Raw genomic sequence first — 1,132,779 nt, 5'->3', positions numbered from 1 at the left:
TCGACAGAGAAGGCGTGGTACATACAGAGTTCATACCAAAGGGTGCCACAATTAATGCATCTTCTTATTGTGAAACACTAAAATGATTGCGCCAATCACTTAAAAATCGACGACCAGGTAATCTATCAAATGGCATAGTGCTCCTGCATGACAATGCAAGACCACATGCAGCAAAACAAATGTGTGACCTTCTGAAAAATGTTAAGTTGGGAAGTGTGGAATCACCCTCCTTATAGCCCAGACCTTTCACCTCCTGACTTCCATGTGTTTGGTCCCATGAAACAAGAACTTTCAAAGCGACAGTATCATTCGAATGCTGAAGTGAAAGGTGCAGCCCAACAATGGTTATCAGACATTGGACGGGATTTCTTTGCAGAAGGCATTGAAAAACTTGTACCACACCTCGACAGATGCTTAAATAACGGAGGTAATTACGTTGAAAAGTAGATTTTGAATGGAACTTTATGATATAGATAAAGTTATTGTAAAATTTTGCTCCTGTTTTGTTTTCTTAGGCAGTGCAACTAACTTTTTGACTGACCTCGTATATACATATTACTTACACAAAATAATGAAATCAATATCAAAGTCAAAATGTATAAAAAAAAATTAAGGATTACATATACATATTACATACACAAAATAACGAAAACTCAAACAAAAATTTCAAATAATATTTATATTATTTTCACTAATTTTAATTTTTCCTAAAAAAATGAGATTTTAAAAAACATAAAATATCTACTGAATGGTGGCTAAGTCTTATTTTGGACACAGTATTGCCTGAAATTGTTTGTTCACTAGTTACTGAGCTTGCTATTATAGTTTTCAGGTCATCACATAACAAATCCAAGTTTGTCCTTTTATTCATTGCCTCATATAATGAAAATTCAGCTTTAATTGTCGTTGGATTTTTAAGTTTTTCTTCAGGGTCTTCAAAAAAACTTATGAATTGATTTTTTCATAGCTTCAAAAAAAAAACATTACTCTGATATATTCTAGACAATATCTCTCCAGATAACTTAATAATTTCGGTTTTTGAAGCTAAAGAAAGTACACTAGATTTCTTTGCTGAACTAGAAATGTTTTGTGGATTTTGCAAATACAGCAAAAGAGTTGCTAATTCTACTTTGTGTTCTTTCTTGAATTCGTTCTTCTAAAGTATATAATAGTTTCAAACAAAAATTAAAATATACCTTCACTTGTTAGTAAATTGACATCTCGTTGCAGTAAGCCTTCAGCTGCGAGACGAATCGGTCCAAAGACTTTATGAAGTTCTAAAAGTTTAGGATATTGAACTTAATTCTACTTAAAAGAATAAGCAATATAATTCAATTCTTAAATAACACTTTTTTTTTTTTTTTTACTGCCAGAAATCTTCCAATCATGTCATCCATACTATTCCACCTTGTTTAACTGTGTGGTGTCTAACTAACTAACTGAATTAAATCTAATTCCTTTCCTTTTTCTTTTTTTGATTTGGTGTTTCTTAATGGAGATTTTCTAAAGAACTTACAAGTTTTTAATTTGTGAAACTGATTGTTTGTAATTGTCAAACAAAATAGGAATAGAATGATCTCGGTTACAAATATAATAAAGAGAATCATTATATTCGTATTCATCTTCATCTTCCGATTCATCACTTGAAACATTTACACTGAAGTGACAAAAGTCATGGGATACCTCCTAATATTTTGTTGGTTCTCCTTTTGCCCAGCGGAGTGCAGCAACTCGACGTGGCATGGACTGAACAAGTCGTTGGAAGTCCCCTGCAGGAATATTGAGCCATGCTGCCTCTATAGATGTCTATAATTGTGAAAGTGTTGACGGTGCAGGGTTTTGGGCACGAACTAACCTCTCGATGATGTCCCATAAATGTTCGATGGGATTCATGTCGGGCGATCTAGGTGGCCAGATCATTTGCTGGAATTGTCCAGAATGTTCTAACCAATCGCGAACAATTGTGGCCCGGTGACATGACGCATTGTCATCCATAAAAATCCCATTGTTGTTTGAGTACGTGAAATCCATGAATGGCTGTAAGTGATCTCCAAGTAGCTGAAGGTATCCATTTCCAGTCAATGATTGGTTCAGTTGCACCAGAGGACTGAGTCCATGGCATGTAAAAACAACCCAGACCATTATGGAACCACCACCAGCTTGAACAGTGCCTTGTTGACAACTTGGGTCCATGGCTTCGTGGGGTCTGCGCCACACTCAAACCGTACCATCAGCTCTTACCACCTGAAATTGAGACTCATCTGACCAACCCATGGTTTTCCATTCGTTTAGGGACCAACCGATATGCTCACGAGCCCGTGAGAGTCACTGCATGCGATGTTGTGCTGTCAGTAAAAGCACTTGAGTCGGTCTTTTGCTGGCATAGCCCAAGAAAGACAAATTTTGCTGCACTGTCCTATTGGACACGTCCCTCGTACGTCCCACATTGATTTCTGCAGTTATCTGATGCAGTGTTGCTTGTCTGTGAACATTGACAACTCTACGCAGATGTTGCTGTTCTCGGTCGTTAAGTACAGGTGGTCGGCCACTGCGCTGTCCATGGTGGGATGTTTTGCCTGAAATTAGATACTCTCGGCACACTCTTGACACTGTGGATCTTGGAATGCTGAATTCCCTAACGATATCCAAAATGGAATGACCGATGCTTCTAGCTCCAACTACCATTCCACGTTCAAAGTCTGTTAATTCTCGTCATGCGGCCATAATCACGTCAAAGCCTCTTCACATGAATAACTTGAACACAAATGAAAGCCCTGCCAAAGCAGTTCACATTTTTACATTTTCTATGAGATACTATTGCCATCTGTATATTTGCATATTGCTATCCCATGACTTTTGTCACTTCAGTGTATTTCGGCTTCAGCTTCAGCATTTCTCTATGTTTATATAACACATCAATAACTGCTAAGTGGATAGTGTGTGCATAGCATAGTTGATTAATTATAGATGATAATTTGCCAATTTTTTTCATAACAGCAGAACCATCATTTATTGCTATCAGTTTCTAGATTCAAGTTGAAATTTTGTAGCCTTTCAGATACCAATTCTGATGTTCTCTGAGCATCACAAGGACCAGCTATTGGCACTAATCTCAAATTGAAATCTTCTGCCACGTGGTGTATATTAATGTTTAAATGTCTATGATTTCTTTTGCTAGTCTTCTCATCTAAAGTTATAAAGAATTTTTTCTTATTATTTTTTATTCAATCTAATTCAATAATAGTCTCACGTTTAGCATTGTCATAAAACAAATGAATGAGATCCATTACTCTAGAGTTGTTTCTTGGTAATGAATATCCTTATTGTTGAAGAGACTTTTTTATGAATGAATTGTTTGTAATGCTGTTAATAGGAAATCCATCCATAGCTGCAAGTTTTGATATGATTTCTCCTAAACTACTCCTTTTCACTTTCATAAACTTTAAAATATTTGTTTGCTTTTTGAAGTAGAGGAATATTCTGGCGTTTCTTCTTCGCCGATCGTTTCTGATTTCTTCGCAATAATTATTTTATGAACTGCTTTTACTATTTAAAAACGTAAGGCAATAAAAAAATTAAAGACCATTTAAATTAACAAACAAAGATTATTAAACATGACTGATAAGAAATGAATTAAAATTTCGAAAGTTTTGCAAAAGCAAAAAAAATTTGTTACCAAGCATTGACATATTATATACTGGTGTAATGTAAGGTTCACAAACTCCCTCAGTTCCAATCAACCAGTGTTGCCAATATCAGAATGTAAAAATGCCCATCGATAAAATTGACTGATGAGTACTTATAGGTGCTAATCAAAATTGATTTTTGACTTGTAGATTTATTTTCAGGGTCAGGTTTTTGTTTTACATTTTAAGATTTTAATCACAAATATTGGCTTATGTTAATAATAATTGGTGGACTTCAAACTCAACTGAAAGGATTAAATGAAGGGGAGTATCTGCCCTCATTAAAAACATTTGCTTTTAGGGAGAGGCATTGCTATTTTATGATAAATTTCAAGGGATATCTAGCACTTTCTGTTGAACAAATAAAAAAAGTTCAAAATTTTAAATATTTGAATAATGCTGTTTTATCAGTGGATTAAAATTAATATATAATAATACATATAATTTATCATTATAATCATCTTGATTTGAAAATCTGTCAGTCAGAAAAGGCTGAAAAAAAATTAAATGTTGCTTTTTAGCCCAGAGGGCTTTAGTCTCAAGACAGCATTTTGCATCCTTTCACTTTCTCATTAATTCTGTTTTCAAACTGTTGCCACAAAATATTATCGCCATGTATTATAATTAAGAAAACTAAATAATGAATGATCTGTATAAGTGGATGAATATTTCTCGCATTGTGAAAAAACAATGGTACCTAGAGCCATCAAATTTTGAATAGTGTAGTCCTTCAACCGAATATGGGCGATTGGAAGCCCGAATTTTGAATTTGTTTTATCTATTTCAAATTTTCTAAAACCTTTACGAATTTTTGATTAACAAACCTAACAACTTCAAAATGAGCAATGGTAACACTGTAATGGGAGGGAGACTATTTCTATCTCCAGCACACGAGACTGTGTATCAGAAATTTTAAAGCTATGCTGCTTTGCTGTTTTTAAATATTTTGTGATATTGTTGTTGAATTGAATTTTATGTGATTTGAGTGATATTTAATAAATGAAGGCAACTCACAAAACATTAAAAAAAGTCCTTTTGGGCATAATATAAAATCTGGAAGATTTCAGATATGAAAGGTTCAGAATCCTTTTTTTCTTTTAGTACAAAGGGGCTTTGTCCATGAGAGACTATTGTTTTCGTTTTGCGATTTTGCGTCGAATCTCTCTGAATGTACGTTTCACTTTTCAAACTGTTGCTACCAACTATCACCCTGTACTGCATTTGAAGAAATTAAGTAATGAAAGAATCTGCATAAATGTATGTATGTTTCTCGCATTATGAAAAACAACGGTACCTAGAGCCATCAAATTTTGAATTACGTAATCCTACTGCGAATATGGGCATTTGGAAGCCCACATTTCAAATTTGGAATTTGTTTTATTAGTCCAAAGGGGCTTTGTCCCTGAGGGACTATTGTTTCCGTTTTGCGATTTTATGTTGAATCACTATAAATGTCCGTTTCACTTTTCAAACTGTTGCCACCAAATGATAGGGTCATGCATTATATTTGAAGAAATTAAAGAATGGAAAATCTCCATAAATGTATGTATATTTCTCGTATTGTGATAAAACAACGGTACATAGAACCATCGAATGTTCAATGACGTAATCCTCCTACGAATATGAGCATGTGGAAGTCCAAATTTGAAATTTGTTTTATTATCGATTTCATATTTTGTAACACTTTAACGAATATTTGATTAATAAACTCAACAATTTAAAAGCGAGCAATGGAAAAGTCATCGGGGGAGAAAAACCTTTTTATCTCCAGCGCGCGGAACTGTGTATCGGAAATTCTAAAGATATGCTCACTTTAAAATTACTTTGCAACATTGCTATTGAACTGAATTTTATGGTTTAAGGGTGAAGAACATCATATTTAATAAATAAAGGTAACACACAAAACATTAAAAAAACGCCCTTTCGGACGTAATTTAAAATCTGAAACCTTTCAGATTTTTTAATCTATTTTTTATCGATTTCATATTTTGTAAAACTTTAACTAAGTTTTAATTAAGAAACCCAAGGATTTCAAAGTGAGCAATGGCAACGTTGCACAGAAAAAATATTTCTATCTCCAGTTGGTAAGAATGTGTATCGGAAATTCTAAAGATACGCTCAATTTTAAAATTATTTTGTGATATTGCTCTTGAACTAAATTTTATGGTTTAAGTGCAAAGAACATGATATTTAATAAATAAAGGTTACAAAACTTTAAAAAAACGCCCCTTTGAACATAATTTTTTCATTTTTTTGTTGAAGAATGACCTTGGAGCTGTTCGATTTTATGTAGGGGTCAGTGGCGTAAATAAGGGTATGCAAGGAATGCCGTCGCATTGGGGCCCGAAGGCTTAGGGGCCCTTTAAATGTCCTGCTGAACTACATTTACGTGTTTAAACTTTAAGACGGATTCCATTACATACACAGTCAAAAGTCGTTAATCCGGACTCGTCGGGACTTTGGCAATTCCGGATTATAGATCATCAGTTTAAATCTGGTAAGATGGCATGCAGAAATTATAAAATTAAAAATATGAAACCGTAATTTATGAAATAAAGAACAATTATGATCTAAAGGGTATCAAAATTTACAAAATGAAAAAGCTTAATATTTATTTGTTTACTTTATTAAACATTTCTTTCAATGTAAGTTGTTTATGTTGCTTCGTTTCATGTGATAATACTTTCTCTTTGATTCTATTAAACAGACATAATTTCTTGTTCAATTACAAAGTTCCGCTGTTCAAGTCCTATAATTGCTGAGTCGAGAATACCGACTAATCTGTCAATCGAAATTTTTTCGTTTTCAATAACCTCTGCGTCACCTTCTTCACTATCGGAAGCGAATTATAATGACGAGGAACTTGATTTAAATCTTATCAAAGACGGAGTACATCGAGATGAAATACTACATATAGTAAGGAATTATAAGCCAAATAAAATAAAAACATCTGCCCTGAAGATAAGGATAGTGCTGGCAGATCAACTTCCAATTCACTGCGCGCCGCGTCGTTTCCCTCCCTCCGCAGAGCAGCGTGAAATTGATAAATATATTTCGGAATGATTAGATAATCAAAGGATATGCCTTTATCAATTTTTTGCAGCAATTCCACTTTCTGTTTAATGGACTTCAAAACATACTTTCGCTTTGTAGATCCTTTACATATTAGTAAATATATATTGGAAATTCTATTTTACATAATCGAAAGTTCAAGCTTACTTTTATAAAATTGCTCTAACAGTCTACAAAAAAATAATAAGCAGGATCCAATTCGAAGATTAAGGAACAACGCAATCTGCAATATTAACTTAATTAGATAATTTTAGCTTAGCTTATACCGTCTGTTATACATTAAACGAGCATGCGTAAACGTATTATGCGCATGCGCACACGCAAATTCGCAGCCGTAAAGGTTTTACTCGCACGTGTAAATGCCTATGCGCAAAAAGTTTGTAGCTTTGAGGTCCGGATTATGTGTGTCCGAATTAACGACTTTTGACTGTATATAGAAGATTTAATTCATTTTCCCTTGATGAGTTCGGAATTAGAATTTCTATAAAAGAAGATCTTGTATTTTTTTCAATTTTGCTTTTCATTTTTATTTTTAGAATTTGTACTACTATAAATTCCTATTTTAATTTAGATATGTTTTGATTTTGTGTTAAACCCCTTTTACACGATTGTTAATATTAATATAGTCTAGAAATAGCCTTGATTTGACTCGAATTTACTTTTAACTTTACAATCTTTAAGTGTATGTATCAGGGTCAATGTTCCTTCTAACCTTCTTTGGGAACATGCAAGGACCTGACTCGGAACAGAGAGCTTACTAAAGCTATGTTCACTAATTGTGGGAAGTAGACAGGATACACAAGAAGGGTATACAAAACCCTTTATTTTCTCTATTTACAATAACATCCGTACTTCGGAATACACGGACCCGCTACTTGGGGTCTAACGTAAAATATAAAAATAGAACTAAACTCTAATTTAACTTTAAAATAATAAACGTGGAAGATTGGCCTTATAATAACAGGAAGCGTATGTAGTACAGAGAACTGTGAACACTACAATACGTTTAAAATTTATCAAGAGGATTAAAACCTCTGGCCTGGAAGGCAACAAGCAACTGCGTAACTTCTAAGGTAAGCGGCCTGCTTCGACTCACTGCTTCCTCTCTCTCGCTTGGCAAAAAGCCACAACTTAAATACTTGGCGTTCGCCAGACAAACTTTGCATAAAAACATTAACGCTTATAATTCTGGCCGGAAGTAGAAAATAAGAAGTGATAGTAAAGATTTAAAATAAAATAAACGTTAGTAAAACTTAAGATCCTTACATACTTCCCGCCAGAGTTAATTAGTTTGAAACTGAGGTCTAAAACGACCTTGTTGAAAACTTTTAGCTCTAGAATCTAACGCGAGGCCAATCTTTTACAAATATTTTTCGCTAGAAACTAGAAATTTAAAAGAAAGAAATTTGTTTTTACAATAGCAGCTCCCAGGATACACAATTTTTTTCATCTGTACTGCATCTAAACAGGAGCTTTTATTCAATTCTGGTTCCTTCCAGAGATCTGGAAGGAAAACTAGTTTAATGAAATGTTACACAATGAAATGGCAAGTAACATGTATAATTATACTTCTCTTAACATTCTTATTTCATTCATGACTATTTTAATTATCTCTCCCCGTGCTCTCTGACATGTGTTGTAACAGAACACCAAACACGAATGTGTTTCTGTCTACGTGTTCCACACTTCCTCCTACAATCAAAACACTAACGTGTTAAAATTCAACATGCCAAGACCTCGTAACACACCCTAATTCCAACTCTAAACCCTGAGGTACTATTCTGAAGGTGGCTAACTCTGAAGTGTAGCGTCAGAGAGCCTAACTACATCATTCAACCTTTAACACATATTCGCCATGCTTTAGTCTTTTTACAGTCACACGAATAAAAAAAAAAAATTTAACATTCACTTTTACCATATCACGGTATTTCTTAACATTTAAAATAACAGTTCACATGTATATAAGAACATATCAACATGCCGTTAATTTTACACATTTGAAAACATACATTAGTAGTACATTGTTAACTTCTATTCTTTTCAAAGCAAGTGCCAATTCTTTCTACATTGAAATAATACATTTCAAAAAGTCTTTCAGACTAAAACTTCTTTCTTGCTAGAATGTTTTAAATAAAATTTATACAATAACTTTTTACAATATTTAAGTCTTTACACAACGCTATTATACGTCAACTTTAGTTTTACGCGCGAGTAATTGAAAAACATAATACCAAAATCGGTAACAACTCATTTCTCGCCCTTTTGGCGATAAAGATAGACCTCGCATGAGGTAAAACTTCTTGAAATCTGCCACTTGCAGTAAGAATGAAAGATTAACTTAAGTTTGCAAAGTAACATAAAATTTTACTTATCTTTGTGATATTCGGACATCCTTTTCTGGGCCCAGTCCTTAAAGGTATTGCAGATAGTTGTTTGATTTATCCTCCTTCTTGTACGGGCTCGCCCTTCAGTGCCTTCCTCTGGAAGCTTCCTTTTTTCACCAGTTCGGTCACCTTTGAATACCTTCTTCTTCTCCTCTGCTTGTGGTCTTGGCCGTTTGATGGCAGCTGGTCTTGGCGGAACCGGGAAACTTCTGTCGTGTTCCTGCTTGGACCTCGTTGCTGGCCGTTCAAATTTTCCTTGTAACTTTTCCTCCGCCGCTGATGGCCCTTCCGCAGTTCGGCGACATTTGCTGCGGAGAGTCCTGTCGGATGAGTAGATCTTCCGTTTTAGAGCCGGGTTATAGTTGCCGTCATTTCTCCTGGTTCTCTTCACATCCGTCGTCCTTCTCCCTTCTTCATTCTGGGGGTGTTCGTGAACTCTCTTTTCTGGACGGTGGAACGGCTTCTTTTTCTTGCTACCTTCAATTTTTCCGCGGGGAAATTTTCTTTTCACATGCTCGTGCCTCTTAATGGCTTGCCCTTGTACTTGTCGTTGTTCCACCTCTGGAGCTTGTGCCTGCTGTGTCTGCCGTGCCAGATCCTGCAAAAGATCTGAAAATATTTGCATTTTATTACGATCGAAGTAGGGTTTGATTTGATCAATGTTTGCGGAGCAGGTTTCACCATTTCTGGCTTTTAACACTACTACAGCGTGAGTTATTTTTTCTATAACATATGGTCCTTCAAATCGTGGAAAAAATTTGGCAGTCTTATCTTCTGGTGCTGAAGAAAGTGAATGCTTAATTTTTAAAACTTCATCCCCTACTTTATAAGTTACTCCCCGTCGTTTCAAATCATAATAGAGCTTCTGTTTCCTTTGTGCTACTTCCGTATTCTTTTTTGCTTCTTTTATTAGTTTTTCTATATCACCCATTTTAAATTCTGGGGCTCTTTGTTGCACATAAAATAATTTATCTAACGGCGTTATAATCTTTCTGCCTAAAAATAACTCAGCAGGAGTTCTGCCCGTTGTATCATGTTTTGCGGTCCTAAGGGCGAAAGCAAATTCATTGACATAGTTATCCCAGCTTTTATGAAAATTTTTAACATAACTACGGATAATTTTCACTATATTTCTATTGACCCGTTCCGCTATATTTGATTGCGGCCGATACAGGACCATTTTTAAATGACGTATGCCCAGTTTTTGGCATATGTCTTCAAATATATTACTTACAAATTGAGGACCATTATCCGATATAACTTTTAGGGGCGCCCCGTATTTGAAAATATATTTATTTAAAATAGAATCAGTAACTAATTTCGCGGAGGCTCGTTTTAAGGGAACAATTTCGGTCCATTTACTGAAATGATCAACCATAACAAGGAGATAGCGACTTTTATTTAACTGACTTTTTGGGAAAGGGCCCAATAAATCGATGCCAATTATTTCATTTGGAAATTCGGATTTAATACTATTTAGAAACCCGGCCGGGCGGAAATTAATATAATTAACTGCTTGACATGTTGGGCAGGACTGGACATACGCCCTTGTTAACTTTTGCAGTTCAGGAAAGTAGACTGCCTCGCGTACGCGTTGGATAGTTCTTCGAATACCAGCATGAGAAGCTAAAGGGCTGTCATGGAGCTCCTGCAGGATATTTAATCTAAGACTAGCTGGGATAACAGGTCGAAATTCGTTGTTGGAATTCGTAGTTTTTGTATAAAATAATAGACCATCTATTAGTTCGTAATGGGCCACCCTCTTTCTTATCGCCACAATATCTTGGTGGCTAAAATTTTCAGGATCCTTTAAATACTCATAAATGCTTCCAAACTCAGGATCCTTACCCAGTTCGGTTATTACAGTTTCTCGGGAATTTATTGTACATGCTGTGAGCATTGCCACCTTTACGGTATTACCTTGTTCATCTATTTTAATTCTTGATAGGGCATCTGCTACGATATTTTCCTTTCCGGGGGTATGCTTGATTACCAGATTATATTCTTGCAGCTTGAGTGCCCATCTTATTAACCTTGGGGATAAATTTTTCCCTGAGTACAATCTAGTTACCGCCGCATGATCAGAGTACACTGTTATTGGCGCCTTTCCAAAATAGACTCCGAACTTTTGCACTGCTAACAGAACTGCAAGTGCCTCTCTCTCGATCGCGGAATAGTTTCTTTGTGTTTGATTTAAAGTTCGGCTAAAAAATGCCACGGGCTGCTGATTTTGCGAAAGTACCGCTCCTACCGCATAATCCGAAGCATCCGCTGAAATTTCTAAATTCTCATCCTTTTCAGAAAATTTCAAAACAGGGGCTTGCGTTAATGCTTGTTTTAATTTTTCGAAAGCACTATTGGCTTCGGCCGTCCACGAGAATCTTGCCTTTTTCCTTTTTAATTTTAACAATGGCTCAGCGATAGCTGCAAAATTTTTTATAAAGGACCTATAATATGAACAAAGTCCAAGAAAAGAAGAGAGCTTCTTTGCCGTGTTTGCAGTCGGATACTTTTGTACAGCGATTATTTTTTATTCATCTGTCTCGATTCCTTTTTGAGATATTTTGTAACCTAAATATTTTAATTCAGGGGCTGCAAATTTGCACTTTTCGACATTAACTTTTAGACCGGCCTCATTTAATAAAGAAAACACCTGTCTTAAATCCTGTACATGTTGGTCGAGATTATCACTAGTAATAATGATATCGTCTAAATAGATAAATGTGGACTTTCCAAGAACAGGTCTTAACACAATGTCCATGCATCGCTGAAATGTTGCCGGTGCCCCTGAAAGGCCAAACGGCATCGCAAAAATGCATAAGTGCCAGACTTGGTTATAAAAGCAGTCTTAGGCACGTCCTCAGGCCTAACCCCTATTTGAAAATAACCAGTCGTTAAGTCTAAAGTCGTCATAAATTTGGTTGATTTTATGTTCCTTAGAATTTCTTCAATGATCGGTAACGGATATACCGGATATTTAGTTACGGAGTTTAATTTACGGTAATCAATAGCGAATCTCCACCTTTTCGGATGTGTCAAAGGATAGTCATTATTTTTCTTACATAAAACCACCGGGCTAGCATAACTACTTGAGATGGGCGTTATGATCTTTTTACGCAGCATATCGGTAATATGCCATTCTATAATTTTTTCCTTATTCTTATCATACCGGTATGGTTTTTGGCGAACTGGCATTGCATCTCCGGTGTCAATACTATGGTTAGTAACCTGAGTAAATCCTGGCATATCACTAAATAACGAAGCAAATTCACTTACCACTTTTCGGATTCTTCCTTGCTCGTCATTAGGGAGGTGGTCAAGGTTTACCATCGGCGGTTCAGCCTTTTCTGCACGAACTGGTTTCATTGTCAGCTTAAGGGACGCTTCATTAAAATCCAGTGTTGCTTGTGCGTCTGAAAGAAAATCTATTCCTAAGATTATATGTGCTTGCAGATTCTTTACTATAAAAAACATCACCTTTACTTGTTCGTCCTTGATACGGATATACAACGGTACTTTACCTATGCACTTACATTTTTCTCCTTGCGCCGCTAACACTGTCGTATTATCCGCATTATATATGCGGTATTTGCGAAAATACTTCCTAAAAAAATCTTCTGCCACACAGGAACACTACGCGCCTGTATCCAGGAGTGCGGTGGCTGGGATATTATTCACCAACACTTCAATCTTCGGAAGAGTCAAATTTTTCACCATTACTGTATTTAACTTGAAGGAAGAGGGGTTTTCGTGACCTTCGGATTTCCGCACCCTCCCGTCAACAGAAATCCGTTTTAGTTTAAATCCTTTTTTATTTCCATGCTTTCCTTCTTTTTCCACTGGCCTTGAGACTTTTTTCCTGGGTTGCTATTGAACTGTTGACGTTCGCCGGCTGTTTTTGAATGCTCGGGTTTCCTTGCCCACTGATTCGCTTTACCTCCGTAGCCGTGTGCTTGAGTTTGCTGTAGTCTTGGCGTACCAAATTGGTTTCGCTGTTGATATTGGCGTCTTCTTTCAACGTCCGCCGTTCTTCTACTTTCAAACTGGATTGCTAGCTCAAATAACTTTTCCAGTGCAGTCGGATTTCTCAATTCAATAAAGTCTTGCACTTGGGGCAGTAACCTCGGCAAAATCACTTGAATTATTTCAGGATCCGGACGGTTTCCATACAAGAGTTTGAAGACGTGAATTTTTCTTAAAATAAAACTTGAGAGGTTTTCGATTCTTTGTTGATATATACTAAAAAGTTCCGTTTCTAATTTCGCACGATCCCTTACAACAGGGAAGGCTTTTAGTAGGGCAGTCTTGAAATTCTTGTAAGTATAGGTGGGACTTCCTGCTTGACCCAAGAGACTTCTGCCTATACATTTGAACCAGTTAAGCGCTTGGTCCCTCAAAGCGCTGGTAGCTAAGGTAACTTTTTGAAACTCGTGCACGGGGTAGAGCATGAAGTGGTCATCCAATTTTTCCAAAAAACTGGTTACCGGTGAGTTTCCATTAAATGTTGCTTCTGGTTTCATCGAAGCGCGCATGGTCTGGACGATGTAACCAAATCCTTCCAGGGCGGCAGCTGGCATTTCTGGATTCTGAGCCGTTTCTGCAGGCAGCACAGGTTCTTCTTGAAACTCGGCCATGGTTATTCTTCTTCGTTGGGCGCCACTATCAGGGTCAATGTTCCTTCTAACCTTCTTCGGGAACATGCAAGGACCTGACTCGGAACAGAGAGCTTACTAAAGCTATGTTCACTAATTGTGGGAAGTAGACAGGATACACAAGAAGGGTATACAAAACCCTTTATTTTTCTCTATTTACAATAACTTCCGTACTTCGGAATACACGGACCCGCTACTTGGGGTCTAACGTAAAATATAAAAATAGAACTAAACTCTAATTTAACTTTAAAATAATAAACGTGGAAGATTGGCCTTATAATAACAGGAAGCGTATGTAGTACAGAGAACTGTGAACGCTACAATACGTTTAAAATTTATCAAGAGGATTAAAACCTCTGGCTTGAAAGGCAACAAGCAACTGCGTAACTTCTAAGGTAAGCGGCCTGCTTCGACTCACTGCTTCCTCTCTCTCGCTTGGCAAAAAGCCACAACTTAAATACTTGGCGTTCGCCAGACAAACTTTGCATAAAAACCTTAACGCTTATAATTCTGGCCGGAAGTAGAAAATAAGAAGTGATAGTAAAGATTTAAAATAAAATAAACGTTAGTAAAACTTAAGATCCTTACATATGTAGATAATAGAATTCGTTTTCTTTTAAGTTCTTAAGGGCCCCCCCTACCTATATGGTGCAGTGATGCAATTCTTTGTATGACGCAGATAGGAGGCCCTTGGAAGCACCTGAAACAACTAAATTCAAGTGTTTGCAAAAGTTAATTCCAGCATTCGACTATGAAATAATAACTTCATAACCTACCCCAGTTTAGGGATAGCAGTGAGCGGAAAAAATAGTAAGTTCCTTCGTATTCCTAGTCTCAAACCTGGAAATTATTAAAGGCGACCCCCCTAAAGGAAAGGTTTCTCCTTTTGCAATCCCAAATCAAAAAGCGGTGGAAGTGGAAATTAATTGTAACTATTTATTATAAAGTGCATATTTTATATATTAATTTGTTTCTGTATATTTTGTATTATGATCGAATAATCACTGGACATATTTTCTAAGTATAAATCAAAAAAGTAACTAGGCAGGATACTTTGGAATGAACTTTGCAAGTTAAGAGAATTCGTGGTATATTATTTGCAGTTCGTAATTTTCATATGTCATTCCGTAGCGTTTAATTTTGTTCATATATTGAATCTCTTACTAGCTTTTCCATTAAACACAAGTCCAAAAATCAGTCCTAATATTCAATTTGAAATTGAATTTATTAATGTGAATGATTCTTGGAATTTAATATAACATGTATTTTGTCGGTTCGCTATAAACGGCGTATCACTTTTCAAATTGTTGCCACCAAATAATTTCACCCTGTATTATTTTTAAAGAAATTAAACAAGGAAGAATCTGCATGTTTGAATGTATAGTTCTCACAATGTAAAAAACGATGGTACTTGCAACCTGTGCAGTCGCAGCAAGAGACAAGGTAGGGGACAGAAACATTTTGGATTTAGAAGCACAATTGAGATTACAAAATGGCAAAGTTAAAGGCGGATTGATTTTTTTTCCTCTGTTTTTTACACTAATAAGCTGGAAGGGAGAATCATTCGTAAGTATTAATTGCTATCTCCAGAATACATGCTAAGTTGAGCAGTTGTGGCCTGAAAGGACTTTTGTCGAAATCATGGAGGTAGGAAGTAAGATGGAGTAGCCCTAAACAAGTTTCTCCCGTACCCTGCTCTGAAGCACCGGCGATACCTACGTGGTGACCAAAACATTGGGTCATTTACCATTGAGTTCAATGGGATTTGACGCGTTCGGATGGAAATATTTTGTAATTACGTCGTAAATATACATATAAATGTATATATTTTCTTTTTCTACAACACTTCATAGTCCTAAGTATATGAAAACAACATTTCATTCTGAAGGGAATTAAATGCTATACTTTTCACAGGACAGTTTTCTCAGAATGGTTTTATTTGAATGAAATATTTTCACAAGTTTTCGTTAATTACATTAGAAAAAAAATTAAGGTAATTCGATTTTATTCGGTTAAGGTACAAAAATTAAGATAAAAGTTTATTGTATTAGTAATATTAAAATTATGCATTATTTCTTTTCTATTTATAGAGCTTCTTCCTCTATCTTCTTCTTTCTTAAATATGACATGATTTTTTGGCTTCTGAGGCATCTTTTAAATCGAAAAATATAAGTAAATTTATAATTAATGCTCTATTCGGTTCATTTTAAATTAGAGAATTATTAGGAATTAGCGAAATACTTTAAATAGTACTTGACTTTCTCTGAACATTTCTTCTGAAAGGGAATAAAATAAGTTTTTTTTAATTTAATTTAATTTTTTTTAAGTTTTATTTAAAACTTGTAACTGAGTTATTATAAAATGTAAGGGGAATAATTCTTTTAATTATACTTATCAATTTTTTTTTTTTTTTTACCCTTCGTCTCAACAATACATATTCTAAAACTCTATTACGTTCTTAAGTGCGCATCTCATAGCATTTGCTTTACAATACCTTTTAACAGATTGCTTTCCAATAGGAACAATTCTTGCTTAAATAGTTTTATAACGCATTTGTCAACGAGATTTCAATTTATGTTTACAATTCAATATTAAGGTTTTTATATATTTAGATAACATTTATAATCATTATAAATTAGATACATTTAATAATTAGATTTCTTCACAGTTGTTTATAAGTGAATAAATTCTTCATTTCAAATACATTTATAAATAATTTCATAACCTGCGTACGTTAAGAAGCCAGCATAAAACTCGAATTTCCGACAAAAAAAGACTTGCGTGGGAAACATTTAACAATCCGAAATCAATAAGAGGACCATTCATGATCGAACCTCCTTTGGCAGGATATACAAATGTTTTTACCTCCGTCGATTACACTATTTTCAAATTCTTAATAAGCTGTCTTGATGATGTAGCACGTTCGCATGGTCACATCATCTTGACCGCACATAGTACTTCCGCCAAATTCGCAAATGTATCCCTCTTCTGTTCCACACGTTTGTGTAAAACTGTACATAATTTTACACAAATGTGTGATTCCAAATCAAGGGAAAGCTAACTTATTGGCATATCTGTGTGTATATTTATTAATTTTCACGAGGATTGCAGCATTGATGGTAATTTTATTTTTAATTAACCCAAATAAGTAAAACGTGTAAGCCCAAAGTGATTATTTTTCAGATATATAAAATTAAAACGATGAGTTTAAAATGGGCAGCAATAAAGCCTCTCTTCTAAAAAATTTTAAAAGGTACACTGCTCAAAAAAAAAAAAAAAAAAAAAAAAAAAGGGCAGTCCTATATCTCCCGATCTACTGGGCCGATTGACAAAATTCAAATTGCATTCTTCATGTCTCGAAAGCGCGACTTAGTATATATATTAGATTTATATATAGCACTATTCTAACATAGGTATTTTGACACAAAATCGGACTTTTTTTGAAATAACATACCAATTTTTTTCCATATTTCGATTCTGCGACTCAAATTACGCCTAAATATGAAATTTTGTAAAATTTGGAGGGAAATTTACGGAGAAATTCACAAATTTATGTGGGCACTTTTTTGTCAGTTTGCGCCAAGAATAGTTCACTTGGCGAACTTCTTAATATATGGCAACCTAGTTTCCTTTCCCGTGAGAGGAAAAAAGTCACCATCGTTCCTTTTTTCCAAATTAATATTCTTTATATTATATTTTTAATTATAACTTATTATTTTGAGTAATTTTTTCTTTTTCGAATTTCATTTTAATTGTTTAAGTTGCATGGTTTTTTTCGAATAACTGTTTTAAAAATTTCTACTTACCTATTCGAACTGCGTAAATAAAGGCGCAGCGTTTATTTTTTTTCAAATAGTTTTCTTTGTATATATTTTTTGTCATAGTTATTATTTTAGGTAATTTTTAAATTCTTAACTTTTATTTTAATTGTTTGTGTTGCATTGTCTCTTCAGATAATTGTTTTAAAATTTTCTATTTATTCCTTCGAATTGAGCATTTTAAATATATTTATTAATATAAATTTTGCAGAATTTGATTTTATTTATTTGAATTGCGTTTCTTTCGGAGGAATACTTTGTAACCCAGACTACGATGCGTTTGAAAACTGCATATATTAAAACAGAAAATACAGTAAAGCACAGTTAACACGCCTTTCAATGTTCCTTTCAGAAAAGATATATATAAATAAGAGAGACATTTAACTTAGGATTGCGACATTTTAACTTAGGATGACTTGCATACACTGCTTTAAACAGTTTTATCATTGTGCCCATTGCTTTACACAATTTTATCCTACATTTGGCTTCTTAAATGTTATTCATATTTTACTCAAATATTTTATTTTTGAAATCGTAAGAATCAAATATCATAAGATTAAAAAGTTTTAAATTTAAAAAAATATATAAATACTAAATTTTACCGTAAAATTTATTTTTTCTTCTCTTTTTCTTCAGGCATTCTACTTTATTCTTGCTCTTTTTCTTTAGGCATTCCGCAAGTATATTAAAAAGCATCCAAATTTTCGAAATATCTTGATATTTCTGACAATCATTTTAAATAAAGTTATCGACTTCCATTTCATAAAGGCCCAAAAACGGCCGAGCGGTAAAGTCGCTGAACACTAGTAGTTCACTCCGGGGTTCGAATCCCGGTAGACGGGCTGATTGCATGGGCGTTTTCGTGGATTTTCTCATGTATAACGTGTATGCCAGCTGGTTTCCCTTAGAAAGTTCTTCACAAAGGCATCCTTCCTTTTAGGCGGATAGCCCTGCTTTGCCGTAACTTAATAATCCAGTTCAATCCATTTCATCAGTATTTAAGTCAGAGCCTTTATTAATCTTTAGAGGTTAGCATTTTGAAAGTATTAGATGAACGGAAAGGCTGGTTTCATAAAGAGGTTTTGGTTTATTTAATTATGGCAAAGCACACTAGGGCTATCTGCCTAAGGGGAGGGATGCCTTCGTGGAGGACTTTCTAAGGAAAACTGGTTCATGTACACGTGGCACATGGGAAAAACCACGAAAACGCCTATGCAGCCAACCCGCTCGCGGGATTCGAACCTCGGACCGAACTACCAGTCTAAAAACGAACCATATAGTCTAAAACCAGTCGCTCTTCACTTTAATGTGCAATGATATCGTTTTTGTCTTTTCTGTTAACATGAACTGAATTGATGGTATTTGCTGTGGTACACGTCCAAGTGTTTTCTCTTTGAACACCTAAATTCTTTAAAGTATCCTGAAAGTATATTCAAAAGCGTATAACTTTTTGAAACATCTTTGGGGGGGGAAGAGTTCAAAAACTCGCCACCAGGGGAAAAATGGCACTGTATGCGATATTGTTAAATGAAATAAGACATGAAAATATCGGTTTAAAATGTGTTTAATCGTTTCCGAAACGTGTTACAAAGCATGTTCAAAGTAGCCTCCAGCATTTTCCGAAAGCAAGTTAAATCCTGTTACCACATTCTCAACAGCAGCTCTTAGCATATCAGGTGGAATGTTACGGACATGTCGGTGTATCACATTTTTCATTTCTGCCAAATTGTTTAGATTATCACCATAAACAGTGCTTTTGAGATAACCCCATAGCTAAAATTCACAGAGGTTGAGGTCCTGGTGGGAAGATGGGAAGTGTCGGCCTCTAAAGGCTCGTTTCCACTACTGCGTACGAACGCGTTGCGTCAATTGAAGACACGCCTACAGCATCCGTACAAGCGTTTCCACTGCTGCGTATGCGCAAAATATTTTCATTTTCCGCCGCTAGGTGTCACTGTAATATTTTGGCGCAAGCAGTTCGCGAGTTACGACGCTGAACATCTGAATTTTTCCCGCTTAAGTGAGTATTGTTTGTTTTGGATTTGATATGGAATTTTAGATAACTAAGGTTATAATGCATATTATGAACATCACGAATTCCATAGAAGCTGAAATAAATTTTAAAAAAAATTTTGTGTTTCTAGAAGCCTTAAATATTATGAAATAATATATATATTATTAAAACTAAAATGTACTGTTAGTGAAAAAGTAAACAAATAAATAACATAAAATAAAAAAGTTAAAGGGATTAAAAAATAGTTGGTACTTTAATAGTACAGAGCAACTGTAAGGAAAGGTTCACAATATTTAAGCAAAATTTGCTATGCTTGTATACCGCTGACTTCAGGGTCATAGCTGGATAATTTATTAGAAATCTCGTTTGTTTTAAAATGCACTATGGGCAGTTATATTTTATACATAATCCATAAAATATTATTTTTAATTTAAACATTTTTAATTCGTATCTCTTTTTATACAAGAAGTTATAAAAATAAGATTTTTCTCTTTATATATACACACATTACGTAAAGAAAATGGAAATATTTAATTAATTAATTCCTGCGCTTCTGCAGGAGAGGACTGAATTTAAAAGCAATTATTATAGTAATTTTTTGTTAAAAAAATGTTTAGGGCATTAATACTGTCTCATGTTAATTGGAATGAAAGTTTAGAGTCGTAAACATCCCAAAGTCTGAGCACATGTATATACATTCACATAAAAGTGAAACGAATATATATATATATATATATCTGCAGGGTTTCAAAATAAATTAAATTTAAATAATTCTCTTGCGCCATTGCTGCAAGGAATGAAATTTGAATTTAACAAACATTTTCTATTCGTAAAAATTAAAAGTTAATTAAATTTAAATGAAATTTAATGCAAACAAATAAAGGATTAATTATTGCTGCGAACTAATATACAATATCATTTAAATTCTGAGAGCATATGTAAATCAAGTGCAAGTATCAAAATCCATGAATAAATATATAATTCCAAAAATTTATTTATCCTATTATTCACTTATGCATTTTTATAAGTTTTTTAGGATTAAATCTATCCTATTATTCATTTATGCATTTTTATAAATTTTTTAGGATTAATAATCTATCCTATTATTCACTTATGCATTTTTATAATTTTTTTAGGATTAATAATCTATCCCATTATTCACTTATGCATTTTTATAAATTTTTTAAGGATTAATAAATTTTTGGAATTATATATTTATTCATGGATTTTGATACTTGCACAGCAATAATTAATCATTTCTTTGTTTGCATTAAATTTCATTTAAATTTAATTAACTTTAAATTTGCTTTTTACGAATAGAGAATGTTTGTTAAATTCAAATATATATGTACAGGATATGCTTTAAATTAGTATTATATAATTTTCAAACTTTTTTGCGAGAAAAATTTAAATAAATAACAGCATGAATAAAACAATATATTTAATGCATATAATAATAGAAATAAATTATAAAACACGAATATAGATCAAATTGGAATAAAAAGGTAAGAAAGTTGCAGACATGGTGCAAAAAGCGTATGGGATTCGAACTCACGACTCCAAAAAGTGGACATTGTTACCATCAGCTTTACCACTATGCTAGGATTACACGTAAGTTGCGTGCATATTTTGGGTTATATACATCATCAAGTAAATCAATTCTTAAAACTTAAGTTTTTTGGTCCTATTTCACTTTGCTATTGTCTGAAAAATTCACCAGAGTTTGTTCTTCAGCTTCTAGTACATTTTTTGGAAAAATCATTATCTTTTAAAGTGGCGTTCCGATTGAAGTTAAACGGGCTGCTAAAAATATATTTCATGTGTTTACAAATATATGTTATCCAAAAAGATATATTTATAAAGGGAAATACAAATCTAACATACTCTTCAATGAACTGGAGTATTTAAAAGGCTATCAAATTTAATTTATAATTTACGTTTTTAGTTTTTACCTGTTTCAAAAGAAAAAAATAGCAAATCTTTTAATCATATCTAATTTGCTATAGCAGTTTGATATAGTCAGACATTCATTTTCATTAAAGCTAAATGAGTATGCAGAACTAAAAAATGATTATCAGAACAAATTTTGCTATTTCATGGACTTGGAATGATAATTTTTGCCGCTGATTTTCTTGAACGAACAAGTACTGCAGTTGCAGTTATCTTGTTTTTCTTATCATTTTAAACTAAATTCAGCTGATTGCTGTCATTTTCAGCACGCAGATTTCTCGCTATAATGTTAATTCAGAAATAAGTATTTTTTAGCAAAACATTCTTTCCCTATTAGCTAGCGTTCATCGCTACTTCTGCCGCCATTAATTTTTAGTCACTGCACATGATTCAAAGAATCTTTGAATCTCCTTACAGATTCTTTGCCTGATTGCTCCTTTTTCACCACGTGACCCCAACGCAACCGCAGACATACGGATAGAAGTTGAACATTGTTGAACTCCATCCGTATGTCATCCGTCACCGCACACCGACCGGATTGCAGATGTCAATCAAAGTGAATTCGCTCGCTGATTGGAGAAACGCATACGCACCGCAACGCATACGCAGTAGTGGAAACGGGCCTTAAGACGTTTATTCATGAAATGTTGCCTAAGTAGCTGTGCGACACATCTGAGGTGGGGCCCAGCCCTGCGTAAAAATCCTAGTATCTAAAATGCCACGTTACTGCAGTTCATGTATCAGGAAACATTTTAACATTGACTCTAAGTGAGCTGCAATCACAGTGGTCCAGCTATCGACTGCTCTTCAGAGAAAAATATTTCAGTTATAAAACTAGCTGTCATTCAACACTAAACGGTGTGGAATGACTGCTATGCAATCGAATGCAGTAGGCGAATGCAATGGAACTAGATAGATAACATGAGGGATATCTTTGGCCTAAATCGATTAAAAGCGTTTTGAATCAGTATCTTCATGTTTTAGGGCCGAATTCAGGCTTCAAAAATTACAAATTAGCGATCTGTAAGAAAACGATTTCCAGATTGTACGCACTTGTGCGAGTGATTTGCGATCTCACATTTTCTAATCGCTAATTCGTGGTTTTCACGGACGAATTTCTCACTTACACGGATGGCGCACTCCACGTTTATCGAATTTAACGCCTTTAAATGGTAATTTGCTTACTTCAAAATTTCTTAAGGGTATACAACATATTAAACCCGTGTAACAAAAGGTTAAGTTAGCTTCCGACCCATATTTCGTTTAAAAATATTGCATACAGCGCCATTTCCCTCCTGGTGGTGAGGTTGGCTGTTTCTACATTCAGATGGTCATTCCTTAATTAAATAGCCCACCAGCGGCCGAGCGGTAAAGATGCTGAGCACTGATAGTTCGGTCTGAAGTTCGAATCCCGCGAACGGGCTGGCTGTATGGGCGTTTTCGGGGTTTTCCCCATGTGTAAAGTGTATACGAGTTTCCCTTAGAAAGTCCTCCACGAAGTCATCCCTTCCTTTAGGCAGATAGCCCTCGTGTGCTTTGCCATAATTAAATAATCCAATCCAATCCTTAATTAAATATAATTGATTTGTAACTTCTACTAGAGCTGACGGTAAAAATTGAAGTGCAAATAAAAAATATCGTGTGCAATCATGATTAATATAAAATTAAAAATTTTGCATAGAAAAATATTTGCATTAACAGAAAGTTTTTTGAAATATTTGCAATTACTTTATAAGAAGGATTTATTAATAACCGTAATAATTACTTATTATATTACTGATGATTAGGATTCAGTTCTTGACAATTACATTCTAAATTAGAATTTTAAGGATATATTGAAAATACGCTACGCACAAAAATACATTTTAGGATAAAAAATGAGTTGATTTTTTATGTTTTAAAACTTCTTAAATTCATTTAATAAACATCGTATCCTCGTTGTTAATTGAATCCAGAATGTTGTGTGTCGTTTATATAATTATTCTTACTTGTCTACGGAAGCTACTGACTTATCCAGCCATTAAGTAGCTGCAGCTCATTTCTACATAACCATTGAACTTCTACTAATTCAGTCTCTAGAGGGTTGTATGTTTATATCATAATTTGACTTATATAAATGATTATTCTAAACCTTATGTTTCGATAAAAATATACTGTGCTTTAAAAATATGGCTGATAGTATCTGCCGCTCTTTCAGCCACTTCAAAAGCAACAGTTTGTTTAGAAATAAATTATGCAATTAATGTCATAAAATATTTTCATAAAATTCAAATAAACATTAAACGAAAATTCTCAATTTTAGACAATTCGATTTAAACGAAGTAAAGTAGCAGACGATAAAACGCCGAAGGTAAAAATTTACTCTTAGAAAAATGTACTCTTATTTTTTTAAAAAAAGGAAGAAAGAGAAAAATTAAAAAAAATTGTTAAAAATTTGAATAATATCATCTATAATTTAAAAAATAGCTTTTCATATAGTATTAATAAATATTTATTACGCCTTATTGAGGGAAAAAATTTCATATAATTAATTCTCCGTAAAATTTTACTTGAAATTTAAGGTTAAAAATAGCTGTGGCAATTTAGTGTAACAAAAATCCATAGACCACATTTGGCGTTATTATCGCTCAAAAAAAAGGTGCCAAATTTCAAAACATGAAAATATGTAAATTCGTGTATATCTTAGAAAATTTTGAATAAAAAATGTCTAATTTTTTGCAGATATGCTTAAAAATACACCTACTTTATGATGATGGTAAAAATTTTATAGGTTATACAAAATTTTTTTCGAAAAATTTATAAAAATTATTTAGAAATAGAAATTTAAAAAATAAAACACAAAAAATGGGTAAATTTTATTTGGAATGAACCCAAATTTCGAAATGTGAGAGAAAAAATCAAAAAAGTTTAATAAAAAAAAGAGATATTAATAAATATTTGCCAAATTCAATTAACATTGAGGAGCTAAAATTTTGAGAGCTAATATTTTAAAAACTACTCGTACGATTTTTACAAAACTTGGTATTCTGGCATAATTTGAGTCGTAGAATCGAAATATGGAAAAAAATTGGTATGTTATTTCAGAAAAAGTCCGAATTCGTGCCAAAATACCTATGTTAGAATAGTCCTATATATAAATCTAATATATATCCTAAGTCCGCTTTCGAGACATGAAAAACGCAGTTTGAATTTTGTCAATCGGCCCAGTAAAACGGGAAATATAGCACTGTCCCCCCCCTTTTTTTTTTTTGAGCAGTGTACATGTTAAATAATATATGGATGTGAAAAAAAATTGTTTTATTTAAAACATTTTGGCGTTTGGAAAATGAAATAAAAGTAGCGAATACTCTATCAAGGGTATCGAAAGGCGTATACAATTTTAAATGTACCGTAAGGTATTTTTCATTCTTTAAGCATAACATTTTTCTTTAAGTCTATATTTTTGTAGTTCAACAGCTTAGAATTTTATAAAAAAAATTCATAATCAAAATCGCTGTTGTTAGTTATCGAAAAATAACCAAGATATGATTTTTGCGTAAATGTCACTAAACTATACAAATTGCTATTATCCATCACACTATGAATGCTTCTTTCATGCGGAAGTGTCCCTTTTTCGATTTGTATGGAACTGTCGTGTGTCGAAATACTATCAGAACCCTGTTAGGCGAGCTTCTGAATGTAAACAAAGAACACCCCATCTGGTGACCCAAGCTTCAAAGCAGTGCTTCACTGCCGGTTGGCCCCTCCTTCCTTTCCTACCTCCATGGTCGCAATGCCGTTCTAGTCAATGAATATCAAAGGAGATTCTTTGTTCTAGTCGAGAAAACGCAAAGAATTTATGGCACCACATTTGGAAAGGAGAGATTTCCAATTCGGCTTAGGGATCTTTGAATGAATTCCGAAAAAAAGGGGGGGAGTTTTACGACAGGCTACGAATACACAGATGTCCAAACATTAAGCGGCCAAATATTTCAGTTAATTTCCGTCGTTTACGCCCGAAATTAACTAAATTTAATGAAATTTTTTCATTAAATTTATCGAAATTCATTACTTTTTCACTCATGGGGGGTAAGAAATGGAATGGATGAATATTTTTACTTGAAATAATGAGTAAATATTTATCCAATTTTTCATATCAAAATTTTCAAAATATTCTCACACTGCAGATGAAATGCAGGTTAGGAATTCTTTAAAATCCCTAATCGAGAATTAAATTTGAAAGCACACAACTTGTTTGAGAATTTACTTGATTTGCTTTAGAAAAGAGAAGAGCTGTAGTGTTTCTTAACCTGTAAATTACCCATCTACCAAAAATTCACACTTATCTGTAAAAGATAATTCTGAAGACATTAAATTTGTTTTGAAAGTAATATATTAATCTCTCTTCATATCAAAATCTTCGTTTGAAAAAAATATAATAAATTGCAATTTATTTTAACAACGTGAAACATTTAAGCGTATAATTGAGTAATGCGCAATAATTTGTACGTTATTTAAATGGCATTAAATTGAATTATTGTACAATAATAAAGCACTCGAAGACTATTTGCCTAAAGGGAAGAATGCCTTCATGGAGTACTTTCTAATCGTTATTTGAAATGAAATTTTACAATTTACAACTTCTGCTTTGAATTTACTTTCCACAGCATTCAGTACGTGAAATCATTAATAATAATATAATAATGATAATAAAAATAACATCGCGCAACTAAAATTATACACTATTTCGTAAATTTCGATAAATTAATTACTGAAAATATTAAACATATCAAGGGCAGCGTTGCCCTAATAGTTTTAAGTTGCATATCAACATCTGAAAGAACGTGAATTACATTGCTATTTTCACTACACAAACGAATGGAATATTTCAAAAAAGAATGCTGCCCCGTTATTGCAATATTTCAATAATTTTTGCAAATTAAAAAATTAATTAATACGTTTTAATAATAAAGATGCGATTTTCACTCATAAAATCCCTTTGTACATTATTCTCTTTCATTTCGGCATCACTGCATAACTTTTCTAAGACATAAATAGCTTCCGTTAATATATGTTTTCATACATTATATTTATTTTTTATATTTTTGTCATTAATAAATTAATGATTAAGATAAAAAATTGATTCTGCTTAATTTATAAGCAATGTAAAGACTGGAAATCTGAGGTCATTAATTTCTGAGACATAAATAGCTTTCTAAGACGCAAATAAAACAGATAACAATAATCATAAATATTAATGCTTCTAAAATATAGCCGCTTTTCCTAACTGATTTTTGCTTTCTGATCCACCTGGGGTACAAAAAATATATTTTCATTAAATGAAGTTTTGCGCATTTCTCTACGAAGTACGCATAACTTGTTTCATACAATTTTATTATTACTAATTATGAAGAAACTTTATACTGATTTCCTAAACAAGTATTTATGTGTACTACTTTTAGAATCGATGCGACAGAGTGTGAGTACTCATCTTCAAATATACGTTAGTGTCAATAAGCTTAACTCTAAATTATTAAACATTTCTGGGACCTTGAAACTTAGAAGGGAATCGTGATATTTTGCTATAATGGGTATTTAAATTTAGATAAATTCTCATACCATAAGTATTTTGTGTTTAATTTTAAAATTTCCCTTTCGTATTACACAATCATTTTCAAAGCTCTTTGGATACATATGAATAAAATTTGTTTCTACCTGTTTGTTAAAATTTGTTTCATCGTAAACTTGTGAAGGATTTCCTAAAAATATTCGAATATCCATAATTTTTATTGTCAAAATATTTAATAATTATACATTAACTGAAATGCATTTATAGTAGAGAAGAAATGTAGAAAGATATTGCAGGTGATGTATTATGTATCATTGGAATATGGCAATAATAATAGTACAATTTGACTGAAGGGGAAAAAAAAAAAAAAAAAACATATGTTTCAGTGTTTTAAAAGGCAAATGGACAACGGACATCTTTTCAGTAAAGTCTTGGATGAAAGTTTTACTGTGACTCAACTTGGGAACTTGGGAAGACACTGTAAATTTATAGTGGAGGCGGGGTCCCTTTCTTCGTTAAACAGCTGCATTGAAGGGTGATTTCAGGTCTCTTTCTTCGTTAAGCCACCGCATTGAAGTGTGAAACGCTACCCCTCAAGTATACTTGTAAATTGGCTGATGACTCAGAGCAGTAAACTGAACTTAAACTTGCTCTTATTCTAATGCCATTTCTCTAGTCTATGGCGTGAACAAACAGAAGTTTTTCTTTAAAATTAAATTTCAAAGTGATCTCAAATATAATTCTTCATTATAAAGGTAAGTTATTGATTTGTAATATCTAAATTAATCGTAAACTAAATTCTTATAATTTAAAACTTTCTAAAAATTCAATTCAGCTAAACTTTTAATCCATTTATCTGAAAAATCCAAAATTATCACCATTAACAATGCAAATTTCTACTAATATTAATTTAATTAAATATTTTTATAATAAATATAATCTATGTTTCCATACATTAAGAAACATCATATCAGGCCAAAGTTAAAAACAAAATTTTTTAAACACATCCTGCGCTATAGTGCAGGATCGATCAACCAATCTATCGGCTCGACAATCGAAAATCAACATCTAGAAAGCGTTTCTATTAATATGCAAGATATGAGAAACAAGTTTGAAGACATTATGAAAGAAGCTGAGTTTATTGCAAATAAATGGGGCATAGAAACTAAATTTGGAAAATAAAAGAGAAATAAAGAACCTAAAACACTGCCATTGTTAACAAATACGGAAATTATTAATAATGTTTCAAAAATACAGAAAACATATAAAGAAGACTTGCACTGGAAGTACAACTTTTATTATTTATAAATACTTTCAGAACAGAAATCCAAAATTTGAAATCCGTTAAGGATTTAGCTAAATTAGCAATGGTAAAATATTATGACATGACAAGCAGTTATTCGGGAGTGTGAAATTCACTTATATTGTATTTATCATTACCTGTAACCACAGCCACGAGTGAGAGGTCATTTTCAATAAAAACATATTTAAGTAACAGTATGACACAAGATTGGTTGTCAAACCTTTCACTCTTGAGCGTTGAAGCTGAGATGGCTGAGAAAATGGACGTCCAAGTATTGATAAATAATTTTGCGGAAATGAAGGTTAGGAGACGCAAATTTTAAAAGAAGGATTTTTTTCTTTATGATGAATTTTGACCACCAATGTTATCATTACACTTATTGAGGGAGGAAAAAATTAGAGAAGAAGAGCAGTACGGACTGAAGAAAATTAAAAGGAAACAGTAAAAAACTTTAGCATTCATATTTTTTTTATAAAAATCATGTATTCAAGTAGTTTAGTGTACCAAAAGGTTTCCTAAAAAGACCGGAAAAAACTTCATATTTTTTACAAAAATTTTATTTTCTAATAGTTTTTTTTATGAAGTTTATGATCAGCTTTTCTGTACGTTTATCAATTATCTTGTCTGTCAGTTTATAATATAACTAATTATTTATAAGTTTGCTAATTTAAGCGAAAAAACTTAGATAGGCCCAGATTTTATATACAATTTTACAATATGCATCTTAGTGAAAGGGGAGAAAAATCTGTCTCTCGCACTCACACAAAAAGTCTTAAGTAACTGAATTAAAATCATCCGACGTCGTCAAATATCCAGACTAAAGCAAATTTTCATTTCACCAGTTGGTCAAGGGAAATTGTTTTCCTTTTTAATTTATTCTTCATGTTACGTACCTTTCAACTGGTTCCCTAAAAACGTGCTTTTCTTTTTTAACAATTAATCCAGATGTGATAAAAATCATCATGAAAACATTGCCTCCTAGAATCCTTGATTTTTTTTTAAACTTATCGTGGGTTTTTTTTTTTTTTTTTTTTTTAAAGCACATTAAATTTATTGGGAAAGGGACCCAGGAAATTTTTTTGCGTAGGGGACCAAGAGTTCTAGTTACGCCACTGTTCGCATTATGATCGAAAAATAAGTAGGCATATTTTATAAGTAAAAATCAAAGAAGTAACTAGGCAGGATTCTGGTACTTTGGAATGAACTTTGCAAGTTAAGAGAAATCGTGGTATATTATTTGCAGTTCGTAATTTTCATAATATGTCATTCCGGTAGCGTTTAATTTTGTTCATATATTGAATCTCTTACTAGCTTGTCATTAAACACAAGTCCAAAAATCAGTCCTAATATTCAATTTGAAATTAAATTTATTAATGTGAATGACTCTTAGAATTTAATATAACATGTATTTCGTTGGTTCGCTATAAACGGCGTATCACTTTTCAAATTGTTGCCGCCAAATAACCTCACCCTGTATTATTTTTAAAGAAACTAAATAAGGAAGAATCTGTATGTTTGAATGTATAGTTCTCACAATGTAAAAAACGGTGGTACTTGCAACCTGCGCAGTCGCAACAAGGGGCAAGGTAATGGACAGAAACATTTTGGATTTAGAAGCACGATTGACATTACAGAATGGCAAAGTTACAGACAGATCGATTTTTTTTCCCTTTTTTACACTAATAAGCTGGAGGGGGGAAATCATTCGTAAGTATTAATTGCTAACTCCAGAATACATGCTTTTCTTTTTTAAGGACACAAAATCATTGACGTAAGTTGAACAGTTGTGGCATGAAAGGATTTTACCCCAGCCCCATGTCAAAATGCCGTTCTAGTCCAGGAAACGCAAAGAATTTATGGCACCACATTTAGAAAGCAGGGATTTTCCGTTCGGTTTAGGGATCTTTGAATGAATTCAAGGTCCGAAAAAAAGGGGGGAAAGTTTTACGACAGGCTACGAACACACAGATGCTCAAAATTAAGCGGCCAAATATTTCAGTTAATTTCCGGCGTAAATTTAATGAAATTTTTTTCATTAAATTTATCGAAATTCATTACATTTTCACTCATGGGAGTAGGAAATGGAATGGATGAAAATTGTTACTCGAAATAATGAGTAAATAAATATTTATCCAATTTTTCATATCAAAATTTTCAAAATATTCTCACATTTGCAGATAAAATTGCAGGTTAGGAATTTTTTAAAAATCCTTAATCGAGAATTAAATCTGAAAGCACAAAACTCGTTTGACGATTTACTTGATTTGCTTTAGAAAAGAGAACAGCTGTAGTGTTTCTTAACCTGTAAATTACACATCTACCAAAAATTCACACTTATCTGTAACAAATATAATTCTGAAGACATAAATTTGTTTTGAAAGTAATATATTAATCTCTCTTCGTTTGAAAAAAATATAATAAATAATTTTTTTAACAACTTGAAACATTTAAGCGTATAATTGAGTAATGCTCAATAATTTGTAAGTTATTTAAACAGAATTGAATTATTATATAATAATAAAGCTGTGGAGGACTGTTTGCATAAGCGGAAGAACGCCTTCATGGAGTACTTTCTAATCGTTATTTGAAATGAAATTTTACAATTTACTTTACTTTTGCTTTTAATTTACTTTCCACAACATTCAGTACGTGAAATCATCAATAATAGTATAATAATGAAACTAAAAATGGCATCACACAACTAAAAGTATATACTACTTCGTAAATTTCGATACATTAATTACTGAAAATATTAAACATATTTTCATATCAATTGCATCGTTGGCCTAGTAGTTTTAAGTTGCATTTCAACATCTGAAAAAACGCGAATTACATTACTATTTTCACTACACCAAAGGAATGGAATATTCCAGAACAAACGCTCCCCCGTTATTGCAATATTTCAATAATTTTTGCAAATTAAAAAATTTTATTAACACATTTTAATAGTAAATGATGCGAATTTCACTCATAAAATCCCTTTGTACATTATTCTCTTTCATTTCGGCATCACTGCGTAACTTTTCTAAGACATAAATAGCTTCCGTTAGTATATATGTTCCCATGCATTATATTTATTTTTTATATTTTTGTCATTAACAAATTAATGATTAAGATAAAAAATTTATACTGCTTCATATTTTTTAAAAAAAATCATGTATTCAAATAGTTTAGTGTACCAAAAGGTTTTTTAAAAAGAGAGGAAAAAACTTTACCATACATAAGCTCTTATTTATCACTTGTATATTATCGCATAAATCATGTTCGTAAGCTGAGTAAATCACAGAGTACTATACATTAATGTAATAGCTTTTCTGTACGTTTATCAATTATCTTGTCTGTCAGTTTATAATATAACTAACTAGTTATAAGTTTGCTAACTTAAGCGAAAAAACTTAGATAGGCGCAGATTTTATATAAAAATCTAAAACATTAGTATGTAAAACTTCTTGGATTTTATATAAAAAATCTCCACAAATCTAGGCTTTCTTCCTTTTCTTAATGCTATACGTCGACATGTTGCTTTTTTTTTTTATAGACTTATTCATTTATTATCAGTATGCATCTCAGTGAAAGGAGAGAAAAATCTGTCTCTCGCACTCACACAAAAAGTCTTAAGTAACCCAGACTAAAGCAAATTTTCATTTCACCAGTTGGTCAAGGGAAATTATTTTCCTTTTTATTCTTTCTTCATGTTACGTACCTTTCAACTGTATCCCTAAGAGCGTGCTTTTATTTTTTAACAATTAATCCAGATGTGATAAAAATCATCATGAAAACATTGGCTCCTGGAATCCTTGATTTTTTTTTTTTAACTTTTCGCATTTTTTTTTTTTTTTTTTTTTTTTAACTTTTTGATTTTTAAGCACATTAAATTTATTGGGAAAAGGGCCCAGGAAAATTTTTTCCATAGGGCCCAAGAGTTCTAGTTACGCCATTGACTAGGAAGTACTGCCCAGAGCAGTTGGTAGAAACCTAGAATAGCCACCTATGTAACAGACAGGTTGCTAATGTTTATTATACGAATCATAGAGTTTAATTTTTACTTCTTTGTGTTTCTTGTAATCTTTTACATGAATAACTGAAACCTTTTAATTATTTACTTAAATAAATTTCTCATGGTACTGAGCGTTACGTATTCAAGTATAATATATGTCATATGGAAATTTGTGTGGGCTTTATGAAACAAATGTCTTTGTATGGCTCTAGGCGTACTGACTTCATCGTGGAGTAGGTTTTATGCTACCCACACTACAACCGCATTTAGGGTGGTTGCCGCATTATTAGCTTGCTGCGCATGCGTCTGGGCTATCAGTCAACGTATTTTCCGCTAAGGACCGAATTTCACTACCATTTTGGGGAGTAGGTCGTGTTGTCGAAGTAAGTTTAACAGATTTTTCTTTGTGTACGTTACATTTAGTCTGTATTATTCATTTAATTTTCAGCTACGGAATATTTCATTTCTAACTGTATGTATAAATGTGAAAAATATCTAAAGGTATGAAATAATTGTATTAGTAATGAATTATTTTCCGGCGTATGAATTCATTATATTTATTCTCTACTGACAAAATTGTGGTTTGGTAACAAAAATTGAATTTATCTCTGTATCTAGTTTGATGTTGCAATATTCACCGAATGAAAAGGACAGAGTGTAATATTGTTCAATTACATATTAATACAGTATAATTTAGTTTTAACCTTTCACATTTCTTTCATTCCATGAGAATTTGTGCCATAAATAGAAATTTATTTTGCCGAAAAACAGTATTCTTTAAAATATAGCATTTGAAGATGTATACTTTATATTTTGATGCTATTTGTGCAAGTGCTAAGACCTAGCATTACGCATATATAAAGTCCAGATCTGCAGCAGAGTAGATTTGTATGCAGCTTATGTATAGAGATTAAGTTGAATTTAGAACCTTGCATTTATAATTGCGATATTTTTTAGGTTTGTGAAATGAATTTTCTCAGCATAGTGATAATTTTCCATACCCGTTTCTCTGATCTAAGACATTTTTGTCGTACTTGTATATATATATATTTCCTAAACAGTATTGATTAATTGATTATATTATCTCCTAAGTGTAATTAACTAATTATATTATCTCCTAAGTGTAATTTGACAAAACAAGAAACTTCAATTTCAATACTAACAAATTAATAAATTGGAACTCCAACATATCCAAAAAAGTAATTAACAATACTATAATTAATCAAATACAATGAATTAAAACTATATGCACAGATACAATAGATTTACAACGCGAAATTTTGATCCTTATCAAAATTCTCAAAAATAATCTAATTCCCTTTCAATTTATCAACCATTGCCTTAAAAGAGCAGGCGTTAAATACTCACTCTAAATCATTTAACTGATAGGGATATGATAATTTATTCCTAAACCTGAGAAGGCGGTATAAGTTGGATGACTGTCAGTTGAAAGATTTGTATATAGTGTAATTACTCAATTGTATATATTGCAAAAAGCTAATTGTCTTCAGACATATACTGTTACTATACTGTTACTAAAAAAATGGGCCTATTTCCTGCCTTTAGACTGTCTACTAGCTCTTGGACAGCGAAAATGCCTTTTTCCTTTCTTAAATTCTTAATTATTGCGACACGACAATTAGCCAGAAATTAATTAATTTCCATTCACTAGTATTTTCGAAAAAATCTTAACAGACGGTCTCTCTCAGATAAGAACTCCACAAAATACATCCCTCAAGAATTCTAAGTCCCACCCACTGCCATAAATTACTTCACCCAAATCTTACTGACTGATATTATTCAAAGCCCCTACTGCCGCTAAGAATTTTCGGACACCCTACACTTCTGAGTCAGACACGAAGAGAACACATTGCCAACTCCCCCACTAGAAAGAATGTAAGTTACTTAATACCTTTCTGGCCTTTATATCTTCATGTACATTCACTGATCTTATTTATATTATTTTCTATATTATTTTTATGTTTTCTTTGATTTGTTTTTACAAAGTTTGCATTATTTATCTTTTTTATAATCTTCTATGTTTATTTCAACTTTACTTTGATTTCGATTTCATAATGACAATTTCCAGTGTTTAATTTCTACAAATAATATAGTACTCAAATACATAAAGATGATAGTGTCGGGGACGGTTACTCGAGTTTTACAGAATTTCTCTACAGTAATTGATTTTTACTCCAAATTGAATTGACTAAAATGCTTCATGAGAATAAGTTCTTTGAGTAGCAACTATTCGCGGAAATTTTTGGCCTGACTAGAATTGCCGGTTTGGCTTTAACTTATAACTCGAGTAAAGACGAAACACTTTCATATTTACGTATTTTTATCAATTATTGTTCATTGAACGGGAGTTGGTTTGTTCCCCTTGAAAAGTCAACTAATTTCCGATCAATGACAATAATTACATGTTTTAATTTTTCCTTTTACAATTGTAATATTATTCTTCGTGATGATTTAACTCCAGTCCCCGTTAAAACATTATTAACATTTTGCTTTCAAATTACTTCAAAACATCTTTCAAAATATAACTTACCAGTATGAATGCACACTTTTAAAATAATTCTACTTTAATTAAACTTAGGAGATAATATAATCAATTAATCTTTCAAAATATAACTTACCAGTATGGATGCACACTTTTAAAATAATTCTACTTTAATTACACTTAGGAGATAATATAATCAATTAATCAATACTGTTTAGGAAATAAATTATTATTAACTAACTTTGCAGCAATTGCGCAAGTAATAATAACTTGTATTCGCACTAAATGGATTTAAGTTCATACAACATATATATATATGCACAATTGGTTTATTTTACTATGGCAAAGTACTCGGGGCTATCTGCATAAGAGGAGGGATGCCATCTTGGAGATTATCTAAAGAAAATTGTCTTGTATACACATCACGCCTGGAGGAAACCATGAAAACGCACATACATCCAGCCCATTCTCCGAAATTCGATTCCCGGACCAAACCACCAGTGTTAAGCAATTTTACCGTTCTCTCCCTTGTAGGCTTTGTATATGCATGACATCTAACAAAGGCAGTTGTGTTTAACTGTGAGTATATGCATTTTTAACACTGCTTATATTCACTAACTGTGAACATCTGTATGAAAAAGTGCAGTTGAGGTAACTCTTCATTGTACAGATTAATTTTATATTTTCATATCTATTGAATTTGCACCTAATTTATAAATAATCATTTTGTGTATGTAATTAAGCAATTTCATTGCCCCCCAAAGAAAAATTTCATTGATTAAATTTGGAAAGTCATTGAAGTCTGAGTGAGTTATTGAACAACTTTGTAAAAAAATTTCACAATTTAATACTTACGTTTACATTTTTAAGAGCATCACTAACTAGTAGTAAATAACTAGTATGAAAATAATAAGCATTATATGGTGTATTTCTTAAATTGCTATTTTTATAAATATGTCAAATTCTACTTTTGCCATCCATACTGTTGCAAGAGATTAAAATTTTCATGTCGTTGGAGAGCATTTAAAAAAAATTTTGTTATGCGTACATAGATTTTCAACCGCCGGTCTGCAAAATATCCAGCTATCTGTTCAAAAATTGTGCCAATGGGTCAAATTATTAAAATACATTATTTACATATTGATATGGAACTGAAATATTCATTAAGCATTGGTTACTTTTAGATGATATGTAGATGAAATCAATAATACTTTTATTAGTTAAACGGTTCCTGGTAACATTTGTAATTGCTTTGATCAGTAAATTATTTTGTGACTAAGAAACTGTTAAGATGAATGAAAAAATGATAAACAGTAGGAAATAGTCATGCAAATATAATTGTTGAGGAAGTGTTACATATTGCAGTTTGAGACTCTGCTCCGTCATTGCAGAACAAACTGGCACTGCTCAGATATATATCAGCCTGATTTAACTTTATAAAAAAGTCATCACAGAATTGCTATTCTCAAAGAAACTATTATCACAGTCATCCAAGAACATTTCGTAAACTACTTTTGAAGTGCAAGATTTTTATAATATAACATTAGAGATAAGTAAAAGCTAGCCAGATGTCTCATTTTAATACTTTAATAATGAAAATCAGTCTGGACAATATTTACATTTTAACAGTCCCTGTATATTGTTCAGCTATCTGCTTTTAAAATCTTTTCAAAACAGTCTTTGTTTTTCTTCCTGACACTTTCCCCAAGATAACTTGCACATTCTGATTGTTTGTAAAATACAACTTCACGGGATGCACATTTCTACACTTTGTACTACTAGGGGTTATAGTTGACTTTGGGGTACCCCTTGTATTCTCGCAAAATTGTTGTTTCATTTATAGCCAAGTTGTTGTCTCATTTATGACAACCTGAGTAGTTGAATGCTATGGAAACCCTATTATGATGTAATTGGTTGTGGTGAACTTAAATCGTGGGAAAAAATTTGGAAAGTGTGTGTCGGATTTTGGGTAAGGGCTTGTGTGTGATGGATTAGTACGTTGTTATTTTGTGGTTTACACGGTAAATTGTCTGAATGTGGTAAGATTAATTTGAATTTTCCGTAGGATTTGGAACGAAAGGGGAAAAAGCATTGACTGGTGTGTAAATGAAGATTTACTTAGTAGCAATTATTAAGTGTCCTGTTTGAAGGAAGGAAATGCGTATGGTCGAACATCAGATAGAGAGTCGTAGCTAGGGTTTTCAGCGCCCAAGGACAACTGAAGATTTTGCGCCACCTACTGCTTGCCAAGGATAGAAAACATTTAATTATAAAATGTCATAACATCAGTTTGGCGCCCCTTGGATTCTGCACCTGGGGACAGATGCCCCCCCTCTAGCTACGCCCCTGATCAGATATATTCAAACGGAGGATATTTTTTACTCTTATTTTTGTGAATTTATGTGGCTACACCAATATACAGAGTATACAGATTCTAGTTCAGATAATTTTAGGAAGTGTTTGGATGCTGTTAAGGAATTGTGTTTGACTGAAGACACGTAAATTCGTCAATAAGGTAAGTGGATATTTCCTTCGTGTAGTGCTAGGATGAATTTTTTTTGTTATTTCATTGTTTGACTTAAAATGTAGTTTATTCGGATTATATATTTTGTGTTGGCTGCTCCTTTAACTTAAGTGAATATAGTTCGATGTGTACATGGACAAAGTAAAGGGAATGAACAAAGCCTAGTTTGTGAAATTCTCTTATTTTTTTAAAGTGAAAATAGGTGGATGTGTACATGGATAAAGTCAAGAGAGTGCACAATGCCATTTTTGTACAATTCTGGGATGTTTTTAAGTGAAAATAGGTTGATATGTACATGGATACCAAGTTTGTGCAATTCTTTCTCTTGTTATTTTGGCTTTGTGAATTTTATCCTTTATCCATTTTTTGCAGCAATTTCACTTTTTGTTTGATGGACATCGAAAAATGCTTTCGCTTTGTAGATCCTTTGGCAGCTTCAGAATCGAAAATTCTTTTTGACATAATCGAAAGTTCAAACTTACTTTTATAAAATTGCTCTAACAGTCTGCAAAAAATAACAAGCCGGATCCAATTAGAAGATTAAGGAATAATGCAATCTGCAACATTAACTGAAATAGATAATTAGATAATTTTAGCTTATACATTAAATGCGCATGCATAAAGTTATGCGCATGCGCACACGCATATGCGCAGCCGTAAAAGTCTTACGAGCATGCATCAAATCCTGTAGCTTTGAGGTCAGGATTATAGATCATTCCGGATTATGGGTGTCCGAATTAACGACTTTTGACTGTATACTTTTACCCTACTAGGCAAAGGCAAAATGCCTTATTCATTAGCAACAGGCAAACTCCAAAGTTGGAATACGATTTGGTACAAGGGGGGAAAAAATTGCAAACTAATCTTAAGCGGAAACCATAAAATACAAAATCGCCTGCAATTGGGTTGGCAGATAAAATTAATTTTCATAAAATTTCATAAAATTCTGGGTTGCCTGCTTCGGTGATTCTTACCATGATTATTACCATGATTTGCACAGTAATTCTTACCATGATTATGTGGATAATTCAATAGTACTGAATATGTAAATTTGCTACGACTGAGAGTTTATTATGTGTCTGTAGTGCATCGTCATTTCTATAAAATGATGGGTCATTGCTCTGAAAACTCTGGAGTAAACTTTCCAATCCTAGTTCTTTTATGATTATTATTAATACGTGATGTTTAACAAATCATTTTAATCGTATATTATATGGAACTAAGTTAATAAAATTTTGAATAATGAAAATGAAGCTGTTTACTTTATAATTTAATTATTGTTTTCTAAATGTTAACGGAGAAGTTTATTACGGCAAACATACATTTTTATATAGTTAATTAAAAATGAGATTGATGTAATAGTGCATTATATATATATATATATAATATAGTATCAGTATAGCATTATTTTTAAAATTTACATTTTCTTTTTCTTTTAGCTAATTATACGTAATGCGGGAGTGTATCAGTGTACATGTAGGACAGGCTGGTGTGCAGATTGGAAATGCATGCTGGGAATTGTATTGTCTTGAGCATGGCATCCAGCCTGATGGACAGATGGCAAACGATGTTGTTCGTGATGCTACTGATGATTCATTCAGCACTTTTTTCAGTGATACAGGAAACCAGCAATATGTTCCTCGTGCAGTTTTTGTCGATTTAGAGCCTACAGTGATCGATGAAATTCGTACTGGAGTTTATAGACATTTGTTTCACCCTGAACAGATGATAACAGGTAAAGAGGATGCTGCCAACAACTATGCTCGAGGCCATTATACCATTGGAAAAGAAGTTATTGACTTAGTTTTGGATCGTATCAGACTTCTGGCTGAACGCTGTACAGGACTTCAGGGCTTCTTGATTTTTCATAGTTTTGGTGGTGGTACTGGTTCCGGATTCACTTCTCTTCTTATGGAAAGGCTGTCTGTTGACTATGGGAAAAAGTCAAAATTAGAGTTTGCTATTTATCCAGCTCCACAAGTAAGTTTTAAAACATATTTATTAAATAAAATAATTTCAGATTTGTATAATTGTGAAATACATCAGATTAGAGGAATTTGATTGGGTGTTTTGATTGCCTGTGAAGTACTGCAAGATGAAACTGTGTTCATGTTAATCCGCTCATTACCAACGTCCCATATGTTCTACTCTTCACAACAATTCCACTCTTACCAGCCCAGTGTTGCCTCTGCGCAAAGAGCTGCGATCAGTCTCTTCAGCCCAGCATCGCATATGCATAATTTGAAAATGAAACGATTTATTTGAATTTCTAAATGCGAGTAGATGGCACTAAATGGTAACATTTTCTCCATTGGTTGAGTCCTATGGCTTTTAGCCTTCGTGTGTGAGCATCAGTTTCTATATTTTTGCTTCTGCTTTTGATGGATGTATTTGTGTAAACAAACTGGTGATCACAGTTATTTAAAGGGATACCATTTTTGTTTATTTTGTAAGGAATTTCTTTTTTTGTTTTTGTTCTTTGCTTTCTTGGTTATTAGAATGTGGGGAAGTGCATCCAGCTCAGTGTTTTCATTTATGTTATTTATTTATTTTTTTTTTTTGTGTGTGTGTGTGTGTGTTTGAAGAGAATGTAGGAAAACTCATCTGCCTGACTATAGGCAGGTGTAACATCGCTGAACGCGCTGAAGGAACTTTCGTGTGGGGAAAAACTCTGACCAAGTTGTCCATTTTTATACTTATTTTAAAACTTAACATGGGCTTTTTTGGTTATTTAGAAAGTAGCACTACAGCATTATTATAGAAGGGGAAAGATATCAGCTTTCCCAATGGGTGATATGTCGTTCTGGCTCTGCATTTCTAAGGAAAAAGCCATCCTTTTCCTGTATTCAATCCTCGTTTTGAATCATTTCACAAAAACGGCAGAATTCTAAAATTTGAATTAAATTACCTACAGATAATTACAGAGTTGCCAACTCTCCCGATTTAGGCGGGAGACTCCCGATTTTCGACCGCTCTCCCGCCAACCCGATTTACAATATATTTCTCCCGACTTTTTCTTATTCTTAATATTTCTCACGATTTTTATGGAACTTGGCTTAATACTTCGTTATATGAACAAAAAAAAAATGTGATTTTGGACGTCTGAAAGCTGAATTTTCTCTAGATTATATCTAAAATGAAACCTTGCGAATCAGATGAGAATTTCTGCTTTGTGATTGACAGCATACATATCCAGAAACGTCGTTCTCCAGTTCTCCAATGGGCATCGAGCTCCACTGCGTGTCACCTGGCATATATTAGCCAGTGAGCATAAAGCAAGCTCAAGGCAGTTGGCCGTTCTTTCGCTATTTCGTTCATTTTGTCCTGAGTTGTGTGAGTACACGTGCTTTTAGGAAATAGTTTTAGAAATTATCGTCTTTTGATATGTCTGCGAGAAAGGTGAAATACTCGTGCACGTTTCAAAAATCGTACACAGTTGACTTTCCTTCCATTATTTCTTCAAGGAAATGTAATAAATTTGCGATGTGTACCATCTGTCGTTGCGATTTTTCGATTTCGCTTGGTGGAAGGGCAGATGTTCTCAAACATGTGCATACACATAAACACAAGGACAACATGAGTTGTTTTGAAAAAACGAAAAATTAAATTTTTCTTCGGAAACAAAAGACCAAAAAGTGATTAATGCAGAATGTCTGTTCTCTGCCTTTTTACTGGAGCACAACCTGCCACTGAATGCATCGGATCACGCTGCAGCTTTATTTAGAAAAATGTTTCCCGATAGTGAAATCGCTAAGAAATACTCAAGTGCAAGGACCAAAACAGGTGCAATTGTTAAAGAAATGGGTTTGAAAAATAAATCTTCAGTTATTGATTGCATTAAAACAGCTCCGTTCTGCCTCTCTACGGATGGAAGCAATAATACCAATTCAAAACTGTATCCAATTGTTGTTTCTTTTTTTAATCCAGAGTCTTCAGAAATTGAGTGCAGTTTACTTTCTGTCCCCACTTTAGAAGGACATTTGACAGGCTTTAATATAGCACAGCTAATTATTAAAATTTAAAAGAAAATGCAGTCCCTCTCAATAATTGCTTAGCACTTGGTGCCGATAATGCACCAGTAATGGTAGGCTTGATGACTGGTGTTGCAGGCATTTTAAGAAAGGCAAATTCAGATTTGCAGATTATGAGATGCACCTGTCACCTCTTAAATTTAGCAGCTGAAAAAAGGGCAGCTTCTTTACCATTAAATGTGGATGAACACATTGTTGATATTTATTATTATCTTGAAAGGAGTTCTCAAAGAAAGGAAAAATTGAAACAGTTCCAACAGCTGCATAATACTGAAATGAGAAAAATTTTGAAACGTGTGTACACGCTGGTTGTCTTTAAAGAAATGCTTATCTAGAATCCTCGATCAATGGAACCCACTTCTTGCATTTTTTAAAGAAGTAAATGCTTCGAGAGTTAAGATAAAAGGCTCTATTGAAAGTTATAAGTACCTAAAGTAAATGAAGATGTAGTTACTACTTCCATTGTTAAAAATGGGTTTGAGAAAAATAAAGTAATTTCTGCATCATTCAGCAATTCAACTGGCAAGTTCTCAAAATAATACTGCAAAATATAAGCGTAAAGCTGATACAAATTTCTCTCAAAATAAAAAAAAAAAAATGCTCAACACACGAAACATTTTCCGATTACTGTAAGTTTATCTTGTGAAGAACGAATATTTATGTTTTTTTCTTTGGACCTTAACAAAGCTTTTTGCTTTTTTTACAATTCATTTTGCCAGCATTCGATGTTCTGAACACAATTCTACAAAGCAGAATTCCATTAATTCATGTTTTGCAATCAATGATTTATGATCTGTTTAAAGACATTTTATCAAAGTTTGTAAAACCAGTCTGTGTTTTGTCTTGTAATTCTATATATGATGTGATTTATGGTGAAACAGAAAATCGGAAGAAAGATGAAGATTTGGTAATAGGAGCTGCAACTACAAAAGTAGTGGAAGAACTTTCAGAAGAAAACAAAAGTAAGTTTTATCTTCATGTTAGAAGTTACTTCTGTCGAGTATGTGATTACACACTACATAAATTTCCAGTCAACGATGAAGTGATTTTGCGTGCTAAAGTTGCTGATATTTCTGCTCTAGCAAATGCATCTTTTTCTGATATAAGGTACTTTTTAAACAGATTTCCTGTGTTACTTCGTTTAGTCATGAAAGATGATGATATTGATGTTGCTACTGATGTACTTCAGTCACAATTTTGCAGTTTACAATTAGAAAACTTGGATGAAGTTATAAAATCAGCTAGGATTGACACCCAGTGGAGGTTAATTGGAAAATTGAAAGGTGCTGATGGAATTTTAAAATATAGTGAACTCTCTAGAATTATGTTAACCATCTTGACAGTTCCCCATAGTAACACGGAGTGTGAGAGGATTTTCAGTGTTGTTGCGAAAACGAGAACTAAATTTAGATCTAATATTAGTGATGACACATTAGAAAAACTTTTCTTAGTGAAAGCAGGCCTACGTGGCAATTGCTATGAACAAATTTATGAAGTTTCTTTCTTAACCAGAGCAAAATCTGCCACTGTCCATAACATTTGTATGAAAACTGATTAAAGTGCCTTTTTTTTTTTTTTATTTATTTTTTTTTAAACGATGAAAGTAATGAAAATGTTTTTAATGTCTAAGGTATTTTTGTTTTGCTTGCATTTAAGACTTGGTAACTATTTAAAGTTAATTCATTATTAAAAACTATATTTTTATCATTTAAAAAGTCTTTTTAACATTGTGAAAAATCTCCTGATTTCTTAAAAAAATCTCCTGATTTTTGAGTGTCATAGGTTGGCAAGTATGTAATTATTACTAATACTATTCTGTTTTAAGGACCGTAAAAATCGCCAAACTATCGCCGCCATAAATAAATGCGGCAACGCTAACGCAAAAAAGGAAGTATGATAGTAATTAACTAAGATTTTATTGTTTTAATTTAGATGAAAGGTTAATTTCGCATAATACTTTATTATAATTTATATAAAAAAGTTTAAACATAACTGAATGGAAGCATAAGAGTAAATAACTATTTTGGATCATTATTATAATTTATATAAAAAAGGCAAACATAACTGAAAGGATTCCTGCATTGCTATTTCGCTACTGAGTTATCGCTAAAACATATTCAAACATAATTTTCTATAATGAATGATGCCTTTTCTTTGAAAAAATTCTATTAGACTTTTTGTCATGGGCAATTCCCAAATTGTTAAAACCATAGGATATCAAAAAAGGATTTAAAAATTAAACTAGTGTTTCAATGGCGTCTTAAGAAATATAGAACTATCTAAACTTACACAATTGGAAATGAACATATACGCTAGATTTGGCGCTTTTTCGCACGTTTTCACTGCAAATTTTTTGCGGTTCTCAAAACGAAATAGTATCTTATTGCTTAATTTTCTTTTAAATTTTGTATTTGATTTTGTTTTTATGTATATAGCTTTAATGGTAATATTTCGCATGTTTCATTTATTTCTGTTAATGTGATATTCTTTATATTAATCCATATTAAGTATGCAACTTCAAAAATAGAGGCCATTATATTTAAATGCCGATTTTATATATATATTTTTAAATTAGGCTTAACTGCTGAAAAATATGTGGGCCGGTGACAACTTTCCATGTCGGAGAGTTCGGTCCCACGACTGTGCTTCGATATGTGCGTGCTGGTCCTCAACGGGTTAATAGTTGGTTCTACATTCTAAATCTTCAGTTAAATGGAATAAAAAGGAGTTGTTGCATATATTCTATGTGTATTATGCATTTTAGTTATTTATTTAAACATTGAAACATTTTATATTTTTGTTCTTGTTTTACTTTTTCCTGTAAGATGTTTTAACCACTTGCGTTAAAAAGACATGCCACGCACGTCGAGATGCTTTTGTCTCAAACCGCGAGCAATGTGAACACCACATCGATAGGCATTTATCGCAAAAATGAAATAACGTGCTGCACACGTCGCCTAACAACGAGATTGTTTATTTCTCGAGTTACTGCTCTGGATTGCATTCGCTGATGTGGAGCGGCGTAAATGAGACACTTTACCGCATGTAATATTGCAGCGCACGGCACCGCAACCGTGAAGTTTAGTGGTAGCGCAAGTGGTTAAATGTTAATATGATCTAAATTTTATCATGGTTTAAGCTTCATTTTTCATTATTCTTTCTAGCATGTTTTAAATGTTAATAGCTCATGTATATGTCTTTTTTAAATAAAGTAATTTGCATGGTGTATATAAAATTGACGAATTCATTAAAGCATGTGTGATCAATAACAAAAAAATAAATAAATAAACTAAACTGACCTTTTATTCTTTAGGTATCAACAGCTGTGGTGGAGCCTTATAATTCTATTCTTACAACCCACACAACTCTAGAGCATTCTGACTGTGCTTTTATGGTTGACAATGAAGCCATATTTGATCTGTGTACTCGCAACTTAGATATAGAAAGGCCCACCTATACTAATTTAAATAGATTGATAGGTCAAGTTGTATCTTCTATTACTGCTTCACTGAGATTTGATGGAGCTCTTAATGTAGATCTCACTGAATTCCAAACAAATCTTGTTCCATATCCTCGAATTCATTTTCCTCTTGTATCGTATGCTCCTGTGATGTCTGCTGAAAAGGCATATCATGAGCAACTGAAAGTTGCAGAAATTACAAATTGCTGTTTTGAGCCATCAAATCAGATGGTTAAATGTGATACTAGGCATGGTAAATACATGGCTTGTTGTCTTTTATATAGAGGTGATGTTGTTCCAAAAGATGTTAATGCAGCAATTGTGTCCATCAAAACGAAACGATCCATCCAGTTTGTTGATTGGTGTCCAACAGGATTCAAGGTAAATTTAATCTTATTTTGAGCTCATTTGATTTGTACATGATATTTAAAGAACTAAATACAATTTTTCCCCCTCTATTATAAATTCCAAATATTTCAATTTAAGATTTTTTTTAACCAAGGGGTGGAATTTCATAGTTTCAGAGAGGATGTGATCTGTTTTATTTAGCTTTTAAGTAGTATTTAGTTTATTTATAAGAAAAAATGTATTTAAGTTCTGATATTTATCAATATATTTTATACATTTGTTATAAAACGCATTAAAAATATCCAAAACTAAATATATACAGTCAAAAGTCTTTAATCCAGACTTGTCGGGACTTCGGCGATTCTGGATTATCAGTTTTTCTGGATTATAGATCATCAGTTTAAATCTGGTAAGATGGCATGCAGAAATTATAAAATTAAAAATATGAAACCGTAATTTATGAAATAAAGAGCAATTATGATCTAAAAGTTATCAAAATTTACACAAAAAAAAGCTTAATATTTATTTGTTTACTTTATTAAACATTTCTTTCAACACGCGCATGTGTAAAGCATACATTACGCATAGTCGAAATTAGAAAATTTCAACCAGAAAACTATTTGTGTATTCATGATAGTTATAATGACAAGGAATTTGATTTAAATCATATCAAAGACGGAATACATCGAGATGAAATACTACGATTAGTAAGGAATTATAAGCCGAATAAAATAAAAACATCTGCCCTGAAGATAAGGATAGTGCTGACAGATCAACTTCCAATTCATTGCGTGCTGCGACGTCCCCCCCCCCCCGCGGCAGAGCAGCGTGAAATTAATAAACAGATTTCGGAGTGGTTAGAGAAACAAAGGATATGCCTTTATCCATTTTTTGCAGCAATTTCACTTTTTGTTTGATGGACATTGAAACATGCTTTCGCTTTGTAGATCCTTTGGCAGCTCCAGAATCGGAAATTCTTTTTGACATAATCGAAAGTTCAAGCTTACTTTTATAAAATTGCTCTAACAGTCTGCAAAAAATAACAAGCCGGATCCAATTAGAAGATTAAGGAACATCGCAATCTGCAACATTAACTGAAATAGATAATTAGATAATTTTAGCTTATACCGTCCGTTATACATTAAACGCACATGCGTAAATGTATTATGCGCATGCGTAAACGCATTATGCGTTTACACATGCGCAGAAAGTTTGTAGCTTTGATGTGCGTATTAAAGACTTATGACTGTATAAGTATTTTTAAATTTTGGAAAGGAATAATCATCTAGCGATGGTGAAAGATGTGCACAAAGCAAAAGAAGAATAAAATCATGCTTTAGTGTTATATGAAAAGCTTAAAATTGTAACTGATATTACAAGGCTTACTTTTGGTAATTGTATAGATTAACTGGATATAGAAAATATTCTAAAGAGCATATAATTATTTTAGCTGCTAATTTTTTATCTCACAATAGATAATATGCAAATTCTCAAATTGCATTATTGATTTAAGCTGTTTTTTTGCTAAAAATGAGAAAATTGTTGTTCAATAGAAAATGTCAAAAGTAGTGTTAAACTTCTAAAAAAATATAAATAAATAAAAATTAAAAAGGAAAAATTATAAAAGATTTTTACAAGTATATTGAATTCATTTTCTGAATTTTTCAAAATGAATTTGCAATCTTTCTGAATTTTTAATGCTAATCGGGTTCCATTTAATACTGAACGTCACGAAAAATTTCTGTTGACGAAAGTTCCTAATGGATATCACTTTTTTGAACTTCACTGAATTTTGAATATTAACAGCCAGTGGTGTTAACTCTGATTTTAATAAATTATTTTAATGGAAACATACAATTTTCTCTTTAATTGGTTATAATTACTGCTAAACATTTAGCGATTATTTCGTAATAAAGGAAATTCATATCTGGACCTTTTTCGAGATAAATTTTGCTTAAACCTTTACTGACTAATAATGAGGAATAAAGCTATGTGGAAAATATATAGAGAATTAAAACAGAAAGAATAACTGAAAAGTATTCACAAAATCACAAAGTGTAATGAAAGGAACATAAAAACAGGGTTGCCACGCTACCTGGAAAACCGGAAAAAGTCAGGGAATTCGGAAATTGACCAAAAAATTCAGGGAAAAGTCAGGGAATTTAAGTGTTTTAGTCAAAATCTGGAAAAGTCAGGGAATTTCATACAATGATCCCACCAAAAAAGGCGAGTTTTGCGCTGACGTCGGAAGAGATAACTTTTTTGGCGAGAGTGTCATTCGGGCAGCTGGCATAGAGCCAATTTTCGCAGCTCCGCTTTGATTGTCTTTTTGGAAAGGCAAAGCAAGTTTCCCGCAACTTTTGGTTTCCAGTAACCTCGAGAATCGCATGTGCAGTGTATGAACTAAAGAAAGTACCTGTTCTCTTATAAAACAAAATGGGTTTAGTCCTAGTATATGGTACCATGAAGGTTAGAATTAAAAAAATATGTATTGTAAAGAAGGAAAACCTCTGCAACAGACGTGGCTCGGTTCCATCATAGCGAGAAACAGCTGTGCATGCACGATATAGTTCGAAACCGGTTCGCCAAAGTTCGAAACCGGTGTCGAAGTTCGAAGGTCACGTTATCAAGAGTTCATAAAATGAATATCATTTAAAATGTCTTTAAAGGAAAAGAAAATATTTTTTGGCGCAAGTAAATTAATTCATGGATTAGTTATTTTGATGGCGGGGAAAAAATCTACGAAAATCCGTTTTTAAAATTATTGCGAAAAATCCAAGAAAAAACATTCTTTGATAAAACGGTTCTTCTTGGATTTTTCGCAATAATTTAAAAACGTATTTTTGTAGTTTTCTTTTTTGTCAAAGAACGTTTCTTCTTAACACGGGTTTTTTAATATCCTGTATGTGGAGAGGGAAATTCTGGCCGTTCCGTCGTCAAATCTCTTGGCAAATTTTCCCTCCACTTTTTACATAGACGTTCTTTGGTCAGAATAATCTCCATGGGTACAGCGAGATTTGGCGACATGATGATGAGCAGTAAACGGGTCATTTTGTTCTTGGCAACAATTTTCAAAATCATGCAAAGGCCGTATCGTATACTAGGATTTTGCTGCAAAATCTCTTTTTTTTTTTTCTTTTCTTTTCTTTTTAATAAATACCTTGTCATTTTGCAGTAAAATAAAAAAAATAGTAATTAATCATCTAGGATAACCATATATAACTATATTCTAAAATATCGTTGATTATTCTAATTAAATTTTTAAGTAATTATCTTTATTTTTATGTTATTCATATCATTTAATGTTGCTTCTTCCCTCTAAATTTATTTATCATTAGTAAATAATATTTCCAAATTTCAGGAAATTTTCTCTGGCATAATCCTGAAATTAATTCTAGCAGTATGATGACATCACGAAATTTAATGCACATATTTTTTCCTTATGTATGCTGCGAAATAAATATAAAATACCTCAATTTAGTAAAAAAAAAATATCATTAAATAGATTTCTTTTTTTCGTTTAGCTGCAGAATGTCTGCAAAAAAAAAAAAAAGCCTTATTTTATTCCAGATTGGGCAGATTCTAATTTCGGTCTTCAGTGGAGAAAAGAACTCCTATTATAATTATATTTGTGTTTTCAAGTGTTAAGGTACCTTTTAAGAATACACCTCACACAAATTAAATTTATCTAAAATCTAACCTAACTTTTAGCATTGCGTTGTGATTTATAAGAACCGGATTAGCCTCGTGTTGAACTGGGGATGATCATGAGTAATAATTAAATAAAACGTACAGTTGTTATCCAATGTATATATCTTAAATTTTATTAAGTTTTTTTTAACCGAAAAAGTAAACAAAATTATCAAACAAAGTGTACCAAGAACAATTAAGAATAAATGTCCTCTGGGATTTATTGAATAATTAAGTGAATTTGCTACACAGTACAAGTAATACCATAATTAATTTACCTCTTAGCACAGCCAATGTACATTACGCGGATAGACTGGAATTTTCTCGAAACATACCTGGAAAAGTCAGGGAATTTCATTCTCTTCGAGTGGCAACCCTGTAAAAAGCAAGTATTATATGTTAATAAGAAAAGCTTAAAAAATAAGTTCCAAAATAAGAGATTGATGAAGAAAAGGGTCGGTATTGAAAAACTGGTAAATACTGCTGCCTAATCGTATTTGGTTAAAAACAGGGATTAACGGAACAGTTATTCATTTAAAAACTATTTCAAGTATATTGTACTTTACCTTAAAGGACTGGGAAGACCCCTTCTAAGAAATGGATGACCCCCTAAGGAATGGTTGATGGGGGGACTGGGAAGACCCCCCATCAATAAATATCTATTAAATAGATAACTTGTACAATTTGACAATTTCAAAATAAGTAATACAACAAATTTTATAAACAACTGTTACAGGACATTGAACAATAACCTGGAGAATTGTTTTTGGTTAATAATAAAATAATTACATAACGCAGTATAACCCCTAGTAACATTTAAATTCGTAATTGCACATAACATATATAGCAATACGTATATCACATACAAAATAAATACACTCAAACCTGCTTTTCTGCGGTGGATAGGGACCGCGTAAATGAAAACTCTTAAAAAAAGAATCGTAGAAAACTTAACGAGTAGCTATAAAATATAGTTTTTGCAACACAGAATTTTCTTTTGTGCAGTGAATAGGGACTGCATAAAAAAAGTTTCAAGTAGCAACTCGAAACCTTACGAAATAAATGGGAATTGCTTTTTTAAATGAAATCAAGACATTAGGCTTGGCAGCTACTTGGAATATTGCCAAACCTTTCAGAATCTAATTCAGAAAATACGCATATGAAAATTTTTAAATATTTTATTTACATGTGTACTTATTTTACACATACAAAACTTTTCAAAACATATAACCATTATGCTTCTTAGTCTGACAATACATGAACTTTCTTGTGGTAAACTGGTTCAAAATTGCTTTTGCCACTTGAAGATACAGTCAAAAGTCGTTAATCCGGACTCGTCGGGAGTTCGGCGATTCCGGATTATCGATTTTACCGGATTATAGATCATCAGTTTAAATCTGGTAAAATGGCTTGCAGAAATTATAAAATTAAAAATATGAAACTGTAATTTACGAAAAAAAGAATAATTATGATCTAAAGGGTATCAAAATTTATATAAAAAAAAAAAAAGAGCTTAATATTTATTTGTTTACTTTATTAAACATTTCTTTCAATGTAAGTTTTTGAAGTTGCTTCGTTTTTTATGTGATAATACATTCTCTTTAATTTTATAAACAGACATAATTTCTTGTTCAGTTATAAAGTTCTGCTGTTCAAGTCCTATAATTGCTGTGTCGCGAATACCGACTAATTTGTCAATCAAAAATTTTTCGTTTTCAAATACCTCTGTTACTTTCTTCGCTATCAGAAGCGAATTATAATGACGAGGAATTTGATTTAAATCATATCAAAGATGGAGTACATCGAGATGAAATACATTTAGTAAGCAATTATAAGCTAAATAAAATAAAAACATCTGCCCTGAAGATAAGGATAGTGCTGACAGATCAACTTCCAATTCATTGCACACTGTGGTGTTAAATATAAACAAAGTTTAGATCAACAAAGGATATGCCTTTATCCATTTTTTGCAGCAATTCCACTTTTTGTTTAATGGACACTGAAACATACTTTCGCTTTGATACTGATATTGTTTAAATTTATTCATTTTTTTTATTTTTTTTATATATTGTTAATAAATTGGTTAAGTTTGAAACCTTTTATTGTCTTCAATGTCTGCACAACATATAATTTTAGGGAGCTTCTATTGCTACTGCTGCTAAATGTTTAATTTTATAAACTTTGTTTTTGCATCATTTTGGTTATGGGCCCAGCCCCTGAGTTATCTTTGGTGCAGACTTTTGATGTTTAAAATTAATTTAGGACTTAAGAGACTGGGGAGCGGTTTTTGTTGAAATTCAAATATTGCTACTGTTAATGTTATGCATAATATTGCTAAACTTGAGGCATGTAATTATTTTACATGGTTTAAAGATATGAAGTTTGTCTTAAATGAGAAAAATGCATGGCTTTTGGAAAAAGGTATTGAAAAATGTCCTGATTTAAATGATGTTAAGGGTATTACAAAAATTGTTGCAGACTATCAAAATAGAAGTCGTTTGGCATTATCTTTAATTTATATGACTGTAAGCCCTGAATATAGAAACTTGATAAGTGAAATTGATGACCCGGTACTAGCATGGAATACGCTTGCCAAATACTTTCAGCCAGATTATCGATCAAGACAAATGTCCTTGTTTTAAGATTAAGCCAAATGAAAGTATTAGTTTCTTTTCTTCTATATTAAAACGGGTAACTGAACAATTAGCTGATATTAATCAGGCTGTAAGAGATGTATACATATGTTTTCAGTTTCTTAGGTTCCTTCCAGATAAATATGATCAAGTAATTAAGACACAATAACACGCCGAATAAATACTAATTCAGAAGTCAAACAACAAAAATCAGCGTTAATTTACAAAATTTTCACAGGACTAGTTTCGATGGTTTTACCGAACCATCATCTTCAGCTGCAAAACCGCAAATGAACAAGATAGGAAATAATGTTTAGATAAGATAAGAAAGCCTGGACAAGAATAAGCAAGTGGCGCCACCTGTTGGCGAAACCAGAACTAAAACATAATTTCTCTAAAAGCCGAAGGCAAATTTGGATTGGAATTAGGATCGTTAACTAGAACAGAAAGATTTTTATGAATGTGAAATGCCTCTAGAAAATCCAGTTCTCCAATGGAAGATGTTTTTTGAATAATTTTGGCAGCAGAAAAATTGAAAGTGTGATTTTCGGACCAACAATGTTGAGCAACAGAAGACTTCTTTGTTTCCTTTTTTCTAACATATGCCTCATGTTCTTTGACGCGAAATTTTAAGGCTCTCTTAGTTTAGCCAATGTAAATTAAACCGCACTGGCAAGGAATCCTATAAATACCCCAGGAATTCATATCCAGAATGGGGTCCTTAAGTATAGAAGTTGGAATTTTATTGATGGGAGAGTAAACAACCCGAAAGTTAAATTTCTGCAAAATATGTGCAACTTTATAGCTAATTGATGGAAAGAAGGGAATGACAACAGAATTTTTATAATCTCCTAAAATAAGAGTGTGGCTTTTAGTGTGTTGAGACGAGAATTTTTTAACTGCTTGATTAATAATGTTGGGTGAAAAGCCCCTGTCAATAGCTATTGCTTTTAAATAATTTAGTTCTTCATCAAGGGCTAGTTTGGAGGAGCAAACTTGAAGAGCACGGAAAACATAGGAATAAAATGAAGCTAACTTTTGTTTAGTCAGATGACATGATTTAAAGTGTGGTGGAAGGCAAACCGATGAAGGTTTACGGTAAACTGTAGTACTGAAGTTGGATGTGTTACGTGTGACCAGAATGTCGAGAAACGGAAGAGAATTGCAAGTCTCAAGTTCAAAAGTGAACTGAATAGCAGGATCAATAGAATTCATTGTTGAAAGAACTCTATTTAAATCATCTTTATTACCTTCAAACAGGGTAAAAGTATCGTCTACGTAGCGGAACCATGCCGGGAAGTTTAAAGTTTCAAACAATTTTGATTCATAATAATGCATGTAGATATCAGCCAGGATGGGACTGAGGGGTCCAATCTTTTCCAATCTATTAGACAATAACATTTACACCATAAAAAATTCAATAGAATTTGTAAAAAAGGTTAAAAACATTTCTCCTCGTAATTTACTCATGGTTTCTTTTGATGTAAAATCATTATTCACCAATGTCCCAGTGGAGGGTGCATTAAGATGTCTAGAAACCAGACTTCGCGAATTTCATTTCTCTTGCATCGAAATTGATGAGCTAATTTCTCTCACTCAACTCTGTTTGAAACAAACACATTTTGTTTTCCAAAATAAATATTACAAGCAAACTGAGGGATTAGCCATGGGAAGCCCCCTCAGTCCCATCCTGGCTGATATCTACATGCATTATTATGAATCAAAATTGTTTGAAACTTTAAACTTCCCGGCATGGTTCCGCTACGTAGACGATACTTTTACCCTATTTGAAGGTAATAAAGATGATTTAAATAGAGTTCTTTCAACAATGAATTCTATTGATCCTGCTATTCAGTTCACTTTTGAACTTGAGACTTGCAATTCTCTTCCGTTTCTCGACATTCTGGTCACACGTAACACATCCAACTTCAGTACTACAGTTTACCGTAAACCTTCATCGGTTTGCCTTCCACCACACTTTAAATCATGTCATCTGACTAAACAAAAGTTAGCTTCATTTTATTCCTATGTTTTCCGTGCTCTTCAAGTTTGCTCTTCCAAACTAGCCCTTGATGAAGAACTAAATTATTTAAAAGCAATAGCTATTGACAGGGGCTTTTCACCCAACATTATTAATCAAGCAGTTAAAAAATTCTCGTCTCAACACACTAAAAGCCACACTCTTATTTTAGGAGATTATAAAAATTCTGTTGTCATTCCCTTCTTTCCATCAATTAGCTATAAAGTTGCACATATTTTGCAGAAATTTAACTTTCGGGTTGTTTGCTCTCCCATCAATAAAATTCCAACTTCTATACTCAAGGACCCCATTCCGGATATGAATTCCTGGGGTATTTATAGGATTCCTTGCCAGTGCGGTTTAATTTACATTGGCCAAACTAAGAGAGCCTTAAAATTTCGCGTCAAAGAACATGAGGCATATGTTAGAAAAAAGGAAACACAGAAGTCTTCTGTTGCTCAACATTGTTGGTCCGAAAATCACACTTTCAATTTTTCTGCTGCCAAAATTATTCAAAAAACATCTTCCATTGGAGAACTGGATTTTCTAGAGGCATTTCACATTCATAAAAATCTTTCTGTTCTAGTTAACGATCCTAATTCCAATCCAAATTTGCCTTCGGCTTTTAGAGAAATTATGTTTTAGTTCTGGTTTCGCCAACAGGTGGCGCCACTTGCTTATTCTTGTCCAGGCTTTCTTATCTTATCTAAACATTATTTCCTATCTTGTTCATTTGCGGTTTTGCAGCTGAAGATGATGGTTCGGTAAAACCATCGAAACTAGTCCTGTGAAAATTTTGTAAATTAACGCTGATTTTTGTTGTTTGACTTCTGAATTAGTATGATCAAGTAGTTCAGAATGTTTTGAGGTTGCCAGATGAAAAGTTTATATTTAAAAATGTTGAACTTGGAATACTAGCAGAGGAAACGCGTCTTAATTTAAGAGAGGTAGATAAAGAAAATTCCAATAAGAGTATAAAAGTTCAAAGTACTCACTGTGAACCCAAATTTAAGCAGATTAAAGGGCTCAAGGGTTATAAATGTGGCTGTTCAGGTCATATTCAAAAGTACTGTAGAGTGAAAGGTAATTTTTCCAGATCACTCTCGCCTGCTTCTTCTGTTTCCTTGCTGTATCTAGTAATAAAACATCTCCTAAGTATAAGAATAAACCTAAGTTGAGTAAAGGTAAAAATAATTCTCATGCTCAGTCCCATTTTATAGCTCAAGCTAATGTTAACAATTTGGAGGAAAATGATGATAGTTGGATTTTCGATACTGCTGCATCTCATCATTTTTGTAAAAATCGTGAATTGTACGATTCTTTTTCTCCTGTGAAGAATGAGAATATGCTAGTAGCTATTGATGGGGTAACTTTTCCAATTCATGGGAAGGGTACTGTTAAAATGAAATTTGGTGATAGAGTTATTTTGCTTAAGGATGTTTTATACTCACCTGAACTGAGATGAAATTTAATATCTGGACCTAAGATGGATATCAATGGAGCGAGATTTTATGGTAAAAATGGGCAAATTAAAGTTAGTGATGATGAAAATGAAACTTTGTACAAGGCTAAGTTGATAGGAAGTAACTATCATGTATTCCCGAAAATAGTGAAAAAGGGGGGCAAATCTGTGAAATTTGAAGCATCCACAGTTCAGCATAACAATAGTGAATTATGGCATAGTCGGTTTGGTCATATAAATTATGGTGCTATTGTCAGGACTAGTAAGAGACATTCAGTTCGAGGTCTTCCTGTGTTAAAGCACTCACCTAATTTGTTTTGTGAACATTGCCAAATCAATAAGCAAAAATGAATCTCCTATAGACCCTTAGAAGGTATTCAAGTAAAGAGACCGCTTGAAAGGGTTTTTTTTTTTATGTATGAGGACCTATTAACATTCTAGGTAGGAATAGTAAACGTTATTTCGTTTCCTTTATTGACGAATATTCTCGTTATGTGGTAGTGTACCCACCCCATTGTAGAGAAAAGTCAGGTATTTGAAGTATTTGAAAGGCATAAAGCACATGCTGAAAGATCTTTGAACCTTAAGTTGAAATACTTTAGAACTGACAATGGACGAGAATATAATAATGAACAATTCAGGTCATGTTGTAATAAAAATGGTGTACAGCACAACAAAATGGAGTTTGTGAGAGATTCATTCAGACAGCTTTCAACAATGTACGTGCAATTTTACATGATAGTGGAATGAGTCCTGAATTTTGGTCAGATGCAGTGATGTATGTTGCATATACATTCAATAGAATTTGCCATAAGGGCCAACATAGAACCCCATTCGAATTGTATACTAAGCGAAAACCATCAGTACGTCACCTTAAGGCATTTGGAACGATTGCCTATGTGGGAATTCCAAAGGCTAAAAGAAATTCTAAGCTTGATCCAAAGGCAACGAAGGGCCGATTGATTGGATACAGTGTACGAACAAAAGGGTACAAGATTTGGTTGGAAAATGAGCAAAAGGTAGTAGAAACCTTAAATGCTACTTTTGAGTCAATTGGAATGCAGAAAAGTGGCAGTGGAGCTGCACCCTTCCTGATTTGGAATCTGAAGAGAGGATAGAGTTCCAATCTATTGATACTCCAGTTGGCTATTTTCCTGAAATAGAGGAAAGAATTGATACCAGTGTACCTTCTTCTATATCTAGCACTGACACTCAATCTACATTGAGACAAGTAACTTGGCTTCGTAAACCTGTTCCAAGGCTAGACTCCACTCGTACGGATGTTTACTATTTTGAGAGGGGGGTCTAATCAAAGACTACGACTGTCGTTTTGAGTGTGAATTAGCATTTTGAGGAATATTTTTGGCGATTCACAGCCGTATGTATGGTAATCTTTTGAATGGGTACAAGAGTTATAATTTGTTTCTATTTCTAATATAAATGATGGGATACTCGAGTTTCTAAGCAAGAAGTGAAAAATAAGCATTTCGAAATTCATTTTTCGTAATAAAGAGCTCTTAAACAATTTTCGCTTTTGGGGATGTGAATTCTTTTATTAAAGGGTTCTAAATTTGGCGACTTGTCAACATTTTGGCGATTCTAAGATCAGTTTCTATAGAAAATTTTCAATTCCGAAATCTGAGAATTTTTGTCGATTTTTTTTAAAAGCATCATGACATTGATAAATTTCATTAAAATAATGGTAATAATTTGGAATTAAATTAAAAAAATAACATTAAAATAAAACATTTTTATTTTTCGCTGTCATATTGTAAAGTTTCATTTTGGCAACTTGTACAATATTTTGAATCTGAAAAATAAATAAGGTATAATGCTGTAAAGCATAATTTACGAAACAGCTTTTAGGAAAAGCAAAATTAGCTATGTAATTAATTAAAAGTCTTCTTTTTAATTTTTTTGTAGTAAGCGTTTTTCCCGTGTAATTGTCTCAGAATATTCAAAATTCTCAGAATAATCAGTTTTCTCTATAAAATTAATTTTACACTTTTTCTCTCCCCTCCCTTTTTTTTCCCAAAATACTTCTGGCTTTTTGCTGTTACAGAATTGGTTGGGATAATTTTTCCTTAGTATTTTTGACATTGCAGCTTGGAAAATTTAGAAGGATTTGAAGGCAAGATTTATAGACCTACGATTCTAGAAGATTTGAGAAATATGTGACAAAATGAAAAATGTCTCCTTGGTATCAACGCGTAATGGATGTATTTTACAGAAAGTTTGTGATGAATTTCTTACTTTTTGGAGAATGTCTGGGAGAACAATGAAGACATAATATTTGAATGTTTTACTCTTTGTACTAGAATCTTTTTTTTAACATGTTTATCTTCCCTTTATTTTCTCTACTTTTCACTAGACACAAGCATGGAAAATATCAAAAATGCTTCTAATCTTATCACTTGGGCAGGCATTATAGAAAGGGATTTTTTTTATTAATAAAGAAATTGAAAACTTACAATTTAAAAGATCCATCTAATATGTCTTAATGTATCATGCAGAGCTTGCACTAGGCATTTTCTCATCTGATGCAATCTCTGTGGATCCTAAATTCGACTGCATAGTACTTTTCTAAATTCTGCTTCCAATGCCTGCTCTAAATTCTAAAAGTTTTGCCATTTCTAGATTTTGTTGTTTGGTGTGTCACTAAATTTTAAAAATTCTGCCACACCAGCTCTGTAACTGGCCTTTACCATATATATTTCATATTTCTTCTGAATTTCATATTATTAAAGAAATTAAATTAGTCACTTTTTCTGTACATTCTAAATGCATTTAGTGTTTTTTAGAATAACGGAAATCCTTAATTAAATCCCAAAATTCTAAAATTAAAAGGAACGTGTTGAAGAAAGAAACTGAGTACATAAAGGAAATTATTCTTCAAAGATATGTGCAGCTATTATTATGTAAATTACCAAATTGTTTATGATTTCAACCTTTACTGTAATTTTCCATTTCTATTTCTTCATATGATAGAGTTATTGAGCCATTACAATTAAATTATATAATCTTTGACCACTAGTCCACATTATTAGTTTGAATTTGACTGTTCTTGTTTAATTACGTCACCATGAGCTGTAATTGATTTTGTTAGTATCAGGACATGCCTTTATGTTCCAAGCTCCTTTTACATAAGAGGCTTATTTAAACCTTTGTCCGATATTGTAGTTAATTTCAGACTTAGTGATAATATGCTTCATTCTGTTGGGGGTTTTGGGCTATTTAACTTTTACCAGATCAATTAAACCCTCATAGGTACATTATGGAGAGGTTGACAAGTTAGGAGATGAAGCACGCAGAAACTAGTGAGAGCAATGGTTTGCATATTGAGACAAATCTCTAATTGTTAGAAAAGATGCTTAAAAGAGCAGAAATCGATATAAATTTTCGAATATGACCAACTATCATAAGTGTAAAATATTTAATGCTACTTGATAAATTGCATGGTTTATTTTATTCTCAAAGTTATTAACAATTATGTTAATTCATGTTTAGCAATAATGCATACTACTTAGGGATCTATTTTATTTTTAGGATGGTATAACAAAAGTGAAATTCAAGCATAGATAATAGCTTCAGTTGAATTTATTCAGTTCCTGTTTGCTCATAGGTCCTTAATTTTTTTCATTAATGGTCCTTAAAAGTCCTTAATTTCTGTGTGCAGAAATGTGTACGAACTCTGGTTTTTTTTTTTTTTTTTTTTGCTCATGTTAAGTCCTTTATACATTTTTTACGAACATGACCAAATTATTGGTATTTATAACATCTTACTACATTAGATATTCTCTTACAGAAATCCTATATTTCAAATTACCGTATTTACGCGAATCTAATGCGCATCGTTTTTGGCCAAATGAAGTATTCAAAATTGGGGTACGCATTAGATTCGATGGCGCATTAGATTCGAGTGCAAAGTTCGCCGATGACGTCAACCAAATTTAAATTGTAACAATGGATTACTGTATTTCTCGACTACATTTACCGTTACATTTATCGTTGACACATTATTGCATAGAGGATACAAACTGCAGAGTACGTAGTCACGAAATGGAGGGCAAACAGAGAAGAATGTTATATGACGCTACTTTCAAACGTAAAGTAATTCTTTATGCTGAAAAAAATGGCAATAGAAAGGCAGGGAGAGAGTTCAACGTAGCTGAGAGCAATGTTCGCTTGTGGCGGCAACAGAAATTGGCACTGTTTGCAACTAAAGATTCAATAAATTCCTCATACTATTGATGCACATTACATTCGCCGACAAACAATTTTTTTTATTATTTAAAGTTTTAAAATGGGGATGCGCATTAGATTCGATGGCGCATTAGATTCGCATAAATACGGTAATTTTACTCTGAATAATTGTTGCTCTAAATTTATCAGGTTTTATGCGACTCGGTGAACTCTAGAACATTTTGCTTTTATCGAGAACAGAAGTGCATTTATTATAAATTCTGTGCCTGAGTTTAAAATGTCTTTGCCAAGTGTAACTTGATCAAAATTTGCAAGTTAGCCTCTCAGTGCCTTTTTAAAAATAATATATAGTGAATTCAGAAATATAGGTCAATCTGCATGTCATACTTATTAATGTAAATTTATTCAATAGTTTCATAGAATATAGGTTGTATCATATTATCCATTATAGTATTTGAATGAGTGAAAAAATTCTAGTCATATAAATGTAATAAAAATCTTTTATTGCCCTAAATAAATAATGGTCCACATAAATTACAATTGTTCTTTGGTTTGATGGTGGTAATCAGATTAATTAGTTTTATAATTTTTTGGCTAATTATAAATTTATTAATGTAATAATAACTTTAGAAATTTAATAAAGATTTTTTATCACTTTTATTTTCTTATTAGGTGGGAATCAATTATCAACCACCAACTGCTGTGCCAGGTGGAGATCTATCTAAAGTTCCACGTGCTGTATGTATGTTATCAAATACTACAGCTATTGCAGAAGCATGGTCACGCTTAGACTATAAGTTTGATTTAATGTATGCAAAGCGAGCATTTGTGCACTGGTATGTTGGTGAAGGGATGGAGGAAGGTGAATTTTCTGAAGCACGTGAGGATATGGCTGCCTTGGAGAAAGATTATGAAGAAGTTGGCTTGGATTCCACTGAAAATTATGAAGATGAGGGTGAAGAATATTAATAAAATTCTCACATTTCCTCAACACAGCTTTTCTTTTCCTTTTTTCTCCCTCCTTTTCTTTATACTCTTTTAAAGCCTAAATAATTGACTTTGCATTCAGTTGCATAATTTAATCTTTAGGCTTCTGATCAGTATTAATTTTAATCAGGAAAATCAATTATGTTTGATCTAGGAATTTTATACATTTTTGTTTGTCACTATATACAGTCATTTTAGCTTTTTAAAAAGTTTTTTCTAATTTTTTTTATGTCACTATTTAGATACCAGCAGCATTAGCATTTCTAGCAACTTGGCATAGTAGCTACAAAATGAAAATTTTTAAAAATTTTGCATTCGCCAGCTGTCATACTGCACATTTAAACCAAATTTTATTGTAATACTTTTTCAGTTCTCTTTTTAATACATTTAATCACAGTCCTATTCTTTTGTAGTAACAAAATTAAATGGGTTTTCAGGACATATTTCAAAACATTTTCAGATTTCTTTTCTTTGAATTTTTATTTTAAATATAAAGAAATTGTATTATTATGGTCTAAAAATGTTTGATTGGTTTTAAAACATTTAATAGAAAAAAAATCTTTGTATGCATTTTAACCTAAATTAATATGTTAATTTATATCCATTTGTAATGTTTATCTTATTTTATATTTCTTGTCTTGTTTTCAAAAGTACTATCTTACTTTTCTTGTGTATTAAAGTTTTGTAAAAATGAGTAGTAACTTTACGTATTATATAAAATTTGGCAGTAAATGGTATGGCAGAATGTTTTGTGAGTATCCCAGAAATCTATCTTCTCCAAATTAAAATATTAAGGAGTGGTGCAGTAAGTAAGTGGTGCAAGTAATATTAAATATATTACTTGATGAATTTGAAGATGAATTTTGTTTTTAGAATGTCAAAATGGGCAAAAATATTTTTAACTGTGTGTCAATTATAAGATTTTCTTATATGACCGAGTTATGAAATTGTCATTCCATAATTCTTAAGAGAATTGAAGACTGGATTAGAATAAAAAATATGCCAATGTAAAATAATTTCAGTATTTTTATCATGTTGACCTATAATGTTAGTGTAATAGTGGGAAAGAAACTATATCTTGAGAGAATATTTTGTTCATTTTGAATCTTTTAATAAATTTAATTGAAGCATGTGTAGGAATTAACGTTTGTATGTTGACAAATTATTCATTCAAATTTTTATAATCTGTTACAAATTAATAGTTGTATTTTGTTAATAATTAAACAGGTTAAAGCACATAATTTTTTTAAAGTTTATTGTTTAGAATTTAAATTTGTTTAAATTATTTAATAGTTGTATTATATCATGTATGTCCAGTTTTCTCTGTAGTTTGATTGTGAAAAATGATCCATATGAAAGATCTGGGCAGTAATTTTGCTGTTTACTGGAGCTTATTCTTTAGCATTAAAAAAAAAAAAAAAAAAAAAAAAAAAAAAAAACAAGAGTTGTCAGTGAAAGTTGTACATTTTTTAGCAGTTTTAAGTGTCTTAAATGTTTGTGTAAAAGAAAATAATAAAATGCACAAATGTCAGGCAGCTGCAAATACTAATGTGAAAAATTAGTGTTTTCTAATTTTTATATGCTGTTAATTTGGTTTATAGAATATTAATCAATAAATCACTAATGATAATAACCAAAAAATAGTCTTCTTTATTTCTAAGATTTTGTGTTTTGAAGTTTGATAACAGTAGTCCAGTTGGTTGAGAGATGTGTACATAGGTGACTTATGCACAGTAAAAAAAGGTAAGAAAGCAGTATAAATAATTTGCAGTGGGCAAAGTATTTAAGAATATAATCAGATTTTGTTCTCATTTAAAATAATGTACTTCATGAGGCTTCCTCGCAGATTATACGCCAGTTATGAATGAAGAATCAATTTAGATTTAGAATTTATGAAATTTTAGAGGGAAATTTAATGTTAAAATAATTTTATTATTAGAACCAAAATGTATAAGTTTGCAGTTCTTCATATATTAGTTCATAGTATATAGTTTATCAAACTTGATATATTTTAGTGAATTAAAGTTGCCAAAAGTATAGCTACAACAAAGCACAGAATTGGGTAATTATCATTACCTCGATGATAAAAGCAGTGTAACTTTTTAGAAATCCTCAGTTATAATGTTTACTCGGGTATAAAAAAAATATAATTTTGTTCTGAATGAAACTCACACATCCTTTTCTTATAAAGTTCTGTTGTTAATCTTATAATGTTCTAAATAACTAGGTCTATAAAAGTTCCATACCCAGCCTTTATTTTTGCAACTGTTGGTCTAAACATATACATCCTATTACAAAAGTCTTTTGAATGATGCAGAAATTCATATTTTGACATTTTTAAGTTAAAAAAATTTGTGAAATATTATGAACTATGTTAATGTTTCTCCAGTCCCTACATTTATGTTAAGAAAAATTTTGTACTTGTTATAAAAAATAAAACACAGAAAACTTTCCCTGTATGGCCAAAACGGACAGATATTTCATTTCAAAAGCCGTGAGTTTTGATGTATTCAGTTTCCATTAAGGGGTCCGTAAATAAATTCTAAAAATTCAATGTTGATTTTTTCTTTTTAATGTTATTCTGTGGTGCTTTTTTTTCCTCTTAGTTTATTGGGGTCTTTAAATTTATGATTTTATTACAAGTAAGGTGAGTTGTCAAATTTGATGTTCTAAGAGACTCATTCACTTACTTCTTTGAAAGGTCTTAGGTAAAGAAAACTGGATCCTGTAACCACTTGCGCTACGACTAAACTTCACGGTTGCGGTGCCATGCGCTACAATATAACAAGCAGTAAAGTGTCTCATTTACACCGCTCTGTGTCTGCGAGTGCAATCCAGAGCTGTAACTCGAGAAATAAACAATCTCGTTATCGACATGGTGTTCATGTCGCTCGCGGTTTGAGACAAAAGCATCTCGACGTGCGTAACACGTCTTTTTAGCGCAAGTGGTTTATACAACCTCTTTTCATTTATGCAGCTTCATAATTCAGGATAGCTGCATATGTAAATCATAAACAGAACCTTGCATTGTTTTGGAATATTTCATATTTTTGCAAGATCTCTTAGAAACAAAAAATACTGAAGAAAAAATAAACCAGCTTTCACATGGCTTTGTGAAGTGCTAAATTCTGTAACATCATAAAACACAATAATGCAAGGTATTGGAAACAGCAGCTATTCTCTAACTTCTTCCCATTCTTTAAAATTCTTCCCTTTCAGTTTGAAAGCTTTTTAAAGAAATGCTAAATATTAATAACAGTACCACACTTTCTCTCTTTAAAATTATAGAGAAAGAAACAATTCATGAGTAAATATGGGACTCCTTCATGGTTTTGTGCTATTAAAAAACATGAATACTTTAGTATTCCTTCTATTAATAACACTTAAACTTGCTAATTTTCAATAACCAGTGTAAAATGCTACTTGTTCAAATAATACTCAGTTTTCTAATTTTTAAAAGTAAAATATGTGAAAATAGAAATCTGTTTTATGCTGCTGCAATTTTTAAACTGAACTAAATGTAAATTGAAGCAGGTAGATAATAGAATTTTGCAGTACGAATAATGTATAGTGTATTGAATTAAACATTGCATATTTTAATTTTTTTCAGTTTTCCCTCTTAAGCATTATGTTTTCATGCAAATTTTTATTGTTTTAGATTTCAAATTTTAACTTTTATGCAAAATTTCAACATATTTATAGTTTAAACTTAATTAATTCTGTAGTGTTTTTATTTTTTAACCATTCAGTCTCTCAAAATTTAAAAAAAAAAAAAAAAAAAAAAAAAAAAAAAAAAAAAAAAAGGATATTTTTGATAAAACAAGCTAAAAATGTTCAAGGAAATTTAACAATAACATTTTGTTTAGTGAGGCATTTGGATGGTGTTCTTTCAGTTTATGAAACCATGAATTTTTATAAATTTGGGATGAAATTTCAGATATGTTGAAAAATTGAGAAGATGTAATAAAAATATAAAAGATGCCTGTAAAATAGCAAAATACGCAGGAATTTTATAATATACATTTCAAATGAGAATATAATTGATTTAATTTTTATTTGCTCTTTATAACAGCTCTTGATTTGGTAAAATAAAATTGTTGTTTGAAACTTCTGACAAATTCATTGAAAAACAGCATGACATTTTCTACAATGGAACCCATAAAATATACAACTTATGAGAAAAAGATTACCAACATTCAAATAAATTTATCTGCTTGAAAATAACGGCCTGAGGAGCCTTAATTTTTTCAGTGATTCTTCAAGTAATTGAAATACTGTTTATAAACAATGGAAGTAACCATTTGCAAAATACACTTGACATTTGATTTAATATCCGAAACGTTTTCAGATCTCTCCTTTTGTGGCTGTCTTAAATTTTGAAAAAAGTTAAAAATCAGCTGGCTGTAAGTCAAGCATATAGTGGGTGATTTATCAATGTTTTTTTTTTTTTTTTTTTTCTATGGGAGAAGACTGTCTTTTCTCCGATGTATGTTTTATCTTTGTTTCTGGGTCATATTCTTGATAATGACACCCATCTTCCAGTATATATGGTTATTTAACCTATTTCACCAAACTAAGTTAATGGCACTACAGGGTTAGGAAGTCATCCTAGTCGTTGCTAGCAATCTGATGGTTAGGCTGCCTTTCTACAATAATCTTCAGTTTCTTGAATATAATTCTTTCATTCGCTTGCTTGTTGCAGGGATAGTCCGTGAACAGTCTATTCACAGTATATGTGATGTAGTCGGAAGGAAAGAACTGCTGTCGAAGGTGCTCTGTCAGAGAGCAGGTAATGAAGTGCGTCCACGTCTTCCCTGCGAAAACCACAAGAACAGTTGACGTCCCATCTGAGGAATCATCTGTAATACACTGGAAATTTCCCGTGGTTGGTACAGGCCTGGAGGAAGAGTCAGTTGCATTTGAGTCTTTTGAGAGTAGGTATTGGGAAGGTGTTGTAAGTAAATCTTCTTGTCTCTTCATCCTGCCATCGTGATGACGATGTCTCTTGGAATGTTGTCCTCTTTGTAACTTCTGCGGAAAGCATAACTTCCTTGTTTCTGGTTTGAGAGCTGCGGTCTTTAGCTAGTTCATCACTCGTTCATTGCCTTTCTGTCCCGAGTGTCCCTTTATCGAATTGAGCTTTAAAGGGATGGAAGAGCCTAATATCAAGACGATCTCTCTAATTGCTGCCGTGTGCATATGTTTTGGAGGAAAGGAATTCAGCACATTCAAAATGCTTATGCTATCTGTGAAGATTAGTGTGAGCTGCTGGTTGAATATCTAACCGTAGTGCTGCTTCTTTGAGAGCGAGGGACTCGGCTTGGAAGACTGAAGTGGTTGCTTAGATGGAATTGCGCTTGAAAAATTTCTTCATTGTTTCGATAAGAGCATTAACGCTGCTCCTACTCGTCCAGAAATTTTTTATCCATCGGAGAAAATCTCTGTTGTCCTGAGAGTGGCGATTTGCACCAGGGAAGGATGGGTAGATTTCCTGGGCGTAAGACAGGGGATCTTGGAAGCTTTTTATGCTGACATAGAATAGATGTAAATCTTTAATGTGAAGGTCCTTTTTGTAGTGTAGAATGATCCTTTTAATTCTGCTTTTAGGTCGAGTGGGAGCGTGCCAGCTAGAACCTAAAGTGCTGCGGTTGAGCTGGTGCTATAGGCACTGGTGATTTTTAGCAGGATTACCCACTGTATTTGTTGAAGTTTTTGACATATTCTTGCTGTGCTAGTCATCCAGATTGGGCAGCTGTTGAGGATCATGCGTTCAATTCCATTTAGGTATATAGATATGTAGAGGATCATGCGTTCAATTCCATTTAGGTATAGGTGTTTTAACAGGCGTCCCTTTTGGCTCCACTTGTCTGTGATTATCCTGTTTAGTTTATCTCGAACTTTCGTAAGATTCGACACCCACATGAGCTTCTTATCAAGCATGAATCCGAGGTATTTAATGGTATCCTGGCATCGCAGTGGAAGCCTTTTCTACTTTATGTGTGGTGGAATTCACAACTATTTTTGAGCCCTTTGGAAAGACTGTCATCTGTGTCTTTTCAATGCTGAAACGTTTGTCTTGATTCCATTTTGTAAGAAATTTGAGTGCTGCGTCTGCTTTACTCTCTATTGTTGGTCCTATTGCCTCCATCTATCATGAGTATAATATCGTCAGCATAAGCTTGTATATTGGCATTGTCTCCAAAGTTGATGTTTAGTGCTGAGTCTGCAATTATGTTCCACAGGATGGATCCAATATTAGACACCTGTGGGGCTCCTTTGTGGTAATTTATCGTAATATTTAGAGCATCTATCTCTTTTGTAGGTCACTTGACGTTCTGTGAGGTAGCTTGTGATCAGTTGATAAAGATTCTTTCGACATCGCAAGTCTTTTAGTTTTGTTTTGAGTGCTGGCCACCATAGTTTATTGAATGCTGACACTATATCAAGCGATATTATATATGTATGTTGGTTATTTTGTCTGTTATTTAAGATGTTTTAGGGTGTCTGTGGTGCTCCGCCTTTTAGTAAACCCGTATTGGGCGGGGTTTAGTTTTTGTTTTTGACCAAATAACATGTTAATCACTGCATAAGCATCTTGTCAAGAACTTTGCCCCATGCTGAGAGAAAGCAGATAGGCCGTGGACTGTGGCCATTGATAACAACTGGCCATGGATTGTGGTTTTCCCTCTTTCTGGAACAAGAACAGTTCTGCGTTTTTCCACTACTTTGTAAAATAACCTAATTTAAGGAACTTGTTAAAGAGTGTTAGAATTTGTCGTCTGCGAGCCTAAGCTCTTCTGTGGTTTCAATCGTGAGGACATCCAGACCAGGAGCTTTACCTTTATGTGTCGAGTTTATCATACGTTGCATTTCTTCTAGTGTGAACGGCTGATCGTCTTCCGAGTTTGGATTCTCGGTTGATTGGGTACGGATATCTACGTGATAAGAGTCCGGGCTTGAGTTCGTCTTCTGGAAAATGAACCTCATTATTTCCCTAATTGTATCCTCAATTGCATTTATCATTGTGCCTTCAACTTTCTGAATTAAACTTATCTGTAATGGACTCATGTTCTTTCCTTTAGCTGTATTGAAATATGTTCCGAACGGAGAGCTGATAGTGATTTTGTTCCATGCCATGTCCCGTGCTTTTTCTTTATAAATCTTTTGCCAATATTGTGCATGTACCCTTTGGTAAAGCAGCCTGTTATGGGCCTTTTCCACTCCAGTTGTTTTTTGGAATCTCGTTCTTGTTGCTCTAACCTTTTTCTACCTGATACTCTGTACTGGCTTCTACCAAAGTTATAATTTCTACCAAAGTACAACCAACAGTTGTACAAATAAAGTCTGGATAAAGACTTGTGGACATGGTGTATATGTATAAAATATTTTAATTGTTGCTATATTAAGTTACATGTAAAAAATGTTCATTTTTGAATTGAAGGAAAATTATTATTTTGCAAAGATATGCGTGATTGGGTAATGGGAAGCAAGTATATCCAATGTAATCAGGAACAGTTTAAATAAATTCGGGCCTTCCATACAGTACAGCGCGTGTGCCAGCTGGTTGGGTCTGTAGCAAGGAGGACAGAATAGGAGTTGTCAAGGAGGATTTATTCTAACCTCTTTGGTCTATACAAGATCCGCTAAGTGAAAAGTTTTGCACATTCGGAAACTCAGACATAGAGCGCATGCATCAAGAGTAAACGTTCGACTTCACAGGGAGACCAGTTTTCTCCCTTCACAGGGAAAAAATGCGGAGCTACTGCTTTGGAATGCTGAACTCAGGAGGTCCTATGTTTCCAGGGAGTTAGAATCTTTTTTCAAGCTTAGTAAATTTAAACATGAAGCAAAAAAGGGAAATTAACAGTTTACAGAAAATGTTAAAATCCGCCTATGATAGAGTTTGCTTTTTGAGGAAACGGTTAGTACATTTGAAAAAGGAAAAAGCACAGTTGAGAAGAGGTAAGTTTAAAAATGACATTATGTATAAAAAACTCTCCAGTGCTGTAAAAGAACTTTTACTAAATCGCAGGAAAAACTGCTAATTGATCAGGAAAAGAAAGTGAAATGGCATGACGAAACATTGTCAACTGCGTTCACATTGCGCTATTTAGTAGAAAGGCGTATTTTTATCTTCAGAAACATCTAAAGTATCTTCTCCCACATTTAGCTCTTCTTAGGCATTGGATATCATTATTTCAATTGTGGCAAGGGATTTTAGACGTTGCTTTAAAAATGCTGAAAGTAAGGAAGATTTTCAGTGTCTCGTTGTTTTATTATTTGATGAAATGAAAATTAAAAACCACATTTGAATACGATACGAAATATGAAAAAAGTATTGAGATGTATTCGCAAATGCAAACACTATTAACATAAGCCCTTTACGATATTAACATAGGCCATAGACGATATTACGGAACGATAATCTATGCTTTCGATAGGCAACGATCCTGCCTCTGTGAATTTCGAAACTTACTGGTAAGCATTTCCTTTTCTTATTCGAGGCATAACACGATATTCTGAGTAAACTCAAACCTTACAAAGCATTTCCGAATGAGAAATCCACTACACAGCTTTTCATTTATCCAGTGCTTCAGATGTCATTTCTCCCTCCTGCATCGTCTGTGCTGAAATACTAATCATTTGCTTAGTATTTCAAACTAAGCAAATGATTAGTATTTCATTTACTTAACCAACTTCTTCCTTTCATATGATTTTGACCTTTTTCAGATCATTCTTCCTGGTGTTGTAATTTTAATAGCCAGCAGTGTAGATCTTGATATAAAATATTTTATTACATCTTTATAATGTAAACTAAATAAATAAAAATATTTTTGATTCCGAAACCGCAAATTGCATAAAAATTCTGGAAATGACAAGAAACTATTTCGTTTTTTACAATAGCATTTGCAAATTTTTTATGTGCCAGCTCATTATTCCAGAATTACTCTTCATCAAGAACATGAAATCATCTCTCTGTCATCAGAAAAAAGGATCATTATGGTATTGGAGGTGTAATGGTTTGGGCAGGCATTATGTTGAACAGCCGCACACTCCTGCACCTTGAATGTGTTTGACAAAGCCTCCCTGACTGTTATTAGGTATAGGGAGGAGATCTTAGAGCTCTATGGTCGACCTTTCAGGAACGTAGTTGGTCCTGGGCTGCTATTAATGGAAGACAAAGCTCGATCACTTAAGACTCAGCTGGTCAACGATTACTTGGAAAGTATTCTCCGCAAGAATTGGCCAGCCAGTTCTTCTGACTTTAACCGTCTACAGAATGTCTGCTACGCTCTTGGGAAGGCAATTTCACTTCGGCAATCCCTCTGAGAATCATCCAGGAGTTGGAAACAAGCTTGCTGCAGGAGTAGGATCAGTTGCCACTGGACTCTTCAACTGCCTCCTTTCTAATTTACCAACATGCTTTGCGACCTGTCTGGCCGCGAGAGGGATCCATTCCCTATATTAGACTTATTTTCAGTTCAATATGAGAATGAGGATATTAGACATATGGCGATGTTTTATTGCCATCAGAAGGTCATCCGAAAGGTCTAAGAATCACGAAATTCAGCTAACAGTTAAAACCAATTTTATTTAACATTTAAAAAGGAAAGCACATCTCTCAAGAAGCTAAATGTTTAAACATTAACACATACGAGCTGACGCTAGAGATCGCCCATGAACAGGCAAAATAAGGTGAGAGTAAGTAGTAAGTCTCGGGGGGGAGGGGAAGTTTTATCGTTATGCTATGGCGAGCACATATGCATACTGCGCAGCAAAGATGGATGTTGCCTCTACTGCAATAAGGATTTCCACCATAGTACTCCCCCTTACACGTGCTGGAGGCACAAGGGGTTAGAGATAGCTCTGGTTAAACTTGAACTTTCTGCCAGAACGAGTAGTATACACTGGTGGTGTTTGGTTGGCCGGTCGGGTATTTCAACTGTAATGTCCGATAGATTTACTGCAAGAGTCGTCTCAGGAATGAAAATTGATGCTGGAGTGTCTGAAGGAAGCAGTGGTTTCAGGCAAGCAGTGCCAATCACTGATTCCTTAATGAGGAGTGTAAAATTTTTATTAAACTTTAAATGGGCCTGTGCATCATGCCTCAAAAACATGCGAGTGCATGACTGTAATACTTATTGTTAACATGAGTTGATGTGGGTACTGGTGAAATCCCTCATTGCCTCACACAGGTTTTGCATAAGTGAAATTGGGCCAACAGAATTAGAAACTTGTGTGGGTTGTATAAACTTTGAGAAAAGGCGAATAATAGTTCAGTAAAGCATCTCCAAGCAGGGTTCGCCCAGATCTTTGTATGTTGATCGAAGACTCGCCATCCACTTAACGTTATTACGACAAATCAATGCCTGTTGGAAGTGGTGAAATCTCTCAAGTAATCCATTTGCTGCAGGGTGGTATGTGTAGTCCGAGTGCGGTTAACATCAAGAACTTTAAAAAGAGTAGTAAACGTACCCACCTCAAATGTCGGCCTGATCTGTAGTTGGGGTGATGGGAACTCCAAATCTAGCAATGCCCACCAGCGGTAAAGACGTGGAACATTGGTAGTTTGGTTTGAGATTCGAATCCCGTGAACGGGCTGTCTGCATGGGCACTTTTGTGGTTTTTCTCATGTGTAACGTGTATAGGAGCCAGTTTCCCTTAGAATGTCCTCCATGAAAGCATCCTTTCCCTTAGGCAGATAGACCCCAAAGCTTTGCCGTAATCACATAAACCTAAACTAAACCTACCAATATAGTGGGTAAAGCATTCCAGTGACAGTTTCTGCCTAAATATCTTTCATTGGTATTGCTTCCGGCCAACGGGAGGATTGGCCGGTGAGGGTTAAGAGGTAGGAGTGTTCTTCCGAGGGTCTCTGGGGACCAAATGCACATGCTCAAAACGTTCACTAGGTATAACAAAGGCCTGCATGGACAATGAGTATGACAAATAACATTGAGTATGACAAATAACATAATTCCAGCAATCGATGCAAGCACAAGTCCAGGCAATACAGTCCTTTGGCACAAAAGGTCAAACAAAATGAGAAAGAATTAGTCTTTTGGTCAGTTGTTATACATATATGAGAAAGTCTATAGACAGAATCAAAAGTTGGGTCTGACTGCTTTCCGGACTTGGCTAGGAACAAAAGGACATATCTTGTTACCACTTAAGTCACAGTATAGATTTAGCCCAAGAGACAATGCTATAATTTGTGTTTTAATGCTTTCAGTGGACAACATGACTCAGTTCGGAATTATCGTGCTGGAATTCAGCAATCAGTGCATAACTTATTACATTCAGCTCATTACCCATATAGTACAATTTGTTGCTGTTACATTACAGTGACATCCCAATATTATATTTTTGTCACAGAAATGTCACATTATGATGTGGATGTGAATGGATGTCACATACACGTCACAGCAAACATTTCATGTGACCACTAGAAATTTCTCAGTTTCTCCCTCCCTGAGCTTTCTTGACCTTGGTCATGTAATACTTCTTTAATGGGACATATTGCCCTCCTGATTCATTGTTAAATATTTAAATAAACCTTTCTAAATAAATGATTTTTTTTTTACTAATGAATTGAATTTTGCTTATTTCTTTTTTATTAAAGATATTGTCAGTTTATAGCGTTTTTTGTTGAAGTGATACATAGAAACTGTGGAACCATATTCTGTAGTTGAATGAATTCACATTGTACTGTATCTAGTGTTATCAAGAAAGGCTGACCAAAGAGTTTATCCATAACGTTTGTTTGTCTTAAGGATTTTGGTGACCATTTTTATAGTTCTCTTCCTTCTGTTAGTCGAACATATCGTCACTCCTAAATTTTTAGGTAAGCACTGTTTATTCAATTTTGATGAGAATGATATTAGTAATAATAAGAGTAATTTAAATGCTTAATGTTTAATATATAATAATAAAAGAGTAATTTAAATGTTATGAACAAAAAGAAATAATAAACTGACAATCGATTAACTTGTATTGCAAAGAGTGCGGAAGCAAGGACATCATCAAAGTTTATTCTCTAACATTATTATATTATGTCTCACTGGTTAGGAATTTTAATTTAGGGAGTCCGTTTTATTTGGTAAATATAACTCAATTTTTGTTGTTTTTAATATTAAAAGGTAATGCAATAAAGGAATTTATTTTATGCATTTCATTGCAGCACTTTCATCGTGCTGTGCTATTTTTCAAAATTAATTTCACAAAATAATTACTTTCATGTGTGGTACTTGGCGTCACATTGCAAATGATGCCATACTTGCATAAACAGGTTCTAGTAGTACATAGCAAGTTTTTTTAATTATTAGAATTTTTGAAATGGTATATTACTTTAAAACACTGAATTTTTCTACTTGTTTCCTTTTCTGTAAATGTCTGGGATTATTTTTTAATTTATTATATTAGATATTTTCCTCCCGTAAAATATGTTGCGCTTTTACATATTATATATTTAAGTTGTGTTGTTAAAATAACCTAATTTCCTTATTGAGAGATTTAGTTAGAGAAAAATACTTCTTAATTAAGGTTAGGTTATTTGAATATGGCAAAACAAAAGTATTTCTTACTTAAGAGATTAAGAGAATATAATTATTGTATTAAATTTTAAAAGTGATGCGTAAATTATATGAACGATAGCAATATAAAAATAAAGAAATTACATTTCATCATTACTTGTGTATGAAAGAAGTTAAAATCTCACTTGTGACAAAAGAATGTAAATTAGTATCAATTTGTCTCCAAAAGTACAAATTACTTCATTTTATAAAGAAACTGAATTTCAGTCTATATTTTAAAAGAATTTAACCTATTGCAGAAAATTTTATAAATGCAATGAAAATTACTACAAATCGAAATGTATGTTTAAGCCACACTGATAAACTTTATGTGAAATAATAATTTAATTAGCCCAAATGGCTATTAATTTCATTTTGCATTTTGCGTTGGTTCATTTTCTGCGTTGATTCGCTTTTCAAACTGTTGCCACCAACTATTACAGTCCTAATAATGAAGACTATGCATAAATGTATGTATGTTTCTCACAATGTGGTAAAACAGCGGTACATAGAGCAATCAAATTTTGAATAACGTAATCCTCTACCGAATATGGGCATCTGGGAGCACTAATTTGGAATTTGTTTTATTATCTATTTCATATTTTGTCAGACATTAAATACAGTACACTCCCAATTATCCGCAGAATTGGGTGGCGCGGCTGCCGTGGAAAATCCGAAAAAAGCTAAAAACGGGTATAGCAAAAGAGAAAACTGTCATTTCAACCTTGAAAATGTACTTTGTTTAAACTTTGTTTTATGTACAATAAAACGTAAAATAAATAGCAGGCTTCTTGCTTTGGAAGCATTTTCTCTTGATCCGAGATTGCATTTTTTGTAGCATAAGTTTCTCGGCCAACTCCACGTTCATCTTGTTCTTCCAATTAGCTCAGCACTCCGTCGACTTGTTGCAAAGCCGCTTCGTGAGTCTTCCGCATCTGCACAGTGGGCTCTTCTTCGCTTTCACTTCGCTGTCCTTCATTCTGGGTCTTTCTTCACAATTTCGTCATCTGTCAAGCATTCGAAGCCAGGTTCGTTGACATCACACTCTAACCACTTGTTAATGTTTTCAGCACCGACGTTCTCACCACCCGGAACTGTTTTCACCATATCGGCAAGAGTTGCCGTGGGCTTGTCTACATCTTCATTCTCTTCTTCACAACTGAAAGGGGTTAGGTTGTTATTGGCTTCAACATTAGGCAGGAGTTTTCTCCATGATTTTATGAGGGTTGACCGTTTTACCGAGTCCCATGCAGATGCAATATCGTAGATGCTGTCCAAGATTGTGCAGTATTTCCAAAATTTTTTCAGATCATAACCTTCTTCAATTTTGGTCATTAGCAACTTGGTTCGGTATGTTCTCTTCATTGTTGCAATGACTCCTTGGTCCATGGGTTGCATTAGCGCAGTAACGTTTGGGGGGAGAAACTTTGCAAAAATTTGTCCATCAGAAGACTTTAGCACACTTGTTGCTGGGTGAGAAGGTGCATTGTCTGTCAATAGCACAGCTTTTTCAGGCAGGTTTTTCGATTTAAGATGTTTATGCACTTGAAGAACAAAGATTTTTTCGAACCATTCTTGAAAAATGTTTCGGTTCATCCATCCTTTTTTTTTTTGGTTAAGGTAATCAACGGGCAAATTTTCTATCCTTGTGCCTTTGAAAGATCTAGTTTTTTTTTTTTTTTTTACTTTCCAATGACAACAAGTCTTAAGTTTATGTCCACTGGTAGCGTTACTGCAAGACATGATAGTGATCCTTTCCTTGCTGCTTTTATGACTCCGCCGCTTTACTTTCACTTTCAAATGCTAAAATGCGAGTGGGAAAACATTTCCACAAAAGTTCCGATTCGTCGGTGTTGTAAATTTGTTCAAATGATAGCTCTTCTTTTAAAACAAATGCTTCAAATTCACGGTGGAAATCGTCGCCTGCTTGTTGGTCACCACTAAGTTTCTCCCCATGAAGTCCAATTTCTCGAATTCCATGTCGCTGTTTAAAATGAGTCAACCAGCCGGAAGACGCATCAAAATTTCCTTTCAGGCCTAACAACTCAAAAAAGGTTTTTGCCTTCGCTGCAATGATAGGACCATTTACCCTCTTTTTGAACTTGAGCTAACCACTCTGTCGATGCCGTGTCTAGCTCATCAAAGGTAGAACCCTTCATAGTTTTTCGTGTTTTCATTGCGGAAGCACTGTCCGACATTGATGCAAAGCTCGCCAGTTTGTCTTTTTGCTTTAGAATGTCACGCACTGTTGTTTCCACGATTCCGTAATCCAATACCATCTGCTGCCTTGTAGGGCCGTTTGCTACTTTGAAAAATAATTCTAGTTTTTGCGCAATCGTCAACACAACCTTCTTTCGTTTTCCTGACATTTTAAATGGGTTGCTATTTTGAAAAATAATTCTAGTTTTTGCGCAATCGTCAACACAACCTTCTTTCGTTTTCCTGACATTTTAAATGGGTTGCTACTTTGAAAAATAATTCTAGTTTTTGCGCAATCGTCAACACAACCTTCTTTCGTTTTCCTGACATTTTAAATGGGTAACGAAGAGCACAAGCACTGAACACAATAAAAGATAAGAAATTAACTCCGACCGGTTTGCAAACACTATCAGGCTTAAACTAACTGTGGGAGGAAGTGAAAGTGTCAGTAAGATTAAGACGAAAGAGGGCAGTGTAGCAGGCACTGCAAGGGTGAGTAAGAAATCACTTACTCCTCAGAGGGAAAGGTTCCGAGAAGGCCTGGGATATTTTTGCTATAAATAAGCATGATGCTAGCAAATTTAACGTTTCGCTCAGTTTTGTGAGCATTTATTTTCTTTGCTTTACGCTTGTTAAAAAAAAAAAGGGTGTGTGGCAGGCGCGGATAATCGGGCGTCTACTGTAATTTTTGATTACCAAATTCAATGATTTCAAAGCGAAGAATGGCAACATTGTACGAAAAAAAATAAATTTTATCTCCAGCGCGCGAGACTGTGTATCGAAAATTTTAAACGTATGCTCATTTTAAAATTATTTTGCGGTATTGCTGTTGAATTGAATTTTATGGTTTAAGTGCGAAGAACATGATATTTAATAAATAAAGGTAGCACCCAAAATGTTAAAAAAAAAACGCCCCTTTGGGCATAATGTAAAATCTGAAAGCTTTATGATAAGCTAAGTTTTGATTTTTTTATTTATCTAATGCATTTCACTTCTGCAAATAAGATACTTTATTTTGTTGCTAGTGGAAGTACCCGATGCCAGTTAAGTTAGATTGAGAGTAATGCCTCTAACAACGGAGAGAAATACCGCTGTCTAATAAAGATGCAGAAAATAGGATTTATAGTCATACATTTTTCAGTTTGACGCAATATGGAACCCACATAAGAATTTTCTATAGAAAAATAAGATAATTCTCTCTCCTTATATTAGCAAAAATGGCACGCAGATTTTATTGATTTTCTTCTTTCTAATCAAATAGTCGTAAAAGCTCAAGTTCACCTGTGGCAGTCTGATGTTGGACTGCGTGCACAGCCAATCTACTCCATGTGGTTTATGTAAAAACTGCTAGCATGGCAGTGAATTCGCCCATAGCTCAAGAGTAGGATGTACGAATTTTAGTTTAGTAGTTTTCTGTTATGTTATGTTAGCTGTGTTTAAAATTATGGTGTGTGAGAATAAAGTTATATGTTTAACGAAATGGAGTCATGTCTTTGAAGGATATACACCAAGCCTTAACCTCCATGCACCATACACCCAATATTTCACCTATATTCAGTTTTAGTCTGTTAAATGTGGCAATAATTGATCAGAAATCAATAACTCGAACAAATTAACAAGCACACAAACAGATATGTCTATAAATTTAACAAATATTTTGTAAAAAGCTAAAATAAATTTAATTAAGAAATTTTAATTGCAAAATAAAAGATTAATGATTGCTGCAAACTAATTTACGATATCATTTCAATTCTAAGAGCATATGTAAATTAAGTGCACACATCTAAAACCATGAAAAATTATAATATTTCAAAAAATTAATCTAAAAAATTTTTTTAACGAATTTTTAAGACCAAATTAATTTGCATAAGTGAATAATTGTTGAGCAGGCAGGAGACAGACTTATCAAGGGGAAGTTGCCTCCAAACCTAACTCATCAATTCATGTTTCATCATCCTTATAGGCAAGGAAGGGTATTGTAAAATACAGAACCAAAAGTAAAACCAAATGTTGTGAATTACTAAAAAAGAAATTTAAACTAGCAGGAATTTTGAGAAATTTAGCAAGTGAATGATTAGGAATTAAAATATTAATTAAATGTCAAACTAATTAAGAGAGAAAACCAAATGTTTTTGAAAAAGTAATTTAGAAACTCTTGCCTATTATAAACTTCCCCTACACGAATTATGCATGTAAACCTAAAATAAACTATGTACAGTCTATCAATATATATATATATATATATATATATAAATAAAACTAAAAAGTCAAGTAAATAGAAAGTTTTAATTTAACTTACCTAGAACTACATATTTGAATTCCTGAAAGTGGATATATATATATATATATATATATATACCCAATTTTGAGGGAGAGCACGCCGGGGGGGGAGAATCCGGTCGTCTCCCACCCCTCTCTCCACACCCACTAATCTACACTAGAGGACTTTAGGCTCGCCGCATATTTAGAGTGCCGCCATGCCGCACGTACACTATACATTTACAAATACCCATGTCTTCTCCGGGATTTGAACCCGGGCGCTTCGGTACCGTAGTAGGCTCTAGTTCGTCAACGCTGTACGACGTTTTTTCGCGAGCTCGCGTTTTGTCTCTTTATTTTAAGTTAGTACGCAAGAGTTATATCAATTTAAAATTCTTCAAAAGCTGAGCAATTTGATATACATCTGGAGCGATTTCGATGATTAGTGTTGGATTAATTAAGTCTAAGTCATTGATCGTCTCGGGACCTCGTGATATCTGCTGAGGGTTACCGTGGCCCCGTGAAGTGCCGTTTTGTGGTGTTTACATCTATTAAGATTTCTCTGGTACCTACAGGCATCCAATTTCAATTCTAGTAACATTGGAAAAAGTGGATTTGATCTCTTCATTGATACCGTGCTGTTATTGTGAAGTGTTTGTGCGATATATTAGTGTTTTTATTGTGCGTCATGCCTAAAAATTTCTGGATTAATTTTACTTATTTCCGGTTTGTGGGAATATTGACACTGTGGTGTACTATTAACGCTTCAACGGTGTGGTGTCGAACTCTAATGTTGGAACACCGCATGAAAATTTTATTGAACCCCCACCCCAAAAATGGCTACATACAATCCAAGAGAAAAATCAAATTCTATCCATTTTACGTGCGAGAGCAATATGTGGCTCTCGAGCCTGCATTTTTAATATTGCCAACAATTTAATATTATTTTAATAACTATTTAAACAACTATTGAAAACGTATTCTGAAGTTAATAATTTTCAGCTTATGCTCACGAGACATCCTTGTACATTTTAATCTTCAGTTTCTTCTTCCTTTATGCCACCTTATCACAACTATTCCTCCCCTGATAAAAGAATTTTCCTAGACTATGAAAGGGAAAATTCTAAATGCTTTTCACTGCTTTTAAAACACAAGTGACAGCCATTTAAGTGATAAGAGAAGCCAGTTACATTACTCTGCACTTATTTCTAGATAACATAAACGCAAAAATACAACAAAAAGATTTAAATTTTGAATCTACACAAATATAATTCCAAAACGTTACAAAAATCATTTTCACTAACTTTTACCTTACATTGTATCCACTAGTGATATTCATTCAGTAGACTAGGACGACTAAAACCATCTGCATTACCCTGTAATTTGTCTGGCCTATATAAACATCTTCAAAGTTGTACTGTTGGAGACGCAATGCCCAGCGAGTTAAACGAGAATTTTATCCCATCATTTTGTTTAAAAAGTCAACGGATTATGATCCGTCTGGATCTTGAATTTTTGTCCGTCTAAGTAATGATTTAGTTTCTTCAGTCCATAAATAATGGCCGCTAGTTCTCTTTCAATGGTGCTATAATTTCGCTCCGCTTTAGTAAACTTTTTGCTAAGATACAGTATAGGGTGTTCCTCCCCATCCTAAATTTGAGACAACACAATACCTGCACCATATAAGTTGGCATCTGTCTACACAATAAATTCTTTAGAATAATCTGGTGCAAAAAAAACCGGACTTTTTACTAGTTTGGTCTTCAAGTTATTGAAAGCCTCGTCGCACTCTTTTGTCCAAATCACTTTTTCTTTTTTGTTTTTCCCCTTCAAACCGTCTGTCAAAGGTGCCGCAATACGGGCGTAGTCTTTTATGTACCTTGCATAGTAGCCCACAGTACCAAGGTAGCTACGTATCTATGTTTAAGTAGTGGGGATCGAAAAATCTGTGATTGCTTGAATCTTGGCCTCACTAGGCGACTTTTTCCCAGACCCTACTTCATGACTCAGAAATTTCACATGGTCTTGTGCGAATTTGAATTTCGAGGGCTTAACAACCAATTTAACCTCCTGAAGGCGACCTCGAAATCGTAATCCTTCATATGCCTGTCCCAAGTCGGCGAAAAGACTGCGATATCGTCAATATACGGTAGAACAAAATTGTCCAGCCCTCCTAAAATTTGAGCGATCAATTTACAAATATAGAAAGGTGCATTTAAAAGCCCAAACATCATTTTCTTCGAGATGAAAGATCCAAAAGGCGTCATAAATGCGGCATACCTCTGTGCACGCTCTGTGAGGGGTATCTGGAAGTATCCTTTGGTTAGATCCATGATTGTGATAAATGGAGCTGCGTTGACTTTTTCTACCACTTCTTCAATATTGGGAAGAGGGAAAAATTCGGTCATAGTTTTTGAATTTAATTTTCTGTAGTCTATACAAGGACGAGGATCTTTACCTGTGACCTGTACTAAGATCATAGGCGAAGCATAATCAGATTGCCCGACTTCTATGACTCCTAACTCAAGGAACCGCCTAATTTCCTCTTTTAGGATGTCGGTTTGTCTCGCCGACATTCGGTAAGGCCTGACTCTAACCGGAGTCTCATCCAACAATTTAATATCCATTTCGACCAAAAACGTACAGCCGTGGTCGGACGAAAACACCGCTCCATACTTCCCTATAACTTCCTGGAATTTTCCTATTTCCTCTGCCGAAGCTCATCTAGCTTACTATCTCCAACTATTTTCCAAAAATCTACCTGAGTTGGATCAGCCAAGGGATAAGGAATATCCACTCCATGACCTCCTCCATCACAAGATTCACAAACTCGAGGCGCTGATAATAAGGTTTTATCAAATTTACGTGATAAATGGTGTCACTGCTACGCTTAACCCGAAATCTCTACCGTATAATTGGTTTCGGAAATCACACTAGTTACTTTACCTGGTTCTATCCAGTTTACAGCTATTTTATGCGGTTTAGACGTGGCTAAAACAAACACGAGATCTCCGACCTTAAACCTTCTCGTAACAGCGTAGCGCTCATACCAGAGTTTCCTTTTCTACACTCTGACACTCTTTCTTTATCTCTACAGCCAGCTCCTGACACTTCTTTAATCTGTTTATTAAGTCTAGAACATACTCGACCACAGTGGGGTCTGAACTTTCTTCCTCTAGACAGTTTTCATACACGATCTTTTGAGGCATTCTCAATTTTTTTCCATGTACTAACTCGCAGGGACTACAACCTGTGCTCTCGTGGCTAACAGTTCTGAGGGCGAACAAAGCACATGGCAAACATTCTTCCCAGTCCTTCCCGCTTTCCAAGCACAGAGCCTTCAATACCCTTTTCAAGGTGGAATGCTACCTTTCAACAGAATTGCTTTGAGGGTGACACACAGAAGAATGATACACCTTAATTCCGAACTTGCTAAGAAACTCAGATGTAAGTTTACTGATAAACGATCTACCCAAATCACACTGCATTTCCTTAGGGTAACCAGATCTAGAAAAGATTTGTATCAAGGCTTGAATCACACTTTTAGAGCTTAAATTCTGTACAGGAATGGCATCTGGATATGTGGAAGCAACACAAATAGACGGAATTAAGTATTTATTTTCACGCGAACTAGAGATCAGAGGTCCTACTGCATTAATATTTAATCTGCTAAACACTTCTGATATAATGGGCACAATCTTCATTTGGGGCTTTCTTTTTATCCCTATTGTGACCTACACGCTGACAAATATCGCACGCCCTCACAAATTCTTCAATTTCCTGGTAGCAATTAGGCCAGAAATATTGTGTCAAAACTCTATCCTCGGTTTTTGTTACCCCTAAATGACCAGAGATTTGTCGTGGCATAACTTCAAGATCCCTTTCCTAAAAACAAGAGGCACACACAGCTGACGCTTATCTTCCCCTTTTTTAGAACCCGCCACTCTGAATAGTCTCTTTTTCATTTTCACTTCCCCTTTCTTCCACAGGGCAGCTAAACTAGCGCAAGTTTTTTGTGCTTTCGAGAATTCTGCTGGCGAAACATTCGCAAGGATAGACCTTTCTTCTAAACTGATGTCTGGAATTTTAATTGCCTCCTCCGCATTACTGGCTAACTTCCTTTCTTCGGAATGCTCATTATTCACAAACTTTTCACTTTCTATTTCTTTCTCTTCTTCCGATCAGGAATCCAAGTCTTCTGCATTCTTTCTCTAAACTCCTACGCGCATGCGCCTGACTACGAGTTTCTACAACAGTCAAGAGAACCGGTCGTTCCTTAATTTCCTCAATCAACTGTGTAGTTTTATTTCCTAACAAATAGTACTCTTTATCTAATTCTACCGGAGTAACCGCTGCCTTTGTGGTGACCACACTCAAATCAACTTCAATGGTGACTTTCGCCAAAGTTAAACATTTGCATTCTCTGTCCAAAGGCTGTTTGACCCATACAGTTTCCCCTAATAAGTCACTAGCATTAATCCAAGTACTATTGCATAGATCTATTCCAGCTCCAGTATCTCTTAGATATTCACTCTCTATCCAATTAATTACTGCTTTCTTGAAATACGGCTCAAAACATTTTCCTAAACTCACCGTTCCTAGACTATTCACCAGATTAGCCTTATTCTTTTCCAGCGATGGACAGTTAGGTCGGATATGTCCGTCCTTTCCACATTGGTTACACCTTATTTTCCGCTGTTTCTCGAAACCTGCTTCATTGAAAACTTGCTTTTTTTAGGAGCTTCTTGTTTTCTATGCTCCTCTGATTTAATTCTTTGATGACCACTACTTTTCTGATTATAACTACCATTGGAATTCACATACCGCTCTCTATCTTTCTCAAATGGTTTCTTTAACCCCGCTCTCTGTTCGAACTTCCTCGTATCTCTTCGCAAAGCCTCATACTTGTCGCATTTCTCTGCTAAAATGGAAGCTGTTTTAAATTCTTCCCAATTGTCTAAGTAGTGCTCTCTTATTTCTAGAAGGACTTGCCGCTTAATTTGCTCGGTGAGCATAAGTTCCTTAAGACTTTCAAAATCTTGAACTTCCACTGAATCCAACCAATTCTCTAAATACACTCTCAATTCATACACTAAATCCACCCATAACATTCCGTTTTTTCTAGAATGTTCTTCAAATTTTGTTTTTAGTGCCCAAGAACTAAGCTTGAATCTCTGCATGAGTAATTTCTTAACATGCTGATAATCATCCGATTTATCAGTTGGTTCTTTCACTATTAACTGGGCTACATTGTGAGGTAATAAAGAAATTAATTGCGAGACCCAATCAATCTCATTAACGTTCTCTTTTTGAGCTTGCTTCTCAAATAGCATAAAGAATAATGAAATATCTATATCACTCGGTTCAAAACGCGGTACTAGATCTTTCAAATTAACCTTTTTTTTTCTCTAGATTGTTCAACTGTCGAAACCGTGGAAGCTGGGCTATTAGTCTGAACCACATTCATCAGTTTTAACCTTTCCAATTAAAAAACTCGCTCCCTCTCCCGTTTCGCTCTGCTCTCGCTTGTTCCCGTTCCCGTTCTGCTCTCTCTTGTTCGGCTCTTTCTTCTGCCTTTTTCTGCTCAGCCGCAGCCCAAATTCTTGCCGCATATTCTTTCGCCCCTTCTTCTTCATAGTCCTCGGCATTTAGAATAGCCTGCCTAATTTCTCTTACTCTATTTGCCTGAGACACATTTGTATCAAACTCCTCCGCTAACTCTAATAGCAGAGCTTTAGTAAGTTTCCTCATAAACTCACCCATTATGGAAAATTAAAGAAAAATAACCTACCCCAAAATACAATAACACAAAAACAACAGGTCTATCTCTTCAAAACTGAATAATTCCCTAACAATTCTGAACACAAATTGCCTTACAACACTTAATGATAATACCTATGCCTACATACAAAACGTATATATAAAAAAAAATACTCGTATTAATTCAGAGGCAACCTATTCCTGCTCTATCTCAACTATATAAATGTTGTCCTCTAACTCTGGACCGATTTAAAAACTAAATTTTTCTAAAGCATACCGTTACAATACTTCATACAATTTAAACAGTTACTAAAACAATAGAACAAACAATTAAATTCCAATTAGCAAAAGTAACCACAAGACTAACTTTCAATAACTACCAGAAACTTTTGATCTCCAATAACAGAGCTATATCCAAAATAAACCTAGTCTCGAATAACTGGCATAACTTCTCCAAAATCACAAAAATGGTACTCACCCATTTGAAAAGGCCTTCGATTGACTTTCCTGGCACTAACTTGGATACTCTTCCGGGAAATTTCACTATTTTGCGGCCCTAGATCACGCTTCCTCCGGCATTCCCTTCTGACACACTGTCACTTTCTGAGGTGCTACTTTGGTAGACGGTTGCACGGATTTTTGGCGATTTACGTTGGCGCAATGGTTGGCGCGGTTTTTAGAATCGTCAGCTGCTTTTATGCATAGCAAAGTATTCGAAACTTAAAAAAAAAAAAAAAAAAAAAAAAAAAAAAAAAAAAAATATATATATATATATATATATATATATATATATATCTCGTTAAAAGTAACGGATTAATTTTTTGTTGAAAATGTCGTTTTTTAAGATGGCAGGCAAGTGTAATTAAATACATTTACTATGAGTATAAAATACTAAAGTAAGTTTATTATTACTTTCATATAGCAAAGAAAGAGAATAAAAACACCGCTATAAAAACATTGTGCCAATGTTTAAATAGATTAAAATATTACTTAAATTGAATATCGAATTAAAAACATTATACCAACATTTAAAAGATTTAAAATATTACTAAATTCAAATACTTTAAAATACGTTATATAGAATATAATTAACATTAAAACATATGTGAAAATAATTATCTCAGCAATTTTTTAAAATAGTGTATTAATTTTTTTAACGAAAACTGAAGTATACAATTATAAAATAAAAGGGAACAGCTTTAGTATAGCCCACCTTCAAAGTTTGGCGAATTTGGTTTGGCGCCAAAGCACATGAGATACGTTGTTTTGAAAAATGGTTGCCATCGAGATTTTCGACGAAACTCCGTGTTTAAAAAAATGGTGGCCATCTTGATTTCACCAGAAATCGTGGATAATAGAAATAAGTTTATGACTATTATACACGGTTTTAAGAGAAAGAAATATTAAGAAATGATTAATAAAAATGATTAAGGTTAAAAGGATGTAATTTTAAAAACAATACCGGAAACCTTTAGTTATTTCACCTTTAATAAATAATTTGGTGTGACGTCACAATGTATTCTTCATGCTACGCGTAATTTGTATTTTCTCTTTAAAAAAAATAATGAATTGTTTATTATTGTAAATTAACATCAAATTCTTTAAATTTACATTTCTGAGCTTAGGCGTAACTGAAAATAAGTATAATAAATTGTTTATATTTAAAATTATCATGATACAGTAAGCGAATTCTACCAGTTATTACAACGATAAAGAACGTCGCAGTCTCTCATACTTGTATTTCATACAGCTCCCATATTTTCAAAGATTTTTAAGCTTTAGCATTTATACAAATAAAAAAAAGTTTTTTTAAATTAATACTCTGGAACATATCAATTTTATTAAATTTACAAATTAACGTTTTGCTACGTAACAACATAATCCCTTATATACCAGTAAGTAGATAATTTTCATTATTTTCTACAAATTTTAAACTTCACATTAATGAAAAACAGGTTCTTAAATTTCTAAATCATATTATATTCTTTGTAGGCAGGCATACTAGAATTCTACACATAAATAAATAAAAAATTTAATTTCTCGCAATGAAAGAAAATATTATAAGAAAATAAATACTACAAATTAGGAACACTAAGCAATGCTTCACATACACACACACATACAGTGTCTCACAAAAGTGATGGGACACTTGTGCTTTACAAAAGGAAACTGTAGTAAAATAAATTAAAAAAAAACACGTAAAAATTTTTTGTGGGTGTGTTTCATACTTAAATTTAGTAACAATTACTACATAACATACATTTTCTCAAAATATTAAAATATCAATTTAAGAAAAATACAATTGTTTAGAACGGAGCAAAAAAATGGCTCACATAAAGTGATGGGACACTTACTTTTCCATCAAATATTTATCCAAAAATTTTACTTTATAAAAGGTTTTAATATTTTGTTGGATTTCCTTTTACTTTTAAAACATGATTTAATCTTGGGATGGATTCGACTAATTTTTTTGCAATTTCTGGAGTGATTTTACCCCATTCTTCTTGAAGCACTGATTTTAATTGTTGTTTTGAAGAAATGGTGCGTTTGCGAAATTCTTTCCTGGGTTTTCTCCACACCAAGATTTTACCGTCAGAATCAAATATATTAAATTTACTCTCATCAGCAAATATAACTTCATTCTAGTAATCAGAATTCTTATTTATGTTGGATTTTGCGAAAGCCAGTCTGAGGTTTCTATTCTTTTCACTCACGAAGAATTGTTTCCTGGCTGCTCTACCGTGATATCCAGCAGATGGAATTACTCTTCCAATAGTCTCAGGATTAACAATTACTCCATATAATGCTTGTAAATCAGCAGCAACTTTGGGAGCACTCATTCTTGGTTTTTTTTTTTTTTAATATTTCGAACCATAATTCGATTTAGTCCATTGGATAGCTTTGATGGTCGGCCAGGTCTTCTTTATCCTGAATCATATGATTCATTTTATATCGTTTAATGATATTAAAAACTGTTGAATGACTCAGGTTAACGGTTTCAGCAGTTTCTCTAATAGAATTTCCACGTTCAATATGCAACTTAATAACTAATTTTCGAATTTCAGGCAAAAGTTTCTTTTCGTTTAGCATTCATGGCTGCACAAAGATAAAAAACACAAAAATTCCAAAACAAACTGGAGAGAAATACTGCAGACGATTGCGATAAATTATTGCCAATTGCTTTGAGTAAAAATAAAACCCACAAAAAATATTTTTATTGCTTACTTCAGACGATTTTTGTTGCATAGTACGTAGTAGTATCTAATGGTGTCCCATCACTTATGTGAACCATTTTTTGCTCCGTTCTAAACAATTGTATTTTTATTAAATTAATATTTTGAGAAAATGTATGTGATGTAATAATTGTTACTAAATTTAAGTATGAAACACACCCACAAAAAATTTTTACATAATTTTTTAATTTATTTTATTAGTTTCCTTTTGTAAAGCACAAGTGTCCCATCACTTTTGTAAGACACTGTATTATCAAAGAACTCATATTATCAAGTGCGATTACGATTGCAAACACTACGTATTATAATAATGAGGTAAAAGTTACTTATAGGGTCAAAGTTTACAGTTTTGCTATTGTTGAGTAGATCGTCGGGCTATCGATATGTATCGTAAGTCGGAAAGCATTATAAACATATCAAAACCAAAACATTAAAATACAATTTAAATGAAAAGTGATGTCTTAAATATAATTCACAATTAAAACAACTATACAAATTTAAAATACACAAATGATATGTTAAACATTGCATATAAAATACGTTACATTACAGCTCGTCATCACACATTATCTCGTTTTCCTTTGTACACAACGATCCGTATTTGCCCGAAAAACATCAAAGCTCGGTGTCCATTTACACATCCATCTATTTCCACCTTAAAAATATCAGAGAATTGCACAACCTCGGCATTGCGCACTACATTGGCTCTGCCCATGTACACATCGATCTATTTTCACTTAAAAACATCCCATAATTGCACAAACTAGGCGCCGCGCACAACCTCGGCATAGCGCACTACATTGGCTTTGCCCATGTACACATCGATCTATTTTCACTTAAAAAAAGATCCTATAATTGCACAAACTAGGCACCGCGCACAACCTCGGCATAGCGCACTACATTGGCTTTGCCCATGTACTCATCGATCTATTTTCACTTAAAAAACATCCTAGAATTGCGCAAACTAGGCACCGCGCACAACCTCGGCATAGCGCACTACATTGGCTTTGCCCATGTACACACCCATCTATTTTCACTTAAAAAAACATCCTAGAATTGCGCAAACTAGGCACCGCGCACAACCTCGGCATTGCGCACTACATTGGCTGTGCCCATGTAAACCTCGATCTATTTTCTCTTAAAAAACATCCTAGAATTGCACAAACTAGGCACCGCGCACAAACTCGGCATTGTGCACTACATTGGCTTTGCCCATGTACACATCGATCTATTTTCACTTAAAAAAACATCCTAGAATTGCACAAACTAGGCACCGCGCACAACCTCGGTATTGCGCACTACATAGGCTTTGCCCATGTACACATCGATCTATTTTCACTTAAAAAACATCCTAGAATTGCGCAAACTAGGCACCGCGCACAACCTCGGCATTGCGCACTACATTGGCTGTGCCCATGTACACATCGATCTATTTTCACTTAAAAAAACATCCTAGAATTGCACAAACTAGGCATCGCGCACAACCTCGGCATTGCGCACCACATTGGCTCTGTCCATGTACACATCGATCTATTTTCACTTAAAAACATCCTACAATTGCACAAACTAGGCACCGCGCACTACATTGGCTTTCCCCATGTACACATCGATCTATTTTCACTTAAAAAACATCCTAGAATTGCGCAAACTAGGCACCGCGCACAACCTCGGCATTGCGCACTACATTCGCTCTGCCCATGTACACATCGATCTATTTTCACTTAAAAAAAGATCCTAGAATTGCACAAACTAGGCATCGCGCACAACCTCGGCATTGCGCACTACATTGGTTCTGCCCATGTACACATCGATCTATTTTCACTTAAAAAAACACCCTAGAATTGCACAAACTAGGCACCGCGCACAACCTCGGCATTGCGCACTGCATTGGCTTTGCCCATGTATATAGCGATCTCTTTTTACTTAAAAATCAGAAATTGAATAAACTCTGCATTGCTCATATACTAAGAAATCTGCTTTCACTTAAAAGAAATCGGAGAATTGAAGAAATTCGCGCATAAGCAACTAAAAAAAAAAAAAAAAAAAAAAAAAAAAAAAAAAAATTCTAGAAAAATTGAGCTTACTACAGGCGAATTAAGATCCTAGCCTAATTGATTTCTCAGCCGTACATTTCTTGCAAATACTACCATTCGATGACTTTTTCTGACTAACTGACCAGCATGGTATCTTACATTTTTCACAGAAAATGTTATCCTTTTCAATAATCGACAATCCATCAAAAATCCTCTAAAAAGTTCATACTCTATTGTTAATTCATACATAAAATATTTGTTTCCAAAATTTTACGCTTGTTTGAAAACTCCCACCTTAAATTTTCCTTTATAATCTCCTGATATTTAATTACAACATCACTAACAGCAGTTTTAGAGCAAGCAAGAACTAAACGCAAAAATATCACCTCAAGTAGCCAAAAATATATATACAAAATAGTATTCACGGTATCTGAGCGTTAAACAATCGCCAATAACAGTGTTACGAATTGTGTATTTAGATATTAATTTTAGTAGAATTCTAATTTAAAATGTTGTATTTCCACCTGCAACTCAGCGTGAGACAAATTTTAAGAGAAATCTATACCGGATACTGGAAAAGTAAGAATACAGGGCACGTGCATTAAATTTTGAGTAAACGGATATGTCGGTAATTTGTATTGAAATTGAATAAATGTAACTGACAACTAAATTAGCTGTAACCGTAATTCCATCATCTTGTTTACATTGCGTTTGGCGAATAGTATGGGTTACCAGATCATATCATTTATCGCCGCTCTTGGTGATATTTTTTTTTTGTTTAAAATTCCAGGTGGGCCATACTAAAGCTGTGCCAATAAAAGAAAAATATATACTTACATTTTTTTAGTCATTTAACCTGTCGTCACAAAAAAAAAAAAAAAAAAATAAAAAAAATCGGAATCATAATTTAGATATCAATGAAAAAAATTTTAAAAATGTAATATCAAGGGCAGGAATAAAAAATTAAAAAAAATTATAAATAGATAAAGCAATTTCCAGCCAAATTAATGGATAATGAAGATTTAAAAAAAAAAAAAAAAAAAAAACCCTCCAATAATAGGTATTGTTTTTAAGATTTCGAAGATCCTTAACTGCCCCTCCCTGAAGTACAAAGGACAATTTTTTATTCCGATAGCAATAATTTTTGGTACTTACCAATAACAACATTTATCTTTGAAACAGACATCTTTGAAGGAATTCGAAGATATGAATTAAATTTTAAAATGGCGCGGTAAATTTTCAGTAACCAATCAGGGAGCTGATTACAGCTCGTTAATGCACAAATATTCTGTAACCGATCAGAGAGCTGATTACATCACGCCTAGAATTAAAATTATTTAAATAATCATACATAATAAAATCATTTTAAAAAATGCAAAATTAAATTGTATTTTAATATTTAACAGCCATAAATAATGTTTAAAACATTAGATTAAATTTATAGATATTAAAACTAATTACTTTTAAAGTAAGGTGACGTCATTGAGTACATCATCCACAACATAAAATTTCATAAAATATCATAAACAATAAAATTTTTATTTCAAATAAAAATGCAAAATTAAATTGATTTTTAATATTTAGAAGCCATAAATAATATTTAAAACACGGAATTTATGCATAATAAAACGCATTATTTTTTAAATAAAATGACAACAAAGTATCGGTTACCATAAATAACTTATCCAGCAATGAGTTTACATAAGTCGTATTACTCGCCAAAAGAAAAATCGCCAAAATCCGTACAACCGTCTACCAAAGTAGCACCCTTTCTGAAGAGGAATTACCGCGCGAACTGTCCTTGCACGCAAAATTAGATCGTCTTGAGGAAAGTCTTGACTGCTCACATAAAATCCTTTACAATACTGCCTTTTCTGGAACTTCCATTCGACGATCCGGTACACTCCAACGACGAGATGTACGCAATACAACGCACGATGTCAAGTTCACAGGCGAAAAAGTCCGTTCCTAAATTTATTCTCAGGAACAATCCCAAAATGCTACCACCAATTTTTAATATTTACTGCTGTGGTGTACTGTTGATGCTTCAACGGTGTGGTGTACTGTTAATGCTTCAACGGTGTGGTGTCGAACTCCAATGAAAACTGTAATGATGGAACGCCGCATGAAAATTTTATTGAACCCCCCCCCAAAAAAAACGGCTACATACAATCCAAGAGAAAAACCTATCTATTTAAAAATCAAATTCTATTCATTTTACGTGCGAGAGCAATACGTGGCTCTCGAGCCTGCGTTTTTAACATTGCCAATAATTTAATAATATTTTAATAACAACTACTTTAACAACTATTGAAAACGTATTCGGAAGTTAAATAACAATAATTTTCAGCTTATGCTCACGAGACATCCTTGTCCATTTTAATCTTCAGTTTCTTCTTCCTTTATGCGACCTTATCACAACACCATTCTTAGGCGATAAGACATAGTATCTAATAGCACAATATAGCTTCACTTCAAAGTTTTGAGCCGCAATTCTCTACTGAATGTACCGGGTTCAATATGGCAAATGAGTCAATATCCCCGGCAAAATCGACTACCTCGTTTCTTAATAGCACCTCTCTGATTACTTCCCCTGTATCTGAACAACCAGCAATATCAAACTCAGAAGCCCAAAGAGAGCAGATGCATTCAACAAGATCTGCGATAGAGTAATTACATTTCTTACTGCCAAGAACGCGACCCACAGGCTAAACAAGGCTGATTACAACACCCTAAAAATCTGCCTCAACAACATGAGATCTTTGCTCACACAGCAAGGACTTTACCTAGCTAATTCTGAAGGGCAGCTTGCAGCTTCACACAACAACCTCTTTTTTCATACCCCTCCACTAGGACAGTAACAGCCAAAGATAAGAAGCCTGAGCTTATTGAAAAAGACTCTACACCATTCACTGAAGTAGTTCGACGATGAAGGAGAAAGGCCAAACAGCAGTCTAACCTCAATTCTGCTCCCTCCTCCTCCTGCAATATCTTGCGCACAGAACCTAAAATTTATTTACCAGAGCACGTTCTCCTTCTTCAACCTAAGGATTCCTCTAGAACGTCTGAAAGCGTTAGGATTCAGTTGGCAGCTGAACTTAAGGCAGCGCAGCTCGGAACTAAAATAGTTCAAATACGCCCTACGCACAGCAAGGAACTGCTCATTAGGTGCAATTCCATTTCTGATATTATCTCTATCAAGAACGCCATAGAGGAACAACCTCTATTTAAAGACTCCATTTCTCTCAGGTTTCCACGTCCAAAGCGACGTGCTCGTATATTATTTGGAGCTCCAAAAGAATTCACGGGAGAGCAAGTAGCGGACGCGATTTCTCAACTGGTACATAACACGAAGCAAGACGCTATTGTTTCTCGTCAAGGGTCAGAGAGCCAAAACTGGATTCTTGATATAGACCCTGCTCTAGAAGAGATTATCGTTTCTCTACGTTTCTCTACTTGGGGTTTAATTCCTGCCAGATTAAAAAATTCTTTAATATTATCAGGTGCTATAACTGCCAGGAATTTGGGCATATAAGTAGAACGTGCAAGTCTAATCCGGTGTGCGCCAGGTGCAGTCAGAAGCACTTGATTGAGAAGTGTACTGCGGAGGCAGAGCTTTGTAACAACTGTTCTCACTCAAACGCTCTCAACGGCACAGATTACAGTGTAAATCCCCAGGCAAACGCAAAAGCATGCCACACGTACAAGGACATTCTTCAATAACTTCGGGTCTATTCATAGACCAGCACCAGAAGGGATTTGCTCTCCTTCGTCTCCTATGAGGATTGAAATGCATGCAATGTAATCTGCAGCGATCATGTGCGGCTAAACTGAGTATTATTCAGATTATGAAACAGATGAAAGCAGACCTCCTCATGGTTCAAGAATTATATAGCACCTACGGCAAGATCATAGGTTTGCCCAAGACAAGCAATTACTTTTTGTCTGGAAACTCCTTAGCAGGCATCATTTACGAAGGTCATCTTTCTCCAACATTACTCCTGAGCACTGAACATTCAGTAACCATTATCCTGGAAACATGCAATCAAAAACTCTCAGCCCTTCATCGTATTTCCCTCCGAGTGTGGATATTGAGGTACCAATCAGAGAACTTGAGGAAAGACTACCATTTCCAGCATCATACGGTATTTTTGAGGGAGACTACAACGCCACGAGCCCTCTATGGGGAGGCAGGAGAGAGGATGCCAGAGCCACCCACATGATTGACTTCAGGGCCACTAACAATTTGATCCAAATTAACGAATCAGACTCTCCCCCAACCTTTTGGACAACCAGATCAGAAGGTTGGCCTGACCTTACAATCACTACGGCCCTCATGGCTGGCTCCTTTTATTTAGAACCGGAGGATCGAAGATTATCCGCACAGCAAGCGATCATCGCCTAATTACTTATAGCATAGATATTCCAATCAGCTATTTAGTGAGAAAACGTTACAAGACTATATATGGAAGTCACAAAAAGCTCCTAGAGTGCCTTGCACCGAGAGTCCCGTATATTAATGTTTTGCTCAATAGCAGCTACAATCAGCAAACCCTCGATGAAGCCTATGATCAACTCATTCAGACGATTGACGTAGCTTGTCGTACAGCTTACAAAATCAAAACGTATAAGAGCAACCCTAGAACACACTGGTGGATCCAAGACCTAGAAAAAGAACGAAGCCGTCTAAGAGCTCTACGAAGGCGTGCGCATGTCACCCAAGAACAAGTTCTTAGAATCTTACATATGCAGGACTTTAGGAGGGCGCGTGCCATCTATAATAAAGCTCTCTTCATGGAGAACTTTCTGTACCGAAACTACGCATTCTTATGGACAAGCTTACAAAATATCAATGAATAAAGTGTTCAGGCCTACCTCAATTCCACGGAGTATATATCCCACTGCCGATTCAACAGCAGCGGTAGCCGAATTTCTCCTTGACAATATCTTTCCTGACAACAATCCGGATAAATACCTGGAAAAACATCGTTCCGTACGCCATAATTTTGAGAATTACTCTACATTTGGTATGCAAGACACTGAACCTCCTCCATCCAGAGCAGAGGTTGAACGCATCATAAAAGCACTCTCACGTCCTAAAGCACCAGGTTCGGATGGAGTAGATAATAAAGTGATTAAAATCATCTTCCAAAAACTCCCAGTCTTAATCTTGGCTTTTTTGACTTCATGCTGGCGTCTTCGGTATTTTCCCGCTGGTACTAAGACGGCTGTACTGGCCCTTTTCTAAAACCAGGAAAACACTCTTTCCTTTCATCCTCATATAGGCCAGTTTGCCTCCGGTTTTCTCTAGCTAGATTACTTGAGCGAGTTGTACTCGACAGACTCGTGTACTTCATTGAACGATCTAAAAGCATTTATCAGAATCAATTCAGTTTCAAACCAGGTATGTCCACAGAGCACGCATTGACTTAGCTGCTGGGTATAATATTCACTAACAAAATGAAAGATAGGCATACAGCAGTCATATTCCTCGATGTTCAAGGAGCTTTTGACTCGCTGTGGTGGTCCGATATCATGAACAGTTTGAATGCCCTCAAACGCTCTGCTTCTATAAGATACCTAATTCACAGCTATCTTGGCAAAAGACAAGTTTTAATGACGTTAGACAGAAAACTGGTAAGGAAGGGTCTTAAGAGGAGATGCCCGCAAGGTTCCTGTCTTGGACCCGTCCTTTGGAACATAGTTGCTAACTCAGTTTTTTCAGTTTTTGGAAACAAAGAAAAAGTAAGGCTTTTAGCATACTCAGACGACTTTTTACTCATTGTAGCAGGCCGAAGCGACCTTGAAACGCGAACTCAGGATTGCCTTAATTTATTTGCTGACTGAGCCAGAGAACATAAACTCTCGGTGCCTAAAACACAAGCACTCTTAATTAGTCGAGGCTCTCCATTACGTAGAAACCCCTTTCTTAAACTCTTGGGGTCCTCCATTAAATGTGTTAAACAATTTAAGTACCTAGGAGTAGTAATAGACAATAGACTTTTCTGGAAACCTCTTGCCAGCTTATAACGTTTCATAGGGAACTTGGCAAGGTTATGGACAATACTATAAGTGATGTACTTATGGTCGGAGACAGATGGAATATCTTGGACTGTCCATTTGGAAATTTTCGATGTCTTGAGGCGGTTGAGATCGTAAGGTTTAGCCCCCCTTTCCCATGAATAGTCTCGTAAATTGGGGGATTGTTTGGAATATTATGAAGGGTTAGGTGATTACTTGCAATGAAGTCTTCGACTTCACGTCCTCTTATATCCATATTAGGGTACCCCTACGTCTCGGCATGTGCATTATAATCTCCAACCAGCAAATGTTCTGCTTAAGGACACCTTCTGAGTAATCCTTGCTGGATCCCTAGAGCTTCTATAATATCAGCTGTTGGAGTGATGTAAATGTTTGGTAATATAGATACTGAAGTCTACAGCTTCTACAGCTATAGTGACAGTGTCTCTAGAGAGGAATACAATGTTGGAAACCCATTTTTTGCCGGCAGCAGATCATTGCGACTCTTGGGTTCACTTTTCCATCGGATTATATGACCGTTAATATTCTAATGGCAGTTCTGCTACCCTGTTTTGGCGACAGTAAGGTTCCTGCACCAGGATAAAGTCCACTTCACCTTTAATGGCATATTGTACGAGCTGTGCAATAGCCGCTGTAGCCCTCTGAATATTGATTTGGCAGTACACGAATTTCATCTTGTTGAACTGTGTGAGCATTGATATCACCGTCTGTGTCCTGTTCCGTATCGGAGGGACCCCTGTGCACTGGTGGTCTTCGGTGGATTCCTCCTGCCCTTTGGCTAGTACTTTGTATTGTTGCGAAATTGTCTGGCAATATGCTGATATTAGGGGCATCTGCGGTTGTAGGCTGAGTGTCTAAAGTAATGGTATGTACCATGCTTTTAGTTTGCAGTTCTGCAGTTGATGCAAGCTGGTGATCGGGCTCTGCAGGTCCGCGAATCCCCGTGGTATGAGGTACTCAAATTCTTGTCGTGCCACCTGGAATAAATCCGGCGACAAACGAAGAAGTTTAGAAAACACGGTGGGACCTTTAGTTGCAATATAATGGAAAATTGTCGAAGTTTGTTTATTATTGGTAATATAAGAAGAAATAGAATTTTCAGGATACTTAGCTAGTAATTTATCAAAGAGTCACGAGGAACTACAGATATGCCCAAATGAAACGAACTCTTAACAAGCTTGCGGCACACCAGCGGCCGAGCGGTAAAGTCGCTGAACACTGGTAGTTCGGTCCGAGGTTCGAATCCCGCGAACGGGCTGGCTGCATGGGTGTTTTCGTGGTTTTCCCCATGTGTAACGTGTATACGAGTCAGTTTCCCTTAGAAAGTCCTCCACGAAGGCATCTCTCCCCTTAGGCAGATAGCCCTAGTGTGCTTTGCCATAATTAAATACACCAACACCAACTTAACAAGCTTGCGACGCGAAGACAAACTAGTCCGGAAATCGATAAACCAATTGTTATCAACGTCAACAAGTAATCCATGTTTCTTAAGGAAATTAGTACCCAAAATTGGATGATTTACATTCAGAACGAAAAATAGCCAAGCAAAGGTGTGACGTAAATTAAATTCCAGAGTAAGATGTTTGGTGCCAAACGTGGGAATCTTAATTCCATTCGCGGCGAACAACATCAAATCATGAAACGGCTACTGAGCATACATTTTTGGTAATACTGAGACAACCGCCTCAGCATCAATTAAATATTTTATTTTGACAAGCGGTCGACAAGAAGTATACGACTCAGTTGGCGACCGCTACCACGGACCGCAAGCTATTTGTCATTTCCCGTTTTACGAAGGAGCAAAGAGACCTTTTCTCTCGTTACTCCATTCAACTTATGGTCATGTCAAGTCAAAAGAAAACTGCTCACTCATTAGGACTGAAGGTTTCGAGATACAGGGCTTTGGTAGCGAACATAAACCTAAGAAGCTTTACAGTATAGTTCAATTTGATTTGTAGAATATAATCAGCCTTAATAATATATTTAGCATAGATGCGGTAGTAGTAACTGATGCGATTACACATGACCACACACATATTCCTTAAAAGTATATTAAAAACATAGGTCTACATAAGGGAATAGACTGGACGATATTAGAAATTCGAAAGCTACAGACATTTTGATCGGATTAAATGACGTTTGGGAAATTTTATATAAAAGAAACATCAAATAAGTTGCTTTGGATAGTTCGTTTAGGTCTGGAAGTTATGAGGAGAAAAGGTAAGGAAATGAAATCGGACAATTATGGAAATCATGATTGTGATTAAGACTTGTGTGAACCATCTATCTGTGAAGGAAGAAACAGAATTTGAGAGCTCGGAATTTACGGGACTTGGAACTGTATTATTTATGGAGGGAGGATCAAATAACGCATTGAAGAGTAATTACAAAGTTGCAGAAGGATGTTTGATAAGCTGAAATAATAAATTTAGGAGTGATCTACATCTGTACGTTTGTTATAAAAATACAGTTAATGAGCAGTTAAGGAATGATAATTTTGAGAAAGTTAAATTTTATGAGAATGGTGATAGAAAATTCAATTATTTTATGCCTCTTAATGCTGCAGTCCGCGAATCAAAGGAAAGTGCGAAAGTTAGGATGATGCATCGTCCAATGTTAAAAATGGATAGTCACTCAGTGATTGTTTTGATAGTGGTCGTAATCTTAATCCAGAGTTGCTCAAGATTATTTTGAGATTTTGATATCACTCAATTGAGTATTGTGCTGATATTCCAAGAGAATTTTTAGAGATTCCCTAGTAGAAGAGGATCGAAAATTTATGCAGTTTTTATGGAGAAATAAGTGTCAGAATTTTACAAAATTATGCTTGTTACCTTTGGTGCAAATGTAGCCTTTTTACTTTAACAGAAACTATACGATTCCATTTGTAGAAATACAATTCACACAGTGAAGCCTGTTTTACCTTACGTTGATGACTTAGTGAGTGGGGCATCAACCGTTGAAGAAGTGGTATCTCTAGGCAAGAGACACCTCAATGGTCTTCTAATTCAACGATCCTTAATGAAATATGGAAGGAAAACCAAATGGAATGTCGGACGCCATTGAATCAAACAAATGTACCATTAAAGTTACAAGAATAAGTTTGGGACAATGATAAGGACATTCTGAAGATAAAAGGGAATTAATTTACAAAATTTAAATATGCGACACTGACAAAACGTATAATATTATATGCATGGAGCATATTTTTTGACCCATTGAGCTTAGTTGTATCAGTCAGTGTCAGAATTTAGTAGTTGCTAATGCAGATTATTTGAGATAAAGGCTTAAAATGAGATGAAAATATTCCAACAGAATTGGAATTTATGTGTCAGGAATGGTGGAATAATGGCGCAAAATTTGAGAGGTTTGTCGTACAGCGATCATATTTTGATTCTGAAGATTCAGCAGTAGATTTGACCGGAAGATTCAGCTGAAAGTACATACATTTCCTGACCCAAGCCCAAAGGCTATGGTGCGTTCGCATATTTGAAGATTAGACACCGTGAAAAATGTACGACAACTTTTAACATTTTCATTCATTCCACCGACGAGAATTATCTCGCCGCGATTGGAACTATTAGGAAACTTATTTTAGCACAATTGTCTCATTAATTGTGATCAATCTTTTGTTTTCATTGAATAAAACTGACTTTTACTTGTGGACCGATTCAACGATATGTTTGCATTAGAGGTGTTAGAAACAGCTGGAAGCAATTTCTCCGCAACAGAGTGTTGGAAATCAAAGATAAGACAAGTCCACATATTTGGAATTTGTGCAATGGAAAAATGAATCCAGCAGATAAAAACTTATTAAGATACTAAGTGCACGTTCTCTGATTAGCGATGAAAAGTAGTGGACAGGTCCTCCGTGGCATCTAGAAGTTCACATTCTAAACAGTGAAAAATACTGAGTGTTGTTATTGATACACTAGAAGGAGAAAAGAAGAGGAAGAACAACTGTGCTGATTTATCTACTACGAATGGTTTGTTAAATTTGCACAAATACAGTGACTTGCCTAAGGTTCTTCGAATCATTGCATACGTACTACTGTTTTTAATAACTGTAAAAAGAATTTTGAAAAGTTTAAAGGAACTGTCAAGGACTTTCCGTAGATTGGTCTAGTTTACATTACAAAACTTGATAAATTAGAGATAGAGTGGTTTTGAAGTATATCGAAATGAGTTTGAGCATCTTCTGCATTATATCCCGTATAGTTCTCTGATTTTGATACTGCTGAGCTTGTTTGCAGTGTATTAAAGAACAGAGATGTAAAGGTTTCCTTTCTCTACACAACAATGTGAAATAGACGCTATTTGGCAAATAGTTTGACTGAAAGTACTTTTAATGATAGAAGAGACTTGCATCGGTCACTACAACAATTTTACAAATGAGCGCTTAAATCGTATTCATGAAGCATTGCTCTTTAGACACAGGTGCTCCACTTTCATTGCGTAAAAACTATAGATCAACTGCCTCTTCCTATCCCGATATGTATTGCACCTTTTGATTTGGATGCAACGTCTAACTGAGAAGCTATACTTTCCATTTCGGAAAGTCAATAATTCTTAAAAAATTAATTAATACCTGCATTAGAGCATTTATAAATTTATTTGACTGATCAGTTCCTCTCTTTACATCATTAACTTGAGACTATTTTTAGCAACGGAACTTACAAGGAACAACCGTCCCTGCTCACCGGTTTTCTTCATTATTAAAAAACGTTATTAATTAAAAATATTTGTGCAATAAATCATATAAACAATATATAATCAATAACGCAGTTTATACTCATTACCGAAGTTAAATACATACATAAATCGAATAATATTTAAACGATGAAAACTTTAAAAAATCTTTTTGGTTTAACACAAAGCTTTAAATGAAAGTTCGTAAAAAGTTGACAAGAGATTGTATTAAAACCTTTATTCGGTACGCGTAATTCTTTTGAAATTTCAACTCCAGTAAATGAACTTTAATTAGAAATATAATGAATAAGACTGTATTCACTATGCTACAACAGAACTTGATGGAATAACAACTACAGCAGACCTCGATTCAATACCAATGAATGAAGAAGGAGTAAACATTACGTAAACTTTATAGTCACGTTATGTTTTAAGCCTCGAAATGCAAACTGCTCGTTCAAGATCTTGCAAGAACGAGCAATAATTTCGGTGTAAAAGTTTCCGTTCATTTCAAATTTCTTTCTGGGCTTGTATTTCAGCTACTAATTTCTGTCCATCAAATAGATTTTTCCACCTCAAAAGTTTCCATGCAATAGTATTGATTTCTGAAAGAGACTCTAGAAAATGTTTGAAGCCACTTGTCCAAACTGTGGTCATTTAGTATATTATGGTGAGTAATATTTTCTCCCCTTCACAGCTACAGTTTAAGTATTTTCCCTTGTAGATAGGACTATTGGCGGCTAAAATAAGTGTGTTAGAATATGTAATATGAATTCAGCTCGGAATAGTATTACTTCCGAAATTTACTGATTTGATTAGAATTGAAGATATTGTGAAATTAGTAAACAATTGATTTGGCAAAAAGGAATATATTATTTTAAGTTATTTTTGTTAAAATCATAATATCTCACCTTTGAAAAGGTGACATATTTTTTTCTGATTTTGCACAGTCTTATTGTTTAAGACTAAAGTTTAATTACATTTCTGTATAATCAACTGCTTGAAAAATTTCCTTTAATATTTAAGGATAAAATTATGTTTACTACAAGTATATGTACTATGAATCATAGTAGAATATGTAAAAATATTATAAAAAGTTATTCCAGGTGTTCTATATTTTTATAGGACTTTTAAGCAATATTATAAGGACAACAGAGAATAGTAGCCATTTTATGACTTTTTCTACCTGCAAACCAAGACGTTGACACTATTTGAGGAACATGCGGATGTCTGGTGCAGGGAGTGTTCAATACCATGTTGCATAAATGCTTTCAATTTTTTATTAATCATATAAGAAGTGTTGTATCGAGCAAAATAAATGGTATTATGAAGTAACTATATCTAAGTTATAAGGTAGGCAAGAAAGGAGTTTCTAAGCCCTATTATCTGATTTTTCTGTGTTTCATAGATCGCCGCCCAGACAAGATAATAATTAGTGTGACTGGCGTACCGAAGGTCAAGGGTTTGAATCCCGCAGAAGGTATATATGTCGGTAAGCGTATAGTGACTGTACGGCAAGTGGGCACATAAAATACAGGGTGAGTCGAAATCCTCTCGAGAGGTTGATGGTAAGGAAAGAGGGATGGGAGACTGTCGGACTGCTCCTCTGTGATGCGCTCCCTTAGAATTCCATTCGGGGCGAAACCATAATATTTAGCAAAGCCCGGCGATACCTAATATGTTAAAATGGATGTACAGGTGTCCGCCTTGCTACAACCTGTGTTTCACAGGGAACATGTGCGTTTCCATGAAATAGCAGCTCTCATCTTCGTTTAAGTATTGGAGGCAACTTCTTATCAGTTTTTGCAGTCAGCAGAGCGAAATGAGAACAATAGAGCTTAGAACTTACTATTTCATCAACCCTGAAGAGTTCATAAGAATTACACTGCTTTTTGTCTCTAGCGAACGCACAATAAAACTTCCCGTTCCTTGATGAATATCATACTTTGCTGGTTTTCTGCAGCGTCAGCAAGGATCTTCGCTCCTCATTCTGTCGTAATCATCATTTCCAAGAAACACACTTTTGGTTTTTTTATAAAAATGAAGAATATCTTCAATAAAAATATGATGAACATATTATTCAGACTTGTTTATCTCTTTGTTTCTTCCATTATATACGAATGGTGAAAAACTGTTACTCTTAGTCTATCTGATATTATTATGATTTTATAAGACATCTGTTGCTGATTTTTTTCCAACCATAGCTTGAAAAGGCTCCTTATAAATTTGTAATAGTTTTCCGGAACAAGTAGTGTCTTTTAAAGCTAGTTTGAAAGCTTAGAAACCGCTTCTCGTATGTCCTCAAAATCACTTTTTTTCGGATACATTTCTATAATGCTATTATCTACAGTCTTCCCTATTTTAACGTGATGGAACAGATATAATATCAATGTTATTTTTAATCTTCTCTTTCTAGTTTCTCTAGATTTTTCTAGGCTAGTCATCCTTATAAACTAATGCGAATCTGACTCCTTTATGAGGAAAATTGTACTTATTAGAAAATCAGTGTTCTAACATAAGAATTTGATATAAAAGTATGCCTAAAAGATACTCCAGCCCGTTAGTTCCATGGTCACGAACATTTCCAAAAAGAAAAAATGGTACTATTTCATTTTGAGGACCGTAAAAAATTGCAGCGAAAATGTATGCGCAAAAGCGCCAAATCTAGCAAACGCGCCCATTTAACAGCGCGCCAAATCTAGCGTACGCACTGATTTCAAATTGCGTAATTTTAGATAGTTCTATATTTCTTAAGACGGCATTGAAATACTAGTTTAATTTTTAAATCCTTTTTGATTTCAAATCCTTTTTTGATATCCTATAGATTTAACAATTTTGGAACTGCCCATGACGAAAAGTCTGCAATCCATGTACACATCGACCTATTTTCACTTTAAAAAAAATCACAAAAAAGGCACTGCGCACACCCTTGACTTTATCTATGTACACATCGGACTATTTTCACTTAAAAAGTAAAAGAAAATTGATAAAAATTCAATTGTTTTTAACCTTGTAAAAATTGCCAAACAAATAAGTGGGCGATTCTGCACTTTACCAAGAATTTTTTCAAAGAAAAGGCATCATTCATTATAGAAAATTATGTTTGAACAACCAACAAGATGAAATTATGCTTTAGCGATAACTCGGTAGCGAAATAGCGATGCAGGAATCCGTTCAGTTATGTTTAGCTTTTTTTTATATAAATTTTAAAAATGATTTGAAATAGTTATTTACTCTTATGCTTCCATTCAGTCAGGTTTAGCCTTTTTCATATAAATTATAATAATAAAAAAGTATTATATGAAATTAACCTTTTATCTAAATTAAAACAATAATCTTTAAATAGTTATTTACTATTATACTTCTTTCTTGCGTTAGGGTTGCCGCAATTATTTTTGGCAGCACTGGCATCAACGATAGTTTGGCGATTTTTTACGGTCCTCAAAACGGAATAGTACCGAAAAAATGCTCTGTTTGGAAAATAAAGGTTTCTAATGTAAGAAAGGTATTTTTTGTTTATTTTTGCCTATAAGAGCAAAGTGTTCTAGCAGCATCTTAAAAGCACTTGCTTTGATATGTTTTAAAAATATACGTTGAAATTACAGAATAGCACGTGTTTAATTTTATGCATGATCTTGCTTCAAACCAAAAATTCCAGTAATAGAGCTCGAAGAGAATTTCTTTGCAAAGCGGATGTTATCGTTAATGCCCTTTTCCATTTTTCACTTAAAATAAAAATTTTCAAAATGTTTTTTAAATATTAGTTTATTCTGAGCATTAATTTTCTATCTTTTTATTATTTACTTGATGTGCTTCAGAATTCTTGTTTTGATTTTAAATGTGCAGAGTTAATAAAACAACCTTCTCTTTCAGCGGAGCATCCGAACAGTAAGCTTATTTCATTTGAGTGATGGTTGCAGTGTTTTATTTCATCAGAATTTGTAACTATGTGATTCACATTTCTCAATTCGAATTGTCAAAACTTTGTTAGACGTTGATCTTAAACGTTGTATGAGAGAATGCAATTCTAATTTCATTGATTCCGTTCTTTATTTCTACAGATCTGCTTTTACTTATTTTAATAATTTGTTAAAGATATAATATATATAGATATATATATATTTGCCTTCTGTTACATAATTTTTGTTTTAATTTTATACTGGAAGTGAAAGAATATTCCTCTTTCAGCGGAGAGGGTCATGTGTATGAGCAGATGGTGGCACCGGAGTTGTTTACGCTGTGCCAAATGTAATAAAGTAGTGGAAGCCACCAGAGCTTGTTGCGTAAGTTATTTGCTCCATTATGTTACAGCTTTACACCCCTTCAAATTATACTGAATTGTACTATATAACATATGACGCTATTTTGATCTACAGGGTATCCATAATTTATTCACCGGTTTAAGCTAAAGAAAAAAGACTGACGGAATTTTATTTAGCCCTTCAATGAATTTTAAAATAGTACACTTTAACATGAGCATCATCATTTGCTCGGAAAATTTGAAATTTGTTCTCGATTTCATTCCAAAAGGGATTAAGCCTTTGCGAAATCATAGTAGCTGTTTCTGGGGTAATTCGAGTTTGCAGTTCTTTGCTGGTGCGAATCTCTGCAGCATAAACTCGGTTCTTCAGGTATTTCAAAAAAAAAAAAAAAAAAAAAAAAAAAAAAAAAAAAAAACAGAAATTGAGTAGTGCAACGTCCGGAGAACATGGTGGCCAGGAAATGGGTTCACCTCTACCAGCCTATGTGGAAATATTTCAGGGAACATGTATACATGTGCAGCCCAATGACAGAGGTCCCCATTCCTTTGAAAAAAAAAAGTTTGACTGCATTTCTTCTAATTGCGGTACCAAAAACAATCTGAGCATATCGAAGAAATCATCCGAATTAATTAATGACTCCAAGAAAAATCCCTTTGTTTTGAGTTAGTCGCATCAAATATTAACTTAAGAGTTACCCTACTCAATTTCTCTTACAAAATGCAGGTTTTCTCTCACTCAGATCCTATAGTTATGTTGCTTATCTTCTTCTCAAACATAAAATATCGTTACATCACTAAAAACGATTTTTTTAAGCAACTGATCATCATCAATGATGCAGTCAAGAAAGTGTATAGAAAATTCCTTACGAACGACTCGATCATTAGGTTTGATTTGTTGACAAATCTGCAATTAAATTTATGACACCCTATATTTTTGATAGTTTTTACAACTTTAGTAACAGCTGAGGTGCAAAATCTATAAACACTGCCAATTACCCAGCAGCTATCATGGCAGAGTAAAACGCATTCTGAACCCGATTTTCTGCAAGTGTATGATTACAAGACAGGTCCATTGGAAATTTTCCATGAAAATATCTTCCTGGATATAGAAAATAAGTACTTCGAATATTTAGTCACATATTAATAGAATTCACATTTCTTTATATTACAGTCAAAAGTCTTTAATCTGGACGTCCATAATCCGGAATGATCTATAATCCGGACCTCAAAGCTACAAACTTTCTGCGCATGCGTAAACGCAATGCGTTAACGCATGTGCATAATACCTTTACGCATGCGCGTTTAATGTATAACGAACGGTATAAGATAAGCTAAAATTATCTAATTATCTATTTCAGTTAATGTTGCAGATTGCGTTGTTCCTTAATCTTCGAATTGAATCCAGCTTATTATTTTTTGCAGACTGTTAGAGCAATTTTACAAAAAGTAAGCTTGAACCTTCAATTATGTCAAAAAGAGTTTCCGATTATGGAGCTGCCAAAGGATCTACAAAGCGAAAGCATGTTTTTTGCAGCAATTCCACTTTTTGTCCATCAAACCAAAAATGGAATTGCTGCAAAAAATGGATAAAGGCATATCCTTTGTTTCTCTAACCATTCCAAAATCTGTTTATCAATTTCACGCTGCTCTGTGGGGGGTGGGGGAAACGTCGCGGCGCGCAATGAAATGGAAGTTGATCTGTCAGCACTATCCTTATCTTCAGGGCAGATGTTTTTATTTTATTCGGCTTACAATTCTTTACTAAATGTAGCATTTCATCTCGATATAATCCGTCTTTGATATGATTTAAATCAAATTCCTCATCATTTTATAATGATATCACGAATACACATCAAATAGTTTTCTAGTTGCAGTTTTCTAATCTAATTTCGACTTTGCGTAATGTATGCTTTGCGCATGCGTGGGTTGAAAGAAATGTTTAATAAAGTAAACAAATAGATATTAAGCTTTTTTTTTGGTAAATTTTGATACCCTTTAGATCATAATTGCTCTTTATTTCATAAATTACGGTTTCATATTTTTAATTTTATAATTTCGGCATGCCATCTTACCAGATTTAAATTGATGATCTATAATCCGAAAAAATCGATAATCCGGAATTGCCGAAGTCCCGACAAGTCCGGATTAAAGACTTAAAATCTTAATTAAGGATTAAAGACTGTATATCATTGCTAAAATTTTTATCAGATAAATGTACTCTTCGAATGAAATAGAGGAAATGCATTAGAAATGAAGCTCAAGCAATAACAACAGGAATTCTACAAAATGACTGAATGCTTTTACAGTGAATTAACTCTGATTTAGAAACACATTTTATTATATATCCAGATTAAGAAACACTTTGAGGTATCAACAATCACTTGCGCCACAATAAGTTGTAAGTATCTAAAAGTTATCAACAAACGTTTATGTGTGATGCGAAATGAATGATGTCATTTTAAACATGGACCTTATAAGAAATAGACTAACCCAAACGGGTTTTCTCCCTCGTCTGAGGCGTTCCCGGCTGTCACCTTGATCACATCCGGAGGAGTAGGGACGACTTGCAGAAATTTAACAGTGGTTGCCTATTGCAGCGTGTATAATTGTCAAGAAAAAGCTGGTTGTAGCGCCTCATTTCACAAATAAGAATTTCTACATATTTTTATTTTTGAAATTGAGATTGATTTTTAAAAATTTAGCATATTTATCAAGCATAATTAACGTTCCAAATAACTATAAAACTATTGCATGCTTTCAGGACTGGATATTTTTTTAGCTTTTCCTATGATCTAAGGAAATGTGTAACTACATCTTTTTGAAAATAATATTTTAAATATGAAATAATAGAAAATTTCAAACAAGCAGTTTTCTCTTGCAATTTGTATTCTTTTTATTAGTGTAAATAAGTAAAAAATACTAAAATATTTAAAAACGAATTTTTGAAAGTTTTCTTTAAAATTCTAAATTATGCTGCTTTTTTAAAATTATAGATGAGTATTATAGGACAATTTCTATGAAGGAATTGTATTTCAATTATATTAATACATCATAGTGATAAACACTTTTGACTCCTTAAACATTTTTATGCATTTAATTCTAATATTAAAATTGTATTTAACCGTAATAATTAATTTTGCTTGTATTTTATAGTGATTTTTTTTTTAAAATTTATTTTTAGTTCTGCATAAGATTTTTTTTTATTTACTGTTAATTTAATTTATTAGCCCAAAGTGGCGGTAGCCTAGAAAGGCTGTTAGTTTCGAAGCGGCATTTTGCGCTGTTTTACTATAAATGTCCGTATCTCCTTGCAATTTGTTGTTACAAAATATTATCGCCCTGTATTATATGTAAAGAAATTAAATAATGAAGAATCTGCATGAATACATGTATGTTTCTCGCACTGTGACAAAGCGACAGTATCTAGAGCCATCAAATTTTGAATAATGTAATCCTCCACCCGAACATGGGCATCTGGACGGCCGAATTTCGAATTTGTTTTAATCTAGTTCATATTATGTAAAACCTTAACGAATTTTTGATTAACAAACTCAACGAGTTCAGAGAGAGCACTGTACGGAAAATAACAGTTTTATCTCCAGAGCAGAAATTCTAAAGATATGCTGTTTTCAAATGTATGTGGTTTACGGGCGAAGAACATGACATTCAATAAATATAGGTAACACACAAAACTTTTAAAAAAGGTTCCTCTTGAGCGTAATATAAAATCTGAGTGCTTCTAGATTTTATTTTATCTTTTTTCCCCCTTCATTACACTCAGAAAATTTTATTTTATCTTTTTTCCCCCTTCATTACACTCAGAAAATTTTATTCTCCGAATTTTATGAATTATTAAAAATAAATAATCCACTTTAATGTTAATAATTTAATGATCATATAATCAAATAAATGATCGTTTTGTAATGTTATTAAGTTTGGAAAATCACTGCCTGAAAACGTTCATTAAATTTAAAAAAAAATTATCAGGTCTTGTTTAATTTTACCTTATTTATTTAAAAGCATAACGTACTATCAATCTTATATAATTTTACTGTCTTTGTACGCAAAATTAAGTTCATAAATTTTGTGCCTAGAGTTTTTACTGTTTTACAAAAGTAAAGATGTTTGTAGAAGCATTACGCGTGAAAAAATGCGTGAAATGCAGTAAAAAGTATTTTAATTAGATATATTAAATCCTATTTGGAAAAAACTGTGGCTTTCATAATCTCATACCTATACAACGTATCACATTTTATAATTAAAAAGAGTTATGTGATACAAACGCCATAGGTTTCAGTGTTAAAGTAAATCAGATCGTCCCTACACTTTCTTGCAGACATGTCAGTGACGTGCGCCCCGCCCACTGGGTTAGTCTATCTCTTATTATTAAGGTCCATGATTTTAGTAGAAAGAGGAAAGGCCCGAAGTGCTTTAGTAGTTTGGAGACAGCTGGAAGCCTCCTAGCTGCTCCTGGGAAATGAATGCAAATGAATTAGAAATGGAGTAAAGGCATACGTTAAAAGTAAAGAAAGAGTTAAACATAAAAAAATAAATAAATGAAAACTAAAAGTCAAATCAGAAAGAAAGGAATATGAATAAAATTTTTGGTACGAAAAAAAATACGTAAATAAAAATTTTTCATTCGGGTAGAATATTAAATAATGAGAGACAGAAAAAATTAAGCAAAAATAATGAAGTTTAATAAAAAGGTAAAAAAATTATGTAACTTTATTTAAAATTAATATAACAAAGAAATTTTTAAATGCAGTTTAAAATAAAATTCTATCTCTGTAATGTGAAAATCGATCAAAATAATGATTTGTTATATACGATGTTAATAAGTATTTTGTATGGTTTTAAAGTTCTTGTTATTATTGGTGAAAATAAAAGAAAATAATTATCAAATTTTTAAACATAAAAGCGTAAGAAGATACTTCCAGCACTAAATATGGAGTAACATACCTACTTATTACAACTGGTAAAAGCCTTGGAAAAACTCTCCCCTATTAGTTAATATCCTCCACATTTCAATTACAATCAGGCTTTCAAGGGAAGCCGTTATAAAAGTACAGCTCTCCTTATCCTGGAATTTTCATTATTTTTTCGCTACTTTCACATTTGCATTTACCGTGAATGAACAACCAGAGGAAACACTCACATTCGTCAGTTGGTCCTAAAAATAAGCATCAGTGTCATGACTAGAATCTTAGAAACGGATTGCGAATATTAACTCCTGAATTTAACAGTCAGAGATTAAAATGTATATTTAAGATGAAAAATTATAAGGTATTTTCTCCCTCTTTTCTGCACGCCTTCGTGGTGTAATGGTTAGCACACTTGGCACGTATTCCGGAGTGTCAGTTTCGAGTCCCGGCGAACGCACTGCTCATTTTTCTCTTCTCCTGTTAAAAAAAAAAAAAAAAAAAAAAAAAAAAAAAAAAAAAAAAAACTTTAATGTCTCTACAGTGGCGCTCGAACTAAAAGGTGGTGAATGATGCTTCTTTACCACCAGGATTTGGCGACAGGGTCTCCTAATCTCCAGTCACCCTTTAAAAGACGGAGTATATAAGGTATTTTCTCCCTCCTTCCAGCATGGCTTCGTGTGGTAACGGTTAGCATACTTGGCGCGTATTCCAGGGGTCCAGGTTCGAGTCCCAATGAGGGCATTGAGCTATTTTTCTCTTCTGCTTCAAAAAATTTCTTAGTGTCCGTACATCATAACCTATAAAAACAATGCCTGAAAGGGTCAAGGAACATTTATAATGAATTTTCGGCTGACGGAAAGAGATGACCGAGGTTTACTTTAGCACCACACTGATTGACATATATGACGTAAATGGTGCCATTTACATTCTGTAATTGTAGGATAAAAACATGTCATATTCTGTAATTGTAGGATAAAAACATGGTAATGCAGTTGGACTTTCTAAAAAACTGATCAATATATAGGGCTGGATATTTATGATCATCCAAGTAATAAGAACGTTTCAGTCTTCATCTTTGCATGCAAGAGGTCTAATCCATTTTTCTTTCTTTTAACAAGAAAATATACTTGTCAAATTGCACGAAGAAAATATACTTCGTGCAATAACTCGATAATTAAAGTACACGAAAAAGAGCTCCTCAGATTGCGTTCGTTTCTAAGCGTACATAAATTTAATCTATTCGAAAGTTTATGAGGTATGCTGCAATATGATGTGAGAGCTGCTAACCCTTCCTTACACAATCTGCATGACGCTAATGCAGAAAATAATATCGACGCTATTTCAGAAGTCAGGAGACGAGTTACGAGTCAATGGTGTTTAAAACTGAGCAATATATGCATAGGCTCCTGATAGTTGTAGCTGCACAGGAAATTGCTCAAGTGCATTATTAATTGTTTGAAATGTAAACCTAATTCATATTTGTTGTAATCAAATTCTTCACTATTCATTCACCTTTACTTCTCTTGAGTGTTTATATACGGAGAAACAAGCTTGATATTAACTTTTGGATTTGAATCTTACTTAGTTTATTCTTGATTTTAATTCTAGAAAATCTGCAATAACTCGACTTCGAATTTGTAATTTTAATGGTAAAACCAACTTGATTGTAGAAAGGTTTAAAAAAAAAAAGGCAAACTTAACATTGAAAAGTTAACAAATAACATCTTAAGTACATTTCAGCGTTCAATACACCACTTTCTGAGATATTCGTTGCTATTATATGGCAATTCTTGAACATATTGGGCTGAATAACTGGGGAATAGGGCCACCCGCATATGAAGTTCTCAAGAAGGCCGCTTAGTCTCTTTGGGATAGAGCCGCAGTCTTGTAGAATCTACTCAGCTTCTGGACGTATCCTAAGATCTCTTGTAGAATCCACTGGGCTACTGTACTTGACAGGAACGAGTTACGCTGCTGCTTAACGAAACCTTCTTTGGGGCAGTAACGGCCGCTGAACACTGGTAGTTCGGTCCGGGTTTCGACTCCCGGCGAACGGGCTGGCTGAATAGGCGTTCTCGTGGTTTTTCCCACGTGTAACGTGGATACGAGTCAGTTTCCCTTAAAAAGATCTCCATGGGGTATCCCTCTCTCCTATTTTTCCGTGTAGTGCCTAAGGGCGGAGCACATAATAAATAAAAAAACCTTCTTTGGCCGTCATATCTACCATCTTGTCTGCCTTTGAGGTCTTTTGGCCTTTGCCTAACTCGCCTTTCTCTCGAAAGGAGCATTTCACTTTTGTAATAGAATTTTTTCAACTGATTCCCATTTTTGAAAATGATCTGTCTTACATTGCTTTGCAAAACAATCACGTTTCCTCTCTTCACAACTATATTAGACACTGCACTTAAAGTTTGGGTGAAATTTGCTTGTGTCCTTTTTCTCCGCAGTTGACCGCATATGGCAGTACTTTTTAAAATCTTGTTTTGATTTTTTATTCGTTTACTTTCGTCTTTTTGTCGTAATGAAATTTTTGCCTTTCTCTTTATCTCAGTTTTCGTGTTTTAATTCTCGATAACGCATCTGCAATTTTATTTTCCTTCTAGAGCGACATTTAAATTCCAAATTTTATTCCTGGACTTTTAAAGATTCACATTATCATTCTTGGCGATACTTTTTCTCATTTTCCAACTTTGTCAACGGCGCATGATACACGAAAGTCGAAACCCATTTCTCCGAAAAAAGAGATCCTAATTTCCTTCATCCCAAAGACACGTGCGATCGCATCCTAATCAGCCACAAAATTGTACCTTTCCACCGGGATCATAATTCTGAAAAATATGCGTTTTCGTGCCCTTTTGCATTAACAAAGCTATTTCATTTAAGGACTCGTGAGACAAGGAGAAACTTTTCCGAAAAATAAGTTTCTCTTTTTCCTACCTTTAGAGATTTCTTGACCAAAATGTGTTTCATTAGGGAAGATGTCCCGACTAGCAAAGCGGGACATTTTACTATCGAACTGAAAATGTTTCGTTTAAAGCTGTGCCTCTCGTAACTTTTCCCCACAGGACTGGTTTTCAAGTCAGCCAGATATTTTGATAATGAAAATTCGTGGAAATATTCCTTTTGACTCGTGTTGAGGAACGGTAGTAAATGTGATACCGGTTTAAGCTTTTCGCTCCGGCCTCGGGAGAATGAAGTCATCTCGTTGGCCCGTGACTTGAAGCTGTGAACGCTGTTGTGTACCTAAGCCTGTTTGAAAGCTGAGTTTAATACGCGAAAATAATTCCTATAAAACATGCTGTTTTGAAGCATTTGAATTATTACATATGCTACTTAACGCATTATGCTGTTACGAAATTTGTATTTAGGTAGGTAATATTAGTAGAAGATTAGCTAGCTCACTTGCTAGCTGTATGTCCGGCTCGGTTGTAGTAATTGTGCCTTAATGGCGCTGAAAGTAAAACCATCATGGCATATAATTACACAAGAACATCATACATTAGAATACTAGATCATACATTAGAACATCACAGTTTAAATTTAAATACCAATTACTACTAATTTTAAAACAATTGCCAATATCAATGTCATTTTCAATCATAAAATGTTGGGGTTCTTGTAGGGAAGTAGGAAGACCACAGGCATTCCACTCAGTGAAAATGGATTGTATAGCACTTTTTGATGTAGTTATCTGTGGGATGGAGCAGGACGCGTAATTTCTTGAGATGCAAGAGATCAGTCTCTTTAATCCCAGAGACGAACATTTTCAGTTCGGATAAAACGTTTTTAGCTTCAGTTAGAGTTTCAGGAGCAAGACCTCCAGACACAGCTTGGGCGAACGATTTATTTGTAATCTATCATTGAATGATTTGGGTTGCGGAGGAGCTTTAGGTTTAGGAAATTGCATCCAGCCTCTGAAATCTGATGTGTGTTCTGATTATTGGCAGTTAGCACACCACGGGGATGAGGTAGCAGGATCTTTCATACACTGATAAGATTGATGTGCGTCTCCATATTTAACACATCTAGGATCATGATGACATTGTGATTCAGAGTGATGAAACCCCTGGCAGCGGTAGTGCTCGAGCACGGCCTTTAAATCGTTCAATATGATGTTTCATACTAACTACAGGTTATAACACAAACTAAAGGTTGTAGATATTTTTACTGTAATCTTTCTTGGTCAGAATGACCAGAAAAAGGGAAAGATTAAACTCTTCACCGTTGCGGCAACGTGTAAGCTGCTTAACTTTTAAAACACAACGTCGAAACCTTTCTCTTTTAAGTCTTCTTTGAAGTAGGCTGGAAGACCACTGATAACAGCTTTCATGAACTTATTCTCAGGAAGCTCAAAACAATGATACAAGGATTTCCTTATCTGTAAGTACTTTGGTCATCTGCCGGTAAATAGCAGCCAGGTTAACTTGAATTTTAATTCCACCTTTTATGGTTTGAACATAGTAGTCGAGAGAAAATTTGTGCTTATTTAAAAACGATCTTAATTGATTCCGCTGAAATCGTGAGGCTTTCACCATAATCGGCAACGGTTTTCATGAGTTTGATCTAGTTACAGTAACAAGTATATGGGGCACCACGTCATTCACAAAAATGGTATAGCTTACATATACTAACTTACTAGAGAACTGCACCCCATGGCATACAATATCAAACTTTGGGATTTTATTAGGTGTTATTAAAAGGTTGCATTTTGCAGAATAGGACAGGCAGGGGACAGGTGAGAGCGAATCCGGTCACCAGGGCGTCTTACTACACTATTCGGGTATCATTTGGAATCCGCAACTGTATAACGCATTAATTCTTCGGCGCCCCTGAAAGGCGGCGTCAGGAGCTTAATAGAAACTTTTGTTGGTGCTGTATATTAAAATTTCAGCATTTTAAACTGATATTAAAACATTTTACAATAAATGTAATTTACAATACAATAATTGTATACCGACGCACGTACTGCAGCTGTTAGATAAATATTATACATTAATAATTAAACATTACCGTGGTGCATTTAATGTGCACCTAGGTTTAAACGCTGGGAATATATTGTTGCAATAATATTTGTTTTACATATGCGTACGTTGTTGCAAGTACATAAACATTCCACACTAATAATTAAACGTACCTCCTGGTTACAGGCCAGTTCTACAATGATCCATACATACATATATACATCAATAAATAAACACACATAAATTACCCTGGTGCATTTTACATATGTAGTAGCTGTGGATAGGTTAGTTACTTTAGAATGTTCATGTACTGGGCTCCATCATATACACATTAAATAGCTGGCTATCATGCCGCATAAGAGCCTTCTCCATCTTCAATACTATTCTCCTGGATTTCGGTCAAGCACTCAGTCTACTTCAAGTGCCCGTAGAGGCTAGAAATTCCAGACGGCCGGAAAACAACACGTCTTTTTAACTGTTACTCACGGCGATCAGCGAAACTTCGAACTCTTAGCTCAGTTGTTTAGTTAGCAATTGTTGTTATTGTTGAGAATTCGCGGTGAGATCAGATTAGCTTTTTCTTTAAATACACTGTGAATTGCGTTTTATTTAACGTATTTGCGTTCTACTGATTATTACTGCCTGATATTGTGAGCATTCGTACGAATAACTCTGAGGAAAATTTCTGTGTTTCGTTATATGTTTACTGATAAAAATACATTTTATTAACCTTTTATAGGACTTGTGCATTCATTCTATTACGAACCTGTACGCACGCAAAACGTTTTGGTGTCAGAAGTGGGTTTGAATGTCAGTGACAAGAGAAATGGAAGAACAATGAAGGCAGTTGCTGGCAGCCTTTGCTGCATTTAAAGAAGAGATGAAAGCGAGTCAAAAATAGATGAAAGCTAGCCAAGAATCCGTTAAAGACAAGATAAAAGCCGTTCAAGAAAGATGGAAGCTGGTCAAGTAACAGTTAAAAGAGAGATGAAAGCCGTTCAAGAAAAGCTTGAAGCATGTCAAGAGGAAATGAAAAGAGAAATCACCTGCATAATAGAAAAAAAAATTGAGGCTAGGGAAAATAGAATAGATGTGGTTGAAAATAAAGTTGGACATACTGAGGAAAAAGGTTTTTCTGTCAAAGAACAAATAGAAGACAGAGTTTCTGCCGTGGAACAACAAATCGATTACAGTGTTTGTTCTGTGAAAGAACAAATAGAAGACAGAGTTTCTGTTGTCCTACAACAAATTGATGGTAGGGATTTTGTAGTCGCCAAAGAAATTGATACCTTGAAGAAATTCGCAGCGACGGCAGGGTGCAATTCTGATAGTTTTAAATTTTTACCCATGCCTGTTCGTCCTTCCCTGAAGTTATTCACATACGATGGGAAGACCTCTTGGCAAGTGCATAAGACGAAAATTTCTATAGTGGCTGAAGCGAATGGATGGGATTTCCAATCTAAGGCCTCATCATCTCGCCGTTTCTCTTAGAGCAGAGTCAGACTCTTCAAACTCTTTCCGAAAACCAAAGAGTGGATTTCAAAGCTCTATCCAGCTGCACTTTGGGAAGCTGCACGTTGGAGCTGTACTTTGGGAGAAATGTTTAAAAGACTACAGTAGGCTTGAATTAAAATCCTGTCAACAGAAACCCATGAAAACACCCCAGAAGCTCGCCACGAATATTGAAAGGCTGTTCCATCTCGTCGTTTCGGAATGCCCGAGAGAAACAAGGGAAATCCTATCCCTGCAGTACTTCATCGATGGCATTCGGGATTCGGAAATACAGAAGGCACTACAAATGGCGGATGTCAAGGATTTAAAAAACGCTCTAATGTACTCTATGAAATTCGAGGCAGCCCAGCAAACAACTCGTAGACACCGCCACGCAATCAGAGCTGCTCAAGGCTAAGAACCAGTGATCAAACGGTTGCTCGTCTAGACGATTTAACCAGACAACTGAACTCCTTGAGACAGAATATTAGCGACAAGAAACCGACCCTAAAGTGTTGGAACTGTGGTGCTCAAGGCCACATACGACTGAGCTTCAGAACACCCCATTGCACAGAAGTTAAGACCGCACCTATCAAGAAAGAGGGAAACTAAATTGTGGCCATCTCGCGCGACGGAGATTGCCAGATAATGAAAAGCCCAAGTTTTAAGGGCTTCAGATTTCTGCAGTGAGTGGTGCCAGTAATGGACTTTTCATCATGGGATATATCAATGGAGTTCCTTGCAATATGATCATCGACAGAGAAGCCAATGCTACCACCAATCGAAAAGATTTTGCTTAACAATTGAAAGGTAATCTCATCTGGACGTCGCGTTGAGATACCTTCCAGGTTGTGTCCTGTGATAAAATCGACATTGATGGGAAATTAAAGGTTAATATCAGCTTTGGAAAAGAACAGAATATTTACTTCCTGCATCCGTAGCCGAAAATAGAAATTTTCTCTACGGCATCGTAGAATATCGAAAGAGCTTTAACAGCCCGAAAGAAGTGCTAGTAGCCTCAGCACTCGTCGACCTATCGGAGACCGTTATCTCAGTGAGAGTTGGCGATCCAATGTAACTGAGAAGGCGAGGGTTATTAAGAAAGGTGAAGTGGTTTCAGCACTTCAGAATCCGTGTCTTCAGAGAGCATCATATCAGAGTTATTGCAGAATGCACAGTTAAGAATGAAGAGAGGAATGCTACCGAACGTGCCATTCAAGAATTTCAATATGTTTTCTCCCGCTCGTCCTCAGACGTGGGTCGAACGAATTTGACACAATATAAAATCGATACCGGCGATCATCCTTCAATCAAGCAACATCCAATACGTCTACCGATTGATAAACAGGAAGAGGTAGGAAAAGTTCAAAAGGACATGCAAGAAAGCGATGTCATCGAGCCTTCCGCAAGTCCATGGGTATCTCCCATTGTTCTCGTTAGGAAGAAAGACGGTTCAAATAGGTTTTCCTTTGACTATCGCCGATTGAACGAAGTTACGAAGAAAGACAGCTACGCCCTTTCCTAGAATTCAGGACATTCTGGACACTCTTTCTGGAAGCAAGTAATTTTCGACGCTTGATTTAAAGAGTGGATATTGGCAAGTAGAGATACATCTTGATGACCGAGAAAAGACGGCATTACGAACTTGTGCATTCAATCTATTACTAACTCGTACTCGCGCAACAATACTATAAAGAAAAATATGTTGATGTTTAAATCAAAATAAACTGAAGTGGGATATTTAGTATTAATGATTACATTCACATATTTAAATTACTCCCATAAAAATTATGAAATAGCAAACTTAAGAATTTAAATACCCAAGCTATTACAGCTATTACATCTTATTGTCATGCTTATATACAAAATTTTGAAGTCCCTTGCACTGCATGATATATTTCTAGGATTTTCCTACACGTTGTTAGCGTCGTGGGTTTTTATATATGCAGAATAAAGTAACAAATAATACTCATAACAGCAAAGCTAACACTAAAGGCATTCTTTCAGTTGTTTCACGATGTTCTGACATCATTTATACGAATTTAAAGCTTGGGCAAAAATTCATTTTCCGCGTGTCGAATATGATATGGTGGACCACCGGTGACATTTAGCTACCGTATTACATTTGATACGGTGGCATATAATCAAATGTAATACGGTAGCCCCCCCGGAGAAAAACCGAAGAGTATGATATGCTGGAAGCGAACACGGTAAGATGTTCCTACTGAAAAGTCTGATGCATCTGTATAAATTTGAAAGAGTTATTCTGGGTCTGGTGCTTTTAACACTGGGCCAAAAATCAAGGCTTGCTTTAATAAGACTGAGGGCTTTGTCTTCGGATTATTTTAACCCCGTATTCTTTCTTTTTAATTCGAAGAGGAGTTCCACAGTGCCCAAGATATTCTTAATAAATATTCTATAATACGAATATAAGTATAAACACGCTAAAGTTTTGGCGGTCTTTGGAGTGGGAAAATTTTTTACTGCAATAATTTTGGATTCGTCAGTCTTATAATGTCTTATGGAGTGATTTTAAATCCTAAATGCATTAATTCTTTTCAAGCGAATTACCTTTTTTACTTCCTTGTACGAAGTAAAAAGGAAATATTCTCATAGCGAAAATTTCGGGTATTATATTTCTACGAAAATACCTATTTTGACCGCTATCGAATGCAATTTAACGATGTTTTTGCGTGACATCTGTACGTAAGGACAGAATAAAGGATTTTCTTCCCCCCCAAAAAAAATGATAAAACTGATTTAAAATGAATTCTGAAGAGAATTTTTCGTGGCATCTGTGCGTATGTATATGTATGTATGTACGTTTCTCGCATAACTCAAAAAGCAGTAACCCCAGAACGCTGAAAAATTGTATATAAGACTGGTATAACATGTAGATGTGGACCTCTAATTTTGGTTGCCAATCGGCCGCACCAAAAGTATATAAATATATGTGTATATATATATCCAATCTGTTACTCGGCTTATTGATCTCAGTTTCTTTATTCTTTTATGTTTGTAAATTGTGCATTTTTTTGCTTATAAATAATTGAATGATGTTGTTCTTATTTTCCGGTTAAGTTTTTATGTTTTTAATAAATCTGCATGCAATATTTGTAGAATTATCAGTAATTTAAAAGTTGTTTAAGCGCGGCTAAGCCTAATTCTTTTTACCATAGGGGACATATTTGTTTACATTTGAAACTTAGCAAAAAGTGGATTTGCTGCCAATCTAGAGGATAAACTAAGCTTCGCAACAACAAAGTTAACAACTTCTTTTATTATTGCAAATTAAATCATGCTTAATCCATTCTGGAATTTATTCGAAGAAATAAGTGTTTAAAATGTACTTCGTAATTTTAAATATAGATATTTTGAGATTTTACGTATTTTTGCCTTTTCGCGAAGTGAGAACTAATTTAATTGACTGAGAAATACTGAATCGTTTGTGACAAACTGTTTCTATTTTGTTTTTTTTTTCGCTTAATTCCTTTTATACATCGTTCTAGATTTATTATAGCATTTGAATATGACATGTGGCAACGACTAGATAATTCTTTAGAAGATAATGTTTTTCTCATTCTGAGTTATAAAATTAATGAGAAGTAACTCTGTTAAGTGAACCTTTGTCCAGAGTGTCGCTATGGTAAACAAATATAGTGAATTTTAAAGAGCGCATTTATTCTATTGTGGTTTATGCGACTAATCTTCCATAAGCGGGCTAAGACAGCGCCAAACTATTTTGGCTTTCAAAATTTGGCTAGTTTTTTGGCGCCAATGTGAGAACTAAGATGTGATTTTTAAACGTAAACAGAATAGCAAGTTTTAGCTTTTGCAGCGGTGAAACGCCGTTATTCTATGTAAATAGAATAGTAAAATGAGATGATAAAATACTAGATGAGTAAAGCAAAATCCATCAGCTTTACAAGTAAAAACATAGTCATATCTATGTAATTAATGATAAAATAGTGTAACGAACAATAAAATAATAAAATTTTAAATTGTATAACACTTTCCTCAGACTCCAAAATTGTCAATCAAGTATATATATTCAAATTCACTAACTACGGATGCACCATAAACTCACTACAAGTTATTATCGTCGTGGAATTCAACACACTAAACAACGTTGAAAACTTTAAACATTCCACATTTTTCGATTGTCATATGCAAGAAACAAAACTAAAAAACATAATTAACTACCCCGGAAAACATCGGCTAAATAAAATTAAACGAAAACATTCATAAATTATAAATTTCACGCTATCTGAAATCCGACATTCCCACCTACCATAGCTTAACCCCCTGCAAATATTAAACAGTAAAACTTTTAAAGAAAAGTCGAGTATTTCAAAATCAAATTAAAAAAAAAAAAATTTTCTAACTACGCTTAACTCGCACTCATTACGATCACCGAAATAAAGCTCTAGGTTTTTCCACAGTGAAACATACCGCCAGAAACCAAATCAAAACCTCGCCAAATTACAAACTTTCGCCAAGCTTCGCACTCATCCCGATAAGATTAACCGTTTATGCGCTATCGACGAATTAAATTTAATTCAATCAGTTCAAATGCAATGCAAGAAAAAAATGCGTATAATAATGTGTTAATATAAATATATTGTATACTGCGAAATGTTAAAAATGCGTTAATATTCCGTACAAGGAATTCATGTGGTATGCACATCGGATGTTTTAATATTTACTTTTAGTACCGCATCTTTTAACAGAGAGAACAACAGGCTACAAGCTTCACTGCTGACTATTGATAGCGACTGAAAGCTCAAAAATTACCAACTAAGTCTACACTGAGATTTTTGCTCTGACGCGAGGCAACGGCTAATAGTTAAATGTTAAATTAAATGGCAAGAGGCAGGCGTTCAAGCCAAAATCTCACACACAGTTACGAGCTGTTCTCTAACTTTGAACTGAAACTGTTCGCTACTCAATCTTGCATAAATTCTGGAATGGTTAAAATGAGGCAATATGAAAGATGCAAATTAAATAAAATTTGTTAAGGAAACTTAAACATAAACTCACACCAAGATTTACAGTTTCTCGTTTCGGGGGAATATCGTTCGATTTATTCTTGAGATAAAATGCAATAGAGCTATATAATTTGCAAATTTTAATAATTGGAGCACCTAGGAACATCTGCGAAAATACGCTAGCGAAGTCTGCCAATTAAAACTTTAAATTCAAGCAAAACAGTTTTAGACTAACTCTGTTTTGAAAAACCTTTCTGTGTATATCGAGTAATAATATAATTGGGATATACCGTATACTCTCATGTAATGTCCGCACATTTTTTACTAAAATTACATCACTAATATGCAGGTGCGGACATAACACGGGTTGTTCAAATGTCACGTTTATTCTCGTGAGTAATTTCGGGTGTAAATTTCATTTCAAAGAAACAAGTTCAATTATAAGTGGAAGAAAATGGCATAAGTAATAAAAGTATCAAATTTAAAGTTGTCTAATAGCTACCTAAAATTTAAAAACTCACTTTCTCCCATCTACATATGTAATATAAATTATCAGCACTCGGCGCGTAGTTCACACAGGAGCACAATATAGAGGCACAAATTAACCAACACTTACAATTTTAATATTTAATTTTACACAAATTAAATAAACGTTGGTTCTTTTAATATCTTGCACACATTATTAAGAAAAATTCTGTTCTAACGCACGGTATGAAAATCCATTTCATTTCATCAACTAACCTTCACTCGCCTTGAATTGCGATATAGGAATGCCTTCTTCTCGAAAAATAAAAAGAGAAGGCTTGAAATATGCGAATGCTCCAAGAGCAAGGAGGAGAAAGTAATTTCATTACAAAACAGTATTCCTGAAAGTCAGTGTAGTAAAAACCTGTTTGGACTAAATTCATTTATTATCGCGTCTGCCGTGTGGATTACTGACGCCGATGTTATAAATGAATAACAGTTGAACCAGAATGCAAGGAAAGTCTCTGCTTTACATCCTGGCGCCAAACAAAGACAAAACAAATGTATATTCTTTCTTTAAAGATGTTTATTGACTAATGTTATTTACTGAAGGGAAAAAGGCGATGTTAAAAAAATATCTTTTAAAGTAAGAAATTCTTTAGTTTTTGGGGTGCAGACATTGTGCGAGTCACTTTTTTTTGCATAAATTTGATCTGTAAAGTAGGGATGTGGACATTACGTGAGTGCGGACATTACACGAGAGTACACGGTACCTATCTGGAAACATTATTATTCCTATTAAATTAAAAGACAATAAATGCTCAGCAAATTTCACATAAATTCATCACATCGTTACTTTTGCAGCATATACAGGGTCTGTTCAGAAAGTAATGAGAGTGATTCCATAAAATTCGTTTATTTGAAGATTATTTGACAGACACTTAATATTATTTAAAGTAATCTGCTCTTTCATTAATGCACCATTGCCAAAGATTCTGCCACCTACTGATGCCCGCCTGGAAATCTTTAGCTGGAAAATGCTGTTTAGAACGCGCGTTGCTTTTTTATTGCAGGTTCCCCAGATTGTCAAAGCGATGAACTATTAAGCTGGATTCTAACCGAGGGAATACAAAAAAGTCCGGTGTTGACAGATCGGAGCTGTACCTTGGTTGGGGCAGCGTTGTGACTTTGCGTTTTTCCAGGAACTGAATTGCTTTGAAGAATTCTTGTACTGGTGCGTTATCGCGGTGCAGAATCAAATTGTTTGTGAGTTCCAGGCGGACGTGCACTATCCGATTCCTCAACCTTTGAAGCATTTCCATGTGAGAATCTGCTTTAAGTGTCTGTCCAGGTGGCACAAACTCTTTGGGCACTATTCCTTGGTGTCAGTGAAGGCAATGAGTATGGACTTCAATTTTGATTTCCTCAAGCCTTCTTTTGAACAGGATATTGGGACCTGTGCTACTCTGTAGTCTGTCTCTTTCTTTCAGTATCGTACTGAAAAACCCATGTTACGTCACGGCAATCACTCAATTAAAATATTAGGGTCACTTATTACACACTACAACAATTCACGCGAAACCGACTGACAGTTTTCTTTCTGTCCGTTGGTTAATATCTTTGAAATAAACCTGGCACAAATTTTTGTGGGTTTGAAGTTCTTCCCTGACGATTTGATGCATAATAAATTTTGTAAGTCGTAACGGGACACTCATCTGGTGATCAGAGCCCAAAAGACTGCTCTGCATTCTGTTTCTTTGTTTCGGTATCATGCTAAAAAAACCCATGCTTCGTCACTGGTAACACTCGCTTCAAAATTTAGGGTCACTTGTTACACACTCCAACACGCGAAATGCACTCATGGTTTTTTCTTTCCGTCCGTCGATCAAAATCCTTGGAACAAGTTTGGCGCACATTTTCGGAATTGAAGTTCTTTCCTGACGATTTAATGCATAGTCAATTTTGTTAGTCATGACGTCTCCGCAATCACTGAGACACTCATCCGACGATCAGAGTGCAAAAGCGCTTTAATTTTATCCAGATTATCTGAAGTTTAAGAACTTGATGGGCGCCCAGCGCGTTGTTCGTCATCGACGTCCTGTCTTCTGTCTTTGAAGCTTTTGTCCAACCTGAACACTTGAGCCTTGGACAAAGAATCCTTCCTGTATGATTCTTGTTAACATGACAAACGTCTTAGTAGCCGATTTGTGAAATTTTGAACCGAACTTTATCTCATGCTCTGGTCGACACTGCACTGCATTGCAAAAACCTAATGCCACTTTCAAACGCGTGTCTACTTCCCAAGCGATCTGCGCACTGGAAAGGCTCAAGGCCAACTAACTTCATTGTGTAGCTGATAGCCCCCACCACTCGAACCTCCCGCAAAGTCCGCCCCTTTGGCCTTTTGTTTGGAGTGAATACTTCAGTCTCATTACTTTCTGGACAGACCTCTGTATATCGGTTACTCATTGTTTTCATGCATGTACTGCTACTTTTGACATATTGTCTCGGACTTCGTGGAAAAGAGTTTTCAGCTGATCTTGCTTCAACGGTTCTGGAGGGGGTTGAGACCATATGATTTTGGTATTCAATTCAGAACTTTATTTTGGTGAAGAAAATGATAGAATTCATAGTATTTAGTTGTACGGGTCTTCTGGTTGAAGAAAGATTCTCCGTGTCTAATTGCTTAAGGCAGCAAAGACTATTGCGAAATTCTTTGGATATCGCAGAGCATTTATAGTCCTGTCATACGAAAGAAAATCACATATACTTGAAAAGCCTATCAGGTATTTCTCCCGCTTTCCTAGCGTGCCTTCGTGGTGTAGTGGTTCTGCACGCTGGGCCGGTATTCAGGTCTGTGGTTTGATTCCTGGCGAAGGCGGTTGCTAATATTTCGTCTTTACTTGCTTCCAAAAAATACCTAATGTCTCTACAGTGGCACCCGAACTAAAAAGGTTGTGGTTGATGACTCTCAATATCCAGGATTTGGCGACTGGCTCCCCTAAAAACCTCAGTCGCCCTTTAAAAAGGGGAATATAAGTTATTTCTCCCACTTTCCTAGCGTGCCTTTGTGGTGTAGTGGTTCTGCACACTGGGCCGGTATTCCAGAGATCCATGTCTCGATTCCCGGTGAAGGCGGTTACTAATTTTTCATCATTGCCTGCTTCCAAAAAATACCTAATGTCTCTACAGATAAAGATTGTTGTAATTATAGAATAACCGTAATAGTCCTGCCATAGGAAAGAAAATCTCATATACTTAGAAAGCTAAAAAATGCGTACATATTTAATGGCTGTTTGGTTTATTTTATTATGACAAAGCACTTGAGGACTATCTGCCTAAGGCTATAATGACTGGAAACTTAACTGTATCATATACTAGTTTGGAACGAATTCTGAATTCGATTGCAGAATGATTCTACGTCCCATATTTTTGCATAGAATTCAAGAGGGTAACTCGTCAGACAAAATATCCGTTTGTCGTTCAGTTTCCACCCATCACCAGTAACTTCTATCGAAGTCCTTCTGCTTCTGCAGAAAATGTATTTTGCCTGTTACTAAAATTAGTAACAGGGAACGTGGTATGCTTACTCATATTATGTTGCCTGTTTCTAGCTATTGCACGAGATGCAGACCACTGTACAGATAAGCTCTGCAGTTTTTACAAAAGCAATACGTCGATCTCTTGTAGTGAAGTGACGCAAAATGAGACATTCCCTGCAAGGTAGCTCTTACAGATCTGCCGTTGCTGCATCTATTCGCAAGAGAGTCAGTTTTTTCACAATGTCTACTAAATATTTACAATGTTTACTAAATACGAAGAAAAGCTAATTAAAACTGAGTTTCCGAGCAATCTGTGTCACACGTTTTCATTGGGTATTTCACATATTCACAAACACATTCTCTGTCGTCTTATTTTTCAAGCCGTAAGCAACACTCAGTTTTATTTTGCCTTTTGTATGTTCACGATTATGCAGCAGATTAAAACGTCAAAATGTGTTTACAGACGAAATGGAATTGAGGGGCTATACATTTATTGTCTGTACTAGAAGAGTTAGAGGAATTAAGCTTTTAAGAAAGTTTGAGAAGCGTCTGTTAAAGATAGTTTTCGCTGAAATCACCACTCAAGGAATATTTATTGTTCATTAAATTGTTTTGATAAGCTCTGATGAATTCTTATGTTCTTAGTATTATTGACAAATAGTTGTAGCAAGTTTCTTAGCATTCTCCCGTAATATTCACCATCTCCTCCTGAGATACATTGCTGAGTCATGATTTTTTAAAATACTGGCACTTTTGTGAGAATTATTTATTGATATTTTAAGTAAATGATGGCGATGTTTGATGTATAAATTTGCTCAAAATGAGTACTTAATCATTATATTACAGAAAGAAGGTAAGCCCTACTGCGCCCGTCCTTGCTACAATAACCTATTTTTCACAAAAGGTAAGTTTTTAAACTTTTGGTTTAAATTTTTACGAAAAAGTTTTGTTTATGTTAATTTTCTGTTATGAGCTATTTTTTCTCTCCTTTCTGCATGCTTTCGTACTGTTATTGGATGCATACTCGACTTTAAGTCTCGACAATGGCAATGCTCATTTTTTCATGTTTCCTGCTTCAAAAACCTTTTCCACATTTAAGTGTATTGTGTCATCACATTACTTGCCAAAAATCTATTTTCGCTTGTTTTTCACAATATTAATTTGAGATTTACTAGGCGTGTTTTTTACATAAGGTTTTCTCAAGTTACTCTAATGCTTTTCCTTCTTTTTCTTTAATTTTTAAATTTAGGTATAATTTTTTTTTACTTTAATTATTATGTGTATACAATTCTAATATGAAAACTGTTTAATTTATTTAGTTTTACAGCCGCCATAACGCTGTTTTTGACCAAATTTATAGCCTACTTTTATATTTAAATAATTTATAAATTTTAATACATACAGAAAGTAACGATTTTGGATGGAAGTATTACCAAATCGGTATTTGTATTACATGTAATCAGCTAGGGAAATAGTTCTGTTAACCTATTTTACTACACCTCTTCAGAATGTACTTAATCATATTGTGGAAACATTACTATAATCGAATTATAAGTGAATATCAGTGTAAATGAAGTACCGACCAGAATTGTTAACACGTATTGAAACATCTGGTAAAAATGAAATTAGTAGTGCATCATGAGCGTTAAGAACAACAAAAGCTAAACACGACAAAACTCTAAGGTAAATTTAGAAATTCTGATGATAGGCATTCTGAAATCTCAAAACATCTTCCCCTAATATTTTAATATTTTTCTTATACATGCCATTTTTATCTTCTAAAGTATTAAAATTAATTGAAAATTTGATCAGATGATATTAATTGCCAATTAAGACAAATTGGAAACATAAATGAGATCTCAGTTTTGTGCATTTTAAAATGTTTAAAACTCTTACATGTTTCATAACACGTATCTTTCTTTTCTTCTCATTTTTAGGTTACAATAGAGTGCATTATCAGTAATAACAACTGAAACTCAGAATCAAATCATGTGGGACTACTAAAGCAAAATCTATTCAAGTCTAAAATTTCAGGCTAACTATCATTTTACGAATTTTATATTGTAATAGCAACTCTATGAAAGGAACTGAGTTTTTGGAATAAAATATAGTTCAGTATTTGCTAATAATAATATTTTTGAAGAGCAAAACTGAAAAAAAAAAAAAAAAAAAATTTCAGCCAAATTACTGTGAAAGAATTGCACAATTTACATTTTCATAAAACTTTTTGTTAAGTTAGCTGAATATAATGCGAACTAGATAGAAAATACTCAAACACACTTGAGCTGATCGAAGAATATTTTGCAAAATGAACCACATTTGATATGCGATGTTAACCACAAAAGCTATAAAAAGTCAGGTAATAATATTAAACATTTGCGCTTGTTTAGTAACAACTTGGTTTCATTTTGTAGGGGAATGCTGTTGACCTTTATAGTGTTCTAAAACTCCTCGCCATTTCCTTCATAAATGGCCAGGGAAAAAAAAAAAAAAAAAAAAAAAAAAAAAACACCCGAGCATTCATTTTACTTAAGTTGAAGGAACATCTAAGAAATCAAAACTATTGCAAGAAAATTTTACACCTTGCCGATTTTGCTTAAATTCGGCGGTTTCAAAGACATAGGATTATCTTTTCTTCTTCCTCTTTCCCTTCAGTCGCATTTTATTGCTATTTCAGAAGGTATTCCAGTTCTTTGCTCTTGAGCTCAGTTTCATCGTTACTTAGTAACTCCTCCGTTACTTAGTTTACACCGTTAACTTCTAAAAGAAAAGCTGAAATACCAAAGTTCTTAAAATCTGTTCCTGCAACACATTGGTAATAATTTTCTCCATACCGAATTCGTGGTCCTATAAGTCATTTGCTGCCAGACCTTTTTATTGAGAGTTAAGCAACGGAAATTATTAAAATAATGGTTTCTGGAAATACTTGAGCCTTAATTTTGGGTCATACCTTACTTTAAAACCATTACCTGAGAACTATTTGTTACCATCTAAGTGTTCGTAACTCTAGGTTCCGTTCGTCAAACGAGACATTTTTTTCTTCAATTAATTTAGCCATAATATTTTTAAACTGATGAAGTTGTCATGTGAAAAGTGCGCACATAGTGCTTAAATAGAAAGATTTTAATCACATTTTAATTTCTAAGAAGTTCCTTCTTTTATATTTTTCAGTTATTAAAATGGTATAAAATGCGAAAAATGAGCTAAAATTAATCAGTTTAATAAATTAAGGAGACGTAAATAATGACTGAAATTTCTTAGTAACCCATGAGATACACACAAATAGAATAATGAGTTGAGATGTGAAACGATTTGGTACCCATCAAGAAGCAGAAGTAATCTTATCATGGTAAAATTTGTGTTACCATGTGGTTTTTAGCGAAAAAGTACCTTAAGATGAATTCTGAAAAATATTTTTCTTAAAATGATGTGAATGCTTTGCTGCTGTGAGTACTTTAAAGTTTCATATATTAAGCACTTATTTATTTACTTTTGTTGCAAGTTTCTATTAGCAAACACGTTGAAACTATGTATGCGCTCTAATCTCTTATACTTTAAAATAGCTCAAGTTCGGATAATTTCCAGTTGTTTAATTTGCGAATTTTGAGGTTTCAAAATTAATTTTATTTTCTTCCTACCATTTTTTTTATCTTGCCGCATTTTCAGTTTCCAACAAAACTTAATTTCTGGAATTACAAGTGCCGAAGCCCTATGGAAGACCATCAAAAAAGACGAAGGAAATAAATGAATTTATTCGTAAAATGATTAATAATTAAATTTATAAATCAATCAATAATTAAAATTCAATAAAAATGAGAAAAAGTAAATTTATTAAATGAATTTAAACTGATAACAAATAGTTAAGTAATAAAATAAATTCCTCATCTAGTCATATTTGGGCTTCCGTTGGAATTATAGTTTTACCCCAAAACCAAGCAATGGCGGAGTCAGGCCTATGCTGGATTTAAGCTCTGAATATATACTATTATACGCTATTTCAAGGAATGATATAAACAAAAATTTATTATCACACCAACGCAAAAGATAGTGAAACTGTTAAAGTATCGCCAAGGAGAGTAGACAGAATGCTGTAAACAAAATGAGAATACTGTCCCTACAGATGTAGTTATAGCCGTCAAGTAAAATGCATGAAAGAAGCAAAAATGCCCTTGAATCTGAGATTTGATTTGTAAGTTGAAAGCAAATGAAACGTTCAATAAGTGATTATTTTTATACTCCGTATTTGGTTACATCCATCCGAAAAGCACGGAAGTGCTTTTTCTTGTGTGGAAGTCTATGATGCGTTGTGGGAAGTGTTGACATGTTTGAGCTTCTTAATTTCAATAGTTCGCTGTGTTAGGCTTCTTACAGCTTGGAGCTCATTCAGAAACATAAACGATGATTTAATTCCCATTTTTGTTATAAATCGCAAGTATCTAAAATCGCTGATACGCAATCAGTAGATACGAAGGCACGACCATGGTAATCACTGTTACTAACCTTTTGGGACGAGAAATCTACCTATTCCCTAACTAACTCTAAACAAGTAGATCTATTCCACATCTTAAAAGGAAAGGTTTCGGCCTATGGGTGATGACCTTTCTTGCATTATTATCTGAGTTTTCATCTAAGGATTTATTTCCCATGAAAAGATCAGAAGTTAATATTATTTTCCAAGTCTTACTTATTATTAAAATAAAATGCTAAGAAATCAAAATAATTTCCTCCTAAAATTATGGTTTAAAAAAAAAACTACCGGAACTAAACTTGTTAAGACTGGTGCACTCAGGCTGGAATTCCGATTCATCTCAAAAAGTGAGAAATACCGGAATTGTGCTTGGGTGATCTCCATGGTAATTTAAGATCTGCTAATTGGTATTTATTGCTTTCATAAAATTAATTTGCTGAAAAATTTTCTGTAACTAGTATTTTCAAGCATTTTAACAATTATGCTTTTATCTTTTTTCATGCTTTAGATCTTTCAGCGATTTTGTTTAACAAAAATAAATAATTAAATAAAATAAAGAATGTTACCTTGAAAAATTTAAGTAAAATAATTAGTATAAGTTTCTAAAAGCGAATATTAATTTTAGATATTCGCTGTTAAACTCAATTATTTATTTTGAAAGGTTCCCTATTCTTAATGAACTCATTTTCATAATGCTGCAGAAATGATTTCTCCTTCAATGTCTAGAATATTATTATTTCTATTTCTTTGCTAAATATATAATTTCTCTAATGTAAGACAGTATAATTTTAAAGCGGATCATTCGAGGTAAAGCAGTATAAAAATTTGAGTAGGAATTGATTGCAAATAACTGACAAAAATAGGAGAACTTTATGATATGAATGATTCTTTTCAAATAGGAAATATTAATTTCTGATCATCTTAAGTTTTAAAAACATTGGCGATTTAAATACTCATAACAAAAGCGTAAAAATAGAAGAGAGATATCAGGTCGTATTCGAAGGTTGAATTCATATGTATTAGTTGGTTAACTAGACACTATATATTATACACATCTGCTTCCTTCAAGGAACGACTTCTATAAATTTTGTACGATTTCTATAAATTTTATGTCCTAAAATAAAAAAGTAGTAAATATTACTTGTTTTAAGTAGTAACTTTTTTATGAACCATGGCGTTCACTAAAAACTTACAAAGTAACGGTGCGCCTAAAATTTATTCTTCCATCAATTTAGGAGAATTCATTAGTAGATCAAAAAGTTCTAATTTGTATGAAAATGAAATAATGCCTTAAAAACAATGCCCTTACAGACTTACTGCAAATTAAATTTATTGAATGCCGCAACTTCTAGTTTTATTAATGAACGTTAAAATTCTCTATCTTGCTTTCGAAATATTTAAGGAATTTTGAAATTTATTCACACTTTGGAGTAAATCAATATAACCAAGAGTGAAGTTTGTTCTCTTTAAAACTCGAGAAAAGCAGCATCAGAAATATCATACAAATAGATGATCGATGTGAGTGTGTAACATGAGGCAATCAGAATATACGACATGAGAGGAAGAAAATTTTATAAAGGTGCGAAGGGCAATGAAAGTGCAGTACAGTGGAATGATACTCTAACAAAAAGCGAAAATTTATAGCATTTAGTCGCTGGTGGTCATCGGCGAATTAAATAACATTACTTCTTCTACCAATTACTACATAAAACAATAAAACGCTTGATAAGAAAACTTGCGTAATTATCAGTAAGCTTAAGGGATCTTGATTAATCATCAGGAAAATAGTGTGATATAAAGCGCCAGTTTAACGACTTGTCGTGGAATCGCTGAATAACAGTTTGGTGGTATGCATCTGTTTTATGCACTATGTTTGTAAAGGCTTTCCGAAGCAGGAAATGCGAAACCTCAGCTATACTCAAATCACTCTTCTTCTAGTTGCTAGCTGGATGTGCTTAAGTACGTATAGGCTGTTCCCAATGTTCTAGGAATTGAGTTTCTAAGACTTAAAGGCAACCTCATCAACCAGGACAAGTCTTGACATGTTTATATACTGCTTAATTTGATTCAGTTGTTTGACTGATACAGGTGTATGGTTGTAGAACTATTTTTGCAACCATGGAAGATGCGAAAAGTGATCATTTTCATTTTGTAGAAAGAGGGTGTGGAAACTTTAGAAATTATTCTACATCTGAGAGGAGCATTCTGTTCCCATATTTGAAAAAAGCCTTTATAAGGTGTTCGATTTAAGAGTTTATAATGTTTCTCACTACTTGGACTATGCTGAACGTAGAGGAACTTATTGAACTGTCTAGCGATTTATCGCTGAGTTTACGTGTTCCCATCAAAAAAGTCCAGAGAACGGTTAAAATACCCTTTTATTCACTAAAAGAAATAATACAGTAAGCCCCTTCTCGGAGAGAAGAAAAATAAGAAACTAATCTAATATTAAATTAAACTTACTTAGCCGAAGCTATATACAAATATCTAACGTAGTTGGCACTTAATTTAACTTAGTCGGCAATTATCAACAAGCACGTACAATTCGCCCGAGCGTAATTAGGTTTACTAACAAAATATCCTGACGGCAAACACGCGTTACTAAGGACTCCTCAGCTCTCCTACTGAAGTAAGCTGAACCTTCCTTAAATACTCCTTCTACCTCATTTACATTCAACAAACTACTAAAATCATTCTTCAAACTCATTTTAGTAGGAGCTATAAGTGGAAAACAGGAATTGAAAGGAAAAGGTTTCAAAATTAAAAATGACTGTTATAAAATTAAAATACACTTTACAAGTTTATAAATGCCATAAATAGGTGGACCGAAAAGACATAGAAAAAGTTCTTTCAAGACGGCTTAAAAAACTAGCTTTCCGTTGTGATAAGTGCATAGGATTAAGTTGAAGAACTGCATTGTAATATTGATGGAAATTGAAGAAATAAAAAATACCTAAACTCCTAGAACTCTGGAACACCCCTCGTACCAGGAAAGTATTAAACGGATGGAATACCGTAATTTATCATAATCCTCCTTCCCGTCATTCATTCCATTGTTTAAATTAAATTCCTTATTTTTTCATTTTTTTCTATTATGCCAGTGGTAACAATTGCATCTGTGGAAGCATGCTGATATAGTCGACATAAAAAATAAAAATATGCTGTAACGATACGTAAGCTTCTGTCCTGTAACGTTCGGTAGTATTTGTTCTCTACGTTTGCTAGATACAGCACAAATATATGTGCATGCAAGTATCTACTAAAAAAAAAAACTAAGCTTATCAAGTTGTTTGATCCAACTGACTGCAGAAACGTCTGATGTCTATGTGCATATTATTCTTGGATAATAACCAAAATTTGCTGTATAAAGATAAGTTTGTAATCTTGAGACATTTATTTCGCTTGCATATCATCATAAAGTTCGTTTTTTTTTCTAAAATTCCATCTGCCTTAAGTTCATTGTCTTTATTCAATAAAACAGTTTTTTAAAATGTCACACATTTTTTGAAATCCTCCCTTCCCATATTCATCTGATGTAATTCAGATCAGCTCCTCTGCTCAACATTCTTGAAATCATCATTTATATAATTGAAATTAAAATAAATAAATAAATAAAAAGGAAAGAAAAGATTTATTTAATTTCCTGCTGTTTCTGACCTACGTCTCAGATTATTATTACTTGTTGGAGGAAATAAACCTGTCCCACACTATTTTCTCTCAAAATACGTACATTTTTACCATGAAGCCGAGGTCTAATTTTGCGTAATTTCGAAATGCCAAATTTCCCTTGAATGAACGTTTGTTTGGTATTATGATATAATTTAAAATACACTACACACATTAAACTACTCTTCAATAACCCCCTTCCTGCAACGGGTATTTTGTATAATCAGACCTCCTTTACATCAAAACTGACTTTAAATGTTCTGCATCCCTTCGTACTGAAAACTAAATATGGCTTTTTTCTAAAAGAAAAAAGCGTTGTTATCAAAGAAATTCTGACCATTACAAATCTGATACTAAAATTAATCATTGGGGCATCATAATAAAGCAATATCACTTGAACTAAAAAAACGAAATTTTAGTATCGACGAATCAAAATATTATTGGCTTGATGGTTAAGACTGGTTACCGAGTTTTAAATATTATGCAAGTTGAAAAATTAAAGGCTTTTCATTAACTCATCTTAATGAAGTTTGAATGTGATTTTATTTTCTAATACGAATGAGTTTCCTTGCGTTACAATAGCTTACATTGTAAATGCATAAAAAACTTTTGACAATATTAGAGCAATATTTAATAATACACACTACAAAGATCCGCAAAATACTTGTTCTGATTTAAATATCCTAGTATTGCTGGAAAAGTAATAAAAAGGCTGTATCAATTATTGCTGTTTTGCAAGTGCACTAGATTATCAGAATAAAGCACAACGACCATATCATTAAGAAGAATTATCAATCTAAAAATCTATATGAAAATACTGGTATTTACGATAAATAATTGCTTCATGGTGAAGGAGAAGAAAAATATTTATTTCTCAGCCCGACGTGGACTCCACATGACATGTATGGGCTATTAAATTATGCACACATTTTTACTGTATTTCATTTCAGATTATTTCCTCAAATTTCATTAAAGATATATTTCTCATTCAATTAATTCAGTTCTCATTTCGTTGCAAAGCAAAGATACATAAAATTCAAAACATCTTCATTAAAAATTGTAAAATACAAAAAAACACAAAACACCAAATACAGTTAAGGCAGTTCAAGAACCAGTTTTTACAATTAAAAATTAGAGTTTTTGCGCAAAAACAAGCAATTCGACTAGCGTGCAAGAAAGCAGATTTTTCAGTGCACAAAACTGAAAGTTTACTTTTGATTCTACTCTGCAAAAAGACACTGAAGGTGCGGAAACTGACTTAATTCACTATTCTACTGAGTTTCAAATGTAAAAAAATGGCGGTTCGTTAGGCTTAACTTGCCCTTTAAGTTTTAAATTGTTGATAATTCTAGAACTATTGCATGCAGATTAACTACAGGCATAAAAACTTAAACCGAAACATGAAAAACTACATAATTCAATCACTTTTAAAGCAAAAAATGCACACTTTACCGACGTATAAGAATTTAAAAAAAAATGAGCACACCGAGCCAGGTAACAGAATATATATATATGATTAGGGAAGCAGATTACAACGGAAAAGAGAGGTACACAACTACAGGCTATAGCAGTCCCATATACAAATTTTCAAAGCTCTACGGCTATTCATTGAGCTATGTGAGATACCTACATATAGACATCAAGGAAAAAAAAAATCTCTTTTCAACCCATTTTAGATCCATTTCACAATCCTTTCGGCAAAAGCAGTCCTTTACTCTGTCCGTACGTACAGATGTCATGCAGAAACATTGTCCAAATGATTTCGAGAGCAGTTGAAATGGGTCTTTGAAAGTCTTTGAATCAAGTCTTTGAAATATGATACCCGAAATTTTTCGCGATTACAATACTTTCATTACTTCGTACAGCAGCATGAAATAGCTTTCGAAAGATTCATGTTTTTATTTTAAGAAATTGTTAAGATGATGATACTTTATGAATATGATACTTTTGGTCACATAAACCTTTTTGTTAAAAATGAAAAAACTTAAAATATACAAATAAGGTTTATAACATGAATGTCTGTTATTAAGTTTTCTTCATACCTCACCGAAAAAAACAATTTAAATTACATTGCTTAAATTATTTTCAGTCAGTCAATTTAGAGGGTTCATTAAATACCTTATTTCAGATTTTAGCATTCTTAAAAATGTTTCTAAATCAATACTTTGTTTTATCTTTCAGAAAGGTGCATTAGAAAACTTAATGTGTCTAGTTATCTTTAGCAGTATCCATATACTGTCTCCAAAATTAAATTTAATACATTATTTTTAAAGGTACTTTCTGAAAGGTATCGTATGCATGTGCTGCGAAGGCTTACAGTTTCGGTCTAATTTATTAAATTGGACCTATAGATCTATAACCAACCATTCAAGAGATATTCCGGCCACCGGCCTTTTTAAATACACTGTAATAATGACTGAATGATGTAGAACTCTACAGAAGAAGCCTACATTTCTGCTTACGAACGAAAAAAAGATGATGAAATATCACTAATGTTTCTTATAACAGGTTTTTATCAGTATTAAGATGTCCATCATCGATTAATTTTACATATTTGAGGAATTTTAAGGTGTAAACGTTAAATTTTAAACAGTGTTTTAACTTCATCCTTAGTTTGCTCAGAATGACTTGTGTAGTAAAAGAAATTAAATGCGATTTATGGATTTAATGATACAAAATTCATAGGGAAGAGGTAAAAAAAAACTTACAAGAAAGGGAAAATAAAATATTGTTAACCTCAGAACAAAAAAATCATATGTTTTTTATATTTATTTAAATAATCTATACTATTTTCCAAATTTATTCCTTACTTGAGAAAACAATTTTCCATACTAAAGCATCATACAAGGAAATAAAAATACAAAATTGCTTTCTTGTTTCTTAAATTCTGTTTCATATTTCTTAGCATTTTCGGCTTATTTATGGCATAATTAACTTTAGTAGGCATAATTTAGTTACCTTAAGGCATATACCTTAAGGCATAATTTAGTTGAATAGTTGAAAAAAAAAAGCACATAACAAAATGGAAGTTTTGATAAGTGTATGCTATATGTATTATGCGTCTTTCCCAAAAGTAAATATCTAACAAAAACTTACAAATATAGCTGAATTATGAAGTACGAGATCTGGTAAAAAATGTTTTGAAAATTTTGGAACTTTCAGCTTTCTTTAACCTTTCAATATTCTTCTCTCCTATAAAATGCTTTTTCTTTTCTCCGAAAAGTTATTTTGGGCATTTGGAAATGCAAACCCCAAACATTCTGATAAAGTGTGCGAAATTTAAGCTTATTGAATAATGTATGGAAAGAAGTACAGCAACATCAATCACCAAACTGGGAAAAAATGAAGAAAATAACGTTGGGTCTATAGAAAAAAAGATCCGTTCATTTCCATGAAGATAGTTACGGTGCCCCTTTCAAGGAGAAAAATACGTATCTACTTCTCGAGAAGTAAACACATATAACTCAAAATATTTTTTTAAATTTTAGTACACATAAATAAAATTTCTATGTGTATGCCGCTCGATTGTTATAAAAAGCATTCATAATAAAGTTGTTTATTTTGATATCGAGTGATATGCTTGTTTGCATCACGATTCATTTGCCCGTAAACCTGAAAGTAATTCATTGAAAGAACGTGACTGCAAAATACGCATCAAATACAATACCTATTACATTTTAGACCGTGAATACAAGATGGCGCCACCAGTAACAAGAAAGACGCTTAAAACTTGACTCAAAACCTATCTCCTTATAAGAACCAGAATAAAATTTGTGCGAAAATACACGTAAAGAATTGTCTAATGAAAAAAAATCCGTTGCAAAGTACACTAAATTCTGTTTTTATTGCATTTTCCCTTCTTTTTTTATATTTCCCCGTCTAAATAGTGGTATTTAACGGAAAAATATGCGATTTAATACAATTTTGCAACAATGACGAATTATGTTTTTACATGATTTTATGTAATTTACTTGAACATTGCCTAGACATCGCCTTTTAAGACAAATCATCTATTCATGTTTGTTAGAGCTTACATTTGAAACAAGCAACAGAATAAAAACTGGGCTACTTTCAATGAATTTTCAAAAACTATTTTGATACTGAAAGTTCATATTTAAAAATAAATTTAATATAAAATAATCAACAAAACTATAAAATCAACAAAACTCAAATCTCTCTAATTTTAGTTTGCGCTTTTTTAGCTAAACTAGTTAAAACTGATATTGAATGGTGAAATTAGTAGAAATGTTTTACTTAGTCCTAGAATATGTCTATATAAAAGCTGTTGAAAACTGACATCATTTGGAATGAAGGACAAGAAAGAAATAGCAAATAAAATCAAGATCATACGCTTAAATCATACTTTTTGCCGAACCCTTCTTAAATGACAGTCATCTCTTGATTAACTGGGAGCAGCTAAATTTGTTAATTGCAGAGAGAGGGGAAAATGTTTTCAGAACCATCAGCATAAAACAAAACTGGAAAGTAATCCCAGACAAATAAGACTAGATTTTTAGTGACTCTGCTGTGAATCTAGCTGCAATCAGAGAGCATAGCAGTTGAAGCGAATATGCTGAAGATATTAAGTGACTGGTTCTCAGTATTCCAACTTTCAGGACATGAAATCTAACATAGGTGCCAGAGTATTTTGGCATTTACGGAAACGAATAGCAGATGAGTTGGCTAAAGAGTCGTCTGATGATGCGCACAAAATAAAGTGTCAGGTAAAGTTTCCCGTCTCTTATCTCGATAGAGCAACCTCATAAATTTTAACTGGATGTGTGGTAAGTTTACTGAGATAAGAGCAACTGCCAGCACTCACGCTCATGCGTTCTGTCACAAAGTAGGAATTGCTTTCAAAACCACAAGTGGAGGCACAATACCAGTTCTTAAGGGTAATGGCTCACATCTCATTTATCTGAAGCATTTTGACATAACGGGCAACAAGATCTGCAGCTGTTTTAGAAGAAGGAGACTCATGTCACAACCTCTTCCACTGTCTCAGTATAGCTCCATCTCATCTCAAGAAGCCGACTGAGAAACACAGATCATATTGGACCACGGACTTATTAAGATTATCAAATTATTAAGATCATGAAATACTATGCAGAAAATATGCAACGTCTCCACCTGCAATCCAGTCAGACAGTACAATAGTTTTTGGAAAATAAAACACTCCTATGTTCCAATTTGAAAGTGAACTCTTTATTAAACAGCGAACGATTGAACTACCCAAAGTTTCAGGATGAAGATTCACGCTGAGCTATGAACTGATTATTTGTCCGAAACACGTTTTTGTAACAATCCTCTTTAGTTAGTAATTATTTCTTCATATGTTTGCTTAGAGTGTTCTCATTTAGCTGATCTGTACTGGTATCTTTACATAACGTTTAGTGTTACTGTCTATGTTTTTTGTTCAAAGTTATTGAATTTATTGTCTTGTATTACAGCTCATACTGTGTTCTAGAAGAAATATAACTAGGAAAGTTCTTATACCCATATATTAATTATATTTATAATTGTATTTATATATCATAATTCACATCTTTCTGTGTAGAGACATTAGGTATTTTTGGAAGCAGGCAAGATGAAAAATGAGCAACGCCTTCGCCGGGAATCGAACTGCAGACCTCTCAATTACGCGCTGAGCACGCAAACACCACTACACCACGAAGACTTGCTAAGGCGTTAGAAATACCTCATTTAGTCCCCCTTTTAAAGGGCGACTGGGGCTTTTAGTAGAGCCAACCGCCAAACACCCTGGGTGAGGAGAATCATCATCCAACACCCTTTTAGTTCGGGCCCCACTGTAGAGACATTAGGCATTTTTGGAAGTAGGCAAGATGAAAAATGAGCAACGCCTTCAACGGGAATCGAACCGCCGACCTCTCAATTACGAGCTGAGGGCGCAAACCACTACACCACGTAGGCTCTCTAAGAAGGCGCGAGAAATACCTCATATCTGTTCTTACAATCTTAATGACTTTTGCACAGAGACCATGCAGAACAGTTTCAAGCAACAGACATGTATCTCCAGAAAATTACAAATTTATTTGTATTTGAATTTTGAAATCAATTTTTTTCCGCTTTAGCGTAGGATCTTATACCAGTCGGAGCATTATTTTGTGATTTTCATATAATTTAACAATACGAGACTCTGAAAAATTTTTTTCTTTGAAGCTTTAGATAAGTGATGATCCTCTGAATGTAGGTCTAAACTTTGGTTGAGTTTTGTAGATGGCTTCTACCGAAACAGTACTTAAACACGGTGAGACTGACCAAGTCCTATGATCAGTGGTTATTTCCGGCAGTGTTAATGTTAGCGGCTTCAGAAAATACAAAACGGGAAAGAAAAGTGCTTTGGATAAAAACAGTGATAATAGATAATACCATAATATTTGGAAACTGTTTTAATCCACAATTACTACGCAGATTAACTGTACGTAATTCGAAATATATAAACATTGAACAAAAAAAATTTTAATTGATTTATGCGGGCTTAAATTTAACCCGTATAAAATTATTCAAGTACTCTTGTTAACATTCTGTTTTAAATGCATTTATAGCTTAGCTTCTTCATTTGTGAAGATATTTAGTCTTCCTTTATTTACATCGTGCACTTTTTGTTTCTGAATATTGATTAAAGTTACGTAACCAAATGAATAATTTTGCTCTCCAGATTAAACTGCTTGGAAAAGCAGATATATTCTTAAAAGTAGTTTTCTAATTACATGGGCTATTCTTCTTTCCTGCGCATTTTTTGAACTACTCTCCAATTAACCACGATTTTGTATTTAATTCGTTTTTTTTAAATAATAAAAAGAAAAGCACATTGAAGTGAAAGAGAATGAAATAAAGATTACATTAAATATTTTGAATTAATTTGATTGAAATACCTAATTATTTGTCAAAGATTTTCCTGCCTGGAATTATTCTGCAAAACTCTACGTGAAACTCCAAAAACTGTTTTCCCAGAAACGCTATTATTTCTTTTTGTAGGAAAAGATATGTATAAAAAGTTAAACTGTAACTATATTTTACACATAACGCAAAAAAATTTCCATAACAATTATACCACATATTGTTTAGTAGTGGACTGTAATGTGACTTGCGAATACCTCAGTGTCGAACACAAAAAACTCCAGAATCATAAATGTTGACCAAATCTCTTTATTGGCATTCAAATATTAAGTTGGCTGTGGAACAGCGAAGAATACGGGAAAACCTCTGGTTTCAGAAGCGCATCTCGAAGAACTTCTGCAGCGTTTGAACTCCAGTAATTCCCAGCAACCTAAAAGCTTTAAACGGCGAGCTTAAAAACCCTAACAAATTTGCCCCTGCGTCGCTCCTCAGTACAAAGACAAAAATACAATTTGCATAACATCAAACAACATATTTCTAGAATTTTTTTGGAAGCTTTACTTTCCATCTGGAAGCTTTGGAAGTGTTACTCTGCATCTGCATATGGAGCTTCTGAGACAGCTAACGGCCTCAGACAGGTATAATCTGACTACAGGAGCCGTGTCTCTGAAATCTCTACATATGAATATTAGAAACAACACAGAAACAAATAAACAAATACAAAAATATACTCAGCAACTTTACAGACACTGAGCAATTTTTTTGGCTTTAACCACTTCTCCTTTATAATAATTTTAAGCAATGCCATTCTTTAGCTGCGAGTTTCTTCTAGAATCTCTCTACCCTTTAAAAACATAATTACGTGCATAAGAAAGGCTTAATTAGTTAATGCAGGTGAAACAATGGGAGTTAAATATCTGAGAATCTCTACATGAGCGATAAAAGTTTCGTATCTTAAACTCTGCCGTCAGCTTCCGAAGAATTTTCACAGCTAGAGATTTGAAATGCCTCTGTTTCGGAAAGACATATCGCGGAATATTGTTTAAATAGCTGGTGAAGTGAAGTGTTTAATGAAATTTCATCCTTTTGGTAGGACGTGGGAAAATATTTATTTTTCAGATTTAAATATAAGACATTTCCAACGCGAGGATCCTTAACACATCAAGCGAGCATCTTTTAAGAGCGATGAGCTTAGGAACATAAAGACATTACACTCGTAAACTTGTTCCTCCAGGGTAACATTTCGAGGAAAAGATGTTTTTCTTAGAATAAAAGAATTTATGAATTATTTTTGGGAAATATATTATTTTGCTCTTAAACTTCTTTGGATTATTACCATATGTAGTCAGAGTTTCATCAGATAAAGCAAATAATTTGTCTTCTACAAGCAGCTCAAAATATACCTTTTAATTAGAAGAATAATTTCGAGCAATGTTCGATTTAAATGATGTATCAACTAATTGGTGATTAAACGTTTTCCTTCTTTTGCATTTTAGTTGCCATGATTTTATGTTGCTCTGATTTCTGTCATCAATTAAGTTCTCATTTGCAAATGACGTTTCAGTTTGTTTTTCATTTAATAAATCAGAAAAAGATTCAGATTGTTTGGAACTGTTTTGATTATACTCTGTTTTTCTTTCTTTTTCTTTCTACTACTTTCTAATTCTCAGTTTCGGAACTTATTTTATCAACTATCAGTCCAGAGTCATTTGGCACTACCTTTTTATATTTGAATATGATCGGCGTATCACCAATCATATCTTCATATCTAATCTCTCGTATATTAATCATCCAATTAGCTATCGAAATTTTTGCCATCAGAATCAAAAACCACTTTAGATTTAAAAATTACATTAGCAAATAAGGATTTTTTCTAATTTTTCTCCTTCTTGTATGAGTTGACTCGATCATTTTTTCGCAAACTATGAATTAGAATGATTTTTAGAATTTGCAACCCCAACATCTGATTTTTTAGACCTGCTTTCTTCAAACCTTTTTTTACTACATTCATCACTTTTATTTAGTCCAATTGAATAATCAAATATTCATTATCGAGTTCCTCATCATAAGAATATTTTACATAATCGTTTCCTTGAATGGCATAATAATCATCATTAAAAAGTTCTTTTATTTTTTATCATTATTTTCAGGGTCAAAATCACTTTCAATATCATTTTCATTAAGGTTCAATTCATCTTATATAGACACCTTACATAATGATCGTTTTGCAGAATTTTGTTTATTGTAATATGAAAACTGACTTTCTCTAAGTCTGCCCTTTCAGTAGGCACATTTCCATTTTCACACAAAAGTCTAGTTTCAAAAGAATAGCTTTCTTGGAGCACAAGGTTATCTGTAGACCTTTCTGATGCGTCCATGCGTTGCATTTTATCGTGGAGCAGTGTATCTTTATTTATATCTAGAGATCCAGAGGGAGGAGAGAGAGGAATTTCCAAAACATTTATGTTAATTTTATTTGGAAATGTATTAGTAAGAGGGGTAACTTCAGTCATTTACTTAAAACAAAATAGTATTGTTTAAAGCAGTTGGTTCATATATTGTTAAAGGAGGAAGACTAGATTCTATCAATTTATCAACAGGTTTGGTACTCTGTTCATAAAACGTAGAGAAAATGTAAATACCTCTTCTGTTTACCATGCTGAGTTCTGATGTTTTTGAATGAGGTATTATGTAACCTGTACAATATTTTCTTTTAACTTCTTCATATAGTGCCTTCAATTCAACCCTTTCTTTCTGTTTTGTATAAATATTTATGGAGAAGCCTTTATTAGATCTAATTTAGAATATTCATATCCCAAAGGAGGCAAAATTTCATTTTCAGTCACTGTACCTATGTCCCTAAGCTCAGGTTTAGAATTTACCTCATCTGTCGAGCTTAGAATTTATGTTTCATCTAGAAGTCGCTATTGAGCACGATTTGAACAGCGTTTATCATATAAGTTTGAACGTCTTCATCTCGTTTCCTTCTTTAAACAATGTGGCTGTTTTGTTACTTGAAAGGTTCTAATGTAATGATCTAATGAGTTCCTTACGACTACAGCCTTCGTTATTATATAACCAAATTCACATTCAAGTTCTATCTCAGCCAATGGTGAGCAAATTTCATGTTCTTCCAGACGTGTTCGCATCTACACAGATTCACTTTATACATGGAAGGCTTTACATACGTTTGGCAAATTAAGTCCAAAGTCGCAACAATTTCTCTAACTATAGGCGTTTTATAGCCTTAGTTAGGCTGGCATATAGAGCCGTAATATCCTTAAAAATATTTTTGGAAATTCTATTTGAGGCTACAGTTTGTTAATACCTCATGAGTTAATCACACTAAAATCAGAGATGAGAATGGGTTCCACATTTATAACAGAGAGCCTGCCACCATTTTCCAAATTCCTTTCCATGATTTTCGTTGGTAAATTCTGTTTTAATTACAGACTTGGTATTAAAATCTTTCGCTATTTCTTTAGGATTTTATGTGATAATTTCTTGGCATTCTGCTCCCATTTTCATACTCTTCTTGAAGTTTTACAACCTGTTTTTAAGAGTTTCTTTCTTAAAGCTTTGCTTAATATTCTCATACTCGTCTAGGTTCTCTGATAGATCAGATGGAGTTTTTGATTTCATCCATGTGTCAATAAAATGCCCCCTTATTCCCACAAGAAACCGATTTTTAATTTGCTTGGTAACTATTACCTAGTCTTTCAGATTCTCAAATGTTTTAATTTCTAAATCCTCAGTTCACTCGAAAAAATAATTTTAAATTTAACGAGCATAAACAAAAAAGCATGTAAAACACCCAAAAGTTAAGCCACCCAATCTTTCTCAGAGACGTGATCTGTTTCAGCTCCTCTCTCAAAATTTAAAAAAAAAAAAAAAAAAAAATAGTCCCATTGCATTCTTTTTCTGATAAAATGCTCTAGTAATTTGTGCCAACTGATATTATTTTTCGATTCTACTGTATTAATTAGTGATTCTCTAGCTCGTATTTCTTGATTTTGCAATTCAAGCTACTTTACTTCTAATTCAAGTATTCTTATTTTCAGAGCGAAGCGTTCTTCTCGATCAGCAATTATTCGATTTAAAATTAAAATTAATGTAACTTCTTCCTTATAAAACTGACTTTCAATGTCTATCTTTAACTTCTGGGGCTTATCCTCATCTAATTCTTCGGCTACTTTTTCTAAATCTTGCTTTTTACCCTTGGCATTGTTGAAACAGAAAATTCTTGCACAGAGTATTAAAATTAATTTAAAAATGCTTTTAACCAATATTAAAAAAATTCAAATCAACTTGCACCCTCGACCATTTTTAAGTTCTTGTTGTAAATTTAGAAATTCAGATATGACATAACGTATTTTATTTCAAAGGAAACACTCAATACATTAAAACCATATACTTTCCTTTCAGTATACATCTGTCAAGATTGCTCTTAGTAAAGAAATACTAGAGTAAATAAAAAAAAATCAAGCCTTTAAATTTTTTGGGATCTAATACAAGAACTCAAATTTCAAAATGGAAATATTCCGGTATTAACGTAAAAACTTTGTCCCTCTAATACAAGAATTCAAATTAAAAAGAAAGAGCACTTTAATAGATTAATCAATTTGACACTTTAATGCAAAAGTTCAGAATTAGAATGCCATACTGTTAGTTGAATTCAGTAATAAGATGAAACATTTTCGTTGAAAATGGCACTATATTAAGAAAAAGAAAAGAAGAAAGGGAAACACCGGTAATCATGCATCTTGCATTCCTTTCATATTTAAACATGAAAATTTGTTTCAGTTTTTGATCTCAGCCGCTGCCGCCAGATATCGTTTAGTTTGTAGTAAAGTGTTTGAAAAAATTTTACAATTTTGATAGTGCATCAAACTATTTATTTTAAAAAATTACAAAAGTAAAATATTTCCAGTGCTTCAACATATCTTCAAGCGAGTAACAACGTATATAACAACGTAAAGACGTTACACTGGTTACGATTTTCTGAATATCTTCAATGCCACTATAAGTTAAATTTTTAAATGGAGGTTTCACTTTAGAGAAGAGAAAGTAGCTTAAAGGCTTCAAATCTGGTCAATAATGTCTTCAGCAATATGACAGTTCTCTTTTCAGGGAAAGTCTTGACAAGAATGGAATTGTGTATTGACGCAATGTTGTGCAACAGAAACCAAGAGGTATAGAACTAGAGCAAATATTTCTTTTTTTAATACCTCCCATGACAATTTTACTAATGGTAAGATTTTTAGCTTTCATTTGAAGAGACAGCTGTCTATTTTCAGTACTCATTGGCCAATTTTCAGCATTGATTGGCGTTCGAGGCAGCAAAAAGCAGCAATAGCTGGTTAATCAACACCTTTGTTTCTAACGCGAAATCTTCCTCACCAATAAAAAACATTGAATTGCTTTGAAGAAATTGTACAGCAAGATCTATAATTTGAAATTTTAGAATGCTGAAAGCCCTATTTTAAGGGATCCCTATTTTAATTTATCTTTAAACGAAAGAGAATTTTCTTTACTTGTCTTTTTGATGCTAGGAAAGTATTGGGTTTTAACGAAAGTTTCCTATCACTACAAATATCGTGTGCATAAACAGTTCACTTTGACATGTTTAATAATATTTTATCAAACGACTTGTGGCATTTGAAAGAAAGAGACTTGCTTTAGAATACTGTGACGAGAAATTTGTAAAAAAGTATCGTTAACATTAAGTAGAGGTGTCTGAAATAAAACTATCACTCTACCAGATTAGAAACATCATTTACTTTCAGTTCTGTTGCAAAACGTTAGCCACAGAATGCCACCAAATTATGTGTATAGCTTTAGGTACTAATATTGTATCATACGACATTGTGAAGGTTTAGTACCAAAAGTTCAAAAGCAAGGACTATGACATTTAAGAAGCAGAGCGCTCTGACCGTCTACTCATGTTGATGAGGCCCGCTTGCGAGAACTTGTGGAAAAGATCAGAATGGAGCCACTCGAGAGTGTGCTAAGAAGTTAGACGTTAGGGCCATGTCCATTAGTCACGCTATGTATCGCATAAACATAACGTACAAGTTGGGTACTGCGTGAATTGAATCAAGCAGATAAGGACAGACGTGTTCGGGGCTGCACTAATCTTCTCGAATATCAACGCAAGGACAAAATTCCCGACCGGCTCGTCACTTGCGAAGGAAAGTGGATTTACTTCAACAAAACAGGCTAAAAAAGAGGTTGATCTGCTCTCGGAGAGCCCATTGGTAGCTTCGTAAAGCGCAATTTGACTAATAAAAAGATCTTTGTGTCTGCTGAGATTACCGTGGTATTATCGAGAAAGAACATCTGGAAAAAGGTAAACCCTCGACAGTAAGGTGCATAGCGAGATGCTAATTCTCGTTGATGCTGGTATCAAGGAACTGCGATGAACTGAGTTCCGGCGCAAAAGGGTAATGTTCCACCAAGATAATGCAAAACCATATGAGTCTGCATTCATTGGCTGGACTCTGTGAAGACTCGAATGGGATCTTTTGCCACACTAACCCCATAGCCCCGACATCGCTTCTTCGGACGCCTTTTTACACACCTGCAGCTACATCTTATCTTGCTGGTGCTATGTTCCATTTTTCACAGAATGTCCGAAATGAGGTTGATCTGTTTTGGACTCTCGGCCACCAAGTTTCTGGGCTGAAGGCTTTCAAAAACTACTAAAACGTTGGGTGGTGATTACTATCCTCATTAAAGATACTGCTTTCATGATTTTCTATCTTTATTAAGAATGTTTTTTGGCGAAAAAAGTTCGTTACAAACAGATATTTCCAACAGCTTAACTTTCGTGAGATTTCAGGATGAGCAATGTTATAAAGAGACCTTATGATAATTTTTATCATTTCGCACGCAAAGGTGATTTTTTTTAAGATACGAAGCAATAATTTTAATTAAAACTTCCTTTTCAAGGTCTTTTTCTAATTTAGTTCATGGAGAAAACATAGTAATAATAAAAACTAAAAGAAAAAAAAAAAAAAAAAAAAAAAAAAGAAGAGAACCTGATGAAATGAGAATTGCGTGTCGGCAAACATAATTTTGGTAACTCAAACTACGCTCAAAGGACAGAAGTTGAATAGGTAATGAAATCCGACTTCGTACTACCTACTGGTTAGTAATTATGGAGAAATGTCCGGATAGAAAGGAAAGGGAAATCAAATATAGTATTTTTTCTTTCATTATAGATTAAACTCCACGTGTGCGGTCAGATTTCCTTAACTATTTGTTCTCTGTTGAAAGAGCTATATTACAGAAAATTTTCAGTAAAAATTTTACCCATAGCAGCATAGAATTCCGACCCTCAACTTTTGTAACTTGTGAATGGAATGAAATTGTTATAAGTTTTAGGTATTTTTATTTTCTGATTTTCTCTGCATAACGTACATCAGTGTGCATTCTAATCACTAATATTTACAAGATGTCTGTAAAGGAAAGAGTGTGACTATTTTGACACCTTTAAGGATATCACACCAATAGTACTAATTCATCTTGCTGTTCGTTCTTGACAATACTTGTTATTGCACTAGTCGTTTCCCATACATTTTGTAGCAATTAATATTTTCCAGTATAATACTCCACTTTTCTAGAGTTTAATAATTATACTTGAGTGTTATAGTAATGTATCAATGCATAAGAAATTATCGTCTCACACGTTCATAGTTTCTTTCTTCAATTAAGAAGTTCAAAATGTATTTAAAATAAGTGTAAATATCACAGTCAACATTAGAAGTTTTGTTTAAGGGTTGATTAGAGGAAAGGAAATAGCTTCTGCGAAAGCCACATGAATATGATAATCTTTAAATCATTAAATGTGCATGAAAAGAAATCAACCTCATACGCAGAAGCATTACACGAAACATGGAAATCGAAATTGCCACCCATTTTATTTTTTTCAATAACCAAGGTGTAACATTAAGCAGATTAAAGTAATTAGGTGTAACATTAAGCAAAATATTTCAGATTCAAAATGTAAGTTATTATTTTCTGTCTAAAAGATGACAACATAAAAAAGATATAAAAAATACCTGAAGAAAAAGAGAATGGAAAGCATATTTAATATTTGTAGTAATGTAATCTTAAATGCATCATAACTAAAATACCACAGAAACAGTCTTTAGAAGGGCTTGCCAAGATTTTGTCGGATAAGTTTGGATTAGATGCAACGGAAGTTAGCCCATTGTGTAAACTCACGAATAGAGAATAAATAGAGAACACAAACATCTGTACCTAGCTTGGAAAATCTGAACCTAGCTCGATGCAAGACGTTGCTACAGTTGCCAAGTTGCCAAGACTTGATAAGGGCCTAAGCTGTTTGAGATATGGGGTCCTTTATTAAGTCTGTTATACTATAAGGTATTTCTCCCGCCTTCCTAGAGTGGCTTCATGGTGTAGTGGTTCTGCACACTCGCCCGGTATTCCAGAGGTCCTTGGTTCGATTCCCGGCGAAGGCGTTTGCTAATTTTTCATCCTGCTTGCAAAAAATACATAATGTCTCTACAGTGTCGCCCGAATTTTTCCGAATTCATGGCTAACAAAGAAGGTGCAGCTGAGTTAGCAAGCTCCAGTGGCTTCTGGCAATATGATGGAAGGCTCTGGTTACCTTGTTGCAACAATGAGGGCCTCCATGAAACCCGCAGTGACATTTGACGGAAGAATGTCGGTCGCTAGTGTGGTATATCGAGAACTATCGATGTGGTATATCATAATTGGACTTAAAGCTGGCACAGCGCCAACCATCGAAGCGCGCGCAGTAATAAGAAAATCACTGGAATGCGAGCAGCTGTAGTTATGAAGTAGCTGTAGATATAAGTGTGTGTGCGAGTGATGATATATTTTGTAGATATAATAAAGTAGCATGTAGAGTAAAAGAGTCTTGTGAAATAATTACCAACGAAAGGATACACGGTAGCTGGCAACGGATGATGTCGGATTTATGGTAATAATAAAGTCCGTAATGCAATCGAAATAAGCATTAGGGTATTCCCCGAAGACTGCTCAAGGTAAAGCTTTTATAATCATTTTTCCTTCAGAAGATTATAGAGCAGCTTGTAATGAGTTAATAGCGCAGAACAGAGCTCTAATGGAGAGACTTACTTCAGTTGTTACTCCACAAATGGACAATTCGAAACTTTCGGTTCAGTTTGAAAAATACAATGAACACGAAGAACAGTTTGATTCGTTTTTAGAGAAAAAAAAATTCGAAAGTTATTTATTCGAATTTCTCATTCATGTATACTATTTTATTCCTTTGTTCGGATTGAGAGTTATTATTATTGTGAAGCAGAAAATTCTTTTTACATTTAATTAATTTCCTTACAGAGTGATATATCGTTCACTTTTGTTCCTCGGAAGCTATATAATGAAGTTTTGCATGGAATTTAAGCATAAAACATTCACACCGCTTTGAGAATTTGCAACTTTTTAGAAATTTTGCTAAAATTAAAAATAAGTAAGCTGCTAAAGAACTATTTTGGAAGAAAATTTCAAAATAATTTTTTAAAATTTTATTTCCTTATAAGAAATTCCAATTTAAGTTAATATAAAATCGCATGTTTAAATAGAGAAGTTAATTAAGCAGGTGCTATACACTGTGACTACCAATAAGTATTTGGACACCTATGCAAATGACGATATCTGCGGTCCCAAGGTACGCCACGGACTCCGCCGGTATATATCGTGTAGGAAACAGCATCGGCTTTAGTCGCATGCAAGATGCTTCGCAGTTCGGAGCTCTCTGATTTCGAGAAAGGTATAATTATCCGGTATCACAAATGTGGCCGATCCTTAAGGGGCATATCTAGCGATCTGAAGTACCCAATATCAACAGTGGCCTATGTGATTAAGAAGTGGAAGGTGAGCGGTGATTGTCGGAATGTGCCCCGAGTCAGCAGACCAACGAAACTGGGGGATAGAGACCGACGAGTGCTGTTCAGAGAAATTCGGAAGAACCGCAACCAGCCGATAGCCCTCATTCGCGAGGCATCCGGGAGTATTGTTTCAATGAATACTATCCGTAAGGAAGCACATCTGCTTGGTTTTCATGGTCGTGTTGCTGCCCATAAGCCTTTGATCACAAAGTCCAACCGTGCTGCCTGGTTAATGTGGTGCAAAGCACATCAAAATTGGACCGTAGATCAGTGGAAACGGATTCTTTGGAGTGACGAATCAAGGTTCACCCTTTACCTTTCGGATGGCAGGGTCTGGGTCTGGCGTCTACCTGGAGAACGTCTCCTGCCAGAATGCATTGTGCCAACAGTCAAGTTCGGCGGAGGTGGAATTATGGTCTGGGGGTGTTTCTCCTGGTATGCGCTAGGACCCATGGTCCCCATTCATGGTAAGCTCAACTCCGATGCCTACTGCACTATTTTGGATGACAATGTGCTTCCTACGTTGTGGCAGTTTTACGGGTTGGACCCCTGTTACTTTCAGGACGACAATGCCAGTTGTCATGTTTCGACGTTAACCAAGGCTTGGTATGGCGCCAATGGAGTTCATCGAATGGACTGGCCTGCCCAGAGTCCAGACCTGAATCCTATCGAGAACCTCTGGGACGAGTTGCATCGCCGAATTCACGGGTGCACTACCCGTGCAAAATCGGTGAAGGAACTTCTATCTCTTCTCCAAGCCGAGTGGAAGAAAATACCACTAGCTGTCATACAAAGACTTGTAGAAAGTATACCCCGGAGGGTCCACGCTGTAATTACCTCTCGTGGAGGCTCTACCAACTATTGATTTTGAATAAAGTTAGTTTTTCTTTTCTATCACAGGTGTCCAAATACTTATTGGTAGTCAGTGTATTTGAGGATGGAAGAAAATTATTGTGGCTGAGAATTATTTTACTGTATTATTTTACAATATTTATGTTTGTATGTTAAAAGTGTTTTTATTACATGAAAATATTTTCAAAATGAATTTTCTTCGAATGTTCGAATTCTTTTAAATATTGTTTAAAATTTTAATTAGTAAAAGGCTTTCATCATCAAAGACTTTGTTAATTTTTAAAGAAAGCCTTATTACTTCTTTCTTCATGCAGTGTTTAAAAATTAAAATAATATGCAATAATAATATGATGTAAGAAATAAAAGAAATAAATAAAAACCAAAGACTGAATACAAATGTTTTTATTTAAAACTGAAACGTTAAATCCTCCATCTAGGGTTTCATAAATAATATGAAATAATGATAAGGAAGAGGAAAACGTATCAGAAATAAGACAAATTACAATAATAAGAGACAAATAAATCCAAATTATGAATCAGAATATTGCATCATGCATTCAGGTTTTCAAACATCTATGCCAATGACAAGAAAGAAGAAAAATATGTCATTAGAATAATATAGAACAAGAAAGTAATGAGTGTATCAATTTTCAATTATTATTAACGATTCAGACTATAATACTATATCACCCATGAAGGTTTTCAAAAATAGTAAGAAATAAAAAATACATTAAAAATAACAAGGAGGAAATAATAAGCAAAATAAATATTTTATGTGCTGAGGATTAACATTGCTTTTTGATGTAATAAATATGTATATGATGTAATAATATTATTCAGTCATGCATAGAGGCTAATTCAACGATAAAAATTATACTTTACAACAGTAAGCAAACTGGAATGCTAAAATGTTTGTTTCATGGTGGGAAGTAGATTTCGGATCCTAGAACAACAGCATGTTTCCGAAATGGAAGCCATTATTACGTTTGGGATGTTTGCTATAGTCATCAGTTACATTTTTAGAAGGAATGACGTTCGCATATCTTAGAATAGGTGTTGTTGTTGGCTTGCTAAGCCTCCTTAATCATTTTATTTTCGGTAATAATCCTTGTGGATTAGAGAAGGAAATCAGTCTATTGAACATGTCTGTGACGGATTAAATGTGATCTATCGACACAATATTCTCTGCTATATTTGCTTCGAAATATCTGTATTAAAATTAGCAATGTCTTTCCTCTGAACTGTCTCACTGAAAAGTTCAATACACCTTTGATTGGTAACCACGATGGATGACTTTATATTTACGTCCCTCATTTTTGAGAGCACTTTTAAGTGACTAGTTTCTTTAGCCAAATGAAGTAATTTTATAATTAAGTAATATTTAAACTTCGCCAAAATTAGTATTATTTATACTATTCTTTCTTTTAAAGGTGTATACTCATTTCATGAACGCATTTATGCACGGGTATTTGAATAGATAGTAATGGATTAAGGAAAACTAATTCATTTTTGTTGTGCCGAGCAGAAATTTGTGGGATATCGTATTTAAGTGATACTTACTTTCTTTGTAAAATATATTATAATTATATTTATTGCAGTTTAAATTATCTTTGTCAGGACTGTGCTTCTTCTAATTGCCTTTGGAAACATAACTGGAGTCCTGAGTAGGAACAGGAAGCTTACTCAAAGCTATGTTCTTGCGTGTGTAGAAGATACAACAAAGTTAAGAAGAATTAAATTTACCCTTATTTCCCACAGCGTACAGCCGTTACCGCACTTCGGGATACAGAGACCAGAGCTTATGTTCGAAAACGTAGAAAATAAGAAATAAAATTAACTAAATAAGAAGTAAGATGCTTTACAGAGAATAGTAGCGTGAAGATTGGCCTTTTAACATTATGTATGTAGTGAGCGGAATGCAAAAAACTACAATACGTCTTCAAATATCAGCGAGAACTAAGTTCCGGACTTAAAGACAGACATTAACTGACTGAAAAGAACGTGCGTGGTAAGGCAGCAAGAAGTCTGTCTCTTCTTTTGGCTATAAGCCACATCCTAAATACCTATACAGTTTGCAATCTCATTAACATAAACAATTCTGCTAGCGGTTATTCTGGCCGGAAATGGAAAATAAGAGAGTATAGCAAAGTTTTAAATAAAATAAACGTTAGTAAAACTTAAAATCCTTGCATCTTACCTACAAATAATTCAGCTGATCTAATTTTTCTCAATGCAGTTTTAAATACTATACTGGGATCAATTACAGAGGTGTGATCTTTTCTTTTATTAAATTTGTTTTGGTGATGGTAAGGTTGCATTGAAATAAAGACTAGCTTCAGTGATTTTTTAAAATTGTAATGCAGAGAGAAGAGAGATACGGTGTCATTGCCTTGAAAAACAAGTTAAAAACTTAAATCTCATATAAATATTCAATTCATTTATCATTCAATAGCATGAATGAACATGCTTTAGAAAAGGTTATGAAATATTTAAATGCGTATAAAACAGGTGTCTTCTGCTTTACTGAAGTTCATTTCACTACCTCTTGTTATTACTAAAAATTCATATTATTATATGCTTTCGCCAAATCCTATGATGGTTGATTAGTTAAATTATAATGGGAAAGAATATGAAGAATATCTTCCAACAAAAAATAGAGCCATCTGTTTTCAAAAGCTATATACTTACAACACCAGATTTAGTGACGCCCCCCAAAAAATATCAGACAGCAAAAGTCTTCTTGGCTTTAAGATCTTTATTTCGTAAAAGATATGTTTTACTGCCTTTTTTTAAATCAAAGTAGAGCATTTTAGTAATAGACTTGAATCATACTTATTAGTTTTTTATATTAGATATATAGAATAGACGTATACATATTATAAAATTTTAAATTTGTGTTGCTGGAAAAATTAATGAATATATTTTCAAATATAGTAAAACCGCGCTTAACGCGGGGGTTACGTTCCATAAAAGTAGAGTATTATACAAAATAGCACTAAACGAGGTTATCTCATCATGTAAGTACTATGGTTAGGGAAAAACGGGTATAAAACAAAAAAATATTCGAGTAATTTGTTATTTAATTGTGCTTTTTATAACAAGGAATAAAAACTTATTTCATACAGACATCTGCTGTGTCATCAAGGGGAAGATTCGAAAAAAAAAAAAAAAAAAAAAAAAAAAAAAAAAAAAAAATGGCAGCAAATTTGGGACGTTCAGCTTCCCAACAAGTTGAAAAATGTAAAGCCCAGAATTGAGCATTGGGATTTTGCTGGAAATCATAAGGAGGAAGTTCTTTTGACACACCTCAGTATTGGTCACACTAGAGTGACATATAACTAACTTTCGAAAGCTGAGAATGATCCTGTTTGTTCAAATTGTAATGTTTGTTTATCTGTCCGTCATATTTTAATTGAGTGTCTATGTTTTAATAGTCTTCGTCAGAAATATTTTAATAGCTGTGACTTACCTCTCGACCGTTTAATGGGAAGAGAGGCTAATTGTAATTTATTTTATTATTTAAAAGAGACTGGCTTGTACTACCTAATTGTTTTAAAGATTGTGTCTTGGATTTTAATGTGTGCTTTTACCTTGTTTTTATATGACTTTCATCCTCTAGATTTTGTACATTTGTCCACCTGTTTTTATTTATTGCATTTTAATCTCATCAATTTTGATCATCCCATCTTGTGTTTGGCGCATTATAATCATCTTTGGTTTTGCGCCAAAACTTCTCTCTCACCCTCATTTATTTCATACAAATATTGAAACATAGCAAATAAGTATGCAGAAATAAATAAAATTCCAAGTCATCATTTATATTTTAGATCATTCAGACTTTTCTGCATTTCTAATTTTTTATTTTTTATGGTATTAAAAAGGTATCTAATATCATTTGAATTTTTCTTTTGCGCTCTAAGAAGTTGTCAATTTCTAAAAAGTTTTCTAAGAAGTTGTCAATAAGAGAACAGGGCATCCATAACAACCTGTCTTGCCTCTGAACTCCTATCAAAATGGGCGTCATTTTCAATAAATAAGTCGATAATTTCCGTTATGGAAGCTAAACTGGTTTTTAGAAATTCCGTTGAAAGTTTTTTTTGCTCTTCTTCAGAATCGCTGTTTTTAATATTTTTGTGTTCCTTTTGATCAGATAACGCCTTAAATTCATTATTAGAAAGACCTTTCTACAGTTTCTTGCAATATTTCTTCGAAATCTTCCACATTTACTTAATTTAAACCTATTTGTTTCGCTAACTGCACTATTTAGTTCATATCAACAACAGAATCTCTAGTGTCATCATCCCTAAAATCCGGTCAAATATTTTCCACACTCATTTCAAATATTATTCCGATACTTGATTCAAAGAAAAATTCGTTTTCTATAGCATCCTTGATACTATAGTTTCTCCAAAAATCTCTTATTGATTATTATTATAAGATTAGAGATATTTCTTTAGAATCTAATAAGCGGTTTGTAAGTTGTATATAAAAATTCCTGTAACAAAACAAAAAAAAAAAAAAAAAAAAAAAAAAAAAAAAAAAAAATTAGAGAAAATAAAGCAAAAATGAAAATTACGGTTGATTAGAATTGTTAATAACTAAGTTAATCAAACAGATTTAGCCTATACTACACTTCTGATTTATCAATTGCGACAAATAGTTTTTTCTAGATACTGACTGTAGGGGCTACCTGTTGATTGTTTAATATACTGAATGACGATTGAAAACCGCATTCCTGACTGGGAGAAGATCCACGCTCAAATAAGATTGCTTTACAAGAAAGTAAGATTTTTGTATTTTTCTTCTAATTCATCAATGTAAAGTAAATATAGATATTAGTGAGACGTTAATAGTGTTTTAGTTGTTATTGATAATAATTAAAACTGTGTTAGATTAGAGTTATTTGGCTACATTAACAATGGTTGTTTACTTTGTTATAAAAGAAATCAGAATGATTACATGCGATTGCTTGTTGTCTTCAATGAACCACCCTGAGTTGCTATGAATGGGCTGGTGGCCCAACAATGAAAATCATACCGAGGCTAATATTTTGTAACTTTTTCAAGTTGAAAAATAAAATGTCACTGTATCTGATTTAGTAAAAAGCTATAAGGAGTATTTAAATCTATAATTAGATAATGATCATATTTTCTTTGTTATAAAAATAATTGCAAGCTATTAATCTAATCGTAATATATACCGGATCATCCTTAATTCGTATGTAAAATGAATATTTTATTGAAATTATCGTAATGATTTTCTTTGCTTCTTGCGTAATTTATGCCTATTTGTAGTTTTAAAATTGTACCTGTACAATAAATAGATTTAGAGACATTAAAAAACAAGTTTCTACGACAGAGACGGAGAGAAAGAAAATTAGAAGTTGTCTCTCAGTACCATATAACAAGACTATTTGGAAAAGCAGCAACAGAGTAATGAATGGTTTTGCTAAAACAAGAGTTTGGCCAGTGAACAAAGATGTATTTCAAGACTCTCATTTTGTTGCAGCACTGCAGTTTGAGAAAAATGATGTTTCTTTTGTAAAACCCCCTAACACAAGCCTAGCTGCTTCTACTAGTGGACAGTCATATGGCATGCAGTCCCCAGGGAGAAAAATCTGTTGCAACAATCAGTGGAACATAATCAGAACCGCTTCCAGCTCGTGCATCAACATTGTTGTCAAAAGTTAAAGTTTGAAGTTTTTCCGATTTCATCTAAATTCTCAGTAGGAAAAGGCTCAAACAAAGCTAAAAAACAATATTGATAAAAAGTACCCCATACAAGTAGATGCTGGAAGAGGCTTAAAAAACAAAAGGAAGAAGAGGCACCGCTGTGAAAAGACGACTCTGGACCAGAGAAGACAGTAAGGGCTAATCTTTCATTGCTTTCAATAAACAGGTCTATCAGTCCCAACGAGGAGTCATGGCTCTGTGCTATCTGTTGAGATGACTTCAAGGAAGACATGATTCAATGTCTATCGTGTATAGTGTGGGTTCAATGAGAAGTGTGCTGGTGTCAGAAAGGGAATCAATATGTATTATTGCGAAAACAGCAACTGAACTCATCAAGAACGAACAATTGATGCAGTAATTTGTGTAAGATTTATAGCCTAATGTTAATAATAGGCTTAATAAATATTTTATGCTATTTGAAGGTTTTCAAGTTGTGGTTACTGTTGTTTTTATACTATCCTAATTATAAATTTCCCTCAAATTTTCATTTTCATTAAATTGCTTCTAATAAACGAATTCAATATTATTTCGTTGATTCTTACATTAGGCCTATTTTATGATTATAAAAACTAAACTGAAATCCAGCTCCTGATTCCTTCTGAAAAATGCGAAGCTATTAATAAATTTCAATGTATTTTCTGTGGTTTATGTTGGTTTATAACCGGCATTTTATATTTACAAAATGCTCAAATAGTTTTAAACATTCTATTGACTTGCATTAAGATGATACTGTATTAAAAAGTAAATAGCATCCATAGAGACTCCTCGGTTCATTGAAGGCGACCGGTTTCTTTCATTGGGCCAGTAGCACCTACTTTTAGTTTCCTAATATTTGAATATTTCATAATTATAATTTCTAATCCTAGATATGTGTAGAATGGAAAGTAATATTTATATTAATATGTAAAAAGCTGTAAAATTGCCAAATTTGACGATTTTAAGGATCATTTTGTAAAAGCGGCCCATTGATAGCAATCTTGCCCTATACCATCACATCGAAGTTGCGAATTTCTTACTCTGATGGCGTATGATTTAGAATCTAAGATATTGTTTTAAAAATTCGCTGTCTGTACTATGAAGTTTTATCATATCATGGACTGATATTAAAGAAAATTTCTTAGAACGTCTTATGAACATTTACAATAATTCATCAGCTTCTTTGCATATAAACTTCTAACTTCGCGTGCCGTCTTCATCGCAGGATTGCCGATCACATCGAAAATATTACTCTCAATTCTCATTTTTATAGAAAAACATAATATTAACAGAAATACACGTGGGAACTGTAACTGAGTAAGATTATGTAAAAGCGCCATCTAGATGAGGGCGCGGTCAGTCGAGAGCTGAACGATAATGGGCGCAGATGTGTCCGAAATATTTTGATGATTATTCTTTTTTACTTTTCTTTTCATTTTAATATAAATAAACAAATCCTTGTTTAACAATAACTTCGTGAGTTGTAGTGATGTTTATCGTCAGTTCTTCCCTAATATACATATAAAGAAATTTGTTTTCCACATTCTTCGAATATCGAACTCAATTGCGGTTATGCCAGTCTGGCCATTTGGAATTGTAGTGTACTAACTAAACTGTACCATATTACAGATTCTAAGTCTCTGTGATGATAACAAGCTATCACGAACTGAGCTCATTTGAAAAAATACAAACCTTTGTGATTTGATTTGTTACGGAACACAAATGCTAGAAATCATTGAACTATAATTTTTTTTTCTGTTATTCGGACATTGTTTGGGAATAAACATTTTGTACAATTATCCATCAAATACTAAGAAAATTAAAATCACTCATAACGTTTAATATTCGAACATTCTGGAATAAAAGAAACGTGATCAGATAAAAGAAATAAAAGAAAAACTCTTCCATGGGAATAGTGCATTTATTTCTTACGAACCCAAAATTCAGTGAAACAAGTTTGGAAAACATGAGAAAATAGGTAATATAAGAACATGAATTAGCGTAGCTAGTAGTAAAGAAAGGAAAATTTACTTTGATATATACAGTGCATTTGTTAAAGTCATTCTTTGTCTACCTTAGCTAATTAATGAAAGTGGTTTTCCTGAAGACGCCCATTAAGCTGATTATTTGCGAAATCAATTATTCGAAAGTGAACACGGAAGTCAGTTAATAAATATTTTTTAAGTTCTATCCTTATTTAAACCTAGTAAAACAACTTGTCCATTTCGCGTCTGAATTCATGATTTTGTTACACTTCTTTCAAATCACTAATACTAATAAAATGTACTATAAGTTTCGGAATTGGGACTGGAAGTGTTGCTCGTGGCAAGCGTGAATAAATTGAAGAGTTAGGTTTGGAGGCAACTTCCCCTTGATAAGATCTGTCTCCTGGCTGCTAAAAAATTATTCACTAATGCAAATTAAATTAGTCTTAAAAAATAATAATAATAATAAAAAAAAAATTGGGGGGGGGAGATTAATTTTTTGGAGTATCATATTGTAGGGTTTATATTTATTTTAACTAACATTTATTTTAAGTTTAAACTATCTTTCCTGTCAATCCTTACTTTCCCCTGGAATTGCCAATGCCAGAGTATGTAAATTTTAGTAGAACGCGCAAGGATTCAAATTGTCAGCGGAAGTAATCTGAGTTAAATAGATGGTGTGGTGTATTTAATTATGGCAAAGCACACTAGGGCTATCTGCCTAAGAGGAGGGATGCCTTTCGTGGAGGACTTTCTAAGGGAAACTGGCTCGTATATACGTTACACATGGGGAAAACCACGAAAACACCCATGCAGCCAGCCCGTTCGCGGGATTCGAACCTCGGACCGAACTACCAGTGTTCAGCGACTTTACCGCTCGGCCGCTGGTGGGCCCTCTGAGTTAAATAGAAGGGAAACGAGTTCGAAAGTGTGCTTTCTTGCTTCACGAGCGAGGAGGTGGCAGTTAGAAATTGAAGAACCACGCGTTTCGGCCTGTGTGCTTGCCTCGGCAGATTGTTAAATCTTTCAACGTAATATTCAGAAGTTTGCTGAATTTTCAGCGGTATCTTAGAACGCGGTGTGGTTAGTTACGTTTAGAGAGCCTCGTAGTTAGTCACTTGTTACTAATCTTTTTTTTAGTTTCTTATTTTTATTTTACAGCCGGGTCGGCGTAGTTTGTGAGCGTCAAGAGCACGCATTTGTAATTTCTAAAGTTGAATAAAAAGGGATTTAAGCCCTTCTCAAGATTTTGTCTACTTTCCAGTCCTCAGCAGTCACCACTATTGTTGCGTGCAGGAAGCGCGCAACATTACATTGGCGCCTGAACACTTGTCGACCTGAAATGGCTGAAAATTGGATGGAAGCTGCTGGACAACAACAAGAAATGGCAAGCCAATTGGAAGGATTTGGATACCTGGTCCAGACGATGAGAGCGTCAATCAAGCCAAACGTCAATTTCGACGGAAAAAATTCGGTGGCGATATTTCTAGAAGGCCTAGAAAACCACTCCCAGCTCTACCCTGTGCCTGAAAGACAAAAAGTTGCCATCGCCACATCTGCACTAAGAGGACAGGCCGCGCTATGGTGGAAGAATATAGGCAAATTTTTATTAGGGGAATTTGGAGGCCAGACATATACATTTGAAAATTTCAAAAAATCGTTATTAAAGGCCTTCCCCATAGTGAAAGATCGAGCAAGGCTAGAAGCCGAACTATATAGTTTTTATCAACGGAATATAGAAGAGTTGACGGACTTTATTCTGCGAAAAATTAAGCTGACGGATATGCTGTATGGGAAGAAACCCGACGCGGAGATTATTGAAATAATCTTACCAAGATTGTTACCTGCTGTTCAAGACTACTTCGAAATTAGAAATCCAAGCACATTGCAGGAGCTCTTCGAATTGGCGGTCAAGTTCCAAAATCGCAGAATAGAGGAAAAAGCTAGAGGGGCATCGTATTCTCAAAGTATCCGAAGGCAATCTTCAAATGAGCAGACGAGAAATGCAAACCGCTCTTATGGGGGAAAGAGCTATCAAGCTAACTCATCGAAGCTCGAAGGTCAAGGCCCAAAAAGGAAATTTGAAAACAACCGTCCGCGTACCCAGAAGGCAGAAGTTAAAAGGAAAGCTTTAAACGAGTAGAGGGGCCTGTGAAAGCGAGGGTCCAGACCCCGGAAGTTTTGAAAAAACCCTCAAGAAGACACTTAAATACGGTCATCGTAAAAAACTCGCAATTGCCAATTATACAAGTCCTGGTTGGCGATGTACCAGTAGAAGCCCTCATCGATACAGGAGCATAAGGTAATTTTATGAGTGATATTTTTTTAAGAAGAATTTTAATAGGTTTCGATTATTTAAAAATAAAAACACAGAAATCATAGCAGGGCAAGGACAAACTTGTATTGGAAAACTATCTTTAAAAATACAAGTTCAAAACGAAAGCCTACGTATTAATTTTTGTAGTAAAAAACTTGCAAAATCCACTTATTTTAGATATGGAATTTTTAAGGGCCGCGAGGGCCAAACTCAATTTTCAGGAAAGTTCTATCGTGCTGGAGATGGATCGGAGGGTGGTGGAACAAGTGGAACAACCGCAAGTCGACCTTAGCCATTTGAATGACCATGAAAGCTAAGCTATCCATCAAGTGGTGAGTACTTTTTCAAACTTGTTTTTAGAACGACCTGGTAGTTGTCATATAGTTACGCATGAGATACAGTTAACTGCCGACAAACCCTGTAGGACTAAACCTTACCTCTATGATAAACAGAAAGAGCAAATCATAGAAGAACATATTTAGGAAATGTTAAAGAACAAAATAATAACGCCCATAAGTAGTGAGTACGCGAGTCCAGTCGTACTATGTAGGAAAAAGAACGAGTTTCCTCCTTCGGATAAAAGGGCTTGGAGGTTTGCTATCGATTACAGAAAACTTAATAGTGTTACTAAATACCCAGTTTACCCTTTGCCGGTTATAGAGGAAATTATTAGAAAGATTAAATCTACAAGATACATGACTACGTTGGACTTAACGTCTGGCTACTATCAAATAGCTATGAGACCCGAAGACAGACATAAAACCGCATTTATAACAAAATAGGGCACTTATGCATTTTTACGCATGCCCTTTGGGTTGTGTGGGGCCCCGTCAACATTCCAGAGAGCTATGGACATTGTTCTAAAGCCTGTCCTAGGAAAATCGACTTTAATCTATCTAGATGATATAATTATAATGAGTAGTACGTTGGAACAACATATTAAAGATCTAGAAGAAGTTTTTAAATTATTAAAAGAGGCCGGTCTTACAATTAACGTCTCAAAATGCAAGTTCGCAACTAAAGAACTTAAATATCTGGGTTATAAAATTTTGCAAAAGGGTATAGAAACTCAAGATTCAAAAATAAAAGCCATCAAGAATTTCCCACCTCCCAACACCGCCAAGAAACTTTCTTCTTTCCTTGGGTTATGTTCTTATTATCGGTCATTCATAAAAGATTTTGCTAATATTGTTGAACCCTTGTTAGTAACTAAAAGAAAGAAAAGTAAATTCGCGTGGACAGCGGAAGCAAATACCGCATTTGAAAGGTTAAAAGAAGCGCTCATAAATGCCCCTGTTTTGAAATTCCCGGAGGGGAATGAAAACCTGGAAATTGCAGCAAATGCGTCGGACTATGCTGTGGGTGCGGTTCTCATGCAGAATGGCCATCCTTTGGCATTTTTTAGTAAAACGTTGAACCCTACACAAAGGAATTATACAGCTACAGAGAGAGAAACATTAGCCGTATTAATGGCTGTACACAAATTTCGAGTTTATTTCCGAAAAGCGCCAGTAACAGTCTTTTCGGATCATGCGGCTGTTGGTAGACTTTACTCGGGAAAAAACCTAACGCCCAGGTTAATAAGATGGGCTTTAAAACTTCAAGAATATAATCTCAGAATTAAATATAAACCGGGTAAGGAAAACAATGTAGCTGACGCACTTTCTCGTATAAAACTGGACGATGAAGGAAATGAACTCAAATTCGCTGTGTTGACTTCAAAAATTTTAGATTCTAGAGATACAATTATTGCTGAATTGAAAGCTGATCCTGAATTTGGAAGTATCTATTCATATTTGAAAGACCCCGAAAGCTTTGAGTACACAGATATCGATGCGATAAGAAATAGAGCAGAAAACTATGAAATAATAGATAATTTATTATTTTATACGAAAACAACAAACGAAAGTCTCGAGTACAAACACGTCATCCCAGCCTCGCTTCGATTAAGCATTTTGAAGGAATTACAAGACGCGAAAGCAGCGGGTCATTTAGGGGTCAGAAAGACTTTAAAAAGGGTACGCGAGGCGGTATATTTTCCGCAATTATACAAAATAGTAACTGCGTATGTCAGGTCCTGCAATCAATGTCAGTTAATAAATGATATTAATTACAGCCCGGCCGGGTACTTAAATAGCATTCGCGCTACATTTCCGAATGAAATTTTAGGGATAGATCTTCTTGGTCCTTTCCCCCAGAGGGAGTTAAATAAAAATCGTTTTCTTTTAGTAATTGTAGATCATTTTTCAAAATGAACAGAAATTGTTCCACTTAAACGCGCGTCAGCCAAAACAGTCGCAGATGCATTCTTACACAGATACATTTTAAAATACGGTGCACCGATAAAAGTCATTAGCGATAACGGTAAACAATTCGTTAGCCAAATATTTGAAAACATATGCACTGGACTTGGCATACGCCATATCAAAATGGTTCCGTATAGACCACAGGCAAACATAGCAGAAAGAGTTAATAAAAACATTGTAAAAATAATTGGATGTTATGTTAGCACACATCACAAGCGCTGAAATGGCTACATAAATGAGTTAGCTTATGCTTTAAGAACGGCAAATCACGATACTACGGGAAAAACCGCAGCAGAATTATTTTTAGGGCGGAAGTTAATTACGCCATTAGATAAATTATTCTTTGTGCAACAAAGAGAGCAAGAATTTAAACAGAAAGATGTGTAAACACTTATTGACCAGGCGGTTAAAAGCTTGGATACGGCAAGAAATAGACAAAAGTTATACTATGATAGAAAACGCCGTGAAGCAGATTTTAAAGTTGGGGATAAAGTGTTGAAGCGGAAATTTTCTTTATCAAGTGCCCCAGACAATTTTACTGCAAAGTTAGCTCCAAAATTTGAAGGCCCCTATGTAATTCAGGAAATCAAGGGAGTCGTATTGTACCTTAAGAACGAGAGAGGGGAGATCTGTAAAGCAAGTCCCGACCAGGTGAAAAAATATTATAATCAAAATGATTTTGAAATCCTTAAAAGTTTCTTGCAGGACTCAAGCGTAAAAGAAATAGAAATTCCAGAAGTAACGTCACCCGTTCCACCACCCAAGAAGCAGAGAATTGAAGAGAAACCTAGCCCTTCTACAAGTCATGCGACGGTACCGAAAAGAAGAAATGAAAACGGTCAGACTCCAGCATTTAAGAAATACAAGAAAGCAACGCCGCCGCGTAAAGAAACTTGGGTAAAGAGGAAAACACCGCTTACAACGTATCGCAGTAGAAATTCTGCATCGAGGAGTTCGCTTCCAGGGCCAGAGAGTCAGGTGCAAACAAGGACGCCGTTCCCGAGAACGAAAAGACAGCAGGAGGAACGAAAAGACCACCACCAACAGAAGAAATTCAAGCATGATTCCAGACCGGAAGACGCCAAGACCAGCCGTCCAGGGGCAAAACGAAAAAGACAGCAACCCGACGAGTACCACTTCAAGAGGCCAGCATGCAGTGGGCGAAAAAGAAAAAGCAACGTGGACGACACTCGAAGGACACTAAGGAGACGACTGACGTCGATGAAATCTATAACGTGGGAGCAGTTCTGCCAGAAGAGGATGTCGGAGTTCCAATCATCGAAAACTCAAAGATAAGTTAAAATCTTCTATAAATTTTTTTTTCTTTTGTTCCGAAATGTTATGCTTGAATACGAAGTTCTATGTTTTGACGGAAATCAATGTGTGTCGGTTGAGACTTAGTTTTGTTTTAATTTATTTAGCTAAGGCAAAAGTATTATTTTCTTTAAGTATAAAATCTAAGAACAAGCAGTTTCTGTTTGGTCGAAAGACTAATTCTGTTATGCTAAAGCCAAAATTTGGCCGAAGATAAAAATAACTTCGTATTCTTGTATTAATAAGAACTTTAGTTTCAGTGCCGCCAGCTTGGCGAAGAATGAGTAAAGTAAAAATTTATTTTCTCTTATTCATTTTATGGTAAATTGTAAAAATCATATGTATTAAAATTTTATAAATGCACGTAAATACTTGAAAGTTATGTAAAAGTACAATTTAGTCTAGAAGCATAAAATTTTAGATGCTAAAAGTAAATGCTCAAAAGCAATGAATTCAAATTTAAGTATTAAGGGGACTCATACATCTTAAAACCCATAAGATGTTCGAATAGGTGATTGTTGCAAGAATTGGGATAACTTATTTATTTTAAAAGCAATTACTACTAACTTTTTACAGCTAACTACATAATATAGCTGCTTTCTGAAATAGTAATCATAAAGTTTGTGTTGCCACAAATATTTTTACAATTTAATCCGCTTTGTGACAACATTTTTCGTCATATTTCCAACTTGCGCGCACAGTTTAAAACATTCTGTTTCATAATTTAATTCCATATTTAATATATAGCTTTTATAACATTTGGAAACTACTGTGAACCTAAAATTCTAAAAATTTCATGTTCAATTTTTATTTTATTTTGAGTTGAGTTTATAAAATGTATTTTATTAACAAAATTTGTAATGTTTTCGTCCATAAAATTTTTCAATATTAAATTATTTATCAGATTGTTGGTTCAGTTCGAAAATAGTGCCCATATGAAGAATTCCATCAAATTTCAAGTATGTACCATTAGCCATTTTTAAAATATCATGCGCGCAAGGTGGAAACATGGCGAAATATTTTGTCACAAAGAGGATTAAATTACAAAAGTATTTGTGGCAACACAAACTTTCTGGTTACTAGTTTCTAAAGCAGCTATATTATGTAGTCAGCTGTAAAAAGTTGGAAGTAATTGCTTTTAAAATAAATAAAATATCCGAATTCTTGCAACAGTCACATATTCGAAGATCATGAGGGGTTTAAGGTGTATGAGTTCCCTTAAACTGTAGATAAAATCATGCTTTAGAGCGAAAGCCTGCATGTCTAAAGATGAATGAGGGGGAATTTAGAATGAATGTGTTTTGTAGGGTTCTCCACCTACACTTGAATTTTAAGAATGTTAAAATAGCCCATCGAGTTGTAGAATGTCGAGCAAGGTGTGTCTATTTGGTTGTTGAATTCTAACAAATCATTGTGGTTAGGGGAAGTGTTGCAATACTAAAACACGAATATTCCCGTTTGACACCGCACATGGTGGAGAGCCAGAGTAAAGTTAAATTCATGTTTGAATACTTGAATGAATGTGAATTAAGCAGTAACTAAGGAAAATAAATCGTTCAAAAACAAAAACTTATTCAGTGTCAAGAAAGTGTAAATTATAATGTATTTAGAAAGATACTGATACTTATTCCTTCCAGATGCTGGAAGGAAGAGAACAGATTGATTACTGAAGTCCAGGAAAGGTTGCTGTAAGAAGAGAGAGTTAAATAAGTATCTACAGAAATTTATTCTACATTTTGTGAAAAAACAGTTTTTTTTATGTAAACGAGGCTCTTAAAATTTAGTTCAGAATTGTGGAAACTTTTCAACAAAGTCGTTTCTAGGACCTGCTTCCAAGTTTACCAAATTCTGGCAGCGGCAAATGTAGGGTTTTTATTTATTTTAACTAACATTTATTTTAAGTTTAAACTATCTTTCCTGTCAATCCTTACTTCCCCTGGAATTGCCAATGCCAGAGTATGTAAATTTTAGTAGAACGCGCAAGGATTCAAATTGTTAGCGGAAGTAATCTGAGTTAAAGAGAAGGGAAACGAGTTCGAAAGTGTGCTTTCTTGCTTCACGAGCGTGGAGGTGGCTAGTTAGAAATTGAAGAACAACGCGTTTCGGCCTGTGTGTTTGCCTCGGCAGATTGTTAAATCTTTCAATGTAATATTCAGAAGTTTGCTGAATTATCAGCGGTATCTTAGAACGCGGTGAGGTTAGTTACGTTTAGAGAGCCTCGTAGTTAGTCACTTGTTACTATTCTTTTTTTTAGTTTCTTATTTTTATTTTACCGCCGGGTCGGCGTAGTTTGTGAGCGTCAAGAGCACGCATTTGTAATTTCTAAAGTTGAATAAAAAGTAATTTAAGCCCTTCTCAAGACTTTGTCTACTTTCCAGTCCTCAGCAGTCACCACTATTGTTGCGTGCAGGTTGGAAGCGGGCAACATTACAATATATTTATACATGGTTTTAAATACTTGCACTTAATTTACATATTAAGTGCATATTTATATTAACTTATATAGATAAGTTACATATTTATATATTGCTCTCAGAATTTAAATGATATTGTAAATTAGTTCGCTGCAATAATTATTCGTTTATTTGTAAACAATTAAAATTTCATAATTAAAAATATAATTTTAATTAACTGTAAATTTGCTTTATACGAATAGAGAATGTTTGTTAAGTTCATATTTCATTCCTTGCAGCAATGGCGCAAGAGAATTATTTAAATTTAATTTAATTTAACTTTACTATTTATTCTTATGAAACAGTTATATATATATATATATATTATGTCTACGAAATTTGAGAAATCAGTTGCAGTTATTGTTTGCCACTCTGGTGTATCTAGTGGTTAGCGATTGCTGTACCGATGCATCCGTGTTCGAACCCCAGGGAACACACAGACGATTTGCTGGTGTATACATATGAGGTATGGCGGAAATTAAAATACTGGAGAGCCAAAATTCGAATGATTTGATGGTAGGAGACCCTAGGAGCGTCCCTAGAGATGATTTTCATAAAAAGTTGGCGAAGCTGCACAATTAGTGAGGTTTGACTCACTAATACCTCTACGGCCAATGACGAAATTCTATCGCTTCTACCAGAATTTATGGCTTTTAGTTGTATTATTGTTACACGTACGATGTATTTTATTACAGATCCATACTTTCTACACTGTTATTATAACCCAGATATCAAATTACATACTGAAAACTTTAACGTGACAAATATGCAAGTATTTCTTTCTTTCGTTTTCATTTAAAGAAAGTTGTGACTCTAAGATTAATGAATTCCAACTAAAATATTTATTCTTGGCTTTATTGATTTTAAATTGTATATCATTTAACGTTGGTGAACGTAAATTTTGATTGCCTAATGCTTATTAAAAATTCCGTTTAACTGATTATGGAAAATCGTTGGAAGGCTATCTGCCTATAAGGGAAAGGCTGCCTCCCAGTTACTTATACTTAAAGTTACTTATATACGTTACTTTATGGAGATAAACCATGAAAGCACTCATGCAACTATTACCTCTACCGGAGTACCCAAAGACATGATAAAGAAAGCAAGCATGGTAAAATACAAAACTGTTGCTTAAAATTTGGGAAGAAAAATGGTACTTATTTTTAAGGTTTATATATACGTTAAGATTTAAGAAAAAACGTTTTTTAGAGTTCTGAAGCTTTATTATAATTTCAGATACAATTATTCCCATTTATGGTATTTAATATTCCGATTTAATGGGGGAAATTGAAACATAAATGAAATTTAATGAGTATTCCTAGTTTTCCTAGTTATGTTACTAATTTGTAAAGTTAAATTCGTGAGAACAATGCATTTATTCTTCTTTTGCTTGTTTTCCACTTGCACTATAAAAATGGCTAAGACAAAGCTCGTAAGCGCTATCTGTCTTAAGAGCAAGACGTTTTCCTAAGTAACTTACTTATCAAATCTGTCCCGTAATCATCTCATAACCGGATATACGATTAACTAAAGCTGGTACTAATGAACTCTATTCTTAATCTGAGAGAATAACTAGAGAGAAAAAGCTATTAAATAACTGCCTGAGTGTATTTTAGTGACCGACGTATTTGTCTCATTCTGATTCGCTACCTTTCTATTTCTGACTTTTAAGTTTAACGCATTATTTCAGGAAAAGGATCAAGAAATGGCTTTTCTGTCTTTTTGACTCTACAGTCTATTACATCCCTTAATGTTGTCGAGGGTAGTAGCGTCAGATCTTTGGAAAATAATTTTAGTGTTACTTACAAATATACTTAAGGTTAAGAAGTGGCAGAAACAGAGGCATTTAAGGGGAAGTAGTTTGTATCCATCCAAAAACAACTACTAGTGTCCAGCGGATTTAACCGTTCTGCCGCTTGTGGGGTAGAATGTACGTTAGAAAGCTTTTCAGAGAACGTGCTGTCCTAGAACCTAATAAGCATAATATGCGAAGCCTAAAACCGAAAAACTTTTATTTTTGTAGCTTAGTATGCACATATAGTAATTTATTTTCCAAATAAAGGATCTATGAAATTCATGCTTATAGGCACCAGTGAGCAGCAAAATGTCACACCAGATGGTAGAGGATTGCAGAAAATCTATAACTAAATTTTTAATTAATGCGTTATATTTATATGCAGATATTTATCCTTTAGCGATTAAAAAATTCCTTTTTATCTAGTGGAAGAAAAATAGAGTTCCACAAGTTATGTGATGAGCTTTTCGTTATGAAAGAAACGTGAAAGTGAACATTTCATTTAGAAGTCATTAAAGCGACATTCCAGAAGACTGACTACGCTTCCTAGAATATTCGATACTGAGTTGGAGTTGAAGTGAACTTGGGGATCATGTGTGCTATGATTAGTGAACGTCAAATTGAGAGACAGATGCAGCCATCATAACTCTGCGCATGTCAGCAGTGCCTCTAGAGAATATGCATAACGGGCTTATGGTCTCACAGAGACCAACTACTATATCATTATAGAAGCACTAGTTGCGTTAGAATTTTCGATGCTCATTTTCCGCGGTGGCAGAACAGCCATCTTATGATACAATTCTTGGAAGTATTTATTGAATCAGCTAGTCTTAGAGGCATTTCTATGATTTCTGCGTTATTTGATAGCAAATGTTTAAAAGAGGTCTTATGGTACAAATATTTTATTCATGCTAAATGTTTGATGTAGATAAAGAAAATCTCATTTTCATTTAGTTTTATTATGCTGCAAGAACTTTTAATATCTGGCGAAAGATAAAGAATTAGAGCTCTCAGACAGCGTAAACTGGAGAATATTTAAAGTATATATATTTTGAATTTCGAACAATAATGAATTACTTCAAAGTGATATTTTAAGCAACGCTTATATTAAATAGCTAAATTGCATTTCCTTGTTGCTAAAACTGCAAAAATATTTTTCTCAGATAAATAACATATATTTATGTTAAAGACTTTTTTACTGCAAGATCTTTCTTTCGTAACGATAAAGTATTTTTGATATATTTAAATTGATGAAATAATAAAAATATTACATTTTCAAATTCATCTTAAATAACTTAAATGTTTGCATCAAACTTTATTTCTTGCAACTGCATTGGTAACAAGCATAGCTGAAAGTATATATTTTTTGAATTTCGAACAATAATGAATTACTTCAAAGTGATATTTTAAGCAACGCTTATATTAAATAGCTAAACTGCATTTCCTTGTTACTAAAACTGCAAAAATATTTTTCTCAGATAAATAACATATCTTTCCTCCATTGCTTTGTAAATAGAGAAAATAAAACAAAAGAAACAGTTTCCAGTGGTTTTATCCAAGCATAAGAGTGCGCGTGACAAGAAAATGAGGATGAACAATGAATGCCATACGTGGGTTAAAGATCTGTTCGACAGTGTCTATCTTTAGCTTAGTCTCAGCAAGGAAAAACAAATACTACCTGAATTGTGTTATAATGTTTAACTTTTGCTTACTATAAGGCATTTTGTAAGTGCATCTAGAAAAGAATTATGCTGGTAAAATATTCAGATTAATTAATATTTGCTTGCCAAATACACATTCGAAAGAAAAGACAGAAACGCCGCATGAGTTGGCTATGTTTCTTTGCTATTAAAGTGCAAGGAGGCTCTCTGATCATACCGGCAGCGTTAGATTGGATATTGTAGCCGTCATAGACTGTAATTTCAGTTACAGGGAGAGTCTTAAAGTAGCCGAAACAATCTTTGCATATCGGTTTTAATAGTGTGATATACATTCGTGTACCTAGGCTGATAACTGTTCAAAGTATAAAAGTTGTCAGTAGGCATACAAATATGTAACTGCATCATTGGTGGCGGAAAGATTATGACATTTTAAATAACTTTTTTTGAGAACGGGAGAATTTTTGTGTGTCGTTCATACAGTGATTCTTTCTTAACATGGATAGAATGTGAGTGACTCAAGAGGAAAAAGAAAGGGTATTAATCTGGCCAGTATTTTATTGAACTGCAGGTCTCGATCCTTAAAGAAACACGTGGGATAGAGCATATCTACACTTACAGCTAAAAGTCTGCGTACAAGCGATCATCTTCTGTGTTCATGCTAAGAACACTAATGAAACTTCGCTTGGGAAAATCAACACAACTCTCAGTGATTCTTCAAGCTTAGCTAATTCAAACAGCAACATAATAAAACACCTTTACATAAAAAAACAAGAATCACGGTCACATAATCCCCAGACATCCCAGGCAAAAAATAACATACACTTAAAAAGGAGGGTATTTCCAGACATTTTTGCAAGGCATTTGCACCAAGTCGTGTTTTTAAGTAATTAAGTAACTTCTACTACGATTCTAATAGGATTTGAGATTCTGAATGCTTGTGGAATTCCATGTCAAGTAACAGAATAGAGATAAACATTGTTGAAAATATCATCGAATAATTTAGAAAAGGGAGAAATCTGTTAGAGCAATTACTAAAACTATTAATAGAAGGCATTCATATAATCTATTCAAAAAGTTATCATGAACTACAAATCAAATAAAACATTAACTTCCAAACAAAGATCTGACCTCCCGTTTTCACAGTCGCCTCAGGTAATTGCTTCTCTAATCCTTTATGTAAAAATAAATCCACGACCATCAGCATAAAAAATATGTAAACGTGTTGTTGAGAGATTAAAAAAAAAGGGAATTTAACTAGAATTCGAAGAGAACTTTCATGCTAAAAGCATAACTTTCGTGCCCGGCTTTTACGGAAGAATCATCCATCTATTGAAGGAACTTAACTCTCGAGCTGGTTAAAGAAAACCTAAATAAAATCCATGATTTTTGGAAAAAGATAATATTTTCGAATGGAAATGTATGTTTTACTTTCGGCATCAGAGGACCAAGATATATTTGGAGAAAACCTGGTACAGATCTAAAGAAAGAGAACATTGTTTCTCTTGTCAAATATGGGTAAGGCCCACCAGCGGCCGAGCGGTAAAGTCGCTGAACACTGGTAGTTCGGTCCGAGGTTCGAATCCCGCGAACGGGCTGGCTGCATGGGCGTTTTCGTGGTTTTCCCCATGTGTAACGTGTATACGAGCCAGTTTCCCTTAGAAAGTCCTCCACGAAGGCATCCCTCCTCTTAGGCAGATAGCCCTCGAGGCTTTGCCATAATCACATACATACATACAAATATGGGTAAGGAAGCGTTTTGGTTTGGGAGTGCATGGGAAGCAGTGGTGTTTGTAATATAGTTTATCGACTCAAAAATGAATAAAAACTGATTACTTGAATATACTAAAGAGAAATATCGGAAGGCAAGTGTCGAAAAGCTTGGGGTTAGTGAAGACTTTTTCTTTCAGCAGGACAATGAACCTAAGCACACGAGGTATATTGTAAAGCTATAGCTGCTCCATTGTAATGTTAAATCACAATGGAGCTGGTGAGAAAGTGATGTTAAATTGTGATATTGCTCCATTGTGATGACTATGTTGTTTACTTAAGAAATTTATTAGCATCATCAATAAATGTAAAAACTATTCAGTGAACATAACTAGAGTTAATCGGGTCATAAGCAATACACACTGAACAGGTGTAATTTGTATACACAGTATATCATTTCAAATAATAAACCAACATAGTACAAATGTGACAGATAAACCTATCCTGTACTTTGCGCTGTGTAGTAACAATGTAAAACCAGTTTAAGTAGTCCAGTGTATTGATATTGAAAATTAAAACAAACAGATAAAGTAAAATATATAACGTTTACTGTGAGTAAAATATACGAGTTATTACAAAAGCCACATTGGAGTTTTCAACATATGGTGGCTTGACTAAGTTTTAGAACTGAAGAAACGACAACAACAACAACAAAACATACCTGACTAAATTATTTAGGATTCAACAAGAGTGCTGTGGGCCAACCCCATTAATAATTTTGAGTTCTTAAACTAATTTTTTACAGGTCTCAAGATGCATGGAGTGACAAAACTTCGCGGGGAACAAAAACATATCATCTCGCTTGGACAAGTAGTATCCTTAAGAATAAAAAGAAACGGGTAAGCAGTTATGAAAGACTAAAGTGTCAGTCTCCGAGGTAAGGCTCCCCACCCAATTTTCCGCCTTGGACTGTCCTTCTGTCGTTTCTACCTTGAGGGTATCAAACTTCCATGATTCCGCTAGCCATTCTCTTCTATGCAGATATCGGTTACGTGTTTCTCTAGATGTTACGTCGCAGCAAAAAAAAAAAAAAAAAAAAAAAAAAAAAAAAAAAAAAAAAAGTCTCCAACCTTCCGTCGTCGCTGCTCTCTCTCCTCTGTATGTCTAAAAAAGCTGCGCAGTCGTGTTTTCTTCAGTTGGTTGGAATCTTGAACTTGGCTATGAGTGAGGAAGGAACAGTTGCCCAATTCCAGCAGCCCTCTCGGTGCGAACCAGAGATTCACCGGGGAAAAAAGGACTGTCTGGCTTCCAGAAATTGGCTTTCCTTTCCTTAATTACAAATGAAACAATTCAAGGCTATTCTGTCGAAAAGCGAAGTAAACACATTCTAGAGCTAGTTTCGCTAGAAAATCAGCAAGGTCCAACTGTAACACAAGGAAACGCTAAACGGCTGAAAGTTTCACACCCCCCCCGCAAATGTACCCAGGTAGCACAATTACATATAAAAGAACTCTGCAAATCATGGGTGCAGAATATGTAAATTTAACAGATATCCAAACTTTTGGCAAAAGAAGTCACCTTCAAGACAAAGGGACTTTGTTTATCACAGATAAGAAGAAACAAATAGTTTTAGCAAACTCTGGGAAATAGGGAAGTTTTTCCATTCCAACTTGTCGGAAAAATTAGTGTTAACACAAGCACTGAATTAATTATATTACAATTAGACAAATTATAGGTACTGAATATTAAATCTAGTACCAGACTTTTCAATTCAATGAAATACAAAAAATTTTTTTTTCTTTATAAAGGTTGAAATACTATGGTTACACAGTTATTCGGATGAGTAATCATTTCTAAAAAATTACGTTTCTTCGACACCTTAGTCGAAATTACCACCAGAGTCAGGAAATATGGATTCATAACTTTACCAAAAAGAGGGGTAAACATTAAACAAATACTAATTAAATTTACACACCAAACTAGTGTAACAAACAGAATTTAACTTAAAGTTAAATAACTTTAACGGTCAAACCAAAACAGTGAAAGTAAAACCAGAAGTAAATTTAAGTTCTTAAACAAAAATTAAAAGTTAAAAACCAAACTTTACTCTAAAGGATAAAAAGATTAACACCACCAAACTTAAATTTTAAAGTTACCATTACAGCTTAAAAAGAAATTAACTTACAATTACTTTAAACTGAACAAATAAAATCAAATTAACAAAAAACAATTACTGAAAACAAAAACTGAATTAAGAAGCAATATTTCATAACAGTGAGCTAAACAATACCTGCCAGTCCTCAATAGAGCATTTGTAGGATTTACTCGAACGGAGAATCAGGGACCACGAGATAATATAGTAGAAGAGTATAAATATAGAAGAGACATCTAAGATAGTTGAATCCATGTCAAATAGATTGACAGAGGTTATAAAAAGATGATACCCTACGAGGTATTAACTGTTGGTTACAGTCTATTATAGTACAGGTTTATGCCATTGTTCGCAGATTTTTGTCGCACATGGTGTATGTCCTTCTTGAGCTATAGATATATGCATTATTTTATGTGCTTGTTCCATTTGAATTTAAGACGTTTGAGGAATCAATAAAAGCCATATTGATTCAGAAAGATTCCATTTACTTAGTAATCCTTGCAAGACACTGAAGATCGGTCTAATGTACTCAGAGTTTTGGCAATAAGTGTATTTGAATATCATGATTAACGAAGCACGCTGCTTTTTCACAAGTCTTAATTGGTAGAGATGATTTCTTTTCAGTACGATAATGCTTTATGTGATAATGCGATGGAGGTTAAGGAATGCTTCTAAGAACTTGACAGAATTTTATTTTATCATTATGACTGAGAAATTCACCAGGCATGAATGAATAGCGCATTTTCTATCTGAAATAGAAGCATGGTTATGAAAAGCATCATGTGATCTATCATGAAGATCATGCGACCGATCATGAAGATCTTCTGTTGCTGTATCAAAGATCAAAGTAATTTTTCGCAATTTTAGTTCGGCAAATAAAAAATTATGATCGAAAGAGAATATTGGTCACTAGAATGGTATGAATCTGTTTCTGAAAGGGAAAACGTATAACTCTGCGAATGTAAAAATAGCAATAAATTTTACAGTTGAAGCGAAACTTGTAACTGAAACTGGAGAATTATTAAACAATTAGTAAGCAAACAATTTAGTCAGAAGCACATTCTGTCATGTTTGTTACGTCAGTGTACCAATTAAAATTTAGTTCTGATCAAAGCATCGAGACTAGAAAGAACTTAGTACAAATAATTATCCTATTTTTGAAGAGCTGAAAATAGCAGAATTTTCTGCCTCCTTCCAGCATGCTTTCGTGGTGTAACGGTAGCACATTCTGCGCATATTCGAGAGGTACATATTCGAGTCCATTCTGGCGAGGGCATTAGACATTTTCACGTCTTATGCTTCACAAAACCTAATTACATACTGATAAACCTACAACATCAAGATTTCTTGCTTATACAGAAAAAATAATCGAGTAAATTAACATTGATGAATGCTAAAATATTAAACTGGGAGAAAAACACTGAACTGTACTCAAGAGCTGGTTGACTTTGTATTTAATAACAAAGATTTTCATCACAAAGATATTTACTTTATTATACATTTATTAATCATTTTGTTGCTGTAGATTAGCGATCTGGCACCAAAACATTTCAAATTCTCAATCACAAAGCTGTAAGATCTGTTACAACAAGTACACAAAACAAAAGAACACTCAATTCAAATTACGTAGGTCGAGAGTATAACGCGCTAGCAGCGCCTCCTGTCGGCAACACTTAATCACTACTGAACAAACACTTTTTATTCGGAAAAATGCATTAAAACTAGATTTGAAGCTCCTAAAATATTTACTGAACATAGAACCTATAGGTTGACATTGCTTGGAGTAACTAGAACTAATTATCTGATGATAACAGAAAAATTGCCAAAAAAAAAAAAAATGTCATAGTGCACTTTAAATTTTATTTTCCGCTTGCACTATATAATAATCTCCTGGATGTTATATATACCTTTTACAGCCAGATAAAATTCCTTTATAACAGTTGTGACTCTATGGTAGTTTTCAAAGTCTGTTTCAAAAGAACCTTTGAAAAGATGCTGAAGCCGTAATAAAATAAAATGTAAATCTTATAGATTTAAGAAAGAGAATAAGCGTTCAACACGTAACAGAAAACTTTTATGACTCGCAGAAAGAACTAACATCCAGTTACATGAGTTCTTTTATGAGAATGGTTTTGGTTAAATGTTTTTTGTGACTTTAAAGTATAAGTAGTACTTGAGAAGGAGAATTTCTGTGCCCAGAACACTATTATGGCGAATGGTCCTGAACTAACAGAATTGCAAACACACGAGGAACTCCGATTTTAGGAATTAAAGTACCTGTAAAGAAAAAAGCAAAAGTGATAAGTTTCAGAAGAAACTCTGTTTAAAAAATGATTTATCATTTCGTATTCTAGATGAAGCAAAGCTCATAAGAACAATAAGTATTTCCTTGCGCATATGCCTCGCAGAAAACTGCAAAAGAATAATAACTTAAATAATACAGATAAGCAGAAAATAACAAAAATAATTCAAACATAGATTAAGTACTAAGCCCTTATTTCTTTTTGTTATTCAAGAAGCAGCTTCAGTCCTCATTCCTCAAAACTACTGACATAGAAATACTAAATAAATTATGAGATTTAAGAATTTAAAGTGTAGTATTGTTACAGAAGGCATTTATATAGAAATCTGTCAGTCATTATTTGCGTAGAAAGAAATTAGTTTTCTAGTAAACAAATGAAGAGGTTCAGTGTAAATATTAGCACAAATAAGAAAAACAAAAAGTATTTCTCAATGACTCCAGTCCAAATATACCGGAGCTGTGCTACTACAATGCATGCAGCGCAAGTTCTACGGCCTTACACGGAAGTCTAGTGTTTAGTCGCAAGACGAGAGGTCCGCTGGAGACGATGTATAAATAGTGCTCAACACGTAAAATGGTAGCTACCGCTGACGTATAATACTTTACTATTATATATTATTTTACACGTTAAGGGTATATTACACGTAAATATTAGCACAAATAAGAAAAACAAAAAGTATTTCTCAATGACTCCAGTCCAAATATACCGGAGCTGTGCTACTACAATGCATGCAGCGCAAGTTCTACGGCCTTACACGGAAGTCTAGTGTTTAGTCGCAAGACGAGAGGTCCGCTGGAGACGATGTATAAATAGTGCTCAACACGTAAAATGGTAGCTACCGCTGACGTATAATACTTTACTATTATATATTATTTTACACGTTAAGGGTATTTTCTTCTTAATTAAAGATTTTAATGAATTATTTCATTCAATGAAATTTTAAGTTTAACTTCTTTTACAGGATTTTCTGCTCAAGATATAGATTTTTTTAAGAACTAGAAGTTTCTCATTACACAAATAAATAAGTGAAGAATCTTTAATAAAGAAATGTTTTTTTACAAAACCATTTAAGCTTACTTGGGGGAAAAACTCTGATCAACGTAACATATGGATATGATTTTTATTTTTTATTTTTATGGGCTCTCACTGAGTACTCGTGTGAGGGCTACATGGAAGTGCTTTTATTAATATTTGAACTAAGTAAATTAGCTGATAAAGGATACACCTGTTCTCGAATGCACCTTCATACTAATAACGTAAATATAATAACAAAATAAAGATATCAATTAGATATAATGGAGTCTGAGACATACACACTTGGCAAATTAAAGCCCCAGCACCAAGAAAGAGTTGTGCTAGATAAAAGAAGTTTGGAAGGCATGTTTGTACATCTGAAAGATGACGTCTATTCAGATTTCACGTTAAATAAAGTATGGCGTTGTAAGCGCACTATGAACATACAAATCACGTTTGCTTTAAATAGGTAATGTAAACATCAGGTGCTTATTCTCTTTGAACGAGGTCGTATAACAGGCCTACGAGAAGGTGAATTTTAACTTTCCGGTACTGCAGAAAGACTTGTAAGGGATGTGTTTACCCTGGATATGTGATGGCAGCAGTGCTCATGCAGAAGTACTAGTGCGCCGCTGGGATGGTTTCGAATCATTAGGTAAACCAAAGGGAATTGGGCATTTCGAGTGGAGATTTCGTACTGGCCAAAATACATTTTTTATTTCAAAACGTAGTATACAGTAACAAACAAGGCTGATTATTTTTACAAAGCAGGTGGGTTTTTTTACAGATAATAAAAGCACTATGCCAGTAGCAGAATGATACAAAACTGTTATAAGATAAATAAAATAAGCTAAAGAACAATAATAATAAGTTACGCACACACACACACAAACCAAAAAAAAAAAAAAAAAAAAAAAAAAAAAAAAAAAAGATTTTAAATTATGTCTAAAGGGGCTTTTTTTTAACGTTTTGAGTGTTACCTTTATTTATTAAATGTCATTTCCTACGTACTCAAACCAATAAATTCAGTTCAACAGCAATATCGCAAAATAATTTTAAAATGAGCATATGATTAGAATTTCCAATACAGTGTCTCCTCGCGCTGGAGATAAAAGTGTCTTCTTTCGTACAGTGTTGCCATTCCTCCCTTTGAAATCGTTTAGTATTTTTAATCAAAAATTCGTGGAAGTGTTACAAAATATGAAATCGATAATAATACAAATTTCAAATTCAAATTAGGGCTTACTCATGCTCATATTCTATGGAAGATTACTTTATTCCAATTTTGATGGCTCTAGATATCGTTGTTTTATCACAACATAATGTTAACATGTTTTATCACACAGTGCGAGAAACTTATGTACATTCATGCAGATTCTTCATTATTTAATTTCTTTAAATATAATACAGGGCGATAATATTTGGCAGCATCAATTTGAAAAGTGATTCGCCGTTTATAGTCTTCAACGCAAAATGCCTAAACGAAATTAGTCCTTCAGGAAAATTTCTCCTTTGGAATAAAAATTATATCATAATTTAAAGGAGAATGGGTAAGTTTGGCAATCCCGATCCGTAGTTCTTTAACAAACATCTAACAGCTCGAACGTCGTTATCTCAGTTCTCCTAGTTTACTCTCAGTTATACCACTTGTTATATAGCCGAAAAAAAATGGCTTTGACATTTTTTTCCGCATTCGGTTCAACTTATAAATGAGAGCAAATATTTCTAGCTGGCCATCCATTGATATAGAAGAGAAAATTCATTCAGTTATATTTCATTCAGCTCATTCAATTCAAAAAGCTCATTCAGCTTTATGTTTGTTTTTATAATAATAATAATATTAAGTATTATTATTATTATAATTATAACTTTAATTTCAAGTTTAAAACGTAATGCAATTATTTTCTCAATAAAATTTATCTTATTATTCACCAAGAAAGAGGGTTTTAAAGTGAAAATACTATTTTTTGGAAATTTTTCACATAGAAATGTTTCTTACTTTTTTCTGACCATCTTATGTTTATTACGCAATATTTAAAAATGTGTCTATTACAAAGTTTTAAAATTTTCAGAGATTATAAAGCTAACTGCGCGATCTCTTTTAAAGCAAGAATGAAAAAAAAAATGAATCAGCCGATTTTATAGAGTTTTTATAAATATGTTGTAATTTGAGTAAATCAAACTGAGAAGTTTTGGTATTTCCTTGGGTAAGTAAGTAAAGTAAGTTCTCTCAATATGGATTAGAAATAAGGAAGTTAAGTAAAGAAAATAACCTGTTCCTGTATAATGTATTTCTCCCGCCTTCCAACATGCCTTCGTGCTGTAATGGTCATCACGCTCGGCGTGTACTGAAGAAGTCAGAGTTTCGAGTCCCAGTGAAAGCATTGCTCATTTCTTCGATTTCCTTGCTTTCCTTTAAAAGAGGGGATATCTAAGGTATTTATTTCACCTTCTTACCAAGCCTTCGTGGTGTAATGGTCAGCACATTCGGTGCGTATTCGAGAGGTCCGAGGTTCGAGTCCCGGTGAGGGCATTACTCATGCTTCCCGTCTCCTGCTTCCAAATATCCTAATATCTCTACACTATGAGGCATATTTAGCTTAATGAGTTAAAAAATAGCAAATTAAATAATACTTGTAAATTAGATTACAATAGCAATTAGTGGCACAGTAGAAGTTAGTTTATAACGATAACACGAAGCATGGCTAGAATTTTGTCCTGTTAGGGAAATAAAAATTTTAGATTACCTTTTTTTGTAGAATTTCATAACATAACTGTCATTCAGTAAAGTGATGGTCGAGAGTTTAATTTTGTATCTCGCTGCTAGAAAACTGAGATACATAGAATAATTTGATGATGAAACATTCTATCGCATTTAGTATAAAGTAATTATTAAAGAAAATTTACTGAGAAAAATACGGTAGTTCTTTATAAAATTATCTAAAACGCGATCTGCATCCCGCTTATTGACCGATTTATTGCTAGAGGCTTGGACGTTCTCAGCTGGTACCAAATTCGTCTTATAATTGCACCATATTATTTTTTCCATTCTTGAAGTTATATAAACAACGTCGTTTTTGTACCCCTTCTACTCGAAATATGTTAGTGTTACGACAGCATGTTCGGATAACAATTGAAATTTTACTCGATTTGAAATTATGCAAAGCAACAACCATAGTTTGGAATAGATTTCCAACAGAACTCTATTCCAAACTATGATTTCCAACAGAACTCTATCGGTTTCAGGTCCCTTTTTGTGAGAAGAAAAAAAATGCGTTTCCTGAAGAAGCCAGCCCTGTTTCTGATCCTTCTCCAAATCGATCGGCTTTTATTGAAAACGCACGCCAGACTAATGCTGCTGTTTTACCGAATTTTAAATTTTACATTGGTATTTTATCTTCCGTCCTTATCTTTATTACATTGGTATTTTTTGCTTCCAGTTTGTCTAGATCTGTATTTTAGTGAGGAAAAGCTCTTCAGTTTAGAGAATGCGATTAATCTCGTTTAGAAAAATCACCCATGGTTCCAGATGATTTTTAAATTCTGCAGAATTAGTTTTCTTAAAGAAATTATGTTTGATTATTAATATTGATTCATTATTATCAATCAATCATCCAACAATTATAATGTGTTTTTAAAAATATTGGTGACTCTCAAATGGAATTATTGCTATTTCTTCAATACTTCGAAACATTTTCACAGTATTCTTATCTTTGATGTAAATTCACATTATTTGATACATGTCTGACAGAAAAGGAAACATTATTAGTACTTTAACGTTATTTTTATCCTCATTTAAGTAAAAATAGAAGTTTAATGGTAAGTTATCACAATTTCCATTCCTGCAAACTGAAAATCAAATATACGAAAACGATTCTTCACACGTTTTGGATACAGTGTGTTGTAAATTTCCTAAAAAATGAAGATCCACCGGATAAGTCTTTATTCCTTTTCCTTAACCATGAAAGTTATAATAATTATCATTTAAATTTCTTTTAGCAGTCCTCGGTGTTATCGTAAATAAAACTCACAGAAAGCGCGTGTGTAATACATTGTATTATAACCATATATGGAGGAAATGGAAACACACAAACCTTGCCTCGATACCGCAGAACCGAGGACTATAGTGATATGACCAAATAAGGTTAATCAAAAACACACTCGTCCTTAATCCGACACCGCATTAACGAGGACTAGATAGTATTCTGACCATATTTGGAATGCACATGTTCACTTCGAATAGCAGTAAGGGGAACTAGCTGTTTCTGGCATGGAAGCGTGGCCCCAAATTTTGCACAAAGAAACACAGCCCATACACAGTTTTACACAGAAATAAACTACGTATATTCATACCGAGGACATAGCTCGGATTTGGCTCATAATTTGTTTCTACATGGATCCTAGGCCCCTGATTGCAATTCAGGCATTCTTGTCAACCAAGGATGTCCTCGGTTCTTCGAAAGTCCTCGGTCAGAAGGTGTGTGTACATATTTCCGTCCTCGATTTACATCTTAGGCGAACACACACACACACACACACACATATATATATATATATATATTAAAGACTATATTACAAATATTTTTTAAACTCACATTGTAGCAACTGACTTGTGCCAACCTGTGTATAAATCATTGACAACTGTTCTTTCTCTCAAAGTATTGCTAGATTTCTTCAATTCCCTGTAATACAACTTTATTCGTTATCCACAACATCCACTCATTACTTGCTGGTTTATCAAGTGCCAAATTCTGGTGCGCGGACAATCAAAATTAAAATGATCTGCATATCTTTCTTAGCCGCAGTCACAAAGTGGAGACTCTGCTTTGGATGCGGTACAACTAAGCCTGGAAGGGGCATGATCTGTCAGGAACTAGGTGAGGCCATAACTGTATGTTTTAATATCCAAGTTTACCTTTGGGAAAAGACGATATGTCCTCCGTCCCACCTCTGCCTCCATCTATCTCTTTTGCCATTTCTGCAGTAAATTATTAAGGCGTTTTATTTAATGTGCGATCCTAAGGTACTTGTTCCAAGTAGATATGTGCTATTTACAGCATTTTCAGCGTTTTATTTACAGCGTTTTCAGGGAGCAAGTTAAGTGCCTCATTACCAGTGATAGCCTGACGTGCAAGTACTCATCTGATAATTGCTATTTTAGGAAAGGAGTGCTAGGAGCTGTTTCTGTAATTATAATGCCAGTGAGCTTCTGATATTTTGCCGCACTATAATTTCTACGCTGGAAACATAATCCCTGAAATTATGAACGTTTTGTCTCAGTGCATTTGAATCTTACTGCAACAATTATTGTGAGTAACGCTGTCTGAAATACGGAGTTCTTTCGTCACAGCTTCCTTTTCCAGGCGTAACAGGGATTTCATTATCAACTCAACAGAGGCGCTTCCGTGTCTGAGCCACAAGCAAACAGCTGTATTTTATTGCAATCAGTGAACTTTCATTAATTTACCCATTGTCAGTTAAACTGAAATCTGCCGTATGATATGCCTTGTGTACTATTTGCGTTTCGTGATAGAGGTGGCGGTAAGTGCAGCCCCTAGTATTGTGTGGTCAAGTGTGGAATTTTGTTCCAATCTGTTAAATCTGACAATCGTTGCCTCTCTTTCTGCAATCAAGTCTAATGGCGGGATTCCTGCTAGTTGCTGCAGACCTTCAGTTGACGTTCTGTACAATCTATATATTTGTAGGAGATGTAATCTTTGTATAGAAAGGCGTGTACGTCTTATGTGATACATGAGTTACCTTCCCTAGGCAGCCGGTCCATACTTTACTACCTTTTTCTGTTATGATGTACTATAGCTTTAACATTCTGGAAAAGATACCGCATTTCATCGAAGTTGTTCTTTTTATGTTGTTAATAAATGTATTGATTCTTCATTAAAATCTCTTTACACGCGAGAGCCAGAATAACCCGTTATTAATTGTGATCCCGAAATAATGTAACTCTGGCATACATATGATCGGGGTCTCAAGAAGTTTGATACTTTAGTTTCTCCGAACCTTTACATCCAGTCCTGAGGTCTGTAGTTTGGGCTTTCTGGCTCATTATGAAAATAATTCAAGGAAGTGTTGAGTTCTTGTAACTAAGTTGTTTCTTCCTGTTATTCTGATTATATAGTCATTAGCATATACAACGATACGTACATTTTCAAGATCTTGAAAATACCAAAAAGCAGTAATGGCCGCTATATTCCAGATAGGTACTGTCTCGGAAAGGTCAGGATCCGGCAGCACATGTGCAGTCACTCAAAGGGAAGACCGCCTTATTCTCTGCATGTCTGTGGAACATCACACTGTACCTTCAGCACACTTTCGAGCTTCTATTGGCACCAGACTTACACAGCGAACTGTAACAAATCTATTATTTGAGGAGACAGACGCCCTGTATTATTTGAGGAGACAGACGCCCATTAACTCCAAATTGCCGCCATCTGCAACTTCGTTGGTATGAAGCTAGAGCTCATTGGAGGGCAGATTAAGGATATATTGTCTTCTTAGATGAGAACCATTTTTATCTTAGACCAGTGAATGGCAGTTTTAAAAGGATCCAGGTGAGCGTTTGGCTGCCGATCTTCAGCAAGATTATAAGGGGCAATTTCAACAGGATAACACTCGTCCCCATACTGCTGCTATAACCCAGCATGGTGTATAGAGTATCGACATGTTGCTTTGGCCTGCACAGATCACCCGTTGTTTCTTCCATCGAGCTCGTATGAAACACGACAGGATAATAAATCCAGCATCATTCAAAAACAGTACGGATCGTTGCTGATTTGACTGACCAAGCGTAACCGGGATGTTTATCACACAAAATGACATACGGCTCCTGTCCGACATAGTGCACGTATGTCTGCATTCACTAACGTGGCGAGTACAGAGGTTATTAATGTACCACACCTGAAATGGCTCTTATATTCATACTTTAATCGGTGACCTTGAAGCATTAATCAACTGTATATGTTACCTATACAAATGCTTTGCCTGCATTTAATTCCTCTAAATTTATTTCTGTTTGGTGCTGTGATTTCATGTTCCATCATCGTATAAAGCAAATGATTAATATCTCTTCATCTCTCTTTTAATCCAGTGCCGTAAATATACAATATAACTTGTGAAACTCTATTTGAAGCTAAAATCATGTTCATAGAATCTGTTTCAAACTAAGCACGAAATTTCTGTTTAATTGCTTAATTGCGACAGGAGGCTTGTGTGCACAGTAGAATATTAAGACATCCTGCATAACTTGTAAGGCATTATCTTCTGAGGCAAACATTATAAGGGTGGAGCTTAATACTAATGTTGTAATTTAAATAATAAATAACAATTTGTCTTTCAATATTATTGATGGGTGCGTGCGGGTTCGTAATAGATTGAATGCACACAGCTCCGATTATAGGTTGATAAGGTTTATTTTACATCATTTATTTTCCAGAGATCTGGAACTTTCCACAAACATAGTCGTACAACTCTTTACAGTGTCACAGAATACAATCAGTAGGTACACTTCATATTAATATGAACGTAAACACAACGCAATGTACTGCTCAGCTAAAGAGAAACTTATTCGGAGATATCTCAGTACTCCGAACTTATGCTGAGCTAACAGTTAACATTTAAGAGCAGATGCTCCCCAAGCCTTCATATAGTTTTCACCCGACCGCTGAGATATTTCTAGTATTCTCTGCTTCTCGAAATTACTGGAAGGCAATATGACGGTCGAATTACGGTTAAAGCTAATATAGTGATCAATTATACTTATTCAATTATAATACTCATTACGCCGATACAGGGATCGGACCCAAATGTCACCAAGTCCACACCACCAAGTCCAAACTTGGACCCAAATGGTCTTCAAGTTTTGCGATTTTGTCGATCCTCCGCCAAATCTGGTGACAAAAATCAGTTGCGAAAATGGTTGCCAGTTTGGCGAATGTTAAGACTTGCCTCTGTATTCTTACTTTTCCTGTACAGCTTGTCTCTCTAGATATTTCATGTGCATTATACACAAGAAATACAACAATTTTACGTATAATTGCTCTAAAATCATCTATCTATGTACGAAATTGTTAATATTATTTATTTTTTGAATTTTATCAATATTAAATAGGATTTTTCGATTATCGAGGAAGGTCTATTTAGAAATTGAATTGTTATTTTAGTATAGACTTCAAACTGTTGTAAATTTTGTAGCTTATTTGCATACATCTTCTCTTTGAAGTAGTTTTAAAGAAAACAATATCTGTTGTCGTTAAATTTGGAGATCTTGACAGCCAGTTAAAATTCTAAAATCGGAAAATTACGCAATTATCAAAAATTTCCCTTAACAGCGCTTCTAAATTCTTCGCTGAAAATATTGTGTCGTTTCGTAAATTGTTTGAATACTAAAGGTGCGTTCCTAATAAACGTGGCGTCAAAATAATATAATGCATATTTTTAAGGCTTATATAATGCTTATTTTTTTAAAATAACTTTCACATTTGTTTGCCGGTGAACCTTTCCATTATAAAATTTCAAAGTATTGATTAAATAGTAGTCAGAAGAGAAAGAGAAATACAATAAAAAGGGCCTGTGTATTTATTGTTTAAATCACACATTTAAATGTGTTTCACTCTAAACCATCTACGGTAATATCCTAGATAACAAATGTTGAAAGCAATATTTTATTGTAATTTAATAATACAATAAAATACATTAAATACAGAATACAAAAATATTGAAGGCAGAAATGCAATAAAATATTAAAGGCAAAATTTTTTTGTATTCTGTCTTGAATTTTAAAATATTACATCACAAATCTTTTTGAAAATAATTTATTAATTATTAGTTAATTTCATAGCCATGCTTTAATTCGCTTTAGATATTATTTCACGTTATGACCTAGCTGGAACATGCGAGAATTTTGAAAAAGAGATAGATGAAAAATTAATTTTTCAATTGCTTATATTAAAAATAAAAAATCTGATGTGTACACCACATGAATTCCTTGTACGGAATATTAAATTATACGCATTTTTTCTTGCATTTCATTTAAACTTATTAGATTGAATTAAACCTACTTCGCCGACAACGCATAAACCACAATAGAATAAATGCATTCTTTAAAATTCACTTTGTTTACCATAGCGACACTCTGGCGCTAGCTTCACTTCACAGTATTATATTTCGTTCATATTATAATTCAGAATGCACAAAATTTATATCATTTAAAGAATTATCTAATCCTCGCCACATGTTCTATTCAAATACTATAATAAAGCTAGAACGATGTATAAAAGAAATTAAGCAAACAAAACAAAAAAGAAACAGTTTTTCACAGACGATTGAATATTTCTCATTCAATTAATTCAGTTTTTCACTTCGCTACAAGGCAAAAATACATAAAAACTCAAAATATCTGTATTAAAAATTACGAAGTAAATCTTAAACGCTTATTTCCTCGAAAAAATTCCAGAAAGGATTAAGCATGATTTAAATAATAAATGAAGGCGTTATCTTTGTTGTTGCGAAGCTAAGTTTCTCTAGATTGGCAACAAATCCGCTATCCTGCTGTTTCAAATGTAAACAAGAGCAATGGCCGCCATCAAAAACATTATTAGGCTTAGCGGCACTTAAACAATTTTAAAATTGTTTATAATACTAAAAACATTGCATACAGATTTACTAAAGGCATAAAAACCTTAACCGGAAGATAAGAACAACATAATTCAATCAATTTTAAAGCAAAAAATGTACAATTTACAAACATGTAAGAGTTAAGAAAATGAGATCACTGAGCCGGGTAACAGAGTGGATATATATATAAATATATTTATATACGTTTGATGCGGCCGATTACAACCAAAATACGAGGTGCACATCTACATGTTATAGCAGTCCTATATACAAAATTTCAACTTTCTGAGGCTACTCGCTTTTTGTGTTATGCGAGATACGTACGTACGTACATACGTTCGTACAGACGCCACGAAAAATTCTCTTCAGAATTCATTTTAAAGCAGTTTTACAATTTTTTTGGAGGGAAAGAGTGTTTTATTCTGTCCTTACGTACATATATCACGGAAATACAGAGTTAAATTGCATTTGAAAGAGGTCAAAATGGGATATTTTCGTTGAAATATGCTGCCTGAAACTTTTCGCGATTACAATACTTTCTTTACTTCGTACAAGGAAGTAAAAAGAAAGGAATTTTTTGCATCTAAGGTATAGTTTCATTTTTAATTATTTAGTGTTTGCAGTGCAACTCAACAGTTTTGAGCAAAACAATTGCTAATTAAATTTAATATTTAAGAGTTACTCATGAATTAGTTGCCCTTTCATTTTTAAATGAATGTGAATACTCAATTTTAATTTAAAATAAAGCCAATATTTTATCGACATCATATGATTGAAAACACAGCAAAGAACTAAATGCATACGCTACTAACAAATAATAAGTAACCCGAATGAGCATAAAGTTCGCTTTCTCTGCGAACGAGAGGAAGTTAAAACTATGTACCATTTGAGAATATAAACAACCTACTGTGTATTCTCAGACTGTAAGCCGTAACGTATTCTGTAACACAGGAACTTATTCGATATTGTAAATCAACAAATATTCGGTTTTACAAATTTTTTCCTTACATTTGCACTTATGCTACATTACCTACAATTGCGCTTATACTATTTCACTTTCAATATTCTTGGAGCGTATGATATGATTGAAAACTTTCGCTAATCGATCTAAAAATAAAACTACATAACCATTTCAAACAAATGTCAGGTCATTTCTCCACATGACGGTTCATTTTTATCATTATATCTTTTGTATTTCTTTTTCGAAAGTTAGATTTAAGATTGCCATCAAAGTTCCTTTCATCATGATATTTTGTTCTAAATATTTCACTTTGCTCAGATATCAAAGCTATATTACGATATCTATGTTTTCAAAGCAGAAAAGGAATTTATAGTTTTCTCTTTTATTCCTTTAAATCTCCTTTCAGAACCACCTGGGACAGACATTCGTGCTCTAAAAATATTTTCAGAAGCGCAACACAATTTTTTTCAGCATATACCAAGATTTAGTTAGCCAAGAAAACTCTTGATTTCGTAAGTAATTTCCTATAATCATTTTAAGCTCATTGGTATTTAATATCATGTATTTTTTTTGATGTCATTGCACATAATTATTCGGTATAATAAATTCGTTTTATACTGTAGACAAAACGTTTTATAAGTTCATTTAAATTGTATAACGTAGAGATAATTACCCGCACAGTATAAAATAAAATAGCTAAACAGTTAATAAGAAATTAAAAGAGTGAATCCCATAAATTAAATGAGAATTACATAAAAAATTCTACTTAATTTGTCTGAGAAATACATTATTTACAGAATTTTATAATTATTGAATTACCATAAAGAGGATGCTGAAACTGGTAGCTATTTAATTCTCTATTCATTCGCTAAATCATGATTACCTGGGTATGCAACAGAAAGTATTGTTTGTGAAACATTAAACAGAGGAAATCGGGAAATTTCTAAGCTTAAATGTTAAATTAAATGTTCAGCAAAATTCGAAATTGAACTTTTGTAGATGATTTCAAATGAATAACCTCAGTGCATTACTGGAGGTAGATAAAACAATTTTTATCCATAAGCAGCAACGAATTTTGCTCCAAGAGGCAAACACGAAAATGCAGCACGTGTATGTATGTACTATATATCTGTAAAGAAACAGATATATACATACATAAGATAAACTAATGATAATGACATAAACGATGAACTAATTTTACGCATACAATTCTTATAGACAATCACATTCATTCCCAATTTAATCATTATTCATTTCATTAAATAGGCGGTAACTTCCAAATTTAATATTTAAGCTAATAAGTTATGATGAGCTTATCTTAAACCGTCCACGAAAGATGAGTCCAGAGGTTTTGTTAACTTTGAAGATTTGTATATTCTGCATTTAACTGTAAATTTAATGTAAGTAGCTCTGGATATTTTCCTTTTATTAACAAAAAGCTATTTATTTTCTAAAGACCCAAATATCGCTGATTTTGGGTGAAGACGTTTCACTGTTATTCTTAATATTTTCCATTACTTGCTTTCATAAATTTTTAATTTTGATTTATTTGTTTTGTTGTCATTTGTTTTTATTTACATAATAGCCAAACGTGAGATTAAAACGCTCGCCTTAATCATGTTTAACATTCAGATTTTCTTGATGTACAACCAATAGTGCGCTTCATTTGAATTTCTTTCGCGCCATTCTACGTATATAAATTTAACACACTCTTCTACCTCTTTCAATGATAAACCTAAGCGTCATTCATAGGTCGATTTAACAAACATTATTTTCGATTAAAACTTCAGGGCTCACCAGCGGCCGAGCGGTAAAATCGCTGAACGCTGGTAGTTCGGTCCGAGGTTCGAATCCCGCGAACGGGCTGGCTGCATGGGCGTTTTCGTGGTTTTCCCCATGTGTAACGTGTATACGAGCTAGTTTCCCTTAGAAAGTCCTCCACGAAGGCATCCCTCCTCTTAGGCAGATAGCCCTCGAGGCTTTGCCATAATAACACACACACACACGATTAAAACTTCACAAGAGCAGCTATGGAATTTAAACTGTAAGTTAGGATAACAATTTTACATTATTTTGCCCTATATGTTTGTATATACATGTAATTAAGATATTACAATTTAGACGATAGTTTAAATTGCATAATTTTCTTACGTTGGTTTTATATGCATTGATACTTCTAAATTACCATTCAGTTTTCGTAACACCTATTTTGTAACACCTAATGTTTGAAAATTATCAATTATCGATTGAAATAAAAATGTTATATATTATTGTTTCGCGACCAAAAGAATTCATTGAAACATACAAAGGCGATGAAACACCACCACACTCAAATTATTGTGGACATTTTCGAAGAGAGTTAATTTTGTTTGATTAATGAATCCCCTTCGAGAAAATCAGCAATTATTTACTTTTTTATGTATGTTTTTATGTATGTTTTGCTTTTTTATGTAAATTATTCTACCTTAATTTTATTTAAATACTATTCTTTTCTTTTTTTTGAAATGTACGATTTTAATGCATTCCATTACATTTTTTTTTCTTTTACATGTTTTAAATAGTTTTAACCCAGTTCTCATAAATTATGGTGTCGGATGGATACGGCTCAGTGAATAGTCTTCAATGACATGACTCCGCTTTGCTAAAACACAACTTTATTTACACACCTATTCAGTAACACAACTAAACGTTAACAGAAAAATTCATTAAAACAGAAAATCTTCTACACAAATATTTGAACATCCTTGCACTCGAGCTAAGGGCAAATGTGTGTGAGTTCGCTGGTCGCGCTGGTGGTTATTACGCAAACAACATGATGTCATCTAACGGCGCGCAGTCGGACATAAGACAGCCATAAAGTATTAACATTTCCTAATTTCAGTTTGCAATAGTTTTATATTTGCCTTTCTAGGAGATAATCATATACATTATATGTACCAAATCAGCTGAACTAATAGTGCTATATATTAGTAAGATATAGAGTCATTAGGGTTTTTTGATATTGGAGTTGTGAAAAAAGAGCAATGAACTCGCCGGGACTCGAACCTGGACCTCTCGAATACACCCAGAGCATGCTACCGTTACACCACGGAGGCATGTTCCAAGGAGGGAGAAAATACCTTATATACCTCTCCTTTTAAAGGGCGACTGGGGATTAGGGGTCTCAGTCGCCAAATCTTGGCGGTGAAAAATCAACATTCACCTTCTTTCAGTTCGGGTGCCACTGGAGAGTCATTAGAATTTTTGAAGTAAGAAACACGAAAAATGAGCAATGTCCTCTCCCGGACGCGAACCTGGACCTCTCGAATACGCGCCGAGTGTGCTACCATTATACCAAAAAGGCATGCTTCAAGAAGGGAGAAAATACCTCATAAAGAAAGACATGAAATATACAGAATTAATATCAAGCAAGAGTGGTAAACTGTCAACAAGAATGTACAAATTAAAGACAATTTGAAATACAAATTTGGAAAATTAAAATAAAAATTAATACAAAAGCAAACGTATAAGAGTTAAATATTACATAATAACTTTTAATTCCTCAGTCTTTTGCCAAGGAGCAATCGAAAGAATTATCAACAGAGCCACGTTTCTGAATTATATTTGGATGAACTGCAAAAGAAAATGCTCGATGAAATTATGTTTGAAACTTTAAGTAAAAGTAACTAATTGAAATAGGTTTATACAAAGTGTAAAGAAAAACAATTTTGAGAATTTTCTGAAGAAATTAAAAAAAGTAATCATCAAGATATAACCTTCCCCGAGAGCTTTCATATATTCATGAGAATAATTTAGATGTCGAGGTATTGTTATGTTATCGGGACTGGATTAAAAAATGTATGAATGTATGAACGTATGTATATATGTGGGAAGTCATCAACGTCCAATGTATATCATCACCCAATGTATATCATCAATCAGTATAGCATCACCCAGCGCAGTAAGAATCATTTCAGACAGCGCTGAGACCTGGTCGAGAGTGGAGGGCAGACGTGAGCAGACGGCTCACACGTCTTCAAGAGTTTATGAACTTAGATTGTGCTTTTGATGTTATGCCTTTAGGTGTAAAAGGACTACATCATTATGTTAATCCTGCATACCGTTAACTTCATCTTTATATAATTTTCTTAATTACTTTTATTTCTTTCTATTAAATAAACCATTTAAATATTACTTCGTGCTCTCATGCTGTGAATTAAGTCAAATTCTACATATATGTATGCGTATACATGTGTATATGTGTGCATGCACATACATTCGTACTTACATATTGTCATGACGTGATGACCACGCATGCGCAGTTTAGCCGAACGGCCTGCAACGCCTCTCTCTCATGAAACCGACTAGAGAAGAGTGGTTAGTAGGTAGTAGCGAAGTAACGAAGAAAACGTGTTTTATGTCAGCTTAGATGCAAGATACGAAGATATACTTGTGTGTTAATCGTTTGTACTTATTATTTTTATTTGTGTGTTAATAAAGTTTTGTGCCGTTAAAATGGCTGTTTTATGCAACGCACACAATACGATACGTCTACGGTAGGAAGTAAATACATATCCAGAAGCTACACGCCCAAGAAAAAGAAGGATATGACACATATATACATGTATACATGAACAAATACATCTATCCATACATGCTTACATACATACCCACACTTCTGAATCTGGTACTGATAACAGAACAGTACCGGTGTCATAGCATAGTTGTTAACGATGATAATTGTGGCATCTTTAATACTTTTTATTTGTTGGAAAGCATACTCTAAACATGAATTGCGCAGCGCTAAGTGCGCAATATGCTCTTCCGTTATGATCCTATTTCAAACTTTTCTACAACTTTATAGAAATTAATTTCTATGGAAGAAAGAGTAGCTGACAAGGAGTTGACAGCAGAGATGCGAGGGAGAATATGCGACATGTCTAAGATTGCAAACGCGACTCTGACTCATTTGGTTTTGGGTAAGATTTATTTTGATTGTCTTAACTTTCGTTTCCCAACATTGAAATTATTATTGGATGTTATATAAATGCCATCGTCATTAGCACTATATAAGTATCGCGTGAGAAATATTATTTTTGAAATGATGCAGTTTAGAGCTATATGTTATAAGCAACTGTTGTTTTTAGGACAGAAAAGGGAAATGACAAGAAGAAACTATTGCAAATTAATGTTTTATTACATATTAGATAATTACTATTTACATATTTTTCAATCTTACATAATAAAAAGGCCCGGTGGCTAGCGCATCGCGCTGAAGCACAACAGGTCCGGGATTCGGACCCCGGGCTGAGCAAGATCAACTCAGCCTTTCATCCCTTGATTTCCATCCCTTGGGTCGATAAAATGAGTATCAAGTTCGCTTGAGGACTAAACACTGGGTGGCCTGCGACAAGCTGACCACTTGTTCAAGGCATATGCTTACGCACCCCGGGGCCCACGGTCAAGAAAGCAGATTTCGGGGCACTGCAGGCCTTGGCTTATTAGGGCTGTTTTGCGCCACTAAGTTTAGTTTAGTTAAGTTTAGTTTTTTACACAATAAAAAAATAGCTAAACAGACACGACTGTTAACATCTTTTATGCACCAAGCTCCATCCCATGTTTCCTGTTGCGTCAACAAATTCTAAATTATTATACTAAATTACAAAAGCTAAACATTTGGCTCACCGTTTTCCTGTTTTGCTGATTAAAAAGATACAAATCACTTAATGAAGAGACACTTTTAAAGATACGGTTATATCAATCCTTCAGAATTCAGCCAGCATTTTAATAATAATCCAAAAGTGATTTATGATGTTAATGTAGCTTAGCTGTGCACCAAATTACCAGCATTTCCTACTTATATAAGCATTTAAGTTCGATGTATTGTTTCCAGCGAATTTAATATTGAAAAATTACTTAATGCCTGAAGAAAACCATCAATGACGTTTTTATTTTCTAAATATTTTCATTGAAAAAATTCAATCAGGTTTCTATTTTTCAAAGCATTTCTTGTGAAGGAAGCATCAATCAGGCCTTTATTTTTCAAAATATGTTTCGTGGAGTAATTCATCAATCAGGCTTTTATTTTTCAAAACATTTCCATTGAAAAAAATCATCAGCCAAGCTTTTATTTTATAAAACATTTCCAGAATAAAAACAGAGTTATTTAAATTAGCCAACTGCGATTTATTACCTTCTCTTTAGAACAATTCTTACAGAAACAGTTTTCAGAAAATATGCCATCTTGTGAGATAGGTTCTGTGAAATCAGCATATTACTACAAATCAATTCTATGACATGCTAAGAGTAGTTCAATTTTTTATAATAGCAGGAGTGATGGAAGATGATAGAAATTAACCCCAAATGAATGGAAACTTTTTTTTTATTCTTTCATTCCTCCAGGAACTTCAAGCACTCATTCTTCATCACCAAATCACGTCTGCTAAATTCTGAAACTTCAGACATATTTTCTGATGTATTTCCTATTTCTGTTTTTCCTTATACATTAAACAGAAAAATGCTTGTGGTTCTGAGTCTTAAAATAAAGTTTTGTTGAATTCCGTTTTTCTGTTATATTATTTTTATTAATAATCCGCATTTCATAGTACAATTTTTTGTATATGATTTAAATTTGAGTTTATTATGAAAAATTTGTACTTTCTAATTTAAACTTACTTCAGTTTATAATTTTTTTATTAAAATTAATCAGATAATAACTGCAAAATGCAATTTATAAAACTGACGAATCGTAAAATGCATAATTTGCATACCATAATTAATGAAAAACATAATTTATAAAAGCCTTGCAGAAATAAAACTATCTGATGCGGGCACCACATGACTTCCTAGCACGGCCTCAAATTCATTTAATGTGTACTACTGCCGCAATTAGATTTCCATCTGGATTTAATAAAGTGTGACACTTTAGCATGTCCAATATTTCAACATAATTTCTTTCCATATTAATCTTATTTATGCACATTACTTACATGAATGTTGTTTTTAGGTTGCTTATTTAATTTTAGCGTCAATGCATTTAATCACAGGAAATACAGGATGTTAGTATGGAAGTCTAGCTCGCATAAATTTTTGAAGCATTTCATACTTTTTTTATATTATAAATTTTACTGCCAGGTTTAAATATTTCATTAATAAATAAAAAAAGGGGAATGCGTTAAACACAACATAAACCAAATTATTTTCTACTTTTGCTTATGAATATACCAAATGTGAATAAAGCGTAAAGACAGAGTTTTAATGCGGATGGAAATAGTGAGTTTCAGAGCTTTCATGAATATGATATTATTTTTAATTTTACTGTTAAGATGTAAAATGAATAATTAATAAGATCGTAAATTAGCTCATATCTTGTCATCCGTCAAAAGGGTTTCATATCAAAATTTGAAATTACAGCAAGGAAGTTTCCTATTAAAATAAAACAATGTATTTTTTTCATAAGTGCTTATTTAACTAGTTGCTTCAGGATTTTCTGTATTTTGATTTCAGTTGAAAACAAAACTTTGGCATTCTTTTCATATTTCCTTAATTTAATTTATTTTTCATAGTATGAAAATATTCATTGCAAATCAATTTGAGTTTTAATTTCAGGTGTTTTCAAAGGAGATAAACACCTTATTAAATGTGTTTATTATTACGTTTATTTATTATCCACAACTTAATCCACTACATCTATTAAAGCAAACAATAGGTTGTACGTACAAAACACTGGGTTGCAAATATTCAACCTGACAAGTATAAATTAATAATTAATCAAGGTAGAATTAATTTAAAATTGTTTAGAATTTTTATAAAAGAATATCTAAATGGTTGTAAGATGTTTTAAATGTCAAGAATTTGGGCATTTTCATTAAAAATGCACGAAAGAATTAACCTGTACTAAATGTACGCAAAAAGGTGATAACCATTAAGACTATAAAAATAATCCTGAATGTATTAATTGTACTTTAACAAATAATACATTTAAATTGGGTTTGGACACTAAACGCTCAAGCTTAAATAAGAATTGTGTAGGTTTGAAAAGGCATGGCGAATAATTTCCTGCACAGGAAGTTTTATGGTTTTTCCCCATGTGTAAAACTAATACCATTTCTACGTCTAGTTAAACACTTCTCGGAATTTTCGCTTTCGAGTTATTTGATTAGTTGAATAACCTGAAACAAGTTCTTTAGGGAAAGCCTGCGAGGGACAGGCTTTAAGAAAGATTTTCAGCTCAATTGTAATATGTGCTGCATATCTAGCCGGGACATAAGTTTCAACCAAACTGTTTCGCCTAAGACACCACCAATAATACCAGAACGTGTTTCTCTGAAAAGTCTCATCTAGGGTCGCATGTCGCTAGATATAACCGCATAACATAAATATGAACCACTGGATACTCCTAAAATGTCCATTACGAAATCATACCTCCCCTTCGGTAGATATCCCTCATGTGCTTTGCTCTAATCTAACTAATCTTGATTCTTCGCAGTCTGAAATAAATGCTAGTTATATTCTAAAAGGTAGAAAGGAAGAAATATTTTAGTATATTTAGTACTATCTTAATATATTTAGTATAAAAATTTATTTTATTTATTATTTAGTACAGAAAAAGAAATATTTTATTTCTTCCCAAGATGTGCTATTTTGAAAAGCTAGTCGCTACATTCTAAAATAAATTAATCAAAGTAGAATGCTTCAATTTCAGAAAGGGATATATTTTCAATCTCTTAAAATCATTAAATACGTTTCTCACTTAGCATGGTTTAATAATAGATATGAGTACGTGACAAACGCCTTTATTTTGCTGCAGATTATAGCTTATTTTATTTTGCTCTACGTTAAATGTGATATAGTAAATAATGGCATCACGTTGTGAAGATATATAAATTTCTGATGAAGTTAATAATTAAGGTAGTAGCCTTTGGTATAGAAATAATTATTTACTACTTGATTTATAAAGTAAGAAAATGACAGCATATAATATTATCCAAATTTAGAAACATTACCCTTTTCGGTCTTCCCTTTCGAGTAAAATGTTCCAATGTAAGCCTTGAAAATAGTTCCTGCTTGTCAGCACTATGTTATAATTTCGCTTCAAGCTCAAGATTTAATCACATATCTAAAAAACCGTTATTACAAGGAAATGTAAATGGTGATTGCTTTCCGTTGTAGTATTGAAACATAGCATCTCTATTATTATGCTCTGAAAGTTTAGTAACATGAAATTCGTAGAAATTTTAAACGTCTGTGATTTCGTTTGTAACCATCGCACAGAATGTTAAAAATAATAACTTAAAAAGTAATAAATAACAGAATAGCAGATGAATAAAACAATAAGAGCCTTAAAATCAACCAAGGCTTTCACTGAATGTTTAGATTTGATGTCTTTGCGCTTTCTTTCTTGAAGAGTTTTGCAACTGGTTAACAATTATAGTGCTCAAGTCCTTCCAGTGTAGAAAAGCTGAATAATTTATTTCGTTATACAGCTAAACAAATTCTCTAATATTGATGATTTTATTTGCAGGGTGATTTTATTTGCAGATGTGATGATTGTGTAATGACACAATCATTGCAAGATGCTATTCATGTGTGATGATTTATCAAGATGTTGCTCTCCGTGTAATACTGCGTTAAAATTGCGTAAAAATGTAATACTGCGTAAAAAATGTAAAAATAAAAATTATATAAAAATGTTTTTAAAATTACATGATACTAATAAATAATCAAAAATAATTTAAATAATCTAAAAAGTAAAAATTAATATTTTAAATCTAGTAAGAATCTGAATCACATGTAACCAAAACTAAAATCTGATCTTCTTCGTCTTTGTTAGCAGCCAGATAATTTCTTATGTAAAATAATATTACAATTATCGATAACGGTTTTCATATATTTTGTCATGAAAATTTCTTTTGTTAGAGATTGTTCACTTAAAAAAGAAGTAATTGTGAGAAATTTTACAGTATATGATAAATTATTGGCTTTGTGATTAATAAATTAGTTTCTTCTTTAACTATCGAATTTCTTAACTTCTTTTGAAAGCCAGAGAAAACTTTCAAATAGCCTCCGGTACTTTTGCTGATGAATTTGGTTCTTCACTGTATCGAATGTCTTTTACCTTTTTATTGAAGACAAAAGAAATATTCAACAATCTTTTACATTCTTGTTTCATAAATTAGTTTCTTTAGTAACTGAAGATATTCATGAATTCATCTTTGAATTCATAATCAGACTTCAAATTTAAATACGAATAATATCATATGCGATTCCATGTTGAATTGCTGAGCTGTATAATTTTATACTTCAGTAAACAAATGAAATACTATTTCTTAAAAAATGTATTTTTCAACATATTATTGTAAAGAAATTTAGCCAACTTTTGGCTACCTACTTTACATGTGAATAACGCTAAGACATAATTTCCTGAATCGTCTGCATTTGTTGCATCAGAACATTTTTAAACTACATTTGAAACACGAGAATTATTTGATTTAGTTTCACCAGTATATCCAGGTCTTTTAATTCAACGAAATAGATAATTCAAAACGGAAAAATATAAAATTAACAGTCCGTTTTGCTCTATAGCCAATGATCTTATAAATTTCTTTTAAAATATAGTTTTCCTGTAGTGTGCTAAACGTTGACTATTGTAATGAGTTAAGTTTCTCAGTGAAGTTGACATATGAATGTAATCAAAAGATAGGGCTGATCAAGCGCGCATTTTATTAAATTTCGTTGCATTAAACACATCCTATGGAGTTTATCGTGTAACGTTGACTCTTGAATCTCTGTTCAGAATTTCTTCAAGGTAAAGTTTTGCAACAATATTTATCAAACAAAAATCTGTCTAAAATGTAAACTTATTTCTGCTCCGTGTATATAATTTGAAGTACATTAGGAGATGTGATTTCGTAATATTTTCCCAACAGAAGATGGTTCTTTCAAATACGTTTTTGCACATTCATTTAATATTGAACTTAAATTTTTTTAATAAAAGTCCTGTTAATAGGTTCGCGGTAAAATCTGTCAAAACATTTTTTTTGAATGAATACGAAAGAAAAATGAGTTGATCTATGTAGTACATTTTAGTATTTCAACTAAAGTAGATGGTGAAACTCCGCACTCCACGTTCAGCTCACAGATAGAGAAAATGCGCTCCAACGATATTTCTGATTTCTAACTCATATTTACATTTTTATAAAACTAATGCACTAATCACAAAGAGAATAGTTACTAAGTCATAAAATAATAACTACAGAATTATAATATAAAATCAATACCTAAAACAAAGGATTCCCAACATTTTTTCTTACATTCATTTCATTCTTCTTACATTGATTTACATTTTTACATTCATTTACCTACTTTCGGCGCCTTTTAAAAGAATGTCTTGAAAAACCCTCTAATATGTTTCTCCATATTCTACAGCATGTAATATAATTCTAATACAAATAATAATTACACATAAACAACTTAAAGTTGAACAAAAGTTTAGAAATTATATGATTGATTAAATTCAGCTTTTTATTATTGTTCATATTATTTTTTAATTTACAAAGAGACAATTTTTAGATATATCAATCTGTCTTATCTTTTTAGATCCGTTTTAGATCAATTATAATTTTTCAAAAACAAAATCACAGATTTTAATTGCACAAAAGTTCGACTTCAATAATGCGATTTACGCAATTTTTTATTACTTGGAATAAAATCTCTAACCTTAATTCTTAAATCATGTCGTTCAAAAATATTCGATCTGTTTTTTGTTTTCTGTAGGAAACTATTGACTTGACCAAAGTTTGCTTCCACTATGTATGAAGAGGAGAAAGTTAATGATTTTGGTTCAATTACAATTTTTATTTTGTTTTATTTTGAGATGTGTCTCTTGGATGACTTCTAAATGTCAAAACGTCGCGTATGCATGTTTTTTGAATAAAACTTGTGTTTGAATATCCTCTTTCAATGTAATCAACTCTTCTTGCATCATTGTATCAAGATCAGATATATCGAAGCTCATTGGCTCTATGAGCCATCTTCGAACATTCAGATTTTCTGATGGCTCGAAAACGAGCTGTAAAATCTTCTTTCGAATTTTGCAGATATCTTACCATATTACAATATAACTTCTGAGGAAGTTCTGCTTTCTTTTTTTTTGGGGGGGGGGACGTTTGTGTTTATATGTTCCTGCGTTTTAATTGTTTATTTTGCACATAATGCATAGAAACTTATATATTAAAAAAACTTTTACTGATTTTAAAAATATGTTAAATAATTTTTTACCTGATATTTATTTTATATGAATTCTTCTTTAATATATGATATAGCTTTATATCACTCAACAATTAATTATAATATTTTATTAATGAATGTTTTGTAATCAATAGAATTTTCACTACATCGATAAACTGTTCATGCGAAATCGCATTATTTTGTCAATGCTGATTACAGAAGCTCTAATCTTACTATCACGAATTGGATGCACTTCGTTAATTTATTCAATTCTGAGTCAAAAGTTATTTGAAAGCCTTTTTCTGCGATTGTTTACATAATAATGTCCCTTGACTTTTTTAATAGCTTCAGTTAAAGACGCCAGTCTCTTCCAAAGAAGAAATTAGCTAATGTAAGTGAATTGTATTATTATCTATATTTTTATCTATCCATCCTTTATTATCAAGTTAATAAGTTTTTTATTATAAATTATTTCTAATACTTCTGTTGTCAGTGATGTACTATTCACAACTTTTTTTCCAAGTAAAAGCGTTCAAATAATCCTTTTCAAATGTATTTAAAATTAGTTTTAGTCCAAAGGCCCAATTTGCACAGAAGGACTATTAATTTCGTTTTGGCATTTTGCGTTGAAAATGTCGGTTCACTTATAAGATATTTCTTCCCCCTTCTTAGCATGCCTTCGTAATGTAGTGGTCACCATGCTGGGCGCGTATTCCAGAGATCCGTGGTTCGATTCCTGGCGAAGGCTTTGGTCATTTTTCACTTCTCCTGCTTCCAAAAAATACCTAATATTTCTACAGTGGCGCCCGAACTAAAAGTGGGGTGCATGATGATTATCTACTTCCAGGATTTGGCGACTCGGTACCTTAATCCCCAGTCGCTCTTTAAAAGGGGGAATACATAAGGTACTTCTCCCACCTTCTTAGCATGCCTTCGTAGTGTAGTTGTCAACACTCTCGGCGCGTATTCGAGAGTTCCGTGGTCCGAGTCCCAGCGAAGGCACTGCTCATTTTTCATCCCTCCTCCTTGAAAAAAGTATCTAATGTCTCCACAAGGTCTCAATGATTGTCCTCCCTTATCATCAGTTTATCAGTTATATATTAAAAGTGTTAGTTTACGAGTATAATGAAATATTAAAATCGGCAATGATTGTACGCATTCACTGGTACTGTTAAAAGCTAAGTATCAGATAAAAAGATAAGTATTGGTGAGCACGCTAGGCGCGTATTCCAAAGGTCTGTCGTTAGATTCCCGGCAAAGGCGCTGCTCATTTTTCACTTCTCCTGCTTCCAAAAAGTACATAATGTCTCTACACACTCTTGAAATTGTTGCAACCAAATATTAGATCACTTTATTATATTTAAAGATATTAAATAATGAAGAATCTGCATAAATGTATGTATGTTTCTCGCACTGTGATAAAACAACGGTACCTAGAGCCATCAAATTCTGAATAACTTAATCGTCCGCCGCATATGGGCATCTGGAAACCCAAATTTGGAATTCCTTTTATTATCTATTTCATAATTTGTAAAACTTTAACGAATTTTTAATTATCAAACTCAATGATTTAAAAGAGAGCAATGGCAACGTTGTACAGAAAATACATTTTTATCTCCAGGGCTCGAGACTGTGTATCGGAAATTCTAAGGATATGCTTATTGCTGGTGAATTGAATTTTATGGTTTAAATGAGAAGAACATGATATTTAATAAATAAAGGTAACACACAAAACGTCAAAAAACACCCCTTTAGGCGTAATGTAAAATCTGTCAGTTTTCCGATTTTTTTAAAGTTTTTTTTTTTTTTATTTTTTTTATTTTTTTTTTTTAACAAATATGTTTTTAAAATCCTACTGCTCTTGATTATTTTTGGTGAAAAGTTTCAATTCGCAATGCAAAAAAATCGTCTTTTTATAGCATTTTAGTTTTACCAAGCAACATTTGAATTATTAAATAATATGTAAAAGAATGCTTAAAAAGCAGAAATTCGGCAAATAATTTGTCAATAAAACTTGAATAAATTCCTAGTTTCATTTGAGGTACACCTCTCTCATTATTACGAAAATGTTTACTTTGTATTAAGCTTTAACCGAGATCTCCACTGATGTATTTCCATTAAAGTATATAAGAAAACAGAAACTAATAAATAAGTTTTGAGAAAATATTTTCTTTCTCCTATCCTCAATGCTTCATTGAAGTACTCCAGCCTTCTTTGTATTAAGTTGTATTTCTCGATCCACCAACCTTCGAGTTCCTCGCTTGAACTAATTAACTATAGTGTTTAATTAATATGATAATTATATTACAGAATATGTAGATAGTAAATAAAACACGAGTTTATAGTGGCATTCTCAGGATTATTATCTTGCCAGAAGCGAAGAGAAAAGCATATCTCATACGAGGAAGCTAATTAATCAGTTAATATTTTTCTTCTGTAAGCATTTCTTGCTCGTTAATCGTATTACCGAAGTGAAGACTTTTAGATGTTTCTTTTAGTCCATGGTTTGCGATAAATAAATCCTTGAAGCGAGTACAGACTGCATGTTAGGAAAATATTGTTTATAATTTCACATTTTAACATTTAAAGGATAGCTTACTAATAAATTTCTTCTAACAATCATTCACCCTCAAACGTTACTTTACTTATCAGGTTCAATGTTTTTTCTAACCTTCTTCGGAAACATACAATGACCTGACTAGGAACAGAGAGCTTACTAAAGCTATGTTCACTAATTGTAGTAAGTAGACAGGATACAGACGAAGGGTATACAAAACCCTTTATTTTTCTTTATATACAATGACTTCCGTACTTCGGAATACAATGACCCTCCACTCGGGGTCTAACGTAAAAGATATCAAAATAAAACTAAACTCTAATTTAACTTTAGAATAATATACGTGGAAGATTGGCCTTATAATAACAGGAAGCGTATGTAGCACAGAGACTGTGAACACTACAATACGTTTAATTTATCAAGAGGATTAATACCTCTGGCCTGGAAGGCAAATAGCAACTGCGTAACTTCTAAGGTAAGCGGCCTGCTTCGAACTCACTGCTTCCTCTTTCTTTCGCTTGGCAAAAAGCCACAACTTAAATACTTGGCGTTCGCCAGACAAACTTTGCATAAAAACATTAACGCTTATAATTCTGGCCGGAAGTAGAAAATAAGAAGTGATAGTAAAGATTTAAAGTAAAATAAACGTTAGTAAAACTTAAGATCCTTACATACTTCCCGCCAGAGTTAATTAGTTTGAAACTGAGGTCTAAAACGACCTTGTTGAAAACTTTTAGCTCTAGAATATAACGCGAGGCCAACCTTTTACAAAAAATGCTTCGCTAGAAACTAGAAAATTTAAAAGAAAGAAATTTGTTACAATAGCAGCTCCCAGGATCTACAACAATCTTTTTTTTCATCTGTACTGCATCTAACCAGGAGCTTTATTCAATTCTGGTTCCTTCCAGAGATCTGGAAGGAAAACTAGTTTAATGAAATGTTACAGAATGACATTGCAAATAACATATAGAATATACTTCTCTTAACATTCTTATTTCATTCATGACTATTTTAATTATCTCTCCCCGTGCTCTCTGACATGTGTTGTAAAAGAACACCAAACACGAATGTGTTTCTGTCTACGTGTGCCACACTTCCTCCTACAATCAAAACACTAACGTGTTAAAATTCAACATAACGAGACCTCGTAACACACCCTACTTTCAACTCTAAACCCTGAGGTACTATTCTAAAAGTGGCTAACTCTAAAGTGTAGCGTCAGAGAGCCTAACTACATCATTCAACCTTTACCACATATTCGTCATGATTTTAATCTTTACAGTCACACGAATAACAAATTTTTAACATTACTTTCACTTTTACTTAATGAAATTACTTTTAATGAAATGTTACAGAATGACATTGCAAATAACATATAGAATATACTTCTCTTAACATTCTTATTTCATTCATGACTATTTTAATTATCTCTCCCCGTGCTCTCTGACATGTGTTGTAAAAGAACACCAAACACGAATGTGTTTCTGTCTACGTGTGCCACACTTCCTCCTACAATCAAAACACTAACGTGTTAAAATTCAACATAACGAGACCTCGTAACACACCCTACTTTCAACTCTAAACCCTGAGGTACTATTCTAAAAGTGGCTAACTCTAAAGTGTAGCGTCAGAGAGCCTAACTACATCATTCAACCTTTACCACATATTCGTCATGATTTTAATCTTTACAGTCACACGAATAACAAATTTTTAACATTACTTTCACTTTTACCATATCACGGTATTTCTTAACATTTAAAATAACAGAACATATCAACATGGCGTTAATTTTACACATTTGAAAACATACATTAGTAGTACATTGTTAACTTCTATTCTTTTCAAAGCAAGTGCCAATTCTTTCTACATTGAAATAATACTACATTTCAAAAGGTCTTTCAGACTAAAACTTCTTTCTTGCTAGAATGTTTTAAATAAAATTTATACAATAACTTTTTACAATATTTAAGTCTTCACACAACGCTATTATACATCAACTTTAGTTTTACGCGCGAGTAATTGAAAAACATAATAAGAAAATCGGTCATAACTCATTTCTCGCCCTTTTGGCGATAAAGGTAGACATCGCATGAGGTAAAACTTCTTGAAATCTGCCACTTGCAGTAAGAATGAAAGATTAACTTAAGTTTGCAAAGTAACATAAAATTTTACTTATCTTTGTAATATTCGGACATCCTTTTCTGGGCCCAGTCTTTAAAGGTATAGCAGATAGTAGCTTGGTTGATCCTCCTTCTTGTACGGGCTCGCCCTTCAGTGCTTTCCTCTGGAAGCTTCCGTTTTTTACCAGTACGGCCACCCTTGAACACCTTCCTTTTGTCCTCTGCTTGTGGTCTTGGCCGTTTGAAGGCAGCTGGTCTTGGTGGAACCGGGAAACTTCTGTCGTGATCCTGCTTGGACCTCGTTGTTCGCCGTTCAAATTTTTCTTGTACTTTTTCCTCCGCCGCTGATGGCCCTTCCGCAGTTCGGCGACTTTTGCTGCGGAGAGTTCTGTCGGATGAGTCGATCTTCCGTTTTAAAGCCGGGTTATAGTTGCCGTCCTTTCTCCTGGTCCTCTTCACATACGTCGTCCTTCTCCCTTCTTCATTCTGGGGGTGTTCGTGAACTCTGTTTTCTGGACGGTGGAACGGCTTCTTTTTCTTTTTACCTTCAATTTTTCCGCGGGGCAATTTTCTTTTCACTTGCTTCTGTCTCTCATTGGCTTGCCCTTGTACTTGTCGTTTTCCCACCTCTGGAACTTGTACCTGCGGTGTCTGCCGTGCCGGATCCTGCAAAAGATCTGAAAAGATTTGCATTTTATTACGATCGAAGTAGGGCTTAATTTGATCAATATTTGCGGAACAGATTTCACCATTTCTGGCCTTTAACACTACAACAGCGTGAGTTATTTTTTCTATAACATATGGTCCTTCAAATCGTGGAAAAAATTTGGCAGTTTTATCTTCTGGTGCTGAAGAAAGTGAATGCTTAATTTTTAGTACTTCATCCCCTACTTACTCCCCGTCGTTTCAAGTCATAATACAATTTTTGTTTTCTCTGTGCTACTTCAGTATTCTTCTTTGCCTCCTTAATTAGTTTTTCTATATCACCCATTTTAAATTCTGGGGCTCTTTGTTGCACATAAAATAATTTATCTACGGTGTTATAATCTTTCTGCCTAGAAATAACTCAGCAGGAGTTTTTCCCGTTTATCATGTTTTGCGGTCCTAAGGGCGAAAGCAAATTCATTGACATAGTTATCCCAGCTTTTATGAAAATTTTTAACATAACTACGGACAATTTTCACTATATTTCTGTTGACTCGTTCCGCTATATTTGATTGCGGCCGATACGGGACCATTTTTAAATGACGTATGCCCAGTTTTTGGCACATGTCTTCAAATATATTACTTACAAATTGAGGACCATTATCCGATATAACTTTTAGGGGCGCCCCGTATTTTAAAATATATTTATTTAAAATAGAATCGGTAACTAATTTCGCGGAGGCTCGTTTTAAGGGAACAATTCCGGTCCATTTACTAAAATGATCAACCATAACAAGGAGATAGCGACTTTTGTTTAACTGACTTTTTGGGAAAGGGCCCAATAAATCGATGCCGATTATTTCATTTGGAAATTCGGATTTAATACTATTTAGAAACCCGGCCGGGCGGAAATTAATATAATTAACGGCTTGACATGTTGGGCAGGACTGGACATACGCCCTTGTTAACTTTTGCAGTTCAGGAAAGTAGACTGCCTCGCGTACGCGTTGGATAGTTTTTCGAATACCAGCATGAGAAGCTAAAGGGCTGTCATGGAGCTCTTGCAGGATATTTAATCTAAGACTAGCTGGGATAACAGGTCGAAATTCGTTGTTGGAATTCGTAGTTTTTGTGTAGAATAATAGACCATCTATTAGTTCGTAATGGGCCGCCCTATTTCTTATCGCCACAATATCTTGGTGGCTAAAATTTTCAGGATCCTTCAAATACTCATAAATACTTCCAAACTCAGGATCCTTACCCAGTTCGGTTATTACAGTTTCTCGGGAATTTATTGTACACGCTGTAAGCATTGCAACTTTTACGGTATTACCCTGTTCGTCTAATTTAATTCGTGATAGGGCATCTGCTACGATATTTTCCTTTCCGGGGGTATGCTTGATTACCAGATTATATTCTTGCAGCTTGAGTGCCCATCTTATTAACCTTGGGGATAAATTTTTCCCTGAGTACAATCTAGTTACCGCCGCATGATCAGAATATATTGTTATCGGCGCCTTTCCAAAATAGACTCGGAACTTTTGCACTGCTAACAGAACTGCAAGTGCCTCTCTCTCGGTCGCGGAATAGTTTCTTTGTGTTTGATTTAAAGTTCGGCTAAAAAATGCCACGGGCTGCTGATTTTGCGAAAGTACCGCTCCTACCGCATAATCCGAAGCATTCGCTGAAATTTCTAAATTTTAATCCTTTTCAGGAAATTTCAACACAGGGGCTTGCGTTAATGCTTGTTTTAATTTTTCGAAAGCACTATTGGCTTCGGCCGTCCACGAGAATCTTGCCTTTTTCCTTTTTAATTTTAACAATGGCTCAGCGATAGCCTCAAAATCTTTTATAAAGGACCTATAATATGAACAAAGTCCTAGAAAGGAAGAGAGCTTCTTTGCCGTGTTTGGAGTTGGATACTTTTGTACAGCGATTATTTTTGATTCATCTGTCTCGATCCCTTTTTGCGATATTTTGTAACCTAAATATTTTAATTCAGGGGCTGCAAATTTGCACTTTTCGACATTAACTTTTAGACCGGCCTCATTTAATAAAGAAAACACCTGTCTTAAATCCTGTATATGTTGGTCGAGATTATCACTAGTAATAATGATATCGTCTAAATAGATAAATGTGGACTTTCCAAGAACAGGTCTTAACACAATGTCCATGCATCGCTGAAATGTTGCTGGGGCCCCAGAAAGGCCAAACGGCATACGCAAAAATGCATAAGTGCCAGACTTGGTTATAAAAGCAGTCTTAGGCACGTCCTCAGGCCTGACCCCTATTTGAAAATAACCATTCGTTAAGTCTAAAGTCGTCATAAATTTGGTTGATTTTATGTTCCTTAAAATTTCTTCTATGATCGGTAACGGATATACCGGATATTTCGTTATGGAATTTAATTTACGGTAATCAATAGCGAATCTCCACCTTTTTGGATGCTCCAAAGGATAATCATTATTTTTCTTACATAAAACCACCGGGCTAGCATAACTACTTGAGATGGGCGTTATGATCTTTTTACGTAGCATATCGGTAATATGCCATTCTATAATTTTTTCCTTATTCTTATCATACCGGTATGGTTTTTGACGAACCGGCAATGCATCTCCGGTGTCAATACTATGGTTAGTAACCTGAGTAAATCCTGGAATATCACTAAATAAGGAAGCAAATTCACTTACCACTTGTCGGATTCTATCTTGCTCGTCATTAGGCAGGTGGTCAAGATTTAACCTTGGCGGTTCAACCTTTTCTACACGCACTGGTTTCATTGTCAGCCTAAGGGACGCTTCATTAAAATCCAGTGTAGCTTGTGCGTCTGAAAGAAAGTCTATGCCTAGGATTAAATGTGCTTGCAAATTCTTTACTATAAAAAACATCACCTTTACTTGTTCGTCCTTGATACGGATATATAAAGGTACTTTACCTACGCACTTACATTCTTTTCCTTGCGCCGCTAATACTGTCGTATTATCCGCATTATATATGCGGTATTTGCGAAAATACTTTCTAAAAAAGACTTCTGCCACACAGGAACACTGCGCGCCGGTATCCAGGAGTGCGGTGGCCGGGATATTATTTACCAAGACTTCAATCTTCGGAAGAGTCAAATTTTTCACCATTACTGTATTTAACTTGTAGGAAGAGGGATTTTCGTGGCCTTCGGATTTCCGCACCCTCTCGTCAGCAGAAATCCGTTTTAGTTTAAATTATTTTTCCTTTCCGTGCTTTCCTTCTTTCTCTACTGGCCTTGAGACTTTTTTCCTGGGTTGCTATTGAACTGTCGACGTTCGCCGGCTGTTTTTGAATGCTCGGGTTTCCTTGCCCAGTGATTCGCTTTTTCTCCGTAGCCGTATGCTTGAGTTTGCTGTAGTCTTGGCGTATCAAATTGGTTTCGCTGTTGATATTGGCGTCTTCTTTCGACATCCGCCGTTCTTCTACTTTCAAACTGGATTGCTAGCTCAAATAACTTTTCCAGTGTAGTCGGATTTCGTAATTCAATAAAGTCTTGCACTTGGGGTAGTAACCTCGGCAAAATCACTTGAATTATTTCAGGATCCGGACGGTTTCCATACAAGAGCTTGAAAACGTGAATTTTTCTTAAAATAAAGCTCGAGAGGTTTTCCATTCTTTGTTGATATATACTGAAAAGTTCTGTTTCTAATTTCGCACGATCCCTTACAACAGGGAAGGCTTTTAGTAGGGCAGTCTTGAAATTTTCGTAAGTATAGGTAGGACTTCCTGCTTGACCCAAGAGACTTCTGCCGATACATTTGAACCAGTTAAGCGCTTGGCCCCTCAAAGCGCTGGTAGCTAAGGTAACTTTTTGAAACTCGTGCACGGGGTAGAGCATGAAGTGGTCATCCAATTTTTCCAAAAAACTGGTTACCGGTGAGTTTCCGTTAAATGTTGCTTCTGGTTTCATCAAAGCGCGCATGGTCTGGACGATGTACCCAAATCCTTCCAGGGCGGCAGCTGGCATTTCTGGATTCTGAGCCGTTTCTGCAGGCAGCACAGGTTCTTCTTGAAACTCGGCCATGGTTATTCTTCTTCGTCGGGCACCACTATCAGGTTCAATGTTTTTTCTAACCTTCTTCGGAAACATACTATGACCTGACTAGGAACAGAGAGCTTACTAAAGCTATGTTCACTAATTGTAGTAAGTAGACAGGATACAGACGAAGGGTATACAAAACCCTTTATTTTTCTTTATATACAATGACTTCCGTACTTCGGAATACAATGACCCTCCACTCGGGGTCTAACGTAAAAGATATCAAAATAAAACTAAACTTTAATTTAACTTTAGAATAATATACGTGGAAGATTGGCCTTATAATAACAGGAAGCGTATGTAGCACACAGACTGTGAATACTACAATACGTTTAATTTATCAAGAGGATTAATACCTCTGGCCTGGAAGGCAAATAGCAACTGCGTAACTTCTAAGGTAAGCGGCCTGCTTCGAACTCACTGCTTCCTCTCTCTTTCGCTTGGCAAAATGGCCACACTTAAATACTTGGCGTTTGCCAGACAAACTTTGCATAAAATCCTTCACGCTTATAATTCTGGCCGCAAGTAGAAAATAAGAAGTGATAGTAAAGATTTAAAATAAAATAAACGTTAGTAAAAGTTAAGATCCTTACATACTATCTGAAGAATTATTGCCCTTTGCTTATACTGACTGTGGAACCAAACATAACCCAAAATATAAAAATTAACTTTACTTCCCCATCACTAGTGAGTTGAATTTAAAGTTACGCAACACATAAAAAATTAGGACTTCTTGACTAAATACTTGCCGGAATGTTACAATACAATAACTGGCTACAATTCCAATGATTCTACGCGAGGCTACAATCAACTCTGTGTCACATATATGAAATAAGATAGGTGTTGAACGCTTACAGAAACTGTGCCAAATATTAGGAGTTCACGCTCATTCAAATCAGCGGCTTCCTCTCTAATAGACAAGCAGATGGCGGTGGAAACAGCCAAATCTCTACTTCAAGTAAGTTCGATAATGTTACTTCTTCTCAATTTAAAGAAGTATGTAGTTTGCTGTAAGACCTATATAATTCTCTGGATTGAAAAAGTACACGAAACGAGGTTTAAAAGAAAGAATGAGAATAAATCTTAACTGTTAGTGAAACTTAAGTGAAATATCACACTCGCCCGTTCTAAGGAAAATACTCTTATATGTAGCCCTCAAACAGACCTACAGTCCGAACTCTTTGTAATCCTATTATAAGTCAAAACTTAAACTTTTTTCTCTTATCCTTCCAGTAGAATAAGGAAGGGAAAAATCTGCGGTATCTACATGCAACAACATTTCCTCATTTCACTCGTAGTCATTAGGATTTTTTTGGAAGCAAGGAAAATAAAAAATTAGCAACCGCCTTCGCCGGGAATCGAACCAGGGACCTCTGGAATACCGGCCGAGCGTGCTACCGTTACACCACGAAGGCACGCTAGGGAAGTGGGAGAAATACCTTATACACTAATCCTCTTACAAGGTAACTATGTGTAATTTAGACTGACCGATATAATTGTCTGGACTCAGGCAACGTGCACATATTGTATTATCTTTCATAACTACTCGTAATCCACACTACATAGCATATTAGCACTGAGCGACTAAACTCGAATACACTCTGACACTGATGCTATCCTAAAAAATAACTATGTATTATAAATGTTGCTTGTAAAAACCAATTTTCCACCTTACATACTTAAAACTTTTATATCCTCATTATAGAATTCAAAAGTATTTAGAAGAATCAGTAATTTCCCTTAGAGAAATTAATACATCTCACAAAATCATTTAACGTTCACATACACTTCTTGCTTTGCAGGTGATCTATAACGTTAGAAGTTTGCACTTAATTTGAATGTTTGCAACTAGTCAGCAGATGTTTAAAACACTGTCATAAGATACTATCTTCTTAATTTTGGAAATCCATTTCACGCTAAATATTAAGAAAAATTTAATTTAGCTTTTTGCGTGCTCTCTGTCTTTTATTGTCGTTCCACTTTCTCATTCTCCAATGGCACTACTCCTTCAAATGTGCCGTTCCTCCGGTATACTCAGCAGGCTTGCTGTCGTGAAAGCTGCTCTGTTGGTGTATTTGAACTCTTGAGAAGACTCATTTTTCGACGACGGCCCTGTTGGTGCACTTCGGCGTTTCTTTTATGCTTCTGGAAGTTAAGCAAAATCTTCTTGACCTTAGCTCCTAGATCTCCTTTTTGGCCTTCATTCGTTTCCAACAAAATTTTGCTGTTTTCAACTCGCAGCTTATCACTGGTTTTTCGTGCAATCCTTTCAGATCTTAGTTCGTCTGTTTACCCTTTTCTGGGACGCTGGGACATATAAGTCTCAAAGAAATTTCCGCTGGTTTCCAAAAGATAAGAAACAGACCGAAAACTGAAAGTGTGCAAGGAAAACATGCATATGTCAAAAATATGCAAGGAAATTGGACGAAACTTGGTGATAATATTTATTGTATTCTTTGTAACGCAAAATCGATAGCAAATATTGCACAGAATGCAGATATTTTGTAATATCAGCAAGAACATAAAATCTCTTATTATAAATACAAAGTAAATACCTTAAAAATTTTTTCATTAGTGAGTATGATCAACCCGAACAGCAATACAGATCCTACAGAGATATCTCAAGCTGTTTATGATGTTGTCAAAGAGATGCAAGTGTTTCAATGTCCAGTGATCACGTAAAGCAGTTCTCAGTCGATTTAGGGTTTGGGAGGAAATAGGAGGTCAGCAAGACGTCTCTGATAACGTCTCGCACATGCTCAGTGGAATTAATGCTGGAAGGTGTACTAGCCATTCCATTTGGACTTTAGTTTCGTTTTCAAAAATTACGTGTACCTGGCGAGAAATATAAGGGCATGAATATCTGCGTACAAAATAAAGGTATCGTCAACTACAGCAACTTACGTGGTGAAAACAGTAGGATCTAATAATTAGTTTTGCAGTTCTGAGCACTAAGATTTGCATTTGGCAGCAGATACAGATCTATGCTCCAATATAAAGATAGTCTTTTCAATACAAGAACAATATCTTATGCAAAAATATATCTTTTCCGTCTGTTAGATGAAAGATATCGAGTGTTTGTTTCTTTCCATGTGCAAGCATGTCGAGAATCACTTTGTGATGCAAAGGGGGTCTCACCAGTGATTTTCATCCACTGATTTTCAGTCAAATTTACCTTGTTCTCAATGTAAACGCTCTTTTCGGTGGCAAGAATTAAGTGGGACGCACAATATCCTAACAGCATATAGAACTCTTTCATATAGACCTCTTTTGCATGTCGTGGCCATTACTGTCCTTCCCGTGGCAGAAATAAACGCACGTCTAAGTTGAAATGGAGTTACACTCCTGTTGTCATGTGCACTAAGTCTCAAATATTGGTCATCTTCAGAAGTGGCAACTCTTCGTCTACCTTTTTTTGGTCTTAGACAGGCTGAACAAGCAATGGCGCATAACTGGCATAACTTCTCCAAAATCGCAAAAATGGTACTCACCAATTTTGAAGACGTCTTCGATTGACTCTCCTGGCACTACTTGGATATTCTTCCGGGAAATTTCACTATTTTGCGGCACTAGATCACGCTTCCTCCGGCGTTCCCTTCTGACACACTGTCACTTGTCACTGAAGAGGCTTCACCACGCGAACTGTCCTTGCACGCAAAATTAGATCGTTCCTGTAGAGAAGAAAATGTTAATTGTATACATAAAACTCAAGTTCACAGGCGAAAAGGTCCGTTCCCAAATTTACTCTCAGGAACAACACCTAAAAGCTACCACCAACGTTTAATATTTACTGCTGTGGTGTAGTGGCCGAAACCCGAAACCGCTATGCAAACCTTGGGTTGTGACATCAGGTTGAAAACAAAACACAGCATAAAAATTTTATTGAACGAAAAAAAAAAAAACAGCGACATACAAATCTACAAGAGAAAAGCTTATATTTTTATAAAAATCAAATTCTATACATCAATCGTGCGAGAGCCATACGTGGCTCTCCAGCCTGCGTTTTTAACATTGCGAGCAATTTAATATTATTTTAATAACAACTATTTTTTACAAGTTAATATTATTTTAATAACAATTAAATAATTATATTTAGTCCCGTGATTTCATCACGTATATTGCACTCTGAAATTGCAATTTGAAATTATTCGTCGTAGATTTATGCGACCTTATCACAGCTTATTATACATGCATATACATTCACATTTGAAATAATTATATCGTTTAGAAATTTTTAGAAATTTGGCGTCTAAACATTAAAATTGACATCAGCTAGATTTCAGACCTATAAAAGGTAGAGATTTTAAGGAAATACAAATGCTGCTATCGACTTATTTAACCTCGCAGAAATGCTTTATTTTATTATAATATTCAGTAACTGCTTGAAGTTTCGCTGATTTCTATGAAATTAAAGTCAGAGAAAAAATGCCCTTTTAATAAGGAAAATGAGAGTGGTAAAAATTTGATGACGAATCTAACAGATGCAAAGTAGATATCACTGAATGACTGAAAATAAAGCAAACTAGTTGGAGATATCCTGAAACGTTATAACGGTTAAAACAGAAATATACAAACATATGTGATTTTCATATGTTAAACTGTAAGTTTGGTCTTTTATTGCGAAGGACGGTATATCGCTAAGACAGTACTTGCGTCAGAATTGTACGTACGTTAAAGGAAGGACAGTAAATACAAGACGAAGCGAATGAATTGGAATTTAGCGAACGTTGTCGTGTTGCTTTGGAAAAAAGTTTCATGCAGTAGACCAGGAACCAAAAGATGCAGCACTTAATAACCATAGGAAACAAGCAGAACAGAATATTGTAACAGTGAATTAATGTTACCACATAATTGCTTAAAAGGTAGTAAAAGGTTTACATAAGACCAGTGGTCCCTCGATGTGTCAATCAGAAGATAACATTTTACGGGTCACGAAATGGTTTGAAACCTCCTTTTTTCTTATCATATAATTATACAGAGCTATTTGTAATTACAAATTATTTTATTATTTTCATTAGTTGCTAATAGTTGCATATGTCATTTGTTGTACTTCATTATTACTCTTCTCTCCTAATAGTCTAACTTTTGAGTCTTCTTTGCAGTATAACAATATGCATGGGAGTCGCTATAAATCGCACCTGTGTGTAATATGGGTAGCGATTCTTAAAGGTTTGAGAAGCAGTGCTGCAGATATTATTTAGGTGTTTGAATCAGCAATTGGCTTTTATGCCAAGAATCTCGTTGGAACAGCTTTAGTATAGCCCACCTTCAAAGTTTGGCGAATTTGGTTTGGCGCCAAAGCACATGAAATTCGTTGTTTTGAAAAATGGTTGCCATCCAGATTTTCGACGAAACTCCGTGTTTCAAAAAATGGCGGCCATCTTGATTTCACCAGAAATCGTGGATAATAGAAATAAGTTTACGACTATTATACACGATTTTAAGAGAAAGAAATATTAAGAAATGATTAATAAAAATGATTAAGGTTAAAAGGATGTAATTTTAAAAACAATACCGGAAACCTTTAGTTATTTCACCTTAATAAATAATTTGGTGTGACGTCACAATGTATTCTCCCTGCTACGCGTAATTTCTATTTTCTCTTTAAAAAAATAATGAATTGTTTATTATTGTAAATTAACATCAAATTCTTTAAATTTACATTTCTGAGCTTAGGCGTAACTGAAAATAAGTATAATAAATTGTTTATATTTAAAATTATCATGATACAGTAAGCGAATTCTACCGGTTATTACAACGATAAAGAACGTCGCAGTCTCTCATACTTGTATTTCATACAGCTTCAGTATTTTCAAATATTTTTAAGCTTTAGCATTTATACAAATAAAAAAAGTTTTTTTTAATAATACTCTGGAATATATCAATTTTATCATATTTACAAATTAACGTTTTGCTACGTAACAACATAATCCCTTATATACCAGTAAGTAGACAATTTTCATTATTTTCTAAAAATTTTAAACTTCACATTAATGAAAAATAGGTTCTTAAATTCCTAAATAACATTATATTATCTGTAGGAAGGCATACTAGAATTCTACACATAAATAAATAAAAAATTTAATTTCTCGCAATGAAAGAAAATATTATAAGAAAATAAATACTACAAATTAGGAACACTAAGCAATGCTTCACATACACACACACATACAGTGTCTCACAAAAGTGATGGGACACTTGTGCTTTACAAAAGGAAACTGTAGTAAAATAAATTAAAAAAAAATATGTAAAAATTTTTTGTGGGTGTGTTTCATACTTAGATTTAGTAACAATTATTACATAACATACATTTTCTCAAAATATTAATTTAATAAAAATACAATTGTTTAGAACGGAGCAAAAAATGGCTCACATAAGTGATGGGACACTTACTTTTCCATCAAATATTTATCCAAAAATTTTACTTTATAAAAGGTTTTAATATTTCGTTAGATTTCCTTTTACTTTTAAAACATGATTTAATCTTCTTGGGATGGATTCGACTAATTTTTTTTTTTTTTTTTTTTGCGGTTTCTGGAGTGATTTTACCCCATTCTTCTTGAAGCACCGCTTTTAATTGTTGTTTTGAAGAAATGGTGTGTTTGCGAAATTCTTCCCTGGGTTTTATCCACACCAAGATTCTACCGTCAGAATCAAATATATTAAATTTACTCTCATCAGCAAATATAACTTCATTCCAGTAATCAGAATTCTTATTTATGTTGGATTTTGCGAAAGCCAGTCTGAGGTTTCTATTCCTTTCACTCACGAAGAATTTTTTCCTGGCTGCTCTACCGTGATATCCAGCACATCGAATTACTCTTCCAATAGTCTCAGGATTAACAATTACTCCATATAATGCTTGTAAATCAGCAGCAACTTTAGGAGCACTCATTCTTGGATTTTCTTTTAATATTTCGAAAGATAATTCGCTTTATTCCATTGGATAGCTTTGATGGTCGACCAGGTCTTCTTTTATCCTGAATCATATGATTCTTTTTATATCGTTTAATGATATTGAAAACTGTTGAATGACTCAGGTTAACTGTTTCAGCAGTTTCTCTAATAGAATTTCCACGTTCAATATGCAAATTAATAACTAATTTTGGAATTTCAGGCAAAGTTTCTTTTCGTTTAGCATTCATGGCTGCACAGAGATAAAAAACAAAAAAATTCCAAAACAAACTGGAGAGAAATACTGCAGACGATTTTATAAATTATTGCCAATTGCTTTTGAGGAAAAATAAAAACCCCAAAAAATATTTTTATTGCTTACTTCAGACGATTTTTGTTGCATAGTACGTAGTAGTATCTAATGCTGTCCCATCACTTGTGTGAACCATTTTTTGCTCCGTTCTAAACAATTGCATTTTTATTAAATTAATATTTTGAGAAAATGTATGTTATGTAATAATTGTTACTAAATTTAAGTATGAAACACACCCGCAAAAAATTTTTACATGTTTTTTTTAATTTATTTTATTACAGTGTCCTGTTGTAAAGCACAAGTGTTCCATCACTTTTGTGAGACACTGTATTATCAAAGAACTCATATTATCAATTGCGCAAACACTACGTATGATAATAATGAGGTAAAAGTTACACAACGATCCGTATTCGCTCGAAAAACATCAAAGCTCGGTGTCCATGTACACATCCATCTATTTCCACCTTAAAAATATCAGAGAATTGTACGACCTCGGCATTGCGCACTACCTTGCCTTTGCCCATGTACACATCGATCTATTTTCACTTAAAAAAACATCCTAGAATTGCACAAACTAGGCACCGCGCACTACATTGGCTTTGCCCATGTACACATCGATCTATTTTAACTTAAAAAAACATCCTAGAATTGCACAAACTAGGCACCGCGCACAACCTCAGCATTGCGCACTACATTGGCTTTGCCCATGTACACATCGATCTATTTTCACTTAAAAAACATCCTAGAATTCCACAAACTAGGTACCGCGCACAACCTCGGCATTGCGCACTACATTGGCTCTGCCCATGTACACATCGATCTATTTCCACTTAAAAAAAACATCCTAGAATTGCACAAACTAGGTACCGCGCGCAACCTCGGCATTGCGCACTACATTGGCTCTGCCCATGTACACATCGATCTATTTCCACTTAAAAAAACATCCTAGAATTGTACAAACTAGGCACCGCGCACAACCTCGGCATTGCGCACTACATTGGCTCTGCCCATGCACACATCGATCTATTTTAACTTAAAAAAACATCCTAGAATTGCACAAACTAGGCACCGCGCACAACCTCAGCATTGCGCACTACATTGGCTTTGCCCATGTACACATCGATCTATTTTCACTTAAAAAACATCCTAGAATTCCACAAACTAGGTACCGCGCACAACCTCGGCATTGCGCACTACATTGGCTCTGCCCATGTACACATCGATCTATTTCCACTTAAAAAAACATCCTAGAATTGCACAAACTAGGTACCGCGCGCAACCTCGGCATTGCGCACTACATTGGCTCTGCCCATGTACACATCGATCTATTTCCACTTAAAAAAACATCCTAGAATTGTACAAACTAGGCACCGCGCACAACCTCGGCATTGCGCACTACATTGGCTCTGCCCATGCACACATCGATCTATTTTCACTTAAAAAACATCCTAGAATTGCACAAACTAGGCACCACGCACAACTTCGGCATTGCTCACTGCATTGGCTTTGCCCATGTATATAGCGATTTCTTTCACTTAAAAACAAAAATTGAATAAACTCTGCATTGCTCATATACTAAGAAATCTGCTTTCACTTAAAAGAAATCGGAGAATTGCAGAAATTCGCGCATAAGCAACTCCATTGATTCGCGTTGTATATAAAAAAAAAAAATCTAGAAAAATTGAGCTTACTACAGGCGAATCAAGATCCTAGCCTAATTGATTTCTCAGCCGTACATTTCTTGCAAATACTACCATTCGATGACTTTTTCGGACTAACTAACCAGCATGGTATCTTAATTTTTCACAGAAAACGTTATCCTTCAATAATCGAGAATACATCAAAAATCCTCTAAAAAGTTCATACTCTATTGTTAATTCATACATAAAATATCTGTTTCCAAAATTTCACGCTTGTTTGAAAACTCCCACCTTAAATTTTCCTTCATAATCTCTTGATACTTAATTACAACATCACAAACAGCAGTTTTAGAGCAAGCAATAACTAAACGCAAAAATATCACCTCAAGTAGTCAAAAAAATATATACAAAATAGTATTCACGGTATCTGAGCTCTAAACAATCGCCAATAACAGTGTTACGAATTGTGTATTTAGATATTAATTTTAGTAGAATTCTAATTTAAAATGTTGTATTTCCTCCTACAACGCAGCGTGAGACAAATTTTAAGAGAAATCTAGAAATCTATACCGGAAAAGTAAGAATACAGGGCACGTGCATTAAACTTTGAATAAACGGATATGTCGGTAATTTGCATTGAAATTGAATAAATGTAACTGACTACTAAATTAGCTGCAACCGTAATTCCATCCTCTTGTTTACATTGCGTTTGGCGAATAGTATGGGTTACCAGATCATATCATTTATCGCCGCTCTTGGCGATATTTTTTTGTTTAAAATTCCAGGTGGGCTATACTAAAGCTGTGCCATCTCGTTCAATGCTTTCCATTACCACAGTGCGCAAATACTCATAATCAATGGAATCACCTCATCTGATATACACACTAACTGAACTGATTAACTATTGATCAATCAACAGACTAAAGGAGGCTTTGTTTGCATTCTCGACTTTAGGTGGCCATTTTTAAGATTCCAGCCGGCAATACTCTTGCCAAGAAATCTGCACTGCTTATTTTTAAAATATGTTGAAATTGATTATTACATAGAGACAGATGAGACAGTGAGGTTTCTGCTGAGGAAAGGATTAATGATCTACGAAGTTGCGTTTAGACAAATGCCTTCAAAGCTGTTTTTAGACAAAGAACCTAGGCATATCAACATTATTATCAGCGTGTTATTTTATTTCATGCAAGTAATTGTTTTCATGTTGTTTGAAACTGATCGTCTTTAAGAATGGTACGCCTGTTGTCATGTCTGTATTGATGATCTGTTGCAAAGCGAAAGGATACAATGAACGCATTGGCTTACGTATTACTTGACAAAAATCGTATGAAATATGCAATAACTTGCATGGCGAAAAGTAGTACTCTGCAAAGACGTTACAGTATTGAAATAAATATGATGGAATTTCTATCAGAATCTTATGGAAACTTCGTTATGAATACCTTCTGCAGATGCCAATTATTAATTGCGTCAGATTAAAATATTTTCATTGCCAGTTTTCCTAATGAAATATTTCCGATAAAAGTGTGCTAGATCTTTAATTTATGCACTTCAACATACATCGAATCACTAATAAAAATGTACCAAAATCAGAGCTGTAATTTCTTTGAAAAAACGTTGACGAGATTATTACAATAAAAAGAGTCTCTTTTCCAAAATACTGAATTCTTATCATAAATATTAATTATTGCAATTTATGATAAACCTAAAAGGGAACAAAACTACTGTTTTATCTTTTTTTAGCTGGAAGTTTTTAGATTTTTTATATCATATTCGAAGAATTGAGCTAGGCGAAAGATTGAATAGAATTTCTTCCCCCTCTTTAAAGAAAAGGTAAAAGATGAAACAGTATTTGACATTCAACCTGTTATTAAATATTTATTTATCTTTGATAATTTCTTCATAATACAGTCTGTAACATATGAGTATATTTGAGAAATGAATTAACTTTTCTTTTATCCTTTTTTCTTTACCATAATTGGATTTTTTTGCTGTTAAATATTTACTGAAAATATTACGTAAGTTGAAAATGTTAGCAAGAAAGATATTATCGCAAATCGCTGATTTAAGATTAAATATGTATACAAAACATTGATGTAATTACGAAAAGGACTATTATATAAAACACATTTATTTTTCATCTTAACATTATTTATTTACCAAAACGAAGGACGTTGGGGATAAAACTGAATGTCTTTTACCTAATTAATGCACGAACCGTATGAAATCTTCATAAGGTAATCAGGGTTGGAGGCAATATTTTTACTCTAAAATCTCTTGTACATATTATTTAAAACTAATAATTATCTTTGCAGAAGGTAATTTATATATCAATTTGTTTCATAAAATTTGAAAGGCAAAAGATAGCTACATGCGTTTTAAAGAATAAACGAATACTTCTGTGACGACACTGTACAACATTCGTTTTCAGATCGAGGACTCATAGCTTACTGACAAAACCAAATCCTTTACTGTGTCTACGTAGGTTCGAGGTAACTCATTCATTGGCACTTTTACAATAAGTAGCTACAGTTTTCAGGACTTGTATGTATTTTGATTTGTTTCGGGAATATTGTGTGTCCTGGCTGGACAGGGAGTTTGACTGCAAACTATGTCTTGAGGAGTATTGAAGAGACAATAAGATGAGAAGGGTTTAGTTACCCTTTATTTTCCACAATAATACAGGCGCTCCCTACACTTTGGGATGCAAAGACCAACCACTTGTGGTCTGAACGTAAAAATATAAAAACTAGCAGCTAACTAAAACTAAGAGCTAACTTTGAATTAGTTTAACACAATGGCCTAGCGATAAGACTGGCCTTTTAAATTATTACGTATGTAGTACGCAAACTGCCGAAACTACAATAAGTTTTAAATAACGAGAGGACTAAACCTCTGGCCTTAAAGGTAGACAGCAGCTGATTGAAAACTCGCGCGGAATGCAGTGGCGTGGCGGCTCACTTTCCCTCTCTCTCTAACTCTTGGCAAAAAGCCACAACTTAAATACTTGGGGGTTAGCAAGTAAAATTTGCATGAACAAGTTAACGCATTTAATTCTTACCAGGAGTTGAAAATAAGAGAATATAGTAAAGTTTGAAAATAAAATAAACGTGAGTAAAACTTAAGATCCTTACACAGTGAAATTACCATCTACGGTTTCAAAAGGTTTCAAGCTACTGGTCTTACAGAATATAACTTTCAGTGATAGCTGTTGCCATTTTGTATGATATTTTTGTCTTGACATGATGCGACGTATAGAAAAATATTGAAGTAGCATATCAGTTTATTATCACAAACTTATAAAATAGTGAGTTAATTCTTAAGATAACTAAGTTAGCGGATTATAAACAGTAAGAAAACTGAAAGAGAAATATGCCCATGTAAAATTTAATATTAAGCCAAAAAAGTTTAGTTTAATATAGATGTTGAATAAAACTAGATCAATTTCGCACAGAAATGTAGTGGGATGCAAAACTGGGATGAACGACAGCATGAGGAATTTCCAGTACTATGTTTTCATTTTTTAAGTAAATTTTTAAATCAAATTAGATTATATTAAAGAAATTATTTAAGTTAAGGAATAATTTATTATTAATTTTGAGTTGTTTTCTTTTAAGAAGCTATTTCTGAAGTTCTTGATTTATTCTTTAGTTATGGATAAAACATTTGTCACCAGCCTTTTAAATATTTCAATTTTGCGACTAGTATCTCTCCAACTATTGTTGATGAGTTCGCTTTCACAGCACAGGTATTCAAAGAAATATTTTTTCTGCTATAGAATTTCACAGATATTTTTAAGTGAATTTATTTCAAGTTATGAATAGCTTGTAGCTGTTTTCTTGAAAAATTTTATCAGAGACTGGAAATTTTTAGGAACGAATCCCCTCAACCAAGCCAAAATTCTCCTCCTTTTTGTCAGCGCTGAATATTTGCTGGTTAAGGAAATTATAACGTGAATCATAGCTGAAAATGTCAAGGATATGGTAGACACCCATTATTAAACCATAGGCTATGTGAGTACTGTCCAGCTGCATTTATTATCCAGGTAAGTACCCCACAAAGAGCCCACAAGGGACCTCGTCAGACGTTGCTGTGTTTTACTCTGTTTTGAATAGCTTCCTACCTCTTGTTCATTTTATTATTATTATTATTATTATTATTATTATTATTACTATTATTAGGAATTTCATTATATGTGTGATTTCCTTTCTGAGATGTTTGTTCTTAATAGCATATTTTATAACGAATTTATTTCACTTTCTGGGTTCCGAAAGTTCAGATGATGTTCAGCTGTGAAAGAACATTTAAATAAGTAGTGTGAATCATAGCTGAAATAGCTGCTTCTTCTCCACATATGCACCGATCTGATGTAGCTAAGTACCTTGCAGAAACGTACGTGAGAAAAGGGCCCCGACCCGATATCAACCACATTATTCCTCTTGTTATTGAAGTGGGCGCAGTGCCATCCTTTGGAAACAGTTGATAGATTCTTCTCCTCTGTTCGTCATTGTTCCACCAGTTCTACCATTCACCTCTAAGTTTGTTGGTTATGAGGTTTTTAAAGTGCTATCCAGGACCTGGAACTGATAAATTTTGTGCGTTTTGACCCCTAGCTCATTCTTTTGTTAGGATATCAGGATATAAACTTCTTTGATTTTTGTCTTTGTATGTGCTTTCAACCAAGTGGCAAAGAAGTGTTGATTTTGAATGCTGAAATTCCTTCTGTAAACTTTTGGATTAATTTTTATATGTGGTGTGGGTTAGTGATGGCGTGCATCTCTAAAAGATTGAAAATATGATAAAGGAAATATGATGCTTTTTAGGGAGTTTGTAATACTGTATTTTATTGCTTCCAGAAGCGCTACAGTTCTGCTTAGAATACACTGTACTGCTGGTTAAAGTGAAATTTTTGTTCAGTTTTCTAATTGAAGTCTAGTAAGATACTGATTGCGATGCCTTTATCTTCTTCTAGGCCAGAACCGTCTGTACAGAAGTGAAGGAATTTCATTTCGTTTGCTTTATTTTTCAATGCTTAGTATTATGTTATTTTTCTTTCCTGGGTGGTGCTTGTATGGTTGTAACGGTTTCTCGTATTTCGCTGCTATAGCTCTAGAGAGCTCTAGTGGCTATTCTTTCACCGTTGCAGTACTGTTGTCATGAGGAATTCTAGTACAGCCCGTATAAAAAGGGTGCTGTTAGCGATTTGAAAGACGGCTGCATTTGATGTTGTTCGGTAGATTCCCGTGAAGTTGAGAAAGGAAAGTCCGCTGGATTGCATGACGCTTTTTTTGCTTTCTTTTTGCCATCGTTTCTGCCCATGTGGCTGCCTCATGTAGGGCAATCTTTTCAATTATTCTGCAGTAGAAGAGCTTTCGGATTGGTTAGCTCATCCAACATCCTGTTCCGATCATAGGCTTCAGATTGGTTATGATTTTGGAGCTTTTGTTTTAATACCGTATAGATGATCTATAAAGTTAAGCCCTTTATCAATGATGATGCCAAAGTACTTTAGGGAGTTAAAAGCTTTTACTTCATATCGAATATTGGAAATCTTGTTATCTATTGGGAAGGTTTTTGGATAGTTATTCCAAAGGGGCGTTGTCCCTCAAGAACTATTGTTTCGTTTTGCGATTTTGCGTTGAATCACTATAAATGTCCGTTTCACTTCTCAAAGTGTTGCCACCAAATGTTAGAGTCTTGTATTATATTTGAAGAAATTAAATAATGAAAAATCTGCATAAATGTATGCATATTTCTCGCATTGAGATAAAACAACGGTACATAGAGCCATCGAATTTTGAATGACGTAATCCTCCTACGAATATGAAATTTGGAATTTGTTTTATTATCGATTTCATATTTTGTAAAACCTTAACGAATTTTTGAGTAAAAAACTTAAAGATTTCAAAGCGAGAAATGGCAACACTCTACGGCGAGGAAAAAACACCTTTTTATCTCCAGCGCACGCAGAACTGTGTATCGGAAATTCTAAAGATATGTTCATTTTAAATTATTTTGCGACATTGCTACTGAATTGAATTTTATGGTTTAAGTGCAAAGAACATGATATTTAATAAATAAAGGTAACACACAAAACGTTAAATTAGTTTTTGCGGTTTGCATAGAGATATGCCGGATACCTTTCTTGTTTTTAAATACGATTGTGTCGTCTGGTCTCCATTACCTTTTTAAGCGGATAGAGTTCTTTGTTTCAGCGACCAGGTTTTGTTTCACTGCGTTGAGTTGTTGCAATTAGTATTGAATGGCCTATAAACTTAGTTATTTTTGGTTAATACATACGAATAAGCATTGGGATCACTGCCCGCTGTTACTTATTTTAATATACGAAAGGCATTGAGTTGATGACACTGGGGATTTCCGATGGAGTGCGGATGATTTTAAGCTATATTCTGGTCAGAATACAGAATTCTGTTTCAGTTCAAGAGAATACCCAGCGCATTTGTATTCCAACAAAAATGTGAGAATAAAGCATTACGAAAATTGCACAATAGCGAACATGAAAAAATAATCAGTAATTTATTTTATGAATTCTGATAGATGGCTCCCTGCCTTACGAGGTTGTTTTCTCTGCTTGGAGCCTAACTTGGCAGAGATATCGATTTACAGAGGAGGATGGTTCTACTTTTATTATGCTAGATCAGCAGTTCTCAGCCGGTGGTACGCAAGAGAAAAAAATAGGTGTACGCAAAGAAACAAATTATTTTTAACTATTAAATTCGATAAGTAATTATCCCAACATCCTGTTTAATTTTTTCTCTTACACTCTAAATTTATGTAATCTGAGCTTTGTTCAGGGTCAATAGCCGCTCCATAGACTTTAAATATTCTTTTAACATAGACAGAATAAACTCTGTCATAAATGATGCTTTAAAATGAATAATGGAAATGGATGTTGTATTTAATAGGAAATAAAAATAAGCGCATATAAAAAGATAATAGTATTTCATTAATTCTTTTAAAGTTCATCAATTTGTTAGATGTCTACACTTTATCTCGCCACCATTTCCGGGCTCATATTGCTCTGTTTTTAATTAAAATAATTTTTTTAGGTCGATTTGCTGTCTCCAACAGAAGTATTTTGCCTTCTTGTTGTTTTGCGTTCCTTACGTTTCTACGCGATTTGAGAATATCTTCGTTTGTTTTTGAAGAATTCGTAACATATTGTGGATTTAAATATTCATAAAAAATAAAACAAACTTAGATTTTTCAAAAGGAAAACATGACTAGAATTAACTAAGCGGAAAAGTAATGCTTCACAGGTGATATGTCCAAGACAATCTACTAACACTAAGAATATTGAAAAGAAAAGAAAACGTATTTACAGAAAATATAATGAAAGTTATTTATCATTTGGGTTTATTTGGAATGTAGATGAAATGGACCCTCAACCTCAATGTGTTGTTTGTCGTGAACTATTTCACAATCAAAGTATGAAAGCATTGTTTCTTAAAAGACATTTTGTATCTAAGCATGACAATTTAAAGGATAAATCTGAAGAATATTTTAAGAAATTATTAATTAAGATTCAATAACACGCCGAACAAATATTAATTTAAAAGTCAAACAACAAAAATCAGGGTTATATTTTCAAATTATTATAGGAAATTATTATTCAAAAATAGTAAACAAGTAATGAAAAGTTTTGTTACTTCAAGTGGAAAAGCTTGGAAGCTATTTACCTAGTATGCCTAAGAATTGCCAAGACTGAGCAGGCTCACATCATTGAAGAAACCTTATATTACCAGAGCTAAAGATAACATTTTAAAATTATTCAATGAAAAAGCGGCTAATGAATTTACTAATATTTTGTTATCAAATGATACAGAAAGTCGACGAATTCGTGAATTGGCAAGTTACATAATAGAGACACTTATTCAAAAAATAAAACATAGTGGGTATTTCGCAATGCAATTGGATGAAAGTATTGATATAACTAACTTTGTTCAATTATTAGTTTACATAAGTTTCAAAGAAAATAAAAGAATTGCAGAACGGTATTTATTTTGTGAATCTCTTCATATTACAGCAACTGCAAATGAAATTTTCAAAGTTGTAGAGACATTAGGTAATTTTTGAAAGCAGGAGAGATGAAAAATGAGCAATGCCTTCGCCGGCATTCGAACCACGGACCTCTCGAATACGCGCCGAACGGGATCACCACTACACATCGTAGGCATACTAAGAAGGTATACTAAGAGAAAATCTTATATACTCCCTCTTTTAAAGAGCGACTAGGGATTAGGGAACCAATTTCCCATATCCTGGTGGTGTGAATAATCATCCACCACCGCTTTTAGTTCGGGCGCCGTTGTAGAGACATTAGGTAATTTTTGGAAGCAGGAGAGATGAAAAATGAGCAAAACCCTCGCCGGAACTCGAACCAAGGACCTCTGGAATGCGCGCCGATCATGCTGACCACTACACTACGAAGGCATGCTAAGAAGGTGTGATAAATACCTTATAAAGTAATTGACAATTTTACGCCTGAGAATGACATTACTTGGAATACGCGCTTTGCTGTATGCAGTGATGGAGCTTGGGCTTAACAAGAAAACATTCCAGTGTTATTTCTCAAATTCAAGAAAGTCGCACCTGAAATTAAATTTACTCATTGCTTTATTCATCGTCAAGCTTTGAATCAAGCTGTGAAAACTGTTAATTTTGTTAACAGCCGAGCTTTAAATTCAAGAATATTTGTGATTATATGTCAAGAAATGGCGGTGAACATGAAACGTATTCGTTAAGTTCCAAAATAAGGAATTGCATTTATTTTATCCAGAGGCAGAGTTTAGTTATCTTTTCGAACTTGGATCAGAAATTCAAATTTTCCTCTGTGAATTCAAATTTAAAATTGCAAAAATATTTATTTACTGAATTACGGTTGACGCGTTTAGCATATTTAGCTGATATTTTGGGAAAGTTAAATGAATTAAATTTAGGATTGCAAGGACAAAGTGTTATTTTTTTACCATTAGAGACAAAATAAATGCAACGATAATAATAAAAAATCTCGAGCTAATAATCAAAGAACTGGATAGTAATATGTTAAGCTTTTTAACACTTTTCGAAAGTTTTCTAAACGAAAATAATTTGAAAAGGAAAGAAGAATTAGCATTCGAAATTAAAAATCCTTGTCTTTTATTGATAAGTAATTTCAACATGTATTTTTCCTAGGATTATAAAAACGAAAATTGGGTTAGAAACCTATTTTGTTCAAATGTACCTGAAATTTTATCTCTCGATAAAAAAGAACAATTAATAGAAAATTTAACTGAAGATTTCAAAAATAAAACACTTGTTAACTTTTGGCTGAACCGAAAAAAAATTTAAAGGCATTTCAAACAAAGCTGTTATATTTTTATTGCCTTTTTGCAGAACTTATTTGTGTGAACAAGGATTTTCCTACATGTCATATTTGAAAAATTAGTACAGAACAAAATTCAACGTGGATCCTAACTTACGGTTAAAACCAAGTGAAATAAGGCAGAAATAAAGAAACTGATCTCTCTTAAACAGGCTCAAATTATCACTAAATTTTAGAATATATTTAATATTTCTATTGAAAAATTTAAAAATAATAATTGTAAAATATAGTGGTGGTACTAAAGTTTTTTAATTTTTGTTTATATGGTACGCGTTAGTTCAAAGATTGAGAACCCCTGTGCTAGACTTTAGAAAGGTGCTGAAAGTTCCTGTCACCTGTATTGTATTTAAGTCCGAAAATTAAGTGAAGTATAGAAACAGGAATTAACTGAGATAAGTGACGTTTCAATTACTTATTAGAAACATTTTTTAATCGAGAAACTGGAAAACTAAATGATTTTAAAGAATTACGTTTGCGGAAACATTAGTCATTTCCTCGTCTCATTAAGAAGAATATTTCTTACGGTGCACTAAAAAGGATGACCGAATGGTTGGATGGATGATGAAGATGGCCCATATCCTGAGGAGGCTATAATGCGCACGACGCTTATTACATATATTCCAGTTTTGCACAACCAGATAAAAATTACAAAAATAAGTAAAATTAGTATGGATAAGTATTATTAGTATTGATTAGTACTAATGCTGTGCAGGGCATAAGGGGCGAATGACGTTCAAGGACCCGAGGAGATCAAAAAAGCAAGTCTCGCAGGAAAGTTGTAAAGAAAGAAAAGTTGGCCTTATTATATACCATAATGCTTTTTAATTATTTCTATAGATTAGATATTTGCTGAAGTTATAAGCAAATCTACGCAAAAAAATATATATTTAAAGTAATTTGGTACTTGTATTTAATTATTATTTCACATTTTTTAAATTAATAAAAAATAGAAACATGTTAATATAATAAACTAACAGAAAGTTTACGTTTATTTTATTTTACTTGTAACACTGATCAATATAGTGGTTGGCGATGCTGACTTTTGTATGGCTAGGATGGAAATAAGGCCCGGAGAAAACATGGATATTGATAAATGCATACTGTCTGTGCGGCATGGACATGGATACAGGATAGCGGAAAATACTCTCGAGTGGTTTGGTGGTATAGGAAAAGAAGAGGAATACCCTCAAATCCGTTTCCCGAAATGTTCTCCATCAAAACACTGGGACGAAACTGCACAGTTATTGCAATGGAACAGTACCTATACTTACATTAGCGTTCCTGTCACCTGTATTGTATTTAAGTTTGATATTACAACACCATGTTTTGCTCAGATATAATGTGAAAGTAACGGTGTAAAGTTGTCTTTCTTCATTTCTTACCTATGAACCAACAAGTAAAATTATAATTAAGGTATAACATAGAAGCTAAGAAATTAAATTGCAGCATTTTATGAAATTATTTTTTTAAATTATCGATTAATCTTGATTTACAAGTTCTTTAGGCTTAAACCATATTATATAAAATTTGAAGTTTTTGTCATTAAAGAAAATATGATTATTACTTTTCTTCAAGCTTGAGTTCGATAAGAAATTACGATATTTATTTATATTACTGGGAAAGGGAGAAATAACGAGTTTTATCGAAAATATATCATTAAGCATTTGCTTTCACTGCATTCATACTGCATTCATAATGACTCAATGCAAGAAACAGCAGTTAATATGAGTGCCTAGCAACGACATTATAAAAAGAAATCAATCGATTTGTTTTGCTTCGAAATGTGAAGCTGTGGTTTCCCTTTAGGTGTCTGTCATTAATTCGGTTATGCAACAATCAAATAAGTGAAATGATAGTTTATTCATTTTCAATACCAAAATTAAGCTAAAGTTGTTTTATTACTTTTCAGATTAATTTTATTTTGATTATTTGTTCATTGTTTTAATTGCTATATGGATACAAAAATGTTTATAGGCAACATATGTTACTTTTGCAGACAATAAATAATTATTCCTCACGCATTTCTTTCAAAAACGTACTGCAGCTTCACGTCCAAATAATTTTAAGACTTTAGATTCGGACATATTGTCGGATAGATTTGTATCTAATGAATAAAAATTAAAGTAACTTGAATTATTTAAAATAATAAAAAAGTTATAATGGTCGTAATGAAGCATATATTTACCTGTTAATAGGTATCGTAGGTGTCTTAAATTAAGATTAAAAAGAAAACTTGGAATTCTATTCTGAACTTTATCCAATATTTAACAGTTACTAAAATTAGTTAAAATCCTACTTTATACTACAATTTATGCTACAGTACTTTATATTACTATACTACAATAAAATTCTATTTTTTTATTCCAGTTTGTTTTAACATAGGAAAGAATATCATTGATCGAACTTTAAAATTACAGATTACTAGTTGAGCTGTCATAAATCCACTAAATTATATTTCAAATGATGCAGGAGATTTTCAGACTTACTTAGTGATCTAAAGATGAAAAATCACTGAACACTTTAGCATACTAGAATGCTAGTTTGCAAACATAAAAACATGACTCGGGTCTTCTCACGAACCTCTATTTACACTTTGCGAAAGGGAACGCAAAAAGAAATCCTACTACTAAATATTTTGGAAAAATATTTCCTCCAGATTCTAGGGTTAAAAAACCGCGCATTTCTAAAATTTTCCAAAATGTCACAAAACATGGCTGAGAATTGCTAAATATGGGGTATCTGATGTCTGTATTTGTACTCGCAGAGCTTGGCATGCTATATTTCTAACTCTTCTAATATATTTACAACTTCGAAGTATATTTTCATAGAATTACGCATTTAAGGAAGAAATAAATCAATCAATCCACAGGAAATTAAAATTGCTACTAAAAAACTAAAAATTATATAAAATATGGAAAACAAACCCACCAGATTGCAATAAAATAGAATACAAAACAAATAAATAATACAAATCTAGAATAATCAAAATCAATAAAATCATTACACAGTGAAAACGAAACAAAAGAGTAAATATATGAAAATATTTAAGTAAATCTACAAGATTAAGAAGTGCATGTTATGAGCAATGAAATAGTAAAGACCAAAATTTTCTCATTACAATAATAATAGATACTGTTACGTTTTTCTCTTCCTGACACCAGTTGTTACTGGGTTCGTAAATTTGGAGTGAATAACGACGACACTTAATGAAGTATCGAAACACACTTTATTGGCCAGTGTTCTCAGGACAGTTCCAAAATACGTTTTACAGCCGTCGATGAACTACTATAAACACGCTGACACGATCAGCAACAGAGCCTTCAGGTTATCAGGCTATCACCGTGGAGACAGCTTCACTGCAAAGCACCAGAGTACAGCTCACGACTCTGCTCGGTCGTTTTCGGAACTCCACGTACTCTCGACACTCCCACGCTAGAACTCGCGATGCGCTCGACGACACCCAGAGCACGCTCTCGATTCTTCGGTTCAGTCATTCCCGGAGCTCAACACGCTCTCTCGACGATGCACTAACCGCGATACACTACGAGACTCCTTCGGTGAACTCGACGACCCACTCGGCATTCGCTGCCCGGCTGTCAACTCGATCGACTCCGTACGGACTGACTCGCTAGACGAGGCACTTTGACTCGCCCTCTCGACGAAGCACACACTAACTGACTGCAGACCAGCAGGGTTTATATAGCTTTCGACTTGTGTTCGAGAACATTCTGGGCTGAACCGGTAAGAATTCCTTCCAGAAGGTTCGGCACCCGTCCATGGTATATCGCCAATTTTGTCACCAAATATCGCCAAATGGGACATTTTTTGCCAAATGTGGCAACCCTACCTTCTTTTTCTATTTTATTGCAACCCTAAACCTGCTTTGCGGGGAAGCCATCTTACCACGCCTGTACATTTCGTAACAATATTATTATAGTAATAAGGAATCGTTGACGGTTGAACCTGAACAGCTCGGTCTCTTTTTCTCATTAAATGACTTCACGTAGAATGTATGCAGTTTGAGCGAAAGGATGTCACAATCATACTTGGTTCTTTCCTTAAACCACTTTCCTTTCAGTTTGACATCGTAATGCTCATCCCCCTATAACTTGCTGTGTGGATCATCCGTCTGATAAATTGATGATTAAATCTTCTAGGTCTGTTCAGACAAAGAAAGTGCATCCGAAGGTCATTCAAGAAAGATGAAGATCACGAATAAAGAAAAAAATGTTTAAATATTTTGTTCTGTAAATGCAAAGGTGTTTCAATATTTTAGTGCATTTGTAATATAAAGATGCCTGATGATGTTTCAATGCATTTGTATGATAAAGATGCCTGCAGTCAAAAGAGAATTTTTAACCTATCAAAGAACATTCAAAACTTCAGAAATTCTTGAAAGCGCAAGACGAAGAAGGAAGAAAAGATTCAAACTGCTCACTTGTAAGCAAATAGGACTAGTTCGAGTTCTGAGCAGCTAAAAGAAAGACTATTAAGACATGAAATTTACCCCCACAGGAAAAAAAGAAGGAATACAGCAATAATAAAATCTGCAAATTCTCAAATAAGAATGAAACTAAAAGGTTTTAAATCAGGAATGTAACAGAACTGGAGTTTCAGGACTCAGTTGCTGTTAGCGTTGCTTTACGAGTTGCGAGAATTTTGCCTAAAAACGAAACAGCATCAATTACTACTGACTGCCGCAAGGTCAAAGGAAAATTTCACTTGTTAATATGCACTTTCTCATTAAACTTAATGGAAAAAATCTGTTGTGTAGACCAAATGACTTCCTTGTACGGAATATTAAATTATACGCATTTTTTCTTGCATTTCATTTAAACTTATTGGATTGAATTAAATCTACTTCGCCGACAGCTCATAAACCACAATAGAATAAATGCATTCTTTAAAATTCTTTCTAGTATTTGTTTACCATAGCGACACTCTGGCGCTAGATTCACTTAACAGTTTCGTTCATATTATAACTCATAATGCACACAATTTATATCATTTAAAGAATAGAACTATTTAATCGCTGCCACATGTTCTATTCAAATACTATAAGAAAGCTAGAATGATGTATAAAAGAAATTAAGCAAACAAAACAAAAAAGAAACAGTTTTTCACAGACGATTGAGCATTTCTCATTCAATTAATTCAGTTCTCACTTCGCGAGAAGGCAAAAATACATAAAAACTCAAAATATCTATATTAAAAATTACGAAGTAAATCTTAAACACTTATTTCCTCGAAAAAATTCCAGAAAGGATTAACCTTTTAACTGTCATGCCCGAGATACTGGTGTTCGAAAATGTCACGCCCGAGTATTGCTCGGGGTAACTTTGTTTTGAGTGCATCGTATTGTTATACCCGAATATATATCGGGAGACGTTTATTTCGGCTTCATCTCTTTGTCAAACCCGACTGTATCTCGGGAAAAGTTAATGTCGCTCAATTGAATATCGCTCAATTCAATAGATGACAGCACTTTACTGAAGATTTCAAAAGTTAGAGGTTATAAATTCTTTGGTTCAAAGTGCACGGGATTTTTTTGTTGTAAAATGGCGTCCAGTTCTTTGAAACGTTATATAGATGATTTAGATTCCTCAATTGAAGATGAAGGATGTGTGTTTGATGAGCAGTATTCATGATACTTCCATGGTCAGCCTCAAAAATAAAAAAATGGAGATATACTCAAGCCGAAGATTGTTTCTAATTACAGTCTATCTGTGGGATGTGTAGATCGCTGTAATCAGGAAATATCCTTTCATCCAACAATCCGGAAACGTCAGAAAAAATATTATAAAAAGATATTTTTACATTTACTAGACAAGGTACTCTGGAACTCATATTTGCTCTATAAAAATGTAGTTGGGAAACGTATTACATTTTTAGAATTTCGAATCCAAGTTGTAGAAGAGCTTTTACATAAATATGATGATGCAGCTTCTGGACATAAGAATGTTGGCAGACCACTTACAATAGATAACCCTGCCCGTCTTACTGAAAGACATTTTATATCCCATATTCCTCCTACTCCTGCGAAACGTGAGCCTACAAGACAGTGCAAAGTGTGTTGTTTGAAAAAGGATAAAAATGGGGAAAAGATAAGGAAGGAAACACGATTCTGGTGTAGTGATTATGGAGTTGGTTTCTGCTTGGAAAAGTGTTTCCAGTTGTACCACACAAGACTGAATTACTGAGCTACTAATAGGTATTCGCCTATATTTATTTATTTTTTAGAAAATAATTAATTTTTTTCATTTTTAGAAAATAATGCTTCACTAGAAGCGAACTATATAACTGCCATGTTGAGTGGCAGCCGCCTCAAGCAAATATGCAGTGGCTACAAAACTTTAAAATTTTACCCATGTACTTCAAAATATCAATTTTTAACTACTTAAGTATATTTTATTTTGTACTAAACATTTGAATTTTCCAATAAAAAAATTTGACAATTTGTGTACCCAAATCATCAAAATAACTTGACAGTTAAAGGGTTAAGTATGATTTAATTGGCAATAATGAATGAAAGCGTTATCTTTGTTGTTGCGAAGCTAAGTTTCTCTAGATTTGCAACAAATCCACTAGTCTGCTGTTTCAAATGTAAACAATCAATGGAAGGCATAAAAAAAAAAGGCTTAGCAGCACTTAAACAACTTTAAAATTGTTGATAATTCTAAAAATATTGCATATAGATTTACTAAAGTCATAAAAACCTTAACCGGAAGATAAAAACAACATAATTCTATCATTTTTAAAGCAAAAAATGTACAATTTACAAACATATACGAGTAAAGAAACTGAGATCACTGAGCCGGGTAACAGAGTGGATATATATTTAAATATATTTGTATACGTTTGATGAGGCCGATTGCAACCAAAATACGAGGTGCACACCTACATGTTATAGCAGTCCCATATACAAAATTTCAAAGCTCTAAGGCTACTCGTTTTTGAGTTATGCGAGATACGTACGATCATACGTTCGAACAGACGCCACGAAAAATTCTCTTCAGAATTCATTTTAAAGCAGTTTTATAATTTTTTTGGAGGAAACGAGTCTTCTATTCTGTCCTTACGTACAGATATCACGCAAAAACATCTTTAAATTGCATTCGATAGCTGTCAAAATGGATATTTTCGTTGAAATATGCTGCCTGAAACTTTTCGCGATTACAATACTTCCTTTTTACTTCGTACAAGGAAGTAAAAATAAATAATAACCGGCTAAATGGAAACCAATATCCATATAGCCTGTAATCATTGGATGTATTTATAATCAGTTCCAAAGTGGCATGCGTTACACAGTAAATGTCAGGGAAAATAGCATGCAATTTTATCAAAGGTGAATTACGAGTAAGAGGGAAAACATGTCAAATATCGGAATCTTAGCATTAGGAACTATTTACGCCTTATAGGTGACACATACTAGTGAAAAATTAAGTTATAATAACGAAAATTGTATTTTATTAGTTTTGAGTTAAATAAAAATTCAGTAAACAGTTCACTAATATTTTTTTCTTTGAAAGAATGGGAAAATGAGCTAAGGACATAACTGGTCTTACAGTAGCCGAAGTTAAGGCATGAGGTTTGGACAAAAAAGACTGCGATTCTACATAAAATCAGTTAAGGGATTCATTCAAAAGACTTTTTAAGACTTCCTTCTTCCAGCATGCCTTCGTAGTGTAACGATAGCTCACTTGGCGCGTATTCAAGAAGTCTAGATTCAAGTTTCAGCGAAGGCATTGCTAATGTCTCTATAGGGGCGCCAGGAGTAAAAGGTGGTGAAAAATGATTCGTCACCGCCAGGATTTGGCGATTGGGTCCCTTAATCCCCAGCCATGGCTGAAAAGAGAAGTATATAAGGTACCAGAAGTGGGCGCAGCCCGACTCAACCAAACAAGTATGTAAGGTATTTTCTTCGTCCTCCCAACATGTGTTCGTGGTGTAACGCTAGCAGACTTGGCGCATATTCGTGAGGTGAAGGTTCGAGTCCTGGAGAAGACATTTCTAATTTTTCATGTATGCTGCTTTAAAATAACCAATTGACGCTACAAATTCTAAAACAGAAGATCTCAAACTTGTTACGGATGAATAAGGATAATTGATGGCTGATGAAATGAGAGCAGTAGATTTAAAATATCTGATCATAAATAGCCAACGTCCCAACAGCGGCCGAATGTAAAATCATTGAACACTGGTAGTTCGACTGAAAGGTCTGGTTACATGGGAATGGTTTCATGGTTTTCTCTTTATGTAACATAAATACGAGATAGTGTTATTTAAAATGTTCTCCGCAACATTTTCCCTCATTTTCGGCAGGTAGGCCTTCAGTGTTTTACCATAATTAAAATAGTCCTAATTGGTGAATATCATTCAGTGTAAAAATTATTTCGCATTCGTGACAGAATTCTTGATTTCGGTAATCGTAGACCGAAATCTAGAAGAAAGAAGATTTCTAGATTTAAAGACAGTTAAGTAAAAAAGAAATAAAAAAGAATTGGGACTACTCCTAATCGAAAATCCATTCGAAAGCTAAAATTTCGACAGGAAGTAAAGTCAAACTAGATAATCTTGAACCGATAAATTCTCTTGGAAAGTGAATCAAAACTTTTAATATTTGAGGTTTCATGTAAACCTGCAGCTTGTAGTTTAGTTCAACAGAATAGTTGTTTTTTAGCTCAACAGAAAGAATATTTGAAGAAAAAACATTCAAAATAAAAGAACATAATCGAGATCATAGTGAACTTGTAAAATCTTGTAAACTTGTAAATTATTGTTTGCATCAAAGATAACAAACTGAATGATTAAGAAAAATGAAAGCAATCATAGGTAAAAAAATTGAGTCCATATCTCAAGTTTGCCATAGAATTTTAGCGGCTGACATCATATGTATTTCGATTCCTGATTAAATTAGTGTTAAATAGAAAAAAATTATTTTTTGGTGTTTTAATATTTTAATACCTTTAAACTTTAAACTTTGCTGCAAGGTGCCGGACAAAATTAACAAAAAAAAAAAAAAAAAAAAAAAAAAAAAAAAAAAAAAAATCAAAAATGAAATATCAAATAATTCACATTCAAATCTATTTCATAATATTCATATATCATTTCGACATTCTTAAAAATATTCGTATAGTAAATCTATCAATCAATCGTATATCATATCTATCAATCAATCAATGGTATAGTGGTATAGTACAATTTACTTTTAGGTTTGCGTTGTGAGTAACCTATGTAAAGGGAAAATCAATAACTCCAAATTCAATTAAACTCCATGTTTCTTAAAAGCCTCCCGGCTCAAAGAAATGGAGGGACATAAAAGACCACAGTAAAATATACACAGCATAAATACACAAATGCCATTAAATTTTAAACACACATTTATTAAATTCTTGACTATTTTATATAATTAAATAATGGATAACTGATCAGTATCCTACCACATATTTTCGAAGTCAAAATAACACATAATACTACACCAAATTACAGCTTATATTAATTAAGATTAACATTATCAAATTCTACTGTATCATAAGTGTAACACTAGTATTTTCTCCCATTTCATCTTCTAACTTTCAGGATTTATCATCGTAATTCATTTTAAGAACACTGATAATTTCCACATCGATTAATTAAATTAAGTAATTGCTCAAATTTCAACAAACATTAAAATGGCGACTCTTGCTTGAGTATTAAGATAATTATTGAAGTAAAACAAATAAAAAAAAATCACTCACGGGGTGAAGTCCAAACTGCAACACTCACTTTACTCGGGAATACCTTCGTATACTGATTTAATAAGGTGATTTGACAGCTCCACAGATCGTCCAGCGTCCAAAGTTTACTCGAGCACCACATTATTCCTACTGTCCTTTATTCACAAAATCATCGTTAATGGAGGCAGACAGTTCTTGCGAATTTTAAAGGTGATTTGGTTGCAACACCATTGAAGCTGTCCTTACAATAAATAAATTCCAGAGCATGGAATGATGAAAAAAAATCGACGCAGCTGGCACAGGCAGAATAAACAGCAATGCACACCTTAGAAGGGTCCTACACGAGTCTCTTTCATTCTGGAAGCCCCGAAACTCACCATAAGCGTAGAGCACCTTTGGAACAAAATCTAATTAGGAAGTCAAAGCCGGTAAAAACAGGAATACCGCATCAGGATGTCAGGATCACCAAGAGAATCTGCCGAACAATTCTTGGGATAAGAGAAATCGAAATTCTTCTGCTGAGCTCTATGCCTTATGCCAACGCAAATTATCGCCAGCTAAAAGCCGAGAGAAAAATCATACCCTCTGCCGGCTGCTCACGCGGCTCGCGAGAAGCAAGACCCGAAGGGTCAAGCCCCCACTTTTTCTCCTCTTACTCTTCTTGAAAATCAGAATCAGAATGAACTCTAACCTGGTGCAAGCACCCAGGAAATCTCGGTATCTCCGCCTCTGTGAGTTTATAGGCTTTCAAAAAAATCATAAAATTAAATCTTACCAATCCCGGAATTTTATGTTATCTAAATTGAGAAAATGACACACCCATGACGAATCAAACACCAGAAAATCCGACAATGCAATCCGAAAAACATCTGCACATATAACGTGAGAAAAAGAAATAGACCCCCCAACTAACAAGTGAAACTAACTTTTACGAGTATCCAATTACCAACCACCCCCACTGTCTTGAAGTAAGAAAACTGCAAACTTTAACAAAGCGATTTCCGTTTCAAACGCAAAGAGTTAAAAGGGCGACATTGTCAGTGAAAAGGCCATAAACCAGATGTGTGTCCTCGCAACCGTCTTTCGCCTTTGTTACAATTCCTACTCAAGAACAACAAGTTAAATAAAACCTTAAGAGCTTAAGAATACTTTTTTCCCAGATTAAAATACACATGAATACAAATAAAAATATTAGAATAATAATGACTTAAAACACATATTAATAATTGAAATTCTCGACATAACATATTCCCCCAGGCACCAGGGAAAAAAATTTTGAGTATAAAATTTTTTTTTTGAAAACAAGACAAACAGCTTTTCAAAATAGTACCAAGTTAAGTGCCATACAAATAATCAACTCAAAACTAGTTGTCACAGAGAGCAGTGATAAAAAAAAAATTAAAATTTACTTAGAGATACACATGGTTTTGTGTCGAAAAAGTGAAATGAAATATTTTGAGAAATAGTGTGTTTTGTATACAATTTTGGTTAAATTATTATTTGTTTCTGGTAATTGTATTCTTGTAGCTAAATTTTATAATCAATTAGTATAGTTGTGTAGTCTTCTTGGCTTATCATTGGTCGAGTATTGCATTTGGACTTTACACGTTTTGGCATGTGAGGTTGTGATCAAGATGTCTTGGCTTGGAACTTTCTAGTCTCAATAGCCCGGGTTTCTTTTTTTTTTTGGAGGTTTTGCTGGGCTGGTCCCCGCTTTTCTCCTTTTCTTAAGTTCAAAATTTTTTTTTCTCTCTCTTGAAATCCTTTAGCCATGGTAGTCGGGATTTGTTTCGGTTAGAATTTTTGACTAGATAGTTTTCCAGCCAACACTTCGTGGTGACTGTCTTCTGTTCTTAGTGCAACTCGTTTTAGTTTTCTTATGCCAAGGATTTATTAGTAGTTTAGTCTGCGCTGTACAGTCGCGGTGTTTATTCGTTTGCCCTCTCGTATTGGTGGGGTGTCAGTTCTTAGGGAAGTGAAATTCGGTGTGTTAGGGATTATACGGTACACTTTTTTCTTAAGCATACTATTGAGTTGATATTGTCACTTCAATGGGTGATTGCAAGAACTAGTTTGTTTACATTTTGTGTCAAGCGCCAGTAGCTCTTGAATTGTTTTGCTTTAAACACTCGTATACTCAGTGGTGTTTGTTTATTTACATATATTTTGTTTTACACACTTTTCACTTGATTTGCCTTTGGGGGGTTTCGTGATTTTACATTTTACTTTTCACTTGATTTGCCTTTGGGGGGTTTCGTGATTTTACATTTTACTTTTCACATTTTATTTTAGGGCGTGTCACGTGTTGTTTGACAACACTTTTATTTTGTTTTGATGTATGCTTGTTGTGTGCCAGGGACACTTCTTGACCTTCTTACTCGGTTCACTAATGGATCTTTGCTAACCATACAATTATGGCAGGATTTGGATTTGCTAACCATACAATTATGGTAGGATTTGGATTTGCTATCCAGTGATTTGGTAGGATTTGATTTTGCTAACCAATTTTGGTAGGATTTATATTTGCTAACCATGACTCATGGTAAGATTAATTGTAAATAGGTATATGTATCCTTCCTTGTGATTAACATGTGGTACCATTATGTACTCTTTTTTTTTCTCTTCGTATTTAGTAACTTATGTAAACCTTTCCATTGTCTGTGGGTCCTAAAATTTTTTTGGCTTCGCCAAAAAATTTTTTTCCCGATCATAGGAGGGGAAAAATGTTATGGTGTTTTTTTGAATTTTTTACCTTCTAATTTTCCTAAGTTACCAAAAGGGTACCCTACTAATTTACCATAACACCAGAATACTCTTACCACAGAAAAATACTAGTAACAATAAAGTTGAAAATTTTGCGTTGTGTTTATTCCGGATTAACCCTTAAAATTCATTTGAGTAAAGACTGGTAAAAATCATGAACACACAAAATAAATTTAACCATTGAATGATCTAGAAAAACTTATTTATTTAACTATCAAAGCAAATGACTGATATATCCATTAGTTAAAAAAAATTTAAATATATTCAACAGAAGTTGTACCATTTGTTTTCACACATCCAACATTTCTGAGTAATTACTTTTTATATTTCTGTATAACATCCTTGTAGTTATTGCTAAATTTAATATTGCAACAACAGGTAAAACATACCAAAAGAAAAATTATACTATAAATTTAAGAACAATAACCTCCCCGGGGAGCAAAATAATAAAATACAAAAAAATTTAACAAGTTACACTATCCACTTCACACCTAATTGCTCAATACAAAAATAATATTTCATAATATTGCACTCAATACCATCATTTAAACACTATTAAAGCAAATTTTTAACCTCTCTCTCTATATTTTTTTGGATTAATTAAATATGGTTTTACCGGATAAAGATATGTAGTGACACCTTTACACTTATACAACAGGTTAGTACTGAGAGGAGCAAGAATGCTCTAATACACGCACTATTACTAATAAACCTCACCAATCAGTAATACAAACAAAAATTCAATTAAATAATTCCTGAAGAACTTCTTTCTGAAAACTATTAAGTTACCATAATTTTAATAAGGCTATAATTCTTCATTAAATTTAACGCCTTTATTTAATCGATATACCAAGAAAAAAAATGTATGAGTTCTATAGAGTTAGGATAAAATTATCACTTACATCAATTTAGGTTCCACAAATTAAATTAAATCAAGCTTCTTTTTTTTAACTGCAGAAATCTATAATACTTGACTAACCAAGCATAAACAAAAAGGGAAAGGAGAACTTACATTGAAGCTCATGAGGACTGCTGCTGTGGAAAGAAAAAAAAAAAAAAATGTTCGTCGAATGCAGGTGACAGGTGACGGAGGACGGGGACGCCTGGCGTATAACATAGGTAAACAGGCATATGTCCCACGTCCTCCACTATCTCGAAGAAGCAACTCGCTGGAGCCCCGTGAGGCTGCACCGGGAGTTTACATGGCCATACAGGTGCTAGATGTCGGGTAGTTTTTACATAGGACGTTGTTAATAACACAAAGTAACTTAAAAAAAGAATATAAAGGATAGCATTAAAACACTAAAACACTCATATAAGCTGAAACACATAGATATACAAAATTAAACGTAAAAGCATAAAAACACACTCGTTATTACGTAACATAAAGACATAAAAACACACACGAGAATACATATCATGACATATAGAATACATATGGAAACACGTAGAGCACATAAATGCAAATATTACACACAGAAGAAACATATGAGACATAGTAAGGGGTGCGTAAAGCAGTAGCGCTGTGCGGAAATATGCTCAGTTCACATAATACATAATGTACATACTTTCATTAGGGGCTTCTGTTGCATGAATTACATATTTCGTTGCATACACTACATTCGTGCATTGTACGGATATTATATATTTCGATTTACGATAACACATCATTCCATTGGGTGCCCAGTGCTTTACACTGATAAACATGTCAGTAACATTATTTCTGCAAGTTGGTGGCTATTGAAAGCGGATGTTAACACGAGGCTCGAAATTGAATGTGGAATGTGTATTACAGAATGTGTACATACTGCGAATATCTAATCGTTGAGTACATTGTCTGCAGTACCATGCTACTGTGGCTCGCAAATGTCTTGCCCTAGGGCGTTGATTTGCTGTACAACTGCGCAGATACTCCTTATAGCTGGCGGGTGTTTGATTATGAAACGATAGTAAAGTGTTCTATCATTCGTTGGATGTGGTAAGTGGTGGTTTGTTGTTAGACCGCAGTCAAATAGGTAGTGCTCGGGAGAACCTAGCATGCCACAGACACAATTGTCAGATGCTGAGATGCCATGACGCATAAAATAAGATGGAAATGGGCCATGACCCGTTATGTACTGTGTCAGTGGGGCTATTGTTATAAGACGTTCCGTGTCTACCTTTGGTAGGAAGTTATACGTCCTTCTCCCTGTGTTGCAACTATTCCATTCTTCTTGCCACTTTTCTTTACAGATATTACGCAGAGTTTTATTGAGGTGTGAGACGGGGGTAGGGGCTCTTATAGTTTGAGCGTGGATGTTGTTGGCAGCCTCATTAGCCAGACGGTCTGCGACGTCATTCCCTTCGTTGTCGGAGTGTCCTTTCACCCATACCATGTTAAAGCGGGCTTGATGATTATTGCGTAAAAGTTGCTGTATATCTATGATGATGGGTGAAGTGTGGTGATGATCCCTGACTGCGTGTAGCACTGACATGCTGTCCGTGTAAAAAGTCGCATTGGTAAGGGAAAGGTTGAGGGCATGTCGTAGCGCATTCAATATTGCTAGTGCCTCTGCTTGGAAGATACTATTGCTGTTAGTGAGATGTCCTTTCTATTCCTTTACTAGTGTGCCATGTTCGTAGTGAGCAAACGCGCAGCCCACTCCCTGATCATGTTTTGATCCATCAGTGAACAGTTGTGTAATCGCAGAGGAAGTGCGTTGTCTGGAGTGCGATTGCTGATGTTGGATTTTGACATGGATCCCTCTACCTTTGATGGCAGGGTGGATGTGTTGCACACTGCCAGGGAGTTCATAGTCTGTTGTTCTGAACGTAATTCCTACATATGTGGCTTCTTGTCTGTGATGGGTGATTCGTACATAGGTAGCCTCTGCCTCTGCCTTTATGTGTAATGGCAGCAGGCCTGCAAGTATCGTGGCGGCGCTGGACGCTGTGGTGCGATAACCTCCGCAATGCATGGAGTCGAATGCATGGAGTCGTTGAATTTCTTGTGAATATTGCAGTTCCGGATGGGGAGAAAACGAGGAGATTTATGAAGAACGAAGAGGATCAAATGGCCAATCAGTTGATCAGCCCCTTATTGGGGAGACGAGGAGAGTAATGATGAACAAATTCTTCAGACAACTTCGGACATCCTCAGATGAAAACGACGAGTCAACATCTAGGAGATCTCAGGAACATTGGTGGTGAAACGGCCAAATCAGTTGATCAGTCCCTTATTGGAGAGACGAGGGGAATTATGAACAAATTCTTCAGACAACTTCGGACATCCTCAGATGGAAAACGACGAATCAAAACCTAGGAGATCTCAGGAACAATGGTGGTGAAAAAAAATTCTCAATTCAGAGTATAGCGGTAATCATTTTTCGTAGATCATGTAAGGATTTAAATTTTTTTTCACATGAAGGAAAATAAATTGAAGGAAACTTTAGAATTATTGTAGAGACAAAGTAACAAACCTACGCCCCGCGCTCACGGCGCTTAACCAAGGGGCCGTAGGTCCCAACGGGAGTTCCATCCATTTCTCGGCAGAATCGGCTGCCGCCTCGGACCGCATCAGAAGGCAATTTAAGAACGCAAAAAAAAACGTGTCAAAAGTGTGCTCGTCCCCCAAAACAACCCGTTAAAAGGGAGGACGCTGGACTGCCAAGTTGGCACAACCCACTCTTCGCCGAAAGTTAAAATAGTTGCAACAACAACATACCCTCATGTTATCAAACTCGCCAAATCCACTACTTTGAAACCTCAACGGAAATTCTAAGTCGCCAAACCCTCGCCAAATAAACGCCACCTGTGATAGGGTAAAATTAGGAATTTCAACAACCCTGACGGGGTCCCAACGAAAGAACGCTGAAACTCGCAAAAAGTGACTTTTCAACCGGAAAGAGGGCATTTCATCCCCCTTTAACTAAATCACAAGCAAACGAAGAAAATTTTACCAATTAAAGCTCATAACTGAAATGCAATTAAAGTTAGAAAAACGAAAGTTATGCCAAATTAAAGAGCTAATTTTTCTGCAACTAATGATATTAAATAATAAGAAATCAAATTAATTTTTGACATGAAAAACTGAGTTTATTACGTGAAAAAAATCACCTATCCATTGTTTGCGTGTACAAGATAGACGACGCAGTTCGCGTAAACTCGGAAAGCCAAAATATATTACACTAGAATTAATAGGCCAAAAAAAGAATATAACCAAACATGTGTAGCTCCAATTTTGAATAATTACAAATTAAAATTTTGCATGAATTAAAATTAAAATTTTATGAATCACATAATTAAATTAAATTCGCTACACAACATTAGCTTAAAATATTAAGAAGCTCATACTGTTAAGCTAAGAACTTCTAATTAGATAAGGTGAAAGTTGGTTTAAACCTTTAGATTGAGGAACAAACAGGACCTACACTTAGCATCGCGAGCAAAACCTGTTGCGAAAGACAGTAATAATACAGACCCGAGCAAACCTGCATATAACCTGTTGCAGACGTGAGCAAACCTAATATTAATTACGGAAAAAATGTTTTGAAAATGTTTTAGTCTAATTTAAATTATTCAAAATGTATTTTATATCAAACAATGACTCAAACATCACTTAAATGTCTTTCTTTTAAAAGGCTATCAATTGATCAAAGCTGGAAATGGTGAAAAAAGTAACTTTTAATTTAATTGTCCTTTTTCTAACCTTAATATTCAGAATGAAAATTCAGAACTATTTGGGCTGAGTTAAGATCATAAAATTTATTTTTTCTGTTTGAGCTAAAAGAGTTGGAGCAGTTACTTAAGACATGAAGTAAAGTGCTGGGAATGATTTACAGCTTACAACTCCAGGACTGATCACTAAAAAGGGAAAAATGATAACAAGCTAAAATCCGTATTTCCCAAGTATAGATATTTTGTTTAAGTTCCTAATAATTAAGTCAATTTTTAAGAATAGCAAGAGCGTTTAGATTCAAGTTTCATGTCTAACTTCATAACGAAAGAGGGCCCGATTTCTGCGCATAAAAATAATACTATAGTTCCTTGTATTTGTGGGAATACAAATATTTGCTATATACGTCATAATGAAGAAAATTAAAAATTTTGTAAGAAATTTGGATGTCTTCACTGTGCAAAATATAACAGATTTGGTTATGTAGCAAATGGAAACATACAAGTATAAAGCGCTGTTATATTGTACAGCGGATTAATTACAAATAGTGATTTAGATAAAATAACCAGAAAGACCATATAGCCGAAAGCACTGTAATGACGGCACTTCAAGAAAACTCAGTTATATTTAGAAGTATTGAAGAAGATTTTTAACAAGGGATTAAGTTCACTGTAGAATCAATGTGTTACATGGTATAAATATTTGTCACTGTGCAAAGAGTTCCCAAAAGAATGCGAAAGTTTAGAACATATAAGCGAAATGTTGGAGGATAAACAGCCCGATGTAACGTATTCCTCCATTTTGAAGTGTACCTGTAAGGCATTAACTTTCACCTTGATGGTGCCTTCGTGGCGTAATCGAAAACACGTCCGGCTAGCAGTTGTGAGGTTCGACGTTCGAATCCCAGCAAGGAAACTGCACATTTTCCATGTTTTCTGAATTGACAAACATAATGAATCTACACACTTTCCTCTAAAACTGTTATAAAGCTTAGATTTAATGCTATTATCCTGATTAATTAATTACCGTGATTAATGAAAATTTTTTAATTTATTTAAAAGTATAACGGATGAATTATTCAAGATAATTTTCAATATTTGTTAGATTACGGAAAAGTAGTCGCGTTTAGAGAGGACATTAAGAACATGTTGGGGATAATACGATTGCATCCTGTTACAAAAATCTCCAACGAGTTTTATTGAAAAGATGAGTATACGAGGTCAATAAACCATACTGTTATTTATGGAACGGTAAGCGCAGTTTATCTTGCAATGAAAACTCTGAAAGTGTACGAATCATAAATAGATGAAGAAGCAAACTTCCTAACAGCAGCGTTAATACTCTTTAGTGATTTTTATATGAACGACGTGTGGTTTGCAACTCAAACATTAGAGGAGATTCAAAAGTGTGATAGTGTTAGTTGACGAAGTAAATTAATTAAATCAATAAATAAATTGAGAAATAAAGGATGAAACTATAAAACTGGTAAGGAAATGATTCAAAACGTTCATTAATGGCTGAGAATTGCTACTACATCAATCCAAATGAAACCTAAGGCTTAGGGGTTCCACGGAAATTGCTTAAACACAGGTAGATACTAAGGAGCTGTTCTCTACATAAGACTCATCAGTTTATCTAGTGAAGTGCAGCAGGGATCCAAGAGATAAAATCTGTTCATAAATAGCATCATAATAAATCGACTAAATGCCACTCTATCTAATTTCAAAGAAAATTTTACGCAGTGAAATGTGGTTAACTGAACATACGTTTTTATCTAATGGAGACTTACCTTTCATTGAAACTTCTAAAACTGATTTCATTCAAGAATATAATATTAGCCTTGAATTAGCGTGTGACACATGTATTGAAGAGGGTTTTACTGTTGAAGCTGCGGTAACTGAAAAACAAACATTTTATTTATTATTTTCTTAAAGTTTTAACAGTAATCATAACATTGTTTCAAATTTTAAGTTATACTTTCTGATTTTTGCACAAGTGCATACAGAAGGAAACAGATCTCATTATTCAATACCCAAAGCAAACTCCTAATCTCCGTTTGCCAGACACAGGTTTTTCAGGTGGAAATTAAGGAACTGACAAAAGACAGTCATTTACTAACAGTAAAAGAGGTCAATTAAATCTTTCTCTCGACAATGATAACTTATTTCACATGGACGACAGGCTTGGACACTCAGACGTAAATAACAATGAAAATATTCCCCCGAATTATAAAATTTGTCTGTAGTATTTACTATATTATGTTCGTAACAAAATGTAGCCACTATCTGGTACAAATGGCTGTCGGAACGTCGTAAATAAGTGTATAACATATTCAAATTTAAACTAATAATTGCTCAGTAAAGTATGAGAATAAGGAAAGGATTACCGTTCATTGCTTTACAAAATCTTTCATCATCAAAAGTGGTAAATTTTCGAAGCTGCTTCTGTCATAAACATAATTCAGAATTAAGAAAATTAAATAAATTTGGAAATTGAAAAGATGATTTTTTATCTGGTTTCCTAGGTTCTGAAAGTAATGAATAGAAATTTCTCCCTCCCGCCCACGAAGTACTTAATTTTAGAGACCTTTGGAAGGCTGGAGATATATTTTTAAGTAAACACTTTAATGTATCATAACTAGTATAAGGTGAGCTTTCGAACAGACTTAACCACCTTGACTCATACAGAAGGAATCTTAAATTCTAATCACTGACACGTTTGCCCATTTCGGGCATCAACGATTTGGAAGTTTTAGCTCCGATGTATTTATGATTGGTTGGAAGTTTTAGCTCCGACGTATTTATGACTGGCAGACCAATTAACGCAATATTCGAGCTATGTCTCACAGATGTTTAAAGATTGAAACTGTGATTGGTATAAATTATCTGGAAAACGTAGAAACCCAAATATTTAAGTCGATTACAAAATCGATTTCAATGGAAAATTTTAAAAATAAAATAAATGACGTAGGCATGATCTTATTAAATGACAATTTGTCTTGTTTTCATTGATAGAATAATGGAAGTATTTTCTAGTAAAGACAAAAAAAAAAAAAAAAAAAAAAATAGTCTGCGTATCTTAAAACTGTTACATCCAATGGACTAGTTACAAAAACCATTTACTTTGCTAATAGAATAATGACAATTATTTTTACTGCTGTTTTCGAGTTGAATACGCTAAACGACATTACATTTTCTTTGAATAATATGTGTTGTTCTATATTTGAACATCATCATGTATATTTTATTATTCTTGACTCATATCATATTGTTGTGAACAGTTTAAAAAGTTCCCTTTTTATATAGTTTTGATTAACTTTACGCTGCATCATATGCGTTTTATGTTCTTTTTTTGCTTAAAAGAATATATAAGTAAATCTTCACTCATTATCCAAAACCTTTTATAGCTGAAATACAGTTAATTTTACAGTTTTAGAACTTTGCTACAATAGATCACACCAACTGCCCGACCTACCGACCTAACAACAACATGAGTGTGTTAGTTACAAATATATAAAACGTACAATGTATTAGTTACAAATATGTAGATTGTACGCTACATTAATAATAAATATCATGTAAGACCTCTACAACAGATTTCATAGAAGAATATAATATTGCCTTAAATTAACGTGTGACACAAGTCTTGAAGTCTGTTTTGTTGTTGTAGTTATAATGCACAGTTTTGATAAAATATAACAGATTACTTACAGAGAAATCATGTATTATTTTGCCACAACGGAAAATGAGAAATGATGCACACACAAAATCTTACTATAGCTAGAGAAATAGGTAGATCTGATTTGAATTTTTAGTAGATACTGTTTAACTTGAGGAAATTATTCGTCGCTATAAAGAACTAAAACCGAAGCCAGTGTGATTGAATAATGAATAAGATTTCACGCATGATGCTTTACATGCTTTACATACGCGCATGCTTTACATGCTTTCTACTTGAAGGATGGTGACCTGAACATGTGACAGTGCTATTCATATACACATTTAAATAAATAATGATGTGGATCGCCCGTCATAACACTACTGGTTTAGTCTTTACATCTAAATTAAAAAAAAAAAAAAAAAAAAAAAAAAAAGCTGGCAAAAGGGCATGGATAGCGTGATTGTAGGCTTCTACAGGTCAACCTTCTGTAAATCGCAAAAAATATTATTAGTTTCTCCGATAGTATCTGCTAGTCTCACATTCTCAAGTGATGAGCGTGAGACGTGATGTCATATTCTTTATATCAGATGCTGGTAGATATATTGATATAAATCGCATAGCTACTCTTTTCGTTATTGTATCATCAGTTTTATTAAGTAATACATTGGCATTGGGAAGTAGATATTTCACATTCGCTGAAGCTGGGAGAAGAAGCTTCGAAATGTTTGATTAAATTGCTCTTGCATGAGTTCCTTGAATGATTTGGAGACTAAAGGCTGAGTTGGAGTAGATTAGGGTTTGAGTTCATTGGAAATAACATGCCTTAGTGTCACATGATGAGCAATTAATTGTGCTTGGAATACTGAATTAGATTTGTATAACGTTTTTCGTAAGAATAAATAACTGCACTATCCGATGGTATATAGAAGTATCAGTACCTGAAATCTTCTTCCTTAGAAATGTCAATATACGTAATTACGTCTATTATACTAAATGCAACTGACTTTGTATCGTGGCAGTCACTTGGATAGAAAGGTGAGAGAGGTCTTTACGTATAATGTATAAAACATACTGAAAATGAGTTTAAAGACCTTATCTCACTTTCCTCAAGTTTTCTCTTTACTAAATGAAGCTGACCTCAAAATTAATGCCTCAAAATGTAAATTTGCAATTAAAGAACTTAGATACCATAAAAAAAGAGTTCACAAAAAGGCACACAGAAAGATAATTCTCTAAAATAATGCAATAAAAATTATCCGCTCCTAACAATGCAAAACAAACGGCATCATTCTTGGGCATATGTTCCTATTAACATTCATTTATTAAAGAATGGCATCATTTTTGGGCATGTGCTCCTGTTATCGTTCATTTATAAAAGATAGTTGAACTCTTACTGATTCTAAAACTAAAACCCGATTCACGTGGACGGCAGAAGCGAACACTGCGCTTGAGCAGCTGAGTCAGGCATTAGTCAATGCTCCCTTGTTAAAATTCTCCGAAGGGAACCAAAATTTAGAAGTTGCGGCTGGTGTTTCGGACCATGCAGTTGGCCCCTTCGTTTCGCAAAACGGGCAGCCAGCTGACTATTTTAGAAAAACGTTGAATCGAACTCAGCAAAACTACACAGCTACTGAACGGGAAACTCCCGTACTTTTGGCGGCACAAAAACTTCGAGTGTACTTCGGGAGCGCCAAATGATGGTTTATTCAGTCAATACTGCTTTGGTCGTTTATACTCTGAAAAGAAATCTTTCATCTCGGCTTATGATATGGACTTTAAAGTTACAAGAAAATAACCTTATTTTTAAAGACACACCAGAGAAGGAGTATGCCGTGGCAGATGCGCTTTTTAGAATTAAGATAGATGAAGAGGGGAACACCGTGAAATGTGCCATGTTAACTTTAAAAAAAATTGAGTCCCGAGATACTATTATTACAGAACTGAAAGGTGACCCCGAATTCAAAAATGCATATGCATACCTTGAAGACCCCGAAACGTTTGAGCATGTAGGCATTAATGCAATCAGAAATAGAGCAGCACATTATGAAATTATTGATAAATTGTTATTTTATGACAACGTAACTAATGAAAATATAGTTATCCCAACTAATCCGGTTATCCCAGATAGCTTACGTTTGAGTGTTCTAAAAGAATTATCTGATTCGCCTATTTCAGGCCAATCAGAAAAACAGTCCAAAGAGTCCACGAAGAGGTTTATTTTCCCCAATTATTCCCCTTAAACGAGCCTCCTCAAAACTCATGTCAGAACGTATTTTTAAACAAATATATATTAAAGAACGGGGCCCCGCTACAGATAATTTCGGTTAACGGTAGACAATTTGTTAGACAGTTCTTTGAAAATTTATGCGCAGGGCTTGGGATACGCCATTTAAAAATGGGGTCACACCGTCCGCAGTCAAATATAGCGGAACGGATGAACAAAAATATTGTAAAAATTATTAGGGAGGGCGTAAAAAATTATCATAGTTTCTGAGATAGCTGCGTCAAAGAATTAGCTTTTGCGCTGAGAAAGGCTAAGTATGACACTACACAAACGACTCTCATGGAGTTACTTTTAGGGAGGAAAATTTCAACTCCCTTAGATAAACTATTTTTTTTTCAACAAAGAGAGACTGAGTTCAGAATGAAAGATATATAGAAAATAATTTAAGAGGCAAATAAAGGGGGACCAAAACAAACTCTTATAACCGCTCCTGCTACTGAAAGCAACCGCAGCTTTTTGTAACGATTGCTGTCAGTAAGTGGGTTTGAATCCACGCTTCTAGACATTCCGTTATTTCACTCCGGATAAGGCAGGGGGAGAGAGGTGCAAATTGGGCAGTTGACAGTTGACAGTTGAGAGCAGAATCTTAGCACCCATGCAGCTTACTTAGAGTATTCGGGTCTAGTCCAGACTCCGCAACTATCCGGGGCAACACCTCAGGGGCTCCATAAGGCCATATATTAATCCTGTTTTATAATACATGATACATAATACATTCTTACAAATTCTTATAAATCCCTTTAAATTCAAATTGCATTTTTCATGTCTCGAGAGAGTGACTTATACATATTAGATTTATAAGTAGCATTGCTCTATTATAGGTATTTTGACGCAAAATGGCATTTTTTCTGGAATAATATACCATTTTCTTTCATATTTCGATTCTAAGATCTAAATTATGCCTAAACATTGAATTTTCTAAAATTTGGAGCGAAATTTAAAAAGAAATTCACAAATTTAACTTGGAGCATTTTTTTTTTTCAGTTTGCGACAAGAATAATTCACTTAGCAAACTTCTTAATACATGGCAACCTGTTTTCCTTTCCCTTCCATTATGCAGGAGCGGAAAAAAGTCACATCGTTCCTACCTTTTTACGTTGTGTTCATACATACATATGCTTATATTGTTCATAATATATGCTTACATAGCTACATAGTTTATAATAAACATAGTACATCCACGCTAACATAGATCATACATAGTACATCCACGCTATCATAACACATAGCTCATGTAAAGAAGTTCATAATACATACATCCTGTTTCATAATACATGCTTACATAGTTCATACATGTATACATAGTTCATAATACATTGATCCTGTTTCATAATACATGCTTACATAGTTCATAATAATTTTCATTGTCCATGATTCATACATGTTTCATAATATATGCAGTATATACGCAATGTTGATCTGTACTAAATCTGTGGGAGGGGGAAAAAGTGGGCAAAAGCCAGTAGGCTAAAACAAGACGCAGCACGTCAGCTGAGAAAAGGGGCCTCAAAGAAAATCCAAACGCCTGAAAGAGGACGGGGCGTATTTCGGCTAAAAAGAAAAGAAGCAAAAAGCTAAAAACTGGTCTAAGAACGGAAGAGCCTCCACGGCTAGAACAAAAGGGGAACAGACGAAATGAAGCAAAGCCTATCGATTGAAAGGGCTGAGAAGGAAGGCTAAACGGCGAAAGGGAAGGAAAAAGCTTTGTAAACTTAAAACTAAAAAGGTGAAGTCATTACGGCCAAAACAGGAAGTGAAGGGACGGCCAGTGAGGTTACAATGCCAGTGGAATTAAAAAAAATCTTTTTACATAAATGAACAATTAATTAAAGCAGTGAAAAATTCAAATAAACATATAAACAGATATACAAACAAAATAATAATCATTATAAATAAATAATAATAATATAACAAATACATATTAATAACAAAATAATAAATAATAACAAAATGATTAATAATAATAATAATAACAAAATAATAATAATAATAATAAATTACAATAATAACAAAATAATACAAAAATTCAAATAAACATATATACACTTGCTACGGATGTAAGTAAACACTAAAAGTGACTAAATAATATTAATAATATGACGTTACATTTACGTGAATGGAAGGAAAAATAACAATCAGAATGATATAAACATTGTAGGATCAACGATAAACAATAAAGTCTGAATCATTTACATTTAGCCAGAGGAAGCAAAAAAAGTATTATAATAAAAACAGAAGGAATACGTTTTTCCTTCTGTTTGTTTCCGTGTATGTATACCATATAGTGCATGTACACAGCGAAAAAAAAGGAGGAACAGTCTCCATTTTACTGCGCCGATTGACGAAATTCAAATTGCGTTTTTCATGTCTCGAAAGCGCGACTTAGGATATATATTAGGCTTATATTTAGCATTGCTCTATTATAGGTATTTTGACACAAAATGGCATTTTTTTCTGGAGTAATATACCAATTTTTTTCCATATTTCGATTCTAAGATCCAAATTATGCCTAAACATTGAATTTTGTAAAATTTGGGGCGAAATTTAAAGAGAAATTCAAAATTTAATTTGGAGCATTTTTTTTTCAGTTTGCGCCAAGAATAATTCACTTAGCAAACTTCTTAATATATGGCAACATGTTTTCCTTTTCCTTCCATTATGCAGGAGAGGAAAAAACGTCACATCGTTCCTACCTTTTTATATTGTGGATGAGAGGAAAAAAGTCACATCGTTCTTTTCAAATAATTTTAACAAAATGCCTAAACCACATTGGATGTTATTATGGCTTTCAACAAATATGCCAAATTTCAAAACGCGCAAATATATAAATTCACGTATATCTCTATCTTCGGAAATTTTGAATAAAAAAATTCTAATTTTTTGCAGGTATGCTTAGGAATACATCTACTTTAAGATGATGGTAAAATTTTTATAAATAATAAAAATTATAATAAAATTTTTTTTTCGAAAAGTTATAAAAATTATTTAAAAATACAATTTCAAAAATAAATCATAAAAAAAATGAGCGAATGTTATTTAGAATGAACTTAAATTTGGAAATGGGAAAGAAAGACTCAAATAAATTTAATAATAAAAAAAAGATATTTGTAAATATGTACCAAACTCAATTAACACCAAGAAGCTAAAATTTTGAGGGCTAATTTTTTAACTACTCGCGCGATGTTTACAAAACTTGGCAGTTTGACATAATTTGAGTCGTAGAATCGGAATATGGAAAAAAAAATTGGCATATCATTTCAGAAAAAGTCCAATTTTGTGTCAAAATACCTATATTAGAACAATGCTATATGCAAATCTAATACATATCTTAAGTAACGCTTTCGAGACATGAAAAATGCAAGTTGAATTTCGCCAATCGGACCAGTAGAACGGGAAATATAGAACTGTCCCCTTTTTGATTTCGCTGTGTACATATTTGTAATAAGTGGGTTTATGCACCAAATATATATTAATAATTTTAATAATAAAATTTTTTATTGCTTCTTAGGAAATTTTTACTAATCACATTTACATTTGTCTTCGTATGCAGAAACACGCAATGCTGAGTTTCAAAGTTCGACCGTTAACCTTAAATTTGCGCTAATTTGGAAGAATGAGTTTGTAAACTTCGAAAAAAAATTACACGGCCAATCTAGTCTAACAGTAGATTCGCATTAAGTTTTTCTCAATACAAACATAATATTAAATTTTATTTTAATTTGAATTTATATAATACGTAACTTATAAGTCTAAAATTTCTAAAGATGAATACTATTATATATGTTTCAGTAGAAAAAAATTTACTACTGAATTTCTCTTAAGAAAAATAAAAATTAACTGAAACAAAATTTAAGCAAAGGACACTATTTAGGTATTACCTCTGACAGCTGATAAATTAGAAAGCTATTTTTAAAGCACTTTCTTTGCCACGACAGAGATAAATTGATTGTCGGAACTTATCGTTAGCGAAAGCTTGAACTATCAATTTACTGGAGATAGTGAAACCTGTAAAGTACTAATTTGAGAATTATGGCAATGATTGATTGAATTGAGGACTTTAAGTATCTAAATAAAACGATAGCTTCATGTTTGAAATAAAGTTCTCTCTCTCTCTCATTTATGTATCAAACTTTACTTAATATTAACTACTTAATAGTCATTTAACGAAACGTTTCGCAATTGCACAATTAATTGCACATTTTGTTGACAAGTTAAATAACTGTGAACGTTTAAATTGCCGCTATATAACTATCGATCGTATTACAACTTATTTTTACCCCTTCAATGCTTTGCTTGTATTTTGATTATGTTGCACAGAAAAGTAAAAATTTTCAAACTGTAAAATGTAATTCAAGGTAATTAACTCTAAAAATATTAACTTTTCATAAGCATGTAATTATGAAGAGTAAGTATTTGTAACAAGAAGTAAAATAGAAGAAAATGACTTTTTGAGAATGTGTTCCAGTTCACGTTTCCCGCTTGTCAAACTTAAAACATTTTTATAATAATCATTACGTATTCTGAAACTTCTCAGTCTCCTATTAAATATTTTCACCTCGAAGGAGACATGTTGCGTTCGTTAAATATATAAAATCTTGTCCTGAGCAAATAAAATTCATAAAAATCATCACATGTCGGGAATTGACAGAAAAGAATAAGGGAAAGAATCTAGAAGAAACGCTCGGCTACTATTACATGACTGTGTGAAGTATAACAGATTTGGTTTATCTTCCACGTGGATCACATCTTTCGACGAAATGTAAAATATTTAATTTTTACATTTCAAACTTAATCGATCTGTTACTGATGACAAATTTAAAAGTAGCAAATGTAAGTCTTCATCATTTAAATTCTTATTTTTCTTTCTACAAAGGTATATAACGGACATAATTAAAATTAATTTACATTATAATATATCCATCTGATCGACTTTATGAGCATTTATAGCTCACTTGTAAATCATAAAATTTATTACTAACGCTTTATGTTTTGCAAATGATAGACAAACATAAAAAACTTTTAAAATAGTTTATTATTTAATTAATATATTTAGTATTTTTTAAATTTTTTGAGGTTTTTAATGTTATTTATTATAGCCAATAATGTAAAATTTTCAGATTTCAGAGTTTTCTTAAAATAAATAAAATATGATAGCATTATTAAATGTTAGGGAACTACAATTGTATGGAAAATGAATATAATAATCATAGGAAAGTATCCCCGTATTTTAAAGTCTTATTTTATTAGACTTATAAGTCTAATGTTAAGAAAAGTTCATGTAATAGGCATAAGGATTCACCTTGTTTTAAGCCATAAATTGAGAATAAGCTTGAAGAAATTATAAGTTCTTAGAGCTTTATTTCTTCTAACGTTTTAATTTTGAATGTAAAAGTTTTAAATCATCAATTTCTCTGTTAACTTAGCACTGTCTTGTAAACAGCAGAAAATTTATAATTAATTACACAGTATATCTACGTAACTTTTCATCTGCGTTTTGAACTCCCTTCCCATTTAATGAAGATCACTGCGGGGAGACGATTTTAATCTTGTGCCGAAATTGCCGAAACAATTGATCAGCTCATCATATGCAGCCATAAGACTGAGAGCATTAACATTGATTAACCCCGTTCGATTGGAAATACGGTTTATCTTGTCAACGGAGCTTACTATACTTTGTTAAACGTACAAAGTAATGAAATAATACAGAAGGGAAAGAAAATATATAAAACATACACAGATGGAATGAAGACTTGAAATAATTTTCTGTTGCTGTCTTGAACTTTACAAATGTAGACAGGACACATTATAATCTTTACTTGCTCTTAAATACTTGCTGATTCTCTCATGTAATATTATTATTTACTTATAATAAACATATCTAATATTACTTATAATAAACACTTTGTATTGTAGAATGAATCTTTAGCGAAATTTTTGTTTCAAATCATGTTAAATGCTTTACTGCAATAATTGAAAGCAACGAACATTGCTAAATATAATGTGTAGCGTCTGCTAGATGTAATGTTTCCGAACCACATATTACATTTCTTCTTAAGAATTGCTGGAAATAAAATGCAAATTTTCCATGATTTATTGCTAATTGTACTAAGGGGAAATTTGTTTTCATTCTTTTAGGGATATTTCTGGGATATATTCGTGAATTAATCTTCCTTTATCTGCCTCGTCCCATCTTCTTTGCCATTTTATTAAAACTTGCTTAGAAATTTTATTCTTGATTGCAAGTTTTCAAATAGGCAGATGGATATTAGTCACATCTTTTAATGTGACTTCCTTAGCTGCTACATCAGCAGCTTCATTCCCTAATATACCTGTATGCCTTGTATCGAGTTTAGGCTAATGAAATGTTATATAGTATAAGATTTAATTGCATTCCAAAGATGAGCCTGATTAAAATTTCCCAGTGCATTTCTGTTACTCTATTAAAAATATTAATAACAAATGAATGTTTAAAATTATATCCTATCAGAACCTTGCCTAGATATTTTTTACATGAGGAAAAATCTAAATGTGCATTATTATATGCAGTTAAATTAGTGAATTTTTATATTAAATAAAAGCAAGTGTATTTGATTCAAATATTATAGTTCTCTTATAGCATAATACCTTAGCTCTTATATTATTTTGGGATTGTAGTTTAGATATTCAGAAAAATAATACAACTAATAATTTAAAAGTTTTAAACGGAAATGTTAAAAATTCGTTTTTGATAAATAGAAGGAAATTTGAAATAATATAAAACTCATTGTTTTAATTAATTGCTTCTTGCAATTTTTCTTGCTTTAGAGAAGAAAAGTAGACAACGTTTTATGACGTTTTTATTTAGCTCCTAGTCTATAGGAAAAAACAGCCTTGTTTGTAAATTTTTTTTTAAACTGGCAAGATTTTGCATGTATTTGTATTAGTTCAATTTTTTGAAACTTATTCACCCCTAATAATAATCATAATTGACAAAATATAAAACTATTATTAACGCAATTTTCGAAATCGTATACGTTTGAATTACTCCGTATTTCTGAATCGCGTTTAAAAGGTCTAATTTACTTTAGTGACCAGAATTTTTGTAATAACATAGAATAACATAGCATTTATAGTAGAAATTTCTAATGAATATTTTGGAGCATATTTAAGTTACTTTTAAAAACGAACGTAAGTCCAAACTTATTAAATTTTAACCAGTTGGAATTTTAAGACTAAAAGCTATCTCATTTAATTTTTTTTGTACACATTTAAGTTGTGAGATTAAAGTAACAATTATTTTTCAGTTTACACTATTAAAAGAAATGTTTGGAAAATTATTTCTTTGGCAATTGACTATTGACAATCAAATTTTTTAACTTTGCTTTTTCGATTCATTTCAAATTTTATTGATAGACTCATATTTTAAATTATAATTTCACGAACCTCAAGCATCTCATTTTCTGTCATGTTCTGTAAAGAAAGAAGATAATCATTCCATTATGTTTCTTTGTTTAATTCAATATGACAAAGAAAGCGACAACAATTTGTCTAATGGAAGGGGGTTTTCGAGGAGAATGCTCTAGCATTGTAAAATATAATTTGCTCGTGTTCGCATCAAACGGAAAAATTTATGAAAATGTGTTTTTATTCTTACGTGAGTCTTCATGGAGGACGTACTAAGGTTCTAAAGCAAAACTGCTTCGTATTCGCATCAAGCGGGAAAAATTCATGGAAATGTGTCTTTATTGTTTCACACACCGGAATCTGAACCGGGTTTAAATAGTCAATGTTTAAAGGCCTCAGATAAAAAAAATAGCAAAAATCACTATTATGGGCGGCAAAACGTTTCTTGGGAAAGTTCGATCTATCTAATTCCATTATCTTTAATGTAAATCAATATCTATCCTTAGTTCCAAAGATGAAATTTTTAAAGCGTATATAAAGTTTTATGAAACAACAGAATTTCTGAGAATAAGTTAATGTCATTAATACCTTCTTTAATTCAGATGAATTAAATATAATTAAAAAAAACCTTAGTTCCTTCCTTGGAATTAATAAAAATTATGTAATAAAATATGTACAAGCAGCTTTATTGCAGTAAGGTAATAAAGTAAATCAGTTAATTATTATTTGTATGATTTTGTTGCTGATTACTCTGACACCAAACGTTAGTCGATAGATGTCATCATTACCGAGAAGATGTTTACGAACTATGATTAACGGGGATCATAACTCAATTATATAAGACAGAGAATGAAAGCTGCAATAAGAATGTAATGCTTTTAAATCATTAAAACCACTGCCAACACTTTGCTTTAAGTATATTTTGAAATTAAGCTTCTTGATATGTTTCACAGTTAATATTTCATTTCTTGAAATGAATTTCTAATGTTTCATAGCCCCAGTCTGGCGTCCCTTCTAATGATTCACCTGAGGTAGATGCCTCACTTGCTTCACTTTTGCCGCGGCTCTGAGCCTTATTACTATATGCTTGGCATATATGCTTGGCATATAGTAACACACAATGTATTATATATTAAACAGACAATGTGTTGTATATTAAACATACAATGTATTGCATTTAACGAACTAGTTTACTCTCGCTGATATGTAAGAAAAATATGTGTTTTATGTAATTTTAGGAAATAACTTTTGTTGTAGTTTTAAAACAATAATGGTTTTATTTACTCATGTTATTTTAAACTTTATTTACTCTTGTTATTTGTTATTATCTTCTTATTTTAAAAATTATTTCATGGTAGAGTTACTTAAAATAATTAAAAAAATATGTAAAAATTTAAACTCAGGAAAAAGCATACTATGTCGTACTATAGAGGTAAAGTAAAGTCTCGCTTTACATACAAAGGCTGCATTTTGTTTATGACTTTAAATAAAGATCTAAAATTGTCAGAAACTGACGTTTCTTTACAACATTATAAACGTAGAAAAATTTAGGTATACTATCTTCTGAACTGAAAAGTTTGATTTTATAGATTACACTGGATTTAAAATATTCGAATGTTTAAGCTAACCAAATATTTTAATTTATGGGAATTTTTTGTTTGTTCGAAATAAGCTCATATTCTTTCAGATATATTATATATCACAGAACGCTTGAATTTTAAAAATATCGAACCTATGTCACTGAAATCATTGTTCTACTTCACTAGTACTTAGATTACTTTCCAAAATGGTTAAACAAAACACTTATAAAATTCGTTCTATAATGAATAAAATGTTCTTATCAATAAGTATGTCATTTGCTTTGCTTATGATAGAGAAATTCAAGACTTGTCTTCGGTGATAATTCATGCTGAAGAGGAAATGTATTGCGTTAATGTGTGCTAAAGGTTTTCCTAATGAAAATATGCTTAATATAGTTTGAATTAACAAATTTTATACTGAAAATTTCAGAATTTCAGATTAATTCTTTATCTGCTATCCTTAAATTGACGATTCAGATTTTTACATGTTAAATGATTTAGCATGTAAAAACCTTTGTTTATCAATCATTTGTTAAAGGATTTATCATGTAAAAGTATAACTATTATGAGTAAAAACATTCTGCACACTTTTTAGCATGTGCTTGTTCAGAAATATATACCGGATCTTTCTGAAACATCTTTTCACCAATGGAACTTCCTAAGCAGTGAATCTGAATTTATATTTATGTAATTGTTTTCAATCTTCCATGCTAAGAAAAAATATATACGTCTTTTTATAATAAACAATAAAAATTAACTATTTTCTTTCACTGAAATAAATTGTTTTAAAAATCAGTTTTACCCGAACATAACCCTAATAAATGAGATATCATGTAAAATTTGAAAAGTAAATGATAATTTTTTTCATAAATGCTTTCAATCAAAATGTGACAGATGAAGGGCTAAGGCACACTGTAATTTTCGATTTACTTATGACAAGTTTACTTCAAACATTTAATAACAGTCGAAATTATATAATGTGAAATATTATGTTTTTAAGAAGTGAAATGTTATGTTTTTTAAGAAAGTGAAATATGTTTTTAAGAAGTGTTCAGTACTATAAAAACAGTTCATATTAAACAAGAAATCTGCAAATAAGCATCACTACAAGCAGAAAAAAAGTTGTAATCTCATATTTGTAAAACGTTTAATGCAAGTTTAATGAAAGTTTAATTATACGTCATAAATTTTCATTATTCTTTCATTTTTGGTATCGTTAGTAATAAGTAAAAACTCGAGGATTTTACATGAGAGTCACTTTTGTTGCGATTATTTTCTGCATTCGTCAGCACGCAAGACAGTCTACAGGTACCTTTTCCGATTACTACCCCAAGCAGCAGCGCCGTCCATCAAAGCACGTGCACCTAGTGGTATCTAAGAACAACAGTATCCCCCTCTTGCTATTCCAGTTAGAGCAGAAACTCGCGTCGAATTGGACGTGTGCTATCTGGCTAGAATTCGCGCCGCGCGGAAAGGGTTTTGAAGCTCTTTAGAAAAATTACGCGCCTTTAATTCAAAGAGCATAATGGTTTATTAAGGATAAGCATCTAAATGGACAAGGTACAGTAAGCTTAATTTTTTTAAATGTACAAGTAACCTAAATTACGTTACAATGTAAAGCGAAAAAATTACTCTCGCTGTTCTATACCTGCTTTTTTTTACGCTTATCGCTAACTATACTTCAAACTCACAACAGAACACTCTTCTAATCCTCTGTGAAAATACAAATGATTTATCTGAAGTATTTCGCTTGAAGTTTAAAAGTTTGCTGTAGATTCATAATTTGATAACTGAACAGAAAAGCGCTTCGTCGAATCATTTCAAGAATTTTATATATATTGAAGAATCTAGAAATTGGTATCGCATAAGCTTTTGATATTATGAATAAAAATATAAATTTATAAATTTTTCTGTATAGGAACTAAAGTATTTTATAACTAACTTATGCTAATAAAAATAAAAAAATATTGTTAAATGATTCTAAAATTAGTTGTGTAAACGTTATTGAAATATAAAGAGTTTTTAGCAGTTTAAACAAAGCGTATAGTCAGATATCAGATTTAAATAAATATTATTAATCGATAATGCATATTGATATATCTGAACAATTTTAAGTGGAATAGTTATGAAAAAAATTAAGAGTTTCTAATAATTAAGGATATATATATATATATATTCTAGAAAAGGATAAATATATATATTTTATAGTACTATTACTTGCATCAAGACATAAATTAGCTGTTAAGCTGGCAGATAACTTATTTTAAAACTGCAACAGTTGAACATAATTTTTTAAAACGCAAATTATAAATTTGTTTAAAATTTTGATGTGCTGACAAGACAGTGATTTAGAATACGTACGTGATATTATGATAAACAGTACAGTGATTTAGAATACGTACGTGATATTATGATAAACAGTACAGTGATTTAGAATACGTACGTGATATTATGGCATTTATATTTATATATTAAAAGAGATATATAATTTATTTATGACAATAAGTTTAGAAGTGAATACGATAGATTTGATTTCGTAAAGATTAATTCGAAATTACAAGAGAGAAAAACAGATTTGAAATAAATAGCAAAGGTAATATGTGATTAACTTATTATTTTATTGCTATTAATGTAATAAGGATATATATTCTAAATGCAAATAATTATAATAAAAGATATGTTCAAGATCAGTTACAAATCATTCGGAAGGAACTGAAAAACTCGCAGTAAATATTTACTCTTTTGTCTAAGGATTAATACCTGACATCAAACTTATAAGATTTTAAAACTATTATTAAAATTTGCTGGAAGCATTTTCCAAATACAGAAAATAAAAAATAAACTTTTCATTCAATTGTATATCAAAAAATTAACACCGCGAAAGAAGATTTTTATTAGGAAACGTTATTCATTGTAATTGGATTTCTGCAAATACAGTAGGTAGTAAACAGAGAATAAACGACTTCAAAAAATAAGTCAATACATTTAGCTGAAAGTAACGTTTATTTGTGAAACGGTTGTGAATTATTCATGAACTAATTTTTCTGCTGTATCTTCAATAAATGCGGTGCATAGTTATAAACGTAACACTCGCTTTAAGGAAATTGAGAAAAGGGAAATGAATCCTTTCTTCTTGACCAAAATAGCGTGAATTCTGAAATATATCAGTTAGCCGGAATTAATCTTAAACTGTTTAACTGAAATAGTACCATCGTTATTTAGCATATAAAGTGTTGTTATACGAAGTTCTCTTGTTCATGAAATCAAAATTTTTCATGCGAAAGTACATATTCCAATTTCTTGCTAATAAATGAAACTGATATTTTTTAAATGTTTGCACAAATGAATAAAAAAATTTTTGAGCTTATGCTTCAGTGATAACAGATCAATACATATCATTGTATAAAAGAAATACAGTCTTAGAGAAACAAATATTTTGAAAGTTAATATATAGATTTATTATATTAAAATAGACATAAATATACATTTGTTTATAAAAGGATCTAATCAGAAGACGAATATGGATGGCACTAAATCTCCATTGCGTTCTCCAGCTCGATCACCAGCATTATCTCCAGCCAGATCACCAGCAATATCTCCTAACCGCTCGCCAAATAAATCTCCAAATATATCACCAGGTCGTTCTCCCAGTAGAGCTTCTCCAAATTATGGTTCCCCGCCACATGCTAGGCACCGTTCAGCTTCGATACCAGTTACACCAGAAGCTCTCAAGGGCGTTAGGAATAGATTCTTGAACGCTCCCGGGGGCCTCTATCCTTTAGGTGAAAGCCGTCGCGACAGCAATAATTTGCTTCGCGTAGAAGAGGATTCAAGGGGACGGTTACCTCGCAGTGCACCAGAATTAACTGTGGACGAGGCAAGTTCAGGATCCATTAGCCCCTGGCGGGATGATCCCAGCGAATACTCCACATCCTTGGCATGCACTGTGCAGAGGCCACATGCAGAGGTTCTTTCCCGGAGATTCTCTGAGACTCTCACAGTTAACAATGACCAGAGCTACCGTCGAAGACGGCGAAAATCACTTAGCCCTAACCATAGTAGATCTTTGTCATTTAGGGCACTGCGAAAAGGGAGTCAATATACTTGGGATGACTTTAGGCCAAGAGGTAACAGCGTGCCATGTGCCGATCCTTTGCCGTTTAGAAGTCGCAGAGCTTCCCACCAGTACACACGACGCGACAGGAGTGTAAGTCCTCGTCCTAGCTTACCTCTGGAGGCTGATGATGATAGATATTATATGTTGAGACAGTTCTGCATCACTTCCAAAGGCGATGTGATTAATAAAGGAGATATGTATAGGCAGAAATCAAGAAGTAATACGAGTGTGGCTTCAACGGGTTCCAGCATAACAGGTGGTGCGTCATCTGCGACTTCGTGCTCTTCAGGACATCCACCTCCGCCAAAGAAGGTTTTAATGATGGGCACAGTTGGTGTTGGTAAAACTTCCTTAGTGACGCAATTTATGTCTTCGGAGTACATGAATACATATGATGGATCGTTGGGTAAGTAATAACTTATGTATTATCATCTGCATATAGTAAAATATAATATGCAAAATCGAATAAAGAGTAATGATCAAATTTATGAATTCCTGTAATTAAGAATGATTAAATGTTTACAAGTGAATCCGTTTTATGTAAAATTATGGCATATAGTTAGGAAGTTTCCTCCAAATCAGGTTAGACTGTAGAGTTATTGAAAAAGATTTCCTTTCGAAAAGAATAAAATTCTGATTTTTAAAACCTGAAGAAAAAATAGTTTTAAGCTCAGTTAATTATTCTGATTACAGTTTATTCTGGTATTGAAGTTTTAATAAAACAGTAAAAGAAAAAATATTTTTAAATGTTTCTTGAAATTCGATAACATTGCATATAACATATTTTAAAGAAGGAAAAGAAAAAAAATTAACCAGTATTTTGTAGCTCAAAAATACGCGCATTATGCGTAAAAGTTTCAAATTCATTATTATCTTTTGACGTTTTCAGAAATTTTTTGATAAATATTTGAAAGTTTATTTCTGACTGCACTTAATTCTGATTATCACTATTAGACATTTAGTTAAAAATCAAGTATTATGCAGATGAAAAAAATTCAATCAAGAACTTATTACCTAACACATGCAGATAATTAGGAAGCTCTTTTTGCTAATTCGGATTACTTAAAGATCTAACTTAATTTGCATAGTTTATATAGAATAATTTTCAGTAATGATATCAAACGCATGCAATATGGATAATTCTTTTCAAGTAATTGGTCATTTATTTCAGATTATTTCTGAAATGTTTAAGTAAAATATTCAAACAGAAAATAGCAGTATTTCAGTGAAAGTATGCTGAAATTAGAAAGAGAGTTTTGCAATATAAATATGGAACGTTTTGTTAAATATATAGCCCGGAATTTCTTTGTCATTAATGGTTTCATGATCTTACACATTTTTCTTTTTCATTACTTTTTCATTTTGTTTATTAACAGTAAAACTTTTAGTGGATATGCAGGTCAGTGTTAATAAATTCTTTCCGTTCAAAATCAATTTCATCATTTGCTGTAATGGAAATTAAAAATGTAAATTTAATAGAATATTAAAAGATATAAATGAAAACATTTAAGCTTCAAAGCATAGCCAATGTCATTTTGCCTTAGGAGTTTTCTCTTAATTTATCAAGCAGCACGTTTATAAAGGATAATTTAAGGAAGCGTTTTCCTATTCGAAACGTGAATTATTAAAAAAAACTGAGCGGAAATGATTTAAACTTGTTTACGGAAAGTGTTCAAATGGTGTATAACATAACTTAAGCTTCAACGCTCAAATAATAAATTTCGCATAAACTTACGCATTAAAAAAGCTAAATCTGCTGCAAATAAATTCCGCAAGTTATTCGTTCGAACAAGATACTAGAAAAATACGTACGTGTAACTATTTCTTTCTAATAATTTTGTTGCAGAAATTCACACAATGTGTATTGAATATAAAATGAATATTCTATAAATTCCTTATGTGGTGACAAAAAGAGATTTGGAGGATAAAGACTGACATGAATAAATTAGAGATGTAATAATTATTAATGAGGGAAAGATAATATTAATGAAAGAAATATGCAAACTTTTTCTAGTTAGTTTTGAAGTTAGAGCTTTATTTGATCCGTTCTTCATTCCGACGAACTGTTTTGTCACATGGGTGCAGCAAAAGTTGTCCACAACTTTACCTCTTTTCTTTTATCGAATTACTCCAACTTCTACTACATCTGTTAAACTATAGGCATTTCAGGAGAGCTTAATACGGCTGTTTTCTCGTTTTTAGGGAACAAAAATATTAGATTACAGGCTCAGTCAAAAATTTAAAAAAAAAAAAAAAAAAAAAAAAAAAAAAAAAAAAAAACCATCATTTTTATAGTCAGTTAAAAGTTGAATTTTGCTTGATTTAAACAAAATGAAGAAAGGTCCAAGAGGTACTAAGAAGGCCTTTAGGCCAATTAACAAATGGCAGTAAGAACACTTTTAGAGAATTTGGTCGCTTAAGTATTTTAAAGATAAATAAGATAAATACTTTCACATCAACTTGATAAAATAAACATGTGACTCACGCACGTATTATATACTCGCATGTTTTCAAAAATCAAACAAATTATGTCAGTGGACCTTTCATATAAGTAGTCCAAGTTGAATACAGTTTCTTTATTTTATTCCAAGAAACTTAAAATACATTTTAAGGCCATAATATTCTTTAAAAAGGGATTTTTGTGATGTTTAAGTGTTAAAGCAACAAGTATTCTAAAAATATAAATATTCTAAAAACATCACTGAAAACATGTAGTTTCAGTGATATCCAGTAAGTATAAATAACATGTTTTCCATCTGTGCAATTCCTGTTTACAGCTTCGCTAGAGTAAATGTTTGGGGAATTTCATTATTATTTTGTTTCCATATTGCATAAGAAGTTTTAATTAATAATCTGATGCAGTGCAAGTATAATCAATACATTAAACGTATGAATTATTTTTAATTAAGGCCTGTGCGAGGTTAAGGGGTTGTGCAAAATATATCTCAGAAAAGGGCCTGGCGAAAAACAGTGTTGGAAAATATTTCTAAATAATGAATAAAAACTAATATTAATGGCATTTATAAATAACGCAACTGGGTCACAAATGTATTATAACATTTAGTGGCCTGAGTTCCACTAAAATGAAGTCAGAAGTGAATTTCATGTTTATGTGCATACCCTTTTATGCTGAACATCTTAATGTGCTTACTCTTTATAAATGTTTACTATAAACATAAATATAAATATTTAAAATTATTAAAATAAAATATTAAGTACATTGATTAACTTAATTTACTCCTTAGATAGTTTGTATTTCAAAATCTTTAGTATTGTTACAAATCTTCGCTCTCTGTTGTTTATCCTTCAAATTCAAAAACAAAATTTTAAAATATGTGATAGTTCCAATGTATTTATTCTAAAAATTGTTCCATATTTTTAACGTCATAAGCTTATAAGTTATCTTTAATTAATTGTTCAAACTGTTCACTTCAAATTAATAGGTAACATAATTGTATTACAGTGCTTTTTGTAAAACATCTTTAGTTAATTAAAACAACACTGAGGAAGATTATATCTAAAAGTGTAATATCCTGCATTTTAAGTATAGTCTTCTGATACTAGTAAATTATATTATAAATTCGAAAATACTGATTTTAAGAAATTGTCATGTTATACACAATTTGACATAATTTAAAGTTACTCGCACTCGTTATAAAATATTCTCCTTATTTCGACTGCGTTTTTCAAAAGTAATTTTCATTAATTATGCTTCTAAATCATAGCTTAAAATAAAACGTTCTTAAGTCTATTTGTTAAACTATTAATTTCTGTTATACTGATGCTCTGCCAGGTTTATTGATATATGAAAATTTCATGCAGAGTATTTAAAAAAAAAATAAGACAAACTTTTATAGGTAGTAGAGCACAACTCTGCAATCATAATTTTTCACAAAATGCATTGTCGGAAATGAAATGGAAAGGGGCTAGAGGGCGCTTTATGGTAAAACCAAAGAGAGTAAGGTACAAGCACAAAAAAGAAACCGAAAATGGAAAAAACTGTGATCACGAAACGTTACATATATAGCGTTTACAAAAATTCTTACCAGACTATATTTTGAAAACCGTTGGTCATAGACATAGACTCCCATTAACAAAAATATTTCAAATGACTCAAGTATGGGATTTTTAAGATTGAAGTTTTGTAAAAATTAAGAAATCAAACTTTCTATATGTTCTTCCATTCATTTGGGAAGATTTTGTACTCTTTATAAAATATAAATCACAAAACATTTGTCTTCATGAAATGAAACCTGAACGAGAAATTTAATTCAAAATTTGAGATAACTGACGTCATTCTCTATTTGCGTTAAGGAGTTGGTTAATAAATAAATTAAACTAACTTAAGGGTGATTTCTTCCCCCCCCTTTAAATGTACTTGAGTAATATTCTTTCATGATTTACGAGCGTATTTAATTTATAAGCTTGTTACATTTAAGCCGGAAAAATTTTCACTCAAGGTGTTTATAAATTTTATATGTATACATAAAGTCTGAAAGTACGTTATTAATATTTTCATGAAGTTTAATTACTTTAAAATCACAATCTGGTAATCGTACAAAAGAATAATTAAATCACAAATATTTATATTTTTTAAAATCAAATAGCAACTAATATTAAAACCTGCTAGTGTTTTCTAGAACATGAATTCTGGAAGATTCTGATAATAGGATCTTCAGTTAAAAAAAAAAAAAAAAAAAAAAAAAAAAAAGAATATTGAATAATTTTTTTCCTGAATCTTCACAGAGATGCTCATCACGTAATGTCTTATCATAAGAAACCTTTCTCTAAAATGATGTTTCACTTAAATATTTCGCTCTCGAAGTCAAGAACATCATTTCAAATAAGAACATGGAAAAGGAATGTAAAGAAATTGAATCAAAAGTAAAAGAAAAACCGTCTTAACACGTCGTTGCTTTTTTTCAGTACTACCTCATTTTACTTTTTTCAGTTTATTGGTCCTGTTCAGGGAAAAAAGTTAAGGAGTCCTAATTCAGTCACTTTTCTAAAATAGCACGGCAGACCTTCATGGATTCAGAAGCTCTTTGTGGTCGTTCATGATTGCCTTCTTTGACTGCATCTTGACCTTTGATTCCGATAACTGTAGTCTTTGCGTTGCTAGGCTGCCAATTAAATATCCAGGAAGAATTGTTTTTTTTCCCCAATGGCGGGCACTTGCCTATAACGGCATTGACTACTCCTAAGGCCAGAAGTAAAAAAAAAAAAAAAAAAAAAAAAAAAAAAAAAAAAAAAAAACCTCAATGGTGCAACAGCCCTAATGAGCCATGGCCTGAAATTCTCCGAAATCTGCTTTCTTGGTCCGAAAACTGCTTGGGCCCCGCAGTGCATCAGCATATGCCCCGGGCAAGCGTCAGCTTGTCGCAGGACCCCCGGTGTTTAGACCCCAAGTGAACTTGGTACTCATTTTATCGACCCACTCAATCGATGAATTGCTGAGTCAACCTTACCCAGCCCGGGGATCAAACACCGGACCTGTGGTGCTGCTGCGCGACGCGCTGGCCATTTTGCCACCGGGCGGTCAAGGCCAGAAGTGGTGGCCATTTTATTGTAGAAGCACCTAATAGGCGACCACCGTTACTTCCTTTTGAAGAGACAGACAATTTTACATGCATGCCTTCTCCGGGATTCGAACCCGGGCCCTTCGGCATCAGCGCCTCTAACAACTATACCGTCTGAGCTGCCCCAACAAGATATGTAGAACGCACTTGAAAAATCCTCGCTTGTGAATGCGATGAAGATATGCTCTTTTGAAATGCTTCACTTTTGTAAGTTTGAAAATCAAAATGTTAGAAGTTCCACCAAAATGGTGATATTTCTTTAAAACTTCGCTATAATATTTCGGTTTTAAATTTAGTTCAAACTCAGTTCTTTTAATTCAATTCTGGAATGCGATCTTCTTATTTATTTCCCCCTTCTTTTCACTTAATTCTACCATAATCTCTTTTATGTTGATTTTTGCATGCGTTCGTTTTACATAAGTTTCGGTGATCACATTAATCTGCCATCAACGGATTTATAGTAAATAAGCCATTGGCATTCAAAATAATTAATAATTTTTTATTGCTAGAATTACAAACACCAGTTATCACTAGTATTACCTACACTACTTATTACTAGTATTATAGATACATTAGGTATATTTTGAAAGCAGGAGAGATGAAAAATGAGCAAGCCCTCGTCGAGACTCGAACCACGGACCTCTCGAATGCGTGCCGAGTGTGCTGACCACTACATCACAAAGGCATGCTCAGAAGGCTGGAGAAATACCTTATATACTACCTTTTTTAAAGGGCGACTGGGGATTAGGGTACCCAATCGCCAAATCCTGGCAGAGAAGAATCATCATTCACAACCTTTTAGTTCGGGTGCTACTTTAGAAACATTAGGCATTTTTTTAAAGCAGAAGAGATATATAGTCACTTTACTTAACCTGTTCCGCCAAACTAAGTTAATGGCACTTCAGGGTTAGGAAGTCATCCTAGTCATTGCTGGCAATCTGACGGTTAGGCCGCCTTTCTACATTTTACATTAATCTCTAGTTTTTTGGATATAATTATTTTCATTCACTTTCTTCATTATCTCTAAGATGCCCTTGTTGCAGCAATAGTCCGTGTACAGTCTATTCACAGGATATGTGATGTAGTCGGAAGGAAAGAATTGGTGTCGAAGGTGCTCTGTCAGAGGGCAGGAGAGCATGTAATGAAGTGCGCCTGCGTCTTCCCCGCGAAAACCGCAAGAACAGTTGACGTCCCGTCTGAAGAATCGTCTGTAATAGGCTGGGAATTTCCCGTGGTTGGTACAGGCTTGGGAAAAGAGTCGGTTGCGTTTGAGCCTCATGAGAGAAGGTATTGGGAAGATGTTGTAAGTAAATCTTCCTGTCTCTTCTTCCTGCCATCGTGATGACCATGTCTCTTGAAATGTTGTCTTAAGGAGCCTTTTTGCAACTTCTGCGGAAAGCGGAAGTTCCTTGTCAGTTTCTGATTTGAGGGCTGCAGTCTTAGTTAGTTCATCCGCTCGTTCGTTGCCTTTCTGCCCGGCATGTCCTTTTATCCAGTTGAAAGCAGGAGAGATGAAAAATGAGCAATGCCCTAGCCAGGATTCGAACCAAGGACCTCTCGAATACTTGCCGAGTGTGCTGATCACTACACCACGAAGTCATGCTAAGAAGACGGGAGAAATACCTTACAGTGTTACCAGAACTATTCTTGAAGGTGTTAAACAGCAAGAATCAGCCTAATATTTGCAAATTTTGCAGGGACTAATTTCGATGGTTTAAATACAAAACCATCTTTCTTTAGCTGCCTAAGTGCAAATTAAAGAGATAGAATATGGTGATAGTGTTCGATTGTCGTGTGACAAAATTTCAAAGACACATTAATTTCAAATTTACAAAATTTTCACATTTTTCACTTGCCTTGAGGAGTTTGTTAATATATAAATTAGATTAACTGAATGTTGATTTTTGTTTCCTTAAATAGCATTTAGTGATATTCGTTTGGAATTAACTAACGTTTAATGTATTCTAATTTATAATTTTGCTGCAAATGAACTGCTGAAAGTATTTTCACACAAACAACTATTTTTTTCCCCACACAAACAACTATATTTTATTAAAAACAAAATTAAAAACATAATTTTAAAAAGTATTGTTGCTTCAAGTGACCGGACACGTGCAACTTAATGCATTCGTGGAGAATGGCTAATACCCATAAGTCATTCAGCCACTATTGTCGAGAACGATGCTTATGGTCCATCACTGTGGGCCACCGATTTTACAAATGCGAGATCAGGTAAACGTGTTTAAAAAGTATATCTGTACCTATTAAGAAACTACAAATTAAATTTAGTAACTAAATGCATAAAATTTTGAATCTTGAAATTAATTTTCTCAGGACAATTAGCCGAAACATACTTAAATAACAGTATAAACTATTTATGTATTTCCATATTAAATGTTAAATTATGATATGCGAGAGAAATCGCCAGAAAATATCTTTTAGCATTAAATTTAGACAAGATTTCCAAAATGTGGTACATGAACGCCTGCGTAACACACATTGTAGTTTTTCAGTTTTCAGTCGCTATGTGACAGATTAGTTGATGTGTGATATCACTATATATATATGTTTATTTGTATATGTATGCTATGCAACACAAATATTCATATTAAAATATACACAAATTAAAAATCTTTCTTTTATGAATACAGATTGCGATTGTTTTATTTTACAGATGGAGGACAAAATAATACGAACACCTGTGAAATAATGGAAAATCTTTATTAATAGGGATTGGACCACTCTTTGATTGAAGTACAGATTGAATGCGACGTGGGATAGATGCATAAAGGTCATGGACAATATTTAAAGGAATATTCAGCCATTCCTCCTGCAGAGCGGTCTCTAATTCCGAAAGTTCGGATGGAGGTGAAAATCGGGAACGAAGTTTGGACTCCAAATATGCCCATAAATGTTCAATAATATTTAAGTCCGGAGACTGAGGGGGGCCAAGCGAGATGTTCAATTGCGCCGTCATGCATTCTTGAATACACCTAGCAGTGTGGATAGGGGCGTTATCGTCTTGAAAAAGCGGTCACTTCTAATAGAATACAGTCTGGGCAAAAGGATGAACATGATCCCCTAGAATGCTTAGATAGTGGTTGGATGTGATCCTCCCATGTAGAATAACAAGTGGCCCTAGACCGCGCCAAAATATCGCACCTCATACCATAATGGTGCCACCCCCATGCTTCACAGTCGCCAAGAGGCAGTCAGGATGAAACGCTTCTTTGGCGTTCTCCAGACATAAACGCGTCCGGTCGTGTGAAATAAGGTGAATGACGATTCACCTGACCATATTACCTGTTGCCACTGCTGTGGGGTCCAACCTTTGTGAGCTCTGCACCATTGGCGCCGCTTGAAAGCATTATTTGCTGTCACCAAGAGTTTACGAATTGCCACTCTGCCATACATGTTCAGAGCATGAAGTTCCCTTTTGACAGTTTTTGTTGAAACGGGGTCCTGGAGATGACTGTTCACTTCGGATGTTATCTCGGATAACTATTGCTTGTGCTTCGGGCTACTATGCGCTTCAAGACCCGTCTATCCCTGTCAGCCAGCTTTGACGTTCGGCCACTGTTGTGCTTTGAAGACATCGTCTTACCCTCTTTCGTGTACGCTGTCATAACGGCTGATACCATACTCCTTGCACACCCACAAGGTTTGCTGTTTCCGTAACCGATGCTCAACTTAAACGAGCTCAAACTATCAATCCTCTTTGGAACTCTGACAGGTCTTCATTTCAATTTCTCACAGACAGTTCGATCGAAGCATGCAACGCAGGTGACTGCTGTTGATAGACTGATACCTTCCTCTTCACGTTCAATACGTGGCAGACTTCTGTTGCAGGTGGCGCGGCTGTACTGCGGGTGCGAAATACGTCATACTTTTTCCCAGGTATTCGCTTTATTTTGTCCTCCATCTGTACATTTAGCTTATCCATACATATATAATGAAAATACATAAGCTAAAATTAAAAATAAAGCAGAATTTATAGTCAAATTTTGTTCAAAATGATATTGAATGTATATATGCGAATGACTATGCAGTAATCTGGTGTAAGTAAGTTGCATCGAAAGATTCAGATTTAGATTTTTTTTTCAAAAAAGTTGTATATTTCAAGTATCGTAAAATCTGAAAATGATGAAGAAACTAGAGTAAAAGGGAATTAATCAGAGACATATTATCGTATTTAATAACACGAAAGATTTCTGAGTGCCTGAGGATCTCAGAGTATAAGTAATATTTGAGAATATTTTGAAGCATCATATTAATCCATAATATATCGGTTAAAATATCTGAAAAGTTTCAGATTTTAATGGTCACCCAAAAGGCTTTATTAAAGCTTTTTTACGCTCTCGCCGAGCTCTCAGTCTACCCAGTCTGCTGTTGCACCCACTTCTGCTAACACATTTGTTTTGTATTTTTAACTCCATTATTAAGTATCATTTTCTTCAAACTTACGCCATACACAATTCAAGAGCAAAGTAAAAAAATTTACTTAATTTAACACAACTTAGGTTTCCTGATGCAGTATTAAATGTTGTTATAATGTTTTATATTTCTTTCACACTTTTCTCAGTTCATCATATCAATATTCAGTTATCTTAGAAAGATGGCTAGAAAAAATGTTTTTAGTCTCTTTATTATTAATATTTTGTGTATTAACTTTGTTTATTGACTATGCCGATCTTCGTACTTGTCCATAAAATTCAATTGAACAGTAAATTCAACAAATACTTAAAAACAGCATATCTTTACAATTTTCGAGTCTCGCGCGTGGGGATAAAATATTTTACTCCATACAGTGTTGTCATTTCTCGTTTTCAAATACTTAGGTTTGTTAATCAAAATTTCATTAAGTTTTATGAAATATGAAATAGATAATAAAACCAATTCGAAATTCAAAATTCGAGCTTCCAAGTGCCCATATTGGTGGAGGATTATATTATTCAAATTTTGATGGCTTGATGGCTGTAGGTAATTTTTTCACAGTGAGAGAAACACACATACCTTCATGCAGATTCTTAATTATTTAATTCTTTCTTTAAAATAATACAGGGAGATAATACACTCTTAGACCAAAAAAAAAAAAAAAAAAGACGCACCAAGAAGGAGTTATCCGAATGGAACGAAAATCGGTAGAAGTGATGTATATGTACAGAAAAACAAATGATTACAGTTTGAGAAAAATTTGATGATTTATTGAAGCGATAGAGCTTCACAAAGTGAAAAAACAGTAACGCGTTTGTCCACCCCTGGCACTTATGCAAGCAGTTATTCGGCTTGGTATCGATTGCGTGCCAAATTCTGTCCAACTGGCGCGTTAGATCGTCAACATTCCGAGCTGGTTGGAGGGCCCTGCCCATAATGCTCCAAACTTGCTCAATAGGAGAGAGATCCCGCGAACTTGCTGGCCAAGGTAATGTTCGACAAGCAGTAAGGCAAGCAGTAGAAACATGTGCAGTGTGGGAGCGGGCATTACCTTGCTGAAATGTAAGTCCAGGGTGGTGTGACATGAAGGGCAACACAATGGGCCTTAGAACTTCGTCGACGTACCGTTGTGCTGTAAGTTTGCGACGAATGACAACCAAAGGGGTCCTACTATAAAATGAAATGGCAGCCCAGACCATCACTCCTGGTTGTCGGCTTGTCTGCCGGAAGACAGTCAGTTTGGTATCACACCTCTGACCGGGGCGTCTCCCGACTCGCCTTCGCTGGTCATCGGGGCTCAGTTCAAAGCGAGACTCATCACTGAAAACTATTCTTCCCCAGTCAGTGACATTCCAGTTTGAATGAGCCCGACACCACTGCAAACGGGTTTGATCTCAATCAGAGGTCAATGGTAGTCGGCGCAAGGGGCGCCGTGACCTCAGCCCTCTTTCTGTGAGCCGTCTATGAATGATCCTTGCGGTCACTCAAGGACTAGTTGCACATACAATCGATGATGCATCTGGGGCTGTGAGTGCAGCTCTGACATTGCTCGGTCTTCACGTTCTGTCGTTTCTCTAGGCCTACGGCTTCCTTCTTGACGCTGTGTGCGACCATGGTTCACCCATTCCTGCCAACATCGTCTAATAGTGGCATCGCTCCTGCTCAAATGCCAAGCTATTCGCCGACCAGCCGGCTAAGTCCACCCGGCTTCTTTGAGCCTAACTACAGACCTCTCTCAAATTCTGACATCTGTGCATATCGTTCGCGCACCTGTATGCGAGGCATAGTTACTGCCTACCAGAGTACACGGAATGAAATGCGTGAAGAATTTATGACCTGGAATCGTAATTTTTCCTCTTAAACATCCTGCCAGTTGCGCAGATCAGATGCGCTGTAGCGACAACCGTTCATTCATTGGCAGCCAAATTGTAAAATTTTGCATTTTTCGTCGAAACCTGTATGCATATCAATTTGTGTCCACTTTGCTTTATATCTTCTCGGTGCGTCGTGGTGTGTCGTTTTTTTTTGTCTAAGATTGTATTTGGTAGCATCAGTTTGAAAAGTAATATGTCGTTTATAGTGATTCATCACAAAATAACTAATTCGAGGCTAATACTCCATTTGGGCTAACGCTCCATTTTGGCTAAAAGTCCCTAGAATAATTCTTATTGAAGAAAATATTTTTGAAGGAAAAATCCTTAAAATTTAACGTATAATATGTTTCAAATAGTCGATGTAACTGATTTGAATTAAAAATATAAAATTCTATAATTAAAATAGTCTTTGTTGAAAGTGATCTATATTTCTCATTAAATAAAGCCTTTTCCGCCCATATCACCTTAAAAAGTATTTAATATTTCCATTTCATTATTTATTAGATAATATTACATCATTTCTTACACAAAATACTAAACAGAAGAGTTGAAAGGAGAGAAAAATAATAATATCTCGAATGTATATATACTGATAGGTCCAATTAGTGTCGCCATTAAAGTATCAAGCTAATGCCCTGATGGACTGGATTTAACTTTCGGAAACAGAAGTCCTTCTTTTTAATCCAATACCTCATAACCGCTAAAATTTTTTTAATCATTATCTATTTCATGATTGAGTGATAGGATACAGGAAAATATGATGTCCCCGAGGCTTTCAGCGATAGTGTGTCTTCCTGAAAACAGACGCTTTTATCTTAATAAAAAACTGGTATTGAAAAATATATTTGCTTTTATACAGACGTATAGATGTCGTAATCATCTATAAGTTCTTTTATGTCAGAAATAAATTAGCTGAACATAAAATATATGGTTAAGTAATTGTAGTTTTTTCTTTTTTTTGCGAAGCAGAATCTTTTATGTTTTATTATTTACATATATAGATACTTTCCCTCATATTTCGAACTCACAAATCCACATGAAATGAAATCTACACCAGAATATTAATCATATTCAAAGGTTAAAGGTTATTCTTTTCAATGCAATATTTTTTGTAGATTTGAGGTTTTATTCTTTTCAGGAAGTTTTAACTTTGAAACAAAATCAAATATCCTAATTTTGTTTAAAATTTTTCTTTGATATTTGAAACATTTTATCACACAAAATTTGGTATATTTTATGGCATAAAATGCTTACAGTGAAAACTAATTTCTAATGTGTAAGATATACAGTAGAATTCCTGTTGTCTGGACCCCAGATATTCGCAAGTTGCTGTGTTTTCTTGTAAGGTTTTCTTTGTTAAATTTGTGGTTAAATTATTTGCGTGTTTTCAGTTTCAAAACTATTTCAGGTGCATTAAAGATTTCTATGGAATGATTTTTTAACGCAATGTTTTATTAGTATGACAATATTGTGTATTTTTTCTTCGAGGTTCTCTCACTTCAGTTCACAATCCTTTTCTCTTAATTAATACAATTTTATATGGCAGATATATTTATTTATCTGGTATTTTATTTGATATTTTGTGTAATGAAATGAAACATTTCTTAAATTGAAGATAAACATTATCTTAATTATCTTTTATAGATTAAAACATTATAAAAATATTATAAACTTTATAAAAATTATTGCTGCGAATAAAGCAATAATTTTTATAAAGTTTTTGTTGATTTAGTAAACATAAACCATTTTTGGTGATTTATCCTATTTCTTGTTTCTAAAGGTCATAAAATCACTCTGAATTTGGTTAGCCGACAAGTATCTTCTTTGTTCAAATAAAATACGATAAAAGTAGAAGTAAATATCCTTTAGTTGTATTATAATAAATAGTGATTTGCTCTGTAAGGTAAAAAGGTTATATCCGGATTAGTTGTGTAGTACTCATTCCAGATATTTGGAATTAGAATTTTGGGAAGCTGATAAAAATGTGGATCTATAGCCGTAGATAAAACGCATATCTGTAACCACTGACTGGCCTTTCGTATATTGTGATAGATTGGTTTTTGATGGCCGCTGTCAGTTTGTTGAGGAAATAAGATAAAAATTCCGCTTATGATATAAAGAAAGCTTTCTTGTAGACACGATTCTGCTCTTACTTTGTCATTCGTCTGGCGTAGAGTGTTAGATTAATCATTGATAAATAGCTGTTCTGAAAGCATCATTAAGTAGGAAGGATAAAAGAATCAGAATGCCGAAAAATTATAATGCCAGCTGAACTTTGCAGAACTGCTTATAAAAGTTACTATGCGAATCACTTTGTTGTGAGATAAAGTACATAATCTAAGAGAATATTGACTAATTTTTCAACTAAAAGAATGAAGAAGTTTTTCGACTTCACGAACGACTGTCGTATATTCACACAAAACTGATGAGATGGACACTTATATTTTGTTCATTTTCATGTAAGGAACTAATAATAAAAAAGGATATCACCAACTTGATATAAATGTATAGAAATCAAGGTAGTTATTATTCCAGTTCATTAATCGGTGTCTTTATATGCGTAAATGTACTGAAACCTAATTAAAATTTTATAGGCTTTTAGACATTCCTAAGCGGAAGGAAATATAGAAGTAAATTATTGGTTGAAATCATTACATAATTCTGATCGACAGTTCTAAAGTTCAGAATAGCTACTGCTGTTAAATGTATTATTTCTGAAAACACTATACATTCAGGATGTTTACAAGAGCTTAAAATACGAAATATGTCTTGATTGATTGGCCGTACAACTATGATTACAGTCAAAGAAATGAATTAAATAAGGTTGACTTCCAACTTACAGCAATTTGGTTACTTTGTAAGGATCCTAAGTTTTACTAACGTTTATTTTATTTTAAAACTGTACTATCACTTCTTATTTTCTACTTCCGGCCAGAATTAAATGCTTTAACTTGTTTATGCAAATTGTCTTGCTAACGCTCAAGTATTTAAGTTATGGCCTTTTTGCCAGGAGTTGGAGAGAGAAGGAGATTTAGGAAGCAAGCCGCTTGCCACTGCGAGTTTCACGAGTTTTCACTCGGTTGCTGTTTGCCTTTAAGGCCAGAGGTTTAGTCCTCTTGATATTTGAAAATGTATTGTAGTTTCAGCAGCTCGGCGTACTACATACGTACCCTTTTAAATAAATACCAGTCTTAGTGCTAGGCATTTGTATACTAATTCAAAGTTAGCTTTTAGTTAGAGTTTTAGTTAATAGTTTTATATTTCTTACGTTCAGACCACAAGTGGTTGGTCTCTGTATCCCGGGAGTACCTGTAAAGTATAGAAAATAAAGGGTTTCGTATACCCTTCCTGATTGTGTCGTCTATTCCACACATTTTTGAACATAGCTTGAGTAAGCTCCCTGTTCCTATTCAGGACACATCATGTTTCCAAAGCAAATCAAGAGAAACACAAGTCCTGACAACTTGACATTTTTTAGTACAAAATATGTAAAACTTAAATTTGTTTAGAGATCTGGGAGAAAATTTATGTTAATAAAAGAAATTATTTTGAACAGCTGGAATGCCTCAAAAAGAAATATTAAAAACAAAGGTCGAAATACGATTCATTTTTAAACCTTTTTGCAGACCGTACAAAAGTAACGAAGAATAGAGTTATACATGTCCGTTTGTGAAAGTAAATTTCCAGAAGTAATTTTAAGATTTAATTTCTTTTCTCATGCAAAACTTATATTCCTTAATGCAAAATTAAAAGCTGCCCTAGTTTGCCAGTAATAAGCTAAACCACACTTAATATTCCTCAAGTATTAAAATACCGTGTAGCGATTTAAAGACAGAATCAAGAGTTTTGTTAATAGAACAGAAAATACGAGTTGGATCTCTTGAAAATACGAGCAATTTTATTTAGTATGAATGAAAAAGATGACATTAGGTGATACGATTACAGTAGGTTATTAGGATTGTTTTTCAAAGTAGACTGTTCAGTGTAATGGGAATTGAAAAGAAGCATTTTTTGTATGAATTAGCTAACAAGTGATGGAGTAAATAGAGGCAAGAATTCAAAACAGCGTGTTCTTTTTCACTTGCAAAGTTAGACCTAATTATTCTGTTAAACTATCAAATGTCAACTTTCCTATGCCTCGGATGAATTCTCGTCTTCGTTCTTATATAGAAGACTTACACTCCGAAACTGAAATGTCTATTAAAAGCTACATATTAGTTTTTACAGTGAAACAGAAATTTAACAAAAGCTAACCTTCTGCTATTTCAAAATCTCAGAAACAAATTCAAAATATTTAAATAGGCAACTCTCACTATCCCGACTCCAGCTATCCTGTGTCTCATTCAGCCTTGTGAACTTTGTGAACTAACAGATACAGAAATCATTCATCAAACATTTATTAGCAACAGACGGATGTTTGAGAAATAAGCAGCGTTATAGTGAAGTGCCTGTCTTCTTTAAACTATAAATTGATTTGTTTCGTATAAAATCTCAAACCTAATTTGCCTTCTGCTTATGGCCGAAAGAAATAGAAGGTAAAAAATAAATAAATAAAATAAATGCAATTTATCAGCTGAAATTAAAACTTGCAACCCTCTATTTGATGGTAACCCTTTACCGGAAAAAAGTGTGCCTGAATGTTTTAAAAAATTATTAAAGGTAAGAGATTTTTCTGCTTTACTGCATCAGAAATGGAAGTCTCGGAGATTTATTTAAAGGAAGTTCAGTGCTTCTTCACCTGGAGCATTAGAAATAATAACATTAATATAAAAATGAACAGAAATTCAGTTAGTATGAGATGGAATTTTTATAATTTTAAATATAATAATTTAAAACTCTGCCCATTTTTTCGAAGGAAATTCAGTCTCTGAAGATATCTGTGGGTTATTTTAGTATATTTTTCAAAACATTATTCAAGGTATAACTATTTAATGAAAACAGTTATTTGCTGTGTGAAATTCTTAATACTATTTAGATGATATATGTGTAGATAATACACTTCTAGAAATATGTAAGTAAATGGGCATGTCACATGTAAGCAGGGTTTGAGGTATAAATTCAGGATAACGTCTAATCAGTATTGCAGGATTCAAGAAGTAATAAATGAATTCAGTGTGACAGGAAAACGAATTACAATTTTTCCATATATATATACTGTGCGGAAAAGTTAAATCCAAAATTTTTGTGATGTCATACTCACTCATCAAGATATTTTTCTCATCTTTTAAGAAACGAAAGATAGTGCCTAATTTCAAGCTTATAAAGACGTGTCTGTTTGCATGAATTCGATTTGATAAAAATGAAGGAAATGCTTTCCAGAACTGATTTTTATTCCATTGTATTCACTTATCTGACACACAGGTAAAGTATCTTATATTCATATAAAGTATCTTATATTGTTAACACATATTTATTTTCTTGTAAGATATGTTATTCTGGCATTCATCAAATTCATTTTCATTTATCCCACTGCCGTATGTAGACATAAAATTATTCGTGCACAAAATTCTACTCACCTTAGTTTTGGTTCTTTTATGCCAGTCGACGTGTTCTGTACTTGTATATTTCTTTCCCAAAAGAGTTTATATTAATGTTATTTATTTAATTGTTGAAGATTATTGCACAGAATATCAGCTTTTACATTTTGTTCCTATATTGCTGCGAATATATAATTAACATCATTAAAGCTATTAATCACATGACATATTAGACTTCAAAATAATAAGCATATCCAATTACGGATTACCAAGGGGAAGTACGCTGATTAAAATATTGTAATAGTTTAAGTGATAGTTGAAATACTATGTATAAAATAAGAAATCATAATTGTTATAGTTAATATAATAGTGGATTACTTTGGGTGCTCAAAAGGTGTGAAAATTAGTTAAAATACATTCTGAATATTTTTACTCCTTGACAAAAAGGTATTTTTACACGATACCCATGTTTTATATAAATTAGTATATATAAATCTAAAATTAGTTTTATATAAATCTGAATAATCTAGAATGAATTCAGAAATATAACCTCATCTAACGTACCTTCTATTGTAACTTCAAAAATAAGTAGTTTTATATTTAAAGGCAAGGAATATCCTGAAACATTATTGTTTAGTACTACACATTATTTACGCTTATTAGCAGAGGGTGTTTATAAATGTCGTACTCTTAATGGCATATTTAGAACTAATTTTCATTTTAAGATGCCTCATAAAAATTTAATTAATATGTAATAAAAATAAAATGCAAATAATGGAAATTTTTCTGACTATTATATTTTTGATTTACTTTTATGTTAGATAACTAAGACAGTTTTTCAGAAACTATCGTTCTCTTTCTCGAAGTCAGTGGAACTTCGACTACTCCTACTCATTTGCATTAAACACTATTCTAAAAACACATTCTGGTAGGAAATTGTAAGATGGAATTAGGATAGACAGGAAAGGGGCTTAAAAAATAACTGTTAAAAATTTAGGATAAACCTTACAAACATATTTGATAACCGGAATTTATGTTTCCAGCATCCAGTACTGAATTGCGATATTGACTGTTTAAAGCAGTTTGATGAAATGATGAGCAAAAATAGTTATATATTTGTATAAGAGATGGCCACAAATTTCGTAAGAGCGTTAAATGCTGCTACATTATAGCAAATAATTTCGACTGTTCTAAAGAATTTACAACTATTGCGACTGCAGCGCCTTGACAATATAACCTTTAATAATTTTGTTTTTCGTTTCTCTTGTCATCATTTTCAGGTTATTCCAAACTGTCTTTACAAGGAAACGGGAAAACAGCCTATGTGTTATAAGAATATCACATTTTATGACATTGCCATGTGATAATGTGTTACTTGCAAGTGTCGTGTTACAGGTTTCAGCTTATGTTACATTTTCTGAGAGGCTGAGAACACGAGGAAGTTTTCGAAATTTCGTAGACTGAAAACAATGCACCGATTCTATGGAAGCATTTTTTGCATTTGTAACCCGCAAAGAATCCTTGTGTCGTGCCTTAGTCATATGCTTGCAATAAAAATCGAAATGCCGTGGGCATTACAGTGACTTTCATATGATCGCTAGGTAAATTTTGTCTCTATATTCGCAATGTGGGCCAGGAAGTATCTGATTAATTAAGCTAGTGTAACTGGCAGATTGACCGAGGTGAAAACTCTTAAGGAATTCAAATGCAGTGTTCAGAATAAATTGAAAAGTGAGCATTCTTTAGCATTTGTGAACAATAGCATTTGTGTAGTAACTGGCAGATTGAGCGAGGTGAAAAATCTTAAAGAATCCAAATGTAGTGTACAGAATAAGTTGAAAAGTTAACATTTTTTAACATTTGTGAACATTTGGAAAGTAGAGATATTAGTGAAATAAGAGAGACATTTATCGATTCATGAACGTTTAGCTAAATTTATCTTTGGAATAGGAACATACCACGATTTTGCTAAGAAAAATTCGAAAATATGTCGTAAAAGTTTACAATGCGTGCCATATTCACAGAAGAAGGAACAAAAGTTTGTCCCTTTCAGTACTGTCAAAAATTTATTAAAAGAATAGGAAAAGATCCCTAACAGAATGCTCACTGATGAAAAATACTCAACCAGAAATTAAGACTCCAAATCAAAGCCGGAGTCTAACGCAAAGAAATATACCGATTCACCTATCTTGCGAAAATTTCGGAAATTCTTATTCCTCAAACAAGTTGGTTGATCTGTGCAATAGTACTTCAGCGTTAGGCTCCAGAGGAACAAATTGTGAATGGTGATTATTATGCTAACTATTTAGAAGGAAACATTTTTGGAGAGGGAAAACATGATTTGCATCACGCAGATGGTGTCTTCGTATAAATATTGGATCAAATATATCTCGAAACTTATGGAGGTTTTGAAGGAAACGAGTAGAAAAATTTCCAAGCCATCCTGCACAAAGCCTAGATTTTATAGCATGCTATTTCTGGGTTTTTCGAACTCTTAAGAAAGAGTTAAAGGAAAGAGAGTTTAGCTCGGAGTAGAAAGTGAAAGCTGCCAGATCGGTTATCTTATATCGACTTCCCTAAAAATCCTTTGCACTATGATTTTGCAAAGCTATTGTATCTCTAGAAGGTGCAGAGGTGGATTAATGCATACGTGAATGCTGTTATTTCGAAAGCGAAATGCACCACAAACCTCTTAGTGAATGGCATTCCGAACAGTGCTATCTGCAAAGTTTCGGAATAGTTCTCGTACTTTTATATGTACATTTTTCGAACTACATTTATGAACAGTGCTGTATTTCGGGTTATTTAATTGCATTTGGCTTATTTCATTTCACTACATTTTAGAATCCGAAGTTGAGTCTACTTGCCCTTTGATATTTGAATAACTGAATAATAAATATCGCCTTCCTGAAAATCTTACATAAAACCGATTTAGGATATTAACATTTTATGAAGAATATCAGCAGACTAATATAGTTTCTATTGAATTATAAATTAAAACTATGCAAAGAGCATCTAAATTGAATAAAAGCAGTAAAAGTTATAGTGAAATAAATTTTAAAAAATACCTTATTTTGAATAAATATTATTTTAATAAACTTCTTTTTTGATTCCATAAATCCCATAAAATTCAATTATACTGCATTATCAGTTTACCTTTTTAAAATTAAACGAAAAATTACGTCGCAAAATGAAGAATAGGTAGCGATACCGAGGGAAAAAATACGGCTTTAAAAATGACGCAGCTTTTAATAAATCATCTATTATTTAAATACACCCTAAGAAAACCTCAATTTGCTGCCAGAACAAAACGTTACTATACGATACTCGAGAAAAATTGAAAATCCTTTGTGGCTGCTGGAAATAGGAGGCTTAAATATATTTACACTTAATTACATTCTGTTGCTTTCGAAACAAGGATTAGGTTTCGAAAATATTACTGATTAATGGTGGTTGCATGGGAACTTCTTAAACAAAACGCATTATTTTATGCAAAGGGAAATGAAATTAATGAAAGGAAAAGTTAATTTTTAACGATGAAAATGAGATTTCGAATTTAATAAGCGAAATGAAAAAAATTTAATTAAATATTTTTGCTTTCGTACACAAGAAGAAAAAGTTACCTTAATGCTCTTCTGAATAGAATGTGCATAAATAGAACTGAAAACGCTGCTATGGTTTTAGAATAGTTCCTACTCTTTTCTGAGATGATATGGTAGTGTTTTAATAACACTTGTACAAGGTTAGATAAAACGTTTTCACAGACAAATTACGCACTCTGTGCTCTGCTCAGTTTCTTCTTATAAAGGTTGCTTCTTATAAGGTTGCTTGAAGCCATACACTGGCCATAGCGGTCTCTTCCTGCTCAGAAAATGTCTGTTAGTTTCTCGTTTTTAGTATAGAAAAGTTGCATAGCTGCACATTCTTCGCGCATGCTTTGTAGAGGAAAGTGATCTTGGCTTTTGTTTGCTGATATCGTCTGCTCCTTAGATCGCAAGACTGAGCAGACTAATTCTGCAAATTGTAGAATGCAGAGGCATCGAAAAGATGGACTTAATTTTAGATCATTATATTGGATTTTATCCCAAATCAACCTTCCGAGTTTTACTTAAAAATAATAAAAATGTCTGAGTTTTAACACTAAGAACGAACAAGATTCACCTTCCCTATGTGCAGACGCTTGTAGTTGCTTATTTGCCCAATCACCTAGATAGAAGTCGCCATACGTTTAGAATGAGCCAAACTCCGGCAGCCAGGCTTGTGACAACTTTTTAGTTATTACAAGACCTGTAGCTAATTTCATATGCGTTCGGTTTGCTATATTCCAAGTTTCAATGGTTTTTTTATGGGAAAATCATATGATATTACTTGTCTTAAAATCAATTCTAAAATATGCGAAATTGTAGGATTTGCCTGTAATGGAAAAACTGCGATAACATCTCTGCAGGAATAAAATCTCTTGCCATAGCATCTCTAAAGAAAACAGCTGCTTTCAATTCATTCTTAAAGCGATCAAAATTATTCACCAGAACGAAAGGGGGGAAGGAAAGATTGTGAGTAGGTTTATTGATTGATTTTTTGAAGGTGGTTGCACAGATATGTAAATACCAAGAAAATTTTCTTAGTAGTATTAACGTCATTTTTAACGAGACAGCTCTTATGAAAATGGCGACTGTATATAAAAAAAGCGCAGTGCGTTTGATGGTACCTCAAATATTGCGTTTAACAATTAGAAATTAAATCTTTTATAACTGTACAACGCAATATTTGGCAAATGTTTATGGGACACAACCACCTGTTGAAAAATGATTATTTCTTGTTGTTAAATCACACCAAAGATAATCAAGGGTACGTGGATAGAATTATACAATATTGATATCTGCAAGATCAATCAAATAGCTCATATTGAAATTTACTAATTATATAGTACAAAACTTCAAGTCGATGAAACTGTTTATAATCAGATACGTTGTTTTTGCTAACTTATTATGAAACAGAACAGCAATTTAGTTCATGAATCTGACTTTTTAAGAATAGTGTGTCTCTCTCATGTTCAGCCGCGCTTCGGCATCTAACGTCTCATTGTTTCGTAATAGCTGCCCGTGCCACCAGCTGACATCACATGGCCTTTACCATCACTTCAGTAAAGTTTGAGTATCGTATAGTAGTAAATCGAGTATCGTATTTTGTGTTTTTATGAGTGAGTTGTGTTAGTAAAGTTAATTGTTTCGTGGAGTCATGTCTTACAGGAACCAACTCCCAGTCACATTCACAACCCGAATAATAACATTATTGTTCAAAGAACAGTTTCGAAGTTTACAATAAAGATACAAAAGGGTAAATCCTGCTATACAATCAAAATTAATTATAAGTTTGTTTCACTTGCAGTGTGACATTTTTAATGTATCAAATGGATGCATGCAATTTCAGTCTTCCTTTACACAGGGTCAGACACTAATATCAGACCACTTACAGTGCCAGACCAATTTACAAGTTCAAAAAAACGTCTATTAAGAGTCATTACCTTTTAGGAAATTTACTTGCTAGCGAAACTTGAAATGTTATCTTAAATACAGACATAATAATAATAATTTTACATTTAAATACAGACTTAATAAATAGTAATTATAAATTAAGTCAAATTTATTTTTGTCATGCTGTGCGTAAATAAAAATATGCAAGCTCTTTTTGAATAAAATGCCAGAAATTTTGTTTTAATTTTAATCACGATATTTATCTTTGAATTTCTGTTCATTTTCAATAATTCCCTAGGAAAAATATTATAAATAGATCTGACTGTACAACTTAGACTGACGCTCTCTTAGTAACGTCGTTTCTTACGAACTTTCTGTATCCAAGGAAGAATCGAAAATAATTGGGGAAACGGTCACACGTGCTTTGAGACCCAAATGATATTTTTCGTAAAAATTAATAACTTCAAAACTATTGTTGGAAATAGGCAAACTTTCGTTAAAGAAGGTAGTCATTCGCATAAAATGTAAAAAAATTTAAGATATTTCTTTTGGTTCAATATTTTCTGAAGAGAAAGAAAGCATTCTTTGATCTTTGAAGAAATTATATTATTTTGCTTAATATTAATTTCAGTTCTTGAAACCTCGCAAAAAAGTAAGGTATCAAATTAATAATTAATTACAGCACTGCTCATCACTGTTAATAATTCATCTCAAATAACTCTCGTACTAAAATATTTGAAGCTTTGATCAAATATAATTATATATGTTCCTTTCTAATACGTTTTCTGGTACAGAAATTAGTTTTACTTATGCATTTTTACTTTACGTTGTATAAAATATCAAATATATGAATTAATTTTAATTATTAAAATATACACACACGTAAGTAATTAACTTGTGTAATATTTATGAAAACATTTAAACTTCTTGAGACGTGTGTGACCACTTTTATAAAGAATATATAAAATAAAATAATGAATACATAAAAATCTTAATATTTATAAGGAATGTATAAAAATCTTAATCTTTATAATAAAAATATAAAAAACTTAAACGCGAATGATTTACTTCACCAGATAAATCCATTTCCTTCAGTTCGTTTCTACAGTAAACGATGTATATACAACAAGAAGAAACTTTGCATTCATAATAGTAGCGGGGAATTTACCATTGTACTGAAATGAATTAAATAAAATAGCATCTGAATTTTCAAATAAGCTTTTTTTCTTCAATATATCAGAATGTCAATTAATTATCAAAATGTAACTGCCATCTGCACTGGTAATGGTATAATTTTATATTATAAAAATACACATTACATGTTATAGTTTCATTTTAAAGCTGATAAAATTATTACTTTTCTATGCACTAGACATGTTTAAACTTTTTTCATCTTTATCTTTGCTACTAAGCTTACAGAACGAGCATGTTGTTGCGTCGCAAATTTTATAGTGTTTATGTTATTTAATTGGCGTCTTTTGTTTCACTTTTATTTGTGAATGCTGAAAGTGTTGAATAAATGAGTTTTCGAACGGCCAACGTCTGTAAATATTTTATTTTAAGGACTGTTGGTTAAAATATTAACACTTAAAATTTCAAATTTAACAATGGCGCCGTGACTTCGCGACTGAATATGACTTTGAATATGTGTTTTGAATTACATATTTAATTTCTGTTTAGTTTTTTGCATTTTGTGTGAATATTGTGTTTTGAGTAGAACGGACTGAACATGTTTGCGCTCACCTAGATTTTTGCATTTATTAGTTAATGTAAAGTATTTTGTGTGAATTGCACTTTTCTAAAAGAAAATTGATTTTGCTAAATGCATTTTTTGATTAATTGGTCTACTTTCTCCATTTTTAATGAATTGTTTTAGAGTCAGAACAAATTTGTGTCTTAGTGAGTTAGTGAATTCTTTAACTTTTTAAATGATTTATTAGATTTTATATAATTTGGGCCTAACGGAAATCAGTTAAAAATTCTATTTTTTGGATAAACTGAACTTTTAGATTTTATTAAATTTAATTTTGGCTAGATCTGTAAAGTTGTTGCAACAGTGATAGTTTGCTTCGAAAAAATTGTCTGAATTTTTAAGAAGTTATGTTTTTAGCTTGAGTGAAGCTCTTGTTTAGCTTTTATGAGTAATTGAAATTCTACCTATTTTCTGAAGTGTGTGGAGTTTGTAAAGAGCTATTACTGTCTGAGAGAAATTGGTAAACAGTAGGATTTGTGAGTTTAGTGTTTTATAGGAGATGTGAATTGTGAATTATGAGAATTTTCATGGAAAGGCAGATAATGTTTTGTTGGAAATTTTGAAATATGTTTAAGTGAAGTAATACTATTCTAGACTCCTAGTTTAAACTGTTCAAGTAGTTTAAAGGTAGTTTTGTTGTGAAATCACTAGTGAAAGGTGTAACATGCTTTTAACAGTGAACTAAATTGTTTGACTCGTCAATTTTGAGCCTTAATAGTTTTCTTGTATTAGTTATTGAATTTTAATTCTTGATTGGACTTGTTGCAGGGTTTGGGTTTAATTCTAAATTTTAAGTGAAATTTGTATTAGAATATAATCATTGGTACTTGTGGAATTTGTCACAGATACTTATGCCCAGTTCTGTTTTGTGGTGATTTTGTGGAGAATTTTGGTTTATGACTTTTGAGTTTCTTTTTTTTTTTGAAGGGAATTAACTTCACTATCATTGTCTTCCTATTATCAAAGTTGTCATCTTTCAAATCTTTTGCTTGGTTTTCTTTTTCTCGTACACACTGCCAGGTTATGTAAGATGGGAGTTCTCTTGAAGCGTAGTGTAGTAGTATGACTAGTTTTTCACTTAAAGCACTTTTTTCTTATGAGAATTTTTGCATTTTGTACTTGCAGTTTTTTGTGGTTTTGTTTATGAATGTTGTCATGCTTCCGATTGCCCACTATGTTGCAATGCATATGCTTCTTTATCTATACTTGACTACACACTAGGAAAACTGGAACTTGTCCTTGAGAACTATTTATGTATCTTCGTTTAGTGGGATGTTGTTTATAGAGACATTAGGTATTTTTTGAAAGCTGAAGAAATGAAAATTGAGCAATGCCCTCGCCGGGACTCGAACCATTGACCTCTCGAATACGGGCGGCATGCTGACCACTATGCCACGAAGAAATGCTAAGAAGACGGGAGAAATACCTTATATGTTTGTGATTGCAACATTTCAGTGCAGTGCACATCTTTTTCCAGAATATTAGATTCTGCTTACGCTTTCATGTGCTGTGGTGGATTGCTTTGGGAGGTATTCAAAGACTGTCACTTGCAATGCAGTGCTCTTCTCAACTGACGTAGATGCCGTATGGGTCTCTATATGTTTCTTCATGTTTAAGTAGAGGGTGTTGCTAAATATTGTTACTTTTGTTGCAGTTCACATCGTCTCGAAAACTTTGATGATGTACATTTCAGACTGTTAAATTTTTGGATATTTTTGAACACTTTCTTGTTCATTTTTGGGAATTTTTGTATGTGTGTGTTTAAACTTGCTTCAGTTCAGTCTTATTAAATTCGTGTCGACAATTTTAAAGATTTTTTTGGTCTTAATTGGTTTTTCTATGAATTCAGAATTCAATTTTTTTTTGAATTGCCGGGTTTGTTTTTCTTGAAGGATATTTAATTTTTTTTCTCGGATTTAATGTAACTGGTCTGGATCCAGAAGTTATCTGCACTTGTTTGATATTTCTTTAGTTTCGGTTTCTTGGCTCTATGGTTGGTTTGTGTTTAGGGAATTATTCGGCTCGTCCAAACTTTCATTTCCTGTTTTCAAATTAAGCTTATGTAAATCACTTTTCCCTTTTTGCTTCTAGTTGCGCTCTTGACTCTTTCCGGCTTAGTTTTTGGTCAACTTACTGGTTTCCGTTTCTGGAGTGTTCTCTGTGTGTTTCAACTTCTGTTTCAGTTTAGAATTTAACAAGTTTATAAACTTTCCATGTTACAGTTGGTTCCTTAGAAAGCCAAAACGTATATTATTTGCTCACTAGTGTTAATTTTGTTTTTGTTTGCATTTTTTTACGAAGTTAATGAAAATGGGTTTAGTGATACTTTACTCTTGGTGTTTGATTTTTTTGGGTTGAATTCGAGTTGCATTTCAATTTTTTTAAAATTTAATTTTTTAAACTTAGTTTTCATTCTCGTAGGTAAATTTTGAAATTATATATCATTGATCTCCGTGACAACTAGTTTTGATCAGTTAAATATTTGTATGGCACTTGATTTGTTAATATTCTTGAAATACAACAATGGTGACTGCTGTGTCGCAAAGTTGATTGTGTTTATATTATTTAATTAATCACTATTTAGGTATTTTATTTAATTGAAATTGTTATAAATAGGTAGAGGATATTTATAATTTTAACAGTTAAAATATTTAGTTCTATTTATTTTTCTATGGGTACACTTTCTAACAAAGACAGGGAGCGGTTTTTTGAACATCTGGGCGGAAGCGGGGGTCTCGCTGTTTCCCAACTGATTGTGAATAGCATTTACGATGGGAACGATTTGCATAGTAGTACTTCGCGCTGCAGGGATTTTATTTATTTGGATTGTAAAGGAAGATTTAATTGGCGTCTTTGCTTCACTTTTCTTTGTGAATGCTGAAAGTGTTGAATAAATGAGTTATTCAAGCGGAAGGGCGTCTATAAATTTCTTTTTTTTTTAAGGACTTAATTCAAAGGTTTTAAGTATTAATATTTTAACTGACTGTCCTTAAAATAAGATATTTACGAACGCCTCTCCTGTTCTAAAAATTCATTTACTCAGAACTCAGCATTCACAAAGAAAAGTGAAGAAAAGACTCCAATTATCTTCCTTTACAACCCAGTAAACAAAATCACTGCAGCGAGAAATACTTCTATACAACTCTATCCTATCGTAAGTGCTATTCAGAGTCAGTTGGGGAATCACTGAAAACCCCGCTTCCGCCCAGATGTTCAGAAAACCACTTCTTGTCTTTGTTAGAAGGTCTATCCATAAAAAATAGATAGAACGAAAGATTTTAATTGTTAAAAATATAAATATCCACTACTTCTTCACAACAATTTCAATTAAGTAAAATACCTAAATGGTAACTGATTAAATAACACAAGCACAACAAAATTTGCGACACAACAATGTTACGTATAACAGAAATTATGCATCCCGCAGACTTAAGAAAAATAAAGCCTTCAGGAGGATGTCTTCGGGAGTGTCATTTGTTCACCACTAAATCACATTTAGTTATCCATCTCTGTGCTGTTGTACTTACATTAATATTCATAAAATGCTATTCACTTTTGATTTTCTAGATGAAATTTTAACCACAGTTAAAGATTTCACTAAAATGTTAACGAAAATTCTTATGGCCACCCGTTGCTTCTATAATTACCTCTGAAAGTGACCAGTATTCCTTAGAACAGTGATTCTCAACCACTGTGCCGCGGCACTTACGTGTGCCGACAAATTTTAGAAATGCATATAGTAAAATTTATGATGGGTTTAATCCTAGTATACGGTACACATGAGAATTGGCGAAATTCGGTTTTTAAGACATTAATAAGCACGCCAATTGTAATATCCAAGCCGACTTTGGTGCCCAAGACTTCTGCATTTGAATTAATTTTGAACGACGAGGAAGAACTAATTTCGCTTTCTAAAAATCGAGATTTCATTTTAAAATATTCGGAAGAATCAATTAATTCATTTTGTATTAACATTAGATGCGTTTATCCCAATGGTGACCAAAAAAGCTTATTACAGTTACACTTATATTATTACAGTTTTCTACATCTTATTTGTAAGAGTTCGGATTTTCAGTATTAACCAACATAAAAACGAAAAAAAGGTCGAGTCTGTTAAATGTAGAAAAGAATATGAGAGTACCATTCTGATTTTTACGACCAAATATAAATGAAATTATCAAAAACATCAAGATCAAATTTCTCATTAAAAGTATTCTTATTATTAACTTGTAATTAATCCCTTAATAAACGTACTGCTGTTTTTGTAGTACATATTATTTTATTTTGAATTCAAAACTATTATCATAAACTATTTTACACAGTGTATTATTAGGTAAGTAAACAACTTTTTAAACTTATCTTTTTCTTTGTGGGCCGCCAAATTTTGAAATCGTTAAAAGTGTGCCGTGGCAAAAAAAAAGGGGTTGAGAATTACTGGCTTAGAACATAACTAAAATCGATATTTAAAATTGGCTCTTTAAGTAAACCGCTCAAGAAACAATCAAAATCTTCTGGAAACATAAGTACCCAACATAGTTGGGTCATTATGATTGCATTTAATTAATTATCTTGTTGTTGTATATCCTTACTAATCTGAGTTACAATATGAAATATTGTTTCATCAGTAAACTCTTAGGTTCTTAGATCAGTTTTTTCAAAAGCATTTCTCATTTCGGAGATAAACTTAGTGAAGCGTTTGGCTTGAGTAAAAAAATGAAAGAAGTTGCAAAATTAAACTCAATAAACTAAATATTAATTTTAAAGTTCACAATTCTTTAACGAGCGAAGTTTTTGAGCTATTGTTCAAGTGATAAAATTAAAAGTAGTCGGTATAAAATATTTTATAATACAACGTTTCCTAGCTAAAATACATCATTTTGAAACGGAAATAAACTACTATATTTTGAGAGTCAAATATTGGGAATATGTGACTCCGTTTTATTAAATATTAAAATCTTCTGTATTTTAATAGCGATTTCTAGTGACAAATAGTACACAATGCTTCGGTAACAAACATCCGTCGCTATGGAAATTGACTGTTAGTAATTATATACTTGAAATTTTCAAGCAAACCTGCGCCTGGAAATCTGACTCAGGATAATGCAAATCCTTGTATAATCATTCGTAAAATATATACTTCAGTTTCACATAAGCGAACTTCAAGTTGTACTCATTATGTATAATATTTCTGACTAGAAAAGGCTTAAATATCGGTTTTCTGTATATAACTGTGATGGTAGTTCTTTAATTAGATGTGCAAGTTATGTTACTCTCAGTTGTTCAAGTATTTTTTAGAAACTGCCATTGTCTCCTTAAAACATTCTTTGATATAGTGTGAGAAAATGTACGAACTTTGGAAAACATTTAGGCGTGAAATTTTGCCACATCAAAAATAGAATCTCTAAAATACTTTTATTACTTGGCCAGTTTCAAACCTATTTTGTCACCAGGCAAATGCAATAAAAATTAATACTATTTGTATAAAAGAGAAGCATGCGAATTAAGTTTGTACTGTTAGCATTTAGTACAGATAAAGATACGACATAAATGCATATATAAATTACATGTACTCTTAATAATTTGAGTATTTTTATGCTAAATTATTAATATTTATGAATGGGGAAATTTAACTTTCTGATAAGGAAACATATCAATAAAAAGGCTTTAAGGACTCATAGTTTTGCTTTTTGAAAGCAAAACTATGTGGTCATCCTTTAGTCGATGGTATTCGCTAACTAGTTTAACTCGAAGAGAAAACAACACAGTTGAAATAATAATGCAGCAGAAATTATATTAGTCGAGATAAGAATACATATGTAAGCATAGATAAGAATATACCTGGAAATATCTATATCGATATCTATCTATTATCTCTCTCTATATGTATGTATATATCAATATATATATCTGTATATATCTATATCTATCTATATATCTATGTGTATGCATATCTATATCTATATCTCTCTCTCTGTATATAAAAGTAGAAACTAGTACACGAACAAGAGAGACCTATGTGGTCCAAGAATTTTGCGCACTGAGCTGCAAAATATTAAAATATTTCCAAAGAAGAGGAAAGTTCTAAAAAACTATTACTTAATAGTACATTTGACTCTGTAGTTCCAGAGCAAAATTACATCATGTATAAACAATAATACAATACTAAATAAGTAAAAGTTATCGCGTAAAAACTTAATGTAAAAATTACAAAAGGAGATAAACTTCAAGAACAAAAAGGGCTGAGAAAAAATAATAAATTATATATAAAAATATTTAAATAATGAACACAAAAAATAAAAAGCATTTCAAAGACACAGAAAATATATACAAAAAATTGCAATAAATGGTAAATTAGCTCAACTCGAGGTTTAAGACGGACTTATCAAGGGAAAAGCGTGATAAAACTTGAATCCACCTAATACCATCTCTGTAATCTCTCTCTGTATATATCTATATCTATCTATCTATCTATCCATCTATCTATCCATCTCTATCTATCTATCTATCCATCTCTATCTATCTATCTATCTATCTATCTATCTATCTATCTATCCATCTCTCTCTCTCTCTCTATATATATATATATAGTATATGGAAATTTGGATAATTTAAAAGGTAGAAATCCTTTCGTATTACGGATTAAAGGTAAGAATAATTTGCCAGTTCTGTTGTATACTATCATAGTTAAGCAATATATTTCTAATCTTTATATTGTATTGTGTTTAATGTAAAAAAATAAATAACAGCAAAGAAATAATACTACAACAATACATGTTTCTTCTACTATTATTTATACCTATCCTAATTTTGAGAATTTGTCAAGCGTACATAATACTTTATTAGTTTAGTTTCACTTTAATATCATTATACAAACTCCGCAGACAAAAAAATCAAAATTTAATGTAAATGAAAACATTAAGATATACTTTCAGTTCTGCTGATATTCAAAACCTCTCTAAACAGTTGCAAATACTCCATATACGTTTCTGAGAGTTCGGGAATTCTTGCTGTCGAAAATTCTTGAATCTGTATATTTTAGAATTGCTGACTCGCTTACTGAAATACGGATCAAACCTCTGAGTATTTCCAATCGCTGCTAAACTCAAAAGTCAACTGGTTATATATTTTCGTGCAGTGGTGATTTGTATTCTTTTTCCTCTGACAGAGAAATAAGTCTTAAATTGTTAGTAAAATATTCCCGAATCCTCTTATTTTGCTAGAATTCATTTTTGGAAACGCTAAAAAATAACCATACTTGGCAACGTATTTTAAAATTTCAACAACAAGGAAGCAAAATTTATTTATTAAATACCATTGGCTTGTTTAGCTATTTAAAATTTCAAATGTTAATCTACATCGAATATAACACTCTAGTACATAACAAAAGTATTAAACACTTACGAAATAATTATATAATAATATTATAAGAAAAACTACAAATGTAAATTACAAAAGGTAGCTCAAAACTGGAATACAACAAACTTCAAAATATGCTTTAAATAATAACAAACAAACAAATTCAAATACATAGCGTTTTGCACAAAAAAATAGAAATGTTGTATACAAAAAATTTAAACGTGATTTATTTGCCTTATAATGAAGTAAAAATTACGAAAAATAAATTACTTTATAACACTTGTCATCGATTTGAAAAAACAATCTTAAAGTTCTATGATTATGTCTTACAAATCTTCCTCCTTTTCAATACATGAATGTGCATTTTTAGTAACTTTTGGATGGCATTTTACATCATCTGCATAAAGTTTCTAGACGTTCTGCACACTAACGAAGTTTAAAGGCTAACCTCGTATAATGAGGAATCTCTTCTAATCGAAAGTTTACAATATATCGAACGTGCTAACGGTCCTTACGTATTATCTCATCGACCATGAAACTGTTGCCAAACAGCGCGGGAATGGGTTATTTTCAAATTTATGGGAGGCACCATGAAAAAAGTGTCTATTAACTAACACGATATAGTCAGCTGAATGTAACCGACAAACACTAATAGACTTGATAATTACTTGCAGAAAGTTTACATTCATACATTTTAAACAAAGCTACCGGTAAAATCGGAGAACCTAATCAAACAGTAATCGGCGAAAACGTTTTTCGATGCGAAAAACGAAGTGGGCCGAATACTGTTTGTGTACTAAATAAGAAAGCATCAGTTACTTCAGAATTATTCAGGAACGCCTGATGCAAGTTTGGCAGGATCTACGTTAATTTTTCATGGTTCGATGGTAGTCAACTTTCACGGTCGATGGGTTAGTAAGTAAGTACCATATTAGCTCTAGATATTGTGCAGTTAATATATCAACTTTAGATTTATCATATATTTAAAATATGAACGTTCCAAAATTTTGGCAGAAAACCAGCTAATCCAGTTTCTTGCTTATTTAGAGTAACGTTTCAAAATATTTGGCAATCATAAAAGTACAATTATTAAAATGTTTTAAAGCGATTCACGTAATTAAGTATTATTAGTTAAAAATGTTACATTTTCTAAGTTAAGTATGAATTTAAAGTATCTTATTTGTAACAATACTTCTTAAGTTTACCAGTTTACTAGCGCAGCAACTTAGAAGAATCAATTTAGTCGAATAACAAAATTTTTTGTTGTATGACATACAGTAGAATAAGCAATCTGAATTTTAGTGTTCTATTAGGGAAAATGATGCTTTTGCTAAAAATAGTGTAAAGTTAAATTAAAGGTATAACTTTGGTTTGAACGTCTTCATTGGTACATCAAGTATCTTGTCCTTATCACGGAAATGGATTTTCTTCGGAGAAATGATCTCCTTAAGTCAGGTAAGTATCCGGATCCTAATGGCATTTCCTCTCTACCGAGTGTCGTTTAGGATAAAATAGAATTGGAAGACCTTTAACGATAGACTAAGGATCTTTTCAGTTAATTGTAGGTGTTCCTGTTTTCATGACAGAATAAGGCAAATAAAAAGAGTATTGTTACTTGATGTGAATGTGATTTGTGAATTTTAGAATTTGTTATTGGATCTGTAATGACTTCTTGCTATTTTCGTTCTTTTAGCATGCACAAGTAATGCTATAATATGGTGAGCTGAAAATTATACGCATAATTAAATATCTTTGTTAAACTTATGCTTTCAGTGATTCATAGAATCACACTTAATCAGAATTGATACTGTGATCATAGAATACAATTTACCCAATTGCATTCCTTACAAGTATATGAAAACGACTTATCTTCTTGTTTCTTTTTCAGTTTCAAGAGAAATAGGTTTTACAGCACATCAGAATATTAATTAGATGTGGTAGCACTTGGAATTCTGCCATGCCTAATTAATATTTTGTGAAGAAGTTTTCTGTTCGCCTATTAAAGAAATTAATTAGACGAAGAAGTAAGCTTAAATTATTTTGTAACAAGTAGCGACTTGGCGATCATATCTGGAATTAAATCATCAGCATACTTTTTTTTAATCAACAGGAGAACGTACACAGTCGAATTTCCAATTAGAAGTAATAATTATACTCTTTTTTAATTTTTCGTTTATTTAATATACTCCCATATTAATAAAAAAGAAAAAATTCAGAGTCTGGTGCCAAAGAGTAGCAATATAATTTGATTATGAATTTCCGAAAAATATTTCGTTGATTAATGCGAATAATTTCAAATATTTGTATGTTAATAATGCAATATTTCCGCTTGTTGATTTATGACGAAATATACGATATGGGGAAAATATTCGCAGTTTGCAGAAATATAGACTCAAGTATTTTTTATTCAAGGTCTTAGAATTAAGTTAACATATTTATAATTAATAAATTGAAATAGGAAACGCTAAATGAAACTATAACAGCACACGGAGAATAAAATGTAAACATTCAGTGAATGTAACTATGACCTTTATTTTTTCAAACATTAGTTTTACATGTATATTTCTGGTTGAAAATTTGAAACATTTCTCTGAATTTTTGGAGAAAAGATTTATTATTCGTTTTCGATGAGTTTCTACCTAAAGCTAGGAAGTATTTTATTTTTAACCTATTAAAATATAAAGACTGCTTTACTAGTTGAAATTTTACTTTTAGGAAAACATATAAAAAGTGTCTTTATATATTATTTCAATGGATTTCTCTATTCTTTATGCCGATGATATGAAATTATGTATCATTCTCACTAGAATACGTATGTTTAAGATAAGAAAAATAAACGTCTAATACTTTTTTGTAAAGGTATATCTTTGCAAAGTATTTCAAATAGTAGGTGGGAGAGAAAAATTAATCGTTCCTTTTTAACTTTGAATGCATAATCACTAATCGCGCCTTATGTAAATTTTGATTTTGTTCTCTGCAAGAGGGCGCCTGCAAGCGCCGAACTACCTGTATATTTATTGTACGAACTTGTTCTTCTCACTGCCAATAAACGCAGTAACGAACGTTTGTGTCTACTTTCCATCCACTAACATGGTCCGTCGTAAACCAGCGCAATTTTTTGGATGATGTGTCAAGACATTTTTAACGATCTGATACAGAAGGATATTTTGTTCAAGGAAAACGAATTAATTTTTGTCTGGATTGTGAGAATAGCAGCAGGAATATAGAGTCAATTTCAAAGCAAAAGCGAATCATTAAGGGTAAGTTGACTCGTTTAATTTCACAAGTAAATGGTTTACAAAATCAAGAAAATTCTTTTTCTGCCATTGAAGTGTACGAAAATGATGTTGGTGCATTGAGTTTAAACTTTTTAAACGATAACAGTCTTGATACTTGTTCTGATGCAGAGTTTAATAGGTATGAAATAAAAATGAATGAACTGTTTTCTAAATTGGATGTATTAAAAATTACGTTAAAGGAAGAATCAAGGAAACTTAGTAATTCAGGCAAAGATATAATGAATGCTAATGCAAACGGCTTGAAACTTCTTCGCGTAGAACTGCCAGTGTTTACTTCTAATTACGTTGATTGGATATCATTTAGGGATTTATTTCTTGCCAGTGTTGGAAATAATAGTGCATTTAGTGACAGTCAAAATTGCAATATCTTAAGCTTTCTGTGAAAGGTGAAGCTGCTGGTTTACTACAATCAGTTCAAATTTCAAACGCGAATTATGAAAAGGCATGGAGGATGCTTACTGAACGTTATGAAAACGAAACAGAAAAAATAAACGCAGCATTAAATAAATTAACTTTACAGCCTGTTCTAAAACATGAATCAGCTTCAGGTTTGCGGAGATTAATTGATACAACACAACAGTGTATTGATACATTAAAAATCCTTAAACAGCCAGTAGAGCATTGGGATACTATGATTATTTTTCTGTTAAAAGGAAAACTTGATCATGAAACACTAAAAGCGTGGATGTTAGAGCATGCAAACAAGAAAATGTCCGTTTTCGCTGAATTCAAGCGTTTTATTTCAAACAGAGCGAATGCTATTGCTTCTTTGGCGAAGTGCCACAGGAAGAAGGCAGTTTTGCCTTCTGAAATTAAAACTCGCAGTTCAGGTAGCAGATACGCTTTTTCGTCCCAATTTGTGGCTAATGTGTGCGTTCATTGTAAGAGTAATTCTCATTCTCAGTTATTTAAATGCGATAGATTTTTAGAACTCCTTATCAAAGAAAAATGGGATATTATTAAAAGGAATAAATAATGTGCTAATTGTTTGAAAGATAGTAAAACGCATCCCATTTTTAAATGTCGTGTAGGTATGTGTAAATCCTGTTCAAAGGCACATAATACAGTGTTATGTTCGAAAATTCAAATGATGAAAAAAGTCATACATCCACGGAACACGGAACTTCTGCTATTAGTAGCAATAACGCCACGGTGCCTGTCACGTAAGCAGTTTTATTGCCTACTGCGGTTGTTTATGTTAAAGATATTAATGGCGATTTACACAAATGCAGGATACTAATTGATTCAGGTAGCCAGTGCTCAATTATTTATGAGCATTGTGCAAATTTATTGCAGTTAAAGCGTACCAGTGCAAACATAAGAGTGAATGGCCTGAGCTCGCAAAAAATTGGAAAGGTTTCAGGTTCAGTTCAATTACAAGTAACATCTCCATTTTATAAAAACGCAAGCATTTCAGTTAACGCATTAATTATACCCAAGATCACGTGTGACCTTCCTCAATATCAAGTTGATAGATCTGTTTTGACATCTTTCAAACACTTGTGGTTGGCAGATACGAAATGCTTCCAGCCTGGGCCAATAGATATTCTTTTAGGCGCAGATGTATTTGGCGAGATAATGCTACATGGACGTTTAACTGTTCCGGGTCATTCGTTAACAGCCTTGGAATAAATATTCGGCTGGGTCATTATCGGCATGACTAAAAGTGTATCACAAACAATTGTATCTAATCATGCTAGTTGTACCAATGTTCAGTTCCAGCTTGAAAATTTTTGGAAATTGGAAGAAATTTCGGAGATAAAACATTACACAGAAGAAGAAATTGAGTGTGAAAATCATTTCAGGCGGAATTTTTCTCGTGACTCTACAGGTAGATTTGTTGTTAGGTTTCCATTTCGTAGACCTAGCAATGAACTTGGGTCATCTAGGGATGTTGCTGTACATCATTTACATAGCAATAAACGTCAATTTATTCAGAATAACTCTCTTTCCAGTCAATATCACAAATTTATGGAGTTGTTCATATGGTCAGCAACTTCGTCATATGGAATTGATTCCAGAAAATAAAATTGATGTTCCAGCTAATTCTAGTTTTTATCTTCCACACCATTCAGTTCCAGATAAAAATGGTGACAAATTTCGAGTGGTATTTGATGGTTCTGCAAAATCTTCTAGCGGCATTTCTCTTAATGAGAAATTGATGGTTGGTCCACAGTTACAGACTGACTTGACAACATTAATTATTCGTTTCAGAATTCACAGAATAGCTATAACTGCAGACATAGAGAAAATGTACAGACAAATAATACTACAAGATGCAGACTTTCAAAGAATAATCTGGCGCGATTCACCTTATAAACCAATTCAGGATTTTCGATTAACTGGGATTGCTTACGGTACTGCATTAGCACCGTAACCTTGCGGTAAAATGTTTACAGCAGTTAGCAATAGATGAAGCAATTAACTTTCCTTTGGCTTCCAAGACGTGCCTTAAGGACTTCTACGTTGATGTATGATGTCCGGAGCCATTTCAGTTACTGAAGCTATAGAATTAAAAATGCAATTGAATCAGATGTTGTCACGTGCAGGATTTGTTCTAAGAAAATGGGCTTCTAATAGCAAAGAAGTCTTGAATTCAATTAATTCAGATTTGTGCTTATCAAATGTTTCTTTCAACATAGACAATGATGATACTGTAAAAACGTTAGGTATCCTGTGGCATCCAGCTTCAGATATGCTTTTATTCATCATTAATAAGACAATTCATTATATCCTGAAATGTTAACCAAACGAACATTACTTTCAATAATCGCAAAGACATTTGACTTTCTTGGATGGTTGGCACCGATCACAGTTCGGTATAAATTGATCATGCAAAGACTGTGGAAACATCAGTTGCAGTTGGATGAAAAGGTTCTTACAGATATTAAATGTGAATGGAAAGAACTTACAGAAGAAATGTTATTTATTAAAAGTATCAAAATTTCACGATTCTTGTTGGTTGAATCAGATAACCAGTTTCAACGGCACGGGTTTTGTGACTCCTCAGAGAAGGCGCACGCCGCTGCAATTTATTATCGTTCTGTGTTAGATACTGGACAAATAAATGTTGAGTTGGTGATAGGCAAGACAAGAGTTGTGACACTAAAACCCATATTTCTTCCTAGATTGGAACTTTGTGGAGCATTCCTGTTGACTAAATTGATGGATTTCACCTGTAGAGCTTTGAATACTCCTATATCACATGCTTATTTCCATACTTATTCCACTATTGTATTAGCCTGGATAGGATCTCATGTAAGCCGATGGAAGACCTTCGTCTCCAACAGAGTATCAAAAATCCTGACTTTATCTTCTCCTGTCCAGTGACATCATGTGAGTGTAAATGCTAATCCTGCTGATCTTGCAACTCGTGGTGTGTCATCATCAGCACTGGTTATTTCATTGTGGCTACGTGGTCCAGATTTATTGTATAATTTATTTCCTTTTCAGCCAGCATTATCCGCACCACTACTGAATGATTCTGTGCCAGAGCAAAAATGTGCTTTACAGTCAACAACTGCTGCCAGTCACTTGACAGACGCTCATGATTTATTTTATAAGTATTCTTCTCTCACCAAACTTAAACGTGTTATAGCATTATGTCTGAGGTTTCTAAACAACTGTAGAAATTCAGAAGATCAGGTAAATGGATTTTTGAAAACTAGTGAATTAACTATGCATGCGTTAATTAAATTAATGAAATATGTTGAATTTAAGAATGAAATTAAGACTTTAAGCAAAAATCAATCATTATCTTGTACAAGCAAAATTTTATCTTTTAATCCATTTTTAGGTAATGCAGGTATTCTCAGGGTGGGCGGTCGCTTGCGACATGGAAACCTTGCATATGGCTTTAGGCATTCCATTTTTTCTGTCAAAGAGGCACATTTTAACTCATCTCATTATTAGACATTACCATGAAATACATTTGCATGCAGGTCCACAACTTATGCAATCTTTCATTCAAAAACAATATTGGATCATAAATGGTAGAGCTGTTATCAGAGATTTAGTTAGGAAATGTATAAAGTATTGCAAAATTAGAACATCTGCCACTAATCAATTGATGAGCGATTTGGCGTTTAGTCGCGTTTTCCCTGCTCCTGCATTTTTGCGCTGTGGTGTGGATTACGCAGGTCCTTTTCAAATTAAAGCAAATAAAGGTCGAGGCTCTAGGTCATTCAAGGCATATATATAGCTCTATTTGTTTGTTTTACGACAAGAGTTATTCACTTAGAATTAGTGACTGATCTTTCAGCAGATGCTTTTATTGCAGCTCTTAAGAGGTTCATTTCCCGCAGAGACAAAAGCAGTGATATATATAGCGATTGTGGTTCCAACTTTATTGGAGCAAAACGTAGGAATTTGAAAGGCTTGCTAGATCTGCAACTTATAACCAAAACTTTAGTAGATATTTGGTTGATAATGGCATTAAATGGCATCTAAACGTTCCAGGTGCGCCACATATAGGTGGACTCTGGGAAGCTGGCATAAAATCAACAAAATACCATTTAAAACGAGTAGTTGGCGAGGCGAGATTAACATATGAAGAATTTGAAACATTTCTCACACAAATAAAAGCTTGTCTTAACTCACGACCTTTAACAAGCTTATCTAATGATCCAAATGATTTATCAGCATTGAAGCCTGGTCATTTTCTTATTGGTAGATCATTAACAAGCATCCAAATTACATTGAAGTTTCCCATCTAACTAGATGGCAGCATATTCAAAAAATGGTTCAACAATTTTGGAAGCGTTGGCACAAAGAATATCTGTGTCGATTACAACAAAGACCAAAATGGCTTGCCAACTAAAAATATTCAAGTTAATGATCTGTGTCTCATAAAGGAGGATGACTTACCTCCAACTAAATGGAAAATGGGTAGAATTACTCAGTTACATCCTGGTCTTGATAATATTGTTAGGGTTGTAACTATTAAAACTTCAGATGGCATGGTCGAAAGAAATATTACAAAATTATGTCCATTACCAATTTGAGTTTTAATTCATGTATTATAAATTAAGTATTATATCATGATTTTAATATTGTATTGTGTTTTTTGAATTTACTGAATTTTTTAACCACTGAATGTTGAAATAGTATTTCAAGGTCAGCGGCATGTTCGCGCCTTATGTAAATTTTGATTTTGTTCTCTGCAAGAGGGCGTCTTCGAGCGCCGAACTACCTGTATATCTATTGTACGAACTTGTTCTTCTCACGGCCAATAAACGCAGTAACGAACGTTTGTGTCTACTTTCCATCCACTAACAATCACAAGGATATATGATGATCAACAAATACAGAATAAATAAATTATCTCAATGCTGAGATAATATCAAAGGAAAAACTTCTGAAGTTACGTTTTATTAAATCAGAACAATTAAATCAAAATGCTAATCTTAGGAGTCTTCTTTTAAAATTCTTATCCTAAGACATTTAACATGATAGCACATGAATTTATTACTCTCCTTTTACACTGTATATATTCAGAAATGATTCAGCATCTGGCATAAAATATTTTTTTAACTACTAGTTTCTTCCAACCAGCGTTTCTTTATTTTTGTGAAATTATTTTATAAAAACTCAAAATATCATATCTAAATAAATGTGAAAAATTAAATTATTAAAAATTAAATTATTAAAAGCGCAAAATTTGGTAGTTTGTATAACATTTCGAAGTAGTTTCATGTAAATTGTTAATAACATACATCCTCTAAATAAATTAGAAAATAGCTACAAACTGTAATTTGACTTCGAACCTGAAATTAAATATTTTACTTAAAACTCTCACGCAAAATTCATGTAATTGCTCAGATATTTGTAATATAATATTAATTAAATTTTTCGATTCATACAATTGTTCGGGTAACAATTATATGAGATAAATGAGAAGCATGAAACAAAAGTTTTTTTTTAAACTCTCACACAAAAAATGTTTAATTTAGTTAACGTCAGTTAAACAGTTCTAATTCAGTCATTTATCCAAGAAGGTAGCTCGACAAATTCGATCAGCAAGAACTAGTCATTCATCTGCTGTGTGTTAGCTGTTGGAGTGATAAAAATTAAACACTAGACCAGCCACAAGAACAACAGATTAATAATATGATAAATTCCCTATCTTCTTCATTTGTTATTATTTAGATACTTATTTATATAACAATGGCTTGAACGTCACTAACTTATTTATACGTATTTTTAACGAAAACAAAGATATTAAAGTTTTAAATAAGTTCGAAATTAGCAAAAGCCTTGTTATGTGTGCCTTGTAAGATATTTTTCTTCTTATGGGGGTCAAAAATAAAATTTTAAAACTTCCGAAAATGCATAGTTCTGCAATTTTTATAAAAATATTATGTTTATTGATTTTTTTAATTACACATTAGTTTTATTGATTTTGCACCATTACGAATTTAATTTATTTATTTATCATAATTTATTATTTTTCTGTGTTTATTTTATTGTATTTTCATGTTAATTTACAATGTATTTTATATCATTTTTAATTTATTGCTAAAATTGTATTTTAATACATTTAACTGGTTATAGTCTTGTATATATACAGGGTGATTATAATTAAAGTTTAAGTTTCAAAACGCTGTAGAAAAAGAACCACTCATGAAAATGACGCCAAATTTGAAAGGAATGTTATTGAAGAAGGCGGAAAGCGTATGACAGAAGAAAAAATTTAGTTTCAAAAGTTAGCAACAGATGGCGCTGCAAGCGGAAGAAGGCAAATTAAAATGTTAGTTAAATTTCAGTGTTATAAAGCCGCCAGGTACCAGGCTGTTCCTCATTTCGCGTCTCAGACGTTCGCCATGGGTGTTTCACTGCAGGACCGCGCTCTGCTGGTAAAGTTGTATTACAAGAATGATGATTGTGCAAGAGTAGCTCTGCAAAAATTCAGGACACTGAAGGGTATAAAAGAAGGCGTTCGTCCAATGAGTGTCGTAGGTCTAAAGAAAATGATGCAAAAATTCGAAACGACAGGTTCGTTTGATGTGCAATCTGGTAGAGGGAGAAAACGAGTGCATTCGACGGTAGTTGAAGAAGTGGCCACAGCATTACAGGAGGGGTCGGCCGGTGGTGTGCAACCGTGCAGTGCACGAGGAATTGCCCGAACATTGGACAGGCCTACGAGCACGGTGCTGAAAATTGTACGAAACATCCTGCAATGCTATCCGTACAAAATTGGCCATGTGCAGGAGTTGCTTCCGCCTGACCTGACAGCTAGGGAGACGTTTGCGTTAGAATTTCTGGCTCGCATGGAAGTGGATAATGAATGGCCGTGGAAAATTTTGTGGAGAGATGAAGCCCATTTCCATCTGACAGGATACGTGAATACCCAGAATTGTCGAATATGGGCAACAGAAAATCCACTGGCAACGCACCCCGTACCACTTCATCCTGAAAAGGTCACGGTATGGTGTGGCTTTACGGCATCATTCATCCTAAAACCATATTTTTTCGAACAGACGGGTGCTTCCGGTCCTGTTACTGCAACCGTCACTGGTCAGAGGTATGCGTCTCTTTTGCGCAACCACGTGATTCCAGCTCTGCAACAGCGTGGATGTGTGGATGAAATCATTTTTATGCAAGATGGCGCTCCTCCGCACATTGCACATCCCGTGAAGCAGCTGCTGAGGCGCCATTTCGGAAATGCTCGAATTATCAGCCGTCATTTCCCTACAGCTTGGCCGTCCCGATCGCCTGATCTTACTCCGTGTGATTTCTGGCTGTGGGGATATCTGAAGGATGTTGTGTTCCGTGCTCCAATTGCAAATTTAGCGGAATTAAAGGCACGCATTTCGCAACACATTCTGAACATCACCCCGGAGACACTGCGATCCGTTGTGGAACATGCTGTTTGTCGCTTTCAACTTGTTGCACACAACACCATATTGAACATGTTTTGTGCCAGTCTCGCGACAGTTCCGAACTTCTTTGATGAATGGTTCTTATGCGGTATGTCGCCGCAAAACTCTTGAAACCGATTTGTCCCTTTCGATGTGATATATACAGTCATGCAAATAAAATTATTCAACAATTCTAATTTGTCAATGCATTTTAATGTGTAACTTCCACCTTAGCCATTGTTTTACGAATCGTTTCTCGTTTCTCGTCGTGATTTTGCCGCTTACAGCGCCATCTGTTGCTAACTTTTGAAACTAAATTTTTTCTTCTGCCATACGCTTTCCGCCTTCTTCAATAACATTCCTTTCAAATTTCACATCATTTTCATCAGTGGTTCTTTTTTTATAGCGTTTTGAAACTTAAACTTTAATTATAATCACCCTGTATATATGTAAATATGATTGGAATTATGTATATAGGTTATAAGGTATTTCTCCCGCCTTCTTAGAGTATCTTCGTGGTGTAGTGGTCTGTGGTGTAGTGGGTAGTGCGTATTCCAAAGGTCCGAGGTTCGATTCCAGGCGAGAGCGTTGCTCATTTTTCATTTTGCCTGCCTCTAAAAATACCTAATGTCTCTACAGTGGCGCCCTAACTAAAAGGGTGGTGGATGATGATTCTCCACACCCAGGATTTGGAAGGGTATATAAGGTATATCACCCGCCTTCTTAGCGTGCCTTCGTGTTGTAGTAGTCTGCACGCTGGGAGAGTATTTCGGAGGTCCAAGGTTCGATTCCTGTCGAAAGCATTGTTCATTTTTCATCTTGTCTACTTACAAAAATATTTAATGTCTCTACAAGGTCAAGTAGAGCAGATGTTATGTATTGAACTCCATCAGATATTTCGTCATTGCACTGGAAACATTTAGTAATGTTCTGCCAGCTTAGTAGCATTTTGGAAGTTTTTAGGAAACATATCATCAAGAATTTTGAGATGACCTTTCCAGAATGTACTAGTGGTACCGTTCTGATTCTTCCTTTTTGAAGATGATATAAAAATCTTGTGTTGAGAGAAACGTGGGAACATTGAAAATAAAAAAAAAAAGTTTTAATTTCCTCTGTTTCTCTTATCTATCATTTATTAAAATACATTATGAAAATGACATAATTATGAAGCACTGGATATTTAGCTCTATTACTTCAAATTTTCAAATAATAGTAATTGAAACAAACTCAGTGAATAAGGGACAGAATTTCAGTTTAGAGTTAGTTATCCTTTTTGTAGACTGCAGTTCTCTTGAGTTCAAAAATTTTAAGCTTTTGTATCGAAAGCGCGATAGTGTTCATCTGAACTCAGATGCTTTGAAATGTTAACCGCAGTGATCCTGTATTACCAGGAAAAGTTAGTTTATTTGATTATGGCAAAGCTCTCGAGGGCTATCTGGCCAAGGGGAATGTCTTCGTGGAGGACGTTTTACTCGAAGCTGGTTAGTATTCACGTTACTCATGGGGAAAAACCAGGAAAACGCGCGTGCAGCAAGCCCGCTCGCCTGGAATCGAGCCTAGGTCGAACTATCAGGGTTCAGTGACATTACCGCTCGGCCACTAGTAGCCTAGTTATCAAGAAAGAATCTGTGATAACCGGAAGCTTGTCCTTGAGTTAAACATAGTTAAATGTGTCAAACATACGGTTTATTTCTGCTTAAACGTTCTCGACTGTTTCTTTTTCATTTGTAAAAAGTGTTATCGCTTGAAACTGCAAGTAAAGAACAAATATTTCTTAAATCTTCTTTATTTTCTGGCTTTTGTCAAAAAGCATTTAACTTGCAGAATTTATTTTATAGAAATAAAGAATGTTACTACATTTTGTATGCTGCTATTTAAAATCTCTTCATATCATTTCGTGCTTCATTCATACGTTAAATAGGGCATATATATAATAATAGTATAAATGCCGAATATATATTTAAATTTAAATCCTAGTTAAAATAATGTTCTGCAAAACGTGTTGTAAGACAATTAGAAAGTAAATGTTTTGTAAAATTTCGTACGGAAAGCATTTAATATTGTAAGATATATAGATAACAAAAAGATAGTGCCAGAAAAATTTTAAAACATGGTAAGAGAAACAGACGCTCAAAACATACCTGCAAATTCTACTTTTGATTCAGTTTCTTAAGCACAAGAAAAGCTAAATGCATAATATTTCTTTTATGCAACTGTTAAAAAAGTTTTTCAGAGGAGAACAGAATCGCTAAAAATCTACTGTAATTTTACCACTCATCAGTTGAACTAGACCTTCATTGCTAGCTAAACTGGAAATCACATTTCTTCCCATGGAGTTTTAGCCTACTTTTAGGGCTGTCAAACTAGGACGGATAATTTACTAAACGAGTCTTTTGGAGCATAAATACAATCAAAAGCCTCAGATGTAGTTAAATGTACTAGTAATTGCTGTTACTTAATAAAAATAGTTAAAACAAAATAATTTTCTAAACCATATTATAGACCTAAATAAGGGATTCCCTACGTTTTCCTGCATTGATACTTTTTAATGGAATGGTTTTCTTCATTGCTCCATTTACTCTATAGTATACAGAATACAACATAATCATAATATAAACAATTGCATATAAAATAGCAGCTGAAGACTATGAACAAAAGGTTTGAACAAATTAGTTTTGCATTTAATTATTTTTTGTATTATTATAATTTCTAATTTCACAAATACAGCAGAGTCCTGCAAACTCGACATTTCGTATAACTCGACAACATTTTAAGAACGTTTTTAAGATATCTCTAGGCCAAACAGAGCAAATATTACATACAGTGGTGTATATAATTATTATTAATGCGTATGTCTTTCCTGTTCTATTCAAAGATTTCAGTGTTCTTTTCTGTAATGGTTGCTCTTTTTGCATTGTGCCATTAATTCTTAGAACTAACTATTCTTCTAACAAATTTCAAAATATACTGTAATACTTGGCACCGTTGTTTGCATATTTCGAGGATGAAGAAAGTCAGGTAGCAGCTGAACGCTAGCTCACATTCCTTTCTATTGTTGCGAAACGTTAGGAGACTTGTCTGAAATTTTGTGACCGCATCCTATTGCAAACTAAACTTACACCAGTTCATTTGGGTATGTATTACACCACTTCACAACCAGGCGTGTAAGTGTTAACATATTTTGGGGAACTTATGATAATATGTGAAGTGAAAATGTCGTTCGAAAAGAAAATAAAACAAGCTAACGGGAGAATGGAAATGAAACTAGATACCTTAAAGAGACTGGAAAAAGGGGAAAATGTAAACAAAATTACCTTGGATTTGGGTGTTGGACGGACTACTTTGATGGGGTGGAAAAAGAGGAGATCCGACATCAAATTTTGGTGTGTGAAAGAGCATGTACTGAGAGTTTAAAGGAAAGAATAAGTAGTGAAAGGTGGTGAATACGAAAAAGTGAGCGAGGCGCTATATTTGTGGTTCATGCAGCAAAGGGAACAGGGAACACCCATTTCAGGACGAATTTTAGAAGAGAAAAAGCTAAAATTTTATGATGAATTTCAAGAAGAAGAGCGTGGATTTACTGCTAGTGCTGGCTGGCTCGATAACTGGAAAAAGCGGTACAGCATGAGGCATTTAAACGTTTAAGTGGAAAAGCTATCTGTTAACTTGAAAAATTCAATGATAATTTCCATAAACTAACGTATTTTCAGTGTATCAGCCGATGCACCAGGGAGTTTTGAAGGCATTGAATAGAAAATACAGAAGTAAATTTTTCTTTCATCTCTTCTCCTAGCCATGGAGGAAGGGATGTGATATGATCGAGAAAATGAAGAAAATAGATTTGTTGGATGTTGTTGGACGGATAGCTCATTCTTGGAGTGAAATCGAGCAGACAAGCCTCATTCGTTTCTGGAGCAGACAAGGCTCATTCGTTCTCAAGTTTCTGGACCATTCAGGAAACGAATTTCACGAAAGCAGAGAAGAGACAGAAAATTGTGAAATAGTTGACTTGCTTAAGAAACTTCCAGGCTGCGAAGACGTTAGTGATGGTGATGTTGAGGAATGAATGGGACAAGATGAAAATTGTGAAATTTTAAGGCATGCAGAACTAGTTGCACTGGTGAAAGATCAAGGTAGAGAGACTGAGAGAGAGAACGGAAGACGTGGTCACTATTCCTTTACCGAACGGTTAATTAGTATAGCATCTCGTCCATCACTATCTATAGCACCCCTTCAAAATACATAATGCCACCTGAAAGGTATTCAACGTGCACGACAAGTCATACAAAATACCATGTTACAGTGGTACTAATTAATATTCCAAATACATTACTGGTACATTACTGATGCAAATATGACAGATGCAGAACTGATACTGATTAAATGGGAATGATTTTGCACAAGTCGGTAAATAAATCCACGAAATAATACGTTACAGAGACTCAAAATAATGCGAATTAAAATATCACAGATAAATGTTCTACTGTTACATTACTTGTACATTACTGATGAAATATAACTGATACACTATTGATACAAGGCTGATATAATACTAATATAATACCTTACTGATGTAAGGCTGTTATATTGCTCATAAAATATGCATATACAATACTTTACTAATATTAATACTCATACAATACTTTTAATGGTATTAATACTCATACAATACTGATTAATTATTGATTGATATTAAGACTCAAGCTATTGCGAATTAACACATCACATATGCATTATCGACACATTATTGTTACATTATAGTGGTATATTTTTTTTACTGATGCAAATATGACTGATATACTACGGATACAAGACTGATATTGATACAATACTTTACTCATATACGACTGTAACATTACTGATACATATATGCATATACAATATTTAACTGTTACAGTACTGATACAATACTTTGCTAGTATTAATACTGACACAATACCGATTAATAATGGTACAATACTTTGCTGATGTAAGGCTGTTATATTACTGATACAAATTTGCATATAATCCATACAGAGCATACGTTTATGGGAGCAGGAGAATTTACACTGTCTGAAATAAGTCCATGCCCGGCGCAGACAGTTTGTCCATTAAATTGATAATCTTTGCAATCAGATATCTCTGCTTAATGATAAATTTGCAGAAAGCTTGCCTGTTGGTACTTGGAAGCTGAATATGAAGATCAGTTGTCAATGGACAAGTGGTCAGGTAATGCTCTGGCGACCCAATAACTTCGCAGCAGCAGTACTCAACATGGCTGAGTCCACGTTTTGCGAAATATTGCGGAAATGGACCATGGCCAGTAAAAAATCAGACGAGCTGAGGGTTGGAAATGATACGGTCAGTGTCCACATACGCTATGTGATACTGCTTTCGTCGACCGGTTGAGCCCTGGTCCCATTCCTCTTGCCATCGACCAATGGCCTTCAATCTTAAGAATTTCTTTATATAAGAAATAGGCCATGGGATTTTGACTTCAGTATCTGCATTGCCTGAATCTGACTCTTTGGCTAGATTGTCGTTCGTAGAACAATGTAGATAAAAAATGAAGAACAATGTAGATAAAAATGAAGATGAACCAGAAAACGAAGAGAGTGAAGACAACGGAAAACCTTATAAGGTATTTCTCCCACTTTCCTAGCGTGCCTTCGTGGTGTAGCGATTCTGCACGCTGGGCCGGTATTCCAGAGGCCCGTGGTTCGATTCCCGACGAAAGCGGTTGCTAATTTTTCATCTCTCCGGTCTTCAAAAATACCTAATGTCTCTACAGTGGCGCCCGAACTAAAAAGGGTGTTGGATGAGGTCACACCCAGAAATTGGCGATTATGTCCCCTGAAAACCTCAGTTGCCCTTTAAGAAGGGGAGTACATAAGGTATTTATCCCACTTTCCTAGCGTGCCTTCGTGATGTAGTGGTTCTGCATGCTGGGCCATTATTCCAGAGGTCCGTGGTTCGATTCCCGGCGTAGGCGTTTGCTAATTTTTCATCGCTTCGGCCTCAAAAAATACCTAATGTCTCTACAAACTCTACAAACTAAACTGATGACCCATAGTTAAGGACATAAGGCCGCTGAAGAAATGGTCTGTAATATGGATGAGAAAAGGGAATCTGATATGGACTTTTGGTTCCTCCGTCACCCACGGAATGAAGCTAAACGACGACGGAATGAGTTTGAAAGACAATAAAACATCACACGATATTTTTCTACCAAGAACTACTAATAATGTTTCTTCATTTTTGTATGTAAGCGTTTTTACTCAGTTATCTTAGGGTATTATTTTATGACTCCTATTGTGCTAGAACTTGACATAAAAAAATAAACATTAATTTTATTGTATGCTGCACCTTTCCGTCTTCAATATTGTGCTACAAATGTCTAGGGTAATTTACACTTAAATATCAAGAGTTTTGTAAAACCCACCCCTTATTCTGTAAAACTCGACAGTCTCTCAGTCCACATTGAGTCGAGTTTGCGAAACTCTACTGTGTAAAAAAATCACGCATTCTAATTGCCCAAATTTCTATTTTAATTAATGTAATAGCTGCGCTTGATGTAATGATGCAATGTTTGGCCCAAAATTGCTTAATTCTAAAGTCACCTCGTTCGAGAATATTGAACATATTTTCCTCGGAGATGATGTACGAAAAGCCTTTTCTAGCAATTTATATATATATATATATATATATGTTGCATGATTTCTTCCTTACCAAATAATAACAGCTTTATATTAATAAACAATTACTTATTAATTTTATTATTATACGTTTTTGAAATAAATGGGATTTTGAATAAAAAACAATGAACTGTCGGTGCCTTTTCGGTTATCGACCCTCAATCGACCTTTTGATCATCATTGATCCCTCATTAGAATTTCATCGACTCTCAGGAATCAATACTGACCTTGCTGGAAGCCCTAATCTAAGCAATGTTTTAGATTTGCTTGCTACGTAACTCCATAATTTTACTATACACTTTTACAAGTAACTTTATATTCATATTGAATATGAGCATATGAGTTTAACACATAACTCATAATACTCATATTGAGTTTACACAGTGCTGTAAACTCATAATGAATTCATAAATCTTACGTGTGTCTATAAGATATGAAAGAGATTTAGAAAATGTTATTTTAAATTTTAAGGTGCTAATGTAAATTTCAGAAGCCTTTATTTATCTTAAATGCATTCAAAGCTTAATACGTTTTAATTATTTAAAATACTAAATGTATACGTAAAGTCTTATGCACATATGTAAAAAATTAGTAATATTATTTATTGTGAGTTATTATAGAAGACTTCACGTTTCCAAGAGTACCTAATGCATACATTTTCTACGTATTTCTATATTGATCATATTTTAGACTGTTATTCGCCATTTGCAAGGTTTGAGCATAGCTGGCTTGCTTAATACTTTAATAAATGTGTTTCACAATATTGCATATTCATGATTTCGTAGTGAAGTGTTCTGTCATAATGTTGTGATTTGGAACATCGTTCGACATTTGAGGTGACATAACAAGTTTATGTCCATGATGCAAAGTGGTCTCAAAGTTATAGGACTGTGAATTCGAAATTTGTGGCAAAATTTCATTTGCTCATTTCAAAATTATGCTTGGAGATATTCGCTACACTACTACAAATTGGTAAAAAGGTAGTTTCATAAAGATGGAATTAATATTCAATTCATTGTTATAAATTATATATTAAATATGAAAAATGTGTCTTGTATTTGAAGCAATCCATCGAAACACAACAATCATACATCCACAGGTACATTTAAGAAAATTTAAAAAATAAACAAACTTAAAATTTTTTATGGAGTTTATTTAAAAAAGATCTCGATACATTTCAGCGTTCTTTCTTTTTAACATGTAATTAGACATCCTTACATCCAAAGAAAGACTCGCAATTTTCCACTGGTATTTACGCGAAAAACATAGGTAAACTTACAATTAAATAGTTATTTGAATATTGCTTAGGATACAAATTATATCTATTGAAATATAAACAACTACTTGTTTAATAACAATTATTTCAAAATAAAATAAATTTAGTAAGTTATTTGTAAGCTATGCCATTTCTTCTTTGCTATACAATTTATTTTCGTATATATCAAATAATAATTCTAAAAGCTTAGTAATTAAAATGAAATTAATTTTTATAAGGATTTAGGTACTCCAGTACTTATTTCCTAACCTTGACTTATTCTTACCAAATCGCTCGAGGCAATTACCAGTTAAAAATTGAGTGCAAAATGCATGATTTATCAGGCGTCGGTCTTTGGATTCCAGTTAGTGACACGTAAGGTGTTAAGAATTCGTGTTACTTCTGAATAAAAAATGCGAGTTTATCAAAATCGCAAACCAGTTTTTATTCTTTTAGGCAGAGCTATTTATTCATACACGGGAATAATACAGAATAAAGTATAAAGTAGCTTATGGAAGATCTTAGAGAGCTTCATGCTCACTCAGAGACATTTCTTATTTTACTGTAATATTTATTTATAAGCATTTATTGGGTAATAGGAAATTAAAGTGTAAATTAAATTAAGCAAAAAACCACTAATATTCAAATATGTCTGGAAGAGAAATCTAGAATTTTAAAACTTCGAACATTTCCTAGGTTATTGCTTATAAATCATTTTACAAACTTTCTAAAGGAACACTCATTTTTTTTTATCATATTTTAATTTAAGTAACATGGTTACCGTTTATTAACATGTTTTCATTTCAGATGGCAGAAGCATTGTTCAAAGAAATAAAAATGTAGAATCTTTCTTTGAATAAAAGCACCAATAACTCTTTTAAACTAATCAGGTAATCTGAAATTGATTAACTTGGACAATTCTCCTGAAAAATATCACGTAAGAAGAAATGTAAATAAATTTCGCTAATTTAAATGTTTTTGCAACATCAGACAGTTTTTTAGAAAATAATGTGGAATTTTTTGTTTTTTAAAAAATCATTTAAAATATGACTATTTACTAATTTCTGTACTGATTTTTTCTGAGCATACCATGTACTTTTGATGAGATCTAGTTTAGTCCAGTCTGCGTTCCTCTGTTATGTAACGCCGGATTCTGGATGTCTTTTGCCCATCAGAATTAAGACTTTCAAAAAGAAAGCCATAGAATCCTTCGTTCTAGAATTTCAGTTTCTAAACTGATGTTCCGTAGTGGAAATATACGAAAACACATGAACGTAACATAGGCGTTATTATAAATTGCCTAGTGATGAAATCTAAATCAGAAATACAACTGAATAAGTAATTATGCGCGCAAGGACCATACGAGCAAGGAATCAGTCGATGAATAAATTTATACCAAACGAACACGCTGAGATATGTTTTCAGTAGAACTTCTTTTAAGATTATTTTGCTGTATACGTCCGATAATTCTTTATATTAGTCTTTACGAATTCGAATTAACGAGATAACACTATATTTTATAACTTTGTGAGAGGGTATATATCAAGTTTATATTCCGCGGAATCTCTGTTTCTTAAACGATTTACGTAAAATTCAAAAACGTTGCAGATTTGATATTATATCGCTGAATATGTTTTAAGAGTTTCTAGTTACTTAGTTTACCCAATTCTTTCACTTTTAAACAAAACAATTTAGATATTATATCTCCGAAGTCTGGAGAGTGGGTTTTAGATTATTGAAAACAAATCATAGCATTTAGAAATTTGTTGAATTTTAGAAATGATGTATCGTTGCTGTTATTTATCGTCCAAAAAACTAATCATTTTAACCCAATGAATATTGTTAATTGCACCAATTTGGAATGTGATCTGATTGAATTAACTCAGAAAGCAAAAGATGCACTAAAGTTATACAAAAAAGAAACGTGCAATATTGTCGAAGTAAAAATAAAAAAATAAAAGTTTAAATTAATACTCTAGCGATGATCAAATTATTTTAATACTCTTATTAAAAGGAATTTTTTTGAAAGTATCGAGATTTTTTAATTTCGGGAGGCGAATGCATTAAACGCCATTCTTTAAAAGAGAAATTCTAAATTCCTCCTGTCTGCCAGCTCGCAGTATTAGTAATTCAAATAATTTCTAAAAGCTCTTTCGAATAATTTTGTACGAATTAGTGAATGTTCCGCTCCATTTCAAACACTTCTAGTACAAATTAGTTTCGCAAAATTTCTGTTCTGAAAGGATTTTTTTTCTTTTCAAGATAGATTAATACCATACGGTTCGTAAGAGATAGTTCATTGTAAAAAAGAAAAATAAACAGAGATTACATTGCGCTATTAAAAATAAGTAGGATATATATTGTGTTTTAACAATTAATTACTAGCTTCTACAATTTTAATGTTCTGAAATTTCTCTTCTGTTCATTTTAACCTCAATTCGAATGAAAAAATTATTCCGAACTTATATATTACTTGTTTCTATTATTCAGATAAAGATACAAAACTAGTATTATAATTAATTGCAGTTTTTATATAAAAAAAGAAAGATTGCATTCCAACGATGAAGCAAATTAACAAAATATCAAAATTTTGCAAGTTGAATCAAATGATAAAATATGAGAATAGATTTTAGATTATTAAAAACAAATCTTAGTATTCAGAAATTTGTTATTGTTCATTGCGGATTAAAAGTCATTGTTCATTATTTCAAATTATTTTAACAAAGTGCGTAAACATTATTTGGCGTTAGAGCAACAGCATGTAAATTCACGTATATCCTAGGAAATTTTTACTAAAAAGCTCTAATGTTTTGCAGGTGTATTTGGAAATACTTTGAGATGATGGTAAACATTTTATAGGTTATTATTCAAACATTTTTTCGAAAAAATAATAAAAATTATTTAAAATGCAAATTTTAAAATAAATCATAAAAAATGGGCGAATTTTATTTGGAATGAATCTAAATTTCGAATCTGGAAGAAGGAATCAAGTAAGTTTAATAAAAAAGGAGATATTAATAAATATATATCAAATTCAATTAACATTGAGGAGCTAAAATTTTGAGAGCTAATTGTTTAAAAACTACTCGTGTGATTTTTACAAAGCATGGCAGTTGGGCATAATTTGAGTCGTAGAACCAAAGTATGGAAAACAATTAGCATGTCATTTCAGAAAAAGTCCGATTTTGTGTCAAAATATGTGCATGTATTAGAACATTGCTATATATAAATCTAATACATATCCTAAGTCGTGCTTTCGAGAATATAGAACTGCCCCCTTTTTTCGCAGTGTACAGTTTTCGATGATTAAACTGTTATTATTGGAATGCTATGAAATTTTAACTATGACTCCTTCTCCCGGTGATAAATGCATGCGTGAATACTACAAATTACGCTTCTATATATGGACACTCGCAGGGAATTTTATTCTATGTATTTCTAGGACCGTGTAGCTGCATATAAATCTCATATAAAACCGATAACGTTGTTCTCCAATTAACACAGTGGAATGATAATTTTTCCTGGGGTGAAAAACGTCGTATTCTGTTAACTAATGGATGCATGTTCATTGTGTATTATTGAAATAGCCGTGTGCAGGTATGGCAACAACATGAGCAACAGTATCGTTCGTTCATAAGTTTGGAAATGATATTAATTTTAAGTAGCATTTTATTTGTAATGGTTTTGCCTGTGGTGAAATATCTATTAACCGAACCGTCTGGCGTGATATCCTTGACAATTATTAAGCTTTGGATAATAATTGCTCAAAACAATATAACGTATGCAATGATGTGAAGAAAATTACGTATAAAACTTCGATTGCTGTGCTCGGAACACTCATCTCTATATTGTTGTTGTTGCTGTGACTTATCTCACTTGTCTGACAGTAACTTCAGAACAAGCCCACGAAATTAATTGCGGCAAGGAATGCATGTTAGCACCAGTAGTTGACAAGAGCCTTTAGCACCATGCAGGTGATAGTACGACTTTGCTAAGTTCCAACCCGCAATTCTGATGGAGAGCTACCTGGGGACGAGGGGTTAGGGGTCTTCCATCCCTCTTTCTTTACCATAAACCTCTCGAGAGGACTTTCGACTCGCCGTATATTTAGAGTGTCCTTTGGTACGGCAGTCAGTAACGCGAACCACTGTCTCGCTTAAGCGGCTCTCAATTTGTTGGAGAACATATTACATGTATTAAAGCCCGTCATAAAGAATGTGAATTGCAGATAAGATTAGTTGGCATTAAAAGTAGAATGAAAGCATATTGTTTTGGATAATCTGATAGAAAGTACCCAAGATATTCAATGCATCTGTCATGGCCAAAGTTAGGCTAATGCCCTAGAACTGTATCGCAAAATATTACGGACACTGACATTATTGTGAACATTGCAATTCTTAAGATTGTGACATTTATTTCAAATTATTTTGTGGTAAAATCGTATACTGTTGGATAATTGCTAAGGATGATAAACGGTGTCACCTATAGCAATCACAAAATGGAAGGAAAATTATGATGAGTGCATGATGCAGTAACAAGAGGTACGAGTATGCAAATTTTCATTTCCTCGGTTGTTCATCACATGATAGCACTGATATTAGATTTAAAGGATTTGAAGTTGAAAGTTCTTATTCCTTTCCGGTATCATTTGGATGATTTTACGCGTGGTCGTATCATTGAAAAGACTGAAGAAGGATGAAAATTAATAGATGTTGCCAGGGGTTTCAACATTTCCCGTATCATTGTTTTACGGCTGTGGAAAGCATTTAAAACTATTGGAATGTATGGCCAATAACACGAAAGAGGCCGTGTTAGATGTACGACGTCTGCAGAAGACAGAGGCCCGAACTAGTTTTTCTCATACACGCCCTTGAAGCAGTGACAAACTCCTCTTTTTAACAAAAACATTCCACTACCTTGTACATGAGTAGATTTTGACATGTTCGGAGGTAAACATTTTGTAATTATGGCGTATTCTTTTTACAATACTTAAATATGTGACAGAATAAATTTTTAAGCAACATTTCATTTTGAGCGGAATTGAATGCTATACTTTCCCCATAGTTAGAACAGTTTTAATTTTAATATAATGCTTTCACAAGCTTTCGCTAATTACGTTAGAAATAAATTTTAAGGTGATCCGATTTTATTCCGTTAACGATTGTAAAAATTAAAATCGAAATTCATTGTATTATTAATATTAAAATCACTCATTATTTCTTTCCTGTTTACAGAGCTTTTTTTGGAAATACTTTGTCAAATGCGAGATGATTTTCAAAGACAACTTTCAGCTTCTGAGTCATATTTTAAATAAAAAAAATTATAGTCGCTAAGTAATGCTCTATTTAGTTTCAAATTAGAGCACCGTTTACTTTAATAGTTAAATATGTTAAATGCTGCTGCTGATTTCTGATTTCAGTGTTCGTAACTTTCTATAATGATTTCTGAAAAGGATAAAAAAGGGGTTTTATTAATATTATTTAAAACTTGTAACTGCATTATTATAAAATGTAAGAAAATAGTTCTTTTAATACTTATTAATTTTTTTTACCGTTGATTTCAACAATACACATTCTAAAAGTTTTACTTTACTACTTTCTCTGAAATACACATCTCATATACTGTGTTTTATAACACCGTTTATTAGCTTGTTTTATCATTATAAATTAAGATTATTTAATAACTAGATTTCTTCACAGTAACATTCACAGGAGTTTATGAATGAATAAATTCTTCATTTCCAAATAAATTTATAAATAATTTAATAAATATTTACCTATTTAATTAAATGCAAATGCAATTTTTACAAAGATATACATAAATACTCATGTGTGAAAAATATTTTTCTTTTCCTCATGTGCATATTTTCTTTGCATTCACTATATTTCTCGAGCAAAGTAATTTGCAATAATTTAGCATGTATTAGAACTCTTACATAAAAAAATGTGTGTATTGAATAAAAATGAAATGTAATTTTTTTTAATACACTCTAAGAATATGAGTTTTCCTACGACATTCCTTTACGAAGATGTGTGTATTGAATAAAAATGAAATGTAATTTTTTTAATACGCTCTAAGAATATGAGTTTTCCTACGACATTCCTTTACGAAGACATCTCTCCTATTAAGCAGATTCATGTTTTATCCTATTTAAAAAATTGAGCCTGAGCTATGTGCAGAACTACAAATATTTTAATATACATAATTTTATATTTATAGTTAGTTATTAAGTTGCAAACTGTATATTATGTAAAAATGCTATAATTTAATTTTACGGTATAAAAAATATAAAGGATTTTTGAAGGAAACTTAAGGTGTCAAAAAATTAAGTTATCTTCATTTCATTTTATTAGTCTACATTTTCATAATTATTATAAATCCATCATATAATAAAAAATTAAACTAAATCTCTGCTTATCTGTGAAATTTTATTCCTGAAATCCGTTTTGAAGGCCTATTTATGCATATAGGCACGAAAGGTTCCCATGCTGAGTACTCCTGAGAGCACGGTATCAGGATTCAAATCCTTTGCTGCTGGTTCTCAGTTCTGAGAGAAATCATTAATCCAGGTGAGAATTAATCGAGAATCTAATGTTTCGGCACTTTGTTAATTGTAATACTGAAAAGAAAACAACAAATATTGTAATATGCACCAGTAAGCCATTCTTTGGCTATGAATGAGACCTGCCGACGTCAGGAACCGAGCATGAACCTCGAATTTCGGAGAAGAAATGACTTGCGTGGAAAACATCTAACAGTCTGGAGTCAATAACTTCGAATTGGCTTGTGTACTATTTTCAGTTGAAAATAGTTTTAGTCTGTCACCAGATGGTAGATGCTAACTGATCTGCCGTGAGAGTGGTTCTGGCTATCGTCCAGAGAATATCTAGGAAAAGGGCTAATATTCGAGGTGTAGTATCATGGTATGGGCCAGCATCATTGTCAATGGCTGCACATCCCTACATTTCATTGCAACTGGGACTATGACGTAAGACCTTCCCTCGCTGAGCTGGCCCTTTTTCATTGCACTACTTACTTAATATTATACTACTTTTTCATTGCACCATTTATTTATTTTATTACGTACTTACTACATATGTACTTTTATATTGCACTACTTATTAATTGCAAATTGTTAATTTTACTCTATATGTTCTCTGTTTCATATTCCGGCAGTGGAATATGTTTCTTTCACCCTCTGTTGCCAAATCTGTAGCCATTGTACAGCCACCTAGCCTATGTAAAGCCATGTTTTTCACCTAAATTCTTAAATTCTTCAAGAAACGCTGGATAGTGGTGTGCGCGAGGCATACCTGCTTACCTCTGGTACATGCCAGGTGCCCTCGTTCTCCGTCACCTGCTCGCTGTTCAGGATTATCTAGGCAGCGTGAACATTCAACGCCTAATATGGTCAGCACATTCTTCAAATTTAAATCCCATTTAAAATGTGTGTAATGCTACGAGGTGGCGAATTATTGGTTCAAAATATCCTCTAATGAACAAGAACACCCTCATCCGGGCACTGACAGATTGGGATCAATTGCCTCAACGGTTTCTAGATAAAATTGTGCAAAGCATGACACAATGTGTGAAAAGTCGCGTGGCACTCAATGGTGGGTATATCCCGTACTGATACGTTTCTCAAACGTCTTTGCTATCGTTCATATGCATTTTCCATTTCTTTGCACACAGCATGACGAAAACACTTTTTTCTTTTAGATGTTTGAAAACCTTCTATATTTTTCTAAACAAAACATGATCTTTATTCTAATGTCCAAACAGTGTGGCAACAATATTTTATCCTCCTTAGTCTCTATTCCCGCTTAATTTGCAATCTGAGTTGCAATTTGATAATCCTCCTTAAACCATGATTTAAATTTTTAAGTTTCAAGAAAAATAACAGAAATACGTATTTATAACAGCCAGATATTTACTGATGATGTAATGTAGATGTAAATGTAGAATTCCCATTGTTGTTCACATATGTGTGCATTACTGTGTTCCGTAATTTATAGACTAACAAAATTACAATTTGTTTATAAAAAATAAACTAAAATTAAAAAAAATCTGATATGTTTCAGGTTTGAAATTACGTCCAAAGGGGCTTTTTTAACGTTTTGTGTGTTACCTTTATTTATTAAATATCACGCGTTTCGCATTTAAACCATAAATTTCAGTTCAGTAGCAATGTCGCAAAATAATTTTAAAATAAGCCTATCTTTCGAATTTAGGATACACAGTTCTGCGCGCTGGAGATAAAAAGGTTCTTTTTCCCACCGCAGATTGTTGCCGTTGCTCGCTTTCAAATCGTTGAGTTTGTTACTCAAAAATTCGTTAAAGTTTTACAAAATATGAAATCGATAATAAAACAAATTCCAAATTTCAAATTTGATCTTCCACATGCCCATATTCGCAGCAGGATTACGTCATTCAAAATTCGATGGCTCTATGTACTGTTGTTTTATCACAATGCGAGAAATATACATACATTTATGCAGATTTTTCATTATTTAATTTCTTCAAATAAGATGCAGAACTCAAACATTTGATGGCAACAGTTTGAAAAGTGAAACGAACATTTATAGTGATGCAACGCAAAACCGCAAAACGAAAACAATAGTCCTTCAGGAACAAAGCCCCTTTGGACTAAAAAAAATAGTTTAAAACATATTTGTTTCCCATAGTTTTTAACTGAATAAACAAACGCAATTGGATTAACCAAGACTTTCGTAAATTAAAGTTTCATGCCAGTCAGAAGCGATGCATTGAATTAAATTACTGTGTGTGTGAAATTGGAAATTAATAATAATTTCGTGGCATGCATAATCAAATACAAAATAGGACACTGATTTAGCTAAATTAATATTTCATTCAGGTGCAAGAACCTTTAGTTATATTTGCTTTGTATCTTACGGTTTTGTTCATTTGTTTAGCATTCTGTAACTGTAAAAGTACATTTTAAATCTATAATTCTAACATGAACTGATGATGCAAAAGTTATTTCTTATATGTATGTATAACAATTATGCAATTTTATGAAAATAAAACAACAAAAAGATATAATATTCTGAAACAGTTAAGAATTTCAAAATTAAAAAACTGAGTATACGATAAAGGATTAATAGATAAAAATGAATTAAGTTATGACAACTAGAATCTCGTTTCTTGTCGATGTTTTCTATTACTAATTTCACTATTCGAAGGAAATATCCATTACAAGATTACTTCTGATTAATAGTGTGAAACAAAAGTTGGATTTTGATTAATTTATGCTTGATAGCTCCCCGTACATTGATCATAAAATTATATATTTCTGTACAAAGTACACGAAAAGTTATTCGGTAATCATTTAAATGAATAAGCATAAATGTATTCTAATAAGAAAGAAATATGAAAAATATAGTGAAAACTATGTAATGATAGTTGTAAGACTAGACATTATGTAGTTAATATTAATCTAAATGAATAAAAAATTGGCAAAAATAGCTAAATTCAAAACCTTAATGAGAATCAATAAAAATATTTATGCTAATTACGACATAATGAAGCAGCAAAAGTTTCCTATACTAATTGCTTTTCATTTATCTATTTGTTTTCATTATTTCATGTTTAGTATCGTACGTAATTTCCATGAATTAGCTGCATATGACTACGAATTCGAATTAATTTTTGCCACTTTAATCTTTGTAATATGATGAAAAACTAATGTTTTTTAACTGAAAGTAGAAATCCTGATATTATAATAAAGAAACCAAAATTTTATATTATTTAAACTAAAGTAAATTAGAACCCAAAGCAATTTAATTATAATGCATCTCACATAAGTGGCTTTTCTTATTAAATAAAAAAAATAAGAAGGATACAGTGTTCGTTAAGTGGATATATAAAGTACTTCTCCGGCCTTCTTGGCATGTTTCTTGGTGTGGTGGTCTGCACGCTGGGTGCATATTCCAGAGGTTCGCGGTTTGATTCCCGGCGAAGGCGTTGCAAAGTTTTCATCTCTCCTGCTTCCAAAAACTACCTAATGTCTCTACAGATAAAGAAATTGTAATTATAGAATAACCGTAAATCGTAGTAAAGTACTGTATAGAATGTGATCAGAGTAGTCAAACATCCGACTACTCCCGTTTGATGTATGTGATAAATGTGTGCAGATACATTTGAGTAAATAACATTTAAAAACTGAAAAATGATTAATACATATGTGATGATTTGGATGTTGATGACATAGCTGAGAACAAGATTACTGAGTGAGAGATCTGGGCGCATAAAAGATGTTAACCGCAGTGGCGATTTAACATTTCTTTACTCTTGAGAATCACATTCTTAATATGAATTACGCTTTGTGACGGGCTTAATCTGCGCGCCCTTCTTAATATGTTTGTGCCCTCACTACATCTTTATAACAATTAGTTTCGACAGAGAAAAGAGCAGACAAGCGAGGCAACAGCAGAAAAGAGGAGAAGGAATGCGACGTGTCCGAAATGAAATACCCATTTAAGAATGAAGCGGTTTTGGTTCACTTTCATTTTGACCGGTTAAGTTTTAAATGTAAATTTACAAATTTGAAGTAATTATTGGCTGACGAGTTATGTAAGTGTCTGCACTGTTAGCCTTAGATAAGTATCATGTGAGGAAAATTAATTTTAAAGTGACGCAGATTAGAGATATTTGTTGTGAGCGGTAATTCCTTTTAATACATAAAGGGGAAATAATCTATAGAAGAGATAAGGAAATATTGTAAGATTAAGCTAATTCTTCATCCTATCTATTTTCTCATCTTACATATATATTTCCTATGTGATAAATCACGCGAAAATCTGCTGGCCTTAAAATACTTTGTAATATCAAGACATTCAAAACACGTATGCTACTGAATAACTAAGTTCTGGATTCTTATTCGAAAATATATTTCTCTAAATATAAAACTACGTTTAATCCGATGTCTCGGGTGGATGTCGAATTAAAAATGGAATCCACTTAGGAATTTTTTTAATGAGGTAAAATCTTAAAATCGGAGGCATATCAATCAGGCTATTCTGAAACTGTTATTTCAGGGTTATCCTGGGGATGGAAAACAACAAATCGTCAAATCTGATTGTAACGTTTGGCTATGCCCGACATATACCGCCTTAAAATTTCGCTCTAAACTTATGCTCTAAACTTATTTTTAATTATGCCAGTTATCGCGTGTGTTTTGTAATAAATGATGATTTTTTTTCGTGTTAATACCAGTAAGATACACAGATAACTTATTTTCAAAAAGCGAAGTCTCTCTTATCACAATTATTATTTCGTTACCTCAATAAAGTTGAAACGTTTTAAGACTTTTCAATCGTCCGATACTGAAGATAATACTTTCATTTTTTGCTTTCGTTTCTTTTACATCTCAGTGGGAGCGCTGTCTGCTTTGTCAGTAAATCTACTACTTGGTCAAGTGAAAAGTGAGACAGCCACGTTTCGCAACACGCCAGAAGAACCGTTTTTATTGGTGCCATAGTACAAAGATGGTAGCACCTTTATGAAGGTAAGTAGTATATAAACTAGAATTCAGCAATCTTCACAGGGGTTTCGGCACTTTTCAACTAAATGGAAGTTATTCAAGAGAAAGTTTCATTTGTTTTTCTAACTAAGCAAATAGCGGATGAAATGAACCAAGACACTTTACGCAAAACCGTCAATGACTCTGCTGACATGTTTTTGCAAAATCATTGATATTGAAAATGGTGAGGGAACAATTATATTTGCACAAAGGTATAATTAGTAGAAATATTGAATTTATATAAACGTATCAGCATCGTTATCTAAGTGCTTTGTTTTTGCACAATGGTGTCGCCAACTTTATGAAAAAGAATCAGTTATTTACACAACGGTACCACTAATTTATTTTATCTCTCTCTTAACAAAATGATCAGAAAACCAAACTAAAACTATATTTCACATAAAGTTTTAACATAACTGTGCCCTTTGACCTACTTTCGTTGGTTTCAGGCTAAAAACTCCATAAAGATATAGTGTGAGAACTATTTCCTGAAAAAGTAATTAGGAAGGTTTTACAATCCTCTTCACATCATCATCTTATTATCACCATATTAATTTGAATGAATTTGAAAAGAACTGCACCCGAAATAAAATCCGAAGAAGATGCGAAAATCTAGAAAAGAGTCTAATCAGAGGAAAAATCGGAGGCTGCTTAACTAAGAATTCGCATTTGCTTTTGCTTTGTGGTTCTAGCGACATTAGAGCATGCAGCATGCTTTGTTTTCTGATGTAACAAAACATTTAAGTTTAATTCCTTGTCGTAAATGAAAAACTGAAACCAGATAAACATCAAATGATATATATCTATTCGCCACCGGAAATGAATATTGCAGGTCGGTTTATTTGGACATATTGTATACTATTTGTATATAAACATTTGGACCATACATGCTTCTCAATGTAGCAAATACCTTGTAGATCTTACCTTTTTTGTATCATAATGAAGTAGCATATATTAACAGGTTGTTAAAAGAAAACATTTTGATAAACTTGAGGCAAATCCATAAGGGCAACCGGTAGTTTGGCTGCATGCTGCTTGTTCTTGAAGAGCTGCAATACTGAACTAAAACGCATTTATCATTAATCTACAGAAAGCTTAATGTCACATTAACATTATTAAAAATATCAAAAAAACATTAACAGTGCGATATTAAAGGACAGAAGTAGCATTTAGTTAGCTTTCAAATTTAAATATTTTTAATTATCCTCATTATGCAAAGCCACAGATTTTGTCACCAGCTACAGTCTGTCTAGTTGGGAGTTTCAGATAGTTTTGATTTACTTGTTGTGTCTGGTACATTTTTTGGAACTGAATTAGTTTAGTTTTTATGTTGCATATCACATCTTCTGTTTCAGAATTGCAGGATCATTGTTCGATGATCCGCCTGAAATTGGCATGGTGCTCTGTGTCTTTGATGATAGACATAATCACAGACTGCTAAAATCCTCTGACACTGATCATGAAATTAAGACTTTTGAAATGTCAAAAGGAGGCATTGTGGAGAACGTTATTCCTTCTGAATGTCAGAGCATATCATTTCACACATTTTAACTGCTCGACAGTCATTAGATTGAGATTTGTGAAAGGAAGGTACATGAATTTCTTATCTTTGTGTGATACACTGTAACCTTATACACAATACTTAAAATGTAATAACTATTTAAAAAAATATGTTATAGGTATTTTCCGCATTAAAAGATTTAAAATATAGTGTTCTATTGTAAGGGGATGCATATAATTACGATTTCTTGCTTTTAAATAGTGAATTAATAAGTTGTTTCACATGCTTTATTGCATATGATTCACATATTTCTTACTTTGAAAGAAGTCATTGAAGTAGAATAGAAGCATATCATCTTTAATTCATGGTAGACAGATTTTCTTTAGAAATAACCTACCATTTTCTGTCTTTTACTCTACACAGATGCTGATGAAATATATATATGTATGTATCTTTGATAAAAGTTCGTTTTATAACATTTTTATTCTTTGGGGAGAGGTTTGCGAATTTCTGAGTCTGCAAAAGCGTTTCTACAGAGATATATATTCCATTTACTAAAAGCAGAAAAAAAGCAAGTTATAATGGCAAAGCCTAAAGAAAACGTAGAAGTATAAAGCTTATTTTTTTCGATGCTTGAATATAGGGGTACATCATGCGAGGAAACAAGCTTTTGACATTTTCTTGCAGATGAAATAATATAAAAAGTTTTCCATTGAATCTCTGCTGAATAGAAATTTTCGTTCTTAGTTTGGAATTCTATTTATTCATATTTGCATTTAAAAAATTCAGTGTCGTACAATATTAATTATTTAAATATTAAGAAATCAGAAAGCCCCCATAGAAAGTTCAATTTACTAAAATTATTAGATAATACACTTTTCGTACTATTTTCTTTTGTAAACCATAAAGACTACAGTCGACTCAAGATATTAGTGAATAATCAGTAGAGACATTAAGCTATTTTTGAAAGCAGGAGACATGAAAAATGAGCAATGCCCTCGTCGGGACTCGAACCACGGAGCTCTCGAATACTCGCCGAGCGCTTTGTCTACTACACCACGAAAGCATGTTAAGAAGGCGAGAGAAATCTCTTATAGTATAGTGAAAACTACTAACTCGAAGAAATGAATGAGTTATTTAGCATTATTAGTTCTTAGATACTTCTATGGGACAGTGGGATAAATGACATCTGAATGGCTGGTCGTAGGTATTATGAGTACAATATACAGAATGAATCAAATGAGATAGAATCAAGTAAGGTTAACATTCACACTGGATCAGTTCAGGTTCTGTGACATTTTTTAGCAAAAAATCTGAAACAAAAAATTTAAATTAAACAAAAAATTGGCGTAGAAAAGTATCAATGAGCTACATGTTTTCCATTGTCATAACCATTGTTTTCATAAAAAAATACCAATATATGTTAACTGAATCACTGAATAAATCCCTGAAAATATCATTAGCTATAATGTTTGATGTGAATCACATGTTACATGCTCATGTATCATATATTACATGCTTATATGTTCATGTTTAATGTCAATCATATATTAAATTTTCATACGTTCATGTTTCATGTCAATCATGTATTACATGTTCATTCACATCAAACGCTTACGAGTAGTTACGCTTACGAGTTGTCAACTACAAATTTCTAAAATATATTTCTTTAAACAGAATAAAAAAAGTTTTTATTCTCTTAGTTTTTTAAATTTTCATTTGTAAGGAAAAAACATAAAATATAATTCTATATTAATCTAAATTAAATTTTTGTATGGTTTCCTAATTGAAAATTTTTGATGTGTCATTTACCATCGAGTGAAAGTGGTTTAAATTTTAAAATTTTGCGCGAGCCAGTTTTGCACAGAATAGATCCAAAATATTTTTTTTATATAAAAGTTTTCAGAAGAACGAAGAATAATTTTCTAACTAGAACTTTACAAAGTGTGCAAAAATTATAATTTTGTATATTTTTATTAAAAGGTGTGAAAAATTGTAATGTTCTATATTTTTATTGAAAGGTAACAAAGAGTGTTTTATCTGATGCGCTTTTTAAATTATAGAACCATAAATCTAAAACCAACTATTTAAGATGTATTTAGTCGTGCAGTTTGTCTTAAACAGCAGGTATAGCATCTTTGATTAGTTAATTAACATATTTGAAAACAAATACTTCCAAGGATTATAGTAGGCGAATAATGTAGTTTTGAGAATATTTCAGCTTACCTGTCTTTAGTTTTACTTTTTTTGTACCATATTACAAGCATTCACATAATAGGCGAATTTTATGAAATTTCGTCACTGTTATAAAGATAATATTAATATTCTTAAAATTAGTTCTTACTTGTACTTAACATCGTGCGAGTTTTGATGGAGAATTTTGATTGAATCCAAACGTTGTATGTTCTCTGTCTCATTTCCATGATTCCTTACTCTCATCAGCTGTAGTTTTCACGTGTCTGCCACAAAAGCCTGAGATTTATCTAAATTTAATTTAATGAATATTTTATATTATAGTTGTGGGCACTGTTAGTTAGGAAACAGAAACCAAACATTTTTAAATAGCACATTTATGTTTGTTTTATTTTACTGTGTATAAGACTGTGATAATTTTATACTTTATCGCTGAAACCTCACTTTATAATAACGTACACGTCTAAACTAGATTCCACATTACTTTGTTAAAAATTAAAAGAAATTTGAAGCAGAAGATATTTAAGGAACATTTTATGGGAAATTTGTTTCATTGACATGGGGATGCAAATCTAATTTGTTTCATTTACATGGAGCCGAAGTTTCTTGAGGGTATTGATGAAACTTGTGCAGTTTCATAATCTGTAACTAAAAACACAAATTTTGGTTAAAGTGATCACGACAGTTCAGCTTCTAAAGGAAAGATGTAAGATATAAAAAATGGTCTTAAAATCATGGAGCACGCTTCCCAAAAAGAGATATGAAGTATTTTCTTTTAATATTTGAATTTAAAAAATCTAAATTAAAAAAATAGGGTTAATGAAAAATAGGATCACCCTTTAAAAATAGGGTGAGCAACTCTGGTTTCAAATTCTGTGAAACAACATTTGTATACTATTAAGATAAATATAAGAAAATTAATCTATAGAGAAAGAAAGCTAGCAAATATTGAAGAATGTATTGAAACAATGATATTTCTTAAAGTTTATTCTTGCAGAAAAGTTAATGTTTAGACGCAATTTAATTACTTTTGAGATGTAAAAAGTTGTAGTTATGTTAACATAGAAAACAGTTTTATATTTAACAGCCTTCAAAAACATAAAAAACAAAAGTTTCGCCTGAAACTTATTTAAGTATTAGAAAAAGGGTTTTTCGGTATGATTGATCGAGTAACCAACCTGTCATATAAAGTAGTTTCAGTTAGGATGTCAAAAAGTTATTTCTCATTCCACCCTTTTAAGTAATAGCTAGGTGGATAATGATCGATAATTCATAGAGTGACATGAAAAAGTTGAAGCCAAGTGATCAGTTTAGCTTGCTACTGGGGCAATTTCATAGTCTGTTTTGAAGACCATAACTAAAAAAAAGTTTAAGACAGTTTTCAGTTTTCTTCTGCGTTACCAAACTTTATTTTACGTGGATCGCTTTATTAAAACCAGCATTTGTACATTTATGGAAGAAATATGTAATTTCGGTTTACGACACCAAAGACAACGTTTAGGATTTCGAGAAAACGCGAAAAGCAAAAACTGTTCAGCGATTTTTAGATAAGACTTGAAATCAGATTTAGGGCAGCTTTATGAGGTGTGTTAATCGCTTATCGAGAATGATATGACAAAAACGTATCAGTCGAAAAGGACAAACCGGTATTTCATACCTTATTTCATAACACGGTATAGTAATTACGGGAGCCTACAATGGTACCGAAGGGCTCGGGTTCGAATCCCGGAGAAGACCTAGATGTTTGCAAATGTATAGTGTCGGTGCGGCATGGCGGCTCTCTAAACATGCGGCGAGCCGAAAGTCCTCTCGTGTGGATTGACTGAAGGGGAGAGGGGCGACTCTCGAATCTCTCCCGGGGTGTTCTCCCTCAAAATTAAGGTAGAAAATAGAACCTCTCTTTGGAGCAGGCTCTGGCAACCATTGTTCCATGTAATATGGACAAGACAACAACAACAACAACGTTCCACTTCAGCTTATACAATCAATCACAAACATAGCTTTTCAGATTTCGAGCAGAATAATAGACAAATGTGGATATTCTGAAGCAATGATTTTCTTTCTGCCGACAACATACAATCTCCTGCATTTCCGGGTGTGATGACGTGATGACCAAGCATGCGCAGTTTAGCCGAACGTCGTGCAACGCCTCTCTCACAAGTGATGACTTACATTAGAAGAGAAGAGACGGATAGCAAGGAAGTAACGAAAGCAACTCGCTGTATGCCAGCGTAAATGATAAACGTGGTTCTGTTTCTATTTTTTTTGCGTTAACTGTGTGTTTTGTTTATGTGTTAATATAGTGTTCGTGCTGTTAAATGTCTGTTATATGCAAAATCCACCTTACGTTCACGTCTACATTAAGAAATAGTATATATTTATATATATTCAGAACCCCCGAAGAAGTAATATATGCCACCGGGCAATTTATTTTAATGTACAGTTATTATTTTAACCATGCCTAGAAGTGTACCATCGTTTCTCAATCTGTAGATGAAATTATATTTTGTATGTCATTGCTTAGTATTTGAAATATGTGTTTATCATATTATTCTCATTTTTAGTGTTAATTTAGATTTTAAGTGGTATTTAACATAATATTAAAGGTTTTAACACCCGGGAAAGCTCATCATTGGTTCGACAGGATCATTTACTTTATTTATTTTTTATTTATTAAATGTTTTTTCGTTTTATGCTATTTCATCCTAAAACGAATTACACAGAAGGCCTGTATTTTCCTAGAAGAAAACTATAAATGACAGAAACGTCTTTATGTGACTGATGTTTATGAAAAGTAACGTACGCTTCAGTTGAAAAGGTTACTAATTTATTTGCTTACAAGGAAATTTCAGAATAGATTTCGAGAAGATTATTTTAAATTGGTCAAGATTCAGACCTAGACTGATCTTTGTTTTGTTGAGAATCAATGCCTTTGGAGGCAAACTAAAAGTAGAAAGTAGTAGAAAAAGCACATGTTTCTTTTCTTTTTTTTTTTTTCTTCTGAAAAGAAGGACTTGTGTTGGATTAGGCCTAAAGTTGATAGTTTTCTCATTCAAAATCTTTTCTAATAAGTTTGCCTTTTATTTCGAGTAATTTCAAAGTTTACATTAGCATGTTTATATTACTTTGGAGAGTCTCTTCTTTGAAAAATAAAACGTTTCGATCTAAGTTTGCTACCTCGGAAATATGGGATTTAAACAGACTAAAAATAAGTAAGCCAAAATATATTGCAGCTTCAGGAGTTGATAAAATATAAATCAAAAGATACATAAATATTAAGAATCGAAGAACTAAAATAAGAATAGATATCATTAATTGAATTCGACGGATTCTAATGTACTTTGAATGTTCTCAAACAAACCAGTTCTCTAAGGAAAGAAAATGTCGCTTTAGTGAAGCAAATTTAAAACAAAGATCAAGAAATCAACAATGATAGAAGTCATTTAAATTTCCCTTTTTTATGGCAAAAGATTTTATATTCTTTAAAGTAAAACCTTTGCTGTATCTTAGTTTGACAGACGGTAGGCAATATTAAATATTTCTTAAAAAGAAAAAAAAAACTGGAGCATTATATTTGAGAGTTAAACACTGAATTTATAAAAAGAATAAACTGAGAGAGAAAATACCTTGGAAAATAAACTTTAAGGATTAGGAGCAGTGTTTCATAATTAACAGATGTAAAGGTGGAGTTACAGAGAAGATTATTGTGAATCCTCTTTAAACAGGGAATGTTAACATAATTGACGTAGTAAGAAAAGTGTTTAGAGACTATAATCGGTAACACAAGGAGGAAAATATTTCTCATTAAAAATAGCTTTAAAAACAATGTATGAAAAACTCATAAATAAAAAAATTGTAAAGGTGTTACTAATATGCCTTTTGTTACTGATAATTATGAGCATCAAGTTCGAAATTACTTTTCATTCAAGTGCTTTATAAATCATAGGATGTACAAGGTATAGAAATATTAAGAAGTATATTAAGAGATTTGTATTTCGAATGGCCATTTTAGTGTCCATCTGAGAAAAAAGAAGGTCGTTCTTATTTAGTAAGATAAATCGATAAACAAATCTTATTGTTATTTTGGGAAACATTAGGTTTACTAAAAACGAAATAAATTACGTTTTTCTTTTAAACACCAAATATTTTAAGGCCGAATTTCATTTCAGCAAATAAAACTTAATGTATTCGATTCTGTTTATATATTTTACTGTTTGACAACGTAATTTATAATGCATTGTGCAAAAGTATTATTACTTTGTTTTCTGATTTTAAGCAAGTTAATTGAAAGTTTTGTCAGTTATAACTTTTACATTTTCTAGCTTTTAAGAATGAATTTTGAACTTTCTTAAACGCAAATATTCTTATAAAATTACATCTAATACTTTGATAAGATAGTACTGTATTTTGTTAGTATTTGTTACTGTTTAAAGTAATATTATGGTTCTCATGGATGATTTTTTAAGTTTTCGCTTTCTTTTCGTTTTACAGTTTTAATTTTATAAATTTTCAGTCTTAAAATTAAATAATTTGATCTTATACCTATCATTAAATCCAGCCAAACATCAAGAAGATTAATTTCTTCTGGTTAAGACTTATATGCGTTTTTTAGGTTGTTTATAATTATATGTATATGATGTTAAAGAAGAAAGGCGGGCTATTTTTATTGCATATATAAACGACTAATACCAGCTGGAGTCTACGCAGTGTCAAAAATTTAAACTTGTTTTCCCCAAAACAAGAATTTTTCCAGTTCTTTGTTTTACAGAGGTGGGTTTGATTAATTCATTTATATTAATTATTGCAGAATGTGAACTCTATTTGATAGGTAGATTTTTTTAACATAGCTTTATCAGTTTGTAAGTCTCACGTTCTTTGAAAACATAAAAATTCGCGAAATGTTTTAAAATCTTAAGTGAATTATGACTGGCCTTCAGAAGTCAGAACACGCTCTGATTCTACCGTCCAAAGCCTTATTTTAAATACTGTCTCTTTTCTACCTCATTTGAATATCATGAGAGCTAGAAATTTACACTCTGGCAGGAAAATGGAAATGAGGAGGCCAGGAAAGCGAATTAAGATGAAAATAACTGGTAAATTAATTATAAGAGGCCTTACGAGTTTAAATCATTTCGCTCTCAGCATTTCGTTTTGTTATCAGCATATCAGTTTGTTACCTAGCAGTATCTACAACTGCATCTTTTGTAAATAAACTTCAAACAGAACGGGATTGCTTATAAAATAGTCGAAACGTTTGTTACTATAATGCAAGATTTTTCGTAAGTTTTTTAGAAATTTGAAAGGCTTCATACAGAAAATATGAAATCTTTCATTTAAATAGATTTCTCGATTTGCTGAAGAAATGTTCATAAATATTTTGAGTGCATTTGACGGATGTCTATACTTTTTCCTTCCTGCTACGTTTTCTATGGGAATACAACACATAAGTTATATATTGATAGAAAAAATTTCTTTTCCTTTTATTTATTCCTTTTCGTGACGGATTTGAACCTTCATGACCACTTGAATATTTTATCAATACATTTATATTGAACAGAGAGTGAGCTATGACTTTTTAAGCTGGGGAAATTCATATAAAATGATCATACGAAAATATAAGACATAGAACATATGTTTCTCCACTTTTCCGTTTGTTCAACTTCGACTGTGATAAAGTACAGTGATAGAAATTGTTTTGCAATTTGCACATGCATTATTTTCTGAAGCTGAGAATTTATACATAGTTATGTATGTATATATATATATATATTTATTTATGTGTGTACTTGTATGTGTAAACACATCTAGATATATCCATGTGAATTTTTATCCAGATTCAAAACATTTGTTTCGTGAAATGGTTGAATTCTTCATTAATTCTGTGACACCAACTTTATTAGTATTTAGTATTTTAATTTATTAATATTTAGTATTTTAGATTGCATATGTTCGCAAATTTGGAATTTTCTTCGTCTATTTAAGGCTTGAGATTCCTGAACAGTACAAGTTATTTTAAAATAGTTAAATTTTCACTTACAGCTTTCTTATGCAATGAAGCAAATTGAAAGTTAAAAACTATATTATTACATCTGTCTACATGTTAAAACTACCGGCTTCATTTTTCGGTCAATAATCATTATATCGTAAATAAAGTAATTTATTCCGAATTATACAAGCGTTTCCAATCAACGAAACGTATTTTTAAATTATTTAAAAAAATCTTCTTTTAAATTATTTAAAAAAAATCTTCAAGACTCTAAATGAAATTAGTTTTATTTCATCAATAAACTCCAAACAATGGTCATGAAATCGCCATGATTAAAACAATCATGGAAAGAATGCAAAGACCTCAGGGTATGACATCAGGATAATAAACATCTTACGAAGTCGTATCCTGTTTGTCGAATTTCGGGGCCAAAACGTCGCGAACAGTTGCAGAATTTAGCTGTGAACAGTGAACTGATGCATTATGAATGAGCAAAATCCATTCTATCTCTACAGTTCAGCATTTTTTCCTATGAGCTGCTACACGCAAATCTACAAAGACATTCAAATTGTATTCTTTGTTAATGGTTAGGCCAGTTGGTAGAAATTCATGATATACCACAACATGAAATTCGAAGGGAACAATCGATATTTTATTAGGTTTGGTTTGGTTTCTTAAATTGTGGCAAAGCACACTAGGGCTATTTGCCTAAGGGGACGGATGCCTTCGTGGAAGACTTTCTAAGAGAAACTGGCTAGTATATACTTTACACAGGGGAAAAACCTCGAAAACGCCCATGCAGCCAGCCCGTTCGCGGGATTCGAACCTCGGACCGAACTACCAGTGTTCAGCGACTTTACCGCTCGGCTGCTGGTGGGCAATATTTTAATCGATACTTCGATTATTCCGTATTACTTTTCAAATAATTAACCGCCAAAATTGTGTTGCCAGCGTACCGGCTGCTAATAGATTGAGTGCACACAGGTCTGATTATAGAGTAATAAATTTTATTTTTATCAAAAAAGTATTTTAGAGTTCTGGAATTTTCCTCAGAGATACTCGAACAAGTGTTCATTGTATCGCACAGTGCAATCAGTAGTTACACGTCAAACTTCTTAGAGCGTCAAACAAAACGCAGTGCAAAGCGCATCTAAAGAAAAAGCTAACCCGGAGACCTCAGTAATCCGAACTCACGCTGAACTAACAACTCGCAACAACAGCAACTAGTACTCAGAGCAGATGCTTTTTCCAGTCTTATATAGTTTTCACCCAGCCGCCAAGATATATCTAGTACTTTCTGCTTCTCTAAATTAAATGAGCGCCAAATACAGTTGCAATTACACGTGAAATCAATTGCATTTATTCAATTACAATACTTATCACGGTAATACCAGGAATGTATTAGTAAATGGTAGCCAAAATGTAGCCAAATGGTCGCTAAGTTTAACGTTGGCGATTTCTAGCCAAAGTTGGGGACAAAATAAGTTGCCAATTTGTTGCTAGCTTGGTGATATCTCGCCAAACTAGAGATACTCATTTACTCAATGTTAAATGGACTTGCCTCTGTATTCTTACTTTTACGCCATAGCTATTCGCTCTAGATTTTTTATGTTACATTAAACAGAAAAATACAATAATTTCACATATTAATTGTTCTAAAATTATCTATCTATGCGCAAAAGTCGTAACAACAGTAACATAAAAGAAAAGAAAATATATATAATTCTTTTAATAAATCTAGCTAATGTTATTTCACAGATCCAGTTGGTAATTAATAAAAGACATAAAGAACTGTTTTAAACTCACATAGTTTGTTAATCAGTAACAAGCAGATTAAATTCAAAAGAAAAAAAATAAAAATCTGAAAGATTTCAAATTTAAAATTACGTCCAAAGGGCGTATTTTTAACATTTTGTCTGTTACCTTTATTTGTTAAATATCATGTTCTACGTACTCAAACCATAACATTCAGTTCAAGAGCAATATCACAAAATAGTTTTAAATTGAGCACATCCTTTAGAATTTCCGATACAGAGTCTCGCCCGCTGGAGATAAAAATGTTTTTTCTCTACAACGTTGCCATTGCTCGCTTTCAAATCGTTGAGTTAGTTAATCAAAAATTCTTTAAAGGTTTACAAAATATGAAACCGATAATAAAACAAATTCCAAATTTCAAATTTGGGCTTCCACATGCCGATATTCGCAGGAAGATTACGTCATTCAAAATTCGATGGCTCTATGTACCGTTGTTTTATCACAATGCGAGAAATATACATACATTTATGCAGATTTTTTTATTATTTAATTTCTTCAAATAAGATGCAGGACTCTAACATTTGGTGGTAACAGTTTGAAAAGTGAAACGGACATTTATAGTGAACCAACGCATAATCGCAAAACGAAACAATAGTTCTTGAGGGACAAAGCCCCTATGGACTAAAAATAATTATCTTAGGCTTCGCCAAATGGCATCAAGGTGGCGTGTGGAAGTTAAAAATATTTTATACCAAATATCCTTAGAATAGAGTTAAAGTGTTAAATGTTGTGATACTTTTACTCAATAGCTTATAGAGCCTCGTATTCTTGGCAACATAAACTCACGAGCTCTAAAATGACTGTAGAGAAATTATCCTTGGATCTTTAAGAGTAGACAGGCAGAGTCAGGTAAAGTTGTAAATAGTCCGTTTATTTGATCACAAAGAATCGACAGTCGACTACACTTGGGTTTACATAAGTCAATACTTCTCGCTTAACTTAAACGGGTAATGCTGAACTTAAAATAAAATATAATTAGACTAGCCTAACGGCTCATGGGATAAAGTAAATGCGCGGGAAGGCTCTAGCTGGTAGAGGAACCGGCGGGACAAGTTTAATTGCTAGAAGCCCCCAACTCCACAGAATCAAATCGCTAATAAGTCACGGTAACAGCGTGGCCTCAGTTAGGCAGAACACGCTTTAAAATGAACTTGTGAAAACCTTCGCTAATAGCATTTCTTCCCCTAATCTGAATAAACGCACGCTATCTAATTTACATTCCGGCATGGAAAGCTGTAGTGAAAAGGAGAGTAAAAGGAAAGTAGAGCTTTAACTAAAAATTAACTAATAGTCAAGATAAATAAATACATCCTGACAAGCTATATTATTTCTTTAAAAATGTATAGAGATGACATTGGCTAGCAGCATCCTTTTATTTGCGTTGTCATATATTTTTTATATTCGTTCTATTAATTCTTTAAAAATAATGCATGGCGATAAATAACATTTAGCGTAACATTTAAAAAAGCATGCGGACAAGAAGCGATGTTTGTAACTAATAGCATATCTGACGGGGGGGGGAATTGTGAGTTTTAATGAATGTCCTGTAGTTTAACTGAGAGTGCTTCTTTTCTTTTCAAAAAATAGCATTTGTAGTTCCAGATTTCTTCTTTGTATAAAGAAACGTTTTCCCGAAAACTTTATTTTTGGGTGTGATGGGTGTGATTTGGACGCACCCTTTCATAATTCTTGTTATATTGCCGTTATATTTTCACTTTGCTCATTATAAGGTAAAGAAACTGATGTTAATGTACCATTCATTATATACAAGATGCAACTGGCAATTAATTTATAATAGCACCAAGTGAGTTGCTGGATCACATTTTCCTTCTTTCCTTTCACTCTTTGGTCATAAAATAACGCTGTGGTCTATACGACGCCAATAAATCTCTCCATCATACGTGGCTTGAATTCCATTAACGAGTTTGATATAATATATCCAAAGAACACCCTACTTCAGCTTTTTAATATAATGATGTCATTAGATTGTCATTTGAGGTGTAGGAAAGAATCTTAAACTATCAACAGCGTGAACTGAACCAAATTTCTGAACATCAAAATACATTTTAGATTATTAAACGCATGTTAACGGATTTCATTAATAATTCTTTTAAAGTTTACGATAGAAGAATTTAGTAAAGTTTAAGAGTAATTCACGATTTATATTGAGCTTAATAAAAACCGAGTATTAGTCGTGATTTCCTGTATTCTGAAAGTATAATAAATATTTTGATATGTATGTTACTTTTAAGAGAATTTAAAATTGTTAAGATTTCCAAACGTGATTTACTATTACCGTGTAAGGATTTATTTATTTTTTATCTAATCAATTATTTTATGTTAAGTATCATTCCTGACATCTTCCCTATCCGTTTTCCGAATTTATTTTCACGCGTATTCAAGTGAACATAAATTCGGTTCGTATTCCTATAAATAGATAGTATTTAAAGAAAGGTTTTAGATTGTTTAGTCAGATTGTGTTTCACCTGCTGAAGGCCAAATTACTAGTTAACATTCTACGACAACACTCGGGCGTTCGCATTGCTTTTTCCTTGTCAATAGTGCTTGTCACGACGGTTTGAGCCAACTTAGCGTTAATCGCTTATGCGTAGACCTTGGCTTACTTACCACTTAGCTTAGTTTAATATAAAATTCTGTCTTTTGAGGTACTCCATATATGCTGGCTGGTTTTGTAAGCGCAAGGAATGCCTTTTGTTGCCTTTTGTTAACGATTTGAGTTCTTAGTAAAAGTGTCTTTCACATTTTTCTTAATTTCCATGTTTCATGAGCAAGTCGTAATGATTATTTGCTTTAGTCTTCTAGAGCCTCGATTTAGTGTATGCGTCCCAAGAAGGTGAGACTCCAACCTACAATAATAAATTTAATAATAAAAGCTATACCTAACTAAAAATTAGTTAATTAGCACTATAAGCAAAATAAAGTAATGCTCAAATAAGAATGGTTTATGATATAGCAAAATGATGCAGAATTACAAATGGAACTATGATAGAGTAAAATGATAAAGAATTACCATTGGAAAAAGTTTCTCAATGTTTTATATTTCAAATTGTTGATCGTTTCTGCAGCAAGTTGTGCAGATTTTATCGATCAGAAAAAGTATTTAGTTTATGAAATTCTCTTTGTAAGCATATAGTAAGTTTATCTCAATGTATGTATTCAATTATCCTCTTGTGTGTGTTCCGTTGTTCTTTAAATGTGGACAGTAAGGTGACTAGCGATTAGCTCTATTGAACTTTAATTTCAAAGTCATAATGTTGACCGAATATCTTTATTGGTGTTCAAACATCACGTTGGCTGAGGAACGGTGACATAACACGGCAAACCTCTGGCTTCAAAAGCGCAATTCAGAAGAACCTCTGCATCGTTTGAACTCTATTAATTCCCAGCAACCTCGAAACTCCAAACGCACGCTTAAAAAACGTAAAAAATTGAATTGAACCTGAAAAATTGAAATCTAAAAAATTGAGGAGCGTCTGCGCCGCTCCTCAATTCAACGACAGAAATACAATTTGCTTAACAATTAGCTCCTATAAAGTTCGTTGCACAATTAGAATGAATTTCACACGGTTTGCCTCTACGTGCTGTAAACCTCTTAAGTGTCGCAAGGAATAATTTTGTTGAAATATCTCCAACTAATTCTAAGTGTATTGCTCTCGTAATAAAATAAATAAATAGACATACATAACACTTAAGGCTTTTAACTCCTCTAACAGCACGATTTTTGGCGTTAAATCGTGCTGCTAAATCAATTCCTACACGAGAAACAGCTCTACTTTGAGTAAATCTTGCAGCAGGTAGATCTATTATTAGCTGAATTGCATTTTGCGCTCTAAATCTACGGCTGATAACACGTTGGTTTATACACTTTCTAATAATATCTATAGCACTCACAATCGAAAAATCTATGTACAGAAACGAGTAGTTGGGTACCTGCGTGAAGATACGTTTCATGGTAAGGCTTAGTAATCAAACGCTTAATATTATAATTCTTAGGTAAAAGGATAGGATGTTTCTGATTATTTGAAACTGAAGCGTTTCTGAGCTACTGCCTACATGCATTATCCCTGTGGAATCTAAGAAAGGTGTTAAATGTTCATCTAAAGTGGCTTTCTCCCGCTAGAGGGCGCCAGAGGTTCCATTAGTGAGAGAAATTAAAACCTTGTTTTTTTTTATTTTTATTTATTTTTTTTATTTTTTTATTTTTCTTTTTTGTAAACAGTAGATAGTTCAGTTTCGAATCCGTGTGATGGGCGGATAAATTGTTTCGTACAGCCATAAGAGAAAAAGAGAGGCTGTACAAGAAAATGTATTTAAATATTAATTTTTTCCTTTTGAATGTTTAATGTAAATAAAATGTGATGTCAAGAGATAGAATTGTGGTTTTTCTGTAAAGAAGATTGCCAGCTGAAACATCACGTCAGATTCAATGATGCATCAGAAAAGGTAAATGAATTTAGCTCTTGTTTTTTAATCAGTTATATAAATAGAACCTGCATAGGTCAGTGGATTCTGACAACTTCGATCAACAGTAGTTGATTAATTACGTAATAAAAGGGTTTAAAGACAGAGTTTACTTGATGTCTTCAAGGGTTTACCCAATTCTAAATTGAATAATTATTCTGAAAGTTCGGCTCTTTGTACAATCCTAACAATTATAAAAGTAACTTCATAAAGTTCTTCAGTAGATAAATAACCCTTTATACGCTCTGCAGGTAACTTACCACAATTATTTCTGAATCTCAAAGAATTGACATAGCTTTAACCATGATCAAAACTTCGAAAATACATTAGGTTCTTCAAATTTGACATAAAACTATTTTTCAGTTCCCTTAACGTAACCTAGTTCTGTAATTCTGCACTTAAATCTTGCTTTACATGAATTATAGATTCGTCTAACCACTGCGGTCCCTTCATCTATAACTCGTATTTTAATAATTTTGATGGAATAAGACCTCTGGTCCCACAGTCTGCAGGATTCTCGTTTCCAGTGACATAATATCATTGAATACCTGGAACAGCTTCCTGAATCTTCGCAATCCGATTTGCTACAAACGGTAGCCAACGGCGAGGATCGGACGAAACGCATGCAATGTAACCCCTGAGTCGATCCGTGCGTAAATACTGTTAATTTGCAGTTCTGTGCATGATAATACTATATGTAACAGGTTGGTTAAAAGAAACGCAGCGCACAGCTCTAGTCTCGGAAGAGATAGAGTGTTTAAGGTAGCTACTCTGGATTTTGATGTCAGAAGGCTAACTTTGAATGAAAAATCAGAGCTAATTGTTCTGAGATAGATGACTGCACAATAAGCTTTTTCTAAAGCTTCACAAAAAGCATGCATTTTTATAATTATTGCCTTCGGACTCATTTCGGAATTTGTAAGCTTGACAGTAAGGGCAATTCTAGGTAGAAAAGTTTACACATTTTACTTATTCTCTTGCCAACGATTTCATCCGAACCAAGCTGTAAATGCCATAACTCTTGTAATAATATTTTCGCGTATATCATTGTTGGCGCTAATCATCCCATTGGATCAAAGATTTTGGCTACCTCTGATAAAATAGTTCTTTTGGTAAACTTCTTATTATTTATGCGTTCTGAAAACTGAAAAGTATCACGAGAAGTATTCCAATTAATGTCCAATACCTTCATTTTCTTATCACTGGTTATTTCCAGGAAAGTACTGGGTTCTCGTAAACACTCAGGAATATTTCCTAAAACAGCTCTTGCTGAACTCGGGGCTCAACCATCATAAGATCATTTAATGAAAGGCCCAACATTGTTTTAGCTGAAGCATCGAAAACGATTCTCAGCTCAGTAGTACTTGATTCCTTCAACAAGCTATGATGAGGCATGTAATACGTAGAATCAATAAAAATCTCTCCCTAGACACTCTTTTCATGTGTCTCAACTCAAGATATTCCCTCATAAAATACTTATATTGTTCCTATATCTGAGGCGTTTTTAAAAGTGAATTCTATAAAGAACTGAATCTACACATAGCTACTTGTCTCGAATCTCCAAGCCGAGAAGGCGGAAAATTAAACAGTAATTTTACAATACATGTAAAATATTTTCTGTTAATGAAATTTCTTTCCTCTCTCATAAATGTAGAATTGAAGTAATCCTCACATCCTTCCCGATTTGGTAAGCATGTCAAATATAGTAGGTACAGCATCTAATTTTCAAAGGTTAGATACCAACTGCTCAGTTTCCACTTGTACATTATTCACATAGATATAGATATCTCTATGCCCAAAATAATCTATCTTATTTCAGAACGACAGGCTACTGTTTTCATACCTTTTGCATTTATAACAGCTTGTAATCTATTTTTCATAGAAAAAACGCAAGTCTTGGTTGTATTATTCGGAATTTTGTGCCATACTTGCACAAGCTTAAGTTCATCTTATCATCCTTAAGTATAAGATTAAGTTCATCTTTACACGAAATTCTGTTTCCTTACTTCAAGGATCAATTTATACCATAAATTTTCAGTTGGATTTATGTCAGGCGTTTGAGGTGGTGTCATTAACTGACGAAGTGTGTTATAGAGTAACCACTCCCGGGTGATATTCGCTGTATGCTTAAGTCATTGTATTGTTGAAACACGAGTGATGTTCGTAAGCTAAGTTTTTGGGCACTGAATTTCAAATTATGGCGCAATATGTCAATGTACTTAAGTGCTGTCATAATACCATCAGTGAAGGGCAGGTTACCAACTCCGCACTATGGCTGCCATACAGCCCCGCACTATGGCACTCACTCCACCATGTTTCATAGTTTGGGTTAAATGTTGTCTTTCCATTTCAGTGTTTGACTGTTTCCACATATATTGTCATACATCACTCTCGAAAATGTCAGACTTCGATTCGTCGGAGAAAATAACTGTGTTCCAAAACTCGTCTGGTAAATTAACATGAAATTTTGCAAAATCTAATCTCTTCTTCCTGTTTATTTCTGAAATGAAAGGTTTCTTTCCAGCAGCCCTTCCATAATAACTTCCTTCATATAAAACATTCCGTATAATCTGTACACTAAAACGTTTACGCGTAGACATGTATGGGCTCAAACTTCAACGATATACCACTGAAGGTTTTGGGACTTGTATGGAATAACTCAGAGGATATCCTGAAGACTGATTTATCCAATGTTTTAAAGGAGATCGAGTGCTTTGCCGAAAAACAATCTACAAAACGCATCATGTTATGCACATTTGGCAAGATGCTGGCAACAAAATTGCAACACCAGGAAGGAATGATTTGACGAATCGGGTAAACTGTTATAATTAAATAATTTAGAATGATTGATCAGCTAATTTTGCATGAATAGAACGTGTGGTTTTTCTGTAGAGGGGATTCAATTGAATCTATTCTACCTCCTCTTGATGACGTTGAATCAAAATTTGATCGCATTCCTCTTCCTATGTAGTTTTTTTGTAATTTTTTGTATTTACCATATCTGTAGTTTAAGACTATTCGTCTGGTTTGGTGACAATAGGTTGATTTTTTATATATTTATGGGAATTTGGGATTTTACTGATATTGAATTTTATTTCTTTCGCGTCTATGTGAATTTGGTTCTAAATTTCTAACTTTGTCTATAATTGATTAATTTTTTGCAGCAAATTTCGAAGCGGATTACTCTTTATCTGGTTCATTTTTTAAAAGTTAAGATTATGGTCTATGACCTATCGCTCAAGAACTATTTAGTCATATAATTCTTTAAAAGAACAGCCGATGGACTTTGCAAAATTGCGCTAAAAACGTATTCATGATTTTATAATTAAATGCAGTTGTATCAATTGATCTGACCTGAGCTTTCTATCTGATCTAAAGCAGTTTTCATATTAAACAGACCAAACCAGTAAACAAACGGAGAAATTACGCATATCACCAAAACGAAAAATAGTATTCCGCTTTTATTGCTTTTTACGTGTTAATAATTATTTTGCGTTTTCATTTCTTCGATTCAAATGTATACTCAAAGCCAGAAACAGTGGACATAATCCATACCTGATTCGGTTTTTTTTAAAGCAGGAGAGGTAAAATAGGTGCATTGCCCTCGCCAGGATTCCAGCCTGCTCTCGAAATACCCGCGAAGTGTGCTTCCGTTACACCACAAAGGCATGCTGGAAGGAGGAAGAAAATACCTTATAACCTAATAAATTAATAAATCTTATCAAATGATGTTGAACACTCTGACGAATTCCTTTCCTAGCATGTTTTTTCGAAAGAATTTCAGAAATATCTTTATAAATGTTTCTTTTATGATACTGTTAGTAGCCAAAGTTTGGGCAGTTATTCAACAATATATCTCTGAGATAGAGATTATGAATAACATTAAACATATATTCAAGTAACTAGAGGTAGCTTCTATGTTCAATACAATGCGGTAAATATTATACTTCGTGAAGTTTCGCCTTAATTAAATATTCACCAGCTCCAGTGTTGAACACTGAGTGCTGTTAATTAATCCGCGTTCATGATCACGAATCAAACTCACGCTGAGATATTAAGGTGGATATTTCGAAACATCACTGTGTAGAGTTACTCCATCGAGTTAAGTTGAACATACGGATGCTTTCCTGGAAAAATTAATAAACATTGACTTCAGGCTTTAAGAACTTTAACATACCTAGCAATACACATTTGCTAATGATCTTATTGAAGGTCAAATGCTTTCCGCATTTCTAAGCAGCTTGCGTAAAGCATTTGCTTCGTTATAAAATGTACGGAGTTTCAAAAATGTCCAAGTGAGTGTTATGGGAAACAAATTTTTACAAGAATGAAGCATAATATAAAATATTTTGATATAACAACTGAGAAATATCTATATATTGAATACTTTGCCATTCGTATTAACTACTTTATCAATTGTCACATACAATATTTACTCGATAATAAAACCCCTTTTTTTACTACATTTTTTGTTCAAAAATCTAGTAAGGCCATTTTTTGAATACTTTAATGAATAAAACTGCAGAACGAAAGGAAGGAGACTAATTATCGCACTGCAACAACTACACTGTTTAAATATTAAATAAGACGCACGGGTAATTACCGTATAAATAAATTTGAAAACTACCGTTACGTCTAGTTGGGAGGTTCCAATTCAGACCTACATTTACCATACTGGTTTGTGGCATCCGTGAAAATAAATACTTAATAATGTACTAGTAATTTTTCTGTATTTGCCTTTCTATGCCATAGTAATATAGTGTATTTAATTAGTTAATTTGCGTTTTTATTCTAATCAGAAAGAAATGGATTCTAAACAAAACTATCTTTTCATGAAATATTCACGCATATTTTTATTTATCGAAATGTGTCTTAAAAAGGGGATATATTTGTTAGTCTAAAGAAGTTAATTTTCGGGGGAATCTTATTTACAAGTAAATTCGATGATTCCGTTATCTGACAGTAATCCCCTAATCATACGTTAAATATTTTGCACTTATTATGTTAACTATATAAAAATTCGTTTAATATGGGTAAATTTAATTTAAAAAATAATAAATACAATGTTAAAATTTTCAATGGATAGAATCAAAGGCAAGAAATATCGACCTGGGTTGTTTTTTTGCTTGATCAAATGCAGCAAAGTGGACAAGAGCTATCTGCGTAAGGGATGTGTTCGTAGAAAATATTCTAAGAAAAAAATGACTTGTATTTACGTACGCAAAGGGAAACCACAAAAACAACTATGCAAGCAGTTCATTCGCCAAGATCAAACTGTTAGTATTCAAAATTAATTTCATTCAATCATTGTTACGTTCCTATCTTTGAGCAGATGTATAGAGTTTATGCATAGGGTTTATATGGCTTTAAGGTTATCGCATGCATAAGCACATCCGATGATAATTCGTAGGACAATTCGACGCACAACTAATTAGAGAGTTTAGAGATTGAGATATTTATAGAAAAAGTCGGCAGTTAAGCATTACCTTTTTGAAAAGTGGTTTGAAAATACTAGGGTTACAAAACTGGTCACAATTTTATTACAGCTTCTATCGCATGCAACTTAAATTTATTCTGTTGGTATATACTGTTGGTAATTTGCAACCAATTTTAATCGTATGTTATTTGACGAAATTTGCACTTCGAATTTAATAAAACCGTAAATATATGAAATTACTTCATTTTTTAAACGTATTTGCTGAAGTAGATATACCTGCTTTGCATTTCCTATTTTGATAATTAATACTTTTAATAAAAAGTAATTTTTTTAAACTTAAAATATCATAATGATGCAAAAGAAAGAGATGAATAGATTTTTCTGTTCCTGCAGTTACACTAAAAGGAAGTTACCAATGCACTATAGATGTGTGATTTTTATGTCACCCAGAAAATGTTAAAAGAACAAAGCATTTTTGTACATAAAATATCGTATTACAGATGCATTTAAATTTTTGTTTTATCTCACTCTGAGGCAGCAAATTTGACATTTGAATGCTACTAGCAGATACTTCCCCGGAAATAAATCTGAATGTTGTGTTTAATATTTTAAGGCTGTAGCAGATATCACGTTAAGAAGTCACGTAAAATGTCCGTCGTAAAACGTTTATCCACGCAAAAGGATATAATATTTCCTGCAAGGTAAAATGTAGTATTGATAACTGCATGTTGGAAGGGTAATTTGAATCTGATACATCCAGTGCACTGGTTCTTTTTTTACTGTACTTTATAAATCAATATTTACGACATATGAACAAATAGTACTTTATATTTTATGTAGAGATTTATTATAAATATAGATATAATCACTGAAAATGGAGAAAATAATGTCGAACTTATCAATAAAAGTTTTAAAACGTGCACACATAAAGCTGAAATTAAATTTTAATGTTACAGTTTTAGAACATGACTTGATATGAAACAGAGTCTTAATTGGAATGGAATAGTTTTAGGATTGATGAAATCAAGTGTTCATGAAATCAAGTTAAAATATGAGAATTAACTCATGCATAAATTAGGCAATGTCTTACATGTTGCGAAGATTGCACATCTTGTACTTTTGCAAAAAGATACAAAAGGTGATTTTCAGAAAACACACGATAAACGAAACTGGGTTAAAAATTCGTTTGGTTGAGGAATTAACAATAAATCCTATCCATGACCAAGTGTTAATTACTGCTTATAACTTTTTCTCAAAAGAAAAGAACACGCCTTATCATGAAATCAAAGAACTCACCGAATATGATCCTTCAATAGTATATGTTGTAAAACGCACAAGATCCATTCATAACAATGCTCACTGGTGGTAACTGTAAATATGAATATATTTTACAAATGCTTACTTAATTGAAACTTACACGCACAACTTCTTGCTCGACTTTGTCACAACTGATTCTTTTGTCTTCGAGTGTGGTGCGTAACATCTTAATTTCTATAACTACCGTGATATAACTACCTTAAGGTGCATTTTAACTTACTGGCAAAGACTCAAAGTAGTTCCTGCCAGCAGCAAAGTGATGATCCATGATCCATTCGTTTAGCTTAATTCAATTAGATCAACTAGTTTACTATCGAGTATGCCTCATTCTGGCATGAATGCAGACCATTTCGCATTTATAGCTTCTTAAAACGTAAATTAAAATTAGTTCGCTTTCAATATGTAATAAAAGTGACATGAGGTTTCCAGAGCAGGATAATTTTCATTACGTTGAACCTTTTTCAGTCTTTACGCGCCTTTGTTAAAAGAATAGTTTTCGTTACGGCGAGAAGGCCAACCAGCGGCCGAGCGGTAAAGTCGCTGAACACTGAAAGTTCGGTCCGAGGTTCGAATCCCGCGAACGGGCTGGCTGCATGGGCATTTTCGTGGTTTTTCCAATGTGTACCGTGTATATGAGCCAGTTTTCCTTAGAAAGTCCTCCACGAAGGCATCCCTTCCTTTAGGCAGATAGCCCTCGAGGCTTTGCCATAATCACAAACACACGTTACGGCGAGGAACCATTGTAATAGTAACTTATTGTTATAATTATTGTTTGTTACTTTTATCATTGACCTCTTCTGTAAATTTTGCTTGACGGCTTCATCATTTATATTTGTAATATCACAGGGAAATATGGGAAAAATGGCTTTGAAAGACAAAGTATATTCTCAATGATTTCCAGTTTTTTTTTTTTTTTTTTTTTTTTTTTTTGCATATTCACAGATGCGTTGAGTTAAATCATTTTCCGTTTCCTTTCCTATTTTCACTATTTGAAAATGGGTTAACTAATTTGGCAAATTATAGATATCACGAACATGACATTCGTTAAATTTAAAACTTTGTTACTTTGGCTTCGCGGCAATGCAAATAAATCATGTGCATTTACTATGACGAAAGTATTGTTATTTTATGTCACACGAATGCAAAATACTAAAATTTCTGAGCATAATAGTAAATCTGATTATTATACAGATTTGCTAATAATCTCTGTCTTAGGATGTCAGGCATTGATAAATATTCATTTAACATCTCTTCCAAATAAACTGTTTTAAGCTTTAATACCGTTTAATATACGTGATTTATGAAAACGATAACTTAATCGAGAACAATTGTATGAGCTCAAGAATCCATAAACTTTATTTTCTCTTATAATTACTATCCCGCATTAAAATATGTTCTGATTACCTTCATTATATGGAAGTAAGTTTTATTATTTATAGATGAATATTACTGGGTATTGAGTTAAATTATTGCATTAAGCAGGCTAACAAATATTACGTATGTACACTTAATTTCATTTTGCAGCGTTAAAAGACGTTACAAACAAGCAATTACATGAATGTATTATAACTTTTAATCAATTAAGAAAGCTTCATTGATTATGATTTGTTTTTAGTTACATAATTCAAATAAAGAGGTATTACAGCAATTGTTTTCAAAAGCAGTTTTCAGGATTGTATAATTATCAATGATAGATAAATTCCTTTTGTTTTAAATTAATAACTGTTTGTTTCCAGTCTTCTGTTTAGTTACACTTTCTTATTTAGTATTCTATTAAATTACTTTTGACTTATTTAATATTCTATTAAATTATATCATTGACCTCTTCTTATTATTCTATCATTGACCTCTTCTGTAAATTTTGCTTGACGGCTTCATCATTTATATTTGTAATATCACAGGGAAAAAAGGCTTTGAAAGACAAAGACAAAACTGAAAAGAAGATTACTAACCTTTAAAAAAATTTATCTTTTTTAAAATAATAACCGTAGAAATCTATACAGTTTTTTCATCTATTTTTCAGGTCATTGAAGCTTTTTTATAGGCGTTGGAGCCAAACGTTCGCAAAACAGGCATAACATTTGGAGGCCGCCTTATCATTAAAGTTCGAGTTGAAGGCCGCCTATTTCTGGTTCATTGTCAACGTTTTCGTGCCTACGTTTAAAGCAGTTGCACCACTCATACACTTGTGCTTTCTTCACAATGATGCATAGCGATATAACTCTGTTCGAATCATCTCTAATATTTTACAGCAGATTTACCTACTTCGTAACAAAATTTAATATTATAATATTATTCCATCGCAAAGGAAATTTGTTTGGGAAAAGTTTTCTCAGTAAATGAAAACGACTTCCGCGTTTTGATATTGCAAATAACAAAATAAACAGTTTAAACTAGCTTTAACAAGAGTTGAGATGCCACTCTTTCTTTCTCTTTCTAAACATACATTTATGTTTTCACCTTTGTTATTTTATCGTTTGATTTTTAACTTCTCCGGTTATTTAATGGGTGCACCTTGTATTTATTTTCGTGACTCAAGAAAGTTAATTTTTTATCAGGAAGTAAAAATCGAAGCCTCGTAAACTGGAAATAAAATAGAGTTTGTATAATTTAAGAATTAGCGAAATGAAAGATATTCTGTTAATTAACAGCAATTGAAATTTGTATCATATTTTGCTACTGTTTAGTAGCAAAAATTGTTTCTTGTCTAAATAAGCTAATTTTAAGAATACGTCGTGTCCCGGATTGTAGAACTCTCTAGGTAAGGTATGCATATGCCATAACCTTACTGATGAAGCTTTATGCTGAATATCACTTTACTCTTTTGTAGATAAAGCGCGAAACGTTTTAACAGAAAATTGATTAACCTGAAGTAAAATTAAATAAATGCTTTTTTGTTTACATAAAATTAAAGGATAAATTAAATATATAAATTACTTTTATATATTTTATACGTTTGTTTGCATATATATTATATTCGTGTCGTTATGAATATAAGACAATGTATTACAGTGAAAATGGCAAGAATACAATATATGTCTTACGTCGATAATGATGTACTGATGATCAAGTTTCCTTTGTTTATATTTATGTGCTTAACTTACAATTACTTAAACAATATCTGTTTGATAATTAAGAAGGTAAAAAATAATTAAATCTCGTAATGTTTAATTCATATCCAACTTTCGTGAACTTGACGAGATCGTTGTCTATACTGATCTTTAAAGATATAACAATTTTTATTTTATTTAAGTATTATTCTTTATTCATTTGCTCACAGCTGAATAACTGTCTTCAAGTTTACTTCAAACGTACTCATCTTAACTCCTTATCGTGTTAAAAATAAATTTTCATTCTAAACTTTCCCTGATAGGATAATCACTATTCTGTTTCGTTAAGACCCAATTTGTTTCAGCAGAGCTTCATCGTAAAGTTTCTTCTTTAGAATTTCGAACAAAGAACTCACGAAAAGCTTTCTTCTAGATCATTAAAGAGATTTAATGAAAGTGGGAATGTAGTGCAAATCCACGAAATTCTAACAAACTGGTATAGAAAGAATAATAAAACAACAAATTCCATTCGTTACTAATACAGCATACAGAAACCTATTGAGAAGAACGGTGCCATCCTTCAAATCAAATGCAGTGAGTTCGCTTTGTAGTCATTGTTCTGTTTCTGCATATGGTGCATAAAAATGAGAAATAATAAAATGCCAGGTGTGAGGCGAGGCTGTACTACTTTAAGATGGTTGTAGTGTTTCTACAACCTTTTTAAAGTAGTATAGTACTTAAGTACATTAGGCATTAGTATAGTAGTATTATAGTATATTAGTATAATAGCATCAGGCATTTTTGGGGAGGCCGGAGAGATGAAAAATTAGTAATCGCCTTCGTCGGAAATCGAACCACGAAACTCTGAAATACCGGCTCAGTGTGCTGACCACTACATCACGTAGGCACGCTAGGAAGGCTAGAGAAATATTTTATATACTACCCCTTTTAAAGGGCGACTGGGGTTTTAGGGAACCCAATAGCCAAATTCTGGGTGAGGAGAATCATCATCGAACACTCTTTAGTTCGGGCGCTATTGTAGAGACATTAGGTATTTTTGGGAGGCCGGAGAGATGAAAAATTAGCAAATGGCATCGCCGGGAATCGAACCACTGACCTCTGGGTACCGGCCCAGCGTGCAGAACCACTACTCCACGAAGGCAAGCTAGAAAAGCGGGAGAAATACCTTATAAGGTTTTATCATCATTATAGAACTCCTACGCTCTCTCGGAATCATGATTTGAGTTCTGATAAATCTTTCAAAATGTTACAAATTAGCCAAGTCATCATTTTCTTCCTACTTGAAGTACATTATTCATTACGGTCCTCAGGAAAACAAGGAAATGCCAAAAAGTAGGGAGTCTTCTGATTCTGTAAAGTAAACGAAATATTGTGAGTTTCAGTAAACTTTGAAATTTGTTGCAGAAAATTATCCTGAAATAAACTTCTGATTGGAAAAGCTCTAATTAAAATTTCTAAACTGGTCAGTATATATGATTGTAATATTTATGAAAAAACGTTGCTTTAAGATTTTCCATGCATTTTTGCTACTCATTAAGACATCTGAAACCAGTCGCATTAAGAAATCTATTGTGGAATGCTGTAATAAACACTAATTTTTAGAATATTATAAAGTTTGGTATTTCTAAGTCTTTTTTTAAGAAATATTATTTTTTGCTATCCGGATTTAGCTTTGTTTGTAATGATATCTGATTTAATGCGCAAACATTCAGCTGATGTATTGTCACAGCATTTACATTTTGTGCACTTGTAAATTAATCAATCACATTACACATCAATCGCTATTACTTATCTTGCCAAATACGGCTAAAATGTCAGCACACGTAAAATCATTTCATTTTTTATTTTAGTTCGATCATAAATTTGATATGTCACAGAAACTGAATAGTATAAAAAGCAGTAATAAATTAAGGTCATGATCTGCTTTTCGAATTTACATTAATTTTCTGGGTATTTGCTTGATATTTTACTTTCTGATAAAAAGAAGATACACACATATTTTAAAACCAAGCTTACCTGAAATATTTAAACTCGTTATTTTCGAAACAAACATTTTGCAGAGCTGTGGATTTTGGCTTTTGGCACCGATGATAATTTTTCACAAAAGCTCTTTTTGACAACAAATTTCTCCATATCGGAACTCAAACACTGCCAGAGATGACCACTCTGACTTAATAAATCTCACAATATTATTGTTATCCTGGCGGATGCTTTCTTATACTTTCTGGTTCCAGCCTTGGGAACAACCAGAAGACCAGATGGCATTCTGCACAATAGCGAAGAGTCACATGTAATATTTGTAAGCAGAAGATTTTACAGCTAAAGTTTTGGTAGAATAGTATCACTAGTTTTTTTACAGGAACTGGCAGTTTTCATGAAATTTGTTGACAAATACAACACACCTAAATATGTTTCATATTAATTTTTATACACTACTGACAGCATATATGGAGTGATTCAAAACTAGAAAAATAAACTTCTAGGAGGGGTAGGGTAGACCTAGGCGACTCGGTCGGAATTGCATAGGAATGCAATCCTAACGAGATAGGAGGTTATTAGGGGATGCAGAAGGAATACAACCGTCGACAGCCACTCTAAAAGATATTAGTTTCTAAAGCATACAATTTAATTGGTTTTTAATTAAAGAAAATTAAGTGTTCATAATATAGTTAAAATGAATACTTGAGGTGAACAACAAAATTTAATTTTTTTCTCTGTTACTTCTATAATACCAATAAATCTAAATTCATTTTGATCTGCACATATATTCCAGCGATAATTAGGTATCAGGAAAGTTTTTGAAAATACAGCTGAATAGGACTACTTTGCGTTCCAGTATGACTAAGAAGTGAAGTAATAGGTGTTAGTGAATTTGCTTTTGTGCCTTGTCATCATAAAAAAATGTAAGAGAATAAAAAGTGCATTTTTTGGTTATATGCCTGCATTACAAGAAATTCTGCGAATGAAACTCTGTTATAAAAATCATTATCTTCTGTGGCTTGATATAAATAAATGTCATCTCTAGATATAACAGAAACAGCCTTAATATAATCTGCGATATTTCAGATTAAACTCTTACTATAGGAATATATAGGGTGGAGCAAATAAAAGTGGCTCTGAAAACAGACTAAAACTATTTTCCGGGCCACTTTTATTTGCCCCACCATGGTATATATTCCCACAAAACATTTTTCAGAGTTTCAAGTAAAGTGCCACTTTTAGTTTGACATATATAGCGGAAATCTAATAAGTTTTCACAGTCATTATTGTGTAAAAATCCTATATGCATGTAATAATAAAATTCCATAGTCAAGAATACACTTAAAATTCTAATTGTATGTTCTTTTCATTTATTTTCTTATTTCGGTATCTTATTTGAAAGTACGTGGAATTAAATCCACAGCCTCGTAGTCAAGTTGTTTTTCCCGCCTTTTCTACACGTACAGTTATAGCATATTCTGGAAATATTTAAAGCGAACTGGAATGGCTGACGATGCTGACGTCATTTCTTTGAAGCTCCGCCTTTCCAGAGGCTATAAAAGGACTCGCAGAGGAATATCGGGGGCTTTTTCTTAAATGTCACGTTGCAGTAAACTTCATACAAAAAGTTATTAGTAATTCTTTTTATTTACTCCGGATATTTGATTTTGTAACTGCTATTTCTCCTGAATAATAATAAATGGATCCCCCCTTTTTTTTAAACTTATCGTCTGATAATTTAAGCTACGACTAAAGCTGGTACATTACATGCATATACGAGGTTTCAATACCATATATGAGAATTTGGGATTATGTCATAATACACTTCATCAACAAAATCTGTTCAAAACTTCAAATGAAGCATCAGTTCCTGTTTAAAAATTTTATCCAAAATATAATATGCTGTTGCCATAAAAGTTTAAAATATAAAATATTGATATGAAAGTCTTAAATACTAAAATTTGGATTTTATTTTAATACAGTTTTTTTTTTATTAAAAACAAGTAAAGTAGTCATTCTGCTGGCCGACTAGAGACTGCTATGAGCTTCAAATAAACTCCTACTTCCGGCTGTCCAATTTCGTACTAAGAATCCACTTAACTTATAAGGTACTTCTCCCGCCTTCTTAGCATGCCTTCGTAGTGTAGTAATCAGCATGGTGGCCACGTGTTCGACAGGCCCAATGTTCGAGTCCCGGCGAAAGCCTTGCTCATTTTTCACGTCTTCTGCTTCCCCAAATAACTAATGTCTCTATACTGGCGGCCGAATTACACTCATGTCCATAAATTAAGGATAATTGAGTCACGCGGAAATCGAATTCTAAAATAAACATATCACTTGTAAAATCACTACACACATCTTCAAGAATCATATGCAAATTTCAGGAAGTAACCAGATTACACCGATGGTACGTCACAATGACGAGTGTGTAAGAGAGTGATATATAAGGAATACAGGCAAAGAAGTAAAATTGTTCGCAGGCGCTTTATAAGCATTTCAGTGCAATAACCGAATAGTTATGACACAAAGGACGCATTTGGATGATTTTTTACGTGGTAGAATTATCGGCCATCTGGAATGTGGGCGTACCCAACTGGAAGTATCAGACGAACTTGGAATTGAGTGTCATCTCCAGACTTTGGCAACGATTCCAAGATAATGGTAATGTGAGTAGACGTTACAGCACAGGTCGCCCCAGAGTTACAACGCCGAATGAGGACCGGTATTTGACAGTTACTGCCAAAAGAAACAGGCGAAGCACAGCCTCAGACCTGTCTCGTCAGCTCTCTTCAGCCACTAGTACGACAATTTCAAGGCAGACCGTGTACAGACGCTTAGGCAGATTAGTCTATATGCTCGTAGACCTGTCAGATGCATTCCACTTACTGCAACTCACTGTCACCTGCGGTTAGTCTGGTGTAGAGAGCATGCATTGTGGACACCGCAACAGTGCGCTTGTGTGATGTTTCCCGGCGAGTCCAGGTTTAGCTTGTAGTCTGATTCTCGCCGGACTTTCATATGGAGAGCTCCAGGTACCCGTTACCACCAAGAAAACATCATTGAACGACACCGTTACGGTGGTGCAGGAGTGCTCGTTTGGGGTGGAATTATTCTGGGTTCCAGAACTTACCTGCATGTTCAAATTGGAACCATGACAAGCTAAATCTATCGGGACGTCATTCTGGAACAACATGTACATTTGTTTCGGGGCGCCATGGGCGCGCAATTTCTGTTTATGGATGACAACGCCCGTCCTCACCGTGCAAACATCGTAAGCGAATGCCTTCAATCGGAAGATATCACCCGTATGGACTGGCCAGCATTCTCACCATACTTGAATCCAGTAGAGCACGTGTGGGACATCCTTGGCCGACGAGTTGCAGCCCGTCAACATCCTCCTACATGTCTACCGGAACTTCGGAGAGCATTGCTTTTTGAATGGTGTAATATCCCCCAAGATCAGATCGATAATTTGATACTCAGCATGCCTAGGCGTTGTACGGACTGTATTGCATCGTCTGGGAGACATACAATGTATTAACAATCATATCAACCATGTAACATTGGTTTTCTGTAAATAGGTTTTTTTTTTTTTTTTTTTTTTTTTGTAATTTGCTCCAGGGAGAAAAAATCGCTATTTGTTTTAATAATATCGAACATATAGCATCTTTTTTTGCTCTTTACCTTTTGTTTAATAAATGAGCTTTACAAATAAGTCAAATTTGTTTTGCTTCTAACTCTTCCTTTGCCTGATTTTGCATTATCCTTAATTTATGGACATGAGTGTAAAACAAAAGGTGGTGGATGATGATTCTCCACATCCAGGATTTGGCGATTGGGTATCCTAAGCTCCAGTCGCCCTTTAAAGGGGAGTATATTTCTTCATCCTTCTTAGCATGCCTTCATATTGTAGTGGTTAGGACGCTGGGTGCGCATTACAGAGGTCTGTGGTTCGATTCCCGGAGAAGGCGTTGCTCATTTTTCATCTCTTCTGCTTCGAAATAACCTAATGTCTCTATAACTCTTTATAAGAATGTAAAAGCGTAAATGCAGAAAACATAAATTTTTTGGATGATAGGTATAAGAGTTACCGTGGAACCAAAAATCGTTATTCACATATACACAAGCATCATTGTAAAAATAGTAAAAACGTGTCATGGGAACCCTAATTCGTGCTTATTGAATGAAAACTCGTTATCGAATGTTTCAATCAAATATTTTAACTCCCTGTATGTATTGTGGCTTGGTCTGAGGTAAAAAGAATATTCGGTAATGTGGAACTAATGCCACAATCAGCATAACTGATCACTGAATGCCACAAAATGCTGACTCCTTCTTTACACATTCTCATGCTCCTTGTCTAAGGATATCCAAATAAAATTCCCACAAACTGATGTCCTGACATTCGAAAAGTTTCTGATTAAAGATAAACATCAGTATCCGAAGTTTAAAACAATTATGCAACGACTTTCTTTCTACGGTCTAGACTGAATAAATTTAATGAAATTTTACTTTCTGCGAATATGTACAAAATGACTCCAATTCTGAACATTATAAATTGTAATAACCTTTTATAACTGTAATAACTCCGTGGAAAACTCTTTAGTATTATAACTGCAGTTCATTATAACATTGTGTTCCTAATAATCACTATATTTATCACATTATGTTTATCTGTATACTTATTACATTTATATGTTATATTTGTTACACTGAAACAGATGTTCAGTTTAAATTTTTTAATTTCAAATTGTATTAAATGTAGGTTGTAATCTCTTTATGTCCTAAATAATTATTTTTGACAAATATTGGATGCGAGGCGTGCGGTCAAATTGCACGCTGTATTATAATAGGTAAATTCTAGATCCTTTGGAAAATCTCAGTTGCTCATTTCTTCAACCTTTATTTATAAATTCTTATAAGCTTGCAATTTTTTAATAATTAGGCAGTATGGGAAAGCATTACCAGTTGACCCATGGTACTTTGCTAGTGTCCCCTATTCTTTTACCTGTACCTGTATCTGCCTCCTTTTTGACTTCTAACAACTTCTGTATAAATAAATTACAGTGCCAAAGTATTAAATTTCTCAACTATCCACAGATACTTCTCCTTGCCTTTGTTGGATACACTTATGTTCATTTCCCCAAAGAGTTGAAGAATTTTAATCTTTCAAGCTTTATATTTTTCTAACAAAAATAAGTGAAAATATTGAGTGTATAAAGCAAGATTAGGCACTTGAAAGAAAACTGCTTTAAAATACGGTGCTCTAGAGTTATCTTCCTTAGAATATTCCTTAGAATTAGAGTCTCATAATAGCCATGTGAGATTTAAGCGCTGTGAATAAATCCATGTTATGAGTTCATATACTATTCAAGAAATTGTAAGATTCTCGTACCTCTCGTCTTTCATTCATACGAGACTGAGGTATCCGTTAGGCATGAAATCCCGGATGAATGGAGAAGACCGGAGAAATATTCTGTAATGTAAGAAAATGCTAAATAATGTCAAAGCACTCTCTAAAATAGAGAATTTTAGTATTTTAAAAATATTCGCTTTTTTGGATATATGGAAATAGTTTTCTTTTCAAAGCTCCTTTTGTTATTTTTAAAAGTGCTGAATATTTTATACTTGCATTTTAGAGTTAATGTCATTATTAAAAAAATCCAGTCTGTAATTTTCGAATTACAATCTCTCAGTTCAAAGAAATATTTACCACTCAAAATTAAAAAAAATTAAAATGTACTAAAAAAAGGCGTTGATTAAAATATAAAAAGTGTTTGATTAAACACTTGATTTAACGTAAAAGAATATTATTGAAATTAATGTACTCAGAATAATTGGCTATTTATTTTTTCACTGCATGTAGGAAATATTTTTATTATAATGTCTTAAAACCTATTTTGTTCTTAGGCCGTTCTTAGGCGGTAAGGTAATATAATGGATGTATTGCAATTATGGGTACTATTCCGTTTTGAGGACCGTAAAAAATTGCAGCGAAAATGTATGCGCAAAAGCGCCAAATCTAGCAAACGCCCCAATTTAACAGCGCGCCAAATCTATCGTACGCCCTGATTTCAGATTGCGTAAGTTTATATAGGTCTATATTGAAATACTAGTTTAATTTTTAAATCCTTTTTTGATATCCTATGGATTTAACAATTTGGGAATTCCCCATGACGAAAAGTCTGCAATAGAATTTTGGATAAAGTGCAGAATCACCCACTGCTTGATGCGTTTTTAAGAATTGCACATACTCGGTATCCATGTACACACCAACCTATTTTCACTTTAAAGAAAAAAATTCCAGAATTGCACAAAAATTGCACTGCGCACACCCTTGACTTTATCTATGTACACATCGACGTATTTTCACTTAAAAAGTAAAAGAAAATTGACAAAAATCCAATTGTTTTTACCCTTGTAAAAAGCGGCAAACAAATAAGTGGACGATTCTGCACTTTACCGAGATTGTTTTCAAAGAAAAGGCATTATACATTATAGAAAATTATGTTTGAACAACCAACGAGATGAAATTATGCTTTAGCGATGATAACTCGGTAGCGAAATAGGGATGCAGGCATACATTCAGTTATGTTTAGCAATTTTTATATAAATTATAATAATGATCTGAAATAGTTATTTACTTTTTTGCTTCCATTCAATCATGTTTAGCATTTTTTATATAAATTATAATAATAAAAATGTATTATATGAAATTAACTTTTCATCTAAATTAAAACATCAATCTTAGTTATTTACTATTATACTTTCTTTCTTGCATTAAGGTTGCCGCAATTGTTTTGGCAGCACTGGCATCAACAATAGTTGGGCGATTTTTTACGGCCCTCAAAACCGAATAGTACCCAATTATGAGTCAACTACATAATTCCTTAATATGATCACACAAGTTTTACGAACTACATATATGTGCAGAAAATTTAGGAAAAATCATAAAATTACAGTATTCAAATGATAGTGTGGTCAAATTAGTTTTCTTTTAGTTACACGTTTTAATTCAAGTTTAATGCTAAATCTTTTATCAATATAGTAGAAATCCTTAAAGAAATTAACGATTAAGAAAACATATTATTTATAATATTTATTTTAAATATCTTTCTTAATAATTCAGTTAACTTATCGTCCTACGATACGATACGTTACACGATAAGTTAACGTATTAAGACTACAAACTCAGAAGAAAGTTTAAATCTTTTTAAATCTTTAAACTTCAAACTTAACAATTTGCACAACTCGTGCTTATAAATTAATCTCTGTTGTTTCTCGGATTTTGGTCAAGCAAAAATTTACACAAAACTGAAGAGCAAGCGGCGTAGTTTAAAAGGAAGAATGTCAGTCTTGACCATGACTCCATTGGAGCTTGAAGCGTACTGATGCCTTCTTGGCTGCTTAAACCGACTGCAGTAATTGTAAAGGAGATACCAAGAAATGTTTGCTGCATGCGGTGAATTGTTTAAGGAATTCGTTATATCTGCGGTGCTTCTAAGCTGGATATTTATGTTATTGTTGCAAATCAGAGTTTTAGCATTAAGGCTAGTTTCCTGCTTGTAGTTAGCATGAGAAAAGCTCGTTTTAGAATACATTCTTATTTTAAGTTTTCTAAAACCTACTATAAATAACTAATAAAGCTGTGTATACATTTTACCATAGCAATGCACATTGCGTTGTTAGCTAAACAGTCCGGGCTGATGACTTGTCAACATTTCATATCTTCTCATGTTAGCATTTAGATGGTAGTAGTTAATTTCACACCACAGCAATTATATGTTATTTTCAATGTATATTAATCTCTTTCTGTCCGCTGAAATATGTGTCATTCTGTGATACTGAGTATCAATAAAACACTTGATTTAACGTAAAAGAATAGTATCGAAATTAATGTACGCAGAATAATTGGCTATTTATTAATATTATTTATAAATTCGGAAGATCTTATTCTGTAAAGAAAAATGATTTAAGGAAATCTGGGAAGCTTGTCTTACAAATATTGTTTTCAATATTATACACAGATAAATCAAACTAATTAAATGACTACCAAGTGATTAAAAGCTAAATAAAATGATTGAAAAATTCATAAAATTCATAAAAACATAAAAAAGAATGTAATAATTAAACGTCCTTTACTATCGGACTTAAGAAAACTTATTTTATGCTTGCACATCAGAAAACTTGAAGGAAACAATTTTCATTTCCAAGAAACTGCTTATTTAAAAACTTTTAATCTGAGGATGTGTCACAAAATTACTTCAGGAAGAAACACAGCTTTTTTAATAAGTAAAATTTCCGTAATTTTAGCATTAAATCCTAGAAAGCATGTATAAATCCTAATCTCGTGTTTCTCCTTTTTCTGAAGCCACCAGAGAAAAATTAATTCTGCACAATGTTTTGTTCAAAATCCTCTAGTAGCAATAATATTTTTTCAGTAAAGTAAAATCTGGTAAAAAATTTGCTCATATTGCTCTTCTTAAGTGAGTGTGAAATATGAAAGTCTGCAGCTTATAGGTTAATCTTACGAGTAAAAAGGCAAATAAAAACCCTTTTATAAAACATTCCTTGGGTATACAATAAGCAAGACGCATTTCTGCCATTCATAGGCTATACGTGGAATTTAAGTGGAGTGGATAATTGTAGTATACAGATATGACTTAGTTAATTAATACACAGGAAATTTTAAAACATCTTAATTTCAAGTTAATGAATAAAAACAGGTGAACTATGGGAGTGTATGTCTCGATGACCTGTTAGCTCTTGTACCAAGAAACAAGTGCAAATATCGGTAACGAATGCGTTAAGTGCGTTTTTACATTCGCAGTACGATATTTAATTTCTATGCAGGAGCTATCATTGTGAATCCAAAGTCATTTAATACGCCAAGGCACTCGTGGCCCCTCATTTGCCCTCCTCAACTACTAGATGGCACCACAAGACAGCTGAAAGATAAGCGGTGACTACGTCTGCCACAAAAGTAACGATTTTATTTTTGTGATTCTATCGTGGTGAGTAATTCTGAAGATATGTGAAAGATTTTAGATGGTAATAATGCTGTTGTGGTGTGGTAGAATGGCGAAATTATAACTATAATAATACCATATGCAATGGTGCTTACCCAGTGTTCCTGTTTGACATTTGCAATGATGACACTTCGGCAATACATTAAAAGGGCTTCTTCATTACCAGTATATGCGTGTTTATTGACTTCTTCAAAACAGACTAATGGATCCACATCAAATAACATCAGGAACAGAATGGTGACACATGAAGAAGGTTGGCCCTTCAAATTAGTGACATCGATCATTCCTAGGTACTCATGACCGGCATTGCATTTCTAGCTCGATACCCTTTGCATTTAGTTCATCATACATCCTCACACTTCATTCGTAGCAAAAATCCCTAGTCATCGTCGTTTAACGCAGAAAACATATCTTTAGTATAGACGTCATCGGACGAAAAGCCAAGCATAAAGGGGAGAAAAAAAAGAAGCATTGGCGAAAATCTCGAGATTCATATGTTCTTGTTTTATATTTCCTCCTGCAATTCAACTGACAGATATTATCTTTCAGTCAATGAAAACATTCTACAGTGCAAACGATCGTATCAAAAAAATTGTCTTGTCTATCTGACAAAATAAACTGAAGCGAATATTTAGTGACGACATGGCTTGCTCAAGTGACAACAAGTTGGCAAGGAAATCTGTCGCCAAATGTGTTTGATATGGTCACTCAGAAAACAGCTGAATGAATCTTCTTAAAATTTGAAAACCTTCTTTTCTCGTAAAAATATGAATTCGTAGCAGACTTCTTTTTTTCTGAAACATGTGTGAAACTTATATTTCCATACGGGCCCAGTAGGTTGGCTACAAGAAGTGTTCTTCATAGCGAAACAGCCCAGTGAAACTTCCACCTTGATAGATCAAAATTAATCGGGATGTCTATAATTAATTCATCTGACAACTGTGCACCAGTACTGTTAAAGGAAGTGAGTTCCACTTTCGTATTCCAATTTCTGATAGACAACTTTTGAGCCAGATATATGTGAATACAGATGATGGGAGAAAGGAGACATCTGGTGTCTAACAAAGTATGTATATGTACCATGCCCCCTACTATCTTATGCCGGTAACTCCTGAGTTCCAGGAGACCTGCCTCGGGAATGCATTTGCTTCTCTGTGAAGTGGCATGGGCAGAGACCTGGATGATGTCACATGAATGTGTTAGCTGCATGAATATATAAGCATTAGCTGTTAGAATGCATTGGTGATTCTCTTGTGCGCATTTTTGCCATAATTCTTAGATACATCAAATACTACTACTAATATTACTAATAATTCAATACAGAACCATGGATTTCAAATTCTTGGAAGTGCTAAAACTTGACATTTTATATCTCACAAAGTATACGAATCATAAAATCGGCATTAAATTTATGACACAATATATTATATGACAATTTTTCAAGTCATATAGTTTGATTGATAATTTACTTTCAGAACCATTTTGTATGTTACATAAAATCCCTAATATGATGCAGAGAAGTTTATCATTTTTAACTGTCTTTGCATAAGGTCTCTACAAAAATCTGCATTTGTTTTCTTTAACTTTGTACAGCAGCTCTGATTTTATTTGAATTAAATAAAAATATTTATAATATATAAAATTATTTTTTAAGGGGAGTTGGAACCCCAAAATCTTCGAAACATTGTGATTTCGGATTTTTGAATTTTCAAATTCTCTACACTTTTATCTTTCTAAAAATACCATTCTTTAATTTCTATGAGAATTAGAACTGTAAAAAAAATCTAGTTTTAATTTGTTATCGACTGCTTTGAGCAATGAGGATTTTTTACATAAAAACGCGTTTTTCTCCAAACGTGATTTTTTTATACTCGATGTACCTTTTCTCAGGAACTACTGATCATAGGTATCTAAACTTTTTATGGCTTTATTTATTAGGTTCCTTAATATTTACTGAAATAAGCTTTCTGTAATAAACTTAAAAAATTTTTTTGTGTGAGAAAAGTGCTAAATTTTACTATACCTATATACTACTATTACAAAATATCCTGTAACTTACTCTAAAATTCAAAATGTTTCAAAAGCTCATTTCAGTGTAGTCAAATAGGTAACTTTAATTACAGAAAAAAATTCAAGCTCGTATCTACAGCAGAGTTTGAGAAAAGGTACATCGAAAATGGCCAATTTAACATTGTCGGTGTAGGGGTTTCTGATACCCCTTAATTCTAATTTCTGCTCTACTCAAATTATTTTGGCGAAATATATTACTTGGTATAATCAAATTTGCTTCTTTTAATTTATAGTTACGTTGATATTTTGCAATTAAGTTTTTAAAATTTTCTTTTATATCAGTTCTGTTAACAAACGGAAATAGTATATGAACTCAATATTTAAGTTTTCTTAATAATGTATTGGCCTTTTTTATCCCGATTATTCACATAGTGTTGCGTTGTAATGTGAATTAACTAGATACCCGTCCTCGTTTTAAACATTAACTTATATTAAATAACTGCGCAATACAAGTATAAACAAGAAAATGACATAAAAAACGTAAATACGAGAAAAGAACAAAAATAGTGAAAAATAGACAGCATTCCAGCTGCCTTGCGAATGCGTTCGCCTGAGTCTGACTGTTGAACTGAATTAAATGTTCTTTGGCATAGTTCCAAAAGCGAAAGAGTCAGGTTGAGTTGTTCTGTTCCGGTGCATCGGAACATACTGCCACCCTATCAGGCATTAGTCCTGATATATGGGCAAAGGAGCTAATTTATGAATGTTTCTTTCAAAAATAGAGTTTTTAGTTTTAACCGTGGCCACTCGAACCAGTCCGTCAGTACCATGATGAAGTTCGACCACTTGTCCTAGTGGACAAGAACCTGGAAGATGACCATCATCTAGTAACAGGACGATGTCTCCAATGTTCATATTCGGCTGAGTGTCCTTCCATTTCTTTCTGGTTTAAAGAGAAGATAGATATGCTTTGGTCCATGATTTGCAGAAGTCCTTGCGCATCTTTTGAAGGAGATCCCACCTATTCCGTATATTAGCAGGACTAGTAAGAGGTAATTCAGGAGGGGATAGGATCACGTCTCCTGTAAGAAAATGTGAAGGAGTGAGAATATTAATGCAATCAATGTCAGTATTGTTTACACTACATAACGGACGAGAATTTAAAATGGCTTCTATCTGAGCCAATAGAGTTGTCAATTCTTCGAAAGCAAGTAGCGTTTCACCTATTACTCTTTTACAGTGATATTTGGTTGATTTAATTGCGGCCTCCCAAATTCCTCCGAAATGAGGAGATGCTGGAGGTATAAAGTGCCATTCTATTGATGTTTGAGTTAAATAATGAGCAACGGCTTCGTTCTTAGGAAGTGAAGCCCACAATCGTTGTATTTCGCTGAGCTTTCGATTAGCCCCAACGAAGTTTGTTGCATTGTCGCTGTAAATGTGACTTGGAGCTCCTTGTCTAGCACTGAAGCGACGCAAAGCAGCTAAAAATGCATCAGCGGTTAAATCGCTCACTGCCTCGATGTGTAGTGCCTTAGTAGCGAGACAAATAAATAGAGCAATGTAACCCTTGGTTGAATTTGCTCCACGACCCTTGTTGAATTTGATTGAAATAGGACCGGCATAGTCCACTCCACAGCTGAAGAAATGCTTGTCGAGTGTTACACGATGCTTAGGTAGATTACCCATAATCTGAGATACGGTGGATGCTTTAAATTTGAAGCATTTGATGCATTTGTAAAAACATTTATTAATGACCTTTTTTCCACCTATGATCCAATATTATTGTTTGATAATGTGGGACAGTAATGAAGCACCAGCATGTAAATAAGTCACATGCTTTTCTTTTACGATGAGCTCACTTATCTTGTGTTTAGCAGGTAGAATTATCAGGTTCAATGTTTCTTCTTACCTTCTTCGGAAACATACAATGACCTGACTAGAACAGATAGCTTACTAAAGCTATGTTCACTAATTGTAGTAAGTAGACAGGATACAGACGAAGGGTATACAAAACCCTTTATTTTTCTTTATATACAATGACTTCCGTACTTCGGAATACAATGACCCTCCACTCGGGGTCTAACGTAAAAGATATCCAAATAAAACTATACTCTAATTTAACTTTAGAATAATACACGTGTAAGATTGGCCTTATAATAACAGGAAGCGTATGTAGCACAGAGACTGTGAACACTACAATACGTTTAATTTATCAAGAGGATTAAAACCTCTGGCCTGGAAGGCAAATAGCAACTGCGTAACTTCTAAGGTAAGCGGCTTGCTTCGAACTCACTGCTTCCTCTCTCTCTCTCTTGGCAAAAAGGCCACACTTAAATACTTGGCGTTCGCCAGACAACTTTGCATAAAACTCCTTCACGCTTATAATTCTGGCCGGAAGTAGAAAATAAGAAGTGATAGTAAAGATTTAAAATAAAATAAACGTTAGTAAAACTTAAGATCCTTACATACTTCCCGCCAGAGTTAATTAGTTTGAAACTGAGGTCTAAAACGACCTTGTTGAAAACTTTTAGCTCTAGAAACTAACGCGAGGCCAACCTTTTACAATCATAACTTAGCTAGAAACTAGAAAATTTAAAAGAAAGAAATTTGTTACAATAGCAGCTCCCGGGATATACAACAATCTTTTCTTTTTTTTCATCTGTACTGCATCTAAACAGGAGCTTTATTCAATTCTGGTTCCTTCCAGAGATCTGGAAGGAAAACTAGTTTAATGAAATGTTACAGAATGACATTGCAAATAACATATAGAATATACTTCTCTTAACATTCTTATTTCATTCATGACTATTTTAATTATCTCTCCCCGTGCTCTCTGACATGTGTTGTAAAAGAACACCAAACACGTATGTGTTTCTGTCTACGTGTGCCACACTTCCTCCTACAATCAAAACACTAACGTGTTAAAATTCAACATACGAGACCTCTTAACACACCCTACTTTTCAACTCTAAACCCTGAGGTACTATTCTAAAAGTGGCTAACTCTAAAGTGTAGCGTCAGAGAGCCTAACTCCATCATTCAACCTTTAACATATATTCGTCATGATTTAATCTTTACAGTCACACGAATAACAAATTTTTAACATTACTTTCACTTTTACCATATCACGGTATTTCTTAACATTTAAAATAACAGTTCACATGTATATAAGAACATATCAACATGCCGTTAATTTTACACATTTGAAAACATACATTAGTAGTACATTGTTAACTTCTATTCTTTTCAAAGCAAGTGCCAATTCTTTCTACATTGAAATAATACTACATTTCAAAAAGTCTTTCAGACTAAAACTTCTTTCTTGCTAGAATGTTTTAAATAAAATTTATACAATAACTTTTTACAATATTTAAGTCTTTACACAACGCTATTATACATCAACTTTAGTTTTACGCGCGAGTAATTGAAAAACATAATAAGAAAATCGGTCACAACTCATTTCTCGCCCTTTTGGCGATAAAGGTAGACCTCGCATGAGGTAAAACTTCTTGAAATCTGCCACTTGCAGTAAGAATGAAAGATTAACTTAAGTTTGTAAAGTAACATAAAATTTTACTTATCTTTGTAATATTCAGACATCCTTTTCTGGGCCCAGTCTTTAAAGGTGCTGCAGACCGTAGCTTGGTTGATCCTCCTTCTTGTACGGGCTCGCCCTTCAGTGCTTTCCTCTGGAAGCTTCCGTTTTTCACCACTACGGCCACCCTTGAACATCTTTCTTCTGTCCTCTGCTTGTGGTCTTGGCCGTTTGAAGGCAGCTGGTCTTGGTGGAACCGGGAAACTTCTGTCGTGATCCTGCTTGGACCTCGTTGTTGGCCGTTCAAATTTTTCTTGTACTTTTTCCTCCGCCGCTGATGGCCCTTCCGCAGTTCGGCGACTTTTGCTGCGGAGAGTTCTGTCGGATGAGTCAATCTTCCGTTTCACAGCCGGGTTATAGTTGCCGTCCTTTCTCCCTTCTTCATTCTGGGGGTGTTCGTGAACTCTGTTTTTTGGACGGTGGAACGGCTTCTTTTTCTTTGTACCTTCAATTTTTCCGCGGGGCAATTTTCTTTTCACTTGCTTCTGTCTCTCATTGGCTTGCCCTTGTACTTGTCGTTTTCCCACCTCTGGAACTTGTACCTGCGGTGTCTGCCGTACCGGATCCTGCAAAAGATCTGAAAAGATTTGCATTTTATTACGATCGAAGTAGGGTTTAATTTGATCAATATTTGCGGAACAGGTTTCACCATTTCTTGCCTTTAACACTACAACAGCGTGAGTTATTTTTTCTATAACATATGGTCCTTCAAATCGTGGAAAAAATTTGGCAGTTTTATCTTCTGGTGCTGAAGAAAGTGAATGCTTAATTTTTAAAACTTCATCCCCTACTTTATAAGTTACTCCCCGTCGTTTCAGATCATAGTATAACTTCTGTTTTCTTTGTGCTACTTCCGTATTCTTTTTTGCTTCTTTTATTAGTTTTTCTATATCACCCATTTTAAATTCTGGGGCTCTTTGTTGCACATAAAATAGTTTATCTAACGGTGTTATAATCTTTCTGCCTAGAAATAACTCAGCAGGAGTTTTTCCCGTTGTATCATGTTTTGCGGTCCTAAGGGCGAAAGCGAATTCATTGACATAGTTATCCCAGCTTTTATGAAAATTTTTAACATAACTACGGATAATTTTCACTATATTTCTGTTGACCCGTTCCGCTATATTTGATTGCGGCCGATACGGGACCATTTTTAAATGACGTATGCCCAGTTTTTGGCACATGTCTTCAAATATATTACTTACAAATTGAGGACCATTATCCGATATAACATTTAGGGGCGCCCCGTATTTTAAAATATATTTATTTAAAATAGAATCGGTAACTAATTTCGCGGAGGCTCGTTTTAAGGGAACAATTTCGGTCCATTTACTAAAATGATCAACCATAACAAGGAGATAGAGACTTTTGTTTAACTGACTTTTTGGGAAAGGGCCCAATAAATCTATGCCAATTATTTCATTTGGAAATTCGGATTTAATACTATTTAGAAACCCGGCCGGGCGGAAATTAATATAATTAACGGCTTGACATGTTGGGCAGGACTGGACATACGCCCTTGTTAACTTTTGCAGTTCAGGAAAGTAGACTGCCTCGCGTACGCGTTGGATAGTTTTTCGAATACCAGCATGAGAAGCTAAAGGGCTGTCATGGAGCTCTTGCAGGATATTTAATCTAAGACTAGCTGGGATAACAGGTCGAAATTCGTTGTTGGAATTCGTAGTTTTTGTGTAGAATAATAGACCATCTATTAGTTCGTAATGGGCCGCCCTATTTCTTATCGCCACAATATCTTGGTGGCTAAAATTTTCAGGATCCTTCAAATACTCATAAATACTTCCAAACTCAGGATCCTTACCCAGTTCGGTTATTACAGTTTCTCGGGAATTTATTGTACACGCTGTAAGCATTGCAACTTTTACGGTATTACCCTGTTCGTCTAATTTAATTCGTGATAGGGCATCTGCTACGATATTTTCCTTTCCGGGGGTATGCTTGATTACCAGATTATATTCTTGCAGCTTGAGTGCCCATCTTATTAACCTTGGGGATAAATTTTTCCCTGAGTACAATCTAGTTACCGCCGCATGATCAGAATATACTGTTATCGGCGCCTTTCCAAAATAGACTCGGAACTTTTGCACTGCTAACAGAACTGCAAGTGCCTCTCTCTCGGTCGCGGAATAGTTTCTTTGTGTTTGATTTAAAGTTCGGCTAAAAAATGCCACGGGCTGCTGATTTTGCGAAAGTACCGCTCCTACCGCATAATCCGAAGCATCCGCTGAAATTTCTAAATTTTCATCCTTTTCAGGAAATTTCAACACAGGGGCTTGCGTTAATGCTTGTTTTAATTTTTCGAAAGCACTATTGGCTTCGGCAGTCCACGAGAATCTTGCCTTTTTCCTTTTTAATTTTAACAATGGCTCAGCGATAGCCTCAAAATCTTTTATAAAGGACCTATAATATGAACAAAGTCCTAGAAAAGAAGAGAGCTTCTTTGCCGTGTTTGGAGTCGGATACTTTTGTACAGCGATTATTTTTGATTCATCTGTCTCGATCCCTATTTGCGATATTTTGTAACCTAAATATTTTAATTCAGGGGCTGCAAATTTGCACTTTTCGACATTAACTTTTTGACCGGCCTCATTTAATAAAGAAAACACCTGTCTTAAATCCTGTATATGTTGGTCGAGATTATCACTAGTAATAATGATATCGTCTAAATAGATAAATGTGGACTTTCCAAGAACAGGTCTTAACACAATGTCCATGCATCGCTGAAATGTTGCCGGGGCGCCTGAAAGGCCAAACGGCATACGCAAAAATGCATAAGTGCCAGACTTGGTTATAAAAGCAGTCTTAGGCACGTCCTCAGGCCTGACCCCTATTTGAAAATAACCATTCGTTAAGTCTAAAGTCGTCATAAATTTGGTTGATTTTATGTTCCTTAAAATTTCTTCTATGATCGGTAACGGATATACCGGATATTTCGTTATGGAATTTAATTTACGGTAATCAATAGCGAATCTCCACCTTTTTGGATGCTCCAAAGGATAATCATTATTTTTCTTACATAAAACCACCGGACTAGCATAACTACTTGAGATAGGCGTTATGAACTTTTTACGTAGCATATCGGTAATATGCCATTCTATAATTTTTTCCTTTTTCTTATCATACCGGTATGGTTTTTGACGAACCGGCAATGCATCTCCGGTGTCAATACTATGGTTAGTAACCTGAGTAAATCCTGGAATATCACTAAATAAGGAAGCAAATTCACTTACCACTTGTCGGATTCTATCTTGCTCGTCATTAGGCAGGTGGTCAAGATTTAACCTTGGCGGTTCAACCTTTTCTACACGCACTGGTTTCATCGTCAGCTTAAGGGACGCTTCATTAAAATCCAGTGTAGCTTGTGCGTCTGAAAGAAAGTCTATTCCTAGGATTAAATGTGCTTGCAAATTCTTTACTATAAAAAACATCACCTTTACTTGTTAGTCCTTGATACGGATGTACAAAGGTACTTTACCTACGCACTTACATTGTTCTCCTTGCGCAGCTAATACTGTTGTATTATCCGCATTATATATGCGGTATTTGCGAAAATACTTTCTAAAAAAGACTTCTGCCACACAGGAACACTGCGCGCCGGTATCCAGGAGTGCGGTGGCCGGGATATTATTTACCAAGACTTCAATCTTCGGAAGAGTTAAATTTTTCACCATTACTGTATTTAACTTGTAGGAAGAGGGGTTTTCGTGGCCTTCGGATTTCCGCACCCTCTCGTCAGCAGAAATCCGTTTTAGTTTAAATTATTTTTCCTTTCCGTGCTTTCCTTCTTTTTCCACTGGCCTTGAGACTTTTTTCCTGGGTTGCTATTGAACTGTCGACGTTCGCCGGCTGTTTTTGAATGCTCGGGTTTCCTTGCCCACTGATTCGCTTTTTCTCCGTAGCCATGTGCTTGAGTTTGCTGTAGTCTTGGCGTACCAAATTGGTTTCGCTGTTGATATTGGCGTCTTCTTTCGACGTCCGCCGTTCTTCTACTTTCAAACTAGATTGCTAGCTCAAATAATTTTTCCAGTGTAGTCGGATTTCTCAATTCAATAAAGTCTTGCACTTGGGGTAGTAACCTCGGCAAAATCACTTGAATTATTTCAGGATCCGGACGGTTTCCATACAAGAGCTTGAAAACGTGAATTTTTCTTAAAATAAAGCTCGAGAGGTTTTCCATTCTTTGTTGATATATACTGAAAAGTTCTGTTTCTAATTTCGCACGATCCCTTACAACAGGGAAGGCTTTTAGTAGGGCAGTCTTGAAATTTTCGTAAGTATAGGTGGGACTTCCTGCTTGACCCAAGAGACTTCTGCCGATACATTTGAACTAGTTAAGCGCTTGGCCCCTCAAAGCGCTGGTAGCTAAGGTAACTTTTTGAAACTCGTGCACGGGGTAGAGCATGAAGTGGTCATCCAATTTTTCCAAAAAACTGGTTACCTGTGAGTTTCATTAAACGTTGCTTCTGGTTTCATCGAAGCGCGCATGGTCTGGACGATGTACCCAAATCCTTCCAGGGCGGCAGCTGGCATTTCTGGATTCTGAGCCGTTTCTGCAGGCAGCACAGGTTCTTCTTGAAACTCGGCCATGGTTATTCTTCGTCGGGCGCCACTATCAGGTTTAATGTTTCTTCTTACCTTCTTCGGAAACATACAATGACCTGACTAGAACAGAGAGCTTACTAAAGCTATGTTCACTAATTGTAGTAAGTAGACAGGATACAGACGAAGGGTATACAAAACCCTTTATTTTTCTTTATATACAATGACTTCCGTACTTCGGAATACAATGACCCTCCACTCGGGGTCTAACGTAAAAGATATCCAAATAAAACTAAACTCTAGTTTAACTTTAGAATAATACACGTGTAAGATTGGCCTTATAATAACAGGAAGCGTATGTAGCACAGAGACTGGGAACACTACAATACGTTTAATTTATCAAGAGGATTAAAACCTCTGGCCTGGAAGGCAAATAGCAACTGCGTAACTTCTAAGGTAAGCGGCCTGCTTCGAACTCACTGCTTCCTCTCTCTCTCTCTTGGCAAAAAGGCCACACTTAAATACTTGGCGTTCGCCAGACAACTTTGCATAAAACTCCTTCACGCTTATAATTCTGGCTGGAAGTAGAAAATAAGAAGTGATAGTAAAGATTTAAAATAAAATAAACGTTAGTAAAACTTAAGATCCTTACAGAATCACTGGGTGCTTTTGATTAAAAGACAATTCTGAATTTTGTAAACGCCCTCCCACCCGTAAAAGACTGTTTTCATCTATAAACGGATGGAGGGAGTGTAGCTGACTTTTTTAGGCAACGATCTTTGATTTTTAATGCATTTTAGGTCTTCATTAAAATAATCTTTCTGAACCCATCGAATTATGATTCTTTCTGCATTTTTAGTTTCTGTGTAAGTGAGTGGAGAAAAGGAATCAGTTATAAGTGTTTGACATTTGTTATTGGTTTTGCACTTATTGATGAATCTTAAACAATATGCTAAAATGCGTATAATCTTAGAAAATGATGAATATTTTTCAAATAAATCACTACATAATTCATTTGATGTAGCACTATGAAATGAAAATATAGGATCAGATCTTTGTTCAGCTTTAATTAGATCCTTGATTCCTTTGGAAGCGGATTCCTCTTTCGGCCAGTGAGACGAATCCAAAAAAAGCCAACTTGGGCCATTCCACCATAAGGTGCGATTAGGAAAACATTCAAGGGAATTAGGAAGACATTAGGGCAATTAGGAAGACATTACGGATCAATAACACGCGAAGCGATATCTGCTGGGTTCTCTTTGGAAGGGACATGCCTCCAGTATTTTGTTGGAAGTACTTCGATTATTTGAGACGTCCGGTTTGCAACAAAAGTCTTCCATTTACGGGGATGTGCCGAGAGCCAGGAAAGTACGACTTTGGAGTCAGTCCAAGCGTAAACATATTTTTTGAGAGTGTTCATGACTGCGCGATATAACTTTGAAAGTAAATGAGCACTGCATAGTTCCAATTTAGGAAGAGATACTTGTTTGATAGGTGCGACTTTAGTTTTAGAAACTAAGAGAGAAATCTTTATTTCATTTCCGTGTATTTGTTTGCAATATATTGCAGCAGCGTAAGCAAGTGTTGAAGCGTCGCAAAAGCCATGCAATTCAAATGTGTCAGAGGAAATAAGCGTGACACCTCTAGGAACGGTAAAATGTTCAACTGCATTGAAAGATTTCTGAAATTTAAACAAATCTTCAGCAAGACTTTGTGGAATAGGAGAATCCCAGTCCCCTTTTGTAAGCCAGAGCTTCTGATAAAAAATTTTCATTACAACAGTACATGGTGAAATTAATCCTAATGGATCGAAAATGCGTGCCGATTGGGACAAAATGCGTCTTTTTGTCAGCGGTGAGGTGAGTGCAAATGCGGGTTTGAAAATGAATGTGTCTGTTGAAGAGTTCCAAAATAATCCTAAGACTTTCGTGCTTTCCTTAGCATTAGGAATTATTTCTAAATTAGTGTCCGTTGAACAATGTTCTTGAAATTCTGCAAGAAATGCATTTGAATTAGAATTCCACTTTCGTAGGTGGAAACTGTGTGTTTGTAAAATATCGGTAATTTCCTTACAAAGTGATATTGCATCACTATCGGTACTTGAACCCGATAGCAAATCATCTATGTATACATCGTGTAGTAAAGTATGAGAAACAGCAATATTTTGTGAATAATCTACGGCAATTTGCTTAATGCACCTAGTGGCTAGGAAAGAAGATGGAGCTAAACCATATGTTGCGGTGTTTAACTTGTATGTGCGTATTTCTTCGTTAGGATTAAACCTCCAAAGAATTTGTTGGTAGTTCCGATCCTCATCGGATACTAAAACTTGACGGTACATTTTCTCTATGTCTGCTGAAAAGACTATTTCCGGAAATCGAAAATTAAGTAAAATTTCGAAAATGTCTCGTTGCAACTTAGGACCAACACCCAAGATTGAATTTAATGATTTACCGTTGGAAGTTTTACATGAAGCGTCGAAAACGACTCTTAATTTGGTAGTTGTACTAGACGGCTTAATCACTGCATGATGGGGAAGGAAATATTGCTCATTCTGAAATCTATTTAAACAGTTTTGTGTGACCAATTCCATATGACCTAAATTTTCATATTCATGCATAAAATCCTTTTATTGGTTTTCAAATTCCGAGTTTTCCTTAAATTTACGTTCCATAGCATATAATCGAGAAAGTGCAGCTAGTTTTGAATTACCTAATTCAGATTTAGATTTTAAAAGTGGCAACTTCACCACAAAACGACCATCTGAATTAATTGAGTAATTTTCCCGAAAATGTGTTTCAACAAATTGTTCTTCAGGTGAGAATACAGTGTCAGTTGAATTTGGCACTTCTTCTAACTCCCAAAACCTTTTCAATTTGCTGTCAATATTTATTTCATAAATATGCATGTTTGAAAGTGAATTTGATTTCGTTTGAGATTCTGGTAGTTTTCCGGATATGAGGAAACCAAAAATTGAGTTTTGAGCAATTAAATCACTTTGAGAACAAGTTATTTGTCCAGGAAGTAAAATAGAAAACAAGTAGTCAGATCCTAGAATAATATCTATCTTATCCGGAATGTGAAAATATGGATCAGCTAACTTTAAATTTTTCAAATGCGAAAAGTCTTTCTCATTTATTTTTTTGGCTTGGAAGCGCAGCAGTTAGTTTATCTAATACAAATGCCTTAATTGGCATTCTCACTGATGTATCATGGATTGACATCAACTCGCTATCAACGCAACCTTTTGTAACTGCGACTTCTGACTCAGCTAAACCCTTGACAGGACAACGCGCATTTTTCCTTTTAAATCCCAATAAATTAATACAAGATTCATATAATAATGTTGATTCGGAACCACTATCACAAAGCATTCTAATATTACGTTCGTAGGCGCAATGTTTGGTATTTCATTCGCGGTTGGATTCTTTCTTTGCTGTTCTGACTAAAAACTGGTCTCAGAAAGAGACGCAGATGGGGAATAACTTTTTAACTGATTTTCACACAGAGTACTATGATGCAATAACTGGCAATAATGACAACGATGTTGAGACATACATTCAGATTTTTTGTGCTGACTAGAAAAACAATCTAAATAAAGATTATTTTTCTGACAAATTGATTTCTTTCTTTGACAGTTAGTGCTTTAAATTTGGGGCATTTGAAAAGAAAATGATCTGACTTACACATAATACATTTGATACTTTTGTTCACAGAAAATCTTTTAACACTAGGTTGAGTTTCTTCACTTTCTTTTTCGTGGAAAATTTCTAAAGAGGCACATCTATCATTTATAAATTGAATAAACATTTCAAAAGTAGGAATTTCCACTTTTGCTGAAAATTCAGACCATTGTTTACATGTTTCGTTGTAAAATATAAATTAGTCAAACATCCCTTTCATTAGCTCTTGGATCAATAGATTTTAAACCTCTGATAATCTCATCAGAAGTATCGGCAATTTTTCGCAAATTAATTGAGTTTGCATTAATTACACAAGATTGTTCCATGAAAGTTTTTATTAGTGATGTGACAATTTGATTTTTCTTATCATACCTAGATAATAATTTTCCCCAGGCTTCCATATAACTATTTTCTGAAATGGGAATATGTTTAATAATAGAAGCCGGTTCATCAGACAATAAACCCTTTAGATATTGAAATTTTTGAATGTTGCTTAAATTTTCATTGTTATGCACTAATGATACATACAAGTCCTTGAAAGACATCCAGTTTCTGTAATTACCGTTGAAGGATTGCATATTTATTCTCGGTAATTTAAAATTATTAGCAGTATTTGTAGTACTAGAAACTGGAAATTGACGTTCATTAACATTAGTAACTTGCATATTAACAGTAACATTTAATTTCTCAAGTTCCTGTTGTAGTTTGGCTTTGGTATCATAATACTTTTTCTCAAATTCTTCCATTTCAGAACTTTCCGGCGGAAGTTCTGAGTCTGCCTTGTCAAAATCAGAATAAACGCTTTCAATGTTTTGAAGTTTATTCATTAAATCGTATTTTTCGAATAACTGCTTATCATCATTAATGAAATTTGAAATTCTGGTAAGAGCAGCTTTCGCGCTACCTCTACTATTTTTTGCAATCTTAACCTTGTCTTCCATTACGACGTAATGGTGCAATGAGGAAAACCAAAGTCAAACTTGTTAAAAAAATACTTATCTTGCTTGGTCTTTAAATGAAGTTCGAAGCTAAAAGTATCCAGTAGTATCCATTACTGTATCGAATGCAGCGTTGCAATGCTGACGAAACCGAAATCAAAAGTCCTTTAATCTCGCCGGTGCATCCAAAATATTATGTTGCGATGTAATGTGAATTAACTAGATACCCGTCCTCGTTTTAAACATTAACTTATATTAAATAACTGCACAATACAAGCATAAACAAGAAAATGACATAAAAAACGTAAATACGAGAAAAGAACAAAAATTGTGAAAAATAGACAGCATTCCAGCTGTCTTGCGAATGCGTTCATCTGAGTCTGACTGTTCAATTGAATTAAATGCAAAGCTGTACTAAATGTTCTTTGGCATAGTTCCAAAAGCGAAAGAGTCAGGTTGAGTTGTTCTGTTCCGGTGCATCGGAACACATAGTCTAAGCTATTAATCATCTATAGCTTGCTTAGTTGACAGATTCCTTCTGCTATATTACTATTATACATATCTATATACAAGATGTCTCGCATATAGATTTCCTTATTTGTTCGAAACGAAGATTTTAAAGAAAGTTTTGAGAATTTTGTGATTGTCATACCAATTGTTTTTGTCACACCTATTATTACCATAAGGAGATAAACGTTCCGGCACTGTTTTTCCGAACAATATATGCATATTTAGTATGAAAGAGTTTTTATGTACAAGTACACGTCTGTAAAATTGTTGAGTTTCATAAATAGCCTATATTTTACAAGATGGGTAAATTACTTTGTTTAGAGGATATACGAACAATAAATGTTTATTTTTGTGTAATAAAACTATAACTCAAAAAAGTGTAAAAGACTTTCGTATCACAGTGACCTTATTTATTCCTCAAACCTTGTAATAATGAATACAAATTGCCCTATAAATGATACTTTATTTATAATAACATTTCTGTCTTAGAAACGATCTTTCATTTGCCTCATAATAAACAACTCTATTATATTATCATTTTGTTTAATTTCTAATTTTCGGAAGATATTCACGGGAGTAAAATTGATTTAATGTATAAAATGATGACCTTCATGAAGTAATGAAATCTGTTTTAAAAAGTGTTATAAAATTATAAATTTTTATCCTATTAAGTCATCCCTTGTATTCAATTTTTTTTTATTCCCAGTACAATGCTTGCTTTCTATCTAAATACTGCTTAAGGTATCATCTGAAAATGTAAGGAAATTATCGAACAAAAAGTAAAAAGTCTCAAAAATATGTGATGCATTAACTATTATCTTATACATTATGTATTAAAAAAGATACGGTTTTTTGCAAATGCAAACAAAGCGATATTCTGCAAATATTGACTGAGTAAAATTAGAAGGCGATATGCATTCAGGAATACTAGCTTTCTCACGAAATATGAATAAAAATATCATAAGAAAGAGTTAATATTATGTCTAATATTTGCTTTCCTGATAATCATGTTATGCAGGTCTCGTTCGTCTGCTATGGAAACGTAAAAAAATTCCTTCATTTCCGTTCTCTCGCATAAAAATAAGTCAACTATTACTTTTTTCGGAATTGTATTAGTTGGTGCCGTCATTACTAACGCCGAAAAATGTCTATTTCTTTCTTACTTACTTTTATTGCATCATACCTGATATCAGGTCAAAAAAGACATTCTTATTATTCAATAGTGTTTAAAAAAATTATTCCATCCTTACATTTCGATCACTATGATGGCAATAACTTTGGGTACTTTAAGAGTAAACAAATAAGTTAATTCAGAATAGAATGTAATTTGAATAAGCCAGAAATAAAATTATTCCATAGTGAAATTTCAATGGAATCAACTTTGTAACATGTTTTTCCTTCACTGAATTCTTTTTTTAATTTATTTCATTTTAATCTTTAGAGCCTAACGCAAACATAAAATCTTAATCAATTCTAAATTAAAATGTATGCAAAACTCTTCAGATTTCAGTTGGTATTGCATAAAATCTAGAATATATTTCGAAGAAAATACTGTTGCGTGCGTACGGGTTCGTAATAGATTGAATGAACAAGTCTGATGAAAAGTTAATAAAATGTATTCTCATCACAAGAAATAAAACAAAATACTGAAATTTTCCCTCACAGATATTCGTACAATATCGCAATTCGCTACAGTCAGCAACAAAATAAACAACTAAACTGAGATGTTTTGCTCCAGCTTTTATAAGCTTTTTAATCATGCATGAGAATATTCTGTTATTTTCTCGGGGGTTTCGGGAAAGCAAAAGGGTGCAATCACAGTTACAGCTAACACACAATTGCATTACTTCAATTTAAATATGAATTATGAGATATATATTTATTAAATGCGCCTGCTCCTGTATTTTTACTTTTACGGCGTAGCTTTCTCTTAAAACTCCCCAGGCGCTGCATTACACGGGGAATAAAGCAATTTTAATTACAATTCTACCAAAAATAGTTAACTATATACAAAAATCCGTAACAATACGTACAATAACTCTCTTTTTCAATGATAAAAAACATTTTGTAAGAGTGGCTCGATATAAGTCAGTTTTACACAGATTACATTATCTCTGTCCAAAGGCACTTAAAAGCTGGGTTCACATTAGCTCGACTACACGTTAATGGTAAAAGTTGTAGTCAAAGGGAAACAAGCTCAGACGCGTCGGATTTTGGACGATTGAAGACCGCTCTAACTCTAACATTTTTACTACTTTTCGTTCTTTTTGAGAATTTGTTGTAGGAATTATAGCCCCTCGGTTAATATTCTTCGAGAGTTTTTCAAACTATACGTGTATCTAACAGCAAATACAGAGTTTCTGAAAATAATTAGCTGCGAAAACTCCCTGCATAAGAAAAACGATCTTGGGAGATATAGTTCAAATGCAGTCTGACTGCTTTGTAGTGCTATGATTTTATAACTGATAAAGATTAACATGACAAACAGTACTATATTAAAAGAATAGAATCATAATTGTACAAAATGCTTTAAACTCTATTATCAAGTTAAGTAAAAAGAAATGAAACTATACAACTTAGTAAGTTATGAGAATAAAATATGCATTACGCAAGCGAGAGGATACTTGAATAGTGTGAGAAAAACACGTAGAGTAATGAGTTAATAAAACTTAGAGAAATCTAAAACAAATCAGCGGAAGCTGCCGAAAAGCCGTTATCCATATTCATCAATAAGCTACTTTAATTAGAGGAAGAAATTCAAAAAGCAAGTATTCAGATAACAATTTCAAAAAGCCACAGATAACAATTGCCAAACTGACAAGGCTACATCAAAATGCAAAATTCAGAAACACACGTTTTTATAAGTAGGCACTTTGAAAAGCACTGTCCAATTCTCGTGGGACAAACCTAGACGGTGGTTAGACTAGTGGTTAGGGGAGCCTAGTGCGATACCAAAGGGCCGGGGTTCGAATCCCGGAGAATGCGTGGATGTAAATTGTCTGCCCTTCATAGGAGGAAACCGCTTCAAGCCTTCTTAAAGCCTGAAAATGTCTAATGCCCGCTTTCAGAAAATGACAAAGATGGCTACATGCTAGATGCTTTCACACCAAACTAATTATTATAAAGTAGCCATCACACTACATACGTCATTCGTAGACAAAATAGTCTCAATTTTTAGCGACTGTGCCTCGAATCTAACCCCAAATAGAATCAAAGCAGCTGAGGCGAACGTGTCCAAGGCATTAAGCAGCAGTTTCTTAATGTTACAAATTTGAGGAAGCCTAATCGAGCATGTGGATAAAAGCGCACGTTGGCGTTTTTTGTAGCGGAACAGCAGATGAACTAGCCAACGAGGCAGCGTATTCACAGAAAAAGTTGGGTAGTTTATTTAATTATGGCAATGTCACATTAGGGCTATCTGACGAAAAGGAGAGAGGCCTTCGTAGAAGACGGTCTAAGGTAAACATGCTTGTATCTATTTTACACCTGGAGAAAATCACAAAAACGCCCTTGCAAGCATCTCGCTCGCTTGGAATCGAACTGAGATCGAGTTACCAGTTGTCAGGGACTTTACCACTCACCCGCTGGTGGGCCATTCACAGAATTGTGTATCAGCTTAAAATCCCCGTTTCCTATTTCAATAGAATAACCCACAAAAATTTTACTGTCTTCCTAGCAGGCTACGAGCATACGCACGCATGCGGTTTGTGCAAAAGTAGGAACCGCTTTCAATACCACAAATAGAGCCATAAACCATTTTATCACGGGGTCATTGCCCATGTCTCAGCTATCTGAAGAATGTTATCAAGACAGGAAACAAGATATGCAACTATGAAGAGGTAGGTAATCCAGACGACTATCTTCTCCACTACGCTAGTGCAGCTTTATTTCATCTCAAGTAACCGGGTGAGGCATACAGATGACATCACCAATGCTAGAGCATCATTCTCTCCTTTTCCAAAAATTAGAAAATGCGTATACATTTATTTAAATTTGAAATTTTTAATGTGTTTATAAATTAAACAAAAAAATAGCTCAGAAAATATTCATAAATACCCAAATTTGAATAAAAGTAGTTTTGGTATTCATAAACTAAAACTAAATCTTAAAATACAAGGCTGATCGCATTCTTCCCTTGTTGAGAAACGCTGATTTTGAAGATTAATTTTATTTAATATAGATGGGATAACAAAAGATGACAGTTTATTCGTTAAAACACATTTAAACATAATTACTGCTTCTATCTTTCAGGGTAGATTCACTAATCTTATGTGGGTGGTATGGAAAAAAAATCGTATTTTTATATATCGATTCATGGGCATTCTATATGTATTAAAAAAGATTACATTTTGCAAACCTCCATTCATAAGTCATGAAGTAACTCTATTCAAAAGAAAGCCAAACTTTCAAGATAATTCATAAAGATTCCATGAAATGATGCATTGTTTTCCTTTTCAATCTCTGCCATGTAATTCAATTAGTTATGTGAGACAGCACGTTCTCTCTTTCGTGTGCTAATCAAAATTTTCCTATTCATCTCGAATCAGGTTGGGCGGATTGATTAGGCTTATTCATAGCGATTATATAAAGGATGCTGATTGAGCAGTAGCCTCAACAGAAAGGAGATTTGTTTGTCTATATTGATTAAGAGTCTAGTCATTCACTCTTGCTTATTAGAGATTTTTGTTTCCAGCTATACAAAGTTCCATGTATAATCTTAGTATTTAACTGCATGGAAGTTCTGTTTGTAGTCTTAAAATAAAGCTGCTTTTGTCTCGTTTTTGAAATATTCTTTTCGTAAAATAAGGGTCGAATGAGTATGTATTGTTGTGTTGTGACTTACGTCATTTGTTTGACAGTAATACTTGAACAAGCCCACGAAATTCATCATGGCAAGGAGAGCAAGATTGCGCCTGTCGTTGGCAAGAGCCTTGAGCACGATTGAGCACGATACCGCTCAGTTCTGCCATAGTTTTGAAGGAGAGCACCCCGGAGAGACGGTGAGAGGGTCTGTCACTCTTCTTACCCTACCACCATACTCTCGACAGGGCATTTGGCTCGCCGCATGTTTAGAGTGCCCCATGCCGCAAAGACACTATACGTTTACAAGCACCAATGCCTTCTCCATTATTCGAACCCTGGCCTTTCGGTATCGCAGTAGGCTTCCCCTAGCCACTATACCGTCCTGGGAGGGGCTCGAATTAGTATTCATGAGCTTAATAAGCTTGTAAATATTTAAGATAGTAACATGCAATTAATTTTGGTAACTAAATTAAGTAGGAAAACGAAAGCAATGTTGCTGTATAATTATATTAACACACATGTAGTTCTAATAATGTAACTCTAATAATATGCACACTAGATAAAAGAATTTATTGATTTAATTAAAGTAAAAAATAATATTTTACAGTATTATTTTTTAATTATTTTCAAACCTACAACAAAGTTTTATTCTATTCAATAAATTATCATCATTTGAGCATCTTGAATGTAAATATAAAAAAAATCATGTCATAGCTTAGTTTTATTGTAATAGCAGCATACTTTATGCCTAGTTTAACACATAGAAAATTATTTGTTCAATTTTACTATATTGATAAATAAGATTATGAAAATCAAAATGAATTTCTTTTTAAGATTTTAGTTACGATTTGTATGTTTATGTAAATGATTTCAATGGTTAAATGTGTTGGAATAAGTTTGATTCACATTTTTTATATATATTTATATTTTTATATGCAAATATAATCAAATATAATATCTTAATTTTTGATTGTATATAATCTTGAAATAAAACATGATCATAAATTAAATAATAAATAATAGTATATTACTTAATCAGTGATGACCATTTGTAACGTAGTGTTGGACCCTGGTTTAAATCCCGGATAAAGTCTGGATGATTGTAAGTGTATAGTATCCTTGGGATATGGGAATTATTTAAAAATACACGTCGAAATAAAAGTTTTCTTGAGAGATTTGCTGGTGAGGATGAGGGAAGAGGATACTTAGATTCATTTCCCAAGGGGGGGTCCTTGCTCTAAAATTGGAACAGATTTGGCCGAAGTTGAACTCTTTCCCATTAGATAGCCAAGAGTCACGCCAACCACAGACGCCATCCTGCGCGTTTCGCCAAGATAAAATTCGGGGATTTTTCTAATTTTTTTTATGATACTTTCAGACAAGTGAGGTAAGTCACAATAATTAGTAACATGAAGAGTGTGAATTTATATTAGAATATAAACGATGTTTAAACGTATTTTTTATGAATCGTTGATGGTTTACAGTTTTCCAAGTTATTTGACAATGTAGCCATCGAATCGCGACCATAATGGTAATGATGTATTTTACAGTTTCAAAACTCTATTGCGTTTCACTTAATATGAGCATTTTAGTTAAAATCAGGCAAAAAAGCGAATTTACTTGAGCTTTGAATAACGCTTTACTGCTTTAAGGGCGGTCAGATAAAATTCTTTTTCCTTCAGACATAAAAGGGTTTTTGCAAAATGAACGCAGCAAAGCAGCAAATAAATATCGATGGATTAAATAGACTTTTTCTTCAAACAGATTAAAATAAGTACCTTTTCTTTTTTCATTTTTCAGAATCAAAAATGCTTTTGATCTTGAAGAAGATAAAAAAAAGTTTGTTTGAATTACCTCAAATTCGATAGAGTTGTATTCAAAGTCTCCACCAAAATAAGGTTGCTTTTATGCTCAGTTTTAAATTTTACATTGAGATGTTTCGTTTCTAATTTGATGAATATTACATATTTTGATACTAAGAACCAGTATAACAAATAAAAACTTATAAAAACTTTAAAGTATTTAAACTATTATATTTTGATAATAATATAACAAATCAAAATAGAAGATTTCTAACTGACCTATAATGAAACGTTTATTTAAACAGCAAAACTTCTTTTTTTTTTTTTCTATTTTAATTGCCTTTATTTCACAAAACCTGTGAGTGATATGGCGTATTCTGGGCCAATATAAAAGTAATCAACGTTCTGCGTAATAATTTAGAAATTACTATATAGAATACCTATCAGTTTCATAGCGACTAATTTGCTTAAAATTAATTTGTCTTGCTGTTTTAAGAATTTTAAATATAGAAGAGGGTGCATTGTTATATTTAGTGTACCTATAAAACGTTATACTGCTTTTACAAATGCAGCTTTTGCTTGGGCTGTCAGAATATTACTTGCAAATCAAAAACATATTTCTTTTAATCTTTACTTAATTTTCATAGCAAATTTTTAATTCAATATTTAGTATAATTCGTGTCTGCCGAAAACTTCGTGGCAAACATTGGGGCAAAAAATGACCTGGAGAACATCGCAAGGACAAAAGATTGCAGTTTTGAAAACATCGTGGTAGAAAATAAAGCGCTACAAAAACTTCGCAGCTTTAAAACATCGTAATACAAAATATCGCGGTAAAAAATAATCCACCTACAAATCATCGCATGACGATAATATTGCAGACATGCATTTTCTGATTATAAAAACTTAAAATGAATTTTCGCGTAGTTATATGTGTCCACAATAAGAAAATAACATTTTTATCCATATTTTCATTTTAAACATTTTTATTTCATATTTTTGCATCAGCTAATAAATGTTTACTGAGAAAGCAAGAATTTAAACATTAAAAATCTGGAAATATATAAAAAGTAATTCTATGAATAGTTGTTAATAGAATTTTAAACTTATGCATTTTCTTCTTTCTAATTTTTTTACACTGTACATTTTGATCTATTAATACGTCTTTATAAAACAGGTTAATAAAATATGACTTTTAATAGTTAGTAACATAAGTTTAAATTCTATTAACGTAACATTAATGGTTACTAACTTCCAGATTTTGAATATTTAAGATTCCTTCTTATTTTTCAGTAAAAAATTGTGATTTAACAAAAAAATATAAAATATAGAGGTAAAAATATTTTTTCTTCGTGTGCTCACTAATCATAGCGCGAAATCTCACTTAAAAATGTTCACAAAATGTATCAAATACTTCAATGGAAAACATATGCCTATGATGTTATCCACATACTTAAATTTTTATATGCTTTATTTTTAACCACAGTATTTTGCACAACAATCTTCCAAAACTTCAAAGTCTTTTGCACGGCTTTTAGTTTTCATTATAATGTTTTGTATCACGATGTTTCAGAACTGCCGTATTTTCTCCTTGCTTTCATTTTTCGCACGAAGTTTTGTAGGAACAAGATTTCTTCTTGCGTTGTTTTGTCAGCGGCGTTTTCGTCGGCGATAGTTTCGCCGCGTTGCGTTCCCCTGTAACTCTATAATCAACATTAGAAAAACTTGCTAAGTCTTGCCTCAGGTTTTAAAGTACTTGAGGATAGACTCACGTTGCTTCTTTTGTGGAAGTGCATCAGACATCTCAAGCTTCTGCTCATTTATCGAGCTAAATCGCCTCGGGAGTGGATGAGAAAATCTTTTTAGCGATTTGTGTGGAAGCGAAATAGAAATTACGTGGTCAAAGAATTCCTCTTTAATGATTGCTTTGAAAATTCATTCGTTACACTTAGTTTACCGCGACAGGACTCTTAAGTTCTTCCTCTTGAAAAGTTAGGTTACTTGAATACGGCAAAGCACACGAAGGCTATCTTCTAAGGAGTGCTGTGCCTTTGCGGAGAACTTTCTAATACTCGTATTCAAGTTCCATGCTGGCTGGCTTTATGATTATAATTCGAGCTACATATGGCGAAATGCATGAAAACCGACCATACATCCAGCTCGCGTGCCTAGAATCGAATCCAGGTCAGACTCCCAATATTTAGCAGTCTTAACTACTCGGTCAGTAGTAAAGCATCTTCTTGAAAGAAACCGCGGACTTTATAGCTAACTTCAAAGATGATAATGTATCACAAAAGAACTTAATAGAGTTCTGTAAAGGTATAAAAATAAATTGTAGCATAGCATAAGAAAGCCATAAATATAAAAAAAAATGAGCTATCTTTCCACCTTAAATACAAGTACATAAATATCCTTTAAAAGTGTAATTTGCCGTAAAGAGTATAAGAAAATAAAACACATTCAAAGCATCTGGCAAGTTGCTTTGTGAATTAAAAAAATGAGAAAAAATTAGAAATACGCTGCTAGGTGATGCAAAAACGTTTATTCTGTAGCTGAATGACTATGATCTCCTGATGTGTGACTTAGAAATGCGTTTCATTAGATTAATTTTTAGATAAATATCTTATAATGTAAATAGAGTAATATAAATACAGAAAGTAAGCAATAATTGATATAAAGACTATATCTAAACTTTTTCCAGCTGTGTTTCAAGTGGTTTAATTCAAGTGGTTAATAAGTTTAAATCTTAAGCTTTCGATATATTCCTAGCATCTGACATATCGAACAATTCTTATTGCTTTCCGACATATCCTTTCAAGAAATCATCTCCCTTGTGGGTGTTAAAATTGAACGACTATTTCCGTTCGGAAATTTTTCCTTTGGAAGTCCATATAGAGGTAGAAAGAGAACTGCAGATGAAACAGACACCACGTACTCCGATTGCTTTCTCAATCCTCTTAAAAGTATTCTTCTCAAACTCTAAGAATGTTTCTTAGATTTTGAAATTTCAGAAATGCACTAGCTCAGCATTTCTACTCTATTACATTACATCGCAGAAGAAAAGAAATGAAGAATGATATAAGTTGCGCTTATCCCCAAAATATAGCTACTATTTTTATTTCACGATGTTTTATACCATTTAAAAGTTTTAGATGCTTTTCAAAATGCTAAAGCTTCTTTTCTCTCTCTCCCTTCCCTTTATATATACTCAGATATTCTATATTTTCGTTCTAACAAAAGACACTGTTTCGGAAGTATTTATAATAATTAATGTATTTCTTTATGATATTTAACTCTAATAGTGTAAAACTCATTAAAACTATTTGCCTATGAGAAGGAACTCCTTCTTGGAGTGCTTGGGGAAAAACAAATTGCGACAAATTTTAAATTAGCTGCATTTGGAGGATATTTTAGAAATTAGGCATATTCTATAAGAAACAAAGGATATTCCTTCCACGCATTCTTGGCGTGCAGCAGTAATTTACGAGGTGTGTGACACACACAAAAAAAAAAACGAGACTGGTCCAGTAAATCATTGTACTTACAGAATCCTTTCCCCGTCACATTATCACCTTCAAAGTAGTTCCCTTCAGCATTCACACACTTCTGCATTCGGTGCTGCCATTGCTGATAACAGTTCTGAAACGAGGTTTTTGGAAGACCCTTCAGGAGATTCTCCATTTTTGCCTGAAGCTCTTCAACTAACGTAAATGGGTTCGCTTTAAGCAAGATTTAACATTAGGAAATAAAACAAAGTCGCATGGAGCTAAATCAGGGAATAAGGAGTATGCGCCATCACAATAATGTTTTTTGCTGGTCAGAAACTGCTTGACAAATAGGGCCATGTGAGCGGGTGTATTGCCCTAATGCAACAACCATCCATCACTCCCCAACTGTGGCCCTTTTTCCTAATTTTTTCACGAAGTCTTTTTAGTAATTCAGCATAGCACTGTTGGTTAACAGTCTGGTCCACTGGGAACATACTCAGTCATGTTCAAAGTACTGGGCATCTTCCACACTGTCCCTTTCCCATGAAAACCGCTTATGCCCTTCAAGCACACGCGCAAGACACAAAGTTTCATCTCCATGAGCGAAGATTAACATATGAAATGTTTCCCTCGTGGCTAATTTCTTAAGTTTCACAAGAAACTTGATGTGCTGTTCGGTTTTTACATTAGACATTTTCCCGGCAGAATGCAGTTGCACGTGTTCACTCAATGACACAGTACTCCCTACTAGAGTGATCAGTTAAGTCGAAACTGGCCGCATGGATAGATAGGTGTGTGGCATGACGTCACCAAAACAGTTGTTGCCAACTCCACTCGGTTTCCAGCTACACGCTTAGTCTCGTTTTTTTGTGTCATACCTTGTATAAGTCTGCGAAGTTCGTGTTCAAGTCTGTTAAAAGTACAGTTTATTATTTATATTCATTTCTCATCTTCAGCTGTTGATGCAACATAGAAGGAAGAACTCGCCAATTAGTTAGAAATGGTAGAGAGAAATTAGTGATTTAATATTTTTATGTAGTCTATGTTTTACCCGAATTATTACTTTTATGAGTTCTTTACACAGCATTTCTCAGATGGTATTTGAGCAGAGTCTAATTTCACATTCCACAGTTTCGCATTTAAAGAACTACTGGGACTTATATTCCTTTTACAGATGTTTTTTTATATTACTTATATTTTATCTACCATTGTCGTATTTGAAAATTGCATAAAATTACGCAGTCGAATTCAGAAAGATACCAAGAAGAAAGAAACATGTATGAAGGCATTGGCGAATCGGGATTTTAGTAATTGATTATATGGGGAATTTATAAGTATTTCAATTGCAGTCTTGTATAGAATAAATACTGAAAAATTTTTCTTTCTTTCAATACGTTATACTGATTTAAAGGAGAAAAAACATATAAAAGACACTGCCCAAGATGTTTATTTAACCCTTTGATTAACCATTTAATTTGATTAAATGCGTGGGTCCGGATCTCTCATGTGTATTCACAATCATGGTTGCGAATGTAATGAGGGAATAACGGTTATGTTTAGACGTATAGTTCAGAATATTAGCTCTGTCAGTTAGAATTTTTTTTCAGTTAACGAATGACCAGCGTTTTAGTGTAATTTTGTTTGTATTACCATATGATTCTGCCGATATAATTCTCTTTATGTTTTCTAATTATTATCAACATGCTTCACTATCAATGCTACATGTTGTCAACAAGATAAAATAATTTGTATATACAACGCGACATTACAAATTCAGAATAAAATTACATATCTTTTATTTTGCTCTTAGTGACAATTTCTTTTCATTCTGTGAATAATACTATAAATACAGTAAACGAATAATACAATGAGTACAAAACCGGATCGTTTAAAAAATATATATTTAATTAAAAGGGATTTGGCGAATTTTCCTTTATAAATAAAATCTAAATGAATTCCGTCAACGGGAATAACAGGAAAGATGTTTCGTAGCTTTCCTTTAAATTGCAGATTGATATGGCGTAAACGTATATCCTGTAGTTTAAATGTAAAACATTAAAGTGTATATCCGTCAAACATTCCGAGTAGAATCATTCAGTGAAGAATTATTTACTTATATATATGTACGAAATACAAATTAAGCAGGGTTGTAAAGATTCTGAGAGATGATTGCCGTCTATATATTGCCCTCTAATTTCATTATTACTGGATTACCTAAGATATTAATTTACGTGTTGAGTTACGTAAAGTACTAGTAGCCGTACTGAGCTGCGCAAAGTATTATTTAACATGCTGAGCTTCATAAATTCTACTTCTTTACACTATTACAATCCAGTCTGTGAACTAATAAACGGAAAAAAGTGTAATGATACTAATATATTTGTAGGTGTTAAATATTCTCTTATTTTGTGAAATTATAGTTGTTTTACATAAAAATATTTAAAAATTGAACTTTAAAAATAGGGCTTTAAATATTAATTATAAAATTTCTAAAAATGATAGGTTTATTTATACTATATATTCAAAACCATTTCTTTACGCGCTTAAAATGTTTTCATTAAAAATTAACAGGAAAAGTATATTCTTATTTTTTTGAGAATTTATAAAGGAAAAGGATTCCATTTAAAAGTGTCCTATTTGATTTAAAAGAAAACTTGAGAATTGTTCCAAAACATATATATTTATTGCGAACAGCTTGAAAAAGAGTTCCAAAAATGAAAAACGTATAAATTTAAAATATTTTCACTTGATGTTCAAAGGGAGGAGTAAAAAAAAAAGAGATTTAAGGAAACTGATTAATGTTCGCCGAGACATTAAATTGTTCAGAAGAAAATTATTAATTTAATGGTTTTTCTACGTGTTATTTTGCATGTTTTTATGGAAAATATCGTCCATAGAACAATGAAAAATTAAATCCCGACTCTATCATTTGAGTGTATTATTGTGCTATTAAAAAATTATATCGAATATCAAAGAACTAAAGCAGATGCAGTATGATTCAGAACAAAAACTGCTCACCAAGAAACAAGATAATCTGAATTTAATTGAATGAGAAATACTGTAATCACCTGTGAAAAACTTTTTTTTGTTGTTGTTTGCTTAATTTTTTTATACATCGTTTTAAATTAAAATTTCACTTGAATAAATCTATGTTTCAAGTGAGTTTTTTAATTCCTTGTACGAAGCAAAAAGAAAGTATTGTAATCGCGAAAACTTCAGGCATCATATTTCAAAGAAAATATCCATTTTGGTAACTATCGAATGCAATTTAACGGTATTTTTGCATGACATCCGTACGTAAAGACAGAATAAAGGACTTGTCACCCCAAAAATTAAAAAACTGATTTAAAATGAATTCTGAAGAGAAATTTTTCTGGCGTCTGGGTGTACGTACGCATGTACGTATCTCGCATAACTCAAAAACGATTAGCCTCAGAACGTTGAAATATATAGGATTGCTATAGCTTGTAGATGTGAAACTCGTATTTTGGTTACAATCGGCCGTACCAAAAATATATAAATATATGTATATATATATATCCACTTTGTTATTCGGCTTAGTGATCTCAGTTTCTTTACTATTATATGTTTGTTAGTTTTGCTTTAAAAATTATTGAATTATGTTGTTCTTATCTTCCGGTTAAGGTTTTTATTCCTTTAGTAAATCTGCATGCAGTATTTGTGGAGTTATCAACAATTTAAAAGTTGTTTAAATGCAGCTAAGCCTAATTAATTTTGCGATGGCGGGCATAATTGTTTACATTTCAAACTTGGCAGAATAGCGGATTTGTTGCTAATCTAGAGAAATTAAGCTTCGCAACAATAAAGATAACGCCTTCTTTTATTATTGTGAATTAAATCATACTTAATCCATTCTGGAATTTATTCGAGGAAATAAATGTTTAAGATTTAGTTCATAACTTTCAACACAGATATTTTGAATTTTTATGTATTTTTGCCTTGTCGCGAAGTGATAACTGAATTTAATTGAATGAAAATACTGTAATCGCCTGTGAAAAACTTTTTTTTGTTGTTGTTTGCTTAATTTTTTTATACATCGTTTTAAATTTATTGTAGTATTTGAATAGAACATGTGGCAACGATTAGATAATTCTTAAGATGATATAAATTTTGTGCATTCCGAGTTAAAAAGTGAATGAAATGCAACGCTGTCAAGTGAACCTAGGGCCAGAGTGTCGCTGTAAACAAATATAGTGAATTTTAAAGAGTGCAATTATTCTATTGTGGTTTATGCGCTATCGAAGAAATAAATTTAATTCAATCCAATACGTTTAAATGAAATGAAAGAAAAACTGCGTATAATTTCATATTCCGTACAAGGAAGTCATGTGGTGTACACATCAGATTTTTTTTTCTTTTATTAAGAAAACAGTCTGCGTTGTTTTATCTGGTGGGCAATTTGCGCTCTTCTTTGCTGCTGTGCAGAGCTGAAGAGACGTAAAGTTCAATGCTATACAGCCCAGCTGTAGAAGTCAAGAAAAATGTATGTAGGCTGTGTGTCCTCCCGGCGTGTCTATCCGGGATGTATGTCGTCCTGGGTATCGACGTGACTAGTAGACATAGTTCTCTCGAGCGTGGTTAATGCCTAGAAACCTTGACATGGAAAATAACTGTCCAAGACTAGAAGGGGAATTAGAATCTAATAGAGTGTCCCGGATAGCATTTATATTAAGGACGTATATAATTGTTGCAGCCAAGTACCTGCTAACATATCAGTCAAGTTAATCCCCTGCTATCTATCTTCATCACATGTCTTTTTCTCACGTGTCATAGGTTAACATATCTTCTTCATTGGATTTTTTTTTTAAGATCAAGGAAAGTACCCATTAATGTTTATGTTAACTTACAGCACGTATGCTCATTTGGTAGGTAACAAGTTTTACACTACGCTACTCTCAACATCACAACAAATTAAAATTTAATGTTACCTCTTTTTGTTACATTTTTTAAAATGATACCATTATTAAGGTTTTTCTAGTCGATTGGGTTTTCATATAAGATCATTATGTGGAACTGTTCTCAAATAATCGTATGTTATGAAGGATACACAGGGCGCTAATTCTTTGCTAAAAAGTGTATTGATTGGAAATTATACAATATTTTCTTGAATGTTTCAGGTGCAACTGTTTAGCATTTATGCACTCTGTTGGAAAAAGTCCTTACCCAGTTTTTATTTTTGCAACTGTTACATAATTGCCAGTTACAAAATGATGCAAAGTTTTAAATGAAGCAAAGATTAATATTTTGGAACTTTTAAATATAAAGACACCATTTCTGTATAAAATGCGAAATCTAACTTTTTACATGTCCCTCTGGTCCTTTTATTTAGGAAAATTTTGTACTCTTTATAAAAATATAATCTAAAACGTTCACTGTCGTATGACGACTGAGATATTTAATTGAAAATTGAATTTATTTAAAATTGACTGAGATATTTAATTTCAAAATTTCTGATAATTGACGCCATTCTGTGAGGTATCGGCTAAGAAGGAAATTAGGATAATTTGATGTTATTCTTTTTCCTTTTAGATGCCTTACAGTGATATTCTTTTGCGATTTACTAGTGTCTTTTTTGTTATATTTGGGATGTCGAAAAAAATTCATGCAAGAAATGTACAAATTTTCTGAGTCTGAAAATGCATTTTGAATATTCTCATGAAGTGTGATTACTTTAGAATAGCGGTTCTCAACTTTGTTCGCTCTATACACCCAGTGTCAAACAATCATTCTCCCTTCCCTTCTTTCGAAAATTAAAAAAATCTTTTAATTAAATTTAGATTATTTCTTAATGTGTTTTATGAATTAAACAAGATAAAGTTAAGAAAATGTTAGGTTTCGTCATTTTCACAGAATTTCTTTCTTTACATTTAAAAATGCGAAAACATCAGTCTTTGAGTTATTTTAAGTTACTGTGTTTGAGTTATTGTATTTGAGGTATGTGTTTTGTAATTGCATTATATGTTTTGTTATTGGAATTATATGTCTTGTAACATTTTTGTAATTGGAGTATATATTTTTATAATTGTAAGTATTTAATTGCTTGCGAAACTAAAGGCGGGAAATGATTTTTGTGGACACGATGTGCAAAATATTGCTGCGATAAGAGAAACACTTAACATGGTGCGCAAAGTATTTCTCCGATAAAAGCAATACTTTACACTGTGTGCAAAATATTGCTGGCTGACTTTTCGAATCTTCGAAGCGCACTTAGTCTGAACTTTAGTAAATCTAGACCAATGATTAAATGCTTTTTACGTTCCAGATGTACGGCAGGCATCCAGTTCTATAGTTTTGTCGCTTAATTTACTTTCTTTATTACATTAGACTGCAGGAAATGAACTTGCACAATTTTCATAATAAGTGATTAAGGAATTTTTTTACAGACGAAGTTTCAGTCAATGAAAGCTTTTATTTTTCTGGTCTTATAAATCTTTTAAAAGTAAAACCATTGTGCCAAATAATGAAATTACTGTTTTTATAATTCCAAAAATGGACTTGCATGATTTTCATAATAAGCAATCCAAAAGACTGCTGTTAAAAATTAACATAACATGGCTGAAATAAAGATGAAATAAATTTCTAATAATCTTAACGGTCAATTCAAAAGCAATTTATTTCTAGAAGCCAGTAACCATTGTTATGGCTCCTAGACAAAATTAATTAAACAGTTTTCAATGAATTGAATTTCAATGAAATTTAATGAGATTTTGGGAGAGCACGTTCCCTTATAAACTTATTTATACAGCATAAACTGAATTCTTTGATGAAAATAAGTTATCAAAAGAGTAAAGAAATTAAAATGCGTATTCTTTATTCTTCTTCTAAAAATATTACAACGAATAGACACTCAAACTGCGAGAAAGTTTTAATCAGACATTATTCAAGTATTAATTTTACTAAAACTTCAGATTTAATAAAATGAATTAATTTCAGATATATACGTGTAGCTCATCATAAAGTAATATTTTTCGTTAGTGAAAATCATAATTAATCAGCACTCAGATTATTAGGAATTTTTAATAAAACTTTTATCGAGTGTTCACTTTATTAAGACCTTAAGCTTTACTTCAGAATATAAATCCCTGAACAAAAGTGGAGACGTAATACGAGCTAATTCACTTGCACTAAATGATAGACTTGTCTGCCAAATATTTTGAACCCATCACTGGTGACGGATTATTGCGTCAATGCAGAATTTTACAATAACAAATGAAATACTTCCTTTTTAATCCACGGAATAATGTTTCTATTTGAAATAAAAATTAAAAACCTTTACCCGTTTCTTACTATGATAATCAAGATTTCTTCGAGCATATTTATTGTGAATTCAAATGCACAAAAGTCTTCTGTTATTGAACAAGTCAGCTTTCTGATTATGTGTAATAAAGTTACAGGAGTTATTTTTTATGTGAACACTTTCTGCTGTATTATGTGCAGCTTTCTTCTGCTATTCAGTGAGAAACTAAAATGAAAGGTTTTGATTTTAAATCATGAAAATATTATGAGAAAGTATAAGCACACAAGTGATACTGATGAGAAAAATATAAGGATTCTGTAACCGAGTTTTATTAAAATTATACTCTTGCTTAACTGTTGTAATCAATAATCTGAATACTGGAAACGTTATCGTAGTGAAAAAACAACACTTTACTCTAGGTTCATAAATATCTTAGGAGGTTCAAGACGTCCAAAACATTTCCTTAATATAAGGATAACCAAGTTATATCTTAAGTATGTAATAGTGTCAAGCTCTCCATTCTCAAGCTCTGGTCAGTATCTAGTAATGTTTAATGATTTTATGATAAAGATTAGGGATCCTACTGAAACGGGTTTGGACCTTCTTCCTGGTCATTACAGAACCCTTTCACCTTAGCAAAAAGTTATCTACATATTTGATAAATATCTATAAAAACTTCAAGTATAATTTATTTGGTGGCAAGCTGAATTTGAATAAACCAGAGCTTCTCAACGAGATCGATACTGTCCTCTTGGATTCGATGAAATTTTAAATGTAGATAATGATGATTAAGAATCCATTGGGGGTCGATAGCCGAATATACACCGGCAATCGATCGGCACAGTAAAGATCCCATTAATTGACAAAAATTTAATATTGTAAAATTGATAATTAATGGCTTATTGGTAAAACCTTACATGATGTAGTGAGGAAGAAATCATACAACATAAGTATAAGAGAAAATATACTCGAAAATTATTTTAAGATATTTTTAAAATATAATTTTTTTATGCAAATATGCAATATAAAAAAAAGTAAAATGCAGAACTTCAGAGAACATAACAAAAAAATTTGAAAAACACAAAACTTCCTCCGAAGATATATTATTATATACAAGCGCTTGCAAAATATAACATGAAGATTTTTATGTTTGCTTTTCAGACAGTGGAAATTTGAATATGCCAGCATGGCTCATAGAACAGCTGAACTGAGATATATTTGTTCTTGATATTATGATGCAAGAAGAGATAGTTGAACTGAGAAACGATGTTCAAGCACAAGTCTTATTCAAAACATACGTATAAGCCAGGTTTTGGAATTTAAAAGCCATCTGAGAGAAACATCTAAGGTAAACGTTTTTACAAAAAAAAAACATTACTGAATTTTCCATTTTCTTACCTGGTAAGAAGGCTCGATTCAAGTCAGTAATTTGCTACTAACAATAAGAAACAAGCTGAATATTTCTGATCGAGAGGATTTAACAATTAAAATAAGAAGTTTTATACCAAATATTAAAAACATTGCATCAGTACATCAAGAACAGCCTTCACAGTAATTAAAATCAAACTTTGGTGAAATTAGAAATGATTTTGCTTCTGAAAATTTGTTTCTATTTGTTTTATTCGATTTTTATCTTTAAGTTATTCATGTACAATTATTCGTATTGTGATTATGTTATATGCTGTTTATTATAGATAAAAATGTAAAAGGTGGATGAGAAAACCGTTCTTTTAAAAGGAATCGATGCAAACAAAAAGGTTAGGAATTCCTTGAATAAGAGTTCCTAGTCCGTTTGAAAGCTACTTTCCCTATCTGTATGAGAGTGAACCTTCACTCTCTATCTGAACTTGAAAAGAAATAATAGTGATGTAAGATAGATGCAGCATGAATGGTAGATATTTTAGGGAAATCTTTCCCCACCCCCATCTTTAATTTTGCTATGATTAGTATTCTTCACTGGATTCTTAATAGATAAAAATTGCTTTGTATACTAATGTTAACCTTCATATTCAGGAAATATTTATCATTTAAAATCCAACTGTTAATTTATGAATTAATGCTATTATTTTCTTATTTAAATTTATAATTAATATTGCTTTCTCTAAATTTATGTTACTTTCTCTAAATTTATGTTTGGATGATTAAAGTCATTTAATGCTATAAAATAGTCAATGACTATCTGCATTTTTAAGGGATGGCTTAATGGAAGTTTTTAAAGGGAAATTAGCATTCGTGTTACTGATTGTGAAAAACCACAAAATATTCACGCAGCTACCTCATCCATTGTCCAAAAAAGCCAACTGGTGACGAAGCAGCAGTACTCAACTGGTATTAATGCAATCTTTAAACCAAGTTTTGGAAATGGGTATCGGATGGCCAAAATATTCTACAAAGGTAACCGACTTTACGAACGCTTTTTGCAAATACGTTTTTGTGTACGAAATAGGATATTTACATTACAATTAATATTTTCGTAACTCAAACGCAGATGCTTATTTTTTGATGGGGCATTTGAAAAAAAATCTCAGTATACATAGTTTTTTGGAAATTTTAGAGTTCTAATTCATCTAATTTTTCTAGTGTTAGTAATATGTCTTAGTTTTAAATTTTCTTAAATTTTAAGTGAAATAATATTAGTTATGTCATACACTGACGATATGTAATTCATTGACCTTCCTGAAAAAAATCAAATTCATTTTGCAAACATTTCAACATTGGATTTCTTCCAACGTGTTATGAAAGGGATTTTCAATTATTTATTACAATTACCTGCCTTTATTAGGCTCTAATGTAGAATTGGGTGCCCCTTCGATTAGCGACATTGTTTTTTAAATTATGGCGATGAAACCTCACTTCTGGTTACCATAATAATTTGAACTTTGTTTTAGCTTCCTGATTTTATTTAAATGAAAATAGATTGATGTGTGCATAGACATATTTAAGGCAGTGCGCAATGCCTAGTTTGTGCAATTCTAGGATGTTTTTTTAAGTGAAAACAGTTCACGAGGGCTATCTGCCTGAGGGGAGGATGCCTTCGTGGAGGACTTTCTATATCGGTCTGTTGGAGTTTGTGCAATTCTCTGACTTCGTATTTTGGTTTTGTGTAAGGGCTATCTTGAAAGTGTGCCTTCCTGGCGCCGAACTTGGCGTCAAAAAAGAGTCGCAAAAAATAAGGGGTACACAATTGTAAACTTTTACCCTTTATTACCTACCTTTAAGTAAAATCCTGAAAATTCAGGTTCACTAAATTCACTTTCTTTTGACCAGTACTTACATAGTTTTAATTGCTCTCATTTACAAACCTGTAAACCGATAGCTTTCAAATAAATTATCGTGAAAGAAACAAATATTCAGCAGTCTGAGAGAACCAAGTTACCATCCTGAATATTTTGACAACTATGTCTAGACGTCTGCATTTCTTGCCATTATTATACTGTGTTGTGAAACGTGAAAGATGATTTTGCCATAGTTGCAAACAAATTCTTAATTGAGATAACCAATGAATCCATAATGCAGAATTTTATAAAGACAAGTTTCGGTCATTTATATTAATGAGCATATAACTTTAAAACCCTTGATACTAAATGTCATGCGAGACAACAGTATTTTATTACATAATGTATAATATACTCCATTATCAATAGATTAAACTTCATATTATTTCAAATCTTTTATATTTCATTATTAGTATCCCCGCGAATTGCGTTTAAAAGCTGCTCGTTCGTGTCGCACTATAAATGGAAATTACACTATTATGACTAGATTGCTAATGATAATATTCGTACTTGTTAGATAATATTACTTTAGAAATCAAAGCATGAAAATAAGTGAATCTGTAAACATTTAAACATTGTAAAACATTGTATACAACCTTAAAAAGGTATTTGCTTATAATAATATTTATATGTAAAATAATTAGTCTAAAGGGGCTCTGTCCCTGAGGGACTCTTATTTTCGTTTTGCGATTTTGCGTCGAACCACTCTTAATGTCCCTTTCACTTTTTGAAATGTTGCCACCAAACACTATCGCCCTGTATTATATTTGCAGATATTAAATAATGAAGAATCTGGAATAAATGTATGTATGTTTCTCGCATTGTAATAAAACAACGGTACCTAGAGCCATCCAATTTTGAATGACGTAATCCTATTGCGAATATGGGCATCTGGAAATTAAAATTTGAAATTTGTTTTACTATAGATTTCATATTTTGTAAAACTTTAACGAATTTTTGATTAACAAACTCAAGGATTTCAAAGCAAACAATGGCAACGTTGTATAGAAAAAAAAATTATCTCCAGCGCGTGAGACTGTGTATCGGAAATTCTAAAGATATGCTCAATTTAAAATTATTTTGGGATATTGCTCTTGAACTGAATTTTAGGTTTAAGTGCGAAGAACATTATATTTAATAAATAAAGGTAAACACAAAATGTTAATAAAAGGCCTGTTTGGAAGTAATTTAAAATCTGAACCCTTTCCGATTTTCCTTCTTTTTATATTATCATTCTTTTACATATATATCTTTCACGCCTACGAATGAATATTTATCTGATTGCCACGCTGAACTTTGGGCAAACTTCTGTATGACGGAACTGTTAAATGACCAATAGGTAGGTCATTGATTATTGAATATGCTTATCAAATATGTATATGGCCGTCAGTAAGGGAGAATAAAAATATTACAAACAGAACATGATAGCTGACGCATGCTTTATCCTTTTGGAAAATACGACAATATCTGTACAAACATCAACTTTGTAAAACATCAACCAATCTCTTTTACAACACTCAAAGCACTAAGCGACAAATAGAATGATATTGTTAAGTTAATAAGTTAGATGTATCTTAACTACCGTCATAAACGACCGAGTAGATAATACTGTGCTACAACCCTGGTAATTCGACCCAAGTTCGAATCCGAGTGAACGCGTTGGCTGTCAGAGCATTTTCGTAATTTTTCCGTGTATAAAATGAATATGCAGAGTAAAACCTTATGATTTTGGGCTATACAATCACTTCTGAATTTCTTTAACTCTCACCAGAATATATATGAGATAGGTATATTCAAGAAAAACGTTCTTGAAAACTAGACAGAGAGCTTTGACAGTTATATAGATATAAATAGAAGTGGGTGGAACGCGAGAATTTCACCATTGGTCGCATAGTAGCGATGCTGAGTTTTGTGATAGTTTTTCGCCCAGTCTGAGACTTTATATTATCTAAAGTTAGGCTTTTAGCTAGCCAAACTGCTCCCCCATGTAGTTAGATCTGAAACAATGCTTAGAAGACTTCTGCACGGTGAATCTCAGGCATTTAATTTTAATTTTGATTAGATTCTGCGTTATCTGAAATCTCGCAGGATTTTAAACACAAGCTATGCATCAGCTCAGTTCAGATTTTAAATAAAAAGATTGTTTAAACCTTTTTTGACTTTTTAGTTATTTTCACAAACAAGGCACAAACAACCACTATGACTGACTAGTCATAGTGGAGAAATGAAGCTAATTAATTAAGGAAGCCTACAAATACAAGCCAACTGAAGGCAACTTCAGAAAATCCTACACAAAAGACATCCTTTTCCCATCACAAATAACTTTAATGTGGTTTGGCATAATCAAATAATCCAATCCACTCCCTATTTGAAAATATGTAACGATTTTTGAGAATAAGTATGCAAAGAATGTGTCTTTATTTTTTAGATTAATAGATTTTGAAAATAAAAATAATTACTTTTTAAGATAAGATACAATGTGGATTAAACAATTATATAAAATGTTATAAATAGCAAAAAAAGAGTAACTCATAAGTGAAAAAGAAGGAACAAATAATCTGAAAGAAATCTAAAAGATGTGCCTCTATTGGCAGCTCAAGCATACTGCTTTAATGACAGAATGCTTTCAGGAATCCTCAAAATTTTCGCGAAAAATTGAAATGAAAGTACAAATTAAAATTATTGAATAAGTTATACTTATTTTCATTTACAATCCATTTTAAAGTTCTACAGATGGCTAGTGACAAGATTCAAACATGCGTTTTTAAAGCTACTCATTTTTGATAAAGAGTGGTCAAGAGAAAATTTTAAAATAAAACACTAAAATAATTTTTAAGATGCGCTCGAATTTTACTAAGGATTTCTAAAGTCAAACAAATAAAAAAAAAGTAAACATTTTGCATAAATATGTATGCCCATACTCTTCATAATATTCTTCGTTTAACACATTATCCATGTTATTCTTTAATAATTTTCTATCGTTTTAAAGAAGTAAAGTTTCATTGAAAATTGTGTCGAAATTGCATTCTTATTTATAGTATTTAAATTGTTATACTTTGACAAACATAATTTCACATCAAAACCGTGAAAAATTTCTTATCTTTCTTATCTTTTGATGTAATTTCATATCTTTTGATTTTCTTCTTCAAATCTGAATTTCTCTTTCTTCGCTTCTTACAGTCGCAAAAGAAAAAATTAAATTCAGGTTCAATTATTTTTTTTCAGATTTTGTCTCATTAGCATTCAATTTATTTCCAGGCATGCAAAAGGTGTGGTGTCTATGAATCTTTGATGAGTTGAATTAATTGATTGCTGTATTTCCATTTCCTTAGCATTTATTTACTGGAATCAATACATTGAAACGTACCCACTATTCCAGGTAATTACTTTAACTTGAAGCTTACAATAGCCCTCTAATTGATTTTATTCTACCAACATCGCTTTGCATGACAAACACAATCAGCTGATATGCATAAAATAGTAACTGAATACCTGTTTATTACATAAGTCTGCTAGGTTCCAAATCTATGGTCAATGCAGTAATTAAGTTCTTCCAACAGCACAGCTTATCAGGCACCTCTTGCCGATAAAAATATGAGGCCACAATTTTCTAGTATATAATAAAAGACAGGTTACACATTTTAATTTTGAACCTCGTACTAATAAATTAATTCTAAAAGATTTTAATGATTTAATGGTTGACAGAATTTCGATGCTTGAATACTCACTCTACTATTCTTTGATCATTTGATTCACTGGAGTAAAAATGATCTTTTTTCAGGTGATTTTTGCAATAGAGTTACACTATTATCTTCTATATTAGCATCAGTATGAGATTTAAGTTTGCAATTTGAATTTCATGTGTTTAGTACAGGTTTCTTTAGTAGTAAAGATTAAGGATTACCATAATATTTTAGAAGTGGCCTATAGAATTACTTAGAGGTTAGCAAAATTAATTATAAAAAAGTTAATTTTACTGAAATGATTATGTTGTAGATTCAAATCGAAGTTATACCAATAATTTAAATTATTTTTATAAATTTTTGACAAAACATTTAAGTCTTTATATCAAAATTGGAAGCATGCTATGGCTAAATTAAAAATATATGAATTTTCGGTTGCAAAATTATCCTTACTCTTAAGTACAGTGTCACAAATGTTGTGTTTTCAGGGATTAAATATTAGAATAATAACGCTACAGAATAAAAATTGACTGAAATAATAGTTTTTAGAATTTGCTGTCTCCAGTAGCATTCCTTAATTTTTTTACTCTTTCTTCTCTCCTAACGTTAAGCAAAAGGAAATAAAGAAAACTATCTGTTATTTAGAAATTTACCCTCGTAATCTCTTTATATTATCTATCGCTGGAAATTTCGCTATTACTAAATCTTTACATTAATAGAAAAAACAATCAATGTCCAAATATTTATAATTTGAAACTATATCAAAATTCGACCCTAATCACATCAAGGCCGTGAATTTCGTAACAGAGAAACAGCCCAGTCTCATATCGCTATGACATTCTAAGCAGTCGAAATATGAAATGTGCATTTAAATGCAATAAGCTAGTAAAGTAATAATATTAAAGACATAAGAAATAAGAATATTAGATTAAAAGAGTTCTGAGAGCTTTCGGATTTTATACGTCCAAAAGGGCGTTTTTAAAATAAAAAATGTTACCTTTATTTATTAAATATCATGTTCTTCGCACTTTTACCATAAAATTCAATTCAACAGCAATATCACAAAATAATTTAAATAGCTCATATCTTTAGAATTTCTGATACACAGACTCGTGCGCTGGAGATAAAAATGTTTTTTTCTGTACAACGTTGCTATGGCTCGCTTTGAAATCCTCGAGTTTGTTAATAAAACGTTCGTTAAAGTTTTACAGAATATGAAATACACAGTAAAATAAATTCCAAACTCTATATTTGGGCTTCCAGATGCCCATATTCGGGCGGGGACGTACGTTATTCAAAACTGGATGTCTCTAGGTACACTACTGGAGGTCTCTAGGTTCAAAACTGGAAGTCACAATGCGAGAAACATACATACATTTATGCAGATTCTTCATTATTTATTTTCTTTAAATATAATACAGAGCAATAATATATGGTGGCAACAATTTCAAAAGTGAAACGGACTTTTACAATTTTCGACGAAAAATGCCAAGACGAAATTATTAGCCCATCTAGCAGACGGCTTTTAGGCTATAAAATAAAAATGTCTTAAGTATAAGAAAAAGATTAATGTTTAGAATTATTTCTTGAATTTCGTCAAACAAGATTTAAAAGAGAATTCGCTTTTTCTCGATGCTTACAAAGTGGATACAAAAATTGCTACTTTATTATAAGGAATAAAAGATAAATTATTTCGAAACCTTATGTCACAATCTTAATTGCTAAAGTTAATAAATGTTCTCTAAATCTGTATTTGGCACAAAGCTCTTAAATTAAGCTGAAATGTGAACTCTGTATACAAGATTCTGCTATTATTATTGTAACTGATTTTAGAAGACTGAGTTTATGTAATGACATAGTATTGTGAATTGCATTATTTGCACATATCTGTTTTTTAAGTAACGTCATTATTAAGAATAATTTTAAGGCGCTTCGTTGTCAGCAGCGTCGAATAAATTTTTGTTCTGACATTCTTCAACTGGTACACTGATATATGTCCAAGGCGAAAATCACCTAGAACTCTTCTATACTTATATAGGAAAAAATGCCAGTTATGGAAGATGACATTTTGGGATATATGGCATAATTTCTAAAAGGGAAATATGAAAGAAAAGGAGTTGAGAGAACCCATTCCATCACACATGTCCTTTGGGAAATCACGAGGTAGAACATAATCCCCAACACTCATAAAATTATACTGTAATTTTAAGCAGCGAAGTCGTAGAAAAAGTAAAACCAATAGCAATATAATTTGGGAATTTAATGCACTCAGAGACAGTGAGATCATTCCAGTGTGACAAATTAACTCACTTGCTTCTAACCCCATATTATGATCAGAAAAAGGAACCAATACATTAAAAAGTTTTTGACAGCATATTCCTCTGATATTAATTAAATACATATTCTAAATTATGATAGTACCGTTTCCAGAGGCACAGACGTTGACATTACCAATCCTCTTCAAAGAAGAAACTAATTCTCTTGGCGCAATGCAATCAAAAGAAATACAATGCTCGAGGAAACGCTATTTAGCGCGGTATGCGTATCTAAGAAATCTATGCGAGTTCATAATCGTTTGTTCCTGTGTCAGTATGATTAAACAAGCTGTAATACGGATTTAATTTGCTACAAATAAATAAAAATGATTTAATAATGGTTAAACCTAACAGAAATATTCATATAGAAATTAAAATTTTCTCATAGAAATTAGGCGATATAGCAAGATTTTGAGAAAACATTCCAGTTTTACTAAACAGAGGTGAAATTTAAAAAAAAAAATCCATTTATAAGATAAAAATTTTAAGCATTTTAGGATAAACATTTTTTGTTTATAAGGATTTTAACATTATAAGCAAATCTGAATATTTTTTAAAAATTTTAAATGGAATTTTGCATAATAGAGACGCATATATGATGAGAATACCTAGGACATGTAGCATGTACTAGAAATGCTAGTAATCGTAAACCTTCCTTACAATCTTACGCACGTGAACTAAAATTAAAATTGTTCGAAACATTCACTAATAGTTTAAGAACAAATTAATATTTTTAAACATGCTTAAAAACTGTGAAAAGAATTATTTTGATTTATTTGAAATTTGCTATTGTATGTGTTACCGGTAAAATATGAAATGCCGGCATTCTTTAGAATGCCGGACGATTTTAGGCAAAGTATGAAATATGAGAATTATAACATACTTACCCTAGACATCGTATATAATACCTAGGTATTCTATAGAATGACAAATGCTCTTTAAGCAAAGTATGAAAAAAAGGTTATGATAAGGTTATTATAGAAAAGAAGTTCATTCCTCAGGAATACAAATCTTATTTCGAAAAATTAAGGAAAGAGTTCTATTAAAAATGTTATTCGAAATATGTAAAAATAAATAGTGAGATGATCTTTATATAACATAATAAGATTGCTATCTGGCTGAGACTGGGAATCGGTAAGACTTAACCTGACAACGGAAATTATATTCAGAAACAATCATAGGTTTCACATCAATGGCCTTTTTAATACCATTTTGTTTTTCTGGAAGTGCTCACAAAGGCGGTTGTACAGTTCAGTATCATTATAACGTAAAGTTTTTGTAATTCGTTGAACATTCTGTCACGTCCGTGTACAGTACTCAAATGAGTTTTCATGAAATACGGAAAATAACTCAGCGTCCTTGACGTAATACTGTACAGTACCGACGCTTTCTTTAACAGGGTACTCTTGGTTTCCCCAAACATCACATCCTAGCTATTAAGCAGTCCAGTGGTTCCTTCTTAGCAGTCATTTTGTCCTTTTTACATTATTTATTAACTTCTGGTAAGTAGTTTCGGTTTTTCGAAATGAATCAGAAGTGTATTTCATACTTTGACGTTTCGTCATTTGGCATTCTATAGAATGCCTAGGAAATGTGTGAAACATGAATCGTTTCATACATTTCCGGCGAATTGTACGCATTATATACAATGCCTAGGCATTCTATACAATACCTAGGTATTCTATACAATGCCGGATTTCAAATTTCGCAGGTAACATATACATGGATGAAATTTCTTTTGCTTTTGATTTAAGCAATGAAAGGTAAAATGCATCAAAATTACATTTCTTGAGGCAGGAGAAACCAGAAATTGCATTATATAATTCGATTAGCACATTTTAGCAACAAAATCGGGACAAAACTATAAAACAAGTTGCCGAAAATAATTCATGTTCTTAGCCAGGTAAAGCCATCGCTCGAAAGGAAGTGCAAAATTAGTTTCGAAAAATTCAGTTTAACTTCAAACTATATTCTAGTAATGTCAAGATCTGAAAACAACTTTTTTGCTTAGATAAAAGTTCTTTGAAAACTCTCCGCAGAAAGAAATTAAATAAAAATGTCAGCAAAATTAATATACAATTAGGTGTTGTGTCTGAAGATATTTTAACAAGCCAAACTCGATATTTTAATGAAAGAGGCATTTGCCGTACATTTCTGCATGTTTTTTGTCAACTTACATTTCTTGAACATTTGTTTTTTAGTGATATGTTTTTGAGGAAAAAATAATAAATAAGCATCTTTTAAGTGGCGAATATAGGTTAAACTACGACATCTAAATTGATAAGAAGAGAAAACTGTTCAGGAAAGATGATGGTATAAGGACGTTTTCCTCTCCTCTCTCCGCCACCGACTGGACAGCTGCAGTGTTTGTGAGTTTATAACTTATAGTCGTGTATTCCCAGCCAGCAAAAAGAATTTACAGAAATTTTAAAGCAAATATGGAATGATGGCATAACAGGCATGGCAACAGGAATAAATAATTAAATATACAGTGCAAAGTAACAATACGATGTAGTGTTGGTACGATTGGTGTAATTAGTATATTCACGTAATATATTGTAAGTTTATACAAAAAACAATTAGATAGGAGCGTAATTATTAATTGCAGCATGTGAAACAGAGCTCAAACTTGCTCTCAAACACGGACTTTTATGCTCCTCGCAGATGACGTATTCCGAAAGCAGCGCCACTAATTTGCATATCGTAGTTTTACTCAGCTACTCTTACTTGGCAACATATTCAAATTTTACACGGTTTGGCTTATTTTTGAGGGAGTTATCGCTATTTTTTGTGATTTTTCCTTAATTTATGATAACCAGTGTATTTTACCCTGCATCCACACATATTTCAGCCCTAATTTCTAAAGTTTGAAATATCTGAACTATGCTTTACGTTCTTCTGATTAAGAAATAAAGTGCTAAGCTCAAGAGCTAAATCTTTTCTTTGTTAAAAATCAAGCAAGGTATTCTGAATGTTTGATCAGCTATAGGATTATACATCCAAATATTGGAAACATCTGTATAATTTTAACAGCCTATACTTGTGAAAAACTTATCAAATCATGAAAGCATTTCGGTTTTTTCTTGCTGCCTTCAGATGCAACTGAATTGACTCATCATGAAATGAATATGATTCTTTTCCGTTATAAATAAGGGACCAGTTTTACGTTCATACATTTTACGACATATGCATATGGAAATATGGATTTCCCCCTCCCTCAAAAAAGGCACAGTTCCTTATCTTTCGTTCTAATCGACCGATCGACGGGCGAAATTCTTGCTTTTTTTACTTCTCGAAAGCGCGACGTGGAATATACTATATTAAATTTATGTATATCTTTGTTCTAACGTATGTAGTTATTTTAACTCAAAATGGGACTTTTTCTGAAATGGCATAACGATTATGTTTTCCTTATTTCGATTATACGGAAATGCTAAGTTTTGCAAAACGTTCAGCTGCAACCGAAGTTTTTTTGCCTTTAAATTAGCACTCAAACTTTTAATTCTACAATGTTGATTGAATTTGGTATATATTCAATATTATCTCTTTTTTAATTATATTTGCGTGATTTCTTCTCTCATAATTCGAAACTTAGTTTCATCCAAATAAAAAAGTTTAATAGCTTTACTGCATATTAAAAAAATAATAAATAGAAAATTACTATAGCTATCTCACAACGTTACCTATGGAATTTCTTGTAAGAGTAGATACTCCTAAATATATAGGATTTTAATATTGGTGTCTGTTTCTTGCATTCTGAATTAATATTCTACGATGAATGCTAAAATGTGAATATAGACTGAAGCATTATTTGCAAATGCAGGTAAAAGCCCCAAGACGGAAAATCGTTCTATGAATACATCCAAAAAATACAGCAAGAGGTTAAAAGAATTCAGACTCGATATTATACTTGTATAGACAATTAGTAAATACATAAAATAAGAATTTTAAGATCTACAATATTTTAGAAATCCAAGTTTTGTTCTTTATCAATTTTCAAACACAATTATATCAAACAATCAATTTGTTTAATTAATTTTCAAAATGAATTAAATCAAACAATCTATTGAATTAATTTTTTTTTAATGTTTGCCTCTGTCTTCTTTTCCAAATCTCAGAGCATTATTTTAGGTTATATGAGTATGGCAAAGTACACAAAAGGGCTATCTGCCTAAGAAGAGGAATGCTTTTATAGAAAGCTTTCTTATGAAAACTGAGTTGTATTTACATTACACATAGGAGAATCTACGAATATACAACCAGCCTGTTCGCTTGGGTTCAGTCCAGGATGATTGCGGGGTGTTTAATGGCTCAACGGGTGGGATGTCGTTTAAATTGAGAGCCAGACTATTAGTGTCTAATTTTCTTTTCGATTTGTAAATATTTAAAACATTATTGCATTCTCAGGCACCAAAATGTAGAAATTAAGTTTTGCTAACACGCTACTTTGTAAACTACTAAAACCTCAGTTCAAATAATATTCAATTACATTTACTGTTATTGTATCCCCTTAGCGTTCTTAGAATCTAAGCGAAAGACTAGAAGTTAATTTCCCAGCATTCTGGAAAGATTTAACATGAGTTAGAATTTTAGACTAGTGATATTATACTAATCTAGAAGTCAAACAACAAACTACAATATCTTACAAAGTTAATGTCAAATAATTTTTGCAGTTTTAAAGTGTTGGTAGAGTAATTGATTTAAACAGCTGCGAATTAAGCAGATAACATGTAACCTTATGTTAGTCAGTCGAAAGGAATGCTACATCTACTCTTCAAGTAATGCCAAAGATTAACCTCAAACGGGCTTTCTACTTAAGTACTAATCATATTTGCATCAAGGCAGAAAGTTGTATTAGTGTATATGTTACCGTGAAAGACCGAAATTGGAGAATGTCGACTTTCACCGGAGAATGTCAACATTCACCAAATACGTTGGTGAAAGATCGAATATTTCTTTACATTCTTGTACATTCGGACCCTCACCGGTGTATGTCGACAATCACAGATATGCTCTGGTGTAGGTCGAAAAGAGAGGAGTATATGTACACGCTGCCATTCCAAAAGGAAGTGTTCCACAAATAAATGCAGTTGTAAAAGCAAGGGCCTCTTGTGCAATGCAAAGTGTCATAATAGTTTAAGTTGTTGCAATAAATAAGATTTGAATCACATAATTTGGTAAGTTTATAACTTCTATTATTTTCCTTTCTCATTTTGAATGTACTGTGTGTTTTAAGTTCTTATTCTGAGTTTCAAGTACGTTTTTTCGTGAATGAATTACGGAGAAGGAAATATAATATTCTTATATGTTCAACATTCACCATTAGTACATGTTGAATGTCGACATTCACCGGAGTAAGTCAGAAATAAGAGTATTTGGAAAATATTTCGGACATACACCAAGCGACTATGTGAATGTTGACATTCACCGGTGAAAGTCGACATTCTCCAGATTTCGGTGTTTCACCGTAACATATACGATGTTCAACGATTCGAGTTCTTTTACCAAAATTCTGATGATTTAATTGAAAACACTCTGAAACTTTGATTACTTGATCTTAAGTAAGTCAAAAATTTCGATGGAATGTGTTTTTTGGATTAGAATTTCGAAAATATGCTAAAGTAAATATCGAAACATAGTATTTGAAATTGATACTACTTCAAAATGCAAATTTTAATATTTGCTTTTTGATGGGGGCCTGTCTCTTTAGTTTTAGCTTATTGAAACTTAATTATATTTGAACTGATTCACCGCTTTATACCATAAAAAACGAAAGTTCTATGCACGGTATACTTATTTCAAAACACATAGTTTCAAATTAACAAAATAGACTAAACTTTTTAGACTAAACTAGACTTTAGACTAAACTTAGACTTTAGACTAAACTTAAAGAGTTTGACAGCTTTCTTCACACATCTTTTATTAAAAATATATGAAATATAACTCTTATACTAACCATTTTACAAAAAATGTTTCAATTAGCTAGTTTTTTCTCATACATCTAATTAAAGAAATATACTCTTTAACATGCAAATACTGGTTTTAAAAATTTTAAATATTCTATGATTTAAATTATTTGCACTCGATTTTAAGACTGGATCACTGAGTGGATGAAATGAACGCTGGATTCTGTTGACTAGAAAAGTTTGAGAGAGGCTTAACTTGGGCGGCTGCTCTGAACGAAACGAAACTTAACGGAAGGCGGCTGTTCTGAAAGATACAAGTGAAAATTTAAGAGATCTTAACCAGAATACAAAATTTATGAAACTATGATTATAGAAAGAACTTAATGTATTGTGTCAGTATTAAAAATAAATATTTCTGACAGAAGGAAATTGGAAGAAAAAAACATGACTTTGCGGAAAACCTGCTTCAAAGAAGCTGCGTAAAATTGGAAACTATGTAATAGTTAAGGATTTATTAGTTTGTCTGAGAGTGAAGTTCGAAATTCAATATAAATTTGATAGCATATTATACAGAATCAAATATCACATTTCAGTGCATAATATGAATGACATCAAGATTGATTTACCAGGTACCATATACAATGACAACACGATTATACTTATTTAATTATTAGTTGACTGAATAAAGAAACTTCGTCAGAGAAACTTTTAATCTATATTTTTATATTTGGTCTGGGGAGCCGATTAAATTATAGTCAGTGTGATATAGCATTTTCATTGCTTAAAAGTTATTTTTGCTAAATGTGTTGAAAACGTCAATTGTTGATATAATGATAAAACATTTGGAGGTTATGGGAAAATTTCCTTGTCATATTTGAAGTATAAATAACAACTAGACACATTAAAGAAAGAGGCTTATTTGATATTTAATGAAAATACTTGAATTTGATGTTTCCAGTGTTGAAATAATAGATGAAATAGGAAGCAAAGTGAAGCAATGATAATATAGCGAATGCATAAAAACATACACTGGTGTGCAAAAATTAAGGACGAAGTCGAAAAATTAGCATATCAGCTGAACGAAGAGGCAGAGCGGAGAGAAAGACCAATCAGGAGATTAAGTAAGGTGATGCACGGTAGCATATGTGCAGATATGCAGGTAGACGTAATGGGGAGTGTCTGAGTAGTATAAAGCATGATGTCGGTGTAAGATCAGTATTTCTGGCAAAGAGATTGCACGCCGTATAGCAGTTAAAATCACACCGAGTTGCTGCCTCAGCGAGAAATGGCGAATAATCAATCTGTTAGACGACATCTGGATGCTTTTACCCGAGGTCGAATCATTGGGAAGTTGGAGGAAGGCCGCAGTGTGACAAGTGGGGCTGCAGAGTTCAGAATTGCTCACAGCATCGTTTCACGACTTTGGAGACAATTTCAAACTACAGGAACAGCTATCCGAGGGTTTAGTAGTGGTCGTCCACGAGGAACCACACCCGCAGATGACCGGTATATTGCCTTACAGTCCAGAAGAAACAGGTGGCAGACAGCGGGAGAAATCGCTAGACACACGACACAGGCGACTGGACGACCGATATCGCGTTTTACCGTGGCCAGAAGATTGCACGGTGGTGGTCTGTTTGCACGACGCCCTGTACGGTGTGTACCTCTAACGCCTGCCCATCGGAGAAGGCGTTCTCTGTGGTGCCGGGAACACCGGAATTGGAGAGACAATGAATGGGGACGAGTACTCTTTACAGATGAGAGCAGATTCAGTCTTAGTAGCGATTCTCATCGCATACTCATCTGGAGAGAGCGGGGAAGCCGCAATCATCCCTCGAACATCATTGAAAGGGACAGGTATGGAGGTGGCGGTGTTCTCGTTTGGGGAGGCATCATGCTTAGTAGTCGTACAGACCTTCACATCTTCGACGCAGGTTCAGTCAACGGGACCCGTTATTGTAACGAGATTCTTCTTCCATAAGAGCGTCTTTTTAGAGGCGCTATGGGTCCGCAGTTCCTTTTCATGGACGACAATGCACCATGTCATCGCACAGTAGCTGCCGAACAGCTCTTAGAGAGTGAGGATATTGAACGTATGGATTGGCCGGCACGATCTCCGGATCTCAATCCCATCGAGCATGTATGGGATTTTCTAGGCAGACGCTTGGCAGCTCGTACCTTACCACCAGTAACGATTCCGGAGCTTCGATTGGCGCTGTAAGATAAATGGGCAGCAATGCCTCAACAACTCATTGACACCCTCGTTCTCAGCATGGGCAGACGCTGTGAAACCTGCCTAGCAGTCAGGGGAGATCATATACCCTATTAAAGACAGGATGTTTCTTGCTGTACACCCATCACAGGGATGTTTCGGCCTTCAGTCGCATTGCGCTCCATGCTACTTTTTCAATAAAACTTCTTTTTATCCCTCTGATTTCTCTTTTAGTAAGTGTTGCTTACATTACTCATGTCCTTACGTATTGGGGATCTTACGGTATTAAATGTGTTGATTTGGAAAGCTTTTGTACAAAGTTATATTGAAAAAACCGTCTCGTCCTTAATTTTTGCACACCAGTGTATATCGTCTACTTTTGACATAAACATACAGAAGCTGTTTTTATAAAAATATGGTACTTTTCCGTTTCGCCGGCGCAAATCTCGCCAAGCAGACTTTATTGGCTACAACATACAGTATACACATAAAAAATGTTAACAAATGTTAGTTCTAAGATTTTTTTTATTTTGAAGGCATAAACATTTTAATAGCGTTTAAAACTTTGCAAAAAGCCAATAAGTAAAGACAATAAATTTGTAAGACATTAATTTCGGAATTTACTGTGCTTTCATGGTTTAACATTCTGATTCGCCGCTTCATATCACGTGACCCCAAAGGATCTCATCTCACGTAAACTACACTAGAAGATTATAATTCTCTCAGTAATTATATACATTAATTTCAAGTTAAATCTTAATTTGGAATACAGGTTAAAATGCAAGAATTATTTCAATTCGTATGAATAGCTTACTCAGTTAGAAGTTATGTAAAACCGCAGTGCTTTACTTCGCTAGTGCATTGATGAATTTAACCCTTGACTTTGCTTTTCTATATTTTCGCCTTCGGGTGAGCGGTGTGATTGCATCCTTATTGACTTAATTACAGCGAATGGCCATAGAGCATAACATTGAAATGTCTGGTAAAATTTTGTAATTGTATGCCAGTATTGAAAGAAACAACCTATCTGGTAAGAAATGGCTGCGACTTGTTTTGAAAATGAGGCGTAAAAGGTTAGCAGCGAGGATATTCCGTTTGGCACCAGTTTGAACATTATTAGCGACTTTATCGCCTGCGCCGGCAAAACGGAAAAGTACCAAAAATATAATTTTATTCGACGTTTTCTGTGATTAATTCGGTAATACTATGCTTCTGAAAGTTCAAAATAATACGCTAAATAACTTCTACAAATTATTTGTCAAGTCTATTGTAATTGTTCAAGTGCTACGATGAACAAAGATGTTTATATTTTGGAATCCTGTCTTTGAGTTCTACCCCTGATATTCTTTTCCACAACTATTGTACTTAAACTTTTTCAATCTTTTGGAATACATCGATGGCCTTACATTGCATCTCCTATGCAGTAATACTAACCTTCTCCAAACATGTAACTGAAGATGTCGACTTGGTTACCAGACGTATTTTAGAATCAAGAAAATCGTCACTGGACTCGTTACCTAAAACATGATTATAGGCCCCAATTTAATCTAAGAGCGGCATAAAGTTGTAAGGTTTATCCTAAGTTTTTAACAGTTATCTTTAGTTAAAGCTTCTTTCCTGTCCCTTCTAATTTCAGCTTACAATTTCCTGCCAGAGTTTATTTTTAGAATCGCGGTTAATGCAAATGAAAGAAGATAGGTACTTAAGTCGAAATTCCACTCACTCCGTTAGAAAGCCAGAGATTCTGACTAGCGCGCGTATGCCTTTTGGCTACGGCCCACCAGTGGCCAAGGGGTAAAGTCGCTGAACACTGGTAGTTCGGTTTGAGGTTCGAATCCCGCGAACAGGCTGGCTGCATGGGCGTTTTCGTGGTTTTCCCCATGTGTAACGTGTGTACGAGCCAGTTTCCCTTAGAAAGTCCTTCATGAAGGCATTCCTCCCTTTAGGCAGATAGCCCTCGTGTGCTTTGCCGTAATTGAATAATACAATCCTTTTGGCTACACTCTGTCTACGATATTAATTACTACGCTCGGCCATATTTCAAGCCTTTGATAGCTTCGCCGTTTGGTTGACATTTAGGTGCCAACTCCTTTAGAATTTTGATAGCTTCGGCTATATCGTTTTAGTTAAGCATTAGTTAAGTTTGTTTTCTTTGTACTCTTGAGTTCAAGCCCAAGTGGAGGCTTTCTGTACGCTCTAAGACAACAGCCGTCTGTAAATTCTTATTTTGAGAAATAAAGGGTAATTAACCCTTCTTTAGTTTACGTTTCTGTTTCCTGAGTTAAAGCGATTATTCGCTTAGCAGTTCTTGAGGTTCCACATAGCATTCCATTCTTGATGTTCTTAAGAGAAGAGGTTGGAATCTATAAAGTTTATTTTCCATATACAAGAAATTCCTCCATACTTGCCCCTTATTCCTCCATACTTAGTAGTTTAAGCGGTCGAACGTAACTATTGTACCCGAAATAATTGTTTCCCTCAGGTGTTTTGTTTATTACTTTAATCCGAAACGAATTCCTAATAAATAATGTTCTTCATTATTGATGACTTGGAATTGGAGGGCATTTCCCGCATGGAGTGATCGCCGAATTCTTCTGACTTTAATCCCGATGAAAATCTTGAAATGTCTTTGAGCATGCTGTGTCTGCACGTTTATCGCTTTTTGGCTATTTTCAGACAGTTGGAAACTATCATAATGTAGAAAAGGCCATTGCTAGCATCTGTGATGGTTCATCAAATCATCGAAAGCATGGGCAATCGCTGCAATGTTTGTGTGATGGTTCGAATTATTAGTGTAAGTTTTGTTTGTTTTTAGCTTTCAGCATCAATTTGTTAATAGTCCAAATGTGATATGATTATATGATTTCAGAAAATTTAATATTATTTGCATCTTTGTAAGTAATTCTTTTCTTTTTCGTGAATAAGCACGTTTGCTACCAGTGCAATTTAGAATTAGCCAAAGATTCATTTTTCAGTTTGGTTGATTTTCCACAGCGTTAACTTTTCGAAGCCAGTGTAGAATCCACAAAACATTGCTTTAAATAAGTCTAAAGTATCATACAATTCAATGTTTTAAAAATCTCGCTTTATTTTTCGCTCCTTCCTAATCAGAACCATTTTATTGGATCTCCTTGTGTTATTTCACGCTTGCAATCGGGCTGCAAGATTAACGGCGCCCAAGGTGATTACTATATTTCCACCACGGATGAATTCATATTATTTCAAAAAGAAATAAATCTTTATCAAGACACCCATTGTAATTGCAGCTTAGCTGAACCCTCAGAAAATCTATGCTCTAGGTCTAGGGCAATATGAATTTACATTGAATAAGTTAATAAAAGATAACGAAAGAAAAGCTGGATCGCGTTTGGACATAAACGTTTTCTTTGTCATTATCCATTAAGAAAGTGCCATTACAATACTACTGTAGAACAGAACATAGTTTCGAAAATATTACAGTTACCCAATATATAACAGAGTTAGTTTTATGCTGATATGATTTACCTATATATATTTCTGTCACTCAAAGTTTCTCCACGTGAATCGACAAATATTTATGTGCTAGTTTGGCAAATTGTAACGCTTTATAACAAATTTCATTCCATTTTATTTAATAAATAAAATATAGATTTAAGCGTTTAAAGTTTCTCTATAAATATTTTGTTTGCTAAGTTATTTCTTATTTTTCAAAATTATTGTTAATCTTAAAACATTTTTGAATACATTTAAGTGGAAGAACGTTTGTCTATAAGATAATCCCTATTACTCAAATGTGCTTCATTTGTCTTAAAATCGAATAAATACATACAAATTCATGTATTACATGCTAAGGCATCTCCTATATTGTGACAATTTCCGTTTACACAACAGACGAAAAGGGAGAATGAGATCCTCAACATAATATGTGTCGCAGTAACTAACTCATTGGTTTCCAGTCGAATGGTGATGGCTGGTAATTTCTTACAAATTTCGTTACTTCATATTAGTTCTTTCTCACGTGTTTTTAGGGTAATGAGCAGAATACATGTAATATTGTAAATACTCAAATTCTATTTCTTATACAGAATTTTGCATTAAATTCCTTTAAATTGGTAATAAAAATGTTCATTTTGTGAGACAGCACTTTGTTTAAACCTGAGAATTTTAAAAACAGGAAAATTGAAAAAACATATAATAGTAATTTTGACCGCTGTTTTTCAATAGCAAACGAAATAATTTATAGCACTCAGCTTAGACATAATGTAGTTTTAAATCAAGAAATAAAAGGAATTGATTGTAGGATTTTACTGATTCAAATATGAGTCATGTTATATTAGAAAAGGCTAAGAGAAAAAATGTATGTGGCGTGAACGTAAGCAGCTGAGAAGTGTTTTTAATGTTTAACAATGTTTTTATCCGAAACATTGTGTATAGTCAAGTTTATGATTACATTCATGAGTTGATTTATTTTTTTTTTAACTTTACTATTCAGTGTTGCCTAAAGTTTGATTTATGGTTTAAAATAAAACATTAAAATAATTAATTGATCTATTTTGTTAATCTTATCGCTAAATCTTAAAATATATTCTCAACTTTAGCGTTGGATTTATTACTAATTTTTAGCTCTCCTCTTCTCATTCCCAAGCAGTTCATACAGTAGCATTTTTACACGTTCGCGTGTTCGATTCGTTAATGAATTTGGGACTTAGAGTATACATAAAAGTGTTACTGCATGATGCTGTACTGGAATTTTCCGCTTTGTATCATAAATAGTTCTGTGAAGAGCTTCTAATTTTAATACATATTATTCATTCAGCATTGGTATTATTTTTGTGGGTTGAATGTTTCAAAGTCATTTTTAAAAGTCAATGAAACATACTTATTGAAGCTTATTCATTACAAGTGATCAGATATCTTGCAAAAATGCTAAACGATAATTCAGCATTAAGTAATAATTATAGTTCTACTTCTTTATTTTAAAGTTACAATCTACAAATACTATTTTATTGATATAATGAGCAACTTCAGTTCATGTTTGAGGCATTTTCCTTCTCCTTCATTTACATATTCCGATACATAGGCTCTGAAATAAATGTATCTGGTTTCGTCTATGTTTCTATGGGAAGGAGGCTCACATGTAGAATCATTTATTTTTTACTTAATCTCTTCAATAAATAATGAAATAATAAAAGTTACAAAAAAAAGTTTAAGTTGACCATAATGAAAATTTAAAGCTTTTTAAATTTTCATTAACACCTTTTCCTCCAAAAAGAATACATATGTACAATAACGGCATGGTTTTCGGAATTTACAAAAACATTTAACTCAAATTCAAAAAAATCAAAAGTTAATCATCTCTACCGTAAATGTAAGTTCAATTAAATAAACATTGCTATTAATAAAAAGCAAATAAATAAGTTTATTCTTTTCTTTATGTAAATCCACAGTACAAGATTTTCCCTTAATTTATGAATGCAATATTTAACTGCGTTCATGCAAATTTTATTTCCTCTATTAACTTATATCAGTAAATGAAGTGAAGATCATTAACACTCAATATTTTTAAACAGCAAACGTTGCTTGTCTTAAATTTTACAGAGTTATAATGCAGGCAAGATACAGTACGCTTTTTCTGTTTCTTAATAAAAGGAAGAAGAAATGTTTTTAAATTCTTTTTCTCTTGTAATATCAAAACGTAATTATATTTTGAAGAACGATCACGCAACAACATAATTAGTGTCTTTCAAATTTAAACCTTCAAAACTACTTCTTGTATTTGAATTGTAATTATGAAAAAAAAAAAAAAAAAACTAGAGAACATCGTTGTTCAATCATTTTGCAAACGTAATTTATTTACTTCAAATCTTATGTAAATGGAAAAGTTCAGCAACAGATGGAATTAATATTCATATGTTGTTGTAAATGCAAATTTTGAGGTAGTCTATTTATTAGCAGTGAAATATATTGCCCTATTTATAAAATATCCTTTTATAATCATCGACAACAGAACGCAGTGAGGTAGTGGAAATTTATTTAAGTATTGAACAAACCATAAACTTCTAAAAGGTTCCATCTGAATATAGCATCTTATTTCTACACAGGATAAAAATATTTTCAGCCCTTTACTGTCGTTATTTATGGGAAACGTTTCTAAATACACACGCCTTTCAACATTACAGTATAGAATCAGCTTTTAAAAAGAACTGATTTAAAAAAACAATATTATGATTTTAATTTTGATGACATAATTCTAATCTGTTATGTCGTTTCAAGAAAGCAAATGAATATTATTTAAAATTGCCAAAAAAAGGAATGTGAAATATTAATCACAGCCAACGAAAAAAGCATTACAGAAAAATGTAAATATAATGCCACTGGTAAAAATAATGGAGGTACGATTTTGAAAAAAAAATGATGAATAGAAAACTGTGATATGAAAAAGAAGGAAACTCATGCTTTTATTTATGAATTTGCTAAAACGAACTACTGACTTTGGCAATTTACAAATTTCTGATATACAATAAAAACACTTTTCGCTATTATTATTCATGCTGTTCATTAAATATTATAACCAAAAGACATCTTTACGGTTCTGCAGAGATAGTTGACGGCTATCAGATCTTTTGGGCATATCTCAAATTAATTCAATGGTATTTAAATATAGCAAATTTTGTGACTGATCTGTGTTTCCTATTATAATCATATGTGTTCCATATAGAGAAATATTACTAACAATAATTCGAAAACACTTACTACAAATATCACCGGGATTCTTTAACTTTCCTAATGGTTACCAGAAAGAACATTTCATAGCGTAGAGGTAATAATAAGGTTTAGTTTTACATTAGAACATAGTTATCCATATCAATCTCTAAGTGATACGTGTTTGTTTCGACGAAAGAAGACAATTTTTACAAAGGAACAATTCTAAAATTACGAAAAAATACTTCTTAGACTGGGGCAAATTTAAAATGAAACTCTATCGACTCTAATCTAAGTTTTAGGCTTCATGTTTCCCTTGAAGCCTAATTTTGGTTTCGTTCGTTTTTCTCCCGTGAAAACGAGGGTTATTACCGATCCATTTGCCATATCAAACGGTAGTTGACCGATTATCCAAATGTACACTAGATCTTCGTTCATTTGTGAACAGAATAAATAATTAGTTCCCGCCTTGCACAACTCTTTCTTCGAATTCTGCCTTTTTTAGTAGTTAACATCAGGAATATAAATAACTTCATATGCATAATCAGATCTATCTATCAGCTAACTATCAGCAATATTACTGCAGCACTAAAGCCTTTTGTAAATGATTCCGACCAGTATGAGATATCAAAAATAATTCTTTAGCTTGTTCATCTAAGCTCTTCCCCCTTTCTTTCTAGGTACTATATTTGGGTTTTAAAATTGATTTCATAGTATTATGAAACTTAAAAGGACATACACTGTATTATCGAAGCCTTGAATTTTAGCAACCAGAAATAAATCATAAAGGGGGCATAGAAGTGATTCTGATGAGAATCTATTAACACTCCACGAAAATAGATTCCTTTTCAGTTCAATACTGCTAAAACGCAAGGGCAATATACCCATACTGATGCATCATAAAATTAAATTTGCATAGCTACTGCGTGCTTTCACAGGTAATAAATTATTTAATACTTATTACTACATTTCAGAAATAATATTTATCATTTATTACTACATTACAGTTTCTCGATTTGCTGTGTAATCTGTTATTTACAATGCAAATTTCTTTGTTTATTGAGTAAAATATATTTAACACTATGGATACTTTTGAATAATCTATTTTATATTTAATGCAACTATTGATTTAGTGTGTTTGAACTTAATAATATAATGTTGCAGATTTTTATATATGCATGTAAATAATTTTTGTGAAATTATATGTGAAACTGTAATATAATATATCTTGTGTAATGTAACATGAAAATTCTGGGAAGACGAATCTCTGCCGGAAAAATAAGACTAGAGGGAAATGGCTATCTCGCTAAACTGGCGAGATATCGCCAATCTGGAGGTTTAGATGATTTATTTTGGTCACCAACTTTGGCAAACTTGGCGACATTTTGGTTCAATCCCTGTATAATTGTAATTTATTCCTATATGTAACTGTAATCGGAGCCAGTCCTTAGATGTAACGTTAACTGTATATACCTTTCAATAATTTCGAGGAATGGAATGTACAAGAGATTTCTCGGCGGGCGGAAGAGATTTCTCGTAGGTCGGGGGAGAGCTATATAAGACCCAAAGAGCATCAGTTGTGAGTTTTCCAGTTCAGAGTCGACTACGGAGTATTTGAGATATCGCTACAAGATCCAGCCGTGTTCGATGGCGTAATTAATAGACTCAGATTTATCTTTTAATTTATTCACACCATCAACGTAAACTATATACACTTTGTACAAATAGAAATATATAAAAAGGTAGGATTGTTAAATTTATAAAGTTACCACACTGAGCATACTGAGCAATCGGACTCTCTCACCGAAAGCCAGTCTCCAACTTACCGTTTTTCCGCCTAGAGAGCGCTACCTATTTTCAGGTTTACAGTTTCGGAGGACCAGGCACTACAATCGCCGTGTAAGCTTCGCTCTTTAGATGAGTTTTGCATTGCATTGTGTTTAATGTTCTTATTAGTTTTAATTATAACTACTCATTGTACTCTTTGATACTGAGAAGAGCTGTATGATTATTTTTGTGGAAAGTTCCAGAACTGTTAATTGTAAAGTGGTCATTTTGCTAAAATAAATTTTATCACGCTACCATTTAATCTGTTACGAACCGGTACGCACGCAATAATAATTGTCCAACAAAGAAAGACCGTGATCTCAGAACATTAACAGTGTAAAGTTAATGAAAATGTCGCATTATAATAAAGTTTAAATTTCAAGGTTGCATTTTCGTCATTTATGATTGCATTTCTTAAATTTGTTAATAATGTTCTATTTTAAGTATTTAAAGGTTTTGGCAAGAGATTTAACCTTTTTTTTCCTGAGATATAATTTCAGAATTTATTTTGACATATTCAGTTTGATATTTAATCAAAAATATAGAGATTCACTTAAGTGACAGCATTCGATATACGTTCCGTGTTTATTTGTTAAATTAAAGAAATATATTTGACATATTATATTTGTTTACATATTTTATTGAAAATACGTATTTGTGGCACTACGGAACATCATACAGTTCACAGATGTTTACCGTACGTGATATTTAAAGATAAAATGTTTCTCTTTCATACCACTATAGCAATCTTATGCAAAAGCAGATACTTGTATCAGAATTTATCCGGAGAATAATGATATTTTAGCAGGAAATCACCATTTGGCACGAAGAACTTTACGCACTGTTTGATGGATCAATAAGTTTTCTCTGTATTAAGATTATGATAAAAATAGTTTATCGACTTCCAATAAATAAAAGGATAAAACGTATTTAAAGATTAGCTCATATGTCGTTATAAAATTCAGAATGATATTATGCATTTCGTTTTGATACCATTAAAAAATGTAAATCTTGGAAATAATATATTTAACATAAGCTTGAATGTTATATACAGATCGCACGCAAAAGTCCTTAGCTGCATTTATTTGCAAACAGTTGGTTATACTTCTAGATATAAAACTAGTTATGTACGTCTAGTTATATAAAATAACCCAAATATGGTTTTTTGGCATTTTAAATAAATAAATAAATAAATAGTTGTAAAATTTATGAAATCTGACATTATATGAGTTACCGCTGTCTCTATGCTCAAATTTACTAAATGTTTTGCTCACTATAAAAAGCAAAATGTAAAACATGTGATTCACATGAAGAAAATTGACAGATTTATTTACTTTTAAAGTTCGACATCATATTCAGGAGTTGTGCAGAAGTTGAAAAATAAAGTGCTGCATTTATACTTAACTAAAAATAAGGCAACAATTTAGGAAAGGATTTTTTATGTTAACAGATTATGATGAGAATTTCGTTGTATGTTATAGTGAAAATTATTGACCAAGAAAGATAACCTTTTTCAAAGATTTTATTCACGGAATATGACAGAATTCTTGTTCCAGAAAATGCTTGCAGGATTCAGTATAGCCATATTGACAATTTGTAACGTATGTGGTTAAATTAAAAATTAAAAATATTTCGTATTTAATGAATTTTTCATATGATTTTTAGAGTTAGGTTTCTAAAGTAATACAACATCCCGATTATATTGATAATAATGTTTGTAACATTCCAAAAGGTAAAAATTATTCGTCTGAAGGATTTTCTCCATACCAAATGTAAGAAAATTGCAAATTAAGGAAAGTTACACACCAGTTACAATCACAAAAGAATGCAAATGAATGGCGTTTAAGAGGAGAAAAAAACTTTAAATTATTCTATTAATTTATTTATTAACTGACCTCTAATGCCAAAATAAGCATAACAAAATGTTCTAAATCTTATAATGTTATTTATGAGTATGTAAAGTATTATATAATATACAGAACGTCATATGCATTTTTCTAAATATAAGCAAAGGGAGCGAAGAAACATCTATATAAAGTTGGACCTTCATAATAATCGATTATAAAATCCATGTCCTTAAATTTAAAATTGCCAAGATATGAATCTTTGAGTCACTTAAAACATTTTTACATTAGAAATATATAGTCTACGCACAACGGTTGAGGCACTTGTGATCGAGTAAGAGCACTTGTGGACACGGTGTATATATAATTTAAGAAGCTGTAAAAGAAAAATGCAATAAGGAGATCTATTAAAATTGCGTAACTTGATAACTTGCTGATTGGAATTAAACAACTCTCTCTCTCTGCATATATATATATATACCTATATATAAAGAGAGAGAGAGATGTGTATATAAGAGAATTCAGGAATATATATGTTACCCGCAAACATGTATATGAATTTAAAAAATCAAATATGTATCATATAGGTTTGTATATGTTTAATGATTTGAATGTGTAATGATTTAAATGCTGATAACTTATAGATGCGTAAAGCTGGAATTGATGTTATGATCAATTTTAATATTCCTTTTTATCCAAAGGAGGACTATTAGTCTCGAAATGGCATTTTGCGTCGAATTGCTCAAAGCTCTGAATCATTTTTTAAATTGTTGCCACCAAATATTATCGCACTGTATTGTATTAAAAAACTAAATAATGAAGAATCTGCATGAATGTATATATGTTTCCCGCATTGTTAAAAAAACAATGTTGCCTAGAACCACCGAAGTTTGGACAGCGTAATCCTACACCGAATATGGGTACCTGGGAGCTCCAGTTTTGAATTTTGAATTTGCTTTATTATTTATTTCATATTTTGTAAAACTTTAACGAATGTTTGATTAAAACCTCAAGGATGTCATGGCGAGAAGTGGCAACATTGTACGGAATAAAACGTTTTTATCTCCAGCACGAGAGAAATTGTAAAGATATGCCGCTTTTTAAATATTATTAGACCAAATGTTTTCGAAACGTGTCTGTGTATGTAAACGAAAAAACATCCCTTCGGTATTACTATAAAATATGAGAGCTTTCAGATTTTTTTTTAAATTTTGTTGTAATTTTCGTTGACAAATATTTTTAGCTAACAGAAAAATTAGCACAAAAAGCGCATTTTCTTTTTAAATTACATTGGTACCGTGTAAAAATTTGAAAGAAGCAACAGATAGTTAACAGTAACGAAGCAGAAGAGCAAATACGATAATTTCAATGCGATATTTAATTTAATTAAAATCAATTTCAAAACAAAAATATAGTTAAATTAATTTTATTGATTCCGAAATGATGCATTATAGAGGGATTTATTATGTTTCCACTTTTAGGACAAAATCTGGGAATAACCAAAGTAAAAAGGAAACTTAAGGATGATTTGAAATTAAAATTAGAATATTATCATACCTATCCTTTATCTTATCTTATACATATACATAATTTAATGTATTGATTCAATAGAGCTTATTTAATTTTAATTAATTAATCGCATAAGCTGAAACGAATCTGAAAATTAAACAACTTTAAACTGGAATGAAAATCAGAACATACTGAAATATATAATATTAGGATTTCATGGAGCAAAATCATTGCCGACAAAAGTAAACGGATGCTCCAAGGAGACTAAAAACGCAGAATTAAATGTCGATTTTGATAGATACATCGCCGTTATAAACTCATACAATGCCTAATGCGAAATGACTAAATGATTCAATCAATTTAGTACGGAATATATGTATACATGTGTGTGTAAGAGGACAGTATGTAAAATAAAATCCTGATTTTGATTTCTAACCTCTTCTTAAGTCTTCTATTTCATTTGATTATTTTATCAAAACCAGTAACATGCTAATAGTGAATCTCTCTAAACTGTGTCATCTGAAAACTAATCCTTTGTTACACCGCTAATATCGCAGTTGCTTGAAAACACTTCTGTCAATAACGATAATAGAATTTTTGACGAAACCTTTAGCAACCAATTCAATGAAGTAGTCGTACCAAAATTAAATCACTTTTATCCTGAATTCTGAAGCAGAGTCTCCGCTTCATTCTACAAAAGCTTGCTATATGTTGCTCCGTTTTTTAATTCAGATTTATTGTAAAGACTCCAATGTGATCAGGTATGCGCTTACAGATTTTATACTTTAAGATGACTTTTTATACTTTTTGAGTCAAGCTTTGTTTCCTTAAGAAATAAAATTGCTAAATTGAATGATTGCAATTTGAATCAGTCATGATGCTATATCTTTATGATTTCGCTTTTATCGTTCATATGTACGTCCTAATCAGAAATAATTTCTTTACATATACAAACGCATATATTCCCAAATCCGCTATCAAGACTGTGGATACCCATGTATATATATAATTCATTTTGAGATTCATTTACTTTGACAGTAATCATAAAATGTTGTTTAGTGCACTATGAAATCCGATTATTATTTTAACAGCAATATGAGAAACACATTTCAAAATTTATTTGGTCTTTTTATTTGGTCTTTTGGCGTTTGCAGAAACCATTGAGTAAGTGTTCTTTAAGATGCCTGAAATAAACTAGATTTTATTCTATTTTATATAGAAATACTAATCTTTCTGGGGATTTTAAATGAGCTTTTCCTAACTTTTGATGGATTTTGATTATGATTTGTTTATATGAAAGACAGTGTCATTTGTTCCGTTCTTCCAACATTCAATTTAATTTTGAATAAATTTATACTGTTAGTTCGATTCTAAACATACTAAAACAATGTTTTTGTAGTTTGAACTAATATATTTTAACTATATTCGTCCTTTTTCCTTCAATGCGGGTCGACCTTTTTGGGGGAATAATGTTACCTTTAAAACAAATGATACAAAATTAAATAGATGAATATGGTACAAGCCCTATGTTTTGAACGAAATTCCAGAACTTCGGCGTTTTGTAATTTGGATGACATAAAACTAATCATCTATGTTTCCCGTTTTCCTGATCTTTGTAGTTAGTAACGACATTTAACCAGGTCGGGTCAGGATGAAGTACAGTGGACACCCAATGTTTAAAATGTTTAACCTTAGGTTTTGTGGGTATAGTCCAACTGCAGTAATTATTTAAACCATAACACACCGCAGTCCTACAAGAGATTTGCCAAGTATCTTGAAAAATGTTTTACAGTTGTTACCTTTCGCACTTACATAAATTTAAAACAATGATGCCTTTCGCATTACATATGTTTAAGAACAGCTGATACCTTTCGCATTTTGAAAAATTTAAAAGAGTTGGTATTTTCGCATTTATAATAATTTATAACAGTCTTTCGCACTTATAAAATGTACGCTTAAAAATTTTCGATAAGTGAATTGTAATTTGAATAAAGTATTTATTAGTTACAAAATATTTGTGCATGATATTCCTTATTTGATAGAAGTCATTATTTATTATGAAAGAATTGTTAATACACAATTTTTGAATGCAAACTTTCTCAGTGAAATTTTCTTTTATAGTATGTAAAGGGCTATATAAAGTTCTTTGCTATATGTAGCGATTTTTTGGTCCATTTATATCCAGTTTATTTCTATAGATTATTTTGTTATAATTTCATTTATCCAAATTTCGTTAATGCAGTGTAAAGGTCCTCTGTTCAACGTTCCTTTAGACGAAATTTCTTTATATAAAGTTCTCTTGTGCAAAAAATAAATTAATATTATTGAGTTCAATATTTCTGATCCTTCACTTAAAAAAAAATGACCTTTTTGGAAAGCCTTTATACTCCTTAAAGGAGCTGGCATAAGGATTTTGCCTAAATGTCCTAACTGCTCAACTTCAAGACATCTAGCATAAAAAAGACTAATCAAGCGAACCAAACCCGAAATGACATCAGGCTGATGATTTTTCCGTTCTCAGCTGCACATTAACGCATACGCAGTTTTACCTTCCCCGATTATCTATGACTTGAACCCTGTTTCCCAGACATGAATGACGATAATTACTTTTATACTTCATTATAAATGTGATAGCTAAACCAGTGTTGGTTCCATCTGGAAGAAAAGAATGGCTGAATTGTGTTGCATGCAGAGTTTAGGGACTAGGAGGTTTTTTATATCTTCATATTATGTCTCTAGGGGAATTCACGTGCTTGGAATGTGCAGAAGGTTCTAGAAGACAACAAAAATGAGCACACTGGGAAGGAACTGAAATAGCTTTGTAAGATTCCAAACCTAGAAGGTACTGCAATGCGTCTGGGCCGTTGAGAACTGGTAAGCGAATAATCGCTTAGTTCAAAATGATAGAAGCGTAAACTTATGAAGGTATTACTTTTATTATTCAAAATAAATTTAACAGACGACTCCTTTCTTGGAGTTTACAATAAAGCCTCCACTTCGTCTTGAACTCAGGAATACTAATAATTAAAACTTAACTAAACTAAAACGATATAGCCGAAGCTATCAATATTCTAGCAGAATTGGACCCGTAATGCTAACTAAAGACGAAACTATCAAGGGCCTAAAGTACGGCCGAGCGTACTAATAGCTGAGAGAGAGTAGGCTAAAAGGAGAACGCGTTCTCCTCAGAATATCTGGCTCTCTAACAAAGTCAGTAGAACTGCAAAAGAGGCTAATGTAGAGAAAATACTTTCAAAGACAGAAGAAGTAGAAAATGAACCAAATTCTCTTGCACTCGAAATTAGTTCAAAATCGGATAAGATGTGAAATTCCGTATAATGTCCCGATAAGCCATTAGCAAGCTAAAACACTTCAGTTAGCCATGCTGCATCTTTCTAAAAACATTTTAAAATTTATAATACAAAAAACCACTTTGGATAAATTTTTACTGCAACGGAGGCCTACTGAGTCTTAAGCAGCATCCAGTGGGTGCTAGGAGAGAGAGAAAAGATAAAAGATGCCCCAGAAGGACAGTTATGTGATGTTTTTATGGAAGAGGGCTATCCATCCAAACAATGACATCCCTTCCTCATCACTTATGCCGTTCAAATTAAATTTTCGTCTATTCTATGTGTAAAGTTTTACATTACTTCCTACATGGAGAAATAGATTCTTGTAGAAAAATTTCAGATGATGAACAACCTTTATTAATGCATGCGTGGAATGAGGTTTCACTTTATTTCTAGCTATAGTAAAGACTTCAAACTTTAAGGATATGTGTATTGTCAATGACAATAAGTAAAACCACAGTAATTAAATTAATTAGATAAGCCTCCCAGACGGTATAGTGGTTAGGGAAGCCTGACTACGAGACCGAAGGGCCTGGGTTCAAATTCCGGAGAAGGCATGGTTTTAACTGTCCGTCCCTTCATAGGAGGTGATGGTGGCCCACCTATTAGGTGCCTCCATAATAAAGAGACCACCACATCTGGCTTGTGTAGATTAATGGACTGTGTTACACTGTAAATATTCACAATCTGCCATTGGAAGAATTAATTAGATGACGAGAAATCAAGACAAAAAGTGAATCACGCTAAGAATGCAAGTATCAGCCTTGAACGATAATTTCTATAATAGTAGTAGGAGAGAAGTTTCTACTATTGCTATACAAACACAGATTTGTTTTAATGTTCACCGATTCTTAAACGGCACGTCTCCCCAATAACCTTTAGAATTTCAAATCCTTCCCTAGACCATTCCAGCGCCTACTGGCGTGCAGTACCTCTCACTATTGAGAATTACTGGTTAATAAGTAATCCGTATATACACTGGAGGACTTGAAGAGGAACATAACAACGGCGGTTAGCTGTGTCAGAATACAAGTGATCCACAAAGTGGCCTCAAAAAGATCATACGTAGATATAAAGATCATACGTAGGCATCTGCCATTTCAAACTACTGGCTAGGATCTGTACTTAGGCAGTCTCAACCACGGGGATATACAATCAGTCTTCATAGTGTAGAACCTCCGTTTATTCTGGGGGATGGTTCAGGCTCGACAAGGACCATTCTGGTACTGTCTTCTCTGTCCCTTGGCTGTGGGGTTGGAACATTGTTAGAGAGTGTGGCTATTCTCGACATTTCGATTGAACACCATCAGGTTTATTTAAGCTGCGGATGTTATGTAGAGAATTTGTCTGATCGCGTTATAAAAACTAGGTGAATGATTTTCTGATTTATGGAAATCTTAATTTTATTTGATTCTGAATTATTTATTTTAATGCTTTAATTTTGGGGAAAAACAGATGCTTCTGGGAATATTATTTAGCTTAAAGGATATTATTTATTTTCCTTTGTTTGCAATTTTTGTCCAAGCTTTGATTCATTGTGAAAAGAAGCAGGGAAAGGGAGGCAATTTTGCTAAGTCATGATTTTGCGCGCTTTGTCCTTTAGAATGTTCTAGAAGAAATTTCATTGTGCAGTTGACCTTAGGACAGGAAGTACGTGACAGAAGGGTCAGAGGTTGCCACTTAATTTTCGATGTAAGTCATTCAGGTTTTGGTGATTGAGGGTCCGGTTGTTTGCTAAGTGAAGAAGGGCGCGCATGCGCGATCACACTTATTTCCGCATTCAGGGGTTGAAAACGCAAATTTTGCCAAAATTAAGGGGGCGATAATTGAAGCCATAGTGGGAGCCCGCGTAGGTGAAGGAGACGAAGAAAATTCGAGTTTGAATCACTTACTGGCTTGCTGAACGTTCTTTTGGACGTTACTCTTGAAATTTGCTTGAAAGCGATAGAAAAGATGTAATTTACGAAGAGAGGTGTTTCCCGGCGGGGAGCGGCAAATATGCTCCCCAGCCGCGTTTTGGCTAAGAGGCGAAATTGATAAGTGTACGAGTTCTGCTGAGAGATTTAAAGACTTTTGGACGTTACTTTTTGCCCGACTTTGGACTAGTTTTGTTGAAGGATTTAAGACTTTCAGGATTAAGACTTTTTGCCGGACTTCCAAGGCTGAAGGATTTGTTAAGTTTCTGTGGATGAATAGGTGGTGATTAAGGCGGATTACGGCGGACACTATCCGGCCGTCGCCTTGCTGTCGAAAAGGAAAAAAAAATTACCCAGCGAGTATTAATTTCCAAAATTTTTGGCCAAGTTCCACCCCGGCCAACGTAAGATTTTATACTCGACATCCTGACTGCGAGCTTGAAGATTCTGCTCGGGTGCTGGTTCGAGGGCTTGTTTTTCTGCAAGGCTGTGCGAGCGGATTGTGTTGCCGAAAAATGAATGGAGTCAGGGTTATTAGGAATTGCGGCTAGTGGCACCGAAAAGCGTGAGACTCCTTAGACGCCTGTGTTCCCCTTACGGAATGAATTTTTTAGGAATTATGGTGGAATTATAACCCTTTGAATTTTCTCCCAGAATGCAAGGCCAGCCCAATACCTTTCCGGGTGCGTTTCAAGTCGTCATAATCACAGATAAGTGCTTTATCAATTTTCCTTAGAACTTTTGGAAATTGGAACTTTACCTAAAACTGAATTTTAAATTCAGTCTACTGAAACTGAATTGCTTCCTTTTTCCCCTTCTTAATTTACTGAGACAAACCTTAAGGTCTTTATATGAATAAGAATGTAATAATTTAAGTTGTATGTCTAATCTTCCTTAGAACAGATGTGAATTGCAAATAATATGTTTTCCTTAACCTCTTAGAAATTATAGATCGGGTACCCGTTAAATTAAAAGAGTCATTTAATAGATTTGCAAATCATGAATTTAAATGTAACAAAAAGTAAATGACAAATTGAAGAATTCCCCTGTGTCTAAAATAAGTAAATTAAAAGGTAACACAAATAAGAAATTAGACTCTCTGATGAGGATAAGATTTAATTTTTATTGTGAGGAATTTGAATAAACTGATATTTAATCTGGAAACCTCTTACTTATGTGTTCTTTATAACTGTTATGTGTTTTTCTTATATATATATTGATTTTACATGTTGTTTATTCGATCCTCTCGCGGCGCGGTCCCGGATGCATTTTCACAACGCAATGCATTAAAAATTCACTTATACGATCACTAAAAGTTTGGTAATTAGCAAACTCTTAAGAGTTTGGTAATTAGCAAACTCTTAAGAGTTTAGTTTCGCAGTTGATATTTAGCTAGTTACGGTTTCACCTGTCTGTTTCTGCATTAGTTTCCTCCCTAAGAGGAAGTAGTAACATTGGTGCCCATGATTTTTTTACGGCAAAGTATAGAAACAGAACATTGGTGCAGTAGCTATTTAACACGGAAGGGGTAGCAGTGTCGTTGTTGTCCAGTGGAGGCATAGGGGGCTGCACCCGCTTAGACGGTCTCCGTAGTCTGGACACTGATTCGTGAAAGGCTAAACTGCTAGTGCCAGAGTTCGTCTCTGGTGTTGTGTCATTTCAAACTGCCACCTGGACAAGACAGCAGTTATTGATTCTGACTGGCATATTGAAGGGACCTGGCATCAGAAGTAGGCATTCCGAAGAAGGCATGCATGTCTGTAAGCGTATAATGGTTGTGCTGCAAGGAGACATTCAAAATACACGACGACATGAAATGAGATATTTGTGTTAGAGAAATGGAGTTGGGAGACCCTCGAATAAGAGTGTTCTTCTTTGAAATTCAATCTGGGGAGAAAACGTAGCAGTTAGCAATGCCTAGCGCTATTTTAATATCCCTACGTGGGTGTACAGGTCTGTCTTTTCTTCCCCCAATGCCTCTCATTTGCAAGCCATACTGTAAAGAAATCGTTTCGAGTTGCATTTGTTCGAAGTAAAGCAATAAGCATTAGTTATAAATATTGTGTATCTCATAGTTTATGCATTTTTATCGCTTACTCGTATATGTTCAACATTTTACTTATATTGCTTTTTACTATAATAGTAGCATTACCTCAGCCAATTTATTTTAATAGGTAAAATTTGCATTTATTTCCTCTTTGAAATCTTCTAGCTATTTAACGAAATCATGCTATCTTTGGATATTCATAGTTAAATAACTTGCTTGTAAACCTTTGAAAAAGTTTTGAATTCATAATAGATTGTCTGTTGTCTTTTATTTGCAGTGATAACCAACATTAAATGCAATGTGATCATTAACCAAACGTTGTTTGGAATGGCTTATAGAAAAGATCAATATCCACTCTGCATTATTAGGTTTTAGTAAAGAGTCATAACAACTAGGATGCTTTGAGAAAGTTGTGTAAATACTTTACTTTTCTAGTTGTCCTTTGTAAGTTAAGCCAAAATAACAAATATTACCAAAAGAAAATATTAATCCCGGATTAATATCCCTCATATTTATTCTTGCTAGAAATTTCTAAATACTTTCAAGGAGAAGGAATTGAAATCCGAAGTAATTAGTATCCATTAAGAAACGGCGGTTTAAATGTCAGGAGTGTCATGGCAAGATTAAGTTTTCTTATTTATTTCTCTGAGACCTAATGATGCATTTCGCATAGTTAAAGTTCTCTAAAGAAAAGCTTTACGAATATCTTTGTTATTTCTTATTTGCTTTCGAAACCTGAGCAAATGAAATTTTTATTTGGTTATTTATTAATTTAGTAATTTATACACACGATGATACACGTGAACCAACAAAAGCAAAACAGTTCAATAATATAAAGTAATAAAAATAAAAATACATTACGCCCAAGGGAGCGTTTTTTTAACGATTTGTGTGTTACCTTTATTTATTAAATACCGTGTTCTTCGCACTTAACCATAAAATTCAGTTCAACAGCATTATCTTGAAATAATTAAACAATAATTTTAAAATGAGCATATCTTTAGAATTTCCGATACATAGTCTCGCGCCCTAAAAATAAAAATGTTTTTTTTTTTTTCTCCGCACAATGTTGCCACTGCTCGCTTTGAAATCGTTGACTTTATTAATCAAAAATTCGTTAAAAGTTTACAAAATATGAAATAGCTTATAAAACAAATTCAAGGGCTTCCAGATACTCATATTCGGGTGGAAATTTACGTTATTCAAAATTTGATGACTTTAGGTACCATTGTTTTATCACAATGCGAGAAACATACATACGTTCATGCAGATTCTTTATTACATGATTTATTTAAATAGAATGCAAGTAATATTTGGTGGCAACAATATGAAACGTGAACAGACATTTTTTGTGAACCAACTTCAAATGCCAAAACGAAATTAATATTCCTTCTGGGCAAATTGCTCCTTTGGACTAATAAAGTAATACTATAATAATAATAGAAAATATTTTCGTTTTCTTCAAAAAGCCGCTGAAACGTTTTAAACAGAGCCACATTTCTGATTAATATGTGGAATGCATGTATAAAATATATCTGAATACAAAGAAAGAGTGCAATAAAATAAAATGTTTTATTATTGTTAATTCTTTTTAATAAATCACCAAGATATAACCTGCTTCGATGTGACACAAACAGAAAATGTGAGGCAAAACTGGAAATGTGCGAAATAAGAATTCTTGAAACTAAATAAACAGTTGGTTAAATTAGAAGCAATAAGTTAAATTAATATTTATCTAAACTACCAAAAAGTGCTGTTACACATCAAAATCAACTGTTAATTTCAAAATTTAATGGAAGAAAGCTAACTTTTGTTTTGAGAATTTTAAATTATTAGCCTCAATTCTGAAATATTTCATAGCATGGACTTAAAATTAAGAAAATAATTAGTAAAATTAATTATAATTACTTAATTTACTTAATAAATAATTAAGTAAGTTAAGAAAATAATAAACTGTAATCAAAATACATTCGAGAGATTAATGACTAAGAAAAGGTATTACAAGAACTCATAATTCATCCACACGGCGTTCGTCAATTTAAATGCAATTTAGGACAAATATTAGCAGATTAAATTAACCCATAATTGTTGAATATGATAAGGTCACATTTCTATATAAAAATAAGACTATAATTTTCATTTCTTCATAATTTTGCATAAACTTGAAACCTTGAACAGAGAAAGAGACGGTAAATGAAAATTGAAAAATACTCGTGATGGAAATAGCGTTGATCTGCAGGAAGATTTTTATTGTTAAATCTGATGCAATTATGAAAACACAACATTTCAGATAATCCTTTTTTCAAAAAGAAAGGAAACTACTGAGTTTCGAGAAAATTTTATAAAGTTATCTAAGACTAATATTGATATTTTTTAAGGAACGAGAGCTGTATAGGTTTTTAGAATTATAATTGTTAATATAATAAATGTGTTTTAATAATAAATGTAATTAATTTTAATGCTTTTAATGCTCTTTGTATTAGTGAAAGAAGTACCACATTATTTACCTAATGATAGTGTAGTAAGTAGTAAATGAAAATATGAGCTCTGTGATTGCAAACTTTTTTAATATATTTTTCAAAAATAAAATTTATGTTCTTTCTATAATATTTATTACCATTTGGAATAAAATGAGTTTATAACAGAAAGTGTTTCAAATGATGTTGAAATTCTAATTTGCTTTATCTAATGTTACAAGATGTTACAATACATTGTTACATCTAATGTTGCTTTATCTTATAAGGTATTTCTCCCACTCTCTGCACGCTGGGCCGGTATTCCAGAGGTCCGTGGTTCGATTCCCGGCGAAGGCGTTGCTCCTTTTTCACATCTCTCCGTCTTCCAAAAAATACTTAATGTCTCTACAATCTACAGATAATTATCTAATGTTCTTTCCCGTCTGGGTAATGTTACATTGAGGTTACAGTACCTAGACCTCGCCACCCAAACGGGAAAGTGGTTGGTGACTGTGACCACTATAGCGAAGGCGCCCGGGCTCAAATCCCATAGAAAGCATCGATGTAATTTGTCCGCCCCTTCAGAGAAGGCAACGGCAGCCCACCTAGTAGGTGCCTCCGTTATAAAGAGACTACGCTTCCGGTCTTAATAATGGAGAACGTCTAAACACCGCCATTAAGAAAAGAAATACTTGGGTGCCATTTAATAGTTTTGCGTATTTATTTTGAAACTTTAGAATTTTTATATTGAAAATTTTCAATTTTAATCATCTTAATGATGCGGGTTTTCCATGCTAATAAAATACTAATAGGAAAACCCAATTTAAAACTTGTTTTAACTATGTGTAGTTTGATATTGTAAATAATATGTTCAAAGCATTTTTTATTACTGATTTTGGGAGTGAGATGAAATTTAATACGTTATAGGTCCGATTATCAAGTCTGAAATTTTGAATTTAATCTCATGCTCTTATATATCCATCATTCAAAGTTCCATATTTTATAAATAAGATAATAATTTCATAAAATAGTGACATATCAAACTTGCTCACTTGTACGTAATTTGTTCCAGTTTCCTTTCATACGTAAATCGCAACAATTAGGCATAACATTAACGATGATTCAAACTTGAAAGCTTAAATCATTCAAGCAAACTAATTTTCCAATAATTCATGAAAATACGATTTTAATTAACGTCAGTTCATCGTTCTGCTTTGCAAATACTTTACACTAAGGTTGTTCGAAATTATTCAACCCATTTAATACATGAATTAATACAAATTATTCCTCAGATTTTGACAAAATATGATGTATAAGATGATGTATGATATTAATAAGCTGGACAAATATTCAGAGAAATATAGCACTTAGTTGTCTGTAACTTGCGTTCTAATTATTATTTATGATCATCCAATCAAATTTTACCCACATATTTTAACTTTAATATGTTTAAATATGCATCAGAAGGCACTCAAATAATTTAGAAGCTAATATTTATGTCTCCACAACGAAGAATACCTACAGAAAAATAATATCTAGTTGATATTACAAATGTTGATCAAATAAGACTTCTATACACATTTCTGTCCATTCGAGAATTTGAAATAATAATGATGGTCTTTAGGAAAGAATATTGAAATAAGATACAAACGAATAAATTTTATCTACGAAGTTCCTTCATAAGAACTTAAAATATAATGTAAGAAGCTTTCTTATGAAAATATTTGAAATAAATAAAATTTTTCTTTTAAAATAGGGGAAAAAAACCATAAAAAGAAGAAAGTACAAAATGATCGCAGATATAAAGAAAGTCACATAATTTGTCTTAGAAATATGATTTCAGCTTGTAATGAAAAAGAATATTTGTAAACTAATTTAAATTATATCCAATTTAATTTTGTTCAGTATCAGATCTTGATTTTGTATTTCATAACTAATATGGTAATATACATACTTATTTGAGTGATGAGAAGACTAATTGAGAAAATGAGTAGAAAAAAATTAATTAAAAATTTAGAGAACAGATATCATAGATAAAATGACTTCCTGAAAACTTAAAACCTGTAAAATTGTGGAAAAAAAGTCTTCAGAGTAATAAGCACAAGATAAAGTTTTTGTTCAGGAAACGTTCTTGCATATTTCGAGAAATATTGATTAGATATTTCTGCAACATTCTGCAACCGCAAATATAAAGGAATTCATTCACTACAAACAAAACAGAAATTTGTGCGTCATTTCTGAGTAAAGGAACAGGGTTTTAAAGATAGTCTTTTCTTCAATTAAGAAAAATATATTACCTGAAAAAGAGCTAAATTTCAAATAAAAAGATAAAAGATTTGACCCTTGCGATGTTTTAACTATTCATTACTTAAAATAACTGATAATTTAAAACTGGTTAATACATCTTATGTTAACATTGTTCAGTAACGACAAACTACATCGTTCATTCAACCGTCTCATTGGTCAGAATGTTAGCACCACATGGAGAAAACCGATATTACACTCCCCAGAAGTGGGACAGACAACTAAAAATATTTATCTTTTCTCAGATTTAACCCTGAATCCAACGATATGGGAATTGGCAACGCTACTATATTAATTAAAGCTGATTATCTGCTAAGCCAATCGTCACCCCGGTTCTGTATTTAAAGGTCAATCACAAACGTTTATTAGTTAAACTAAAAATTATTCTCAGTTATCCAATAATGGTTTTAACCCACTTATTACGTTAAAAATCCGAATAAAATACAAAACAAAATTTTACCCCCAAAACAGGCTTCTTTGTTTCCTTTGATAAATTTATCAAGAAAGAATTAAGCAAGAATCTCTCTTAAAGTACAGAATATCATGTTGTGGGTGTTGAAAATAAAAGAATTATGATCTAAAAGATGCACAGTTACCTCGTGTTATAAATGTTTTGGCATAATTAAATTAAGAGTAATCCTTGATGCTGTCCATGTTGTTTCCTATATGTTAAAATCTAGCTGTAATCGCAATCCACCCTTTGTGATTTGCTATTGAAGATACACGCTTGTCAAATCGCCTTGTGGGGTCTTTGAGTTGATTAGTTTTCGAATAATCGAACTGTCTTCCCCTTCCTTCTTTATTTATTATTTTCTTCACTTTTTAAATGCGTAATTTAAAGCGATCAATTCCAAAATTTTGCACTGAGGTTAATTGTGATAATACAATTAATTAGAAATATGCAATGCATATAAAATTTGCATTACAGTGAACGTATTACATTGATAAGATTAGAAGTATAATGTTTTCGCAAATTCTACAAGGCTGTATTAAAAAATTCACGGATTAGCTTTACTGACAGAAGAGTGAATTATACTAAATTTGAACAATCATTTCCTTCGAAACAGTGACCTTGCGCAGTAATGTACTGATTCCATTTTTCTTGCCACTGTTGGAATATGGTTTCATTTGGAGTAAGCAAATCTACAAAGTTTTGCTGTTCGCGCTTGATCTTGTAACAGTTATTATCTAGGCTGCAAAAATGGACTAGCTGTGGCGCTTTCACAAAAAGATTTTGACACACTGCCGTGCAGTATACGTTTTGCTTAAGAGTTAACAAACAGGGGACAAAATTAGCTGCAACATGCCGTGTATTCAATTCTGACATTAGTCTTAATTACACGGAGCAGATCGACACATCAGTATTGCCCGCCATATATAAGCTTCTGAATTTCCTCCACGCTTTTGGAAGGAGCTTACACGTGTAAAGTATTCCAGATCGCTTGATATCTTCAATAGATATTCTTCCGCCTTTGAAGTGCCTGTCCCATTGGAAGAATTATCAGTGTGTCTGTGGCCTATTTAACCAGTTTAATGCAAACTTTCATACTAATTATTCCAACTTTCGGCTCAATTTGTAATCATAGCCTAGTCATGACAAGGGAACCACAACTGTAACGTCTCCTGATGACCCTTAGCACATGACCTTATCAAGATTATATGCACTGTATATGGCATGCAAACCTATATTGTCGCGTTAAAGAGCTAATCGGGGAATGTTTAGTTATAAGCATGCATATTTCAGAATTACACCCCATAGTCTCCTTGCTAATACTTTATGAGAAATATATCTTTCTGTTATTTTCTTTGGGTGTTAAAACAGTTTACATTTTCATAACATATTCGTGCATGCAGCTCGCACTGATGTACGTGTTAACATGTAATTTCACTTTACATTTATTGATTTATTTCTCAAAATGTTAGACTTCCTATAATACCTTTAGAACTACACGTACAGAAAACAAAATAATCGCTTTCTATTTCTATACTATTAATATACATAGAAGAATATATGCGCTTATGCTTACTGATTTATATAAGAAATAAGCGTGCAAATGTCAAGGTATTCTAAGCTGTAAATTAAGGATAGAGCAAAGGAATCTAAGCAATGTGTTCCATACAGATTGCGTAACTCATTAGACATCTGAAAATATAAATCGTACTTCATTGACATTACGCTTGAAATGATCATTATTAATGATGTAAGAAAGATCAAATCATCATTACTTGCTTAATTTGTATCTGTAAACTATTTGGAAATCTGAAAATATTTCTAATCTAAAAGTTTAAATCATAATTATAACTAAAAAAAGAGAGAAGTCTACATTCTCGAAATTTTGCGGAATTCCGAATTTATTTGCTTTTTGTTTCTATGAGATACTTTTACCACTGTTATAGCTCTTCGATTATACTAAGAGAACTCAAAACTTAAGTACACGTTCTTTATTTAAAAGAATTATATACTCTCTTTACCGGATTCAAATAATTTTCATACCACTGAAACGTAGAATTTCCTTGGTAATTTTAAAATGTGTTTATACTTATGAAATATAATGTGTTCTTTTCTATATTTAAAATGTATACCTATAAAATTAGTTCTTGTTCCTTGATGTACATTCATTAAGATTTTTAAGCTATTAATAAAGATTAATTGATGTAATGAAAAAGTAACATGCTAAGCAATTACAGCATTCCCCCTCACAACGGGCAAGCAACTGAAAAATATGTAATTCGAACCTAGATGAGTTAACATATTTGTTGCTTCAAAAAACTGAGTAAGTACTACAATATTCAATATTCAACACAATTGGAGAATTCTTGAATTTGTTTTAAAATGTTGTGTTTATGTCAATAATCAGATATAGTTTAGCGGAGATCTATTTCAGTAGTATCTCTATGATTTTCATTCACAACTATTACAACGATTTATTTAACGTTTTTAAAATAACACATAAAAACATAACATAACTTTTTTTAAATCTTTCATTACTATTTTTAATTTAAGGCACGTAAAACCAGTTTTATCAAAAAGAAATACTCTTTTATTGATAAAAAATAAATAAATCTGAAAAAAGCAAAAAGAGAAAGTGAATACTTTCCTTAGCAAAATATACATGTAGAAAAAAAAGAACTTTTAGAAATTGCGAGAGGAAGTTTAAAATTTTCTGGCGATGATATTTGAAGTTCCGGAGGGTTGATTAGTTATTAAGATGGCAAAAAAAGTTTCAGTATTTTCGTTTCGAGCTTTTGCTGAATTTTTTTTTTATGATGAAGTAATATTTCCTGCACATGGTGGCTTAAAGTTCATCACAAACCTAGAAAAGAGCGACAAAATGTGCATTTTATTTAAAGAAATTTCATTTTGTGCTAATAATTATTTTGAAGTTCCGAATTTGTTCTCTGAAGCTTCTTTAAAATAGAAATGCATGGAAATGTATTTTATCTCTTACAAAGTAAGAAGTTTGCATGAAATATTTTCGTCTTATATTTTATTGTACTATAAATTATTCCTGAAGTTTTTAATTTGTGATTCTAAGTTTCTGTGAAATAAAATGCAAAAGAGTGTATCCTAAATTTTTAGAAACATATTAGAAAGTATTTCAAAGATAGAAATTATGATAAATTACGTATTTTAAACGTATGATACTTTTATATGAAATATTTTGTATTTATAACGTATGATATTTATTTTGTTATAATTTTAATTTTACGTATTTACGTATGATAAATTTACGACTCAGGAAGTTTTATTTTTCCCGAAGCTTCCAGAAGACCATGCAATACTAGATAAATACAGTGGCTCTAAGATTCAGAAGAAATCAGTTGTTAATCATCTCTGAGAGTATGCTGTCCAGACACAGTTATCTGAACAGTGTTGTCCAGTTTTCTATATGACTGATATCAGGAAATTACAATATTTCTCGTGCGTTAAGCAGGACGTGTTTTTATTCACTACTTCAGCTGTTTATAATGGATACTTATTTGATGTGTAGCATTATTATATTTTGGCGTGTAATGTTGTTTAAAGAGTATAAATAGTAAGAGTAAAGTATATTGTTGTGACCACGAACCCGTAGGTCACAACAATATACTTGGATGCTAAATGAATGAAAGCTCACACTGACAAGACAATTTGCAGCTCCCTTAAGAATTAAAATCCGAGCTCAAATATTTAAGAATCGAACAACGAATTTTACTCATAGATGAGAAAATTGCTGAAAAATGCAACTTCTTGAGAATCTGAGTCTTTTTGTAACTGCTAGAAATGAAGAGATAAAGGGAATATCATCACGTTTATTATGGTTATTTCTAACAGCAGAATGATATTTTTCATGATAAGATCAAAAATATTTTTAAACGCTTAATGATCGAGAAACTCCTTTATCAATAGCAATCGATTTCAAATAACTGAATTCGTGAGAAAACTACGACTCTGAAAACATTCTCAGAAAACCTTTTATACATAAAAATAAAATGAAGTCATTTTCTGTTTGCCAGAATGAAATGATTTAGCACGGGGAGGCAGACAGATAGAAAATGGTTTTTGAAATGAGAAATTCATTGTGAATAACTAAAACATTAGGGAAAGGAAGAGAATTATTAGATTTAAATTTCAAAAAAGTAAAATATGTGCCTAGATCAGTCGAATTCATAACAGATAAAACCTTGCTAAAGTTTCCTTTTTTACTGCTGAATTTCACGTAGCTAATCCTTCAGTTTGGCGATACTAATTACTTTGGAAAGTGAAGTGAGTTTGACTAACTGAAACTTTGGAGAGACAAAATAACTTCTCAGTTTCAGTTGTGGGAAATGGAAATTCTCAAAATCTGTTTTCAAGATATTTTAATGTTTCCTCAATTGAAATCATCGTAAACAGTGAACTGATATCAAACGAAACCATGACTCAGGGATCGAAAAATCGTTTTTAAATCTACCAACTAGTTTAGAAGAATATTTTGTAGTGTAAATATATCTGAAAAGTAATGGGAAAATCTAGAAACCAAACATTTGGCTAAAGTGGAATTAGTAATTATGGGGGATCGGAAAAACATTTTTTTAAATCTACCGACTACTTCAGAAGAATATTTTACAGAGTAAATATTGTTGGAAAGTAATGAGAAAAAAATATAGAAATCAAACATTTGGCTAAAGCTGAATTAGAAACTATGGGGTGAAAAAGTAATTCCAAATATGTGAAGTATGGGAAAAGCTCAAATCCCTGTACAGTTAACAACATGTGGAACGAAGTTTTTAACACGAGTTGGGAGAATATTAAAAGACTGACTTCAGCTGTTTTTGTCATTCTTGTTCATAATACCGTTCTGTCTAACTTATCAGAGTTATAAGTAATAATACTTGGATTAGAATGAATTTCATATAAGGGTTTCTTTGGCGTTCTTTTATTTTCGTTTCAGTTTTCGTTTCAGTTTAGTTTTACTATTGAAATTAACATTTTACTAATTAAATAACAGTTTGGGTTTTTTATGCTTTTGCAATTTTGGTGAATTTGAGAATTTTTCAGAGACAAAGAATAATAAAGAAGAAGATTAGATTTTTAAATATGCAAAGCAGTGATTTGGGGTACTGAAATGGCGCAAAAGTTTAACCCTCTTTAGTTTGTTCAATGTGTGATAAACTACACTGAAATGATATGCTACAAATTCCCCACCAATTCGAATCGGAGATGGTGTCTCAAGGAACGAGCACCAAAAAAGCGAATCTTATGTTCAAAAAGGAGAAACAAAATCACATCTTGGATGGTTAATCATAACTGGACGTTTGATTACCCTCCCCCAAGCACCTTCAACTGGCGAATTTATTCTCATTGAACGTATCCACATTTAAAAATTGTCCTTTGATTAAAGACACTAATTCTAATCCATTGGTAGCTAAATGAGAAATATTAGCATGTAAAAATGAGAGCTAAACTGTAAAGTAATACCTTAAGTAGCAGTGAGCGGCAGGAAATGGTGTAAATAAAGGATTAAGTTTTTGGATCTTTAAAAATATACAGAGTTCAATTTTCAAACACAATGTGGAAAAACAAATATGCAATACTTGAGAATACTAAATCATTCTTGTAAACACTATGTACACTATATACATCACAAGTTACTTTCTAATAAGCAGTCTAGGGATGGCTCATTCGAGGGCGTTTGAACGGATGTTCGACCGTTGGATTGTAATCTGCCAATCTTGCAATATGGGAATTATTTGAATTCCTGATCTGCATAAAAACATGGGAACTTGTTTGGATAAAAGTTTGAGCATGTTGTTTCTTTACATCTTCATGAATATGCTGGTTCTTAAAAAATCATAGGGCGCTTGTAATCGCTCTCAAAATATTATTTTGAAAGGCAATGATATTTTTCCATAGGTGTTAATATAGTTTTAACACTAAAAATTTTAGTATCTTAATTTTCCCGTTTAATTGCTATGTTTTTCTTCATGGATGGCACTAAGTTTGTACAGGCTTTGCTCCATCTATTATGCTCGGTGTATAAAGAATATTAGTAATTTTCTTTTACACCTGAAAAAGAGTGTACTGTAGCAAATCGCTCTCGAAGTCAATAGTTCAGAATCTGAAAAATATAAGTTTGTACTTTTGCCCAATCTTAAATTTTACATTAACGTTTTTCTCTTTGATTTGATAATCCTGATTATCAAAATCTTGGATTCCGATAACACATCTTAACGGGAGAAAAGTTTAAAGTGAATGCAGTGTCGCTTATAGTTGCATGAAAATTCATTTTATTAACATACAATATACTTTTAAAAGAATATATATTCAGATTTTATGTCTTGCATATCCTACCTATCATGCGCACTTTGTATAATATTATTATAATTAATTTGTAACCTTCATTTCTGTTAAACACGAAAGATTTATGCACTGTGCAATATTTGTCTTTCAAAAGAAGCAAGTCATTACGTTCAAGCTGTCAGAACCAGACAATTTAGTCAGAGACTTTGAAGAAGTTTCGTAAAGTTTCAACACCATACCTATATGCAAACACTTGTAGAGACATAATGAAATTCTAAATAAATTCATACATTTTCGCAGTTTTGTTTGCCTTTTAAACAACAGTATCTGGGAGCTAAGTTACGAGACTTGTTTCCTTCGGAAGCAGTTGTAGATACCAGAAGGGAATCTTTAGCATGCGATGCAGCAGTTTAAAACTTCGGGAACTGTGTGCTTCTAATTATGCACTATTCTACCTTCAAGCAATTTAACTTGATATACCAGGAGTTTAAAATATCAGTTCAAGAGACTACTTAGACACGTATGGACTATGTAAAAGCGTTTATATTTTGTTTATTTGTATGTGTTTCATTTTTTTAAAACATCAGGGAAAAGTATTCTAAAATGCTTTTCCTCTTTGCTATTTTATTCTTCTAAAATACTTTCACTGGGGAGTAAGATCATAAGCCAACCATATTCTTTTGAAATACAGAATGCCCTATAAATGTAGGATGTAGAGTATAAATTTTGAAAAACGTGAAATTGATTTGAAACTCATTATTTTATGAGTTTGTAAATATTAAACCGCGAGATATTTTAAAAAATTTTTACTTCTCCTTACAAATGTTTCACTTTCTTTTTATACTAATATTTCAGCAATAAATCCCACTTTTATGGCTAGTTTCAGAACCACTCTAAACTAGGAATCTAATAAGGTAAAATGTCTGATGTGATTTTGTCTCCCGTAACGGGTTTCAATAGAAGTATACTAATATAAAATTGTTGTGGGGTTACGTCGAAAAATGTGTTAGTGAAAAGCATATCTTATGGAAACATATGACTAAATCAAGTAAAAAAGTGTATCTTTAAGCCATCGAATTAGCCAACATGTCTCTGAATAAAAGCTGGTAGAGTAATGTAAAAATATTCCGAAAGATTTATACAAGTTAAGCTGTCGAAAGCAAATTTCAAAAAGACGCATTTGATGTCAAAAAAACAAGTATTTTAGAAACATGGATTTTAACCCAGGTTTATTTATTTATTTCGTTTTCTCTTTATTTCCGGTAGAAATGCTTTAAGGCGTATTATTTTCATATTTCTCTCATGCATACTACACAATCGTTTCTCTTCTGAAAAATTATTAATAAAAAGAGAAATACTTATAATTTTTATAAGCGTCTTTTTAAAACATTTTAATTTCGTGTATGTTTAGTAAAATCTATTCCATGATAAAAATTCTCATATCTTAAAAGGCTAGTTTATTTAAATGGTTTCCTAAACTGCAACTATAGGCTCCCGAGTCTTTCACTTCGGAATGGTTTCAAAGCAGTTTGTATAACTGTATTTATTTCACAACAATTTAGATATTTATAACGTTATTTTTAATTAATTTATTTACTGAAATTTGCAGCACATTATTTATAAGTTATTTATTTTCATTTATTTTTGTTTGTAACATAACTTTGTATAGTACTTACTTTTGTCACAATGACAGTTTAATGATAATCCTTTATCCTTTTATTCACATCGTCCAACCAGAAATCTGTCTTATAAGTAGTAATGCATTGTCAAATATCTGTCTTTAAAATTGGAGGAAATAGTTTTTTACTCTTTCATAGAAAGCCACAGTTAAATATTGAAATAAAATGCGTTTCATAAATAAATATAATGAGCTGATAAATAATTTACTTCTGTATGACTTCAAACTTCTTTCAAAAGTTATTAAATTTTTATTCCACCAGGAATTTTGAGCAAATTTGCATAATATTGATATCAGTATTTACTGTGATAATTTGAGTAATTAAAGGATATCTATGAATGATCTACATCTGACTTTTTAATTTTTACCACTGTATGCTCATTTGAATTCAGAAATCTTGATTCTTTCCATTCAAGCATAAACTAAATTTAATTTTGAAATTGTGTCTAATTTACACAAATTATCCATGCCTTTTATAAAATCGAAATTCATATATTTTAAAGTTTATTCGAGCAATATTTAAAAATATAATCAGAAACTGTGTCTGATAAACAACTGTATTTATATTTCGTTTGAAAATCCACTAGAAGTTTATTTCTTTCATTCAAGTAAAGAATTATATTCATTAGGGAAACTGTAAAGAAAGTACTGTCAACAGGAATGTGTTAGATTAATTTAGTATTGTAACTCCATTTTATATTTCATTTTAAAGTTCATATCTTTTTATGTGCGAACGGGGAATTTTCATTTATGTTTGGCTTTTGGATCTCTGTTTGGCTTTTGCTAGTTCAGTGCAAATTAAATCATAGTTGTAAAGTCGAGTTTCTGAAACTTATTGCAAATTATGAGCAGAATTGAGTAAATTTTTATTGCCTTTTGGCCTGACGGTCCTCACTAAATTTACCGCAAGAATATAAATTACAATCACAAAAAATCTTATTTCGTTGGTATACTTAATAGCAACTGGATGGCGACTTAACATGTACAACCTTGAATAAATGATTTTTTACTTTGATTAGGTGGTTAAAATCTTGTAATCGTCTTGTTGTTATTAGATGCAATGTTACAATATTTTTGTTAGAATAGGTTCGACAATAAATCTTGTCGCATCGAAAACTAAAACTTCACTTTTGTTTCCTGTCTTTTGGAGGCATTCTAGCTTTAAGGAAAAAAATCTGATGTCATGATTTCCTTGGACGGCCTATTAAGTTATACACACTTTTGGTTGCACTTTTTTCAAATCTTCTCCCTCGAATAATTCTAACCGAATTAAGCTATTCTTCAAAGCAAGCTGAAAGGAACATCAAAAATTGTAAATTTTAATTTAAAGATCCCGGTCAATTTTTATCCTAAGCAAGTCAAACTTCTAATAATTTTATATTTCTGTGTTTTCTGAAAACAAATTTTTCATTAATTAAGCTTCAAACACTGCATACCATTTTTTGTGCTCTTACAACTTCGTAGGCTATAGGTACTTTTATAAGAACTATAGATGAAATGCTCTTTATTTCTATGTTATGATCTTACTATTTACCTCAGCATATGTTATACTTTTTCATGCAAAGCCTAGGACAAATCACCGAGGATTTTCACGTGTGTTTTCATAAATGATAGCATAGAAATGCCTATTAATAAAAATAAAAAGCTCAGTTATGAATTCAATAGCAAGAGACTAATCCATTTTTAATGTCGTTTCACTAAACCAAATATCTTAAAAGAATGGAGAGAAAATAACAATATAATGTTGCTTGAAATAAATATCCTCAAAAGCAATATTTTTAGAGGAATATGAACATCAATATGGAAGAAATTTTGTGGCTTTTTAAAGAAAAATAATTTAATTTAATAAAATAATCATACATGCTTAATGGGACTGAATATTGTTTTATAACCTCCAAATACTTCCAACTAAACTATAAGCACAAGCCAAATCTCGATGCATCAAACCGATTACGCTATCCGTCACAACGCAAATGAATTAGAAAAGAATGTTTTAATTCCTTATGTGACGATTTATTTTAACAAAAATCGTTTGAATGTATCTGACGTTTCGTTTTTCGTCTTAACTACTAATGGCAATACGCAACTATTATTACTTAACTTATTTATTGTGATCTCATATTTGCCATGTTCAACCAAAAGCCCTCGAGCATTTTTATATTTTCTTCAGTCTTTGCTCAATTCCTCATATCAATATTCAGTAATCAATAATTAATATTCTTAGTAAGATGGCAAAATTATTTTTTGTCCTTTTATTATTAACCTTTTATGGGTTGACTTTATTTATCAAATATCACGTTCTCCGCATTTACGCTGCATAAAATTCAATTCAACAACAAAATCGCAAAATATTTCTTTTCAAAATCAGCGGCCTAAATTAGTTATCATAAAAAATGTATGTAAATAATGTATGTAATATTCAATAATAATATGTATTATTCAATAATAATATTGAATATTTCTAATCGGATAACTCATGATTTTATCGCATGTTAATTTAAGCCAATCCCATTAAAAAGTACAAAAACATGTTCTTAAGAACTGTGTTCATTGCTTTAAAATTTCTTAGTTTATTACTCAGTAACTTTTCAGATTAAATATGAAATATCTTAGGCTTTACAGAAAAATAAAACGTTGGCGAGCAGAAAATAAAAGTACTTTATTTCCGTCCGCAGCAACATACTGCTTCCATAGAGCCGAGTTTGTTAATTAAAATTTAAAAATAAAGAACTTACATTTATCTGAGTGACAAACAGTTCAAACCACGCACGGTTCAACCACTGCTCGTTTTGAAATTGCTTAATTTCTTAATCAGAAATTCCTCAAATTTTAAACAAATATAAACAATAATAAAACAAATTCGAAATTCAAAATTCGGGCTTCCAGATACACATGTTCGGGTGGAGGACTATGTTATTGAAAATTTAATGACTCTAGATACGCCATTTCTTCGCAGTGCAAGGAACATGCATACACGAATGCAGATTATTTGTATTTAATTTCTCTAAAAATAATACAGGGTAGTAATATTTTGTAGCAACAATTTGAAAACTTACGAGATATTTTCTCACTCCTTTCCACATGCGTTCGTTGTGCAACTGGCAACACCTCTGTTGCGTATTGAAGAAGTCAGGGAGGGAGTGTTGCTCATTTTTCGTGTCTCCTGCTTCAGTATAACGTAAAGACTCTACAATGACGTCCGAATTAAATAGTGCTGGATGATAATTTCTGAACACCAGTCACCTAATCTCCAGTCGCCCTTTGCGACTGGGGATTAGGTGTCCTTATAAGGTTCTTCCTCCTTTCCGCATGCCTTCATAGTGCTAAGAAGCATACTCGACGCGTATTCGATAAGTCCAGGGTTCGAGACACGGCGAGGGCATTCCCCATTTTTTACATCTCCTGTTTAAAATAATTTATAAAGTATTTAACCCGTCTGCGTAGCTTGCCTTCTGGTGTAATGATCACTACACTCAGCGCGTATTCGAGAGGTCCGAGGTTCGAGTCCCGGCGAGGGAACTGCACGTTTTTCACGTTTGTCTTGCTTAACATAACCTAATATATGTACAGTAGCGCCAGAACTAAAAAAAATAGTGGATGATGATTCTCCAACACCAGGATTTGGCGACTGGGTCCCGTGATCCCAAAGTCACCCTTTAAAAGGGGGAGTATATAAGATATTTCCTACGCCTTCTTAGCATACCTTCGTGTAGCATTCTTCGTGGTGCTTCGTCAGCCCACTCGGCGCGTGTTCGAGAGGTTCGATTATCAAATTTCGGTGAGGGCATTGTTAATTTATCATGTCTCCTGCTTCTAAATAACCTAATGCCACTAAAAGCATAATAAATCTACAAGTGATACCAGAACTAGAAGGTGCTGGGCGATTATTTGTTGCCATCAAGATGTGGCGACTCGGCCCTTAATCCCCAGTCGCCCCTTAAAAGGAGAAGTATATGAGATATTTTCACCCTCCTTTCCGCATGCCTTCGTGGCTAATTGGAAGCATACTTGAAGTGTATTTGAGGAGAGGTTCAGTGTTCCAGTCCTGGAGAGGACACTGTACAATTTTTCTCACTTAAACTAATGACTTTACAGTGGCTCCTGAACTAAAAGGTGATGAACGATAATTCGTCACCACCAGGATTTGGCATGGGGTCCCTTCATCACTGCTCGCCCTCTAAAACTGGAGGATATATTAAGATATTTCCTCTCTCTTTTTCTCATGCCTTAGTAGTGTAGCTGGAACCACACTTGACGCGTATTTCGTTGGTCCGGAGTTAGAGTTCCAGCAAGGGTAATGCATATTTTTCACACTTCGCCATTGATAAAACCTAATAACTCTACAAAGTGATATGCCGTTAAGAGCCAAGACAAAAACCCATTTCTAGACTAACAGCGAGTTTGGGCTAATAAATAGATTAAATTATAAATGGCATCAAAGAGCAATATTTACACGAGAGTTTGAACAATATCACTGAGTTCAAACTCCAAACTAAATTATTAATATCTGTTTTGGCCTCCTCGGTGATTGCGGTGATTTGTGCCCAGAGGGCGCACCGCACAAAAAGTTAGTTGCGTTACAGAACGTAAGGGAAGCGGACACGCCAAAATGTCGGGCGTATTACCGCTAATTGAGGTAATTGCATCGTATCTGTCAGGTGGCAGAAAACTAATATGATGTATCAATTCACATGCCAGGTGGCAGAATATGTCTATCATGTACATGCCAGGAGGCATAACGCTTGTAAATATGCCAGGTGGCATACGACTTGTAAATAAATGTACAGTAAGATATCTTGGTGCAATATATCAAGGAACACGCAGCAACAACCTTCTGATCATTTGGATACGTACATTTTTTTTTTTTGGTGACACCGGACTTGGTTTGTGGAGATGAAGAATGGACGAAGAAAATTAGTGAGTTCATGACTGAAAAGCCAGGATTTAACGCGAAGAAATTCGAGGTAGGCCCTTTTTCATTTTTCCAGTTTTGAATAGAATTGTTGAATAAAAATCTTGGTGATTATTATAGTTGATAGACTCTAATGTAAAATGGAGGCTTTGAATAAGGCAAAGAAGTTGCGTACGGTGACGCGTAGCTTAACTACCAAGTTGATGAGTAAAATAGATTCTGCATTGTTAGAAGAGGGTGAAACCGCGGATGAGAAATTAAAAGAATTACTCGAAATGTTACTTGAAAAATCGCAGTTGTTGAAACAATACGATTCTGAGATTGAAAAACTTATAATTACGGAACAGGAGTTAGAAACAGAAGTAATTTCCGCGCAGGAATATCAGGAAAGAATTATAAGTTTTAAATGTAAAATTCAGGAAAATTTAAGAAAAAGCGCGTGTAAAGTTGAATCTAGAAATTCTAGTGAGGAAACTATATCTCCGAAGTTGAAAACTTGTGAAGTTAATACTTTAAAATTGCCAAAATTAACGATTACAAAATATTACGGTGATCCTTGTTCTTGGCTTGAATTCTGGAATCAGTTTAGTAATTCCATTCACCAAAATGAAAGTCTCAGTTCGGTTGACAAGTTTTGTTATTTAAAATCGCTTTTGGGAGGTTTAGCTTTAAATGCTATTAGTGGATTAACATTTACTAGTGAAAACTATACGGTGGCTGTTGATATGCTAAAAAACCGTTTCGGCAGAGATGACCTGCTAATTAATGCGCATATGAATAAATTGTTGAGTTTAGAACCTGTAAAATATTCCGGAAATACGGCTTCTTTGAGGAAGCTTTATGACGATATAGAAATACAAATAAGGAATTTAAATTCTTTAAATGTTACTAGTGGTTCTTATGGACATTTATTATCCCCTATTTTATTAAAGTTAATACCCGAGAATTTAACTCTAGAATTCACTAGGAAAAGAAGTGATAAACAAAATTTCGATGTTAATGAATTACTAACGTTCTTGAAAACGGAAGTGGAATGTAGGGAAACATCAATGATGTTAGCGCGTTCTAAGAATTTTGATGTAAATGAAACATCAATACGAAACAAAAGTTCCCATCAAGGTTATCAAAATAAATCTATCATGCATTCTAAAAGAAATGATTACAGTACGAATAAGCAAGGTGCTTCAGTATTAACTAGTCGAAGCGAAACTCCCTCTAAACACTTTCAAAAATCACATTTTAATCCAAATCGAAAGTTCTCTACCCCGCCTAAGAAAGAGAATCAAAATGTCTGCATATTTTGTTTATCTGCTTGTCATATGAATCATGATTGCGCACTTGATTTAAAGGCTCGCCGAAAGGCATTAATGGATCGAGGTTTATGTTTTATTTGCTTTTCGAAAGGGCATCCAAGGCGTTTCTGTGCTCATAAAGATGAAAACTGCAGACTGTGCAATGTCCAAGGTTTACATAATTCGTTAATATGTGACGCCGCATCGAAAGGTTTAGAGACGGATACTTCCAATCAGACAAAACAAACGCCAATCCCTGAAGCTTCTCTTTCGCTCTTATGTAATGAAAATAATAACAAAATTAAACCACCGACTTCCGTTCTTTTACAGACGTTTTCGGCAGCAGTTAGGTGTAAAGGGGGGAACGAAAAGGTATTACGTTGTATGCTAGATTCAGGGTCAACAAAGTCATTCATCTTACGAGAAGTGGTTGATTCACTGGGGTTGAAAATTATTAATAAAGAAGCGCTTATTATTTTCACATTTGGATGCAAAGATGCAAAAGAGCGCTTGTATGATATCGTAGAAATCGTATTGCAAAATGTAAGCCATCCCAGTAAAAAGATAAAAATTAACGCAATAGTCATTGATTCTATAACACTAGGGCAAGTAAAAGTTCCTTCTCGGTGGATACGAAAGATGGCGTTTGAGAAGGGAATAGAATTAGCAGATGCTGGTACGAGTGACGAAATTCAAGTATTAATAGGTTCGGATTATATTTGGGAAATTTTAGGAGAACGAAACGTGAAGATTTGTAAAAAATTAGTCGCAACAGAAAGCACTTTCGGTTTTGTGATTCAAGGCAAGGACGAAGGATCAAATTGTAAGGACGCAAGAGTTAATCATATAACCGTTGTAAATGAGGACTTAGATTATGAAAGAGTTAAAAAATTATGGGAATTAGAAGCAATTGGGATAAGTTCGGATAAAGAAATATCTCTATCAGATAAAGAAATTTTAGAGTCATTTGAACGAAATACAACTTACAAGAATAAAAGGTATGAAACTCGATTATTTTGGAAAGAGAGTGTTGAAGGTTTAAATAACAATTATGAAATCGCGAAACAGCGTTTACAATTTTTAAATAATAAGTTTCAGGAAAATAGCGAGCTATATTTAAAATATAATGAGATAATTAATGAACACTTGAGAGATGGTATAGTGGAACGGGTAGATACGTATTTAAATAGTAGTTTAAAAACGGGGTATTACATGCCTCATCACGCGGTAGTGCGCGAGCAGAAGGATTCTACAAAGGTTCGAATAGTTTTTGACGCTTCTTCTAAAAGTAAGGGAAATTTATCACTTAATGATTGTTTGGAAAGCGGACCTAATTTAAATCCTGATTTGCTAAAGATTATCATTAAATGCAGGGTACATTCAATTGCGTTTTGTGCCGACATTCAGCGTGCATTTTTAGAGGTAGGCTTAGCTAAAGAAGATAGGGATTTTTTAAAGTTTTTGTGGATAAATGAGGAAGGGTCAAATCTCGATCACAGTAATCCCAATTTACAAGTTCTCCAACACAATCGATTTCCTTTCGGGGTCAAGTGCTCACCTTATTTATTAACAGTTACAGTAAGACTGCATTTAAAAAAGTATGAAGATGCCTACGAAGAGGCATGCAGTATGTTAAAAGAGCTTTACGTAGATGATTTAATTTCTGGGACAGTTAATGTAGCAAAGGCCTTACATTTAAGCAAGGACATGATTTTCATTCTTAGCGAGGCCAGTATGAATTTACGTAGATGGGTTTCAAACTCACCTGAGCTGAATGAACTACGGAAACTTAATGGAATTGACTCTCGTGAAACATCTTAAGACTCTTTGATACCGTTGAAAGTTTTAGGTCTTATCTGGGACAATGTCAATGATAATTTGAAAATAGATGTATCTCAGTTTGAGAAGTTACAAAATCTCAAAGTAACTAAACGCATCATTTTAGCAGCATGTGGTATGCTCTTTGATCCCTTAGGAATTATGAATCCATTTACTGTTCGAATTAAACTCTTAATGCAAACTATGTGGGAAAAGGGTATTCAATGGGACGAAAGTGTTCCCCTTGATACAGAATTCATATTTCAGGAATGGTTAAAAGAAGTTGAAAAAATAAAGTTTTTCGAAATTCCCAGACAGTACTTCAATGATATGTGTTGGAAGTTAATAGAAGTTCACATACTTTCTGATGCCAATCCCAAGTGTTATGGTGCCGTAGCATATTTTAAATTTAAGAAGAAAAATAAATGTAAAATAAGTTTCATAGTGTCGAAATCCCGTTTGGCTCCATTAAAAAGGGTAGCACTCCCTAGGCTTGAACTTTTGGGAACATTAATTTCTGCAAGATTAGGTTCGTATTTGCAATCGATATTTCCGCAGTTGGATAACGGAAATATATTTTACTGGACTGATTCCCAAATTTGCATTCACTGGATCAAGGGATCTGCCAACGAGTGGAAACAATTTGTTAGAAATCGTGTGGTAGAAATCAAGGAGAAAACAATTTTAAACAACTGGTACTTTTGCAGTGGCAAGACAAACCCTGCTGATAAACTTACGAGGGGTATGGATGCTGAAGCTCTAATTAATGATAGTGATTGGTTTTCTGGGCCACCCTGGCTTTCAGAAGTAGATATTCGACATCACATAAACGAAATGAATACCGAAGCTGACTTGCAAAACGTTAGTGAAGAACGAAAATGTGTTACTTTGAAAACACTTGTGGAATCTACAGAACCGTTACTAAATCTTGAACTGTACGGAAATTTAACCAAAGTACTAGGAATAATGGCTTATGTTCTGCGCTTCGTGAACAACTGTAAATCCGTCCGTGAAAAGCAATCTGGTATGCTTACCACCTATGAGTTACGGAAGGCTTCAGAATTTTAAAGGTGGTTAGCAAATGAAAACATAAGGTGGATATTCAACCCGCCAGCTGCTCCACATCATGGTGGTATATGGGAGGCAGCTGTTAGATCTATGAAGCTGCCTCTAAAGAAATGTGTTGGAACTCAAATTTTGACTTATGAAGAGTTTCTAACTCTAATTGCACAAATTGAAGCATGCTTAAATTCGAGGCCAATAACACCGGTCTCCAGTGATCCTAATGATTTGACAGCTTTGACTCCTGGACACTTTATTATAGGGACCTCTTTAACAGCTGTTCCGGAACAAGATTTAACCGAAGTACCAGTGTCTCCATTGCAAAGATGGCAACTAACACAGCAGTTGTTCCAAGGGTTTTGGAAGCGGTGGTCTAAAGAGTACCTGTGCCAACTACAGCAGCGTAGCAAATGGAGACAGCCTAGCAGAAATATTCGTCTAAATGACTTGGTTCTCATTAAAGAAGATAATATGCCTTCATTACGTTGGAAACTCGGGCGAGTAATAGAAATGTTTCCTGGAAGAGACAATAATGTCCGAGTGGTTAGACTAAAAACTGTGCACGGGGACATTAAACGTCCTATTACCAAACTGTGTCTTTTACCAGTTGAAGAACATTAACTTAAGTGTTTGGTTTATATTGAATATGTTTTATTATTATTTTCATTTCTTATTGTACTAATAATTTTATTTGTTTGTTCTAGTTTAACCCTCATAGTTAACGTTTTCAATATAGTAAGATATAAGATGTTTTGCTAGAAGATTGGTAAGTGTAATATGTAATTTTATACTTTTTGAAGGTTTTTGTATGTTTTCAGTTTCTACATTTTTCATTTACTTGTTTGCATATATTGAAGATTGTATTAAGATGAATATAATTCATCGGGGGGGGGAGGATGTTTTGGCCTCCTCGGTGATTGCGGTGATTTGTGCCCAGAGGGCGCACCGCACAAAAAGTTAGTTGCGTTACAGAACGTAAGGGAAGCGGACACGCCAAAATGTCGGGCGTATTACCGCTAATTGAGGTAATTGCATCGTATCTGTCAGGTGGCAGAAAACTAATATGATGTATCAATTCACATGCCAGGTGGCAGAATATGTCTATCATGTACATGCCAGGAGGCATAACGCTTGTAAATATGCCAGGTGGCATACGACTTGTAAATAAATTGTAAATAAATGTACAGTAAAATATCTTGGTGCAATATATCAAGGAACACGCATCAACAACCTTCTGATCATTTGGATACGTACAATATCGTTTTTCATACTTCTTTGATATTTACATTCAAAATGTTTTTTAAACTTATGCATAGCAAGCATTTTTTTTTCAATTGCCAGTCCGTAATCCGAAATTTATAGTTTACAGTTTTTTAATAATAAAATTAAGATGTCACACAATTATCTAGATTTTTTAAAACTAATTTCAGTTAGGTGACAGAAATATGGCAGAGCACTTGAGGGCTATCTGCCTAAAGGGAAAGATGATTTTTTCTAAGAGAAACTCACTTATAATCACGTTACACATGAGAAATCTTTGAAGACTGACCATGCTAATAATACGTTTGCCAGAGTTCAATGCCAAGTCAAACTAGTAACATTCTGTGGTTTAAACCATTGGGTCACCGGCGGATCCATTAAAGCTAATTTAAATTTCGTTGCCTTCATCAAATAACGACTCTTCGATGTACAGTTTATCTTAGTGCTGAAGTTAATAGAAGCAGTAATTACCATATATCGTCAAATTTGCCAAGTTCTGATAAATTGTTTAAATGTTTTCCTCGTTCGGAAGCAGCTTAATGATTTATTTTCTGTCTCCTTATTAAATGAAATTTAATTTATAAATAATATTGATTCATACTGATTCTCACATTTTGATGAGAAATAAAGTTTCTCTTTCAGTTAAGACATTGTATAAATATCACAGGACTGTTTTAGAGAGAAATATATAGCGTGATATCCAATTAAAAGTGTTAAAGCCAAAAACTAAACAGCCTTTAAAATTAAGCACAAATCCTCAGATAGATGTGTACTTAGGTATTTTCTCTACACGTTCTGCTATTCCTTGTCGAATTCAGTGTCTTTCTGACAATTCTGTTTCAATGCAAAAGGATGAATTTTTATTTCTATATCTACGATGCCAAAAATTTATCCCAAAGTAAGCATCGTTCTTGTAAATTAGTTAGATTCCTTTTCTATGGAATGAAATTCTTGGGAAACTAAAGCAATGAAAATTAAACATCCTTATAATTGCTAAAAGCTTGTACTTAGAAATGATTTAGGCTGAGAAGAAAATTTTTTTGCAGTTTCATGTACAAAGCTTAAAATTTGATTATTTAAGTCTATCATTTACAGATGAGCTGTATATTTCTATAATTCAGGTTGCAGATAAAAATATGCGTGTGTGTGTGATTATGGAAAAGCCTTGAGGGCTATCTGCCTGAGGGAAGGGCTTTCTAAGGGAAACTGGCTCGTATACACGTTACGCATGGGGAAAACCACGAAACGCCCATGCAGCCAGCTCGTTCGCGGGATTCGGACCGAACTACCTGTGTTCAGCGACTTTACCGCTCGGCCGCTGGTGGGCCCAACTAATGGCGTCTTCGCCGGGAATCGAACCACGAACCTCTGGAAAACTAGTCCAGCGCGCAGATCCACTACACCACGAAGGCACAAAAAATATGCATATCTTACTTTATAAAAATATCTTATATAAAAAATATGCATATCTTTTAAAAAGAAATATAATCTAATCTAATACTCAACATAAGTATTGCAAAATTACGACCACCAGTTTTTTCGTACCATTGGGTGGTATAAAATTTTTGAAAACGTATACACGAAGCAGTTGTCAGGAGTTGGATATTCATAGGTCAAGTGCTTTAAACCTGTACGCTGAGTAAAATGCAATGAGAAGAATACGAATAATACATGCCTATTTCCAAACAAATGAAAACCCCAAATGTATATTTTGCTCAGAATCTCGCCTAAGTTCTTACCGTGGATGTAAAATTTATCAGCAGAGATTTCAAAAAGTTAGCCAACCAGAAAACAAACTATCTCTACCTAAAATAGAAGACTTTCCTAAATTTCATACAGCAGCAACTTGTGAAAATGTTACAATCGTTAAAATATCATTCAGCGAAGAATTAATGCAAAATAAATTTAAAGAAGAACAGGTTCTCTAAATTGAACAGATCATGCAAGTTTTTTAAGATCCGCATATTAGACAGATACCCTTTTCCTAATTTTGTTTACATAAAAATAGCTACATAAGTGTCAGTATTTCTCTGGATTCATTAAAATAGTAATAATTTTAAAAATAAACCTCAAATTCCTTAGAAACGCTTTACAATAGTGAGTTTTATTCAGAACAAAATTCTATGATAAAGTAAGTAAAGAAATTTAAATAATTTGAAATTAAAACTTGAATGGCTGAAACGCAGAACTTATACTGACCCGGAGCTCCATGGAATGTAGTTTCGGTATTTCTCAGTCTTTGACGGAAACTGCAATTTTACCTAGCGCTCAAATAGGATGAGCTCCGTTATTTTATTTTGCCCTTGATTCAATATTGTATGAAAGTTTATCATTATAATTAATTTAATTTAATGACTGATATCTTTATTTGCTTCCTTATATTTAAATGAATCATTATTTATTGCTTTATTATTAATTATTTTATTTATTTATTTTTGCTTACCTTTTGCAAAGACTTTCCACAAGGTTCTGTCATTTCTAATTTCAGAAATCAAACCCTGGGTTCAGAGGGAATGCTTTGTTTTTAAATTTTAATCAATAATCTCGAAATCATATTTTTGGATCTTTGGTGTTACAAAATTAATTTCATAATGGGCAGCTTTTCTTAGTCAATAAACTGATAAAAAAGGAAACTTAGAACTGGTGAAATAAAATGTGCCCATAAAGCTCAGGGGATGATTTGAAATCTAAGCAATTGTTTTGAGATAATTGGGAAGAGAAAGCGAAAAAACCCAGATCCTTTGTTATTTGATATCGTTGTTGAGATTGATCTCACTTTCTCAAGTATGTGGTCTGTACATTAGCCATTGCATTATCAGAGCTGCGAAACCTTATTATTAGCGAAACCTTTTAATGTTTTGATCTCTTGTAAAACAATTTGAAACTTTCGTACTCGAGTGTTTGTTTTTGAGTTTTTCACTTACTTTAATAGCTGCTTTTGAGCAAAATCAGTAGTCTATTTTTATTATTTCATTTATATTTCATTTGATATGAGTATTTTTTAAACAGTTTTGCAGTAATATTTACTTTTCACCCCATTAGGTATTTTATTCAAACATTCTTTCCGTTTTTATAATGTAATATAGTCCATGCGTTTTTACCTTCTCATACGTTTCTCAAGATAACTTTTATGACTGATATGAAAGTGCTTCTTTTGTTTACATTTCTATTATTTTAATATATTACTACTTGGTTACGTCATTTTCATGAAAGTGCTTCTTTTATTTACATTTCTATTATTTTAATATATTACTACTTGGTTACGTCATTTTCATCTTCCTCAATGATGATGTCATGACATTGCATAACAGCAAGCATACTGTATTGCACTTACGTTCTTCAAAGCATTTTTCCTAACTAAGGACTTTTCTTCTTGCATTTTATCCCAAATACTGTATTCGCTTATATCGTTAATATTGTAATTTTATCGTATATCGTTTACATTATTCATAAAATTCATATCGTTCATATTGTAAATGTAAGGACATTTTCACATTTTAATATCTCAACTTTTGTTAAAAAATAGTATAATGAAAACGTGTCGTAAAGGTGTTGATCGAAACAGCACAAAAATATAAACGATCACAATAATAAATATTAAATAAAAATTAATCGGTGTTCAAAAAAGAAAAATCCAAGTTAGCTCTACAATTCTGTAACAACTCAGACAAAACAGACTCGCAAATTAATAGGAATTTGAACCTGGATTAAGTGGGGCCTCCCGTCCTAAAACGGCCTCACATGAAAATTGTTTCATGTATTTGCTACCATTTTCCTCTCTAACGTGTGATGGCGCTAGGGTGAATACAACTTGAAACTTTTTCTTGTCCAATGAAAAATATGTTCATATTTTAACCATGATTTTTTGCACTCGTTTAGTAGAAAGATGATTAACAATTTATGGGTTTATGATTGCTGTCCAATACAATTTTAAAATGGCTTTGAAATATTTTCTTACTGGAAAAGCGTTGTCATATGCAGAACAACAGAATTTACCCATTGTTTCGGTAAATCATATTTAATCAAAACAAGTTAGTGTGTAATTACATATCTGTGTATCATAGGCTTACCAATTTATGAATATTAACAAATCCAATTTATACCTTAGTATTGCTTGACTAGGGATACATATTAGAAAATCAGCATGTGTTACATAGTTGTTGTACCCAACAATTTTGTTAATTAAGTACATTGTATATGACACGCAAAGAAACAGATCGCAAGTTTCCTTTCAAACACATGAATAATTTTAGTTCAAAACAAATTCCTGCCTACATAATGTTTAAATGCTTTAAGAAAGTGAAGATTTGCCTGCCTATGGAATTTGTACAGATTTGTTTGGACTGAGAACCAAGAGCTCTATCGTGTGAATAGCGCGAACTTTCGTGAGCCAGTAATTGCATTTTCTTAATGAAGTTTGAAGTTTTGGGATTTGGGTGCACTTTCATGATTGCATTTTCTCATGCATCTCTTTTACATCTTTTTTTTTTTTAAAGATCAGTTTAGCTGAACTGATATTTTCCTTTTTGGATTCTTCGAATAAAAATTATGATAAAGCGCTCTATTTCATTGCAAAACGCATTAGCATTCGCAATACATCTTCCCAATGAATTTTCATTCTTGATTTGATAATTCCTTTGAAACTGGTTTACATAAAACTGAAGTATCTCGCCGAGAGTTTTTTTTAATGTACAGAAAAAATAAGGAATATGCTTCATTCTAAATAACACTATATTTAATTAATTTTTTGTCACAATTAAAATCGTGGTTGAATTCTCAACTCAGTAACAACAAATTCTGTTAATTAATGCGCATTTTGGCTAAATTTCGCTGATTAAGGATTAATTGAAAACTTCTATTATCATCAACTTCTCACTTCGGTGTCATGAACACAATGCCATTAAAAAGTGAGACTGAATGCTCATGTCGGTTATATCAAGTTGGATTGATCAATGTGTATTATAGCTAAGCGTTGCTGACTAAGCAGACTTTTAAAGCTCCATTTAATTTCACCTTTTTTCCTGAATGTTGTGGTGACATGTCTTGGAAACATTAAGGTATTTATCGTCGCGAGATTATTGCATCTATAAACGTGAAGACATCGAATTAATAATGAAATCGGACGTTTATCCGCCTCTGAGAAATAACTTCCTGATATTCTTACATTTAGCCAAGCAGTCGATATGCAATTATTTCCCGCTCACCGAAATGATTTTTAAATGAAATGAGGTATGAAGCCTACTTTTTGAATTTAAAATAATAACAAAAAAGAGTATTAAGTCAATTTAAAAAAACAACCCATTCATAAATACGCATAATATATATTTTTGTTTCCAAATTGCATTAGGGATTAAAACATCAGTGACATTTGCCACACCTTATTTCTTACGCCGCGTTATCCTTCTATAGTAATTCCATTAATCATCCAAGCAGTATCACTAATATCCAGTTTCTAGAGGTGTTTTCAGTATGTTAGTATGAAATATACCGAAATACTTTAAATTTATGGCTGTGTGTTGCTTATCAAAGTAATAGCGCTCTCGATGAGGCAGGGAACCTACCATGCATGTCTGTTACCAGTCTATAAAATGAAAATCAGTATACATATATTTTAATAATGTATTTCAGTTTCTTAATTTTCGAAGTATAGGGTGGCTGCTAAATTTTTCGTGATGGAAAAATCTCTAGAAAATTATTGCAGAGAAAGTATCGTAAAGAAAAATGATTTCCATGAAAAAGGGTGAAGAATGATTCTCAGTTTTAGTGTATCCGATTTCAATAGGTATCTCTCCCTTACACTCTCCAGTTTATCTTTTTTTTCTTATTTTGGAAATAATTGTATTTTATTTTGCGAATAATTGTACCATTATGAAAATATCCTTAAAGATAACTAAAACTACTAACAATATTATAAAATATTCAAATTATAAAAACAGGAAAGAGAAAATATTGCTTTTACAGAAAACACATGGAAAACAAATTTATTCGGAAATAACTAATTTCCAAAATTTTTCATTATCAATATAGTATATACACACACACACATACATGAAGTATGTGTATACATATTGTTGCGTGCGTACGGGTTCGTTATGAAATGAATGCACAAGTCCGATGAAAAAAAATGAACAAAAATTTATTATTATCACAACAAAAATGCTTAAATTTTCTCAAATTATCACGCAGTATTACAATATCTCACAGTAGTTTTCTTTTAACTACTCAAATGTCCAATAGAACGTAATTCAAAACAGCTAAAGAACGCTAATCCACGAATTCGCTACAATCAACAACAGTAGTTTTTTTTAATAAACAACAAACTAAGCAACTACTACAAACTGAGATGTTTTCCTCCTTTTATAAGATTTTAAAATCACGCGCTAGAATTTTCCAGTACTTTCTCGAAATCAAAAAGAGATATTTATTTATTTAATGCACGCGCTCTTGTATTTTCAATTTTCCGGCTTAGCTTTCTTTTAATATTCGTCACGTGCTGCACTGCGCGAGAAATAAAACCAATTAATTTATAATTGAACTAATATTAGCTTTTTAAATACCAAATTCGTAACACTGCCCCCTTCCCAAGGACTGCACGTCCCGGGCAGTACAATCCCTGGACAGGAAGCTAAATTTACAACTGTGGCATAAATGCAACTGAGGCATAAACATTACATTACAATATCAAACAATATAAACAATAAATGCAATAACTAACTTGAACAAATCAAATGCTATCAAATACTAAATACAAAACAAATACTAAATACAAATCAAATACTAAATACAAATCAAATCAAATACACATTTATAAACAAAAAGGACCATGGTCTTATACTATTTACAATTATTTACATTATGTACTATGGCCATAGTAATGTGCTAACCTGTCGTAATGAACGACTTTAGGTTTAGAGTTCGAAGACTTACGAATCCGAACCACGACGTCATTCAGCCTGTTTAGGACTGTGTACGGGCCATCCCAAGGTGACTGTAATTTCGGACAAAGTCCTTTCCGTCGAGTCGGATTCCACAGCCACACCTTGTCTCCTTCGTGGAATTGATGTTCAGTAGCTCTTGTGTCGTATCGGGTCTTCATCTTCTCCGTCGCCAAGTTGACTCGCTCTCGTGCAAAGTTGTGCATCACTTCAAACCGGGCCTGGAGATCTTGAATATATTCCTCAGACGATGAAGGAGCATCCGGAGGGCGGCCAAACAATAGATCACAAGGCAGACGAAGATCACGACCGAAGAGCATTTGTGATGGAGAATAGCCGGTAGTGTCGTGGACAGCACTGCGGTAAGCCAGTAAAAAGAGTGGTAATTTCTTGTCCCAGTCCTGTTGGTTTCTGGAAACTACTAATGAGAGGTTATTAAGGATGGTTCGATTGAACCTCTCTACCATGCCGTCCGACTGGGGATGCAATGGCGTCGTTTGAGTTTTGTCAATGCCGAGTAGTTTGCATAGTTCTTTGATTACTGCCGAGGTAAAATTCCTTCCCTGATCGGAATGTAACTGAAGAGGCACTCCGAACCTGGAAATCCAGTGCTGTATCATTACCTCAGCTACTGTGACAGCCTCTTGATCAGGAACAGGGTACGCTTCAGGCCACTTGGTGAAGTAATCAATGACAACGAGTATGTATTTGTTGCCATCAGCAGTTCGTGGCAGAGGTCCTAAGATGTCAAAGGCGATACGTTCAAAAGGCGCCCCTACGTTGTAACGTTGCAGCTTGCCTCGGCTGCGTCTCTTCGGTCCTTTCCGACCTGCACAGGCATCGCAGGATCGGCACCACTTTTGCACGTCATCCTTTGCATTATTCCAGTAAAAGCGCTCACGAACTCTCTGTAAGGTCTTCATTATTCCAAAGTGACCTCCCGTAGGGCTGTTATGTAGTTCTTTAAGGACATCAGGAATGCGGGATCTTGGAAGTATCAGCTGCCATCGGTACGTCTTCCCATCATCCGATTCAAATTTCCGGTATAAGACGCCGTTTCGAATGTGAAGTGAATCCCAGAGTGCCCAATACTGTTTGGTTGTAGGACTACAGATAGAAATGTCCTGCCAGGTAGGTTTTCTGGTTGATGACTCCATTAAATCAATTATCGGTTTAATGTCGCGGTCTTCCAGCTGGTCTTTCCTGACTTCATCATCACTCCACGGTTCTCGATCAGCCGATGTTGATGTTGTAATTTGTCTTGCGACCGGAGTCAGCAGCTCGTATTTCGCTTCCACCCTGGAACAATATCGGCAGCTTTCTTGGCAAGATCTTCTAGACAGGGCGTCGGCGTTTCCGTGTGATGATCCCTTATGATGACGGATAGTGATGTCATATTCTTGGAGTCTCTGTATCCACCTGGCTATTTGACCCTCAGGATTCTTGATATTTAAAAGCCAGGTCAATGATGCATGATCGGTGCGGAGCAGGAATTTTCTGCCATATAGATAGTGATGCAACTGTTCTACGGCTTTGACTATGGCGAGCAACTCTTTCCTGGTGACACAATAATTCCTCTCCGGTTTAGACAGGCACTTGCTCCAGTAGGCCACTACACGTTCTTGGCCGTCTATTTCTTGGGACAAAACAGCACCGACACTTTCATTGCTCGTGTCGGTGTCAAGAATAAATGGTCGGTCGAGCTGAGGATACGTCAGGATTGGAGCAGATGTTAAAGCCTCCTTTAAGTTGTTAAATGCATCCTCGCATTCTTTTGTCCACAAGAATCTTTGCTTGCTCTCTGTCAGCTTGTGAAGGGGTCTTACGATGGAAGAAAAGTCCTTCACGAATCTCCTATAGTAGGTGCAAAGCCCTAGGAAGCTTCTCAGCTGATGGACATTTTCAGGACGTTTCCAGGATTTAACCGCTGATACCTTTTCAGGATCCGTGCGCACACCTTCTGCAGAGATGACATGTCCCAGGTAAGTCACTTCCTTTCGGAACAATTTGCATTTAGCGGGACTCAGCTTCAGATTGGCTTCTTTCAGTTTCTGAAGCACCTTCCTAAGATTTTCTAAATGTTCTTCAAAACTCTTTCTGACGATGATGATGTCGTCCAGGTATATCAGGCAGGCTTCGTAGGAAAGACCTTTCAAAACAGTCTCCATAAGACGTTCGAATGTTGCCGGCGCATTACACAGTCCAAACGGCATCACCTTGAATTGCCAAAGCCCTTGTCCCGTAGTAAATGCCGTCTTTTCTCGGTCTTCAGGCTGTATTTCTACCTGCCAATACCCACTCTTTAAATCAAGTGTTGAGAACCACTTGCTTCCAGAAAGAGTGTCTAGAATGTCGTCAATTCTAGGAAGAGGGTAACTGTCTTTCTTCGTAACCTCATTCAACCGGCGATAGTCAACGCAAAATCTTGTTGAGCCGTCTTTCTTTCTGACGAGAACGATGGGAGATGCCCATGGACTCGCTGAAGGCTCGATGACATCGCCTTCTTCCATATCTTTTAACAGTGTTCGCACCTCTTCCTGTTTAGCAAACGGTAGACGTCTTGGATGTTGCTTGATCGGGGGATGATCGCCGGTATCTATTCTATGTTGTGTCAAACTAGTTCGACCCACGTCAGAAGACGAGCAGGAGAAAACAACTTGAAGATCTTTGATGACGCGATCGGCAGCATTCTTCTCTTCATTGTTCAATTGCGCATTCTGCAATAACTCCGATGTAATGCTCTCTGATGAGGACACGGATTCTTGGATATTGCTCTTTCTTTCAACGCTGGTTACTGGAGTACATGCTGCAACCACGTCGCCTTTCTTAATAACTCTCGCCTTCTCAGTTACATTGGCAACTCTCACCGGGATAACCATTCTCGATAGGTCGACGAGTGTTGAGGCTACTAGTACTCCTTTCGGGCTATTACAGTTATTGGGATATTCTATGATGCCGTTGCGGAAATCTCTGTTTTCGGCTATAGATCCAGGGAGTAAAATTTCTGTTCTTGCCGGTATTGTGATATTGTCTTGTGCTATGATTCTGTGGACAGATTTAACTTCTTCATTATTAATTCCAAATAACGTTATGTCCTCAGACGCAGAATGCAATTCGTTATTTTTAAAGTCCAAGGAAAAATTGTATTTCCTTAGAAAGTCCAATCCGAGTATGCAAGAATCAGTGATCTCTGCTACATATGCCGTGTGATGGTAAGCGGCACTTCCAAACGTGATGTTAACATTTACTTTCCCATTGATGTCGATCTTCTCACCGGACACAGTCTGTAGGGTAAAGCAGGGCGGCGTCCAGATAAGTTTGCTTTCCAGTTGTTGAGCCAAATCTTTTCGGATGATGGTAACGTTGGCTCCTGTGTCTATCGTCATATTGCAGGGGACTCCGTTAATATGTCCTATTATGAAAAGTCCGTTACTGCCGCCTCTCACTGCAGAAATCTGAAGCGCTTTAAACTGGGGCTTTTCATTCTTTGGCAACCTCCGCCCCGCGAGATGGCCACTAATTAGTTTCCCTGCTGCTTGTTAGAAGCGGTCTTAACATCCGTACCCTGGGGTATTCTGCAGTTTCGTCGTATGTGTCCTTCAGCACCGCAGTTCCAGCACTTAACGGTCGGTTTCTTCTCACCAATATTCCGTCTCAAGGCGTTCAGTTGTCTAGTTAAATCGTCTAGACGAGCGGTGACTTGATCCCCTGGCTCCTGGACTTGAGCAGCTCTGACTGGGTGGCGGTCTCGACGAGTGGCTTGCTGGGCTGCCTCGAATTTCATGGCGTACACTAGAGCGCTTTTTAAATCTTTTACATCCGCCATTCGTAGAGCTTTTTGTATTTCAGTATCCCGGATGCCATCGATGAAATATTGCAGGGACAGGATTTCCCTTGTTTCTGTCGGGCACTCCGAAAAGGCGTGATGTGACAGCCTTTCAACATCCGTGGCGAGCTCCTGAAGTGATTCAGTGGGCTTCTGTTGACGGGATTTTAATTGAAGCCTGCTGTAGTCTTTTAAACATTTCTCGCCAAAGCGCAGCTCCAAAGCGCCGGACAGAGCTTCGAAATCTAACCTTTGGTTTTCGGGAAGAGTCTGAAGGATATCAGCTGCGTCGGCTCTTAAAGAAGCGGCGAGATGACAGGCCTTAGCTTGGGAATCCCATCCATTCGCATCCGCAACGATAGAAAACTGGGTCTTGTACACTTGCCAGGATGTCTTCCCATCATATGTGGATAGCTTCAGAAATGGACGAGCAGGCATCGGTAAGAATTTAAAATCATCATTCTTGCTCCCTGCCGTCGCTACGAATTTCTTTAACGTTTCCATTTCTTTGGCAACTGCAGAAACTCTCTCATCAATTTGTTGTTCGACTTGGTGTTGGACGGCACAAACTCTTCCTTCAATTCGTTCCTCCACAGCCGAAACTCTCCCTTCTATATGTTCTTTTACAGAAGAAACTTTTTTTTCTATTTCTTCTTTCACCGAAGAAACTCTTTCTTCAATTTGATCTCTTACGAAAGAAACTTTTTCTTCAATTTGTCCAACTTTATTTTCAACTGTGTCAATTCTGCCTTCCATAGCTTCAAATTTATTTTCTATTATGCAGGTAATTTCTCTTTTCATTTCTTCTTGACATGCTTCAATCTTTTCTTGACCAGCTTGAATGGCTTTCATTTCGTCCTTAACGGATTCCTGGCCCAATTTCATTTCTTCCTTAACGGATTCCTGGCCCAATTTCATTTCTTCCTTAACGGATTTGACGGCCCCTTCCATCTTTTCTTGGAAAGCAGCAAATGCAGTCATCATTTGCCTGAATTGTTCTTCCATCGCTCTTGTTATTGGCATTCAAACCCCACTCCTGACACCAAAAATTGTTGCGTGCGTACGGGTTCGTTATGAAATGAATGCACAAGTCCGATGAAAAAAAATGAACAAAAATTTATTATTATCACAACAAAAATGCTTAAATTTTCTCAAATTATCACGCAGTATTACAATATCTCACAGTAGTTTTCTTTTAACTACTCAAATGTCCAATAGAACGTAATTCAAAACAGCTAAAGAACGCTAATCCACGAATTCGCTACAATCAACAACAGTAGTTTTTTTTAATAAACAACAAACTAAGCAACTACTACAAACTGAGATGTTTTCCTCCTTTTATAAGATTTTAAAATCACGCGCTAGAATTTTCCAGTACTTTCTCGAAATCAAAAAGAGATATTTATTTATTTAATGCACGCGCTCTTGTATTTTCAATTTTCCGGCTTAGCTTTCTTTTAATATTCGTCACGTGCTGCACTGCGCGAGAAATAAAACCAATTAATTTATAATTGAACTAATATTAGCTTTTTAAATACCAAATTCGTAACACTGCCCCCTTCCCAAGGACTGCACGTCCCGGGCAGTACAATCCCTGGACAGGAAGCTAAATTTACAACTGTGGCATAAATGCAACTGAGGCATAAACATTACATTACAATATCAAACAATATAAACAATAAATGCAATAACTAACTTGAACAAATCAAATGCTATCAAATACTAAATACAAAACAAATACTAAATACAAATCAAATACTAAATACAAATCAAATCAAATACACATTTATAAACAAAAAGGACCATGGTCTTATACTATTTACAATTATTTACATTATGTACTATGGCCATAGTAATGTGCTAACCTGTCGTAATGAACGACTTTAGGTTTAGAGTTCGAAGACTTACGAATCCGAACCACGACGTCATTCAGCCTGTTTAGGACTGTGTACGGGCCATCCCAAGGTGACTGTAATTTCGGACAAAGTCCTTTCCGTCGAGTCGGATTCCACAGCCACACCTTGTCTCCTTCGTGGAATTGATGTTCAGTAGCTCTTGTGTCGTATCGGGTCTTCATCTTCTCCGTCGCCAAGTTGACTCGCTCTCGTGCAAAGTTGTGCATCACTTCAAACCGGGCCTGGAGATCTTGAATATATTCCTCAGACGATGAAGGAGCATCCGGAGGGCGGCCAAACAATAGATCACAAGGCAGACGAAGATCACGACCGAAGAGCATTTGTGATGGAGAATAGCCGGTAGTGTCGTGGACAGCACTGCGGTAAGCCAGTAAAAAGAGTGGTAATTTCTTGTCCCAGTCCTGTTGGTTTCTGGAAACTACTAATGAGAGGTTATTAAGGATGGTTCGATTGAACCTCTCTACCATGCCGTCCGACTGGGGATGCAATGGCGTCGTTTGAGTTTTGTCAATGCCGAGTAGTTTGCATAGTTCTTTGATTACTGCCGAGGTAAAATTCCTTCCCTGATCGGAATGTAACTGAAGAGGCACTCCGAACCTGGAAATCCAGTGCTGTATCATTACCTCAGCTACTGTGACAGCCTCTTGATCAGGAACAGGGTACGCTTCAGGCCACTTGGTGAAGTAATCAATGACAACGAGTATGTATTTGTTGCCATCAGCAGTTCGTGGCAGAGGTCCTAAGATGTCAAAGGCGATACGTTCAAAAGGCGCCCCTACGTTGTAACGTTGCAGCTTGCCTCGGCTGCGTCTCTTCGGTCCTTTCCGACCTGCACAGGCATCGCAGGATCGGCACCACTTTTGCACGTCATCCTTTGCATTATTCCAGTAAAAGCGCTCACGAACTCTCTGTAAGGTCTTCATTATTCCAAAGTGACCTCCCGTAGGGCTGTTATGTAGTTCTTTAAGGACATCAGGAATGCGGGATCTTGGAAGTATCAGCTGCCATCGGTACGTCTTCCCATCATCCGATTCAAATTTCCGGTATAAGACGCCGTTTCGAATGTGAAGTGAATCCCAGAGTGCCCAATACTGTTTGGTTGTAGGACTACAGATAGAAATGTCCTGCCAGGTAGGTTTTCTGGTTGATGACTCCATTAAATCAATTATCGGTTTAATGTCGCGGTCTTCCAGCTGGTCTTTCCTGACTTCATCATCACTCCACGGTTCTCGATCAGCCGATGTTGATGTTGTAATTTGTCTTGCGACCGGAGTCAGCAGCTCGTATTTCGCTTCCACCCTGGAACAATATCGGCAGCTTTCTTGGCAAGATCTTCTAGACAGGGCGTCGGCGTTTCCGTGTGATGATCCCTTATGATGACGGATAGTGATGTCATATTCTTGGAGTCTCTGTATCCACCTGGCTATTTGACCCTCAGGATTCTTGATATTTAAAAGCCAGGTCAATGATGCATGATCGGTGCGGAGCAGGAATTTTCTGCCATATAGATAGTGATGCAACTGTTCTACGGCTTTGACTATGGCGAGCAACTCTTTCCTGGTGACACAATAATTCCTCTCCGGTTTAGACAGGCACTTGCTCCAGTAGGCCACTACACGTTCTTGGCCGTCTATTTCTTGGGACAAAACAGCACCGACACTTTCATTGCTCGTGTCGGTGTCAAGAATAAATGGTCGGTCGAGCTGAGGATACGTCAGGATTGGAGCAGATGTTAAAGCCTCCTTTAAGTTGTTAAATGCATCCTCGCATTCTTTTGTCCACAAGAATCTTTGCTTGCTCTCTGTCAGCTTGTGAAGGGGTCTTACGATGGAAGAAAAGTCCTTCACGAATCTCCTATAGTAGGTGCAAAGCCCTAGGAAGCTTCTCAGCTGATGGACATTTTCAGGACGTTTCCAGGATTTAACCGCTGATACCTTTTCAGGATCCGTGCGCACACCTTCTGCAGAGATGACATGTCCCAGGTAAGTCACTTCCTTTCGGAACAATTTGCATTTAGCGGGACTCAGCTTCAGATTGGCTTCTTTCAGTTTCTGAAGCACCTTCCTAAGATTTTCTAAATGTTCTTCAAAACTCTTTCTGACGATGATGATGTCGTCCAGGTATATCAGGCAGGCTTCGTAGGAAAGACCTTTCAAAACAGTCTCCATAAGACGTTCGAATGTTGCCGGCGCATTACACAGTCCAAACGGCATCACCTTGAATTGCCAAAGCCCTTGTCCCGTAGTAAATGCCGTCTTTTCTCGGTCTTCAGGCTGTATTTCTACCTGCCAATACCCACTCTTTAAATCAAGTGTTGAGAACCACTTGCTTCCAGAAAGAGTGTCTAGAATGTCGTCAATTCTAGGAAGAGGGTAACTGTCTTTCTTCGTAACCTCATTCAACCGGCGATAGTCAACGCAAAATCTTGTTGAGCCGTCTTTCTTTCTGACGAGAACGATGGGAGATGCCCATGGACTCGCTGAAGGCTCGATGACATCGCCTTCTTCCATATCTTTTAACAGTGTTCGCACCTCTTCCTGTTTAGCAAACGGTAGACGTCTTGGATGTTGCTTGATCGGGGGATGATCGCCGGTATCTATTCTATGTTGTGTCAAACTAGTTCGACCCACGTCAGAAGACGAGCAGGAGAAAACAACTTGAAGATCTTTGATGACGCGATCGGCAGCATTCTTCTCTTCATTGTTCAATTGCGCATTCTGCAATAACTCCGATGTAATGCTCTCTGATGAGGACACGGATTCTTGGATATTGCTCTTTCTTTCAACGCTGGTTACTGGAGTACATGCTGCAACCACGTCGCCTTTCTTAATAACTCTCGCCTTCTCAGTTACATTGGCAACTCTCACCGGGATAACCATTCTCGATAGGTCGACAAGTGTTGAGGCTACTAGTACTCCTTTCGGGCTATTACAGTTATTGGGATATTCTATGATGCCGTTGCGGAAATCTCTGTTTTCGGCTATAGATCCAGGGAGTAAAATTTCTGTTCTTGCCGGTATTGTGATATTGTCTTGTGCTATGATTCTGTGGACAGATTTAACTTCTTCATTATTAATTCCAAATAACGTTATGTCCTCAGACGCAGAATGCAATTCGTTATTTTTAAAGTCCAAGGAAAAATTGTATTTCCTTAGAAAGTCCAATCCGAGTATGCAAGAATCAGTGATCTCTGCTACATATGCCGTGTGATGGTAAGCGGCACTTCCAAACGTGATGTTAACATTTACTTTCCCATTGATGTCGATCTTCTCACCGGACACAGTCTGTAGGGTAAAGCAGGGCGGCGTCCAGATAAGTTTGCTTTCCAGTTGTTGAGCCAAATCTTTTCGGATGATGGTAACGTTGGCTCCTGTGTCTGTCGTCATATTGCAGGGGACTCCGTTAATATGTCCTATTATGAAAAGTCCATTACTGCCGCCTCTCACTGCAGAAATCTGAAGCGCTTTAAACTGGGGCTTTTCATTCTTTGGCAACCTCCGCCCCGCGAGATGGCCACTAATTAGTTTCCCTGCTGCTTGTTAGAAGCGGTCTTAACATCCGTACCCTGGGGTATTCTGCAGTTTCGTCGTATGTGTCCTTCAGCACCGCAGTTCCAGCACTTAACGGTCGGTTTCTTCTCACCAATATTCCGTCTCAAGGCGTTCAGTTGTCTAGTTAAATCGTCTAGACGAGCGGTGACTTGATCCCCTGGCTCCTGGACTTGAGCAGCTCTGACTGGGTGGCGGTCTCGACGAGTGGCTTGCTGGGCTGCCTCGAATTTCATGGCGTACACTAGAGCGCTTTTTAAATCTTTTACATCCGCCATTCGTAGAGCTTTTTGTATTTCAGTATCCCGGATGCCATCGATGAAATATTGCAGGGACAGGATTTCCCTTGTTTCTGTCGGGCACTCCGAAAAGGCGTGATGTGACAGCCTTTCAACATCCGTGGCGAGCTCCTGAAGTGATTCAGTGGGCTTCTGTTGACGGGATTTTAATTAAAGCCTGCTGTAGTCTTTTAAACATTTCTCGCCAAAGCGCAGCTCCAAAGCGCCGGACAGAGCTTCGAAATCTAACCTTTGGTTTTCGGGAAGAGTCTGAAGGATATCAGCTGCGTCGGCTCTTAAAGAAGCGGCGAGATGACAGGCCTTAGCTTGGGAATCCCATCCATTCGCATCCGCAACGATAGAAAATTGGGTCTTGTACACTTGCCAGGATGTCTTCCCATCATATGTGGATAGCTTCAGAAATGGACGAGCAGGCATCGGTAAGAATTTAAAATCATCATTCTTGCTCCCTGCCGTCGCTACGAATTTCTTTAACGTTTCCATTTCTTTGGCAACTGCAGAAACTCTCTCATCAATTTGTTGTTCGACTTGGTGTTGGACGGCACAAACTCTTCCTTCAATTCGTTCCTCCACAGCCGAAACTCTCCCTTCTATATGTTCTTTTACAGAAGAAACTTTTTTTTCTATTTCTTCTTTCACCGAAGAAACTCTTTCTTCAATTTGATCTCTTACGAAAGAAACTTTTTCTTCAATTTGTCCAACTTTATTTTCAACTGTGTCAATTCTGCCTTCCATAGCTTCAAATTTATTTTCTATTATGCAGGTAATTTCTCTTTTCATTTCTTCTTGACATGCTTCAATCTTTTCTTGACCAGCTTGAATGGCTTTCATTTCGTCCTTAACGGATTCCTGGCCCAATTTCATTTCTTCCTTAACGGATTCCTGGCCCAATTTCATTTCTTCCTTAACGGATTTGACGGCCCCTTCCATCTTTTCTTGGAAAGCAGCAAATGCAGTCATCATTTGCCTGAATTGTTCTTCCATCGCTCTTGTTATTGGCATTCAAACCCCACTCCTGACACCAAAAATTGTTGCGTGCGTACGGGTTCGTTATGAAATGAATGCACAAGTCCGATGAAAAAAAATGAACAAAAATTTATTATTATCACAACAAAAATGCTTAAATTTTCTCAAATTATCACGCAGTATTACAATATCTCACAGTAGTTTTCTTTTAACTACTCAAATGTCCAATAGAACGTAATTCAAAACAGCTAAAGAACGCTAATCCACGAATTCGCTACAATCAACAACAGTAGTTTTTTTTAATAAACAACAAACTAAGCAACTACTACAAACTGAGATGTTTTCCTCCTTTTATAAGATTTTAAAATCACGCGCTAGAATTTTCCAGTACTTTCTCGAAATCAAAAAGAGATATTTATTTATTTAATGCACGCGCTCTTGTATTTTCAATTTTCCGGCTTAGCTTTCTTTTAATATTCGTCACGTGCTGCACTGCGCGAGAAATAAAACCAATTAATTTATAATTGAACTAATATTAGCTTTTTAAATACCAAATTCGTAACAATATTTTAAAGACAAATTTGCATAACAAATAAATTAGTAATAAATATTCAATGTCTCGAAATTAATTAAATGTCAAAAAAAAAAGATAAATTACACAGAATCAATGTCCTCTTATAATGGTAAACTTACGAACAAGGAATTACAAAATAAAATAATATATTTCAAAGCATTCAAATAAAAATGGGAACAAAAGTAAATTATACAAAATTGACACAATTTTGAAAGATAGTTGAAAATTCTTTCGTTTTGTCAAGAAGCCACTGAAAGAATTTTCAACAGAGCCACCTTCCTAAACTATAATACTAATAATTATACGTAATAGAATTAATTTAAAATTATTAAGATTAATTAATTAAATTATAAAATTCAATATTATATAAAAAGTTTTTCGTGATTATACAATTTAATATTCGAATTCATTCATCAAAATATAATCTACTACTACGTGACTCGAAATCACTCCCATAATACTTGTATATTAAAAAACCAAAAGTCAATTTTTTTAACGTAAGCAAAATTCATTCGACGAGTAACTTGTAAAAGCAAAATATTAAACTGCACAAGTCGTCAAGAAAAGTTCAAATGTGAAATCCAAAACCGCCAAATTGCCCAAACTGTTTAAATGTTGAATTTGTTAAAAGTACCAAATTATTGCTGTACAAAATTTATCAGTGCATAAAACTTATTGTCAAGTTATTGCACTATAATAGTGAGTAAAACATATTTTGATTCTTAAAAAGATGTAAGCAAAAAGTATTTATAAAATAGTTGAAATAACATGTAAAATATGTACTGTTAATTTTACAAAAATTTACATTAAGCTTCCTATTACTCAGGGTAACACCATGGACGATGTACACGGGTAACTTATAAATTCGGTCAGTCTGAAGGCATTTAAAAATACAGGAAAGAGAAATAACCTGCACTCCAATTTACAAAATGTACTATTAATAATTAATGATTTTATTTTTAACAAGATTAATATGGAGATAAATTGCTTGAAATATATTCATTTAGTTACGTAAATTAAATCACCGCTCAAAACAAGAGAATACACGGTAAATAACGAAAAAATAAACGTCATTAAAATGGAGAGACTAAGTTAAACAAGTTACAATATTTATTTGTAAAGAACTTTCTAACTCCTTGCCGCATGACTTCTTGCTGTAATTGCAAGAGCACGGCCGTTAACGTCCGGAGTTGGAATTCCAATGAGCGCATTACGTATTTTTCACATTCCCCTGCTTTAAAATAAAATGACTAATAGACTCTGAAATATTTAAAGATAACTTTAAGAATATCACAGATTTCAAAATCCAGGAAAAAGGATAGGCAGAACGTTTTGGTTTTTCGCAGAGTTCATCTACAGGTATTTTCTGTTATTACAGTGTTTTCTTGTTTATTTATCTAATCTTAATTTCCAGTAATTTTATTTTAGCTAAGTTAGTAGCCAAATTTTAAAGGGAGTTATTTTAATGAATTTTACAAATTAAGGGGTTTTTTTAAGATACTTAATAATTAATTATATATTGAGAAATTTTTGTTTTTTGAGATGATTAAGAATAATTACATACGTAATTTTATTGGATCATTCTTAAGTATGCAGTTTTATATCAATAGGCCTGTTTCAGGCCGCATGATAATTATATTTAATTGCAATATTTTTGTGCAGTTTAATGTTAGTTTTCAATCATTAATTTTAAAGTTAATTTTAACTACTTTCTTCAAATAACAGAGAGCGTTGTAACTAACTAGCTAATTCTGTAAATTGATAATCTCTACATATAATAAAAGAAAAAGTCTGTGTGTCTTTCATTCGTCTGCGGGTAAACTAATAGACCCAGGGCTACGAAATGTGGTACGTAGGTGCATCTAGAAAAGAGCCAGTACACCTCGAAGCGATTTTTCCAAAATTAGAATCAGATTTTATTATTTTATATTTTCGATTTTATCGCATCATTTTGAATAGTTTCATTCTTTTAAAAATGTGGTTTTGACAAAATCTTTCATTCAATGCTTTGTATATTGGTCTGCTGACTGTTGAAAATATGAGATAAAATGCTGCTTTTTTCCTTTTGATTTTTGGACACGCAACACGCACATCGCAATCTTCTTATTCTGACGCGCATGTGTCTCGCGAGGCGCAACAGAGAGAATTTCCCTTTTTTCCCCTCTTTCTCTTTATTAGCTAATGGCAAAGAGGTTTGTATATTTTGAATTATGTCATCCATAAAGTACAATTTTGATTGGTTATTGCTTTCTGATGATAGTTTAATTCTTTTAGAAATGTGGTTTTGGCAACAGTTTTTCATTCATTGCTTTGGATACTGGACTGCTGACTGTTTTCTCTTGAAAATATGAGATTTATTCCTTATTTCATTGTAATTTTGTATATTGTGCTTTAATTATATATAAATTTAATTACATAAAAAGTTTTGCATGATTTTTTTAGGAAACAAAGTTCTTAACTTCCTTTATACCATTTGAATTCTTAAGATTTTGCAACGGGAAGTTGTGTAATTTATTTATTAGGATAATTAATATTTGTGTTAAAGGATATTGCTTATTTCATTGTAATTTTGTTATATGTAATACATTTTTTTAATTTGTAAGTTTTTTTTGATAAAGTTGCTCTGCAGAGTAACATTCTGCGCAGTTTTTTAATTTAACGTTTGGTACTCTCTTTAGGAACTTTTCTGGTACATTTAAAAGCCAGTCGAAAGCTGGTCGTATAGCTGCTAGTACTGTCATAAAACTGAAATTTATATTGAAACATTCACGATATAATAGCCTCGACTATAACCAGATACCCCGAAATGATTAACCTTTACTCAAATGTAAAGTTCTCTCTAAGAACTTATGGTATTTCTTTTCAGACTGTGAAGGGCATTCCATAAATTATTTCTTTCCCTTAATAATCCCTAGAACACTTGGACATCGATCCTTGTTGTCTTGCTTCCCTTACGTTCATGAGTGTGATACAAATGCGTGAAAAAGCAGTACCCATTAAATCTATTAGTCCAGGGCATGCTGGACAAAGGCTGCGGCAAATTCGTTCAACTTTATAGAGAAATGAAATGCAACATTGCTAAATCGTTGCCTAAGCGAGGTCATGACCAAAATTGCGAGAAAACTCATGTAGGTTTCGCGAGCTTTGAAGGGGGATATTATTCTCTTTTGTGACACGACGAGATATATCAGTGTTGTGATATCTTATTTGGCAGAGTAAAGTAAATATATTTGCACGTTTTTCGGAAAAGACGGAAACGTGAGTTTTTCGACAGGGTGATTCATTCGAAACTTAACGAAAGAAAAGACCACTGAGAACGTCAACAGCATTTGGAACAAGAACAACGTCACTAAGGAAATGTGCACAACCTTGAAGTATTGTGGTTAATATCGGCTTAAACAGCTTCGAAACACCTAGCCTCTAAATAATTGCATAGTATAATTTTTAACGTTTTCTCCCAGAACTAGAGTTTAATGTTTACTATGGACCGTTAATGTAGTACTAAAGGTTTTCAATTTTTTTAGATGGTACACGTTAGGCAAAAGGTTGAGAACCGATGCACTAAAGGGTTGGTCTAAGAGCGAAGATGGTGGAATGCACATTTTAGTTTTATTCTAAAAGTTATACTGGTGTTACCTATATTTTAATTTTACTTTAAGAATTTGTTAAGGCCTTTTACACTTTTATACGTTTTGAAATTTTTAAAGCTTTAAAGAATATTATTGTACCCTATGGAAACAGTAGTTAAATTTAAAATAATGTTTTTTGTATTCAACAGTAATAAAGAATATGTCTGTTTGCATCAATACGAGCATGGTTTTAGTACGTTTGCATTTGTTGTTGTTGTTATTGAAAGGTGTTTTTATGAATCATTGCCTAAAACGGAGACTGCGAACAAGACTCACAAAAGTCAGCCAAGTGCTGACTGCGAACAAGAATCACAAAATACCATTAATGAATACATACTTCCTCACACTAGCATATTATTATATTTTTTATTCGTAGCCTAGCAAAACACAGAGTGCAGACTGAAAGTACACGAACCGATCCCCTGGTAGAGAATCAATTAGATGTAAAGTTTCTGATTAGCATGCAAAAACTTTCGTGTGCGTGTGTGTGTGAGTTTATATAGATACACACATACGTAGCAAACAATGGGGACAATTTATGCATCTTGAAATATTTATGTGTGAAACTGCATTCCCCCCCCCCAAAAAAAGATGTCTTTAATTATCTGCTATTTAGTCACTAATTAAAATATGTTACATTAATTAATGAATTAAATGTTTAATGCAGATAATTAAAGTATGTAACTTTAATTAGTATTAAAAAGTATATTACTTTAATTATCTACTATTTAGTCACCGATCTGAATGAAACGTTTAAATTTCTCATTATTTTCACTCTTTTCTAATAAAATTTAGAACTTTTAAAAATAAAGAAAATAACTTATTTCAATCTCCAAAAGCCTCTTGGTAATAAAATATCGTTTCGTAAATGAGAAAAAAAGCATAACAAGTGTAAAAGTTTGCCTCGAAAAGAAAAAATGTCATACGTTGCAAAACTTTATAGAGAAATGAAAATTTATTTTTCTAGCCCCAATTATTTCAGGTGAATTCTCTCTGATAAAAGTTTAAAAATATTTGTAATTACATATTTATCTAAAGGCGCATCATGACCTGTCAGGTTACATAAGAACAATGCAGGCAATTATATTTTTCAAAAAAAGTAGAAAACCTACAGTTGGGATTTAGAACTTATTATTTTGTATTTTGCAGAGACATTAGGTTAATTGGAAAAACCGGAGAGATAAAAAATTGAGCAATCGCCTTCGCCGAGAATCGAACCACGGATCTCTGGAATACCAGCCCAGCGTGCAGAACCACTACACCACGAAGGCGCGCTAGAAAGGTGGGAGAAATACCTTATACTTTATTGGAGCATTATATGAAATTACTTTTCATAAAAGAGCTTTTAGATATCTCATTTAATGTTTCACAAACTTCTGACTTTGGCAGACGTATGTTTTTTCAAGCAAAGTCTACGATGAAATGTCTCAGAATAGCAGGAAATATAGTCTTTTTATCTAATAATATGATCAGGGAAAACGTCGATTAAGTTTTTTCACTGTAGTTATTATTATTATATAAATGCTATAGGATCGATGAAGATTAATTGCCATGAATATTAGTTATTAGTTTGTGACCATCAAAAGTACATTTCTATACGATGAATTTTAATTAGTCTATGTTATTTTACAACTGATTTGCTTTAAAATTTTCTCATGGAAATTTGTAAGTATGGTAATTATCTTCAGAATGAAAGATAAATTCTGTTGAGAAAAATTTGTTCTTAAAACGAAGGAAAACATTTAGGAAAAATCTATAGGATTTTAGTAGATACTGTAATGTATTTATTCCACCTTTTCGGCGTGCCTTCGTGGTGTAGTGGTTCTACACGCTGGGTCGGAATTCCAGAGGTCCGTGGTTCGATTCGAAGGCGGTTGCTGATTTTTCATCTCTCCGGCTTTTCCAATTAACCTAATGTCTCTGAAATACAATAACTTTAAAATTCGTTTATAGAAATTAAGATAATTTTACAGAAAGAAATTTGATTATTAGATCTCAAAGTTAAAATCTTTGGAGGGAACTTTTGCTATTAGAGCTCATGGAGTATTTTGCTACAAAGCAACTATTTTCAAAAATTTTCAGAATAACATGATTTGGTATTATAATCATTTGAAGAAATTTCGAATTAACAAAAATTCCGCTACGAAACAAATATTTTTAATGCAACATATATTCTTAATAAATTGTTTTAAATATTTACAGTACACTATGCAATATCTACTATAAGTGTTCACTATATATTAAAGTCGCTTCAACTTTAAGACCGGAAACTCTCTTGAAAAATAAGAATAAAAATGACTGCTATTGAAATTGACATTTTTATGAGTAATATAGTAATGCCATAAATAATAATAAAAGATAATACAGTAATATAAGGCAGGGTGTTGAATATAATGTCGCAAGGTATACAAAATAGCTTTTCGAAAGTAGCTGGTGGTTGAAAAATACTCAAGTTCACTCTCCCAAGCTAAAAACGCTCGCAGTCAGTAATAATGCAAGGAAAGATATCTTCAGTGGTGGACAAATTGCTGAAGCCTAAATGTTTAAATATAAGCTGCGAATAAGAACCGGAGCTCTTGTTGAAGTGCTGAAATCTCTCTCGGATTCAAAAAAAATTCCGTAAAAGAGAATAATAACAATAGGGCAAGGCGTGAAATTAACTATTATCAAATTAACGTATTTGTCACAGAGTATATCTCAATATTAATAGTTTCTGTGCTCTAGAATGTTTGAAAATTTTATTTTACCCAAGAATTCAGTTACTTTTAAAACTCTGCTGTAATATATGTTTCTTGGATTTCCCGAATATCAATAAAAATATAATAAAAGGGCAAAGTTTTACGAAAATTTAAAAGAATTAGAATTACGATTTAGTAACATAATGAAATGCGTAGCAACATTTCTCTAACTTGCGTTGCTTAAGAATGTCGGAATCATCAAATAGATTAAATCCTATCACCTTTAAAATCAATTTAATTAATTGATTAATTAATTTATTGTTATTTGCATTATAAATTTAAAATGAATGGGGTGTTTACCTTTTTGGTCATGATGTTTAACTTTTATGCGTTTGTTTTCAATAACATATTAAAATTAAAACTCTTCTCTCAAGATGTTTATTGCTTTGTTTACACAACGAACTACTCGCACGATATTCTTTAAATATTGATTGAATAATGTCTAAGTTAGAATTTAATGTTACTTTTTCCAATTTGTTAGAAAATAAGTTAGTGAATAAAACTGTGGTTAAACTCTGCCACCAATACATTTTAAAAATTAAAATCTTCTCATTTCTAAATAGCAACAAAGAATAAAATAGCAAGTAAAATCTTAAAATTTTGTACCCTAAAATTTTTTGCATACTTTGAAAAACTTTATGCGATGTATAAAAATGAAAAGATATTTGTATAGCCAATATCTCTGAGGGCACGATAGAATTACTGAGTAAAAAATATCTCAGAGATGATGCAATCGCCTCTTTGTAGTATATTTCCTTGGGTTCAATAGACACCTGAAATATATCTTCGTGGATTCAAATTTTGATAGACGTGTATTGTGATTCGGGTGTTTGCAAATAAGGGCTTAAGTTTCCTAAAAGGTAGAAGAAGCATATTTTTTTTTTCTTTTTCTTTTCTTTTGTATAAAATTCTCAGGGGATAGAATTTTGCCATACCAGTATCAAAATCTGTTTCAGCTGCGGTAGGTGCTCCACATTCAATCTTATTTTGCGAGACAGCATAACTTATGCAAAATAAAATGAATGAATACTGATGCCTTAGGTTTGTGGAAAGATTCTTAGAAAACGCGTAGTCGAAAATAAGATTACATATTCTACATAAATCAATAAATATTTTTACTTTTACTGTTCTAAGAATTTGTGTATTAATGCAAAATATAAAAGTTCGCGATACGTATGAAAATTTCCTTTAAAAGTTTTAGCAATACTCGAGCCATTTTAAACGAAAAACTCATCAGTATGCCAGTTTTGAATTCATCGGAAGAAGTTTTAGAAATCAGTTTTCCGAGTAAAAGACAACAAACGTGCTTCCCATAGGAAATAAACTAGCCGATGTTTCTTTCGTGATCCATTACAAAAGCATATCGACCCCTTTCCCCCTCAAAATAAAGAATAATAACATGAAGCTACATAATTCTAAACTTCAGTTGGTAAGTTTCATTTTTAGAGAAAATTAAATAATTTCTTTTAATGTTTTATATTAATTCTAAAACACGTGTTTATCGAGGGAAACCAATTTATCAGTCAATCTGATCCATTCACTTATTTTACACTATAGATTTATGAATGAAGCGTGCTTAAAACCGTGGAGAGCAAGAAAAGAAAAATATTAATTAATAAATGATACTTTCTGGAAATGAAAGTTCTTTCCAAATATTTGGTTAAAAGCTCTTGAAACCAATTTTGTCCAGTTTCCATTTTAATTCGAATGGACTCACTTTCACACTTAGTGTTTACAATTGTAGCAACAACCTTATTTGCAGTCGAATAAAGGAAAACATGAACTTTATATGGCAGCATGAAACTGCTTGCTAGCAATAGACTTCTTAATGCAGCAACATCAGACTAATTAATTATAACAAAAATTGTTTACATATCCAAAACATGCGGCTTTATCTCGCAGTATAACAGAACAGTCACAGAAATGAGCTAGCCCAAATTTGTTCAACTCTCTTAAGGTAACTGTTTTGCAAGTTTTTTTTAACCAAACACTTTTTTATTGTTAGTTCCTTTTTTAACTTCTATTCCTTACGTCAGGTGTCACCAGAATTCTATTAGGTTAAGTTAAAGATAACTGACATTTTAGAAGAATGTTGTGCCAATATTACTTTCTTAAATTATGATATCATACGCTTACGATATAAGTTTGATTCTGTAATTTATTGATTTGAATAGATATTCTAAAGCCCTCCAAATCTCGCTGACTAGTAACGGTTAATTTTCAGTTATATTACAAAGGGTAATCCACAAATATGTACCTCATAATATGATAAGATGGACATCATCTTTCTGACTGGATTTGCACAATAGGGTGGAATAGGACAACGAAGTCAAAACTGGAATGTTACTTTATTTGGCTAAGTTGCCAGACAGACGGACAGGTAACGGAATAAGAAAACTCCATCTTTGTCGTTATCTTTGATGCTTAGACATCTGAAAAGGTGTAATAGTGGATGCGACATATAATATAAATTACATATTGCTATTGAGGTCTACTGTGCAACTGCACAAAGTAGGAATAATGTATCAATTAGCACACGTATCATTCCCGTATGCTGCCAGAATGTCAAGGATTGCCTTGACCTTTTGGAGGAGTGCCTCTTGTTTGACGATCTAGCATCGGTATGGAATTCTGTCACCTTTATTACTCAGAATTCTGAAGTGGTACTTGGATCTCAGTGGGCCGCTTGTCAGATAATGTTCGGAACTTTCCGTACTATTGCAGACGCACTGGTTCTATCGCTTAAGAAGTGTCTATGAAAATAGATTAGAAATGGGTCGTGATCTGTTATACAGCATATCAGGAGCTTTGGGAAAGTACATGTGATGTTGTTTGAAATTGCGAAAGTATAGATAGGTGCAAAGGCCATGTAGTGCGTGATTCTATTTATCTTTCAATTTTATTTTAGCCAAATGTTGATTATCTTTTGAGATGGAAATATGATAAGTGCACGTGTTGTAAATCTGCTCCGAAATTGTGAGCTGTCTTCTTTACCAGTCCACCCGCTCATTCATTTCCTCGATCTCTGGTTTGTGTATTTATCGAACGGAGGGAAAAAATAGGTGTTGGTAGCGTCGTAGGTTCCTTAGGAATTTATTCATGATATGACATCGGTGGACTGGATTTAAGACAGCGCTTAGCACTAACAGACTCTCGCTTTAGATACTGGCGTTGTATTGTCTATTGCTTACTACATAGGTTATTGTCCCTGCTAATAAGTGAGTTGTTGTATGGAAGATATTATGCTTGGGTGATAGTTGCGTTTTTCATCTGCGATATACTTGTTCATCGGTGTCCTAATCAAAGTCACCGCTAATTCCATTATATTGATTTGATCTAGATAGTACTGTTACTTCGTACTGTAAGAAATACGGCCTCTTCAAAACGCATGGCGCCAGTATTGAAGGCAGGCTAATTTTTCTTCGGTCATTTATTCTGAGTTTCTTTTCTTGGATTTGTATAAGACTTATTTTTAATGAAACTTTTGTTTAAGTTTTACTTCTGTTATGGGTTTTCAAAGTTTTGTTTAGTTTGTGAAGACGATAGTTTTGTAGAACAAGGATGATTAATAAGTGGCAATTAAGTAACTGATTCAGATTTAACCTTCATATTTGAGATGAATGCTAAAAAATTAATTAAGAATGATTATAATATTATAACAGTATATATATTGGAACTAGTCGCTCTAATTATTTCTAGATATCGCAGGAAGTTTCAGGCAGAAAGCATTACTGCTAATCTATTCAGTGGTTCAATATGATGGTAGCAGTGATCAGTTTAGATTGTAGGAGCTCCACGATAAGATCGCAAAATCTGAGTCTTTAGAAAATCATTTGCTATCGAAAAAGCAGACAGTAGTTATTTTAATGTTATATACACGAGGACCAAGAGTAGACATGGCGAAAAGTAAACGCAGTTGGTTCAGAAACACTTAATGGTAACTTTTAAGGCCTGTATTAATTAAAACATTTTACTTGATTAACGGTAAGAAACTGCTTTGGAAACAGACTATGTAGCAGGTACCAAATGACGGGTGGCATATTGCTGCACTTATATTAAGAACAGTACAAATGACGTGCATGAATCAAAAGGATGGAAAAAATAAAGGATATGTCTAACTAGTAGAATTGACGTGTATGGACAAAAACTAAACAACGAGGTAATAGAATTATTGATTCCCAGACTGTTGCCTCAGGTGCAAGATTGTTTGAATAAATAACTTTATCATACCTAACATTATAGGTAAAAATAAGTACTTGAAAAACGTAAAATCCCCTTACATTAAAAATGGAATTCTAGGGTTTAAAAACTGAATTTATTCCACATCTTGTAAAGAAAATGTCACTTTTGGCACAGGTTTATTCTTGAATTTCGAAATAATCCACGATATACTTACCGGAGATGAGGCTATTAATGTTTTTGTTTCCTTTCAGGCGAGAAAAATATTTTATTATGTATGAAAATCGCAATAAAAGAGCTTATCTAAAGATTAAATTTTATTTTAGTTGTTAAGAGGCTTCAAACGTTAGTATCATGGTTTTCAAAGGACAAAATTTTACATTAGTTATATCTGGGTCAAAATATATTATGGCTTGAAACAGGACTCGGAAGTGCATTTCATTGTATTAGTACTCGAAATGCATTCTCTCTCTTTGATAATGTATATCATCGGAGAAAAGGTTTGGTTTAATCCCATATTTATGCAACACTTTTGCGGTGCTGTTTTTATTTCTTTTCTAAGGCCCTTAAATTTATTATTTATCTACTTTCATTTTGTCTTTTGTCTTGCGTTGCTTTTGTAGATTATTTAAAACACATAGCCTTCTGAAATTTAAATAAAAGAGAAAAGAAGAGATAAAACACTGAATTCAGTTATTAATTAAAATGGTTATTATGATGAAATAAAAAAATAGGTTCTATTAACCCTTAATTATTTTTCTTTACCGCATGATTAGTGTGTTCCGAGAAAATAGATTCCCTTAAATAAACCAATACTGAATGTGATCCATATATAAGAATAACTTTCGTATCTTTGATTTTTCATTTCAATAATGTCATAAAAGGCAACGGATGGCAATTAGTGTCCAATTTCGGAGAATTTTACGTTGAAGAGAGGAAATCGTGGACTGAATGAGATTTTCAGTTATGGGCAGCCCAAAAATATGTTCACTTGAATCGAGATTCTAAATACGTACTCGCTACCGCATTTTTTCAATACCTTTGAAATCAGTTTATCCCATCACAGGAAACAATACTGTCATACACAAAAAAACAATCTGCACCGATTGGTGTAATATGAAGATTTATGGAAGTTTCAAGGGCATGGTCACGATATGCTTCAACTGTTGCAGTGTTGACTACGAATATGACAGTGTCGTTTTCTAGTGTAAAATCTGATTTTCTGTAAAGAGATAGATTTCCTTTTTTGTGTGAAGAATGGGAAGGGATATTGGAACATTGTTGTTGGGTTTAAGGTATACACTGAAAAATAATTTTAATAATGCTCATTGACAATGCATTAGAAAAAGCCGATTTTTACTTGTGCTTAGAAATCTTTGGATCACAGGCTTCACGTTTCTGGAATGGCGAACATTTATAGCTACATCAAAAATAACTTGAGGAATTGTTCCATTGACTGATAGCTGCGTTTGGCCAGCAATGTTATGTATCACTTTCTTGCTTTGAAGTGAAGACAACTGAAGAAAGTCTTCGAATGATTGTTTCACTCAACTGAAATTATTTCCGTGAAAGAGAAATAATAGACTGTTCCATCGATAAAGTCACTAAAACAAGATGTCACCTCTTTTTCCTGAACATTGAAACTTGCACGAAAATCATGATGTTAATCTGTGCATGCTCTTGCGGCATAAGTAATTAGCATACCCAACTAATAGTTTCAAGATACGTGTCTGGAATCCTGGCGAAAGCGTGTAGGTGAATTTTCATGTTTCCTGGCTTCGAAGAAAAAAACATTCTCTATTACTGAAACCGAATTAAAATATAAAGAATAAATCTTACCATATGGTTGACGTTTCAATATTTGACTGATTTGGTTGGCAATATCTCGTGCCTTTTCATCCCGATCTTGAAGAGAATATGATTAGTTATCGCATTGTAATGTGCGTACTTTCAGAGTGAATATTAGCAACAACGGTCTCTCTTCTGGCAAGTTACAACTGAGTTTCATGTTTCTTGCTTTGAGGCGTTTAACAGTTTTCGTCAAACTATGAGATAAAAAGTCATCTTTATGGTAAGCTTATCTTTCATTTATTTAATACTCCTTCTCATTTGATTTTAGATTTTAGATATGTGTAAAAGTATTGTTGACAATAGTATAGTATGAACTTGGTAATAAAATCTGCACATATGGATCTTATTTAAGCATTTGAGTTTTATACTTAACTTATGGAGAAGTAGTAGAATTGGAATCCCATGTGCATTCAAATTTTATTATAAACTGTGTTAGGAAAAATGTTTGAACTCTTTTAAAATTATCTCTATTTAATTGAGAAACATTTTTTTCACATTTGATTTTGATGAATCATTAAAATAGAGTTCAGTTTCCGAAAAATATGTAGAAATGAATTTTGCATACAAAGAAATTGAATCTTTTAGTTTATTTATGAATATTAATTCATTGTTCCTGAAGTATTTCGAAAGCTGTTGCTTTCACTGAAATGCCTAGCAAAATATTTTACAGACGGAGATAAAATTTTATTGAGATTTAATGTAGTTATGATTATATAACATTCAGTTTCAAATTCACATAACATTACATTAAATCATTTAAACAGAACTGTTAAACTGCGAAATTTAAAGACTGAATTTAAAGAACAGTTTCAAACTGTAAACTTCAGATTATTGTCTAACATCTTAAATGAAAGAATTAAGCATTGCATTTTAATAAGTGTAAAAAAAGTGAAAAACCTATAAAAGTCATGAGATTAAGTACAGATAGTTATCTGATCTAAAAATGAGTGGTTTAATTGAACTCCTGAAACAATTTTAAGCTAAGCACTGAGCAGTTATAATGAGATAATTAGTTTAAGAATTAGGTCCCAAGTCCAGAAATCAAAGATAATATAGTATATAAATACTATCCAAAATAGCAAAAATAAATGGTAGAAAAATTTCTTACGATATTACTTTATTTTAAATTAACTTTACTTTGAAACATGCACACTTACTTAAAAAAAGAAGAGATTTAATTTTTAAGATATGCATTTATTCCACTAGATCGCTTGTAGACGAAGCTTACAACAAATATATCTTTCAAATGAAAATACGTTTCAGTTCCCTAGAATGCAAAATTACGACTTAGGAACAACAAACACTTAGAAAATCTTTACTTGAAGTTACTTAAATAAGGTGTTATTCATGTTGTGTTTTCCTAAGACCAAATCTATGTAAATAAATGGAATATTTTTAACAAAAAATGTTTTTAAATAATTTGAATAATATATTTATTTTATTAGATTTCTAGTAATTGATATTATATTAAAGTATTAAAATGAGTTCAATGAAATTAAGAGAAGCAGAAGAAGATGCATAAAATATAACGGACAATAAAAGGAAAATTTAATATGCACATGAAAAAAAATCTAACATGCACACAAAAAAGGAGTATAAATACAAAACAGACAATAACAGTAAAATCTAACATTTATTCTAAAGTAGAAACTGCATAGATGATGTTTCTACGCATAGATCCCATACAATTTTTTCGCCTTGCTAAAACTTGTAATTTTCCCCACTTATCATGGATGCAACAGATGTCGACTAGTGTGTAGTCTACAAGTTTACATGACGTGATACTTTATCCATGTAATTCATATAATTTAAAATGCAGTGAAACATCAGTTCACGAATTTAATTCTCTGCTAATGGCCGTTCGTCAACTGAAATGTTCGTAAACAGATACGATTTTTAACATAGGAATTAATGCTAAATGGATTAATTCGACAAATGATAGTTTATTTAAACTTTATGATAGGACTTAGTGAATAAGCTCGTAGCCAATAAGGGGGTATCCTATTTCATCTCTTCTTTGCCTTAAGCGTCACTCTTCTTGAAATTCAGTAAGCTTCTTTTCCATTTAAAATTTATCCAGCGATATTTATTCATGAAACGAGACAAGGAAATCTCTTCCACCTTGTCTCGTGTCATCATGGTATAAATTAAAGAACGTGCAGATCCCATTTGGAAGTTCAAATTCTGCCGAGGCCCTTTCTCATTTTTCAAGTTTCCTGCTTCGATAAACTTAATGTTTCTACTAAGTTTCAAAGTGAGGAATGGCATTTTCATTGAAATAGCTTATGCTGCAGCTTGCTGCTTTATCAGAATAATATTGTTATGTAAAGCGTTTGAATTTTGTACAGATTTTTACGGATTGCAGATGTAGAATAATTTTCCGTTCTTCTTCTTCTGAAGAAATTTCGTTCACAATCGCCTTTTGTTGCTGCTTCTTAAGTTGTATTTTATTTTTGTTCAGCTCATTTTATTGGCCATCTAGTAACTTCTCCATGTCTTCATTGTTAACTTCCTATCCCATGGTTTTGCTCAAAGATATAATATCAGTGATAACAAAAAAATTCCTAAATGTCAAAGCACCTGCCTGCAACACAATCTGGCCATAATTCCCTTTGGGCTGAGCTCAAGATCCTGTAGATCACTTGTTGCTACCTTTTTTAATGCGAATTAAGGGTTCCGTGTAAGCCTCTGAGTGGTGGTACAGGTTGGCTTAAAAGACTTTCAAAATCGTATTAAAAAATCGTGCTGAATTAAGAGTTTGTAACTCATCTTTATCCAAGGCGACGTTTGTTCAGATAATATGTTCGTAAAGTAAGGCGTTCATAATCTAAGACTCTTCTGTAAATACTAAACGAATATCATATGATATCGAAGCATGTTTTTGTTGCAGCGTAATGGCCAGTATCATACATATCACTGTTTTATGATAGTAAAAATTTTCACGTTGCTACTATTAAATATGTTTATGTTTGTTTCTGGGAATAAACATTTCTATCATAAAAATACCATAAAACCGGGTGAAGATTGACTAATATTTGGCCATGCATCTGATCTACCAAGAGTTGAATCTACTAAGATTATCTAGGCAGCGAAATACTTAGAGATAACTCTCTAAATACTGTTACTATTTACCCTTAGCAGTTTTCTACAAACGGAAGAAATAAAAACCGCTTCTATCATGCCCTGAAAAGCAAATAATTAATCTGAGCATCTCTTCACTTTAAGTACTTTAGCTCTAGCCAGAATTGTGAGTCGCATTATTAGGTTTATATCAATGCTTTACTGAGATTCAAACACTAAACTACTTGTTTAACATAATTTAGTTTTCCTATTTTATAAATATTTATTCTATGAAAACTAGACATACAAATTCGGAGTATTTTTTTTCGTTCGTGTTATAAATGTCTAAAAATTTTATGAATAAAACATGGTCCAAAATGTCAGAATTTTAAATGAAAAAAGTCAGTTCCTAATTAGTTCATAATTATTCAGGTAAGTTGTATTTAAACAACAATTTTTAGAATTTATATTTTTCAATTTTATTAAAAAGAACCTATTATGAATACAGGAAAATTTCTTCGAAAAACATCTTTTTTCAAGTTTTCTTTACTATGCACCAATCTTTTGAAACTAGACGTCAGATTTTTAAACACGTGTACTAAATTTAATTTGTACGTAACGAAATTTATTTTCGAAAACTATAATAAATTAATACCAAGTTTTCCGTGCTGGAAGTAACTTACCACCATTTATGTTTAAAAAGCTTAAGAAAGATAGTTAGAGCGTGTGTATACCATCGCAGTCAAAAAGTAAATACACTTTTGTAAATATTTTATGCTATAATATGCATGCACGAAGCACTATTATACAGAGTTTAAGAGAAATTGTTTCTAGAATGGCAACATTTTCGGAGAGTAAAAGTATATACCGTTCCTTGGAGAGCAGTATGGAACTTCATTATGAATATATTACCTGCTTGATGAAAAACACATTGTGTTCAGGAATTGAGTTCTGAGTAAACAAACTTTCTTTTATTACTTTTAAGCTGTAGTCTAAATACTGTTGGATCTCGATAGCTATAAAAGCTCATGAAGAAACGAAAAATTAAGCTGTTGTACTTCTACAGAAAGCTTAAAACAATTTACATGTATTTTGCCCAATACTCTCATTAAATTCGAATTTTATTATAAAAGAAGAAAATTACCTTATTTCTTTGAACAGCAGAACTTTTAGGCTCATTAACGTTGCTAAAACTGAGCTGTCTCTTAGAACTGATAGCTTCTTTGACTTGTATATTTTCCCCCGATTTCTAATTTTTTGACATAATTTTTCTCTAAAATATGTTAATAACAAAGTATTTCTATTTTATTATTAGTATTCTAAATCGAATCGATAATTTCAAATATGTGCTAGATATATTTTAACATTGGATTGTGTACCTACTTAGAAGCAAATAACTTGATTGGAATTGAAGATTTTGACTGGAACTGAAGTTGAGAGGTGTGCACCTTAGAATCCTATATAAATATTATTTAATTTGTACAAACCATTTTTATGTAATATCGTAAGACATATTCTTAAATAATTCTTGTTTCGCTTTTTGCAAATTACAAATCAATGTACTCCTACCCACTGAAGTTTACCGAGCAAATTACACTTCCATTTTGCGCCGAATTTTAAAGCTTTAACTTTAAGAGCAAGAAAGTTTTAACGTTGCGTTTGGTATGCCTTGCAGCTCAGGAAAAGCACCTTTCGAGAATGATGAATGCCGTAATTGTTTCGAGTTTTTCTTTTAGTGCCCATTTTATTGTTTTTTAGGCATATTAATTTCAATATTTTCCATCTTCGATGCAGAAACTTTCGATATAAAGCTAAAAAATATATTAAACTTTTAAAATAATATAAGAAAACTAATCTTTCCTTATAAGAGTGGGAATACAAATTATGTAAATTATCAAATTCTTCTAAACTGCACCGATTGCAACAACAAATTATTCCTATTTTAATATATAGAGTAAGCATTAAGAGAATTAGAACATCAAACATTAATCATTTCCAGAAAAAATAACAAACTCTTTCGAGAAAAGGGATGACATTTCATTCTTTAAAATACAATTACTTCACTACAGTTGTTTAATGCTAACAATATTTTGAGATGGGAATTCAGAAATACAGAAATTTAGATCATGTATCGTGTCGCATCTTGTGTTATACGGTCAAACGGATAAAAGAATAATAACTAAATCACATGATATTTTGAATTTCGGAAATTTGACGTAACAGACAGGGAAGCATGTTGCCAGATAAAGGCTTGAATATGGTCACTTTGTTAGCTTTAAAGTGCTGTATTAGCTTTAATGTAGCTTAAATATACGTTAAGATGCAAATTTCTCTTTAAAAGATGCAATAAGTTAAAAATATTTGAAGTTTGACTGAAGCTTTACGAAAGACAGTTAGTTTAATTCACTACAAATTTTAATTAACTCCTCTGTATTTTAATCAGATACACGAATTCCAGAGCCTTGCAGATTCACAAAGTTATTACCAGAAAGGAAACCGATTAGCATGAACTTTGCAGTATTCTGATTTCTAGTTTCCGAAATTATTTCTAATCATTTTAAGAATTTCGTTAATATACGTCGAAAGCTTCGGAATAATAAATAAGTTCTCAGACATGTCCAAACACATAAAAAGATCAAATCTCGCTATTCCTTTTGTTCGGTGCCTGACGAGGCTGATATTTTCTGGAAAGTCAATTTCTTCCAGTACAGTGACCCCAATGTGACAAGAGTCTTGGGTTTTGTCCGAAGGGAGACAGAATGGCAAAACGAAAAACTATTTGTTTGCCTCTGCGAATATATTACGCGTAAAAAAGGACATATTTTCGAAGGATATTGCAAAAGGAAATTCTGCACTCTTGAAAAGCAATTCGACGTGTTGATGGAAAAGTATCCCGATTGAATTCAATTTGAATTTTAAAAGGAAGCTGTTATGGATAACTTAAAATAAGATAGAAATGGGTAACATCGAGATATGCAGAGAGCAATGCTTATTTCTATTCTGTTGAAGTTTCTTTATAGTAAAATCCTGGAAACTGAATACAGTACTGTAAAAGGAGCTCTGATGCAAATGTATAATTCTAGTTTGCATTCTTGCTTTGGAATTCAGTTTAGACATTGTAAGACATTACTTATCGCTATAAGCAATCTTAAGTAATTTATTAAAGACACTGTGTGTCCAGTAAAGTCAAATAAATGGTGTCTGAATTTATCAGAGCTTGCGAAGTTTCATATTGTGAAAGGAGCTGAAATTGATTGATCTCCGATAAAGAAATGATCTATCTACATTTGGGATTAAAGATTTTCTTCCTACGCATTAATTTAAAATTAAATTCATTTATTTTATACTTTGGTATATATATTTTTATTTGGAATATTGCTTAAAACTTTAGTTTACCTAAAAGGGTCGTTCCATGAGAATAGAAATTAAGAAATACCCGCAGAAATTCACAGAAAAATATAAAAGACAGTCATTTACAAGAACGAGAAAAATTTGTTGTTCTGTCTCGAAATATCTTAATGTAAATCATATTAAAATATCTCATCTTTCAAATAAATATATTTTTCAAGTATATATGAACGAGGCATTTTACAAATGTTTTTCAGCGGCTTCTTTGCACAGTAAAAACCATCCCCATATGTATCAAGTTTAATTCTCTTGAATTTGTCTTTCATATCAGAAATAACCGAATATAACATGCGGTGAGATCGGAACTGTAAGCAGATTTTGGACTGATCTCACATATTTAATAAACTGTTGAGGGCAAACCTATGCTAGTGATGCAATTTCCACTTGCTTTGATATTTCATTTTATTGAATGATTGATTTATAGCTTGAAGAGGAAATATAACATCCAGTATTGACTGTAGGGTGTAAAAGAGACTCATGGTGGTAAGCTGTACCTTCATGATTAAAGAAAAGGTATTACCAATTTTTATTCTTTCCAGTTTTGCTGATTTTGTTGATGTTATTTTAGAGGTGATGGTTTCATAATAAATCAACTCATATTTATATATTGCCTACATACGCACAACATGTCCACATATGTCCACGACATTTGCAACGTATAAAATAGCATCGCCGAGTAATAAAAGTATACCCTTTTTTTTATTTTGCTGAATGATGCAATGTCAGTTCTTTCAAACTCAATTACATTTCTGGCTTAAATTTTAAAATGGCAGCTCTTAAGATGAAGAAGCTTTATAACAGGAGGGAAAATGTGATAGGAAACAGATTTTTGGCGTCATACAAATTTTTCCTTTTTAAAGATTTAGGTAAATTCGCTCTTTGGGAATCTAAAACTGTCCTTGACTAAATCCTGTTAGATAGTTCTGTCTGGAAGTTTGTCAAAGTTACAAAATATCACTAAATCTAGTATTTTTGGACTAGAATTTAACCTGTGATTTCCTTTAAAAACTCAATCATTGTTATAGGCAGCTTGACGTAAGAGTGAGTATCGACTAGAAATTCTCTTTATCACAACAAGACCACATATGGATGTACACTAATAGTTCGTAATACTTTAAAGTTCTCAATTATGTTTTTAATTTAGATGAAAGGTTTGTAATAACACATTATAGTATGCTACCTTTAAAGGGCACATTTTGCATAAAAAAGAGATTTTTTATCTGTTAAGTTTTTACTCCGTTGGATAGTAGTTGGATATACAGAATAATCAATTTCGATCACTTAAAAATGAAACATAACATTGATTAAAATGCATTTTATTGCAATGTTTTATTATTTTTCGTCCTAATATTTTAATTACTTCTACAGTGTTTTAATCATAGCTACAGGAAGAAAAGCTAATACCTGATTTCCATGTCTCCCAAAAGTCCTCCCAAAAGTTCATATAAACATTTCCTTACTGCTTTTACTTCCCATTTTATTCACTTTTCATTTCCCTTCAACACCATTTATCATGATGGATTTATCATCCGAAAATGAAGAATAAAACTCATTTTCTTCTATAAAATCTTCACTGAGTGATACTAAACCCAGCGAACTCTTTTTCTTCGATGTCCGGAAGACGAGAAAAAGAGGGGAAGATACCTCATTTCCATCGGATAAAGTGCATTGTTAAAAGAAAGCGTTTTAGTCGTAAAAGAACTATTGGACTTAAAAATGATGAAAAGAAGAAAGGAGAAAAGTGTTAAAAGTTCCTTGTAGGTGGAAGAGGAATGCTTAACGAGACAGTTTCAAACAAAGTATAAAAGCTTCCAACGTTTTTCGAGATAAGCAATACAAAAAGAGAATCATTTTCAACCTTACGATCGATTCAACTTGTTTTAGAAATATTTTCCCATGAAATTATTATGTATAGAATAGTAAAGTCACATTTTATATAAAATAATGGCCACACGTAAGTGTCGAATTCAAATAACTGAAAAACGTAAGAAACATAAATTACACAGTAAAAAAAAAAAAAAAAAAAAAAAAAAAAGGTGTGTGCTCATTCTAAGGTAAGAAGTTTCAAACTGTTTCAAAAGTAGACTGAAAATTAAAAATCATAATTTTATTGTCTTGCACATGTTTGGAGAGATTATCATTTGTGAAAATTAGTATACAACCAATTCCAACTAACTGATATGAAATGCTACCATGGAAATTCGTTAATAGTGATTAAAATTGTTTGTGTGGCAATGCAAAATTCCTGGCCCAAGGAATGACAATGTATGCAACCAGACCGTATTTACCTACCTCTCAAAAGCATGGTGCACCCCTCAATGCATCATATCTGCACAAAGATGCCATTAAAATGTCTACTTATTTCTATCCACTCCATCATTCATTACATTTTTATCACATACCTATATACCCAAATTAAAGCATTATACCTATATATATATATATATATATATATATATAATGTTACTGTTTGACAAAACAAGAAGCTTCAATTTCAGTACTAGCAATTTAATAAATTGGACTTTCAACATCTTCAAAAAGGTTATTAGTAATACATTCTTAAATCAAATACAACGTACAACGTATTAAAAATATTTGCACAGATACGATAGATCTATAACGTGAAATTTTGCTCCTTATTTAAAATCTCAAAAATAATCTAATACCTAATCGATTTTTTAACCATTGTCTTAAAAGGGCAGGCGTTAAATACTCACTCATTTAACTGACAGAGAATGATCATTTGTTCCTAAACCTGAGAAGGTGGTATAAGTTGGATGACTATCAGTTGGAGGATTTGTACATAGTGTAATTACAATATGGTATATAATGTAAAAAATAATTGTTTTCAGACTTTTCTTAAGCTGTTACTAAAATAATGAGCCTATTCCATACTCTTTAGTCTGTCAAATAGCTCGTTGACAGTAAAAATTACTTTTTTCCTCTTTCTTCATTTCTTCCTCGTTCTGATACGACAATTAGCCAGAAATTAATTAATTTCCATTCATTAGTCAGTATATTCAAAATTTTAACAGACGTTTTCATTCACATAAAAACTCCGCAACAAACGTCCCTCAAACATTCCTAGTCCCTTCCACGTCCCAAAAATATCTTCTCAAAAGATTCACCGACTGTAATAATTCAAAGTATCCCCATTGCCGATAACGGAATTTCGGACACACACCCTTTCTGAGAAAAACACAGAAGAAAACACTTTACCAACATCCCACTAGAAAGAACGTAAGTTAATTAATGCATTTTCTGGCCTTTTATATCTTCATATACATTTTACATTTTACTTTCTTATTATAATATTTAAATTTTTCAACTTTAATTTGATTTGTTTTTGCAAAGATAGTATTATTATGTTTCTTATTTTTCTCATGTTTATTTCAATTATTTTGAGTTCTATTTCATAATTCCAATTAAGATTACTACTGTTTATTATGTTTATTTTTATAAAAATAATCTTGAATTAACATGCATAAAAGCGAAGGTGTCGGGGGACATTTACTCAAGTATTTTGTAAATTTTACTACATAACTTGGCTTTTCACTTAAAATTTCTAAAGAATCTCGTATTAGCAAAAATGCTTCATTGAGAATGATTTCTTTGATACTCTACTTTGGTTATAAATCCTATCACTTCACGGAACTACAATTTTGGCCTAACTTAATTTGCCAGTTTGTCATCATCATTCTTACTTGAGTAAAAGACGAAACACCTTCGCATTGATTAATTATTGTTCATTGAACAGGAGTCGGTTTGTTTCCCTTGAAAAGTCAATCCCTTGAAAAGTCAACTAATTTCCGATTAATAGCGATAATTACTTATTTTTTAATTTTTAATTTCCTTTTCAATGTTTAGAATTTTGTTATTCATGATTTAAATTCAAATTCCTTTAAAACGTTTTTTTCATGATTTACATTCAAGTTACTTTAAAACACAATTTTCGGAATTAAACTTCATACATATGGGTTCCCTCTTTTTTGATACATTCTACTAAATTTATATTAGGAGATAATGTAATCAATATTTCTTTAGTAAATAAATTATTATTATCTTACTTAGCAGATATTGCGCAAGTATTAGAATAACTTGTTTTCGAATTCAGTGAATTTCAGATCATTCAATATATATATATTCGGTCTACGGAAAAGTTCTGTCCGTTTTTGGAATGAGACAAAATACAAATTTTTCTCCCCGTCAATAAACTTTATGAAATACTATAATTGCCATTATTATTAATGATATCTTACCAGCATGAGGGCAATTGCATATCCCATTTTTGAGAAATGTTGTATCTTTTGATGCGAAAAATCGAACCAGTGCTTGTTTGATATCTTCTTCATTTTTGAATTTTTTGCACTTCAAAAATTCTGTAAGGACAAAAATAAGTGATAGTTGGAGAGTGCTAAGTACGATGAATATGGTGGATGCGACAGAACTTCCCAGCCTAGTTCTGCAACTTTTTGACGAGTCTCCAAAGCAGCATGTGGCCTGGCATTATCATGATATAGTATAATGTCCTTCCTATTGCACATCGCCGGCATCATTTCTTGGACTGCTGTCTTTAAATTATCCAGTTGCTGACAATATTTCTCCTAACTGAGCTTTTCGTTCGGTTTTAAAAGCTTATACTGCATTGGTCCCCGAATGTCCAACCATATACGCAACAGTCTCTTATTCAGAGTCAAATTTGGTTTAGAGGTGGAAAGGGTAGGTTTTGTTGGGCTCACAATATGCCTTTTTCCATGCGATGTTTTCGCAGGTAATCCACTTTTTATTTCCTGTTGTCATCCGGTTCAAGAAGGGCTCGATTTGGTTCCGAGCAAGCAGAGATGTGTATATGACGACTCAATCATCCAAATTCTTTTGACTTAATTCTTGTGGCACCCATCTTGAATATTTTCACACCAATCCTATCTATATTGTATATGGTCCGAAATGGTTTGCTGGACTAAATTAAGCCTTTCTGTGATCACCGATATTGTTAGGAAAGGACCTTGCTCCAACGTGATCTTAACGATATCGTCATCGATCAAAGCTAGTCGCCCAAAATGTAGTTTTTTAGAAAGTTCGAAATCAACTGTTTCAAATTTTCGAACCATTTTCTGCATGTCCAATCAAAAACTGTACCTTCACCAAACACTGTCAATAAATTTCTACATGCTTCAGTAGCATTTCCTCCTTTTTGAAATGCATATAAATTATAGTGGAGGTAATGAACTTTATCAGTAGCCAAGGGTATATTGTCGCTTCACACTTAAGACTAATGTGAATCAACCTTGTTTTAGTTAATTTCCTGCGTCAGTATGTATGCATTAAGGGATAAAAATAGAGAGCCAAACATGTGCCAAATAAACATGTGCTAACGTGTCGAAAACTGTAATAGAAACTGACCGAATCTTCCGATAGACCGAATATGCATAATTTTAAGTAGGGTGCGTCATAAATTCGTGCAAACTTTAAACATTCACAATAAAATAATTAACGCTCGGAAAAAATTTTCGGTTCGCGTGAATGTAATCAGAGGGACATTGGATATTTTCCATGCACAAAAATCATTCCAAAAATAATCGAAAGAGGCGCTCATAAATCATATTGAGATGCTTTACGAAAAACAGGAAAACACAAGCAGACAGTGAAACATATGACAATTACATGACACTGTGCATTTAATTAAAGATGTTCAATATGACGACCACCACAAGGTATTAGGCACGTGAGACGTGTCACTACGCCTATTCAGTTGAGTGTAGCATGTTAACGGCGGGTGGCATCTTTCAGTCCCTCCAAATTGGCTGGGGATAACCGAACACACGTACATGCGAGTATCCCCCAACCAAAATTCTTGCGGGGTCAAGTATGCTGACCGTAATGGCCACTTAAGCTTACAACCTCGACTTATGGCCTGGTCTTGAATGAAAGTTTCCTACAGGAATTGATTTCACATGCAACCTGGGACGAAGTACCATTCTACATGATGGATACAACAGGTAACGAATGTCTTTTCTGCAATGCAGGTATAACGTGGTCGCGCAAAAGCGTAATATACCGTTCCGCAGTGACTATATCGTTTTCCAGGGGGCTTTAGGGCAACACTCTTCAACCAAGAAATGGCACAGAATGAAAGACGCATTGAAACCGCATCAAACAGTCACATGAGGAGAATACAGTGGCTTGGCCAAACGGGGAATTGATGTCGCCTAGATGCGACCATTTTGCGTATTAATGTTATCGTGAAGTGAAATGTAGACTATGACTTTCAACTGTGGCAGTATCCAACACAGCCTGGTCGCCTCTCATTATAAAGCAACAGCGAGACCACGTAGCAATACTATTAAGTTTTGCAAGGATGCAGTTAATTATCTCTTCAATTTACAGCCCCCCTTCAGATGACATTCAAGAGACTATTTCAAGCACTGAGGACATTAACTTTAAGTACCCATCGATCTCGCACTTACTCGGTGGTGATTTCAATGCCCATATCCTATCTATATTGTATATGGCGGTATCCCACCACCACCCCTAAAGGGCAACTGCTAGAAAATTTCCTGAATTCTAACGGCCTTCAAATTATCAATGCACCTCATGCACAGCCAACCTTTGATAATACCTACCATCAGGGCTGGACGGATATCACTATCACTACCCAGGACATCGCCAACAATGTCCATGACTGGCAGGTGGCCGAAGACGAAAGTTGTTCGGACCACCGATATATTTACTTCAATATAGAAGGTGATACGAGCATTAGCATACTCAGGAGATTTAAGTTACCAAAGAATAGAATACAGGCACTCACAAGGGCCTTTTCGCAGGCGCTTCAACAAAAGGAGCAAGCGTTGGATTTATGCAATAATCAGAATGATCTTAATGACCATACAGAACAACTTCTAGGCACCATCCGATGCATATGTGATCAATACCTGCTCACCAGGACTGCAAAACGACTACAGGGTATTGCGTGGTGGACGAAAGAACTGCGCCAACAACGGCAGAAGTGCAGGGCGTTAAGACGCCGTCTACGCTCTACGACCGACGAGGAAGCAAAGATTACAATCCTCGCAGCATTCAGAAAGGAAAGATTAACCTCCTAAAGGCGAAGATCGCCAGCTGGCGGAAGTTCTGTACGGAGAACTCAAATCCATATGGAATACTGCACAAACTAGCAACCTCCAAAGTCTTCAAGCCGGATCATCTGTACGCCGAGACCACAAATCCACCCTCCACCGGCAACATAGCAGAAGATACTGCTACCACATATCTGAATGCAGCCTTCAGGGAAGATAACCCAGAGGATGACACGCTACAACAAAGACTAACAAGAGACTGTCAAGACGTTCCAGTTACCCCGGATGATATCCCTTTCGAAACGGAGGAGATTAAGCAAGTCTTCAAATATCTTCCGCTCAAGAAAGCGCCAGGCCCTGACGAACTGGACTATGCAATCATCAGGGTCGCATACACTGCCTGCCCAACATACTTCAAGGCCTTCTTTAATAAATTGCTAAGACAGCACATATTTCCACCGTCCTTCAAAAAGGGCCAAGTCGTATTCTTTCTTAAAAAGAATAAATCACCAGAAGACCCCAGCTCCTACAGACCGATATGTTTATTGTCTGCGCTGGGGAAGGTTTACGAGAAACTTCTGGTGAATAGGCTAAAGTACCACCTTCACCGTACCAAATTCCTTAGCAATAACCAATATGGGTTCAGAACTGGCCTCTCTACAGTACACGCTCTAGATAAGATCAGAAGCCACATTAACGATAATAGAGCCAATAACCGGCACACGGCATTTATATCACTAGATCTTCAGAGTGCCTTTGACTCCCTCTGGTGGCCTGCAATCAAGCAGGCCCTCAGGGAGGCAAAGTGCCCCAGGAATCTATATAACATCTTCAACGATTATCTGGACTCAAGAAGTCTCATAATCGCAAACAATAGTGGTGTCTATACAAAGGAGCAGGAGAGGGGCTGCCCACAAGGCTCTTGCGCGGGGCCCCTGCTTTGGATAATTACGTTTAATGCGCTACTGCAACTCAATTGGCCTGACCACACCAAAGTAGTGGCGTATGCCGATAATGCGGCACTGATAGCTACTGGCCGTACGCGAGACGAACTGGAGAGGAACGGCTCCGCCACTTGCTCCAAATTCTATGACACGTGTCAAAAGCTGAAACTCGTTATCTCAACCCAGAAATCTACGTCCATGGTCATACCGCGTCCAGGTACAAACCCCACGAGACGACCTTGTATTAAGCTAATGGGCAGGAACTTGAAAATCACCAAAACGTTGAAATACCTTGGAGTCACGTGGGACCAAGGCTTGACTTGGCTACCACATCTACAAGAAGTCAAAGTCAGAACAGCCAACATTGCAAAGAAAGCCAGGCAGTTTCGGGGACAAAACTGGGGGCAGAACCCTTACATTCAAAAACTGCTCTACTTGACGGTTGCAGAAAGGATTGTACTCTATGCCTCAGCTATTTGGGCACTACCAATGGGCAGCCGTAAAATAAAAGCCCTGTCAACAATACAGAGACCTTTTGCTCTCAACATTAGCAAGGCATATAGAACAACCGCGACAAATGCAGCACTTGTGCTTACCGGGCTCACATTCCTTCACATCAGGGCCAGGTTAGAAGCAATATATGAGCGGGTAATAAGATTAAAGAAGAATGCTGCACTCGGCACCACAGTCTTCAGCACGCTGGAGTACGAAACACCAGGCAGCACACAGCATGTGCACCCAGCACATAAAAACTCGAACATACACATCAAAATAGCAAAGAGATCTACGCCGCGAATAGAGGATGTACCAGTCGCCTCGCAATTCTACACAGATGGCTCCAAACATGATAACGGAGTGGGTTGTGCTTATGCTTATTATGAGCATGGTACACTTCACAGTCAATGGAAAGGTCATCTTGCAGCTCACAATAGTATCTTCCAGGCGGAGACCATAGCAATTGAAGCGGCAATACAGTACGCACATGACATACAACTTGCACGAACAGAAATCTGCACAGACAGCATGTCAGTGCTGCAGGCATTAAAGAATCATCGTCACACATCTCCCATAATCCTGCAAATCCAACAGACATTGCATAGCAACCAGCAATCTAACATCAAGCTAAAATGGGTAAGAGGCCACTCTGGGATCGCAGGCAATGAGATGGCAGATCAACTGGCCAATGAGGCAGCAATCAACAATAATGCACAGGCTATCTCAGCACTAATCCCGGCGTCATTTTTAAAAAGACAACTAAGAGACATAGGGAATAAACAATGGCAACACGAATGGGAGAATATAGATACCGGCAGAAGGACTTTCGAATTCTACCCTGTAGTAGATAAAGAACGCTTACTGGCCATACCCCCTTTAGTAAACTATATCACGGGGCATGGCCCTTTTCCCACCTTCTTTTATAAGCGTGCTATCTCCATGACAGAAGCGTGTGTGTGTGGGGAAATTGGCTCCTCCGACCACTACGTGTTCAACTGTAGCCTCACGACGAGCCATCACCTACCATATCCCACTACGGATATAGTACCTTACAAGAGGTTCATCATCAAACACGCACCTGCGATAAGAAATATATGTAAAATTATACAGCAGCTGAGCGCCCTAGGGCAGGATGTCTGCCAACCAACATAGGAATAATAGCATACACAACGCAATAATTATATGTCTCTATTGTAACTTAGCAGGTGTTATGTCCAAAATTGTAAATATGTAAGTGTATAAGTAAATGTGTAATGTAAGTAATGTAAGTAATAGTGTAATGTAAGTAATTTAATCAATGAGTGTAATACGTCGTACTATGTGTACTTTTAACATAACGTGATCGGTAATGTAGTCATTAGCGCGTGTAACGCGTGCCCCATGTGTATTATTTTAAGTAACGCATATATGATTATAAGGCAAAGTATGTGTGCCTATCTTGTTATATAGCATAATGTCATTTAAGAAGTAATAGCAATAATGTAAACTATAAGTAATCCAGTTATAAAGTAACTTAGCAAGTTCGCAATACAATTAGCTTAACGTAGTATACAGTCAGGTTATAACTCTAATAAGTGTAGATTAATGTCATGCATTATGTATGTGTAGTCTAATGTCATGTGAAGTGTAAAGTATGTATGTACTAATTCATGCAAGTATTATGTATAAGTATTATGTATAAGTTATTGTACGTAGCTCGAAATTTCTCTTTCACAGTCTATGCAACTTAAAAGGTGAGTTACAATCTATGCAACTTAAATGTTTCATAAATTATACAACATGTATTCCTATTAGTTGCATGCAGGTTATTCGTAATCTTACTAAGATTACATTCGTGATGGTTTGTTTTCAGTGCCTTTGTTAGAAATTGAATTCTCGATATCATATGAAAATACGGAACTTACTGCATTTTCCCTTTCAGCCTCAGATTTTTCTAAATTTTCTTCTGATATAAGCTCCTATATGATTTCCACAGGATGTTGAGAAGTGCTAAGATTTAACTTAGGTTTACATCTAAACATAGCTAAGTATTATTCTGAAGTAACTGGCTAAGCATTATTTTGAAGAAAAGAAAGATTTTTCATGAATTGAATGAATCGCTGTCCTTCCGCACAGTATTTTGTATTATATGTAACATCAAAATAGTAATCATTTTCTAAATATGCTAATCTGTCCTTTCAATAAATCCACAATGTGACTATGATGGAGGATGTCGTATTCGGTTTTTAATTCTGAATGCATCTTTTTAAGTGTTACTTAAAGAAATTTAGCTACGTAATTGGCAGATTCTTTAGCTTCAAATTCCCTATCATTACCTGATTGCAATATACTCCGAGCATATAATATTCTCAAAGTCCTTTACAGCATGAGACACATTTTCTGTTAGGTTTCTCTTTGATGGACATAAAAATAATAAAAACTCATATTTTTAATCGATTCTGATTTTCAAAATAAATTTGTAATCTATATCTACATTAATGTTTCAACCTTTTTTATATTAGTTTACATATTGATTATGGTGAATTAATATGGATAATTAAACGCTTTAAATATTATAGATTTAAAGCCTAAAATCGTCAATAGTATTTTGGTCTTGGCTTGACAATCTTTAATTAAACAAACATGCAACATTATTGTCTCTTTTGAGATACTTGGAGCTTTCTATTCATTCTTTTCTCCATTCTGGTTCGAACACCATATCCTACGCAGAAGTATCGCGCAATAAATTAAAATTGCACAATGTAATACACTATTATCTCCTTTATTGGAAATAAAAATTTCCAAACCATTTTCCATTATTACATCAGCAACACTGTATTTTTGCAACCTCTGCTTTTTTCATTTCTTTAATCAACAATTCCCAACTTTTATTTGGGACGCAGATTAATGTTGCAAAATTTAATGCTTACGCAAAATTTATATATATATAAATTATTATAAACTGAATAATGTTTTACACTAATGTAAAATGTAACACTAATAATCCGTAAGATGAATATTTGCACTCAAGCCTGGGAACCACTATCAGAATTTAGATGTTTCAGGCCACATTTACGATTAATGCTGGGGTAGTATGTATCATGCAAAATAAATCGGATTTTGGATTATAGTCAAGCACGTGAGGGTTATCTACTTTAAGCTAGGAGTACCTTCGTGGAAAGCTTTTTAAGGTGAACTGATTAATATTTATGTTACTCATGGAGAAAACAATAAAACCTCCCAGTTAACAGGGCTAAACTAACTATTCATGCTTTTAAATTAAAAGTGGAGCTTTTTTTAAACAGTTTTTTTTCCGTTTCATAAAATAATGATTCATTCTCCCTAGATTAAAAGTAATCTAAGTTCGAACGCATACTCCGTTCATCTGAAAATAAACAAAGGGACTATTCTGAAAACCGATTTATGTTTCTCATTAGTGCAAAAATTCTGCTTTTTAAATTACGAGTTAATAAACAGAACATAATGCTTAAATATTTACGGGATGCCCTGAAGAATAAGCACTAAGAAGCAAACATTAACTTAAAAAATATTTTTTCTCTGCAACGTTTAGAACCAAAAGTTAAAAGAAGCTTGTAAGAGGTTTATATTAATTTGAAGTTTGTGCAATTTTATGATCGGATTTTTTTTTAAAATAAATATTTTCAAATTCATTTCAAAGTTCTTCATCATTCCAGGCTGAAGTTTGATCTTATTTATTAATGGGTTTGCGTTTAATTCTTTGATTCATCTGTTTTCTTAGATAATAAAATACTTTCCACACGTGAAGAAATATGAGATTGCTATTTAACTATCAGTAATGCTTATCCTTTAATTGCGTGTATAGCTGATATTAATCATCCACACATATGACGTTTATTCTTTTATATGTATGGATATTGTGTGATGTTGGTGTTAGGTATTAATGTTGACATTATTCATTCTGATACATAGACATAATTAATAATTAGAAAAACACAAGCGTGTTAGGAACGGGCTCTGTCGTGGCTTTGCTCCGCACATAATGAAATCAATTGTATTTTATTTCGATATTATATATTTGTTTGGTACATTTTCAAACTTCCATCGTTTGCTTTTATCGATGGGATTACAAACTTATTAGTGACAGTCCATTCTCTGCTAGCAATATTTACTTGATGGTTAATTAAACACAAGAGTCTACACCATTATCATACGCTACAAAACAGATACGAAAGGACTTTAAGATTTGCATAATGTAGTGCCTATGTTTTTCCTATTTGTGTAACTGCTAATGTTATAATATCGATGAATGACTAAACAAATTTCACTTTTCATTGGGATGTTATAAGTTTAAGAATTTATTAACTTAAAGTTTTTCTTCGGCAACATAAGTAACAAAGTATTCTCATTTTTATTTAAGTAAGTATGGAGCTCCCGTTAGCCCATTAACGATCACAATACCTTTAACTTAAAAGAAATAAGCAAATACTTTTTGACGTATTAGAGTCTAATTAAGAGAAAAAATATGACATGAAAAATTATTTATTTGTATTGAAGATACAAAATGTTGCAAAAACGCAACGTCAGTCAAAACAGATTACTTTTCAGATACATGGAAATCTTTGAAACATTTGTTACAGAAAGACACGTAACATTTATTGCAAACAGTTATTGTTTGACTACCATCGTATACGCATTTTTTAGATTTGTTTGTTTCATTTTTTTCAATAATGCAATTTGTAGAACCCTTTCAAGTGTTCTAATTTCAAGTGTTGTGTATAAATTCTAAAAATACAGAATTGACATAAAATTTAAACATCAGTTAATCAAATGAACCATAATTCATAAATAAACATAAAATAATAAATAAGTTTTCTAATAAAGTTTCTTGTGTTAATTTTCAGTAACTCAGTTAGAAGTCCAGTGAAAACATAAGTGTGATAAAACTACTGAAAAGAGGAACTTGATTTCGTTCACAAACTAGATCACATTTATTATATCTCTGTACTTTTGCACTAAGAGGTGGTTTCCCGAAGACCAGATTCACCGGTGACTGGTGATAGGGTCTCGTTTTATCTAAAAACATTTTGATGACATACGTGTAACTAGATTGGGATATGGCAACCTAAATATTGTCTTTCTGCATGCATTAATTAGGTACAGAAAGCAAGATTTTTCTTAATTATTATTCTCATACTAGAATAGTGCCAACAATTGAGATTAGAGCAAACTAATTTTTATTGGAACTTGAAGGAATAAATAAATTTAATATCAAATATAGATTCCGATGATATACATTCATAATTCTAAATAAAAGTTATTTAAATTATTCTTCTGAAATTGTTACATAAAAACAAAAATAAAACTATGAGTACACATTTCAAGCCAAAAGAGCACCGTTATGCCTGCCTAGTTAATTAAATTTTTCATTAACAATTCATAAACAACAATTCATTAATACGCATATTTTATTCATAAATTAAAATACTAATCATTACTTAAATTTCAGAAAATGCTTTCTAACTTTTACAGTTCTAAGACTCTCACCATCCTTAGGGAGGCTACCTCTTTCAATACCGTAAAGTGGTCTGCCGAATCCATATTTCCTTTTCATTCAGTACTTCTTCGAATTTAAAAAAACTAATCTCTTGGTCCAGTTCTAAGTTTCGAATGTCTCCTCTCTATCAAAGAATCCAACCATTTCCTTGTAAACCCAAGGCATCGCCCTTCTAAGAAATCGTAAACAGAAGAGTCTCAAATTCGTGGGTGAAAGGAAATCCAATATTTGGCGAATCTAGCCTTTAAAACCCCTGTACCGACTAAGGTTAAATCCTTGAATCTCAAGGTCAATGAGTCGCGAAGCACGAATTATAGTAAATAACAACTTTTTCTAATGGCCACACTATGGTAAAATTCTTTTTGCTAGCCTGTCACCAAGTAGGGAGCCCCCTTCCGCCTGCTGAAACAAGACAGACAAGAGTTCAGTGACCACGCTTTCCCAAAACTTAATAACAAATAGTTTTGAAGGGAATTTTCAAATACCAATAATTTTGGAGTAATAGCAACAACCTTCTAATATACAAGGTTATCCAAATTAAACTTCCCCAACTCAGAGGCCTGTGCAGAGAGTTGTATGGGTCATAATGTGATGAAATTTTTAAAACAGACACTTCAGATTATGCGCTCGAGATTTAGTACACAAAAAAAATTAGTACAAGAAGTTGCCGATAGGTGGCGCTGTAACACTAGTAATGGGCATATTGCAGCAACGTGATTTGCAGAAATAAAGCTTCTGCTCAACGTATCCAAAAGACGAGCCCTACAAAAGTGGAAGACAGGCCTTGCACAGGCAGTTGTTTCCAGCTCGCTGATGCACAATGGCGACTTTGAAAGACAAAGCTCTGTTAGTGAAACTTTTCTGCCAGAATGACGAGAACTTCTGTGCTGCGATAACAGCATTCCGTCAGCTGAAGATCATACGCCGAGTACCAATGACACCACGCGCTCTATGAGACATGATGAAGAAGTTCGAAAGAACGGGACAGCTGGGAATTTTACCAGGTAGAGGACGACAGGTTGTGGAAACTTCACGCTAAGAAGACGTTGCTTTGGCGGTCGTGGACCCCACTAGCCAATCGCCACATGGTGTTGTCAGTATGCCAACTGTTTCTCGTGCTGTTGATATGCCCTATACGACCATCTGGCGTGTGATGCGTCGAATCCTCGGTTATTTTCCTTACAAAATCCATAGTCGTCATCAGCTGTCCGATGGGGATCCTGTAGTTCGGGAAACATTTGCGTTGCAGTTCCTTGCCAGAATGGAAGTCGACACTGCTTGGCCGTGGAACATCCTTTGAACGGATGAGGCCCATTTTCACCTGAATGGTCAAGTGAATACGCACAACTGCCGCATTTGGGCAAGTTAAAACCCGCGCGCAATCCATCAAGTGCCCTTGAAACCTCCAAAGGTTATTGTATGGTGCGGTTTCACTGCAACATTCGTCATTGGGCCTTATTTTTTTGAAGAGGTGACTCCACCAGGGTTCAAAACCTGCTCTGTCACAGGAAAACGGCACCAGGACATGTTGACAACGTTTGTGATCCCTGAACTGCAACAACGTGGCCACCTCCAGGACACGATATTTATGCAGGATGGTACACCTCCCCATATTCTTCGTGGCTTCTGGTGTTACAACAACATAAGATTACAACAACGATATTCAACAGGTGTTACGGGCAACTTTTACCGATGCACGTGTGATCAGCCGCTGTTTCCCTACAGCTTGGTCTTCCTGCTCGCCTGATCTCACGCCATGCGACTTTTGGTTATGGGGAATCTTAAAGGATCGGGTCTACCGAGAACACCCAGCAACCTTGGCACATCCTGAAAGACGCATTTATTCGACATGTTCGTGGAATTAATGTGGACTTACTGGGTTCCACTGTGGAACACACTGCTTTGCGAATGGGAAGAATTGTGGAGAACCACGGCACACATATAGAACATCTGTAGAATGTCTTGTTGATCTGCAGCGCCACCTATCGGCAACTTCTTGTACTAATTTTTTTGTTTAATAAATCTCGAGCGCATGATCTGAAGTGTCTGCTTTTAAAATTTCATCACATTATGACCCATACAACTCTCTGCACAGGCCTCTGAGTTGGGGAAGTTTAATTTGGATAACCCTGTATATATATATATTTTGAAAAACGAATTCCTTAATCATTTACATAAAATTTTTATTATAGTTACAAGGTGATGTAATATCAGAAATGTCAGAAATTAAAAGCTCTGTGCTTGAAATGAAAGGTAGAAAAAACGAAATTAGCAAATTTAAGAGAAAATATCATTAAAAAGAGAATACAAATAAAAATGAAGTAATTAATCTCATGAGCGCAATAAACTCCCTTACCAAAACTTGTAAGACATAAATAACTGAAACTGTTGTGTACCAGTTCGTAATGAATTTTGTATGTTGTATTTAAGAACAGGTTAAATTTAAGAAAAATGCAGTTTAGCTAGAAGTGGGTGATTTTCTTTTTCATGTGGCCACCGAGAGGATGCGAAGTTCAGTGCAACTGTAAGGGATATCTGTGGACTGCCCTCTCCAATAATTTTCAATACAGAATACATATTTTTAAGAAGGGAAGATGCGTAAGAAATTTGACCCTTTTTTAAAGTGTAAACTTTACTGATTTGTTTACTGCTTGCTATGTCACAGCTTTGACAGAAACACGTTTAGAAGCTTTCCCCGAAATCTTGCTTGAAACCAAGGTTTGTCATTTTTAAATGGGCAGAACTTCTTGGAAAAATCGCTGTAAGTTACTGTCCTTTTTCGTTGGGCGGAGATAATTTAAGAAAAGATTTGAATTGAAAGATATAAATTAATAGCTAATTCGAGCCAGTGCTTGAATTAGTACCGATATTCATTTATGAGACGCCGAGGATTTAAAAGTTGTTGATCAAGAGGCAGATAGAGTGATTTTTACCTTATAAAAATTCGGAAGCAAAAAATTAATAAAGCTGCTCAGTAGCTTACAAGCTGTTAACAAAGTTGTCGAGTTGCGCCATGGGTTATCCTCATCTCCCTCATCTCTCAAATGGAAAACATTAGGTCGGCTATTAAGAAAGGAAGGAATGATGCTAAAGAGATAAAAAATTAAGAATAAGGAATTACGATGTAGCCCTATTGAGACACCCGTTGTTGGATTGAGGAAAAGACCTCTTTTTTCTTGTCTACCTGGTTTCGGCCACGGCTGTTAAAATCCGAATCATCAGCGCATCTTTGGTCCCCGTATCTTCCTCATTTCTGCCGCCAACTGTGAATAGGATCGACCTGTTTTGTATCATATCATTCTTCCTAAAGATGATGAAATTAAATCTGAAATCCTGAACATTTTTCAAAATTAGATAGTGCAAAGTATGGGAAGACGACTGATTCTGCTGAAGCTCATTGATGGCGATTTTTTAATGAAGTCCTACTGTGAGTTATCTTTACATTATTTTCTTATATCAGAGTAATTTTATGTTATCTTAAATCAAATAGCCTAAAAGAACTTTAAAATTTTGTAATTAAGGGAAAATGGGTTGTGCTTAAATTATTTTTAATGTTTTTTTTTTTAAATGGTATTTGGTTAATCATAATGTCTCATAGTAATTTGATAATGATTTGTAATGTGTAAGCTCAGTATTTGAATGCTGTAGAAACAACTGAATATGCAAAACATTAAGGGTATTATAATCGAAATGAAATTTAGTTAAGAAAGGCAATATCTATTTAAGTGTCAAAGGAGAATAGAATGTTTTACAATATTGAATAATAATTGTATATTTATTGAAAATAATTATATATTAATTTGTATAAGTTTGCAATCTGTTTTTTATATAAATTATGCTTGTAGTAGAATTGATTTTGTAAATTATTTCAGCAGTGCATGTAAGGATCGTCTGACCAACTAACTTAACTTATGGTAGCATATAATTAATAAATGAGTTTTAATAGTAAACTTTTGTTTGTGAAAATAAAATAGAATAAAATGGGTCATCGCGGAATATTCATATTTTAAAACTGAAAGAACTTTTGTTTTTATTATTACTTAAACAAGGAATATATATTTAGTATTTTTGATGAACTTGAATATGCGCTTTGGAGAACTGGTTATTGATTTATTATGTGATGATAATTCTCCTCTGGTGTTTGAAGAAATCGTACTGTAAATTCCAATGAGTTTAAGCTTAGAATATAAATTGAGTGTGTGGTTATCGCATGTTACAAGTATTTGTATGAGATTTGTATGTTTTCATGAAATTTAGATGGTTTAAAAATAAATATTGTTTTTATTGAAAGACTTCGAAGAAAGTTTTGTTCACTTAACCAGTGATATTTATTTAATAAGTTAAAATTTTAACCGAATTTACTTTACCTTACAAAAATAATGCATTTACATTATTTAGTTTAACTGCGAACACCACTTCATAGATTTCAGATTCTAAGTGAGGTTATTTTAATATTTAGCCCGGAACTAATTATTCAGTTAGCATAAAATTTAAATTATTATATTCAAATTTATTTAAATTCTTCTACTTACCATAAGTAGAGGCTAATGAATTTAAAGAAAGACATATTTCGCTTTGACTTGTTAATAAGTTTAATTAATACGAGATACTAACTGTACTGTGTGCATTTGCATGTGTTTTTAATTTTTATTTTACTTTCTTCAAAAGAGGATTTCTGTGAAAAGGAGCATCTGTGAACCCTATGGAAATAATATTATATCCATGGATGTTTGTGAGAACTGGTGAATTTAAAAGCAATAAATTTCAACAAATGCTTGAAAAATATCCGTACCCGGCGTTGAAGGATTTGAAAAACCAATGTGTATATTCTTTCATTGTAAACTAAATAAATTGCCTTAAAATATCAGAAGTAATTTTGCAACCGTAAATCGAGTAAATAAAACTGATCTATTTGTTCAATCAGTGTCAAAAATTCTTCTGCGAAACTTAAAATCAATGTAGAAAAGATGGCAATGAAACGAGTGGGTAAAAGAAACCATCTGCTGACAATAACAGCTTCATTTTTATTATCTTGAATGTAATGAGTGGGTTGAAACTCCAAAGTTTGTTTAAATCGGGTACTGCAAGGAGAAATAGACTTTTGCAGACATTTCCTTTCCTTTCATCATATCAAACGAACGGAAATAAGTGAAATGGCAGCCTGTCAGGTCCACACGATTACTTCTTACATCTTTTGTTCATCATGGACAGTTATAATGATCTTGCTATGGATTTAACAACGGCTTTTATTTAGGTTATTACCTTATTTTTGGATGTTTTATTTTTGATGTAAGACACTACGAAAGAAAGAATCGTACTGCCGGTTTTTCAAAAAATTTGCTTTCCAAAAATACATGTAGAAAGCGAGAATTTTAAATACTGTTTTATTACGGAAATTAGATAAATAGAATAAGAGTTAGATAATGAGTTAAGATGAAACATTAGAGATTAATGAAAATTAAAAAGTAGTAAAACATAAATATAAATTAATAAAGTTTATTACGTTCGCTTGATTAAATAAATTTTTAGAGCATTATGTTCTCATTAAACCTCTGCGTTGTCATTATGAGCAGCTTTTATAGTCTCAATTTTAGTTACGAATTCCCTCCATACTTGCATATCATCCATTATAATTGTTAGATCAACCTTTTGGAAACTTTATTTTATTTCCTCTAACTCCATAGCATCTTCACTCCCAAACGATTTACTAATGAAAGAGGTACCAAGATTTTACTGAATAGTTGATGAACTCCAGATTTTTCTTTACTTAGTTGTTCGACATTAGAACTCTGCAGCAGGCATTTGATCTCTTCCGTATAATATTGAAGCCGTATAATATTGAATCCATATAATAGTTGTTCAAGGAAAGCAAACAAGTGTTACATATTCGCTCATCTATTTTACTATTCTAATTCAGCGGTTCCCGAACCTATTTCCTAGCGGACCCTTTTCAGAATCAATTTCTACAGCGAAGCCCCTTAGGCCTACGCTATGTTTTACAATTGAATAGTGTTTCGATGTAGTGTTAAGAAAGGAAGAGGTGTTGGAATAAATGGAAGTTGGTGGAAGAATGTAAAGTTAAGACATGTCTTAACAATAGCATAATAACCATGCAATGACATTATACTAAAAACTCTGAAATTTACAACAATATTTTAGTTCAGTTTATTCTCAATTTCCAACCAATATTAATGGTTTTGTTAAAACTTTGATACATACAAAAATCATTTCAGAGTTAAATAAATCAAATCATTTACGTTGCAATAGATTACTTGTGACAGCAACGTTAGAAAATATTCATACAACTAACACAGGTCTTTCAGTTTAATAATTACAGCCAATTTAAGCAATACACTTATTCTTTCATTATTTTCTATTTAAAAATTTTATTATTCCTTGCATAAAATAGTTTGAATTTAATTTTACTAAGAAAAGTACACTGTAGTGTAAAAGTATATCTAAATTAATATATAATATATAAATTTTAAGGATACACGTACTGCTGCATTTTGTTCACACAGTTTTCCGAATTTAAGTTCAACTGATGATAATTGCAGCGAATGTCTGATTCCCCATTTACCCTTCTTCTTGCATTCTGTTTTGGTACTCAGACAGGAGTTAAATCCCGCTGTACAGAAATATGTAATTGGGAAAGTCATAAACACAAATTTTGCTTTCTCAGAGAAGATTTTGAATCAGTCTTGTAAATGCAGCCTCCAGCAGTTTTGGTTTTAAAACGCAATTCATTTTAGTTCGTTGTGAGGTATTAAGTTTATAAAAACCTCGTACTCTACTGAATTTAAGCTAGCTGGTATTTCTTTCACGCTAAACACATTCAGAATCCATTTAAAGTTGTCAAGCACCTTCTTTACAGCTGTCAGAAAATAATGGTGAAACAAATCTTTCAAAGCTTCGAGATGCTCGTAAATATTTTTCCGTAGTTTTTCGTGAAGTTTGAATGTTATTTTCATTCAAAAAGCGTTTTCTAGGAAAAAAAAAGAATCGAATATCTTCCTTTTCCTGCATTCAAACTGATACATGAATTTCCTTTGAAAAGAAGATCTTTAGACATTTGCATCAGAAACTGTGGCATTTTCTTCTTTGCCAAGACAGATTCATTTCATTACATTTCTTTGCCTTATCTTTCATTTTAGCAATGACTTCAGAATTATGAATCATCATTGCCTTTGCACCACCATTGTGTTTATATGTACAATTTTTCCATTGTATTTAATTTGATGAGAAGGATTCATCCAAAAATTTAATCTGATATGCTTCCTAATTGGTAAGAATCTGCAGAAACAAAGATGATAGCTTTGAAAATAAGCGTAAGGAGTACTAAAAATACTAACCCGGCGTCATCAGTTGTTATCCAAAAAGATTATATATTAACCTGATATACTTGCTAGCTAATGTGCTCACAAAGAAGCCTCTTGTTAGCTTTGTAAGTAAGCATAAGAATTCCTTAAAACTAGTAAACCGGCGACTTTATTCGATTCGTCCACTTGTAATGCAAATTTGCTACGCTTAATGCGATTGGTAAGTGTCTTTTTCACGTTCTCAATCATATCGCATATTTGTTGAGCAAAGGGAGTCATTTGAAAATTACGGATACCTCGAGTAGAATACGTTATAAAGAACCTAGCCTTACCATAAATATATTCATGGAGTTTATAGAGGTTAATTTTACAGCCAACTTGATACAAATATTAAAATTCTGTGCATTTTTAAAATCAGAGTAATTTCCTCAGTTAGGTTGAAGATAGAAAAAGATTTTGCCAGTTTTCCGTCACCTGAATGCCGAAATCGAACTGAGGCCTGTCCAATATCATTGCATATTTTTCTTTAAATAGCTTTTGAATGCTTTTTCTTGTTTCGCTCAGCTACCTCTTTATTGTTTCCTCAGGATTGCTTCTTTTCTTGTTGTAAACCTGCTAGTTTAAGTATTAATAGACAATCGAAAAAATGTATCCATCCATGTACTACTTGTATTTCAAATCGTAAGTTATTGTTCTTCATTGCTTTGTATATCACGTTGTCAATAACATCCTACTATTTTTACGCCGCTGATATAGCATTACTATACAGATAAAATCTCATTGTTAGAGTTACATACATTTTCATCAATTCAATAGGCGATAATGTAAAACATTGTTACGTACATATTTGATTTCCTTACCTGCGCTATTTCTTCCCTTAAGAGAACTCTATTATTAAAAATCTACATTGTACCAAATTATTTTAGAAGTATTCTTATCATGCTCATAGACTAAACAAAGAAGTAAAACAGATGTTACAAGCACAGCTAAATCCATGCTACAAATCCATGAAATGCTTGTTTGTAAGAATGATTTCCCGAAGAAACATCGAATTCCCGTTTTCGGATTAAGAAAGTTTTCCAATTGTTCTTGGCTAAGAAAGAATACAAGACTTCCCTGCATAAAAATAAAACGATCAGTAACAAGGATAAAATGCCGAAACGTCCTATTTCTGGGATAAATATTAATGCTGTTAAAAGTATCCGATTTGACCTGGGAGCTAAACTAAAAATTTCGTTTTATTTGTTCTTAGTATTGTCAGGTTCTGTGTTCCTCCTTACTTGCTTTGGGAACATTAAATGTCCTGACTCGAACAGGGAGCTTACTAAAGCTATGTTCAATTTATTTGGGAAGTAGACAATACACACAGGAAGGGTATACGAAACCCCTTATTTTTCTCTCTTTACAATGATTTCCGGACTTCGGAATACAGAGACCAACCACTTGTGGTCTGAACGTAAGAATATAAAAATATTAACTAAACTCTAACTAAACTTAACTTTGGATTAATCAAACAAGTGCCTACTCCAAGATTGGCCGTATATTAGCAAAAAGCCGTATGTAGTACAGAGAACTGCTAACACTACGATACGTTTAAAATTATCAAGAGGATTAAACCTCTGGCCTTGAAGGCAACCAGCAACCGAGTAAAACTACTATGGCAAGCGGCCTGCTTCTAATAGCTCCTTCCTCTCTCTTGCTTGGCAAAAAGCCACAACTTAAGTACTTGGCGTTCGCAAGACAAATTTGCATAAATAAGTTAAAGCTTTAAATTCTGGCCGGAAGTAGAAAATAAGAAGTGATAGTAAAGATTTAAAATAAAATAAACGTTAGTAAAACTTAAGATCCTTACATACTTCCCGCCAGAGTTAATTAGTTTGAAACTGAGGTCTAAAACGACCTTGTTGAAAACATTTAGCTCTAGAATCTAACGCGAGGCCAATCTTTTACAAACATTTCTCACTAGAAACTAGAAATTTAAAAAAAAATCGTTTTTACATTATCAACTCCATGGACAATTACTTTTCATCTGTACTGCATCTAAACAAGAGTTCTTAGTTGAAATCTGGTTCCTTCCAGGGATCTGGAAGGAAAACTATTTAATGAAATGTTACACAATTAAATGGCATGTAACATGAATACTTATATTTCTCTTCACATTCTTATTCCATTCATGACGTTATTTAATTATCTCCCCGTGCTCTCTGACATGTGTTGTAAAGGAAAACCCCAAACATGAACGTGTTTATGTACAAGTGTTCAACACTACCGCCTGCAATCAAAACACTAACGTGTTAAAAATTCAACATAACAAGACCTCAGAACACACCTTATATTCATCTCTAAACCCTGAGGTACTATTCTGAAAAGTGGCTAACTCTGAAGTGTAGCGTCAGAGACCCTAACTACATTCATTCAACCTTTAACACATATTCACAATAATTTGGTTCTTTTTACAGTCACACGAATAAGTTTAAAATTTTTGGCATTACTTTCACTTTTAACATATCAGAGTATTTCTTAACGTTTAAAATAACAGTTCACATTGTATATAAGGACATATTAACATGCCGTTAATTTTACGCATTTTAAAACATACATTAGTAGTACATTGTTAACTTCTATTCTTTTCCAAGCAAGTGCCAATTCTTCTACATTGAAATACTACATTTCAAAAGTCTTTCAGACTAAAACTTCTTTCTTGCCAGAATCTTTTAAATAAAATTTTATACAATAACTTTTACAATATTCAAGTATTTAACATTACTATTATACATTAATTTTAGTTTTACTCGCGAGTAATTGAAAAACATAATACCAAAATAGGTAACAACTCATTTCTCGCCTTTTTGGCGATAAAGGTAGACCTCACATGAGGTAAAACGACTTGAATTCTTGCAGTAAGAATGAAAGATTAACTTAAGGTTTCAAAGTAACATAAAGTTTTACTTATCTTTGGGATATTCGGACATCCTTTTTTCTGCCCAGTCCTGGAAGGTAGCGAAGATTACGGTTTGGTTTATCTTCCTTCTTATGCGTGTTCGCCCTTCAGTTCCTTCCTCCATGAGCTTTCTTTTCCTTCCAGTTTGGTCACCCTTGAAGACCTTCTTTTTAGCCTCTGCCTGTGGTCTCGGCCGTTTGATGGCAGCTGGTCTTGGTTGAACCGGGACAACTCTCTCTCGTTCCTGCTTAGATCTCGTTTCTGGCTGTTCAAATTTTCCTTGTTTCTTTGCCTCCGCAGCTGGTGTTCCTTCATCAATTCGTCGACATTTGCTGCGTAGACTCCTGTGCGATGGAAAAAGATCTTCCGTTTTGGAGCCGGGTTATAGTTGCCGTCATTTCCCCTAGCTCTCTTTGCATTCGTCGTACTTCTCCCTTCTTCATTCTGGGGGTGGTCGTGCTCTCTCTTTTCTGGTCGGTGGAACGGCTTCTTTTTCTTGTTACCTTCAATTTTCCAACGGGGAACCTTTCTTTTCAATTGCTCCTGCCTCCTAATGGCTTGCCCTTGTGATTGTCGTTGTTCCACCTCTGGAGCTTGTGCCTGCAGTGCCTGCCGTGCCGGATCCTGCAAACAGATCTTTAAATATTTGCATTTTATTACGATTTTAGAATGGTTTTATCTGCTCAATGTTTGCGGAGCATGTTTCACCATTCCTGGCTTTTAACACCACTACAGCCTGAGTTATTTTTTCTATGACATATGGTCCTTCAAATCGTGGAAAAAATTTGGCAGTTTTATCTTCTGGTGCTGAAGAAAGTGAATGCTTAATTTTTAACACTTCATCTCCTACTTTATAAGTTACTCCCCGTCGTTTCATATCATAATAAAGTTTCTGTTTTCTCTGTGCTACTTCAGTGTTCTTTTTTGCTTCTTTAATTAATTTTTCTATATCGCCCATTTTAAATTCTGGGGCTCTTTTTTGAACATAAAATAATTGATCTAACGGGGTTATAATCTTTCTGCCTAAAAGTAACTCAACAGGAGTTTTGCCCGTTGTATCACGTTTTGCGGTCCTAAGGGCGAAAGCTAATTCATTGACATAGTTATCCCAGCTTTTATGAAAATTTTTAACATAACTACGGATAATTTTCACTATATTTCTATTGACCCGTTCCGCTATATTTGATTGCGGCCGATACGGGACCATTTTTAAATGACGTATGCCCAGTTTTTTGCACATGTCTTCAAATATATTACTTACAAATTGAGTACCATTATCCGATATAACTTTTAGGGGCGCCCCGCATTTTAAAACATATTTATTTAAAATAGAATCAGTAACTAATTTCGCGGAGGCTCGTTTTAAGGGAACAATTTCGGTGCACTTACTAAAATGATCAACCATAACAAGGAGATACCGACTTTTATTTAACTGACTTTTTGGGAAAGGGCCCAATAAATCGATGCCAATTATTTCGTTTGGAAATTCGGATTTAATGCTATTTAGAAACCCGGCCGGGCGGAAATTAATATAATTAACTGCTTGACATGTTGGGCAGGACTGAACATACGCCCTTGTTAACTTTTGCAGTTCAGGAAAATAAACTGCTTCGCGTACGCGTTGGATGGTTTTTCGAATACCAGCATGAGAAGCTAAAGGGCAGTCGTCTAATTCCTGCAGTATATTTAATCTAAGACTAGCTGGGATAACAGGTCGAAATTCGTTGCTGGAATTCGTAGTTTTTGTATAAAATAATAGACCATTTAGTAGTTCGTAATGGGCCGCCCTATTTCTTATCGCCACAATATCTTGGTGGCTAAAATTTTCAGGATCCTTTATATACTCATAAATGTTTTTAAATTCAGGATCCTTACCCAGTACGGTTATTACAGTTTCTCGGGAATTTATCGTACATGCTGTGAGCATTGCCACCTTTACAGTATTACCTTCTTCATCTATTTTAATTCTGGATAGGGCATCTGCTACGATATTTTCCTTTCCGGGGGTGTGCTTGATTACAAGATTATAATCTTGTAACTTGAGTGCCCATCTTATTAACCTTGGGGATAAGTTTTTCCCTGAGTACAATCTAGTTACCGCCGCATGATCAGAATACACTGTTATTGGCGCCCTTCCAAAATAGACTCGGAACTTTTGCACTGCTAACAGAACTGCAAGTGCCTCTCTCTCAGTCGCGGAATAATTTCTTTGTGTTTGATTTAAAGTTCGACTAAAAAATGCCACGGGCTGCTGATTTTGCGAAAGTACCGCTCCTACCGCATAATCCGAAGCATCCGCTGAAAATTCTAAATTTTCATCCTTTTCAGGAAATTTCAAAACAGGGGCTTGCGTAAATGTTTGCATTAATTTTTCGAAAGCACTACTGGCTATGGCCGTCCACGAGAATCTTGCCTTTTTCCTTTTTAATTTTAACAATGGTTCAGCAATAGCTGCAAAATCTTTTATAAAGGACCTATAATATGAACAAAGTCCTAGAAAAGAAGAGAGCTTCTTTGCCGTGTTTGGAGTCGGATACTTTTGTACAGCGATTATTTTTGATTCATCTGTCTCGATCCCTTTTTGCGATATTTTGTAACCTAAATATTTTAATTCAGGGGCTGCAAATTTGCACTTTTCGACATTAACTTTTAGACCGGCCTCATTTAATAAAGAAAACACCTGTCTTAAATCCTGTATATGTTGGTCGAGATTATCACTAGTAATAATGATATCGTGTAAATAGATAAATGTGGACTTTCCAAGAACAGGTCTTAACACAATGTCCATGCATTGCTGAAATGTTGCCGGGGCGCCTGAAAGGCCAAACGGCATACGCAGGAATACATAAGTGCCAGACTTGGTTAGAAAAGCAGTCTTAGGCACATCTTCCGGTCTAACCCCTATTTGAAAATAACGAGTCGTTAAGTCTAAAGTCGTCATGTATTTGGTAGAAGTTATGTTCCTTAGAATTTCTTCAATAATAGGTAACGGATATACCGGATATTTAGTCATGGAGTTTAATTTACGATAGTCAATCGCAAAACGCCACCTTTTTGGATCTGTTACTGGATAGTCATTGTTTTTCTTACATAAAACAACCGGGCTAGCATAACTACTTGAGATGGGCGTTATGATCTTTTTACGTAACATATCTGTAATGTGCCACTCTATAATTTTTTCTTTATTCTTATCATATCGTTATGGTTTATAGCGAACTGGCAGTGAATCTCCGGTGTCGATACTATGGTTAGTAACTTGAGTAAATCCTGGAATATCACTAAATAACGTAGCAAATTCACTTACCACTTGTCGAATTTTTTGTTGCTCTTCCTTAGGCAGGTGGTCGAGGTTTAACGTTGGTGGTTCTGTTTTTTCTTCTCGAACTGGTCTCATCGTCAGCTTAAGGGACGCTTCGTTAAAATCCAGCGTTGCTTCTGCCTCTGAAAGAAAGTCTATCCCTAAGATCACATGTGCTTGCAAATTCTTTACGATAAAAAACATAATCTTTACTTGCTCGTCCTTGATACGAACGTATAACGGTAATTTACCTATGCACTTGCATCTTTCTCCCTGCGCAGATAACACTGTCGTATTATCCGAATTATATATGCGGTATTTACGGAAATACTTCCTAAAAAAATCTTCTGCCACACAGGAACACTGCGCGCCTGTATCCAGGAGTGCGGTGGCTGGGATGTTATTCACCAACACTTCAATCTTTGGCAGAGTCAAATTTTTTACCATCACTGTATTTAACTTGAAGGAAGAGGGGTTTTCTTGGCCTTCGGGTTTCCCTACCCTCCCGTCAGCAGAAATCCGTTTCAGTTTAAATCTTGTTTCTTCCTTTCCATGCCTTCCTTCTTTTTCCACTGGCCTTCAGACTTTTTTTGTGGCTTACTATTGAACTGTCGACGTTCGCCGGTTGTTTTTGGATACTCGGGTTTCCTTGCCCACTGATTCGCTTTGCTTCCGTAGCCGTGTTCTTGACTTTGCTGTGGTCTTGGCGCACCAGATTGGCTTCGTTGCTCATACTGGCGTCTTCTTTCAATGTCCGCCGTTCTTTTACTTTCAAACTGGATTGCTAGCTCAAATAACTTTTCCAGTGTAGTCGGATTCATTAATTCAATAAAGTCTTGTATTTGGGGAAGTAACCTCGGCAAAATCACTTAAATTATCTCAGGATCCGGTCGGTTTTCATACAAGAGTTTGAAGACGTGAATTTTTCTTAAAATAAAGCTTGAGAGATTTTCAATTCGTTTCTGGTATATGCTGAAAAGTTCCGCTTCTAATCTTGCACGATCTCTTACGACAGGGAAGGCTTTTACTAAGGCGGTCTTAACCCCTTCGAGCCGGGTAGCGAAAACGCGCGCTTATCGCTGAGGCCGGCAGTGTCTTACGCGAGCGTCTCTCCAGGGCCGGGGGCTTTTTTGCTACTAAGCCTAAATCCATGAAATTTCCGAAGTATCAACGCATTGTTTAATAGTGCTCTATAGAGTATTTAAACTGCTTATGCTTTATAAATATTTTATATATATACTTTAATTACCTTATTTCTTGTTTAAATGCATATTTTACACATTTTATTTTAATTACTCACCATTTTATGAATTTTAACTTTATACATCTGAAAACTAAATATATTACTTAAAATTCTCTTTTCGTATGAAAAATTTGAAAACAGGGATCTACACACAGTCCTACGTTACATTCCTTGCACTCGTAATAACTCGTTTGCCGTTTTGGAGGATTTTCCCGGGAATGTGAACAAACGAAGCATCGTCGTCTCATTTTTTATCAGTTTGAACAAAGTTTTGGAAAATGTCTTTCAGTTAATCTTTCAGAATCAATATCAGAATATCAGAATTTCAGAATCAATATTTGAAATATTTTGCATCATTTCTGCTATTTCATGCTCTGTTAAACATTTTCGACGCTTCGACATTGCAACGGTAAAAACAAAAAATCACGTCTAACAAGATCTAATTATTTTCTAAAAACTGAACTGCAAACCGAAATACCCTACGCTTTAGAGCAAATAAAACTTCTCTACTTACAGTAAACAACTACCACGTGCGAATAAAGTGCGATTTAAAGAGACGTCATAAATCACGCTTTTCGGAAACATTTATTTCCCCGTTTGTTTATATAATCAAAAACACGTGTATGTGAGTCATGCTTCTCTCATTTCGAGTAGAAGGTGTAATTTACATGTATCTGAAACCATATGGACATAGAGTGCCATCTTGTGGCAGAAATTATAGTTTGAAAAAAGTTCCAAAGTACTGGCACAAATACGTGACAGTCGGCAGAGAATGGAAGAATCGTCTGGCACGCCTGCGTGTCGGCCGGTAGGTAAGTGCGTTCGTTGCTGGCACGTATACGTGACAGTCGGCGCGAAGGGGTTAAATTTTCGTAAGTATAGGTGGGACTTCCCGCTTGACCCAAGAGGCTTCTGCCTATACATTTGAACCAATTAAGCGCTTGGCCCCTCAAAGCGCTGGTAGCTAAGGTGACTTTCTGGAACTCATGCACTGGATACAGCATGAAGTGGTCATCCAATTTTTCCAAAAAACTGGTTACCGGTGAGTTTCCATTAAATGTTGCTTCTGGTTTCATCGATGCGCGCATGGTCTGGACGATGTAACCAAATCCTTCCAGGGCGGCATGCGACATGCGACGGAGGACGTGGGCACCACCCCTTTACCATATGGTTAATTGGTGTAGCGCCACGTCCACCAGTGTCAATATAAATATCAAGGACTCGGACGCTAGGTGCATTAGATTTCACTTATTGCGCCTGACTGGCTTAAGATAAAATGTTCTACTGTACAAGGTTATATGCATGCATGGGTAGGATATGGAAACAGTAAGATGATAATGCATAAAACAATTATATGTGGAGATATGCTGAAATATAACATACCAACACAGATATCATAGATACATTAAACATATGTTACATAAAAATCAATAACTAACATACTATTATACCTACATTAATCAAACATTACCTAAATATCAAGGACTGAGGCACTAGTTGCATTAAAATTTCACTTACTACTCCACACAGGGGCGCGTTAAAATATTCTATGGTACATAGTTATTTACATGCAGGGGTAAAACATGGAAAAAGTTACTTAACAATTATTAACACCCAATATCCTAAATACATTAAACTTTTGTTACGTAAACATTAATGACTTGGATACTATGTTTACATTGGACAGACATTGCATGGATATCACAGACTCAGACGCTGTGCATTAAGCTTCACTTATTGCGCTACACAGCCACATATTAATGTATTCTATGGTACAAGGTTATATATGTGCAGGGGTAAGTAAGGCATAGAAAACAGTTAGATAATAATGCATAAGACAATCATATGTGGAGACATGCTGAATTATAAGATACAAACACAGATATCATAGATACAAACACAGATATCATAGATACATTACACATACATTACATGAAAACATCTTAGATACATTACACATACATTACATGAAAACATCTTAGATACATTACACACAGGCTACATGAAAATTAATGTCTAAAATACTATATCTACATTAAAAAGGCGTAGCCTAAATATCAAAAAATGAAGGCACTGGTTGCATTAAATCTTCACTTAACTGCACCACACAGGGGCACGTTAAAATAATCTATGTACATAGTTATTTACATGCAGGGATGAAACTTGTGGTGAGTTACATAACGATTATGGAAACAATATTATATAAACACTAAACATATGTTACATAAAAATTAGTGACTGAGATACTATGTTTACATTAACCTGACATATATCAAAGACTCAGATGCTATTGCGCTACTCTGGAGCGTGTTAAAATATTCCATGGTACATAGCCATGTACATGCAGGGGTAAAACATGAAAAACAATTACATATTAATGCATAATACAGTCATATGTAGAGACATGCTTAAATATAAAATACAAACACAGATATCATATATACATTACACATACATTACATTAAAATCAATGACTGAGTTTGTCTACATTAAACAGACATTATATATATATATATATCAAGGACTGAAACTCTGGTTGCGTTAAAACTTCACTTACTGCGCCTCACAGGTGCGTGTTAGAATATGCTATGGAACATAGTTATATACATACAGGGGTAAAGCATGGAAGACAGTTACACAAAATTGCATAGGATAACCATATGTGGGAGCATGCTACAATACAGAATACAGTCCCTGATATCATGGGTACAGTAAGCATATGTTACATAAAATCGGTACAATAAACCATTGGACAGTTATATGAAGAAACCATGCTAAAATATAAAAAACATACACAAATATCATAAATATAAAAAAACATATACTTGAGTACAATCAATAGTTTAGACACTATATTTACATTAAACACACGTTACATATAAATCAATGACTTACGTAGTTTTAAGAGAGTAATAAACGAAATATTTGGGTGTTTTTAAGGGTGATAATATTAATATTAAATTTGCATTTTACTTTTTCATATACATTCAAGATATTCAGAAAGGGAATTATAACATGAAACCGTTTTCAGTGTATCATAAATTTATGAATTCAAATTAAAAATTCTTGCTTTCCTGTCCAAGAAACACTAGTAAATTTTATCTGAAATAGGAAAGATGAGAAATATTAATAACAAACAAAGCAATTAATTTGGAAGTCAAAGAACAAAAATCAGCGTTATATTTTCAAATTTCACAAGACTAGTTTCGATGGTTTTACCGAACCATCATCTTCAGCTGCAAAAGCGCAAATGAACGAGATAAGATATAATGAAAATTAGATTGTGAAAATTTGAAAATATAACGTTGATTTTTGTTGTTTGACTTCCAATTTAATGTTTATTCGGCTTGTTATTGTATCTTAATTAAACAAAGCAATGTTGTTACTTATTAGCTTACAATATAATTTATTCAATATGGTATTTTTGTAAAGAAAGAGTGTTGCTGTACATTTGGTAAACATAAATAAGCATTTCATTTAATAATTATAAAAGTTATTAATTATTTAATAATTAATCATAAGAATATGAATAATTAAATATTTTTTCGAAGATATATTTTCCGGCGATATTTTTTTTCTAGGGATCCCAGCATACATTTTTGAAGCATTATGCTCTAAATAAATGTCTTGTTTAAACATAGCATTTATTGTTGACAAATCTCCAACCAAAGGAAATACCTTACTAGGGAGGATATTCAAACAAAAATTTTTATTAGAATAAATATTTTCGTTATTTTAATACTACTAGTAATATACAAACATTAGTTTAAGTTCACTATAGTTGAGTGAAAAAGATTGCTGGATGTTGGTATTTTGTTGTTGGCAACCGAACAGTTTAGCTGCTTGTGGTATTTATGATTTTCCCGATGCGTAACGTGAATTCAAGCCAATTTTATTTAGAAAATTGCCCACGAAGGTGTTCTCTTAAAGCAGATAACCCATGACTTCTTAAAAACTGTAAAATACAATCTGTGGATATTTTCCGTTATACGATAACAGAAGAAAATGATTTCCTATATGAAACATATGATCAGCGCTGTTATTGCCCGCCGTTTAATTAAATGCATCCATCTTATTCCTTACAATTAATTTTCCTTTTTCAAAGAAAGTTTGATTTCGGTAAAATGTACTATTTACAATGTGTCATTTTATTTTGCTCGTTTTTTATGCAAATATTCAAATTCAGATAGGTATTGCGTAAGTTCAGAAAGCCAACTAGTCGCCAAGCGGTAAGATAGCTGAGCACCGGTAAATTCTAGCGGCTGCATGGGGCGTTTAGGGGTTTTCCATAAGTACAATTCATTATAAATTAACAGTTTGTTTCCCACAAAAAAAAAAAAAAAAAAAAAAAAAAAAAAAAAAAAAATCTACCCCGAAGACTTCCTTTCCCTTAGACAAATAGGTCCTGTGTGTTTTATCATAATCCAAAATCTTAAGCGTAAAAATCTTTTATCATAGCCGATGATGACGATAAAATATTTTCTATCTGATGTGTCAAGTTAGCATAATTGTATAATTCTAACGAAAATTTTTTGGCTCATGTTACCCTATAATGAAAAAAAGATTCAAATCGGTTTTTAGCTTAAACAGTATTTTCATTATTAATTATATCACGAATTTTATCAATAGTATTCTTAGTATTAATTGCAGGCATCAAGAATATAATATACACAAAGCTGTGTCTAATGATTACGGCTAATTTTTATATAAAATTTTATAGTATAAAAATTTAGTTTCATAGGTCAGCCATATTTGAAAGAGTACTTGTGTATTATAAGAAAAGAGAGAGAGAAATTTAAGAATCAAAAATTTACCACGAAGTAATATAAAAATGCAATAGAATACAAAAGAGTACAATACTATTTCATGTTTTGTGGATATACTTGAAGACCATGTTTCAGCTATATTCGTTCATCGGAGAAAAACTCTTCATATGAAGCTATTTTTTTCAAATCTTTCAATATACAAGTAATACAAAAGCAGTATAGGAATTTCTTTTATTAATACCCAACCGAAGAGCTGAGGGGACGTACAATGATTAACATACAATATGTGCCTTGAATTATTTTGCTTTACATGCAATTTCCTTATATATGTAAAACAAAATAAACTTTCACCCATTCCAAGATTTCAAGAACTCACAGAGAGAGACAAATATCTATAACAAATTTTATTGCTGTCTGACTGATTGCTTCGGAAGCAATAAGTTTTCCAACGCAAGCTTTCAAGCTTCAAGCTATTCAAATACGAACGCTTCTCAGCAAAGCCATTTGGACCACATCTGCTTTGTTAAAGGAAACCTTTTGGGGGTAAAATCATCCACTTCATCGGGTTTCTCAAACAAAGCAGTCAGTGGTCCTGTTACTACCTGCTGACCTAGAGAAATTTCTCAGAAACTTTTGTTCGAAGAAAACGAGTTTTATATTTTTAAGGATTTCCATTCTGACAGCAAGATTTTGTTATTTTTCATATATAGATGAAAAGAAACTAATTTGTTTTTAATAAAGAAGAAAAACTTAAAAAGCTTATTTAAATTTTTTACACAGCACCGAGTAAGGAGACGAAATTTAATTTTCTTTATAAATATTTTTCTCAGACAATACTTTAGTGTTTTTCAAATTACGAGAATAGCGCGTTAGTGCATGCATTTTCAAATCAGATTTATTTAATTAATATATATGGATATGCCGAACAAGCACACTTTCGCACACATACACAGTATATTAGTACATAGATAAAAATGAAATAAAATTTGAAAACAAGCAATTTAAAAACTACTGTATTGAAAAATTATTGAAAATTTGTTTTTACCTCATTTTTTTTTTCGTTATATACATTTACTTCAGTTTTTTTATATGCATTTACTTAATTTATTTTCTTATATGAATTTACTTAATTTTATTTTGTTATATGCATCTGTTAGTGTTTTTGAAAAATTTTTAGATTTTTTGAGTATGGCAAAGGAAACGAGATCTATCAGCCGAAGGCAATGAATGTCTCCGTGGACGACTTTCTAAGTAAAACGTACTCATGTTCCTGTTACACATAGGGGAAATCACAAAATTCAACCAGTTCGTTTGTTTGGGTTCGAATACGAGTCGAAATAGCGATAATCAGATATCTTAGCCAGGAGGCCATTGATTGGGTTTGACAGATTTGGAAACCTAATAAATAGTATTTAATAAATATAATATTACTAAACGAATCGGATTTATGTAAACCAAATAAAATTCTTATAACGAACACAACTAAAACTCGATATAACTTACACTGATAAACTGATGTGTAATAACACTGATAAATTAAAATACTAAACGGAATATACATTAATTCTACATAGATAATTTTTTTTAATGTATTTCGCTGGGAATGTCTGGCCGCAAAATCCTGATTATATGTACCCTAATTTTAAGGTTATCACATATCTGATGGTTTGACTTTTACCTCAAAACACAAAGAATCCACAAAATTCAGTAAAATTAATAACTTTATTTCCCTGTTGAAAATTCTCTGAATCTTTTCAAATATAAAAGCACACGCGCCAAGCAGTTTGCTTTAAATAAATATATGCAGCAACGAGAAGATGCGCTTTTGACAGCAACTCGTTTCGAAAATTGAAAATTTTTCTAAATGTAAGAGATTTGTCGCTTAAATTAATTTTTCATTAAACAAAAAAACAAAATAGAATCGCATATTATTAAAAGAATTTTATTGATAATTCAGATTCTGAAAACAAGAACATTGTTGTTATAAAAAACAAAGAAAAAATAAACAACATATTTCATTCAACGGAGGCCAACTTTGGAGCATGAACTTTTCAACATAAAAATATTAAGCATGTTATGGATAAAGGTTTATTTGATTATGGCAAAGTACTCGATGGTTATTTGCCTAAGGTGAAGGATGCCTTCGTTCGAGGACTGCCTAACGGAAATTGGCTTGCATACATGTTACCCATATGGAAAACTAAGAATATCATCCTGGCAACCAGCTCGTTTGCCGGGATTCGAACCCCGGACAGAACCACCAGTTGTTCCGTTAGACTCTGCTCAGTCGCTGGTGGACTGTCCGATAACGGAAAAGTTCAAAATTTTATATTAGAGGAAAGGTGGTAGCATAGTATAATTCGAAGTTATTGCCATTTCAGTAATGTGAAGAGATTTCAAGAATGTTTAATTATTTTATTTAGCTTATGACAAACTAAATAAAATAATTAAACATTCTTGGAATCGCTTCTCTTAACATACTGGTAGTTTGACCTGCATTCAAACCCCCGTGAACAAGCTGATTGCATGGGCGTTTTTATGGTTTTAACTTTTTGTAGTGCGAGATTGTTTCCCTTAGAAAATCTGTCACGAAAGCATACCTTCCTTTAGACAGATCGCCTTCACGTGCTTAATAATCTAACAAGCCAAACCAAACACAACCCGAGCGAGGACTCGTAGTCAAGGCACGTCATCATGAAAAGCTAACTAAAATTGGCTCATATTCACATTAAACATGCGCAACAAACATTCGCTAAAACTGGTATGCAGGCAATCCATTCGTCAGGATTTGAACTCGCTTCAAACTATTAGTATTCAACGATTTTACCGCTACTTCGTTGGCGGCCTTTTGTAGTATCTATAAGAAAAGTAATCGCAAAGGCACAATCATTGCGTACCGACGGATGAACTAAGTTCGGAATTTAAAGAATAACTTTCATTCGTGCTATTGTTGTTAGCATTGGCATTTGGACAGATGTTAATTTATTTAAAATTCTTTTAATGTAATTAATTTATATCTTTAAATAATTTATCTTCTGACTGTAATTTTTTGTGCGCAGTATATCTAACCCTTTCGTACATTAACTGTTTTAATTAATTTACACTCCATTAATTTTAAGAGATTTTATATCGATAGATTTCTTTCCAAAAATGTTTCAAGGATTAAATATTTTTTTCTTTAGATTTCAAAACATTTTGTATTTTAAATTTTAATAATAAAATTTTTAAAACAAATATTTCTAGAAATTCCTTCGGCGTATTCATTTATTCCATTTAGTTGAAGTTTCGAGTAGAATATCTTCCGTTTAACATTCATATAATTTTTATATGTCACTTCGCCATTTCTACGGAGCATAGAGCCACACATACGAGTACAAAACTCAGGCATGCTGAAAGCAAAGTTTTAACATTTAAGAATGTAAAAAGAAGAATATAACATTATAATAACGCGCATTTGAAATACGAAGGCAAACAAGAAAGCTGGTTGCAACATTTTATATTTTTTCCTGACGAATCAGAAATTGTAATCATTTTTCAATACAAAAATAAAATATTTGATTCTATAACATATAGGCATAAAGGCGTCCTCCGTTACAATTCTTATTTTTTCTTGTTTCTACTAAAATTCGGCAATGTACTATAACAACGTCGGATCCTGTTTGACTTTTATTTGTATAAAATACCACAAGGCAAACAGTTGTAAAACGATTTATCTTCTTTCGCAAACTATTAGTCGGCACACAGATAATACATACCTGCTGTCTGACAAAGATACTTCACTCTAAGGACTTTTTCCTAAAGTGCTCTTTTCAAACAGACTTCACACCCTATTAAGACCTTTGTGTCAACTGACAGCCGCCTGCAGAAAGGTAGGCGAAGGAAAACCAGATTGCGTCGTCTAAACACGTCTTAAGCAATCTTCGCGAAATTCGGGCTTCGTGTATACACGTCTTAAGCATTTTTCGTGTGATTTGAAATTCGTGTAAAGACGTCTTAAGCATTTTTAAAGAAATTCCAAAAACGTTTAAACACGTCTTAAGCAGTTAAAGGGTTAACTAAACTCTAACTAAACTTAACTTTGGATTAATCAAACAAGTGCCTACTCCAAGATTGGCCGTACATTAGCGAAAAGCCGTATGTAGTACAGAGAACTGCTAACACTACGATACGTTTAAAATTATCAAGAGGATCAAACCTCTGGCCTTGAAGGCAACCAGCAACCGAGTAAAACTACTATGGCAAGCGGCCTGCTTCTAATAGCTCCTTCCTCTCTCTATAAACAAAGTCCTAGAAAATGTCCTATATAAACAAAGTCCTAGAAAAGAAGAGAGCGTCTTCGCCGTCTTTGGTGGCGGATACTTTTGCACAGCGATTATTTTTGATTCGTCTGTCCCGATTCCTTTCTGAGATATTTTGTAACCTAAGTATTTTAATTCAGGGGCTGCAAATTTGCACTTTTCGACATTAACTTTTAGACCGGCCTCATTTAATAATGAAAACACCTGTCTTAAATCCCGTACATGTTGGTCCAGATTATCACTAGTAATATGATATCGTCTAAATAGATAAATGTGGACTTTCCAAGAACAGGCCTTAGCACAATGTCCATACATCGCTGAAATGTTGCCGGTGCCCCTGAAAGGCCAAACGGCATACGCAGGAATGCATGAGTGCCAGACTTGGTTATAAAAGCAGTCTTAGGCACATCTTCCGGTCTAACCCCTATTTGAAAATAACCAGTCGTTAAGTCTAAAGTAGTCATGTATTTGGTAGAAGTTATGTTCCTTAGAATTTCTTCGATAATAGGTAACGGATATACCGGATATTTAGTCATGGAGTTTAATTTACGATAGTCAATTGCAAAACGCCACCTTTTTGGATGTGTTACCGGATAGTCATTATTTTTCTTAACACAACCGGGCTAGCATAACTACTTGAGATGGGCGTTATGATCTTTTTACGTAATATATCTCAATTGTGCCACTCTATAATTTTTTCTTTATTCTTATCATATCGGTATGGTTTGTGGCGAACTGGCAGTGAATCTCCGGTGTCGATACTATGGTTAGTAACTTGAGTAAATCCTGGAATATCACTAAATAACGAAGCAAATTCACTTACCACTTGTCGAATTTTTTGTTGCTCTTCTTAGGCAGGTGGTCGAGGTTTAACGTTGGTGGTTCTGTTTTTTCTTCTCGAACTGGTTTCATCGTCAGCTTAAGGGACACTTCGTTAAAATCCAGCGTTGCTTCTGCCTCTGAAAGAAAGTCTATCCCTAAGATCACATGTGCTTGCAAATTCTTTACGATAAAAAACATAACCTTTACTTGCTCGTTCTTGATACGAACGTATAACGGTAATTTACCTATGCACTTGCATCTTTCTCCCTGCGCAGCTAACACTGTCGTATTATCCGAATTATATATGCAGTATTTACGGGGAACACTGCGCGCCTGTATCCAGGAGTGCGATGGCTGGGATGTTATTCACCAACACTTCAATCTTTGGCAGAGTCAAATTTTTTACCATCACTGTATTTAACTTGAAGGAAGAGGTGTTTTCTTGGCCTTCGGATTTCCGCACCCTCCCGTCAGCAGAAATCCGTTTTAGTTTAAATCTTGTTTCTTCCTTTCCATGCCTTCCTTCTTTTTCCGCTGGCCTTCAGTCCGGAACTCATGCACTGGATACAGTATGAAGTGGTCATCCAATTTTTCCAAAAAACTGGTTACCGGTGAGTTTCCATTAAATGTTGCTTCTGGTTTCATCGATGCGCGCATGGTCTGGACGATGTAACAAAATCCTTCCAGGGCGGCAGCTGGCATTTCTGTATTCTGAGCCGCTTCTGCAGGCAGCACAGGTTCTTCTTGAAACTCGGCCATGGTTATTCTTCTTCATCGGGCGCCACTATCAGGTTCTGTGTTCCTCCTTACTTGCTTTGGGAACATTAAATGTCCTGACTCGGAACAGGGAGCTTACTATAGCTATGTTCAGTAAATGTGGGAAGTAGACAAGATACACAGGAAGGGTATACGAAACCCTTTATTTTTCTCTCTTTACAATGATTTCCGGACTTCGGAATACAGAGACCAACCACTTGTGGTCTGAAGGTAAGAATATAAAAATATTAATAAACTCTAACTGAACTTAACTTTGGATTAATCAAACAAGTGCCTACTCCAAGATTGGCCGTATATTAGCAAAAAGCCGTATGTAGTACAGAGAACTGCTAACACTACGATACGTTTAAAATTATCAAGGGGATTAAACCTCTGGCCTTGAAGGCAACCAGCAACCGAGTAAAACTACTACGGCAAGCGGCCTGCTTCTAATAGCTCCTTCCTCTCTCTTGCTTGGCAAAAAGCCACAACTTAAGTACTTGGCGTTCGCAAGACAAATTTGCATAAATAAGTTAAAGCTTTTAATTCTGGCCGGAAGTAGAAAATAAGAAGTGATAGTAAAGATTTAAAATAAAATAAACGTTAGTAAAACTTAAGATCCCTACAGTATTGCTAAAGAAAGTTCACTGCAAATTTAACCACTACATTTCAAACATTTTATTACTGTGTATAAAATGTTAAATACTTATTAAAACGTCCATTTCGTACGGTCACATTACTCAAAAACAGAAAAGTAAATCAGATGAAATATTATTCTGCGAAAGTTTCTACTTAGAATTCTCGCGCATCAGGCAATAGATAGAGCAACAAGGGGACGTTCCTTCACCATTGGTCCTATAGGTACACTGCGAAAAAAAAGACAGTTCTATATTTCTCGTTTTAATGGGCCAATTGACGAAGTCTCGAAAGTACGACTTTGGATATGTATTATGTATTTATATATAGCATTGTTCTAATATAGGTATTTTGACAGAAAATCGGACTTTTTCTGAAATTGCATTTTCCATATTTCAATTCTACGACTCAAAGTACGCCAAACTACCAAGTTTTGTAAAATTCGCACGAGTAGTTTTTAAAAAATTAGCTCTCAAAATTTTAGCTCCTCAATGTTAATTGAGTTTGATATATATTTATTAATCTCCCTTTTTTATTAAACTTGTTTGATTCTTCCTTTCACATTTCAAAATTCAGGTTCATTCCAAATAAAATTCACCCATTCTTAATGATTTAAATTTTTAATGATCAATTTTTTAATTTTTTTTCCTAAGTTTGGTTCTTATTCTTTATAAATGTTTCTTTTATTTTCCTAGAGTGGCTATAGAGTCCTTGTGTAATGCAAGCTTTGCGAACTGCTGTTCTTATCTCCCTGCAACTATTTCCCATTCCCAATATTAGTATTGAAAGATACTTTTGATGATATTGAAGGTACGAATATCCAACCGAAACGTCGTTTCCTTGAGATTTACAGAGCCCATTTCAATTATGAATAGTTCGTATTGTCTTTGTATTAATGCCAAATGAATTTTGTTAAAAAAAAACACCTTTTTTGGGGGGTATTCGTTCGATTCGTTTTCTTCATCTCCCCCTGTGAACGAAAAGATTTGAGACTGTGTATTGGATTTATAACTGATGATTTTACTTGCTCCGTACTTTCAACTTTTGAGTCCTACACAGCGCATTACTTATTTCACGGCATTATATAAATGATTCAAAGATATATAACAAATTGTTTTGTGACAGTCGTATTTTAGCATCGCTGGCACAGCGTTTATGTGTGTCTCATCTGAAAAAGCATATTCCATATTTCCTGTAGTGGGAATATCTAGAATCACATATCACTATGTTTAGACTATATGCAAAGTATTCCAGCGCTGAAAATCGATTTCAGACATTGCGTTACTGCAGCAGCCGCGATATGCTGCTGGGAATTGTTCTAGAGAAAAACCATTGCTTCATGAGATACTCCTATCTTTTCTTCTTTATGGCCCTCAAGAGGGTTAAATAATAGTCACTGTAGATGGTTCTTTTATAGCAATGGGTGAGCGACGCCAACATCTGTAACGGCAATGGATGACTTGCTAGCATATATTCTGCGGATCACTCACATATTGCTATCGTAAAGTGTCTCTATTAATGAAATACAAAAGCATGGCTAATTCATACGCATAATGTAAGATTTCAAATGTTTTCTTGTAACTCTTTCCAAGTTTAACACAATAAGTTACATTTCTGCAATATATTCACAGATATATTGCCTCACCCCACGTCACAGATATATTGCATATATCCTCACCCCACGTTTTTTAACCCTCGATTTTCGGTCAGTCCACGCCGTAACGAAACGTACTAGTTATTTTCGCTCATTCTAAACTAAAAGCTAATCAAGAAGGAGAAACAGATGCATTTCAGAACTTTTCAAATATGCCTTGTATGACATCTCTTTTTTGTATAATTGCTGGTTTGTAGATATTTTAGGCTCTTTTTATCTACCTTTACTTATCTAACAGCCTCAGTTTTTTAATTCAAAGCTGAATGAATAATACTTATTATAATTCACCTGCATTTATTGTAAAATACTATTGTATCCTCATTTAGAGAACAAAAAAAAAAAAAAAATAACAAACCGCATCTGAATATTTTTATGTGACTGAGTGAATTCGAGCAGCACAAATGCTGCAAGGATGTCACTGTGTATCTTAAAGGTCTACAAAAGTACACTCATGTCCATTAGGATTAAATTAAGGATAATTCGGAGTCACGCGGAAATCGAACTCTAAAATAAATATATCACCTGTAAATTCACTACACACATGTTCAAGCATCATATGCAAATTTCAGGAAGTAACCAGAAGACACCGATGGTACGTCACAATGACGAGAGTGTAAGAGAGTAATATATAAGGAATACAGGCAAAGAAGTAAAATTGTTCGCAGGCGCTTTATAAGCATTTCAGTTCAATAACCGAATAGTTATGACACAAAGGACGCATTTGGATGATTTTTTACGTGGTAGAATTATCGGCTGTCTGGAATGTGGGCGTACCCAACTGGAAGTATCAGACGAACTTGGAATTGCCTAGAGTGTCATCTCCAGGCTTTGGCAACGATTCCAAGATGATGGTAATGTGAGTAGACGTTACAGTACAGGTCGCCCCAGAGTTACAACGCCGATGAGGACCGGTATTTGGCAGTTACTGCCAAAAGAAACAGGCGGAGCACAGCCTCAGACCTGTCTCGTCAGCTGTCTGTATGCTCGTAGACCTGTCAGATGCATTCCACTTACTGCAACTCACTGTCGCCTGCGGTTAGCCTGGAGTAGAGAGCATGCATTGTGGACACCGCAACAGTGGGCTTGTGTGATGTTTTTCGACGAGTCCAGGTTTAGCTTGCAGTCTGATTCTCGCCGGACTTTCATATGGAGAGCTCCAGGTACCCGTTACCACCAAGAAAACATCATTGAACGACACCGTTACGGTGGTGCAGGAGTGCTCGTTTGGGGTGGAATTATTCTGGGTTCCAGAACTTACCTGCATGTTCAAATTGGAACCATGACAAGCCAAATCTATCGGGACGTCATTCTGGAACAACATATACGTTTGTTTCGGGGTGCCATGGGCGCACAATTTGTGTTTTATGAATGACAACGCCCGTCCTCACCATGCAAACATCGTAAGCGAATGCCTTCAATCTGAGGATATCACCCGTATGGACTGGCCAGCATTCTCACCGGAACTGAATCCAGTAGAGCAGGTGTGGGATATGTTTTCCCGACGAGTTGCAGCCCTTCAACCTCCTCTTACATGTCTACCGGAACTTCGGAGAGCATTGCTTTTTGAGTGGTGTAATATCCCCCAAAATCAGATCGATAATTTGATACTCAGCATGCCTAGGCGTTGTACGGACTGTATTGCATCGTCTGGGAGACATACAATGTATTAACAAATATACCAACCATGTAATATTGGTTTTTGTAAATAGGTTTTTTTTTTTTTTTGTAATTTGCTCCAGGGAGAAAAAATCGCTAATTTTTTTAATAATATCAACCATATAGAATCTTTTTTTGCTCTTTACCTTTTGTTTAATAAATAAGCTTTACAAATAAGTCAAATTTGTTTTGCTCCTAACTCTTCCTTTGCCTGATTTTGCATTATCCTTAATTTATGGACATGAGTGTAGTTAAGATCTGCGCTGCAGAGGCCTCTAAAGCTCTTAATGAGGGAGATCGAAAATGCTCAGACAGGTTGAGAATAAAAAATATATTTAAAATTTTATGCTTCATTCTGTCTATTTTCAAATGATTTCAAGTTTACTGTCGAAAGCCGAATAATGAGCAGATGAATTACAATAAGTAAACGAATACAGGCAACTTTATCCTAAACATTAACATTTATATTACATTGGATATAGGATTAAACACATTCTAATTCTTTTCTCTTCCGCTCCTGTCCACCACCTTTTCAACGACAAATTCATTGAGGCAATGCGAAAAATAAAATTATAGTAATATGAAGAAGAAAAACGTTAAAAAAATCGATATGAAAAGAAGTTTGATGGACTGAACTATGTAATAAAAACTATGGATTCATAATCTAACTTTTATTATATTATATTATTTTTATAAATTATATTTTTCTGCATAATTATACCAGACTAATAGTATAAAAGCAACTAAAATTATATTTCCATTCAAACTGCCTTTCAATCAATTCCTTTTTTCGATAAAGAAATATACCAAACTAGAATGATTCTGTATGTTTATATGTTAGCTCTTCTATTCCTTTCACTAAGTATTTCAAACCTAATTAATACCGACCACGAAAATGAAGCTTCACATCGTTCTTGAATTCCATAATACTGTTTACAGATTATTAAATAAATGCAACGGAATATCGCTTTCTTGAGGAATGAGAAATTTAGCTTCGGGCAGTGTAGAGATTCAATATCTAAACTTCCTCATCAGCGAAAACTACTATTTTTATTAATTCGGAATGAGTCAGGGAATTAGTCTGATGGAAACATATTATTTTTGCAGAAGGAAGTTTAACTAAATTAAGATATACTTTCTCAACTCTGAATGCCACAGGCTCGAAGATCTAGGTTTTGGTCGTAGTTAAGTAAATACTTCAACTGAAAGGAGAGATGTCGAAAGTATGTTTGAGATAGCAGTTATTCAAATTGTGTGAACAATAGTAGCTCTTTGGTACTTGTTAAAATATGCAAGGAAAATATCCTGAAAGACCCATTCAATCCTTTTCAAATGTATAGGAACTAATGAGAATCTCACAGTATTTCGAAACCTTGGTGTTTAAAATATTCGTCAAGGATATGGGAGACTAGGATATTCGTTTACGATATGGGAGACTTTCAATTCATTTCCATTCAATGAAACATTTGCCGCCTGCCTGCCAGATTAAAGATAGATTTTCTTAAATCTGAAACAATATATCATGTCCTAATTGCATTCGTGTCAACTTACGGTTTCGTAGGTAAGTACGTACTGTGATTGTATTAGCTTGAGTAGTTTCCTCTTCTACTTAGGCTGAATAACTCATACTGTAACTTCAAAAGCATATTCCATTTTATCAATTTAATTTCAGATACGTATCTTGTATATAGATGTCATTTAATTGAAAGATTCACCAGAAATATCATTGAAAAAGATAAACAATAAAAAAAAATAAGTACTTACAGCGCGACAAAGTAAATTCTGTCAATGTTTGTAAATAGTTCAAGTATTGCTTAGGAATAATTAATTTCTGTTTCATAAGGAAAATTATGCCTTTTCAGTTAAAAAAAATTTATATCAATATCTGAAATCCTGCAGCTTTACTTTGATTGATTTGCTGATACGAAATTTTAACTTCTTATTTTACATCAGAAACTATTTTATTGTAAGTAAATTAATTCTTAAGATAAAGATTTTACTATTTTACTATATTTTCAAAAGACAAATCATGGTCGGGACCTTTCAGAGTTTAGAATACATCAGCGTCTGGAGGATGTGCATAAAGGCAATCGGTCTAAATAAGACGGGAACATAAGCAATGTACATAGAAAAGAAGAACTACTATGGAATTAGTTATTCTGCTTTAGAATATGACTTATATCTGTTATAAAGACGGTCTACGAATATGATATTTGTAAACATATCAAGATGTTGAGAATCTGTAGAATCCGAAGTTTATAATCGGTAGTTTTCTGAATAACGAATCATGAAAAATCAGCTGTGTTCTTGCCATGATTTGAATGCCAGATCTTCCCTTTGGTAGCCAGACATCCTTCGGCTTACAAAACGAAGCCACGCAGCGAGAAACGTGAAAGTGCTTTATATTCTTCTCCACTTAAAGACAAATAGCCACATAGGAGAAAGGAGGTCTATTCGGCATAATCCAGTGGGAATGAATTATAAACCATCAGATATTAGTCGGGAGACACTTGCAAAGATATTTAGCTTATTTCGATGCAAGTAAAATTCAGTTGGGATTAAAACTATGGACCTTCTGATGCTAGTCAGACGTACTACCATTCAGTCAGAGGGTACGCGCTAAGAAAGAATAAACCTCCTTGCAAATCTGCTGGCTAAACTAAGCAGGAAATATTTTCTAAACGATTCACCTTTAAAAGAGAAGACTGTCTATAAAGTATGGGAACTATGGAAGTTAATAAAATCTTTTTGCTGTGTGTTTTCCTTAAATATATGTAAATTTTCACAGTTTAAAAGTTTTGTATTCGTGTGCGTTCTGTTTGCATTTGGTATAATTCTTTATCTCTGTGAATAAACATAAATCCCCTTCATTTATACGTAAGAAATCAAATCTAAAAAGTTAAATACCATAATTATTTCAATTTGGCTGCTGAATGACTCCGAAGAATTCAAATTGGCATTGAATTCAAACGGCCAAATTCATATTTGGCAGCTGAATTCAAATGGAAAAATTCAAATTTAGGACTTGAATTCAGATGGCTGTTAAAATATTTTATGAGTAAAAAACTTATGTCAAAGAGAAGACTCCCTTAAAAAGAAATTTCTTTAAATTATTGTTAAAATCTTCATCAATATTCTTCATGAGGATATTGTTTTCTTATTAAAGAAAAACTCCTATAGTTTACGATAAAGATGAAATTTAAAACAGTTGTTGTATTCTGCCCTTAGCTGTTCAAAAGAAAGTAGCTTCCTTTGGAAAAGTCTAACGTTCCAGACTGGTTGAAGGATTACCAACAAGAATTGAAAGCATCATACAATAAAAATAGAATTTAGAGAATTGATAAAAATGTGGTGCTGTTTCGAATCCAAATCATAGACCTTATTTTAAAACGAGTTTTCACGAGAGATTTTCTACTCTCTCATCAGCGGTTTAAAAATGACTGAAGAAAGCCAGAACATGGGTTGCCAGTCTCTGAACGCAGCTGATTTATCAATGGATTTGGGTACCAGGTTTCCGATCCCCAACATGTATTTTATCGGGTTTCAGACAGCGACAATAAATGAAATTTGTTTACGGTATTAGTATTAGAAATAGGTTTCTGTCTGAAATTCTAGTTTGCTGAGAGCTTTTTAAAATTTGTAAAATGATGTTGTAGTCTTCTGGGCTTTTTACTAGTTTACCTAGAATGGCCATGTGATGAAAAAAATGAGGTATGAAAGAAAATGCACATAAAATGCATTGCACAGAAAGGCGTGTGTTTACGGATTAATGAGCTGTTTTGCCTGGTCAAATGCGAACTGTTAAATAGGTATAGGAAACTCTGAAAGCCCATAATACATCAAAATATAAATTTTGAAGTCTTACCAAAAGCCGTAATTTATGAAAGATTTATTTAAAAGATTAACACTTTGGAAAATGTAATCAGGAGTAAATATTATCGAATACTGAATATGAGATAAGTTTAATGTTTAAAGGTGAAAGAATGTTTCTGGTAAGAAGTTCTTAATTTGGTTTGAAGCACAATCAGTCTGGGAGAAGGCATTAAAATTTGAAGAAAACAAACTGATTGTGAGGATACAAGAAATCCTTTATGTTTGGTTTTGCGAAAGATTTTTTGATGCTGAGCAAGACTTCCTAGTTCAAATCTATCTCTTAAATATTTCTTGACTGAAAAAAAAAAACTATTGATTTATCTGCACTGATTACCTGTTATTCCATGGTTCCTAAGGAAGTAGCTAAGGTTATTTCTAGTCACCTTTTCTATGTCGAAACTCTTTCACTCATACTATAATGGTCCGAATGATTCTTACAAATCAACTGCCACTCAGACCTTTGGCCATCTGACAACTACTTTTGGATCCCTCTTGTATGTATTTTAAATGAACCTGAAATCACCACACACAATACTGTATTATGAGTCATGGCTCGTCGTGCTCAGCAGTTTTTTCCATAATAACTCATATCTTGATTGGATTTCATATCTCAGTCTGCTTGTCAGATCACATGGGAAGTAGTCTCCCTATCTGGTGTTCATGAATGTATTTAGATTTTAATCCACTCTAATCTATTATACAGTATCTTCTGACAGAAACAACTATTGTAATACGAATTTTGGCTTGCTTCTAGATTTTAGAAAACTTTATAGTAGATTAGAAAACTTCTAGATTTTAGAAAACTTTATAGTAGATTAGAAAACTTCTAGATTTTAGAAAACTTTATAGTAGATTAGAAAACTTCTAGATTTTAGAAAACTCAGTAGGTTATACAGATACTTGACCATGAAAAATGTGCAATGCTGTCACTGGAATGCGAACATCAGGCCTCCTGAATGACCAACGAACATGTTTCCATTTACTCCGCAAAGAGGTGCGGGTAGAAGGGAGAGAATACTTTTCCATTTTAAAGGGCGATTGGGGATTAGGTTACCCAATTGCCAAATTCTGGTGGTGATTAAATATCATTTACCGCCTTCAGTTGGAGCGCCACTTGTAGAATTTTTTCGATGTCAGAAAACTGAAGCAACCGCAATGTCCTGGCCGAAAGTCGAACTCGGAACTTTCTAAATACGCGTTGCGCGCGCTTCCAGTTATATCACAAAGGCTTACGGAAAGGAGGGAGAAAATACCTTATAACTGCGCGTTAAACAGCCATAAAAAGAAGAATAATTCATCCTTGCTCTTCCAAAATACATGTCTACCGCAGAAGAGTCATATTGTATGATTTATTGCACAGATCTATAGTGTTGAGTTTAATGACTCTTACATGGCACATTATAAAGGAGTTTTCTCGTGTCTCGAAGTAAGGATTTTCATTGCTATACCCTTTCATGCACTGTGGAACAAAAATCTTGTTATTTGCTGTTTTTTTTGTATAATTTCGCATGATAAAATGCATCATATTTGTATTTCTGATGCTAAACTTCACTTTGAAGGAAAAATTGTGCAAATGCTGCATGAAAGTTTCTCTTTAATACTTACGAAACTTTATATTACATCCATTTACAAATGCACTCTAAGACATTAAAAATAAACGTTCCTTGTACTATACTGTCAATAGTTGGTTAGAGTAATACCGACTGGGATTTACCCAAAATCATTTTCTATCAAGATGGCTTTGGATTTATCTGTATGTAGGGAGAAATGTACTTTTTGCTGACTTTTTACAGGCATCTGGTTTCATTTGTTTCACACGCAGAGAAAAGTCATGCTGTTATCCTCATTTGGCCGCTAGAAGGCAAATGTGCATTAATCAACTGAATATGAGGAGATGAATTTTAGTTACATGTAACTAAACTAATTAGATTTGCAATGATTTTCATTTTTAATAAAACCTGAGCTTTGCTAAAAGTATACGTAACTACTTATTATTTCTTATTTATCTAAAAATGATTTTTATTTAATCAAAAGAATATTTTCTGCATCATTTGTAATGTAAAGCGTAAAACAGATAAAATTTTGATTTTACAAAGTTTCGTCTTCTTTGGTAGCACAAGCGAGAACTTTTAGTAAAGTGAATTATCACTTTATCTTTGATATTATGACAGAAACCTACGAACGGTGTGAAAACCCTTTTGTTTAACTCAGACAAAAGATAAGAGGTTCTTTTCGTGTTTACAGAACAGCAAGCAATTACGGCTTAAATCAAAAATAAATAATCTGATTTCGCTAAATAAATGTACGTTAGCTTAGGGACACGGACAGAGAATCCGCAAGTAGCCTCTGACCTTAATATCGGCTAGACAAGCCTAATGACGAGAATAATACAAAGCTTTAGATATACAGTTCTACAAAGAATCAATTAGCAAACGTAGTCTTCAACAGGAGGAACACGCTCTGATTCTACCCTGTAAGACCTTCTTTTAAGTATTATCTTCTCTCTACCTCATGTGAATACAAGCGAATTAGAGATCTCTACCTTGGCAGGAAAATAAAAAGCGAGAAAGACAGCAAAGCAAATTTACCTAAATTAACTGGTTATTAAAACTAAATAAATCCTTTTAGTTTTAAAGAAGTGAAATATCTTAATTCTCACATAGAAGTATTAATGAGTTTTTGTTCCGTTGTAGTTCCAAATGTGGGTTGGAAATGTGCTTATTTTCAGTCAAAATATATTTCAACGGTTTTTTTTTTTTTTTTTTTTTTTTTTTTTTTCTTTTTTAACAAGGTAAATAAGGCAATACATTTCTTATTTTCAAACTTCAAAAATCCAATAATATGGCATTAAGGAATTGAGAGTGGACTTCTCATATTTATGGAAATTCACAAGGAGCATTTTTGTTGCCTGTGAAATGGAAAGTTGTGACTTTTTGGATTACAGACGTTATTTATAACATCACGGAGAAAAGAATATGTCAGATAGCGAAATAGCTTCATCTCTGGAGCTGACATAAGCAAATATTTTTTTTATTCAAGATTTACACATCTTAGCCTTTAGTTATTTGAATAGCAAATTTAATATTTAAGGTTAATAGAGGTTTAAAAGGTGTAAAAATATAGGTGTTTGAATGGTAAAATGCAGATCTTCACATTAGTTAGGGTCGGATATTAATTAACATAATATTAGCATTAGTTTTGAAATTTAAAGCGGCAACAAATTTCATCGTTAATACAAAAGAATTTGTTTAGAAATTGCTTGAAAATATTTTTAAAGTTTTTTTATACCTACTAACCATACTGTATCATCTTATCTTTGCGGGAAGGTTTAAATGCTAACATCGTAAAATTCGCTTCTTTACATTTTCGTAATCATGAAGCTATATCATTTTGTTGCACTTAATTACCAATCAACAGAAGCAAGAATATTTATGTTCAAATTTTTGTATTCGGGGCAAATTATTTCCATATTTCTCAATAATCATTTAAAAATAATACTTTGCCTTCAATTTGCAAACTATACTATTAAAATCTGCGTCCTCTCCGGAAAGGCAAAAGTTGAGTTTCGAGAGAGATACGTCTGGATTCCAAAACTTCCGGGAAGTCATTTTGACCATTCTTATCTTTGTATGACTTTAATCAGCCGACATATTAATTAAAAGCTCTGAAAACGCTACTTTTCGCACTCATTTTTTCGAGTGGCAACAGTATCGCTCGTTGGAGATAAAAATATGCTTTATTTCGAAACGTTTTGCTACTGCGCGCTTTCAAATCGTAGAATTTGTTAATAAAAATTTGTAAGTTTTACATAATATGAAATAAAAATAGCATTGCCAAACAATAAATATATTATTATTATATAAGTTCCTATTCTGAAGAAAGCACGCGATTGCACGTGACATCATTGTATATCGAAAATCTTTCGTTAATGTCAGCATTTTAAATAAATAGCTGCTGCTGGCAACTTTTTTGTTGTTAGGATAATTAGCACGGTATGTTACTGCCCCGTTAATTCTTTTATTGATATTATGAATGAACTGAGTGCATTCATATTGAAATGTTTTTATACAGTGTCAATTCAGGTGTACATAGAAATTATAAATTTTGCTTTGGCCGCAGCCCGCTACTACCTTACATTTAAGAATCAAAACTTTACGTAATATTTGTCAACTTAATAGCAAAACTGGAGTGTAATATTGAAGTAATTGTCTTTCCTACAAAGCTGTTTATTAAAAGTGACAATGATTGAGCAGTCTTTCAAAAATTTTCGGATGATTTCTTTTTTTTTTTTTTTTTTTTATAATACTATGCTTCCTAGTGACTTCAAAAATGTTGTCATTACTGCACAGTTTCTTCAATATTTGAACTACGAAATTCGAAATGTGTTACTTAGCTTTAAATAATTGTAAGACTATCTCCTTACCACATGTCTTCACGTTGTAACTGAAAGCATATCCAGCCACCAACAGAAGGTCCAGAGACATTCCAGTGAGGAAATTGAACAATTTTCATATTTGAAAAACCTTTGAGAAACCTAACGTCTCTACAGATATGGAGCAAGTTATGATTCTGCTCCTAAAAGCTGTACCGAAATTTTACTGTAATCTTCATAGCTTAAGCAAATCACTGTTGGGTATAAACTTAGACTTGCATTGCAAAAAACATGTATGGACCATATTTTTTTATTTCCATTTATTGAATAATTATATTAGTTATATAAGTTATATTAATATATAATTATATAAGTTGGATAATTATATTAGTTCACTGTACCATTTCGAAAATTCTTTTGAATCTTCTCTGAAAACGAAGATTCCCATTCTGACTTAGTTGACCAGACCTTCTTAATGATTAGCTTGTCTGGCTACAATGCTGGGCGGGAAAACAGATGGCATCGTAAATACCTTCACTTACAGATAAGATCTGTCGTTTAGTAGGATACGCTATTTCTGTGTCAAATTAATTGCAGAATATTAAATAATTCTATTTCCTATCCCATCTAATCCCTGAAACCGAAGCTGGAGTTGTAAGATACATTTTTAATAAATTTTTATTCTATGCTGATAACTTTCCTGTTTCTTCTGCATAATCGAATTGCCATAACCTCAAGTTCATCGTAGCTTCAGCCATAATTTCTGTTGAGCTTGAGATAAATTTTTCTAATTTGTTGCACTATCTAAAGAAGTCACACAGTTGTAAATATAGAAGGACTTCAGGAGTTTCTCAGTAAATGAATCGTTAGGAGTTTTTCAGTTCTTTTGATTTCTTCTTGTCCAAATGGTACCTTATAACTGCGCTGAGTAAAAATGAACTTTGTGTTGAAACTAAATAACGTTTGCATAATCCGAGTTCAGAAAACAAAACATTTATTTTACATATTTTAAAGAAATAACGTTCTGAAACAACACGTTTCATCTACACAATCAATCGACGCTCTCACCAGAGCATTACGCCATCAAACTTGGCACACATCCAAAAGTTCAAATTGAAGAATTACAGAAGCGTTGTTGCCACACAAGAAAAGACATATAGTTACAACTTCACACAATAATAAAACAAAAACACACTTTTGAAAAATAGACAATAATAATAAAAATAGTAATAATAAAATTCTTAACAATATTTTCTCGATTATGCAACATCCTCCCCCCTTTTTGAGTCAGTGGCAAACGACTCAAAAACATATGTTATCCTATTAAAAAGGTCTAGTACATTAGGCTTCTTAACAAGCCGTCCTGACGACGTAAATTTCTGTTTTATATGCTGTACGTCAGTCTGATCGTTTTTCTTATCGTCGTTAACTTTAGGCTCTTCAACTAAATAATTTTCATTTAGTTGTATCTCTAGTGGATAAATACGCTGAACGGGCCTTATGAAAATCCCATTCTGAGTTTTTAGTTTAACTGTTCGAATTTTGCCATCCCGACCAGGAATTTTCTCTATAATTTTACCCAAAGGCCAATACAAGCGTTTTTTGAAATCATCGCCTATTAAGACTATCTCCCCAATTTTAGGCAACCGGGTTACTTTATTTTGTGGTTGTTTCATTATTAATTGCCCCAAATATTCTTTTCGGAAGCGGTTCCTTAAATCTTTAAGAAGTTTTGTGCGGTATTTAATTCTTCTCAAAAAATGCTGAGAGTCAATTTTATCTATATCTGCTACATTCGAAGTACAATTTTCAATTAAAAACATTGACGGAGTTAAAGGGATAGCATCTTCAGAGTTCTCCGAAATATATGTTAAAGGTCGAGAATTAATTACCGACTCACAATCGCAAATTAAGGTTTCCAGTTCTTCATAAGATAAAACCGATTTTCCCAAAGAACGTCTTAAAAGTTCTTTAACCATGCGAACTAGCCGTTCCCACCAACCTCCCACCAGGAGGCTGTTGGTGGATTGAATTTCCATACTATTCTCTTTATTTTTGCCTCATTCTCTATTATGTCCAAGTTAAGTTTAGACATTTCGTTATACGTTCCTCGGAAGTTAGTCCCATTGTCAGAATAAATGGTTCGTGGTCTGCCACGTCTGGCTATAAAACGTCTTAAAGCCAAAAGAAAAGATTCTGTTGATAACGAAGTCACCAGTTCTAGATGGATTGCCCTGTACACAGCGCATGTGAAGAGTGCCATCCAAACCTTCTTACCGTCTTTCAAAAGCAATGGGCCAGCTAAATCTACTCCCAAAATTTCAAAAGCCCTATAATCTCCTACGCGATCTTCAGGAAGAGGAGTCACTTCGCAAGACATCGGTTTCGCTTTATATCGTTGACATATTACACACCCTTTTAACACATTACGCACAGTTTTACGTTGTTTTAGTATCCAGAATCTTTCTCTTAAAATAGATTGAAGCATTTGAGTTCCAGCATGGCAATGTTTCTTATGAACTGACTCAATTAACAATGTAGTAAAGATACATTTACTCGGTAACAAAATTGGTGTTAAAAATTCAGAATTGTCTTTACGTTCCAATATTCTAGTTTTAACTCTTATAATATTTTCATTATCAATGAATACATCAAGTGGATTAAGAGCTCCAATGTCAGAGAAATTTGAGCTTTGAACCAACCGAATCAAAACTTTTTCGGAATTTATGATTTCAGCAACAGTTAGTTTAGATTCTTTACACAAATTTGACTTCTTCCTACAGTTAGAAATAAAACGTAACACCCAACCGGTTACACGAATCATTTTCTCATAATCAGAAACTCTTTCTGCATACCAAGGAGTGGTATCCTCTGAAAAGTTAACATTAATAAGTTTTACCTTCCTCTTTTCCAAGTCAGCTTCGCTCGGCTGACAAACAATATTGGTAGGCCAAAATTCAGGGCTTTCTCTTAGCCAGAGAGGTCCCTTAAACCACTCAGAGTTAATCATTTGTTAATCAATGTTAATCAATGAACCCCGAGATAACACATCTGCTGGGTTCATATTACCAGGCACGTGCCTCCATGATTCAGGTTTTGTCAACTTAGTAATTTCTTTAACACGATTGCTTACAAAGTTTGACCAATTACCAGGATTTCTGATCCACCATAATGCGACTGTGGAATCACACCACAAAGTTACATTTATATCAAAATCATTAAGAGCTTTACAAACAGAATATAATAATCGGGATCCAATGCAACAGGACATTAATTCCAATCTAGGAATCGTCAAATTCTTAATAGGAGCTACTCTAGATTTTGCTCTTAAGAGAGTAATTTTTACACTGCATGAATCAACACTTCTCGCGAAAATACATCCTGCATAAGCATATTTGCAGGCATCGACAAATACATGCAATTCAACTGTTGCAAAGGTTCCAATGAATCGGGGTATTGCCACATTTTTCAACAAAAGTATATCAGATAACCACACAAAAAATTTACTTACAAAATCCCAGGCAATACTTCGTCCCAAGAAAATTTCAACTTCCATGTTTCTTGTAACAAAAGTTTTGGAAGCAAAGTTATTGGTGCAAGTATTCCAATTGGATCAAAAATTGATTGTGCAATAGACAGAATCAGTCTCTTAGTTACCTTAGTATCACAAGTTATCATATTTACATTTATATTACACCTTAAAGTATCATTGTCTAAATTCCACAATATTCCTAAAAGAGGTGTGTCCCCAGAATGTTTTGTAGTATATTTGGAAGCAACATTGCTCTCCCATCCCCTTAAATTAAATCTGCCTCTCGACATAAGACTTTTGGCCTTTTGAATTAAATCCTCTTGTTCCTCAATATTGTAAACACCCGTAATACAATTATCTACATAGAACGAATTTTTTAATTTGTCAGCCACATCTAAAAAGTCAGGTGGACAATTATTCAAGAGATATTTAATAGACGCACCTAGTAGATAAGGGCTGCAGGAAACCCCAAAAACTACTCTGCAGTGCCTATACACTATTTCTCCCTCATCACTTGGATAGAAAAATCGCAAGTAATCTCTATCCTTCGGAGAAATTCCTAACTTCAAGAATGCTTTCTCTATGTCTGCACTCAGACCAATAGGAAAAAATCTCATTCTGTCTAAAATATCAGGGACTAATTCTATTAAATTAGGTCCTTTCAATAAACACTGATTCAAAGATGGTTTTCCCTTTTCACAAGATGAAGCATCAAAAACGGGTCTTACCTTAGTGCTTTCACTATTCATCTTAATAACCGGTCTGTGTGGTAAAAAGTGGCATTTATTGTTTAATTCCTTTTCCGGAACCTTTTCTATAATATTTAAATTTTCCCACTGTCTAAACACTTCTTGATATTCCTTCAAAGAATTATTTTCTTTTGCCCTCTTTATCATTTTTTGATGACGTGTCAAAGCAATGCTTTTATTATCTGATAAATTGGTAGATTCGCATTTCCAGGGTAATTCTAATTCATATCTACCATCGGGCCGAATAGATAATTTATTCTGAAAATCAATCTCATAGTCGCAATGAAGATTTTTCGTTTTACTATTTTCCGTCGGGTCGGAAATACCCAAAACTTCAAGCTCCCATAAAGATTTCAAAGAAGCATTATTTACATGTAACGAAAGACTTATTAGGGCATTATCCCTGACAGTATCATTTTCTTTACCCATAACCGTCCAACCCAGTTTTGTTTTGACTGCAGTTAAACCAGAGGGTAATTCTAGGTATTCGTCAGTTAACAGTTTACCAATGACATCTGCACCTATCAATAAATCAATTTCACTTTCCTCGCAAAATGTGTCACTGACCTCAATTTTTCTGCTTTTCAATTCCTCTATAATCTGAGCATTCTTGATTGTTGGAACAAATCCACATATCTTTTTTTCAGAAAAAGCTTCAAAACAACACCTAAAAGTGTTATCTAAACTGCTTATGTCAATAGCAAAAACAGAATGGGTTACAGGCGCAGTTTCCCTCCCCCCAAACAAACCATGAATTACTTTCTCCTGTCGAATAGGATCAGCCTTCATTCGCTTCATAATTTTCTCCCCAACGTATGATCGTTGGGATCCCGAATCCAAGAGAATCCTAATTTTTCTCTCTCGATCTTTAACTTTAATTAGAACACATAAAGTTTGCAAATAAACTTTCTCGCTCTTACTATTATTAGAAAGGGAAACATCCAACTTAGAGTCATTTTGTTTTACAGAACTAACATTCTGAGGACACATAAATTTTATATGATCACAACTGCAAATGGGGCATTTAATATTGGCTTTACATTGGTTTTTTAAATGGCCAATTCTTAAACATGAAAAACAAACACCTTTCTTTTGTACAAGTTGCCTCTTTTCATTTAAGCTCATATTTTCAGCTTTAAAACACTTAGCACTCATATGAGGCTTACCACAAAATATACAAACATTTTGCTTACCTTTACTGGTTTCATTTGTACTTACCAGCGCGGCAGCTGTTGCTAAATCTGAATTACCTGAAATAAAATTTTTATTAAGACGCTTAAAAGAATGAGTAAATCCTGATTGTGCTAATCTAATCATTTCTTCCGATTCTACTTCATGCCTTAAAAAACACATTAGTTTTTCAAGCGTTCTTTCAGAACTCTTTTCCTGTCCCTGTTCAGAAGTTCGATTCCGCTCCCAGGCACGTAGAATATTCTCAGGTAGGCACGACTCCACTAAAGGTCCTAAGAAATCAGCAAACTTTTCCTTGGTGCGTCCTAAGCTTTCCAGCGCTCGTAATTTACTTTCTATACTATCATAAAGTACTCCTAAGTCCGACGCCGTTCTGCCTGTTGTAGCATTCTTTGTAACAAGCCCAAGCAAATCTCTTACAATGATTTGCACCAGAAGGTCTTCTCTACCAAATCTTTCTTTCAGCTGCTCGATAGCTTTAGGATAATTCGCGGCGGTAACAGGAAAACTGTTCAAAAGTTGAGCTGCCTTTGAGCCAGGTACTGCACTTTGCACTAAGTACAAAATTTATCTTCCGGCACAATATCCGCATCTTCATGAATTTTGGAGAATTGGCTCCAAAAGCCTAAAAATTCTCTTGCATCTCCAGAAAATTTTTTCAGCTCAAGCTTAGGAAGTTTGAACTTCCTGTTTTTATTTTCTTTAGGATCCGAAATCGAAACTGAAGCAATATCTGTAGTAACACTCATCGAATTCAATTGTCCAATTTTATTCTGAAGTTTCACCTTTAAAGCTATAAAGGAATCTCTGTATCCTTCAGCCGTATTAAATTCATTTTCAAAATCAGCTTCCTTGGTTTGTTCTAAAACACTGCTTTGAGTACTGTCCAAGCGTTCAAATTTGTCAATTAGTTGCCCCAACAACACTTGCAATCTCTCAGGATCCGTACAAGTAGGCAATTCTTCTTCCACAATCTTCGTAGTTAACGTAAACGAAGTACGTTCACTTTTACGTTTTGCTTTTAACAACTCCATTTTAACAAAACGCCTAAATCAAAATTACTCGAAATCACACAAACGTCCTGTCAAACGGACGCCAAACTTTTATGTTGAAACTAAATAACGTTTGCATAATTCGAGTTCAGAAAACAAAACATTTATTTTACATATTTTAAAGAAATAACGTTCTGAAACAACATGTTTCATCTACACAATCAATCGACGCTCTCACCAGAGCATTACGCCATCAAACTTGGCACACATCCAAAAGTTCAAATTGAAGAATTACAGAAGCGTTGTTGCCACACAAGAAAAGACATATAGTTACAACTTCACACAATAATAAAACAAAAACACACTTTTGAAAAATAGACAATAATAATAAAAATAGTAATAATAAAATTCTTAACAATATTTTCTCGATTATGCAACACTTTGAGTGGCTCCAAGCATTCCTCTGTTATGCTGACAGACTTTAATTTTGCCTCCAGTGAAGTACACCAGGGTACCTGCGCGACAAGGCTCTACCCCTTGCAGAATGTTTTGAAAGTTGCGAATAGTATTATGAGATAACATTAAGAATATCTAGAATATTTTTAATAATTTAAAGTTTGTACTTAAGCCATGAGTTAGGGGATGCTAATTAAAATATCAAGAGATGTCAAATGAACGCCCAGAAGCCGTCGAACTGGTGAGTAGGCGGATAAAAGGCAAGGTTAGGCGAACACTGGCAATTTCAATCCGTTAAGGAAACACATATAAGTACTATTATAAACATAAGTATGAAAGAGAATGCATAAAAATACAATAAGAGACTCAACATACACAACACAGAAGGTGTTATAATAAATATTACATAATATACACATTCAGTTGGACCATGGGACTGTGCATATTGGCTAAGTCGTTTAAGTTGTTGTTACAAATTTTAATTGCAGGATTGTTAATCATTTTTAACATTTCATTACAATTTTAGCAAGTTTGTAGTAGTGTGAGCTCAATTGCTTCATATCCAGTTCTTTATAAATTTTATTATTGTGGATATACCACTTCGCGTTAACTACCTTTAGAATAGAATTTTGGAAAAGTCTGCAATGTTTTCCTGTTATATTGTCTGGCCTAGGCCCAAACTGAACTAGCATAGCAAAGTAATGGACGTAGAACGGACTTATAAATGAATAACTTATTGTCAATTGATAAAATACTGTTTCGAGCAATTAAGGGGTATACGAACTCGAACCTTTTAGACAATAGATGTAACGTGTGGGGTTCACGTAAGAGTTTTGTTGATGATAACCCCAAGGTGAGGGACTCAGACTTTAATTTTATTTGCCTTGTCTCACCACAAAAATCTCAAGCATCGGCTATCTTCTTCTTTAACTTCAGCTTAAAGGAAAGCTCTTCCAGAAGCTAATACAATAGCAATAGCCTTTCCTGCAAATCTCAATAACATAGCCAGAATTTCTTTTATCAAATTAGCTTATTTGAAGAGACAGTCGTTTAGGTATGGTGCTCTTCCAGTCTTGCACGATGCGTCAAAATTGACCTGATAGAAATAGTGACATTCTTTTGCTTAATAACTGGATAATGACTCAAGTAGTAGCATTTTCGGGCTTAATAATGTGATGGTGAGTCAAGTAGTGGCCTCCTACGTTTTCTAATACTTTTATGAGACTTTCTGTATTACATTACATTTCTGCCATTTTCTAAAGACTGAGTCACAAACTTTAAATTTATTTAACTTCTGTTTTAATAATAACTTATTTAAATTCAGTACTAAACAAGCTTCTTTCTGCTTCATTTCTGTTTGAAGGGTTGCATTGATTAATAAAAGTCCGCGGAAGACCAACACGGTAACGCCCGTCCTCACTTCTAGTGTGTTCTTTAAAACGCAACTCTTCTCTTCTTCCTTCCTGGACAACTTTCCGCGAGATCATTTATTGCTATTATTTCAAGCCGGCATAAATCTTGAACGTTGAATTCACTCAGAGGTAAGTTTCTCATTTATATATCTGTAAAACTACTCAAACAACTTTGGGATAGATTCCCTAACTGACCGTAAACTGTCTATCGAATCTTTGAACTGCCGTGAATAATAATGTAGCGATGCGATGCGGATTAATAACAAACAGCAAATGGACTGTTTTAAAATGCAATTTTATTTTGAAGCCAAAAACAGTTGTGTTGCGAATTCAGCTAACATAAACAGAACATCTAGTCACAGGATTGACTTAATCAATCTGCGTTTGCAATAGCAGCGTCAGGTACAAAGTTAAATTTAATATTAACATGCCGCTTGATCATTGTCTAGCAGCCTGATTGGACCCATTAGGAGTTGAACATAAACGTTGCTGTCAATCAAAATTTCTATTTCTGCACCCTCAGTTCCAATATTTGATTTGCGAAGCATATTCTAAATAATATGGCTTTATAATCCCCTCTTTTAACCATTCCTTTATCTGGTCATCAACAATGTTTTGGTCAGCAAACGGAATTATCCTTGAACGCTGAGAAATTGGAATTTCATCTTTTAGTATTACTTTCATTTGTAAGTCTGTACTGTGCGTCTTTTCTAGTGGTTTATACTCTTTAATAAGAATGGAAACAGTATTGTGTAGCAATTTACTTTGGCTGATAGAAAATAAGCGTCGCCAATCTGGCAGTTCACCTAGCTATGGTCGTTGCTGGTAGTACACGTAAATTTTATTTCCGCTGATCAGGTATTAATTCCGATTGGTTTCACCTTAGAACAGAAGCCTGTTCGGCGGCTAACGAACGATCTAACCCACAGTTTATTTTTCTTAAACTCTTTTAGTAGAGAACCCTATGGAACACAAGGAATTCCCCCCCCCCCATATTTTTTAATGGTAAGGGAATTCGGCTGTGAGAATTGATTTGAGATTCTTACGAAGTCTACCTAATTTGCACGTCCAAATACCGTGTGAGTAATAGTTTCTATACAGAGAAAGCTTAAAATGAAGATCCTTTTCGGTGCTGTTCAAATTATAACTCTCTTGGGACCCACTGTCCAGTAACGCTCTAATCCTCTTAATTTTCTTATTTCCTTTAATTAATATTCCTAGCGTCATGAGGGCTATTTCTATTGAACACTGCTGATTTGCGAGTGTGTTTTGGACATTTTCTTCCTTTTCCCTTTTTCTGGACAGAATAGTTTTGTGTAATGTTTTAAGAAGACACGACAGCGTTAAACTTTTACACGTTTTGACACGGAGGCCGAAGCATAAATATTTTAGACAATAGGTCACTAACCTTTTTTTATTTCTTCCTTCAAGGGAGAACGATCCGGCGGTTACACAGTCTTTGCTTTCATGCGACTGAACGAGAACGACATCTCTTTAGCTGCGCCAAACCATCCACACTAGAGTTATCCCTTTTCTGAACGTCATTAGAGGGAGGTTTTATACTTAGTTATTTTGTCTTTTGGCATTGCATTTAAATGCATAGGAAATGCGTGAAATAATAATCATTTTATACTCTGACATCCGGTTTTTGTCACTGTATATACACTGGTTATCAAAAATTAAGAAACAGCGACAAAAATAGCCGTAACGTATTTTTAAAACTACCCAGTCGGTATAAAATTTGAATATGTTTTGAAATACGAATTGCTGAGTAAAACTGCGGTAGTCAAATTATTCGCGCTGCAATCAAAATATGTCATCTGCCAGAAGAATAATATAGCATGTTTCAGAGCAAACCTGCACATTTCGCTGCGATACTGAGATAAAAAGTCTAGGACAGTCAATTTATAACAATGACCTACAGGCATCATTTGCCCGAAGAACTGCGATAGAGAGCTATTGGGAAACTATTGGCAACTACAAGCGCTGATGACCGACATTTGTTGTTATGCGCACGAAGGTATATAACGTTTATTCCGACTCAGATCTTCTTTTGCTGTAGCCATTGGAAGGTTGGTGTCAACGTCAACAAGGGCGTAGAATGCTTTACAAAGAAGGTCTGTACGCGAGGCGAGCAGCCATTTGTGTGCAGATCACGTCACGTCAGACAGCTGATCAAAGGAAGACTTCTTACGGATGAGTCTAGATTTAGCCTCCAAAGCCATAGTAGGCGATATTTTATTTGGAGAGAACCTGGAACCCGTTGTCATCCACCAAACATTTGTGAAAGAGATGCATACGGAGGAGACAGTGTCTGTGTTTGGGGTGGCGTCTCTTTGGATATTGGTGGCAGAGACCTCTATGTCTTTCCACGTGGAACCATGAATGCTCAGGCCTAAAGAGATGACATCCTTGATACTTATCGGCACCTTTATAGCAGGGCAATAGCTGATAATTACCTGCTACAAGACGACAACGCAAGACAGCAGAGGGCTCGCATCGTGGATGAGTATCTTCAGCAGTAAATAATTCAGATCATGAAGACGTATAGCTGTTCCCAATTCTCCTTTACAGACACTTGCCATGCTTGTAACTGCTTTGCAAGAGCAATGGCTCTCACTTCCTTATAGGAACTGACAGACTGCATAAATTACAGCATCGCACATAGTTGTGTGTGTTATATTGCTTCCAGGGGAGATCATACTCCATATTGATGGTAATTTTCCTATACCAAACTGATATCCGATATGCTCATTTTATACACTTGCTAATTTCTATAACACAATAATTGTCTTTTAAATTCTTTTCATGTTATTTTTTACCTTACTATGTGTTGTATACTGGGGGTTAGTTTCATTGAATTCTGCATATAACGTTTTGATTAAATCGTCATTTTTGTGATTTTTACCTTAATTAATGATAACCAGTGTATTTCACAGGCATCCTATAGAATATCTGCTTTCACACAACATAAGATATGCAATAATTATGTGTATGTATTTTATAAGAGAAATGTTTTTTATAGAGTAATGGCATGAAATAACTCTTATTGAAAACTTTTGATACACAAAAAATTAGCTGAAAAATCTCAGTGTCCTCATCGATAGACAACACTTTCTAATTTACTTTTAGAGAGGCCGAAGACCGTTAAGAAAAAAATAATTATACCGCTTTGACGCGCTGAAAGTTACTCCACTCCTAAGTAATAAGAAGATATATAATCTTAGAAAGAATATTTCTTCATGCATAAGTCTCGTAATTTAACTGCTATCAAGGCAACTAATAATCCGTGGTTCGAATCTCCGCGAGGATATGACCGAACTTTTATGTTTCTCGTTATCAAAAATTCCTAATGCCTTCTTTTTTTTTTTTTTTTTTTTTTTTTGTAGTCTTATTTAGGAATAGAGCTTTCCTTCATTATGGAACTACTGTTTTGTCAGTTTCACTAAATATTACTTCTTAATATTTGATATTTTACAGTAGAAGTACCAGTAAATTTCTGAATTAATTTTTTCTAAAGACACATATTATTCCTTCAAAAGCCACACTTAAGGTATTATGTGATTATAAAATGATCATTTGATGCTGAAAATTTTATATACTGCAATATTGTATAATTCAGTGCATAAGCCTAGAATTTCTTGAACTTTTTCTGAAGGCGAACTACGGGGTCGGCTTATATACGGATCCGCTAATCTCACGAAAAATATACATACTTTTTTTCCGTTAACCGGGAACAAGCGTTCGTTGCCAGTTATCACACTTCTTTATTTCTTTAGCTTATAGTCTTAAGAAAAACCTTTTAAAGGAAGATAACATTCGTTTTATGAAAATGAGTTGCTTCCTTTTTTAAATTATTTATAATTCTGGTTTGGTGCGTCGTCGCCAACACGAGAAATCTGATATTGGCGAAATTTGCACTTCTTGAAGTTGTTTTGCATTTACAAAGAAATGAGTTTGAACTTTCATCAAATGCGATAATCCTAGCTTAAAATCTGAGGTTTAATCATTTTAGTTCGAACGTATTAAAACTTTCGTTTTTCACCTATCTTTCAGACAAAGAAATGAAAGTGGCTCATAAAATGAGAATGGCACAGATACCACAGATCATATAAAGAAATGCGACTGGGGAAAATGTGGTAGCTTCAGAGAGGGTTGCCAGAGGTAAAAAAATATTTTCTTTGTTACATAAGGCAATATTGGAGATATCAATCCAAACATATGAAACAGCTCAAGTATCACACATGAACAATGATAAATAATAAAAAAGAGCAAAAATTTATAAAGGATCAGAATAAATGAACATGGGAACAAAAGTAAAATGTTAAAAATTTAAACAATAAGGAAAGGAACATAACAGATGTAGTTTTTACAAGGAGTTCATAAAAGCTCTGTCATCACAATATAGTTTACTTATCTCACCACGTTTCTAAGACTCTTTATCTTATTTTGGGCATATAATAAGATTCTCTGCATTCATGATGCCAGAATTGCAAATTTTGCACATACTAGGTGGAAGGATACCAATTTTATTAAGATGTTGTTCCATGCAATCGTGACCTGTTTGCAGTTTGCCACAACCTTTTTACGGGGTTTTTGACAAAAGAAATATAACTTCTTTGGTTTTGCAGCGATTTGATTGGAAAATAATCCATATATTTTACCAGCTTGGCAACATTTTCGCTTTCATGGCGATGTGTTTGCACGTAACAGAATTTTTTTTTCATTTCGGCTTTCGGTTTCATATACCAGTTTTGAATTTTGGATAGCATTTAGAAGAAAAAGCGCACTTTCGGTTTATATACGGATTGCCTTATGTTCGGAATTATACTAAGTGCTACTTAAAATAAGAAAAATCTCGGCAGGCAAATTTAATTATGATAAGGCACACGAGGTATACAAGTTTAGGAAGGATTATTTTTCCTTAGCGTTTTCTATCAATAATTTGGATAATATTTAAAGCTTGACGTTTAACGACTTGCCATTAATTACAGATATAAATGCTAACTAATTATTTTAAACTATAAAAAGATAGGAAATTTATTTTCTCCTATTAGTGTAAAATATTGAATGAAAGAAATCAGTTAACAATATTTATGGTATTCTAAACAACCATGACCGTTACCAACGTCCTTAATGTGATTATCCGAAAGCCTTATTTATTTCATTAATTTAAGGAGTCGGTATTAACATTAAATGTTAAGATTCTGTGACATACTTAATCATATCACAGTCTTTATTGCAGAGAAATCTCTTCAAGCAAAACATCTCGTTACTCAGTAACTCATAAATCAATCACGCAATGCCGCAAGAGAAAGAAGGCAGCTTTGAGAAGATCAAAAATAACTATACTCGCCCGTGATCTGCGCAACAAGTGGGACATTAGTTATTAATGCACCCACGAGAGGGAAATACATCTTGTTAACGGAACACTCAAGCACGTAAGGGTTCTCTGAAGTAAACGATCCTCATTAAATCCATCTACTGCGCAGACCGTGTCTTGCTGCTCTTGAAGAAGCATATTCACCTTCTAACATACTATATGTGCTATATACGAGGAATAAGTTTTGAAAGAGATTAAAGCTCGCATTTGCTCTTTCTTTTCATCTAAATCGCTTGTCGTCCCATTCGTGCGTTATTTCCACCATCTGAAGAACTATTCCATTTAGAGCAAGCTTTTCATAAATACGAAATACGTGCGTTAGAATTTTAAAATAATGTTCATTTTAATTATTCAAGAACGGCGTCTAACTCTTGCATTAAAATTTTTGTAGTGCTCAAAGTATCTTTAAAATACTCGTTTAATATTAGAGTTAAGTATTTATGAATTACTTTTGCAAATTAATTGCACACTAGTTTCGAACGTGTTTAACAGCAAGTTATGCATAGAAATGTAAGTGGTATGTTACCGAAAGTTTACCAATATCTGTGTGATATTTTATTCACTAATTAATTAAAGAATTTAACTCTTGATTTGCCAATGTAAGTTACCGAAAGTTTACCAATATCTGTGTGATATTTTATTCACTAATTAATTAAAGAATTTAACTCTTGATTTGCCAATAATAATAACAAACATATTTAACAGTAACCGAGTTCAAAACTAAGTACAACTGCGTAAACATTATTCAGGACCCGAAAATCACCTAAAATTTTAATGCCCACAAAATCATAAAACACCAGTTTTTCAATCCACACATTTTGAAGCCAGACACTTAGAGACGCAGTACATCAATATCAGTAACTAGCAGCTATATATAAATCATTTTTTATGCGCATTATTCGTAGTCATATCATAGTCGACAAATACACGATTATTAGTTTCAAAGCTGCTAATGGTTCAATTTAACAATAATAGCAAGACTTATATTAAGACTATTTAAATGCCGCAAACCTCACATGCAAGATCGTGAATTTAAGTTCGTTGATGCTGCCTAAATACAATGAACGAACATCCATCTTACAGAGAGAAATCTCTTAACCAGTATCTCTGGACGTCTGCGGCCCGTGAGCCAATTCGTCAACACAGATAAACGCGTTTGTCCTGCTTCAAATACATGTCTGCAATGCCTGCGCGGAAGTTGTGATCATTGCGCATGACGGGATACATAGTACGGGAGACACATTTGGCAATTTCTTTACATTACTTTATTATTATACACAAAATATTATTATTTATCATATTTTACTATCATACATAAAATTTTATATGGATAAATAATTTACATATTAATTTTATATTAATTAAATAAAATAAGTTTTTTATGTTATATATAAAATAAAATTATTTCCTTTTCCGTGTATGTAAAATAATACTTTATTATGATTTTTATTACATTTTATGCTCTATATAAAATAATCGATTTATTATTTTTTTTAAGTAGGAGAGTGATAATACATATGCATCACATTTCACAATTAATTGTTTTCCTTTCCTGCTTTATTAATTTTATTTCTTTTAATTTACAGTTAAATTATTTTTCTTATTTTGCATTTTTTGAAATTTTACTGGCATTTTTAATCTTTGTTACTATTAAGAATAAAGCGATATCTCTACAAGAGAGACATTTTCGGAGATATGTCACTACTCCACATGTGGATGAAGCTTAACAGCAACAAATATAATTTATAAAGTCTTCAATGTCTGTATGTTATAGTTAAATTTTTTAAAGAAAGTTGTGATAATAATAATATTAAATCAAAACACAAAACGCTAAATAGTATAATAGCAGGCAGATATTCCTCTCATAAAGCTATTTGTTAAATTAGCGTTATCAGGTTACATTCGATTCTCCTGAAAGCATCAGATAGTAGTAAGAAAATTTAACCATAATAAAGTTCAGTCTTTTTTTAGCTTTTGATGTCATCAGAAATTTAAATATATTGTAACTGTTTAGTTACAGAACACGAAAGTTAAAACTACCTTTTTTCATTAGTTTGGCAAAATTGCTTAAAAACATTTCTTTTTAGTCACTTACTTGCATTAGACTGAAAAAAAAAAAAGCAAAAATGTACGACGAAATGGACGAAACATCGGGATAAATATTTTCACTCAATCTCCTTTAAAATAATTTTAAATATATAGTAGGGATTAGTATTTCAATAGATTATGGTTAGAAAAAAATCTAAAAAAGATAAACAGTTATCAAAACTTTTTTAATGATAGCCCAAATATATTTTAAGACTGCTATAATTAATTTACGGAAAATTGGTCTTAGCAAGCAGAAATTCTTTTCACGGGGTCCTGGTTAGTTAATTTGCAAAGCATTCGTGGCTTCTTGTTACTCACAGAGGATTTTCTAAAAGAAAGGTATTCCTCTTTATTGCATATATATATATTATATATTAAACCCGAAAGCCACATTAATCCGTTCTGTTAAGTCGCCAAGTGTCAGAAATGAGAGTCCTTTATTCCGCTCATGTTTTTTTTTTTTTTTTTTTTTTTTTAATTTATAAGAAAAAGCAGAAAGAACATCTAAAATTTAATTTAAATCATAGAATGAAGAACAGCTGAAATTATCAAAATTAATTTTTTAAGAACCTGAGGTATTTTCCTAATGTATTGTATGGTTGTTTAACAAACACCGAAAAATCATTTTCCGGTATCCTAACTCAAATTATTCAAATGAGATCCGAAGAAACCTCAAGTCATATATACTATAGAAATACACAAAAACGGATTTTTTAATCATTAATAGGGTTAGAAAAACATCCAGCAACCAAATTTTCTAGTTATGTGGACCCTTCATCAGAATAATATGAAAAAATAAAATTCTCGTTTCTTTTTCTAGTAAAAACACTGAAGATGAATAATGCATTTCTATTTAATACCATAAGGAATATGAAAAAAGTTATTTAAATATAAAGTACGCTAGATCTTACAGCACGATTTGACAGTGATTCTTAAAGACAGTTATGTGAAGACAGGTCTAACCGAAATGTCGAAATTTAACTTGATTTTCATTTGAAGTATTGAAAAAATACAAAAAACCTTAGGAGAATGCATTTTCTCGTGAAAGTAAGTTTCTGTTTTAGTAAGGGAAATTATTATACACAAGATAATGATGACACCTTAAGCACTGATACAGAGATTTTAGAGTAAATTATGCAGATATTTGATAGATTTCAGAAAATATGTGTGTAATTACATCTTAGTATTTTCTTCCAGTAGATTTGTAAGCAACTTTTACAATGCATAGCTCATAACTGCTCTACTGTAGTATTGTGTTATATAATTCTAGTCTGGCGGTACGTTTATATCGAATTTTTGAAAGTTCGCAAGATTCTAATCTCAAACATTTCTCACTTGTCTATGTTCATATCCGAAGGTCTGAATTTCTTTAGATAGAATCAAAGATAAAGTTTCCAATAATGAATTATCCGTACTTCAATATTAGAATGGTTTATTATTCGAACTCTTAAAATATTTTCAGATAAAGATTGGATAAAATTCCAGAGTATGTTTGGAATTAAAATGCAGGTGTATAGAGTGAAATTCCTGGAAAACTTGCATTAATTTACCTCCTTAGTCAAAATCGTAAAAACAACCTTGTATTTAGCGTAAGTATATTGAAACACTCAATCGATTTCGAGGGCAGCTAAAGGTTCCTCCTCATCAGGAGAAAGAAATACCTAGAAAGAAGAAAAATAAAGGGGGAAGGAGTATCAGAAACACGTGGTCCTTATCAGCACTGCACGTGGTTATAACCGGATTTTTAATCAGAGTTACACTGGCCGCCTACTTTTACTGAGCCAGACTATCTGATCAACTTCGGACCTCACGAAAGTTAAAAGTGCTATAAAATCTTCTCATATTCTGCCAACGCAGTTGAAGAAATTACTTATTCCACCTATTACTAATTGCGCTAGGCTTTATGCTCTTCCAAAAGTCCACAAAACCGGTATTCTTTTTCGACCAATTTTTTCCAACATATGTACTGCTTCATATCCTTTGGCCAAATATTTAGTTTCCAGATTTTCTCCTTTACTTGCTAACAATATTCACACTGTAAAAAATTCTGTTGAATTCATAGATAAACTTTAAAATATTTCTCCATTTCGTTCCATTATGTTTTCATTTGATGTGAAACCACTGTTTACTAATGTTCCGGTCGAAGGAGCACTAAATTGTCTTGAAACTAGGCTTCGGGAATTTCATTTCACACATACTGAAATTAATGAGTTGGTTTCGCTTACTAAAGTCTCTCTGAGTCAAACCCACTTTGTTTTCCAAAATGCATATTTTCGTCAAGTTGAAGGATTGGCTATGGGTAATCCTCTCAGTCCGGTACTTGCTGACATTTATATGCACTATTTTGAGATGAAATTATTTGATAAACTTTTTCGTTTTTGGATTCAGTATGTAGACGACACTTTCGCGCTTTTTGACGGTTATAAAGAGGATTTATCCGAGATTCTATCTATTATGAATTCAATTGATCCAGCCATCCAATTCACTCTTGAAATTGAATCCAACAATTCCCTCCCCTTCCTTGATATTCTTATAATCCGCAATGAAACTGATTTCAGCACTACTGTGTACCGTAAACCCTTTGAGTTTGTTTACCACCCCATGCCAAGTCATGCCACACTGTTAAGCAAAAAATGGCTTCTTTTTACTATTACGTATTCCGCGCGCTTAAAGTTTGTTCCTCTGAATCTTTGCTTACCAATGAACCTAATTATTTGAGAGCAGTTGCGTTTGACCGTGGATTTTCTCCCGTGATTATTGATAAAGCCGTTAAAAAAATTTCAGATTCCCATCAAAGAAGACATTCCACTGTTAGAAATAATATTAATGACCTTGTCGTGCTTCCATTTTATCCTTATGTTAGTTATAAAATTGCACGGATTCTCCAGAAATTCAATTTTCAAGTCGGTTTCTCCCCTATTAATAAAATTCACCCTTCGATTCTAAAAGATCGCATTTCTGTCTTGAATTCTTGGGGAATTTATAGTATATCGTGTCAGTGTGGTTTAAGATATATTGACCAATGTAAGATATATTGACCATGTTCCTTGATACGAAGCGTTGAAGCTTCGTATCAAGGAACATGAATCTTATGTCAGAAAAGGCGAAATTAACAAGTCTTCAATAGCGTATCATAGTTGGACATTTAACCATAATTTTGACTTGGGGTCTGCAAAAATTATCCAAAAGGCTTCTTCCATAGGTGAATTGGATTTTCTTGAGGCTTTTCATATTCAAAAAGATTTAGCATGCTTAGTTAATGATTTTAAGTCCAATCCTGTCCTTCCTAATGCCTTTAAAATTCTACTCTCTTAATTCAGTTACTATTTTTGCCGATAGATGGCGTTACCTCCTCGCGTTTGGTACTACCAGAGGGTATAAAAATCCGTTCAGTGGTTGCTTTCCATTATTCGAAGTTCAGATTTTGAACGTGAGTTGCCCCTCGCTCCCTATTTTTAACTTCGCTAATTTTCTTGTCCTTTGTGTTACATGTTTGATCAGATATTCTGGCTCAGTAAAAATAGGCGGCCAGTGTAACTCTGATTAAAAATCCGGTTATAACCACGTGCAGTGCTGATAAGGACCACGTGTTTCTGAGACTTCTTCCCCCCTTTATTTTGCTTCTTTCTAGGTATTTCTTTTTCCTGATGAGGAGGGACCTTTTGCTGCCCTCGAAATTAATTGTTTCAATATACTTACGCTAAATACAAGGTTGTTTTTACGATTTTGATTGTAACATTAACGTTGTTCTCTTCTAGTCTAGTCTACCTCTTTAGTATTCGATAATCTTTAAGTTCTCGGACCTATATGATATCTCGTGATTAAGTGTGATGAAGACTAACGTTAGGAATGGAGACAAATAAATAAGCAGAGATTCATTTAAATTAACATATATTGAAACACAAAATGGCACAAGTACAGTAAATTCTACATGGTAAAGTAAAACAGTGACAACAACTAAAAAAAAGTTGCCAAGATAAAAATATAAAAAGCGTGTTGCCACACATGTTGTAAAATACAAATGGGAAATATAATCATAAATAAAAGTTATTTGCAACACTCCCCCTTGATTAAATTTCTCTCAGTCCTACACGGAACCTTTGATTGAACAAGACTTTCTTTTGCACACTCTTTGTGAACATGTCTGCTGCATTTGAACTGGAAGGTACATACGTAAATTTAACAACTTCTCTTCAACCTTTCCTCTCAAGAAAAAATGCCTGAGTTCAATATGTTTGTTACTCTCTGAAGTGACATAGTTTTTGGCTAAAGAAATGGCACGATTATCAACAAATATGCTTTGTGGAAAGTTTAAAAAATGTTCTCCCACAATTTCTTTAAAAAAATTTTGGAACCACAGTGTTTTCTTGGCTGCGTGGCACATTGAGAGGTACTCAGCTTCAACTGTTGACAATGCGGTCGTCTGTTGTTTCTTACTGCTCCATGAGACAGCTCCACCTGCTAGTAGCACCACATAGCCACTAAATGATCGTCTGGTCAATCTTATCACCAGCCCAATCAGAATCACAAAACACTTCCAAATTCTTTCTTGTCTTTTGGAAAGTCAGCTTTAATTCCTTGGTCCGTTTTAGGTAACGAAGGATATGTTGTACACCAGCCCAATGTTCCTTGCTTGGGTAGTAGCAAAAGCTAAATCTGGCCTTGTTCCTCCTGCTAGGTACAAGAGCCCTCCAACAGCCTGTTTATATTTTAATGCTCCTTCAGCATTCAACATGTTATCCTTAGTGGCTGTTGTATATTTCATATCTGGATCTAATGGTGTTGATGCTCCTTTAGCATCTTGCATATTGGTTGTTTCCAAGAGTTCACTAGCATAGACACTTTGGTGAAGAGTCACACAGATATCTTCCCTTCTGCTTATCCTAATTGAAAGAAGGTGATGTATTTCTCCCAAGACCCTGATTTTAAATGTAGCTGCAATATTATCCTTAAATTCCTGAATGATGAATTCTTTGCTGGACATCACAAGAAGATCATCCACATACACACCTACAATTAACTCCTTTTCTTTATTGAAGTAAACACAAGGATCTGCTCTGGATCTTGTTAGGCTCTTTGATTTCAGAAATTTATCGAAGCACATATTCCATTCTCTCCCAGACTGATGATGTCCATAAAGGCTTCTCTTTAGCAAGCAAACTTCTCTGTGTGTTTTCTCATGCAGACTCACGGGTGGCTGTTCCATGAAAATTGTCTCACTCAGTCTTCCATTTAAATAGGCTGCAGTAATATCAAGTTGATGAACCTGCCAGTCTTGCTCAACTGAGAATGCTAATAAAGTTCTAATTGATTTTGTTTTTATTACAGGAGAAAACGTCTCTTTGTAGTCAATTCCTTCGACTTGGGTGTAGCCACGAGCAACTAAACCAGCTTTATATCTTTCCACTTGTCCATCTTTGTTAAGTTTTCTCTTGAAGACCCACTTACATTTCACAACTTTCCTTCCCTCTGGCCTAGGCACTCCCAAGTTTCATTTCGTTTTAAATTTTCCAACTCTTTTTCCATGGCTAACTTCCCTTTTTCTGCATCTGGACTAGTTAATGCCTCTTTTAAAGTTTCAGGATCATTCTGGAAAGCTTTCTTGGGTGTTGAGCCTTCATATTTCTGTTTCTCGGATTGTCAGCTGCACTGCATTCCACTTGTAATTCCATTTATTTCTGGAAGATTTTCTTCATAAATCTCTGAATTTTCCATTATATAATCCTTTGTCCACTTAGGCACTGAAATTTGTCTTCTGGGTCGAGTCTCCTTTTCTGGTATATCCTCCACCTCCTTCTTTTCCTGTTGAGGGCCTTCGTCTATTACTTTATTTTCAACTTCATCATCTTGAGATGAATTTCTTCCAGAAACTTGTTGTGGGTGCAATGTTATAATGTTTGCAGGCATGGAAGGTTTCTCTTCAAATATGACATCTCGGGAACATATTACTGTACTGGTTTCCTTGATGTAAATGCGGTATCTTTCATCTCCATCATACCCAAGGAGATAGCCTTTAGTTGCCCTTTTGTCCATCTTTCTAGTCTTCTGAACTGGGATATGAGTATAGAAAGTCGATCCAATGATGCGCATGTGTTTTATTCTGGGTTTCTTTACTTTAGTAGACGGTTGCACGGATTTTGGCGATTTTTCTTTTGGAGAGTAATACAACTTATGGTAAACCCATTGCTGGATAAGTTATTTATGGTAACCGATACTTTGTTGTCATTTTATTAAAAAATAATGCGTCTTATTATGCATAAATTCCGTGTTTTAAATATTATTTACGGCTTCTAAATATTAAAAATCAATTTAATTTTACATTTTTATTTGAAATAAAAATTGTGTTGTTTATAATATTTTATATAATTTTATGTTGTGGATGATGTAATCAATGACGTCACTTTACTTAAAAAGTTATTGGTTTTATTAATATCTATAAATTTAATCTAATGTTTTAAACGTTATTTATGACTGTTAAATATTAAAATACAATTTAATTTTGCATTTGTTTTAAAAATGATTTTATTATGATTGATTATTTAAATAATTTTAATTCTATGCGTGATGTAATCAGCTCCCTGATTGGTTACTGAAAATTTGTGCATTACCGCGCCATTTTAAAATTTTATTATTCATCTCTTCGAATTCCTCAGATTTCAAATGGAATGGGTATCTCCGTTTCGAAGATGAATGTTGTTATTGGTAATTACCAAGAATTATTGGTATTAGAATAAAAAAAAATTGCCCTTTGAGACTTTATTTTGGCCAACCTGTCTTTCCTAATCAAAGATTTATTTATAAATTGTTAATAGCGTCAGAGGAAATTTATTTTAAATTTTTGAAGAAGAGGTTAAATTACTCAAAAAAATGTAAGTACATATTTTTCTTTTATTTTATAATTGTATACTTCATTTTTTGTTAAAACAAATTAATACACTATTTTCAAAAATTGCTGAGATAATTATTGTCACATATGTTTTAATGTTAATTATATTCTATATAACGTATTTTAAAGTATTTGAATTTAATAATATCCTAATTCTTTTAAATGTTGGTAGGATGGTTTTTAATTCGATATTCAATTTCTGTAATATTTTAATCTAATTAAACGTTGGCACAGTGTTTTTATAGCGGTGTTTTTATTCTCTTTTTTGCTATATGAAAGTAATAATAGTCTTACTTTAGTATTTTGTACTCATAGTAAATGTATTTATTTACACTTGCCTGCCATCTTAAAAAACGACATTTTCAACAAAAAATTAATCCATTACTTTTAACGATATTTATTTTTTTTTAAGTTTCGAATACTTTACCATGCTTAAAAACAGCGTTTTTCAAGATGGCTGACGATTGTAAAAATCGCGCCAACGTAAATCGCCAAAAAATCCGTGCAACCGTCTACCAAAGTAGCACCTATTTGCTTTATTATAAAAACCTTCATATCATCTCTAAATCTCTTTCGAATCTCTTCGGCGGCCGCATGATCAGGCTCCTCTGGCTTTTTCAGTTTTCCTTCCACGACTTCTAAAGCGTTTTCGTGATGATTTAATACGAACTTAATTCTTATATTTCCAAATAGGCCAATCACTTTTTCCGCATAACGGCTGAACCAATATCTTTGCAGCTTCCATTTTTGCGAACTAATTTGCCGACTCACGTAAGGCTTAAGAACTGCCGTGTTAGGCTTAACTGCCGGTAATGTTTTTCTCCACTTCGCTCATAAATTTCCCCGCACAGTTATATCATGCTGGTACACATAACCTGATGAAGACTAACGTTAGGAATGGAGACAAATAAATAAGCAGAGATTCATCTAAATTAACATATATTGAAACACAAAATGGCACAAGTACAGTAAATTCTACATGGTAAAGTAAAACAGTGACAACAACTAAAAAAATCGTTGCCAAGAGAAAAATATAAAAAGCGTGTTGCCACACATGTTGTAAAATACAAATGGGAAATATAATCACAAATAAAAGTTATTTGTAACAAAGTGATGGTATGAAGTGTCCAAATGCCTGGATGTTGTAATACATGAAATGTTTCTGACTACTTTGTGTGATTAATAATGAATGTGTAAAGGAATATGTTTAAAAATAGCGCAAAAATGCAAACCGTCAAAAGTGATGCCTACCTCCAAATCACAGAGAAAGCTGCCAACATTGGAAACGACTAGAAGCTGCTGAAGAGTTAGAAAGTTATTTTGTTATATATTTTTTACGTAACTGAATAAAAAGTATTCATATTTAAAGATCATCTTATAAATTCAGCTTCAATTCTGTTCGAAATTAACCACCCAATAAAAGTGGTCTTTATGATTTGCCAAATATCAAACATGATTACTTTATAAATCTTTTAAGCTTATAGTTTTTTAGTCTGAAATTATGAACACCTAAAGGTGATGAAAAGGAATAATATATTTTTTAAAGATCACGAAGAATATTTTGCCTTACTTTATAAGAATGATATGCCAGTTAAATTGTTTGTAAAAGACATTTTAATTGAAAGAAAGTACCTGCAGAAAAAGCATGTTGTAACCTGTTGTTGTTCTACAAACACAAACACCGGCTAGCTCTAAAAGGATTTATCAACAAAGCACAGGAACAGTTACAAAGAAAATATACATCAGAACAGAACATACACTAAAACGAAACACCTAACATTTATAATTAACATTTAAAATAAAAAGTTAGAAATTACGGACACATAATAATGAAGAGTCTATCTTCATCATAGTTGGAGGAGTACTGACTGTAAGTCGCTGTCTTCGCCACTAGATGGCGTTCTATAAAATAGTTCGGTTTCAGTCAAATAGTTCTATTATAATGTAATAATATTGCTTAGTAGGCCGTATCTTTGTCTCAGATAAATTGTCTGAATTTTTAAATGAATATATATTCAGAGTCAGCTTTACATTCTTTATATAGAAATTACATCCTGCGGGTCCTGGGAAACATTACAAGAAGTTCCGAAAAGGAAATTTCAGCATAATGCTGAAACATAAAATTGAATAAATGATGAACAGTATAAGTTTCTTTTTACCTAAGATAGTAATGGGACACATTACTATCTTAGGTAAAAAGAACTATCCCTTGCGCTTATCGTATATTTTCGTTTTTTTTTTTTTTATTTAGTACCATTTACTCCTTTAAACATCATTCTGCCATATAAATGTTTCAGTATTATTTGTAATTACTCTCGAAAAATCAATGCATATGTTCTGGATTATGTCTGAATAAAACCTGTCAGGGATAAAAGTGTAAAATAACCAATTCTAAAACTCCGAGCAGCTGTCTCTCTGTGAAAATAGTTATTTTATAAACCGGTTCATTACAAAAAATGATGGGTTAAAATCGTAAAAAAATGAAGATACAATGCTGTCTGTCTCCTAAAATAAGAAGAAAACTTTTCTGATTTTGAGAACAGTAGAGGTGATACAGAGGCGCCACATTCACTGATACGCTCTCTGTTTTCGAATATGAATCAGATTAGGAAAGAATATCTGGAGTAATAACTGAAGCATAACAAATAAAAATCTGAAAGTTCCAAAAGGATTCATTTCAATTTCAAAGAAATGGAATCTCAACAGAAAGTTATTCTCATTTAAATTAGTTTATGGATTTTTATTAATATTTTGCAGCTTCGGTGACAACAGCTGAAACATGCAGAACTTTATATTTGACTTTTCTGATAAGGTACATACAAAGAATATTAAATATTTGTTCATTTAAGGAAGTCTCTGATGAATGCATTTCTTTTTACTTTGTCTGAATTTAAAAAAAAAATGTTTTGGATAAAATGAAAAGCAATTTAGAAGGCTGGAGAGAAATGCTAACTTTTTTTTCAAAAATAAATTTAATTGGATTTCAAAATATGAAAATGCCCAATTTAAATTTCATGTTATTTATGGGAGATTGATATTCGTTATAAGATCAATAAAAGTCATTATTTAAAAGTTATAACATTCTATCACAAATACTTCTGCCATTTCAACGGAAACGCATTCGTAGTAGAATTCATTTAGTATAGAACACAGAAAATATCTACTGTTTTTTAGGTCGCTGAATCCGAAAATGTAAATATAAAATCGCGTGGGGATTCTTCAGAAAAATAAGTCCGTGAGATAGGATTTCAGAAAAATGTCGAAGAACTTTTGCGATTGCGTTTCTTTGAAACTGAAAACTGAAATGAAGAATTTTCGAGCTGTCGTTTTTTTTTTTTTTTTTTTAGTTGGAACTAAGAATCTGAGATTCAGAATAGAAATTTGAAAAAAGAGGGCGATAATGACATGTTTGCATTATTTCACGACTGTTTTATTTCATCTGTTCTCTATTTTAATGGGAGATATTTATTTTACATAAAATATGACAACTGTAGATTCAAACAAATAAATAAACAAAATTTGAGTTACTACAACATTATCCAGCACTAGACTGCCCTGAAAAAGAAAGGTTTTACATTAAATGCTGTAATACCCCTGCATTTATTTCAAAATAAAAATTATTATGGCTTCACATATTACATTAGAATCCCGAGGTTTAAAAATAATTTAAATGCAATGTATCATACGAAAAGAATTTATACTCTTAATCAAATCTAATTAGAAAGAAACGACAGAAATTATTCTTAATGTCTCCGTTCACTTTCCACGTTGCCATAAGGCACTGATTTGTAAACGAGAACTGACTCTATAATTTTAGAGCATTTGAATTTCTTTATTAAGTGGCATGCAAATAATCATTTTTACCTAATTACATGATACATCAGGCAGAAAGATTTTATATTAAAAGTAACAATGACGCAAAAATTAATAAAATTACACATTCAATTCAATTATGTAATAAAATTATCCATTCAATAGTTTGAAACTTCTTAATAGCACACACTAAGTACTATGCTGATTGTTTTTATTACAATACATTCATTGGCAAATCTGAGTATTTTCTTGAATGTTTTCAATAAATGTTGTTGCGTTCTACGGGTGTGTATTTAAAATAATTTATGATACCACTTGAAAAAGAATCAAAACACAATTTATTCGGCAGTATTACTCAGGACAAGTCGTCGAAAAGACTGCGATAGGCACGCTGAAACAATCAGCAACACAGCCTTCAGGTTATAACGGTGAAGATAGCTTCACGGCAAAACACTAAAGTACAGGTCTCAGCTCGGTTAGTCGCTCTCAAGCTAATCTCTGAACTTAAGATATTACTACTACACCACTACTCTCTCCGCGTACAGGAAGGGTATATATAGCTTTAACCTACCTTCGAGAATATTCCCGAGAAAACTGCTAAGAATGCATTTTATAATGGTCTCGCTCCGTCTATGGCATATCGCTAATTTTGTCGCTAAATATCGCCAAATGTGACAAGCCTGCCTTTTTCAACAATATATTTATAAAAAAAGATTGTAGTGAATATGCATTTATTTATGTAGAAAAGATGCTAAATGTTTTAATTCCTTATAATAAATTTACATATAGAAATGTTATAAACATATTACTCTGTATTCTTTTTTAATTCTTTGTCTTATTACAGAACATTAAAGATTCAAAATCAAATTTAATATTGCTTGAGTAGGGCCAGTTTTCCTTTTCTAATCATATTAATCTCAGGGGTGGAGTTTTTTTGACATGTTTCTCAGTTGAAATCACATTTAAATGGCTTTCCGATGTTAAATAAAATGCTTTGTTTGATGCATGTACAAGAATGTTTGCTAAATATCTGTTGATCTGCTTTGCTTTAATCTGCTCTGCTATCAACCTATTAATATTAAAAAACACGTGACATTTTTGTTATTACACGTGAAAGAAGGGGCATTATTTTAACTTATAAAATCCTTTCCTAGCAAAACTAAATCCTTAGGCACGATCATGCCCCTGAAATTGATGGGCATAAAGAACAGGAAGTATATGGAGGAGGTTCTCCACAAATATTGCTACTGAGAAATATAGGGTGCTCCAAAAAAGCGTTAAATTTAATATGTTCAGTAAAATATTTTAATTTCAGGAAATGGAAAATATATTAACATACTTATAATGGTTTAAGAATAAAAAATAATGTCTAGCTTGAAGTCCTTTACGGTACCGCATTCTCTCAATGAAACTCGTAATCACTTTTTCACGTATCTGTCAATCGAGATGGCTAATGACACGTATCGTTTCCTATTTAAGCTTTCGACTAGAACAAAAACGGGATGATTTAATATCTGTCATCAAAACTGTGTACTCAAACTTCTTTATCAATCTGCGAAATTTTATTTCTTTAGTTGCACGTTCACAGCCAAAGATTGCACGAAGCTTTCTAACAGTCTGTGAATAACACTCGTCATTCTTGCAATGCATTTCCACAGGTATAAAATGACAGTGTTACCAGATCATAATAAACACACGACGTTCTTATATTGGAATATTTACATGTTGTAAGTATGTAAAAATATTTTTAATTGTTTTTAACTCTTTTGATTGTCACTATAAAATTCAGATTTACCATGTAACGTACAGTAGAATTTCAAATATACGAACCACCTGGAATTAACAGCCCATTTGAAAATTTGAAGATTAGGAGATTAGGTTATCAGATGTTCAGATTACTGTAGATGAAATATTCATTTACGTCGAAATGAGGAGTATTTTCCTTCATTTGTTTCACTTTATTTAACCGAAGATAATGAAATTTAAAAAAACTTGTTTTTTTAGTTTCGTAAAACAAAATGCAAACCGTATATTTTACGAGACACGTAAAACGCAAAATATTTTTCCTTAGCACATTTACGCAATTCATGAGTATTTTAGCAAAAAGAGAACAACGGAACTAAAAGCATGTTGCTGCTTTCTGCGCTGAAATTAGACAAGGAAATTGGCTTTCATTAGAGCAAAAAAACAACTCGAATTTTGCAAGCAAACGAATTTTGCTTGTGCCGAATAATTGCTTGTCTTTCTTCATGCTGTGCTTATCAATCCAAATTATAGCTTCTTAACAATATATGGATTTCCATGTAATACTTTTCACATTATTTAAATTAATGAGAAAATTAAAACGTGTTAATTAACTAACAAATGCTTAATTTTGCTTTGTTTCGAAAAAAACGAACAAACTAAGGTTCATTGTAGATCGAAAAATTGTTAACGGATAGTTGAATGTAATTAAGTTATTGTTACTTTTTCTTGCTAAACACAGAGAATTAAATTTTTTTCGATATATTTAGTCCATAACAATAAAATGTTTTAGCACATATCAATGCGAAAATATTTATCGAATTTTGTTTTTATTTTTAGGGAATTGAATATGATAAAAGTAAAAGCTAAAAAATGGAAAAAAATTAATTACTAGTTTTTATTAATTAAAATGTATGCAATATGTTTACATTTTAATTATTCTGTAACATTTTTACATTCCTAACCTTTACTAGCATTTGAGGAAAAGAAGTATAAAAATGAATAAATTTTACATGAATTTAATAAATCTTACCTGGTCATTTTATTTCACACATCGAGTTATTATAACTTTCAAAAAATACTTTTGGTTTTAGATATTTTGAAATTTATTTAAATTTGTTATTAATTCATATCGTAGTTTTATAATTTTACATATATTCCATAAACTACATTTTGAACTTCTGAACGTCCATCTAATTAAACTGATACTTAATACATTGAAACCAACACTCGTTAAAAGAATTAAAATTAATGTCTTGGAGAAATATGAGTTTATTTTGATCCGAATGCAATTTATTCGATTTCCTGGTAATGTTAGGATCATAGATGTGCTAGCTAATAAACGGAGAATAATACAGGAGTACTGCTGGAGAAAATAGGAACAACGAGACATCGATGTTGAACTGCACTGAAGCTTCGGAACTTACTTTTTGTCTTAAACCGAACTAAAATATACGAAGTTGATAGAATGTATTAAGACCACAGCAGAATGTAAAAATTATGAAAATGCTTCAGCTATCGAGTAACTTTGTAAGCATTTGTCGGGAATAACCGAACCCAGTCTTATTGCCGGGTTTATCGCCCAGGGTGCATCACAGGAGGCGACTGATAAAATACAACGTAGAGCCTTAACCTGCGAAATAGAGCAGGACAACTTGGTTTCAGGTTAGCAGTAAGCCTCAGTGAATCAGTGTGCTAGCCAAGATAGTAAGAAGTTAGTATTAGAGTAAGATCACTTGAAAAATTCTCTTCAACATTCCAGTGACGCATTTCTTCACTGATTCCGCCTTCCATCGTTAAAAGCGCAAAATCCCGTTGCAGAAGCGAGCCGGTTGTCACATTTAAGATTTAACTTTTAGAACACAGTTTTCTTTACATCAGTTTCTTTCCTTTATTCTTTGCCTGGTCAAGTAAGCACTCAGACTCTAGTTTGATACATACTTTGTTACATACAAATTTATACATACATGTGGTTAAGTTACATATAGGATGTAATCTTCCGGCATTTATGCAGAGTTCTTGTTGCTGTATTGCTGCTTGGTGTAACGAGATGACAATAGAGCAGAAGTTTACAACGGTCAACGTTAGCCGAATTCGATAAGCACAGACATTTGTTGTTCTTTCCTTCCGTACGCCCCGCCGGTGTAGATACGTTCAAATAGTTTTTGTAGACTTGTAATCCAATCAATAACTGTAGCTTAGCAGTTACTTGCTACAATTGATAATCGACGAGACATCACGTTATTGATTATACTGACTTAAGTAATGAGCAATTAAGTTCTGTGGCAGATTTTACCTTTGAGCTTTACCTTGCATTTCATATTGACATACTGAGCATTAAGAAAAGCAATAAACCTAATCATTGGAATAAGGTATGCCATTAAGATTCAGAAGTAGCAGTTTTAGCTATGTTACAGTTTTGGCTCAGAAATTCCGTTTCAATCCAAATACTGATTTCGAAACTTACTTGTAGCGAGCTTTTGGAAGCAAGTGATTCTCTATTTGTGATACTGACTCTGTAAGGTTTTAAGTTAAACTAACCAAGTTTCTTTTTAAGTTACCCTTTCCTGTAAACTCTTATTTCAACTTCCCTTTAGAATGAGCGCGCGGTTCAGCTTTATGATAATTTGTGTTGGAGCCAAGTTTTGTATTTAAAGGTTAGTGAAGAACTTCTCAAGTGTGAGAGAGCTTTTAGTCTCAGACCACGTCGGCTCGGTGGACGTTCGCCAGAATAGTTAGTATTTAAATTCTTACGCCTTAGTGCTATTTCTCAAATACTGATTGAAGAGATTTAAGTGCGTTAGTACTTAGCTAAGACTTGCTACGCACCATAAATAGGCCAATCCCGCGTTTAAGCTCTGTGACAGCGACTATTTATATGTCTACTGAAGTGTTACTTTAAATTGCTTGATTGTTCAGTTTTAGACCCAAACGCGGTCAATATTTTTCCGTTATCACTCTCGAGCTGGGAGTTGCTATAAATAGTGGTTTAAATAAAAGGGTCTTTTACACCCTTCTTACGTTGTAATTCTTCTAGCACTCACAAGAACATAGCTGCATTCAGCTCACTGTTCGAGTTCAGGACATTGATACTGTCACCATTATGTTTGCCAAAAGTATGTTACATAAAGTTTGCCAAAAGTATGCATAGAACACTAAGTCCTGACAACTCTGCGTTACTTACTTCTGTTTCTAAAAATGTTCGTGAAGCTATCAGATTGCTGTTATTACTATATTTTAGTGGCTGCTTTATTAATATTATTTATGGCATCATTTGATGCTGAAATTTCAAGTTTGTTCTCATTATCGAGTGCCGTTCTATTTCAGAATTATATAATCCATCGAAAAGACAGCAATACGTTTCTAGGATGCTCTTTGAAATCGCTAATTTAAATTTAAAAGAAGTCGTTCCAGAAAGGAAACTTTAAAAATTAATTTTTTAATCTTTGCAATTATGTAATTGATAGTTTTCCTGTTTTTAAAACTTATTAACGTATTTAAAACATTAAAATTTTATTTGCAATTAACTATATTTAAAAATAGTTTTTAATTGTTATTGTTGTTTTTAACACGTTTATATAATCTTTTGGGCATTTTTGTGGTCTCCATTGAGCGTCGCATTTAAAAGATATATTGTCTTTAAATAAGTAAAGGATAAATTTTATGTGTCGAGACTTCGAAATACCAAATGAATGCTCTAATCAATCGGTTGCTTTTCAGTAGAAATTCAATGCTCCCTCTTTCCGGAAATTAAATGTATATAATTAAAAATGAAGATAATTTAGTTAGCAAAATAAACTTGTAAACAGCCTTCTGAATCCATGATATCAAATTTTAATATCTTATACATGTTTATTTAAATTAAATACTTCCTCAAAATAAATAGAAATGTGCAGTCTATATTGTCAAACATTTGAAAGCATTGGTATACTATTAGTTATAAGTATAAAAGAAGTATTTTGCATATAGCTGCAGCATACTAAATAAACACAGCACACAATAAAAATAATTCTTTTGATTTATTTTTTAAAAAACACCAGAATTTGTTATGTTAATACTGATGTAAAGTTTGAAGTAACTTTAAGGTACCCTTTAAGGTTCAATCCACAAGCGGAGAACACAGTCTTTGTCTCATTTATTTCAACCAGATTTCATTTCAACATACAGAACTTTAGGCTGAATATATAAGAAAAGCGCCAAGTCCCATATTTCACACAAGAAAAGCTGCACTAAAATTTTAAATAAAATTAATATAATTTAATTTCAGAATCTCTACAAGTTCCCCGGCGGTTTCATTAAAAATTTTATCCCTATGAAACTCGCTGTTAGTTAGAATTCGGCAGACAACAGCGCTGCTTTTAGCAGAGTTTATAAAGTGTTTTAAGATTTAAAAACAAACTATTCATGAAAACTATTTTTAAGAAAGATCACGGAAAACGACCTAGAACAAATATTTTGCAAGAGTACAAAAACATTTTTTTAAATTTTAGCTTTTTATTCTTATTCACAAATTTATTTGAAAAGGCTAGTATGATACATTTCTGAGACAAATACTTAAAACCTTTGAATAAATGTTGGCTTATCGAAATTTAAGTTTTCTTTACAATTTCAAGAGAACAACAAACTTTAATAACATTTATAAAACGATGTCTCATACATCGTCCAAAACATTAGAGGATTTACATTTTTCTTTGCTTTTTACTAATGCTTGATAAAACAGAAGGAGAAAGAAGTGTTTTTTGTACATTATGTAAAGCCTTGATGTCAGACATATACTAAGAATAAATAAAGAACAAAAAGAATATTAATATAAATTTTTAACATTTTTAAAAAAGTCCAAAGAAGTGACTAAAATACGAAAAAGGAATGGATATCTGACAGAAAGGGTGACAAATGGTTGTAACAATGCTTTGTGACGTATAATTCTGAGAGCATCTACTACACAAAATGACTTTAAATACGAATTTTATGAATTCTACAATGAGTAGGAAATTGAAAAAATAATGCTACTGAATATTAAAACATAACTTAGCTAGTGTCTGAAACTAAAGCTAGTGTCTGAAACTAAAGCTAGTGTCTGAAATATACTTTTTTAATAATTCCCATTCTAAAATATATAAGTAAATAAAAGAATGAGTAACGCCGATACAAAGATATCCGATAAACGCCCATAAATAAATTTGTCGCGGTTCTACATAAGTCTTCTTAAGGTTATAGCGCTAGTAGGTAATCACAGCCAAGAATTAGATGCGAAATGAAACAAGCAACATTGAACCTTTGAAGTTTAGCTTTTATTTTCCTGCTTATTTTTCAGAGGTTTCAGTTATTTCACATATGTAATACCACGGCTATTAGATGAAACTAATGCCTCAAAGGTTCTAGAGTTTTACTGTCAGACACATTATCCATGTATGAATGAATCTTTGCTTGTTTGCCTTTTATACAAATCTGCAGTTTAATTCCGATCTTTATGGAACTTGCCACACTCGGACTTCAAGACAAGAGGAAGGTCACTGCCATCATAAGATTTCTTAAAAACCAGCCTATCTGGGTCCACACTCTTTATGTGCATATAGTATTTTACTCTAATGTAACAAAATTTTGATTAAAACTCCCCGATTTAAGAACTTTGCTTTGCCACTCTGCAAAGCGTATGATATATATGTTTCAAATTTAATCAGAAGACTCGGGGATATAAAACAAATGTGTTGCCACTCGGAAAAATGCAATTACATTAATTTGTCTCGAATTTAATGAGCAAACTCGTCCATTTAAGAGAAATGCGTTGCAATTGCCCAAACTAAAATATTTGAAAGTGTGCTATCGTTCAGCAAAGCGTAAGATATTTAATTTTTCATGCATTAACATATGTATGGTTGCACCACACGCTTTTTCTTTGCTTTTTGAAAGTGAATTTGTAATAGTCATCAAAAGCACTACTTTCACTGTGAAATCAGTTACGCTATCAAAACGAAAATCAGTTGCTTGATCTACATCTCAAGCATGAAAGTGAAAGACATCACGAGCTTCAGAAACAAACGACCACTGAAAGCAAGACTGGAAGACGCTCGAGTACGCATTGCTCAAGCCCGTTCGTATGAAACAGACGAACAACAAGAAGTAAGACTGTAAGCCTGTTCGTCTTAAATAGACCATCAATGAGAAACGAGACTGGAAACTTTTCGAGTACACACTGCTCTATCCAGAGAAACACTGAACCCTGACTTAAAGCTTGGTGCATTCAATTACGATGCTAATTATGATTACAGTCTTTATTCAAATGTGGTAGTTGGAAACATGAATAAATTATTGCATGTATTGCTGAGCCCTCAAATTTAATACGGAAGCACCAGGAATGTGCTTCGTAGGTGGAAAAGTGATATTGCCAGACTTAAATTCGCCACCCGTACCATTATCAACTTTGGTATCAGGTGACACAAGGCAATCGAAACATCCAAAATACGCAGAAATAAAAAAATCATTAACAGGATTAAAATACAAACACTTTCCTTTTAGTACCATTGCATTACATGTCGGGTAACAGCTTCTGTCGCTTTAAAACATAAGACTTCTTTTTCTAATAACGTAAGGCAATATCCTTATTGTAAGGTTCGGCTTTTCGCAAAATTAAAAATAACATTGCTGTCTTAAAAACCGAAATACCATAAATGTATGTAAAGTCGGAAAGGAGAGAGAAAATTTAAACTTTGCATATACAAATGATGAAGCAGAGCAACTAAAAGAAGTGATGTGTAAAAAAAAAAATGTCATAATGTGAAACGTTATGAGTAAAGCTAAAAATAAATCTTACTTATGTTACAAGATTGCAATTGCTAAACGTATAAATTCTTTTATGATTTAAGCAATAAAAAAGTTACACCTCTAGGGCGAAAAGGACTATAACGAACATTATAAAGTATTACTTAACCAGATGATTGGGAAGAATCTGATAATATTGACCGCGAAGATGCGGGAAGATAAGGGGATGTGTTATACATAACTCATGAAGTAAGAAATATTATATATAGTTGCGAGAAGAGCAAATCAATGATCCCATCTCTTAAAGGCAAAGCTCCCTTCTTCCGTCTCTCTTCGTGTTTTAATTCAAAAGTACTTCCGGCTAGCATCGGAAGGTCTGGAGCTCGAATCCCGGTGACAGCATAGCGCCTGTTTTACGTTTGTTACTCCGAAATGGACCTGAAGTCTCTATACTGTCAGTATAAAGGATTGTTTTTATGAATAGCGAATGTAATTGGGTTTTCATAGGACTGCAGTACAAATACCTGGCATCAAAACACTTTCCAGACCAATGAGATCTCCTGATCTCATCATTTTTCATAAAGAAGGGAACTGATAGTTGATTTTTATATAAACTGATACATTTATTATTGGCTTAATGTTAAGGTATTAGTTTAAGAAGCTTTTTTAAGCTAAGGATTCTATAAATAAGACTTTTTTTTGCATGAATCACCGCTGAAAAAACACTCAGTGACTAACTTACCAATCATATTTATGAAACTCATTATAGATTGTATGTGAAATAACTGTATTTATGTTTGCCATTACGCATACTCATATGTGTACACAGGAGTAGGTGAATCAAAATTAAGTAGTGCACGTTGTGCGCCTAATTATCCATAAATATATAGAAGCTAAACATTTGATCTTGAAACACCTTACACCTCTATATGAATGTTGAACTTGATCATAATATTTGATGGTCAAAACGTTCTTAGTTGTTAAGCGCGTTGTTGATGGTAGTTTTATCTATGAATATATTATTGATGTTATTTTTAGTAAGCCGCATATGAATAAAGATAACTTTTCAGAAGGTAAAAAATCAAAATATATTCAGAAGTATTATAATGTGGCAGATATTCATGCATGCTCGTAATCGTTTCCGATTTTTTGCCACTTTAGAGATTTTGCAGGAGTCTGACTATATGTTTTTATTTTCTACTCGATGTGTACATCTTTCATTAGAAAATATAGAGACTAGATATAAATATCGGTATTTTCTAACATATAATTCATTATTTTAGCAGTGATGATATGGTTTCGTATTTCTAATCAAACTATGTAGCATTCACGTATTATCGGAAAACTTGGGGCATCCAAAAGCGTGTTTAACAGAAAAAAATGTAGTTTAGTACATGAATGCCGCTTGTCTAAGCAAAGAGAACAGACATGTGGAAGGAGAAACATTTTAGGGAAAATTTGCTGAACAGTTTAATTGCAGTGATTAGCACAGCAAGCAGCAATATTTAAGCATATTTGCCAATACAAAACTAAAATGTATAAACATATAAATTTCCTCCAAACAATCAGAAGCGTAAATCATATCTTGAGTATTTCTGACACACAATCTGAACTATTATTCATAACCCTCAGTTATCGAAAACTTAAACATTTTGTGTTTGCCTTTATTCTTTACTTTTATCTCCTTTAGAAAGATAAAGAAACATAAAATTATACTGTACGTAACAAAAAATAAGAGTTTCAATATTTTTTATTTACGATCTGAGACAGTTAAATGCTCAAACAAGTTTTTCTACTCCGCAGTTGTCACGGTCGATTTATAAATTGTGTTCGTCGCAAGAGGAATTCTGCTGGCAGCTCTAGAGAATTAAACTGTAAACTTAGCTTAAAATTAGTAATGATGCAGGAAATATTTTTCGTGTTCTGCTTTGATTTCTTTTAAAATGTTATCGTTACCTGAACAAACATTAAAATTAAATAAATGTCGTTGCTAGAACTATTTGAACGTGAATTAGACTTAACCTTATATTTCCTAGAAGCTATCGCTAAAATAACCGATTTTTATTGATATGTAAATGCATATTTTAGGTTCCGCAATTATATTTTGCACATGATAATAATATACGTCTCCTTTATTTACATGAGAAATTTTTTTGAAAGTCTCGAGCCCCCGTTCCCTCCCAAAATAATAACGTATAAAGTACTCTTAAACACCAAAATAAAACCTGTCTTAAAAACGAAAAACGAGATAATCTATAAAAATAAAACTTAAGATAGTGTATTAGAAATATGCGGCTGTTTTAAAACGTGAATAGATCACAATGCCTAGTTGCTTGTCACTGTTATAGTACAGATTACCATAGATAAAACAGCCGAGAACTGTTTCCAAGAGCGTATGAGGCTATTGGGAAATCGGAAAATTTCCCGATACTCTGGAGGCTATTTATTCACCTTGTCACCTGATATTGGTGGTTTATAAGCGGACGAAATATTAATCATATATGCAGAATTCATACAATGAATAAATAAAATATAAATGCGTTGGAAGATACAGCTTTAATTAAACTCCAGTAAAAAATCAAAAGAAACTAGCGGTAAACGCATTAAATTCATTGTTTTAAAAACTCCGACATGATTAGCTCGTCGCAGATTCGTAACTGTTTGATTTTAATTCTTTCCTCACTAGTATAAAAGTAACGAATTTTCATATTCCGCCATCCAGACGATTTTATAACGATACAGGCATCTTTATGCAAGTTGGTGATTATTCAATAAGATAAAAACGCCTCGTCATACTGATAAAAATTGCATGTTTTATGAGATAAAATGTACTTGATGAGGGTGCCGGCGCATTTCCTTTTATGCTGGGAAACATTTGTGTGTTAGTGATCGACGCCTAGCTTGTAGAAATGTGTCCGTAGATTCATACAATTTGATAGTACCCGCTCGTACCAGCCCCATTAGTCTGTGGTTATTTCAGATAGATCTTTACATCATGCAATATTGCATTGATGCTGCTACATAGAACGATTAACGCTAATAAGAAGGAATACTGACGTTGGACTCCAAGAAATCCACAGGAACTGCATGAGCGTCTTTTTTATAGTGCCGAGATGACAATGCGATATGGAATTTTTGTGTTTGAAAAGAAAACCAAAATCCTACATTGGTTTGAAGGTAAGATAGACGAAAATTTACAATGAATGTTAAAATTCGTCATGCTACGATGTTTCTTTAGACAACGATCAACAATTTTTAGTGTTACGATCTTATTGTTCATTTTCCTGTGGCGGTTCCCAGCGTCGCTAGTACATTTATGGATATAGTAACTGGTCATCCCATTTTCACTATTTAGATTTGTCTTATTGCTTTATTTGGGGCTACCTCAAAAACAAAATGGAATCAACATTGCCAAATATTAACCCAAAATACCAACAAGTGTTCCAAAAACCATATTATACATTTAAGAGTTTCATGGTTATTGTTTTTATATTGTTGCATTCTCGCACTTGTATAAGCAGCATCTTTAATTTTTATCTCTAATTTTAAAACAAAAATCTCGAGGATAAGCCGCAGATATCCTGTCTACGATCTACAATATTTATTTCTTTTGGAGATGTGACAGCGGTAAAAATAAAAATAATCCTTACCATATGGGGAGAAAAATTTTTGAATGGTGGTCAAAAGGAACAGGTTTCTGCTGCTATCACCTCTTATTCATTGTAATAATTGGATAACCTGGCAGTTAAAAATTTACATCGTAACTAAATCGCCGCCAAAACGAGGAAGTGGTTAGTGAGACTGCCGTGCAAAAGGGCCTGGTCTCGAGTCCCGGAGAAGGTATAATTTGAAGTCCTATGAAGTTTCCTGCCCTTCATAGGAGGCAACAGTGGCACGCCTGTTATGTGCTTTCACAGCAAAGTGACAACAGCTTCCGGCCTTAGTAGTGGCCAACCCCTATAATGGCTAGTGTCTGCCATTGGAAAATAAGTGTACATCATAGTTAAATTGTTTATCCGACATTATTCTTCAAACGACTTGTAGTCACAATTAAGCATGTGACGTTTACCCAATAATAATTAAGTCTTATGTAACGTTTACCCAATAATAATGGATTTTATACCCAATCATAAAATATGCATTACTGTGTTGCGCTATATTTGTATGCACCTGCTTCTAATCATTCGAGTGCATAAGCCGCAGCCCTGATTTTCATTTCCTATCTTGTGAAAATAAAGTGCGGCTTATACGCTAGAGAACTCGGTATATTTCTTTTCAGCTTGTACAGCTGTATCGCGTTTTCTTTGAAAACACGTTTCTCTTGTTAAGCCTTTCTCTCTTTGAAAGTGGAATATGAAACATAAAAAAAAATCTATATTAAAATTCTAAATTTAATTTGCAGTGGACTGTTAATTCTTCATTTTAATTCGGTTAGTTTCCCTTTTTTGTCCTATTGCAATAGTCCCATAATTCTTCGTTTAAATTCGATTATTTTCTTTCACTGTTCTAAAAATAGTAACTCCTTATAATAAATCTCTTGTCATTTCGAAACTAATCTAATTTGAAATAACGTGGTTTAGATAATTTTCAGACAATAATAATTCCAAATTTGCAAACCGAAATTACCCAAAATATTACCTAAAACTTGCTCAATCAGAATAAAGCTGAAACAAAACTAAATCATTCTCAATGGATTTCGTTTTGATCGCATCGCATTCTCTTTTTCTCTTTTCTCCTGCCAACTTGCTAACGCCCTTTTTTCCTTCTGTTTTCAAATATATTTCGGAAATCTAAAGCGTACTAACGTAGTTCTTCAAGAACAGGCGCACTTTTATCAGGTACAAGCCGACCAAGCTATTTATGGCTGCTTACGTTAAAAATAAAAGAAATGTTTAACCGACCTCGATGAATTCAACGGAATTAGCATTTTTCCCTTTAGGTAAGGCAAAATTGATTATGATCGTTCTAACAATGGCAATGAAATATATAGTGTATGATTTTTTTATTTTTTAAATTTTAATCGTAACTCTATAACTGTTAAATGAATTTAATAACTGCCCTTTATATGTAAGATAAATATTATAATGGTTTATACTTAAATAAATACAGAAAGCGTTATTACTATTGTTGTATCAATCAGAAAAAAAAAGTTAATATTATATTTAAATACTACGCAAATAGCAGGTTGAGTAAGCGGAAATGTCAAATGCATCTGTGTTGCATTTTAATTAGAAAATGGGTGGGCGAGTGGTTAATTAAATTATTAGCTCTTAGTCAAAGGAGGCGTCAATATACAGATATTCCTCTTATATGAAATCATGTAAGAATATAAAAACCACTAGGGAAAACTGATGAGCAATTAATGGAGTTATGCTAGAAAAATAAGCAAAACTGAAAGTATAGTTCAATGTCGTCGAAGGGAAATCTGACTAACTATACGGGCTGAAGAACCGCATGAAAATTCAATTTAGTGATTTTTACAAAATTCATTTTTTTTTAAATTTAAAAATGTTAAAACATAAATACCTCTGTCGTTTTAAACATTTGTTGCATTTATGAGTATATATTTTGTACTAACGTTTGCGAAAATAAGCGATGAATAAAGACCTTGATATACACACGAGAGTATACTTTATATCTGCATAGAGATGCAAATATAAATTACTTTTTATAAAGTTAAGCGTAAAAAGTAAGAAATTTCATTTTTTAAAATAATTTAAAGAATTTTGTATATGGGGATGAAAGAAGTTCTCCCCCTAGAAACATCTCGACATCAGAATAGCAAATCACTTTGCATTTTAAGGGAAACTGATTCAAGTTACCTATTTATAAAGCGAAAATGTTTTTCTTCATTCCTCCCAAAAAGTGGGGCTATGTCATTTTCGCTAGAAAGGCAACCATTCTATAAATCTAGTATCAACTAAATGTAACATTTTGCGTAGATTTGAAGTCTTATGTATGTTTCTCCTTTACCTATCATAATTGAAAAAGTAAAGTATTTTTCTATGCAGCAACGCAAATTCTTTGTAATTTAAACAGATAAAATTGCGAAGAAAAATGTGATTAAGACAATATTTTTTAAGTACTCGTATAGATATTTCTGACACATACCTCAAAGCAAATATAAATTACGTTTTCATCAAGCAATAACTATTTACTTTATTACAAAACTTATTTTGCTCGATAATTATAATTCCCGTTTTTAATGCATCACTTCTGAAGCCTGAATATTTTTTAATTATTAAATTTATTTATTTTTCTTTTTGACAAAAAATAAATTAGAATGAATTTGTTGCTTTGCAATGACTTTCTGAAAGATACTTATCTGCTTAATTAGTCAGTTTATACTCATCCTACTTATTTTCAAGCTAGTACATCTTAAGCACAAAAACATGATGCTGAGGTTTTTATTCTTGATATGATATATTCATTTCAACATTTAATTTTTTAAACTAGCCTTTGATGAAGAACTAAATTATTTAAAAGCAATAGCTATTGACAGGAGCTTTTCACCCAACATTATTAATCAAGCAGTTAAAAAATTCTCATCTCAACACACTAAAAGGCACACTCTTGTTTTAGGAGATTATAAAAATTCTGTTGTCATTCCCTTCTTTCCATCAATTAGCTATAAAGTTGCACATATTTTGCAGAAATTTATTTTTCGGGTTGTTTATTCTCCCATCAATAAAATTCCGAGTTCCATACTGAAGGACCCCATTCCGGATATGAATTACTGGGGTATTTATAGGATTCCTTGCCAGTGTGGTGTAAGTTATATTGGCCAAACTAAGAGAGCCTTAAAATTTCGCGTCAAGGAACATGAGGCATATGTTAGAAAAAAGGAAACACAGAAGTCTTCGGTTGCTCAACATTGTTGGTCCGAAAATCACACTTTCAATTTTTCTGCTGCCAAAATTATTTAAAAAAACATCTTCCATTGGAGAACTGGATTTTCTAGAGGCATTTCACATTCAAAAAAATCTTTCTGTTCTTGCTAACGATCCTAATTCCAATCCATCTTTACCTTTGGCCTTGAAAGAAATTATGTTTAATTCTGGTTTCACCAACAGATGGCGCCACTTGCTTATTCTTGTCCAGGCTTTCTTATCTTATCTCATCATTATTTCCTATCTTGTTTATTTGCGGTTTTGCAGCTGAGGATGGTGGTTCGGTAAAATCATCGAAACTAGTCCTGTAAAAATTTTGAAAATTGACGCTGATTTTTGTTGTTTGACTTCTGAATTAGACGAAAGTATGTTCGTACTGAGGAAAACAAAACTTTTAGATTTTCTCACAGTGCTCGGATTTTGGCGGTTTATGCAAGAAACTGGAGAATTCCTTCTTATTCTGTTCCGAAAAGATAGGCAACCACACTGATGGTAAAATGTATGATTAATTATGCGGCGGGCCACACAAAGATAAGAAATTCATGTCTGCGGTCTCCCACAGGTGTCCGAGCTGTTACGATGTGTGAGACGATAAGCTCTGGCATTGTAGAAGTAATAATTCTTTCAGTTATTGCTCCATTTGACATCATAAGAGTCATAACTTCATGGCCAGTACAAAGGATTTTAGCGATCTGTACTGTGTCTGTCACGAAAGCCTCTCGATTTCAGGAAGGGTATTTGATCAATGGTCATGTTTCTCTTCTGATACAGTTGCAACAACAATGAAACAAAGGACGTAAATTCCTACCGACAAATTACTACAGTATGACTAATTGAGTCTGCAAACTGTTTTAGATAAGCCTGTAAGGATCTTAAGTTTTACTAACGTTTATTTTATTTTAAATCTTTACTATCACTTCTTATTTTCTACTTCCGGCCAGAATTAAAAGCTTTAATTTGTTTATGCAAATTTGTCTAGCGAAATCTTTACTATCACTTCTTATTTTCTACTTCCGGCCAGAATTAAAAGCTTTAATTTGTTTATGCAAATTTGTCTGGCGAACGCCAAGTACTTAAGTTGTGGCTTTTTGCCAAGCAAGCGAAGAGGAAGGAGTTAGTAGAAGCAGGCCGCTTGCCTTAGTAGTTTTACTCGGTTGCTGGTTGCCTTCCAGGCCAGAGGTTTAATCCTCTTGATAATTTTAAACGTATTGTAGTGTTAACAATTCTTGGAAGGGTTTCGTATACCCTTCCTGTGTATCTTGTCTACTTCCCACATTTATTGAACATAGCTTTAGTAAGCTCCCTGTTAATATTTTTATATTCTTACGTTCAGACCACAAGTGGTTGGTCTCTGTATTCCGAAGTCCGGAAATCATTGTAAAGAGTGAAAAATAAAGGGTTTCGTATACCCTTCCTGTGTATCTTGTCTACTTCCCACATTTATTGAACATAGCTTTAGTAAGCTCCCTGTTCCGAGTCAGGACAGTTCATGTTTCCAAAGCAAGTAAAGAGGAACACAAGTCCTGATAGTGGCGCCCGACGAAGAAGAATAACCATGGCCGAGTTTCAAGAAGAACCTGTGCTGCCTGCAGAAGCGGCTCAGAATCCAGAAATGCCAGCTGCCTCCCTGGAAGGATTTGGTTACATCGTCCAGACCATGCGCGCAGCGATGAAACCAGAAGCAATATTTTATGGAAACTCACCGGTAACCAGTTTTTTGGAAAATCTAGATGACCACTTCATGATGTATCCCGTGCATGAGTTCCAAAAAGTCACCTTAGCTACCAGCGCTTTGAGGGGCCAAGCGTTTAATTGGTTCAAATGCATAGGCAGAAGTCTCTTGGGTCAAGCGGGAAGTCCCACCTATACTTACGAAAATTTCAAGACTACCTTAGTAAAAGCCTTCCCTGTCGTAAGGGATCGTGCGAAATTAGAAGCAGAACTTTTCAGCATATACCAGAAACCAATTGAAAATCTCTCAAGCTTTATTTTAAGAAAAATTCACGTCTTCAAACTCTTGTATGGAAACCGTCCGGATCCTGAGATAATTCAAGTGATTTTGCCGAGGTTACTTCCCCAAGTACAAGACTTTATTGAATTAAGGAATCCGACTACACTGGAAAAGTTATTTGAGCTAGCAATCCACTTTGAAAGTAGAAGAACGGCGGACATTGAAAGAAGACGCCAATATAAACAACGAAACCAATTTGGTGAGCCAAGACCACAGCAAAGTCAAGCACAAGGCTACGGAAGCAAAGCGAATCAGTGGGCAAGGAAACCCGAGCATCCATAAACAGCCGGCGAACGTCGACAGTTCAATAGCAATCCAGGAAAAAAGTCTCAAGGCCAGTGGAAAAAGAAGGAAAGCATGGAAAGGAGAAAACAAGATTTAAACTAAAACGGATTTCTGCTGACGGGAGGGTGCGGAAATCCGAAGGCCAAGAAAACCCCTCTTAATTCAAGTTAAATACAGTGATGGTAAAAAATTTGACTCTGCCAAAGATTGAAGTGTTGGTGAATAACATCCCAGCCACCGCACTCCTGGATACAGGCGCGCAGTGTTCCTGTGTGGCAGAAGATTTTTTTAGGAAGTATTTTCGTAAATATCGCATATATAATTCGGATAATACGACAGTGTTTGCTGCGCAAGGAGAAAGATGTAAGTGCATAGGTAAATTACCGCTATACGTTCGTATCAAGGATGAACAAATAAAGGTTATGTTTATTATAGTAAAGAATCTGCTAGCACATATTATCTTAGGGATAGATTTTCTTTCAGAGGCACAATCAACGCTGGATTTTAATGAAGCGTCCCTTAAGCTGACGATAAAACCAGTTCGAGAAGAAAAAACGGAGCCGCCAAAGTTAAACCTTGACCACCTGCCTAAGGAAGAGCAACAAAGAATCCGACAAGTGGTAAGTGAATTTGCTTCGTTATTTAGTGATATTCCAGGATTTACTCAAGTTACTAACCATAGTATCGACACCGGAGATTCACTGCCAGTTCGCCACAAAGCATACCGGTATGATAAGAATAAAGAAAAATTATAGAGTGGCACATTAGAGATATGTTACGGAAAAAGATCATAACGCCCATCTCAAGTAGTTATGCTAGCCCGGTGGTTTTATGTTAGAAAAACAATGACTATCCATTAACACATCCAAAAAGGTGGCGCTTCGGGACTGACTATCGTAAATTAAACTCCATGACTAAATATCCGGTATATCCGTTACCTATTATTGAAGAAATTCTAAGGAACATAACGTCTACCAAATACATGACGACTTTAGACTTAACGACTGGTTATTTTCAAATAGGGTTTAGACCGGAGGACGTGCCTAAGACTGCTTTTATAACCATGTCTGGCACATATGCATTCCTGCGTATGCCGTTTGGCCTTTCAGGGGCACAGGCAACATTTCAGCGATGTATGGACATTGTGCTAAGGCCTGTTCTTGGAAAGTCCACATTTATCTATTTAGACGATATCATTATTACTAGTGATAATCTGGACCAAGATGTACAGGATTTAAGACAGGTGTTTTCATCATTACATGAGGCCGGTCTAAAAGTTAATGTCGAAAAGTGCAAATTTGCAGCCCCTGTATTAAAATATCTAGGTTACAAAATATCTCAGAAAGGAATCGAGACAGACGAATCAAAAATAATCGCTGTGAAAAAGTATCCGCCGCCAAATACGGCGAAGAAGCTCTCTTCTTTTTCTAGGACTTTGTTCATATTATAGGTCCTTTATAAAAGATTTTGCAGCTATTGCTGAACCATTGTTAAAATTAGAAAGGAAAAAGGCAAGATTCTCGTGGACGGCCGAAGCCAATAGTGCTTTCGAAAAATTAAAGCAAGCATTAACGCAAACACCTGTGTTGAAATTTCCTGAAAAGGATGAGAATTTAGAAATTTCAGCGGATGCTTCGGATTATGCGGTAGGAGCGGTACTTTCGCAAAATCAGCAGCCCGTCGCATTTTTTAGTAGAACTTTAAATAAAACACAAAGAAATTATTCCGCGACCGAGAGAGAGGCACTTGCAGTTCTGTTAGCAGTGCAAAAGTTCCGAGTCTATTTTGGAAGGGCGCCAATAACAGTGTATTCTGATCATGCGGCGGTAACTAGATTGTACTCAGGGAAAAACTTATCCCCAAGGTTAATAAAATGGGCATTCAAGCTACAAGAATATAATCTGGTAATCAAGCATACCCCTGGAAAGGAAAATATCGTAGCAGATGCCCTATCCAGAATAAAAATAGATGAAGAAGGTAATACTGTAAACGTGTCAATGCTCACAGCATGTACAATAAATTCCCGAGAAACTGTAATAACCGAACTGGCTAAGGATCCGGAGTTGAGAAACATTTATGAGTATTTAAAGGATCCTGAAAATTTTAGCCACCAAGATATTGTGGCGATAAGAAATAGGGCGGCCCATTACGAACTAATAGATGGTCTATTATTTTATACAAAAACTACAAATTCCAACAATGAATTTCGACCTGTTATCCCAGCTAGTCTTAGATTAAATATCCTGCAGGAGTTACACGACAGCCCTTTAGCTTCTCATGCTGGTATTCGAAAAACTATCCAACGCGTACGCGAGGCAGTCTACTTTCCTGAACTGCAAAAGTTAACAAGGGCGTATGTCCAGTTCTGCCCAACATGTCAAGCAGGTAATTATATTAATTTCCGCCCGGCGGGGTTTCTAAATAGTATTAAATCCGATTTTCCAAATGAAATAATTGGCATCGATTTATTGGGCCCTTTCCCAAAAAGTCAGTTAAATAAAAGTCGCAATCTCCTTCTTATGGTAAATCATTTTAGTAAGTGGACCGAAATTGTTCCCTTAAAACGAGCCTCCGCGAAATTAGTTACTGATTCTATTTTAAATAAATATATTTTAAAATACGGGGCGCCCCTAAAAGTCATATCGGATAATAGTCCTCAATTTGTAAGTAATATATTTGAAGACATGTGCAAAAAACTGGGCATACGTCATTTAAAAATGGTCCCGTATCGGCCGCAATCAAATATAGCGGAAAGGGTCAATAGAAATATAGTTCAAATTATCCGTAGTTATGTTAAAAATTTTCATAAAAGCTGGGATAACTATGTCAATGAATTTGCTTTCGCCCTTAGGACCGCAAAACATGATACAACGGGCAAAACTCCTGCTGAGTTATTTTTAGGCAGAAAGATTATAACGCCGTTAGATAAATTATTTTATGTTCAACAAAGAGCCCCAGAATTTAAAATGGGTGATATAAAATGGGAATTTAAAATGGATATAAAATGGGTGAAGCAAAAAAGAATACGGAAGTAGCACAAAGAAAACAGAAGCTCTATTATGATATGAAACGACGGGGAGTAACTTATAAAGTAGGAGATGAAGTATTAAAAATTAAGCATTCACTTTCTTCAGCACCAGAAGAAAAAACCGCCAAATTTTTCCCACGATTTGAAGGACCATATGTCATAGAAAAATTAACTCAGGCTGTAGTGGTGTTAAAAGCCAGGAATGGTGAAACATGCTCCGCAAACATTGACCAGATAAAACCATACTATGACCGTAATAAAATGCAAATATTTAAAGATCTTTTGCAGGATCCGGCACGGTAGGCACTGCAGGCACAATCTCCAGAGGTGGAACAACGACAAGCACAAGGGCAAGCCATTAGGAGGCAGGAGCAATTGAAAAGAAAGTTTCCCCGTTGGAAAATTGAAGGTAACAAGAAAAAGAAGCCGTTCCACCGACCAGAAAAGAGAGCGCACGACCACCCCCAGAATGAAGAAGGGAGAAGTACGACGAATGCAAAGAGAGCCAGGAGAAATAACGGCAACTATAACCCGGCTCCCAAACGGAAGATCTACTCATCGGACAGCACTCTACGCAGCAAATGTCGCCGAATTGCGGAAGGAACACCAGCGGCGTAGGAAAAGATACAAGGGAAATTTTAACGGCCAGCAACGTGATCCAAGCAGGAACGAGAGAGAAGTGTCCCGGTTCCGCCAAGACCAGCTGCCATCAAACGGCCAAGACCACAGGCAGAGGCGAAAAAGAAGGTATTCAAGGGTGACCGAACTGGAGGGAAAAGAAAGCTCCTAGAGGAAGGACTGAAGGGCGAACACGCATAAGAAGGAAGATAAACCAAACCGTAATCTTCGCTACCTTCCAGGACTGGGCAGAAAAAAGGATGTCCGAATATCCCAAAGATAAGTAAAACTTTATGTTACTTTGAAACCTTAAGTTAATCTTTCATTCTTACTGCAAGTGGCAGAATTCAAGACGTTTTACCTCATGTGAGGTCTACCTTTATCGCCAAAAAGGCGAGAAATGAGTTGTTACCTATTTTGGTAATATGTTTTTCAATTACTCGCGAGTAAAACTAAAATTAATGTATAATAGTAATGTGTAAATACTTGAATATTGTAAAAGTTATTGTATAAAATTTTATTTAAAAGATTCTGGCAAGAAAGAAGTTTTAGTCTGAAAGACTTTTGAAATGTAGTATTTCAATGTAGAAGAATTGGCACTTGCTTGGAAAAGAATAGAAGTTAACAATGTACTACTAATGTATGTTTTAAAATGCGTAAAATTAACGGCATGTTAATATGTCCTTATATACAATGTGAACTGTTATTTTAAACGTTAAGAAATACTGTGATATGTTAAAAGTGAAAGTAATGCCAAAAATTTTAACTTATTCGTGTGACTGTAAAAAGAACCAAATTATTGTGAATATGTGTTAAAGGTTGAATGAATGTAGTTAGGGTCTCTGACGCTACACTTCAGAGTTAGCCACTTTTCAGAATAGTACCTCAGGGTTTAGAGATGAATATAAGGTGTGTTCTGAGGTCTTGTTATGTTGAATTTTTAACACGTTAGTGTTTTGATTGCAGGCGGTAGCGTTGAACACTTGTACGTAAACACATTCGTGTTTGTTGTTTTCTTTTACAACACATGTCAGAGAGGACGGGGAGAGATAATTAAATAAAGTCATGAATGAAATAAGAATGTTAGGAGAAATATAAATATTCATGTGACTTGCCATTTAATTGTGTAACATTTCCTGGAAGGAACCAGATTTCAACTAAAAGCTCCTGTTTAGATGCAGTACAGATGAAAAGTAATTGTCCATGGAGCTGATAATGTAAAAACAATTTTTTTTCCTTTAAATTTCTAGTTTCTAGTGAGAAATGTTTGTAAAAGATTGGCCTCGCGTTAGATTCTAGAGCTAAAATTTTTCAACAAGGTCGTTTTAGACCTCAGTTTCAAACTAATTAACTCTGGCGGGAAGTATGTAAGCATCTCAAGTTTTACTAACGTTTATTTTATTTTAAATCTTTACTATCACTTCTTATTTTCTACTTCCGGCCAGAATTAAAAGCTTTAATTTGTTTATGCAAATTTGTCTGGCGAACGCCAAGTACTTAAGTTTTGGCTTTTTGCCAAGCAAGCGAAGAGGAAGGAGTTGGTAGAAGCAGGCCGCTTGCCTTAGCAGCTTTACTCGATTGCTGGTTGCCTTCCAGGCCAGAGGTTTAATCCTCTTGATAATTTTAAACGTATTGTAGTGTTAACAGTTCTCTGTACTACATACGGTTTCCTGTTAATATACGGCCGATCTTCTCGGAGGCCCTTGTTTGTTACTCCAAAGTTAAGTTATAGAGTTTAGTTAATATTTTTATATTCTTACGTTCAGGCCACAAGTGGTTGGTCTCTGTATTCCGAAGTCCGGAAATCATTGTAAAGAGTGAAAAATAAAGGGTTTCGTATACCCTTCCTGTGTATCTTGTCTACTTCCCACATTTATTGAACATAGCTTTAGTAAGCTCCCTGTTCCGAGTCAGGTCTTTGCATGTTCCCAAAGCAAGTAAGGAGGAACACTGAACCTGATAAGCCAAGAACTCAGTACGCTCCAAAACCCTCGACTACAGAGATTCTTGGCGTTAGCAAGATCCTAGGAACAATAACGCAAAGTAATTGATTCTGTGCCTTCAATCTTGTTATGAGTTGTATTAGAATTTCTCTTGTATTTATATTAAATACATGTTTAACCTATACGCAGTAATGCGCAGCCTTAATAAATGCAACCATCACCAGTTGCCTCGTAAAGTGTCACCTCAGTGCAGGGTAACTTCATCAGTCCGTTATCAGAAGAAGCGCACGATAATTTGTCCATCATTCTCCTTGAAACTGAGAGGCTTCACTGACACATAATTCAGATCGCAAAAATCCCTTGACACTGGCCGTATAATTATGATTCTTGTAATAACAAGTGGACCCGTAACTAAACGAATTATTGTTTTTGCAATGTCAGAGCTTTTCGTCTTATACCTCGTAACAGCTCCCCCACAGCGATCGACGTAAAGAACCCTGCGAAGCTACTGGCTAGGATCTGTACCTAGGCAGTCTCAGCCACGGAGGTATAAACTTTTTGAACTTGGGGATTGTGAAGGTCCTCTCGGGATCTGGCATGTCCTGAGCCATATGGTTCCGTAGCCGGCGGATTTTTCCCCGTTTGCTGGGTAACGGCCCACTGCGACGTCCTCGCCCATGCGACTGGCAGGAGCAAATGACGACCAGTGCTGCTTGGTGTCGTATCCAGGTGGTGCGCTGCTTCCCTGGAAGGGTAATAGTGGAGTTTGAACCTCCACGAAGTGCCCAAGGGGGGAGTAGACCTGTAATGTCATTCAGTTCACGAGGTGGGGCAACCAAGAACTTACTTACTTACCTCGTAACAGCTCGAAGACTGCGATTTGTGAAATGAATTTCTTACGATTCCCACATGAATTTCTTGTCTTTGTGTAATTTGATGAACAGGCAAAGCTATTAGAGGACATTCTGACTATAATGCCTTCTTGGAAGGTATTATAAGGCAAACTGGCTTGTATCCGCGTTACACTGGAGGAAACCATGAAACTTCCCATGCAGCCGCTCTGTTCTCCAGGATGCAAGCTGACGTCCAATTGACTGTGTTTAATGATCGATGGGCTTTATAGCAAAAATCCAGGACTATGTACAAAAGCGATCTTTTATTTATTTAGGTTATTGGCAAACGTATAAACGAACTAGTAGAAGCAAGTTAGCAATTTTACGGTGTGCTATTCGGTGAAATTTTATTTTGTCGATACGACACCAATTGCTCATACACAAAATGTTGAAAAATTAGGGTGACTCCTCTAAGTGGAGGAATAAAGAGTAACGATGAGTAGCTGTTCATCATCATTAGTCTTATCTTGCGGCATTCATGTGGTGGAAGTCTTTAGAACAAGAAAATCCTTTTGCTTTTATAATAAAATCAACAGCAGAAATATGAAAGCCATAAGCTGAATGAGAGAAAAAAACATAAACTTCACACCAATCTTAGCGCCAGTTGGCGTTTAAAAAATCAGGGCTGTAATAATAACAAAATACGAATTATTAATCCAAGCCATTTAACATAGCTGCAGTTCCTTGTATCAAATGCAACATATCTGCATGATACAAATGACTGCAGATTAGGATCTTTATAATCCGGAATAAAGGTCATGATCAAAACCAACAATGCATAATTTTCGTTAAAAAAATTACGTGGAATATAGGGAATGCATGTACATGATATCGCTCTGCTTTAGGTGGTTTTGTTTAATGACGAAAGGATGTAAACCAATACTTAAAATACAATGTAATGGTACACTTCAGGGGCTGTGATGAGCAGATGAGTAGAAGCGTCCTCTTAACTCTCGTACACTTGTTATTTTACTACGAGACATCATATTTCTCGTATTTATAGGATAATGAGCCGCATGACATCATTTATTGCGTAATTCTTCCAATACCATTTATTCAACTTTAGCTCGTTAAGTAACAGTTTAAACAAGATTTATACCGTCACGCTAAATAATTTTGAAGTACCAAGTGCCAGTGTAAGAAATGTTAGACGACTTTTCGTCCTTTCTCCCTTCTGCCTAGAACAGCCTTTCTCAAATTATATATAATGTAAGGAAAGCTTATGAACTAAACAAAAAGGACCTGTGAGGTCAAGAATTTTGCGCATTGAGCTGCAAAATTTCAAATAAAATTAAAAAGTAATTCTTCAACCTATAGCCTATGAATTAAAGTGATACTTCGTTTCTTTGCAAAAAAGTATAAACACAAAGTAAAGATCCAAATGTAATACAAAATGTAAAAACATAAAATGTAGGGATTATTAACAAAGAAAAATAGCTTAAGTTAAATGCTTAACTTGATAGGAATTTAAAAGTTAATATGTATGTAGAATAAAGTATAAGCTATCTCATAACATACTAGAAAAAATATAACAAAAACATCATATTAAAAAAACAATAAGAACTACAAGCAGCGGTAAATAGAATAATTAGCCTAATTCGAACATCATCATGGACGTTTCAAGGAAAATACATATTGATATTCGAACTCTGCTTAATTCCAGAACGCATTTCGTCGAACAGGCATTGAGACTGATAGCTAACAAATTTTTATTAAAAAATCCAATATTAATTTTTAACGAGGTCTCAATTTCCCTGTTCCATTTTCCGACGCGTCCGCTGTAAACAAGTACAAGAGAAATATTCAATTTGTGTAGTAAATGTATACAAGACACCCGGTAAGGCAAATTTACAGCAGTAAAATAAATAGCGAAATTGCTATTAGTCTAAATATTCACGAACTTTATGGGTGAACCTTCTAGTCTGAAAAGTTATAACTTTTAAAAAAGGAGAAATAGCAATACTGTCTTAAAAAGAGAATAAAAGATTAATATTGGGCCAGTTTATGACCAAAATTTATAACTAAGAAAAGATGAAATGAAAAACATACCTGAATGAAACACTTCTTTCGTTCTGGTTTCTTTGGTTCTTTAATGATATATATATATATATATATATAATTTATTTACTAAAGGAATAATGATTATAATTATCTCCTAATATTAATTCAAGTCCCCGTAAAACATTTTTAACAATTTACATTCAAGTTACTTTAAAACAGTTTTCGGAATTAAACTTCCTACCTCTGGGTTCACTCTTTTTAGATACTTCTACTAAAATTAATATTAGGAGATAATATAATCAATATTTCTTTAGTAAATAAATTATTATTATCTTACTTTGCAGCTATTGCTCAAGTATTAGAATAACTTGTGATATATAAATAATGTTGTATCATCTTAATATGTATATGTATATATATATATACATATGTATTAAAAATTTTTTGCGCAATATGCTGCAAAATTAAGGAAATGAGAACATTGTAGTGAGCTCGCTAAAAAGTTACCAAGAGCTGTGGCTCCAAGAAAAAGTTCACCACAGTTTTTTTTTTTAAAAAAAACAATGACATTGAAGGGTGAAAAATTAGGCTACACGCGAAATAAAATGTAAAATATAAAGCACAGTAAAATACAAATCGTTGGAAACAAGTTAATGGCAAAAAATACAGTAAAAAACCTATCGATGTGACAAGTTAAACATAAAAAATACCAATCGATGGAAGAATTTAAAACAAATAAAAACATATAAAAATTATAAAGCGGAATTGTAAATTAGCTCAATTCGAGATCCAACCTGGCTTTACAAGGGAAATTTCTGGTTAAACGTCAATTAATTAGATGAATTGTCCTAGAAAATTTTTTTAGTCTCAATTCTCTGTTCCAATTTCCCGACGCGTCCGCAATGACACATTAAGGTGTAAAAATTGTAAATGCAACTCCGATGTGCAGCTATAATTAAAATTAAAATAAACAGTGGTTTGCTATTAGTCAAAAAAATATACAATAACGTACGGGCTGGACCTGCAAGCTTAAAGAATTAAACCTTTATAAATTTTAGAAATCTGAAATTAAATTTAAAAGAAAAGAAACAAAGTGGGTCTTGCTAAGACCAAGAAAAATTTTTTGTAAAAGAAACATTAAAAACAGACCTGTGGCTATGCAGTCTTCTCTATCATGAAGCAAAGCTGAAAAGGGGTTGTAATTCCTCTCTGTGTCCTTCAACGGTTTCCCACTCGTCGTGTGACGTAAGAAGGGGAAACAATGTCACTGGGGAACAGCCAATGTGATAAGACTGTCCGTTGGCGGGAACTCGCCCCCAGTACTAAAATGGGGGTCGAAAGACTCGGAAAGACCTGGAAAGATTTCAAAACGGCGTCGGTCAAGTGGTTTGAAGAATAAGAACTGTTTCTAAAAGTGAAAATGGCTAATTCAGCAAAATTTACTTAACATGGCCACAAAAGTAAGAGTAAAAAGGAAAAAAACAGTCATTTGTTAATAAAAGTCGTAATTCTTCAAGCTAGAGGGCGATCAAGCTACAATGAAAAACGAAAAGGCTCGATTTGTTACTAACAGGAGTAGAATTGGCCATTAAAGTGATTTAAAACTATTTAAGCAATAGTATTAAAAGTGCCTAAATTTTTGGAGAAAAGAAAAAGTAGTGACAAGAATTATCTGTACATTTTTACATTATATATATATATATACATTACATACATACATACATTACATATATGTATATTTTGTCATGTTTTGGCACCCCTCTTAATTCTACGCCTAAAATGGCAGCCATATTGGCCATGTGCTATTTACTAGTTTACGATGGTACTTACATATTTTATTATTAATTATACGGCTCAAAATTTAGAAGGTTAGAGAAGCCCTGAATGAGAAGTAGCATAAAGAAAGATCAAATTTAAAACCATTTTTATACTATATACTTACCAATACTATTTTATAAATATATTGGCCCCACAATTACACAAACAGAAAATCTAGCAGGAAAACGAACTTCGCTAGCGCACGGGTAAATAAAGACGAATTGAATGAGATTGATGTATAAAACAGCAAGCTTAGTCTAAATATTACTAAGTACTCACGCAGTGCTCACGAAACCTTATGAAGTGCCCTTACTGCGTATTCACGAAGAAATCACGGCTAGCAGAAACTTCTGTAAGAATGTTATAGTGCAACAGCAAAAAATCGAAAGCACTCTGTAGTACCCAAGCGCTCTCTGAAACAATCTTCTAGAAACTTATTAAAACATTAAGCTAATTGCATCCAAATAATGTATACGAAAGTCAAAATAATTAGAAAAGTGGATTACGTAAAATAAAATTTTACAGACTTTTACTAGTTTAACTGACGTCTGCCAAAAAGGTTTATTTAACCATGTTCATCAAAGAAGGAATTACCTTAACGCTGGTAGCGATTCCTTCAAAATGAACTGAATTTTTCTAGAAGAAAAGCCTTCAAACGGAAACTTACTTTTTATTACTTATTAAAATTAAAAAGAACAAATTCAATAACTTAGGGATCAAGGAATGAGGTACTTAGAGAGCATAGCTAAATCAATAGATTCTTTGAGTAAATATTTTCTTGCTGAAGCTGCACCTGCGTCGCGGCTGCTCATGCTATCGTTTAAGAAGTACTTGTATTAAGTTCCTCTGTAGTGATCCAAGCATGTTTCTGTTCCATTTTTTATTTTTGAAAATTCAAAATCTTCTTCAGCACTTTTCTCCGGAACTCCGGAGTGCCTTAAATTTTGTTGTATTGATATCAAAAATTTTTGAATAAGGAAAATATGGTCAAAAAAGCTATTTTGAACTATTAAAAATTTTGCATCTTGCAAAATATTATTTCATCTCACAAACGAGTAAAGTATCAGAAACTTTATATAAACCTGATGTTCCTGAAGCTTCTCTAAAGTCACTGCATTTCTTGAAAACTACATGAGGAATTAGGTTTCTCAGAAAGTGAAAACGTTTTTCATAGAAATCTCTAAAAATTGCGAACGACTTGTTCATGCTTCAGCAGTTAAGTAGAAAGAACATCTAGTGAATTTTGTAATGCAGAAAGATACCTTCCAAGAACCTCTACCTTTTCAAGTCAAACGGAATCTCAGTATTTGAACATACTGAGTATATTGTGTATTACTGATTATAAGGTTCATGAAGATACTGATTATATGGTAATGTCTAAATTGTTCATAAAAGTATTTATTTCTCAAAGCTGCTAGTTGAAATGCGAAGGAATTTATATAAAGACAGTACGTATCATCGTGATGCATAAATACAAACTGAAAACTTTGGTATGAATACATACCACAAACTATATTTTGAAGTATATAAAATTGAAATGTTACATGATAACATATTTTTAGAAAAAATTGCGCACATACCAGCTGCAGACATTTCACATTAAAAAATAAAGGAATATATGTTCTAACTGGTAAACACATATCAGAACGTGATGTTATAATGTCAATAATGTAATACAACATGTAGGATTATTAATGAGTCAAATTTCATTCTTCAGCTTTACCTAAATGATCTTTAAATAACTGAATCTCTAGAAGAATCTCAGTGAATTTTAGTTATCCTAGAAGAATAATTTTGCCATATAATAACTTCTTCAGAGTTGCCCAAACAGTTATGCATGTAATATTGAATTTTAAGAGAAACGTTTCGATGTCTGCACAAATGCTTAGGGGATTTGGAAATTCTAAAATGTTAATTTGCCATGTAACAGGGAACATTTTCAGCTTTTACCGTAAGCTGAAAAAAGCGATTTTGTTAAAAACGCTAAAAGTGATTTTGTTAACGGTCGTTATTTAACGCTGTTATGTTTATGACATTGTTCTTTTTTAGTGTAAAATATATAAAGTATAAGATTTTAAGAATTGTCACATGAGAAGGAGTTTTGAAATTGACTTTTCCAAAAGCTTTTATTAACTTTTTAAATCGAATGTTTTCTCTAGAGCGTGTGTTTAATGGGCGCATATCAAAAGCCTTAAGAAAGAAAGTCCAGATAAAAATTTTACTTCCTCTTCATTAATATGAATCAAATATACAGATGGATTAAATTTTTATGAAAGTTTAAAAAAGGCAGAAGATACGGTTTTGACTGAAAATTAGTATTTTAAAAGAAAACTGATTTTGGAAGTGTCCTTTACATGATATTAATTTCAAAATGTTACATTCTGTGTTAGGATAAAAGTATTGACTCCAACAGTACTTCTTTTAACAGTAAAAATATATTTTATTGCTAGAAAAGCATAGGAATGAAGATCTTTCTTCAAAATACCTCGTGTATTAATATAGAATATATGTATCCCAGACTTTTCATTGGTAAACTGATATTATGTTATTTAACAGAGAAGATAGTCATACATTATTGAACTTTTCTGTGGTTATTAGTACAAGTAATGAATAAAAACCTTCTGTACGTTCCGTTGTTTAAATATAGTGGACTGTAAATTAACTTGATATTACTTCAGTATAGAACCCAAAAAACCTCAGACTCATAACGTTGACCGAAACTTCTTTATTGACTTTCAAAGATTACGTTAGTTGAGGAACGGCGAAGACCACACAAACTCCGACTTCAGTGGCGGCTTACCAACACAAACTCAGAAGAACCTCTGCCTAGTTGAAACTCCAGTAATTCACAGCCTCCTCAAAACTCTAAACGCGAGCTTTAAAAACCTAACAAATTTGCGTCTGCGCCGTTCCTCGGTACAAAGAAAGAAATACAATTTGCATAACATCGAACATACCCCCAGCCTTGAAGTCCCAAGGGGGTTCAAACAATAAATTTAAACAGTTGAACTGCATAAACCTGAAAAATAAAAATTAAAGTCTCTAAATCAGGAATTAAATGGCAAAGCACATAGCTTTGCTATAGGTCGCTTTATTTCACCATTAGAAGTGCGTAAACTCACCACTCGAACTTTCTCATCCAGACCAGGATACACTTTAATAATTCTACCTAATTTCCAACGTAGCGGAGGTAGATTTTCGTTCTTAATAAGAACCATATCACCAACCTTCCATTTCCTACTTATTCTCTTATCAACGAGTTCATCCCAACCCAGCTGTAAGTTCCATAACTCTTGTAATAATATTTTCGCGTATATTATTGTTGGCGCTAACCATCCCATTGGATCAAAGATTTTGGCTACTTCTGATAAAATAGTCCTCTTAGTAAACTCTTTATCACTTATGCATACCGAAAAATGAAACGTATCACTAGAGTTGTTCCAATTAATTCCCAATACTTTTACTTTCTTGTCACTGTTTATTTCAAGAGAAATACTGGATTCTCGTAAGCACTCGGGAATATTCTCTAAAATAGCTGAACTGTTTGAAATTCTCTTCCTTAAGCGGAATCCACCCCTTTTCATCATTTCATTCAACTGCTGAACTAGAACATTCGCTTCCTCTTCATTTTGTGCCCCTGAAAGCAAATCATCAACATAAAAATCACGAAGGGCAATTTTTGATGCTAAAGGAAATCTCACTTGTTCATCTAATGCAAGTTGTTTCATTACTCTAGTAGACAAATATGGCGCACAGGCAGTCCCATATGTAACTGTCACTAATCTAAATGTACTCAAGGGCTCACTAGAACTATCCCTCCAAAGCATTCGTTGCCAATTTGTATCTTCTGGGTGGACACGAATTTGTCTGAACATCTTCTCTACATCGGCACATACTGCAATTTTGTGAGTTCTAAACCGTAGAAAAATTGGAAACAGCTCTTGCTGAACTCTTGGCCCAACCATCAAAATATCATTCAATGAAAGACCCGACGTCGTTTTAGCTGAAGCATCGAAAACAACTCTCAGTTTAGTCGTAGTACTTGATTCCTTTAATACGGCATGATGAGGCATGTAATACGTAGAGTCAATAAGAATCTCTCCCTCAGGCACTCCCTCCATATGTCTCAGCTCAAGGTATTCCCTCATGAAATCCTTATACTGTTCATATATCTGAGGCCTTTTTAGAAGTGAATTTTCCAAAGATTGGAATCTACGCATAGCTAATTGTCTGGAATCTCCAAGCTGAGAAGGCGGAGAGTGAAACGGTAATTTCACAGTATATACCCCACTTTCCTCTCTCGTATATGTAGATTTGAAATAATCTTCACATGCTCTCTCCGATTTAGTAAGCATGTCAAACGTAGGTACAGCATCCAATTTCCAAAAGTCAGACAGCATCTGATCAGTTTCCACTTGTATATTATTCACATAGATAGTAGGATTAATTTCTGTTGAATTATTCACACTACCTGAAATAATCCATCCTAGTTCAGAACGAGAAGCTACCGGTTTACCTTCTTCGCATTTAATTATTTCTCCCTTTAAAAGAGGTAAGGCAATATCTACGCCTAAAAGTATATCAACAGGCCCACTTTTGTAAAATGTTGGATCTGCTAACATTAAATCATTATATTCCTCAACGTACTTCTTATCCAATGTAAAATGCGGCAAAGTTCCAATAATTCTATTGATGATAAATACTGGTGTTTTAAATGACACTTTCACCGGAAAATGCGGAACGAAGTTTATTTCTGTAATTCCATTAGTTTTCGTATACAAAGACCCTAAACATGAAATAAAAACTTTGGCATTTCTTCTTGCTAACCCTAGCCTTTGTACAAAATCTTCAGAAATCAGGCTTGCTTGACTGCCAGGGTCAAGGAGGGCTCTACACAATTGGTATTCACCCGATGAATCTAACACTTTAATAACAGCCGTACATAATAAAACTTCACTCTGAAAATTAAAGTCTGAAACACAAGATTTAGTTACTGGACTAGAACTTGCGATATTCTCCCCTGACCCAGCCGATTGAGCGCGAGGTTCTGGCCCAGGGAAAAATGGCTTAGCCGTCACTGATAATTCATTCGAACTGTTCGAAACTCCTTTAAGTGCCTTTGGTTCATTTTGAACTCGAAAATTTTCGAAATGCAGTAGTGTGTGATGATTTTTAAAGCACTTTTTACATTTATGTTTACTTCTACACTCGAAAGCTTTATGATTTGAAACCAAACAATTAAAACAAACATTATTTCTCTTAATTATTGACAAAATTAACGCGTTCCTGAACATTCAGATTTAAAAACTTATTACATTTAAAAACTGAATGACCGGCTTTACAATACGTACACTGTGCGCGAATCTCTGAAGCCAATGAAGTTAATTTGTCTTTTTTAACTTGTTTTTTAACACCTTGCGTTTTACCTGCTTGCAATGTTCTGGCATGAGATTTCAAGAACTCTAGAAGATTATTAAGTGTTGGTATTTCCTCACTCTTTAATGTTCTTTCCCACCATCCTCTCGTCGAAGAATCCAATTTAAACTGTACTATTAACATTAAAATAGTATCCGCGAATTGCTCCACTTTGAATCCTAGATTTTCAAACGAACATACACACTCTCTTACAGTGTCTACTAACGCTAATATCTGACTAGGAATTTCAGCTTGTAAATTTGATAAATACAAGATTTTCTTTAATAACGATGAAAGTAATTCTCTCTTATGTGAAAATCTTTGACACAATAGATGCCACGCTATTTCGAAATTCCTGTCACAAATAGTTAAAGCTTGAACAATCCGCAGAGCATCTCCTTTTAAAGAACCCTTTAAATATTGTAGCTTTTGTGCACCTGATAAACGGTCATTATCCACTATCGCCGTTTTAAATAAATCAGAAAATAATAACCATTCTTCAGTACTGCCACTAAATACAGGAAGAGTTAGCTTAGGTAAGCGTATACTCGCTATTTCACAAGATTTAGTTTCCACACTAATGTCTTTAACATTCTTAACTCTGGTTAGCATTAAAATTAACTCATCAACAGTATCTTGTATGACCTGTTGTTCTTCTATAAATACATCAATATCTTTTTCTTCACACACTACAAATATGTTACTAAAAATATCCGAAAGTTTGGTCATTAAGTCATTTAATCTAGATTTAAAAAGTTCTAACTGATCAACATCAGCAGAATCGTAAGTCACGGTAATTTTCTCTTTCAGTTTACTTAACTTAGCTTTAGCTACACGCTTTTTAGTCTTAAGCGTTGTAAATTCCATTATCTAATAAGAAAGATAAAAAAACACACTGACTCACCAAATTTACTGCGACTCCGTAGCTGACGGACCATAAAACATGTACGTTCCGTTATTTAAATATAGTGGACTGTAAATTGACTTGATATTACTTCAGTATAGAACCCAAAAAACCTCAGACTCATAACGTTGACCGAAACTTCTTTATTGACTTTCAAAGATTACGTTAGTTGAGAATCGGCGAAGACCACACAAACTCCGACTTCAGTGGCGGCTTACCAACACAAACTCAGAAGAACCTCTGCCTAGATGAAACTCCAGTAATTCACAGCCTCTTCAAAACTCTAAACGCGAGCTTTAAAAACCTAACAAATTTGCGTCTGCGCCGCTCCTCGGTACAAAGAAAGAAATACAATTTGCATAACATCGAACACCTTCACATTGCTTTGTGTATCAAATAATGGGGAAATTTTAACAGTGTTTGTTTTCTGTATTATTTTTTTAATTACTTCTCTGCATGATCTTTTCTGGACATAAATCGAAGTTTTAATCGGTATATAGTTGCTCGACATACGTTCACCTGTATTCCAGGCGTTATTGTTCTAAGAGCTTCCTTGATAGAGTGTGGTTGTTTAAGTCAAAGATTGTCACAAAGTTACGATACACACTGTTTTACTTATTCTTGAAAATAAATTGAAAAGTGTAAGTTGAATTGATATTCTGCTCTACTAGATTTCAGAACGTGTAACAGTCTTCTTGATATTTTCTGTAGGAGGTTTTAAAAGCCCATAGTCGAGCATTCAAACCTTATTGATTTAGGTTAAAATAACACGCCGAACAAATATTAATCCAGAAGTCAATCAACAAAAATCAACGTTATATTTGCAAATTTTCACAGGACTAGTTTCAATGATTTTACAGAAACATCATCCTCAGCTGCCAAAGTCCAAAATGATAAACAACGAAGGAAATCAAACTAACTTATCTCATCAATAATACTCAAAACATTGGAAAAATTTCACACATTTGCACTTTGGAAGCTGAGATTGATGGTTCGGTAAAACCATCGAAACTAATCCTGTGAAAATTTGCAAATATAACGCTGATTTTTGTTGTTTGACTTCTAAACTACTACATTATTGATCTTAAAATGTATGAAAATTATTGCAGCAATACTGCCTGGAATTAGTGTGAACATATAATGGCCAATTAAAATATAAAGGTCTGAAACGTTCGTGAACATACGGTTAGAGTTGAATATTAAGTGAAAAATCTTACGCACGCATAAACAAACAAGAAAAGGTCATAATAAAGTCCTTAAAATTTTGCCCATATTTCAAAAACGTACTTAAGTTGCTGTATTATATGATGTGATGTAGATGTACGTGTTCCTCAGAGGAGTCACAATTCACACTAAAATTTACTCTGTAAGATTTGTCCACCTTGAGAACGTACGGAAACTTTCCGGGAAATAAGAAAGCACCAACAATCCTTTCGTGTGCATCAAATAAATATTCAACCCATTTACGACCTTATAAAAAGAATTCTATTTGCATAGAATGCTTTTAGAATTTCAGTAACTACATAATTATTACTTTGCAGAAAAATTCAACAAAAGTGGAAAAGTAAGTAATTCCATTTGGCTCTTTAGGCTCTTTTCCTTCTTTGCGAGAGGTACAGGGGCATATTTTGTGTAACGTTTCCTTTCTTTGTATTTGAATATCACTCTAGTTGACAATGCAACTTCAATTCAAAGAATAATCGCATAATTCAGTAAATTCGCATAAGATGCGTTAAAAGAGTTGAAAATGAAGCGCTGGAGATATTTTACTATAATATTCATAAACAATCAATCATGCATTCGTGTTTGAATTTCCATTAAAAATGTACTAAAGTAATTTTATGAAGGAATCAAATAAAATCAGTTTAGAGCCATTGAAAAATTTCACGAATAGCTTGGATTTTAAATTCTTTCTATTATTTCTAGTACAAAAATAAATCGTAACATTTACACTTGTCAAGAACATCATTAATATTCTCAATTTTAATATTACTGACTTCGGTATTTCTTTGTCAAATTGATTAGGCAGCAGCTATTATTTCATTCAAATAAATACACTAAATTGGTAATTAAATTAAAATTAAAATTAAAGTAAATTGGTAATTAAAATGAAAAACATGATAAACATATAGATAAATAATTAATAAATTCTCAGTTTCAAATTTAAAAGAAGTGAAAACGACAGGAGAAACTGGAAAGTTAACTGGATATATATTGAACAAATTTATTTGTACTATAGCTGAGAGTTGACCAAGTGTAATTACTGAAACGATATTATCATCAGAAGACGAAGCTGCAAACAATTAATTAATAACTTAGATTTTTTTTCTAAAATGATTAATGTTAATCCTAATGAATATGCAGGTATGGCCAAACTGCGGTTGATAAGCCGTATGCGGTTCTTTCATCCTTTAAATACGGCTCGCATTGCAACAAACAACAGTTTTGTTTTAGAAATGTTATTCCAAATTGAAAGAGATATGTTATGATACGTAAATATTACTGTTAGAAGTATTAGAATGAACAAAAAGGGTAAATTTAATTCAAAAAATGCATACGAGTAGACATTTATTACAATACATTTATTTTTTAAATGCCGTAAGTACGCTATTAATTTATTAAATGATTAATTTAATAATTTAATTAATTAATTTATTAATGGCTGACAAAAATATTAAACTACTTATTAAACATGAAGTGATACCCTAATAAATAAATTTTTTAATGTTCTGAAAAACATTTTATTCCTCCTAGTGAAGAAATTTGTTCTAAATTGCATTGCTGATTTAGTAAGTGGATTTGCACTTGTTAACTGTCTTAGTGGGCATCGTGGTGTTATATCAAACATAATACTGTGATATGTTTACCACTAGTGCTTCTTAGAACATTGTATCAACTTTTTTTTACGACAGATTTGCTGGACGGTTTTCTGTTTTCAGAAATTGAACCTTTACATAGATAACATCATTACCATCATATTTATAATTTTGAATAAGGGGGTTAATTGCAACGATGTTATAACCATACCATAGAAGACTTAATGCAATTACATATGCTATGCTCCATTAAGAATATACTTTTCAAAATTATGTCTTTGTTTAGTTTTCTCAACAAATCAGACCCAAAACATTTCAAGGGTTTCGAATGTAGTCTCCTCTTCAGATGAAAGTACTTTCCTTTTTGTACCATAAATATCACACTTCTCAGGTGAAATGTTATACAAAATGGGGAGGAAGGGTAAACAAATGGATTATGAATTAAGTAAAAAAAGGAAAGTATTATAAAGCATCATGTCCGGTGAAAAAATTGGAACCAAAAAATCATTTATAAGCACTAGTTTCTTGAGCTTCAAAGTAACCGATTCACCTATTATAGAGGCTTTTGAAAACTTATTATTGAAGAAAGCTTAAAAATTCGTCGACGAAGTAATAATAATTGCTGACGGACGATTTTCTGACTAGCCATTTGAGACTTTTGCCATATAATTAACATCAAGAGACTCGTCTTCATCATTTCTATATTAAAATCGGCCTACCAGCGGCCGAGCGGTAAAGTCGCTGAACACTGGTAGTTCGGTCCGAGGTTCAAATCCCGCGAATGGGCTGGCTGCGTGGGCGTTTTCGTGGTTTTCCCCATGTGTAACGTGTATACGAGCCAGTTTCCCTTAGAAAGTCCTCCACGAAAGGCATCCCTCCCCTTAGGCAGATAGCCCTAGTGTGCTTTGCCATAATTAAATACACACCACCACTATATTAAAATCGTAGTCCATTTAAGCTTGTTTTAAAATATAATCTGTCGCACTTAATATTAATTAAGACTTGAGATTGTTGCATTATCTTTCTCATAAGAGCAATGTTATTTCCTTCTACTGGCACGTTACCGAAGAACGTTCTTCGTATGCATGTAGCACTTCCTAAAATTGAAACCTGAAAAGTTATCTACCCAAATCATTTTAATGAATTCACAAAGCACCGAATCTGCCTCTGAAACGCTAGATTTTCCCTTTAATTACACGGTGGCAGTTTCCTAATTAAAATCCCGATGTAATAAGATGAAGCCCAGTTAGTTTGAATGAGTTGTGCTTTCACTAAAGTTTACATTATCAAATCTCTCAATGCGTAGTAATTTGCTATTTCTACAGAGGCTGATAATTTACTATCACTGTACGCTCAGTTATATCCAAAAGCGGGAAAGCTATGTACTGTATATATATATATTCTAAATAAAAATAATTAAAAGTAAATTAAAAAGGCCTATGACTTGCACTATAGCTGCAAAGTAATAAACCAGTAAATCATAATAATTTATAATAAGAAAATTTTCCATATTCCATCTCCAACGAACAGAAATTCAATTTAAAACCATGAATTAGGAAAAGAAAAAGTTTTTTAGTCAGTATTTTAATTAGTATTTGAAATTAGTATTTTTTAGATCTCCTTTGCTTAAAAAATTCTTTTCCTAATTCATGGTTTTAAATTGAATTTCTATTTCTGTTCTTTGGAGATGGTATATGGAAGGTTTTCTTATTATAAATTATTATGAATATTTATACATATATAACGGGTGGCCATAATTAAACTGACAGTGTTCACAGTGTTCTGTAGCGCGATCTATTTGCGAGAATGACACCACATTTTGTAGAAAGATTAAACAAGACGGGAGACGAAGGATTCCGCGAAAAAACAAATTAGTTCCAAAAGTCACCGCTAGGGGAATATTCGGCGCTGTGTAATAGAAAATAAAGAGTTAACAAATGCAAATCAATACGGAAATTACCTTTCATTTTGCATTCAAATGATGTTCAATGTGGCTGCCGTTGTTGTGGACCACATATTGCATTCTGTGCACAGTATGCGCAACAGCAGAAAGTAACATGTCTGCAGGAATCTCCCGTACATTCCGTGATATGTTATCCTTCAACGTAGCCAGGTCCTGGACCACTCCTTGATAGACCTTGGACTTAAGCTAACCCCATAGCCAGAATCGCGTGGGGTAAGATCAGGTGATCAAGGTGGCCATGCAGTTGGAAAGTAGCGGCTAATGACTCTTTCTGTTGTGAATTTCTGTCGTAGCATCTGTTGCACCCGTACAGCAACATATAGAGGGGCTCCATCTTGCATGAAAATGATTTTCCCCAGGCATTGTCTTTGCTGAAGTGCCGGAATGACAAAGCTGTTCAACATGTGGCGATATTTCTCTCCGGTAATAGAACAGGTTTCCGGTCCTGTCGGGGTAATATTGTCGTAGAAGAATGAAACTACGATAAATTCCGCTGTGAATCCACGCCAAACAGTTACCTTTGGTGAATGTAAGGGAATTGCTGTGACTGCATGTGGTAATTTGTCATCTCAAATTCGGCAGTTCTCGGTATTCACAGTTCCATTCAGGTAAAAGTGGGCCTCGTCTCCCCATAAGATTTTCCACTGCCAAGCATCATCCACCTCCATTGTGGCAAGAATGGTGAGAGCAAAAGTCAATCGCTTATGATTGTCGGGGTACAGTAACTCCTGTACACGGCTGATCTTGTGCGGATAGAAGTTGATAACCTTTCGTAAGATTTCCATACCGTACTGTAAGGCATATCCATATTCCGAGCTATTCCACGAGCGCTAGAGGTGGCAGCAATATTGTCTGGTCGTCCGTCGACAATCGACGTGGCAACTGCTTCGATTGTATCCTGTGGTACGGGTTTTCGTCCTTTGCCTGACTGAACTTTCAGAGAACCTGTTTTCTCAAACGTCGCAACCATTGCTTTTAGCCCATTAACTGACACAGGACCGTTACCTTTACGCATTTTTTTGGTGAAATCTGAAAGCACGAAGAGCGGCTGACGCGTTGCACTGGTTGAGGTAAAAGAATTTGACCAGTAACGCACGCTCGACTAAAGAAGGAGACATTGCACATAAACTTTCAATCTGATTTATTCAAAACGTAAAACATTGCCTTTTTAAACCCAAGCAGCTGGCACTGTGCGAATGGATGTAACGTGAAATTTGAATAAAGAACTTCTTCTGCTCAGCGTACGTGATATTGCAGATCACGAGACTTTATCGGTGTTTATGTAGATGTTACGCTTTTTTAATAGTGTTGCCATATTGCACTTGAACTAAATCAGAAAATGTGCATAATAAAAGGTAATTTTATTCCGTATTAATTTACATTTGTTAACACTCTATTTTCTATTACACAGCGCCAAATATTCCCCTAGCGGTGACTTCGGAACTAATTTGTTTTTTCGCGTAATCTTTCTTCCCCCGTCTTGTTTAATATTCCTACAAAATATGACGTCATTCTCGCAAATAGATCGCGCTACACAACACTGTGAGCTCTGTCAGTTTAATTATGGCCACCCAGTATATATATATATATTCATAATAAATTAAACAAGGTAGTAACTACAATTTTGAAAAACCAATTTGGTCTAGAAAACATCTTGCGCAATATGCTGCAAAATAAGTAAAATATAAATATTGTAGTAAGCTCGCCTAAAAGTTACCAGGAGCTGCTGCTCCAAAAAGTTCAACACGTTTTAAAAAATTAATACATATGAAAATCAAACCATTAAACATGTAAAACATTAAAAAACAGAATCAGAAAAAAAAAGTAAGCGGAAAATGGTAAATTAGTCCAACTCGACTTCCAAACTGGCTTTTCAAGGGAAATTTAATCTGTTTGAACGTCGAATCAAGCTAACTCCATTACGCGTTTCGCCGAAACAGACAATTGAAACTTTTTTGCTACAAAATTTTTTTTAAATTTAGACAAAGTGTCTTGGAAAATTTTAATAGTCTCAATTCTCTGTTCCAATTTCCCGACGCGTCCGCACTAAATGACACATTAAGGTGTTAAAATATGTTAAACTATACCGAAACATCTTAAATCTAGACTAAAATTAAAATTAAAATCAAAATAAAAACAAAAATAAATAGCGGTCTGCTATTAGTCCTAAATATACAAAAAACATACGGGCTGGGCCTGCAAGCTTAAAGATTAACAATTTTATATATTTTAGAAATCTGTAATGAAAATCTGTAATTACGAGTATATAAATACGTCGTAAAATAAAAGAAAATTAAGATAATAACAAACTAAGTGGGTCTTGCTAAGACCAAGAAAAAGTTGTAACAAAAGAAACAAAAAACTGACCTGTGGCGATGCATAGCTCTCCCTCTTAAAACTAGTTGAAAAGTGGTTGTAATTCCCTTCTGTGTACTTCAGTCGTATGACGTATGTAGGGGGAGCGAAGTTCTGTGGACATTAGCCAATACGATGAGATTGTCCGTTATCTGCAACTCGTCTCTTATTATCGAGGGGGGTCGGAAAATTCGGAAAAATGTGAAAAGATCTCAAAAATGGCGCCTGACATGTAGTTGGAAGGAAAAAAATTTTGTCTCAAAGTGAAAATGGCTAATTCAGCTAAAACTACAAAAACTTGGCCACTAAAGCAAGAGTAAAAGGAATAAACAGTCATTTGTTAAAAAAGTCGTAATTCTTCAAGCTAGCGGGCGATCAAGCTACTATGAAAAACGAAAAGGCCCGATTTGTTAATAAAAGCAGTAAAATTGGCCATTATAGAAATTTAAAACTATTTACACAATCGGGCCTTTTCGTTTTTCATAGTAGCTTGATCGCCCGCTAGCTTGAAGAATTACGACTTTTTTAACAAATGACTGTTTATTCCTTTTACTCTTGCTTTAGTGGCCAAGTTTTTGTAGTTTTAGCTGAATTAGCCATTTTCACTTTGAGACAAATTTTTTTTCCTTCCAACTACACGTCAGGCGCCATTTTTGAGATCTTTTCACTTTTTTCCGAGTTTTCCGACGCCCTTCGATAATAGGAGACGAGTTGCAGATAACGGACAATCTCTTCGTATTGGCTAATGCCCACAGAACTTCGCTCCCCCCTACATACGTCATACGACTGAAGTACACAGAAGGGAATTACAACCACTTTTCAACTAGTTTTAAGAGGGAGAGCTATGCATCGCCACAGGTCAGTTTTTTGTTTCTTTTGTTACAACTTTTTCTTGGTCTTAGCAAGACCCACTTAGTTTGTTATTATCTTAATTTTCTTTTATTTTAATTACAGATTTTCATTACAGATTTCTAAAATATATAAAATTGTTAATCTTTAAGCTTGCAGGCCCAGCCCGTATGTTTTTTGTATATTTAGGACTAATAGCAGACCGCTATTTATTTTAGTTTTTATTTTGATTTTAATTTTGATTTTAGTCTAGATTTAAGATGTTTCGGTATAGTTTAACATATTTTAACACCTTAATGTGTCATTTAGTGCGGACGCGTCGGGAAATTGGAACAGAGAATTGAGACTATTAAAATTTTCCAAGACACTTTGTCTAAATTAAAAAAAAAATTTTGTAGCAAAAAAGTTTCAATTGTCTGTTTCGGCGAAACGCGTAATGGTGTTAGCTTGATTCGACGTTCAAACAGATTAAATTTCCCTTGAAAAGCGAGTTTGGAAGTCGAGTTGGGCTAATTTACCATTTTCCGCTTACTTTTTTATCTGATTCTGTTTTTTTAATGTTTTACATGTTTAATGGTTTGATTTTCATATGTATTAATTTTTTAAAACGTGTTGAACTTTTTGGAGCAGCAGCTCCTGGTAACTTTTAGGCGAGCTTATTACAATATTTATATATTCATAATATATATATATATATAATCTTATTCTAGACCTATGGACCATAATATATGAAAACCAATTATTATTATTTTCGATTTTGACGTTTATCGATTATATAAGAGAATAATGAGTTTTTTTTTTTTTTTTTTTTTTTTTTTTTTCTGATAAAGAAATTTGATTTTAATAGTGAAGCTCGGAATTTTGCTTTTCCAAATTACGATAAGTCATCACTTCAGTTTAGCAGTAGAGGTCATTGATATCGTAAAGATGAAAATTGTGTCTCTTTGCAACCATAACACTTTGTAAAAGCACAAATCCTGTTCATGGCGAACAGACAAGTTTGGATATACTAATCTTTAAGTCAGAAGAACGTATTAAAGGAATGTCTTAATCCCTGTTAACTTTTCATCTTTATAAAAAGAAAGGGATCAATGTAATAGGAATGAATAGAAATGTATTTGGAATAAGGGTGTAATAGGAATGCATGAACTTTATATTAGGAAATGACTACAATGAATAGTTCTAGGGATCAAGAAATAATTTTATTATTATAATTTGCCTGCACATTTCAAAACCATTTGAAATAAAAATCATTTGTTAGGAAATCCTGAAATATTGCGGGAAAACTTGTAAACAAATGGAATTTAGTTTAGATAGATGAAAACGCTTTTATAAACATTACATTTAACGATCTGACTGCTCAATTTGTGGACCGAAATCGCTTCCAAAAATGCGTTATTTGTTATTGAAAAATGCACTTTTTCTTTCTAGAAAATATTTTTTATATACATTTTTATCATGAGAAACTAAGTTGCCAGATAACCAATTTCAGATGTTATCACCAAAAAAATCTTTTTTTTAATAAACTTTAGTCGAATTACAGTTAATTTATATTTATTGCATAATATAAAAAAGTAAAATTTAAGAAAATATAAAGCACTGACGGAAAAATACCTTAGAAATGGAGTTTAGTATGATAGAGTTCAAAACAGGGTTCAAGGTAAAATCCAACTTCAGAGTTTTTGCACCAGATTCAATAAATCTAATTAATAACCAATTTAATAAATAAATCTATTTAATATTTCAATAATTTAATTAAATAATCAAGGTAATCGCTGAACGTTTTCTAGCATCCATTTCTGTAAGAAAAAAGCGGCAAAAAGTGAAGTTTGAGAGCTAATACCACATGCCTTCAAATGCCGCAATTTAGTGGACTACTAACGATATCCGTTGGCCAATACGGAAACTAAACGTCTAATACTGTATATAATTTACTTCAATGGTTAAACGGAGCAACACTGTGTAAGCTCCTCAATAAAGGAAGAAAAACATATGCCCGCGGAAATCGCGGGATGAGCAAATTTTGCTGCATTTGAGTTGCCCGTGGAAATCGCGATATGATCAGCCAGAGGATTAAAGGTTTGCAGAGACATTAGGATTTTTGGAAGCAGGAGATGTGAAAAAGAGCAACGCCTTCGGCGGGAATCGGATCACGGACCTCTGGAATACGCGCCCCAGGGTGCAGACCACTACACTACGAAGGCGTGCTAAGAAGGCGGGAGAAATACCTTATATACTCCCCCTTTTAAAGGGCGGCTGGGGTTTTTAGGGGACTCAGTCGCCAAATCCTAGGTGTGCAGAATCGTCATCCACTACCCTTTTAGTTCGGACGCCACTGTAGAGACATTAGGTATTTTGGAAGCAAGGAGTAGAGATTATAAATGAGCAACATCCTCGCCGGGAATCGAACCACGAACGTCAGAAATACGTGCCCAACGCGCAGAACACTACTCTATGAAGACATGCTAAGAAGGCAGGAGAAATACCTTATATATTCTGTTCAAAGCTTTGAAGCTTTGAACATGAGAACATAACAATGGACACTGATGCATGCACTTATAAATCCAAAAACACTACTGTCTATCTGTGCTGTTATAGCTATTATCTTTCTTCTAATTGCTTACCACGCCTGTCAGCTTTGAGTTTCAAGGGACTAGACATATCAGATATTAAAACTATTTTACGCAACCTATGTGATGACACTAGAACAGATTACTATCAGAATTAACATTTTTAAGAACTTTTAAACAACTATCATTTTGATAATTGTTTTTACTAGAAACGCGATATTTTAATAAAAGAATCGCATAGCAAAATAATCCATGCGTTTCGGAATTAATGGAAAACGCATTTCTTATTTCCTTTTAAATCTCAACCGCTTATGTCAAATTGGAATACTTTTCATTTTTCAAAACATTAAGTTGTATCATGACGCCCTTAACTGTAGATTTTTATTTTCTTTCACCAAATAAAGTTATACTACTTCGTAAGCATTCATGCTGAATTTCAAAACATTTGAGCAACGATTCTCATTTAAGAGCACTTTGGAATTAAAATTTTAATTATCATTTTGCTCATAATATTGTAAGACCATGCTCAAGGACTATGCTTTCTATCCAAGGCTAGGGACTTTTAACCAGGTTTTCGAGCAGAAACCACCTGATGAAGAAACCAATGACAGGTGCTTTCGACAAGAGAAGAGTCAATGAGTGCACCAAAAAGAAGTTGGACGTGGACACAAACGACAAAATCCAACAACAGAACCTACAAGGAAACCAATGTAGGCGTTTTGGACTCTACCCATTATTGTTCACGAGGTCGTTCTGTCGTTGAGTGCTTTTACTTGCACAAGAGCAAACAATAACTATTAATAAACTAAAATTTCCTGTAACGATTTTCGAGTTTCCGAGTCTGATTTTATTTCTATTCCCTTCTTCCTTCTCTTGTTTACCCATATCCAGTTTTGAATAATCCTAAAAAAATCATAATTGGAAAATGAAACTATCTGTTACCACTTTGCAGGGCACTTTTGATGACTGCGTGACTTGTTAGTTTCTTTTTTCTGAAATGTATCTAATGTAATTTATATTGAATTTCCTTTATAATGTATAGAAAAGAAAATTGAACAATTTAGCTACTTTAGAATTCACTACCAAGAAAGTCAATTATTTGCACATTTTATCATGCGGAAAGCTTATGTCCTACGAAATGAAAAAATTATATTTTCTTTTGTTGAGTAGAATATCAAACAGTCGTCAAAAAATTAATTTCCTCTTTCACGGTAGAATTATTATCCTGTCATTGTTTCGCAAATGACTTTTCTAAAAGTCATGACAGAAAAAGCAACAAAACGTTTGATTGCTCCTATCAAATATCTGTCATTTCCATTTTTCTATAGAAAAAATCAGACTTTCAGTTATAAAATTCAAATCTAAAAGCGTATTGAAGAATCTCTCTCTTAACAGACCTTCCAAATAGTTTCAAGATTTGATTGACTACTTTGCAATAATGACGCTTGCAATTTTAATAATAACAAATATGTGGCTCAATGTGTTTTGAAAATGTATCTGAACATCATAAAATAAGCACTGAATAATAAATAAACTAATAGTATTTTAATAAATTCTTTTTTAACAGAGAAAACATTAAAAGAGTCATTATAAAATAATACATACAAATTTGTTATAAAATGTCCTTAATCTATTATTTAAGTCATTTCACAATATTGATGCTTCCATTTGAATGCCAGAAAATCGATCTTATGTAATTGTTTTCCTAACATTCCATTATTTATTTCAAATATTTCTCAGACGAGAAAAGGAAAAAGTAAATAGTTAAAAAAAAGTAATAATTCTTTAACAGAAATAATTTTATTCTGACTAATGGTAAATATATTTTTAATGTATGCTGCGAAAAAAAAGGGGACAGATCTATATCTCCCATTCTACTGGGTCTATTGACGAAATACAAATTGCGTTTTTCGTGTCTCGAAAGCGCAACTTAAGATATATATTGATTTATATATAGCAGTACTCTAACATATTTTTGACGCAAAATTTTTTGAAATAATTTTCTGAAATAACATACCGATTTTTTCCCATATTTCGATTCTAAGACTCAAATTATGCCTAAATATTAAATTTTGTAAAATCTGGCGCAAAATTTACGGAGAAATTAAAATGTTTTTTCAGTTTGCGCCAAGAATTTTCACTTGAAGAACTTCTTATTATATAGCAACCTATTTTACTTTCACTTCCATTACGCAATCTTCCATTATTCCATTATGCAGAGTGGGAAAAAAGTCACAGCGTTCTTAGCTGTGACATTGTGCATGAGCGGAAAAAAGTGACATTGTTTCTACTTTCAAGTAATTTTAACAAAGTGCTTGAACGACATTTGATGTTATTATCGCTTTCAACAAATATGCCAAATTTCGAAACGCGGCAATGTAATATATAAATTTACGTATACCTGCGGAAATGTTGAATAAAAAATTGTAATTTTTTGCAGGTATGCTTAGAAATACATCTACTTTAATATATACCGAATATTATAGTGATAAAAAATATAAAATTGCGTTTCAAAATAGAATTATTAAGCAAAATAAATTAGCACTGTTATTACTCCCATATGCATATAAGACACAAGATTTGTAACAAAATCACTCCTGCCAGCAATCTGAAGAAATCACAGCTGTGTATATATAGCACTACTCCATATACTCGTAATCATACTCTAAATAAACAATAAAATCAGTATTAATTGGATGATCTGAAAAGGGCTAGAACTTCTTGCATTGTTTTACCGCTGGTTAGTACTGTTAACAAGGCAAGGGAATTTTTTTCTTATACTTCGTGAAAAGCAGATCTGGCAAGCACTCAGGAGGTCTGGAATTTAAATCTCGGCGAGGGTATTCGTGATTTTTCTTCTATCCTGCTTCGATAGATACATAATCGCTCTGCAATTTTGCTTAATTGGGAAACATTGGTTGGCCCTGTTTATCTTGCTAGACAGCGAAACATTAGCTCTCGTTTCAATTAAGTAGCATAATTAGCAGACTAAAGACTCTTGAATCTCGTGCACCTGAAAGCTTGCTTGTTGCAATGAAAGATGTTCTCTAACCAATAAATTTAACACAGAAAAACGTTTTGATGATAAGATATGGCATATATTATTAAGCATCTCTCATATATTATTAAGAAAATATGCTTAAATGATATCATGCTTGACCCTTCGTGCCCATTTCTAATTTTAAAACCCACTGATCCAACATTTCTACATTGCTTTCATTTTACGCTGCGGTGTTATCGTCTTACTGCTCAAAATTTCCGACAGTTTGATTAGCGGACACATAAAAGCAACAGCTCAATTATCTTGTGGACTTACATTTATCATATAAATAGCTTACCATAAATATGATATCTTATACTCTATTTAAATAGCTAGCAGCAGAAGGATGTAGTGGTTATATTTTGGAAGCTAATATAAGAATCTGGATTAGAAATACCAAATTTATTTTAGCTTTATTTAAAATAAAATCACAAACATGATATTCGAAACAAATCAATCATTCAAAAATATCTTTCGACGTTATATTTGTTCCATATTTTTAGTCTAACTTGATATTTAGAAGAAATTAAACCTTTGTCTTCCAGAACAAATTTTGCCTTTTTATTTTACCATTGTATCCTTGTTAATTTTTTAAGTTAGCTTTATTAAAAGACACTACTAGAATGCTACAGTTGTTAGAAGGATCTAAACTCAAATGCGTTATTTTATTAATATGAACTTAATGAAGACTACCTGATGTGTCAACGAGTAAGCAAGTTTGTTATTCAAATTATAAAAAATGATTTTTACTTTACAATCTCTGGTCTTTTATGAGGAAGTTAGTCTTCAGAGGGCAAATCTTATTTCCTAGAAAAATTATACAACCATTTGGAATTCAGAGGAAGCTCCCAGTGAAAGGTATTTTGCAAACTTTATTCATTTACTTGCAGTTCAGATAGAATTAAAATCTATTCCTTAACATTCTGCAATAATGCATAACGTTTTATCCTCCTGAAAATGTTTTATGACTTTCTTGGCTAGCTGTATTTATCTAAAAGCGTATATATTAAGTAACTACACTTAAAATTAAAATTAAATATATCTTCTTGCATTCTATATCTATTTCTGAAAGTTATTCTAAATTCTCTCGGAAATGTATTCTTTTAATTGCATCAAAAGAAATAAGCGCGAAATTTTAAATGCATTTTAAAACTTAAATTAGACATTTGCTTTGGAACTGCAAAATGTAAGTAAAAAGTTAAATGGAATATACGTAACAAAGAATTTGTTTTATAAAATATTTTTTACCTTGTAGAATCATAGTTTGGGAATGATTCGGATCTGCTTTTCAATAATAGATTAATTCAGAAACTGATAATTATATGTATTTAAAATAAACATTATGTCAGAATATAAATTGTATACAGATATAGATTTTGTCTTATATGTTACGAAGTTCTTTTAATCTACTGATCTCATTTTGCATAAATAAAAAGGCCCTCATTCTTAATACTTTTGCAATTACTGAAAAAAAAACGACATTCTATTCAAATAAATTGCATAATTTTTATTCTAAAACACTATTTTACAGCCTTTGCTACTTGTTTAAAATATTAATATATAATAAAAATTACCTCTCCTATCGTACAATGAATTTCACATATATAACTCAAAACGTTTCGTCTTTTTCCTTTTCAAATTTTTGATATTTAATTGTATCCTTTAAGTGTACAAGTTTACCTTCTAAAACTCGAATTGTAATGGAAATCACGTTAAAAAGAAAAACCAGTCTCATGTTAATTGCATTAAAAGCACTTAAATATATACTCTTGAGGGAAAAAATTATTCGAAAATTACTTTTAAAACACTCCCCAATTAAAGCAGACATTTTTGCCAAGATAGTAAGTGCTGTGTAATCATTTTGGATTTAATGGTTTTCAGATAATTTATCCAAAACCTTTAAATTTATTAATTCTTCGAATCCCCAATGATATGTTAACAGCAACAATTTTAAAAAGAAGCTGTAATTCATCATATTAAGTATAATTAAATATCTTTGCATCATAAAAAGGACCAGATTGCATGTTTTCAACCAAACTTATACTGCGTGCTCAAGCATAAATTTTCCAGTATCAAATGGGTTTTTCACTTCTTCTGTATTCGCGTTACATTGAAACATTTTCTAAAGAAAGAAAATTTAAAAGAAGGGGTTAAATAATTGCTTCCCGAAATAAATAGACGTTCTCCTTATTGGCATAAACGTAATTACGATTGAGAACATGCTATGAAATTACTCACGTTAAGTATATTACAAATATACTATTTGTTCTATTATCTGGGTTAGGGATAACTGTTTAATGTTTTTGCATTTACAATTGCTCTAAATTTTATGAATGCAGTATAAATGCTTAACGTTTATTTTACTGTTTGAGGTTTATATGATAATAAATAACTGAGGTTTATATATTAAGATTTATTATTATGCGGAAAAGGCACATTTCCATTCACAGATAAATCTAAATCTTTAATTTTCATAATCATATGCATAATGCTGACATAGCAACAAATATTATATTGCAGGTTTTTTCTAGATTATATGTGAAACTTTTTATGACCTTAACCGCGAAAACGCTAGTTAGAATCAAAAGTATTTTCAACCATTTCGGTACTTTTATCACATAGAAATATGTTAAGACTTTCGAGGATGGAAATATGAAACATCAGTTGTACTCTAACTAGAATTTAAGTCACGTACTTTCCAACTGTTATCCGGACTTACTAAATACAGAGCGCACAGATCCATGAAAAAATTTCCCTGCATTCTCCCCTCCCCCCATTTAAAGGACTAATTGAGAAAAGAAAGAAAGTCGGTTAATAAAGCGGTTTATTGTCAATTTCATTTAAGTTTGCGCCTTCGTAAGTACTGTTATATAGAGTGTGTTAATATCGAATGGGAGAAAAGAATAGCATAGTGTAAGCTCTGTAGCTCATTTATTAAGCCATTCTAAAACCATAATTAGATAAGTTTTATCTGGCAACAACGAGAAATCTTCCTGCTACGGAATCGCTGCTACAGGCACTGCTGTTAATTAGAATGGAGTCATCCATGGAGGAGAAAGCTTTTTGTATTTTGGAATACGCCAAAACATCATCGTTTATCTTCGTTCAAAGACATTTTCGAACGAAATTTGGTAAAGAACCAACGCCTCATCACAACATCGAACGATGGGTGAAGCAGTTTCAGGACACGGGCTGCTTTTGAAAGAAAACCAGCCCAAGACAAACAGTAGCCAGAACCCAAGCGGTTGAAAAATTTCATGAAACGAAGTCCCACAATAATACACAAAATAAACGCGTCGTGTGTGTTCTGAAATTAAATGGCGGTGTAGCGTGCGTTACGGAAACGTCTACAATGCCAGCCATACACCTTTCAGATTGTGCACTCGCTAAAACCTTCCGACAAACCATTGCGTAAAGGATTCTGTGAAACTATGAAAGATAAGCTAGAAGTTGATGGTTTCGGGAACAGACTTGTGTTTACGGATGAAGCCACTTTTCAAGTTTCTTTTAAAATTAATCGATATAATTTACTAGCGGTTATATACTAGTAAACCGCTAGTGACTTGGGCACACGGAAAATTCTCATGGTGTAATGGAACGTGATCGCGATTCTCTAAAGTTGAGCGTTTCATGTGTAAAGTGATTAAAAGCCAGTTTCCCTTGAAACGACTTATGCCTATGGCGAATGCATCCCTCCCCATAGGCATAGAGTTTTCGGTTTGATTTGCTTTCATCAATCAACCTAACCTTATTTAAATGAGTTTGTCCTAGCTGACACATTTAATAGTATGTGTTCACCATATTGTTTTACTTGAGATGTTATTCCGGTAATCTGTGGCTTGACAATTAGGTGACTTTTTTTGCTGGAAGGACTTAATAACTGTTGAAATGATTGTAAACCGCCCTGACAGGGGCTTTGAAAGTGAAATAAAACCGTGGAAAAACTGAAAAAGAAAACTGGAATATAACCGATACTTAGCCATCACTTATTTTGTTTTAGATAAGTTACACATATCCTATGTGTAATATATTTATCTCAAAAATATTTAATAACAAAAGTGCTTTTAGAATTATGATTTTCCAATTGTTTCCTTAAGAGAGTCTATAGCTCATTTATATTATTACATTTGCTTATTAGTGCTTATTTTTTTAACTTAAAATGCAATAAATGTATTTCATTGTAAATATGAATAAATTCCTTTCGAAACTCTAGCAAAATATTCATTGTTGTTTATTCATTTAATTATTCTTCGTACAAATAATTTCATTTAATTAGCCTTTATACATTTAATAAAAATATTTCCTTCTCGAAGCAAATAAGCAGTCCTACGCAATTTGGAGCATGAATCTTCCATTTTATTCGAATATCCTAGAAATATGCTGGTTGACCAAATTTCCTTAGGTAGAATTTGTTATTTCCCTCTTCTTTGTTACAGAAACTCGACAAAGATTATATCTTTCTTACTGCATATAGTGTATGTCGGAGAACCAAATACGCACAGCTATAGATGTCGGAGAACTAAATATGTACAGCATATATTTACAATAATGGTGATGCTGATTATAACTGCCAAATTAAGGGATAAAATTTGCATAGTAATATCTTTAATAATTAAGGTTTATACTAATATTTATTATTTCATTGTACATTTATAAATATTTAAAATTTTTATTATTGTTTATTTGTATATAATAACACATGTTATTTGATTTCTGTACATGTTAAATTAACGATCTTTTATGAAATTTTCACTTCATAAATAAAAATTAAACTGCCTAACTTCGAATAACTTTCTTTAGATTCTGAATAACGGAATGGTATGAAAATTCTTAGTTAAGCAAAACTCTAAAAATTTCTGTTTAATTTTAAGTGTTTTAACTAAAATATTGTTGTAGCTATTGATACAATTTTTATCATTTTGAATAGTAAATCTCACTTATTACAGCAATTTTCTCAGCGCTTTTCTTTTCTTGTCATCAAGAAGCCAGGGTGCTTTTGTCTTTCTCTACAATCATGCTTTGAATAATTCATTGAATTTGTCCTTCGTAATAAAGACTGAATCAGAATTTATTGAATTTAAAAGAAATTAAAACAGCAAAACGTGCGCAAAATGTTTATATATATATATATATACCATATGTACGAGTATTTATGCTCGCATTTCTTTTGAAGATACAATCATACTTCTACGAAATTCATTTATTTCGGTATAAGGAAATAGTTTATCATGTAGTTCCGATATCTAAAGTGGATATCTATATTAAGGAAAAGGTTGTTACGCAGTTTTCGACTGAAACACTTCAGAAGAACTCCCTCATGCATTGCTGTGCTATATGTATCAGCTAGGAGCGTCTCTATCCCATGTATCTTCTTTGAAGGAACTATATGGCTTTCCATATACTTACTGGTGTATTATTGCTATGTACATATCATTGTTGTTACGTATCTTATTTTCTCGGAAAGAAGTCAAAAACTAAATAAGAAAAAAAAGTAAGATACACAATATATTTTACATGTTTTAAACAAGTAAATGAATAACGTATTTACTCGAGTATTTTCTCGCGTTTTTGGCTAATTTTATCGTACGAAAATCGAGAGGAGAATTATGGTTCTCCGAAGGACGCGATTACTAAGCATAACAAATTAAATGTATTCATGGACAAAATAATGGTAATGATCCTAATGTTATCGGTTTAAAGTAACTCCAGTAAGTTTACTCAGTAATGTTACCATTACCAGTATCTAATAAGATATCTTCATTCCTATTTTCTATATCTTGAACGTCGCCTGTTATTATTGTCCACTGCTACAACCTAGACTTCAAATCATTTAATGCTACTAAAACTGTTGTCTGTGTGGTATGCGACAGCTTGCAAATCATCGCCATCGTCACAGATCAGTTTGTCTTCGCAAGTGCAATGATCTTTAGAACCATCTTGATCATCGGGTATCTGCTTTGGCTTAGAGCTCTTCACTCTTATTGTACTTATCAGTCATAGCCCATGCTGCCAACTACGAACAAATCAATTAGTAAGGAGACAGAAATCACTACTTGGACAAATTGATTTAAAAATTTAGAGAAGTTCGCTTTATGAAGGTCTTGAGGAAGAAGACAATTGCGTGAATGCTTAAAACATGTTCGATATATAAAAGCTAAAAATAAAATTAAATTTGGGGAAATAAAATGAGCATGGGAAAAATCAACAACAGCAAAAGCAAATCCTCCTTCTTTCAATAAATCAATCCGTACATATGCCAGTACTTAATTTTTGCCTCTAGCTTAAGCATAAATACTTTCATTCTTGCCAGTCCTTAGGCTTTCTCACAAAACGCTTAATGCCTTTGTTTCTCCTCTTTCTTTCCCCTGTAACTGATTAAAAGTTAATTCAGTTATTATCACGAAGAAATAAATTAAGCGAATTGATTGAAGGAAGCAGGGAGGAGGAAACACGAAAACATTATAATCCTTACTTGAAAGGGAAGGAGAAACATGAGGGAAAGGCTTAATATTAAATTTGAAGGATGATATTATTAATTTTGAAGTACAATAATTATAATTTAAGCAAACTGTTTTTCTAAGGTAGAGTTATATATAACTTCTTTGATGTATGAGACAAGAAGAATGAAGTACCTGCATAAGAAAAAAAAAGGTTGCGTTTGATTTTGTGGTTAAAATAGAAAATTTCTCGAATTACATAATTTTGAGAACTTGCATTAAATAAGAATTCTAGTACGAATTTCTAGAAAAAAAAATATGTATATATGCAGATGGAAATGTTTCATATGCATCTTACTATAAAGAAGTAATATACAGTCAAATACTTCTTGATCACTTAATCTTTTCCTTCCGATGTTATAACTACAGAAAAATATAGATCCTTCTTATACTGCATACGTTCTTAATTGCATATTTAATGATTCTTAATGATATTATTTATCTTACCAAACTGATGGAAGACAGCACTAGCCTGTTAAAAATATGTTGGACGAAGTTGTACGAAAACATAATAATCAACTCGCCCTGTAAATAGTCTGGGAGGCTGTAAGTTATTAAAGCTAAATGTCAAGAAATGAAATAATGACTCTCATTTTATTGCGAGGGTACAAGCCATGCCAGAAATCTTGAAGACTAACGTTTCGTCAAGGTCATGATATTTCACGATTTATTATTTCCTGCAATTTGATTATTGTATGTGTTATAAGTTTGTGTTTTAACGGGAAAACTACTTATATAGGGGTAACTCTTGATAAGGCTTAATAAGAAAATTGTAAAATTTAAATTTGCAGTATGGCGTAATTGTCGATTCTGCGAAAGTAAACCTCTCGAAATACAATGAGAGTTATCTCAGCTAAGGGAAGCCCTTCTATGATAATCAAGTCATGCGCAGTCTTGTATTTTCCTGAAAAAGGAAATGTCAGAACATTTACTAAGATTTCTACTACTTCTTCGACCAACCATTAGCTAAGTGCTGGCGCACAAAGGCAAAGACGGTATCAAACTGGAAGATGAAACGATAAAAGCAGCTGTCATTGCCTGGAACTCCAGAGTTATCTCTTCAACTTCCGGCGTCAATACTTAAAACATACGCTTGGCAAAACCTGATTAATCAATGGCAATGTAGCTGGAACTCCCGACTCCACCTAGAGATTAAATTAAGTTCATTCCAAAAGTCTCATCAGCTCCACATCTTTTATTACTTGGTTCTGAGCTGCCAAAGCCTTTCATTACTTTTGTTTGGCGTTTCAGTCTAAGTAAAACAGACCTTAGTGACTGCTGTCAAATAGGAGATCCAGACCACCATGTATTGCCAACAACTAATCGAGTTTTGGTTCAAGAAACCAGCGCCGTAAAATTGGTAATGTTGGACAAAAATATCTGTCTCGCAACTAACCAGCTCTCAGAAAACTACAGCACATAATGACCATTTGCAGTCATAACACAGCAAACATTTCTCGAAGAAGCACATCACAATGGGAAGAAATATTCAATTTGGTACCTACTGACCCATCACTCTTCTATATCTTCTATATGTTTATTAATATGCAAATTACATGTAATAGTTATGTGTGTTATCAGTTTATCAATCATTATAAGTTAAACTTATATGCAAAATAATGTAGTGCTGCAAGCACTAGAAGTGCAATATATCATAAGAAATGTGAGAAGCAACTACGACCTTACCCTTTAATCTTCCTTTTACGATGAAGACTTGATAAATATCTCGGAATGACTTCAAATTAAATTTCTTTAAAAGACTGCAGATCGGATGTCATCTCGATGGAGAGTTGGTTAGTATTATATAATTGATAGAATATCTGTAAATAAATCAAGCAAAGTTATGAGATGGATGTTTTTGTTTGCCCTCTTTGGAAAACACTTTAAGACAAAATTATAGCTAAAGGCATTAATATTATTAAGCATGCTTTTAACATAAATATTAGTCCAAATTGTTTTACTGTTGTGAACTGCCACATCTGTTAAACATGATGATGTTTTTGATCTTCCTGTGCAGAAATCAACTACGCAAATCAAAGAAGAATACACTCTAGAAGGGAAACATTATCTCAATAAAGACGTTTACGCTAAATATGGGAAAAAGGCTATTTAGAGAAAAGCAGTATTCCAACTGACAAAGAGAATCTCCATTTTATCCATTAGTGATTACAGACTTAAGAAAACTATCTTACTATTATCAATAGTAAAAAGCTGGTCTTCACGACCATTTTTGCTATGCTTGTAAATAATATCAATGGTAGACATACATTCAAAACACGCGCAATATCTCAATTTCATTCTCTAAGATCCAAATCATTAATTCTAAGTCCAGTTTTACGTTATACGTACGGTTCCTTAATGTTGATTTACCACTTAATCTTTACTGTCACTTTTTCCTTTCGTTTTCCTGCCAGCATGCGATTTAGTTAGCGTGTATTTAAGGTTAGAGTTTTGGATTGTAAGACAGAGTGCGTTCAACGTCTCGAGGCCACGTTACTAGGATAGCTAGATGAAATAAGATTTATTATCTTCGGCCTTGCATTAAAATTGCCGACAGTGAATATCCAAGCCTGTAAAGTTTTGGGCCAACTTAGCGTTAATGATTTGTGTAACCTTCGCCTACGAAATTATTTGGGTTTAAATTTTACATTTGAATTTATTGTTAACTTAAGTTATATCTCCACAAGTGGTGGGCTGAATTGTAAGCACAATGTAAAAAAAGGGTGTTTTACACTCTTTGCAAGTTTACGTTGTTACTTTAGATTTAGTGTTAATTAGCTATTAGTTTATCTAAGGTTTAGTTTATAAGTTAGCTTAACTATCTGATGTTAGCTTTATGATTTCGAAGAAGATGTTTAATTTTTATAATCTTATTAGATACTTTGGGATATATTTTTTACGTGATGCTGAGTTATAAGCGTTAATCGAAATAGACTGTACATGCTCATATTCTATACTGTGATGTTTTGACCCTGAGCGAAATTTAACGGCAACTTTCTGGTTATTTACTGTCTGTTGCCGTAGCAGATAACTTCAAAACAGATGCTGAATGCTATTTTCTCTTTTAAATTTTGAAAATATTGTTCACATTTTATTTGTAAATGTAAAAGATACTGAGGTTTTGTGAAAGTTAATGGAATTATGTGAACGTTCGTAAAACGAAAAATACTTCTATTGTTACTTTTTTAACCGAATCAATAATTTAAAGAAAGGCTGGGTTGAGGGATTCATATGTAGGTACCATGCAGGTTAGGTTAAAAATATACTTTGCACAACGCTCAACAGACATGGCATAATTAAAAATGTACGGACTATTAGTTAATTTTTGAGTTAGAGTAAATTTTTCTGTAAGTAACATAAATACTAATTGTGTATACAATGGGTGTAATGCTTACTTGACGTATACTAGAAAGATTTATTTTAATAATTTTCATGACATCTCAGATGCAAATTTTGCCCAGAAGAGCAAATTTCGAAGCTGTTACAATGTTAAAAAGCTAATATGTGTTGGCACATTACTAAAACATTCCCTGGGGGACAAAAACAATCAACAAGAAAAATGTACTAAAGTTATTCATAACATTTTAAGGGATAGTTTATACGAAATAATCGCAATTGTTCGTATGTGATTTCGAAGTGTAACTGGTTAGTATATCAGGTGAGCAACTGGAAGATACAGTGTCCGAATCCTGGCAGCCCAGGCGCGATTTCTCATGCATGTTCCTTAAAAAGTTCTAGATGTATTTACTATAGTACAAGAATTAAAATGTAGTAGACGATAATTGGTTCTACGTGGATCTGCTCTATTAGGTCTCTTCTCGACCCCTGTCTCAATTCAAGCGATTAACAGTTCCAACAAGTTGGTGGAAGATACGCAGTTCAAATTCTGATGAGGGCATAGTTGATTTTGACATTCTTGGTCTCCGAAAATTTTAATATTTTTGTGAGTTTTTTAACCGCTTAATGACCGAATTTATTAAAATTTATGCCGAAAATCCCTGATTTGGTATATCATTCTTATTATCGGCAGATATCACTAGATGTAGCTTTGAAAGGCGGAAGAAACAGTTTTTTATAAGAGAAAACAAGATATTTATTATGGTTCATGGCATTACCCGAGTTAACTCGAGTTTCAATTTTGCAGTCAAAAAAAATCTACCCCAAAGTAATACAGAACTGTAGTGTAAGTAATAAGAGCTAAAGTAAAAATCAAGTAGATATATTTTACGATCTATAAATGTCATTGAAAGCATGGTACAGTCTGAAATATGGTGTAACACATAGCGGCACATCACAGTCTGGATAATAATATCGCTATTACCGCTCGAGGGTAATCACTTCGAGCGGGTAATCACAAAAGCCACTCGGACCCCTGCTAAGAAAACATAACTAAGAAAACCCTAGCTAAGGAAACATGTGCATGGCAAAGTGTCGATTGCCACGCGATATTACGGGCGATGGCATTAAATGCCCATAAAACTTTTAGCTCTCGAGTTAACTTGTTCATAGGAAAATCGAAACGGCATCTATTCGCAAGATACCTCGGTCGCGGTCGTTAAGCGGTTAAGGCATCCCTGTCCCTTTTACTTGCAATCACATAATGTACAAACTAGATTCACACAAGGATCATGCTTATAAAATGGCTGAATATTATCAACTTCAATACTAAATAGATGGTTAATGAAAGGAAAGTAATAGGCACACGCAGTACTTTCACACTCTCGAGACAATTATTAAATTATTAAATGAATTTTTTGTGAGAGGAACGTTTTGAAAAATCGTACTAAATATCACTCTTGCTTGTAGTATCCTAAACAAGGAACTCTGAAAACCATTCATACAATTTAGTATAATAAAGCCTTAAATAATATGAGACCTTAAAGAATTCAGAAATTCAAAAGAAACATTTTCAACAACAGCTTGAGAATACTGTAGAATTATAGAGATACGAGTATATAGGAGTATTAAGAAAACGGTAATCGTAAATTTTTGAATTAGACAGCAGGTAATACATTTTTTTAAAATTGTGCGGTTTCATGTTACTTAGTTATTCTATATATTGCCTTTAGTGTGCCCTTTAGTTTCTCTATTTCTTACCATGTGTCAAAATACTTAATGTTATATGAGAGAAAAGGATTGATTTTGAGAGTAATGCCTGTGCTAGCTATCGCTATTTAGTTTGTTAAGTCTCTTTGCTTACTTGATTGATTTGACGGCTTTAGGTAGGCAAACTGCCAAGATTTAATGTCTAAGCCAAAGTTTATTTCGATGCGTTCGACTTTCATATTTTAATTTTACCTTGGTGCCTGCTTTGTTTTTCCGCAAAAAGGAAAGCTTAGTTTATATTCTTTAATTAGTTTCGTAACCGTCGGAATGACATGTTAATGAACAAATTCATTTTAATCTTTCATCTGAATTTGTGTTTACAGTACTGAGGAGAGACGGGGCGATAAGTTACTTATCTTTGCGGTTATAAAATTTAGCCTTTAAGTAGTGTAGAACCGTACAAGTTAATCAGATGGCTATCTCTAATATTAACTTTTCTGTTCTGCAAAAGTTTTTCCAAAATTCCAAAACTTGAATATGACCAAATTTAAATTTTGAAATGGCAGACAAATTTCACTAGAAAATGATGTTTCTAGTAAAATATATACGCCACTAAAATTAAATAAATATTGAATTAAAAAATATATATTGAATTAAAAATATTTTTCATTAATCTAAATGTATTCATACGGATGAAAAAATATAATTCCGTATTCAGAACTAAATACATCACAAATGTTATATCGTATAGTAGTATATGATTAGTTTATGCATTACATTCACAGTTTTATATTTCCTAGTAGCTGTACAAATTAAACTAACACCGCTTGCAATTTTGCTGGAATGAAACAATTTTCCTGTTAATAAATTTTATATGAAAAGCTGGAAGTATACGAAACTTTCTTTGATAAAAACTGAGAAACCTGAAAAACAAAATGATGAAAATGCTATTTCTAGTTTGTTCTGATATAGGATTCCTTGAAAAAATTTATTTCCTATTATGGAACGTTAATGAGAAACGTTCAACAGAAAAAAAAGGTTTTAGCACAAGTAGGTAGGCAGGAAGTATAATGATAACATAACTTTCGAAAATAATTACTTGCTACTTGCTTCTAGCGATAATTTGAGGTTCTTTTTATATGAAAAGTGGTTTGTTTCTTCTCTTTTTTTTTCTACTTTCAATTCGAAAGCGATAGGAGAAGCCATTGTTGCTGAAACCTAAACCTTCGATATAATTTAGCTTCAGGCGTTATTAACAGATATTACTATGGCAACAAAATGCTTTCTAAAGGAAATAACTTGAATTATACATGAGGGAGTTTAGTGAATGTAACTCCTAAGTTTGTTTTAATAGATGTTAGAGCTTAAACATTAATATTGCTTAATTTAATGGTTGATTAGCTCTTGAGACAGATCATCCATTATCTTTGTCTCTTTTTTTCCTTAACGAACAATGCTACTTCATGATTGCATACCAGATTAACATCATTTAGAAACAAACCTTCGCTGTTGAAGGTTTGTATTTTACAAGAAAGCCTATGAGTGCGATATATTGAAACTTTTCTACGATTAAAAATAACTGAAATTTTTAAATAATATTTCATGAGGTAAAATTGAACAAAAATGTTTCTTTTTAATATAAAAATCATGAAAGTAATGAATTATCTTGTTAATTTTGTTAATCTAGATATCTATAATGAGCATGATTTGTGTCTTTTAAGAAAATTAAATAACCAAACGTTAGGGCTAATATGATAAATATTTGAGTAAACTTTTAAGTTTCAAAATCCAAATAACGAGACACACTGTAAACACTAGAGAATATAATAAACAAACTTGACGGGGTTGATTTTTGATTGCTAAAATATATCTTGTTCCCATACCTTTATTTAAGTGCAGTAAATTTCATTTTGCATTATTTTTATTGGTTGTTTTGACTGTTTTTTTCTATTAAGTAACTGGATGCATTTTTCATAGCGCAGTTTTAATTCATTTCTAAGAAGTATAGAATTAGAAAAATGTGGAAAAAATGGAATTTTAAAGGTACATTGAAAATAGCAGAATTCACTTGTAAGCTGTGAAGTTTTAAAATGCTCATCTGATTTAATTGAACGACTCATCGTAAATCACTTTTTGATAGAACTGTGAATAATTGATTTTTCTGTGCATATGATATTTAGAATACTGCCATTAGTAACAACCATTTGATATATTTCAAATGAGAAGATGAAACTAGTTTTGAAATATTTGAGACAAATATTTAAATTTAAGAAAAGATTAATTTGAATTAAATAAGTCCGTTATGTGCTTACTAAAATCGATTCTTTTTTTTCACGTTAAAAAGCCTTTTAGGACAGTGGTTACCTTAAACATAAATAATAACACGGATTCCATAAAATGTGAGTTATAACATGCATAAATATAAACCTTCAGCTATACTAGTTAGCATTTATACATTATACTAGTCGTACAGGTATATATTCAGACTAAAGCTAAGAGCCTCATTCTTCTCGAACTGAGTGATTGAACTATAATATCACCACCCCAAGAAAACAAGGGATTTATTTAACAAAGCTTTAACCTATTGGCAATGCGCAGCTCCTTTTAAAATGATTTGAAACAAATCTGTCGCAAAACATTGTATGGAATATTTAGCAGCATTTTGTAACTGGAAAAAAATCTATGGAGTAAATGTATGAATTTCGTTGATTGTGAGGCATATATCGTGAATAAATAAGTTTCGAAGACTATTTCCAGTGATGATGTTAACATGCCAGTGAGTTAAATAACAGACTACATGTAATTCATGTATATATATATATACATGTAATTCATGTATATATATATATATATATGTACATATACGTATGTCTGTAAGATATAAAATATGTAACTCAAAATTCTGAACTTTCATTTGGCAAAAGTCCATTTTATTCCCCATTTCAATTTGACTAACTCCTTTTCCTGCCCTAAAATTAAAAATTGTTTATGATTATTTTAATGGACTGCATATTTCAAAATTAATCAGTTTTATGGCTGCCTATGTAATCCTGCTGCAATGCGGTAAAATTTTAAACAATCAGATTAAAGAAATATTTTACTATATATGAAGCGCTTTTCTTTTAACCGTACGCCATTTTGCCTGCTTCGCTTGCTGTGGCTTAGAAGTGTCGCTTAAACCGTGGCATCTATTATCCATTGTTTTGAAAACATAGGCTGCATAAAATTAAGGGTGCATAGCGCACCCATAATGATGATATGTGGACGTATTTAATTGCAAAATAAAACCGTGTATGAATCAATACCACCTCGTTCATGTACCTCGTTCAAGTACATGAGATGATAAAGTTCTACTCCGCTTTATCATCTCATGTACTCAAACAGCTGTTTTTATTATCTCAAGTTATCTATGGACTTTTAGTACATTTTATGAGTCCTTACACATTTGTAATCAGCGATTTGTAAAACACTGTATGGCATATTGTTATGAAATATTCAGTTTCTCTTAACTTAATTTTATTTTTATTGAAACATTAATCAGATACTTATGGGTAGTAACTAGTTCTTGTGTGACAACAACATTAAAGGAAGAGTGATTGGGAAAAATAGTCTAAGAAAAAATGGGACTGCAAGCACCTGTTAGGTCCTAAGCTAAGACCACATAATAACATAAAACTCTCTTAAAACAACTTAATGTTAAATTTGTAATTCAACTTTGAGGTATTGTAAACGTACCTATTATGTATTTGCTTCTAATTGATAGCATCCTCAGTTTTTGCTCGTTATTACCAGCGTTCATGTAACTAACATTACTGTTAAATTCATTAAAAATTCTATTGTTTGGTGTATTATCTTAAATCTTAAAAAGGAAAATATTTTGTTCTCTAAATATGCGTACTCTCTATCAAAATATGATGCACTTAGTAAACAACTCGATGGGAGTTCTCTTCGACTTTTTAGTTTTATTTCATAGTTTGTATCCTAGAAAAACATACACCATTATTAAGCAAAATATTTGTTGCAACAATTATGCGAAAGCGATCCATTCAAATAAATCTACAGCTACGCATTAAATAATTACGCTTTTCTTTATTAAATACAAGTCTCCGATTGACATTAATTTGGGATGAATTAGTATAATAGAATTTTTTTCCCTCTACCTATTGGCTTAGCCATTTTGAATAGCTGACTTTAGATGTAAAGATTTAATAATAAATATTAAGATTTAATTTCTGGTATCTGATTCTTAAGATAATAGGCGTGTTGTAACTGCATAAATTAAATTTCTCTAATTTGTTAAACCGAAATCTTCATACCAAGATTAAATTCCAATTTTGTTTTAATCTTGTATCTTTTATATTTGTTAAATTTTGAAATCTTTGCTGTAACTTTTTAACCATATAAAAAGCAAACACCTTCGAGATATTACACTGTGATCTGAAGTTTTCAGCTTGCATTATTTTATTGTTTTACTATTTTAGTTAGTACTTATTATCTACGACGCATAATACTGAGATAACATAAATTCCAACAATGGCGAACTTCATGCGAGAAAACAGGAAGGCCAAAGATATAGATAATAATAGTAATAAGACTATAAGGTATAGACAATAAGGACTGGATTCGATTATTTGATTACGGCAATGTGCATTAGGGCTATCTGCGCAAATGAAAGGATGACTTTCGTGGAAACTGGCTTATGTTCGCATTACAGATGTAAAAAATCACCTGTAGACTGCCCGATTTCCGGGAATATAACCCAGGTCGAACTACCAGTACTCAGCGATCTTGACACTCGGACGCTTAATCTGGCCAGAGATGTGAATAGAAAAAGTTTATACTGTGTAATCTTATGTAAATAATTCGTAATTATATATTATAAAAACTGTATTTAATATATTTACTGTATTAAGTGAAACTATGTAGATTGATCTAGTTTCTTCGTTTAAACTCAATGCTATGTAAAGCAGAATATCCTGTTACTGAAGGGAATGATTAAGATAAGAATTATTTTGACGTTTTTTATAATAAGCTAATAATTTCAATTACAAATGAAATATCAATACGTATTCATACTACTTATAGATAATTTCTTTACGATTCATAGTATTCTTCCAGAAAACATATCATTTCTGTCTGTTTTAGTAGAAATAGTAATTCTAAATTTTAATAAATAATGAATTTGAAAAATAACAAATTTGCGTTTATTAAAGTACAAATTTAATATATATTTAAAATATGGCTACATTTATTACCAAGGTTCAAATGAAATTTAATACATAATTAAAAATTTTAATCTCGAATTTCAATTTCTCAGCACGAAATAAAAAACAATATTTGAGTGAAAATTCATTTTTTGTATTTTAATTCATTTTTTGTATTTAAGCAGCGTAGATAGAAAAGGTTAACAGAGATAAATGTTAAATACGGATCATTAAATCGCCTACTTTTGTTTTAAAGAAACATGTTTATTTTAAGCGTTTATTAAAGCACAGTTGCTGTGTGTCACTCAGTATTACCATTATGTCTGTATTCGCGATTCTGTGCCATTGAAGCTGAAACAATCACATTTTATTATTTAATAAACCTTTTTACTGAACTCCTATAAAACTAATCCTTCAAAACAGTGTTTATTGATTTGTTTAAGTCATGATTCGATTGATGAGAATGATGAAAAAGTAACAAAACTTCGATATTTTGAATCTGGAATCTTTTTTAAGATTCTTGGGATTGGAGGTTTTAGAAAGCTAATTTCTAATATTTTGTATGGCAAAACTGTAATGTTTTCTACGAGTGAGCATTAAAGTATCAGTCCAAACTATCTAAACCCAAACACTCTATGTTGTGTACTTTAAAAAAATGCGTAGAATTAAGTACTTGATGAAATATTAATATTCCTTAAATTATTAGTAACTTCCTCCATTGTAATGTCTTTCAAATTGTGATTTAAATAATTACAGATGCATCTTAAGGGAAAACTACATCCCGTATACTTAAGCTTAACTACTGCATTATTGAGTTGTCCCATTCTAAGCTCAGGAAAAGTTTTCGCGAAGTTAATGAAAGTTAAAGAATGGTACTCTCGTGGGATGTGTCCTTTAATCCTGGAGAAAAGGAGAGAGATTAGTAAGTTAAATTTCCATCAGTTTCTCTCCGTGGTGGAAGAATATTGAATCCTAGTCTGTGAGCTGCGTGTAAAATTAACTGAGGTCACTATATGCAGAAAATCTCAGGAAAAACTCTGAAGTTCATTAAAATTTCAGATTTTACTTTCAAGAAGATGGTAGTTAGAGTTAACGTTCTCGAAATATGTGAAAAAGATTATTGCAAAACTTCTGCAAACTGAAAAGAAAAAAAGAGGCTTCTGATGCGTTATTTGCATAAGCAAGCAGGGCTTCATTTACTTTGTTACATTTGAGTCCTTAATTATACATTTATGAAAATCAGAAAGCTCATATGGAAAAAATAATTGGAAGTTCACTTCTTACTCATACCTATTTAATTTTAATTAAATCTCCTTATCCAGTTGCTTTATCTGTTTTAAAAATTTCAAAGTAAAAAAATATTTAATCAATTAAAAATATAATTAGAGAATAAAAATAGTATGTAGTTTAAATTAAAAATACTAAATTTTTGGTGACTAAAATTTCGAAATATAATGCATATTACGTTTTTTATTTTCCAATTTTCTAGCTTTTAATAATGTTTTCGCACTTCCTAGTTCAGTAATGTTTCTAAAACCTGAAAATGCATTTGATATGTTGTACTATTACTTAACAATCTTTATTTTAAATATTTAATTTTCACTTGCATTATTATGATGCGAATTGTTTTTAATTTCAATCAACAAGTATGTAGTTTGTGTGCATTTGTCATTTAACACACGAAGTATTATTTCTTGAGAAGATAGCAGAAATTTAAAAGCATAGCTAAATATACTCTGGACTTATTGACTCTGGATATATTGATTGATTTTTTTATTATTAAAATTTCGTAGGATAAAATATGAATGTTATCATGAATAAAGATCTAATTAAACGAGAAACATGTTAATACTGAATCAAAGTAAGACTAAAGTTGAATAAGGTTGGCGTAAATTTTACATCAAAACTCTATGGATTCTGAGGATGTTCTACTACACATTTATCTTATTTTATTCAACATTCAGAATACGTAAGCCCGTAAGCCTCTCACAGTCTTACTAAATGAAACCTCTCTTGAGTAATTAACGGTATTTTTTAAACTTCTGATGATATTCTACTTCTTACATGCATATTTGACACATGAAATATATATTATTCATTATACATCTCATATATCAAGTTAAAAAAATATAAAAGATTTAATTATTCCGTAATTATTTACATTAAAATAATTAATTAGATCAATAGCCATTAAAATTTACATTTGATAACATGTCAGTTAACTGAGACAATGTAATCGTAATTTATACTAGCTATAAAGTTCTAGAAAACGGCATACTGTTTTAACATTGACAAAATATTATATTTGACAGTGGGATTAGGAACATGCGTTAAAATTAAAGCTAGACAAACAGTAACGTACTTTGCATCTGGAATCAAGTAAATAATTCATAATCTAACTTTTTTCACAATTTATTAGCCAACAAAATTAGAATAATGTGTTGTAAAATACGTTTATACAGGAATTATGTGTAAACGTTATATGATTAATTTTCAGCAAGAATTTTCAGTAAAAGTATAAATTTTTATCTATGATGCGTTTTGCATATCTAATTGAGGTGAAAGTTGCTCAATTATACAATGTGATTTAAATGCATTTCACTGAGGAAAATTCCCCCCCCCCCCACAAAACTTTCAGACATATCTCACTAGAAGAATTATCAAGTTCTCTAAGTGACGAGAAAAACGAAGCTTTTTCTAGGAACTTTTCAAGCTTATAACAGGCACTTCCAGACAGTAAAGGTTATAATTTCCAAGGTATTTAATTTTCTAAAATTTGCTTATTGTCCATCTCTAAAAAATTATATCCAATGTTTGGGCGAGGTATCGCCTCTGTTAACGTTTACTATAACTATACAAGATAAAACTCTAAAGTAAAATACAGTAAAGCAAAGTATTAGTACCAAACAGTACAGAACTTTGTTAGCCATTACGGGGAGTAATACAACTTAAAGTAGTAACAAATAAAGGATAGGACGTCTTGTTGAATAACAAGTGCATTGACTGACTGTGAATTTACAGTGATTACAATTCCAAAATCTATTCAGAGATACAACATCGTGTCTGTCGAAAGGAAAAATAAAAAAAGCCAATTAAACATTTATCCAATTCGCTAACCAGAAGGCCGTTTAACCTTCTGCTTTGTAAATGGTTTCCTTACAGCCAGCGAAGCGACTTCCGCTGAACTGCTGGCTAAGATCAAATCCTAGTTTGAGCCGGGTCCATGACACTTGGCCGACAACCACTTAGCCAACGACTGACAGGTCATTTAGCCGACACGGACAGTTAGCTGACAAGGAGTCTTAACAGGCAGGACATTTAGCCGACACGGACAGTTAGCCGACAGGACATTTAGCGGACAAGGACATTTAGCCGATAGAATATTTAGCCGACAGGATATTTAACCGACACAGAAAATTAGCAGTCAGGGTATTTAGTTACGGACATTTAACTGTCAAGACATTTAGTCAGAACCGCGTATTTAATTCCAAGATTTTTAATCCTGCAAACATGAGACAATTGCTTATTCTTAACTTAATAATAGCAGAACGAAGCGTCGTCCTATTACAGAGGTTACGAACAACAGAACAACATAGAACGAAATGTGTTAGTAGGCGTAACTTAATACATTAACTCTAGTATATGTGTATATATATATATATATATATACTACTTGCGCAATAGCTGCAAAGTAAGTTAATAATAATTTACTTACTAGAGAAATATTGATTATATTATCTCCTAAGATTAATTTTAGTAGAATTATCTAAAAAGTATCGACATGATTTAATTCAAGTCCCCGTTAAACATTTTTAACAATTTACATTCAAGTTGCTTTAAAACAATTTTCGGAATTAAACTTACTATCTATGGATTCACTCTTTTTAGATAATTCTACTAAAATCAATCATAGGAGATAATATAATCAATATTTTTTTAGTAAATAATGTATATATATCACGAGGGACGAACTCCTGGAAAGGAGTCCTGTCCCAGATTAATAAATATACGATGCCTAACGTGTAAATAGCACTCTGAAGGTGTAAATAGCATTTCAGTAAAAAAAGTAGTTCCGGTGTGACGAGGTATGGGGCGAATCACTCGACTTCTTGACAGAAAAAGGAAATTTCATTAGTGGAAGGAGCCAAACGACTTTACACAGGAAGGAAAGTAGCATGATGTGTTGAGGAACGTAGTAATGAAATGTGAAAGTATTTAGAAATCTGAAAGCATTAGGAAGAGTGAGGCTCATTGTCGGCTTAATGTCCTGTCGGCTAAGTGTCCTTGTCGGCTAAAGCTCCTGTCGGCTAAAGGTCCTGTTGGCTAACTGTCCTTGTTGGCTAAACGTTCTGTCGAGTAAGTGACCGTGTCGGCTAAATGTCTTGTCGGGTAACTGGTGTCGGTTAAGTGTCTCGTCGGCTAAGAGATTGTCGGCTAAGTGTCCGTGACCGGTTTTAACCTTATGGCCTTTCCAGGTCAATTTACGCAATATTCTATTCTGAGCTAGTAAAGAGATGAGACAAGCTATTTAGGAAACATGAAGTTAACTTTTAGCGAAACGTAATTATAAATGGCTTAAGGTTTGCAAAGAATCACTACCGAATGACTAGTTCCGAAAATGCCTGGCATACTGAAGACAAGGATACAAACAGAAGACGGAGACACTTCCATAATGGATGAATTATCCCAAAGACAGAACGTTTGTTTGTTACTACCTGCTCTTCAAAAACCATTTCTCGTCATGTAATATACTGATTCAGCAATTTGATAATTGATTCTGGCTTTGGCACATAATTCAACAGAATGATTCCTTAAGTAACTCTTACTTCTGTTTCAACAGCAAAGCGTGAACTGAAAGAACGTCAAAACTCCTTTGATTCGCGTTCAAGTGGGAAATGAAGGTTGCTTCAATGTCACCATTTGGCGATATCAGTCTGATTTTCTCACATATATGAAGTATATTAGTATACAACCAAGGAGTGAGAAAAAATTTTCTATACTCGTTCCTTTGTAGGAAACGAAATTTCGTTTGAGAAAGATGAATTTTACAAGTAGCATAAGTAGTTATCGTCTTTTTGATCTCTTTATCATCAAAATTTACGTACTGACGCAGATACCAAAATAAATGAAATTTGGAGACCTTTCCTGTCATTTTACACTTTCCATTGGTAATTTTTTTGTTCTTCACGGGTGATAATGCACCCGTAAAAAACAAAAGTCGTAATTCCTGTGTCTGTTTGTTCATAAGACCTGTTCGGCCCACCAGCGGCCGAGCGGTAAAGACGCTGAACACTGGTAGTTCGGTCTGAGGTTCGAATCCCGCGAACGGGCTGGCTGCATGGGCGGTTTCGTGGTTTTCCCCATGTGTAACGTGTATACCAGCCAGTTTACCTTATAAAGTCCTCCACGAAGGCATCCCTCCCTTTAGGCAGATAGCCCTCGTGCGCTTTGCCATAATTAAATAATCCAATCCAATCCATAAGACCTGTTCTATTTTTATATATATTTCTTTATCCCTAATTTTGATACAATCATGCATTTTTATTAGATTTTGTTTTTAATTCAGGAAACTGTTATTCTCTTATGATTCGCTGTCGTAAAAAAAAATATTTTTCTGCATCATTCTGCGTAGGAAATATCCTGTGCGTTGGCGTACAGATATACTAAATATACAGTCAAAATGTGTACTGAAATATCCGCTTTCTTGTTCCTTCGATGCATGTAACATGAAGGTAAAATACAACACGTATCTCTGTTCGTCCTACACATGTATTACACATGGTGGATAAATAAGATATATAAGAAAGTCATAATAGAGCTTACGCTTCGTTGGGAAAATTTTCATATCTCGTTAAAAGGATTGCTAAGAAAATAACTCTTAAATTAATTAGCCTGCAATTTTTTCTTTTAAAGCTCTCTCACTACTTTGGTCCCAATTATTTATTTTTCTAAAAGGATTCATAATCAGATCAAAGGCAATGGGGGAGAAACAAAAAGATACTTTAAATCAAATCATTTACTAAAATTTTTAAAAGATAAAACAAAACTTTCCATAAAGAACGTATGTATTTACAGAGAGGAATTTTTTTTATTTTTACTTATTCATAATATTCTACTGTGCACCAAATAGCTTCCAAATTGGCACCTTAATTGTAAGAATGTTTCGTTCATTATTCAAATAACTGATTAGCGAGAAAGTGTTTATGTGCGAAATACTATGTTTCAACAGAAAAAGAAACTTAAAATCAAAAAAGAAATTTTTAATTTAAAAATATCTGAAAATTCATGATTAATTAATTTGTTTAAAAATAATTATAAATATAAACTGTTCATTTCTCGATCGATTTTGATAGGAGCTATTGCTTTTAGTTTAGGCTAAAGGCAAAAAGAAAGTTATGATTAAATCAATAAATAAAAAAAAAAATTGTATCATAAAACTGTTTTTCTGATTTTTTCACCGTTCTTATTTTGGGGGGGGGTCAAGTTTTCTTATGGTTGTTCTTTAAGATTGCTCACAAATGAAAGTTATGAACCTTCAGTGGCACCTAAACTTAAAATGAGTTGAACGATTATTCGTCACCACCTTGATATAGTTAAATGGGATATTGTCTCTTCTAGGCTTCTTTTCAGCGAGAACGGAGTGTTAAGGTGTGATCTAACACAGTCTCCTTTTAAGTGGAAGGAGAGATCAAGGCCAAAATACCTCCTAAGTATCGTTTGGCTTCAGTGGTCAGAGCATTTGTAGTATGATTCAAGTTGTATGATTCAAGTTCAATTTTGGGCAAGGGCAAACTGGGTTTTTCCAACTTTCCAGCTCTAGAAAACGCAATTACTCTGCACAGTAATATGCAGTATTGTTAAAATTCGAAACGCGCATGGAAAAGTGCATTACTTTCAGCAAACTAAACAACCTCTGTGCAAGTATGTATATTTAACTTTAATATAATACTTCCACTAGCTCTTAAAGACATGGAATTATGAAGATACATGTTATATGAAAAGTAGAACTAAAATAAAAATCTCAGAAAAAATTAAAAAAGCTACATTAGTTTTCTCTCTCAAGGAACGTTATGCTTATTAAGAGTAAAATAAAAGCTGATGAATGTCGTTTTACAAAATATTAAATAATACGCTTTAATAATTATATTTCCCCTTTTATCTTATTAATGCATTCCAGCTGTCGCCAACCGGTGGTCCAGCGAAATTCCTTTTGAATTTAGCGCCGTTTTAGCAACTTTTGCAAGTGTATCTAGAGACATTTGAAAGTGAGAGTTGGCATCCATGGATATGCTGCTATTATCAATAATAGCGCGAACTGGAATTCTCTTTCCTTTTGAATTACAAACATATGGTATTTTGGTCGTTAATAACACAGTTTTTCTCCGTGTCAATAGGCATCTTGATGGATTTTTATGAGAACTATCAGCATTCTTGTTTATCATTGCATCACTGGAAGTCTCCGTTTTTGTTTTGTCTAACTGTTGGTCGATGGCGCCATTGCTGAGTAAGCGATGATTATTTATGTTTACAATAATTAAAAATAGGTGAAATAACACTGTCAGTTTATTGATATTGCTTTGCGTTTGCCGGTTTGTTCTTGCTTTTCGTGAATTCATTTTCAGTGATATGGAAACGTGAAGCTTTCTGTACAAGAAGGTAAGATTTTTGTATTATTCATGTAATTTTTCAATGTGAACGAAATATGTGTAGTTTTATGATTATTATTGCATAAATGTATTTACCAATTTTTAATTCATATTTGTTGTCCGCCAAATGTAAAGCTATATATGTAGTGGTCCATGAAGTTCTAAGGGTTAACGACCGCTGATCTAGATAGTCCTAGCATATTTGATTTCTATTTGGTGCGTTTTTACAAAAATGAGTCTGTATCTAGCAATTAAATTGTTCCCATAATGTCTCCACTAATCCCATAAAATTCCCATCACGTGCCATATTATGCAGTGTTTCTAAGATGTATTACGTCTAGAGGTAATTGATTGTACGTGAATTCCTCCACTTTCTCATTCTAGGGTTACCAGCTTGGCTTCTTAAGGCCAGTCGTATTCCAGACATCTGTCTTCTTGATACCAGCACTTTTTGGCAGCCCCCCCAAAAAAATTGTTTTGGGCCCATTTCTTTAAATACTAAAATTATTTAAATAAAAAATACACAAATTTACCATTTCTGATAGATTATTTTATTTTATTTTACTGTCACTCTTTTAACTCTTCTTAAACTGAAATGTTTACACTTCTTTAAGTGTAGCTGAGTATTTTGGTTAGAACTTTACAAAAAAATCAGAATCTGTTACCAATCGACAAGGCTAAAAATCTTCTATTTATCTTTCATATTATAAAAATACATTGCTCAAAACTTTTATAAAATGAATTATTTAATGTCTACTTCTCAACAATATCTTGCAATACGTGTTATTTTATATGGCTAATAAATGAAAAAAGCTTCCAACACCATATCATATAAAAATATTGAAATTTCTTTAGTTTTTGTGTACACTTCATTAGTAACATTCATCAGGATGTTATAATTTCAGTAAATGTATTTTTATTTATTTTTTCTTTTTTTTTTTTACTTGTTCCGTGCTCCACCTTAGCCATTATACGGAAAGGAAGGAATGCCTGTGGTGGTCGTTTTAACGAAACCTTGCTCGTATCCACCTTACACATGGAAAAACCACAAAATCGTCCATGTGACTAGCCCGTTCACCAGGACTCCAACCCCGAACCAAACTACCAGCGTTCAGCGGCTTTTATCGCTCGGCCGCGGGTGGGTCAGCAAATGTATTTGAGGAAAAAAATCTTGGGTTTCTTTGATTGTAGACGGATTTCTTTTTGTGCTACATGCACATTATTTTCTCGATTCCTCTCCATTTAACGCTTCTTTTGTCTCTAATTAAGAATATTCTATGGGGTGAAAATTTCAGATATTTTGAATTATCCAAAACAATGCGGTGGCTAACCTTTCACAATTTCAATCGAGGAATTAAATGCCAAGTGCTTGTAATCTCCTATTTTACATAAATCCCTTAGAGCTCTAGCTGTCCTATTGGCTGGCTTCAGAACAATGGTAATTCGATCTGAGTCAAACCCAGACGAACGACTACACAGGTGTTTTCCTAGTTTTCTCCAATAAAAAGCATGAATACGATCACAGTTTCCCTTAAAATGTCTCTCTTGAAGGTATCTCTTCGTATAGGTAGCTAACCTTCGTGTGTTTTGCCATATTTGAATTATCTTATTCATCCCTTATTCCCTAATTGACTACAAACAACTCCTAATATTTAAAAATCTTCAAATGAGTTGCCAACACATTCTCCAACAAATGCCACGAAAGACTACATTATTTCATGCAGATTGGATCCGAATCTTTGGATGATTAAACCAATGAGTAAGATCTTCATTTCCTCACGTTTCAATCCGAGTAATAACAATACAGGTCCGAAAAAGTCCGAATAAAAACAACAATGGTCCCAAAACGTTATGCGCGAATAGAATAGAGAAATAAAAGTACTTTTGCTCTAATTCTCTTCTATCGTTTCGCGGAGTTCGCTTTTCTCTCTGGAGCATATTCTATCATTCGAAGACTGTTATTTGTTTGGAAATGGGTTAATCCAGTTGGTTCTCCCTAAATAAATACCTTTGTTGCTGAAGAAAAGTATTTTTCCGAGTGCCTCATGTGGAAGAAATGGGAAACAAAATAAAAAAACACCTTCAGAGCCCATGGTCGTTTGAAGCAAAACTTCAGAATAGCTGCATTAATCTGTAAAACTCTTGAAACTTAAAATAATGCGTTGATACTAAAAGTGATAAAATCTGCATAGCCTTTCTCTCCCAAGACTAGATAATCTCTGCTTTGGTAAATTATTGAGAGAATGCGCCCAACGAGTAATATGATTCTGAAAATCACATAGTTAATTTATTACTTATTTGGCTTTCATATTTTCAGATAAATGAATTAAAAGTTTCTTTCGCATAAAGCAGGATACTGGGCATTTAGTAAAAAGCACTAATTATATAAAAAGGAGAATTTATATCGATATATTGCACCTTATGTATTCATATCGATAAAAAAAACATTAGTAGAAAACAGACGCAGCATTTTATTAAAGAAAAGAAAATAATTTGAATAATGAAGTGTACTTTAAAAACTTAAATTTTAAATTGATAAAAGGCTTATTGCTTAATGATATGACTACATGGTTTAATCCGCAAAAATGAATGGCAAATCTCCTTTCTAAAAATGACACCCTATTTTAGCATTTATAATGCTTTGAACATTATGTTGCATAAATTTTCAGTTAACATAATCCACTGTAATTAAACGATCACTGTACTATTTCATGATATTTGGGTTTTGTTTACATAATTTCTTAAGAGGCTTTAGAAAAAAAATTGAAATATCTTTTTACTCAAAAGTAATTTACAACACTTTTTTGAAACATGATAAATATAGACATTGCTGCAGCACTATTCAATTTTCACTTTGTTTCGTAATTACAGGCATTTGCTTATTTACTCTCTGGCTTTCTATTTATTTTCCCCGGATAAAAAAGAAAGGTTCCAAAAGTTCTCAAATAAAACACAAAGGCACTGAAAGTTTCTAAAATCGAAGACGGGAAAACTAGACATTTAACATTTCAAAAGCACAATGGAAATAATACGAAATCGAAAGCTAAACATGAAAGAGAAACTTAAGCAAAAAAGTAGGTAAAAGAGCAAAATAATAGCTTTTCATAATTTTTGTTGAAAGGCTTCGAATTATTAACTAAATTGAAATCTCAAAGTATTGAACTAGAATTTGACGTAATACAATTCATGCATGAAATAACGGGCACAACAAAATGAATTTATTTATAAGATATATGTAAATTAAATGTCTCAGTTAATCCTCAGCAGTATTTAATAAAGAAGAATGGCCACACATATGGATTTGGTCTTTTCATAGCTGTGTGTCTCATATTTCCAAATTTTCAGTTATTATTATAAAGAGTTCAAGACGAAATTTTGAAAACTTAAAATATTTACATCATTTTGTAATTTTTCTTAATATTTACTTGTTACTTCAGCATCAAGCATGTCAGTATTGAACTTCAGCAAGCGTTATATTTTGTATAGCTCCGAAAAAGAAAAGCTTGTTTTTATACATTATGTGTTTCTAATATCAAATGTGTCTTTCTAATGCTTTCCTGATGGCATTTGGGATGGCTTAGTTTATATACGTTATACGCTATTTTCCCCCTCCTTTGTGCATGCTTTATGGCGTAAATAGACGCGGGAGGGCCAGTGTTCGAATCCCGACGAGGCATTGTACAACATTATTTATCATTGTCTTCAGTTTCCTAACATAAAAAAAAAAAATTCTAAAGGGCTCTACAGCTTAAATGCGTTTTTCTTGTATTAAAAACTTTTAATAAGTGCGAAAATTCATAATCAACACAACAAACATTCACCGTTATATTTAGTATTTTGGAGCGGAAAATTTTGCAATCAACATACCCAAATAAGATCAATCATGCAACACGAAAGCAAAATTATTTACTGCAGGATTAAAAATCCTTAGAATATATTGTTGCAAATGGAACTGAAGTATTAGTTTTCAGACAAGAAGTTATAAAAAGAGATTGAAAAGAAATATCTCAAAGAATATAGTATTTGTAAAACCGTACGCCCTACATGTTTTAAAACCAGTTCCCTCAATACCTCGTAAGAGTAGTTCTAATCTCGGAAGTAATAGTAATCTACGTGATAAGAACAATAATAAATGCTTCTAAATGCAGAATGAAAGTTTTTAAACTTTCTACATTTTATTCAAAATTGTTTTTCTGAATAATACCTAAAATTTTCTGTAATACGAAAACATACAGTGTGTTCATAATTTATTCACCGGATAAAGATATGCTTTAAAAGATACATAATAAGCGACAGATAAAAAAGACTAAATTTTATTTAGCACATCAAAGAATTTTATAGTAATACACTTCAATATGACCACAATGTGCTGCTCGAAGAATATAAAGTATGTTCCCCCCTGTTGTTGTAAAGAGTTGATGCTTTCGGTCAAAGAATATTTACAAATGAATTATGGTAGACACTTACTGATTTGGCTTCATAAGGACTGGAAAAACTTTCCCAAGGAACTGATTTGCTCTGGTAATAGTTTCTTCTTGATTCAAATTTTGAGAATTTCTCATTTAGTTCGGATTAATCTGTTTAGAAACAAACGAATGTTTAATTGTTTGTTAGATCAGTACTCTTACTGAATGTTTTTTAAAATTGCAATTCGTTCCCAAAACCTGACAAAAGGCATTCGTGACATTGAAAGTAACAAGACTAAATTGTCTGCTTTCCAATAGATATAAAATCTTAAACCAAACCAAACGAAATATCCTTAATGTATTTTAAACAAAATCTAACAAAATGCTTCCCTAAAATAAGAAACATTTTATCGATTGTAAGCTGACAAATATTTGAAAATAACTGTTTGCTTCCCAAGTACGATAAAAACTTCTATTGCTTAAAACACTTTTTTTCAAATGCATACGTCTCGTGTTTCTTTTGGAAATGTGTATACTTCTAGAGTACCTCATGAAGAGATAGAAAAACTTTGAAGTATAACAATGAATATTCATACACATGTTAAATCATGTATTCATAAATTATCTAAGTTGATAAAAATATGGCATAAATTGTGTAACACATCCTTTAAATCTTAATCAGTAGGCTGTAGAATCAGTAAGATCGGTACACTTATTTACCATTGCGCAGTTCATTAATGATTATAGTTACTCTATAAAGTTACAGTCATCAAGTCATCTGTTTTCTGCTTTTGGTTTTAACAGAGGTTAAGAAGAAAAACCAGTTTTGAAAGTTTGTGAAGATCAGTTTTAGTTTCTTTGAGCAGTCAAGGCATATTTCGAAATGTTTTAGTGTACTCTGAGAGTATACGAAAAGTTTAGGTGGGCACATCTTCCGACAAATCGTGAAAAGGGCTTTGGACAGACAATATTCTTGTCTCGACATTTCTGTTCAATAAACGAAATTTATGTAAGTTTTAAGACAGAAGATGTGGTAAAATAGTTATTAGATAACTGTCATTTATTTTATTAATAAATACACAAATTACTGTGACCATCAAATAACGTTATGACAATTTATTATCTGCATACATATTATGTTTTTCAAAAATACAAGAAATTCTAATGCAACAAAGTTAAGTTTTTTTTACATAAATTGTAATTTTCCTTAACGTACAATCATTTTTATTTCTTTTTTCACAGAGGAAGATACAGAGAAAAGCGTCTTTGTCCTTTTAGATGATGAGGAATACGAGATTAGTTTCATTGACCCACCCACGATAGCTGAGACACCGGTAGGTAATATATTTTGTTATTCAAATGTATAAATATCGAGTAAAATGCATAAAATGAGGTATTTACTGAAATATAAGAGGCTCTCGAATGTAAGATTTCCCTCACTTATTAAAATTTGATAAATAATGCTGTAGAATGCTAAGCGTGAATATTTAATGATCATGATCCTGATTAGAATTCATTTGTTTGTGACTGCAACAAAAGGCGGACTACCTAATTAAATGCAATATTTTACCACGGCATTAAAACAGAGTTCAAGAAAAATTAATGATACATTATTACATATTTGTTTCCAGGTATAACAGCAACTGATATCGGGAATGCAGGCCTAACTCGAAATTATTCACCGTGTTTATTGTAATAGTTATGCAGTTTACGGTAATTAACTGTGTTTTGTTTAGTACTTAATCAATATAGTTATTTTATATAACAGGACAATTAAACTTCTTCTTCTCATTTTGCAGTTTCATTTATTAAAATACCTAATTTTGAGACTTACAAAATTTTAGAATATATATATAGTATAAAAAAGGGAGGTTATTCGAGTAAATGCAGTATTTTTATAAAAATCTATTATGTTCAGATCAACCTCTCTTAAAATTACCCTCATAAAATATTTATAGATACTGCAATGCTTACAATTCGGTTATATGTTGATAAGGCCATGATAAAATAAAATACACCTAACGCATTTGGAACACCTCTTTAAGGACAAACTAAACAGTATATTCCTATAATGCTCAACATTCTTTTATGAAAATCTTAACTTAATAAACATGTGATGCTCTAATTTGAATTCACAGGTTATTAGTATTAATTTAATGGTAGTTATTTAATGGTATAAAATTAGCTGAAATATTTGCGTTGGTACCCATGCCCTTTAAGTCTGATTTCTTGTTTTTTGCTTATTTTAAAACCATTTCTTAAAGTAATTTTATTCTTAGAAAATATGTAATGTAAAATGTTAAAAATGTCGTTCCTTTGATCTTGTTATTAGTCTGAGATGACGCTGATTAAATTTTATCCAAATTTAAAAACGCATTTTATTGAAAAACTTGATTAATTTTTCCTGTTATTCAATTAACTGGCTTTTCCTCAAAAATAACAGCTAAATTTGTTGCTGTTTTCTGTTTACTAAGCATAAGAATATGAAAAAGAACTTCAGTTTATGGAAGAATATTCTAGCAAAAGATCCAAAGCTGAATTTTTAAAATGATAACACATGAAATTGTACACAGTTTAAGATAGGACTGCTTTTTATTTTTTAATAAAAAATAAGAAAACAGTAATTGAAAACTAGGAAAAAACTTAAAAGATTTGACTTCACTCGCATTATCACGTTTTAGCTGAAAATGCAGTTTAAGGAATTCGCTTGATTAAATGTATTAGTCGCTTCGGGCGCAGTAATGTAATAATCATATTTCTGCGCCTTGTCACGCATGAAAGAGTTCATAAAATAATTAATTATGTATCAGAGTGTATACATTCAAGAACATTGAAAATAGCGCATTAAGAAGAGAGCATTGGACTGAAATGAAATTTAATACGCATAGCAATGCTGGTGAGATGTTCACTTGGTCCCAAAATTAAGACCATTTAACGAATACAGTGTGTACAATTAGACAGATATAGAGCGACTTCACTAGCGCGTCGAAGCGCCTCCTGCTGCAGTGCCACAATACGCTCCGGCATTTAGATGATTAGACGTCTGATTTTGTCTTGAGGCAGATCGGCTCATAAATCGTGAACACCCACCTTCAAATCATGTACAATGTGACACGGCGGTAGCTGGCGTTTCAGATGGTCTCACACATGTTCTGTAGAGGACATGTCCGAGGAGCAGGCTGGCCATGGAAGAGTTTCAGCATGACGTAGGAAGCATCTTGAGCTGTATGCGGACGACCATTATCTTGCTGAAAAATTGCTCCTGGAAGACAATTACCAGAATTAGAGCGGACCAGCTATCAAATTCTGTACCTCCCCGACAGACCATTACCATTTAGTCGCGGGCAGTGTGCCGCACGACAGCTTGGATCGAATTGTACCGTTCCTAGAGCGTCCCCAGAACGAACCGGGTTTCATCATTATGTACCATGTTTTGCCAATCTGTGGCATTCCCCGTCGCTCTGGCGCGGCACCTCTGTAGACGGAGTCACTGATATTTCGATGCTAGAGCCAGTACACGAAAAGTGCTCTTGGATTCCAGATTCGCATTCATAAGGCGTCTGGAAATGGTTTATGGAACAACTGGCAACAATACATCTAACAGTATCTTGGAACGAGTCACTGTGGGATGCACGAACGCTTGTCGCACGATCCTTCGATTCTCTCGCCTCGTCGTCTTCTTGGCCGCATCAGACCAGTTCTCCGCACGTGGGTACAATCTCGTGTCCACTACTCCCAAAATATGGCACACTCCAAAAGACAACCTGGCGAGTAACTCGGCGTGACAAACAGCCTGTGGTTTTCCTGCCGATGATCTTGCCTTTCCCAAACTCGATTAACTGTGAGATCCCATTTCTAATTGCAGCTTCACTGTAGGGTGTATGGTCATGCGCACTGGCACCAAACTTAGATCCTTTACATATTGGATTTTACACTTTTTTTGTTTGCGAAGTTTTGCGATTGTGCCTTTCTTCCTTCTTAGTGCAGTATTTTCAATGTTCGTGAGTGTAATATATGGGTATTACAAACATTTTTTATTACAAACGCTCATGCAAACTATTAACGGAGAGTATTATAAATTAAAATATACTTAAAGTACATCAATTAGACAAACATAGTTAAATATTTAAATAAAGATTCTAATTATTAAAACATTAATTTATTGCCATTAAATCATTCCTATTTCTTTAATTGTATGATTTCTGCATTAGCTTATTTACTTACTTTCACCTATTTGTTCACAGAGTGATGAACAATTGGATTCAGATGCCTATGTCGTGGTATATTCAATAACAGATCGCTGTTCCTTCGAAAAGGCTGTAGACTATTTATTTAAACTTCGTGAAAAGGGTTGCACAATGAACAAAGCAGTTATACTGGTGGGCAACAAGTCGGATCTTGTAAGGTCAAGAGCTATTACAGCAGAAGGTGAGTCTGCTTCTTCCATACTTTTATGTCATTTTTAAGAGCCTCCGGTATATTTGTAATATAGTATGATTACATATAAAGTGTAAGGAGCTTCTAACGCAATGAAGTACATGCAGAGAAAACTTTTAAACAATAATATCTCCCCTTTTCAATGGTGGAGTAAAAAAGGATGCTTTAATTCTTATTTTGTCTGAGTGAAGTAAAGTAAAGTGTTTAAATGCACTTTGTGTGAAAGTAAAACTTTTTGTGTGCATTTTAAATCCCAAATATAAGCCATGATTACTTATTTTCCAATTTATATTATCCATTTCCTTTTTAATTGGATTACACTTACAATAATATTCATTTAAAAAGGAATTTTATATATGAAAAAACCCAAACTTATACTCTACCAGGAATTCCAACTGAGAGAAAAAATGAAGACTTCAGTGCTGTTTATTTAAAAAGTAATTAAAGTTAATACAATTCAAGCTTTTTTTTTCATAGAGTTATTTTATTTTTAGAATGACTTGTGTTTTAAAAGTATGTAAGTTACATGGATTTGAAACGATTCTATAAAGAAAATTATTGATATTTTTACCTAACTCTTCTGTGAGAAATCAATCAACATTTGCTTTGCTTGAAACTAAAGACTGTTGAACATTTCAATACGCTTATCTGTAATCACAAACGCTTCTCTGAAGCATGCTCTTTGGAACGGAGAAAACATCACTCTCTATTTAACAGACTTTTAAGCCCATTGAACTTCTGAGAAACATGCTTATTTCCAGTATTATGTTCATTAAATTTCGAGCTTAACTAAACGTCACAAAATGCTTTTAACTGAGTTACGTTTTACAAAAAAGTTCAGACAATTGGAATTAGTGATTTTTAGTGCCATTTTTGAAAGCCTGACAACGAAACTTTCTTCTTCAGCTGCAGGAGTCAAAATGAAGAAACAGAAAGTCGGTGCTCATGCGATATCCACGAAAAAAATACACTAGAAAATTCGAGAAAGTTTTCCAACAAAAGAAATCACAGCCGCTGCTGCCCTTTGTTGATGAAAAACAGAAACGGTTCTGATATAATTTCTTTAAAAGTTGTGGGTATATTCGGATTGGAATTTCGATTATTAACTACAACAGGTTAATAATTCAAATTTCAATCCAAATTTACCTACAACTTTTAATCATCCAATTCCTTTTTCTGATATTAAAGACGTGTCAGTTAAGCAAGAAATTATGCATGTACTCACATTTAATTATTTGTTACTAGATATTAAATATATATAGGGTATTTGAAAGCACTTTTTGGCGGCCTTTAATTTGAAATAATTGATTGTACACATATACCTACAATTAACACGATTGTTTAAAGAAGCATACATTCATATTATAGCATGTTTAGATGTTATAATGTGAATGCATGAATGTTAAACTTTGTATAAACTATGAAATTTAAAATTTCGTTCGCCCACCCAGAATCCACATGATTATATTAGTAAAATTTTATCCTTGCGTAAACGGTAAAATAAAATTTAAATTTTAAAATGGCATAATATGAATAACTTTCTAATTCAAAAGATTTTTATTTTTGAAAGAATATATTTGCAACAAATAACTGCGAAAATAAAAGTCGCATAAATGACTTGATGTAGACGCTGTATTTAGTCTCATTCCACTTCGATGGACATCTAGGTTCCAATATTGGCGTTGATTATGTTGCCAAACTCATATGCATTAGAATTATATTATACATTTTGAATAATCATCCGACAATAAAGGGCAATATTGTATGTGTTTCACAGAATGTTTTTAAAATTGGCAATGAAGAGAATTAGAATTTAAAAGATGTCACGATCAGCTGGGTTTGTATTTTTTGTGTGTTGGTGCAAAGCAAAATTTTTGTGTTCATTTAGTTGTATATTCATTTTGCGAAACTCGTTATTAAATTCAACAGAAATGGATCCCTATTTCCAAGGCCACGAACATTTCGGAAAATTGCACAATGTTTCAAGAATAGATTCTAATATTTTTGGAAAATACGCAAAAATTCACTACCGCTCAGCGAATTTTGCCCTATTTTACAATAAAATTACTGATTTGATCCTGATTAATGACAGTTGAAGGCTGCAAAGTATAAGCAAGATTTCTTAGCGAAATTATCAAGGAGGTCGTGACTTGGAATAATTGCATATGCTTACGTTTTAAACTATAAAATTACAAAGATAACTTAAAGACGTCAAATGACTTTTCGTCCCATCTGTTTGCTGTTCTTATGCGTAAAGAATTTCTTCGAATTTTATCAAAATCAGAATATAAATTTAACAAGCCTAAACCTTGGTTCACCTCTGAATAAGCGTTCGCTAAATATATCAGCCAGCAAAAGCTTTTGCTGGCAAGCTACATTGCAATAGCACAAAATTTAAAGTAGAGTAACGAACGGCCAAATGGTCTCTCGCAAAAATTTAGCAACTAGAAGCTTATTTATAATTTCAACTAATTTGCATTCTGATGAAAGATGACTAAATCAGAAGTTATAGGAAAGCTAAAATAATAAGATAATTGGGTTAGTTAAAATAAACTTACAAATGAAAACTGTATTTTCTAACCAATATTTTCTTTCTATTATTCTAAAGGTATAACACGCGAATATGTGAGACCAAAAGTTAAAAATTCATATTACGCCTCAAATTAACGAAACTTTTGGCAGCTGAAACTATTTAATACAGGAAATTGAAATCTTAAAATAAATATAAAGGATTTCGCTACGCATATAAACATTACGATCCATACTTTTGTACTTCCTTTCACCAATTTAGAAATCCGTATTTATAATCCGTTGTTTTCGTAAATTTACCGTTTGATAACGTTGTATTAATACATTGTGAATAATTAACTTATTTTAGTATCACTTTCATGAGGCAGACGAAATCACCTCAAAAATGGCTTTAACATATATTGATGCAGTATTATAACAACAGACTTAGACAAAATAATTTGAAAGCGAAAGACAGCTTTTTCATTAAAATGAAACTTTTCTTATATATATATATTTTGTTTTCTTTTATTTTTCATTTTGGCCTCCAAATAACATTTCAGTTTAATGTAAGAGTATTAAATTGAAGTTTCGATACTATTTATATTGAGAACTGTAAGAAATGTTTCCTAAAATAATACGCTATTCTTATTCTATTTAAAAAAATTGAGAAAAATAAAAAGCGAAAAGGAGAGAAAAGTGCAGAAAATAAGAATTTTATTGTGTAGATGGATTTAGTTGGAACGGAGAAACTTTTATTCTGTAAAGGATTATCGATTGTTGATATTTTTGCCTTTTTTTACAGTTTCTATGATTTCGAAAGGAACAACAAATTGTGTACTGCTCCAGAAGCACTTATAAAAAGTGCTTTATTTTAATTTTATATACTCAATACTAATGAAAATCAATTGATTAGTAATCCAAGGTTAGCGTTGTGACGTATCCAGTAGACTTCACCTTCGCTACTCAGAAACGTAGAGAAATTTACGCCCGTTCTTCCGCTATATGGGGAAAGGATTGCAACGAGTTGCTTCAAAAGCTATTCTACAGAGTTTCCAATTGATTAGGCAACTATACCCGAATAAAGAAGACAAGGATTTAACAAGATTGAAAAATAATCTAAGGCTGAAAATAATTCAGATTGTCATTCCTGGCGCGAGCAATCAATCTAATTTGATATTTGCAATAATAGTAACGTCTCATGCATTCAAAATCGTAAAAACAACCTTGTATTTAGCGTAAGTATATTGAAACACTCAATCGATTTCGAGGGCAGCTAACGGTCCCTCCTCATCAGGAGAAAGAAATGCCTAGAAAGAAGAAAAATAAAGGAGAAGGAGTCTCAGAAACACGTGGTCCTTATCAGCACTGCACGTGGTTATAACCGGATTTTTAATCAGAGTTACACTGGCCGCCTACTTTTACTGAGCCAGGCTATCTGATCAAACATGTAACACAAAGGACAAGAAAAATTAGCGAAGTTAAAAATAGGGAGCGAGGGGCAACTGCACCTTCACGCTCAAAATCTGAACTTCGAATAATGGAAAGCAACCACTGAACTCCTCGCGTTTGGTACTATCAGAGGGTATAAAAATCCGTTCAGTGGTTGCTTTCCATTATTTGAAGTTCAGATTTTGAGCGTGAAGGTACAGTTACCCCTCGCTCTCTATTTTTAACTTCGCTAATTTTTCTTGTCCTTTGTGTTACATGTTTGATCAGATAGCCTGGCTCTAAAAATCCGGTTATAACCACGTGCAGTGCTGATAAGGACCACGTGTTTCTGAGACTCCTTCCCCTTTATTTTTCTTCTTTCTGGGCATTTCTTTCTCCTGATGAGGAGGGACCTTTAGCTGCCCTCGAAATCGATTGAGTCTTTCAATATACTTACGCTAAATACAAGGTTGTTTTTACGATTTTGATTGTCACATTAACGTGTTTCTCTTCTAGTCTGGTCTCATACATTCCCTAAAATTTTCATCGACGGATATTTTTCATCTATCCATACTCTGTCATGTCTAGGGATTAAAAGTACGAGAAAAATACTCACACAAAGATTTATTTGACCAAATATCAATAAACGTTGTCAGTTATGGTGTCGGTCATGTCTAAAATGTCAACAGTCTAAAGTTCAACGATATATACAAACTGCACTAATAGATTTTAAAGTTACATCCGAACGTTTTCAGCACGTCCACATTGATATTGTTGGGCACGTATCTACAAACCAAGGCTTCAAATATTTATTAAGGATGACAAACCGTTTTTCAAGATGGGTTGAAGCATTTCCTGTAACAAATCATTCAGCAGAAACAGTTGCAAAAGGCATGATTTCAATCTAGATATATCGTTTCCGAACGCCTTATGATGTTACTTCTGCTGAAGGACGAAAATTTGAAAGTCAACATTTCTTATATTTGAGCAAATATGTTAGCTTCCAGAACACTAGGACTAGTACGTACCACCCACAATCGAGTGAATCAATTGAACAGCAGCACGGAACTACAAAAGCTAGCCTGAAGGGCTACTTACTGCAAAAGAAGTGTTGAGTGGATGCTTTAACATTTGTTCTTTTTGTCTTACGCATTGCTGTGAAAGAAGCTATGTGATAGTCTTCAGATGTACTCCTTTATGGAAGTCCCCTCTCTTTACCAGGAAAGTTTGTTACCAAGCTTCTTAATGTAAAGCATTCAGATCACTTCATTTTTAGATCCGGTTACTTTGGTCCTTACGTTGTGAAACACCGAGCATTAAATTACTTCGATATAAAAATTATTAGAACTACCAAAAGAACATCAATTGACAGAATTAATTCATGTTTTACCCTAAATGTCAACAAACAGCAGTCATTGGAAATTTCTGTGTCCAACGATGATGCATGCTCACCCCCACAATGTTAAACCTCCGGAGACAATCTGGCGTGAGAACGGTCTCTATACTACTAAACGTAGTGGAAGAACTGTCTGGTTTCCGCCTCATTTAAAAGATTATATATTCTAATTGTTTTCAGTGGGAGAGGAGGGTATAGCGCCTCCTATATTGCTTATGCAAACTATTTATCTTTTGTGAAGTGGCAGTTTCATTATTTTTCAGAGTTTAAAAAATAATAAAAATCAAAATTATGTTCCTTTTCTTCCTGTTATCAAGTTTTATAATCTTTATTTGTTTCAATGGTTAAAAGGTATTTGAAGGGAGGAAAAGGATTATTTTAACATTCCCTTGATATCGGTTTCTTCGCACTTACCCCAGATACAGTTCAATAACAAAATCACAACTTTTTAAAAAGTTTCACAGCAGCATATGTTTAAAATTCCTGATGCAGTGTTAAGTATCTTCTCAGTTCAGTCTTTTCTCGGATCATCATACCGATATTCACCTTTTGTTAAAAAAATCATAAAAAATTCAGTTAGCTTTTTATGCATTAGTTTCATTTATTAAATATCACGTTCTTCACATTTACGCCCTGTAAAATCATAAAATATTTAAAAACAGCATATCTTTAGAATTTTCGATATATTTTTTGAATACAGCGCTGAAAATGTTTTATTCCGTAGAATGCTACCACTGCTTGTTTTCAAATCGTTAAGTTTTTATTCAAAACTGGATGGCTCTGGGTACTGTCGATTTCTACAGTGCGAGGAATATACATACATGCATACAGATCCTTCATTATTTAATTTCTTTAAAAAATACAGAGATATATTTAATATTTAGTGGCAGCAATTTAAAACTGATACGCCGTTTATAGTGAACGAACAAAAAATTCCATTGCAAGAATAATAACCCCTTTTGGGTTAAAAACAAAAAGAAAGCTTCCCACCAGTTGTAGCAAAGCCTTCCAAATTCTGCCTTACTTATCGAACTTTAAGTCGATTTTTCTAGAAACTAAATTAGAATTTTCGTTTTAACAGGTGAAAGCATTTATCGAAATATTGTCACACGCAAAGTACAAACCATTACTCTTCATTTTTCAGTGGCTTCTGAAGCAATTTGCTGTAACAGAAGTTTATAATAATATCCTACCTTTTTGTTAGAGAATACAAAAAAAATCGACTTAAAGTTGCAGAACCTGAAAAATTTCTGGTTCTGTAAGTTGTCATTCCATATAATCTCTACATATAACAAAAGAAAGAGTCTGTCTCTGCGTGTGCGTCTTTCGTTGGTGTTGTGCGTAAAATAATAAACCCAGGGCTACGAAATTTGGTACATAGGTGCATCTAGACAAGAGCCAGTGCACCTCGAAGTGATTTTAAAAAATTCGAATCAGATTTGTTTTATTTTACCTTTTTTGATGAAATCGCATCATTTTGAATAGTTTCTTTCTTTTAGAAATGTGGTTTTGGCAACAGTTTCTCCTTCAATTTTTTTGTATACTAGACTGCTGACTGTTAAAAATATGAGATAAAATGCTGCTTATTTTCTTTTGATTTCTGGACACGCAACACGCACATCGCAATCTTCTTATTCTCTGACTGTTTTCTCTTAAAAAATATGAGATTTATTGATTATTTCATTGTAATTTTTATATTATGATTTAATTATGTATAATATTAATTATATTAAATTAATTATTAATTATATTAAAAGTTTTGCATGATTTTTCAGGAAACAAAACTTTTAACTTTTTTATACCCTTTGAATTCTTAAGATTTTGCAACAGGAAGTTGGTTAATATAATTAATAAAAATACTGAGACTACATTTTTATTGAAATTTGGTTTTCTCTTTTTTTTTTGTTTTTATAAAATTGTTTTCAGAATAAAATACTGCGCAGTTTTTAAATTTAATGTTTGGTGTTCCCTTTATGCATTTTTTCGATACATTTAAAAGCCAGACGAAGGCTGGCCGCGTAGATATAAAAGGAAAATAAATAATTAAGAGACCGCGTAAAATAAAAGGAACAAATATATGTAAAACGCAGCAAATTCTTTGTTAAATGGCAAATAAACGATTATATTCAGCTTAGATACATAATATATGACGTTAAAATGTTCTTTTTGGGTTACACTATTTTGTGTGAATGTTTATAAAAATTATTATCTGAGTTTACTATGAACTATTCCTATTAAATCATGAAATTAGTGACAAGGAATTGCCACATCGTATAAAAACTACCATTTGCAAAGTTACGTATTACGTTAATACCTTGGTCACATAAACGTAGCGTTACTGGATGAGAATAGACGTTTCTACCGTTGAAACGTAATATGGAAAACTTTAGTCTTTCGTATGAGTCATATTAGAGGATATGGAACAAATGTTATAATGATATGCATTTTGTCATAATCAAAAACGGAAATCTCTTAAGCCATTGAAGCAAAAATCATTCAAAGTTCGTAACGAGTAAATTATGTAGTGTGTGTAGATAATACATAAAGCCCGAAAAACCTTTTCGTAATTATGCTGATGTTACAAGCATAACATTGCTTTAAAGAGTGTATATTGTTTTTAAACAGCACAGTTTAATACAAACAATGAATTATTATAATTTGAAAGAAAATTAAACATCCGAATGAATGATTTTTTGCTAGTAACGTAGCGTAACCGACCGCGAAAACTGAATGCTTCGGGTTATAGATTTTTTAATGCCATAAGTTATAATTTTCATCGAGAAACAAACATCAAACAATATAAGTTCTATTTCAAGTAAGGCTTTTCGTGCAGATGTACTATATGAAATAATACTGATTCTTTGACAACTGCTATTTTTCTCTGAGGACATCCATAAGAACTAATGTCAGCTTCTATGCTTTGAAGAACTTCACCCCAGACTTTGTTTCTTTAATCTCATTCATGGCAAAACCTGATAGAACCCCTTCTTTCACAGGCAATATTCGTCTATACTGTAGAAATTTCAAGTTTTAGCCTGCAGCAGTTCATGTTAACTTTTTTCTGCTGAAAGAATCCGTTTCCTTTTGCCATTTTCAAATAAAATATTTCCACAGTTTCTTCTTACTTTCCTTTTCATTTACTTCTTTTAAACAAATTCGAACTTTCCACGTCGTCAAAAAGATTTACACTGATAGCATGTGTCAGGAACTAAAGATTTTGCTTTTGTTCAGAGCTTTTTGGGCTATACGTTTTAAAGGTGTTCCTTTTGAGTTAAATTGTAAGTGTTGCATCACATTTTCCATCAAAAAGGATTATTTTGTTTCACTTAATGTTTGCGAAATTTTTTTTTTATTTGTCTGCCTTCTTTTCTTTCTTTCTGTAGGAATAAAAGTGAAACGTTTGGTGAGAAACGTTCAATAAAAATGAGATGGTATTTATATTCAGCATATCACACAAAATTTAAAATTTTTCTATTATTTTTTAGTCTATTTTATCCCAAAAGGAAATTACTCAGTATTAATTTTATTATAAACATTCAAATTTTTTTTATCTACAGAGAGTGTGTCATAAATGTTAATGAGTTTGAAATTTTCAGGAAGCTATTATACATAAATAAAGAGATAAAATTATGCTTAAGTAAGTAATTCTTATGCGATAATGCACATACTTTACGGGTTTACGTAATGATACCATAAAAGCTTAGTATTTAGTTTAATAATAATAGAATGGCGTGTACATTACGTGCATGATCATAATGCTCGACGGGTATAATTATAATCTGAACACGTGTTTCGGGGACTTTGATGAACACACTACACGGCTTACCTATTGAAGCATTCCACTTCTGGCAAACGTAGAGGGATCACAAATCTCGCAGGTCCTTAAACTTTCACGTACACAGCACATCCTAGGCCCTCTAACCTCAAGGAGGCGAATTAAAAATTTTTTCTTGCGTTCTGCGAAGGGTGAAGCCTGTGAATGTGAAGTTGGAGAAAAATGCACTTCTCTCAGAAGGAGCTTTTGACAGCCTTGCGACCGGCCCCCAATGAACAGGATTAAAGGATTTATGTTCTATCTCACTCACAGGTTGCAGGGTTCGTGTATTTTACAAGCACAGATCCGAGACTGTCAGAGTGTAGATCTCAGCCAGTACAATAGATGACATATTAATGAACTCTTTAAGCAATGTAATGTAATATACGAGTGTGCTGCAACTCTCCTAGCAGATAATAACCGGCCTCATGGTTAACGCAGCACACCCATCACCGATTAAAATAAAAATACGGTTAGAAACATCAAACCAAAATTCCCAATACTGTTCTTTCGCCATTTATAAAGTTCGTCAAATCCTTTGCAAATCTAAACTTTTTCCCGTGGAATTAGAATTACTTTATGTTACCATGCTTTTCTCTAACATGTCGCAATAATACGCAGTCTTAGGCGAAATGTTATGTTTTCAGCAAAAACTACAAAAATTTTACAAATTATTTCTTTTCAAGGATACCGAGAAGCGCCCGTGTAAAGTAATTATTTGATTGTGATCAAAATCGCATATCATTCTCATATTTTTATAAATTTCAATTTTCAACATATAATCTTTGCATTTTCCGGAAATGTTCCGTTATGTCTAAATATCGGACGCATTTCGGGCCAGCCTCTTTGGCCAGCATGCCAGCCCTCTGATTGCCTGCACAACACCAGTATGTCTTTCACTCAATTCGTTTTTACTTCATGCATTTTCTCAAATTTTAAAAGGAGATCTTTTACATACGAGACCAAAATATTAGTGTTGTTAGCATCTGCTAGTGCTTCTAAACCAGATAATGAATTTGTATATATATTAATATATGTTTTTACAGTCAGGTTTCCATCAATCAATTTAATAGCAAATATAATAACAGCCAACTCGGCTTGAGAAACCAAATTCTAAGGTTCAAGTCTAATTTTCCCATAGTCTCTTTCCGTACCAAACAAATAAATCACTTTGTAAAATAAACTTTGTGTGTGATTATGGCAAAGCCTCGAGGGCTATCTGCCTAAGAGGAGGGATGCCTTCGTGGAGGACTTTCTAAGGGAAACTGGCTCGTATACACGTTACACATGGGGAAAACCACGAAAACGCCCATGCAGCCAGCCCGTTCGCGGGATTCGAACCTCGGACCGAACTACCAGAGTTCAGCGACTTTTTACCGCTCGGCCGCTGGTGGGCCCATAAATAAATCACATATACTGCACCAATTGCATTATCATAAATGCGAACGAACGGCCTCCTATGCAAACATTTGGTCTCTGATATTTCACTGCTTTTCTTAATGCAGGATGTATACTCATAATATTAAAGACAGGAAAACATGTATTGTATGCAGTAAAATCTCCGTAAGTAATAAAATCAACATTTTTTGAACGCAATTTTAATTTATCATAATAAAAAGAATAAAATATGAAGAGGGGTTGCATACCGGCCAATATACAAACGACTTCCGGCGAGACAGTTTTAAAGCATCTAGTCAGAAGCAGCAGCCAACGTCGTTGTACTGCATGTAATTTATTTCTGATTCACTTCAGATCCGTGGACTTGGAACCCTAAGCCGCAACACCATATAATATAATGGGAGTAATTATTGTTTTGTAAATTAATCTTATAATGTTACTTTTCAGTATTTAATGACTGAGCTGAGAAAGTTCTTTTATAACACATCAGAAGAGAGATAGTTCTTTTATAAATGGTATCAAAATGTTCTTCAAAATTCAGTTTACAATCGAAAAAAACACCAAGATATCTAAGGTTTTCAACACATTTAATTCTAACACCTTCAAATGTTAGTTGTGGTGGACTAGTGTTACTCCCCCTTTTGGTAAAACAATAAATTAGTTTTTTGTAATTTTAATCCTAGCTTTTCGTTTTCAATCCACATTTTTAGATTTTCTATATCAAATGAAAATAGTTTCTCTTATTTCTCCAAAGAGGTCTCAGGAATCGCATATAAAATGTCATTGATGAACTCGTTAGGTATCTCACAATGCTAAAATTCAGTTGCTAGTCGCTCAAAGTAATAAAACATTTTAGCAGTCTTATTTAGCATTACAGTCTCAGGTAGTATGTCACGATATGTTGAATTTTTAGTACTATGAATATCACATCACGAATTTTCTGGTCTCTCAGTGAATTTAAGATTATATTTTGATTATACATATTTTAGTTTAGCAAGTGTTGAACTTTAAAAACTCGTTTACATTTTTGAAAAATAGACCTTTTTACAGTTTGAAAGAATTAAACTAAACAAATCGTACCTGTCTTCTCCACTCACTACGGCGCCCAAAGAGGGAACGTAAATTCATGTGCAAGGGTAACTGAAACTAAGATGTCATTGAAGCTCCCCAATGAACTTTCCCGAATGCAGGAATTCTTAATCCCTTATCTCCAAACCAGTGCCATTAAGGGTTAATGACTAGCCAATTCACACCAGAGCGGACAGTTAAATGCATCTCGTTTGAACTGAAGCTGAGTCCAGAATAGTGTGTTGGAATAGTAATGGTCTCGTAATTGCCCGGTTTGTCCCGCCCTTACGGATCTCTATGCACAGCAAACACATAGGATGTTTTCGCTCTCTTCAGAAGTTAAAAACAAAAGAAATGTTACAGAAACTGACATTAACGCTTAACTTCCAGAAAGGAAACCGCAAGAAAGAAAAACAAGAAAAGAGGATCAGAAAGGAAAACAGATTTCTGGGGCATCGTGAACACCCATGCTTATCAGGATGATGGTTGTTGAAAAATTAACTTATTAATTATTTATTCTTCAAAGATATGCATTTTTATTTTATTAGAAATCTCAAAATTGAGCCTACATTTCCGGGTTACAGTATCGCAAAATATATTAAATTAGATGTTCAAAAATAAATAATCCACAGAATTTAAAAGCCACACGAAGACGAATACTATAATACTTTTAACATAATACTGATAAGAACTTTCAAAATTATTTTTAACATTCAATACATACATATACTTCGCCCTTCAAGCTAACGTTCCTCTTTCTCTCTTCTAGTTTTTTTAAATGTCTAAAACATGAATCAAAACTCGTGCCAGAAGAAAGTTGAGGGAAAGTATGCTTTTCGAATACGATAATTCTGCGGTAAGTTTTTAAGGTTCTGTTTTTAACAATGGCATCAGGAGCCAAAAATGTTTTAAAGAGCTTCCCTAAAGACATTTCTAATTCCAAAATGCATCACATTTTCGTGACATAATAAATGAAGTATATTTCGATGTTTTCGTAAAGCAATAAAACAAAGAGTACAGTTTATCTAAAAGACTTGAAAACATTCTACATAACTAATAAATCTTACAATTTAATTTATGATTTTACACAACAAAAACAAAGTTCTTTTACCTTCTTCGTGATATTCTTCGATCTCATATTTAGGATAAAAACCATTTGTTAAATGTAAAGACTTTTTTGTGCTTTCGCTTGCAAAATAATTAGTCAAATTAGATTTAAATCGAATTTGAGACGAAGCTGGATACAATTAGTAACTTTAATCATCTAAACAAAGTACTTTTTCCCTGGAGCTTCTAGGCACATGTTAAAAGAGATATTATGAACTTCAGCTGAACAAAAAAAAAAAAAAAAAAAAAAAAAGATATAATAAATATTTAATCAGCATTATAATTATGAAAAGAGGTTTGCATAGTTTCGTTAAAATTCTATATATGCAAAATTTTCTGCTCTAAATAAAGACTTCTTCCGCAATTCTACAAACTAAAACACTACAGAATATTTAGATTTAAACTGCATATTATCCGTGCAACTGAAATCCAACGAATATTTAGTGGGCATTTAATACCTTAACTTTCCAAATTCTGACATTCTGTATACGAATTAAATGAATAAGATATGTATTTCAAACTGAAACATCTAAAACTCTAAATCCTAATCTGGTCTAAAGAAAGACAAGTTACAATTAAACAATTTTAAAATTAAAATTTAAGAAACACATTTATTTTTTTTGAACCACATTCCTTCTAATAATATTTCATTCTACGTATAATTAGGTGAAGGATACGGATTTTTATATAGAGGCGAAATGATGAGTTCTCCTCCTACTCATCTTTATTTGTAACGTGATCGTAAGCAACATTTCCATGGCAACGTTGTGTGTCTTCCTTAAAATTCTCCCTCAATTTTGTTTTCTGTACAACTTGATCCTGAGAAATTTTTTATTTAAGTGGACGTAGTACTGTCAAAAATATAATAATGAGATCTTTTTATTTTGTAATTCTGATACTAAAATTGAAATTTGCAAAGCCAGATAGTATTTCTCAAGTTTTTCATTACTACTAGAAAAATTATTAACAGATATGAGAAATATATATACAGGTCAAAATACAGCAGTTTTTGAATAGAAATTCTTAGACAGAATTTTTTAATAGAATAGTGTCCAATGTGAGATTTTGTGGGTAACCAGTTGCGTAAATAAAATGCACGATAGGAGTAATCATATTGTGGAAGCGTTTTCTACTTTTAAACTGAGCGTGAATCAATTAAAAGTAGAAACTGAAATGTAGCTAAGCAATCATATTTCATAGGAATACAGGGTACTGAAGGTTTTCTCATTCAAATTATCGTTTTGTAGTTGTAAATAGGAATAGGTTATAAATATGTATGAATAGTATGTTATGTAGGAATAGGTTACAAATATGTATGAATTGTATGTTATGTAGGAATAGGTTACAAATACGTATTAATTGTATGTTATGTAGGAATAGGTTATAATGTATTTATTGTAAAAACTACACATACACTCAGAAACGAGAAATCTTTTGGCAAAATAGTTATTTAGACATTCTCTTATTCTTCATTTTATTAAATTTGTTTCTATTTATTTTCTCACCGTCAGATTTAAAATTAATTGATATCACATAGTTTATTTTAAAATACTTTAAAAAATTTCAGTTATCCTTCAGATTTAAGAGCAGAATCTGAACGTTATCAACAAATTGTGTTTTAATTAATATTTTAAATTCGTGCTGAAATTATTTTTATTAAACTCTGTATTAAAATATATGTTTTTGTCAATGTATTCGAGATGTATCTGCCTCATGTATGTACGAAAACATTGCACAAATAAGTTTATATATGATTTAGTTTATTAAAATTAATTATACAACTTAACATTGAGTAAAAAGACTTTCATATTGTGTTAAGCCATTAAATTTCATATTATAAAATTTCGAGGTGTAAATTACCACTAACATATGTTACCCAATGTTATAGAGATAATTGGGTTATATGAATGCAGGAATGTGAAACATTGACAATAGCTTCGCCGAGATTTGAAATCCATACTTCTCAAATACGAATTTTCTGCGCATAAAGAAAACCATTTATCGGAATTCGAATCCCAGTAGCTCACTGGCCGGCTAACTTAGAAGTTTTGTATTTTTTTATTTCAATTAACATTAGTGGACTCAAGTAAAGGGTGCATGTATCACCTATAAAGACAAGATAAATTTTTAACTCATAAAAGAAGTATTATGCATTTGTGTACACGTGAACAGTCAAAAAACATCCTTTTGTACGTTCTTAAATTTTTATCGCCATTGTTTCATCTTTGTAAAAACTATGAATATATAAGAATGTATTTCTAGAGTTAAATATAATTTCATTTCGAAATACTTACATTCCAGCAGCTTCACTCATTCCTTCAGGAGGACGAATTTATTAGCTTTCACATTTATCAAATTTAAACTACCTTTTCAGTTTCACGATAACCCATACTAGTCGAGTACATTCAGTATAGTATTTTAGCAATAGCTACAGTATGTGCTTTCCAAACTTCGGAATTTCAGGAGCAATATAGTTGCTACAACAAAGTTGTTGCGTTCTTCGGGTTCGTGTAATTGTAGTAATTGATGTTAACAGTTGATGAAGGATCGAAACACAATTTATTAGTCAATAAGCACTATAGCAAGGTACAGCTCGAACAACATGTTTACACTCTTCGAAAAATGCGATAAATACGCTGAAACAATCAGCAGCACAGCCTTCAGGCTATAACGGTGAAGATAGCTTCACTGTAAACCACTAAACAGCTCCCGATTCGGTCGATAACTCTTAAGCTAATCTCTGAACTCATGAAACTTCTCTCTGGGCCCACCAGTGGCCGAGCGGTAAAGTCGCTGAACACTGGTAGTTCGGTCTGAGGTTCGAATCCCGCAAACGGGCTGGCTGCATGGGCGTTTTCGTGGTTTTCCCCATGTGTAACGTGTATACGAGCCAGTTTCCCTTAGAAAGTCCTCCACGAAAGCATCCCTCCCCTTAGACAGAGAGCCCTCGAGGCTTTGCCATAATCACACACACACACACATGAAACTTCTACTCCGCGTAAAGGTGTATATATATATATATAGCTTTAACCTACCTTCAAGAATATTCCGTAAAGAATGCGTTCTAGAATGTTTTCGCTCCGTCTGTGGCATATCGCCAATTTTGTCCCCAAATGGCGATCTTTAGACAAATCTGGGATCCCTGCTATCCCCTGCCACTTTTTGGTAACCCTAACCCTGTTTTGCGGCTAAGCTATCTCACCGCAGCTGAGTATTTCGCAACAACATCATATTTTCGTTTAGCGTGTTATGTCATACTTCATAACTCAATTTCGGCGACTCGCGGTTGAGTGAACTCAGCTGAATTTAAATAAAATGTTTAATAATTAATACAATTTAATTTTCTTGAATTTTAAATCAAGAAAGTTCAAGTTTCACTTCTTGGAACTTTCTAGCTCTACTTAAATGACTCTTATTAAAAAGATATTAATTTTAGATATAGCTTTAGATTTAAATTTTAAATCTCATCGAAATCCGTACACTTGCAGATTGATAATGAGGATGATCCAAGATTTTGGTATTATTTTTTCTTCTGGAAAATGAAGGACTATTGTGAAATCCATGCAGTTTTTCCATTTATTTCAGTCGAAGGTTAAAAACTTTCCTAAGTCAATCATTGTCTTTCAAGTTGCCTTCATCAGGATATTACATTTCATACTATATTCTCGCATGACTCCTTAGAATGGAAATTATCTGAGCAATGGTACTTCTTTTGAAAATAGTATTCTGTTAGTTTTGTTTAAATTCAGTTTCTAATTAAACTATTATTAACAAAGCGCATTTTTTAACTACCGCTAGGACTTGCTTTCCTTTCTGCATGAAGTGCGTATATATACTTAGCGAATATATTAATCTCCAAATAACATTACCCCCTACAACGGCATCCAAGCGCCACATTAATTACAGCCGCCGTTTTCCTGACTCAGCCTTGACCGAAAGCTCCTGCTGATGTCTGTTTATGAAATGTGAGAACCGATATGTAGACGCAAATATTTTTTTATCCGTCAGATGAATAAATACTTCCTTATAACCCCTAAATAATCCTTCATAAAACGTGCTCCTCAAGCTTCTATTCCATTTGCTTAAATACTATATCAGAGTATTTGTAATTACAAATTGATTATAAACGTTTTAAGAATAGTTTTAACCTTATTTTGCCAGGGTTTTTTCTAAAAACTGAATTGCTTACGCTTTCCTAGGAAGAAATACCTTTTCTGTAAAAAAATGAATTTGTCTTCAAAAAGATAATTTTATTGGGCCCTTTTTCTGTTGACTATTAGTCTCGTAGAAGGTCCGTTACTGCTTCAATACTGGGCACGTTAGCTAAACGGATTTGAAATGAAAAGCATAGTATTTTTTAAAGTTCTGGTCTCATTGCTCTATTCATATCCATTATGCGTATGTCTTTTGCGTCTTTCAGCGAATATGTTTGTAGCAGGCTTGCTATTGTACTGTCCCCTTTTACGATTGGTTATAATCTTCTGTAGACTTCTTTGCTAGTCTCTAGGTTGCAGGTAACTAATGTTTTCGCATCCTGCTTAGTCTGCTCGGTCATTGTTTCTCTGATTCTGTAGAACCATTTAATCTACTATGCAAATATTTCAATTAATTCTCTTAACATTGTTTACTTTTAATTCATTCAGATTTGTATGCTCATTTAAAGTTCCTTAAACAATCTTATGAGATTTTATTTTTAGAGAAAGCGGAAAGGTCGTTTCTCTGGGTTGTAAAGTTCATTTTCGCTCTAAATCTTAATCAAAATCAAAAAAATTTTGGGAAAACTTTATTATATTACTGATATGCATACGACCCTTGTTAAAGGTCTAAGGCGAAACGACGGAGAAAAAACGAATTTTCGCTATTCACTAAATTGAATACAACTCGAAATTTAAATCAATATATGTTAAATTTAATTGCTAATCAGATGTGACACATTAAACACCTTCCATCTTCATCTATGTGAAGTATAAGTACAAAGAGACATGTTCACGACACAGCAGATTCTCTGATTATCGCTTTTGAAAGATTAACGACTTATGCCAACACCTTTCTTATATTACCTCTGCTACCGTATATTGATATGATTACTAACCAAACTAGCATTTCTATATAATGCAACACTTAACGCTCTGCGTTGATCAAGCGACGGAAAATAAGGACCGTTAGCCGATATGGCAATTCATTATGTTCTCTTCTGATTTGTAGAACTGCTACTATTTCCTAACGCCATTTAGTAAATCGCATTGTTCGGCGAAGCGAAGATAAAATAAATAAATAGGATGGAGTAAGATTAAAAAAAAATAGAATAAACATTTCATTTTATTTCCTTACCTCATTTAGATAATTAAAAGATGAGTAATGAACTAGCTAGCTTAAAACTTCTAGTCTTAAAAATCTAATTTATTTAATTATTCACTTTCTCACGTAAGCACGCGTCACAAAATGTTTTCTTTTGTAAGCTGTTAAATAAAAAAAATTAAATGTGACTGAGCATGTATATTTGGCTTATACTTCAGGAACATTATGACATCAAAGCTGTTTTTTGCAAAAAGCAAAAAATCGTTGAAAATGTATGGGCGATTCTCATATTTAATTTTTCTTATTACAACAGTTTACACCACTGAGGCAATTAAATCGCCCTACGAAAATGATTTAATAACAACATAAAATTTATTATCTGCTGTAGACGTGGTCAGTTTGTCTCCAGAGCTGCATGACAATAGTGACCGCATCGGTTATCACTCGGAATTCTGGAAAATATATTTTCACACACATGTACCTTTAAGTCTCGTCGTGATATTATTAACGATACTTTGCTTTTATAAATTATTGAAACTGTATACATATTTTGTAATAACTATGCATTTTATAACAGAGATTTTCAAATCTTTTAAAAATAGATGTATGCTATTTTCAATTTGTCTTTTCTTAATGCGTAAACATTACAATATAAACAAATACAGAAATTATCTTCTTCAAATGCAGAGCATCCTAGATCTTGGTGGCAACTAACAATTTAGAAATTTGTGCAGTTTGTTAGGAACTTCAAAGTAATTTTATTTGAAACAAATATCACTTTGTACGAATTATAAATTTCCTTAATAGTTAAATTAATTTGCTTGGTTTCTTTCGACTAACACGAAATGAAAATATAATTAATATTTAAGACGAAATTGTGGGTATCAAAGTATAAGTAATAAGCTTGGATGGGACAAAGTGAAGAAATTTATACTTGTGACTCATCTTCAGTGTTTGCTGTAGTTTGATACAGAACTCAGCACCTGAAGAATGTTTTGCACATAAAGCGTTCATCAGTTGGCTCATTTACGAAGAGGTCATTCAGAGAATTAATATTATTTGGTTTTAGGAATTACAACTTGGAAACAGGCGAAAACTTGGAAGCAGATTTCTTTAGTTAAGATTACGAGTTGCAGTTAGCTAAGACTACGCTAAGACTACTTCAGCTAAGAGTGTAAAATGTACACGTTGATTCCTTGTCTTGTTGTGGACACACTGCTGAACGCACTATGTTTTGAATTTTAAGTAGTATTTGAGAATAAGTTAAGTAATTTAAGTAGTAAATGAGATTAGTAAACGAAAATTTTAAATACTTTTACTTTAAGTAATTTAAGTAGTAAACGAAAATTTTAAGTAGTAAATGGGAATAAATGATTCCTTTCTATTTTTTCTTGTACTATTTCAAAAATCTTTATCACTTGTATTTTCGATAAGGATTATAAATTTACAGCTAAAATCAATTTTTGCTGTAATTAAATTAAAAACACTCTAGATCTTAAACCTGACCACGCAAACAGAGAAAACTGCGAAATTGCAAATGACACTAAGCAAGCTGATTACATGAAACATTTTAACACAGAAAAAAGGTTTTTTTTTTTTTTTTTCTAAATCGTCATCCTGAAATATGGTAATGAAGTACGATGATTTTAAGATTAAATATAAAAGGTATTTCGTGTGTTTACATCATTTAATTTGGAATATCGTTTCAGTGATTTATGAAACTTAAAGACGTCGCATATACAAAAACTTAATTTAAAAGCATTACCCCATAGGCAAAAATTTATTTCTTTCGTAGTAACAATCCGCTGCTTATTTTACACAAATATTACCGATACAAATCTGTGCAAATGTCAACTCGAACATACTGTTAATGGAATTCATTGTTTCTCTTGAATGCATCTCCGTTACATGGAACTACGACACCAGAATGCTAAACTCCGGGACAACAGGAATACATTTGTCAAACTACTTATCTAGTTCCTAAAACTATACCAAATGAAATTCCGATAAACTGAAAACGTTAGATTCCATTTGGAAATTTTCAGAATTCAGCTCCTGAGAGTTTGTTAGATTCTTCTCTCTTATGCGAATAGTACTTTTAATTCGGGTATTCGTCTGAATCGTGTCTCTTATTTTATATTTGTGGTTCTAAGAATTCCCGTTTTAATACGCGGCATGAGAAATATCTTTATTTGGCTACATTATACAAAATATTATGTTTCAAAATACACTATGACGTAAATTAAGAGACAACAATCTAAATTATAGAAATTATTAATATAGCATATCCATGCAATAATAAATTTGGGCATAGACGCGCAGTCTGATCTTCGTATTCAGATTCCTGTACACCATATAATACAGACCCTTTTTTCCTCAAAGGAAGTTTGTTTTTAACGATGGCATACCTTTTCATTTATTTTTATAATTTTGAACTTCAGCCTCTAAGTGCCTTATGCAAATTAAAATTAAATCAAAATATAAGTCATTCCAACTGAAAAATATCATAATATTATTTAAAAGTACAAATTTCCTTATATTATTCCGATAAAGAATATACCTTTTAATTGCAATCAGTCATCAATCAACAACACATCTATTAAAAAATGCAATTCGAAGCACTCACATGCATTTTTCTTCTCAAGATTTTATCCCTGAAAATTGCAACAAGCTCTTCCAAAATTGGAAGTAGGCGACAGCTTCGATTATTTAAATGCACTTCTACCTAATTCAGAATATAAACATCTTACGCAAGTGATAAACACGAATCATTCGGATGGTGTAAACAACAACACTCGTTTCAATATGTTAGCTATTTTTCCTATACGAACATTATGAAAAATTGTTTAAAAATTATTTTTTTAACTGCCTATAAATTATTTGCCTAAAGGCACTATGACGAACAAATCACGATTACTTCCAAAGTCAAATCTACTGGATTTTGCTACTTCAGGTGTGTTCACCTGGGGGGGGGGATTTTATAGTTTCAGTAAAGGAATGAGATTAACCTTTTATTTGAAGCACTTAATTTCAGTTTATGAATATAAAAAAGTACTTTCATTCAAGTTTTGGCGTTTGTCAATATTTTCTATACTGTTTCTTGTTTAATTTATTAAATGCATTAAAAAATTTAAGTAAAGGTAATAGCATTTTTTTAGTTTGGGAAAGGAGATGGCATGATTGTCTACCAATGACGAAAAAAGGAATGAGGCAAAAAACGTTGCCCTTAACTGTATTTACATGCACAAATACAATTTGCTTATAGATTTATGAAGAGTGGAGAATGAAACACTAACTGCTATTTCTAAGTAGATAATTTCGCAGCTGGGAATTCACTATATATCCACGAAACTCCTCTATATTCGTTACTTTAGAATAAATCAGCTTGTTTGAAATCGGTCAATTATCTCTGTAATTAAACAACCGCACAAATGTTGTCACTAGCAGGATAGATTTGCAGCTAAAGAAAGAATTTTCAATAAAACTTTAAAAAAGTTTAATGAGCTATATAAATCTTACGCAAAACAAAACCAAAACAATCTGTCGAACACGCTGTAAAAGCAAGAAAAATAATGTGACGTGTAATAATACAATTTTAATACAAAAAAAGTTATCAAAATTGTAGATTTTTTTCTATTAGTAGGTAAAAATAATGTTAATTTTATTAACAGTAAAATTTTGAGTTAAAATCCTTTCCTGTCAAATTTTGAACTTCAACTTACTACTTCCCGTCAAAACGTAGTTTTAGAATCACGTCTGAATACATAATGAGGACAAGCGGTATTTAACCGCGAAGTTCTACTTGCTGAATTAGAGAGAATCAGAGTTTCTGATTAGCGCGCGTCTGCCTTTTGGCTACTCTCTCTCGAAGCTGTTATTACGCTCGGCTATACTCAGACCCTTAGTCCCTTGATATCAAGGGCCCTTACTCCCTTGATAGCTTCGCAGTCAATTAGCTATAAGGGGCCAACTCGGTTAGAATCTTGATAGCTTTGGCTATACCTCTTTAGTTTAGATTAGATTTAGTTTACTTCTTAACCTCTTAAGTTCAAGCCCAACTGTTGGCTTTTATTGTACACTCCAAGACGGAGTTCTGTTAAATCGTATTTTAATAATAAAGGGTTATTTGTGTCTTGTCACACGTGTGTCTTGTCACACGAACTCAAGCGATTATTTGCTTAACAGTTCTTAAGATTCTTCACGTTCAACAGCAACTTAGCCTTTACAAAGTGAGGAACCCTATAAGTAATTTCGAAATTGTACCGCTATTTTACACTATCTACATTTTATTTGGTTTGCGCTGACATTCTGTAGCTGTAATGTTTTTGAGATTGCTTTTTTTATTGTATTTTTTACTTTACTGAGTTTTCAATGTTTCATACTATTTTCTTGCTTATTTTAAAGGAGTGCGGGGGGGGGGCATTGCAAGGTCTGCCCACGAGAGCTTTCGCTATTTAGCTCATACCGAAAAACAGATATATTTGGCGTAAATAGTAAACAACGATGTCTTTCGCGAAGGTTCCCGCAACTGCTCCGCATGAATTCCCTTGAAGCACGTTAATTTAATAGGTGCGATATTTTGATAGAAAACCATCAATACAGCCCATTTTGAGGCCGTGAGCATGGTTGTAAAACCCTGTTGTGCTTCCTTCTTAGTTCGGCGCAGGCCACGAAATACGGCTTCCTGGGCCGGAACCCAACTCCAGACTATCAATATACACTGGTGTGCGGTTTTTTTCAATGTAGCTTTGTACAAAAGCTTTCCAAATCAACACATTTAATACCGTAAGATCCCCAATACGTACGGACATGAGTAATGTAAGCAACACTTACTAAAAGAGAAATCAGAGGGATAAAAAGAAGCTTTATTGAAAAAGTAGCATGGAGCGCAATGCGACTGAAAGCCGAAACATCCCTGTGATGGGTGTCCAGCAAGAAACATCTGGTCTTTAATAGGGGATATGATCTCTCCTGAGTGCTAGGCAGGTTTCACAGCGTCTTCCCATGCTGAAAATGAGGGTGTCAATGAGTTGTTGAGGCATTGCTGCCCATTCGTCTTGCAGCGCCAATCGAAACTCCGGAATCGTTACTGGTGGTAAGGTACGAGCTGCCAAGCGTCTGCCTAGAAAATTCCACACATGCTCGATGGGATTGAGATCCGGAGATCGTGCCGGCCAATCCACACGTTCAATATCCTCAGTCTCTAAGAGCTGTTCGGCAGCTACTGTGCGATGACATGGTGCATTGTCGTCCTTGAAAAGGAACTGCGGACCCATAGCGCCTCTAAAAAGTCGCACATATGGAAGAAGAATCTCGTTACAATAACAGGTCCTGTTGACTGAACCTGCGTCGAAGATGTGAAGGTCTGTACGACTACCAAGCATGATGCCTCCCCAAACGAGAACACCGCCACCTCCATACCTGGCCCTTTCAATGATGTTCGAGGGATGATTGCGGCTTCCCCGCTCTCTCCAGATGAGTATGCGATGAGAATCGCTACTCAGAGTGAATCTGCTCTCATCTGTAAAGAGTACTCGTTCCCATTCATTGTCCCTCCAATTCCGGTGTTCCCGGCACACCAGAGAACGCCTTCTCCGATGGGCAGGCGTTAGAGGTAAACAGCGTACAGGGCAAACAGACCACCACCGTGCAGTCTTCTGGCCACGGTAAAACGCGATATCGGTCGTCCAGTCGCCTGTGTCGTGTGCCTAGCGATTTCTCCCGCTGTCTGCCGCCTGTTTCTTCTGGCCTGTAAGGCAATATACCGGTCATCTGCGGGTGTGGTTCCTCATGGACGACCACTACTAACCCTCCGGATAGCTGTTTCTGTAGTTTGAAATTGTCTCCAAAGTCGTGAAACGATGCTGTGAGCAATTCCGAACTCTGCAGCCACACTTGTCACACTGCGGCCTTCCTCCAACTTCCCAATGATTCGACCTCGGGTAAAAGCATCCAGATGTCGTATAACAGATTGATTATTCGCCATTTCTCGCTGAGGCAGCAACTCGGTGTGATTTTAACTGCTATACGAAGTGCAATCTCTTTGCCAGAAATAATGATCTTACACCGACAACATGCTTTATACTACTCAGACACTCCCCCATTACGTCTACCTGCATATCTGCGCATGTGCTACCGTACATCACCTTACTTAATCTCCTGATTGGTCTTTCTGTCCTCTTCGTTCAGCTGATATGCTAATTTTTCCACTTCGTCCTTAATTTTTGCACACCAGTGTATGTGATAAAGATAACATGAAAAACTAACTTAAAAAAAGGATAGTATTTCAGATAAAATTCCTTGTAAGGTAAAAAGAACATGATAAATTGTTCGTAATAAAGGCTGTACGAGATGAGGCATGTTCGTCGATGTCAAAGCTTGCATGTAATGCGCATTGGAGAAGTGGGAGATGTGTTAAATGGTACATCCCGATTTGATTTCGTGTGTGTGTTGCCGTTAGGTTGTGGGTTGGGGCGCCAGCGCGTGCTGTGACGCCTTTAGTTGGTTGAGCGTTGCTGCTTGGGCGTGCATTCGAAGCCATTGTGATGCAGTTGTTTTGTCTGTGTGGGAAGAGCTGGAGCAGAGCGACAATAGGATGTATCCTAGTTTTACCAACGCGGCGGTTTTGTTAGTTGTTTACGCCGCTAATTGTTATTAGCACCTAACCGATCTCATGAGAACATCTATAATTGGCATTGTAAACCAATTGTAACCGATCTTCTATTTTAGATATTTTAATCGTGATGCCATTAAAATATCTAAAATAGGGCAACGTACAGCGCGCCAGTGAAGTTCGTGTTGTCTGACCGGCGCTGGCATCAGTGTTTAGAACCTGGAACTTTTTAGTATGTAGTATGACACTTTTATCGTTGAAATCCATAAATAGCTGTCTCTGGCGTAGGTGATAAATAGCGATGTCTATCTTGGACTGCCCTCGTGGTGCCCCCTATGAGCAGGCGCAGATCACACAAAGGCAAGAAGTTTGTTTGCGCGGTCCCTCACATGTCGCTGTCTTCGAGATGTTCGAGCTGTCAGATGACATACTCTGAAGAAAAAATAACTTGTTCAATAACGGCTTCACTTGACATCACAAAGTCATAACTTCACTACCAGTTTCAAGAGACTTTAGGGATCTGCACTGTGTCTGCTATCAAATGTTCTCGATTTCAGGGATTGACGGGCCAATGATTCTGTTGCCCTCCTGATGTCGTTTCAATTATAACGAATCAGAGGTAGTAAAATACAACTAAAAAATTAAAAAGGCATGATTAATTCAATCTTCAAAAATTTTCAGGCACAGCAAGACTACAGCGCACTCTGTGACTCTAAACTAGAGAGACTGTTGCTGCTACTAAGATCCTTTACAAAATAAGGATAACAATTTAATCTCCAAATAATTTGTTCCTATTCATTTAATATTAATTGTCAATTGTCGTTAGTGTAGTGTTAATAGAGCTTCTTGCAGAATTATAATAAATATATTTTTAGCTCTATATGCAGTAAGTAATACGCATCCTAACCAAAACGCAGATAAATGAAATATCAGCCACTACATGGAGTCGCCCCATCAGAGCAACACCACAGAACTTCACTCAAAATATCAGGTTCTGTGTTCCTCCTTACTTGCTTAGGGAACATTTAACTGTCTTGACTCGGAACAGGGAGCTTACTAAAGCTATGTTCAATAAATTTGGGAAGTAGACAATACACACAGGAAGGGTATACGAAACCCTTTATTTTTCTCTCTTTACAATGATTTCCGGACTTCGGAATACAGAGACCAACCACTTGTGGTCTGAACGTAAGAATATAAAAATATTAACTAAACTCTAACTAAACTAACATTGGATTAATCAAACAAGTGCCTACTCCAAGATTGGCCGTATATTAACAAAAAGTCGTATGTAGTACAGAGAACTGTTAACACTACGATACGTTTAAAATTATCAAGAGGATTAAACCTCTGGCCTGGAAGGCAACCAGCAACTGAGTAAAACTTCTAAGGTAAGCGGCCTGCTTCGACTAACTCCTTCCTCTCTCTCGCTTGGCAAAAAGCCACAACTTAAGTACTTGGCTTTCGCCAGACAAATTTGCATAAATAAGTTAAAGCTTTTAATTCTGGCCGGAAGTAGAAAATAAGAAGTGATAGTAAAGATTTAAAATAAAATAAACGTTCGTAAAACTTAAGATCCTTACATACTTCCCGCCAGAGTTAATTAGTTTGAAACTGAGGCCTAAAACGACCTTGCTGAAAACTTTTAGCTCTAGAATCTAACGCGAGGCCAATCTTTTACAAACATTTCTCACTAGAAACTAGAAATTTAAAAAAAAAAGTCGTTTTTACATTATCAGCTCCATGGACAATTACTTTTCATCTGTACTGCATCTAAACAGAAGCTTTTAGTTGAAATCTGGTTCCTTCCAGAGATCTGGAAGGAAAACTAGTTTAATGAAATGTTTCACAATTAATTGGCAAGTAACATGAATACTTATATTTCTCTTAAAATTCTTATTTCATTCATGACGTTATTTAATTATCTCCCCGTGCTCTCTGACATGTGTTGTAAAGGAAAACACCAAACACGAACGTGTTTATGTACAAGTGTTCAACACTACCGCCTGCAATCAAAACACTAACGTGTTAAAATTCAACATAACAAGACCTCATAACACACCTTATATTCATCTCTAATCCCTGAGGTAATATTCTGAAAGTGGCTAACTCTGAAGTGTAGCGTCAGAGAGCCTAACTACATTCATTCAACCTTTAACACATATTCACAATAATTTGCTCTTTTTACAGTCACACGAATAAGTTAAAATTTTTGGCATTACTTTCACTTTTAACATATCACAGTATTTCTTAACGTTTAAAATAACAGTTCACATTGTATATAAGGACATATTAACATGCCGTTAATTTTACGCATTTTAAAACATACATTAGTAGTACATTGTTAACTTCTATTCTTTTCCAAGCAAGTGCCAATTCTTCTACATTGAAATACTACATTTCAAAAGTCTTTCAGACTAAAACTTCTTTCTTGCCAGAATCTTTTAAATAAAATTTTATACAATAACTTTTACCATATTCAAGTATTTACACATTCCTATTATACATTAATTTTAGTTTTACTCGCGAGTAATTGAAAAACATAATACCAAAATAGGTAACAACTCATTTCTCGCCTTTTTTGGCGATAAAGGTAGACCTCACATGAGGTAAAACGTCTTGAATTCTGCCACTTGCAGTAAGAATGAAAGATTAACTTAAGGTTTCAAAGTAACATAAAGTTTTACTTATCTTTGTGATATTCGGACATCCTTTTTTCTGCCCAGTCCTAGAAGGTAGCGAAGATTACGGTTTGGTTTAACTTCCTTCTTGTGCGAGTTCGCCCTTCAGTTCCTTCCTCCATGAGCTTTCTTTTCCTTCCAGTTTGGTCACCCTTGAAGACCTTCTTTTTAGCCTCTGCCTGTGGTCTCGGCCGTTTGATGGCAGCTGGTCTTGGCGGAACCGGGACAACTCTCTCTCGTTCCTGCTTGGATCTCGTTGCTGGCTGTTCAAATTTTCCTTGTTTTCTTTGCCTCCGCAGCTGGTGTTCCTTCATCAATTCGTCGACATTTGCCGCGTAGACTCCTGTCCGATGGGTAGATCTTCCGTTTTGGAGCCGGGTTATAGTTGCCGTCATTTCTCCTGGCTCTCTTTGCATTCGTCGTACTTCTCCCTTCTTCATTCTGGGGGTGCTCGTGCTCTCTCTTTTGTGGTCGGTGGAACGGCTTCTTTTTCTTGTTACCTTCAATTTTCCAACGGGGAAACTTCAATTGCCCCTGCCTCCTAATGGCTTTTCAATTGCTCCTGCCTCCTAATGGCTTGCCCTTGTGATTGTCGTTGTTCCACCTCTGGAGCTTGTGCCTGCCGTGCCGGATCCTGCAAACAGATCTTTAAATATTTGCATTTTATTACGATTATAGAATGGTTTTATCTGGTCAATGTTTGCGGAGCATGTTTCACCATTCCTGGCTTTTAACACCACTACAGCCTGAGTTATTTTTTCTATGACATATGGTCCTTCAAATCGTGGAAAAAAATTGGCAGTTTTATCTCCTGGTGCTGAAGAAAGTGAATGCTTAATTTTTAACACTTTATCTCCTACTTTATAAGTTACTCCCCGTCGTTTCATATCATAATAAAATTTCTGTTTTCTCTGTGCTACTTCAGTGTTCTTTTTTGCTTCTTTAATTAATTTTTCTATATCGCCCATTTGAAATTCTGGGGCTCTTTGTTGAACATAAAATAATTTATCTAACGGCGTTATAATCTTTCTGCCTAAAAATAACTCAGCAGGTGTTTTGCCCGTTGTATCATGTTTTGCGGTCCTAAGGGCGAAAGCTAATTCATTGACATAGTTATCCCAGCTTTTATGAAAATTTTTAACATAACTACGGATAATTTTCACTATATTTCTATTGACCCGTTCCGCTATATTTGATTGCGGCCGATACGGGACCATTTTTAAATGACGTATGCCCAGTTTTTGGCACATGTCTTCAAATTTATTACTTACAAATTGAGGACCATTATCCGATATGACTTTTAGGGGCGCCCCGTATTTTAAAATATATTTATTTAAAATAGAATTGGTAACTAATTTCGCGGAGGCTCGTTTTAAGGGAACGATTTCGGTCCACATAATAAAATGATCAACCATAACAAGGAGATACCGACTTTTATTTAACTGACTTTTTGGGAAAGGGCCCAATAAATCGATGTCAATTATTTCATTTGGAAATTCGGATTTAATGCTATTTAGAAACCCGGCCGGGCGGAAATGAATATAATTAACTGCTTGACATGTTGGGCAGGACTGGACATACGCCCTTGTTAACTTTTGCCGCTCAGGAAAATAAACTGCTTCGCGTACGCGTTGGAGGGTTTTTCGAATACCAGCATGAGAAGTTAAAGAGCAGTCGTGTAACTCCTGCAGTATATTTAATCTAAGACTAGCTGGGATAACAGGTCGAAATTCGTTGTTGGAATTTGTAGTTTTTGTATAAAATAATAGACCATCTATTAGTTCGTAATGGGCCGCCCTATTTCTTATCGCCACAATATCTTGGTGAGTGAGTGCACCGCTATGATGGCTTCCGACCATGGACATGAACCAAACGGAATTATATACCATCACGGCGGGGAAGACTCCAGAGTAACAAGGTTGAATATTATAAACTCATAAGTTTTTACATATTGTTAACTGAAAGGCACTAAGCGTTATTCTGGTTATCTGCTTTAAGTTCTGAACATTTGAAACATTATAATATTATCCACGGTTGTTTCTGCTTAGGCAGTGTCCTGAGATTTTCTCTATTTTATCAAGGGCTATTCTGTTTTTGGGTGTGTTAGTCGTCCACATAGCCCAGGCACAGTCCGCTGGTTTCTTCAAGTGCCAGGTTCTTGTATGTACACAATGGAAGTAATAATGGTCCGTGTCGCCTTCCTTTCCGCATTCGCAGAAAGGAGTATCCCTAAAATTTTCAGGATCCTTTAAATACTCATAAATGTTTTGAAATTCAGGATCCTTACCCAGTTCGGTTATTACAGTTTCTCTGGAATTTATCGTACATGCTGTGAGCATTGCCACCTTTACAGTATTACCTTCTTCATCTATTTTTATTTTGGATAGGGCATCTGCTACGATATTTTCTTTTCCGGGGGTGTGCTTGATTACCAGATTATACTCTTGTAACTTGAGTGCCCATTTTATTAACCTTGGGGATAAGTTTTTCCCTGAGTACAATATAGTTACCGCCGCATGATCAGAATACACTGTTATTGGCGCCCTTCCAAAATAGACTCGGAACTTTTGCACTGCTAACAGAACTGCAAGTGCCTCTCTCTCAGTCGCGGAATAATTTCTTTGTGTTTGATTTAAAGTTCGACTAAAAAATGCTACGGGCTGCTGATTTTGCGAAAGTACCGCTCCTACCGCATAATCCGAAGCATCCGCTGAAATTTCTAAATTTTCATCCTTTTCAGGAAATTTCAAAACCGGGGCTTGCGTTAATGCTTGCTTTAATTTTTCGAAAGCACTATTGGCTTCGGCCGTCCACGCGAATCTTGCCTTTTTCCTTTTTAATCTTAACAATGGTTCAGCAATAGCTGCAAATCTTTTATAAAGGACCTATAATATGAAAAAAGTTCTAGAAAAGAAGAGAGCTTCTTCGCCGTATTTGGCGGCGGATACTTTTTCACAGCGATTATTTTTGATTCGTCTGTCTCGATTCCTTTCTGAGATATTTTGTAACCTAAGTATTTTATTTCAGGGGCTGCAAATTTGCACTTTTCGACATTAACTTTTAGACCGGCCTCATTTAATAATGAAAACACCTGTCTTAAATCCTGTACATGTTGGTCCAGATTATCAATAGTAATAATGATATCGTCTAAGTAGATAAATGTGTACTTTCCAAGAACAGGCCATGGCACAATGTCCATACATCGCTGAAATGTTGCCGGTGCCCCTGAAATGCCGAACGGCATACGCAGGAATGCATAAGTGCCAGACTTGGTTATAAAAGCAGTCTTAGGCACATCTTCCGGTCTAATCCCTATTTGAAAATAACCAGTCGTTAAGTCTAAAGTAGTCATGTATTTGGTAGAAGTTATGTTCCTTAGAATTTCTTCGATAATAGGTAACGGATATACCGGATATTTAGTCATGGAGTTTAATTTACGATAGTCAATTGCAAAACGCCACCTTTTTGGATGTGTTACCGGATAGTCATTATTTTTCTTACATAACACAACCGGGCTAGCATAACTACTTGAGATGGGCGTTATGATCATTTTACGTAGCATATCGGTGATACGCCATTCTATAATTTTTTCCTTATTCTTATCATACCGGTATGCTTTGTGGCAAACTGGCATTGAATCTCCGGTGTCAATACTATGGTTAGTAACCTGAGTAAATCCTGGAATATCACTAAATAACGAAGCAAATTCACTTACCAGTTGTCGGATTCTTCCTTGCTCGTCATTAGGCAGGTGGTCAAGATTTAACATCGGCGGTTCAGCCTTTTCTGCACGAACTGGTTTCATTGTCAGCTTAAGGGACGCTTCATTAAAATCCAGCGTTGCTTGTGCATCTGAAAGAAAATCTATCCCCAAAATGACATGTGTTTGCAAATTCTTTACGATAAAAAACATAATCTTTACTTGCTCGTCCTTCATACAAATGTACAACGGTAATTTACCTATGCACTTGCATCTTTCTCCCTGCGCAGCTAACACTGTTGTATTATCCGAATTATATTATCTTCTGCCACACAGGAACCTTGCGCGCCTGTATCCAGGAGTGCGGTGGCTGGGATGTTATTCACCAACACTTCAATCTTTGGAAGAGTCAAATTTTTCACCATCACTGTATTTAACTTAAGGAAGAGGGGTTTTCTTGTCTTTCGGATTTCCGCACCCTCCCGTCAGCAGAAATCCGTTTTAGTTTAAATCTTGTTTCTTCTTTTCCATGCCTTTCTTCTTTTTCCACTGGCCTTCAGACTTTTTTCCTGGCTTACTATTGAAATGTCGACGTTCGCCGGTTGTTTTCGGATACTCGGGTTTCCTTGCCCACTGATTCGCTTTGCTTCCGTAGCCGTGTACTTGACTTTGCTGTGGTCTTGGCGCACCAAATTGGCTTCGTTGCTCATACTGGCGTCTTCTTTCAATGTCCGCCGTTCTTCTACTTTCAAACTGGATTGCTAGCTCAAATAACTTTTCCAGTGTAGTCGGATTCCTTAATTCAATGAAGTCTTGTACTTGGGGAAGTAACCTTGGCAAAATCGCTTGAATTATCTCAGGATCCGGACGGTTTCCATACAAGAGTTTGAAGAGTGACTTTTTCTTAAAATAAAGCTTGAGAGATTTTCAATTCGTTTCTGGTATATGCTGAAAAGTTCCGCTTCTAATCTTGCACGATCTCTTACGACAGGGAAGGCTTTTACTAAGGCAGTCTTAAAATTTTCGTAAGTGTAGGTGGGACTTCCCGCTTGACCCAAGAGGCTTCTGCCTATACATTTGAACCAATTAAGCGCTTGGCCCCTCAAAGCGCTGGTAGCTAAGGTGACTTTCTGGAACTCATGCACTGGATACAGCATGAAGTGGTCATCCAATTTTTCCAAAAAAAATGGTTACCGGTGAGTTTCCATTAAATGTTGCTTCTGGTTTCATCGATGCGCATGGTATGGACGAAGTAACCAAATCCTTCCAGGGCGGCAGCTGGCATTTCTGTATTCTGAGCCGCTTCTGCAGGCAGCACAGGTTCTTCTTGAAACTCGGCCATGGTTATTCTTCTTCGTCGGGCGCCACTATCAGGTTCTGTGTTCCTCCTTACTTGCTTAGGGAACATTTAACTGTCTTGACTCGGAACAGGGAGCTTACTAAAGCTATGTTCAATAAATTTGGGAAGTAGACAATACACATAGGAAGGGTATACGAAACCCTTTATTTTCTCTCTTTACAATGATTTCCGGATTTCGGAATACAGAGAGCAACCACTTGTGGTCTGAACGTAAGAATATAAAAATATTAACTAAACTCTAACTAAACTAACTTTGGATTAATCAAACAAGTGCCTACTCCAAGATTGGCCGTAAATTAACAAAAAGCCGTATGTAGTACAGAGAACTGTTAACTCTACGATACGTTTAAAATTATCACGAGGATTAAACCTCCGGCCTGGAAGGCAACCAGCAACCGAGTAAAACTTCTAAGGCAAGCGGCCTGCTTCGACTATCTCCTTCCTCTCTCTTGCTTGGCAAAAAGCCACAACTTAAGTACTTGGCGTTCGCAAGGCAAATTTGCATAAATATGTTAAAGCTTTTAATTCTGGCCGGAAGTAGAAAATAAGAAGTGATAGTAAAGATTTAAAATAAAATAAACGTTAGTAAAACTTAAGATCCTTACAAGAATATGTCACTTAATTATCATAATCTCATTTTATTATTTAAGGCAAATTTATTATTTAATTATATCATTCATTAAATTAATTATCTCGTTCATTAACTATCACATTCATTAATTATCTCATTATTAATTAAAAATTAAATATCTCATTCATTAATTACAATTTAAATATCTCATTCATTAATTAAAATTATCTCATTCATTATTTAAGGCAAATATAGTTTTAAGAGCTCATTCTGTTTTCCTAGCCCTTAGGACTATATTTGACTTAAAGCTATAATTTAATCTGAGTTAAAACTGTATTTAATTTCAAGCGCTGTGACAAATTTTATTAGTCATCCAGTGGCCACTGCTAATAAAGCCTTCTGTAAAGCTTTGTGGTGCTTACTATATATCCATATTTACCAACTGTTATATATTGCATATCCATATTTACCAACTGTTATATATAATGAATGATATAATTGCAGTAGGCGCGGCTCACTTGTAATTATATTTGCCCATGGTTGTTTTGATAGTAATAACCGAATAATAATATTAAACGCTAAGAAAAAATATCCTTCAAACTAGCTATGGAATTTCACTAACTTAACATGAATATAACTAGAAATGTATAAACAGGTACTGTAACAGCATTTTAATTACGAAAACCTAAAAATTTGATTGTGAATTTTTCACAACGTTTTTGAAAATTATTTGATTGATAGTGTACCCCTAAACTTAAAGGCATTCTCACCGGAAAAGAGCATGCCAATGTAAAATTTTAAATTAGCCAAAAAACAACCTTAGTTTAACTTCGATGTTTTCAGAAAACGTTTTTCCTCATATCAAAAATTCTGCTGGTTTGTTTTCGCTCTGAAGAGGCACCTGCGTCTAATCTACCCCAAAATTGATACAGGTATTCAAAATATAAAAGTGATCTCTTTTGGTGTAATTTTAAATTATAGTTAATCGAAATCCAAACCAAGCTTTTGACGACTTAATCTGTTAATTAGCGACATTTCTCTGCTACTTTTGCAATATTTATAATTTGTTTTGATTTTATTTGGCGACTTTATTTTAGAGACGTTATAGTTTAACGAGATTATTCTTTGACATTTCAATCATATAAACTGAATTTTTATGAATGATAAAATTAACCGCGATTACATTAGGGGAGTCTAATTTACTAGTTTTTATTTTTTTTGCTCATTTCTTGCTTGCTGAAATGCCTAAAGTGGGAAAAAATTCATTCATCTCTAAAATGAAAATTTTGGGAAGTGTTTCTAACTCAGTTTCAGTGCTTCGGTAGAAATAGAACAATTCCTTAAAAAAATCTAAATACATGTGGAAGATAGACTCACACGTACATTGATGAATATAAAAGTCCCATACTTTGTTTATCCAACTTAGCAAATCTTTGAACGGATTTGAGTATAAATTGGGTAAGTGCTTAGGAAAGATAAAGGCCACAGGAAATATAAGGCATAGGAATCTCTTAAAATAATTACAAACAAACTATAATCTTGGAATATGACAAAGAAATTTCTACTACGTAGCTAATAAGAGTAGATTCTACACTATTGACTTAAATAATATAATATTAAGGAAAGTCAATACTACTATGAGAAATGAAATTCTGATGCAGTAACTAGCTACATTGCATAATTATTTCAAGTTGATCAAGCATCATAATGCACATGAAACATCGTTTCTCATCTCTTACTTAAAAAGCAAGCCTAATTCGCAATTAGGAATGTTCATAGTGGAATTGCTATTGCAAAAAATTGAGGAGGCTTTAATTAACGGAGCACATGCACATGTAATAAGGCTAACGTATTAATATACTTGAGTTCATATATAACAAAGAAAGGAATAGAAATATAGGTGACATAATCAATAAAATGCAGTATATCCAAAAGCGCACGTGATAAAAAAAATAGTTTTCTCGGTAGTGCGTATATCATTTTATGATCAGGTCAGAGTACGCTTGTCATAAGCCTGAAGCTTTGCAATGAAGCTACTGTGCCCATCTGCGGAGTTCGAGCTTTTCTGAAATGGAATTTTCCGAAATATATCCTCTCAAATGGTTGAAATGTCCTGGAAATCATATCGCGCTTGCCTGTAAGACAAGCCTAGAGCGTACATAAAGTGATTCTTTTAAACGAAATCACTTCAGGAGATGCCTAAACACACTCCCTTCAAGATTAGAAGTAATACATTAATAAAAACTTCGGTTTTTAACTGATGAAAGGTCTTAGAGCTAATTTAACGAGAGAAATTAGAATGGATTAATGAATTACGCTGAAATCCACAAAGATTATTCGTGTAAGTTCTATCCTAATTTTTATGAGAATGTGAAAGAGTATTTTTGGTAACAGATGCTTAAAACTGAAACAGTACTATTTATTTGATAAATGATATCCGCAATTCAAAAATGCTCTGGTATTGATTGTATAACAAGAGTAAAAAGTGCTCAATGTTTAACTTTTATTTATTTATAATATCTCCAGTAGTTTAAAATAAAATTTTATCACAATTTTTGTTTTCCGTTCGAAAGTGTTATAGCACTTCTGATGTAACACTAGCAGTTTTTTTTAGCTATTGTTAAGTAAATTCTTCATTGAAATCCATTTTATTAAAAGTAATAATTTAGACTGATCACTTAACAATTTTTCAGCATCAAAGCTATCACATAATTAACACTACCATTTAAGATTTTAATGATATTTTATATGTTTTAATACTTTTTAACAAATGATTATCGAAAAAATTTAGTGCTATTATTTAGGAGTAATAAGCGCCTCCCAGACGGTATAGTGGTTAGGGAAGTCTAGTGCGGTACCGAAGGGCCCACGTTCGAATCCCGGAGAAGGCATGAATGTTTGTAAATGTATAGTATCGTACAGCATGGGAGAACTCTAAATATGCGGCGAGCCGAAAGTTCTCTCGAGAAGTTTGTGGTAGGGGAAGAGGAGTGAGAGACCTCGGACCCGACCCCGGGGTGCTCTCCATCAAAATGGGGGGCGGAACTGAGCGAAGTGGTACTGTCACACATGGTGCTCGAGACTGTTGCCAACGGCAGGCGCAGTCTTTCCTTGCACAATGATTTCGCGGGCTTGTTCTGATGTTACTGTCAGACAAGTGAGATAAGTCTCAACAAACATGAGTAATAAGCAAATTAGATTTATAATTGGTAACGAAATAAAATGGAAGGCGGCGAGTCTCAAAGAAATTCGTGTTCAGTTAATTAGTTTAATCTTTATAAGATTATTTAATAAAGATATAATATTTTCATAAGAAGCACTTCAAACGCAAAAAGGTGTAGCATTCTATATCAATGGGACTCAGATCTTTCCTCCTACTGTTTACGTTGTTTTAAGTGATTTGCAAGGATGCGTCTTTTTATGGCTGTGGTTTTCTGAGTTATTTCCTTTCTGAGTTTTGGATTTGCAATCTAGCCCAGCGATTATTAGAGTATCCTGCTTTTCCTCCAGAACACAAGATGCCTCAGTAAGGCATCGTTGGAATAACTGAGTACCACTACAAGGATAAAATCAATCAAATATGGACTCTAACAATCGGAATCTCATTAAAATTTGAATTCAGAATCTAGAACACACGGGGCCCACCAGCGGCCGAGCGGTAAAGTCGCTGAACACTGGTAGTTCGGTCCGAGGTTCGAATGCCGCGAACGGGCTGGCTGCATGGGCGTTTTCGTGGTTTTCCCCATGTGTAACGTGTATACGAGCCAGTTTCCCTTAGAAAGTCCTCCACGAAGGCATCCCTCCTCTTAGGCAGATAGCCCTCGAGGCTTTGCCATAATCACACACACACACACACACACTAGAACACACGAGATAAGGCTGCTGTTACCCCGGTACACAAGATTTTATTTATTACTTAATAAAAAGACTTTGGAATTTTTATTTTGGTAACATCAGACGTTGGCGATAGCGTTTTTAACTCCTTTGGCGTTTGCTGTCTTCACAGCTTCAGAATTGAAGTATTCAATTCCAAAAGAAAAGCGGTTAAACTTCGAAAGAATTGAGCTAATTTGCGTAACAAAGACATGATTTGTTTTAAAACGTTTGATTTGTTTTAAAATAACACGCTAAAGTTACTTAATACTAATTAACAGTGATATTAGTTAATTATTAGTCCTTTATTAGTCCTTATTTAATTTAATTATTAGTCCTTATTTAATATGTTTCTTTCCCTAAAAGTTTAAGGATAAAACATTTGCCAACATTCGGAACCCATCCAGTAGCCAATCTGGATAATAGTAGTTTCGTTCAAGATCCAGGTTTCCAAGAAACGGCTTCTGATAGAACTGGGTTTTCATTCATATTCATCACACGCTTTTAATACGAACTAGGTTTTATAAAGTTACTCAGCCTTATCGTTGACAAAATTGAATTACTGATGACGGTTTTATTTAAAAAACTATTTTTTCGACAAAGCAAGAAAATATTTTTTTCGACGAAGCAAGTCCGGTTTTATCAACGGAAAATGTGACACTCAAGCTAAATTCATGATTTGCGAACCAGGTTTTCGATATAAGCCGTCAGTAAAATGTCTGAGCAGTGTTGTTGAAACTCGGAGATCACAATATAATCTTTGATTCTTCTAACTATAAATTCCTGTAATAGGTACCATTAGCAAGTATTCCATTATAAATGCTAATATCCTAAATATTGTTATGTAGAAGATAATTTTTATTAGAAAGGGTTCAAATCCTTAATATTTTCGAAGCCGAATAGTCAAAGATTCTCAAACATTTTGAAGCTTGAAATTCTCGCTTACGTCATTTAAAGAAAGTAAACGCTATTTAATATCAAACGTTTCTAATTAAAGAAAAATTTGAAGTCTACATTTAATCTTACACAGTTTTAATAATATGTATTTAAAGAGTGCTTTTTATTCATTGAAAATATAAAACAAAATTAGTAAATTAAGTAATTACATAAAGCTCTTGAACTCTGAGGCTAATTTTCTAGAAGTTTATTTCGTTTGCGTTCATTTGCATAGTATCTCAAAGATTTTCTATTTTTTCTCAAAATCATTTAAAAATCAAAGCAATTAACGAGGAAAGAAGCTTATCCAAAAGTTTACATAGATAAATATAGAACAATGAACGGTAAATTTTCTTCAGAAAATTATGTGTCTGAAGTTGAGGACCTAAGCTGGCATGGAGCTTTTTCCAACCAGTGTAAGCTATACTTCCCTTGAATTCGCCCACTTAGTGCCCCCCACCTCAAATTCTTAAAATTCTGCCGCCTATTGCAGACGCATCGGTTGCACTGGCTATGGCGCCAGTCTTGCTTGACCACCGTGAGGTGATCCATGATAAAAAATGTTCTCACTCTTTTCTTTAAATGCGCAAATCATTTAATATAATCTTTATAAAATTTAAATTTTAACTGTTATTTTTTCAGGATATAATTGGAAGTATTCGAATAATAAAAAAGCGAGAAAATTGAAATTTCTAAATCCAATATTTTCAAGATTTCCCGAAATTGACGATTCGAGTGTAATATTTCCAGTTTGTATACACGATAGCTTCTCATTATTCAGTAATGAAATCATCATAGTTACTATATAATAGACGTGATATTCTGAAACTCGTTCCTTGCATTGCACAGCTGTAAAATTCAGGTGACAAAGGGTTCTGAATTTTTTAGTTACTTAGATTCTTTTCAACAATTAACTTAGCTAATCGTGATTTATATCTCTGAATTATGCATATAAGAGCGATCAAAAACCTTATACCACTGAAGGTTGTACCACAAATTGTAGCACATGAGTCAGCAATTTACGAGGACCATTGTATGGACGTGAAAAGAAGGGAAGGCAATCCATAGATGCCATAGATGCCATCAAATCAAATTCTTCGAATGTAAAATTTCGAAAGAGCTTCTTCAACTTAGAAAGTTACGCTTACCACTTGTTTGGATGTAAAGAATGTGATTAAGCCGAATTTCTGCCTAACGAAATGAAGTCTAATTATAAAAATTATTGAGAAACTTACCTTCAGTAAGGTACCGCCGAATCCTACATGAAATGAGAAAATTTTCACATAATAATAATGCTAGACCTTATTGCATTCAACTAAAGATAAAATCAATGCTAAGCCTGAAAATCACATTTTTTCTCACAAACTTCTTACAGCGCAGATTTGTAACGATCCTTTTTTTGGTTGTTCTCATAAATTGACAAAGCTGACAGAGATGTTAAAAATTAGGGTTTTTCATTTAATTGTGAAATTGCTGAGCAAAAATGGCTTAAAAAGAAAATCAAAACATTCATCATGAATGAAATCATATATTTGACCAAATGTTTGGAATATTCTTTAGCAATATATAATGACTATGACAAAAATATATATGGGTTGTTTAAAAAATAGTTTTTTGTCCTTTTGATATGATTTTCATAATTACATTCTATTATAAAATTATTTTATTCCGATTGTATACATTACCTTTCTTTTCTCTCAAATTATAATCACCTTTCAAATTTCTTTGCAGAAACAAGTACTAGAGCTTTAATATTTAAGACTTTTCATGGCTGTTGTTTTACACTAGCCTTAAAGAAAACGTATTACGTTTACCTTTTGAAATGTATTCAGAAAATTATTGAGATTAAAAGTTGCTAAGTAAAAAAAAAAATGTGAATAGTTTATTGCAGATCTATGCATTCAGTGAATCAATGATTTGAATTTTGGACGAAGTTAAAACTAACTGCTTTATCAGATTTACCATCGTACAAATAATGCCAAAGGCAGAATAACAACCATAATGTTCAAATAATTCTCTCATCATTAGGTTTGCATTATTCCTTTGAGGCTTTTCTTCTATAGAACATAATTACTACCTTGAAAAGGCCGACTTAAGTCGTCAAATTTTCGTTTTGACACGGTTTTACGTTAATTCCACGGTGATTGCAGTCTATCAAATAAGCAGAAGTCCTTGCAAATATGAAGTTTTGATTCCTAATAAAGTTTGTTAATTAAAAAGTTATTTTTTATTTGTTTCAATGTATTAAATATAACAAATCAAGCATGCATTTTAAACTTTCTTTGGTGAAATTTATTTTACGTGTGAAAACAGCATCTTCTATGGATTTCTGTTTTATTTCCTTCGTTATTATTTCGCTATCATTTAACATGCAAAAAGAATTCCGATTTGAATTTTTTTTTAAAGTTGCATTTAATGAGGATTTTGAAATAATAATTTAAGTAGAATATTTTAAAATATTTCTTTTTTCAATAAGTTTCTTATATCAATATGAAATAAATAATATCAAACAACCATTGAACTGGTTTTCGAATTTCCACTTTTCCAATATGAAATAAATAATATCAAACAACCATCGAACTGGTTTTCGAATTTCCACTTTTCTCATTTAAGGTTTGGTCTTTCATTTTCAATATTGAACAAATTTAAAAATTATGCTGAGATTCCTGTCAGTAGTTTCACTAGCAAATATAAGATTTATTTTATAAATTTTGTCTTCTGCGTAATAAAAATCAACCGCATTCAGTGAATCAACGAAATTTCAGTTCTCAATGAAGAAATTCATCTTAATTCCTTCCTTAATTAAAATTTAAAGTAAAAATTAAGGCCTTCAGTTAGTCTTTAATCGGAGCTATCTTTAATCCTGATCAATTGGAAAGTTTAGATTTTTATTTCCAGTTAGGATGAATTGTATTGTTAAATTTAGTTATAATATACCACAATTACCTTGTTTAATTTTGAAACCCAGTTTAAGTATGAACTTCACCTGGTTTAAGTAAGAGAAATATCAGTTTCTATATCTGTAATCAAAGTAAATATTTTACGTAACAAACAAATTATGCCATGTGATTTTATTGTGATATTTCTCATCTTTAAATTCTTCCTTTTCCTGTAAAGTTTTCGTCCGAACGTTTCTCAACTGCCTATCAAAAGTAGATATTTGAGCCGACAAAACTTGATATATTTATTATGATGATTTCAAGTGACCTAATATTCCTTTGCACGGATCTCAATTTCGTTTAACAGATTTCCCATTAAGTATTATCTTAGACTATTCAATTTTACTTTTTCGCAAAAAACGGCATTATTTTACGTTTATAAGAAATGACAATTGGCGATAATTTCTCGGAATATAATTATGCTCAATTTATTCGAAATTTTAACGTATTTTATGGACTAGCAGTAACAGGCTAATAGGATGAATGTCGCATGATTTCTTCCTCCATCCCAGCTAGAAATTTTGAGTTACTTTTTCAGGATGTACAAATTTCATTCGTATGCTTACTTTCGATATGATTGTAACTCCAGACGCTTTAAGTTTAATGCTGGTAACTTGAAATACTATAAAAAATGTAGAGGTTGGACGAGTATCGAATCTAAATCGAATCTAGTAAGGTTTCCAAATCCTCAAATAATACGTGATGAAAAGAAGAAAAAAGAGTTACTTAGTATTAAAAATGTTTTATAAAGAAAACTTTTTAATAATTGACAGTTGACCTATTATAAAATCCTTCCTTCTATTCTACATGAATAAATTACTTTAATTGGGCAAATGATTTTCCAATTTTTCTTCTTTTTTCAAAGCTTAGAATAATTTATGTAATAAATATTCGTTTTAGTTTTGCTGCAAAATTACAAATTAAATCAAATTTTACGCGCCACTTGTAATTTAACTAATTCTAGTCCGTTCTGAAAAATGTTCAACTTACATTCCGTTTTTAAATCATCATAGAATTATAATTCTTTTATTATCTACACTAAGTAGAAAACAAAAACCTTAGTAGGATTGCTATATTTGAAGAAATATTCAGAATTCTTTTCCCACATTTGAAATTGAAAATAGAACAAATAACGCTTTCATTTTCATATTTTTAATATAAAATTACTGAGATGTAAATCTGAATTACTAAACTGTAAAAATATTTACCTCAAACTCACTGCTAAGGCGCATGTTGCGATTATTTACCCTTTAAGGAATCGCGGTTTAGTAAAACTGTGATTCTTTAAAAAAAGGAAGCATAAAAAAAGCTGGAATTTTTTATTTTTACATAGAACAATTTTAATAAGAAGTCTCTTATGCATAAAACAAATATTATTTTTGCGTAATTCTAAATCTAAAGTTTGCCTATATTTCTTGTATTAAAAAACAATAATTTTTAACTGAATCTTATTCTGAACCTCAATATACGGAATTTTGCAAGTTTTTCAAGTAAAATGATCAGAAGTTTCATTTCCCTACTTTTTCATGTCGGGCACTTTTTTTAATCGCAAATTTTCCTAAAATAGGTTATAAATTCTTATTCAGCATTTTGAATGCAGAAAGATTATTATAACAATAAAGTCTGACTTCCCTTTAGACAAAAATTTCTATTAGTAAAATATTCTTTGTGCTCTAATGATCTGCAAACAAAAGATCTTCGTTCGTAAATATGTAATTAACTTAAGAGGTATTTTCTCCCTCCTTCCAGCATGGCTTCGTGGTGTAGCAGTAGCACACTCGGTGCGTGTTCGAGAGGTCCAGGTTCGTGCCTCGGCGAGGTCATTGCACAATTTTCACCTTCCCTGCTTCAAAAAAAGGCCTAATGATGCCACAAACTACACTCTATCACTTATCATATTCATAAATATGAGTGCTTTAGTGTATGAATCTGTCAAACGCAATAAACAGTGGCACTTCATGCACTACAACAGTCTGATAGCTAGGCTTTAATCTCGAAATTGTTCGCTTATTTTTACTTTATTTCTTGACTTACGATACATTCTACTCTAAAGCAGGTATTTTTTATACTATTATGGAAAGAATTCTAACAAGGTAGAAAACAATTTCCTATTCATAAATATAATTTACCAATAGTGACCTCTAACTGATCCAACATTTGGAAATGAATCACAATATGGATCCAGTGATTAAACACCAGACTCATTCATCACGGGGATGAATGGGAAATTCTGTCATTCGCATTTCTACATCCGAACAGCTGTTCCCTCTATGATTTGGAACAATGTGAAGGGGATCAAGTAAAGCACAACACTCTTATCTCAGCTGAATTGCTGAGTCTGCTAAAATCAACCATATGAAATAGTTGTGCAGTTTATGTATCTGTATGATTCTATCCTCCGTTTTCGACCAGAAGAGTTTTCCTTGTCCCTTAATTGTTCGGGTTAGTTCGATGGCTGAAGTGTTTATTTTATTTTACTCTATTTCCAGTGTATCTCTCGCGTTTGATATCCCTTACATTTTACGAAAGCAAAAAAATTTAATTAGAATGCATAAATTAATCACTACGTGTAAGATAAAATAGTTTTGTTAGCAAGAAATATGTAGTTAATGATAAAAATGAAATAAAATGAAAAACAAAAACCAGTTACAAATGCTAATTTTTTCATATAATTATCTGTAAATTTACTTGCATCAGGCCTAATTTCATAGGGAAATTTTAATTATTTCTAAAGAAGGATTCTATCCAAAGTTTTTCAATTTCAGTCATTGCGTAAGCATAATCTCATGATAGTGAATTAATTTTGTCTGAAGAGATGTTATTTATAACGTTTTCTTTCATAGTTCAACATGCTCCATTTTTAATCTATATTTGCTGAAAGAAAATACCTAAGCGCAAAAATTAAATTTTCTCTCTTGAGTTACTTTAAAACCATATTTGGACTACAACAAAAATGCAACTCAATTCTATTGCCTTTTTTAACATATTATCTTCTGAATTTTTCATTTATAAGTATTTTTCAAAGTTAAAACATTAAAGTATGATTGTTTTTATTTCCGACTTAAAAAAATTAAATAATGCCTGCGTTTGTTAAGATTCAAAAACTTGCTAAATTCAAGTTTTTAACGTGTACGTTCAAACCGATGAAAGCTCATGCAGAAAGGCTACAGGAAGCTGTGACCTAAATTACTTTTATCAGAATCTGAGACTCCCATTCTCGCTGAACGCCTCCTTTCTTTACCATAGTGGCGGCTATAAATCTTTTTTATCAGGGTTCGACTACCGCCTAGTAGATGATTCATGACCTCAGAAAAGAAAGATGCAACCTCCAAGTGGCATTTCTATCATTAATTGCTTTATCTTTAATTAAACTGCGGAGCTTGGCACCTACATTGCAATTAGTCCGTTTTTTACCTTTTAATGGAACTTTCACCTAAAGTGTTAACTGAAATACGTTAATTACTATCATCAGTCCTTGGTAGTTGCCATTGAGTTAAAGCCACATACTCCATGCGTAATTTACTTGCAATGAAATTCGAGATTCATTTGTAAATCGTTTAAGATAGAGTACGTTAACTACATCACTGTATAAATAGTTAAAGAGAAAATTCAAATTCTGTTTAATGTGTAAAACAATATATAACGTAGTTCTAGTATTTATGATTCGAAGAATTATGTAACTAAATATTGTCTTTAAAAAGAAATAGCAAACGTCATTTAATTTTAAGTTCATTATTTTATTACCAATTTTTAAATTATTTTTATTGCTAGACTAACACAACGTAGTCTTTTATTCCTATATCATTCTTGTGGGACATAATATAAATATTTTATTTTTAATAAGCAGTTTAGTTTATTTTTACAGTTTTAGATGGTCTTGTATAAAAAATGACATTATACTCTCTGAGGTTTATCTTTTTAATTACTAAACAGTTTTAATTAAAGAGATAAACCTCAAAAGTATAATTTAATTTGTCTAATTATCCTTCAAAATTTTAATTTAATTAGTTGAGGGGATTCATTTAATGTATGAAAGAGTTAATATTTATTTTCAAGCGACTTTCCTTAATCCACGCTTTCTTGCTATAATGTTAATAAGATAGCGCACGTCTATTCAAATGAAGCTAGAGAGGAGTATTTAAGAGAAGGGGTTTTGAGAGGTGAGTTTAGAACGTGTTATGCCTGCTTGAAGGCCACGTAGCTATAATGAATTATTAGCGATTACATTTATATTAAACGCTTCTAGCCATTTACCTTGTTTACGCCGAATCTGACGAGTCAGAGACATTCTAAGCGTGAAATTATTTTGTGAACCGTTAGGCTAACTTACTGCATTTAATATTAAGTTCATCCTATCTTTTTAGATTAAGCCAAAAGTGGTGGCTTCTGCAAGCACGAGTCGGTTACATTGTGACTATTTTGAGCTGATAAAAGGTGCTTACTTACTTCTCTGAAATGTGTCGTATTTAAGTGTTCCTCGACTATTGCGCCAGATGTTGAATTTTGAGCAGAACCTGTTGATTTTATTTGATCAGGGAAAAAATATTGTCATGCCAAAACCACTTATTTTTTCAAATTTCTCTCTCTTCGGTTCCGCTTTTCTCTTGTATCAAGATCTGCCAATGAGACCAACTTTCCCAGCCAACTCAAGATATCAACATGACATGATGGGAACAGATATCTATTAGTGTCAGGAAAAGTAATCCAGAGCCCTGTATCAAATTTACATGCTGCGACAGATTCGACAGATGTTATTTCGAAAATGGCTGGATAATAACTTTAGCGTTTTAAAGAACTGCTCTTCAAGCGCTTTCTTCAATTTCTTTTATCATTAAAGTATTTTTTCCTACGAAGTTTATTATGGACACAAGTACATACTATCATCTCTACATATGTACTGTCACTTTTTTTCTGTGTGTGTGAATCAAATTATCTTTTTTTTTTTTTTTTTTTTTTTTTTTTACATTTATGGCATTTAATTTTACAATCAACTATGTTTTTCATATTTCTTACACTTAAATTTATATGCAAAACTCAGAGATTGTTCTACATTTAATATTTATTTGATTTTCGTATAAAATTCATAAAATTGGGTGTATTTAATTCATTTGTAACTTCAGTTATTTTCAAGCAGTGGGTTTCGGATCAGTCAGCACTTAGCGTCAAGACATTTTACATATACATTATAGGATACCTTACCCAGATTCTACTGAGTATGATGTGAAATTCAGTTTTCTGTTTTGATTTTTTTTAGAATGATCGAGTATACTAAATTTATTTTAGAAAATATTGAGTAAAACACCTAGAAATACAATCACGTTCCATTTAGCGTTTGTATACAGTTTGTGAAATATCAGTTTAATAAATGTTATAAACCATTATGGAAGGTGTTAGTCAATTAAGGAGAGAAACAGAAAGCCAACTGCTGTACTCTTCTGTAACCTAGGCTCCCAAATTAAATGCATAAAAATAATAAATGTCACGGACTTATATTAAAAGGAACATTACGCTAGTATGGATAATGTGCTTTGTGTTGCAGTTCTGTGCTCTGAAGCTACATTATTTATACTTAAATATGAGTGGCAAGTTAAAATTAATAAAATCCTAATTTCTTTCACTAATACGAGTTCTGCAAAAAAGTTATATAAAATCTTATTTTATTTTCACATGGAGAAAGTGATTTATTTGAAGTATTAACATGAAATAATGTTTTTAATAAAAGAAGGATAAGAAGCTTCAAACTGGTTTTTGTAAGGATTAAATCTGAGGACAATTTCTATTAAAACTCATCATTCTTTTATAAGATATCAAAGTTTCAAAACTAACACATTATCATACGGACTTTGTATTTTATCTCGAGCGGAATACAGTGCTGAATCATTAAAGAAAAACAGTATTGCAGAAGTTGAAGATTAATCTGAAACAAATATTTCGCCTAATATCTAGTACTAAATAATAAAGCATCTGTATGCGTGTTATGTATATATGTATTTAGATAAATAATGTTCATCTCATGAGGAAAAAAGGCAGCATATAGAGCCACCAAATTTTGAATACAAACGGATGAAGCCCCACGTGTGAACTTTGCATCTCAATATTTGAACATTGAAATTATTATATTTATTTCATATTTTGCTATAATTTAATAAAACTCTATTTAAAAAGTAAGCCATAGAATGTTATGGAATCAAATTTAGTCAGAAAACATGTCAGATCAGAAAATTTTAATTGAAAAATTCGCTATGTTTCGAACTTAATCAGAAAACATAGCGAATTGAGAGAAATGCCTTTTACGAATTTAACCAACAACCTCGACAACTTATGAGATATGTGTTCCCAATTATCCAAAATAAAATATTTTTATTTTCCTCGCGTCAGTGTGTTACCATTCACCAGAACGTACGTTATTTAACTTTACTTCAGATTTAATTTCGCTAATATACACTAATAAACTAAATGATTTAAAAAAAGAACGCAGCTATTTATCTCTATTATTGATTACTAGCTGGATGCATTAAAATTGTTATAGATTTTTTTCTCTTTTGTGATAATTATTTCAGTCGTAAGGCCGCGCAGGCGGTTAGCTTATAATTAAAATCCACATACTGTAAGCACTCTATGCTTGTAAAGTTCATCAGAAGGTTTTATCTCAGCACTGGAATGCTATAAAAGCAAACCATTCTTCATATAATTAAAACTCTCAATATTTGGAAGCCAAAATCATTGCCGGATATGTATTCTTTCCACCAAGCATATCACCTTTCGAGTGGAGTAACTTCTTTTCGTTCATTATAATACCAAAACACTTTTTAAAGTTGGCCTGAGATGCAATGAAAATGTAATCAAGAGTACATTCTTGCAAATTTGTACTAAATTTAGTTATTTTCCGTAAATACTAACTCAAATTTTATTTAAAATTTGCACATTACTTCTTTACGCATTACTACTAAATATTTCTTTTTTAATTTTCAAACTCAAATCGATGTCTCATAATTTGAAGTTGAATATTGAAAATAACTCTTCCATTTGAACTGAATTAATAAGAGCATACTTTAAATAGTATGCTGAGAAATCGAAATTTCGACGAAACATGCCCTGCCAAAGTTTGTTTCTAGTATTTTCGTCTTCATATTTTTTTTTGCGATACTTTTATCCGTTTTCTAAAAATAGAATTTAAATTACTGCAAATATTTTTACAATTTGCAGCAATTCTAAAACGACATTTTTTTCTATCTCAATAAACCTTTTTAAGAAAAGATTTTTGATTAAAAGATTTAGAAATATATATTAATATTTTTCTGAATTTGGTGTTGCTAAACATATATATCACTTTTTATGGCAATGGCTTCGTACCATCTGAAAAACAGTTGCCGATTTCTAAAATTACTCAGAAATCTGATCAGTAGTCAGCTGCAGACAGAACATTATTCATAAACAGGTTACTGCATCATTGAGAATAGAAGAATTTTGCTATGCTTTATTCCTCCCGGTCAGCAGCTGCATTGAAGTGTAAAACATTTGGTTAACTGAAGTTTGATCTTGATCCTCTAGCTTTCCTGTTCTCATAAGTTCAGGTTGTTGTCTCTGTATTGCAAAAAATGATATTAGAATCTTTTTTTTTTCCCATTTGCATTCTTCATTTCGTGGACATATAACATCTCACACCTTTTATCCGACTTCTACCGTGATTCGGCTTAACATTTCATCATAACAATCAACAAAAGACATTGTGGCAAAGCAGCTTCATACGAAATTTTTTATTTTGTATACCTTTGGAACAAAAACCGAAAGGACTCATTTTCGATTTTCCCCAAAGGGATACATACCGGTTTCAAAAAACTCTTTACGTATACCATTCGAAATTTCGGATTTTGGACAACTTCAGTCCAACTTATTTGTCTCTGTTTCCTTTCGAAAGATCATTGATAAAGGAAACGAGATGCAAGATAATTAGATTCTACTTCTATTTTCTATCAAACAACGGATGCAGTTAGGCATAACTTTTTTTTTTTTTTTGGTAATGCCAAACATGGATGAGATGGCAGGCGTTTTCCATTGAGCTCATGTTTACTAAGAACTGTTTGCTTCCGTTCAGCTGAGCTGTTGACAAAAGAGTTGTTTTCTTTCCATTTTCCAGATGTATTTTAAAATCGTTTTTAGTGTCGAACGATAAAATTCTTCTTTTCTATCCAAATCTTCTAATTTTTGTTAAAAACTTGTGGAACGAAACGCTTCCATTTGTTGGGAAAGCATGTGAGCCGAATTCTTTCAGAAAATCATTTAACGTTTTGCGCGTAGAAGTACTACGTTAAACCAAATTGAACAGATAAACCTCTAATCTAGGAAATACTCCATTAACATACATATATAACAGACAGATGCGTTTCTTCAAGTTTATGCGGATTTTTAGATAGTTATATTTCTTTCTCCTCATGGAGCCTAATATATCCTCATCTTTACGACCAATGAGCAATATATTCTGGTTACGTTATAAGATTTGCGCCATTTCTTCACAAAACACAAAATTAAAAGCACGGACAGTAAATATTTATTATCGTACTTAACAATGTAAATGCTTAACTACCAAAGAAAACGTAATAATAATGGTTAAAATTTTTTAATTAAAACAACACGATAAATCGTTAAAATAGATAAATATGGCAAAAATTTCTAAAATATGGGTTTAAAAAATGAAGAAAGGGGGCCGAATATCCGGTGTCCAGTTGTTAATCAAAAACTCTTCTTCTGTGTTCTTTCTCCTTCTGCAGATCTCATCGGATCCTCCGGTAATACTGATATCATTTGAAGCTGGAACCAACGACCTAGAATTAAAATGCAATTGTTTTGTGTGAGTGAAGTTTAAAATTTTTCAAAGATAAAAGGTTATTGCATTTCCCCCATAATAATTGCATTTCTATTATTGCATTTATTGCATTTCCCCCATAATTCATATAATGTAAGTGGTTAGCACATCCAATAATATTTGGAAGATTCGTGGTTCGGATTCAGGCGATAGCAGAGTTGATTTTTCAAATTTTATTCTCAAGAAAGCCTAATAGCTTCTACAAAAGGATGAACTAATAGTTCCTAAATTTAAGTGGTTTTTCATTGACTTCATCTCTACTTCAAAATTCCTCAAAGCGAAATACGGAATGGGAATTAATTTAACAAGCAGAAATCTATGAAGTTTTTCATCATTATTCAAACTTGTACATCATCTCTAGGTTTCTCTCTACAGCTTAACAAATGGTAGCTCCTGATATTAAATAAACTGTTTGTTTTGGTAACGGTTTGAACTATAATTATGAACATTGACTTAAGGTCCTCCTTTAATTTATGAGTTAATGTTTAGGAAGAAAATTCGCGGTATTCTGAATTCTTTCATTTAATTTATATGTTTAGCACAAATAAATGCATAGATGCCTTCAATGTTTATCTTACAATACATGAACAATTTACATGAACAGTAAAAGGCACAATTATGCAGAGGTAAAACGTCTGAACCAATATTCCCTCATACTTCATATTTAACATACATTTATTGATAATTATAACATTCATTTACCCTAATTCCAAACAAATTTTAATACTTTGTATTCTTAATTAAATTCTGATATAAATTTTATTACCATTATTAAATTTCTTATATCTTTGATATTTGTATATTAATTTTAGCAATATTTAGCATTCTTTCATTTAATAATTATTTGATTTATATTTCATATAGACATCATTCTCAAAATAATTATAAAATTCTTAAAATTAAAATTTTTAAACGGCAATCTTAATTACGAAATAATTTCAAAATTCTTAACATTAATTCAAAATGTTTTACAAAACTTATCATTACTAATAACAATAAAATAAAAATCAATAAAATCTTGAGAATATTTAATCATTTTGATTTCATATTATCGTAACACTGTGCCAAATGTTTTTATATTCATCGAATGGGGAAAGTGCAGAATTGCCCACTGCTTGGCGCGTTTTTAAGAATTGCACATACTCGGTATCCATGTGCACGTCGACTTATTTTCAGGTGTTGGCGATAATTTTCAAAATCGCGCCAAGGCTGCACCGTATACTAGGATTTTACCTACTTTCACTTAAAAAACATCCCAAAATTGCACAAAAATGGCATTGCGTACTCCCTTTATCCATGTACACGTAGATCTATTTTCACTTTAAAAGTCAAAGAAAATTGACAAAAATCCAATTCTTCTTACTCTTGTAAAAAGCGCCAAACAAATAAGTGGACTGACTATTCTGCACTTTAGCCCATCGAATTAAAATCATTTTGTAAGAAAACACCACACTTTCAGATTTCAAAAATATAACCAATTATTGAGTAAGTTAATGCAGTTGGAGAAAAACTCAAAAATCGTTTCCATCACGTAACATCTCGGAATATGAGGACTTACTTTTCTGGACGGAAACGACTTTAAAGAATTACTTTAGAAGCGAAGAAATTATCTCACTTCAATTCCGCTTTGATGACGCCGTAAATCATTTCCATGCTTGTTGGCACACTATATTTCGATGTTACAGTGACCTTAGCCTGACTGCGAATTCAGATGAATATTTTCCTTTTTCATTTTATCCATTCGATAAAACATGTGAAATTAGGTGACATGAATGTTCCATCGAGGTGAGTAGCACATAATCCAATTCTGTAGAACTAATTGAAATAATAAAATGAGCTCAAGGAAAAGCCGGAGCAGTATCGATGCTTGCTTAGATCCATATTGAAAAAGAATTTTGATTGCTTAATTCTATTTTTATTTACAATTGATATTTGTGGCCACAATCACTTGGCACTCTATCCGTGCCTTTCTACAGATTTACATTTTTGATATTGTTTAGATAGAAAGCAAGTCAGCGAAATTTAACTTAGCAGAGTAGACAGCTATGCTGAAGCGCGTAGTGATACAAGATGGAAGTACACGAAGAGAAAAGTTTTGGTTTGCTATTTGGGGATTGGTTAAGAGGCAACTGCATTAAGGGGTACGTAACATCGCATGATTAATTTGAATGACGCAGTTCAGACTTACAGCGCTATGTTTAGAACAGAGAAATGAAGTTTCTGAATGAAATAAAAAAATATAAGAGGTTATAGTGAATTAAATTTAGAAGTTTGCTTTCATATTTTTAATCTTACATATGTATATATATATCAAGAAAACCATTTGCAAGCAGTTACAAAAAGTTCACAATTTGGGCCTGCGACAGTCCTCTGCACAGGAGAAAAAAAAGCGCTATTTTTCAGTTTTTATATTGCAAACTAAACTTGAATTTTCGTTTTTGCTCTTTCGGCTTTTTTTCGGATATTTTTCCAAATAGAATTTATGGCTCAAGAGTTTCTAATTTTCTCGTTACGCACTTTCCATCCAAAATTTGGAAGTTTGTTGACGAATTTCACAAATAATTATATAACTTCACGCTTCTGAAATTTCACTTTGCACTTCTAAATGTTCAAATTTTCGGAAACGTCAGCTGATAGTTAGAAAGACTGAATTTATTTCAGATGTATCCTAGTACTGAAAGATTGGTATCAAACATGTTCAGTCTGAAACTCAAATGCAATCAGATACCTTTGCTTTTTTATATCAAAAGTTAGAAATTTATATCTACTTCTCAGATAACTTTAACAAAAATTACATTAAAATATCATGCTCTTGCAGTACTAATCCCTATGCGCAGGCGCACATTCTATAGAACACCTCTCTCATGAATAATTATTACAAGCCCTGTAATAACCTCATGATTGAACTTGGGTGATATGGAAAGTGCCTGCTATATCACGTATGCTTGCGTTAGCAAGAAACAGTGCTTAGATGCTTTCCACTTTTACTCGAAACAGTCCCGGAAGACAGAATCTAAGAATCCGTCATTTCGTTTTCTTTACGAATTACTTTTCGAAGAGAAATTCAGATCGCCAGATTTAAAGTGTATTCTCACAATAAAGTCTTTATATGTTTTTGAACATGAGTGCTTTCTCTTCTATTCGAACTCGAATCCGAGATATTACAGCCGCCATCCAGAGTGGCCGTTTTTAATCACGAGCAGATAAACTGAGTTATTTTACCATCGTACTCAGTCAGTTAGTTAATAAATATAACTATAATAACAAATACAAATATAATTTAAATAGACCAATAAATACATTTACTCCCTTTAATCTCTGAACTAAATCAAAACCTTAATTAACAAGTAATGAGACATATTCTACGCACCCTAATAACTAATGCAAGTGGGAATGCCTCACGTTTCTGTATTCAGAATCCTAGAGATGTTCAGGTATTATTGCAGATTTAGTCGCATTAAATATCGATCAACATTTATAACTTCTGTAACAATTCTCTTGAAATGCATCAAAGTAGCAGTGAGCTTTGTGCTTTGGAGAATAGGGTAAAGTCAAGGTTCCCAAGGGAGATCGAAGATATATTTATGTTACCCTGCAAGGAAAATTCCGAAATACCTTTGCATTCTGTTTTTATTTATTTTAAGCATTAAATCCAAAGCGAAACTGTGTTATTCAATAATTTTATTTACATTCTTCAACATCTTCTGTAATGTTCAAAGTAGTTTCTAAATGTGGCAGTGGCACATATAAAATTTAAATAGCATTTCCATACAAAAAGGATCATTAAAGAAACTAGAAAGACAACTTAAGGGTTAATCTTTTATTTTTATAACATTATTTTAAAATTATTTCACTTTATTCATTAATCACATTGATATATATCACATGAAATTTAGAAATGGTTTTATGACTTTGAAATTTACTAACAAGGATCGGAATGCAGCTTTAGATTTGGGTATGGTGCTGCAAACAAGATTTCTCAAAATTTTTGATCCTTCTTCCTATCTTTTATCAGCATGATCTCAGAAAATATGCCTTTTTATGAAACAGCTATCATTTCATTATTTTAATTATACAGAACTGAAACTAAGGAACATTAATATGTAAGATCGGTACTTACTGTCTAGTAGTATGATGTTTGTGAACGTACTTCAGAGGTGGCTGTCTAGGGGCTAATAAACTAGTCCAATTTACAAATAACTTGAATGTTTAATGAAAACATGAACAGTTGCTACAAACTACAAAATGATTACATGCGTAGATAGAAAGAGATGAGATTATTTACAGATGAAGAGAAGTAACCGTCTTTTAGGTGCAAACATCTTTCAATCGCTTCATCGTCTTAATCCGTAATCCCCCTGTGTTCTCTCATCAAAAAAAAAAAAAAAAAAAAAAAGATTTATTTCGCAGTTTGCCGAGTCCTCCGGTCGTCGTCGTCATGATCGTCTCAGAACGTCATCGTCGTGCAACCTCTTCTTCACCGTCGATTGGAACAATCAGTCTGGATTCGTCTTCGTAAATAGGTCTTCTCAAACATGGTCTGGATGCGTATTTCCAAACCCTACCCCACTTTTCGAATTTTTGACGTCATGGACAAATCGACTAGTTTCGCCTGGATGGTAATTCTTGAGCATGCGCGGAAGGGCGAGAAGTAACATAAACAGAACTTTCGCTTGCACTTGTAAACAGTATTAAGCATATTGTCTGATAGTGCATTCGTTTATGCAATTGCATAATTTTACTATTTCTGTAATAAGAAAACTTCATTCAGATAAAATTTATTTTAATATTATTATTATCTGGTTATAGGATTATACGAAATGCTGAGTACTCTAGGTACTATCGTAATCTTCGCATAACCTTTCACATTGGATTTTGCCTTATCATTGTAAAATATATTGTATTATAAAGATTAAATCAAAGCAAATTACTTTGTTAGAGATGTGAATGTTCTAACTGAATTTTCTTTTTATCACTTATTATTTATTTCCTCTTTGAAAACACATTCATATTTGACAAATAATTATCTCCGCTGAAAATTCTTTGATCATTTGAAAACTATATTTGTCAATAATATAATAAAAACTTACTAATCTAGTGCTTCATAGATCAATATGACAACGAATTCAAAATGTTATAAAAACAGTTCTTAAATCTTTATTTTGTAGTAGATGCAACTAATGTCACAGAGAAAAAGTATTTCAATAAAAAAGTTCTCCATGTTAATTCAATAGCACAATTATTTCTATTTCAGTGACAAATCCACTTTCAATGCTTATATAACAGAAAAATGGTATATAACATAAGCATTTTAGCAATACATAAGCAATGAGCTTATATAACATAAGCATTTTAGAAGTTTTAAATATAAGCTCAAAGTTTATTGTACAATTTTATGTAAGAAACGTAATAATTTACTTTCATTCCTTTTAAATTGGCATATTAGTTTCCAATCAACTAAAATTTTTGGCAATGTAGAGACTTAACACACAGTATTCCGTCATTTAAAATATCAATTAATTGTTCTTTTTCATTTAGAGATACATTGAAATTGAAAAAATACCAAAGGCAAAATGGGTCACAGATCCAACCTAATTCCTTATTTGAAAATTTTTCAAAATATTTTCTGCGAATTTTATCATATGTTGTTTTAAACAAGAAATCTGTATTATTTTCTTTAGTAAATTCTGAAAAAGCATGTTTCTGTTTTTTTTTTTTTTTTTTTTTTTTTTTTTTTTTGTTCAATTCTCCTTGCCAATTGGCTTAGTTTTAAAAGCTTACATTAGTACAAACTGCGACACAATGTGTCTAGGTAAGATTATTCGTTTCAAAGTGCCTGTTAATAATTTCAAATATTTTCTCTCCAATCGCTTTTCCTTCCCAAATATTACAACATAAAAAATATTCTATTGCGTCGTCTTCAAAAACATATCTGAGATAAACAATGAATTGAAACATTTTAGTAATGTCAGTAGTTTCATCAAGTTTTATAGTAAAGACTGGATTTTGTATTCTATAGTGTCTGATATGACAAAAATTTGGTGAGAAACGGTATCTTTTTTTAATGCTGTTGTTTTTAAATCGTTACTATATTTTTCTGCATGCATAAATGATGTCATTTTAGTTGCTGAAGGAAGAATGAGCGATTCTCCAATTGTATGAGGTTTTAAATTTTTTGCAATTAAATATGAAAGTTTTAAGGATGCCTGTAAATCATTCTCAGGAACTGTTGTATATTTTCTCAAAATTACATTTTAATTTTTCATGCTCTCAGTTCATTCCTTAAAAAAATTCTTCAGATTTATTTACTTAATCTTTATGTTTAGTTTCAGTTTCACTGGCGCAAATCGCGCCAAGCAGACTTTGTTGGTGACAACATACAATACACATATAAAAAATGTTAACAAACGTTAGTTCTAAGAATTTTTTATTTTGATGGCATAAACATTTTGATATCTTTTAAAATTTTGTAAAAAGCCAATCAATAAAGATAATAAATTTGTAAAAAGGCATTAAGAATTTACTATATTTTCATGGTTCAACATCCTGATTCGCCGGTTCGTATCATATGACACCACATGATCTCATCTCACGTAAACTACGCTACAAAAATCTAATTCTCTCAGTAATTATCTACATTAATTTCAAGTTAAATCTTAATTTGGAATACAAGTTTAAATGTAAGAATTATTTCAATTCGTACAAATAGCTTACTCAGAAATTATGTAAAACCGCAGTGCTTTACTTCGCTACTGCATTCTCATTAGAATTGATGAATTTAACCCTTGATTTTGCCTTTTCTATATTTTTGCCTTCAGGTAAGTGATGTGATTGCAGTCTAATTGAATTTAATTAATGCGAATGGTCTTGAGGCATAAAATTTAATTATCTTGTAAAAATTCTATGTAGTTGTATGCCAGTATTGAAAGAAACAATCAATCTGATAAGAAATGGCTGCGACTTGTTTTGAAAATGAGGCGTTGAAGGTTGGCAGAGAAGATATTCCGTTTGGCATCAGTTGTACCATTGTTGGCAACTTTATTGTTTGCGGCGGCAAAACGGGAAAAGTACCGTTTCTAAATGTGTTTTTAATTTCGCAGGTTTCATGCTTTCCATGTGCCAAGTTTTCACTGCATTTAACACACAATGGGTATTCATTTTCCATTGATAATGCAACATGTAAAACAGTATAAAATAAACTCTTCTTGATATTTACTCAATTTTTTTTAGAAGTAGAAAGAGAGCCAATGGTTTTATTTTTGTTTGCATTTTCATTAACAGTTTTTCTCTTAAGCTTATTTGATGTTGGACCATCCATCCCGTTTCTCTTGTGAAATACCCAATGTTCACAAGAGATGTTGGGCCATTTAACCATCATGAACAAAATTGCAACTAAAATAAAACTGTTTTTATTATCCTTCGAGACACTACTGAATTTTCCAATGCTTAGGAAATATTATGCGCTTACTTGACAACAAATTTGATTAGAAATAAGAAACATAGTTTATAAATGATGCATATTACAATTACAAATTGCATGCAAGACACTACTAAGATAGCCGAAAAAACTACATCTTAGCTGCGCATATGCAATTGCTTTGAAATTTGATTCGAGCTGTTTGGAGATCATGAAACATAACACATAAATCAAGTGGAAAGCAATAAAATCAGAATTAAAATATGGAAATGTTTAATTTAAAATTCCTGGCAAATGCTAAAAAACATCCAGAATTCTCTTCAAATTCCGTATATCTTTTATTGTCAAATAAATTTCTTTGAATTTGGTGACCCCCACAAATTTGTTCTTGACTCCCAGGTTAAAATTTTGTAAAAAAGCAATACAAGTTATCAATTGCATTTTGAAGGGGGGAAAATGATTTCAAGCTTGTCTTCAACAGAACAGCATGCAATATAGTATTTTCAAATTTACGGAAAAGTACGACTTATGTGAAAATTGATAAACATTGGCTGTCCAATGTGAAAAGTGAATTACGGTTTAATATGTTATGTTCATAGCTTGTGTATTTTGATTATCTACCTAAATACAGAATGATCCGTTCCTTCAAACTTCTGGTGGAATAACTGCTAGAATATCTATCCCATTTCAGATGAACAGAAAGCAAGTGTTGTATTCTTATTTAACAATTACAATACTCTTGCATAATACTTACAAGGAATGAGTTAGGTTATTTAACTAAAGTGCAGTCAATTTTATTTCTTATTTGCATGAATGATGTATCACACAATGCTGTGTAGGCTGGTGACCTAACGATGATGACTCAAAATGCATCTCTGCATTCAGATACACACGCCTTACGAAAATATAACCATGCACTGGAGTTCTAGCTTCAGCAGGTACATTTTGTTGTGCTATGCAATCTCTTTGGATCCTAAATTCTAAAAACTTTTCCACTTCTAAATTCCAAAAATTTTGCTACTCGATATTTCTATTAAATTCTAAAATTTTGCACACCTGCCATAACTGCACTGGCTGTGGCCTCAGTTATTCAATGTTCCAACAAAATCAAATATTGTAACGTTATTTTAGACCAGACTTTCTTAAACTGTAGATCGCAACCCGCATCTACAGCAAGGGGTCGCAAAAAACTTTAGTAGTTTTGGTATTTCTTAAACTTAATATAATAATTTTGCAATTACCCAATATTTTTACACAATGTGTGTGAAAATAGGTAAAGTAAAGACAATACAGACAAAGAGAAAAACAAAAATGTTTCAACGCATTCTGTTTATAATATAAATGTTCATTTTACTTGCTTTGCTCGTGACGCTGTCATTTCCTCTGTTACTGAATTAAAATTTTCACATTGTTCTATGTCTTAAAAATGAGAAATTAAAGATAATGACCTAAAACTGCAATACTATCTTACAATACAAGTGAAAAAATTGACAGTTTCACTCACGCACATGTCGGATTTTCGGAATATGGGGTTTCACAAAATTTTCGTAAATATTTTGGGGTCGTAAAAAAAATCTATGATAAAAAAGGGTCATGACTGAAAAAACGTTTAAGAAGCTCTGTTTTAGACCAATCAGTTTCCTGACGCCAACCCAATTTTTTGCCTGTTTTGTTTCTCAGCCGAATTATGTTTCTGTGGGAATTTTTCTATATTTTTACTGTTTCAGCTGAATGGAAAAACACGCTAAAATGTTTCAAATGACTATTAGGGTAAAAGAATCAAATACCCCACATTATTATTATCTCTATTTATCTCCTGTTTTGATTCTGAGTTATGTTTTTTGATAGAATTTTTCTATATTACATATTTCAATTCAACAAAAAATCAACTTTTAAAATATTGAGGAAAAGCATGTACTAAAATGTTTCAAAATGAAAATGTGAGATAAATAAATTTATAAATTAGTTTTTTCTAGGAGTGTAGGAGTTCTTATATATAGTATATAAAGAAATTTTGATCAAACTTTTCACAAAGACTTAAAAATTGAAGTTCAAATGATCTTCATAAAATCTTATAAATGTAGAACAAGAATACTTTAAAATGTAAAAATTAACACGTTGACTGCCGCGCGCATTTTACGTGATTTGCCCATGACGGCAACTTGAAATTTTTATTATGCGATATATATTATGTCGAAATATTATCTACAGAAAATAATGTTATATAATTGTGCTTCATGCTGGGGGTCACCAGCGACCCCCAAACATCTGTAGACCATCTTTGTGATTTATAATTTAAATTTTTACGATTTATTATTCTTCAAACCATTATAGTAACAATGGTACTATTTAAAAATTTATCAGTATCGATATTTATTCTAATTATGTATTTTACTGTTTGTCGCGTTGCCGGTGGCACCCACGGCGCTGTAGCCAAGTCAAGTGCCGGTCACCGATGACCCCCACGGCAGTAAACATGTTAAAATAAACCATCACAAGAAAAAACAAAAAAGTAAAAGAACAAGAAAGGTGAGGAATCCAACCAACTTTAACATGATGTCATCAAGAGGAGGTATGTTGAATTTAATTACATTTCCCCATCTAAAACAAAATCCTTGCTTTTCTGTATCCAGAATCAGCTGATGAACCATTTCAATATATTTTTTATCTTAATAGTTCACCCGAAAGTTCTAGTCATCCTCAAAGCGAAGGAAAATCATTAAAAATATCTTCCAATTTAAAAATATTTTTCTAATTTAAAAAGAATCTTAAAAAAAATGAAAACATGCCGTTAAAAATGTAGAAAAAATTAAAATCCTGCAGTGGAAAATCTTTGAAAGTTCAAAATAATTTTAAAACAAAACTTTACTAGAACCTCTTATCAAACAGCAGTAGCAAAGGAAAATGAGGAGGGGAAAGTAAAATCATTAAAAATATCTTCCAATTTAAAAAGATTTTACTAGTTTAAACAGGATTTTATCAAGTTAATTTGAATTTCAATTTTTATTCTTTCTGAAAAATTGGTTCTAAATTTCTTTCTTTATATATTTACTGATCAATTGTTAGCAGCATAATGCACGAAAATTTTTGGAAGGATTATAAATTTTCTTTTTAAAAAATTATTTGTATATACATAGTCCAAACACATCTGCATACAGTGGAATATGTTGAACGCGAAATACCGTTTAACACGAAATAATGCAACGGTTCCAACAAACTACTATGTATTTTCATGCATTTTGTTTCTCTTAACATGAAACAAAAATCGCTTAACACGAAAAGATATCCTTTCTGGAAATGAACAAAATACAGGAAACATTGGCACTGCAGGCGAGATTTAAGCGGGGCGTGAAATGAAAGAGAGGTGGTTTCACATGTTTCGTAGAAAAGAGGCTAATTTGGTTTTGAAATACCCTCGGAATAGCCTGTGACACGAGTCAGTTTTGTTTATCTACGCTACTTTCGCCTTCCACGTCTACAAACATCTCATATCTCATCAGTTAGCTTTGGAATTCAGTGATGAGTACATGGCAGTGTGAGTAAAATTTAGTGAGTTTGGCTCATATGTTGCACTGCATAGAATTCAGCGACTCCAAGGATAAATGAAACTTATTTTCATTACACACGATTCTCAAAAGTATTAGAATCTTTGGCACCGAAAGAAATGAAGAAGTAGGATATTGAAACTGAGCTGACACTTAATGAAATGTTTGAGAAAGTTTCTGTATTAATGAACTGTCTTACTGTACTATCGGAAGAATTCGTTGCAGTAGTTTATGATAATGTGTGTACAGCCCCAATTATGGCAGACAAAGTTATTTTGGAGTTTGCTCAAAGCTAAAATGACATCATTGATGCAGATTCTGATGACGAAAATAAAATGATTAGAGTTCCTGTTCCCACGTCATCCGAAATGAGGAATATCATAAAAAGTATGGACAGTTATTTAGACGCACATTCCAATGGTGAAATGAATAACAAAATGTTCGACATTGAACAATTTGATGCTAAAAAAGACAATGCAAAGAAAAATATCAGATTATTTTCCCAAAACTCAATAAATGTTTTGTTTTTAAAAAAACATGAAAATTTTGTTTTAAACTCCATGAAGTTCTTGTGGATGTTTTTCTTTCATTGATTTATTAAATACATGCATATATACATATATATGTAAATAAAATGTACTCTAATAAGCTTAATTTTGTTGAATATATGTTTTTTTTTATATTCTTTAACATGAAAAAATATTTCAGTCCCCTCAGTTTTGTGTTGAATGATTTTCACTGTATATCTATTACACATAAATCCCTTTCTTACATAAAATATAACTGTATGTATAAAATAACTAAATAAATTGTAAAGGAAGTTTAATTAGCAACTATGAAATCTTAAAATAGTAGTATATAATTTATAATGGCAAACATTAAAATAGATGAAAGTAAATAAAATTTAAATTATAGAACGTACTTTATAAAATTAATAACAAGTGGTTAAAAATATATATTTTAATTACTTAAAATATGGAAGTTATTTGGCAGAGATTGTTGGATATAAAATTACTTCAAATCTTCAGATTACTATTGTTCATATTTAAAGTCTCAACTTGCAGTCTTAATCCACATAACAACCATTGTAAACATCACCCGTGATCATATTCCAAAGATCAACAGCATACATTTTTTCAAAATCGTACATAATATTAAATATTGGCTTTTGATAGTCAAGTTGATAGAAATAAGATGAACTGTTTTTATGATTTTAGACTAGTAGTTTATTCTTCCATTCACTTATTACAGTATTTCATTTTTTATATGCTTGACTATCCAAAATTTCAAGAGCTTTCCGGATATTTTTTAGTTGAGTTTTTACTGTACAATCATTTCAGTATTTACATAATCAAAATTTCACAAACACATACTTGAAGTGAATTTACTTTTACAGCTAAACACAGAAACTGGAAAACGAAAAGTACTTATTCGGAGACTGTATTTCTTTTTCGTTCATGAAAATCAAAGTTCATTACACAAACATGCAATCACACTGCACAAGCATAACACATTTAGTAATCCTGATAATTGATTACACATTTAGTAAATAAATCAGAAAATATTTTAATGTATAACAAACGAATAAAGTAGTTAAGCTTTTATAAAACAGAGCATAATACTACAGTTACGAAGATATTTAATGTTATAAAAGTTAGGTAATTTAGTAAATTTCAGTTTTTCACCAAAGCAATGAAATATTTTGGTAATTATGAAGTTCCTTGTATATCTTTATAAATGAACTTTGTTGCTGTTTTAAGCAATTAAACAACTGTCCAAGTAATTTTAATACTTTTGAAATATATACACTAAAATAAACATTAAAATTTATTAATCTATTTGTCAACCTTGATTTTGGCATAAAAGTCTTCAGAATGCTTCCTAGTTTTTAAGCACACAGAGGCACTGCAATTCTTTCTTATTCCTTGATCTGAAGTTTTCTGCAAGTGTTTTTTTATTTTATTTTATTAAAATATCTGTGTTGGCACAGATACAATTTTTGTATAGTGACTTCAGATGTGGATAAGTTTTTCGAACATTCTCGTTTGTTTTACTGGCGTCTCTGAATTTTGCGATGAATGCATCACATTTATTGCCGAGGATCACCTTCCAGATTTTTCATACTGTTAATGTATACATCAGCAGTGAATTATTCTCCTCTTTCCTCAAATATACTACGGCGATAAACAATAACCATTCACTAAAAATTTTGCGTAAATTTACACTCATAATAACTTAAATTGCGAAAATCTCACAATTACCACCTAAATACACTATTCAGCACCACATTGCTTTCGAAAGCGCGCCGTAGTAGTCAAAAGTGAGGTACGCCGTCTTGCCAGGTGAATCTAGTCGAAATTCGAAATTGACGTCAAAAATTCGAAAAGTGGGGTAGGGTTTGGAAATACGCGGTCTGGATACGTTTTCTGAATGCGTCTTCTTAGATGTCGTCTGAATACGTCTTCTAAATGCGTTTTAGATATTTTCAAGATCCGTCATTCGAATGCGTCTTCTTAAAGCAGTCTTCCTTGATACATTTCATCCTTAAGCATCGTCTTCATTCTTCTTAAAATAGTTCACGTCTTTAAAACAATCGTCCGGTAGTCAAATAGGAAAAAAATTGTCGTTAAATGGCTAAATCAGGAATCATCAGGATCGGTACCGCATTATCAAAACTCGTCTGTCAATGATTACAGGTATTCAGCACAGGTACTAGTCTTCAAACGCCCGTCAGTAAACCCAACCTTCTCGACGCCGAATGTGTCATTAGGTTTCACTCTGGGGGGCGGGGTTGTACGGACCTAAAAACTTGGATTTTAGCTTTATACTGAGTCCTAGTTGAATGCGTGTGATAGCTACCATATCATTGATCTTGTATTTACAAGGGAAGTTTCGACAAGTCTTTCGATTCTCTTCTTGGATCTTCTGAATCTGCTTTTCCGCCTCTTTACGTAGATTTTCTCTAGATTATATATATTAATTCTGGATTTCGGCTTCTGTCAGTTCCTTGACCTTCCTGTCTTTATTCGTCTTTATTTTCGTACCAAACAGAAATGCGATGGGTGTCGAATTTATACTCCTCTGAAAAGTCGAATTAATAATTTGTTGAACCTCATTTACATACTTATACCATTTGGAAGGGTCATCTGTAGCCAACTTAGAAATAACCGATATGATAGTGAAATTTAATCATTCTACTTGTCTATTGCCTCTTCGCAATCCTATTGTGATAAGGATAGACGAATATTTTCCTTAGTACAATAATCAGCAAACTCTTAAGAAGTATAAATGCATTGCCTCTATCAGCTACTATATTGCAGGGATATTCAAACAATGACATTTGAATTTCCAGTTTAGCTATTACTTCATTACTAGAGGTGGTTTTAGTCGGATATAACCAAACAAACTTTGTAAACGAATCAATAACCGCGAAAATGTATTTATAATTTTTATTAGAATTTCCTAAAGGTCCTAAATGGCTTACGTGATAAGTGTTTAGGGGAATATCTTCTTTAGGTAAAGGATGTAAAATAGTCCTTTCATATTTCCAGATTTTCGGTTGGACAGTATACAATACAATTGCGACACATTTTTCAATTTTCTCTCTCATCTTAGGGATATAAAAATGTTGCTTCAAATATTCTTCGATACTTTTGGCAGCAAAATGATAATTTGTGGTACTACTAGTGTTTCAATTCCATTCACCATTTTGTAAAGCACGGAATTCTGTAAGCAATAATCTTCATACGGCTTAGACTTCAAAACTTCTTTTTATATATATTCTTTTTATATATTTTAGTTTTATGCTATATTTTCATAAGTTTCTTTAGCTTGAATTATCTTAAATGTTGTACCATCTTGAACTGCTGTACATACAGGGTTTCTATTCAAAACGTCAACATGTCGCATACGGGTACCAGATCTGTGTTCAATTGTGTAATCGTGATCTTGTAACATTAATACCCATTTAGATATTTTAGTACAAATGTCTTTCTTGCTCATAGTTTGTTTGAATGCATTATATTCTGTCAGGATTTTAAACGGTATGCCTAATACGTAAACTCTGAATTTCTTGAGTGCTTCTACGAGTCGTTTAACGTCTAATTCGTAACTCAAATATTTACGTTTAATGTCTGTCGTTTTCCTACTCATACAATAAACTGGATGCATCTGATTATCAGTTAAGGATTTCTGTAACAGGACCGCACCGTAACCGTCAGTGTGTATTTCCGTTTCTGCTTTCGGATTATAAATACACAAAACAGGTTCAGATATCAAGATGCGTTTCAACTCGTTAAAAGCATAAAATTCTTTATTTTCGAATTTAAATTTAGAATCTTTCTTTAGTAAATCACTAAGTGTTTTTCCAATTAATGAATAATTAGGTATAAATTTTCTGAAATAACAAGTTAAACCTAAATAACTTTGAACATCTTTAACACAATTAGGTTCTAGAAAGTTAATTACTGCTTTCGTTTTAGAAGAAGGATATAATTTCTCATCTTCAATTTCGTGTCCTAGAAATACGAATTCGCGTTTCAAAATTGACACTTCTTAATGTTTAATTCTAATCTATATTTCAATGCAGTTTGTAACATGCGTTTCAAATTTTGGATTTCTTGAGTTTTGTTTTCAGAAGGAATAATGATATCGTCCGTATAGATTACTAAAGTATTATCCTTTAAAAATCACGAAATATATCGTAGATATATCTTTGGAAAATGCTTGGACGGTTAGTAAGACAAAAGGGTAATAATTATTAGACGGTTAGTAAGACAAAAGGGTAAATTAAATATTTAAATTACCCGTTTTGTGCTACGAAAAATGTGTACTTTCTACTTTCTTCGTCTACTTCAACATGAAAAAATCCGTTTTTCAAATTTAAAGTAGTGTAAACCATTGCTGACTCTAATTTATCAATGACGTCCTCAATTAATGGCAGAGAAAAACGTTAAAGAATTATGTTTTTGTTAAGGCGCCGATAATTAAAGAATAATTTAAATGTACCGTTTTTTCCTACTTAGACAAAATTACTTTTCTAATCGGAACAGCTTGGTTTTATGATTTGTTTATCTAACCATTCAGAAATCTGTTTATCAATTTCACGGAGCTCTGCGGGGGGGGGGACGTCGCAGCGCACAATGAACTGGAATTTGATCTGTCAACACAGTTCTCATCTTTAGGGCAGATGTTTTTATTTTTTCGACATATGATTCCTCATTAATTGTAGTATTTCATCTCGATGTACCGCTCATCAGCGGCCGAGCGATAAAGTTGCTGAACGCTGGTAGTTCGGTCCGAGGTTCGAATCTCGCGAACGGGCTGGCTGCATGGGCATTTTCGTGGTTTTCCCCATGTGTAACGTGCATACGAGTCTGTTTCCCTCGGAAAGTCCTCCACGAATGCATTCCTCCCTTTAGGCAGATAGCCCTCGAGGCTTTGTCATAATCACACATCTCGCTGTACCCCCGTCTTTAATATGATTTAAGTCGATTTCCTCGTCATTATAAATATCACGAATGCCCATCAAATAGTTTTCTGGCTGCACTTTTTTAATTTCGACTCCTTTTTCATACCATTTGAGGATATGCTACATGGGGAAATGTAATTGGTAAAATGTCGAAATTAATTTGGAACATTTAAATTAATTTGGAACTGAATTTATTCAGTTAAGAACAAGGTATCATGGAATTTTTTTTGGAGGGGGGGGTCGAAAATGACACAAGCGTCTGGACCCCAAACTTTACTTTTGCTCATCGCCCGGGTTTCGGAATGACAGAGGGGAAAAGGGAATTTCGTTTAAGCGTTCACAAATGCTCATGTTGGAAATTCATCCAAGCGCTCGCAATTGCTTATCTTCGAAAACCGCGAGCTTATGTTACTATCGTTTGAAATGCTAACGAATATGTGTTAGTGGTGCTATATTTGCTTAGCTTAGTTTTCTTAAAAGTAAAGTGGCTAATTTCATTCAATATACTGTGTAAGATTAATTGTGTGTAAAATATCCGTTTGTAAATTGTGCAAAAGTTTGTCTGAATGCAAATATTTCGCATATTTATATTATCCAATATAAGCAAGCGATCACATGCCAGCAGGTGGCAGCATTTTGGCTACTGAATTGTTAATTACATTAATTTAAATCTCATCCCTATAATGGGTAAATAAGGGCATCATTGGAATTTTGTATGAATATCGGTCTATGAAATTCTAAACAGTATTTTTTTTAAACTTCCAATTGCAGATTTTGAACAAATACAGAAAAAATACAAGAACAAAGAACATGGAATACAGCAATACAATCAGGAAAAAAAACAGCTGCAACAGAGTCCATTAATCTAACATATCTCTTGCCTCCCAATAACGCTCGGCTAGAGAATTCTTGCGCAGAGCAGGAGAGTGGGGTAGATGTGCGGCATCCATCACCTCTCCAGAGCTGCACAGAGTGCATATCGGAGAAGGAACAGTTTTGAATCTATGAAGATGGAATTGTAGGAACCCACTGGAGAACAATAGTTTCCTCAAGTGAAGCCAGGTTTTTGTAGATAAAGTCGACAATCCAATATGTCCTGTGATATGGAATTTTTATCTGAAACGATAGCCAACAGAGCAGCTCGGGAATCACTGAGTATAACAGCTCAATTCCGGCACCTGCATTAGGGCCATCAGACAGGAGGGATCCATCAGAGAAGATCTGAAGGCACTCTGGCTCAGTGTAAAAATTATTTAATACATCGAAAGCGAGGGCTCTCAAAATAGACGGATCCGTATTACGTTTCGTTACTTTATGACCCAGGTCAAGATTAATCCAGAAAGATTTCAAATTTATTGGCTTTTGTAGTGGAACAAGTAATTCTGGTTCATTCATTAAACCAAGTGAATTTTTTAACTGAAAAACTCTCTGTAGAAAGCCCATCTGGGTCTTTACATTTCTAGTCCGATCCTGATTGAATTCATTCCAGAGTGAAAGAAATCCAGGAACTCTAATGATCTTTTCCCAGAGAATTAGATTACGGTTCTTAAGGGTTTATCACCAGTTAACACCATTATTTTACAATATTCGTTAAAAATTGTAAAATACTGTTTAGAATTTCATAGTTTCTGGAAGTTTAGTAGCTTTTTCCATTTGTAGATCTTCTAGTGCACTATGTTTTAGTCCAGTTAATGGCTATGTTTTAAACATGGGATATCAAAAGTTTTTTAAATACTTAATGAAATTTTGGTGGCATCTTGTGAGAGCACATGCAATATGTAATTTCCTTGTTAATTTAGAAATAAAACTTGTCCCAAGATAAATGGAGCACTCAACCCAGTAAAGGATTATTCTATAGATTTTGAAGTGCTATCAATTTTCTTTTTCCTTGTGAAGATTTCAACAGTAATTTTTTTGCATTAAATATAATTTTTCATTTGTTGTGTAGCTCCTAATATATAAATATGTATTTGCAACAATTTATATGAACAGACTAAGTGATGCTTTTATGCGAGAAAAATCACATTTTTTCATCTGCAGAAATGGCTATATAAATATATTATCACAATAATAAGATTGCGAAGACAAACTATTTGGTGCAACTTTCTTGATTTGGCATGATATAAAACAACTACACTAAAACTGTTTTGATTGATGATTACTTCGATACTGATGGTCGACTGGTTGTAAAGCAAACTATCTGTAACTTCTTGTGGAAAGGAGAAAAATCTTGTGGCAGTGCTAAAACCCATAGGAAAATTGATTAAAAATGTTAGTTATCCCAAATAAACTTGTATGTAACCTTTAAATGTCCTAAATATCATTCACCCAAACAATAATTAACGAAAACCTGTAAACTACTTAAGGAGAATGTCTGCTTGTTAGGATGGCATGGCATTACAAAATTCTAAGATAGGAGTGAATTATATTTTGATGTACAGTGGTGGCCAAAATTGTGACACTTTTGGAAATTTTTATGTTTTTGAACTTTGTGTGCTTATAGAAAATGCTACGTTTCGCAAACTGCAAACTTGTATATATCATTTTAAAGAGAATTTATTACTGAATTCAATACAAAACACATAAGCCTAGGCATTTAACAAAACTCTTGAGACCTTGACTTTATCAAAGAAGAATGCATATATAATTGATTAATAGGCAAATTGACAATTTGGGTTTGAACCTATATTGATGTGAGGTTATATTTTAGTCATTTCAGAATAGCTTTAACAATCTTTCTCAGCAACGATAATAGACAAAAAAGGACTGCATATTTATGTCATAAAAGCTTGTGAATTATCTCATAAAATAAAAATTTTTATTTACTAAACATGTATTTTTTACAAGATTACCATTTCTATGAAAGTGAAAAAATGATAAACAGTGTTTGATGTATCTTTGTCAATAAAAAAATTTGTTTTAGCTCAATTCTTGGTATGATAATGTCTATGTTTCAAGACTGTGAGCTTCTGATGCTCAAAGTTGGCACTTGTATTACCTAGATAAAATTTGAGCTAAACTGTGTTCCATCTATTTGGATCTATTAGTAAACTTATACGTATAGTCAAACTTCCAACATGAAAACTAAAACTTTCAAGGGAATAAATGCAGGGAGAGCAACACCAGAGTACTTGATCCATGAAAAAAATATTTTTTTCTGAATATATATCCTAGAAACAGATCTGTAAGTGACTATGGAAAAGTTTCAAGTAAACATGTAAATAAGTAAAACACCCTCAGCCAAAGTTTCCACCAAACATGCATCCCAAAAATAAGCACATGGTTGAGCTGGTAGTCCACATTTAAAAAAAAGTTCTCATAAATACTAGTTATTTACAAAGATTGCTTGTGTGGTATCCATGAGAGGATTTTCTGCATATTACAATATTTTCCACATATATTCCTCTATATACAAAAATGAAAACTGTACACCACTTTATACAAAAAAGTATTTAAGATCATAAATCAGTCTATTTATATCAGCTATATAAAATGTTTTATTTAAAAATATAGCAATTAAATTTATGAATTATAGTAAATTACATAAAGATAAAATAAATTTTAACTGAAAAAGACATCTGGCAAGTGGTCATCCCACAGAATTACATCATTTAAAGCGCAGGAAAGAATACAAATTTAATTTAAATTTACAAGTTGGAGGCGTTGCCAAATACATTTTGCGGATATTATGGGTTGCCTATTTTGTCAATATATCACAATGTCTGCTGAATTCGTTTTATGGTTGAGTAAATAATCAGACATTTCTTAGTACCAATTTTTTTATTAATAGTTTGTCAATGATTAAAATGCTGATGTTAGGAAAAACTGTTTTTCCTTTATTTTTACATATCAAAAACTACCACCAAAAGTATCTAAAGATCATAATAAATTATCTAAAGATCTAAAGATCTAAAGTATCTAAAGATCCATTAAAATTACAGAAGAGTAGTAAATGATTTGTAAATTTCTTGGTCAGTTTACAATGCATTCAAATAATCTTTTTTTTTTTTTTTTTTTTTTTTTTTTTTTTTTTTTTTAAAATTTTTGTATATCTTAGATATTTTACAATAAAATTAATTGTGAATTATCTTACGTATAGAAAGGAAAGTATCACTATATTCAGTACATGAACATAGTGTAGATAAATAATACATTTTTATAGGATAAACATCTGAATAAACTACATACAGCATTTTAGTAAGTTATGATGAGATGGTATGCTTTACTAAAAGAAAATACAAATTTTGAAACACTTACATAACATACTGACAAAACATATGCAAATCTGTGGGAGCATTGCATAATGCACTAGAAGAAAAACAGAAGCATGACGTAATGAAGAACAAATTGTTAACAAAGCAGCTAAAATGTCACATCTAATATTTTTAGTGGTAGTTTTTTAATATGTAATAATAAAGGAAAAACAGTTTTTCCTAACATCAGCATTTTAATCATTGACACATTGATAAACTATTAATAAAAAAGAAATTGATACTAAGAAATATCTGATTATCTACCCAACCATAAAAAGAATTCACTAGACACTGTGCTATATTGGCAAAATAGGCAAACCATAATATCCGCAAAATGTATTTGGCAACGCGTACAACAAGAACTTTTAATTTTGCATTCTTTCCTGCGCTTTAAATCATGTAATTCTGTGGGATGATCACTTGCCATATGTCATTTTCAGTTAAAAAATGTAGCTATGTTTTTCCGTAATTCGTAGAAAAGTCAACGGTTGATTTTGCGTGTCAGGAATATTTGTCCCTGAAAAAGACCTTTCAATTGTTTCCAAGGAGATCGACTGATTTTCCGATGCGAAATTATTTGTCCCTGTAAAGTCTTTTTATTATTTCAGAAGATACGTTAATACATTTTCTGAACAGTGATTTCACAGAAACGCGATATAAAAAACGCTATGGAGTAAAATTCCCCTATACTCAATCTCTTTTCCCTTCCCCATATCCCAGAGAAGGAAAAAAACGGTTATGAGCAAAAGTGAGGTTTGCGGTCTAGGCGCTTGTGAAAACGACAGTTAATCAAGCACCGTATGTGTGTGGCTGACATTTTAGCAGCTCAATAGGCTGAAACTTGAACTCGAATGAAAAATAAAAACTTTTCAAAATGTATTTATTCTTGGCAGTTTTCCTCAGATTGAAAAAAGTGAAAGAGAATCAAGTTTAAAAATCTTCATAAGAATAATACAGCGTCTGAACTATCATCATTTCTTAATTACGGTGGTAAAAAGAAATTCCTAAAACTTGAATTTCTAAAATAATTCCACAATTCCTAAAAATGAAATTTTGCATCATTTGAGAAAAATGGAGAATAAATTCGTTCATATTTTTAAACCTCAGTAATAATGACGTATCTAGTGACACCTGGGTTTAAATTTTAAGTTTAGAAAGGTAACAGGTTATTCTCAGAATGAATATGTAAAACTATAGGCTCATTCTAAAGCGAGATATATGTTCAACCAAAAACCGGATTCAAAAATTTGCTTCTTGATATGCAAACTTTCTCCGAACGTGGCAGAGGGAGCTATCCGTGCATTCTTTCCATCTCAGTTGCCATAGATATACGTTGCCATAGACTAGTAAGTTCTTTTCTTGGGCATATATCTGTGAGTCAAGACTCTTCAAATTTACTGCAAAGGCAAATGAGGATACAGTCTACATATATAAACTGGAGGTTGAAAAGGATTTTGGTTGTGCCTTTTAAAATTCTTCTTCGCTTGGTATAAGAATTGATAAAGAGAAAAAAAAAAAGCACAGGTTTCTTCAAAATTTTGGTATTATCTAGTGCCTGTCTAACAATTTATTAAAAGCCTGCTGAACAATTTTTTAGAGAAATGATTTCATTAAAATTTATTATTTATAAAGGTTTACCAAATTTTTGCGTAACCGAAACAAAATTATATTTAAATACATAGTATACTGTAGTAAAATATTTTTAATATTGCATTATGTATTTTATTTCGTATGCCTCTTTAAGTCAAAATATCTTAGAAAAGGAAGGACTTTGTGACATATATGAAACAAAATGAGGTAAAAAGGCACAAAGCTACTGATATATAATATGTTTGCAGTTTTAGCATGTTTACTATGATACATCGGTTATTTGCCAAATAGCGTAATTTATCTACATATATAGTTTTGTGGCATCAAAGCTAATAAAGTAAGCAATTCTTCTGAAATTTCTCCTTAAGCATGAAATATTTCGTATTCGTGTAAAGTAAAGTAAAAATGCTCATGACAAGATGCATGCTTGCGTGCATATTTTCTAAGGAGTTAAGCCACCGGAAAGTCTTACTGTTGCGAAACTGTCACGTGCAAAAAAACCGGTAAAATCATTCTTTAAAAATACGGAGGAATGTTGAAGGAAAATATCTTTATGCTTCAAGAGCACGTATAAAGACACATGTATGACGTCACACTAACGAAGTTAAGACGTCATGAAAGCTCAATATTTTTTGGACGACGCCTATGGAACGTTACGTTCCTTTTCAGGAGATTGAAAATTTTTTCCCCTATCTGTAGTAACAGATGGTAAAAAGATTTTCATAAGTTTCGGATGGTTTAACATTTCGATTTCATTTACATAATACTTTGTTATTTGGTCTAGAATATTTAACTTTCAGAAATTTAGTTATTGTATAGAATGAAACTTTTTTGTTCCATATTCATATAGATAGACAGATAGATATATCTATCTGTTTTCCATATATCTCTATATCTATCTATCTATCTATCTACTAGTCTACTTATACCTATTAAGAATTTACTAGAGCTTTCATTTCAAGAAAGGGAATTTAAGATCTTTCAACATTGTATATATATATATATATGTAGATAGATAGATAGATATTAGCCGAGAATATATAAATTAAAATCATCTCCTTTGAAATGCGAAGTGAAATTAAACTGTGTACTATAGTGGAAATTAATGATCGGAATTTGTAAATAATTAAACTGAAATTGTTAATTGAGATGGGGTACTAAAGAATAAAACAAGAGAATTATTGCTACTTCCTAAAAAGGTCAAGCCTTTCAAGGGGAAGTGAACTTCTCTATACAACCACCAAAAGTTCATGAGGCGCGCGTTTCGTCATTTTGCATTTTCTGAAGAAAATTCCAACTCCAGTTTTAATTTTTTTAATTTTATAAAATTCGAATTTAAATGTTACAGATGTTCAGAAATATGAAATGATTCTCCAACGCGCGGACCTATGTATATGTAAGAAACATAAAGAATATGTTAAAGATTAAATTAGCAACGTAAATTTCCCTTCTCTATTCTAAAACTAGCAACTTCTATTTGCATTGCGTCAGTTCGAGAGAAATCTATGTCATATGATTCTTACTTAATTATGATGATGGAAATGGAGCTAAAACTCAATCAGCCAATAGTAATTTTAGAGCAATATTAACTATTCAATCAAAATACTTTGAGAAACAAAACTAAATCAGTTTGACTTAAAATTTCATCCTGAACATTGCTTTCCACGCTTTAGCCTACATAGATTGCTGTCTGTCTGCTTCTGCTTTCTTGCTACAAAGTTATTAAAAATGTAAGCCTTTTGCCACAGACACATTTAATGTCCCGACTTGTGTGTAGCCGCAATATGTTGCTGAAAATACAACTGAAGATTTAATCTGCCTTTGCCTCCAATTTCCTAGTCATTATGGATCAACACTTCTACGCAATCAAAATTCCTGTTCCTCAATATATTACATATATATATAAATTTTAGGAATTTCACAAGAATTTTCATTATATATTGCTGCGTGCGGGCAAGTTTGTAATACATTAAATGCACAAGGAACCGATGATAGCTTGAGAAAATTGATTTTACCAAAAAGAACATTATAGCTATGAAGCTTTCTACAAAACGTTCTACAGCTCTTCATAGTATCACGGAGCGCAATCATTAGATGCACTTCAGACTACTAAGAACGTTAAACACAGCGCAATATAATGCGCCTCAAAAGAGCGAAGTTCACATGGAGATATCTCAGTAGTCCGTATTCGATTCTGAGCCAAACAACTGAGAAACGGATACTCTCTTCAATCGCATACAGTTTTCCCCCAGTCGCCGAAAAATCTGTTGTACCTTTCACTTCTTGGAATTATTGGAAGTCTATCAGGGCCGAATCCGGTTACAACTATATGCAGGGATTAGTTACATTTATTCAATCACAATACCAATTACAAATGTACAGGGACCGGAACAAATGTTGCCAAATGGTCGCCAAGCTTAGCGACAAAAAGTAATCGCCAGAGCCGTCATCAGCTGACCGATATCTTGCCATTTACTGCAATATTAAGTCGACTTGCCCCTATAGTCTTATTTTTCCGGCAGAGCATTATCTCTTTCAAGCATTTCATGTTGCATTACACAAAAAATACTACAATTTCACACATAATTTAACTAAAGTTACTTACATATATACAAAATCCGTAACAATATATATAAAGAGATATATATAGTAGATATCAAATTCTCGTTATTGATTATGAACATGTTTTCCATAAATCATGTTTCATTATGCGTCACGAGTTCCACTATGCCAAAATTAATTTCATTTCTTTATTCAGTTTCTTAGTATTACTCTCTTTACTTCCAAATAATTGAAGTTTATTTTCAAATATTGTGAATTAGAGAGCCTGTATCTCAGGAAACTGCTTCAAAATGTTTTCTGAAGAAGGCTGAATTCATACGAATGTAAATCTCTTTCACTTATCGGAATATTTTACATATTCTTTTGCAGGAATTAAAATTAATAGGAAAATAATGGCAAATATATTTGTTTTTTTCAAAGAAAATAAAAAATTAGGAAATACGTGTTTTATTAAATATTATATAACAAATGCACCAATTCTGTTTTTGAAAGCATTTATTAAACTTTTAACAAAATTTCTCAGAAGTACAGTATTCAAAATCATAAGAAGCGTTCAAAGTGTAATCGAGTTTTATGTGAATCTAGGGTCCTAGTAATGTTGTGCAAATAAATGGCTATGTATAAAACCTTCCATTAAGTTTCTTATCAATACATGTATAGAAAGTATAAAACTCCATTATTTGCATTTTAATTAAGCTCAATTTTTTTTTAAATTTGAAAGAGATTTAGTAGTTTATTTCTCTCTCTTCTTTTTGGCTACCTGAAGTTGCAAGAAATTACTCTTTTGTACACTACGTCGGCATTTTCACAACGTGCGTACTGTTATAATCTTTCATCATATTGTTGTTTCACAGACCTATGCAAATTTCAAAAGTGCTTTTAGGAACGATAAGAAAACTGACGTCAATCTCCGAAATGATTAAGAGGGAGGTAGGAAGTGGAATACATTTTAAAGACGAATTTAAACAAATTTAAATCAACACCGGTGATATCTTGCTCTTAGACCTAACGTCTAATTCCGAACACGTTTTCTGGTATCTGGCCCAGGTTGAAAGAGACGATGCAGAGCTGTCCTTATAATGTCAATACGCTGGCCATTGTCCTTAGTATCAGTCACGTAACGATAAGGGATCGGAAATTCCTGCTTTCCGAAAAGCTAACTGTGGGACTTCAATGAGTATACTATTATACTATTAGTCTTGACGCAGAAATCTGCCTCGCCTTGTTGGAATCGCCGGATCCGAATCTCTTTATTTTTCAAATAGGGAAATATCAAATGCACAACTGAATTCATATGTAGCCCTAGCAAAGAAGGCCCCGAGCGATTGTAATTTCCAATTAAGAAAGTTAAACCAAATCACGATTTCTGGTAATAGTCTGAGGTGTAATTCTCAGGTGTAATTCAAAAGGTGTCGATTCCTTTTCTCAAATGATATTTTATTTTCAGTTACGTGCAAAAGCAAACATTTCAATTTGTGTTCGGACCTTCAATATAATCGACAACTTTAAGATGAAGTACCTTAGTCAAAGTTTCCGTGTAAGAGTCTCACGTTTTGCATTTATTTTTTATGATGTGTATAAAATTTTTCTAAATATAAGAACTGGACTATAGTCAAAGCATAGAATTTGTAATTCTTAGAATAATTCTTTTATTTAAATTAAAAAGGCTGGAAACTTGAGTATTTTCGTCATTTACAAAAACTTGTAACTGGAAGTATATATTTACGACGAACAGTTAAAAAACAAAAGGCAGGCAAGGACTTTCTGACATGATGTGTAATGCTTTTGTATTGTGTCTTCAAACAATAATACTTTCCACCAGAGTTAACAGCAATTAAAATTGCGCTAATTTTTATATAGCATTTGAAAATGTTTAAAATAATATTTTAGAATTTTATACTACTTTTGAATCGCTAAAAGGAAATTATAACATTGTATTTCGGGTAGTTCATAAAGCAAATTTGATTAAAATTTAAATTAAAGCAGAGCTGTAAAAGCTATTTTAATTACATTTCGAGTAGTAGAAACAGTAGAGAAAAACAGTACTAAATCTGTAAATCCGAAAAACAGTTATCTACAGTTTTTCTTATGCTTCTCTCATTTTCTAATTATTTAGAGGTAAATAAACATTTTTAAAACAACCCAAATAATCTCAGTGTGTATATGAAATCAATGGACAGTGAAATGTATATCCAGGAAATTACTTTCAAGTATCTTTGTTATTTCTGAAAATATCAAGAAATATTTGTTATGCATTAAAACATTTCATCGAAAATTCCTCAGAACGAAAACACTGAAGAATTCAACAAAAGATTGTTTTTGTAGTATATTCGAAGTGAATCCTCACCATTCTGTGAGGGAATATGTCTGTGAATTATCATTCATCATAGTTTAGTAGCGGATTTCTCTCATTGGGTAGTAACCGTAACTTATGGAATGTTTCGAGTTCTTTTTTATTTCACATTTTAATAAGTTTCCTCTCTTTTTTTAAGTTCTTTTGTAAACATCTATAGTTAATGTAATTGTAATACTATGAATTTTCTCCATGCATCATTCCAATTTCATCTATGGACAGTGACATAACAATTTCTTAGAAAATTGCTAAATTAATATAACACTCTTCTTTTAGTTATAGGTCCATATTATTTCTTAATGTAATTTAACTTTAAGCAAAAATATGAAAAATAAAGTTCTTAGTTAATGTTTACAGAATTATTTCAAACAAAATTATTGAGGGAAATGATGTGTATAAAGCTGTGACATTTCCACTTCGTAGTGAGACAGTCTGACCATGAATTATACAAACAAAGCTCAGTTTGAAATACTTTACTGAATATTTGCAACCTCATTTGTATGTCTTAACTTAATTTACTCTACAAATCCATTCTTCCGTCTGAATTATCTTTCCCGATTAAATCCTATCCCAGGCAATCCAAACTATGTTCATTTCTGTTCGGAATTAAGCGGTAAGAAGAATAGGTACAAGAATAGTCATTTGTATTCTTTCTTAACTTTTTGTCTTTGGCTGAATCGACAAGGAAACGAATCTTGTCGATTGATTTTCCCCGAAGCTGACAGTCACTCCCGTAAGTAATCCCTTAGCTTTTCGCGTCGTCAAACCTTTTTACCTTTCCCTATTTTATCCTGCGATTCATTGGTCTGCTAGGCAAAGACTAAGAACTGTTCCCGTAAGAATCACAATTCGCCATTTATCCGATTCAAGATTCCCCATTGACCTTAGCGCCATGTGTATGTATATATATCTATATATAAACAAAAGCTGAAAAATTTCAAATTGAGATTATAAAGTCACACAATATTTGCTAAGAAATTAATTAAATATCAAGAGTTAATAATTAAATCTGAATTACATAATGAATGGGAGCAACCGTCCAACAGGAAACACTAAAATCAAAATTAATCAAGAACAATTTAAAACTGAAACAAAAACAACTAATAAATTGATAAAATGTAATAAAATTGATATTAAATAAATAAAATTGTTGAAAATTCTCTGTATTTTTCAAGAAACAGCCGAAAAAGTTTCAAAAGCGAGCCACGTTTCTGAATTATATATAAATGATTCCGAATTCTTGAAGCATTTCCAAACAAACATTAAAGTGCCAATTAAAAAAAATTGAAATTAAGATAATGAAAGTGCTTTCCAAGTGCAACAAATTAAAAAAAATTAAGACCATTTTAATTTAATTAATATGCAAAATAAAAAAAGTTAAAATAAACGTTAAAAGCAGAAGAATTCTCGAGTAAGGAATTGCAAAAAGCATAGGATAAATTAAAGCAATGTGTTAAATATACGTATACACACACACACAAACAGACATACATACAATATATGTATCTCAATTTCAGGCATTTGAGAATCAAGAGCTGCTTTCCCTTCTTTCATTTATTCATCTTTTCATTTTCTTTCTTGAGTCTTGTAAGATTGTTTCATCCTTTATTTCTGTATCTTTCTCAGGCACTTTACCAGCTAGCTCCTTCCTTCATTTCTTTATGCTTTGATCTTTCAGATGCAACTTCTGCCATTTCTACATCTTCTTTTATGGCTCCAGTTTCTTCTGTGAGCTCCAATTTCATCTGTGGGAGTTACTCTCGCAGCTTTTCTTTGCCGACTTTTATTTCTTCTTGTCCGGCTTTCATCTCTTCTCGTCCAGCCTTCATATCAAGCTTTGATCTCATCATATCCAGCTTTGATCTCTGCCCTCAGTTTTTCATATCCAGCTTATGTTTCATCAAATCCGGCTTTTATCTCAGCCGTCACCTCTTAATATCCAGCTTTCAACTCTTCTAGTCCGACTCTTACAGCTGCTAAAAAGTCCGTGAACTTCAATTCCTCCGCCATGGCTTTTTCCTTAAGGCAAGTCACTGGCAGTCACTCGTAAATCCCTCTTTCTGACACCAATTGTTGTGTTTCTTGTACGTGTTCGTGGATTTGAAGTGATTGACGACAACACTTGATAAAGAATCAGACACAATTTATTTAGACAGTATTACTCGGGACAGCTCCAAAACCACGTTCACGGTCGTCGGAACACTACGACTAACACGCGGAAGCAATCAGTAACACTGCCTTCAGGTTATCAGGCTGTGACGGTGAAGACAGCTTCATGGCAAAGCATCAGAGTACAGCTCCTGACTCGGTTCGGTCGTTCTCGGAACTCAACGTCTACTCCGTGTGCAGGCAGGAATTTTATAGCTTTTGGGCTGCCTTCGAGAGAACATTCTCGTCCAAACCGGTAAGAACTCGTTCTATAATGTTCTCCATCCGTCTGTGGCATATGGCCAAATGGGGGATTTCTCGACGAATATGGCAACCCTGCCTTTCCTTGCCATTTTCTGTCAAAACTAAACCCGATTTGTGGGGAAGCTATTTTACCGCCGCTGGACGTTTCGAACAATATATATAGACAAGGTTAGATACCTTGATTATTACGAATGCATTTTTGGACAATAAAGAAGGGTTTCGGTTAACTGGTTTTTCGGATCATTGACTGTATTTGTTAGAAATAAAGAATCATTTGGGTATATTCCACATTCTATCTACGTAGAAATTTACTTTCCTCTATTTTTTTTACTACTATTTTTTATTTTGGTTATTAATAATTTGAGTTTTAGCAAAATAAATGAAAGATAATGCAATGCTTGTAATACGTAAATAGATGAAAATGTTGATTTTTTGATTTTATATTTAACATCTAATGTAGTTACATTACTTTTTACATAAATGAATATTTGTCTATATTAAAATTCCAGTTCTTTGCATGTAGATGATGCAATTAATATGAAAAATACATTCACGAAAGAGAATTTTCCATAAGGGCGAAAACCTGAAGCATAGTGAATAAACGAAGCAAAGAACAAAAAACATAACGTTTGAGATAAAGGAATATAACTGAATGCAGGAATGATGATTGCGAGAAACCTATAAGAGACGTAAGAATTAAATTCTGTAGACATATTGAAATGACGGAATAAATTTCTTTCATTTCAGCTATACCTTATTTTTAGACATTTATCATGATCTGCGATGATGTCTTATCCATTTTATGGTCAAATTTTAACGGGTACAGATTACTGATTTTATCTTTATACATTTATTAAAAATTGGGCGCATATTTTAAAAACTAAAGATTAAACATTGTTCCGAATATTTCATTAAATGTTTGAAAGATAGACAGATTAATATATAAATTTCACGCATTCATTTAATTTTGTTAGAAATTCAGAAATAATTGTTATAATAATGGTTATATATGGAACATATTATTATTTGAGTTCTGAAAATTTTTCATGATTTATATATTTTCGTTATTAGTTTGGGTAATAGCAATAACGTTCTTTTTTTTTTTTTTTTTCATTTAGCAGAATGCGTAGCATAACTGACTGACTGGATATAAATTAAATCAACGATATGTATTTTCTGAGTGTAGTGATACTACTGTAGAATTACTATATAGATCTAATACTGTAGAATTATAATATAGATCTTCGTTAGAAACAAACTTGTTTTATATTGTAATTTGATCGTGTATTCCATATAAACAATGTTTTCTTTCGTTCTACTTCTAAGACAAGCTGAAGTAACCGATTCTTCCCGAATTCAATATCCTGTGATTTTTGTTTTACTTTCATATCTTTTTTTCCTCTTTGACCAATGATTCTCTTCTTATTGGAGGTATTCTTTGCTTAGATAGCTCAAGACCTTTGTTTACCCTGAAGAGTCTTATTCCCCAGCTTCTCTGCTCTGTGCACAGATTGCTGTTGACATTTTTTTTCTCTGGCTTAATTAGCTGTAATTAGGTGACTTGTCTAAATCAAGGCACATAAATATTAATGCATAAAGGGAACAGTAATCGGAAGGATTTAATTATCTTTCCAGCTAAAATTATTCATCAGAGAATGATGCTGAATGTTTATTACTAAAAATAAAATTTGCAAACACAGCGAATATTTTGTTAAACAGCTATGAGCTTGTTCTAGTTCAGTTAATAAAAGTTACTTTTTATTCTTGTTGATAGTCATTTTAGTTCTAACTTCATACTAAGGGTGTTTTAAATATGGTGATAGGTTTTGAAACTAATAAGCAAGTAGAAAGCATAGAAAATAGAATTTGAAACTAATAAGTAAATAGAATATAAGCAAATAGAAAATATGAATTTACATTAATGTAAATTCATATTTTCTATTTGCTTATATTCATTTCCATACATTTTCTTGTAAAGATTGAGCATTTGAAACAACATAGTTTAGATCTTCAGCCAAATTTAATTAAAAATTTTCCTAATTTTACATTGCGATACTGAAGTTGAATAAAATATTATTTTTTTGAACTTGCATAGCTAGTAGAAACATTAGCTTATTCAATACTGAATACACGTTCATGCAGACTGCAACGTTGATAACGAAAGTGAAATATAAATTACATTTATCAGCTTAATTAAACGTTAGGCTTCAAAAATTAGCATTTCATTTTTAGACCTCCAAAACTTTAGTTTTAATTGTTTTGTTTTGGCTGTAATTTAGTTTTTCATCTCCAAATGTAGTCAATATTTTGTCAAATTTCTTCAACGAGTATTTGAGATATAATTAAGATATTCATACGCTTCTATAGTTTTGCTTATAAAGTGACCAATAAGTAGTCATATGCAAAATTATGCTTATTTCTATTAGTGATCTAATAATAGTAATAGTTACAATTGTGTGCTGGAGCTGATTTTTGACTCTATGGATATAACTTCAGTTTTTTGTTTAAATATGCTCTTATATTGATCTTCAAAAAAGAGAGCCAATAAATACTTTTAACTGCCATATTTCTTATTCAGAGTACCAGAATCAATGATTTTTAATTTACAACAATGCTCGGCTATTGTTAAGTATTATGTAACTTCATGTTTAAAGAATATTAATACTCAACTGATAAATCGTATCGCCTTCCTTAATAGAAAAATAATCATAATTTTTATTTTAACGTCTTTCACTGCAATAATTTTAGAAATACGTTTAAATTGCAATTTTTATAATGATTAGTCTCTTAAACATATAAATTATTTTAATTATAGCTGATTAGAATATTTATTTGAGTAATTCTCTGAAAGGACATTTCAAGATTTCAAAAATATGCATGCTAGCGAATATTTCTTACTAGGGTGAATTGAAAAATAATGCCCACATTTTCCCCTCGCTACCATGATTTCTTAGTAAAAGTAATTTCAGTAAAACCATCCATTGAAAAATAAAAGAATAGAAGAGGTCTTTCTTAGAAATGTCAGAAACCTATTACGTAACTTGAGTCTTGTTTCAAATGAATAGGATTCTATTACCCTACACAATAATATTAAACTATATGTTCATTAGGTAATGATGCAAGCAAAATTGTATGCATACAGTTCTAATGCTTATGAATAGGTAGTTAGAACAGGTATCATGAAGATGAATGCGTTATTTTTGACAAAATTCAAAGGTCCATGTTATTTAAATTTCGACCTTTGCGATGATAACAGTTTTCATAATTAGTTCTGGTTAATGCTACCACTTTTGACTTTTTGACTCCAACCTGAGTAATTTTAAATATTTCTTAAGATCTGAGAAATTTTCGAAAATCTCGAGATTCTAAATCCAACTGCTTGGTTAACGAAAAGATTTATTTTAAAAAGAAAAATACTTAAATGAGAGAAGAAAAAACCTGAAAAAAGGAAAATAGGAACCTTTTTCAATGTCTTTACTACCTTTTCCAAACTTTTCATTACATACCGTCTTTTTCTGAAAATAACACTATCAGGACTGGTACTCCTCTTTACTTGCTTTGGAAACATGAACTGTCCTGACTCGGAACAGGGAGCTTACTCAAGCTATGTTCGATAAATTGTGAAGTAGACAATACACACAGGAAGGGTATACGAAACCCTTTATTTTTCTATCTTTACAGAGCTTTCCGGAACTTCGGAATTCAGAGACCAACCACTTGTGGTCTGAACGTAAGAATATAAAAATACTAACTAAAACTCTAACTAAACTAACTTTGGATTAATATACAAGTGCCTACTTTAAGATTGGCCGTTAATTAACAAAAAGCCGTATGTAGTACAGAGAGCTGCTAAAAGTACGATACGTTTAAAATTATCAAGAGGATTAAACCCCTGGCCTTGAAGGCAACCAGCAACCGAGTAAAACTACTATGGCAAGCGGCCTGCTTCTAATAACTCCTTCCTCTCTCTTGCTTGGCGAAAAGCCACAACTTAAGTACTTGGCGTTAGCAAGACAAATTTGCATAAATAAGTTAAAGTTTTAATTCTGGCCGGAAGTAGAAAATAAGAAGTGATAGTAAAAATTTAAAATAAAATAAACGTTAGTAAAACTTAGGATCCTTACAAGACATCCTCCGAAAATAAGCCCTATCGTGATTTTTGGAACTTTTTGTAAAATAAGACATTCCCCAAAAATAATCCCTAATTAAAATAATGTGACAAAAAGAATTCGTTAAAGAAAGTGGGTTGATTTTATGCTGCCACTACTGTTGAGGAGACAGAATAGATGTTTACTAGTTTGGGATTCAGCCAGTACTTAACACGCTAAAGACATGATAAACTTTCTTGCTGAGAGGAAGATTGATCAAATAATGATTCCGGCAGGAATGACTGGTTACCTCCAGACACTTGACATTGCAATAAACAAGCCATTCAAGGATCATTTGTGGATGGAAATCAATGAATATATTGAAAAAAGAATGGTGAGAAATTATCGAGGTAATTTTGTAAAACCAGGCTTACAAGAAGTTGTGAATTGAGTAAAAAATTCATGGGACAAAATAACTGATAATGATGTTTCCAATGCACTATGAACAGGCTACTTAGACAAGAAGTATTCATTTAACGATAGCTATGTCGCAAGACATGAGAGATTCGGACCAATGATTCAACAGGAAATTGATTTGGAAGAAAATCAGAATATAATTCAGAATTTTATTTATGACGATGTTCCAGAAGAAGATGACATGACTGTAATTGAATAAATTTAAATTTCTGTATTCTGTGTAAAATAAATATTAAATAAAAATATATAACTATACTTTTATTTTTGCCTTTCTCCGAAAATAAGCCCTAGCGCGTATTTTGGACCAAAAAAGAAAGTAGTACAGTGTCTTATTTTCGGAAAAAGATGGTAGTAAAAACAGTAATTTTTATTTTTTGCGCTTATTGTCAGTTTTATTAAATATTTAAACATTTAACATACTCAGGGGGATATAAACACACTTGTCAACAATAATTTTGTAAAAGGCATAATTTATATTTATTCTTATACTATGTCGATTATAAAAATGAAATAAGATTTTTATATCACGCAGTTGCTTTCTTTCTTAAACCCTAAATTATTCTTCTAATCTATTTATTTCAAAATTGTTTAACAATAAGTACCGTTATTCTTAAATAAATTTGAAATTGAAAAAAATTCTAAAAAAATCATCATTTAATTTCCACCGTAAAAACAAATGTTAATTTATATTAAATACTAAGATTTAGGATCAAGAAATTTTACATTAAGCAGAGCCGAGGAGGACTATTTGTCTGAAAGTAGGAATGGCTTCTTGAGAGACAAGTTATGGAAATCTGGCTTTCAACCACGTTATCTTAAACTGATACTTTGTTTCATAGACTATATCACTAGACAGAAACATTTATGCATCATCTAGAATTATTCGGTATATAATTGATTACATTGATCGTAATCAGTGTAATCGTTTACACATACAAAAATATAACTTTTGACCAGTGTTATTAATTTCATTGTAGTTAAAGATCCCACATTAACCTAAACATTCAAAACCTACACATTCAAAACCCTCAGTTTAAATAAACAAAAGCTTAATTTGCATTCTGGTGCGGAATATAAAAAAACGAAGTTATAGTAAAGTTTCGAATAATAATAATAATTGGTTAAATAAAATAAAATATTTTGCAACTTATTTATTAAATGGGTCCTGTGTTTGCATCCAAAAATTCTAAAAATGAATCTTTCACTTTATTTGCGCTTTACATCGAACAGTAAATTCTTATTATTCCCATGTTTGAAGTTATTCTACCTGGTGCCTCTTAAATATCTATTTCCTTAGATAATGAGCAAAAAAAAACACTCTAATAATCATTAAGATTTATCAAAATGATTAATTCATTTGCTCAAATAGGTGTAATTCATGCTTAGGATTATCAACCTCAGCTGCTTTGCTGCTGGCTCGTGCCTTCCCCATTCTTTCTCTACCCAAATTCGTGCTGATTCGTTCCCTACTGTTCCACGTCGATCTTCTCCAACCTTGTTCTATTCTATCCTCAAAAAGTGTAAGTGTTGGTATTCATTAATTTTAATGATTTAATTGAGGCAGTCTTTAATACTTTCACCTGGCTTATCCCTTGAGTTCTAATATTTATAAAACATTTTCCTCCGACAATTTCTTCTGAGCAGAGTAATGAATTCCAAGCATTCACAAAATATGTAAACCTAAGTATTCATTGTTATTATTTTTATATAATGCCAATATTTGTTTTCATGTATTTTTAAAGCAAAACAACTATGATTCTAATGCTCTGAAATCAACAAAAACATAATAATTGTATAATTATGTGCTTTATATAAAGTACAATAAATCATTAGTTTTGACCACCTTGGCTTCTAGAGGATTTTTAAGTTCACAAGAGGTAATCTACTTCAAACTTTCAGAAAGATGATTAATCTTCTTAAAAAGATGGCATTTTCTTTCCATATAAGTTTATTTTCTCTATATGTTTTTTCATTACCTGTCGCTGATCCCATATACGAGTATTATATTAAGAAAGGTATACAACATATTATATAAACAAATTCCAAAATTAAAATCTAAAACATTAATTTTAATAATGCAGCATTATAAGTAACAGTTTTCAATTACCAAAAATGCGGTTTTGTTTAAATTTGATTACTTTTATAAAATTCTTTGTAATTTTAAACCCTTCTAATATATGTGAAACATAAACAAATAACATTAATTAAATGCTTTAGATTTCATGCTAATCCTCGGTGAATTTGGTATTGACATAAAATTTCTTCTGTAAACCTTACACTTTTTTAAAGTTTATGGAATTATCTTTACCAGATATACAGGTTTTGAATGTACTCCGTTTTTATATTGCACAAATATTTTTTTTTTCTCTTAGCTATATTAGTGCAAAATTATCCAAACTAGAATTGCTAAGTTTATCGTATTGCATGTATTTTGCCTCAAATAAACTGAACAGGAATTTTATGCTTGAAACTTTCTGCTGCTGTTGTTCAAATTCTGCTTTAGGGATATTTTAGTATATTTCAGTGAAATAATTGATGAATTTGATATTACTTGACCTTGCATTTATACAGTTGAACTCGTACTTCTTATAGAAACAGGAGATGAAAATATTTTCATTACAAAGTTTCTCAACAATTTTACATCACGAATTGTAAAAGCGTGGGCACCCTACTCGAAAAACATTTGTACAAAATTTAGAATTCCGTAGTTACGAGAAGTTACGAAACATTCCATGATAAATGATAATTAGTGTGCACGTAACATGCAAAGTGTGTTTGACTTCTGTAACTTTAAAACAAGTGTGGTCTCCAATTTGCACAGTTGCTTAAAATGATTATTCATCTTGAATACAGTTATAGTTTAATATGTTCATTATGTTTGAGTACATAGGTTCCTGCAGCAGCACCTCGCATGAACTTGCAAGGATCATTAATGTACGTTAGGAACGTCACTTATTAGACATTAATCATGCACCTATCATTACTCAATTAATTTCAGTTTCTAATACTATATAGTTTCGAAATAGAACAAACTACGTCTAAAACTCAAGGTTTACTCTCAAACTTCTGCTGTGTGTTAATATTAACTAATAACCCAAAAATGGTTTTATTATAAGTAAGTGCGAAACTGTAAGTATGAAAAACATTGTTACAATGTGCACTAAAATGATCAATGTGATGGACTTTTAAAAGAAATAAAATAACAATGCAAAGTAAAAATATGTGTTCTTTGACATATATTTATTTATAGAAGCTCCAAATTTTATATTGGTAACATCATGTTTCGAGCATTACAAAAGTTAAGTAATGATTCTCCTGCTGAATGCATTCTTGCAAGTCAATATGACAAGGACGTCTTTTTAATTTGATGCATTGCTTAATTATTCTAGATTATTTTCTACATAATCTTAATATTTGGATCCATTAATTCAACAATGATACAAAGAAATATTTGAGCACTTTGTACTTAAGGTAGCTTCCCGTTCCAAAACTGTTAATACATAAAACTATATAAACCAAACGGGCTGACCACCGGATGCCTCCACAATGCACACATGAAGGCAAAACATCAAGGATAACTGTGGAAATCCTAGTTGTGCGAATGGTTATTCACACAGCTGAAACTACATTCCTTTATTCTCCCAACGCTTCTTCTTCATTGATTACTACAATTAAAATTATTTTCATTACATAAAAACGTAGTTTTCTATGTAATAGTAATACATTTTTATTTAGAAAACTATAGCTTCCAATGCTCATTCCAAAAAAGGTACAGAATAATTGCAAAAATTTCACAGAACAGTTTAATTTACGGTACTTTAAAATTTTGTTATGTTGTGCACAACGAAATCCCTTATAGATTGTTACTTTTTTAAAATACGAATTTAAAGATTACTTACTGCTGCCCAACTAGCTTGAGAACGATAGTTAAGGCAGACGGTATGAGTTGCGTAATTTTTCCCTCCGGTTTTACTTTCCATTTACCATGTTCGATTCACGAAAAGCGCTCAAGTGAAGGCTGACCTGAAGTCTCAGAGGAGGTGAGACAATAAGGGCTGTGCAGTAATGACGACACGTGTTACGATCGTAAATGGAGAGGGCTGGCTACGTCCTTGAAGTGCCTATTTTAAAATAACAGATTGTAGTACATATTCTTCTTTACGGTTTTCTGTGTGTAATTTTATCCTGCCTTTCAAATGAAGAACTACTTTTAGGTAGCTTTACGTTATCATTTTAAGGTAACATTTTAAGGAACCACTTTAAGGCATCCATTAAAATTTTGATTTTCGTCAAATTATCAATTTTTATGTAATATTTCTTGTAATATTATGCCCTTTCTCACGTAATATGAAATTTATATCGCTTCTTATTAGAACTTTGGTAAAATTTCTTTTTATCGCTTTTAAAACCTGACTTACAGCTGTTTACATATTACTTGATAATTTAGATTTAAAGCAGGAAGTAGATGTCTGCAGGTCCCGAAACGCAATATATATTAATTTTTATGATTATTTCCTCAACTTTTAACTTTTGTTCTCATATTGATTCTGTAACTAAATAAATATGCACAAACAAACGTTTTACTTCAGAAAACATTTAAATTAGATATGAAGATCTGTTTGTTTTCCTGTAAACCGATTAAAATGTCTGAAAACATTAATTTTTTTCCTAAGCTTTAAGTTTCGGTTCTTTTATTTGTAGTTTTAACATCTTAAAATATTAATGTATTATAGCCATCTTTCTCGAAATTAACGCAAGTAATGCTTTCTCGAAAAAACGAAAGATAATATATTGATTTGTCTATGAGTTACTATGTTTTGCATATTTCTAAATTCTTTGTATTTTTAATGTTAAAAAGTGAAATCTCTACACATAATAAAAGAAACAGTCATGGTGTGTGTGTGTGTGTGTCTTTCGTTCGCGCTGCGCGTAAGCTAATAGATCCACGTCTACAAAATTCGGTACGTAGGTGCATCTAGACAAGAGCCAGTGCACATCGAAGCGATGCTTTCGAAATTCGAACTAGAATTTTTTTATTTAATGTTTTATGACGAACTCGCGTCTTTTTGAGACATAATGGGCTATAGCAAAGCGAGATTTTACTCTACACACTCCATTTTCACATCGTCATGAAACGTAGGCACTTAGCTATTTTTACGAACTTAAAATAAATTTCTTGTTTCAATAAATCAATTAAATACGAATTTATTTAACAAAGGGAGCTTAATACCTTATCAACGGGATTTTTTCTAAAATAGTTTATTTTTAAAAATGTACAGTTTATTTTTCTTTGGCTTTTGGACAGGTTAAACTTTCATCCTTGCGACTACTTTTATAAAATGAATTTTGGAAAAATGATAATATTTTGTATTTTTAAAAAATTTTTTAAATGAAGCTTCCGAGTATACTTCTCACATCTCACATCTTTAAAAATGTGATTTTGGCAACTGTCTTATTGTTGTTGATAGATTTTTGATGAAATCGCCCCATTTTGAATAGTTTCATTCTTTTAAAATATGGGTTTGGCAACAATTTTTCATCGTATTTCTGATGTCACTATTTTTAAGAGATTGGCATATTTCATTGTCATTTATATATATATATATATAATGCATTTTTATTGATTTTTTTAATAAAGTTGTTCTGCAGTGTAAAATTCTGCGCGGAATTTTATGTTTTTTGAGTAGCTTTCATGTTTTTTTGCCTATTTCACTGTTTGTAAGTTATAGAAAAGTTTTGCATGATTTTTTTTCTTCAATGGAAAGTTGGTTAAATTTTTTATTAGGATAATTAATATTTGTATTAAGGGATATAGCTTATTTCATTGTAATCTTTTTCTCTTGAAAATATAAGATAAAATATCATTAATTATACTTTGCTTTTCAGAATTTTTTTGTTTTTTGTATTCTTTTATGTTATTTATTGTTCATTTCACTGTTTTTAAGATATTCAAAGGTTTTGAGTGATTTTTTTTAGGAAACAAAATTCTTAACCTCCTTTATATCACTTGAGTTCTTGAGATTTTGCAAAGGGAAGTTGGTTAATTTATTTATTAGGATAATTAATATTTGTATTAAGGGATATTGCTAATTTCATTGTAATTTTGTTATACATAATAACTTTTTTTTATGAAGTTGTTCTGCAGAGTAAAATTCTACGCAGGTTTTAAATTTAACGTTTGGTGTTCCCTTCAGCCATTTTCCCGGTACATTTAAAATCCAGACGAAGGCTGACAGCGAAGCTGCTAGTTATTAATATAATTTCTTAACGTAAGCCTATTTAATAAAAAAGGTATCTGAAATATAAAATTCTGATCAAAAAAATATTGCATCTTAAAGGATATCTTTAACTGTTCGTAATAATTTCAATTTAAAACCAGAGAATGAAAAGTAATTTTAATACGTAATTTCATTAGTGCGCAAGAAATAATGTTATAAAATCCAGAATTTGAATTTGGAAATTTAATATATGCATATCAATGCAATTCGTTTTTTCTAATTTAATATATGCATATCAATGCAATTCGTTTTTTCTAAGTTTTTCGAAATGATAGCAGGGAGACAGATTTTGAGTATACTTAAATCAAAATTATCCACCTCGATCTATTAATACCTATCCTGATATATTTAAAAAAATTCCTTTTATTGTAGGATTAACATGATTTCTTACAACAGAAGCATATATAAATGAGGTTTTAGGAATGTTTACTGAGACTGAAATTAATTTGATGAAACACATTTACCCACATTTAATATTTTTATGATTCTTTTGCATTTATTTTTATGTTCCTTGATTTAAAAACCAAAATGAGATTCACATCATAAAATAACATTTTAATTGAAATGAAAGAACATCAGAATATTATTTACAGTATTTTCTAATTTTTATCTTTTAAACTTTTAAATATTTTTTAATATTTAATTTAAACTGAGATTAGTATTTAAATTTTCATCACCATTTAATTTACATTAATTATAAAATTTTGCATTATTTACACCATTTTATTACACCATTTAAAATTCTAACTTATATTTGCTTTATTTGATTGCATCGTTTCCAAACTTCAAGATTAAAACTGCTCCTCTCACTAAAGCATACAGTTTTATCTTGCACAGATACTTCTTGAAAGCACTTAAAATTGTTTTCCTATTCCATTAGTTAAAATACGCTTAATCCATTTAATCATCACTTCTAAAAAATTAGACGTGTTTAAACACTTTGGTGTTTTCTTAGCTGAGTGCATTTGCAAAGTTTTTCGCAAATACACAGATCAAATTTCAGAAGCAAATTAATGTTCTTCCTATTGAACTTTGTAATAACGTATGTAACCAGAAATAAAATGATGTGTTAAGAAGATACATATCCAATATTTTATGTACCGGAAAAACCGCGATTTTTAGTTACAAATATATGATATGAATTATTAAAAAAAGGCATTTAAATGTCTTTAAGAAAATGTATGGTAAATTGCGTAATCAAGTCTTGTTATATCCAAGCATCGGTGATCCAAATCATTAGTTATTCCGACTCTTTAAATCTTGTTTGAATATTTGTCAGAGAGAATCCTGCAAAATTCCAAAAATTAGATCAAGTAAAGTTTATGAGGATAATTCGCTCTTCGACACTACATATTCTTTTGACGTAATTGGCAAGAAGTCCACCCGCCAATCGGAAGATCTAGAGTTCCAATCCTGTGCGATTGTGAGAGGGAACAGCTAATGTTTCCTGTCTCCAAAACAAACTAATGACTCTAAACAGTTCTTAGATAACTCTCTTAATCATAACCATAAGGCAAAGAAGACAGAAGGGATAAAAATGCATCTAAGTTTTAAATTTTTAAGATGACTCAACTGAAAAGTTTAAAATTAATTCTTTGTTAGAAAAGGGAAAAAAAAGTATTTTCCCGTTATTTAAGATATAAGTTTTTGTCTAATAATAATTAAATGTCTAGTAGAGAGCATTTTAAAAAAAACCTTTAAAAAGATTTCAAATTAGCAAATCAATCAAAGTCCGCGATAGTTTCTTTCTTCCCATTAGTATTTATCCTTTTATAATACTTCCTTTACTTCAGACAAAAAAGTATTATAATAGAAAAAACTTCCGGTATCATATTTCAAAGCAAATATGCATTTTGACCGTAACTGAATCTATTTGGACAATTTTTTTGCGTATCCTCTGTAAGTATGGCCATATTAAAGAACTCCTTTATTCCAAAACGTATTTGTAAAATGGATTCTAAGTAGATTTTTTCGTGACGTCTATTTACGCGTGCGTACATATGTATCTCGCATAGCTGAAAAAGGATTCGCCATAGACCGTTGAAATTTTGAATATGGAACTGCTATAATATTTAGTTGCTCATCTCCTATTCTTAATGAAATCGGGCCGTTTTATATATATACTATATACGATATCTCTCTCTTTATATATATATATATATATTTCCCGTATATATACTTACGAAATAGATCATATATATATACACACACATACAATATATATATACATATACAATATATATATATATATATACATATACAATATATATATATATATATACATATACAATATATATATATATTATATATCTGTAAAAAAGCAAATTTAAAGTTAATTTAAAAATGTGCAAACATATAAAAGATTTAATTTTCGAACTAATCTAATTTCGAACATCCTTGCAGCAATGGCGCACAGAATTAATTAAATTTGTATTTAAATTAAATTTATTTAAATTCAGTTTATTCTTTTGAAACAATATATATATATACACGTTCGGTAATGACGATATATTGTATGCGATCGATCTATCTATCTATCTCTATGAACATAGGTTTGTATTGCCGATATATACTGTTGTGTGCATACGACTTCGTAATAGATTGAATGCACAAGTCAGTTTAAAAGTTAATAAAATTTATTCTTATCACAAGAAATAAAACAAAATGCTGAAGTTTTTCTCGCAGATATTCGTACAATATCAAAAATATCAAACAGTAGATATATTTTTAACTACTAAAGATTTATAAAGATATAGAGAACAATAATAAAAATAAATTTAAATAGAACGAAATTCAAAGTGAAGAAAAAGCTAATCCGATCTCACCGCAAATTCACTACAGTGAACAACAGTTATCTAAACAACTGAAATGAGGTGTTTTTCTCCGTCTTTTATAAGCTTTTTAAGTCTCGAGAAGCTTTTTGTAATTTCTCGAGGTTTCTGGAAAGAAAAAGAGTAGAATTACAGTTACAGCTAACATACATCTGCATTATTTCAATTTAAATATAAATTGCTCCTGTATTTTTTCTTTTCCGGTGTAGCTTTCTCTTACAGTTCGTCACGCGCTGCATTGCACGGGAAATTAAAAGAAATTTAATTACCATGCTACTAAAAATAGCAAACTAAATATAAAAAGCGTAACAATATATACTGCATACGATCTATCTATCTAAATATATATAGCTAATTAATGTTCAAGTTAATAACCAAGTCCCAACACAATTTATTAGTTTATATATTAAAATGGCAGACAATAACTATTCTTTATAATTTTTTGACTGTTTATGGTATGATAACATTACCTTAAACATTAAATGGAGGGTAATGGAGGATTTTGAAGAGTTAACGGATTATCTTGTAAATGTTTATTGTAAAAATTAATTTGTAAATATGTATATTTAATCAATACTGGATTCTTTTCTTTTACTAATGAAGAGCCAACTCTTCAAAAGTCTTAATTATAGCCCGAATTGAGTGAAGATTTTTATCTTTTCCTAATTTCCCTTACTTTTGGTCAGTATTTAGCAAAGATTTGATTAAACCAATTGAATTCCAGTTTTAATAAATTTTGAATTTTACAATAAATTTCTTTCTTTAAAAATAACATTTTAAAATTTTTACAAAATCTAAATTAAAATTAAATTTTACTTCTCAATAATTTTATTCACACTTTTAAAAAAAACATTTAAATTTTTTACAATCTTAATTTTACATTCCTTAATAGTTTGCAAATTTTTTCACATAACGTTTCAGCTTGCATTTTACAAATTTTTTACACATTTTTACAACAGAACACACATTTTACATTACTTAAAAGTTTACAGAATAGGTGTTTTTTTTAAAAATAATTACAAATAGCAATTCTACACTCAACTTAACCTTACATTAGAGCCCTTTATTTAAAGTTTGCAGACCGCACTCTTAACATCACTTAGTTTGACAATGCTTCTCCACTCCCCAAAAACAAATACAGTTGGTAAGTTAAATTAAAACTTACTGTTTACTTGCCTTTTTAGTATTAAAATATAATTTATTATTTTTATAGGTAATGTCTAGTTTCATTTTGATTTATATGCATAATTAGTGTCGGGGAAGTTTCTGTAGGCAAGAGTTTCTAAATTATTTTGGTTTTCTAAAAATTTGGTTTTCTACTCTTATTTATTAATTTCTTAATTTTAATTCTTGTCTTTTAATTGCTAATTTCTCAAAATTCCACTTGTTTAAATTTCTTTTTAGTAATTCACCACATTTGGTATTACTTTTGTTTTTTACTTTTACCCTTGTCTACATGGATGACGAAACACGAATTGAATGATTGAAGAGTTAGGTTTGGAGGCAACTTCCCCTTGATAGGTCTGTCTCCTGCCTGCTAAACCATCATTCAATTATACATTATTATAAATAAATTTTTTTAGGATTAAATAATTTTTTGAATTTTAATTTTATATTTATTCATGGATTTTGATACTTGCACTTTATTTACATATGCTCTCAGAAATTAAATGATATTGTAGATTAGTTCGCCACAATAATTAATATTTGTTTGCATTAAATTTCATTTAAATTTATTAACTTTAAATTTGCTTTTTACGAATAGAGAAAGTTTGTTAAATATATATATATATATATATATATATACATATAGATATAAATATATATATATATATATAGATAGATATAGATATATATATATGTATATATATATATATGTATATATATACATATGTATATAGATACAAATATATGTATATATATATATATATATATATATATTTACACGTACACACCCATTCTCCTTTTCTCCTTTCCGGCTTGAAAGGCCTTACCCCACCTTTATTTTCACAATCGTTGGTCGTAGTCATATACTTCAAATTACAGAAAAATTTTAAACGATGAAAATATTTATGTTCTGACAGTGTAAAATTTAAAACAAAATAATTTTAGACAAATAATGAAATCCAAATTTTAATGCGGTCTGTTATATTCGGGAAAGTTTCATTCATACTCGTTGTTAAAAAAATATATTTGTAAGAAGTTTGACTTCCATGCCACAGAAATTGACCGGGGTATTTAATTTCAAAACTTACAATTTTTGCTGCTATTTTTAATTTATCTTGAGGAATTGGTTAATTTAAAATGTTTGAAGGAAATAAATTTAAATGAAATGGAAAATTGTATATTATTTCAGATAAAAATGTATATAATTTAATAGGCCGTACAAGGAAGTCATGTGGTGTCCTGATGAGAATATTTTCTTTAGTATTTAAACAAAGCCATACTCATGTATACTAAGAAAAGCTAAACCTTGGCAACCACATTATATTGACAAAAGTAGAAATTTAAATTACTTTATTTTAAAACAGAGGAAGGACATTTATTATCCATAACTAAATATAAAATTAAAATTAATAATCTTTTCTTTATGATTATTTTGTAAAAATGCTTTTTGATTTCATTTTTACCGTTTTATAAGCTTCTCTTTGTTGTATCAGGATTTTGATAGTCAATTTGAATTTCGTTTCTTTCCTACATTTAATATCCGTGCTCTGACTGCACAAAATAAATTCTTAAATACTCTGTTATGCCATTATCTTGGGTAGGTCAGAAGATTTATCAAGCTAGAAATATCTTATTTTCATAATCTGCTTATTTAGTAAGATTGCAATTTTATTTTTTAATACAGTTTCCTTTAATTCTAAATAGAAAATTTTTAACAAAGACGATTCTATTCTTCCTATGCTGCTTCAAAGTTGACAGTTCTCATCTATCTATCATAAATACTGCAGAAAAATTGATATTACTAAAACAATATTATGTTTATGGTGAGGCAGCATATAAAAAATTTCGGAAAGTCTAATTCAGTCTTGATATGAATAAACAAAACTAACGGAATTGTACAAGCATTGTATGACTAGTGTGACTACCATATGCATACGCAATTCGAGTTGATTTATTTGCGAAACTGAATTAATGACTAAAGGTTGAGCGACGATCTTTATGTTTTAAATATTTTCTATTACACATAGCGCGCCCCCGTGGTTAAAGACACTGAATACTAGTCGTTAGATCTATTCGAACGAACCTAGGCGACAGTCAGACTGCATGATTGGTTTTGATGGTTTTCTCCATGTGTAACATGAATACAAGCCAGGTTTCATTACAAAGTCCTCAATGGAGTCATACCTAAATTTAAGGCAGAATGCCCTCGAGTGCTTTGCTACATTCAAGAAAACTAACCTAACTAATTTAATTATGTTTAAGTAATCTGAGATCACAGATCAGCCAGAGCATATATATATATATATATGTCATAATAAAAGCACAAGGAAAAGACAGAAGACTGTAGATGCGTGATTAGACCCATATTGAAGAGGATCTTGATTGCGTAGTAGGCTAGTAATGCTAACTTGGTAATTTCTAAAGAACTTGGTAGTCGAAGCAGTTTTAATTCCGTTTTTATTTCCAATTGATTTACATTTTTGATATTGTTGGGTAGAAAGCAAGCCAGCGAAATTACATCTTAGCACAGAAGAGAGCAAAAGCTGAAGTGCGTAGTTATGAAAGATGGAAGCACGCGAAGAGAAAAGTTTTGGTTTACAACGACAGTTTCAGTTCTTAATTATTACGTCATCGGAGTTGCGCAGGCCATAGAGTGATCTAGAAATGACGCAATGCAGAGAAGTTATTACGATTTTAGAATAGAGAGGAAGAATTAATGTTTATAGTTATATTATAATTCTGATTAATATATTTTTATCTTATATATATATATAGAGAGAGAGAGAGAGAGCTTCAAGAACGGAATAGAAAATTGTAAAAATTCCAAAAATCAAAAAAAAAAAAAAAAAAAAAAAAGAATTAAAATTCTAGATCTTAAAACTTAAACAATTAATTGGTGGTTGGAAAATAAAATATCTAGCTTCAGACTATCCAAACATATTACTGTTTTCTAATAACTTAAATGCATCTGATTTAAATGTATAATTTTTTAACATTATATAAGTAAATGTAATTTTTTTACAAATATTTTGTTTTAATAAATTATCTTTAGGTATTATTGTTGAACAGATGAGAATACTTCAATCAAATCCAATAATTTGAATTGAAATCAAAAATACATTCATACGAGATGCATTGGTTGTGTAATAGTTATAAGTTACTTTACAAAATTTTACCCAACTTTAATTATTTTTGTACAGTTTAAATCTATCAGCAGAATGAAACATCTGTAAGTACGGCTTACACGGCACGCTTATCGGTTGTATTTATCTTAACGATACAAACACACGTATTAATATGAACGTTACAAATTACAAGTTTGAACGAGCATTTGAAACAAGTTTGAACAAGCATTTGAACAAGCATTTGAAACGATGGTAACTATACTAAATTAGAACTGCAAGCGGTAAATTTACCAATACGCTAAAGCGGCCTAAAATGTTATCGTTATTATTCACAATTTGTCATACATTGATGATCTCACATTTGGAGAGATATAGAATTATATAATTTACTAGCAGCTTCGATGCCAGCCTTCATCTGGCTTTTAAATGTACTGGAAAAATGGTTGAAGGAAACACCAAACGTTAAATTTAAGAACTGCGTTGAATTTTACTCTGCAGAACAACTTCATAAAAAAAAGTTATTACCTATAACAAAATTACAATGAAATAAGCAATATCCCATAATACAAATATTAATTAGCCTAACAAATAAATTAACCAACTTCCCTTTGCAAAATCTTAAGGATGGAACTCAAATGGTATAGAGGAAGTTAAGAACTTTGTTTCCTAAAAAAATCACTCAAAACTTTAAAAATTCTAATTGAGGAACAACAGAAATTATAATAGGTATAAATCTATGATTTGCCCCACAAATTTCTGAGCATTGATCCACAAATAACCCTATACGAATAAATAAAAATGATAATTAACTTAAAAACAGTGAAATGAGCAATAAATAACATAAAAGAATACAAAAAACAAAAGAATTCTGAAAAGCAAAGTATAATTAATGATATTTTATCTTATATTTTCAATAGAAAAAGATTACAATAAAATAAGCTATATCCCTTAATACAAATATTAATTATCCTAATAAAAAATTTAACCAACTTTCCATTGAAGAAAAAAAATCATGCAAAACTTTTCTATATCTTACAAACAGTGAAATAAGCAAAAAATAACATGAAAGCTACTCAAAAAACATAAAATTCCGAGCAGAATTTTACTCTGCAGAACAACTTTATCAAAAAATCTGATGTGTACACCACATGACTTCCTTGTACGGAATATTAAATTATACGCATTTTTCTTGCATTTCGTTTAAACTTGTTGGATTGAATTAAACCTACTACTTCGACGACAGCGCATAAACCACAATAGAATAAATGCATTCTTTAAAATTCACTCTATTTGTTTAACACAGCGACACTCTGGCGCTAGGTTCACTTAACAGTATTATATTTCGTTCATATTATAACTCGAAATGCACAAAATGTATATCATTTAGTAAAGAATTATCTAATCGTTGCCACATGTTCTATTCAAATACTATAATAAAGCTAGAACGATGTATAAAAGAAATTAAGCAAACAAAACAAAAAAGAAACAGTTTTCACAGACGATTTAGTATTTCTCATTGAATTAATTCAGTTCTCATTTCGCGACAAGGTAAAAATACATAAAAACCCAAAATATATGTATTAAAAATTACGAAGTAAATCTTAAACACTTATTTCCTCGAAAAAATTCCAGAAAGAATTAAGCATGATTTAATTGGCAATAATAAATGAATGCGTTATCTTTGTTGCTGCGAAGCTACGTTTCTCTAGATTGGCAACAAATCCATTACTCTGCTGTTTCAAATGTAAACAAGCAATGGCCGCCATCAGAAAAATTATTAGGCTTAGCGGCCCTTAAACAACTTTAAAATTGTTAATAATTCTAAAAATATTGCATACAGATTTACTAAAGGCATAAAAACCTTAACCGGAAGATAAGAACAACATAATTCAATCATTTTTAAAGCAAAAAATGTACAATTTACAAACATATAAGAGTAAAGAAACTGAGATCACTGAGCCGGATAACAGAGTGGATATATATATAAATATATTTATTTACGTTTGGCGCGGCCCTTTGCAACCAAAGTACGAGGTGCACATCTACATGTTATAGTAGTCCTATATACAAAATTTCAACGTTCTGAGACTACTCGTTTTTGTGTTATGAAAGATACATACGTACGTACATACGTTCGTAGAGACGCGACGAAAAATTCTCTTCAGAATTAATTTTAAAGCAGTTTTATAATTTTTTTGGAGGCAAACAGTCTTTTATTCTGTCCTTACGTACAGATATCACGCAAATACATCGTTAAATTGCATTCGAAAGCGGTCAAAATGGATATTTTCGTTCAAATATACTGCCTGAAACTTTTCGCGATTACAATACTTCCTTTTTACTTCGTACAAGGAAGTAAACAAATCTGATGTGTACACCACATGACTTCCTTGTACGGAATATTAAAGCATACGCATTTTTTTTTCTTGAATTTCATTTAAATTGATTGGATTAAATTAAATCTACTTCGTCGACAGCGCATAAACCACAATAAAATAAATGCACTCTTTAAAATTCACTATATTTGTTTCCTATAATGACACTCTGAATGCACAAAATTTATATCATTTGAAGAATTATCGTTGCCACATGTTCTATTCAAATACTATAAAGTTAAAACTATGTATGAAAGAAATTAAGTAAACAAAACAGAAAAGAAACAGTTTTTCACAGACGATTTAGTATTTCTCATTCAATTAATTCATTTCTCACTTCGCGACAAGGCAAAAATACATAAAAACTCAAAATATCTGCATTAAAGATTACGAAGTAAATCTTAAACACTTATTTCCTCGAAAAAATTCCAGAAAGGATTAAGCATGATTTAATTCGCAATAATGAATAAAGGCGTTATTTTTGTATTGCGAAACTTAGTCTCTCTAGATGGCAACAAATCTACAATTCTGCTGTTTCAAATGTAAACAAATATGTCCGCCATGTTATTTAAAACTTAACCGCACTTAAACAGCTTTTAAATTGTTGATAATTGTACAAATATTGCTTCCAGAATTACGAAAGTCATAAAAACCTTAACCGGAAGATAAAAACAACATAATTCAATCATTTTTAAAGCAAAACATATACAATTTACAAACATATAAGAGTAAAGAAACTGAGATCACTGAGCCGGGTAACAGAGTGGATATATATATATAAATATATTTATATACGTTTGGTGCGGCCGATTGCAACCAAAATACGAGGTGCACATCTACATGTTATAGCAGTCCTATATACAAAATTTTAACGTTCTGAGGCTACTCGTTTTTGAGTTATGCGAGATACGTACGTACACACTTTCGTACAGACGCGACGAAAAATTCTCTTCAGAATTAATTTTAAAGCAGTTTTGTAATTTTGGAGGAAATGAGTCTTTTATTCTGTCCTCACGTACAGATATCACGCAAAAACATCGTTAAATTGCATTCGATAGCGGTCAAAATTGATATTTTCTTTGTAATATGTTGCCTGAAACTTTTCGCGATTACAATACTTCCTTTTTACTTTGTACAAGGAAGTAAAAATCAACAAAAATGTATTATATATATATATATATACATAAAAATGACAATGAAATATGCTAAACTCTCAAAAACAGTGACATAAGAAGAGCGATGAAAAATTGCTGCCAAACCGATATTTCTAAAAGAATGAAACTATTCAAAATGATGCGATTTCATCAAAAATCTATCAACTACAATAAGACAGGAAAATTGTTGCCAAATGACATTTTTAAAGATGTGAGATGTAAGAAGTGTACTCGGAAGCTTCATTTAAAATTTTTTTAAAAATACAAAATATTATCATTTTTCCAAAATTCTTTTTGTAAAAGCAGTCGCAAGGATGAAAGTTTAACGTGCCCAAAAATCAAAGAAAAATAAACTGTACATTTTTTTAAATAAACTTTTTTAGAAAAAATCCCGTGGAAAAGGTGTTAAGCTCCCTCTGTTAAATTAAATTCGTATTTAATCGATTTGTTGAAACACGAAATTTATTTTAAGTTCGTAAAATACCTAAGTGCCTACGTTTCATGACGATGTGAAAATGGAGTGTGTAGAGTAAAATCTCGCTTTCCTATAGCCCATTATGTCTTAAAATGACGCGATTTCGTCACAAAACATAAAATAAAAAAATTCTAGTTCGAATTTCGAAAGCATCGCTTCGATGTGCACTGGCTCTTGTCTAGATGCACCTACGTACCGAATTTTGTAGACGTGGGTCTATTAGCTTACGCGCAAAGCGCGAACGAAAAACACACACACACACATAGACAGACTCTTTTATTATATGTAGAGATTCGTTGCTTTTTATTCATACTGTTTAAATGTTATACTCAATAAAATTTTAGACACTTTGATAAGTTAGAAAGAAATAAGGAAATAAAATTTTTTTTAAATTATGCTTTAAGTTTATTAAATTTTTCTATATGTAAGCTTGAACTTTAAAAGAATAACTATCGTATTTAATTGAAAAAATATATTAAACTATCGTATTTAATTGAAAAAATATCTCTTTTTTTTGCTTATCTGTTGTTGTAAAATTGTATAGGATATTATGAATTATATGAATGAAAATATAGCGTGAGAATAAAACGTTTAATTGCTTGAAAAAATAAATAAAAATATATCATTCAATTTTCTGATTTTGTTTTCTAGTATATTATAACGAAATATCGCATTTAATTAGGTAACCCTTCATTCTAATCAGAAGCATATTCTCATAAAATATTCAGTCACATTTTTATTTCTTAAACCATCTTAAATAATTAAAGTTCTTATATTATAAGTGTCTTATTTTCGAATAATTGCGGCAAATGAATAATTTTTAAGATTCAATGAATTATAATTACATTAATAAAAATGGTCAAATTCAAAAGAATTCAAATACAAATGTAAAAGAAAGAAAAGATTAAGTAGACAGTTTTTTTTTTCCTTTGCAAAAAGTTTTTTAATTATATTATTTGAGGTTGTACTAAATATAGTTAATATATTAGTACAATTAGGAGCAAAATGGGCAGATTAAGGATACTAAATTATGAAGAGATTTGTTACACCGTTAATTTAATTAGTTTATTAAGTAGTGCACTTTAACTGAATGTTACGTTCTTCTGAATTAAATTACCAGAACTTAAAATAAATTAATGCAAATTAACCTAATTCTGTCTCATTATGTAATGCTAGTTATAAATAGTAATATTAATATACAGAAAGTAATCAATTTCATGCTATAATTTAGAGAATACGCTTTCAAATTCAGTCGAAACTCATTCAAAATGAACCATAAGAGTGTTTGCACATTATACTCAATTCAGCGAAGAGAATATGCTTCAAAACACTAAGTTTTTTTTTCCTAGTGGAACATCATACAAATTAAATCAGGATTATCCGCTTTGTTACACAAAACTGCTATCTTAAACCATGATAACTTGGAACCAGTGCAAAAAGTGCAATCTGCAAACTAAGTATTTCAAAGGTAAAGTAAGCATTAATTATTATATTTTTAACTAAAAAATATACTCGAAGTTAAAAATAAGAAATCACCTTATCATTTACAAATTATGCTACTTTATTTCAGTATAATTTTAAAGATCAGATGAATCTTTAATTTAAATTATTATTTCATATGCCTAAGGAATAGGAAAATATTTACAGTTTTTTATTATCATGATGTTAATACAATCAACAGCAATAGAATAATTTCACTTTATTTACTATACTTCGGGATTAAATCTAAGTAGCAATCTTAAAATTACTCTTTTAATCTGAAATAAGAAAAGCTTTTTCCCGAGATCTTTGAAATTTTAACAAAAGCATAAACAGAATAAATAAATAAATAAAAATAAAAAAAAAAAGATTATTAAGAAGAAATCGATAAATTGTTTTCTGATTAAATTTCTGCTACTTCGAATAATACAATTGGCATTTCTAATGCCTGGTGTCCGCAATTATATTATCAGTTGTAAGACAATTGTCTATATCCTTATAAAGTTAACAGAGAAATAATTTTTATCTGTTCGTTGGTTATTTCCGAGCTTCATTTCAGGACATTTATAAAGAAAAAAAACTCATTTCTTTTCAGCTAACAGCCTAATTTTAAATAAGCACAAAATTGTGGTGTCCATCAGAACTATGATTAAGCTTGTCAGTGATATATACTGAATAACTTAACTGAAGTACTATGTTATTTTAGACTTAGGGCTTTAAAAATGGATGAGACAAAAGAAAATTAGCAAATAATACGTACTTCCTCTTTACCTCTTCAAACCTGTTGAATCGTATGAAATTCGTAATTGTGGGAAAAAAAGAAAATGGTTTGTGAAACTGACGTAAATAACTGTCGAAAGATACCAATTCCATACATATTTCCTGATGACAATGATTAAAGTTTTTATCCATTTCGAATATATTTAGGAATCTTAATACTTGAACTTTAAAATGATCATATCTTCTGCGACGTAGCAGTCCATTAGAATTTTAATGGAATATATCGGGACATAAATTTTGTTTCTGATGCTGATAAATAAAATTTGTTAACAGAGTATTTTCATCAATTTTCTCACATAAGTAAATTGGAGATTTCTTTACACAAGTCTTCGTTTACATTATAAATATGTTTTTCTCAAGAAAATAGTCTTGAGAAGACGGTGAGAAGTAAAGAGATGTAGGAGATCCTCGGATTCCATCTCTCCGAGTCTCCTTGATCTAAACTGACATAGAACTTAAGCAGATAGGATTCGTGTTCCTTGCTTTAGTTAAATAATCTAATCCACGAAACGCTTCTCACTTGTTCAGCGGGCAATATTACAAATTTAACTCTAGCATCAGGAAACATGATGCGTTTTCGTGTTTTCTCCGCAAATGTTTCATTAATCTGCAATAATAACAAATCCTTGACACTCAGTTTAGACAGTTACGAGGAAAAAATATTACTTATTAATGATTCCTCGAAATGTTTCCGAACTCAGTAGACGACGGAGAACATTCCAGTATTGTTAAAATATGACTAATCCATTTCTAAAGTGCGATTAATTAATTGTAAAGGATTATTGAAGCAATTGACTATTATTCTATTAAGTAGTGCTGTATTATTTCATTGCATTATAGTATGTAACTCACTCTCAGTAAGTTGTTAATGCAATGAAGATTATTGCATTAACAACTTACTGAGAGTGAGTTATCCCTATCTATATGTTATTTAATGTTATTGTTTTTATTCTACGCAAGATGAAAAGAAAATTTTTAAAAGGTGTAATTTTACAATAGTTTATTTACGCTGTTTCAAAATCTACGAATTATTTCACATTCATTAACGAGATACTTAATTAATATTTGTGTTCAGTTATATTACTTATATAGCATTTAAAGCTGCAATTAATAAGTCCTCGTCTCACAATGTAAATTCAGAATAGCTGCTTTACTTTTCTTACATATTTCCCGAATAAATCGGCTCTCTGTATGAACACTTTTCTTTAGATTTATTTAATGTCCAATTTGCAACTGTTTTAAAAATAAGCAAGAGAATTAATCAATTTAACTCATTTTTGTCATTCAAGCGTTGGATTACAAAACAAAATTGTTTTCTTTTACGCACTTTGGTTCGAAGTAAGCCTCTCTTTAAGCACTGAAATTTTGTTTTAAGGGTATAACTTTAAATTCGGAAATTATAAATGTTACATAGCTGTACTTTAATATTTATTAAAATAAATAATAAAAATTAGCATATTTATTTATGTTAATATAATCTGAATTTATTTAGCTTCCCTCATAATATCTGATATTTTGTTTTCCTCATGCGAACTATCACCGTCACTAACTAATTAAATTTTTGGTGACGGTGAATTTCAAATCACATACAGAGATAAAACTAAGTTAAAAATGTATTACTACCACTTGTAGCTTACAACTAAAAATTTAAATCTAAAGAAACATGTCTACCCATGTTTGGGTAAATTTTGAATTATCGTGTGGAGCTTAGAAGTTAATTGTTTTAAATTTAATTACTGTATTTATTCGAATGTGAGACCCCCTTTGTGTAGTTAAACTCAGTCGCAGGTAATTTAGAGCACTTTTGTTCTAAATTCGGTAGGATTATGCAATCAGGTATTTTAATAAAGGAAATTGCAGAATTAGAATGAAATTTACTTATATTACACTGAAACTTCCACTGTTTAAATGCTAAATAAATCGGACAGGCATTTCCGATATTTGAATAAACTGTCTAACAAATTAAATTACATTGCTACGTCTAGTTCAGCGAATTAAATTTAGGCCTGAATCTATTATACTGGGTAATGTTGGTTTGGAAACAAAAGTGTGATAGTATATCATTAACTGTAACTTTTCTTTCTGTAAGTTAGTAAAATATTGCATTGACTTAGGCTACTTCTCTTTAATTCGATTCAGAAACAAATGTTAACTAATTACGATTTCATCAAACATTTACATTACATTTTTACTTCTTAAAATTTATCCTAAAATGTTAGTGGAAGAACTTAATGTCGAATAAATGCGGTAACACAAATATTTACGGTTGTAAACCTACAACTGCAGTCATGATCGATGTAGCACTAACCTAATAATTTATCATTCTTACCAGCACAAAATATGCATAATTTGTAGTTCTCAGATTTCACTGAGCGCTTGGTAAACAGAGCTCTACAGTTGTTAATCCACGCTCTCTAAATATTAGTTTAGCTATTATTTAGATTTAACCTAATTGGCATTCTGGTAAAGACCAACTAAAAATGAAAAAGGGTAAAAATTAATCAATAGAAAAGTAACTGAGTAATAAAATAAATATTATAAATGTACAAAACAAATGGAAAGGAAATGCATAACATCTACCTTCATAACACTTCTAAATACTTGGTTATGGTTAGGTTAAGTTATTTAATTACGGAAAAGCCTCGAGGGCTATCTAAGGGAAGGGATGCCTTCGTGGAGAACTTTCTAAGGGAAACTGGCTCGTATACACGTTACACATGAGGAAAACCACGAAAACACCCATGCAGCCAGCCCATTCGCGGGATTCGAACCTCGGACTCGGGCCGACCAGCGGCCGAGAGAAAAAGTCGCTCAACACTGGTAGTTCGGTCCGAGGTTCGAATCCCGCGAGCGGGCTGGCTGCATGGGTGTTTCCGTGGTTTTCGCCATGTGTAACGTGTATACGAGCCAGTTTCCTTTAGAAAGTCTTCCACGAAGGCATCCCTCCCCTTAGGCAGAAAGCCCTCGAGGCTTAGCCGTAATTAAATAATCTAACCTAACCTAACGAATCTCGGACCGAACTACCAGTGTTCAGCTACTTTACCGCTCGGCCGTTTGTGGGCTCTAAATACTTGGAAAAACTGCTTTCACAAATTTTTATTAAAATCATTTACAGTTCTCTGTTGTGGGATTAGGTAATCAGATAATTTCATAATGAAAGTTTACATAATACTAACATTAAACGTTGGATAGTGATTTATGCTTCAAAAATCTTCAAGTAAATATTATGTGTATAATTTAACGGCATTTTTAACCCTTTAAAGTTTACAAAATTTTCAACAACTAACAAAACTAACTATGAGCAGTTATAATAATAATTAAACGACTTCACTTACATTAATTTTGAATTCATTAAGATAAAACTTGGAAACTGTACAAAAAAAAATGGAGTCAGAGACTAAAAAAGAGTCTGAAGTTTCTAAAACTGAAATATTCTTCAGGTACATTTAGTTGTTTCTAAATACTTGTGAAAGAGCATTATATATATATATATATATATTTAAACTTTTATAACAAAATACAAACGACTTTAGACAATTTTCTACATTCTATGAGCAGACTTTAAGAGGAGACATGTAAAAGGGAAAAATAGCTCTTTCTGATTTTCTACAAGGTATTTATGTTAAATGTTTTTAACATTCTTAATATAACGGTGAAATAATTGCATTTGCTACATATTATTTTGAACAAAACATTTTTATATAACACATTATTTATTTCATCCTTCAATTAAGGTACATTTAGCCAACATAATAAACTCAGTTTTGCAATTGCAGCACATTGATTGAAAACGAGTTCACTTTAGACACCCAGTTCTGAGATTTATAGATATAGCAGATAATTTCGCACCTAAGACAGAAATCTATATTGGTTTCATTTAATAAATATGATTTAGACGGTAGAAAGGATTTATTCTTTTGTTTTATGGTTTAAAGTAAGAGGAGATAAAGAGAATCAAATAATGTGGCCAACAATATATTCTAAAATATTATGTTTCTGTCTATCAAATTATTTTGACGCTCATAAATCTCGAAGGCACATCAAATTCAACGTCGCGAGGTGCCACCAGTTCTATCCACCTTAATCAGGCACTAGTGATTATTTTATTGATTTAAATTTAGCATGCGAGGATATATCATTACAAAGGCGAATTGCGACTTAAATTTAAAAGGAGTACTTGGTAAATTTTTACTGAGGCCTATGTTATGGTAATCAGATTCGATATGTAGTATATTATGATAATAGGTGAATCATATATATATATATGATGAGATATATATATATATATATTAGGTGAGCTTACTACAATTTATATATATATATATATATAAAAGGAAAAGCATAAAGTATATAAGGAAGAGCTATTAGATTTAAGGATTTCTTTCAGCTTTTCGTATAGCTATTATCTCCCTTGTAAATTAAAGCTGTTGCATAATTAATGTCTAACATGAAGTTGCTCTTATTCAGGTAAAATAAGAAAATATAATAATATTAATAATTTACGCTGCTAAAGTAAATGTTTTGCGTGGTTAGGTACTCATAAAATATAATTGTTTGAACATATACTTGGAGGTATAATTCGCAGTTTACTGTATGTTTCAGATTTTTAAATTAAAATACCAACTGAAAAATCACATCAAATGAAATCATTTTTTCTCCCAAATGTACAGACATTTTCTCCATAGGCATTTATGAAGAATAGTCGAACCCATCAGTCAGTTAGCCGTCTCATCATTGAGAGTGCTTTTCCACAATATCAAAGGAGGTAGAGCGCTATTTTATGCCCGAGAAGAGAAGAAAACACACGCAAAGAACTTTACGCGCGATTCAAGGCTGCATCCTGCGATTTAACCTAACAGTCAACCTCAGCTACCCACTATATGGTCCAGAGAAATTCAAATGAAATCATACAGATTTGAACAGTTTTTGTAGCAATGTTTCTTTTGTAGGCGTATTCGTTTGAAATTATGTTGCCAATTGGGGGTAGTGAAATGAAATTACACAATTAAAAGAAAAAAGAAGAAAGTGCGCATAACGCAAATTTCTTTTTTGATATTTGAATACAATTTATTAATACATATACCATCATAAAATTATTAAGTAGATTACAATAATAAGATAATGTAGCTATATGTCTTAGACTTGGACAGTTACTTCGGAAAATAAATATCAAGAGGAATAAATCATATTGTATATAATTCTCATTGAACTAAAATAGAGCTTAAATCTTTAGATACCTTCTACGATGAGTCTGTACTGGTGGTAGGTGACGGAAGGCGGGCACACCTGATGGCTAATGGCTATAGATAATGTCCTAATGTTTTCTTCCATTTCGGAAAATAACATAGGAGCCTGAATTGAGATAACTAGAAGAGGAGACTATAGGCGTTTGACAACTGGAGCATGAGAAGTATATATATATCTAGGAGCTTCAGAATAAGAACATTAGGTAGAGTCTGGAATTATATGTGCAGATAGAGGTAATTAAGTAGTTACAATTAACTCCTGCCTCAACGATTTTAGGGCATTGATGATGTTTATTAACAGATACCTGGATTTATTTTGGGCTATATCAACACTGGAATTTTAAATATATATGTTTTATATGATATTCTTTTCTCGAGATTACAACTCACAAGGGGTTTAAACAACTATGGCTCTTTTCCATCTTATTACAACAGACAAGCAATCTCAGAAACTCACCTTTGTGCGTGCAGGGAATAGAGTATTAACCCATTAACCGCCAAAACTACAAGATACGTTTCTTTTCTCATGAAAATAATAACAAATATTAAATTAAGCATTTATAACATAAATTTACATTGAAAATAAAAAAAAAATGTCCTTACCTGTGGAAAAAGCGAGTGTTGCGTTCGCGCAACGTCAGCGGAATAAGACTACAGATGTTTAGTGAGTAGGATGTTTCTTTTGAGTGGAGCGCAGGATTACCTTTTAGCTGTATAACGTTTTTTAATCTGCAAATCACTTTACTTGTAATTAATTTAATATTAAAATATATATTGTATTTCTTTTACAAATACAGATTATTTCAATAGAAAGATTCAAGCATGAAAAGCTTCATTACAATCATGTGTAAAGCTACATTACATATTTTGCATCTATAAACAATCTGGCTATGGTACTCTTTACAACAAAGTCTTTTTTTATCAACGGACTTTACGATAAAATGTCTACCATCTCCATGCAATGGTTTTTGAATGCTGAATTTACTAGGTCTCCCTGTTGCTGATCTATTTCTGGCTAATTCTACACTCTCAATAGGAGTTTGGAAAAGGAATGATGCATTCTCGCGTCTGAAATCTAAAAGAGACTTTATATTTACAGTAGTAAAAAGTGGTGATATTTAGTAAGTTTAGATACGGTCTCAAATCATATGATTTATCCGTATTGTCAATTTGACTATTGTCAAATGCAAATTCTGCTTCATCTTCTTGTACTGCAAATGTGAAATCGATTCTCGTACAACAGGAACAGAAATGTCCTTATCAAAAGACCAATAAATTTTTTCTTGAGGTAAAGAATGATATCCTGTAAGCAATAATATTCCAGTAAATCTTCTCATATAGGCTTCAGATGCAATAAAATCTGGGCCTTTTTTCTATTTTTTTATTTTTTGCTGAGCGTATATATTTGTCTGTTCACCGAGAAGAGAGTAAATGTCTAAACCAAAACGAAAATCGAAAATATGTACGCTAGGTTTACCTTGTATTTTGTCTTTTATGATTTCTCTTCTATCGCTTTCTTCATGCTCTTCCTGAGACATAACTAACAGTTCCTTTTTTGTCCACTTCAAGATTTCAGTCTTCTGCATTTAAACTTTTTAGTGTGACAATAACTGCTTTTAGAACGCTGAAACTTACTTCTTACGTGAAGTTCAAATTCCCCAGCACTATCATTTAGTAAAATATCATTATCATTATTTAAACCACTGCCATTCCTTTTTTATTCGTCACTAGTTCCTGCAATTTCTGGAGGAACAACAACAATATCAGTTTCATTCTGGTCATTATTAACATTATCATCATCTGTTTCTTAATCAAAAAATCTTTGAAGGGCTTTTTCTAATGTAAGATACCTCGTTCTAGGCATTTTTAAACAACCAGAACATGAACCAGAACATCGAAAGGAATGAGTGAAAAAGGAGATTGACTACCCGTTTCCTGCTGACGTTGCATCAGCGCAACACCTGTTTTTCCTTTCTTCCCAACGTAAATATAAACATCTGACTGATGTAATGTTCTGATAAACAGTGACCTTGACTAAAAATAGCTCACTCATAAAGACGGCGATTCTTTCGTTAAATATTTTCAGCAAAAATACCCGGTCGAAAATTTTGCTAAAATTTTGCTTAAAGTATGAAATTAATTATTATAAACAAAATGATTGTTGAAGGCAAATATTTTTTTACAGAAATAATCTTCATAATATTCCCTACACAAAATCATCTGCTGGTATAAAATATCTTAGGTAGTTATATTTATATACGCATTTATTTTGACCGTTGCGTCAACGCAACACCAGCGGCTAATGCTTTAAAGTGTGATCTAAGGGATGGGAACATGATATCGAACAGTTTCTACATTGTTGGGAATCTTCTTCTTAACAAGAGTGTGTACAAGATGCACATTTGCCTTGGCAATATGAGTCTGTACGGGTACAGACATAGCCTGAAGCAAGGCCGGTACCTGTGCATGCAAACAGGCATTTTAAGTCGCTGGGCCTTGATGACTGCTAAGCTTTCGTCCTGGATGGAATTCCCAGGGAGAACACCAGGCGTGTTGTCCAAGTGTTTCCCCCTTCTTTTTCTCTAATACAGAAGGTTTCGAGGAAGTTTCGGCTCTCTCTGTATTTTGAGTGTCCCTTGGCGACACTATGCACTTAAAACAACCATGCCTTCTTTGGAGTTCGAGGCCGGTCCCTTTAGTATGGCAGTCAACATCATTAATTATAATCCCGTCTGAATGGCGATGAGTCTTCAGCAAAGAATCAGGATTAGAAATTGAGATACTTATTAGATTAGAAACTTGTTAGACTAAAATATTTATTAGAACATACTTAGCAGCCGAAGCTTTGATGCATATAAGTACAGCACGTCGAAGATTTAGCAAGACATGATCAGAGCGCATTAAAGTGCGTATGTTAGTGCAGTAGATCAAATATCAAGTTCAGACCGTTGCCAGTGGACATCCATCTCTCGCAATATTGAGATAATTTCACATGGATTTGAGAGTGCTATCCAGATCAAAAACCTAATGTTCAAAATAAAAATATGTTTGATTTAACAAAATGAAACTTTTCGTCATATTTCTACACACACACGTTAACATACGCATGTGAAGCTCCATGGAAAAATAACATAAATCTGCCTTCTATTGTCCATTGAGCCTTAACACAATTAAAAATGAAATAAAAGGTAATACGAAATTAAGTGACCAGAATTTGTTTTTTTAAATAGTGAGAATTGAAGCTTGAAAATGCGAGAAGGAAAATATTAGTAAGAACAAGCAAAACTAGAAGACTAACTTACACCAGTTCAAAGTTTATAACTTTGACTGACATGTTCCACCACCACTTCAGATTATTCAAATCAAGTGGCGCAATTATGAGATTATAATAATCACCAAACAAAACCAAAACTCTAATTAAATTACTCATTAAATAAATTATTTTTTCATCGGAAAAAAATTCTGAGCGAGACTTGTGATCAAATACAATTTCAGAATAAATGCACAAATTCTTTAAAGGTATTATTAAGGTGACAAAATAATTCCTATCCTTACAAAATGGTGTAATTAAACCTACATTATAAAACCGTCCATGTAATACTGAATGTGTTGTTTTGTCACAATGAACAAAATTAGATAGTTCCATGGTATGAGAAAGCCTATGAATATGTATATACTTAACAATGAAATTAAAAAATATGTATATATTTCGGTCATTGAAAATGTTGTATATATTTCGTTCATGAATTATGTAAGTTAAACACAACAAACAAAATAGAGCAGAACAAAATGCAAGATGATTCCTAATAAGATGATTCCTCAATAATTGTGTGTATGCAATTGGTGTCTACATTTGTGTGTATGCTTTATCTTCAACGCTGCTCTAAATCTTAAATACTTATGATTAAATATAAAGATTGATAAACCAGCTTCATTGAGCGGGAAACATGAATTCCTCTGAAGCAGAAAGAGCTTTGATGAGTCTCTTGGGAAAGCTAGAAAACGGAAAATTGCATAATAAATGTAAGTTATAACGCACGTTGGATTTGGGATTGTTGTTTTGTAATGAACATTCATTGAAGCATTCTTATTTTAAATCTGATGGTTTTCAAATATGGTTATCAAACGGGTATGGTTTCATCAAAGGGATTAGGCAAAAGTTCCTGAACAATTAACTCTGACAAACCTACATCTATATATTGAATTTCTTATGCATCTTGTTGAAATTATCTTTATCAGATGCGTGATTGTTATCTGATCAAGTAGATAAATATTGCTTTCCTATTCCTTGAATATGGAATCTTAATACTTGCCAAGAAATGCCATAAGTAATACTGAATTCGTCATAATTTGTGCCTTACTATAGAAGAATAAATATGAATCATAAAGCGACACAGCAACATGGTGTGGAATATCATATTGCAGGTTCTTCCATGGAAAAGCATTTTAGGGACCGAATTATGTTTAAAGTAATTAAAGCAATTATTGAGAAGAAGCTTGAACTATGTTCATAAATTCGACATACATTTTGGATGATTTGAAAATGAATATCACTGCTGTAGATAGAGTCATCAGCTTCATGAGGTTTATATGAATGTGGTTAAACGTTTTGAAACTGCATTGAATAAAAGCGATACTACTTCCTATATGTGCTGTAGGCAAAATATATGTACTGCAATGGTATAATAGAGTAAGTATGTCTCCTTCACATTTAAACTGAAGCTTCACTTTCATGTTTTCGATTTACAGAAGTTATGTGTAAATTAAAACCACATCAAATGCACCGTGTAAATGTATTTATTTACTTAATATTGCATATTTGTATTCACGTTTTATTAAATTATTTCAGTTATTATTTGATCTTTATACTTTTCAGTGAATTAAATTTTTATTCCCAACACCTAAACAATTTCAGTGAAAACAACTGAGCTTCAAGATACTCCATCATCTTATCCTATAAGGTATTTCTCCCGTCTTCTTAGCATGTCTTCGTGGTGTAGTGGTCAGCACGCTTGGCGCGTATTTCAAGAGGTCCGTGGTTCGAGGGTATTGCTCATTTCTCACGAATCTCAGCATCAAAACTCCTAATGTTTCTACAATTCATATATTTCAAAATCTTTCATTTAAAACATACTCTTTTCTTTTTTATTTCTCTCCTTTCCTATTATTGCATACTCTCGATTTCATAAAATTATAAAATTTCTTCATTCAGGGTTTAAAAGATTGGCGCATTTTCATCGACTTTAGCTTAACTAGTTTTTCATTCTTTATTGAAGTATGTGAACTTATAAGGTATTCGACTAGCAGTTTCAAATGTCGCCGCACATTGTAATGCTCTCATTTCATTTTTATGGGAAATTGATGTACAAGCCTATAGTCACTTCGCTATTTTTCCTGATTTCTAACTTTTTCTCTTAAATCTTATTTCCCGTCGAAACTATCTGAGAAGCTTTTGATTCTGATTCTTAGTCAACTATTTGCCAAGTGTTTCTTAAGAAATTTTATTTCTTTGTTTGAGTTTAGCATTCAAAATCCCACTTTTCGTGCAATACATCACATCTAGCTTTTTTAACATAGTATAAGATTTTTTTTTTCCTCTTCACTGTATTTTCATAGATCAAAAGAAGAGATGAAACAATGAGTGATGTTTACCTGCCGAAGTATGAAAGGCAACTAAAATGAAGAGTACAAGAGAAAAAGCATGAAAATCAGGAGATCAGGGCAGCCTTACTATATCTTCAAAATTTCCCTTAGTTTCCTGTAAACTCTGCGTATTATTTCAAAATGCATTGCCCACGAAACCAACCCGTCCTGCGAGATTCCAGCCGGTTTGAACTACTCCTGATCAACAGTCTTATCTACTCGATCACTATTGTCATATATATTTTAGGAATCACTAGCTTAATAATTGAAATTGTGGCCTCTTAAACAACATATTAATAGAAGAGTGTCGTGTATCATATTGTGGAACGATTAAAATATTTTATTAAAACAATTTACTTTAAATCTTCTTGATTCTTTCGAAGAGAGTGTATAATGCGTGTCATTGAGGAGCAGATCTTGAAGATAATATTGGATTTGAAAGTGTTGTTAAGTAATAACTTCATTCGTCGCAGCGTTTAATGATATGATTAGTTCAGACCCACCTAGCATCCTAGATACCTTGTGAAGACTCCAGCAGTGAAGCCCTTTGTAATAATCTTCGAATGATACTCTCTTCTGCCAAATTACGAGAACTCGCATTTAGATAGCGTATAAGATATCACGACAGACTACAATCCTGTATTCAGGAATATTTATCAGTGCTATGCCTTCTTTCGTTACAACCTCAGTTACCAATGATTTTTGACATTTTAAGTATTAGCAGAAATCTCTGGTTGATAGTATTTAACTGCCTTTCAAGACTAAAATATTCCATTTGCATTTTTCATTTGATATTTCTAGACAATTTCTAGACAATGCAATCATACACCCCGTTTCGTTAGCCCACACAAATATTACATCACACTTAGAATGAATTAATTGCCCCTTTTACATACGGTATTGATGGCTTCCTGCTGTCTCGAATGAAGTCAACGAATGAAAGCTCATTTCGAGATAAAGTAGTAAGGCAAAATAAATGAACTTGAGTAAAACGTTTTTACTACAAGAATAACTACCTTTTCGCAAATAGTATGTTCTTATACCGTTTAGAAAATGCCTTTTTATATGATTAAGTGTTTGCTCACTTGGAACACTTTTAGTATCAAACGTTTTCATTCCTAAAACTATATTAAACTTAATTTCATGTTTATTTAACATTAATGTCTAAGAGTGCCACTATGATGTTCGTATTTATAAATTCCATGTCGTTTGATGCTATTTACAAATATTCACATTTGTTGTTAAAATCTCATAAAGAAAATTACAATTAAGTAGATTTATTTATATGATTATTCACTTTTACAAATATTGAACTAATTATAGCTTTTAAAATTTGTAGCAGAATTAATAATTATAAGAGTATTTAAGTGTATTAGAATAGCTCGAATAATCGTGGTTTCATAAAACGCAGAATGTCATTTCTTTTAATGCCTTCTCATCTAGAACTTGTCTACTATATCTCCAGGACTTAAAAGTAATTAATATACGGTTTGAAGAGTGTAACAGAATATCAAGATATTTTTAAAAAGGCAGATAAAAGCTCTGTCCTACGAAACAAAAGCGAAACTATTTTCTGAAAGTTCAAGAAGCTTTAAATTATTTTTATTATTCTGTTCTTTTCTAAAATCAATTCTTGAATTCATTAATTATGATTTTTGCTAAAAAGACATTACTCTTTTAATTTTTTGTAAGACTAGTCAGTCTTTGAAGAAAACACAGTAAACATTCATTCTAATAAAAATACCAAAAATGTACACATTCCAAAAATAAGATTTCTTCGAAATTGAACAAAAATATAAAATTTTCAAAATTGCAACAAAACAGTTCAATAAAACTAACATAAAATATTAAAAACATCGTTGAAAATTCCTTGATTTTTTTTCAAGGAACAGCCTCCTATTATACGGCAAACAACTGAAGACTTTTTAAAGTTAACTTACATTTTTCCTTTTCAAACTTTTTCTACTCCTCATTACCAAAAGTTTCTTTTACGAGCCATTTTGGATACAGTTTAGTGTGTCTTCTTTTACTCTCTTGTACGAAGCAAAGGAAGTGCTGTAACCGCGAAAAATTTCGAGGGTATTATTTCAACAAAAATATCCATTTTGACCGCTGTCGAATGGAATTTAGAGATATTTTTTCCTGGTATCTGTATTTAAGAACAGAATAAAGGATACTTTTCCCAAAATGGATTTAAAATAGATTCAGGGAAGATTTTGTCTTGGTGTCTGTACACTGCTAAAAAAAAATCTGAAAGTTTTCAGATTTTAAATTACGTCCAAATGCGTTTTTTTTTAACATTTTGTGTGTTACCTTTATTTATTAAATATCATGATCTTCGCACTTAAACCATAAAATTCAGTTCGAGAGCAATATCGCAAAATAATTTTAAAATGAGCATATCTTTAGAATTTCCGATACACGGTCTCACGCACTGGAGATGTTTTTTCTGTTCACCGTTGCCATTGCTCACTTTGAAATCCTTGAGTTCGTTAATCAAAACATATTCGCAGGAGAATTACGTTATTCAAAATTTGATGGCACTAGGTACCGTTGTTTTATCACAATGCATCATACATACATACATTTATGCAGATTCTTCATTATTTAATTTCTTTAAATATAATGCTGGGTTCTAAAATTTGGTAGCAAAAATTTGAAAAGTGATGCGCCGTTTATAGTGATTCAACGCAAAATGCCAAAACGAAATTAATAGTCCTTCTGGGCAAATTGCTCCTTTGGACTAAAAAGGGATAATTCAGCCGGGCCAATTGATGAAATTGAAACTGCGTTTTTCATGTCTCGTAAGCGCGACTTCTAAATTAACAGGTTTCTATAAATTATGAGAAACCTGTTAATTTAAAAGTCAAACAACAAAAATCAGCGTTATATTTTCAAATTTTCAAGGACTGTTTCGATGGTTTTTACCGAACCATCATCCTCAGCTGCAAATGGTGCTTTTGGAGCTGAGGATGATGATTTGGTAAAACCATCGAAACTAGTCCTGCGAAAATTTGAAAATACAACCCTGATTTTTGTTGTTTGACTTCTAAATTAATACTTGTTCGGTGTGTTATTATATCTTAACCCATTTATATATAAACCCATTTATCTTTCTTTTTTCTGCAAACGAGCGGAATGCAAGTCATCGTTTATTATTTCAAATAATTTTTACAATTTTCGTTATTATTATCTCTTATATTAAATACGCCAAATTTTAAAACGCGCCAAAATGAAAATTCACGTATATTTTAGGAAATTTTGAATAAAAAACTCTAATTTTTTGCATATATGCTTAGAAATAATGCATCTATTTTAAGATGATGCTGAAAGTTTTTTCGAAAACTTTATAAAAAATAATTATAAATACAATTTTTTCAAATAAATAATAAAAAATGTGCAAATTATATTTGGATTAAGCCTAAATTTCGAATTCTGGAAGATGGAATAAAATAAGTTTAATAAAAAGAGAGATATTAATAAATATAGAAGAAGTTCAATTAACATTGAGGAGCTAAAATTTTGAGAGCTAATTTTTTACCAACTCTTCGTGCGATTTTTACAAAACGTGACAGAGTGGCATAATTTGAGTCGTAGAATCGAAATATGAAAACAAAAAGGGATTTCAGAAAAAGTCCGATTTTCTGTCACTATACCTACTATATTAGAACAATGCTATATACAAAAAATAATACATAACCTAAGGCGCGCTTTCGAGATATGAAAAACGCAAGATGAATTTCGTCAATCGGCGCAGTAGAATAGGAGATATAGAACTGTCCCACTTTCTTTTTTTCGCAGTGTACATATTAAGATCATATAGAAATAAATTACACAAATGCTGCCACAGAGCGGAATAAAATTTATTAACAAAAAACTGATAGTACAATCAGTCAGAAATAATCCCGCCCAAGTCAATACACTTCTGCCGTTTGGCTGAGAGGTCCCGGAGGGCTTGGGTAAACCAATCTGTGGATGTGTTGGTGCATCACCTACGGACAATTGCAGGCAATTCGGCAGAAGGTTCAACATATTGGCTCCTGACTGCGTCTTTCATCTTGTGAAGCAAGGCCTGGAGCGGGGAGAGATTTTCGGGAGTGTCGTGCAAAAATCAAGACTCGTCTTCCCCCGTGATCAGGCGGGTAAAGAAGTTATCTGGATCGGCATCGTGTATTGCAAGAAGTTCTTTGCAGATCTTGACGCACTTCGCTTTAGTTGTGGTGTGAATGCACGAAGTACCCACTTTGCACACACCTTTGTCATCTCCAAATCACCATCCACAATCGCCTGCAATGCTCTTTGCGCAAGCCCTATCTCTTCCTACATCTTGTTGAATGTTATGCGCTTGTTCGCCATGATCAAATCCGACACGGCTGCTACATTTGCTGCTGTACGCGATGTTGCTGGATATTGTATTGCTATTGCTATCTTTCTCCATTTGGCTTCAGCTACTGGGAGCTTTCGCCAATCCATCCAAGTTGCCGTAGGCAGATCGCTTTGGTAGTAAAGTAAGGAGTACCTCGTGTACACCTATCGCCCAGAGGCGTCGATAATACAAGACCGAAGTCCGGCGATTATGGTTGTTAAAAAGTAGAGGATGGGTGGACGCATAGTAGAAATCAAAACACAGTCTTGAGAAAGAGTTCAAAATATAGGATTAAACCTGGGAATTTCAAAGTCATATATTTCCTCAAAAATGTCAAATTATTCCTCTTCTTCAGCATATCTCATGAGGATCACTGCAGCTTTAAACCTAACGGTGAACTTGTCTGCTGTGGGTTTTGCAGCTCGCATCTACTCTATATGCGTTATGATGCTTCTTAAGGAATTGCCTATTTTTGGGTCTTGTATCCAGTTTATCGTTTCTTTAAAATCTTTCGGGGGAGGTTGCAAATGTTTCTTCAGTTTTTCACTGTAGTTCATTTCCGGATGAGAGTTTCTGCTCCTTTCTTCTGGTTCAACTTTTCTGAATCTTGGGAAATCTGAAGGGGTGCGATTAGGAACTGCTGGCTTGCGTGGAAACTTCTTATTTTCGAACTTCTTTTTGTATTTAGGACATCCACAATATGAGCGTACATGTTCCGCGGATAGGAATAGGCACTTTGGCTTTTCATCTGGCTTTAATGGACTCATTTTACTTCTGTGTTGTTCTCCACACATACAACATCTCTCCGGGTTTGTGTACAAGTGCTTAGAATGGTCAAATTCCTGGCATTCAACAACGTTGAATTATAAGTTTACTGGGCGTATATTTTTCAATCTTTACGTTCACGCTGAAAATATTGTTCAGCTGGTGAACTGCTTGACCTGCTTTCGTCTTTTGTAATTCCAGTAAGAATATTGGAAGCTTTTCAAATTTGCTCTATCGGCTCCTCGTGAACTGCTTGACTTTAATTATGGGGTATTTGCGTCTCTCCATATCCAATTTAATTGCATCTTCAGTCATCGTCTTAGGTAAATTTTTTATTATCACTTTGTTTGGCTTCTCGCTTAAGAGTTGAGTGAAAAGGTACATTTCCTGTAGTATTTTTTTTTTTTTTTTTCGTTTCTATAATCGCCAATTGTTTTAACGTTACCAAATAGAGAATTTGCCTTCATATCAGCTTCAAATTTGTTGCTGAATGTATTGATTAGTATTTCATTAACTTTAAGCCAATCAATTCCACTCTGTTTGAACACAATTCGTGAAGGCATTTCATCATCCTTGCCTCCTCCTTCATCGGGATTTTCGATAGTTTCGAGGGTTTCAAATCTGTTTGCTCTCGCTATTTCCATTGGAACATCTTTTACAATATTTTTTCGGCTTTTTAGGTGACATCCATTTTCCTCCTTCTGTTATTTTATCCATTTTATTTTCCCTCTCAGTCTGCGCGCTTATTACTGCTTGTCCAGAATTCATCTTTGGTGTAGAGGTCAAGCTTTTATTAAAGATTTCTATCACGGCTTCAATTCCATGCGTTTTTGCAAACTAAGTTTCGCTGGATTTTATTTGTCTTCGATTTCTCAACATTTCTTTCACTTTTGTTCCGGGAATCATCCATAAGTTTCTTTGTAGAGTTATGCTTCCGTATTTGGCATCGTTTTTGCTTTCTTCGCTTTGTTTTTCATATTTTTCTGGGCATCAAAAAATCTTCTTTTCTCAATGAGAAAGTCTTATTTGACTGAAATAAGTTTACAGAATCTCTCTCACTTAATTCATCATCGTCTGAAAAATCCCACGGTATCCTGAAAAAGGAGATTTATTTTACCCGAAGGTAAACTAACAATTGTTAAGTAACTATCTAATAGCTAACTGCCTACGTGACTGGGTCAACTCAGAACGAAATATGCGCACTCCAAACAACGTTCTACACGTTTGCTGTCGCAAGCAAAATGTCGACAACGGCGAAAGGATACAAGCGTCTAGCTCATCTTATGCTAGTTTACTCCTGGTTCCTCCCTGAACATCTGCGCAAATTACTGCGCATGTCGTCATTTTCCTGAAGGCGCCCCGTATTACCAAAGAATAAACGCGCTTTGGCATTACTCTGTTAATGAAACTCTGTATACATACAGTGCAACAAGAGATATGGAACTGTGCCCTTTTTTTTTTTTTTTTTTTTTTTTTTTTTTTTTTTTTTTCAGTGTACATTTACATGTTGTGCAGTGCCATTTTATTATATGTAGAACTGTTTAAAACTAACTGAACATTGTATCAAGCTCATGACAATTTCAAATTCACATCACAGTTTTGTGAATTGCTACATGCTGCTTCAGGGACAGGGAAAAGTGGACAGAGCACCAGAACTTCGTCAGTTTTACAGGTGTTGCTCCGCCGCACTAGTGTACCCCGCTGGGCGTTTGGTTGGCCCGCATCGGATGCTAACCTACCAAGACATTTACATAGTAATTTTACATTAATACTAGACTTAAGTATAACATTAAATAATAGAAACTTTAAGTTTTTATATATACTAACTAGCTTTACATACCTGGCGTGTACCTTTAAAAAGGCTTACTTGTACATTATGTAAACTTGCATTTTATGCCAATCAATCCCCCTCTCCACACATGTTGATGTCATCCGTGTTCCTTACATTTTACAGCAATAATCTTATGGATATCTGAGGTATGAAGAAATATGTGAAAAACTCGTCCCCCCCCCCTTGAGGGCCGAATTTTAAAAACGTCTGAAATTGGTTTTTAGGTATTCATATTCCAGACATTTTAAAGCAAGAAGCTTACGTATATCTGTTTCTTCCTTATATGAATAAACATAAAAACACATTTTGCCCCCTCCTCCCTTGGGCGGCGAATCTTAAAAAATCGCTTCTTAAATGACGCCTTTGGTACAGAAGGAATAAGCTCCTAAGCTAAGTTTTGATATCTGCATCTCTAATATCATACCTTTGGGCGATGATATATTAGATGAATAAATCAGGAATTCTTCCTTTATGTATAGATTTATAAAAAAAAATCTGAACAAATAAATATGTATCCCAATTAAAAAGAAACTTTACGGGTGTATATCACACCCATAAATGATGCTTGTGAATCTGCTTATTCATATCAAGATTTGCTCTGTTACGAAAATATATTTATGGGCTCAAAATAGTGCCCACTTCTGAAAAGGTTTCCTTTTCGATTCTCTCATCTCAGGTGTATATATATTTCCTCAATGATTTCTTCTATAATGATCGAAATTATACATTGTCACTTGATATGTGCTAAAGTTACTAAGAAGCTCTTTTTTAATGCTGAAGCCAGTGAGACAATTTTCCTCATCTAATAGGTATATCCGTTTGATAAAAACGGAAAGAAATTTCATGGTTACGGCTAATAACTCTATTGTTCTCCAGTATCTATGGGTTCTATTTTAAGATTGACTTCAGCATTACCCACTATGATAATTTTAACTACGTTTGGCAATAACTTCTCGTAGTATATAAATAAAAGCAGATAACAGCAACCAAGCAAATGTTACATAAACTCTAGCAGAACATCTCAGAAATATTTTATTCAAACCTTGTCTCCTGTGAACATCCTGATACAGTGTATGCTATGAGAAAAAGATATGAATATCTAGAATGATAATCTAGGAAGGCATATAAAGAATTATTCAGGGAAGTGCCATGACCATTCTGCATTTCGTATGGACATTTTCTTCCCATTTTTGTGTAGTAAGCAAAAGTACACAAAGAACAGCTCTCAAGTACATTGCAAGAGCGGAAGTTTTAAATATGTGCTAAATTACATTTTTAATTCAAATATCCAATTTCATAGATATAGTTTCAATATGTTAAAATACCAAAGCAATTCTTTGTTAGTACATGAATTAAATATGTACAGTTTTCATGTATTGTTTTGCCTTACTGCTTGAAAATATGGTAGCAAAATATATATGCTTATATTCGAAACTCAGTTTTGAATCCTAAAATTTAAAGGAAAATTACAATTTTATTTTCTATGAAAAATGTATAAATTCTGATCTTGAATGTGAATGTTTTTATATACAATAACAACGTATATAAATTAAAGAAGCATTTATAATGTTATGCATCTATTCTCTAAAAAACATTATAATTAAAAGCATTTAAAATACCACACAATAATAATAAGATTAAATTATTCGGGTACACTTTTCTTATTCTTGAACACAACTTTCTTATTCTTGAACGCTAGAATTCTCTTGTTGATAAAATAGCGCGATAAAGAATAATAAACTTCAATAAATCACTGAAACTCAGTTATAGGGTTTGAACCCAAGGGAAATCATAAACCTGTTTAAGAAATGACACAGTCGAGTGTTCTTGTTAAAATGTTAGTTATCGATGGCTTTCTGGTACGCCAATAGAGAATTTCATGGCAATCTATCCCGAGTTATCATAGAAAGCTAGAACAGAAACCTAGAACTTAAAACACTCCAGTCGCATTTAGTTCCTAATTTAGTTGCAAATGCACACACACACACAAAAATTAATGTTATTCAAAATATTCTATAAAATTCATTTTCAAGGAAGATTGAAAGCCTGCATTTTCAATGAAAACGTAAATTCATTTTATCTCTTTTGTTGGCAGAAACAAATTCCTATTTCAAAAGCGAACAGAATCTCTTTTCGAACTTACCTTTCAAACTGCAATTTTCATCTCTCACAGAAATTTTTTTGACAACCATTAAGCAAATATTTTATTTATTTGTCTTAAAATGACCTTGGAGCAAACGGAGTTAGTTTAAGGTTTAAATTAAACTGCCGAAATGAGTGCTTACTGCGAGTTTTTGAAGAAATGGAAGTAACAGGAAACAATGGTATAATTTTGTAATTCCGCAGCGAAAGCACACTAAGTATGGTGTGTTTTATTGAAGTTTAGCACTGAAGGTTCTGCTGTAATTTTTTTACGTATTATTTCTTTAAGTTCATCGGTGTTTTTCTTAAATAAAAATATGGAAGAGGCTATCATGACATTAAAAATGTGTATTATCATATAACCAAAAGTAGTTTTTATGCAGAGAGATGCATGTAGTCAGTATAATGCAGCAACATTTTATTATTATCACAATTTTATCTTTTATTTGAATGTAGAGAATTTCGTAGACAAGGAAAGAAATTAGAAATTTTGAAATCGATGTTTATGCATAAGCTTTCTTTATGTGTTAGAAATAATTTCATTAAATGTGTGTTTTATTTGTGACACTTATGGTGTAGATCTCAATTAATTTGTTAAAAAAATGCCACTAAGAAATTTCAGTAAAATGGCTTTTTAAATAATTAATCTTCTTACGCCGTGCATTTGCAAATAGCATAAACGTGCTTATGTTGCTTTGTGTTGTCCTATCAGTATGGTTTTAGTGACGCTGGCTGCCTTTTTGTAGGGCATGGTTTGGTTGCGTGATATAGGTGTTAAGAAGACTTGGGTATTTATAGGTGTTTTTGTGTATATATCCAGTTTAAAATACTGGCGAGATAGTTTTCATTTCGACAATAAGTTAAACAATAACTGACTAATTACACAACTAAAATTAAGACTAAACATTACGACTAAAATTAAGACAATAACAATATTTCCCTTCAAAGCAATCTAAATAACTGCTTCTAACAGATGTTAAGTGTTTCGTATATTTATAATAAATATGTTTGTGTTCGATGTTACAGTCCCATATCACGCAATCAAACCAGTCAATAAAATGAAGACGCTTCAAACTTACTAGGTAAGAATTACAAGAACTCAAACATCATGGTTTACTTAATGATTATTTTATGTACTGGGGGAGAGGGAAACATGCGTGTCTAGCTGTCTTCATTATTTTTGGCAAAAATATTAATTACGTTCTTTAAATTTATCTTTAATTAGTAATAATTTTTGCAATGAAAACGATTACGTATTGCAAAACGTATAAATCTACCAGCGGCCGAGTACTTAAGTTTGTGTGTATGTGTATGTGTATTTAATTATGGCAAAGCACACAAGGGCTATCTGCCTAAGGGGAGGGATGCCTTTCGTGGAGGACTTTCTAAGGGAAACTGGCTCGTATACTCGTTACACATGGGGAAAACCACGAAAACGCCCATGCAGCCAGCCCGTTCGCGGGATTCGAACCTCGGACCGAACTACCAGTGTTCAGCGACTTTACCGCCCGGCCGCTGGTGGGCTCGTACTTATGGTTGCTACGCATTGATAATTCGAGGCGGTTTTGAGCGCTGGTTGCTAAGGGATTTTTCAAGATTCTTGCTACACATAACATGAATGCATACCAGTTTCCTTTAAAAATTTCTTTGCGAAAGTAGAAAATTTTGGCATGGTTTGCTTTAATGCCCAAACAGTTTCCAAAAACATAATTTTGTTTACGGATTCATAATATCGAACACTTCCACCAAAGCAACAATTTTCACTGTTTGAACAAAAACTAAATTTTCAAATGAAATTTGAAGAAGATTCTCAATAATATCGTAAAACTTTCATGAGAAAAAATAGCTCAAAATTTGTGTAACTGAGAAAATCTAATATGTAAATTGCTTCTCTGAAATTTATTGAGTTGAATAAAATTTCTGATATTTATAAATCATGCATTCCGGAAGCATAACCAAACCATTATGAATCTTATGTGAACTGGAAAACAGCCTTTCTATTATTTATTGTAGAACGCTTTTTATCTGCATATATAATACATTAAAATAATCTTTGAAATGCACTATTTTAGTTAAATTCATATAAAGTGAGAAATAGACTGAAACCAAATCGAGGGGGTGCTTAGAACGTGTTGAGTGTTTTTAATATGAACTGTGGTCACGAATTTTAAGCGAATGAAATTTAAACACTTTTATGTATGTAAATCCTATACTATGGCTTCTCTTGTTCCTTGGATATTTTTAATGTCCTATTCAAACTCATACATAGGAACTTCATGGTTTTACATTTAATCACATACGACTGAGAATATTAGACATTTTTTTCTTTTCGCGCTTCTTTTACGTATTGGTTGATTCGGACAAAGAAAACTAAAACCTTGTTTGATAAGTTTGTAAAACATTTTCTCCTTTCTTAACTTGGTATAATTAGAATCACGTCTAGCAGTCGGGTCCTGAGTTTGAATTACGGTTACGGTATCGTTGAGAGTTCGTCATGTTTCCTGGTTCTGAACAATTCTAATGGTCTCTATAATTACGCTTGAACTAAAATGTCGTGAACTATAGTTGGTCATGGTCATGCTTTGGGAGCTAAGTACTTTTCTTCACTGTCGCGCTTTAATTAGAGGATAATATAAGGAATTTTCTCTTTTCTTATATCGCATGTCTTTGTGGTGTAACTTGAAGCATCCCTGTCTAGCAGTCAAGAGGTCCGAAGTTCGAATCCTCGCGAAGGTACTGTTCACTTTTCATGTTTCCGGCCCCGATAAAAATCTAATTATGGGTATGTTTAACTTCAGCAAAAACATAAAATAGTAGGTAACTTCCAGGTTATTCATAAATTTAGTAAGGCATCGACGAATGCTAATATCTTAGAAGGAAATAGTAAAATGAGTCTGAGATATCAATTTTGCCTGAAATATTTGAATTTTCTTTCTTGCGTTCGCTTAAAAAATACATAGGACTTCTCTAAATGTATCATTCTTCTCTAATAAAATTCTCAAACATTCTCAAAAATCTAAACAATTTAGAAAGTTTTCTGTAGAAAATGAGTTAAAATTAAAATATTTTGATCATTAAAAGAGTTAATTCCCGTCATTTTAGAATCAAGTTCGCAAAGAATAGCTTTACTTGCATTTTTAGATAAAAGCAAGTTGTTTCTGATGTTTAATTGTCTTTGTGAATATTATAACGAAATTGGCTGTCGCATGGATTTTTCGTACCTAAACTGTATAATTCAATCAATCAGATTAAGACATATTAAATAATAATGTCGCTAATTACCTATCTTTCTTACTAGAATTTGATTTATTTTGGATTTAGAAATTGAATCATAGCTGTTAGCAGAACTTGACTGTTACAGAAAGTATTTGTCTATAATATCGCGTACCAAAACGTAGAGGAGAAAATAATGTGCGGCGGAGAAGTCTTCGTACGAAATGTTGTGGCAGACAAAGAGAAAAACTCGTAGTTTTGAAAGATCATGATAGGAAACATCACGAAGAAAATAAAGTGATGCTAAGCCTTTGCAGTTTCAAAATATTATCATTAAATATATCGTATCGTAGTAAAAGATAAACCGCCTACAAATCATCGCATGATGACAACGTCTCGGACATTGGCTTTCTGACTATTAAGATGTTAAATGCACTTTCGCGTTATGATGTGTGATCACAAGAAGAATTAAATAATATTTTTAGCTCTACATTTCGTAACTAATGAAGTTTTACTAAAAAAAAAAAAATCTGATGTGCACACGACTTGACTTCCTTGTATGGCCTATTAAGTTATAATACAATTTTAGCTGCATTTCATTTAAACTTATTTCCCTGAATTTCATTAAAGATATATTTCTCTTTCAATGAATTCTGTTCTCTCTCCGAGGCAAAGCAAAAATGCTGCAAAACTCAAAATATCTTCATAAATATTGTAAAATATTGAAAAACATAAAATACCATATACAGTTAAAACAGCTAAAAAAAGATTTTTACAATTAAAATTAGAATTTCTATGCAAAAACAAAACAATTCGGCCAATTGCAAAAAGGCAGACATTTCGGTGCGCAAAACTGAAAGTCTCACTCGGCGAAAAATCACTGAAGATGCAGAGACTGGTTTAATTCACTATTACATTGAGTTTCAAATGTAAACACATGGCGGTTCGTTAGGCTTAACTTAACATTTAAACTTTAAATCGTTGACAATTCTCAGATACTGAATGCAGATTAACTAAAGGCATAAAAACCCCAACCGGAACATAAAAACAATATATAATTTAGTCACTTTTGGAAGCAAAAAATGCACGAGTTACCAACATTCAAGAATAAAAAAACTAAACTCACCGAACAAGATAACAGAGTGGAAAAATATATATACATGTATTTATATACGATTGGTACAGCCGATTGCAACAAAAAAGAGAGGTGCGCAACTATATGTTAAGCAGTCCCACATACAAAATTTAAACGTTCTACGACTACTCGATCTTCAGTTATGCGAGATGCATACATCCGTACAGACGTCAAGGAAAAAATATCTTCTAAATTCATTTTAAATGCATTTTATAATCCTTTTGTCAAAAAGAGTCCTTTATTCTGTCTGTACGTAGAGATTTCATGCAAAAACATCGCTCAAATGGTTTCGATAGCGGTTGAAATGGCTATTTTCGTTGAAATGTGATTTTTTTTTTTTTCAATTACAATTCTTCCTTTAATTTGTACAAGGAAGTAACACGAAGAAAACTTCAGCATTAAAATTTTGGAATTAATAAATATTAAAGCTTTATATATTAGTTATACGAATTTTCAACTTATATTACCCGACACTAAAAATGCAACACCAAAAAAGAGTTGCCAGAAAGTGATGAAACTCGGCAAACAAAGACAGACAGCAACGAACAATAAGTGATTTTTATTTTGAAATGATATGCCTCACACAGAGTGAGAATAGCGTCGGTTCATTAGGTTGTAGGTCAACCTCATTAGGTTGACCTACAACCTAATGAGGTCCTACAACCTCACCAACCTAATAAGGTCATACAATCTTCCCAACCTAATGAGGTTCTATAATCCACAGTCCTACAACCTAATCAGGTCCTACAATCCACCATCCTACAACTTCATTAAGTTGTAGGACGGTGGTAAACAAAGCAGCACTTCTAGGTACAGAGTATCGCGAGGAATAACTCTCCATTCTCAGTCAACCATTTGCCACAGTTCGTCTTCTGAACGCGGCAATGGTAGGGTCTGCAAATGGAGCCCAATCTCATCCGAAATGTGTTCGATTGGTGAGAGATCAGACTTGGCCATGGAATCATCTCTACACATTGCAGAGTACGTTGGCTGATGCGCGGTATGTGGCGTTATCCTGCTGATAAAGGACAGTGGACACTTCCTGAAGGTAGGAAAATATCACCAGCCCCAATACATCATTTACGTATCATTGGACAGTCATAGTGAATCGTACATAATTACGGCCCAAATCATGATGCCGCGCTATTGTGCGGTGCAGCGTTCCATAATTGCTGCCGGATTGAGCCTATGTCCACAACGACGTCACACTCGTACGCAGCGACTATCGTTGGAAAAATAGAAGTGTGATTCATTTGAGAACACGACCTTGTTTCATTCCGTCGTCCACATTGTTTGAACACGGCACCATTGCAGAAGTTGATATCTATGACGTGGGGTCAATGGTAGTCTTCTTAACAGACATCAAGAGTGCAGGCCACTAGCCACAAATCGATGGCAAATACTTCTGGTGGATATGGGAACATCCAGGGTCTTTTGAACATGCTGCAGAATGGTGATAAAAGTGACTTGCGGGTGCGTCATCGCTTGTCAGTGGATGCGTTGATCAACGCCCAAATCATGACCCGACGTCATTCTGGTTGCAGCGGCCCATCTCGCACTTGCCACATTTCCTTGTTCCAACCATCGTCGCCACCGCAGGTGCACAGTGTATGTCATTTAAGAATTTTGCATGGACCAACCTGCTCTTCTCAGTCCAAATACCATGCCCCTCGTAAAATCGTCTGTCTGCTGGAACTGCTTTCGTTGATGACGACCTGTATTCTCTGCTATTACATACGTCCTCTGAACGTTCTATGAAAACATATGTTCTATGATGATTTCAATTGCAGAAAAAATATCACGAAAATTGAACATTCTGCAGGTTCCTTCCCTTATATCTTCTTCAACGTGCGCTAGAAAGCTGCGCATTTCATATCATTCGCATAACTCGAAGCATCTACCCTGAAATTTGCCTAATTTTCTGGCCACATCTTCTTGGTATCGTATTTTCAATATCGAGTCGTGTATGTCGCTTACTATTAAAAATCTTTATTTTAATTAACTTTTTATAAAGGGAAATTAGTAAACTATCATGAATCAAATTTAGTACAAAACAGTTAGTAGCAGGAAGATACGTAAATTTAAATTTCTGCTAACTTCTACACATAACATTAACTTTACTTATTTCCAGACTTTGAATGCTTAATTACCTTTCTCATTTTTTAATAAAAAAATGTTAGTTGATGAATAAATTTGAAATGCAGAGGTAAATACATTGTTTATATCTTTTTATGCTCACAAATCATTGCACAAAATCAAATTCAAATATGTTTTAATCAGAAAACTTACTCTTATCACGCAATGACTTGTAGATGCTTCACACTTTAGGACGATATTTTACACCACAATGTTTTATATCTGCGAAGTTTCAGTACCGCTTTATTTTCTATCTCTACATTTTATACTAAGATATTTTAAAAGAAACTGCAGGAGTTTCTTCTTGCGTTATTTTCTCCCGCAATATTCTTTCGATATTTTGAACTCGATGTTTCCATCTATAACCTCAGTTTCGTTGATAACTTTATCGCGATGTTTTTTGTTTAATGATTTAACTAAATCCGATTAAGTGCTATAATTGAAATTCTATGAAATTTCTATTGGTTTTGATATAACGTGGTGTTTTGTGGATTCTGACGTAAGGGGAATGGCCATCGAGTAAGTTTCTTGTCATACGCGTTATATAAGATGCTTTTCTTTTGTCTAATTTGTTCAGTGCGAAGGATTTATACTTCAATGATCTACAACACTGTATTCATGTTGCATGCAAAAGAGAATTTTCAAAAAATAGTTGCATAGGGATAAAAGACAATTTCTGGTAAATGCACGATTATCTGCATAAAATAAAACGAGTTTCTTCAAAACTGCGCAACAGATATTCAAATGATAGAATCAGAATCTAGATAGCAAATAGCAACTGGCTGTAGTAAATAATATTAATAGCAGCCACGGCGTGGTAAAGAGAAAAATGCTACAAGCTGAGTAAAAACTATATTTTTGAGAAAACTTCAACTAAAATTATCTTGAAACATTATCTTGAAAACTCCTTCATTTGGTTAATTTCATTTCTTAGATTAAATCTACATACCACACAATTTAATTGTTCGATAATGATTTTAGCTCAGTTATTTAAAACTTTCAGATATCAAGTATATTGGTATTCATTTCATATTCTTCTTCTTTTCATTTTCATCCTGCCCAATAAATTGGATAACGTCTTACGCTTTTTAACTCGCTATTAACGACATATAACACAACATATAGTAGCTTCTTGAAGTGGCGAGATTACTTGTTTGAAGCCTTCGATATCGACAGTTTTCTATAACAATAACTTTAATCCAGTATGTTCTAATTTAAAAACGATAAGAAGTTTAGAAAAACATTTTAAACATAATTTTGAATTTGAATTCCTTACATGTCATCAATAAAAAATTATAAACTTTTTGATATAATTTATCTTTCATACTTTTCGATAAATATATATCTTTTATTTGCTAAACGAACTAATTTTATCTTTCAGAGGCCAAAGCAGTGGCTTGCTCTTACGAATGCAAATTTACGGAAACTTCAGCAGTTATCAACCACCAAGTGGACGAACTTCTTGTGGGTATCGTCACTCAGATCAGACTCAAGGCACAGCAACAACAAGAAATGAAAGCTTTCTCAAACTCCGACAAGGAGGGTCGTAGTCTTCATAAAAGAATGTCTCTTGGCGGTTCTGGAAGACGCGCTAAGAACATTTTAAGCAAATTGCTTGGAAAAGGCCGAATTAAGTCACAGTCCTGTGGAAATCTTCACGTCTTGTGATATATCTTGATCATTTTACCACATGCGCTCTTTGGAATCAACCAGCAAACGCCCATGGAGAAAATTGTACTTTTACACTTAAATATATAAACACAGTTTATAAACTGCTGTTAGAAAAGAGGAATATTTTACTTTTAAGAAATTATTCGCTTTCCTCCTTTGAATACTTTGAAAACACTGTGATAAACTGAAAGCAGTTGAATGCTTTCAATTTATTATGGTACTCTCATGTTCTATATTCAGAAGTAATTACTAATATATTATACACATAAATTATATCTACTCATATAGATAAAGCAAACTTTTAAGTAGTCGTGAATAGAAGAATTAATTTTCTTTCAGTACATGTGTGTTATATTTCATATATTAGTTGTTATCAACTATTTAATATCTTCAAAGATATGAAGTTAAATATGTATCTTAATGACGAAACAATGTATTAAATTTCTTGCATAAAAATGTCAGACGAAATGCTCAATTTTCTAACAATTAGCTTTAGTTATAATTCGGATAATATGAAATCAAATATGCTTCAGGTATATTTGTGTAATTCTTGTTAGTACCCCAGAATAATTTCTTTGTTTGCTTTTATTCATTACTTAAGGTATCGAAGATGTTCCATAAAATTTTCCGAAGTTCTTTAAAACTTATGACAAAATTGATTAACAATTATATATATGATTATATTAACTTATGAAAATTGATTAAAAAATCTTGTTTGTCATGTAGATAATGCATGATCAATTAGCAAACATTTTTTTCTTTGAATCGATCTAATCTCATCTGAGAAATAAGGTTAGAAATAATCTTATTGTATGCACATAAAAATTTATATTAAAGTAGCAGTTATATCCAAAATAGATTTTTGTTTGATTTTTCTCCTAAACGTGATTTCTGTTGCGTGATCTTTTCATGATAACTTACATACAAAAAGTGCAATAAATTGTTACAAAAGAACTCTTTTTGAATGGAAACATGACACACTGAAGTGTCACAATATTAAGCACATCTAACTAATAATATGTAATATTTTCTTTTGCCCGAACATCAATTGCCATGTTGTTTGAGAATCATTATGAAGGTATATGATGTCAGGCACGTTCAGTACTACCAATAATGCAGCCTTTCTTGTGACGAAAGGAGTTTATTTGTATTAAGAATGTGACTGTAAGTAATTTTTTAATATATTCACGGCTTCTCAGAAATGTTCAGCATTATTGAAACCCGGCGAGAAAATGAGTTAAACGTTTTTGAAATATTACCATATCAAGCATTAATGATAGAGATAGTATCGTTCTTCTGGTGGAAATCGTCTTTATCAAGAAACATATATTTTACTGATCGAATCCGAATGGGCTGCAGTAGGATAAATGTCGTACATATCAAGAGAGTTTCAATTGCAACGGTGATCCTTTCTTATTCTATCAGAGTACATTCCATACCAAGGTAAAGCTACCATCAGCTTGTACATTTTAACTATCAGAAAGAATCCTCAGCACTGCGAAAACTTCTATTCACATCCATATGTTATAAACAGCTGGATTTTTCGAACCAGATCACAAGACGCAAGATATTTACTATTGCACCAATGTAAGGCACGTTTCTTGATGCTCCACTGTTAATTGTGATGCCCCTGCTTTCCATCGACTTAAACATTGCGCTGTGCAATGAAATTTTACTTCTCGTTGCCTCATGAGTTTAACAGCCTCATGCTAGTCTTCCTTTAGTGATTGTAAGCTTTATCAAGAGGCATCCATTCTATTTTTACATCAAATATAGAAAGCTACCTTTGCTCTGCACCGCTGAGTTTTAATTGTCTTTCAAGCGTCTTTCGGAAAATAAGTTATGAATAATTCTGTCCTTTACAATCTGCGCGTGGAAAACACATAAAGTGGAATAAAGCGCACATAATACGCTTAACAATTTTGCCTGAAATATGTTAGCGAAACTCATTACCTTATGTCATATATTGGTCATTCGACTGTATTCATTTCATCGCGAAGACAACAATAGGAATGTTACGCTTTTCAGGTTTCGACATTTCAGTTTAAAATCTGACACTTCCAATTTGTTTTATTAAATTCCTTTGATTAGGAGATCTCATATGAAGATTTTATTCGAAAACTTTTATTTTTCTTTTTGGCTTGTCTTATCCAAACTTCTAGAAATATGCACTTTAAAATTAAAAACGATTATTCGGAATGTAATTTTTGAAGTGTATATTTGTGAAAAGAATCCAGAATGCATACTTCAAATTATAAAGATCTAAACTGGTTAGCTATTTCTTAAAATGGGATCACATTTGTTAAGCCGTTGCAGATCTATTTGCTCACTTGTTAACCACTGCAGTTTAATAGTTTGTAGATTATATAGAGAATTCTATAGATTATATAAAGAAAGGCAAAATGTAAGAATTTTACACTTCACATTTTAACATCAATATACTACTAGACAGTAAATATTCAATAGCTATGAAAATATGCAGTACTTAATTAAAATATTTAATACATAGTGTACCAAATGACCAAAAATATGTCTAGAAAATTATTAAACAAATACCTGCTTAACAGTTGTATGTATGTCACAGGCTATTTTATAATTTAAGGCTATATGAGTAAATGTTTCCTATGCTTTTTATATTAAGATATGAAGCAAAATAGGTAGCCATTATGGCAATGATATACTTGGTCAGCATGTTCAGAGCAAGGTTATATTTGCTGTACTTTATTTAAATGTTAGGATGAGCTTAATATTTTTATTTCGTTTCATTCCTCTCCCCCCAAAAAACAATTCGCAATTAACTTTTTTTTTTTTTACTTTAGTGGAAGTGAAAGCAATCTGCTTCATTACTCTCAAAAGGAACTATATACAGAGAGTGATACATACAGAGGGAAAATATTAGGTATAAATAACAAGTAAAGTTTTTAAAATTTGATAAGATACACACAGTTTCAACGCAAATTTTCTTAATACTATATTTACACACAGTTAGTTAAAAAATCAAGAACGTTATACATATTTATGTATTATATTTTTCAGATTACAAGAAATATGAGCTCACTTCGAAAATATTTGCTCACTAAAATGGACATACATTATCGGTTTACGTATTGAGAAAATAATTTATTATACTTATAATTCCAACTTAAATTTTAATTGCATAGTTGTATTTCATAGTTGCAAAGTTTTATAGCACAAAATTATGCACAAATTAAAAAATAAATAAAAAAAAGTTGGTGGGTACAAATTCTAAGGAAAATGAATTTTTATTCTTTATAGCTTTACTATGTCACTTTGATTTGTTGCACGAAAAATGGTTATAGTAATATATTGCATTGAGTACAAAAAAGGAAATGCAAATGAATCTTCGCTGAATAATTTTTTAGTATATAATTCGAAAAATATCCGGGAAATTTTTAATTGTTTCGAAAAATGTATCCAAAGAAAAATCTAATTTAGAGCGTAAATGAAAAAGTCATATTAAAAAAGTTTATATTAAAATGAAAAAAAAAACAAGAATAATATCAAATATGCCGAAGGCATATTTAATATTATTCTTTTTTATATCTTTATAGAAATTTTCTACCCAGATTTTTGGTCATTTGGTACACTATGTATTAAATATTTTAATTAAGTACTGCATATTTTCATAGCTATTGAATATTTACTGTCCAGTAGTATATTGATGTTAAAATGTGAAATGAAAAATTCTTACATTTTGCCATCAGAATTCTCTATATAATCTAATAAATTGTTAAACTGCAGTGGTTAACAAGTGAGCAAATACATCTACAACGGTTTAACAAATGTGCGCCCATTATTCAGATTTGTTTGCCATGTGTGCAGATTTTTTGAAGTATTTTAATCCTCAAGCCTTATGAATTCACAATAAGTTAAACTTTAAATCTTTATTGATGTCCTATAATTGAATCACTTCAAATTCACATAAAATTCTATACGAGTCCTCTAAGGAAATACCGTAGGAATCTTAGAAACTTCATCGTACACAAAATTCGACAGAAAACTGTAATCTTACTTTTATAAATGAAAATTTCTTTTATCAATCACAGTCTCAATACTTCTTCTCAAAAAAGATGCTGGTAAAAAACATCTGCGCTTTTTTTATTTTCTTAAGCATATAATGAATTATCACCTTCCATCATGCATAATGTCGTGGTGTAACTGGCAGCCCATTCGTCTCAGAAATTCACAGAGTCCCAGCGAAGGCATTGCTGATTTTCTGTGTTTGTTTCTGAAATATTCTAAAACTGTCGTCAGTGTCCCCGACTAAAGTTAAAGGTTCGGTAATTTCCGTCGCATCCTATATTTCGCCCTCCTCTTCTCGCCTTTTACATGGTGTAGAATATAAGGAACTATCACCTTCCCCCGCCCCCCTAGTGCTCTAGTAGTGTATGTGGTTATATATACGGTTAGCATCGGAAAACCTTCGGTTCGAGTTACACAGAGAGCGTAGCTGATTTTTTCTTCCTTACCTGAAGCTACATAAACAATGAAATATAACTACACATGTTGGGAGCGTATAAAATTCCCTAACCTAACTTTTTTTAATAAAGAAAATAATTTTACGAAAAAGAGTCGTAATAACGTGCGTAGGGATAATTCTGTAGAATATAAAATATAGATTTTCATACGATTAACCTAGAGCAAAATATCTATCAGTGAAATATTGATATTGCTATAATTAACTAAGAATAAAAAATTCCATATGTTTATTTGCAAAATTCCTCAAAGTGATCGGGTAAAAATTTACTGACGTAAGTTATTTCCTTTTCATTAGTCACTTAGAATCAAAACTTTCTGGAAAATTTGGATATCAGATATAAAATTAAACTACTTGTTTTGACTATTCATAATGTTTAGGTAAACCAAAACACTTTTTATCACTCTTTGTGGATGATGCCTCAGTTTTCTATGAAAATTTTAATAAACGTGATATCGTACCAAATATAAACTCTGGTCCTCGCAACATTGAAATTGTTTTCATAAAAGTTTTCTTTTTATGTTTAAAAATTTTATAGTTAAAAATGTACCTTTAGAACCATTATTTAAAAAAGTAAACTAGTGGCTAGCTTTTTCAAACATCCTGTTTACCCCAATAACTCAAATTAATTAAATATGCCTATATCAGTGGTCGTAAGAAATTAATTTGATCCACGATGACATGAAAGCTGTTATACCAACGCCCGGTTAGGACAGAAATGTTTGATAAAATGCCCTGCAAACAGAAAGAATTTGCAAGTAATTAAAGTCTGTTTTGTCTATCAAACTTACATAGGATTAATATTAGGGCACAGGAATTGAACAAAAAATATTATAGAGAAACAAACAAAATGTGCTGGCATCTCAGTAGTTAAACGGGAAGGTATCTGAACAAATTTTAGGAAAGCACTCTATCTTTCTGAGCAAGAAAATAACTATACAGTAACTCTCACTAAAAAAAATAAAGATAATTTTTTCTCATTGATATCTAATAATGATACCTGTTAGTAGAGAGATATCTGAAAGTCCTCGTTCAGCTTCCTTTACTATCTTTGGTTTTTAAATTGTTGACTGAAATGTTAATGTTAATTCAGCAGTTTGTAATGCTGAAGTTTAATTCACCTTAACACACTTTAGATTTTTAAATCTGATTATTAATGACATATTATTTTTAAAACAAAACCCGCATGATAATGGCTCCAAATATTTTATGATACTCTACTCTATTACGGACCGACAATAATTTCTTCCCTGATAATTTTTCCTTCCCAGAAATGGTCGAAATGTGAGCTTCATTCACGAAATGAAGGATGTGTTAAAGTTTTAAACTAATATTTCATCCAGTAAATACGTTAATAAGTGTTTAGTTGAAAGTGCGTATAATTAGCAGAATATTATTGGTGATTTTACATGACAGCGATATATCAAACTGAACTGAGTTATGGATTTTTTCAAATCACTTTCGGTTATCATCATTGCATTCATTTATGGTATACTCACAAGTAACTGGTTCTTAAACGTTTAGTTAAAGTAAACATTAAAAAATATATTTTTAAATACCCGAAGCCTTTCAATATGTTTTAAATATAATAATACATTGGCCTATCTAGAAGTGTTTTGCCAAATATTTTGTAAAACAGTCATGCATTTTGCACAATCAAAGGCGCCAGAAGATAATTTTCTTCGCTGTTCTAGATATTATAAATTGTAATTAAAATTATTTGTGCAAAGGTGTCTGCTAATTTAAACTGAATTACCTAGGGCAGGCGGCGAGGACGCCCCTTTGCTTACCTGCCACACGAAGTTTCCCCCTTCTACTTGCTTAATTGCTTAAAGTAGAGTGCAATGAAGGAAACCACTGGCGGTACATTTCTTAAGAGCCACCGCTAGCTCAGAAAATAAAGGTGATTTAAATAATAAAATGTTAATTCACATGTCAAATATCTCTTTGTACACAACATTTCTTGTGTACATCTTTCCATCATTTTTAAGCTCGCCTTGCAGAGGACCATCCATTATTTTTAATTTTACGTCCGTTCTTTCACGAACTCTTGAACAGGCAACATAAAGTTGACCATGTCCAAATGCAGGCTCAGGTAAAATAATGCCAACACGCTTAAGCGTATGACCCTGAGACTTATGGATGGTCATAGCAAAGGCAAGTTTTACAGGAAATTGTCTACGTCTCAATTGAAACGGCAACCCTGTGCCGTGGCAACCTCACCCCATTGGCTAGTACAGTTACGCAAGCAACCAATAAACTATCGGCGACAAACAGACACTTAAGCCGCATATATATATGGTGTGAAGTAACATCATCTCCTGCGAAACGGCTGGCTTCCGGGCTTAGCGAAGCACACCGTTGGAATCCGCAGGTCCCTAGCACGTCATTTTGACCATTTTTGTGACTTTAATTAGCCGAGATATTAATTAAAAACTAATTTTCCCCTACGTTTTCCCTAGATTTTCCACTTTCTTTCTTGGGTTTTCCATATTAGACGGATTTGGTTACGTGCCAAATTCTTTTTTCTCGAATATCTACGGAACGGCGCCGAGTTGAAATTCGAGACGCGTATCCTCGGATTCCAAAAAATTCTCCGAATCCATCCATACCGTTGCCATCTTCGTACGACATTAATCGGCCGAGATATTAATTAAAAACTGCGGAAACGTTAATTTCCGCGCTCATTTTTCTGAGTGGCAACAATAAACTATCGGCGACACACACTTTAGCCGCTTATATATATAAAGAAGATTTCAAAGGTCTACCACATACTTAATGACAATAAGATTGCAGATCAATTTATCAATTTTAATATTATATAAAATATTGCAACAATCGTGCAGTCTTTACATTGCATGTTTCACGTTAAATTTCAATTTTAGTGCTAAATTTTGATAGGTGTAACCGATTAAATTCAAAATTAGTACGTGCAGAGTATTTCAAAAAGCTTGTGTTGCTAAATATTTCTTGAGTCTATAATATAGACCCATACTCCAATTTTTAAACTATCACATATATGAGTATAAACTTTCAAACTGCAACTTTTCCAGCCATACCATTCCGGCTATTAATAAAAATTTCAAGCTATTCATAAAAATCTGATGTGTACACCACATGACTTCCTTTTACGGAATAATAAATTATACGCATTTTTCCTGCATTTCATTTAAACTTATTGAATTGAATTAAATCTACTTCGTCAATAGCGCATAAACCATAATAGAATAAATGCGTTTTTTAAAATTCACTATATTTATTTACCATAGAGATACTCTGGCGCGAGGTTCACTTAACAACGTTACATCTCATTCATTTTATAACTCAGAATGCGCAAATATTATATCATCCGAAGAATTGTCTAATCATTGCCAAATATTCTATTCAAATACTATAATAAATCTGAAACGATATATAAAAGAAATTAAACCAATAGAAAACAAACAGTTTTTGACAGACGATTCAGCGCTGCTTACCTAATGCGCATGCGCTATTCGTAAACATTCTCTTCTGTCCGAAACAGTTTGGCAACAGTATTTCCTGCTAATATCAAACACTTATTTACTCAAATTTCATTAGAGATGTATTTCTCATTGAATTAATACAGTTCTCACTTCGCGGCAAGGCCAAAAATAAATAAATAAATAAATAAAAGCGGAAAATATCTTCATTAAAAATTTAAAGATATAGAAAAATATAAATCACCAAATACAACTACTTTTTAAAATTTTGCAATTAAAATTACAGTTTTTACGCAAAAACAAGCAATTCGGCCAGCGGGAAAGAAGACAGATTTTTAGGTGCACAAAAGTGAAAGTTTACTTTTGGTTACACACGGCAAAAAGACAGTGAAGGCGTAGAAACTGACTGAATTTGCTGTGGAAGCTAATTTAATTCCAGAATGGCTTAAGAACAATTTTATTTGCAATAATAAAAGAAGACGTTACTTTGTTGTTGCGAAGCTTAGTTTCTCTAGATTGGCAACAAATCCACTATTCTGCTAAATTGAAATGTAAACAAATATGACTGCTATGAAAAAAAGTAGACCTAGCCGCACTGAAACATCTTTTAAATTGTTGATAATTCTACAACTATAACATGCAAGTTAACTAAAGGTGTAAAAACCTTAACCGGAAGATAAGAACAGCATAATTCAATCATTTTTAAAGCAAAAAATGCGCAATTTACAAACATATAAGAATAAAAAAAACTGAGCTATCTAAGCCGAGTAACAGAGTATATATATATAGACATATATTTATATACATTTAGTGCTGCCGATTACAACCAAAATAGGTGGTGCACATCTACATATCGTAGCAGTCTTATACACAAAATTTCAACTTTCTGAGGCTACTCGTTTTTGAGTTATGCGAGATATGTACGTACGTACATACGTACGTACGGACGCCACGAAAAAGTGTCTTTAGAATCCATTTTAAATCAGTTTTAAAATTCTTTTCGAGAAAAGAGTCCTTTATTCTGTCCTTACGTACCGATGTCACGAAGAAACATTGTTAAATTGCATACGATAGCGGTCAAAATGGATATTTTCGTTGAAATATGGTACCCGAAATTTTTCGGGATTACAATACTTCCATTTTACTCCCTACAAAGAAGTGAAAGTGTACCAAATTAAAATTTTTACGAAAGACACGAAGAAAATAAACTGTCTATTCGAAAATGCGTTTTTGAAGTCTGAATTAGTTTTAAAATACTTAAACATTTAAATTTACCCGAGATTTCGTTAATGAAGAATTTTGGAAATTGTATACAAATTTCCCTAAAGATAAATTTTCTAAGAATTCTCGATTGATTTAGATATGCATAAATTTAGAAATATTCGCTTAAGTTTCATTTGAAGGAAGGCTAAAATTTGAAATTTTTTATGAGAAAAATTAAGTTTTTGTATGACCTTAAAATCAGCGGGTTTCCATTTCTTTAGTTTCGATTGAAAACGGCTTAAATCAGCAAATAGTCTTCGTTCCCCCTCCTCAAGGTTGGTTATCACAAAAGTAGGGATTTTCCCCCTAAAATGTCTTAATTGGGAGGGGGATAACTTATCAATTAGAAAACATTTTATAGAAGCTACCATAAACATATAAATTTCATATAATATTAAAATCATGTCACGTGGTCATATTCACCACAGTCCATACGTAACTTGGCTCATATCTTAAATTTAAACCATGAAACTGCAACTAATTATTCAAGAAACTGTTAAACTTGCAACATTTTGAAGCAACCATCATAGTATTAATTTAAGCATTTACAATGATTTTTTATTCTCCCTAAATATTGACAGTTCAGAAATCATAAATATTGTATTATATAATTTAGCATATCATGTAAATTTTTATTCAGGTAAAAACCGCTGTCCTTTATCATTACAATTTGTATGCTAGCAATCCCTTAGTGTTGTACGTATAAATGATAAATTTACTTTATCAGATATTAATCTGCGAAAGTTAAAGACAGGTATCAGATATTAATCTGCGAAAGTTAAAATTTTTCGTACATTTTATCATGGTGTGAAGCGAACTATTTCTTCTTACCAAATTAGTTTTCGTAATCCTTTTCATTAAGGTGCTTAATACAAGTTTAGAAATATTATTTCGTTACCTACGCGTTAACAAGCAGAGAAACAGTTGAAATATATCTAGGCTGCCTTAAATGGTTTTCAGTATGTGGGTAAGTTTTTATTTCTAATTCCGATATATTAGTTGCTATACCCTTTATGTGTTTTCTACCATATTTAGTTAATTATTGCTTTAGAAAGCGACTTAAAGTTTCGTCTTAAAAAAGCAAAATTATGCACAAAGATTTAAGGATATCATAAAAACGCATTTTGTTATGATCATCAGGAGATCAGTTTGTGGTATTCATGATAAATGTAAATTTTACGTTTACATTTAGCATTCAGATATTTATTTGCCTAACATACATTTCGTTTCCGTATCCATCTGCATTTTATTTCAAAGTGTATGTTAAAATTTTGTTAAATTTACATTATATTTTTGATAGATCATATATTGACCCCTTATGATTAAAGCACCAAGTTTCGTCTGACCATCACCAAATGGGCTGATTAATTAATTAGAGAGTACGCATGTAGGTTTTGATTACGAAAGTAACCGTCGCTGGTATTTAATTACACATAGCAATAACTATTACTGTCTTCCTAAGCACTCTGGCACGTAGGAGACAAACTTATGTTTTTTGGCTTTAGAAAATAATCACTTTAGCATTATCGTTTGCTCCTATTTTGATTGTTAGTCACTCTAAATGTAGTTTTAGTACATCTCATCCACTTTTTTTGCAATTACTGTTCAGATTTCGAAAAGTACTTATCCATGTCCATACTTCTTAAATAAATATTATGCTCGAGGTTTGTGAGTAAAGAATAGCACAAGTAGAATGACAGTTACTTTCTAATTAAAATTGATTATGGCAAGTCTGCTATATCTAGATGTTTAACATAGTTAATTAATCAATTTCGTTCTGTCCTGGAGTGGAAAAACAATGTCAAAAAATTTACTATATAAATCGTAAACAGAATGGCATCACAAAATCCGCATAACCGGGCTGAAGCATTTCTGTTTTAGAGGCATATTTCTGTACGTGTTTTGTCAAAACGAAATCAAAATCGAACACTGATTACAAGTACCGGATATTTTCAAAACAAATTTGTAAGCTAAGATACGAGAACCAAATACATAGTATCACACTGGACAGTAAAGCTAAAAAGACTGCGTCTGAAGATTTTGAAATTTTGCCTCTCTGCCTCCAAATGCGTTTATGATTTGCATATCTATCTGCGCATCCTCAAATAAATTAGTGTCCTTCATTCTTGAACAGTTTCCTGAAATAATGTTGGTCCATAATATGTGGTAGCTAGATACTTTATCTCATCTCTAAGAGGACCATCTGAAAAGATTTATGCATTTATCATCTTACACTGTCACGTGTTGCTGTAGTTCATTTGGTTAAAGTGTTGGAAATCAGTCGTTCTTTAAAGCTTCATATCAGAACTAATTTGCACAAATGGGTTAGCGTTCCTGTCATAAGACTTACGTGTATGACTTGTATTGGGAATAATTCGAATTCGCATTGAGTTTTGTGAAGCCATTTAAAATTGCAAAAGAGTAATGTAAACTAAAATTGATTATAAAACACAATCTATTTTCATTACGACACTGTTCAGTTCTTATAGCACGATCTGAATTTGACGGAATCATGAAAACGGAAAAGGCTGTAATAATATAAATTTAATGAAATTCTTTCACAACTTCTGCATATAAAATATTTTTTAAATGTGGTTTTAATATAAATCTTATTTCCGAATTCTCTTTCATCTAAGATACGTTTTTCGTTATCGAACTCATCAAAAAACTGGCCAATTTGAAATTCAGAATTCTTGGAAAAGTACTTTCCTCATTTGAATAATTCACAGTAAAACATTATCTGTTATAAAAAAAAATCTGCAATTTTTATTTATTCAAGAATATTATTACGCAACTGTCTCTTATGAAATGTTGAAATGCACTTCATTAAATTGATGAAAACCGAGATTTTACCCGAAAGATAAGTCATTATCTTTGTAAGCACACTGCATTTCTTTTTCTAATACATAAGCACATTATGTATCTATATAATATATATTTATTAGTATATTGTATTTCGTTATTCTTCCTGTTACTTTGTCTCACTTTATCATCATATCACTCTTATGTATTGTATCGCATTTCATGTAATATTCTGAAATAAACATTTAATTTCCCTTTGAAATGATTACTCATGTGTATTTATTTATTTATTTTTTTTCATATTCAGCCTTATGTTTAATATTCAGTCTTATAACATTTTATATTAATAATATTTCATATTCAGCCTTATGTTATGTCATCCCTTTAAAAGTGCCACATCAAGATTTATAACAGAAAATCTTAAATGTGGCAAATGAATTTAAAAAGGATTAATGCAGAAATTTACTTTACTGTTATTTTATATCATTTTCTCTTGTTAAGCAAAGAACAGAGCTTTAATGATACATTAGAAAACGAATGTAAAAATAAAAGTTAAATATAAATTTTAAACTTAACATTTCTTTTCATTTAATATTTTTCCATTGATTCATTTGCAAACTATTGAATTTAATATATACTGCAAATAAATATTATAAATTTTAATAATACATCTTAACTTTTATATAATGAGTAATAAATGACATTTACAAATGAACTAGAAATTTCAAATAAGATTATTTCTCAAGAAATCAAATAAAATATTAATTCTGTGATTATTAAAAACCGGTTTCATACTGTGACGAAGACCATATTTTACTAAGGTTCAACATAAAGTTTCCAAATAAAATTTTCTTTCTGTAAAAGGACCATATGAAACTTAAGATTTTACTTTTTAAGAGTGCTTTTGAACGTAAAGAGGGCATTGTCCTTTTAATGTTACAGAATCTTCTATGTACCGAGATATGATATTATATTGATGAAGTATTTTATCTTATTTAAGAAAATTCATGTCTAGAAGTGTATGCAAATACAGGTTTATTTATTATGAAAAATAACTGCACCATCCTTCAGGACACCTCATACATACGGACAGAAAGATGGGCAACAGATACATAGAAATGTATTACATACGAATACATAGAAGACGCTTGACGTATTCAAATTCTTCTAAAAATGTATAATAAACTTATCAATATCAAAATAGGCAATTTCAGAATCATTCACGTAAGTAAGTTGACGCGAATTCAAAATAGCCTCAATTTGGACAAGAAGTGGTGATAACTCTTTGTAGTGAAATGAGTCTCCTTCAATATTCTTCTCAGATGTAATTTCTCTGAGTGACTGTCAGCTTCCCATACACCTCAGAAGTTTCGTAAAGCAGATGGTATAAAATGTCATTCCAATAGATGACTGAGTAAGTTCTCGCCACACCACCCACTGATTCTGCTGCACAGAAAGAAGACCAAACTTGGTTTAGTTCCTGAAGTTTTCGGCATGCTGTCACAAATCTTGTAACGTTGTCATTGCAAATGTGGCTTAATACACTGTTTTCTGTGCTTTCTTTTCTCCCACGATGTTTTGCACAGCAATATATCTATTGCGTCAAAATTCAATAGACAATATTAATCAATGCGTAAAGCATTCCAACAGTAGGTAAGCAAAATAGCACTTACCTGAATCGCCGGGTTCTTCATTCAGGTGTATCCAAAAAATACTCACAGGTTCAGCTTTTTAAAACTTTAATCTGTACACAAGTTATAAAAGAGGGGTTATTACAAGAGATCAAAAACTACGCATCCATTTCCTAAGTCATTCAAAAATAAACTAAACTAAAAATAGAACACTGAATACATCATAAATCGTTGAGCATGGACCTTATAAGAAATAGACTAACCCAGTGAGCGGGGCGTGCGTCACCGACATGTCCGCAAGAAAGAATAGTGACGATCTGGTTTACTTTAACACTGAAACCTATGGCGTTTGTATCACATAACAGTTTTTTAATTATTAAATGTGATGCGTTGTATAGTGATGAGATTATGAAAGTCACAGTTTGTTTCAAATAGGATTTAATATATCTCATTAAAGCAGTTTTTACTGCATTTCGCGCATTTTTACAAACGTCTTCTTGTACAAACATCTTTACTTTGGTAAAACGGTAAAAAATCTAAGCACAAAATTTATGAATTTAATTTGGCGTACAAATGAAGTAAAATTAAATAGGATTGATAGTACGTGATGCTTTGAAATAAATAAGGTAAAATTAAACAAGATCTGATATTTTTTTTAATTTAATGAACATTTTCAGGCAGTGATTTTCAAAACTATAATAACATTACAAAACGATCATTTATTTGATTATATCATCATTAAATTATTAAAATTAAAGTGGATTATTTATTTTAGTAATTTATAAAAATCGGAGCATAAAATTTTCTGAGTGTAATGCAGAAAAAAAAAAAAAAAAAAAAAGATAAAACAAAATCTAGAAGCACTCAGATTTTATATTACGCCCAAAAGGAACCTTTTTTTAACGTTTTGTGTGTTACCTATATTTATTGAATATCATGTTCTTCGCCCTTAAACCACATACATTTGAAAACAGCATATCTTTAGAATTTCCTCACTGGAGATAAAAATGTTATTTTCCGTACAGTGTTACGATTGCTCGCTTTGAAATCGTTGAGTTTGTTAATCAAATATTCGTTAAAGTTTTACAAAATAGGAAATAGATTAAAACAAATTCGAAATTCGGCCGTCCAGATGCCCATGTTCGGGTGGAGGATTACATTATTCAAAATTTGATGGCTCTAGATACCGTCGTTTTTGTCACAGTGCGAAAAACATACATGTATTCATGCAAGTACTTCATTATTTAATTTCTTTAAATATAATACAGGACGATAATATTTGGTAACAACAATTTGCAAGGAGACACGAGCATTTATAGTGAAAGAGCGCAAAATGCCGCTTCGAGCTAATAAATTAAATTAACAGTAAATAAAAAAAAAAATCTTTTGCAGAACTAAAAATAAATTAAAAAAATGTTCACTATAAAATACAAGCAAAATTAATTATTACGGTTAAATACAATTTTAATATTAGAATTAAATGTATAAAAATTAAGATGTCAAAAATGTTTATCACTATGATGTATTATGAAATATAATTGAAATAAAATTCCTTTATAGAAATTGTGCTATAATACTCATCTATAATTTTAAAAAAGCAGCACAATTTAGAATTTTAAACAAAACTTTCAAAAATTCGTTTTTAAATATTTAGTATTTTTTACTTATTTACATGAATTAAAAGCATAAAAATTGCAAGAGAATTTTGCTTGTTTGAAATTGTCTATTAGTTCAGATTTAAAATATTATTTTCTAAAAGAAGTAGTTAGAAATTTCCTTACAGCATAGGAAAAGCTAAAAAAATATCCAGCCCTGAAAGCATGCATAGCTGTATAATTATTTGGAACGCTAACTATGCTTGATAAATATGCTAAATTTTTAAAAATCAATCTCAGTTTCAAAAATAAAAATATGGAGAAATTCTAATTTGTAAAATGAGGCGCTACAACCAGCTTTTTCTTGACAATTATACACGCTGCAATAGGCAACCACTATTAAATTTCTGCAAGTCGTCCCTACTCCTCCGGATGTGATCAAAGTGACAGCCGGGAACGACGAGGGAGAAAACCCATTTGGGTTGGTCTATTTCTTTGTTGAGCGCGCGGTTAAAACTTACGTAATCAGTTCAATCCGTTATGCGCGCGCACAAGGCGGAAGTATCACATATCCAACATCACCCCCCTTTTTTTGTTTTTCCCGTCGCGATGTTCCGCGACATTTCTGTTAGCGTTGTTTTCACCTATAATCATTTACTCCCATACGCCTTAGTGTATATTTGTGGGATGAGGTTAGAATTAAAATAGAGGAAGGCAGTGACATTTTAAAGGTATTTAATGATGAAAGAATAAACATGATTATGGTATGTATAGAGTGAAAGGAAGTAAGATAAAAAGTTTGATTCGTCATGAAACGGAATTACATCTTTCGAGCGGCATAGTTCAGTTCCATCCAACGTCACGTTCTAACCTAATCGGAATGCAAGTCTGTCCATTTCCTCACGCAGCTTGAAGAAATATCTCGCTGCTGTCGCTGTTGCCAGATTTAGGAAAAGGCGGACGATATAGGAGCGAATTACCACATATATAAAATTAATATTAAATTAATTCACATGTATGCCTTTCAGAAACTGTCGGTTACTGTGGTCATTGGCTGTCAGCCTTATGTCGGATAAATTTAGACGGATATTTTTAAGACAATTTAAACCAAAAGACTCCAATATTACTCTAAGTAAATGGTTATTAGTGAGGTATGCTTTGGTCACTCATGTTTGGTCACTCGGCAGACTTTGAGTTTATCGGCCTTAGACGGTGTTTATTTAGATTGATGTTAACAGGTAATATAAAAATCTGTTTAAGTCAATCCCTTCTTAGGTCAACAAAGAAAAATTTCAAAAATACAAAAAAAAAAAAAAAAAATTAAATACAAACTAAAAATTAACAAATTTTTAATATGTGAAAACAAACTGTATTAACATCAAGTGTCATCCACTACAAATTAAAAAAAAATGTATTTGAGCTTGAGTGGATGCATAAAAAGTATTTTATTTTTAGAAAATTACGATTTATTTTCGCGTAATATGCCTAATTGCCTAATTGCTGGATTCGTGATAATCGATCAAATTCAAATCATATTAGCGTATTTTACGTTAAAATCAGATTAATTTTGCTTAGCTTAAATTGCTTATTTTCTGACTTTTGTTGCCGGATTTGAAAACACACGTTGTTACCCCCAAACTCTCACTTCAGGTGATTGTTAGGGGCCTCGTGTATTCTTTGCCCACACATCCGCCTGTGAAGAAGGCCGTCGTGTCAGGCTTCATTCCGGCGTGTGGGACTCCGACATTTTTGGGCGCTGGATTTTTGGATTTTGATGCGTTTCCCTTCGCGTTGCGATGGAGAGACTAATTGATATATACAATGCGCAGCTGCGCGAATTAGATGATTTAAAGGAAAACATGGGACACCTTTCAGACATTGACAACAAATTCTACGGTTTTCTATTGAGTTTCTTAGACATTGTTAAAGCTCTCCATGAGCAAAATAATCAGGACAAAAATAATGAGACACAGAAAATTGCTCACATCAGCACTAATAGCAGTCTTGAAGACAATGAAAGGGCTAGAAGCCCAATCAACTTAAACGCTAATTATGACACTAGTGATACGCAGGAAAAAACATTAGATGAGGACACTAGTTCTGGAGATGAAAAACAGCACAAGTATGGGGACAAAACAGTTCGTACTAAATATAAAAGGGTGGGTATTAAGAAATTAAGGCTTGATACACACACTCAGATCACTTCACCTTCTATTCAAACGAATCAGACAAATGATATTATTGAAGTACTACCAAGTAACTCTGTTACACCGGATAATGATTTGCAAACTGCTCTGCTTTAGAAGCTTCTAAGGACGCTTCTAAAAAGATGAAATATATTACAGTATTAAAGTCATTACTTTTATGATTTGTTTTAAATGATTTATATATTTTTTAAAACAGGCTGTTTTTTATTTTTTTATATACTAAAATGTAAAAAATAATGCTAACAATAACAAAATTAAGAAAATTCAGTATTAAATTAAAATCTAGCGAAGAACACTATACATGATTCAGAATACAGATTAAACTGTAGAGCTGTAAAAAGAAAAAAAAATAATATAAAACAGTAAACTTTTAAAATGAAATTCTCTGAAATGCAGTCAAAATTTGAAAGCAAGATTAGATTTGAAAAGAAACCAAAAGTAATTTACATTTAAACTGGCTATATTTGAAAAGGTGTAAACAGACTAACTAATTTTAAGTCGAAGAAAAGAATGAGGGAAGTATAATTAATAAAATGGGAATGAAATTCAAATGAAAAATGTTTCTATGAAAGAAATTATTTTCAAAGCGATCATCGCAGACATGTCCGATCTCTGAACTTACTTCAATCGGAGTTGAATCTCTCTAGTGTGTGTGTGTGTGTAATTATGGAAAAGCCTCGAGGTCTATCTGCCTAAGAGGAGAAGAGGAGGGATAACTTCGTGGAGGACTAAGGGAAACTGGCTCGTATACACTGAATCTCTCTAGAGTGAAGTGAAATCGCATGATAGTATTAGAAAGGATGAGAAGCCATTTTGATTTAGTTAAATTTTGGAAATATATAATGGTTTTATTATACACCGGAAATAATTAGACGTTCTGAAAGCGGTGAATCTTTTGCTTTCATCGGCCGTTTGTATAATATTGTCGCGTAGATGAAGGGATCCTACAAATGAACAGACAAGTACTCAAGTCTGAACTCAAGACATTTTAACTCGAACTAAATGAAGAGATAATTTATATACAGCTGGCTGAACATGCCAAACTAGAAATGTTCTGGAAGAATAAGAAGGAAATTTACATGAATAAGATAACATTAACAAGAAGGAAATTTACATGAAAAACAATTACCAGGCATCTCGCCGTTGATGGGTTCCGAAACCGGGACTTTCGGGTTTCAAGTCCTGCGTCTTCTCCGCTAAGCTACGAGGAGCTCGATCGAAAAGAGCAATTTTTGCTACATTTTCCCCTTCTTAGGAAGAAGCAGCATCCCGCTGCGATCTAGTCTGGCTTCTTGTAAAAGTTCTTCTGTAAATATTGGGCTTTCTTTCATCGTCTAGTTGTAATTTTGGATCAAGATAGAGCTTCAATCTCAATACGTGAACGATGTCTTTTGAATTCCGTCGTTTCTTATTTTGTTCCATACATTCTACTTCGTACGTTAAGTCAGAGAGCTGTCGTGTTATTCGATACGGTCCAAAGTAACGTCTTAGGAGCTTCTCGGATAACCCAACCTTTCGTGCTGGAGTGAAGACCCAGACAAAGTCTCCAATGTTGTAGCTGACAGGTCGATGCCTCTCGTCGCATCGGCGCTTGTCTGTTGTTTTCGCTTTAAGAATATGGAGTTTTGCAAGCTGTCTAGCTTCTTCAGCTCTAGTAATCAGATATTGCGCACAACTATCTTCGGAATCTTCGATACTGTATGGAAAAATTACGTTGAGAGGAGTCTGGATATCTCTGCTATAAATGAGAAAGAATGGACTGAATCCCGTTGTGTCTTGTTTGCCTGAATTATAGGCATGGGTTACAAATAGTAGAATAGTATGCCAATTTTTCTGTTCAACGTCTACGTACATGGACAACATGTCTGCTAGTGTCTTATTGAATCTTTCAGTTAAGCCATTGGTCTGAGGGTGGTAAGCAGTCGTCAGAAGATGAGACGTCTTGCATAGATGAATTACTTCTTTGACAACTTTGGATAGGAAGGGGCGTCCTCGGTCACTTATCATTTCTTTGGGGGTACCATGCTTCAGTATAATTTCTTCAACTATAAACTTGGCGATGTCGGCGCCCTCAGCAGTCAGTATTGCCTTTGTGACTGTAAATCTGTAAGGTAATCTGTGCAAACTATAATCCACCGGTTCCTATTTCGAGTAACAAGAAAGCGTCCAAGTAGATCTATTCCAATTTTGGTAAAAGGTGTGTCAGGGGGTTTTATCGGATGAAGCTGTCCTGGTGCACATTGCGGCAGCGATTTCCGTCTTTGACATTCTTGGCAGTGGGATACCGCCGTGGGCTTCCATATAGCCCTGGCCAATGGTACTTGCTCCTTATTCGGTCGTACGGTTTGGCTAATCCTAGATGGCCAGCTGTTGGAGCATCATGAAGACTTCTTAGAACCTCGCTACGAAGTTGCTTTGGTACCACCAAGAGCCATTCCTGTGCCATAATATCATAGCTTTTTTTTGTACAGTATACTATTTCTTATTTGATAATTTTGATATGCATCATGTCTCTTGAGAGTTGTGATTATGGATTTTAATTGTTTGTCCTTCTGCTGCTCTTTTCCGTAATCTACGATCGCTGCAAAGAAAGAGATGTCTTCATTTTTCTCAATTATTGGTTCTATAAGAGACTTCTTTAGTAGTGAATCTGCATCGGAGTGTTTACGACCGCTCTTGTGGACGATATTTATGTCGTATTCCTGCAACCTGAGAGCCCACCTTGCAAGTCTTCCGGATGGATCCTTAACATTGGCCTGCCAACATAAAGAGTGGGGCTATGTGACTACCGTGAAGGTTTTCCGTAGACGTATGGCCTGAATTTAATAATTGCCCAGATGACGGCAAGGCATTCTTTTTCGGTGGTAGAATAGTTCCTTTCAGCTGCAGTAAGGGACCTGGATGCATAGGCTATTGGTCTTTCTTTGCCATCCTGGATCTGAACCAGTATTGCACCGATGCCATAGCCACTAGCGTCAAAATGTATTCTGGTTTCTGCTGCTGGGATAAAATTCCCAAAACAGCGCCACTGGTCAGCAGCCTTTTGAGCGTTGCGAAAGATTCAATCTGTAACGCGTTCCAAGAAAATTTTGCATCTTTCTTGAACAAGTCATGCAAAGGCTTGTTGAAGATATCTGTGAAATCCCATGTTGATCGACTAAGTGCCCCAGTATAGTCAGCTTCTTTTTGTTGCATGAACATTTCTTGGAATTTAGCTTCAGTTCTGCTCTTTGGATACATTTCACTATTTCCCTCAAACGCTTTTGATGTTCTTCGAAATTAGGTGCGTACACGATTATGTCGTCGAGGTAACAAAGACAAATATTCCATTTGAGACCTCTTAGTACCGTGTCCATCATCTGTTCAAATGTGGCTGGAGCATTGTGTAATCCGAACGGCATAACTTTAAATTCATAGAGACCTCTGGAATTATAAAAGCTGTCTTTTCTCTGTCTTTATCATCAACCTCTATTTACCAGTAGCCTGACTTCAGATCCATCATACAGAAAATTTTTGCACCAGCCAGGCAGTCCAAAGCATCATCGATGCGAGATAGCGGATAAACGTCCTTTTTAGTTACCTTGTTCAATTTTCTGTAATCGACACAAAAACACCATTCACCGTTTTTCTTCTTCGCAAGCACGACTGGAGATGACCATGGACTATCTGATGGTTGTATCACATCTTCTTTTAGCATTCGTTGTACTTCGTCTGCAATCACACGCCTCTCAGTGGCTGACACACGGTATGGCCTTTATTTGATTGGTGCACTGTCACCTGCATCAATCTTGTGCTTCACCTCATTGCATCGGGATTTTTACGCAATACTGTTAAAGTCAAAAATGTCACTAAACTCATCTAGTAGACTCAATAGGTCGTCTTTATCAGCATTGGTCTAATCAGTATCAAAAATTTCTTTTAAGTTTTCTTGAGACAACCTTTTCCTGGACTTATGTCTCTTGGAACCTTCTGGAGCCTGACCACTTAGGGAGCAAATAACGTCGTGTTTTATGGTCATTAAACAGCCTACATTCATCCCTTTCGGTACCAGTTGGGTTTGTTGAGAATAATTAGTTACCCATAATTTACCACCCATCCTCTATAGTGACAATTGAAGCTGGTATCGATAATTCTTTTTCTCAGATCAGAAACCTATTTCCAACAATCATAGCTCCTTCCGCTTCCCGTAGTTCTGAATTCAGGGCACATATTCGCTTTGCGGTGTTTGCTTCAATTACATAATCGGTTGCGGCAAACAAGAAAAGCTCTGAGTTATTTAAATATTGTCAAGAAGGATTTCTGCAAGTATAAGTTCTTGATTTCCACAATCGATAACGGCATCGATGGCACGGAAAAAGTTCCATCCAAGTATCATTTGATGACTACATTCAGGAAACACAAGGAATTCAAACGGCTTCTTAGTCCCATTCAAATCAACTTTTAAAACACAGCTTCCCGAGGCGGCTACAGCTTTACCACAGGCAGTTTTCAATACAGGTCCATTCTCAGCAAACATAGGAGAGCATTTAGCTGCCGGCGTAACTGTTCGGATATGACAGGATAATCGGCACCCGAATCAAAGAGGGCTTTCACACACTGTCCGTTCACGGTGATAAAAGTGTTATTCTTTTTCAACTTGGCTGTGGTGTACGTCGGAGAATTTTCTACAACTGCAGCCTCACCTCCTGTACAGGTCGCTTGAGCTAGTTTTCCTCATTGATTCGGCGTGGGGAAAGCTGGAATGGCGTACTGGTGACTGCGATTGTCTGCGGTTGAGAGAGCGTCGCGGATAAGGTGAACTGCTCCATATTCGGGAAGAACTAGGTTGTGGATATTCGTCGTCGAAGCTGTACGTAGATTCAGTATCCCTGTCCCGTCGAAGGTTATACGTCTTTGCTGCTCTTGCATTTTCAAATATCTGGCGTCTCTCCCTACAGTACTTCAGAAAATGCCCAGGGAGTCCGCAATGAAAACAGAGAGGCACATTATCATCAGTCCTCCACAGATCTGTTTTACGTTGTGAAGCAGTTCGCTGGTTGGCTTTCCGTCTTGGCTCCGACCTAACTGGAAATGAACGTTGGGTAGTGTTTTTGCTTCTCCCTGCTCCTGTGAGTGGTGCCAGCGCCTCTATAATCTCTTCCCGAACTACAGATGCTATGGCATTCGGTGCTACGGGTTCTATTTCCGTGTGGCCCTGAACTTGCAGCAGGATCTTCTGAATCTCTTCCCTGAAGATGGCGCGCACTATAGACCTTAGTTCACCGGCGTCAGCATCGGCCGATACCGCGGAGACATTAGGCAGCCTCTGGAATCGTGATCGGGTGATACGTCTTCGTCGAAAACTTTCTATGTGTCGGCAGCGTTTCACAAAGGTATCGACGCTGTCATAGTCCTGGGACGACAGAACCTGGTACAAGTCTTCAGCAATACCTTTCATGAGATCGGCTACTTTCTCGTGTTCAGAAATAGATGGGTTTACTTTTCGGCAGAGAGCGAGAACATCTTGAATCTAAGCTTCCGACGTCTAACCGATTTGCTGGACACATGTGAATAGTACTCGTTCAGCTTGGCGCTTTACATCAGCTGCTCGGGAAAAGGTGTTCTTAAGAGTAGTTTTGAAAATAGTCTGGTAAAAACTGGTAAATATGTCTTCATTATTATCGAACCACTGTCGAGCGGTTCCGCCAAAGTAAAGAATGACGTTCGCCAAACACATTTGGTCATCCGAGTGGTTATAGTTGGCGATTCGATCAAACTCCTTGAGCTATCTATTAGTATCTTCTTGGCTGTCCCCAGTGAATATACACGGGCTTCTGGGTAATTGGTACGTCAGGATCGGTATTGGTGCGATATTACTCGAAGCGGAACTAGCTGCTGCTGGAGGATTCTGCTCGGTTTCCTTCTCATCAACCATCTTTCTCGATCTTTTACGCGAAACCTGTAAGAGTCCAAACTCAGGAGCAAGTCCTCGAATCCGCAGGGTTTGGCGTAACTCTGCCGTAGTAACTGAATGCTAACAAGCGCCTCCACCAAACTATAGCATGGATGAAGAGATCTTACAAATGAACAGGCAAGTACTCAAGTCTAAACTCAAGATTTTTTATTAACTCGAACTGAATGAAGAGATATTTATATACAGCTGGTGAACATGCTGGAACATTCCAAACTGGAAATGTTCTGGAAGAATAAGAAGGAAATTTACATGAATAAGATAAAATTAACAAGAAGGAAATTTATATAAAAACCAATTATCAGGCATCTCGCCGTTGATGGGTTTCGAGCCCGGGACCTTCGTGTTTCGAGTCCTGCCTCTTCTCCGCTAAGCTATGAGGAGCTCGATCGAAAAGAGCAATTTTCGCTACAGATCTACGATATGTTCAGTTTAAAAAAAGAAAAAAGAAAAAAAAAAAAAAGATTAAATTTAGTAAGCAGTTTAAAATTGTGGAAATAGATCTTAAATATTGTTTCAAAAGACAAGTCATAACTGCAATGCAAAGAATTTTGCCATTATTGATTGATGATCAGCGTCAAAACAATGTTTCTCTGAGATTTTCAACTATTCAAGCTAAGGCTCTTAGTTTGCGTGAAAATTAGAGAACTAGATTCAAAGAAGATTCTAGCAAGATTTCCTCATAGTCCAAAAACTACAGTAGATGGAGAATATTCTCCTATCCAAATGTTCAATGTAGACGAGACAATATTTCTTTTTTTGGGGGGATGCCTAAATTATACATTCTTAGCAAAGGAAGAATTTGTTGACTCTGCACATACACCTTCTAAAAACCGACTGACGTTGTTTTTTGGTGGAAATTTAAAGGGCGATTTTAAACTAAAACCAGTGTTAGTTTATCAAGCAGAAAATCTCAAAGGATTGAAAGGAAATGATAAAGAATAGCTTTCAGTCATTCGGAAATCAAGTAAAATACTTCTCTGACTACCCTAATATTTAAAAATTGGTTCATTTTCCCTTTCGTGCCGGTGATTAAGTAATATTGTAATGTTAAAAATTTACAGTTTAAAGCACTTTTTTGTCTTATAATTCTATTGAGGATTGGATGAAGTGCGTATGGGATTACCGCCGGTGTGCTCTTGAATTTGCCGAGTTATTTCAGAGCTGGACAGTTTTCGTGCACATTGAGTCATGCAGCGAAAAAAAGGCGCTAGGAAAAAAAAGACTGATCTTGTGGTTATTCCGGATGTTAGACATCTATGCTGCAGCCACTAAATTATTCATTAATCGTCCATTCATTGCAGCACAGAAAGGAATGTACACGAAATGGATGTCCACTGGAAATCACGCACTGCAACGACTGGTCGCATCACGAAGCCCGAAATAACTCGAATGACTGGATGGATCAAAGCCTCCTGGGATGAAATTTCACAAGAAATGGTTGTAACCGTTAAGTGCGGAAACGATTCCAGTTGATACTTCAAAAAGTGTGGAATATCAAGTAGCCTGGACAGAAGTGAGGATTGTGAACTGTGGGATGATGAGTAAGAAGAGAATACGGGCAGTTTGAAAAATATCAGTGATGACAGCAGAGCAGAAGGCGCGGAAGATTGACAATCTACATTATATTTCAAAGCTGAGAAAAGGGGAAGAAGGGCCACAGTGTAGTAAGTTATCTGCCTTCGGTAGATTTTTTTAAAACCATATTTAGTGCAGTGATTGCTGCCGAACTGAAACTATTGTTTAACAAATAAAATTTTATATAACATACTCAGATTAGCAGTTTTTACTTCTTGGTACGAAGTAAAGGAAGTATTGTAATCACAAAAAATTCCAGGTACCGTATTTCAACGAAAATAGCCATTTTTGATCGCTATCGAATGGCATTTCACGATGATTTTGCGTGACATGTCTACGTAAGGTACAATAAAGGACTCTTTTTCCCCAAAAAAATTTTAAAACTGATTTAAAATGGATTCTTAAGACATTTTTTCACGGCGTTTGTATGTACGTACGTACTCGCATAATTAAAAAACGAGTAGTCTTAGAAAGTTGAAATTCTGTATATAGGACTGTTATAACATGTAGATATGCACCTCCCCTTTTGGTTACAATCGGACTCACCATATATATATATATATATATATATATATATATATATATATCCATTCTGTTACTCGGCTCAGTGAGCTCAATTTCTTTATTCGTATATGTTTGTAAACTACAGATTTGTTATTTTAAAAATGATTGAATTATGTTGCTCTTATCTTCCGGTTAAGCTTTTTATACCTTTAATTAACCTGCATGTCTTAGGCGCAGAACTATTAACAATTTAAAACTTGTCTAATTGCGGCTAAGCCTAATTACTTTCTTGTACTTAAAATCGATTCAGAAGAGATTTTTTTCGTGGCGTCTGTACGTATGTATATATGCATAAAAAAGAATAACGTCAGAACGTTGAAATTTTGTATGTGGGACTGCTCTAACATGTAGATGCGCACCTCACTTTTTGTTTGAAATCGGGCACACTAAAAGTATATATATATTGATAGGGATATGATAATTTGTTCCTAAACCTGAGAAGGCGGTATAAGTTGGATGACTGTCAGTTAAAAGATTTGTATATAGTGTAAGTACTCAATTGTATATACTGTAAAAAGCTAATTGTCTTCAGACATATACTGTTACTATATTGTTACTAAAAAAATGGGCCTATTTCATGCCTTTAGTCTGTCTATTAGCTCTTGGACAGTGAAAATTCCTTTTTCCTTTCTTAAATTCTTAATCATTGCGACACAATTAGCCAGAAATTAATTAATTTCCATTCACTAGTATTTTCAAAAAAATCTTAACAGACAGTCTCACTCAGATAAGAACTCCACAAAATACATCCCTCAAGAATTCCAAGTCCCACCCACTACCATAAATTACTTAACCCAAGTCTTACCGACTGATATTATTCAAAGCCCTCCACTGCCGCTAAGAATTTTCGGACACCCTACACTTATGAGTCAGACACGAAGAGAACACTTTGCCAACTCCCCCACTAGAAAGAATGTAAGTTACTTAACACCTTTTCTGGCCTTTATATCTTCATGTACATTCACTGATCTTATTTATATTATTTTCTATATTATTTTTATATTATTTTTATATTGTCTTTGATTTGTTTTTACAAAGTTTGCATTATTTATCTTATTTTGTAATCTTCTATGTTTATTTCAACTTTACTTTGAATTCGATTTCCTAATGACAATTTCCAATGTTTAATTTCTACAAATAATATAGTACTCAAATGCATAAACATGAAAGTGTCGGGGACGGTTACTCGAGTTACTTAGGATTTCTCTACAGTAATTGATTTTTACTCCAAATTGAATTGACTAAAATGCTTCATAAGAATAAGTTCTTTGAGTATCAGCATTGGTTCATAATTCCTTCTATTCGCGGAAATATTTGGCCTGACTAGAATTGCCGGTTTGGCTTTAACTTATAACTCGAGTAAAGACGAAACACTTTCGTATTTACGTATTTTTATCAATTTTTGTTCATTGAACGGGAGTTGGTTTGTTCCCCTTGAAAAGTCAACTAATTTCCGATCAATGACAATGATTACATGTTTTAATTTTTCCTTTTACAATTGAAATTTTATTCTTCATGATGATTTAACTCCAGTCCCCGTTAAAACATTATTAACATTTGGCTTTCAAATTACTTCAAAACATCTTTCAAAATATAACTTACCAGTATGGATGCACACTTTTAAAATAATTCTACTTTAATTGAACTTAGGAGATAATATAATCAATTAATCAATACTGTTTAAGAAATAAATTATATATATATATATATATATATATATATATATATATATATTTGAATTTAAGAAATATTCTCTATTCGTAAAAAGCTAATATAAATTCAAAGTCTAATTAAGAAATTTTAATTGCAAAAATAAAAAATAAAAGATTAATTAGTGCTGCGAACTAATTTAAAATATCACTTAAATTCTAAGAGTATATGTAAATTAAGTGCGCATATTTAAAACCACGAAAAAATATAGTATTCCAAAAAATTATTCTCCAAAAATTTTAACGAATTTTTAAGACCAAATTAACTTTCATAAGTAAATAATGTTGAGCAGGCAGGAAGAAGACTTATTAAGAGGAAGCTGCCTCCAAATCTAAAACTCTTCAATTACTCAGTTCGTATTTCGTGATCCATATAGACAAGGGTATAGAAATTCAAAACCAAAAGTAAAATCAAATGTTGTGAATTGCTAAAAAAGAAATTTAAACTAGTAGGAATTTTGAGAAATTTAGCAAGAAAAATACTAGGAATTAAAATATTAATTAAATGTCAAAATAATTAAGACAGAAAACCAAATGTTTTAGAAAACCAAAGTAATTTAGAAACTCTTGCCTATTAATAACTTACCCTTCACGAATTTTGCATGTAAACCTAAAATAAACTATGTACAATCTATCAAAAATATAAATAATGCTAAAAAGGTTAATAAATAGCAAGTTTTAATTTAACTTATCTAAAACTACACATTTGAATTCCTTAGAGTGGATTAGCATTTGCTAAACTAAGTAAGCTTCGCAACAACAAAGTAGCATGTTCTTTTATTATTCCGAATTTAATTTTTCTTAATCCATTCTGGAATTATCATTTAACTTATTAAAATTATCCCATATATTGACTCAGTATAGCGTCCATAAGAAATTAAATCAGTTTCTATGCCTTTAGTGTCTTTTTGCCGAGTGGAAATAAGTGTTTCATAGTAACAGAAAATACTGTCGCCAGTCTGTTTCGGACAGAGCTGTATGTTTCCCAGTAGCGCATGCGCATTAGGTAAGCAGCACTGAATTGTCTGTGAAAAACTGTTTTATTTATTTATTTATTTATTTATTTGTTTAATTTCTTCTATACATCTTTTTAGATTTATTATAATATTTAAATTGAACATGAGGCAATGATTAGATAATTTCTCAGATGAATTAATTTTCTTTTGCCGAAGCAGGTCGTTTCGACGCCGACGGTTCGACGCCAACGTTTCGACGCCGGGGCAGTTCGACGCCGTACGTTTCGACGCAGGGGCAGTTCGACGCCATATTTTTTCCGTATTCTTATTTCTTTTTAGAATAAATATGAAGTAATATAAATAAGTAATATGACTGATTTTTATTTATTGAACTAGCGATTGTTTGCATGCATATTTGAAATAAATATATGTGTGTATATGTGTGAAAGTGTTCTAGATTTTTGTTTGTGTCCCAGATTAGTGAGAAGCCCCTTCGCCAACGTCAAGGCCCCAGGACATGAGAGAGGGTTTTTTTTTAAATTTATTTATTTCACAAAACAGCATCAAAAGGGCAAAATACACAAATGGTAAATAAACATGTGGTTACAAAGTAGTTGTATTATATTGCAGACAAATATAATTACAGATAAATAAGATTACAGATAAATAAGATTAGAGATAAATACGATTACATCACAGAATTGTTATTATACCTATCCATTGCAAAATTATGCGCCACACCTTTCAGGTATTCCATTATTTATCGATTTTCAAACTCTTCAACTATTACTTTAATTCTCATATCAGCTCGCAGATACATATTCCGCTTGTGCGGCGGTTCATCTCCACGTACAAATTGTTTATAACATTGATCAATTGATTTTTGAACACGTATGAGACCATCTATGAATTCCCATAGTGTGGGGTAGGAAATACCAAATGATGATGACACCAAATTTATTTGAATGATGATGCAGACTTATTCTAAAAATAAATAAAAATACGAAAAGTATGGCGTCAAACAAAAGCAAAAAAATTATGGCGTCGAAACGACCTCGTGTCGAATTGACCACGCGTCGAAACGCTGGCGTCGAACCGGTGGCGTCGAAACGTTGGCGTCGAACTGACCTGTACCGTTCTTTTGCATTCTGAGATAATGATATAAAATGAATGATATGTAACGCGTTAATTGAACCTAGTGGAAGATTATTGCTAAGGTGAATAAATATTGTGAATTTTAAAAGTTCATTTATTCTATTGTGGTTTATGCGCTATCCAAAAAGTAGATCTAATTCAATAAGTTTAAATGAAATGCAGGAAAAAAATGCGTATAATTTAATATTCCGTACAAGAAAGTCATGTGGTGTACACATCAGACATTTTCTTTCCAACCGATTTATTCCTTCTTATTAAAATGTTACTGGGCATATGTTGCTAAGTACTTAGGCAGAAGCTGCAGGTATTAGCTCAGATTTCTTTTCCGATAATCGTCGATTGCTATCATATTTTTTCGTTTCTCTATGTACGTAATCCAGAAAAAATATTTTTTCTGTAAATTAAGCTTTCAGTGGTCTTGACGAAAATATTCGCGGACCCCTTCCTTTCTTTTCTTTCTTTCTTCTTCTTTTTTTTTTTTTTTTTTTTTTTTTTTTTTTGGTGAATTGAAAAAACTCGGGTGCGCATCTTATTTGGTGAACGTGGTACTCGTGAATATATGGTATGTGCACTTCTTGTAGTTGCAAACTTTAGAGAAATATGTAATATTTATATATATATATATGTAGAAACGGTAAGTTCTGCAGCCACTAACCGGCATCACCTGACAGAGAAACCCCATCTTCCGCGCACCTGTAGACAAGAACGAGGTAGAGTCAAGGAGATGTCAGACCACGCTAAGGTGGTGACAATGGACTTTAATCTGATCGCGAGCACTAGTAGGGGCTTAGTGACTGTTCAAACATAGAAAGTGAGGCAAAATTGTCTTTGTATTCAACTAGAGAGAGGAGGCGCTAAGCTACTATTACATCCCAATTTAATCTGTAGTTTTATACGTAATTATTAAATGTTTCTGTGGTGTGGAAAAAGATTCCTCATTATTTACTGAGTGACATCATCTTCAACTTTTCCCCACATATATATAAAAAAATTATCTTCTTTTTTGTTTATTTTAATAATCTGTCACAAAATACTGAAGAAGTTTTTTAATCTCTTATTACTACAGAGGCCAAACAGAGACCTACAGAGGCCATTACTATTGAGGCCAAAACTTATCCTCTTTATAAAAGTAATCTTCTGCGAAAGATTAGAATAGTTGTAACATATCTCATAAGTATTTCTATCCATATACATATCATACACTAATAAGATATAATAAGGTTTTTGTTTTTAAACGAAAACATCTTACTTCAGCTTAGGAATTCGGAATTTATGTAGGTCAGAGTGTATATCCTGTCCTACATAAATATATTTCCCGTCCTCACAGAAACTTTTATAATGTTTGTGGTACTCGAAAGATTTCCCGTTATAAGCAGTTTTATTGAGAAAAGTTTTTTCTCATTTAATTATTCTTTGCAATGCTGCTAATGAACTAATATTCAAAGTTTATTGATAAATGTTTGTAAAACTAACGAAGTTGGAATTAATTAAGAGTTTTGATTATTTAAGGAAAAACAAAACATTTTCTTTTCCTCTTAGACTAAGATAGATTTCATTCTCTTGTGGATTATATTATGTGCTCTGCAAAACGTCCTTACATACTAAAATGCACATATCGATCTTAAAAACAAAGAGCAGAGTTGCATTGTCTCTGCAAAAATGATTAAGATGCTATCTTTATAAAAGTAAAGAGAGAAAAATGTAATCAAGTAAATATATAAACATGTGACCCAACTCTTTCTTGCAAGCTGCATATTCGAGGCTGCTTGATTTGTTGCAATTCGAAAATTCATTATTCATCATACATTTATCAAAGCTGAGACTTATCTTACAAAACAAATATCACCAGAAAAATAATGACAAAGGCTATTTTCCAATACTTTAGCAGGAAAGTCATCGGGACGACTTCTTTCGCTGGCTAAAATAGAAGGTTTTTTTCCTGCAACATATGCTACGTATCTCGACTTTCATTAGAATTTGAAATGAGAATAAGGCTGGATTCTCTTTCTTTAGTTGTCCAGCATTTCCCCTTCAGGGACTCGGATAAAGATATTAGAATGTTTTAAAAGATCAGAATTCCAGATAAAAAAATACTACTTTGCAAACGAATGTAACAAAAATTTAAGAAACCCAGAACTTCTTTGAAGTAAAATCTTTCTGTATGTCAATTAAAAATGACTCGGCTATTTTAGAAAAGAATTGTTTTAAAGTTTTATTATAAACAGACACTTACACACACATCATTTCATTCGTCAAACCAATAATTTTAAATATATGTTTAGTAAGACCTAAGAACCTTTCGTAATCGCTATTTATTCTGGATCTACTATTCATTTTAAATTTTAATATTTCTTTTTTACTTCCTTGTACAAAGTAAAAAGGAAGTATTGTAATCGCTAAAAATTTCGGGTATCATATTTCAAAGAAAATACCCATTTTAATTTCTATCGAATGCAATTTAACGATGTTTTTGCGTGACATCTGTACGTAAGGACACAATGAAGGATGGTGAACTCAAAAAGTATAACTCAAAAACGAGTAGCTTCAGAGCGTTCAAATTTTGTATATAGGACTGCTATAGCATTTATATGTACACCTCTCATTTTGGTTGCAATCGACCACATCAAAAGTATGTAAATGTATGTATATACATATCCACTCTGTTACTCGGCTCAGTGAGCCCAGTTTCTTTATTCTTATATGCTTATAAATTGTGCATTTTTTTCTTTACAAATGATCGAATTATGTTGTTCTTATCTTCCGATTAAGATTTTTATGTCTCTAGTTAACCTGCCTGCGATAATTAGGGAATTATCAACAATTAAAAGTGTTTTAAATGCGGTGTTGTGTTGATAGCATTTGAAATCAAGTTAATTATTTTTCTTATTTAGGAGAATCTTAATTTTTATTTAATTCCTTGAATTATTAATTTAATGTTTTATTCAGTATTTGGTTTTGAAAGTGTTTTAATTTCGGGGGGGGGGAACAGATGCTTCTAGGAATATTATTTAATTTCTCTTATTTAAATTTATCCAAGATTTCTGTTCATTGTGAAAAGGATTCCAGAAAAGAGGCGAATTTTGCTGAGGCATTATTTGGCAGGGTTGTTTTGTTCCATGGAAAGTTCGAGAAGAAATTTCTTTCGTGCAATTGACCTTTAGGACAAAATCTACGTGACAGAAAGCTCAGTGGTTGCCTTCTCACCTTCTCTGGGGGTCATTTTAGTTTGGCGATCGGAGTGTCCGATTTGGCTAAGTGAGAGAAGGGTGCGCATGTGTGAGGAACATATTTTGGTCCTTCAGGGTGAGAAACGGAAATTTAGTCCCAAAAGGGGGGGGGTCGATAAATGAAGCCACTACGGTAGCCCGTGTTTGTGAAGAAAGCGAAGGAAATTCGAGTTTGAATCACTTTTTGACTTTTCGACTGACTTTGAAATATTGTCGATGGTGTTCTTTTTTTTTTTTTTTTTGTGCTGAAAAGAGATGTAGTTTGTCTTCTAGTAGCGCTTACGGCAATTATGCTCCCCGGCCGCGTATTTCGCTAAAATGCGAGAAGGTGTGTCGACCTTCTGAATTGTTGAGCGAGTTTTTCTGAAATATCTAAAAACATTTTGGTCTTCTTCGTCAGGTGAGAAGTGGTTTTTAATTTGGCGACGTTTTGTTCGGATCGTTTTTTGCTGATGTTGCCTGTCTTGCCATGAGCAACAAAGGCAGGGAGCTGCCAAGATCTTCCCGGTTGGTTTCGACATGAAACCGAAAAAAATGGAACTATGATTTTTGCATCCGGAGTAATTGAGGATTTTCTCAAGTATCTTAAAAATAAGGAAGGTTGCTCCAGCGTTTTGTTAATTCCTAACTTTAATCGGCCAAGATTTCCACGTTAACGTGAAATTCTATTTTCAACAGCCGGTCTAAAAATTTACAAGGCTCTTCCCAAGTTCTTTTTTCCAGTGGCAATTTTTCTTCGATGTTGAGCCTGCTGATGTGTTACTGAAAGATGATGTAATAATCGCTCTTCAATATTTCGGTCGGTGTTCCTGAAAGGATGATGCAAATCGGTCGTAAGTGTCCCTCTTACGGATTGTTATTCATTTTTGTTGGACTTTAAATTAACTCTGGAAAATTGATTCGGACTTTTTTATTCTTATTTCAATTCTAACTCTAAATTAATACTGAATGTCTGAAAGTTTGTCCACCTCTAAATTGATAATGAAAAAATCTCATTAAGTTAGTTATAGCATTTTAATAAGTTAATTTTTTGTGAAATTGTCTTGCTCAGTAAAAAGAAATTTTTTGTGCATTCCAGAAAGAGGGTGATGTATTTTGACCTATCTAAATTTAGCTTAGTAGATCCTGTTAAAAGTCAATTATGTAAGTCATCATTGTAATATGGTACCTGATAATAGAGAAAAATGTGAAAATTAAAGAAGTAACTAAGTAAAATGTGAAAATGAAATAAGTAATTGGCAAACAACTTTAACAATAATGTGAAATTAATGAAAATATGAGGAGTTAGAGTAAACTTACATTTAATCTTGAAATCTTTTATTATGTTCTCTTTTATATGTTGTTTTTACATCTTTATCCGATTCTTCCTAATAGAGAGTTCCCGAAAAAAATTCTTAATCACAACGCAAATTTTTCTATTTTTATACGATCACATCTATGTCTAAATTACTAACTCTTATGTAATTTAAGATTTTTTTTTTTTTTTTTTGCTTTACCAGATTGTTATATTAAAAGCAGTAATAGTTAATACCAGATAATTTAGTTCTCGGATTCACCAAAGACTATTGCGAACCCCCAAAATTCATAATATTTCATTGGTGCCGTTTATTAGTTAGAAATTCACCGGCCAGTTCTGTGTCGGTATTTTATTTAGATATCGTAGTAGAAATAGAACAGCGGCGAATCCTAGTTTTTGTTTATCATAACAGCCATATTTGTTTACATTCGAAACTTAGCAGAATAGCAGATTTTTTTGCCAATCTAGAGAAACTCAGCTTTGAAACAACAAAATAATGTCTTGTTTTTGCGTAGAAACTATAATTTTAATTGCAAAAATTGTTTAATTATTTTAACTGTACTTAGTGTTTTATGTTTTTCAATTTTTAATGAAAATATTTTGAACTTTTTTGTATTTTGACTTATCGCGCAGCGAGAACTAAATTTATTAGTAGCGCATGCGCATTAGGTAAGCGAAACTGAATCGTCTGTGGAAAAACTCTTTCCTTTTTATTTGTTTAATTCCTCTTATATATCGTTTTAGATTTATTATAGTATTTGAATAGAACATGTAGAACTATTAGATAATTCTTCGGATGATATAATTTTTGCGCATTCTGAGTTATAAAATGAAGGATAGATAACGCTGTTAAGTAAACCTAGCGCCAGAGTGTCGTCATGGTAAATAAATATAGTGAATTTTAAAGAGTGCATTTATTCTATTGTGGTTTATGCGCTAGCGAGGAAATAGATTTAATTCAATCCAGTAAGCTTAAATAAAATGCAGGAAAAAATGCGTATAATTTGACATTCCGTGCAAAGAATCATGCGGTGTGCACATGAGAGATTTTACACTTGTTACAGGTTTAAAATGGCTTATTTTATATTATTAAATTTCACACATTTGTGTTTTATTACCATCACATATTGATATCGAATCTAAATGTATTTGAAACAACGTGTAAGGATTATGTTAATTTTATTAACAGTTAAATTTTGAGTTAAACTTCCTTTCCTATCGCTTCTTACTTCAACTTAGTGACATTTAATTACGAAGATCTACTGTCTTAGTCAGAGAGAACCAGAGATTCTGGCTAGCTCGGGTTCGCCTTTTTAGGCTACTCTCTCTTATGCTATTATTACTCTCGGCCGTACTTTAGGAACTTGATAGCTTCGCAGTCAATTAGCGTTAAGGGGCCAACTCCGTTAGACGTTTGATAGCTAAGCTATCTCTTTAGTTAAGATTAGTTTAGTTTAGTTCTTAGTCTCCTATTTTCAATCCCGAGCGTCGGCTTTATTGTACAACTCCAAGACGGAGTTCTGTTAAACTTTAGTTGGAATAATAAATCGTTATTTCACTCTTCTCACTTGTTGTTTTCTACTCCACAAACTCAAGCGATTATTCGCAGACTGACGAACCTGACGAATCAAGGTTGATTGTTCGGAGATAGATGACTGCACAATAAGCCTTTTCTGAAGCGTCGTAGAAAGCATAGATTTCTATAACTACTGCCTTCGGACTCAAGACATACCTCGGAAATTGTAAGCTTGAAAGTAAGGGCAATTCTAGATAGAAACGCTTCCATTTTCTACTTATTCTCTTATCAACGAGTTCATCCCAACCCTGTAAGTTCCATAATTCTTGTAATAATATTTTCGCGTATATTATTGTTGACGCTAACCATCCCATTGGATCAAAGATTTTGGCTACCTCTGATAAAATAGTCCTCTTAGTAAACTCTTTATCACTTATGCATACCGAAAAATGAAATGTATCACAAGTGTGGTTCAAATTAATTCCCAATACCTTTACTTTCTTGTCACTGGTTATTTCAAGAGAAATACTGGATTCTTGTAAGCACTCGGGAATATTCTCTAAAATAGCTGAATACTTTCTTAAGCGGAATCCACCCCTTTTCATCATTTCATTCAACTGCTGAACTAGAACATTCGCTCCCTCTTCACTTTGTGCCCCTAAAAGCAAATCATCAACATAAAAATCACGAAAGACAATTTTTGATGCTAAAGGGAATCTCACTTATTCATCTAATGCAAGTTGTTTCATTACTCTAGTAGACAAATATGGCGCACAGGCAGTCCCATATGTAACTGTCACTAACCTAAATGTACTCAAGGGCTTACTAGGACTATCCTTCCAAAGCATTCATTGCCAATTTGTATCTTCTGGATGGACATCTTCACTACATCGGTACATACTGCAATTTTGTAAGTTCTAAACCGTAGAAAAATTGGAAACAGCTCTTGCTGAACTCTTGGCCCAACCATCAAAATATCATTTAATGAAAGACCCGGTGTCGTTTTAGCTGAAGCATCGAAAACAACTCTCAGTTTAGTCGTAGTACTTGATTCCTTTAATACGGCATGATGAGGCATCTAATACGTAGAGTCAATAAGAATCTCTCCCTCAGGCACTCCCTCCATATGTCTCCGCTCAAGGTATTCCCTCGTGAAATCCTTATACTGTTCATATATCTGAGGCCTTTTTAGAAATGAATTTTCTAAAGAATGGAATCTACGCATAGTTAATTGTCTGGAATCTCCAAGCTGAGAAGGCGGAGAGTGAAACGGTAATTTCACTGTATATACCCCACTTTCCTCTCTCGTATATGTAGATTTGAAGTAATCTTCAAATGCTCTCTCCGATTTAGTAAGCATGTGAAACGTAGGTACAGCATCCAATTTCCAAAAGTCAGACAGCATCTTATCAGTTTCCACTTGTATATTATTCACTTAGATAGTAGGATTAATTTCTGTTGAATTATTCACACTACCTGAAATAATCCATCCTAGTTCAGAACGAGAAGCTACTGGTTTACCTACTTTGCATTTAATTATTTCCCCCTTTAAAAGAGGTAAGGCAATATCTACGCCTAAAAGTATATCAACAGGCCCACTTTTGTAAAATGTTGGATCTGCTATCATTAAATCATTATATTCCTCAACGTACTCTTATAGAATGTAAAATGCGGCAAAGTTCCAATAATTCTATTGATGATAAATACTGGTGTTTTAAACGACACTTTCGCCGGAAAATGCGGAACGAAGTTTATTTCCATAATTCCATTAGTTTTCGTATCCAAAGACCCTAAACATGAAATAAAAACTTTGGCATTTCTTCTTGCTAACCCTAGCCTTTGTACACAATCTTCTGAAATCAGGCCTGCTTGACTGCCAGGGTCAAGGAGGGCTCTACACAATTGGTATTCACCCGATGAATCTAACACTTTAATAACAGCCATACATAATAAAACTTCACGCTGAAAATTAAAGTCTGAAACACAAGATTTAATTACTGGACTAGAACTTGCGATATTCTCCCCTGACCCAGCCGATTGAGCGCGAGGTTCTGGCTCAGGCAAAAATGGCTTAGCTGTCACTAAGCTGATAAAATGGCTTAGCTGTCACTGATAATTTATTCGAACTGTTCGTAACTCCTTTACGTGCTTTTGGTTCATTTTGAACTCTTTCGAAATGCAGTAGTGTGTGATGATTTTTAAAGCACTTTTTACATTTATGTGTACTTCTACACTCGAAAGCCTTATGATTTGAAACCAAACAATCAAAACAAACATTATTTCTCTTGACAAAATTTACGCGTTCCTGAACATTCAGATTAAAAAACTTATTACATTTAAAAATTGAATGACCGGCTTTACAATACGTACACTGCGAGCGAATCTCTGAAGCCAATGGAGTTGTCTTTTGTGACTTGTTTTTAACACCTTGCGTTTTACCCGCTTGCAAGGTTCTGGCATGAGATTTCAAGAACTCTAGCAGCTCATTAAGTGTTGGTAGTTCCTCACTCTTTCATGTTCTTTCCCACCATCCTCTCGTCGAAGAATCCAATTTAAACTGTACTATTAACATTAAAATAGTATCTGCGAATTGCTCCAATTCGAATCCTAGATTTTCAAACGAACATACACATTCTCTTACAGTGTCTACTAACGCTAATATTTGACTAGGAATTTCAGCTTGTAAATTTGATAAATGCAAGATTTTCTTTAATAACGATTAAAGTAATTCTCTCTTATGTGAAAATGTTTGACACAATAAATGCCACGCTATTTCGAAATTTCTGTCACATATAGTTAAAGCTTGAACAATCCGCAAAGCATCTCCTTTTAAAGAACACTTTAAATATTGTAGCTTTTGTGCACCTGATAAACGGTCATTATCCAATATCGCCGTTTTGAATAAATCAAAAAATGATAACCATTCTTCAGCACTGCCACTAAATACAGGAAGAGTTAGCTTAGGTAAGCGTATACTCGCTATTTCACAAGATTTAGTTTCCACACTAATGTCTTTAACATTCTTAACTCTGGTTAACATTAAAATTAGCTCATCAACAGTATCTTGTATGACCTGCTGTTCTTCTATAAAGACATCAATATCTTTTTCTTCACACACTACAAATATGTTGCTAAAAATATCCGAAAGTTCGGTCATTTAATCTAGATTTAAAAAGTTCTAACTGATCAACATCAGCAGAATCGTAAGTCACTGTAATTTTCTCCTTCAGTTTACTCAACTTAGCTTTAGCTACACTCTTTTTAGTCTTAAGCATTGTAAATTCCATTATCTAATAAGAAAGATATAAAAACACACTGACTCACCAATTTTACTGTGACTCCGTAGCCGACGGACCAAAAACATGTACGTTCCGTCGTTTAAAAATAGTGGACTGTAATTGACTTGATATTCCCTCAGTGTAGAACCCAAGAAACCTCAGAGTAATAATGTTGACCGAAACTTCTTTATTGGCTTTCAAACATCAAGTTGGTTGAGGAACGGCGAAGACCGCATTGCAAACTCCGACTTCGGTAGCGGCTTACCAAACAAACTCAGAAGAATCTCTGCTTAACTGAAACACCAGTAATTCACAGCAACCTCAAAGCTCTAAACGCGAGCTTTAAAAAACCTAACAAATTTGCGTCTGCGCCGCTCCTCGGTACAAAGAAAGAAATACAATTTGCATAACATCGAACACATTTCATAAAATTGCAGTTCCTAAATATACACAGTGTCCACAAAAGTCCTTATGCGGCCGTTATCAATTTATCTTAGTGTGACAAACAACGTAAACAGAATTATGTCAGAGGTAACAATTAGCTAACGGAATGTTAAGCTGAATATTTCAATAAACATTCAATAGAAAATTACAGAAATAAGTTAAAAAATCACAGTCATTAGATTTTTGGTTATCTTGCGGTCATCGTCAGTAGTCTAAATGCCGGAATTATCAGCTTGGAAAAACAGGAAAATCAAAACTTCGCATTTACATGCATCCGTTTTGCATTAAAAATGTGGGGCAATTAAGTTTTTATTTATTAAAAAAAAGAATTCTTCCCAATTTTTTTCTACCATCTTATATTCCATAACATCTACAGCATCTATTCACAGATATACATTCGCTTAAATGCACATATATTTTAACACAAAGAAAACGGTATCAAAGTTTCTCTGTACTTGCAGAACTCTGTTTAAAAATGATTTCATCGCATAAAGATTAAAAGCTTTATTTATTTATAAAATAGGTGAAGAACAAAGAAATAAGTTAAATCAATGGCAGCAGTTAATAACTATTCATATCATTTTCAAAAATGAAAGAATATTGTTATAGTATCTTATTTATTATATTTATTTTCCCGAACGTCCTTTAAATTGCAATTATATGTTTTCCCCTTCTCCTCAAAATTCAGGCGTAAAGTTGTTTTGAAAGACACACTTGTCATTAGCATCTGAATGCTTTAGTTAATGATAAAAATGCTCTTATAAACTCTTATTTGATAAGGAAATCAATACAGCCATTTGAAAATAACGCAAAATGGTTCGCTTTCCTACAATACACTGATGCAGCAAGAAAATTGAAATTATTAAATGCTTGGCAGATTAATTGGACATCTAAAGTAAAGAGACTTCTTATAGGATAATGCATCGCATTTCTGCATGTCAGATACATTAGGAAAATTGCATTCAATCAAAGTATGGTATGATATTGAATTTAACATCTTTCATATTGATCGACCGCATCTCGTCTGACTAGTTACTTGAGACATGTCTGCTACTGAATTTTTATCCTCAAATTCTGACAAGCAATTATTTTCATATTCAGAAAATTCTGCCCAAATGATTGCAATTTAACTTTATTTCAATTGTAATAGCTATAATATACGGCGAACAATTAGAACCTCTGTTTTTAATTTAAATGTTAATACGCGTTCATATAGATTTATAAGATTTCTTTTTCTTTAACCAACGGCAGTTTAAACTGATACAGCAGTGACCAAGGAGATTAATCTCCTGAACACTTGTATTTTGTTGTGGGTTTAAATCCCATTATAATGTGCTTGCTGAATTGCTGGTTTTGTAATTTTTCTTTCCTTAGAGATTCCTTCAGGACGGTATCCTTCTTCATAGCAGAAATCACTAACGTGCTTTGCCATCCTCATGTACCTCGAAGATCTGTCTTCTAGAGACAGACGTTTAATAAACTCTCTGTTTGCCTGAACTGTTCTTGAATGAATTGAAACATAAGCTATGATAACTGAGAAATATATAAAACTTAACTTTATGTAGTGTATTGAATTTAAAGATCTTAAATATCACTAACTTAGTTTCTGATAGTTTTATATACTTATAACGAGTTTTGTAGAGACATTAGGACTTTTTTTTTGGAAGCATGCAAGATGAAAAATTAACAACGCCTTCTCCGGGAATCGAACCACGGACATCTGGAATACCGGCCCAGCGTGCATAACCACTACACCATGAAGGCACGCTAGGAAAACGGGAGGAAATATCTTATAGTTTATGTATTAATTTAGAGATAAAATAGTTTTTTTGGCTTTATATTTACAGAGTTAATCACCCTTCACTATTTATTGCTACAGTTTTGCTGGAATCATTTTAAAACTGACTGATAAAGCTTTCAATTAACCCTCTGGCCGGAAAAAAATTATTATTTGTAGTCCCAATGATTGTTTCAATGAGCATATATTTCAGTATCCAATTTATTTAACATAACCTAAAGCAGTGACCGTTGCTAAGGCATTGGTAAAAGGTGAAAAATAAAGCAAGTTAAATGAGACGCTATGCTTCCCATTTGGCTTATATGATATTTATTTTAAGTGTGCCAAAGCAGCACAGCTTCTCTCCACTTGAACGAAGTACAGTCTTGAAGTTAAAAGAGCTCTCGTTTCATTAACATGATTCAACTTGTTTCCAATGTGCACTGTATGGCAGGAAAAACTTTCGGTTAGCTTTTAAAGCCGAAAGCCTTCTTGCTGTAAGCCGGCTAGCTTACAGTTTCTTCACTATTTATAGAAGAACAGTTTAAAGCAACTAAACTTTTCTTGCATATTTAGTTCTTATACTCAGTTTTAGATTTTATAGAAGATCCAAAACCATTTTATGATAAATGACATTTGAAAATACAGAGATGTTTGCCATAGTGACAAAATTTTTAAAAGGAAACATGTGTCGAAAGTTAAAGGTACGAAAAAACATTTTATTTTTAAATTTTTCTTACAGCTGTTCAATGACTAATATCCTTAAGTAAGACTTCAGGAGGTTAATTAAGTATGACTTTTAAGAAACGTTCTCAGGTTGATGTTCAACTGCCATCTACGTCTCCAACAAATTTTGGCAACTTTGCAAGGAGTTTTCTCCCTCCTTACAGCGCCCTTGCAGTGTGTAGTTTAAAAGCATATCCGGTTGGCAATCAGGAAGTCCGAAGTTCAAATCCCGTCAAAACATTTGGTTTCCTGGCTTAAAAATTCTAATTACTCTACAATGGGGCCCGAAATAAAATGTGGTAAATGATAATTCGTCACCTCCCAGTATTTAGTGATTGGATCTTCGTGTCCCCAACCGCCCTTTAAGCGTGGAGGGAACGCAAGGTATTTTCTCCCTCCTAATCGCTTGCCTTCTGTAACTGGAAGCAATTGAGAGGTCCGAAGTCCGAATGCCGGCAAGAGCAATATCTGCCTTTCTCATGTGTTTCACTTTCAATAAGATTCTAAATGATTCTACAGATGTGCAAAATTCAGCGAAGATTTAAGAATGTACTTGGAGAGAATGCTGATTAGGAGTTTTGGTTTATCAGGTACAGATTAATTTTGGTACATTAGTACTGGCAACTGCTTGCAACTTATGCTTATGAATGGGTAAGTGAAAGAATTAACCTTGCGACAACAGTGCAGAAAATCCTCATCATTCTGGAGGAAACGTTATTAAATAAACAGTTGGAAATAGTATTTTCTATTGAAAATTAACCGAAAATTATGTGACGAATGTTCGAAAAATCACAATTTTTGCCTAGGTAAACTACACTGCTAGAAAAAAAACCGTTAATTTAATTCCAACTAATTTAAAAGTTAATTGTAAAATAATGTTCATGAATGGACATGGCAGTTTAACAAAATTCCTTTCGGTAGAGTTTAAATTAATAAAACTTTTAAATGGAGAGCAGTTTGAAAGAATTTGTATTAGTGATAAAGTGTGAACAAAAGGCGATGCAAACAGAAAATAAAACTGTGGATGCATTTCAAGACAGTGTCGAAGTGAAGTGTGATTTAGGTTATAAATCTACAAATAGATGCGTATTGTAAATAATTTATATTAAAAATATTAGTGTGTCGTGGGGTTAAGAGATAAATCTTTTTAAGTACAATTGGATTCTATAAGTATTACATTGAAAAAAATGTTGCCAACATTATGCTTCATCGAATTTTATTAATGGCTTAGTAAATGTGAAAAGAATAAACCGATAGAAATAATTTCATAAAAGAAATTTCAGGAAATAAATATTTTATAAAATTTCACATAAGAGTAACTCTCAGGCTCGGTTGTTTAACACGCTTATACGATTTCCTCGAAATTTGCAGAATTTCCTGAAGACATACGTTCAGAGCTACAGCTATCACACAGTCATGCAAATCCCTAAGCAGTGTCATTTTGACAGCATAGTAGCGAATTTTCTGAAGGAAATAATACGAAAGGATTTTTTTTTAATTTTCATGTTAGAAGTTATTGAAATAAGTTCATGGATTATATTATTTTATAAAATAGGTTCAGGTAACAAAATTTTCAGAATCTTCACAAAAGCAACAACTGAGAAGTTTATAAATTCATATACGTGATTTTTCTTGTCCTATTTAAACAGGATAAAGAATAATGATTTCGCAGTTAATTAAGTTTCATAAATAAAAATATGTTTATAGCTTTGGCAACATCTATTTTTAGATAGTTCTTTACAAACTATAGTTCAACGTGAAGGAAAAGTGCAATTGTACCGTTCTTTTAAGTAAAAATTGTGCAAAATACCTTTATACGTGCTGAGATATGAATATAAAATGAATTAGCCTATGTATAAACAAATGCAATCCATTAAAGGAAAATCTGGACAAAAGTATTTCTCAAAGTATTTAATGCCATATTTAAAAACATCATTTTTGATGCTACAGTGAGAATCATAAGTCAAAGAATATGAAATAAGCAAATTAAGCACGCATTAATGACAGAAGAAAGCGAGAACAGATGCGTAATCCATAAAGAAGGGAATGAAATTCGAAATGTACATATATACTATATTCTTAGCAACCAAATTTTCAGTTCTGTCAGTTAAAAAATGACCGGTAGTAAATCCAACGTAATTTAAAGTTTCTGCTGGTGTTACATATATAAAGTCGGTTGCAGAGACTATCGGGCTTTTTCTAAGGAGAATTATGAAAAAAAAAAAATCAACCTCCACCTTTGTCGCCTAAGACAACGGATCTTCAAGTAATTAAACCATTGAAACGCTCATCATGTAAAGCGTTTTACTTTTTCCAACTTAAAGGGCAAAAGCACATCCCAGTCAACCAAACCTTGGTTGGAAAGATTCATTGCCCTTCTATTTTATTTTCAGCGCCACTCTAGTCATTATTAGGTGTTTTTGAGCATAAGACATAAAAATTTGCTTGAGTACACTCGGATTTCAGTCATGAATTTTGAAGTTGCTTGTTGGATTGTAGAGTCTTCTAGCCCGTTTCGGAATCACACTGTAAACCTTACTGAAAAGAATATTCTTGCTAGATCTTGGAAGAACAGATGACTGCAGAAGAATATTTAAATAACCTTTTTTATTTTAACTAAACTTACCAGAATGAACTTATTCGGTGCTCACAGTCTACAACCACTTGTGGCTAAATAACGTAAAATAAGATGTAAAATCACAATAAAGTAATATTGGTTACACGAACTGGCTCCTTCGTTATCTAAACTGCTAAATCGGCTGCACACAGCAAAGCCGAACCTAGAATATCAATATAATTTAGAAAGAGTGGCTAAGCACCAACTATGCAAGCTACTTCAAACACGCGAGATAAATTCGGAACTAACTCTCCTACTACAAACTCTTAAAACCGCAGCTTAAATACAGACTCCGGACTCACTTAGATTTGATTACATATTATTAATACTTACTTTCTGGCAGGAAACGGAAATCAGAAGGGAAAGGAAAGTTTTTAAAATTAAAAGTAATTGGTTAGAGTAAATTAAGGTCTCTACATTGTTTGGCAACAACTTATATAAGTGTGTGTGTGATTATGGCAAAGCCTCGAGGGCTATTTGCCTAAGGGGAGGGATGCCTTCGTGGATGACTCTCTAAGGGAAACTGGCTCGTATACACGTTACACATGGGGAAAACCACGAAAACGCCCATGCAGCCAGCCAGTTCGCGGGATTCGAACCTCGGACCGAACTACCAGTGTTCAGCGACTTTACCGCTCGGCCGCTGGTGGGCCCCAATTTATATAAGAAAGCACGCATGGAAGAATTCGATAATTCCTTGCATAGTAAAGAGTGATAACATACCTCAGTCTGAAAAACTCTGTTACGATAAGAAAAACATGGTAATTTCTAAACACATTACTATTTAAACCGTGGTTGAGTTGCCATAGAGTAAAAGAAGCAAATACTTGGCAGAGGAAAATGAAAATATAAAAAAAATCTTACGAACGAAAGGAATAAAAAGACAAGTAAAGAAACTTAAGATTTAGTGAATCATTTCATGCATCAGAGCGTAGGCGCCATTTTCTGATGTGTTAATGAAACTAAGATAAGTTAGTCTCAAATGACATAAAGACGAAGCGGCCAGGACATACTGATGGAAGCTGGCCATTGGCAAAATGTCTAATTAAAAGACCTTGTCTCTACTGGTCGTATTCCTTGAGAAAAAAGGATAAAGAGGATATACATAAGCCAGATGACTGACCCTCATAAAACCGTCAACCTTCATAAACCTGAGATAGATAGCATATCAATTGTTTTCAAAAAGAGAACGGAGACTCTGTAACGTACAAAAATGAAGAATAAGCTTTTTTTAAATGTTTAGTTATATTGTCTTCAAGAATATGAATACTCTATGCCGAAAGTAAATTTAGAGAATTAAAGGGAATAAAACAAAATAATTTTGGAGAAAAATTATTAAATTCAAGAATACTCCTGTGAATAATAAAAAATGTGTATTCGGCTATGGATTTTTAGAGACTATTAAGGCTTTCTAAAGCAGGAAATACGAAGACAATCAGCAATACTCTTTCAGGTTTCAAACTGCTGATTCTCCGATGCATAAAACTACGAAGGCATGAAAAAGTGTGAAATTTGTAGTCTCCTACTTCTTACTGAGGACAACACTTTACAAAGTTGGTCATTGATTTTAAATTGTTTTTATAAACAACATGTAGCATGTGATGCAGCTATTCACAGAAATACTTTTAATTAAATTATTGCGAATATTCGTATTTGGAATATGATCAGTGATGCCAGAATTATACACATCCCTTAAATTATCTGCCCTAGGTTAAACTAGGAAATAAACAAAATGCAATACAACAAATTGATGTTGCGACTGATGTTAACATCTCGAAATGATATAAGCAAGAAGAAGTAATATTTCTCTAGATAGCCTCAAAAAGAAGAAAGAAACAACTAAAATGGATTCTGTAAAGTATACTGTAATTCATTAACTATAATTGCAGGTAATACATTTTGTATACGAAAAGGATACGTGTTAAGTTATTAATATATAAAGAGAAAAAGAGACAAAAATGTAAATTTTCAAGTTTTTCCGAGGCTTAAATTAATGTTTATCGTTAAGTCTATTTAGGACATTCAGATAATTTTTACTGCAACGTTCAGTGTAAAATTTAATTATTTTCCCATCCAGTCAAATTTAAACTGTCTTCCTTTATAAATGCAGCATTTCATGTATCTCCACAGGAATTCGAGAAATGCATATTAAATAGGTAAATAAAAGCTACTCAGAATAATTTATCACTAAAATCTTCTGAAGCTAGGTTTGAGTAAATTCCATACTTGAGCAATACTATTTGACGACTTTGAGTGATTAAAAGAGATGAAACAGTTTAGGTTACTCGAAACTTAACCTATTTAACGCATTTTAATAATTTCTTCCAAATCTGAGTTTGTTTGATATATTCTGAAGTTATAATTTGATGCCTAAAATATGGTAATTAGTTAAAAACAGTTGAGTTATAAATTACTCTCATATTCCGGAATGGTTATACTGAAAGTTTCTCTAAGTTTTCGAATATTTATCCAGGTAAAGACATGCTCAAAATATATTTTACTGTTATATAAATTTGAAAATTTTAGATCAATTAAAACTTAAGTAAGATTTTTCTCATAAACGCGAAATTTATCCCTTAAATTCACGAGTAAATAAAACTAGAATTCTTGTGAACAAAGTTGATATTTTATAAAAAGAGATTAGATGTTTCCCCAATTTTAAACATAAGCATGAAATGCAAATTTTCAGAAAACAGTCTCCATCAAGTCAATTTCATTTGACAAATGACGTTCGTCGACTACTGTGCATCCAAAACATAACTTATGTTTGTGGCAATTACTTTACCTCAAATATGCAAATCAGTCTGTCATTTGATAGTTTCACCAACAATGTTATAGCAAAGATGTGAAACAGGCATTTTGCTCGGTATATCCGGATTATAGATGATGAATAACGATGCTAAGCAGTGAGCAATTAAAGAACCGTTCGGCCTATTAGGAAATTTACTGAGTCCTGCAGAGTACAGCATTCTGCGATTTCGTAGCTCTGGTCAAAATTTCACAGCATAGGTAGCACCAAACAGAAAATGGAATGCTGATCAATTTTAAAATAATTTCTAAAGCCAGATATGTGCATTTTATTGGTCGGATGACGTAAGTACACAATAGAATGTGCTTTGCGTTCTAGTGCCATTTGAAATACAGAAAATAAAATCTGTTCGTAATATAAGTAAGAGACAGAATGGATACTGGCCATTTTTGTTACCTTTTTTTTTTTTTTTTTTTTGATTTTGTGGTCTAAAAAAAGTTATTTTCTTTTATTCGCAACGCACAAAACGGCCTGCTACGTATCGTTTGGATTACAGGCGAACAGAAGTATATGTTTTTCACAAGCAAATGTACTTTCATTTCGTATAAAACAGACACAAACGGTTTATATTATTTAACGGTATTCGAGCGATAATTATGGAATTATGGAATCTATAGGATGGAATTTGTTTTGATTAGCCGTATCGACTTTTATAATATCATCAACGGGCCAGTAAGCATTGAGGACAAAACCCTTTATACATATGTTAGGCTTTTGAGTATGCAATGGGTCCATACGCTGTACTTATTGAAAACGGAATTTGATTGCGTAGTAGATAATCATATGTGAGAGGTAAATAAAAGCCCCTTAACCGAGAATATCCAGAGACTCCCTTGAATCTTCACATCAAATATTGTAGCAGAGATCAGTGATCCTTGCATACTCGGATTGAACTTTCTAAGGAAATACAATTTTTCCTTGGACTTTAAAAATAACGAATTGCAATCTGCATCTGAGAGCATAGCCCTATAATAATGAAGGAGTTAAATCTATCCACAAAATAATAGCTCAAGATGATATCACAATACCGCAAGAACAGAGTTCCTACTTGCTAGATCCATAGCCGAAAATAGAAATTTCCGCTACGGCATCATAGAGTATCCCAATAACTGTAATATCTCGAAACTCTCAACACTCGTCGACCTTTCTCTCAACTCGTCGACCTTTCTCTCTTTACTCTCAACACTCGTCGACCTTTCGAGAACGGTTATCTCGTTGAGAGTTGCCAATGTAACTGAAAAGGCGAGAGTTGTTAAGAAAGGTGAAGTGGTTGCGGCATGTACTCCAGTAACTAGCGTTGAAAGAAAGAGTAGCATCCCAGAATCTGTGTCCTCAGAGAGCACTACATCGGAGTTATTGCAGAATGCGCAGTTAAACGATGAAGAGAGGAATGCTGCCGATCGCGTCATTAAAGATCTTCAAGTTGTTTTCTCCCGCTCGTCTTCTGACGTAGGTCGAACCTGTTTGACACAGCATAGAATCGATACCGGCGATCATCCCACTTCTGCCACCAAACATTGTTGTCTGCCTACGGGTTCGTTATGAATTGAATGCACAAGCTCGATGAAAATCCTTATATATCCATGAAATTTATTCGTCTTTAACACACATTTCTTATTCAATAATAGTACTGTAAAACACAGCAATTTTTTTCAAAATTTCTTGTTTTGTTTGCACAGCATAATGTGTGCAAAGTATACCACAACGTGTAAAGTTGCATCGCACTCTGCGGTGGACATATCTTGTATTGAAACCTTTCTCAAAGGTGAGTGCTGTGGATCATATGCATTTTTCCGTTTATCTGTAAACAACATGAAAAGAACACTTTTGTACTTTTGAATGTTTCAAAACTCTCTATATTTTCCTGATAATATACGTTCTTCATATTAATGTCCGAACAGTTTAGCAACAATATTTTATTTTGCTTGGAATTTACTAGCTTTATGCTATGGTACAATGCAGTTTGAGATCATTTCTTAGCAATTATCCGGCAGTGTATTTTATTTTATTTCTTAGGACGTACCAGTCTTTATGCTACTAAATAGTTCTCCTTATAGAGAAAAGGAGACATCAATTTAAAAAAAATAATAATTTTAAGCGTTTTAATCGTACTTTTCACTTTGAGAATCAAGTATGGGCCTGCTTTCATATGTTAACGAAATTTGAAAAATTAGCTCCTTTTCTTTATTTTTTCTCTTCTTCTTGGTTTCAACTTCCTTATGCTCAACTACGCATCTGTCTCGATTGAAACAAAGATCATAATTTAACCGCAGAATAAACTAACTACGCGGAGAGTTAGCCATATGATTAGATATCACAGTTACTTCAACTTACCATACATGCTCAAAAGCTTCTTTCAGTGCACTGCTTGTATAGGATTAAGTACGTATAAGTACAATACGCATATCAGTCAACGTCAAGGACGCGTATACTATTGTTCTTATGTAAGACGAAAATTAAAAGCACATTTAAAATTAACTTGCTTCCTAAATATAACTTAACTATTTACTCTTTAACTTAACTGCATATTTAGTTCAAAGTATAAATAGTAACAATTTTTAACATAATAAAAGTGCCCTCTGAATACTTTTCAATGATAAATATGATTATTATTTTAAGCATTTAAACATCTAAACTTGAGATACTCGTGTTGATGTCATTTCTTATAATGTAGAATCATAGAGAGCATGTAATATTTATTTCATAGTGAACATTTGTTTTCAGCCAACGTACATCTGGAAAAGCTATTTAAAACTCATTCCGGAAAACTGACTGAAAATCTTTCTAAAACTTAAAAATTTTACGAATTTCATAAATCGAAAAGATAAATCGAAATCTGTCCTTCTTTTTTATCCTTATTCATGCGTCTGCATCAAAAGGATGACATTTCATGCGAGAACATTTTTAACTAAATTCAATTATTATATTTGTTTATCTTTGTGACATACAGCTATTCGCATAAACATGTACATTCTTTGAACGAATAAAAAAGAAATCAGAATAAAAAATTAAATAAATAAAGAAAGAAAGAACTCAAAAATTCAAATGTTATTTATTTTGAGTTGAAACAGAAGCGTTCGTATTTTAGATAAAATTTTCTCTGAAAGATGAAATGTCAAACACCCTAAAATTGCATCTTGTTACTATATAAATCTTGTTACTATATAAATATGTATGTCTAAAGCTTTTAAGTAATTTAAACATATTACTTACTGCTTGCAACAGGATACAGAAAAATGTTTTAAACTGCGTTCCACCAAGCGTTGTAAAGAATGCTGTTCCAGAGTATAAATTTCTAATAAAAGACTATTCCATTGCTCGTATTTGAGTTTAGAAGCGTGTGAATCTTTCGACCAGATCTCCAAATCGAGATGAATACCTTTATCTTAATTAATACGCAAAAATAAATACCTTAATCTTCAAATCATTTCACCGTTTCGCCCCGATACAGATTTGTCGGTTTGAAAAGTATAGTTAGTAGTTCTGAACTAGCTTTGAAACATTAATACAACATACAGATATAGATATTTTACACAATTATTTGTGTATTTAAGACGGCTTTTGGACTTCTGATATTATTTGAGTTATTAAAACCGTACAAAGCTCCTGACGACACTTTTCAAACCAACGAGTCTGTCGGGGGGGGGGGCGATGAAATGGTTAATTTCACAAGAAAATTAATTTGAGATGAAACATATTTGACTATATTTTTCTTCTTGACTTGCATAAGGTATAGATGAAGAAAATTTCAGACGAATTCACATATATTAAAAATTTCTTTCCCCTTTTTACCTTCCCCTGGTGCATCCAAAGAACTTGATTTAGAATGTATCACCACGAATTTGTAATTTACAGTTTAGTTGAAGATGTATGTGAACATCTGATCTTTATCATTGGTTAACAGCTATCCACTCATATTCATCATTAGCTAGATTCATTTTTATTCCAAATAATGTAATCAAATTAATAAAATTTTTCATATTATAATATTTATTATAATATTTTTAAAACATATTTTTATGAAAGAAGAATAAAGAACTAAAAATAAAATGTATTTGCATTAAGGATAAAGTTCATGAAGTCATTAGTTCATGCGATCCATAAAGTTCGATCAAACGTTCATAAAAACGATTATACAAATAATTACAATGTCTTAATTAAACCTTTACACCTTATGCTCATAGCAAAAAGTTAATGAGTGTAAGCTGATAAGTAGAATAATGAAATTTTAGAGAAGTAAATATGGTGCTATTAGGGAAAGTTTGCTATCGATAGTCCACTTTACAAAATGATCCTTAATATCGTCAAATTTAGAAATTATACAGTTTTGTGCATGTTAATATAACTATTACTGGTAAAAGCTCAAAATGCACTGCATAAACAAAATCCCGAAGGCGGAGCTAAATGAAGTCAATAAATGGGTGGGACTAAGTTTTGACGTCACAAAGTTCTTGAATTTACACTATGTGTATTTACTATTTTCTACTGAAAATAACAACAATCTGTGTTTATTAGAATTATAAATGTTTATTATTGTATAATAATATTGAATTCTTTATTTTTAATTTACATTTCTGAATTAATCTTTGGTATTACTGCAAATAAGTATAATAATCTGTTTATTTTAAATTAACAATGTAGAATACCCCAGCCCTACTATTTATTAAGACGGTAAACTACAAATCTTGCTTATATTTCAGATAGCTTGAATATTTTCAAAGATTTTTAAGGTTTGGAATTAATATAAAAAGAAAATTTTTTAATTTAAATTTACATCTTAGAACTCTTTAATTCTACCATTTTCACGGATAATTTTCTTGCTACACAAAATTTCCTATATTCTATATTCTTTCTTATATTCTAGTAGACAATATTCATTATAATATAAAATATTCAAGAAATGAGAGTATTAATGAAGAATGAAAAATAATTTTTTAAAGCAAATGAACATCATACATAGCTTTTATTTCACTCCTTCTTAGATTCCTAAATAACATTATACTGTCTTTTTGCATATTAGTATTCCATACATCAATAACTGGCAAATATCTAATTTCTCACAATAAGGAGACTAAGATACTAAAATAAATACCCCAAATTTATAATAATAAGCAGTGTTCAATTTGAAAATATAAAATCAAGTTCAATTACAATAGCAAATACTGTGTAATACATAGTGTTTTCTACTGGTATTACACTCGATAAGTAAATTTTCCATTATTATTTTAATAATGCAAAAGTTACATATCGAATGCAAGTTTGTGATTTTCGTGACTCTATGTTTGACTTAAAGACCGTCAAAATATACCGTATGTCGAAAAATATTACCAACATATCAAAAAGAAAGCAATGAGAAATCAAATTTAAAACCCAAAAATTATTATTAAAATACAGTTTTCAGTTAGTACAATGATAGAAATTAAAAATACAAAAATGGTACTTTTCTCATAATGTACGATACTGTTTTTCTTTCCATGTACCCAGCTATCTGTTTTCGCTTAAAAAATCAGAAAATTGCACAAACTAGGCATCGCGCAAACCTCTGCACTGCGCGCTGCTCCGCCACGAATCACCAGCCATAATCACGATACAGAACAGTTTCAACTTCAGCATACGCTCCAATGTAATAAAAGTAAAAGAGGGCTCCTCTTCTCAAAATTTTTAAAAATAGGTCGGTTTAAAATAACTGATAGCAATCAAAAATACAGAACAAATGACCGAGAGAGAAATATCACACATTGATTCGAGTTTCAATTCATCTTGAACGAGTTATCTTGGAAAAAGTAATATTTGCGGAAAAATGACACAAGGACCAAAATTAAGCTACCATAACAATGTCATTACCTAATAACGAAATTACTAAATTTAGCGTGCATCCCATACTTCACTTTAGCAAATAATAATAAAAAAACTTACCTTCAGTCTTCTGCTTCGGTCAAATATATCTGTGTCCCTGATCTTCGAAGTGCAAACTGTTTTTTTCCTAAGTGATAATGCTTGTATCCTTCGGCCTCGAGGGAGCTGAATGCTTTCCAGCAAGAAAAAAATCACAAATGATGCAAGAAAAAAATTTGCTTTAATTATTTCTAAAAATGACTCGGCATATATGTAATTCGCAAAAACCACACATGCTTAAATTACTCTTTGTAAACAACGATACCTTTTGAACAGTAATTCAATTTTTACATTGGCATGACTCTACACATCTACTCAACACCATTTATATAGTTTTTTCGTTCAATCATTTTCATATTCGTTCCACAAATTGCATATTTATATGACCTCGCAATCAATATTTTCTCCACACAATCATCCTTTTTTTCATTCTTTCTCTCCAATTGGTAAAAAAATCAAAATTCAGCTTTTCATCTATGCTGCGGAAGCACCGACATCAGACATATTCATTAAAGAATTCATTTAGCTAAATAATTTTTTTATTTGTTTTGAGCCGTTACGTTTGTAAATTTATTGATTATTTTCAATCGTTTGGTAAATCTTAAAAATTAATTTTTGAGAACTTATTCCTTGTGTTAAATGTTAACAATAGCACACAACACACAATAAAATAGATTTATAATAAAAATATTTTGCACAGTAACATAATAAACCTAACATTTCAACTCAGTTAAAATATAATTTAAATTTTCTTCAAATATGAAGCTAGAGCATAAACTTATTTCTAAAAAGTGGCGTATCCAATATTACGTCATAAAAAAGTGTGTCCAAGCCCGAGACAAGTAAACAATGTCTTGATTTGCGCAACTTCTTCTAGGACTGAGCCTTATTACCTTCCATACTATACATATATAGGAATAGACGTCATAATTATGAAAAGCTCAGTAAGTACTATTAGAAAGACAAAAGTAGCTTCCATTGGCCTAATGAAGGAAACCGGTCGCCTTCATTGAACGGGGGAGTTTCTATGAATGGGCAAGTACCTATTTTCTTTCTAATACAGTATTGTCTTAATACAAGTCAATAAAATGTTTAAAACTCTTTTGAGCATTATTCGTAGATACAAAATGCTGGTTAGAAACTAACACTGGCCACTGAAAATACACTGAAACATACTGATAGCTTCGTATTATTCACAAGGAATGAGGAGATTTATTTTTAGTGTAGTCTTTATAATCATAAAATAGGCTTAATGCGAGAATCAACGAAATAACATTAAATTTCATTTATTCAAAGCAATTTAATAAAAATTTGAATTTCAGGATAATTTTTATTTAGGCTACTATAAAAGGAACAATAACTATAACTTGAAAGCTTTCAAATAACATAAAATAATTATTAAGCCTACTATTAATATTAGGCCGTGCACAAATTTCGCCATCAATTATTCGTTCTTGATGCTTTCAGTTGCAGTTTTTGTAATAATACATTTTGATCCCCTTTCTAACCCCCGTAAAGACATTACATTAATTAATATTAATGAGATTAATTATATGTTATATAAAGTGCAAAAGGACTTTGTAAAGCTGTCTAGCGATTAAAACCTAAAACTAGAGATTTCACAAAAATTCTTAATGAATTCTGGATCGGAGTTAGAACTAGATTTCTCATAATTTATGAAATGGCTTTAAATGTTCTTTTCTCATTCAGCACCACATATTTTATAAGACTACTTTTTCAGCTTTAATGTTAATTAAAACCAAATATCGTTCAATGCCGAAACATGTTGTTGATGCTTCATGTCCAGCAGTGTTAAATACCGCACCAAGATTTAATTTCTAATGCAGCGGAAAACAAGTACATCTGCCCCATTAGAATTTTCTTTAATTTTTGTCTGCTCAAAATAAAACCTAAAATACTTTTTATGCATATTGTTTACGAAAGAAGTAAATTATTTACTGGAGGATATTCAGTTTTCTATCTTTATTTTATATTTAATACCTAGGGTCGCAAAAAACGTCACAGTGATAAAAAGGGGTTGCGATTGAAAACGTCTAGGAAGCCCTGATCTAGGGCAAGAAATGCGAGCATATTCCTAATTATAATTATCAGGGGCATCTCTTACTAGTTGCTCCGTCAACTCATTGCCAAGGTATCTAGCATGAAACTATTTTATCCAACAAATATTGATGAGAACTCTTTTCTTGTACTGTAATAATTGCTGAATATTGTAAATAAATTGATGTCTGTGAATAATATGAGACCGTAAATTTACTGACATATTATCAGTATAGGCATTTGAATGAGTAATTTTATTGTTTACAGCATATTCAATTCAAATGCTTTAATAATAGCTAATGCATCGTACTGTTTTCATTACCAATTTGTCCTTTCCATTGATGCATAATAGACACACCTTCTGGTAGAAAAAATGAGCATCCCACATTATCATTAATATTAGATCAAGTCCAATTTTCGATTTAATGTGCAAGAACAAAACGTAGTCATTGCTTTTAATCTAAATTTTAAAGCGTTTATCGTATAATCAGCTTTTACTCCTTCCGAACGAAACGTTAAAAATATCGCTCACTTTGTGTAGTCTTTCATGTTCAGGGATTAATACATTTTTTTAGTAAATTTAATGAAACATATAGGATTTTAATATTTATGATAAAAGTTCCTGCTTTTTCTGTTACTTCAGTGACAGTAAAGACAGAGGCGTATTTATGGGTTCGTACAAGTCGCAATCGCGAGAAGCTACGCATTTCGTGAGATCTTCTGTAATTAAATATATACATATAATAAACACCCACTGTGTGATAAGATATGCAGTACCTAAACCTTCAGTTGGGATGGAGCTTCCATTTCATAAAGCTGCATCCCTGCGAGAATCAATGAGTGACCTTCTACAAGACTGACCTGAAGGAAATTTCCTTTCATAAATCGTTTCTTTAACGGCAATTAACCGAACTGCAAAAGAATTTTCTAAGAAGGTGAACTTATGTGAATCCCTCTTCCCATACGTTTTAAAGCCACTGCTCAATGAGAGTTAGGGTGTTTAACTTCGTAAAACATTTAGTTCAAAAGAATCCATCATTTCACAAATCGACTTCTAGATGATAATCAGCCTGTTAACTTCCTAAAAGGTATCAACTGAGGTGGACAACCTACTTCTATAAATCCGCTTCTCAACAAGAATCGCTGCGCAAACTTGGCAAAAAATTCAGCTGGTGGGGACAACTCCTTCGCTCTTCATTTTAAATTTGCATGTTAACTTGAAGTATCTTATCTTTGGGTGAAAACATTTTCTCAGACTCTCGATTTATCGAAAAATGAAACTGGAATAAAAAAATAACTGCAAAAGAAAGCTTAAGTTAGTTTTCAATCAAATTTACCACATTAAAGACATTTCGTTTAATACTCATTGTGTTGTGGCAAAAACTACCAAATCCTTTGAAATCCTGGATGATGTGTTCGCTAGCTGTTGTGTAATTTGAAGAAAAAGGCTAGAGGGCGCTGTTGCTCGCTTAGTTGTGAGAGAATAAAGTTTGTTCATGTCGAAGGCGGCGGCCTAAGAATACGCTTTGTATATAGTAATTAAAATATTGTTAAAAACGTAAAAGTCTTCAAATTAGTAAACCCACTGAACCACCATCATCTGATTTGGAGATGCACAAAATTATTAGATGGTGCATCGGCGTAAGGAATTAAGGCTTTGTGAAGATTTTAGGTGTTCGATCCAAGTGTTTCGATTTCAATGGATATTTCATATTCAAGTGACAATGGAATTCCAAATAAAGGTAGGGAAATCTTAAATTAATTATTTAGTGATTATTTGTAGTACATTAGTAAGTATTTATTATTGCTGTCGTGGGTGTATTTAAATTAAATAAAATGGAAGAGAAGTTAGATAGATTGAAACGTAAACGTTCCACATTGAGATCGTCTGTTACTAGGTTAATTAAAGTGATTGAAGATAAATTAAAAATTGAAGGGGAGGAAAATTTGATTAAAGAATTACGAGAATTGTTTGAATTATTAACCGAAAAGAAAAATAATTTGAGAACGCTTGATGATGAAATACAAGAGTTAATTGATGTTAACTTAATTGAAGAAGATTGTAGTATAAGCGAAGAATACAATGACAAATGTATAATTGCTTCTAGTCAAATTAAGCAGTTTCTAGGTACGGTTACCGCAGTACCGCCAGCGAGGAATCCCCAAAGTACTGATTTAAACCAGTCTAGTGGTAATGGAATTTTGCATGTAAGTTCCAGTTCTAGTGGGAGTAGTACGCTGAAATTACCAAAATTAATGATTGATAAATTTTGGGGAGACCCCAAACAATGGAATGAATTTTGGAATAGTTTCGAAAATTCGATACATAAAAACGAAACGCTTTCAAAAATACAAAAATTTGTATACTTAAAAACGTTCTTAACGGGATAAGCTTCGAATGTTGTGTCAGGCTTTGAGTTAACAGAAAGTAATTATGATAGATGTGTAGCATTACTAAAGGACAGATATGGTCGAAAAGACCTGATCATTAATTCATTCATGAATAAAATTCTCAATTTAGAAGCCGTTAAAAATTCTGCTAACGTAAAGGCTTTACGTAAATTATATGACGAATTAGAAGTTTCGATTCGTAATTTGGAAACTTTAGAAGTAACTTCTGGCTCATATGGACATTTATTAATTCCAATATTATTAAAATTAATTCCGGACGATTTAGTTTTGGAATTTAATCGGCAAAGAGGATCGAAAGATAAAGTTGAAGTTTCGGAATTAACACAATTTATTAAAACGGAAATAGAATGCAGGGAAGTTTCAAATCTAGTATTAAGCGAAAGGAAAAATCCTGTGCCTCCGCGAGTCGATCAATCAAAATATGAAACTAGAAAATATGTAAAAAATACACCCACGGCTGCATTTCATACTGCAGTTAACCGAAAATGCATCTTTTGTGATAATTTGCACGAGTCATTTAAATGCGAAGTGAATGTTTCTGATAAATTAAAGAAACTAAGATCCGAAAACCGCTGCTTTTCTTGTTTTAAAAAATTCCATACATCAGAAAGGTGTAGAAATAAAACTAAATGTAATAAATGTGGCGGTATGTATCACAATGAATCGATTTGTACTAATAAATCCCTTGTAAACAAAAAGTCGGAACAAGGTTATTCCAAAAATGAAACTGAATCTCTGACTTTGAATTCTGAGGAAAGAAATAAAGTTCAAAACTTAAAATTGATTGCTTCTGTTCCTCAAGGTGATAATAATAATGACTGTAATGCCAGGGAAATATTATTACAAACTTGTACAGTTTATGCTTGTTCTAAGTATAAATCAAAATTAACTAGATTAATTCTTGATCAAGGCAGTCACAGATCCTTTATAACGAAAAAATTGGCCGACCATTTAAAACTTACTCCAATCCGTTATGAAAGACTTTCTGTTTATTCATTTGGTGCGACGAAGGCAATGAATCATTCCTATCCGGTCGTTGAAATCGAAATTCAGAATTGGAAACAAAATAATAAAATAAAAATTGAATGTTTGATCTCGGATGTTATTTCCTCGGCGTCCATCAGTGTGCCTAGTAAACAAATTGCAGACTTCATGGAGCATATGGGGTTGCAGATCGCCGATTGCGCAAGAGAAAATAACATAGATGTTGAGATATTAATTGGGGGTGATGAATTCTGGAATGTAGTTTATTCTGAAAGAATTAAAATATCTGAAGGGTTGTACGCTGTCAGTTCTGTGTTTGGTTGGGTTGCCGCAGGAATCAAGAAAAATAAAACAAACAAAAATTGTTCTGAAAATTTAGCGGTAATGACAAACACTGTTGTGTTGAAAGATTTAAAAGGTTTTTGGGAATTAGAACATATGGGAATTAATGATTCTGATGATTATTCCGATATTGACTGCGAAATAGTAGACCAGTTTGAAAGAAATTTTCAGTTTAAAAACGGAAGATATGAGGCAAATTTAATCTGGAAATACAGTCCAAATAATTTAGGAAATAATTTTGAGGTAGCTAAGAAACGATTCGCAAACCTTCACAATAAACTAAGTAAAACTCCGGAGATTTTTCGGGAATATAAAATTATAATTGAGAACCAGATATTAGAAGGAATTGTGGAGGAATGTCCAAATAATGATACAAATTTGGGATATTTTATGCCTCACCGAGCAGTGATACGACCTAGTGAAACCACTAAGGTAAGAATTGTGTACGATGCTATCTCAAGGACAGAGGACACGAATTCGTTAAATGACTTCCTTGAATAGGGACCTAATCTAAATCCAAATATACTAGACATTATGTTAAATTTTCGTAAGTTTAAGATAGCGTTTTGTGGAGACGTTGAAAAAGCCTTTTTGATGATAGGAATTGCTGAAGGTGATAGAAAATTTCTAAAATTTCTTTGGTTTAATGAAATTAATGACTCCTTTAAGATTATGCAAATGTGTCACGTAGCTTTCGGTTTGACTATATCTCCTTTCATTTTGGCCGCCACTATAAAATATCACATTCGAAAATATAAAGATAAAATGCCGGACAGTTTCCAAATGTTAAATTCTTCTGTCTATGTCGATGACCTATATTTTGGAGCAGGAACGGTTGAAGATGCATATCGGTTATCTGTAGATGCGGTTAATATATTTAAGGATGCTGGGATGAATTTCAGAAAATTAAGAACTAATTCTAAAGCATTAAACGATTTATGGGTCTCAGCTGGGATTAAGGAATCAGACAACAAATTAACTAGTGAATCGAATTTCTTAGGCATGATTTGGAATTCCATTGAAGACGATATAAAGTTAAATTTAAAAAAATTAATTGACTTTTCTACTGGAAACGATTTTGCTACAAAAAGGAAACTTTTGCAAAGCATCGCCCAAATATACGATCCATTTGGATTTATTGCACCCTTTGTTATTCGGGCAAAAATTATTATGCAAGAAATCTGGTGTTCCGGTTCTGACTGGGATGAGGTCCTTCCTGCAGAGATTAAGGAAAAATTCAACATTTGGCGGGAGGAACTTAATGATTTAACTGAAATATCGATACAGAGAAATTTCTTTGATGACGATCCAATGAATATAAGCCTTCACCTATTTTCGGACGCTAGTCCTAAAGCATATGGGGCCATCTCATATTTCAGATATTGTACGAGTGATTCTAAAATTAAAACTTCCTTTATCATGTCGAAATGCAGAGTTGCACCTTTAAGAGCAATCACTCTTCCTCGTTTAGAGTTAATGGCAGCACTCGTGGCTGCTCGAATGTATAAATATTTGAAAAAATTGTTTGGTGATTTAATTGAGGATGTTTATTTTTGGAGTGATTCCGAAATCGCCATTACTTGGATTAAAGGTTCGCCAAATAATTGGAAACCATTTATCGCCAATCGTGTTACAGAAATACAGAGTATATGCAACAAAAAATTGTGGAACCACTGCGAAGGAAAACAAAATCCTTCCGATTTACTAACTCGAGGAATTAGTGCTCAGTCACTAGTTAAGAATGATGTGTGGTGGCATGGGCCACACTGGTTACGTTTTCCTACTGAAAACTTTCCAAAACAAAAGAAATTAAAACCAAATTTAGAATCGTTGGAGTTAAGAAAAAGTATTATTTTGACTGTACCTGTAATTAACAATGAATCCCCAATTTTGCATGTAGAAAAATTCAGTTCTTTAGGAAAATTACTTCGAATTACTGCCTATGTATTTAGATTTATTGGGAGGCTTCGGAAAAGGTCTACAGGGAATGGACCTTTAAGTGCTTTTGAGATTAAAGCAGCTGAACATTATTGGGTAAAAATTACGCAACGAGAATCGTATCAAGCGGAAATAATTAAGTTATCAAATAAAAAATCAATTCTCGATTCTTCCATCTACTCCCTTAATCCAAGGCTTGATAAGGAGGGAATTCTTCGGTTGAAAGGTCGCATTCAATTTGCAGACTGTCACGAGAATTTAAAACATCCTATTCTATTACCCTCAAAATGCAAGTTTACCGAGTTGATCATCATGGACTCGCATGAAAGGGTATTCCATGCTGGAGTTAATTCGACACTAACTCAGATCAGAGACAAATATAGGATCATTAAGGGAAGACAGCGTGTTAAGACTATCATCAGCAAATGTGTGATATGCAAACGATATAGTGCTCGCCCTGGGGTACAGGATATCGCTCCACTTCCTCCAGACAGAATCCAAGAGGCGCCTTCATTTACTGCGACCGGGTTGGACTTCGCCGGTCCATTTTTTACGAAAGACAGGCAAGGTAAAGTTTACATGCTGTTGTTAACGTGTGCGGTCACTCGTGCCTTACATATAGAGATAGTAACTGATCTCAGCACTGAAAGTTTTTTGCTAGCTTTCCGAAGATTTTTAGCTCGCCGAGGACTGTGTACCACCGTGTACTCCGATAATGCCAAGACTTTTAAAATAGCTGATAAAGAACTAAAACATATTTTTAAAACTTTGAGTGACTCATCTGTGAAAGAATTATTTTCTGCTACAGGCATAAATTGGAAATTTATTACTGAGAGGGGTCCATGGTGGGGAGGGTTCTGGGAGCGTATGGTACGAACCATAAAATCCAGCTTATTCAAAATTATTGGTCGAGCATCCCTTACTGTGAAAGAGCTTGAAATCCAGGCAATAATTAATTGTAGACCAATTACCTACGTGTTTACCGATCCCAATGAACCTTCTCCACTAACGCCCTCTCAATTTCTGGTTGGTAGACGATTACTATCTCTGCCTGCTAATCAATTAACATCCCAGAAATCTCTGGACAATAGGGCAAATTTTGGAATTAATGCCAGGCAGAGATGGTAAAATAAGATCTTGCATAATTAAAACACCTACTGGTACCTTAAAAAGGCCTATACAATTGTTATATAATATGGAACTTAACTAATATTTGTATTTTGTACTTTTAGGTTTGATTCTCCTGACCTTGCTGATAGGTATCATTTAATGTTTTGTAAAATTTTATGTGCTTATAATTATGTATGCATGTTTGTTATATTTAACCATTTCTCCAGGATTTATTGTCGAAATATTAATTGAATATTCTAGAATATATTATTGAAAGATGAACTCTCCACCGAGTTCAGGTGGGGAGTGTTGTGTAATTTGAAGAAAAAGGCTAGAGGGCGCTGTTGCTCGCTTAGTTGTGAGAGAATAAAGTTTGTTCATGTTGAAGGCGGCGGCCTAAGAATACGCTTTGTATATAGTAATTAAAATATTGTTAAAAACGTAAAAGTCTTCAAATTAGTAAACCCACTGAATCACCATCATCTGATTTGGAGATGCACAAAATTATTAGACTAGCTGTAGTAAATGCCAAAATAATAATCCCTCACTCTATTCAAACATGTTTATTTATTTGTTTTCGTAAAAAATGCAACAGTTAAATGTTCAGACATGACACAACTATTTACTCAGATGAATTTCACTAATATGGTAATGCTATTTTTTTCTTCTAATGTATATGAGAAATATGCTTTTCAAACTTTTACTAATTAACGGATGAATTTCAATAATTTCTATTTTTTATTTTATTCATTTATATCATTTCACTTTATAGTATTTAATGGATTAATTAATCGCATTTAGGCTGATTTTCATGTACATATTTCACAAAGCTATAATGGAGATTGGTAAAATTAAGGGAATCGTAATAAATCAATAGTTCGATGATAAGGTACTCTTAACCTTTATTGAAGCTACTTAAATTGTTACACTTAATGCAGTCATTGAAAATGATGAAAGATAGATTCGGTTTTGCAAGGTAAAACAAAAATTATTCCTATAAAAGTATATAAAATCAGGTGACATTTCAGAAATATTTCGGAGAAAGACATCCCTTCAAAATGCCCTCTGAAAATAAACTCATTCTGTGCCCAAGTTTAAGACATTTCTCTAAGGTACTAACAAAAGTCTTTGCTTTGTTCCATTAAATGCTTGTCTATCTCTCTTGCTCATATTGTTCTTAAAGCAGGAAAGGGATTGGATTGGATAGGATTATTTAATTATGGCAAAGCACACGAGGGCTATCTGTCTAAAAGGAGGGATGCCTTCGTGGAGGACTTTCTAAGGGAAACTGGTTCGTAAACACGTTACACATGGGAAATCCACGAAAACGCCCATGCAGCCAGCCCGTTCGCAGGATTCGAACCTCAGACTGAACTACCAGTGTTTAGCGTCTTTATCGCTCGGCCGCTGGTGGGCTTTAAAGCAGGAAAGATAGGACTATTTAAAATATTTTTAACTTCCATCCATAAGTAAACAAATAAGATAGAAATTAACAGACTGTTTGGGAAAACATTATAACAAAAGCATCAGAGAAAACGGATAGTAATATTATCTTAAATTTTCGAAATAGAAAGTTGTATTTTTTCTAAATGTTTTTAATGGGCCCACTAGTGGCCGAGCGGTAAAGTCGCTGAACACTGGTAGTTCGGTCCGAGATTCGAATCCCGCGAACGGGCTGGCTGCAAGGGCGCTTTCGTGGTTTTCCCCATGCGTAACGTGTATACGAGTCAGTTTCCCTTAGAAAGTCCTCCACGAAAGGCATCCCTCCCCTTAGGCAGATAGCCCTAGTGTGCTTTGCCATAATTAAATACACCACATCTAAATGTTTTTATATTTAGCGATAAATTGCAAAAAATAGTCCATTCCTGGCCAAACAAGGAACCGCTTCGCGAAGTATGATTTTTTTTTTATTGGTCTGAAATCATTTATAATTTCTAACTATGAAATTTTAAAAAAATGGCATACATTACACCATGCATGCACCTAAGTGAACAAATCCATATGAATTTATTTTTAGTCCAAAGGGATTTGAATCCCGAAGGACTATTAGTTTCGTTTTGGCATTTTGCGTCGGACGGATAAATGTCGGTTCACTTTTCAAACTGTTGCCATAAAATGTTAGAGTCCTGCATTATATTTGAAGAAATTAAATAATGAAAAATCTGCATAAATGTATGTATATTTCTCGTATTGTGATAAAACAACGGTACATAGAGTCATCGAATTTTGAATAACGTAATCCTCCAACGAATATGAGCATGTGGAAGACCAAATTTGAAATTTGAAATTTGTTTTATGATCGATTTCCTATTTTTTAAAACTTTGACGAATTTTTGATTAACAAACTGAAGGATTTCAAAGCGAGCAATGGCAACGTTGTGCAGAAAAAACATTTTTATCTCCAGCGCGTGAGTCTCTGTATCGGAAATTCTAAAGATATGCTCGTTTTAAAACTATTTTGCGATATTGCTGTTGCACTGGATCTTATGGTTTAAGTGCGAGGAACATGATATTTAATAAAGAAAGGTAACACACAAAATGTTAAAAAACGCCCCTTTGGACGTAATTTAAAATCTGAAACATTTCAGATTTTATATATATATATTTGTTCAGTTCTTAAAATATCAAAATTATCTGCTGGCTTTCTCATTTTATGCAACTTTACTTTGTGGACATTTATGTATGTTTGTAAGTTCATGAAACTATTCAGATACAACGGGATTACATTTACAATCGTTCAGTGCCAGAACTGAAAATAAAATGACTAAATTAATTAACCATGCAAATTTAAGAAATTAGTTTTTTTATTAGTTTCAGTCTTAAATTAAAATTCAAGGGCGATACTTAAAAATATACAGCAGCAATGAAATGAGTAAAATTTTTGAAATCTTCTTTCAGATTTCTCTAAATATTTTTAAGTGATATTGGGCGAATAAAATACAAGTAGAACGAATTGCAAAGCCAGTTGACTAATAGCAAAAATATTGCGATATGCGACTTATGTTTTATTAGAAAATAAATATAATCCTGATGAAGCTTTGAAGCATGGTGTTGGTGTATTTAATTAAGCAAAGCACACTAGGGCTATCTGCCTAAGGGGAGGGATGCCTTTCGTGGAGGACTTTCTAAGGGAAACTGACTCGTGTACACGTTACACATGGGGAAAACCACGAAAACGCCCATGCAGCCAGCCCGTTTGCGGGATTCGAACCTCGGACCGAACTACCAGTGTTCAGCGACTCTACCGCTCGGCCGCTGGTGGGCCGCTTTGAAGCATGAAAATAATGCTTGCGAGGATTTTTTTTTTTTTCCTCAAAAATGAATAGGCATTATATACGTTTGTTTCAAAGCATCTGATGTTCCTTGACTGTTAGCTTATATTATATTAAATTATCAGGGAATTTACCATCCATGTATTCTTAAAAGTTTGGCCATTCCACAGGACCCAAAACCTTTAATTGAATTTCTTTGCTCTCTGACTTAGCCTTTTGCATTTCTATTATTTTAGTATGACTTTTCAAATTATAACAGTAACTGCTTAGCAAATTAAGCGATTTACAAGATATAATGTATCTTATAATAATTCAAAACATTATTTCTTAAACATCTAATCTATATAATTTACAATACATGATTTGTGCAATTTATAATATACCTACATGATAATTTTTATAAAGACTTCCGCCATTGCTGCTGTACTACTATTATACAATTGCTACCATAAATAAATGTTTTAAAATCATACGTTACGTACTACCATGCGAAATATTTACTTGCGATCTTCTTATCGATGAATTTTCGTTGAAATATTTTCTGAATCGATATTACAGTTATATAATATTCTGGTAAACAACCGCAGAAAACTGAGAAATGAATTTTGCTATGTCTAAAACGATAATAAAAATAATGTTACGGATTATTTAGCTATTTATAATGTATTTATTTAGCTTGTATTTATTTAGCTATTTTAGTAGAATTGTAATTTCAATTGTTTTATATTCCCGTGCAAAGCAGCACGTGACTTATTTAAAGAGAAAGCTACGCCGGATAAAAAATACAGGAGCATGTGCATTTAACATTTTAATAAAAACATATCTCGTAACTGTACTCTTTTGCTATCCAGAAAAATCGAGAAAATACCAGAATGTTCTCGCGTAGGATTAAAAAGCTTATAAAAGCCGAAGAAAAACATCCCAATTCAGTTGTTTACTTAGTGCTGTTATTGATTGTAACGAATTCGCGGTGAGATCGGATTAGTTTTCTCTGTGTTTTTGAACCGAGTACTATTAAACGTTTTAGCAGTTTAAAATATAATTACTGGGAGATATAGCGATACTGTGCGAATATCTGTGAGGAAATTTCAGCATATTTTTTTAATTTCTTGAAAACGTTTTTCATCGACTTTTGCATTCAATCCATTACGAACCCGTACACAAGCAACAATAGAGCATTCATTTGGACATGTAGCAATGTTTAAGCTTTTTCTTAGTAATACGAGATACGTGTTTATCCCTGCAGTTATACATGACATATTTAAAGGATTGGGAAACACCTTTCGTGCAGCTACATTAATCAACCGTTGACACATTGTATAGTACCATATGACAACAAAATTCTTTTTCTTTTCCTTTAAAAGAATCGAATGTAATTTATTTCTTTTCAAAAAGAACATAAGCTTCAGAAAAAAAAAAAAAAAAATTAAGCAAACAAATGTATTGTCATCAATGTTTCAGCCCATAAGAAAACTTATGTATTTATAAAAGTTCTCTACTTTTTCATTTTAACTATTGCTTTTCAAATATCACGTAAGCTCGTTTTCAGGCTTAAAAAAGAGGGGTTAGTTAAAATTGCATGCTACATGCTGGGAAGAACGAAAGAATAGGGTTACTTGGAAATAATTCCCATGCAGAAGGCATTAGCGCCCTTTTGGCTTCCTATTCTAATTTTCGCTTTATCCCGTCTACTATGTAATAAATCATACATTTCTTCTAAATAACGAATACCATGCTAATTTATAAATCGGTTGCACAGAAATTCAACAGAAAAGTTTTTTTTTAAAGGCAAATACTTTAAAATGAAGTTACACCCCCAAAGACAATCCTAGACCATCGGCTGCCCAAATCAAAAATGGCCGTCCTTTTTACCAGAAATATAGTATGTTTGATAACTATTTCGCCGCTCTTTAAATTTTGCCGCCTATGTGTTGTGCTGTTGCCTCCCGCTAGGATCGACCCTGCCCACCTCCTAAAGAAAGTATGCTGGATAGGTTCTCTCAGTATATTTTGCTTAAGGTACTGAGAACCTAAACACACTCTTAAATTACCATCCTTTTTCCTTACTACCACTAATGAATTCACGAACTCTGTTGGTTGGTTAACTTTCTTTATAATATCATCTTTTTCCATTCTTACTAATTCCTTTTTTAATGGATTTAATAAGCTAAGTGGAATTTTCCTACAGGGTTCTATTTTACCAACAGCTCCTAGTTTTAATTTAATATGGTACGTATATTCAGTTAAATTCCCAGTTCCTTTAAACAAATCTTGATACGGTAAGAACAAAGGACTCATTTTTTTCAAAACGGTTTATAAAATGAATGAATTCAGAAGAGATTTTTTTCGTAGCGTCTACACGTACGTACGTATGTGTTAATCTCGCATAACTCGAAAAGGAGTGGTCTGAGAACGTTGAAATTTTATATATAGCACTGCTATAAAATTTGGTTGTACTCCTTCATTTTGGTTCAAATCAGCTGCACCAAATGTATATAAATATATATATATTGTTGCGTGCGTACGGGTTTGTTATGAAATGAATGCACAAGTCCGATGAAAAATGAACAAAAATTTATTATTATCACAACAAAAATGCTTAAATGTTCTCAAATTATCATGCTATATTACAATATCTCACAGTAGTTATCTTTTAACTACTCAAATGTCCAATAGAACGTAATTCAAAACAGCTAAAGAACGCTAATCCGCGAATTCGCTACAATCAACAAGAGCAGTTTTCTAAACAACAACAAACTAAGCAGCAACTACAAACTGAGATGTTTTCCTCCTTTTATAAGATTTTAAAATCACGCGCTAGAATTTTCCAGTACTTTCTCGAAATCAAAAAGAGATATTTATTTATTTAATGCACGCGCTCTTGTATTTTCAATTTTCCGGCTTAAGCTTTCTTTTAATATTCGTCACGCGCTGCACTGCGCGAGAAATAAAACCATTTAATTTATAATTGAACTAACATTAGCTTTTTAAATACCAAATTCGTAACACTATATACCCACTTTGCTACTCTGATCGGTGAACTTAGTCTTTTATTCTTAATGTTATGGTGTTTTTGAATTTTTTCCTTCTAAATTTTCCTAGTTACCAAAAGGTACCCTACTAATTGACCATAACACCAGAAGACTCCTACCACAGAAAAATACTAGTAACAATAAAGTTGAAAATTTTTGCGTTGTGTTTATTCCGGATTAACCCTTAAAACCCATTTGAGTAAAGACTGGTAAAAAATCATGAGCACACAAAATAAATTAACCATTGATTGATCTAAAAAAAAAAAATTTATTTATTTAACTCTTATTGCAAATTTAGATAGATATATTATCCATTACTTGGAAAATCAAAATATATTCAACAAATTTTGTACTATTGTTTTACAAATCAAACTATTACTGAGTGATTATTTCTTTAACATTAGTCTTTAGAATCTCTATTATAGTTACGTTTGCAATCATGTGAACATACCAAAAATAAACTATAAATTAATGAACAGTACCCTCCCCGGGGAGAAAAAAAAATATAAATTTTAACACGTTACACCTTCCACTTCACACAGAATAATCAATACAGAAGAAATATTATTGCACTCAATACCATCCAACAAAATAAAATAGTTATTGCACATAATAATTTTCATTTTTTTCATTTGATTAATAAAGTATTGTTTAACCGGATAAATGTTAAGTAATTACGCTATTACGATCCTACCAACAAAGTTAATCCCTGAGAGTAGCAGAGAGGCTCAAACAAAGATATTACAAATCAATCCTCACCAAGCAGGCACTCCAAAGTTGAATTACATAATTACAAGAAGAACTTATTTTTCCTTTACAATTAAGTTAAGTTACAATAATAAAACAAAATTAAATCCTTAGTCAATTTAATACTTTACTTAATCGACACACAAAAAATGATTTCTTAGTTATGATTTAGAGTTAGTAATGATTTAGAGTTAGGTTAACTTGGTCTACTACAAAAAAAATTTAATGCTCAGCACATCAATTAATTCAATCATTTAACTGCAGAATTCATTATCCTTTATCTAACCGGGAAAGAAAACATAAAAAAAATAAACTTATCTGAGGCAAGCAGTTGCTGAGTAGCAGGCAAAATCTAACCATATGAAACAAAATTGTCCCTTGAAGTTCAGGAGTAAAACCGGCAGCAAGTTGCAGGAAAGGAGTTTGTCGATTATATGGAGGTTATCACGGGAGCCGAGGAGGTTTTCTACTTGATACAGGATGAACAAGAAAGATCCCATCTTTTAGGAAGGTTGAAATACAGTCCAGGACTTGGAGACGACAGCTGTCAGCAAGGAGAAAATTTCAGCTCAGGAATCAGTCGGTGGAAAAGGCGAGTCCGACTTCTAAGTTCAAAGAAGAAGCAGGTGTTGGAGGAAGCCAGAAGCTAATGAAGCATTTCTATGGTAGAGAACTAGGTAGAGACTTCTTTCTAGACGACGATTTTCAGCATTATATTTTTTGAGAACTTAAATGTAAACGCATACACCCAAAAAAATGATGATGCAACGAAGAATTAGGTGGAGACAAAGATACCCGTAAACCAGGGCCCGCGCTCAAGGCGCGGAGGCACGAGGCCCGTAACATTATCGGTTAAGAAAATCATTTTCTCGGCAGAATCTGCCGCACAGCAACAGAAAGGAATTCAAAAAAAGCAGAAGACGTGTCAAAAAGAGTGCTCGTCCCCCAAAACAACCCGTTAAAAGGGAGGACGCTGGACTGCCAAGTTGGCACAACCCACTCTTCGCCAAAAGTTAAAATAGTTGCAACAACAACATACCCTCATGTTATCAAACTCGCCAAATCCACTACTTTGAAACCTCAACGGAAATTCTATGTCGCCAAACCCTCGCCAAAAACACACCACCTGTGGAACGGGGAAATTAGGAATTTGAACAACCCTGCAAACGGCCCCAACGAAAGAACGCTGAAACTCGCAAAAAGTGACTTTTCAACCGGAAAGAGGGCATTTCATCCCCCTTTAACTAAATCACAAGCAAACGAAGAAAAATCTACTAATTAAAGCTCATAACTGAAATGCAATTAAAGTTAGAAAAACGAAAGTTATGTCAAATTAAAGAGCTAATTTTTCTGCAACTAATGATATTAAATACTAAGAAATCAAATTAATTTTTGACATGAAAAACTGAGTTTATTACGTGAAAAAAAAATCACCTATCCATTGTTTGCGTGTACAAGATTGAAGACTCAGTTCGCGTAAACTCGGAAAGCCAAAATATATTACACTAGAATTAATAAGCCAAAAAAGAATATAACCAAACTTGTGTAGCTCAAATTTTGAATAATTACAAATTAAAATATTGATTTTTTTAATGAATCACTTAATTAAATTAAATTTGCTACACAACATTAAGTACTGGTAAATTGTACATTTTTTGCTTTAAAAGTGATTGAATTATGTTGTCCTTATACTTCGGTTAAGGTTCTTATGCTTTTAGTTAACCTGCATGCAATAGCTGTAGAATTATCAACAATTTAAAAGTTGTTAAAGGGCGACTAAGCCTTAGTAAAGTAGCCATATTTGTTTACATTTGAAATCAAGAAGGTTACATTCTATTTTAATCTCCTTGCTCCATGTTTGAAACTTAGCAGAATAGTGAATGAAGCCAGCTTCTGCACCTCCAGTGTCTTTTTGCCGAGTGGGACTGAAGTAACTTTCATTTCTGTGCACCAAAAAATCTGCCTTCTTGCCCACTGGCGGAAATGCTTTTTTTGCAAAAAATATAATTTTAATTTAAAAAAACAATTTTAAATGATTTAATTGTATTTGGTGTTTTATGTTTTTCTTTATATTTAAATTTTTAATGAAGATCTTTTGAATTTTGATATATTTTTGTCTTGCCGCAAAGTGAGAACTGAATTAACTGAATGAGAAATATATCTCTAAGGAAATAAGTTTAAATGAAGTTCGGAAAAAATGTATATAATTTAATAGGCCGTACGAGGAAGTCATGTGGTGTGCACATCAGAATTTTTAATACTTAATACTTGATAACATATGATTAATTCGTTTTCATTAAGAATGGTAATCTGAGAATCGGAATGCGTTCAAATATACTATTTAAGAATAAAAATATGTACGAGTTTTATTACATTAATCTCTAATCAATCAGTATTTAACTCATTAAAATAGTATATAAGTTTTACTTTTAAAAACATCACAGTCACTAAGAAAATATAATCATTAAGATAAAAAAATTAGGATTCGTTCCTATTGTAGCATTTTTACACAAAAGTCTTAATTTTCTTCACATCTTAATGCAAACACATTACGAATCAGAACAAAAACGAACTGCTTGATGTTAAGTACCTCTTACCTAGTATATATAATTTTTTAATATTTATTTCTATTTTAAATTAACTGATATATACATTTTGAACACGGATTCTACTACCAGCATTCAGCTGTCTTATCCGCTCGCCGCTCACTGGTGAGGTTCAGACACTTTTTAATTCAAGTAATATCACGAGCCCTACAGCGGAAAATACGCAACATTGTAAAGCTAATCATAATCGTAAAAACAACCTTGTATTTAGCGTAGGTATAATGAAACACTCAATCGATTTCGAGGGCAGCTAAAGGTCCCTCCTCATCAAAGGTATTTCTAAAAGCTAAAGGTCCCCCCTGTAAAGCTATTTCTGAAGCAGGAGAGATGAAAAATGAGCTGTGCCATTGCCAGGAGTCGAATCACGTATCTCTCGAATACACGTCAAACGTGCTGACCACTACACCACGAAGGCATGCTAAGAAAGCGGGAGAAATATCTTATAACATAACCGGTGGAATATTCTCGAGATGAACATTTACACATGGATCCCGGTTTGTGGCAGGAACCCTTATGCTCTCCCATACTGATCTTAATGCGTTTGCTGGCAAGTTACTTAATGACCCGATGTATGGGAATACACATGCTTGATCAGCATGTGAAACCACTTAAACTATTTAAGGTTTGTTGTGACCTCAAATGATTTCCTTGTTTTCGAAAACGATAATGCATGATTGTGCAGAAGCATCCACAGACATCCGATACTTAAAAATTCACGAAATTTAGTAAATCGACTGGAAAGCTCACTCATTAGGAATCACTTCTTTTGATTATTTCTCAAATCACCTAACTTTCCTTGTACTCTTCAAAATCGTTGATTGAATTGCAATTGGATTTTAAGGAAGCGTTTACTCCTTTGCTAAACGGAAATATCTGGTAAACATGATTGAAGCATGTAGAGGCACCTAAATTACATTTACGCTAAAGGTAGGAATAATTTAAACTGAATAATCTCCCCCAAAGTTTTACAAAAAGCTTTTGTCTTTCTTTCTTGAATCAGGAGGTTTCTTTCAAAGCAACTTAAGTATACTTTTCCCTTAAGTTCATAGGGCACAAACACAGGAAAAAATATTTAAAAATTACACTTAATCTGCACTAATGCCTAATTTTACATGTATATCTTGCTTAGCTTATCTTAGTTATAGCTTATTTGTTCCTTAATATATGTAAGGCTGTATTTGACACAATTTATTATTTATTATCAGACAGTTTTTATGCTACTGTATTTCAGAGGTGACTCTGCCCCGTGACAACTCTGCAGCAGTGTGTTAGGAGCTCCTCGTTGAACGAGTTATAACCGCGGTAATATTTGTCGTGTGTCTACAAGGTTAGTAACATCGTAAAGGTCTCAACAAGCTACAAATTTTGATGCTTGATTTGTGTTCCTACGTCTTATAATTCCGGAGTTATTGAAATTTTTAAATTCTCATCCATTGTCTACGCATGAGCCTATGTTTTTGAATGAAGAACCGGAAGAAGAAAATGAAGTGCTGCTTTATGCTCCGTCGTTGTTAAGTGATTACTCGCGACCAAATTGCCTTCTGTTCTCGACACAGATATCTGGAGAAAGCTGGCGCATTCCGCTTTCTAACGGTGCAAGAATTGTGTTTGTGGTGTGTGTTTAAGCAGAGTTATAATTATTTTAATTAGAGTCCATAAAGTGTCATTTTTGCGGATTTCTTCTAGGATATCTCGGCTTCTATTTGGAATATCATCATCATTTATCCTCGGCAAAGTAGGTCTTCTTGTACTCTTTATTTCGGTACCCTTGCTTCCAATTTATGTTTATTAGTTCATCTGCTATGCACACTTTTGTGTTATTTTTATAATCCGTAACTCGTATTCCCCCCCCCCTACTAACTTCTTTCAAGTCGAATTTTTCGACGCAGTGGTCGCAAGGTTTTTGTTTTCTCAAGAAGCCCCTCAGGGTTAGCATATTAACAACGACCTTTCCCCTCCACCTACAAAGCGCATGCGCGCTTGGCACAGAACCTGTTGACACCTGTGACATTAGAACTTTTTACCGCGCGGCTTTGTTTATGTTTCGAACTTCAACTTTGTCATTTATTCGCCCATTCATGTTTATGTTACAATCTTTTTATACTTTATAGATGTAAATTTATTGATTAATGAAATTTACTGATTGTACTATGTATAAATTACTGACTATTGATATAAATTTAATAATTTTGTGTTTGCACTTTCTAACCTTTTTTTTTTTTTTTTTTTTTTTTTTCCTCTCTATCTCTCTCTCCTACTAAAATGTCTGTATTTTGTGGTTTAAGTTAAAGTTCTCAGTCCAACATTAATTTTATTTCCTCTATGACTTTCTAGTTAAGCTGTCTTCAAGCCTTTTCCCCTCCTCTTTCCCCCTTTAACTGACTTCCCCATCTTTTTATTTCTCTGATAACTTCGCTTCTATGTAACTTAGCGGCCTCAAACTCTTCTTTTCATCCCCTTGTTATCCTGTTATCCCCTTTTAATTTCTAAGTTTTCTCCTTAACTACATTAGATAGCGCCCTCTTTTCATTTTCCCCTCTTGACACTTTACCTTCTTCTTTTTTTTTTTTTTTTCTTTTGCTGACCCCCTCTTTCTTTCCACTCCAACCCTCCTCACACTTTTTTTTTATATTTTAATTAATCCTTTTTTTTCGAGCAATTTTTGCAACTATACACTTGTATTTTTAGAATTTTTTTTTTTTTTTCTTTTTACAGTTTCCTCTAGTGGAAACAACTCCACATTCTTCCTGTTGTAAACCCGCAACTTCTTTAAGGTCCAGACTCTCCTATTACTAGTCTTTCTGCACCTGCAATTCTTCTTCTGTTCACGTTTCAGCTATTCCTTACATTCTTCCCCATTTTTCATCACTCATCTCTTCTCTTTGCTATCTTTGACTTATTAACATTCTTCGGGCCTCTGGCATACCACTACAACCTCTCGGTTTACATGTTTATCACTTAAATATATGTGTATACTTACAAAATATCCTGTGTACTGCTATTTATTGTGCTTACTAAAACTTTTGTGCATTAATAATTAATTATTTCCATCACATCACACATTTGCTGTGTTGTGTACTGTAACTCTCACTACGTGCTCAGTTTCAAGTTCTGCGCAAGTGATAATTTGTGTGCACTTTACATTGTAATTCTTCCTGCGGGCTCAATTTTAAACACTGCTCAAGTGAACTACAGTAATGCAGTGGCTTTGTGATTTAGTGTATTCAGTGAATTAGAGACTCAGTGCCTTAATATAGAGATCTCAACAGATTCCTAATATAAGACTTCAACAGCAGTGCTTTAATGTAGAGATTACAGTGCCTTAAGATAGTTCCTATTTATAGTGCCACAATTTAGTGCTCAGTATAGTGCCTCTAATTGCCATAATATAGAGATTTCTACAGCATTCAGTGAGATAGTCTACACAGTGAAATTAGAGACTTAGTGCATAATTTTAAAGATTCCAATAGCAATTAGTGACTCTGCGGAATAGCAGAATAATTTATATATTTTTTTATCATTAGTGATTTCATACAATAGACTCAATGCAGTATGTCTGAAATGCGTACCTCCACACACTGCAGTGATCTAGATTTGCCAAATCACTTAGTTTCAACTGACTACTCATATAGAGAAAAAATAAAAGCGGTCTTCGACGAGAGCGTACAAATAGCCAATACAGTTCGAGGTAATAAAAATATATTACCACGTCTCATAGCCACTCTAGAGATCTTTCGGGACATCGCATTACGTGGAACAGAGGTAGTCAACAAAGACGTGAACACTTCTGTAATCCCGCGCTGTACCACTGGCACTAACACCCCTTACCCTGAGGTGGTTACTTCAAGTACAAACACGGACGCCCTGCCAGTAACAGCAACTACGCAGGCTCCCAGGAACACCGGGGAAAGGCATAGCTACTTGAAGTCAGCGACAACACCATCAGCGATTGTGCCCCAGAAACCAACCTTTGAGACAGTGCTTAAACAGTTCAGTAAACCCAGTCTGATCATCAACCCTTTAGGGAGTATCCATCCACGTGATCTAAGAACACAGTTACAGGAAAAGGTTCCACTTAGTGAGATCCCAGTTGTCGTCAACGCTATCAAACTGGCTCCAAAAGGCGGACTGGAAGTTTTTTGTAATACAAACGAGGAGGTACTCAAGTTACAGGAGCACATCAAAAAAGCTGAGGTCCAGGCAGAGGTTCGTCTCAGGCAAAAGAGGCAGCCGAGAATAGCCATCCATAATGTTCCAGAACATGTTAAACCAGAACAGCTCATCGCAGAGCTCAGCGCAACAGCAGGTCTATTAGCAAGAGTATACAAACCCCTGTTCCGACTTAAACAGCGCCGAGCAAACAGAGTCAAATGGGTTCTCTAGTGTACCACGGAGAGCTTTGGAATCGCCATCAACATCAGACGTCTGTTCACAGCATGGCAGGCTCATACTATCACGGAGTTCTAGGGAATCCGTAGATGTTATAGATGCCAGCAATTCGGGCTCTTCCAGGATCTCTACCGCAGCAAGAAACAGTTCTGTGCCTTCTGCGCTGGGTCTCACAACACCAAAGTCTGTCAAGCAGAGTCACCAGCCTGTATCAATTGCGGGGACTGTAACTACCGCAACGGCACCTCTTACTACTTTGAACATACGGCATACCACCCGGAATGCCCGATGTACCAGAGAGCCGTCTACAACACACGCTGCAACACACAATACTGAAGCTATAACATCTCAGCAACCTACAAATGCTATGTTACTACCTAATGCATCTGAAGATAGCAACACTTTCTCACAAGAGATCCTACCGACAAATATCGACAACCCAGTCAACCTGATTCTAACTCATTCCTCAGCAGGCTCCATAAAATGCACGCAAATTAACCCCAGCGAGCAGAAGCAGCCAATACACAACTAGTGCAGCATGTCCTCGATCGTGAGATAGATATCATCCTTCTCCAAGAGCCTTACTGCAGAAACGGCGCAATAGACTACCTACCACTCTCATGGAAGATCTTCCAGCGGAAAGCGCAACTTAACGAACTACCCCCGAGAGCGGCGACCATTTGTTGTAATCCACAATGGTCCCCACTCATTATCAAGCAGGCACGAGATCATGTTGCAATTGTTCTGAATTATAATAACTCCCAGATTATCCTATCATCCGTCTACAGCTCTCCACCAAAAGACATCAGCAATGCAGTAGATAGTATAGCAGAAATACACAGAAAACATACTACCATTCCTCACGTAATAAGTGGAGACCTAAATGCGCACAACGTCATTTGGGGATACCCAGATACCTCACCGAAAGGAACAGCGTTAGAAGAATTTATAATGACAGCCAATCTACAGTTAATAAATACTCAGAATGCCGCACCGACGTTCGACAACTCATACAACAAAGGATGGCCTGATTTAACAATAGCTACAAGTAACATAGCCAACAATATAACAGATTGGAGGGTCACAGACGACGAGAGTTGCTCTGATCATAAATATATTCACTTTGCAATTAATACCGACACAAGCATCACTATCCTTAAGCGCTACAAGATCCCAGGCAATAAACTGCGTGCATTAACAAAGGCTTTCTCGGATACCCTACAGAGTGAAGAAGAAGTAATAGACCAAATAAATAGCCCAGAGGAATTAGACACTTATACAGATCATCTCCTCAATACATTGCGATGTATTTGCGACAAGCTCCTGAAGACTCGCACTGCTAAACGCATACAAGGCATATGCTGGTGGACTAAGGAACTACGCCAATTACGGCAAAAGTGCAGAGCCCTAAGACGGCGTCTCCAAGGTGTAATGGACGAAGCCACCAAAATGGCATTGCTACCACATTCCGCAGGGAAAGAGCGCGTTATAAAAAATGCATACTACGAGCCAAAGTCAATAGCTGGCGGAAATTTTGCACAGCTAATACCAAGGTCTATGGAATCCTGCATAAACTAGTCACAAATAAAGTTTACAAGCCTGACCAGCTTTATGCCCAATCAGCCAATAACTCAGACAACACCAATCTTGCAGAAACCTCAGCATCTGCTATCCTTAATGCAGTCTTCCCAGCAGATAGCCCGGATGATGACTCAACAGAACAACAGAAGATACGGGACAACCATTCCATTCTTAACACACCAGACGACATACCCTTCGACTCAGCTGAAATACAGCAAATCTTCCGTTTTCTTCCCATAAAAAAGGCTCCGGGACCAGACGGTCTAGACTATGCAATAATAAAGGTGGCTTACACATCCCGCCCTACCTTCTTCGAGAAATATTTCAGCAAGCTCTTAAAATACCAGATCTTCCCAATTGCTTTCAAAAGAGGAGAAGTGGTCCTGTTTCTGAAAAAGCAGAGATCCCCTGATGACCCAAGCTCGTTTCGGCCAATTTGCCTACTTTCGTCTCTGGGAAAAATTTATGAAAAATTACTGGTAAACAGACTTAAATTCCATCTCCAGCAGACCAACTTCCTCAGCCCACGGCAATACGGGTTCCGAACTGGCTTGTCAACCACGCATGCCCTGAGTCATCTTAAAGATAGCATAGAACAAAATAGAGGCAGAAATCTTCACACGGCATTCATATCCCTGGACCTGCAAAGCGCCTTTGACACCCTCTGGTGGCCTGCTATAAAGCAAGCACTTAGAGAGGCACAATGTCCCAAAAACATCTTTAACATCATCACAGACTATCTACAAGCACGTAGCCTCATAGTAGCCAACAACAATGGTCTCACTATCAAGCGGCAGGAAAGAGGGTGTCCACAAGGCTCTTGCGCCGGTCCGTTGCTCTGGATAATCACCTTTAACTCCATACTACATTATGAATGGCCTTTGCACACAGATATCATAGCATACGCCGACGATGTAGCCCTTCTGGTGTCTGGTCGCACAAGAGAGGAACTGGAACGGAATGCCACAGAAACCTGCTCGATATTCACGGACCTATGCAATAAACTTAAGTTAATCATCTCTCGACAAAAGTCCGCAGCCATCGTAATTCCACGTCCTGGCACAAACCCCACAAGACGTCCATGTATAAAGCTACTGGGCAAGAACTTAAAAATAACGAAGACGATTAAATATCTAGGAGTCACTTGGGATCAAAGACTCACCTGGTTACCGCACCTCCAAGAAATACGTACAAAAACATCGACCATCGCAAGGAAAGCCAGGCAATTTCAAGGGAGAAATTGGGGACAAAACCCCCATATCAGGAAACTATTATATCTGACAGTGGCAGAGAGAATAATTCTCTACGCAGCAGTCATATGGGCACAACCAATGAGCAGCCGAAAGACCAAGCTACTGACCACAATTCAACGGCCGTTTGCATTAAACATCTGCGGAGGTTATCGCACAACAGCGTCCAGCGCCACCACGATACTTGCAGGCCTGCTGCCATTACACATAAAGGCATAGGCAGAGGCTACCTATGTACGAATCACCCATCACAGACAAGAAGCCACATATGCAGGAATTACGTTCAGAACAACAGACTATGAACTCCCTGGCAGTGTGCAACACATCCACCCTGCCATCAAAGGTAGAGGGATCCATGTCAAAATCCAACATCAGCAATCGCACTCCAGACAACACACTTCCTTTGCGATTACACAACTGTTCACTGATGGATCAAAACATGATCAGGGAGTGGCTGATGTGATCAAAACATGATCAGGGGTGGAACATGATCAGGGAGTGATCAGGGGGCGCGTTTGCTCACCACGAACATGGCACACTAGTAAAGGAATGGAAAGGATATCTCACTAACAGCAATAGTATCTTCCAAGCAGAGGCACTAGCAATATTGAATGCGCTACGACATGCCCTCAACCTTTCCCTTACCAATGAGACTTTTTACACGGACAGCATGTCAGTGCTACACGCACTCAGGGATCATCACCACACTTCACCCATCATCATAGATATACAGCAACTTTTACGCAATAATCATCAAGCCCGCTTTAACATGGTATGGGTGAAAGGACACTCCGACAACGAAGGGAATGACGTCGCAGACCGACTGGCTAATGAGGCTGCCAACAACATCCACGCTCAAACTATAAGAGCCCCTACCCCCGTCTCACACCTCAAGAAAACTCTGCGTAATATCTGTAAAGAAAAGTGGCAAGAAGAATGGAATAGTTGCGACACAGGGAGAAGGACGTATAACTTCCTACCAAAGGTAGACACGGAACGTCTTATAACAATAGCCCCACTGACACAATACATAACGGGTCATGGCCCATTTCCATTTTATTTTATGCGTCATGGCATCTTAGCATCTGACAATTGTGTCTGTGGCATGCTAGGTTCTCCCGAGCACTACCTATTTGACTGCGGTCTAACAACAAACCACCACGTACCACATCCAACGAATGATAGAACACTTTACTATCGTTTCATAATCAAACACCCGCCAGCTATAAGGAGTATCTGCGCAGTTGTACAGCAAATCAACGCCCTAGGGCAAGACATTTGCGAGCCACAGTAGCATGGTACTGCAGACAATGTACTCAACGATTAGATATTTGCAATATGTACACATTCCGTAATACACATTCCACATTCAATTTCGAGCCTCGTGTTAACATCTGCTTTCAATAGCCACCAACTTGCAGAAATAATGTTACTGACATGTTTATCAGTGTAAAGCACTGGGCACCCAATGGAATGATGTGTTATCGTAAATTGAAATATATAATATCCGTACAATGCACGAATGTAGTGTATGCAACGAAATATGTAATTCATGCAACAGAAGCCCCTAATGAAAGTATGTACATTATGTATTATGTGAACTGAGCATATTTCCGCACAGCGCTACTACTTTACGCACACCTTACTATGTCTCATATGTTTCTTCTGTGTGTAATATTTGCATTTATGTGCTCTACGTGTTTCCATATGTATTCTATGTGTCATGATATGTATTCTCGTGTGTGTTATTATGTCTTTATGTTACGTAATTACGAGAGTGTTTTTATGCTTTTACGTTTAATTTTGTATACCTATGTGTTTCAGCTTATATGAGTGTTTTAGTGTTTTAATGCTATCCTTTATATTCTTTTTTAAGTTACTTTGTGTTATTAACAACGTCCTATGTAAAAACTACCCGACATCTAGCACCTGTATGGCCATGTAAACTCCCGGCGCAGCCTCACGGGGCTCCAGCGAGTTGCTTCTTCGAGATAGTGGAGGACGTGGGACATATGCCTGTTTACCTATGTTATACGCCAGGCGTCCCCGTCCTCCGTCACCTGTCACCTGAACTGTATTTAAATTAAACCATCCAAGATCGTACAGTTGTTTCAAGTTTTAGGAGAATACTGTCAGACTCAAACTATATGCGAACCGAATGAAAAATCTAAAAACAGCTGACTAAGCAGATTTTTTTTGAACAAAATAGAAACTTTTGCTAATAAAATAAAATAATATTTGAACAATTTTAAATTTCCCTTAGTAAAGAATTATCAAAATATAAGTAAGCAATAATAGTATTTAATATTGCAAAGAAAAGAAATTCAAATTTACATTTATTTTCTATTTAAAATGTAATGGTACCTACAAAAAATATTTGTTCTCTGCACTTGGTAATTGCAATACATTGACAGCTAAATACTAAATTCTTAGACTGATATTTCCTTTAAATAATTGGCCCACCAGCGGCCGAGCGGTAAAGTCGCTGAACACTGGTAGTTCGGTCCGAGGTTCGAATCCTGCGAACGGGCTGGCTGCATGGGCGTTTTCGTGGTTTTCCCCATGTGTAACGTGTATACGAGCCAGTTTCCCTTAGACAGTTCTCCATGAAGGCCTCCCTTCCCTTAGGCAGATAACCCTCGAGGCTTTGCCATAATCACACACACACACCTTTAAATAATTACTACATGTTTAATTACTCATTAAATATCTTTCAAATAACTCTAACATATTTAATTCCTTATTAAATAACGTTCAAATAATTCTAACGTATTTAATTAATGTTTAAATACCTGTCGAAAAGCAGCATAATTTAGTTTAATTAGAACGCTTCAGTTTCAACTTTAACAAAAATAAACAAATTACGAATCCACTTTAAGATTTTAAAGAAAATTTCCTTAGCGGGACAGACGTTGAGAGTAAATACTGACAACTTAGTCTCTTTCTCTTAGTTATTACATTTTCCTTCGAACACATAAATAAAAATGCATATGCTTTATGAAAAAAATGGTGAACACCTTTAATTCTTAATATATCTTGGCGCATATTGGTGTTTCGATTCTAATAAAGTTTTTAGCCTTGAAGATCAATTACTCTAAATTGTTTTCATCACAGTTTGTACATGCTCATAGGTCAATCAGGTTCTTTTATTTTAATTATCAATTGTGAAAAAAGCTGCTCACCCCAAGCAAAGCGATTGTTCTTAGGGCAAAAAATCATAACTGATCCTTAAAATGTGTATCCCCCAATTTTTTAATAAGATTCATATCACAATACAAATTAATTAACTCCTTCTATTGAATTTCTGGCGAGTTGTTCATGTTCCATTTGATGAAAATTTAAAACAATATTAACTCGGGCTTCATGTAACTATAAATTTCAATTTGTTTTCAATTTATTTTGCAGAGTCATGTTTTCGATCCACTGATTTTTGTACCCATAACTATTACCTCAGTACTGCAGATTATGCGACAAATTGCTGATCTGAAAACTAAGACTGCTGTGAAAGATTACAGTGATTTACAAAACGTTCGTATTCAAAACATAACATTTGTTATATAAGAAAATATTCAAATGGATAAATATCATATATATATATATATATATATACTTTTAATATTATAAGTCCTATTTTTAATATTATATATATATATATATATCTAATATTAAACTAATATATATCTAATATTTCTATACTTTTAATATTATATATATATAGAGAGAGAGAGAGGGATATCTAGTATTAAAAGGGGTTTTCTTACATTAAATTATCAAATCTGATTATTCAGTCCATTTTTCGGAAGAAAAAACTTTTAAAGAAGACGAATGAGGAAGAAAAATGGTATTAAAAACCAAACAATTTTTAAAAAATATTACAAACCAACTAGAAGTTTTTAAGGAGGAAAGGTTTTTAGATAAGTAGTTCAGTTTTAAATAACCTGTAATAAGAACTCAGATTTTCAATACAATTTAGAAAATTTGGAAAAATATAGGTGTGTCTTCAAGTATTAAATTCTAAATAAAGAAAGCAAAATTACGTTGCTTCTGCACAAGTAATGCTCAAAAATATATGCAATGTAATAGGCTTAGAAACTGGTCACTTTTGGATCATATGCAATAAGTTCTTCACTTGAAAGTGCACTATATTTTATGCAGATATGCAAATAAATCGTAAATGGATCACATGTATATAACCTTAAAACAATGAGAAAATTTCACAGGATTCTAGTAAATATTTTCAATATTTTAAAACTTTCGAATATTCTCGACATATTTTAATACCTTGAAGAGTATAACGTTGTATTTGATTGATAAAACACTGTTGTAATTATCCGTTTTACTGAATTGATCCTTTAAAATAGGAGTACTGCGACATTACTCTAGTTGCTTAAAAAGTAAATCTGTTGCGTGACATCTGTTCACATCGTTAGTGACATTATATTCATTTCACTTTGTCATGCTATGTTCATGTAACTCTGCGATATTATATCAACGTTACAATGTAATGGTACATCAATTTGCAGTGTGACTTCACAACAGTGTCACAGTGTAACTTCACCACAACGTCGTAGAGTTACCACACGTCACTGTCACAGTATAACAACACAATATGACTTCACATCAACGTCACAACATGATGTCACATTAACTTTTCAGTTAAGCGGTCATTAGGACATACCTATAGCGTTACAGTATGACACCTTTGCAATGCCACAGAGAGATCGCCGTGCTGTTGGGGTATAAATTTGGTAAAACGTTAGAGCCGGACCAGCGGAACTATGACCCAGAATAGTGAGCATATGTCTTATAATAATTTACATTTTTGGCTGTTGTTGTCCCTATAAGTTAAATCAGTTTAAACTCATAATTCAATTTTAATTTTTCAGCATTTATAAAATGTTTTATGACTTCGTCTTTTTCAAGTTAGATAGAATTTTCTAGATTGTTCTTCATTAGTGAAATCTAATGACTTTCAATAAACTGAAAAATGTTTGCCAATAATTTGTGATCAATTTTCAATAGAAATTGGTAGTGCATTGCAATGCAGTTTAAGATTATAGATCTGCAGTGTGTAGACTTCAGAAAATCACACAGTCTTGAAAAAATCTGAAATCTTTTACAATGCTATTAATTCAGTGAAATTCAACAAACTTAAGGATTTTGCTCGAGAATGATTGGTTGTTTTGGGATCAACCTATCATGTACTCGTATATCAATTTTCAGTCCCATAATTTCGAAAAAACATTTTATGGTCAAGCATCGTAATATTTATTTGCAACCAATTTCAAGAATGTCTACTATATAATTAACACTATAAATCAATACAAAAAATTAAAAAATTGCGAAATATTTAAATTAGCATTCCTCTTCTCATTAAACTCTTTTTTTATCAGAAATTTATTTATTTTACATGTGAGAATTTTATTTCTCTTTTTACATGTTAGAATTTAATTTCTCTGATAATAACAATTTATAATAATGCTGTTTTATTTGCAGCTTGCTGTTATTTTCAATCTAATAAATAACATAAAGATTACCTGCGCCTGCTTTAGAGCATCAGATATGGTTTCAAACAGGAACATGCATAATCGAAGGAGCATGGCTGACATAAGGTTGCTTTGGATATAAAAAAGGTTCTTAATAAAAAGAAAGGTTTTAACTAGAAAAATGACTCTTTTTTAAAAACATATAGTCAGAATTCCAGCCTTTTCTTTCATAATTCGAACTGTTTCAACACTACAATGTTATCTTACGTCTAAAACAAAGTTGTTAGGAAGATAAAAAAATATTTGCTTATACAAGTTCTAACAAAACTTCAAAGCGCAAGAAATACCAAATAACCTTAAAAATCGATAAAAATAAAAATGAAAATGAAACATTTTTCTAAGATATTTGCAACTGTACTTCCAGAAAACATCAATACATTTTTATTGTCAGCTATTGGAATTTACGTGCATACTTGTTACACAAAATAAAATATTCTGAAACATTTGCTATTCCATTATTTTCCACATCTCCTTAAACTTATTGCATTCCTTGCAAAACTATCGGAAATAGTACTCTCATCTTCCAATGAACAGGAAAATATGCTGACAGGACTATCTAAGTACTTGATAATCTCCTTTCAGGATTTACAACTTCATCTCTTTGTATCCTAAAGCATTCTCTCCTAAATTATCGATAAACGACAAAGCTTTTCAAAGACATATAATCATTTTTGTAAACACTAAGCGCACAATGAGCAATTTCTACTGTGAATTCTTTGATTCAAGTAAAATGGCTACTCAAATTGACTATTCAAACAAAGTTACGTTGACACTAAAGTGATAGAAGTGAGATTAAAGTGATAGAAAGTGAAGTTAATAATAGGGATCGTTACATAATGAACCTCTTAATTCAAAGAAAAACATAAATTTATCAGCACACATTTACCATTTATTAAGATTTCAGAGCTTATATCAATGGTATGTACTATTACTCATCCAAAAAATTCCCGATTTCGAAGAAAAAACATTCCCGATTTAAATAATAAAATAAACATAACAACATTTATTGAAAGAATACATATTTTCATTTAAAATGAAAAATATACAAAGTAAGAAACAGTTTAAAGCCTAATCCAATTCTCGCTGATAGCAACAAGTCGTGGTAATAATGCAAAATGAAATAAAGTAAGAAATGCATCTAAAATTCATCTCATATTCTATTCAGAATAAACCAAATGAAAAATATAAGAAACAGAAATACAGTTATAAGCTGCAATAAATTTGAGGAGGGGGCATATTATGGCAAAATGAAAAATGAAAATGAGATTTTAATCTGGAGTTACATCTTTCGCTGCATTGTCCTCAGAGGATTCGTGCAACGAAATATTGAATATATTTGAATCAAATAAAAATCAAATCAAAATTTAAATCAAATAATTTTTATTTAAATTAAATACTGAAAATATTCTTAGAATATTTTTATTTGATTCAAATCTTAGATTATATTATTTGATTCTTATTCGTATCAAATAAAATTTTAAAAAATTAAAAAAAAATATTTTATTAATTTTTTGCTTTTTTTTGATTTAGGATATTATTTTTTAACCCGGTCTGTATGTTTTCAAAATTTGCATGTAGTTTTGTTATTTCCAATTTTGGATTATAAAAAAATGCATATGGTTTTGTTTTTGCAAGTATTAGATATGACTATAATTTCACAACTTTTTAAAATTTGACCATGTTTTTCATGCTATAATTGTTTTGGAACTGCTTACGGGTTCATCTAATAAGGAGACAGATTACTATGATTGTTTTACTAACATTAGTTTTTAATTTTTTATTTTAAACTCTAATTTGTGTGTCAGTAGGTTCAGAAATAGACTGTTTTATTCATTTATTTCTTTCATTCCCCCCTGATAACGATTCAATGAAAGATGTAAATTTCAATTTAATTTAATTTAATTTAATTTTTGATTCTGGTATGCTCTGCACCAGAATTCTTTACAGATTCCCACTATGGTTCTGTTTTTTAGTTTTTGAGTGTGGTTTATTCTGAATTAAATATGAGATGAACTTTAAACATATTTTCGATTTTACTTTATTTTCATTGAAAATCTAGTTTTTAATGTATCATACTAATATAGTATTAGTAGAACATGTAAGTTTTATACAGGCCCGCGCCGACAATAGTTGCAAGGTCGTGCGCTGCACGAGGGCACCGAGTGAAAAAGGCCCTGAGCAGTTATTAAAACAAACAATCCATCTCGCAGCCTGTCTCAACAGAAAATTCTTGTCTTATTTGAACGCGCACCCCCGGAGGTCAACTCAGGTAAAACCTGGAGAGCTACTGATTAGAATCTGTACTTAAGCAGTCTCGGCGAGTGTTCAAAATCAGTCTTCACAAGTCTGGGGTCATCGCTGGTGATGGCTGGTTCAGGCTCGACAGTGACCATATAGTACTGTCTTGTCCGTTCCGTTGATTGTGGTGGAGCTACATAGTCAGATATTCATGGTTGTCCGGGGCGAAACACCCCCCGTCGGGGAAGCTGGCGAATTCAAAGAGCCTTTAAACTGCTCGAGGTTTCCTGTGGGTGCCTGGAGCTTCAAAACTGCATAGTCATATCCTTCCTGGTTTCCCACTGGGGGCGCCTAAAGCTGGCGTCTATATACCATGGAGTAGTGCTACAGGACGGATTGGTGGCCCGGTCTCTCTAGCAGTGTTTAAGTGACTTCATTCTGCTGTCCGGTATTGGGGCTCTATTGATGGTAGATGTTTTTACCATCCCTCCAGGACGGGGCGTGGAATGCGAGTTGCTGAGTATTCCTGTCGACTCAGTCTTAGTTCGTGGGCTCGACCGATAGGTTAGTAGCTTCTTGGGGTTTAACTGTGCAGCCTCAAGCTTCTCAGGTCTGAGAGCCCCTTTTCCTAGCACACTGTCTTATTTGAGAGAAAGGTTGTAATCAGGGCAGGAGTTCGTCTCTGGTGTTCTTTTCTGTCTTGTTTGAACGTGAAAATACGTGATGCCGATGCCTGTTACTAGCAGAATTCTTTTCAGCAGAATTTAGAAATCAATCCCTTTTAACTCTTTCGTTGTTTCGCAAGATTCGACAAAAGTACATCTAAAAAAATGTTCGTCCATTTTTGTCTTTTGGGAAACTGAAACTGGAAACCAGGTTTTTGATAATATTCATAACCATGTTCTATTAAGGCTTGAACTTGGTATAGCAATAACGGACTTAAGCATAATCCGGAACCATCAGGCACACGCAAATGGGTATCTACTGCAGAAATTATAAATGTCACTAGTATTTCCTCTGTTTTTTCACCGGCTGCATTGAAGTTAAAGGTAGTTCCCGGGTGAAAACACTATTTAACTCTTTCTGATTATCAGATATATACTTTCTGATTATTATTCCTTTGGTACTTTCAATGGTGGCTGAGGACACTGATGGACAACTTATACTAATAGCATCAGCTTAAGTATTCTCTTTGTTTTGAGAAAAAAAATGAGTAATTTTAAAGTTTCGGTTTATTAGGTCATGCTCTTGCTTTCTTTTTCTTAACTAAATTCTGATACCGAGATAGATTTTTCTTTTTTTCTTCCGACATCTGGGGAAAAATGAAGACATAAAAAGTGGAAATAAAAATAATAATAATAGTAGAAAATAACTCTTATAAGAACTATAAAACACTTCTTCTTAAAAACACTTATAAAGTCACTGTTGGAAATATTTTACCTTAATTCTGAAAAACTGAGAAAATCTTAAACCATTGCTGGGAAAATATATGAATATTAGATCAACACTAAATAATACAAGGGGGTTGAGGTACTGTTTTATTTATTAAAATAAATAAATCAAATTTAAAGTATGTATTTAAGACGTAATGACATGAAACATTTTCCTTTGATTTTCCGTATAGCTAAGAATCGGAAAAAGACAATTTTTAATTTCAGAATACCTTGTATATTTTTACTTCTCTTCAAATCTCAAATAAGTATATTTTTAATTCAGTAGTATTCCGTGTCAATCCTACTTCTCGAAAAGTAATAATTTTTAGTTTAATAAACAAATAGTTCATGTAAAAGAAATCGAGTAATTATGTTCAAATCGTCGCTTTTTTGAAAAGCTAACTTACGTTTAACACAATATGTAACTGCACTTACCTTTATTATGTAGAATAACAATAACAACAAGCAATTGCCAAACAAAATCGCAAAAAAGATAAATGTTGCACAAATTCCTACGATTGCAAACAGTAGACACAAAATAAGGATTAAGCAATTTGTTAAACGCGTCTATGGCGCTGGCGTCTATCCTTATATACGCATCGGCATCAGGTATTTTCGTTCACATATACACTCATGTCTATAAATTAAGGATAATTCGGAGTCACGCGGAAATTGAACTCTAAAATAAATATATCACCTGTAAAATCACTACACACATCTTCAAAAATCATATGCAAATTTCAGGAAGTAACCAGATGAAACCGATGGTACGTCACAATGACGAGAGTTTAAGATAGTGATATATAAGGAATACAGGCAAAGAAGTAAAATTGTTCGCAGGCGCATTATAAGCATTTCAGTGCAATAACCGAATAGTTATGACACAAAGGACGCATTTGGATGATTTTTTACGTGGTAGAATTATCGGCCGTCTGGAATGTGGGCGTACCCAACTGGAACTATCAGACGAACTTGGAATTGCCCAGAGTGTCTTCCTCAGGCTTTGGCAACGATTCCAAGATGATGGTAATGTGAGTAGACGTTACAGCAAAGGTCGCCCCAGAGTTACAACGCCGAATGAGGACCGGTATTTGGCAGTTAGTGCCAAAAGAAACAGGCGGAGCACAGCCTCAGACCTGTCTCGTCAACTCTCTTCAGCCACTGGTACGACAGTTTCAAGGCAGACCGTGTACAGACGCTTAGGGCAGATTGGTCTATATGCTCGTAGACCTGCCAGATGCGTTCCACTTACTGCAACTCACTTTCGTCTGAGGTTAGCCTGGAGTAGAGAGTATGCATTGTAGACACCACAACAGTGGGCTTGTGTGATGTTTTTCGACGAGTCCAGGTTTAGCTTGCAGTCTGATTCTCGCTGGACTTTCATATGGAGAGCTCCAGGTACCCGTTACCACCAAGAATACATCATTGAACGACACCGTTACGGTGGTGCAGGAGTGCTCGTTTGGGGTGGAATTATTCTGGGTTCCAGAACTGACCTGCATATTCAAACTGGAATCATGACAAGCCAAATCTATCGGGACGTCATTCTGGAACAACATGTACGTTTGTTTCAGGGCTCTATGGGCGCACAATTTTTGTTTATGGATGACATTGCCCGTCCTCACCGTGCAAACATCGTAAGCGAATGCCTTCAATGGGAGGTTATCACCCTTATGGACTGGCCAGCATTCTCAGCGGACTTGAATCCAGTAGAGCACGTGTGGGACATGCTTGGCCGACGAGTTGCAGCCCTTCAACCTCCTCCTACATGTCTACCGGAACTTCGGAGAGCATTGCTTTTTGAGTGGTGTAATATCCCCCAAGATCAGATCGATAATTTGATACTCAGCATGCCTAGGCGTTGTACGGACTGTATTGCATCGTTTGGGAGACATACAATGTATTAACAATCATACCAACCATGCTATATTGGTTTTTTGTAAATAGGTTTTTTTTTGTAATTTGCTCCAGGGAGAAAAAATCGCTAATTTGTTTAATAATATCAAACATATATCATCTTTTTTTTGCTCTTTACCTTTTGTTTAATAAATAAGCTTTACAAATAAGTCAAATTTGTTTTGCTTCTAACTCTTCATTTGCCTGATTTTGCATTATCCTTGATTTATGGACATGAGTTTATTTGCAAGGTCAGCTTAACTTTTGTCAAAAGCTGCAAAAAGAATTAACTGATAAAAATCAAAGCGATATAAATAGTATAGATCTTATGCATGAACTGCAGTTTTTGCAAACTTTTGGGAAAAATGTAGTATCGCCGGTTGAAATTCTAAGCTATATCGTTGTCAACAACATAGCGCTGTGCAGAAAATAATTTTGGATACATCTCTAGATATTAGCTCCAGAGCATTTTTTGTGCCCTGTTGTAATTACAGTTTGAACCTTGTAGTAAACGATGCTAACAACAACAACTTATTCGTTACAAACTTATTAGATGCGTAAAATAATTTGTTCTTAATTTTAAGATAATAAATAGTGTTAAGCAATATAATTGGTATTCAATGGTGGTGTGTTATTTCGCTTAGTTGCAGTGTTACTTTTTATAACATAAATTTAAGTATCATTCTTCAATAAATATATTTGAGTGTGGGGTTTTAACAAAGCACAAAATGTTTGCACATTTAGACAAACTGAAAGATAAAATGTAATTTTTTTCATTTCTCATACTGCCTACTGCGCTACATAGGCTTCAAGTACCAATATATGAAATTTAATTATTCTTGCAGAACATCTTTATGCATTAAAATTTATAAAATTAGTAATATAACAATATTTTATCACCATTGCATAATTATTATAAGACCAGGCCCGCGCCGAGCCTAATCGGCGTCCTCGTGGAAAGTGCGGAAAATGGTACTCCTATGATTAAGACTTAAAATAAAATATGTTAATAATATTTTATTGTAAGTGTTAATAATAGACAGTTTCCCTTTAATATGGTCACTGCATAAAGGCGCTCGCTAGACATTTCCACGATGACGCCGATTAGGCTCAGCGCGGGCCTCGTCTTATAATAATTATGCAATGGTGATAAAATATTGTTATATTACTAATTTTAATAATTTCAATGCATAACGATGTTCTATAAGAATAATTAAATTTCATATATTGGTACTTGAAGCCTAGGTAGCGCAGTAGGCAGCGCAATAAAATTTTACATGTATGGTTTTCGTGCATTTTCTTAAAGTATTAGTGTTGCAGCAATGCATCAAACCTTTCCTTTTCCTCCAATATATTATTCATTTATTCAAATATTTTAGCAAATGTTACTTACAAAAAAAAAAAAATAAATAAATAAATAATAATAAAACTGAATAATGTATTTTTGCTTCCTTGTAAGTAAAGGAAGTATTATCACAAAAAACCCTGGATATCATATTTCAACAAAAATATCCATTTTTACCGTTATCGATTGCAATTTAAAGATATTTTTGCGTGACATATGTACGTAAGGACAGAATAAAGGACTCTTTTCAACAAACGAATCATAAAACTGATTTAAAATGGATTCAAAAGAGATTTTTGTCGTGGCGTCTGCATGTACATACGTACATACGTATTATGTAGATATTTCGAATAACTCAAAACCGAATAACCTCAGAAAGTTTAAATTTTATATATAGGACATATATAAATTAAAGTAAAATAAAAAGAACAAACGATAAAAGACCTATGTGGTCAAAAACTTTGCGCATTGTGCTGCAAAATTTAGAAAAAGGTTAAAAGAAAAATCCTATGTATTAAAACTGAAACTTAAGACAAATAACTCGTATAATATAAAGTCAAAGTCTTTCAAGATTTTACAAAATATAATTGAGTATTACCCTGCAATAAGAAGAATGAAAGGAAAAAATTTATTTTAAAATTAGGCAAAATGCATGTATTTGTATGTGTGTGTGTATGTGTGTGGTAACATTTCTGTGCTAAGCTGTGGTCAGAGGATCGTGACTAGCAAAGAAAATAGGAAAAACCCAAGTCAGTTTCATAGCCATAACTGAAGAATAAAGGCTAACGCGAATATCGATGCCGCTCACGGAAAAAATTCGGATATAGACAAAACATCAGCCTAAGAACCTTAAAACAGTTGTTAATATATAAAGATGGATATTTTCTTTTTAAATCTAACTTTTGATCACTAGTTATAGCGCAGAGGTATTTTTGTAATATTATTGTGCCATTATTACGATAAGATGATTTGGTGAAAGTAAGTTGATTGGCTTGTACGGATTGGCGTTGCAGAGTAACTACATAGTTAGAAAGACGGATATATAAACCAAAAAACTTCCAGACCTGGCCGTTTGGAGATATAATTTTATACCATGATAATGCAAATCATCACTATGGGTGTTCTATACACCCCACAATTTTATGCAGATTATATCTTAAACAATGGATGAAATTAGAAAAGTAAAACTAGCGGCAAGGCGACCCGAAAAAGAGCGTAGAAGAGTTGTGACCAGTATTTATACTACATAGGTACAAATGTGAAGCTAAGCTGTGATTGGTTAATTTTAGTTTTAGTTACCTTTTCCAAGCAGTGTTATGTAATTTGGAAAGACTTCGAATTTGGGAGAATAGATTAATTTAGGGAGGAGAACATAAAATCTAGAATAGTTAATTTTGAGTTCGCCCCTCATTTCTTGAAGCAGCCATCGTATTTTTTTATATCTTACAGACACACCTATTCTGTTACTCTGCTCAGTGAGCTCAGTGTTTTTTAGTCTTATATGTTGGTAAATTGTTTAAAGATGATTGAATTATGATATTCTTATCTTCCGGTTAAGGTTTTCATGCCTTTAGTTAATCTGCATGTAAGAGTTGAAGAATTATCAACAATTTAAGTTTAATTGCTGCTAAGGGTAAGTTTTACTTCCTTGTACGAAGTAAAGGAAGTATTGTAATCACGAAAAATTCCGGGTACCATACTTCAACGAAATTATCCATTTTGACCCCTACTGAATGCAATTTAACGATATCTTTGCGTGACATCTGCACGTAAGAACAGAACAAAAGATTCTTTTCACTCAAACGCATTAGAAAACTGGTTTAAAATCGATTCAGAAGAGATTATTTCTTGGCGTCTGTACGTACGTATGTATGTATCTCGCAAAACTAAAAAACGAGTAACATTAGAACGTTGAAATTTTGTGTACAGGACTGCCATAACATGTAGTTATGCAACTTACCTTTTGGCTACAATCGGCCTCACAAAGGAAGTATATATATATACATACATCCACTTTGTTACTCGGATACGTGAGCTCAGTTTCTTTATTCTTATATGTTGGTAAATTGCGCATTTTTTAAAATGGTTTAATTATGTTGCTCTTATCTTCCGGTTTAAGGTTTTTATGCCTTTAGTTAATTTGCATGCAATGTTTGAAGAATTATCAACAAAATCAACAAGTTGTACAAGTACGGATAAGCCTTATTTATTTTACCATAGCAGCCATATTTGTATACATTTGAAACTTAACAGACTAGTAAAATAATTCTTTCTGCACCTTCAGTGTCTTTTTGCCGAGTAAGACCAAAAGGAAACTTTTATCTTTGTGCACCAAAAAAATCTGCTTTCTTTCCCTCTAATAGACTTGCTTATTTTTGCTTAGGAACTGTAATTTGAATTGTAAAAATTTTAATTGTTTTAACTGTACATGGTGTTTTATGTTTTTCTATATTTTTTCAGTTTTTAATGAAATTATTTTGAGTTTTTATGTATTTTGCCTTGTCACGAAGTGAGAACTGAATTAATTGAATGAGAAATATATCTGTAATGAATTTCAAGGAAAGAAGTGTTTCGCATTAACTGCAAATATTGTCGCCAGTCTGTCTCGGACACAGGAGAATGTTTATGAGTAGCGCATGCGTATTAGATAAGCGGCGCTAAATCATCTGTCAAAAATTGTTTCTTTTTTACTTCTTTAATTTCTTTTATACATCATTTTAGATTTGTTATAGTATTTGAATAGAACATGTGACAATGATTAGATAATTCTTCAGATGATATTATTTTTGTGCATTATGAGTTATAAAATGAATGAGATGTAACACTGTTAAGTGAACCAACCTAGATCCAGAGTGTCGCTATGTTAAATAAAATATAGTGAATTTTAAAGTGTGCTTTTATTCCATTGTGGTTTTATGCGCTGTCGACGAAGTAGATTTAATTCAACTGAATAAGTTTAAATGAAATGCAGGACAAATGCGTATAATTTAATATTCCGTACAAGGAAGTCTTGTCTTATGGTGTACACATCAGTCTTTTTTTTTTTTTTTTTTTTTTTTTTTTTTTGTACCATAGCAGCCATATTCGTTTTACATTTAAGACTTAGCACAATAGTGAATTAAGTCTTTCTGCACCTTCAATGACAAAAAAAAAAAAAAAGTTTTCTGCACAAAAAATATGCTTTCTCTTTTTGCGTAGAAATTGTAACTTTAATTGTAAGAATTGTTTTTTTAATTGTTTTAACTGCTTTTCTATATCTTGCAATTTTTAATGATGTTATTATTTTGAGTTTTTATATATTTTTGCCTTCCCGCGAAGTGAGAACTGAATTTATTGAATGAGAAATATATCTCTAATGAATTTCGTGGAAATAAGTTTTAATGAAATTCAGCAAAAGATGCGTGTAATTTAATATTCTGTACATGGAAGTCATGTGGTCATATACACATCAGATATTTTTTTATTTTAGCGTGCTGTGAAAGTGAACGTAAATTTAAGGTCTTTTTATGCTTAATAAATACATATTATTCAGATGTTTACTAAATGATAAATAAAAACCGTACTTCATTAAAATAATTAAAGAAATACTTCTGTTGATGCCTTATATTTACGTAATCCCTAAATTTAACTGTTTTTATCTTCTTTTATGTTACGCAGTTTCATTGACATTTCTACCGTTCATTGCTGCGAGATTTTTGTTACAGTTTCATCTATTAGCTTTACGTTGAACAATTCCTCGTTGAAATCGTAAAATTCCCCCTTATCAGCTGATAGATTTTGGCTTTCATAGTTTGGCATGTAAAATATGTATGATTCTCTGTGTATATCTTTAAGTATCCCAATGAATATGTTTAATCTTGTTTTGTTCTCTACAATAATTCTCTTACACTATTTGAAACACATTATTTTATTTTTTAAATGGAGAAAAAATATCTTATTATTTAGTAATTAGGTGCATTTACAAAATAAAATGTAGACTAATTTACTTTATAATGTTATTTTATTTTAATGATATCAGCAATATTAATGGTAATCTAAACATTAGCTGGCACTTTCTTTTCTTTTTCTTTTCAATTAATAAATTCATTAACAATATTCTTTCAACAACAAGTAAGTAATTTCTCTAGTAAAACATGTGTCTTTCTCTTGCAGCAAAACCTGGTGAATCTTTCTCCATGAACACTGAAAATATAACATAATAATATACGACGTAAACCGGAAGTAATGCAGGGGGAAGAAAATTTGTGAGAATATTTTGGATGAATTAAACTGTGTATAATATACTACTTACCTATACTAATTAAAAATTTTATAAAAGGCACAAAGATATTTATAGTGTATTAAAGTCTATATATATATACATGGTTAGTATAATATTCAAGTCACTAGTTCCAAGATCTCTACAGTGACTCCCATATTGCATGCGTTTGCACGCCACCAATCATTGAATAGTTTACGGTTGCTAAGTAATACTAGTTCAATGCGGGCTTGAAACCCGGTTTTCATGACTTTCCCAATACATAACGGAAATGTGAGCCATTTCCTCAGAAACGGAGTTTATATAAAGATATCCTATTTGTTAAACAGAGAGATTTGGGTGTTATATTGCATACAAGCAAGCAAAATACATTGCACTTTTAACTAGAATGAAAGAGAAGTTTTCACGTGTATTTTTGCAATACGGGTTTAAGTATTCATTACATAATCCAAATGCTAAAACTACGTTAGGATATTGATGCAAATGAATGATGAAAGAAATAATTTAAGAATATCATAAAGGAATGTTTAGGCATTAATATTAAAACAATTTCACTTTTAAATAATATTCAATTATTTTCGAATTACATGTTCATAAATTAATTTAGAGAATTCATTTTATTTGGATATAATTACTTTATTAGGAGCCTAAGGAAATGTAGAATATTTTTAATACATCATCATCTATTCACTAAGCACTTTAAATTTCATTCAAAAAATTCTCTGTGAAGAGGACTGTATTTTGATCATTATTTTAAATGTAATAATGAGCAAAAAGTAATAATTTGAATTTGCTAGAATATATTAATAACGAAAAATCTTTTTTTTTAGGAGGGGAGAAGACAGCTTTACAGTTCAAAGCATCTATTGTTCTATTAAAAGTAAAACTCGCATTTAAATAATTGCTTTCATAAAAAATGTAAAAATACATATATTTATATCAAGTCATTAATTTAGGAATAAATTTTTGCCCTTTCTTCAGTTTCTATTTATCGTTTCATTTTTTTCCATATAATTACGAAAGCAATGGTTTTATAAATGCTTCCTTAATAGACCCTTTTGTTGTATATTTAGCAGTGTTTTGCATAAACCCACTTTGGAGAATTTTATGCATTCCTTTGGATTAAAGCAACTTATTTTTCAACTGAAAAATCCTAAAAAGCAAGAAATTCACTATCATGGATCTACTAATGAACATAAAGATAGAACACGCTGAAGAATATTAATCTGGATAACTCAAGTATACATTGACGTATATAGCCATGAATTATAAATCTTTGTACCTTCCAAACCTAACGCAACAGCCTTTAGTTTTATCTATCAATAATTCCCTTTTCCTATGAAATGAAGTATTAAACTTTTCTTTAAATGACTAGTACTCTATTTCTGGGAGGTAATACATTGAGGTTTTCAACATGTGGGTAAGTGAGACTTATCAGGTTTGAATAATTAGATTTTAACTGACTGAATCCAGTAATATTAAATTTTTACAGTAAAAGCAATACAGTAACAAAATAATAGTCACAAAAACTCTTAAAATTTATCTAGTCATTATTTTTGTCTTCTTTACATAGATTTTAATGTCCTTCTTTCACAAGTTTTTTAAAGAATGTTTTCCAAATAGAGAGTCTAGTTTTCTTTTTTTAAATGATACAGTTCTTATTTTGCTATCCATTTGCTATTTTAAACGCTTTTGCTTTTTTTCTTACACTGGAAGTCTGTTAAACTGTAGGTGTCTCATAATAGAGCCTAACTTTGAGAAGTCATGGCCATAGGTTCCATATAAACTTATGAGAACAAATTCGCAAAAAAAGTAAGCAGATTTTTTTTTGTCTAATTCAAGCTCTAGTGAGAATATTAGCGATAGAGTTAAGCTACAATAAGAATTAAATGGATAAAAAAGTGAATCTAAATTAGTAACGAAATTCAGGCTATATATAAAGGAAAATATACTAAACTTTAAATTTCGATCACTCTCTCTCTCTAAAAATATACATATTTATATATGAATTTTCTCGTCTAAAATTACATAATACGGAAAAGAATTTAGCTACAGATAATTTCACAAAATATTAGAAAAGAATTTTTGATCGTCAATGACTAGCGTTTTGACGAAATTTCACAAAAGTTTAAAATTTCGTAATTTTTCAAAAGCAGTTTTCGTTTTCTGTTTGCATTTATTTATCAGCTAATGTTTTAGCGTAAAGCTCTTCTAAATGAGCAAAAGCTCGTTTTGGTTCGTTTAATTATGGAAAAGAACTCGAAAGTTATGTGCCTAAGGAGAGGGATGCCGCCCTCGTGAAGGATGTTTCTAACGGAAACTGCCTCGTATATATGATTTACATGGAAAAGGCTACGTAAACGCCCGAGCTGCCTGCACCTTCGCTTCGAACCCCAGGCCGAAGTTCTAGTGTTCAGCGACTTTTTGGCTCGGTCACTTGAGCAAAACTCTTTCAGGTTCTATATATTGCTTTATGTCCAATAATTTCAATATTTTAGTGAAAACGGTTCATCAAGTGCTTTACAAACTTGTAATTTGCACTTACTCGAACTTTCAAGTTGATTCAGAATAAAATTGCAACTTATTTAGTGAAAGCTTTTGATTTGAAATGAGCTGTTTAGTTTCTGAAGATTAAATAGAAACAATCAGACAAAAATAGAAAAAATATTTTTACTTTCAAATGATAGACTTTCTCCCAGTATTATGCTATTATTCTGTGTTTTAAAAAATTTTCTTTCAGTAAACTTAGATCAGAAAAGTAACACGCGTAAAATTTCTCCTTGCAAAACATCGCTGTCTGCCTTTGACATTAATTATAACTATCTTCCTTCAGACGTATTTATCTTAACCTAGAAAATATTTGTTATTAGGTATTATCTAAATATTATGTAGGTACACATTCCTCAGTATGAATTCTTATCACGTTATTATATAGTCACTTTTCACTTGCCCGATTTTAAAGGGATCGTTGTTAAAAGGTATGTACAAGGGACAGCTACATTGGCAGCGAAGTAAAAGAAATTATAATTCTGAAATGTACTATATCTCTAATTAATTTCGTATTAGTAATGAATACTTCAAGTCAGAATCTAATCATAATATTTAATAACTAGAATGATGTTTTTAAAAAAAGTATTCAAATTTTACATTCATTAATTAAAATATGTACTTTACCCTGCAAGATGCCAATCACATTTTCTGGAGACACGTTTTGATGTTAATTTGTTCTTTTTTAACTGTGGGGAAAACATGCCTTATCTAATTCTTTGAAGTGCGATATCTGTCTTGGTGTTACATGAGCAATTCGAAAATCGAGTCTGATTGTTTCTAAAACAACCAGTGGACAAAGGTAGTACAAATATTAATTTCGTTTTAAAACATCTTAATTATCCTCATCATCTCCTTCAGGTAAAAGTTTGTATTAGTTTCAACATTCCTCAATTCTATTGTTAGGAATATTCTTATGTATGAAGTTTTGAAAGGTAATTAAATATTGAGCCCTGCTTCTTCTTTCTTAAGTTAAAACCTATTTCTGCTTCACGCTCTTTGGCAAAATGATTTCTCCATCACTCAGATCAAAACTTCATTCTCTTGAAACTCTTAGAGATCGTTTGGAACATCATATTTTACCCAAGCGTGATGCTGACTTGTCTTAAATAATCGTCTAAATAGTACGAATTCGGCATGTCCTGCGTTTTAATTTAACAATAGTTTTCTTCTTCAACAGCAGCAAAGACTCTTCACTCTAAATCTTTCCAACGGTTTACTGAAGTACAACTATACAATTTACTGGGAACAAACGACAGTATGTATGTATCAAGCAGCGGGTATCACTTGTAAGTCAAGGGCAACGACCAATAAACAAATGTCTGGGCTTTTCGCACTAGCTTCCCTTACAATTTTGTCACTTTCATATTATAAGCTCATAAAATTCCTAAATGCAGTCTGTCAGATAAAGACATTGTGTACTTTCGCGTTTCTCCCAGAATGGCTTACATGGTTATTCATGCAGTGTGACTGGCTCTGCGCATACGCCAAGGAGTGTCATATAAAGAAACAGTGGAAAATTACTATAAAAATTACCGAACGAAAAGGAGGTTGCTTGACACACTAGCTATGGACTTACTGATATACGAAGGAATCAAACGATGCTTTACATGTATATTTTATTGTTCCTTAATAGTATTATAAATTGTTGATATTTAATAAATGTTATTTAACGGACAACATGAATTTATAACAATTATCAATCAGGATTCGAAAATTACCTGGTAAGATCGTTTCAGAAATGAAAATTAGGATTAAAAAAAAAGAAGTAACTTACTTCTTTCATGCCTTCTTGTACTTTGGCAGCATGAGAATTTCTTCACGTTTCTGAATTAACAACGTTTCAGGGATTCATCAATAACAGAAGTGAAAATTTTTCCCTTTTAGAGGTGCTCTAGCATCAATTTTGCTTACATTTTTGCTTCAGTGGCAAGTATTGTTCTTTGCTTTAATTGTAAACACCCTTGCTTTTATTTTCTCTGCCATTCCCAAGAAGCTGAAAACTGTTCTATTTCGAACTTAGAAGCCAAAATGACTTTTTAATGGCTGCACCAAGAAGGTTAGTGGGATCACCTTATAAGGTACTTCTCCCGCCTTTTTAGCATGCCTTTGTGGTGTAATGGTCAGCACTCTTGGCGCGTATTCGAGGGGTCTGTGGTTCGAGTTCCGGCGAGGGCATTGCTCATTCTTCATATCTCCTTCTACAAAATAGCCTAATGTCTTTACAACCTGAGATAACCCTAACCACCACCTATGAGGATAAAAAGTTTAGGTTAACCATCCTGATACTTAAACCATTCTGATACTGCTGTTGAATGTCTTCGTTGGAAGACTATATTGAACAGGTCGAAACCAACTTTCGAAAATTAATTTGTGTTGTCACAGCTTGGAAGTAGGTAAAGAGATAAAGAATGCTTGATGTATAATGCGAGAGAACAAGACCCACACAACCACTGACACGTTTATTACAAAGTTTAACTTTCCTAACAGAATAATATCTCCGAAGCTTTAAGATGCTGTGTTTTCAAAAGCGTTTTTACTGTAGGTTTCAAAAGCATTTCTTGCATCGTAAAACAGACAGAATGATGGCGATTATTGTGCTCCTTTAGACGCACCGTTTTGTTATTAAATTTACGATGGTGTCACGATAACAGATTAGCCATTAAGAATGTTTTCCACACTTATAAAGAAATTTTGCTTTGCAGAGTTGAAAATGTTCTGAGACATCCATTCTCGTTTCTATTTCTAGAATCAAAAATCTCCAAAACACATGCTTCCTAATGAGAATTGGTTCATCAGATGAAATTTAAATGACTTTTTTTTTGTTTTTCTTTCTTAACTTCAATTTATTTTTTCCATATTTATCTGTTTATGTGTCTGGGTTACCGTTTCTTTACTGAAACTTTGTATGGCGATAACTGCTGTAATATTTGATATGATTTTTTTTAGTATATAGACAAATATTTAGATGGTAAATGACTTTAGAGATTTTACAACGTTACTGAAGGACGTATTATGGTCTAGTTGGGTATCAGAAAGCAATCTCCTAGTTTCAGCATATGAGGGATTTTTGTTACTGTTATAGGCTGCACTTCATTCTTGGTTTCCTACTTAAGTAGAAGGGACAGAAAACCATGTGCTCCCCTTTGCAGTTTACGCATTCTAGGATAGCACTGCAAAAATCAGTCTATTGACTATCGACAGAGTATCTCACATATCTGAGATTCTCTGGAAACTTACATATCGTTCAGCGGCATGACATCATTGTGGAGCCAAATCCTCAACTACCAGGACCTACATTTTCAGCTCTGCAGTTCTTCCTTGAAGGCGAAAATAATTTGGGTAAGAAAACTAATGGAAACAAAGGGTGAGTGGACTTAGAAAGCCACATGCTTAGAAACCAGTGAACTGTATTGTCCAACAGTCTCTCAAAGCATAAAATGATATAGTAAAAATATTCTTTTTTATCTCAGTCAGGCTAAACCATTTTTACAATGAACTTCTCGGAGTATATATTACGTGTTGTGTAGAGTAGCAGAAATTAAGCACTATTTTCCTGTTTTTCATACCAGAACCTGGAACCTTAAACGGATCATTCGTATGAAATTAAAGCTAAATATATTTGAAGTTATTGTATTTCTACACTAGTCTAAAAAACGTTAACAAATGTTCTAGTTTTGGCTGTAATTTCCCAGTATGGCAATCGAAATTGCGAGAGAAGATAAGGCATACGACATCTCTTAATGTAAAGACTTGCAGCATTCCTACGTCGAACTGAAAAAAAAAATAACTTTTTTTTGAGTTCGACGGCCTTGTCTGATGGAAAACATCTTGTTATCAAGAAAGACATCAAGAAGTATAACTATTTACTTACTGAAGTTCATGGATGTTTTGAATTTGCTTAACTATTTTTGCAATAAATTTGTTTTGCATCCTCATATAGTTTCCTAGAAAGTAAATTTCTTATCTTCCTCAAATTCCGTCATTTCATTACTCATTTCAGCTGACATTTTATTAAAGATAAGGGTTTAAGTACAAATAGACAACGCTTTCCAGCTGTACTACAATCCAAGTAGACAATATTTAAGTCACAATTTTTAATTTATTTTTACTCAACTATGCAAAAGGTCCTTAGAATATTCTTGAGGAGATTGTAGAGCACTACGAATAAAATTGTTTCCGAAAAATTGCCTTGCCAGAAATTCCATGTAATTTGAGCTTTACCTGAAGTTAGAACGTATACAGAAACTTTTCGATCGTAAATTCCTTATCTTAGAGACTAAAACTAAGCAATGTCGTCATAAAACTTAACTGTTTTAAAGAGATTTTATGTTGAAAGATATAAATTGCCTTTGTGTTCGAGTTTAGTAACATAATATCGGATTACAATATCTAGGAATTTTACCCTTTCTTCTTTAAAGCGATTAGTTACATTAATAAACTTCTAATTCTTCAGTAACATAAAGTATTCGGTATTTTTTTGTGTGCGGTGTGTTCATAGTTTGAAAAGCTAATTAAGAGGAGAAACAAAAGTTATGAACAATTGTAAAATTTTATAATTTTTTTCACTTATTTTTTTAACTGCTAACGCAAGACATGTAAATTTTATATTATATGCAATTAATACTATTTCTAAAGACATTATAAGTTTGTGCAGCGATATTCCTTTTTTATATTAATTAATCTTTAAATGAACCTTTATTAACGGAACGTATATTTTCCATTCACTAGCTAAGAAAATGAACTAATGAGTAAGTTTGACGATTAAAGCATTTGCCTAAACTGTTATTGAAAAAATAGCATGCTCTTCCTAGAATAAGTCTTTACGTCAGAAAATTTCCTTTAAATTTGCGTTCAGCTGCAGTAATAGAAAATAAACTCTGAAAGGATTAATTCGGTTTAAAACTATAAATAAAATGTTTTACTAATCAGACAAACTGTTGAAGAGAAAGAAAATTAGGGAAAAGAACATCTCTATCGCATAATACTAATTCGCTTATATTAAATACGATATATGGTTAGGTTACTTGTATTATGGAAAAGCATTCGCGGACGATCTGCTTAAGAAGAGTGATGCCTCCATAGAGGCCTTTCTAAGGAAAGCTAGGTCATGGTAACGTTGTTATTGACTAATGTTCACTCGTCCGACCTGTAATCAGCCGAAGCCCGGGAAATTTTTCTTGGCGAGAAGCCCAAGATTACGCCTGTCATTGGCAACTGCCTTGAGCACCTTATAGGTGACAATGCTATTTATGCCGACAATTTTGATGGAGAGCACCACGGGTGACGTGTCTGAGGGTCTCCCACCCTCTTCCCGAGAGGAGCAACTTCTTGAGAGGACTTTCGGTTCGCCACATATTTAGAGTGACCCCAAGTCGCACTGAAAATTGTACATTTACAAACGCCCATCCCTTCTCCGGGATTCGAACCCGGGCCCTTCGGCACGGCAGTCAGCGACGCTAAGCACTATAACGTAGGACGGATCTCATCATAATGTTACATGGGGACTCATAGAATGGGAAAAAATGAGAAAGCTCATGCTGTCAACCTGTTCACCAAAGGCTGGACCACAGGTTAAACTATAATTAGTATCTTGCAGTTTTACCGCTCACTCGCTGGTGGACAAAGCAGGACAAATAGTATTAAGAAATAATGCATAAAGAGGATCAGATATTTTGCGATGTATCTTGTTTTTTAAACTCAAAATTTATATTCACAATCTAAGGAGGCTTTGTAAAATTTACCAGCAAGCTTCATTATATGTAACAAAACTTAGTTTCTTCTTTATCTGTTTCATAATTTCACCTAGACCTGGTATGTCATCACACCTATTGGCTACCCGAAGACAATATTCCCGGTAATATTTAGCTTAATTATGAAGTTATTTCTTTCATTTTCAATCCGTTTTCTTATCTACAAAATTTGGAAAATATAGTTGTTGAAAATGACTGGAAAAGATAAATATAGGTAACCGAATGCATGACTTTCTCTCATACTCGCATGTGTTATTATAATAAATTTGAATGCTACTCTACCAATAAAGCTAGAGATAATAAACAAAAGAAATTAAAACCGTCTTCATTTTAAATTTAAAACGAGTCGAATGTTTCAGTTCTTAGTACTCGATGCAGCAACAGCTCACTAAGTACGTCCCGCTGTGTTCAATATGGTAATCTACATAGCTCAGCGAATATTGACTTATCCGTCGTATAGTCAAAGAACAAATTCTTTGCATTTCCTAGTCCCTCTAGTGGGCGATCTCTTTCGTAAAGAAATATGAGGTATACTCTCAATTGTGCGTGGCTACATAACCAGTAATAAAAATTACTGTATCAGATTACACGTTATCAAACTCAGAAGTATTCCTAAAATCCCTCCATTAATCCCTTGGTAGCTTATTAAGCTTTTCAAGCATGAACGTATTAGCTGCTAACACCATCTTTTCTTGCCCAAACTGTTACATAAACTGGTATTTCAAGTGAATTTGAATTTCAAATTGAAAGTTTGATTTTGATTAAAGACAAGAATAAAGCATGAGCCTCAAATGAAGCAACAATAATATCTTACATTAAAAAATGTTGTCATATTGTGAAAATTTTAAGTCAATGAAAACATAATCTAGAAAATTTCCCATGCTTAGATTTTTTTCCTGCTTATTATTAAATTTGAAATATATCAACTACAGTTTTCCTGGGAAAAAACTGTAAGTAAATCTGTGTACTCTTAACTTTCACATCTTTCTGTCTCAAAATCGAAGACCGTAGTCTGTTCTCTACTTTGGCTAATGCGAAAAATTTGTACAGCAATACGCCAGTGGTTTTTAAACTCACTCATTTTTCCCTCACACTTTAGTTCTCTGCAGGCATTCAAAATGCTGAAAAACTGTTTAAATCTATGAGATATTTTGAAATTGAAATCATATTTTTATGTATCTATAGCGGAAAAAACTTCAGATCTACTTTCGTTCTATGACATGTTCTTTTGGTAAGTGAAAACGAGTACAAATGCACATCCTTCGCAAAAATTAACTTAAACGAAAGCTGCCTTTTATGTGCGAATAACTGTTTGCAGTTCTATACTTACTTCTGGAATAATTTTGGATGCGATTTAGTTTAAATTAATCCTAAAAGAATTTAAAAACATCTTTTAATCAAAGTAATTTCGGATAACCGACACGCATGTATTTTTGAGAATGTTGCAAAAAATATAAATTTAAGAATTTCTAATTAGAACTTGATATATTTTAGGATTTCGTTACATAGGTAAAATAATAGGCATGAGTAATTATAAAGAAAATTAAATATTAATTTTTTAATGAAGGAATTCAAACGGGCTATTCCTAAATTTTCTGCTGCCTTCTTGCTTGATAACAAAGCTCTAGTCCTTCCAAAATCTCAAAAAATCATTTAAACTACATTACAAAACATTATGAAATGTGCAGATTGCAGAATTTTAACTGACATAAACTATCACAGAATATAGATGATAAGAGGTCACCTTTATAACAGAGGTTTTATATGTTTCTGCTGTACGCTATCACATTTTATATTAAAAATTTTAAACATAATTTTCAATAATAGGAAACTGGAAACATATCATATGAGAAATATTCAAAATGAGTTCCTTCTGAAATTACCAATTTATTCCTAGCTTATTTTACTGTTTTTTATTAAAAATAATTTCGCTCAAAGAAATTCGTAAAAGACATTTAAAAACAAATTTGAAAAATCGATTTCTGGATAGTTTCTTACTAACATCTCTTAATATATAACAAATTTTTGATATAAGATTTAAAATTGCTAATATTTTAACTCAAACAAGTTGATAGAGGACACGAATTATTATTTACATGAGACATTGTTGTCGGCAAAAAAAATAATTTTTTAAGCACTTAAAAATGTATTCTCTGACCAGTCAAATTTCTTTTCTTGCTTGGGATTTTATTTAATTTTCTGTAATTGTGTATATCTATGTATTATAAAGCCAATACCTTCATATTAAGCTGAATCTACATTTACTTTTTACCCTTTCGTGGGCCATTTATTTCTCTTTTGAATTTCTCCCGTTTTTTTTATGTTTTATTATCAACTAAACAATAGCATTTAAGGAAATATATTTTATTTTGCCAAATTTTTTGTTTACATTTGAATTCTAGGGGTGGGAAGTATACTTCCCACGGGACCTTTTATGGTCATAGAGAAAATGCAATGTAAAGGCGATTATTTGCCGTGAAAAGATGAGAAGCATGTTGCAATGCACAAGGGTACATCGCATACTGCACACATATAGCGGGTCCTCTTTTCTTGGGCCTTTGTGCTACATTTCCTACATCGTCTATAGTTGGAAGCCATCTTTGGCATATGATTTCCCACATTGGCTAAGCGTATATCATCCGGAACTGCACACAGTTTTGCTTGGAAGCTAGCAGGACGGCCTCTCCTTTTACGAGGAATATCCGTCTGTTAATTGACGAGCTAATGCTATACATAATGTATGCTGGTCTAAACTTCTGTTTCTCTTGTTTACTTGCCACAGTATAAAACTATTTACGAAGCCATGATCAGTAAGAAAATAAAAAATACGACGCCACCATTCTACAGATCTTCTTCCTATTTGGTATCTTTCTTTTCTTTGATCGAAGCAATCAAACCCTCCCATGATATCGTTATATATGACAACAGCTTTAGGACAAGGTACTTCAGTTTTAGTACCATCCTTTTTTGTACGATTTACAGATATAATAATCGCTGAGTTGTTTGCAGTAGTCAACAATGTAACAGCCTTTCTGTCCATCCACTTTATTGCAGCAACACCTTCCTTAGCTAGGAACATTGATTTCTCCCTTTATAGTTTGTTATTAGCCTTCAGTATTGGCGGAAGATCCTTCCTTTGCGGCCTCACAGTCCCCACAGAAAACAGACCACTTATAAGTAGACTTTTTTCAAACCTAAAAGATGTCAAATAGTTATCATAGGCTATAAGATGACCTGTATGTTTCACATCTTCCGTTAGTTTAGTTATTACTGTTTTCCCTAAGCTCAATATTTTATCCTTATTATCAGAAGTTTCTTTTCCACAATAAATTTCAAATTTTTTAATATATCCAGTCTTAGAGTCTGCTAAACACCCAACTTTCTAACTTCTCTTTATAGTCTTCATTGGCACATACTGCTTCAATGAAGTTCTCCCTTTGAAAGCTATCATACGTTCATCTATTCATAATGTTGACGAAGATTCATAGACTTTAGGTATGGAATCATTGAGCTGTGAGAGGATTGGTCTGACTTTATGGAATTTATCATGCCCAAGTTGCCCACATGGATTTGTGCTGTTATCGTTTACATGTTAAAGTCTCAGTTATTTTTTTAACCTCTTTGTGATTATTAGTCTTGCTACTGATTGAACATTGAGAGTAGGGTCTGTGCTCCAGTGTTTTTTCAGTTCAGGCAATTGATGTATACCCATGAATATATGCATACCTACCCATGCTTTCAATTCTTCTGATGCAATTTCTTTCCAGTTCAGGATAATGTCTTTTGTGGTGTGACCCAATCTCTTCCTTTTCTTAGGCTGCTTCGCATATGAGTTTCGTCAACAATATTCTGTAAAATTTCCTCGGTAAAAATCATGCCAAAATAATTCTTTTCTTTCTCAGTAGAATTGAATGATATTTTCAAAAATATTCTAATTTTTCCAACATACCTATTGCACATGGCTTTCATACATGATGCAATAGCATTTTCACTTTTCACCCATTATTTATTATTCAATATTATATAGTTACTGCAGAAATATACAAAATAAGAGAACGTTATTATAATAAAAACAGCGTTTACTTACATTTGTAGCAGAATCGTATAGCAATGCAAATGTCAAATCAAAACAGGTGTCTCAGTGGAACAGATCTCACACAATGCTTTCGAACTTTAAAAACAAATGTGCTAATTCTGTTTTCAATCGATTGAACACAGATGGCAGCACAATACTGAAGTGGGAATTAGAGTTCCCAACGTTATAATACCAAAGCCAATATATTATAGTGGGTTTTGCGCTTCCCACAGGTGTATTTCCCAGGATCATGTAGGTGGGAAGTAACCTTCCCATGGCCCACGAAAGGGTTAAATTTAAACAGGTGATTCGAATTCGCAGTTTCTGAAAGCATAGTTGAATTTAAGAGTCTGAAAATCGCTGCGGATGCAGATGAGAGTATTCTAATATCACACGTTATAGCTATTTGATAGTCCGAAAGTATGCTAGTTAAAAATCGTTGAAGATTTCACCATTTCAAAATATTTGAGGAGGTTCATTTAAATACTGATATGAAGTTCTTATAAATTCTATAGGATAATGTTTTGATGATATCTGTCTTTCTATCGCTGAAAGAAGACGGAAAGATTTTGAGAGCCGGCGTTCTGTCGGACGAATTGAAGCAGGGCAGTTCAAAGATGTTCCTCCTTTCTTTAGCGTTATTCAGTAACTTCTGGAATGTGAAACATTTCCTGATAAGTTAATTAGTTGTCCCCACATCTTTCCCGGTCGACCAAAGATTACTATCTCTTCTGAGGATCGGTTTATTGCTATAGTATTCTAGCAGAATCGACAAACGAACTTCACAACTGTTGCAATTATGTTTGTAGCTTCACTTTGGACAGACCATATCTAACAATACTGTGCACTGTAGGCTTTCATATTACAGCAAACTTTCTTATAGCTACATGTCGTTTGAAGGCTTTGAAAGTTCGTGAAACAACACTTCTATCAATTCCAAACTCTTGGGCGACAGTCATCAAAATACGCCCCTTCTCAAGTTCGCTAGTTATTCTATCACGTGTATGGGCGTGTATATGTTTTCTTGTATCCATATTGAACGAACAATCTCACATTCACTTGCAGAAAAATGCCTGGAAATTCGCCTTTTTCTTCTTTTTATGTTGACTTGCACTGCACAACCTTACTCTTCCCGTTGTGCGTGCCCTGACGTACCCTCTGACGTCAAGCTGCTGATATTTGCATATGCACACTTACTTCATATACTTGCAAATACTTCTACTGAGTTGGCTTTTCATTGTACTGATCACAAAAGCAATTTGCAACAGTTTCTGGTTATATGTCGAAAAATGAGTTGGTGCTTACAATTTGTACACAAGTTTACATATAATCATAAACAGGTAATAAAATATTAAATCTTACGTAGTAGCAAACTTACTAAGAGGAACAGGAGCAAAACCAAATCAATGCAACAATATTCATACAATACTAAGCAGGTAATGTTTTGGTCTTTTCCAAAAAGCAATCGAAAGCATTTTTAACACAGCCACATTTCTGAATTATTTCGCACCATTTGGAGCAACTCTAAGTGGTATTTATTACTAATTTTTCAAAATATGTAATCTGTAATATAGCTAATATTACAGCGTTTCCTAATCGATATGGTGAAATAAATTTTATATATCAGAAAGCTCCTGAAATCGGCTTACGAAATTTTCCTATTTCAATGCATGCTTTAAAAGTGTCTTCGTCATCATACTTCTATGATCCAATAATTTTTTCAATGAAAATAGTGAAATCTAAGTAGAGAACCCCCCATCCAGATTAGTGAATTTTAGCTTTAATTTACTTTTTAGTCCATCAGTCCATCAACCTTAATATTACATCTTGATACGTGAAAGAGAACGCAGGAAGCACAAAATTCAATGTAGCAATGTATAAGAAAAGTGATGGTGAGAATGACGATGGCGATGATGATTAAAAATGCAAATAATTGCGCATTAAGACCGAATTTTTCTAGTCAAATATGTGATGAATCACAGAAGTTTGAAATCAAGTTCAGTTTTATGCAGCAACAATGCAAATTTTGTGAAAACTCAGATTTAAGACAAAAGTTTAAATAACTTTTGTGAAAACATTATTATACTGTTGCAATGAATGTATAACTAACAATAGTACCTGAAAGATAAACACACCTGTAACATATTGTCAGAATATATTTAACTGTTGAAAACTGTTCATGATGTAAATGATCAACATTGATAAATGATGACCTTCATTGAAATGTTTAGTAGCTTTATTACTATTATTGTTTTAAAAGTAATTAATTTTTAACTACAGAGAAAATGTACTTTTAACAGTATACTGTTAGTTCCATTTAGCTTCGAAAATATTATGTCAAAAATTCTTTTGCAAAATGTGAAACTTATTTTAGAAATCACACAGTTCTAAAATTTTTGACACGAAAGTACTCTCACATCTTTTCTCAGTATAATAGAGCAAAATCAGTAGTTACCACTTCGAACTGCTAAGAATGTTGAACACAAGGCAATACAAAGAGTATGTGAAAGTTGAAGCTCGAACAGTGATCTCTCAATCTCTGAGCTAAACTAAAACTTTATTTGCCCTCTCCGATGTTTTCCTCCACCCGCCAAAGATATTTCCTGTAGTTTCGATTTCTCGAGATTCTTGGAAGGCATATAGAGTTAGAATTACACAGGGAAGGACAATTACACAGATAATCCGGCCAGCTGCGCTTATACAGAGCTCGAAACAAAATGTTTATGGTCGCCAAGCTTGGTGACTTTTGGTGATATATCACCAAATTCGGCGGCAAAATTTATTCTCTAAAACAATCGCCAGCCTAGCTTTTATTAAGTGAACTTACGCGTCTGTACCTCTGTTTTTTCGGCGATGCTTCACGCTGTGAGGCTTTTCAGGCAACTTATACGAGAACACTTTATAACCTTTGCATATAATTTCTCCAAATTATTTTACAAATATACAAAATTCACAACAATATGTATTCTAACAATAATATTTATATTTACAGATACGCTGTATTCAAGAATATTCTTTCATATAGTATGAGAAGAAATTTATGAGGAGTATCAGTCGCGTATGAGGAATAAGTCCATGTACCAGCATCTTGAAAACATCGGCAAATTTACTATTTTTTGACAAACAGCGAGTTTAAGAAGACCCTAAGCTTTTAAATTGAAAAAATTGGAAGCGAAACCTTGTATTTTATTCAAGTAAATACGATATGTTCTTCTCATGGTACCAGCGCATTATTATCCCCACTTTAATGGCAGTGCATATTTAACGCTAGTATAAAATTGTCTGAAAGAGAAGAGATTTTACCTTCCTCTCTCGGCGATATAACAAGTTTACGAGAATTCCATAGAGCACAGAACTCACCAACGCGGATTCCAAAATAATTTCATGCATGTTTAATTGGATACCTATAGATAAAATACGTCGATCAGTCAATGACTCTTTTTCACCACTTTATGCTATATCATGAAGATGAACGAGAGCGATTTATTGTTAATTCGGAAAATAACCCTTCTTTACATACCGGACCCAAATTGAAGTTTTAATATAGATTTCGAAATGGAGTGCTTTTTATTATGGCTAAATACGAGAAGGATATTTGCCTAAGGACACTTATGTATTTATGAAAGGCAGTTTAACGGAACATGGCTCATACTAACGTTACATGAAAGAAATCAAGAGAAAACTTTTGCAATCTGTCCGTTTGCCAAGGTTAGAAACCGGTCGTACTGACAGTTTTCAGACTTTTTTTTGACTATGATTATTAGATAGATAATATTTCGCGTTAATTTTAACTGAAAACTTATTTGTTTAAGTATGATAAATATTTAATAAAATTAATGTAAATTAAAAAATAATAGTATAAATCTGAAGTTTCCGGATTACTTGACGTTTTTAAAACATGTTGATGTTCTTGAATTCCGAAAACAGTTCCTAAAATTCCAGAAAACCATCCCAGAAATATAAGTTGTAATACATTTTTTAACTCAAGCATTATGCTTTATAATGTCATGAAAAAGCATTGCAAACTTTAGTATTTGTAACCTTAGTAATGAATACAATAATTAAATATGAATGAATACAATGATTAATGCAGTTTAATGATTAACATTTTAAAGTAATCGTTGTGTAATCTTTTAACTTCTTCTAAGATATGCTGTTAAGATACGATTTAATGTACTTTTACGTGTAAAATAAATCTCGAAATGCCTGCTTCACATTTTAATACGAATAATACAGTATTAATAATAATAAAATATGGTATTTCCCATTTCATTCCTTTTCAAATGTCACTGCATTCACTTAATATTATTTTATTCATAATTTCCATTGGTGTTACACTATCAGGTGTCTGCAATCAAGGAATTTCCTTTATTGTCATGTAAAACATAAGCTTTCAAGAAAAAATATCGGCCATAAACGTTTCTTTGTTTAGATTTATGAATGTTTTTTATGAATTTTTCTTTAGATTTATGAATGACAAGGGTATGAAATCGAGAGACATGAGTATAAAACACTTAACTCTAAGAGACTAAGGATTCAAATTCGACCCTTAGTTACTGAAACGTTTCGCTGATATACTTTATGCGTTTTTCTGGCTACGTTTAACCTAAAAGTGAGCTAATTATTCTTGAGATGTTTCTATTTTAGCATCCCTTCGTTTGAAGAGATGGCCTTAGGGTTTTAATGTAATTAATTAACCAACCAGTCAATCAGATTAATTAACTATACGTTTAGGGTTTTCTAGAATAGAGCTGCTCCTTAGTCTCTTAGAGTTAAGTGTTTTATAATTTATGGGAGCAATATTTCAACATTAAAATGTTTAAGCATTACTCCTTAAAAACATCTGCATACTACTATAGACACGATTATGAGATTGATGTGGAAATGTTGATTTGACTTTTTTACATTTAAGCTGTGGACTTAAATAGAAAATGTCAAATTATCATTTTTATAAAATAAATCATTTGACATTTAATCCGTGAAACTTAGCTTAAATTCTAGATGTGCTACAGTATATAATTTTTTTTTTTACTAAGCAGAAGTTAACGTATAATTTTATGTTTCAATATCCTGTTTCATTAGATTGAAACCATGCTTCATGCAAAGCACAAAATTATTACATATTAAAATATTAAAACATCTTACTTTATGAGGAATATTTTATGTTGAACAGCCACAGAAAGAAAATTAATATTTCCATCAAAATATAGCTCCTAGACTATTAATGTAATGAAAATTTTTCAGGCGGCTTTTACTTTCTTACGTTAAGTTTGGTTTAGTTGGTATAGTGTTGATTATGACAAAGCACACTAGGGCTATCTGCCTAAGGGGAGAGATGCCATCGTGGATGACTTTCTAAGGGAAAAATGTAAGAATGGCAGTATAAAAGAATGATTAACTAAGGCTCATTTTTAGCGAACAAAGGCTTAGCGATTTTTTAAATATGGAAAAACACAGGCGAGCTCTCTACCTCTAGGAAGAATCACGTTCACGGAGAATTTTCTAAGAAATATTGGCTCGGATTCAAGTTATACAAGAGGGGAAAAAAAGATTAAAAAATCTGAAACCCTTCAGATTTTAAATTACGTCCAAAGGGCGTTTCTGTAACATTTTGTGTGTTACTTTTATTTATTAAATATTATGATCTTCGCACTTAAATCATACAATTCAGTTAAAGAGCAATATCGCAAAATAATTTTAAATAAAGCATATCTTTAGAATTTCCGATACACAGTGTCACGCGCTGGAGATAAAAACGTTTTTTGTGTACAAAGTTGCCATTGTTCGCTTTGAAATCCTTCAGTTTGTTAATCAAAAATTCGTTAAAGTTTTACAAAATAGGAAATCGATAATAAAACAAATTCCAAATTTAAAATTTGGGCTTCCAGATACCCATATTCGCAGTAAGATTATGTCATTCAAAATTCGATGGCTCTAGATAACGTTGTTTTATGACAATGCGAGAAATATACATATATTTATGCAGATTCTTCATTATTTACTTTCTTCAAATATAATACAGGGCTATAATATTTCGTGGTAACAGTTCGAAAAGTGAAACGCACATTCAGAGTGATTCGACGCAAAATCGCAAAACGAAAACAGTATTCCCTCAGGGACAAAGCCCCTTTGGACTAACAATCTATGCATCTCATTCATCTCGACATATGTGAACCCGGAATCAAAAATCTTAACCACTCGACCACTGGTGGGGCTCAGTGGAAGCAATATCAAAAGATTCTCTGTTTCATTGCAATTCATTTATTTTTAAATAATTTTAAAGTAAATAACAAATCTTTCATTGTAAGTAATATCAGGGATAAAACCAAAAATGTAAAATTAGTATAAATTTAAAATTAAGTTAAACACTATATTAAATACGAATCTAAAATCTATTTGCAAATATTAAGAGAAAAATATAAATGACGCACTGTATTTCTTTAAAGATAAAAAGTAATTACTGAAAGATAAAAATATTGATAAATTCACTTTAGATAGTGATGCTAAATAATGTATTAAATGAAAAGTCATAGTAACATAAAATGTTTAAGAATTGGAAATCTTCTGTTAAATTCGTATCTCGTATATCACATATCATTTGCACTTTATGCATTTTTTAAGCATATCCACCAGGGCTCATAATCTCTACATATAATAAAAGAAAGAGTATGTCTGTGTGTGTGTGTGTGTGTGTGTCTTTCGTTCGCGCTGCGCGTAAGCGAATTGAGCCACGACTACGAAATTTGGTACATAGGTGCATCTAGACAAGAGCCAGTGCACCTCGAAGCGATTTTTTCGAAATTTGAATTAGAATTTTTTTTATTTAATGTTTTGTGACGAAATCACGTCATTTTGAGACATAATGGGCTATAGGAAAGCGAGATTTTACTCTACACACTCCCTTTTCACATAGTCATGAAACGTAGGCACTTAGCTATTTTACGAACTTAAAATAAATTTCGTGTTCCAGTAAATCGATTAAATACGAATTTATTTAACAAAGGGAGCTTAACACCTTTTCAAGGGATTTTTCCTAAAAAAGTTTATTTTTAAAAATGTACAGTTTATTTTTCTTTGATTTTTGGACACGTTAAACTTTCATCCTTGCGACTGCTTTTACAAAAAGAATTTTAAAAAATAATAATATTTTGTATTTTTAAAGAAATTTTTAAATGAAGCTTCCGAGTATATTTCTCACATCTCACATCTTTCAAAATGTGATTTTGGCAACAGTCTTATTCTTGTTGATAGATTTTTGATGAAATCGCATTATTTTGAATAGTTTCATTCATTTAGAAATATGCGATTGGCAACAATTTTTCATCGTATTTCTTATGTACTCTTTTTAAGAGATTGGCCTATTTCATTGTCATTTATCATGCATTTTTATTGACTTTTTTTTTATAAAGTTGTTCTGCAGAGTGAAATTCTGCGCGAAATTTTATGTTTTTTTGAGTTGCTTTCATGTTATTTTTTGCTTATTTCACTGTCTGTAAGATATTGAAAAGTTTTGCATGATTTTTTTTCTTCAACGGAAAGTTGGTTAAATTTTTTATTAGGATAATTAATATTTGTATTAAGAGATATAGCTTATTTCATTGTAATTTTTTTCTCTTGAAAATATAACATATAATATCATTAATCATACTTTGCTTTTCAGAAGTTTTTGTTTTTTGTAGTCTTTTACGTTATTTATTGCTCATTTTACTGTTTTTAAGATATTGAAAAGTTTTGAGTGATTTTTTTTAAGGAAACAACCTTTATACCATTTGTGTTCTTAAGATTTTGCAAAGGGAAGTTGGTTAATTTATTTATTAGGATAATTAATATTTCTATTAAGGGATATTGCTTATTTCATTGTAATCTTGTTATACGTAATAGTTTTTCTTTATGAAGTTGTTCTGCAGAGTAAAATTCTACGCAGTTTTTAAATTTAACGTTTGGTGTTTCCTTCAGCCATTTTTCCGGTACATTTAAAAGCCAGACAGTTTATTAATAAAATGTCACTTTTATCCCTGAGAGAAACAAAACTCACGTTAAAGAAAATTTGCAGAGCATTTTAAAGACTTTAAAAATGTAGACTAACTATCTAAGTTGAACTGATGTTTTGTTACATTTTTAGAGTGAAATAAATGTAAGAAGGAAACAAATTTCCTAATTCAATCGATGCCATATTTTAAGTTAAATGCATGTTTAATTTAATACTTTGACGAGAATTTTATTGAATAGAAATTTTACATGTGATTTAAAGTGTAATTAAAAAAGCAGTTTACATAGAAGGCTATGAAATCTGTGTATAATATAGGTAAATATACATATCTATATGTGTTTTAATCCGAAAACTAAAGCAGAACGTTTAATTACACTGATATAGAAATCCTGTATCTTTCAGTTTTTTTCGTTTGAATTGTTTATTGCGCGTTATTAGCTTATTAAAAGCTTAGGCATATCCGTTATAGAAAAGTTTAAAGATAAAACTACTTACTTTATGGAAATAATAATTAATCATATTATTTAAATGCATTATTCGATTATAAAATAATTTATTTTAAAATCTCAAAAATTTTAAAATATAAAGAAGAAATTTAAAAGTTTTAAACCAACGCTGTTTTCTTGTTACAAAAGGAATAATTATATTCACCAATTCATGAAAGTCATAATGCCTTAAGAGATTTCATGTAATGACACTCAATTTAGTAAGTGTTACTTGCACTGTCTTTATTGTTGAATTTCACAAAATCTGTAATTCTAATGTTTTTATAACACCGGTATTTCTTGTAAATATTTTTATCGCTTTTAAATCATTTTATTCTAAGTTTTGTAAAAGAATATCTTGGAGGTAATATCTGAAAAGAGTAGTTTGCTGTATTAAACTGAAAGTCATTTATTGAATAGTACTTGCTCGATGTATAAAGTTAAATATAAAAAGAAAGTACATTTTGTGAAGATTATCGTTAAAGTTAATAAGATTATGGTTAAAGCTACGAAAATGCAATAGTGCAGATAAGAGACAGTGAATAAACGTTACACCTAAGTAATTATAAATGAAATTAGGATGCATATAATGACATTAAGTAATATTTAAAGCTCTACGTTTCACTTCATTTAATGCAGATTTGGAAAAACAAGCTAATATCTTAGTAAAACCCTTATAAATACTACCCCAAAGTTACTTTTGCTTTATTTTTCCTCAGGGAAGAACTGCATTAAAATATTATAATTATCATAATTAACTATTCATATAGGATAATTTTTCATTATTTAATTACGTACCAGAAAGTTTCGGTTAAATGTTTTGATGCTAAAAGAGATATCAAAGTATAGTTATTACAAAGTTTTACTTAAACAGCTCACTAAGATTTATAATAATAATCAAATTGTTAAACTTGACTATTTAGCAATATAATAAATATAATAATTATATTTTGTTTAGCTAAAGTTTATGCAATATGTACGGGCATCTTTTAAAAATGATGTTTATTTAATTGGTAAATATTTCATATTATAGATCAGTGATGCAAGGTAATAAAATTCTAAAATATCAATTGTTTTTCCTCTCTGGTTTGGAAATAATTAAACATGGTTTTTCATTACACATCACGTTCCTATAATTTTACCTTTCGAAAATTTCCCGACGGTTTGTTTCCATTTTAATATTGATTCAACTTTCCTTCGTCCTTTCTAGTTGATGGTTGTAATTCAAAACCTATAAAAAGTATGCTACTTAAAAATTTAGTTCCCATATATCTTCCTACGTATTTGAAATTTTAATTCGTAGATATTTCTTTTAAAAAGATTGCTCCACAACTTCAGTGTCAACTTCGGTATGAAAATGAATTTTGAATATATGTTTTATGATTATCTTATCCTCTGAAAACTCTAATCTTTAAATTTTATATTTCATTTCAAGGCAAATATGCTTCTCCTTCTTCAGTTTATATAATATTTTACACGATTTGTGTCCACACTGAACGTTTTACATATCAAAATTATCTATAGATGAGCTACTTGTTGCTGCTGGTATACAGCCTACTACATCTGCAAGTTAAATGTTTCCTCTGTTAGAGAAATAAATGCTACTCCTTCCTTTCTTCCTATATCCTAGCCATCCAGCATCAGACAACTAGATTGATAATCGCTGAATCGCAAAAAGTGAAAAACGTATGTTTAATAATATTTTTTGTCCTACGCAGATAATATAAATAATTTTTCTTAAGAAGATATCTTGATGTCGATATCACTGCAAAAGTCGAAAATTAACCTCTCGATATTTATGTTAATTTCTAAAAATGAATTCATTAATGGAGTTCTAAGATCATATTCGGCTGATTCCAATTTTTGCGATTCTTATTAAAGCAGTGTAATTATTGTTATTGTACTCAGAAGATATTTCTCAGAATACTAGACAGTTATGCTCATTTTAGTAAATGTTTGAGATTACAAGCATCCTCAGCTTAATGAAGTATTAATAAATAATGAAGCTGAATTTGCTTATTCTAATGAGCAGCTATGTTTTCCTATCTTTAAAATCTTTATTTATGATGTAGAACTAAATATAAGCGTATCGCTGAATCAGACAATTTAAGTAATTTTTGGAAAAAAAAAAGGAGGAAAAAATGGCATTTCGGAAAACAACACAATCAGAACACTATACCAAATGCGTGATAGATGACGTTCGAAACCTTTTTATCAGTTAACGTCAACGTTTCAAAATGTACATAAAAATTATTATTAGGATATATCACAAATTCCGTGTATTTTTAAATTAAGCCAGTTAGTTATTGTATTGAAATGCGTAAAGAAAGATTTAACTTATTAGAAAATTAAATATTTTGAATCATTCCAGTTTTTAATAGAAATTATCGAAAGACTAAATTTTAAATATTAATTTAAGATTTTATGATATTCTGAATGGCAATACGCTGAGATCTATGCTGTACGAGGGCAATATAAGATAAAAAATAATTTATTTATTTTATTGAGGGAAAATATATTAAAGGATTTATATTTCATGCAGTGGCAAATTTTATTGAAACGAGTGAGTGAACGAATAAACACGGTATTTACAGAGGATCGTAGTACTTATCAAGATGAACGATATTTACAATGGAACTTAGAATTCCATTTAGAGTGCCATAAAAATGAAAAAACGAAAAGTTAAAGGTGGTTTGGTTTATGTCTTCGTGGAGCACTTGCCAAGGAAAACTGTCTCCCGTACACGTTACACATGGGGAAAACCACCGAAACGCCCATGCAGGTAGCCTGTTCGCAAGATTCGAACCTCGGATCGAACTATCAGTTTTCAGCGCCTTTACAGCTCGGCCGCTTTGGTCCCGAAGGGTTAAAGAACTCCAAAAAGGAAACGAAGAGATGAGTGAAGAAAAGGATTTGAACTCAAATTCTGAAATAGAAAAATGGTTTTGCTTCTTGTGGAGACGCCTACAGCAACCCTGATGAAGTATGGCTGCATTTCGTAATTTACAAAATGTGGATACATGTTAAATGTGTTAATATAAAACAATCAATCGTTTGTTTGTGTAAACTGCAGTTCTGCTGAAAACTGACTGTTATGTTAATTAGTTAAATAATTTTAGCTTTGTTTTACTATAAAATCCTTGATATATTTTCAGTTATATCAAGTAATAGTTATCATTATTTTTTTTACTACTGTCGTTTTATGGTTACTATTGGCCCCAATTGTTTTACAATTTGTCTCTAGTTCAAAATCAAATTGTAACAAAATTATAAAGTTGACAGAATATTTCTTGTATTATCAACTAAATTTCCGAATATTGGCTTTGTGCATATGTTATGCTCTAAAAGGGCAGTTATAATCAAGAAATCGTAAATACATTTTAAAGTATAAACCTTCTTCCAAAAATGTTTACAATTTATTAGTCTCTAGCTCTCTTATAGTATTTATGCGCTTACTTGTCCGAGGAGCAAATATCTAGAAGAGCTATGTGTTTTCGTTTCCTATGCGTTTAACTCGCTAGAAGCGAATAAGACTTCTTTCGTTCCAACTAGGTGAGAAGAAGCAGCTAGATTTCACAACGTACCATACACTCGGTCTTTCGCAGAAACAATGAGAATAAGCCTAAAGAGCTTTAACATTCGACGAGTAGCAATTATCATATTACTGGATAGTTTTTTAGAAAAAAGGGCAATACTTTAAAATTCTATGTCCTAATACCACGTACTTTGAAGTTTCTTAACACAGCCTCATGAATACTTTGGGGAGCTGCAACGAAAGAAAATCTCAGCCATGAAGATTTAAAATCCTCTGAAATCAGAATTGCACTCGATATGTCTCCACAAGAAGTTTCAGTACTCAATACTGAAAGGAACACTGAGCCTAGATGTGTAATATCTTGGTTGAAGTGTTTGTTCGTTGATAAAGATTTCTCTGCTCGGGAAGAGTTCCTGAGTACTTTTGCACTCCATGAAAAGACTGGTCCTTCTTCACCCCCCATATGAATAATTACGCAAATTTATATGTAAAACTACTGTAGAATCTGCAACTTAAAAAAAACTTTTCAGTAATAAATCCAAACTCCCAATCACACATCATTTCTCGAATTGCAGTGATCTCTAAAATATCCATACAATTTTTAATCAATTTCAATTATCAGTTTAGAGCATTAATTTTTTTATAATTAGAACAATAATTTTATTTCCAGTAAACTCAACCGTTTCGCGAAACGATCTTGAAATGCCATACAGTTTTCACCTAGTAAGATATAGTCCACTTAACTTATAATGAACCAATATTCGAAATACTGATTCCTGTAAGATATGACTTTTATTTCAACACGAAAAATTTCACGGTATGAGTTCGTTCGTTAAGTTCGTGAGTACTTTCCTGAATTATCTTCACCAGCGGCGTTTGCTTCAGCCTGGCTTATCACTTGGCGCCGACCATGAAGAAAACAGGTTTGCAAAGCAGGGTGACAATGACTCGTGATTATGTCTCTGTTGTCAAGTCTGAAGATGTACACGAATCTACATTCAGAGGGTTAAAAAGTAGTGTCGATCATCAGTGCCAAGAATGTGATGAAAGAATCTATATTGAGAGCTTCCAGAAAATCAGTCTGGCATGGAAAAATGAATAAACTTTGTTAATGTAACCAAGCCTCTTATTTTTGTTTACTAATGACTTTTCATCACGGCAAGACATCGACTGGGATCTTACCATAGGATAATCCAAACCACTGTCATACTGTTACTGGCATGAGTTCACCACATCACAATAGCATAACAATCTCGAAAACTTTCACTGTATCTCTCCTTCCCAAAAATTCACTACGAAACATTTGCATTCTGGGAAAGATAAAATGGAAAGTAAGTTAATTCAATTCGACTAAATGTTTGTTGAAATCTGAACTTATTTCCTACAACCACGACAATGATCATCAGCTGATGCTGGTATAAAACGACAAACTCTGTAGTTATTAACAAAGTTATTAACACTGAGTTATTAACACTGAGTTACTTAAAGAACTAATCTGTTCAAAACATAAGAGGTATTTAACACTTTATATGGAAGGCGTAAACTAAAAAAAACTTTTTTCTTAGTCAAGACAAAAGTTTCATTTAACTGCATTTTTGATGAATTTATTTCAAAGGAGAGTGGAAAAGAAGCATTTAAATAAGAAGATGAGGTTTTCTGGTTGCAAAAGAAGCATGAATGTTCTTACAGCTAACATTAATTATGAGACTGCAGATGCAATAGTGAAGCTCCATCCGATTTTAGCGAAGTTTTTGTACAAGAATGATTTTCATATTAATAATGAATACGAAGTATGATCATTCTAAAAGAGTATGCCTTCATAGATATTTTGTAGAGAGTGGTATAACGTTAAAAAAATGTTAGGAAACAGTGCTCTGACTGAAAGAGTAGCAAAGGAAGAGCAACTGATATTAACATTGTTTAATAAAAACAAAATCTTGGATTTGAGGAACGTATCTGCTTGTGTCCTCGAAAACAGAGAGTTGACTGTTCAGAACAGAAATACAAGCAAGCTACAATTTATGCTATAAGCAATCAATTAATAATATCATAAGGGTCATGAATAAATACAATTACATTTTTGTCTTGTTTCTGTCATTTTACCATCGTTATGGCTGCATCTCTGGTAAAGCAAACTCACTTAATTAATACATTATACACATAAATATTAAGAGACAAATTATCAAATAATAAAATGAGAATGAATTTGGAATTCCTTATGATCAAATGGATTCAAATTACAAAGTGGAAAAGCAATTAATTTAAATATTAAACAGTATTTAAGAAAGAAAATTTAATCTTCTAAAGCTGGTTATCGGAGAACTTTAATTAATAGCGTGATATTAGACGAACCTTTAAAAATACAAACAAAAGATTTCATGAGGAAATTAAGAGAATCGAAAAGCAAATTAAATAATTCGATTTGGAATACATAATACAAAGCTGTAAATGTATTCAAAGGTTATAAATAAAAGTTTACATTCGCAGTTTGACAGGCATTCAAAGCAACAAAATTATCAGTTAGTAGAAAGAAAACCTTTAAGGAAAATACCATTAATGTAAAGATAAGATTAAAGAAGAGGGAAAAAATATAAATCCTTCGCATAAATCCTACACTAAGAAATGGCTCTAAAAGTTAATTAAGGATGAAAAGATTTTAGTCTTTAAGAACTGACTTTCGAAATCAATTTTGTGCTGCTAGAAGCTCCTACAATGGCTCTAAAAACGAATTATTGCAAAACCAAGCAAATTTAAAAAGCCAACTAAACATGATAATTAATTTCTTACTGCTAACTAGCTGTTAAGGTAAAGCAATTCGTAGCTAATGAATTATTGAAAAACTCAACAAATTCGAAAACCTGTTAATCAAGGCAATTAATTTTCGAAAGGAGCTGTTAAAGTAAAGCAATTTGTAAATAATTACATAAATTTATAGAGAAAAATTATTCCTCACAGCCCTAAAGAGGAAATATGTATGCCACATTTTTTAGGTAACAATTTTTTTAAAACTTGCTGAGCTTTCGTGTCGCTTAAGAGCGATCATAGCCGAAAGCAGATTATATTATTAAAATATTATGTAAAATAGAAAGTTTTCAATTTGTTCTATTAATGTTTTGCAAAACGTATTACTTTTCATAAGCCTTTCCGTCATATTTTTTCTACGTTGTATAATTATAATCCTAGCTTTTAACTCTAATATTGAGCCATATAAAAAGTCTCCGTGGTTTCTTGGTATATTTTCGAACAAAAATTTCTTTACTGAAAATCAATTTTAATCGAGTACATATTGATCGTTATTATCTATGAGCATTTTTCGGATAGCTTCATAATTCCATCGATATAGAACTTCTGTGGTTTATCGTCGAAAAACTTGGCCAGTGATTTTCAGCGGCGATTCTGTCGGCCAATTTTTTTACCGTCAAGAAAGTTTTACAGAGACCGAAACTAATGGTAGCCAAACGATGCAAGGTCCGGGCTATATGGTGGAGACATCAAAACTTCCCAACAAAGTTCCGTCAATTTGTTCCGAGTCATCAAAGATGTGTGTGACCGCGTATTGTGATGACGGAACACAACTCCCTTTCTGTTGGCCACCCACAATTGCTAGATTGCTTCGTTCAAGTGGTCGAGTTGTGCACAGGCCAAATATTGGTGGTTTTACCAAGGTGCAGCAGATCATAATGGACAATTTATAGTCTTCTTATTGTAGCCTGCTCTTTTTAAAATGATTCCAAACTGTCATGTGTGGCGTTTAGTGCCTCTGCTGTTTCCTGACAGCTTGCGTGGTCTTGCTCCACCAGTTGCAAAATTTCATCGCGTTTTTCAGTCACTGGCTTACCAGAGCGAGGTGCATCTTTGACACTGAAGTTTCCGGAAGCTGAATAGAACACCGAGTATCCTATTCAGCTGCAGCCGTTGGGTTTTCCCTAGGAAAGGTTTTTGTCAAAGGCTCAATTGTCTTATTCTTATTATGCTCTTCAAATTAGCAACACTGTTTTATTGGATTTAAAATATTGCATTCATACTGCTGAGCTAGTGGAACGATGGCAAAGCCGCAACTATTGTTTCTTTGTAATAAATGTTCCTTAATGTTTTCTCAGGTAATAACAGTTTGGGACCACAACGTTAGTACTAAGTATCCTCGTAGATCCTTTCATCGGTGATCCTTCCATGACATCCTTCTTTACAGAGGATTGTTAACCAGATATACTTATATCTGAAATTATTACGTAATAAAAGCTTAAAAAACTGTGGTTTTATGCTTATCTGTATTAACTGCTTTACCACACATTAAAGCCTTCAAATACAAAAAGATTTTAGATGTTTTATAATTGTTGCGTTATATATTTGACTTTACATATTAGAAATTCACAACAATTGTAAGCAACATTTCTTCAAACACAAGAATTTGATGTTATTTTAAATATTGTATATGCTACAATTATTGAAAGAACATGATTTGTGTATAAAACATTTGACGATGTAACGATATATTATTTGACGACATTTAACGATGTAAGAAGGAACATCAGGCATAAAAATGCACGAAAGATTTTAAATATTTCCTTTTCCTGGAGAAATAAGTCGATACCATCTTCCTAAGGACTCCATAGCAGGTTACAAATGTCGGCGGCATCTTATTTGAAATTCAAAAGGCAAAAATCTCAAGTCTTACTTTGCATTGAGAAAGTAATGCTCTAAACTTCTATCGGAAGAAAGATTTCTTCCTCCCTGAGCTGCGCATTTCTTAGACAGCTCTGGGTCTGAAAAAGAAAAACTGAGAAGTTTCTTTTAACAGACTAAAAACAGCTTGAAAATTGATCAAATAAGAATAATTTTTTAAACATTAAACGTTCGGAATATTAACGGAAAATCCCCGAGAGATCTTGACCTAAATATGTACTAACAGTCCTGAATTAATATTTCCAAATACTATTCATAGTACGTTTCTTACTCTTTTCAAACTTGTAGAAGCACTAGAAATTTTATAACGAAAAATATGAAAAACCATTTCCACCCAAGCCAGAATTCGAGCCACCGAAGTTTTAGTAACCAGCTGGACATGCTCCCATTTACATCATAAGAACACAAACAGGGGAATGTGATAATTCCTTATAAATCGTTTTACTTATAAATGTTTGTATAATACATAAGCAAGATCAAAATAATTGATTCTCTTTTCATAATCTGTCAAGAAATCCCAAAACAGCAAAATATGGTCAAAATCCATAAATGAAAATCAGAATTAAACATTTAAAAACACATAATGGTTGCAAAAAACAGTGTAAAAAAGGTAATACGGCAAAATGTTTTGTATGTAGCAAACTAACAAAGTCCAGATATTTCCGAAAAATTGCATTGCACCTATAGAGATATATACATCTATAAAACTATAAATAAAATTTTAGAATTTCAACTGAATGAAGCCATAACTAATAGCTCTTCTTTTCGTAAACTGTTTTGTAAATGCTGAATGATTAAATATATCTTGAACAGCAGTGAACTGTCTTAACACAAAATTCCAATTTAAGAAATGAAAAAAAAGTTAAGATATGCTTTCAGGTTACCTTTATTGTGTTTGCCTAACACTCTTTAGTAAAAGTGTAGAGAATTTAGAATTTTATTTATAAGCCCGCTACGAAAACGTCTGCTATTAATAAGCTGTTCGTTGTTGTACTAAAGACCCATCAGAAACAAAAATAGTCTGTAACTTTCAAAATTAAGCCTTAAAAAACTGTATGACTGAAAAAAGCTTTCATTGGATATACGACCCATTACGGGATTTTTGGATTGCGTTTTAATGCGTCACATTTCGGTTGAATATTTTACCAACTTGAATTTTAGGGCCACATAAAAAGCTCGATTTTATATTTGCAGAACCCTCTCATCCAAACTATTGAAATTGTTTTAGTAAAATTCTCTTCCTTGTTTTCAGAAAATATGCTACTGGATTCTGGAATAAATGTTTAATCAGATAAGGCCTACAGTTATATTTTTTTCGAAAATGCCGTAATACACAAAGAGTTGGCCTACATTTTTTAAAAGCATTTGTTTTATTTAAGTTGCATTAGTCATGCCTGAAAGTTACAAATAAAATTTTTCATCTGACAGGACTAACGCAATTTACTTCATCTGGCAGAAATAATTTGCAGAATATATAAAGAGAGGAATATTAATAGGAATATTAATGAAAATTTTAATGAAGTGATCCATAAATGAAAGGCCCCAGGTTCGTATTCGATTGGATTGGCATAGTATGTTTCAAAATTCTTCCTATTTTCATTTTTCATTCTATTCATAATCAAATATTTTTCAACGGAGAATTGCCACTGATGAGTATACATTTTTCGTATATCAATGATAATTTTATGATTCGAAAATATTAAATAATTAGGAAATAGCCTTTGAGGAATTAATGAAGTAATTACGTTTTAGACATTAGCCTAATTTTTACTGAGCAAAATTACTTTTATTTTTTATTCCCTGAGGAAAAAAACATTAAAACAAATAACAAACGCACTAACTAATAAACTAGACTTAAAATTGCTAAAGAGAAATTAAATATTTTTCTTTAATGTAACATAAAATTTGCACTTTTCTGCTTAATTGTTTCGGGAGAGTTGACTTCTTTTTAACTATCCGCATTTTGCACTGCGCTTTGATCAGACTTTGAAGCCACTGATTAATATATATTATACACATATCTAGCGCGCTAATTTATGCATTGGGAATACAGTATTTCCATTTGAGCTCTGTTTTACATTTTTATTTAATAAGACAAAATCCTAATGCAAATATGTATTACTTTTAACTAAATATCCTAATAAGTCGGAATTTTAAATACAGATCTCCGTTGTGCTTATAATTCCCTGGGGGAGGAAATAAAAACATTCAATAGTACTAAACGTCCTGAAGTCAATTTTAAATTAACTTTTTTGATATTAAGCAATTATTCATACAAAATTTCTGGCTACTTTATTCTTGTTAAATATGATAATATTTCTACTCTGAATAATATACGCATTCACTAAGGATTTTAAATTTGATTTTAATTTGTTTATCTCCAGTTTAATTAAAAAGATAGTACGACGTAAATCTTTATTAAACATTTAGATTAACATTTTAAATTAACTAAAGTAAATTATAAATTCTACTCGTTTTTTATTATTATGTTCTCCCACAAAATGGACAATGATAACTGTAGGTAATCGTAGTGTATCCGTCTGGGCATATATAGAGTTTCGGATTCACAAATCAATGAATTAACAATCTCAAAAATTTTAAAAGCAGCATGTCTTCCCAAAAGAGTGTTAAGTATCTCCATACATTTTTTATATTCTCTTATAATATTTATATTTGCCATGTCATTTATTTAAAATTGATACATAGCGATAATATTTGATGGCAACATCCTTTTGTTTGAAAAGTGATTCGACAGAAAAATGAAAAGAGCGCAAAATTAAGGATAGTCTAACACTTAAATTGTTTGATAACGAGGGCTCGTATTCATAATGAACTTATTTTCATTTTATTTAGCATAATTCCAAGAACGCATTTCATTCTTATAAATGTAATATATTGTTATCCATCACACACATATTTTGAATACCAAATTTAAGATGTTTTCAATTATCTCATAATACATTTTTAAGTCTTTCAGTGCTTCAAGTAAAGTATGACATCTGGTATATCAATTTTAGCCAAAATCTGTTTTTTCCACTCATATATATGTCCATGTTATCTTTAATAATAAAAAGTCTTAAATAGTAAAGTTGAGAAATTTAGGCTTATATTTTTTTAAAAAATCTGTTTATGAGCTTCATGTAAAGCACCATTTCAGGTTGTTCATTAAAGAATGTTATGGGCATCCTGTAAAATACCACTTTCGGTTGTCCAGTTTTACTCAAAATCTAATCAACTCTTTACACGAATATATAAAGCTTAAATACGAGAAATAGAAATTTTTGAAGGCCTGTTAACTATACTTTCTTATGGAAGTATGAGATCAAATGTAAATTCGAATTCCGCGTTGAAATAAATAGAGCAGATATCCAAGTTTTCTGATAAATGATGTAAATTTTGGATATTTTTAACCTTCACACTTTTGAATGATTTGTATAGATTTAACAATTTTAAGTAATTTTTTTTATATTCCAAGCACGTTTTTCAATGATCCTGTATAAGATTTCAAACATTAATGGCGTAAACTCAAAATGTAGAATTTTAAATTTAAACTAAATCTAAATCTTGAGTTAACCAAGGGCTACGCAGAAATATTTAACATGCAAGTTGGCTCAAACCCTGCACCAGCATGGCAGATTAATAGCAATGCTGTAGAGAAGAATGCTATCGTAGAATATCACATAGTAGCGGAGACTTCAACAGGCGAACATGATCCGACTAAAGCAATCTCAAATCCTTAGTTAAATGCGCGCAAGCTAAAATTTGTATTCTCGCAGGAAAACGCAAAGAGAGAAGTGAAAGTAACGTTTTGAGACATAAAATAACTGGTTAGTCGGAATAAATAGATACTTTACAAATTATTCGACTGCTTGAATATTAATGTCGTATTAACATAGTTATTGCCATCAAAATACATCAATTGAATCGAAACGTTTAAATGTGATAATTTGAATAAATTATATTTTGAAAAAATAATGTCGATCTGATGCTGGTAGTTTTATAGCACAGCAACCATGTTTAACAATGCTTTCACACGGCGTTTTTCATTTCATTGTTAACCAAACCAAACAAAAAAAAAATTCTCACAAATAGAGACAGGTTCATTTATTAATTAATAAAATTGAAAGGTTTTTAACGTTGTGATGCTTTCAATCAATTTCATTTTTTCTCTTCACGGAAAGGAGAATTTTTTAGAAATTTTATCTTAACCACATAGTTTAAAAATTAAGAACTTAATTCGTGCTCCAGTACCTTTTCCTCGATGCAATTTACTCATATTTGTTTTCTTAAGAGATAATTAATATTTGACCCTTCTGAAAAGCATTAATTATTTTCAGTGGTTTTCTGAAATTAATTACTACCCACTATTTTAATAACACAAAAAATAACTGCATATTTTCCCCTCGTGGACTTTTTCCCCTCTAAAATTGAAGTCAAACAAAGATCAAAGTAAGCGTGAAAGTGCAAACTCTGAGTATGATATTTAGTTTTTTTATTTTGCTTTACGGGTTTTTTATGATAGAAAACCAAAGCATGATATTTTCGACGCTAAGCGGAAATTACAATTAATTTTTTCCCACAGTTAATTATTTTTCTCTTATTGAAAGAACGTTTAAATATAAATATTTTGGGGATAAGTAATCAGTGTGATAAAAGCAAAATCTTCAAAATAATAAGCATTTGTAACTTATCTTTTTATCCTTCAGAGCGAATAATTTCTTTAAGAGGAGCATGATGTTTCTTGAATATTGCTGCGTAATATTCAAGAATTATGTAATCTGTTTGTGAATCTTGCCTCTCTGTTCAATATTTTATTGTTCCTTAATTTACTATTGATCGAATGGGCCCACCAGCGGCCGAGCGGTAAAGACGCTGAACACTGTTAGTTCGGTCCGAGGTTCGAATCCCGCAAACGGGCTGGCTGCATAGGCGTTTTCGTGTTTTTCCCCATGTGTAACGTGTATACGAGCCAGTTTTCCTTAGAAAGTCCTCCACGAAGGCATTCCTTCTTTAGGCAGATACCCTCGTGTGCTTAGCCATAACTGAATAATCCAATCCAATCCATCCAATCGATCGAATCATCTGCGTTACAAATGTAAGCATCCTACGTGGTACGAAATATTAATCTTAGGAAAGATTTAAATTAGCACCCTTTTGGGTTAACGAAAGAAAGCCGAAGAGGTTTGGGTTTTCAGGGGAAAACATGAAAAAGTATTGTATAAATTAGCGTTAGTTATACATAATAAATGCTGAGAAGCATGACTAATTATGATACTTGATGTATAATCATGACAGATGGGTATAAACATGTCTTTGCAAGATGTTTTGATTATTTTCAAGAACTGTGTGATTCATATATTACAGTGAGTGATTGAGCGCCACCAAGGAAGACCACTGACCTGGCCTTAGCCTCACAGTATGATATCTTCCTGGCAGAAGCCATCTACTCTCTGCTCCACCCTGCTCCGGGAACGCAGCCGAATAGACGGCCTCATAAAGTCTACATGTAAGCTTATCAGGTTCAATGTTCCTTCTTACCTTCTTCGGGAACATACAAGGACCTGACTCGGAACAGAGAGCTTACTAAAGCTATGTTCACTAATTGTGGTAAGTAGACAGGATACAGACGAAGGGTATACAAAACCCTTTATTTTTCTCTATATACAATAACTTCCGTACTTCGGAATACACCGACCCGCTACTCGGGGTCTAACGTAAAAGTATAAAAATAAAACTAAACTCTAATTTAACTTTAGAATAATAAACGTGGAAGATTGGCCTTATATTAACAGGAAGGTGTATGTAGTACAGATAACTGAGAACACTACAATACGTTTAAAAGTTATCAAGAGGATTAAAACCTCTGGCCTGGAAGGCAACAAGCAACTGCGTAACTTCTAAGATAAGCGGCCTGATTCGAACTCACTGCTTCCTCTCTCTCGCTTGGCAAAAGGCTACAACTTAAATACTTGGCGTTCGCCAGACAAACTTTGCATAAAAGCCTTAACGCTTATAATTCTGGACGGAAGTAGAAAATAAGAAGTGATAGTAAAGATTTAAAATAAAATAAACGTTAGTAAAACTTAAGATCCTTACAAGCTTGTATATTGTTGTACGGGGAAAGAGTATCCTGTTATGGACTACTTAAAATTAAGCAAAGAAGCAATCAAAAGACTGTTAAGAATCGCTGTTAGAATAGACAGAAACTTGTGTTAGATAAAGTAAAGATAGGAGGATTCTGCCTGAAAAATTAACTGCCGTGGATTTTCTGGACTTGTTAAATGTTTACATGCGGGTGCTAATCCTGACTCAACCTGTCATATAGTTATGGGGCTTTTGTAAAATCGTTGATCCTGCATGGAGGAAAGATGTAACCTATTAAATTATTGCATATGGTAAACTTTAAAAAAAAGAAAAGAAAAGAGGGAGAGATTAAAAAAGGATAAAAAAAATCCTAGCGCCCAAACATAATTTAACGCAGATTACTTTCCATGTGCCTGACTCTTATGTAAGAACATTTAAAAGATTGTATACCTGTTATCACTAAGATAACAAATTCCTGCATAATTTAGTTCTTTGCGCATACTTAAACTGTAGTTGTTTTACAAATTGAACCATTCACCTACATTTTCTTTCGGAGTACTTGCAGACAGGATAATACATACATAAGTACAAAACTGAATATTAAAGCGAAAAACTAACATGATACTGAGTACAGAAATACAGAAAGCTGATCCCTAATACCTGCATACATAACACTTAAAAATGCATACGTAATAGATGAAAACTAAAACTAAAACTGATAAACATAATACATAAAACTGATCATTAAGTAATGCTATGTAGTCTAAATCCTAGCCAAGTACAAACTGACCTTCATAGTACATGCAGAGAAATAATAAATACAGACTTGAGTACAGGAAAGTACAGCACCATACTCAGTAAAACTGATATCTGATTCCAAACACTTGAATACATAATGCTGATACATAATTACAAAAAGAACCTTACCATCATTAATTCCATAGTTACTTTTATCACCTTAGAACATGCACATAATTTATAAAAAACATAATTAAGCACGTAATGCTGATCACTAGGGAAGAGATTCAAACATGCAATTGATCACATAAATACAGATATCTCTTCACTAAAATTTACATAAAAAGTTGAATATTTATTAAAATTAAGATGGCAAAAATGCCATATCAATAATAATATCATTCATAAACTTAAGTTGAGGTGATAACATAAGTTGACCTTGCCCTTCTTGAACCTATTTATCACAAACTGGTAATTTAAATACACGATTAGTAAGTGTAGGAAAAACTCATTGCTGTTGAAGATTTTACTGGCTCAATCTGGTCTTGCGAGTCCTAGACCTATACATTAATTACAAAAGTAAACATTTTAAAGTGAACCGGACATTACGTGAACATTACGAAACATTACGTGAACCGGAACCCACGTGAGGCATGGCCTTTCTGATGGCAGAAGACTGAGGAGGGTTTTTCTAAGTTCTTGGACATACTGGCTTCTGCTTTTGTAGCCTTTGACTGCGTCGTCAAGGCTAGAGGCAGAATCACTGTAAATAGTAATTTGGGTAAGTCTGTTCCTCTTCACATAATTAATCGCTGCTTTAAGTGCTGCCAGCTCAGCTTAGAATACTGAGTTCCTACTGCCAAGTCTTCTTTTCCATTTATACACAACTGTATCACCTTTTAAAACGCAGAAGGCACTGCCAGTACACGTCTCGGTTTTTGAGCCATCTGTAAATACAGCTGTGTGATTATCTTTTGGTGTCATATAGTAGCCTAGAATACACTTTTTAGATGTGTTTCAGCCGGATGTCCTTGCGTCACTCGCTTGTGTTTTTCAAAGTTTTCAGCAAAGTGGTGTTGTTCCCATAGAAATCCGTCCTCACCTAGCCTTAACACTCTTGAAATTAACGACTCCCTTTCCGCTTGCAGGTCTAGCGGAGGAATTCCTGCCAGAACCTGCAGAGCTGTCGTTGAGGTAGTTGTGTAGCCCTTGCAGATGAGCAAGAGTGGCAGCCTTTGCATGGACAGGAGTAATCTACGCATGCTTACGTTGAGTGTATTTCCCCAGATCGCTGAGCCGTAGAGAACAATTGTTTCTGTAATTGCTTGATACCACCTCTTAAGCACCCATGGTGGTGCTCCCCACTCATATATTATAGTATTAGCCTCAGACTTCCTTATTTAAACTTCTGCCACATTACTAAGGCAATTTCAATATTTCAATCTTCGACAGCAATCAATGTAGGCACAGTAGCTGTTGTCAGTGCAATCTGATGACACGAAATGGCAATATGGTCTTCATTCTCTTTCATCTACATACACCAAGGATAGGCAAACGTTTCGGTCGCGGGCCAAAAATCGAAAACAGAAAGTTTCGCTTGCCAAGATAATTTTTTCTAAAATTTTAGAAACAATATACAAATATTATAATTTAAATATGTTAATGAGATGCATAAAAGTTCCTTATATTGAGTTTTGAAGTGAGATGTACAGATTCTAAGGAACGAGGCTAAATGCTCATCTATCAGTCTACTTCTGAAATAGTTCTTTCTAAGTTTCATAGACACTTGTTCACATATATAAGATGAAGCGAATATAGCGCTGATTTTCTGGGAGTGAGATATTAAATTTGGGAAAGTTACTTTCGATAACGATTTATAAAATTATATTTTTGGCACATTTAGAAAAAACTGTTTGAGATGATTGTTAGATTGCAACTCAATTAATTCAAGCTGCAAGTCACTGCTTCACAGTTTACGTTGAAAGGCATGGTAAAAATATCCAGTTCTGTTTGAATGGCACTGAAATCTTCGTTCGAACTCAATGCAGTTTTTTTCAAACTTCATAATTCTTAAGCTTCTCTTCATTTACTGAGGGTATTAAATTTAACCTCGTAAAATGAGACAAGCCGTTCTTACGTAGCTGCCCAGCAAACAGATTAAATTTTCCTATTAACCCTGCTAAAAATGCACCTTAGAAACCCATAATTTTTTATGGGGAATTGGCCTACTGGTACCCGTAGGCCAAATCCCCGTAAAAACCCATAGAAAGAAAACCGTACAGCTGTACGGGTTCCCGCAGACCAAATCCCCGTAAAAATCCATAAACAGAAACCCGTATAACTGTACGGGTATTCATAGGCCAAATACCCGTAAAAACCTATAAACGGAAACCCGCATGACTGTACGGATACGAGTAGACCAAATCTCTGTAGAAACCTGTAGAACTGTAAGCACCATAAAAGAAATACCCATAGCCAGAAATTCGAACTTTGCACATCCATAGGCCAAATCTTCATTTAAAAAATGGATATTCCGTAGGTCAACGCCTCGTAAAAGCCAGTAGACAAAAACACGTACACCTATATAGGTACCCATAGGCCAAATCCCTGTAAAAACCTGTACACAAAAATCCACAGACGAATAAAGGTACCTCTTGGAAAAATCGCTGCACAAAACAGTAGACAAAAACCCATAGTCAAAACCAATAGAATTATACCGTAGCGGAATATCCATACATAGAATCGTACATAGAATGGGTATCTATATACAGAATTCGTATAGAAAACAATACACAAAAATAGAACTGTAGATCAAATTTCCATAAAAACTAGTAAATAAAAACAGGAACCAGGAGAAGTACATAATTAGCAGCGATGAAATGTACAGAACTAAATGGTGGAGAATGCATGTGGAGTAATTTTAAATAAAATTCAATGCGAATAAATAAAATTTTTAAAATATTATATTTTTAAAATAAAAAGCCTACAAGCCACTGTCCTTCTCAATGCATGTCAATATCTATAAAGATATTACAAAATATTCGTATAAATTCTCTTTACAAAATTTTAAACTCCCTTTATATAATTTTGAAAATAAAATTAATAGAAAGATAATAATCAAAGTTATGATTAACAACCATCGAATGATATATGTATCTATATATATGTAAAAAAATAAAGAATATGTAAAAGAGTAAATTAGCAGGGTAAAATTAATTTTCTATCTCTATTCTAAAAATAGTAATCTCTCTGCACTGCATCATTTCGAGGTTAATTCATGTCATATGACTCTTACATAATTTGATGTTGTAAATGGAACTAAAACAACCAATAGTAATTTCACAGCAGTATTAATTATCAAGTAAAAATGCATTGAGAACCAAAACTAACTCAGTCTGAAATAAGATTTCACCATAACATATAACGCATTTGATTTCTACGCTTTGGCCTAGCTGGACTGCAGTCTGTCTGCTTCTTTTTCTTACTACAAATTTATCAAAAATGTAAACTTTTGGAATAGGCTTAAATAATGTGCCAACTTGTTTGTGGCAGCAACATATTTGCTGAAAGAAAAGTTAAATTAAATCTACCTCGACTGCCAAATTTCTTATTCATTGTGGATTGGAGTTTCAACATCTCTAAGCCATTAAAATTCTTATTGTTCATTAAGGATTCAACCAGAGAGAGAGAGGGATAGATATAGATATATATATGTGTAAAATATAAAAAATACGATGGCTTTGCTTTTCACAAACACGGGACCTTTAATTACTTTTTGCAATTTAGGATCTTCCCCCCTAGACCAGTACCTTCTAGAGTTTGCTAGCCTATTACGTAACTGCTACTATAAATGCTGAGTGCGCGCCATTTTTCACTCAGATTGCTTCCTAATCTCGCTGCTCCAAGACTCTGCGCTGCCCTGTCCATCTTTTCTTCCTCTGTTAGGATAAGTTATGACGCATAATGTTTAAATTCAATCATACTTTGTTAAAACCACTATGGAAATGTAATTTAAAGAGTGCTAAAGGAAATTTATCTGCTAATTGGAGTAAATAAAAATGGGCAATTAAAAGCTAAATAAACTTGTGTCGTCTTTGGATATCCTCCTTACCACTCTGCGAAACGCCATGCCTGAACTTTGATGCTGAGCTTCACGACTGCCAAAATATCACATACATTTATATATACATATCATTTGATGGCTGCGAATCATGATTTTTATTGTATATATATTATTGATTTGATTCTAAATATATACATATAGTACTGTATCTCACTGCATATATTTGTATTTCAGTTCTTTAATTGGGAAATTAAACAATGGCATTTAATCACATCAGCTTATTTAAGAATTTGATACCTAATGAGAAATGTATTGCCAAGGGATAGTACTTTCTAGCATCTGCTTAAATTTTAAGTTACCTACAATGCACTAAACCAAATTTAAACAAAACTAGATGAAACCCTAATTTTCAAGAAGAGAAAAACTATTAACAAGCAAGTAAAAAGAATAAGGGAATTGCAAATTATAAACTTAATGTAGATTTCAAATTTAGCATATTTGCTATCCCCTTAAAACTCGCTTACCACTGATAGCAACATCCTGCAGCTTATTATGACACGCATACACATAGATGTTTTGCGTGGAAGAAAGGATGAATTCTAGAATATAATGCAGTGAAGAAATAATAATATACAAACACTGTGTCGACCCATCTCTTTACAATACTTTCAATTTTACCTGCATCTCTCAGAATATAAATGAAACATGAATATAAAATGTAATGAACTTAATAATACCCAAAATACAATAAATTATATTGTAACAAAACGAACTTAAAAAATTTACAAGTCTCAACAAATATCGATTCTTAACCCACAGTTCGGGAATTAAGGAACTATCTCATAGCGTATAATATTTTATTCCGTATCTCACTTTTAGTGCTATATAATCTTTCACAGATTTTATATAAATAAAATCTATAACATGATAGGTATTTATACTATATGTAGTTCTTGATGTAAAAAAGATAAATTAACTTTCGTACTGTAAAAATTCCATCTCTGTGAATAAGTATGAATATACTCATACTCATATACACGTAATTATAAGTATCTATTTATTAAAAAAACTAATTTAATGAAACTGAATTCCTATAGAAAAAATATATAAAAATACCATTTACCTATATTAATAATTTATTATTACAAAAGGTTTTTACATATCATCTCTAAAGAACATAAATTAATTGAAGCGATTAATTATTGGAATAAATTTGAGTCAGTGTTTTAGGTATAAGTTATTTAGATTTCTATTGTAGAAAAATGGGTGTCAATTGATAGTAGTAAGGAAAACCCACAGAGATCAATAGAAACCAGTAAAAATCAATAGGGATCAACAAAAATTCTGTAGGTACCAGTAGAAAGTTTTACTGGTTTCTATGAGGCATTTTGAATCCAGTAAGAAAACCCCACGTAGACCAACAGAAACCAGTAAAAGTCAGTAGAAAGCCATAAAAATATTTTGGTACCCATAAAAAGTTTTACTGGTTCCTGTGGGGCATTTTCAGCAGGGAAGTTTTAAGTTAATATTAAGTTTTTTCTAAGCGGTCTAATTCACCTATATTGGATTTCCATATGTCCGCTCCCCGAGAAAGAGATAACGCTTTTGGGCCCCGATCTACAGCTATAACTAACAAAGAACTTTCGTTTTTAACACTTTACAAATTGAAAGCTATCTGTGCTTGCTATTTCCGTCAATTTAGGTTTTGTAGAACAAAAATAGAGAAAGTAAAAAATCATCAGCACTTTGAAAAAAAAAGAAAAAAAAAATAATATTTAAACAAAGTAGAAAAGGAGATGTTATATAATATATAAATACATATTTCTTTTAATTTGCCTCGGACCGGCAAATTAAAATTCTATCGGCGGGCCGTATATAACCTTCTGGCGGGCCGGAGTTGGCTCACAGGCCATAGTTTGCCCATCCCTGATCTACACTATGGGCCCTGTTTCTTCCATCGCAAAACTCAAAATACCTCATCATTACTGACACCAAATTTTTATGCATTTTATAGTTTAATTGCATAGTTTTGGAAAGTGAAAATACATTGAAGTACGTTACTTTTATTTAAACGCTTTTTTGCTGTGTGTTTATCTTACTATTATTTCGTTTGTTGTTACTTTGGGTTCTAAAAGATGTTTAGCATAATTTGGTAGCTTATTTTTCTTGAATAACAGGGGAGGCTCAAAACTTAGAAATTAAGGATTGCTGGTTACTCGCTTAATGCCTTTTGGCATGTGAGATTCTTAATTTTAAAATGCACCTTTTAAAAATTTAAATTACGTAACAAATACAATAATCAGTTTTAAGCATTTCCATATTTACATTTCAGCATTGATAAGCTGAAAATAGAAAGGATTAATTAATTCGAACAACCGGAACTTTAATTCCTAGGGTTTATTTAATGTTAATTTTGAACTTATTTTTTGTGCGTTCGAGTTATGAAGAATTATGTTTATTAAAAATCTATTTTCTACGTTTATAAAGTATAGTTTGAAATGCTCTTGAGCAGTGAAAATTAAAATACTAATTATAGATACTAATAGAAAATATTTCCAATTTTGGAAAATTATTCCTGTTTGATTATATTATTCCTGTGAGGAAATATTATTCCTGTTTGGTTACATTTAGTAACCAAGCGTTAGTTTAGTTTTCTTCTTACATTTTGAACTAATTTAGCAGAATTTAACTACATATCATGCTTTGAATGCGGGAAAACAATTTTATAACATTCTTTTAAATTATTGCAAAGCTCTCCAACTATTTCCAATGTCTCTGACGTTTGGATAAAAATAATGTCTTGAAATACTTTAATGAAATTCATATGCTATTTAACTGTTTTAAATATCCCACTTTTTAAAATAAATGATAATAGTCACTTTGCAACAACTTGCGTTTCTCCAATAAGTGATTTGCGGTACAGTGAAAGTGTAAATAATTTGCGATTTAGAGATGCAGAGACGCGGATGATCTGTAATGCAGGTAAATTAAAAACATTTTTCGAGTCACAAATCATCCGCTTTAAATAATTACTATATCTGTCTTCTGTTCCAATAAAAACTAAGATTTCCTTTTCATACATTCTTTGAAAGAGAATGCAGATTCGCACAAAGAATTAAAGCAATTCAGCAAATTTGCTAAACTTCTCGTTCCTTTTATTTTATTCATTTCATTTCAAGCTGATAAAGAATATTAATCTCCCTCTCTTGATAAATACAGGTACATTTGTACTCCCTTAGATACACTCGAACTATTTTGTGCAGCTATATTCTGAATACTTTTAAACTAGCTGAATATTTGCGAATTCCAAATATTATTGAAATAATTATCTTCAACAAACATCCGTTTCATCAAAATTATTTTACTTTCACTGTAATTTGGTTCTCAAATTCTTTTTTTTTATTTAGATGTCTTTAGATTTTACGTTTCATAATCTGCGAAGTTATATACTTTTGCCGAATTCTAGAGAATTCTCAAAATGTATAATTTTTGTACAATGATTACAAGAAAAGTCGTTTTTATTATAATTTCCCCATCCTTGCATAATGAATTATATTCTTTATTCTTCTGGTTTTGTTCTCAAATCATTTCCATTTCAGTCAATAGCTATAAAAGCAAATTGTAAAAAATACATAAATACTAGTTTCGATATATTTTGAATATGGGGATTGAGATTTGCCCACTGGTGACTACTGCTGTTTTCTCAACATCGGAATTATAGTTTCATTTCTTTTTTTCTTTCACCCCATTGATTCGAAAATTTCAATTTTCTGTTACGTAGAAAAAAAAAATAATATTTTTTTTCCATTTAACTTTTATCTCTTTCAAACTGACTGCTTGGTGCCGCGAAAAAAAAAAAAATCAAACTAATTACTACTAAAAACTACTAAACTTTGTAAGTACAAAATCAAAACTTTTAAATCTAAAAGACATCAAAGAAAGATATCCTCCCTGGTGTTTTGGTAGAATCACGATTAATTATGCACATCCACAACAAAACCTTTAACAGGCTATCTCTCACTAAATGGAAACTAATTTATATCTCCAACCTGAAAACACATAAATTTCAATCTTAAATCTAGAGATAAGCTTAAACCTTGAACATTTCAAATATCACAAAGAACTCTTCAAAACACCGGGAAAAGATACAATCTCCCAATTAAGAAAAGTCTACTCTTCAAATTAAAATAAATTCAGCAAACCGATCGTATAGTCACCAACACTAAAATTAATTTTTTTTTTCTACTACCGCAATATAATTACCCAGGTTCGGTTGAAAAACCATGTTTCCGTAAGGATCACATGGGTGACCTACAGTAGACCACAATTAATACACACAAAAAAAAACATACAATATTAAAGATAATAAACACATTTATTGAAAATTCCCACACATTATAACTTAAGATAGCTGGCCAGACTACCCCTACAAAATCTTTTAAAGTTACTCATAGTTTTTTTCATACCAATCTCATATTTAACATTAATCCATTAATACAAAAATCATCGTGAAACACTTCACAGCTCTTAATCATTTTAAGCAGGAACTCAAGAATATTAAACTCATTTAAAAAAACTAATTTAGAATAAAACATATTGAACATAGCACTTAAATATTAAAACAAAGATTCACTTCCTCCAATTAGTTCAATTGACTTCTGACTATTAAACATTAAATAAAAAATTATTATCTCAGCTGGAAATTTGGTAAAAATATTCAATTTTTTATCTACTTAACATGTCAACTCTTGCCTTAGTATCAAACATTTCCAAATTTTAAAAAGATTATGTATCAAAATAAAAAGTCACTCACGAAATCGGCGTACCACCTTTGAGAGACTCAGGGAGCTGCCCAAATCCATTGATCCAATTTCAAATCACCGAAACAATAACAACTAAATCTTCATCGTTGTTTTCCGGAACCGGAGCCTTTTCATAGTTCATAGTTTTCAATTTCCTCCGTTAAGCAGCACATTAACTCAATCAACTTCCCGTTTTCGAAGTTCCACTGGAGATAAGAGAAGGGGGTCGAAACTGGAGACAAAAGACCAAACCAGATCTCAGACGATGACGACTTTCCATATTTCCATCTTTTCGAAAGCAAAATAGATACTCCAGCACGAACGAGCAGTTCAGACTGTTCCACAAATGGGAAAAGAAATCTCAGCGACGTAATTGAAAATAATAGGCCGCAAGAATTGCCGCCGTCAAACATGTCGAGCACCCACACAGTCTCGGACCCTCCGTACCCAGAAATCTCGGAGATAAAACTTAACTGTATACCGCGGTCGACCACCGAAGAACCGCCGCGTTTTTCCTCCGCACCATCTCAGCACCTCCTGACCGCGGCCGGCCCCGTAGGGGCGCCGTCCAGGTAGCAAACCCCTAAGGCTCCAAAAACCTCTTAAAAGTCTTCTCTAAAAATCGCTTTTTTTTTTTTTTCAAGTCCAAAAGAATCTCCTGCCTTCCGTGCAACGGCTTAAGAAACCTCGGTTTAACTCTCCAAGAAACGTCTCAAAATTACTATTGGTTCAAACAACACTAAAATTAAAAAATTTAGCCAATCTTAAGGAAACTTAGAATCCCTTTCGCCAACTAGAAGAAAGGTCATAAATCGCCACTGAAATTCTCAGAAATTCAGAACTTTCTACAAGAAGACAGACCCTTTCTTTCCCACGCAACAGAAGAATGTTTCCAATCTATAACTCTGTCAAAAAATCGCTGCCCCTTAGAACTATTTGCCTCTGAACGAGAAAAACACGTGTTTTCAACCCCCGCGAAAAAAGGGGAAAATGCAGCTGGACAATGACCTCTAACCTCCAAGGAAGCCGAATCGTGAGAAACGGAAATACACCCGCGCCCTTTTAACTGTAACACAATTCCGCCAAACTTAAAGGGAGCTTTGCCGTAAAGTTTAACAATATTAAATATTATACATTAATTTAAAATAAGCTCAATACAAATTCATTAAACACAATAAAATAATATAATAACTAAGAATACATTATGCACAGTAAAATAACACGCAATAATTATACACAACAAAAAATACATAAGAATTTTCCATAAATATTTTTCATTTATATATAACATTTCTCATTTCTCTGCGATACTATAATTTTCGTTCCAACCTTCCTTCTTTCTTTCTTCTTTTTCTTTCATTTCTCTCTACTGTTCTAAATAATTTAATTCTAACAACATATTTGTGTCTAGGTACATGTTTCATGCATTAATAGAAAACTCTACAGGCGAAAATATACAATGTGCATCATCAGCAGTAATAACTCTCACATGTGAGTAATTGCAATAGCAAGATTAAATCTTGCAAATGGCTGATGATGGCAATACGCAGTGTAGGTTTAATTTATAATTGCATTCGATATTTTGATATACTGCTATTTAGTAACTTATTGAAAAAAAAAAACGTTATGTAGGTAATTATAATGAAGAAGAAAAATTTTCTCATTTTCTTAGAAATTTTTCAAATTTTAGAATATCTTAGAAAATTATCTGAATATCAGACTAGAACAAAGTAGAAGAAACATTTTTAATAAAGTGAGATTTAATAATATGCGTTCAGAGGGACAAGTGTCTAACCAGCCATGCTTCTTTAATATCATCTGCCTAATATTAGTGGATATTTTTGGTCAGCATTGCCTTTTTATAAATTTAGCCTTCTAGTGATCGTAAACTTTTAATTTCATGGTTGTCTTAAGCTCAAGTAGTCTTTTCTTTATTTAAATGAGTTTCCTACTTCTATTATTTGTGTTGAAGCTAATTGTTTTTGCTGGTCGTAGTGGACCCTATGTTAAAAACGCTCCTCTTTGTAACTTTTTAGTTTTAGCGTGAAATAATGCTTTTATAACTTACTTTTTATTTTTAGTGCTTTTGTTTTCTACATAATGGATTTCATTGCGTAGACGTTAAGTCGCAGTAACTTAGCTATAATTATACGAAAATTCTTAACAACTAAGTTCTTAAAAATCATAACCGGAAAACTATTTTTTCCTTTTTTTCTTCTTAAAAATATCTATTTTTATTTATTTCTATGCAACTATTTCCTCCATCTTCTGTTAACAAAGCAAATCTGTATCTCACTGTTTGATTTGTTCCAAATTAAAACTGAAGGACTAGTGCTTGCTTTTGTCGTTCACACAGTTGTTAGAAATAAATACAAAACAATTTTGTTCAAAGATTCACGCATTCAACTGACAGAATTGTCTTATTATTTTGCTCGTTTCTGTTTATGATTTGTGAGCAATTTTTAAAATCACTTCTCGTTTTATTCTGTAATGTGGCAGGAGGTATATTCTCTCGGAAGGAATTCTTGAAAGAAAATGAAAGAAAGGGAGAAAAACAATAATGCAAGCAATTTAATTTTACAAAAGTATTTCACACTTCAACTCAACCACAAAAACATTCCCTTACTGAAAGAATGTTATGTTATTTGAATACAACTAAATTCATGAGGACTGTATCTTTAGGGAAGGTCTTTGTAGAAAACTTTCTAAACTAAAACGGCTCATATGCGCGTATATATATATATGGGGGAAAACATGAAATTTCCTTTCAAGTCAATTTGTTTCGACTTGTTTCGAACTTAGTTGAATTACCAGTATCTCGGCAACTGGTGCGGATGGTTAAAATAAATATTTAAAATTATCTGATTATAAATCGAAAGTTAGCTCGTTAATAAAATAGTAATGTTTCCTTTTTTCTGACATAAAAACAAAATTTTTAAGTGTGCTTTGTATTTCAGAACTTCAAGTATTTTTATCAACAGCAGAGAAAGACAGAGAAAAGATGAAAAAAAGCATCGAATTTGAATAAATGCGTTTTTCAGACAACAGCTGCTAATTAAAGGACAGACATATAATATCACTTCAAAAACAGTTTTATAAACAAAGCTAAACAGGCACTGGCAAATAGGATCAAGATCACGTATAACATCAACAAAATGATAATTTAGCATTAATCGAAATCCCAATTTTAAAGACGTCAATTCGCGTAGACAATATGCGAAAAGACTGGATATTTTCTTGATTCATTGGTTTTTGGATGAACAAAATACTTTTCAAAAATTCAAACTTTAATCTTTTAATTAGAGTTAAAAACTGTTTGTTAAGTGATGATCAAATGATTTTTCTGCAGCAAAGTACGTAACATCTAGCTTTTACAAACATATTTATTAATTACGGAATTACGGCAAATGTTTATAAAAATTATAAATTGAATGTATTATAAATTACATTAATCAGAAGAATTAAAAGTTATATCAGTTAAAGATATATTTATATCTGCTTGTTGTAATAAGTTTATAATATATACACATATATATATATAATGATAGAGAGAGAAACTGTAAGAAACCTGATAATCGCAATTTTTCACGAAGGAATAGAATTTAGCAAAATTTGTAAAAAATTTATTTGGAACTATATTTTAATCACCAAAGATGGCGTAAATTTTTCATCATGTATAATTCTTGTTCTTGAATCTGGCAGTGCCAGTTGAATGCATGTTAGACTTGAATAAACTTGGAAGTTTGAAACTTGAATTCGAATGTTCATTTATTTTGAGATGTGTGTGTTATTTGAAATGAATAATGATTCTTGAACCAGGATAACATAAAATCTTTTCGGTTCTATTATATTATTTTACGAAAGTAACAATTTTCGTAACAAAATGTGCGTTGAAAAGACCGGAAACACAATAAACACGAATGCAAAATAAAAGTCTTTTAAATCACGGACATGTATTGTACAGACATTAGGTATTTTTTAGGAAGCAGACAAGATGATAAACGAGCAATCGCCTTCACCGGGAATCGAACCACGGACCTCTGAAATACCGGCCCAGCGTGCAGAACCATCGCACCACGTGCAGAAGGCACGTGCACCACGTGCAGAATGCCCAGCGTGCAGAAGCCACGCTAGGAAGACGGGAGAAAGTACAAGGAATAAGTAATATATATAATATATTCTTATAGTACAAAGAATAATTTGTCTATTTTTATGAACTGCTGAAATGAAGGACCAGCATCTGCAATATATGCATCACAACAATGATGGATATAATTTAAGATATGCAGACGACTCTCGTCGACAAAATTAGCATTGTTGCTGCAGAAGAAAGTAAAGTGTATAGCATGATCCAAAGTGTATGCAAATCACTTTGTCGGCATTTTGATGTATGCATTTTAGTTGATTGTTGTTTATATGAACAATTTACTGTATATATTCAGCACAATGTCTTGTAAATATTCGTGATTAATAATGCGTTTTGTTCTCTGTACTTTCATTTCACCGTAAATTTTTGAGTTTTAAAATTACAAGAATTACTACTTTTTCCATATCTATCGTTTAAATTTGAGATCATCCTTTGTGTTACATCCTACATTTATCAATTACAGATTAGAATGCTTTAACTGATATAATCTTAATAATTTATATATGCATAGTTATTTATAATAATTATAAATAACTATGCATATATAAATTATTAAGACGTGCATTTATTTCTTCAAAAACTCTCAGTTAGTTCAGCAATGTACTGTTTTTAATTTGAAATATAAATAAGAATATTAATATATAAGAGTAATATCTAAGAATAAATAATATATAAGAGAGGAATATTAATCCATCACAAATTCCCCATCAAATGCGTGACGTTAAATTCTTATGTAAATTTAGTAACATGTTTAATTTTCAACCCTGGTTAGTTAATATAAGCTTTATGAGAAGAAACATGAGATTGTAATTCTCGAAACTTAAATGAGGTCGAAAGATTTCGTCCTTGAATTATCTAATTTGAATGAAGTTGAAATTTCGTAAGATTTGAAATTCAAAATACAGAAAAGAATAATATTTACTTTGAAATACGATATTAAACCACATTGGTAACATAAACATTGCTTTTATTTAAACATTTTCTTCCTTATTGTTATTTCGATTATTATGATCAGATATCGCTTTCTTATTACTTCCTTGTACGAAGTAAAAAGGAAGTATTGTAATCGCGAAAAATTTCAGGTATCATATTTCAATGGAAATATCCATTTTTACCGCTATCAAATGCAATCAAACAATGTTTTTGCGTGACATCTGTACGTAAGAACAGAATAAAGGACCCCTTTCTCCCGAAATTACAAAACTGATTTAAAATGAGTTCTGAAGAGAAATTTTCGTGACGCTTGTGCGTACGTACGTATCTTGCATAACTCAAAAACAAGTAGCCTCAGAACGTTGAAATTTTGTATATAGGATTGCTACAACATGTAGATGTACACCTCGTATTTTGGTTGTAATCGGCCGCACCAAAAGTATATAAATATATGTATATATATATATATATATATATATATATATCCACTCTGTTAATCGGCTCAGTAATCTCAGTTTCTTTATTCTTATATGTTTGTAAATTGCGCATTTTTTTCTTTAAAAGTGATTCAGTGATGTTGTTGTTATCCTCCCATTAAAGTTTGTATACCTTTAGTAAATCTGCATGGAATATTTTTACAACCATCAACAAATTAAAACTTGTTTAAGTGCCGCTAAGCCTAATTATTTTTGCCGTTGCGGCCATGTTTGTTTATATTTGAAACAGCAGAATAGTAGATTTGTTACCAATCTAGAGAAAGTAAGCTTCGCAATAACAAAAATAACGCCTTCTTTTATTATTGCGAATTAAATCATTCTTAATCCATTCTGGAATTTTTTCAAGGAAATAAGTGTTTAAGATTTACTTCAGTATTTTCAACACAAATATTTTTAGTTTTTATGTATTTTTGCCTTGTCACGAAGTGATAGCTGAATTAATTGAATAAGAAAAACTAAATCGTCTGCAAAAAACTGTTTCTTTTCTTTCTTTTTTTGGTTGTTGTTGCTGTTTGCTTTATTTCTTTTATACACCACTTTAGATTTATTATGAATAGAATATGTGGCAACGATTAGATAATTCTTAAGATGATATACATTTTGTTCATTCTGCGTTAAAATAATGAATGAAATATAACGCTGTTAAGTGAACATAGCGCCAGAGTGTCGCTATGGTAAACAAATACGGGGAATTTTAAAGAGTGCATTTATTCTATTGTGGTTTATGCGCTATTGACGAAGTAAATTTAATTCAAGCCAAGAAGTTAAAATGAAATGAAAGAAAAATTCATATAATTTACTATTCCGTACAAGGAAGTCATCACATTGTTTTTAATTGTTACCCTGATTCACATTTTTTAATAATATTTGTTTTTAATCTTAAACACTATTAATTACTTCTGAAAACCGCTGTTGATATAAAGAAAACTCTATTTCAATTCAGATAAAGCTTTATTTCAATTGTAATACTTTAGATATGAGAACACATTTACGAATTTTACCATTAAATCATATTTCCCATAAAATTAATTCCCCGATCGTATTTCCCTTCGTTCTACTTTATAAAAATATAAACTTCACAAATTTAAAAGCATAAGTTAAAATTTTCTTTATTATTGGGCATAGAATAATGTATAAATCTTAATAAGAATTTTTTTTTTTTTTTTTTTTTTTTTTTTTTTGTCTTCAGTTTGTTAATATATAATATCAAAATCTAAATAATGTCGATATCTTTCAGATTATGGAAACTGAGATTAAAATATGAATTGAAAACAGACAGTAAAAGGATTTAAAGGAAAGGGTTCTGGTAATATTCTGGAATTTTTCCAAGAAAACTAAAGCAAATTCTCCTTCTAAGTATTTTACATTGAATGCCTAAAATAAGTCGAATCCTTCCTTGGAGGAAAAAATCAAACCGTCATCGATTTACTTAAGTACGTTTTATATTTGTGAATTATAAGATGCGATTTTGCATTACTTTATATAATATTTATGTGAATAATAAGATGTATTCATATAACAATAAGGTAAAGTTTCCTCAAATGAACCATATATATGTTTGATGGTTTTATCTGAATAATGTAAAGAGTTGAAGATGCAGTAAACGCTAAATGAAGGTTATTAAATGTAAGGATCATCGAATTGAAATTATTTGAACGTCTCTACAAATGGAGACTAAGTAGATTCTAAATTTCGTGTTAGAAAATTTATTAAAACAGAGTTTTATAGAATGTGTTAACATTTCATTAAACTATGTAAATCATGCAAATTTCAACCTTAGATTTATGTTATTTTAACAATAAAATTCTATGCATTACGAGAGCTACTAACATAGATCCCTTCGCTGCAGGAAGCAATGTTTATGCTGTTCTTTCGCATAGGAAAAAATTGCTAACCATAATGCTTCTTATACTGCCTTAAATAAAGTCATCGTAAAGGTGAAATTACTCGCCTCTAATTGATTAACGCCTAAAATGGGTACCGTCATTCAGTTAATTGTATTTTATATTATCCAGCTTCTACAGAATCACTGACTATTAAAATATGATTGACTAAATTTATTATTAAATTAAACTTACTTAAATTTGATGAACAAATACATAAAATTATAAAGCTCATGTCTAAATTTCTATTTATCTCCAAACTTATCATTTTACTGTCGTTTAAGTCAAGAGAAGCCTATAAGCAAATTTTAATGAATATTTTGGAAATTCTGTGTTTTCTATTACTAAACATCCGAAACAAAATGCTCCACGAGTACACTAAATGAAGCCGAAGGAAAAAGATGCTTTTGCAAACAGTTATTTTCTATTGGGGCAACCGGCGTCTGGTTCCAAGAACATTTCAAATAAAATTTTATTATGTCCCTCAGGCAGAACGGTGAGAGAAAGAATGCAACTACCTACGCTACTGTTTTTTTCGAAGTTCAGTTCAGTTATACCCATGCGGTTGAAGCACTGTTTTTCGTTTACGCAGATAAAAATAAGTTAAGCCCTCTTGTCTTTGACAAGATGCGTTGTCAGCTAGATTAGAAAAGAAATGTTATGTGATACTAGAAAGCAGTTCTTGAAACGTATTTTATATTTTGCTAGGTTTAGCAAATCTTTCCCCCTCCCCCCATTAGGAAGAGTTAATAACGATTCCTTTTTTATTTTCACAGATAAAGAATGCCTGGAAGAAGGGAATTTTTATGTCGAGACTTTTCCTTTGATTTATATCTTAACATTCTCATAAAGAAAGCTTGTGAAATATGAATGTGACCTAGAATGTGTTTCATATACCTCAGTTCAAATTAACGTCTTAGAAAATACTTACATCTAATATTGAACGTATTCCATTAAAAAATGTTACATTTGAACTGGTATCTTTTAAATCAATGCAGAAGTTTTGTAAAAAAAAAGTGTTTTTATGAAACTTAAATTTTGTTACTTTTAGAAAATCGAAATTTTTATTTTAATTAAGTTATGTTACTCCATGCTAATTTCTACCTTATCTCCTTTTTTCCTGTCCAGCTTTACCGAATACAAATTAATAACAATTTACATAAGAAATGAAAACAATATTTTAGAGACACGATTTTACATGATTAACCCTAAACAAGCCATGTTAGTTGTTTCTGTTGCTCTGAACCAAGCTGTTGCAAATCGTCGTCTAATACATGATGTTGCGTTAGTTCTCAGTTCCATTACTAAATATACCCTAAATTTACCAACGATATTCGTTTACAGTGCAAAAAATTGCAGAAAGTAGCAAATAAGCAGCCAAACGCAAAGGTCCAATTAACTTTAGTAATATTCTTATTAAAATTATTCATAATTAAAAGAAGAAATTCTTCACTGATTTATCTAATTCATGAACACACATGAATACTGAATTGGACATGAATTGAACACTTTTCCTAACAGCTTTAAGACAAGATAAAGCACTTTATTCAGTAAAGTTTAAGATCCAAAGAACTCAGTATAATATCCACCAACACACCTCCACGCAACAATAGAGAAAATCCTGAAAAGAGCCTATTACGCCACTAATAACCGTCAATATCATCAGCTCAAATCATCATTGATTTACACATAGCAAGTGAAATACTCATGCTATAGACCTTGCAATAAGCCTAATCTAATGTAATGAACATCATGCAACATTAGTAGGCTTAAATTTAAGAAAACACTTCCACTCTCTGCTGGTTTTCAGTCATGAAAAACTTTAAACTATTTCTTTAGAGAATCAAAATGCGCTAAGAATTTCTACTCCTTCAATACTTCCTGTCAAGTAGAAAAAGCATAATTCATTACAAAAACCGTATCACTGAATATCATCATATCATCCAGAGAGATACTGATACAAGGCTCACACTTAAGCGCAGTTTTATGGAACATAATATTCTATTCCATTACATCTTAAAATTGGCCTCAATAGCTTACAGGAGGTGTCTTCGTCGAGGATGCAGCTTCTGTCTCAGCAGTAAAAGCGGGAGATCATTTAGAAAGAAACACAAATGAAACTCTCAGCCTATTCGGAAATGCACCAGACTAAAACTAACAATAAACCAAGGTAAATCTAAAGCAATTATCTTTTCTAATACAGCATAAAACATCTCAAACTTCCTAAAGTTACAATAGAATGATAAAAAATCGAAATTTTAGACAAAGTAGTTCCCTCGGAAAATCAATCGATAGAAAGCTCAGTTGGATAGATCATCTTAAATCCATAAGTTTAAAAACTTCAAATTTGGAAATAATTTACGAAGAGTTCAGGGCATCAATTAGGGTTCTAAATCATATATTCAAAAAAAGTCTGTTCAATTCAGTAACATAAAACATAGTACTATATGCGGTAGAAGAATGGACCCAACCTGTGACGAAAAGGAAAGAAAAGCGATTACATATAATTCATCCCCCTTTTCTCCTTCGAATAATCAGCTACTATGGAATTAAATCCAACTCAGTAATGTATTATCAACTGGGAATATCCTTCTTGCACCTCACAACGCAGACTGAAGACGCTAAAGAAGTTGTAAGGTATTTTCTCCCTCCTTCCAGCATGCCTTCGTAGTGTAACGGTAGCCCACTTGCCCCGTATTCGAAAGGTCCAGATTAGAGTCCAAGCGAGGGCATTGCGCATTTTTCACGTTTCCTGCCTCAAAAACCCTAATGACTTATCTTAAGACTCAGAAAAAATTATAACATGAAAGACGAAAGCAGAACACCCAAAATATGAATCTTCATGTGAACCTTATAAAAGAAAACCAGGGACAATTACAAAAATCTATTGAACAACCCAACACATAAAGACCAAAGGAGTACATACGTGTACTCCTTCGGTCAGATGGTTCCACGTGTAGGATGTGCTTGCGGTACTCTAAAATTTCCTCAAAATAAAGTAATTCTAAAAGATTGGTTTCTAAATGCATATAGTATAGTTCAAACTTAGCTCTCTGCTATCCAAATGACCCTTGCATACTGCATTAAAAATTGTTTAAAAGATATTGAAATATACTTTAACTGTCAATCTGTAATGCTAAAATTAAATATAATAAAACATATATCACTATTACTACAACAATATTTTGGTATTACAGTATCTCACCTAGATATTCGCCTCAAAATATTTTGGGGGTAAAAGCAAAGTTCTTGTACCTGCATATGGCAAATATGTAGTATAAAAGCAAGTATTGGGTTAGGAATATCAGGAAACGAAAATGCAGACGAAGCAGCAAAATCGGCTATGACTTGTGATGAAGCGAAAATTTTAGGCTTCAGCAAAACTTAGGGAAAAATCTCAATTCTAAACTTAAATGTCTATGAAAACAACTATGGGTAGAAGAAAGACAGTATAGAGAATATGGAAGAAGTCTTTTTATTTTTTCCCTCAGTACAAAAAAAATTATGTTAACACCACATAAATTGGTATTTTACAGGCCATTGCACTTCTATACTATTTCCATGTAAAAAATATCGTATCCTCAGACTGTGGGAAAAGGGGTGATCCAAATTACATCTTCATCAACAATTCTTTAGCAAGTAAAACATTTAAAGCTTTCAGAAACTTATATCTACTATGCAATAAAAACCAAGAAATTATAAAAAGAAATAATTAAGAAAAAAAATAGATTATCAACTAACTACCTGTCAAGTAGAAAAGAGAAAATATGTGCACCAAATTAAAGAAACAGCTATATCATACATTCACAAGAAAAATAAAAAAATTAATAATGGGTCGGTATTATTAAACAATTCGTGTACAATACGAAATTCAAATCTTACATAAAAAAACGTAATAGAATGAAACTTTGCTTAAAGGAACATTCATAGATTAACTTTATATTGCATTAACAAACTTCGTATAAATGAAATTTTAAGAAACGAATTTCTAGACAGAAACTTTGGATAAAGAAATAGCAAGGAAAAAAGAAGAAATGTACAGAGCCGATAGCTTTGCGTTAAAACATTTTGCATAAAATCATTCCTGGATTATTAAACCTTGTATAAAGAAACTAGTAAATAATGGATATTATGCACAAATATTTTGTAAAAGTAAGCATTTTATTCAAATCGCACATGCGTTATCGGGGATTTATGAGTGTATATTTTTACAGAAAGTGCGAAAGGCATTAACAGTTTTAAATTTACGTGAGAAAGGAACGGACTTTCTAAATCGTTGTAGAAGCTAAATGTACCAGTTGTTCTGAATGTATTTTTGCGCAGAAAACACCACTTCCAAAACATTTTTCCTCTCTGGTCCATTGTGAAGCTTTGTAGTGTATTGCTGTCTAAACAATTAGTCAATTTGAACTATACTCGCATTACCTATGGTTAAACATTGGGTTTCCACTGTACTTCAAACTGATCTGATCTTTTCGCTAGTAAAACGAATCAAGAAAAGTCAAACAGCATATGTGTGTGCTCTGCTTGTTAATAGTCGTTGATAGCCTTCTGCTAAACTCCCTGCAATAATCATCACTGTATTCATGAAGCTCCAATTAAGATTCTGTAAATTACCTTAAGACCTGATTAAGATTCTTTCAGTTACCTTACATCGCGCTTAAGCTGAAGAGTCAAACGACTATTTAATGCGTTGCACTCTATTCAGCATAGCATTTTACGTCTTCAGGATCTGTACTGCATAAAACTGCACTGAGACGGGACACGATCAGTACTGAAAGCTGCACTGAGATGTGACACAGCCAGCTGTCTCCGCTAGTGTCATTTGTCTCTGGATCACTGGCTTGGGGATAACTGATCAGAAGTTTTTGCGTACGGGAGAGCTGTATGTAGTATTTCAGTGAGAGGATAGATCTGGTTAGCCCTGGAGTAGAAATTTGCGTTGCCCTGTTGGACTTTGTGGTGGATGAGGTGGCAGGGTGCGAATCATATTTATGTTTTAAATATTGAAATCTTTAGTAAATCTTGTACAGCAAAAACGTTAATTAATATATCCAAATAAGTTAAAACAAGTTCCATGTCAATGCTAATTATAACAAATCGCTGCCTCTTTTTGCAGTTATTGGTAACACAATAGGCGAACTTCAAAAAATGTCACCATTTGTTATTCAAAAATATATAGCGTTCTGCGTGGGCGAACCAAAGAACATCAAAGACTTAGCTCAAGTGACTGACTAATTGAAACTTTCTCCCGGACAGTCTGCAACCCTTCCTGATTTAAATAAACTTTGACACGCTAATACAGTATCAGAGCGTATGATTTTTAAAATTCTTTCCTGCAATAATCTCAGAATTGGATCTTCTTTGAGGCTAGGAGAAAGAATTTATCGTAAAACAAAATATCCGCACTTCCAAGTGAATCAAGATGCGTACAGATAAGCAGTTGATCAATAATACAAAGCATATTATCCTGATCTTCAACTCTCCTGATTTGCCGAAACGTATAAAGGCCGGATGTCTTTACTGTCCTGTAAGATCGTACGTGTACATTTTTAGTTCTATAGAATGCTTCCAGTGTCAGCGTTTTGACAACTCAAAAATATCTTATCGTGGTAAGCCAAAATGGGCAAGATGCTCTATGGAAGGCCAGCTGTTGCCAATGTGTCTTAACATTAAGGGGGAGCACACAACATTTTTCATTAGTGCACTAAATTAAAGCCAGACGTACAGTCACTAAACGTTACTAGAAGCATCTAGATGTAGAAGCTAGAAGAATTATAATTAGTATATAGTCACATTTGAACGTTTCATTCGCTGATACTGTTGCATAATCGGTTAAATCAGGACGAACGCAAACAAGGTCTAAGTATCCAAAGCAGAAACGGGACTATTGATTTAGAGAACGCAAATAAGACAATCCCCAGAAGTTACTGCAACTAACAAAAAATAATCATGTTTATGTTACAAAGTTTAGCTTAAAAATAACATACCAAAGCAAAAAAATACAACCAAAGAAAATATGTCCAACACAATTTAAAAACAGGCTAACTATCAGAATATTTAGCTCCGGTGTCAAATCTACAGCTTCCTCACAAATATGAGCGTTGACGTTGCTAATATGGAATTTGATCTGATAGTTAAATTGAAATTTAACTATCAGAATATTTAGCTCCGGTGTCAAATCTACAGCTTCCTCACAAATATGAGCGTTGACGTTGCTAATATGGAATTTGATGAAAGACTGAAAACTCCAAAATGTCTCTTTTCACAAATGGTAAAGAATCATCATCGGCAAAATAAACGTTTGTAATGGCCAATGAAATTAATGGAATTTGATGAAAGACTGAAAACTCCAAAATGTCTCTTTTCGCAAATGGTAAAGAATCATCATCGGCAAAATAAACGTTTGTAATGGCCACTCTTATTTCATGGAACTGCCGCGGTTTCCAGGGTCCCTTGAATATTAAAAATTGCATCGATGTGCATCAACCTGTAAGTCTTGCTTTTCAGGAAGTATTTCTCAAAGCGGATAGCCAAGCCAAGATCTTAAGAGATATTGTTTAACGGACAATGTTGTTAATGCACAGTTTTGCTAATGTTGTTAATGAAAAAGGACAGTGTTGTTAATGAAGAAGGACAATGTTGCTAATGAAAGTAATTGTGGTGTATAGGCCTTCACGCTTCATATGACAGTCGGTCCGTTCCTTTCTTTAGCAAGCCTTCAAGTTGTTGCTATTCAGGCTGACATAAAAATATTCGTTTTTATTTAAAAGATATAGTTCACTCTTGGGAAGTATGGTTATAAATCCTCCAGAGAATCTTTCCGAAGTCAAGGAGTAAATCCTCTTTTAAGACTCTCATATTTTCTACTTAATAGGATAGAATGGAAATGCTTCTCTCCTCTTGCGGAGTTTCAGAAAGAAATGGTAAATGAAGACGCAGTGAAACGTTACTAACGTTTCCCTTCAGGTAGCTACAACTTTTCTACCTTTGAGATCGCTAAGGCAGAGGCAGTACTCAAATTTAGGGTGGGACAAAGAATGGCAAGAAATGCAAATAGCTGAGAGAACTCTGGAGGCGTTTACTTAGATATATCAGTATAACATTGGAGTCTTCATATACTACAAAGCAAATGCAAGGAAAATAGGATGACATAGAGATTGCTGGATATCCTATATGTCTGGAATGCCATCTTATAATTCACTTCAGTAATTCCGACTATTGTGCAATTTCGTATTCAATCTTCTTTTGATCTAGTTCTTATTATTAATACACAGTAAGCCTTCCTATTTGATATAAAGTAGTTATTTATGAAATAAAAGCTACTATATTATATCCATATCTATCCTGCACTTATAGATGGAAGAAATACCAGGTTGCTTTCAATAAAAATTTGTATTCTAAATATGACGAACGAACAAATATTCTAATGTTCTTTCAATACACGTTTTGTCATGCAGGGCTTTTGATGATTGTCTGAGTACATTTGTAAGCTTAATAAGCTTTTATGTAAAGAGACTTATGCAGATAGCTTTGACATGCGAAAAATATAGCATAGTTTGTAATGTCAGATGATGTTAATGACCAATACTAAAAGCTCTTAATGAATAAACGAATGTATCTAGCAACATCGTGGTTTACCTAGAGATACTGCAGAGTTCATTTAGGCAGCTTAGTACCAAACGTTGTCTTTTATAATTTTAAAAATAACTTTAGCGCAGTTTTATCTTAAATAATGATTTTGCACTATATGGTATCTCTCCCGCCTTCCTTGCGTGCTTTCGTGGTGTAGTGGTTCTCCCCGCTGGGACAGTATTACCGAGGTCTGTGGTTCGATTCCTGTGATATCTGGCGACTGTTTGGCGATCAACAGAGCATGCTTGGCGCAGGTAGCTCTTCTTCGAGAAGGGTTAATGTATTTATTAGGAGTTGCATGTTAGCCTCGGAAGAGGAAGGTAGTAGATTGTACTATGCGGTAGGAGCGACGTACTGCTCTGAGTAACTATTATATTATGCTTTGAATTATATATTTAATAAATGTTTGTTTCGTCTTGCTAAATGGTGCCTTATTAAACCATGAAGTCATCACAACACGCTATCTTACGAGAACCAGAGAGGTTAGAAGCTTAGAGCGTTGAAAACGGAAGAGGCGTAAAGTTAAGCCTAACTAACGAAAGAAGTGTTCATTTGCAAAAGAGAGTAAAAACGTGAGAATTATTTAATCGAGAGTTTGAAAGGCTTGATTCTAAAGGAAAATAGAACAAAATGTTCAAAAACGCAAAGAAAGAGGATTTAGTAACAGTTCTATTGGAAATTGGCGAAGAAGCATCCCCAGATTTGAAGCTGGTAGAACTGAAACACAAACTCCAGAATAGCAAGGAATACATCGAAGATGCTGATTTCGTGAAAGAAATTCTGATTACTACAGTGGAGAATAGAAAAAGAAAAGAAGAAATGGAAAGAATGCAAATGGAAGAAGAAAGAATAAGAACAGAAAGAGAACACGAAATAGAACTAGCGAAGATTCGAGCAACTCAAAATGAAGGAAGTAGAAGTCCAACACCTTTAATACAAAACACAGAACGAGAAACCGAAATTTCCCTGGACAAGCTGATCAAAGGAGTAGAAACACTGACTATACCAGTACCGAAGAGAGCAGAAGAATGGAATATATTTTTCGATTCTATCGAAAGAGCATTTAAGCACAAGAAGGTTCCTGAAGAATACAAATCAGAAATATTATTGAAATTAATTGGAGAAAAAGCTTCAAATGTTCTTGTTTATATAAAGGAGGAAGATCTGCAAAATTACGAAAAAGTGAAAACTCTTGTTCTGAAGGAATATCAACCTACTCCTCAAACCTGTTTAGAAAACTTCAGAAAAACTAAACGTTATTCCGGCGAAACGCATATCCAGTTCGCTTCAAGACTAACAGCTACATGGGACTATTACTGCAAGTCAAGAGAAGTAAAGGATTTCGAAACACTCAAGGAGTTAATTATTTCCGATAAATTATTCCAAGCATTAGATGAAGAAACAGCTGCACACGTCGCAATACGCCGAGGAAATAAATGGCTGAAGCGTCAAGAATTAGCTACAGAATGTGATATTTATTTCACGGCCAAAGGAAAATCTTTCGACGAAGTTCGAAATGGAATTAAGCGATCACCGAGATTCCTGGATACAACATGTGCACACGACAAATATATTCCACCACCCATGAGAAAAGAATATCCAAAACACGAAAGATTTCACGTGAGAAGAAAAGAATGTTATATTTGTGGAAATTATCAACACATCGCAAGAGATTGTCCAGACAAAAGAAGAAAGAACGAAACTGCAGTAAATAAGAAGGGAAAGGATGATTCCAAAACTCAAAAAAATTCAAACAGAACATCAAAAGAAGAAGCCATCGTAGCTAAAGTAGACTCATCCCATCTACGATCTGAATTCGCAGAACGCATCGTTCAACCACTGCAAAAAGTAGATATTTTTATTAACTCTGAGAAAATCGAAGCTATCGTAGACTCTGGAACGCAGATAACGATCGTACATTCATCGCTCATTCCAAATTTAGAGGAGAGAGAAGGAGGTAAAATATTGCTAACACCTGCTTTCGGACAACCAATTGAAGCAAAAGTTTGCCGTGTACCTATTTACCATAAAGATCATGGAAGCAATATATTTTATTTTGTGGATACATTAATTGCAGTGACTGATAAGCTAAATGTGCCTTGCCTAATAACTCCAGAAATATACGAACTGTTGATTAATCCTGCGGCAGAAGAACCAAACGCAGAAAGAAATAATTACGGAAGCGAAAACTTACAAACTTTATTCGCCAATGCACAGTCAAACGACAGCGTCAATTCCCCCCCGCTAATGCTTATGGAGGAGAAAAACGAAGAGGAGGAAGGGAAGAAGGCGAGTGTTTATGTAAACACAGACTTATCGTCTGCTGAACGCCTACGCGAAGAGCAAGTTAACTGTCCCTCGCTGAGAGAAGCATGGAAGCTAGCAATAGAAAAAAAAGGAAATTATTTATTTATTGATCATCTTTTACATCACCAAGAAAAAATATTAGGACAGAATGTTTTTCAGTTAGTGCTTCCACTTAGTAGAAGAGCACAAGTGTTGGAATTAGCACATAGTTCCATTTTCGGTGCACATCTTGGGATAAGAAAAACAAAGGAGCGAATACGATATTCATTTTATTGGCCTGGATTAGCACAAGATGTTGAAACCTTTTGTAAAACGTGCAAAGATTGTCAGTTGAAAAGTCCAGAAAAGCGATCTGACAAGATATTCATCACACCGGTCAGAAGGCCAGGATTACCTTTCGAAACAGTTAACATCGACATTATTGGACCTATTGAACCTTCCTCTGCTAGGAAACATAAATATGTGTTATGTCTGGTAGATCAACATTCCCGGTGGCCAGAAGCCATTCCACTGAGAAGCTTGACAGCAAAAGCCACTTGCGACGCGCTTTTGGAGATTTTCATGAGAACAGGAATCCCTAATACAATAGCTAGTGACAACGGAAGTAACTTCGTTTCAAAATTAACTAAAGAATTCCAGAAAAGACTAGGTTCTCACCCTAGGTTCTCTACACCTGTTTACAGTGCTTCAAATGGATTAGTAGAAAGATGGAACAAGTCCTTCAAGCAAATGTTACATCATGTCATCAGGACTGATCCTTCGAATTGGGATAAACACATCCCATACCTGCTCTTTGCATACAGAGAAGTACCAAACTGCACCACGGGTGTCTCACCATTTCAGCTGATGTATGGAAGACAACCAAGAGGTCCTTTAGCAGTACTGAAGTCTTCATGGTCAGGAGAAATACCTATACCACACTAAGTGAATCGGCAGTGGATTACTTACAACTTTTAAAAATAAGGTTAGAACAAGCAGCCGAACAAGCCAATTTAATTGCAAGTGATAAACAACAAAAATATGCTGAGTACTTTAATCGGAGATCAATACCAAAAAATTTCAAAATCGGAGAACAAGTTTATTTACTCATACCAGATTCAAATAACAAACTCTATGCACGATGGACTGGTCCAGGAGAAATCGTGAATCATTGCCCACCTCATTCCTATAAAGTAAAACTACCTGATGGAAAGATCAAACATGTTCATGCAAATAAAATTAGAAAATTCCAAGCTAGTGTCAATGCAGTTGGAGTGATATTTGAAAATGAAGAAGAATTTGGAGAAATTATAACTTTACCAGGAAAAGATCTCTCGACCCCCCTGGAAGATTTTAAAATAGATGCAAATCTGAATTTAGAAAATTTGAATCCGCAGCAGAGAAGAAAATTGATAGCTCTTATCAACAAACACCGAGCACTATTCACCGGAAAGCTGAAAATAGCTAAAGTTGATGCTCATAAAATTAGATTAATACCCAATATGGAGAGGAAGAAACCTTACATTTATAGGATTCCTGAAGCATTGAAACCCAAGGTCGATGAAGAAGTAGAAGAATTATTGAAATCGGGACTAATAGAAGAAAGTAATGCAGAAATAGCTCATCCAGTAGTTTGTGTAAGCAAAAAAAAATGGAGATATCAGATTGTGCTTAGATTATCGAGCTTTGAATGCAGTGACGAAGCCAGATGACTTTCCTATGCAAAATGCCATTGATTTAATGTACAGTATAGGAAGAGCCAACGTCATAATAACTTTAGATTTGCTGAAAGGATATTGGGCAATTCCCATGGAGGAACAAAGTAAAGAGTACACATCGTTCAAAACTCATCGAGGTCAATATCAGTTTAAAGTGCTACCCTTTGGATTAAGGAACGCAGCAGCAACTTTTCAGAGAGTAATGAATAACGCGCTGAAAGAATTTCAACAATTTTCAAGAGCCTATATTGATGACATAGCTATATTTTCCACGGATTTCGAAACTCATCTCCGACATCTGGATAAAGTTTTTACCAAACTAGAGTCACTAGGATTTACTATCAATTCGAAGAAATGTTCGTTTGCAAATTCTCAAATTAAATATTTAGGACACATCATTGGATCAGGAAAACATCAACCAGATCCCGAGAAAATAGAGGCAATCAAGAAGCTGGAAACGCCGAAAACGAAAAGAGATCTTAAAAGTCTGTTAGGACTATGTAATTATTATCGCGATTATATCCCAGGGTATGCAGAGATCGCCTACCCACTCACAGAACTCACGAAAAATAAACAACCGGAAATACTCGAATGGAAAGAAATTCATGAGTCAACATTTCAACAACTGAAGGAACGATTAGCGATGTCAACGGAGCTGATCACCCCAACACTGCAGGATCCGTTTGTCATTCATTCTGATGCATCCCAAATCGGAATAGGTGCATGTTTGTCACAGCAAAGGGGAGAGAAGCAATTTCCCATCTGCTACGCGAGCAAGAAATTATCGAAACCTCAACAGAGCTGGCCGACTATAGAGCGTGAAGCTTATGCTATAGTATGGGCATTGAAGAAGTTTGAACCTTGGATATTCGGTTCATCGGTGAAAATTGTGACTGATCATAATCCTCTAGCCTTTATAGTGAGAAATGCTCCGCAATCGTCCAAATTACAACGACGGGCCATAGCTTTGCAGAAATATAATCTCGAAATAGAACATTGCCCTGGAAAAAAACTGTCAAACGCGGATGCATTATCCAGACTTCCCACTTGTGAACTTTGAACATTAATTTACTGTTCATCTTCACGAACATTTTGTATAGTTAATAATTAGATAGTTTTCTTTGCTTTTCATAATCATTTTACAATTTTGTGCAAATAAGATGTTTATGTAATTTGAAATAGATAGAGAAATTATTGGATAACAAATATTTGAGGTAAGTGGTAAATTTAGGTATTTGTCTCCCAAGGATTTAAATCTTGCTGCAGCATCATTAATTAAAAGGAATGTTAAGAATATAATTTTATATATATATAAGAAACTTAATAATTTTACTGTCATCATTGGAATAATACTAGGGTATATTTTAACATGTTTATAAAAGAAAATATCAACTTGGTTTCTTTGAATTAAGAATTGATAAATTGTTACAATAATAATAAGGTTCGGAACAAGTGAAGTTAAAAATGATTTATCTATGTTTATATATAAAAATGTGTTATCTATGTTTATGTAGTAAATTGAGGTATGTCTATAGTAATTGAGATTTGAAAATTAGGATAGAATGTATAAAAGTATATGTAGTTTTTTTTTTTCTTTTTCACGTTGATCGCAAACAGTTGCTAGATTTTAGTTTCCAGATTGCTGATTGATTTGTAAATAATATCAACAACAATCTTACGACGGGGGTGTGATATCTGGCGACTGTTTGGCGATCAACAGAGCATGCTTGGCGCAGGTAGCTCTTCTTCGAGAAGGGTTAATGTATTTATTAGGAGTTGCATGTTAGCCTCGGAAGAGAAAGGTAGTAGATTGTACTATGCGGTAGGAGCGACGTACTGCTCTGAGTAACTATTATATTATGCTTTGAATTATATATTTAATAAATGTTTGTTTCGTCTTGCTAAATGGTGCCTTATTAAACCATGAAGTCATCACAATTCCCACCGAAGGAGGCTGCTAATTTTTCATCTTTCCTGCTTCCAAAAATACCTAATGTCTCTACAACACAATATACAAAGGAGTTTAATATTCTTTTTATATCCTGCTCAGAATTCCTACATGAATATGCAGTATACGCAGCATATTCTTCAACAGTTTTATCAATTTCTGTTTGCTACTTATAATAAAAGGAAAAGCTGTAAATTGCAAATTTAGCTTAAAACATTTCATAACATTTTAATACTATCTCAAACAGCTCTGCTGAATATTAGCAGCATATAAGAACTCTTGGAAAATCCTGTCATGCGTATTTAACAAAATTCGCAAATACCTTCCTTTTTCGAATATTCCCTGAAAATAACTGCTTTTTTCTTTCAGATATTATTGCAAGCAACACATGGGCAGTTAACTGCTAAGCTCTTGCCAAGATAATTCAATCCTTTGGATTTTTTACAGTCTTGGCACTCAAGCTTTGCCCATTACACCACTATGGGTATCGTTGCCACCAAAGTTGTACTTTTAAGGAGTGAGAAACAATGACGCAAATTACGCTGAAGCCAGAACCCGTAGCCGTTGATTTAAAGATTCTTTTTGACTGCCATATAGACCATTTTCTAAGTAATAGGAAGCTCAACTTCGTTTTACCTTCATTAATATACAATACTCTTAGATAGATAAAGAAAATTTTTAACATCAGCTACATATTTCTAAATATTTCGTAGCAGTGATTAATTAGAAAATTTTCAGAAATAATACTATATTTTATCATTTTTCATTTGCAAAAGATTACTAAGTTGTAGATTACTATAAATTCCATTAATGATATGTAAAAAAAAATCACTAAAAGTAAATATAGGATCTGGTCATCTGTACTGAAACACCCAACTTTCTTCGCTATCGAAACAGCAGATCAATGTTTGCTCTTGTGAATTGTAATGTTAGTAAATTATGTGTGTTCTCACAATTTTACATTTCACATTTTCCATCTTCTAAAGCTAATACATTTAAGAATACATTTCCATCAAAGCTTGACTGATTTACAAAACGTTTGTGGAATTTCTTAACGAAGTTGCCGAATCATGAAATATAATGTTTTGAAAATATTCTTACAAATATGGAAACGGATAATGCAATACGCACTCCGTCAAAATCCTCCCTTTGTGAATTTCTATATCTAACTAATCACTTAAGATCTGCGCTCACATTTTTCGGTTTTTTTTTCTTGGTTTTGTAACGAATTTATGCCAAATACTTTGGACATTATTCATCGAGTAATAATTAATTTCATTAGCTTTCATGCGCAAATTAACGTGACAAATATTTCAACAAAATTTAATTTCCTGCTGCATATCTTTAACGAAAATAATTAGCATGAATTATTCAGATGTTTCTTTTTTTAGTTTTGCATATCAGGTACGCTGAGAGAAGGAAAATATAAAGAAGATTCATTAATCAATTAATAACAACTGTGGGAGTCTTTATGTAGAATAAACAATGCAGTTTTAATGAAGCTGACACAATTTCTGGGAGAGTACTTTATTCTTGGAACCATTATATGGTAATGAATTTTCGGATACATTTTTAAGATTTATTCAAATGACAACTATTTCCTAAGAAATTATTTATGTGTTTCCAACGTCTTACTGTAATCTAGCCACGTCTCGCAAAGAATCGGTTTTATATTTGAAATATTCTTAAAAAAGGAATTATTGATATAGCATTTATAACATGCTTTTAGTTAGTAAACAAATATTTTTGCAATAAAAATGAATTAGAAATTATGAAAATGAAAATTAAGTGTCGGTTATCAAATCAACGAAATTTCCAATTCGCAAATTAGTTTACAGCCCTCAAGAAGTGCTACAATAAAATAAGGATAGATATGTAACTAAGTAAAAACGTAGATATGCACTGGGTATCATTAATAAAGGAAAAATGACAAAAGTGAGATTGCTCGAAAAGTTACATGTAGAATTTAATGAAACTGACAGTATACAACATATAGAAAATATAAAAAAATAAACATAAAAAAAATAACATGAAAAGTATAAAATAACATGAAAAGAAATTACCAAACAATTATGGAAATTAGAATATAAGGATGCCCACTAAAGTTCCAGTAGTCCCCAAAAGTCCAGTACCACCCGTTTAACTTCCGAACGGCTGCAGCTATAGTCATAAATGTGATGTCTACGTATAGTAAAGTAGCTATGCGCTAATAGATGAGATAGCTTACAGCGCCACCTGGTGGAAAACAATGGAGTTAGCGTCCTTATCTCGAAAACGATACGACATAGGAAGAAAAAGTGAATCACAAAAATGAAGAACATCGCCGATTTAATACGAAAAGACACTTTGTGGAGATGAATATTAAGAACAGAATGTTTTAAGCGCGCATCTGTTTGTTCGCGATTTCCTACACTGTGACGTCACGAAACAATCTTAGAATGAAAAAAAAAAAAAAAGATTAGTTATCACAAGCCACCTTTATTTTCGATGGTCAAACTTCTCTCCATCAGCTGAAATGCACATCTGGACCCTTGTTAGAACTTTATGTTGCACGCGTTGTAGCATAGTGATTGACATGTTTGCACTTTGATTCACACGCTTAAGATCCTGCAATGTTTGTGAAGGAGTCGCATACCCCAGATGTTTGAGGTATCTCCACACGAAAAAACCCATTGGACTCAGGTCAGGTGAACGTTAAGGCCAATCTTTGAAACGACCATATCGGATCATTCGTTCTCCGATCATTCATTCCTCCATCAGGTACTGCTTTACTTGTGATGTCTTATGCGCAGGCTCGCCGTCATGTTGGAACTATCCATTCCGGAGTTGAAGCAATGGCAGGTTCTCAAATAAATCAGGTAATTTGTCTTACAGAAGCTCTAAATATCGTGCGCCCGTTAACGTACCATGGTAAAATATTGGGCCGATTAGCCTGTTATTATAAATTCCACACCAAACATTAATCTAAAACCGTATTTGATGTCGAATATCGGCAGATCATGATGGATTTTTCAGTGCCCAGTAATGGGTTTTCTGCCTAGTGTACATTTCATTCCGCGAAAAGCATGCCTCGTCCGTCCAAACTATATCTACTAAGAGTGTTGGCTGGACCTCTATCTGATTCATGACGAAGTTGCATCATGCGAAACGTCTCTCGGCATCCCTGTCCAATTATGCCTGATGAGATGTTGACCGGTATGGATGAGCACCTAATTCATTTAGGACTTTCCAAACTCGCCTTTTTGAGAGCCCACAGTTTTCATTTATTTCTCTTGTGCTGCTGTTTGGATATGTAAGGGCGTATGATAAGACATCTTCCGGCTTAGCTGTCCTACTTTAGCTGGTTTGACGGATCGAAGTCGGCTACTCACGCAGCCTGTCTCCCTTAAACGCTTTACAACCTGTAGGGTGCTTTTGTGTGAAGGATGCGGCCTGCAGGAAAACATTGTTACAACTGCGCTGCCGATCGTGCTTTGCGCCAATATTCGCAATTAAGTAGAACCGTCTCACAATAATCATTTTTTTAAATCGCTCCATGGCCATGAACTTCAACATACAACCCCGAAAAGATATCTCTTTTATAGCTGTCTCAGGTGAATAGGTGTGACGTTTCATACTCTATTTGCATAATGCACAATTTCGCATATCAAGCTCAAGTTGCGTTGAGTTGATGCATTTTGCGACACGATTGTGCATGATCTGCATATTGTCTACTGTTTGTAATGATGAAATCCGAACAGCCATTTGAAATTCCGAACCAGAATTAAGAAAGCCATGTGTTAAACCATTAACAGAATAAAATAGTGTTACATATTGGGAATAATAACAGAGGCTTCTTTAAGACTTTAGAATGTAAATATAATTGGTAAAATTGCTGTAAATAAAACCCTTCAATAATCGAAAGGCTGAAATCCTTGCAAAATCTAACTTAAACACAGTCATTCTTTGGTATAATTTCTTATACTGTCTTTGTCGAGGTTTGGTTACTTATGTTTAGATATTATAGGGTGCTCTTGGAAGTTATCCGGATATAATCTTTCAAAACAACTAATTATTTAAACACTTATTTTACGCCAAAAAACATTTAAGTACATGAATTTTAGTGATAGTCTTGTACATAAATTATCACGAGAAAAAATTTTTGAATTTGTTTCCTGACTAATATTATGTATTTTTAACTCAATATCTTGATATAATTCTGCCATTATATGCAAACAAAACCAATTTTATTTAATGTGAAAAAATTATGTTAATAGAGTGTTTCTGTTGTCTCTTTCCTCTCATGTATTATGTACTTATTTTCTTCAGCGAAGTTTATAAACGATAATTCTCATTTCTCTTCTTAATACTCTCTTTCCGAAAGTTTCTTTGCATTTTATCCGCACTTTGATATTTTACCTTATGTATGGAAGCCGAATATCTACAGCAAGCATGTTTAAATATTCATAGCCCTCATATATCAGTCAGGGAGGAATTTTGTTTGCTGAAGAATGTTTATGTTTTGGAGTTTATGAAGCTGAGCGAAATAAATATATTGAATAAATAAAATGGATTTTCCTTAACAGTCGCTTTATGTTTCAAAGAAAAGTTCATGACACACGTAATAAAGCTAATTTTTAGAGATTAGAATTCTTGTTAATTTTTTTTTAAACAACGTCTCTTCCCTTAGATTGTCAAATTTCCGAGATTACATAAAATAACTAAACTGCTATGATTCATACTTCGGAACGAATCTCATTTGCATATAGAAAGCTCATAGTGTTAGAAAGATATCTGAAAGTTTTAAGGATCAAATAATGCGTTAATTATAAATATACGAAGAAAACCTTTGACAATAACATAATAAACTAAAATTTTCAAAGCATACTCTGTAACAGAAACTTCGGTTAAACTTAATATTTGCTTTTAAAGAGATGAAAATATTCATACTTCTTCTAACCCAATCTATTAAGTGCACTGTTTCGTTCATTTTAAATATGCAATATACACTTAATGCATTTTAGTAAAAGAAAATTGTAAGTAAAGGAAATCAAGAAAATATTTATGAGATAGTATGAAATGCGCAACTGTTATATCAACTTTAAATATATATATATATATATATATATATATATATATATAACATTACAACACACTATAAATAACTCGAAAACATATAAAAAAATTTTAAAAATCGTTAAGCTTTCAGATTTTACATTACGCCCAAAGCCATATGTTTCCCAAAGGCTCAAGAATACTAGAATTTGTCCCAAAGGCTCAAGAATATCAGAGACCACAAGAAAGCCTAATTGAAAGAAAGCCAAAGGGGAAAGGCCCAAGAAAGCCAAAGGTGCTTTTTCTAACGTTTTGTGTGTTACCTTTATTTATTAAATATCATGTTCTTCGCACTTAAACCATAAAATTCAGTTCAACAACAGTATCCCAAAATCATTTTAAAATGATCATATCTTTAGAATTTCCGATACAAAGTCTCTCGAACTGGGGATAATTTTTTTTTGTACAGTGTCGCCATTGCTTGCTTTGAAATGGATAATTTCGCTTATAAAAAATTAAGTGTTGCAAAATATGAAATCGATAATAAAACAAATTCCGAATTCCAAATTAGGGCTTCCAGATGCCAATATTCGATGGAGAATTACGTTAATAAAATTTGATGGCTCTAGGTACCGTTGTTTTATAACAATGCGAGAAACATACATACATTTATGCAGATTCTTCTTCATTTAATTTCTTTAAATGTAATGCTGTGTTCTAAAATTTGGTGGCAACAATTTGAAAAGTGCTGCGCCATTTATAGTGATTCAATGCAAAATGCCAAAACGAAATTAAAAACCCTCTTGGGCTAATAAGTATGTAAGGACAGTTTATATAGAAAATTTGAATTAAAATCCTTAACTTTATAGATATTAATGTGCGCTTCCTTTAAGGACAGTAAGCTTGTTGAACAAGATATCGTCTGGTAATTGCTTGACCCATTGGATACTTCGCCATTTAGGAAACGAGATCTTTGGTCCCAGGTTGCATCGCTGAGGTGACCGATATTGTAAAGACAATCAATTGTAAAGACAAGGAGAGGTATGGCTGATCTCAAATTTAAATTCGAACCCAAATAATTCAATTATTAGTGATCGCATAAAGTTTAAGTCGGCTTCGCTAATCACACTTTAGATTGGATAGCAGCTCAATAATCAGAGACCGCCAGAAAACCTAATTTCTTAATTTTTAACTAAAATTTAGAGAATAATCAAGAAAATAATAATGCCAAGAAATGAAAGATTTCAAAATTTTGTTCCTGACACAAGATTCGTGCTAATTCCAAATTTCCTGATGTTTTTCTTGAATTAAATTATTTTGAAAGATATGCTGTTAACTGAACTTCTGAAATTGTCCAAGTGAACTAGTAAGTGCACTATAAAGTTTGTTATTAACAAGCTAATCTTGAATTTTAATCTAACTAATCTTGAAATATGCTCCAAAATGTTAACCGTAACCATTCACATTCTAGGAGGACTAAATTCGTTATGTCGGTGAAAATAAAAATGCGTTAGAAGACATTTAAACGAAATAAGTATTTTAACTTAAAATGAACATTTTAAATTATAATGTATTTTTTATCTACCAGGTAGAGGGAAGAAATACCTTCTAACTTGAGGATTAATAATTAATAAATTTTTACCTTTTTGGTATTTAATTTCTTTATTAAAAATTAAAAAAAAACATTCCAAATCATTAAAAAAGGTATTTAAAAAAAAAATTTTTTCAGACACGGTAATGATTCTCCGCAATTTGAATTATGGTTATTCATTCGAAATAGGTTCTTGTGGAAAATAATTAATGTTCTTGAGAAGAAGGAAAAACATTCTTAAAAATATTTTGAACTTTTTTCACTGAAATTAATATTAAGGGTTGAATTTTAGTAATTATTAGGCATTATTACTTACTTGCTAGTAGTGAATCTTTTTTTTTAATTTTGCAGTTAATTATGCTAGACTGGATTTAAAACTCGACATGAAAGAAAATTTCTGAAAGAGTATTTGAAATGAAGATTTTTAAATAAGCCTTATTAGGAGCAGCAATTAATTTCATCCTATTAAGAACTTTTAAATTAAATTCGTGTTTCGCTTGTGGTATTAAATGTAATTTAAAATAAATATAAAGTTCCACGAGCAAAATAGGGCAATAAATAAATACAAATTTTATATGTTTTTCTATATTTTATAAGTCACTTTCTAATTCATTAAAAGTATCTATTTATACATTTTGAGCTAAGACTCTTATTTGTTATTTCTTACATATTTTAAAACGTAGACTTCTTAAATTCTGTACTTATTTTAGGAATCAGGATGTATACACAAACACACACGAGAAATTTTAAAAATCTAAATTCCTTATTTCTTTCACACGCATTTATGTTGACAAAAGATTTCATGTAAGTTTATTCCTAGCGTTTGGGGACAGAAAATGCTACGACGCTGGGTTTTTCAATAACTTTCCGCAGTATGACACATCATAAGATTTACATTTTCCAATACTAAGGTCAGAGATATTTTCAATAAAGCTAGGAGGGTGCCCAAAAACAACGTTACATTTGTACTATTTTTTCGCACATGCCATAGCAATGTAATTAAAGCACACACGATGCTAAATAAAACCAGTTTTTAGAGTAGAGTAAGTAATTAGAAATGATTTTATTCTGAACATTTCTTTGAAGAAAATTAGCTTATTTTAATATAAAATAGGAAAAGGTTTTATGAATATCAAAATGAAACTGAAAAGACAATACATTTCTGAGTTTCCTAATTTGATTTATCCCCTGATTAGTAACAGACAATTGATGTTATCTTGGTATAATTACATTTAGTTCAATTGTTTTACTAAAATTCGAAAGTCTTATATTTTCACCTGATGGTACAGATCTCTTAAAAGTCCTTATGATATATAATTGAAGAAAACCTGTGAAACTGGCCAGATTTCATCCATGTATATCATAAATCAAGAAAAAACGTTTTATTGATCGAATGATTTTTATAAATTCGTATTATATTCCTATTCGCATTAAGTCAAAATAATGCGCAGTTTTCTTAGTAAGCTGGCAAAACTTTGTTTTTGTCTTTGTATTATTAACGTTTGTGTATTAAATTTGTTAATTAAATGATATGTTCTTTGCACTTTCGCCGCATAAAACTCAGCTGAATAGCGAAATCACAAAGTATTTAAAAACAGCCTATCTTTCGATTTTCTGATATACTGTCTCGCGCACTGGAGGTAACAGTGTTTTAATTTGTACAGTGTTGCCGAAGCTCACTTTCAAACCAATTAGTTTGTTAAAAATTCGTTAAAGCAATATGAAATATAAAATTCGGGCGTCGAGGTTGACATGTTTGGGACTACATTATTCAAACTTTGATTCAAACTTTGTACCATCGTTTTTCACAGCGCCAGAAACATACATACATCCATGTAGATTTTTCATTATTTAATTTCTTTAAAAGTAATACGGGGCGATAATATTTCTTGGCAACAATTTAAAAAGTGATCCAGACACTTAAAGTGATACACCGCTAAATCCCGTTTCGAGACTGACAGTCCAATTCGTGTTAACGCACTTCTCGGCTAAAAAAGGCTCAGATTACATGAAGGGTTTGCGATTAATGTCTTAAAAATGTTAATATTTAAAATAATAAAAATGTAAAAAATCATATCATTTAAAAGCAGTTACAGTCAAATTTTGGTACATAAATTTCAGTTTAACATTTGAAACAATTTTAGGCTAAGGAAATACGATAGGCGTACTAGGTTTGGAATTATACCCATACAAAATAACTATACAGAATGTAAATCTTAATAATTATATAGATACATAATAATAACTTGATATTATAGTCTTTTATCCTTATATAACTCCACTTGAAGATGTACGCTTATTTAATATAGAAAAGATTTAATTATTCAAGAAGTAACAGCTCATTTATTTTTCTGGAACGCATGAGATTTGCAACTAATATTTCCTTCAAGTGACAGTACGTGTTATATTGCCAGAGCACAAATTCAACGAGTTGAAAACAATAAATAAAGGTCTCTTAGTTGGTTTTGGACATATTTATTCAATAACGTACAGAGGCAAAGCCAAATGTTTATATAAAACTTTTAACTGATTTTATTTCAATATTTAAATTGCACTTTAAGTTTGTGATTAAATGCGAATTAATGAAGACCGTTGGAAATTAGCTTTGTCAATAAACACAAATTAGTTAGCAGATAATTTACTGTTGCATTTAAAAAAATGAATATTCAAATGCGATCGTCTTTTTTTCTCATGTTCAACAAAAGCAGTACACTGAATTCGTTATTAAGGAAATACATCTTCGCTGTAAAAAAAGACCATAATCTATTAGAGGACATTTAAATTAGTTACTGAGTTTCTTTCTGTATTGGAAAAGAGAAAGAAAATAAATGCTCCTGTATTGAAAACTTGCAGTTAGATTTAAGCTCTGTTATCCATAAAATGAATTAAAAGGGTATTTTATTTCACAATAGTTCTGCAGGAATTAAATTTATTAGACGGATTTCCGGTGAAAATCTACATTAAGGTAATGTATTTCAGATTAAGAAAAATTTATATTTTAACTTAGATGCTTCGAAGTGATTGAAAGGTTTGGAATTTTAAACTCAAAAAATCATTTTTGTTTTAAGTAATTACATTAAAAATGCATGGGTGCAGAGAATAATTTAATTTTCTCTTTATAAGGAATTCTTAAGAGAAGTAATTAACTTGTAATAATGATGGCTTTCTTCTAAAGTCATCGAAGATCAAGAGGAATGTATTAACTTTCAATTAAAAAAATATTTTTATTAATAAAAATCGTTGCTAAAACGGTTCTTTTATACCGTGGAAAAGAGAAAGAAATGATCTTATACAATAAACTTCAGTTCGGAAGTTTCCATTTAAAGATTAGAAAATAATGAGCTAGCTTCCAGAAGATTATAGATTTAACTACGTTTCATCTCCTCTTTTGTCTCTGTCCTATACGGGTACACTAATAAAATCAATGTACCAACTCAAAACCTAGTAATCGCATGAAACCGTCCGCGACTTTTCGTCCTGTCTGACTTCTAACTAGAAGTAGTACAACCAATATGAAAATTTAATTAAAAATGTTTATTAACATATTGACTTAATTGTTACATAACTCTAATTTTCGGTTTAAAAATAGCTTTCAAAACTATTTCGAGTTAAATTCAATGTATTATACAATATTAATAAAGCCTGCGGCTTCTCTGGACCAAGCATTCGAGAAAAAATTGCACGAAGCAAAATTTTGCCGCTAAGCTGATTGCAGCAGAAGACATCTAAAGTATAGTAATAGTCAGATTAGGTTCCGAAACACTCTTTGATAAATTCTGAAAACTGACGCTTATTTAATTCCTCAAGCCTCATTTAAAATGATAGTCGTTCAGCGTCACAAAATTATGATTCTTTTAACAAGGTAACACGAAACAACTAGTAATTTCTACAGACAGTCAACATACTCTGCTTGCGTAGATGGTAGTGAATTCAGCATTACGAAAATAGTTTTAATTAGAATTAATCCAAATTTCAGAAGAGAGTAACAATTCATTTATTTGTTGTTAAATCATCTATTCCATTTAGGTGCTATCAAGTTACTCCAAATCATTCTTCCTGTTTATTAGAACGTGCACAATATTTCATATTTAATTGTTGAATACAAAAGGATTTTTCTGCAGTACTTCCGCTATCTCTTTGGAAGCTGAGTAAGGCCACCTTTCCATATTTTTCCTGATTTGCAGTAAAATGCTGTACCAAGTGCGTTTTGTGATACAGGGATTTATGGAAACGAGAGAGCTGATTGGCTTGCTAAGAGTGTAACCAAAACGATATTTATTTTGAAATAAATATTCCAGAATCGTACTTTAAAAAAATATTCAAAGCTAAAAGGATTGAGCAATGGAATGATGATTATATTATTTCTGACAAGGGAGATATTACAAGAAAGTTCTTTTCGACCATCTTTGAAAGATTGAAAAATAAGAATTTATTGCTCAAATTTAACGTCACTCAATTTCTATCTGGCATGGCAAGTTTAATGTTTATCTTGAACGGTTTAAGCTGACCGTCTTCCAATTTATGTTATTGTGATCTCGGCGTTCAGCAAAGTGTTTTCCACCTACTTGTTGCCTACCCTTTGTTTAATGTGCAAGAAATTCACTGAAATGTAGTCTAAAATTAGTTGGCCACTGAAATATTATGATTTTGGCCTACTGTGCTTTTAATGACTTTATCGATGTTTATTTCGAAGTTGTAAATGACTGACTTTTTTTTTTTTTTTTTTGCATATTAATTTTCGTTTTTTGTGTGTGTTCCTTTTAGTATTAATTGTATTATTTAAAGTTTATGTATCTTTTTATTACTTACATTTTTGTAAGCCTCGTGTAATACTTTGCGATGGAAGATTAAATATATATATATTCTCAATAAAAAAGTGCGTTTTTAAATCATTTATCGAACTAAATGTTCTCCTTTGAAGCGGTAATTTTAATAGAAGAAGATAATAATCATAAGAGTCGGTATCCAGAGAGTATGAAGGGCGAGGTAGAATATCCCAGATAAATGTTAAGCATTTGTTTTTATGTGATGCCTAGCGTTAAAAATGACGCATTGTCATTTCATGAGTACTAATTGTTTTTGATGATCGCTTATTGCGATTTTTTAAACTGCGAGCAGTATTTAGTAGAGTTACGTTTTCATTAATGGAAGCGAAATAAATTAAATGATACAGGTATTTTAACAAATAATCCCTTCCTTTCCTAACAGATTGGCATAAAAATGATTCAGCCATACTACCTTTAAACTCTTATAATTGTGGTGTCAAGAATATTTATAATTAACTTTCTCAAAAAAAGGATCCGCACTTCGTCGCCAAAAATAATATCTTAAATGTTTCTCTCTTTCTTTGTCAAAAACACAAATCATACGTAGAAACATATGCGAAATTCGTAGTTCAGAACGATTCTCGGAGCTGAAGTTTTCAAGATTATTGTGTAACGTTGATTGGCGAATGTTTAAAGCATCAACCAATTCAAGAGAAGTGTCATTCATCTAATTTAAAATTTTTCATTGCCATGTATAACATTTGATGGAGGTTCTATTGTAACTTGCACAGAACAAAATTAAAAGAAGCATTTTCCGCAAATCTTCCTGAATATTTAATTATTCCATGTTTTAGAAAAAATGTCAGATAGGAAACATATTTTAAAATTTTGGTTAACATGAGAGTGAATCAGATATTCCAAAGTTTCCAAAAATTTCCTCTTATCACTGTAAAAGCAGTTTTATTAATGCAGAACAAGCACATTCTGGTGTTTTCTGATTTTTCAAATCCTGAAAGAAAAAATGAAGCAATTAATATAAATAAATTTCAAGCAAGATTAACTGTAATAATGAAATATCTGTGCCACATTTATGAAAAAATAAGTGAAAGTTCAAAGAAGCAGATAAATATTTTGAATTTCTTAGCCTGATAACTTATCACCATTAATGTTTTGGTTTACTGTTAAAGAGAACGTAAATACAAAATGGAGAACACCGGTAGTTTCGCAGATTGTTTAAACATCTTCATCAAAAGCAATTTAATATTACCTTAATTCTTTACAAGCTGCATTAACTTTAGTAAAACGTTTGTAGTGCATGCGGTTTCATATTGCAATCCTTCCTTTAAAATCTCATAATATAAGAAAATTACACTTGAAAAATTAAGAAATATAAGAAAGGATATATTGAATTATTTACTGTGAAGAATGCATATAAATTAAATTCTTCCTCAGTATTACTTTCTTTCATTCTGATGGTGATGATCATGGTTTGAAGCGATTGTAATTCTGTACGAAGCAGATTTGAAAAAATAATAAAATTCTTTTCTTTTAATCAAGGGCATTTTTGCATAATCAAGACAATATCGTTTATTTTGAAATAAGAATTTTATTATTATTGTTTATTTTTCGAAAGTATGTTTTTGTGAAATTATTGTGTGAAGTTTGTAACTACATTTCTTTTCTTGTGTGACAACAACGTTTCTGTAATTCTTCGATTTGTTCTTTTGGATTTGTGCAAAATTAGATGGCGTAATGTTTCGAAGAGAGTGCCGGATTATTTTGTAGATGAAACATGTTGTTTCAGAAAGCTCTTTCTTTAAAAAAAATATGTAAAATAAATGTTTTGTTTTCTGAACTCGGATAGAACAGCTTCAGTATAGCCCACCTTTAAAGTTTGACGAATTTTTTTGCCGCCAAAGCGCGTGAAATTAGTTTTTTAAAAAATGGTTACCATCGAGATTTCCGACGAAACTCCGTGTTTCAAAAATGGCGGCCATCTTGATTTCACCAGAAATTGTAGATAATAGAAATAAATTTATGGAATAGCTTCAGTATAGCCCACCTCTAGAGTTTGGCGAATTTGTTGTGGCGCCAAAGCACATGAAATACGTTGTTTTGAAAAATGTTTGCCATTCAGATTTTCGATGAAACTCCGTGTTTTAAAAATAGCGGCCATCTTGATTTCACCAGAAATCGTGGATAATAGAATTAAATTTACGACTATTATACACGATTTTAAAAGAAAGAAATATTAAGGAAAAATTAATGAAAATGATTAAGGTTAAAAGGATGTAATTTTAAAAACAATGCGAAAAATCTCACCTTTGCTTGGCTTTCCCAAATGTAAGATACCTTTGCATGGTATCTTACATTTTTCCCAACAAGTTTTATCCTTCAATAATCCACAATCCATAAAAAATCCTCTAAACCTTTCATACTCTCTTGTTAGTTCATACATAAAATATCTCTTTGGAATGACTGGCTTTCCTAAACTTTTACGCTTGTTTGAAAACTCCCACCTTAAATTTTCCTTTAAAATCTCTCGATATTTAATTACAACATCACTGCAGGTTTAGAGCAATCCATAACTAAATGCAAAAATCTGATCTCCAAAACAGTATTCTCCACAATATCTGACCGTTAAGCATACGCCGAAAATAGTGTTACGAATTTTGTGTAGGTAGTTAATTTTAGTACAATTCTAATTTAAAAATATTGTATTTTCTCGTGCAATGCACCGCGAGATAAATTTTAAGAGAAGGTATGCCCGAAAAGTAAGAATACATTGGCACGTGCGTTTAACTATGAGTAAATGGATATCTCGGTAATTTGTATTGAAATTGTGTAAATGTAACTGACTACTATATTAGCTGTAATCGTAATTCCATCCTCTTGTTTACATTGCGTTTGACGAATAGTATGGGTTACCACATCATATCTTTTATCGCCACTCTTGGCGATATATTTTGGTTAAAATTCTGGGTGGGCTATACTGAAGCTGTGCCACTCGGATTATGCAAACGTTATTTAGTTTCAGCAGGCATAATAAATGCGCTAAAAAGCGTACTTTATGAACTAACCTAATGATGTAAATACTTGTTAAACGAATATTTTAGGTACATTATGCATAGCAGATACAGTACTGAAAACTGCAATAGACAACAAAAATATGTATAGAAACACGTGTATTTATAGATATTGTATAAGGTATTTCCTTTCTCCTTACCTCGTAGCTTTCGTGTTATAACTGGATAAAGCATCCGACTAGCTTCGGGTGTCAGAATCCTAGTGAGGGCATAACCCATTTCTCACGTCTCCTGCATCAATAAACTTTTTTCTACAGGTAAAAGGTGGTGGTGGATTGTAATTCGTCACCACCAGGATTTGGCTATTGGGTTCCTTCATCCGTCCACTCAAGCCGCCCTTTCAAAGAAGGAGTATAGAAAGTATTTGTTCCCTTGCTGCCGTGGCGGGCCTTCGTGGTATAACTGAACACGTCCTACTAGCATCGGGAGATCCGATGTTCGAATCCAGGAGAAAGAATTGTTTACTTTTCACGTCTTCTATATCGTTAAGCCCAGTGACTGTTCAACTGCTATCATACTGGTAGCAACTGAGCAGAAGTATTTATACATACTGTTTTTAAATCACTGAATAGCCATATAACGGGCAGTTTGTTTCTATATTCCAAATGTCGTTGAAGTTTATTAGGTTTCATGCTGTCTTCTGCCAATATTTTTGAGCAAATAATACATAATGGCTTTTCTTCTTCATTTACTTTAGTACTGGTAAATCTAAAATTTAAGTATTCTTAAGAATATTTTCTTGATTTTATTTTCGGAATCACGTTCGTCTGTGTACTTGTTGATGCTTGATTGTACTCTAATGCTCGCTTACGTCCGCTTAAAAATTTATCCATGATTCTGCATAAATCTGCCGCTGTGAATATTTAATACCGTGAATTGAAATTCACACGAAAACATATAACATAAACATTCACGGTAGAATAGATAACGATAGAAGGATAGACTGGAATGAGACTGGCTGGAATTAAAACTGTCGCTATCGAATTTCCTCCTTCTCCCTATAGAGAAACATTTTCTGACATCTGCGCATGCTCCAGATTTTGGCTCCGAAAATGGTAATCCTTACGACATGCAGCGCCATATAGCCACGCAGCGATATGCAGACATACAGACATTCACGCAGACACTCCAGAATGTTCGAGACAAATCGAAACTTCTCGCAAAACCACGAGTATATCTGACATGGTGGACAGAACAGCAATAAAAGTGCAACAGATTCTTGTTTTATCAATTCTGAGGATCGGTGTTGCCAAATGTGAATAAATTTCTGTATTCTTGGTAATTTTTAAGGTTCAAAATTAAGGTGTAGGTTTAGCGCCAAAAATACTCAAAAAACATTATAATTGTATACACTTTATTATATGTGGGGAGGGGGACCGCGATGAAAATTATGACTGAAAATTGGGCCGCGAACACTGAAAGGTTGAGAAACACTGCTATATTACAAAAGAAAGTAATTGAAACAAATCTGCCTGTCTATTGTAATGTAACGTGGCGTAACGAACAGAACATGAAGAGAAAAGCCCAAAATTGAAATATGGATTTTTATCTCAGAAAAAGTATTTTTATGTTCTCCTGCTAAAAAAAGAAATAATTCAGAAATGGAAAATATTCAATGTAATATTTTATTGCAATACTATTACAGCATAAAAATTTTTAAAAAGTAATCTCAAATTACTTTGTAACTGCATGAAATATAGTATATGGGATATTTTATTTACAGGAATCAAGGTCTAAAGTCAGGATAGCAAGAAGAAAATTTCTTAATGCTTTTAATTTGGAAGATAAAATGTTCTTGGAGGATAAATATAAGAGAATAAGAGGGATCTACAAGAAAGAAATTAATATTGTAAAAAATCAATCGTGGGATGACTTATGCATGAAAACTAACTTAGATCAACCATATGGTATTCCTTATAAAATTACTATGGGTAAGTGTAAATCTGCACTTACTTTAAGTCGGTTAAAAAGAGACGACGGTTCTGAAACAAATTCAATAAAAGATACATTGGATTATTTGGTTAAGTTCCATTTTTCGGATGATTTGATTGAAGATGACCTGGATTGGCATAAAGAAATAAGACAAAATTTTCAGACTTATGAAAATGAATTCAATGATTTAGAGTTTACAGAAGAAGAAATTTTGAATGTGGTAGGGTCTATGAATAAAGGAAAAGCTCCAGGCTATGATGGACTATGTTTAGACATAATAGAAGAAATAATAAAAATTGATTCTTGTTTTATTTGTAAAATTTATAATATCTGTTTGAAATATGGTATTTTTCCTAAGATTTGGAAAAATGCTTCCTTGGTTTTATTTAATAAAGAGGGGAAAGATAAAATGGATCCCTCTTCATATAGACCTATTTGTTTATTACCAGTATTTGGTAAAATCTTAGATAAACTAATGACGAATAGACTTTGGTTCTATTTGAATAAAAATAAATTATTGAACCAATCTCAATATGGGTTTATAGAAGGAAAAAGTACAACCTTGGCTATTTGTGATTTATTGGATAAAGTAAAAGAAAATAGAAGATTGAAATTGCATACTGTACTTGTTACATTGGATGTCAAGAGTGCATTCAATAGTGTTTGGTGGCCTTTTGTTTTGTTCCAGTTAAAAAAGTTTAAATGTCCTTTTAATCTTTTTAAGTTATTTGAAAATTATCTTTATGAGCGTTCTGTTTCTTTTCAAGATGGTAATCTATGTACTAAAAGATATTATGGTAGAGGTTGTCCTCAAGGTTCTAATTCAGGACCTATATTGTGGAATATTTTATGTGATTCAATGCTTGAATTACCTTTTAAGGACAATGTAAAGGTGCAAGCTTATGCGGATGATATAATTATTATTGTATCTGCAAGCGGAAGGCATACTATTGATGCTGATACTGATCATACATTGGATCTGATTAGTAATTGGTCAAAACAAGTTAAATTGAAATTCGATTATAAAAAAATGTGCTATTATGGGAATAGCTAAAAGAGGAAAAATGATTACTCTCCCGAGAGGACACATTGACGGGTATTCTTTAAAGAGTTTTCGAGAATTAAATTATCTCGGCATTTTAATAGATGATGAAAAAGATTAAGTTACAGTGCTGTATTATTTTGAATAAATTATATGCAATAAAAGGTCTTAACAGTGACATAAAGAAAATTTATTATAAGAAAGCGATTGAAAGAAAAATTTTATATTCGTGTGCTGCATGGTACAAAAATAATGTTAGAGTTAACAATTTGTTAACTCAAATTCAAAGGCTTGCCTTGTTAAGTATCACTAAGTGTTTCAGGACAGTTTCTAATGTTAGTCTGTTTATATTAAGTGGTTGCGAGCCAATCTATTTGATTGCTCAAAGAGATTGTATTTTATTTCATTTAAAGCATGGCAGAAGTTCTGATCAAAGTTTTGATTTACAAGTGGATTTTTCAAATATTGAGATTTGTAAAATAGTTAATGATGTTCATCCTGCTTTACTTACTGATTATTATTGGGACAAGAAGTTCCCTACTCGTGAAGGACACGAAATTTTTACTGACGGTTCAAAGATAGGTGAAAAAGTTGGCTGTCCTTTTGTAGCGTATTCAAATGGTGAAATTGGATGTATTAAAAAGTTTAGATTAAGTGATAACTCAACAGTGTTTCAGGCAGAAGTCTTTGCCATTTTTAAATCTTTGGAATGGATATTGGGCAAAACATATTAAAAATGATGTTGATTTATATTCGGACAGTCAAAGTGCATTACTTGCTATAGTTTCTGGTAAATCTTCCACTAAATTGGTTTATGATACTCATGTTCTTTTGATTGAAAATTTAAAGGAAAGAAAGGTCAATCTTCATTGGATTAAATGTCATATTGGGCCTGAAGGAAATGAATTAGCTGATACTTGTGCTAAACAGGCCACGTTGAAGAACTCAATTGACATTTTTCTTCCTACTTCTTTAGAAACTTTTAAAAATGTTTTAAAGAACAGTATAATTAATTTATGGCAGGACTTCTAGAATAAAGATTTAAAAGGAAGATATACTTATAGATTCTTTAAAAAAGTTAATAAAAAGAGGTGTATTGGTAATGGGTTTTTGGCCCAATTTTTAACAAATCATGCACATGTACCATTGTATTATAGTAGATTTCATATTAAATATTTGAAGTGTCTATATGGTGAACAAGATGCTGATGTAGAACATGTAATTTTATGTGAATTATTGAGAAATATGTGGTTAAAATTCTTACCATGTTTGAATAGAGAAAAAGATATTGTAAAAATATTTCAAATTGAAAAATTTAAAAAAGGAATAATAGAAATTATGAAAATTATTACTGAGTTTGAAAATGTTATATTTGAGCAGTCACTGTAATTTATTATTGTTATAATAGAAGAAATAATATGTGAACAAATAATTTTTTGTAAATTATTTTATGTTTATCTTATAAATATTAATTTAAGTAAATTCAAGATGAATTGTTATGTTTGAAATTTCTTTGTATTTGTTTTATTTTGTAAAGAGAGAAATTGTAAATGAAGTAATTTATTTTGTCTTGTAAAATGTTTTTGTTTAAATAAAGGTATTTTCTGGTGAGGTCAGCAAATCTTCCCTTAGAGTACGAGTACGGTATGGTGGTTTTATAAAAGTTTGAAAGGTTCTAATAATCCCTGCTTTTGCCGCAAGGTAGCAGGTTTAAAACATCAGTCTTACAGGAATCAACAGTTCATGAATTTAGAAAGTGTAGAGTAACCTGAAACATAAAGTCGTTCTGGTTGACATAATGCATGTAAAAAGAAGCATGAATTCTTTCTTTTTTGATATTTTAAATAAATAAAAATTTAATAATTTTTATGGATTTTAAAACTAGATATTTTGCAAAGAACGGAATTCATATTTGAATCGCTAACAGTTTATTTGTAGTTAGTTAAATTTTAATCCACTTGCCGATTTTGTTTTTCGAATTAATACTTTTTTCGTAAAAGCAGTCCGCATTCCTGATACATTGTAAGAAACTGAAAGTTGATGAATTACCTTTGTGGTGAAAAAAATTAAATTGATAGAAAAACATTAATTCTGGGAATCGAGTGATAATGCATACAGGCGGAAAATGGAAAGATAAATTAAATTGAAAATGTAAGACTGTCAGAAAAATGAAAGCTATTTTTACAGCCACTTAGGGTTCTTTTATCTTCCATATTATATTAAAAACATTCTAACAGCCTTAATAAATCTGCTTACACATGAACGCGATGTAGTCACTAAATTCTCTATCAATTGAATTGAAACATTTTGTACAACAAACAAAATGTGAAAAACCTTGTATAATTTACTTACTTTAAAGATAAAACTTAACTGCACCTTACCGTGTTCTTCCATATATTTCAAGCATGCCTAATATTCTTCGAAAAGTAAATTGTACAAAATGTCTCTTAATTTATGTTGCAAAATACATTTACAGTGCCTTTGCATAAGTTGTCAGATTTCATTTTTAATTTCAACACTTATTTTGTTGTGGTTATACCGCAAAAAATGAACTTCCACTTTCACCATTCACAGGGGAATTCCTAAAGAAATAGATGGCTCAATGAACAAACTCTAAAAGGGAAAGGTAATCATAAAATATTTTCCCTTTATACGTAATTTCTCTGTCCTTATTAACTGTAATAATTTTCAATTCGTACCTCTTATACGTTTATTAAGACAATTCCCTAGTCTGGCAGCTATTTGATAAAATATTTTAAAATATGATAATACCTTTTATATTTTCTTCCTTTCTTAAAAAGGAAGAACCTTCCTTCCTTTAACGTTTACAAGGAAAGCCGCAGTATTTAATAAATACAGATTTCGTAAATCTGGCGTGCTAAAATGGGATGAGTTGGAACTTTTGCTTAAAGAACATTGCATTTTCAAAGTTACAATGTACTTGTAAATTAGTTTTTTTACTATTGCTACCAATTAATTTCAAGTTAAAATAATTAACAATTTTTATGATAAATGAAAGGAACAACTGAAGTTTTAGTATGGAGGAACAACTAGAACCTAAATATGCTTTTGTATTCGTGGGCACGGAAAGACTATCTTATGGAACCAAGGATACTTGCTTCTGTATGTTTCTGCTATGGATGACTTTTCAAAGATGATTTTATCTAAGCATTTATTCCTGGATCCGTTTCTGTATAATTCTGAAAATGTATTACAATTGCATTGATAAGCTTTTTTTTTAGGGTAGAAGTCTCGTTATCTGAAGAAAACTGGTCTATATTTGCATTAAATATGCCATAAATTCTAAAACTAATTATATAGCTTATCCTTGTGCTAGTTTAAACCAGGACAAAGGTTTAGAGCAGGGTTTCCCAACCCTATACCCGCGGGCACCATGGCGTCCGCCGATCGTTTAACGTGAGCCCGCCGCTGTGCGATCACAATAAAAATGTTTTAGTTATCAATAAAAATTCTATGCGAAAGTTCTCTCATTTTTAATGAAATAGAAATTGCGTCCAGCACAGATACAGCAGAAAGCGAAATGCGACCGATCTCTTTTCTTATGTGCATGTATCATTAAGTCTATTTAAGTATAAATTCACCTTGAGAACTAAGTGCCCGCCATCCAAGAGGTGTTCTAAAATTGTGCTGTTAAAGTCTAACAAATTGGAAACCTCTGGTTTCGAGTATAACTAGAGACATAATATACGTTAATAATAATATAACAAAAGGCATTGCTATTCATTAAACTGCATTGTAATCCATATGTTGCTTTCATTATAGCAAAATCTTTATATATTTCAAATAAATTCATCAAGCTTTAAACGAATCTTAAAAATCCTAACAATTAATTTCACGATGTCGTTACAGGGTATTTAAGAAATAATGATAAATACAGAAATTAGAAGTTTTATCCACGATAGCGTAAATAGTTTTTAAAATTATAATAATAAAATTCGATTCAAATTTTTCTCTTTTAATTTGTAAGGTATTTCTCCATTTTTAATGCATACCTCATGGTGTAAATAGAAGCACGTGCGACTAACAATCCATAGGTTATACGTTCATCTCACGGCGAAATCATCACTGATTTCTCACGTTTCTTGACTTGTAAGTGATTCTACAGTGGTGCTCGACCTAAAATGTAGTGGATTGTAATTTCGCCACCATGAATTATCATGCACTATACTGGACACCTACCCATCGCAACCAGTATCTCTACCCAGTAAACCTTCTAAACGGAGGAGAATGTAAGATATTTTTTCCTTCCTTACCGCGTGCCTTCCTGGTGTATTTGACTCCGTTGCCTTTGTCAATATTTCTCAAATTATATAGGATAAAATGACAAGAATTATTGGCTATTTAGATTCATTCTCCACTCATATCTTGATATTTCATGAATTCTTTCTTTAAAAATTTCTTTTGAATTCTTTATTATTTCTATTCAGATTTTATAATTATCTGCCCTTCCTTATTAAAATTTCACTTCATTTTACTTGATAATATACTGATTTAAATGAAGGCGGAAAAAATCGTTTTTGAAGTTTAGAGTTAAACTTGCCTCCATCTTATTTAATAGTATTTTTAAAAACGATCGATAATTTTTGAAAATATTGTGATTTCTAAAATCGCTCTCTTTTTTGGACTGAATTATATAATACTAGTTAGTACATAATAAAAACAGTTTTAAAAATTAGCCTTCTAATCTCGTTGAAACAATAATTATTATATTCACGTAATTTCACATCATGAAGGAAAAACATATCGTCCTTTTTTAAGAAAAATAATCTTCTATTACATTTTTAAATACGTTATTAAAACAGTTTTAGTTAAAATTAGGTTATTTAAATAAGGCAACACATTCGAGAGCTGTTAATCTAAGGGAAGGAATGCATTCGTGAAAGAATTTCCGAGTAATTCTTGTTCATGCTTATATTACACATTTGAAAATCATTGAAACTGAAAATGCAGCTAGCCTCGGGACAATAATTCGAATCCGGAACTCGCACGTGAATCTGTATATTTTTAACAGCATTCGCCATTGATATGACCAAAACCAATTTTAATCTAACTAGTTAATTTTCTTCAAACAAAGTTCATATTTTTATTTTGTAATTTCTTGCTTAATCGTATAACATGCAGTTTTTTATTTTAATTTTTATGCGCATCATAAAACATATGATAAATTTCATGCATATTATTCGAATCTAAATGTTAGGTATTTCTCTAATTTTAGCTCACATTTTGCTGCAGAAATTTAACATTTTACCTGTTTTTGAAAGAAATACATGATCTCATTATCACCCTCCATAATGCTACATTTTTTTAAGAAAAGTAGTTACAAAACTCATTAAAGTTTTCTTTTATCCTTAGAAAAACAAAAGTTAATCTTCCCTTTTTCCTCACAAAAATTCCCTTTCAAAGATAACCGTTGAGAAACATTTAATAGGCAAAATAACCAGTAAAGTTATTTACAAAAAATAATTCCTAAATAATGTTACCCTGAAGTATTTCAGACTACAAGGCGCATAAATAGCTTTTTTAACATGTATTTTATGTCTTTATAGAATAATTTTATTATATATACCAAATTTTTACTTTTCCATCATTTTCTAAAGGTGATGAAAGCAACGAGATTATTTTCACAACATTAACAAAGAGTTTGTGTGACCAAATCAATTTCGATCTATTTTTGTTTAATACATTCAGAATTTAATGCCACGTTTGAAGTCTTACATTTCCATCGGAAAGAGGTAGAAATGGTCTGTTCTTTACAAATCATTAAACTCAAAGCCTTCGAATCACTGAAATTCTCATATTTACGCCAAACTAGCACTCTAAACGACAGCTTTAATTTCTTATAAGCCTTAAATGTTTGTTTAAAATTAATTGTAATGATTATAGCATGCCTAAATGTATACCTTAGTTATCTCTATATTCTAATTTGTTCGCTAATTTAAATTTTAAAAACATCTAACAGCAAAATTCATAACTGCAACAATATCCATCAATATATGGTTGTTTTTGAAGATTTGATGAGAAAAGAAACTTTACATTAACGTAGATTTCGAGTCTACTCCAAACCTAGGTTGATGTTTTGCATAACTTAAAAATTTTTCTGGCATTCAAATTAAATAGATTTGTAGGGTTAAACATAAATTATGTTTGAAAATAAATGTGAAATCTACTCATTTTTTTCTCCTCTAATCCAGTAGTTTTAGGATAGGAATTTTGTCTTAAGTTTCTAAAATTGCATTTTAAAGTTTGTCAAAGAAATATTAACACGAAATAAAATTAGATGTGTTTTGAACTTCAGTTATTATTCAAAAGTGCAATATACTTTATATTTATTAACACAAAATTGTCCCATTTTGAGCACAGACAGTTTTCATGTGTCGCAAGCAGTGACATCATGAGAGTTTTTCGTACATATTTCTGCAAAGCAGCACTGAAGAAGCTGGCGGGCACAGCTTGTACTGAAGAGGAAGTGTAAACCAGAAGCTGGTAAGAATTTTGGCAGTTTTGGAAAGTCCTGGTGAACTGCAAATTTTATGGAAGAAGTGGCTGCTACGAGAAATGTAACCGCAATATAATATGAAAAATGAAAGGTTAATAGCTCATCTCCACACGGTGTATACATTTCACGTTCGGACTTAACCTGCAACAAAACATCCAAAAATCTGGTTCGTCAAGCAGTAGAGTTTGCATGAGTGCGGCGTATTCCTGTAAAATGGTGCCCAACTGACAACTAAAAATTTTTAAGTTATGGTTTTATTTATCTTAAACATGGAACAGGAAGATTTGTGAAAAAGAAAGAAAGCATTAAAATGCAAATAACGAAATATAGATATATATAGCCAGCATCAAAAGTGTAGACTAATACATATGAATTACTTCTTAAAAAGTATAATGAATTTATTTGTTTAATGAAAGAAATATTTGATCAGTTGTGTATAAAATGTGAGAAAAGTGTTATTGAAAAGTGCGGTTGAAGAGCAGTCTAACATTCAAATCTGAATGAAGTCTAATTTTCAGAAAGATTCAAAAGAAAAATCTAAATGAAATAACCTTAAAATTAAATAGAAAATCTAAAGCACTTAAGTTGCATTTGAAGTCAGATACAAAAACCGAAGGAACGTCAGCGTTAAACTCTCAAAGTTAAACTTGGCAACAATTAGTGCAAATTTGCAGGAGTGCATAACTTTAAGTATCTGCTTGGTATATGCCTGCATATTAATTCCAAGGCATATCCTATTGTACAGGTAGCGGAGATAAATTTGATAGTATGGGAATTACTGAAGGATAATCACTCGAATAAACATGAGTTAAGTGATACAGTGAATTTAATTGTTAGTTGTTTGGAGGGGCTACAAGAGAAAACAGACAACTTTGGTGATACATTAACAGTTTGTATTGTTTTGCTAAAGTTAAATTCATCAACTAAATCCAAGTAGACAAAACCGTTAGGAAAATGAGAAACTCCAAAATTCCTGATGAGTAAACTGATTGCGTTTTAAGACATTGTGGAAGGACGTGTGTTTTGATTTTCAGTTGTTGTATAAAAGTGTAATATACGTTATAATTATTGACACAATATGGTCTAATTTCAGAAATTAAATTTCCATTGTCAGTAATTTATGTTCTGTAAATGATTTTCATATTTATTTCATAAAATTTTACACCGCTACTTCTTCTGTTCCTAATCAATACTTGGCAAACTACAGCTCTAGACAGGTATCAAGAGCCATATATCATGGCAAACGGAGCTGAGCTGGTATTCCTTCTAATATTCGTGCTTCTACCATATGTCTTTCAGCATGATAAGCATGAATCTACGAAAATGATTTAAGTGAAGTTATATATTTTTCTCTTTTTTCGAAACCTGATCATAAACTGTTATACAATAGACGGAGACATTATATTTTGTAAAATTCACCTTACACATCAATTGCGAAAGGCAGTTAATCTCGAACAACGAGTCTCATTTTTGGAATTTCAAAAGGCAGATTACTTCTTGTGTTTTCTTGAGTCTTGCAATACTTAAATGATATCAAATATTCATTAATATTCGTATAGATGCAGGAAAACCTAAGAGAATTACCATACAGTCACAATTAATCATCAGGTATTGTTTCGACTTACAGGGTCCTGCAGAAAATCATCTGCATAAACTGTTTGCGCCAGAACACTTCAGAATGAAACCCGTGTCTGTTCCACTTCGCGGATACCACAGCAGTCTTCGGTAATACATCATGCTCATCTCAAACGAAGAGATCTTGCAAATGTTTAAACAAAAGTATTACATAAATGTGATATAACTAAAATTATATTTTCAGATCAGTTTCTAAATATGTACAGGGTTATCACATTATATATCAGTTATTACACTCTTTAAATAACTTAACCGTAATTTTTTGTTATTTCTGAAAAGTAACCTATGTCTGATCAGCAGAGTTCTGCACAAATTCAAACTAAAGTACGATAACTGTTTTGCCTAGTATAAAATTTTACATTGACAAGTGTATCTTCCAGTTTACTTTATATGTATTTAGCTCCGTAATCTCTCTGTCTCACGTTTTTTTAGCAAATGATCAAATTTGGAATTTCCCAGATAGACACAAACTTTGTAAACAATTATTGCAGAAGATGCGTAGTTCGAGGGAGTACGGGTGTTGAAAAATCAGTGTTATAGTAATGAAAACTACATACGAGGAAAAAATCATTACGGAAATGATAGATCGAAATTCTGTTGTTTAAGCTTGAGAATAAAATTAAATAAAATACTTTGATGCGAAATATTTTCGAAATATTTTATTATTGCATATTTTAGAAATATATGCCAAAGACGAAATACATAATAAAAATTTGAATCATAGCTTTGTTTAACATGTTTGTTGACACTGAAAAAACATTTTCGAAGCTTTTCAAATTTTTCTTTTATTTCTGTAGCAGCATATATGCAGAAGAAGTGTATTCAGACATCTTCTAACGTTCCAAATCCTAGAAGAAGAAAAATTTAAGTAATTAATATAAATATCTTAAAGTACGAATATCTATAATAATGAAGTAAGTAATATTTATGAGTGAATTTGCGCTCTTTGAAAGAACAGTGGAAGTTTAGGCAGCTCGGCAGAATGTTTCAATTCTTAGCCTCACTACTTGTGAATTTGGGAAGAAATCTGAAGTATGAAATAAAGGCAGTATTGCAGACTGTTTACAGCTTTTCCATCCTGATAAAGTTTGTAGCATTCGAGAGAAATTTTCAGAAATAATCTTCATCACGGATTGTAGAAGCTCATTATTGAATCAGGTTCTTTTCTTATTAATTTCCCTCTGTGAAAAAACGCTGTTTACATACAAATAAATTCTCAAACAATGTGATTATTCTTAGTGCAAATTTCCATAACTGGCCTTAATTTCTGGTTCAGCAGAATTACGAATTTTTGTCTATAAAATCTGTATTTTCAAATCTTTATAAACGATTTATATCACACAGCAAATTAATTAGTTTACATTTTCAGGAGCATTAAACACTTTCGCTCTTAAAGATGAAGAAAATATCGAAATCAAACTTCAAATTACTAAAATCTTGAAATTTCTGCAACATCGTATCTGCAACAAATACATACTTGAATTTTAACTGCGGGACGCATAAAATTCCTTCGAGGGCCGCCAGTTTGAGACCGCTGTTTTAAAGCACCGTAATATTAATGCAGTTCTTGATATGCTTTATTAACTTTAGTAAACCTTTTCTAGCAAATACGGTTTCGTAATTTCGGCATTCATTTAAAATTTCATATTCTAAAATAAATAAACTTGCAAAAATTAACATTATAAAAATGACACAGAGACTTATTAGTTGTTAGGAAAATACATAATTGAAGTTATTCCTGAATTTTCCTTTCTTTTGTACTGTTGGGGAGGTTAATTATGGTTTTTGGTTCTAATAATTCTATACAGACTAGATTAATTAAAAATAAACTTATCAATATTTTACTACGTAACGATGATAAAAGACGTGTTATACTAATCATCCTAATAGCGTAAGTATTTATAAAAGTTACAGATTAGACATTATACCACAAAACAGGTGCAATATTCAAAGGTTAATTGAAGCCAAAAAGCATCTCCAATGATTAAATTATAATAATTACCATTTTAAAATTATTAAATTCTTTCATAACATGCAACAAAGTTCTGGAAATCAAACGAAAGTAATGAAAATAAAATCTTTCGCATGTAAATTATAACTTGAAGTTAAAATTAAAAATTTTTCTCTTCAAGATGGACAAATGTTTTAGAAATCGAGCTTTAAAAGGAATAATTAAGTTCTGCTGGTGCAGGATTGGTGAAGAATTCTAGGAAATTTACCAGCTGTAGGAGAAAGAAAACAGTATGAGAGTATGAAAGCTGTAGATACAGTATGAAAGCTGTAGATACAGTATGAAAGCTGTAGGAGAAAGAAACAGTATATGAAGAAAACAGTTTTACGTTATTTTTACGGATGTACAGAAAATATCGAATTCTTGAAATTTCTTTTAACTAAAATCAATCGTTCATGTATTTAAAGAGTGTACATTGACTTGAAGCATTATATCGTTCTGATTAAAATTATTCTTCGGACGAAAATAACAAACCTTTCTTCCTTTTAACATTTTAAATCCATATTCACAAAAAATTACTAATTTGTATGTATTACAAAATTGATTATTTTACAAAGAATGTTTCGAAAGGACTTTTAAATATCTATAACAAGCAGCTTACTACGAGTCAATTAAATTTTAATGAGTTTATCGATTTTTTTCCAAACATTTATGGTTTCCTTTTCCATAGGTTTCAAGAGAACAGAATTTAAATGTTGATGAGCTGACTTTGGGGTGAGAAAAATAAAACCATTAAAAAATGACATTTTGTTTTGGGAACCAAATAACACATGCAGCATTTACAAACAGGAAAGTATACATTTAAACGGAAAATAACTCTCTGTATAAGATTTTCAATTACTGGAAAACTCCGTTTTTACTGTGTTATTACGACATCTTTTTTCAGAAACTAAACACAAGTTATAGAGGCCAAAATCTTATTTTATCCCACAAGGGTATTGGTCTTCAAACACATTTTGCAACGATTTACATTTAAATGCGATGTTTCATTGTTTTTTCCAATCTTGCCATTCGGCAAAATGATAGATAGCTATTCGGCTAATTACCTTTTAGATTTAATCTTTATATTATTTATGAACTAGGAATTTTAAAAGCAACATAACATTCTTAAAAATATGTTTTTAAAATAGTTAATTAAAAATCCATTTCATTCATAATATATCTACTTAAAAACATTTAATACTTTTCTAAATTTCTTTTGTAAAATGTTTCGCTATTCCAGCTCAGTTCTAGTGATAATTTCTACTCATAATCGTGTGTATGTGTATGTGTGTGTATTTAATTATGGCAAAGCACACTAGGGCTATCTGCCTAAGGGGAGGGATGCCTTTCGTGGAGGACTTTCTAAGGGAAACTGGCTCGTATACACGTTACACATGGGGAAAACCACGAAAACGCCCATGCAGCCAGCCCGTTCGCGGGATTCGAACCTCGGACCGAACTACCAGTGTTCAGCGACTTTACCGCTCGGCCGCTGGTGGGCCCTACTCATAATCGATATTCAACATCAAAAGATCCCTTCTAGCTTGTTGTTAAAATCTGAAACACTTCAGTAAGTTTAAATATGTTTGTTGCTACTATTATTATTAAACAAAATATAGCAATAGCATTACATATGTTTTATAGAGAATCTCTAAACACTTTTAGCAGCAATCATTTACATCCTTCTTCTACAAGAATTAAAAATATTCTTCTCACAGAAAGAGAAACCTGCTTTGCGTTCTTTATCTTGCATACAATATCAATATAAATATGGTCTCTAAATAAATGGCTGAATAAATCTACTTGCATATAAAAACGATTTCTTCTATTCTTATTAATTGTGAGAATTTTCTATTTCATACTTCTTACAAGTGTGTTCAGACATCTTCCTAGCCTGTCAGCTACTGTAGAAAACATTCTGAAGTATAAACGCTTTTTGTTTCTCAGTTCTAAACTTTCTACTGTAACTGGAAGGACGTCTTTCTAGCAGTCGGAAAGATTAGAGTTGGTATCCCGGGAAGAACATCGCTCATTTTACTTGTTTCTTATTCATATAAATAACTGATCCTTGTTATAGTCATGATGCTCATAGATTCGTATTTACGTATGTTTATTGTACCTTACAACACAATACGCGTTTCTAAACACATTTCGAAGCAAAATTTATCTCCTTATAATGAAATTTATCGAAGTGAAGCTCATAGTATTTGCTTTCCTGGGCGGTATAATGGTTTACAAAACCTGACCTAATTGCTAAGCCTTAAGCAAGAGTATTAGTTTGACATTTGGAGCAAGAGCTTTCTGCCTTTGTGCTGACATTCAAGCTTTTCGAGGGTATTATAGCGTTTCCCTCCTTTGGTACATTCTCAAAAGCGCTATAAAAGACGAGAATGCTAAACGTCCGATGTCTACGGCCATTTATATCTTATCGGAATGTGTCTAGCTATTAGACCCAAAAAAAGCAGAAAATTATTCTTTGGCTCACGTTAATAACATTTATTAAAATAAAAACGATGTTTAAAATATAGTATCATTTAATTCGAGAACCTAATCTATTATTTCTCAAAGTTAAATTTAGGAGACGAATGCCACATTACGCTTTAACGGATCGAAAGTTTTCTTAAATACTTATAACTATTGCATACTTACCGTCAGTTGCACAAGAACTTATTTTCTCCCTAAAAGGCTACCTACGAGCCCTGGTTGGGACTGTGGTTCAGGGTCAGGAACAGCATGGATGATAGTCAAAGCTGCCATCGCTAGAGCAGTTAAGAAAACTAGAGTGCGTCTGAAAAACTCCATTTCTTAGATACACGATTTTAATCCGAATGAATATCATACCCTAACAGTGTCCTTTTATAATACAACTTAGTCTTGAAAAATGTGCAATATCATGAGATAAAATCATGACACAGAAAGAGCACGCATAGTATAAAAACAAAATGAATTGCTAAGTATATTTGTTTCAAAACGTTATGTGTCTCGAATAAATTTCTTACAAAGAAAGAATTTTTGTAAATTCAGGCAGGCGAAGACATACTTATTTCGGTGACTTAGCACAGATTCATTTATTGATATTCCGAATAGAAAATCTTTTCTACGAGAACAAAATGCAAAGTCATCTGAGATAAATGAAAATTCACAGTTTAAAATAGCTCATAAAACAAATCATCCTCATTGAAAAAAAAAGTTTTAACTAAGTATGTGATGACTCCGAAAGATTTATGTACTCGAATTCTCAAAGAATATTGAATCTCTTCAGATTTTCGAATTTCGATCTCTCGAAATAGGGTAGCCATAATTAAACTGACAGTGCTCACAGTGTTCTGTAGCGCGATCTATTTGCGAGAATGACTCCACATTTTGTAGGAAGATTAAACAAGACAAGGGACGAAGGATTCCGCGAAAAAACAAATTAGTTCCAAAAGTCACCGCTAGGCGAATATTTGGCGATGTGTAATAGAAAATAGAGTGTTAACATATTCAAATCAATATGGAAATTACCTTTTATTTTGCATTCAAATGAGTTTCAATATGGCTGCCGTTGTTGTGGAGCACATATTGCATTCTGTGCACAGTATGCACAACAGCAAAAAGTAACATGTCTGCAGGAACCTCCCGTACAGTCCGTGATATGTTATCCTTCAACATAGCCAGGTCCTGAACCACTCCTTGATAGACCTTGGACTTAAGGTAATTCCATATCCAGAAGCCGCATGGGGTAAGATCAGGCGACCGAGGTGGCCATGCAGTTGGAAAGTAGCGGCTAATTACTCATTCTGTTGTGAATTTCTGTCGTAGCATCTGTTGCATCCGTACAGCAACGTATGAAGGGGCTGCATGAAAATGATTTCCCCCAGGCATTGTCGTTGCTGAAGTGCCGGAATGACAAAGCTGTTCAACATGTGGCGATATTTCTCTCCGGTAACAGAACAGGTTTCCGGTCCTATCGGGGTAATGTTCTCATAGAAGAATGAACCTACAATAAATTCCGCTGTGAACCCACACAAAACAGTTACCTTTGGTGAATGTAAGGGAAATACTGTGACTGCATGTGGTGATTTGTCATCCCAAATTCGGCAGTTCTGGGTATTCACACTTCCATTCAGGTAAAAGTGGGCCTCATCTCCCCATAAGATTTTCCATGGCCAAGCATCATCCACCTCCATTCTGGCAAGAAAGATCAGAGCAAAAGTCAATCGCTTATCATGGTCGGGGTACAGTAACTCATGTACACGGCTGATCTCGTACGGATAGAAGTTGATAATCTTTTGTAAGATTTTCCATACCGTACTGTAAGGCATATCCATATTCCGAGCTTCTCCACGAGCGCTAGAGGTGGCAGCAATATTGTCTGGTCCTCTGTCGACAATCGTCGTGGCAACTGCTTCGATTGTATCCTGTGGTACAGGTTTTCGTCCTTTGCCTGGCTGAACATTCAGAGAACCTGTTTTCTCAAACGTCGCAACCATTGCTTTTAGCCCATTAAACTTTTGAAGACGGGATAGCCATTATAGTGGCCATAGAGTCCTCTCTTTGAAAAGACGGGGTTGTCCACTTTAGTGGCCATGTCTTTTTTTCCCATTTTGCAGGCTGAAAAGTGTCAAATTTGACGTCCTAGGGTTTTAACCACTTATGTCTTTCAAAGGTCTTCCTTTTGCGACATAGATGCATCCCTCTGAGAATCCATTAAACTACACACAAGAATCTTTGTTGCAAATAGGAGGTGATTTCTTAAAGGGGGGAAAGCATTCGGTTCAAGATTCCCCGTCCTTTGGTAGCTTTTACTGCTACAAAAGCCCCAGCCTCAAAAGGTTAACTGACACAGATCTGTTACCTTTACGCTTTTTTTGTACGTTCTAAAAGCGCGAAGAGCGGCTGACGCGTTGCACTGGTTGAGGTATAAGAATTTGACCAGTAACGCACGCTCGACTAAAGAAGGAGACATTGCAAATAAACTTTCAATCCGATTGATTCGAAACGTAACACATTCCCTATTCCCTTTTAAAACCCAAGCAGCTGGCACTGTGCGAATGGATGTAACGTGAAATTTGAATAAAGAACTTCTTCTGCTCAGCGTATGTGATATTGCAGATCACGAGACTTTATCGGTGTTTATGTAGATTTTACGCTTTTTTAAAAGTTTTGCCATATTGCACTTGAACTAAATCAGAAAATGTGCATAATAAAACGTAATTTTATTCCGTATTAATTTGCATTAGTTAACACTCTATTTTCTATTACACAGCGCCAAATATTCCCCTAGCGGTGACATTTGGAAGTAATTTGTTTTTTCGCGGAATCTTTCTTCCCCCGTCTTGTTTAATCTTCTTACAAAATGAGGCGTCATTCTCGCAAATAGATCGCGCTACAGAACACTGTGAGCACTGTCAGTTTAATTATGGCCACCTATTTATATAATAATAAGGAGAAAATGTTTTACTCAAGGCTAAATCTTTCATTAAAGATTTCATCAAAATTTGAATTGCCTTTGTGATGGACCACGAACAAGAACACATTTTTAATTGCGCTTGTATTTATTCAGAAGATATACATAAAATTTAATAAATGAATGTGTAATCTAAACCATCGAGTTTTGACATTAGTATAATTTGATAAAAATATTTGAATAATATAAGCATTTTTAAGAAGTTATTGAAACCAAAGGAAATCCAGAAATGATAGTATCTGTTTAGGAATTAACATAGATAAACTCCAAACATGGAACGCTCAATTCTTCTAAGAAATTCAGAATGCGGCAGTCAAGATAACCATTAAATCATATTCGTTATACACTTATTGAACATGAATATTTGTTATATTTTGATTTATTTCTCCTGTACAGTTCAATCTATCTATATTTTATTTTAGAAATATAAAATCCATTCCAACTAATGATAAAACCGAACACGTTCTATATAGGTTTTCAATGATTTACCTTCTCTACAGACTCATTTCTTGGATTAGAAAAACTTAAATCTAAGAATATGTTTCAGCTTTCCATAAATAAATTTAAAAAAACACGTTTTTATGTATTTTGTTTATTCAAGCGATTTTCCTATTAGTTTGGCAAGTAACATCAAAAGATATAAAAACATTCATGTGATGAAATTAGTTTTCATTCCTGTCAATTTTCATCAAATTTAGCTTTCCTTTTTTCGAGGCTGCATTCATGTTTCTGTTCTTCAAAATATAAAATGGTGCATAGTATTCCAGTTTTTCTGGTTTTAATAAAACATGTGAAAATCGGGTAACAAATTTTTCATTTATTATTACAAACAACTTTAAATAGTGTATAATAAACTGATTAGGTCGATTTGTTGGTGACACTTATTCTCCATAAAGTAATGTTTCACTAAATCATATTCTCATATTTGTTCATTTTCATCAACAAACATGTAGCTTCGAATAAAGTTAAAATAAAGTTAATCCCCTCCCATCCGTTGAACTTGAAGGGCAAATTTTGTGTTTTCATTTCAGTATTTCATTCATTTAAAAGGATTTTCATAATTCTCCAGCTTTCTACAAAAACGTTTATCTGCTAGAATGATGCAGAAGAATTAAAAACGTGCGAACTATCTTTTTAGAAATATATAATTCTGAAAATTGGCTTTACAACTTTGTGCCGCAAAACTACCGACTACACGTAAAAAGTGTGTAACGCAAAAATTTTAGATTGCGCTTGAAACGAAAATCCTTTAAAGTTGAGTACGTTATTGAAAACTACTTTTGCTCTGTAACTACTAGTTCAACAATTCCCCCGTCGAAAAGTCAAACCTTTCATTGATTTTATTTTAACTCGCATAACATTCTACTGTATACTTGTAAGAGCATTTTAAACTAACAAATATATGCACTTTCCCATCTAGAGTTCCATTTTTAAATATAAAGTAGAATTTTGACACTTCAATTAATTCATCATTAATGGTTTCGGCATACTGTTAATCTTCCGCAGTAATTTTGTTTCCTTGTCGAGTAAAAATTCCGTTACATTGTGATGTTTACAAAGCAACGTTACGGTAATTTATGTAGATGCAATTAGACGTAAATTTTTCTAATCGCAAATTTTAAAAGTACTTTCTAATCGCAAATTTTAAAGTAACTTCTGTAAGAAACTCTATTAACTAGAAAGACATAATATTCCTTAAAGACATTCATTGGCGTAAAAATAATCATGTTAAATAAGTAAGTATCTTTCTAATACTAATTTCGTTGCCTTAACTTATAGCTTCAAGGAAAGCAGCATGTGATAGCGATTTTAAGTACATTTAAATCCCTGTGACGAAGAATTCGTCGTTTTTCCTATAATAATAGACACCTACTGCTTTTCCACACTCATTATAATCATTTCCATACCTAATAAATCACACATAAAATATGACACTGTATTTTAGCTCATTTTAATAAGAAGGATTTAAAATGACATATTAAAAGCAGACTAAATTTTTTTATTTTTTTTTTCCCTTAAATCTGTGTATAAAAAATATTGAAATTAAAAATTTTAAAAAAGATGGCTTTCTTATTTAGTAAAGAATCAGAATGGTTTATCCTCTGAAAATATATAAAATTAATTATATTATATAATATAAACAAAGTTTTTAAACAGTCCAAAATCGGAGGTTGAATCCTCTCCCGTTCTATTTAAGATCCTTTCTCTATGCATATAGTCCATCTACCATAGCTTTATAATTGAATACATATTATCCTTGATAAATGTTTTTGATTACTGTATCAGATTCCGCATTTTTTTAAAGAAAATATTATTTTTCTTCCTCATATACTTCTATTCTTTTAGTATTTGTATCTCCATATTTTGTTTCTATCTCCATATTTTGTTGTATATCTCTCACAATTTAAATCTTTCAATTTTAAAGTTTTAAAATAAGATCCGAAACTGTTGAATTCTTCCACTTACTGGTAAACATTTTTTGCAAGGCCTTTTCGGCTAAGGGCTTCCTATTCAAAACATCTATAAAAGGAGAAATTAGAAAGAATACCATTATTTCATATAAACAATGTTACAATGTGAATTTGTTCTACAAAACTGTATTCGCATCCATCATAAGCTTTAATTTCCTCAAATTCATTTCCAAATAATAAGAAATCATTTCGTTCAAGTCTTAAATTTTATATTTAATAACTACATATCTAGAACGTTTTAAATATTCAATATTACATTTTGTAAGTAAATTTCTGTTTATTAGGAATAACTTTTATACGTTTCATATGTATTTGATACTTTTATTCGTTCAGTTTTATCCTCATTTTAAAATTTCTTTTAAACACAATTACTAATTTTCTTTAAATTTAATAATACGAAGCTCCCTCATCCACTACGAATTCCTCCTTAGAGATTAAATGTTTTATGCTCTGAAATATATTTCATTCTTTAATACATTCATTGAAATCCTATTTAGTATCTGGGGCGTAATTTTTATAAACGAATATGTCAAAACGTTTTGAATAAAACTACTATGAACATTTTCAGAATAATTATAGATATCGGCTTCATTATAATGAAAAAATGGCTACTTATAGTAGATCATAATGCTATTTTATAATAAACATAAAATACAGTATTCACGCTAGGTAAAAAAAAAAAATAATTTCGTTTATTGACAATATTAGTATTTTTGTGACAATCTAATTTATTCAATTTATTAAAATTTCTATTCCTTCAAAAAAATTATATTATTTTCACGACTGTCTAATTCTTTTAAATTTATTGAATTTTCTATTGCTTCAAATGAAATTATACTATTTTTATGATAATAAAATATTTCTAAAGTTATTAACTCTTCTATACGATAATGACTTTGTTACTTTGATGTTATGTTTGTTGTATTTCTTCTTTCCAGTGAAGAATAAACAATGTCCGTTAAGAAAGTTTTTAAGGTTTCATTCCTAGAATGAAATTCTTCTGCACTTCGCTCAGAATTAAATTTAAATCTTTCCTTTGTTAAAAATAATGTTACCAGAAATCTTTGAGCTAATCGCGAACGTTGCGAAATACTCACTGTCTAGAAGGAAAGAAACTTAAAACTACGCTGAGAGGAGCAGTCAAATTGGCTTACTGTTGCTAGAAACGACGTGCGGAGTGTTGATGTATATGCTAACAAACAGTTTTTCTGTATCACAAAACTTAATTTTTGGATAATGGTGTACTACAAAATAATAATACTAGCCGATTTGAACCTTCTAAAAATGCGGAATTAAGTTTCCATAAATTTCTGAATCTGAGGATTAGATTAAAAACGTGTTGCTCTGGATCTTGTAAACGAAGAAAGAAATCGAATCCAAACTAAGTCGAACACACAGTATTCAACGGTCTTAACAAAACTTAGATAATCTGCGGATAATGAATTTTAAAATGTTCCTTTGTTTAGGATACTAAAGAAAGCGTATATGACGTTAATAACTGAAAAATTAAATTTTTCTACTTATTATATTTTTCGTTTCAAAGACAGAATAATAGGCCCTCAGCGGCCGAGCGGTAGAAGCCGCTGAACACTGGTAGTTCGGTCCGGAGTTCGAGTCCCGGCGAAAGGGCAGGCTGCATGGGTGTTTTTGTGGTTTTCCTCATGTGTAACGCGAATACGAGTCAGTTTCCCTTAAAAAGTCGCTGAACACTGGTAGTTCGGTCCGAGGTTCGAATCCCGCGAACGGGCTGGCTGCATGGGTGTTTTCGAGGTTTTCCCCACGTGTAACGTGTATACGAGCCAGTTTCCCTTAGAAAGTCCTCCCTCCCCTTAGGCAGATAGCCCTCGAGGCTTTGCCGTAATTAAATAACCTAACCTAACCCTTAAAAAGACCGCCAAGAGGCATCCCGCCTTTTTCACGCAGTGCCTAAGAGAGGAGCAGGTAATAAGTTCAAAAAGAGTAAAAATGATACCGGATATTTTATTTCCTCAGATAAAAATATGTTTGGATTATTATTACGATCTATCAAATGTCAAAAATTTAATGTAGTTTTTGTTCCTATCAAATTCGAGCATAATTACAGAAATAAAATAAAAATTATATTTTGAAGTCTTAAATATTGTGTTTCGTTACTGCCTGTTAAAATTATTTTTTCAGAAAAAAATAACGGATGGGATATAAGTTTTAGATTTTTGTAGCAGGAGCCGCGAAAAATGCACAGTGCTCAACCTTCGACCTTTCAATTACGCGTCGATTATGCTTCCGTTTCTATCGCAAAGCCATGCGTAAAGGAGGGAGAAAATACCCTTTAATCTATTTTTTCAATTGCCATTACACAATGCTTTCAAATAATATTTTCCCCTCATGAAGTCATTTTAATACACAAGTTTTAATAACGCTTTCACTAATTGCCTAACAATATTGATTCTTTTTTTGACGAAAAGCGCCTTATGTATAACGTTTACAAGGAAAATCGAGGTGCTTAATAATCACAGATTTCATAGAAATAACGGGCTAAAATGGGAAACGTTCGTAACATTGATTCAAGAACACAGTATTTTTCAAATTTGCAATGCAAATCTGTTTCTTATTATTTCTATAAATGAATTTCACTTTAAAATAATTACCATTTTTTGCGATAAATCAAAGGAACGAGTGGAATTTTTGTACTCGTAATGTAGGAACAAGTAGACTATGTTTTTGTACTCGTGGATAAAGTATGTCATATGCAGCCAAGCATAACTTTCCCCGGCATTTTTCTATTATTAGTGATTTTTCAAAGGCTATTTTGTTTAAACATATATTACTGGATTTTTTCTGGATAATTCTCTAAATTGATTAAAATTAGGATTGATTAATAATTTTATTGTGAAGATCTCGAGGCTGGCTGTTTCCAAAGAGGCCATTACTACAGAAACTGGCTTATATATACATTACATATACGAGAAATAATTAAAATAATTATTTAGTTAACACATTACGCCTTCCATTAGTTACAGTAAGTAGAGATATAATATAAATTAGTATCGAAAGACGTTGCGATCCGTTTAACCGCATTGTAATTCCTATGTTACTTTCATGACACAGAAATATTTTTTTAAATAAATTTATCAAGCTTTAAAATAACCTGAATAATTCAAACAAGAAATCTTGGAATGCTGTTGCAGTACATTTAAGAAATTATGAAAAATACAGAAATTAAAAAGTTACTCCCTATAAATAGTTTTTAAAATTTTGATACTAAAATTCGATTCAAATGTTTCTCTTTTTAAGTTGTAAGGATTTTTTTCTCCATTTTGCCTGCGTACTCTCTGGTGTAAATGGATTCAAGTCTGGCATCCAGAGGTTCGTAATTCACGTTCCAGCGAGAACATCACTAATTTCTCGCGTTTCCTCACTTCCGAAAGTAAAAATCCTAACTCATTGTACATTGATGCTCAAACTAAAAGGTAGGCACACCAGCGGCCGAGCGGTAAAAGCCGCTGAACACTGGTAGTTCGGTCCGGGGTTGGAGTCCCGGAAAACTGGCTGGCTGCATGGGCGTTTTCGTGGTTTTCCCATGTGTAACGTGGATACGAGCCAGTTTCCCTTAAAACGACCTCCGCGGGGCATCGCTTCCTTTCCGTTTAGGGCTTAAGAGCGGAGCAAGGAATAAGAGAAAAAAAAGCTAAAAGGTAATAGATGATAATTTATGACCACGAAGATTTGCCATGTAGATCCCTATCCAATCACCCCTTTACGCCGAGGAGAATGCAAAGTGTTTTTTTCCTTCCTTAACACGTGCCTTCGTGTTTTAATTGAATCTGTTGACTTTGTCGGTATTTCTCAAGCTAGATAGGATGCAGTGATAATAATTTTTAGCTCTTTAGATTTGTTTTCCTGATAATTCTGTTTCATATTTTGATTTTTAGAGAATTCTTTCCCTTAAAAAATTATTTTAAATCCTCTCTTATTTTTTTTTCACTTTTTATAATCATGTCTTCCTTGTTAATGAAGCATCACCTCATTTTATTTAAATTATTATTATTATTATTATCATTTTATTTAAATATTATTATTATTATTATCATTTTATTTAAATATTATTATTATTATTATCATTTTATTTAAATATTATTATTATTATTATCATTTTATTTAAATATTATTATTATTATTATCATTTTATTTAAATATTATTATTATTATTATCATTTTATTTAAATATTATTATTATTATTATAAGGGCACAGCTCCGATCCTCCTAGCTGGCTGGCAGAAAAAAAAAATAAAATAAGGGGGAAGAAAGATAAAGTCCAAAATCTGAGTCTCAGTGCCGAATTCCAACTCTATCTTTATCTATTTAGACTTATCTATTATCTAATTATAATCTTCATTATTGTTTCTGAAAAATCTTTCAAATTTGAATAGTTCCTTTTAAAATCTTCCTTAATTTTTTTTTCTATATTTTTCTCTTGCACACCGGGTAACCGTACTAGGATGTACGCTCTTTCCTTTCCGACAATTCCAGTGTGTGCTTTCATCCAGTATAATTTAACAATATGTATTCTTTCAGCCTTTTTAAACAAGTCTTTTATTTCATTAATTAGTTGATTTTTATGATCTGGTTGGGCGAGTGCCTGAAGCGCAGATAGGGCATAAATATAAATATTTATAAAACATCAAACTGTTATTTTTTTATAAATCCAATTCAAAGCCTCTGTCGTCGTATAGTTCTGCTTGATAAACCGAATTCCTTGGTTTAAGTTTTATTCTCACATTGTCAATTTCAAATCTATGAAAATAAATGACCACAGAGCTACCTACTCCCCCATCAATTCCAGAACCATTCAGTATTTAAATATACTGAATTAAATGAAGGCTGAAAAAAATCATTTTGAAGATTAGCGTTCAAACTACAGATTATTTAATGGTATCTTTAAAAACGGTTGATGATTTTTGAAAATATGATGACTTCTAAAAATCCGTCATATATTGCGCTGCCGTCATATATTGCGTCATATATTACTTGTCATCTAGTGTATTACTAATTATTACATAACAGTTTCAAAAAGAGGATTTCGTAGTTTCTCGTATTAGTAATTATTATATTCTCGTAGTTTCATATCATGAAGAAAAAAGATGTCATTTTTCAGAAAACCGATTTTATATTGCATTTTGAAATATGTTTCTAAAACCGATTTTAGGTTCGTTTGGGTTAGAGTTTAACAGCTTCAGTACCGAAAATCAGTTTTTAGCCTACTAATTGATGCTTTTGAACAAATTCAAATCTTATTTTGTATATTTTTGTTTAATGGTTTATTGGTCTAATCATTCAATATGCAATTTTTTATTTTGACATTTTTTGCGCATCGTAAAATGAGTGACAAATTTCATGCATATTATTGAAACGTTTGATACGGGTCTAAACGTTTGATATTTCTCTAATTTTGAGCTCAAACTGTGCTGAAAATTTTTACATTTTTCTTGTCATTGCGAAAGGTATATTATCTCATTACCACTTTCTATAATACTACTTTCCTTTAAGAAAATTAGTTAAAAAAACTCAGTAAATGTTTCTTTCATGCTTAAAAATAAAATCTAATCTTCCCTTTTTACTCAAAATATTTTCTTCCAAAGATACCCGTTGAGAAATATTTAATAGGCAAAATAACCCCAGACTTATTTGCAAAAATGAATTCCTAGAAAATAATAGTCTAAAGTATTTCAGATACAGGATGTGTTATACGTAGCATTCTTTCAACGTGTTTTCAATATCCGTATTAAATAATATTTTTACATATACCGAATTTCTAATTTTCCGTCTTTTTTTTTTTTTTTCTGAAGTCATGAAAGCAGCGATATTATTTTCCTAGCTTTAACAAAGAGTACAGCAAGTGACCAAATCAATTAATTCTTTTTTTCTATAATGCATTCAAAATTTAATACTACATTTGAAGTCTACATTTGCATCGAAAAGAGGACGAAATGATTTGTGCTTTTACAAAGCATTAATCTCGGGGATTTCAAATAACTGAAATGGAAATGCCCATAGTTACGCCAAACGAGCACTCTGAAGGAGAGCTTTAATTTCTTATAAGTTCAAAATGTCCGTTTAAAATTAATTATAATAACAGCATGCCTAAATGTATGGCTTAGTGTTCTTTTCTTCCTAATTTGTTCGTTAATTTAAATTTTAAAATCATCGAACAACAGATTTCTTAATTCCAAAAATATCTATCAATATATGCTTATTGTATTTAAAAATTTGTTGAACAAAGCAACTTTAAACTGACGTAGATTTCGAATTTACTCCAAACCGAGGTTGATATTTTACTTAACATGAAAAATTTTACCGGCATTTTGCCCTTTAAATTGGATAGATATCTAGTGTTAAATATAAGTTATAGTTGAAAATAAACGTGAAATCTGCATCATTTTCTTTTCCTTTAATACAATAGTTTTTAGATAAGAATTTTGACTTAAAGTTCCAAAACTGTATTTTGAAGCTTGTCAATGAAATATTAACATGAAATGAAATTATATGTGTTTTGGACTTCAGTCATTGTTCAAAAGTGCAATATACCTTATATTTATTATTAACTCAAAATTGTCCGTTTTCAGCACAGACAGTGTTGCATAACAAGCAGTGACATCGTGAGATTCTTTTCTTATATATTTCTACATAGCAGCACTGAAAAAGCTGGCGGAAAAGCTGGCTTGAAGAGGAAAAGAGAACTAGAACTTGCAGGAATTTCAGCAGTTTTGCAAATTCAGCAAAAATATACAAAATAAGATATGAAGTCCTGGTGAACTGCAGATTTTATGGAAGGAAGTTGCTGTTACGAGGAATGTAAAGCTAAATAAAGCCGTGTAAGCGCAGTATAATAGAAAAAATGAAAGGATAATATTTCGTTTCCACACGATGTATACATTCCCATTGCACCTACAACAAAACATCCATAAATCTGGTTCTTCAAGCCGGAGAGTTTGCATGAGTGTGCAGTTCCTGTAAAGTGGTGGCCAACTGGCAACTAAAAAGTTGTAAGTTATGTTATTTCCTATCTTAAATATGAAGCAGAAAGATTTCTGAAAAAGAAAGAAAGTAATTAAAACGCAAATAATGAAATGTAGATACATAGCCAGCATAGAAATTGTAGACTTATGCATATGAATTACTTCTTAAGAAGTATAATGCATTTAGTCGTGTAGTGAAAGAAATAGTTGATCAGTTGTACATAAAGTGTGAAGAAAGTGGTATTGAAAAGTGCATTGAGGGCAGCAGTTTAACATTCAAGAAAAATCTAAAAAAACCTAAAAATTAAATAGAAAATCTAAAGGACGCCGCGCTGAGCAAATGAAAACTCGTGATACCTGTTCATCAGGTGCTGGCTTTATTCCAATTTTGAAGGATTATTATTTTTACAATTGGAACATGTCACAAGGCGTTATGATGCCTCCTCACTCAGAGAATAAGTAGATCAAGGGCAGCTCAATCACATGCAGGTGTTCTTTATCCGGAGTCGAATCGCTTGCGAGGCGAAAACGCCAAGCCCGGGAAGGATGAGTTCAGCTGAAATTTAGTAGACTATAGCATAAAAAAAAAAAAAAAAAAAAAAAAAAAAAAAAAAAAAAAAAGAGACTGGCTCGCATACACCTACATATAGGAAACACCAAGAAAACTTGCGCGAAACACAATCCAAAAATGGTTCGAATTTTACCACACACTGACCTTCTTTCTCCATGCACCAACTCCATCTGCACCTTCACGATCTCCTGCCCGAGGTGAATCAGATCAGATAAGTTCGCTGGCATTCGTAGCGTGTAGCAGAACAAGCTGCTTATACTGCGTCGTTTGAGATTTGTGCCCTAAGGCGATGGAATTAAGATGATAAAGGCGAAAAATCGCCGCGCCATATAAGGCGAAGTTCTAACATGTACAAAAGTACGCGAAGTTATGCTAAAAAATCTCTGGGCTGCGGTAAAAAATTTCCTAAGTCCGAAAGCCGTCGAGCTGGTGTAGTGAACAGCTGATTCGTCGGAGCCAGGTCACGTGGGTGGTCACCCTCCCAAGTACTGACCTCGAGAAGAGCAGATTGGCTGGGATCGAAAGCACCTGAAAGGTAAAGTGAGAAAATCAAGTGAAGTTCATGAGAAGGCGATTTCTTCTGTTAATACAGCATACCTTCTTTTACCTATTTGCTTCAGCAAACTTCATTAGTGACATGGAAGCCTAAGAATAATTTTTCTGCGTCAGATTTAGCTGCACGAATTTTTTTAATATGGGCAATAACATTGCTTATTAAGTTATTAATTCTTGTATTTCTTAACAAGGAAAGTGCTTCGCTGAGATCTTCAGGGGTGCTGGTTGGGAATCTTAGATGATCTGAAATGTTCTGTTTCTTTAGGGATGGTATTTTCCTTTCTGCTGGCGGAAGGGAGTTGCGGGAATTCTTCGTCTCGTAAATTAAAGGTAGGAAGTACTGGCTTGGGACGTTTTCTTTCATATTTTTTTTTTGTACCCAGAACATCCTCGGTAAAAACTTACATGTTGTAATCCGCAAAAAAAAAGGCAAGTAGGTCTTTCTTCGGGTTTTAAGGGACAGAGTTTGCTTCTGTGGCTTTCGCCACATTTGCAACATCTTTCTGGCTTAGAGTATAAGTGCTGGGAGTGTCCGCATTCCTGGCAACGGTAGCATTGAATGATTCGTTTTTTCGGCGTATACTTTTCGATTCTTACATTTACACTAAACATGTTATTTAAATTATGAACGACAATGGCCGCTGCATTTTTTTAGGTCAAGTAAGAAGATGGGTAGCTTTACAGTTAGTTTTTCTGACTTCGAGTAAATTGTTTGATCTTAATAATTGGGAATTGCCGTCTTTGCAGGTCTTCAAAAATATATTCTTCTTTCATGGTTGCAGGTAAGTTCTTTAAAATTAATTTGAGGGGTTTTTCGCTTTCAAGTTGGAAGGTATGGAAAGGGATTTGTTTGACTTGGAGTGATCTGGTGGCTTGTCTATAATCTCTCATAGTTTTAAAATTAACATAAAGTGATTGCGTTTTCATATTTGCTTCGAATTCGTCAAGGCATACTTTGTGTAATACTTCTCTCATGCTCATCCAATCAATAGCTTTCTGGGGAAAGACGATGTGGGGGGGGGGGACTTCCTCGCCTGTTGCGGTAGATTCTTCATTTTGCACTGAGTTAAGTGCGTCATATCTGTTTTCTTGATGAATTTCCATCTTTTCTTCAACAGGGGTGTTTTTGCTGTTTTCCTGGGGCTTAAACAGGGTTTTGTCTCCTTAGCTTTCTTTTGTTCTTCAGCAATTCGGTCGTAAAATTTATGGCATTCTTCAGTGCTTCTGTTTTCGATAAGTCCATCTTCTAATATTTCTTGCTCGGTTTTAGGCGCAAAAAGTCTATGAAATTCTTCTTTGTCAAGTTCAGGGATGTTGCCTATAATACATCGTAATATAGTAGCATATCCTTTCGTGCTGATTAAGTTGAGGATTTCAGATTCATTCAGATTTTGCGCCCATAGTTTGCTCGCTTCATTTCTTTTCGGTTTTCAATCTTCCTGGTATTATCTGGAGTAGGGCTGCTCTTTTGTGCTTCTTCGTTTCTGGTGATGTAGCAAAATCTTTCATTTTAAAGGGAAACTTCTTCTTTCTTCGATTAGAGTTTTCAGCTTTTTCCGTGTCAGAAAGTTCATCATCAGTGTCGCCGACTGCCCTAAAAAAAGAAATTTTAATTAATTAATTTAATGTCTGTCCGCCTAAGGATCTGGGACAGATCAATCGTAAAAGTAACAGAGTAACTGCTCCACGTCCTGCACGTTAGCTGTCAGTGCTCAAAATGGACGGCCCGACATGAAAAATTCCCTCCTTTTATAAAGTACCACAGTTATACTCACAGTTAAGTTTTGCAGCCGATGAAGAAATTGCAGCGTCGGAGGGTAACCAATCGAAAATTTATTCAGCCACACAGGCAAGCAGAAGTGAAGTAGCTAGTTGTCTGATGCAATTCTTTCCTCCAGTTGTCTGATGCAATCCTTTCCTCCGCTTACAACAGTTGTCTTATGAAATCCGTTCCTTAGCTTACAACACACGTTGGCGAGAAAAAAAAACTGTCGCCAATAGAATCTGATGCAAATATCTAGATACTGCCCTAGCATGGTAAACAATTAAACTTCAATTCAATGCGACCTCGTCACAGCGTTAAACTCTCAAAGTTAAACTTGGCAACATTTAGTGCAAATCTGCGGGCTTCCATAACTTTTAATGATCTGCTTTGATCTGCTTGGTGTATGTCTGCATAGTAATTCCAAGACATATCCTATTGTATAGGACACAGCGATAAATGTGATAGTATAGGAATTACTGAAGGATATTCTCTCGCATAAGCATGAGTTAAGTGATACTGTTCACGCCTTATGTAAATTTTGATTTTTTATCTTCAAGAGGGAGCATGCGAACGCCGAACTATATCTATTGTATGAACTTGTTCTCACGGCCAATAAACGGAATAACGAACGTCCGTGTCTACTTTCCATCCACTATACATGGTCCGACGAGCCGGAGCAATACTTTGGATGACGTGTCAAGACATTTTGAACGTTCTGAAACAGGACATTTCGTGTAAAGACGGATTATTTTTGTCTGAATTGTGAGAATAGTAGCCGGAATATAGAGTCTATTTTAAAGTAAAATTGTATCATTAAGGGTAAGTTGACTCGTTTTTAATTTTGCATATAAATAGTTTACAAAATCAAGAACATTCTTTTTCTCTCATTGAAGTGTACGAAAATGATGTTGATGCATTGAATGTTGAAGTGAACAGTTTAGAGATAACATTCTTGGTACTTGTTCTGACGCAGAGTTTAATAAGTATGAAATAGAAATGCATGAACTGTTTTCCCAATTGGATGTATTAAAAATTACTTTAAAGGAAGAATCAAGAAAACTTACTAGGTCATGTCAAGATATTATAAATGCTAAATCAAATGGTTTGAAACTTCCTCGCGTAGAAATGCCAGTGTTTACTTCTAATTACGTTGATAGGATATCATTTAGGGATTTATTTCTTACCAGTGTTGGAAATAATAGTACATTAAATGACAGTCAAAAAGTGCAATATCTTAAGCTTTCTGTGAAAGGTGAAGCTGTTGTTCCACTACAATCAGTTCAATTTTCAAACGCGAATTATGAAAAATCATGGAAAGCGCTCACTGAACGTTTTGAAAACGAAATAGAAATAACAAACTCCGCTTTAAATAAATTAATTTCACAGCCTGTTCTAAAACATGAACCAGCTTCAGGTTTGCGAAGATTAATTGATACAACACAACAGTGTATTGATAGATTAAAAATCCTTAAACAGCCGGTAGAGCATTGGGATACTATGGTTATTTTTCTGTTAAAAAGAAAACTTGATCATGAAACACTAAAAGAGTGGACGTTAGAGCATGCAAACAAAAAAATTTCTGCTTTCGCTGAATTCAAACTCTTTGATTTAAACAGAGCAAATGTTATTGCTTCTTTGGCGAAGTGCCAGAGGGAGAAGACCGGTTTGCCTTTCTGAAACTAAAACCCACAGTTCAGGTGGTAGATACGCTTTTTCGTCCTAACTTGTAGCTAATGTGTGCGTTTATTGTAAGAGTAATTCTCATTCTCAGTTATTTAAATGCGATAGCTTTTTAGAACTCCCTATCAAAGAAAAACGGGATATTATTAAAAGAATAAATTATACGCTAACTTTTTGAAAGATAGTAAAACGCATCCCATTTTTAAATGTCGTGCAGGCATGTGTAAATCTTGTTCAAAGCCACATAATACAGTGTTATGTTCGAAAAATTCAAATGATGAAAAATGTCATATACCCACGGAAATTCTGCTATTAGTAGCAATAACGCCACGGTGACCGTCATGCAAGCAGTTTTATTGCCTACGGAAGTTTTTTATGTTAAAGATATTAATGGCGATTTACAAAAATGCAGGATGCTAATTGATTCAGGTAGCCAGAGCTCATTTATTCGGGAGCACTGTGTAAATTTATTGCAGCTACAGCGTACTAGTGCAAATGTAAGTGTGAATGGCCTGAGCTCACAAGAAATTGGAAATGTTTTAGGTTCAGTTCAATTACAAGTAATATTTCCATTTTATAAAAAAAGCAAGCCTTTCAGTTAATGCATTAATTATACCCAAGATCACATGCGACTTTCCTCAATATCAAGTTGATAGGTCTGTTTTGATAGTTTGCAAACACTTGCGGTTGGCAGATACAAATTGCTTCCATTCTGGCCCAATAGATATTCTTTTAGGAGCAGATGTATTTGGCGAGATAATGCTTCATGGACGTTTAACTGTTCCAGGTCATTCGTTAACAGCCTTGGAATCAATATTCGGTCGGGTCATTATCTGCAAGACAATGTGTATCACAAACAATTATATCTAATCATGCTAGTTGTACCAATGTTCAGTTCCAGCTTGAAAATTTTTGGAAATTAGAAGAAATTTCAGAAATAAAGCCTTACACAGAGGAAGAAATTGAATGTGAAAATCATTTCAAGCGGAATTTTTCTCGTGACTCAGCAGGTAAATTTATTAAATTTCCATTTCGTAGATCTAGCAGTGAACTTGGGTCATCTAGGGATGTTGTTGTACATCGTTTACAAAGCATTGAAAGTCAATTTATTAGGAATAAATCTCTTTTCAGTCAATATCACAAATTTATGGAGGACTATCAACAAGTTGGTCATATGGAATTGATTCCAGAAAATGAAATTGATGTTCCAGCTAATTCTAGTTTTTACCTTCCGTACCATTCAGTTCCGGATAAAAATGGTGATAAATTTCGAGTGGGATTTGATGTCTCTGCAAAATCTTTTAGCGGTATTTCTCTTAATGAGGAATTGGTTTCTACACAGTTACAGACTGATCTGACAACATTAATTATTCGTTTCAGAATTCACAGAATAGCTATAACTGCGGACATAGAAAAAATGTATAGACAAATTATACTACAAGATGTAGACTTTCAAAGAATCTGGCGCGATTCATCTTATAAACCAATTCAGAATTTTCGATTAACTAGAATTGCTTACGGTACTACATCAGCACCGTACATTACGGTGAAATGCTTACAGCAGTTAGCAATAGAAGAGTGTACGTGTGTGTGTGCGTGATTATGGCAAAACCTCGAGGCCTATCTGCCTAAGGGGAGGGATGCCTTCGTGGAGGACTTTCTAAGGTAAACTGGCTCGTACGCACGTTACACGTGGGGAAAACCACGAAAACGCCCATGCAGCCAGCCCGTTCGCGGGATTCGAACCTTGGACCGAACTACCAGTGTTCAGCGTCTTTACCGTTCGGCCGCTTCATCGGTGGGCCGATTCGATCAATTGTAAATTAAGGAACAATAAAATTAAGGAACGCCCATGCAGCCAACCCGTTCGTGAGATTCGAACCTCCTTAGCAAAAGCAATAGAAGAAGCAACTGATTTTCCTTTGGCTTCTGAGACATGCCTTAGGGACTTCTACGTTGATGATTTGATGTCAGGAGCCAGTTCAGTTACTGAAGCTATAGAATTACAAATGCAATTGAATCAGATGTTGTCACATGCAGAATTTGTTTTAAGAAAATTGACTTCTAACAGCAAAGAAGTCTTGAATTCAATTAATCCAGATTTGTGCTTATCAAATGTTTCTTTAAACATAGATAATGATGATACTATAAAAACGTTAGGTATCCTGTGTCATCCAGCTTCAGATATGTTTTTATTCATATCCTGAGGTCTTAACCAAACGAACACTACTTTCAATAATCGCAAATAATCCTCTTGGATGGTTAGCACCGATCACGGTTCGGTATAAATTGATCATGCAAAGATTAAGGAAACATCAGTTGCAGTGGGATGAAGAGGTTCCTCCAGGTATTGCAAGTAAATGGAAACAACTTACAGAAGATATGTTATTTATTACAAGTGTTAAAATTTCACGGTTCTTCTTGGTTGAATCAGATAACCAGTTTCAACGGCACGGGTTTTTTGACTCCTCAGAGAAGGCGTACGCCGCTGCAATTTATTATCATTCTGTGTTAGATACTGGACAAATCAATGTTCAGTTGGTGATAGCCAAGACAAGAATTACACCACTAAAAACCATATCACTTCCTCGACTGGAACTTTGTGGAGCATTTTTGTTGACTAAATTGATGGATTTCACCTGTAAAGCTTTGAATACTCCTATATCACAAGCTTATTTTCATACTGATTCCACTATTGTATTAGCCTGGATAGTATCTCATGCAAGCCGATGGAAGACCGTCGTCGCAAACAGAGTAGCAAAAATCCAGACTCTATCTTCTCCTGTCCAGTAGCATCATTGTGAGTGTAAATACTAATCCTGTTGATCTTGCAACTCGTTTGTGTCATCATTAGCACTGGTTATTTCACTATGGCTATGTGGTCCAGATTTATTGTATGATTTATTTCCTTTTTAGCCAGCATTATCTGCACCACTACTGAATGATTCTGAGTCCGAACAAAGATGTGCTTTACGGTCAACAACTGCTGCCAGTCACTTGACAGACGCTCATGATTTATTTTATAAATATTCTTCTCTCACCAAACTTAAACATGTTATAGCAATATGTTTGAGGTAAATAACTGTAGAAGTTCAGAAGATCAAGTAAATGGATTTTCAAAAACTAGTGAATTAACTAAAGTTATGCATGTGTTAAATTAATGCAAAATGTTGAAGTTAAAAATGAAATTAACACTATAAGCAGAAATCAATCATTATATTGTACAAGAAGATTTTACCTTTAAATCCATTTTTAGATAATTCAGGTACTTTTAGAGTGGGCGGTCGCTTGCGACATGCAAACGTTGCATGTCGCAAGCTTTAGGCATCCCATTTTGCTTCCAAAGAGGCACATTTTGACTCATCTCATTGTTAGACATTATCATGAAATACTTTTGCATGCAGGTCCACAACTCATGCAATCTTGCATTCAAGAACAATATTGGATCATTAGTGGTAGAGCTGTTATCGGAGATTTAGTTATAAAATGTATAAAGTGATGCAAAATTAGAGCATCTGTCACTAATCAATTGATGAGCGATTTGCCATCTAGTCGCGTTTCCCCTGATCCTGCGTTTTTGCGCTGTGGAATAGATTATGAAGATCCTTTTCAAATTAAAGCAAATAAGGGTCGAGGCTCTAGGTCATTCAAGGCATATATAGCTCTATTTGTTTGTTTTACGACAAACGCTTTTCACTTAGAATTAGTAACTGATCTTTCAGCAGATGCTTTTATTGCAGCTCTTAAGAGGTTCATTTCCCCGCAGGGGCAAAAGCAGTGATATACAGGGTTATTCAAATTAAACTTCCCCAACTCAGAGGCCTGTGCAGAGTGTAGTATGGGTTATAATGTGATGAAATTTTAAAAACAGACACTTCAGATCATGCGCTCGAGATTTATTAAACAAAAAATTAGTACAAGAAGTTGCCGATATGTGGCGCTGCAGATCAGCAAGACATTCTACAGATGTTCTATATGTGTGCCGTGGTTCTCCACAACTCTTTCCATTCGCAAAGCAGTGTGTTCCACAGCGGAACGCAGTAAGTCCACATTAATTCCACGAACATGTCGAATAATTGCCTCTTTCAGATGTGCCAAGGTTGCTGGGTGTTCTCGGTAGACCCGATCCTTTAAGAATCCCCATAAACAAAAGTCGCATGGCGTGAGATCAAGCGAGCGGGGAGGCCAAGCTGTAGGGAAACAGCGGCTGATCACACGTGCATCGGTAAAAGTTGCCCGTAACACCTGCTGAACGCCACGAAGAATATGGGGAGGTGCACCATCCTGCATAAATATCGTGTCCTGGAGGCGGCCACGTTGTTGCATTTCAGGGATCACAAACGATGTCAACAAGTCCTGATACCGGTTTCCTGTGACAAAGCAGGTTTTGAACCCTGTTGGAGTCACTTCAAAAAAATTAAGGCCCAATGACGAATGTTGCAGTGAAACCGCACCATACAGTAACCTTTGGAGGGTTCAAGGGCACTTGATGGATTGCGCGCACAGTGAATAATTTGCCCAAATGCGGCAGTTGTGCGTATTCACTTGACCATTCAGGTGAAAATGGGCCTCATCCTTCCAAAGGATGTTCCACGGCCAAGCAGCATCGACTTCCATTCTGGCAAGAACTGCAACGCAAATGTTTTTCGAACTACAGGATCCCCGTCGGACAGCTGATGACAACTATGGATTTTGTAAGGAAAATAACCGAGGATTCGACGCATCACACGCCAGACGGTCGTATAGGGCATATCAACAGCACGAGAAACAGTTGGCACACTGACAACACCATGTGGCGATTGGCTAGTGGGGTCCACGACCGCCAAAGCAACGTCTTCTACGTGTGCAGATTCCACAACCTGTCGTCCTCTACCTGGTAAAATTCCCAGCTGTCCCGTTCTTTCGAACTTCATGATGTCTCGTAGAGCGCGTGGTGTCATTGGTCCGCGGCGTAAGATCTTCAGCCGACGGAATGCTCTTATCACAGGAGTTCTCGTCATTCTGGTAAAAAAGTTTCACTAACAAAGCTTTGTCTTTCAAAGTCGCCATTGTGCATCAGCGAGCTGGAAACAACTGCCTGTGCAAGGCCTGTCTTCCACTTTTGTAGGACTCGTCTTTTGGATACGTTGCGCCGAAGCTTTATTTCTGCAAATCACGTTGTTGCAATATGCACATTACTAGTGTTACAGCGCCACCTATCGGCAACTTCTCGTACTATTTTTTTTGTAATAAATCTCGAGCGCATGATCTGAAGTGTCTGTTTTTAAAATTTCATCACATTATGACCCATACAACACTCTGCACAGGCCTCTGAGTTGGGAAAGTTTAATTTGGATAACCCTATATATAGTGATTGCGGATCTAATTTTGTTGGAGCAAAACGCAAACTCATGCAATTTGAAAGGCTTGCTAGATCTCCAACATATAACCAAAACGTCAGCAGATATTTGGTTGATAATGGCATTAAATGGCATCTAAATGTTCCAGGTGCGCCACAAGCTGGAATAAAATCAACAAAATACCATTTAAAACGAGTAGCTGGCGGGGAGAGATTGACATATGCAGAATTTGAAGCATTTCTCACACAAACAGAAGATTGTCTTTTCTCGCGACCTTTAACAATTTTATCTAATGGTCCAAATGACTTATCAGCATTGACACCTGGTCATTTTCTTATTGGTAGGTCATTAACAAGAATTCCTGAACCAAATTACATTGAAGTTTCCTATCTCACTAGATGGCAACATATTAAAAAAAAAACGGTTCAACAATTTTGGAAGCATTGGCATAAAGAATATCTATGTCGATTACAACTAAGTAAATTTAGATTTTGTTATCTGCAAGAGGGTGCCTGCGAGCGCCGAACTATATCTGCTGTACGAACTTGTTCTTCTCACGGCCAATAAACGCCATAACGAACGTCCGTGTCTACATTCCATCCACTATACAGATACAGTGAATTAAATTGTTCTTGGTTTGGAGGGGCTACAAGAGAAAATAGAGAACTTTGGTGATACACTAACGGTTTATATTGTTTTGCTAATATTAGATTCATCAACTAAATCCTGGTGGACAAAACCGTTAAAAAAAGGAGAAACTTCAAAATTACTGATGAGCAAACTGATTGAGATTTTAAGACATTATGGAAGGACATATGTTTTAAATTTCAGTTATTGTATAAAAGTGTAATACACGTTATATTCATTGACACAATATGGTCCAATTTCAGAAAACTAAATTTCTATCGTCAGTAATGTATCAGCTCTGGAAATGATTTTCATGTTTAATACATAAAATTTTACACCGTTATTTCTTCTGTTCCAAATCAATGCTTGGGACATTACAGCTCTAGACAGCAATCAAATAAGAGCCATATATCATTTCAAACGGTGCTGAGCTGGTATTCTTACTGATACTCGTGCTTCTACCATACATCTTTCAGCATGATAATCATGAATCTACGAAAACGATTTAAGAGTAGTTTTATATTTTCTCCTTTATCGAAACCTGCTCATAAACTACAATACAATAGAAGGAGACATTATATTTTGTAAAGTTCACCTTTGGTGGCACATCAATTACAAAAGGCAGTTAATCTCGAACAACGAGTCTCATTTTTTGAATTTCAAAAGGCTGATTATTTCTTGTGTTTTCATGAGTCTTTTAAAACGTAAATGATATCAAATATTCATTAACATTAGTATAGATGAAAGAAGAAGTAAAAGGAATACCAGACAGTCACGATTAGTCATCAGGCATTGTTACGACATACAGGATCCTGCAGAAGATCACCTGCATAAACCGTTTGCGGCAGAACACTTCAGAATGAAAACCGTGTCTGTTCCAGTTCGCGGATAATACAGCAGTCTTCGGTAATACATCATGCGCATCCCAAACGAAGAGATCTTACAAATTTTTAAGCAACAGTATTACATAAATGCGATATAACTAAAATTATATTTTCAGATCAGTTTCTGAATTCGCACAGGTTTGTCAGACTATATATCAGTTATTGTTTAAATAACTTAACCATAATTTTTTTTATTTCTGAAACGTAACCTATTCTGATCAGCGGTGTTCTAAACTGAAGTACGATAACTGTTTTGTTTAGTATAAAATTTTACATTGACGAGTGTATCTTCCAGTTTACTCTATATAGCTCCGTAATCTCTCTGTCTCACGGTTTTTCAAAATTTTCAAATTTGGAAATTCCAAGATAGACACAAACTTTGTAAATAATTATTTCAGAAGATTCGTAGTTCGCGGGAGGACGGGTGATGAAAAATCAGTGTTATGGTAATGAAAACACAGTGAAAACTACACACGAGGAAAAAATCATTACGGAAATGATAGATCGAAATTCTGTTGTTTATGCTTGAGAATAAAATTAAATAAAATACTTTGATGCGAAAGCTTTTCGAAATATTTTATTATTTCATATTTTATAAATATATGCCAAAGACGAAACACATAATAAAAATTTGGAAGATAGCTTTGTTTAACATGAGACTGAATAAACATTTTCGAAGCTTTTCGAATTTTTCTTTTGTTTCTGTAAAAGTATATTCAGACATCTTCTAACGTTCCACATCCTAGAAGAAAACAATTTAAGTAAATAATGTAAATAATTTAAAGGGCGATAATCTATAATAATGAAATTATAAGGTATTTCTCCGGCCTTCCTAGCGTGCCTTCGTTGTGTAAGCGAAGGCGTTGTTGATTTTTCATCTTCCAAATAAAATCCTAATGTCTCTACAGTGGCGCCCAAATTAAAAGAGTGTTGGATGATGTTCTCCACATCCAGGATTTGGCGATTAGGTCCCCTAAAAATCCCAGTCGCCCTATAAAAGGGGGAGTATATAAGGTATTTCTGCCGCCTTCCTAGCGTTCCCTCGTGGTGTAATGGATCTGCACGCTGGGCCGTCCAGAGATCCGTGGTTCGATTCCCTGCTAAGGCGTCGTTAATTTTTCATCCTCCCTGCTTTTAAAAATACCTAATGTCTCTATAAAGTGACCAATATTTATGAGTGAATTTGTATATTTTTGACTGTTCAGGCAGCTCGGCAAAAATTTACAAATTCTTAGCCTTACAACTTGTGAATTTGGGAAGAATACTGAAGTATAAATTAAAGGACCCAGGTAGTATTGCAGAATATTTACAGCGTTTCCATCCTGATAAAGTTTGTAGCATTCAAAAAAAAGTTTCAGAAATAATCATGACGGATTGTAGAAGCTAATTATTGCATCAGGTTCTTTTCTTATTAATCTCCATCTGTGAAAATATGCTGTTCACTTGCAAATAAATTCTCAAAAAATGTGATTATTCTTAGTGCAACTTTCCCATAGCTGCCCTTACTTTCTGCTTCGGCAGAAGTACGAATTAAAGTCTATAAAATCTGTATTTTCAAATTTTTGAAAACGATGTATATCACACAGTAAATTAGTTAGTTACATTTACACATTTTCAGGACCATTACTTACTTTCGCTCTTAATGGTGAAGAAAATAATGAAATCAAACATCAAATAATTAAAATCTTAAAATCTTTGCAACATCGCATCTGTAACAAATACATACTTAAATTTTATTTGCGGGACGCTTAACATTCCTTCGAGGACCGCCAGTTTGAAACCGCTGTTTTAAAGCACAGTAATATTACTGCAGTTCTTTATATGTTTTATTAACTTTAGTAAACCTTTTCTAGCAAGTAAGGTTTCGTAATTTCGGCATTCATTTAAAATTTCATATTCTAAAATAAATAAATTTGGAAAAATTATCATTTTAAAAATGATAAACAGATTTATTAGTTGTTAGGAAAATACATTATTGAAGTCATTCCTGAATTTTCCTTTCTTTCGTACTGTTGGGGAGGTTAATTATGATTTTTAGTTCTAATAATTCTATACAAAATAGATTAAGTAAAAAAAAGTTATCAATATAATCCACGTAAGTTAATCCACGTAAGGATGATAAAAGACGTGTTTTAAGAATCATCCTAGTAGTGTAAGTATTTATAAAAGTTACATATTAGACACATTATACCACAACACTGGTGCAATATTCAAAAGTTATTTTAAGTCAAAAAACGTCTCCAATAGTTAAATTATGTATAATTACTATTTTTAAATTATTGAATTTTTTCATAGCATGCAACATAGTTTCGGAATTCAAACGAAAGTTATAAAAAATAAAGCTTTAGCATGTAATTTATAACTTGAAAGAAAATTAAAACCTTTTCTCTTCAAATGTTTCATAAATCTAGCTTTAAAAGGAATAATCAAGATCTGCTGTTGAAGGATTGGAAAACGCTGTAAGAGCTGAGAACTTTCCTGGAATTCTTTCAACTGGAACTCATGTATATAGTTTAATGTTATTACAGTGTAATATAACGAATGTAACATGAAGACAAGAATGCGTATATGTCAGAAGACTATTTTTTTCGCTTCTTTTTACAATGAAATTCTGTTTAAAATTGTGATACTTTCAATACAATTTTTAACAAGATATTATCCCCCCCCATAAAATACACTCATGTCCATAAATAATAATATAATAATATGTAATAATAATAATATGTCCTTTAATAATAAATAATGCAAAATCAGGCAAAGGAAGAGTTAGAAGCAAAACAAATTTGACTTATTTGTAAAGCTTATTTATTAAACAAAAGGTAAATAGCAAAAAAAGATGCTATATGTTTGATATTATTAAAAACATTAGCGATTTTTTCTCCCTGGAGCAAATTACAAAAAAAAACCTATTTACAAAAAACCAATATTACATGGTTTGTATGATTGTTAATACATTGTATGCTCCCAGACAATGCAATACAGTCCGTACAACGCCTAGGCATGCTGAGTATCAAATTATCGATCTGATCTTAGGGGATATTACACCACTCAAAAAGCAATGCTCTCCGAAGTTCCGGTAGACATGTAGGAGGAGGTTGACGGGCTGCAACTTGTCGGCCAAGCATGTCCCACACGTGCTCTACTGAATTCAAGTCCGGTGAGAATTCCGGCCAGTCCATACGGGTGATATACTCCGATTGAAGGCATTCGCTTACGATGTTTGCACGGTGAGGAAGGGCATTGTCATCCATAAACACAAATTGTGCGCCCGTGGCACCCAAAACAAACGTTCCAGAATGACGCCCCGATAGATTTGGCTTGCCATGGTTCCAATTTTAACATGTAGGTCAGTTCCGGAACCCAGAATAATTCCACTCCTAACGAGCACTCCTGCACCACCGTAACGGTGTCGTTCAATGATGTTTTCTAGGTGGTAACGTGTACCTGGAGCTCTCCATATGAAAGTCCAGCGAGAATCAGACTGCAAGCTAAACCTGGTCTCGTCGGAAAACATCACACAAGCCCACTGTTGCGGTGTCCACAATGCATGCTCTCTACCCCAGGCTAACCGCAGGCGATAGTGAGCTGCAGTAAGTGGAACGCATCTGACAGGTCTACGAGCATATAGACCAATCTGCTCTAAGTGTCTGTACACGCTCTGCCTTGAAATGGTCGTACCAGTGGCTGAAGAGAGCTGAGGAGACAGGTCTGAGGCTGTGCTCCGCCTGTTTCTTTTGGCAGTAACTGCCAAATACCGGTCCTTTTTCGGCGTTGTAACTCTGGGGCGACCTGTGCTTAACGTCTACTCACATTACCATCATCTTGGAATCGTTGCCAAAGCCTGGAGATGAGACTCTGGGCAATTCCAAGTTCGTCTGAAACTCCAGTTGGGTACGCCCGCATTCCAGACGGCCGATAATTCTACCACGTATAAAATCATCCAAATGCGTCCTTTGTGTCATAACTATTCGGTTATTGCACTGAAATGCTTATAAAGCGCCTGCGAACAATTTTACTTCTTTGCCTGTATTCCTTATATATTACTCTCTTACAATCTCGTCATTTTGACTCACCATCGGTGTCATCTGGTTACTTCCTGAAATTTGCATATGATTCTTGAAGATGTGCGTAGTGATTTCAAAGATGATATATTTATTTTAGAGTTCGATTTCCGCTTGACTCCGAATTATCCTTAATTTATGGACATGAGTGTATGAATTAAACAGTTTTACGTTATTGCGGATGTACAGAAAATGTTGAATTCTTGAACTTTCATTTAACTGAAATCAATCGTTCATGTATTTAAAAAGTGTACATTGGACTGAGACATTATATCGTTCTGATTAAAATTATTCTTCGGACAAAAATAACAAACCTTTCTTTCTTTTAACATTTTAAATCCATATTCACAAACAATTAATACCTTTTATGTATTATAAAAGTAATTATTTTACAAACAATATTTCGAAAGGAATTTTAAATATGTAAAACAAGCAGCTTACTGCGAGTCAGTTAAATTTTAATGAATTTATCGATTTTTTTTCCAAACATTTATGGTTTTCAAAATCGTAAAAAACAACCTTATATTTAGCGTAGGTATAATGAAACACTCAATCGATTTCGAGGGCAGCTAAAGGTCCCTCCTCATCAGGAGAAAGAAATACATAGAAAGAAGAAAATAGGAATCACAGAAACACGTGGTGCTTATCAGCACTGCACGTGGTTATAACTAGATTTTTAATCAGAGTTGCACTGGCCGCCTATTACTGGCTGGATTAAAAACTGGCCTGGACTGGCTGGATTAAAAACTGGCCTGGACTGGCTGGATTAAAAATCTAGTTATAACCACGTGCAGTGCTGATAAGCACCACGTGTTTCTGTGATTCCTATTTTCTTCTTTCTATGTATTTCTTTCTCCTGATGAGGAGGGACCTTTAGCTGCCCTCGAAATCGATTGAGTGTTTCATTATACCTACGCTAAATATAAGGTTGTTTTTTACGATTTTGATTGTCACATTAGCGTGTTTCTCTTCTAGTCTATTTATGGTTTTGTTTTCCATATGTTTCAGGAGAAGAGAATTTGGTTCAGGTATTTCAACAGAACAGAATGCAATAGTTGATGAGCTGACTTTGGGGTGAAAAAAATTAAAACTTTAAAAAAATGACATTTTGTTTTGAGAATCAAATAACACATGCAGCATTTACAAACTGGAAAGTAGACATTTAAATGGAAAATCAAAGTATCTGTATATGATCTTCAATTAACTCAAAAACTACGTTTTTATTTTGTTATTACGTCATTTTTTATGAGAATCTAAACTCACGGTTTTGAGCCCAAAATCTTATTTTACCCCACAAGGGTACTTATTGGTCTTGAAACACATTTTGCAACGATTTACAATTAAATGAGCTGTTTCACTGTTTTTTCGAGTCTTGCTATTCTGTAAAATGTTACCTATATATCTTTTAAATTTAATCTTTATGTTATTTAAAAACTAGGCAGTTTAAAAGGAAGATACCTTTCTTTAAAATATATTTTTTTCTTTTGATCTGATACAGTTAAGCAAAAAATCCATTTCAATCATAATATATCTAATTAAAAACATTAAATACTTTTCTAGAATCAGGTTACATATTATTTATTTCACTTTTCAAATACGCAGAAGATATAAAACGTTCCCATGTTAGTCTAAATGTGCATTCAGCATCAGTATTCACCCTATAAAATGTTTCGCTATTCCACTTGGGTCTTCCGCCCTGATAATTTCTACTCATAATCCATATTCAACATTAAAAGATCCCTTCTACCTTATTGTTAAAATCTGAAGCACTTCAGTCAGTTTAATTATGTTTGTTGTTATTTTTATTATTATTAAGCAAAAATTCGCAATAGCATTATATATGTTCTAAAGAGAATCTCTACCCACTTTTAGAAACAATCATTTAAATCCTTCTTCTACAAAAATTAAAAACATTCTTCTCAGAAAAAGAGAAAACTGCTTTGCGTTCTTTATCTTCCATACTATATCAGTATAAATATGTTCTCTAAATAAATGGCTGAATAAATCTACTTGCATATTAAAACGATGTTTTCATTAAGCTGTCTATTAATCGCAATTCTTCTATTCTTATTAATTGTGAGAATTTTCTATTCCATACTTCTTACAAGTGTGTTCAGACATCTTCCTAGCCTGTCAGCTACTGTAGAAAACATTCTGAAGTATAAACGCTTTTTGTTTCTCAGTTCTAAACTTTCTACTGTAACTGGAAGTACGTCTTTCTAGCAATCGGAAACTTTAGAGTTGGTATCCCGGGAAGGACATCGCTCATTTTACTTGTTTAATATTCATATAAATAACTGATCCTTATACACGTTTACAAATAACCTTTAAAATAATATCCACGAAGCTCATAGAGGCGTATTTACGTATATTTATTGTATCTTATAACACAATACACGTTTCTAAACACATTTCTATGCAAAATTTATCTCCTTATAATGCAATTTATCAAATTGAAGCTCATAATGTTTGATACCCTGTGTGGTATAATGGTTTAAAAAAGCTGACCTAATTGTTAGGCTTTAACCAAGAGTATCAGTTTGACATTTGCGCAAGATCTTTCTGCATTTGCGCTGACCTTAAAGTTTTTCGTGGGTATAATAGCGTCACCCTAAAAGACGAGAATGCTAACAGTCCGATGTCTACGGCTATTTATATCTTATCGGAATGTGTGTAGCTATGAGACAAAAAAAAAAGCGGAAATAACATTTATTAAAGAAAAACGAAGTTTAAAATATAGTATCATTTAATTCGAGAACCTAATGTATTATTTCTCAAAGTTAAATTTAGGAGACGAATGCCACATTACGCTTTAACGTATCGAAAACTTTCTTAAATACTTATAAATATTGCATACTTACCGTCAGTTACTCAAGAACTTATTTTCACCCTAAAAGGCTACCTACTAGCCCTGATTGTGACTCTGGTTCAGGGTCAGGAACAGCATGGATAATAGTCAAAGCTGCCATTGCTACAGCAGTTACGAAAACTAGAGTGCGTCTGAAAAACTCCATTTCTTAGATACACGATTTTAATTCTAATGAATATCTTACCCTAACAGTGTTCTTTTATAGTACAACTTAGTCTTTAAAAATGTGCAATATCATGAGATAAAATAATGACACAGAAAGAGGACGCATAGTATAAAAACAAATGAATTGCTAAACATATCTGTTTCAAAACGTTACTTGTCGGGAATAAATTTCTTACAAAGAAAGATTTTCGTAAATTCAGGCAGGCGAAGACATACTTATGTCGGTGACTTAGCACAGATTCATTTATTGATATCCCTGATAGAAAATTATTTCTACGAGAACAAAATGTAAAGTCATCTGAGATAAACGAAAATTCACAGTTTTAGATAGCACATTATAAAATCATCCTCATTGAAAAAAATTTTTAAATAGGTATGTGATGACTCCAAAAGATTCTTGTTCCCGGATTCTCAAAGAATATTTAATCTCCTCATATTTTCGAATTTCGATCTCTGGAAATATTTATATAATAATAAGGAGAAAATATTTTACTCAAGGCTAAATTTTTCATTAAAGCTTTCATCAAAGTTTGAATTGCGTATTTGATGGACCACGAACAAGAATACACTTTTAATTGCGCCTGTATTTATTCAGAAGATCTACATAAAATTTAATAAATGAATGCGTAATTAAAACCATCGAGTTTTGAAATTAGTATAATTTGATAAAAATGTTTAAAAAATATAAGCATTTTTTAAGAAGTTATTGAAACCAAAATTAATGCAGAAATGATAGGCTCTGTTTAGGAATTAACATAAATAAATTCCATGGAACGCTCAATTCTTCTAAGAAATTCATAATGTGGCAATCAAGATAACCATTAAATCATGTTCGTTATACACTTATTGAACATGAACATTCGCTTTCTTTTTAAAGAATACACATCCACAGGATTCAATAAAACTAATCTATCCAAAATTTTGAACTAAAATATTTAAAATATATGTATGTTAGAATTTGTATTACTTAAAGAAAGGCAGATAATTCGAATTTTAGGGTTTTGAACGTTTTTCAATGTTTTAATGATTTGAGGATTCGAAAGTTCCATCCATATACGGAAGCTTCATCAGCTTTTCTATAGAACTGCAAGATAACTAGATAACTTGTAATGATATACATCCGGATAAACCAAACTTCTGCCCCTGGCAAGATATCATACCGCGTACAAAAAATATATTTATACATACCCTTTGCTAAAGGGTGAATAAAGAGAATAATATATTTATGTCTAAACCTTTCTATATTATGCTTTCAGTAATGTGAAACATAAATACGAAAACTGTGGAAAACACGAAAATGGTAAGCGAAAACAAAAATCTTTAAATATTTTCTCCAATATTGGTAAGCTGGCACATTTGTCTATTGGTTACCTCAATACTCATTCGATATGTTCAAAAATTTTTATCGATATTTCTCTAAAATCTTTATCACTTATTTTCGATAATCCGAAATTTTTTAATACTTCTTGCTCTAAAAAAATATGTCTATATGGTTTTTAGAACACATTTCTTATATTTTGATTTATTTCTCTAACAGAATTAAATCTACCTTTATTTTATTTTAGAAACATAAGACTCACGAGCGGCCGAGCAGTAAAGCCGCTGAACACTGGTAGTTTCGTCCAAGGTTCGAATCCCGCGAACGCGCTGGATGCATGAGCGTTTTTTTTTTTTTTTTGGTTTTCCCCATGTGTACAGTGTATTCGAGCCAGGTTCCCTTAGAAAGTCGTCCAAGAAAGCATCCCTCCCTTTAGACAGATAGCACTTGTGTGCGTTGCTATAATTGAATAATCTCAATCCCAACTAATGATAAAACCGAATACGTGCTATATAAAAGTTTTCAGTGATCGCATTTTCAGTGATTTTCAGTGATCTACAGACTCATTTTGCTCGATTAGAAAAACTTAAATCTAAGAATATGTTTCAGCTTACACACGTTTTTATGTAGTTTGTTTATTCAAGCGATTTTTCTATTAGTCTGGTTAAAAGATATAAAACCAGAACTTTCGTGAGATGAAATTAATTTTGATTCCTGTCAAATTACATCAAATTCAGCTTTCCTTTTTTCGAGCCTGCGTTCATGTTTCTGTTCTTCAAAATATAAAATGGTGCATAGTATTCCAGTTTTTCTGGTTTTAACAAAACATGTGGAAATCGGTTAACACATTTTTCAAGGATTATTATAAGCAACTTTAAATTGTACTTGAAGGGCAAATTTTGTGTTTTCATTTCAGTATTTCATTCATTTAAAAGGATTTTCATATATCTCCAGCTTTCTACAAAACCGTTTATCTGTTAGCATGATGCAGAAGAACTAAAAACGTACGAACTATCTTTTTAGAAATACATAATTCTGAAAATTGGCTTTACAACTTTCTGCCGCAAAACTACCGACTACACGTAAAGAATGTGTAACGCAAAAAATTTAGATTGCTCTTGAAACACAAATTTAAAGCCAACCTTTAAAGTTGAGTACGGTTTTGAAAGCTTCCCTTTTGTGCTGTAACTAGTTCAACAATTTCCTCTTCGGAAAGTCAAACCTTTCATTGATTTTATTTTAACTCGTATAACATTCTACTGTATACTCGTAAAAGCATTTAAACTAACAAATATATGCACTTTTCCATCTAGAATTCCATTTTTAAATATAAAGTATAATTTTGACACTTCAATTTATTCATCATTAATGGTTTTGGCTAACTGTTAATTCCTCTACAGTATTTTTGTTTCTTTGTCGCGTATTACTTCCGCCACATTTTGACGTCTACAAAGTAACGTTACGGTAATTTACGTAGATGTAATTAGATGTAAATTTTTCTAATTGCAAATTGGGAAAGTACCAACTATTATTAAATTATATTATTAAAATTTCTATTCCTTCAAAAAGAAATTATAATATTTTCACGACTTTCTAATTCTTTTAAATTTATTGAATTTTCTATTGCTTCAAATGAAGTAATAGTATTTTCATGATAATAAAATATTTCTAAACTTATTAAATCTTCTATACGATAATGACTTTTTACTTTGATGTTATATTGTATTTCTTCTTTGCCGTGATTTCTCGAAAGGACTATATGCTAACTTCCCTAAGAAACTCTATTATCTAGAAAGGCATGATATTCCTTAAAGACATACATCGACATAAGTATAACCATGTTAAATAAGTGAATATCTTTCTGATAGTAATTATGTTGCCTTAACCTCGGAAAGCAGCATGTGATAGCGATTTTAATCGCATTTAAATCCCTGTTACGAAGAATTCATCGCTTTTCCTATAATAATAAACACATACTGCTTTTTCACACTCATTATAATCATTTCCATACCTATTAAGACGCTCATAAAATATGACACTATATCGTAGCTCTTTTTAATAAAAATGATTTAAAACGACATATTAAAAGCAAACTTTTCTTTCCTAAATGTGTGTATAAGAAAAAGGAATTAAAATTTGAAAAAAGATGTATTACATATTAAGTAAAGAATCAGGATGGTTTACCCTCTGAAAATATATAAAATTACTTATATAATATAATAAAATTTTTAAACATTCCAAAATGAGAGTTTGAATCATCTCCCTTTATATTAGAGATCTCTTCTCTACTATAGCTTTATAATTCAGTACACATGATCCTTGATATAAATATTTTTGATTACTGTATCAGAAACTACTCCGCATTTTTTAAAGAAAATATTCTTTTTCTTTCTCATATACTTCTATTCTTTTAATACTTGTATCACCATATTTTGTTTTGAATGTTTCTAAATAAAATAAGATTATATCTTGTACAATTTAAATCTTTTATTTTAAAATTTTAAGATAAGATCTGAAGCTATTGAATTCTTCCATTTATTCGCAAACTATTTTTGCAAGGCCTTTTCGGCTAAAAGCTTCTTATTCAGTCCATCTATAAAAGTAGAAATGAGAAAGAATAAGCATCATTTCATATAAACAAAGTTACAAAGTTGAGTGTCTTCTACAAAACTGCATTCACATCTATCATAAGCTTTAATTTCATCAAATTCATTTCTAAATAATAAGAAATCATTTCGTTCAAGTTTTAAATTTTATATTTAATAACTACATATCTACAACATTTTAAATATTGAATATTATACTTTGTAAGTAAATTTCTATTTATTAGGAAGAAAAACCATCCTTAGTAATCCGTATACTCTCTCTTGCATTTCTTTTATAAATTTTTCTCTATATGTTTCATATGTTTTTGATACTTAATTATATTGTTCATTCTTGACACTTTACCTAAAAACTTTTATGATCTGCTTGCTAATCTTCTTTAAATGCATTTATTCGTTCATTGTTATACACATTTTTAAAATTCTTTTAAACACAATTATTAATTTTCTTTAAATTTAATGCTACGAAGCTCCTTCATCACCGGTGAAGTTCCCCCCAGTGATATAATGTTTTATGTTCTGATATATATTTCATTTTTAATACATTCATCGAAATCCCATTTAGTATCTATTATAGATATCGGCTTCATTATAATGAAAAAAGTCTACTTATAGCAGATGATACTACTATTTTATATTTAAAATAAAATACAGTATTCGCGCTGGGTAAGAAGAAAATAATTTCGTTTATCGACAATATTAGCATTTTTGTGACAATCTAATTTATTAAATTTATTAAAATTTCTATTCCTTCAAAAAGAAATTATAATATTTTCACGACTTTCTAATTCTTTTAAATTTATTGAATTTTCTATTGCTTCAAATGAAGTAATAGTATTTTCATGATAATAAAATATTTCTAAACTTATTAAATCTTCTATACGATAATGACTTTTTACTTTGATGTTATATTGTATTTCTTCTTTGCCGTGATTTCTCGAAAGGAAGAATAAACAATGTCCGTTAAGAAAGTTTTTAAGGTTTCATTCTTAGAAGGAAATTCTTCTGCTCTTCACCCAGAATTAAACTTAAATCTTTCCTTTGTTAAAAACAATGTTGCCAGAAATCTTTGAGCTAATCGCCGAGCGTAGCAAAATACTCACTGCCTAGAAGAAAAGAAATTAAAACAAAAACTACGCTGAGATGAGCAGCCAAGTTGGCTTACTGTTGCTAGAAACGGTGCGCAGAGTGTTGATGTATATGCTAGCACACAGTTTTTATGTATGACAAAAATTAATTTTTGGAAAATGGTGTACAACAAAAAGATATTACTAGCCGATTTGAGCCTTCTAAAACTGCGGCATTAAGTTTCCATACATTTCTAAATCTGAGGATTAGAAATCAAAATGATCAAAATGATATAATCAAAATTATTTTGAAATCCTTAAAAGTTTCTTGCAGGACTCAAGCGTAAAAGAAGTAGAAGGTCCCGAAATAACGTCACCCGTTTCACCACCCAAGAAGCAGAGAACTGAAGAGAGACCTAGCCCTTCTACAACCCAGGCGACGGTACCGAAAAGAAAAAACGAAAACTTTCAGGCTCCAGCATTTAAGAAAAACAAGAATGCAAAGCCACCGCGTAAAGAAACCTTGGTAAAGAGGAAAACACCACCTACAACGTATCGCAGTAGAAATTATACATCAAGGAGAACGCTCCCTAGGCCAGAAGACGCAAACAAGGCCGCCGTTCCGGAAAATAAAAAGACAGCAGGAGGAACGAAAAGACCAGCAACAACAGAAAAAATTGAAGAATGACTCCAGACCGGAGGACGCCAAGACCAGCCGTCCAGGGGAAACACGAAAAAGACAGCAACCCGACGACTACTACGCCAAGAGGCCAGTATGCAGAGGACGCAAAAGAAAAACTAATGTGGACGACACTCGGAGGTCAGTAAGGAGAAGATTGACGTCCATGAAACCTATAGCGTGGGAACAGTTCTGCCAGAAAAGAATGACGGAGTTCCAATCATCGAAAACTCAAAGATAAGTTAAAATCTTCTATAAAATTTTTCTTTTGTTCCGAAATGTTATGCGTAAATACGAAGTTCTATGTTTTGACGAAAGTCAATGTGTCTCGGTTCAGACTTAGTTTTGTTTTACTTTATTTAGCTAAGGCAAAAGTATTATTTTCTTTCCGTATAAAATCTAAGAACAAGCAGTTTCTGTTGGTCGAAAAACTAATTCTGTTATGTTAAAGCCAAAATTTGGCCGAAGATAAAAATAACTTCGTATTCTTGTATTAATAAGAATTTTAGTTTCAGTGCCGCCAGCTTGGCGAAGAATGAGTAAAGTAAAAATTTATTTTTGTCTTATTCATTTTATGGTAAATTGTAAAAATCATATGTATTAGAATTTTGTAAATATACGTAAATACTGGAAAGTTATGTAAAAGTAGAATTTAGTATAGAAGCATAAAATTTTAGATGCTAAAAGTAAATGCTTAAAAGAAATGAATTCAAATTTATGTATCAAACTGTAGATAAAATCATGCTTTAGAGCGAAAGCCTGCATGTCTAAAGATGAATGAGGGGGAAGTTAGAATGAATGTGTTTTGTAGGGTTCTCCACCTACACTTGAATCCACCTACACAAGAATGTTAAAGTAGCTCATCGAGTTGTAGAATGTCGAGTAAGGTGTGTCTATTTGGTCGTTGAATTCTAAAAAATCATTGTGTTTAGGGGAAGTGTTGCAATACTAAAACACGAATATTCCCGTTTGACACCACACATGGTGGAGAGCCAGGGTAAAGTTAAATTAATGTTTGAATACTTGAATGAATGTGAATTAAGCAGTAACTAAGGAAAATAAATCGTTTAAAAACAAAAATTTATTCAGTGTCAAGAAAGTGTAAATTATAATGTATTTAGAAAGATACTGATACTTATTCCTTCCAGATGCTGGAAGGAAAAGAACAAGATTGATTGCTGAAGTCCGGGAAAAGTTGCTGTAAGATGAGAGATTTAAATAAGTACCTACAGAAATTTAGTATACCTTTTGTGACATAAGATTTTTTTGTATAAACGAGGCTCTTAAAAGTTAGTTCAGAATTGTAGAAACTTTACAACAGGTCGTTTGTAGGTCCTGCTTCCAAGTTTTCCAAATTCTGGCAGCGGCAAATGTAGGGTTTATATTTATTTTAACTAACATTTATTTTAAGTTTAAACTATCTTTCCTGTCAAGCCTTACTTTCCCCTGGGACTGCCAATGTAAATTTTATGAGTATGTAAATTTTTAGTAGAACGCGCAAGGATTCAAATTATCAGTGGAAGTTTTCTGAGTTAAATAGAAAGGAAACGAGTTCGAAGTGTGCTTTTCTTACTTCACGAGCGCGGAGGTAGTCAGAAATTGAAGAACCACGCGTTTCGGCCTGTGTGCTTGCCTAGGCAAATTGTTAATCTTTCAACGTAATATTCAGAGTTTGCTGAATTATCAGCGGTATTGTAAAACGCTGTGGGGTTAGTTACGTTTAGAGAGCTTCGTAGTTAGCCTCTTGTTATTATCTCTTTTTAGTTTCTTAGTTTTATTTTACCGCCGGGTCGGCGTAGTTTGTGAGCGTCAAGAGCACGCATTTGTAATTTCTAAAGTTGAATAAAAAGGGACTTAAACCCTTCTCAAGACTCTCTCTGATATCCAGTTTCAGCAGTCACCACTTTGTTGCGTGCAGGTTGGAGGCGCGCAACTGTACAAATTTCAGAAAATTAATTTCTATTGTCAGTAATGTGCAGCTCTGCAAATGATTTTCATGTTTGTTTCATAAAATTTTACACCCTTATTTCTTCTGTTCCAAATCAATGCTTGGGACACTACAGCTTTAGACAGCAATCAAGTAAGAGCCATATATCATTTCAAACGGTGCTGATCTGGTATTCTTTCTGATACTTCGTGCTTCTGCCAGACATCTTTCAGCATGATAAGCATGAATCTACGAAAATGATTTAACTGAAGTTTCGTATTTTCTTCTTCATCGAAACCTGCTCATAAACTATAATACAATAGAAGGAGACTATGTATCATTATATTTCATATATCATTATATTTTGTAAAGTTCACCTTTGGTGACACATCAGTTAAAGGCAGTTTATCTCTAACAACAAGTCTCATTTTTTGAATTTCAAAAGGCTGATTACTTCTTCTTGTGTTTTCTTGAGTTTTTTAATACGTAAATGATATCAAATATTCATTAACATTAGTATAGGTGCAGGAAAACCTAAGAGAATTACCGTACAGTCACAATTAATCATCAGGCATTGTTTCGAATTACAGGGTCCTGCAGAAAATCATCTGCATAAACTGTTTGCGCCAGAACACTTCAGAATGAAACCCGTGTCTGTTCCAGTTCGCGGATAATACAGCAGTTTTCGGTAATACATCATGCGCATCCCAAACGAAGAGATCTTGCAAATTTTTAAGCAACAGTATTACATAAATGCGATATAACTAAAATTATATTTTCAGATCAGTTTCTGAATTCGCACAGGTTTGTCAGACTATATATCAGTTATTGTTTAAATAACTTAACCATAATTTTTTTTATTTCTGAAACATAACTTATGTCTGATCAGCGGTATTCTAAACTGAAGTACGATAACTGTTTTGTTTAGTATAAAATTTTACATTGACGAGTGTATCTTCCAGTTTACTCTATATAGCTCCGTAATCTCTCTGTCTCACGGTTTTTCAAAATTTTCAAATTTGGAAATTCCAAGATAGACACAAACTTTGTAAATAATTATTTCAGAAGATTCGTAGTTCGCGGGAGGACGGGTGATGAAAAATCAGTGTTATGGTAATGAAAACACAGTGAAAACTACACACGAGGAAAAAATCATTACGGAAATGATAGATCGAAATTCTGTTGTTTATGCTTGAGAATAAAATTAAATAAAATACTTTGATGCGAAAGCTTTTCGAAATATTTTATTATTTCATATTTTATAAATATATGCCAAAGACGAAACACATAATAAAAATTTGGAAGATAGCTTTGTTTAACATGAGACTGAATAAACATTTTCGAAGCTTTTCGAATTTTTCTTTTGTTTCTGTAGAAGAAGTATATTCAGACATCTTCTAACGTTCCACATCCTAGAAGAAAAAAAAATAATTAATATGAATAATTTAAAGTGCAAAAATCTATAATAATGAAGTTAAATGTATATCTCCCGCCTTCCTAGCGTGCCTTTGTGGCGTACTGGTTCTGCTCGCTTCCCGGCGAAGGCGTTGTTAACTTTTCATCTTGCCTGCTTCGAAATAAAATCCTAATGTTCCTACAGTAGCAACCGCACTAAAAAGGTGTTGTATAATGGTTCTCCACATCGAGCATGTGGCGACTGGGTCCTCTAGAAACCCTAGTTGACCTTTAAAAGGGAGAGTATATAAGGTAATTCTCCGGCCTTCCTAGCGAGCGTTCGTGGTGTAGTGGTTCTGCACGCGGAGCCGGTATTCCAGAGATCCGTGGTTAGGTTCCCGGCGAAGGCGTTGTTAATTTTTCATCTTGCTTGCTTCCAAAAAATCCCTAATGTCTCCATAAAGTAATTAAGGTTTATGAGTGAATATGCATATTTTTGAAAGTTCAGGTAGCTCGGCAAAAATTTTGAAATTCTTAGCCTTTCAACTTGTGAATTTGGAAAAAAATTGAAGTTCGAAATAAAGGAGGCTATTAATTTCCGTCTGTGGAAAACCGCTGTTTACATACAAATAAATTCTCAAACAATGTGATTATTCTTAGTGCAAATTTCCATAACTGGCCTTACTTTCCGCTTCGGCAGAAGAGCGAATTTAAGTCTATAAAATCTGTATTTTCAAATCTTTGAAAACGATTTATATCACACAGTAAATTAATTAGCTACATTTACACATTTTCAGGAGCATTACTCACTTTCGTTCTTAATGGTGAAGAAAATAATGAAATCAAACATCAAATAACTAAAATCATAAAATCTTTGGAACGTCATATCTGCAACAAATACACACTTGAATTTTTTTTGCGGGACGCATAAAATTCCTTTGAGAGCCGCCAGTTTGAGACCGCTGTTTTAAATCACCGTAATATTAGTGGAGTAATATTATGCTTTATTAACTTTATCTAGTAAATACGGTTTCGTAATTTCGGCATTCATTAAAATTTCATATTCTAAAATAAATAAACTTGCAAAAATTAACATTATAAAAAAATGATATACAGACTTATTAATTGTTAAGAAAATACATTCTTGAAGTCATTCCTGAATTTTCTTATCTTTCGTACTTTTGGGGTGGTTAATTATGGTTTTTGGTTCTAATAATTCTATACGGAATAGATTTAGTAAAAATGAAATTCTTAATATTTTACCAGGTAAGGATGATAAAAGACGTGTTTTAAGAATCATCCTAATAGTGTAAGTATTTATAAAAGTTACATAGTAGACAAATTATACCACAAAACAGGTGCAATATTCAAAAGTTAATTTAAGCCAAAAAATATCTCCAATAATTAAATTATTCAATAATTTAAAAATTACTATTTTAAAATTATTGAATTGATTCATAGCATGCAAAATAGTTCTGAAATTCAAACGAAAGTTATGAAAAATAAATCTTTAGCATGTAAATAGTAACTTGAAAGGAAAGTTAAAAACTTTTCTCTTTAAATTGACAAATGTTTCAGAAATCGAGCTTTGAAAGTAATAATTAAGATCTGCTGATGAAGGATTGGAAAACGCTGTAGGAGCTGGGAATTTTCCTGGAATTGTTTCAACTGGGAATCACGTATATATTTTAATGTTATTTCAGTGTAATATTACGAACGTAACATAAAGAGAAAAATGCGTATATGTCTTCTTTCCGTTCTTGCTACAATGAAATGCTCTCTAAAATGGCGATACTTCCAATACAATTTTTAACAAGATATTATCCCCCCATCAAATATGATTTAAACAGTTTTACGTTATTGCGGATGTGCAGAAAATATCGAATTCTTGAACGTTCATTTAACTGAAATCAATCGTGCATGTATTTAAAAAGTGTACATTGACCTGAAGCATTCTATCGTTCTGATTAAAATTATTCTTCGGACAAAAATAACAAACCTTTCTTCCTTTTAACATTTTAAATCCATATTCACAAAAAATAATAATTTTTATGTATTATAAAAGTGATTATTTTACAAAGAATATTTCGAAATGAATTTTAAATATGTATAACAAGCAGCTTACTACGAGTCAGTTGGATTTAAATGATTTTATCGATTTTTTCCAAAAATTTATGGTTTTGTTTTCCATACGTTTCAGGAGAAGAGAATTTGGTTCAGGTATTTCAAGAAAACAGAAATTAAAGTTTGATGAGCTGACTTTGGGGTGAGAAAAATGAAACCATTAAAAAACGACATTTTGTTTTGAGAATCAAATAACACATGCAACATTTACAAAATGAAAATTATATATTTAAATGTAAAATCACTCTCTGTATAAGATCTTCAATTAAATGAAAACTAAGTCTTTATTTTGTTATTACGACATTTTTTTGAGAAACTAAACAAAAGTTATAGAGCTTAAAATTTTATTGTATCCCACAAGGGTATTGGTCTTCACATTTTGCAACGATTTACGTTTAAATGCGCTGTTTCACTGTTTTTTCGAGTCTTGCTATTCGGCAAAATGTAAGCTATTTATCTTTTAAATTTTATCTTTATATTATTTATGAACTAGCAATTTTAAAATCAAGATAACTTTCTTAAAAAATGTTTTTAATGTAGTAAAGTAAAAAATCCATTTCATTCATAATATAACTCATTAAAAAATTTAATACTTTTCTAGAATTAGGTTCAATATTTATTTCACTTTTTAATTATGCAGAAGATATGCAACGTTCCCATGTTAGTCTAAATGTGCATTTATCTAGCATCCTGTAAAATGTTTTGCTATCGCACCTAGGTCAACTCTATTGCTAATTTCTACTCATAATCCATATTCAACATTCAAAGATCCCTTCTAGTTTATTGTTAAAATCTGAATCGCTTCATTCAGTTTAATTATATTTATTGCTATTATTGTTATTATTAAGCAAAATTTGCAATAGCATTACATATGTTTTATATATAATCTCTAGTCCCTTTTAGAAACAATCATTGACATCCTTCTTCTACAAGAATTAAAAATATTCTTCTCACAGAAAGAGAATATTTTCTCTAAATAAATGGTTAAATAAATCTACTTACATCTTAAAAAGATGTTTTCATTAAGCTGTCTATTAATCGCAATTCTTCTATTCTTATTAATTGTGAGAATTTTCTATTCCATACTTCTTACAAGTGTGTTCAGACATCTTCCTAGCCTGTCAGCTACTGTAGAAAACATTCTGAAGTATAAACGCTTTTTGTTTCTCAGTTCTAAACTTTCTACTGTAACTGGAAGGACGTCTTTCTAGCAGTCGGAAAGATTAGAGTTGGTATCCCGGGAAGAACATCGCTCATTTTACTTGTTTCTTATTCATATAAATAACTGATCCTTGTTATAGTCATGATGCTCATAGATTCGTATTTACGTATGTTTATTGTACCTTACAACACAATACGCGTTTCTAAACACATTTCGAAGCAAAATTTATCTCCTTATAATGAAATTTATCGAAGTGAAGCTCATAGTATTTGCTTTCCTGGGCGGTATAATGGTTTACAAAACCTGACCTAATTGCTAAGCCTTAAGCAAGAGTATTAGTTTGACATTTGGAGCAAGAGCTTTCTGCCTTTGTGCTGACATTCAAGCTTTTCGAGGGTATTATAGCGTTTCCCTCCTTTGGTACATTCTCAAAAGCGCTATAAAAGACGAGAATGCTAAACGTCCGATGTCTACGGCCATTTATATCTTATCGGAATGTGTCTAGCTATTAGACCCAAAAAAGGCAGAAAATTATTCTTTGGCTCACGTTAATAACATTTATTAAAATAAAAACGATGTTTAAAATATAGTATCATTTAATTCGAGAACCTAATCTATTATTTCTCAAAGTTAAATTTAGGAGACGAATGCCACATTACGCTTTAACGGATCGAAAGTTTTCTTAAATACTTATAACTATTGCATACTTACCGTCAGTTGCACAAGAACTTATTTTCTCCCTAAAAGGCTACCTACGAGCCCTGGTTGGGACTGTGGTTCAGGGTCAGGAACAGCATGGATGATAGTCAAAGCTGCCATCGCTAGAGCAGTTACGAAAACTAGAGTGCGTCTGAAAATCTCCATTTCTTAGATACACGATTTTAATTCCAATGAATATCGTACCCTAACAGTGTCATTTTATAGTACAACTTAGTCTTCAAAAATGTGCAATATCATGAGATAAAATAATGACACAGAAAGAGGACACATAGTATAAAAACAAAATGAATTGCTAAACATAACTGTTTCAAAATGTTATGTGTCAGAATAAATTCCTTACAAAGAAAGAATTTTCCTAAATTCAGGCAGGCGAAACATACTTATTTCGGTGACTTAGCACTGATTCATTTATTGATATCCCGATTATAAAATCCTTTCCACGGAAACAAAATGCGAAGTCATCTGAGATAAATGAAAATTCACAGCTTTAATTCGCACCTTATACAAATCATTCTGATTGAAAACTAGTTTTAACTAGGTAGTTTTCCATCCGTTTACGATGACTCCGAGAGATTCTTGCACTCGAATTCTCAAAGAATATTGAATCTCTTCCAGCTTTCGAGGTTCTGTCTCTCGAAATATTTATATAACAATAAGGAAAAAATATTTTTCTCAAGACTAAATCTTTCATTATAGATTTCATGAAAATTTGAATTGCCTGTTTGACGGACCACAAACTTAAGAACATATTTTCAAACACGATTGTATTTATTCAGAAAATATAAATAAAATTTAATAAATGAATGTGTAATTAAAATCCTCGAGATTTGACATACGATTGATTAGCATAATTTGAAAAAATTATTTGAATAATATAAGTAATGATTTAAAAGGTTTTTAAATCCAAAAGAAATGCAGAAAGGATAGGATCCGTTTAGGAATTAACATAAATAAACTCCAAACATGTAACGCTCAATTCTTCTAAGAAATTCAGAATGCGGCAATCAAGATAGTCATTAAATCATATTCGTTATACACTTATTGAACATGAACATTAGCTTTCTTTTTAAAGTATGCACTTGCGCAGGATTCAATAAAACTAATCTATCCAAATTGTTGAACTTAAATATTTACTAAATATTTACGTTAGAATTTGAATTACTTAAAGAAAGTCAGATAATTCGAATTTTAGGGTTTTGAACGTTTTTCAATATTTTAATGATTTGAGGATTCGAAAGTTCCCTCCATATACGAAAGCTTCATCAGCTTTTCTATAGAACTGCAAGATAACTAGATAACTTGTAATATATACATCCGGATAAACCAAACTTCTGTCCCTGACAAGATATCATACCGCGTACAAAAATATATTTATACACACCCTATGCTAGAAGGTTAATAACGAGAATAATATATTTATGTCTTAACTTTTCTATATTATGCTTTCAGTAATATGAAACATGAAACATAAATAAGAAAATTGTGGAAAACAAAAAAGAAACTGGTAAAACGAAAGCTAAAATGTTTTAGTATTTTCTGGAATATTGGTAACCTGGCACAATAGTCTTTTGGTGACCTTAATACTCATTCGAAATGTTTAAAAATTTTTATCAATATTTCTCTAAAATCTTTATCGCTTATTTTGGATAAACGGAAATTTTTTAATACTTCTTGCTCCAAAAAAAAAAGAAGTTTATATGGTTTTTACAGTACATTTCTTATATTTTGACCTATTTCTCTGGCAGAATTGAATCTATCTTTATTTTATTTCAGAAACATAAACTCCATTTCAACTAATTATAAAACCGAATACGTTCTATATAGTTTTTCAGTGATCGCATTTAACTTCTCTACAGACTCATTTTGCTCCATTATAAAAACTTAAATCTGGGAACAGGTTTCACCTTCGCACATGTTTTTATGTAATTTGTTTATTCAAGCAATTTTTCTATTGTACTGGTAAGTAACATAAAAAGATATAAAAACAGAACTTTTATGTGATGCAATTAGTTTTGATTCCTGTCAACTTTCATCATATACAGCTTTCCTTTTTTTGAACCTGTATTCATGTTTATGTTCTTCAAAATATAAAATGGTGCTGAGCATTCCAGTTTTTCTGATTTTAAAAAACAATCATGTGGAAATCATGTAACAGACTTTCAAGGATTATTACAAACAACTTTAAATAGTGTATAATAAACTGATTAGGTTGATTTGTTGTTGACACGTATTCTCCATAAAGTAATGTTTCATTAAATCATGTTCTCATATTTGTTCATTTTCATCAACAAAGATGTAGTTTCCAATGAAGTTAATCCCCTACCGTCCCTTGAACTTGAACTTCAAATTTTGTGTTTTCATTTCAGTATTTCACTCATTTAAAAGTATTTTCATAATTCTCCAGTATTTTACAAAAACGTTCATCTGTTAGAATGATGCAGAAGAATTAAAAACGTGCTAACTTTCTTTTTAGAAATATATAATTCTGAAAATTGGCTTTACAACTTTCTGCCGCAAAACTACGGACTACACGTAAAGAGTGTGTAACGCAAAAAAATTTAGATTGCGCTTGAACCGCAAATTTAAAGCCAACTTTTAAAGTTGAGTACCTTATTGAAAGCTCCTTTCGTGCTGTAACTAGTTCAACAATTCCTCAATCGAAAAGTCAAACCTTTCATTGATTTTATTTTTACTCTCGTAACATTCTACTGTATACACGTAAAAGCATTTAAACTAACAAATATATGCCCTTTCCCTCTCTAGAGTTCCATTTTTAAATATAAAGTGGAATTTTGACACTTCAATTAATTTATCATTAATGGTTTCGACTTACTGTTCATCTTCCGCACTAATTTTGTTTCCTTGTTGCGTAAAAATTCCGTCACATTGTGAGGTTTAAAAATTAAAGTTGCGGTAATTTACGTAGTTGTAATTAGATGTAAATTTTTCTGATAGCAAATTGGAAAAGTACTGACTATATTTAAGGCACAATAACACGCCGAACAAATTCTAATTCAGCAGTCAAAACAACAAATTGTGAAAATATAACGCTGATTTCTGTTGTTCTGACTTCTGAATTAGTACTGACTATATGCTAACTTGTGTAAGAAACTCTATTAACTAGAAAAGCATAATATTCCTTAAAGACATTCATCGGCGTAAATATAACCATGTTAAATAAGTGAATATCTTTCTGATGCTAATTTCGTTGCCTTAACTTAGGAAAGCATCATGTGATAGCAATTTTGATTACATTTAAATCCCTGTTACGATGATCCAGCTTTCTAAAGAAAAGGGCTGGCTATGACAGGATTGGTAACAAAGCCATCAAGAACCTGAACAAGAAAGAAAGGGATAGTTCTCATTACAAAAAATTTTAACGGCTGCTTAAATTTAAACTACTTCCCTCGTATCTGGAAAGACGCTATAATTAAAATCATAAGAAAGCCAGGAAAAGATTGGTCAACTACGAGCGGTTATAGACTGATCAGCTTGCTCCCTACTCTTGCTAAATTGTTTGAACTCATTATTTTAAATCGAGTTAATAACTTCATTGAAAATCACAACTTGCTAAAACATTACCAGTTTGGCTTCATACCGGATCATTCTACAGTTCACCAAATCACAAGAATTACAGAAATTATCGGACAACATATCTAAATAAGACGGAGACTTTTGGTGCCCTAGTTTTGGACATCGAGAATGCTTTTGTCAAGATTTGGCATGCTGGCCTCCTTGTCAAAATGATAAATTATCAATTTCCTCCGGAACGTATTACCAAAATATCAAGCTACCTCGACAGGTGACAGGTGACGGAGGACGGGGACTCCTGGTGTATAACATAGGTAAACAGGCATATGTCCCACGTCCTCCACTATCTCGAAGAAACAACTCGCTGAGCCCCTTGACGCTGCACCGGGAGTTTACGTGGCCATACAGGGGTTAGATGTCAAGTAGATTTTACATAGGACGTTGTTTATAAAACAAAGTAACTTAAAAAGAATATAAAGGATAGCATTAAAACACTAAAACACACATAGAAGCTGAAACACATAGATATACAAAATTAAACGTAAAAGCATAAAAACACACTCATAATTACGTAACATAAAGATATAAAAACACACACGAGAATACATAACATGACACATAGAATACATACGGAAACACGTAGAGCACATAAATGCAAATATTGCACACAGAAGTACATAGTAAGGTGTGCGTAAAGCAGAAGCGCTATGCGGAAATATTCTCAGTACTCATAATATATAATGTACATACTTTCATTAGAGGTGTCTGTTGCATGATTTACATGTTTCGTTGCATACACTACATTGATGCATTGTACGGATATTATACATTTCGATCTGGGATAATTACAGTTATACAATTCTGGAAGGATTCATGGTTACATTAGAGACATACAATACATTGGATAAATACATTAGGAACATACATTACTTCATTAGAGACTTGCATTACATTGTTTACATATGTTACGATGCATACACTACATTGTACGAATTTATGCATTTCGATCTTGTGCGGTTACAGTTATACAATTCTGGAAGGATTCATGGTTACATTAGAGACATACGATACATTCGACGAATACTCTACATTAGGAGCGTACATTACTTCATTAGAGATTCTCATTAAATTATTTACATACAGTGCATACTCTACATTTGGTACATTGTACGAATATCTTGGATATTTACATTTATACAATTCTGGAAGTACTCAGGGTTACATTAGAGACATACAATACATTGGATAAATACACTACATTAGAGACATACAATACATTGGATAAATACACTGCATTAGGAACATACATTACTTCATTAGAGACTTACATTGTATTATTTACATATGTTACGGTGCATACTCTACATTTGGTACATTGTACGAATATCTTGGCTAATTACAGTTATACAATTCTGGAAGGATTCATGGTTACATTAAGGATATACAATACATTGGATAAATACATTAGAAACATACATTACTTCATTAGAGATTTGCATTAAATTATTTACATATGTTACAGTGCATACTCTGCATTTGGTACATTGTACGAATATCCTGGATAGTTACAGTTATACAATTCTGGAAGTACTCAGTGTTACATTAGAGACATACGGTACATTAGACGAATACTCTACATTATAAACATACATTACTTCATTAGAGACTGGCATTACATTATTTACATATGTTATGGTGCATACACTAATTGTACGAATATTATGCGTTTTGATCTTGGACAATTTCAGGTCAAAGTTAAAGATATTTTATCCAGCAAGAAAATTATTCAGGCCAGTCTTCATCAAAGATGTTTACTTTCGCCAATATTATTTTGTCTTTACATCAACGATATGCCAAATATCCCAGATACTACATTTGCCTGCTATGCGGATGACACCGCGATCATGTGCAGCTCAATCAACCCCATCAGAGCAAGAGATAAACTTCGAAAAGCCGTTAATATTCTCGCCAAGTGGTTTTTCGCTTGGAAGATCAAAACCAAAGCAACCAAGTACCAAGTCATATTTTTTAGATGCAAGCTCAAAGAAGTGAACACCATAACACTAGATGAGGCCACAGAACCCACAGTTAAAAATATTAAATACTTGGGTGTAATTCTTGACGATAAGCTTACATTCAGGCCGCATATTATGCATACTCGTGAAAATCTACTTCTCGAAATCTACGTTAGTTTAAAGTTGCTTTGCTCATCAAATTTTTAAATACAAAAAGCATGCATTGAGAGAAATTTTTGCAATTATGAATTTTGTTTTTCAATGTTTTTAAAATTTAAATTAACGAACAAATTGGGAAGAAAAGAACAATAAGCTATACAATTACGCATGCTATTATGATAATTAATTTTAAACGGATATTTTGAGCTTATAAGAAGTTAAAGCTGTCTTTCAGAGTGCTCGTTTGGTGTAACCATGGGTATTTCCATTCAGTTATTCGAAAACCCCTAGTTTAATGCTTTGTAAAGGCACAAATACTTTCGTCCTCTTCTCGATGCAAATGCAGACTTCAAATGTAGTATTAAATTCTGAATGCATTAAAAAAATAATTAATTGATTTGGTCACTTCCTATACTGACTCTTTGTTAAAGTTAATAATACCCCTGCTTTCATGACTTCAGAAAAAAAAACAAGACGGAAAACTAGAAATTCTGTATATGTACAAACATTGTTCAATAAGAACATAGGAAACACTTTGAAACAATGATACGTATAACGCATCCTGAATCTAAAATACTTTATTTCAAATTCAGGATGCGTTATACGTAGCATTGTTTCAAAGTATTTCAAAGAATGAATTCCTAACTAATATTTTCTAGGAATTTATTCTTGCAAATAACTCTAGGGTTATTTTGCCTATTAAATATTTCTTAACGGTTATCTTTGGAATTTTATATCTTTGGAATCTTTATATTTTGAATAAAAAAGGAAGATTATATTTTATTCTTTTAAGCATGAAAGAAATATTTACTGAGTTTTTTAACTAACTTTCTTAAAGGAAGATAGTATTATGGAAACTGGTAATGAAATCATGTACCTTCGCAATTACAAGTTAAATGTAAAATTTTTGCAGCAAAATGTGAGCTAAAAATAGAGAAATATCAAACGTTTAGAATTGTATCAAACGTTTCAAATAATATGCATGAAATTTTTAACTCGTTTTACGATGCGCAAAAATGTTATAATAAAAAATTGCATATTTAAGGATTAGACCAATAAACCATTTGACAAAAATATAGAAAATATAATATGAATTTGTTTAAAAGCATCAATTAGTAGGATAAAAACTGGTTTTTGGTCCTGAAGCTGTTAAACTGTAACCCAAACGAACCTAAAATCGGTTTTAATAACATATTTGAAAATGCAATATGAAATCGGTTTTCTGGAAAATGACATCTTTCTTGTTCATGATATGAAACTACGAGAATATAATAATTATTACTACAAGAAAATACAAAATAAACTTTTTGAAATTATTTAGTCATGCAATAATTAGTAATACATAATTCAGCGCAATATATGACGGCTTTTTAGAAGCCATAATATTTTAAAAATCATCAACCGTTTTCAAAAATACCATTATATAATTTGTAGACTGTTTGAACGCTAATCTTCGAAATTATTTTTTATCAGCCTTCATTTAGTTCAGTATATTTAAATACTACTAAGTAAAATGAGGTGACACTTCATTAAGAAGGAAGACATGATCATAAAATTTGAAAAAAATAAAAGAGGATTTAAAAGGATTTTTTTAAGGGAAAGAATTCACTAAATATCAAAATATGAAAGAGAATTATCTCGAAAATAAGACTAAAGTACTAATAATTATTATCACTTCATCCTATTTAGTTTGAGAAATACCGTCAAAGACAACAGATTCAATTTTACCACGAAAGCACGAGTTAAGGAATGAGAAAATACATTGCATTCTTCTCCGCTTAAATGGATGATTGGGTAGGTGTCCAGGTGGACAAATGCTGGTGGACAAAACCGTTAGAAAAAGGGAAAACCCCAAAACTTACGTGAACGTATTGAGTTTTTAAGACATTATGAAATGATATTACAAAATAATAGAGTGTAGGCAGGAAAAAAATTGCGAGAATCATAATAAAGTAAATACGTTTATTGTAAACGTTAAATGTACCTACTGAGAAGAAGATCACAATTCGCTAAAGTGAGCGAAACTCATTTAATTAGACATGCATAAGGGAACTGAATATATAAAAGGCAATGATTTATATTACAATTGTACTTCAAACACACATTATATGAAAAATGTTAAAAGTATACATAAGTGCAAGCACTCTGAGAAACCTCAGCACAGTGTACTGTATTGGACTAAAAAGACCTTCTTCGTACTTACCAATTCTTCGTATTTACGTATTATCGCAGCTACCTTAGTAGAAGGTGCCAAACTTTGGGAACCATGCGCATAACAACTCTTTAAGTTAACATGTTAAAACCGCAAACCGAAAATTCATCGAATTACCTTTTTCTTTGGGAAAAAAGTCATCAAACTGAAAATTGGTTGTGCTAATACCCTTAAATACCCAACTCTTTTTTTTCTATAAAAGCTAACCCTAAATGTTATGAGTGGGCTTATCTAACGACAGAGTCAAAAAATTTGCCAAAAATCTACTGTACTTTGTGCAAGCGCTTCTAACGCTAAGTATAATCAGGTTTTACTATGCTCCGCAGTGTTTAAAATTCAGAATGCAAAGCAAGGGATAGTAAAATGCAAGTGTTTGTTAGATATTGAAAGAGTTCAGTGTCGTCTTGAGACACTTTAAACAGCGTCAGTAAGGGAGAAGCTGATTTATTGTCTAATCCTCATTTCAACCGTCACTTTAAAATTACCATTACCGATTTCCTTATCGAAATTATTAGTGACGATTCCCCTTTTGTGTCTTCATCGGAAGATAAGAATGATAAATTTAGTGATTTGGTTTCTTCTGATTCATCAGTTTATAAATCAATCAAAGCCGGTATTTCATTAGGTGTGAATGTGTTTTTAACTTAAGATGGAAACGTTATTAAGCTTGACAGGAATTAATCTCTTGCTGTGTGTTCAGAATAAAATTTGATTATTGCTTTTAAGATGCCTAAGCAAGGTAATCTAGTGTCGGTAAACACCATAAGGGTAAATACTGAAACCTTAGTTGTGTTTTTTTTTGGAAATTAGAGATTATAACAGATTCATAGCCTCTTACAATAGAAGAAATGTTATATAAGGTTTATTTTTAACATTCACAAAAGCTAGCTTATCGACAAATCTCGGAGTAATGTTTGATGCAAAATCATCATCACGTGTTTCACTTAATGGCATGTTAATGATTGGTCTAAAACCCAAGACTATCTGACTAATATTCTTTTGATATTCAGGTTTCATGGTTTGCAGATTAAAACCGCCAACATACCGTTAAAATGCTTTTATGTGGATGATGTGTTGAGGAGCGGTGACAACGTTCAACAGCTTTCTGAGGTAGTAGTAGTTAAAAGAGGTCAAATGCTTAAAAAACGTGTGTTTGAACTCCATAAGTGCAGTACCGGTGCAATATTAGTGCTGAAGCACGCAACCATAAGGAGTCAATGCAAGGATAAACCTTATATGATAACGTAAATAAGGCTATAAAAGTACTTGGCCTGCAGTGGGACTCTAATAAAGATGGATTCTTCTGTAACTTTGTGATGTTAAGTTGTCAAGACATTTAAACAAAACAGATTATATTGTCGTCAATAGCAAAAGTATTTATTTGAATTGGATTGCACCTTTTGTCATATTAATGAATATTCTTTGCAAATTTAAACTTGCCTGGGGTTATCAAGTTCCGGGAAACGCGGGGGAATTGTAGATGATTATTTTCAAACAAATTCATTTAGCATTCCTTGAAATGTTCTTTTATCTGAACTTTTGAATATTCAACATCATGGTTTCTGGGATACTTTGGTTAAAAGCTATGGAGAGCAGTTATCTACATCAAGTCTTCCAATAACTCTACTATTTGTGTGAAACGGTTGATAGCCGAAGTTTGAGTCGCTCCTATTAAACCAATTTTTATCTAGAACTGGACTTCGGTGCTTTTGCTGTATTAATGCACTTAATACAAGCCAATTAGATGTGCATTACAGGTGAAAGTTCATTCTATATACACATGGAGTGATTCAAGTGTTGTCTTAACTTAGGTAATGCATGATCCTCACCAAGAACAAACATTTCTAGCAAATAGAATGTCAGAGATTCAGACAACTGTTAAAGCGGAAAGTTGGAATCATATTTAAGAGTGGGAGTGTGGAGCTGATTATGTGTTTGGGGACATAATCAGCTCCACACTCCACACAGATTATGATTTGGTGGTTCATAAACTTTGGTGGAACGATCCAGAATGGTAAAGGTTAAGAGAAATACCAATTTCCTCAAAAATTCCAAATTGCAAGGAAGCATTGGAGAAGAAACGAAACACTCTTTATGTGCTGTTGGAGAAGACATAGACGAATTACCAACAATTTCAAAGATCTCATCCTTCGTAAGATATATATCAGGAATGCCGCATTGCCATAGGTAAGACAAAATTTAGGATTTCTTATTTACGAAGGTGTTAGAATAGAGCGCAACATGATGTGCTAAACAAGAGGGAACTTATTACCTTGAAGTTTCCGCATGTTTCTTCCTTCGCATTTATTCGAACTTTCAGTAACCTTTTCCGTATTATGTTTGCATTTTATCATGTGTGTTTTCAAGATGATATTTATCACAAAAATATTTAAAATACAAAATAAAGCGAAGGGATATATAATATAAAATAGTTGTCAAAATTTCGATTTTGTTCTGAATAATTTATCTTAAAAATTTCGAGGAAAGTCATACTTTACTATTATCCATAAAAATCTTTCCATTATAACTCATTAGATGGTCTAAATCTTTTCTCTTATACTTCCGCCTTTTAAAATGTATATACTCAAGAAAATCAAATTAGATGGTGGAGCCTCACATCTCATTCTATGTTAAGACATAGAGTTAACGGAATCGCAATGGTCTTTACTAAACTATAACTAATTTAGCAAAAGTTTTCTGTAAATAAAATCTAATTTATTCATGAGTTTTAAGGCTCAACATTAATTAAAACACTACTCATTTTTTATTACTCTTTCCCCCCCCACCATATAACAAATAGCGATAACTATACGTGTTCATGTACGCATCACTTCTTATCCTTTGTTTTGAAAATGTGGTGTTTCGGATACATAAGAGAACAATTTAATAAGCATAACACTTTGCACAACATAACGATAACATTTGGTGGCCGTTTACTTTTATTTCAAACGAGATTCGGCACAAAAATGAAACGAACATAAACCTGAGGATTGTTGCAAGTACATTTAGTTGCTTCATAACGAGAGCTTATTTTCATGATCAACTTATTCTCACTGCATTTAGTATAATCCCATGAATGCATTTGATGCTAATAAATGTAATATGTTGCTCTCAACATTTAAATTTTTGATTATCTCATAATATATTTTTACGAGTATAAGGTCTTCCCAGAGCTTCAAATAAACTTAAAAAAAAAAAACTTCAAAACACTTCAAGCTTATCAGTTTAGCCAAAATCTAATATAAAGCTGTCATTGATATGAAGGTCTTAAATACTTTAATTAAAGTTTTGAAGTATATTTTAATATAGATTTTTATTAAAACATGCTATGGGCTTCAAAAAGGTACTCTTTCCTGTTGTCCATTAAAGGCTGTTCAGAGCTTTCTGTATAAAGTATTACTTTATATTGACCAATTTTCTAATTAGCTTTTTATAAATCTACAATCTCATCATCTTTATATATGCACATTGCAAACCTAAGCATGGAAAACAAATTTTTCAAAGTTTTGTGTAAGACTTAGTGAGAACGAAAAAACGTATCACACACATACACGCAGACAGACAGACATCATTTTAAAAGTAGTAAAAACGTGTTGTGTTTACCCTAAGTCGTGCTTATTCGTTGAAAAGTTATTATCAAATTTTAGGATTCAAAGCATTACATCTTACTCATGCATATAGATTGGCGGGAGTAAAATATAGGTAGTTCCCTTCTTCCCTTTAATGGAACTATCAAGTTCGTATCAGTTATTTCTTTGCCTCCAAAGTCCCGCTACTGTAAACAGCTATGGTTTTCAAGTAAAGTACCACTTACTGTTGTCCAGTTTTACCCAAAATCTAATCAACTTTTTATATGAACGTAGAAACCTTAAATAGGGAAAAGGAAATATTTTGGTTGTTTCGTATGAGTTGTGGACACAAATATCGTCACACAAATGCACACAGACACACACTGTTCGAAAAATGCATTGAAGACCCTAACGCTTGTTCACTCATTGAAAAATACCCATTACTGAAATTTTGGATTTCTTTAATATTACCATTTCAAATTGTAGATTTCAGATTTCAGGTTTTAAACAAAGAATTTTTTTTTAATTTGAAAATATTATGTAATAATAAATAATAAAACCAACTGAGTAACATTACTGTATTTTGTAAAATTTTCGGTGTTGTTTTATGTTTATCTGTACTATTTTAAAAAATAAAATGTATTTGAACCATTTCCTTTATAAATACCATTTCCTTACTGATATTGCGAGTTGACGTTCTTACCGTTTACATAAATAACTACGAAGTAGGAAGAAGGTTTGAACGAACTTATTTATTTACATCTTAGCAATTGTAGCACATATGATCGAAAATAAATCTCTACAGATTGCAAAACTTCACAGAACATAACATTTGAACTGAAATTTAAAGCAAATTGCTCTGATGATTCACAGCGTAACAGTCTAATAGGTGTTTTATAATTTAATAAAATTTACAGGAGTAATTCGACCAGTAAAAGGGTAACGTCAGATAAAATAATTCTCAGAGGGCGAGGACACAGCATAACGGCCAGTCTCCCTTCCAAATATCTTCTCCGAATTTTGAAGAGTTCTCTTCTTGTATATAAGCCCCTCATTTATATCCTGGAGAAAGCTAACGAATTGGTAGTATATTTCAACTAATAAGATAATACTTTGACTAACCTGGAACATACCCATTTAATTAAACTGGTTCATTGCATCCATTTGTTTGCATTTAAACACAAATTGTGTATTTAATTATAGGTAGTACATTTATTGCATCAGTTGCACTATACTGTTATCAATGAAAACTATGAGGTTTCGTTTTTGATAACCATCATTATTTTAATTAGTATCTTCAACCAGCCGTTGCCTATTTCAATCGTCTATATAAATATTTAAACTGTTTTTCCGAATATGAGTATTTATGTTTGAAACTGAGACTTATATTGACAACTGCCTGTTTTCCGTCAGGAGCAGCGACCATAAAGCTAATTGCGAAATAACTGATGTATAATTTAGCAGTCAAACTACAAAAATCAGAGTTATATTTTCAATACTTGTTCGACAAGTTATTGTATCCTAATTAATGTACATTATATGTAACTAAAGTAATAATTCAACTTTCTAGGTATGTACCATGAGTAACTGATTTTAACTAGTGTTGTATTTATCCAGAATTTCAATTTTTGTATGGAAATGTGTTTCACTTAATTTTCCAATTAAATACATTTGTTTCACATAATCGTAACTTATCAGTGATAGCGCGTTTCGTACTCCGATGCATAATTCATGGTATACTCCGTTAGCCTTGTGCAATGGATTAGTACTGTGAATCATCAGTAATATCCAACAAAGAAGCAATATAACTGCTAATTTAAATAATATCATAACAGGCCGCTCTAATTAACACTCTAGCAGGAATTTTACAATATTATTATATGTCAAAAAGTCTATGTGAAATCGTAAAATTTTATAAATGCGTATGTATCCGCGGCTCTGTAATGTTTTTTACAATTGTTAAAAGTGTGATCTTAATTGCTATTCCCATGGGTAGGTTAGCAGACAGCATCAACTGAAATAAAAAATACACCGACTAAATCGTAAAATTCTAGTGTCGGTAGTCATCTTGATACTGTTTCTGGGCATTCCTGTTCTTTGTTAAAACTAGAAAGGAGATGTATATTTATTTTGATGATGACTATCCCAATAGAACCATCAGCAAAGTTGTGGTCTCTACTACTTCTTCTGCCCTGGCTTGGACGGCGTTCCTAAACTTCTGTCCCGGCTTGGCCAACTTGATCTCCAGATCTGTCAGCAGTTGAGAACTTCTGATTAATGATTACCGGGAGATCGAGAAAAAACACGTCAGTCAGTGCAACAGATGAACTCTAATATCGAATGTAAACGGATGGCCTGTAATGCTACTAACTGTCCGCGCTCCTTACGTCTTATCTTCTTACCTCCAGCCCACGTAAGGTGTACGAAAATCTCTTAGTACAACGTCTTGAAGACCGTCTATCTTCATCAGCACATTATAGTATGGTTTTCTCCCAAGGCGGTCCACTCTACAAGCTCTGAATAGCTACACTGCAATATCGAATTCAAAAGGTCTCAAAAGCTCTCCACAGTCTTTTTCAGAACTGACTTCAAAAGCGCCTCCGACACGCTTTAGTGGTCTGCTATCAAGCAATCCCTCAGAACAGTTGAATGTCCAGCAAAACTATATCATACATTCGCCAGTTACCTCAAAGACCGCACTTCAGTCATTACCCACAACCAAGGTATAAAAACTAAAATGCAACAACGAGGCTGCCGCCAGCGCTTATGTGTGAGCCCAGTACTTTGGAACATAACTTTTAATTCTATTTTAACTGACCAATTGTCAGATTACGTACACTTTATCGCATATGTGGACAATGCGGCATTTCTTTTCAAAGGACGGACTCCGAACGAGGTGAAGCAAAGAATCACCAACATCTGTATTTCATTTACAGCCCTGTGTCATAACGTCAAACTGCAGATTTCTTCAGACATGTCAACAGCCTGATAATCTATATGCTGCGAAACAGAAACCGTGCATCAAGCTTGATGGGAAGAGCATCAAGTTCATCCCGGAATTAAAATTCCCGTCTCTTATATGGGATAAAGGGATGATATAGATCTCTCCCCTGCATTACTTAAGAGCTGAAACTGAAACCGTAGCACGGATGACTCGCTAATAACAATGCACGATATGGTGACAGAACCCCCACATTCGCAAAATTCTCTACACCACTGTTATTGAGAACATCACAGTTTATGCAGTTGTTATTTGGGCTCAGCCAATGAGGGACCGGAAACAATAACAGCTGCTCGCAATCCAACGGCCATTTACTCTAAGCCGAAAAAAGGCATACAGGACAACAGCCACCGACGCCGCCATTTTCTTCGCAAGATTGATTCTCTTCCATATTCGAGCAAAGCAGGAGGCTGCTACACCGGGATCATTCAGCTAAGCCAATTTCCATAATACAACTTTCAGTTCAATATACTATTAAAGCCCTATCAACCCCATGCTCACCCACCCAGGGCTCACGGTTTTGGGCTCATATGTTGACATCCATAGCAATCGATATCATAAACACATACAAGGAGCAGACCTTACAATCTTTAGAGATGGCTCCAAGACCTCCGTAAAGTAAGCCTTGCCTTTATACTTTTCGATGGCGCACATATAAATCGCGCTTGGAAAGCTTATCTACAACCCTCTAATAGCGTTTTTCTAGCACTAACCATAACAGCGACTATTGAATACGCTCTTGCTTCTCCTTGTCCTCTCATCACTATTTACTCAAACAGCATATCCGCTATTCTGGCAGTTTTAAATCATAGCCACTCCTCTCCATTCATTGTCAACATACAGCATATTCTGCAAAGAAATGGCCATAAACACGTACAACTAGTGTGGGTTACAGCACACCCAGATCTGACAGGCAATGAAACAGCCGACAAACAGAGAGGCGAGTAGCAACATAACTCAGATGAAATCAATATTCCAGCACCTCCCTCTTACCTGAAAAAGGAGCTGCTTCAAAACGTCACCCTGAAATGGCAACTGGAGTGGGACTTAATTGATACCGGTAGACGTATATGCGGGATGTCCGTCTCACAAATCCTCAACTTTGTCATGGCCCACGGGCTGTTTCCTGTTTACATCGTTTGCTTTGGCATTTCCAAAACCGCAATGTGAATCTGCTGAGCAGGGAGCCCCCCAGACCACTAAGTCTATGAATGCCCTCCCACCAATGCCATTCACTACATCAGTGCTTCAGTAATGTGGACACTTACAGACGCTTTATTATACAAAATCGTGTAACTATGGATTAGATATGTCAGACTACCCTCATGACTGCAGCCCTGGGGCAGGACATCTGTCATGTCGTATGAAACTTTCTCTCGCTGAGCTAACACCACTTTAGTAAAAAAAAAAAAGCATATATTCTGTAATGTAGAGCTAAAGCGTATCCATACGCAATCTGAACACTTAGCGTAACATGATGTGATCACGCGAATAACAATGAACAGCGAACCACGAACTTAGGTGAACCCATGAGCTCCAGGGAGTTGTTGCTTTCCGCCAGGAGGCCGTGGGACGTATACCTGCTTACCTCTGTTAGAGGCGAAGTGTTGTCATCTTCCATCACATGTCTACTAAATCTACTTTTATATTTTACTACTATTTCAATGTAATACTTATTTATTTTACTACATATTTACTACTTGTGTACCTTTATTTTTACAACTTATTAATTGTATTACTTTTATGCTTTATGTTCTCTGTTTCATATTCTGGCACTGTAATATATTTGTTGCATCCTCTGCTTCCAAATATGTAGCCGTTGTACAGTCACCTAGCCCCTGTATAGTCACATATTTTACCTAAATTCTTTACATTCTTCAATATTCTCTGTATAGCAGAGAACAACGCCCATGCACCTGCTTACCTCTCGTAGATGCCAAGTGCCCCCGTTCTCCGTCACCTTTCCAGGCATATAACTACTGCTGCTATTGCCTGCGACGGGTATTTAATTCTGAATGTTATGGACTTCAAAAATGCCTGAAATTTTAATCTCTTCATCCCTCCATTGTAATGATTATTACCGTAATTGCTTTTATACGACAATTTTAATTGTAAACAGTTATTCCATATTTCTTTTAAACAAACCGAATAAAACGTTTTATTATGGCTTTCAAACCAGTTTTCAGACTGGAAAATTAGAAAGCAAGAAAAATTTATTAAAAAATATTTGCTGCCAAATAAAACTAGAATTCAGTTAGCAAAGGGGAACTAAAATTTTCAAAGGTGCTTTTAAAAATATTTTAAAAAAATAAATACACAAATCTATAAAAGGTGGCATTTTGGGCACATTTTTAGGTGCAGAATCGAAGTATGCAAAATCAGCATGGTGTTGAGGAGAAATATTAAAACAAATGTGTGTATTAAAAATTACTATATATATAATGTAATATAAAAATTCTTGTCAATAATGCTTTCGAGACATGAGAAATTAAAGGTCAAATTTAACAATAAATATAAATAACATTCCCTTATTCCATCTCGTGCCTTTATAATTACACAGTCTGTTAGAAATTTTCTAAAACTATTCAACGGAAGAAAGACAAAAGGCCTTCTCTGAGATCAGATATCCAGAAATTCTGATTTCTACCCGAACATGGTTTCCAGTAACACCCACGAAGGCACGCGGTAAAGAGGAGAGGAAAATAATTATACAGCGTCATTACATTATCATTAATGCAACGGTTCTGCAGAAGAACGTCATATTTATTTCATAAAATTTTTCATCCTAGCTTCCTCTATTCCAAAACAATGCTTAGGACACCACAGATCTAGATTAGCATTAAAAAGTCATATTTCATGGCAAAAGGTGCGGACCTGGTATCATTCGTGCTAATTAACACTCGTGCTTCTACCATACATCTTTCAACACGAAAAGCATGAATCTACCAAAATGATTTAAGAGGAGTTGCATATTTTCTCATTTTCAAGACCTGCTTAGAAATTATAAAGAACAACTGAAGATGTATGTTTTGTCAAGTTCATATTGGATGGCACATGATTTCAGAAAGGAAATTAATCTAGCACAAACGATCTCATTTCTTAAATTTCAAAAGGTTGATTATTTCGTCTTGAGGTTGCAATGAGTCTTGCAAAACGTTAATGATAACCAGTGCTCATGGACCTTGGTATAGGTGCAAGTAAAAGTAAGGGGATTTCCAAATCGCCACAATTTTAATTATTTAGTTTTTTAAACAACTAACTGACATAAACACATTATAAATAAAATTAGAATTTCAGATGGAAAGGAACTCAATACGGCCAAGGTTGTGGGAGTATCCATCAATTATCACACTCATCTAAACAACATAATCGTATTTTTTTATTTATTACTATTATTATTATTATTAATTTTTTTCTCCTTCCCCCTGAAGAAAAGGCACCTGTGTCTGATCAAGACAGTTTTGCTCAAATTCTAAGCTAAACAAAAACTGTTAAAAGACTAGTATAAAACTTTATATTATCGAATGCATCTTCCAGTTTACTTTATATGTACTTAGCTTCAGAATCTTTCTTTTGCTTGAAATGATCAAATTGGGATATGTCGAGGTAGACACAAGGTTACAAATGCGTAATACGAAAAAGGATAGTTCGAGGAAGAAAAGGTATGTGAATTAACAGTGTTATCTATATGGAAATTAGTTTGAGACCAAAATACAGTGAAAAATAGATACGGGAAAAAATCATTACGAAAATAATAGATAGAAATTGCATACGTTTGATAATAAAATTAAACGAAAAATTTTATACGAATCTTCCGCAAATATTTTATTATTGCACAGTTTCGAAATGTATATCAAATAGGAAACACATAACAATATTTTAATTCACATGAGACTGAATACAAATTTCCGAAAATTTTAAATTTTTCTCTAATTTTTCTAGCAACATATATGCAGGAGAAGTATATTCAAACATCTTCTATCTTTCCACAACCTAGAAGGAAAAAAATTAAGTAATTAATATAAATCATTTCAAGTACAAAAAGTTATAATGAAGTAACTAATATTTATAAGTTGTAACAGACCTATTTAAGTGTAACTGAACTATTTTATTCACGCCATGAACTCATGAACTGTAACCGAACTATTTTATTTAAACGCCATCTCGTGGCGATATGAAAAAACGTCAGTCGACCTCCAGCCGCCATGATGATAGATTACTATGTTATGTTATTCTCAATGTTTGATGTTCCATTTCGTTTATGTTTCATTTTTATATATATTCCTTTTGTTTGTAACCGTTCCTGTGTGCTCTGTTAATAAATCCTTTTAAAGCTAGCCGGCATTAGTGTTTATTGAGGAACGGCTACATCACATTGGCGCCCAACTAAATTTGAATCCAAAATGGCGCAACAAAATGTTTAGAATTTCTGTTTGGCTTTAACAAGCTCTTACTCCCGAATTTAACTTTTAGTTGCTGAATATCGGCTCAGTTTCTTTTCAGGTGTGGACTACTGGTCAAATATTCTGGAAACCAATTCTGGAATTAAAATTGTCATACCGTGCTGCTAGCACATCGAATCATCAACTGGACAATTTCAACGGAAAAGATAAGTTTCGTTTACATTATCGTTTAATCTGAGTTTAAAGTTCTTTTAAACTGATTATTTATTATAAGCTGCTTCTTAAAGCAAATGTAAATTCTTTACTGAAATCTCATTTATTGATACTACATAAGAGTATTAAACGAAAGCAAACAGCTTTCTGTTAACCAAACGTTATTTCTTGAATTGTAATTTGTTATTTTAAAATGTTAATTCGCATAGTAAATTAGTTTGTGAATAATATTGTTTCACTGAATACATGTTTTGATGTTAAAGTTTGAATATATTCATGGACGTTGTTCATTAGAATTTATTAGTTTCGCTTCTGCATACAGCAGCAGATGTTTTCCCCCCGCGGAAATGTTTAGACTAGCGATGATTTATGATGTGTTTACGTCAAATCTTTTATTATTTTTATTTCCTTTGAGTGCTGTTGTTCCTTATTAAATGTTTTATTCTACATAAAATAAAATATTGTACTTGTTGATTTATCTTTCGACGAACATTTTGAGAAAATGATTATAGTGTAATACTTTAAGAAAATACGATTGTTTTCCTTTAATGAATGCATGTCTTGAAAATATTTCTTGAAGCGAAAGAAAATAATTATGAATAAAATCGAATGACTATTTAAATAAAGTAAAAGAGTTACTAAGTGTGTGTTGCTTAATCAGCTTAATATTTTGTTAAGATTAAGATTTCGAAGAATTCAGCTTAAATATAAAAGCTTATGGTAAGACATTTATGTATGTTTTGCTAAGTAGTAAACAATTTTTGAGCAATTTATTATATGTTATTTTCTTGATACAAGTTGAATTTATGAGTGCATTTTATGATATTTTTACGACTCCGAAATAATAAACTTTGTGAGTAGTATTGTTTACATTTATAAATACTATTTAATAGTGGTATATTAAATGTACGAGTAACATTGTTTACATTCATACATGCTGTTTAATAGAGGTATATACATTTTACTTAAAGGTATAATTATTAATTCTAAAATACTGTATTGTGAATAAAATCGAAATAACAACAAATTCAACTTCATCTTTTCCCTCCCCCCTGACCTCTCATATAATTATGGCTTACCTTGCCAAAGCACGAAAAGAGGATTTAAAAACTCTCGCTGCAGAACTGGGTTTCACTGTAAACGACACTATGCGAGTAATAGATCTTAAAGATCTTATTGTCAATTCTGACACTTATGATGAGGCTTTTACCAGGAATCTTCTGAAAACTTTAATCGAAACTAGACAACAAAAACAACGTGAAAGCAACGATCTGGAGACACGTCAAAGAAAAGAACAAGAACTTTTATTTGAATTGGAACGTTTAAAATTAAACCTGGCAGCTGCTCGCTCAAACCCTAACTATGCCGCCTTTGCTTCAAATGCAGCTATTGGAACAAATATTCAACACCTAATCCCTAAATTTACAGGAACTTCTGACATTGCAACCTACCTGCAAATTTTTGAAAGACAATGTGAAAAAGTTAATATAAAACAAATAGATTACATCACTCATCTCCTACCTCTTCTGCCTATAGACATTTCGCAAATTATTTTAAGAGAACCAAAAGACAAATTAGAAGATTATTCTTACATCAAGAAGATTCTGCTACAAAGATTCAAATTAAATGCTGAATCATTTCGAATTAAACTTACTACACACCAAAAACACCCTGGGTCTTTATGGAAAGATTTTACTTACGAATTAAACAATTATCTCGAAGAGTGGCTCCATAGTCTCGATGTTACAGACTTTGAATCACTCAAAGACTTGGTCCTGACAGATCAGCTTAAAAGAAGAGTCAGTAGTGACGTTAAGGAGCATTTTATTGATACTTGGGGAAAAATAAAGAGTTCATCTGAATTAGTACAGAAATTGGATGATTATGAAGCTGTACGTGTTAAAAATACGAACTATAAAACTCAACTTCCTGGCAGGCGGAACTATTCTTACAAACCGACTAATCCATCCAAACACAAAGTAGAAAATCGAACAAGTGACATACAGGGAACTCATAAAACCTTTTCAAATCGTGTTCAGCAACAAACAGAGGAAAAGCGACCTCCTTTAACATGCTATGGGTGCGGAAAAACTTGTTTTATCAAGTCTAAATGTCCAGATTGTAACCCCCCAAAGATTTCAAATTCATCAAATTTTGGCACTATCCAAATCCGATCCTGTTTATCTTCCACTCGGACTGCTGTATTTCCAATTAGTATTGGTGGTGTTTCCGGTACAGCTTTTGCCGACACTGGTGCTAGTCACTCAATTGCAAGTGAATCCCTCTATCATATTCTGCAAAAACAAGATGCAGTATTTGAAAAGACAACACTACAGGTGTCTTTCGCTGATGGTTTGGTATATGAAAAAGAGGTACTTCGCACCGAACAAATCATTCTTCTCGAAGGCAGAGAGTTCAAAACTCCGCTCCTTGTGTTGCCTGATGCCAAAAATAACTCGACTCTGTTAGGAACTGACTTTCTTCAAAAAGCTAAAATTGTTTTAAATCTTGCTGAAAATAAGTGGAACTTTTCTGATGAACCTCGAAGAAAATATAGCTTCGTGAAACCTCATCAATCCCAAGTACTGGAAGAAACCCCAGTTGTTGTAAGCAACTGCCGACTACGAGAAAATGAAGGACAGCAATTAACTACAGCCCAACGGCTTGCAACTGATGCATTGCTTAACAAATATCACACTGTCTTCAAAGTAGGGGGAGAAGCCACTAATCAAAAGCCATCTGGTTTACTTCAAATTCCAGTCTATGCTCCACGTTTTGAGACCTTGTCAATTGATCTTTTCGGTCCCCTTCCTGAAACACCGTCTGGTGAAAAATGGATTTTTATTGTGCAGAACTGTGCTACGAAGTGGACAGAACTATTTGCTTTAAAGGAAGCCACGGCCAGAGAATGTGCCACTATTCTTTTGGAGGAAGTTGCCCTTCGATTTTGGTTACCCAAGAAAATAATAAGTGATAATGGTACCCAGTTTACTAGTGCTGTTATTCAACAACTATGCTATATCTTGAACATTGATCAAAGTCTTACTCCTGTCTATCACCCACAATCTAACCCAGTTGAAAGGAAGAATAGAGATCTGAAACCACGTTTAGCAATACTTGTTGGTAACGACCATCAGTCATGGAAGGATAAACTGCCAGTAATAAGGTTTGCTTTGAATACAGTCAAATGTGATTCAACTGGACATTCTGCTGCTTTTCTTCAATTTGCACAAGAGTTACGAACCTTAGATGATGTAAAGCATGATATAAAAGCCGTAATTGAGAACGATAATTTTGTTCCCGAAATTACTCCATATTTGAAACGGTTTGCAAGAAATGTACAACAGGTACGAGAAAGAGTCGAAATGTATCAAGATAAGCAGAAACGATATGCTGACAAAAACCGAAGAGAAACACCGAAATTCGTTCCTGGAGATAAAGTTTGGGTCACCCTCCATCCAATCAGCAAAGGTCCACTGAAGAAAACTGCTAAATTCATGCCCAAGAGAGATGGTCCTTATGTGATAGTGACTACAAGATCTCCAACCACTTATGATATTGCCGATCCTTATGAACCAGACAAAATTCTCGGCAAGTATCATGTTTCAGCCTTGAATCCATATCAAGATCGAAATAAGTTTCAAAACTCAGCTCGTGTAACTCCAGTGGTTCCCTTAAAGAAAAGAGGACGCGCGAAACGTGTAATACCACCCGAATCTGCACCTGTTGCACAAGGTGCAGGTGACGCTAAATTTCCTGCTTGTCAAACTGGAGCCCATTCATCTGATTCTCCTCCCGCTGCACAAAGTAGACAAAGGTCAGTTCCTGACTTCTTGCCGAGACGTCTACGAAGTCAGAGGGGGAGGATGTAACAGACCTATTTAAGTGTAACTGAACTATTTTATTCACGCCATGAACTCATGAACTGTAACCGAACTATTTTATTTAAATGCCATCTCGTGGCGATGTGAAAAAACGTCAGTCGACCTCCAGCCGCCATGATGATAGATTACTATGTTATGTTATTCTCAATGTTTGATGTTCCATTTCGTTTATGTTTCATTTTTATATATATTCCTTTTGTTTGTAACCGTTCCTGTGTGCTCTGTTAATAAATCCTTTTAAAGCTAGCCGGCATTAGTGTCTATTGAGGAACGGCTACATCACAAAGTGAATTTACATATTATTGAACGAAAAGCAGAAGTCACGCAACTCGGAAAATATTTTTAAATTCTTAGCCTCATAACCTGTGAATTTGAGAAGATAACTGAAGTATAATATGAAGGATCAAGGCAGTATTTCAGATTATTTAAATATCTTTGTTCCAAGCAGTAGTTTTAAATATCAGATTGCATGTCGGCCGAATTCATGATCTGAAAAGAGTTAGAAAAATTAAACTAAAACAGCTAGAGAGCTAGAAATTACGTATTTTTTTCACAAAACGAAAACTATTATTAACAAAATAAGAAACAATAATAAATTTGCGTTTCACTTCCCAAACATTTCCAAAACATATATAAACAATAATAATAATACGAAAAACATGAAACATTTAAAGTTATATTTTTCTATCTGAAATCTGAAGTTTGGTATGTTGTAAGTAATTAAATTAATCATTCAATAATTTATTTTAAGTAAAAGAAGAATAAGGAAATTCTAAACACTCTCTAGGTTTTCAATGAAAATTTACCAAATGGAAATAATCTCAAGAATAAATAGTAACAACTTAATATCTTTCTCTCGTTCAGTAAATTGTTCATCGTTGCATAAATAAAATTAATCATAAACTTCTTTATTTCTTACTACAGCTTGACACTTGATGGCGTTTCGGTTCTGATAAACTTTGTAGCCATGAAGAGAAATATTTAGAAATTATCTTTACGGTTTGTAGATACTCATCGGTCAACCAAGTCCTTTTCTTATTAACTTTCAACTGTGAATAAAACGATTTACATTATAAAGTTCCAGTTAATTTACGTGTCTTTGGCTATTACAACTTTAATGAAATGTTTAGCGAATATACGCTGTCTTCTTACAGCTATAAAATATAAGCGTAAAGAAGGCTTAAAATACCCTTTTATTCACTCAATGAAATATTACAGTTGACCCCTCTGGGGCTTACAGCAAAGCCTCTACTTAGGCTCTAACTGAAGATTGAAAATTCCCAAACTACGCGATTATTCTTGGTTAAAAAATTTGTAACTGACCTTTTTCATTGTTTTGGCAGAAGTACGAATTACAGTTTATAAAATCCGTATCTTCAAAGCTTTGAATAAGATTCATATCATTCTGTAAATTAATTAGTTTAATTTATACACTTTCTTGTGCATTATTAATTTTCGTTTTTAATAGTAAAGAAAATAATGAAATCAGACTTCAAATGACTAAAACCTGAAATCTTTGCAACACCGTATCTACAAAGTGCATATTTGAAATTTATTTCCGGAACGTACAGAATTCTTTCGAGGGCTGCTAGTTTGAGTAGGGTGCTTTAGCACCGTAATATTAGTGTAGATCTTAATCTGCTTTATTAACTTTATTAACAGGATTCTCGAAAATGTGGCTTCGTAATTCCAGTTTTCATTTAACACTTCATATTATAAGATAAAAACACCTTGCAAAATTCATGGATATAAAAATTTATATACAGAATGTATACATTACTGAAGTTATTCCTCTGAATTTTCCTTTCTTTCATACGAATCGGGAGGGTAATCCTTGCTTATAGTTTGATAATTCTATACAGAATATATTTAATAAAACTAAAATTCTTTTTAATTTAATCTGGCTATTTTTACCAAACAGCACATAAGTGTGATAAAAGCGTATTTTATGAATTACCCTAATGGTGTAAGTATATACTTATAAATGCTGCATATCAGATACATTATACAGTAAAACAAATACAATATTCAAATATGAACTGAAGACAAACAACATCTGCAATACTGAAAGTATGTGTAATTACAGTTTGTAAAATACTGAATGGTCATATAACATCCAACATATTTCTGTAATTCAAAAGAAAAGTTATAAAAAGCAAATCGGTCCTATATAAGTTACAATTTGCATTTGATTTTTTCACAATCAAGAAAAATTTAAAATTTTCCGCCTCAAGATGGACAAAATCTTTAGAAACCAAGATTTTCCGAGAACATTGAAGATTTTCTGATGAAAGATCGGCAAAATCTATAGGAGCTGAGAATTTGGCTGGAGTTCTTTGGAACTGGGTGTCATGTAAATAGCTTACGTTATTTCAATGAAATCTGGCATGAAGACAAAAATGCAAAAATAAACTTAAATGCCAGAAAAGTGTTTATTTCTCTTCTTGCTACAAGAACTGCTGTTTAAAAATGGGATACATTCAATTTAATTTTTTAATAAAATATTACCCCCCATAAAATTTGAAAAAAGAATTCAAATTGCTCTGGAAATGTAGAAAATATAGAATTCTAGAACTTGCATTTAATTGAAATCAACTGTTCATGCATTTAAAAGTGTACATTGACCTGTAACATAATAGCGTTCTGATTCAAATCATGTTACTAATAAAAATAATAAATCTTTCCTTCTTTTAAATCCATATTTATGAAAAACAAATAATGTGTGTGAATTGTGAAAAATGTTATTTTACAAAGAATCTTTCTAATGAAATTTTAAATACGTATGGATATAAAACAGCTTAAAAAGTCGATTAAAATTTAAAATTTAAAATATATTGAATTATCCCCCGAAAATGTATGTTTACTTTTTTCCCTAGCCACAAAGGGATAAATTTTTGGGAAACGAGAATTTGAAATTTGATAAACTGTCTTTGGGGGTGAAAAAAATAAAATTATTATTTTTTTAATTTAATTTAATTTATTTATTTATTTATTTATTTATGAGAATTAAATAACACGTACAACACCTAAAATTTGGAAGATAAACACTTAAATGGAAAATCACTCGCTGTATAAGATCTTCAAACTACGTGAAAGCTTTTTTTTTTTTTTTTTTTTTTTTTTTTTTTGCTTTACCTTTACCACTTTGAAAAGCTAAAGAAAAGAAACAGACCAAAATCATGCATTTCGCCTAAAAGAATTATTAGCCTTGAAACACGATTTGGCGATGAGTTATTTTAAATGCGTTGTTTCACTGTTTTTCGAGTTCTGCCGTACAGCAAAATGTAAGATATTTAATCTTTTAAATTTAATCTGGCTATTATTTACGAACTAGGCTTATCAAAACCATTAAATGCACTTCTTAAAAATATTGTTTTTTGTTTATTTTTCATCTGAGAGATTTAAATAAAAAATACATTTATTAAGTAATATATCTATTTAAAAACACTGAACACTTTATAGAGTTATGTTCTATATCTATATACTAAAACGTTCCCATAGTAATTTAATATATATTCATCTAGCATGCTATAACATATTTCGCCATTCAACCTGGGCCATGTTTATTAACAATCTCTTCTCATAGTCCATATTAAACATTAAAAGCGGTCTTCTAGATGACCGTTAAGATCTGAATCATTTCAGGCAGTTTAATTATGATTGTCATCATCATTATTATTATTATTACTATTAATATTATGCAAAATGTAGTAATAGTTTAACGTATAGAGAATACAATTTTATAGAGAATCTCTATGCACTTTTAGAAACAATCATTTGCATCCTTCTTCTACAAGAATAAAAAATAATCTTCTCACATGAAGAGAAAACCGCTTCGCCTACTTTTATCTTCAATTTAATATCAATTGAAATATGTTCTTTAAATGAATGCCATAATAAATCTATTTATGTATGAAAACCATGTCTTCACTAAAATCTCTATTAATCGCAATTCTTCTCTTCTTATTTATAGTAAGAAATTTCTATTTCATACTTCATATACTTTTGTTCAGATATCTCCCTAGTCTATCAACTACTCTGGAAAACATGTTGAAGTAAAACACGTTTTCGTTCCCCACTTCCTAACCTTTGTGGTGTATTTGAAAGCACATGTGTAAAGAGTCGGGACGACCCGAGTAGTTGGAATCCCGGGAAAAACATCGCTGATTTTCCGTGTATACTCTTCCGGTAAATACCTGATCGCTCTATACTTTGCAAATAATCTTTAAAGAAATAGTAATAATGTTCATCGAGTCACATTTAAGCAGTCATCTTTGTATGTTTTATATGAAAAAAGAAATAAACCATGAGTAAATTTCTAGGAGAAATAAACCGAGAAATTTACTCATGGTTTCTTTTGATGTAAAATCATTATTCACCAATGTTCCAGTGGAGGATGCATTAAGATGTCTAGAAACCAGACTTCGCGAATTTCATTTCTCTTCCATCGAAATTGATGAGCTAATTTCTCTCACTCAACAAACAGATTTTGTTTTCCAAAATAAATATTACAAGCAAACTGAGGGATTAGCCATGGGAAGCCCCCTCACTCCCATCCTGGCTGATATCTACATGCATTATTATGAATCAAAATTGTTTGAAACTTCAAACTTCCCGATATGGTCCCGCTACATAGAAGATACTTTTACCCTGTTTGAATGTAATAAAGACGATTTAAATAAAGTTCTTTCAACAATGAATTCTGTTGATCCTGCTATTCAGTTCACTTTTGAACTTGAGACTTGCAATTCTCTTCCGTTTCTCTACATTCTGGTCACACGTAACACTTCCAACTTCAGTACTACGGTTTACCGTAAACCTTCATCGGTTTGCCTTCCACCACACTTTAAATCATGTCATCCGACTAAACAAAAGTTAGCTTCATTTTATTCCTATGTTTTCCGTGCTCTTCAAGTTCGCTCCTCCAAACTATCCCTTGATGAAGAACTAAATTATTTAAAAGCAATAGCTGTTGACAGGGGCTTTTCACCCAACATTATTAATCAAGCAGTTAAAAGATTCTCAACACATTAAAAGGCACACTCTTGTTTTAGGAGATTATAAAAATCCTGTTGTCATTCCCTTCTTTCTATCAATTAGCTATAAAGTTGCACATATTTTGCAGAAATTTAACTTTCGGGTTGTTTACTCTCCCATCAATAAAATTCCAACTTCTATACTCAAGGACCCCATTCCGGATATGAATTCCTAGGGTATTTATAGGATTCCTTGCCAATGTGGTTTAATTTACATTGGCCAAACAAAGAGAGCCTTAAAATTTCGCGTCAAGGAACATGAGGCATATGTTAAAAAAAAGGAAACACAGAAGTCTTCTGTTGCTCAACATTGTTGGTCTGAAAGTCACACTTTCAATTTTTCTGCTGCCAAAATTATTCAAAAAACATCTTCCATTGGAGAAATGGATTTTCTAGAGGCATTTCACATTCAAAAAAATCTTTCTGTTCTAGTTAACGATCCCAATTTCAATCCATCTGTGCCTTTGACCTTTAAAGAAATGATGTTTTAGTTCTGGTTTCGTCAACAGATGGCGCCACTAGCTTATTTTCTGTCCAGGCTTTCTTATCTTATCTGATCATTATATCCTATCTCGTTCATTTGCGCTTTTGCAGCTGACGATGGTAAAACCATCGAAACTAGTCCTGTGAAAATTTGAAAATATAACCCTGATTATTGTTGTTTGACTTCTGAATTAGTGTTTGTTCAGCGTGTTATTGTATCTTCCCTATATTCTATTTGAAAGATATCATATTTTAAATCTCAGATTACTGAACATGCTGGTGAGATTATATTCATCATTGCCAACCTTTTGATAATTATCAGCTTAAGGCAAGCTTCACTTTAGAAAATATATGAGAAATTTTAATGGAAACTAGTTCCTGTTCATGCACATAGGGAGAAACGCATGAAATTTCTCATACAGCTGGTCCATTTGTATATTCCTTTCCCCCAGTTTTCAGATCTTTTACCGAACCTTTACTTGCTAAGTTTTATGTTATAGAACCGTTATGAAATATTTTGGAGAATTACGTTTGATTTTATTATCCACTTTGATTGTCTTTATTGGAACCCGAAAACATTTTAAAGAAAAACTTAGGAAATATCTGATTATTTGTCGCTCAAATCATTTAGAAGAAATTATATTATAAACTATTTTAACAAAATAAGATGATTGACAGTCCCCTTTAAAATGGCCGATGTTTATAATGGAAGCGAATTACTCATCCCAATGAATGTTAGAAAAGAGTAAAGATAAATATCCAATTCGAAGTTAAAAGACTGAAACCATCCAACAATTCTTAATATGCACACTTCCCCATGAAATTATTCAAAGCGATGTGATGAAACTAATAATATGGATTGATGTGAGGATATGACGGTTTAAAAAGCGACTTTTTCTTCGACTGGCTTTCTATTGAACCTTGATGAGTCCGACAGCTACAGTTATCGATGTTACTTCTTTTCGCTGGAAACTTCCATAACTTGCAAAAACTTGCATCACTTGTTTCTGATGGAAGTTTAATGGCGATTTTCTGCCTTTCCGACAAGACAAAATAACGTCCGAACTAATGATTCTACTTGATTTACATGTTTTGAAGTTACTCATTCCTGACACTCTAAGTGAAAATCCATTCTAAACTCCCTTGTAAATATTGCTCGTGCAATGTATTGCTCATGCAATTTACGAACGCATTACACTATTAAATCCCATTTTTCATCTCAGCAATTTCCAAATTTTCAATCAAATCCCGTATTTTTTATTTATCTTTTTACTTACAACGGAGGCTTTTGTTTGCTTTTAAATGTTTTGCTCGGTACCTTATCACAGATTTTTTACTTCGCCAGATGTAGAATAAAAAGTTTACACTTCAATGCATTGAGAAATTACTTATAAATATCGCATCCTTACCATAAATTATAACAGAATTCATTTTCTCCCTAAAAGCCCATCTACGAGACCAGGTTGGGGGTGCGGTTCAGGATCAGGAACAGCATGGATGATAGTCAAAGCCGCCATCGCCAAAGCCGTGAGAAAACTAGGCTGCGTCTGAAGAACTCCATTTCTTAGATACACGACTTTAATCCGTATGAATATTGTATCCTGGCAGTATCCTTTTATATTACAACTTAGTCTGGAAAAATGGGCAATATCATGAGATAAAATAATGACACAGAAAGAGGATACATAGTATAAAATCAAAAGGAATTGTGAAATATATCTATTTCAGAATGTCTTCGAATACAATTATACGAAAGAAACTTTTTTTTTTTTTTTTTTTTTTTTTTTTCAGGCGGGCAATGACTTATTCATTTTTATTACAAGCAAAGATTCTTTGATTTATTTCCCGTATAAGAAATATTACGTAGGAGAATAACATGCAGTGTCATCTGATATAATTAAAAGATTTATAATTTAATGTCGCACACTGTGTAAATATGATTCTTTTAAAAGTTTTTTGAAAAAGGTATCTGATGACTCCAAAATTTTCTTGAAACTCTATTCTGAAAATTGTCTCAAAAAATTTGACTCAAGGTGTCGAATTTTTATACAAGAATGCGAAAACCACTTTACTAAATTATGATATAATTACACGCCGAACAAGTACTAATATAGAAGTCAAACAACAAAAATCAGCGTTAAATTTTCAAATTTTCACAGGAAACCATCGAAACTAGTCTTGTGAAAATTTGAAAATTTAACGCTGATTTTTGTTGTTTGACTACTTATTTAGCACTTTACTAAATGATAAAATCTTTAGAGAAAAATTTGAATTGTTTATTTGACGGAAAACCAACTTAACATATTTTTAACTGCGCTTGTATTAATTCAAAAGATATGCATGAATATATGATTAAAAGCCTCGAATTTTGACATTCAGTCCATTACTTAATTTGACAAAAATATTTGAAAAATATATACTTTTTCCTTTCGTTTGGGCCTCCTCGGTGATTGTGGTGATTTGTGCCCAGAGGGCGCACCGCACAAAACGTTAGTTGCGTTACAGAACGTAAGGGAAGCGGATACGCCAAAATGTCGGGAGTATTACCGCTAATTGAGGTAATTGCATCGTATCTGTCAGGTGGCAGAAAACTAGTATGATGTATAAATTCACATGCCAGGTGGCAGAATATGTCTATCATGTACATGCCAGGAGGCATAACGCTTGTAAATATGCCAGGTGGCATACGACTTGTAAATAAATTGTAAATAAATGTACAGTAAAATATCTTGGTGCAATAGATCAAGGAACAAGCATCAAGAACCTTCTGATCATTTGGATACGTACATTTTTTTTTTTTTTTTTTTTTTTTTGGTGACACCGGACTTGATTTGTGGAGATGAAGAATGGACGAAGAAAATTAGTGAGTTCATGACTGAAAAGCCAGGATTTAACGCGAAGAAATTCGAGGTAGGCCCTTTTTCATTTTTCCAGTTTTTAATAGAATTGTTGAATAAAAATCTTGTTGATTATTATAGTTGATAGAATCTAATGGTAAAATGGAGGCTATGAATAAGGCAAAGAAGTTGCGTACGGTGACGCGTAGCTTAACTACTAAGTTGATGAGTAAAATAGATTCTGCATTGTTAGAAGAGGGTGAAACCGCGGATGAGAAATTAAAAGAATTACTCGAAATGTTACTTGAAAAATCGCAGTTGTTGAAACAATACGATTCTGAGATTGAAAAACTTATAATTACGGAACAGGAGTTAGAAACAGAAGTAATTTCCGCGCAGGAATATCAGGAAAGAATTATAAGTTTTAAATGTAAAATTCAGGAAAAATTAAGAAAAAACGCGTGTAAAGTTGAATCTAGAAATTCTAGCGAGGAAACTATATCTCCGAAGTTGAAAACTTGTGAAGTTAATACTTTAAAATTGCCAAAATTAACGAACGATTACAAAATATTACGGTGATCCTTGTTCTTGGCTTGAATTCTGGAATCAGTTTAGTAATTCCATTCACCAAAACGAAAGTCTCAGTTCGGTTGACAAGTTTTGTTATTTAAAATCGCTTTTGGGAGGTTTAGCTTTAAATGCTATTAGTGGATTAACATTTACTAGTGAAAACTATACGGTGGCTGTTGATATACTAAAAAACCGTTTTGGCAGAGATGACATGCTAATTAATGCGCATATGAATAAATTGTTGAGTTTAGAACCTGTAAAATATTCCGGAAATACGGCTTCTTTGAGGAAGCTTTATGACGATATAGAAATACAAATAAGGAATTTAAATTCTTTAAATGTTACTAGTGGTTCTTATGGACATTTATTATCCCCTATTTTGTTAAAGTTAATACCCGAGAATTTAACTAGTCTTGAATTGAATTCACTAGGAAAAGAAGTGATAAACAAAATTTCGATGTTAATGAACTACTAACGTTCTTGAAAACGGAAGTGGAATGTAGGGAAACATCAATGATGTTAGCGCGTTCTAAGAATTTTGATGTAAATGAAACATCAATACGAAACAAAAGTTCCCATCAAGGTTATCAAAATAAATCTTACATGCATTCTAAAAGAAATGATTACAGTACGAATAAGCAAGGTGCTTCGGTAATAACTAGTCAAAGCGAAACTCCCTCTAAATACTTTCAAAAATCACATTTTAATCCAAATCGAAAGTTCTCTACCCCGCCTAAGAAAGAGAATCAAAATGTCTGCATATTTTGTTTATCTGCTTGTCATATGAATCATGATTGCGCACTAGATTTAAAGGCTCGCCGAAAGGCATTAATGGATCGAGGTTTATGTTTTATTTGCTTTTCGAAAGGGCATCCAAGGCGTTTCTGTGATCATAAAGATGAAACATGCAGACTGTGCAATGTCCAAGGTTTACATAATTCGTTAATATGTGACGCCGCATCGAAAGGTTTAGAGACGGATACTTCCAATCAGACAAAACAAACGCCAATCCCTGAAGCTTCTCTTTCGCTCTTATGTAATGAAAATAATAACAAAATTAAACTACCGACTTCCGTTCTTTTACAGACGTTTTCGGCAACAGTTAGGTGTAAAGGGGGGAACGAAAAGGTATTACGTTGTATGCTAGATTCAGGGTCAACAAAGTCATTCATCTTACGAGAAGTGGTTGATTCACTGGGGTTGAAAATTATTAATAAAGAAGAGCTTATTATTTTCACATTTGGATGCAAAGATGCAAAAGAGCGCTTGTATAATATCGTAGAAATCGTATTGCAAAATGTAAGCCATCCCAGTAAAAAGATAAAAATTAACCCAATAGTCATTGATTCTATAACACTAGGGCAAGTAAAAGTTCCTTCTCGGTGGATACGAAAGATGGCGTTTGAGAAGGGAATAGAATTAGCAGATGCTGGTACGAGTGACGAAATTCAAGTATTAATAGGTTCGGATTATATTTGGGAAATTTTAGGAGAACGAAACGTGAAGATTTGTAAAAAATTAGTCGCAACAGAAAGCACTTTCGGTTTTGTGATTCAAGGCAAGGACGAAGGATCAAAGTGTAAGGACGCAAGAGTTAATCATATAACCGTTGTAAATGAGGACTTAGATTATGAAAGAGTTAAAAAATTATGGGAATTAGAAGCAATTGGGATAAGTTCGGATAAAGAAATATCTCTATCAGATAAAGAAATTTTAGAGTCATTTGAACGAAATACAGCTTACAAGAATAAAAGGTATGAAACTCGATTATTGTGGAAAGAGGGTGTTGAAGGTTTAAATAACAATTATGAAATCGCGAAACAGCGTTTACTATTTTTAAATAATAAATTTCAGAAAAATAGCGAGCTAGATTTAAAATATAATGAGATAATTAATGAACATTTGAGAGATGGTATAGTGGAACGGGTAGATACGTATTTAAATAGTAGTTTGAAAACGGGGTATTACATGCCTCATCACGCGGTAGTGCGCGAGCAGAAGGATTCTACAAAGGTTCTAATAGTTTTTGACGCTTCTTCTAAAAGTAAGGGAAATTTATCACTTAATGATTGTTTGGAAAGCGGACCTAATTTAAATCCTGATTTGCTAAAGATTATCATTAAATTCAGGGTACATTCAATTGCGTTTTGTGCCGACATTCAGCGTGCATTTTTAGAGGTAGGCTTAGCTAAAGAAGACAGGGATTTTTTAAATTTTTTGTGGATAAGTGAGGAAGGGTCAAATCTCGATCACAGTAATCCCAAATTACAAGTTCTCCAACACAATCGAGTTCCTTTCGGGGTCAAGTGCTCACCTTATTTATTAACAGCTACAATAAGACTGCATTTAAAAAAGTATGAAGATGCCTACGAAGAGGCATGCAGTATGTTAAAAGAGCTTTACGTAGATGATTTAATTTCTGGGACAGTTAATGTAGCAAAGGCCTTACATTTAAGCAAGGACATGATTTTCATTCTTAGCGAGGCCAGTATGAATTTACGTAGATGGGTTTCAAACTCACCTGAGCTGAATGAACTATGGAAACTTAATGGAATTGGCTCTCGTGAAACATCTGAAGACTCTTTGGTACCGTTGAAAGTTTTAGGTCTTATCTGGGACAATGTCAATGATAATTTGAAAATAGATGTATCTCAGTTTGAGAAGTTACAAAATCTCAAAGTAACTAAACGCATCATTTTAGCAGCATGTGGTATGCTCTTTGATCCCTTAGGAATTATGAATCCATTTACTGTTCGAATTAAACTCTTATGCAAACTATGTGGAAAAAGGGTATTCAATGGGACGAAAATGTTCCCCTTGATACAGAATTCATATTTCAGGAATGGTTAAAGGAAGTTGAAAAAATAAAGTTTTTCGAAATTCCCAGACAGTACTTCAGTGATATGTGTTGGAAGTTTATAGAAGTTCACATATTTTCTGATGCCAGTCCCAAGTGTTATGGTGCCGTAGCATATTTTAGATTTAAGAAGAAAAATAAATGTAAAACAAGTTTCATAATGTCGAAATCCCGTTTGGCTCCATTAAAAGGGGTAACACTCCCTAGGCTTGAACTTTTGGGAACATTAATTTCTGCAAGATTAGGTTCGTATTTGCAATCGATATTTCCGCAGTTGGATAAGGGAAATATATTTTACTGGACTGATTCTCAAATTTGCATTCACTGGATCAAGGGATCTGCCAACGAGTGGAAACAATTTGTTATAAATAGTGTGGTAGAAATCAAGGAGAAAACAATTTTAAACAACTGGTACTTTTGCAGTGGGAAGACAAACCCTGCTGATAAACTTACGAGGGGGATGGATGCTGAAGCTCTAATTAATGATAGTGATTGGTTTTCTGGGCCACCCTGGCTTTCAGAAGTAGATATTCGACATCACATAATTGAAATGAATACCGAAGCTGACTTGCAAAACGTTAGTGAAGAACGTAAATGTGTTACTTTGAAAACACTTGTGGAATCTACAGAACTGTTACTAAATCTTGAACTGTACGGAAATTTAACCAAAGTACTGGGAATAATGGCTTATGTTCTGCGTTTCGTGAACAACTGTAAATCCCCTCGTGAAAAGCAATCTAGTGTGCTTACCGCCTATGAGTTACGGAAGGCTTCAGAATTTATTATAAGAAATGTTCAACTTAATGAATTTTCAGAAGAAATTAAGGCTTTAAAGACAGAACAACCGATTAAAACTAAAAGCAAAATCATTTCACTTAATCCATTTCTAGATGAAAACGAAATTTTAAGAGTAGGAGGTAGATTAAGAAACGCAGAAATTACCAGAGAAAGTAAACATCCCATTATATTGCCAAATAATAATCACTTCACAAAATTAATGATACAGCATTATCACGAAAAACATTTACACGGAGGGTTGCATTCAATGTTATCCGCAATAAGACAGAAATACTGGATAATAAGTGCAAAGAATGAAATTAAAAAATGCATTTGGAAATGCATAAAATGTTGCAGAGTACGAGCAGTAACATCTATTCAATTAATGGGAGAACTAGCTGCAAGTAGAGTGATTCCAAGTAGAACCTTTTCAAATGTTGACGTTGATTATGCCGGCCCATTTTCTGTGAAAATGAAAAGGGGAAGAGACCAATTAAATAGGGTTAAACTAGAACAAACAAATAAAATTATTAGTACAATAAGAAATGAAAATAATAATAAAACATATTCAATATGAAACAAACACTTAAGTTAATGTTCTTCAACTGGTAAAAGACACAGTTTGGTAATAGGACGTTTAATGTCCCCGTGCACAGTTTTTAGTCTAACCACTCGGACATTATTGTCTCTTCCAGGAAACACTTCTATTACTCGCCCGAGTTTCCAACGTAATGAAGGCATATTATCTTCTTTAATGAGAACAAAGTCATTTAGACGAATATTTCTGCTCGAGTGTCTCCATTGCAAAGATGGCAACTAACACAGCAGATGTTCCAAGGGTTTTGGAAGCGGTGGTCTAAAAAGTACCTGTGCCAACTACAGCAGCGTAGCAAACGGAGACAGCCTAGCAGAAATATTCGTCTAAATGACTTTGTTCTCATTAAAGAAGATAATATGCCTTCATTACGTTGGAAACTCGGGCGAGTAATAGAAGTGTTTCCTGGAAGACACAATAATGTCCGAGTGGTTAGACTAAAAACTGTGCACGGGGACATTAAACGTCCTATTACCAAACTGTGTCTTTTACCAGTTGAAGAACATTAACTTAAGTGTTTGTTTCATATTGAATATGTTTTATTATTATTTTCATTTCTTATTGTACTAATAATTTTATTTGTTTGTTCTAGTTTAACCCTATAAAACTAAAGATAATACAGAGAGAATGGGATCCGTTTAAGAATTAACGTAGGTAGCCTCCAAGCACGGAACGCTAATTCTCTCAACAAAATTTGAGGTTTTCGCCAGTAAATGATATTCGTTACACAATCGCTGAACTTTAACATTGAAATTCATTTTAGAGAACACGTTCCCACTGAATTCAGTAAAACTAATCTATTCAAAATTTTGAACTAAAATGTTTACGTTGGGATTTAAATTACTTAAAATTTCGAGTTTTTGGATCTGGAATCCCTTTCAAAATTCTAATGATTTAATTATTCGAAAGTTTCATCTGTATACAAAAGCTTCATCAGCTTTTCTGTGGAACTATAAGGTGACTCGTAATGACGTCGATACGGTTTAAACCAACCTTCTGCTCTTGGAAGGATAAATAGTTTTGAGAAAATATTTTAGAAAAATATTTAACTTCTGGGTTTTAAGAAAATATTTATACAATTCTGTAATAAAAGACAATAAAAAGTCAAATATAATACAATACTGAGCTAACTTATCTGATTAAATTGTATAATTCGCTAAAATTTTTATTTGTAAACTTTTTATATTAATGTTTCTAATACTATCAAACATGACACATAGATAAGAAAATTGTACAAAAACTACACACATGAAAAGAAAACTAAAATTTTTAAATATTTTATGAAATGCTACCAATCTGAGACAATAGTATCTTATTTACATTAATACTCATTAGAAATTTTAAAACATATTTTATATATGCTTCTCTACAAAATTTATTACTTAGTCTCTAAATCCAGCACATCGCCATCTTTTGCTCACATCATATTATGTAATTCTTTAGTTTATAAGACACGGAAACTTTTTTTCCACATGAATTATAAAGTGGAGAAATCCGAACATAAAAACAGTATCGACATTTTGAAAAGATGACAACAGTTTTGATCTTTATTTATTTCTCTGGCAGAACTGAATCTATCTTTGTTTTATTTTAAAAACACAAAATCCATTCAAACTAATGACAAAACTGTCTAACGTGTATATAGATTTTTAGTCATATCATTAACTTCTCTACAGACTCATTTTGCTAAGTTTTAGTCTCAGAATGTTTCAACTTTGCACACAATTTTATTTAATTTGTTTATTCAAGCAATTTTCTTATTCTTCTGGCATAAGTAACATTAAAAAATAAAAATAGAACTTCCATGTGATAAAACCAATTAAGACTCTTGACATTTTTCATCAAATACAGCTTTCCGGTTTTCAAGTCTTTATTCCTGTTTCTCTTCTTCTATATATTATACAATGGTGGCCCAATTGTGGACACTTTTGGAAATTTTTATGTTTTTGAACTTTGTATGCTTATAGAAAACGTTACGTTTCACAAAATGCAAACTTGTATATATCATTTTAAAGAGAATTTATTACTAAATTCATACATTCAACACAAAATTCAATTATTTGCAATACAAAAAAAAGTTAAACGATAATAGTTATCGATATACATTAGATAGTGATGATTGCAGTGAGTTATCAGTACTTAGTAGGGTACCCTTTATTTTTGATCACAGCTTCACATCGACGTTTCATTGAGCTGACAAGAGTTTTCAGCTCTCTTTCGTTATTACATGATGCCGGGAAACAATTATAGCCTCAGTTAGTTCCCTTTTATTTGAGGGACGCCTCATTCAGACAAGTTTTCAAACGGTGCCACAAATTTTCGATAGGATTGAGGTCAGGACTGTTTCCTGGCCATGACAGCTATTTAATGCTCTTTGTACGAAACCCCTCTTTCGATATTTTGGCCGTGGGGCAAGGAGCAGAATCCTGCTGAAAGATAAACGAAGCATTGTTGAGAAAGAGATCTCTGATGGAAGGTAGAAGTTTTGGTTCTAGAATAGTGTCAATGTATTTTCTGGCATTCAGTGTCCCATCGATGACACGAAGGCGACCAATACCATCTGCTGACATGCATGACCAAATCATAACACTAACTGTGTTCTTCACAGTTGCTTGAATGCAATCAGGATGCAGCTCTTCTAGTATTCTACGTCTTACATATTTTCGCCCATCACTACCGAATAACGATGTGTTAGTTTCATCACTCCATATAACTTGTGACCACTGATTATCTGTCCAATTAATGTGTTCCTTTGCCCACAGTAGTCTTTTTTTTTTCGTTGCTGAAAATTAAGATAAGGCTTTTTTCGTGGAATTCTAACTCTCAGTCCAACATCTGTCAATCTTCTCCTGATTGTTCTTGAACTGACAGAAACACCAGCATCATTCAGATCACTTCTGATGGCCGCTGATGACATTTTTCTATCTTGGAGACATAGAGGCTTTATTCTTCTGTCATCAATAGACATGGTGCATCTTTTTCGGCCTTTTCCTTCTTTTTTTTTTATTGAATTTGTCTCCTGATATCGTAAATAAAACTTCATCAGGACTCCAGATATAGTTACTGAACCACCCACCTGTCTTGCAATTTCAGCATAGGAAAGACCCCTTTCTCGTAACACAATAATATTACATCTCTTTCTAGGTGTCCAATCTACTCTTTTATTTGATGTCATTGCTTCTTGACTAAATATTAAAAATTTTTACAAAAATTCCTACTTGTAATTGCAGTGTATAAGAAACAGGTCCTTCTTCTACAGAACAAAGCAAAATAATGAATTGTTTCAAGTGTAAACATGATGTCAGCTTCTACTGGCAGTTACTAACATTTGATTGGTTCTCAGAACAAGAACAGAGATTGGCCAGGAAAGCTAGACATTACAAACCACTTCATAATTGTGTTTTTTATTTATATTAAAGTACATATAACTTTTTTGTATTGCAAATAATTGAATTTTGTGTTTTGTATTGAATTCAGTAATAAGTTCTCTTTAAAATGATATATACAAGTTTGCATTTTGCGAAACGTAACATTTTCTATAAGCATACAGAGTTCAAAAACATAAAAATTTCTAAAAGTGTCCACAATTTTGGCCACCACTGTATGGTGCGTAGCATTTTATTTTTTCTGCTTCAGAACAAAAATGAAAGAATTCAGAAGGAAATCGGGTAGCGAAGCTTTCCAAGAACTTTTATCAACAACTTTTATAAACAACAGCGTATAAGAAACTGATTAGATTGATTTGTTGGCGACACTTATTCTCTATAATATAATCTTTTAGTTAGTCATGTTCTCGTATTTGTTCATTTCCTTTAACAAAGATTTCCAACAAAGTTTTAACAAACCAAAAACAATAGTTTCCAACAAAGAAACTTCCCTCCTATTCCTTGACAGTGAAGTGCAAATTTTGTGCTTTCATTTCATTCAAAACTATCTATATTCTGCAGTAAAACTACCGACTAAACGTAAAGATTGCACACTGCAAAAAAATAAACTTTTAAAGTTGAGAAAGTACGTTACAGAAACCTTCTAATTTTCCATCCTGAATTCCGTTTTTAAATATGATGTAGATTTTTGACACTTGAGTTAATTCCTATATAATGGATTCGTCTCACTGTTAATCTCTGCAATAATTTTGTTTTCTAGCCGCGTAAAAATTCCGTCACATTGTGACATTTACAATGTAACATTACAGTAATTTACCGTTAGACCTATTTTTTTCCTAATCGGAAATTGGAAAAGTACGAATTATAAACTAACTTATATAGAAAATTAAAAAGGCATAATATTCCTTAAAGATATTCATCGCCATACGTCTTACGATGTAAAATAAATGTATATCTTTTCTGATGATAATTTCATGCCTTAACTTATAGTTTCAAGGAAAGCAGCAGGTGATGGTGATTTAAATTACATTTAAATCACTATTATGAAGAATTCGGCTTTTTTCCTGTAATAATACACATATGCTGTTTTTAAGCACATTATAATCATTTTCATCCCTATTAAGGTACACATGAAATTTAACATAAATTTTAGCTCATTTTAATAAAAAAAGATTTAAAATGGCAAAAACAACTAAAAGCAGACTAATTTTTGCAATTTTTTTTACTATGTATAGAATTAAAGATTTTTGTTCTATAATAAATTTTTAAAAACTATAAAATGGGAGGTATAAATAAATCATTTCCCGTTATATTTGAGATTCTTCCTATAGGCATATAGTCCATCTACCATAACTTTATAATTAATTGCATACTATCCTTAATAAATGTTCTTGATTGCTTTATCAGAAACTGCTCGGTAACGTTTTTTGAGAAAATATTCTATTTCTTCCTCATCTACTTCTTTTCTTATAATACCATGAATGTCCATATTTTGCTTTAACTTTTCTAATAAAGTCAGATTACATCACCCACTATTTAAACTTTTCAATTTTAAATTTTAACATAAAATCCGAGCCTACTGAATTTTTGCATTTAATTGTAAACCTTTTCTTGAAAGGCCCTTTTTAGCTAGTGTCTTCTAATTCAGTCCATCTATAAAAAGAGAAATTAAAACGAATATCATAATTTGATATAAAAAACACTGATGTGCACACCAGTGACTTCTTTGTACGGAATATTAAATTATACTAATTTTTCTTGCATTTCCTTTAAACTTGTTTCTTCGAATTTTAATATAGATATAGTTCTCATTCCGTTAATTCAGTTCTCACTTCATGGCAAGTCAAAAATACATAGAAAAATATAAAACACTAAATACACTTAAAACAATTTTTACAATTAAAAATACAGTTCCTACGCAAAAACAAGCAATTCGGCCAGCAAGCAAGAAGTCAAAGGTTTTAGCGTAAATTTAATTTTGGCCCCACTCAGCAGAAAGACACTGAAGATGCAGAAAATCTTAATTCACTATTCTGCTAAGTTTAAAATGTAAACAAACATGGCTGCTATTGTAAAAAAATAGGCTTAGCCGCAGTTAAACAACTTTTAAATTGTTGACAGTTTTACACCTATTGCACGCAGATTAACTAAAGGCATAAAACCTTTAAATGGAAGATAAGAAAAACATTATTAAGAAACCCATTTTTGAAGCAACAATTGCAGAATTTACCAACATCTCTACATATAATAAAAGAAAGAGTTTGTCTCTGAATCTGTGAGCTTTCGTTTGTGCTGCACGTAAGATAATAGACCCAGGACTACAAAATTTGGTACATAGGTGCATCTAGACAAGAGCCAGTGCACCTCGAAGCGATTTTTTCAAAACTCGAATCAGATTTTTTGTAATCTTTTTTGATGAAATCGCATCACTTTGAATAGTTTCATTCGTTTTGAAATGTGGTTTCGGCAATAGTTTTTCTTTCAATGCTTTGCATACTGGAGTGCTGACTGTTAAAAATTAGTACTGTTGCCACCTGGAAAAATGAGGGCGATAAATCTGTGCAGTTTTTAAATTTCTCTTGGATACTGGACGTTTGTTGAGAGAAGGCAACGGGAAGTTGGTTAATTTATTTATTAGGGTAATAATTATTTGTATTAAGAGATATTGTTTATTTCATTGTAATTTTTGTATATGTGTAAGGATCTTAAGTTTTACTAACGTTTATTTTATTTTAAATCTTTACTATCACTTCTTATTTTCTACTTCCGGCCAGAATTATAAGCGTGAAGGATTTTATGCAAAGTTTGTCTGGCGAACGCCAAGTACTTAAGTTGTGGCTTTTTGCCAAGCAAGAGAGAGAGGAAGCAGTGAGTTCGAAGCAGGCCGCTTACCTTAGAAGTTACGCAGTTGCTGTTCGCCTTCCAGGACAGAGGTTTTAATCCTCTTGATAAATTAAACGTATTGTAGTGTTCACAGTGTCTGTGCTACATACGCTTCCTGTTATTATAAGGCCAATCTTCCACGTGTATTATTCTAAAGTTAAATTAGAGTTTAGTTTTATTTTTATACTTTTTTACGTTAGACCCCGAGTGGAGGGTCAGTGTATTCCGAAGTACGGAAGTTATTGTATATAGAGAAAAATAAAGGGTTTTGTATACCCTTCGTCTGTATCCTGTCTACTTACCACATTTAGTGAACATAGCTTTAGTAAGCTCTCTGTTCCGAGTCAGGTCCTTGTATGTTCCCGAAGAAGGTTAAAAGGAACATTGACCCTGATATATGTAATACATTTTTATTGAAATTTGTGTCTTTATATATATATATATATATACATATAAAGTTGTTTTGCAGAGTAAAATTCTGTGCAGTTTTTAAATTTAATGTTTGTTGTTTCCTTTAGGCAGTTTTCCGCTACACTTAAAAGCCAGACGAAGGTTGTCCGCGTAGCGACAAAGAAAGTGAGCTCACTGAGCCGAGTAGTAGAGTAGGTATATATATATATATATAATATACCTACTCTGTATATAAATATCTATATATCTAAGTATATAAATATGTATATGTAGTTGTATTTACGAACTATATAAACACTCCTACTGATGATAACGGTAGTGACATTTAGTAACTTAATGACGAAAACACGCGAACATGATGTATGTTGATGAAATGTAAATTGTAGGGTCATTAGGTTTGCTTGAAGCAGGGACCGCGAAAAATGTGTAGTGACCAAGCTGGGACTCGAGCCCGGGACCTCTCAACTGCGCGTCGAGTATGCTTCCAATTCTATCACGAAGTAATGCGTAAAGGAGAATCAAAATACCTTACATTTTTTATTGTCGTTACACAGTGATTTTAACCGAGTTTTTCCCCGTATCAAGTCATTTGACTATACAAATCTTAACAACACATTTATTAGTTGCCTAATAATGTTGATTCTTTCTTTAAGCAAAAGCACCTTATGTATAACGTTTACAAGGAAATTCGCGGTGTTTAATAAATACAGACTTCATAGAACTAACTGGCTAAAATAGAAAGTGTTTTTAATATTGATTGAAGAAAACAGTATTTTAAAATTCACAATGTAAATCAGTTTTATTTTACTCTTATAAAAGAATTTCACGTTAATATAATTACCAATTTCTGTGATAAATCAAAAGAACAACTGGAATTTTGGAATTTAGGAGCAACCAGTGTACGCCTTTGTGCTCGTGGATAAAGAAATACTGTCATATGGAGCCAAGCATACATGCTCCGGCATGTTTCTGCTATTAATGACTTTTCAAATACGATTTTGTTTAAGCATATATTATTAGATTGTTTCTAGGTAATTCTCTAAATGGATTAAATTTGGATTGATTAATTATTTTATTATCGCGGAGATCTCGAGGCTAGCTGTTTTCCAAAGAGGCCATCACTACAGAAACTGGCTTATATTTGCGTTATATATGTGATTAAATCTTGAGAACAATTATTTAGTTAACCCATTACACCTTCCACTAGTTTAACCCAGGACATCGTTTTTACACTAACGAGAGAAATAAATTAATACCGAAAGACACTGCAATCCATTAAACCGCATACTAATCTCTATGTTGCTTTCATCATAAAAAAATATTTTATATTTCAAATAAATTTACCAAGTCGTAAACGAATCTTAAAAATTCGAACAATGAATCTTGGAATGTTGTTGCAGTGTGTTTAAGAAATTATGATAAATTAAGAAATTGGAAATTTTGTCCATGATAGCATAAATAGTTTTTAAAATATAACACTAAAATTTGTTTTAAGTTTATTAACATTTTCCCTTTTAAACTGTAAGGTGTTTTCTCCATCTTTACTGGGTACCTTCTGGTGTAAATTTTTGCGCGTATGGCATCGAGAGTTTCGAAGTTTGCGTCCCAGAAGGAAAATAGCTAATTTTTCGCATTTCCTGACTTCCGAAAAAACACATCCTAAATGATTATGCGTTGATGCTCAAGCTAAAATATAATAGATGATAATTTATGATCTCGAACATTTGGAGACTGGATTCGTACACAATCGCCCATTTAAGCGGAGGAGAATGCACTATATTTTGTTTTTGTCATTCCATACCTCGTGCCTTCGTGGTGTAATCGAATTTCTTGTCTTTGCCAGTATTTCTTAAACTAGATAAAATGAAATGAAAATAAATATTAGCAATTTAGATTTGTTTCCCAGGTAATTCTCTTTCATATTTTGATTTTTAGAGAATTCTTTCCCTTAAAAAATCCTTTTAAATCCTTTCTTATTTCATTTCAAATTTTGTAATCATGTCTTCATAGTTAATGAAGTATTACCTCATTTTACTCAGTGGTATTTAAATATACTCAATTAAACGAACGCTGAAAAAAATCATTTTTAAGGTTAATGTTAAAGCCTTAATTAATATTATGTTTAAAAACGGTTGATGATTTTTGAAAATATTGTGACTTCTAAAATCGCCGTCATGTTTTTTGGGTCGAATTATGTATTGCTAGTTAGTTCATGACTAAGCAATTTTTAAAAGTGGATTTCTTATTTTTTGAGGTAGTATTATGTTCACGTAGTTTTATCTTATGAAGAACAATGATGTCATTTTTTAGGAAAAACGATTTTTAAATATATTATTAAAACCGATTTTTAATTAACGTTAGAGTGTTTAAATACGGTAATATTATCGACAGCTACCTAAGGGAAGCAATTCATTCGTAGAGGAGTTTCTAAGAGATTGTTGTTGAATACTACACCTTTCAAAATCACTAAAACTGAACATACAAGTACAGCCGTTTCATCCGCTTAATTTGAACCCGGGGTAAGCGTGAGTTTTAACAGTTCGCGCCAGTGACAGGACAAAAGCCAGTTTTAAACTATTAGCGAATGTTGTTCAAACAAAATTCATATCTTAATTTCTAAAATTCTTGTTTAATCGCTTAATTTTTTTTTATTTTAAGTTTTATGCGCATCATAAAAATATAAAAACTTTGAAGCAATTCAAAAATCATATGAAATAAAGAATCACTGAGGGAGGAGGAGGGCAAATCTTGAAGTGAAGGAAAAAAGGGAAGAGGAGTCGCTAAAAATCACTCTAGTCTTGGAACGTTTGAGTGAACTGCATATCTCATGGGGGGGGGGAGGTGACCGAGAAATGTAAAACCTAGGAAGGTACTTCGCATAGTTTGTTGTATACTAGCAAGAATAAAAGGATTATATGACATCTCCACATGGAGTATAAATTTCATGTTTGACTACATTATATACCACAAAACATCAATAAATTCAGTTTGTTGAGCCGGAGACCTTGGTTGAGACGTTTAAGTTGTGTTTTTAGCTATCTTAAACATAAATGAGAAATATTTGTTAAAAAGAAAGAAAGTGTTAAAAACGCAAATAACGAAATGTAGAGATAAAATCAGCATACAAAATGTAACTTATATGAATGAATGAATTTTATAAATAATTATGGAGAATATTATGTGAATTAATTTTAGAGAAGGATAATGTATTTAGTAGAGAACTCAAAGAAATATTTGATTAGTTGCATGAAAGGTGTGCAGAAAGTGGTTTTGAAAAGAATGTTAAAGAGCAGTTTGACATTCAAGTAAATCTACATAAAATAATTTTAAAATTAAATTGAAACTCTGAGGCCCTTAAATTAGATTTGAAATCAGATATAAAAGCTAAAATAACGTCTTTAGAAAGCGTTAAACTCTCAACGTTAAACTTGCCAACATTTAATGCAAATTTGCGGGAATGGATAACTTTTAATGATATGCTTAGTGCATGTGTGTATAGTAACTCCAGGATGCCAGATGCTAAAAATTTACCGTATTTAAAATCTTCATTAAAAGATGACGCATATCGTATTGTATAGGAAGCATCGATAAATGCGATAGCATGGAAATTATTAAACTATCGTCCTTCAAAAATTCGTGCGTTAATATTTGCCCTTGTCATGTTAATATATTAAAACACTGCTTTCATTACTTTGAATTAAAAATGAATCAGCTTCACAATTCGAAGCTCAATGGATAGAGGGAAGGAAGTTCCTGGTTTGTAGAGGCTCCAAGAGAAAGTAGAGAACTTAGGTGATACATTAATTGCTTATGATATTTTGCAAAAATTAGATAGACCAATTAAATTCTGGTGGATAAGCCTGTCAAAAAAAGAAGAAATCCCCAAATTAAAAGAGTTGATTCAATTTTTAAAAAATTATGCAAGGCTATTACAAAATAGTAGAATGTTGGCAGGAAAGGATTACAAGAGTAATAATAAAGTAAACACGTCTATTGCAAACTCTAAATATACATACCGTCAAAAAGATCACAGTAAAGTGGGCAAAAGTGAGCAAACTCTTTCAATTAGACTTGCAGAAAAGAATTGAATATGTGAAAGGTAATAATTTATTGTTTCAATTGTCTTTCAAACACACATAGTATGAAAAATCATAAATGTTTGCATAAATGCAAGCATTGTGGGATAAGCAGTGTAAGCAAGTTTTCGGTTTTATGCTGTGGTGTACGGAACTGCTGCTGCGTCATATATGGCGCAAAGATCATTAAAGCAATTAGCAACTGATGAAAGTGAAAAATCTTCCTAAAACCGCCAACATAGTGCTAATTTCAGAATCAAGAAGTCTGGTAAATCCTAGTTTAACCTAGCTTTTACCAAAGTGACTTAGTAAAATTCCGAAGTTTGCTTTAATATGATTCCGTTTCGACCTTTTATCAAGAATCGAATTGATAAAGTAAAAGATCAAATTAAACGGCCAATACTTTCAATTAATACCCTTTTCGGTAAAAGCTAGGTGTTACCAACGCCTTTCGTTAGAAGCCCGAAAAGAGGGATTTAAGTCGAATTTGAATAAGTATGCGCACGAACATTCCGTCGCGACACTTTCTGTTCCTGCCGCTCATTATTTGCCCCATTTTCAGTCTATTTTCGAGCGATTTCAAACAAATGTAAGTGGCTACGACCTAAAATAGTTGCGATTTTTAATTTGCTGAAAGGAAATGAGTGATTTATGCGGAAAACGTTTTGCTAATTTTTTTTATGAATCTGTAAAAAATAAGCACGATAATGACTTTTATTTATCAAATGAGAAATAACTTCTTTAATAAATGAATTGAAAGAAGCCAAATGTGTGCAAACAGTTTATTACTACAGAAGGTAGAAAAGCTATGATATTCTAAATATTGGAGGAGAACACAAATTTTTAGCGCGACTGTGTTCAGAAAAAGCAGAAATCATTTATTATGTTACAACTGATGAAGTCTTCAATGTCATACATAATGCTCATATTGCAGTTGGTCATGGTGGAAGAACACGTATGATTAAGTAACTGAATCACGAATATAAGAATGCAACAGTAGACATCCTCACGTATTTGAGACTATGTGATCCATGTCAGAAAAAAAATTACTGTGAAAAAGGGGATAGTAATCAAATTAACTGTTCATAACAAAATGAATTCTCAATGTCAAATCGACCTAATAGATATGCAGTCCAATCCTCATCGTGATATGAAATTCCTTTTAGTCTACCACAGGGATTATCAACCTCTGGTACGCAAGAGAAAAATAGGTAATACGCAAAAAAGCAAAGTATTTTTAACTATTAAATTCCAAACTTAAAACCCCAACATCCTGATTAAGTTTTTTTTTTTCTAACACTCGTAAATTTATACTATCTTAGCTTTGTTCAAAGTTAATAGCCGCTTATAGACTTTAGCAAGAGGCGAACGATCAGTCTGCATAGCAGGTTTCTTGGTTCTTCCATGTTTTACGTTTCTCAAATGTTCTTTTAGCCGTAGACATACCAAAATCTGCCATAAATGATGTTTTTAAAAAGAGTGATAGAAATGGATGCTGTAGTTAATAAAATAAAAATAAGTTCATATAAAGAAGAAAATATTATCTCATTAATTCTCTTAAGAGTTTATCGATTTATTAGTATGTCGACACGTTATGTCGCCATATACGGTCTCATATTGCTCCATTTTCAATGAGAATCACTTTTTACTTTTGTTTGCTGTCTCTAACAGCATGTATTTTGTCTCTTGTTGCTTTATATTCTTTACTTTTCTACGCATTTTGGGAATATCGTCGTCTGTTTTTGAAAAACTTGTAATATATTGTGCATTTAAATATTTGTGAAAAAAAATTAAACCAAACGTAGATTTTCAAAATGGAAAAAGGGCTAGGAGAGACTAAGCGGAAAAGTGACGATTCACAAGGGATGGATCCAGAACAATCTACTAGCACTAAGAATATTGAAAATAAAAGAAAAATCGTTTATAGAAAATATAATGAAAGTTATTTATCATTTGGGTTTACTCGCAATGGAGATTAAATGGACCCTCAACCTCAATTTGCGGTGAACTATTATCCAATCAAATTATAAAACCATCGTTTCCTAAAAGAAATCTTGAATCTAAGCATGCCAATATAAAGGGTAAATCTGAAGAATAGTTTAAGAGGAAAATTGTCAGAGTTCAAAAATAGTAGACAAGTAATGAAAGGTTTTATTACTTCAAGTGAAAAAGCTTTGTAAGCTAGTTACCTTGTAAGCCTAAGAATTGCTATGACTGAGCAGGCTTACACTTGGAGAAAACCTTATATTACCAACAGCTAATGATATCGTTTTAACATTATTCAACGAAAAAGGGGCTAATGAACTTAATAATATTCCCTTATCAAATGATACAGTAAATCGACGAATTCATGAAATGGCAAATTCCATAAAAGGGACTCTTATTAAAAAAAAATAATACACGATGAGTATTTCGCATTGCAATTGGGATAAAAGTAATGAACTTTGTTTTAAATTAGTTTACATGTGTTTCGAAGAAAATAAACTGAATTGAATTGCCGAAGAGTATTTATTTTGTAAATCGCTTCATGATAGAGCAGCTGCAAGTGACATTTTCAAAGTAATTGACAATTTTATATCTGAGAATGATATTCCTTGGAATACGTGCATTGGCGTATGCAGTGACGGGGCTCGGACATTAACAGGAAAACATTCCGGAGTGATTTCTCAAAATAAAAAAATCGTACCTGAAACTACATTTACTCACTGCTCCATACATCGTGAAGCTTTAGTAGCCAAAGCAATGCCTGAAAGCCTGAAAACCGTTCTAAATCAAGCTATGAAAAGAGATAATTTATTAAAAGCCAAACATTAAATTCAAGAATATTTACTATTTTATGCCAAGAAATGGGCAGTGAGCATTCAACGCTTTTGTTATATTCCGAAGTAAGGTGGTTACCCAGAGGCAAAGTTTTAAATCAACTTTTTGAACTTCGATCAGAAATTAATTATCCCCCTGTGGTATGTTTAAAGAAATTAAATAATGAAGAATCTCCATAAGTTTATTTATGTTTCTCGCATTGCGATAAAACAACAGTATCTAGAGTCATCCAGTTTTGAATAACGTAATCCTGCACCGAATATGGGCATCTGGAAGCCCTAATTTGGAATTTGTTTATCTCAGTTCTGCCACATAATTTGTTTAGTCACATGGCCACTGAAGAGAAGTTAGAAAAATTATAAATATTAGTAGGAATGCATGGTTGATGCAGAAGATGAAGGCACTAATCTGGAATAAACTTTTGATTTAGAATCTCAAGATAATAATAGTACATGCAAAAAAGAATCATGTATAACGATGGAAGTAGATACTGAAGTTCAAATTGAAAAGAAAGAACCAGATATATGCTCTGACACAACGAATATGATTATCAACAATGTTCGAAATTTAAAAGTGTTTAGAGACAACTAAGGAAAGATTTGAGAAGCTGGAAAATAAGATGAGGAGTGGATCTACTAAAAACCTTCCAAAACCTATTCTCGAAAAACGTACAATTAAATTGCATGATATTGACAGATCGAAAATGGATCCAAAATCAGTAATAGCCTTATTATAGATATTAGATGATGAGTTTTATGTTTTTGGTACTAAGTTTGGTAACTTTTTAAATATCTAGGAAGTTAGTACAGAAAAATTAAGTATACATGATGTATTAAATAAACATTCTTTAGATGGGGGACAGGATTCAGAAACTGCAACTGTTTAAAGAAGTGTATTAAGAAGGGTCTTAGGAAAAAAGACTATAAGAAAAACGCCCACAGGAAAACTATTCATAGAATGTTCAAAGTTTAAAGTTCATAGTTCAAAGGCATAAATGCTCACAGGATATAAAGGCCAAACGGAAATATGCCCACATAGAAGAAAGGTCGCATAAAAAAATGCTCCATTAGAAATATGCTCACCAGGAAATAAGCCCACTGTTATAAGGATAAGAGAAAGGAAATAAAAATGAAATAGAATATACAATGAAAAATTAAAATTACAATTTTAATTGTTAAGGAATAAAATAATAGTAAATGTTACTTACACATTTTATAGTATAAGCATTTAGAAGAATAAGCATATAAAAATATTTAATTTACTAAAAATACCTTATTATAATTAAATGATAAATACACATTTCAAAAAGTTATAAAAAACATAAACGTATTAGCTAATCTACGTAAATATCTAATTTTATCATCTATTTCTTCACGGACTCTTACATTATTCGCTTTTACAGAATGTAAGTTTTCATATTTTCCTTTTCACTTCTTTGTACGAAGTAAAAAGGAAGTATTGTAATCTCGAAAAATTTCGGGTATCATATTTCAACGAAATTATCCATTTTGACCGCTACGAATGCAGTTTAAGGATGTTTTTGCGTGACATCTGTACTTAAAGACAAAATAAAGAACTCAACCCCCAAAAAAATTATAAAACTGATTTTAAATGAATTCTGAAGAGAAATTTTCGTGGCGTCTGTGCGTACGTGGGTACGTATCTCGCATAACTCAAAACCGAGTAGCCTCACAACGTTGAAATTTTGTATATAGGACTGCTATAACTTGTAGATGTGCAACTATATATATATATATATCCAATCTGTTACTCGGCTCAGTGAGCTCAGTTTCATTATTCTTCATTATTCTTATATGTTTTAAAATTGTGCATTTTTTGCTTTAAAAATAATTGAATTATGTTTTCTTATTTTCCGGTTAAGGTTTCATGTTTTTATTCCTTTAGGAAATATGCATGCAATATGTGTAGAATTATTAACAATTTAAAAGTTGTTTTTAAGTGAGACTAAGCCTAATTATTTTTACTATAGCTGCCATATCTGTTTACATTTGAAACTTATCAGAATAATGGAATTGTTGCCAATCTAGAGAAACTAAGTTTGGCAACAACAAAGAAAACGCCTTCTTTTATTATTGCGAATTAAATCATGCTTAATATATTTTGGAATTTATTCGAGAAAAGAAGTGTTTAAGATTTACTTCGTAATTTTGAATATAGGTAGTTTGAGTTTTATGTATTTTATTTTGCCTTGTCGCGATGTGAGAACTGAATTAATTTTTGAGAAATATTGAATCGTCTGTGAAAAACTGTTTCTCTTCTTTTTTTTTTTTTTTTTTTTTTTTTGTTGTTGTTGTTGTTGTTGTTTGTTTATTTAATTTCTTTTATACATCATTTTAAATTTGTTATTGTATATGGATAGAACATGTGAGCAACGATTAGATAATTCTTCAGGTGATATATTTTCTGTCTTTTCTGAATTATAAAATGAAGTGCCATACGTTCCAACGGTACGGGCACTCACGGGAAATTTGCTATTATAAAGCGATGCCTTAAGTGCGGACAATTTCATGAAACTTACTCCTGTAAACAGAAAAAAAAAAAAAAAAGGAAAACCAGCCATGTGCGCCCTGTGTGGTGATATGCATATCATCATATAAAGGTTGCAAAAAACACCCCAATAATACTAAAAAAAGGCTACAGAAGCCGCTAAGAATAAACAGCAGGAAAATAATCCTCGTAATTCATACAACTTTAATCTAAATCAAAAATATTTCCCAGCCCTAAATAATAGTAACTCTGATAATACGGAAACTCTTAAATGGACGCAAAAGAGCAACGATTTATTTTTCCTAGAATGGACGAAAATTCACGTTAAGAAAGCTAAAGAATTACTTTTGAAATTCAAGCAAGCGAAAACCATTATGGATAAGCTAGAAGTCGATATAGCCGTTCTTGATTATTTCTCCAACATCTATTTGGAAATTTAAACAGGTGCTGTTCGTACTTCAAAAGAAACTTAGAAACTTTCCTAAGTTTTCCTTGTATATAGCCATCGAACTTAGGTAGCGTTTTGTAAACATGTATATAGCCTTATTTAACCAAGATTTTACTTACGTTTTTCTTCAACTACTGTATTTGACTTCAACATATCACATGACTTGCTCTACGTTACAGCAATAGCGCTGGTGAGGCCACGCCTTTAAGTTCAAGTTTTTTTTTTTTTTTTTTTTTTTAAATTTCATCTGCATCCTTATGAATTTTTAGAATTTTTCCACGATAGAGACTTTATTTTAGTGGAATCTACAAAAATGTTATTGCTATTCAAGACATTAACTGGAAATTAAGCTTTTTTCGTTGCCTTACTACAAATTCGGGTTCGACCAATCAGCGCTGCTCCTTGTGACTTGCCACCTCAAGCTCAGCCTTCGCGACTTTTACTCGCAAAGTATTGAATTGAAAGATAAGGATCTTTATATCAATTAGATAATTAACTTTTATTACTTTATTCACGCCTCTGTGTGAAGATGTATGCTCTCATGCATCTTTAATTTTTTAAAAAACCAAGCAAATGTTACGAGTACAAATTTTAATTATACTGGAAAATAATCTTTGAAGTTGATGTCAGGAAATAAGATATTAGATAGATAGATAGATAGTTATAAAATGAATTAAATGTAACGCTGTTAAGTGAAACTAGCGATAGAGTGTAGCTATGGTAAACAAATATATTGAATTTTAAAGCGTGCATTTACTCTATTGTGGTTTATGCGCTATCGATGAAATAGATTTAATTCGATCCAAAATGTAAAATGCAAAACCAAATGCATATAATTTAATTTACCATAGCAACCATGTTTGCTTACATTTGAGACTTAGCAGAATATTGGATTTTTTGTCAATCTAGAGAAACTAAGCTTTGCAACAGCAAAGTAATGTCTTCTTTTATTATTGCGAATCAAATTATGCTTAATTCATTATGGAATTATCATGTAAATTATTAAATTATCCCATATATTGACTAAGCATAACGTCCACAACAAATTCAATCAGTTTCTAAGCCTTCAGTGTCTTTTTGACGAATGAGACCAAAAGTAAACTTTCAGTTTCGTGCACCGAAAAATCTGTCTTGTTGCCCGCTGGCCGAATTGCTTGTTTTTGCCAGGGAAGGGTCATTTTAATTGTAAAATTGTTTATTTAATTGTTTTAACTATATTTGGTTTTTTATATTTTCCTCTATCTTTAAATTTTTAATGAAGGTGTAGAGACATTAGGTTATTTGGAAAAGCCGGAAAGATGAAAAATTAGGAATCGCTTTCGCCGGAAATCGAACCACGGGCCTGTGGAATACCGGCCCAGCGTGCAGAACCACTACACCATGAAGGCACGCTAGGAAAGTGGGAGAAATATCTTATATACTCCCCTTTTTAAAGAGCGACTGGGGTTTTCAGGGCACCCAATCGCCAAATCCTGGGTGTGGATTAGCAATCGTCTTCGCCGGGAATCGAACCACAGACCTCTGGAATACCGGTCCAGCGTGCAGAACTACTACACCACGAAGGCACGCTAGGAAAGTAGGAGAAATACCTTATAAAGGTACTTTGTGTTTTTATTATTTTTGCCTTGCCGCGAAGTGAAAACTGAATTAATTAAATGAGAAATACATTTCTAATGAAATTCGAAGAAATAAGTGTTTTATATTAGCAGAAAATACTGGTGCCAGTCTGTTTCGGACAGAGCAGAATGTTTACGAGTAGTGCATGGGCATTAGGTGAACAGCGCTCGCCTGTAGAAAACTGTTTACTTATTTTTTATTTGCTTAATTTCTTTTATACATCGTTTTAGTTTATTATAGTATTTGAATAGAACATGTGGCAACGATTGGATAATTCTTCAGATGATATTTTTGCATTCTAAGTTATAAAATGAATGAGATGTAACGCTGTTAAGTGAACCTAGCGCCAGAGTATCGCTATCGTAAATAAATATAGTAAATTTTAAAACGCACATTTATTCTATTGTGGTTTATGCGCTATCGATGAAGTAGATTTAATTCAATTCAGAAGATTTAAATGAAATACAGGAAAAATGCGTCTAATTTAATATTCCGTGCAAGAAAGGCCATGTGGTGTACGCATCAGATTTTTTTAATTTAATACGCCATGCATTTACATTAGCCAAAAACAAATACTAACAGGCTAGATCTTTTTTCAGTATGTCAAATAATAACCACATGCTGGGGTGATACAATTTACGGAAGCAGTGTTACATTTGTTAAATTTTTTGATGAAATTATACTACTGAATTAAATCATTTTCAAAATCAGTTTTTATACGTGTTTTTTATATATTTTCGATAACTATGTTCAACTGGGGGTCATCATCAAAGTGCCTAAAAATATGAATTTCATTTCTAAAATTTCTGCAGAAATTTTAGAATTATTTAGCTCTGAACTTAAATAACTATATTCAAACACCAGTTATTATAGACGCCCATCAAAAGCATGCAAAAACAGAGTAAAAGTTTAAAAAAATAACTACTGCTACTTACGGGAGAAAAATGGTATAAAGTACTAGATACCAGCGCTCAAAATTGAGGATTTTTTAAGCGTGAATTTTGTGTTCCAACTTACAGTTCATGCAAAATTTTGCTACAATTTAAATTTTTTGACATGCCATCCCTGAAAGGATTAATGTTAGAATTTGTGCATGAATTCTACGTGAGTTTTTTTCCTGTGAGCATGTTTCTAAGTGAGCGTATTTCTATGTGAGCTTTTTTCTATATGGGCATATTTCCTATATGGGCTTTTATATTGAGTATTTATACGCGTGAGATTACTCTGTGAGTATTTTTGCTGTGGACCTTTTTCCCGTGGGTATTTTTCCGGTCACCACTACAAAGATGTGTTTGTGCAAATCAACTGATCTTCTTTGTAATTCAAAATGCCATAACAATCCATATTGTTGTAACAGGTAGTAAAAGGTATTAAAGAAAAAATAGTACATATTTCTTATTTTTTAAATTCCACACTTTTTTTGAACTATCAATTTAATTTTTTAACTATTAGCAATATTATTTTTAAAAATTATTAAAATCTTTTCAGTAGTATCAACAGAATTGTTTTTTCACATAAGATCTTCCTTGTAAAATGAAATTTTCGAATATGAATATATATGTTTAAAATTTAGAGTTGTATTTACAACTTGCTGAATTTCTGTCAGGTGTAGATGCCTAAAGGAAAATACTAATAAGTATTGTATATTAAAGTCACTAAAATCAATATTCAATTTTGCAGGAATATTCCATGGGTAACTAATTTTAACTAGTGTTGTATTTTTTCAAAATTGCAATTTTTGCATGGAAATGTGTTTCATTCAATTTGCTCATGAAAAAGATTTGTTTGACATAATTGTAACTTATCAGTTATAGCTCAATTCGTGGTCCTAAGCATAATTTATGCTACATTTCGTTAACCTTGTGCAGCCGATTAGTAATGTTATTAATCCGTAATTAACAACAAAGAAGAAATATAACTGGTAAGTTAAATAAGATAATATCAAACAAATATAATTATTATTCTAGCAGTAATGTTGCATTATTATTATATGTAAGAAAGGCTATGTAAAATTGTAAAATTTTATAAAACTGTATGTAACTGCGGCTCTATAACGTTTTGCACAACTATTAGAAATGCTATCTTAACTTCTTTTTTTGCCCACGGTTAGTTTAGTAGATAGCAGACGGCATCTCCTGAGATAACAAATACACCGAGGAACTCATCAAATCCTACGGTCGGTAGTCAACTTGATACTGTTTCTGGGTATTCCTGTTCTTTGTCAAAATTAGAAAGAGGAGTTGTACAGTTATTTTGATAATGACTATCCCAATAAAACCATTGGTGAAGTTGCGGTCTGTGCCATTTTTTCTTGTTCTGACTTGTTCGATGCGATCTCCAGATCTCTCAATTGATGAAAACATGTGTTTAGCGATTAAAGAAAGATGAACAACAGACGAACTCTGGCATTGAACTAAAACGGATGGAGCGTAATGCTAGTAAATGTCTCACTTCATGTACAGACGGATAACAACTGCTGCTTTTGACAAAGACGGGTATTGATTTCTACATGTTATGCACTTAAAATCTACCTCAAAATTTATTCACTTAATCCCTCCATTAAAATGATGATTATCGAAATTGCTTTCATTATGAAATCACAATTTTAATGGCCTACAGGTTTTCCATATTTTTTTTGATAAACAAATAAAATGTTTTAACATGGCTTAGATCAAACCCGTCTTCAGATTATGGAAAGAGAAAGTCAGAAACATTTATTAATAAAGCTATATTACAAAGTACATTCCGAATTCAATAAACAAAATCGAACTAAAATTTAGAAAGGTAGTTTTAAAAATATAAATCTACTTCGAATAATAGCAAATTTCTTATATAAAAATACGTATATTATAAAAAATATATATCTATATAATTTTTATATATCTATATAATTTTTTATATATCTATATAATTTTTTATATATCTATATAATTTTTATATATCTATATAATTTTTTTATATATCTATATAATTTTTTATTTAATGTTTCATATATATATAATTTCTTATATATATATAAGAAACATTCGGCATTTTTACATGTGTAAAGTACTTTTGAACTTGTTTAAAACGATTTAAGAGAAGAAAGCCAAATTGCCTTCTCCGGGACTAAAAGTCCAGAACTTCTAATTGCTACTCCAACACGCTCTGCAGTTAGGTACACGTTAAAGAGAGAGAAAATAATTCAGACAATCTCATTCTATTGCCATTAAGGTACCAGTTCTGGAAAAGAATTTCATCTTTATTTCATAAAATTTTACACCGTTGCTTCTTCTCTTCCAAATTAGTGCATGAGGCACTACAGTTTTAGACAGGTATCAAGAAAGAACCATATATCATGGCAAATGGTTCTGAGCTGGTATCCTTTGTTCTAATACTCGTGTTTCTGCCATAAATCTTTCAGCACGATAGGCTTCAATCTACGAAAATGATTTAAGAAGAGTTGGATATTTTCTCATTTTCGAAACCTGCTCACAAAGTGTTATACAATAGTAGGAGATATTACCATTCGTGAGATTTACCTTTGGTGGTATATAAATTGCGAAAGGCAGTTAATCTCGAACACCGAGTCTCATTTTTTACATTTCAAAAGTCTGATTATTTCGCCTTCTGTTTCCACGAGTCTTGCAAAACGTGAATGATATCAAATGTTCATTAACTGTGGTATAGGTGAAAGTAAAAGTAAGGGGATTACCATACCTTAGCAATTAATCAGACTGAAAACCGCGTTTGTTCCACTTCGGAGACAGCGCAGCTGTCTTCGGGAATACATCATGCGCATCCTAAGCGACGAGATCTTGCCGATTTTTAAGCAAAAGTATTACATAAATACGTTATAACTAAAATTATATTTTCAGATCATTTTTCTGAATTTGTACAGGGTTGTCAGACTATATATCAGTTATTACACTCTTTAAATAACGTAACCGTATTTTTTTTATTTCTGAGGAAAGGAAACCTATGTCTGATCAGCAACGTTCTCTAAAATTTTCGACTAAGGTAAAACTGCTATTTTGCCTAGTATAAAATTTTACATTCGCGTTTGTAGCTTCAAGTTTACTATATATGTACTTAGCTCCGGAATATTTCATCTCCTTTTTCATTTTTTTTAACAAATGCTCAAATTGGGAAATTCAAAGGTAGACACAAAGTTTACAGACAATTTATGCAGAAGGATAGTTCAGGGAAGAACCACTTAGCCAACGAGCCACTTAGCCAACGTTTAGCACACAACCACTTAGCCAACGAGACATTTAACCGATACCAATTAGCTGACAGGACATCTAGCCATCACGCACACTTCGCCGACACAGACACTTAGCCGACAAAACATTTAGCTGACACGTAGATTTAGCCTACCGGTCTTTTAGCCGACACGGACAGTTAGCTGACAAGACATTTAGCCGGCACCGACACTTAGTCGGCAGAACATTTAGCCGACAAGGACACTTAGCCGACAGGGTATTTAGCCGATACAGAGAGTGGTTACAGCCGAAAACATCGCGGCCAAAACATCGCAGACGAAAACGTCGCGGAGAAAACAACGCAAGGCAAGAAAAACAATGGTTTTATATGGAAATTAATTAAAGACTGTAACGCATTGAAAATTTCATACGAGGAAAAATCATTACACAAATCATAGCTCGAAATTCTGTTGTACATATAATATACATACTATTGTATATATGCTTGACAATAAAATTAAACGAAATACCTTACTCGAAATCTTTTCGAAATATTTTATTCTTTCATATTTTGGAAATTTATGCCAAATACGAAACACATAATAAAATTTTGGTTAACATGAGATTGAATAAAAATTTCGAAAGCTTTTTAATTTTTTCTTTAATTTCTGTAGCACCATATATGCAGAAGTATATTCAGACATCTAACGTTCCGCATCCTAGAAGAAAAAAATATGTAATTAATATAAATAATTTAAAGTATGAAATATACAATAATGACGTAACTAATATTTATGAGTGTATTTGCATGTTTTTGAAAGAAAAGCGAAAGTTCCGGCAGCTCCGCAAATATTTTCAAATTCTTAGCCTCGTAATTTGTGAACTTGGAAAGGTTACTGAAGTATGAAATGAAGGACCCAGGCAGTATTGCAAACTGTTTATGGCGTTTTCATCCCGATAAAGTTTGTAACCTTTAAGAGAATTAATCTTCATCACGGATTGTAGACGCTCATTTGTCAAGCAGGTTCTTTTCTTATTAATTATAATCTGCGAAAAACGCTATTTACATAAAATAAATTTCCCAAACAAAGAAATTATTCTCAGTGCAAAAATCCATAATTGACCTTATTTATTGTTTCTACAGAAGTACGAATTTAAGTTTATAAATATCTGTATTTTCAAACCTCTAAACAATTTATATCACACACAATTATAATTAGTTATATCTATAGATTTTGTGGTGCATTACTCACTTACGTTTTTAATGGTAAAGAAAATAACGAAATCAAACTTCAAATAACTAAAATTTTGAAATCTTTGCAACACTCTAACAAATACATACTTGAATTTGATTTCCGAGACACATAAAATTCCTTTCAGGGTCACCAGTTTGAGACGGCTGTTCTAAAACATCGTAATATTAGTGTAGTTCTTGATATGTTTCATTAACTTAGTAAAAGGTTTCTAGCAAATGCGGTTTCGTAATTTCGGCATTCATTTAATATTTCAAATTCTAAGATAAATAAACTTGCAAACATTAAGGTTATTAAAATAATATACAGACTTATTTTTTGTTAAGCAAATACATTATTGAAGTTACTCCTAAATTTTCCTTACTTTGATATTGATGGGGAGGTTAATTATTGTTTTTGGTTCTAATAATTATATACAGAATAGATTTTTAAAAATAAAATTCGCAATATTTTACCACTCAGCACGTAAAGGTAATAAAAGTCGTATTTTATGAGTCCTCCTAATTACTTATACAAGTTGGGTCAGTGACACTTAGCACACAACCACTTAGCCAACGAGACATTTAACCGATACCAATTAGGTGACAGGACATCTAGCCGTCACGCACACTTCGCCGACACAGACACTTAGCCGACAAAACATTTAGCTGACACGTAGACTTAGCCTACCGATCTTTTAGCCGACATGGACAGTTAGCTGACAAGACATTTAGCCGGCACCGACACTTAGTCGACAGAACATTTAGCCGACAAGGACACTTAGCCGACAGGGTATTTAGCCGATACAGAGAGTGGTTAAAGCCGAAAACATCGCAGACGAAAACGTCGCGGAGAAAACAACGCATGGCAAAAACGTCGTGGGAGAAAACATCGCAAAGAGAAAACATTGCAGTTTTAAAGCATCGTGGTACAAAAGATCGTCGTCGAAAATAAAGCGGTTCAAAAACTTCGCAGTTTAAAAACACCTTCGTCGAAAATATCGTGGTAAAAAATAAAGTATCTACAAATCATCGCATGACGATAACATCGCAGACATGCTTTTTCAGACATGCTTTAATAAGTGTAAATGGATATTCCCATAATGATTTGTGAGCGCAAGATGAAAAGAAGAAGAATTTTTACTTTCATATTGTTTATTAATTAATAAATTTTTGCTGAGAAAATAAGAAGGAAACTTAAGCATAGAAAATTAATGCAACTTATAACACTTAATAGAATTTTAAACCGACATAGTTAACTAACAAAGGCCATTAATAAATCATTTTTTATAAAGTTTTTACTGGAAATTTTTCATGAAAAGTATGATCTATAAGTTGCACTTAATTTTCTATGCTTAAGTTTCCTTTTTACTTTTTCAGCAAAAATTTATTAGTTAATGAAGAAATAAATGAGCCTAAATAGATTGTAATATCAATGAACATTTTTAATGACAGAGATTAACTTAAACATAGTTGCATACAGCAGAGAAAAAAGGCGAAGAAGTAAGAATGGTATACATATACATACATACGTAATAAACAATTACGTCATCATTCATCACCGCGCGGATAAACGCGAACGGCGCATGCGTCAGGAGAAGCTCTCTTAAGCTAAACGTCGTATTATAATTTATGATACAACAATCCCCCTTTCGACGTTTGGCAGCTGAAAAAAAAAATAAACATTAATCATTTACAGTTATTCCAATCAATTTACAGCACTTAGAATGTTTCGAAGCAGTCAATGTTTCTGTCAATACATCAGCAGGCATTTTCTCTGTTGGCACATATTTAACGTCTATTTCATTTCTTTCATAAATTTCACGAATGAAATGATGTCTAATATCTATGTGTTTAGTGCGTGAGTGATAAACAGCATTTTTCATAAGCTTCTGTGCACCTTGATTATCACAATATATAATGGTTGGATAATCAGCAGTAAAATTTAATTCTTTAAGGAAACGACGTAAATAAACTGCTTCTTTGGCACTTTCTGAAAGACTGATGTACTCTGCTTCAGTACTTGATAATGCAACAGTTTGTTGCTTTCGTGATTCCCATGTTATCGGATTTCCAGCTAGCTTGAATAGGTAACCTGTATACGATTTTCTAGTATTAACATCAGACGCCCAGTCGGCATCGGTATATCCAATAAGTGCTTTTCCAGTCTTTCGAAATTTTAAACAATAATTTTTAGTTCCTTTTAAGTATCGAAGAACCAGTGTAGTTGCAGCCAACCAGTGTAGTTTTCCAGGATTGTTATTAAATTGGCTCAGGTGACTGACAGCATATGTAATATCCGGCCAAGTAAACACAGAAAGATACATAAGCGAACCAATTAGACGGGGATAAGGTACATTGTTCATTTCTTCCTTTTCAGTTTCAGAAGGACACATTTTTTTACTTAATTTTACACTAGGATGTAAAGGAGTTGCTACTGGTTTTGCATCTTGCATATTAAACCTTCGTAGAATATTATCAACATATTTCTGCTGAGATAAACTAATAGAATTATTATTTACATCTTGATTAAATTCTATTCCAAGACAATAATGAAGTTTGACTAAATCTTTAACATGAAATTCTTTAGAAAGATAACCTTTAAGTTCAGATATAAATCACAGCTATTTGTTGCTATTATTAAGTCATCCACATATAAAATTAGAATTAACTCACCTTGAGATGTTTTCATCCTGTATACACACTTATCTGATCGTAATGGTTTTAATCCAAAGTTTTTGAGTTTTTTGTCTAATTTTTCATACCACTGTCTTCCACTTTGTTTCAAACCATAAAGAGACTTTTGCAAAGCATAAACATAATCAGGATTATTTTGGTCTTCAAAACCTTTAGCTTGTTCCATGAAAATTTCTTCTTTTAAATCTCCGTTAACATAAGCCATAACAAAATCTAGTTGATATAACATAAGGTCTTGTTCAGCACTGTATGCAATCACAGTTCTTATAGAACTTGCTCTGGCTACTGGAGCAAAGGTTTCATTAAAATCAATTCCAGGTTCCTGTGCAAATCCTCTAGCAACCAATCGAGCTTTTCTCTTTTGAACTGTTCCATCTGCATTATATTTCGTTCTAAGAACCCATCGACATCCTATTACCTTTTTGTTGTGTGGTCGGTTTACTAATTTCCATGCTCCGTTTTTAACAAGTGCTTCATACTCACTTTGCATAGCCTTATGCCATTCTTCAGCATAACTTCCATTTAATGCTTCTTCTAATGTCGGATTTGTATCTTCTTCAGCAATTTGTGCTTCTTCCTTTTCTGTGTTTATATTGTGGTACTCCTTTTTTGGTCTTCCTGGCTTCCCAGTCTTGACTTTCTTTGGACGACCAGGCCCCCTTTTAATCTGCATTTCAGGTAGTGCTTCGGAATCAGAATCTTCATTATCAGATGATTCAGCAGATGCTTCTGCCATATTTGAGGGGTCTTCTGTTATTTCATCAGCCGATATTTCCTTTACATTCAGAGGTTCTTCCTTCTTTTTATCAGGAATATTTTCGAGAAATAAAACTTCTAAATCTTTATCATAATTAGTACAGTTTTCAAATTCATCAATGAATGTAACATCTCGGCTTATAACGATTTTTCTGGAGTTTTTATTCCACAGCCTGTATGCTTTCGATTCATTTGAGTATCCTACAAATATATGTTCTTCTGATCGAGGATCGAATTTCCCTTTAGACCTTTTATTAAGTACAAAACATTTTTGTCCGAATACTTTGAAGTGAGATACAGTTGGCTTGATGCCAAAAAATAACTCATAAGGTGTTTTGTTTACTCCCAGGCTTCGATTTGGGCAACGATTACGAATATAAACAGCACAGTTCAAGGCTTCAGCCCAAAAGGATTGGGGAAGATTACTTTGTAGTAACAAACATCTGGCCATTTCAGTTAAAGTGCGGTTCATACGTTCAGCTCTTGAATTCTGTTGAGGAGTCATTGGCGCAGAGAATTCTCGTTTAATCCCGCATTCTTGAATATATTTATTAAATTCTTCTCCGCGATATTCGAGACCGTTATCAGTCCGAAGGATTTTTATTTTCTTTCCTAGACGATTTTCGACCGCAGCTTTGTATTTAATGAATGCATTTTTCACTTCATCTTTAGTTTTAAGAAAACTGACTTCGACATAACGCGATTTGTCGTCTATGAAAGTAACAAAATAACGCGAACCAGCATGGGATGGGACTCTCATAGGTCCACGCAAATCTGAGTGAATCAAGTTCAGTAATTCATCACTTTGAAATTTTGATTCTTTTTGAAAAGGTTGCACAGTTTGTTTACCTCGGATACAGACTTTGCAGTCTTTTAGAGATTCAGTGTTATTAAAATTTAAATTTTTAACCATGTTATCAGACTTAAGTCTTTTCAAATCATACTCATTTAAATGACCTAATTTAAGATGCCACTTTACAAAATCACTTACCTGTGCTATTGCAGCTGTTTCAGTGCTTGGATGTATATAATAAAGATCACCATGACGAACAGCCTGCACTAGTATAGATCCATTTGGTTCTATTATTCTAGCATGTCGTTCTGTAAAAATCACTGAACGATTATTTGCAGTAGCTTTAGATGTTGACAGCAAATTACATTTTAATTCCGGAACACATAACACATTTTTGAGCGTAAGTTTAATTGTCTTATTTCCGTTAGGTACTGTTATAAGGACAGTTCCAATTCCTGTAATTTTTGCTGTTTTGTTAACTGCTAACTTTATGGTTGAATTCGTTCGAGGGTGAAATTCTGAAAATAACCTTCTGTCATTGCACATGTGAGATGTACAGCCACTATCTAAGCACCATGAGGAGGTCTTCTGATAAGCATTGTTTACTGCTAAACTAATCTGCTCTTCATATTTAGAAGCCATCATAGAACCTTGATTTCCCTTATTTGATTGCGCATATTTTCCTATCAGCTATTTTCTTTCTGCATTCAGATGCCTTGTGCCCAATTTTCGAACAGTAATTACACTTCAAATTTCGAAAATTTCTTTCAGCAGGAAAATTTTTGTTTGAATTTACCTTCCATTTTTCATTTTTCTTCTGTTCTTGATTTCTTCTTTTATAATCAGTATAGTATGCATTCTGTGAATCTTGAGACGTTTTCCCTTTTCTTGCTTCCCATTCTTCTAACATTTTGATTTTCAAAGATTCGAGACTAGGTAACTGATCTCTTGATTCGATGGCGCATCTAAAATTTTCAAAATTTTCTGGAATACTATAGTGCAGAAGAATCGATAATAAATCATCAGCTATGTCAATTTCCATTTGTTTAAGCTTATCAACTATTTCGAAGAAATTATTTAAATGTTCAGACATCGTTTCGCTTTCCGCCATTTTTCTAAATAAAAGCTGTTTTAATAATGTAGCCTTCTTCGTAGGTCCTTTCGATTCATATACGGCTTTGAGTTTATTCCACACAGCATTTGATGTCACACAATGCTTTATATGACACAGTTCACTAGGATTAATTGCAAGAATTATATCTGCGCGAGCTTTTTGATCAGCTTGGAGCCATTTCTTTTCGTCCTCGGTTCCTTCAGCAGGTTTTAGCACTTTACCGATCACATAATCCCAATGGTCGTTTTTAATCAATACTGCTTCTATTTGTAATTTCCAACTGTCAAAATTATCTTTTCCGAGCTTTTCTATAGTAGTCAAATGCGACATAATGTAATACAGTCTCTCACAGCCAAAAAAACAAGATTGAGCGCTATAAAAATAGGCTTAACTGAACGCTGATCAGTTCTTACCGTTGATTAGACGTAACAGTTCTTGCACTGAATTAGGCTTAAGAGTTCAATGCTCGAAAACTTCAAAATGTTCATTTTTAAATACGTACTTTGCTAATTAGGCACAGTTGAAACGTTCCTGGGCCCATAACCATTGAAGAAATAAATGAGCCTAAATAGATTGTAATATCAATGAACATTTTTAATGACAGAGATTAACTTAAACATAGTTGCATACAGCAGAGAAAAAAGGCGAAGAAGTAAGAATGGTATACATATACATACATACGTAATAAACAGTTACGTCATCATTCATCACCGCCCGGATAAACGCGAACGGCGCATGCGTCAGGAGAAGCTCTCTTAAGCTAAACGTCGTATTATAATTTATGATACAACAGTTAATAAAAAAATGTGAAAGTAAAAATTATCCTTCTTTACACCTTGCTCTCACAAATCATTATGGGAATATCCATTTACAATTATTAAAACATGAAAAAAAAGCATGTCTGCGATGTTATCGTCATGCGATGATTTGTAGATACTTTATTTTTTACCACGATATTTTCGACGACGATGTTTTTAAACTGCGAAGTTTTTGAACCGCTTTATTTTCGACGACGATGTTTTGTACCACGATGTTTTAAAACTGCGATGTTTTCTCTTTGCGATGTTTTCTCCCACGATGTTTTGTAACACGACGTTGTCGCCTTGCGTTGTTTTCTCCGCGACGTTTTCGTCCGCGATGTTTTTGCCGCGATGTTATCGGCGGACACCCAGAGAGTTAGCCGTTAGGATCTTTAATTGTCAAAACATTTAGTCGAAAGTGACGTCTAGCTGATACCCACCCAATAATTATTTAAACTTACAATCAATTACAAAATTTCTCGCCTTCTCCATAAATTCAATATTTAAGTCATTTCTGCCCTATCAGTAAAATTCATTTTTCGATTCTTAAATATCCCATATGTGCTTTTAATTCTTGTGTAGTCTAGCATAGTTTAATATATATATCGTGCTGTTTGATGTATGTTTGCCAAATCGAAAAAGAGGTTGAAATTTCTCGTCAGGGAATATGAATTAATTTTCGAAAGAAACAAAGAACATTTTAGCTAAATACGACGGTCACTTAGTTACATTTTAATATGGAATCTGCAAAAATTATCCGTAAAGCTTCATCATTTAATTAACAATATAAATATGTTTTTAGCACCATCGAATTTCAGTAAATAAGGCTCAAAATGCGTGCGCACAACTCCATCCAAGTTGTTTAGCGCAGATGGGTTTAAAGTAAAAGAAAGTCTGGCTGGAGTTGGACAGGAAAGATGCATGTCAGTAGCTTTTTCGAAATACGAAGAGTTAAAATTTAGGTTTTGCTTCAATACTGAATAATAAAAACGACTTTTAATAATATTTTTCTTCTAAATTATCATTATACGACATTATACAACAATTTTTTTCTCTAAACTTACCATTCTAAGTAACGTTTTAAGCGAGAGTCTCGGTCAGTAGAAATGATGTTACAGAACCGCGTATTTAGTTTCAAGATTTTTAATCCCACAAACATGAGATGAATTACTTATCCTTAGCTTAAAAATAGCAGAACGACGCGTCGCCCTATTACAGAAATTACGAACAACAGTACAACATAGAACAAAGTATGTTAGTAGGCGGAACGTAATAATACATAAACTCTAGTATATGTACATACACACACGCATATATATATATATATATAATATACAACCATCTTTCTTCCCTATATATAAATATATATGTAGTATATACAATCATTTTTCTTTCCTAAATAAAAATTATGCAATAATTCAGCTTTCTCAGTATTAACTTTTGAAGTGGTACCGTAATGGTCAATGTTGGTAGGTAAAAATGAGTATGCCCGATTCTGACACTTTAATAGAGTGCTTGTTTTTATGTTAAGAATAGTAAAATGAACTACTTGGTGACGATGAGGTGACACTGATTTTAAGCATCTCTTGTCTTTCGTCATAATCTTGAAAATTCTCTTTTTTTATTATTCTTAATAACAAAATAAAATACAGTTGTTAATCTAACACTCCACCGCCAATATTTCCTTTAAAAGCATAAAACAATAATAATAGTGAATTTTACTTCGATATTCAGATTTGGAATATTCTTCTCATTTTCTAACAACGCATTTACAAATGTCTAGCCTAAAAAAGCAATTTTCAATGGAAGAAAGTGGTTATAGAATAAGTAAAACGGTCACTCTATTTCTGTTAAGCCCAGAAGTCGCTGAGCACTGGTAGTTCGATTCGAATTTCGAATCCCCGCGAACGTATTGCGTGCATGGGTGTTTCCGTGGTTTTCCACGTGTGTAGCGTGTATACGAGCCAGTTTTCCTTATAAAGTCTTCCATGAAGGTATCCCTCCCCTTAGGCAGATAGCCCTCTGGCTTTGCCGTAATTACATAAGCCAAACGAAATCAAACCTACTTCTGTTAGGTGGCCGCAGACAACGAGGCACGAATTCCTGGGCCAATAAATATACGATACATATTGTATAAAGAGCATTTCAGGACATAAAAAATAGCTCCAGTGTGACGAGGAGTAGAGCGGATCACTCTACTTCCTGACAGGGAAAGGAAATTTCATTAGTGGGAGGAGCGAAACGGCTTTATAAGGGAATGAATGTAGTGTGATGTGTTGAGCAAAGTAGTAATGAAATGTGAAAGTATTAGAAATCTAAAAGCATTGGGAAGAGCGAGACTCTTTGTCGGCTTAATGTCTTGTCGGCTAAATTCCTGTCAGCTAAGTGTCCTTGTCGGCTAAATGTCCTGTCGGCTAAGTGTCCGTGTCGGCTAAATTTCCTGTCGGTTAAGTGTCTAGTAGGCTAAGTGTCCGCGTTACATATTAGATAATTATACTTCAAAACAGTTCACTAATGAGTGTCAATTAAACTACAGAAAAATATTCTAAAGTTAATTGAATACAAAAAGTCACCAATAAATAAAGTATGTATAATTACTACTTTTAAAGTATTTAATTGCCATATAACATGCAACATATTTCTGGAATTCAAATGAAAGTTATAGAAAATAAATGTAATGCATGTAAATTATAATTTGAAAGAAAAATTAAAAAGTTTCCTCCTGAAGAGAGATAAACGCATTAGAAATAGAGCTTTGAAAGGAATAGTTAATAATTCCTAATGAAAGATTGGGAAAAGCTGTAGGAACTGAGAATTTTCCTGAAATTCTCTGTAACTGGGAATCATGTAAATATTTTTATGTTATTTCAGTGAAATATAACGAAAAGAGAAAAATGCAAATATAAACCATGTGTCAGAAATGTATTTTTTGGCTACAATGAAATGTTGTTTAAAATGCGATACTTTTAATATAATACTTAACAAGATATTATCCTTTATAAAATATAAAGAAAACAGTTTTATATTATTGCGAATGGACATAAAAATATCGAACGTGCATTTAACTGAAATCAACTGTTCATGCATTTAAAAATGTTTATATTGACCTGAAACATATCATTCTGTTAAAATATTCTTGGAACAAAAATAAGAAAACTTTTCTCTTCTTAACATTTTATATCCATATTCATAAAAAATGAATAATTTTTATGGATTATAAAAGTGATTATTTTTTAAAGATTCTTTCGAAAGAAATTTTAAATATGTATGACAAGTAGCTAAAATTCAGTTAAATTTTAATGAATTTATCGATCAAAAAAAATTTTTTTTTTTTTTTCATAAGCGTTGTCCGAGTGATATATTTCAGAAGATAATTTGAAAGTTGATGAGCCGACTTCGGAGTAAGAAAAATGAAATCGTTTAAAAAAGACATTTTTGTTTTAAGAATCAAATAACTTATGCGGCACTTACAAATTGGAAAATATACATTTAAATGGAAATTTACTCGCTGTATAAGATCTTCAAGTAAATGAAAACTAATGCCTTGCTTTGTTATTACCACATTTCATTGAAAAGCTAAAGAAAAGCAATAGAGACCAAAATCTTACATTTCGCATATAAGGGTTATTAGTCTTGAAACACAATTTACGACGATTTATATATAAATGCGTTGTTTCACTATGCTCTTTCGAGTCTTGTAAATGTAAGCTATTTATTTTTTTGATTTAATCTTTATGTTATTTATCAACTAGGCTGTTTAAAAGCAACACATGCATTTCTTAATTTTTTTTTTCTTTAGTCTAATATAGTTATATAAAAATTCCATTTAATTCATAATATATCTAATTAAAAACATTAAATACTTTTATAGAATTAAGTTACATATTTTTCACTTTTCAAATCTGCAGAACACATATAATGTTCCCCTTTCACTCTAAATGTGCATTCATCTAACATCCTATAAAATGGTTCACTATTCCACCTGGGTCATCTCCACTGATAATTTCTACTCATAATCCTTATTCAACATAAGTTATGTTCTAGTTTATTGTTAAAATTTGAATCACTTCAGTCAGTTTAATTATCTTTGTTATTATTATTATTAAGCAAAATTTAGCAATAGCATTACATATTTTTATAGAGAATCTCCATACACTTACACAAACAATCATTTACATTCTTCATCTACAAAAAATAAAAATATTCTTCACACAAAAATAGAAAGCTGCTTTGCCTTCTTTTATCTTCCATACCAATAGAAACCAATAGAAATATGTTCTCTAAATGAATGGCTTAATAAATCTACTTACATATAAAAACGATGTATTCATTAAAATCTCAATCGATTCTTCCATTCTTATTAATAGTAAGAATTTTCTATCCCGCACTTCTTACGCTTTTCTTCAGACATACTTTTAGTCTTTTAGCTATTCCGAGAAACATAATTAAAATATAAAACTTATTCTTTCCTCACTTCCTAGACTTTCTACTATAACTAGAAGCACGTCACTCTAGAAGTCGGAATGATTCGAGCTGGAATCCCGGGAAGGACATCGCTCATTTTACGTGTTTCCTATTCCAATAAATAACTGATCGCTGTACACTTTTACAAATAATCTTTAAGGTAATAGTTATGATGCTCATAAAGTAATAGTCATATTTACTTATATTTATTGTATCTACTGTATGAAAATCGGATAGTTCTTACAACTTAACACGCCTTTCTAAACACATTTCTAAACAAAATATATCTTCTAATAATGAAATTTATTGACGTGAAGCTCATAATATTTGCCACACTGGACGGTATAATGGTTTGCAATTACTGGTCTAATTGCTAGGCCTTATCCAAAAGTTTTATTTTAACTTTTGCGAAAGATCCTGCTGCATTTGTGGTGGTCTTCAAGTTTTTCGCGGATATAATAACGAACCCTCCTATGGTGCATTCTGAAAAGGCGTAAAAACGATGAGACTGCTGAAAGACCGATGCCATTTATATCTTATCGCAGTGTTTACAAAATCGGAATGTAATCGGATAGGAATGTGTCTAGCTATCAGACAAAAAAAAAAAAAAAAAAACAGAAAATTATTCATTGACTCACGTTTACAACATTTATTAAAAGATAAACGAAGTTTAAAATACAGTCTCATTTAATTCGAAGAACCTAATTTATTGTTTCGTAAAGTAAAATTTAGAAAAGGAATGTCACACTCTACTTTGACGAATCGAAAAGTTTCTTAAATACTTAAAAATATTACATACTTACCGTCAATTACACAAGAACTTATTTTCTCCCTAAAAGGCTACCTAGGAGCCCTGGTTGGGACTCTGCTTCAGAGTCAGGAACAGCATGGATGATAGTCAAAGCTGCCATCGCCAGAGCAGTTAGGAAAACTAGAGTGCGTCTGAAAAACTCCATTTCTTAGATACACGACTTAAAACCGTATGAATATTTTACCCTGACTTTCTCCTTTTATAAAACAAGTTAGTCTTGAAAATTTGCGATATCATGGCACAAGATAATGACACAGAAAAAGGACACGTAGTAGAAAAACGAAATGAATTGCGAAATATATCTGTTTCAAAACGGTATGTGTCTCGAATAAATTTCTTAGAAAGAAATAATTTTTCTAAATTCAGGCAGGTGATGACATAATTATTTCGATTACATAACACAAATTCATTGATTGATATTCCGAATAGTAAATATTTTCTAAGAGAATAAACTGCAAAGTCATCTGAGGTAAATGAAAACTTCACAGTTTTATATAGCACATTGTACAAATCATCCTCATTTAAAAATATTTTTAGCTAGGTATGGGGTGACTCCGAAAGTTTCTTGAGGCCGGATTCTCAAAGAATATTGAATCTTTCCAAGCTTTCGAATTTCGTTGTCTCGAATATTTTATATAAGAATAAGAGAAAATATATTTTACTCAATAATAAAATATTTCATTAAAGCAAAATTTGAGTTGCCTTTTTGATGGAAAACCAACTTAAGAACACATTTTTAAATACGATTGTATTTATTCATAAGATATAAATAAAATGTAATAAATGAATGTATAATTAAAATCCTCGAAATTTGCCATTCGATTGATTAGTATAATTTGACAAAAGTATTTGAATAATATAAGTAATTTTTTAAGAATTTTTAAACCCAAAGGAAATGCAGAAAGGATAGGATCCGTTTAGGAATTAACATAGATTACCTCCAAGCATGGAACGGTCAAATCTCTAAGAAATTGAGAATTCGGCAATCAAGATAACTATTAAATCATATTCGTTACATACTCATTGAACATGAGCATTCGCTTTCCTTTTAAAGAATGCGCTTCCACTGAATTCAATAAAACTAATCTATTCAAAATTTTGAACTAGAATGTTTAATAGATATTTATGTTAGGATTTGAGGTACTTAAAAAAATCAGATAATTCGAATTTTGGCTGTTGAATCTTTTGCAATAGTCTAATGATTTGAGGATTCGAAAGTTCAGTCTATATACGAAAGCTTCATCAGCTTCTCTGTAGAACTGCAGTATAACTTGTAATGACATCGCTACGGATCAAACTAACCTTTATTCCCTTGTAGCATATCATACCGAGTTTAAAGAAAATATTTATTCACATCTTTGCTAGAAAAGAATAATATATTCATGTATAAACTTTTCTATATTATGCCTTTAGTAATATAAACATGAAACATAAATACGAAAATTGTACAAAAAACTAAACTGATGAAAAGAAAAGAAAAATATTTAAATATTTTCTGAAATATGGTTACGCTGGCAGTATAGTCTTTTATTTACCTTAATACTCCTTCGAAATGTTTAAACATTTTTATCGAAATTTCTCTAAAATCATTATCACTTATTTTCTATAAATCGAAATTTTTTAATGCTTCTTGCTCTAACTAAAATAACTCTTTTTCTCATATCCTATTATGTAATTTTGTACAAATTAAAAGGCAGAGAAACTTGCTTTTTTCAAATTTCAATTCATTTTTTCAAATAAAATCCATTCCAACTAACGATAAAACTGACCAAGTTCTATATAGATTTTGTGTATACGAGTCAGTTTCCCTTAGAAAGTCCTCCACGAAGGCATCCCTCCCCTTAGGCAGATAGCCCTAGTGAGCTTTGCCATAATTAAATACACACACTCTATATAGGTTTTTTAGTAATCGCATTTAACTTCTCAGACTTCATTTTGTTGGACTAGAAAAATCTAAGAATGTGTTAATAAATCTAAGAATATGTTTCAGCTTTGCGTACGTTTTATGTAGTTTGTTTACTTGAGCGATTTTCTTATTGTTCTGATAAGTAACATTAACAGATATAAAAATAGAACGTTCATGTGATAAAAATTAGTTTAATTTCCCGTCACACTGCATCAAATTCAGCTTTCCGATTTTCAAGCTTGCATTCATGTTTCTGTTCTTTTCAACATGAAATAGTCCATCCAATGAAATAGCATTCCATCTTTCTTTGAATTAAAAATTCATGTGGAAATAGAGTAATAAACCTTTACAAGTATTTTTATAAACTATTTTAAATAGTGCATACCAAACTGATTACATTGATTTGTAGGTGATATTTATTCCCTACAATACAATGTTTTAGTAATCCATGCTCTCATATTTGTGCATTTTCATTAGCATAGATGTAGTTTTCAATAAAGTTAATCCCCTTCCGTCCCTTGAACATGAAGGGCAAATTTCGTATTTTCATTTTATTACTTCTTTCATTGAAAAGTAGTTTCATACTTCTCTAGCTTTCTACAAAACATTTTCTTGCGTTAATATGATTCAGAAGAAGAAAAGCGAACGAACTATGATTTAGTAACTCGTAATCTCATATTTGTTCATTTCCTTTCACAAAGATGTAGTTTTCAACGAAATTAATCCCCTCCTGTTTCTTGAACTTGAATTGAAAATTTTGTATACGAACTATATTTTTAGAAACATATAATTTTCAAGGTTGGCTTTACGACTTTCTGCCTCAAAATTACCAACTACACCTGAAGAGTGTGTAACGCAAAAAAAATGTAGATTGCGCTTGAACCGCAACGTTTAATATCTACCTTTAAATTTGAGTACGTTACTGTGTTGCAATTAGTTCAATAATTTCCAAGTCGAAAAGTGAAACGTTTTTCTTGATTTTCCTTTAAACTCGTGTAACATTCTACGGTATAAAAGCACTTAAACCAAATAATATATGCACATTTCCATCTGGAATGCCATTTTTAAATATTAAGTAGAAGTTTTCGCTTTAATTAATTCATCATTAATGGTTTCGTATTATTGTTAATCTTCCGTGGTAATTTTTTTCCTAGTTGCGTAAAATCTCCATTACATTCTGACATTTACAAAGTGTTCCGTCTTTTTGGTAGATAGGTGGCGCTCTTGATGCGCGCCGATGAAAAATATTCTACTTGACGCTTGAACATGAAGAATGACGCATGTCATATTTATTTGATGCTTGATTATGTTTCATGGCCGCTATAAGCGGAAGTAATATAAGTTTATCGTTAATAAATGTTATTTCTATGTTCTGTGAACTCTTGAAATTTTGATTTGAAATTCTAATGCTCTCCCAACCTTGACTCCTGAAACGAAACGATCTTTGAATTTATGACTCATGAAGAGAGACACCATATATTATTTTTGGGGTCTGAAACCCGCGAAATGGGGAATTACCTTTTGAAAGGTAAGAATTTTGATTTATTTGTTCTTGGTATCGATCTTTGAAAACGAAACATAATGGATTATTTAGCAAAAGAGAAAAAGAAACGTGCTATTGTACGTAGTAAAGTTACTACACTTCTAAATAAACTTGAGAAATTATTATCGGAAGAATTAAGTAAAGAACATCTAGAAGATTTAAATTCATCATATGAATTGTTAATTGAATACCATGAGAAACTTAAAACTCTTGACTCAAAGATCGATGCTCTCATAATTGATGAAAAAGAATATGATAACGAACTACTTGTATGTGAAGAGTATGATGAAAAAATTATAACGTTTAAAGCTAAGATTGTTAGTAAAGTAAAGAAAATTTACAGTAATGAAGTTGTTGAAAGACGTATAATTACAACTAGTAATGGTATTAGTAGTACTCTGAATGGTAATAATGTTGTTACAAGTAGTGCTTCAGTAAAGTTACCTAAATTAAATATTGAAAAATTTGCTGGTGATCCCAGTAAATGGCTCGAATTCTTTAATTCGTATGATAATGCTATTCATTCTAATCCAAGTTTATCTAAAATAGATAAGTTTACATATTTGAAAAGTTTATTATCTGGTTCAGCATATAATTGTGTTTCTGGTTATGCTTTATCTGAAGAAAATTATGATCTATGCATTAAAAGTTTAGAAGAGAGGTTTGGTCGTAAAGATGTTATTATATCAAAATTCATGCAGATGTTGTTACAGTTAGAACCAGTTAAAAGTTCTTCAAATGTTTTTGAGTTAAGAAAGCTCTATGATCAGTTACAAATCTGCGTTAGAAATTTAAGTAGTTTAGATGTTACTAGCGGTTCATACGGACAGTTATTGAACCCAATAATTCTTAAATTGTTACCTGAAGATTTAGCTCTTGAATTCCATAGAAAACGAACATCTAACCAAAATATAGAAGTAAGTGAATTAATAGAGTTCATTAAAATAGAAACTGAATGCCGAGAAGCAAGTATTTTGATTAATAGCTCAAAAGGTAATAAATACACAGGGGTTAATCCTAAACAAGGGTTAAAAATTATAAAGTCAAATCACAAGCTTCTGCTTTTAACACATCGGTAAAAATGTTTTGCATATTCTGCAAATCAAATGAACATACATCTGCCGGATGTTTGAAATTTTCCGACGAACAAAAACGAAACAAATTGAAACATGAAGGTCGCTGTTACAGCTGCTTTCTGAGATCACATTTGCGGGCGTTTTGTCGATCAAAAATACAACCATGCGAACATTGTAACGAGAAAAATCATAATAAACTTTTCTGCCGTTTGAAATCGAAAGAAATGGAAGATGTTAACTCCGCAGATACGCAAAATAAAACTTTAGTATCTGCTTCGCACTGTAACACTCTAAAACCTGAAAATAGTGTGCTTTTACAGACATGTTCTGTTATTGCTCAAAGCAAAAATAAATCGAGAATCGTAAGATTATTAATTGATTCAGGTAGTGAACGAAACTTCATCACCCACAAGTTAGCGCGCGATTTAGAATTGCAAGTCATTAGAAAAGAATTTCTAACAATTTATTCGTTTGGAATTCAGCGCGGTAACTCGCAAGAATTTGATGTATATAGTCTAAAAATAAAAAATAAAAACGATGATCGCTGCCTTGTTGTAGAAGCTATAGGGATAGAATTAATATCATCAATAAACTTCCAGGCGCCATCAACATGTCAAAACATTAAAGAATTTATGACTAAAAAAGGTTTGGAACTTTCGGATACAAGTCCCGTTAATGAGAACATAAATATTCTGCTTGGCGCGGAGCATTTCTGGTATATACAAACAGGAAGTAATTCAATGATAAATGATGGTTTGTTTATAATACCGACCATATTTGGATACACAGTGATGGGTAAAGTAAAAAATAATAATACTCGAATTAATGCGTTGTTTTTATCTGCCGTTGAAGGAAACACATTTGATTTGCAGTCATTTTGGAAATTGGATTCGATAGGAATTGAAAATGAAAACAAAACATTTTCGGAAACTGATTTGGATACTATTAAGCATTTTAACGACAGTTTGAAATTTAATAACGGCAGGTACGAAACAAAACTCTTTTGGAAGGACAATAAATCACAACTCGCTGATAATTTTTTCGTTGCTAAACAACAATTTCTAGGACTAAAGCATAAATTAAAGGGAAATGATTTCCTATATAATGAATATGATAATATAATTAGAGAACAAGTTGAAAGGGGGATTATTGAACAATGTAAGTTTGTTGAAAATGAACCTAACTGTTATTATATGCCTCATAGGCCCGTTATACGTGAAGGAAAAGTAACAACAAGAATAAGAATAGTTTATGATGCCTCTTCTAAGTCTGAAGGAGCTAAATAGTTAAATGAATGTTTGATATCAGGCCCTAATTTAAATCCTAACTTGTTGGATATAATTTTAAAATTTCGCGTACATAAAGTTGCATTTTGTGCAGACATAGAGAAGGCTTTTCACCAAATTCAAATTGATAGTGAAGATAGAAATTTTTTAAGGTTCTTATGGTTTGATCATTCTTACGACAATAGTGACAATAGTTTAGGCTTTAAGGTTTTCCGAATGTGCCGAGTGCCGTTTGGAATGACAACAAGTCCGTTTATTTTGTCCGCCACCATCAAACATCATATTAAGGGTTATGAAAAGAAATATAGCAAAGCTGTTGACATGTTAAATAAGTCCCTATATGTTGATGACCTTATCCATGGAGCAGACTCCGTTGAAGAAGTTTTCTCATTATCAACTGATGCAGTTAAAATTCTTCAAGACGCTGGTATGAACTTAAGAAAATTTGAATCAAATTCCGTATCTTTAAAAAATCATTGGCAAGATATTGGTTTAATTAATAAGGAAGATAATTTGGATAAGAAAACGTTAAAGGTGCTGGGAATAATTTGGGATTTGGATGAGGACACATTGAAATTAGATGTACAAGAACTTTTACAACCAGTTGACTGGAAACACGTTACAAAGCGAAAGGTATTACAGATTGTGGCAAAAATTTATGACCCAGTTGGATTCATTGCACCCTTTGTTATCAGAATAAAATTCTTATTACAAGAGTTATGGGAATTGGGTATTGATTGGGACACAATTTTGCCCAGTTATTTGAGTGAAAAATTTAAAACTTGGTACTTTGAAATTGAAGTTATTCTCAACTTGTGTATTCCTAGAAAATACATATTAAATGATGAATGTGTAAATGTCGATAAAATAGAGCTTTTTGTCTTTTGTGACACCAGCCTCAAGGGATATGGAGCTATTGGATATTTTCGTGATCCTGATTCTTGCTGTACGTCTTTTGTTCTTTCAAAGAGCCGTGTATCCCCACTTAAAAAATTAACCTTGCCTCGTTTAGAACTTATGGGAGCTATTATTGCCGCAAGAATAGTTAAATATTTAAGGAAATTATTTAATATCCAAGAAGATAATGTATTTTGTTTTAGTGACTCTAAAATTGTTCTTCACTGGATCAGGGGTACCGCTGATAAATGGAAACCCTTTGTTGCTAATCGTGTACGTGAAATACAAGATGTTGTATCACCTTCGCAATGGAAATACTGTAAGGGAAATGACAATCCGGCTGACATAGTTTCACGTGGATCAAGAGCTTCTGATCTAGAGGAAAATAAACTTTGGTTCAATGGACCAGTGTGGTTAAAAGAGAAAAATGTACCTTCATCATGTTTTGATCCTTTGATTGAGCCTATGGTAGAAGAGGTACAGGTAGAACAGCGTCAAACTACTGTATGTTCTGTTATTAGCCAAGAGGCTGAATTTGAATTGACATCCAGGTTTTCATCCTGGAAAAAATTGAAACGCGTAACTGCATGGTGTTTAAGATTCTGCCACAATATTAAACCTACATCTTTAAAACTCAAGGGTTTTTTAACAGTTCAAGAATTGGATAAGGCAAGCAATTTGATTTTTAAAATCATGCAAAATTCCGAATTTAGAGAAGAAATTAGACTTTTGAAAGCAGGGAAGAAATTGAATCTCAGCAGTAAAATCCTGAAATTAAATCCTTTTCTTGATAGAGAAGAAATCCTTAGAGTCGGTGGTAGACTCTGTAACTCGAATCTTTCAGAAAACACAAAGTATCCAATCATTCTTCCCAAAAGTCACCAAGTTACTGAATTGATAGTCAAACACTTTCACGAAGTGAACCTTCACGGAGGAGCCACATTAACTTTATCTGCTCTGCGACAGAAATATTGGATCGTTAATGGCCGAGAAATTGTAAGAAAAATAAATTGGAAATGTATAAAATGTTTTAAAAATCGAACAAGCACATCCAGTCAGATAATGGGCGACCTACCTGCTTCTCGCGTATTGCCGAATAGAACATTCTCGAATACAGGACTAGATTTTGCAGGCCCCTTTTTAATTAAAGCTAGGAAAGGAAGAGGAGGAACGAGATATAAATGTTACGTTTGCCTTTACATATGCTTCACCACAAAGGCCATTCACCTAGAAGTGTTCAGTGATCTAACAACTGAAGCATTCCTAGCATCTCTGAAAAGATTTGTGTCACGCAGAGGAAAACCCAAGAAAATCTTTTCCGATAGAGGCACGAACCTCGTTGGGGCTGATCGAGAATTAAGAAGATACATAGCTACACTTTCCTCTGACGAAGCATTTCAAAACTACCTGAGCGGTGAAAATATTCAATGGATCTTCAATCCTCCTGCTGCCCCTCACTTTGGAGGCCTTTGGGAGGCTGGAGTGAAACAAATGAAGATTCACTTAAAGCGGACTATTGGGACCCAGGTTCTGACATACGAAGAATTTCACACCTTAATTACACAGATCGAGGCGTGTTTGAATTCAAGGCCAATAGTTTCCATCTCATCTGACCCTGAAGATTTTAATCCTTTAACACCTGGACATTTCCTAATTGGGACTACATTAACAGCAATTCCTGAACCTGATCTTACAAATAATAAGCTAACCCCTGCTGAAAGATGGAAATTGACACAGCAAATTTTCCAGAGCTTTTGGACACGTTGGTCTAGAGATTATCTTTCACAATTACAAGGGCGTACCAAATGGTTGAGGGATAAACCAAATTTAGCTCTCAATGACTTAGTCTTGATAAAGGATGAAAATTTGCCTCCATTAAAGTGGCGACTTGGACGAGTAATTGAACTATATCCTGGTGCTGATGGAAAAGTTCGTGTTGTGAAACTAAAAACTTTATTGGGCAAAATGAAGCGTCCTATACATAAACTTTCCCGCTTACCATTCAGTGAATAAGACTCTAAAAAAAAACCATTAATTGTATATTCATAATTTGTGTCTTTATTATTATTACTAATTCAATTGTGTTTCAGATTCAGAGAATGGACCACAATTGTGGATTATGGTAATTTAACAGTTTCATTATTTTGTTTTCCTTCTAGAGATTGTAAGTATGTTTTATTTGTAAAATTTTGTGCTAAATTTAATGTTGTTATTCAATTTAAATTTGTCATTATGCATTTTTATTTTATATGATATACTGTTCAACTTTGGAAAACTTGTTTGAATCTAAAATTGAAGATCTTTATAATAATGTTGTAATGAACCAATGTTCATCGGGGCGGACTATGTTCCGTCTTTTTGGTAGATAGGTGGCGCTCTTGATGCGCGCCGATGAAAAATATTCTACTTGACGCTTGAACATGAAGAATGACGCATGTCATATTTATTTGATGCTTGATTATGTTTCATGGCCGCTATAAGCGGAAGTAATATAAGTTTATCGTTAATAAATGTTATTTCTATGTTCTGTGAACTCTTGAAATTTTGATTTGAAATTCTAATGCTATCCCAACCTTGACTCCTGAAACGAAACGATCTTTGAATTTATGACTCATGAAGAGAGACACCATACACAAAGTAACTTACAGTAATTTACGATCAAATGTGTATTTTTCTAATCTCAAACTGGAAAAGTATTGACTATAAGCGAACTTATATAAGAAATCCCAATAACTAGAAAGACAGTATTTCTTAAAGATATTCATCATCGTAAGCGTTACCATATAAAATACTTCCTCCGTACCAAACATTTAGGTCGAATCTTTTTTACCAAATTAGTTGTTACATTTCAAGTAGGTGGGGTCATAAATAACTTTCGAAGTAGTTTAGTAGACCATTACAATTGTACAATGCATACGACACCAGTAAAATTATACAATGCACTATAATGAATATAACGCTCTGTACTAGGTTTTCATTGTCAGTTTTTACTTTCCACAAATGTAGCACTTATTTTGGGACAATTTTTTTGAAGCAAATTTACACAGTTCACACGCTGTTAAGCCACGCCCCATTTTATAAGGACTTTACCACCAGTATATATCAGAAAGATTATGTTTATGTGATTAAGGCAAAGCTTCGAGGGCTGTTTGCCTAAGGGAAGGGATGCCTTCGTGGAGACCTTTGTAAGAGAAACTGGTTCGTATACAAGAGATAGATCATCGAGTTCTCAATTCATTAGCTAGATGATAGTTTTTTTGCGATTACTGACAAAAAAGTCCTTACAAGTTAAAGAGGGAATTCTTGTTAAGAAAACGTTGTTGATTGATAGCGTAGCAACCTGAAATTTCTGAAAAATGTTCAAACGAAATCATAAAAACTTTAGTGTCAAAAATTAGCACAAAAGTTTTGAAATGTAGCAACTAATTTGGGACAGAAGGAGTAGTAAATCAATACCTTTCTGATTTTAATTTCGACTTATAAACTGCAAGAACAGCAACATGCGGATGCGACTTAAATTACATCTAAATCTCTGTTAACCAAAAATTCGTTGTTTTTCCTATGATAATAGACATATACTGCATTTTCATACTCACTATAATAATAGCCAAACCTATTAAGACACAAATAAAATTTGACACTACGTTTTAGCTCATTTTAATAAAAGAAACGGTTAAAAAAGACCTATTAAAAACAGAATAATTTTTTATACATTTTTTCACCCTTAAATTTATGTATAAAAAATATGAAATTTAATTAGAAAGTTAAAAAAATATTACATATTTTGTAAAGAATCAGCATAGTTTGCGCTCTGAAAACATATGAAATTAAAGATTTTCTCATATAAATTCAAAGAATATAATAACAGTTTTTAAACACTCCAAAATAATAGGTATAAATCATCTACCGTTATCTCTGAGATCTTCCTCTATGCAGATAGTCCTTATATCATAGTTTTGTAATTGAATACACCGTACCTTTTATAAATTTTCTTCATTGCTGTATCAAAAAATACTCCGTAACTTTTTTAAGAAAATATTCCTTGTCTTCCTCATTTACTTTTGTTCTTATAATATATGTATATCCATATTTTGTGTGAATTTTGCCAAATAAAATCAGATTATATTTCGCATGATTTAAATCATTCAATTTTACAATTTTAAGATAACATCCGAAACTGTTGAATTCTTCAATTTATTGTAACCCTTTTCTGAAAGACCTTTTCGGCTAAGGATTTCTTATTCAGTCCATCTATAAAAAAAGAAATTTAAACGAATACCATAATTGTATATAAAAAAGATAAAAATGTGATTATCTTGTACAAAACTGTACTCACATCAATTATAAGCCTTAATTTGATCAAATTCATTTCTAAATAATAAGAAATAGTCTTGGTTTAAACTTAAAATTTTATAGTTTTAAATACATTATTTAATAACTACAGATCTAGAACTTTCTAAATATTCAATATTATATTTTGTCAGCATATTTCCATTTATTAGGAATAATAATCTAACTATACTTCGCAATCTGTATATCTTTCACTTCTATTATGAATTTTTCTCTATATTCTTTATCTTTCGATACTTTAATATATTGATTAGTCTTGTCACTTTACCTACAAAACTTTTATCATCTCCTGCTTTTAATTCTTTTTAATACGTTTATTAATTCATTTATATTTTCATTTTTTTTAAATTCTCTTAAACACAATTACTAATTTTTCTCTAAATTTAGTACTACCATGTTCCCCCATCGAGGACACAGATATAACTTTTTATGCCTTGATCGATATTTAATTCTTGAATACATTCATCGAAATAGTATTTAGTATCTTCGTGGAGTAATTTTTATAGCATATTATATTTGGGACATATCAAATGTTCAAAAATGTTATATCTCAAACATTTTTGAACAAAACTACTATGAACACTTTCAGAATCATCATAGATATCGGCTTCATTATAATGAAATAACCGTATACTTACAGCAACTTTGTATTATTCATAAAATATAGTATTCACGCTAGGTAAGAAAATGCTTTAATTTATCGAGAATATTATTATTTTGACGACAACCTAATTTTTCTAAATTTATTAAATTTTCTATTCCTTCAAAAGAAGTTATCATATTTTCATTACAGTATAATTATATTAAATTTATTAAATTTTCTGTTTCTTCAAATGAAGTTAGAATATTTTCATGGCAATATAATATTTTTAAATGTATTAACTCTTCTTTTCGATAATGACTTTGATGTTATGTTTTATTTCTTCTGGCAGCATAACTCCTGTTATTTCTTGAAAAGAAGAGCAAGTCTCTTAGGAAGGTTTTTAAGATTTCAAGTTTAGAATGAAATTCTTCGGCAATTTGCTCAGAATTAAATTTTAAACTTTCCTTTTTAAAAACCTATGTTTCCAGAAATGTTTGAGCTAATCACGAATTTAACGAAATTCTCTTTGTCTAGAAGAAACGATACCAAAAGAAAATCCCGCTGAGATGAGCAGCTCAGTTGGCTTACCGTTACTAGAAACATATGCAGAATGTTCATGTAAATGCTGACAAAATATTTTTCTGTATCACAAAAATTAATTTTTGGAAAATTGTGTACAACATAAAGATAATACTAACCGTTTTGAGCCTCAGTGTACTTCAAAATTTCTAAAAATGCGGAACTAAATTTTCATAAATTTTTCTATCTCAAGATTAAATTAAGAAAGTCTTTTTTCGATCTCGTAATCGAAGACAGGAATCGAACTGAACCCAAACCGAGCTAACAGCCTACAAAAGTCTTAAAAAATCTGTGGACAATGAATTTTTAAATGTCCTTTTTTAGGATGAAGAAAGGAGCCTAAATGAGGTTAATAACTGAAAAATAAGTTTTCCAAATTTGTCCATTTTCTGTTTCAAAGAAAAGAGTATACTTAATATTTTATTTCCTCAAATAAAAAATATTTTTGGATTATTATTACGATCTACTAAATTTTAAAAAAAGTAATGTATATTATTTTAATTGCTCTTGTTCTGATCAAATTCCAGAATATTTATTGAAGTAAAACAGTAATTACAATTTGAAATGTTAAATGTTGTGTTTTGTTACTGTCTATTATAATTATATTTTCTGGAGAAATTTCTATCCCTTAACGGATGGGATATACGTTGTCGAGTCATTAGGTTTGTTTGAAGCCGGAGCAGCGAAAAATGCGCTATGACCAAGCCTGGACTCTAACCCTTGGGACTCTCGAATGCGCGTCGCGTATGCTTCCAATACCATCACAAAGCCATGCGTAAAGGAGGAACAAAATAGCTTATAAAAATTGTATTTATTTTTTTTATTGCAATTATCGTCATGCTTCAACTTATTATATACTTTCAACTGATGTTTTCGGACGAAGTCATTTTGAAAACGTATAACAAAACGTATAATAAAAAGTCTTAACAAAACATTTACTAATTACATAACAATGTTGATTCTTCATTTGAGCGAAAGCAAGTTATGTATAACGTTTTTCTGCATTTATTAAACACCGCAAGAAAAATTTCGGTGGTTAATAAATGCAGATTTTATATAACTAACTGGCTAAAACGGAAAGCATTTGTAATATTGATTAAAGAACACAGTATTTTCAAATTTACAGTGTAAATTAGTTTTTCATTATTGCCTTCAAATTATTTCGTATTAAATTAATAACCAATTTTTTAATAAATCAAAGAAATTTCTGGAATTTTGGTATGTCAGAACAACTAGAGTATACTTTTGTACTCATGGATACAGGGAGAGTGTCATATGAAGCCAAGCATACTTACTCCGGCATGTTTCTGCTATTAATGACCCTTCTCAAATACTATTTTATTTACGCATTTATTACTGGATTCATTTTTGGGTAAGTCTCTAACTGTATTAATATTGCATTGGTTATTTTGTTATGATGGAGATCTCGAAGCTAGCTGTTTTCCAACTAGGTATTCACTACAGAAACTGGCTTTCATATTTGCATTACTTATGTGATAAATCATGAGAATAATTATTTTTTAAAACATTACGCCTTCCACTAGTTTAACCCAGGAAATTATTTTTACAACTATCAGACATAAATAATTATCGAAAGGTATTTCGATCCATTAAACTCATTTTCATATTCAATCATTTATATTTGCTATATATTTCTTTAACAAGAGTGCATAGCGATAGCATTTGGTGGCCGTTTTACTTTTATTTGAAACGAGATTCGACACAAAAATGAAACAACCATAAAACTGAGGATAGTTGTAAATACATTTAGTTGCTTCATAACGAGAGCTTATCTTCATAATCAACGTATTCTTCAAATCTTCACGATCCACGTGTTCTTCATGATCAATGTATTTAGCATAATTCCAAGAATGCATTTGATGCTTATAAATGGCATATGTTGTTGTCAACATTTCAGAAATTTTAGATTATCTCATATTATATTTTATTAAGAGTATAAGTCTGCTCAGAGCTTCAAATAAATTATCACTTCACGTTTGTCAGTTTAGCCTAAATCTAGTTATGAATCTCATACGTATAACCTGGCATTGATATAAAGGTCTTAAATACTATAACTGAAAGTTTCGAATTATATTTTAATATAGATTTTCATTAAAAACTGCTATGAGCTTCAAGAAAAATAGTACCATCTGTTGTCCATTAAAGTTTATTAAGGGCTTTCTGTAAACTACCACTTTATATTGTCCAGTTTTCTAATTAGCTTTCTATAAATCTACTACATCATCAAAGTTACATATGCATGCTGCAAAACTAAACATATAAAATAAATTTTTGAATGTTTTGCGTAAGAGTTAGCGAGAACAAAAAAGTCACAGACAGACATGCAGATAGACAGACATCATTTCAAAAACAGTAAAAACGTATTGTGGTAATTTGTTCTTGTTTGTAGTATTCGCGCTCATTCGTGCTTATTCGTAGAAAATTTACTGTGGAATTTTTGGATTAAAAGCATTTCCTTTTACCAATGTACATAGGTTGGCGGGAACTAAAAACAGATAGATCTCTTTTTCCTATTAGCTTAGCTATCAAATTAATACGAGATTTTTTGCATCCAAGTCAAGCTATTGAAAACAGACCGTTATGACTTTCAAGTAAGTACGACTTACTCTTGTCCAGTTTTACCCAAAATCTAATCAACTCTTTTATGTGAATGTAGGAAGCTTAAATACGGAAAAGAGAAAGTTTTGGAAGTTTCATATAAGAGTTACTATCGGCAAACATATCGTCACACACATGCACACAGACACACAGACAGACAGATATCATTGTAAAAATAGTAAAAACACATTGTGAAGACCTAATTCTTGTTAACTCATTGAAACCTCATTATTAAAATTTTGAATTTCTTGAATATTACCGCTTGAAACTGTACTATAACTTCAGGTCTTAAGCAACCATTCTATTCAGTTTGAAACATCATATAATAATAAATAATAATATCAATTCAGTAGCATTATTATATTTTGTAAATATTTTGGGTATTGTTTTAATTCACATTTGCATTAATGTACTAAATAATTATTGTGTGCTCTAATAAATAACATGTAATTGCGTAATAGACGCTTATAATAACCTAAATTCATGCACATTAATTAATCTAGCATATTTGCAGCATTCCAATCATTTGTTTTTTACTGAGCCTGCCAGTTGTCTTATCGCCACGTTTATACTGCTGCAAACTCACAAAAAGTTTAAAACAAACTTATTTACTTAAAACATGATAGTTGCACCACTTATGATTGAAAATAAATCTAAAAAGATTGCAGGACTTCAAATAACCTAAAATATGAATTGAAATTCAATGTATATGTGTATTCAATGTTAGATATATGGAAATTAAATCGAGACGAAAACACAGATAAAATTATATACGGGAAAAAAAATCATTACGGAAATGATAGATAGAAATTCTATTGCATATGTTTGATAGTAAAATGAAACGAAAACTTTTATACGAATCTTCCAGAAATATTTTATTATTGCACATTTTCGAAATATATATCAAATAGGAAGCACATAACAATATTTTGGTTAATATACAAATTTCCGAAGATTTTAAAATTTTTCTCTAATTTCTATAGCAACATATATGCAGGAGAAGTGTATTCAGACATCTTCTAACTTTCCACATCCTAGAAGGAAAAAGATTAAGTAATTAATATAAATCATTTCAAGTACAAGAAGTTATAATGAAGTAACTAATATTTATGAGTGAATTTAAATATTATTGACCGAAAAGCAGAAGTCACGCAACTCGACAAATATTTTCAAATTCTTAGCCTCATAACCTGTGAATTTGAGACTATAACTGAAGTATAATATGATGGATCCAGACGGTATTGCAGATTGTTTAAACATATTTGTCTCAAGCTGTGCTCATAAATATCCGATTGCATAAGGTTCGAATTAAAAATATTGTTAATAAAATAAGGAACAGTAATAAAGTTTCAGTTTCACTTCGCAAACATTTAAAAAACATGTATATGAACAATACTAATAACAGGGAAATCTCTCAATTTTTAAATATATATTTTTATAACTGAAATCTGAAATTTGGTACCTTTGAAAATTTTTATTGCTTGTGCTCTCTAATTCAAATATATTGACAGTTAAGCATTAATTTCCTAGATTGGCATTTCTTTTATCATATTTAATTAATTATTAAATAATTTTGTTTATTTAAAAGAAGAATAAGCAAATTATAAACAGTCTCTTTCATAGAAAATATACCAAATGGTAAACAACTTAGGAATAAATAGTAACCACTCAATAATATCCCCTTTCTCCTGTTCATTAAAATTTTCATATTCGCATAAATAAAAATACATATGTTTGCTTATAAATAATCATAAATTTCTTTATTTCGTACTACAGCTTAACACTTGATGGCGTTTCGATCCTGATAAACGTTTTAGCCTCGAAGAGAATTTTTTAGAAATTATTTTCATCACGGATTGTAGGTACTCATCTGTCAATCAGGTTCTTATCTTATTAACTTTGAACTATGAAAAAACGCTGTTTACATTGAAAAGGTTATAGTTACTTTACGCATCCTTTGCTGCTACAAGTTTCCCTTAGAAAGGTCCTCCACGAAGGCATCCCTTCCCTTAGGCAGATAGCCCTAGTGTGCTTTGCCATAATTAAATACACCACCACCTTTGCTGCTACAACTTTAGTAAAATGTCTAGCGAATACTTCTAGTCTTCTTACAACTATAAAATGTAAGTCCAAAGAAGTTTTAAATTACACTTTTATTCCCTCAATGAAATATTAAAGACGACCCCTCTGGTGCTTAGAGGAAAACCTCTACTTGGTCTTTAACTGAACATTGAAAATAAGGAACTTAACTAATTCTAACTAACTAAAAGTTAGTAGAAACTGAACTAACCCGTTTGGCCTGTCACATATGTATTAACTTACGAATTTGCAGTGTTATATAATGTATGTCACATATACATTATATCACACTGCAAATTCATAAGTTAAATTTATATATTTTCTGATGCACTATTCATATTTGTTCCTTATAGTAAAGATTGTAATGAAATCAGACTTCAAATAACTAAAATCTGAAATCTGCAGCACCTTATATGCAAAATATGTACTTGAAATTTTTTTGCGAGACGCATGAATTTCTTTCAAGGGTCTTCATTTTGAGTTCACTTATCTAGAGCACCGTTTTATTAGTGCAGATCTTGATGTGTTATATTAACTTTAGTATAAGGTTTTTAGCAAAAGCAGTCTCATAGATTAAATCATCGTTTAAATTTCATACCTTAAGAAATATAAATTTAAAAATTCAGGGATATAAAAAGTTATATACAGAATTATTTTTTTTAATTACTGAATGGTCGCATAACGTGCAACGTATTTCTGTAATTAAAAAGAAATTTACAAAAAATAAATCGGTCCTACATACGTTATAATTTGTTTTTGTTTATATCATAATCACGAAATATTAAAACTTTTCCTCCTCAAAATGGGCAAACGTTTTAGAAACCGAGCTTTGCCGGGAACAATGAAGATCTGCTGATGAAAGATCGGCAAAAGCTATTGGAATTGCGAATTTTACCTGGAGTTCTTTGGAGTCATGTAAATAGTTTATATTACTTTAGAGAAATCTCGCAAGAAGACAAAAGTGCAAAAATAAACTAAATGCCAAAAAAAGTGTTTTTTTCTCTTCTTGCTACAAAAAACTGCTGTTTAAAAGTTTAAAAATGGAATGAATTCGGTATAATTGTTTAATAAATTATTATCCCACATAAAATTTGAAAAGATAATTCAAATTGCTGTGGAATTACAGAAAATACAGAATTCTAGAACATGCATGTACTTGAAATCAATTGTTTATGCAATTAAATGTTTACATTGACCTGAAACATAATAGCTTTCTGATTAAAATCATTCTTCGAACAAAAATTAGAAATCTTTTCCTCTGTTAACATTTTAAATCAATATTTATAAAAAAATAATAATTTTATAGATTATAAAAGTGATTATTTGCAAAGAATGTTTCGAAAAGAATTTTAAATACGTATGTCAAGCAGCTTACTAAAATTCGATTGAAATTTAATTAAGTTATAACTTTTTTTTACAAAATTTGATGCTTCTATTTGTTTTATAAATAAAGTCTGCAAAGAGATATATTTTAGGAAAAGAGAACTTAAAAAAAGATGAACTGAGTTTAGGGTAAGAAAAATGAAAGCATTAAAAAAACATTTTGTTTTGAGAATCAGATAATAGATACAGCATCTTCAACCTGGAAAATATCTACTTAAATAAAATTTAACTCGCTGTATAAGATCGTCAACTAAACGGAAGCTTTGTTTTTATTTTGTTATTACCACATTTCCTTGGAAAACTAAAAAAAAAAAAAACTATATATAAAGCCCCAAATCTTACTTTTAGACTCAAGGTTATCGGCCTTCAAACACATTTTGCGATAATTTATATCCATATGCCTTATTTCACTTTTATTTCGAGTCCTGATATTTGACAAAGTGTAAGTTATTTGTCGATAAATACCTGATCTCTCTACGCTTTTGCAAATAATCTTTAAAGTAAGAGTCATGATGCTCATACAGTTACATTATTGCTATCTGATTTATTATTAACTGCAGGAAAAATAGGTTCAATTTTATAATACAACACTTTTTTCCGAATACGTTTCTAAGTAAAATGTATTTCCTTATAACGAAATTTAGTGAAGTGAAGCTCATAATTTTTGCCTCCCTGGACGGTATAACGGATAACAAAAACTATAGATTAATTGCCACTCGAATCACGGGAAAACTATCTCTGGTTTTACCTGTTTCCTCTTCCGATAAATACCTGATCGCTCTAAACTTTGCAAATAATCTTTAATGTAATAGTCATGGTGCTCAAAGAGTCAAATTTATGCTATCTTTGTATTTTGTACCTTCTATATGATAATCGGATAGCTCTTACAGCACAACACGCTTTTCTAAATAAACTTCTAAGTAAAATGTATGTAATTATATTCAAATTTAGTGAAGTGAACAAACCTAGAGTGTTACAAAAACGGACTTAATTTCTAGCCCGTAAACAACAATATTAGATTGGTTTCCGCTCAAGATTTTGCTGCATTTATGCTGTCCTTGAAACTTTCATAAAAAGGACCTCCTCCTGTGGAGCATTTTGAAGACTCCATAAGAGACGAAGGAAACATTTTAATATTCACAAATTCACGTACATAACATTTATTAAAAGATAAAGGAAGTTTAAAATACACTGTCATTTTTACTCGAGAACCTATTTCATTATTTCGTAAAGTGAAATTTAAAAAAGGAAAGTCAAAGTATAAATTTTTTACATTTCTGTGCGAAGTAAAATCTTCTATGCTTATCTGTTAATTTTATTTTAATTATGAAGTCGACTCGAAATGACTAAACTAATTCAAATACATAATTCAATGGCAACAGCATTAGACCTCTATCTTTAAATACACAGTTTCGATAACAGTTTGGAAATACCCATAAAATGAATGGATAAAATATCAAATTCTTAAATGCAGTTGATGAAACAGATATGTATGTATATTATAAGTTTAAAAATCACTATCAAACTAATAAGACAACACTGCGGCTCTCTAGACATTCAGATACAAGCGAATTATGTTCGATGCTATTTAGTTTCAAAGAGGGCAAATTTTTGAGTTCTATGATCTGACTCAACGTATACATCTTGTGAGTATACTTAACGTTTACTTAATGTATACTTTTTGTGGGGTACATTTTGTGCGTTATGGTCTCGTATTTTTGTTTGAAAAAAATCATCCTAGAAACACTAACATAAGTGATCATAATCGTAGAATGACAGATGAATAAGGACATAATGGACGATTTTGATCTAACTGAAGGATGCAAAACTACAAATATAACTATTGAGCTGAATAACATACTTTCAGAATTTTCAATGCTAATCAATGAAAAAGAACCTTTCAAAGAGAGAAAACTGCAGTGCTCAAACTATAATCGCCAAACATTGGTTTATGAATGGAGAGGACAATGGGGCAATACTAACACAAATTTAAACTGCTGATCCGTCGAGGACAGTCATTTGATCCGTTGAACAGATCTTCACATAGTTTTCAATTAGAAGTTTAGCATGCATATGTAAAATTGTAGGCAAGCTTTTCATCTGGATTACTTATAAAGATCCGCTCGTAGTCTTGGCTGCCATATCATGAAGCCATGCCGACCCCATTAGTGCCCCGCAAATCATGTCGCTGCCGATACGCATAAAAGTTTATTAAGCAACGAAGATCATTTGCAATCACTATTTCTGCAGAAAATTTTATTGTCCTGGAACCCGATATTCCAGTTCAGAGATATCGTGTCTTAAATCAAAGATTCCTGAACATGCTGATGAGGTCATATTCATCATTTGCCAACCTTTCGACAATTAAAATTGCATAACGTGTTTAATGGTGATTTTCTGCTTTTCCACCAGGACATAAAATGATGTGAGAATGATTTACATGATTTGAAGTTACTCATTCCTAACACTCTAAGTGAAAGCCCTTATTAATAGATGTTTCCATTTTTCCTAACATCATTTTCCAAATTTGTAATAAAAAAACTGTAGTTTTTGCTGATAATGGAGGCATTTAATTGCCTTTAAATGTTTTACTTAAGACCTTCTTCCAGATTTTTTTATTTAGCCAGATGCAGAATAATAATTGTACAGTTCAATGATTGAGAAATTACTTAATGATTGAGAAATCCCTAAAAATTTGCATACTTGCCGTGCATTGTAGCAGTATTTATTGTCCCCCTAAGAGACCATCTAAGAGACCAGGTTGTGGCTGTGGTTCAGGGTTAGGAACAGCATGAATGATAGTCAAAGATGCCATCGCCAAAGCCATGAGGAAAACTAGGCTGCGTCTGAAGAATTCCATTTCTTAGATACACGACTTTAAAACCGTATGAATATCGTACCCTGGCAGTGTCCTTTTATAATACAACTTAGTCTTGAGAAAATGTGCAATATCATGAGACAAAATAATGACACAGAAAGGTGATACATAGTTTAAAATGAAAAGGAATTGCGAAATATATCTGTTTAAATGTCTTCGAAAGAAACAATTTTTGTATATTCAGGCGGACGATGACTTATTTATGTCGATTACTTGGCAAAGATTTATTGAATGATAACCCGGATGGAAACTATTATCTAGCAGAATAAAACGCAAAGTCATCTGGGAAAAATGAAACTTTAGAAGTTTTGTATTGTACACTGTAAAATTATACCTCGTTTTAAAATATTTATACTAGGTATGTGGTGATTCCAAAAGTTTCTTCAAACCGGATTCCCAAAGAATATCGGATCTCTCCAAGCTTTCGAATTTCGAATCTCTCCAGGTTTTTATAAAAGAATAAGAAAACGCATTTTACTAAATATGAAAGTCTTTAATTAAAGCAAAATTTGAATTGCTTTTTTGACCGAAAACCAACTTAAGAGCAAATTTTTAAAAAGCGCTTGTATTTATTCAAATGTTTTAAGTAAAATGTAATAAATGAATATATAACTAAAATCCTCGAATTTTGACAAAAATCGATTAGTATAATTTGACAAAAAACGTTTGATAAATATTTAGATTTTTTAAGATTTTCTTAAAAACCAAACGAAATGCAGAAGGAATAAGATCCGTTTAAAAATTAATTTAGCTAACCTCCAAGCATGGAACACTTAATTCTCTTTACAAAAATTGAGAATGAGGCAATCCGGGTCACCATTAAATGATCTTCATTACACACTCACTGAACTTGTACTTTCGCGTTCCTTTTAGAGAACACCCTCCCACTGCATTCGATAAAACTAATTTGTCCATTGGTTAATAGATGTTTAGGTTAGAATTTAAATTACTTAAAATTTCCAGTTTTCAGATCTTGTGCCTATTTCAAGATTCTAATGATTTAATTATTCGAAAGTTCCATCTGTATACCAAAGCTTCGTCAGCTTTTCTGTACAACTATAAGCTGACTCTTAATGACATCGATACGGTTTAAACCAGCCCTCAGCTCCTGGTAGCATAACCTACGCGAATTTAAGAAACCATTTATGAAATTCTGTCCTAAAAGACAATGAAGAGTCAACTATAACAAACTGAGCTCACGTATCCGCTTAAACTTTATAATTCGCTAAAATATTGATCTAATAGTTTATATGTAAACGTTTCTGTATTACGTTTTTAGTATTATCAAACATGATACATTAAAAGGCGAATTGTACAAAAATCTACACAGATGAAAAGAAAACTAAAATGTCTTATGAAATGTTATTAATCTGAGACAATAGTCTCTTATTTACATTAACATAACATAACATTAGTGGCGCTTCCTTCTTATGAAAAGAAGGAAAAGAGCTTATGCAATGTTGCCCATTGCTCTTCTGACATTTGATCATTTAAATCAAAGGATTTAAATGGTAACTCCCGTGAAAGGTAAATAATAAACAAATAGATAAGATCCCAAACTGACACCAATTATATAGTACCAGCAAAAGATCCCATCTCTAAATTCAGGGTGTCGGTTAAATCGTAAAACCTTCCGAATTGGATGAAGTGCCGATTCAATCCCTCCCAAACCACCAAACGCAAACTCTTGACCAAACAAGAGTGCGATGGCGAGTCTAAAAAAATTAATAAATAAATAAATAAGGAGGGCAGAGGTGCTTTCTCAAGCCAAATGGCCAGGTGGTGTATAAAGATTTGATATCTATTTCCAAATTATATTACAAAACACAGCTATGAGAGGGAAATCATTGCATAGTTTCTTTTACAAAGGAAAAAAAAGAGAACTCAGAGTGTCTCAAAGCTTGTTTCTTGTGGTTTCAAATTCACCTTACCTGTAGGTGTTTAGTATACATCAGAAACCCTATTATGCCAGAGAGCCCTTTGTATAGAAAGTCCTGATCAAAGCTAATATAGGAAAACCCAAGGAATTTGTTTCTAGGGACAGAAAACACCGGACATCGTCCCAGAAAGTGAAAAGGTGTTTCCTCTTCTTCTCCACAAGCTGGGCAGAGAGGAGATTCCACAAGACCACATTTGTGGAGATGCTTGGCCAGATAAGCATGTCCGGTAAAAATTTTAATTACCTGGCGTAAGTTAGTTCTACTGAGGTGTATGAGTTTTCCTGATAAGTTAAGTGTACTGAGCACCAATTTAGAATGAGCACAGTCTGGTAGTTTAGACCATATATCATCATGTTTGTTCTTTATCCAGCTCCTTACTTCTTTTTTAACAGTTTGATATGAAACTGGGTAAAATGTTTCTGGGCCAGACATGAGTAGTTGCGAAGCATCTTTAGCTACTTTATCAGCTAGTTCATTTCCAGAAAAATCACAATGACCTGGGACCCATACTAAACTAATGGTATTATGGGCCTGAGCCAGAGAATTGAGATCTTGAATACAGTTCAAAACACAGTTTTGTAACTTGATACGATTAGCCAGGGCAAGGATGGCTGATTGGCTGTCAGAGAGAATATATGTTCTTATCAACTGTATTTTTAGCTAAGAGCTCCCTGGCGACCATATTGATCGCCAGAACCTCGGCTTGGAAAACAGTTGTTAATTTACCAAGGTAAAGATGAAATCTTCTCCAGATCCCTTGGTTCTTATAATAGCTCCAGCTCCAGTAAAGTTGGATTTTGATCCATCTGTGTAACATTCAATTGATCCTGTTGGAATTAGGTCAATTAGAGATTCTATCTCATTCCTTTTTGGTATATAAGTTGAGAATAGTTTATCTGGAACTATTGTTTTAGTAATTGCATCTTTGGGCATATAGATTATAGGGATCTCATTGCCCAAGTCCAGGCATGTGTCAATGTAGCTTTTCAGGTGACTTTTATGACCGAAACCTGTCCTTTGGCACCATGTGCCATTTTTAGTTAACCTATACATGACTTTAATTGCTTCTCCGCTCAAGAATAATTTCAAGGGTGGAATTTGCAATAAAAATTCTAATGCAGCAGTAGGGGTACTATTTAAAGGCCCACTAATGCATAGGCAAGCAAGTCTTTGCACCTTTTGTAAAATGTTTAAATATGTGCTTTTGTTAATAACATTGATCCAGATCACGCATCCGTAAGAAAGCATTGGCCGGACTATGGCAGTATAAATCCATAGAGTAGATTTGGAGTTAAGGCCCCATTGTTTACCAACGATTCGCCTACAAAGTACTAGCACATTTGTGGCTGTTTATGCCTTTTCTTTTATATGGGTGATCCATGTAGGTTTACTGTCAATGCAACATCCTAGGTATTTAACGCATTCCTTACGTCTGATAATCTGGTTACCCAGATATAAATCTGCCAGTTTCCATTTCCTTCTCCACGTGAAAACTATGACCTCAGATTTTTCAGCAGAGAAAAAAAGGCCATTTGTTTCACCCCAGTGTGAATATTCAAGTTCTGCTGAGCTTGATTGTGTAGGGTTCCGATATCGAAACCCAGTAGTAATACAATAAGGTCATCTGCATAAGCCTGTGACATGCCAGGTTCCTCCCGTAGAAGTACTAAGAGTGAGTCGAATACCAGGTTCCACAGGAACTGAGAAAGAATACCGCCCTGTGGTCACCCTTTAGTAATATCTCTCTTTATTTCACAGTCAGTGAGACTAACGCAGATATTCCTGTTTTTAATCATAAAGATGACCCATCTAGTTATCATAGGGTGAATATGACTTCCAATAAGGGCCTTATGCATTTTCTCGAAACCGATGTTATCAAAGGCTCCAGTAGAATCCCAATGGCAAAGTGTCCATCTATAATTGTTTTTTTTTCTATTCTCCACACGAGTTGGTGTAGGGCCGACTCAGTGGAGAAGTCAGGCCTAAAACCGTGCTGGTCTAAGCTAAAAATATGGTTCAAATTATTATCTGACAGGAGGTGCCAGAAAATCAATCGCTCCAACAGCTTGAGCTGGAAGGATGTTAGCGTAATCATTCTAAATGAGTTTGGTTTCTCATATGTATCCTTTCCTGATTTTTGAAGAAACACACCTCGTGAAGTTCTCCACATCTTAGGAACATATCCTAAAACCAAACTGTATTCGAATATGTCCACGAGGATGTGGGCAAAAATATCCCAGGCTTTCTGAAGCAGAATTGGGTAAATGCCATCTTTCCCTGGAGATTTAAAGGGAAGAAATACATCTAGGGCCGCTTTACCTTTTTCAAAGTTCACTATTGTCTTAGCAAAATCCAAATCTAATGGATTATGAAGTAATTCCAATGTATTCTTTGAGGGTTCAGTGGTGACAGTTGTGTCCCCCAGATGAAAATTCAACATTGTCGAAAGTGTATTCAAAGAGTTTATAGTGTAACTGCCATCTGGTCGCATAACCGATGAGAGTTGAGACTCCTGAGATCTTTTAAGAATCTTATGTACTCTGGCAGTCTCATGGTAGGATAGAATATCTGTGCAGAAGGATCTCCATGAGTTGTATTTAGTTTTCCTGATTTCACTTTTAAATTTTCTTTGTAGAATTTTGAAGTTAGACCAGTTAACTTCAGATTTATTTCTGACTGCTTTCCTGTGAGCTCTCCGAACCTCTAGGCGGAGGCTTTCAAGCTCCTTGGTCCACCAAACTCTCTTGCTAGAAGAGTACTTCCTTCGTTTGGGAGGGCATGATCCATGATAATATTCAATAATGATATTTGTCAGATTGTTCGCTTGAGTATCAAGCTCCTCGACTGTACAATTATTGTATAAAATCTGAAGGTTAATGACATTAGAAACCAGGGAGTCCTTATAAAGGTCCCAATTTGTGTTTTTAATGTTTCTGAAATATTCAGCTGGAATTTCATCTCTAATACAAAACTGTATAAGGCGATGGTCTGAAAGTGAAGGATTGTCACTTACATGCCAATTCTCAATAAGGTTATAAATATTAGAAGTTAATGTGAGGTCAATGACTTATTCTCTTCTTCTGTTGACAAAGTTGGGGCGATTTCCCCTGTTTACCCAAGTTAGATTGGTATTCATTATAAGTTCCATGAGTTTTTCTCCTCTAGGATTGATATCAGAACTGCCCCATGATAGGTGGTGAGCGTTAACATCACCACCAATAACCATAGGAATATTGTTTATTTCACAGAAAATCACAAGATCTATAAATTCTTGCAGAATGTTGAGGTCATAAGCCATGTAAACTGAGCAAAAACAAAAGTTTCCTCTCAGTGAACTGTTTATGTCTTTAGTTAAAATAGCAGTTAAGTCCTCTGATAAAAATTGAGATAATTTCATAGCCTTTATATTTTTAGAAATGTAAATGCTAATTCTAGGTCTTTTATTAGGTCCCTCTGACGAAAAGAAGTGTGCGTTCATGGGCCTACCAAGGAGTTTACCCTTGTACACCCAAGGTTTCTTGAATTAAGGCAACAAAAGTGACTTGCTTACCTAATTGAGCAGCTAAATTGTATGAAGCTGCTCTGCTATGCTGCAGGTTTAGCTGACTAACCTTAACCATTAAAACAGGTTAAATGAGAGATAAGAACTTACCCTGAAAAATTTTAGGAGATACTTAGTTAAAAACCGCATCCTTAACCCACGACTTCAAAGGAAGTAGTGACAGAGGAAAACTATTCAGATGTCTTCCCCAGAGCCTCCAAAGAAAGCTCTTCCGTCAAATGTTTCCTCGGAGGATCCTTGGGCGGAGGAATTGATTTCTCCTGTTGTCTTGGTTCCTTCAGCTGTACAGAGCCACGGGCACCACAAAAAAAGTCTGAAATTCTGGGCCTCCAGATAATCCATGAGCTCAGGCTCCCCTCCCAGCACCAGAGTGTTACCTCTGTCTCCAGGGATAACTGCCTTCTTGGCGATCTTCTTAACATCCAGGCCCTTGTTACAGTCATCAAGGAGCTTGATGTTATCTTTTGGTGACCTGTTACCAGGAAACCAAGCGAAAAACCTCTTCATGGGAGGTCTGCCCCCGGGAGCCATGGCGTGATAACCGGGATGGTTTTCTTCAGGGCCAGGTAGATCATTGATCTTCAGGGCCAGGTAAATCTCTATACAAAGTCTTTAGGACTTCCACAGTCTTCTGGTCCTCACAATCAATGTTGAGGCCATTCGGCTGCAGGACTGTCTTGTGGACCCTGCAGGTGGTGATGGAGCCGTCGATAATTCGGTCATCAATTATAGAAGTGATGAGGTCCAAATCCGCCGATGTTATGTCTCTGGAGTCATCCTTGCAGACGACCCGCAGAATAATTGCCTTCCTCACAGCTTGACTATAAAGCCGTCGTTTCTTGAGGGCCATTTTCGGGGTGTCACCAGCAATACGTTCTCTCTTACGAGACTCTTCACTGCTTGGATGGCCCTCCCTCACCAGTTTGGAGGTCGCTCCAGAGGTCTCAGCTTTATATGTTTTCTCACTCGCTCCCTTCTCCCCGGAGATCGAGATCCCTTCCATGGCCCTCTCCAGCCGTTTCCGTTCCTCTGGCGTTGTCGCTTTTCTCTACTTTTATTTACAACCTCCGTCATTGGTGACTGGTCATTCGCTTGCGCATCTGGCACAGCACTTCTGACAGAGAGTCAGTATCCATCCCCACTGGGTTCAAGGCGTCCGTGTCCGAAGGCACATTCACCCCTTCACCAACGGTTCTGGTTTCTGTACTCCTGAAGAGAAGAGCGTCCGCACCCAAAGGCGCATTCACTCCCTTAGAAGGAGATACGGTGGTTAAAGTGGGGGTTTCAGAGGATGCGTTTTTATCTGATTCTATATTTCTAACATCCATTTTGGCATTTGATTGAAAAATGGGGCAGAAAAATTCCTTCCGATTTGCTAAGAGCCAGTTTGGAGGGGCTAGCCCCGGATTCAGCAGCCAGCAGTGACCTCGGAAGAGCCCCATGCTCTGTCATGCAGGACCTCACCCAGTCACCAACTGGAAGTACAAGGCAGGCGAGATTATACACCAGCTGATAGAGCAGCCAGGACATGCTGATATCCTCTGGACAGCTCATGTATCCGCTTAAACTTTATAATTCGCTAAAATATTGATCTAATAGTTTATATGTAAACGTTTCTGTATTACGTTTTTAGTATTATCAAACATGATACATTAAAAGGCGAATTGTACAAAAATCTACACAGATGAAAAGAAAACTAAAATGTGTTATGAAATGTTATTAATCTGAGATAATAGTCTCTTATTTACATTAACACTCATAGGATATTTTTAAAACTTTTTTTATATATATCTCTATACAAAATTTATCATTTATTCTCGAAATGTCCGCACATCGCACCTACTTTGCTCAATTCGTATTTTGTAATTCTGTACAATTTATAAGACAGAGAAACTTTTTTTCACATGAATTATAAATTGAAGAAATCAGAATGCTGAAACAATGTCTACATTTGGAAGCACAGTTTTGACCTTGATTTATTTCTCTGGCACATTTGAATCTATCTTTTTTATTTTAAAACATAAAATCTGTTCAAACTAATGGTAATACTGTCTAACGTCTGTATAGGTTTAAATCATCGCATTTAACTTCTATAGGGTTTCATTTTGCTGGATGATAAAAATTAAAATCTCAGATTATGTTTCAGCTTTCCATATGTTTCTATGTAGTTTCTTTATTCAAGCGATTTTCTTATCGTTCATAAGTCACATTAAAAAAATAAGAAAAGAACTTTCATGTAATGAAAGCAATTTAGTTTCTTGACACTTTTTATCAAATTCAGCTTTCCGTTTTTTGAGCCTGCATTCCTGTTTCTTGTTCTTCCAAATATTATATGACGCATTGCATTCCATCCTTTTCTGCTTTAAAAATTTTAGGAGGAAATCGGATAACGAAGATTTCCAAGGACTATTATAAACAAATTTAAATAGTGTATAAGAAACTGATTAGATTGATTGGTTGGTGACACTTATTCTCTATAAAACAATCTTTTAGTAAGTCCTGTTTTCATATTAGTTCATTTCCTTTAACAAAGATGTTGGTTCCAACAGAGAAACTACCCTCCTGCTCTTGAAGCGCAGATTTTGTATTTTCTCTTCATACAAATTTATCTACTAGCAAAACTAGGGACTAAACGTATAGATTGAATCAAAAGTGTTTCACAAAAAAATTTAGATTGCTCTTGAAGCGTAATATTTAGTGGAAACTTTTAAATTTGAGTACGTTACAAAAAGCTTCTCCTTTTTCATCTTGAATTCCATTTTTAAATATGAGGTAGATTTTTGACACTTCCGTTAATTCATCATTAATTATTTTGTCTTTTTTTTAATCTTTTGAAGTAACTTCGTTTCCTTGTCGCGCAAAAAATCCCTCCCATTTTGACGTTTGCAAAGTAACATTAAAGTAATTTACGATTAGATCTAAATTTTTCTAATCGCAAAATGGAGAAGTGCTGGCTATAAACTAACTTAACTGCTGAGTTAGAAATTCCTTTAACTAGAAAGACATAATATTTCTTAAACATATTCATCAGCATAAATCTAACCATGTGTTTCTGATGCTAATATATCGTTGCCTTAACTCATAACGTTAAGGAAAGCGGCATGTAATGGATATTTAAACTACTTTTAAATCACTGTTACTACGAATTCGTCGTTTTTAATATAATAATAGATATATACTGCTTTTTCACCCTCATTATAATCAGTTCCATACCTATTAAGACACACATAATATCTGACACAAAATGTTGGCTCATTTTAATAACATAAGGTTAAAAAATATTAAAAACAGCCTAATTTCTTAAATTTAAGTAATAAAAATATGAGATTAAATTTAATTGTTAAAGAACAATTGCATATTTTCTGAAGAATCAGGATTGTTTACCCTCTAAAAATACATAAATTTAAAAATTTTCTCATACAAAATTAAAGATTTTTATTATGTAATAAAAATTTTTAAGCACTCCAAAAAAGGGAGGTACACATCATCTCTCGTTAAATTTGAGATGTACCCTCTATGCATATAGTCCATCTACCATAGCTTTATAATTAAATATACGCTATCCTTGATAACCTTTCTTGACTGCAGTGTCAGAAACTGCTCCGTAACTTTTTTTTAATTATTTTTTTCTACCTCATTTACTTCTGTTTTTCTAATACATGTATATCCATATTTTGTTTGAATTTTGTTAAATAAAATCAGATCATATCTTCAAAGATTAAATTTTTCCAATTTTAAAATTTAAGATAAAATCTGAGACTGTTGAATTCCTCCATTTATTGCAAACCTTTTTTGAAAGGCCTTTTCGGCTAAGGGCTTCTTATTCTGTCCAAATTTTTGCTTGCGTACGAGTACGTGATAAATTGAGGGCACAAGTCCGATGAAAACTGAAATAAAATTATTCTTATCACGACAAATAATCCAAAAGGCTGAAATTTATTCAGAGATATTTGTACAAAATCGCAATATCTCAGAGTAGTTATATTTTAAACTACGAAAACGTTTTAAGGAACACACTTCAAAGCAAAGAATGCTAATCCCGTCTCACCACGAATTCGCTACAATAAACAACAACAGTTTTCTAAACAACTGAATTGAAATGTTTTCCTTCAGCTTTTATAAGCTTTTAAATGCACAAGAATATTCTCGTATTTGCCCGATTTTTCTGATAGCAATAGTACAATTACGAGGTATCTATTTATTAAAATGTTAAATGCACGTGCTCCTGTATTTTATTTTTTCCAGGCATTTCTTTCTCTTCAATTTCGTGCTGCATAGCACGTTAATATAAAACAATTTTAATCACAGATTCTACTAAAAATATCTAAATAAATAAAAAATCCATAAAAATATATAAAAAGTGAATTTGTTTTAAAAAAATACCATAATTTGATATAAACAAATTAACCATGAGATTGCCGTCTAAAAACCTATAATCACATCAATCATAAGCTTAAATGTTTTCAAATTCATCTGTAAATAATACGAAATCAATTCGCTTAAATTGTAAATTTTATATATTTCAGTACAATATTTAATAATTACAGATCTATAACGTACTAAATATTCAACATTATATTTTGTCAGTAAATTCCCATTAATTAGAATACAAATCTAAAGATTCTTCGTAATCCATACATCCTCCTTCTTTCATTTCTTTTACGAATTTTTCTCTTTATTCTTCACATGTTTTGAATTCTTTAGTGACCATTCTTATCACTTTACGTACAAAACTTTTATCATCTCCTGCTTTCAACTCTTAATGCGTTTATTTATTCATTTTTATTCTCATTTAAAATTCTCTTAAACACAATTACTAATTTTTCTCTAAATTTAATACTACGAAGTTTCCCATAGAGGACATAGATATTAAGTTTTATGCTTTGGTTTATATTTAATTCTTGAAGTCATTCATTAACTCTTCTATTCGATAATGACTTTGTTAATTTGATGTTATTTTGTACTTTTTCAGGCAGCATAACTCTCGTTTTTTCTTAAAAAGAAGAGTGAACAATGTCCGTTAGGAAGGTTTCTAAGATTTCATTCCCAGAACGAACGTTTTCTGCCCTTGGCTCAGAATTAAATTTAAACCTTTCCTTTATTAAAATAAATGTTGCCAGAAATATTTGAGCTAATCGCGAATGTAGCGAAATACTGTTTGTCTAGAAGAAAAGCAACTAAAACAAAAATAGCGCTGAGAGGAGCAGCGCAGTTGGATTCACTGTTGCTAGAAACGATATGCAGACTGTTGATGTAAATACTGACAAACTGTTTTTCTGTTTTATAAAAATTCATTTTTGGAAAATGATGTACAACAAAGGTAATACTAATCGTTTTGAGTATCACTGCATTTCAAAAGATTCTAAAAATTTCGGAACTAAGTTTCCATAAATTTCCCAAATTGAAGATAAGTTAAGAAAGTCTTTCTTTGGATTTTGTAAGAGGATTCGAATCCAAACCAAATCGGACAAACAGTGTACTAACAGTGCCTTACCTAAACTTGGAAATTATGTGGACAACGAATGAAGTTTGAATAGGTCCTTTCTTTAGGACAACGAAGGAAGCCTATGTGGGGTTAATAACTGAAAAAGAAGTTTTCCAAATTTATGAGTTGTTTGTTTCAAATTAAGGAGTATACCTAATATTTTATTTCCTCAAACAAAAAATATTTTTCTATTAGTATTACGATATACTAAATTAAAAGGATTTAATTACATTTTATTTTCTTTAGTCCCTATCAAATTCGAATATATTTATTGAAATGATATAGTAATTATAATTTGAAATCTAAAATACTGTGATTTGTTACTGACTACTATAATTATAATTTCTGTGGAAATTTCTATCCCTTAATGTATGGGATGTAAATTGGAGTCATTAGGATATTTTTTAAGCAGGAGCAGCGAAAAATGCGCAATGCTCGTGCCAGGATTCGAGCCTTGGACCTCTCAAATACGCGTAGAGTATGCTTCCTATTCCATCACGAAACAATGCATAAAGGACGGAGAAAGTGCCTTCTAAAATTTTATTTGTTACTCAATTGTCGGTACGCAACGTTTTCAAGCTATTTTTCCCTTATGAAGTCAATTTCAATACACAAACCTCAACAACGCATTCACTAATTGGCTAACAATATTGATTCTTTCTTTGAGCAAAAGCGCCTTATATGTAACGTGTTTAAAGGAAAAATCGCGCTTTTTAATATACACAGATTTCATAGATCTAACGTGCCAAAATGGGAAGACTTTGTAATGTTAATTAAAGAACACAGTGTTTTCAAAGTTACAATGTAAATCATTTTTTACTGCTACCAATTAATTTCACGTTAAAACAATTAGCAGATTTTGCGATAAATCGAAGGAATAACTGCAGTTCTAGTATAGAGGGGAAAACTAGACACTAAGTATTTTTTTTAAACTTTTGGGTACCGAAAGACTGTCATATGGAACTAAGGATACTTGCTTCTGCATATTTCCACTAATAATGGCATATGAAAGAAGACTTTATTTGCGCATTTATTACTGGGTTCGTTTCTGTGTAATACTCTAAATGGACTAAAACTTGACTGATCAATTATTTTACTAAGGCAGAGATCTCGAGCTTAGCTGTTTTCCAAAGACACCATCATGAAGGGAACTTGCTTAAATCTTCATTATATATGTAATAAATTATGAGCATAATTATCTAGCTAACCAATTACACTTTTCACTAGTTTAACCCAAGATATTGTTCTTATAGTAACCAGAAACAGAATATAAATCAATACCGAAAAACACCGAGATCCATTACAGCGCACTTTAATCCATACGCTGCTTTCGGAACAACAAAATATTTTAGATTTCAAAAAAATTTATCAAGCTTTAAAATAACCTTAGTAATCCAAACGAGGAATATTGGAATGCAGTTGCACTATGTTTAAGAAATTATGAAGAATACAGAAATTAAAAGTTTTCTCTGTATAAATAGTTTTAAATTTTAAAACCAAAATTTGATTCAAATTTTCTTTTTTTAAAGTACTTTATCCTCCATTTTTTTCTGCGTACTTTGTGGTCTAATTGGAGACACGTACGGCTAGCAATCAAGAGGCTAGGAGTTCGAGCCACAGCAAGAGCATCGCTGAATTCTCGCGTTTCCTTAATAGTGAAAAAGAATTTTCTAAATGATATTTCATTGGTCCTCGAACTAAAATGTAATAGATGATATTTTGCGAATGAAACCTGGTGGAAAGGACCGTTAGAAAAATAGAAATCCCCAAAATTAAGTGAACTGGCTGAGTTTTTAAGACATTACGGAAGGACAATGTAAAAAAATAGTTTATGGACAGGAATATGACAAATATGACAATAATAATAGTAAAGTAAATGCGGTTATAGCAAACATTAAATATACCTACTGTCAAGGAGATCACATTTTTCTAAAGTGAGCGACATTCTTTCAATTGGACAAGCAGAAGTGAACTGAATATATCAAAGGTAATAATAATATTTCAATTGCATTTCAAACACACATTGCACGGAAAATTGTAAACGTATGCACATACGTAAGTATTGTGGGAAACTTCATCACTGTGTTGCTGCACACAGAAAGATTAAAAAGGCCAGAATACAATTCATAGTAATTCATGTATTATCACAGCCACCTTAGTAAAAATTAATAAACTGTGACAATCATGCGCATAACAGATCTTTAGGTAAACATATTTTAGCTGCAATACGAAAATTCATCGAATTACCTTTTTTTACAGTAAAAAACCGCCAATCATTTTATAAACTAAGCAGAGCTGACATTTTATTAGGTGCGAATGTGTTTTTAAATGTTTTTAACGAATGTGGAAACGTTATTAAATTATTATTACATTATTATTTAAATAATTGGAAACATTATTAAGCTTGATAGGAATTAAATCTTTTGGGGTGAGTTCCGAATTAATTTGAATTGTGCAGGGGTTTTTGAGATGCCTAAGCACTGTAATCCACTGTTGGTAAACCACATAAGGTTTAATACTAAAACATTAGCTAGGTCATCTTGGAAATTAGAGATTATATCAGATTCATAGCCTCTTATAACAGAAGGAAGGTTATGGAGGTTCATATTCAACATTCGCATAGTCAAACTTAACGACAAATCTCGGAGTAATGTTAGATGCAAAATCATCATCAGGTGTTCACTTAATCACACGTTAAGAGTTGGCCCAAAACCAAAAGAAACCAAATTTAAACTTGCCTGGGATGATACAGCTTCGAAAGACATGGCGACAGGTTGAAGACCTATTCGTAAAACAATTCAACGCTTAAATTCAATTCGCATTCCTGGAAATGTGCTGTTATATGAATCTTTGAAGATTCAACTGCATGGTTTCGATGATACTTCGGTGAAAGGTTATGGTAGAGTAATCTATATTAGGTCAGTTAATCACTCTGCTATTTGTGTAAAACTATTGGTAGCAAAACCTCGAGTCGCTCCTGTTAAACCAATTTTGATCCACTATTGAACTGTGCTATTGTTTTTATAGTTCCCTTTACAAAAGCAATGAGAAGTGCAATACAGGTGGAAGTTCAGCCTATACATGCATAATTTGATTCATATATTGTCTTAGCTAATGTATGAACAGAGCCGATGGAAAACGGTTGTAGCAAATAGGCTAACACACATTCAGACAACTGTAGAAATAGGCAAATGTAAATTGGAGTTATATTCAAGAGAAGAATCCCAGCTGATTGTGAGTTACGAGGATTTGATCTAGCTGATTTTGTAGTTTATAAACTTTGGCGGAATGATCAAGGATCAGCTGGGATTCTTCTCTTGAATATAACTCCAATTTACATTTGCCTATTTCTACAGTTGTCTGAATAGTAAAAAAGTAATTAGTAGTAAAAAAGAATTTAGGATTTCAGTCTACACAGGAGTTAAAATACAGCACTTCATGGTGTGTTACCCAAGCGGCAAGTTTTCTTTTTCCACTTAAAAGTAATAAAGCAAAAAAAATCATTACCTGCAGGTTCACGCATTAGTCTTTCTTCGCGTTCTTTATTTGAGCTTTCTAAAAGCTTTGTGTTGTTAGTTTGTGTTTTGCGATGTGTGTTTTTAAAATGATATTTACATAAAAATATTTCAAACATAAAAGGCGACGTGGGTATATTTAATATAAAATGTTAAGTTTTGGGGCTCAGCATTAATTATAAACACTACTAATTTTTTATTACTCTTTTCCCCCATATAACAAATAACGATAAATATATGTGTTCATGTACACATCACTTCTTATCCTTGGATTAGAAAATGTTGTGTTTTGGATTCATAAGTGAACAATTTAATAAGCATAACACTTTTAAATGCAACATAATTTTATAATTCCCAAAATAGGTTTTTTTCACATACTCATTTTCATGTTCAATCATTTATACTTGCTATATATTTCTTTAACAAGAGTGCATAGCGATAACATTTGATGGCCGTTTACTTTTGTTTGAAACGAGATTCGACACAAAAATGAAACGAACATAAAACTGAGGATGGTTGTAAATACATTTAGTTGCTTCATAACGATAGCTTATCTTCATAATTCTCACAGCATTTAGCATAATCCAAGAATGCATTTGATGCTTATAAATGAAATATGTTGTCAACATTTGAGAAATTTTAGATTATCTCATATTATATTTTCTTAAGAGTATAAGTCTGCTCATAGCTTCAAATAAATTATCTCTTCACGTTTGTCAGTTTAGCCTAAATCTAGTTATGAATCTCATACGTATAACCGGGCATTACTATAACGGAAAGTTTAGAATTATATTTTAATATAGATTTTCATTAAAAACTGCTATGAGTTTCAAGAAAATTAGTACCTCCTGTTGCCCATTAAAGTTTATTAAGGACTTTCAGTGAACTACCACTTTATAGTGTCCAGTTTTCTAATTAGCTTTCTATAAATCTACTATATCATCAAAGTTACATATGCATACTGCAAACCTAAACATATAAAATAAATTTTTGAATGTTTTGCGTAAGAGTTAGCGAGAACAAAATTAGTCACACACAGACACGCAGACAGACAGACATCATTTCAAAAACAGTAAAAACGTATTGTGGTAATTTGTTCTTATTCGTAGCATTCGCGCTCATTCGTGCTTATTCGTTCAAAACTTACTGTGGAATTTTTGGATTAAAACCATTTTCTCTTACCAATGTACATAGGTTGGCGGGAATAAAAAACAGGTAATTTTCTTTTTCCCATTAGCTAAGTATCAAATTAATACGAGATTCTTTGCATCCAAGTCAAGCTATTGAAAACAGACCGTTATGACTTTTAAGTAAAGTACGACATACTGTAGTCCACTTTTACCCAAAATCTAATCAACTCTTTAGAATGTAGGAAGCTTAAATACGGAAAAAAGGAATTTTTGGAAGTTTCATATAAGAGTTACTATCGGCAAATATTTCGTCCCACACATGCACACAGACACACGGGCAGACAGACATCATTTTAAAAATAGTAAAAACGCATTGTGAAAAACCTAACTCTTGTTAACTCATTAACTTGTTAACTCATTATTAAAATTTTGAATTTCTTGAATATTACCGCTTGAAACTGTACTATAACTTCAGGTCTTAAGCAACTATTCTATTCAGTTTGAAACATCATATAATAATAAATAATAATATCAATTCAGTAGCATTATTATATTTTGTAAATATTTTGGGTATTGTTTTAATTCACATTTGCATTAATGTACTAAATAATTATTGTGTGCTCTAATAAATAACATGTAATTGCGTAATAGACGCTTGTAATAACTTAAATTCATGCACATTAATTAATCTAGCATATTTGCAGCATTCCAATCATTTGTTTCCTACTGAGCCTGCCAGTTGTCTTATCGCCACGTTTATACTGCTGCAAACCCAGAAAAAGTTTAAAACAAACTTATTTATTTAAAACATAATAGTTGCACCTTTTATGATTGAAAATAAATCTAAAAAGATTGCAGGACTTCAAATAACCTAAAATATGAATTGAAATTCAATGTATATGTGTATTCAATGTTATATATATGGAAATTAATTCGAGACGAAAACACAGAGAAAATTATATACGGGAAAAAAATCATTACGGAAATGATAGATAGAAATTCTATTGCATATGTTTGATAGGAAAATGAAACGAAAACTTTTATACGAATCTTCCAGAAATATTTTATTATTGCACATTTTCGAAATATATATCAAATAGGAAACACATAACAATATTTTGGTTAATATACAAATTTCCGAAGATTTTAAAATTTTTCTCTAATTTCTATAGCAACATATATGCAGGAGAAGTATATTCAGACATCTTCTAACTTTCCACATCCTAGAAGGAAAAAGATTAAGTAATTAATATAAATCATTTCAAGTACAAGAAGTTATAATGAAGTAACTAATATTTATGAGTGAATTTAAATATTATTGACCGAAAAGCAGAAGTCACGCAACTCGACAAATATTTTCAAATTCTTAGCCTCATAACCTGTGAATTTGAGACTATAACTGAAGTATAATATGATGGATCCAGACGGTATTGCAGATTGTTTAAACATATTTGTCTCAAGCAGTGCTCTTAAATATCCAATTGCATAGGGTTCGAATTCACGATCTCAAAAGTCCTAGAAAAATTAAAGCTAAAAGTGCTAGGGGGCTAGAAATTCCATACCATTTTTAAAAAATAAAAAATATTATTAACAAAATACAATAATAATATAAACAATACTAATAACAGGGAAATCTGAAAGCATTTAAATATATATTTTTCTATCTGAAATCTGAAGTTTGGTATCTTTGAAAATTTTTATTGGTTATATTCTGTAATTCAAATATATTGACAGTTAAACAATAATTTTAAAGATTGGCATTTCTTTATCATATTTAATTAATTATTAAATAGTTTTGTTTATTTAAGAGAAGAATAAGCAAATTATAAACAGTCTCTAAGTTTTCAGAGAAAATATACCAAATGGAAAAAAATCTTATGTATAAATAGTAATCACTCAATATCTTTCTCTTGTTCATTAAATTTTTCATATTCGCATAGATAAAAAATACATATGTTTGCTTATAAATAATCATAAATTTCTTTATTTCTTACTACAGCTTGATACTTGATGGCGTTTCGATCCTGAAAACTGGAAAATAATCTGCAAATTGGAAAATATATATTTAAAATAGAAATTCACTCGCTGTATAAGATCGTCAACTAAATGGAAGATTTGTTTTTATTTTTTTATTATCATATTTCTTTGGAAAGATAAAAAAAAGTAATAAAGCCCCAAATCTTTCTTTAAGCCTCAAGGTTATCGACGTTCAAACACATTTTGCGATAATTTATATCCATATGCGTTATTTCACTTTTATTTTGAGTCCTCATATTTGGATACCTCATATTTGGACAAAGTGTAAGTTATTTGTCTTTTAAATATTCTCTGTATGTTATTTATGAATTAGGCTGTTTAATAGCAATAGACGGAGTTCCTATTTTTTTAACTTGTAATCTGATATATTTAAATAAAAAAATTCATTTAATTCATAATATATCTAATAAAGACACTGAAAACTTTTACAGAATTACGTTATATATTTTTTCACTTTTGAAATATGCAGGAGATATATATCGTCCTCGTGTTAGTCTAAATGTATATTCATTTAGTATATTATAAATGTTTCGTTATTCCACATGGCTCATTTCTATTGATAATCTCTACTCAGCCATATTACTTTTTTAAACGAGCCCTTCTAGATGACTGATAAAATCTGAATCATTTCATTCAGTTTAATTATGATTGTTATTATTATTATTATTATTATTATTATTATTATTATTAGGCGCAATTTAGCAATAGCATAACATATGTTTTATACAGAATCTTCAAGCAATTTAGAAACAATCATTTACATCCTTCTTGTACAAGTATTTAAAATATCCTTGTCACTTAAATAGAAAACAAGTCTGCTTTCTTTCATGATCCATTTGATATTAATAGAAATATGTTCTTTAAATGAATACCTTAATAAATCTACTTACGTATGGAAACGATGTGTTCAATAAAACCTCTATTAGTTGTAATTTTTCTGTTCTTATTAATACTAAGAATTTTCTATTCCATACTTCTTACACGTTTGTTCAGATATCTTCCTAGTCTGGCAGCTACTCCGGAAAACAATTTTAATGTATAACGCTTTTTCCTTCCCCACTTCCTAACTTTTGTGGTGTAACTTCTCTCTAGCAATCGGAATGCCCCGAGCTGGAATCCCGAGGAAAAACATCGGTGTACTATCGCTTTTCGTCTCCCGATAAATACCTGATCTTTCTACGCTTTTGCAAATAATCTTTAAAGTAAGAGTCATTATGCTCATACAGTCCCATTACTGCTGTCTTATTTATTATTAACTGCATGCAATACAACACTTTTTTCTAAATACGTTTCTACTTAAAACGTATTTCCTTATAACGAAATTTAGTGAAGCTCATAATATTTGTGCCCGTGAACGGTATAATGGTTAACAAAAACTAACTTAATTGCAGTCCGTAACTATCCTAGGTAGTTCAAATTCCGGAAAAACTATCCCTAATTTTCCGTGTTTCCTCTTCCGATAAATACCTGATCGCTCTATCCTTTTCAAATAATCTTTAAAGTAATAGTCATGATGCTCATACAGTCATATTTATGCTGTCTTGTTTATATCTTCTATATGAAAATCGAATAGCTCTTACAGCTCAACACGATTTTCCAAATACACATCTTAGTAAAAGGTATTTCCTTATATTGAAATTTAGTGAAGTGAACAGAACTAAAATCTTACACAAACGGACTTAATTTCTAGCCTCTAACCAACAATATTAGTTTGGCTTCCGCATAAGATATTGCTGCATTTATGCTGTGCTTGAAACTTTTATAACAATAACCTCCTCATGTGTAGCATTCTGAAAACCTCCCTGAGAGACGAAGGAAACATGTTAATACTCACAAACGTACGCACATAACATTTAAATAAAAGGTAAAGGAAGTTTAAAATACACTGTCACTTTATTCGAGAACCTATTCCATTATTTCGTAAAGTGAAATTTAAAATAGGAATGTCCCAGTATATATTTTGTACACTTCTTTGCGAAGTAAAACCTTTCATACTTATCTGTAAAGTTTCTTTAAATTATGAAATTGACTCCAAATGAGTAAATTAAACTAATTCAAAGAAATAATTTAATACCAAAAGCATTAGACCTCTATCTTTAAATACACAGTTTCGATAACAGTTTGGAAATACCCATAAAATGAATGGATAAAATAACAAATTCTTAAATGCAGTTGATGAAACAGATATGTATGTATATTATAAGTTTAAAAATCACTATCAAACTAATAAGACAACACTGCGGCTTTCTAGACATTCAGATACAAGCGAATTATGTTCGATGCTATTTAGTTTCAAAGAGGGCAAATTGTTGAGCTCTTATGGAAAGTTCTTCTATGATCTGACTCAACGTATACATCTTGTGAGTATACTTAACGTTTACTTAATGTACACTTTTTGTGGGGTACATTTTGTGCGTTATGGTCTCGTATTTTTGTTTGAAAAAAATCATCCTAGAAACACTAACATAAGTGATCATAATCGTAGAATGACAGATGAATAAGGACATAATGGAGGATTTTGATCTAACTGAAGGATGCAAAACTACAAATATAACTATTGAGCTGAATAACATACTTTCAGAATTTTCAATGCTAATCAATGAAAAAGAACCTTTCAAAGAGAGAAAACTGCAGTGGTCAAACTATAATCGCCAAACATTGGTTTATGAATGGAGAGGACAATGGGACAATACTAACACAAATTTAAACTGCTGATCCGTCGAGGACAGTCATTTGATCCGTTGAACAGATCTGCACAAAGTTTTCAATTAATAGTTTAGCATGCATAGGTAAAATGGTAGGCAAGCTTTTCATCTGGATTACTTATAAAGATCCGCTCGTAGTCTTGGCTGCCATATCATGAAGCCATGCCGACCCCATTAGTGCCCGCAAATCATGTCGCTGCCGATACGCATAAAAGTTTAGTAAGCAACAAAGATCATTTGCAATCACTATTTCTGCAGAAAATTTTATTGTTCTGGAACCCGATATTCCAGTTCAGGGATATCGTGTCTTAAATCACAGATTACTGAACATGCTGATTACGTCATATTCATCATTTGCCAACCTTTCGACAATTAAAATTGCATAACTTGTTTGATGGTGATTTTCTGCTTCTCCACCAGGACATAAAATGATGTAAGAAATAGTGATTCTACTTGATTTACATGTTTTGAAGTTATTCACTCCTAACACTCTAAGTAAAAGCCCATTCTAAACCCCCTTGTAATTACTGCTAGTGCAGTGTATTGCTCAATGAATTTACGAACACATTATATTTTTCTTTACTAGTACACTTTCAGTTTCAGATAAACTTGAAAAAACATGTAACTATTAATAGAAGTTTCCATTTTTCTTCTCATCAGTTTCCAAAGTTTTAATCAAAAGCTGTATTTGTTGCTTATCTTTTTGCTGATAATGTAGGCTTTTGTCTGCCTTTAAATGTTTTACTTAAGACCTTTTTCTAGTTTTTTTTATTTAGCCAGATGCAGAATAATAATTCTACAGTTCAATGATTGAGAAATTATTTAAATCCCTAAAAATATTGCATACTTACCGTACATTGTAGCAGCATTTATTATCCCCCTAAGAGACCATCTAAGAGACCAGGTTGGGGCTGTGGTTCAGGGTCAGGAACAGCATGAATGATAGTCAAAACTGCCATCGCCAAAGCCATGAGGAAAACTAGACTGCGTCTGAAGAACTCCATTTCTTAGATACACGACTTTAAAACCGTAATGAATATCGTACCCTGGCAGTGTCCTTTTATAATACAACTTAGTCTTGAAAAAATATGTAGTATCATGAGACAGAATAATGACACAGAAGGAGGATACATAGTTTAAAATGAAAAGGAATTGCGAAATATATCTATTTCAAATTGTCTTGGAAAGAAACAATTTTTGTATATTCAGGCGGATGATGACTTATTTATCTCGATTACATGGCAAAGATTTATTGATCGATAAGCCGGATGAGAAATATTATCTAGAAGAATAGAATGCAAAGTCATCTGAGAAAAATTAACCTTTTGCAGTTTTGTATTGTACACTGCACAAATATACCTCATTTAAAAATATTTTGAACTAGGTATTTGGTGACTCCAAACGTTTCTTCAAACCGGATTCTCAAACAATATCGGATCTCCAAGCTTTCGAGTTTTTATAAAAGAGTAAGGAAGCGCATTTTACTAAATATTAAATTCTTTAATTAAAGCAAAATTTGAATTGCTTATTGATGGAAAATCAACTTAAGAGCACTGTTTTTAAAAAGGGCTTGTATTTATTCAAAAGATATAAGTAAAATGTAAATGAATGAATATATAAGTAAAAGGCTCAATATTTGACATTCAATCGATTAGTATAATTTGAAAAATATTTTTAAAATATACATATTTTTCTAAGAAGTTGTTAAAACCGAAGGAAATACAGAAAGAATAGGATCGGCTTAAGAATTCACGTAGATAACCTCCAAGCATGGAACACATAATTTTCTCTACAGAAATTAAGAATGCGGCGATCAGGATCGCCAGGCAATGATATTCGTTACACATTCACTGAACTTGAACATTCGCGTTCTTTTTAGAAAATACGCTCCACTGAATTCAGCAAACCTAAATTTTGAACTAAAATGTTTGGGATTTAAATTACTTAAAAATTCGAATTTTCGTATCTTGAATCCTTTTCAAGATTTTGAAGATTCAAAATTTCCATCTGTGTAAAAAAATTTAGAAATTTAGAATTCAGAATTTTTTGCAAAATCTGTGTAGAACCGTAAGCTGACTCGTAATGACATCGATACGGTTTAAACCACCCTTCTGCTCCTGGCTGCATAACCTACGGGGTTTTAAGAATATATTTATACAGTTCTGTTCTAGAAGACAATAAAGAGTTAAATATTAAAAAATATCTGCTTAGAT

At 33.0% G+C, this 1,132,779-nt stretch overlaps 3 protein-coding genes and 4 long non-coding RNA genes across 8 annotated transcripts; 3 read left to right on the top strand and 4 right to left on the bottom strand.

Annotated features, from left to right (window-relative positions):
• The first annotated feature begins 32,652 nt into the window (after nucleotides 1-32,652).
• Nucleotides 32,653-61,727, top strand: LOC118205603 (tubulin alpha chain-like). 2 transcript variants are annotated; one of them, XM_035377892.2, is made up of 4 exons: nucleotides 32,653-32,807; nucleotides 38,891-39,431; nucleotides 44,796-45,323; nucleotides 59,971-61,727. In XM_035377892.2, exons 2-4 carry the CDS (start codon nucleotides 38,904-38,906, stop codon nucleotides 60,265-60,267), a joined length of 1,353 nt encoding a protein of 450 aa, XP_035233783.1. In that variant the 5' UTR covers nucleotides 32,653-32,807; nucleotides 38,891-38,903; the 3' UTR covers nucleotides 60,268-61,727. The 2 variants fall into 2 exon arrangements, with proteins under 2 accessions (XP_035233783.1, XP_035233784.1); XM_035377893.2 differs by having other exon boundaries at nucleotides 32,794-32,925.
• Nucleotides 61,728-99,581: 37,854 nt separating this feature from the next.
• Nucleotides 99,582-125,836, top strand: LOC118187473 (cysteine-rich protein 1-like). Its single transcript, XM_035357709.2, has 4 exons — nucleotides 99,582-99,742; nucleotides 103,261-103,355; nucleotides 124,552-124,609; nucleotides 125,643-125,836. The coding sequence occupies exons 1-4, from the start codon at nucleotides 99,697-99,699 to the stop codon at nucleotides 125,666-125,668; spliced, it is 225 nt and encodes a 74-aa protein (XP_035213600.1). The 5' UTR covers nucleotides 99,582-99,696; the 3' UTR covers nucleotides 125,669-125,836.
• Nucleotides 125,837-260,727: 134,891 nt separating this feature from the next.
• Nucleotides 260,728-785,022, top strand: LOC118201397 (uncharacterized). The gene is made up of 4 exons (XM_085820601.1): nucleotides 260,728-263,153; nucleotides 647,926-648,017; nucleotides 650,928-651,111; nucleotides 782,366-785,022. Exons 1-4 carry the CDS (start codon nucleotides 262,151-262,153, stop codon nucleotides 782,650-782,652), a joined length of 1,566 nt encoding a protein of 521 aa, XP_085676727.1. The 5' UTR covers nucleotides 260,728-262,150; the 3' UTR covers nucleotides 782,653-785,022.
• A 213,319-nt stretch (nucleotides 785,023-998,341) lies between these two features.
• Nucleotides 998,342-1,004,865, bottom strand: LOC146996267 (uncharacterized). Its single transcript, XR_015041891.1, has 2 exons — nucleotides 1,004,705-1,004,865; nucleotides 998,342-998,524 (listed from the first exon to the last, which is right to left on the bottom strand). It is a non-coding gene; the product is annotated as an uncharacterized LOC146996267 (long non-coding RNA).
• An 8,832-nt stretch (nucleotides 1,004,866-1,013,697) lies between these two features.
• On the bottom strand, nucleotides 1,013,698-1,018,028 carry LOC118181317 (uncharacterized). The gene is made up of 2 exons (XR_004756864.2): nucleotides 1,017,864-1,018,028; nucleotides 1,013,698-1,013,883 (listed from the first exon to the last, which is right to left on the bottom strand). It is a non-coding gene; the product is annotated as an uncharacterized LOC118181317 (long non-coding RNA).
• A 58,860-nt stretch (nucleotides 1,018,029-1,076,888) lies between these two features.
• On the bottom strand, nucleotides 1,076,889-1,089,180 carry LOC146996266 (uncharacterized). Its single transcript, XR_015041890.1, has 2 exons — nucleotides 1,089,006-1,089,180; nucleotides 1,076,889-1,077,066 (listed from the first exon to the last, which is right to left on the bottom strand). It is a non-coding gene; the product is annotated as an uncharacterized LOC146996266 (long non-coding RNA).
• A 15,521-nt stretch (nucleotides 1,089,181-1,104,701) lies between these two features.
• LOC146996265 (uncharacterized) lies at nucleotides 1,104,702-1,110,232 on the bottom strand. The gene is made up of 2 exons (XR_015042161.1): nucleotides 1,110,018-1,110,232; nucleotides 1,104,702-1,104,886 (listed from the first exon to the last, which is right to left on the bottom strand). It is a non-coding gene; the product is annotated as an uncharacterized LOC146996265 (long non-coding RNA).
• Between the last annotated feature and the right edge of the window lie 22,547 nt (nucleotides 1,110,233-1,132,779).

The sequence above is a fragment of the Stegodyphus dumicola genome, chromosome 7, assembly GCF_044657685.1.
Source record: "Stegodyphus dumicola isolate Sdum_Otavi_A_Nest chromosome 7, ASM4465768v1".
NCBI classification, from domain to species: domain Eukaryota; kingdom Metazoa; phylum Arthropoda; class Arachnida; order Araneae; family Eresidae; genus Stegodyphus; species Stegodyphus dumicola.
The sequence above is the reverse complement of the archived record's forward strand: the minus strand, read 5'-3'. Positions and strand labels throughout refer to the sequence as shown.

Bases quoted from the DNA above. Each gene is read 5' to 3' on its own strand.
- LOC118205603 (XM_035377892.2), top strand. From the start codon at position 38,904: ATGCGGGAGTGTATCAGTGTACATGTAGGACAGGCTGGTGTGCAGATT. The intron at 39,432-44,795 runs GTAAGTTTTAAA...TTTATTCTTTAG, and splicing joins CTATTTATCCAGCTCCACAA to GTATCAACAGCTGTGGTGGA. The intron at 45,324-59,970 runs GTAAATTTAATC...TTTTCTTATTAG, and splicing joins GGTGTCCAACAGGATTCAAG to GTGGGAATCAATTATCAACC.
- LOC118187473 (XM_035357709.2), top strand. From the start codon at position 99,697: ATGTTTGAAGCCACTTGTCCAAACTGTGGTCATTTAGTATATTATG. The intron at 99,743-103,260 runs GTGAGTAATATT...TTCCTCTTTCAG, and splicing joins TGGTCATTTAGTATATTATG to CGGAGAGGGTCATGTGTATG. The intron at 103,356-124,551 runs GTAAGTTATTTG...ATTATATTACAG, and splicing joins AAGCCACCAGAGCTTGTTGC to AAAGAAGGTAAGCCCTACTG.
- LOC118201397 (XM_085820601.1), top strand. From the start codon at position 262,151: ATGGATGGCACTAAATCTCCATTGCGTTCTCCAGCTCGATCACCAGCA. The intron at 263,154-647,925 runs GTAAGTAATAAC...CTTTTTTCACAG, and splicing joins TACATATGATGGATCGTTGG to AGGAAGATACAGAGAAAAGC. The intron at 651,112-782,365 runs GTGAGTCTGCTT...TTTATCTTTCAG, and splicing joins AAGAGCTATTACAGCAGAAG to AGGCCAAAGCAGTGGCTTGC.